The sequence below is a fragment of the Carettochelys insculpta genome, chromosome 1, assembly GCF_033958435.1.
Source record: "Carettochelys insculpta isolate YL-2023 chromosome 1, ASM3395843v1, whole genome shotgun sequence".
Lineage (NCBI taxonomy): Eukaryota > Metazoa > Chordata > Testudines > Carettochelyidae > Carettochelys > Carettochelys insculpta.
This window is the reverse complement of record NC_134137.1, coordinates 336,179,129-337,103,635: the sequence shown is the minus strand read 5'-3', so window position 1 is coordinate 337,103,635 and position 924,507 is coordinate 336,179,129. Positions and strand designations below refer to the sequence as shown.

Below are 924,507 nucleotides of genomic sequence, written 5' to 3'. Positions count from 1 at the left end.
AAAACCATTCATTTTTGCTGTTAGCATAAACACAGAAAATGGTTTGCAGTAAAGAATATTTTAAAGAAAGCTATGGCATTTAAAACAAGTTAGTGGATTAGCCCTATCATTCTTAGTGGTGGTTTTGATGTCACTTGTGTAAGAGCAACCAGTAGAATCATAGGATGCTGATTCTTTGTCATGTGATAGGAGTCTGAACTTTAGTAACCCTGGCCTATGTCATATGACAGGAGCCAAGAAATGAAAAAGTATCTTACAGGCCTTTTTATTATGTTGAATGAGAAGCAAACAAAATCACTGGCAAAAGAATGGAAAATGACTATAAGGAAAGGAAGGAGGACCTTGTGGTGCTTACATATTTTTCTAGAAGCAAATGGCACTGCAGAAAAATCAAAGCAGGTGAAATCCTCCCCAGTGCTGCATGGGGCAGACCCACAGACTCCAGACTTAAAGTGCATTCTCACAGAAGTGAAAGGGGCTGACTCTAAATCCTCACTCAAAAACTTAGAAGTATAATGCACTTTTTTCCGTACAAGAGTATCTATCACTTGAGGAATGGACATTTTCTTTTCAAGAAACTGGCTACCTGATGACACTGAGGAAGTGGGTCTGTCCCACAAAAGCTCATCACCAAATAAATCATTTTGTTAGTCTTTAAAGTGCTACATTTCTCCTGCTTTGTTTTATTGGAGTGCAGACTAATACAGCTACCTCTTTATTACTGATGACGCCACTGAAAACTGAAAGTAACCTTTGTTAAAGCAAATTCATATGGATTTGGACTATTCAGCAACTAAATTATTGGTGGGATAACTGATAGACAAGGCGGAGCATAATTATTAGGAAAAAGAGACTGTGTGCAGACACATTTGTCGTGTTTTTTACCTAAAACCAACAAGAGGTTGGAACATACTGCTGTGTAGGGGCTCAGTTATTATGGGGCCCTCCTCTGCAAAGTAGGGGGGAAAGAGCATCAGCTCCTTCTCTACTATCTCACCTGCAAAGTGTCCTAGGGTTGCCTAGATTGGGATTCTTGATTGTGGGGCAGAGCAGACTCCCTCTGTCACTTTGGAAGGCCTCCCCTCACCAGCCCCAGCCTTTTTTTTTTTTTTTTTGCCTGCAGCCCCCCAGGGTTCCAGCTGTTCACTGGACAATTCTTTGGTCTTCCAGCTGCAGGAGTTGCCTGGTGACTGTCACAGGGTCCTAGCCTGCCTCTGCCTGTACCCGAGCCCTTCCCAGCTTCTGCCTTTGAGGGCTGGACCTCTCCCTTTTCAGGCAGTGGGACTCTCAACCAGTACAGGGAGCCCCCTCCTTCCTTAGGTGAATGCCAGCCAATCTCCATCAAGGCCCCTCACCTGTAGCTGAACACTGGTTTCCCCAGTGTCCCACCCTTCCCCGTTTTACTGCCCTTTCTCCCCGCCTCTCAGCACTGTGTGTGTGTGGCGGGGGGGTGGCAGCCCTTATCACTGCCAGCCTCAAGAGCCTCCATGCCCCTTTTAGCTCTCCAGCTTGGAGTTCCCCTCCATGCGGCACCAGAACCTCAGGTCCTACAACTCCATAAGCACTGGCAAATTTCAGAAAGACAGCAGAGGGGCTCCATTGACTCTCACCATTGTATGAGGGTTAAAACTCCACCTTTCTAAGTGTTCTACAAGCTGACTGGTTACTCCGCTTGCTTGGAACTCTGCCTCCTGGGGAGCCGAATGTGGGATCCTGTGACCAAGGCACTCCTGAGTCACAGTCTGCTCTCCAAACCTGTGTCCGTCTGCTCTACTAAACACAGAGCAAGCACTAAGTATGGCTGGATGAATCACAGCCAGATTTCATTGGGATGGATGGTGTGAACTCACCCTGCTGCAAATTAACATAACTAAGGCTAAGTCCATCATCATCTATTAGACAAAAGGAGTTTTGGACTAGATGTCTGTAGGGACTATAAGTTGGGACTCATGAGTGGTGGCCAATTGATTTTGATGACACTGTCGTCTGTCTTGGGATGTGTGCGAGGGTGGGGCATGTGAATGCTTCATGGGTAGGACTGAGGAGTGGAGAAATTCGAGGGTGATGGGTGTAGGGCAGCATTTCGCAACCTTTTCCAGTCAGGGACCCATTACATTAGCAGTGCTGTAATTAGGTAATACTGCTCATAGCAAGAATATAAAATTGCACCCCTTGTGTTTATGTAGGCATAGTAGCTATTTCATAGAAACAGGGAAAATACATTAATAATAAAAGTATAACAATACCATGTTTATTATAGTTAATTATTTTATTATTATAGTTGATCTGAGTTGTGGTGAGGGAAAGACCCTCATCCCCAAACCACTTCCCCTGCATAAACCCCACACTCACCATCTGGAGGGAGTCACACTCAAGGGCTGGGGGGATGACGCTCAGGCTGGAGGGGCTGGGAGGGTCACACTCAGGAGCCGGTGGAGCTACAAACAAAAAAATGAAAACTGACAAATCAGCTACATAGGACAGAAGGGGCACAAAAGGGGAGGGTCGGGGGGTAAAAATGACTTGCTGCATGAGTCTGTTAGTGGCTTGTCTGGGATGGCTGTGACTATCAAAGGTGGAGAAGCTGTGTTTGTAATGTGTAATTGTTTTCCTATTGATAGCGATAGCTGCTGGACGTGGCAGTGTTAAGGAGCTACAAATGGCTTCTTTAAGAGCCATGTGTAGCTCTGAGTATCAGAGGGGTAGCCGTGTTAGTCTGGATCTGTAACAGCAACGAAGGGTCCTGTGGCACCTTATAGACTAGCAGAAAAGTTTTGAGCACGAGCTTTCGTGAGCCCAGACTCACTTCATCAGATGCTGATTTCCAAGACCAGCATCTGATGAAGTGAGTGTGTGCTCACGAAAGCTCATGCTCAGAACTTATCTTTTAGTCTATAAGGTGCCACAGGACCCTTCGTTGCTGTGTAGCTCTGAGTTGCTGGCGACTGTGAACAAATCTAATCGTGACCCATTTATGGGTCCCAACCCGTGGGTTGGGAATCCCTGGTGTAGGGCAAGGGGAGACAGAATTGTGCGGACTGAGATGTGGCGATGGGTGGGAGGGGAAGGGAGAAAGACTGGGGGTTCAGGTCAGGAAGATATAGCACCCCCCATCTCTTCCAGAGCACTCCCTCCCTCATGCCTGCTCTCTGCTGCTCCTCCAGGCTCCAGTGCATCCAAACTCTGCACTCCAGCACAGCACACCCCGCAACTAGCACGCGCTGGCTAGCACAAGCCGGCACGGCGACAAATGGAGAACATACGGCTTCCAGTGCTGTGAGAGCTCATCCCTGGGGGAACAAGCACTGCATTCCAAGCCTTGCCGTTTCGTTATCACTTGATGGTGTAAGCCATGTGACAATGATTATGATCAGTAAGGGACCTTTTTAATTGTCTGAAGGGCATTATGGTTAGAAAAAAGAACTACAATAAAACATTACAGGGCTACAGCTGGGCATTCTCAGCTTTTAACCTGCAGCTACCCTTGAAGTTCATAGTAACCAGATTTCACCTGTATCAGAAACATCAAGGTGCGGGTGGGAATAGAGGTTAATTGCCCCAGGTTCCATAGCCCTTCCCCACACCCCTCACAAGGATGGCCTTGCCTGTGAGTTCCTTGGAACTGTGCCTAGGTTGGCACGGGTAATAAGGAAACTTCAGCAATATACAGTAAATGCCCAAAATGCAGTTTTGAGTTGTGCTTAACTTACATTTACGTAAGTTAAGTGTACTTCAAAATCCTGCTCCCCCTGGCCCTGTCTCAACCCCCTCCCGCCTCAGCCCCAATTCAACCTCCACCCAGCCCCAGTTCAAACCCCTGGCAGCCCAGCTCACCACCTGTGTGCACAGCCCTGGCTCTCCTGGCCCTGGTTCAACCCCTCTACTTCCTGTGCACCTCTGGCTCAACCCCCGCCCGCCCCATGAATGGCTCCAGCTCTGCCTCCAGCTCACCGCCACTGCCCTGGTTCAACCCATCCCTGCCCCAGTTCAAACCCCCTCTGGCCTGGCTCATAACCCCCATGTGAAGCTCCAGCTTTGGCTCACCACCCCTGCCCTGGTTCACCCCCGTCCCCCCAGACTCGGTTCAACCCTCCTGCACAGCCCCAGCTCAACACCGCCCCCCCCACAACCCTCACCCACCCCAGACTTAATGCCTGTCCCCTCTCCCATGTCCCCAACCCGCTTCCAGGCAGAACCCTCCTGCCCTTAGGACACACATTTCAAAAGGAGCTCCAGGTGCTCCTACTGCTTCCCCGGCTGCAGAATGTGCATTCCGCAGGGGAAAAAAGCCTCCCCCTGACTTATGCAAAATTCGAGTTATGTGAGCATTATGGGGGAATGCAACCCTTGCATAACGTGAGGGATTTCTGTACTCTGTCTGAGCACCATTAATACATAAAGGAGCAATTTTTTTTGCCCAGTGACATTCACATCAGTAACATGGAGTCATGCAAGGCACATCCCAGGCATCAGTATTTCTGGTTGTGTTAGGGCTGATTCATTCTAGTTCCACTTACTTGTCCAAGCACGCCCAGTTTGACACACTTCCAAAAAAATGAACAAAGGTTAGACATGTCTGGCGAAGAGCGCTTGAAACCTGATCCAAAGCTCATCGAAGCTGCTGGACCTTTTTGTTTAATAAGCACTAGATCAAATCTTTAGAACGTTTCAAAGATGGGGGTGGACTATAAGCAGGAAGCTCCTTAAAAATACTAGAAATCATTTTTTGTTTTAAATGTAACCTTTCTGCTGGAAGCAGTCAGCAGCAGCCAGGGCCGGAGTCCATATCTAGGGGTTTCTTTTCATTCATCTCACGTAGAACTGTCTCAAGCCCCCACCCAGTAGCCTGGGAAATTCACACACCCCGGGTGCCTCAGACAGGCAATGCTCCCCCACTCACAAGCACAGAGTCTGAGTGCAGAAAAGAAACTTTTAATGAAAGAGACAGAGAAGTCACATGGCATAAACTTGGGAAAAATACCACACCCAGAGTTCATAACCAGCCCTCAAGTAACCGTCCCACCTCAAATGGATTGAGCAGTGTCCTTTGCCGCTTAGGCTCACCAATCCAATGCTGTAAGGGTCCCATTCACACACCCAAACTTTCTCTGTACCCGGCTTCAAACGCACCACTCACAGTTCTGTCCAGTCCGTGCAAGCCCTGACACATCACCCTGATGTGCCACCTTAGTGCTGGTCCAGTCTTCTGCTTGCTCCTTGACAGCTGCCCCCCTGCCACTTCTCCTACCGGCTGCCCCCAGTTGCTCCTGCTAGCTGCTTGCTGCAGCCAGCCACCCTGCTGGTCGCCTGCTACTTCTTCTACAAACTGCCTGCTGGCCACTCTTGCCTGCTGCATTGTGGGTTTTGGTCTGGGCAAAACCTGGTGACTCTAGCTGTCCCGGGCATCACCTCCAGGCCTAGCCACAAGTGATTTCAGCATTCAGTCTCAATATCTACTAGGACAGCTTCTCACACAGAGATATGGATTCCAGCAGCCAGCTTTTAGTTCTATATTTGAACAGGAGAGAGGAAAATTAGTCAATAGAGGATCATGATTCTATACCCAAAAGCTCCCAGCCAGCCCATTCAACCAGTTACTCCTCCCCGGTGTAGCCCCTCTATGCTCAGATGAGGGGACCCTGTGCAATCCAATCTTCCATAGTAATGATGACCACCCTGTACCCTCACAATGACTTCAAGCATTGGTGAGACTCCACAGTTCTTACACTGAGTGATGGTATAAATTGTACCTTTACAACAGCATGTTGTTTACAACAGATAAACCCCATTGCTTCATCTGCTACCCGTCAGGCTTTGTTTGGAAGGCATTACATACGCACACCTTTGTATTTGCATGAAAATAAGTTCTTAAGGACACATTCCTCAAATTCCTTCGGAACGATTGAGCTCCATACTTAAAAAAAAAATTGTCCTGTGGCACCTTATAGACTAACAGATATTTCAGAGTATAAGTTTTGTGGGCAAAGACCCACTTCGTCAGCTGCACGAGCGGGTCATTGCCCACAACAGCTTATGCTCCGAACTATGTTAGTCTATAAGGTACCACAGGACGTCTTGTTGTTTTTGAAGATACAGACGAACATGGCTACCTCTCTGATAAAAATAAATTGCAGAAGATTTAAGTAAAAAAAGAAAGAAAGAAAGAAAAAAGAAAGAAATCAGCAGAGATTAAAATAAAATTTTTTTAATTATAAATGAGATTATTACACGAGTCCATTTTTTAAAAAAAAATTGCAGAATTAAGAACATGGAGAGGTCAAAGAATAAAAATGTGAGAGGAAGTAGTGTTTCCTAATGGTTAGAGCATGGTACTAAAACTTGGGAGAATGACATTTTATTTTTGGCTCTTTCTTTTCATTATTCCTCTTTTACAGCTGGGCAACCACTTCCCTGGCTTGGTTTCACATCCAGCCCCTCACTGCCAACAATGTAACCATTGAAACTTTCAGCATCATTGGGGGTGCTAAGTAAGGGTGCGTCCACACAGCAGCCTTATTTCAAAATAACACTACTACACACAAAATGCATTTCTAAATAGCCATTAGCTATTTCCAAATACTGTGTCTACACAAAATAGACCCCATTTTGGAATAGATCCATTGGACTCACTATGGCTTACTTCGAAATAGGTTCTATTCCTTGTCTACACAGCCCTTATTTCAAAATAGGGTCCATTCCGCGTGGAAGGAGGTTTACTTATTTTGAAATAAGCCCATTGCTATTTTGAAATTATTTCAAAATAGTGGCTGAGTTGTGTAGCCGGTAGCAAAGTTATTTAGTAATAACAGCTGTTATTTTGAAATAAGTTTGCCGTGTAGACATACGCTAAATCTTTGTCTGCACTAGAGAGTTTTGTCAACAAAACTCATGGCTCCCACATTACAAATGCATTGTCAACAGTAAATTGAGAGAACGTGGCACTTCTGTTGGCAGTGTTCTGCCATTCCCCCAGGAGGCAGAAGGCCTTTCTCAACAGAATCTGTGAACAGGCGGCCAGTATGGACACCAAGTAGCTCTGTTTGCTGTGCTTCCAGTTGGCTGTTCTGTCAAGAGAACAGCTGAGCAGTTTGGCCACTCTCTGTTAACAGAGAGGATCAACAGAGCAATCCACTTTCAAGTGTGGCCACAATCTGTCAACTGATGTTTTGTCAGAAGATATCTTCTGTTGACAGATAGCTGTTGTGTAGATGTAGCCAAAGAGTACCTGCTGGCTCCATACGTTTTGGTTTGTTTCTTGAGCCCCTGACAGGAGCTATACAGGTTCATTCAGACATCAGAAACAGATCTGTTAGTTCCACAGCATATAAAGTGGTGATCAGATGACCTTTTGTATATATCCAGACTAGAAACCACTGTTCCAGCACTCTTACCACTGGTTCAAAAATTCACCACAGTACTCAAACTCTTTCATATCTGGCATTATGTCATCCAGAACTCTCAGATAACCAGCATTTTAACTATCAGTAAATTTTAGTTACGTTTCCATCAGTGCAGTATAGTGAAAGTAAATACAAATAACTACAGCAAATACAGTTTAAGTTTACCGTGTACGATACTGGTGTTGTTGGTAAATAAAATACTCTGCATAGATTTTGTTTGTTTCTTGATATCTAACCTTGTTTTTCTTTAGTGTTATGCATTGCTAGGTATATCTCTCTATTATCCAGAATATTTGAATATCCGGCAACCTCCCACTCCTAGGGCTGCTGGATATGAAAAAAAGTTTACTGTATCTGGCTACAAAATAAATTGGGGAAATAAATCAGACCTATTTGAAATTGCCTAGCTGCCATGTAGTAGGGCTTTTTCTTGGAGTAATTTCTTGGAGTAATTTCAATAGGCAAACTGAAGTTATTAAGTACCTAGGTATAAAAGTGCCAAGAAACATTAACAAACTGGTGAAGAGAAACTTAAGCCCTGTACACTCTCAAATAATTCACATTGAACCTGTGGGAAAAGGTTAATACAATAAAAATAAAACCTTTACCCAGGCTCCTCTGCAGTCTAAGCAGCTCTCTATAGCTCTCCAGCTCATTTTAGAAAATCTAGTAGTATTTCTGTTGTCTCAGCGGAATACCCACAAGTATCATTTAAAAAATGCCAACGCCCCGATAAGCAAAGGTTCCCAGACCTGTACAACTGAGCAAGTCACCCAAGTAAAAGTGGGTTCAGCCTGCAAACTCCCTTACTGCCATACGGGTAGAAAAAGAACAGGTATTAATGTACCCAAGTTCCCACTGAAGCACTGCTAGATTCTGCTTTTTGTCCTGTTGAGAAACGTAAGATGCCTATTGCAGTGGGTGGGCAAAGAGTCTAGACTGAGGAAAGAAGAAACCAAGTCATCTTTGGCAACATCACCTCAGTGGAGGAGCCCCAACTTGTGAAATGAGGGTGAAATAAAATTTGGAAGAATTGGCTTAACAAGGGGATCATAAGGATTTCCTAATGAGCAAGGGATGAGGGTCATGTCTTTTTTCTAATACCAAAGCAAGGCTATAATCTGCCAGCCTTAGTGGAGTGGCACTATTTACAACTAAGAAACTTGATAACGTGTCAGTTTGGTCTAGATACCTCATTGTTTCTAGAAGCCCCAAGGCTATTGGAAAGCTTGGGGGAATTAATAAATTTCCCAGACCAACATCCACTATGGATGCTTTAATACTGAATAAGCTACTTTCTTGTAGAGATCATGAGAGCATGGAAAGGGGAGTTGTCACAGCCTTTGTAAAACCCCCAATGGCAAAGCAAATTCATTCATTCATTCATTCGTGCCATGCTGATTAGCGTAGGCAATCATGGCCCTCCACCTCTGTCTTTTTCAAGTATTCTGGGGCATCTCCACAGTACTGTGGCAATGCAACCATGAAGTGATGCTATCCAATATTTTCTCACATTGTCTACCTGTCCTCACTTTCCACTATACTTTCCTGTTGTCACTAAATTTTCAAGTGCAGACTTTCTAATGATATGGCCTATAAATTTTGCCTGCCTTGTTCTTATCTTATTTAACAGTGTTCTTCTGCTCTTGGCTTCATTTAAGACAGACTCATTCATCCTTTTAGTCGCCCATGAGATGCACGACATCCTTCTTAAAAACCATGTTTCTGTGGCTTCGAAGTACTTCTCAGCTTGTTTACTGCTAGTCCATGATTCTCATCCATACGTGAGGACTGGTTCTACATAACATCACAGCACTTTTTTCCTAACCTCCAGTGATAAAGGTCTGTTTGTGAGAATGCTTCTCATTTTCTGAAATGCTGCTTTCGCTTGAGCAATTCTGCATTTCACTTCAGTTAAACACCTACCATTGGCTGTGGTATAGGATCCTAAGTACTTGAATTTAGTCACTTGATGAAGAACTGTTCCATTTGCTAGTACCTCACATGTTGGCAGTACCTTTGCCTTTGTAATAACCATTACTTCCGTCTTCGACATGTTCAGCTTGAGTCCCTTCAGCTCACTTTCTTTATTGACAACAAAAAGCAGTCAAGTAGCACTTTAAAGACTAGCAAAATAGTTTAGTAGGTGAGCTTTCGTGGGACAGACCCACTTCTTCAGACCATAGCCAGACAAAGCTCACCTAATAAACTGTTTTGCTAGTCTTTAAAGTGCTACTTGACTGCTTTTTGTTTTGATAGTGTATAGACTAGCACGGCTCCCTCTCTGTTACTATTTATTGACAACATTAACTTTGATCTTTTTCACTTTCTGCTATTAAAACAGTATCATCTGCATACCTCAGGCTGCTGATGTTACATCCTCCAATGTTTAATCCTGGCAGACCTTCTATTTTGTGCATTATTCTTTCACTGTACAAGTTAAAAAGATCAGGTGAAAGAACACAACCTTGTCTCACTCCTCATTTTATCTTCATGTATCTACTAAAGTTTTTCCCAACCCTGATGGCTTCTGTCTGTTCCCAGTAGATGTTTTTAATTATTCTCAAATCCTTCCCATCTATATCCAGTTCTTCCAACAGTTTCATCATTTCTTCATGTTTTACTCTGTCGAATGCTTTCTCATAGTTGATGAAGCACAAATATATGTCCTTTTGAATTTACAGTGCTCTTTCAATTAATGACCTTAAAATGTATATTGCATTACCAGTACCTCTGTCTTTCACAAATCCACATTGTTCATCAGAGATCTCAGACTGTATTTGATTTTGAATCTGGTTCATAATAGTCATCAAAAGAATTTTGGTCATGTGATTCATGAGACTGATTGTTCTATGCTGTTCACATTCAGTTGCACATGGTTTCTTCAGCAAGGCAATAAAACCAGATCTTGATAACTCTTCTGGGACATGCCATGTACTGTAAATATCATTTGAGAGTTTCGTAATTGTGTCAATACCAAAGTCTTCTAAGGCTTCAGATGTCTCACTCGTGAGTTTGTCCGGACCAGGAGCTTTTCCTCTTTTTATGCATTTCAAAGCTCTTCTTGCTTCTTCCTTGAGTAGGAATTATAGCAGATTAAAGCAGATTATAGAATGTTATAAAAGGTTTCTGTGGATCTCAGGTTATTCCTGACACAGCAGAAAAGTCTACTGAAAGGCACTGGATGATACCAAAGCTGAACAAGATGGAGACCTGAAAATAGTGCTTGGCTTCAGCATTCAGATGAAAATTGTCTCCCAGGTTACATAACTGCTACTGTGGTTTTACCTGCGTAACAAAGAACAGGTTTATTGCAGGCTGCAGTGATTAACAAGCATGTGATTTTACCGAAAGGCAGAGCACACTACTGACAAGAATAGAGAAGTGGTATTCTGACCTCTCTGAGTCAGCAGCAGAAGAAACAATAACACATCTTCATTGGGAACAATTAGGTCACGTTCTCTCTCCTTCCCTCTTCCTTATCTCTTGTCTTTAGCCCCAGCCTAACAAGTTATGTCTGTCATAGTGTCTGAGTCTGTATTTTCTAGTCTTGCAGCTTTGACAAGCTGTAAAGTCGTGTAACTGCATAAGCTTATTTTCTAGCCTGTGAAATGTGTGATATTGGGTAGCTTGGATGAGATATCTATTACCCCCCCCGCCACACACACACACAAAAGGACTGAAGCAGTAAAATAGGCCAGTTAAGCTATAAGAAAGACAGGGAGAGCTAAAGCCAAACTGGCTGATGAAGACCAGCTATGAGGGGTTGGAGGGCAGAGTGGGGCTGGGTTTATGAAGCCAGGAAACTGGCAACAGAAAGTGGGCTATAAAGAAATCGTCACTTATGGAGAGGGGTTGTTTGAGACTTACAGGTTTACATGCTCTTAAATTAGTCCTTGTGAGACAGGAGTTTTAGCTTGTATTCTTGGGAGGGATCCAAAACCTGTAAGAAATCTAGAGAAGGAACAGCAGTGTGTGAGGGAGTTGCCATGTAGAGGATCCCTGGATGGGAGCCCAAAGTAATGGGCAGGCCTGGATTCCCTGTTGGCCACTGGGAAATGATGCCATCAATGGAGAGATCTCCTTGAGACTGTCTGTGAAGAAGCACTTTGGTAGCCCTGGAAAGGGAAACCACACAGTGATCTGTCTGGAGGGCTGAGTCATGGAGAGAAGCCACAATTCCTGGAACACGAGAGGGGCTGCAGAGACTGGAGGAGACAGTGTAGTGGAGGTCAACTGTGGGAAGAGTAATTGGCCCAACAACTCTAACCCCAGAACTACCAGGCTGTGCAGTGCTAGCAGTAATACAGACCTGCTGTAAGTCATCTCCTTTTTTTGCACTCTGTTCATTTGCTTATGAAAATCAATAAAAAATCACAAATAATAGCACATGAGGAGGATGACTCCCATTCTGAAAGTTAAGCACATGCTGGAGGAAGCTCTGCCAGCCCATTGACTTCCCTCCTGTCTGGCAAGGAGACTCCTTGCAGCTTTAAGTTCCCCTCTTCTCTCTGGGGCAAGTGTGAGAGAAAAGGTAACGGTTTCACCTGTGGCCATATACTGTAATGAACAAGCTTGTGCATCCCTGACTCACACTGCAAAGTCCACCATCTTTCCCAAGGTGGAGCCAGAACATGAGTAGCCGATTGGAAGCAACTACCAAGAAGCTAGTTGCTAGGGGAAGGTCAGCCATTGAGCTGTGACAGGACAGTCAAGGCATGAATGAAACCACAACCTGTCGCTGACAGGAGGCCAGCAGTAGCCTCAGTGTGTGTGTGTGTGTGTGTGTGTGTGTGTGCTGGGGGTGGGGGTGGGGTGATTTTTGGTTTTTGTCAATAAACTTGGAAGTGTTTCAATCAGTTAAAGTGCAGGAGATTGCCTCCAGTGTTTTGAAATCTTCCAAGAAAGGAACATGGACCCTTTTGTTGTTTATACAGGTGATAATTCTCTGTTCAGAGCTACTCATTCTGCACAAGAATGTACTCCTAACATGGGCAGAGATGAAAGGGCTAATTCTTCAGAACAGAGATTTTGTAAGATAAAAAGCCTGAAAGAAATTTCTGGAAAAGTGTAGCAAGATGCTGCCAGGAAGTGGTTCCCTGCTGTTCTGATATGTAATTACAGTTTCTCTCACTCTACCTGTTTGGGGAGCCCATTGCTTTCTTCATAGCCCTTCAAGGGCAGGTACTTCATTCTTGGACTGTGACTGAAGTAAAACCTCCACCTACACAGGATTTCCTGTAGATAAAGTTGCTTGCTTGCAGCTTAGGGCCCTACGAACTGAGATTTTACAGTTTCACTGAGCCCTTCTGCCTCCCTTCTAGCTGGACATCTCCTCGGATCCAAGTTCTGGTATGTTTTTGAATTCTCATTATTGCAAGAAGTTGAATTTTTAAGAACTCCCATAGACCCAATCAGCTTTTTATTTGCCAAAAATTATTTACCTGAATCCATATCTTTTCCTCCCACTTCTGCAAATCTGTATCTAGCAATATGGGAGCCCAGTGGATGCTAGCTAAACCAATTTCCTTCCTGTTCTAACACTTTGTTTAAACTAATCAAAGAGCAGCTACAGTGATTAACTGCATAATATAAAATATTACCCTTGAGCTTCCTGTGCCAATGCAATTGACGTAAACGTGAATTCAGTGGGCAGCATAAACCCTGACGTAAAATATTTTTCTAAATCAAGGGAGAGTTAAAATATATTTTCTCTTATGTAATAATAATATTGTTTAATCCTTATACACTGTGGTTTATTAATAGTTCTCAAAGAGATACATAGGCATTATTGTTTCTAGTCTATAGCTGAGATCACTAAGTCACAAAAATTGGTTAAGTGTCTTGCCCAGGTTCACATAGCAAGTCATAGAGCCAAGAACAGACTCTAACTCCTTCATCAGCATCCTTTCTTATCACTTATTGAACAACATATTTAACTATGCCTTCCATCAAGGTTACCTTTGAACAAAGACTTCAGGTTCAGAATGTTTAGACTCTGTGGCTAAGTCTACACTAGAATGATCTGTCAACAGAAGTTTCTGTCAAAATATATTTTCCAACAAAACTTCTGTCAACAGATTGCGGCCACACACAAAAGCAGATCGCTCCATCGATCTGCTCTGTCAACAGCAGCCAGCCTGCTCAGCCACTCTCTCAACAAAATAGCCACCAAGAAGCACAGCAGAGATGGCTGCCTGATGACCCAGAAGCCCTGTCTCTCGACAGAGGGTGCCCTGGAGCATCCACACTCCTTTTTGGTCAACAGATTCTGCCAAGAAAGGCATTCTGCCTTGTTGGGGTGAGGCAGAAGTCTGTTGACAAAAGTGCTGGCTGCATTCTGTCAAGTTACTGTCGACAGAATGCATTTTTAGTGTGGATGCTCCACAAGTTTGATCGATAAAACCCTTGTTTTGTTGACAAAACTCTCTGGTGTAGATGTAGCTTATGTGACTAGAATACAGTTCTGTTGCCTGTGTAGTTTAGAGCAACCTCAAGGCTGCTCTACTTTATGCTTGACTGTAAGACCCTTGTGAGCCCTTCACAGCTGAGGCTATCCAGAAGGTAATCCACTCAAAACGTAGTCCTCTCTCACCCCCAGAACACCTTATGCCATGTGCTATAAGAAATCTGGGCAGCATAGATCTTTGCGCAGAGTACTCCTTGTGAGATGTCCTGGAAAACTAACACTGATCACTGTTGTTCTTGTGAAAGGCATATTAACAGTTACGTACAGCAACTGAATTTATGACTAAAATGTGTTTACCTGACAAGCCTGGGGAGTGAGTAAACCAGTTTCTCAAAGACAAAGGAGAAGCTGAACCCTCTAGCCAGGTGTCAAAGACAAGTGGCAATCACATGGTGAGTGGCCATTCTTTGGTCAGGAAGGGGAGCATTTCAGCGCTTCATTAGTAAACTTCGAAATTTGCATGGCCATTTCGAAGTTTGGGGCACGTGTAGACACAGCCTGGGGGAGCTAGTTAGTCTTGTCATATAATCAGGTGATAGACCTCTTCAGTTGCACTGTTGTCTTTATCTGGGACAGACAAAGGCTTTGCTTTAAGGAGGGGGCAAGACTGTACATGTTGTTGATTAAGCACAATTAACATCTCACCTAATAAGTTCCTTGGCTCACTACCTGACTGCCATTTGGAAAACTTTGTATTGCTATAGCAATACTGTGAAAGGAAAGCATAGGGCCATCAAAATTACTGCCGAAAAGTAAGCCAAAAATGGTATTGTATTATAGTGGGTGAACATCAGAAGACCTTCTTACAGCCCTTTGTGTGAGATCTAATTGTATGGTTATAAATTTCAGATCAATCTGCAAGAGGGAACAAGGGGTGTCTGACCAGAAAGGAAGCATGGAGTCTGTTTTAGTTCTAAGCAAAATTATTTTATTATGATTTCTTTGTTCAGCAGCAACAGTGTTTACAAACTTGGTGCTGTAGAAGACGTGAGAAGAACCCATCTCCACCCTGAGGAGCTTTCAGTTTTAACCAACCCTCGTAAATAGATTGCATATTTTGAAAGAACTATAATTACCTTAACGCATTGCTGGATGAGACAGCAAGTGTGCTATGTCTATTAATATGGGTCCTTTCACCCAGAAAGATCCCAAAATACTTTTTTCAAACCATAGAGGAAGGAATCACTTTAGTTGTCATTGGAGCACAGCTACTTCTTGGGCAGATCGTAGCACATTGTCAGCATTCAGTGGCAGTAGTTTCAAACCTAGGGTGAATACAGAATCCTACTGAAACCCTATTGGAAAGCTAGGCAGGAAGAATTTAGCTAAGTCTGACAATGTCAAAATGCCATAGTTCCTCAGTGAGAAGAAATTTGGTTTTATATCTGCATCTCAATCAGTAGATTCAGCTCCACAAAGCCCCATAAATGCTCTTCTGAGCCAATCCCCTGCACCTCTTCTTATAACACCTACTTTTTTTTCAAAGAGCCATCCCATAAAATTGTTAAGTCTGGCTCTGCCTAACTTGTAAATTCACAGCTTCAGCTGGGATGGTGGGACACCAGGGCTACGTCTACACGTGCCCCAAACTTCGAAATGGCCACGCAAATGGCCATTTCGAAGTTTACTAACGAAGCGCTGAAATGCATATTCAGCGCTTCATTAGCACGCGGGCGGCTGCAGCACTTCGAAATTGACGTGCCTGACGGGGCTCCTTTTCGAAAGTACCCCGCCTACTTCGAAGTCCCCTTATTCCTATGAGCCCCTAATGGAAAAAAGACGAAAAGCAGTAACTGTTTCTTCTGCCTGTCTTCCTTTCCCTTCTGCAGGAATATAGAAGCTGTCTGCATTTCAGCTACACTTTTCCTTGCTTTCTTTGGGCTGTTTTTCAAACACCAGGAATGTTTCTGGCCTCAAACTGAGATGTGTAGGCAGGCGCTTGGTGTTAAATGGAGCACAACACTAAAGTCAAGCTTTTTCAAACAGCTCGTTTTCGTTCTGCATAAGGCATCTACTTTCACAGGAAAATGAATAAGGCCAGGTTTGTTTTTGGAACGAGTTATCACAAGATACCAGTGAAGTCCCCTCCAGCTGCTCATGAGTATGTGGAGCAAGGCGCCTTTCTCTGCATTGCACGTCCATGCAGTGGCTGGACAAGGTAGTCGTATGTTCAATAGGTAGCCTATGTAAATGTAACCCACACACCGATGTGTAGTTCATGGTGCCATGCAGTGGTTTCTAGACCACTTCGCAGACAAAGAATGAATGTTTCTACAGCCTAAGCTGAGAGGCAGCTGGCCTTTAGCTCAAGCTGTAGTGGTACCTGCACTGAGCTCCAGCAGTCCCAGATTTGAGTGTGCCTGAGGGCGGTTACATAAACACTTCCAGTGGCACTAACCTCTCTAGAGGGGATGGGGCTGTTACTGTTCCACACTAGACAAGAAAACTGGTCCTGTAGCTGGATGTGGAAGGTTCTCACGCTTCACTTCCACCCCTTCTGCTCCTAAGGTCATGATGCCTGCCCTGAGCTGTGGGGTTTAGCCACCACCACATCCTAAAGCTCAGCTTTTGCCTCTCTTTATTGAGTCCAATGTGGCGACTGTGGGTCGACCGTTGGGACTAGTGTTCCTAGTGACCACTTGAGGCCCACCCAGAGAGATCCAGGTATCACCCAGCTGACTAGCAGAGCACCCAGAGCCAGCAGTATGTTTCTACTGATGGTGCACATCCATATGCCCCAGGAGCATTTAACAAAACTTATTCCACCCTTGGATAGAAAAAAATACAGGGAATCCTGGTTAGAGTGGCAGAATCAGACTCCGAATAACTGCAATGACCAAAACTTCCAACTTCTTTGTATGTAACAGCCGTGTCCAATGGGAATTCAAAGATCGCCACACCTGTGGTTGTCACCTTTCTATATTTGCCACCTTTAGATTATTATATAAATAGTTATCAAAATAAATACCTTCCCCCACCCCCAGGTCAAGACTCCCCCAGAGCCAGACTCCCCCAGCCTCCCTGTTCTAGTTCAGTACCAGTGATTCACCAGGGCTGATGCTGGAATTGCTGCCAGGGCTGCCACCACATGCTTCTCCCACCAAGCAGTGGAGCACGTGTGTGGAGCAGGCAGATGGCACTCCCAGCACGTGGCTCTCAGCAGGAGCTGCATTTAAAGGCTACAAGAGCAGCACGTGGCTTGAGCCCCATGGGTTGGCCACCCCCATATTTCCCACAATGCAATGTCCTATCCACCATATGGGGGGAGTGGTGAACATACTGGAGACCGCAGGTGTGTAAGCTCCACCTTCCAGCTTGTCCTTTCTGCTTATTTAGAAGCTAAGCACATTGCTCAGAGCAGTTGGAAAATTCAGAGCTGATCTGAGAGAATCCTAAATGTAATTTCCAGTCCCCTTGCATGGGGAAAAGCCAATTATTTGTTTGGAAAATAGAGGTTATAATGAGTAACTGGTGATATTTGAATTATTTCCATGGTAACAGACTGATAACAAACAGGGCTTTGCTGCAGGATCAAATAATAGCTTGCAAAATGGAAAATATGATTTACAAAATTACCAGCAATGCAATGAGATTCCTCTTCTAAAAGCGCTCCTTGCTGTAGCTCGGAACATTCGGATTTTGTTTCTGTTCATTTCTGCAGTGAAGTCGTTTTTGCTCTGGTGAGCGATTAGGAATAAATTAACTCAGGTTTCTTGCAGTTCCAAGTTCAAAGGAGCAGTACACATGCCCTAGGGCTACAGAGACTGTCCAGGCATTGCTTCTTCCCTTCCCCAACCCCCCAAGTAGCAGCATCCAACGACGTGCCAAATTTTTTCATGCCTCACATGCAAGGGCTGTTCAGAGGTCAGTGTAGTGGATGAGGTGATACTGCAAAAGCAAAACTTCTAGGAAAGACCTCATAATACCAGGCAAGACTTTACTTGGCCAGAACTACTGAATTATGTGCACATCATCTGCTTCTTGGCCGCTGAGTATTGTGTGGGCCTGTAGCCAGACAGAACACCCCCCTTTTGCTCTATTCCATCTTGCCTTCCGTAGGTGCTTCAGAGCATGAAAGGGTTAAAAGGAATAGCCCAGCCCTGGAATGCCAGACAGCGCACGTCCACGGTCTTTGACGCTCCGGAGCAAAGAACAATGGGCTAATTAACAGCCGGGCCTCGGACTGCCCTTGGCTGATTACCATCAGTTGATTCACCTACACTGCTTGGTCCCAGACATGAGGAAAATCTCCAGCCCATTAAGAAACAAATGCCCTCGATTGTCTACCTCACAGGTGTGAACTACGCCCTTGAACTCCCTGTGAGAACCAGCATCAGACAGTTTAATTCAACTGGCATTTTTTTTTAAACCAAGGAAGAAGCCTACATGACCCAATGGGTATAAAAGAGGGGTCCGGCAGACCCCCCTATTTCAGCTCCAATCATTTTTCCTGCCAGACAGGAGGGTGAGGGGTCTCCCCAGGTCCCCAGGGATGCCCAGCTCCTGGAGAAAAAGCGACAAAGGACTTCTTCCCAAGGGATTGAGAGAGAAAAACTGGCCAAGCCACTTTGGTAATGCAAGGTGAGAATAAGACCTGCTAAGTATTTTACTTTTCTTTTCTTTTTGCACGCATGTAACAAGTATAGATCTATGAATTAGAGTGTATGCTAGCTGTTTGTAATCAAACTATAAACCTTGTAACAATTGTAACCACAAGAACTTAACTTGCTAGGTAAACAAACAAGGCAACATTGTAACAGTAAGAGATTAACTTGTTAGATAAATAAACAAAGTAATTGATTAAGTGGTAACCTGACTCCTCCTGTTACTGTGTAAACCGAACACAAAACGAAGAACCCAGCTTCTTTCAGCTGCTCTCGGCCTGGTCACTGGTGGGCTCTGCCATAGACAATGGCATAAGTGGCATCTCACCTGACCATCGGCTAACAAGGCCAAAGCCCAGTGTGGCTACAGGCAAAGTTAGCACTTGTGATGCACAATACAGAACAGAAAGTCAAGTGTTTCAGACTGCTGACTCTCCATATGCACCATCTCCCCTCCTCAGGTGAGCTTCTTGCAGCTGCCATTGTAAGTGGGACAGAGGTGTCAAACTGTGCCTAGGGGAACTGTTCAAGCTCAGCACTTTGCTTTGTTCAGAATGAAAATTATGTAATTTTTTGTGAGAAATTGATACGGGGGGGGGGGCTGTTTTTTGTTTTTGCCCTGCTGTGTTAATAATGACTGCTACATGTAACTAGTTGACGTAACAGTCAGTGCATGTTCTGGCACCCAGGGGCCATAACAGAGAAAGGAAAAGAGATCAGAATTCCACCTTGGTGCTCATTGCTCAGGGGCAGGGGAGTAGGGTGCGTGGCTGCGGGGAGGGTGGTAGGTTGCCTGGCTGGGAGGGGGCCATGTAGCAATTGGGTGTCTTCCTTTCGAACACCACTGCTGTAAGGTGTTACACGACCCCCGGCTCTGTTTAAAAGTACTCTTCTCACATTCTCTCTCAGAATCAGGTTTGGTTTTACTCTTTCCAAAAGAAGCCGGGGGCAAGGCGAGACACTGATGTACTCCTCAGTGTGTCGATTTACTGTGTCACTTGCTCTGTTTCACTTGCTCACTAGGTAGGTAGTGAACAGGGAAACTTGGACCAGATGTCTAAATCCTTCAAGTCCCGTAAAAGAAAACTGAGCAGGACTAAAGCCCGGCTGCTTCACTGAGCATGGACAAATGTTCTTTTGAGCTGATCTTTTTTTTCTTTTTTCTCTCCCTGTTTCTCAAATTAGCCAGACACTTTATTCAACATTACCTGCAACACACTGTGCTAAAGGAAGGAAAAAGTGCTTCATTGTAACGCGCAACCAGCTTGCAAATTGCAGAACCGAGAATTTCCAGTGCAGGCGCAGCTCAGTGAAAGAAAGCTGATCTTTTGAAAGTTTAATTGGGTGCATTGCTAGAGATGCATCACATAGACTTATCAGCTACAACTACTTGGAGAGTGTATTTCATTTCCTCTGCTGCCATAAGCCTCACCCCCCCGGCGTACTGAACAGCTAACCAGCTCTGTTCATCTTCTCTACACGTCACATTTGTCTCTTAGTTTCAGGGTGTCTCTGTCCATTTTTAAGCCTGCTGGTGAATGCGAGTGAAAAATCTCTTGTGTGTGTCTGTTCTCATTAGGTAAGTTGGCTCATGTTAACAGAAGCTCTTTTGTTCTTTCCATCATTCAGTGGCTGCAGCACATGGACAACAAAACCTTTCAGCTCCCTCATTTGTGCTACTCTACCTTCCCCCCTCATCCCTCAGATAGTTCTGCCTCTCTATTCTTTGGACATCAGTTCCTGTGTGGAATAGCTGCAGAAATATGGAAGTGAACTTGCAGAAGTTCATCACAATAATTATGCCTAATTTGGTGTAACTCCAGGGGCATGGATACCACACACTAGAGAGAGTGAAGTCTCTGCTCTACAGCCTACACTGAGAGCCAGCTGTGGTAGAAAACAGGCCTTTAGCCTCTAAGGTTACAGGTTCAATCCCTCTTGCTAATGACCTGAGGCTGTCAGTTTCGCACATGCCATTTCATTCTCTGTCTTCAGAAGCCACAATTCATACTGTAGGTGACAGTACAGGAGGGACTTTGATTTCATTCACAGTGCTGAGATATTTTTCTGATTTCTACAATAATGTAAGAAGTGGTTGGTCCAGTGTGTAAATAGATAACATTGTCTCATATTTCTATCTCAGGCTATGTCTAGACTGTGGTTTCTATTTCAGGATACATTTATATACATTTGTATCCAGAAATATAACCCCCACAGCTTAACACTGTGCTCAAAGCAGCAGGGCTATTTGACAAGTGGTATTTCATTCCCATTATCCCTCGTCATGAGAAGGGATAGCAGCAGAATGTTCGAAATGGGCACTCGTTTTGATCGTCGGTGCCATTTGGATGGCACCGAGTTTGAAATAAGTTATCTCAAAATAACTTACCCAATTTGCCCAGTGCAAATTGTGTGAGTTATTTCTAGATTTGACTATGGTGTATCCATACCTTCAGTGTTTTATGTGCTTTTCCTTTCCATTATTGTTGCTGTTCTAATTTACTGTATTCATGAATTAGTGTTGACAAAGAACAAAAAATTCATCTAGGCTTTTCCACTTCTCAAAAAGTGTGTTGGATGTAACTTTTCAACATAACATGAATATGAAAACATTGGGTTGATGTTTGGGCAGGGGAGACCATATTATCTGAGGTTAGAAATGGGAGTCAGAAACTCAGGATTATATTCCCTGCAAAGGATATAGTGTGATTTTTGCACAAGTCATATCAGGTCAAATTTTCAAGTGGCCTTTAACTTGGGATACAGTTTTCAACACCTAGGGCTTGGTTTTTAGGAAAAGCCTACCAACTCCACAGAAGGCTAGAAGAACTGCGGATGCTTGGCTTTCTAGACAAGCAGGCTGCTTGAGTTTGACTCCAGACTTAGGCCAGGTTTACACTAGTGGAAAAATCAATAAGATAAACAACTTCAACTTCGTGAATTGCATAGCTCGAGTTGATGTACCTCGCATGGATTTTTCTGTGTTGCCCCCAGAGCAGTAGGTCAGTGGAAGAAACTCTACTACAGTATCAACGTCCCATACTCCTTGTGACCGCAAGGAGTACCAGGATCAATGGGGCACCCTCAGCATTCAGTTCAGTGAGTGTTTAGTAGACCCACTAAATTGAACCCTGAAAGATTGACCTCCAGACCTCTGACACACGGGCTGTGTCTACACGTGCCCCAAACTTCGAAGTGGCCAGTCCCAATAGCCCAATAGCCCTGATCAACTAGCAGTGGAAAGATGAGACAGAGAGGCTGGGAAGAAGAGGTGGGGAGGCCAGACCTCAATGGAAAGAGGTGGAGCCAGGGTCAAGAGAGGTTCCAGTGCTAAGTGTCTGGCTTTCTCACATTTGAAAGTTGGCCAACCAATCGACACAAGATATCTAGGACTTGATTTTCAGTGGGACTATACACCCACAACTCATACTGAAGCCAAGTTACAATGCAGTGTTTAAGGGCTTGTCTATAGCTATCCGTGGCTGTGTCTACACGTGCCCCAAACTTCGAAATGGCCATGCAAATGGTCATTTCGAAGTTTACTAATGAAGCGCTGAAATGCATATTCAGCGCTTCATTAGCATGCGGGCGGCAGCCGCGCTTCGAAATTGACGCTCCTTGCCGCTGCGTGGCGCGTCCAGACGGGGCTCCTTTTCACAAATCAGACAGCGTAAGTCCCCTCTCTTTACAGTTCTGATGCAGCTGCACCAGTAATTAAGAGTTACCCATAGAGACATGAGTTGCCTTTTATTGGTAGAAGGCAAATTTTTAGAACTAGCTTACAGTGTTCTAAATGATTCGTGAAATAAATGTATTTGAAATTGTTATTTGTATTCACTCATTTTTGCATAATGACAGTCCTGCTGTTCCAGATACTTATGGGGGACATTTGCAAAGCAGCACATAGGATATAGGAACTCATATATTGTCATACAGCTATGGGTCTGCTAAACATTTTGCTGGTAAGACAAGCTCGTACAACTTGCCCATTGATGCCACTGTAGAACAACAAAACAGAGCAGCAGAAATGCAGCACTGTAAAGACTAACAAAATGATTTATTCAGTGATGAGCTTTTGTGGTACAGAACCACTTTAAAGAGCTGGAAAATTTGTTTTCTTCTCCAAAATTCAGGTTATTGAGAAGAAAACAGTGTCCTTATTTATGTGTGTGTGAAATTTCCATTTGCCTGAAAAAAATGTAAAGGTATTTGGGAGTGACATATACAGGTTTTTTTTAAATGGCTGCTGTTGAGAACCTAAAGCAAACCCTGCAAGTATTTTGTAAGATTCATTTGTGTGTGCATTTATTTGTGGAAGGTTCCACCCGGCTGCATCTGTGAAGCATCTGGAAAAGGCAGGTGTCCTGACATTTAAAATGGTTGGCAAAGTACTGGCATTTTGTCATCTTAACCTGTCACTTCATCACTTTGCATAATGGCAGCAGTATGATGATAGGCACCCAAAGGACAAATTGCCAGATTTACGTCCTCCTATTATCTGCTGCTGTCTCCCTGTTCATATGGCAGTTTTCTTAGTGAAATTAATGCTGAGAACCTGTGAGGAGATGAAGTTTTATAGCAGACCCACCAAAAGAATTTCCTACCCTAGTGATTATTCATTGCCCTGGGTTCCCTTACCCATAAGTTTGTGATGAAACAAACGAAGGCTGGACTTTCACAAACAGATGCCAAAGGCTAGGCTCCCAAGTCCATATTAAGACAACTAAATAAACGATCTGTTTTTGCAGAAGTCCTGAGCTCTCAGCAGCTCCAGCTGAAGTCACTGCATACCTGCCACTGGCCCTGACAGAGTGAGCTAGAAGTACTGAGGATCTGAAAACCCCTCACCACCTCCAAAAGGCCGAGTCTGTGATGTTACTTTGGTCTTGCCTACACCAACGCTCCACTCCCACATCCATCTACATGTAGTACCCAGAGGCACTGAGACCTCATCTGGGGTGAGTGAAGTCTCTGCTCTACAGCCTCCGCTAGACTTCACTCACCCCAGATGAGGGCTCAGTGCCTCTGGGTACTACATACCTTACCCAACTTCAGCCTTGCAAAGAGTGTAGCTGAAGTCAACATACTCACTGGGACATCTTCCATGCAGTAAGGTGGGCAGAGGCTGCTCTCCAGTTGACTCCAGCTGTTCTTCTCACCCTGGTGAAGTACCAGAGTCAACAGGAGAATGCTCAGAGATCGATTCACCGTGTGTGTCTAAGCAGACGTGATCAATTGACAGCAGGTGGATTGACTGCTGCAGCGTCAGTCTGCTATGAAATGGAGACAAGCCCTTTGTCTTTACATCAGCTGCACTTGTGCTCACCCTATGTGCGGACATTAAAGGCAGGTCCATACTGAAGCAGGAAGGGGTGATCCCTAGAGCAAGTAGACAGGCTAGCGCTGCTGAAAAGAGCAAGTGGGGGTTGCTGTGGCACGGGCTGCTCTGTGGGCTCAGATCTGTAGTCATTCTCAGAACTCAAGCATCAGGTTCCACAGCACTCATTCCCCATTTAATTTACAGGTTGAACCTCTCTTGTCCAACACCTTCTAGACCTGACCAGTGCCAGAAGAGAGAATTGGCAGGACCACAGGAGGTCAATATCATCTAGCAGTATTACCAACACTTCCACTCCTTGCTAGGCTCTTGGAAGTCATTTTGGGGTAAATTACAGCTAAATAACAGCACAGAACACTGACATCCAGGCCTGGTGGCTGTAAACAAAGTTTATAAGACCATGGGAAACTTAGCCACACCCATTATAAGTGGTCTAACTAAAATCTAAATTCTAGCTAACTAAAACCATAATGGACTACTGCTGTTGCTGTACAAGACAGTTATGGATTAGAGAGGTTCAACCTATTATCACATCTTGTATAATGTCCCTGTGATTTCCTTTGGCAAACTATTCTGTTGTCTAATTGACTATGCTGTTAGAAACATTTTACCTAATATCTGACATAACAAAAGATATTCTCATGTTAATCTCCAGGTGTTCCTTCCCTGGCTCATGTTAGCGTAATCACCTTGCGTGCACTAATTCCTGGTAACAGTATGAAATTCTCAGATATCTCTGGCCCACTCCTGTTCCCCATAATCTAAAACATTGTTGGACCACAGATAGGCTGTCTTTGAAATTGGATATGGACTGAAAAATGGAAAGAGTGAAACCGTAAACCAGTTGAAAGGATTTTTAAACAGAGTGGGGTTTTCTTAACCACCTCAAAGAGAAATGACCTGTCTAGTTAATGTCTACCTATCAGTGAAGTGGGAGGTGAGTCTGAAAGGTTGGTGACTGCAACTCATAGGCCTGTCCCCCTATCCCATGTGTCTATCTTGATGGTGTACAGTTGCCTGGAAGAAAGTTGAGTTTAGCTGGGAAGATCGCTTTCCATCAGCCAGACGAAGGGAACACTGCCTTAAATTTCTATGCAATTGTTTCCCCTCTGCAGCAAGTGGTGCTGTGTAAGCAGCTTCAGTCAGGCAGTCAGTAGGGCAGGCAGAGGCACAAAGGGAAGGAAACGCTAGAGCTGTGTCTGCACTGCAGAGTTTTGTCGACCGATGAGGCCTTCTGTTGACAAAACTAAGGAGCATCCGCACGACATGTGCATTCTGGGTAGAATCTGTTGACAGAATTCAGCCTTTTTCCTGGCAAAGTTACATCTTGAAAGTTTGAGGCACAGCATCTCTGTAGACAGATTCTGTCAACACAGAAATAACATAGATGCCTGGGGGGCCCCACCCCTGTTGGCAGAGAGGTCTTCCAGTTCACTTGGCTACCCTTCTTATGTAACTGCTCAGAGGCAGACTTAAACCTGGGACCTCTAGAGCTTCATGCAGGAAACTTTACAGCTTGCACTAAAGGCCAGCAAGCGCTTAGCTTAGGCTGCAGAGGACACTTATTCTATCTTTGTGGTATGGTCCAGGTACCAGTACATGGGGCAGCTAATCACACATAGATGTGCAGGTTACATTTGCAGAGCTTCCCATTGTCTGTCCTGTCAGAGTGCTGGGCAGTCTGGACGCTCTCTGTCAACAGAAGGCATTGAGAGGTGGAGCCTCTGTGTAGCAAGTCCCGTGACGCCCAGCCCCTTGGTCTAGGGCGGGCGGCAACAAAAGAGGGGGTTAGGGCACCAGCCCACACTCAGGTCGGGCAGTCACCGCTACCCCCGTACAGGCCCCAGCCCTCCGTCCAGGGCGGGGCAGCAGTTCACAAGAGTTATATAGTTCTGGGCCCAGCCCTCAGTCCAGGGCGGGGCAGCAGTTCACAAGAGTTATATAGCTCTGGGCCCAGCCCTCAGTCCAGGGCGGGGCAGCAGTTCACAAGAGTTATATAGCTCTGGGCCCAGCCCTCAGTTTGGGGCAGGGCAGCAACACAAGGGAAAACACCAGCCCAGCCCTCAGTTTGGGGCGGGGCAGCAACACAAGGGAAAACACCAGCCCAGCCCTCAGTTTGGGGCGGGGCAGCAACACAAGGGTCTACAGACAGGCTCAGCGGGGGCTGGCCCTGTCAGGGAGGGGGGTAGGGGGTTGCAGGCCCTCCCACTCCACTGCGACCCGGCCCGGGGCCCTGGGGGTCGCTCACATGCAAACCCGGCAGTGGGGATCCAGACCGCAACACACTGCCATTGGTTCGTGAGTGACGTTCCCCGGGCCACTTCCTACCTCACCCTCTGTTGGCGGCAGGTCCCAGTCCATCTGGTCGGGGGGTCCTCCTAGGTCGGTCTCCCCTGGGTCATCCACCTGTGGGGGCTCCGGCCAATCGTCCATGACCACGTCGTTAGGGTAGTCAGGCGGTGGGAATACAGGAGATGCAGGGCGGTCCTGGGTCTGAGTGTTGTAGGGATCCGCCGGGGCTCTGGGGCAGCCTGCTCCCGGGGCCTCTTCCACGGCAGGGGGTCTCCACCGGCGGGAAGGTCCTGGTAGGTCCGGGAAGTCCGGGTAGTCTCCTTGGGGCATACGGACCCGGGGTTGCGTGGAGCCTCTGGGGGCCTGCTCCTCCGGCCTGGCCGGGCGGCCGCAGGCCCTCTCCCTTTGGCCCCGGGGAGCTCGTGCAGGCACATCCTCCCTGCCCGGAGGCCCAGCCCTGAATGGCTCCCGAGTCCCGCCTTTGGCTCTTCTAGCCCTTGACCCCGCCCTCTGAGGGGCGGGCCTCTGGTCTCCTGACTCCGGCCCCGCCCACCAGGGCCTCTGCATAACTTCCCCGGCCTCCGGGTCTGCAGGAGGCCATACTGACCCACTACATTCCACCCCCCTCAAGTCCGTCTCCCATGCCATGGGGGCGGGCTCTTCCATTTCCCCCAGGCGGGACAGGAAGTCTGCATTTATGTGGTCCTTACCTGCCCGATGACGTACATCAAAGGCATACGGTTGTAATGCCAAGTACCACCGCATAATACGGGCATTCGTATCCCTCATTCGCGCCAGCCACTGTAAGGGTGCATGGTCTGTAACTAGGGTGAAGGGGGCACCCAGCAGGTAGTACCTAAGGGCGTCGCAGGCCCACTTCACCGCCAGAGCCTCCTTTTCTATCACGGCGTAGCGCTGTTCCCTGGGGAAGAGCTTCCGGCTGATGTAAACTACGGGGTGGTCCTCTCCGTCCACCTCCTGGGACAGGACAGCTCCCAGGCCTACACCGGAGGCATCCGTCTGCAGGAAGAACGGACGAGTGAAGTCGGGGCTGTAGAGGACTGGTTCCCGTATTAGGCATTGTTTTAGTGCCCGGAATGCCTTGTCGGCAGCCGCAGTCCACACCACCCTTTGTGGCTGGGTTTTCGTTAACAGATGCGTCAGGGGGGCGGCAACTGAGGCGAATTCAGGGATGAAGCGTCGGTAATATCCTGCCAGCCCCAGGAACTGTCGTACCTGTCGCTTGGTACTGGGGGGAGGGCAGGCCGCTAAGGCCTGTACCTTGCCCACGAGGGGCTTTACCCGGCCCCCTCCTATGGTATACCCAAGGTAGGTCGTCTCCTGCCAACCAATCCGGCACTTCTTTGGGTTCATTGTTAGGCCCGCGGCCCTCAGAGACCTAAGGACCGCGGCCACCCGGTCAAGATGTTCCTCCCAGTGACGACTATATATAACGATGTCATCAAGGTAGGCCGCGGCATAGTCCCGGTGGGGCTGAAGGAGACGGTCCATAAGCCGCTGAAAAGTCGCCGGGGCACCATGGAGACCAAAAGGCATCTGGGTGAACTGATATAGGCCTGATGGGGTCGCGAAGGTGGTCTTCTCTCGTGAGGAAGGTGTCAGGGGGATCTGCCAGTACCCCTTGCTGAGATCCAGGGTACTAAAGTAGCGGGCGGCCCCCAGACGTCCCAGAAGCTCATCGACGCGGGGCATCGGGTACGCATCGAATTTGGAGACTGCATTCACCCGCCTGAAATCGATGCAGAACCGCTGGGTGCCGTCGGGCTTCGGGACGAGCACCACGGGGCTGCGCCACTCGGTTTGGGAGGGCTCTATGACTCCCAGAGCCAGCATCGCCCGTACCTCCTCCTCTACTACCTCACGCATTCGAAAGGGTAGTGGACGTGTGGCGTCGTGAACCACCTTCCCTGGCTCCGTGCAGATGACGTGGCAGACCAGGGAGGTGTGTCCTGGGAGGGCTGTGAAGTTCTCTCGGAACGCCTGGAGGAGGCACTGGGCCTGTTTCCGCTGCTCCCCCGTTAGCGTTGCCCCAAGGGCCGGTTGTACCGGTTCCTCCCCATGAGGCACCTGGGGTCCTAGTTCGGGTTCCGGGGGGCAGGGGTTTATCATGAAGCCCTCCCGGTCCCGCCATGGTTTTAAAAGGTTAATGTGGTACCGCTGTGTCTTCTTGCGGCGGTCGGGTTGGCGGACTTCATAGGTGACCGGCCCTACGGCTCGAACAACCTCGTAGGGTCCCTGCCACCTAGCCAACAGCTTTGATTCGCTGGACGGCAGTAGGACCAGGACCCGGTCACCTGGCTCGAAGCTGCGGCTCCGTGCCTCCTGATTGTACGATCGAGCCTGGGACACCTGCGCAGTTCTCAAATTTTCCTCTGCGAGAGTCCCTACCCGTTCCAGGTGCTTCTGGAGCTGGAGAATGTATTGCAGCAGTCCCTTTGAGGGGGACGCGGTTTGTTCCCAGACCTCTCGCACCAGGTCAAGGACTCCCCGGGGACGCCGCCCGTATAACAGTTCAAATGGCGAAAACCGCGTTGAGGACTGGGGAACCTCGCGGATGGCCAAAAGCAAGGGGGGCAACAACTGATCCCACTGTCGCAGGTCTTCTGGGGGGAATTTGCGCATCATTTCTTTGAGCGTACGGTTGAATCGCTCGACCAGGCCATCTGTCTGAGGGTGGTACACGGAGGTGTGTAACTGTTTGATCCCCAGGAAGGCACAGACCTGTTTCATCAGGCGTGATGTGAAGTTAGTTCCCCGGTCCGTAAGCAGTTCCCGCGGTAATCCTACCCGGGCAAAGATCTTCATTAGTTCCCCCGCGATGGTGCGGGCCGTGATATTGCGCAGTGGGATTGCCTCCGGGAAGCGAGTGGCATAGTCCACGAGGACTAACACAGACTTATAGCCGGCTACGCTCTTAGGGAGTGGGCCCACTAGGTCCATAGCCACCCGCTCAAACGGGGTCCCCACCACTGGCATTGGAACCAGAGGGGCCCTAGGGACCCGCGGGGGCGCAGCAAGCTGGCACGCGAGGCAAGAACTACAATAGTCCTTCACATCTTGGTAGACCCCGGGCCAGAAGAATCGGGACAGTATTCGGGCCACGGTTTTCTCTTGGCCCAGATGGCCTGCAGCAGGGATGTCATGGGCCAGCTTCATCACGGCCCGTCGGTGACACTTTGGCACCAAAAGCTGTGCCCATTGGCCCTGGGTCTGGGGGTCCCGATTCACCCGGTAGAGCTGATCCTGGCGTAGCTCAAAGTGGGGCCATTGCGTCATGAGCTGGGGGGTTTGTCGCCACCCCGTCGATGGCCGCCACCTGAGAATAGGCCCGACTTAGTGTGGGGTCGTCTTTTTGATCGCGACAAAAGTCCGAGGTTGCCCCGTCGTCGGGGCTGGTCCCTTTTGGGCCTTCAGCAGGTCTTTCCTCTGGGGACTCCAGGCTCGGCTCCACACTCTCCTCGGGTGGGTCCTTGGGCGTGTCCCCTTCTAGAACAGGGGCCGCCTCTTCGTTGGGTCCCGTGGCCGGCCGGAAGATGTCTGTGAAGCCTGGCCAGTCCCGACCCAACACCACAGGGTACGCTAGTTGGGGGGCTAGGCCGACGACCAGATAATGGGTCACCCCTGCCACCGTCAGGGGCACTCGTGCGCTGGGGTAAGGGCGCACATCGCCATGGATACATTGGAGCCGGATAGTCCCTAGAGCGGGGTCAGCCTCCAGGCCGGCACGTTGTCGTATTAGAGTCTGGCTGCACCCCGAGTCCACTAAAGCAATCAAGGCTTTGTTTCCCACGAGGACTGGGACTGTAATTGTGGGTGCCTGAGGGGGTCGCGCCCTCTTTTCAGCCGCCCACACTTGGCCAAAGCTACAGATGCCTTCCGGGCAGTCCCGTTGGAGGTGCCCCCATTGACCGCAACTGAAGCAGGGTCCTACCGTGGGTTGGGCCCGCCCCCGGGTTTGGCGCCCCTTAGGATCTGGTGGTCGCATGCTAGTAGCCCCCTCCATCCGCCCCTGGGGTTTACCGGGGTCCTGCTTCAGGGGCGTCGTCCGACATGGATTGGGTGGGTCCCGCAGCTGGCCGGACGATTTGGAGCGGGGCTCCTCTGGCTTCCCAGCTCCCCGACGCAGGGGCCAGGACGATGGGACCAGGCCCTTGGGTGCCTCTGGCTCCTCCGCCGCTAGGAAGTCTTCCATAAGGCCCACAGCAACTTGCACGGTGGCAGGGCGGTGGCTCCGCACCCAAGCCCGTCCTCGAGGTGGGAGGATGCAGAGGAGTTGTTCAAGCACAACCTGCTCCACGACCTCTGCGGAGGTTCTCATCTCCGGCTGCAGCCACCGCTGGCACGCGTCCCTCAACTCCTGTGCCACACACCGTGGCCGGGCTCCCGGGGGGTAGGTCAGGGACCGGAAGCGCTGGCGAAAGGTCTCCGGGCTGACGTCCAATGCGTCTAGGACGGCTGCCTTTACCCGGTCATAATCTCGGGCGTCTTCCACCGACAAAGCCCGATAGGCTCTCTGGGCCCCCCCAGTCAAATAAGGGGCCAGTAATGTGGCCCACTGGCTCCGGGGCCACCTGGCCACCACTACCACCCGCTCTCGAAGGTGACCAGGAAGGCCTCCGGGTCATCCGCGGGGCCCATCTTCGTCAGGCGTACCGGTGGGGCCGACGCTGGGCCCTCCCCTGGAGCTTCTTGCCGTGGCTCGGCGGGTAACGGCACCAGGGCTGCCAGCTGCTGTAGGCACCGTTGCTGGTGCTCCTGGCTCTGTGCCATCAGTTCTGTCAGGAGCCGCTGCTGCTGGGCTCCCAGCTGCTGGAGTAATTGCTGCTGCTGCTGTAGTTGGGCAGCTTGCTGTTTTTGCTGGCTCTCCGCCAAATACTGCAGTAACCTATCCACCTCCATTGGGGAAGCAGAGTTAGCAGCAATACAAGAACCCACACCACAAGCACCAGAGGGAAAGAGGAGAGAGAGAGAGAGAGAGAGAAAAAAAAAGAAAAAGATAGCGGACAGTTGCCCTCACTGTCCAGGGACTTTCCCCTCCGTGGGTCTGCGCCCACTTACTCACCCCTTACGTCAGGGGTGGGGATCGGGTACCCACATTCTCCACCACGTGTAGCAAGTCCCGTGACGCCCAGCCCCTTGGTCTAGGGCGGGCGGCAACAAAAGAGGGGGTTAGGGCACCAGCCCACACTCAGGTCGGGCAGTCACCGCTACCCCCGTACAGGCCCCAGCCCTCCGTCCAGGGCGGGGCAGCAGTTCACAAGAGTTATATAGTTCTGGGCCCAGCCCTCAGTCCAGGGCGGGGCAGCAGTTCACAAGAGTTATATAGCTCTGGGCCCAGCCCTCAGTCCAGGGCGGGGCAGCAGTTCACAAGAGTTATATAGCTCTGGGCCCAGCCCTCAGTTTGGGGCAGGGCAGCAACACAAGGGAAAACACCAGCCCAGCCCTCAGTTTGGGGCGGGGCAGCAACACAAGGGAAAACACCAGCCCAGCCCTCAGTTTGGGGCGGGGCAGCAACACAAGGGTCTACAGACAGGCTCAGCGGGGGCTGGCCCTGTCAGGGAGGGGGGTAGGGGGTCGCAGGCCCTCCCACTCCACTGCGACCCGGCCCAGGGCCCTGGGGGTCGCTCACATGCAACCCCGGCAGTGGGGATCCAGACCGCAACACACTGCCATTGGTTCGTGAGCGACGTTCCCCGGGCCACTTCCTACCTCACCCTCTGTTGGCGGCAGGTCCCAGTCCATCTGGTCGGGGGGTCCTCCTAGGTCGGTCTCCCCTGGGTCATCCACCTGTGGGGGCTCCGGCCAATCGTCCATGACCACGTCGTTAGGGTAGTCAGGCGGTGGCAATACAGGAGATGCAGGGCTGTCCTGGGTCTGAGTGTTGTAGGGATCCGCCGGGGCTCTGGGGCAGCCTGCTCCCGGGGCCTCTTCCACGGCAGGGGGTCTCCACCGGCGGGAAGGTCCTGGTAGGTCCGGGAAGTCCGGGTAGTCTCCTTGGGGCATACGGACCCGGGGTTGCGTGGAGCCTCTGGGGGCCTGCTCCTCTGGCTTGGCCGGGCGGCCGCAGGCCCTCTCCCTTTGGCCCCGGGGAGCTCGTGCAGGCACATCCTCCCTGCCCGGAGGCCCAGCCCTGAATGGCTCCCGAGTCCCGCCTTTGGCTCTTCTAGCCCTTGGCCCCGCGCTCTGAGGGGCGGGCCTCTGGTCTCCTGACTCCGGCCCCGCCCACCAGGGCCTCTGCATAACTTCCCCGGCCTCCGGGTCTGCAGGAGGCCATACTGACCCACTACACTCTGTTAGGTGTGAACTTTCATGCCAGGAGCTGGGAGTGGGGGACATGGCAAAAAAGTGTTATTGAGCAAATGTAGGCCTAGCCTAAATAGCCTGAGTGGGAACAATAAAGAAGGCAAAAGAGCAGATGAGGATAGCAAGGAAGAGAGGGAGAAATTGATTCTTCCAGCTGTGAAGCTGTTTCAGATGCTTTGAGGAAGGCACTGCTGATAGAAATGACTCAGTTCAACTGAACAAGGGGCAGGAAATTGAGCATAACTGAGAAATAGAGCTGGATTACAACTGTGAATCGCCATTCTAACTTTTTAAATGAATTTGTTTGTCTGTGATATGATTGTTTGAGTCTCTTCTGTGTTTTCTTTTCAGAAATAGGCTAGTAATTGTGTTCACATAAAAGCACTTGTGCAAACAGCAAACAATGAAAAGTTTGCAGAAAGTAAGTTATAAACTAGCAAATGTTTGTATTTGCACAGGGAGAGCCTGTGTACAAGTCAGAGAAAACAGGTAACAGAAGCAGACCATGTGATATCCATAGCTAGTCACAGCTAACTGCATGCCTTGAATTTCAAATATCAACTGGTCACAACAAACTGCTGGCAAATTACAAATCAAAATAGTCTGCTAAGGGAATCCAAAGGGGTGTAAGAGCAGCAATTAACTAAGGCTAAGCTATTTTTCATTTGTCATTATTATTATTATACCACTTTGTTTTCATTATGTGTATAGGAGGGCGTGGAGCTTAAGGAGAAAGGTAGTAGTAGTAGGCATCCTTCAGTCTGCATAGACTATGGATCGCGCCCTTTAAAGTTTCAATTGAGGACTTCATTTATGGCGTCTGTGACTATGAAGACCCACACGAGAGTGACAGTCCTTGCTGCATCTCTTGCAGATGTGGTGGGTGTCTGGCAAGTCCTTATTGTGCTTTCTGTGCGCTCACTTCTCCTCTGCTAGCTGTCTGATCTTCATCTCGCCCTTCTGAAGGCCCTTGTGTAACCCCTGCCTCCATCTGCTGCAGTTGTCTGCTAGCTCTTCCCAGTTGTCCAGCTCGATGTCTACCTCTGAGGTCTCTCTTGCAGATGTCTTTGTAGCGCAACTGGGGGCGTCCAGGAGGTCTTTTCCCAGAGGCTAGCTCACCATACAGGATGTCTTTTGGAATCCTTCCATCACTCATCCTGTGGACGTGGCCAAGCCAGCAGAGTCGCCGCTGCCTGAGGAGGTTGTGCATGGTTGGGATTCCAGCTTGCTTGAGGACGGCGGTGTTGGTCACTCTGTCCTTCCATGATATTCCAAGGATGCGCCTGAGGCAGCAAAAGTGGAAGACGTTCAGCCTCTTCTCCTGGCTGGCATACAGGGTCCAAGTCTCGCTGCCATAAAGGAGGGTGCTGAGGATGCAGGCTCTGTAGACTTGCATTTTGGTGTGAGTGTACAGCTTGTTGTTATGCCACACTCTCTTGCTGAGTCTGGACAGAGTTGTGGCCACTTTTCTGATCCTCCTATTTAGCTCAGTGTCCAATGACAGGGTGTCAGTGATGGTGGACCCGAGGTAAACAAACTCGTGGACGACCTCTAACGTATAGTTGTCAATGCTGATTGATGGGGATTCAGCAACATCCTGACCGAGTGCATTTGTCTTCTTTAGGCTGATGGTAAGCCCAAAGTCATTGCACGCTTTGGAGAACTGATCCAGCAGTTTTTGAAGCTGGTCTTCTGTGTGAGACACTACAGCAGCATCGTCTGCGAACATCATGTCTCTGATGAGGACTTCTCACACCTTAGACTTAGCTTTCAGCCTTGCAAGGTTAAACAGTTTCCCATCAGATCTTGTGTGCAGCAAGATGCCCTCTGTTGAAGATCCAAAGGCATGCTTCAGGAGGAGTGTGAAGAAGATCCCAAACAGTGTCAGAGCAAGCACGCATCCTTGTTTGACGCCGCTCCTGATTCTGAAAGCATCTGATAATGCGCCATCATATTGGATGGTTCCTCTCATGTTTTCGTGGAACGACTGGATCATCTTGAGTAACCGTGGAGGACAACCTATCTTGTGGAGCAGTTTGAACAGACCATCCCTGCTGACCAAGTCAAAGGCCTTGGTCAGATCGATGAAGGCTATGTAGAGTGGCTTTCTCTGCTCCCTGCACTTCTCCTGCAGCTGCCTTAGAGAGAAGACCACGTCAACGGTAGACCTCTCTGCACGGAATCCGCACTGCGATTCGGGGTACACCCTCTCAGAAATCTTCTGGAGTCTGCCAAGGATGACGCGAGCGAACAGTTTACCAGTGACGCTTAGGCGGGAGATTCCACGGTAGTTGTTGCAGTCGCTTCTGTCTCCTTTGTTTTTATACAAGGTTACAATGTTAACGTCGCGCATATCCTGTGGAACCTCACCCTCTTTCCAGCACAGGCACAGTAGCTCATGTAGGGGTTCCAGGAGTGTGTCCGCGGCATATTTGATTACCTCTGGTGGTTTACCATCCTGACCAGGGGCCTTTCCTGCTGCAATGCTCTCAATGGCTCTCTTCAGTTCATCCACAGTCGGTTCTTGATCCAGTTCGTCCATTACTGGTAGGAGCTCAATGGCATCGAGGGCTGCGTCAACCACAACGTTCTCGCATGAGTACAGCTCAGAGTAGTGCTCAACCCAGCGCTCCATCTGTTTGGCTTTGTCAGTGATGACTTCACCAGATTTGGATTTCAGAGGTGCCATCTTGTTCTGGGTGGGTCCTAATGCCTTCCTCATACCCTCGTACATTCCTCTGAGATTACCAAAGTCAGCACAGGTCTGGATGCTGCTGCATAGCTGGAGCCAGTGGCTGTTGGCACAGCGCCTGGCTGTCTGCTGTACAGTTCTTCTGGCTTCTCTAAGTGCTTGCTGAGTACTCTGGCTCGGTGAGCGTTTGTACTCCAGGAGTGCAGCGCACTTCTTTTCAATGACTGGAATCATCTCATCGGAGTTAGCTTCAAACCAGTCGTTTGTGTTTCTAGCTCTTCTTCCAAACACCGACAAGGCCGTGTTGTAAACTGTATCCCTCAGCTGTTGCCGTTTGGATGTTGCATCGGCGCCCCCAGGGCCGCTGTGCAGATTTTCCTGGAGGGTCTCTCTGAACTTTTCAGCTTTCTCCGAGTTTGCCGTCTTTCTGGCGTCAATGCGGGGCCTTCCAGCAGGTTTAGAGCGGTACAGCTTCTTGGGTCTCAGCTTGAGCTTGGAGCAAAGTGGCGAGTGATCTGTATCACAGTCAGCACTATGATAGCTGCGTGTCAGAAGGATGTTTGAGGTTATTACGCCTAGTGATGACCACATCTAGTTGATGCCAGTGCTTCAAGCATGGGTGTCTCCACGACACTCTGTGTTGTGGCTTCGTTCAGAAGAATGTGTTTGTGATGCACAGATTGTGGTACGTGCACAGTTCAAGGAGACGCTGTCCATCGTCATTCATTTTTTCCACACCGAAGTGTCCTAAGCAGGAAGGCCATGAGGCCCAATCAGCTCCAACTCTTGCATTGAAGTCACCCAAGATGTACAGTTGTTCACGAGCAGGTATTTGCGCTACAGCAGCACTAAGCGTGTCATAGAACTTGTCTTTTACTTCTGGTGTGGCGTACAGGGTTGGAGCATAAGCGCTGATCAGGTGGACAGGACCGGCACAAGTTTGAAGCGCGATCCGAAGAAGTCTTTCTGATCCGCCCATCACTAAATCCACCATTTGTAGAAGGGTGTTTCTGACAGCAAAGCCAATACCATGCTCTCTGAGTTCTTCTTGGGCTTTACCCTGCCAGAAAAAGGTGTAGTCCTTTTCCTTTAGAGATCCCGAATCTGCGAGTCGCGTCTCTTGCAGTGCAGCGATATCAACTCGGAGCCTCTTCAGTTCCTCCTTGATGACAGAGGTCTTTCGAGTGTCACTGGTGGCCTGAAGATCTTCAGTCAAGCCGGTCAGCATGGTCCGCACATTCCAGAAAGCAAGCTTAAATTGTTGGTGTTTCTCATTTCTTGTTGATTTTCTTATTGGTTTGGCTGGTGTCCAAATTTCAGTCACTTGTCAGGTTCAGGAACCTTAAGCCTCACGCACCCAGCGAGGCAGGTGAACTGTGGCGGGACAGTACCCTATTGGCTGGGCGCTGCCCAGCTTGAGACGGGTGGTGACTGTCCAGTGAGATGCGAGGATCTCTCCCACCGTCGAAGGCAACCCCTGGCGCTTGTTCTCTACGCCAATTGAGCAAGAGCTTATAACCGGTAACTGTTGCCTACCGTGTTGATGCAACGCTGTTCAGCGATGCCGGAGTACCTCTCCGGGCACAAGCCTGGGCACTTATTATGGAGACTCTGGGCTGCCCGGACACCAGCGTCCCCCTCTTGGCTTTACTGATATAGTCCAAAGGGGAGGATAACCTCCACGTCTGGTACCAGCTAAGCTGCAGGAGTTGCCGGGACAGTGCCAGAAGTAGACACCGAACCACTTTCGGACTCCACTCCAGATTTTCTGTCAGGGACTCCCTTAGCCTTTCTCCTTCCCAGGATAACCCACAAGGCAGTGGGGTGTGGAGAATGTGGTTAAGGATCCCACTACTTCATACCTCTGTCACCACGAGTCACCATAGCTCCCTGTGGAGCCATGACCTCATATCCCCGGGACCCTCCTCCCCACCTTTCACCACCCCTCCCCCCAGCTATCATCACCATAGGACCCTCCCCAACCCACTACCCCCATCTGCTCCCATGTCTGCCCTCCTCACTGCACTGGCACCTCTCTCTCCAGCTGCTCTCAGTGCCCCCAGGTCCACCTTCCCCCATCACTCTTCTGGCTCTTCTCCTCAGAGACTCCTTTTCCTGATAATGCTGCCTTGCAGGGCACAGGTGGAACACCATACCTGTAAAGGAAAAAAAAAACAAACCACACACACGGTGCTCCTCCCTCAGTGAACTCCCAGAGGCAAACTCCCTTCCCTGTTAGCTGCTGCCCCCTGTTCGCTGGGAGCTCCCTTGTTATAGAGAGAGCTGCTAGCTGGTCAGGCCTGGCTCAAAGCCTTGCGTCCAGTCTAATCAGTCCTTGAAGGCTCACCTGGCAGGGAACTCCCCCAATTCACACCTTGCAAACTGCTCTTCTCTGCACAGCACAAGCACAGGCACCCAGGCAGCTGAGCTGATCAAACATTCACAAATAAAACTATTATTTCCACAATTTCAGCTTTTGTCCATCTGTAGCGAGGTGCTGTCACCTCCCCCTATCTCAGAGGCAGAGGAGGCCACTCAGAGACCCTGGTGGGTGGGCCCAGAGCCAGAACACCTGTGCCCTGCCCCTCAGAGGGCAGTGCCTGAAGCCAGAAGGGCCAGGGCAGGGCTCAAGGCCCATTCAAGGCTGGGCCTCCAAGCAGGACAGAGGGCTGTGACCAGGCTCCTGAGTGCCAGGACTGGGGGACCCACCAATGACTGGCCTGCTGGTGAGAGCTGCCTCCTAGCAGCCCAGACCAGCCTGGGCAGCTGCAGCCAAGCTTGCTGTTGGGCCACTACCCCGACTTCGCAGATCTACTGGGACCCTTGTGCTGGTGGAGAGCCCCCTCCCCTGAGGCCCTGCCAAGACAGGAGGCACTGTCCATGGCAAGTTACCCTGGGGTTCCAGAAAAGCACGGTCCTGGAGTCCTGCCTGATGCCCGCAGCGCTGAGGTCTCTGACCATCTGGAGCCCACAGTCCTGCCACCGGTAGACTACCCAAACGACATGGAGCTGTCCGACTGGCTGGAGCTACTGAGGGCAATCTACCTGGAGGAGACCCACCAGCCTGGACTGGAGGAACAAGCCAACTGGTACCCAGCACCAATGGAGGTTGAGGTAGGAAGTGGCCCAGGGAACACTTCCCCCTCAGCCCATGGTCTTGTGTTGTGGCCTGGATCCCCATTACCAAGCTCAGGGTGATCATTAGGGCCCTGGGCTGGGGTGCAGTGGAGTGGGAGGGCCTGCGTCCCCCTACCCCACTTCCCTAGAGGGGTAGCCCCTTGCCTCTCCTAAGCCACCCCATTTGGTGGCTAGCTGTTTACCTGCAGCCCTGCCCTGAACCAAGGGCTGAGCTTCCCAACTATTGAGTGTCTGCTGCCCCACCCTGAACAAAGGGCTGGGCTTTCTACCTACGGGCTTGCCTCCAGCCATCCCTTAAAGGGGACAAGGCCCCAGGGTTGGCTGGACATGGAGGGGTGAGCTGTGTCAGCCCATGCTGCCTAGAAGGATCAACTGCTGCGGGCCAAGGTCATTTACACTATCCCAGATAAATAAGGGTCAGGTACAGATATCAGTGTCTTCATCATCATCATCATCATCATTAATAACAACCATGGGCTCAGTGTCTGTTGGTATCTAATGCCTCTATTGCTATTTCCTTTTATCTTTCCCCGTCCAGTGTGGAGTGGCTTAGTTTCTGTAGACTAGCTCCGCACCAATCTACTATGTCATCCACCCATTCTTTGTGGGGTCTGCCTCTCCTATTTGAACCATCCATTATGCTGAATGCCAGGGTCTTGATTTTTCTTTTGTCATTCATTCTGCAAATATACCCGAATAACTGTAACTTGTGTTGTGTCACCTTCTTCAGTAGGTTCTCTTTCAGCTATATCTTCCCATATAATTCCTCGTTGGTGACCTTCTGCATCCATCCTATTCTCAGGATCTTTCTATAACAACTCCTCTTGAATGTCAGTACCCTTCTCTTCGAATCTTTCATTATTACCCATGTCTTACATCCATAAAACATGCTGCTGAATACACGATTTTCAAGGCGCTCAATGTCATTCCTAAGCTAATAGCTTTGTTTTTCCAATCGCAGAATCATAGACTCACAGAGCTGGAAGGGATCTCAAGAGGTCATTGAGTCCAGAGCCCTGCCCCAACCAGGTTCAACTCCATTAAGTCTTCCCAGCCATGGCTATGTCAAGCTTGGACTTAAAAACCTCTAGGGATGGAGATTCCATCACCTCCCTAGGCAACACATTCCAGTGCTTCACCACCCTCCTGATGAAGTAGTTTTTCCTAAGATCTTATCCATCACCTTCCAACTCGCTCTTGCTTTCACTATTCTAGTTGCTATTTCCTTCTTACAGACTAGATCATACATTATGTTGCCCCCCAGATACATGAACTTCTCTGCGTTTTCTAGTTTAATCCCATCTACACTGATCTTCCTGCCTACTTCCTCATCTCCAAATACCATTGTTTTCTTTATCAATGTTCATAATCAGTCCCCACCACTTCCCTTCTTCATTTAGTACCTGCACCCATCTTCCTCAATGATAGATATATCATCCGTGAACCTCAAGTTGTTAATTCTTACCCCATGTACTGATATCCCTTCTACCTCTTCCTTGATCTTGTCCAACATTCTCTCTCTAGATGCATGATGAAGATACTCAGTGATATCATATCTCCTTGTCTCATACATCTACTTGTTCTAAACCACATTCCAACTGATAGTATGTGTTAGCTGTAATTTTCTTTTGGTAGCCAACTTATCAACCCAACCCTGATCGCTCAACTGGTGTCACGGACCTTCTTTTTCTGGGTGATACCCGAACAGGCATCTTTTATCATTTAATTGTACTGACACCAGATTTCATTTGGATTGTTGTTTCGTGGTCAGTGCATCATCACTCTTCTGACCAACTCTTCTCCTTTTATGCAGGCTTGGGACTGGCTTGGAACCCCCAGAGGCTTCATGGCAGAATTATATCCGCATCTTCACCAATTCACAATGAGCTGCAGCTAGACCTTGCCTTTCCGAAAGTGTCAGGGTGTGATTCAGGCCCACCCACTTTCTGGTAGGGGACCTTTCTCTTTTCGGCTGCGTCTACACGTGCACGCTACTTCGAAGTAGCGGCAGTAACTTCGAAATAGCGCCCGTCACGTCTACACGTGTTGGGCGCTATTTCGAAGTTGAAATCGACGTTAGGCGGCGAGACGTCGAAGTCGCTAACCCCATGAGCGGATGGGAATAGCGCCCTACTTCGACGTTCAACATCGAAGTAGGGACGTGTAGACGATCCGCGTCCCGCAACATCGAAATAGCGGGGTCCTCCATGGCGGCCATCAGCTGGGGGGTTGAGAGATACTCTCTCTCCAGCCCTTGCGGGGCTCTGTGGTCACCGTGGGCAGCAGCCCTTAGCCCAGGGCTTCTGGCTGCTGCTGCTGCAGCTGGGGGTCCGTGCTGCATATACAGGGTCTGCAACTAGTTGTTGGCTCTGTGTATCTTGCACTGTTTAATGAAAGTGTGTCTGGGAGGGGCCCTTTAAGGGAGCGACTTGCTGTTGAGTCCGCCCCATGACCCTGTCTGCAGCTGTGCCTGGCTCCCTTATTTCGATGTGTGCTACTTTGGCGTGTAGACGTTCCCTCGCTGCGCCTATTTCGATGTTGGGCTGAGCAACGTCGAAGTTGAACATCGACGTTGCCAGCCCTGGAGGACGTGTAGACGTTATTCATCGAAATAGCCTATTTCGATGTCGCAACATCGAAATAAGCTATTTCGACGTTGGGTGCACGTGTAGACGTAGCCTTCCTGGCCAGGAATAAGGGCCATGTAATGGGGAAAGGGCTTATGGGAGTTGTGATTCCCTCTTAGCAATTCCATTACACTGGCACTCCTTTTAGGATTTGTACAGTTGTGCAGACTCTCAGGCAGTCTCATAGAAACCTGAGCTATTCTGCAAGATAAGCAACAAAGATCACCAAATACCACAATGTTTCCCCTTACTTTTGCAAAGTAGAAAAACGAGACAAAACTTCTTGAAACCGAAATTATGGTGAATGAGTGGGGGGGTGGTGCGTGTGGGTGTGTTTACACAAAGCCAGAATAAGCTCAATTCTCCTTATGTACAAACTGTATGTGAGGTTGGGCTGTATTTTTGCTATTACACAAAATAGCTAGTTTTGTTGGCAAATGTGACTTGGCTCCCATAATTCAGTTCTATTTATGTAATGCTTTCAAGACCCAAAGCCTCTAATGAAACAGGGCTGATGCTGAAAACCTTTTATTTACTCGTCTCTTTCCATTTTTAAAATTCACCTGATTTCAAATTATTAGTTGAATGAAAACACCCGTTCGTATTCTCTGTAGTGAGAAACAAACTAAATCCATTTGCTTTTTAATGGTTTTTGGCATTTCAACTTAATACTATTTTAGCAAAATTGTAGACAGAGACCTGTACGCCATGTTGTTGTGATCATTCATTGTGACAGCAACAGAAACAAGTAAATTGCAAACAAGATGATACTATTTGGATCCCAGCTTTCAATATGCATAGTCCTGAATTTTCGCTTACATGCCAGGCTGTTTGCACAATAGCTTAGATTGGTTCAGACAACACATTATACTTCTCATATCACCAATCTAATAGGAAGACAAAATTAGAAGCAGACCTCTAATCTGATGGCTTGTGTAATGGTGGTATGAGAAGTTTCATTATTCTTTGACATGTTTTCCCAACCAGGGGCAGCTGTGATTTCTAAAAATGATTTTGAAATCAAAAGCATCATAGCATTTTCTCACCTCCTCCAACACTGGCTTACAGCAGAAGCTGGTCAGGCGTAACAATTAAGAACATTCATGCTATCACTGTTATCCTGGGATCTTAAGGTTCTTCATCGAGCTAAGCATTATTATCCCCATTGTATAGATGGGTGTAAATGAGTTAAAGGTGGCTGTGTGCTTTAGGGAGAGTCACACGTTTAATGTATTTTAGTATGTTTTTTATTTGTTATGAAAACAGTGAAAGCAAAAGGTGTGAATTGCAGTACACACATCACTTTTTATATAAAGCAGTGATGGGCAATCTGAGGGCTACATATGGCCCACTGGGGCTCCACTTGTGACCTGTGGGCCCTCTAGCCCCTTCCTTCCCCCATGCACCTCTCATGCATTAGGGCACCAGAGCATCACACTTCCTAAGCCTCCTCTCGCCTTCCAACACTTTTGGAGTGCGCAAATTGCCTGATTTGCCCACTGTCCCCATTCCTCCCTGGCAGATCTGTGAGTCAGCTGTTCATGGCGTTCTATCCCTGGGATGGAGGGGCAGGAGCTGGAATGAGCAAATTTAGCAGATTCATGGCACTCCTGAAGTTCTGGGAGGATGGGGACGTGGGTGTAGAAGTACAGGGCTCTGGTGCCCCAGTGTCTGAGAACTATGGGGAGTGGGAGCAAACAGTAATACTGTGGGGCTGGAGGTGGAAACCCATTGGGCCACAGGCTGCTGTAGGCCACTGGGATAAAGGAGGGCCACTCATACAGCCCACTCACCATCCATGGTTGCCCATCACTGATATAAAGCTTTTGAGATTCTTTAATGGTGGGTTGCTATAGAAGATTCTGTCCTGCTATTAAGGTTTCATTTTATAAATACCAACCCTTGCTAAAACTGATACTTTAATGAATTGTTTAGCAGCTGGTCAGAGTACAATTGGTCAATAGCTTGGTTTATAACCACGATACTTAGACCTCAATGGTTCAGAAGCCAAAGTAGTGATCAAGTTATCTAAAAGAGCCACATTAGTGTGAATGTTTTATTTCATTTACTCTAGTTCTATTTATTCATTTTTCAACAGTATGATAGAGGTAATATTTCATTTTCTGACACATATTATTCTCACACCAAAGTGACTTACCTAGCATTATTTTTATCATCTCTAGATGGTTAATCATACAGTGAAAGCGTCCTGTTGAACTCATAATAAATCAGTGTTTTTAACACCATGCGCTGCCAAGAGCCACAGGGTAGACAGTAATGAGCCATTTGCACCTCACAAATCTGAGTCAGAATATCACTGATTTACAACCATCAATAACATCTTCTACGGCTGAATTTATAACCCTCTATACCACATACCACTCCTGCTTAAATATCTATTAATCAGCAAACCTTACTTAAACATTTATAAATGGAGGCTTAATATAATGTCTGACCGAAGACATGCGGATAGATCAATATTCCTACATTGTTTATAGTGAAGGTTAATATAGAATCATTAGGCCACCACACAAAGGGAACTGAAAGCTGAGAGCAATTAAGCGTTATGTGCCTATTTTTTTAACAATGAGCATGCAAAAATTGAAATGGATTTGTGTGCCACTTTTCACATATTCATGCAAATGACCAGTTACATTTTGTAGAAAATATTGAAAGATTACACCCCATCTAAGCTGCTTAAACTGCATAAAACCAAAACCGAAGTCTAGGCCCTGATCCAGACAGTATTTTTGCATGCATTTCATCTTTGAGTAGCCTGCAGTGTGTTTTTATTTTAAGAGTTTGGCATCACAGCAATGAATCAATCATCTTGGTGACCTTCATGTGAAACTTTCCTATTGTCTATCTGTAGCACACAATTCTGAATCAGTTTCCTCCTTTTGACATTGGGGTCAGTGCTGACTCTCTACTTAAACATTGAAATCTCAGGAATGTAGATATTTTTTATCAGCAATTGGCCTTCCCCAGATTTTGACATATGACAAAACTGTGAAATCTGACAGCTTGTAACATTTGACACTTGTGGCGGCTGTTCCTATGACTCCTCCAGGGCTCCTTTTTCAGGTGCACCAAGTCAAGTGGGGTCAAGGTCTTTGTCAGAGTAATGGCTTGTTCATTAGTGTCTGCATCTAAGATGCTCATGACCAAGTGAAGGACAAGGATTCATTCCAGTTCTTCAAATAAACCAAGACACATCCATTAGGTGGATCTGTGTTTGCTGCTCAAAAATACCATTTCAGCCTCATCTGTATGGGCTGCACAGTCGTCCATGATTGTCTGGCTAGTCTCAGTAAAACAAGGATTCTTAGTGTTTTTGAATCTAAAAGCACTAACTCCTGCTGAATTTCAGGGTCTTTACAATGATAGCCAGATGGGCACCTGCCAGCTTCCCAAACAAAGGAGCAAGACTTTCTTCACCTCTTCAGATTTCCTTATTCAAGGTACAGTCACTTCAAGGGTGATGGAGAGAAAAAAGCTGGGTCTACACATGCAAATATGTATGAAATATCTGGCTCTCTTTCGAAAGAACGCGAGAAGCGTCTACACGCAAAATGCATCCTTTTGAAAGGAAATTGAAGGAACGTGGAACAGATTTCAAAATCCCTACCTGAATCCCATATTAGGAAGTGCGTCCTCTTTTGAAAGACTCCTTCAAATGAAGACATGTTTAGAGACTCCACAGCCCACTCTTTCGAAAGAAGAGTCCTGCATGGCACCATCCAGCTGGAGCATGGAGATGCCTTGGCCTGCAGCAGTGGGGCTCTGATTGCTGTGTCCAGCAGCCTTTAAAGCTGTACAGACCCAGAAACCCCATGGCAGGAAGCTGAGAGCGTGCTGGCAGTAGAGGCATGAACTGCCTGGAGCACATCCTCACAGCTGCCTGCAGAACATCACTACTCAGCAATGGCCAGCAGTTGCCTGCTGCAGGAGCCCCAGGGACCCCCTCAGAGCCTTCACAGGGCTCGCAGGAGATAGAGCTTGGGGGGGAAAAAAAGGGCCCTCTGGCTCAGTCCAGGAGAGTTGAGAGTCTTCCTGGGACTATGGAAGGAAGAGGAGGTGCTCCAGGAAATTGGGGTACAGTGGTGTAATGCCACAGGCTTCAGCTGCCTGGCCCATGGCCTCTCCACCCAAGGACATCCTGAGTGGACACTGGACCAAGCCTGAAGTAAAGTGAAGGAGCTCCATCAGGGCTACACCCAGGCCCAGGATGAGGCTGACTGCTCAAGGGCAGGTCCCACAGCCTGCCCCTACGACAGGAGCTCAGGGTTATCCTCTGTTCCTGGGACAGCTCTCCACCTGCTGTGGACCAGCCAGAGATGGAAGCCCAGGAGGAACCAGGGCCAGGAGCCCAATCCTGCCACAGAGTGGTCCAGCTATCAGGGGGACCTCATCATAGACATGCCCTCCTGGTCTCAAGCCAGGCAACCTGGAGTAGGGCATCAGTGTACCTTGGTGAGGGACTGTCTGGAAAGTACCCAGTGGGGTGCGCACCCCAGTTTGTGGGTGGGGGTGGCATAGCTACCAGTGGGCCATGCATTTGCTCAGTGGTCCCAGCCTGGACACACATGCCAGTAGGCCCCAGCCCCCAGCATGCCGTGACAGCTACCAGTGACACTCAGCATCCATGCCTGTGAACAGCACTATGAGCTGCATGTGTGATGAGAGGTAGGCAGGGCCAGAATACACCTGGGGATCACTCCACATGGGCAGGGAACCTCTCCATGCTCACAGTACCCCATGAGGAGGTGGTCCTGAGGGGCATGGCCCTCAGGACTGTGATAGGGGGCTAGTACACCATTTGTCTCTTCATACAGCCTGCGCCATCTGAGGGCTCAGAGTTCAATGTCTCCCATCCTGGACACTCCCCTGGAGGTGGCAGAGAGGGCCCAGGCACCCAACCCTGTAGCACCCCGGTGGGCCCATGGCCAGAGATGCTGGAGGGGGTCAGGGGATGACACCACCAGCTGATGACAGGCCGAGGTGGCTCAATGATGCCTTTGGCCAGAGGAGGCCGACACTGCCTGGTGAAGGCCGATCTGGGACAGGGTCCTTGACAACCTGGAAAGCATAACAGGCATCCTCCAGGAGCATGTGGCAAATGGGGCCCACCTTCTCACCCCCTCTACCATCCCCTGCATAGTAGATATTTTTTTGAGTTTGATAACAGTTGCTCAGCTATAGTTCATAGTGAATGTTTTATTTTCCAAAGATTCCCCTGCTCTTCATGGTGGAGGTTGATGTGTGGATGTGATCTTCTTGGGGATGGTGAGGGGTGGCAGTGTGAGGGAGATGGTGGGAGTGGCTGTGGGTCAGGGTCAGTGGGGTCCCTGAGCAAAGCTCTCATGGAGGGCCTCCCTGATGCAGACCACATCCCAGGGGGCTTGGTGAGTGGGGACAGTGGCCAGCTGGTCATACCAAGGGCTAGATTCAGTCACCCACCCCTGCACAAAGTTGTGGAGGGTGCAGCAGGTCTCATCACCTGTGGGATGTTTTGCACCCTCACCTCCAGGCGCAAGAGGAGGCATCACCATCGCCCCTTCAGGCACCCAAAGGCTCACTCCACCATGGTGCAGGTCTTGTTCAGCCAGGTGTTATACAGCTCCTGGGTGGGGTCAAAGGGGCCAGTATATGGCCACATTAGCCATGGCTGCAGATGGTAGGTCGCTCTGTTACTCCACTAGCCTCCAGTGAAATGGCGATGTTAGATCTGACACCACCCTAACAACTTCCTCTTGGAAGTTCCAGTCACTATTTAACCTTGCAGATTAACAATATGTGTACTTGAGATTGCTTTGAAACTTTTCATCTGCAAGTGTTCAGCCCTGAATACTCTCAGTAATACCAGACCTGCTATCCCCAGAGAAGCAATGTACACATCAACTTGTCTGACTCAATTGGGGATCATAAGCTTGCTTGATACCAGAGCAAATAGTGGTATTTATAGTGTAAACAATATTAAATTTATTACCACAGATTTAAAGCATATCAAGTATAAGAATGGGAGGAGGGTAATACATAGAACAAAATCCTAACATGTTTTCTAGAGACTAAACTTAACAGGCCAACTTCCTGAAAGAAATCTTATCTCACCAAAGTTTTCTGCAGCATTTTCCACTATAGTCAGAGATCCCATTTTTCTGAATGTAAACACATGGAGCATTTACTACCCATGTGCAGGACGACAAGTTGTCTTCTCTGTTCCCCAAACATAGGTCAACAGACCTTTGAAGTGTATCTCAAGATAAGGTTTTCATCCCCTGAAATGGTGGTCTTCCTTGCTGACTTTAACTTTGTATGTAAGTAAGCTGCCACTGGGTTGGCTCTCAATGCTCAATTTACCAGCCTGGCCGGGCAGGTGAATAAGCAACTTCTGTGTGACAGGGACCCTATTTCTTCACCTCTGCTGTGATATAGAATTGAAGACCCATTGTCGGGATTCATAAGGAACTTCTAATATAGTATCTGTGTACACACATGTCACAGTGATACCCTTATCAGCGTGAGCTTGGCTTCCATTTAAGATCTCCCATGACATTATTTGGTGAACTAGAATTCATGTTTAAGAATCTAGATAGCCTTGTAAAATCCTCGTCGGTAGGCCTCACAAATAAAGACATTAAAAAGTGATGAGACACTGAAGTAAGAATTATCTTCACTACACTGATGTGCTATGTGAGAGGTGTAATAAAATTCAAATAGGAATTATCTGGCCACAGTGAAGAATATTGGCATTTGGAGTAGTACAATTGGTTTTCCTCTTTGAGAATCTTGGCCCTCAGTAACACAGCATCTAAGCACGTGCCTTTGCCTTCTTCCATGGGTCAAATGAAGGCCATGCAATCAAGTCACTGGCAAGGAAGGGACTCAATTGTCTAAAGATTTTAACATAATTTTGTTATATATTTGTTAATTAGATTTAATTTGAACTAACTCAAAGTTGCAGACAGAGTTGATGAATATAATTCAGAAGTTAATTGAGAGACCATAAAGATAGGAAACATGGTTGGGATCGTGTACAGTTCTCGCCATGTAGCCTTCTCTGCAAATCTTTTCAGGGAATATTGATAACTGCAAATAATAAGAGTAAAGGTAGTAACGTGTAGCCAAGTTAGTGAGTACACAAGTACCATCTAGACAGGCTCAAACCTAATGGATAATACCAGGCCTTTGTACTTTATTCTCTTTATATTATACAGATCTCCTCCAAAAGAAAACTGGGAGATGGTTTGTTTTTTCTTCCTTTCATATTTCCTGGATAATCTCAGAGGTGTAGCCATGTTTAGTCTGCAGCTTGACAAAAAAAACCACACAGTCCTGAAGCACCTTAAGGGCTAACACTTTAATTTATTAGGTATTGAGGTTTCATGGGTAAGATTCGCTTCATCAGATTTCATCATATTTTGTAGAGAAAGCGAAAAACACAACAAATCCTATCTTGCGTTTAATAGGGGCTATGCAGAGTACAGCTTGTTTTAAAGCAAGACCTGATTCTCTTGTGTATAAAGTCTGCTTTGTGTGTTTCCCCTGAAGCACAAAGCAGATTTAAACCTAGAGGACTAGCCATTTAAGATTTCCCTTTGTATAGCATTGCTGTAGCAACTTCTTTGACACCCTCTCCTTTTCCAAATGGGGAGCTACAATGACTTCTGTGCTTCTACCACCATGGTGAGATCCTCAAGGTAGGCTAATTCCCCAATCGCTCCAGTCTAGCTGAATTTGTTTTTAGGGACACTCATAGCTCTTATTGACTTCAAAGGACTCAGGATGAGGCTCTAAATGAACAGCTACTGAAGGTGAGAAACGTGTCCTGTAGTATTACTTCTTGAGACCCTAAGAAAAGGCTCAAAAGCATTCTGACAGGAGTAATAACAGCTTTCTGTGATTTTTACAAGTCCTGTTATGTATAATTAAGAAGGACACTGAATCCTTCTCTAAAAGCTACATGGTCTTACAATATTGATTTACAGCTTCCTTTGAAACTGAAAGGAGTGATTTGTAAAAGGGAATTCAGAATAGATCCAAACCCAAAATGCAGGACTAGAAACCCTGAATTATCAGGCTTAATAAAATTCAAACCTGGCTCCAAACTCAAATTTTTCAAACAGAATCTTCGTTGATCCCTAATATTTGGGGTAGCCTACTCTGGATCTTAAATCAGCACTGCATGCCTATTTTAAAGGAAATATTAAAAAAAATCAAGAAGCTGGTCTGCTTTTTAGTGTATTGTTTTAATAAATGTATTGTGAAACCTAAAACACATTGGTCATTTTCACTCGTCTGTCTTAAAAGTAGTGTAACATTATCCACAGGTGTTAAATCAGTAATTTTGATGGGAACAATTTCTTTTGTTACGATTCTGTGCTCAGAGCTTATGGGCAAACGGAGCCATTGTTGAAATAATTTATGCAATTTGCAAACGGCAAACACTGTCCAAATGATACCAAAGTTTGGATAGTTTCAAAAGTTCTGTTAACCCCTCATGACGAGGGGTAGTGGAACCAGAATAGTGTGGCCAAAATAGCAGCACTGTTTCAAGTGCTTGGAAAAAAAGCCATGGTGTTGCTATTTTGGGATACTTTGGATCCCAAAATAGCACCCACAGTCTAAATGTAGCCAGACTGAAAATATGTTGGAAAGAAGAAAATTCATACCTGAGCTTAACGTGAAAAAATGCTCATTGCTTGTTGTTTCATATTAAGGGGTTTGCTCAAGTAGCTGGTGAGACTTACTGCAAGATGACTGGCTGGAAATATTCCAGTCATGCAAATTAAACTACAGTTTATTTGTTAATAAGTCTGTTTTAACTCTATGGATACTAGGACATTTTACATTGCCTGATATTCATCACTTAAGTATTAGTAGGCATCCTTCAGTCTGCATAGACTATGGATCGTGCCCTTTAAAGTTTCAATTGAGGACTTCATTTACAGCATCTATTGTGACTATAAAGACCCACACGAGCGTGACAGTCCTTGCTGCATCTCTTGCAGATGTAGTGGGTGTCTGGCAAGTCCTTATTGTGCTTTCTGTGCGCTCACTTCTCCTCTGCTAGCTGTCTGATCTTCATCTCGCCCTTCTGAAGGCCCTTGTGTAACCCCTGCCTCCATCTGCTACGGTCGTCTGCTAGATCTTCCCAGTTGTCCAGCTCGATGTCTACCTCTCTGAGGTCTCTCTTGCAGACATCTTTGTAACGCAACTGGGGGTGTCCGGGAGGTCTTTTGCCAGAGGCTAGCTCACCATACAGGATATCTTTTGGAATCCTTCCATCGTTCATCCTGTGGACGTGGCCAAGCCAGCAGAGTCGAAGCTGCCTGAGGAGGGTGTGCATGGTTGGGATTCCAGCTTGCTCGAGGATGGCAGTGTTGGTCACTCTGTCCTTCCATGATATTCCAAGGATGCGCCTGAGGCAGCACAAGTGGAAGACGTTCAGCCTCTTTTCCTGGCTGGCATACAGGGTCCAAGTCTCGCTGCCATAAAGGAGGGTGCTGAGGATGCAGGCTCTGTAGACTTGCATTTTGGTGTGACCAGGCCTGACCAGCCAGCAGCTCTCCCTATAAGAAGGGAGCTCTCAGTGAACAAGCGGTGAGCAGCGAACAGGGGGCAGCAGCGAACAGGGAAGGGAAGGGAGTTTGCCTCTGGGAGTTCACTGAGGGAGGAGCCCCGTGTTTGTTTGTCCTTTTCAGGTATGGTGTTCCACCTGTGCCCTGCAAGGCAGCACTTCCAGGAAAAGAAGTCTCTGAAGAAAAGAGCCTGAAGAGTGATGGGGGAAGGTGGACCTGGGGGCACTGAGAGCAGCTGGGGGGAGAGGGGTCAGTGCAGTGAGGAGGGCGGACATGGGAGCAGATGGGGGGTAGTGGGTTCGGGAGGGTCCTATGGTGATGGTAGCTGGGGCGGGGGCGAAAGGTAGGGAGGAGGGTCCCAGGGATATGAGGTCATGGATCCACAGGGAGCTATGGTGACATGGTGACAGGGAGGTATGAAGTAGTAGGATCCTTAACCACATTCTCCACACCCCACTGCCTTGTGGGTTATCCTGGGAAGGAGAGAGGCTAAGGGAGTAAACCCTGACAGAAAATCCGGATTGGAGTCCGAAGGTGGTTCGGTGTCAACTTCTGGCACTGTCCCGGCAACTCCTGCAGCTGAGCTGGTACCAGACAAGGAGGTGATCCTCTCCTTTGGACTATATCAGTAAAGCCGAGAGGGGGACACTGGTGTCCGGGCAGCCCAGAGTCTCCATAACAAATGCCCAGGCTCGCACCCGGAGAGGTACTCTGGCATCGCTGAACAGCGTTGCATCAACACAGGAGGCAACAGTTACTGGTTATAAGCTCTTGCTTGGTTGCCGTAGAGAACGAGCACCAGGGGTTGCCTTCGACAGTGGGAGAGATCCTCGCATCTCACTGGACAGTCACCGCCCACCTCAAGCTGGGCAGCGCCCAGCCAATAGGGTACTGTCCCACCACAGTTCACCTGCCTCGCTGGGTGCGTGAGGCTTAAGGTTCCTGAACCTGACAAGTGACTGAAATTTGGGCACCAGCCAAACCAATAAGAAAATCAACAAGAAATTAGAAACATCAACAATTCAAGCTTGCTTGCTGGAATGTGCGGACCATGCTGACCGGCTTGACTGAAGATCTTCAGGCCATCAGTGACACCCCAAAGACCGCTGTCATCAAGGAGGAACTGAAGAGGCTCCGAGTTGCTATCGCTGCACTGCAAGAGACGCGACTCGCAGATTCGGGATCTCTAAAGGAAAAGGACTACACCTTTTTCTGGCAGGGTAAAGCCCAAGAAGAACTCAGAGAGCATGGTGTTGGCTTTGCTGTCAGAAACACCCTTCTACAAATGGTGGATTTAGTGATGGGCGGATCAGAAAGACTTCTTCGGATCACGCTTCAAACTTGCGCCGGTCCTGTCCATCTGATCAGCGCTTATGCCCCAACCCTGTACGCCACACCAGAAGTAAAAGACAAGTTCTACGACGTGCTTAGTGCTGCTGTAGCGCAAATACCTGCTCGTGAACAACTGTACATCTTGGGTGACTTCAATGCAAGAGTTGGAGCTGATTGGGCCTCATGGCCTTCCTGCTTAGGACACTTCGGTGTGGGAAAAATGAATGACAATGGACAGCGTCTCCTTGAACTGTGCACGTACCACAATCTGTGCATCACAAACACATTCGTCCGTACGAAGCCACAGCACAGAGTGTTGTGGAGACACCCACGCTCGAAGCTGTGGTCATCACTAGGCGTAATAACCTCAAAAACGTCCTTCTGACACGCAGCTATCATAGTGCTGACTGTGATACAGATCACTCGCTAGTTTGCTCCAAGCTCAAGCTGAGACCCAAGAAGCTGTACCCCTCTATACCTGCTGGAAGGCCCCGCATTGATGCCAGAAAGACCGCAAACTTAAGTATTAGTAATTTTGAAAAATATTTCTCAAGTTCTCCTCGCACCTCGTACACACTTGACCTCTCCCAGTTGTTCTTGTTGAAGTTTGAAATCTATGCAAATGATTTTTAACAAGTAGAATTTACACTTCAAAATCCAGATTGTCCACTCACCTAGTATGGTGGGAGCCTTCAGTATGGACCATAGAAGCCACAATGTGGTATGTGTTAATAAATGGTAACTATCAAAAACACCAGCATTATTTCCTTTAATACACAGATTTCAAATGTTCTAGGAGGAACCTTGGAATTGGGAATGTTTCAAAGGATTTTGTTAAAATATAACCACTCCTAAACAATTTTTAGTTGTCCACCACACACACACACACACACACACGGCAGTTTAGATTTTCAGTTCTCACGAGAAGATTTCTGCTACACAATTCTCTAATTTCCATAGGCATTGTGGGAATAAATCCCCTAGTAAAAGTTTTAAAATTACTATCAGTAATTTAAATTTGAACTACCAATGTCTTAGTGGTTACTAATTTACCCACCAAGAAAGATGTAGTGAGACTCATTTGCTGCAACTTTTCTTAAAGGATTCATTTGATTCCATGTTGTTACCTGTAGACAATTTTGCTGTTTTGCTAAGATTAATTGAGCATTCTTCCTCAAGATTCTTTATCTCTATGGGTTTCTGAGAGAGGAAGCAGAGTAACTGATTGCGCTGAATATAAATCATTCAAAGATGTTAGCTCAGAGTATTGTCCAATTAATAGTGTACTCTGACATCACAAAAATTGATCTAGCAACTCAGACAAAAACAGTATGGATACATTTGAATTAATCATGAAAATTGTCATTAAGATACAATTATTGATGCTGCCTAAAAGTATGGCTTAAGCTGCCTAAAATCAGTTATGATCACTTGAAATAACTGCAATGGTTAAGGGCTCTAACACCAATGTGAACACATAATGAGAAGCTGTTAAGTTCCCCTTTCTGGTGACTCATCTCAAAAGCCATTGATCCAGTAAAATGCTACTGACTCATTCTTCTTGACAGATGACTATATAAAACTACGTTTACTTTAATGAAGGAGATCTCGAAAACATCCAGCTTTCTAGAATAAATAGTGGCTTTCTATGCAATCAGAACTTTTTTCTACCATACAATAAGATTTTAGCTGTAGATGATTTCAAAGTGTTCTCTCATTTTGAGATTCAAAATGGCATTCCTTTTTCAGAAGGATGCCTGTTTTAAAGGAAGCCAGCCTGGAGATTTATTACACCCTTGATTTTGTTTTTAAAGCACAACTTTAATAAAAAATCAGGGGCAGGGAATGGTGTTTGATCAGAATGACTCTGGATTCTGATTTTTGCATTTTCCATTTTTATATCTCGAGTTTTGCTGCAAAATTATGTTCAATTTGGGGAAAAAAAAGGGTATTGAAGGCGTTTCCTAAGTCAACAACAAACATTAGCAGCACACTGAGCTGATAAAAATGGAGGGAGGCATACAAATTAATGTGTGCTCCACAAAAGTGTGTACCTCATTATATACAGCGTGAACTTGCACCATCTGGTACAAGTCTGAACAGCTTAGATCATAAATGCCTTAAAAAGTTCAGGACTTGGTTCTGCAATCACATGTACATAGGCTGATCCTTTGGCCTGTAAGGAATCTCCTTCACCACAACAGGAATCAGCTCTGGTGCAAAACCAAGAAGGAGTCCAGTGGTACCTTAACAATTTTGTTACGACATAAGCTTTTGTGAATTGCCTATGCCCTAAGAAAATTGCTAGTCTTTAAGATGCTGCTAGACTCCTTGTTTTGCTGAAACAGACTAACACAGTTACCTCCTTGAAACCTCCACTGATGTAAGGATCCACCAGTACTGGGTAAGAGACTTGGATTATAAGGGTCTCTTGTATTCACAGAGCACCATGTTTATGGTCAATCCTCAACCAATAATAATTATTAATTGTGAAAATCACATTCTAGGAAAAAGCGTTATAGGCTAATCTGACCTTGTAAGGGGTTAGAGGTCCATATTCTGGTCTGTGCTTGAGTTTAATAACCAAGAGTCTCCTGATGGCAGCGCTTTTTATAAGATATGCTTGGTTGCTTATTCACTTGGGGTGTGGGATCATGGGGGGGTAGACATGCTTAATTGCAGCAGAGCCAGGAAAGCGTTAGGCTGGAAAATTTGCCAGAATTTAAGTGCAGGAGGAGGACTACTGAGACCCCTTCACCTGGGGCAGATGGACTGCTATCCCTAGAAGGAGAGCAATAGTGAAACATATTAGAAGATGCTTCAATGCAGCTTCTGAAATGAGGGCTGTGAAAAATGCTGCGCCACAGGCAGTTTGAAAAAAATGGTTGCAAGGAAACCTGCTGTCCAGGAAAGGAATGGCTGGTTCCTGGAAAAACTCAATGGGAATCACCGAATCTCACAGTGAGGAGTCGCAATATAGGCCACATGGCTACACACTTCTTAAAAATACCAGAACACAATGCTCAACTTTACAAAAGGAGACTTATAAAACCCCCACAAAACCATAAAGGTCTAACTGCAGCATTCTTTACTAATGTAAAACATCCACTGAATCCAGAGGGAGTTGTGTGACTAGGTGAGGAGGACTTGGCTCTCCAAGGTAAGTACATCCAAGGGAATCTGGGTAATCACCCTGCAATAACAACTCTTCTCTTCTTCTTGACCATCACCTGATAACAAGTAAGATGTCTTCATGCACCTTCCTATTTACCAGTCTGTTGATGGCTGATCAGCTCAATCCTGGAGCCACAGCTCTTATCACAAAGGGCAGATTTTGGTAACTGTTGGAGGGGTGTGGGACAGTTTTTGCTGCTCTTTTCTTCTCCTCCACCTGTCCTCATCTGCACTGTGGAGTGACCTCTCTAATTGCACCACCCCCTCATGCATTACTGCTCTCCACTGGGGGTGGTCCTGGGCAAGTTTCTCCCAGGTGTTGACAATGATGTTGCATTCTTTCATGTGTGTGTTAAGCATGTCGCTATATCCCTTCCTCTGCCCCCCGCCCTACCAGTGCTCCTCTGTCCATCCTTCAACTCTATTAATTCAGAGACTATGTGTAGTCAGGTCATGTGCAATGTCTACTGTGCAACTATTTAGAGATGCTCTATATATAATAGTTATTTTAATAGCAGGGACACCATGCAGGCTATGTCCATGCCAATGCACACCCTTGAGTACTGGATCAGATAAATGTTCCTCTTACACTCAGCAAGTGTTCTCATTACGCTGGTGCTGGACATGGGCTTACCACTCTGTATTTGCATAGACCTGCATCCACTCTGCCACTGTTGTTACAACTTCTGAAAATGTTTCCTGTATCCCAGGGTTCTGTGCAAACAGGGAGACATTCTAGCACCCACTTTCCTATTTGGTGTTGATGCCATCCCTCACAATCAAACATTTGCTGGTGGCAGTTCCTGATTCCTTTGCCCCTCACTGCTAAACTGGATGGAAAAAATGAAGAAATGGCATGATGATCAGTTTCCACAACTGCTTCTTGTTGTGGGAGAAATGGTTATACAGTGAAGTAAGCAATTGGCTAGATGGAGTTTGCACTGAACGACATGTTGAAGATGAACAACCACCAGGGTCAATGACAACCAATTCAGCTTACATGGTACAAATATGGTGAATCCCAGTTTTGCATGGTATGCCTATGGTTGAACCACTGCTTCTGTTGCAAGCAAACCAGCATGCTGGTGTTGAATCGCATCTTTCTGAACATTTGGAATGAGCAACATTGGTGTCAGAACTTCCCAGTGAGGAAACAGACTTTTGATCTTGCTGAGTAATCACAGCTGGTGGACAGTGGCCTGTAGCCTAGTACACTGGTCTAAAGGTGAGAGAATGGGATGACTCTAACCCAGAGATGTGAAGGCTTAAAGCCTCAGCCCTGACATGGGGTATATTCAGACTTATAAAGGGAGTCAGATACATCTAACCCCCACCATGACAATAGCATCCAGACGTGAGGGGGATTCCTTGCCTGTGAAAACAGAAAAGGAACTAAAATGCTGTCTGGCGTAGCTCACAACTGCGAGTGCCTACTTCATGGCAGACTGCCAAAAAACAAGAGCAGGTGTCCCAAACTGGTAATGTGTTCTAGAACAGGATTTCACCAAGCTACTAACAAATGTGAACTCCTGGGTCACTGTAACATTCTTTCCATGGAGTCACAGACTGTCCCTTAGCCTCTCCAGCCTATCTTGCCACCGAGACAAACTGGACTTTGTGATTAAAAGGGTGTAGGGTTACCATGTGAGAAAGAGAGGACACCCCTGAGAGAGAGTATATCTGTATCACTATCTACCAACTCACATTGTATTAATATGTTAGGCTGGGTCTACACGTGCCCCTTCCTTTCGAAAGGGGCATGTTAATGAGCAGGTTTGAAATATGCTAATGAGGCGCTGCAATGAATATGCAGCACCTCATTAGCATAATGGCGGCCACGGCAATTCGAAAGGGTGGCTTTTTGACTCACGCGCCGCCCATAGAGACGGGACCTTCTGACAGGACCCCCCCAGTTTTTGAAAGCCCTTCTTCCAATCACAGATAGGAAGAAGGGCTTTTGAAAACTCGGGGGGGTCCTTTCGGAAGGTCCCGGCTCTACGGGCAGCGCGCGATTCCAAAAGCCGCACTTTCAAATTGCTGTGGCTGCCATTATGCTAATGATGCATTGCATATTCATTGCAGTGCCTCATTAGCATATTTTGAACCTGCTCATTAACATGCCCCTTTCGAAAGGAGGGGGCACGTTTAGACCCAGCCTCAGCATATATATACGCAACATGAGTTGATAGATACTGATACAGTGCACTCCTTAGGAGTGTTCTCTCTTTTGAAAATCCTAAAAGAGTATTACAACTAAAAATCACATCATCTGGTTTCTGTCAGTCACAAAGAGGCCAAACACTTACCTTGTATCATTTGGTAATCCAGTTCTATAAGACAATGCTGGCAGCCAATGTGATCGTATACTTACCGAAGGTCTATTAGCAAAGGAAAGGAGAGTTCTTGAGATGTTAAAGTATATGTACAGCTGGTCATGGTTTATAATTCCAAATGCTAGCAGAGATGCAATAATCTGCCAGTTTTCCAAAAGCTTCTTAGGACTACCCAGGATAAATTCAGGGGATCTCCCTCTTGTCTCTTCAGTTATTCTGCCATTCAACTAGCCCAGAGAGTGAGGCTCTTTCTTTATTCTTTCTTTATATCTTCTCACAGAAGACAATCTGGCATAGGATCTACATGGGTCTTTCCTTTGAGTGTGTAATGTCCTTTGAGTCTCTGAGCTCAGAACATCACCACAATGGCTATTTGCTTTGGATTTAGCACCTTTTCTGATAAAGTCTCCCATTAGCATCCCCCAAGGATCCTTTGATGTCTGCTTTAATTAATTACAGAGTTATTGACACTGTAGATGTTTGCTAGTACAATATGACAGGACAAATAAGTGGGGAAAAATGCCTCAAGTAACATCCTATTAGTTGTATGAAGGTTAAAACACTCTTTGCTTTAATGTATACTTACACAATTGAATTGACCTGAGCTATAAAGTGTATTGTAATCAGTATCTCACAAAGCTTCCCCTTTACTTCCTACTGCCAGATTTTAAAAGACAAAATATTTTGTTAATGAACTATGCTACAAGAATGCTGTTCTGGAATACATTGGATGTAAGCCAATTCTTTTTGCAGTCATAAATAGAGGTCATAGCTAAGCATAAAACGTAAGTAGTTTCTCCCACTCTATAGAAGTGGATCACAGGGCAGGAGGAAGAAAATGGGGCTTCTTATGGTTTCTGTGAGCTGCTTCTTCAAAACCTAACCAAGGATTCCTCTATGCTCCTATCTCTGTTCCAGCCACTCCTGGACAGCAGATGAGACATTGAAGCCCTAGCACGGCTGGAAGGAAAAAGAGAAAAATTATAATCCAATAATACCTCTATGAAAATCAAGCTAACGAGAACATGGGAATCCATATGAACTAAATGTTTTTAGCAGCACCTCTGCCAAGATGTAAACTTTGTCCAGATTCCTAAATTGCATTTGATGAAATTCTTATAGAGTAGGTTTTCTGGTGGCTCTGCAAGATGGTTTTTATTTTAATTTATTTAGTTTTGTTATTTTGCAATCTGGTTGTGTTCTCCATGACGGGACTTTGCCAGGGTCAGATGTGATTGCTCATCAGGAGAGGATAAGGAAAAGGGAAAATTAGAAAAGTGTAGGTTTAAAGTGCATCAAATTTCATCTCCCTTAACATCGATGTACGTCTATATGTAGTAAATCCGGCAGCTAGTCAGAGGGTCAGTTCTGGCACCATATTGCTTGTATGTCATATGGCTAGATGTTCAGAAAGGGGAGCTCTTGAATGTATGGAGAGAAATGGAGAGAAATTTATAGAGAGAAATGTAGATAATGTTGTCTGCCACTCTAGAGGTGAAATTCAAGAGCTGCCTTGGCTTTTCCCCAATATCCATTGCTTCTGTGCCTTCCTTTGCTAGCCAGAGAATTAACTCCTCAGAAAGGACCAGTATATTGCCAGCTCCTCTGTATATCACCCCTAATTTAGTAATGGGCTGCAGGCCCCTGTCCACTAGCTGTGATTACTCAGCAAGCCCAAAAGTCTGTTTCCTCACTGGGAAGTTGACTCCAATGCTGCTCATTCCAAATGTTCAGAAGCAGTGGTCCAACCATAGGCATATCATGAAAAACTGGGATTCATCATATTTCCACCATGTACACTGAGTTGGTTGTCATTGACCTCCTCTTTACATCACCCCTATTTTGGTGAGATATGTCATGGGCACCAGTGAAGCAAGAGACATCCTACTTGTCTATTTGCTGGCTGTGCAGCCTCAAGCAAGTCCTTCTACCTCTCTGTTTCCTCCTCTGTAAAAGGGAGATGATACTTACCCTCCTGGGTGATCTATGCATGAAAAGTGCTATTTAAGGCCGAGTATTATTAAATTCCAGCTGCCAGTCATTCTACGCAGCAAGTCAAGGAAACGAAAATTTCTCAGCAGCAGGAGAAGCCCAACCAAGTTTTTCTGAATGGAATGCATCTCTCATAGTGTGTGCATGGCCAGGGAATGTTAGACACAGATTTTACATTTTGTATACATTTATTCCCATTCATGTATTTCAGAAATGATGGCTGATCTCATGCTTATGCTAATGGCATCTGTTTTTTCACTATCAATAAAGCTGTGCCATTAGAAGTGCCATTGGTAAACAGAGAATTTTCATGTGCCAGATTAGATGTTTTCTGTGGTTCTTGTTAGTTCCTGGACTCCCTTTAAAACTGAGTAAGCTTGAGCTTAACATAAATAGAGTCAAGCACAGACCTATAACCTGTCCTTGGACCTGAACTTATAAAGGACCAAGTTCCTCCTGTAAGCTTGTGTGTGTGTATGTGTCAGGGATTCTTCTGTTCCTTCTCAGGTCAGTGACAGTAAAGAGCTTTCTCAATACTTTGCAAGATCTGGCACCATACGCCCTATTCCAGTCATAGGAAGTTATTACCGGGACAGGTGGGGAAGGGAAAGAATATAATGAGAATACTAGCACACCTCAAATGCAGGGCACATTTCTAGCCTTGGTTTTATTGGGGATCACCAATGTTATCTTTCTAGAGTTAGTAAATACACTAAAACAATAAAAAGCAAGATTTATTTTTAACTCAGCTTGACTAATCAGTCTGTTGCAAAAGGTTAAAGGTGATAGTTTAGAGAAATATTAATCAGAGTCAACTATTTATAGTTAATCTGCTATTTTTGCTTGGGTAGTTTCTACCAGAAAACTGAAACACCAGGTCTCAGCGATGAAGATTTTCAGTCTGTTTTGGGTCTACCGAAAGTTCCTATTGATTCTCTTCACTCCGCTGCTTTTACTTCCACTGCCTCTCATCATTCGAACCAAAGTAAGTGACATGATGTAGAGAAACTTATTATATGCATGTATGTCAGTGTGAGGTTTTCACAAACTTTCAGAATGGCTAAATTTGCATCAGAGATTGTTTTCATTGTATTGCAGTGTTCTTACAGCTATATACCAAAAAGACCAAGTTTAACGTAAATTTCAAAATGACAGTAATTTCTGAAATTATTTACCTCTGTTTTCTCTGCTTACACTGAGGTGGCGAGACGATTTCTCAATAACTTTGGGAACTTTGTTTCAGGAAGATGGATCTTTCGAAGGTGGTGTTTATTTTCGAAAGAGCCCTGTCTACACTGCTTTTTTTTCTTTCAAAAGAATCTCTTCTGAAAAGAGAGAGATAAATCACTGCCTCATTTGCATTTTTGATTTCCCTCATTTGCGTTCCTCTTTTGAAAGAGGAGTGAAAGTGTAGACACAACCAAAGAGGTTTGCTACACAGCGTGTACTACTACTCCATTTGACAAGTTTGGCTGGCTTAGATTTGTAGGAAGAAGAAAAGGGAAAAACTTGGTCTTACGCCTACATAGGCTGAACATATCTTCCTATAGAAATATTATATTCCTTATGTTTTTCCACTGCTTTAGTTACCTTTGACCAATTTTTCCTTTCAACTGGAGTCTTTTCCCCTGCTCCGCACTTTCTCAAGTGCCTCCGCCTGTATCTTTCAGATGAAATTTGCAGCAAGTATTTTTAAAAGAGAAAAATGCCTTGTGCAATCTAAGAGCAAAAGCCTAATCTGCATTTAAGAACAGTAACAGAGAGGAAGCCGTGCTAGTCTATACACTATCTAAACAAAAAGCAGTCAAGTAGTCTTTAAAGTGCTACTTGACCGCTTTTTGTTTTGATTTTGCATTTAAGAAGACATCTAATTGTTGCCCATACAGTCTTTAAACTACCATCCTTGCACTTTACTGAGCATCTCTAGGACCAAACTGAATTTGTACCTTTGTGGAAAATGGTAACATGTTTATTAATGGTGAAATGCAGCCATTCTTGTAATCACAACATTTGTGAGAAATCAATAATAATGTTGCTGACAAGATTTTCCCACGAGCAGTAAAGTGAGCTGAATTTTATGGGTATGCTAAATGTACTCTTCAGCATCTGTCTGTCACTAATTAAAGCTGGAATATATTGATTTGAATTGTCTTTTGTCTTCCATCAAAGCAGCATGGTCTAGAAAGAAAAGCACAACATGCCCTTCAAGGCTAAAAATGTATAAACTGAGACACCATTTTAAAAATGACAGAGTTGGGGATAGCTAACTGGAAATGGGGCCAAATTATTTGTTGGTATAATCCAGCACAGACCCAATCACTGCAGTGGGGCAGCAGCTATTTGCACCAGCAGAGAATTTTGCCCAGGGCTCAAACCATTGGATCCAACTTTAACTACTAAAAATGGGTGCAAGGAGGGGGTTAAATGAAGACTCTCTGTTTGAATATGATCAAAAGTGAGATTATGGCTGGTCTCCTGCAAAGGCTTAAGCGGTAGAGGGGACCCATGCTTAGCACACTTGTCCTGAGGCCAGGGGCGATGTGTCTGAGGAATGCAGAGAATGCAGGTGGGTAGCACCGCCAGTCAGAAGCCCTGGAATAGGATGTGCTGGAGATAAGGCGGCAGATGACTGCCTGTCTTCCTTCACATCCAGGCTTTATTGTTTTGCTCAGCCCCACTATAAAAATGTTCCAGTGTCTCCACTGCCAGCTTTGTTGCTATCCAAGAGAGACAAGGAGGGGGCAGAGTGAAAATATGTCCACAGTCCATACACCCTCTTCACAGTCCAACTAAGCTGGCTAGTTGCCATGGGAACTTAGAGCACCTAATGGTCGTTGGAAAGACAGTAATTTGCTGGCAGCCACTTTTAATTTTTTTTTTCTAATCTTCACTGCAAGAGCTGGGATTTATATTAAAGAAAACTTCCATGTGTTGAGTCATCAGTGCTGACACTAATTGGCATCCTTCCTGAGGGGCCGTGTGGGGGAACCCAAAGTCTGCCTGGGCTCACACACTCAGCCATCTTTCCAGCTCTGACACAGAGCTCAGCGTTAGGAATGGAGAGCACTGTAGGGCAGAGTGATGAATCTTCAAGTGCTGCTTTCTCCGTGCTTTACAGGTTGACCCTCTCTAGTCCAGCACTATTCATAATCTGGCCTGGTTTTAGTTAGCTGAACGGTCCCTTATATGTGTGGCCAAGTTTCCAGCCACCTGTCCTGGGTCTTAGTGTTCTGTGCTGTTGTTTAGCTGAAATTTACCTCTAAATATTTTCTAAGAGCCCGGTAAGCAGTGGAAGTGTTGATACTGCTGCTAGACAATATGGCCTCCCATGGTCCAGCAAATTCTGTCATCCAGCACTGGTCAGGTCCCGAGGGTGCCTGATGAGGGAGGTTCAACCTGTACCTATCTAATGAGTTAAAAGGAGGGCGTCATGCAAAAGTCTGGATAAGGCAGGATACTTTTATTTGGGAGTAGTTTTGTTTACAGCATTTCCTTTTCCCACAGATAGAGGAGCTAGCAAGGGAGGGGGGTGATGTTAGAAATTTCAGGCCATCTCATCTCATTACCTAATCAATTTCATTCATTTGTAATCTCTGTAATTAAGAGTTGTATCAATGGCCTGGGGCACAGAGAATTGATTTTTATACAGGTTGTACTCCCTCATCTGGCACCTTCTGGACCTGAATCATGCAAGAGGGGGAACCCCTATTCCTGCAGGGCTCCCCCCGCACAGGTCTCCTGGGCTCCCCTTGTACAGCAGGGGTCCCTGCGATTGCAGGGCTGCCAGTGGGGCTCAGTGCACAGCTGGCTTCCTGCTGCATGGCTGCTATGGTCCCCACAGCTGGGGCTGCCAGCAAGACTCTGAGCCCCAGCCGGCTCCCAGCCACAGGGCTGCCTGGGTTCCCCCCCACCCCTGGGCAGGGTCCTCATGGCTGGGGATGCTGGCAAGGCTCTGCACTCGAGTTGGCCTCCTGCCGCAGGGCTGCTGGGGTTACCCAGGCTGGGGCCCTATAGCTACTCTCTGGTCCAGCAACATCCCTTGTCCAGATGAGAGAGTGCCAGATAAGAGCATTTTAGCCTGTACACGTTTTTCTAAAATAGTTTCTTATAAGATGGCTTCTCTGTAATGTTTGGAAGTGAATATATGAATATTGCTCGGAAGGCCTCATCAGGAGTCAATGGCTACAGTAGTTTTTCTATAAACACAAAAAAGCTCTATTAAAAGAACATTGTTCAGATTGCAAAGTCATGCACTCAAACACTAGAAAATGGCAGAATTAAGATTGCCTGTGCAAATTTAATGGAGTCCTTTTGTATATATGTTTATCTCAATTTTACATGATCAAATCCTTTTTCCTTAGGACTCCTCCTCTCCCCTGGATCAATAGATGGTGCTCACTAACAAAGCAAGTTTCAAGGCTTTGTTTTCTTCTTATTGTTCAAGGCCTTATTTACGGCACTCTGTGCAAACCCTGCTCTGAAGGCGGTTATTACTTTCCTCAGGGACTTTTCTGTGGTGCTCATTGCTCTGGCATCTAAGTACTTCCATAAATAATAATGAACTTCTCAGCATTCCTAGGAGGGGGAGGGGGCATTATCCCTACTCCTATCCCTAAACCTAGCACCTGATTTTTCAGAGTACTTGGAATTTGTTCTCTATGCATTCAAGGTACAGCTTTTCTTGACTGTAGAACTGATGCACATTATATCCCTGGGTTGCAAGCCAGATCAGGACAGAGCAGTTAGTGACCACTTGTGAATAGTTTGGTTTAAGTCACTTGCCTGGCATTGGATGTGGATTCTGTCAGAAGAAGAGAGGAACTCCAGTTCTCCAGGGTGGAATTCCACTGCCTGGACCACAGGGCATCATTTCATTCTGCAATCAGGGCCTCATTCAGTACAACCTTTCTGTAACTAGTGAAGCCGAGGTCCTACACTACACTGCCCTGATTTATCCCCAGAGCAGGTCTGTCCTGTGCACTAAATAAGACAGGTCTTAAGGAAAGAGATGTGATCCTGTAATTGAAAAGCTATATCATAAGCTATATATGCAATGGGGAGGGGCCTACAACTTAAGGTTGCATGGGTGACCTTTAATTTTGACATTTCTTAACTTCTGAATACTTGCACTTTGCACTTTTAATAATTTTCTTTTAATATAGTTGTGTGTGTGTGTGTGTGCGTGTGTGATTTCCTAGGTTTCTAAAAAAGCAAACCAAAAAAACCCAGAAATTTTATTATATGGAATCATGGTGATATCCACATGAAACATCAGCTGGGTTGGAACCTTTAAACCTACTACCCAGACCTCTACCACTTGAATGGACAGAGCAAAAAAAGCTACCAGAAATTTTTTCACATGGGCAAACCAATATATTTTCACCAGCCTCATCAGCTAAACTGCCTTGGCTGTAATTATCCAAAAAAGTTCAACCTGACATGGAAAATTTCAGTGATTAAAGTTTGACAAAGTAATAAGCAACTGAACTCAAGGTCTTATAATCGAAAGTATTGAGCAACCTTAATCAGTAACACAAACCCACCCTACAGGACATAGTCTACCTATAGCTCATTTCTTAGCAGCGTATGAATTGTTATCAAAGGTAGTGACCTCCATACTGTGACATGGTGGTATAATGAATTCTGGAAAGCAGCCATAGTTCTCCTTAGTCAACATATACTTTGCTCAGGGCCCAGAGAACAATATGGTTGTGCAGCCACATAAACCAATGCATAATTGTCCCTCTTTTTGAACTAACCATGTAATTGTTCTCCAGAATCTATAGTTTCATAAATGTCTCTCTCCTATGTGACTGTGAACAAACTTCAGAATATTAATTAATGTTTAAATTAATGAATAGCAGAATTTGCATGGTTTTACTTAAAATAACTTGTTCGAGAAGCACTTTAAAGACTAGCAAAATAGTTTATTAGGTGAGCTTTCATGGGACAGACCCACTTCTTCAGACCATATCCAGACCAGAACAGACTCAATATTTAAGACACAGAGAATCAAAAACAGTAAGCAAGGAGGACAAATCAATAATCAAGGTGAGCAAATCAGAGAGTGGAGGGGTGGGGGGGAAGATCAAGAATTAGATTGAGTTAAGTATGCAGACGAGCCCCTATAGTGACTCAGAAAGTTCACATCCCAACTTAAACCACGTGTTAATGTTCCGAATTTGAATATAAATGTCAATTCGTCCGCTTCTCTTTCTACAAAGGAGCGATACTTTCTTTTCAGTAACACACATACCTTGAGGTCATTGACAGAATAGCCCATTCCATTAAAATGTTGACTAACTGGATTGTGGATCTGGAGTGTTTTAATGTCTGTTTTGTGCCCGTTGACCCTTTGTCTAAGGGAGTTAGAAGTCTGTCCAATATACAAAGCATCTGGGCATTGTTGACACATGAAGGCATGTATGATGTTAGTAGAGGAGCATGAGAAAGTGCCCGTGATTCTGTGAGTAACCTGGTTAGATCCAGTGATGGTATTTCCAGAGAAGATATGTGGACAAAGCTGGCAGCGGGCTTTGTTGCAGGGAAAGGTTCCAGGACTGGTGTTCCTGGGGTATAGACTGTGGCTGTTAGTAAGGATCCTTATGAGGCTGGGAGGTTGTCTGTAAAAGAGAACAAGCATGTAACCCAGGGCCTTCTGGAGTGTGGCATCCTGATTAAGGATAGGTTGTAGGTCTTTAATAATTTGTTGCAGTGGTCTGAGTTGGGGGCTGTAAGTGATGACCAGTGGTGTTCTGTTCTTGGCTCTTTTGTTCTGATCTTGCAGTAGCTGGTTTCTGGGTATGCGTCTGGCCCTGTCAATTTGTTTTTTTACTTCTCCTGGTGAGTAATTCAGGTTTATGAATATTTGGTAAAGTTCTTGTAGTTTTTGGTCTCTGTCAGTTGGATCAGAGCAAATGTGATTATATCTAAGAGCTTGACTGTAAACAATGGATCTAGTCACGTGTGCAGGATGGAAACTAGAAGGGTGTAGATAAGTATAGCGATCAGTAGGTTTTCGGTACAGTGTGGTACTGATCAGGCCATCCTTGATTAGTACTGTAGTGTCCAGGAAATGTATCTCTTGCATGTTGTAATCGAGGCATAAGTTGATGGTGGGGTGTAGATTGTTAAAGTCTCTGTGGAATTCTTCTGGAGCCTCTGTACCATGGGTCCAAATCATAAAGATGTCATCAATGTATCTTAAGTAGAGGAGTGGTAATAGGGGACGAGAGGTGAGGAATCGTTGTTCCAGGTCAGCCATAAATACATTAGCATATTGTGGGGCCATGCGGGTGCCCATAGCAGTTCCACTAATCTGGAGGTATAAATTGTCCCCAAAATGGAAATGATTGTGTGTGAGAGCAAAGTAACAGAGGTCAGACACCAGATTGGCTGTGGTGGCATCAGGGATGGTGTTCCTGATTGCTTGTGTGTCTTTATGTGCCATATTAGTGTACGGAGCCTCTACATCCATTGTGGCAAGGATGGCGTTATCAGGAACTTTTCCGATGTTTTGTAATTTCCTCAGGAAGTCGGAGGTATCTCGGATATAGCTGGGAGCATTGGTGGCATAGGGTTTGAGGAGGGAGTCCACGTAACTGGATAGTCCGGTGGTAAGGGTGCCAATACCTGAAATGATAGGGCATCCAGGGTTTCCAGGTTTGTGGATTTTGGGAAGTAAATAGAATAATCTAGGCTGTGGCTCAGATGGTGTGTCTGAGTTAATGAGGTCCAGAGTAGCAGCAGGGAGTTCCTTCAGTAGTTGTTGTAATTTCCTTTGGAATTCCAAATTCCAATTCCAAGATCAGACCAAAAAAGCCAAGAACAGAACACCACTGGTCATCACTTACAGCCCCCAACTCAGACCACTGCAACAAATTATTAAAGACCTACAACCTATTCTTAATCAGGATGCTACACTCCAGAAGGCCCTGGGTGACATGCCTGTTCTCTCCTACAGACAACCTCCCAATCTCATGAGGATCCTTACTAACAGCCACAGTCTATACCCCAGGAACACCAGTCCTGGAACCTTTCCCTGCAACAAAGCCCGCTGCCAGCTTTGTCCACATATCTTCTCTGGAAATACCATCACTGGACCTAACCAGGTTACTCACAGAATCACGGGCACTTTCTCATGCTCCTTTACTAACATCATATATGCCATCAGCCGTGTCTACACATGCACGCTACTTCGAAGTAGTGGCACTAACTTCGAAATAGCGCCCGTCATGGCTACACGTGTTGAGCGCTATTTCGATGTTAACATTGACGTTAGGCGGAGAGACGTCGAAGCCGCTAACCCCATGAGGGGATGGGAATAGCGCCCTACTTCGAAGTTGAACGTCGAAGTAGGGACCGTGTAGTCGTTGCGCGTCCCGCAACATCGAAATAGCGGGGTCCACCATGCCGGCCATCAGCTGAGGGGTTGAGAGATGCTCTCTCTCCAGCCCCTGCGGGGCTCTATGGTCACCGTGTGCAGCAGCCCTTAGCCCAGGGCTTCTGGCTGCTGCTGCGGCAGCTGGGGATCCATGTTGCATGCACAGGGTCTGCAACCAGTTGTCGGCTCTGTGGATCTTGTGTTGTTTAGTGCAACTGTGTCTGGGAGGGGCCCTTTAAGGGAGTGGCTTGCTGTTGAGTCCGCCCTGTGACCCTGTCTGCAGCTGTGCCTGGCACCCTTATTTCGATGTGTGCTACTTTGGCGTGTAGACATTCCCTCGCAGCGCCTATTTCGATGTGGTGCTGCACAACGTCGATGTTGAACATCGATGTTGCTAGCCCTGGAGGACGTGTAGACTTTATTCATCGAAATAGCCTATTTCGATGTCGCCACATCGAAATAGGCTACTTCGATGTAGGCTTCACGTGTAGACATAGCCCTAATGTGTCAACAATGCCCAGATGCTTTGTATATTGGACAGACTTCTAACTCCCTTAGACAAAGGGTCAACGGGCACAAAACAGACATTAAAACACTCCAGATCCACAATCCAGTTAGTCAACATTTTAATGGAATGGGCCATTCTGTCAATGACCTCAAGGTATGTGTGTTACTGAAAAGAAATTATCGCTCCTTTGTAGAAAGAGAAGCGGACGAATTGACATTTATATTCAAATTCGGAACATTAACACATGGTTTAAATCGGGATGTGAACTTTCTGAGTCACTATAGGGGCTCGTCTGCATACTTAACTCAGTCTAATTCTTGATCTTCCCCCCCACCCCTCCACTCTCTGATTTCCTCACCTTGATTATCTTTTTCTAATTTGTCCTCCTTGCTTACTATTTTTGGTTCTCTGTGTCTTAAATATTGAGTCTGTTCTGGTCTGGATATGGTCTGAAGAAGTGGGTCTGTCCCATGAAAGCTCACCTAATAAACTATTTTGCTAGTCTTTAAAGTGCTACTTGACTGCTTTTTGTTTTGATAGTGTATAGACTAGCACGGCTTACTCTCTGTTACTATTCAACTTGTTCGAGGTGTGAACTGCACCCCTTCCGGTCATGTTTTGGAATGTAAATATAAACATGCAATCATCATCAAGCAGGCATCTTTCTAGAGGGCTACCTGAAACATAGGTTCTTGCCCCTATGCTACTTAATATTTTTCTCAGTGATCCGGAAGAAAACACGAAATCATCACTGATAAAGTTTGCAGCTGAAATAAAAATTGGGGAAATGCCACAAAGAGTGATATGGATCATTTAGCAAAAGTGGGTACAAACAAATAATATGCATTCAAATACTGGCTGAACCTCTCTTGGATGGAAATGGTGAGGGAGTCATTGGACACCAATGGCCACTGAGCCCCAGGGTGGTGGTTGATGATGATGATGATGATGATGATGAACAACCTCTCTAGTCTAGCATTCTCTGGTCTAGGAACATCCATGGTCCAGCATGATTTTAGTTAGTTGGGTGTCCACTTATTGTGGGTCTGCCCTCATTTCCTCTGGTCTCAGAAAGTTTGTTTACAGCCACCAGTCCTGGCTTTCAGTGTTCTGTGCTGTTGTTTAGCTGTAATTTACCCATAAATGTCTTCTAAGAGCCCAGTAAGCAGTGGAAATGTTGCTAATGCTGCTGCTAGACAATACTGATCTCCTGTGGTTCAGCAAATTCTCTGGATTGGCACCAGTCAGGTCCCAAGGATGCCAGACTAGAGAGGTTCAAACTCTAATGTGAAATGTAGATGTATACGTCTAGGGACAAAGAATGTAGGTCCTACTTACACAATGAGGGACTCTATCATGGGAACCTGTGACTCTGAAAAAGATTTTGGGGGTCATGATCAATAATAAGTTGAACTTGAGCACCCAGGGCAATACAGTGGCTGAAGGGATAAAAGTCCTGTGCTCTAAAGGAGGTCATACTGCATAGTCACTGACAGCCTTGGAATCCATGAAGTCTCAACTCTGAAGTCTCATGATGATACTGTAAATGTTAATAATGATAATGCTCTCATTATGGATCCTTTTAGCAGAATAATCCAGCTGATCCTTCTGTATTGTTGTCAGATGAAATAAGTAAGGGTGGTGAATGAAGAGTTCAACCCTGCCTCCACTCCCAAATTTAGGCCCCTGTTCAGCAAGGTACTAAAGAATAAGTTTAACTTTAAGCATGTGAGTAATCTCATTGATGCCAACTGTCACCTCCTCAGCTGTCAAAACCTCTAGATTCCTACCAGCACTTTTGATACTGCTGTCTTGCATTTCTTGAGTACAAAAATCTGCAGGATGCAGATACATGCCTAGGCTGTACCTTCAGCCAAAATATTATTATTATATTTATAGTATTATTACTAGTGCTTGTCCTAACCTTACAGGAAATTAATACTTCATATTTTCCCTCCTGCCTTCTAACAAACTCTTAAACTTTTCTTGCACGCAGAGATGAAGTTTTGAGTAAATAGTGAATCCCTGCACTTGTTGAACCTATGAGCATTTTAGGACAAGAAGCTCTCTGTCATGTCTGAATCAGAACAGTTTCCACTTTCAGAGCCACCCTAGAGTGGGGAAGAGGGAATGGGGCAATTTGCTCTGGGGCAGCCCGTTAGAGATGTCCCCCAAGCCAAGTGACATTGTGACCTCGTGTCCAGGGTAGAAGCACCACTCATGTTTGGCCCGGCTAACATTCCATCTCTGCCTATGGCTACGTCTACACTAGCCCAAAACTTTGAAATGGCCATGCAAATGGCCATTTTGAAGTTTACTAGTGAAGTGCTGAAATACATATTCAGCACCTCATTAGCATGCGGGTGGCCGTGGCACTTCGAAATTGACACAGCTCGCCACCGCGCAGCTCATCCAGACGGGGCTCCTTTTCGAAAGGACCTCGGCGACTTCGAAGTTCCCTTATTCCTCTGAGTAGATAGGAATAAGGGGATTTCGAAGTCACCGAGGTCCTTTTGAAAAGGAGCCCCATCTGGATGAGTCACACGGCAGCGAGCCGCATCAATTTCTAAGTGCCGCAGCCGCCCGCATGCTAATGAGGTGCTGAATATGTATTTCAGCACTTCACTAGTAAACTTCAAAATGGCCATTTGCATGGCCATTTCGAAGTTTTGGGCTAGTGTAGACATGGCCTATGTGACACCGTGCCCTGCTTTAGTCCCTTGAAATGTTGAGAAATATGTACTAGTGACAAGGTACACCCTCATTGGCTAGAACCTCATTTCATTAAGCATAGAACGAGAAGAAACTCCCTGCCCTGAAAAGTTTTCAGTCTAAGCAAAAATCTAAATTTATAGTCTGAGTAAATACATTTTTACCTACTTTGTACTTCTTGTGTAGTGCAAAAGGGCCAAAGTGTAAACAAAAACCAGGCCCCCTGACATCAGCAAATTTATCTTGTTAAATAAAATCCTGTTTTGACGTGACCCATGTCTTCAAGTTCACATCAGGTTATGTACATTTTAATATAAATAATTCTCATATAAAGATACCGTATCAAGCCCACAGGATGACCTACAAATATAGTTCAAAGGTTATGGCAGGGATCTTTTATTTTAAGTTATATATATATATATATATATACACACACACATACACGTATGCATATATGAAGCCATTTAAGGCCAGTAACTTCTGAGGCTTGAGTGACTTCTGGTATGCCAAAAATGGTAGTACGTAAAAGTCTAGTTCAGAGTTCACTGAGTTTCCATGAAAATCTCCCATTATCAATTACACAACCAAAGGACAAAAAAAAAATCATTCACTGACTCCTTCAGAAATAGTTGCACTAAGGCAAGTAAGGTTTCACTAAGCCTACCAAAAGCTACATGCAGTCCTGCACATTAATTTTACTTTTGGGGCCTAAATGTTGCTGGTATCAGAGAACTTACATGTTAGGCTTTCATCCATTTTCAGTATAACCAGCATCCACAATGGCGCAAAGGATATCATTGCTTGATTAACTATTAATATATTGACTGCATATAAGGCTACTTGTTTGATGATGCTGGCAAATGAAGTTGTCACCCATGGGACAGACACTACCAGATAGAATCCTCTTTCACACATCTAATGAATCTTTTTCCTTAAGGATTCACCATTAGGTGGTGGAAATCAGTCTAGTTTCTGCTAAATCTTCAAAGAAAAGTGCAAATTGGTGTCAAACTTGGTAAAGGCTTTGCAATGCAGACACTTCAGCTTATGAACATAGACCAAAACCTGCCAGTAGACAAAATAAATTTGGGCTGTTCCTCACTTGATCTGGATTTGAACCAGCCTTCCTAAAGTAAAAAGAACTATATTCTATCATTTCTCTCCAAGGAGTATTAGCCTCTGTACATACCTAGGCCATTTCTCTCTCCTGACCTTGCATGGTAAGAAAGCTATTGTAGCTTTTTTTCTCAAGGCCAAGAGTGTAAACAAGAACTGGGTGAAATATACCTAAAAAAACTGCAAATGAAACAAAATGCATTTGGTTTCAAGACATACTCGGAGCCGGCTAAGCCAAAATCCAGTTTTGGTAATTTTATTCTACAAACCTCAGGTCCTTTTACAGCTTCAACTGCTTCTATTGTATTGTTTTCATTTCATCTCTGTGATAGACCACAGCCCATAGCAGACTACTGTAGCCTCATCAATAGCAAATATGTGTGACTTGGGTCCATGCTTTCATGTTTCCTGGGGACTGAGGCTTATCAGGGACCAGACAGCAGCAGCAGGCTAATCCAGCACCTGCTGCTGATTCAATACCTGCAGCCAGTGAAGGCCTGTGGAAGCCTCTAAAAGGTTTCCCCTCAGGAAGGAGGGGGGAGGAGCAAGGTGATGGATGAGGAAGGAGTACAGAAGGAGAGTGCCTGTGGGGAAGGGTTTGCTGCAACTACCTGAGGAAGGTATTGGGGAGGTGTCTGGTTGAAGTGGCCCAGGGAGGTAGCTGCTGCACCAGGGGGACCCAGGAGGAAAGCACCTCTACTGGCAGCTCCTGAGGGTCCCTGGGCTGGAACGTGGAATGTATGGGAGGGGCCAGGGTTTCCCCCCGCCCTGACTGCCCACTCACCCCAGGGGAACCCTAGGGGGTAGGAGGGCGTGAACATGTTAAAGGAGTCTCCACCATTAGTGACTGGCATTGACTGTGCTGATGATGAGAATGGCTTGGTAATGCTGTAAGCCAGGCCTCTGGGAGAACACGAGGCAGAGCAAAGGAGTGTGGCGAGCCTCTGAGGCAACACCTAAACCGCCATGAAGTGCAGGACCCAGTTGGAGCAAATTTGGGGTTTTTGTCAGTCTCTTAATGTGTTTTCCTGTGCATGCTTTGCAGCCCAAGCGGTGGCTGCATCTGGAAGTAAAGGTGAAGTGAATCTTTTGTACCAGGATTCAGAATGAAAGCCACATTTAAACTGCAAGATATAAGGATGACTGTATCAAAGCAGACTGATTGAAATCCCTGACCCATCCTTGCCCGTTGCATTATCCTGCCTGAGGACCAGGATTTCACTTGCTGTCTGCATGGGAGTTCTCTGACTAACCACAAAGATCAAAAGGGTACTTTTTAATGGCAGGGGTTATGATATATTTAATTCTTGGGTGAAAGGAGGTTCCTGACATAGTCTAGTTGTTTAATTGGAGATTTGAAATGTGTCATGAATTGTCTGGAGCAAACAGCAGGCATTTTTTAATGGTGTACATTTATGAACAAAATAATAAATGCATAAAATGTTATTTCATCGTAATGGTTATTCCTGAAGTTAAGCACAGTTAAGCTTTGGTCCCCAACTCAAAACCCAGCTGGGGCCCTCCTGGTGACTTGGGCTTTGGATTGATCTACTGTGTCATTGCAGAGTGGGTTGTTTGATGCATCCAGTCTCATTTTTAATGATGTCTTGTGTGTTCTAGGAAGCGGAATGTGCCTACACGCTGTTTGTAGTTGCAATCTTTTGGCTCACAGAGGCTCTGCCACTGGGTGTTTCAGCTTTACTTCCTGCCTTAATGTTCCCAATGTTTGGTATTATGGCATCCAAGGAGGTAACCTTATTTTTGTTCTCTAGCTGCATATAAACTGTGGAATCCCCCAAAGAAGGACAGGTGCTGCAGAAAAACATGAAACTGCACCTATCATATTGGGCCTTCAAGCTCATGCACAAAGTGAAACACCCAGCTTAAGTGTTTTTCTACACCAAGATTTACAGTTAAGCGCAACTTGAAGCCACGCTGTGGCTGTCTGTCCGCCTCGCTTCCTCCAGCTGGGGGAAGCTGGGCAGGCAGCTGCGGTAGCATGACCTCAACCCAGCTCCCCCAACTGGGAGAAACCGTCCATGGTTCCCAGCTCTCAGCTGCTGGAGGGAGCCAGGAAACTGACCAGCACCAGCGCTGGTCAGTTTCCTAGCTCTCAAATTATGGGAGAATTCAACTTACATGGAGGTTGCCAAGAATGCAACCTGCATGTAAGTTGGGGGTCTACTGTATTCATTTGGTTCCCCCTTCATGCTCAGGTCAGCAGGAGAAGCCAACCCAAATTCTTGTAGGCATCACCTCTCTACCAAAGTTGCCTCATCTGTTAAAGAGATAATTATCTCCCTTTGCAAAGTGCTTTGAGATAGTAGAGGAAAAACCGCAAAGTGTTATTGTTATACTACATTACATTAGAAATCTGACATGTTAAAGGCCCAGTAATACCTACCTTGACATTGATGGGATTTGAAATCAGTTGATCGCAAACTAGAAAAACATTAAAACTTGAATAATCTTGAGCTTGAGGCATCATTGCAACAGGCACTGCAGGATCATGTCCTAAATCCTTCCCCGAGCAGGGGCACTGGATGGATTACAAATAACACAGACTATTCTAGCAGACTTTCACCGTTAGCTGAGTTCACATGTGAAATGTGTTTGCTCTTTGGTGACTTACATCATGAACCTTATCCAATTTCTTCCATTTTTTTTTCACACCCATTGAACTCCACGTTCCCAGCATTCACGCAGGTTAAAATGATAACACTGACCTTTCCATTACATATTACAATGCATGTCCTAAACTTTTTTTCTGATGAGGCTGATTTTTTTTTGGTCATACTAAAAGTAAGAGATTAAAAAACATACCCATTTTGTTAACAATCTGGTTTTGATTTCAGGTGGCATCTGCTTATTTCAAAGATTTTCATTTGCTGCTAATTGGAGTTATTTGTTTGGCCACATCTATAGAAAAATGGAATTTGCACAAGAGAATTGCTTTGAAAATGGTGATGATGGTGGGTGTGAACCCTGCATGGTATGTACTAAATATGATAATGGAATATGGTAATGTGGCCAGAAAACTCAGTACTACAGAAGTAATTGCCTACCCTAGGAGGGCTATTTTGTTCCTTAGTAGAAATCCAGTCAGCTTTTGCTGCTGACATAAAATGAAAATCCATGAAATGCTTTGCTTGTCCTATAATGGGTAAAGCCTTCTTCTTTTGCTGAAACTTTAATTATAGGAATAGTTAGGATGAGAAAGAATCCTATTTCTTATGCCTCTGATGTTCACAATAACTATGTAAAATTCAGAACTGGTTGATGAATTTGTGAATCTATTTAAGGATCATATTTCTTAATGATTGATTATAAAGACCACAGTTGAAGAGTCATGTCACATGCTTACTATACTAATTTGTATTTCAGAAGTATTTGCAATGATCTGGGCCCTCTCAAAATACACTGTAAGGTCGTCCTTCCCCCTAATAATTCAGTTTAAAGTAGGAAGGACAATAGGAGGGGTGGAAGAGAAGGGACAAAACATACTTCACAGCAGGGGTGAACAAACCTTTTGCATCAGGCTCCTATTTTCATCCTTGCGGTTAGCACTCGCCCCCCACCCCTGGTCTCATGGAGGCAGGTGGGGAGCCAGCAGAGGCCAGGGGCAGTTGCACTGCTCCCTTATAAAATTTGGTGCACCCCCCACTCTGCACACCCCTGTTCTAGGCAGAGAGGAGAAGGCCAGCAGTCTCCCCCTGCCCATCAGTCTGCCAGGGCCTGCTCTTCAAGCCTCAGTGCGGAATCACTGGAGAGTCAATGCCCTTTCTGCTAATGAAAGTCAGTTTCACTCTTGCAGGTTGCAGAGAAAAGCCTGAGAAAGTGACTGTTGGATGGTGAGGCCACCCACTGTTTTTGTTACAGCAGGTGCTGGGGAGTGCTGGCCACACTGCTAGGGGCACAAGGGGCACAAAGCCAACAGACCCAGTCAAGGCCACAGTTCAGGAGCTCCAGGCAGTCTGTGGATGGGCAGAAGCTGCACAGCTGGGGACGAAGACTCCTTCTGGGGCAGGGACTGGGGAGGAAAGGGTGGATGAAACATCATCCTGCCTTAACAGCAGGTGAGACTCTGCTGCCAGTACTATACTACCTTCACCTACCCCTTTAAAGCAAGCAGGCAACACAAGCAAGAGATGCAAGATATCTTCTACCTCCCTGACGTGGTTAAGCAAACAGGCTGCAACCCCGCCTCACAAAATGTCCCACCCACCCCAGAGCGCACGCCCCCCACTTTGCATACCCCCTGCTTTACAAAAATAAAATGGAAAAGCTCGGCTAGCTACAGCTAACTTCTCCTGTGTCATACTCTGTGTAGATAGCAGCTACCAAACAGAGCTGAATTTCTCAACCTCCTGAGGCTATGTGTAAACTTCTGTATGGATGCAATTTTGCCATTGCATGGTCTCCTCTCAGCTGCTCTGTGCCAGTAGGAGACAACTCTTCCACTGGCATAATAAAACCAACTCCAGCAAGTGGTGGTAGCAATATTGTCAGGAGATTTTCTTCAAGGGTGCGTCTACACTTGCATTCCTCTTTTGAAATAGCTATGCAAATGAGGCATAAATTTGCATATCTGGCCCTCGTTTGCATATTCTAATTTCGAAAGAGCTTCTTTCAAAAGAAGAAAGCCAGTGTAGACACTGCTCTTTCGAAAGTAAACCCCATCTTCGAAAGAATCCTTTTTCCCATTAATTAAGAAGAAGGATTATTTAATAGGAAGAAGGATTCTTTTGAAGATGGGGTTTACTTTCAAAAGAGCAGCATTTACACTGGCTTTCTTCTGTCAAAATTAGAATATGCAAATGAGGAGCTAAATAGGCAAATGCATGCCTCATTTGCATTTTCAATTTACCTCATTTGCATACCTATTTCGAAAGAGGAATGCAAACATAGACACACCCCAAGGCTGGGTCTACACGTACCCCTTCCTTTTGGAAGGGGCATGTTAATGCATGGATTTGAAAGATGCTAATTAGGCGCTGCAATGCATATACAGTGCCTCATCAGCATAATGGCAGCCGCAGCGATTCGAAAGTGCAGCTTTTGAATTGTGCGCTACCCGTGGAGACAGGACCTTCTGAAAGGACCACCCCAGTATTCCAGATAGGAATAAGGAGACTTCGAAGTAGCCAGGGTCCTTTCGAAAAGGAGCCCCATCTGGACGAGCCACGCGGCGGCAAGCTGCGTCAATTTCAAAGTGCCGCGGCTGCCCGCATTCTAATGAGGTGCTGGATATATATTCAAGCACTTCATTACTAAACTTCGAAATGGCCATTTGCATGGCCATTTTGAAGTTTTTGGCTAGTGTAGACATGGCCTCAGATCATTTAATCTCACCTTCTGATAATGCGGAATTATCCCCATTCTCCAATGCTTTGTCTGTCCTAGTTTTCCATAAGTTATTTAATGTGCCTTCCATAACATCCTTTGATAACAGCTCTGTTCCCTGACAGGCTTCACTGTTAGAAAAACATCCCTGTGTTTCTACATATCACCGGCTACATCTACACGTGCCCCAAACTTCAAAATGGCCATGCAAATGGCCATTTCAAAGTTTACTAATGAAGCACTGAAATGCATATTCAGTGCTTCATTAGCATGTGAGCGGCCGCGGCACTTTGAAATTGACGTGCCTCGCCGCCGTCCGTCTTGTCCAGACGGGGCTCCTTTTCAAAAGGACCCCACCTACTTCGAAGTCCCCTTATTCCTATCTGCTCATGGGACTTCGAAGTAGGCGGGGTCCTTTCAAAAAGGAGCCCCATCTGGACGAGATGCGCGGCGGCAAGGCGTGTCAATTTCGAAGTGCCGCGGCCGCCCGCATGCTAATGAGGCGCTGAATATGCATTTCAGCGCTTCATTAGTAAACTTCAAAATGGCCATTTGCATGGCCATTTCGAAGTTTGGGGCACATGTAGACACGGCCACCGTGTTCAGTTTTATCCCTTTACTTTTAACTGTCCTCCTTGAGCCCTTAAACAATTCCATTCCCACATTGGTGTTTGCATCTTTCAGATATTTGAACCGACCTTTTTGTATGTCCGCTCCTCATTGGTTAGCCAAGTGTTGTACATCAGCTACTTTCATGTTTCCTAATCATTCACCCTGGCCAGTCCTTTCAGTTTGGGTGAAATCTTGTATTGAATGTCATGCTTAGTATTCTGCTGGGTAGTCCACAGTGCAGTTATAAAGAAGGGAAGCCCCTCCTCAAACCATAGAGCGGACGTAGAGTCCTTGTGTAACCTTGGGTGTGCAGTACCCAGAGGCACTGAGACCTCATCTGGGGTGAGTGAAGTCTCTGCTCTACAGCCTAGGCTGAGAGCCAGCTGGTCTTTAGCTCACGTGGTAGAAAAAAAAAACCACTCCTGCATCCACACAGTACTGGAGACCTAGAATTCAGTCTGTAAGGAATTTCAGCAAGGATTACCCAGTGTCAGCCTCCCTACAGTCAAGTTCCAAAAGAAACTATAAAAATGAATTTAGTTAAATAGCTTTATAAAATCTTGTGAAGAAACAAATCTAATTCTTATAAAATAGCTGTGTTCTGTGGTGACCCAGAGATAATGTCCATAGTCACAGTAAACATAAGTAAAAAGAAAACTAAAAGTAAAATTTGAACAGTTCTGGCCACGTAAGCACAGTAAGAAAAGACAGAGTGGTCCCCAAAGCTCAGATTTAGTTCACAAAAGCCTCAGTTTGTGCCTCTGATCATCAAATCTGCACCATATGCTGAGCTGGAACCATCTCTCCCCTTACTCATAGGAAATCCTCAGCTCAGGTCCAGGCAGCCTCTTCTGCTGCTGCGGATAACTGCTAGGCGGTCAGCTCACTGATTAAACTAGTCAGATAACTAACAAGTGGACAGATTTAAAGAAACCCTGTTACAAAGTGCTGCAGAGAGAGGAACAGTCTGCTCTCTGCTCCTGGCTCATCTTCCCCCAGCCCACACAGACCTTACAGAAGCATCTTCCCTACCTGCTTGCTCATGAAGTCTGACCCCAAACTACTGGACCCCATTCCACAAATTTCTGGGTGGAGTGGTAAATCTACCCAGCAACAGTAACACTCAACTCAGGCTTACCTCCCCTGCAGGGGTCTCCCTATTAGGTGCATGGGTTACACTTGCATAGGCAATACTGAAGATGTGAGGACTGTGGCAGTTCTGCTTGCCTCCACCTTGCCACTAAACCACCACCTCCTCACGACCAGGTTCTGAGAAGTATATGTCCAGTGAGCCTCATCCCCATCCAGCTCATGCCCAGTTCCCACATATTCACTGCTCAATGGCACACAAAGACCCTCTCTGTGCTGAGCTCCATACTCCTCTGGGCTGCAGTCAGCTTCAGAGCCCTGCCCTTGCATATAGGAACCTCAGCAGTTCCTCTGACAGAGAGACTGTAAAGCCCCAGATGTGGAAGCTGGTTTTGCCCCTTTTTATTTTGCTCTAAATCCCCTCCAGTTTTGTGTTGCATGTTTTGCTGTTAAAATACAGTATTTTGGAAGCACTGTCACTGGTAAGATACCAAGAGGCCTACAACCTTGACAGTTTGAGAAGTAAGCACTGCATGCAGCCTAAAATCATAAAAGGTAGAGATGCCTTTTCAGTCAATTTTCAGTGTTTTAAATGATCAGTTGTCACATCAGTGCATTATCTGACCTGGAGTTCGGGTTACCACTGTGCCTTAGACTTCAACACAGAGAAGGTGTAAAATCCTGGTCTCATTTAATCAATAGTCATTTTAGTACTGACTTCTGTGGCGCCAGGGTTTCATTCAAGAATGTGGCGGAATGGACAAACAGACGTCTCTATCCTAAGGTGAAGCTCAGCTGCACTGTGCTTTGGTTTCCCTTGGCAGCCAGAAAAGTCCCTGAGGGCCATAAGCAGCTTAGTATGACATACCTCAGCCACCAGGTTGTTCTCTAAACTACGCTAGTGACTGGGTCTCTCCCTTGTTGGCCTCAAGATGAGTATAAAACACTGAGTTGGTATCAAGCAACCTTTGTCTTGCTACCAACTGCACTGAATTTCACTTGCACCTCAGGATATAGCCCCCAGGTATGAAGTGGATGAGAAAGGGATGCATGATTCTCCTCTTACTGTCATATGGCTAAAGGAGATTAGCTTTATTGTTAGCCAGCATCCACGGTCTCATTCACTTGAAACAGGTGGGTGGAATAGACTAGGAAAAATTGAGGTGGAAAAGGTTAGGTCATGCTCTGTTAATGTTTTAGATCAGTGAATCATCCCCCCTTAATCTCTGAGGCTACTGTGACTAGGTTAATTCTCAGTGTATTCAATGATCCTCTGACTATCAAATGCCTGAAATCAATGAAAATTGTTTCAAAGTAGTTGTCAGTGAATGTCTTCTTTTTCTTTATTTCTTAAGGTTGCTTCTAGCTCTGTTAAGGTTGAATGTTTTTCAGATAAGAAAAATAGTGGTTTCCTGAGCTTTTGGTCTTCAAAGTCATTCACCTTCTCTAATTCAAAATTCTCTGGGAGACCCACTTCTCACATGGCTCCTACAAGTAACTAACTGAAAATCTAATCCAGAGCCCTGTGAGGTCCATGAATGTCATTCCAGTGGTTTGGATCAGACTATAAATTAGCAAGTTTTTATAAAAAAATATTGAGTACAACTCTGTATTATCAGTGCTATTAAAAATGGGCAGAGATACAAACTGAGAAATCAGCTACTCTTCCAGGGCCTCAATTTAGATCAATGACTTTTTTTGGTCACTATCATGGGAAAGGATTTCTGTTCTTAATTGAAAATGTTGCCTTTAGTCATTTAGAAGAGCAATGCCATGGGAGTAATTTTGATTTTTTTTTTTAAATATTCAGATTATTTTGAAAAAAAAATCTGCTCCTCCTGAGTTGAGTAATTTTTTAATTTAGATATTACTTTTCATCCAGGGAGGTTCCAAAGAACTTTGAAACCTTCATTAACTGGTTACACAAAATTATATTCATTCATTTCAATTTACCTTCTGCTGAACTGCTGCCAGCTCTTGTTGTGAATCTTACCAGCTTTTTAACTGCACTCAATAATACACAACCATTTAGGATAGGACGTAAAGCAGACTGTATTAATTTAAAATTACAGAGAAAACATCAATAACCAGTTGATAAATTCCTCAGTACAACTTGTTGATGCTAGGTTTAACACATCTGCTGTTAGAGAAAGTGACCTGAAGTACTAGCTTCTGGTCTATTTTCAGTGGCAATAAAACAGGAGTAACTCCAATGAAGTCGAGTTACAGCTGTGTAAAACCAGTGTGATATCAGTGCAAGACCAAGCTTTGGTTATAGCAGATCACCTGTTACCTCTCTGTAATGTTTCCTTTGAAAGGCAACATGTGGTGCAGGTGACCCCTAGTTCCATCCAGTGACATCAGATCAGTGCTGACTCCTTGTGTGTGTGCCTGCATTGCAATCAGAAGTGTGACTGCTGCTTGTGTAGACAACCTCGAGTTAGTTATGATCTAGCTAGCTGACATAGGAATAGCGGCGATGCCATAGCACTACTGTCTAGCAGCTTGAGTACATACGTAGGGTCCCAGGCAGACTTACACAGTCCATGCTGCCTCCAAACTGCCACAGCACCTAGAGTTTTACTTAGAGGAATCCTTTTCTCAGTATTAACCACATCCACACATCCAACCTTTTGGCAGCCTGTAAAATATGATAAAAGTATAAAATTAGACAGCTGTTGAAGTTTCGATTTTAGAGTGCAACAGACTAATGTGGCAGGGGCATGTGTCTACCTAGGAACTAACTTTGAAGTTAACTTCAAAGTAGCCTGCAGAGAGTCTACACACATTTTCCCTTACTTCAAAGTTAAATTCAAAGTAAGGGAGTCCAACTTCGAAGTCCTTACTCCAGTCCTGGGAGTGGAGTAGTGTCCTACTTCAAAGTTTAACTTTGAAGTAGGGTGTGTGTAGATGCTTTATGTCAAAGTCTGTTACTTCAAAGTTGTAATTTTGAAGTAAGCATCTTACAAGTTATTTTTGTAGTGTAGACACGGCCATGGTATCTGGAATTGAGTCTTGTCCAACTGGATAATGATACCGTAAGTAAATAACATTGTTCTTGTTTTAATTCTGTAAGTAATCTGTACGCTATTTTTACAGCATATACAATGTGTGTGAATAACTCTTGATTGTATTTTTTAACATATAAAAGAAATGTTCACAGCCCTTAATACTGGTGTTTTTTACAGTTTTTGTACTGAAAAATTGACCATTTTGTATTAAACTGGATGCTGATAGAAGAGGTTAATGAAACAACAGCACACTAAGGTCTTTGGGGTTTTTTTTTTTCATTTCAGGCTTACCCTGGGTTTCATGGTTAGCTGTGGCTTCTTGTCTATGTGGCTTAGCAACACCTCTACTGCAGCTATGGTGATGCCAATTGTAGAGGCTGTAGCTCAGCAGATCATGGGGGCTGAAGCAGAAGTCGAGGCCTTAGAGATGAATTATGCAACTGGATCCACCAATGAGGCATTGGAACTTGATGGTATGCATAGAGTGGGGAAGGGGTTACAGATTTCCCAAGCCCTTGGGCAAGGGGCAGGTTGACTCTGCACTCCCAGAAGGGACGGGGCCTAAATAGAAAGGGGTGGGGCTGGGGCAGCCCACTCTCAATGCCGCATCACCCCCCAAGTATCCCTCAGAGCTGTCTAAAGCATGAGTAGTACTCCGGTGGCAATTTACAGGGCTCGGTGTAACTGCCTCCTTTGCCACACCTTGTCAGCAGGCCCTTGCATAGATACAGTTTTTATATTCATCCGTCCGAATTCTCAGTTGGCAGGTGACCAGCTAAATTGAATTATTTCTCTTTCCACTAATATTTTACAGAAAGTGTTAGTGAATGTGAAGCTAGTGAGTGGAAAGAGAAAACAAAAGAAGCTAATGGGTAAAATTTATTGATTTCATCATTCATATTTAATAATTTGTTTAATCCACATCATCCTTTTACTACTGTAAGGATATTTTTTTCCAGATGTAACAATGATGAAGGTCACACCATATGCAAGATTGAAAAAGAAAAGGTACTTAAAATGTGAATATTTCAAGGGAAACAATCTTGTAATTAGTACAAGTTAATTAATGCAATTTTAATGTATGCATCTAATGTAGTTTTATCTCGCACTTCTCACTGTTATCTAAATGTTGATTTTTATATGCACATACAAACAGATTGCTAAATAGATGTGACATATGATTTTATTGTTGTTTAATCTATGTGAAGGCACACAGTGTGCTTGATGCTACATAACACTGCCACTGCCTTAAAGGTCTTACAATAACCTATTTCAAATGCTGATAAATCAGTTCAGAGATACACAGTATCTGCGTGAGGGTGCAAACGAGAGCCCCAGCCCTGCAAATGTCTGTGCGTTGCTTACCATTGCACACTTGGGTAGTCCCAAGTGATCCATTCCCTGTTGCCCATTTCCAGCCTCTTGCAAATGGAGGCTAGGGACACTGTCCATGCTCATCCTGGACCTACCCTCCATTAATTACCTAGTTCTTTTTTAAACTCTACTATAGTCTTGGTCTTCACAAGGATGGAGCAGAGGTGAGAAGAGGCAGGGTGAGGGCAGAGCAGGGGCTGAGTTTGGGGGAAGGGTACAGAGACACTCCCCCTGGGCCACAAAGACTCATGGGCTGGCAGTGGCATGCAGGCCATAAGTCTGAGACCCCAGTGTTACTCTATACTACACCAATTTCACAGGGGAGGTCAGTTTCTCAAAAGGGGTATCCTGCCCCAAAGGGAAGGCAGTCACAAGATTATTGGAGGGGTAGGGATTGTGATATTGCCACCCTTACTTCTGTTCTACTGCCTTCAGAGTTGGGCAGCTGGAGAGTGATGGCTTCTGACTGAGGACCCAGCTCTGCATTCAGCACCATGGAAGTAAGGGTGGCAATACCATGCCATGCTTACTTATGCACTTCTGCTGGTGGTGGCTCTGCCTTTAGAGCTGGGCTCTGGCCAGCAGCTGCTTTTCTCCAGCTGCCAGCTCCGAAGGCAATGCCACTGCTCGCAGTAGCGTGAAAGTAAGGGTAACAGTACTGCAACCTCCCTTACAAAAAACTTGTGACATCCCCCAACTCCTTTTTGGGTCAGGACCCCTACAATTATAACACTGAAATTTCAGATTTAAATAGCTGAAATCATGACATTTACTATTTTTAAAATTCCATGACTGTGAAATTGATCAAATTAGAGCATGGTAGGTCCCTAACCAGTGTTCTAGGCACCCACAGATGTTGCATGTGACAGTACTACTAGCAGACGAAACAGCCTGTGTAATGCTAGGAAATCCTGAAAGCTAGTTGTTTCTTAAAGACATTGGTTTTTTTAGAGAGTTTATAATGTCAGATGAATCTTTCTGGCTGTTTCTACACAGGCCACTTCCTTTGGAAGTGGCATGCTAATACATGGAGCGAAAGATGCTAATGAGGCGCAGATGCAAATTCCCCGTGCCTCAGTACCATAGTGTCATGTGATTTGGTGTCCAGAAGACCGTTCTTCCGGAGTCCAAACCGCCACATAGAAGCGCAGCCCTGGGTGGGGAAGAAGGGGCCTCCAGAAGAAGGACTTCCTTCTGGAAGCACCCCCCAGGGCCGCACTTCTACACGGCATTTTGGAGTCCAGAAGAACAGTCTTATGGACTCCAAATCACATGACGTTATGCTAATGAGGCACAGGGAATTTGCATCCGTGTTTCATTAGCATCTTTCACTCCGTATATTAGCATGCCACTTCTGAAAGAAGGGACCTGTGTAGAAACGGCCTCTGATACACTAATCAATATATGTTCTTATTGAGCAGAATCTCTCCCAAGCTGAGACAGGAAGGAAGTACAGAAACCAGAAAGACCACATGATGTGCAAAGTGATGTGCTTGTGCATTGCTTATTCTTCTACCATTGGAGGCCTGACTACAATCACAGGAACATCGACAAATTTGATTTTTGCTGAGCAGTTCAATACGTAAGAAGAGATATCAAGCTGTTTCCACACCTATTATCCAGAAGTCCAAATACTACTTTCTGTACTCTTAGTTAGTCCCTCCTGCCCCAAGTATGCTATACTCTGGAGTTTTATATGTACTCTGACTTGGCAATGTTTGGCATTATGACAGTCGTTGTTTTCCCATAAGACATGCAATGTGATTCCAAAATGGCTCATATTCATAATACAATGGCCACCACAGCTGCACTGGTACTAAAGGAAAAGCAAATTGCGTTAGGTGAAGGTCTGGTGCTCCCCTGGAGCAATGGGCAAAGCAAGGACCAAATAATGATGGTATAATATCTAATTGTGGGGCAGATTCTGCCGATGAGGCAACAAAATGACATGATACCTCATTCTCAGGGTGGATTTTGAGATTACAGTGTAGCCCTTGATGCACAAGCTATGCTGGATCTGACTGAGCCCTGCCAGTAAGATATTTGTAAGTCCTGAGGGGCTCTTGCAGGTTTCTAGCAATCTGTAGGAACAGTGAAGTGCATTTACTGTATCATGACTTAACTGCGACTGCTAGGCATCAGGTTCTTTCCATGGCCTAGCAGGTCCCCAAGGCCCTAGGAGTTAGGGGCAGGCACCTGCCTTCTTTCATCTCATTGGGGAACTTGAAGGAAACCAGCTCAAAGTTTGTCTACCAGATACCCCTAGACTTCAATAGTTTTTTTTTTCAAGTGTATATAAGCAGAATTGTTCCTCTTCCATCCTAGGACAACACTGCATAATCCAGCTTTACATCCTGATCCTAACTCTCAAGCTTTCTCTTCAGCATAAGCTTGGCTGTTCCCAGCGTCTTCACTGCAAACTCTCTTCTGTCCAAATGCCTCTTCTCTAAGAAAGACTCCAAACCATTTATATCCTGTTGGGGTCTAATTGATTTGCCATCGTGGACAATTCAAGAACCTGGTAACAGGATGGTTCTCCAAAGGAGCCTAATGTCTTTATGCAGGATTCTAGAACTGGCCTCTTTGTTTCATATATGTTGTATCTCATTGATTTCATTATCAAATGTACTGAGTTTGTAGGCAAGGAGAGTTTTTCCCCACTTGCCAGTTCCACAGGATGTTTACACTGGTGTTGGAACCCCTCAGCTCCCTTGGTGTCTGATCGCAAGGAATCCTCAGCTAGTGGTTGTCCCAAGACTTGCTTTTAAGGCCGATGCAAATGCAGAGGAAGCCACAGGAAGGGTGAGGCAGCCTTAAATTGCATTAACTTAGTGTAGTCTTGGGATGATGTTACTACTTACTCAACGGTAGATGCCTGGTCCCAGAGAGGGGTCAGCTGGAGATGGTGCTACAGAGAAGTTTGACTCCTGCCCCTAGAACTGGACAGGGATGATCCAGAAGGAGGGACCCCCCTGTGTTCCTTCAGTTGCAGGGCCATCATGAGGGTGAGGTGACTGAGGCACTCGCCTCAGGCAGCAGTTAGCCAGCTAGACAGTTCTGTCTGAGCTGCATGTGGCTCTTTAAGAGCCATTTGCAGTTTATTATGCTGTCTGTGGCTGCTGCTGCTACAGGGACAATGGCAGTTGCAGCTCCACTTGTGCAGGGTGGGGTGGAGTTTGAGTGGGGGCTGCTGCCTGCAGCTGCTGCTGGCAGCATAACGAGCTGCAAATGGCTCTTAAAGAGCCACCAGCAGCTCAGATGGAACTGGCTAACTGTACCCCCTGAGATGACCCTGCCCCAGCTGCAGCTGCTGCAGGTGGTTGCAGAGCCCCCTGTCCCCTCATTTGCAGCTTGGGAACTCACCAGGTGGGTTTGTTGACATGTCAGGGGGCTGCCAAGGGAGTGAGGCTTGGGGGAGGAACTGGGTTTGTAGGCATGCCGGGGGACTGCAGGGGAGTGGGGCTCAGGGAAGAAGCTGGGTTTGGAGGTGCTGGTGGTTGCTGGGTGAGGTAGGGCTTGTGCGAGAAGCTGGGTTTGGGGGTGTTGGGGACTGCTGGGTGAGTGGGGCTCCAGGGAGAAGCTAAGTCTGGGGAGCTGGAGTGGATGTAGAGGGGAGGAACAGGCTGGGGTCAGTCTGACCCCTGCCACTCTCTGCTCTTTATCTCTGCTACCTGTTGCCCTGGGTACTCCTTCCTGCCCTGATCCATAGAGGGTGCAGCCCGCTCAGCCAGCCATCCCGGCCGCAGTCCAGCTGCCCGGGTGCCAATCTGTGCAGCAGGCATGAGGGGGAAGCAGGCACCAGTGTCACCTGAGCTGCCTCCTGCTGGGTGTGGCTGATACCTCTTCCTGTGACTCACTTTACCTCCCTGCATATATCCTTATCTATACGGCAGATCGGTTGGGCCTCCTGCCTGTGAAGGAACCACACCAGCACAGTGGGGTACAAATAACTGTTTGCTTACTGTGTCTCTCATGTAAGGCCTAGTCACACATACACACCACTGCTCTGGCTGGCTGTTAAACAGAGACTACACTGAGCACCATTGATGTGCTGATGAACTATCTACAGAGATACTACCCAATTTTTACATCCCCGTGCCTAATACATTTTCCCTGGGGCATTGCAAGTGGTTTGCAAAGAACTGCAAAGAGAGAAAACCCTGTGTTGTCAGACCTGCTCTCTGCCTCTCTCCACAGCACCGTGGCCTTGTAAACCCAGGGTTGTGAACTCAGTCCTGGAGGGAGCCTTTCAAGGTTCTGGGGCAGGTTAAATTGAAAAAAAAAAAAAAGTGTGTCAGGAAGGTGATAGGCCCTGCAGGGAGTGCAGGGGACTGGACTGGATGATCTTTCAATGACCCCTCCAGTTCTATGAGCTATGTGTATCTTCTTGATAGAGTTTTCTTTGGGAGTGAGGGAGGATGTGGCAACATCTGGGTGGCTGAGCCACCAGCACATCCTCTCCTGAAAAAGGAGATACTGACAAAAGTACGGCTTGATGTTATTTATTAAGGACCGTCTCGCATTCACATACATTGCAGCTCTTGAAGTATTGGTTTTAGCAAGTGAACTTGAAAAAAATGGCTCATCTCACTATTTTGGCTGCAGACCCCTGACCTAGGCTCTGGGGTAGGTAATGCCCTCCTTACGAGAGCTAACATACAGATAACATTCTTACACTTCTTCCCAGGGGGCCAGCTGGGAACAGAGCTCAATCCCTTCCTTGCCTGAATCCCTCAAACAAATAACCTGTCCCAGTAACTACTCATAACAGGGTCATTCTGACAGACACTGTGTCCAACATGCTGTCTCCCACCCGTCTAATGCACTTTCTCTGCACCTGTAATCCATGCCAGCCAGCTCACCTGGTGCTTAGTGTGCCTCCTGCCCTACCTATTTCTCCTAGACAGTCAAGGTGCTCTCCTCAACTGCATCTGCCTTGGTGTGTTTTACGTACTTTAACGTCCAGCCAGATTTTATACAGCTGGTGTCTTCCAGTCCTGAGCAGGAGTGAGGCCATCATAACTATAATAAATAAGCATGTTTTTGTTATCATGTATTACTTATTATTTTTCCTTTTTCCATAAACTAACTGCTATGAATTTATAAACAGGGGCGGGGCCACCATTTTATTTTCTTGCCTTAGGTGCAAAATTAGCTAGTTAAAACACTGTTTGGTTGGGCCCACTGAAAATTCCCCAGAATTTTACAAACCTATTCAGGACAGAGTCCAGCCTTATTCATTATTAATCATACAAGCACTTACAAGTAACCGAAAAACACATGACTAAGTAATAGCCTGCCATTGGTAGGAAGGGAAATTTGTTTTGTTTTCAACACTGAGGGTACAAGTCATGTCAATAAAAGGAACAGTATTACACCTTATCACAGACACAAAAAGTGGAAAATGCCATTATGGAAGGTCAGCCTGTCCATCTGTGTTCAAAGGCAAGATTGTATCAATGGGACAATCCAATCTGTATCATCGCTAAGACCAAGATTAATTAGCATTTAAATAATTTTTACATTGTAATTAGTCAAACAGTCTTTCTGAGCAATATTTACCAGAGGGCTAATGATTTGGTAATTTAATCATCAGGTTAATGGACCTATATAATATCCCTGCACTTACATTGCAATCTGACCCCAGTAAATGAGTAACCAAGAGCAGAACTAGTTCTTTCAGATAAAGAGGTTGCGAGCCTGATTTTCCTGAAAAAATTTGCTAACTAACATGAGCATAATCAGGTACCAGGGTGATAAGTGCCATATCAATACATTAGAGAAACTGAGTCACTGTAAAGTCACTCATACTATCTCAGGTATGTTCTAGAGAGTGTTTTAATCATTTTAGAAGAAATAAACAGTCATGCAGTCAAAGGAGCATGTATAATAATGTACTATCTTTATTTTTGTCTGATTTCAATTCCTGTTCCATAGCAGCAATTAATTCAACCACCACAATCTCAGCACTAGTTACAGCTGAAGACTGGAACTTTAATTTCTAAAAGCAGGAAAACATTTTGGATCACTCCCAGATGACATTATAATGACAGGATCTGTTCTTTTATCATTATTATTATAATTAAATTAAATTAAAATTATAATTAAAAGATATGGTTCTCTAAGTTACACAGCACTTTTGATAACGTTTCCTGCCCCCAAAGACCAATTTTAAGATTACCAGAGGTTTTCTTTTGAAAAGATTGGCATAGAAAAGACTCAAGTATACCCCAATTTCCTTTCCCTCTCACCCTAGCAACAAGAAACTCCCCCTGTAGTGTAGGATGTGCTGTCTTTGGAAGCAAAGGCTCTGTAGGCAGAACTTGAGAGGGGAAAAGGTTGTTCATAGAAGAAAAGGTTTACACACAACTTTGCTCATTTACCTCTTTCCCCAGTTGGTCTCCATCTCCTGCGACAGCCAGCCCTTGTATTCCAGAAAATCCCTTCAAAGCTCTACTTGCCTTAGACGTCTGCAGGGTGTTGGGGTGTGTGAGTTTGTGGCTGGCTGGCTGGCTGGCTGGCTCTTTTACCTAAAAATCAGCATGGAGCACTCAGATGAAATAGGGCCTCAACCAGGTCACCGGGCTCTGCTCACTTTCACCTCAGGCTCAACTCAGCAAATGTTATTGGGCATTTTTGTTCCCACTCCACTTCTTGCCTTCTCACCTGTATTGCTCATCTTTGAGCTTTGAGGCCCTGCATTCCTCCACCACTACCACTTCTCAGAGAAAGGCCCTTCTCCTCCTCCACTTCCACAGAGTCCTAAGGGCCCTTCCTCCACCACTATCACCAAGAGCCATGAGGAGCCTCCTTCTCCTTTATCCCAGAGTAGATGCTTGGTCCTTTGCACCCAGGGAGCAATGGGGTCTGCTGTTGCTGCTCTGATATTCAGTACCCATGGCATGAGAGTTTGACACCCAGGTACAAGCAGCACACTACTTTAATGGCTATTATCATTGTGGAGCAAGATGAGTGAGTGAGGTGAGTGCAGGCCATTGGGAGCCTCGAGTTGAAATCTTCTGTTCTATTGAAAGTAGCTGACAGCAGCACCCTTCCCTGAGCTTTCCTGGTGTGGCACATCCTGGTGGCACTTTAGATATGGTTTGGTTCCTTTTGCACTGTCTAACAGCAGTCTATTTTGTTTTCATTCAGACGCTACCCAGATTGCCAGTGCATCAATTTTGGATCCTGGTTTTTACTGTGCATCCCCATCACTATTATCATTACGTTGCTCTCCTGGGTCTGGCTACAGTGGCTTTTCCTTGGTTTCAAGTGAGTAAATGTTAAAAGCAATTAGTAAAATTACATGGTGACAATGCATGAAATACTCTCCATGGCTATGGTTACACTGACCTCAACTGATGGCAGCAGTATGCACATACATGGGTTGGAAAATGCAAATGGGTGCTCATTTGCATATTCACTCCCCAGCAGAGTCTGCAGCCTGCAGAAAAAAACAGTGTAAACATGGCCCTGCCCCCGACACCGTGCCTTTGTTGGCAGCCTCTTGTGCCTGATTTTTTTCCAGGCATAAGAGGATGCCGACAAAGGGGGAGTTTTGCCAGCAGAACCACGCTTACATAGCTTTTTTGGGGCTGGCGACAGCATCTGCCAGTGAGCGAATATGCAAATGAATATCTATTTTCATTTTTGAGACCCCTATTTGCACACTGCTGCTGGCAGTTCAGGTCAGTGTAACTGTAGCCTGTGGATATACTCTGTGGATATCTTCCAACAAAAATTCCATCAACAGACTGTGTCCACACACAAAAGTGGATTGAAAAAGTGATCCACTCTGTTGACAGAGAGTGGCTAGAGTGCCCGGCTGCTCTCGCGACAGAATGGCCAACTGGAAGCACAGCGGAGAGGGCTGCCTGGTGACTCGGAAGCCCTGTCTGTCGACAGAGGACCCCCTGAGCATCCACACAGCTTTTTTGTTGACAGATTCTTTTGAGAAAGATGCTCTGCCTCTGGGAGAGAGGCAGAAGTCTGTCTACCAAAGTGCCAAGTTCTGTTGATTTACTGTTAACAGAATGTATTTTTAGTGTGGACACTGTCAGTTTTGTCAACAAAACTGGGGTTTTGTTGACCAAACTCTATAGTGCAGATGGAGTTCAGTGGAATGCTTACACTGTAGAACGGTGACAAAATATCATCCTTTCATTGTCAAATAGCACAAATGAGTTCTTTGTGCTGGGAATTCAAACTACCAGTCATTATGGCCTCTCTGGATTATCCAACCAGACAGCACAGGAAAACTTATTCCAGGATCTATTTTGTAGAATAGATTGTACATTTCTATAGAATATGCACACATCCTTGTTAGAAAGTATGTGGGAGAAGAATGCTGATTTTTCTGTTTGTGGTCTAAATCTTGATATTATTGAAATTAATGTTAGTTTTCCGGCTGATTTTAGTGAGGCCAGCATTTGATCTTATGTTTGAACAACATTTATCTAACAAATTTGATGAGCAGATTGTTATATTTAAAGAAAAATACAGTGATACCTGTTCACAGATATGTCTTTGTTTTGTTTTGTTTGGTTTGATTGGTCTTTGTTTTGGGGGTTTTTTTTGCACAGGGAGAGGAACTCTTCACTTCTCAATTGTGCTTCAAAAGTTTTTGCATAGAACAGTAGTTCTTTAGGCCCAATTCTCCACTATGTTGCAGTCTGGATACCTATTTACAGCTGTATGAAATATGTGTTCACAAATGTGAAAAATGGAGCCAGGCTAATTTAGTGTGAAATGCTTCCCACGCAGCATTAGCTTTGTACAGGTGTAAATGGATGCTCATAGTGCAGACAGTGGAAAATTAGACACTCTATTCTTAATCTTAAATAGAAGCATCGTAAGTTTCCTTCTCACTTTACTGACAGTTTGAAACTTTAAGGTTTTATTTTTCTAGGCCCCTTTGACGGTGTTGTTATTAACACTGTGGAGTGGCTCACCTCAAAAGGGTGTGAACTGAAAGTCAAAACTGCTAATCTTGTCCCCAGTGAGAGATTCTACAGAACACCCTGATTAATGTGCTGGCTAGTTACATAGTAAAAACTTTCCCATTAGAAAAGAAAGTGATGCATTAGCAGGAGACAGTCTGTTTGATTCAGCAAAGCCACAGATGACTTCCCTTAATTAGATGGCTATGTTATGTGCCTCAATTGTTCCTTTGTGAAAGCACATCTCTTCATGGGCAAACAAGCCAATTTGGTTTTTAAGGCCTTTGTTCTTTTTGACAGAAATACTGTGCTGAATAATAGTGTACAGTCTTAATGATGATTGTCTCAAATGAACTTCCAGTATTCTGACACAAGGTGGCTCCTAGCTATATATATTTATTGGTAGACGCACTGGTACTTCAGTCTCATGTGCTTGTTGTTGTCATTAATATCATTTCTTTGATGGCAATGCCTAGAGCCCTAGATGTGCTGCGTTCTGTCTAAGCACATAGCAAGACACACTGCCTGCCTCGAGTAATTTTCAATCGAAATAGAATGCCAAAGAGTGGGGAGGGACCAAGAGAGACAGATGTGAAATGACTTGCCTAAGGCCTACCGGCAGAATTGGGTATTGTTAGATTTGGACTTGGCACAAAAGGAGATAGACACTGGGGAGCTGACTGAACCACACAGCTCTCAGTTATACTGCCTTTAATGCTCAGGCTGCAAAACTGAAACTAACGTGAAGGAAGGTTTTGCACTAGGCTGCTCAAATGTTCAAAGGGATGGAACTTCAATTTCTTCCAACCTGCTGTAAAAACATTCTAAACACACATACGTTATCATCCTTTGCATGGCTAAAATCAAATCCTATATAACCTAAATGTTGTAGGTGGACAACAGCAGACTCTTAAAATGCAAGACATTATTCTTTTCTGGAATAGCATCTCCCTCACTAATCAAGTGCACAACATGTGTTTGCTCTTCCTTGGGCAATGTGATAACAGTGGCGCAGCAATGTTATGAACAACAGGAACAGTTGATAGTAAGGAATCAACTGCATCTAGTATGGAATCAGCTGGATCAGGGCCCAAATTTTTTCCCAACAAGTCATTGAAATTAAGAGTTGCAAGGTCCAATCAGAAGAATAGCATGTCTTACTGGAACCTCCCTGGATTCTGGTAGTCATCGAGATTCAAACTGGTACATGTTGTTTCCATAAAATAACACGGGATAGTCCTACCATGAACAAAACAGGTCCTGTGTATTTCACTATTTCATTCTACCACTGTAGTTGCAAAACTACACAGAGTCTCCCACTTCAAAAGGATGGTGATGAACAGATTCCAATGTGATATGAAAAGGTAACCTGTTGCAGAACCTGTTTTTGTGTGTTGACTGTGTGATATTTGCAAGATGTTGGACTGGTGTCCATTTGCATATATGCACTGAGCAAATCCAATTTACTAAAACACTCTCCACCATTGAGAAGCAACCGAATCTTCAGTACGAGGATACTGGTCCTCACGTCAAACTGGAGTCAGCATCACTTTGAGACCTCCACAAATTTGGACTGAGCCTTCCTTCTTGAACAGTGATACAATACATGTAGCTTACTCACTGTGTGAAACCAATAATAAGACTCCAATGTTCACAACACATTTCAGATTGGCTTCTATCAGAGGCTTCAGAGCATATGGCATAGCTTGGGGGTTGCAATACCATAGTTGGTCATCAGACTTAACAGTGAGCATCACTGGCACATTATTCTGTCTGAGCCCTGTTTCAGAATTTTGGAAGTGTCTGGCTAGTATTTCTTGAAGATTTTTCAGGTGATTTTGGTTCAAGATACTTTGATTCAGTCACATACAAAGGTAATAAAAGTACAGAGATACAATCGCATGTGCTCTGACCCTAATGACAGAGACCAAAAACTACAACATCTCTGCCAAACATTCATAAACCTTAATTACCCACTGGGAGAAGTTAAAAAAAAATCAAACAAAAAAAAAAAAACAAATCGACAGGGCCAAAGGAATACCCAGAAACCAACTACTCCAAGATAAGCCCAAAAAAGCCAATAACAGAACATCACTGGTCATTACGTACAGCCCCCAGCTCAAACCACTGCAATGCATCACTAAAGACCTACAACCTATTCTAAATCACGATGCCGCACTCCAGAAGGCCCCAGGTGACGGGCCTGTTCTCTCCTATAGACAACCTCCGAACCTTATGGGGATTCTCACTAGCAACCACAGGCTATACCACAAGAATACTAATCCTGGAACTTTTCCTTGCAACAAGCCCCTTTGCCAACTTTGTCCACATATCTGTTCTGGAGATACCATCACTGGACCGAACCACATTAATTACAGAATCACAGGCACGTTCTTCTGTTCCTCAACTAGCATTGTATATGCCATCATGTGCCAACAATGCCCACACTCCATGTATATTGGATAAACTGCAAACACTCTTCGACAAAGAATGAATGGACATAGAGCATACATCAAAAATCTCTAGCTACACAAATCTGTCAGCCAGCACTTTAATCGTGTGGGCCATTCTCTTAAAGACCTGAGAGTTTGTGTTCTGCAGAAAAGAGTCTTTAACAACCATCTACAGAGAGACGGTTCGGAACTAACATTAATATTCAAATTTGACAAATTAACATGTGATTTGAATAGGGACAGCAATTCCCTGACCCATTATAAGAACTCATTTATGTACTTTCATGTTTGACCTAACTCTTAACTTCCCTCCCACACACACACTGTTCTGCTCTTCTGGTTTGTCAACCTTGATAATACTTTTTGGACCTCTGTGCTTTATATATTGAGTCTATTCTGGTAAGGCTATGATCTGAAGAAGTGGGTCTGCCCCATGAAAGCTCATCATCTCATAAATTATTTTGTTTGTCTTTAAAGTTATATGACTGCTTTTTTGTTTTGAAAGGTAATACAGCTGAGAGTTCATCTAGTTGAACTGTTATCTGAAGTACCCATTTTAGGACTAACATTTCGAAACCATGGAGATTCCTTCCAGCAGCACTTGTGGAGGGAGGGATGACTCAGTGGCTTGAGCATTGGCCTGCTAAATCTAGGGTTAAGAGCTCAGCCCTTGAGAGGGCCATGTATGTATATGGATTAAATAGATTTAAAAAAAAATTAAGGGATGGTGTTTGGTCCTGCCAACAGGGCAGGGGACTGGACTCAATGGCTTCCCAAGGTCCCTTCCAGCTCTATAAGATGTGACAAAATCTGGTGATTAGAAGGATGCACAAATCACCAAAGCTCCCCTGAATCAAGCTCACTCCTTGTAGGAACTTGCTCAATCAAGGTTGTGAGCCAGATTCCATCTGTGATACCCTCTTCTGATAACACATGCTAGGTCTTGATGAGTGTTTCCAGAGCTCATGTCTTTTTCCACATTATACATTCCCAACTCCCATCCTTTCTTGGGTTCGTTTGTCACAGGTCCCTTTTATGTATGTTTACTCTGTTACTAGTTGTTGAACTGTGCAACAGGTCAAGGTAATGTGTGCTTTCATCTGCAAGTGACCTGGTGTACCCAGCAAGTCCTTTTCAGCAGTCGTAATTTGTGTGAACTGCCACGTGGAATTCCTTACGTTTTTGTGGTCCTCCGTCTTGCCGATACATGAGATGAGCTTTTCAGTGCATAGTACATTGCAGACGATCCTTCTCTGTGGTTTCCACTGCAACTGCTACACCAACAATCTTCCTGAATGTAACTTGTTACAGGCAGTAACTAACTATTTTGAAATAGGTCTGCTAAACACAAAAATGTATTTCATAGAATCAGAGAATACTAGAACTGGAAGGGACCTTGAGAGGTCGCCGAGTCCAGTTCCCTGCCTTCTTAGAAGGACCAAACACCATCTAGACCATCCCTGATAGGTATCTGTCTAACCTGCTCTTAAAAATCTCCAGTGATGGAGATTTCACAACCTCCCTAGGTAATTTGTTCCAGTGTTTAACCACCCTGACCATTAAGTTCTTCCTAATGTCCAACCTAAACTACCCTGGCTGCAGCTTAAGTCCATTGATTGCTCCTTGTCCTATCCTCAGAGGCCAAGGAGAATGATTTTTCTCCCTCCTCCTTGTAACCCTCTTTAAGGTACTTGAAAACCACTATCATGTCCCCTCTAAGTCTTCTCTTTTCTAAATTAAACAAGCCTAGTTCTTCTGTCTTCCCTCATAGCTCATGTTCTCTAGACCTTTAATCATTCCTGTTGCTCTTCTCTGGACCTTCTCCAATTTCTCCACATCTTTCTTGAAAGGTAGTGCCCAGAACTGGACAGTACTCCAGTTGAGACCTAATTAGTGCTGAGTAGAGTGCAAGAATGACTTCCCATGTCTTGCTCACAACACTCCTGTTAATGCATCCCAGAATCATGTTTGCTTTTTTTTTTTTTTTCGCAACAGAATCAACTCTGTTGACTCATATTTCGCTTGTGGTCCACTATGACCCCTAAATCCCTTTCCGCAGTACTCCTTCCTAGATGGTCATTTCCCATTCTATACATATGAAGCTGATTGTGCCTTCCTAAGTAGAGTACTTTGCATTTGTCCCTATTAAACTTCATCCTGTTTACCTCAGACCATTTCTCCAATTTGTCCAGAACATTTTGAATTATGACCCTATCCTCAAAAGCAGTTGCAACCCCTCCTAGCTTGGTATCATCTGCAAACCTAATAAGTGTACTCTCCATGCCAAAATCTAAATCATTGATGAAGATATTGAGTAGAACCAGTCCCAAAACAGATCCCTGTGAAACCCCACTTGTTATGCCCTTCCAGCATGACTGCGAATCATGAATAACTACTCTTTGAGAACGGTTATCCAGCCAGTTATGCACCCATCTTATAGTGGCCCCATCTAAGTTGTATTTGCCTAGTTTATTGATAAGAAGATCATGCAAGACCATGTCAAATACCTCACTAAAGTCTAGGTATACCTTATCCGCCACTTCTCCCTTATCCCCAAGACTTGTTATCCTGTCAAAGAAGGCTATCAGATTGCTCTGGCATGATTTGTTCTTCACAAACCCATGTTGGCTGTTACTTATCACCCTATTTGCTTCCAGATGTTTGCAGATGAATTCCTTTATTATTTGCTCCACTATCTTTCCCAGCACAGAAGTTAAACTGACTGCCCTGTAGTTTACTGGGTTGTTCTTTTTTCCCTTTTTGTAGATGCGTACAATATTTGCCCTTTTCCAGTCTTCTGGAATCTCTCCTGACTTCCAGGACTTTTCAAAGATGATAGCTAAAGGCTCAGAAACTTCCTCTATCAGCTCCTGAAGTATTCTGCGATGCATTTCATCAGGCCCTGGTGACTTGCAGACATCTAATTTTTCTAAGTAACTTTTAACTTGTTCTTTTTTTTGTTTTATCCCCTAAACCTACCCCTTTCCCACTAGCATACACTACGTTACGTATTTCTTCATCAGCCTTCTTGGTGAAGACCGAAACAAAGAAGTCCTTAAGCACCTCAGCCATTTCCAAATTTCCTGGTACTGTTTCTCCCTCCTCACTCTATGGTGGGCCTACCCTGTCCTTGGTCTTCCTCTTGTTTATAATGTATCTATAGAATGACATCTTATTACCCTTTATGTCTCTAGCTAGTTTAAGCTCATTTTGTGCCTTGGCCTTTCTAATTTTGCCCCTACGTACATGTATTGTTTGCTTATATTCATCTTTTGCAATTTTCTCCTAATTTCCCCTTATTTATATGACTCCTTTTTGATTTTGAGTTTGTGCAAGATCTCCTGGCTAAGCCAAGTCAGTCTTTTACCCTACTTTCTATCTCTCATATGCACTGGTATAGATTTCTTTTGGGCCCTTAATAATGTCCTGTTGAAAAACTTCCTACTCTCTTCAGTTTTTTTTCTCTTAGTCTAGCTTCCAATGGACCTTACCTACCAGCTCTCAGAGTTTACCAAATTTGCTTTCCTGAAATGCATTGTCTCTATTTTGCTGTTCTCCCTTTCACTATTTCTTAGAATCATGAACTCTATAATTTCATGGTCACTTTCCCCTAAGCTACCTTCCATTTTCAGATTCTCAGTGAGTTCCTCCCTATTTGTTAAAATCAAATCTAGAACTGTTTCCTCCCAGTAGCTTTTTCCACCTTCTGGTTCCCAGCTCCCCTCCACTGATTGGAGCCAGGAAACTGATCAAGTCTGCTGCCCTGGTCAATCTCCACATCTCTGCAAGCAGAGGGGAGCCAGGAGCCAGGTTGCTGCCTGGTTCCTAGCTCCCTGCCACTTGTGGGACCCGGGAAACTGACCAGATGGTCAGTTTCCCAGATCCTGCAAGTCGCAGTGAGACAGGAACCATTGTCCCTTCCAGCTCTGTGATTCTGTGATTCTGTGAACCAGGCTGTCCCCCTCGTTCCCATCTCCCCTTGACTTGAATAAAAATTCAAATTAGACAGGATTTACAGAAGCGCAACCCCCACGTAACTCGAGGGTTTACTGTATTGAAATAGGCACTCTTAAGACAGGGAATAGCACTTATTTTGAGATAGTTGTTTTGAAATAAGCACTATCCCACATCTTAACAGCACCTATTTTGAAAGTTATTTCAAAATAGGCACTAGTCCTACTGTAGTCAGGTTTACTGATTTTGAAATAATGCACCCGCTATTTCAAATTTATTTTAAAATATTGTGTGTGTATGTAGATGACAGCAAATTTATTTTGAAATAGCAGCCGTTATCTCAAAATAACTTATCTGTGTGGCCATAGCCAAACTGTGCTACCAACTTGCCGCTTCCCTGAAGTCACAAAATCACAGAATCACAGGGCTGGAAGGGACCTCAGGAGTTCATCTAGTCCAGCCCCCTGCTTCAAGCAGGATCAACCCCTACTAAGTCATCCCAGCCAGGACCTTGTCCAGCCGGGGCTTAAAAACCTCAAGGGATGGAGAATCCACCATCTTTCACTCATGAAACCATGATCATTCAGCTATTATTGATGGGATGGGAGAAGAATACTCCTGCCTTACTGCAGTATTACAGCATTTGTCACAGTCCTGGGAAGAGCTGGAGACACAGTAGTCCATATGCCTTCAGACCCATCACTATGAGCAAAGCTGAAATCTTTGTCCATCAGGAATGATGCTGCAGGTTACAAATTGCTCAAAACATTTGAGGTATGCAGTACAGTTGTCATTGAACTCACCATCATTGGCCATAAAAGATGCCATTTCACTGCTCTCCTGTTGAACAGTCTCTCGCCCTTTGTCCCTAGTGAACTCAGTCCCCTTCTCAGGCTGCATCTACACTACATTCCCCTTTTGGAGGAGGAATGCACATGAGGGCATTGAAAATGCAAATGAAGTGCTGATTTACAAATCCCGCACTTCATTTATGTAATTTCTTCTGATCGTGTTTTCAGAAGAGATTTTTTCAAGGAAAAAACCATGTAGATGGGGTTCTTTTGGGAAAAAAAAACCAAAAACTTTTTTTTGAAAGAACCCTTATACTTCATTTTTTTCAGGAATAAGGGTTGTTTCAAAAACTTTTTTTTTCCTGAGAATCACTCTTGTAACCAAAACAAAGTCTAGGTGTACAGTGAAATGATCCATCTGTTATAAAATTCTAACCAGGAAAATATATGGAATTAAAAAGGCATATATGCAACCAAGCTTAAACTTTTGAAAAGCAGAATAATGCAAAATTTATTTTAAAAACTGGATGAGCAAAAGTGAGTCTGTTCTTTCTTGTCATTATTCATGCAATATTTGTAATCTGTCATCCCAGTCCTAGTAAGAGTACCAGGGAAGGGGTTTTCTCTCCTCCTGCCTGCAGGCAGCCAGAGGAAGAAGCCTGCATTCCCCTCTGGCATCAAAAAGCTCCTGGGCCAAGGGATAGGACCACCCCAGTCCTGCAAGCCCTAGTTTGCTCACCTTACCAGTTCCTGCCCAGCCCTACTTCTCTCATCTCCGGGTTACTTGTGTGGCCCTTTAGAGCGGCAGCATGGCTATTTATAGCCTGCCATGGGGCTGTGCAGCTCAGAGGGAACTGGAGCCACACCTAGTGTCAATGGGAGCTGCCTCTGGCTCACAGGCCTTGCAATAATGAACACTGCACTAGACCATGCTGCATCCCTGGAGAAACCAGTAATATAGGTTGCCTTCGCTTCCTTACAAACCTCGGTATTGGGTCACATTTTTCTGCTGCCTCTGCCAATCTCCCATTCACCCGAGTAGATTCCAGCCTGCTCAGGTTACTCCCAACAGTGTTACAAAGTTCAGAGCGTGTACAGTTAAATATGAGATTGAGAGTACTGGCTGGTAGAACTGAAATCCCAGCCTAGTAAATTGGAACAACGACATGGAAAGGTCGGGATCTGTGACTGTACTGTAAAGGTAACACCATTATTTTTGACTTACATTCCAGTTTCAAAGAAATGTTCCAATGTGGCAAGGAAAAATCAGCCAGAGAACTGGTCTCAGCACAGGTGATTAAGGAGGAGTACACAAAGCTTGGACCAATAAGGTAGTAGACTTCAAAGCACCAGGCCATTTCGAGACAAACACAGATTTAAATGTAAGAATACTAGACACTAACAAATTGTGTTTTTGCTGCAGCTACCCAGAAATCATTACCCTTGTCCTGTTCATTCTAATGGCCCTCTTATGGTTTACCAGAGAACCTGGATTTATCCCTGGATGGTCTTCTCTGTTTCCTCAGTAAGTAAAACAGCTGAAATACCGACAATCACTGTACTTTATTTAATGCTTTTCATTTTCTCCCAGATTTAAAATGAGTTTAAATACTTATGAAAGATTTTAGACTGACAGCAATGAAAACCTTTGTTTGTCTACAAATTTAGAACAGCGTAGAAAGCAATATTATTTCTTTATGAAATATTTAAAATGTAGTAGTACTAAAATACATTAATTTTACAGAACAAATTCAAGGTTGCGATGGACATTTGAGTAGCTTCGGTCTAATTTTCGACTTGCCCAATGAGTAAGAATGACTCACAAATATGGGTGGATGGAGGTGGGGATTATGTAGCTCTCTGGGAAATGAGATTAGTTATGAGTGTGCATAGATTGGTGGCTCTTCTGAGTGCTTAAAAATGTGCTGTATTCACATTAACTCGCTGCTTGTCAGCATCACAGAGATATGGGTTTTTTGGATGGATTTGAATGAAGAGTGGGCTTGTGGTTTGCGAGATGATCAAACCAAACAAGTGCAGCAAGTTTCTGCAGACTGTCCCTGCCCACTGCAGTGTGCCTCTAATAGAGGCTGGAGGACATACTTCCAGGAGGAAAAGGTATTTCAATTTCCATGTCCTTTCAGTCCTTAGCCTTTCTGCTGCAACACCAAACAGCAGTGTCAGATGTGATGTAGGCCAGTATTTCTCAACCAGGGGTACATGTCCCCTTGAGGGGACACTGAGGTCTTCCGGGGGGGCGGGGTATATCAACTCATCTACCTATTTGCCTAGTTTTACAACAGGCTACATAAAAAACACTACTAAAGTCAGTGCAGTCTAAAAGTTCATTCAGACAATGACCTGTTTCTACTGCTTCATATGCCATACATGGAAATGTAAGTACAGTAGTTCTATACCAATTCTTTGATTTGTTAATAAGATGATGGAAAGTCTGCAAGTTTTCAATAGAGGTCTTCTGTGGTATTTTTGCATGGTTTTGTAAATAAGTCGTTTTTAAGTGAAGTGTAACTTGGTGGAATGCAGAACCAGTCTGACTCCCGAAAGGAGTACGATAATCTGGAAGGGTTGAATGACATTTGTTTCAAGACCTCAAATTACCTTAGGACCGTGTTTCTCAACGGGTGGTATGTCGTTACCAGTGTGTTACTACATGGAGTAACCACATAATCCACATGTCCATAACGTGGCCTTTTCACACTTTTCCCTTCCTTTTTGCCTGCATGCAGTGTTTTTCGTAGCCATGCCACTCCCAGGGTTTTAGAATGTCAAGGTGGGTGAAATAATATATTTTATTGGACCAACATCTGTCAAGGGGAGAGACAAGCTTTACGCAGAGCTCTTCTTCAGACACCGGCAACTAAGTCAGAATAGATCTACATTTAAAATACTGCATTTGCAGAGAAGCATTTAAGCAAAGCTGCTCCTATGTAGATGGGAGAGTTTCTCCTATTGCCCTAGTTAATCCATCTCCCTGGGAGGTGGTAGCTGTGTCCACCGTAGAAGCTCTTCTGTCAACATAGTGCTGGCTACATAGAGTAGTGGGGTTAGGTTAGCTAGGTTATCCTCCATTGCTGCCCTTCCCCCAAACCTCTGTCCCAAGTGATGTGGCCCAGGGAACTGGAACTCACCACAGTGGCAGGATATGGAGTGAGCTGGCCTCAGCACACCACACTCTTCTGAGCCTGGCTCCCAGTCATGATGTGAAGAGGAGCAAAGCGGACTTGGGCCAGGATGCTTCTCTTCCTACCACCCTGAGAAGCTGAATGGCCCAGCTGGGACATGGGGGAGTGGAGCAGGCTGCTAACTCACTCTGCTTCTTGCACCTCCTGTCACCTCTGGTGAGTGCAGAGGTAGGCCCAACTCCTGTTGTGAGCTTCCCCCCACCCGCAAATAATCTTCCGGGCTGCCGTGGGCACCAAAGCGTGGGGCCTGGGGCAGCTGCCCCAAAGTGTCCGACAGATGGGACAGCTCTGTGTCTAAGGCTTATTACCTCAATCTATTATCCACTAACAATTCTCCCAGCTGCTTTACCCCACTTCCTTTCTTCCCTGTGACTGGAAGCTCATTAACCACCTGGTTTTTCTTTATGCTTGTTATGTCTGCCATTTAGATTCTAAGGTCTTGTGACAAGGATCTGTCCTTCTGGAGATATTTGTGAAGCAATTAGCAAATCCAGAGACTAGCTATGCATGGTTCCTCCACACAAGGGCATCCTATTCTTCCCCCCACAACCTCCAATATCAGACAACCTTCTTCAAAGTGAAAAACCAACATGAGCTGATGTGAGACTTTGTCCCTCTCTCTGCCCCATTTCTCACAGTGAGCCGTTTTCTCTTCTTTTAGCATGTACTCAAATGCCTCTCATTTGCATGTTTTTCAGTCCTGGAGTGAATTCTGATCTCCCTCCATCACATACTCTTCAAAAGTTTTTATTGACCCCATATTCTTCTTTTCTAAGTTTCTTTGACATGTTAATACTGCCTTTGACATGTTAATACTAAAATTCTCTCCTCCCCAAGCTTGTGATTCTTTCACCAGTTCTGGTTCTACTCCTATCTCCCTAACCATTTCTTCTGCATATCCTTTTGTATCTCCTCTTCCTCTTCTACTCTCCTGCTGCCTGTCATTGCTCCTCCAGGGGGCTTGTCCTTAGCCCCACTCATCTCTCTATGTAGCATCTTCTTGGGGAACTTCAATCACTTTACTAGTTTTAAGTCCTATCTACATTGACTCCTAGATCTAAATCTTTGTCTCAGATGGGCAGCATATGCATATGTTCTCTCCCTATTATCTATAAATATACACAGACAGACACACTCACCTTCTTTCCCAAAATATATACCATATCATACGGAATATTTAGTTAGTGGTCTTAGCACTTAGAAGAAGTAACATGCAAAGGAGAGTTATTTTGTGACATACAAAGAAAGTTGATCAGTTTCTATTAATCAATATAAAGCATCTTGGAGTTTTAAAATTGTTATTTTTGAAACATATTTCAAAAGAAAAAAGAAAAAGAAGAGAAAAGAAATCTATCCTGCTGGTCAGCAATAATGGAAGAGCTTCTGATTTTGTTCTTCTATGAAGCAATGTTTTTTCAGAGAAGATTTTAAAGTGCTGGACTAATCAAGCAATCAGCCAATCAAGCAATCAGACTGACTTGAACATTCTTCCCTTCTTTAAAAAAGCATTTAGTGTTCATATAGCATCACTTAATGACCTACCGCTGATACTAAAAAAGCAATTGTAAACAGCGTTTAAAGGTGAGACTTACTAGCAGAGATTATTTCAATGCACCCACTGATAAGTTCCTGTGTTATCTTCTCTGTTTATCAAATTATCTTGGTCTTAAAAAGATAGTGAGTGGAATGTAACTGCAGGGTTGACTGTTCACAGGCACTAGAAAACTGTATTACTTATGGATGTTCTTTAATGTTTTCATTTGGAATAGAATGCACGCAGTTGTCAATTCACGTTAGCCTAAATCATGTTGTATTGTATAATAACTGACCAACCGTGTAGAAATACAAAGCTTATGCAGCATTACAATGAAAGCATACGAAACAATATGTCCTGCTATTCAGTACACTTTTTGTTATCGTTAATTATATAGTAATTTCCATTAAAATGAGCAGTTATATTCTTATTCTTACAGTCCTCCTTAGCGTATTGTGAATATGATTTTGTCCTAGTTCTGTATATTGCAGTTTCAGTAGGAGGTTGAAAATTTGGCTGTACTGAGAACTGATTAAGCAAATGGGAAAGTTGAGCAATACTGTCACAGGAGTATCGTACCTGCAGTCATAAAGGCATTTCAGTAGCAGGGGCATTGATGTGGTGCTAAATATTTCTGAAAACGATAACCTGCAAAAAAACACCTTCTCCATGGTAGCAGGCAATGGAATACAAATAGCTTCAGAGCACACTCCCAGCCTTTATGCACCATTCCTTTTTACATCCTTAGGATGGACTAGCACATGCACTACAGCCATGCTGCTTTCACTTGAGAGTTTGTGGTGCAAAATTAGATCTAGAATAACTGTGGGGTGGTTTCAATGCTATATTCATATGGTATTAAAATGTCATGGAGTTTCATTTAGCCCTGTTAATCTAAAATACTATAGGCTGCCCTGTTGCATTACGTAATGTGATGAAGTGTAACAAAGGGAATGTCTATGCAGTAGCCATATGTTAAAATAAGCTATTCAGGAAGAGCTATTCCAGGATAGCTTATTTTGAAATAATGCTGTAACACAGAAAAAATGCATTTTGAAATAGCATTTAGCTATGTCAAAATACAGTGTATATACACACACACAGACTATTTTGAAATAAAGCCATTGGATGAATGATGGCTTATTTCAAACTAGGCTCTAGTCCCTGTCTTAACAGGGCTAAATAGCTATTTTGAAATAGGTGCTATTTCTCGTATAATGAGATTTACTAAGTTCAAAATAAGCCTACCGCTATTTTGAAATTATTTTGAAATAGCAATTGCATTGTGTAGATGCTAGCGTAATTATTCTGAAATAACTTTTCTGTGTAGACCTACCCTAAGGTGCTGGTTTACTCCAAGCAAAATAAAGAGCATGATATAACACCTAAGGGCCAAATTATGCTAAGAACATATTGAACCAGGATAGGACCAAAAATACATGGAAATGTAGCATGATTCTGAAAGGATAAATATTCTGCATCAAACAAAAAATCAGGAGACCCTAGAGGACTTTTGCCAAAGAAAATATTAACAAGACATTGTCTTGGATATTTCTTGCTCAAGCAAACTTGTCATCCTTCTCAATGGCCCTGGCCACACTAGCCCTGCCTTTCAGAAGGGCTAAGGTAATGTGGCACGTCAGAATATGTTAATGAGGTGCCACCATGAACATGCAGTGTCTTATTAGCATAAAGGTGGCTGCACGTGCTTTGAAACCACTGATTTTGAAATGGACACTGCCCATGTAACTGGTGGCCTTTCAAAATGACCCCCCTGATTTCGAAAGTCCCTTCTTCCCAAAACCAGATGGGAAGAAGGGGCTTTCAAAATCAGGGGGCCATTTCGAAAGGCCCCCAGCTACACAGGTGGCTGTGTTTTGAAACTAGCAGTTTTGAAGCACATGCGTTTGCCGTTATGCTAATGAGGCACTGCATATTCATGGCAGCACTTCATTAGCATATTATGAAGTGCCATATTACCATAGCCCTTCCGAAAGGAGAGGCTAGTGTGGCCACTGCCAGTGAGAGTTATGGCTGTGTAAGTAATGCAGAATTGGAAACAGTAGACTAGACCCTTTCCTATGCTTGAGAAGCACACTGTATAAATTTGGTGAGTGTATGTGTTACGATGGCACCTTTTCATTCCTCTGATCCTAGACCTGTTCTGTTATGAGCTGATCCCTTGAGGGAAACAGAGAAGTATAATGGCTACTATAATTTGCACCACTTTCAGACTGTTCCAAGGAGCTGATAATGCACCAAGAGATCACTGCAGTGTAGGGGTACCCCAGGTGCGATGGGTAGGCCCCCACCAGGGGCAGCGGGAGAGGTTCCCATAAAAAGCTCCATGTCATCTCTAGATCATGAGAGGCCTCCTTTTGAGCAGGAATGCTCTTGGCTCTATTTCTCTATTCCATCTGTAGTACCCAGAGGCACTGAGACCTCATCTGGGGTGAGTAAAGTCTCTGTTCTACAGCCTCAGCTGAGAGGCAACTGACCTTTAGCTGATGTGGTAGAGTGCAGGGCTTTAGATCCTATGCTTGTAGGTTCTATTCCTGGGGCCAGCAACCCAGGTCTGTCAGTGTTATACATCACTGGGGGAAGTGCAAAGCATCTATGTTACACCCTAGAACCTGGCTATTTTTGTACAGAATTGGGAATATTCGAGTACCATAAAACTACAGATTTACAAACTCAATTGAGTGTGATAAATGACTGGACAGTCACAGGCAGACAAAAAGCTTTAGTATTTACAGTCCTCTTCATGTATGATATTTCTATGGAGTATTGCTTTTCCTGGACCTGTATAGACTTTATTTTGTTTACTAAATATACCTTTAATCTCTCCTTAGATACCCAGGTTTTGCTACTGATTCAACAGTTGCCTTAATAATTGGCCTCCTCTTCTTCATTATTCCAGCGAAAACTTTGTCTAGGACTTCAAATGGAGAAAACAGTTGGGTATATTTTTATTGGATGTTTGCTAGTGCAAAGATGGTAGGTGACCCTATGTGAATATAATTCAGTGTTTGGTCTAGGGCCTCTACCAGGTATTTAAGCCCAACAGAGACAATATATTTTGTTAAATAAAAAGAAAAGTGGGTAGCGTGAATGGAGGTTGTTAGAGAAACCGGATAGAAATAGAGAACATTCATGATATCAGTTGAAATAGTTTTTCTTCCCATTTAAACACCCTCCTGCAGTGCTAGAAACTGGAACACAAGAGCATTGAGTTAGTTCCTGACATTTGGAATACAAAATTGCCTTGTCAAGAGAAACTGATATTCAGTTCAATTTCCGTGTCCAAACTGAGTGAAAGCCAAATGGAACATATTTAAAAATAGCCAGATAAGTGGCGAGAAGTACATTCAATTGTTAAAATTCTTTGGGCCAGACTTTGTTCAGATTCACTCATGTAAATTAAGATTAACTGTATGTAACACTGAATGTTACTTTACATATTATTGTTGCTATGTTACATAGTCTAGCTAAGTGTTCATTACAATTGTACACTGATATGTGCTTATATGAGCCTGATTCTCATTTACGATACAGTGGCTTTATATAGCTCTGGCTTTGAAAAGAGGTTTTAAAAAGAGCATAAATGGAAAGAGACCTTGAAATTTGCACTTGCTTTAAGGCTCCCTTACACTGTCAGAGTTGTGTAAAGTGTCTAGCATAAATGAAAATCAGAATTGTGTATAAATATATTTTTTCCTAGGTAACAAGCGTGGGATTTGGGGTAGCGTTACTGATTGGGGGATGGGGTTGTTTTTTGTTTTTTGTTACTTTTCTCACTAGGAGACACCATCGCACTGAGTAGTACCTAGTCAGGAAATTAATTTTTTGCCAAGGAAATTAAGTGGTAACACTTTCAGAGTAAGAACACAAACAATGGAAGGGCAGCAGAGGTCCACTCTAAATAGGTGCATGATCCAAAGACTACTGACTTTTCTGTTGACTTCAGTGAGTTTTGGATCAGACACTAGGATTTGTATAACAAACAGTCCTGTGGCACTTTCAAGTCTGAGAAATAGGGTTTGTACATTTAACAGAATATTAATGAGTCTGTTTTATTCCATTCTCCTGTTTTAGAAAGTAATTTACCTAGATGAGAATACAACCGGAGTTTGAAAACTCCTGAAACCAATAGATTTTTTGGATGACAAGGAACACAAGATCAGACTCTAAATGTGTCACAATGAAGCCCAGAGCTAACACTGAAATCTGTCTAGCTAAAGTAGCCATTCTGATGCATTACTCCCTTCAATAGCTTGTCTTTCATAAAGGGGTAGCTTTTCAGCTGCTGTGAAGTATCAAGACTCCACTTAAGTCAGTGGTGTAATGACAATTCACAGCTGCAGAGGGTCTGCTCGAAAAGGTTCAAGCTGATCAGATGAAAAGCCTTATTTTGATGATAAATGTTTGCCTTTAAATATTTCAGTAGTATTTCTGGAGAGAAGTTATATTGAGAGATCTTAAAACTTTTTTTTTTCTCTAGCTGTTTTTGATTACACTTCGCTGATTACTTGGAAGGAATTTCAGTCATGTATGCCCTGGGAGATAACAATTCTTGTTGGTGGAGGTTTTGCATTGGCAGAGGGCTGTGAGGTAATGTAGTTTCTACAAGATTCTGAACAATTAGTATGACCTGCACCAAGAAAAACACAAACTAATGGCATATTTAAGGTTATTCTGACATTTTACCAGCACATCTTGCTAAAAATTAAACCTGGAACATGGAAATGCAGAGAAGATTCAAGTATATTAACACAGGAGGCTTAACAAACAGAGCCAAGCCTCTATTAACAGACTTTGTAAGTTATATTTCTAAAGCTAGTATTGTGTAAGTACTTGTGAACAGAAGTTTGACACACTTACCTGCTGAAATTCACTGTATATCAATGATTCCTGGTTAATCCAAACCTTTTTAATTTGAACAAAATTTGCATTTTTCTGCTGTTGAGAAAAAAAATCCAAAGGCAAGCAATGAACTGGACAAAAATGTAAATATTTCAATCAGTGAAGGCATTTCAGAACCTTTAATCCTGTGATATATTTCTATCACTTGTTATTACTACTGTGTTAGTTTTTAAGGATGCAAACAGGGATTTGGAATTCCATTGCACTAGAAAGTATACAAATAACATGACTCCAGAGAGCAGAATGGAATTTTGGTCTCCCTCGTCATAAATTGGGCAAGAAACTGAATGAGACACAGTCTGTAGCTACATGGCTATTGGGATTCTCACCTTAGCTGAGGAAGCCCCAAGTGAAAACTACTGCACTGGTTAGTTAACTACTAATACACAGTAGAACAGTACCTCCAAGACAGGTTGGTAAAGTATCCCACCCTAGAATATCTCATACCTCAGTGGCTCTGGTAGCTCCCTTTCACAGGGAGGGCCAACCAGTTAGGGACTAAGGAATGTGGATAGAGTACAAAGAGCCATCTATCTATCTAGAAATAATAGACATCTAGATAGATAAAAATGAATATATAATATGTGGCTCAATGCTCTGCCCAAGAGCCGGGCACCCCCAGCCCCCTCTCCCGCTCTAACCCAATCCCCCTCCCTTCCTCCAGTCAGGCACCCCCAGCCCCACCCACTCTAACTCAATGCCCGCAACTCAGTGGAGCCACCACCTCCACTGCTGCCATATGCCTCTCCCACCAAGCGGTGGGGCACATGCACAGATTGGCGGACAACAGTCCGGATGTGTGGCTCAGAGGAGGAGATGCATTTAATGGGACAAAGAGCTGCATGTGGTTGGACACGACAGGTTGGCCACCCCTGCCCTATAGGATTGACTACATATGAGTTTAAACCTCTTCTCAACATCACATAGAAAGGAGAACTGAATCTGGGTCTTCTACAGCCTAGGTGAGTATCCCAACCACTGGGCTAAAAGTTATGAGAGCTCTGACTCCAGCCCAAAAAATCAAAACTATTGAATTGAATTGAAACAATCAGTTGAAACTATCCAGTGAACTCAACACAAAGTCCCCAATAGTTTCGGGTTGCCCAAAACTGCATTTTTCAGTGACTAAACTACTTACCGAAAAATTCTCCTACCTTTAGTCTGCATGGTTGGAACACCCATATAGTACACCACTGATTTATCCCATAAACAAAATGAGCAGGATTTGGTCCTTCAGCTTGCCATGGAGCAGACTAAAAACCGCTGAAGTCATCTCTTTAAACATCTGTGAGGTATAAATATTGCAGCACGGTTTGCATCTCTTCTCATAAGCCAAGAGAACAATATCTTGAGATGAGAGCACTGCAATAAAAACACCTGGAAGAAGAGAGAATATTTTATAATCTGTATTATGTCTTACCCTACAGATTTTCTACTTATCAATAAGTGAATAAGCTTCACTTATGGCTATGTCTACACTACAGTGGTTTTTTCAAAAAAGGTCCTTCTGGAAGATCTCTTCCAAAAGAACTTCTTTCGAAAGAGTGCATCCACACACAAAAAAGCAGATCAAAAGAGTGATCTGCTCTTGCAAAAGAGAGCGTCCAGATAGCCCCCACTCTTTTGAAAGAACTGGCCAGGGATTGAAAAATCAGGCATCATGAGGACTGCTCTTTTGGGAAAAAAAGGGCCCATGGAGCATCTACACACATTTTCTTTCCAAAGAAGCTTTTGAAAGAGGGAGCTCTTCCTGAAATGGGAGTGGAAGAGAGCTTTCAAAAGGAGTGTTGCATTCTTTCTATTTAATTTCAAAAGAACACATTTTGGGTTTGGCTACGCTTACATTCCTCTTTCGAAAGAGGTATGCAAATGAGGTAAATAGAAAGTGCAAAAGATGTGTAAATTTGCATATTCAGTACCTCATTTGCATATTCTAATTTTGAAAGAACTTCTTTTGAAATAAGAAAGCCAGTGTAGATGCTGCTCTTCCAAAAGTAAACCCCACCATCGAAAGAATCATTCTTACCATTAAATAAAGGGAAGAAGGATTCTTTCAAAGATGGGTTTACTTTCGAAAGAGCAGTGTCTACACTGGCTTTCTTCTTTCGAAAGAAGGTCTTTCAAAATTAGGATATGCAAATGAGGCACTGAATATGCAAGTTTACATCTCATTTGCATATTCGATTTACCTCATTTGCATGCCTCTTGAGAAAGAGGAATGCAAGTGTAGACACACTGTAGCTACATCTACACTGGGACGCTACATCCAAATAGCTTATTTCGATGTAGCAAAATCGAAATAAACTATTTCAACATGTAGCATCCACACATCCTCCAGGGCTGGTGCCGTCGACGTTCAGCGTCGATGTAGGAAAGCACTAAATCGAAATAGTCCCCACAGGGGAGCATCTACACACAAAAGCAGCCCCAATCAGAATAAGGGGGCTAGGAGAACCTGCGAACAGGGTCACAGGGTGGACTAGCTCTGCCAGGGCAACAGCAAGCCTCTTCCTTAAAGGGCCCCTCCCAGGCACGCTGGGCCTGCACAGCACAGGTCCGCAGAGCCCACAACCATTCACAGACCCTGTGCTCACAGCATGGATCCCCAGCAGCAGCAGCAGCCAGAAACCCACATGGCCGCTCCCGGGGCAGTGGCTGCCCTGCTCAGTGCCATGGAGGAGGTCACCCAACATCTCCTAGAAGATAAGCTGTCTTTGGGGGGGGGTGAAGGAGCTGCCCCAGACCACCAGGTAGCCCTCCTGGCCTCCCCCCCACCGGACGTACTGCCGGCTATGGAGGTACCCCACCAGCACAGAGTGGTGGGAGCGGCTGGTGCTTGGGGAGTGGGATGACGACTGCTGGCTCTGGAATTTTTTGGATGAGCTGGCAGATGTTCCTTGAGCTCTGCCAGTGGCTCATCCCTGCCCTTCTGCACCAAGACACCCCCATGAGGTGTGCCATCACTGTCGAGAAACGGGTCGGCATTGCTCTCTGGAAGCTGGCCACTTCAGACAGCTACTGATCATAGGACAGCAGTTCGTGTGGGCAAGGCTACCATTTACCATCAGGCTGTCTTCATGGAGGTAAGGGGACCCTGGGAGGAGGGGCAGACCCGGGGGGGGAGGGGAGACCCGGGAGGGAGGGGGTAAGGGGGGGAGCCTGGGGGGGCCCCGAGGGGGGGACCCCTGGGGGAAGGCCAGGCACACGCTGTGCACCCCTCACAGGTGCTCATATCCTCCCCCTGCAGGTGGTCCGCGCACTGAATGCTCTGCTGCTCCACAGGCTCATGCGGCTCAGGGAGCTGGATGTGGCCATCGCGGGGTTTGCTGGCATGGGGTTCCCTAACTGTTTCAGGGCACTGGATGGGACCCACATCCCCATCTGCACACCGGAGCACAGCAGAGCACACTTCCTGAACAGAAAGGGCTACCACTCGGTGGTCCTCCAGGCCATGGTGGACAGCCGGGGCTGCTTCCTGGACATATATGTTGGCTGGCCTGGCAGCGCCCACGACGCCTGGGTTTTTAGGAATTTGGGCCTGTGCCGCCAGCTGGAGGCGGGGACCTACATCTCCCAGCAGGAGATCCCTCTTCTGGTGGACACCACCCTGCCCCCCAGCCTTGTGGTGTATGTGGCCTACCCACTCCAGCCCTGGCTCATGCGCCCCTACACGGGCCACCTCAATGCCAGCCAGGAGCAGTTCAACACCCACCTGAACCATGCACGCCAGGTGGCCAAGAGGACTTTCGGCTGCCGCAAAGGCCACTGGAGGTGCCTCCTCACCCACCTGGACGTGGGGCTTCCCAATATCCCCCAGGTTGTGGGCACATGCTGAGCACTCCACAACCTGGTGGAGAGCAAGGGGAAGGCATTCGTGCAGGGCTGGGATGTGGAGGCTGGCACGGCCTACCCCCAGCCACCTGCCGCCCCAAGCCGCCAAGCCGCCAACAAGGGGATCTGAGTCTGGGAGGCCCTGCAGGCCCATTTTGACCAGGCTGCGGGGTGAATGCCAGCAGGGCCAGCCTGGTGAGCCACCCACTGCCGTCAACACACTACACTCCCCTCATACCCACACCACTGTGCACCGAAGAGCACACAGCACACGTTTGTTTAGTTTTAAATAAACTAAACATTCTTGAAACCAAACGATGAACTTTAACATGAATGGGGGAAATATGCACAGTGGGGGGGACAGCTACTAAAGGGGGCGGGACAAGGCAACTATGTACAATAACGGGGGAATATCTATGAAGGGGGGCCCTGGGGGGCCCAGTCCTTGGCCCCTTCCCCCCTACTGTCCAGCACCCGGTGTGGGAGGGTGGGCGCAACCCACGTCTGGGCTGGAGGCCCCGTTGAGGCTGGGTTGGGGCCGGGAGGACTGACAGGTATGGCCAGGCTGGCTCCTGAGCCCTGTGTCTCCCTCCTTGGCAGGCTCCAGGGCAGGTGGAGGGTGGCTGGGAGGGACGACGGCCGGAGCGGCGGGGGGTGCCATCTGCTCGGCAATGCAGTCGAATGTCCTCACGAAGGACCCCCAAGCCTCCTGGCGCCAGGCCAGTGCTCTCTCCTGCAAGTGGAGCCAGTGCTCCTCCACTTGCAGGTGGTTCTCTGACACCTCCACCTGACGCCAGAGGGTGGCGAGGAGCTGGTGGTCAGCGGCTCAGGCTGTGGTGGGCTTGTCCTGGGGCCGGTCCATGCTTCACCGCCTGGCTGCCACGGTGCAACGTCCCCACTGGGCTGTCCAGCACGACAGATGTGACGCCCGTGCTGTCGTGGCCCTCAGATGGTGCGGCTAAGGAACAGAGTGGAAAGATCAAAGATAGACGTTAGTCTGGGCCCTGACCCGTGGCCCACGCCCCCCCCCGCACCCCTCCGCTCCTGGTTCCCCATCCCCTGTCCCCCAGGATGATGATGGGTGTGGTGTCATCCCTGTGGGTGACCCCCCCTTCGGGGGTTCTGCTCCCCCCATCCCCAGGGATGGGGTGTGGCGCCATCCTGGGGGCAGGTGTTGACGGGCTCTGAGGGACGTGCCACTGCTGTCCCATGGCCATGGTCTGGCCAGTCCATGGTGGGCCAGGGTCAGCTGGGTGTGTGGAGGGCCCTGGTTGTGTCCCTTGCCCCCACCCATTAACCCAGGCGTGTGCACTTGGGGTACATACCTGATGGGCTGCTCCCACGGTCGGGGGACACCCGGAGGGCAGACACCTTGCTGGAGCTGCGCGAGGCGAGGTTGATCAGGAGCTTCCCCGTCACTGGAGCCCTCCTCCTCCTCTTCCACTGTCCCAGGGGTGGGCTCCTCTTGGGGCTCCTAAGGTGCAGAGCTGGGCTCTGGGCCACACTCCGGCTCCAGGGCCTGCTGGAGCTCATTGGCCGTGGTATCAAGGGTGGCTGGAGGGGAGGAGGTGTACTGGGGGCCCAGGATCTCCCTGAGCTTCCTGTAAAAGGGGCAAGCAGTGGGAGTGGCTCCAGACCGGCTGGCCATGTCCCAGGCCTGGGCGTAACCCTGCCACAGCTCCTTGACCGCCGCTGGCTCCCCATTACTTGGAGCACCTCCTCCTCACCCCAAAACCCCAGCAGGTCTGGGATCCCGGCATCCAGATAGGAGGGGCCCCATCACCTCTTCCCCCCCCCCGGCTGGATGGCTGTGACCCCTGGGTCCCCTTGTAGGGAGCCCTGGGGGCACTCAGGGGGCTGACCAGCTGCCATGGGCACTGGGTGGGGGATCAGGGCATCTGGAGGGAGTGCAGGCTGTGCACGTGTCTGTGCTGCTGCCTGCACACTCTCGGCTTCCTGCCACAGGAAATCAGGGGGCATGGAGCTTTAAGGGGCTGCTGCATGTGGCAACCATAGAGCTCAGGGGCTGGAGAGAGCGTGTCTCAACCCCTCAGCTGTTGGCTGCCATGGAGGACCCTGCTATTTCAACATAGCGGAACGCAGATCATCTACGCATGCCCTACTTCAACGCTGGATGTTGAAGTAGATCGCTATTCCCATCTTCTGGTGGGGATAGTGATTTTGATGTCCGGCACATGTAGACATGCCGAGTGCTATTTCGAAGATGGGCCGGCTCTTTGGCAATAGCCGGCTAGTGTAGACGTGGCTCGTTTGAGTGTAGTATCAGAGAGGTAGCTGAGTTAGTCTGTACTTTCAAAAACAACAAGAAGCCCTGTGGCACCTTATAGAATAATAGACATTTTGGAGCATAAGCTTTCGTGGGCAAAGACCCGCTTTACATTCATCTGTTGGAGCAGGTTTTTGCCCATGAAAGCTTATGCTCCAAAATATGTTAGTCTATAAGGTGCCACAGGGCTTCTTGTTGTTTTTGTGTGTAGATTCTCCACTGGCTATTTCTAAAGAGCCTTTTTTGAAAAATATTTCAAAAGACTTTGCTAGTGTAGATGCAGCCTTTTACTGTGTTGGTTTAATTTTCCATTCAGTAATTGTGGTATTGTAATATTCTAATCCTATTCCTTATTCAGGTTTCAAAACTATCATCTTGGATAGGAAGCAAATTAACCCCTCTGGGATCATTACCAGTGTGGCTGATTATCCTAATATCATCTCTGATAGTCACCTCAGTAACAGAAGTAGCCAGCAATCCAGCTACCATTACTATATTCTTGCCTATACTAGCACCTTTGGTGAGTACTCTGTCTAGGTCTGTTTTAATCTTCATATACCTTGCTCTAAGAAATATACACTGCAATGTATAATTGTAATGATGTCTACAAACTCCTCACTGAGCATAGACAATGAGGGAGGGGGGAATTTTACAAGCAAGTGGAGTGATCACACACACACACACACACACACACACACACCCATGTGGCTGCCAGAGTTGCTAGTCCTGGAGGCAAGTACCCACAGGTGCAAACAACAGAGAAAATAATGCTCTCTAGAGCTGGAAGTGGAGGTAGAAAGCCCTGTGACAGCAAAGGGCTGGCAGTTCTGTGCCAGAGTACCTTCGAGAAAAAGCAAGGAGACTGCAAGCCCTAAAATTAAAGGACTGATAGACCTAATGAAGATGAGGATCCAGGAAGTAAATATGACCAAGAAACAAAGTAAGTTGGGTCAGGATGGAGAATGTGAAACCAGCTCAAACGACAGTGACAATAACCTATAGTAAAGTTTCAATGCCTGGGTGATATCGTTCTAAAATCTGAGCTGTCAAAGAAATAGTAAAAAAACATTGGTTTTAATTTTTTGCAAAATTTTGATGGCATTTTGAAAATCAAAACATTCCCCATATGTTCTATGTCTCATGTTTGAAAAAAGGAAATGTTTCAAACTAAGAACCTTCCTTCAGAAATAGTCTCCATAGACATTTCTGAGAAAACATTGAAGTCAGACTTTTTGACCAGCTCAGTCCGAAAAATAGCAATAATCCAACTGAGTGCTGCAGAATCTGTATTTCCCACTTCCTCCATCATTTCCCCAACTCTCCCTGCCCTCCTGATCAAATACTCAGGGAATGGCATAAAGGTCCTCTTCTCCTTGCTCCTCCTATCTGCACCCTCTGTGTTCACTAGTTTCCTGCTACTTCTCTCCCTCCTTCATAACCATTTACATGAGGTTCTTAGGGCTGGTTTAGGGTGCTTCTACACTTGCCCCTCTCATCAGAGGTGGCATGGTAATGAGACAATTCAAAGCAGGCTAATGAGGTGCTAATTTGTGTATTCAGCACCTCGTTAGCATAACAGTGGCCATGAATTTCGAAGTGCAGACTTCAAATTACAGATTGACAGAGTAGATGGGGGCAGCTTCGAACTAAGAACCCCATTTCCACATTCCCTTACTCTGATCTAGTTCTGTGGGAAAAAGGGAATGTGGAAGTGGAGCACTTATTTCAAAACTGCCCCCATCTACACTGTCAGGCTGCAATTTGAAGTCTGCACTTTGAACTTTGCTCAGATGCCGTTATGCTAATGAGGAGCTGAATATGCACTTTAGCACCTCATTAGCCTGCTTCGAATTGCTTCATTACCATGCCACCTCCAACAGGAGGGAGTGAGAGTACAAGCAGCCTTAGACTTGCTGGGACCCAGGGCCAAAGCCAGACCACCATCCCTAGGCCAAAGCCATAACCTGAGCCATACTATTGTCAGCCTAAGCCAGAGCAATTCATCCCTGGGCAGTGGGGTTCAAGTTACAGGCCCTCTTCCTGGGCCTGAAGCCTTTGGACTTTTGCTTTGCCCTCCCACCGCCTAGGATGGTGGGCCTCAGCCTTTGGCTTTTCTGCCCTTCTGGGGCATGGGGATTGGGCCCATGCTTTGTTCTCCCCACCTCAACTATCCCCCAGTCATGTAGTGATTTTTGTTTTCAGGAGGGGTTTGCAGTGCAGTGAAGTTTGAGAACCTCTGCTCTACAAATATCTTCTTCTCCCACCACTCCTGTCACTTTCAACATTCCCTCTAATCTTTTCCTGTCCATGTGCAAAGTAATTTTATGTGCACCAAGGCATGTGCAAATTTGCACCACCAGTAGAAACCAAACCTAGCCTTCTGCTAATCAGCTGGGCAGCACATGAATTGCTCCTGGGTGCCTGCTCAAGCATACAATTTACAGGGAACACTGGTCACATTACCTAACTTCCCGAATCCTTTCACTGTCTTCCTGGCTTTTCCCACATACAAATTCAAGCTCATCACCCTCTCTTTCAAAGCTCTTCCTTGAACTCTTGCACTGTATCTGTTAAAATGTAAACATTGCGATGCAACATCTCTTGTTTTATTCTGTGCTTAATAAAACACTATCTTTTCTATGCTGTTTATTAACTATACTTACAATAAGTATTATTAATGTGATCAAGCAGCAATGATAATATTTTGTTACCGTATATAAACAAATAAATTGTTCTTTCAGCTGGCTGTTTCTTTGTATTTGAACAAGTTATTCAGTTCATTCAAATGCTTGTGTTGTTGTAGCAAGGAAATATTTGTTGGTATATGTCCCTGGAAACCTGTTATTTCTCATTATCTTTACCATCTGGCAGGCTGAAGCTATTCATGTGAACCCACTTTATATCTTGATACCTGCTACACTATGTACTTCGTTTGCATTCCTGCTTCCTGTAGCAAATCCACCCAATGCCATTGTATTTTCATATGGGCATTTGAACGTTATTGACATGGTGAGTTATTAACAAAAAATCCATAACATTCAGTATTGCTCTTTGACATTCACACTACTGCTAGCGTCTGATTTTTGCCATTTTTTGAAATTTTCCTCAGAATTGCTTAGTTGTTTTGTTTCCTGATACAAACTATTTTTTTTATTGTTACTCTAGGTGAAAGCTGGTTTGGGTGTTAATATCATCGGAGTTGCTGTAGTTATGCTTGCTGCCACAACGTGGGCAGTACCCCTGTTTGATCTCCAAATATATCCAAGTTGGGCACCAGAGCTTTCCACTGTGAATAACACAGGGCTGTAAAAACAGACTGGCAAGGCTCTTGTGGGTTTTTGGTGAGTTAGTAGCAATGCAGAATGCATCACATTAATTATAGTGATTCAGGTGACTGTAAAGTCCATATTTTCCAGATTGATGCTCCGATGATCCGAATCAGGAATAATGTTATTCAAATATGGACTTCGCAAACACAATCAAGCTTGAATGTGTTTCTCGTCGAGGCTGACTTATTCATATTTTACTTGTACATGTTGTCAAGTACCATCTGTGAATGTGCACATTCATTATGAATGACAATTTGGCCCTGTTCTTAGGGTCATAAAATAACAGGAGGTATCTATTTTAACATTTCAAATGTTGTAGGAACATTTGTTGCTGGTCTGTAGATCACACTGTATTATTTTTGTTGGCTTTTTTCAAGTCATAATATTTTAGATGATGATAATTACAACTGAAAGGTGAGGTTGGAGGGTTATCTAAACAATACATGCACAGATCTGTCTGTGAATCCGATCTTGTCAGAAAAGTATAATCTGTTGAGAACTGTCTGGGCATTTATCAATGTTACCCTGGCTGTCCTTTCACTATCTTCAGAGAGAATCCTTCAGACCTGAGTTCTGAAAAGCAGTTATGCCTCTATTTATATCTGCCCCTGTCCAGGACTGCACTGAAGCGTTTCCTTCAAGTTTAGAACATACTCTAGATTAGTATTTCTTAAACTGTGTTCCACAGAACACTAGTATTCCATGAACAACTCGCAGGTGTGCTGTAAGCATTTGGAAAAATATACTGATAATATACATTTTCTGTTATTAAAACCAGATACAATGTTACTTCTTCATTGCTATGATACCTGATTACATCACTTCATTTTGGTTTTGCTCTATATGTTACTATTTTTTTGTTTGTTTTTGGTCTGACAACAATTTTTCTGAAGAAAATTTTCATAGGTGTTTTTCATGAAAGATATTATTGTTTGGTGTCCCTTGATCTCAAAAAGTTAAAGAAACACTAGTCTAGAGCTGCTCTGGATAGGAATGTTTGCCTGAATTGGAGCCTCTAAGAGTGAAGAATAAGCTATCAGAAAAATTCTCTGTTCAGTACCTGTCAAAACAATAGATGCACTCTTTGGATCGGCACGCAGGAGACAGTCCTAGAGGGTTAAAATTCAATTTTCTTTAACAAATTGTTATCTCCTTCAATGACAGGTAAAATGTTGTGCTTCCTAGACAATATTAATGTTAGAAATGCTAAAGGAGCCAATGTGGTTGAGGAGAAAGTTTACAGCTAAAAGCTGAGATAATTTCCTTTTTTTATAATGTGTTTTACCGATTAAGAGCTGGAACAGTGTCTTCTTAATGTGCTACAGTAGCTAACGGGCTATGTGTACCATCATCCCGAGTAGTAGACTGACTCAAGTCTGCATATTGTAGATCAGGTTCATCATCGATCTGCCTTACAAACAGTGTGAGCCCTAGTGGGATGGGATCAGAAGAGTGTTTTTCACTCCCAGGGAATCTCACAAAATGATCGGTGTCTCTTCGTGCAATTCCCAATAGTTTATAAAGATGTTGTCTTGGCAAGTTTGAAGGAAGGTGGCATATTGTCTTCTGCCATGGAAAATATGAAATAAGCAAACATCTTGTGCCCTGAATTTACTACCACAGACTACCAGTGAGGAGATTGTCGGGGGGAGCACCGGCCATGTGCCCCTACCTGCTCCCACCATGCCCATGCTCCTCCCCCTCCTGCCCAAACCCCACCCATGCCACTCCCCAATCCCCCTCCCCGCTCTACCCCACTTATCGCTTCCCACAGAAGCTCTACATTGCTTCTGGAGCATGAGGGGCATTTTCCTCCCCCTCTTCTGGGGTGGTGCAGCTTGAGAGTAGTGCAAGCGAAGAAGCTCGCCCAGTTCTCAGGATGCACCACTCTAGCAAGAGGGGCAGGACTGCTGTACTCATCAGAAATGGCACAGTGCTGGTGGTGAGTGCAGGGGGAACACATGGGTATGCATGTGGCCCCCTGTGCACCTGCGTATATTACCTATGTTTACTACCCACAATGAATGTGATGTTCTTAGTTATCTGCAGCTTGCAATCCCAAGGGTACCTATTGTCTTTCTTTGGAGGCATTTTAAGATTGCCCGACCAAGACAATTTACTTATTATCTAAGGGCACGTCTTCACTTCTGGGAAGATTGACCCGGTCAGGGCTGATCTTCCAGAGTTCAATTTTATGCATCTGGTAGAGACCTGTGAAATCAATCTTACTGGAGGTGGCAGTCAACCCCTGTACTCCTTGCTATCGCGATGAGTAAGGGAGGTCAGTAAGAAAAATGCTCCCATTGACCTTCCTCGATGCAGACAGTGAGGAAAGTCGATTTCAGATATGTTGATTCTAGCTACGCAATTGCTGTAGCTAGAATTGCACATCTGAAATCAACATATTTCCCTAGTGTAGACCTGGCCTCAGAGTCATGCCCAGTGTTGTCATTTTTTGTATTATTTGTAGAGCAGCACTGACTGAAATTGTCGTCTTGAATGTGACTTTGTTGCCCACTGAGTTTGCTGTTCCCAGTCCAATGCAGTACTCATCAAAGCAGAACAGAGTTCCTTGCATGCTGTGGTATCTGCATTCTCCCCATCTTAATTAAAAAAAAATGCTGCCTGGATTATATTTTGCCAGCCTCTTAACAGTTAATAGGATTGTTTCATTGTAAAGCTGAGGTGTCCTTTGTACAGCAGAACCGTCAGTTAGCTTTACTGCTGTTTTTAGAAGCTTTTAATGATCCCACAGACACAATAAAAAAGTATCCAAGTAAACTAGAGACAAAGTTAAATATTTAGGAAATTATGCACTCTTAAAAGTTATTTTTAAAACAGATTGCATGTGAAGTGAGTAGTTTGCAGGAGGGTATGAGGGGTATGAGAGTTGTACCGAAAATATAAGCTGCTTGATTTGTTCTATGATTTTTCTTTTATATAAAGTGTTGCAGAGGACATTTCCCAATGCCTTCTGACAGTCATTCGTCCTACCCTCCTCTACTGTGACTCTGACTTCAAAGGACCATCAGAGAGTCCATGTTCTTTATCATTAGGCTTGGGAGGATAGTTCTTACTTGCAATTGTCAGTAAGTGTTGATTTCACTGGATATACACAAACTGAGGAAAAAATATTTCCATTAATGATGATTGAAATTTACAGATAGCAAAGTAACAAAAATGATGTTGGAAAACTTATTAGAGTTTGATTTAAAGCTATTTACCTTGTATATTTTGTAATGTAATGTCAACGATTTGAATTTTAATGGTTATAAAGCTTTAACTTTTCGAATCTTAACATCTACTGTCATTCATTGTCCAACTCCACCTATTTCCGGCCCCCCCTATAACTTTCTCCAGGGATGAAAATTTAAACAAACATTTAAAAAATTTAAAAACTGTAATTTTGAGCAATTGAAAATTTTAATTGATAAGCATTTCTTTGAATCATTTTTATCTGTCAAAATTATTTAAAAAATGAAATGCCACCAAACTTATTTAAGATACGATCTTTCTTTACGTTATCACTAACCATGAGAGAATATCACATTCTGGTTGATTTGGAGGAGGTATTGAGTGTGTTACAAAATATAACCCTTATGTAAACATATAAAAGCAACAACATTTCCTTTAAATTTGTATTACTATTATCAAAGTGAAATGCAATACTGTGACCAATATTCTGACCAATATTTTGATTCTATCACTGACAACTAAGCACAATTTTCATGAAAAAAAATGTATCCTTTTGTTAGTAAAGGTGTAGGTGGTTAAGTGAATGTGGGATTCCTTTGACTGAACCACTGTTACACTTTTTTAAAAACTAAGGACATTCTCAGACCCCTTACCCCACCCCCAAAAAAACAACCAGCCAACCAAAAATACCTTTAACATGGAGCTCAGATTGTTCAGCCATAACATTGACGTGTTTTGAAAATGCCTTTAAGGAACATTTGTTAAAATATATCCGTGTATGCTCAGTATGCCCACCCATTTTATGACATCGTCATCTGTCAAGTGGAGAGATGGTAGCACACTATCAAAATAGGTTAGTGTGCAGTCCTCGAGGATATGGAACAATTTGAAGCTGACCGCAGCTGAAATATTCCATCTAAAGAGATTGGCTGTATAGTTGCCCCATCCTGTTCAAAACTCATTCAGATATGATTACAGATTCCTTGGCAGATCTAAACCTTGTGGACAGATGGTTGGATCAATGATAAGAGAGTCATTAACAAACATCATCGCTGATCACTCATTGTGCCAACTGCCAAGCACATTCCACCCTCATATCCTATGGTGGCATAAATGATAATAAGGGCATCTAAAGTCAGGAGAGTTGCTGGGTAGTTGAAGAGGTCTGCATACAAATATCAGATCACTATTCTCATGGATCTTGGATAGCAGCACAACAGAGGCCTTTGCGTGGCAAATATGGGCAGTGCTATGTCATTAAATATCCGTAGCCACTGCAATGGACTTGTCCCTAAAGTCCTGGTGGTAACATGCATAGTTGTATTAAGTTTTATGTCCACCAGCCTTGTGTGAGGCAAGCAACATCAGACAGCAGCATGGCGCTTTGCTAGGGCATCCAGGTTAATGGGTCTCAACCCAAGGGCTGCTTGCAGCCTGATCAGCACAGAATGGTGGCCCATATGACATCCTTCAGCCCATACAGGCATGCGTATGTATTGTATGAATGTAGCACAGTTAACACAGGCTACGTCTACACGTGCCCCAAACTTCGAAATGGCCATGCAAATGGCCATTTCAAAGTTTACTAATGAAGCGCTGAAATGCATATTCAGTGCTTCATTAGCATGCGGGCTGCCGCGGCGCTTCAAAATTGATGTGCCTTGCCGCCGCGTGGAGCATCCAGACGGGGCTCCTTTTTGAAAGGACGCCGCCTACTTCGAAGTCCCCTTATTCCTATGAGCTCATGGGAATAAGGGGACTTCGAAGTAGGCGGCGTCCTTTCGAAAAGGATCCCCATCTGGACGCTCTGCGCGATGGCAAAGCGCGTCAATTTCGAAGCGCTGCGGCAGCCCGCATGCTAATGAAGCACTGAATATGCATTTCAGCGCTTCATTAGTAAACTTTTAAATGGCCATTTGCATGGCCATTTCGAAGTTTGGGGCACATGTAGACACGGCCACAGAGAGCTGCATATGAGGTCCACAAAAAGGTGAGAACCACTGGTCTGGGTGTTCACACTCCATGCTGAATCTGAACAGATGGTTCCAAGCATTGACTCTGGCTGCCATCTGCGTCAAGTGGTTGTGGTATATTAACAATCAATATTACACCAAGGTAAACCTGATTTCGATCACGCTGTTGGGGTTGGCCACTGAGGAAAGCATTTAACTTGTGCCTTGCACTTGCATAATGAAGATGAAATACACTAGAAACTGCCTCAAAAGTCTTGGCCACAGGCCCCATCAACTCCAACAGTTTGCCATGAGCTCCATATAAACATCAGAGTTAGTTGTCAGTTAAAATTACAAATGCTTAAATGCATGGAAATTCAGACATGTTTTACACTAAAATCAAAACCTCAGAAACAACGGAGAAACATAATTAGGTTTCTCCCAGCAGTCTTTACTATGCCTCCCTCTAATCTAACATTTGGTAAAGAAACTGTATAGTTTGCAGTTGTAGAATTGATGTTAACTACAAAGCATTGGTTTGTAAAGGGTTAAGATTAGAGGGAAAATAGAAGTACAAAATGTACGCTCTACAAGTTGGAATGGTTCATCTCTGATAGGTTGCATGGAGCACCATGCCAATTGCCAAAGGGAAATATGGTCTTTATTTGTCGCTAGTTCGTTAGTTATATATGGCTTTATCTGGAGTATGTATATGATGTAGCAAAGGTAGCATTTTTTTTAATAATTTCCCAATATGAAGAATACATTAACAATTTTTAATAGCTCAGGTAGCTTCAGGCATAAATTGAATGGGTTTTCCTTTTGCTCTAATATGAATAACTAGACTCTATGGCTGTGTCTCCATGTGCTGCTACTTCTGTAAGCGGCATGCTGATGAGCTAACTGGAAGATGCTAATGAGGCACAGATGCAAATTCCCTGCACCTCATTAGCATATTGGCATGTGGTTCAGAGTCCAGAAGAAGCTTTTCCAGACTCCAAAGTACACATGGAGACACACTGCCCGCGGGGATCTTCCAGAAGGAAACCGTCCTTCTGGAAGCCCTTTCTTCCTCAGAATTTGCATCCGCTCTTCATTAGCATCTTCCGGTTAGCTGATTAGCGTGCTGCTTCCAGAAGAAGTGGCATGTGGAGATGGAGCCTATTAGTGTAGAGTATATAAGTAAATAAGTAACATGATATGTACTGTAAAATGTACTATTTATTAGTGGCCTCAGTCCAACACCTGACTAACTCAGTGGGAATTTTGCCTTTTACTTCAATAGAAGTAGGGTCGGGTCTTTGGCAATTTTTATTGATGTTCTGTATGTGGTTTATCCCCCTCTCACTTTTTTTTGGAGGCATATGTTCAAAACATCAGCAAATACAGATCAAATACCTCAAGGGACTTGAACTCATCTTGTTTGCATACCTACCTATCTCATACCCTGAGTAGCAGCTCAGGAGCCCTCAGTACAGGGGCTCAGAACAGGGGGAGAGTACAAAGCCCCCTTTTACATTCCCTCAGGTTTTGGGTATCCAAATGCCAAGCTGATCCTATTGGTGACTACAGCAATCTGAAGGCTGCGGCAACTTATGCCCGGTTGCCAGTGACTCCCAGGTAACATTACAACAAATGGTGATTTCTGGAATTCATTGTCAGTCACCAGACCCCTGTTTCCCTGACTACCCTCTTGAACGAATAGCCACCACTGCCTAGTACAGCAGTCATTATAGCAGCTCTAAAGCCACAGAAGAATTCCTCCATACAGGGGAAATCCTTCAGTGTCCATATCTGCCAGGTTTGGATGTTTCTTTATGATGCCAGGACAGCATAAGAAGCCCCAAAGTAATGAAGCATCAGGAATAGTAGAAAATATTAATGTCTGAGGGAAATACCACTTAACTATTACCATAAATTATCAACCTATGTGGGTAAAGTTGACTAAATGTTTACTCTGTTTTTGATTGGTATATATAGAATTGCTTTCTGGTGATATCTTTTCCTTTCCTGTTCTTGGAAACTATTGTATGTTTTCAGTTTAATGTATACTTTACAAAACTGCCATAGAACATTACTGTACCTTCATATGCCAGCCGCTGCACAGAGTAACCTGTGTTAAGTGCTCATTTAACAGGAACTACAAAAAGTGGCCTGTGAAGGCAGTCTCTTGATAAAGGTGGCTGAAATTTTTTAAAAATATCTTTTAGTGTCATAGTATTTCAAAATCAATGCAAGAAAGGGCCATGTTATATAAAGCTGAAGTAAACCCCATTATGGAATAAATTATAGGTATTTAACAACAACCAATTCCAGCTTAGTTCTTGAAACACTTTCAGACACAAATGCTGAAGTACTCACATTTTTACTAAGTTAGTGAAGTACAAATATTTAACAAAAAGAGCTTTTAAAATATATATAAAGCCACTCATAACTATCTACCAGAAATCTTGTTTATAGGTAAAATAAGGATGGACTGCTTTTTAGTCATTAGCAGTCAGGATGTCAGTATAAAAGCTTAATGTAATACATATTATGCTTCTGTTGGAACTCTATGCTTAAAAAATAATCCTTTGCACAATATTTTCAAATTTGGCAAAATTCTGCATATTTTATTTGTGACTATAACACAATGCAGGCACACCTGTTTCAATCATTTATTTCAGAATACCTGACAGCAAATATATCTGTAACAAAACTGACATCAAAAAGAGTCAGAAAATGTCTTTGACAAGTAGATTCCTTAGTAGATATATTAATACAGAACTCTGGGCTTATCTACACTACCACCTTCCTTCGATGGAAGGATGGTAATTAGGGTGTTGGGAGTTTACTAATGAAGTGCTGCCGTGCATAGGCAGCATTTCATTAGGCAAATGCCCCCCACCAGCAGCAACATCGAAGTTTTAAACTTCAAACTTTAAAATTTTGAGGAGTAAGGGGACTTCGAAGTTGCCCCGGCACTTTGAAGTCAGGCGGGTAAGCCGTGGCTAGATGCGTGCCGGTACTTCGAAGTTTAAAACTTTTAAAGTTTAAAACTTCAAAGTTGCGGCTGGGGGCGGGGTGGATTCCTTAATTAAGTGCTGCGTATGCACTGCAGCACTTCATTAGTAAACTGCCAACACTCTAATTAGTAAATTCTCAACGCTCTTACTTTGAAGGAAGGTGGTAGTGTAGACCTATGCACTCATTTAAACTACATACAGCCCTGTATTTTCCTCACCCTTTAGCAGTGCAAGGGCTGGGGTGAATCAGGGGTAATGGATGAACTGAGGAAGAGGGAGGTAATTGCTGGGAAGGAGCCTGAGTGTGAACTTGGAGATTTGTTGGGTCTGGGTGGGAAAAGGGTGGAATAGTTTATTTTTTTTTCATGGAGGGGGCTTGGAAGGCCTGTTAAGGAGCTTTCCCCATGTAGACCCTGGCTGACCCCTGGCCTCTCCCAGTCAGTCAGGCACATGTGTCTCTCCATCCACACTGACGCCTACTCCCACTATCCACAAGAGTGATTACAACACCACACACGTGGCCCTCCAACTTCTCTGACACCCACTCCACCCATCCCTATTGCCTTGCTCCCCTTTCCCATGTGTGTCTGTCCTCCACTAGGCAACTACCCTGTCCTTAAGTTTCTGTGCACCCCTTCCACCCGTCTGACTGTTCTCCTCCCTCTCCACCCTGTGACCCTGAACCCCTATTCCCTTTCAGCTTCTGCGCCACTCTGTCCTCCCTCATTAGCCCTTAAGAGCCTTTGCCTGACCCCCACCCCAAGCAGCCCCACACTGTCTATCTCCGCATAATCCCTGTCTCCTGACATGGCCCAACAGGCACCATGAAGACACCGCTGCCGGCTCTTTCTTCTTCCCCATCTGTCTGCTGTGTTCTAGCAACATGGCTCCCTATGGTGGGCAAATGAAGACCCACAACATTCCAGCAGAAACTTTTTTCGGCACAAAAAATTATAAGTATGCAAGGCTCCTTAATTATGCACGTGCACAATAGCACAGAATTTGCAGCAGGAAAACACATAGGCTACGGTTACACTAGCAAGTTTTGCTAGCAAAACCCTGGCTTTGTCAACAAAACTTGGAGCACATGCATATGCAAAATGGGATTTGTAGACAGTACCTGGACAAAACACAGCACTTCTGCCAACAGTGTTTTGCCTCAAAGCTTTGAGGCATAAACCTGCTCTTGACAGATTTCTGTCGACAAAACAGCTGTGTAAACGCCCACAGGGGGTTCTCTCGATAGACAGGTCATCCACAACAATGGGCAGTCCTGTCTGCTGTGTTTCTGGGTGCCTTTTTTGTCGAGAGAGCAGCCAGGCAATCTGGCCCCTCTGTCGACAGAAGTTTTGGTGGGAAACCTCTTCAACAGTGACTTCTGTTAACAAAGCTCTGTACCATAATAACCATGGCCAGAGCTATGCAAAGTGAAGGCTCCTGTGAGCTGGCCACTTGATCCCCTGCTTAATGAGGAGGTCACGAAGAATCTTTTCAGAGACTTCAGTAGATTTTGCTTCAGACTGCAGGAAGTCTATGTCAGGTGACCTGGTCTCTTAGGAGCTACTCTGTTTGGTCCCAATTCTTAATGGCTCTAGAAGGATTGTCACGTAATATAACTAACTTAACATGCATACCCATATACAGACAATCCACTGATGAATCCAAGATTTCCAAGCTAGTGAAACTCCTATCACAAGAATATGCATTTTAGATAAGAAAATAAGCTATAGTAAGTACTGGGGGTGATCCATTAGGATGTGGATTTTAACACAAATTTCAGTGTAACTCAGTTTCTTCAGTACACAAAGCATCACTGAGATCCATGGGGTTTTTTAACATTGAATATTGAAGACCACGTTATGTGACACTCATCTCCACAAGTTATAATTGCAGCTGAGAAGTGAGACATGGGAGAAGTACTCACAAAATAAGCATTCCTGATACATTGAACTGAGTCACAGCCCTTTGCTACTTATTGTTTGAATCAGCAGTAATATGAATAAATGGAATCAATGCCCAAATGTACTGCAGAACTTCCACATAAGAAAAAGTGTGCACAAAGCGTTCCTGGTCCCCTAAATAAGCTGTCTGGTAATTGTCTTTTAACATCCACAGTATCTTGCAGAAATCTACTTTTGTAAAAAGGTTTGATAAGCTAAAGCTGTCAGTTTGCAGCTTTGTTGCCCTCTAAAAGTGGCAGTGATCCAGATACAAGATTGAGACACCTTTTGTTGACAGCCTTGATTGACTTGAGAAGATTGGTTAGCATGGTATTAGAAAAACAACGAGCTTGTTTCTCCTTTTTCAGGTGTCACTTGCTTTGTTCGGGTGCTATTATAATGCATCAAAGAAGGAGAAAATGGATGGCAAAGAAAATACCGTAATTTGCACAGCTCATACTGCACAAGCAGATGGAGCTTTGTGCTTGTTGTGAGCCATTCATCCATTCCAACCAGCTGTTAACCCTTTACTGGTTGCATGATACAATCCCAGTGAAGTGCAACGCTGGCTTATGATTCTTTCTTATATTCCATGTGTGCTTTATTGAAAGCACTGATCCAGAAAGAGCTGGGTGTGAGCCCCTCTCTGGATATCAAACCAAAAGCAGATCAACCAGTAGAATAAACAGTATAAGCTTTATTACCCAGTATTCCCAGGGAACAGGGGTTTCCAAATAATCAGATGCGCTGATTATTCAAGTTGGGACAGTCAGCTCCACCACTGCTGGTCCTGGCAGATGTCCATGAACAGAGCATGCTGATTATCTGAGTGCCAGATAACACAGCTTTCACTGTACTACTATAAAAGGAGAGCTGTTACCTGACATTTTATGTGCAGAAAGCCCTTCAGAATTTCATCTCAACCAAAGGGACTGCACATTAATAAACATCTAATCCTATTTTGAAACTACAAGAAAATTTTTACTTCACATAGTTAGTGATAGCAAAAATGTAAAAATCAATGGTACTAACTATTGCCAGATATTGTAGAGTGTAAAGAAGTTTAATAGGAAAAGATAAGCCTTATATGCGATAGAAACAAATAAAACTAGAAAACAGTCAGAAACCAATTATGGATGAAGTAATGGAAGATTTCAATTACTTAGGCATAAACTTAGACATAAGCCAAATCCTGCTAGTCTCACATAAGTCATTTTAATAAGTCAATTCAACCTGGGTGTAAATCCTTTCCATGAGGCTATTCAAGATCCACACTCCACTGAAAGCTGTATCAGTCTTACAGCTGACATTAAGGCTACATCTACACTTGCCCCCTTCTTCGAAGGGGGCGTGGTAATCAGGGTGATGGGAGATCACTAATGAAGTGCAGTGGTACATATGCAGCACTTCGTTAGGCAAATTCTCCCCTGTGGGAACTTCAAAGTGTCAGACTTTGAAATGCCAGCACGCGCGTGGCTGCGGCACTTCGAAGTGCCAACACTACTTTGAAGCGCCTTTAATCCCCATACATTTTGGGAGTAAAGGCACCTCGAAGTGGCACAGGCACTTCATTGGCACAATATTCATTGCAGCACTTTATTAGTATTCTCCGATCAGGCTGATTACCATGCCCACTTCATAGGGGGGCAAGTGTAGACATAGCACAAGTGAGTGAGGCAAATAGCATTTCATTTGTTAAGGGCAATGAATAAATTAGAGCTATGAGAACCTTTAAAAAATTTAAGCATCATTTCTCAATACCTGTGGGTGCAAATAAAAACTATTTCCAAATCTTTTGAGAAAGAAGAAAAAAGTGGAAAAGAGATGTCATTCACCAAAGTAATTTGCCCTAAATAACATTACTGACTGAAAAAACCCAACACTTTCCTAATCTTGGTGGGTCTTGTTTTCACTGGGGCAAAACTAATTCCATGCTCACCGGCATCTGTCTGGATGAAATCCGAACAACAGCCTGCAGATCAGAGCCAGGTTATGGAGCTGTTGTAAAGTCTTTCTAGTCTGTAGGCCACTCTGTCATCACTTGCAACTAGAGCTGTTTGAAATTTTTCACATTAAAGGTTTTTCTGCAGAAAAATGATCTTTTCTCAAAGACACGTTTTGTGAAAATTGTCAGCATTGAGATTTTATATTTTTCCCAAAAGTTTATGACATGCAACCTATTTTTCAAAACTCAAAATTTGTATCAAAATTATTGAACATTCTTGATGACCAAATATGTAGTTTTTGGTATGTGAAACTGTTTGATTGGGGTTCTAAACAGAGTTTTGATTTTAAAAAAGCCATAAGAATACCTAAGAAACTTTCACAAAACGTGGAAAATCAGTGCACTTCAAATCCTGTGAAACAGAAGTCTACAAAACTGTTTTTTCTATTTTTGATCACTTCTACTCATGATATAATCTCTCACTTCCACTTACACAAGATTGGCATAAAGACTGTACTTTTTAAATTGCTTGATTACACAATATACCGCCTATCACAATTTTAGCGTTTGATATAGCAGGGGGTGAAAAACAGTGCTATGTCTACACTAACCCCCCCTTTGAAAAAGGGATGCTAAAGAGACACTTTGGAATATGCTAATGAGGTACTGCAGTGAATATGCAGCTCCTCATTAGCATAATGGTGGCTGCGGCACTTCAAAAGTGCTGCTTTCAATCATGTGCAGCTTGTCTGCACAGTGTCCTTTTTGAAAGGACCCCGCACGCTTCAAAATCCCCTTATTCCTATTTGGTTATAGGAATAAGGGGATTTCGAAGCGTGCAGGGTCCTTTCAAAAAGGACTCTGTGCAGATGAGTCGCACGTGATCGAAAGTGGCACTTTCGAAGTGCTGGAGCCACCATTATGCTAATGAGGCACTGCATATTCATTGCAGAGCCTCATTAGCATATCCGAAAGTGTCTCATTAGCATCCCTCTTTTGAAGGGGGGCGCTAGTGTAGACATAGCCAGTATTATGCAAAATGGCATAAAACCTACTTTAGCAGTCATTTGGATGTTACAATTCTAACCTTGGGCACAAATAACGACTGAGGAATAGATGTGTTCTTTAAACTCTCTCCTTCCCTGCTTAGCACAACATTACTTTGGCTGCCCATTTTTCTGTCAATATGACATCCCCTGGCAGTACAGGCTGAACCTCTCTAGTCCAGCATTCTCTGGACATGACCAGTGCTGAAAAGAGAAATAGCCAGACTACAGGAGGTCAATATTAGCTAGCAGCTTTACCAACAATTCCACTGCTTACTGGAATCTTAGAAGATATTTGGAAATTACAGCTAAATGCACAGAACACTGAGAGCCAGGACTGGTGGCTGTAAACAAACTATGGGACCACGGGAAACTTGGCCACACCCATGACAAGTGATCATCCAACTATCAAAAATCATGCCAGATTACGGATGTTGCCAGATGAGAGAGTTCCGGATGAGAGAGATTCAACCTGTATTATGAAGTTACATGCCAACAAAAACATTCAGGCTGTATCTACACTAGCCCAAAACTTCGAAATGGCCATTTGCATGGCCATTCCAAGTTTACTAATGAAGCGCTGAAATACATATTCAGCCCCTCATTAGAATGCCGGCAGCCGCGGAACTTTGAAAGTGACTTGGCTCACCGCTGTGTGGCTCATCCAGACAGGGCTCCTTTGCGAAAGGACCCCGGCAACTCCAAAACCCCTTATTCCTATCTGCTGTTAGGAATAAGGGGATTTAGAAGTTGGTGGGTTCCTTTCAAAAAGGAGCCCCGTCCGGATAAGCTGCGTGGCGGTGAGCCGCATCAATTTCAAAGTGCCGCGGCTGCCGGCATTCTAATGTGGCACTGAATATGTATTTCAGCGCTTCATTAGTAAACTTGGAAATGGCCATTTGCATGGCCATTTCGAAGTTTTGGGCTAGTGTAGACATAGCCTCAGTGTTCAAATGACTAATGTAAACAGTCATTTTTTATTTAACTGTAAGTGAAGTGGACAAGATGCATCAAGTACCTGCTCAAAGAGGACAGGTATTTTAGTCCAACTCATACAGGATGGGCCACGATGCTGTACAATCCATACTAGCATGGCACTGAGTCCAGCCCTGCAAGCTCTGGAGGACTTTTGCTGAAGTCAACGATCAGTGGTTTGAGCATTGGCCTGCTAAACTGAGGGTTGTGAGCTCAATCCTTGAGGGATCTGGGGCAAATAGATCCAAAAAATGGATAGTGCTTGTTCCTACCAAGAGGTCAGGGGACTGGACTCTATGACCTCCAGAGGTCCCTTCCAGTTCTATGAGATGTGTATCTCCTTATTCTATTCTATTCTAACTGAAGGTGGGTAGAAAAGCTTGGAGGGGTAGAAACAGGTTTAGTAAGTCAATGAACTAGTGCAAAAGCCTTTGAAAAGATGAAGGAATTCAGACTCCAGTATTAATTTCTCCTCCTCCAGCAATCAAGAAACAACTAAGGGTAACATGTGAACATACACTGGTGCTTAGGAAATGCATCCTCTTAGTTTTTGCTTAGTAAAATTCCCCCATGCAGATGACCCAAAGTAAAGGAAGCCGGGTAAAGCAAAGCAACAACCTTGTCCATAGGACCGCAACCCATAGAAAGAGAATGGTAAACAAAAGTACAGACACCAAAGTGTGATTTAGGGTAAAGATGGTCTCTATATTTTAACCTGCCTTCCTCTCCTTTGGGTCATATGCATGAGAGGAGTTTTGCTGAGGTGAAAACTAAGAGGATGCATTTCCTAAGCACAGATACATGTGTACGTTTACAGAAGCTTTTTTCTCCCCACTAGAAGCTTTCCTGCTTCAGAATGCATCTCTATTGTAACATTTATCTGAGAGTGTGCAAAGGAAGCCCTTAGCATAGCTGTGCTGAGACTAAAAGGTAATCCACCTAAAATGCAATAAAGCAGTAATTTTGTGTATTTTATTTCTGAAGCATTTGCATATTTATGCTTGCCTTGTGAGCTCTAATAGAGCTTGATGAAGTGCCCGCAGTCTCCAAGAGGCAGGCAACAGCATCTAAATTATTTAAGAAAGCATCCACCGCATTCTAATGACATCTAACCCATCTCCAGGAATAAAGGTTAGCAAATATATTAGGGTCTTTGTGCATTGCCTTACTGACATTTTCCAATGCCTTCCACACAGCCTTTTTAAAATAGAAAAACAGAGTAAAATGCAAACACTGATTTAATGGAAACCTCTGCCCCAACTCCATGCTTAGAGTGCTTAGTGACAGTGAAGAATAGTTGGTTCTAATGATAAGAATGTAATGAAGACAGTTAAACTGGAGAAAAAGGGTATTTAATTTTTTTTTAACTTGGCATAGTGTTTTCTAATTGCAATATGCAATTAAAATGTAACAATATTCAGGCAGCCAATAAAAATTAAACTCTAGATACTACTTATTCAATTACTGTCCAGCTCACATTCAACCAATTTTTTTAGAAAAGCTCATATAATAAAATGATATGAAGTTTATTGAGAGAGCCCATTAATTGCTGTGTTATACAGTCGTTAGAGAAATGAGAAAGGAAATTGGTATTCTCTTTTCTACCCTCTCACTGATTTACTGTGTAAGTCTTTAGGAAAACTAAAGGTGCTTCTTCTTCTTCTTCTTGGCGGTCACTCGATAATGAGTAAGACATCTTCCTGTCGTCCTCTTATTTGTGAGGCTGTTGATGGCTGACCAGCCTGATTCTGGAGCTAGTGTTCATCCACCTATCCTTCCAACATATATTTAGGGTATATCTGCACAACAGCATTATTTTGAAGTAAGCTATTCTGGAGCAGATATTGTGCTACACAAAAAAATGCATTTCAAAATAGCCCTCATCTATTTTGAAATTGAGCGTCTACCCACAGTAGAGTCTATTTCAAAATAGAGCCATTGGACACACTGGCTATGTCTACACTAGCCCCCGCCTTTCAATAGCAGGATGCTAATGAGACATTTCAGCAGGTGCTAATGAGGTGCTGCCATGAATATGCAACACCTCATTAGCACAATGCCAGACAGGGCTATTCGAAAGTGTTGCTTTCAAATCGCGCGCCACCCATGTAGATGGGGACCTTTCAGAAGGACCCGCCCCCAGCAGTCTTCAAAAGCCCCTTATTCCTATTTGGTTTTAGGAACAAGGGGATTTCAACGCATGTGGGGCGCTTTCAAAAAGGACCCCATGTAGCCAAGCCATGCATGATCAAAAGTGGCACTTTTGAAGTGCCGCGGCTGCTGTTATATTAATGAGGTGCTGCATATTCATTGCAGCACCTCATTAGCATATCCCAAAGTATCTCATTAGCATCCCCCTTTTGAAAGGGGAGGGGCTAGAGTAGACATAGTCTTAAAGCTGTACAGACTCAGAAAACCTGTGGTAGGAAGCTGAGCATATGCTGGCTGCAGGCAGACCACAAGCCAGGCATGGCATGACCTCCCAGCCATCCCGCAGGCCAGACATCCCACATGGCAAGCAGCCAGACCTCCCAGGGAATCCCAGTCTCCTCCCTCACAGCCCTCACAGGGCTTGCAGGAACCAGGGCCTGAAAAAAAGGGCCCCCTCCTGGACCAAGCCCGAGCTTAGAGACCTCCAGGGATTGTGGAAAAGGGAGGAGGAGGTGCTCTGGGGGATGGGGATGAAGCAGCCCAATTCAACGAGAGGGATAGCTCAGTGGTTTGAGCTGCTAAACCCAGGGTTGTGAGTTCAATCCTTGAGAGGGCCCTTTAGGTGTCTGGGGCAAATAGATTAAAAATATTTGTAAGGGATGGTGTTTGGTCCTGCTGTGAGGGCAGGGGACTGGAACTGATGACCTGTCAAGGTCCCTTCCAGTTCTATTATATGTATACCTCATATTATAATGATACAGCTTTCAGCCACCTGGCGCACAGCCTCACCACCTGGGGACACCCTGAGCAGACTCTGGATCAAGCTCAGGGCAAGGTTAAGGAGCTCCAGCAGGGCTACACCAGGGTTGCTCAGGGTCAGGTCCCACAACCAGCCCCTACTTACAGGGAGCTCCAGGCCATCCTTGGACCCTAGGACAGCTCCATGCCACCCATCAACCTCAACACCCTGGTGGAGCAGCAAGGAGCAGAGGCTCAGGAGGAGCCACTACCAGAGAGCCAGGGCCAGGAGCCATATCCCTCCATGGAGAGGTTCAGTGAATAGAGGGACCTCTTCACTGAGATGCCCTCCCAGTCGTCCAGCTGGGCGACTGAGAGATGGACATTACCAGACCTTGGCGAGGGACCATCCAGAAGTACCCGCTGGGGCGCACACCTCAGCTTGTGGGATGGGGGTGACACAGCTGTCAGCGGGCCATGCACAGGTCCAGTGGTCCCAGCCCGGACAAATCCCGTTCTTGTCCGTAAGTTAAGGAAGTATGGATTGATACATGGACTATAAAATGGATAGAAATCTGGCTTGACAGTCAGGCCCAACAGGTAATAGTTAATGGCTCAATAGCTGGATGGCAGTCAGTTTCAAGTGGAGTACCCCAAGGTTCAGTTCTGGGGGCTGGTGTTGTTCAACATCGTTATTAATGACCCGGAGGAGGGACTGGATTGCACCCTCAGCATGTTTGCAGATGACACTAAGCTAGGGGGAGTAGAAAATACATTGGAGGGTAGAGATAGGATCCAGAGTGGCCTGTATAAATTGGAGGATTGGGCTAAAAGAAATGTGATGTGGTTCAGCATGGAGAAGTGTAGAGCCCTGCACTTGGCATGGATGAATCCCAAGCATTGTTATAGGCTGGGGACTGGCTGGATTACCAGCAGTACAGTGGAAAGGGACCTAGGGACTATGGTGGATGAAAGGCTAGATATGAGTCAAGATTGTGCCTTTGTGGCCAAAAGAAAAACAGCCAATGCTCAGGTGGAAAATGGTCATTTCTTACCTGCAAATAGTAACACAGACATACTTGATTAAAGCAAAAAGAAGAGTACCATATCCAAGCGAAAATGCAGCAAGGCTGCTAGTGAACAGAGAGTAATTACTGAAATCCTCAAACTTCGGCTGGATACTTGACATGAAACTCTTACACCTGTGAGACCTTTAGAAGACGCAAATTACCAGGTAATTGCTATAAAGCAGCAAGTGTGTGTGTGGAGGGGGGGAGATCTATGTTACTAAGGCTGCATCTATGCTATGAGATAAAATTGAATTTAAAGGAGTTAGCTCAATATTAAAACATTGCTGTCTTCGCTGTTAATACTATTAGCTCGATTTATTGAGCCATAATACCGATAACAAAACATTAATATTATGGGACATGTATAGCGTCAATTTTGAATTTAAACTTTCGCATAAAGGCTAGTGTGGAAGCTCCATGTACTTAATTCAAATTTATTGGCCTCCAGAAGTGTCCTGTAAGTATCCCACAAAGCTATGAGGTGACCCTCCTTATATGGCTGCTTCCTTCTCTGCTGCTCTCCATTCAGGTGTTCAAGAAGGTCACAGGAAGCCCATGAATTTTTGATTGAATTGGAATTGGAATTGGAATTGGAATTGGAATTCAGCAGTGCCGAGTCGTGCAAATATAAAAGGCGCCCATTATGAGAAAATTACTTTGCTCATCACATCACACCACATCGGTAGCCATCGCACCACATTGGTAGTAATTTCATTGTTCGCCATCTATTGCAATCATGAGAGCTCAGGGTGGTGATCTGCCCAGTACTTCTCAAGGTTGCAAGAGAGCTCCAGAGTGGATGCACCAAGAGATTCTGGATCTTTTTGTGATTTGGGGAGACCAATCATTGGCAAAGAGACTTCGGGTGGCCAAGACAAATGCAGCAATCTACAATCAGATGTCACATAAGCTGACCGACCAAGGTTACTCCTGGGACTCTATGCAGTACTGGATGAAAGTGAAAGAATTCCAACAGGCCTATCAAAAAGTTCAGGAAGCCAACCAGCAGTCAGGGGCAGCTCCACATATGTGCCACTATTACCAACAGCTGCACATGCTTACCTGGTCTTAAGTACAACACTTGTGGAGGCCCTGATACAGAGTTCTGGGTCAGCTCAGAGAAGCTGAGTGGCCCAGAGGAAATGGGCAACGGAGAGGAGGAAGGGGGTAATGAGCAGGAGACCAAGAAAGTTCTTCCCAACAACCCAGAGCTTTCCACCATAGACCTAGAACCTAACCCCTCCACACCGGGCCCCTCCACAGCATTCCCCTCCAGGCTGGTCACCTCCTCACCATTCCCTGAGGCTCTGGGACCAAGCTGTTTGGGTGAGTATTTATTCTGCATACTAGAAGTGGGTTGTGGGTGTGTTTAGGAAAAGGCTTGTGTATGGGTACAGATTTGCTATGGTTCTGTGCCCCTCAGAACAGCGTGTTAATGTTTCTTGGGAGGCAGCAATTCTTCTTTTTGGAGATCTGCTCGAAGGCCTCATCCAGACAGTCTTGTATTTTTTTCATGAGGTTCTTGGGCAGTCCTGTCTTGTTGTGGCTTCCACGGTAGCACACTTTGACATGCCAGGCAACCAGATAGTGATCTGGTGTCATGGTGCCAAACAGCATTTTAGCAAATTCTCCAGGCTTTTGGTCACACAGCAGGAGCAGGTGTTCTTTCTTCATATCCATAGCTTTGGGAGGGTGATGTCTTCTTTAGTAACCTACAGAAGCATGGGAATTTGCATCAGATTTTTTTAACATGCTTTCTGCCTCTTTACATTTGCCTGTAGTAGCTAGCAGGGCCTTTGGTCCCCACCCTCCCAACACGATTTGCAGGCTCAGTGGAGCTTCTCCCTCTCCATGTCCCTTTCCACCCAGCATTTCCATTTACTTTACAGGAATACCCCTTGCCACGTGGCTAGCAGGATCCCAGGGGCATCTCCCCCATATGTCCCTTTCCAGCCAGCATTTCTTTTTACTTTACAGGAATCCCCCATGCCACGTGGCTGCCATGTTCTCATGGCCGTCTTCCCTCCCATGTCCCTTTCCACCCAGTATTTCTTTTCATTTTTCAGGACTCCCCAAGCTAGTTGGCTGCCAGCCTCTGATGGGCATCTCCCCTCACATGTCCCTTTCCACCCAGCATTTCTTTTCACATTTTAACCATCCCTTCTATGCCACTTACGCATTGGAGAGTATTGCTCCTGGAATGGCTGAAACATTTTGCCCCTGTCCCGGGACACCCCCAGAACACGTGGCAGCTTTCCACTGCTTTGCAACCCTCCCCTTCCCCCAAAAATCAGATAATTGCTTATAGCTTACCATGTCCACAAAGAAATGTGCTAGATAAGGGATGGCAAATGATGTATTGTGAAAACCACTCTTAGGCTACGTCTACACGTGCACGCTACATCGAAATAGCTTATTGTAGCGACATCAAAATAGGTTATTTCGATGAATAACGTCTACACGTCCTCCACGGCTGGTGCCGTTGACGTTCAATGTCGATGTTGGGTAGCACCACATCGAAATAGGCACTGCGAGGGAATGTCTACACGCCAAAGTAGCACACATCGAAATAAAGGCGCTAGGAACAGCTGCAAACAGGGTCACAGGGCAGACTAGCGTTTCCGGGGCAACAGCTAGCCGCTTCCTTAACGGGCCCCTCCCACACACAAGCAGCCTGGACAGCACACGGTCTGCAGAGCTGTAGGCACGCACACCTCAAGCAACACAGTCAAGGACCCCCAGCAGCAGCAGCAGCAGCAGCAGCCAGAGGTCCACCCAGCCGCCCCGTAGGAGCAGTGCTCGCCCTGCTCCATGCCATGCAGGAGGCAGCTGAGCACATCCTTGCCACAGAGAAGGAGCTGCCCACAGGGGAGGAGGACTCAACCCCCAACCCTGCAGCACCCCGCCCCCCCCCCCCGCCTCATACGCCGCCGGCCGTGGAGGTACCCCACCAGCACTGACTGGTGGGAGCGGCTGGTGCTCGGAGAGTGGGACGACGACTGCTGGCTCCAGAACTTTCGCATGAGCCAGCAGACATTTCTGCAGCTATGCCAGTGGCTCACCCCCGCACTGAGGCACCAGGACACCTTCATGCGGCGTGCCCTCAGTGTGGAGAAACGGGTTGGCATCGCTGTCTGGAAGCTGGCCACTCCAGACAGCTACCAATCTGTGGGCCAGCAGTTTGGCGTCGGCAAGGCCACCGTCGGGGCTGTCCTCATGGAGGTAAGAGGACCCACGGGGGGAGGGAGAGGCAGCCCTGGCAGGGGAGGGGGGCCCTGGCAGGGGAGGGGAGGGGAGGGGGGCCCTGGCAGGGGAGGGCCACACACACCCTGCACACCCCTCATTGGTGTTCTCCCATGTGGTTCCCCTGCAGGTGGTCCGCACCATCAACGCCCTGCTTCTCCACAGGCTCGTGAGGCTTGGGGACCCGGATGCCACCATCACGGGGTTTGCCACCCTGGGCTTCCCCAGTTGCTTCGGGGCTCTTGATGGGACCCACATCCCCATCCGTGCCCCAGAGCACAGTGGAGGACGCTACTTAAACAGGAAGGGCTACCACTCAGTGGTCCTCCAGGCCTTGGTGGACAGCCAGGGCCGCTTCCTAGACATATATGTGGGCTGGCCTGGCAGCACCCACGATGCCCAGGTATTCCAGAACTCAGGCCTGTGCCGCTGGCTGGAGGCGGGGACCTACATCCCCCAGCGGGAGATCCCTGTGGGGGACACCACCATGCCACTCTGCATCATCGCAGATGCGGCATGCCCCCTCCGGCCCTAGCTCATGCACCCTTACATGGGCCATCTGTCAGCTAGCCAGGAGTGCTTCAACCTGCGCCTGAACCACGCGCGCCAGGTGGTGGAGCGCACATTTGGGTGCCTTAAAGGGCGCTGGAGGTGTCTCCTCACCTGCCTGGATGCAGGCCTCACCAACATCCCCCAGATTGTGGGCGCGTGCAGCGCCCTCCACAATCTCGTCGAGAGCAAGGGGGAGGCCTTCTTTCAGGGCTGGGCTGTGGAGGCTGGCAGGGCCGATGAGCAGCCACCCGCTGCTCCCAGTTACCAGGTGGACCCCGAAGGGACCCGGGTCTGGGAGGCCCTGCGGGCCCATTTCGATGAGGCTGTGGGATGAAGGTTGGCAGGCCCCCCCCACTGCACCCTTCCCATCCTCCACAACACTCCCTGCCCCTATGCCCACACCACAGAGCACCCAAGAGCACACCCCCCCACCTTTCTTGAAAATAAATAAAAACAGACATTTGTTTGTAAAGCCAGATCTCTGTTGAACTCTCCTTATTATTAATCTCTTAACTAACTATTTACAGGCCGAATAAATATTTTATATATATATATATATATATATATATATATATAATAACTCTAATAAGATGAAAGAAAAAAAGGGGAAGACAAGGCAGGGGAGAACTATGTACATGGGGGGGCAGGTATCAGCATCCATAACAACAACAATATAACAACAGGGGTCTAATAGAAACTATTTACAAACAAACATAAAACTGAGGGGAATATATACAAAGCGGGGGAGCCACGTCCTGGGCCCCACACCCCCTAATGGCCAGCGCTGGGGGTGGGTGGCCGCGATCCACGCCTTGGCCTCAGCCCTGGCCAGGGCTGGCTGGGGGCCGGGTGGACCAGGAGATAAGGCCGGCGGGAGTCAGCTGGCCCCAGGTCCCCCTCGGCGGAAGGGCCCTCGGTGGCGGGTGGCAGTGCGACGGCGGGTGGAGCGGGCAGGGTGGGCAGAGTGGCAGCCAGCGTGGCATGGGAGGCCAGGTAGTCCGCAATGTGCTCGAATGTCTGCATAAAGTCTCCCTGTGCCTCCTGGAGCCAGGCCAACGCCCGCTCCTGCAGCTGAAGGCACCACTCCTCCACCCGCAGACGCTGCTCGGCGACCTCCAGCTGCCGACAATGGATGGCCAGCAGCTGGGGGTCCGTCGCCGTCCGGTGGTGGTGCTTGGTCTGCCGTCATCCCCGCCGTGGGGCTGATCGGTCCTCCGCCGAGGGGCTGGCCTGGATTGATGGCCCTGGTGGGCTCTCCGGGACCACTGACACCTCGTCGGCACTTTCTGGTCCTTCCGATGGTGCAGCTGTGGAGCACAGCAGGGGAAGAAGAGTGGAGACAGCCGTTAGTGTGGGCCCCGAGCCGTGGCCCTTGTCCCACAACCCCTCTGCTGCAGGTTCCCCATCCACGTCCCCGGGAGATGCTGCTGCTGGTGATGATGGGTGTCCCACCCCCTCCCCCTGGGGGACCCTAGAGGTTCCGCTCCCCCCAGCCCCGGGGATGGGGCATGGCACAGTCATGCTGGGGGGCAGGGGCTGATGCACTCTTCTGAGGGACATGCCACTGCTGTCCTTGGGGCCATGGTCATCTGGGCATGTGGAGGGCTCTGGTCATATCTGTTCCCCCCCACCCCTCAACCCCGGGGGGTGCACACTGGGGTTGGTACATACCTGATGGTCCACTCCCACGGTTGGGGGACACCCGGTGTGCGGACGCCCGGCTGGAGCTCCTCGACGGCACGACAATGTGTAGCCCCCCATCACTCGAGGAGGACTCCCCCTCCTCCTCCTCCGGTGCCCCAGAGGTGGGCTCCTGGGGGGGACCCCAGGGTGCGGGGCTTACCTCCGGGGCGGACTCCGCCTCTGGGGCCTGCTGGGGCTCGTCGGCCAATGTATCAAGCGTGGCCTGAGGGGAGGAGATGTGCTGGGGGCCCAGGATGTCCCTGAGCTCCCTGTAAAAGGGGCAAGTGACGGGGGCGGCCCCAGATCGGCCGGCCGCATCCCGGGCCCGTCGTAACCCTGCCACAGCTCCTTGACTTTACTGCGTACATGATCCAGAGTGCGGGCAGGGTGACCCCAGGTGGCCAGGCCCTCGGCCAGCCGAGCGAACACATCCGCGTTCCGCCTCTTGCTCCCCATTACCTGGAGCCACCTCCTCCTCACTCCTGAGCCCCAGCAGGTCCCGAAGCTCGGCCTCCATCCAGGAGGGGCCCCGCTGCTGCTTCCCGGCCTGGCTGCCAGCCTGGGAGCCCTGGCTCCCCTTGGGGGGGTGCCCTGGGGGCGCTTAGGGGGTTGGGGGGTGGCCATCGCAGTGCTGGGGGGTAGTTGTGGCTGCAGAGGAGCATGCAGGCTGGCCGCGTGGCTGGGCTGCCGCCTGCACGTTCTCTCAGTTTCCTGCACAGGAAGGCAGGGGGCGGGGAGCTTTAAGGGGCCGCTGCATGTGGCGACCATTTTGCTCAGGGGCTGGGCAGAGCGTCTCTCAACCCCTCAGCTGATGGCTGCCATGGCGGACCCTGCTATTTCGATGTTGCGGGATGCACAACGACTACACGTTCCCTACTTCGACGTTGAACATCGAAGTAGGGCACTATTCCCATCTCCTGATGGGGGTAGCAACTTCGACGTCTCGCCACCTTACATCGATGTCAACTTATAAATAGCACCCAACACGTGTAGCCATGACGGGCACTATTTCAAAGTTGGCGCTGCTACTTCGAAGTAGGCGGCACGTGTAGACGCGGCCTTAGTATCCCATCCTTAATAAGCTTTTAGCAGCCTTCAAAAATGAAACTTTCCCTGAAGGTAGACACAGAGACCCATTCATTCCATTTGAAAGCACATTATGTGAATTGTATCTTAATTTTGACCATTTCCAGATGCAATACCCAGCAGAGGAAAGAGGAACAGAAGGAGAAAGAGTTAGAAGCAGGATATTATCTTGCAGCACTTGTAGCAGAATGAAGCAGGACACACTAATCTGACAAAGCACGCTGCTCGGTGACATCATAGTACAGCTCAGTGGCGTCTGACAATGCTTGACTTCCAACAACAGCAAGCTGCAAAACCGACTGAGGCCGTGGCAAAGCTTGCAACAGCAGTTATGGAGCAAACTGAGGTCCTGCACTCCCTGCTGAAGCTGCAGAGTGACTCCTAATATAGCACTGCAGGAGCCAATACCTTCTGCATGGAGTCCCCTGAAGAGAGGCCACCCCCCCACCATCACTGTGGTCACCAAACATTGGGAGGGGCAGCAAGTATAGCCTGCCATTCCAGCCCCAAGGGCTACTGCAAAAGGCTATTCAGGCACCCTTGAGAAGGCTTCTTTTCCCTGCCACTTAAACCTCTCCTCCCCTCAAAATAAAAAACATTCCTTTGAGCTCAGTGTGATTTTGTGGCATGCAGGAGTGGTGGGGAACACAAATCATAGTGGGAGTTAGAGGTGGGCTGAAGGCACAACTGCCTGCCGATATACCTGTGGACATGCATATGATGGAACCGAGTGGGTTGGGGGAAGGCTGAAGGCACAGCTGCCCACCTATACGCCTGGTCCGTAGTGGACATGCAGATGATGGCACCAGGTGGGCTGGGGGAGAGCTGTAGGCACAGCTACCTGCTGATACATCCAGGTCTGCAGTGGATATTCAGATGATGGAACCAGGGGGTTGGGAGAGGGCTGAAGGCACAGCTGCCCACTGGTACTCCCAGGTCTGCAGTGGACACATGGCCGATGGAAGCGGGCAGGTTGCAGGAGGGCTGAAGGCACAGCTGCCTGCCATGTACATTCTACATACTGCAGCTTAACCCCCTCCCACCAAATAAAAGCATTCATTCATTAAGATGCGGAATGATTTATTGGAATTCTGTCAGAGGAATACATCAGTAGCATTTATCAGAGGGTTAGCCGAGTTAGTCTGTGTCTGCAAAAACAACAAGAAGTCCTGTGGCACCCTTTCGACTAACAGACATTTTGGAGCATGGGCTTTTGTGGGCAAAAACCCAGTAGCATGTGTGTTACAGATCTTTCGTGAGCTTGTGTTCTAAAGAGTCCCTTACTGCTGCCGTCTCAGCATGGTTACTGGTGGATGGTTGCATAGGTGGCAGTGAGTGAGCCCTGCCTATGGCCTCAACTTCAGCATTCCAGCTTGACAGGAAAGTCTCTCACCTGGCTTCACGTATGGAGTGCAAAATAGCACACACTGCAAGCACGGTGGGGAAATTAGTTTCAGAAAGATCCAAATGGGTCAATAAGCATCTGAACGTCATTTTTAAATAGTCAAAGACATGTTCAGCCACCATTCTGCACCTGCTGAGTCTGTGAGTGAAGTTTTCCTTGCTGGGGTCCTGGGCTTCTGGGTAGGGCTTCATAAGGCAAGGGAGAAAAGGGAAAGCAGGGTCGCACAATATAACATTAGGCACCTCCATTTTCCCGTCTGGGAATAAAGTCCCATCCAGAAGCTTTCTGTACAGCCCAGAATTTCAGAAGATGCACATGTAGTGAACCCTCCCTGATTATTCAAATTTATGTTGGTGAAATGACCTTTGTGATCTACCAACCCCTGAAAAACCATTGAGAAGTACCCCTTTCATTTTATACAGTCAGTGACCAGATAGTCTGGGGCCATGATGGACATATGAGTGCCATCTAGTGCCCCACCCCTGGGCAGCAAAGCCATCCACTATTGCCTGTACATCTCTCAGGATCACAGTCTTCCTGAGGAGATGCTAACAGGTTGCATGGGCCACCTGCATCACCACAGACTTTACCATAGATCTGCCCATGCCAAACTGATTTGCCACTGACTGGTAACTGTTAGGCACTGCAAACTTCCTCGGTGTGATTGCCACTCACTTCTGAACTATTAAAGCCATCCTCATTCTTGTGTTGCTGTGCTTCAGAGCAGAGGCCAGCACATCACAAAGGTCCATTAAAGTGGACTTGCACTTGCAAAATTTCTGCATTCACTGCTGGTCATCCCAGGTCTCCAAAACTCTGTGGTTCCACCAGTGTGTGCTGGTCTCACAAGTCCAAAACTGCTGCTCCACTGTCAGCAATGTATCCAGGGCAGCCAGCAGCTGTGAGTTCTTGGATCTCAGTTGGGAGATTTGCTCTTCCAAACCATCGTTGGCATCATCATCATCATTATGATACCAAACCATCAGTGAGCTTTGTAATTGAAGGCAAAATTGTGTGACAGCCAATGTGGCTGCCGAAATGATGTGGGCTTCAAGTTGAAGCACTTGGAGATCCATGCTTGCTCAGCAGGAAATGGTGTGATTTCCAATTCATTTTCATGTGGTAGCTGGTGCTCTGAATTCTGGCGCTTTGCATTCTTGGATTCAAACGTAAAATGCCCAGAAGCAACCAGGGCTAAGGCTATGTGAGATAGGTACCCACAATGCACTGCTCACACTGTTGAACTTGCACAGGGCAATGAGGACATGGAAACTCGACACGGAAAAAAGGTAGGTCAAATTTCAAGAAGCTTTGTGGATACAATCTGAATTCATAATAACGAGGTTAAAAATCAAAGTTATTAAAAATCGAATTTATCTCATAGTATAGACATAGCCTTAAACGACAGATAATGGATATGGTGCTATTCCTATGAGGTCAAAACTGTGCACTACTGGAAGTGATTGCATAACTGTCATGGAATCAGTAAGTCAAAATACAGGATCCAACAGTCACTGTCTAAAACACTAACCAGCCCCGAAATTTTAGGTGTTCAAAGTCCAACTCCAGGTCTAAATGTCGTGAAGTTAATCTTTAAATGCCATCATTTTTAATCACAGAATCCTGGAAAGGAAAAGGCCCATGAGAGAGCATCACAAGGTAAATCTAGTCCATCCCTAACAGATATTTCTCCAATGTGTTCTTAAAATCCTGCTAATGATGGGGATTCCAAAAACTATCTGGAAGCCTCCTCCAGAGCTTAACTATTCTTATGCTTAGGCCGAATCTATGCTACAAAGGGCCATCAGTCTAAATTACACAGCTTCAGCCATGTGTGAATAATGTAGCAGAACGTGATGTGCTTAGATCTACTTACTGTGGTGTCTTCATTGCAGTGACTAAATGGCAGGCCTCTTGATTCTGCCTACACTTCTCATTCTGATGGAGTACTGGAGTCAACAGAAGAGCACTAAAGTAGACATGACAAATTGACACTCGGTGGCTTGATCACTGCCTGTTGCTCTGGCTGGCAGTGTAGGCATTCCTTAAGAAAGTTCTTCCACATATCTAACCTAAATCTCACTTGCTCAAAATTACATTGAATGCTTCTTGTCCTGCCTTCAGGGACACAGAGAACAGTTGCTTGCTGTCTTCTTTATAACAGGACAGTGAGGGACAGGAAACAGTCTTAAGAGAAAGACTGTTATCTGTCCCCCACTTAGTCCTCCAATCACTCAACAGTTTTTACCCTTTCCTTATATATCAGGTTTTCTAAATCTCACCGTTTGGTTCCTTCCTCCAATTTGTCCACATCTTTCCTAAGCACAGTGGCCAGAACTGGAAAAGCTACTTTTGCTGATGCTCACCAGAGCTGAGTAGAGTAAGACAATTATCTCCCACATCTTATAGTCAACACTCTTGTTGTTACACCACAAAATGATATTAGCCTTTATTGAAATTGCATCACATTGTTGACTCGTGTTTCAGTTGTGAGCCACTATAAAACCCAGATTGTTTTCAGCTATAATACCACCTAGCCACTTACTCCCCATATCGTAGCTATGCATAAGTTTTTCTCCTTCGTTAGTGTAGCAACCACACACCATTGAGTATCCTACCATGAACAACAGTAAAAGCCAGGCAGCACATCACCAATTGGCAAGCTCAATAAACCAGCATTTCTGATCTGTTCAAGAAGTCTGATTTATAGTGGGCTGGTATGGGCGCAGCGGGTGGCTGGGTCGCAGGAGGGGGTTGTGGGGCACACTTTGAGAGGGATTTTGGGTTTAGAAAGGACTTGGGGAGGGACTGTCCGTGTGAATTCTGCCATCCTATTCAGCTGAGTACCTGCACCCCTCCTCCCCTGCAGGGAGCTGGGCAACAATTTTGCAGAGTGCTGGGGAGGGGAGGCTGCATTCAGGGTTATGGGGGCAGAAGCTGCAGGGGCAGAGCCAGGCAAGGAGGCTGGTGGGGGAATAGATAGAAGAGGGAGCAGCACAGCCCACCAAACAGAGCCAGGGGTGGAGAATTGGAACCACAGGTGTCAGTAGATGGAGCAGAGGACTAGGTGATTGAGGCACCTGGAACCAAGGGTCAGTCAGAACAGGGGGCTGTGGGATTCAACTGCCAGGGTCAGAAGGCAGATTGAGGGGGCTCGGGGACTGGGCTGGTGGGGCCAGGAGCTGAGGGGGAAGCTGAGGGTTTGGCCTGTGGGATCTGAATGTGGATATTATGAGGGAGAAGGTGGGTGAGGTAATATCTTTTAGTGGACTGTTGGTGAAAGAGACAAGCCTTCCGAGCAAATGGAGGTCGCGGCTAGGATTAGCATTAGAGTGAAGTGGGGGAGTAGCATGAGTTTAGCCTGTAAAGTTAAAATTATTTCCAACAGCTTTGATTGCGGCCGCTGTGTTTTTAGATTGCATTTGCTTGTTTTCATAACATCAGCTGTTTGTTTGGAGCAGTCTCTCCCACTCCCAAAAAAAGGGTTTCTTCATCTGGCATAGATTCACACCATGTGCAGAGAGACCTTGAATTAGTCTACAGTATAGAGTACACAATGTGAAATATGCAGACACAAAGGCGAAACTTCTCTTACGACTGTACCTGCCTGAGATTTCCTGGCCAGTGGGAAAGATCTGCTGGATCAGTAATATAATGTCCCACGAGCACATTTTCAAGTCAGGAGTTTCTGGTTATGAACAAAGGATAAAGTGCGTTTAAAATCCCAGTTTGGATATAGACTCATAGGGCTGGAAGAGACCTCAGGAGGTCATCTAGTCCAGCCCCCGGCTTCAAGCTTCAACCCCAACTAACAGTAACAAAGGGTCCTGTGGCACCTTATAGACTAACAGAAAAGTTTTGAGCATGAGCTTTCATGAGCACAGACTCACTTCATCAGACTCAGATGAAGTGAGTCCGTGCTCACGAAAGCTCATGCTCAAAACTTTTCTGTTAGTCTATAAGGTGCCACAGGACCCTTCGTTGCTGTTACAGATCCAGACTAACACAGCTACCCCGCCGATACTTAACCCCAATTAAGTCATCCCAGCCAGGACCTTGTGCAGCCAGGACTTAAAAACCTCAAGGGATGGAGAATCTACCACCTCTTGAGGCAATGCATTCCAGTGCTTCACCACCCTCCTGGTGAAGTAGTTTTTCCTAATATCTAACCTACACCTCTTCCTCTGTAACATCAGACCATTGCTCCTTGTTCTGCTATCTGACACCTCTGAGAACAGTATCTCACCATCCTCTTTGGAGCTCCACTTCAGGAAGTTGAAGGCTGCTACTAAATCACCCCTAAGTCTTCTCTTCTGTAAACTAAACAAGCCCAAATCCCTCAGCCTATCCTCATAGGTCTTGTGCTCCAGACCCTTAATCATTTTTGTTGCCCTCCACTGAACCTGCTCCAGCACATCCATGTCCCATGAAGAAGGAGAGGCTGACACCCTTTCTCTTAATTGTAGAAGAAAGAGGACAGGGCTGGAAGCTTACTAAGCCAATGTTATTCTTGGAGGGCTCCTGCAGAGGAGAAGGCATGTCAACTCCTGAATCTGGATGTTGGTAAATCTTGATAAAATTAATTTTAATCTCTCCAGAGTAGCACTTTCCAAGCACCCATTTTAATTCCCTAGATAGGTTTTGAGTAAAGCAGTTTCTGTGGATTTCTTTTTAATGTAATTTATTTTGATTCCTCACACTAGCCTTGTAAAAAGTGGTTAAAATGCCATAATTAGCGTTTGCTTTGGTTGCAGCTTATCACGGGTGGGGGTAATGTAGGCAAAAGAAGGCATTGCCTTCCAAAATTGCCCATGGTCTGGCTAGCCAGGCTGACTGGGACTGCAGTCTGAGTGCTCGGCCCTCCAGCTTGCCAGGGAGAATTAGGCCCTGGCACAGCTGCTCAGTTGGCAGGAACTCTGGCCAGTCACAAAGGATGGGAGCGGGGTTGTTCAGCAGTTCGGGGCAGTAAACACAAGGGTGGGGGGCGGTGGCTGCTGTGATGGGGTCAGGCTTGGTTCCATGGGGCAGGGAGAGGTTATAGGAGGGGCAGGACCTCATGCAGAAGGGGCAGGGATGAGACTTGACTTCCACAGCTGGGCATTCACCCACCGCCCATGAAGTTTATTTAAGATGTGTCCTCTCAAAGCCTCATCTGCGGGCATGTCTATACTTCATCTGGAGGTGTGCATCCCAAGCTCCCATGCTAAAAAGAGCAGCATAGCAGCAGGCACAAGGGCTGTGGCTTGAGTCTGGTGACACTATTTTTTGTAGGCTAGTTATGTCGTTGTCTACCCAATCACATTCCCAGCTGCCATGTAGATGTACTCTTAGAGTCTATGTCTACACTAGCCCCAGAACTTCGAAAGGGGCATGATAATGAACCTAATCAAAATATGCTAATGAGGGGCCTCTATGAATATGCAACACCTCATTAGCATAATGACAGCTGCAGCATTTTGGAAGTGCCACTTTCATTTGCGCTTGGCTCGTCCACACAGGGTCCTTTTCAGAAGGACCCTGCACACTTTGAAATCCCCTTATTCCTATAACCAAATAGAAACAAGAGGATTTCGAAGTGTGTGGGGCCCTTTCAAAAAGGACCCTATGTAGAAGAGCAGCGAGCACCTCATTAGCATATTTTGGTTAGGTTCATTATCATGCCCCTTTCGAAGTTCTGGGGCTAGCGTAGACATAGCCAGAGACATCGTCCCAAGTGGAAACGGCCCATTATGAAAAAGTTGTTATGAATGATCGCATTAGCTGTGCAGTCAAGTGAGAATTTATAAAACAAGCCACAGAATATGGCTTAAGCAATTGGTCCCGTTCCAAGATTCCAGGTCTCCTTCCTTTCCACACAAAAGCTGTGCCACAGAGGTGAACCATAATATCTCCTAGAACTCCAGGCTGATGCCTAGTCTTTAAAGTGCTACTGGACTGCCTTATTGTTTTGATAGACTATAAACTAACATGGCTATCTCTCTGTTACTATGGGCAAACACTATAGGGAAACAATGTCAATGTGTCTGTCACATCACTGGATTTTTAAATTGAATACAGAAGCTGTTTCTGTTACCTCGTATATAGTGGCACCAAATCTTGTGCCAGGAGATGTCTAATGAAAGATGATAAAGCCCCAAATCTGTTTATGTTAGTTGTATGTCTGTGCCATATTTGTAGGTAACATTATAGATTTTGACTCTGTAGCTGTATTGGAAATGTTCAGAACAAAGGGTACATAGTGGGAGGCATGGTGGCCTCTCCAGACAGGACGAATGAACTAAAAACAAACGAACGGATTCCCAGACATCAAATACACATCTCAGGAGTGTGGGACTTTCCTCCTGGGCTGCAGCAAATGAGAACATGCCACAGTAACCCACCTAGTCAGGTGGTAAACCAAGACCCAGAGGGAGAGAAAGGAATTTTCCCTCCTCATAAAAGAAAAGAACTATGGCTGTGGCCACACTTGGCCAAAACTTGGAAATGGCCATGCTAATGGCCATATCAAAGAACACTAATGGGGCGCTGAATTGAATATTCAGTGCCTCATTAACATTAGTGCACTTCCTGCTGTGGCTACATGGGGCTCCTCTTTGAAAGGACCTCTCACATTTTGAAATCCCCTTATTCCTCTCAGCTGAGGGGAATAAGGGGATTTTGAAATGTGCAGGGTCCTTTCAAAAAGGACCCCTGTGTGGCTGCGCCAAGCCGTGCATGTTCGAAAGCGGTGCTTTCGAAGCGCTGTGGCCGGAAGCATGCTAATGCTAATGAGGTGCTGAATATTCAATTCAGCACCTCATTAGTATTCTTCAGTTTGGCCATTAGCATAGCCGTTTCGAAGTTTTGGCCAAGTGGGGCCATAGCCTATAAGAGGCACCCAGGTAGGGTTCATCTTTGTTCTTTTAGTCCTTATGACTTAAGCCTGTCTAGACTGGGGGCCCATCTCCTCAAAGGATGCTTGCAAAGACTTTCAAGAAATCAGCATATAACATCTGTTGCCTGCATCATGTCCGTAATCGATGTGTGTAATGTAGCACTTTAACCATTTTTCTCTCACGCTGTCCTTTCTTTCTTTGTTAATGAACCTTTAGATTTTAAAGGATTGGCATTGTATGTCATTTTGGGTAAGATCCAAGCAGATCTTGACCTGGGACTGTGGCTGGACCCTTTGGGGCCTGGAAAAATCTGTGTGGTGTTGGTGAAATAGGTTTTAAGAACCTCTCACCTGAGTAGGGGGCTTGTGCAGCAGCTGGAGAACCTGTGGGTTTGCTTGTGTGGCTTCTGGCTGGGCAGTGAGGCTGGCAGATGTACTGCTGTGGCTCATTGGATTTGCTTTGGTGACAAGGAAATCCCAGCCTGGGGCTGTAAGTGGCCTGGATGTAAGATACCCTGGGTTCGTTCCCTCAGCTGTGCCCAGCAACCCTGTCGTATTACAATATTACATGGATTTTTTAAGGTCAAAAGAAACCATATGGTCATCCAGTCTGACCTCTTGCTTAGCACAGGCCATAGAATTTCACTCAGTAACATCAGCAACAGTGACAACTCCACTATCCTGGAAAGCACTTAAAAGATAGTGCTATTCTGGGTGAGTACAGAGACATGGCAAAGGAGGGGCTTCATCATAAATAAAAGTGCTCAGCATGGGGTATATTTGTTCCAAGCCATGGACACTGAAGTTGGGAAACAGAAAAGAAACAAAAAAAGGGGGGGATGACTCTACATATTAACGGAAAACCGTGACATTTCTGGTGAGTAAGTGGCAGATATAAAAATCAGATAACATTTGTGTAATGAAGGGAAAGCAGAGATTATATATTCATGACTGGACTGCACAAAGATCCTTAGCTAACAAGATATGTCTGAATTCTTGTAAAAGCAGGGATGAAAGACTGACCTTACAGAGAATGCATATCAGTTCTTCCTTTCATTCTCCATTCCTCTTCTCCATCAGATGCAGCTCTTCATTTTTAAAGAAGAAATGGAATATTATTTACCAAACTATCGAAAGAAGAATTTCATTTTTTAAAAGTTGGCATTTAAATATGGGGGGGGGGGAATATTCTGATATCTTTTCTTAAAACAGGGTTGAAATAATTGCTTGTGGTTTAGAACTGATAATGTATGCGTTTCTCAGAGAAGTACCAAAGTGACAGACAACAAAGGGATATCTTTCCTGTGGAGTCAGGCCTGCAGCTAGCTAACTGGCTGATTAGCTCCACCTGCTGCACCTGGGAAATGAGCTGGAAACTTAACTCTCTGACCCTCATTAAAGAGAGCAGCAGGAAGAGGAGAGTAGAGATTGCAACTTTTCAGAAAGTGGAGGGAGCAAGGGCTGTGCTCCAGACGGACTGTTAGCGGAACTACGGCAGTGAGGAATTACTGCAGAAACAAGACCATTGGCAGGGAAACAGTGCGAAGTCCTTTATTAGGGAGGCTTTGAGGCAAGAGCCAGGAAATTTTGGGTTGCAGGAGTTACTGGCGTGACAGGCAGATTTTGCGGAAAGAGGCTGTAAGGGAATGATTTTTTTGTTAAGCATATGGATGTCAGGTGAATGAACCATTGGAAGAGGCTTGCCCCTGGCCCCTCACCCTCTGCCTGAGACCCTTCCCCAGCCCTTCCCTTCCAAAGTCCAGCGCACCCCCTACCAGCTGCAACTGACTTTCCACATCACCAGTCTCAGAGAGCTCCCCGCCATGTTGAGTGGGTGGTGTGGCAGGAGCACTCCTAACCCCAGCACTGGGTGAGAGGTGTTTCTCACACCTCCAGCCCTGGGCCATCAGTCCCAGCCTCTCTGCCACAGAAAAGTAGGAAGGCAACCAGAAGCAAGCAGGAGGTGACTGGCAGAGAGTGGGTAGGACCACACCAGGCTTTTTGTATGGTTGCCAACCTTCTAATCACACAAAACCAGACACCTCTGCCTGGCCTCTTCCCTGAGGCCTTCTCCCATGCCCCGCCCCTTCTCCAAGGTACCACCACCATTTGCTCCATTCTCTCTCCCTTCCTCCCTCTCTCTACTGTTTCCTCTCTCCATCCCTCACTCACTTTCACCAGCTGGGGCAGGGGGTTGGGTGTGGGAGAGTGAGGACTGGGAATGAGGGGTTTAGGCTTCAGGAAGAGGCTCAAGGTTAGGACAGGAGTTGGGTTTCTTGGGGGCACAAGGTGTGAGCTGTGGAACTGAGTTGGAGTGCAGCAGGTGACTTTAAGCAGGTGTAGGCAATGGAGGTTAGGGGTCCCAGTGGTGCTTATCATGGATCACAGGAAGCAGCTACCAGGTTCCAATGATTTCTAAGTACAAGGAGGTTCCACACACTACCCTTACACCCACAGGCATTGGTGGCAGAGCTCCCATTTGTCATGGTTCACAGCCAATGAGATCTGTGGAGCTGGCGCTTGGGTCGAAGGCAATGTGTGGAGCCCCTGGCACCTAGTGGCTGCTGGAACCTAGTTTCTGCTTCCAGGAACTGTGCAGAACCAGGCAGGTATAGAGCTTATCTTAGCCTTGCCTCCCCACCTTCCCACCAACTAGACTTTTAACTGGTCCATGGTACCAACTAAAGCTACTGGGGTTCTTTTTGACTGGCACTGTTTGGGGAGGCCTGCCTCCCCTAACCTATGTTAGCTGCCGCCCCAATGAATTAGGCCTAAAATGAAAACCAATTAACTCTTTTGGAAACAACTTCCTTCGGTTCTGTAAGAGGGCTCAGGCAGAATTTCCCCAGTAAGGGCAAAACCTGGTCCAGCAGAAGAAGGGTGCCCTAAGATCGGCTCAGTCCTTTGCCAAGACACAGTATATAGTGTTTGCTGCAGTAGTTATCAAAACATGAATTACTGGCATCACTCTACAGGATTCTGGCTCCAGTCCAGTAAACCATGTGCTTAAAATTAAGTTAGTGCTTAAGTGTTTTCCAGGGTTTATTTCTTGCCATCTTCACCGTATCTGTAAAGGCAACCACTTTTGAACAGCAGGACACTATGGAGGGGGCAGTTTAAATGTATTCCACGAAAAATGTTTTTTACACTTCAAACATCATCATCATCAACAACAACAACCCTGGGCTCAGTTCCCGTTAGTGTCTGCTGCATCCTTCACTATTTGCTTCCATTTTTCCCTGTCCAGTGCGAAGTGTCTTAGTTTCTGTAGACTAGCTCTGCACCAATGCACTATATTATCTACCCATTCTCTGTGGGGTCTGCCTCTCCAAGTCGAACTGTCTATTATGCCAAATACCAGGCTCTTGACTTTTTGCACATCATTCATTCTGCACATATGCCCGAATAGCTGTAACTTCCATTTTATAACCTTCTGCAGGCTGTATCTTCCTACATAATTCCTCATTAGTGACCTTCTGCATCCGTTCTATTCTCTGGATCTTTCTATAACAACTGCTTTTGAACGCCAATATCCTTCTCTTCAAATAGTTTGTTGTCACCCATGTCTCACATCCATACAACATGCTGCTGAACACACACATTTTCAAGACGCTCAGCTTCATTCCGAAGCTAATTGCTTTGCTTTTCCAGATCACTTTCAAACTTGCTCTTGCTTTCACTATTCTAGTTGCTGTTTCCTTCTTACAGTCTAGATCATAGATTATGTTGCTCTGCAGGTAAATGAACTTCTCTACGTTCTCTGGTTCAATCCCATCTACACTGATCTTCTGTCCCATACCCTTTATCTCCAATTGTCTTTGTTTTATCGATGTTCATAATCAGTTCATACCACTTCCCATCTTCGTTTAGTACCTGCCTCATTCTCAGTAGCTTCTCTTCATCATCCTCGATAACTATAGCATCTCTGAACCTCAAGTTGTTAGTTCTCATTCCTTGCACTGATATCCCTTCTACCTCTTCCTTGATCTTGTCCATGACTCTAAGTACAAGATGAAGATACTCGGCAATATCAGATCTTCTTGTCTCATATTTCTACTTGTTGTAAAGCAGCTTCCCAACTCTGTGCGTGTTCTGACCATTGCCTCTGCATTGTTGTTAATATTGTTCAACAACCATAACAGTGTGCTATCTACTCCATACAGCTCCAACACTGCCCAAATCACTTTCTGATCTATAATGTCAAATCAAAAGAAAAAAGCAGTAAAGTAGCACTTTAAAGACTAAGAAAATAATTTATTAGGTGAGCTTTCGTGGGACAGACCCACTTCTTCGACCATAGCCATACCAGAAAAGACTCAATATTTCAGGCACAGAGAACCAAAAATAGTAATCAAGGTTGACAAATCAGAAAAGAAATGATCAAGGTGAGCAAATCAGAGAGTAGAGGGGCGGGGGGGGGTGGTTAGTCAAGAATTAGAGTAAGCCAAATATGCAAAAGAGCCCCTCTAATGACCCAGAAAAGTCGCATACTGGTTCAAACCACGTGTTAATGTGTCAAATTTGAATATAAAAGAGAATTCAGCAGCCTCTCTTTCAAGACCGTTGTGAAAATTCCTCTTCAGTAAAACAGCGACTTTTAAGTCATTAACAGAATGGCCCACTCCATTAAAATATTAGCTGACCGGTTTGTGGATCAGGAGTATTTTTACATCTGTTTTGTGCCCATTAACTCTTTGTCTAAGAGAGTTTGAAGTCTGTCCAATGTACAAAGCATGTGGGCATTGTTGGCACATGATGTCATATACGATGTTAGTTGAGGAACATGAGAATGTGCCAGTGATTCTGTGAATAACCTGGTTAGGTCCAGTGATAGTATCTCCAGAATAGATATGTGGACAAAGCTGGCAGCAAGTTTTGTTGAAAGGAAAAGTTCCAGGACTTTTTTTGCTTTTTTTGCCTCAGTCTTCACGGACAAAGTCAACTTCCACATGACAGTCCTAGACAATGAAGTATGGGAAGGTGGAGGGCAGCTATCTGTAGGGAGGGAACAAGTTCTGAACTATCTAGAAAAACTAGATGTGCACTAGTCCATGGGTCTGGATTTAATGCACCCAAGGGTACTAAGGGAATTGGCAGAGGTCATTGCTGAACCTTTGGCCATTATCCTTGAAGACTCTTGGTGATCAGGAGAGATCCCAGATGACTGGAAAAAGGCAAACGTAGTGCCCATCTTTAAAAAAGGAAAGAAGGACAATCCAGGGAACTATAGATCTGTCAACCTTACCTCAACTCCTGGGACAATAATGGAGGGAATTCTCAAGGAATCCATTTTGGAGCACTTGGAAGAAGGGAAAGTGGTCAAAAGTATCCAACATGGATTCACAGGGGGCAAGTCCTGCCTGACCAATCTTATTAGCTTCTATGACAAGGTAACAAGTTCTGTGGACATGGGGAAGTTAGTGGATGTGATATACCTTGACTTCAGCAAGGCTTTTGATATGGTCTCCCACAACATTCTTGTCCATAAGTTAAAGACATATGGATTGCATCTGTGGACTACAAGAGGGATAGAAAGCTGGCTTGAGGGTCGGGCCCAATGGGTAGTGGTCAATGGCTCAATATTTGGATGGCGTCCGCTTTCAAGCGGAGTGCCGCCAGGCTTGGTTCTGGGACCAGTGTTGTTCAATATCTTTATTAATGATCTGGATGAGGGACTGGATTGCACCCTCAGCAAGTTTGCGGATGACAGAAAACTAGGGGGAGAGGTAGATACTTTGGAGGGTAGAGAGAGAATCCAGAGTGACCTGGATAAATTGGAGGACTGGGCCTAAAGAAATCTGATGCAGTTCAACAAGGAGTCGTGTAGAGTCCTGCACCCGGGCCAGAAGAATCCCAAGCATTGGTACAGGCTAGGGACCAACTGGCTCAGCAGAAGTCCTATGGAAAGGGGCCTAAGAGTTATGGTGGATGAAAGGCTGAATATGAGTAAACAGCGTGCCCTTGTGGCCAAGAAGGCTAACGGCATACTAGGGTGCATTGGGAGGAGCATTTCAAGCAGATCTACAGAAGTAGTTATCCCCCTCTATTCGGCACTGGTGAGGCCCCATCTTGAATATTGTGTCCAGTTTTGGGCCCCTCCATATAAAAAGGATGTGGATTGCTGGAGCAGGTTCAGCGGAGGGCAACAAAAATGATTAAGGGGCTGGAGCACAACACCAATGAGGATAGGCTGAGGGATTTGGGCTTGTTTAGTTTTCAGAAGAGAAGACTTCAGGGTGATTTAATAGCAGCCTTCAACTTCGTGAAGGGGAGCCCTAAAGAGGAGGGTGAGAAACTGTTCTCAGTGGTGTCAGATGGGAGAACAAGGAGTAATGGTCTGAAGCTGAAGAGGGAGGGATGTAGGTTAGATATTGGGAAAAACTATTTCACCAGCAGGGTGGCGAAGCATTGGAATGTGTTACCTAGAGAGGTGGTGGATTCTCTGTCCCTTGAGGGTTTTAAGTCCCGGCTGGACAAGTTCCTGGCTGTCATGACTTAGTGGAGGTTGGTCCTGCTTGAAGCAGGGGGCTACCTAGATGACCTCCTGAGGTCCCTTCCAGCCCTATGATTCTGTGATTCTGTGACTGGTGTTCCTGTGGTATAGACTGTGGCTGTTGGTGAGAATCCTCATAAGGTTGGGAGGTTGTCTGTAGGAAAGAACAGGCCTGTCACCTAGGGCCTTCTGGAGTGTGGCATCCTGATTAAGGATAGGTTGTAGGTCTTTAATAATGCGTTGCAGTGCTTTGAGTTGGGGCTGTAGGTAATGACCAGTGGTGTTCTGTTCTTGGCTTTTTGGGGCCTATCTTGAAGTAGCTGGTCTCTGGATATTTGTCTGGCCCTATTGATTTGTTTTTTTATTTCTCCTGGTGCATAATTCAGGTTTATGGATATTTGGTAAAGATCTTGTATATTTCGGTCTCTGTCAGTAGGATCAGAGCAAATGCGATTGTACCTAAGGGCTTGACTGTAAACAATGGATCTAGTTATGTGTGCAGGATGGAAGCTAGAAGTGTGTAGGTAAGAACAGCGATCTGTGGTTTTCCGGTAGAGTGTGGTACTGATCAGGCCATTCTTGATTGGTACTGTAGTGTCCAGGAAATGTATCTCTCACATAGAATAATCGAGGCATAATTTGATGGTGGGGTGCAGATTGTTAAAGTCTCTGTGGAATTCTTCGAGAGTCTCTATAACATGGGTCCAAATCATAAAGATGTCATCAATGTATCTTAAGTAGAGGAGGGGCAATAGGGGATGAGAGCTTCCTATTTGTCAACCTTGATTACTATTTTTGGTTCTCTGTGCCGTAAATATTGAGTCTGTTCTGGTCTGTCTATGGTCTGAAGAAGTGGGTCTGCTCCACGAAAGCTCACCTAATAAATTATTTTCTTCATCTTGAAAGTGCCACTTTACTGTTTTTTTGTTTTGATAGCATATAGACTAGTACGGCTTTCTCTCTGTTACTATTCATAATGTCAAATGCCTTCTGAAAATGAATGATGCAATGTAGATTTCTAGGGGATGGGGGTGGAATGGGTTTGGGGCTATTTTGTATTCAGCCCCCCGGAACATGTGAAAAGTGGCCATGTGTGGCCCTCAATGAAAAGAAGTCAGCCACCCTGGTGTAATGTCTTACTGCCTCCCTGCAGCTGGAGCCTTTCACTGCCACAGGTAAAGACTCCAGGTTCTTTCTTTTATTTCCCTCCCTTGCCATGTTCCTCTTTAATGGTCTTTCTTTGTTTTTCATTTTACTATCCCTCCGCTGCATTTCTTTTTGTATTGTCTGTTTCTTTGGCTTTTTCCTCTCTGCTCCTCTTTGCGTCGTCACATCTGCTCACTGAACAAACCCAGTATTATTTCATACTTTCCGTTTTATTTCATTTCATATCAGGCTTGCTGACAGGGGACAAAGGAAGACAGTTGCCCAAGGGCCTGGTGAGTCAAAAGAGCACAGGGCTCCCAGCTTCCACTACCACAGAAGCAGTGATGGCTGGAGCTCTGGGCCCTTTAAATCGATCACAGAGCCCTGCGCTGTGCACTCTGAGAGGCTCTTAGGGCTGGCCGGGGGGTGGGGAGGGCAGCACAGTGTGCTCCAGGAGGAGGGGTGAGCTAACTGCCCCCAGCTCCACCCATTCTGCCTAAGGCCACAACCCTTCCAGTAGCACAGAGTTTACCACACCTTGCCCAGGGGCCTGGTAAATCTGATGGCCCCTCCTGTTTCATACACATGTATGCGTGGCAGGGTATATGCAAGTTGTTTTAGTTATAAAATCAAGCACTGTAAAGTTAGAAAATGCCAGATTTCTGGCTACCTGTGCAACTGTAATTTAGCCTATTTATGGGTTCATCCTCTGTGCTGAATGAGGAGAGATCCTAGACAAAAGGTAGCTGTAATGATGTAATTAAAGACTGTATTTTAAGCGTATGCATGGGGGTGTGAATTGAAGTTGCACCAGCACACAAGTGAGAGAAGGAAAATGGTAACTTTTTTAACCTAACCCAGGGATCTCAAACTCAGTTTATGTGGGCCAGCACCAGTCCCCAAGTCTTCCTAGTGGGCAAGAGGGGCAGCCCCCGCTGACAGGGCTCAAAGGGATGTATGTGGGGGGTGATTCTGAACATTTCCGTTATGTCCCCTGCATGTCTCCGGACCCTCAGGCAATTTAACACCTCTTTTTCACCCCTGCTACCCCTCACTGTCAGCCCCTGTCCTCACCATCAGCAGCACAGTGGGTCTTGAATAACTTCCTGATGCTACTTCCATGCCACTGTCAGCACATTCTGGTGGCCGGGTGGCCAGGTGTGTGCAGAGCAACTGGGCTGGCATGGGAGAGAGCTACAGAGCAGAGGCTCCTGCATTGCTCCACTTCCCTATGGCTCCTGCTGCTGTGGTAAGTGTGGGGAGACCAGTCCATGCTGCTGCCCCATGCCAGACCTCCTGGTAATCCCTGAGGGGGCTTGAGAAAAGGTGGCGAGAGGGTGGAGCAGGGGTGGGAGCTAAGCAGGGACTGGGCTTGAGGCAAGGGTACAGACACACTCCTCTGGGCTGCAGGGACTTATACGCTAGCAGTGGTCTGTATTGTGGAACTGCTCTGACAGTAGGTGGCCCTCAGGCTATGAGTATGGAGATCCTGACCTAACCCTCTACAACTCAGCTAAATGTGAACGGATTTTCGTGGGATGGAGGTAAGTCATCTCAGGGTTTTCCTTCAGCTGAACATCAAAGGCCTACCAATAACAATGGTGGAGTTAACATTTCAAAAATATTGTATGAATCTTTTAAAATGGAAAGTGTTGGGCCATCAACAGGGTTGCTAACAGCTGCTATTAAACAAATTGCATTACAAGATTTCAGGGTTGCAAAGTTGACAAAATAAAAAATGATTGTGTAATTAAGACTGTGCCTCAGTGTATATGCCCAAAATTGGGTTACCATATTTGACATTTCGTAAAAAACGACACCCCTGAGAGGGAGTGTGTCTGTATCAGTATCTACCACCTCACGTTGTATTAATGTACTACGTATTCTGTCACACATTAATACAATGTGAGGTGGTAGATATTGATACACTCCTGTGAGGGGTATCCTTTTTCTACATGGCAACCCTAGTTAAGGTTACACAGATAGTTATAATACTCGTGATTTGTAACTTCAGTACTTGCAATTTGTACCCTTAATATGACAGTATTCTGCATACAGTTTCCTGTGTTTAAAATAATAAGTGGACTGGAAAAAACATGAATTCCATTAGGTGGCACCATACTGCTTCATCACATGGTTCTTCAGTAAGATTTGAACCTTTAATCCACCCTATAGACTTCTGCCACTTGAGCTAACACAGTATCTGATAGCCGTTGTAGGTTATCGTCTTCTATGCAGATCAGCACTAGACAGAGATGAGATGTGCACTTCGCAAGTGGATTTCACAGGTTTCTGCTCACAGCAATGTAACTAAATGCTGCTCCAGGCTTTGGAGAAAGAAGAGTTCCCTAGTGAGCACAGATACCCAACCCCCTCCTATCTGCTCACATCCCCAGTCTTGTCTCTTCCCACCAGTGTCTTGTTGTCCCAGTCTAGTCAATGTAGAATCAGGCACATGAGGTCAGGAGGTCATCTAGTCCGCCCTCCCAGCCCCCACTCAAAGCAGGACCAATACCAATTAAATGATCCCAGTCAGGACTTTGTCAAGCTGGGCCTTAAAAACCTCTAAAGACAACCCTGTGAAAAGCTGCAGCCACAAAAGACCGCTTGGGACGTTCCCTGGTGCGCTGATCATGACACTGATGCCAACATCTTGTTCTCTGGGGTTCCCTACCTCTCTGAACTAGATCCTCTGGCCTCCTCCAGCCAAGACACAGAGTTGGGCTTACTGGTCTCCTGCGAAGCCATGTAGACACTGTTTAACCACAGCTTTAGGTGGATGCAGTTCTAGGGCACAGCACTCACAAAATCAACCCCCGGAAAGGATCAAAACTCTAAACAAATCAATCTCTGCAAAAGATTTGCATGGGGTGGGCTCTTCAGGTAAGCCCCCTTTATCCATGAAAGGGAGACATGGAGGGAGTAGCCCTCACCAAGTAATAACAATTTACACTGGGGCTTGATTATAAATAAGAATTTTTATTAAGCAAAATAGATCTGAAAAAGTGGGTCTGTCCCACGAAAGCTCATCACCTAATAAATCATTTTGGCCGTTTCTATACTGGCCACTTCCTTTGGAAATGGCATGCTAATACATGGAGCGAAAGATGCTAATGAGGCACGGATGCAAATTCCCCATGCCTCATTAGCATAATGTCATGTGATTTGGAGTCCGGAAGGCCATTCTTCCGGACTTCAAAACACCATGTAGAAGCGTGGCCCCAGGGGGGCTTCCGGACGGAAGTCCTCCTTCTGGAGACCCCTTCTTCCCTAAGATTTGCGGGAAGAAGGGGCCTCCGGAAGAAGGACTGCCTTCCAGAAGACCCTCCGGGGCCACACTTCTACACAGTGTTTTGGAGTCTGAAAGAACAGATGTCCGGACTACAAATCACGTGATGTTATGCTAATGAGGCATGGGGAATTTGCATCCACGCCACATTAGCATCTTTCGGTCCGTGTATTAGCATGCCTCTTCTGAAGGAAGTGGCCTGTGTGGAAACGGCCTTTGTTAGTCTTTAAAGTGCTACATGACTGCTGGCTTGCTTTGTAATCCCCAGGTCTTTTTCTGTAGAACTGCCACTTAACCAGGTATCAGCTCAAATGATTAATCTAACAAAGCTATAAGCAACTAAAAACAGTCAAAATGGGAAGCGCTGTTCAAACTTACTAACAGCTACCCACTGCCCCTATAATTTCAAAATTGTTTGAATATACACACATACATGTATAGACAATCACACATTTCCCAGCAATCCTGCTGCACAATTATGTGTGATGTCTGTGGAAAGCCTATTTGAGCCTAGCACAGCTGAGAAATTAATCAAGAACAGTTCACCCATGTGAACATATTATTCCTGTCATGCAGCCAGGAACCATGCCATCTACAGTACAGTAAGCAATTGAATAGGTTCTGTTCTAGCAAATTAAAACTGCCTCAAGGCAGCTATTATTAATGCATACATTTTTTCCAGATTTCATACAAGATACAGAGAAGAAAATATGTGCAACCGTCTGCTTTTTGTCTCGGTTTCCCCACCACTTCCTCCACGTTTGAAGCCTTTCAGGGGCATTGAAGCCTTCCCTTCATGTATCTCACAAGCTTTCAGGTTTACTCACAAAATCTCAGTGGTAAAATACTTACTAAGAGTACTTTGAATTAGAAGTCCATGTAATGTGAGTTTATGGTTCATGGGAAATCAAAAATTGGAGTAGGCAAGGCAAAAGTAGGGTCCAAAAAGGTATCTGAAGTATTAAAATCCTGTTGTTTGAAAAGAATAATTTCTTCCTTTAACTTTAAAACAGCACATTAACATTTGCTGGAGACAAAGAAAGAGAGTGTGTTGGACCGATCCCTTTTTCTTGCACGGAAGGGCATAAATACATTTCCTTTCATTTCTAAGATTGTCCAATGATATTGAAAATTAGGCTGTGCAAACTGACCTCATTCTTCTGCCCCTTGCAGAGTCACAGACAACTGTGAAAAGCAGAGGGGTGTAAAACACCACCAGCTCAGACTTCTGCACTTATGAAGCTGGTGGCACTTAACACACATCAGGCTCACTTTGCAAAGGGGTAATAAAGTGAATGTAGAATCACGCACATGCTGGGTATTTGAGAGTTATGGCAGAAGACCTTTTCAGATGTATGAAATTTTGCACACAAGATATCATGGGGTGGTTTCTTTACTCTGCCCACAGGCTGCAAGTTCCCTGATGTGATTTCCCCGGTGGGCATAATGCTGGCAAGCTGGCTTGTAGCATACACCACCCTTTTTTCCTGCATATTGTAGATGAGAAGAAGTGGCTGCAGTGCAATCTTCTCCGGAAGTTTTCAACTGGCATATGGTCCCTTAGAGGGCCATTGCCGGCTGGTGCAAATTAGAGAGTCCTGAGCCAGGGATGTAAAAATAACCAGAGAGACCCTTTCTGCAGTACCTAATGGGAAGCAGCAGACAAAATTTTGACCATAAGTTTTCAATGTGGTCCAGTAATTTTGTTCATCGAAATGAGGCATCATACTCATGCATATAGGAAATCTTTTAGTTTGCTGCAGTTCCAGAAATTAGGCATGAGAAATGTAATGAATGGGCACTATTCAAAATCACATTGTGGCATCTGGTTCTGAACATCACTCAACCGATTCTGATTTGTCAGGGCATTTGAACAGAAGGAGGGAGCAGACTCATGACTGATTGCTCTACAAGTAAAAGATAAAATAGCGTTTTGCCTGCAGTCACAGTACCTATGTAATCATATTTTAAATATTTTCTGGCACTATAGGAAAATATTAAAATGCTTTTATACAACAGAAGTTGTCAGTTTGAGAGATCTCATGTTGTCTTAATACAATTGTATAACTACCTCATTTCTCTAATATTTACTCTGCAGTTTATTTCGCTATTGACATAAATTATGCTCCTAACTGAAGAGGTTTTTTTAAGTGAAAGTGACACAGACAGGAGCCGTGTCTACACGTGCACGCTACTTCGAAGTAGCGGCACTAACTTTGAAGTTAGGCGGCGAGATGTCGAAGTCGCTAACCCCATGAGGGGATAGGAATAGCGCCCTACTTCGACGTTCAACATCGAAGTAGGGACCGTGTAGTCGTTGCGCGTCCCGCAACGTCGAAATTGGCGGGTCCTCCATGGCGGCCATCAACTGGGGGGTTGAGAGACGCTCTCTCCAGCCCCTCAGCTCACTGGTGGCCGCGTGGAGCGGCCCCTTAAAGGTCCCCTCCCCCTCCCTGACTCTGCAGGAAGCTGAGGCAACGTGCAGGCTGCAGCCTGCACATGCGGGCAGCCTGCAGCACCCTCAGCCACCCAACCAGCGGATATGGCTAGCCGGCAGCCCCCCCCAGCGCCCCCAGGGGACCCCCCCCAAGGGGAGCCAGGGCAGCCAGCCCAGCCAGAGGGCCAGCCAGTCTGGGAAGCGGCAGCGGGGCCCCTCCTGGACGGAGGCCGAGCTGCGGGACCTGCTGGGGCTCTGGAGCGAGGAGGAGGTGCTCCAGGTAATGGGGAGCAAGAGACGGAACGCGGATGCGTTCGCTCGGCTGGCCGATGGCCTGGCTGCCCGGGGTCACCCTGCCCGCACTCCTGATCACGTCAGGAGTAAGGTGAAGGAGCTGTGGCAGGGTTACTCCCAGGCCCGGGATGCAGCCAGCCGATCTGGGGCCGCCCCCGTCACTTGCCCCTTTTACAGGGAGCTCAGGGACATCCTGGGCCCCCGGCACACCTCCTGCCCTCCGGCCACCCTTGACACCTCGGCCGACGAGCCCCAGCAGGCCCTGCAGCCGGAGTCCGCCCCGGAGGTAAGCCCCGCACCCCGGGGGCCCCCCCCCGGAGGCCACCCCCGGGACATCACGACAGGAGGAGGAGGAGGAGGAGGAGGAGGAGGAGGGGGGCTCCTCCTCTGCAGAATCCGGGCTGCAGATCCTCCTCCTGCCATCCCGGAGCAGCAGCAGGGCCTCCGCCCCCCAGGGATCTCCAGAACGTGGGAGCGGACCGACAGGTAGGTACCCCCCTCTGGTGTACACCCCTGGGCTTGAGGGGCGGGGGGTAATAGATATGTGTCCAGGGCCCCCCACATGCTCACATGGCCATGGCCCCAAGGACAGCAGGGCCATGGCCCCCACAGCACTGCATCAGCCCCTGCCCCCCCCACCCCGCACGACAGTGCCATGCCCCATCCCCGGGCCAGGGGGGAGCGGAACCTCGAGGGGCCCCTGGGAGGAGGGGGTGGGACACCCCGCAGCAGCAGCATGTGATGGAGTGGGGGGAGTGCAAAAGGGAGACTCAGGCTACATATGAGCAACAAGAGCCGAAGAGCTCCCAGGGGCAAAGGAGGATCCTGGGGCTACAGCTGGCAGGTGACACCTCTGCCCTGAACAAAGAGGAGGGAGGAGCCGAGCTGGCTTGGAATTGAGGGGGGAGGGCGGGGGCCACAGGTAGAGGCTAGGGGAAGGGAGAGCTGGAAGGCAGCCAGCCTGAGGAGGGGGAAAGCTGCATCCCAGAGGGGCTCCCCTTGGGGTCTTCTCCCCACGACGGGTTGGAAGGACTGTCTCTTCCGACAGCTGGTGCTGTCACTCCTGGGAGAAACTGGGCATCTGTGGCCTAAGAAACCTCTCCTGCTGTCAGACCCTGCGGGGTGAAGTGAGAGTCGCTCCCACCAGGGGACGGGGTGCAGGGCAGGGGGACCCCTGAACCCCATCCATCACAGCAGCATCTCCCGGGGACGGAGATGGGGAACCTGCAGCACAGGGCTGGGGGGACAAAGGCCACGGCTCGGGGCCCACACTAGCGCCTGTCTCCATTCTTCTTCCCCCCCTCCTCTCCTGTGTCCCGCACCTGCACCATCAGAAGGACCGGAAGAGAGGGCCAGCGAGGCCTCAGTTGTCCCGGAGAGCCCTCCGGGACCATCGCTCCAGGCCAGCCCCTCGGCAGAGGACCGACCGGCCCCACGGCGGGCTAGACGGTGGACCCCGCACCACCACCACCCGACGGCGATGGACCCCCAGCTGCTGGCCATCCACCGACGGCAGCTGGAGGTTGCGGAGCAGCAGCTGCAGCTGCAGGAGCGGGCGCTGGCCTGGCGCCAGGAGGCATGGGGGGCCTACATGGAGACTTTTAACCGCCTGGTGGACTACCTGGCCCCCCATGCCGCGCTGGCCACCGCAGCGCCCGCTCTGCCTGCTCCACCAGCCCCACCACCAGCTGCTCCGCCCATCGCCGTCCCGTCCGCCGTTGCCCCGCCACCCACCGCCGAGGGCCGGAGCGCCGAGGGACCCCTGGAGCCACCTGAGACTCGCTGGGCATCCTATCTTCCGGTCCGGCCCGCCCCCAGCCAGCCCTGGACAGGGCTGCGACCGCGGCGGGGCTCCCGGCCGGCCACACCCAGTGCCGGGCTATAGGGGCGAGGGGCCCAGGACGTGGCCCCCCCCCTTGTATATAGTTTAAAGTTCTTATTTGGTGCCCCCCGTTTGCCCCGTCCCCCCCCATGTAAATAGTTCTCCCCTTTATCCTCCCTGGTTTTCTTTTTATTATTGAGGACACTTGTTTGTTAGTATTGTTTTATTTTTGTACATATTAGTTTGTTTCCACATGTTTGTATATAGTTTGTTCTTGTTTCATATATTTACAGTTAAAAAAAAAAGTTGTGAAAGAAAAAGCAGTTTAAGTTCAGCCACAAGTGCGTGCTGTCATTTGTCCAGGAAAAGTGGGAGGGGGGTGCGGTGGGGTGCTCCATGGTGTGGGCGTTGGGGCAGGAGTGTGGTGGAGGAAGGGGCGGGCAGTGGGGGGCCTGGGCAGAGTTCACCCCACGGCCTCATCATTGAAGTGGGCCCGCAGGGCCTCCCGGACCCGGGTCCCTTCGGGGTCCACCTGCCGATTGGGGGCAGCAGGTGGCTGGACGTCTGCCCTGCCAGCCTCCGCAGCCCAGCCCTGGAAAAAGGTGTCCCCCTTGCTCTCCACCAAATTGTGCAGGGCGCAGCAGGCATCTACAATCTGGGGGATGTTGTGGGGGCTCGCATCCAGGCGGGTCAGGAGAGATCTCCAGCGTCCCTTCAGGCGGCCAAATGAGCGCTCCACCACCTGGCGCGCGTGGTTCAGGCTCTCGTTGAAGCGCTCCTGGCTAGCGGAGAGATGGCCCGTGTACGGGTGCATGAGCCACGTCCGGAGGGGGTATGCCGCATCTGCGATGACGCAGAAGGGCATGGTGGTGTCCCCCAGAGGGATCTCCCGCTGGGGGATGTAGGTCCCCGCCTCCAGCCAGCGGCACAGGCCCGAGTTCCGGAAAACCCGGGCGTCGTGGGTGCTGCCAGGCCAGCCCACATAAATGTCCTGGAAACGTCCCCGGCTGTCCACCAAGGCCTGGAGGACGACAGAATGGTAGCCCTTCCGATTCAGGTATCGTCCTCCACTGTGATGCGGGGCGCGGATGGGGATGTGAGTCCCATCCAGAGCCCCAAAGCAGTTGGGGAAGCCCAGGGTGGCAAAGGCCGCGATGGTGGCATCTGGGTCCCCCAGCCTCACGAATCTGTGCAGGAGCATGGCATTGATGGCACGCACAACCTGCAGAGAAAGCACATGGGACAGCACCAATGGGGGTGAGCAGGGTGTGCGTGGCCCTGCCCTGCCCTGCCCTCCTCTGCCCGGGCCCCCCTCCCCTGCCCTGCCCTCCTCTGCCCTCTCCCGCCCTGGCCTCCCCTCCCCTGCCCGGGCCCCCCCTCCCCTGCCCTGCCCTGCCCTCCCCCCGTGGGATCTCTTACCTCCATGAGGACAGCCCCGACGGTGGCCTTGCCGACACCAAACTGCTGTCCCACGGATCGGTAGCTGTCGGGAGTGGCCAGCTTCCAGACAGTGATGCCGACCTGTTTCTGCACTGTGAGGGCACGCCGCATGGCCGTGTCCTGGTGCCTGAGTGCGGGGGTGAGCCACTGGCACAGCTCCATAAATGTCTGCCGGCTCATCCTGAAGTTCCTGAGCCAGCGGTCGTCGTCCCACTCCCCAAGCACCAGCCGCTCCCACCAGTAGGTACTGGTGGGCTATCTCCACAGCCAGCGGCGTGTGAGGCGGGGGCGGGGGGCGGGGTGCTGCAGGGTTAGGGGTTGAGCCCTGCTGCCCTGGGGGCAGCTCCTCCTCCGGTGTAGCAAGGAGGTGCTCAGCTGCCTCCCGCATGGCATGGAGCAGGGCAAGCCCTGCTCCTGCCGGGAGGGCTGGGTGGACCTCTGGCTGCTGCTGCTGCTGCTGCTGCTGCTGCTGCTGCTGCTGCTGCTGGGGGTCCATGACTGCGGCGCCCGGGGTCTGTGTGCCTATGGCTCCTCAGACCGCATGCTGTGCAGGCTGAGTGTGGCTGGGAGGGGCCCTTTAAGGGAGCGGCTAGCTGTTGCTCCGGAAGCGCTAGTCCGCCCTGTGACCCTGTCTGCACCTGTGCCTGGCATCCCTATTTCGATGTGTGCTACTTTGGCGTGTAGACATTCCCTCGCTGCGCCTATTTCGATGTTGGGCTGCGCAACGTCGAAGTTGAACATCGACGTTGCCGGCCCTGGAGGACATGTAGACGCTATTCATCGAAATAGCCTATTTCGATGTCGCTACTTCGAAATTAGCTACTTCGATGCAGCGTGCACGTGTAGACGTAGCCAGGGAGACTAGCCCACCAGTTCTTTTCTTGCCAGAACACATGGTTCTCATTTTGGCCGTGTCTACATGTGCCCCAAACTTCGAAATGGCCACGCAAATGGCCATTTAGAAGTTTACTAATGAAGCGCTGAAATGCATATTCAGCGCTTCATTAGCATGCGGGCGGCAGCGGCACTTCGAAATTGCCGCGGATTGCTGCCGTGCGGCGCATCCAGACGGGGCTCCTTTTCGAAAGGACCCTGCCTACTTCGAAGTCCCCTTATTCCCATCAGCTCATGGGAATAAGGGGACTTCGAAGTAGGCCGGGTCCTTTCGAAAAGGAGCCCCGTCTGGACGCGCCGCGCGGCGGCAATCCGCATCAATTTCGAAGTGCCGCTGCCGCCCGCATGCTAATGAAGCGCTGAATATGCATTTCAGCCCTTCATTAGTAAACTTCGAAATGGCCATTTGGGTGGCCATTTCGAAGTTTGGGGCACGTGTAGACACGGCCTTTAAGTCATATCCTATTAATTTATTTTTCATTCAAAATTATTTTTAGTCCAAGTTCTTTCAGGCTGATGTGTGAAGTTATGAAACAAGACAGGTGCTTGAACACCATCCCTTACATTTTGGTTTTTATGGCTGAACATTTTACCGATGGAGAAAACAGCCCACAATGAGATTTCTGCAGCAGGATTTCAGCACCTCTTAGGAAGGGTGTTTGTACAATTAACAATTGCTGAAAATTCAGGATATGAATCAGCCTGTCTATCCTGTTGATTGGCTCTGATTCATTACACCAAGAACAAATGTAGTGTTGTAAAATCACTAGTGTTGATTTAAAGCTATATTATTGCTGATAGGAGACAGCTAAGCTGCGTCTACATGTGCACGCTACTTCGAAGTAGCGGCACCAACTTCGAAATACTGCCCGTCGCGTCTACACGCGTCGGGCGCTATTTCGAAGTTAACTTCGACGTTAGGCGGCGAGACGTCGAAGTCGCTAACCTCATGAGGGCTACGTCTACACGTGCAGCCAACATCAACATAGCTTATTTCGATGTTGCGACATCGAAATAGGCTATTTCGATGAATAACGTCTACACGTCCTCCAGGGCCGGCAACGTCGATGTTCAACTTCGACGTTGCTCAGCCCAACATCGAAATAGGCACAGCGAGGGAACGTCTACACTTCAAAGTAGCACACATCGAAATAGGGATGCCAGGCACAGCTGCAGACAGGGTCACAGGGCGGACTCAACAGCCAGCCGCTCCCTTAAAGGGCCCCTCCCAGACACAGTTGCACTAAACAACACAAGATACACAGAGCTGACAACTGGTTGCAGACCCTGTGCCTGCAGCATAGATCCCCAGCTGCCGCAGAAGCAGCCAGAAGCCCTGGGCTAAGGGCTGCTGCCCACAGTGACCATAGAGCCCCGCAGGGGCTGGAGAGAGAGCATCTCTCAACCCCCCAGCTGATGGCCGCCATGGAGGACCCAGCAATTTCGACGTTGCGGGACGCGGATCGTCTACACTGTCCCTACTTCGACGTTGAACGTCGAAGTAGGGCGCTATTCCTATCTCCTCATGAGGTTAGCGGCTTCGACGTCTCACCGCCTAACGTCGAAGTTAACTTCAAAATAGCGCCCGACGCGTGTGGACGTGACGGGCGCTATTTCGAAGTTGGTGCCGCTACTTCGAAGTAGCGTGCACGTGTAGACGCAGCCGAGGGGATAGGAATAGCGCCCTACTTCGACGTTCAACGTCGAAGTAGGGACCGTGTAGACGATCCGCGTCCCGCAACGTCGAAATTGCTGGGTCCTCCATGGTGGCCATCAGCTGGGGGGTTGAGAGATGCTCTCTCTCCAGCCTCTGCGGGGCTCTATGGTCACCGTGGGCAGCAGCCCTTAGTCCAGGGCTTCTGGCTGCTTCTGCGGCAGCTGGGGATCTATGCTGCAGGCACAGGGTCTGCAACCAGTTGTCAGCTCTGTGTATCTTGTGTTGTTTAGTGCAACTGTGTCTGGGAGGGGCCCTTTAAGGGAGCGGCTGGCTGTTGAGTCCGCCCTGTGACCCTGTCTGCAGCTGTGCCTGGCATCCCTATTTCGATGTGTGCTACTTTGGCGTGTAGACGTTCCCTCGCTGCGCCTATTTCGATGTTGGGCTGAGCAACGTCGAAGCTGAACATCGACGTTGCCGGCCCTGGAGGACGTGTAGACGTTATTCATCGAAATAGACTATTTCGATGTTGGCTGCACGTGTAGACGTAGCCCTAGAGTCCAAGACAAAGGACACTTCTCTTTGGAGCTGATTAAATATACTGATAATTGTAACCTTTGGGCTGCATCTACACTAGCCGGCTACTTCGTAGTAGCCGGCACAACATCGAAATAGCACGCATCGTGTCTACGCGCGCCATGTGCTATTTTGAAGTTCAAATAGACGTTAAGCGGCGAGATGTCGAAATCACTATTCCCATCAGAAGATGGGAATAGCGCCTGACTTCGACGTTGAACGTTGAACATCAAAGTAGGGTGTGTGTAGATGATCCACGTCCACACGTGCCGTGTGCTATTTTGACATTCAAATAGACAAGTGGTGAGATGTCAAAATCGTTATTCCCATCAGCAGATGGGAATAGCGCCTGACTTCGACGTTGAACGTTGAACGTCGAAGTAGGGTGTGTGTAGACGATCCGCGTCCTGCTACTTCAAAATAGCGGGGTCCGCCATGGCAATCAGCTGAGGGGTTGAGACATGCTGGCCAGCCCCTGCGGGGCTCTATCATCTCTGCACCCAGCAGTTCTTAAAGTCACACAGACCCAGAAACCCCGTAGCAGGAAGCTGACAGCGTGCATGCAGCAGCCGTGCCACGAGGTGTCCCTGCACAGCCCAGAGGGACACCATGGCAGCCAGCCAGACTCCTGAGCTCCCCCAGAGCTCCCCCTGTGGGCCATCTCAGGGATCCCAGGCCTCCAGCCGGCAGGGTAGCAAGCGGGGCCCCGCCTGGACTGACCCTGAGCTCCGTGACCTGCTGGGGCGCTGGGGTGAGAAAGAGGTGCTGCACATCATGGGGAGCAAGCGGTGGAATGCAGAGGCGTTCACCCGGCTGGCCAAGGGCCTGGCTGCCTGGGGTCACCCTGCCCGCACTCCTGACCATCTCAGGAGTAAGGTCAAGGAGTTGCGGCAGGGTTACGCCCGGGCCCAGGATTCGGCCAGCCGGTCTGGGGCTGCCCCCACAACTTGCCCCTATTACCGGGAGCTCAGGGCTATCCTGGGCCCCTGGGGCACCTCATCCCCCCCAGCCACCCTTGACACCATGGCCGACGAGCCCCAGCCAGCCTCGGAGCCAGGGTCGGGTCCGGAGGCCAGCCCTGCCCCCCCAGGGCTAGAGCCGGGACCCTCCACCCCAGCCACCAAGTGGTCCAGCGAGGAGGGGGAGGTCATGCTGGACATCCCATCCTGCAGCTCCAGCCGGGTGTCCGCTAGATGGGCATCTCCTGATCCTGGTAGTGCACCGTCAGGTACATACCCCACAGGGCGCAGACCCCCTGAGCATGGGGTAGGGGCACCACTTGACCGGGGGCCCCACACATCCCCACAACACCCCAGCCTTCCATGGCCCGGGCACACCACGGCACAGGGACAGTGCCACAACCACCAGTACGCAGCAGCACCTCCACCCATGGACAGTGCCGTGCCCCACCCCTGGTAGGAGTGGAGGGGGCGGACCACTGGAATGGGCCACCCACAGGATCACTGCACGCACCAATGGGGGATGGATGGGGGGACACAGGCCCTTGGGGGGATGGGGGTGGGCCACGGGTCAAGGCTGGGTACTCACGGCCTCCCTTCCCCCTTTCCCCCTGTTTCCGCAACCACATCATCCGTGGTCCCAGACAGCCCTCTGAGACCACTGGAACACCAATGCCCAGGGTCACCGCCTGCCGCAGGATGGGCCCACCCCCACCAGGGCCTCCGCTGCACCACATATGACCCTGAGGTGGCTGCGGCCCTCCAGCGCCAGGCGGACCTCATGGAGCGGAGGCTCCATTTTGAGGAGTGGGAGGCCGCCTGGTGCTGGGAGGCCTAGCGGGAGTTTATAACCACCTTCAACTGGGTGGCCGACACCTTTGAGGAGCTGGTGGCCCGTCTGCCCCCCCAATGTCCTCTGTGCTGCCCTCCCCACCACCCTGCCTGCTGATGTCCCGCCTGCTGCCCCACCAGCTGATGTCCAGCCTGCTGCCCCGCCTGCTGATGTCCCGCCTGCTGCCCCACCTGCTGATGTCCTGCCTGCTGCCCCGCCTGATATCCCGCCTGCTGCCCCTCCTGATGTCCTGCCTGCTGCCCCACTCACCAGCTCCTCAGTGCAGGAGCCGCCAAGGACCTGCCTCGGCCATACCTTCCCGTCCTCCCGGCCCCCAGACGGCCTCACCGGGGACCCCAGCTGAGAGGGGGACCAGCCAGCCGAACGCAGCGGGGCTCACGCCCTTCCACCCCCGCCCCAGAATGATGGGCTGATGTGTGGGCTGCCCACGTCTCCCCCCGTACATAGGTGTTCCCACCCTGTATATAGTTATTTATAGTTGACCCCCCTGTACATAGTTTATTAGAGATGTCCCCACTTGTATATAGTTATTATTTTCATTGAATCTGTTTTATTTGCTAATATTATATGCCAAAAAGAGGCGACATTTTTGTTCTTGTAAAAATAATGTTAGTTTTATTTTTCCAAAACCTGTGTCCCACATGCTTTTGGTGAGGGTGGGGTGTGGGTGCTGGGGCGCGGTGCAGGGATGGCCGGGCGGGGGGGGTCACTCACTGGGTCCCCTGGTCAAAGTACTCCCTTCGGGCCTCCCAGACCCCGACCCCATCCTGGTGGGCCTGGTGGCTCGGAGCGGCGGCTGGCTGGGGTTAGGCTGTTGCGGCCTCCTGTGCCCAGCCCTGCACAAAAGCCTCCCCCTTGCTTTCCACCAGGTTGTGGAGTGTGCAGCAGGCCCCCACAACCTGGGGAATGTTTGGGAGGCCCAGTCTAGGTGTGCCAGTAGGCAACGCCAGCAGCCTTTCAGTCGCCCGAAGGCTCGCTCGACCACTTGTCGGGCATGGTTGAGTCGGGTGTTGCAGCGCTCCTGGCTATCAGTGAGGTGGCCTGTATAGGGCCGCATAAGCCAGGGCTGGAGAGAGTATGCCGCATCCCCCACAAGACAGAGGGGTACAGTGGTGGTATCCCCCAGAGGGATCTCCCTCTGAGGGATTGAGGTCCTCACCTGCAGTCAGCGGCATAGTCGCAAATTCCGGAAAACGCAGGCATCATGGGTAAAGCCGGGTCAGCCCACCTAGATGTCCTGGAAGCGGCCACAGCTGTCGACCATGGCCTTCAGGACCACAGAGTGGTAGCCCTTCCTTTTGATGTAGCAGCCTCCACTGTGGTCTGGGGCGCAGATGGGGACGTGGGTCCCATCAAGGGCTCCAAAGCAGTTGGGGAATCCCATGGCAGCGAATCCCTTGACGGCCGCATCCAGGTCCCCAACTCGGACGACCCTCTTCAGCAGCAGGACATTGAGTACACGCCCCACCTGTGGGGAGGGAGCATGGGTGCCTGTGAGGGTTTGCAGTGCGTGACACCCTCACCCAGGCCCCCCTACTCAGGCCCCCCTCACCCAGGCCCTCCTCCCCAGCAGGGAGTTCAGCCCCAGGCCTCCTTACCTCCATGAGGACAGCCCCGACTGTGGCCTTTCCCACTCCAAACTGCTGTCCCATGGAGCGGTAGCTGTCTGGAGTGGCCAGTTTCCAGACAGCTATTGCGACTCTCTTCTCAATGGGGAGGGTGCACCTCAGCCTGGTGTCGTGGTGCCTGAGTGCGGGGGTTGAGCCACTGGCAGAGCTCCATGAAGGTCTGCTGGCTCATGCAGAAGTTCCGTAGCCACTGTTCATCATTCCATTCCCCCATAACCAGGTGCTCCCACCACTCTGTGCTGGAGGGGTAGCCCCAGAGTCGGTGGGGCACCCGGCGTGGGGGAGGAGGGCCTGATGGTCGGGGGGCATCTCCTGGTGCTCCTGGGGAGGGCTCCCATTCCAGAAGCTGCTGGGCGGCTGCCCAGGCAGCATCTAGAAGGGTGCCTGCTCTGTGGGAGGCAGCTTGTAGGGCTTCCAGCTTCTGCTGGATGTCCATGTCTGTGGGCTCGAGGTCTGCAAGGCTTGTATCACCAACGCAGGGCTGCTCGTGCGGTGCAGACCGAGTGTGTCTGGGAGTGGCCCTTTAAGGGAGCGGCTTACAGCTGCCCCAGAAGGGCTAGTGCGCTCTGTGACCTGGTCTGTGGGCTTTCCTGGTCCCTTATTTCGAAAGAGGGGGCTTGTGTGTGTGGATGCTCCGCTTTTCCTTCCGGGGCGGCTCTTTTCAATGTTCCCCGGTGCTACTTTGACGTTGAACATCGACGTTGCCAGCCCTGGAGGACGTGTAGATGATAATCATCGAAGTAGCCTATTTCAATGTTTTTACTTCAAAATAGGCTACTTCGATGTTGTGTCCTAGTGTAGACGTAGCCTTGGACATGCTACTTCTGTTTCTTATGCCTATGTCCATGTAACTGTTAAATGACAGGCGTAATCACTTGGCATGGAATGTTCCTGATCACAGAAACCCCTTATTGTGTGGATGTGAAACCTGCTATAAATGCAGAACCAGTCTGAAAAATAGATGCTTCCTTTATGCTGAATTGCCCTGGGTCAATAACAGATCAGACTGCGCTCCACAAAATAGGTGTTTATAAGCAGTCTTTACCCACACCAATTTATGGACATTTTTCCATTGGAAAGAGGATTTATTTGGAGTAAAGTATGATGTAAGCATTCCATTAGCCTCCTGACAAACATTCATTGTCCCTTTCTCTTACTTTTTTATCCATGGAAACTTTCCTAGTCAGTCTTAGCTACTGACTCCCGTGGCTTGTGTAGCATACATGCTGACTCCTTAATTAAAATTTCATGCCAGGAAGTAACTACCATCTGAATCCATCCCTCCTACTGTTGCATTCTGTCAGCTCAAGGATAATTTGGATGAGGGGGGAGGGAGGGGAGACAGTGTTAGTTGCTGTGTCTGAAACTAAATTTGGGAAATTGTACATTTTGTGGAGATTAAATCAGGAAAACATTGTGGCTTATTATACAACACACATGATTATTATGAAGGTATATTTTCTGAGTATAAATATGCAAAAGAACGTCAGAAGAAAAATAAAAAGGATCATGCTAGCCTGGAGACTGTTCCTGAGAAACTTCCTACTGGACACGGTGCTGCAAAATGTAGGAGTGCAAGAGGCTTACTACTACTAGAAGTGCTATTGACTTTGACTTGTTCTATACTCAATCCTTGGACCTTCTGTATATTGGTCATAGCTCTTTAATATTGGGTGATGTGAGGACTGAGTCTGGGGAGGGCCCTGGAAAATAGCTTCCCCATGGGAGAAGCCCTGGCGATAGAGCCCCATACTAGGGATTAGATTGTTTAAAAACAGAACCCCACGTGGGAGTAGAAAAAATGCCTAAGAATCACTAAAAGGGGGTCACCAGGAAATCCAGAACAGACAGACAGACAGAGGCAGTGCTCATGAAAGGCGGGTGTTGACCCTGTCACAGGCGGCCAGAACAGAACACAGAATCCCAGAGGAGAGCATGTGGTTGATTTATATGAAGGCATTAGAGCATTTTTGTCCTCTTGGCTGGGTCTACAGTAGCAACCCCCTTTCAAAAGGGGGATGCTAATAAGAAACTTCAGGATATGCTAATGAGGTGCTGCAATGAATATTCAGTGCCTCATTAGCATAACGGTGCCCACAGCGCCTTGAAAGTGCAGTTTTTGATCGTGCATAGCTCGTCTACACAGTGTCCTTTTTTGAAAGGACCCTTCACACTTCAACATCCCCTTATTCCTATTTGGTTATCGGAAGAAGGGGATTTTGAAGCGTGCAGTGTCCTTTTGAAAAGGACCCTGTGTAGATGAGCCGTGTGTAATTGAAAGTGGCACTTTTGAAGTGCCACGGCCGCCATTGTGCTAATGAGGTGCTGCATATTCATTGTAGCACCTCATTAGCATATCCTGAAGTGTATCATTAGCATCCCCCTTTCGAAAGCGGGGTGCTAGAATAGACCCAGCCCTTGTGTAACCACCCTAATGTCTGTTTTCTTTCCTTTTCTTTGACTTTTCACTGCACACTGGGAAGAAGTTTTCATTTGAATGTTGTGGCTACTGGCAGATGTTATCTGGAGCAATGTGTTTGAGCAGATCAAATGACTCCTTCCACTGTACACTGCCTTTCCTTCAGCCTTGGTCAACATACTCTGTGCCTAATCCGCATTTTAGTCCATACATTCCTCCCAGTTTGCTCTGTGAATCCTGGTTGTGCCTGGTGTTTTCCCCATTCTCTCCCACCATTATCTTTGCCTCACATTTACCTGATAGGAAAATCAAACAACTAGATTCTTCTGCTTCCATCTCCCTACTCGGCTCTTATGGCTGGGGTCTAGATGATAGTTGGTCTGGGAGGATAATGGCGCAAACCCTCATCTGGTGAGCAAGTTAGCGAGGTGTCATCTGATTGGTAGTAATAATCTGATTCTACATATCAATGATATCTCCTCTTGCAAGGCAGCAGAGGGGGACTCTCTCTTCCCAGCTCTGTCTTCCAGTTGGCAAAAATTTTGATAATGCCCAACTCAACCCATTTCTGATGACCTTGTGTAACTTGAAAGAGCTTTTTCCCACCCCGCCCCCATACACAATAGTACCTAAAAGGACAAACCCAGCACAAATATGTAGCTATGTATTTGAGAATATGTTGAACTAATTTTTAATTACACTTTAGCACAGAGATGCATGTCTTAAGAAAGCTGCAATTCAAGTGAAGTTAGCCTTGAGACGCAGTTCTGAAAACAAAAAGAAGTCCTGTGGCACCTTATAGACTAACACATATTTTGGAGCATAATTTTTTGTGGGCAAAGACCCGCTTCATCAGTTATTCACCAAAATTATCTGTCATCTACATCTAGGAAGCACTGCTATACAAATTGTCAAATTAATCCTCATCTGCATTGCAATCTCATGGCTCTGTACAAGGTACACAGCTGGCCAAATATTGGCATGGTGTTGAGCATCTGGTCTTTGAATATAAGCATTTGATGAACTGAAGGATTGATTTGGCAGCACATGGTACCACAAGCATTCTAAGACTCATGCATTCCCAAAAGAGGAGGGTAGTTTTGGATCCACTCAAAATTCCCAGTGATGTTCTGTTGCTCAGTATCTTACCTCTTAACAATGGGTACAAATGACTTCCTTGTTGGTGGCAATTGTTCTCCATTTGTCTGCTTTTTGGAAAACTGCACCATCATAGCTTTGCAAGTGTCATAATGTTGGTCTTCAAATGGTAAATTTGGCATGTGTGTGCCTTCTGCTCATTAACAACCCCACCAGTGACTGTGTGTGCCACTCTGGGCATCTTAAGAGTGAAGACAGAATCTACTGAGACTGAAACAAATGCCTTCCAGAAAGATTAGCTATCAGTAGTGTCACATTGTGAAAGGGTGCAGAAACTGGGCAGTGCAGGGATATTTAATGGTCCAAGTAATAGGAACATGTCTCTTAGGGCTAAACAGTGCTGTTTCACTGCAGCAGGCACAAAAACAGAATCTAGAGGAATTCATGGGTAGCATTTCACAGAGCACAAGAAGATTTGTTCTGTGCAAAAAAAATCAAGAGTTGAGTAGCTCTTCATTTTGTGGTATAAGTGACATTTAGGATCATTTTAGCCTCTACTAACTCATAGAAACAAGAAACTCCACAGAACAATGAGAGGAAGCTATTGCATTATGCTATGCAATGACAAAATTCTCCAAGAAATTTGCATTCTGAAGCAATTTTCCTGCAACGTATGTATTTAAATCATTCTATGTGGAAGTATGAGATAGAAGCTGCCTCATTATGGCAGTGGAGCAAAGCTTTTAATATGTTATCCTATAGCATTCTGGCCAGCAAGTTAAAATAGTATGGCTTGGATGAAAAACTATAGATGCATAGAAAGCTGACTAGATTGTCGGGTTACAGGGGTAGAGATGAACATCTGAATCCCAGCTGCTAACTAGACATCAAGCAGAGTGCCTCAGGGGTCAGTCCTGTGTCTAGTTTGTTCGATATCTTCATTAATGATCTGGATGATGGGATGGATTGCACCCTCAGCAAGTCTGCAGAAGCAACTCAGCTGGAGGGAGAAGTAGACAGGGTCCAGAGTGACCAAGACAGATTGAATCTCAGATTTGTTTTGGTCCAACAAGGACAAGCGCAGAGTACTGCATGTAGGACAGAAGAATCCCATGTACTGCGACAGGCTCAGAACAGAGCTGGCTAAGCAGCAGTTCTACTTAGAAAAGGATCTGGGGTTTACAGTGGACGAAAAGCTGGATGTGATCAACAGCATTCCCTCTTTGCCAAGAAGGCAAACTGCATATTAGGCTGCAGAGGAGGGAGGTGATTATTCCCCGCTATTGGGCACTGGTAAGGCCACATCTGGAACGTTACGGCCAGTCTGGGGAGCCCTCATTACAGAAAAGATGTGGACAAATTGGAGAGAGTAAAGCAAACAGTAACAAAAATTAATAAAAGTCTGGGGCACATGACTTGTGAGAATCTGAGGGAACTGGTCTTATTTAGTCTTGAAGAGTGAGGGGAATTTGATAGCAGGACTGGTTTGTGAGTGAATAAATGCATATGCTTTTTACTTTGTAGTTTCAATAAACAGAGTATATTGCCTTTTCCCCTAGAAAGATCCTATGTGCTTCTTATAAGCATAACAATCATCTCCCTAGACCAGAGGTGCTCAAAGTGAGGGGGTGGTCCACTGGGGGGACCATGAAATTTCACGAGGGGGGTGTGCAGCATGATCAGCTGCTGGGTCTCAGGCTCATCCACCTCGTTAAAAATGTTGAAATATGTCACTGTTTTCTGTATGTGTATTCACCTCTATACACCGATTAATAACGTTTTTCCATTCTACAGACTTGATTTTCTGACACATGCTGAAAGGGATTTTTTTCATATGAACATAACTGAAATTTCTGTCAGTTTGGCTTACTTTAGACAGTGTGGGGGAAGGGGCTACTAACTGCAGGGAAGAAAAGTGGGGCCCGACATAAAGAGTTTGCTCACCCCTGTCCCAGACAACTCCTAGTGGTGAAAGCACTGGTTAGCTGTACCGCCTATTGGCTCAAACTCATGGCTGACAGTGGCACCCATTTTACTCAAGTGTGGCTGATGGTAGGGGAACCCAAGCCCTCACACTCCTGCTTACTCCAGAACCCAGTCAGGTGCACATCCAAGGCCAGAGTATTACCTACTTCTTAAGTAACTACTTTTTGCATTTCTGCCCCACCAGAGACAGAATGAGGGCCTGGTCAACGGTCTGTAATGTGTCCTCCTCCCTCCTAATGAACAGATGTCCTGCTGTCTCTTCTATGATGTCCAGCAGCTTTGTTACTTCAGGACAGTCCAAAGCTCTTACTAGAATTCTGCAGGAAGTACAAGGCCAGGTCTGCTTCCTGGCACCAGATGCCTGACTGTGCTGGACTGTGCTCTGTTAATGGAAGGGGGGCTTTAGAACACATCCAGCAGGTGTGGCTGGACAAAGCCTACTTGACCAGGCCAGCTCCTTACTCCTCTGTTGCTCAGTGTGAGGCTTGTATATCCCCCATAGGAAGTCATTGCAGCCATGCTTAGTATTTTTTTTTTGAAATTCAGTGGAGTTTTGGGCTATTAGGGAAAACAGAGAAGAGTATTTGGATACTGTGTTACTATGTCCACCATCTCTCTCTCCTGCTGCAATACCTTTCTCTGCTCTGAGTCTTCTAGGGCTTCAGCTGAACCAAGTTCACGGAAGGGAACTGATGACATTTAAAAAATCCAAATCTTTTAGAAATTCTTCCCATATGGTAGGGACAGACTTTTGTGCTTCTTATTTCTTTGAGGTACTAAGTAATCACCACAGAAGAGCTAGTGAAGTATTTTCTTTGCTTTAGATCTAACCAAGTCTTAAAGTGCTGCAAAGGTGCAGATTCAGATTCTAATTAGCTGTCCTAACAGACAATGAAGAGTAGCAAAGTTTCAGCCACCATCCTCTTTGGCCATTGCTGCGCCATCCTGAAAGTTTGCCGTGTTGCAGATTCAAGCTCATCCAAGTGCTTGGTCTGTCCTGTGATACTGTAGTTCTCCATAGCACCTTACAGACTAACAGATATTTGTTAGTTAATATTAGTTAGATATTGGTTAGTTAATGTCAAATATCTGTTAGTCTATAAGGTGCCACAGAACTTCTTGTTGTTCTCAAAGATGCAGACTAACATGGCTACCTCTCTGATACTTGTAGCTCTCCATAGCCACGTCTACAAGTGCCGGCTACATCGAAGTAGCCGCGCCAACTTCGAAATAGCACCCGTCACGGCTACACGTGGCGGGCGCTATTTCGAAATTGTCTTCGACGTAAGGCGGCGAGACGTCGAAGTCGCTATCCCCATCAGGAGATGGGAATAGTGCCCTACTTCAACGTTCAACGTCGAAGTAGGGAACATGTAGCCGTTGCGCGTCCCGCAACATCGAAATAGTGGGGTCCGCCATGGCGGCCATCAGCTGAGGGGTTGAGAGACGCTCTCTCCAGTCCCTGAGCTCAATGGTCGCCGCATGCAGCAGCCCCTTAAAGCTCCCTGCCCCCTGCGCAGGAAGCTGAGAGAGCGTGCAGGCGGCAGCCCAACCATGCGGCCAGCCTGCACGCTCCTCTGCAGCCAGAATAACCCCCCACTGCTGCGATGGCCGCTCCCCAGCCCCCTAAGTGCCCCCAGGGCACCCAGACCGGCAGTCAGTCTGGGAAGCGGCAACGGGGCCCCTCCTGGATGGAGGCTGAGCTTTGGGACCTGCTGGGGCTCTGGAGTGAGGAGGAGGTGGCTCCAGGTAATGGGGAGCAAGAGGCGGAACGCGGATGCATTTGCTCGGCTGGCCGAGGGCCTGGCTGCCCGGGGTCACCCTGCCCGCACTCCTGACCACGTCAGGAGAAAGGTGAAGGAGCTGTGGCAGGGTTACGCCTGGGCCCTGGATGCGGCCAGCCAATCTGGGGCTGCCTCCGTCACTTGCCCCTTTTACAGGGAGCTCAGGGACATCCTGGGCCCCCGGCACACCTCCTCCCCTCCAGCCACTCTTGATACCTTGGCCGATGAGCCCCAGATGGACCCGGAGGCGCAGTCCGCCCCGGAGGTAAGCCCCGCACCCCAGGGCCCCCCCCCAAGAGCCCACCCCTGGGGCACCGGAGGAGGAGGAGGAGGGGGAGTCCTCCTCCAGCGATGCAGGGCTCCAGATCCACATCCAGTCCCGGAGCTCAAGCAGGGCGTCCGCCCACCAGGTGTCCCCCGACTGTGGGAGTGGACCATCAGGTATGTACCCCCCCGGTGCACACCGCCGGGGTTCAGGGGCAGGGGTAACAGATATGACCAGGGCCCTCCTCATGCCCAGATGACCATGGCCCCAAGGACAGCAGTGGCATGTCCCTCAGAAGAGTGCATCAGCCCCTGCCCCCACAGCATGACAGTGCCATGCCCCATCCCTGGGGATGGGGGGAGCGGAACCTAGGGTCCCCCGGGGGGAGGGAGTGGGACACCCATCAGCAGCAGCAGCAGCATCTCCCGGGGACGGGGATGGGGAACCAGCAGCAGAGGGGTGGGGGGACAAGGGCCACGGCTCAGGGCCCACACTAACGGCTGTCTCCACTCTTCTTCCCCCTCTGTGTTCCACAGCTGCACCATCGGAAGGACCGGAGAGCGCCGGCGAGGTGTCAGTGGTCCCGAAGAGCCCACTGGGGCCATCACTCCAGGCCAGCCCCTCGGCAGAGCACCGACCGGCCCCAGGGCGGGGACGACGGCAGAGCCAGCACCACCCCCAGACGGTGACGGACCCCCTGCTGCTGGCCATCCTTCATCAGCAGCTGGAGGTCTCCGAGCAGTGTCTGCAGGTTGAGGAGCGGCACCTCCAGCTCCAAGAGCGGGCGCTGGCCTGGCGCCAGGAGGCATGGGGGGCCTTTATGTGCACTTTTGAGTGCATAGCAGACTACCTGGTCCCCCATGCCGCGCCGGCTGCCACTCTGCCTGCCCTGCCTGCTCCACCCACTGCTCCACCCACTGCTCCACCCGCCATCGCACCGCCGTCCACCACCGAGGGCCCATCCGCCGAGGGGGACCTGGGGCCAGCTGACACCCGCCGGCCTTATCTCCCAGTCCGCCCGGCCCCCAGCCAGCCCCAGCGTGGGCTGCGGCCGAGGCGCGGGTCGCGGCCGCCCACCCCCAGCGCAGGACATTAGGGGGTGTGGGGCCCAGGACTTGCCCCCCCTCCCCCTTTGTATATATCCCCCTCACCTATGTTTTGTAAATAGTTTGTATTAGACCCCTGTTCTGTTATGTTATGATGATACCTGCCCCCCCATGTAAATAGTTCTCCGCTTCCTTGTCTTCCCCTTTTTTTTCCTTTCATCTTATAATACGTATATATATAATATTTATTTTGGCTGTACATAGTTATAATATAAGAAGAAGAGTTCAACATATATATTCTGGTTTGATGAAAAACATGTCTGTTTTTATTTACAAGAAAAGTTGGGGGGTGTGCTCTTGGGTGCTCTGTGGTGTGGGCGTAGGGGCAGGGAGTGTTGTGGAGGATGGGGGGAGTGCAGTGGGGGGCCTGCCAGCGTTCACCCTGCGGCCTCGTCGAACTGGGCCCACAGGGCCTCCTGGACCCAGGTCCCTTGTCCACCTGGCGACTGGGGGCAGCAGGTGGCTGCACACCGGCCCTGCTGGCCTCCACAGCCCAGCCCTGAAAGAAGGCCTGCCCCTTGCTCTCAACGAGGTTGTGGAGGGTGCTGCACGTGCCCACAATCTGGGGGATGTTGGTGGGGCCCGCATCAAGGCGGGTGAGGAGACACCTCCAGCGCCCCTTGAGGTGGCCAAACATGCACTCCACCACCTGGCGCGCATGGTTCAAGTGCATGTTGAAGTGCTCCTGGCTGGCTGACAGATGGCCCGTGTAAGGGTGCATGAGCCAGGGCCGGAGGGGGTATGCCGCGTCTGCGATGACGCAGAGGGGCATGGTGGTGTCCCCCACAGGGATCTCCTGCTGGGGGATGTAGGTCCCCGTCTCCAGCCAGCGGCACAGGCCCAAGTTCCGGAATACCGGGGCGTCATGGGTGCTGCCACGCCAGCCCACATATATGTCCAGGAAGCGGCCCCAGCTGTCCACCAAGGCCTGGAGGACTACTGAGTGGTAGCCCTTCCGGTTTAGGTAGCGTCCTCCACTGTGCTCTGGGGCACGGATGGGGATGTGAGTCCCATCCAGAGTCCCAAGGCAACTGGGGAAGCCCAGGGTGGCAAACCCCGTGATGGTGCCATCTGGGTCCCCAAGCCTCACGAGCCTGTGGAGGAGCAGGGCTTTGATGGTGCGGACGACCTGCAGGGGAAGCACATGGGAGAGCACCAGTGAGGGGTGTGCAGGGTGTGTGTGGCCCTCCCCTGCCAGGGCTCCCCTCCCCTCCCTTCTCCTGCCAGAGCTCCCCTCCCCTGCCAGGGCTGCCTCCCCCTCTCCCCATGGGTCCTCTTACCTCCATGAGGACAGCCCCGATGGTGGCCTTGCCGACGCCAAACTGCTGGCCCACGGATCGGTAGATGTCTGGAGTGGCCAGCTTCCAGACAGTGAGGCCGACCCATTTCTCCACGCTGAGGGCACGCTGCATGAAGTTGTCCTGGTGCCTCAGTGTGGGGTGAGCCACTGGCATAGCTCCAGAAATGTCTGCCGGCTCACGCGAAAGTTCCTGAGCCAGCGGTCGTCGTCCCACTCTCCGAGCACCAGCCGCTCCCACCAGCCAGTGCTCGTGGGGTAGCTCCACAGCCGGCGGCGTGTGAGGCGGGTGGGGGGCGGGGTGCTGCAGGGTTTGGGGTTGCTTCCTCCTCCCCTGCGGGCAGCTCCTCCTCTGTGGCTAGGATGTGATCAGCTGCCTCCTGCATGGCATTGAGCAGGGTGAGCACTGGTCCTACAGGGGCAGCTGTGTGGACCTCTGGCTGCTGCTGCTGCTGCTCCTGGGGATCCATGACTGCGTCGCTCGAGGTGTGCATGCCTGTGGCTCTGCAGACCATGTGCTGTGCAGGCTGAGTGTGTCTGGGAGGGACCCTTTAAGGGAGTGGCTAGCTGTTGCCCCGGAAGCGCTAGTCCGCCCTGTGACCCTGTCTGCAGCTGTTCCTGGCACCCTTATTTTGATGTGTGCTGCTTTTGCGTGTAGACATTCCCTCGCAGCGCCTACTTCAATGTGGTACTGCCCAATGTCGACACTGAACGTCAACGGTACCAGCCCTGGAGGATGTGTAGACGTTATTCATCGAAATAGCCTATTTCAATGTCACTACATCGAAATAAGCTATTTCGATGTAGCATACATGTATAGACGTAGCCCATGGTGGGCAACAGGTTAGTGACAGTGGATTGTACAGTGAATGTGTAGATCTGTTCTTTCGGAAATGACTTCGAACAGCTCAGTATGCTGTTGAAAGAGCTATTGTGGCTTAAAAAAACAAAGCTGATTATCCATACAGCTGAATTTTTCCTTTTCTGCCAATGATGGCAAAACAGCTTGGGGCACTCCTTCCATTTACAGAACAACAAGAAGTCCTGTGGCACCTTATAAACTAACAGATATTTTGGAGCATAGGCTTTCGTGGGTGAAGACCCACTTCATCAGATGCATGAGTGCGGGGGTGGGTTCCAGAGGGGTATTTAAAGACTGGGGTCCCAGTAAAAAGGAGGTCCAGAGCTGACAAGGTCTATTCAGCAAGGTGGAAATGGCTCATTATCAGCAGTATGTATCAAAGGAGGGAAAAACAAGTCAGATCAGATGGAGGATGTGGCCCACTGTCAGAGTCTAAAGGGGAGATATTGACACCCAGAGCAGAGAAGCTGCTTTTGTAAGGGGCCAGCCACGCCCAGTTTCTGTTTAATCTTTGGTTGATGGAGTCAAATTTGCAAATAAATTGCTGTTCAGAGATTTCTCTCCACATTTGATTTTTGAAGTGTCTTTGTTTTAGGACTGCTACTTTTAAATGTTACTGAGTGTCCAGGGAGATTGAAGTGCTCTCCCACAGGTTTCTGTACATTACCTTTCCTGATGTCTGATTTATGTCCATTTATTATTTTATGTAGAGTCTGTCCAGTATGGCCAATGTAAATTGCAGTGGGGCATTGCTGGCACATGATGGCATATACTATATTAGTAGATGTGCTGGTAAAGGAGCCCCTGATGGTATGGTTGATGTTAAGTTCTGTGATGATATCACGGGTGTAGATATTTGAGCAGAGTTGGCAGTGAGGTTTGTTCCAGGGATTGGTTCCAGGTTTAGAGTTACTGTGTTGTGATCTATAGTTGCCGGTGAGAATTTGTTTAACGTTGGCAGGCTGTCTGTAGGTGAGGACAGGCCCTCCCAAGGTCTGCGTAGCAGTCCTAAAACAAAGACATTTCGAAAATCAAATGTAGAGAGAAGGCTCTGAGCTGCAATTTATTTGCAGATTTGACTCCATCAACCAGGGATTAAACAGAGACTGGGAATGGCTCACCCCTTACAAACCAGCTTCTCAGCTTACTATCTCCCCATTTGACTCTGACAATGGGCCATATCCCCCTGTCTGATCTGACTTGATTTTTTTCTCCTTTAATACATACTACTGATAATGAGTTATTTCCACCTTGCTGAATAGACCTTGTCAGCTCTGGATCTCCCTTTTACTGGGACCCTACTCTTTAAATACCACTCTGGAACCACCCCCCTCCCATGCATCTGCTGAAGCAGGTCTTTGCCCACGAAAGCTTATGCTCCAAAATATCTGTCTATAAGGTGTCACAGGACTTCTTGTTGTTCTCAAAGATACAGACTAACATGGCTACCTCTCTGATACTTCCATTTATAGTAATCAGTAGCATTCAAAGCATCCATCAGGTATCCTACTGGGAGCATTAACTGACACACAGAACTCTAAGTTGTAGGTCACAATTTACCTCTGCAAAGACTGAAAGTTTTGCGTGCCCATGTTTAAAATAAAACAAAACGTTTTATTATTTTTAACCACATTTTTTACTATATAGCAATGTAGTTGTTCTTGGTTTGTCATGTTTCATACCATGGTGTTTGTGGAACGCAGGACTTTCAAATGATGAACAACTCAACTCATTTCTGATGACCTATCAAAATTCTCTGCAACTGAGAGACCTGAGAACTAGGGGGAAGGGAGTCCCCATGCCATGCCACAGAAGGTAACATCATTGTAATTACGATTCTGTGGATTTCTACAAATAATGCCTGATTTCCCTGTCACTCACTTGCCCACATAGTTACATATGACCTAGCAGGGAGGGAGCATGCAAGATATGACATTAGGTCCCCTGTCTCCTCTCAGTGCTCACCTCCTAAGCATTATGGCTCAGCTAGCACTAATTATCTTACCCCAGCTTCTCAATGTATTAAAGAGCAATATAAATAAGTTTGCATAGCTTTAATTGCAGCTTGTATTTTTGCAGTGGTGAAAGTGACTTAAGGTTTCTTAGAAGTACTGCTGTGTTTCAACCCGGGGCTGGAGGGAGGTGGTGAAGACAGGAAGTTGTTCAAGGTGTGATACAGCCAGTACCTCTATGAAATGTGAATAGGGAGAGCTCAGGGCAGGAGGTTTTGGTGGGTTCAGGAAGAAGGGCAGGGGGCTGAGGTGTGGAGGGGCTCAGGGGAAAAATGGGGGATACAGGAATCAGGGCAGGCAGGTGTAGGGGTGCGGGAATCAAGGCAAGGGGCTGGGGGAGCATTCAGGAGTCAGTGCTGGGGTGTAGGGATGAGTGTGAGGTGGAAAGGCACCATTGCAGGCGGGTGGGGGCGTCCGCTCTGGTACTTGAGCATAGCGAGATGAGTAAGGGGAGTCTACAGGAGAGGTACTTTTCTGTCAGCTCTCCCTGTTTGGCAGCATGGATGCCACAGTAAGTACAGTGAAGTCCTTTGTATCTGGCTTTCATTAAACCAGAACACTCAAATAACCAGCACCAGCCCCTGCTGAATCCTCCCCTGGGTTCTCCCAGCTGGGGCTGGACCTGCTGGCTCCAGCCCCTAGTCTGCCAGGGTTCCCTGGCCTGGCCAAGTCTGGGCCTGGAGCTGCTGGCAGGGGTCCATCCCCTGACAGCTCCCAGGGTTCTACTGGCCCTGGGACTGCTGGGGTTAACCCATCTGGTCCTAGGGCTGGAGCTGTCAGGTTTCTCCTGGCCCTGGCAGAGTTCTCCTGCTCCCCTTGGCCACCAGCAAAGCCCTGCGCCCTGGCCTTGCCCCATTTGCCGGCAGAGCCCTGTGCCTGGGGGCCACTGGCAGAGCCCTGCTCACCAGCTGAACCCTGCACACTGGCAGAGTACAGTGCCCCAGCTTTGCCCCACATGCCAGCAGAGCCCCATTCACTAGAAGAGCCTCATGCCTGGGGGCCCCTGGCAAAGCCCAGCACCCCGGTGTTGCCCCCCATGCTGCAGAGCCCCATGCCTGGGGGCCGCCAAGAGAGCCCAGTGCCACTGGCAGCACCCTCTGCACCCGTGTAGTTTTCCCAGCCCTGGGGCTACCAGAGTTCCCTTGAACTGGCTCCCTGGGGATGGAGCTGCTGGCTGGGCTCCGCTCCCAGCCCCAGGGCTGGCAGGATCCCTTACCAGGAATCCCACAGCTGCCTCTGTAGCTGCCTGTCTAGTAAGTGGCATTTTTGGACCTCCAGCAGCTTCCCAGTCCTGGGGTTGCTGGATATGCAAGAGTTTACCGTAGATCTAAGCTACATCTACTTGAGTTATGCAGTTGCATAGCTTACATTGGCCTGTTTTAAGGTAGGAGGGGATGGAGGAGTCAGAAGCTATGCCCAGAGAAGGAAGACAGGAAGTGCTGGGTGGGAGGACAGCGTTGCTGGGGAAGGAAGGAGACTGAGGAATTCCAGGGTGGGGGAGGAAGTGGGGAAGGGCAGGCAGAAAATAGCTCCTCTCACTCTTCTAGGAAACAAGTTAAAATATTTGTATTTCTCAGTTTGTCTATTTCCTTTTACAAACCGTGTGCAGTATGAAAGCTCTCCAGGGAGCAGTGAGTCTCCAAGGGAGGCAGGTACCTTCTGTTCTGATGCTTTGAATCCCTTCTGCCCTACTGCTGCCTATATTGTCCCAAAAGTCATCTTGGGTGACAAAGAAAGCAAAGCAGAGTATTTTGTTAGTGTCTTTGTTGTAAAATGAAGAAAAGGAGTGGTGGGGGAAGGTAGAGAGATGGGAATTTTTTTATTCTCTATTCTGTTTTCTAAATGACCGGGCAGAGGAAGGACTTTTCGTCAAGGCTGTGTCAAGTAGCTCTGATCACGTGAAGGCTTTGTCTTGAGGAAAATTGAGTCTCTGTAACCTGCTTAGCCGTGACATAATGAAAACCCCAAGTTTTACAGCTTCCTATCAATTCCACCATTAATGTATTCAAGGAGGAACATTGTTTTCTGTAGCTGGTGTCTTGGTGTTGTTTTTAACCAAAACACAGAGAAGCTATGCAGATGTGCTTAACTGTCACTTTATAATCCTAGGACGGTGGGGGAGGGCGTTTTTTAAGAAGCTAGCTGTTCTGAGACCACGTTGAATTCACATTTCTTAAAAACTGACATGTAGGAATGCATGAGTGGTCGAGTTTCAGTGTTAATACTGTGACACGTTGGGGGCTCACCCCAACCAGTAAGGGTTGTATCCCTGGTTACCATGTAACTGTGGGGAAGAGAGGGTTGTGCTCTAGTTCAGCACAATGATCTCATCTTGGCTTTCATGAGTCCCTTCAGTCTTGAATGCACCTCAGCAGTGCTCAGCCCCTCACGCTGTATCATTCTCAAAAGCTGCTTCTTTTTTATAGCGGTACAGAGCACCAGCCTGTTACTTTCACTGAGAATGTTAGCCTTCAGTTGGAACACTGGCCTGAGACAGTGGTATAACAATAGGATTGTTTAATAAAGAATGCACATTTAAGTGACCTGAAGTAGAAGGAATTAGTTTAAAAATGTTTACAAACAAGCGCAAATAAAAAGATGCTTCTAGGGGTATGTCTACACAGCAGTCTCATTCTGGAATAACTCTGCTGTGTAGACCTACCCAAACTTAACACACTAAAATCTTTTGTTTCTCATGACAGTCATTGACCAGCATCCAACACAGAGCTCATGGCATTTGATCTTTGATGTTTTAAGGTGCCAAAGTTGCTTTCTGTTTACTTCTGCTGTCAAAGTTTCTTTGTTTTGAAAGCCAAGGGGCCCTCTTAGAGGCTCAGCTTGTAATCTCCACCAGAGACCAGCTGTAATATAAATATTTAGAATCACAGAATCATAGAAGAGTAGGACTGGAAGGGACCTCGAGAGGCCATCAAGTCCAGCCCCCTGCCCTCATGGCAGGACCAAGCATGTTCTAGACCATCCTGAAAGCCATCTATCTAACCTCTTCTTAAATAGCTCCAGTGATGGAGATTCTACCACCTCCCTTGGCAATTCGTTCCAGTGTTTGATCACCCTGACAGTTAGGAACTTTTTCCTAATGTCCAACCTGAACCTCCCCTGCTGCAATTTCAGTCCATTGCCTCTTGTTCTATCCTCAGAGGCAAGGAAGAACAAGTTCCCTCCCTCTGCCTTATGACACCCTTTTAAATACCTGAAAACTGCTATCATGTCCCCCCTCAATCTTCTCTTTTCCAAACTAAACAAGCCCAATTCTTTCAGCCTTTCTTCATAGGACATGTTTTCTAGACCTTTGATCATTCTCGTTGCTCTCCTCTGGACCCTCTCCAATTTCTCCACATCCTTCCTGAACTGCGGTGCCCAGAACTGGACACAATACTCCAGCTGAGGCCTAACCAGCGCAGAGTAGAGCAGAAGAATGACTTCTCGTGTCTTGTTCACAACACACCTGTTAATGCATCCTAGAATCATGTTTGCCTTTTTCGCAACAGCATCACGCTGTTGACTCATATTTAGCTTGTGGTCCACTATAACCCCCAGATCCCTTTCTGCTGTACTCATTCCTAGGCAGTCCTTTCCCATTCTGTATGTGTGACACTCATTGTTCCTTCCTAAGGGGAGCACTTTGCATTTGTCCTCATTAAACTTCATCCTGTTTACCTCAGCCCATTTCTCCAGTTTATCCAGATCCTTTTGAATTATGACCCTATCCTCCAAAGAAGTTGCAACCACTCCCAGCTTGGTATCATCTGCAAACTTAATAAGTGTACTTTCTATGTCACTATCTAAATCGTTAATGAAGGTATTGAACAGAACCGGTCCTAAAACAGACCCCTGCGGAACCCCACTAGTTATACTTTTCCAGCAGGATTGAAAACCATTAATAACTACTCTCTGGGTACGGTTATCCAGCCAGTTGTTCACCCACCTTATAGTAGCCCCATCTAAGTTGTATTTGCATAGTTTATTGATAAGTATATTATGTGAGACCGTGTCAAATGCTTTACTGAGGTCTAGGTATACCACATCCACCGCTTCTCCCTTATCCACAAGACTCGTTATTCTATCAATGAAAGCTATTAGATTGGTTTGACATGATCTGTTTTTAACAAAGCCCTGCTGGTTGTTCCCTAGCACCTTACCACCTTCCAAATGCTTGCAGATGATTTCTTTAATTACCTGCTTCATTATCTTTCCTGGCAAAGAAGTTAAGCTGACTGGCCTGTAGTTTCCCGGGTTATTCTTGTTCCCCTTTTTATAAATGGGTACTATATTTGCCCTTTTCCAGTTTTCTGGAATCTCTCCCGTCTCCCACGATTTACCAAAAATGATTGCTAAAGGCTCAGATACCTCTTCTAACAGTTCCTTGAGGATTCTAGGATGCATTTCATCAGGCCCTGGTGATTTGCAGACATCTAATTTTTCTAAGTAAATTTTAATTTGTTCTTTTCTTATTTCTACTTCTAAGCCGACCCCTTTTTCACTAGCATTCTCTATGTCAGGCATTCCTTCAGATTTCTCAGTGAAGACCAAAACAAAGAAATCATTAAACATTTCTGCCATTTCCAAATTCCCTGTTACTGTTCCTCCCTCCTCACTGACCAATGGCCCTACCATCTCCTTAGTCTTCCTCTTGTTACCAATGCAATTTGCAGTGTCCTCCCCACATGATGATAGATGGTGTGACACAGGGCCTGGAAAGGGTCTCACAACTTGCAGGTGAGCTAACCTAGATTCAGTATTTAAAAGTGTATTGGGAGATAACGTTTGTGGTTTTGTGTATTTAAATACGTATTGTTAACCATGTAATCAGTTCCTGTCTGTCCCTGTATTCTGTTCATTCAAAGATCAAGATACCTGTAAATGGCAAGAGATGGGCAATTGCATTATGTTAATCCATGCAGTTAATTACTTGCCTATACATGGGAAATAGGCCTATTTGAAAGGTAGGGTCATTTCCTATTGTTCACCTAAGGACTTCATGCTGTCAAAAAGCTACCCAGGAATTATACTAAGGGCTTTTGGCACCTGATCTTTCATTTCAAGCCTGCTTATGCTTCATCAGGGGAAGTTTGAGCCACAAAATTTAGATCTTCCGTCCCCTTCTGGATCATCCTGATATTGAAAATTTGTCTGAACCTATGGTCTAATTCTGAAAGAGCTCTTTGCAACTCTACAGCTTACCAACTCTTCTATGCATCCAACTTAAGAATGCTATTCGTGCCTGCATGTATAATGATTTTTTAACCAATGTTTTTTTTTCTTTTAAAACTTTTTAGTTCATAAATATTGACTAGATATTTGGGTAATATCTGAAATATTCATTAACCTGGAGGATAATGACCGATGTGTAGGGACTGGTAGAACATTTAACGTGAGCAAGATTTTGAGTAACCCTCATCGTATTTGACTTGGCTGTCTGGGTGGAAACCCAAAGGTCGGGTTTCTTTAAGGGAACTCTTTCTAGCTTCTGGTAACAGTGATGTGTTTATAGAAGCTGTTTTGTTGCTGTATTAGAATGTCTGTCTGCCCCATTCCTTGCAGTTTGCCCTAATTGAGCAATTTCAGTGTGGCCTCCCTGGATCCTGGAGGAGGGAAATATTTCTTTGTTCAGGGCAGGGATGGGGAACCTACAGCCCGCAAGGCTCAGGGTTCACCTCCTTTTCCCCGCCGACCCTTGAGTGGCACAAGCCAGGGCTGATGCTCCAGCCATGCAAAGCGGGCCAGTGGTGGGAGTGCCAGCTTTCCGTTGTGGGGGTGGGGGAACACTGAACCTCACAGCCTGATCCAAGCAAGCCATAGCTAGATCTGGACTGTAGTCCCTCCCTGGTAGGGGGGAAGCAGCTCTGGGCTGGTACTACCCCCATCACTCCCATTGGTTCTAAATCATGGCCAGTTGGAGCAGCAGGGTCTGGTGCCACTGGGAAATGCTTCCCTATAATGGCCAGAATTGTGCGGCACCACATGCACACCTCGACCTGGGAGCTGCACCAGGTAGGCACCGCAATCCCCTGCCCCTCATCCTGCCCAGACCCCACGTTCCCCTCCAGCCACTGAGCCCTTCATTTTGGCCCCACCCCAAAGTCTAAGGGGGCCCCTGCAAAATCTACTGGATGGTGAAGCTTTAGGGTAGTGAGGTGAATGCCTTTTATTTCCACTTCTCAGCTGAGGGCCCCATCTCCGAAGATTTTTTAAATGTTCATGTGCATGTGACCCATGCTGATTTTTCTGTGGGTCTGTGACACCTGACCCACGAATGGTTCCTCAGCCCTGGTCTGTGTCATGGTGACTTAAGCCCATTTTCCAAACAGAGCGAGATACATGCTGGACATATATTCACAAACTTTTCATCGCTCACCTGTACGTACACCATACGGTAACAGCAATGACCAGCATGTTACCAGTTTGCCTATGACAACTTACATGACATGTTTTAGATACAGACTATGACAACAGTGGCAGAGGGGTGGGGGGAGGTGGGTACATGGGACTGATCAAGCCAGCTCAGGTTCACAGCTAGATACCATGTGTCATTGGGCTGTGAGGGTCATGCCTGCCCTCCTGACAAAGGGGCAGAAGGGCAGGGAGTTGTTACAGTCTCCTAACTACAACAGCACAGCACCTAAACCAATATCTAATGCATCTGTATAGCATTCAAATCAAATGTCTGAACCTGAGCTAGCCAGAACTGGGTTTAAAGCATATTATTATTGAGTTGAGCAACCATAATTCCTCAGATAGTAAGCACCAGTGTAGCCCTGGCTTTCATAAAAGTCTTTATTCCATACAGTTTTATAGTATGGTAAGTAATTGGTTGATTTCAAGCTACCACGGAAGCAAACAGATGCAACTTCAAAGTCATTTGGCTTCTAGGTCCAAGAGTTATCAATATTTAAATGACAAAAGCTTCCCTTCAGTTTTCATCCTGCTTTGATAAGCAGGAGTAGGTATATTGCCAGCGGTGCGCTGATCAATGAATATTCTAAAATAGTTCTGCAATGCAAGCCTGGGCTATCCTGAGGTGGGGTGGCAGGGCAACCCCCCGCTACCCAGGGCACAGGATCCACTACAGCCACACCCTGCCCCTCAACACCCCTCCCACCAACTGAGCTGGGGATTACCTGGGGCAGGGCACAGTGGCTGACAGACAGTGGGAACAGACACTTCCTGATGCTGTGGAGAGGTGGAGCTCAGAGGGAGGGGAAGGCACAGCCCAGTGCAGCAGGCTGCCCTTCATGCTGTCTGTGTGGTGGGTCCAAGGGAGATGACCGTCTGCTGCTGCTGCTAACCATCATGCCTTGCCCCAGATAACTCTCCCCTCTCCTTCCTATCAATAGGACAGTTGGAGCAGCCACCATGAGGTCCCCAGAAGTGCAGGGCTACAGGGGCCTCCCCACTACATCCAATGGGCAGGACAGCTCAGACGCAAGCCATTATAAATGCATTTACACCCTGAGATTAAATGAAACTAAGAACTTGAGCTCCCTGTTTTCAGGTAATTTCCGATCTACCATCTTCTCTCATTGGGACGCCAAGACATCAGCATTTTATGTATCAATTTTTGATGCCAAATTAGTGACTTCTAAGAGAGGTGACACTGTACTGTAGAAGGGTATAAAGCATGGCACTTGAAATTGATGTCATTTATCCCCACTGTTTCATGTTTCAAGATTATGAATGTCTTTGGATCTGTATTCCTGGCTCTTCAAGCAGAGTGAAATCCTGAAGCTGTTGAAATCAATGGTAAAATTCTTTGACACAAGGAAAACCAGGATTTCAACTGCGCTGTGGTTCAGATTTGTCTTTGGTTAGTTATTCAGCTAATGTTAGAATATGTATGATCTTAAAATCTACAAAACATCACACCTGTTTTTTTAAATAATCCCTATATTAATTACTCTTTTCAGGGGTAACCATGTTAGTCTGAATCAGCAGAAACAATGAAAATTCCTGTGGCACCTTATACGCTAACAGCTATGGGAGCATAAGCTTTTGTGGGCAAAGACCCGTTTTATCAGATGCCCACAAAAGCTTATGCTCCAATATAACTTAGTCTGCCAGGTGACACAGGACTTCTCATCTTTTCAGGCATGAAGCCATTAGCAGCTGAAATTCATTTAGGCTTTCAAAACTGAAAAGTCCTATCTCCTAAAATATGAGAATAAACAAAAACAGGCAAGGAAAAATAATTTTAGAATTTACTTTTGTATTTTTGTCTGACAAGGCATCTGGGACCATTGAAACACAAATTCAAAACATGTTGGAAACTGATCCGGTCATACCAACCAACAACACTATTGCTGGCTCCTATCTGTATTTTTGCTCTGCTTGTCTATAATTACTATTCATTGTAAACAGGTATTGTGAGCTTTAAACAATGTACCTTTGGATCCACTCCAAGGTTCTGGGTTCAAAAATTTGACTACAATCAAACGTTCTTGTGTTAGAACTTAAGTGAGGGCAAAAGAAGCAGAGCAAGGAGAGAAATTATGATAATTAAATACATCAATGTATTTAAAAATGTTTTGAAAACTAATCATGGTTGCTAAGTAACGACAATGCACTTAGCCTTTTGTATCACTTTCAAAATTCAAATGCTCAAAAGCAAGGACAAATGAACAGTAGTGGCTTTCCGAAAACAGTTATGTTTTGGGAATTTCCAAGGCTGGTGTGTGTATGTTTGCTGTGGTTTGGATTCTTTTTAACCACTTCTACTTTTCTTTTATAAAAATTTAAATATATGGGCTGGAGAGAACTATCAGGTGTTTAAGCTAAAGAAGATGGCAGTGGCCAAACTGATTATGACTGGGACTCAACATTCATGCTCACATATGAGCTTTGAAATTGCCAATGAATACTTACTTTTCTACAGGTATACATCACCTCTGGGTTCCCTACGCACTCATCAAGCTGTTGTCTTTGTCATTTGCAGATGCATTTTTAAGCTTCTTGAGACTGAATTGAATTTAGACACTTCCTCTAGCTTTGGGTTTGTAGGCACTTTTGGGGTGCAGATCCTTTATCTAGCACCCCATCCTGACAGCTGAAACCTTGAGACTAAATCCCAGTTTCTAGGCACTAGACTCAGGGTCTCAGCCCCCCGAATAGTTTAAACAAGCATTTCCCAAAGTATAGTCCATGCCCCAGTACCAGTCCTTGGAAAAATATACCGATCCTTAGAAAATATATAAATTATCTCTATGTACTATTGTGATTAAATAATACACAGTGAAAATTTATTCTTTTTTTGTTCTTTTTTATATGCATTTATATTTTTGGGCTGTAAAAAAAAGGTACTGAAAAAAATGGGTCCCAACTATATAAAGTTTGGGAAACCCTGGTTTAAACACATCCATGAGCGTTCCAACCTGGCTGGTGCTCTGGCTTACAGGTCAACCCTCCAAGGGCATGTGACAGCTGAAATACCTACAACAAAGACTTTGCCAAATGAATTTCTAAGACAATTACTTTTTATTTCAGATAGCATGAAAAATACATAGATCAAAACTAAACAATAGAATACTTATATGCCATCCCTGTGTCAGTTTCCTCATTCTCTGAAGTTTTGTTTAGGACTTAGGAAAGTGTCTTCAAAGGATTCTAAATCCTCCTCCTTCTCCTACAGTAGCTCTTATGGCTTCTATGGAACGCATAATGTCTTTTGTCTCTTCTCCTTCTCTCTAAAATGGCTGGTCAGTTAACTTACCTATTATAAGTTCCAGTCCCCTTTGTCAAGTGACTCCTAATACCTGGTAACCCATTACTTAGTTACTAATCCACCTGCATGGACTGGTTTTCTTGATGCTGCCATAGCAGTTCCCTTTGAACAGGAGCTATAGCCCTGTAGCACAACCTAGGAATTTCATTCCAAACTGGAGGTAAAAAAAAAGACAACAGTGAAGGGAGACAAGCCCCACCCTAAATGGAATTCGCAGTCTGACACAGATACTCAAAGTCTCTGGCTATGTCTACATGAGAAGCCTGTTGACGGAAGGGATTTCCCGGCAAAACTTCTGTTGACAGATTGTGTCTATTCATAAAACCAAATTGAATGAGCAATCTGCTCTGTTGACAGAGAGCAGCCAGATTGCCCAGCCTTCTCTCAACAGAACAGCTGATTGGAAGCGCTGCAAACAGAGCTGCCTGCTGAACCAGAACCCTGTCTCTTGACAGAAGGGCCCCAGACTGTCTACATGGCTGTTTTGTCAAAAGGAAACTATTGAGAAAGGCATTATACCTGAACACAGAGAGGTATAATGGTGCTAGCGGATGTGCCAAGTTTTGTCGACAGACTGTCGACAAAGCACATTTTGTGTGTGGATGCTCAATGGGTTTTCCTGACAAAAGCCCAGTTTTGCCAGAAAATCCCTCTCATGTAGCTGTACTCTCTGATTTCAGTTACAGCCCATAAGCTCTGCACAGACTAGAAATCCACCACCACCAGTATTTCAAATGCATGCACCACCAGATGTTTGTAAACATCTCAGGGCACCACACACACCCAAATCCCTAGGTCATTGACATTTAAGAACTTAATGCCTTATATCAACTTACTGTTTGCCTATGTGTGGACCCTAAGCTCTCCGTCTTTCATCAGGACTTTTCCAAGCATGTTCTGGGCAGCCGGCTTTTTCAACAGGGAAGAGGCAACCAGATGCTGCCAAAAAGGTGGCAATCTTCCATCTTGCTTTGTCTTTTGCTTTCTGTACAACAGTACTTCCCAAAGTGTGGCACACAAAAGGATTTCAAGGGGTATGTGGCAGAAAATAAATGACTAAAAATCAGGAGATATGCTTCGGGATGGCACTGGGAGAGAGGGTAAACCAATAAGGCTGAAGTCCCCAAAGGTGTACCGGAAGGTTAGTCTTTAAAGTGCTACTTGACTGCTTTTTTGTTTTGATAGTATATAGACGAGCACAGCTCCCTCTCTGTTACTATTCTGAATGTTTTAAGTTTGGGAAACACTGCTATACAACATTGCTATAGCACCCTTTGTCCCTGTAATCCCCCTCTTTGCTCCCTGGGTTACTCAGGAGCAAGCAACACTCACTTGTGTGCCAGGGCGCCTGATGGTTTTAATGTTAAAGGAGATATTGAGTGGCCCAGAGGTCATGTTGAGTAGTTGGGAATCCCCTTTCTACCCCTTTGCTGCAGTCTCTCATCTCTAAATGTATATCAGATGGAAGTACCTCCACCTGGCTGGCTCCTCTACACACTTATTGGTACACCTGGGGAACCTCCAGGAACACTTTTTCCAGTAATCTGGGTTTAACCCAAAAACAATTATAAATAATATGCATCCCATTGATCAAATTAAGATAACAGACACCTTTACTTAATTTAAGGAAATAGGGTTAACAGGCTAAACTTGAATAAAATCCATTGAAGTACACAGAGATTAGACTTATCTAAGTGGCATTTGTGCTGCCATCAGTTATCCCACCCCAAAGTGTGAGATGATGACATGTAGCTTGAGAATGAGGTGACTACTTGGGCTGCCTTTCCACACCTACATCTTTTATGCATAGTAGAATTCACTGTACCAGCCTCTGCAAAGCTAGGCAGGAGGCCATTACGTGCATAGAAATGTAGAAGTAGCTACAATTACTAACAAGTACAAGAGTTTTATTAGAATTAAAATACTTCCCCCCCCAAGCTGAAATTAACCCAATTTATAGATGGGAAGACTTCAAGTTGATTGTATTCTTTGTTATGCTATGCTAGTCTTAAAAACACTAAAAGTCAAATTGATTCTAACTGTTTGGATCTGGATTCAAGAAAAGAAAAGTGATATCAATTTGTTATACACAGCTATGGCGGGAGCACGACTACCTTACTAGATACCTTCTGTTTAGTATACTTTACATTCAGAACAAAACAGAATTGGTGTGAAACAGAGAAAAAAATGACCACCTGATCTGGTTAATAAAGCAGGCAGAAATGCAAGAGTAAGACTTCAAACTGAAGTGAGCAATAGACGCTTTACTTCAGAACCCTAAAGCATTAGTGAATGAGGTTTCCGTTATTCTGACATCTCAACACAACCAGCCAGTGCATTGACGACTCAGTTTCTGAGTTTTTTTTTTTAATATACAACTGTAAGTGGGGGAACGGTCCTGCTATTGAGAGGAACTTTCCTGGTTTCTAGATATTTGTATTACAGTGGGAAGTGATTTAAACTGCCCTATTGCCCTGTGCTGTAGAGAAGTTCACCTTCAGAGCTGAAACCTGTGGAGAAAAGTCTGCCTTTTGAAGTTGAAGTTGAAGAGGTTAGATAGATTGCTTTCAGGGATGGTCTAGAAAGTGCTTGGTCCTGCCATGAGGGCAGGGGGCTGGACTTGATGGCCTCTCGAGGTCCCTTCCAGTCGTACTCTTCTATGATTCTATGATATCTCAGTGAGATGGGCCAGTGAGAGGAGCTGAATCCCTGCTTCCAGTTCCTTTACCCAGAGCCATTCCTGAGCTCAAGGATTCCCTTTCCAGTCTCCTGTGTGGCAGAGACCTCATAACCACAACAAAGGTGGGCCCAGGATTCCTGGGGGCTCAATCTTCAACCTTGTTGTGGTCACTTAGGGCATAGGTGAGGGTGTCACCATTCCACAGTGTTCTCTTCACACTGGATGCTTCCCTGAGCCACTGATGATTACCCACGGATCAAAGCACATAGAGTTTATTAAACAGCAATCAATTTTAAAAAAACAAGGAGAACTGGAAAAAATGAATGGAAAACACATTACTGCTCTGTGGCAGAGGGCATCACAAACAGTGACTCTGGAACGTTGGGACAATTCATAAGCTGTTCCTTGTAAGCCCCAGGTCTCCTTCTCAGGCCCTGGCTGTGCTGCAGGGACCCTGCCAGTGAGATACTTGCTCTGGGTGGCAGGATCCTTTTCCCCAACAGCCTGCCCACCCCCAGTCTAGCCTGCAAAGCCTCGTGGCTGGGGGGAGCCTAGCTGCACTAGGCCTCTACCCAGTATTTTTCCCCTCATTCTCCCCTGCCACTCACCACACCACACCACACGCAGCTCCAGCATGCTCTAGCCACAGTTCCACTCTCTGCTGCTCTGCTTCCAGCTCCTAGGTGGCTTCTTTGGCTCTGTGGCTGCAAATCTTCCAGCATGGATGTGCTTCTGACCTCTGTCCCTGGTTAGCATGACTCTGCTCCCCAGCTCAGCCCCATTGTGTCTGACCCAGGTGATTCCAGTTGACACACACAGGGTCCCTTGGCCTCCTAACCTTCTTGTTAGCCTGCCTGCCCTGCCAATAAGGCTGACCTAGAGCATTGGGCTCTGTTAGTCTCCAGATCCCAATTTGTAACAAATGAGGACGCACATCTCATAGAGCTGGAAGGGAACTTGAGAGGTCAGTGAGTCCAGTCCTCTGCCTGCTTGGCAGGACCAAGCACCCCCACCCCTTTTTTTTTTTTGTACCAGATCCCTAAATGGCCCCCTCAACGATTGACCTCACAACCCTGGGTTTAATAGGCCAATACTCAAACCACTGAGCTAGCCCTCCCCTTTCTGAGGACTCCTTTCCCTTTCTTTTGCTGCTGGGGTGAGTCAGCTAAAAGCCTTTACTGAGTTTTAGTATGGGGCCAACAGTTGCCTTACATAGCCATTAGATTCTTTCCAACATTGACAGTGATCAGGCCTTGCAGCTAGAGGGGATCATAGTAAGCAAAAATTCAGGCAGTTAAAAATGTATGCAAAAGATTAAATTACCAGGTCTGGAAGGCTTGCCAAATTTTCATTAGAAAGTTATCAAGGCTCTGCCTGAGATAGTCAGCTTTGTGCTACAAGATTAATCCCACAGGTGCCTAAATAGATAACCTTCTAATTTTATTAACCTAATAATTTGTTTTGGAAATGCTTAGCTTACTGGCCTATGCATTTCAACTCTACAAAGTCTAATTAAAACTGAACTACTCTCACTTATTCTCAGCAGAGGTGGAAAAAGTACCCACAAAGTTACTTGAGTAAAAGTGCTGCTGCTTTCCCTTCTGGATACTTGAATACAACTAAGATGTGACATGTGTGCACATGTGTAATTTTACTCAAAGTAGATTTCCAGAGGGACAGCAGGACCTGTATTTAAGTACATTCCCACCCCACCAAAAGCAGCTGCACTTTTATGCAAGTAACTTTGGGGGTACTTTTTCCACCTCTGAGATTCTCAGTTTAAACCATCGAACCAATTCAAGTTTACTTGTTTTGTAAATGTTAACACTTAAAATATTTAGGATTGGACCCAGGGCTCCTGCTGCAAGTGGAGTCCAGCTCTGCTCCCAACTCTAATAATTGATTTGCAATAGTTTATATTTTTAAGGCTACCTTTACAAGGAAAAAGGCTAGTGAATCCCTTTTGAAAAGTATGATCCTCCTTTTCATTTATAATTCCCCTAAAGGCAGGACGACCCAAGACACTGGGCTTCCACACAAGCCCAATAGCCAGCTTGTGTTTAGTTATTAGTTTTACTTTCACATGTCTGTGATATAGGAAGATTTCTACAAGTGTGGTTAAGGACAGCTTGATTTTTTCCCTCATTTTGTCATTTTAGAGTGGGTAGCTTACAGTCCCTTTTACAGGTTCAGTTTACCAGAATTATTGTCTGTATCTCACGTGTAGCAACATAGTTGATGGAAGAGATCAAAGGCACCATGCAGAAATAAAGAAGGGAAGAAAGAGGAGTTGCCAGTGCTTTGTGTGTGTGTGTGTGTAAGTAAGTAAGTAAGTAAGTACTTGCTGGTACTGAGTACCAACCCTTGGCAGCCCCAGCCATAGGATTGGCAGGGGGAGGAGGGAGGCAGGCAGGGACAGACAGCTGATTACTGACACTTTTTTTCTTTTTGCTTTCTTTCTTTTTTTTTTTTGTTTACAAAAATGGTACTGGGAGTTGCTATCCAGTGGGGAGGGGATGATCCAATCAAATTATTCATAGTGCACTAAAAATGTGTGCTCACAAACACCAATTTATATCAGCTGTGAAGAAGAGCTGAATGAAATTTACATGCCGCTGAGCAAGTTGTGCCTGAACAATCTGATTAGCTTCCACGGTGAGGTAGCTAACTCTGTGGATATGACGAAAGAGGTGGACGTGATATATCTTGACTTTAGCAAAGCTTTTGATACATTCTCTCACAATATTCTTGCCTGCAAGTTAGGGAAGTATGGATTGGCTAAATGGACTGTACGGGGAATAGAAAGCTGGCAAGATGATTGGGCCCAATGGGTAGTGATCAATGGCTTGATGTCTGGTTGGCAGTCGGTTTCAAGTGGAGCGCCCCAAGGATTGGTTATAGGTCTGGTATTGTTTAGCATCTTTATTAATGACCTGGATGAAGGAATGGATTTCGCCCTCAGCAAATCTGCAGATGATGCTAAGCTAGGAGGACAGGTAGATATATTGGAGAGTAGGGATAGGGTCCAGAGTGACCTAGGCAAATTGAAGGATTGGGACAAAAGAAATTGGATGAGGTTCAACAAGAACAAATGCAGAATCCTGTACTTGGGATGGAAGAATTCCAAGTATTGTCACTGGCTGGGGACCAAATGGCTAAGTACCAGTGCATCGGAAAAGGACCTGGGGATTACAGTGGATGAGAAACTGGACATGAGTCAGCAGTGTGCCCTTGGAGCCAAGAAGGCTAATAGCATATTGGGGTGCATTAGGAGGAGCATTTCTAGTAGATCTAGAAAAGTAATTATTCCCATCTGTTTGGCACTGGTGATGCCACATCTGAAGTATTGCGTCCTATACTGGGGGAACCAGAATTGAAAGGATGTGGATACATGGGATAGGATCCAGTGAATGCCAATGAAAATGATTACGGGCTGGAGCACATGACCATGAGGAGAGGCTGAGGGATTTGGGCTTATTTAGTTTGCAAAAGAGAAGAGTGAGGGGTAATTTGATAGCAGCCTTCAACTTCCTGAAGGGGGGCTCTAAAGCGGATGGAGAGAGGCTGTTCTCAGTAGTGATGGATGGCAGAAAAAAGGAGCAATGGTTGAAATTAGACAGGAAGAGGTGTAGGTTGGATATTAGGAAAAATCTGTTTCACCAGGAAGGTGGTGAAGCACTGGAATGCATTACCTAGAGAAGTGGTAGAATCACCATCCCTATAGGTTTTTTAAGTCCCAGCTTAACAAAGTCCTGTCTGGGATTGGGTTGATCCTGCTTTGGGCGGGGAGCTGGACTCTATGACCTCCTGAGGACCTAACCAGCCCTAGGATTTTATGAAGGGAGAAAACAGAGAGTATCTATAGAACATATCTTTTTCCCTTCAATATCAAAACAAAAAAGCAGTCAAGTAACACTTTAAATACTAACAAAATAATTTGTTAGGTGAGCTTTCATGGGACAGACCCACTTCTTCAGACCATAGCCAGACCAGAACAGACTCAATATTTAAGGCATAGAGAACCCAAAACAGGAAGCAAAGTTGAGAAATGATAAAAAAATTATCAAGGTGAACAAATCAGAGAGCAGAGGGGTGTGCGGGGGGGAAGTGAAGAATTAGATTAAGCCAAGTATGCCAAAGAACCCCTATAATATCCCAGAAAATTAGCATCCCGGTTGAAACCACGTGTTAATGTGTCGAAGTTGAATATGAAAGAGAGTTCAGCAGCTTCTCTTTCTAAAGCGGACTGAAAATTCTTCTTCAATAAGACGCAAACTCTTAAGTCAGTAACAGAATGGCCCACTCCACTAAAATGTAGACTAACTGGTTTGTGGATCAGGAATGTTTTGATGTCTGTTTGTGCCCATTAATGCTTTGTCTGAGAGAGTTTGAAGTCTGTCCAATATACAAAGCATCTGTGCATTGTTGGCACATGATGGCATATACATATATGATGTTAGTTGAGGAACAAGAGAATGTGCCTATGATTCTGTGAATAACCTGGTTAGGTCCAGTGATGGTATCGCCAGAAAAGATATGTGGACAAAGCTGGCAGCAGGCTTTGTTGCAAGGAAAAGTCCCAGGACTGGTATTCCTGCAGTGTAGACTGTGGCTATTGGTTAGAATCCTCATAAGGTTGGGAGGTTGTCTGTAGGAGAGAACAGGCCTGTCACCTAGGGCCTTCTGCAGTGTGGCATCCTGATTAGGTCTTTAATAATGCATTGCAGTGGTTCGAGTTGGGGGCTGTAGGTGATGACCAGTGGTGTTCTGTTCTTGGCTTTTTGGGGCCTATCTTGGAGTAGCTGGTCTCTGGGTATTTGTCTGGCCCTGTCAATTTGTTTTTTTCTTTCTCCTGGTGGGTAATTCAAGTTTATGAATATTTGGTAAAGATCTTGTAGTTTTTGGTCTCTGTCAGTTGGATCAGAGCAAATGTGATTGTACCTAAGGGCTTGACTGTAAACAATGGATCTAGTTATGTGTGCAGGGTGGAAGCTAGAAGGGTGTAGGTAAGTATAGCAATCAGTGGGTTTCCAGTACAGTGTGGTACCGATCAGGCCATCCTTGATGTGTACTGTAGTGTCCAGGAAATGTATCTCTTGCGTGGAGTAATCGAGGCATAAGTTGATGGTGGGGTGCAGCTGACTCAGTCTTTGTTACGTTTACTCTACTGTATCTATCTCTTCTCTTTATCTAAACTAAAATGTAGAGCCTTATACAGACCTTTAACAGGAAAGGGTCCCAGATGAGCGGGTGTGTCAAATAATACTTGATTTCATTGACAGAGTATCATGGCTATTAGGCAGCTTGAGCAGAGGCCAAAGGATGGGGTAGACAGGCTGATTTAATCATTTACCCATGGTCTGTCAGAACAGAAGAGAAGCCTTCAGTTCTGTATCTATTAACATTTCAATAGAGCTTGTGATGGCATATTTATTTTTAAAAACCATTCAAGCTACTGATTCTGGTTTCCTCTGGGACTCAGAAGCCAACATTTTAGAAGTAACCAAAATTAACAAAGCATTATGACATGATGACACACACAGACACAAATCCCTGTAATCATAATGCAAGGTCCATTAATAAACCCACTTATAACTCAGTTCCATCTCAGACATTTGTAATATATGTAATAATAATAAATAATAATAGAAGCTTTGGCTGGAGCTGTGCAATATGTTTATGTGCACAAGTTCATGGCATCCAGGCTTTAATGTTAAAGTCTGCCTAAGTCCTCAGAAGATCCATATAAAGATTCTTCCCCAGTGCAATAGATAAATGAATGGCCCCAGAGGGATTCATGGTTATTTTTTGCATAAGTATGCCCTTTGGTTTTACAAATGCCTTTTCAAGATAAATGGCTTTGTATGTTTATAAACATCAGTCATCGGGACTAGTCAACTCTTCCAAGGAGAAAAATCATATTCTTTATACCTGACTGCATGAAAATTGAAATTCTATATTGACTGAAAAGTATGTGTGACCCAGCCTTTCTATTTGCCTGTTAGTGCTAAATAACTAATTATTCATCACTTGAACCTATGTCACATTTACTCAAAACACAAAAGACATCCTTTGCTCTGTGGATTCACAAGATAATGTTAATCTTTCTGCACATGTGCTGATTCTTTCAGGAGCTAGGGGGAGACTATTTGTGCTCCTGCATCAATCAATATTTTTCTCCCTCAGAAATTTCAGTCCAGGTTTAAGTGTGATTACACTGAGCATTGAAACGAGATAACTGGTAATATTTTCAAAAGCAGAATTTGAGTTTGTATTCTTCGAAGCTACATTCCTGTGGCTTGCCTTTTGAAATCTTCCAGTAATTTCCTGTTGTTAGCTCAATTCAGTAGCTCATCTCAGTTCTCAGCTATGACTATCCCTTGCAGGTAGGCCATGCCCTGTGCATCTCTGTTTGCTAGGTGATGAGATTCGTTCCCTATAAGCAGCTGTGCAAACAGGAGGCATGCAAGACTGGCCGGCTTTCTGGTTTCACTATCTAAATATTTTTGTTTTCTTTTATGTAAATCCCTGAATAAGACCACTCCTACCAATCAAAATCAATGAGATTAAATTTATGTGAGCTGGGTGTAGAGAGAAATTTGGCTGTATGCCCCAATACTGTTAAAGACTGATATGTTAGTGGTTGATACCAGAATGCATCTCTGGATCTTACAAGAGCCAGTGGGAACTGAGAGCTTTTGCTGGGAGAAGCAACTGTAACTCTCTCCCCTCCCCAGCACAGAAGCCAGGCACGGGCCAGATTAAAAGGCTTGTCAGGCCACATTTGGCACATGGGCTGCATCTTGCCTACCCCTGGTCTAGACCGTCTGCACTTGTAGCTGGGGGCATGATTCCCAGCTTGAATGCACCTATGTATCATAGCTATCATTGAGCCAGTGACTTACAGTAGAGTAGCCATGGTAACACAAGCAGTGGCAAATCATGGCGTGCACTAGCCACCCTGAGTATTTACACATAGGGCCTGGGAGGGCTCAAACTCAGGGCAGCAAGCCTGTGCTGTCTCTTGCCGTTGCCTGTGCTATTGCATCCACACTGCTACTTCTAGTGTGCAAGCTCAGTGGGACAAGTATGTCTACTTGAGCTGGGAATCACACTACCTTCAAGTGTAGACCTAGCCTAACACTTGGAGGGCATGGATCCTATTCCTAGCCTTGCTGTGTGACTGTAGGCATGTCACCCCCATGGGCCTCTGTTTCCCTGTGTGTAAACCAGAGGTAATGCTGACCTTCCTTTGAAAGCACTTTAGTGCTTTTCACCCACAGATCTTATGGAGAGCTAAGAAAGTTTTATTAGTACAGCTCATCTTCTTCTCCAAACTACATTTTATGCTAAACCAAAAACCAAATCAGACGTTCAGGATTATCTTTGGCCCATCGTTTTTCTATAGTTAAGAAGCTTGTATCTTTCATCTGCAGAGCCCAGAAAGTTCTCCCATTGTAAGATTGCCTTGCCTTGCCTTGCCTCCATGACCCAACCTTATCAAGGAATGATTGTCACATCCCTGTTTTGCAAGTTTATTCTGTCATGCACTGATATCATGTCTGAATTAGCCAGAGAATTTGAGCACAAGGCAATATTTTTTCAGTAGCAAGAAGAGTCGTCATCATTAATGATAAAATATTGGAAGAAATATCAAATCTTGAGCTTCAGAGTTTAAGCCAGTCTCTTTTAGAGGAGACTTACTGCATAGGGGCCAGTTTTCCTTCTTGCTTATTGTGAAGCAAGACACCTTCCTCTGAAGTAACTTGTGTGGCCCACAATCAGAGAGAGACAGGATGCTGGACTAGATGGACTACAAGTCGAATCCTATATAGAAACTCTGAGGTTCCCATTTTACTTAATTATTCTGCATAACTTTGTATGAATCAGTTCAAAACAGAATAGCTGCTCTCTCACACCCACTACTGTGAACATCTGTGCTAAACGCATCTCACAAAGCATTAATTTTAGCATTTCCTTAACCTTCCCCTGGCACTGCAATTAGAGCTAGGCAGATTTTTGGGACATGAGTCTCTGAAACAGTTTTTGGTCGGTGCAAAAATCTTTGTTAATTTGAACCTCTAAAGTCAGTATGGGCACAAATGGGGTGGGGGGGGTGTTTCAGCCTAATGGTGCAAGGAGGTTTAGTCACCCTATACAAACTATGAAGAGGGGGAGGTTTCACCATTTCAGTCCACAATGGACTTTTTGTTGACTTTTCTGATCCACTGAACATTCAGAAGATGTTCATATTTGGTTGACGTGAAACCACTTGGCTTGGGGGTTCTGTTTTGTTTTGTTTTGTTTTTCAGACCAGCCTAGCAGCAGAGCCTATCCTTTCTAAGGCTGAAATAAACAGATGGCGGCTATCAAGCCCCATCCCTACCACCACCAGGGCTCCTGTGTATTCCTAATTTGCAATTCCTTTCTTTCAAACATCTGGGGGATTTTTTCAGTAGCTGTAGTGTCAGTGAAAATTACCACATACTACTTCAAAGCTGGCTTGATATGTTGATCTGTGACTTGCTCTCACCATGCTTAAATGATGATAACCTGTACTGCCACTCTGAGAGCTGGTAGATCTGGCTGATGGAAGATTGATATTGTCACTTGCTGATGCTTCCCGTTTTCTTCTGTTTGAAGAGACAATCTTTAAGTTTGCCATTTTCCAGGCAATTGGGCTGCCTGCTGAGCCGTAACTTTTAGGCTTTATTCTAAACATGGAGTTCTCCATATGTAGGCATGCTTGGTGTGATCTCATCCCTCTGAAACAGAATCCATCATAGATGGATTTCTCCTTCCTGAATTCTCAGAAATATTTTCCATTTCCTTGACAAAAAAAGCTCTTTCCTACGGTTATTTCTGTGCTCATGTTCAGCAGGAGCGCCGGCCACTTTGGGCTGGATCACCAATAGCCTTCTGATGCACCGCAGAGGAGTAAAGGGGTTTAAGGCACCTGCTTACTCCTATGTGGAGCTATCCATGTTATAGGTAACAACATGCAATAGGCTGCTTCCCCTCTTGTGCAGGGGCGGGAAGTGGGAAGAGAATGGACTGAGCTGTCACTCTACTTTATCCCTTCTCCCCCTCTGTGGCACATCACTCAATGCACTCTTAGGCTACAGCCACACAGCCAAGTTATTTTGAGATAACAGCTGTTATTTTGAAATAACGTTGTCTACAGTATGCAACTGTTATTTCAAAATAAATTTGAAATAGAGCATGTGTTATGTCAAAATCGGCAAACCTTATTGCAGGAGGAATAGTGCCCATTTCAAAATAACTATTTCTGACTAGTTTATTGCAAAAGACGACTGCTGTGTAGACGTTGCCTTAGAGATGCTCGCATATTGTGATGATGAGGGCTGTGTACAAACCTCTATGAAACACATTTGTTGGAGTATCTCAGCCAGTACGCCAGGGTATATAATCTAATAATCCGAGTAAAAGAGAGCTGACTCAGACTACTTCCTGTACACACACACACACCATCTCCACAGCTAACAGCTAGAGAGGAACTACTTTCTTTCTTTGACCATGATACGGGGCGGGGGGGGGTGCGGGGAAAGGCCACAGAATTGCTGGACACCTGGGCAATGTGGGAGGGGCCTCCCTCCACGTTTCTGGAAGGGGAAGGGCTGGGGCCCCTCGGTGCTGCCCAGTGCCACACTCTAGCAGGCTCCCGCCAGCTCTCAGAGCCGGCCAGAGTGTGCCACACAGCACTCCAGTGGCTATTTAAAAGGTCCATAGCTCCCGCCACCACCATCACTGCAGTGGCAGCTGGGAGCCCCAGGCCCTTTTAAACTGTCTGGCCCCAGAGCAGCTACCCCCCTCCTGCCCCCACTTTGCCACTACCCTCAACCAGGAGGCCTGCTATTAGGGTCACAGTTTCAAAAGGACTGAAATGATTTAGGAGATGAAGTCTCATTTTCTCAAATAACCGGGTCAGATTTTCAAAGTCCTTATGTGCCTAAAGAGGCAGATAAGCATCTAGTGAGATTTTCAAAAGCACCTGAGGTCGGTATGTGCCTAACTTCCATTTGCTTAGGCACTTTTGAATATCTGCCTCAGCTACATCTACACAAGAGGATTTTTCCCAGCAAAACTGGGCTTTTGTTGGAGAAACCTGCAGAGTGTCTACGTGCAAAATGTGCTTTGTGGGCAGTCTGTCAACAAAACTCAGCACATCCAGTGGCAGCGTTATACCTCTCCCCATTCAGATATAATGACTTTCTTGTCAGTTTTCTGTCGACAAAACAGCCGTGTAGACACTCTGGGGCCCTTTGTCAACAGACAGGGCTTCCAGGTCACTGGGCAGCCCTGTTTGCAGAGCTTCCGGTCAGCTGTTCTGTCAAGAGAGGGCTGGGCTGTCTGGCTGCTCTCTGTTGACAGAGCAGGTTGCTCCTTCGATCTGCTTTTATGTTTAGATGGACTCTGTCCACAGAAGTTTTGCCGGGAGATCCCTTCAAAGCGACTTCTGTCAATAGATGGTTCTCATGCAGACGAAGCCCTAGACACACATCACATGTGGCCCTAAACACATATCTTCAGTCCCATAAATGCTCCTATAAATCTGGCCTTTGGCAAGCTAAACCTCATTCTTATTGAAAGTCAAGCCCTATTGACTTTCAATGCGTATTAGGATCATGCATGCCTAAATCGTTTCCAAAAATGTAATTTAGGTGCCTATGTTATTTAGGCAGCTCTGAAACTTTTAGCCTAAACCAAAACCTCGTTCCAGATCTGCTCATGGGGCAGCACAGCTATGAGCTGTGTTGTGCTCAGGGCTCATGGTAAAACCATGATAATGCTAAATTTGCAGAATTCCTGTGGTGCATCTTAAATTTATTTATTTATTTATTTATTTAATTGTCTATTAATAAATGCAGAGGAGATAAGGAATAAAGTGGAAGAGCTGTAAGTCAATACACAAGTCAAGTTAGTATTTTGGCATCTCTGAGGCTGGTGAGATAAATCTCATTTCTGGAATATTGGTATAAAGCAGAGGTTGGGAATCTCCAGCCTGTGGGTTGCACGTGATTCACCAGGGTTAGCTTCTGTCAGATGGTTTGTTTATATGGAGTGTCTATAAGCACAGTGTCCCACAGCTCCTGTTGGCCATGGTTCACTATTCCCAGCCAATGGGAGCTACAGGAAGCAGTGGTCCAGATGCATCGTCTCCTGTAGCTCCTATTGGCCAGGAACAGAAAACCACAGCCAATAGCAGCTGCAGAGCTCCACACTTGCAGATGTTTTGGCAGCCCATCCGTGGCTAACCCTGATAAAGCATATGTGGCTCATACGCCGAGATTTTCCCACTGCCATAAAGGCTTATAGCGTGTTCATTACAGATGGGCAGGAAAACGGAGGAGCTGCTGTATAATACATTTAGGATTTATACACTTGTTCTGAGCTCCAGAAAAAGCAGACCAGTTGAAAATCTCTGGGTGATGATAAAAGGGGGAAAAAAATCAGGTGCAGTGTCATGGCAGGGATCCTCTATAGTCAATCAAATCAAGAGGAGAAGATGGATAAGGCTGTTCTAGAACCAATAATAGAAACTGCCAAAACAGAAGATCTGGTCTTAATTGGGGATGTTAACTGCCAGATATTCATTGAAAAAATAATGGAGGTTTTGTGTTTTGATGTATTAAGTTTCAGTAAGGACTATATTGGGGATGATGATTTGCCTCAAAAGGCAGAGGAAGAAACTAGAGGGGCATCCATTTTGGACATCATTCTAATTAATAGGGAGAAATCAGATCCAAATGTGAATGTAGAAGGCAATTTGAGTGAAAGTGACCATGAAATGATAGATTTCATGATTCTAAGGAAAGGAAGAAGTGAAAGCCGAATAACATTATTCTGCTACGTCTATAGGAGGGTTTTCCTGGTAAAACTGGGCTTTTGTCAGGAAAACCCATCGAGTGTCTACTGCAAAAATGTGCTTTGTTGACGGTTTGTCAATAAAACTCAGCACATCTGCCGGCAGCATTGCACCTCTCCGTGGTCAGGTGTAAAGCCTTTCTGCCAACAAAACAGCTGGGTAGACGCTCCAGGGACCCTTTTGTGGATGGAGGGGTCCTCCATGGCACCAGGCAGCTGGACACAAGAGACACTGTCACCATCACATACAAACCTCTACGGTCTGTGTCTCCAGCCACTTTTAAAGGCACAGGGTGCCCCAGAAACCCCATGTAGGAAGCTGGAGGCATGTACAGAGGCTGGCAGCATGCTGGGAGCACCACACCATGGCAGCCACTTCCAGGACAAAAAAAAAAATAAGCAGCCTGCAACAAGACCCCCCTGGCCCCTCGCAGGGTGCTGGAGAGGGGTCTCAGGACCCACCCCAGGGCACCAGGAAGTGGGCCATCTCCTGGGCCAGCCTGGAGCTCTGGAACCTGCTGGACCTGCTGCTCCCCAACCCCACAGCAAAGCGCCGCCGTGCTTCAGGCTACACCCCCATCTCCACAGGCCCGGTGGAGTGCAGCCACCCCACCAGCACTCTGGAGCAAGCGAGGAAGCTTTGCCAGGCCTACGTGCATGCTTGGGAGACACAACGGAGCTCTGGGGGCAGGGATGGCCATCTGCCCCTACTATGAAGAGCTGGAACAGCTCCTTGGGGGTGACGGCAGTGCACTCGGCAGGGAGATCATCTACTCTGGGGAGGAGACCCCCCCAACACAGCCAGTGCCACAGGAGATGGGAAGCCCCCCCCCCCCACACCTCCAGAGTTGTTCCAAGACCTGCCCTCAGACCCTGAATCCAGACTGGGGACCTTAACCTTCACCCTGGACTCAGGCCCCTCCAGTGCAACATCATCTGCATGGGCATCTCCAGACCTGTCTGCAGGCCCCTCCGGTGACTCCCACATGGGTCGCACTCCCCAGGACAAGGGGGTGGGGAGGTGCAGATGGGGCATGCCACAGGCCTCGCCAGGATGGCTCAGGTTGGCACCCATGCTGCAGGCTTGGCACATGTGCCCATGTACACAGCTATGCATCCCACCTGGACCCAGCGGTCCCAGGCACCGGTGGGGGCGCTTGCCCCAGCCACAGCTTGGAGCAGGCCAGCCACACATTCAAGGACCCAGCCCTGAACACACCACTGAAGGGTGCGGCCCCCCCCACTGGCAGGCATGTCTGCCAGCAGCAGGCAGCACCCACCACTGTGGTCAGTGCTGCAGGCCATGCGCATCTGTGGGAGCCCAGGGAGGGCCTGGCTGTGCCAGGTTTGCCTGCCACCCATCTGGGGGTCCCTCTGTCACCAGACACTCTCCCTTCGGCTGCTGGCCCATCAGGCAGGAGAGGATGAGGGGGGGAAGTCCTTCAGTCAAGCCGGTCCCCATGACACCACAGGAACCCGGTGTGGCAGGGCCTACCATGCAGGGGGCACAGGTGCATGAACCCAGGACAGCCCCATCACACGGCTCGGGTATGGGGGCTGCTGCTCACGGGGGCAGGGCTTCAGGTGCTGTGCTGCAGGAAGGGCTCACCATCTCCCCCTCGCCTCTTTCAGCTGCACTGTCCAAGGGCCAGGCCTGACCCACTGTGCAGCCAGGCAGCCCCATGGAGGAGACAGAGCGAGGAACTGGAAGCAGCATGCCATCAGGCTGTGCTTGTGGCTATAGGGGCAGTCGCTGTCTGGACGATGACAGCCTACGGGCATACATGGTTGCCCTCTGGCGGTAAAATGAACTTGCTGAGCAGCAGCTGCGGCAGGAAGAGGAGTGGCAACCGGAGTGGGCGCGGGCCTCAGACCAGTCACTGGCCCAAGTGCACCACCTCCAGGACATCTTGGAGGCCAGGGCGGCCCAGGCCCCCATTCCCATGGCCCCAGCTGCTCCTCTTCCCCCAGCGGCTATTGCTCCCACACTGCTTCCCCTCCCCCATGCCCCAAGTGATGCTGAAGACATTGCAGTGGCCAATGGTCATGACCAGTCCTCCCTTTCTCCCCAGACCTCCTCACTGAACTCCTCCCACCAACATACCTCCCTGTGATCCCAGACCCTATGGGGTCCCTGAACCTGGGGTGGGGGAGGACCCCATAGCTGATGTGGTTCACTGCCCTCTACCCCCTCCCTGGACGAATGAACCCCCACCCTAACCCCACCTCCAAGTTGAGATGCTGCCACGCCCCTAACTCCCTCCACTGTATGTAGTCATACAAGTTGCACATTGTACATAGTTCTTTGTCAAATCTTTATTTTTATGCAGTTATATTTTGTTTAGTTAAAGCTTTTTTTTTAAGCACCGCCCCTGCCTCCTGCTTTTTGCAGGGGGGAGAATGGGCAAAGGGGTGGGTAGTGGATAGGACTATGGGCCTGGGGCACTTGCTGGTCAGGGGGCTGAAGGCCCAGAGTATCCCCCAAGGGTGCCCTGGGGAGGTTCACTGGGGCCCTCGAGCAAAGCTCTCCCAGAGGGCCTCCCAGATGTACACCCCATTCCCAAGGACTTGGTGGCTGGAGGGCTGCACCCAGATGTTCATAGCCACCTCCAGTGTCTGCCACCCACCCTGTAGGAATTCCTCCCCCTTCCACACCACCAGATTATGGAGGGTGCAACAGGCAGCCACGACACGAGGGACATTCTGTGCCCTCATGTCCAGACAGGTCAGGAGGCAGCAGAACCTCACCTTCAGGCTCCCAATGGTGCACTCAACTTGATTCCATGCCTGGGTGAGGTGGGCATTGAACACTTCCTGGGTTGGGTCCACATGCTTGGTGTAGGACCTCATCAGCCATGGCATGAGTGGGTATGCCACACACCCCACCATGCACAAAGGCAGCTGCATGTCCCTGCTGGCCAGCTCACAGCAGACAAAGTAGGTTCCATCCTCCGGCACAGGCTGGAGTTTTGGAAGACCCTGGCTTCATGGGTCTGGCCCAAACACCCAAAATAAATGTCCAGGAATTGTCCGTGGTGGTCCACCACGGCCTGCATGATGACGGAGTGACAGCCCTTCCTATTAATGTATTGTGTGGCACTGTGTTCTGGGGTCTAGATGGGGATGTGGATCCTGCCCAGCATCCTGAAACAATTGGAGAAGCTGAGGGCATTGAAGCCCGCCATGATGGTGTCCACATCGGTGATGCAGATGACCCTCCAGAGCAGGATCATGTTGATGGCTTGCACCACTTGCAAAGTGAGGAGGCTGGACATACACTGAGAGGCCAGAGGGATAGCACCCTTGGGCCCTGGCAAGCTCCCCTGCCCACTCCCTTCTTCCTCCTCCCCTACTCACCTCTCCCTCTCCCCGTGCAGGGCCTGGGCAAGTATGGACTCTACCGTGGACTGCCCAATACTGGATTGTTTACCCATGCAGCAGTAGCTGTCCAGGGTGGCCAGTTTCCACAAAGTTATGGTGACCCGCTTCTCGAGGGGGGAGGAGGGCCTCATGTTGGTGGCCTGTCATCAGAGGGCAGCAGTGAGGCAGGTGTACAGTTCAAGAAAGGTCTCCTTGTGCATCTGGAAATTTTGCATCCACTAGTGGTCATCCCATTGCTCCATAACCAGCCAGTCCCACCAGTTGGAACTAGTGGGGTACTGCCAGACCCACCTGAGCACCCGAGGGGGTGAGGGCAGGCCAGGCTTTGGGGCACCCTGGGCAAGATTCCTGGACTGCCTGTTGGGGTTGTCTCCCCAGATGCAATGGTAGAGACTCATAAGGAAAAGTGGCAGGTCCTCTGTCCAGGGAATGCCCAGTGGGCTGCTCTGGCATGGAAGTGGTCTGGCAAAAACTGCTTCTCACACAAATAGCTAGGGAGCCCTGCAACAGCTTTGCTGTCCCTCAAGGAGGTACACAAGCCTCAGCATAGGCAGGGAAAATGGGTCGGGGGGGGGGTCCTTTAAAGGAGTGTGTGGCCAGCAGCCCAGGAAGGGCTTGGCCTCCAAGCTAGCCTGTCTTCTGGGGTTTTTGGGGCCAGTTCTGTTGACAAAGCAGCCGGAGCATGTGACCGCTTTCTGTTGACAGAGCAAATCAAAGGATCATTCTGGTTTTATGTGTAGATGCAATCTGTTCACGGAAGCTTTGCCGGGAAATCCCTTCCGACAGTCAGTTCTGTCAACAAATGCTTCTCTTGTAGAAGTAGCCTTCATGCTTCATCTGATGAAATGGGTTTTACCCATGAAATTTCATGGCCTAATAAATTTGTTAGTATCTAATGTGCCACATGATTGTTTATTATTTGTAACAAATTCAGAGATCTACTAGGAAGAAAATCTATGGAAAAAAATTCAGGCAATTTCTGAGGGGCAATATTAATGGTATAATAGTGAACCATCCTGATGGAAAGGAAGGATAGGGATTAAATACAGCACGATCAAGAAGTTGATAGGAAGAGGCTGGACCAGGACCTACTTAATCAGCTGAAAACCAAAAAGACACCTACAGAAAAGTGGAAATGTGGACAAATTGCTGAGTACAAAAGAATAACACAAACATATAAGGACAAAATCAGATAGGGTAAGAGCTGGAGCACTCAAAAATAATTGAAATGAGTTACGGGTGTAAGTTTACATTTAAAAGCAGATTAATCAAACTGCGTTAAACCCTTGTCTGGAAACTCTTTTTCAGAATTAAAGTGGGCTGAACTCAGTCTATCTTAATTCACTGTGAAGTGAAAACAAGCCCTAAAGCTATGTCTACACTAGAGAGTTTTGTCAACAACAACCCCAGAGCATCCACATTCCCAAGGCATTCTGTCAAGAGAACGCAGTACTTTATCAACAGCATTCTGCCGCTCCCCATGAGACAGAATGCCTTAGACAGAAGCCAGTCTGGACATTCTGAGAGGCCAGTTGTTAACAGAAAGGGCTTCTGGGACACCAGGCAGCCTTATCTTCTGTGCTTCCTGTTGGCTGTTTTGCCAATAGAGCAGCTGGGCAGTCCAGCCACTCTCTGTCAACAGACTGGATTGCTCTTTCAATCAGCTTTGCTGTCTGGCCGCAATCTGTTGACAGACGTTTTGTTGGAAGATCTCTTCCAGCAGTAACTTCTGTCGACAGATCAGTCTAGCATAGACATAACCTAGGAGGCCCCAAATGAGCTACATTTAACAAGGAACATAAATGGCACCTCTGTTCCAGAATAACATTAGGAACAAGAGTCAGAATGTAGCTGTCAAGTAGTTTATGGAGAAGTTGACATGAAGAAGACTGGAGTGTTTAATGCCTATTTTGCTGCAGTCCTCACTAAAAAAAGTTAATTGTGACCAGATGCTCAACACAATAAACATTAACAAGGGGGAAAGAACATGAGCCGGAATGGGAAAATGAACAGGTTAAAGACTATTTAGATATGTAAGATGTATTCAAGTCAGCAGGGCCTGATGAAATTCGCCTAAGGGCACTTACTGAAATTGCTTTAGCTTTCTCAGGAAGATTAGCAATTATATTTGAAAACTCATGGAGGCTGTGTGACATCCCGAAGAAAAGGACAAACATAGTATTACTTTTAAGAAAGGAACAAAGCACATCTGGGGAATTATAGATCAGCCAGCTTAATTTAATACTTGTAAAGATACTAGAACAAATTAACAATTAGAATAACAAGATAAGTAATAGCAGACATGTATTTATTAAGAACACATAATGCCAAGCCAACTAATCACCTTCCTTTACAGGGTTACTGAAGTAGTAAGATATGGCAGGGGGGAGAGGAGGTAGGAGCAGTAAATGTGATCTATCTTGATTTTAGTAAGGGTTTTTATACTGTACAGCATGACTTTGTCAAAAGCAAGCTAAGGAAATATGGTCTAAAAAATTACTATAAGGTGGGTGCATAACAAGCTGAAAAAAACATACTCCATGAGCAATTATCAGTGGTTTGCCGTCAGATAGGGAGCTGGAGTCTGTCCTGTGTCTGGTACTATTCAGTATTATCCTTAATGATTTTGATAATGAAGTGGAGAAAATGTTTATAAAATTTGCAGATGTCATCAATTTGCGAGGAGTTGCAAGCACTTACAAGAACAGATTTAGAGTCCAAAAGTACCTTGACAAGTTTGGGAATTTGATCTGAAATCAACAAGATGAAATTCAATATAGACAAATGTAAAAAAGTACACTTGGGAAGGAAAGGGCAAATACATACAGAGTAAACCCTCGAGTTATGTGGGGTTGCGTTCCTGCAATTACCACATAACTGGAATTTCCACGCAAGTCAAAGGGAGATGGGAACCAGGCTGCAGTGATATGGCTATTCAGTTTCCTGGGTCCCGCAAGCCCAGGGGAGCAAGGAGCCAGGCTGACAGTTGGTTCCCACCTTCCTGCCACTTAGGAGACCTGGGAAACTGAACAGCCATGAGCTAGTTTGTTTCCTGCGTCCTACAAACAGTGGGGAGATGGAAACCAGGCTGTCCCCTGGTTCCTGACTTCCCTCCCCTTGCAGAGCTGGGAAACTGACCAGGGCAGCAGCCTTGGCCAGTTTCCTGGCTCCAGCCAGTGGAGGGGAGCCAGGAACCAGGGGCAGCTTGGCTTCTGTCTTGTCTCCACTTGTTGGAGCCAGGAAACTAACCAGGGCTTATCGACAAGTGAAGGGGAGCCGGGAGCCAGGCTGCCACCTGTTTCCCAGCTACCTGCCACTCCAGGGACCAGTAAACTGCTCCTGTTAGGGGCAGCATGACTCAGGCTGCTGCCTCTGACAGAAGCAGTTTCCCCACTCCTGTCAGCAATGACAGCTTGACTTGCAGCTCCCCTGCTTCTGTCAGCAGTTGTGTTAACCCAAAACATGTGCAGCTTGGTTGCGTGTATCTCAAGGGTTTACTGTATACAAAATAAACAGGCTAGATGTCATAGTACCGCAGGAAAGGATTAGGGGTTATAGTGGAGCACTATCTGACTATGAGCCAAAAGTGTAACGCAGTAGCAAAAAAAGGCTACTATTATTATTGGGTGTATTTTCAGCAGTGTGATGTGTAACATCAGAGGCCACCGGTGCACAAGTTCTGGGTGGTGGAGGGGAGCCCCACCGGCCATGTGCCCCTTCTCGTTACCCACCTGCCTTCAGCAGGTATGGGGCAGTTCTCCCCCACCCTGCCACCACTGGAAAAGTGCGGTCTGAGAGCAGCACAAGCCACACCACTCCAAGGGAGCGGAGAGGGACTGCACTACACTCATTGGAGTCTGACAAAGCAGATCTTTGCCCACAAAAGCTTATGCTCTAAAATATTTGTTAATCTATATGGTTCTCCAGGACTTCTTGTTGTTTTCGAAGATACAGACTAACTCGGCTACCCCTCTGATTCTTGACATCCAAAATTTACATCACCATTGTTTTGAGGCATAAAATGTTAACTTGACAAATGCTGATATCTGTCAGCTTCCCCAGCATAATTAAAATAGTTAATTACTTAGTTCTTTTTTTAATTAAGCCAGGCTCTAAGGCTCTGTAAGTGATCAAATGCTGAAACAAAACCCTTTGAAAGTTATAGGGACCTGAAAAAATAAGGGGTCTAAAATTTTATTTAACAAGAAACCCATGTGGGTGAAGTAATATCTTAATATTGCAGCAATTTCTACTGATGAGAGCCAAGCTTTCAAGCTTACATAGAGCTCTTCTTTAGGTCTCAAGCATGTACTCTGTGTCACTCCTAAAAGCCTGTTGCAACAGATTGGTTCACATAAGGAGCTAACATATTTTGAGGGACCAGTCAAGGTGACACAGAGTATGTTTCCCAGAGCAGAATGAGAGCCCTGCATAAGCTTGAAAGCTTGTCTCTCTCACTAAACAAGTTGTTCTAATAAGAGGCATTACTGCACTCCCAGGCTGTTTCCACAAAGGCAAGATCTTCCATAAGAACTGTGCCTTCTTCCGGAAGATCTAAGGAGTGTCTACACATGCAAGGCGCTCTTCTGACAGAAATCTGGAAGAAGGTTCTCTCTCTTCCAGATTCTGTGCTCTGCTGCAGAATAAGGAAGAGGGCCTTCTTCCAGAAGAGTCTTCCAGAAGAAGGCATGTGTAGATGCTCCCAGACCTCTCCTTCTGAAAGAAGCGGTCCTCCATGGTGGCAGCCCGCCAGAGAGCGGGGACGATCTAGGCAACCCCAGCGGGCCTCTATGGTCTTCAGGTCCTGCAGTTTTTAAAGCTGCAAGAACCTGGAGACCCCGTCTCAGGAATCTGAGAATGTGAGACAGGCAGCACGTGGAGGGCTGCCTGCCACACTCCCCCAAGGCCCCGCAGTGCCCAGCAAGCCCCGACCCCCAGAAATGGCCAGCAGGCCAGCATCCTGCACTGCCCAGGGGAGCCCCAGGAACCGAGACAAGGACAGCCAAGACCCTAACCGGGCTCCAAAATGGAGGGCCCCCTCCTGCACTGAGCCAGAGCTCCAGGACCTCCTGGGGCTCTGGAGCGATGAGGAGGGACTCCGGGAAACCAGCAGGCACTGGAGGAATCCTGCCTCACCCAGGGCCTTGCTGCCCATGGCCACCCCTCCCGGACACCAGAGCAAGTTAGGTGTAAGGCGAAGGAGCTGCAGCAGGGGTACATGCGGGCCCATGACAGCGCCCGCAGATCTGGCCATGCCCCTGCCAGCTGCACCTTCTACTGGGAGCTTCGGGACCTCCTGGCTGTGGATGATGCCTCTCCACCCTGCACCACCATGGAGACAGCCACACCCAAGCCCCCTGCTGCACCAGAGGAGGAGGAGGAGGGACCCACCACTGTGGATGTCATATATGATAGGACATCCACAGACAGGTCCCCTGTCATCGCGCTGCCCGCCACCTCCAGCAGCCAGGCCCCCTCCAGTCGGGCATCACCCGACATACACAAGGCCACCTCAGGTAAGAGTGCACTGTGGCAAAGCACAGTGGGGGGAGGGAAAAAGGGCCATGTGTAGAAACGGCCCCAATGTCTGGCTAATATCCTGAGACCAGCTCAGCTACAAAACGTCATGTTAATAAGAGTCATTTTTAACACGTTGGATTCTTGAAACAATGAGACATTTTTCTCAGAATTTTTCAGATAAAATTTGGGTTCATCTCCAACTGGTGTAAGTCAATACTGTTGTATTGGCCTGACACTGAATTACATCAGCAGGCTTTAACCATAGAATAAATCAGGTAATTATGCTGATCATTAAGTTTTGTTTTTATACCTTACAAAAACTTTAAATATGATTTTAAATGGCAAAAACTGAATCCAGTTTGCTCATGAAGAACTTGCCAGTTCCTCCATAATTAACACATTCTCCAAGTATTTCAGGACTGGCTTGTCCGTGTTCTGAATTTTCTAAGCACAAAAGAAGATGGTGTACCCGATAACTGGGAGGCCAGTTACAGCAAATTGCAAGTCAGATTATTGAAAGATGAAGCCCTCTGGGGAACTACAGTCCCATTTAACTGTAATCCTGATAATCAGATATCTTAACCTTATTCTAAATAAATTAATCATTTTAGGCTATAAAAATTAATGTAAAAGAAAAGTTACTCATTCTAGGAAACAAGCTATTGAAACAACACAGACAAAATCTTTCAAATGTCAAGTCTTCTGACTTCAGAGAAGCATATTAATCTCTCTGACTCTCCCCAATCATTCTTTAGGCTCACTATCCTCTTCCTGAAAAATAATCAGGAGACTCAAATCTGGAAACTAGCTCTATGAAGACCTCTTTGTCTGCACTGAATACCTTTGACATGAATAGAACCATCTGCAGAATCAAGGCCATAACAACTATATCTTCTCAACTGCTTTGGAACTAGGCAACAGGCAAATGTTTTGAAAGACACAAACTTTGCACAAATAGAACTTATAAGGACCGAATTTTTCTTGCTTTGTAGACTGAGATAATCTCATTGACATCAGGCAACCAACATTTGGCCTAGAGCAGGGTTAGTCAACAGGCAGCCTGCAATTCAAGTCTACACTGCCAGAGGTTTTTCAGTGGACTATAGGGTATATAGGATTTCAGAGCTTCAGCCACATGCAGCGATTTGGGGCTATGTAGCATTTGTTATTGGAAACACTTGAATCATAAAAGAAATAGAGTTCATGTGTACAAACTAAAAAGTTTTGAATATGTTTGTCGGTATGAAGATATGCCTAGAATAATTTCATTTAATTAAACACTTCATGTTTAGAACAGTTGTCTGAAACTATTTTGATGCTAATGCTCTTTTCCTCTCACTCTCTCCTTTATCAACCTGCACTAAGGCCAGAAGGTAAAAACCAGTTTTTAAATATGCCAATCCAGCTACGAGAATTGCATGCCTGGAGTCAACATATTACTGCAGAAGGTCAGCGGGAAAAGCTCTCCTGTCGACTTCCCTTATTCCTAACAGGAAGCAGGAGTACCATTGCCCATACAGGTGCCCTGTCAGTCCAATTTAGTGCGTTTCTACTAGGTGCACTAAATCAAACCCCAGAAGATCGACTGTGGCAGGGTCAATCTTTCATGTCGTGAAGACATACCCTCAGTCTAGTGGCAGATAATGTCTCATAAAGCCTCCTGTGGCAGGTAGTACAATTAAGAGTTTTCTAGTAACTGTATACTAATAATTATAATATAGGCTTCCTAATCCCATGCCTAAAATTGCTAGGATTTCTGAAGCATTATTTTTCTCCCTGCAACGTAATCCGCAGACGGCTTCATTGGAAGTAGGACAGCCAGTGTTATGTGTGATCAGACAGAGGCAGGCAGTTTTCTGGCCATGTCAAAATCTCCTGTAGAACTGAAAGTTGGGGGTGGAGTCCACCATTTTATCTATCAGCCTCACCAAGCTTCAAAAATAGGGAAGCAGCCAACTGGTACAATGCAAGAAGGCAGCCAGAGAAGGAAAGTCAGGTGGAGTGGGGGGACCCATGTGATAAGTAGAAATATAATGTTCCATTAAACTTTTTTTTTTAACTCAACCATTCAAGCAGATTTGAAGAGGCTGATTCTGCCAGCAGGATTGGCATGCCTCTAATATGGAAGTTATTTCAAAGGACTTGCCACTCGGAGGCTTATTGGTTCTCAGGAAGCATAACTTGCTACTCACTGTCTGACTATGGGCAAGTCCTTGGATGTCTTTGCCCTGCTGTTGATTAAAGCTTTATAATTCAGCAGAATATCTTTCATTTAAAATGTTACAGCCTAAGGCATATCCAAAGGAATGGTGTGAAGCCACGTTGTCTAAAATTGCCAACTAACTTTCACAACTCTCACACACTGGCACCTGCCTCTCTGAAAGCTGACAGCAGGCAGTGCCATCCTTCAGAATATCACTTTGTTTCAGTTCCTGTTCTCCAGCATTTCTTGCAAGCACACCTACCTGTAATCCAACTAACATAGGAGGGCAAGCCTATTACGACAGTATTATGATTATTACAAAATGTTTGCAAAGTCATAACATGAGATGAAAAGACATAATATTCGAAATGAATCTCTTTTACCCCTTCCTCCAACTCTGTGTTCTACATCCCTAGCAACGATGCAAGAGCCAGGTTGAACTTCCTTTTGAATTCTTCAAAGTGACTGTAAAAATATAGTATTTCGATACTCCAAAGATTTCCCCAGTCTGAATATAATGTATATTTACCTTCTTACTTTGGGGCCAGAAACATTTTTTTTTCAACTTTACCAATGCAAAACCAGCCCAGCTGTTGGAGAATTAGCTGGATTCTCTTGACTCCTGTATCATTAGCTATCTTATTAACTGCATTCTAATTTAACAAAACAAACAAGCAGTCATGTAGCACTTTAACGACTAACAAAATAATTTAGTAGTTGACGCACTTTTGTGGGGCAGACCCACTTCTTCAGATCTGGAGATAGCGCTGTTCTGGAAATAGTGCTGGAAGTGAATTGGCATGACAATTATATAATCTGTGAATCTCTGTTATATAATCGTCATGCCAATTCACTTTCAGCACTATTTCCAGTACAGCACTATCTCCAGATCTAAAGAAGTGGGTCTGTCCCATGAAAGCTCATCATCTTATAAAATATTCTGTTAGTCTTTAAACTGCTACATGACTGTTGGTTTGTTTAGTTAACATACAGACTAACACGACTACCTTTCTGCATTCTAACTTGAAAGAGAAATTCTGCCCTTTGCTCCCCCTGATGACACTATCAAGAACTATGTAAGCAAATGGACAGTTAAGCCTATATAACCCTACTGTACAGGAAAGAGAGTAGAATCTAGCTCACTCTGTCATGCAGAATTGTTTACTAAATTGCAATAGGAAATGCTTTATTTTTAATCATGCATAAATCAGAAGGAACCTAACCTGAATTTCAGAATCCAGACAAACTTTGAGGGTTTAGCAACTATCGGAATGGTAGGGTTTATAAGGAGTCATTGAGAGTTAGCACTTTTGCAGAGGTATCACTGTTCTGAAAATTGTTTGGCACAGTGGGGAGTTGAAAAGCTCAAAAATTATTATTAATCATAAGCTATTAAGAATGTACGTGTATACATGCATATTTCTGTGTACTTTGACCTTTATAACACCTAGCTCAGGGAATTGAAATCTTCAGGTTACCCATAAATTTAAATGGCTTGCATCACTCTATGTACTAAATGTATAATACAGCAAAATAAAGGGCTCACATCCTCTAAGTAAAAACTTTGAGGAATTCTGTAGCACCTTAAAGACTAACAGATTTACTTGGGCATAAGCTTTCATGGGTAAAGCTTATGCACAAATAAATCTGCTATTCTTTAAGGTGTCATAGAACTCTTGGTTGTTACAGCAGACAGACTAACACAGCTACCCCTCTGAGACTTATCCTCAAATAGATGGCACTTAAGGTAACAATTACCATTGTATTGAACCACAAGACTTAGTTTTGTGAGTTGTGAATACAATTTTTTGTTTTGCCTATGGAGCTTGGAATCTGATTTGTATTACCTTAATAACAAATCTTAAGAAAGCAATCACATCTCAACTGTGCAACAGATTACATTAACTAATTGTATTAAATGTTGCTCTTCAACATTGCCCAATCAGAATATTGCCAGAGTTAATAACATTGCTGCCCATGCATTGGTTTAATAATTCTTGGCTGCCTGAGGTTCTATGATAAATTTCAGATGTGTCAGAATCCATCTCTCCAGAACTATTAAGATGTCATTTTCCGCAGTTTTATATACTGTCTTGATGCTGCCTTTTTGCTGCTGGGGGTATAAAAGGGAAAAGAGAATTTTCCCTTGTACACACAAGCACCAAGACAGAATCTATTTCTAACATTCAAGAGTCCTATGAAGGAGTTTGGCTACCATCCCCACCCATTCATCTGAAGGGATATCTCTGATAGGGTACAGATCCAGTTCCCAAGCTTTGTGATGGTCTGTTTCAGAACACACACCAATCCTTTCAAAGCAGCATTTTGGAAAACAGTCACCCCAACTCCTAATGTAGTCTTCCCTGGCTGACATGATTCCTGGAGCAGGACTTAATCTGTCAATAGCGTCCTCCTCCAAATAGCCAGGGGGCAGGTATTTGTTTCCTGCTAGAGAGAAAGATTTCAAGGCCATGTAAGTATCTCATTTGTTTATGTTGATGACCAACAACATACAATTATTTTAAAAATATTTATCTTACTATTAACACTTAAAAATAGTTTGTGTCTTTCAGGAAGAAACTGACCCTTTTGGTTTAAAAGTTTTTACAGGGCTAACCAGTGAATTAATATCTATCCCAAATTCCCCAAGTAACTTTTCCATTATATTTTTAACTTTTTAATAAAAGTCATGAACTAGGTCCATCTTGGGAGTTGATATTTCTGCTTGCCCTCATCCTGCTGATATATTACAATAATACACTATGGAAGTGACAAGCTCAGTTAAAATAGTATTGGAAAGAAATATAACAGCAGTGGCTGGCTGGCAAGAGATAAACTTGTTTCCGAGGTTTCATTTTTAAAAGGTATAGATTGTATGTTTTTTTTTAAAAGTAAGCCCAACTTTGGAAAAATAGAGAAACTGCAATAGATAAGTTGAACATCCGTGTAAGTTTTCCCAGTACCAGTATTGTACCTTGTAAGGAATAAAATTCATTTTTTCTTTGAACAACATAAATGAAAGATGATATTGGTAACTGAGAGACTCTTAAAATAATGGGTAATTAATATTGGAATAACGTATCAAGGGACATGGTGGATACTATGGTGCTTCAGATCTTCAGATTAGAATTGGATGCCTTTTAAAAGCTAGGCCTAAACTGGCACTTACATTGGAAACCTTTTGTTGCACACACACTCATGAGCAACATAAGTTTTACCAGCACACATATTGGTGTGCCCAGTGCTATGTTAGCAGAAGATGCTCTAGCTGAAATATAATTTTAAATGTATGCAGATACATATATCTTACTGAATTGGAAGAGACTGTGAGGAGTCATGGAGTTCATGCCCCAGTACTCACAGCAGGACCTATCACTATCCTGGGTAGTTTTGATTTAAGGCTATTTACCCCAGACACCTAAATGGCCCCCTTGGGGATTGAGTTTACACCCCTGGGTTCAGCAAACCAATGCTCTAACCACTGACATACCCCTCCCTCTGCTGAGAGTGCTTAGCTGAGCTGGTTGCATTATGTCGATGGCAGAGCGCTCTCCTGTCAACAAAACACACCTACATGAGCTCTTTTACAGCAGAATAACTCTATCAGTATAGCTGTGCTCCTGTGAGCTTGTAAGCATAGGTATGGCCTAAAAGATACCCTATAGCAAACTAGAAGTTAGTTGGGTTAAGTGCAGGAATTATCAACTGCATTTTTAAGGTCTGTTCTGTACGAGAGGTTTGACTAGATGATCAAACCCTTCTGACTTTCAAAATGTATGAATCTCTGATTAGAGCTCACTAAATAAAGACACAGTGTGCGCAGAGTTTTTGCAAGCTTGACCACACACCCGTAACGAACATCAATCCTTACCTGCGAGAACACTGATATTCTAATCCCAGATCTTATCTTAATTACCTATAGGCTATGTCTAGATTCGAGTGATTTGTCAACAGAAGTTCTTGTCTGAAGATATCATCTGACCAAACTTCTGTTGACAGATCGTTGCCAGACTGCCAAATGGACTGCAAGAGCTGCCAAGTGATCTGCTCTCTCAACAGAGCAGCCGGACTGCCCAGCCACTCTATCAGCAGAACAATCAACTGGAAGCATAGCAAACAAGGTTGTCTGGTGTCCTGCAAGCCCTTTCTGTCAACAGAAGGGCCCTGGAATGTCCAATCTGGCTTTTTGTCGACAGATCGCTGTCCATAGAGGCGTTCTTCCTTGTGATGAGTGGAGTGTAGCTGTCAACAAAAGTGCTTTCTGTTGACAGAACACCCTGGGGAATCTGGATGCTCCACAGTATTTGTCAACAAAACAGCTATTTTGCTGACAAAAACTCTCTAGTCTAGACGTAGCCTCTGTCATGAGCTGGTTGTAGATTTGTTTATGGGCATTTGTGTGAGATTGCAAAGTCACATAGATATCAAAAATGCCTTGGTTCCAGTATGGATATGATGCGCTCCTTTCAGTTTCGACCTAAAAGAGACTTCAAGGCAGAAGTCTGAAGTTGGAAAAAACTAATATGTTAACTGCATTGCCTGTCTTTTTCCAAACTCTGTCTGTTTAATGATCATTACTAGTCTGGATTGAGTTGCTTCTGAGATACCTCAGGTCAAAGCATCAAGAAGAATAAGGTACATGAAGCTTTTATATTTAAATCTTGGTGTAGCAGTTAATGCAACAGGGTCATGTAGAAATAAAGACTTTCTTGGTAAGAGACTTCAAGGGGCTGTTTGGAAGAGGGACACAAGAAGGTATATTGTGTTTAAAGGAAGAAAAGGACCTTGTGAAAGACATGATTAAGGATCCTGGGGAAGGAAGATACAGGAGTCTTGCAGATAAACTGGTAATAAGATTTTCTCCAAGAAGCACAGTATTTTGGTGGATTGGTGTCTAATTTAGTATTAATCTATTCTTGACCCAAACACAGCAGGGAAAACTAACTGAATTTTAACTAAAATGTCTGTACATTTATTTGAATAGGGCCAGAGAGGTTTTGATTTGTGCAGTTGTAACTGATTAGGAGATTGTATAGACTAAATCATTGACCAGTTTATCAAAGATTAGATTTCAATATAATTAGTGCGGTGGTAGTCACTTCATAGTTAAGATTGAATTTAGCTTTGTTATCAGCCTAGTTTTCTGTACTGCTGCAATTTCCATCAAAAGAAAGAAAATTCTCCTGAAATTTTACAAGTCCTCCAAGGGCAGAAATCTTTTAAAGTTTGAAACGAAAAATAAGAACAAGAATTGTGATGCTTAAAAATGTCTTTGGTAAGTCTATGATTGTTTCCTTAACTTGTTTTATACTATGTCCAAAATGGCTTTGGAACATAACATTTTAAATAACAAAGATTTTGTTGGGAATTTCTTTAGTAAGCTTAAATTCAAAAACCAGCAATAGATATAATCCAAAAAGACCTTCTCTACCATATTGGACTCTTGTCCAAAACTGGTATGCAAAGGTTCAGAAATGGGAGAGAAAGTCATCTAATTCCCAGTCATAAGTTCAAATCCTGCCCACAAAAGGTCAAGAGTCATTGTCATCCCTTCATCAGCATCATCAATAACCGTGGGCTCAGTGCCCATTGGTGTCTGATGCCTCTCTCACTATTTCCTTCCATCTTTCCCTATCCAGTGCAGAGTGGCTTAGTTTCTGTAGACTAGCTCTGCACCAATCTACTGTGTCATCTATCCATTCTCTGTGGGGTCTGCCTCTCCTATTGAAACCATCCATTCTGCCGAATACTAGGGTCTTAATTTTTCGTTCATCATTCATTCTGCAAATATGTCCAAATAATTTAGCTTCTGTTTCATAACCTTCTGCAGCAGATTCTCTTTCAGCTGTAATTGTCATCCCTTGACTGTACATAAAATTAGCTGATCTCTTCAGTCCAGTTCCGAACTTATCTGACATTAATTTGCATCTTTGCTTGCAAATCCAAGAGAATGCCTAAAGAGTAAATGGATTGGCCTAGCATCAGGTCCTTAGAGCAGGGCCAGCAAAATATGGCCCAAGGCCCCAGCCCAGCTTCACTGAGCTGCTAGATCTGGCCCATAGGCTCAGCAGTAGCCTCAGTCTTCTCCTTGCCTGCCCTGACCCCCTGGATTTGGCTCAGAAAAGCACATTTCAGGGCCCTGTTTATCTGTGAACTTCTGTGAGTCTAGGGAGGAGAAGAGGTTTTTGTACATCGTTCCCCCCACCCCAAGCAAAATCTTGCAGCTTCCATTGGCTGGCTTCTGGCCAGTTGGAGCTGCCTGTTTGAACAATAGGCAGCACTCAGAACGCTTCTCTGTTATATTGTTATTGTTTGGAGTTACCGATTTTAGAAAAAAATCAGTTGAACACAGATAGCTGCTTTCCCATTTATTCCACATCATGCTAGAACCAACCAAAACCAGCTAGTTTAACCCCCTACTGTTCTAACTTAGTTACTATGACAGATCTATCACTGCGACCACCCAATACACAACACAATTCACTGCAGCTGATTGCAATGCAGTCAATAAAAGGGAGACACCCACCAAAGGTCTGTATCTAATATTTAAATTATGTACATGGAATTACGAGTGTTCTCTATAAGCCGAGCTCTTTGGTGGCCACCCAGAAGAGATTCAGACCCCTCCAGCTAATTAGCAGAGCATCCATTGCCAGCAGCATAGGGTGCACATCTGCACATGCCTCTATCCACATAACAAAATTTATTCCACACATGGAATAAAATAAACACTTGTAATTACCCTATTATGTAAAATTAAGAAGGATGCAAATGCCACTTTTTGTATTTACATCAAGCAACTAGTCAAGGAATTGGTACACTGCAGAAAATACTCCAACAAAACAAATCTATTTGTTTGAACACAAAATGTCAATTCAAATAAATTCAAGAAACTTTAGAAGTGTGAATTACTGTTCTGTAAATTCTTAAGACCTCTGTCAAAGCTCATGCAATCTGTAAAGAGTATGTAAAAAATAATTTTGCCAAATGCTCATTATAACTTTTCCTCTCATCTTAAAAACAGAGCTTTTGCCAACTAGTTCCCAAAGTTTTGAAAAACAGATCCAGATTTTTCAACACTAAAATCTGTAGACCACTTATGTATCCTCAAGCTTTGGAGGTTGTGGAGAGGTGTCAGGTCAAATGGTCCTGGCTCTCTGTTTCCAGCTGCTAAATTACATAAATAGTAGCTAGATATACATTAACTACTTTCCTAATTTAACTTTCCACTTAATTGATGAGTGTAGGTACCAGAGAGTGTATGTGATAGTGACTCAGCAGGGTGAGGATCAAAACGACACTCCTTATTAAAATGCTGTCTATTGTAAGGAGACACTGGAACATCCTGGTCTTAGACTGGCATCATTGCTGTCCTGTGAAAGAGCACTTTAAATATGCTGTCCTAGGTATCTTTCACAAAATGAGCAAATTACTCATTTTTACAAGATCTTTGACATAGTTAAATGGGGACAGTCACAAAAGCAAAAGACAGTGGTTTTAAGCTTTTGGTAAGATGGGGCATTATTTTCCCAGACTACTCTTGTGATGAGCTCCTTTTCCTCTGAAAAGGACAATACTGGCTTTTTCTAATGTCATTCACTGCATTGGGAGGCCATTAACAAACACTGCCTGTTGGAACTATAGCCAAGGATGATGATCGTGAATTGGTATAAAATGAACACCCTAACTTGGTGTTAACAGTTATTGCATTGTCTGAGGCGCTGTTTTTCAGATTTCTAACCAAAGTTATGACTCCATTTCCTGGCACTTGTTATGGACCTGTTCAAAACCTCATTGAAGCGAATGGAAAATCTACCATTGCTTGACTTCAGTGGACTTTGTGGCTGGTACTGTAAGAAGAACAGTGTAAGCTCCAATTTTCTAGCCTAGTTCCATCTTGGGCTTCTGCCATAGCTATGGAAGAGACATGACAGAAGTACCTAAAAAAAGTTTAACTTTGCCATACAGGTTCAACTGGCAAAGGTATTGTTCACTTCCTATCCTGAATTCCATATTATGTTGCTTGCTCTGTGCTACTTTATCTATAAATAAAACAAAATATCATCTTATAAAACAAGATATCATCAAAGATACTATACAAATGTATCATTAATAACAGTTCTTGACAGCAGATCTGGGACTCAAGCCTTAGATATCCTGAGTACTCTGGCCAACATCCTGCTGAATGTAATGTGGGCAGACCCTAGTCATCTACAGCAGAATCAAACTTCGGCCTTCTGGAGCTTAGAGCATGAGCCTCTGCTGCATAGTGCCTGGTTTCCCAAACTGGGGGTTGTGCCCCCTGGGGGTGTGTGAGGTGACCCATCCCACCCTCCATTATTCCCCCTACCCCAAAAAAGAGCCAGCCCTTGCTTCCAGCTCTCAGCCCCTGCCATTTCATATGGGTGACCCAGTGCAGTCACTATAAAAAGCAGTCAGCCAGCGAAGGCCCACATGGAGCTGGCTGCCTTCTGCAAAGGTGAGTGAGTGTGGTTTGGGGTGGAGCATGGGGATAGGGTTAGATGGGGGGCTAGCAGTGCCTGGCTTGGGCGGGCAGCTTACGGCTGGCTGGGGCAGCTGGCCTGCGGCTCGGGTTGGCATGTCAGGCAGCTGGCCCCAGCACTGCCAGGGCTTGGGCAGGTGGCTGGCCCTGGCAGCGCAGGGGCTCGGGTGGGTGTTCACAGCAGCACAGGGGCTTGGGTGGGAGGACAGGCAGCTGGCATGGGGCTCAGGCAGCTGGTTAGATTGGGCTGCTCCAGGCACCCACAGGTTTAGCCTGGATGGTCCATCATCAGTCTCCTAGGATTTCCCAATTTATGAAAAAATGCAGCAGCATCTTTCACATTAAATTCATTTGTTTCTCCTGCTTCTGAAGTTAAATTATGTTTTTATTAAATTTTGGGCCAAGAAAAACTATTTCTGCTTATTTTTAGTTTTTAAATGCCATTTTTATATCAGGATTTTGTGTTTATTTTAAATTACTCATAACATTTTCTGTTAAAAGGGGAGTTGGATGATGGTAAAGAAGAGGTGGGGGGTGCCTGAGGATTTCTCAAAAATCAATAGGAGGGCATAATGCCAAAAAGTTTGGGAACCACTGATAGTGCAAAGCCAGCTATTTTTTTTTCCTAAGGCTGTAGAAGGGACTCATCATCCTCTCTGTAAGTGACCTCAGTGTTACTAGATGGGACAATGCAACACACCCAGAAGTTTAAGTTACAAAAGCACTTAAGCCTGTGCTTAAAGTTAAGCATAAGAGTAACTCTATCAACTTTAGTGAGACTACTCAGATGTTTTAAAATTAAGCACATGTTTAAACATGTATCCTGCTGGATCATGATCAAAATGCTCAGAAACTTGCAAGATCAAAAATATTATGCTTAATTTTCTTTCATTCTAGAATGTGTGCATTTTGGTAGATTCTTCATAGACATGGCAATGTTAGAGCAGTATCTCATACTGTTAGATACAGTTGCAACTGTGTTTTGTAGTCCAGAATAAGCATGTGGGATCCTGTGTCTTCAGCATGTTATTTTGGCAGGAGTATAATGCTGTCACATAGGAATCCTCTTGTCACCTTCAGAACTCTGAGGCTGGCCAAATGACCCTCTGAATGAATCTTAAGCATTAGGCATAAACCACCTTTCTTTTTTGTGTAACAATAGGTTATTTCAGCTTTTCTATGTGTCTTGCAGGCTGCTTTATAACTAAGAGCTAATTTAAACTTCTTGTGTTTTGGCTCAGATTAGCTCATGCAGTGACATTTAAATTTCATTTGCTAGATGTAATTTTGCGGCACGGAGTATTGCAGATAAGAGAAAATGGCAGATTATGTAAATAACCATTTTATAAATACAGCATTTTTGTAATTCCATTGTCTTGAACATCCTACCCAAATTGTCTTTCTAAATATGCACTACTGTTAGCGGTGCGACTTATATCAGAGGCTTTTCTTTAACAAATATGTCATTTATTATTTATATATATATATATATATATATATATATATATTGCACCCATATACCAAATCGAAAAGTTGACATAAACTAAAAGGCTACAGAAATCCAAGCATGTGGCCAGATTCCAAATCAATAATCTTTCCAAATGAAGGACATGAAATACAAAAAAGCCATCTGCTACACATGGGAATAGCATCAAAAATGTACAAGAATGCTGCATCTTTGAAGCAAAACTACTGGCCAACATAGAGCAAAGCACATCAAAACTGTTGCCTATCTGATCATTTATGAGTCTTTTCAATTTATAGCAGTGAAACCTTGATATGGATAGTCTGTCTGAAGCTTCATAAAAGCCCTAATTCTAAGATCTGCCTCATTTCATACTGCAGGAAATCACAGCTTGACTATTTTTCTGTAAGGACTGTGTTTACATACAAATAAGCATTGCCATTTAGTTGAAGCACTGTAAGCCTCAGAAAAGCATTCTTTCTCTGTCAAGGACAAGGCTTTTCAAATCATGTTTGGAAGAAAAACCTCTGAAGGATAACTAAATATGATTTCCTCCTTGTTAATAAAGTCCTCTGAGATTTTTTTAAAGAAGACGGATGTGATGTGGCTGAAAGATGACTATAAGGGCCAAAGAGAAGCAGGGGGCCAAGGAGATATTGGAGCGGCACAAAAAAAGACAGAAAGAGGCAGTAGCTCAAAGCAGCCTGTTCAGTAGGGATGGAATATCCCACTGGTTTAAACCCTGGCCCTCCATCTCCAGCAGTTGTGGCACAAGTCTTATGAGACCTGTTTGAACGTATGGGGCCTCAGCCTTCAAGGGACACCATGCCATTCTTGCATGCCAACCCTGCCGGGCAGAATTGCATCCCTGTCTCTTCTGTTGTAGGGCACAGTAACTATTGGGGCCTGATCTGGAGCCCATTGAAGTCAATGAGGAGTGCAGGAAACTAGAATAGTTAGCCCAGGAAGCTGAATGGCACATATCATCTCCTCTGGAATCTGCATGGGGCAAAATAAAACCCAAAATCTCCCCCACGAAGCCTGCAACCAGGGCCTGGTGGCAGTTCCTGCACTAGGGGATGCTGAGCATTCACTGGCCTGTTATACTTGCCACCCATAGTGCTCTGGAAAAACTTTGCTTGTAGTAGGGTTACATTCCAAGAATCTTATTATACAGATCACATGCAAAGTTTGTTTGTTTTTGCAAGACACCTGCTGTTCAAAATGTTTTCATTGAGCTAAGAAGATGTAGGTACGTTGCTTCTAGCCCAGGGGTGGGCAAAATACAGCCGGTGGGCCAGATGCAGCCTACTAACCTGTCAGTCCAGCCCACCACCATCCCACAGCCCAGTGAGAGCCTCAGGCAGGCTCCCTGCCTGCTGTGCCCCTTCTTGCTGCTCTAAGTGGCCAGCAGCAAGGGCCATATGCTCTCTGCTTGTGTGCACCTCTGGAGGGACTTTCTTACGCTGCCCCCACCCCCAGCACAATCCCATAGCTCCCATTGGCCTGAAACTGCATTGCGGGACCCCTGTAAGTGATACATGGCTCACAGAGAAGCACATGGCTTCCCTGCAGCTAGATGCTTTGAGAGGTATGTGGAGCCCGCCTGAGGGTCCAGCTGGACTGCTGGCCAGGAGCCACCTACTACAGTAAGTGCCTCCGGGCCGGAGCCTGTGCCTGGCATCCAATCCAATCCTGCACCCCAACTCTCTCTCTAGGTCACAAATCAAACCATCTGCAATCCCTCCTGTACCTTCATGACATGTCACGTCTCCTCCCAGACTCTGCACCCCTTCCTGCACTATTCATCCAGGTCAGAATCCTCTCCTTCCCCCAAACCCCATCTTGGAACCTACTCCCTGTGCCCCCCGCACCTCTGCCCCACATCACAACCCCCTCCTTCACCCAAACTCCCTCCCAGACCCCACAGCCCCTCCTGTACCCAAATCCTTTCCCCTGAGCTACCTTCTGCCCCCAGCCTCTATCCCAGACCCACCCCCCCACCTCCTCTGTTAGTATCATGGAAGTGTGCAGCCATTCACCACTTACCAAATTCTTGGAGTAGCCCCATATCAAAAATTACTGCTTACCCCTGTTCTAGCCCATATTCTCTTAGACTTTTGCAGAAACTTTGCTTTTAAATACAAATAAAAATATAAATTTATATACAAGTATTTTATGAACACACTGTGTATGAGGGCAGATGCAGGATAACAAAGTAGTTTAAAATAAAGCAGTTCAAAACTAGCATAAAAACCTATGGATGAGTGTTGTACAGAAAAAGGCACATATGGCATATCTGTGCTCTGAAAAAAATTGATTTGGGCTGTAATGTGTAAGCTATGAATATTCACTTAACATGGATATTATGAGCCTGATTAGAAAAACAAAAGGGGACGGGGGCATGTAGGGAGAAGAGATAGAAAGGGTTAGTTTGAGATTTTATCTGAGAGTAGTTGAAATAAGGACATGTCTAGAGCATATCCTAGTTTGTTTGGAGATTGATATTCTGAAAGAAGCATTTACATTTCCTGCAGGAAAATATAGGCTACTGCTATTAGAGTGGTTTCTTATAGTGATATAATACCAATGCTTTTTTTGTGACACTACTTGCCAGCACCTCAGTAGCCCCAACCACTGGATTGGCTGGGGTGGGGGGCAGGGAACTGCCTGAGTACCAGCTCCTCTTTTTTTACAAAAAAAAAAAAAAAAAAAAAAAAAGCACTGCATAATACAATGTTTGAGTAACTCCTGTTCTAAAAGTATGATCAGGATTAAGAATTTATGGACCAAATCCTGGGGCCTTACACATTCACCAAGTAGAGCTGTGTAGCTGCTTGGATTCTGCAGCTGTGGAAAACTATGTGGAGCCTGACGATGGGACCTCCATATACCTTTCCAGTATCTGGCCGTTTCTACACAGGCCACTTTCTTCTAAAGTGGCATGGTAATACATGGCCCAAAATATGCTAATGAGGCGTGGATGCAAATTCCCCGTGCCTCATTAGCATATGGTCACGTGATTTGGAGTCCGGAAGACTGTTCTTCCGGATTCCGCAATGCCGTGTAGAAGCGCAGCCCCGGGGGACCTTCTGGAAGGAAGTCCTTCTTCCGGAGGCCCCTTCTTCCCAAACAATTTTGGGAAGAAGGGGCCTCCGGAAGAAGGACTTCCTTCTGGAAGACCCCCCCGGGAGCCACATTTCTAAATGGCATTTTGGAGTCCAGAAGAATGGTCTTCCGGACTCCAAATCACATGACTGTATGCTAATGAGGCGCAGGGAATTTGCATCCACACCTCATTAGCTTATTTCGGGCCATGTATTACCATGCCACTTTCGAGGGAAGTGGCCTGTGTAGAAACGGCCTCTGTAAGCACCTCCCAAGCCAAAAAGATGAAAACATCTCTTTAAGGAGTTTCTAAGCCCAGTTACATTGGACGTAATGAGAAGGAAACGAGACAATGTGGGAAGGAGAAAATGAAGGTAACAGTAAGATTAGGTGATCACTCATTACGGGCAGTAAATAGCACAGTGTAGTAAAAGGGATGAACCTTTCTTTTGTCAGAGGATAATGGATATCTTAAAGGAAGCTACTTAGTTTTCAGTAGATGTGGTTAGAAGAAATGAATCTTGAGGGACTGAAAAGAGATGGGTGTGCCTTGCTGATCAGCTCAGGGAAGGTATTCTAGGTGTCACAGGTTGTGTGGGAAGAAACTCTCAAAAATGTTTGTGAGAGACTTCACAGAGGGGGATATTTGGGCTATTGCTGTTGATGAAGCAGGAGGAATGGGGGGCAATGTGGAAAGAGAATCTCAGCTAAGTATAGAAAGGGAGAGTCAGGCAGAGCCTCGAAGGTGAGGACATTAAGCTTGATGCAGAAGAAAAGGAAGAAACAGTGCAGGGTATCAAAGATAGGGCAATGTTGTCCACTCAATAGGCAAAGAATATCACTTCACAATCAATATTGTGAAGAGTCTGAGAAAAGGAATGTGTATATCAGGGGCTGGACTAACAGAGGGCTCGACTAGATGACCTCCTGAAGTCCTTTCCAGCCCTGTGATTCTGTGACCCAGAAAAAGAGGAGGCTATAGTATTGAGGACATAAAATGATGAGGACATGGTGAGAGTTTTTGCTGTCTGAACAGACAGAATTGGCTGGATATTACAGGGGTGATGGAGGAAGACACAGAAAGAGTTGGCCACCACCAGGATGTGTGAGATGAATGAAAAAGAAGAGCCAATGCTGACCATAGCAAATGTTTGAGGTATAGAGGAAGGATGACCAAAAGGATGGGAGAACCAGGAGAGAGAACAGAAAAGCTAAAGAAAGACACAGCTTCTAGAAGGAGAGTGTAATCAGCCATGTCAAAACAGCTGAGACAACAAGGAGGATGAAGATGCTATAAAGGTTCTGAGACTGACTTGGGGGGATACTGATGGAACCTATTAGTGAGAGTGGTTTCAGTGGACAGCACAGGAAATAAATGGTCAGAAGGGGATGCAGGATGGAGCTGCAAGAGAAAATTAGGGCTAGATTTTCAGATGAGCTGAGATCCCATCATTCTTGACTTTAAATAATTTTTCAGCACCTCTGAACATGAGGCTCAAGATATCAGGAGTTGCCAGTGATCAGTTCTGAAAATATGAGCCCAAACACTTCCTTAATGGAGTCTTACTATGACCGAATAAAGGTATACCAAGAAAAAATATGGAGTAGACTGCATTAAATAGTTTTTTAATGAGTGCTTTAGGAGGAAAGGTTTTTAAGCTACCACTTTTGGAGTGTTTCCTGCATTTTTGTGCACAGCACATTAAATCTTTTAGGTATCCATACAACATTACCAGTGCAGCAATTGACTACAATGTCAAGGAACAAAGATGTGTTTATTCTTTAAAAATTAACACTAATCTGTTTCTTATAAAAGAAAAATTTCTATACTTAAATTTCTAATTTCTTCTCTCCTTTGCCATGAGGGGAGACCTAGATGACACATGCAGTCCAAGGGCCTGCGTCTGACCTCACATTGGCTTTAGTTAGTCAGTTAGTTAATTAAAGCCTGTTACGCCCACTGGTGGGAAGGGCAGCAAGGAAGGTCCTCTACTTCTGTCTGTCTTTGGCCGTTTTCTCCAGTGTGTCCCAGCTGTAGTTCATTCTCTTCATGCCTGCTTCAACAGTATGCAGCCATCCAGGGTAATTCTGTTGTCTTCTGTTCTGATTCACTTTGGTATGAATCTGAAAAGAATCATGCCACGTGTCTTTCACCCAGAAAGAAGTGACATGCCTGATAACTCCAGGCCCTCAGCCACTCTAAAGCAAGCTTAGAAGGGGAGTCCAATCTCATTAGCTTCTCAGCTGCAAGCTCTAGAGGTTTCAAAGATAAGGTCAATAAAATGAAGAAAGGTGGGATTCCTGATAACTCTGACAGAGGTGCCAGGGACACCTGACAATCTTGCCTGCTCTCTGTACCTTCTATGTCTGGCAACAGTAAATTATGATGACAGCTGTTAAGGGATTGGTATAAATCAGAGGAAAAATAAAAGAAATTAGTCTTCCTTTGATTACAGCTTTACTACATTTTATTGAACTTCAGTACACCATAAGGCTATCCAAATGGTGTTGGCCTATCAAGCCACCTAAAATTTGTATGTGGTTCATGCTTTCGTTATTACAGATTCACAGAAGAGAACAAGAACTTACAGTAATAACAATTTAGCATAGCAAAGTTCAATCAATATAGAATTTTCTCTGCTAAACACAAGTTCTACTGGAAATCACTTAATTACACATGGATCTACATGGGAATCATTGTTGCTTTTCTGTAATAAACAGAGGTGTATGCTTGTCCATGCATCTAGAATTACTAATTCAATGGACCCCCGTGCCTTGAAGAATGATAGTAGTGGTGATACGTTTTGAAAAAGCATTCAGAGCCAAACGAAACTCAGTGCAAAACATCCCTGAAGTGTTTATGGTGACTCACTGGCCTAGCTAGGATGCAAGTGATGCAGTCATGACAAGTGCCCATGAAAACCCAAGTGGCAGAGGAGCAGGAAGTGGTCCCTTGCCAAGCTGCTAAGGAAGTGCTCCCAGCCTATCCCCAAGGGCTTCCTGCCTCAGGCATGGGCCAGACTTTGGCCATACTCCAGCTGTGCATGGCCCAGTGCTGCTCCTAAGAGCTTCTGCCCTGGACTTACACTGTGACAGCAAGGAACTCGTGTGAAGCTGGAGGGGGAACAGAGTGAGGGATGCAGTGACTGCTGACAGCCAGGAAGGGGTCGGGGGCTAGGCTGGAAAGAGGGCATGAAGTGCAGGGGCCAAGTGCAGGGGACTGAGTCCATAGGCAACTAGGGGGAAGAGATAAAAGGGGCACCAGCTCTGGAAGGACATACACCCCCATGTGATCTCTCCACATGACTTACTCCCACACCCAGCCTGGGGTGCCCCATGTTCTTCCTGTCCCCTCCTCATGGCATGTTACCTGTTCTCTCCCAGACAGGCTCCTGCCATACTGCCAGCAGCACAGCACTGGGCGGAGCTAGGCAGGCAAAGTGTCTATAACCTGAAAAGGAAAGGCTCTGGCCCCACCTCCTTCCTTCTGGCTCTGTCGCTGGCCCCTTGCCCTCCCCACCACCAGCCTTTTGGGGAGGGGCATGTGACCATATATGCCCTTCCCATGCATTGCCCCTGCCTGAGTTCCATTGAGCTGAATGGCTCCAGGGGAAGTTGCAGATGGTGTGGTCCCCAGCCCTGGACAGTGGAGGAAAAAGAAACCAGGGGAGGGAGCCCTTAACCTATTCTTGCACAAGGGCCCTCTGGGGCCTTGTTATGCCTCTGTGGGTGGCTGTTCACAAGTGAGTACTTTAGAGCTGACTCACCCTAACTGCAAAAGGGTAAGAAAATGTGAGGCCTAAAGTGAAGGATTAATACACAAGCTAACGGCTAGATTTTTAGTCTGATATTTTTAGCTCCTGCCAACTGGATCAGCAGATAGCAGAAGATGAACTTCAGTCTCCCACTGAAGAGCTTGACACTTTGAGAAATGAAAAGTGAGCTAAACAGAGTCATTATAGAAATCCCACTGGTAAATTTACAGTGGGGGGAAAGTTGAAGCCAGATGCTTCTATTAAGTGACTTGTCGAACTAAAATAATGAGAACCAGTTCCTGATTTAATTTTCACCCATGTAAATTTAAAAGAGGTCAACATCAGCAGATTTGCACCTTTTGTTACTGAGATCAGATTCTGCATTCGAACTTTCAATTGTCAAAAAGGTGAACTAATTTTTAATGGAATTATACTAAATTAAGCGTAATGACAACAGATTTGATGACATGCTTTGATATTGTTGTTAATATCCCAGACAAACAGGTAGATTTCATAATATTCTGTGTGAGGGCTGCCAAAATCTGTCCCTATTTTGCATTTACTGAACAGGTGTTGCTTTGATATGTCTGCAGATGGCAACACTGTGATATCAAAGAACCAGGGAAGCAGCATTTTCCAATAGTGTGGTACCACGTGTATTGACCGGCTCAAGGCTAACTTCTCTCAGAGCAGTCCCTCGTGTGGAAGACTAGAATTAGCACAGACTTATGTGGAGTAGTCTAGTGGTTCTTAGGCTTTCTGAGAGGGGGGAACTATTTTCTAATAGGAATATGTGCAGAATACATGTATTCAACTTTCCACAGAAATTTCTCTCAAACTAAAGGGCATTTTTGCATAACAATTTTTCTTGGTGATTTTCTTTGATACTTTTTTTAGTTTTATTTATATTCTCTATGGTTTGAGCAAAAAGGCTGAAATATGCCCTGGGGAGAGTCACTGGTGCTTTTCTGCTGCCTTAATTTATTGGCTAGTTGAACTAATTTGCTCCCTGTAGATGGAGGTTTACAGAAGGGGTAGCTCAGTGGTTTGTGTGTTGGCCTGCTAAACCCAGGCTTGTGAGCTCCATTTTCAAAGGGGCCATTTAGGGACAAATGGACTTTTTTTTAAAAAAAGGGGAAGCACAGGACTGGGCTCAATGATCTCCCAAGGTCCCTTCCAGTTCTATGAGATGTGTAGCTCCATATATTTATAATTTTGTTTGGATGTATTAATTACAGATTAATTTTAATTCCTGGAGATGCTAGGCCAATTATATGTAGATTATTATTTTGATGCCAGTGGGTGATCACCATTTTGGGCTGGATTGTGCCCTAACTCCTGGGCCTACATGCGGGGTGGCATGTAACTCTGGTGCCTCACAGGGAACAGTGGAAAAGATTGTGACTTAAGCAGTATGTCCACACTACAATCAAAGCTGTGACTGAAGCCCATCTAGACATACCCAAACTAGTTTGGGCGTAGCAAGCTCAAGTAACCATAGCAGTGAAGCTGCTGCAGCATGGACAGTAGCACAGGCTATTTGCTTAATTATATACCCAAAGCTGTGGGCAGGTTTCACTGCTTTTGTTAGACAAGCTACCCAAATCAAAGCTAGAGCAGGTGTGTCTACGCAGGCTACCGTCAGAGCTCTGAGCTTTGAGCTCTGATTGCAATAGACTGTCCCTTCCCTGGTTGCTCTTTTCCAGGAGTAGGGGAACTAGTTATTGCAGTCCTTTGCAGGGTGCAGGCTTTCTCCACCTTGTACTGATTCAGTCCAACCAGGCCAACTTTGATACATTGGGAGTGGAGCCAAAACTTCACTGGTTTCATGCCTTTTTCCGTTCCCTACATGCTTTATGCCTTCATACATCCCTGAAAACCCATGTAAAATCAAATTTGCCCTAGGGGATCCTTAAGTCTAACTTTGAAAGCACCAAGAACTCTTTATAGAGATGTGTTTTAATTGTTGTTTACAACTACAGAAATAACAAACTCCAACATGCAGTGTCCCTTTCAATGACATACACATGAGAACAAAAATATACTTCTCTTGTAATAACTATGGCACAAATGACAGTAGTTCAAGATGAGTGCAGCAAAAAGAAGCAGGATGAATTCAAACTAACTGTGGTTCAGAGAGATTATCTGCATGTAGAGAAAATTAAAAAGAGTTATGTGATCGTTTGGCATTCATGGATTTGCTAAGGTACTAAACAGAACAAAGAGTCTGTTTCTAAGCAAAGCAAAATGAAATGTAAGTCAATTTGCAATTAAGAGGGCTTAGAGTTTTGTTGTATTCTAAACTGCTGGAGCATTGCACTTGATCACAGTCTGCATTTTTTTATCAGTGAACATTTTTGGCACTATTTACCTAACAAATTCATCCTATTAAACAAAACACTAGGAACCTTCATGATATAAGATATGTCCTGGATTGTATTTCAACATAAAGGCTGGGGACATTAACAAGGCCTTGAAATGTGTAAACCAATTAAAATACAATTACAAAAATCCATTATGTAAATCTAGAAATGTTTATGGGCATTGGCCTGAGATATGCTGAACACTCGCAACAGGCATTGAGAATCAGTCAGTAAGAAACTATGTTTTTTATCTCTAGAAATCCACAGTCTACGCACAATAATACAACAAAATGTTACTTTGAAAAGGCCCAATTCTCTCTCATTGCAAAATTCCCATTGATTTTAATGGCATAGGATTAGCACCATGTAGCACTTTCTGGCTCAAGCTATATTATAAACAGTCAGTTCATCCACTTTACTTGCAACCAAGTCTGAAGAAGTGCAACCCAGTAGCAGTTTAACAGCAACATGTTCGATTTAGTCTGTGAGCTCTTGGTTAAAGCCAAACACAAATGTTTTTGTTCTATCTGAATACTCATAAGCATGCTGAATTGGCTGCTCACCACTGTGTATTTTGTGGTTATAGCTTTTAGTTGAAAAGCCAGATGAGTGGAAATACCAGATGAAAATTTCCAGTTGGCTCCAATTGACCCATCTTGGTTATGGAACAAAACCATGATTTATAGCTTTTGTTTATAGAATTACTCCTTTCCCAGTATAAAGCAATAGGGTATGTCTACACAGCAAAGTTACTTAGAAAGTTATTCCAATATGGGCCTGTCTACACTAGCTCCCTACTTTGAAGGGAGCATGGTAAGTAGGGTGTTGGGAGTTTATTAATGAAGTACTGCGGTGCATATGCAGCACTTCATTAAGCAAATTACCCCCATGCAGCAACTTCGAAGTATTAAACTTGGAAGTGCCAGCTCGCATCTAGCGGAGGCTCACCTGCTGGTACTTCAAAGTGCCTAGGGTACTTCCAAGTCCCTTTACTCCTCAAAATTTTAACACTTCGAAGATGCCGCAGGGTGAGGGAATTTGCTTAATGAAGTGCTGCATATGCACCGCAGCACTTCATTAATAAACTCCCACACCCTACTTACCATGCTCCCTTCGAAGTAGGGAGCTAGTGTAGACAAGCCCTCTGTGTAAAGGGATTGCACATTTATAATGGGCCCTGAATGTGAACAGCCCTGAACTTTAGGGAGATTTAAATCTGCCTTTATTATTAATGCATTTTAATTACAGTTGTGCCTACAGAATCCAAACAGCCATAGATCCCATTATGTTAGACATTGTACAAACACATGGAGATTGTCCCTAAATTGAAGATCTCATACTTTACATAGGTCGGACAAAGGACTGGGGAGGCATTATTGTCCCCTTTACAAACAGAGAACTGAGATGCAGAGTGACTTCTCTGAGGTCATGCAGGAACTCTCTTGCATCCCCGCACTTTAGCCATAAAATCATCCTTCTGAGGCACAGTCTAACCCACGTTGAGGCATTAAAGAATTGTGAAAGTTTCAAACCAACCCTTAGAAGGGCTGCAGAGCAATAAAAGTCAGTGTCCACAGGAGGTCCTGCTTAATCTATAATCCAAGAGACAGCACCTCCAGCAACATAATACCCTTTCATACTGTGCTTGGGAACTGGTTCAGTAACAGATCTAAGAGGGGAATGCTACCTGTTACATGTCCAGCACCACTTCAAACAACATCAGTGCATTCCTGGGAGGTCTGCAGCTAAACCTGACCCTGCTAAACTTGTGAGATCTGATGAGTTCACAGTCTGAGGGGTTCCAGAAGCAGGAAAAACAAGTGAGATCTGATATTATAGAAGTAGTAAAAAGAACATAATATAGTCAGATCAGCCACCAGCTTATAACTGTGGAATGTACAAAAGTGATTCAGCAATACTTTCTAATCAGCCTTAAGTCTTTAGGCTTACAGTGTAAAATATCGGTACATTATTTGCCAACACAGGCAGGAGCAGTTCTTGCTTAAAATCAGATCTGAGTGCACTTCCTTCCTTTTGAATATGATTGTCCTCTGCCAGAACCTGGATTTTTTTTTGCGCTCTTTCTTATTAAACCTTTATAAGACACATCCCCTGGCCTTTTCTTGGGAGACTGCAACCAGAATATACCCAGTAAAAATATCAACTAGCTTAGTACCTGCAAAATAGAATTTCTGATTTTTCTTCCTCAAGGTTATGTATTGCTGTCAGATAAATCAACAAAACTTTTAAAAACAAAATAAATTATTAATCCCATTGATTGGTTTGTTTTGGTATTAATATTATATTTATATATGAAATATATAAATGTTCAATTATGTTTTCTAAGAACTGTATTTGACAGCAATCAAAATATATTTCTATCTGGCACTGCAGAACAAGACTAGACATATTTCATTAAGTTAGGGACTTAAGGTTTTTGCTTGTTTGTTTGTTTTTGTTTTTGGTATTTTAGGAATGGAGAAACCACACATATTCTTCTTCCCATTAACACAGGCAGCTTCCATTAACGTTAATGATTTGTCCATAGTCATTCTTTACCCAGGCCATTGAGGCCTTTGGCAGGCCCCAATAGGAAGAATACGGTCCTTACCCTAAAATAATCAGTCATGACATTTTAAACACAATCAGAGGGCCATATGCTCTGCTAGTGTAAATGGATGTATCTCACAGGATGTCAATGGAACTTCATCGATTGACACCAACTGATGATCTGCTCCTTTAAGAGCAAGATAGAGAAGCTCAGTTTTTCTATTGATAGATATAGAAACAGTATACTTGAGTATTGTTTCATCTGTTTCCTGTATAGAATACAGGAAGTCCTTGGATTTATGACACCCAATTTACCTAGGATGCCGCTTATAACACTGTTTGATTGACTGCCTATTTTACCCCTAAGATACTTGTTTCACACTTATGACACTCAATTTGCATCAAGTTTGCCTGAAATCACTTCCAGGTTGACTTATACTAATTAGGAGCTGGAAGGGGTGGCTTCTGATTGGTTTCAAGGCAGCAGGGTATCTTCTTACTGAGTAGGGTTGCCTTTTTTTTTTTTACTGCCCCCCCCCCCCCCCGCCCTTGGCTCAGCCAGTCAGAGAGGTTCAACAGTGATTGGCTGAGGCTCAGCATGTGTGCTGTTCTCACCGTATTCCTGAGCCTGCATTACAGGCATTCTGAGCCAAGATTATGTGAGTTCATATGTTTGTTTAAATGCTGTTTACAAAATACAGTCTACACTAAATATATTCATGATGTAATGTTAGTCATCTATAATTTATTCAACACAAAAATGTGGGTTATTGTGGTCAGAATAGCGTATCAAGCCTTGGTTCAGGAACCAATCTCCCATTTATGCCATTGATTCCTAGGGGAAAAGCAGTTTTGACTTACAATATTTTGACTTACAAAGAAATCCTGAGGAACAAACTGTTTCATAAGTCCCAGGACTCCTGTAGTACAGAATGGGATTATCTCCTGCGTTTTGCACACGCTTTGGGAGGGAAGTATTGGGGGGGGTTACTTTTTTTTTTTTATCATTTGATTTTAGAGACTCTTTCCCATTCTCTCACTCCCCATCTGACCTGCTCATCAGACACTCCTTTCAGGGACTCTCACTGTCTTTTGTGATGCAAACTATCCAACTGGCAATTATTAGCTGCCATTCAGTAACCCTCCCATTGTGATATCCCATTCATTAGAAGCATTACTCTAGACTCATGGCTTGCTTGTTAAAAATCTATTTAATTAAGCAGCAATTTATCACCCTTTCTGGACTTCAGGAGTGTCAAAAGCTAGCAGGTTCTCATTATTATAAAGTAACAGTCTTTAAATTAACCTCACAATCTCCAATTCTCATCCTCAGGATTTCATTTTCCATGTTTATGCTGCATCCAACTACTCATCTGTATGTTTGCTTGCCCTCAGATCTTCATTCATTTTGATTCAATGGTCCCACTCCCCAAAAGAGCTGTTCACTTGACTCAATATTCACCAAGCACTGCACTCTCTCTGCGCTCTCTGTTCACCAGTCCCACCCTCTGACCATCACCTGGTCTTGTTCAGCATTGCCTATCAGCCCCTCCCATCTCATGCCCTGTGATCACTTGGCCTTTCAATAACCTCCAGTCCATGAACACGGAGGACTTCTCACCTTCGCTCAACTTTCTCCTCCCTATCCTTTCTTCCCTTTCTTCCTCAGTAGGGTTTGTAATTCTTTACTTCCTTCCTTCTCCTTCACCCCTTGACATTTTTGACCCTGTCTCCCCTGCAAAGACTGCCCTACAAACCCCCTATCCAGGCTCATGCGCAACATGTATTTCTCATGTTTCAGCTTGCATGCTGTGGAGTATCCCTAATGCAGACCCCATGACCAGGTGGACTTTCTCTATTACAAATCTTTTCTCTTGTCCTTCAGTTCTACCACCTTCCTAGCTAAGCAACTCTACCACTTTAACTGAATTGAATCACCTAGGCCAGGGGTGAGCAGAGAGGGTGTGTGTGAAATATATTAATGGCTGCTGGGTCTCAGGCTCATCTTATTAAAAATGTTGAAATATGTTACTGTTTTTTATGTATATGTATTCGCATTTATATACTGATTAATAAAGTTTTTACTTTCTACAGACATATTTTCTTATATGTGCCAGGAGTTTTGTGGGGTTTTTTTTCATATGAACATAACTGAAATTTATGTTGGTTTGTATTACATTAGACAGTATGGGGGGCTCTGTGAATTGCAGGGGCAAAAAGTAAGGCCAAACATAAAATGGTTTGCTCACCACTGTCCTAGGCTGCAATCCCACCCACATTTTTGACTCTTTTGACTCAAACCCTGCCTTCCGCCACCTCTGCACATAATCTCGCTGATTTCTTCTAAGAGAATATTGACAAAATGTGACTAACTTTAATCCTTCCTTCAGATGGCCTTTCCTTCCCACTTTCCCTCCTACAAATTTCTTTACTCATTTAACTCCTCCTTTTGCCTCAATGACTCCATCCCATTCTCTGATCTCCCTCAAATGCTCTCTTCTCCACACACACTTTGACCCCACTTGCTTCTCCAACAGCTGCCCCATCTCTTCTCCATTTCATATAAAAGCTCTTTGGACACTCTGTCTTCAATCACTGCACCTTTTCCTCAGTTTCACCCTAGACCCCATCCTTTATGGCATCTACCCCTTTCACTCCACTGAACACAGTCTTGTCAGTCTCTAATGACCTCCGTCTAGCCAAAGCTCAGAAACAGTACTTCATTCTTGACTGCTTAGCTGTCTTTACATGCTCTTACCCTTGAAATCTTGTCCACCCATGTCCTCTGGAAATCTGGCCTCCCCTTGTTCTCCTCCTGCTTCTTTATTCACTCTCCCTGGATCCTTTGGAAAACACTCTTCTTCTGCTCTTCAGCTTTGTGTAGAAGCATCTCAGTGCTCTGTCCTTTTTCCCTTTCTCTGAAAGATCACATTCACAAACAAATTAAACTGCCATCTCTATGTTCATGACTCACAGATCTACCTTTCTACTCCAGATCTTTCCATCCAAACTATAATCTCGATCCACCTCTCTGACATCTCCTCATAGAAGTCTAGTTGCTAAATCAAACTTAACATGAGGAAAACAGGGTTCTTAGTCTTTCCATCATAGCCCTTGCGCATGATTTCCTGTCTTAGTCGCTACGGAAAACACCACCATCCTCCCTGCCATTCAGTCTCATCACCTGGGCATCATCTTTGACTTAGACCCCTCTCCAGCTAGTGCTGCACTCACCTCTGGTGCCAGCAGCTTGAGGCAAATGAGCCATCTTGAAAATGCAAGATGGCTGCTCATTTGCATATTTGAACAGCTCATCTGCGTATTCACAGCAGAAAATAAGCAGTGAAGATGTGGTTCTGCCAGCAAAAAAACCCTTTACTGGCAGCCCCTTATCCCTGAGTTTTTTCCAGGCATAAGGGGCTGGTGACAGAGAGGGTTTTTGCCAGCAGAACCACATCTTCACAGCTTGTATTCTACCTTGAATATGCAAACGAGTGACTCGAGTATGCAAATGAGCAGCCATTTTGCATTTTCAAGAGAGCTTATTTGCATCAAGCTGCTGGCACTAGGGCTGAGTATAGCACTATCCTCTACGTCTTCACCTCCAAACTAGTTCTGAATCTTGCAGATTCTTTTCACATAAAATCTCTAAGGTATTAACTTTCCTATCTATCTACCCACACAGCTAAAACTCTCATCCAGCCTGCCATCATCTCACATCTTCATTCCCACAAAGTCCTTCTCTTTGGCCTTCACGGTTTCCATCTTGGCTTGCTTATATCCACTCTGAGTGCAGCTGCAAAGATCATTTTCCTAGCTCATAGCTTTGACAACATCACCCCACTCTTTGAATCACTCCACTGGCTGCCTATGCTCTGCCACTTTACGCATCAGCTGTGGGTATGAATTTTTCAGGAACTCATACCCTACCTATCATCTCTAACTAAGTATTGAAAAGCAATTGCTCACCTCCGATCAGTCCATGATGCTACCTTTACTAATTTTTCACACAAGCTCCTTTTCTTTTCTCCCTTGTTGCCCCTCATGCTCACAAGAACCTTCCCATAACATCCTCAAAACTACATCAGCATCCTTGTTGCAAACCCTCCTTAAAATTCTGTTTTGCTGTTATGCCTATAAAAAGCTTGAGAACATTCAAGTTGCCAGCATACAGGGAGTACTGCCTGTCCTCTACTCACACACACACACACACACACACACTCACACACACACTATTCACCTTTTGTTTCTTGTCTTATACTCAGGCTTGGTCTACACTAGACAGGTAAGTCAATTTCAGATACGCAATTCTAGCTACAGCAATTGCATAGCTAGAATTGATGTATCTGAAATTGACTTACCTGACTGTCTTCACTGAGGGAGGTTGATGGCAGGGTTCCTCGATGGTAGGGTTTCTCCTGCACATCTCTACCAGCCATGTGAAATCCAACTCTAAAAGATCGACCCTGACCAGGTGAATTTTCCCAGAAGTTTAGACGTACCCTTAGATTGTAAACTCTTTGGAAGAGGAATTGTCTTATCTTGTTTTGTGTACATACATTGCCCAGCACAACGAGGTGCTGGCCAATGACTAGGACACTTAGGTTTTATTGTAATTGTAATGACAACTGTTTAAAGTAATGGGGCCAAATTTGCTCTTTTATCCTGTTAATTTTAGAGCAATGCCACTGGTTTCCATAGAACTCCTCTTGATTTACAGCATTGGAAAGGAAAGCAGGATTCAGACAGGTATCGTAGGTCACTTTTTCACTTGCATAGCACTGAACTGATTAATGAGTTTTATTGAGCACATGTTTGCAACCAATTAATAGCCAAATTGCAGAGAAGAAATACACACACAAGTTATCCAAGGCACAGGGTTGGGTTACAGCAGTAACAAGTACTGAACATGGTTAATAGTTGTACTTTGTAACCCACCTTGCCCCGGATACATGTGGTGGGAAGATTACATTTAAGACAATAAATAGTTCCTGGGCAAACATCTATAACACATAGCAGATTCTTAGTCTGTCAGCATAAGTAAATATATCAATTGCAGGAATTTGTCCCTCTGGAAGATAAGTCCGGTCCCTCGTCATATTCAGTCATGTTCCTCGGTGGTACTCTCACATCCCTCTGTCCGGCTGCAATCCGTTGAGGTCCTGACGATGGTCTCCTCTGTCACCTGAGAAGGAAGCAAAGCCTTGGGGATAAAGTGGCTGAAGTCCTGGCTGTGTCCTGCCTTGGTGGGAGTCCAATCAATTTTATTGAGTGAATGTTTACAACTAAACAAAGCCAAATTGCACAGCATAAGAAAGCAAGCACACATATGTCATCCGTGATGTATAGGTGGGTTATAGCAGTAACAAGCGGTTAACATGGATAACGAGTATACACTGTAGCCTGCTTTGCCCTGGATACATAAGTTTTGAGAATCACTCTTAAGTCAATAAGTAACTCCTGGGCAAACTCCATAACATATAGCAGAGTCTTAGCCTGTCACCATAAATAAATACAGTAATGGAAGAATTTGCCCCTATTGGGGATAAGTCCAAAGATTTTTTTTTTTAAATTAGCTCAGTCCAGTTTAATTCAGTCCATTAGGTATGGAAGCCAATGCTTCCCCTGACATGGTCCCTTGCTGTTTCCAGTCATGTCCCTCGTGGGTGTCTCTCGTCCCTCAGTCGGGTTCTAATCAGGTCCCAATATCATCCCTCATTGTCCTCAGTTATGTCCCTTGTCAGTTGTCTCACGTCCTTCTGTCCGGCTGTAGCCCATTGAAGTTCTGGAGGTGGTCTCCTCCGTCAACTGAGAAGGAAGCAAGGCCTCAGGGGGTTAAAGCTGTCGAAGCTCTGGCCATGTGCATCCTCAGTGCAAGCCCAAGTAAAAGCTTCATAAAAGCTGAATCTAATTGTCCATCAGGGAAAGCAGTGGGAGTGATCCCTGAATAGCCATGTCTACACTCGCCGGCTATTTCGAAGTAGCCGGGCCAACTTCGAAATAGCGCCCGCCGCGTTTATACACACCGAGCGCTATTTCAAAGTTGAAATCGATGTAAGGTGGCAAGATGTCAAAGTCGCTATCCTTATCAGGAGATGGGAATAGCGCCCTATTTCGATGTTGAACGTCGAAGTAGGGCACGTGTAGACGATCCGCATCCTGCAACATCGAAATAGCGGGGTCCTCCATGGCGGCCATCAGCTGAGGGGTTGAGAGACACTCTGTCCAGCCCCTGAGCTCTATGGTCGCCGCATGCAGCAGCCCCTTAAAGTTCTCTGCCCCCTTATTTCCTGTGCAGGAAGCTGAGAGCGCATGCAGGCAGCAGCACACACACGTGCCCAGCCTGCATGTTCTCACGAGCCCCAACCCACCACCCAGCACCCCTGGCATCCAGCCAGCCCCCCAAGCGCCCACAGGGCACCCCCCCAAGGGGACCCAGGGCTCCCAGCCAGCCAGCCGGCAGGGGAAGAGGCAGCGGGGCCCCTCCTGGTCGGAGACTGAGATCCGGGACCTGCTGGGGCTCTGGGGAGAGGAGGAGGTGCTCCAGGTAATGGGGAGCAAGCGGCGGAACACAGATGCGTTCGCTCGGCTGGCCAAGGGCCTGGCTGCCTGGGGTCACCCTGCCCGCACTCCTGACCACGTCAGGAGTAAGCTGAAGGAGCTGCGGCAGGGTTACGCCTGGGCCCGGGACACGGCCAGCCAATCTGGGGCTGTCCCCACTTCTTGCCCCTTTTACAGGGAGCTCAGGGAAATCCTGGGCCCCCGGTACACCTCTTCCCCCCTGGCCAACCTTGACACCTCAGCCGACGAGCCCCAGCAGGTCCCGGAGACGGAGTCCGGCCCGGAGGCCATCCCTGCACCCCAGGGGCCCCCACAGGATCCCATCCCTGGGGCAGCACAGAAGGAGGAAGAGGTCTCCAGCAACGGGGGGCTGCTCATAGACCTCCCCTCCCGCAGCTCCAGCAGGGCGTCCGCCTGATGGGTGTGCCCCGACCATGGAGCGGACCGTCAGGTATGTACCCCAGTGCACAACCCCGGGGTTAAGGGGTGGGGACAAGGGACATGACCAGGGCCCTGCACACACCCAGATGACCATGGCCCCAAGGGCAGCAGTGGCATGTCCCTCAGAAGAGACCATGAGCCCCTAGCCCCCAGCAGGACAGCACCATGCCCCATCCCTGGGGATGGGGGGAACGGAACCTAGAGGCCCCCCCCGGGGGGGGATAGCACACCCATCAGCAGCAGCAGCATCTCTGGGGGACAGGGATGGGTAACCAGCAGCAGAGGGGTGGGGGCACATGGGCCACAGGTCAGGGCCCAGACTAATGGCTGTCTCCACTTTTCCCCCCCTCTGTTCCACAGCTGCACCATCTGAAGGCCCTGAGAGCACAGGCACTGTATCTGTTGTGCCAGACAGCCCACCGGGGCCGTCGCAGCAGGTCAGCCCAGCAGCGGAGCCCGGACCAGCCCCAGGATGAGCCTGACAGCACCAGAGCCATCCCCGGGTGTCCGCTGACCCCCAGCTCCTTGCCACCCTCCAGCGTTAGCTGGAGGTGTCTGGGTGCCACCTGCAGGTGGGGGAGCGGTGGCTCCACCTGCAGGAGCGAGCACTGGCCTGGTGCCAGGAGGCTTGCGGGGCTTTCATGTGGACCTTTGAGCCGCTGAGGGGGACCACAGGCCTCAGGACCCAGCCCGTCCATATCTGCCGGTTCTCCCGGCCCCCACCCAGCCTCGACGGGGCCTCTGGCCCAGACATGGGTCGCACCCCACCCCACACCAGGCACTGGACTATAGGGGTGAAGGGCCCAGGACATTGCCCCCACCTCCTTTGTACATATTCTCCCCATCTTTGTAAATAGTTTATTTGTTCCACCCCCCCTTTAGTAGCTGCCCCCCCATGTGCATAGTTCCCCCCTTCTTTAATGTTGAGTTCATTGTTTTGTTTAAAAAAAAAAGGTGTTGGTTTATTTACAAAAAAAGTGTGTGGGTGGTGTGTGCTCTCTGGTGCTCAGTGGTGTGGGCGTGGGGGCAGGTAGTGCTGTGGGGGATGTGGGGGGGGCAGTGGGTGGTTCACCAGCAGCTGGCCCTGCCAGCGTTCACCCTGCAGCCTGCTCAAAATGGGCCCGCAGGGCCTCCCGGACCCAGATCCCCTCAGGGTCAACCTGGCGACTGGGTCCTCCCTCTGGGTCCTGTTACCTCCATGATGACAGTCCTGACGGTGGCCTTGCCCACACGAACTGCTGCCCTACGGACCGGTAGCTGTCTGGAGTGGCCAGCTTCCAGACAGCGATGCCGACACATTTCTCAACGGTAAGGGCATGTCTCATGGGGGTGTCCTGGTGCCGTAATGGAGGGGTGAGCCACCGGCAGAGCTCGAGGAATGTCTGCTGGCTCATCCAGAAATTCTGGAGCCAGCGGTTGTTGTCCCACTCGCCAAGCACCAGCCACTCCCACCAGTCCATGCTTGTGGGGTACCTCCATAGCTGGCGGTGTGTCCGGCGGGGGGAGGCTGGGAGGGCAGCAAGGTCTGGGGCTGCTTCTTCATCCCCCGAGGACAGCTCATCTTCCTCAAATAAAAGATGCTGAGCTGCCTCCTCCATGGCACTGAGCAGGGCGGCCACTGCTCCAGGGGCGGGTATGTGGGCCTCTGGCTGCTGCTGCTGCTGCTGCTGCTGGGGGTCCATGCTGCTGACATGGGGTGTGCGTGCTTGTGGCTCTGCAGACCGCATGCTGTGCAGGCTGAGTGTGTCTGGGAGGGCCCCTTTAAGGGAGCAGCTTGCTGTTGCCCCGCAAGTGCTAGTCCGTCCTGTGACCCTGTCCGCAGCTTTTCCTGGCACCCTTATTTCAATTTGGGCCGCTTTTGTGTGTAGATGCTCCCCTGCAGCACCTATTTTGATGTAGTACATTGAACGTCGACGGCACCAGCCCTGGAGGATGTGTAGACACTACTCGTTGAAATAGCTTATTTCGATTTCGCTAAATGGAAATAAGCTATTTCGATGTACCATGCTAGCGTAGACGTAGCAAATGTGTCCCTTGTGGGTCATCTGTCTCCCTTGTTGGTCATCTGTCTTTGTCACGGTTGGAGTTGGTCGCTGTCCGAGTGATGGTCTCCTCTGTTACCTGAGAGGGAAGCAAGGCCTCGGGGGAAAGTGGTTGAGTTCCCAGCCATGAGCCTCCTCGGTGAGAGTCCAAGTGATGCTTTAGCAAAGCAGAATCTGTCAGGGAGGGCACCAGAGGTGGTCACTGAACATATCCCTTGGTGATCATCTGTCTTCAGTCACATTCACAGTTGGTAGCTGTCCTGCTGGTCATCTGCTCCAGCACCTGTGGAAGGAAACAAAGGAAGAAAGTGGGAGAGAAAGAACGATGTGGTCCCTGCTGAGTTCCTCCTTGGTGAGCAACCAGGCAAATTTTGTTAGGAGCTGAGTCCATAGTCTGCCAGAGAGGGACCTTGGAGCAATCCCTGCCCATGTCCCTCATCAAAGTCTCAGTCATCCTCCAGAGTCCCTCATGGTCCAGCACCTGTGGGGAGACAAAGCCTGTGGAGTGTAAATGGTTAGAGTCCCAATCTGTGCCACTCTTTGGTGGGCAGACCACTCAGTCCTCTCTTAGTCAAAGGTTGTAGTCTGTGTCTGTGAGGCGGGAGGGTCTGTGGGTCGGGAGGCTGTAGCATGGGTTGTCAGGGAAGCAGGTCACATATTTCTCCCAGTATTGGCGGTGGCTCATGATGTGCTCCTTGTAAGTGTCCTGGGGCCACCCAATGGCATTGGACACCATCAGCCAATGCATGAGGCGGTCAACATTGTGGCCGATGCCTCAGGCCTTCAGCACTGCCTCATTGTGGGGGTCCCAACCCCCAAAGCCCTAACCAGTAGGGCATCAATCTCCACAGCGTAGTCCTGGGATCATAGAGTATTGGCCAATGGGTTGTACTTCTTGATCTTTTACTTCCAGGCCACTTGGAAGGCCACTGTCCAATTCTCAGAGGGGACAGTGATATCCATCATGATAATCTTTTTGGCCTGCTTGTTGGTGATGATGATGTCTGGTCTGAGCAGGTTGTTGGTTCCATGGACAGGCAAGTCCACAGTGATAGTGCCCAGTTCCTTTGGCAGGGTGTTGACCAGGTGGTCCTGGATGGCATTGTGGCACTGCTGCCAGGCCATGGAGTGGATCTGGCAACCAGACAGGACATGAGGCAGGGTCTCATTGGTGTAACCACATCTCTTGCATCTCTAGTTGTGGTCACCTTAGCAGATGGCACCATTCAGCGGGATGCAGTTCAGTCGGGCAAGGTGGATGAAGCGCTCGTCAGCAAAGTAGGTGAAGTTGCCAGCATGGAGGAAGTGAACATTCGCGTCTCACTTGCTAGTTACCTCAAACACCTTCCCCTGGTCAAGATTCTTCTTCAGGGCCTCTGCACAGTGGAGCTGAATGGTGTCCCTGAGGACCTTCTCCAGAATGGCCCTGGCTGGTGAGGTTATGATGGTGATGCAGGGGACCAGAGGGGGACCAGCAGGCCCAGCCTCCAGGTGGTGGGTGGCATTGCAGGCATAGGACCAGAGCAAAGACAGGTTCCCCCACCCGTCTCTCCTGAACTCACCCTACAGTGAGCCACTCAGGTAGGTGGTGATGTCCTGAGTGGAGGGGGCCCTAGTGATCTGCTTCTCCGTGGCTTCTCTCGAGGCATTCTCTGTGATGTTACGCACTCTGGGGTCTGGGCAGATCAGGAGGTGAAAGGTGTGGGTAATGACAGCCACACCACACAGGTCTCCCACGCATGGCACGTTGGCTCCTCCTTGCCAGTTTGAGATATAGATGATGTCTGTGCTGGCCCTTTGGGGGAGGTAAAGCTACTTCCCTACAAGCTGATGAATGGTGCTATCTGCCTTGTTCGAGGGGCCCCTAGCCATGGCTCAGCCCCTCAGAACAAAGGAGATGTGGGACCAGGAAGGTGTTGATGGCATCTATTTTTTGCCAGGGTGCCAGCAGGTACTCATCAATGAGCTCAGCATTGTACAGGATCTTCTGGATGGTTTCATCTGGAGTCTGGTGTGTCCTCACTCTGGTTGGGATGCCTAGGTGCCAGTAGAACTGTCCCTCCTCCAGGCAGACCATGGGCTCCCCCTAGATGCTGACTGCCGTGGGCCTTTACATCATTCAAAATGGCTAGATTACATCCCTTTGGTTTCTTAAGGTATATTATTTACCTGATGAAAAATGAAAAGTTATCTATTAAACACAGCGATCTTTCTTTCTTACTTCTTCAAATGAAATTCCAAATAAAATGAGCTGCATTTTTTAACAATATAAGTAGTTATCTACGCTGATGATCACACATTGTTAACTGATATAATCCCAGCTGGGTGACTCATAGTTTCTTCTACTCACAACACCTCAGACTTTGTGGTGTTACCATTGTAGCTTTGCTTAGCACCCTTAAAAAAGAGCCCTGTTCTGTGGTCCACTGAAACATTTATCATATTGAATGTAACATTTATCATATTGAATTCAATCATATCATCATTGAATATTTTTAGACGAAATTACAAAGAAAAGTGACAAACCAGGGCAGAAAAATAACAAGCTTGTGTGTGAAATAACAAGAAAAATGGAATTGTGCCCAGGTCTATTTTTGGCTCTGGATTTAAACAATCCAACATTAAACATCAAAAATCTTTCACCTGTGGATATAAAGAAAATGTGATTTTGCTAGGGATCATTATTTTGCAGTTGAAGAAATGATATCCATGCTGACAGTTCAAGAAGAGACTCCTTTACATAGACTTTTAAAAAAAACATTTCCATTGTGTTTTGTTGGGTTGCATCCAATGGCATTGACTGAGTCGCATGTTTAAAACCCCGTGTAATGCTTTGTAACTTTGTGTTATGGTGGCCAGGTTTAGGATGAAATGGTTGGAAAAAAGGGATTATCTGAAGCCAGCTTGGTCCTAAAAGAAATGCAGTTCATGAGGAATATGCATTAGCATCAGCATCAACAACCACAGGCTCAGCACCCTTTGGTGTCTGATGCCTCTATCACTATTTCCTTCTACCTTTCCCTATCCAGTGCGGATTGGCTTAGTTTCTGTAGACTAGCTCTGCACCAATCCACTATATTATCTACCCATTCTCTGTGGGGTCTGCCTCTCCTAGTCGAACTGTCTATTATGCCGAATACCAGGCTCTTGACTTTTTGCACATTGTTCATTCTGCAGATATGCCCAAATAGCTGTAACTTCCCTTGTATTACCTTCTGCAGTAGGTTCTTTTTTTGGCTGTTTCTTCCTATATAGTTCCTCGTTGGGGACCTTATGCATCCATCCTATTCTCAGGATCTGTCTAGAGAAACTCCTCTTGAATGCCAATATCCTTCTCTTCAAATCTTTTGTTATCACCCATGTCTCAGAGCTGTACAACATACTGCTGAATACACGTTTTCAAGATACTGAGCTTTGTTACTAAACTAATCACTTTGCTTTTCCACATCTTATCCATCACCTTCAAACTTGCCTTTGCTTTCACTATTCTAGTCGGTATTTCCTTCTTACACTCTAGATCATACATTGTGTAGCCCCACAGATATGTGAGTTTCTCTACTTTCTCTGGTTTGATACTGTGTACACTGATCTCCCTTCCCATTTCCTTACCTTCAAATACCACTGTTTTTATCAATGTTCATAATCAGTCTGTACCACTTCCTTTCCTGGTTTAGCATCTGCACCGTTCTTGCTAGTTTCTCTTCATCTTCTTTAAAGATAACTATATTATCTGCGAACCTCAAGTTGTTGATTCTCATCCCATGCACAGATATCCTTTTTACCTCTTCATTGATCTTCTCCATCACTCTCTCTAGGTGCATGAGGAAGATACTTAGTGATATTGGATGCCCTCATCTCGTACCCCTACTCATTCTAAACCAACTTCCAACTCTCCGCACGTTCTCACCACTGCCTCCGCATAGTCATTGATACCTTTCAACAACCGTATCAGTCCACACAGGAACAATTTACAACAGTAGCCAAATAGCAATGCTAAAAAGACTGCAATGTATGTTCATACAACTAGCCCAAATATAAGAAGGATTCATCCAACAAGTTACTAGATGGCACTATTGCTCAGTATAGCTGCAGCAAGGTCTACATTTCCTTGTCAATAAAAAACCTTGAGTCCTCAGGAAGCAGACTGAATTTGGATCCATCCTTAACCAAAGTCAATCGTGCCTCTGTTTAGAATGAATGTAAAAGAAAGGAAAGTCACTTTGAACATGCTTTTAAATAAGAGAGCCATTGACTCTTACCCAGAAGTGTTTTGAATGACTATTTTTTTTTTTGGTATAAACGTATTTTCAGGTAGTTATATATGAAAACTACATAGGTAGACACATTTTAGTTGTGGGTTTACGTACAGGAAGGTCTACACCAGCACAAAACTGGTGCATTAGTGTTCAATAACATAGCCTACTTTTAATGTATTTAAATAGATTCTGTGCCATATTTATTATTCTGATAGATGTCTTGGAAATGTTCTCATCAGCTAAATGCTTTAATTCACTATAAATTTTGAACTAAGGCCAAGTTGCGGTAGTGATGACAGTTATATTAAAAATACTTTTTTCATGTAAATGTCAATTTTTTTAGACAACTGATAAGTTAATTTTAATATGTCTGATTTGTGCAGAAGAATGTCACTAGAGAGTTCAGGGCTCCTGGAAGGATACTGGTCAGATTGTGAAAGTGACAAAAGAAAAACCAAAGGAGAGTAGGTGCAGATGATACACCAGTGACAAAGATTTGAAAATTAAAATGATGAGCTTTTCAGGGACCTTCTAGAAGAAGAACAGCAGCCTGGCTAGGGCTTAGTTCTGCAGTACTGATGACCTTGGGTAAGATTCTGTGCTGCATCCCAGCTATATGTAACATGGATCTCCCAGCCAACACCAGATGCTGAGATGGGTTTAAGAAAACCTTAGTACCCTCCCCATCTGGCACTGTTTTGGGGACTGGAGAGGACCTGACATACCAGACTGTGCAGAGGCCAAAAAACTTCCAGCTCTCCGAGGAACTTTTTTTCTTTTTCCCCCTCTGTGTCCTGACAAACATGTAGTGTAGACACCTTGAGGCATTCTGTCACTGATTCGGGCCTCTAGGATTTGGCCCAAAATTCCCAATGAGCTTCTTTGGTCAGCAGTTCGAACTCTCCTGCCCTGCAGCCAGGTGACCAGCTATGCACCCCACCCTCTTGTAAGCCCTGCAAACTTTAAATCCCATTTCCGGCTGCCTGACCACCTGGAACCCCGCCTCATAAGCTGACTCAGTCTACAGTGTCCTTATGGTATTTTCCCAGGTGCCCAGGCCTGGGCCTATGCACAAAACACTCCCCTGCTTGAACCACTGTGGAGCTGCTAGATCTGATCGGAGCATGGGGAGAGGAGTCTGCTCAGTCCCAGCTGTGAGTGACCTGTAGAAAGTGGGGCACAAAGGAGCATGTTTCTTGATCCTTTTGTGAGAAGGGATATGAGTGGGACATGCTACAGTGCTGAGCAAAGATTAAATAACTCAGACAAGCCTATTGCAAGGCCTGTGAAGCAAACCAATGTTCTGATGCTTCACTGAAGACCTGCTGTTTCTATAAGGACCTAGATGCAAGCATTGGCCGTGACCTCACCCCCAGTGCTAAGACCCCCATGGATACTTCAGCAGGCACAGAGGCAGTCTGCAGAGGACCTGACATAGAGGTGGAAATAGATGAAGTGGTGGACCTAGACAAAGACCAGGTGCTCCCCACAGGGTTTCCAAGTGTGTCTGGAAGCCAGGAACTATTCTCCACTGCTGAGGGATATAACCAGTCTGAGCAATCACTTTCCAGGGACCAAGAAGCAGAGGATGTGACACAAGGTAAGTGGCTGTGGCTTGTGGTGTGCAGGGCTGAGGGCATGGAAAAGTGGGAGACAGAGTGTGATTCTGTAAGGTGCATGTACCCCTGTGTAGCTAATCCATATGGCTGAGCAGGATGTTGATGCTCGCCGTGATCTCGACAGAATCCTGCAGACAGTCTGTCAAAACATTCCCAGAGGTACATGTAAATTTTTTGCTGTGGATGCCAGGCAGCGCAGCTTCATCCCCTCCCCAGTGCAGGACACTAGCCCACACCATTCATCACTCACTCGTATTGGAACCAAAGTGAAATGTAAGTGAACTGCATAAGGAGCAGGGTAAAACCCACCAGCCTGGGGAAGTTGTGTCCTGGTTACCTTGCTAACTAGGGAAATGTCTGCCAGGGTTTTATCCTCCTGTGGGGAAGTGTGGCTGAATTAGAGCTATGTTCCCACAAAAGGAATTTTTGAGCCCTAGTTGGAATTTCTGTTGTCTGTATGCACAACTGCCAACCACCTCCACCCCCTCATGTGCCGTGATTATGGTGCTTGCTGAGATGCGTTCCTTGCAAGGGTCTGCGGGAAAGTGAGTACAAGGTGAGAAAAGGGGTTTGTCAGCAAAGAGTTAATGTACATGATGTTAACGTACGTTTTTTCCATGAATTGTGCTGAACAGAGACCATGGCCACCCTCCATGCACTGCCTCAGAGAAGTTGCAGCAGATAAGGAAACATTCTCGGAAAAAAAGAGAGGATTTGGCTTGTAAAGTGATAGCTCAATCAGTGAGGGAGTGCATATGTCAGGAACAATGTTTGGAAAGGAGCTGGGGAACCACAAGGACAACCAGGTAGGCCACAGAATACATGATCAGAGTGATGGAGGAACAGACTGCTCTCTCCAAATGTTTAGTGAAGCAGCAGAGTGAGCCAATGTGGGTTCCTTATGCCCACTCACAGCAGATTCAAACTTCTGTGTACAGCAACCCTTCCTCTACACACTCACGTTTGTGGGTGTGTCTACATGGGCACAAATCTTCAAAATAGCCATATTTCGAAGATTACTAATGAGGCGCTAAATTGAATATTCAGTGCCTTATTAGCATTAAGACGCTTCCAGCCGCAGCTCTTAGAAAGCGCCGCTTTCGGGGGTCCTTTTCGAAAGGACCCTGCAAATTTGGAAATCCCCTTATTCCCCTCCACTGATCGGAATAAGGGTATTTTGAAAGGTGCGGGGTCCTTTAGAATAGGACCGCCCGTGTAGCTGCGCCGAGCTGCGCACTTTTGAAAGTGGCTGGAAGCGTCCAAATGCTAATGAGATTCAGTGCCTCATTAGTAATCTTCGAAATATGGCTATTTCGAAGATTTGTGCCCGTGTAGACACAGCCTGTCGGTGTGTCTACACTTGCATTTCTCTTTCAAAAGAGGTAGGCAAATGAGGCAAATTGAAAACACAAATTAGATATAAATTTGCATATTCAGCACCTCCCTTGCATTTCGAAAGAGCTTCTTTTGAAAGAAAAAAGCCAGTGTAGACTCTGCTTTTTCGAAAGTAAACACGTTTTCAAAAGAACCCTTCTTCCTTTTATTTAATGGGAAGATGGGTTTACTTTCGAAACAGCAGCATCTACACTGGCTTTCTTCTTTCAAAAGAAGCTCTCTTGAAATTAGAATATGCAAAGGAGGTGCTGAATATGCAAATTTATATCACATTTGCATTTTCGATTTAGCTGATTTGCATGCCTCTTTTGAGAGAGAAATGCAAGTGTAGACACACCCTGGCTGTGTCTACACTAGCCCAAAACTTCGAGATGGCCATGCAAATGGCCATTTTGAAGTTTACTAATGAAGCGCTGAAATACATATTCAGCACCTCATTAGAATGCCAGAAGCCACGGCACTTCAAAATTGATGCAGCTCGCCACTGCGCGGCTCCTTTTCGCAAGGACCCTGGCAACTTCAAAATCCCCTTATTCCCATCTGCTGATAGGAATAAGGGGATTTCAAAGTTGGTGGGGTCCTTTCGAAAAGGAGCCCCATCTGGATGAGCCGTGCAGCGGCAAGCCGTGTCAATTTCAAAGTGCAGTGGCTGCCGGCATTTTAATGAGGTGCTCAATATGTATTTAAGTGCTTCATTAGTAAACTTCGAAATGGCCATTTGCATTGGGCTAGTTTTGGGCTAGTGTAGACATAGCCCCTGTGAGTTGTAATCCTTTGCCAGCACTGCCTTACCAGCTGTCAGGAGTGCTTTTACTGCTTGTAGGAGTCCTGGGACGCCCAGCCCTTGGCCTAGGGCGGGCGGCAACCAAAAAAAGGGTTGTAACACCAGCCCAGCACTCAGTTCGGGGCGGGGCAGCAGTTCACCGGTAATACAATACAGGCCCAGCCCTCAGTCCAGGGCGGGCAGCAGTTCACGGTTGTAACACAAGCCCGGCCCAGCCCTCAGTCTAGGGCAGGGCAGCGGTTCACAATAGTAACACAGTACAGGCCCAGCCCTCAGTTCAGGGCAGGGCAGCAGCACATGGATCTGAGCACAGACCCAGCCCTCAGTTTGGGGTGGGGCAACAGCACAAGGGTTTGAGCACATGCCCAGCACGGGCTGGCCCTGTCAAGGAGGCGGGGTAGGGGGTTGCAGACCCTCCCACTCCACTGCAACCCAGCCTGGGGCCCTGGGGGTCGCTCACACATGACCACGGCAGTGGGGATCCAGGCCGCAACACATTGCCATGGGTTCGGGAGCATCATTCCCCGGGCCACTTCCTACCTCTACCTCCACCGGGGGAAGGTCCCAGTCCATCTGGTCAGGGGGTCCCGCAGGGTTGGTCTCCTCCAAATCGTCCACCTTCGGGGGCTCCGGCCAGTCGCTCAAGTCAATGTCATTGGGATAGTCTGGCGGCGGTAGCACGGTGGGCCCGAGGCGATCCTGGGCCTGGGGGCCACAGCGGTCCGCCGGGACTCTGGGGCAGGCCGCTTCTGCGGCCTCGTGGTCGCTCACCGTCACCAGTCTGGCTGCGTCCAGGGCTTCTTCCCAGGCGGGAGCTCTCCGCCAGCGTGAGGGTCCTGGCAGGTCTGGAAAGTCCGTGTAGCCCCCGTGGGGCATCTGGATCTGCGGTTGTTCGGGGCCGCTGGGGGCTTGCTCCTCCGGCCCGGCCGGGCGGCGACAGGCCCTCTGCCCTTGGCGCCGGGGACCTCGTGCAGGCGCCTCCTCCCTGCCCGGAGGCCCAGGCTTTCATGGGTCCCAAGCCCTGCCCTTGGCCCTTCTAGCCCTGGGCCCCGCCCTCTGAGGGGCGGGCCACTGGTGTTCTGGCTCCGGGCCAGCCCACCAGGGCCTCTGCTCAGCCTCCTCTGCCTCTGAGTCAGCAGGAGGCCACACTGACTCACTACACTGCTGTTCAGTCTCCTGTTATCTGATGAATGCAGGCACACTTTTATGACCGTGCTACGCTTTTATTTACTGGTTAACCACTTCATGGTTTGTAAAAGCCTGCACACTCTGATTCCTGGTGAAGGTTTTAAAGGCATGTTTCTGGCTATTTGTTGCACTGGATAGGAGGAGAGGTGCAGCCTGAAAGTAACTGTAACTGGGGCATATTTCAGTGCCCCTTATTTCCAAAGTGCACCCTCAAAGACTCCTTGATGTTCGCAGCAGTCCTTTGAGTTCCTCTAACAGCTCTAAGTCCAGCTTCAGAAACTCTGCAGCTAAGTCTTGTGCCTCAATGCTCCCGCTCCTCATCAAACAATTCCCCCTTACTTTCACACACATTATGCAACACACAACAAGCTTTGATAACCATGGGAATATTGTCCTCAGTGGGGTATAGCCTGCATAGAGACACGCTCTTGTTGCCTCCAATCTCCCAAAGATACATTCAACCACCATGCAGCATCCACTCAGCCCATTGTTAAAATGCTCCTTACTGCTGTGCAGGTGCCCTGTGTATGGTTTCATGAGCCAGGACTGCAAGGGGTAGGCTGGGTCTCCCCAGGAACGGGCATTTCCACGTGCCCCAACTGTACTCTTGCAGTCTGGAAAGAAAGTCGCTGCCTGCAGCTTTCTGTACAGGTCAGTGTTCCTGAAGATGCCTGTGTCATGCACCTTTCCAGGACACTCTGTGTTGATGCCTGTGAAGTACCCATGGTGCTCCACAATTGCCCACAGCTGCACTGAGATGTGGTCCCTTCTTGTTGATGTACTTGGTGGCAAGGTGGCCTGATGCTAAAATTGGAACATGCATGTCATCTATTGTCTTCCCCTAGCCCCAGCTGGGAAACCCCATATCCACAAAGCCAGCCATTATACCATGCACATTTCCCAGAGTCACAGTCCTCCCTAGCTAAGTGTAATTTATTGCCCTGCACACTCACAGCTGTACAGCTCCAATGATAGACTTCCCCACTCACGTGACCTGCAACTGACTGGCAGCGATCAGGAGTCACCGTCTTCCACACAGCAAATACCATGTGCTTCCTCAACTGACCACAGCTCTTTTCCTTGTGATCTTGCACTGCAGGTTGGGGCCAGCTCAGCACACAGCTCCAGAGAGGTTGTTTTACACATCCAGATGTTCTGTAGCCACTGGTCTTCATCCCACACCTGCATGACAGTTTCGTCCCACCAATTCAGGCTGATTTCCCTAGTCCAAAAGTGCTGTTCTGCCCTGTCCAGCTGCTCTGTGACTGCCAAATGCAATGACAGGTTGCTGCTGTCTATCTCACGCACACCTTTCAGCTCCTCCAAGTCGTCTGTCAGGAATTTCAAGGTGATCTCTGCTGCCATTTGCGAGGCCCTTGTGACAGTTAGAAGAGCAGGTGGGAGAAGTGCAGGATCCCTTCTTTCTTGCTGCAGATGCCGGAGTGCGCAGCATATAATGGCAATTGGGAGAAAAGCATGAAAGAATGCCAGACTCTCCTGAACAAAGCGGTACCTGACAAGATGTTTCGTGTGGTTCCAAGATGCCCCAGGTTTTGTTCTGAGCTCCCACAATGCCTAGCAAGAGCTGATGTCACCAGGCACTGCAGGGTACATACCCACAGTGCCTGTTGACATTAGTTTCCTGGACAAACCTTGAAAGTGGACATATCCTTAAAAATGAAAAAGCTTTCCAGATTGCCGGATCTATTAACACTGTATTGATACTGTTAAAGAGCCATTCAAGTGATAATGTACCCATTTTACAGGCATTTGCCAAACCCCAGAAATACACCACCAGTTGCTGAAGTTACGGACAAAAACAGTTGTGCATTACTGTAATATTTACTCAGAACATCTTAGTCTACAAGATCTTTGTTTAAAATTTGTTTTAAAATACTTCATTAGCATGTTGCTGAAGATTACAAAATCATGTCTCTAAAAATATCCTTGGATAAATTTTTATATGCACAGTCTGAGTATTCTTCTTTAGCCTTAAATGCTTGGGTCCTCAGACTGACAGTTTTTTAAAATAAATCCTTCAAAAGACTACCCTTATCTAAAATATACATGCAAGCTTGAACTGCAATTGGGCATAGGGGTACCAGTTTAAAAATACTACATAGGGCTCCAGAAATCCTAAGGATGGTCCAATGAAGGAGACAGGGCAATGGGTAAGTATTTGTATATCACTGTCCAGCCAAACAGTGCTGGAATCACTCTACGAAGTTTCCTGAACTGATGTTTGAAGATCTCCAGATAGTACTCCCTTTGTCCCCCAGAGAGGCACAGCTGCCTCTGAGGATAACTGTGGAAAATATTATATAAAAATATAAGGTGCAAGTTGGACCTCCCTGGACCTGAGCAGTTCTGAATATGAGAATTTACCAGACTGGGAAGGTCCCCTGCCACCATCTCCCAAGTTCACCACCTTCTTCAGGCTTCCTGGATGGCCCAGGCTCTGCCTGCTTTTGCGGGGCTCCAGCCCTGGCCCTACTTGCTGTGGGCTGCCATGGGGCTCCATCCCTGGCACCGCATTCCTGGAGACTGTCACAAGGCACCAGCCTCCTAATGCCACAGGCTGCTGTGTGTCTGCCCCAGCCCTATGCCCCCTGAGGCTGCTGTAGGGCTCCGGCTCTGGCCCACTGCCAGAGGCTGCTGCAGGTCTCTGGCCCCAATCCTGCTTTCATGGGCTGCTGGAGGCTGCCTCAGGGCTCCTGCCACAGTCCCGCACTGCCCAGAGCCAGGCTGCTGAACCTGTATAGTGGATCTTGATTGGGTTATTGGATGTTTACTGTATGCATATACAGGGTTCATTTAATAACAGGCTGGTAAGGAATTGCACCCAGAAAGGGGGAAGTGGCTATAGATAAGTGCTTCACAGCAAACGTCTGAACAACAAGTCAAAAGCTCTTCTCTTTTGTGCCCTGGCTCACCCCCTGCCCCCTTAGACCTTACACAATTAGTTTTGGGCGCTGGAAATTGAACATAAAGAATTTTAGCTGAATATAAAGATGGGGACTAAAATGGACAGAACATTAAAGAGCCTAGACTGCAACCCAGCCCCACTGAGGTGAGGGGTGTATGGTGACATAGGCTGAGCTAAGACGCTATGTAAGGTGGACAGGCATGAAGACTTTGTTTTATAAATGCTTTTGCTACACTTTGTTTCCAGTCATTAAACTGTTTTGGTTAAGTGTAATACCCTGGTCATGGAAGGAAGTAACTGCAAGGGCCTGAATCCAGTCCTACCTGTAGGGCTGATAAGATTGGAGGCAAGGCTTTGAGCTGGGCCTAGCCAGCAGCCTTATAAGAAAGCAGCCACAGCAAATGTTGTGAGCGGCGAACAGGAGCAGTGAACAGGGACTTTGGCTGGGAAAGCATCCACAAGGAGCTCAGGTGAGTGTGGCTTTTGGGGGGTTGCATTGTGAGCTGGTGGGTTGAAGATCTGCCTGTGTGTTTGAGCATGTGTTTTGCAAAGAGGGGCCATCTGAAAATGCGTTTGGCAGTCTGATAAGTTTGCAAGTCTGAATTGGGAGTGCTTTGTTCCAGGTGAGCCTTCAAGGGCTGATTGGATTGGAGGAAAAGCTTTGAGCTGAACCTAGTCAACAGCCTTATAATAAGGCAGCCACAGTGAACGTTGTGAGCAGTGAACAGGGAGTTTGCCTGGGGGGGAGTCCCATACCACTTGTCCCTTTCTTATAGGTTTGCTTCTCTTGTGCCCTTAAAGGCAACACTAGAAACATCTACGGGGAACTCTCTGAAGAAAGGGGGAAAATGGATGGTGACATGACTACTGATAAGTTTGCTGTTGTGACCTGCCTAGCATGTGCCATATTTGTCTTCCTCCCAGATGATAGATTGTGTGTCCCAAGTGCAAGCTGATTTCCATTTTGGAAGAGAAGTTTAGAGGAATTAGGGCACAAATGTCAACCATCAGGCCCATCAGAGAAATGAAGACCTTCTGGATAGAAGGCACCATTTAGTACTGCAAGAACAGCAGGCTGTTCAAAACAAGGAAGAGAACTGGAAGCATTTTACCTCCAGGAGAAGAAAACCAGTTCAGGTCTCTCCAATTCCAGTGGAGTTAAGCAACCACTTTCAGCCTCTCTGCACAGGTGATACGATGGAAATAGCTGGGGCAGATACTTCACAGGGAATGGATCAGAAAAAAACCCCACAGATTGTAAGAGAACAGTCCTAAGGATGGGAGCTCTATGACCACCACCCCTAAGAGAAGAAGACAGGTAGTGATGGTCAGGGACTCCCTCCTAAAAGGGACAAAGTTATCCATCTGCTGTTCAGACCTAGAATCCCGGTAAGTTTGCTGCTTCCCATGAGCTAGAATCCAGGATATTCAGAGTCTCTTCCAAAAATCATCAAACCTGCAGACTATTAACCCTTCCTACTTATCCATGTAGAAACTAAAGATACAGCCAAGAGTGAACTTGAAGAGGTCACTGTGGATTATGTAACAGTAGGAAGAAAGATCAAGGAATATACAGAATAAGTGGTGTTCTCATCCATCTTCCCTGTGGAAGGAAGGGGTCCAGGTAGGTATCGTCAAATCATCAAGGTGAATGCGTGGTTGCATAGGTGGTGTCACAGAGAACAATTTGGTTTCTTTGACCATGGGGTCCTGTTTCAGGAACAAGGAGTGCTAGGAAGAGATGGGAACCACCTAAAGAAGAAAGGAAAGAGCATCTTTGCGGGCAGTCTTGCAAACCTAGTAAGGAGGGCTTTAAACTAGGTTAATTGGGGGGTGGTGACACAAGCCCTGAGGTAAGTAGGGAAGGACTAGGGAACAATAAAGCAGGTTTCCTGGGTGAAGAAGAGAAAGTGGGCCAATCAGCCTCTTCTCTAAGGTGCTTGTACACAAATGCAAGAAGCCCAGGAAACAAACAGGGAAAATTAGAGGCCCTGGCACAGTCAAAGAAGTATGAGGTGGTTGGAATAATGGAGACTTGGTGGGATGATTTGCATAACTGGAGCACAGTCATGGAAGGGTATAAATTGTTTAGGAAGGACAGGCAGTTGAGAAAAGGAGTTGTGCTGTATGTGAGGGAGCATTTTGATTGTTCAGAGCTCCAGTAGAAGGAGGGAGAAAATCCAGTTGAGTGTCTTCAGGTTAAGCTTAGAGGCAGAAACAACAGAGGTGATTTGGTTGGGGTCTGCTATTGACCACCAGATCAGAGAGATGAGGTAGATGAGGATTTCTTCACATATCTAAGAGAAGCTTCCAAATCACAGGCCCTGCTTCTCATGGGAGACTTTAATCATCCAGACATTTGTTGGGAGACTAATACAGCAGCACATAAACAATCCAGGAAGTTTTTGGAGAATGTTGGGGATAACTTGGTACAAGTGCTGATGGAACCGACCAGGAGCCATACACAACTTCACCTGCTGTTCGCAAACAGGGAAGAACTAGTAGGAGAAATAGAAGTGGGTGGCAAACTGGGCTGCAGCGACCATATAATGGTAGATTTCAGGATCCTGACAAAAGAAAGGTGAGCAGTAAAAAACAGGTGCTTGATTTCAAAACAGCAGACTTCAACTCTGAGAGAACTGATGGGCAGGATCCCTTGGGAAACGAAGATGAAGGGGAAAAGAGTTCAGAAGAACTGGCACTATTTTAAAGAAGTCTTACTAAAGGCACAGGAACAAACCATCTCACTGAATAGTAAGAAACCAGTTATGGTAGATAACCAGCTTGGCTTAACAGGGAAATTCTTGGTCAGCTTAAAGTCAAAAAGGGTGAGTATAAGAGTGGAAAAGTAGATGGTGGTCTAAGGAGGGATATAAATATATGGCTGGAGAATGCAGAGCAGTAATCAGGAAAGCAAAAGCACAATAGTAACTGCAGCTGGCAAGGGATGAGAAGGGTAAAAAGAAGGGTTTCTACAGGCATGTCAGCAATAAGAGGGTTATCAGGGAAGGTGTGGGGCCATTACTGGATGAGAGAGGTAACCTAGTGATGGATGATGTAAGAAAAACTGAAGTACTCAACGCTTCTTTTGCCTCATCCTTCATGGACAAGGACAGCTCCCACACTATGGTGCTAGACAATGCACTATGGGAAGGTGGAGGGCAGCCCTTGTTGGGGAAGGAACAAGTTAAGAGCTACTTAGAAAAACTAGATGTACACAAATCCATGGGTCTGGATTTAATGCACTCCAGGGTACTGAGGGAATTGGCAGACATCATTGCTGAACCTTTGGCCACTATCTTTGAAGACTCTTGGATATCTGAAGAGACCAAGGGTGATTGGAAAAAGGCCCATCTTTAAAAAAGGGAAGAAGGACAATCCAGGGAACTAAGGACCTGTCAGTCAATTACCTCAGTCCCCGAGAAAATTTTGGAGAACGTGAAAGAGGGGATAATGGTCAAAAGTAGTCCACGTGGATTCACCAAGGACAAGTCATGCCTGACCCATTTGATTAACTTCTATGATGAGGTAACTGGCTCTGTGGACATGGAGAAGTCAGTGAATGTGGTATACCTTGACTTCAGCAAAACTTTTGATAGTCTTCTACAACATTCTTGCCCATAAGTTAAGGAAGTATGGATTGGATACACGGACTATAAAATGGATAGAAAGCTGGCTTGATGGTCGGTCCAAAAGGGTAGTGGTCAACAGATGATTATCTGGATGGTGGTCAGTCTCCAGTGAAGTGCCCCAAGGCTCAGTTCTGGGGCCAGTGTTGCTCAACATCTTTATTAATGACCTGAGTGAGGGACTGGATTGCACCCTCAACAAGTTTGTGCATGACACCAAGCTAGTGGGAGAGGTAAATATGTTAGAGGGTAGAAATAAGATCCAGAGTGACCTGGATAAATTGGAGGACTGGGCCAAAACAAATCTGATGAGGTTCAACAAGGAGAAGTGTAGAGTCTTGCACTTGGGACAGAAGAATCCCAAGCATTGTTATAGGCTAGAGACTGACTGGCTAAGCAGCAATACAGCGGAAAGGGATGTAAGGATTAGTAGGCATCCTTCAGTCTGCATAGACTATGGATCGCGCCCTTTAAAGTTTCAATTGAGGACTTCATTTACAGCGTCTATTGTGACTATAAAGACCCACACGAGAGTGACAGTCCTTGCTGCATCTCTTGCAGATGTAGTGGATGTCTGGCAAGTCCTTATTGTGCTTCTTGTGTGCTCGCTTCTCCTCTGCTAGCTGTCTGATCTTCAACTCGCCCTTCTGAAGGCCCTTATGTAACCCCTGCCTCCATCTGCTGCGGTCGTCTGCTAGTTCTTCCCAGTTGTCCAGCTCGACGTCTACCTCTCTGAGGACTCTCTTGCAGACATCTTTGTAACGCAACTGGGGGCGTCCGGGAGGTCTTTTGCCAGAGGCTAGCCCACCATACAGGATGTCTTTTGGAATACTTCCATCGTTCATCCTGTGGACGTGGCCAAGCCAGTGGAGTTGACGCTGCCTGAGGAGGGTGTGCACGGTTGGGATTCCAGCTTGCTCGAGGACGGCAGTGTTGGTAACTCTGTCCTTCCATGATATTCCAAGGATGCGCCTGAGGCAGCGCAAGTGGAAGACGGTCAGCCTCTTTTCCTGGCGGGCATACAGGGTCCAAGTCTCGCTGCCATAAAGGAGGGTGCTGAGGATGCAGGCTCTGTAGACTTGCATTTTGGTGTGAGTGTACAGCTTGTTGTTATTCCACACTCTCTTGCTGAGTCTGGACAGAGTTGTGACCGCTTTTCCGATCCTCCTATTTAGCTCAGAGTCCAATGACAGGGTGTCAGTGATGGTGGACCCGAGGTAAACGAACTCGTGGACAACCTCTAATGTATAGCTGTCAATGTTGATTGATGGGGATTCAGCAACATCCTGACCGAGTACGTTCGTCTTCTTTAGGCTGATGGTAAGCCCAAAGTCCTTGCACGCTTTGGAGAACCGATCCAGCAGTTTTTGAAGCTGGTCTTCTGTGTGAGACACTACAGCAGCATCGTCTGCGAACAGCATGTCTCTGATGAGGACTTCCCGCACCTTAGACGTAGCTTTCAGCCTTGCAAGGTTAAACAGTTTCCCATCAGATCTTGTGTGCAGCAAGATGCCCTCTGTTGAAGATCCAAAGGCATGCTTCAGGAGGAGTGCGAAGAAGATCCCAAACAATGTCGGAGCAAGCACGCATCCTTGTTTGACGCCGCTCCTGATTCTGAAAGCATCCGATAATGCGCCGCCATATTGGATGGTTCCTCTCATGTTTTCGTGGAATGACTGGATCATCTTCAGTAACCGTGGAGGACAGCCTATCTTGTGGAGCAGTTTGAACAGTCCATCCCTGCTGACCAAGTCGAAAGCCTTGGTCAAGTCGATGAAGGCTATGTAGAGTGGCTTTCTCTGCTCCCTGCACTTCTCCTGCCGCTGCCTTAGAGAGAAGACCATGTCAACAGTAGACCTCTCTGCGCAGAATCTGCACTGCGATTTGGGGTACACCCTCTCAGAAATCTTCTGGAGTCTGCCAAGGATGACACGAGTGAACAGTTTACCAGTGACGCTTAGGAGGGAGATTCCACGGTAGTTGTTGCAGTCGCTTCTGTCTCCTTTGTTCTTATACAATGTTACAATGTTAGCATCACGCATATCCCATGGAACCTCACCCTCTTTCCAGCACAGGCACACTAGCTCATGCAGGGGTTCCAGGAGTGTGTCCGCGGCACATTTGATTACCTCTGGTGGTATACCATCCTGACCAGGTGCCTTTCCTGCTGCAATGCTGTCGATGGCTGTCTTCAGTTCATCCACAGTCAGTTCTTGATCCAATTTGTCCATTACTGGTGGGAGCTCTACGGCATCGAAGGCTGCGTCAACCACAACGTTCTCGCGTGAGTACAGCTCGGAGTAGTGCTCAACCCAGCGCTCCATCTGTTTGGCTTTGTCAGCGATGACTTCACCAGATTTGGATTTCAGAGGTGCCATCTTGTTCTGGGTGGGTCCTAATGCCTTTTCATACCCTCGTACATTCCTCTGAGATTACCAAAGTCGGCACAGGTCTGGATGCTGCTGCATAGCTGGAGCCAGTGGTTGTTGGCACAGCGCCTGGCTGTCTGCTGTACTGTTCTTCTGGCCTCTCTAAGTGCTTGCTGGGTACTCTGGCTTGGTGAGCGTTTGTACTCCAGGAGTGCAGTGCGCTTCTTTTCAATGACTGGAATCATCTCATTGGAGTTAGCTTTGAACCAGTCATTTGTGTTTCTAGCTCTTCTTCCAAACACCGACAAGGCCGTGTTGTAAACTGTATCCCTCAGATGTTGCCATTTGGATGTTGCATCGACTCCCCCAGGGCCGCTGCGCAGATTTTCCTGTAGGGTCTCTCTGAACTTTTCAGCTTTCTCCGAGTTTGCCGTCTTTCTGGCGTCATTGCGGGGCCTTCCAGCAGGTTTAGAGCAGTACAGCTTCTTGGGTCTCAGCTTGAGCTTGGAGCAGACTAGCGAGTGATCTGTATCACAGTCAGCACTATGATAGCTGCGTGTCAGAAGGACGTTTTTGAGGTTATTACGCCTAGTGATGACCACATCTAGTTGATGCCAGTGCGTCGAGAGTGGGTGTCTCCACGACACTCTGTGCTGTGGCTTCGTTTGGAAGAATGTGTTTGTGATGCACAGATTGTGGTACGTGCACAGTTCAAGGAGACGCTGTCCATTGTCATTCATTTTTCCCAAACCGAAGTGTCCTAAGCAGGAAGGCCATGAGGCCCAATCAGCTCCAACTCTTGCATTGAAGTCACCCAAGATGTACAGTTGTTCACAAGCAGGTATTTGCGCTACAGCAGCACTAAGCACGTCGTAGAACTTGTCTTTTACTTCTGTTGTGGCGTACAGGGTTGGGGCATAAGCGCTGATCAGGTGGACAGGACCAGCGCAAGTTTGAAGCGTGATCCGAAGAAGTCTTTCTGATCTGCCCATCACTAAATCCACCATTTGTAGAAGGGTGTTTCTGACAGCAAAGCCAACACCATGCTCTCTGGGTTCTTCTTGGGCTTTACCCTGCCAGAAAAAGGTGTAGTCCTTTTCCTTTTGAGATCCCGAATCTGCGAGTCACGTCTCTTGCAGTGCAGCGATATCAACTCGGAGCCTCTTCAGTTCCTCGTTGATGACAGCAGTCTTTCGGGTGTCACTGATGGCTTGAAGATCTTCAGTCAAACCGGTCACCATGGTCCACACATTCCAGCAAGCAAGCTTGAATTGTTGATGTTTCTCATTTCTTGTTGATTTTCTTATTGGTTTGCCTGGTGCCCAAATTTCAGTCACTTGTCGGGTTCAGGAACCTTAAGCCTCACGCACCCAGTGAGGCAGGTGAACTGTGGCGGGACAGTACCCTATTGGCTGGGGGCTGCCCAGCTTGAGGCGGGCGGTGACTGTCCAGTGAGATGCGAGGATCTCTCCCACCGTCAAAGGCAACCCCTGACGCTCGTTCTCTACGCCAATCAAGCAAGAGCTTATAACCGGTATCTGTTGCCTCCCGTGTTGATGCAACACTGTTCAGCGATGCCGGAGTACCTCTCCGGGCGCGAGCCTGGGCATTTGTTATGGAGACTCTGGGCTGCCCAGACACCAGCGTCCCCCTCTCGGCTTTACTGATATAGTCCAAAGGAGAGGATAACCTCCACGTCTGGTACCAGCTCAGCTGCAGGAGTTGCCGGGACAGTTCCAGAAGTTGACACCGAACCACCTTCGGACTCCACTCCGGATTTTCTGTCAGGGTTTACTCCCTTAGCCTTTCTCCTTCCCAGGATAACCCACAAGGCAGTGGGGTGTGGAGAATGTGGTTAAGGATCCTACTACTTCATACCTCAATGTCACCACGAGTCGCCATAGCTCCCTGTGGAGCCATGACCTCATATCCCCGGGACCCTCCTCCCTACCTTTCGCCCCCCGCCCCAGCTACCATCACCATAGGACCCTCCCCAACCCACTACCCCCATCTGCTCCCATGTCCACCCTCCTCACTGCACTGGCACCTCTCCCTCCAGCTGCTCTCAGTGCCCCCAGGTCCACATTCCCCAATCGCTCTTCAGGGTCTTTTCTTCAGAGACTTCTTTTCCTGGTAGTGCTGCCTTGCAGGGAACAGGTGGAACACCATACCTGAAAAGGACAAACAAACACGGGGCTCCTCCCTCGGCGAACTCCCAGGGGCAAACTCCCTTCCCTGTTAGCTGCTCACCCCTTGTTCGCTGGGAGCTCCCTTCTTATAGGGAGAGCTGCTGGCTGGTCAGGCCTGGCTCAAAGCGTTGCCTCCAGTCTATTCAGCCCTTGAAGGCTCACCTGGCAGGGAACTCCCCCAATTCACACCTTGCAAACTGCTCTTCTCTGCACAGCACAAGCTCAGGCTCTGCAAAGTAACATTATGGTGGATGAAAGGCTGGATATGAGTCAACAGTGTGCTCTTGTAGTCAAGAAGGCTAATGGCATATTGGGGTGCATTAGGAAGAGCATTTCAAGCAGCTCTAGAGAAGTAGTTATTCCCCTCTATTTGGCACTGCTGAGGCCACATCTGGATGTAGATGTGCTGGAGCAGGTTCAGCGGAGGGCAGCAAAAATTATTAAGGGGCTGGAGCACATGACCTATGAGGAGATACTGAGGGATTTGGGCTTATTTAGTTAGCAGAAGAGAAGACTGAGGGGTGATTTAATAACAGTCTTCAACTTTCTGAAGTGGAGCTCAAAAGAGGATGGAGAGAAGCTGTTCTCAGTGGTGACAGAAGGCAGAACACGAAGCAGTGGTCTGCAGTTACAGAAGGAGAGGAATAGGTTGGGTATTAGGAAAAACTACTTCACCAGGAGGGTGCTGATGCACTGGAATGTGTTGCTGAGAGAGGTGTGTGAATCTCCATCCCTAGAGGTTTTTAAGTCCTGGCTTGACAAAGTCCTGGCTGGGATGACTTAGTTGGGGTTGATCCTGCTTGAAGCAGGCGGCTGGACTCGATGATGTCTTGAGGTCCATTCCAGCCATATGATTCTATGGTAAGGTCAATATACATGATTCAATAGCATAGGCCTGTGTCTAAAAGTGGAGAACTGAAGTGAATGATTAAGGGGCTGGAGCACATGATTTATGAGGAGAGGCTGAGGTATTTAGTCTTATTTATTCTAGAGAAGAAAAGAGTGAGGAGGGATTTGATGGCAGCCTTCAGCTACCTGAAGGGTTATTTCAAAGATGATGGAGAGTGGCTGTTTTTATTGGTAACAGATGGCAAAACAAGAATCAATGGTCTCAGTTTACAGTGGGGGACATCTAGGTTGGATATTAAGAAAAAACTAGGAGTGTGGCAAAGCACTGGTATAGTTTAGCTAAAGAAGTGGTGGAATCTCCATCCCTCAAGGTTTTCAGTTTCCATCTTGACAAAGCCCTGAATGGGTTATTTAGTTGGGATTGGTCCTGCTTTTGAGCAGAGGGTTGGATTTGAAGACTTCCAGTGGTCCCTTCCTGCCCTAGGATTCTATGATTCTAACTGCCTTAATCCCCATAAAAAGTAATATTTTGAGGCTTGAGAGCAAAGGAAGTGCACTGGAAAGACCACAGAAGTGTCAGAGGAGTACCCCTCTAACCTTGACTGTCAGAATCTGCTTGTATGTCTCATTGGGAAGGAATCAGCACAATGCTCCATCAGCACAATATTCAGTGTTGCCAAATTCCAAATCATGAGATGAGGGCCAAACATCACAAGATTAGCTTAATAATTATGAAGTACTTTTAAAACTGATAAATGTTGAGGGTTTTTATTTTTCTGTTTGCTCTTTGAGCTTTTAGAGTCCACTTAGTCATATTTTCAAGACTTTTTTCTGCAATAATCAGGGTAAGAAATTTATTCTCTCTTTTTTTTTAAATGCAATGTGAGATTCTCACGTAATCACATGAATCTAGGCACTAGGACTTTATCAACACTGAATAGCATGACACACAATAAAACTATGTGTTGCCAACACTGAGTGCAATGGAGCTGCTTCAGTGAAGATTGCCAGGAATGAATGTTAACCTTTGAGTCATCAACTCAGCTTTTCTGCTGCCTTGGTTTTCTCCTGGGAGCTTCCATCCAAGCACAGCTGCAGCCCAGCCCTGCATTGCTTAGCAGCTGTGATAAGACCACCTTGAGGTCAAATGACTTCAGACAAAAGGCAAAACAAACTTGTGTTTGTGATGATTGGCTGAAACACCCAGCGCTAAAACTGGTCTCTTATGCACAGCAGTATTGTGTTAAGCAGAGTTGTCTCACTGCTTTTTGCAGTAAGAGTCAGTGTACGCAAATCAAAGCAAAGGTGTGGCAAAATTGTGCAATGAAAGCAAAAGGAATTAGGAGGTGTGGAAAACTTCAGCACATGGGAAAGCAGTGGCCATACAAGACACTGCAGCAAAGAAAAATAAGACTACAGAAGTCTTGGAGCAGGTTATGTCACTGATTAAAATATGGCTGTGTAGATCATTGTTGCCACCACTGCTATATAATTGCAAGAAAACTCATATAAAGCATATCAAGTAAGATGTCAATAGAAAAGTTATGATTTGCCAGATATGATTTTGCTATTTGTGTGCCTGTACCATTTGGATATCTGAAGTTATATTTACTGCGTACCTGTACTTCAGAAGTTTGCTCATGTGACAACACCTAGCGTGCACATCTTGAAGGAACTATTCGAGTTCAATAGTGCATGGAGATACAATTAACCACAATGGACCATAGACAATGCCTATCCACTCCTGATGGACTTTCCCATGAACGTTCTGACTCGGGGATAGGTAATGGCCTCTGCTATGACTAAGCAAAGCAGGCATAGACATGTGACTTGCCCATATGACTCCAAACTCCCCTTTATGACTTGTAATTTTCCTACAAACTAGAATAATGGGTTTCCCTCCACGTGGCAGAATCTATAAAAGGCACTAGAAGCATCTCCATTTTGCTTCTTTCCCACTCCATCCTCTAAACCATGAGCTTGTACTAATGAGAGCACTGCATTCTAAGCAAGGGATTGGAAACTACCAGAAAGCTAAGAAGCCAGCAATTTATTCCATCACTGCTACAAGCCTGAACCAAGAGCTTTGTAATTATTGTATTTGATTCTTTTAGCCAATTTTAAATCTTACCATTCTTTCTTTTATAAATATACCTTTAGCTATTAGATGCAAATGTGTAATTATTGGCCAGGATCTGAGTTATATATTGGCCTGGTATGTGTCTGGTTCTTTGGCATCAGACGAACCTTTTGACTGATGAAACAGGTTTTAAATAACCATTCACCTTTAAGTTTAGTGGTTTTGGTGGTGATACAAGGACTGGAACACCTCAGAAGGCAACATTTCCAACTTCTTGTTAGCCAAGCAGTGAGACAGAAGTTTACTTTTGGTGCTGAATTGGTTTATTTTATGGAGAATAAGTACTGGCTTTTGGGTGTGTCTGCCATATTTCTCAGCAATTTGTTCTGAATTTGGTATTCTCAGTGGTGACCCACTAAGGCAGGGGTTCTCAGTCTTCTTTGTACCATGACCCACTTCTGAGAACACAAATTACTTCATGATCCCAGGAGAGGGACTGAAGCCAAAACCTGCCTGAATCAATTGCCCCAGGTGGGGGGTGGGGGCAAAGCCCAGCCTCAGTGCTCTGGGCAGGGAGGCCCAAAGGTGAAGTTCAAGGGTTTCAGACCCAGGCAGAGGGCCTGCAATCTGAGCTTCGTGCCCCTGGGCTGAAGTCCTTCAGCTTTGGCTTCAGCCCTGGGCTCTGGGGCTTTGGCTTCAGCTCCTGGTCCCAGCACGTCTTAGCTAGCCCTGGAAGCAACATTCAAAGGAGATTGTGACCCACATTGGGATCTTGACACACATTTGAGAATCACCTAAGGTCAGACAGAACTCTTACTTCTGCCACTTGCAGAATGAACTAGAGCAGGTGAAAGCAAGTGACTGTTATACATAATGCTCTCTAGCTGATCTTAAAAGCAAGAGAGTTCAGAAAAAAGCCTGACACCAATTTTCATGTTTGACCTTACATTTTTTGCTCATGTGACAGGAGTCAGCCAGGGAACCTGCTCCCCATGCACACGCTGACAGCTCTCTCCAGAGCAGAGGTCAGCACCCTTTCCAAGGTAGAGTGCCAAAATTTGACCTTTTGACCTCCATGTACAGTCTGAGTGCTGGTGATACTTTTTAAAGTCACTAATAATCCTGCTTATAACAGCTTCATTAATAAAGATATTCAGATGCAGAGCTTTACCGTTTAGGTGGTAATTGGTAGCATTAGCTGGTCTTTTGTTAATCCACAGGCAATATGGCTTTGGGCAAGCTCCCATCTGCATGGGAGAGGAGGAGTGGGGACTGAGCTCCGACCTTGTGTGCAGGTGAAAATGGGCTCATGTGCCACTCTTGGCACATGTGCTGGGGGGTTGCTGACCCCTATTCCAGATCATATTCAGTGGGAGCATCCTGATGTCAGTCCCAGCAAATGGGCTGTTGATAAGGAAGAGCTCTGCTTTGCAGGAAGAGTTGGTGTGGTGAACCTAGTAAGATATCCCTCACTGACTGGGGAAAGAAAAAAAGAAGATTTCACTCCTCTAAGGACTAGGATTGTTCTGAACAAGGTCCTGTGGATCAGCTACTACAGACACTATAATTTCACCCAGTGCAAGGCCCTCAGGATGTTCAGGAAAAACATCTTTATGTAGAAGGAAATTAAAGTGGGAAACAGGCTGCCAAGTGTAGCACTTGAATCCCTCATGAGCACCTTGTGTGTGCATGAGATATATAAATTGGACAAGCTGTAACAGAATACAGACAGAAAAGATATTTCTTGAGAAACCACCTTTCTGCCTGCCATACTGAAATGTTTCCATTCAAAGCTTGTATCCTACAGCAGTATTCACAGCAAATATATAAATTACAGTCCTAGCCAATTTATTTTTATACAGTGACTTTTCATAGAAACTCTGTCCAAAAAGGCTTTTTCCACATTAAATAACACCATTAGAAAGTCAATAAATGAAGTGAGGAAAAAAGGGGGAGTGATTACATGCCATATAAAGAAAGTTTGTTAAAAACTAGGTGTTAGTTGGAAGTATTATAAAGATGTGCAACTAATATTCTTATTGAAGATACTAGGATGTACAGACTCAATTTTAATAGCTACAAAAATAAAAAAGCAATGGAAGTTAACTGCCATTGTATGCCCTGACGACTCACTAATGGGTTGGATTAACAGGGGGGTGCTTGAAGGTATGTAAGTGAAAGCAAACAGAGACTTCAAAACTAGATGAGGTTTGATTCCTGGGGGGCTTGAGAAAAAGGATTATTAAATCAGAGGGGTTTCCTTTTGCAAAGCAAAACAGCTATTGTTAGGAATAGCACACCTTACATGTATCCCCCAGACAAACCCTCAGCACCAAAGAGTTTCTAATTAACACCTGGATAACATGATTGGGGTAAATTATTTGGTATGACAACCTAAGCATGTGCCCATAGGAGATATTTTAAAATGCAGGGAGAGAAGTTAAGAATTAGGGCCTGATCTACAGTATATTGAAGCCTGTGTAGTGATTTATAGCTGTTCAAAGTGAATATATAATAAAATCAGAATATTCCACTAATTTACACCTGTGATAATTTTATGCTGACTTTGCCCAGGCATAAACTAATAGGCTGTGTCTACACTAGCAAGTTCTTTTGAAAGATTTTTCAAAAGGGGGCTCTTTCAAAAGATCCCATGGAGCATCTACACAAAAAAAGTGTTCTTTTGAAAATAAATCGAAAGAGTGTGGCTCTCCTTTCAAAATCAGTCTTCCTTTCCTGTTTCAGGATAAATGCCCCCTTTTGAAAGAAAACGTGTAGACACTTCATAGGGCCTTTGTTTTGAAAGAGCAGTCCTCATCTTCAAGCTCTGGCCTGGTCTTTCGAAAGTTCAGGGACTGTATGGACACACTCTTTCAAAAGAGCATATCGCTCTTTTGATCCACTTTTGTGTGTGGACACACTCTTTTGAAAGCAGCTCTTTTGGAAGAGATCTTCTGGAAAGATTTCTTTCGAAAGATCTATGTTGTATAGGTGTAGCCATAGAGAATTAGGACCAGACTCTCAAAACTGTTGGTAATGGAAGACTCCATCAAAAGAAAATTGGCTGGCTCAGGGTTAAACACAGCTGTTATACTTAGTGTCGTTCTATATTTGAGTTATAAATTGCTCATGCTATCTCCTATTCAAGAGTGTGCCTACTTCTCAGCCAAATAGCCTAGGATATGGTGGCCTACATTTGTGACAAGTTATTTTACTTCCTTCCAATGAAGAAATAACCCATACCTGAAGTCTTTTGCGATAGCTTGGAAACAGAAAAAAGTCCAAGAAAGACTAAGAAATGAGAGAGAAGAATTGCTAGAGTGCTTATGTTCCTCACTTACTATTACAATGACTTCTAAACCCAAACTGAGAACTTCAGCTTTACATCCCTTTTGTAAACAAATATTAGTCTTGATTTTATTTGTTGACTTACAGGAAATGCTTGATTTAACAGAACCCGATTTAACAGACTTTGGAAATAATGGATGCTGTCCACCAGCCCTTCCACCAAATAAATCCTGAGGACTCACCAGAGCCACTGGAGCTGCTTCTGGAGTCACCAGGGCTGGAGGAGCTGCCAGTATGACTGAGACTGCCGGGGCGGAGGAGCCACCACCACTGAGCCGCCATGTACTCCTCCCACCAGCGGTCAGGCATGTGCACAGCCAGGCTGTATGTGCTGATAACAACATGCACCGACACCAGGTGAGTGGCAAACTTCACTGTCGTTCCTCATGGGCCACCTACTGGCTGACAGCAAGGGAAACTGCACAGCCTCACCCCAACAGAGTGGGTTCCTGGACCGGACAGCTGGCTGGTGTCCTGTCTGCCGGAGCTCTGGTCAAAGGCGCACCCACCCCAGGGAACTTAGTTTCCATGGGAGTGCCCAGCATTGGATGGGTGAAGAATGGCTCATGGCAAGTGAGCCCAGAGGCTCTGCTCTATAAACAGCACAAAGAACCCACTGCTGAGCTCTCTCTCCCCAGCCTGCTGCGTTCCTCCCATCTCTCAGCCGGAGCCCTCCCTAGTGCATCTTGCAAGGTGTGTGCAGTCCTGCAGATTCAGATTTAACAGACATTTGGCATTAATGGACACCCCTTCCCCCAGTAGTCCCGTAAATGGAGGGTTTACTGTACTTATTTTTAATCTGAAAACATGATCAGGTTGGAGACCTTGGGGATTCAGTAATTGTACAGAATTCTAATAACTTTTCTAAAAGTTTACAGTGTTTCCGAAGCCTCTTCAAATGCAAACAAAATACAAAAATCAAATTCAAAATTCATGAAACTGAGCAAAAAGTTTGAAATTGGATTCTCCACCTAATTAATTGGCAAAATCTATTGTGACAAAGTCAGTCCTATTCCTGGGCCTCTGGCCTCTATTCAGTCCATTAGGACCACTTAAGGGCCCAGTTGCCCTCGCTAGGGCCAGGGGTGGTCTGGAGGAACCCAACCCCTGCCCACTCATGCCAGGTTCCAGCCCAGGGACCCTGTGCAGCTGCCAGTGGGAGGAGTCGACTGTCTTAGCACAGCAGCTCTCCTCCCTGGGCCATGTCCCCAGACAATTCTCCCTGGTACCATCTCCAGGCTGTAGCAGTCACAGGTCCCCACTCTTGATCTGAAGACACTCCCACTCTCCCTCTGTGATCTCTGGTGTTCCTGCAGCTCTCCTCTACTCCTCTCAAACCTGTGCTCTCGTTCGTTCGTTGGTTCGTTCTCTCTCTTTCTCTCTCCCCCCTTGCATCTCTCTGCTTCACCTCTCACATTCTCCCCACCCTTCCCCCTGTGAAGGGTTTTCAAAGGCCTCTTACTGGCCCAGTCATTGGGGCCAACTGGCCCCAGTTAGGCTGATCCATCTCCCACCCAGCTGCCTGTGATTGTCCTGCAGGCCCTTCCATTTGTTTGGGCTCCCTCTAAGGGGCCATCCATCCTGGCCCTACCACACTATGTATTCATTATAGAGATTTTTAGCCTGTTTTAATACAAATAATTAAGCACTGATGCAACTGCTAAACTTAAATCTATTTCCCTTTAAGGTTCTGATTCAGAAAAACACGTAAGCCTGGGCTTCCATCCTGCCTCTTCATGACCACATTTATGCATATGCTTAACTTTAGGTATGTGCTTAAATCCCAATGAAGTCAATGGGATTTACCTATATGCATAAGGCATCCTTAATAGAGATCACAACGTACAATATTAATTTTTTCGTATGTCTTTACATCTATAATTATGTTATAAGCCCTTAAAGGTCACAGATTCATCTTTCAAATAGAGATAATCCCATTTGAGCCAAATGACATAGATAAACAACTGTTTTCAGCTAAAGACTGTTGCAAAATAATGAGCTTTTAATGGCCTTTAATAACAATCTTTCAGATTCACACTTTGCCTGCTATTGCCCAATTTTAGTAGTAGCCAGAGATGGCAAAATTTAATTTAGACAAACTGGCAGTTCATGAATCTCAGGCCATTCTTATCTAAATGTGCATTAAAAGGAGGACCTCAGCACCTCCAGCCTGCTATTAAATCACCAGGTGTGCACTTTCCTTAGCAAAATACATAATGAAATACAATATTTTACCAGTTCATCATTTCAACAACTAAACTGGGTTTTTCAATGAAAATGTAATTTAATCTTGTGAGGTTTCATAGTGCTGAAATATTACACTTATCGATGACAGTTGATACAAGATGATTCAAATTAAATTGGACTGCTGCAAACAATGGACTTCTTCAGAGGTTGGCCAGGACTAAACAGGATTTCCACTTCAGTTTGACCAAGAGATTATTCGTTATATTACAGAGAAATCATCACATCTGGTGACTTGAAGCAACTTCAGTGATGTGCAAGTTAAATTAAAAAATAATCAGCTTAACTGAAATAAGTGTCTTAATTTAAAAAAAGAAGAAGTTAACACACCACATACTTCTGCTGAAGTCAAGGAGACTGACCCAAAGCCACAGAAGTCAATAACAAAATACCCATTGACTTCAATTTGAATTTGGATCAGACGGTGGCCCAAGGTCGTACATATTTTGAATAAATGTTAAATAGCTCTCAGAGCAACTGGTGATCTCACATCTCATGATGTGTGTGCTGGAAAAGCTAGATACAAAGGAATGATTTTAAGTTGAAGGTCAAGGGTTAGATGATGTTCTCTGCAACATAATGTAGAAGAGAATGAAGCAAAAGAAATGTTAGCAGACGGGAGGCAAAACTTGTGAAAGGAGTTCAGAGCCCAGCCTGTAGGGCCCACTATCAATAAGCATTCTACAGGGTTATAGGGGTGTGGGCCTGGCAATGGAGTATCCAGCCTCTTGGTGGAGAGCCTTATGAATGTTTAATAAGATCAGTGCAGTCCCATATCTCTTCCACCTCATAGAGGGGATGAGGGCAGCACATGGTTAAGATACTGGGAGCACTCTTGCCCTGGCAGCACTGCTGTGTATCTGACAAGTAAGCAACCCAGAGGAAGCATGTTATCTGGAATTCCTAAGAGTCACGCATCTAAGGTTTATATGCAGTGCTGTTGTAGCTGTGTTGGTTCCTGGATATTTGACAGACAGTGTGTGATGGACCAACCTTTTGTTGGACCAACTTCTGTTGGGAAAAGTGACTATGTTTTGAGCTTACACAGAGCCCCTCTTCAGGAAGCATTTCCCAGACTTGAAAAAGACTGCTGTGTAGCTGAAAATCTCATCTCTCACCAGCAGTAGTTAGTGAAATTAAACATATTACTTCAATCTCTTGTCTCCTCCGTGAGTTTTTGCAGTTATCTCACTTCACATAGTGACTAACCCAGTGGTGGGCAACCTCTAACCCGACCGCTATATGTGGGCCACTGGGGTTCTGTGTGTCACCCATGAGTTATTTTGTTTATTGTTGCCCTCTCAGGGGATGCCAGATTCTGATGGTTTGTCTGCATAGGGTTTTTTTCTACCAGTATTACGAAAGTGGCATGCACTTAGAGCAAGACCAAGCGAAATGATGTTCACGCTGATTGCACACATCATTGTGAGAGCCAGATGTTCCCTCTCCATACAATTGAAGTAAGGCTACAGGTCAATTGGCACACCTTGCAAATTCTAGGTACGCAGATTCAGTTAACAAAACTACAGTATCCTGAGAGATCTGCTGTTTTGGTTACGACAGTCTTGCAGCCCACTGAGAAGAAGGAGGATCACTCAAGAGGCTCACTCACTAGCCTAGGTGGCTTCTCACTGACTAACCCCATCCCTTTTAGTGGAAACACTGCCATTTCTTCTGTCCAGCCAATCTCATAAGTTCCATTTTGTGTGCTTTTTCTAGGAGAGGGGTAACAGAGGGTTGAGAATATATAATATATGTAACGTATGATAATATACTCTATCGTAAAAATAACAGATACAAGTCAGTGAGATACACAGTAACCATGTTAATGTTTTAATTAACTGTTCCATTTTACTTCCAATAGTACTTAAAAATGAAAAAAAGAGACATCTCAATCTGCAATTAATATTATGTGGATGTAAATTTCCATTCTGTTAGTGTACTTGGCAAGTTTTGCTATTTACAATTTTTAATGATGCTGGGAGAAAAAATACCCAATGTTGTTTTTTATTTCAGAGCTAGATTGCAAGCCAATTGCCTCTTACAAAGACTTCCAGATGGCTTTCAGTTAATCCCAACACCAACTTGCCAGTTCCTACATATCTCTTTGATCATATTGTTGATCTTCATTTGTTTACTTTTGGAGTATCCTTGTGCTGAGATTTATGGCCTAGATCATCCCATCCCATGGGGAAACCCAAGTGAGCAAACAAAGGCTGGAAGATGGAAACCAGAAGTTAATCTCATGGGGTTCCCCTCACTTCTTCATTCACAAGAGCTTGGTTGGATGGGGTTTGCCACCCATATGGCAGAAGAAAAATCATTCAGTTCCCAAGACCCACCGATTTGCTGAGGTAAGCACATCTCGGGATTCAGTCAAAGCAATCCAAGTGAAGGTCCTGCCTCTGTCTTGAAACCAGGACATTGCCTCATGGGAGTCTCTACCTTTCGACTGTCCTTGGACTTTTCATAGTTCCAAAGTACAATAGGGGCTCATCTCAGAAGTTTATACAGGCTCAGAATATATTAACTTCAGAGCAGATTCCCCACAGACATTAGTGAGGGAATGATGTGATTTCTCAGATCTTCAGCCAATTCACCTCATAGGAGTTCAGGAACCCAGGGGCTAGGGTTACACTAGCAAGGTTTGCTGACAAAACTCTAGTTTTGTCGACAAAAATGGTGGAAAGTCCACACACAAAATGCATTTTGTTGGCAGTTGTTGACAAAACTTAGCACTTTCGCCAGCCGCTTTCTGCCTCACCCATGAGGCATAACACTGCTCTCAACAGATTCTATTGACAAAATAGCTGTGTCTCAACAGACAGGGCACCATGAAAAATGGGCATCTCTGTCTGCTGTGCTTCTGGATGCCTGTTTTGTAGAGAGAGCAGCTGGGCAGTCCAGCCTCTCTCTGTCGACAGAGTGGGAAGCTCTTCTGATGGGTGTTTGTGCACAGCTGCACTCTGCCAACAGAAGTTTTGTTGGGAAATCTCTTCTGACAGTGACTTCTGTTGACAGATCTCTGTAGTGTAAACGGAGCCAAGAAAAGCGAGCTGATGCCAAAGATGCAATTGTTTGGAGAGGGATCCTATGTTTACTTAATGAAATAGCAATACATTTATTTCTCCGGGGGAATTCTGCAACTGTTGCACTTGGAGCCATAATAACATTGCAAAATTCCCCCAGGACTGGTTTATAGTTTTAGGCCATGCTATTTTACACAGGCTTGTCTTGGCCTCCCTTTTTTGTGGGTATAATTGCATCTTCAATTAATACAAGATGTAAATCCCATTTTTCAGATTAAAGCATGTCTACAATGCACATTTCTTACAGACATAAATAGGGTACAGAAGCTGCAGATCTGCCTAGCAGGGATAAAAATCAGAGGCTATGTCTACACTAGAAGTATCTGTTGACAGGACCTCTGTCAACAGATTGCATCTACACACAACTTGCTCTGTCTACACTACGCTTCTGTGAACAGTACTCTATTAACAGATTGTCACACCTCAAATTTTTGAGGGATAATACTGTCAAGGCAAATGCAGATGTAACACTGACAGACCTAGGTTGCTGGCACAAGGGACTGAACCTGCAATCATAGGGGCTCAAGCCCTGTGCTCTACTGCATGAGCTAGATGCCAGCTGGCTCTCAGCCAAGGCTGTAGAACAGAGACTTTACTCACCCTAGTATGAGGTCTCAGTGCCCCTGGGTACTACATGCTTCCCTGGGCTCAGGAAGCACATCCCAAGCTTCTGGGATCTTCCAGCAGCTCATCCCAGGCAAGCCCCTCATTGTAATGAGCAACAGACTTGGATTACTGGCACTAGGGATTGAACCTGTGATCACAGGGGCTCAAGCCCTGTGCTCTACTGCATGAACTGAGAGCCAGCTGGTTCTCAGTCAAGGCTGTAGAGCAGAGACTTCACTCAGCCTAGTATGAGGTCTCAGTCCGCCTGAGTACTACACAGAGTTCTGTCAAGAATCTGTGGACAGAATGCTTTAAGTGTGTAGACGCTCCCTGAGTTATTGTTGACAGAAGGCCCCTTCTGTCTGCAAACCTCTCTAGAGTAGACCCAGCGATAGGGTAATAGAGGGTGCTGCCAAACGGCTCTTTGGTGGCTAGGGGCGGGGCTTGGGAAAGGACAGAGAGTGACAGGTAGGTGGAAACTTCCAGATGGTGTGGGGCAGGAAGAGGTGAAGTGAGGTCAGGACCTTGGGGGTGGGGTGGGACAGGAACAAGCAGGGCAAGGACAGGCCCTGAGAGGAAGAGGTGGAATGGGGTGCAGGCCCTCAGGGCAAAGCACCCTCAGGGAAAACTAGAAGTCTGCATCTATGGTATAAATAACAGTGGAGATGGCTAACAAAGTGACCTGCTGGGACCTCCCTGCACTATGTATCCTACATGAGTTTCTATAGCCCAAGCAAAGCCTCCCCCATCTAACCTGTTTTTTTCTAGCAGTGTAGTGTCCCACTGCTGGAGTCTCTCCACACTGCTGTAGTCTTTCTGTGCTGGAGGAGAAAGGCTTCAGCATCAGGGAAAGGCGCTGGCAGTGAGCCTTATCCCACAGCCTCCTGCCGCCAGAGCCTTTCATTGACACGGTGCAGCTGCAGCTTGCTTTTCACTATGGTATGTAACTACACTCACCCTACATGCTGCCAGCACAGTAGACATAGCCTCAGCAAATGATTTGTGGGTGCAATCAGGAATTGAGCTAAATGGCAGAATTGTGTCCGTAAGTAATTGCAGGTGCTAAATTGAATGCACTAAAGCGGGAACAGCACTGAAATGCTCTCCCTTATTATAGCTAGCATTTTATGGTAGCAATTGTAATGCATCCATTAGTGACTTGATTGTATTAGTCTTATATTCTGAATTCATAATGGACCCCTCAGTAAGCTGAGAGAGGAGCTAGTGAGTTGCGGGGTGGGAGGGGGATGCATACTGCACAATTATAGCTCCTAAAGGGTTTGTGCCTGGCTGAAGCATAATGCCTCCGGAAGCTCCTGATGGGGAAGTGCATCATTATTCTTCTTCCTACTGTGCAGCCAAGGCTTAAAGCCAAAATGTAGCCTATAAATTCTGCTTGATTAAACAGAAGTACTGGAATTCCAGAACACACCTAGCTATAATAAATATTTATCCTAGTTTTTATTATTTCACAGGGACACAAGTGAGTGATGCGTTGGGCCAGACCCTCAACTGATGGACACCATTGATTTCTGTCATGCGGTAGGGTAAATTCTTTCATATATAGCAGCCCTGGGACCAGGAGACATTCAAATATCCTGGATAATAGAGAGGTATACCTAGCAATGCATAACACAAAAGAGAAACAGGATTAGACATTGAGAAACAAAAATGTGTGCAGAGTTCAGTAAACGCTTTCATATCTGGCATTCTATCATCCAGAACTCTCAAAAAATTGGCATTTTAACTATAAGTAAACGTTAGTTACATTTTCCATAAATGCCATATAGCAAAAGTAAATACAAATAAATACAGCAAATACAGTATAAGCTTACAGTGTACAATACAGCTGTTGGTAAATAAAGTACTCTGCATACAGCTTTGTTTGTTTCTTAACCCCAACCCCCCCACCCTCCCATATGCCCTTTGGGGCAGGGGGCTGAAGCTTTCCTGCAATTTATACAGGAACATTGCAGCTTGTTCCCCTTTTGGAGTGAGTGGAAATTGCAGTTTGCTGCATTCCTCACTCTGGCTGGGGAGTGCATGGGGCAGATGAACCTGGACCTGCCCTGGCTGGAGGGACATGCACACCTCCTCCAGCTGTGCCTGCTGGAGCTGCACGGCTATGGAGAGGTGTTTCTCACCTGGCCACAAGCTGTTGCAATAAGAGAGTGCCATGGCTCTCTCTCTCCCCAGGGCATCTTGCATACTGAATCCCTCCTCTCCAGCCCCTCCACACAGCAATGGTTCACATGAAGATAAACAAAAATTAATTGAGTTAAGGACCTGATCAACGCTTGGTAAATCTTCCAGTTGTCTATAAAATGAAATGTCAGGCTAGAAGGGATATCAGTAAGTCATTGAGTCCAGCCTAGTCAGACAATAATAATGTATATCTCATATAACAAGACCGCATGTTTTTGTTTCTAAATGAATCAGAGTGGATTAATCAAGCCTGAAGGAGTTAAAACCTTTCTCTTATTGATCTTTTTCCTTACATTGTTGACCTACAGGTCTATGGGTATGTATTAAAAGAACATCAGGTTAAGTACGTCTCTTCTTCAAAGTTTGACCATGGTGGGTTTCCATGATTATCATATCTCAATGGCTTCCAAATCTAATTTCTCAGTTTACAAGTAAATAGATGGTTTTTCTAGCTGCCAGCCTTGGAAACTCGAGCTGGTATCTAAAAATCAAGCTGTGATTCTTTTCACTCATGCCTAATTGCTCAGTACTAAAATTTCTGCAAGCCAAATTCTGACTCAGTTATACACACGCGGCTTTAATGATTTGGAAGAGTGTAGGGAGCAGAAGGGAGAAGACAGTGGAATGAAAACAGAGATGTAACTGGGGGCAAAGTGATGTACGCCTTTCAGTTTGATCTGTTAAAGGCACAGGAGGCTACTATAGGGAATCAGAGCACCGTAATATGTCTTGTCTAGCGATGAAGATGGTTTCAGAAGCATCATTATAGATGAATTGGCATGAATATAGAGAGCATCATGAGCAAGATATTAATAGAGGGTAAAGAGTACATTTTGGCTACACTAAATAGGAAAGAAAGTACGGAAATTATAAAGAGGTCTGATCTAGGGAAAGAGAGCCATTAGTTAGAGAATATGGCCAAATATTTTCCTGAACTCACGCATTATATATTTAATTTGTCATCATTCATCAATCCTTTCTATTATAGGATAAGACTGTCCAGTCTCTCTCAAGTGGTTAATATCTGAAAATGCATAGTTATGTGGGTTTTTTTTGTTTTCTTTTTAATCAAAGACCTTCAGTGCCTCTTGTTAAAAGTAATTGACTTGAGCACAGAAGGCAGCAGTTTCATTTTTGTTGCTGTAACCCTGGGCAGCCCTCGATGGTAACATTAGGCCTGACATAGTTATTGCCCCCAACATACTGTTATCATAATCTGTAGCTAAAAGGGGTCATGTAAAGTGTCAAAACTGGCAATGTGCAGACCCTGAAGATTGTGTGACATGTACAGGGTATGTATAAAGAATTATAAATATGGTCTAGAAAGTTATACGTAAAAAACATGTGGCAGGCAACACTAAAAGCTCAGCCTGCTCTAGACACAGGAAATTGTACTGTTTCACGAGATTGATCACAGAGGACAATGAAATGTGTACATTTGCATGTGAGGTAAACAAAATGATCAAGGTAGCAAGTGGGGGAGACGACCGCTTAATTGTCATGATGGGGCATGGAGTGTGCACTCTTAGGAAGTCTCCCTGGCTCTTGAAACAGAAACAATTAACTTTGAAGTAATGTAAGGGAGGTGCAGCAACATTTGAGTCATCCGTCAGTTAGATCTTGTCTATACCACCACTGCCCATTGACCTTAGTTACACAAGTTCAGTCACATGAATGACTTAGCTGACGTTGACATGCTCGGGTCTGCTTTCTGCAGTGTCTTCCCAAATGGTAAATCAATACCTGGCACTCTCCCTTTGGCTCTGCCTACTCTTCTCATTTTGGTGAAGTACTGAAGTTGATGTGAACAGTGATCATTGGTTGATTTATCACATCTATACATTTATATTATAAATCTACCCCCCACACACACTGGATCGATGGCTGACCATCTATCAAATGGGTAGTAAAGACATGCCCTTAAGGGTTTAAGGGGAGAAGTACCCTCTGAATTTATGAAAAGTGGATCCTCTTGGCCTGGGAGACAAAGGAAACTTAGTAGGGATGAGACATCTATGTATACAAAGATTGTAATGTGCTGAAGTTAAGTTTTAGTAACCAGAGGGCATGTTTTGTTTTGTTTACTTGTAACTATACCTGTCTCACGCTAACCTATTATCACCTAAAGCTATCAAAAACTATCTCAGAGTTGTGTCTTAAACTGGAGAGCTAATCTAACAGACTGAGGTATATATGGTCTCTGGAGGCAGTGAATGTAATTGCACCTGTGAGGCTACAGCTACACTACAGAGGTATTTCAAAAGAAGACATTAAAACATCTATTTCGAAATATCTTATTTCAAAGTAACACAACCACACACAAAATGCATTGTAAAATAACACCAAGCTGTTTCAAAATAGCACTTCCGGATACATAGTCCTATTTCAAAATAGTGCCATGGCTTATTTTGAAATAGTGCTATTCCATGTCCTAATAGCGCCTATTTCGAAATAGGTGTTATTCCTCCTGCAGTAAGGTTTACTGATTGCAAAATAACATACGCACTATTTTTAATTTATTTTGAAGTAGTATGTGTGTAGTGTATGCATTAGCAAAGTTATTTCAAAATAACAGCTGTTATCTTGAAATAAATCTGTAGTGTAGACGTAGTCTGAGTGCCCAGTGATAAGGACTGGACACAGCCAAAAGACACCTTGGAAGAACTCAGATGTTGGGGGTTCAGCGGCTGATGCAAGCTAAGGCTTGGAGAGGCAGAGCTGTGTACATTTGCTGGCAAGGCAGACAAGCTGGTGTGTCAAAGAACTGACTCATTGCTTAGAAGCAGCAAAACTCCCAGATGCTGAGAAGGGTTAACAGTGACTCACAGTTATGGGTACCCCAAGAGAAACATCAAAGTTGCACCAGGGGTTCATTCAATATTCAGTTTTCAGTACAATCTCCTGGTGAAAAGCACCAGGTAAGACCTAGCTGTTATTGCTATTACCATCTCAAAGTGATAGGAATGAATAAATCCACTGCTCTTCTTATATTCATGTGGTGCCAATTAATTGTAAAAGGACATTAATCATATTTAATGCTGACATATTCAAGGTAATGCACACTGGAAGAAATAAACTGACCCACTCATCTACTATGCTCAGGTCTAAATTAACTGTAATCATTCAGAAAATAGACCCCCAGCATCACTGTGGACAGCTCATTGTAGACTTCTGTTCAATGTGCAGCAGCAGTTAAAAAAGCAAACAAGATTAAAGTGAGACTGCAAGTAGAATCATGTCATTTTCTGAATTGATGGGCTAACATCTAACGTCCTGCTCTCCCTATCTCCAAAGAAGATACAGTGAAAATAAAAGAGGTTGTGAGATGGATGTTGAGAATGATGAGGAAAAGGGAGCTGGAAAAGATTTGCACTGCTTACAGAGGACATAGTACAAGTATTCACAATACTGAATTGCACTTTTTTTTTTAAAAAAAGTATGTGTTTATTTGTTTTTACTATACTTTCAACAGAATTGCACTGTGATGGGGCAGTTGCCCTTGCACTGGCATAAAAAGGATTAAAAACAGGCCTGGAAGAGAGCTGTCTTGGTAGCCTATCCAAGGTGGGCCAGAGTCAGCCAATCAGGGCTCAGCTAGGCCCTATAAGAAAGGCTCCTGCACAAGCAGAACATGCTTTTGCTCTAGTGGGAGACAGACCTAACTGCTTGCTCCCGGGAGGTGCCATGAACAGAGCAGTTCTGGGGAAAGGCAGGGTGAGCTGGGGGTGCTCTAGCCTCAGAAATCCCAGGCTGAGGCCTGGTGGCAAAGGCCTGAGGGTACTAGGGCTGCAGGGAGGCAGCAGCAGGTCCACATGCCCTTGGCAATGATGAGTAGATATTTCAGACTGCAGTTTGTCCTGAGGTAGGTGCATGACAACTGTAATGGGTCATGGAGGCAAGGTGGGTATAGGGGGTTGAGGTTTCATGAGGCTGAGGGCCCCCTAAAGTGGGGACACAGTAGCAGGGCAGTAAACTAAGGGAAGGACTCTGGAGTCTTGGAGGGAGGTGGGCCCTGATACAAGGCTGTGGAGAAGGGACATAGTAACAGTGGGTAAGACACCAGCTGGAAGAGGGTGATCTAGAGGCTGGAATGAGCTAATTCCCAATTGACCAGCAGGAGGTACTGTGGGGGTGAGTCTCAACCTGTTACATTCTCTCAGCCCTCTTGATAATGTCTTTAGAATATAGACCTCAATAGATTCTAATCTGCTTCCTAGATCACAAGCAGGTAACAGGGTATATGTGATGAAGATTAACTTAAACCACATGTGTATCAGCTTCTCTGCTCAGGTCTCTTCTTATTGCTCAGCTCTTACCTGCCTCCTGTCCCTTTAACCAGCCAAAACAATGGGATTATTGCTTGCTACATATGTGACGGAATCTATAAAAAGGAATGGTTCATTAAATCGGTGTACTTGCAATCACTAGGTGAACCGGTGACATGGACCTATGTGCCAGCAATATATGGGTGACAGATGGCTACCTATCCTTCAACCCATACAACCACACCGTTATCACAAAGGTAGCTTAATGGTGCAAGGAGATCTTTGTTCCTGAGCTGAACAGTTGGCTCAAGCTGAGCCTCAACAAGACAGAAGTGATACTGGTGAGTGTTAGCCAATGGTGAGCCCAGAAAAGCTTTCTGAAGCACTTGCAGTTTTGGTTGAAGGCACACCCCCACAATTGGTCAGTTCAGGAATGATGTTGGGTGGCTGGCCAAAACTAAAATCTCACATAGCTGTATCCATAAATAATGCGGCTACTATCTTCGGTTGGCAAGGGGACTTATCCTGGTGAGAAAGAACCTGGGGCCCCATTATTCAAGCTTTAATAACTCCCACCTGGGCTAGAGCAATGAGCTGTTAGCAGTGCTTCTCCCCCGCCCCAGAAAAAGGGGTGGCAGAACTTGTGGCCCAACCCCACCCCCATCACCTGGCAGCTCAACTGCCCCCTCCTGGTGGGGCCTGAGCCACCTCCCTAGAGCAGCTTAACCATCCCCAGTGGGGCCTAAGTGCCCCCCAGCAGTTTAAGCACCTCCCCCTGGTGGGGATAGAGCCCCCATGCAGCCTCAGCCCCCATTCCCTGCTCTAAATAGATGCCCACTGCCCCCCAGGCTCCCTCCCAGCTCTAAATCAATGTGCTGCACCAGAAACAGGCACCCCAAGCCTGCCTAACTGAATGCCCTCAGTCTTCCCCAGAGCCAGGTACCCGCAGTCTGCCCCCACAAGTGAACGCCAGCAAGATACTCATCTGGCACGGCAGGGGCTGCTCCAACTAGAGCACTGGGCTGGGCCTCCAGAACTGCACTGGACCTCTGGGTCCACCCAGGGTGCATGCATCAGGGCAGTGGGAGCTGTGCAGCTTCTGGGTGGAGCTGCAGAAGCCATGCCAGGGCCGGAGGAGCCACGCAGCTCATGCATGGAGCAGGGGGAGGGGCACTGCACACGTGCAGCTCTAATGAGCCTCATTTTGCTGCCACTTGTGGCAAATGGTGAGTGCAGCCCAAAATGGTGGTGGTGCCAGAACACACTGTTGTGGCGTTCCAGCAGAAAAAAAGCCCTGATTGTTCGGAAATTCTGATTACAGAAGTGTGCTGCAGGGGATCCTCTCAGCTACGCAGCCTCCCAGGAGGCCATCAGACCTCTTTGCTCTCTGCACTGGCTCCCATGTAATACTGAATCAAGATCATAGTCTCGGTCCTTATCTTCAAGGCAGGGGCATGTGCAAGTTGGGTCAAGCAACAGCACCAGGACCCCAGTTAGTGGGAGCAAGGACGTACCCCAGGGCAGGTCATGGCGAGAGGGAGGGAGAGCCCACTTCACAGTGCTGTGGGAGAAGCTGCTCCTCTGGCTGTCAGGAGAGAACCAGGTCTACTGGCCCTGGGGCTATGGATGTGGGGACAGGCAGCACCACCTGTCATATCAGGGAGAGCAAGCACCTTACCCCCTGGGCAAGAGATGACCGCTCCTCTCGCCTCAGGGTTGTGGTGAGAGTCAGGAGAGCCAGCTACATTCCTGCCCAGGCAGCTCCTCTGGTTGCATGGGCGGGAGGGGATGGAAAACAGGCTGCTCTTCTGCCCATGGGGTAAGGTTATTTGTGTGAGCCCGAGCTTTCCAGAGACCACTCTGAGCCTGGAATGAGCCCCCACAGGTACTAAGGACCATTTAAAGCCCCACCTACTTCAGCTGTAAGCACAAGGCGCACTTGTGTGATGTGCTGTCTGTAACATATGTACATAGCAACATGTACATCAAACAAACATAAACCCAACACCTTATGAAAACAAAACACTGTAGCACACAATTCTTTCCCTAGAGGGCAGATGAAAGAAAGAACAAACAACAAATGACAGATGTTAGTTATGCAGCATTGTTGTCATGTTGGTCTCCAGATGTTAGGAGGCTCAGACAAGGTAGGTGAGGTATATCTTTTAATCTCAAATAAGACGTATAGAAGAACTGTGTCGCTCAGAAGCTTGTCTCTCACCTGCAGACACTGGTCCAATAAAAGATATTTACCTCACCGCTGTTGTTCCCCCACGTGTTATATATGTCACCTAATGTACTCCTGGAAGGCACTCAGCTACTAAGCTAATAGGGGCAATGTGAAAATCTATAAAAAAGGAATAGAGAGATTGTCATCAGATGACTGGCCTCTGAAGAGGGAGTGGGATGGGCCGGGGAGGGTGCAGTGCAGCAGTGATGGATTACCTGCTGCACAACTGGTCTTAAGGGAAGACACTTGGGCCTTGTAAAAAGTGGAAGGGGGTTGCCCTCTGCCTTCAGTATACAGTGAGTAAGCAAGGGAGAGTAGTAGAGTAAATGAAGGTTGTCTGCTGACTTCTCTGAGCCAGAGAGCATTGAAGAAGGCTGAGTTGCAGCTAGGCAGTGGCTGCTGGGTACAAAGCAGACAGGAACAGAAGAGCTCTAGGACTGGATGAAAATGCTAGAGCTGAGTATGAGGCTTTTGGATTTTTATTTTAGGCCTTTGAGAATCACTATGAACTGCTGCTATTTTATATAGCTCCAGGTACCAGTGCAGTTAGGGACAAGAAAGCCTGTGTGGGGTTTATTAATGAGCCCTGAGAGAAGAGAGAATTTGGGCCTACCAAATGCTATATTTCGCCAGGAGGGGTTGCTTCAAGGTAGGCGCACCCTTTTACAGGGCTATAGAAGGGCATAGTTCAATGCCAATCTACCTACCCAGTGATGGGGGACAAGGGAAGATGGCATTATCTTTATGAGCAGATCATTAGAAAAATTGAGTGTTAAGTATAAATTTTTCTGCAAAGAACTGATGTGAAGAGTTTCAAATTTATACTTGACCCTCATGTGGACAATTTGCTGGATCCTTTGGCACTCAAGAGCCGTGTCTACACGTGCATGCTACTTCGAAGTAGCGGCACTAACTTCAAAATAGCGCCCATCACGGCTACACGCGCCGGGCGCTATTTCAAAGTTAACTTCGACGTTAGGCGGCGAGACATCGAAGTCGCTAACCCCATGAGGGGATAGGAATAGCGCCCTACTTCGACATTCAACGTCGAAGTAGGGACCGTGTAGTCGTTGCGTGTCCCGCAACTTCGAAATAGCGGGGTCCGCCATGGCGACCATCAGCTGAGGGGTTGAGAGATGCTCTCTCTCCAGCCCCTGCGGGGCTCTATGGTCACCGTGGGCAGCAGCCCTTAGCCCAGGGCTTCTGGCTGCTGCTGCGGCAGCTGGGGATCCATGCTGCAGGCACAGGGTCTGCAACCAGTTGTCAGCTCTGTGTATTTTGTGTTGTTTAGTGCAACTGTGTCTGGGAGGGGCCCTTTAAGGGAGCGGCTTGCTGTTGAGTCCGCCCTGTGACCCTGTCTGCAGCTGTGCCTGGCACTCTTATTTTGATGTGTGCTACTTTGGCATGTAGACGTTCCCTCGCAGCGCCTATTTCGATGTGGTGCCGCGCAACGTCGAAGTTGAACATCGACGTTGCCAGCCCTGGAGGACGTGTAGACGTTACTCATCGAAATAGTCTATTTCGATGTTGGCTTCACGTGTAGACGTAGCCAAGCAGCCATAAAAGGAGTGGGGGGGCACTCAGAAGCCACAAGGCTAAATTAATCTTTTATGGATCCTGGCATCTGGACTGTGACCCTATCCCATGGCCCTGCCCATGTTTCACTTTGAGGAAATGCCCATCACTTAAACAGTCAGTGCCAGTAGTGGGTGCAGGGGAAATATACACAAGCATGAATCTAGTATGCTAAAAGCCTCAGTGATTTCCAGTTCTTTAAATCAACTTTTGATGTGTTTCATTGTCCCTATGTACGGGAGGGAGGTACCCTCAATCTATACTTATGATGAGTTGGATGTGGATGTGTTGGATGTGACCCTTTAATTTTTTTATTCTTCATACTGCAAAACAAATACTGACAGGCTCTAGATCCTCTGTGTGAGTGTAGCATGTAGTTTTCAAGTATTTGGGTCTTTGATATTTCTCAATGAAATTTCTTCAGACATATCAAAGCTACTCGTTCTTATCGAATATCATGTCCCTGGCATGCTTAAATGTTTTGGTTTTAATTTTTTAAAAGAATGAGATCTTGTCTAAATGTTCACATTTTTTTTCCACAGTATAACTTTTTTTAAAAACTTCAGTGGATTGTATACAGAGAGAATACACTACTGTACTATAAAATTTTATTTTAAATATTTAAATTTTTAAATGCTTAGTGGTATTAGGTTTGCTGAAAACATGGATGGATTGAATGTTCCATCATGTCTTATTTTTCTGTAACTTCCTTGAAATCAGGTTTGTTCTGAAATTAGTCATGGAATTTTTTCTCTTTAAGTATCCCTATAAACCTCAGTCATAAGTAGTCTCCTCACAAAATTTCCAGATGGCAGTTTAATCTGAGACAATCTGCTAACTCAAGTGCCTCTCGCTGAAAAGCCCAGTGAGAATCAAATGCATCTATTACATTCTGATGCAACTTCCAGTGCAAGATCTGTTTACTTTTTATATAATATCACACAATATAGTATATCAAATATTTTACATTGCAAAACCTACTAGTCAACAGTTAACTAGCTATTACAAAAGAGTAGATCATTTCACAACTGCTGCAGTAAATTCTCCTGATATCTTTGCTAACAAGCAATTTCTGCTGTTTTAGACGTTTATTAGGCTAAAGTTCTTAAAACAGTTCTCAATTTGTGTTTCAGATGAAACTTGTGGTGAACATATACAATAGCAACCTCAGGTCAGCATGTTCCTCCCCTCACCCTACCTCTGTCACTTTATTAGCGTAAGCTAAATGTCACTGAGCCTCTCTGTGCTAATCTTACTTTAATGGTCACACGGCAACCATGACACTGAAAGAAAATGCATCTTCTCATTAAATTTTCTTAGCAGTAGAACCTAAGCCCTGTGTAAGCTATAGGTACTCCTCTGGGATGCAACTCCATTGTATTTTATTCTAATTGTTTGCTTCAGAATAGTTTTGCTTTGGATACACAGGATCAGATTCTGCCTTTAAATTTATGTATGTGCGATAGGGGTAGACTTGCCCCACACTGGACAGGAAGGGGTTAACCCCATACACTGGGCTGAACATGCCACCTACCATGCCCACTGCCCTTGTTAGGCAGGTGTCACTTGGAAACACTACCTGGATTGAGACAAAACGTGTTTTGCAAACTCCTACCCAGGAGCTGTTATACCCTTGGGCTGCAGAGACCACGGACACAAAGACCCAGGTGATACCTGCCTGGACAAGGATGCTCATGAGAAGTTGCTAGGAGCTTCAGCTGTCTGCTGCCCTGGAGAACTCAAAGGGCTGCAGACCTAGGGTGACCAACCATCCTGGATTAGCGATGCCAAAAAGATGTCCCTACTTATTTTTTAAAAGGGACTAATTGTCCTGTATTTGGGCCCTCCCCTCTGCTGACCTTTCCCACCAGCAGCGGCCAGCAGGAGTCACTTCACTGAGCCTCAGGGAAGCAGGGTGTGTGGGAAGCTGCCGTGTCTCTGGGTCCCTGGGGCTCCCGGAGAGGGCTGCTGGCTGCTGCCTCCTTCCCGGCTCCCTGGGGTTGGTGGAGCTGCCTTTACCCCCACGTATCTCCCTGTCCCATATTTAGCTAGCAAGTTTTGGATGGAGCCCTGCTGACTCAGTAGCAGATAAAGTTGGTGCTTCTAGGGGCCTGTGCTGGGATCTGATGGAGTAGAGAGAACTCAGCTGCCAATGCACCTCCTGCCTGGCCCAGGCCATACTAATCTGATAAGAAGGGCAGTTCTATTAACTATGGCTTCTAGGGCCCCCATCCTGAAGGCCAGTTCTAGTGACTCTGATCATTAGGTAACACAGCCCACTGCAGAGAGGCAGCCCTATTGATACTGCCTGCTTAACTGTACCATCATGCACACAAGGAGGGCATCCTTCTGGTTCTAGCCACTACACTGCACCATCATGCATAGAAAGGAAGTTTTGTGGGCTCTGGCTGTTAGTCCACACTGCCTTGAATCTAGGACATTCCCCCTTGACCCTGACCATTAGGCCATCCCACCCTGAAGAGCATATCCTGGAATAATGTCCCAAGCGGACAAGAGGTTATACCAGCCCTGTGACAACAAGACATTGAAGTTTCTAGTGCTGGGGTGAACAAACTTTTTATGTCGAGTCCCACTTTTCATCCCTGCAGTTATCAGGCCTCCCTTAACCTGTCTAGTGTAATCCAAACTTATGGAAATCTCTGTTACGTTCATATGCAAAAAGCCATCTTTCAGCATATGTAAGACAATAAGTACGTAAAAACTTTATTAATTGGTATATAAATGTGACTACGCACAAAAACAGTAACATTTTAATGAGCTGGACGTGCCTGAGGCATAGCAGCCAACCATGCTGCACCCCGCTTTTGAAATTTCTTGCCGTCCTGCGGGGGCCAACCCCCAGCTTTGCTCAACCCTGCATTAGTATTCCCCTGCATTTAGATTGCTGTAACTTTGGGAAGAATTGTCCCTAAAGAAATTGTTCAAATGTTGAGAGCAGAATTTGGTTCATATTCAACTCTTTCAAATCCTCCACTTCATACATCACACTTGACATGTTTTCAGTCAACTGAGGCCCTATATTATGCCACTGAATTAAGCACTGATATATTAATTCACATGGAATTATCACATGGATGCAAAGACTGGCAGGTACTAACATAATCTGATTATTAACAAAGAGGGAGCCGTGCTAGTCTGTATACTATCAAAACAAAAAGCAGTCAAGTAGCATGTTAAAGACTAGCAAAATAATTTATTGGGTGAGCTTTCGTGGGACAGACCCAATTCTTCAGACCATAGCCAGACCAGAACAGACTCAATATTTAAGGCACAGAGAACCAAAAACGGTAATCAAGGAGGACATATCAGAAAAAAATGATCAAGGTGAGCAAATCAGAGAGTGGAGGGGTGGGGGGGCGGGGAAGGTCAAGAATTAGATAAAGCCACGTATGCAGACTAGCCCCCTTGTTATCCCCACCCTTGCTCTGGCTTATTTATACCTGGCCATGCAGATTTCCAAGACCAGCATCTGATGAAGTGAGTCTGTACTCACGAAAGCTCATGCTCAAAACTTTTCTGTTAGTCTATAAGGTGCCACAGGACCCTTCATTGCTTTAGCCCCTATAGTGACTCAGAAAATTCCCATCCCAGCTTTTATATTCAAATTTGGCACATTAACATGTGGTTTGAATCGGGATGGGAATTTTCTGAGTCACTATAGGGGCTCGTCTGCATATGTGGCTTAATCTAATTCTTGACTTTCCCCCTACCCTTCCACTCTCTGATTTGCTCACCTTGATCATTTTTTTCTGATTTGTCCTCCTTGATTACCGTTTTTGGTTCTCTGTGCCTTAAATATCGAGTCTGTTCTGGTCTGGCTATGGTCTGCAGAAGTGGGTCTGTCCTATGAAAGCTCACCTAATAAATTATTTTGCTAGTCTTTAAAGTGCTACTTGACTGTTTATAATCTGATTATTGTTTAACATTGAACAATTTTAAACAAAGGTCATGGATATAGAGATCTTAGCCTGTTTAATACCATGCAAAACACACCCCATTAACAATTATTTTTTCTCTTATCCAAGAGAAAGGAAAACAGTAAGTATTGAAACACCAAGTTTTAAGTAAGTTTTCATTTTAACAACATCCTTGGTTCCCTAACCCTGTAGAGGGGGAGAGTTTTAGATGGCAATGCCCCTTGTTTCAGATGGTATCAAAGTCCATACTAATAGTCCTTTCTCTGGTGGGGGAAGTTAAGGAGGGATAGAGCTGCTGCTGTTAAAGGTTGATTTTTATTTCCTAGAAAACAAAAGTCAAAGACACACACAATAGAAAATGCAGTGTGTGTCTCTGGTATCAATGTTCATTTGCAACATTGCTGCTGGAGAAACACAGGCATGTGACAAATCTTATGAAGTCACTTAGAAAACTGGCAGCCTTGTTAACCAGCATTTAGCGCTGTTTAGGGTATTGCTTTTAGTTGCCTCTTTTTGGCTACAGGATTACATTAGTGTTGTAAAATATAAAGTTTTGGCTGAGTAAGCCAAACTGCTATTAGTCAGACGGGAAAAATTGGGAACCAAAACTGAGGTGGGGAAGGAAAAGAACTTGGTTTTGGTGAGCAAGAAGGAGAGAGTCGAAGTGTTATATCCCAGCCAGTATATACATTTTAGCTGGAGCTAGGGGTGTCCCCTGGGTCCCACTTTCTGGCACAGTCTGGTCAGAACATGTCTCAGGTGTAGGACCAAGAATGTCCAGGGTCCCAGGAGCTGGTGGAGGCAGCAGCTTTGTTAGTGAGGATTGTTCTAGTAGTCAATTTTTCACCCTAAAAGGGAGATATGGACAGAACCCTAACCCATTCCCTCTAAGTTGTCTGCCAGTTAGGTCTAATTTAATTTGGGTTCACTGACTCCACACTACTCTTGTTTACTAGGTGTCATGGGGTTCTGGGGTCCCCAATCACTGCACCCCATCTGCAGGCAGGAATGACTCTCACTCAGAAGGTAGAACAAAAAGTTTTAGTCGACGGAGGCACAGCATGGCACAGAGGTGTCAGTACAGCAGGCAGAGACAGTCATTCCAACCCATCTTATGGACAGGAGCCCAAGGGGTGTCCCATCTGGGGTCTAGCCTCTCCTCAGCCCAGGGTGGCTTCCTTCCCTCTCTCCAACCCTGCTTCCAACTGTGGCCTCCAATTCAAAACCCAACTCGGCTCCTCCCTGTTCTTTGTTCAGGGACAGGGGAGTTACCTGCCAGATTGGGTTACAGCCCCAGGGGGTCATCCTAAACCACAGTGAGCTGCTCTGCCTGTCACACACACATCCACCCTGACTCTCCCTCTCATGCACCCACACCCACACCCACACACCACTCCATCATGCTAAGCACGATCTTTTCAACATAGTCCTTGAATTCTCAGTAGCCTTTTTTGTACCAAATAATTCAGTTTGTCTCCCTTTCATACTTTTTCCCACCAATGTTTGACATGTTATGAACTCAGAGGTAGGGTACATTTGTAGGCTCATTTATTTACAATACTACATGGAGTTTGATTGTTCCCTGGTTGTCTGTACTCATGCGAGAATGTTGTGGTTGACGCAGCCCTCGATGCGTTGAGCTCCTACCAGTAATGGACGAACTGGACCAAGAGCCGACTGTGGATGACCTGAAGACAGCCATCGACAGCATTGCAGCTGGAAAGGCCCCTGGCCAGGATGGTATACCACCAGAGGTAATCAAATGTGCTGCGGACACAATCCTGGAACCCCTGCATGAGCTACTGTGCCTGTGCTGGAAAGAGGGTGAGGTTCCACAGGATATGCGTGACGCTAACATTGTAACGTTGTATAAGAACAAAGGAGACAGAAGCGACTGCAACAACTACCGTGGAATCTCCCTCCTAAGCGTCACTGGTAAACTCTTCGCTCGCGTCATCCTTGGCAGACTCCAGAAGATTTCTCAGAGGGTGTACCCCGAATCGCAGTGCGGATTCCGCGCAGAGAGGTCTACCGTTGACATGGTCTTCTCTCAAAGGCAGCTGCAGGAGAAGTGCAGGGAGCAGAGAAAGCCACTCTACATAGCCTTCATCGACTTGACCAAGGCTTTTGACTTGGTCAGCAGGGATGGTCTGTTCAAACTGCTCCACAAGATAGGCTGTCCTCCACGGTTACTGAAGATGATCCAGTCGTTCCACAAAAACATGAGAGGAACCATCCAATATGACGGCGCATTATCGGATGCTTTCAGAATCAGGAGCAGTGTCAAACAAGGATGCGTGCTTCCTCCGACATTGTTTGGGATCTTCTTCGCACTCCTCCTGAAGCATGCCTTTGGATCTTCAACAGAGGGCATCTTGCTGCACACAAGATCTGATGGGAAACTGTTTAACCTTGCAAGGCTGAAAGCTAAGTCTAAGGTGCGAGAAGTCCTCATCAGAGACATGCTGTTCACAGACGATGCTGCTGTAGTGTCTCACACAGAAGACCAGCTTCAAAAACTGCTGGATCGGTTCTCCAAAGCGTGCAAGGACTCTGGGCTTACCATCAGCCTAAAGAAGACGAACGTACTCGGTCAGGATGTTGCTGAATACCCATCAATCAGTATTGACAACTATACGTTAGAGGTTGTCCATGAGTTCGTTTACCTCGGGTCCACCATCACTGACACCCTGTCGTTGGACACTGAGCTAAATAGGAGGATTGGAAAAGTGGCCACAACTCTGTCCAAACTCAGCAAGAGTGTGTGGAATAACAACAAGCTGTACACTCACACCAAAATGCAAGTCTACAGAGCCTGCATCCTCAGCACCCTCCTTTATGGCAGCAAGACTTGGACCCTGTATGCCCACCAGGAAAAGACGCTGAACGTCTTCCACTTGCGCTGCCTCAGGTGCATCCTTGGAATATCATGGAAGGACAGAGTGACCAACACTGCCGTCCTCGAGCAAGCTGGAATCCCAACCGTGCACACCCTCCTCAGGCAGCGTCAACTCCGCTGGCTTGGCCACGTCCACAGAATGAACGATGGAAGGATTCCAAAAGATATCCTGTATGGTGAGCTAGCCTCTGGCAAAAGACCTCCCGGACGCCCCCAGTTGCGTTACAAAGATGTCTGCAAGAGAGACCTCAGAGAGGTAGACGTCGAGCTGGACAACTGGGAAGAACTAGCAGACGACCGCAGCAGATGGAGGCAGGGGTTACACAAGGGCCTTCAGAAGGGCGAGTTGAAGATCAGACAGCTAGCAGAGGAGAAGCGAGCGCACAGAAAGCACAATAAGGACTTGCCAGACACCCACTACATCTGCAAGAGATGCAGCAAGGACTGTCACTCTTGTGTGGGTCTTTATAGTCACAATAGACGCTGTAAATGAAGTCCTCAATTGAAACTTTAAAGGGCACGATCCATAGTCTATGCAGACTGAAGGATGCCTACTAAGGTGTCTAAGTGAGGAAGTGATCCTACTGGAAACCCACTGATCGCTATACTTACCTACACCCTTGTAGCTTTCATCCTGCACACATAACTATATCCATTGTTTACAGTCAAGCCCTAAGATACAATTGCATTTGCTCTGATCCAACTGACAGAGACCAAAAACTACAAGACCTTTACCAAATATTTGTAAACCTGAATTACCCACCAATAGAAGTAAAACAAATCGACAGGGCCAGATGAATACCCAGAGACCAGCTACTCCAAGATTGGCTCAAAAAAGCCACTGGTCATCACCTACAGCCCCCAACTCAAACCACTGCAACAAATTATTAAAGACCTACAACCTATCCTAAATCAGGATGCCACACTCCAGAAGGCCCTAGGTGACATGCTTGTTCTCTCCTACAGACAACCTCCCAACCTTATGAGGATCCTCACCAACAGCCACAGTCTATACCCCAGGAATACCAGTCCTGGAACCTTTCCTTGCAACAAAGTCCGCTGCCAGCTTTGTCCACATATCTTCTCTGGAAATACCATCACTGGACCTAACCAGGTTACTCACAGAATCACGGGCACTTTCTCATGTTCCTCAACTAACATCATATATGCCATCAGGTGCCAACAATGCCCAGATGCTTTGCACATTGGACAGACTTCTAACTCCCTTAGACAAAGAAAGAGTTGATGGGCACAAAACAGACATAAAAGCACTCCAGATCCACAAACCAGTTTGTCAACATTTTAATGGAGTGGGCCATTCTGTTAATGACTTAAGAGTTTGCATGTTACTGAAGAAAATTTTTCACGCCACTATTCAAAGGGAGACAGCTGAGCTGTCTCTTATTTTCAAATTCGACACATTAACGTGTGGTTTGAACTGGGATGGGAATTTTCTGAGTCACTATAGGGGCTCGTTTGCATACTTGGCTTAACTAATTCTTTACCTCCCCTCCCTCCCTGGCTTCTACCCCTCTACTCTCTGATTTGCTCACCTTGATCATTTTTTTCTGATTTGTGCTCCTTGATTACTGTTTTTGGTTCTCTGTGCCTTAAATATTGAGTCTGTTCTGATATGGCTATGGTCTGAAGTGGGTCTGTCCCATGAAAGCTCACCTAATAAATTATTTTGTTAGTCTTTAAAGTGCTACTTGACTGCTTTTTTGTTTTCATCCTGTATAGATGTCCTTTCCAAACAGAAGCAAGGGAGAACTGACTCCACAGTATCATTCCCTTCTACTGAGCTGCACTAGAAGGTGTACCTTGGATTTCAGTTGACAGGAGAGAATAGATATGGGAACTGCTCTCTGTGGCCCTGAATGCTGCACAAAATACAATTTGTTGCTGTATCACTTCCATCTACTCAGCTGTAGTAGGTCCCAGCCAATAGCAGAATGGCTCCTTCCATAGTCACACCCCCAGGATAGCTATTGTGCCCATCAGAAGGGAGGTTCCCCTAAAGCCATTAATGGTTTGGAACCCATTTACTTAACTGTATGACAGCCCAGGCTGCAGGAGCATGCCGGGGTTGACAGACTTTAGGTTAGTGGGGCTCATCCTGCTGCTCTGTACAAATTGCTGTCTTCCCACCCAAGCTGGGAGGCTGTACCCCGTGACTCTTCAGAATTGGGTATGTTTACACTGTATATTAAAACCTGCAGCAGAAAATCTCAGAGCCCAGAATGCAGCTCATGGGGCTTCTGTGATGTTGCTAAAAACATCAGTGTGGCTGCTGAGCCTCAGGCTTGAACTGCAGCTCTGAAAAGTGGGAATGGGGATGAGTTTGAGCCTGAGCTCCAGCCCAAGCCCTAATACCCTCATTACTATTCTTTTAGTACCATAGCACAAGGCCAAGTGTGTAGATCCAGACTCTGAGACTTGCTGCAGTGGGCTTTCAAATGCAACTAGACATACCATTTCGGCTCATGCTCCAGACTTTCAGCTCAGATGAGACATTTGCTTCCATCTCCCTTCTGCCAGATAGAGTTGGCAGCAATAAGGGCTGGGTTCAAGGGCTGGGGATTTGGGGAGCGGGTGGAGTGTTAAACAACATTATGGGAAAACTAAACCCCACCCTTCCTATTTTGCAAGCATGGAGTCTGTGTACAACAAAATCTTTATTAGAAGTGAAAAGAGAACCAGCATTAACTTGGGTAAATACCACAGCTCAAAACCATGGGCATGGAGACCAATACCTCCCCTCTCTATGTTGGGCAGTGTTTGTTGCCTCGGTTTCTCACCCCAGAGGGAAAGTGGACCAACAAATATCTCTTCACGACATCACTTCCCTCCCCTGCACACCATTCAGTTGCCATCCTTGGTTAATGAAGACCCAGAGTTGAGAGGCATTCACCTCCCACTCCTGAGCAGACTGGCATGTGTGGGGCTTTGTGCTGGGAATAAGGAGGGAAGCTGTTGCTAGTAAAGTGGGGAGGTGCCACTCTGTGTGGGTTTGCAGAGGGGGACAGAAATGGGCACTGGAGGGCTTTGTGGGAGGAAGTTAAGACCAGGAATATCCAAGAGCCACTGCAGGGTTGGAACTCTGCTTAGGTCTCCTGAATTCTGAGTCTAGACTCATGGGTTGGCCCCAGGCCCAGCCAGAGTTTGTGGGGCCTAAGATGGCACCCTAACAGTGTGGTCTGGCCAGTGGGCAAAGCTCAAGGCAGTATACTGATAGCAGATTGGAGCATGGGGCCCTTTGGGTGCAGGCCCTAGGCATCTGCCTTGCCCTAAGGCCAGACCTGCTTGGCCTCTATCCTGTCACATGGTGGTACATGGATACATCCAACACGGGCACCTTGTTTAACCATTCCCCTATCTTATCACCCTGTTGGTTTTCTCCTTTCATCCCTTGTAAATAAATATTTCCCTTTCCTATATTCATTGTACTATTCCAAGGTGTGCATATGTGTTTACAGTGGGCGGTTTGGAACAGGTATCCCTAGGGCATGGAAGGGAGATTCCCTGCTGTGTTCCTGTATACAGGTTTTCTGGACCAGAGCTACTCTTAGCATAGAGTCCATCTTAGCCATGAGGACGCTAGAATTATATGAAGATGTGTTTATAAAGCAATCCTGTAACTCAGAAGTGAACTATTTTAAAGCCCGAACTTCTACCTGGTATCATATAACAACTGCTATCACTGTATGTGAATCCTGTCCATTTTCTATTAAATCTAATTCTGGATCTTTTTCTCTCTTTTTGATAGTGTCATCATTTGAGTTACACTGAGTGCTTCTCAATGTAATGATGCAAGACGTGATTATAGAGACAGCTAACTCTGTTGATATACTCTGTTAGTATAATGGGACTTGATATCTCATTCATTTGATATATTAGGCAGTGTAACACATCAACAAAACCAAGTACAGTGTATTCACATACATTCTTAAGATGGTACATGTCAGTTTTTACTCTGCAGTCCCCCTTGCTACTCTGTCTATGACAGTGCCAAAATAACCCTTGGTGGTGAGTTTTTCACTTTCACAAGCTGTTAGCTTTAGATAATTCAAACTAAGTCAATCCATTAGGAAATGATTATGGAGACAAACCCCTTCAGGATTCTACAATATATGAGTTACTGGACAACTTTATTTTAAATTTCTTATGAAAAAAGTTTTATTTGGTAAAGGTGGCATTGTATCACCATTTATCAACTATGATTTCAACATCTTTGTCATTAACCCCTCAGTATCAATAATAATAATAAAAGTAAATTTCATATTTGCAGTGTCTCCCTAAAAAGAATGAGCATTTGCAAGCTGAGCTCAAAGTCGTGCTGTCTGTTGGAAAACCATACATTGAGCTAGATGTCTTACCTTGAAGAATTTCCAATGCATCTTATTCATTGTGGAGTTAACTCTCACAGACAAACTAGTCAAGAGGGTTGGCTTTAAAAAGCGATTCTTGGACGTATTAAGAGTAATGTTGTAAGCAAGACATGAGAAGTAATTCTTCCACTCTACTCAGCACTGAAAAGCCCTCAACTGCAGTACTGTATGCAGTTCTGAGTGCCACATTTCAGGAAATATGTGGACAAATTGGAGAAGTCCAGAAGAGCAACAATAATGGGTAAAGAGCTAGAAAAATATGACCTATGAAGAAAGGTTATAAGAAAATAGGTTTGTTTAGTCTGGAGAACTGTGTAGTGGGAAATAAGTATATAAAAGGCTGTTATAAAAAGATGGTGCTAAACTGTTCTCCTTAACCACTGAGGACAAGAGAAGAAGTAGTGAGCTTAAATTGTGAGAGAAATTTATGATAAACATTATGAAAAACTTCCTGACTGTCAGGGCTGTTAAGCCCAGGAACGAATTGCCTAGGGAGGCTGTGAACTCTCCATTACTGGAGAATTTTAAGGGCACATTAGACAAACTGTCAGTGGCAGTCTCGACAATACTTCATCTTGCCTCAATGCAGGAGATTGGACAAGATGACCCAGTGAGGTCCCTTTCAGTCCTAAATTTCTGTGATTCTGTGACTACTGATACGATATGATAGGAGTGCTCTAAATTCCTGATGAATCAGACGGAAAACTCACAGAATTATGTGTGGGTGAGGAGGGAGAAACTGGCAAGGATTTATGTTGCATGGGAAATTGCAGCATCAGAGGAGGGAGATGTTGCACAGTGAATGTGATGTGTTTAGCTATGTAAACATGGGGATGTTATGGCTCTTTTCTCTGTACAGCACCTCTTTATCTGATGGCAGGTGGTACTCAGATGGCTGTTACAGCCTGAAAGCACTCTCTCTTGCTCTTAAATCCTTCCTTTATTTTCCATTGTCCCAAACAAACACCACATTGGCAGTACAGATTTTGTTCTTTGAATTCAGAAGACACAATGGTCTCAGATTGCCCCTCCCCAGCTTCAAAGGCATGGGGAGGTTTTCAGGGGAGGGGGATGACACCGTTTATGCAAATCGCCACATTTCCTTTTTTTGTGTACTAGCTATTACTGATTCTGTTCTATGAAGGTTTTTATGCCACACTAATTGCTGTAGCTTCTGAGTGTCTTCAAGTAGTGTGTTAAGTAACATGACTGCATATCTGTCACATGTTTGTTCTTTCTCTCCAGGGAGGAGCAGCACGTGCGGAAGAGTGCCTTGTTTTGGTAGGGTTTTGTTTTCACACTTACAGAAATACGCCTGTTGCTGTGTGTTTTGCATTAGAGAAGACAAGTTCAAAGAAATGGACCTTGTGCTTTGACCAGAAAGTATCAGAGGGGTAGCCGTGTTAGTCTGGATCTGTAACAGCAACGAAGGGTCCTGTGGCACCTTACAGAGTAACAGAAGGGTCCTGGGGCACCTTATAGACTAACCAGCATCTGATGAAGTGAGTCTTTGCTCATGAAAGCTCATGCTCAAAACTTTTCTGTTAGTCTGTAAGGTGCCACAGGACCAGAAAGTAGTGAGGCTTATGATGGTCCATAGCTCATGGAGAAGTTCATTCCAGCTATGGCTTGCCTTTGGAGAAGGTTCTGGCTCCTCTGCAGAAAAGCGTTATTCTCATGGCTGAGAGAATTCTGGAGCCAGAAGAGTTAAGTTGTCAACCAAAGTCTTCATCCTGCTGCTTTAGATGGTCTTCTAGGTGCCCTTGACTCAGGCCTTAGAAGACTTTGATAAGGTCAGTCCCTTGAACTTGACTTGAAATTGTGTGCAAAGCCCATGTAAATTGTGGAGGACAAGTGTGATGTATCTGTGGTAGTCTGTGCTGCAAGGGAGATGCATTCTGTTCTAGTTGGAATGTCCCCAAATGCTGAAGGCTTCATGGACAGATATATTGCCTTCCTATAGTCCCCATGAGAGGTGATGAAAACATAACTGAATGCAGGCCTTCATCTGTTTGTGATCTTCCCAGCAGTGCTTCCCAATGGGATGATTTGGCTCTTACTCTATTTAAATAATTTCAGAGGTAAATGCCTAAGTGAGCTTGGGCTGATCTTGGGGACAGGCAAAAGTATATGGAAAACTGCATTGATACATTAATACATCGCCCCCAGGTCATGTGTTGGTCCTGTTTTTCACAAATGTTTTAGATAATATTTTCCAAATATCAATATTCTGTCTATATTGATAATTATTGGTATGGCATTTATGCAGGTTTTAATCAAGATGACAATGCAAAATAGCAATGAGAAAGTAGAATATATTGTAAAAAGGTGATTTTGTTAATTAAAGGGTACGATTTTAATGGATATAATTATTTAATGGTATCTTGATAATAGATGGCCATCCTCCCTGTGGAAGAAAAGGGTGCAGGTAGGGATCGACGAATTGCCAAGGTAAATGTGTGGTTGCAGAGGTGGTGTAGCAGAGAAGGACTTAGTTTCTTTGACCATGGGATTCTGTTTCAGGAACAAGAGCTTCTAGGAAGAGATGGGATCCACCTCACTAAAAGAGGAAAGAGCATATTTGCAGGCAGACTTGCAAACCTAGTGAGGAGGGCTTTAAACTAGGTTCATTGGAGGATAGTGACACAAGCCCTGAGGTAAATGGGGAAGGAGTAGGGTACAACAAAATAGGATTCCTGGGTGAAGAGGAGAAAGTGGGCCAATCAGCCACTATTCTAAGGTGCTTGTACACAAATGCAAGAAGCCTGGGAAGCAAGCAGAAGGAACTAGAGGCCCTGGCACAGTCTAAGAAGTATGAAGTGGTTGGAATAATGGAGACTTGGTGGGATGACTCACATAACTGGAGCACGGTCATGGAAGGATATAAACTGTTTAGGAAGGACAGGCAGTCAAGAAAAGGAGGAGGAGTTGTGCTCTATGTGAGGGAGCATTTTGATTACTTAGAGCTCCAGTAGAAGGAGGGAGAAAATCCAGTTGAGTATCTTTGGGTTAAGCTTAGAGGTGGAAGCAACAGAGGTGATTTGGTTGGGGTCTGCTATTGACCACCAGATCAGAGAGATGAGGTAGATGAGGATTTCTTCAGACATCTAAGAGAAGCTTCCACATCCCAGGCCCTGGTTCTCTTGGGAGATTTTAAATCATCCAGACATTTGTTGGGAGACCAGTACAGCAGTGCACGGACAATCCAGGAAGTTTTTGGAGAATGTTGGGGATAACTTGGTACAAGTGCTGATGGAACCGACCACAGACCATACACAACTTGACCTGCTGCTCACAAACAGGGAAGAAGTAGTAGGAGAAATAGAAGTGAGTGGCAAACTGGGCTGCAGAGACCATGAAATGGTAGATTTTAGGATCCTGACAAAAGGAAGAAAAGTGAGCAGTAAAATACGGACCCTTTATTTCAAAAGAGCAGATTTTGACTCCCTGAGGGTACTGATGGGCAGAATCCCCTGGGAAATGAAGATGAAGGAGGAAGGAGTTCAGGAGAACTGGCAATATTTTAAAGAAGTCTTGCTGAAGGCAACAATCCCACTACATAGTAAGAAAGGCAAATATGATAGGCAACCAGCTTGGCTTAACAGGGAAATCCTTGGTCAGCTTAAACTCAAAAATGATGCTTATAAGAAGTGGAAACTTGTACAGACACTTGGGGCTGGACTCGATGACCTCCTGAGGTCCCTTCCAGCTCTGTGATTCTATGATTCTACGATTTTTCTCCTTTAGGGACTGATCACTCCAAATGTAGCATTTCATCCAAGAATATGAATGTCATTGCAGTGCATGGTTTTATTGGTAATATCTAAAATTTTTTAATGTTATCACTCATATCATTCACAGTCTTCGACTAAATTAAATTGCCTGTAACTGCCTTGGCAGCTCAAGCCATAAATAAATCAGTCTGGCTGCGTCTACATGTGCCAGATCTTCCAGAAGCCATCTTCAGGAAGATCATCTTCTGGAAGAGAGCATCAACACACAAAGCAGCATTCGAAAGAGACACCCAGTCTTCCAAAAAATTGTGTCCACACTTGCGCAGATGCTCTTCTGGAAGAACAGGTCCGGAAATGTCACAGACGGGGTCGCAAGGCCGGAGGGCACTTCCAGGGCTCCAGTCAAACAGCCTGTTAAAGGACCCCTCCCTGCACTAGCTGCTAAGGCCCGTTGTGCTGCTCCCAGCATAGCTTGCCATCCTGCTGCTCTTGCAACAGCCCATGTGCCGGCCATGGACCCCAAGGTCCTGCAGTAGCACAGGCTCTCCTTGACAAGGGTGCTGGGGAGCATCCTTGCCTCCCTTCTCAGCCTGCTGCACAAACACAGAATGACCACCAGGGGCCCCATCCCACCTCTGCCCCAGCTGGGCCCCCAACAGCCCATCCACCATGTATGGACCCATGCCACCAGCAGCAGCTGGTGGGACCCGGTGGTTATGGTGCATTGGGATGATGAAAGGTGGCAGCGGAACCTGCGCATGGTGAAGGGCACATTCCAGGAGATCTGCACCTGGCTGGCCCCTCTGCTTTGCCACCAGGACATGAGGATGTGGCCAGCCCTCCTGGCGGAGAAGCGTCTAGCTATCACCATCGGGAAGTTGACCACCCGAGATAGCTACCACTCCATGAGACAGCAGTTCCGGGTTGGGAAGTCCACTGTGAGGCCATTGTACAGGAGATAAGCCACACGCCGGACCCCAGCATGGCTTGGGAAGCAGGGAGAGAGGTGTTGGGTAACAGGGACACTGGGGATATGGCGGGGGGGGGGCGGACACAGGGGTCAGAGAGCCTGCCACTGGGGACTCCAATACCCCACCCATACACAAGCCTGCTCCCAGGGGTGCACCCTGCCGTGGGGGGGCCATGAGGCAGGATGGATGGAGGGAGGGAGGGGGCAGCCGGGAACTGACCTGGGGTACCCCTGGACACACCCATGAGCGTGCACACTCTCTGTCCCCTGGAGGTCATGAGGGCCACCAACACCATGCTTGTGCGGCAGCTCGTTCTCCTCATGGACCTCAACGCGGGTGTGGTGGGCTTCGCAGAGCTTGGCTTTGCCCCATGTTCAGGGCATTGTATGGCACCCATATCCCCATCAGGGCCCTGGTCTGGCACGCCGGCCAATACATCAACCGCAAGGGGAGACACTCGATCGTGCTCCTGGCGGTGGTGGATGCCCAAGGCTAGTTCACTGATGTCTACCCTGGCCAGGCACACGATGCCCGCATCCTTAGGAAATCCTCCCTATGCCACTGGATGGAGGCGGGCACATATGTTGCTCAATGAGACCTCATCATCAGCAACATCACTGCCCCGCTATGCCTGGTAGCCGACCTGGTGTACCCCCTGTAGCTGTGGCTGCAATGCCCCTACACAGGGCATCTAACCCCATCACAGGAGCTCCTCAATACCCGGCTGGGTTGTGCATGAAACATGGTGGAGTGCGCCTTCAGGCGCCTTGAGGTGCAGTTCAGAAGCCTCCTCACACACCTCGATATGGGGCTGGAGAGTGTCCCGCAGCTCACGGCCACCTGCTGTGCTCTCCGCAACCTCATTGAGTCACATGAGGGGGCATAGCACCAGGGCGAGCTAGCCCGGCTGCCTCTGGAGTATGAGCAGCCACCCGTTGCCCCCAACCAGCCGCTCCACCAGGATGGGGTCCGCATCCGGGAGGCCCTCTGGGAGGCCTTTGCCCACAGGGACCTCTGAGCTGGGCCCCCAACATAGGTCCCCCTTCACCCCTCTCTGCTGCCATTGAACAGGGACTCAGGGTTGCCAAACCAACTGTATTAAACTGTAAACAATATCAATGGGTAAGAATGTTAAGTATGATAGTAATAGTAAAGATGTTTTCCTTAAAATGAATGGGTGTCAACTATTTACAAGGGGGCATCAGGGCAGTGGGGGCGTACTAACTGGGTGTGGAGGGGGAGGGGGGCTGTGAGCCCTGCCCCCATGGCTGCCCCTCCCACCCCAGGTGTGTGGTCTTCGCCGGGGAGCATGGGGAGGAGGTGGTGGACAGCCAGTGGCACAGCCCCAACAGGGGGGAGGAGAGGGATGATTCCCAGGGCGGGAGAGCCCACCATGGCCAGGAGCCAGGCTCCCAGGTCCCGAAGGGTCACCGCTGGAAGACCCCAGGAAAGGAGGGCAGCTAGGGCCTTGGGGGGGTGGCTGGGGCAGCACTCAGGGGTGTTGGTGGTGGTGGGGAGTGCCACGAGGGCCCCACACACCTGCTCAAGCATCCCCACCATCTCTCCCCATGTTTCCCAGTGGCACCGGAGGTCTTCCGCCTCCAGGACCAGCCGCCGCTCCAACACGTCGTTTTGGTGGTTGAGGGTGGCTGCATATGCCGCTGCTGGCTCTCGCGGCAGGCCCTCCACACCCGCGGGTCACGCTCTGCCCAGGGGACTACCAGAACCTCTGGCCTGCACAGTGCCAGCTGGGCCTGGGCTCCTCTGGTGCCTCTCCTGTCTCTGGGATGGGGCCACTGTAAGACAAGAGTTGGGGAAGGGCGGATTAGGGCCCCAGCCAAGCTGAGTGTGGCAGTCCCCTGGTCCCCAGGCAACCCCCACCGCCCCTGGGCCAGACCCAGGGGGCCTTTTGTCTCAGGCCATGGCCCCATCATGGCGGCCTGGGCAGCCTCTCACCTTAGGGATGCTGTCATCTGTGAAGGGCCCCATCTGGGAACAGGGCATGAGGTGAGGGGGATGCGGTTGGGAAAGTGGGGGCACCATGCCTGGGGCACAGGTACACTGGGCGCGTGGACCACCATGTGCAGGGACTCTTGGGGGCAGGGGCTGCAGCGTGTCCTGGAGCTCTCCTGTGGCCCCAGGATGCGCTCCAGTGTGGGGCACCGGAGGGGCGTGGTGGGGGTCCTGCATGCGACCCCACCGAGGAATGTCCCGTGCTGTGTGCTTACCTGACAGAACCTTGTATAGGTCTGGGGATGCCTGGCTGGACGCAGGCCAGCTGCTCAGGCCTGAGGCCAGGGCTATCACAAGGGACCCCTTGGGGGAAGAGTCATCCGAGGGTCCCTGGGGCTGGCGGGTGGTCTTGACCTCCTCCTCAGCCTCTTCAGAGGAGCTGCCGTCCTCCCCCTCTGATGCAAGAGGGGTATCTGTGGCTGCTGTGTCCATGACGTGGCTCAGTGGCGAGGTGTCGTCGTCTGCCAGGATGTCATGCAGCTCCCTGTAATAGGGACACAAGGGTGGGCCGGCCTCGGAGCAACAGCGACTGTCCCTGGCTCATGCATATCCCTGCCGCAGTTCCTTTATCTTGCACCGGACCTGCTCTGAGGCCTGGGCAGGATGGCCACAGGTGGCCAGTCAGGTGCATGCAGCAGCATTCCACCAGTGCTCTAATGCGTCCCTGAGCACGTTGTCCTCTTGCCAGAGTGCAAGGAGGTCCTGCAGCACTGGCTGAGTCCAGGCAGGGGCCCTCTTCCTCTGGGGCCACTCCCCCTCTGGGCTGCTGCCCTCCGACTCCCTGGGGATGGCCTGGAGAGTGCAGAGGGGTTGGCAGCTGGGCATTGGGTCTGGGGTTGCTGTGAGCTGGGTGCTGCAGTTCAGCATGTGCTGTAGTCCAGCATACACTGCCAGCCTCACAGCCTGTGCTTCCTACTCTGGGGTTTCTGGGTCCTTGCAGCTTTAACTGCTGCTGGACGCAGGCACCATAGAGCCCCTGGGCGCTTGCTGGACTGTCTCCCACCTGCGGCGGGGAGCCACCATGGTGGACTGCTTCCAGAAGAAGCAGTCCATGAATGTCCACACGTGCTTTATTCCAGAAGAAGGCATTATTCCCCTTACAGAACCAGAGTTTAGGATCCAGAAGAAGTGGTGTGTTCTTCCATATTCCTTCTGGAAGAGTGCCTTACACGTGTGGACACTTCCCAGATCTTCCGGAAGAAGCCTGTGGTCTTCTGGAAGTTCTGACACATGGAGACACAGCCTTTGGGTTTTATTCTTTATTTTGACCATCTAACTGGGAACACGTTAATCAAAGGTTTCATGACCCAGAGCCTGTTGTTTGCTATCGCAGCCATGGCTCTGTGTGTGGGAGGGTGGGGAGGTGTGACAGGAGGTGGGTAGTTAATTGCTGATGTCCACTGGAAAATGTACCAGTATCAGAGGCATAATACTACAATTTGCTGCCCTTGTAACTCTTTTTAGTTGGTCTTTCCTTAACAACTCCCCGTAAATCATGTATTAGCTTTATGTTACGTTTCTACTGTCTTGGAGGAGGGTGTGTGTGTGCTATCTCCCACACTTTTTGCACTTCTGCAGGGATTTGGCCATGAGCTTTTTTGTATCCCATCCATCCCCTCTGTGCTTCACACCTTAAGTAGAACCCCTGAGGTGCAATTTTTCCTCTTGTCAAAGTGAATGACTGGATGAACCTTTAAGGCCATGACAAATCTTTAGCAGAAGTGGATAAAGTAAAACTTAACTATGAAAGGGAGCTGCTGCTGGCTCACAGAATGTCAGCTGAACTAACATTTCAGCTAGTTTTCAGATTTACAGCCTTGAATTAAGTCAAGAAAACAGATTCTATGACTAATATTCTAATACATTTAAATTAACATATTGGAATGATCTTGAAACCAACATTTGCAATATGCCTGACACAAATTGTCACCAACCCTCACATTATAACAAGGGCTTTTAGCTTCAAATGTAGCATACATTTTATTTCTCTATTCAAATTACTCTGGTCAAATTAAAGATACAGCACCATCTTATGGATATTTCTGTATAAATTAATGAATTCAATTGCCGTAAAGAAATAAAGTTGAACAGTTTAAGCATTTTCTGCCATACAGAATGTAATATACTAGTATTATCCATCACTTGACACTTTCTATTTATATTAGAAATCACAATCATTTCAGGAATGAGAGCTCTGAAAGACAGTCTTGAAATTCTTAATTCAGGCAAAATTCCTATTAGAAGTCATGAAACCTATGGCAATAATGTGAATACAACACATTCGAAAATCATGAAACAGACCTCACGCATGAGTAGTACTTAGAAATCTTGAGGTTGTTTTCTTTAACGTAATTAAGGTTTGGGTTCATTTCATTTGTCTTCTGGTTTCTGAGCTATTCAGATGTACTTGGGGTCATGTTTTCAGTGGCTTTTCATTATAACCACAAGGGCTTCTTTTACATGGAGGTTAAGGTTCTTTCAGTCACTTAATTCCAGGAGTTGGTGCTTTAACAAGAACATCCTGTATCAGGAGAGTCACAAAGAAATTGTTAGTGTTGGCATCATGGCAATAGGTTTGAATCTCATTTGTATTAAAGTCTGTCTTGGGCAGGGAGCAGTGTAAATGTAAATTATTCTGATCTTAAAATCTCTTTAAAAGTCCTAAGTGTTGTAAAGGAGACTCAGACCTACATTTCTTCCTTTTATTGACTGTAGTACACATAATTTCAGTCAAGATTAATTTATATGAATTACTTATTAAAAAAAAAGTATTTTTACAACTTCTTGCCTTGCCATCAGTATGTCAGGTGAGCTTATCTTTGTTCTACCAAAATGTTTTATAGCAGGTCATAAAAAGAGCATGAAAAACAAATTAAGGCCCTAAACCTGCAACTGAGTCCCTGTAGGCTGTGCTTACACTAGCATGGAATTCATTTGAAGTCAGTGGGGCTCTGCATGAGCGCAAGGGTCTGAAGAAGTGGATTGTACCCTTGAAAGCTCATGACCTAATAAATTTGTTCGTCTCTAAGGTACTGAAGGACTGCTTGTTTTTTTGTGGATCTCCCTGTATTCCTCTGATTACAGGGACAGGAGGTAAGTCCCAAATTCAGGAAAGATACATGTTAAGGGAAGAGTTTAAGAGCGAGTTCAAACTTAAACATCTGCTTAAGTTTCAATGAATTCAGGGGGCTTTATGGAACGTGCTCGAAGTTAAGATGTGTGTAAGTGCTTTCCTAAATAGGGATAAACTTATGTACTTTCAAATGTTTTCCTGACTCAGAACCTAAAGAATTGTTGGTCTATATACATAATTTAGATTTAAAATAACAAAAAATACATCTGTCCAAGGGATTCTAATAAATTACTAACAATGCAATGAAATCCCAGCATTAAAGTAATCATTTAATTCTAGCCAGATTCCTACAGAAACTCCTTTTTCTGGAAAGGCTGCTCTCAGCCCTTTCCAAACAACTTATTAAACCAATGTCTTTGTAATAAGTCTGAGAGGGTACCACATTTGGGCTAAAGCAGGAACCATTCTACAGTCTTGGAGCCCTGCCAGCCAACTTCTCTTTCATAGTGATATAGGCTGGTCCCATGCTGTTTTGTGCTTTATAGTCAAAATGGACAATTTGACTCCACCCTTGGGGCATGTCTATACTTCTGGGAAGACTGACCAGGTGAATGTTGATCTTCTGGAGTTTGATTTTGCATGCCTGGTAAAGCTGTGCCAAATTGATCCCTCTGGGGTCAGCAGCCAACACGCGTGCTCCATTCTATTGCGTGGAGTAAGGAAAACCAACAGGAGAGTACCAGAAGCTAGGCCAATATTAGGGAAATAAGTTGGTTCTGATATGTCAGTTCTAGCTATGCAAATGTCGTAGCTAGAATTGTGTATCTGAAATTGACTTATTTGCCTAGTGTAGACTTTAGCCTTAGAGACAGAGAAGCAGCCAGTGCAGATTCTAGAGCACAGGTGTCATCTGCTCACAGCCAATAAGTGAGCCACATTCTTCTGCACCAGCTTTCATTTCCAAATGGTTTTAAACAGAAACTTCATGTAATCTTAAGGCAACAAAACCCTGAATAACACTGATGATGCATGACACTGGATGCATCTGACCGAGTGGGTCTTTGCCCACCAAAGCTTATGCATCAATATATCTTTTAGTGTATAAGGTGCCACAGGACTTCTCATTGTTTTTGCAGATACAGACTAACATGGCTACCCCTCTGATACTGGATAACACTGGCATGCCCCACATGCAAAAAGGAGGGTTGCAACTTCCTTCCCAGATGCAGATGGTAAAAAGCTGTAACATGATTACACAGCAACACTGGTGGTGGGTCTAAAATAATGCCTGAGCTGAAAACTTTCATAAACCACGGCAGATGTACTCACACAATTAAAGAGGCTCTTATTACCTCCACCATCTCCCCTGGCGGCTTCACCTAATATGCCAGTGCAAGGAAAAGGGAAAAACAAAGTGATCAAAATTAAGGTGTTATTTACTGGATAGGGGGCAGTGTGAATAAATAACATTGGCCGTGTCTACACTAGCCCAAAGCTTTGAAGTGGCCACGCAAATGGCCATTTTGAAGATTACTAATGAAGCACTGAAATACATATTCAGTGCCTCATTAGCATGCAGGTGGACACGGCGCTTTGAAATTGCCACAGCTCATCCAGATGGGGCTCCTTTTTGAAAGGACCCCAGCAACTGATAGGAATAAGGGGATTTCGAAGTTGGAGGGGTCCTTTCGAAAAGGACCCCTGTCTGGACAAGCCACGTGGCGGCGAGCCGCGGCCACCCGCATGCTAATGAAGCACTGAATATGTATTTCAGCGCTTCATTAGTAATCTTCAAAATGGCCATTTGCATGGCTATTTCGAAGTTTTGGGCTAGCTTAGACATAGACATTGTGTGTGTGTTAGTCACATTAGGAATGAACATAGCTCATGTAATTGTATACATTTTTAATATGAAGAAGCAATGTGGCCTTCTGACTTATTAATCTTAAGTTAAATATTTCATATAGCCTTAATAATCCCACATTGAATCAAAAATTCTAACCTTATACTTAACTGATTTCAAATTAGTTGATGTAAAAAGTTTAATAAAATCAAACTTGCTGCAGATTTCATTAAAATAATTTGTTAATAGGTGTTTGCATCAATTGACATGTCTATTATACTTTAAGGCTTGTGAAACTCATATAAAATGGGAACTGTGCTATTAGCACTGTGTTTACTTTTCAGGCACTTGTAATTATTTTTGGACAGATTCCAATTTGGGCAAATGCTCTTAATTCCCCTTTCAGCGTATAGCCCACCAGGATGTCCACCATTGCCTGTACCTATTTTGGAAGGAGAAACCAAGGTTCAGATGTCTAATGATATTTAGGCACCTAACTCCAGATTAAATCAATGGGAGTTAGGCATCTAAATACCATTGAGGATCTGGGCCCAAAAGTCAAGGAGTCTTTTTCAAAAAAATCAATGTATTTATGACATTCTCCCTTCCAGCGTAACTAAAACGGTGCAAGAAACACTAGCAATGGAAAAATTATAAAATGTTATAAAGCTAATGTGGCATTATTGGATAAAAAGATCCCACATGGGACCAAAAGCAGTGTTGTCAACCCCAACTGTTCAAAAGTCATGTGTCAGACTCCAAAGAGCATGAGATTGGCTTCAGCATCAACTCTTTTTTTAAATAACAAATGCTGGGTTAATGATCTCAGTGGGGTAGCTGTATTCATTTGTAGCTTCCCCAGAAAAAAAGGCAGTCCTGTAGCACCTCAAAGACTGTATTTTTTATTTGGTTATTTGTCGGGTTACTTGTCTTCTGGTTTTTGCACCATTAGGTGCACTTGCTTCATGTTTCCAATGCTTTCTTTAACTATAAGCATAGGCGGCGAGTTATATGTTCTCAGGCTGCCTGGGCACCTGGGGGTTCAGCTCCAGCAATGTTAACTGCAGTACAGCCTTTACCACAGGGAGTTGGGCTGATGAACATAACAAAAAGCTTGTCATTAAAGTGAACTAAGATCACTAAATTATCCCCAAAGCATTGTTAGGTACTCCAGTCAAAGGACAAACAAAATGGGGGTGGGAGTTTTGCGCTGGAGCTTAGCAGCAGGGTTTGAGGAGCATCACATAAACTTGGTGGAATGAGGATAATCAATGGAGCACAGTAATATTAGCAGTGTTCTCTATAAGCTGAGTTCTTGGGCAGCTGCCCAGGAGAGATTCAGATGCTGCCCACATGATCAGCAGAGTGCCCACCACCTCCTGCAGCCATTAGTGTGTGTTTCAACTGGTGGTGCACGTCAGCACATTCCTTAGTGCATGTAACAAAGTGCATTCCACCCATGATGGAAAAAATAGAGAACATTGAAAACCAGGGTACAAAATATCTTGGAAGGTCAGAACAGGTCATGCTCGTGGGGAAGTGGCATTATATGTGAAAGAATGTAAAGAATCAGAGTAAAAATCTTAAATGAACCAAACTGTGCTATAGAAATTCTATGGGTAGTAATTCCATTCTCTAATAATAAGAATATAGCAATAAGGAGACATTACTGACCCCCTGACCAGGATGGTGATAGTGACTGTGAAATAAGAGTTTAGAGAGAGATTATAAAAATAAAAAAATCAGTAATAATGAGGGATTTCATCTATCCCCATGTTGACTGGGTACATGTGGCCTCAGGGTGAGATGCAGAGAGTTTCTTGACAGCTTAAATGGCTGCTTCCTGGAGCAGCTGGTTCTAGATTTAGTCCTCAGTGGAGCACAGGATCTGGTGCAGGAGGTGAGCATAGCTGGACCATCTGGGAATAGTGAAATAATTAAATTTAACATCCTTGTAGTGGGAAAACCACCACAGCAGCTGAACACCATGGCATTTAATTTCAAAAAGGTGAGCTACACAAAATTAGGAGGTTAGCTAAACAGAAATTAAGAGACCATGTCAAAAGTGAAATCCCTGGAAGCTGCATGGAAACTTTTCAAAAATGCTGTAAGACAGGCTCAACATAGTTGTGTCCCCCAAGTTAAAAAAAAAAAAAGAGAGAGAGAGAACCACGAATGCCTCTGTGGCTTAACCACTAAGTCACTAAGGCCGTGTCTACCCAAATCTTCGAAATGGCCATGCAAATTCGAAGATTACTAATGAGATGCTGAAATGCATATTCAGTGCCAAATTAGGATGCCGGCAGCCGCAGCTCTTGAAATTGCCACTTTTTGCTGCCGTGTGGCTCATCCAGAAGGGGGTCCTTTTCAAAAGGACCCTGGGAAGTTCAAAATCCCCATATTCCTATCTGCTGAAATGTTGGTGGCTCCCAGAATGCCCAGAATCTGCTGATAGGAATAAGGGGATTTCAAAGTTCTCAGGGCACTTTTGAAAGGACCCCCTTCTGGACGAGGTGCGCAGCAGCAAAAAAGCGGCAATTTTGAAGAGCTGCAGCCACCGGCATCCTAATGAGGCACTGAATATGCATTTCAGCGCCTCATTAGTAATCTTTGAAATGGCCATTTGCATGGCCATTTCGAAGATTTGGGCTAGTGTAGACGTAGCCTAAGTAAAAGAAGCAGTGGGAAATAAAGGCATTGTTCAAAAAGTGGAAGTTCAGTCCTAGTGAGGAAAATAGAAAGGAGCATAATCTCTATCAAATGTAGTATTAAAATAGAATTAGAAGGCTTAAAAGACAATTTGAAGAACAGCGAGCCAAAACCTCAAAGTAATAGCATTTTTAAGTATGGCAGAATTAGGAAGCCTAGTGGACAAACTCTCTCTTACAGCCTTAACCAGGAGGAGCAGGGGCTTGGGCTCTGGGCATTCTGGGAGCCACCAAAATTTCTGCAAGCCTGCCACCCCTGACTATGAGATCTAGAAAGGTTTTGGGCTTTTTAAAATGAAAGCTGAGATTCTGATCAAATCCACTGATTGTAGCACTTGGGGCTCTAAGAAAAACACTAGTTATCATAAGCTTCATGGTAAAATTGCATAAGCTGGCAAGGCTGTAACAGAAGATAACCATACACTTACAAAAAAGTTTGTTTTTTCAATTGCCTCTTAAAAGTGGAGTGAAAGTTGCTTAGATTGTGTTTCTGACTCTGCTTTGATGGACACTAATTTACATTTGATGACCAATTTACCTAAAGCATGATGAAGAACCCTCAAAAATGAGGAGGTTTGAGATCTGGCAGGACAAAGCTCAAGGTCTAGAATGTTCATTCCATTTAAGAGCTTTTGAAACCATCAAGGACAGTTTAAATAAAACCAGAATAAACAGTTGGACCACAGCTGATGCAAGTCTTGCCATGAAGTGTGTGATGGACAATAATTCCAAGGCCCTTTGCTTGGTTTGGCACATCTGAAAATACTGCCTTCTGTAAGTGGGACAAAAAGGAGAGAAAACATCATCATAAAGATGACACCAGCCATGAACCAGGCTTCCCTCTTCCCCAGGTTGAAACTGAGGATAATCTGATGTATCTAATTAGGAGCTTTGTGTCAAACTGCGGGACAGAACCTATTGACAAGGATTCCTGCTGACTTCAATAGCTTTTGGATCAGGTTGCCAGTTTACAGGGTCCATACTTCAAAGTTATAAAATTGTGTATCCTTAGAATGCTGTGAAAATAGGCAGGGATTAAAAAGAATTGTGTATTTATCATGAGCACTATTCACACATATTTGGATTTCTGCCTGTATCCATATTTTTTGTAATCTTTCTTTAGGAACTAGGACAGGTGAGATGTTTGCATGGTGTTCAGCTAAAACAAAAATCTATTAAAAACATCTTGTACACAGCCATCTGAGCAAGGATTGAATGACCAACTACTTAAAATGCAGATTTCCAATATGGTCACAAGGATTCCTTTTGTTTTGACCATATGTTGTAAGAGAACTGCCAAACTCTGTACAAGCACTTAGATTTTTTTACAAAAGACAAAATGTCACAACTCCTTAAGGGTCGGGAACAAGCTGGCTTCATTGCAGTGCGAAGGTCTTTTCATATCAGCAGTGTTCTTTTTATTGCCTGTTCTGACTCTATAAAAGTAATAGCACATGTTCACCATCTGTGGGCTCTGGCCAGGGCTGGCCTTAGAGGTGAGATAGCTGGGGCTAGCCCAGGATGCTCTGCTCAGAGGGGGACTATGCTGGTACATTCCACCCATTTGGCCTGCTAGCAGCCAGCGGAGCTTAGAGCAGCTAGGCAGGAGACTGGAGAGGGCAGGCAGACTGTAGAGAGGGTGGATGGACTGAGCTGGACAGTTAGGGTTTTCTTCCAGAGCAATGGTGCCCCTTCTCCCCTGTTCTACCACTGTTTGCAACCATCACTGCTCCTGACTGCCCACCACTTATGGAGACTCCTTGGATCAAGCTGTTCAGTACCTGGGGCCTACCTTCTGTCTGCTGTGCAGAACATGGGTGGAGGTGCTGATGTTAGGGTGCCCTTCTCCACTGGCTATTTACCCAGTCTCTGCTGAGCCACAGTGGGGGTCAGGGGAAGCGTGCCTGTTCTGGCTCCGCTGGGTCTGGAGTGGGTGCTGCCAGTGCTGCTGTTTTGGCTCCTGAATACTCTGCCTGAAGGACTGTGTCAGCACGCTGTCTCCTTAAGCACACCTCCCCCACCTCTCTCTAACCAAGGGCACCATTTCAGGAAGGCAGGGGAGACAGCAGCCCTGTGCACCAGGGTGCCGCTCGCTCTTCTTCCCATTCCCCTGATAATCAGGGAGCCAAGGGAAAGTACAGATTGCAAATTACTCATCTGCTCTTCCCCTTGCCAGCAAGGAGTGAGAGGTATGCACACAAGGGCTGTACTTCCCCCTCACACCCTGATAGTCAGGGGAGCAGGATGAAGCACAAGTGGAGTACCAATACTCATGGCTGCTGCCCTGGCCCCGCCGTTCCAAAATGGTGCCTTCGTCTGTAATGCCTTGCAGCCAGTTAAGACAAGGAAAGGGTGGCTGGGTTGATTTGTAGGCTCCTCACCTTGTTTTTCACAGAGGTATTCCTCATAGAAATATGGATTAGAATATTGTGTTTTAAAAATGCATTACTACTGCTCTTACAGTCCTCCACTGTAACTTCTGATTGCTTTAATTATCACAACTCAAGGTGCTTTGTGGAACCCAGTGTTTCAGGCAAGGGATACAAAGAAGAGCACCAATTAAAAAGTCTCTAATTCTTTAAAATAGCTTTTCCTGGCTTGCTGTTTGATGGAGTGATGCATTTTAATTTGGTCTTCATGTGATAGCTTGTTAATTACACTAAGGCTTCACTATTTGTGTGTCATACACTCATACTGCGCCTCTGAATACTTTATACTTGTAAGGAAAGTGCCAGCAGGAGCTCAATAGTGCTAAAGGATTTGGGGAATGTGTCCTTTAGAGATAATTTTCATGAAAATGCAAAGGTGTGCATGTGTAATACCTTGTAAACAAAGCCTGATGGGTAGTAGGTGAAGTCATGAAGTTTTGTCTATTGTAAACAGCATGTTGTTGTGACTTCACAATTTATGCTATTACCCACAGCAAGCATTGTGGAGTCTCACCAATCCTTAAAGTTGTTGTGGGGGGTACAGGGCAGTCATCACTGCTGTATAAGATATGGAATGCACAGGGCTCCCTCCATCTAAGCATTGTGGAGTTGAAGGGGTGTGGGGAAGAATTAGTGGTTGAACCAGCTGGCTAGGAGCCTTTTGGTCACACAGCTGCAAGAGTGGTTTGACTAGTTACCTTCCCCACTGTTCACAGATAAATCTAAAGCTGGGTCTGTAGTTATTCTGTGGGAATCCACCTTGGTGGATACTGAGATGCTGTGGCTAGGCCCAGAGCTGAATGTTACTACAAGCTGAAATCACTGATAGCTGAAGCCCCAGAGAGCTGGAATTACTGGGTTTTGCCTACAGCAAAACCCGTAAGACAGCAGGCAAATGGCGGCCAGAATACAGTAGGCAGGAGTGAGCGTCAGGCAGCTTGTGAGAGAAGTAGCAGGCAGCTGGTAGGAGAAACAGTGGGTGGCCAGCAGGGTGGCTGGCAGGAGCAGGTGGCCGGTGGGGCAGCTGGCAGGGACAAATGGAAGGCTGGACCTGCACAAAGGTGGCATTTCCTCAGGCTGAATGAGGGAGTGCATCAGAGTAATGTGTCAGGGCCTGCATGGACTGGACAGAGTTGTAAGTGGGGCATTTGAAAGGTGGGGTATGGAGAAAGTTTGGATGTGTGGATTGTACTGGTGAGCCTGAGAGGCAAAGGACACTGTTCAAGCCATTTGACTTGGCACAGTTACTTGAGGGTTGGTTATGAACTCTGGGTGTGGTATTTTCCCAGTCTTGTGCCATATGACTTTTCTGCCTCTTTCATGAACTTTGTTTTCTACACTCAGACTCTGTGCTTGTTACTCGAGAAGCATTGCCTCTCCATTGTGCCTGGGGTGTGTGAATTTCCTAGGGTCCTGGGTGGGAGCTCGTTCCAGTTCTAAGTGAAATGGATGAAAAGGAACCCCTAGATGTTGAACCCGGCCCTGGTTGCTGCCCACTCCTTCCGACAGAAGGGTTACATACCATAGCACATTACTATGCATTCTCTCTTGCTGTGTGTATGTGTACACACACACGCGCACACACACACACACACACATTCTCTCTCTCTCTCTCTCTCTCTCTCTAACTGTAGATGGGCCTGAGCTGCAAAGTTTGGATTGCTGTATAGGATTGTTTGGATTCTCTTTAATAGATAAAGTCATTTTCAGGGTCGCTGTGTGAAAGTGAATGTGAGGCTGAAGAAGTTAGTGTTTCTTTAAACATGTCACTGTTTCCAGCCAATGGGAGTTGAGAGATTTTGCTGGGGCTGGGAAGAGTGTAAGAAGCTTCCCCTTCACCCAGGCTTCTGGGAGAGAGAACCATATGGAGCAGGCAGCAGTTTTGAGCCATCTTGGACTGCAGCAGGCACGGAGCCTGCCTCAGGGTCTCAGAGTGCTGCTGATCAGGAGTCATCTTGGTAAGTGCTTCTTGGCTACAGCTTGCTCCCCTGCCTCAGGTCACAATCCAAGCCCTCTGCACTCCTCCTCCTCCAGGTCACAGCTTCATCCCAGACTATGTATTCCTCCTACACTGCTCCCTTAGGCCAGAATCCTCTCCTTTACCCATACTCCTCCCAGACCCTGCCTACCAAATCCCTGCCCCAGATCACAGCCCTGTCCTTCACTGAAACTCCCTCTCAGATCCCACATCCTATCCTGCACCCCAGCCCCTTAACTCCAAGCTTCTGCACCCAGTTCTGTCCCAGACCTTGCATCCCTTCTATAGAAAAGTGCAGCCCTTGCCCACTTCCCAAAATCTTGAAATGGCTTCCCCATCAAAATTACTGCTCACCCTGGGTTAGGGGTTCAAACCCTTTGCCACTTATTTAGATGGGGAGAAAGAAATTCCTTCCCTTCAACAGAAAAATTAAGAGAAAAATCTGTGAATATTTACCCTGAGGCTACGTCTACACGTGCCCCAAACTTCGAAATGGCCATGCAAATGGCCATTTCGAAGTTTACTAATGAAGCGCTGACATGCATATTCAGCGCTTCGTTAGCATGCGGGCGGCAGCGGCGCTTCGAAATTGACGAGCCTTGCCGCCGCGCGGCGCGTCCAGACGGGGCTCCTTTTCGAAAGCACGCCACCTACTTCGAAGTCCCCTTATTCCCGTGAGCTCATGGGAATAAGGGGACTTCGAAGAAGGTGGCGTCCTTTCGAAAAGGAGCCCCGTCTGGACGCGCCGCGCGGCGGCAAGGCTCGTCAATTTCGAAGCGCCGCTGCCGCCCGCATGCTAATGAAGCGCTGAATATGCATTTCAGCGCTTCATTAGTAAACTTCGAAATGGCCATTTGCATGGCCATTTCGAAGTTTGGGGCACGTGTAGACACAGAGACTTCTATCGCCTACAGGACATTTCTGTGAAGAGGGGTATTGGTCTACACAGTTTATTAAAGGTAAACAGCAAATAAAAAGACATGACATTCTAATTATAAAGGAAAGCTCTCTCTCTCTCTCTCTCTCTCTCGCTCTCTCTCATACCCCCCCAAAAAAAAGCTTGCTACAGCACATTATCCTTGTGTAACCATTAGTGTGCATTTCTGCCAAACCAAAGAGGTTAATACTTTTGCATTGGTCACACCTGTTTCTTGACTCCCCTTCATTGCCATTGATCCAGCTATTTGATTCTGCACAGAAAAAACAAAGCCAACTGAAATGTCTTTGATCAATATAAACTAGCTAGCAAATACATATCAATATCAAAACTGTAGTCTTATTAATGTCTGTATCATTTTTGATGAGTTACAAATATCCATGATGTAGCTCTGTCTTAAACTTACACTGTTCTTCCAGGCCACACTCCCTGTCAGATTGGCATCAGCACCACTCTTACTGCTTAAGGGCCTATTCAAAGGCAATGAGCTTTACAATGACCCCACTGAAAGAAATCCATGCTATGCCTATGAGTCAGCAGGACATGTATGAACAGGCATTTTTAAGTTGTTCTGCAACACCTAGACTTAAATATTGAGTCTGTTCTGGTATGGCTATGATCTGAAGAAGTGGGTCTGTCCCATGAATGCTCATCACCCAATAAATTATTTTGTTAGTGTTTACAGTGCTACTGGACTGCTTTTTTGGTTTGATAGTATATAGACTAGCACGGCTATCTCTCTGTTACTGCCTAGCAACCAAGTATGCTTTATCACTTTTTGAAAGGCATGTGACTCCTGTGCCCTAGAGGAGGGTGGGTATGTGTATATATGCATGCCGAAGACTGAAAATGTGTCTTCCTGGGACTTAAAGGGAGGTTTTCTCACTTGGGTGGTGGCACCTACTTCCCAGGGTCAGGGAACCTGTGAATTTGGGAAGCTTTTGAGAAAAAGCCTGTGGAGGCTGGGTATTTTTGAAGTATCTTGCGGGCCCCTACCTTCTGCACTTGAAGGGTCAGAGTGGGGAACAGCCTTTACAATCCTGCTGTCACATATGAACTGAATTCTCTATAAACTGGAGCTTTGAACAAAGGACTAATAGACCCATGTGAGCTTTGGGTGTATTTGACTTTACAAGCCAGCTAAGTCACTAAGGTGGCTAAGAACTTAATATGGGGAGTCTGAAATCATATGCCTCCTCCTACTTGCTTTGCCCATTTCACAGCTCTCTTGTTCTTTTCTTTTTAAAATAGTTAGTTTTAGATACTAAAGGCTTGAGTGGCAGCATGATATTTGGGTAAGGTCCAAACTAGTATAGTTCTTACAATGATTAGCCCTCTGGGAGTCAGAAAAACATTTGATATAGTGAGTAGCATTTAAGTAACATCTTAATTTACTGGACCTATGTGTTGATTGGAGTCACAGACTGGAATGCAAAAAAAAAGGGTGTTGTTTTTTTAAGTCTTTTGAGAAGCAGTGTGGGACGAGGAGCACAGCTGGTGACTGGCTGCTGAATCTAATTACATCACTAACCACCAGATTTGCTTTCCTTTTTGCAGCCTGCCCTGATGCTGGCATTTTTAGCATGGGCTACCTTGGGTCACTCCTAATTCAGACCTAAGAAGTGCCTTCATGCCCTTTGGGACCCGGAATGCCTGTGCTCACAACAGAGATGAGGTGTACAACATGGTACCAGAAAAAACCAAGCATGGAAGAATAATTGGGTAAATCTGGTTTGAGGATGTACACAATTGCTTTTATTTGTAAGCAAGTAGGATAAACAAAGATGGATTTTTAGAACATAACCTTGGAAGCACATCTCTTGTGTAAGGGCAATGTAACAACACAGCATTAGATAACTTCCCAGAGAGTGAGAATACATAGAATATTTTCCCACAGCTATGTATTGTCTTCTAGCAATAAACCTGACTGGTTATTTGGCCTCATGAGTATAGTTAAAGCAATTGACTATACAATTTATTAACAAATATAATATTCCTTAGGTAGAAATGCATTACAGGGTGAACCATGCTTCTATTGTTTCTCCCAGGAAATGTCACGTTCTTCTGTCCCAGATCTGGATTAATGACAGAGCAATATTCTATACACCAGGGCCCTGGCTACACATGCCCCTCCCTTTTGGAAGGGGCATGTTAAAGAGGCACTGACATGTATATTTAGCACTTCATTAGCATAATGGCAGCCAGTCATGCTGCAAAAGTGCTGCTTTCGAAATGCAGACTGGCTGTATAGAGGCGGGCGCTTCGAAATAAGAGCCACACTTTGTAAGGGAATTTTGAAGTGTGGCGCTTATCTCGAAGTGCCCTCGTCTATACAGCCAGTCTGCATTTCAAAAGCAGCACTTTTGAAGCGCAACTGGCTGCCATTATGCTACTGAGGTATTCAATATGCATGTCAGTGCCTCATTAACATGTCCCTTTCAAAAGGGAGGGGCATGTGTATCCAAAGCTCAGATGTGTTCATCATAAGATCCTATAATGCTCTGCAAGGTATGACTGATGCCAGTTCAAATAAGGAATTTCAAAATACGGTATCACCTAGTGGCTGAACAAAATATAACACATTTTAGCGTTCCATCTCCCCTTTTTAAGTTCTACATTTCTACCATTTACAATGTTCACATTCTCACCCTGTCTTTGAAGTTCAGTACATATCAGTCTGTTACGTGTATTTCTGTCATTGGGGTAGCAGGATAGCTCAGCGGTCCAAGCATTGGCTTTGTAAACCTAAGTCTGTGAGGTCAGTCCTTGAGATGGCTATTTAGGGGTCAGGACAAATAGGTTTAAAACAAAAAATCTGTCAGGATTGGTGCTTGGTTCTACCTAGATGGCAGGGTTATGGACTCTGACCTGTTGAGGTCCCTCCCAGCACTATAAGGCTACGTCTACACTAGCCCCAAACTTTGAAATGGCCACGCAAATAGCCATTTCGAAGTTTACTAATGAAGTGCTGAAATGCATATTCAGCGCTTCATTAGCATGCGGGAGGCCGCGGCACTTTGAAATTGACGCACCTCGCTGCCTCACGGCTCGTCCCGTTGGGGCTCCTTTTCGAAAGGATCCGCCTACTTCAAAGTCCCCTTGTTCCCATGAGCTCATGGGAATAAGGGGACTTCAAAGTAGGCGGGATCCTTTCGAAAAGGAGCCCCGTCAGGGCGAGCCGCATCAATTTTGAAATGCCGCGGCCGCCCGCATGCTAATGAGCTGCTGAATATGTATTTCAGCGCTTCATTAGTAAACTTCAAAATGGCCATTTACATAGCCATTTCGAAGTTTGGGGCTAGTGTAGACATAGCCTAGTTGACTTGTAATCCCAGCAGGACCTGTGCTGTACTACATCCAGTAGCTTTTACTGGTAACTCAGAATGCAAGAAGTGGGTCTTGCTGCCATAGGATTTCAGGCAGTCTGTACAGCTCTCTCAGCCTCTCTGTTCACTGGTGAGTAATGTGGATGGATAATAATAGGATCAACATCGTATTTTGTTTAAAATGACTTAAATCCTGCAGCAGATCTGTTCTCCATCCCTAGTTCTTCTGGAATACCAAAGTGAGCAAAAGTGCACTTCTCTTTCTGTATATCAGTAAAGTGTTATGCCTTTCAAATCCATTATTTCTATATAGCTAGAAGAAGCCCAGTAAGACCAGTTAATGGTATCTTGAATTTGCATGGATCTGCGGTAAGTCTCTTCCAAAATCCCTCTGGTAGGGGTGTTTGCATACTGTGTGGTTTAGCATTGTATTGCAAGCTGATGTTTTACACTGGGTTCCTTTCAAAACTTCAGTTTCCTAAAATTCTTCATGTTCTTGTGCTATCCTCACTTCGGACATCATGGCTGCCACACTGCAGCTGAGGTGGTTGGTATGTGGTCCTTTGATCACATACAGTCATAGTGTGTAACTTTTGTTTTTGTGCTGAACTGGCCCATAACATTCAGAATACCTCCAAGTGTGTGAGACGACGTCGGGGGTTGACTGTGATTGTAAGTCCCATGAGTTCCTCAGTGAGTTTTAAAGTCAGTAGTCTTGCCATGAATATTTGGTTTCATTCTCCAGGCAGGCTCTAGATCATCACAAGTGATGAATCATAGAAACAATGGCTCTTATTTGTAACAGACATTAATGACTTAATGTGGCAAACAGCTGCAAAATGTTTTATTCTGTGTGCCTCTGGCTGGACATGTGTAATCTCGTAGGATATGATTTTTTTCCCCCAACCTAGTGCATGTAGGCTACAGTTTCTATCCGTCTGAACCTGGGAGTTCTCTCCCTCTCTCTCTCTGTCTCTGCCTCAGTAGGTTTATGATAATGACTTTTCACTCTGTAAGGTCAGTTTATGGCTTCTAATATTGTTTCAGGTTTTTCAGGTTGCTCCTGCCTTTTGTTCTGTTTGTCTCATTCTGACTGATTTGCTGTGGAAGGATTAAATCTCTCTTCATTTGTAGCTTCGGTGAAAGTCTTTTATGAGGGCCCTGCCAAATTTATGGCCATGGAAAACATACCACTGATCATGAAATCTGGTCACCTGCCCCAGCCCTGCCTCAGTGAAATCTGGTGTTTTATGTGGCTTTAACCTATACTATACAGATTACATAGGGGAGACCAGCATTTCTCAAATTGGGGGCCCTAACCTGAAAGGGAGTTGCAGGGTGCTGCAAGGTTATTTTAGTGGGTGGACTCACAGTATCAACAGCTTCATTTCTGTACTGTTTTGAGAACTGAGCAGATGGAGAGCGGAAGCTCTTGGCCGGTGCCCAGCTCTCAAGGTAATTGTGGCGAAGTAAAGGTGGCAATACTGTACTATGCCATCCTTGCGTCTGTGCTGCTGGTGGTAATGGCTAACCCTTCAGAGCTGGTCTCCTGGCCAGCAGCCACTGGTCTCCAGCTGCTCAGCACTGAAGGCAGCAACAGCAGTACTGGAACTCTAGCTACGATAATTTTGCAACTCCCCTCACCCCACAACTCCTATTTGAGTCAGGAGCTGCACAATTAAAACGCCTTGAAATGTCACATTAAAGTAGCTGAAGTAATAAAGTCTATGTTTTTTTCTAAAACCCTCTAATTGTGAAATTGACCAAAATGGACAATGAATTTGGTAGAGCCCTGTTTTTTATTTGATAATACAATAACAAATCTGTCTGATATTTTCATGTTTTGCATTCCCAAAGTTAATTTTAAACCAATGATTTCAGAGTTCTTGAAAAATTTCAGCTTTTTCATCTGGTTCTTGAATTCTCTGATGAAACATAGTCTTTCATAAACCATTTCCCTGGGGTATAATCTATGCATCAAAAATAGCCATGGCCCTTTCACAGTCCATTTTGTGACTGTCTTCAGTAAAAAAAAAAAAAAACGGATTTAAAGATATGCTTGGCATAGCATACATTAAAGGTACCTTCATAGCTTCAGGTTTTGGTCATGTATCTTTTGCAATAGAAAATATTACAAAATATTGTTTACAATCTGTCAATTCTAAAAATTTATCAAAGTTAGCATCCTTTAGCCCTAGGGCATTGAATAGTGGCATTTTTATGAGTTCCTGCAACCTTTGTGTGTGTGGTCTGTTTTTTTCTGCAGCCTTTGTTGCTGTTTTTCTTCTATATCTGTTCTTAGTTTATTCTTGACATCATGTCATGTTCTTCTTCTGTATCAGATTTGCACTGGTCACAGAGCTTACTTATACATCCCAGCTGTGTTCATCATAAGACCCTTTAATGCTCAGCCAGGCAGAGGTGAAGCTAGTTTTTAAAAATGTATTTTATACATAGTGCCATCCAGTGGTTGAACAGTACATACACATTTTAAAATTGCTCTACAGAAAATCTGCAGCTGCATCAGGAACAAAGGGATCTGCCATGCAGGGAAAGGGAACTTTTTGGGGAACTTTTCATGGTCGTGCACAAGTGCATTAGAATGTCTGGACTGACAGCTATAAAAGTCTACTGGGCACTTCCTGTCATTGAGTAAGGGACAGGAGATGCAACTTCAGGGCTGTGAGGTTAGTAATGTATGCACTGTTGTCATAGCCATGGTGGTCCCAGGATGTTAGGAAGATAAGGGATGTGTGTGAAGTTATATATTTTATTGGACCAACTTCTGTTTCTGAGAGACAAACTTTCAAGTTTATACAGAGCTCTTCTTCAGGTCTGGGAAATGTATTCAGAATGTCACAGCTAACTACAGGGTGGAATAGGTTGTTAGTATAACTAGTTGGCACATATTTCATGTGACAATTCAAAGTAAAGTGAATCATTAACACGCCTCAAGTGATAGGAGGGAAAGGAAAGAGGAAAAATAAGCAGCTTGTGTTTGTGCATGTGTGTGTGTGTGTGTGTGAGAGAGAGAGAGAGAGGAAAAATAAGCAGTGTGTGTGTGTGTGTGAGAGAGACAGACAGACAGACAGACAGAGAGACAGAGAGAGAGAGAGAGGAAAAATAAGCAGTGTGGGGGTGTGTGAGAGAGAGACAGAGACAGAGAGACAGAGACAGAGAGAGGAAAAATAAGCAGTGTGTGTGTGTGTGTGTGTGTGTGAGAGAGAGAGAGAGAGAGAGAGAGAGAGAGAGAGAGAGAGGAAAAATAAGCAGTGTGTATGTGTGTGTGAGAGAGAGAGACAGACAGAGACAGACAGAGAGAGAGAGGAAAAATAAGCAGTGTGGGTGTGTGAGAGAGAGAGAGAGAGAGAGAGGAAAAATAAGCAGCGTGTGTGTGGGGGGAGAAGGGATTATAAATGGGTTATAGATTATAACAAGCCAGAAATCCAGTTCATCTGTTTGGTCAATGATTTGCTGTCTAGCCATAACTTTGTGAAAAGTATCACAGAGGTAGCCATGTTAGTCTGTATCTTTGAGAACAAGAAGTCCTGTTGCACCTTATAGACAGAGATATTTTGGAGCATAAGCTTTTGTGGGCAAAGACCTGCTTCATCAGCACTCATGCACGAGGTGGCTGCCCCATTCGCCCTGCTGCCCACCACCGTGGAACACTTCGGTCGGTATTCCACAAGAGACACAGATCACCAAGCTCACCTTCATAGTTCCGGTAACAACCCCACATCACCAAGAAAGTAGTTATCTAAGCCAAGGACTCTGACACCACAGAAAAGGGGTCTGTGACCAAAACAGTGAGAATAACCATCGATCCAAATTCAGTTACAAAATCAATACTTCAAGAGCTGCAATGCATGTGAATGTGAAGCAGCTCTCCCCACACAGTCCTTCCCTCAGGTCTCCACCTCCCCTTGCACAACTACCCCACCCCCATGGAGCACTCCCAGCCTCACAGCCACCCCACCCACTCATGCCCCAGCTGTCTCCCATGCTACCGTACCCCCTTCTCGCACCCCCCACGGCTGCCCCCTAGCGTTGCATGCTCTGGCTGCAGTCTCCCCTCTCCACAAGCCATGCGCCACCATAGCCTGACCACCCCCCACCATGCACCAGTTCACTCACAACCTCCCCCCCAACTCAGATATGGGGAGGGCGTGAGGGATCATGGTGGGGCTACTGAGGGAGAGGGGAAGTGGAGGGTCAGGCAGGGATACAGAAAGCAGCCACATTCCTGCTGCAGCAGCAGCTCTGGAGTTCTCCCCCTCCCCCCGCCCCCCAGCCTGTGCTGGGGGACAGAGGCCTGCACTCACCTGTGCGCTCCCCAGCCCCTGGCCAGCTGCCAGCTATGATGGGAAAAGGGGCGTGTCTCTCTCACACACCCCCACACCCCCAGCAGGGGGAGCTGCTGCAGCCCCAGGCTCTCTTTGCCAGCACTTGGCTCGTGACATCCCCCGCTCCCACCTTCACCAGCCTTGACTTTTGGGATCCCTCTCCCCCTCCCTGCACCGTTTTCCAACCTGGCTTTGGCTTACAGCCTTTGCACTGCCTCAGTCTGGGGTGCATGTGTGCTGGTCCTTTACCCCTCCTTTCTCTGCCCCTTCTCCTACCCGCCTGCAGTCTGGGCAGGGGAAGGGAGCTGCCTGTGCCTGGCCCCCTGCAGCGTGTGCAGCTTGCAAGGCGAAGCAGCCTCTGCTGCTTGTTGCATTACAGTGTCTGGAGCTGCAAATGACTCCCTAAAGAGCTGCATGCCACTCCGGAGCCACAGGTCACTGACTTCTGCCATAGGATATGCTCTGAGGAAAAGGACAAAGATACATACATTCACTCTCTCACTCACACACACACAAGACCACCTCCACCAAACAAGGATACTCCATTAGAGAAGAAGATTGCATCACAAAATGGGCCAACCAAACAGCCTAAGTGAACCTACTTCAATACACAAATAAAATCCTCTCCGACTGCAACCTCCTTGTTGTCACCTACCACCAGAACTGGAGCCCATAGCCGTGTCTACACGTGCACGCTACTTCGAAGTAGCGGCACTAACTTCGAAATAGCGCCCGTCGCGGCTACATGCGTCGGGCGCTATTTCGAAGTTAACTTCGACGTTAGGCGGCGAGACGTCGAAGTCGCTATCCTCATCAGGAGATGGGGATAGCGCCCTACTTCGACGTTCAGCGTCGAAGTAGGGACCGTGTAGTCATTGTGCGTCCCGCAACTTCGAAATAGTGGGGTCTGCCATGGCGGCCATCAGCTGAGGGGTTGAGAGACGCTCTCTCTCCAGCCCCTGCAGGGCTCTATGGTCACTGTGGGCAGCAGCCCTTAGCCCAGGGCTTCTGGCTGCTGCTGCTGCAGCTGGGGATCCATGCTGCAGGCACAGGGTCTGCAACCAGTTGTCGGCTCTGCGGATCTTGTGTTGTTTAGTGCAACTGTGTCTGGGAGGGGCCCTTTAAGGGAGCGGCTTGCTGTTGAGTCCGCCCTGTGACCCTGTCTGCAGCTGTGCCTGGCACCCTTATTTCGATGTGTGCTACTTTGGCGTGTAGACGTTCCCTCGCAGCGCCTATTTCGATGTGGTGCCGCGCAACGTCGAAGTTGAACATCGACGTTGCCAGCCCTGGAGGACGTGTAGACGTTATTCATCGAAATAGCCTATTTCGATGTTGCTACATCGAAATAAGCTACTTCGATGTAGGCTTCACGTGTAGACGTAGCCCATATGTGTTATCAAACAATTGCAATCCTTTCCCTATAAGACCTCATTGTCATAGAAATCTTTCCTGAACTCTCCTTCTGCCCCCAAACCTCTCCAAGTTCATCCTCAGAAGCAAGCTCCAAACAGACTAGGATATACCAACTCAAAGCAACACAAGACCCTGCAAAAACAACAGATGTAAAACTTGCTGCGATGTCTTCACTGCTACAATGATCAGCACCTACCACAACACACCTTTCAAAATGTTCTTCCTGTTCCTATTTTGTTCCCTGATCACTGAACTTATTGCATGTGTGCTGCTGCTCAAGATTTGCTTCTACTTATCTGCTATTTAACCTGTTATGTTTTGTTCATCTTTACTGGTGATCTAAGTGGTTCATGGTTATGTGTTTTTATTGACTGTGTGCATTACTACTTTTTTAATTTTGGGATTTTGGTTCTGTAGTACATCAGTGCATTAACAAAAACCCATAACCATAAACTTAAATTGTCTCAGAGGCTTTAGCTATAGCTTTGTGTTCTCAAACTTTTCTCCACAAACATGAGGGTACAACCATAACCTTTAAAATACAAAAGCTCAGATTCCCATATTATCACTTAACTCTAGCATATGGGACTTTTAAGAAAAAAAAAGTCAAATATTACAAAAAAAATGGCAATACTGACAATGAGATCCGTGAGATTACAACTCACTAACATGAACTACAATGGCTCCAGGAAGCAATACATATAATGGTAAAATGCAATCCTGCTGGAGCCTTGCAAGATATCTAATATAAAAAGGGACAAGGTGTATAATCCAAATTTAGTTTTATGAAATACATTTTATTTGTAGGCTTGCCTGAAAAGAGGTAAAATAAATAAAATTGGACTAACAATTTTTATCTTTTGCACAGAATCAAATATTTATATTAGGTTTCAGACTGGTTAAATTTTTCCACTGCTATAATTGCTCTTAATACTTATTTTATCCTTTATGCCCAAATAAATAAGTGTATTGCACACCATATCTGCTAGCTGCTGTTAGTGCAGTTGCTCTAAACCGTTCCAGACTACTGTACCCCTTGCAGGAGTCTGATTTATCTTTGGGTACTACCACAAGTTGCACCTCACTTAAAAATTACTCGCTTACAAAATCAGACATAAATGTGCAAAAAAGGGTCCCAGAACACAATTACTGAAAAACTATATTTTCTAATTTTTACCATATACGGTAATTTTAAAATAAATCAATTGGAGTATAAATATCATATCTACATTTCCATGTGTATTAGATAGAATAATATAAAATCATTTATATAAAATTTTAGTTTGTCTTGACCTTATCAATGTTTTTCATGTAGCCTGCTGTAAAATGAGGCAATGAGTTGACACAACCTCCTCGAAGACCTCTATGTACTCCTAAGGGTATACGTATCCCTGGTTGAGAACCACTCTAGTAGTCCCAGCTTTTTGTTAACTTGTCCCCTTCAACTCATTTGCGATTAGACCAGTCCATAAACTCTTAATCCTTAAATTACAGGACTTGCCATCTCCTCTTGTCTTTGTGTCAGGAGGCAGCCTGGCATGGAGCTGTTGGCCCTCTCATATCTCAGGTCTTTTTACCTCCTCCCCTTTCCCTCTTTATTCTCTCTCCTTTGTAGTTGTGCTTGTTTTTCTTTATCGGTCACAGCTATGGGTGGGCGCATGTCTGCTTGCCGTGCAGTTCTGGCAGCTGCATGTGTGTGGGATCAGCCTGATTGCCTCTAAAGAGAGAAGACACTCCTCTTCCTTCTGCCTAAGCTTAGTATGGGATTTGTAAAGCCCTTATATATCCTCCCATGCAAGGCTAAGGTCTGGTGTTGCCTGTCAAAGTCATCTTCTTTTAACAGAAAATAAGGGAAGCACACTTCCTGCCTTTATTGTGTGCACTAGGTGTATCAGTTGTAACAACAGGTACCATCCCATAATCCTCAGGTTCCTCTCTTTCATTACATTCAGACAGCATAATTGCTGTTTGGTGATAAATGTGAACTCATTCTTTAGGTGGCAATAGCATCGGCTTTCTCTGGCCCACATAGCCAAGCAATATTTCTCTATCACCAATTACACTCTCTCACAAGAAAAGGGTTTCCAGCTACGTTCAGGTGTTTTTCTCTATCCACCTCTTGGGATAGGACAGCCTCTACCCCTATCTCCAATGCATGTTTGCAATATGTATTCCTTCTCAAAGTTATGACTGGTGTCTGTACAGAATGCTTTCGAACTCTTGAAAGACTCTTTCACAGATGGCCATCCTTAACCCCATCTTGGGGCAGCGTCCCAATTTAAGTCAGTTAGTGGGCTGCTATGATGGTGAAATGCAATATGAACTGAGGACAGTAGCCAGCGAGGCCTAAGAAGGCAGGCGCTATAAGGAATACATTTGACCTACCAAAGAATGGACTTGCCCCCCACCAGCTATGGCTACGTCTACACTAGAAGCATGTGACTATAGAAGCTAGTATCAGAAGAGATGTTCCAACAAAACTTCTGTCAACAGATCGCATTTACACATAAAAATGGATCAATCTTTTGATCCACTCTGTCAACAAAAGGGTTCCCCAGAACATCTACATGGCTATTTTGTTGACAGTCTCTGTTTTCAAAACACATGTTGTGTGTAGATGTACCACAAGCTGTTGACAAAACCCCAGTTTTATCTACAAAACTCTCCAGTGTAGATGTGGTCTGTGTCCCAGATAATGAGCTTTTTTTTTTCCTGTTGTGCATTTAAGAGGAATTGCCATTAACCCAGTTTAAATTAGTGATTGGAGAACAGTGGCAATTTTATCTAGTCCTTGCTATAGATGATTAGATTGTCCAAGCGTTCTGCTGCATGTTGATTATACTTTTTGAATAATTGGTCCATAAAACACAGCTGCCACCATGCATAACCTAAAGGAGATCATCTTAAAATAAAATAGGCCAAGAGGTGTTAGAAAATCCATTACCTCCTGAGACTCCTGGGTTAAGGGGAGCTGCCAGTATCTGTTCATCAAAGCCAGGTAGTGATGTATGGAACTTTGCCCAAACAGTCTAAGCATTTGTTCATCCAAGTCAAAGGACAGGCATCAAATTTTGAAACTCTGTTCACCTCTCTAAAATCTTTACAGAAATTCCCTGAGGCATCCAGCTTGGAAATCAACACAATAGGACTTCTCCAGTCACTTCAGTATTCCTCGATTACCCCAAATTCTAACATGGTCCAAAGTTCTTTCTTAATGGTTCCCCTCAATTTGTCAGTGAGTGGCTAGTTCATTTACTGAGTTCTATATTAATGTGATAGTGGGTCATAGACATCTTTGTTGGGTGAGTTGGGCATTCCTTTTCCTTAGATTTTGAAAGGCACTGAGTTTTTTTTCAGGCAGTCATTGATTTGGGGTTGCAGTTCTAGGTCCTCAGGATGTGTGGCATGATGAAGTTTCCTCTGGCTTTCCATAGCTTCAGCAAAAGTATGTGTTACATTTATTGTTGCTTATTTTTTCCTGGCTCTCTGATTAATTTCTTACTTTCTTTACCGCTTCATAAGGACCTTGCCACTTGGTTGTTACCTTTAAAGAAGCTTGGAAGAAGTATTAGAATTCTGTTGCTCAATTGGCAGACACATTCATGTCTCTTTGCAAGACTATCACTGTTGCTCCTGACCTTGAAAAGTTTCTCTAGCACAGGGTTTCCCAAACTTTATATAGTTGGGATCCATTTTTTCAGTACCTTTTTTTGGGGGCCCAAAAATATAAACACACACAAAAATGAATAACTTTTCACTGTTTTATTTAGTCACAACAATAATAGTACCTGGTGAAAATTTGTATATTTCCTAAGGACTGATTTTTTTTTTCCCAAGGACCAGTACTGGGCGGCGGACCACACTTTGGAAATGCTGCTCTAGCATATGCCCCCTAAAGCCTTCAGTCTGATGTAACTTGAGAAAATATTACACTCTGTTTTCAACTCTCGGTTCCTGTTTCTTCCATGTTTCCTATACCAGGTCTAGTATGCCTGTTAGCTTCTCGCAAATATCAGTTTGAGAAGAGAGAACCCTGCTGAGGCATGCAGTATTTTCCCGATGGCAAAGCATAATGCTGCAAGTAGCTAATTCCAATACTGAGAGTTCTGGATAGGGAATTTCTTGAGCATCTGATTGACTCTTTCTAGTAGGCCACATATGTGGAGATGGTACACAGATGAACATGAGAACGGCTATACAGGGTCAGTCCAAGGTCCATCTAGCTCAGTATCCTGTCTTCCAACAGTGGCCAATGCCAGGTGTCCCAGATAAGGGAACAGAAAAGGTAACATAACTAAGTGATCCCTCCCCCGTTACCCATTCTCAGCTTCTGACAAGCAGAGGCTTGGGACACTACTTCTACCCATCCTGGCTAATAGCCATGGGTGGACTTATCCTCAATGCATTTATCTAGCTCTCTTTTGAACTGTGTTAAAGTCCTGTTCTTCACAACACTCTCTGACAAGAAGTTCCACAGGCTGACTCTGTGTTGCCTGAAAAAATACTTCCTTTTACAGCAGATCCTTGATTTGCACGAGAGTTACATTCCTGGGAAACCGGGCACAACTTGAAATTCATGCAAGTTGAGAGGGCAGGACTGACAGCTCAGCACCAGCAGCTGCCACTACAGTCAGAAGCAGGGGATCCCCCTGTGAAGGGGGAAGAGAGCTGGTGGAGCACTTTACTCAGCCAACTCTGCCCTGGGGTGCTGCGGCTGGCGGGGAGCAGAAGGGCGGGGAGTCACCTTGTTAACAGGAATCCCCATGTTAAAAAGCTGCTGACTGGCTGGGAGCTAGCTCAGCCACAGCAGCCGCCACTGCCACAGTGGGGTGGGGGGGATGAGGTAATCCCCCTGTGAAGTGGGATTGCAGCTGGCCTGGGGTGCCCTCAGTGCCACGCTGGTGGGGTCGAGGGAGCTCCTTGTTAACAGGGATCCCTCTGTTAAAAGGCTGCTGGCTGGTGGCACAGAACTTCCCCAGCTCAGCCAGAGGCAGCCACTGCTGCACAGGCAAGGTGGGAGGAGATCCGGCTGTCAAAAGGGAACACAGCTTGTGCAGCTTTTCCTGAGTGTTGTTGCTGGGCGCGGGGCAGGTGATCCCCTTGTTAATAGGGAGCTCCCCTGACCCCTCCCCCCATCATGGCATGCAGGGGAAGAATTGGTGCAGCTCTGTTTCCTTTTGACAGGGGGATCTTCTCCCCCCAGCTCGCCTGTGCAGTGGCGGCTGCCTCTGGCTGGAGCTTCTGGGGTCCCCCTCCAATCAAGTTAATGTGAGATATGAGCATGTCAAATGTGTATCTCGAGGGTTTACTGTATGGGTGTGTCTACACTTGCATTCCTCTTTCGAAAGAGGTATACAAATTAGGTAAATCAAAAATGCAAATGAGACAAATTTGCATATTCAGCACATCATTTGCATATTCTGGTTTTGAAAGTGCTTCTTTCAAAAGAAGAAGGCCAGCATAGACACTGCTGTTTTGAAAGGAAACCCCATCTTTGAAAGAATCCTTCTTCCTATTAAATAAAGGGAAGAAGGATTCTTTTGAAGATGGGTTTACTTTCGAAAGAGCAGCATCTATACTGGCTTTCTTCTTTCAAAAGAAGCTCTTTCAAAATTAGAATTTGCAAATTTGTACCTCATTTGCATTTTTTATTTACCTCATTTGCATGCCTCTTGAAAGAGGAATGCAAGTGTATACACAACCTGTTTGTTTTTAAACCTGCTGCCTATTCATTGCATTTGGTGACTACCAGTTCTTGTGTTATGGAACAAGTAAATAACTTTCCTTATTTACTTTCTCTACACCAATCATGATTTTATTGATCACTATCATGTTCTCCCTTAGTCTCCTCTTTTCTAAAATGAAAAGTCCCAGTCTTTTTAATCTCTCACCATAAGGCAGCCATTCCAACCCCCTAATCATTCCTGTTGCCATTCTCTGAACTTTGCCCAATGTCAAGGTAATTTTTTAGATGAAGCAACCACATCTTCTCACAGTTTTCAAGATGTGGGAGTACTATGAATTTATACTGAGGCAATAAAATATTCTTTGTCTTTTTCCTTATCCCTTTTTCAATGATTCCTAACATTGTTTGCTTTCTGACTGCTGCTGCATGTTGAGTGGATGTTTTCAGAGAACTATCCACAACAACTCCAAGATTTCTCTCTTCAGTGGTAATAGTTAATTTAGCCCCCATCATTTTGTCCATATATTTAGGATAATGTTTTCCAATATGAATGATTTTGCATGTATCAACATTAAAATTCATCTGACATGTTGTTGCCCAGTCACCTGTGCATAATGTTGATTTTTGGTAATTCCCAGAACTCTCAACAGCCAGGCAAAGCCCTGATAGTTAACTTTATCAACTAGTGTGTTTCACCAACTTTTCTTTAAATGTAGTAATGGGGAAAGTGTCATTTCTATTTTATTAGTTTCAGTTTTTGTATTTTCTTGTAACAGGGTTTACTGTATACTTGTGACTTAACTGAGTGACTGGTAAGTCTGTTAGCTGGATGTCTACCAGTGATGCACAGCTGAGGAAAATCTGCATGGATCTCAATTTGAGGATTCATACAAGCAAATGGATTTGGTGATCAAGGACACTGAGATGTAGGTGAACTAAACTGCAGCAAGGGAGGTTTAGGTTGGACATTACGAAAAAGTTCCTAACTGTCAGGGTGGTCAAACAGTGATATAAATTGCCTAGGGAGGTTGTGGAATCTCCATCTCTGGAGATATTTAAGAACAGGTTAGATAAATGTCTATCAGGGATGCTCTAGACAGTCCTGCCATCAGGGCAGGGGGCTGAACTTGATGACCTCTTCAGGCCCCTTCCAGTCCTAGTATTCTATGATTCTGTGATTAAACCTAAGCTTTTGGGATCTCTGTTTCTTCCTACTATGTTTTGTGTGGACTGAACTGTTCGGATTTTACTTTTGTTTTTTCTCCTTTCTTATGTTTATTGTAATAGTGAAGATAATGCCTCTGAGTTATAAAATAGTTACATTGTAAAATTAGACTATTTGTTTCATCATAAGATTTTATAAAGTTATTTGATTAAATTAATTTTGTTTAGTTCCTTTTGGGACATGAACGTGTGTGGAGGCTTGCCCTCTAAAATCCTCACTGAAAATTCTTAGAGACTGAACTCCTGGGTTTCCAGCTACTTTTCTATTGGAGTTGTATTTTTAAGGCTACTGGAGAAGGGCAATGAAATGGAGTCTAGCCTATCCAGGGTGACACATCCAGTTTGACCTGATATCATGTGGTAAGGAAAATCTGGAGATACATATACTCTCATCCAGTGTTTAGTTCCATCAACAGTGACCCATGGCATCGCCCATGGTTCCTGGTTGGTGTCTGCAAACCTGCAGATGGAGGAAGTTGTACAAATTGCTTCATACTTTGAGTTCTACCATCTGGGATCCCATTCAAGGCTCTGAGTTTTAACGAACACTAGCAGAAGTCTTCGCACAACCACCATGCTTTGGTGGGGACACTCCATGGCAAAAGCACTGATAGATATCTTCCAATATAACTCCTTCGTTTGTTCCTAGATCTAGGTAGCTGCATCACCAAGTATCCCAGTGTGCTGCTTAGCTTTCCTCAACGTAGAGTGGATCAAGTCAATTATTCTGTGGGCAGGAGGCCATTGACAGACTGGGAACACCCATTCAAAAGTTCCCAAGAAGACTCCAAGTCATAATACATCAACATCTTTCAAAGTAACATGGTCTAAGTAGTTCACCTAATTATGGAGGTCACATTTCCAGTAAGTGCAGCACCCTGAGGGATAACAGCTGGTACTAGTTCTGTCTGCCATGAAAACATCTCTGGCTGATGTGATGCCCTTGGTCTGAACAGTTGTTTTTACCTCTTTTACTATTGTGCTTGTGAGTCATCCAGCAATTGCAGAAGCAGATTTACCTATAGGATTCTCTTCTATATAGAAAAGAAAAAGGGGGGAGAAGTTTTTTGTTTTTTATTTAAAGCCTCACTTTTCTTCAGGGACAGCTAGAATTCTCCCCACTTCTTGTGCGACATCCTCAACTGCTCTTGTTGCAATTTCTCTAATGTTCCCATCTTAATTGGTCCTCTTCAGTCTGTCAGATATTAGACTTGTCCATAAACTTCAAGTAAGTCCATTCACCTTTAAGCTCAAGGATTTTCAGCTTTCTTTTGTCTCCTTGCTGATTCCTAAGGCCTTGTCTACACTTATGGGAAGATTTGGCATTGCAGAGATTGATCCGTGGGGTAGTCTAGTAAAGACATGCTAAACTGACCGCTGATTGTATTCTCATCGACCCCGGTACTCCACTGGAATGAGAAGCATAAGGGGAGTTGAAGGGAGAATTTTTCCCGTCGACTCTCTGCAGTGGGGACACTGCAGTAACTCAGCCCAAGATAAGTTGACTCCATCTACACTAATCATGTAGCTGGAGTTGTGCACCTTAGTTCAACATTAGCTTGTAGTGTAGACCTGAACTCGGAGGCAGTCTAGCGTAGTGCTGTTGCAGCCCCTGGCATCCCAATGTCCTCCTCTCCCTTCCTTTATGTCCGGGATTGTTTTCTTTATTGGTCACAGCTGCTGGTACATGCCTCCCTGACTGGCAGTTCTGGCAGCTGCCTGAGGGTGTGGTCAGCTGTAACCAGGAAAACTCCTGATCTGTATAGACTAGCACGGCTTACTCTCTGTTCCTGATCTCCCTGTGTTCAGTGTGGGGTTTGTAAAACCTGTTGCAGTCTTATCTTGCTGCTCAGTAGCTAAAACCAGAACTGTAACTAGTGCTAATTCTTTAAAACAAATCACAGCCTAAATGAGGATAATTATAACATTTAAAGGGGAGAGAACCTTATTCTCGGGTAAGGATGACCTGCAAATAAACCTGGGAGATCAGCAGGAAGTAGAGAACAAAACAGGCTAGGTCAGATTACGTTGATAAAGAACTGCAAACGTCACAGCTTTGCAAAGAACACTTACTCTTGCAGCCCAAGGGAAGATAGAAAATGAAGTCAAGGTGTTAAAAAGCATGAAAGGAAACTAAGCTGTCCCCCCAACCCTGCACAGAAGATACATTCAGCAAATAGAGCAAATGCAATCGTACTACTAGATAAATGTGTTGTAAACCACTGTTTGATAATACATTATGAACCACCTAGGATTAATAGGCAGTGGCACAGACAGCTGCAGAGGGGCCTGGGGCAGGTGGGAGCAGAGCCAAGCTCTGTGCCCCAGAAGGGGTGGGGCTTAGGGCAATCAGCCTGCCCCCCACCCCACTCTCCCTCAGAACTGCAAGGGGAGTGGCAGCACATCGTGTCCAAGGGGCCTGGAGCTCTGGCTGCCACCACTGCCAAAGTAGCAGCAGCAGCTAGAATTCTGGGCCCAGGGGCAACTGCCCACTTTGTCCCCCGACATTGGTGGGACTGTTAACATGGCTGTAATTGGTATTATAGATTTAGGACCAAATCCTCCAGGATTTGGCTTCTATATTAAAATACTCAGAAAAATAGAAGTGTTGTGGACCTTTAGATGCAACATCTGAACAAGTGGGTCTTACCCACAAAAGCAAAGAAATTTGTTCATCTCTGAAATGCTACAAGGCTGCTTGTTATTTGTGAGGCGTCAGACTAACATGGCTACTCCTCCTGAGACTTCTGATGTGCATAACAGTTCCGGTGATGGAAGCAGGATTGGTCCACTGAGATACCATGGTACTCAGAGTTAAGAAAACGTGTCACTGCTTTCTGTAAACCTGAATAGGCTAATTGGTGTATATATAGCAGACAGGAATAACTTTTATTTATGAACTTCAAATCTGAAGGTTTCTGGCCTGTTATATATACCAGACTGATGAGTTCATAATATTGCATATAATTTACTTATTTTTTGATGCCTTATGGCCTCTCAAGTCAGAAGTACCAGTAAGTTTGGTGCTAAAAGCATAGACCAGACTAGGTTAGATTGTAAACACGTTGGTGCAGGGACCCTCTCATCCGCTCTCTGTAGCACCATACATGCTGATGATGCTCAATAAATAATAAATGTTTTTGTGTTCCTGTTCCTCTGGTCCTGAGCCTGTGGAATGTAGCAGCTCTGTTGCTGCGAGACCCCTCAGACCAGGAATCTGTTAAAGATAACTTTGATACTTTTATTTGAAAACACATTGCTTGGTAGCATGATTTTATTTTCCTTTTAAAATGTCATCTGCGATAAGTAGAGAAGGAACTAATCTGTGAAGTTCAGATCTGGATCCAAAATTTCCCAATAATATTTAAATCTAGGCCTGCTCTAGAAATAAACCTAACATGGAGATATACTTATCTCATAGAACTGGAAAGGCCCTTCAGAGGTCATGGAGTCTAGTCCCCTGCACTCACAGCAAGACCTACCACCATCCCTGAGAGATTTTTTTTTAAATCCACTTGCCCCAGACCCCTAGTTGGCCCCCACAGGGAGCAAGCTCACAACCCTGGGTTTAGCTACTAATGCTCAAACCACTGAGCTATCTTCCTCCCCTCCTACCCCCAAATCAAAGACTCAAGCAACAGAGATTCCACCTGACACACAGATAAATTGGTCCAATGGTTAATCATTTCACTGTCAGCCCCCACAGGCACTCATCCTTTGATACTTTCCCCTCCTCCACCTCAGCCACAATATTGGAATACAGATTCTCAAAGCCTAAAGGGATCCTGGGTTTTGGACAGATGTCTTTTTCACCATGGTGCCTGTATAGTGTTTGTGAAACACTTACAGTACGTCTACGCTACAGGGAAGAACGACTGTGGCACGGTCGATCTTCTAGAGTTTGATTTAGCGCGCCTCGTGGGGACGTGTTTAATCCAATTCACTGGGTCCCCTTGTTGACTGTGGTACTCCTGCCCCACATTATGAGTAAGGGAAGCTGACAGGACCACAGGTTCCCATTGACGTCCAGTAGTGGAGATGGTGCAGAAGCCCAAATTAAGGTACATTGAATTTAGCAATATAATTAACATGCTAAAATTGTGTACCTTAATTCAACCTTCCACTGTAGTGTAGACCTGCCCTTAGAATGATAGATCATAACCAGCTCCTGTTTCCAACTCTGAGGGCTGCACTACAAGTTTAGGATCAGAGTCGACATTCATGTCTGAAATTAAGAGCAGTGTGAACACTAGGTATTGTAATTCAAAGTTACTGGCCTCCAGGCGATGACCTAGAGTGGTCAAGTGTGATGCTCTGGTGAGCATCTTGAACTCCACTGCTCTTCAGCCTGGGGAGCAGAGCCAACAGACTTGGCACCTGCAGGACTTTTTCTTCAGGAGAATTGGCACAGTAGCAGTATGTCTGGTGACAGAAGCAGTTTCTTCAAAACAAAGTACGATTTATTTTGCCAAAAGTTGCATAACACTCAGACAAATGGATTTAAAATACCAAAGAGGCATACACACATCCTGTCTTATCTATGCTTGGCTTCCCTCTCAAGCCACTAACCAACATTTCTGTATCAGCCTGCGGCTGCTGACAACTTCCCCTTTCCTCCATTAGGTCAGATCTAAGTGCCTCATTTTCTAATCTCCATGGTCTCAACCTTGGCAAAACAGTCATGAAACCAAGGTTGGGACTGCGGAGTTAATGCTTTACCACTGTTAATCTGGCTATTGTCTTTGAGTGTGTGTAAGGATGCTCTTTCTCTAGGCAATTATATTGTGTTTCCTGCCTGGTTACCCACTCCCTGTTGTTCTAATGTAATGACCAACTCATTATAAACAGGGAGAGGCACAAGCAATAGCCATAAAAATACAAATGTTTTCTTATTCTCCACATATCTAAACTCTGAAGATCTGAGAATGGAAGAGCCCTTATATCAGTCTGCAATAGCTACGTATGCAGACCGAGATTAACCAATGTGCACTTGGTGTATTTACAATGAGCCCCCATTACAGGGCAACCTCCCTTCTCTGGTCACCCATTTTTGGTGGTGGGGATGTGACTTTGCATTCAGGGATGCCACACTGCTTGTGTTTGTCTTGGCTGCCTCTCCATCATCACAGCAGTGGCTCATCCAACTCTGAGTGAGTAGCAGTGTGACTGGTAACATGGGGTCACAGAACTATTCAGCTTTGGCCAGGCCACTGTCTTATGGTGATTGTGAGGAAGGGATGTGTGTGACCAGGACAAATGTGAGAAGAGATAGTATGTGGGTTGCTGTCCTTATGTAATGAAATTTAGATCACTTACAGAGTGAGAGAGACTGAGTCTCCTCTACAGCCTTAGCTCATGCATTAACCTCCAGAGCGCCCAGGTTCAGTTCTGCCTGTTGGTGGTTACAAAGGAAAGCTCCAAAATGTTAACAAAACAGGGATATGACATTATTTAATCTGGCTTTTTAAAAACTATTCTGCTAAGCACAGTCAAATTTAATGGAGGCAAAAAAAAAAGCTGTTATGGTTTGGAAGAAAACCTTAAAAATATGAACTTTGTTAGAACCAAGACCAACAATGCTGACAGGTGAGAACTGCTCCATTCAGCTCACTGAAATGTTAACTCACATGTCCAGTAATCATAAAATGCCACCATTGTTGAACATTTCATTCCCCAGCTAAGAAAGAAAAGGGAAGGTCACAATTCTACAACTACAACAAGAAGTCCTGTGGCACCTTATAGACTAACAGATATTTTGGAACATAAGCTTTTGTGGGCAAAGACCTAATATTTCTGAGTCTAAAAGGTGCCTCAGGACTATCATTGTTTTTGAAGATACAGACTAACAGCTACCTCTCTGATAATTCTACACAAGTTACTACCGGTGATGTCTCCCTTTGTTGCTACAAACAGATAGCTCTTTCACAGATGTATTATTTCCCTCCATTTAAGAAATACAAGCTGTAGGTATCCAGCCACAGGAATGCATTCAAGCCCTCGAGGAGGCAAGCGAAACTCAAGGAATGTAGTGCAGCCCTGGCAGCTGACCAGCAAATGATATCTTGAATGCTGCCCAAGCTGCTGTGAGAAGGCGCTCAGCTTGGCCATTTGCCCAGGCAGTTTAGTTGGGGGGGGGGGGTGCAGCTTGGAAGGGGGAGAAGACAACCATTCTCCTTAGCCTCTAGGTGCTAGGGGAAGAAGCTCTAGGCTTAAATTGAAGGAAGGGAGCTTGAGGTTGGCCAGCAAGCTGGTCGAGCACTGGAATAAATTGCCGAGGGTGGTTATAGAAGCTTGATCACTGGAGATACTTAAGGACAGGGCAGATAAATATCTAATATAGATGATGGTTGGGCCTGCCCTGAGGGCAGGGGACTGGACTTGATGACCTCTCCAGGCCCCTCCAGCTCTAGGATAAGAATCTCAGAGGGGGAGCTGCCCTAGTCTGGCCCAGCGCCCAACAAAGCAGGTAGTCCTGCGGCGGAAGGCGGCTTCCGAGAGAAGTGGTGCAGCAGGGCTCTTGCATGGGCAGGAGGCCCCGGGGAGATGTCCTTCACCGGAGAAGTCCAGGGGCTTTCTTCGCCACCGCTGGCGCCGCACATGAAACCCACCCAGCCCCTTTCGCGTTGGAAGGAGACGCGAAATACCGTATTAACCAACTTGCGCGCGTTCCCCCGAGAGAGCTGTGGGCCAACCCGCCCCCCACGTGAGCGGCACCACTACAACCGGCTCCGCACTGGGGTAGGGGTAGGGGTAGGGGCGGGGTCCTGCCATTTCGGCGGCTGCACTAGCCAGCCAGGCAGCGGCACGGGCCATGGAAAGCAGCGCCGGCGGCAGCTCCCCCCGCGCGTTGGCGCCTCTCCCGCCCGGGCGGGCGCGAGCCTCATTAGCATGCTGCTCCACGTGCTGCTTGTTGTGGGCGCTACAGGTTCCCCACCTGTACGGCGGCGGCAGCGGGCGGAGCGCGCGCCCGTCGCTCGGGGAGAAGTGACAGGCCGGCCCGGGCTCTGATAGGAGCCCGTGCGGAGCAATTCCCACGGCAACCCAAGCTCGACCCCCTCGCTAGGCCCCGCCCCCTGGCTGAGGCCGCGGGTAGGAGCCAGGCGGCTGGAAACTCGACGTGTCCGGAAAGGCGCGCGCCGCTTTCCCTTTCGCTCCGCGCCGCAGGCAGGGGCCGCGCGCCGCCCGCACCATGCTGGACCCGTCCTCCAGCGAGGAGGAGTCCGACGAGGTGCAGGAGGACGAGAGGCGGGAGGTGCTGGTGGCGGCGGCCGGGGGCTGCGGCGGCAGCTCGCCGCGCGCCCCGCCGCCTGCCAACCGCGAGCCCCGCGCCAGGGAGCCGGGGCGCCCGGGCAGCGGGCCGGCCAGGGCGGCCAGCCCCAGCCCCTCGGTGCGGAGCGAGGGCCGGGAGGAGCAGGAGCGGCTGCAGCAGGAGGAGCGGGAGAAGCGGCTCCGGCTGCAGCTCTATGTGTTCATCGTGCGGTGCATCGCCTACCCGTTCAACGCCAAGCAGCCCACCGACATGGCCCGCCGGCAGCAGAAGGTGAGTGGCCGCCGGCGCTGCCCGCTCCGCCTGCCCTGGCCCCGGGCCCGCCCGGATTCCGCGGCACGGCTCGAAAGTGCCGGAAAGTCTGAAATCAACTGCAACTTCCTCTGAGCCCGGTGTGGCCAGCCAGGCTCGGGCCGCCCGCGGGGCGAGCTCTGCCTCCAGAGCTGTGGGGGTTGTGCGTCAGTGGGTCTCCCGCGCTGCTGCCGGGCTCCGGGAGAAGGAATGCTCAGGCTGGGCTGGGCTGGGCGCGGCTCCGGTGCTTTCAACAGGTGGATGAGCTCTTCAAGCGGCGCGTGTCTACTGCTCCTCCTGCCCTTGGGGAGGCAGAAGAATGCAGTCGTGTAACACGCAGGCTGCTTCGGTGCAGGGGATCCGTTGATTGCGTGATTTTGTGTCCCGGGTTATCTTTGCAAGGTCCTGGGGAAGGGAGGTGCCAGTGCCTTAGTTAAACAGCCTGGCGCTAGTGGGGGAGAAACGAGCGGAAGAAAATTTCTTCCAGAATTGTAAGTTTCCGCGGGCTGGTTAACTCAGGCTCCAGTGTGGATAGCAGGGTCCTGTTGTATTTTGTTTTTTTTTTTTGGGGGGTGGGGAGGGTGGAAAGGAAGCTTTGTTAGAAGTATTGATTCAGCAGGATCTGATAGAGGTCCTACTTTTGAGAAGCAAAACAGTTCGCACACCCGGAAAGGCATTTCATTGAAAAAAGTAAGGTTCTGACTAGGTACATCTAAAGGTAAAACATGTAAGTAGTACAAAAGGGGCTTGTTGACTCATTGAGACAATCCATGTAGTTTGTTTCAGTGAGTATTACTACATGCAGATTCCAGAAACGGAGAAAATAGCTCAGCAGCTCAGGGAATCAGTACGGTGGTTGCTTGCTTTATATTAAAGGTAGAACAAAGTTTTATTTGCTGTGCAGTATACTTGGGGCAGGCTTCCAAGACAGAATGTTTCTCTCTGCTTTTAGGTTTGCCAGTTGCTCAAAATACTCAGTTTAAACGTTTTTTATTTTGAAATCTTTTCATTATGTACGGTTCTTGGTTCTGTAGAATCCATTTCCAGAAGGTTACTTAACTAATTCTTGTTAATGATTTGTCTAGAAACTAATGCAAAGGATCTCTTCAAGTTCAGTCTCCAGACAGAATACTTTTGATTCTGACTCTTGATCATTTTGGCATAGTAAGGGCTACTAAGAAAGAAGGCTGTCTGGGTACTGTTTCATATAGATTGAAATCTTCATATACTTCAAAATTTGTTTTGTTAATACACAAAATGGATTGAATTCTTTTTTTGTGAGATTAGATGTTTTGTTGTTGTGAAGATGGCTAAACTGTTGAAGTGTTTATTATTTTGGGGGCATGTAGTCTGTCAGCATAAATGTGATTGATATAGGTAATGGCAGATTGTCACAAAAATCCAGTACGTGCCAATGTAATGACACTAACAAAATCAAAATGGAATATTGCTTTTTTTTTTAAACATATGTAAACAGGATTTTTTCAAAAGCAAGTGACTAAAGTTAGGCTCCTAAAATCCACAGGTAGGACCTAAGTAAGTGGTTTGATTTTTCAGAAATGTTAAGAACCACCCTCCTACTTTTGGTTTCAATACTTAAATTCACTATGTATTTTGATAGTAATCATCCAAGGTAGTACCACCTAAATGGTGTTATATAAAGGTGTGTGAAAGAGGATGATCTTGAGGATTTCAGAGGTGGTATAGGGTACTTATTGGTGTTACAAGCAGTGTGGAAGTATGGTGCTTGCTGGATTAATGGATAGCCATTCAACTGTAAATCCCCCAAACTGACATCTCACCTTAAATTAAAGGCTACAACTTCAAATCTTCACTTCTAAATGACAGTCAGAATACAGCAATTTAAAATGGAACAAATTTTCATTTGCATTAAGCATGTAACTGTGTGGAACTAGAATGACATTTTAGGTCTTTAATCAGACTGAAAAACCTAGTTGTTTTTGTTGGAATGAAAAATAGCATGTTTTTCATTCTGTGTCGATAATGATGTTGGTAGTAAGCAAGTATCAGATGTTGCATTTACTAGATTTTTTGTATCATACTTGAAAATACTATAGCTATGTTAGGCTTCAGCTGCTCAGCTAGGATGTTTTATTTATCAGGAAATCTCTGATTTGTAAACACACCTGTCTTCAGTACATACCTCACAATCTTTTAGAATGCTGTCTGGAACATAACAGAAAACAATATCACACTTTGTACCAGAGACAAATTTAAGCTTTAGCCATATACTCTGTAACTGCAAATTATAAATTTACTCAAATCATTAATTCATTTGATATTACGAAAAACTACTACACCAGGTACGTGGTGAAGCATTGGAATGCGTTGCCTAGAGAAGTGGTGGATTCTCCATCCCTTGAGGTTTTTAAGTCCCGGCTGGACAAAGTTGTGGCTGGGATGACTTAGCGGGGGTTGATCCTGCTTGAAGCAGGGGGCTGGACTAGATGACCTCCTGAAGTTCCTTCCAGCCCTGTGATTCTGTGATTTACTAATTAGTTGGACTGCAGTCAGAACCTGTGAGATCTAGGTGTTTTCCAAATGTGAATGTCATAGACCCTGCTACAAACAAACCCCATAATTTGAAATAATCTGAATTTGTATCTATTTTAAAATTACCCATTAAAAAGTTCATATGGATATATTACTCTTATTTAACTCCTTAAAGATATGTAGATATATTGGTAATTTTTTTAGATTTTATTTCTTGTCCACAAAACGTTTAGATATTTATGCACTTGAAAAATTGAATATATTTTTTAACTTTGGATACTGATACTCATAGATTAATCTTCTTGAGAATGTGTTAAGTGATCTCTGTGTTAGGTAAGTTACCCCAAGGGAGCTTCACTTCTAAATGTGTGGCTCTGTCTTATGTTTTCTTACCTCATTTGGGGGATGTTCTGATTTCTGGCCCTGTATGTCTCAGACAGTGGGGTGTCTGAAATCGAAAAATATTTGCAAAAGTGAACCTCCTGCTTGTGCAAAACTCCACAACTAGTACATTCTGAGTAGCAAGTGTGCAAGGTCCTCTCAGTGTGGCTCAGCCTTGCCTAAGAGATTTACAGTTGTTGGGGTTTTTTTGAGGTTAGCAGGAGCTGCTGTGATCAAAACAGGTAAAATGGGGATGACACAAATGGGCACAGACCATGTAATTGACATGAGTAAAGTCAGGCAGGAGGAAATCTGTGATGGAGTTGAAAAATAAACTGAAGATCTTCTCAGTCCCAGTACAGCTGTAAGACTGATATTCTGTCCAGCCATGTCTAAGGCTTAAAGTCTTATTCACGCTTATTTAATCCTTGAACTCTGATACCTAGACTCTTAGGCTATGTCTACACTACAGCGATCTGTTGACAGACGTTACTGACAGAAGAGATCTTCCAGCAAAACTTCTTTCGACAGATCATGTGCACACACAGAAGTGTGTTGCTCTTTCGATCTGCTCTGTTGACAGGGACTGCCCCAACTGCTCTCTTGACAGAAAGGGGCCCAGAAGGCCACAGACAGGGTTGCATGGCTGGCAGTCCCTTCCAGCATTGCTGGCCAGCTGTGCCCTTAAAGGTCCCGCTCTCCCTCCATACAACCACTCCCTACATACCAGAGGCTTTGCAGCCCCCATGTGGGACAGCACAACCTGTGCAGGGAGCCCACGTGACCTGAGGGAGACCCCATGTTGTCACCCAGCCATGGAGCCAGACCAGCCCTTGGCCCGGCCATGCCCTGGACCCAGGCAGAGCTGCAGCAGCTGTTCCTCATCATCGCAGCAGCCATCTTCCACTTATTTCAGTGGCCTGTGCCTCACCCTGACATAGGGCACTGGAGTCACGCCCTGCAAGGTGAGGGCCAGGGGGCGTGGCTTGGAGGGTGAGGCTGCATGCATGATGGAGGGAGCAGGCAGGGCTTGGAGGATGGAGGGTGGGCATGGTGAAGGCAGCAGGGGGGATCGACTGTGGCTATGATCCACCCCACCAGGTCAAGCACCTGTGGCAAGAGTACCGGCAGGGGACTGGGAGGAGCAGGGAGGCTGCTGGGGCTGTGGGTGAGGGTGGCAGCCATGGGTGGCTGGCTTGACTGGGCCTCCTGGTGCAGGTGACGGCAGCCACGTGGGCTGTCAGTTTGTCCCAGGAGTGCATCTGCCATTCCTGATCAAATGCCCCCCTTGTCTCCTCACCCTGGACCAGGACAGAGCCTGCTTTTTTTTTCAGCCCTGGAGTGGGTCCTGTGATGCCTCCGGAGGGTGCCTTAGAGGTCTGTGCCTGCCTGTGCCGTGCCACCATGTGTGGTTCGTGCCAGCAAGGTGTCCCTACTGACAGCACGTGGTGCCTGCATGCTAGCTGCTACAAGGCTTCTTGTGTTCCCTGTGCCTTTAAGAGCAGGTGAAGGAATGAGTCGTAGAGCCCTGAATGCAGTGGAAAGGATGCCTCCTGGCTCCAGCTGGCTGGTACCATGGAGGAGATTTCCTCCTGGATTGTCTACACTTCTGTTTTGTTGACAGTAACCTGCTGAGCGAAGTGTTATCCCACATCATGGAGAGGCATAACGCTGTGGGGAAATTGTCGAGTTCAGTCAGCAGACTGTTGACAAAATGTATTTTGTGTGCGGACACTCCATTCATTTTATTGACAAAACGCCTGTTCTGTCAAAAAAAAAAATCTAGTGTAGACGTGGGCATAGTGTCACTTAGAATTACAATTTCTGTGCTCTGGTTCACAGGGAACTTGAATGAGATCACCTCATTGTATCATTTGACATAGCCCATTAAATAGTTCACATGGGATCTGCTTGTGGTCACTAATGATTGGGAAAGATTTGAACTAGTTACCTACATGTGGTAAAACTCCAAATTCTGGCACCATCTCAGTCTTTCCAAAGACCAGATCTCTCTTGTATTTTCAATGGTCTTTTTGCTTGTAGTCTTCTAGGAGTTTTGCTGATAAATTATCGATCCTCTTTTTAGTTTATTAGGTTTTGATCATTTTTTTTTCTGCCAATTCAGTATTAGTATGTCACTGATCAAATGCAAGATGTGACAGACTGCTTGCTGTGAATATATTATCCAGGAGAGAATGTGATGGAAACTACAAATTGATCTAAGTTTGAACAGGAACAATATCTATGAGGAGATTTTTTTTTTGTTGTAAAAAACAATGCATAAAACTGTTGCTGATGTTGTGGGACCCCAGGGTTTAATTTCATACACTGAGTTGCATTAATGAACTCAAACTTTTTAAAGTGTGATTAACATTTACTTTATGTTCCCTTATACAGCATAAACTGTATTCAGCTCAGTTATGAAGATCAGGAACAAAGTAAAAGAAGTATTAAATATTTTAAATAAGAACTGCCAGATCAGATAAGTAGTTCACTTAATTGCATGTGTGGATTGAGCTGTGAATCAATAGATCTCATCTTCTGCCAGGCTTTTGGGGAACAACTAAATGAATCGCCATCTGTTGGTACTGTGTGCTCTTTTCTAATCCTATGCTATCGTAGACTGGGTCTACACTAGAGAGTTTTGTCGACAGAAGGGGCCTTCTGTCAACATAACTCAAGGAGCGTCTACACCTGGACCAGTCCACACAAGAGATCCACTTCCTGGTCACTACTCTGCAGACAAGCAATGGTCACATAAATACCACCCTTTTCAGAAGACCCACGGACTACTATGCTCATCTACACACCTCCAGCTTCCATCCAGAGCACACTACACAATCCATTGTATGCAGTCAGGCATGAAGGTACAACTGTATTTGCTCCTATCCATCAGTCAGAGACAAACATCTACAAGACCTTTACCAAGCTTTCGTCAAACTACAATACCCACCTAAGGAAGTGAAGAAACAGACTGATAGAGCCAGATGGGTTTCCTGCTACAAGACAGGCCTTGGAAGGAAAACGAGAGAACACCTCTGGCCATCACATACAGCCCCAAGCTAAAGCCTCTCCAATGCATCATCAGGGATCTGCAACCCATCCTGGACAATGATTCTTCACTCTCACAGACCTTGGCCAGTCCTTGCCTCCAGACAGCCTGCCAACCTTAAACAAATTCTCACCGGTAACTCTACACTTGGAACCAATCCCTGCAACAAACCTCGCTGCCAACTCTGCTCACATATCTACACCAGTGATATGATCACAGGACCTAACATCAACTATGCCATCGGGGCTCCTTTATCTGCACATCTACTAATATAATATATGCCACCATGTGTCAGCAGTGCCCCACTGCAATTTACATTGGCCAAACTGGACAGTCTCTACATGAAAGAATAAATAGACATAAATCAGACATCAAGAACAGCAACAGACAGAAACCTGTAGGAGAACACTTCAATCTCCCTGGACACTCAGTAACAGATTTAAAAGCAGCAGTCCTACAACAAAAAATTTCAAAAATCAAATGGAGAGAGAAATCTCTGAGCTGCAAATTTGACTCCATCAACCAGGGATTAAACAGAGACTGGGAGTGGCTGGCCCCTTACAAAAGTAGTTTCTCTGCCATGGAAATTCACACCTCCTCATTAGAATCTGACAATGGGCCACATCCTCCCCCGAACTGTTCTGACTTGTTTTTCTCCTGTTGATGTGTACTACTGATGATGAGCCATTTCTACCCTGACTGAATAGACCTTGTCAGCTCTCGCCCTCCCTTTTACTGGGACCCCACTCTTTAAATACTCCTCTGAACCCCCCCCCCCCGCCACTCATGCATCTGATGAAGTGGGTCTTTGCCCACAAAAGCTTATGCTCCAAAATATGTTAGTCTATAAGGTGCCACAGGACTTCTAGTTCTCAAGATACAGACTAACATGGCTACCTCTCTGATACTACACACTGCAAGCATTCTGTCGACAGTCTTGACAGAACTCTGCATTTTCCTCGACTATATTATCCCTCAAAAATTTGAGGCATAATAATCTCTGGACAGAGCACTGTCAACAGAAGTGCAGTGTAGGTTCTTCTGTCAACAGAGAGAACTTCTGGTTGTTGGGTAGCCCTCTTTGCAGAGCTGCAGTCTGGCAGTTCTCTGACAGAGCAGGTTGTATGTAGATGCAATCTGTTGACAGAGGTTCTGTCGAGATTATTCTGTCAACAGTAACTTCTGTTGAGAGATGCTTTTACTGTAGACATAGCTGTAACGTCCAGCTATGTTGACTTTCAAAGCGTTTGAGAGCCTGTGCAATAGTTTGCTACCCTAGCAATCCATCCTGAGCTATTGTTTCCAGATCACTGGGAGATAAGCTGCATAACTTCACGTAGGCCTTTAAGTGATAACCATTAAAAAGAGCATTTTCCACAAGAAGGCTGTCCATAGACTACCATTTTTTGGTGTTTGCATGTCATCCATCCATATAATATGACCAATCCAGCAACACTGTTTATTCTTAAACATTGGTTTCATGCCCATGAGGCTTCACAGCTTTAGGGTCTCTGAGTTTCGCAGTTTTATCCCATAAATTCACATGAGCAGTCTTCCTGAGGGAGTGCATATGCAACTGATCACATTTTGAAACGTGGCAGTAATATATGGGTTCATGACTCCATACCATATAGCAGGAGAGTCCAGAAAACTGCTAACTTTGTATGAAGTTTAACATTATGGTCATTCCATAGGCATTTGGTCAATCTTCAGAAGGCAGTGCTGGCTTTGTCTTTGAGCAATTACATTTTCATCTACATTTATACTGGGAGACAGCATTCTTTAAAGGTAACAGAAGATGTCTGCAGCCTTTAAGACCGTATCAGCAGCACTGATCACTAGAATGCTGGGCTTTCTTTGAACAGGCTAAAACAAAGTCTGTCGTCTTTAGGCTCCCAGTGAGTCTGAAACACCAATCAGAGGTATCAAAACGATCAAAAAGCTTCTGTGCAACCTCAACTGAATGAGCCGACAATGCACAGTCATGTATTGATGTAGTGGACACTAGTTACAATCCTGAAGTCTTTGGAGGTTGAAAATCCTGCCATGAGTTTGGAACTTAATAGGTATGCCTGAATCATAATCCTTGAAAGCAACAAAATAACATTGTTGAAAAGTAGATGCTGAACAGAAGAGGAGCAAGGCTGCATCCTTGATTAGTACCATTTGATACTACAAAAGGTACCAGTATATTTCCATTGCCAAGGACGTGATCCAGCATACGTTCACGAAAGGACCAAACTCTATTGATGAATTTTTTTAGGACAGCCAGTTCACCCAAGAACCTTCCAAAATCTGTTTCTGTTAACTGTTGAACACCTTGGTCAGATTGATGTAAGTCATTTAGACAGCCTCTTGTTGCTCTCTCCATTATTTATTTATTTATTTATTTATTATTTATTTTCGGAACTGCCTAGCTGTATTTATCATGTCAGCCATGCCTAGATGGCATGAAATCCACATTAATTTTCAGGAATAAAGCTATTTTCTGAACCCATATAATGACAGCCAGTTGTAGGGTATGCAAGCGACTATCTTACCAGCTACAGAGAGCAAAAAGATACTCTGGTCATTAGAACTTGCGTGGTCACCTCTTCTCCTGTGTGTGTATATATATATATATATATATACAGTGAGGTCGTCTTTTCAGTTTTGTGGAACTTGCTCTTTCTCCCAAGTGATTATGATGAATAAACAAATGAAACTGCACCAGCTGGTCACCACCAGCTTTGTAAATCTCTGTTGGAAAAGCATCACCATCAGGTGCCTTTCCAGGTTTCATCTGCCTGACAGGTTTTTTGTACCTTCTCAAAAGTTGGCAGTATAAACATCTGTGAATTGTTACCCACTGAGGAATCTCGTCCAGAATGATGCTATCAGAAATTGATTTCTGGTTTAATGCATTGTGACAATGTTTGGCCCAGCAGTTTTTGATTTATTTTAACTTTGGATACTATCTGTAATCAGAATGCTGCCAGCATCACATGGGCCATATACTGCTTTCAGCCCATTATAGAATGCTTTTAAATGGTGTCTGTCAATTGTGTCTTGAAGTTTGACTGTCTTACATTTCCACCAATTCTTTCAGTAGCTGTAATTTGACTTCTGCTTTCTGTTCATCTTGAATGTATGCTGACTTTTCTGGAGGCATTCTCTTGATCATTGATCCGTGGACCACAATCTTTTCAGTATTTCTCCATGGAAGGCCTCATCAATCAGTCACCCTATCTTGAGGTCCTGATCCAGTAATCTGGATTTTTTTTCTTATGTATGCTGTGCTTAAATAAACTTGAAATAAGATTACAATAAATTATGCAATCAAAAATAGGTTATCTAACCCAGGAATGGAAAAATTCCACTAGAAGTAGCCCATTTTAAGTTGCTGAGAACCCTTACTCCATTCAAGATTAGTGAAGTTTTTCTTTTGCTTGAGACAAAAGGTAAAACACTGATCAAATGTGCTAAAATAGCTGAAGCATTAAATTGGAGGCTTTCTAGCACAGACAAGAAGGAAGTCCTCAAAATATCAGGGAAAGCGTGTATCCTTTCACTAGAAGTGCTGTTCTCCGCAGATATTCTGTCATATGGATCTATGTGATGAAAAACTTTCCAGATAAACTTCCAGGTAGATCTTGCCAAATGTATTGTGGAAAAGGAAATGAAATGAAATAATGAAAAAGATGCAGCAGTGGTTGCTGCAATCCATTTTATTTTGTCTGTTATTGTGCGTACATCACTCTTGTAGTATCTCAGTGTCTTCAAGTAGTCATGGATTTATTCTCCCCTAGCTCCTCTGTGAAGGAGGGCAGTTTTAATACCTTCACTTTACAGACATGCAACTGAAGAAAAAAGGGATTAAGTGATTTTTATCACATTGAGACACCAAGTCTTTTGCAGAGAGAACTGAATCTAGGCCTCTTGAGTATCAATTTGTGCCTTAACCAGAACTTGGTCTTTCCAGTAGATATTTTGGAATGTTAGTCACCATTATACATAAGTGTGTGAGTGTGGCATTCTGTTTTCTAAGAGCAATAAAGCATAGTTTAAAATGAATTGTGTGTGTTTGTTCTTGAGAATCCAGTTAAGGATATTCTGATATCTTTTTACTTTCTCTTCCACCCCCTTTCCCCCCTGCCAGTATTGCTGATTCATTTTTTTTTTTTTATTTGGGAAGCTCATAGAGTAAAGCATGTAAACAGAAATAGATTGTTCAGTAAATTGTCTTCATTCTAGAAAAAATTGTGAGCATGCCCACTCAGTGAGTTGTGGGCTGGCCTGCTCGACTCCACCGCTCCCCAGTCCAGGGCACTTTCAGCAATCAAAGGGTTGCGGGGTCAGTAGGGAGTCCTGCTACATCATGCCAACCATTGCTCATGGAGTATCCTAGCCCTTTTCCACTTTCCCTTTGTACCTGCATCCACAGCTCACCCTCGTCCTGCTTAGTGTGTCTGGTAAGTGACAGCCCCAACAGCTTCTCTGCTTTGGGCGTGTCTGGCAGTCTGAGATCCTAGGCACCCCATCCCCAATTGTGATTGACCTTCACTGCCGGTTGGAGGCCCTTGGCTTGTCAGCTGTGTCTGCAGAGGTGGAGTCAACCATCAGTGATCCTCTAATCTTTTCCATCCATGCACAAAATACCTTTTATATGTGCACTAAGGCACATGCAACAGCAATAGAAATAAAAAAAAGAAAACCTATCTGTGGGCAGCATTTGAATCTCTCCTGAGCAGGCACACAAGTGCACAGCTTACAGGGAATGCTGGCTGTCACCTCACTCAGCTGGGAGGGTTTTGGTGGCTTGTCCCAGACTGAGCCTTCAGGCCCAGCTCATGCTTCCTGTTAATGCAGAGACTCTGCCCTGCCACTTCTGGCAGAAGGTAGTGGGTTCTTCCACTCTGGGCTTCTGTGGAAGGCCATGCCCCTTTCGCACAATCTGAATCAGTGGAAGCAAAAAACTATTTGAAATGGTACTTGACTGACGTTTTGTATTTTCCACTTGCAAATAGGAGGGTTGGGATATAATTGAACAAACCTACAATGCATACATCAGAAACATTACTAGCCAAAATTGGGAATAATGGACTTCAACAACTGATCTTTAACTGAATACTATGAGCTTTTTTCTAGACTTACTGATAATAGAAAAATGTATTATAAATTATAATCTCCATGATATCAGGAAAAAACTACTGGTGTCCTTCCTCAGGGAGCAGATTGTATTATCTGATTTTTATTTTTAGGTCTTTTTTGCTCAAGCAGTGTCTGCAAATGAAACTATTTATTTTTCTTACCCAGCAAACAGTCTCCTGGATGGTTCCAGGCCTCCTTCGTGTGATGATTTTAGACCAAAGTAAATGTGAAAGTACTCCATAAAGCCAATTTTGATGATCCAAGAGATAATTCAGAAGGAAAAGTACATTGCAAAGAATTCGCATGCTTCCTGCCAAAGTAGATCAAAATTAATTGGAAATGGATTGTATAAAGAGGTAAAAAAAAAATTGATCTTTACCCTTCATAATCCTCAGGGAGAGCTAACCCTTCAAAAGTATGGCTCTTAACATGATTTTCTTCCATGTCTTTTTCCCCTTCCCCCCCCATGGGACTCAAGCTTATCTTCTACAAGTAACCGAAGGCCCTGTCTTGATGGGCAAATTGATTTTTTACTTTTGAGTCTCTTAGATCCAGTAAATATACCATGATTTGATTTACATCCTGTGAATCGTAGGTCTGGAAGAGACCTCAGGAGATCATAGAGTCCAATTGCCCTGCCCAAAGCAGGACCAAACCTAACAAAATCATCCCAGCCATGACTTTAAAAAGCCTCTTGGGATAGAGATTCCACCACCTCTCTAGGTAACACATTCCAGTGCTTCATCACCCTCCTTGTGAAATAGTTTTTCCTAATATCCAACCTAGACATCCCACCCCCCTGTAACTTGAGACTTTGAGACTCCTTGTTTCACCATCAGGCACTCTAAGAGCAGCCTCTCTCCATCATCTTTAGAACCCCCCTGCCCCCTTTAGAAAGTTGAAGGCTGCTATCCAATTGTCCCCCACTCTTCTCTTCTGCAAACTAAATAAGCCCACATCCCTCAGCCTTTCCTTATAGGTCATGTGCTCCAGCCCCCTAATCCTTTTGATTGCCCTCTGCTGGACCCTCTCCAATGCATCCACATCTTTTCTATGCTGGGGGCCCATAACTGGACATAGGACTTCCAGATGTGGCCTTTCTGGTGCTGAATAAAGGGGAATAATAACTTCTGTAGATCTGCTGTAAATGCTCTTCCTAATGCATCCCACTATACCATTAGCTTTCTTGGCCACAAGGGCATGCTATTGACTCATATTCTGTTTCTCATCCACTGGTCCTTTCGTGCTTCACTGCTACTTAACCAATTGTTCCTCAACCTGCAACAGTGCTTGGGATTCTTCCATCTCAAGTGCAGGACTCTGCACTTGTCCTTACTGAACTCATCAGATTTCTTTCGGCCAGTCCTCCAATTTGTCTAGGTTACTGTGGACCCTATCTCTACCCTCCAACTTATCTACTGCTCTTCATAGGTTCTTGTCATCCTTGCATTTGCTGAGGGTGCAATCCATTGCCTTATCCAGGTCATTACTAAAGATGTTGAACTGTGCCAGTCCTTGAAGCATGCCAGTTGAAACCAACCAGACATCAAGCCATTAATCACTACCCATTGGACCCAACCATCCAGACAGCTCTCTATGTACCTTACAGTCCATTTATCCAATCCATACTTCCTGATCTTGCAGGCAAGAATATTACAGGAGACTGCATCAAAAGCTCTGCTAGAGTCAATTCAGATCCCATTCATTGACTTCCCATGTCCACAGAGCCAGTTACCTCATTGTAGAAGCTAATCAGATTGATCAGGCATGACTTGCCCTTGGTGAATCCATGTTGACTATTGCTGATCACTTCCCCTCTTCCAAGTGCTTCAAAATGGATTTCTTGAGAATCCCCTCCATGCTTTTTCTGGGGACTGACTGGCCTATAGTTCTGTGGATTGTCCTTCTTTCCATTGTTCGTGATGGGTACTACATTTGCCTTTTCTAATCATCCAGGGCCTTTCCCAGTCTCCACAAGTTTTCAAGGATAATGGCCAAAGGCTCTGCAATGTCATTTGCCATCTGCATCAGTACCCTTGGATGCATTAAATCCGGACCGATGGGTTTGTGTATGTCTAGGTTTCTAAATAGTTCTTACCCCACTGAGGGTTGGCTGCCTCCTTCCCATACTGCATTGCCTAATGCAGTAGTGTGAGAGCTGTCCTCGTTTGTGAAGACAGAGGCAGAAGTATCATTGAGTACTTCATCTTTTTTCCTACATCCTCTGTCACTAGGTTATCTCGCTCATTCAGTAATGACCCCACACCCTCCTTGATCATCCTCTTATTGTGAACATGCCTGCAGAAACCTTTCTTGTTACCCCTTCACATTCCTTGCTAGCTGAAATTCCAATTGTGCTTTTGCTTTCCTGATGACTTCCTTGCATTCTGAAGCAATGTATTTGTTCTCCTCCTTAATCTGTCCACATTTTGACATTTTATAAGCTTATTTTTTGTGTTTTAAGCTTGCTAAGGATGTCCCTAATGTTCTCCCAAAGCTCTGCCTGGATTGCCTGTGTACTGCTGTATTGGTCTCCCAACAGATATTGGGGTGATTAAAGTCCCCATGAGAACCAGTGAATACCCAAGAATAAGGCTAAGATGGCTTCATGTGCATTTAGAAGGCTATTCAATTGTGTAGAGCTAACATTATTGGAAAAAAATCACTTTTTGTCTACCATAAAAGATTTTGCAGTTTTAGATTTTTTTTTCCTATACTTGTCTATGGTGTTAAAATTACCCGTTGAGGGCCGTGATGGATGAACTTGAAGAAATGTTGAAAGCTGTTTTATAGCAAGTGAAGCTGGTGAATGGCAACTAAAGCAGAACTTCATCAATTAAAACTGCTGTCCAGTTTCACATCAGCCAGATGGGGCATGGTCAAAAGTTTAATTAGTACCCCTTATGCCACTGGTGTTTAAAGCAGTGACAAAATTCCTCTGTTTCTGGAAAGTCTTTCAGTGGCTCCCCAGCTGTGCCTCAGGTTTTTCAGCCAGCTTCCACAGTTCTTTGCCATGTTGTTTTTGGGCAACTTTATTTTTGCATCCCTTTAAGTGTCCATTTTATTGCTATTCTGGTGAATTAATTAATTTCCATCCAAAGCAGACTGTGTGTTTTACTTGCAAGACTGCAAGATTTTTATTTTGGCCAGTATCTGGTTTTTAATGTTTAATGCAAAGCAAATGCTGTTTTTTTTTTTTTTTTGTTTTTTTTTTTTTTAAAAACTTAGACATTTACCCGCCTCCCACATCCCCACCCCAGTTTTCGGGAGAATCTTGTCAGCTCTGTTTTGACTGCAGTCCTGTTCTGAGTGGGTATGGTGGGGCGTGTGTGTGAACTCCATGGGTTTTCCATATGTGGCTGGTCAAATCACTGTCAGGAAGACAGAAAAGGGAGCCCTGTAACTGTCAGTTTCTACAGGGCTAGTGGGAGGGAGCTGGCTCGCTGCTTCACTCTTATGCCACATTCAGAAGTTATTTCTGTCCTTCCACACTTTTGTGTGTGGGCATGCACACTTCTTTTCTGCCCACAGCAGGCTACCTGATGCTTGCAAGAAGCATGGATGCTGTGTTCTGTTATCATCTGCTTCCTGTGTTTTGGACAGAACTCAAAAAGAATATGTGGAGGAAATATCTTCTGTGACAAAACTGGTTCCACTCCAGTCAAACCTCTTGCAACTTACACAACAAAAACATTTGCGTATTGTATTTAGTTGTAGACTATTGCCTATCAATACAGCAAAAATCCATTTGTTGAATGTCATTTGACTAATTTTACTTCTATTTATTGAAATATTATATTTGCCAAATAATTTAATATAAGGAGATAGACATCTCACAGAACTGGAAGGGAGCTCAGGAGGTCATTGAGTCCAGTCCCCTGCCCTCTTGGCAGGGCTAAGCACCATCCTTTTATTTTTTTCTGTCTCTAATTTGCCCAAAATCCCTAACTGGCCTCAAGGATTGAGCTCACAACCCTGGATTTAGCAGGCTGATGCTCAAACCACTGTACTATCCCTCCCTCACCCTTTTTTTTTTTTTTCTTTTTTCAAAAACAAGTGTGACTAATATATGTTGGTGAATACTAGCCAGTCACCCCTCCATCTGCCTGGCTTTAGATATGCCTTCTTCCTTCTTTCTAATTGTACTCCATTCTTCCATAAGAAATCATCATCCTTACAGTTTGTTTTGGTTTTAACTGATAAATGCATATAAAGCAGTCCCAGTACAAATATAAAATTGGTGTTTACTGAATAAACTTGTATCTCGGAGTTTGTCTACATGGAGCAGTAATGCAGGCTATTGGGGAGAGAATGGTTTCTAAATCATACTAATATTTTGCTCAGTAATTTGTCAGTGAATACCATGTTGGGGTGTGCCAAGCTTTGGCTGTTGGGCTTTAACATAGTGCTGCATTAAATAGTTCTATGTTAAAGCACATTTAGAGATTATAAGTGAAGTATGTAATATACACTACTTATTAGAGCATAGTCAAGGAAAACCCTGATTTTGGACATAAACATAAAACTCAGAAATTGCTTAAAAACATGAAAAACAGCCCTGGTCATCATAAAGTGTACATCTTTTTTTCTGCCCCCCAACATATTGCACTTTTTCTGCTTCTGGTTCCCCCTTTTCCCCATCTTCCATTTTCTTCTGCAATATCTCTCTTCTAATTTAAACCATCCATCTCTCTTGCTCACTCTGTCTCCTATCCACGCACAGGCTTGTGAGCTTTACCTAGTAATTGGAGGATTAAACATGTTAACAAACATGAGGGGAGAAGGTAGGCTACTGGCCAGGGAAAATACACAGATGTGAAGTCAAACGACTGAGCTAATGAATAAAAGGGAAGGTTCTGGGTGCTGTCCCTTGACGCTGTTCTGTGGCTCTATTAGTCATTAATATGAGTCTCAGGCTAGAGTACCTAGCAGACCGCTTCTTGTCTCTGGCTTCTGAAGGGCCTCTCTTCACTCTCTGGATTCCCACCCTTATAGTGTCTGGTTGCTAAAAGGGAATGTGGGTGTAGTCTTTGCAACATGACACCAGCCTCCAAGATCTGGTTGCTCTGGTGGACTCCGGTCCACGCAGTGTGCAGCGGCAGTTAGTAAAGCAAATAGAATGTTAGGAATAATTAAAAAAGGGATAGAAAATAAGATGAAGAATATCATACTTCCCCTGTATAAAACTATGGTACGCCCACATCTTGAGTACTACATACAGATGTGGTCCCCTCACCTCGAAAAAGATATATTGGCATTAGAAAAGGTTCAGAAAAGGGCAACTAAAATGATTAAGGGTTTGGAACGGGTCCCATATGAGGAGAGGCTAGAGAGACTGGGACTTTTCAGTCTAGAAAAGTGGAGACTGTGGGGCGATATGATAGAGGTATATAAAATAATGAAAGGTGTGGGGAAAGTGAATACAGAAAAGTTATTTACTTGTTTCTACAATATAAGAACTAGAGGACACCAAATGAAATTAATGGGTAGCAGGTTCAAAACTAATAAAAGAAAGTTTTTCTTCACAGAGCGCACAGTCAACCTGTGGAACTCCTTACCAGAGGACGCTGTGAAGGCCAGGATTCTAACAGAGTTTAAAAAAGAGCTCAATAAATGTTTGGAGGTTAGGTCCATAGATGGCTATTAGCAAGGGGTAAGGTATGGTGCCTAGCCCTTTGTCGAAGGTGGGAGATGGATGGCAGGAGACACACTGCTTGATCGTTGTCTTCGGTTCACCTCCTCTGGGGCACCTGGCATTGGCTACTGTTGGCAGACGGGATACTGGGCTAGATGGACCTTTGGTCTGACCCAATATGGCCGTTCTTATGAGATGATCAGCAGTAGCTACAAAACTTCTGTGTGTGTAAGGCCACTGTCACGAAACTTTGCAAATTGCTTTCTTCCTCCTTGAAACACAGCAATAGGAAAATGAGACCTGCTCAGACAGTGCAAAAGCAAGTGGCAATAGTTCTGTGGAAGGTGGCAGCACCAGGTAACTACTGGTCAGTGGGCAGTCAGTTTGGAGCAGGCAAATCTACAGTGGGGCTTCTGTGATCCAGATAGCCAAGGCAATCAATACGCTGCTGCTACGAAGAGCAGCCTTCTGGGGAGTGACGGGGCAAGGGGGAGGGTATGGAACATAGGGAGGAGGGCATCTTGGGCTGCAGTGGGGTTCTGTGCTCCTGTACCAGGTACCTCAGGAGATCTGTGTGGTGCACCATCAGCATCGACATCTCTGCCTGGGTCTGGAGTTCGTGCTCCCTGAGCACCCCTTCTTCTCCAGATCTGCCTTCTCATCCAGTATGGTTCTCCTCCATGCATTTAACTGTGTCCTATCCATGTAGGCAGCTTGCACGTGCTCCAGGAACACATCTTCCTGCATTAATTTTCTCCTTTCTGCTGTGCATCGCTCTAACAGCTGAGGTTGTGTGGAGCAGTGGTCAAAGAGCCAGACATTAGGGAGATACATTTACTATAGATCAGATAAATTTTACAGGCACAAAGGAATTTCATGAAATAGCCTCAGTAGCAAACAATAGGGATGTACAAGGACAATTTTGGGCTTTTAAGCATCCTCTGTACAGCAGGTGTTACACAGAGAGTTTAAGGGACCTGTTTGACTCAGTTCACTTCCAGTTATGGTAAGGCACAGATTGAGGAATCTTTCAAGCCTGTGATTCCAGGAGCAGTTTCTGCAGCTGTGCACGCTGCAGAGGAGGGTGTGTGATGGCTTTCAGGGCTGGGGCAGTCATGGTCGTCCTCTGTTTCCCCCTGTGTCCCCTCCCCACTTTGCTGGGACGGTGAGAGTTTCCATTTTCCCAGGAGCCTGGGGAAGGAAAGGAAGGTGGGGAGGGGCTGGCATGGCAGTGAGGTTTGTGCTTTCCTTTCTCAGGGTTTCGTCTTGACCAATGAGTAACCCTGTGGGGTTACTGTACAGAAGTATTGGTCTTGACTAATAGGTAACCTTATTAAGGAATTTAGGTGTCCAGCAGGTATGTGCCACAGCACGAGAGCTGGAGTGGAGGAAGTGGAAGTTGGGGGCTGAGCCAGAACTGGGAGTTGACAAGTGGTTGTAATGGGGAAGACAGGCAAAAGAACCAAGGGAGGAGAATCAATGACTGTCATTGGAAGAGAGGGCTGAAGGCAGATGAAAAGTCAACAGTGCCATTAGACTGGAGGTCACGGGAAGGCCAAGTGACAGGGCTTAAGGAGAGAGTTGGTGGATGAATGAGATCACCAGGTGAGGGTCGGAGACAGGAGGGGGAGCTCCAGAAGAAAGAGGTCAGAGGGAAAGCACTGCTTGAGGAAGACTAAACCAAGAGCTTTTTGGGAATTCGGACAATTGAACCAGGAGTGCAGGTAGAACGAAGAGGCAAGGGTGCGGATGAAGGCTCCACGGCCAGATAAACTGAGCCATCAGAGCAAAAGTTACTCTACAGCTGGGGAGGAGTGAGGAGCTGTCATGCTGCAGCAGGATTAGTGCATCAGGAAGAAAGGGTAGGGAAGCTGCAGCAGAGAGGGTAAGAGAATGGGGAGCATGGTATCTTTTCTATTCATGGCTTTCTGGTCAGAGCTTGATGTGTGGGGATCAGCAGCTCCTTCCAGCTGATCCTGAAACACAGGAGTTGAGGAGGACAAGGCGGAAACAGTGGAGGCAGTTTCCAGACCCAGCAACATGCCTGGACTTGCATTCCTGGTTCAGTTGTCCTAACCTGCACGGGGCAGTTTCCAGATCCAGTGCTTTGCTTGGAGACCGAAAGCGCTGTGTTTTTTCTGTTGCATGAAATAGTTAGAAAGTCTGAAAGTTTTGTACCTTGTAGGTGGTAGCCCTAGAGGAGACGCGTGGGTTGGATTGGGTTCTCAACATGGAAGTTCGTGTCCCTGCGAATGAGTGTGGGAGATGGAGGAGAGGCAGATTGAGTTTTATGGTACTAAAATGGCATATTTTTTCTAATAGTACAATAAATGTCATGTGTGGCAACGGGGTGACTTCTGTGCTTTCATTAAAAATATAAATGAACATCTCCAGGCAGCATGTGCCAAATATTTATTTGAAAGCTGTTGCTCAAGGGAGCACCCAGCTTGTGCTTAGTTGTCCTCTGTCCTCTCATTAATATGAATTACATATTTAGAGACCGCATAGCAGGGTACTGGAGGCTGTTTCTTTGTGCAAAAATGTCATAATATTGTCTTTCTGTCTTTTGGAACTGTTTGACATATTAAATATGTATCAAGTGTTGAAATATTAATATTTGATAAGTCCTTTATTGTAGTTTCCTTACAGACAGAGTACCTAGCAAGGCAAAGAAAAAAAAGCAACCTGCAGACTATTTTGGGATGAGTCTGGTACTTGCTGTGTTACTCTGTTAATCTTCAGTCTTGCCTTATTTTGGGGTTTTGTTTCATGAGGACAGGAAAGCTTCTTTTCCTCCTGCGCTTTTTTTTTGTTTGGGAGTAACTAAGATTGTTGCTAAAGTACCTGGAAATAAAAAAAAAAAAAAAAAAAGCTGTAATTATAAAACCAGCTGCTGGCTGTCATACTGAGATCAAACCTCTATTGAAATCAGTGGGTGTTTGCCTTCAATGAAGACTGCTGGAATTCAGGTCATGGGCTGGAAGGCACTTGAATAGAAGTAAAAAGTTGATACATGAGGATGGTGATATGATTACACTTCTCATGTTTTAGTATGTTCACTATGTAGTATCAGGATTGCCAACCCCAAGAATTCAGAAATCATAAATCAGGCTCCCTAAAAACTTGAGATTTAAGAACTTCTTTTTAAAAAGAATTTTTTTTCCCTCCATCTTTGGGTTTCTGAGCCTGTGGGGGATGCAGTCACTACATAGTTTCTTTTTTAGCCCTGGGCCATAAGTGCTAGAAACATCCAAGTCTTCTTTAAAATGAAAACTTGAATTCTCTTGGTAGCACATTTGGACCTTTAAGAAAAACATCAAATATTGTGAGATATAATAAAATCACAAGAGCTGACAAGATGCTACTTCATGTATCTTTGTCATGCATGTTTTCATTGAAACATACAAAAATTTAAAAGTTGTAGAAATCAACTACAGGTTGAACCTTTCTAACCTGGCACCTTCGGGACCTGACTGGTGCCAGATGAAAGAATTTGCTGGACCACAGGAGGTCATATTGTCTAGCAGCATTAGCAAAGCTTCCGCTGCTTACTGGGCTCTTAGAAGACATTTGGGGTAAATTACAGCTAAATAACAGCACAAGACACTGATAGTCAGGGCTGGTGTCTGGAAACAAACTTCAAGGGACCATGGGAAACTTGGCCACACAAATAAGTGGTCATCCAGCTAACTGAAATCATGCTGGATTACTGAGGTTGCTGGACAAGAGAGTTCCGGATTAGAGAGATCTGTAGTTGCGTTGCCTGGGATTTTTGCACGTGCAGCACAAAAATAACATAGGCTCAGAGGGATAGTTGTGTTAGATGATGAACTTTTATGAGTAGGATCCCTGAGGAAGTGGGTCTTACCCATGAAAACTCATTTTCTAATAAATAAATGTTAGTCTTTATGGAGCTACAGGACTGCTTATTTGTAAAGATTGTCATTTGAGATGAAAATCTAATTTGGATTAGAATTATTTCAGAAGAAAATTAATTTTTCCTCTAATTATTTGTGTGATTTTTGAGTTACTTCTTTTTATCTGCCCACAACCAGTGGACCAGTGGCAAGCTCTTTTACCTTTTGAGAACTGGCCCCAGAAGGAGGTGATTTTGTTTCTTTTAAAGAATATCTTATAGAAACCATCTTGGCTGTACACTGTGCTCCCAGACAAGGAGAGCCAATATTCTTTACATTTATAAATTACACTGGGAGGCCGAGTGTCTCAAAATGGGGCACTACACTGGAAGTCGGAAGACCTAGACTCTGTTCCTGGCTCTGCCAATGACCTATAATACAGCTTTGAGCAAGTCACTTAACCTTTTCTTTGGTAACATGCTTCAAAACTATCAAAGAAAAACATGCATAAGAGTGAATGTATTATAATATGAAGAAATCAGTCCTTCATTTTAGATCACTTACTAACTTTTGGATGTTTTAAGCGCTTTACCTCAATATAGGTGTCCTCTGAAGTGCTATATGTAGTATAAAAGTCCTTCATTGCTAACTACTAGTACAGTTCAGAGCTCAGTCATGTATGATGGCATCAGTAATTGTTTGATAGAAGGTATGCAAGAAAAATCTTTCTAATGTGCTTCATTATTTAAATCAAAAGCTAATGGAAGGCCACTGTGTAGATGGCATTATTGGAATGTAGAGGGAGGGGGGAAGCCGGAGGGAGAGACAGTCATACGGAGTTGAAGACAGAATTGACCATCTAATCTGTTTTCAGAAACATGTAGCTTTTGGAAAGATTATCATTGTTCATGATTGTTCTGTCTGAAGATTATTTCCCTTACTTGAAACGCTGAATTAAATGGTTAAGTATTTTTATTACCCTAGCGTTTATCGAAGTATATGCAACCAGGTGTTAATTTTTCCAGATGCTTATTTTTGTACTTTTCTAAAATCACGAGCCCCCTAATTTGTAAAGTTCAAAAGTACCACAGATTTTGTCCTTCATTACTTTGACATGTTTGAAGAAATTCCAGTTGGTTATAACTAAGCTATAATTACTTGAAAATTACCTATGGAGCCCTGTAATTTTCTGTGACGTTCTTAAGGATAAGCCATAGTGGTTGGAGGAGAGGAGTTTCAGGTACACCATAGCATTGTTGCTGCAGCTCCCTATGTTGACAGGTATAGGTGCATTTGTTTAAGGAGCTGGGCATTCAGACAAACAGCTACATGAATGCCTATGTATCAGTGGCTCTTGCAGCGCATGGGGCACAGAGCTGTGGCCCCAGTGACATAGGGTGACTACATTGCCCTATGGAAAATATAGGATGCCAGTCTCTGGGAATGGGGGTTATTGTCCCAGGTCAGGGCTCCTTGGTGATGGGGGTCGGGGGGGGCTGCTGCCCTATGGTGAGGCATTGGAGATGGGGGCTCCACAGCCTTCTGATGCGAGGGAGTAGAGGATGGGGGGCTCCACAATCTCCTGGTGGGGGTTGCAGAAAATAGGGCCTCTGTAGCTTCCTGGCAGTGGGGGCCAGGGAATGCAGCAGCTGCCCTGCGGCAGGGATTCCTGGCAGCAGGGGCTGCCACACTGAGGAACAGGGTAGCTGCCCAACAGAGGAGCTTCCCCACAGCAGGAGTTGCCTCCTCAAGGCACTGGATGCAGGGGAATGAGGCAGCCAACCTGTGTCAGAGCTCACTTGCAGAGGGGGCTGCTGCCATAGTGTGCTGGGGAATGGTACAGCTGCCCTATCGAGGAGCTCCCCTACAGCAGGAGCTGCCACCCCAAGGCACAGGGCACCAGGGAAATGGATAGTTACCTGCAGTGGAGGCTGCTGCCCTGAGACACCGGCTGCTGTGGGACAGGAGCCCCACAAAATATGGGCTAATTTGGGATTTTCTTAAAGTCAGGACTCCTTTGAGACAGGTTAAATAAGAGACTGTCCCAGTAAAAACAGGACAGCTACTCCACCTATAGTGACGTCATCTGGTCCATACTGTTAATACATACATTTGTGGATGAAGTCCATGTAGAAAGCTGCATATGCAGCCTCCAATGATAAATAGTCTGAGAACTCATGCTCTAGAAGTCTAGATAGTCATTACCTTTAATTTTCACATTTAAGCATATGTAAAAGGTGCCAGGAGCCATAACAATGCATATTCCGGTTTTGGGGAGGGAAAATTTTCATATTGGTTAGTTGGGCAGTATGTTGTCATATTTTGACATAATTCATAGCCATACTTGCTGGGGTTATGAATTCAGAGATTCTTTAAAGAGACAGATCATGGTGGAGTCACTGCAATGTTGGCTGTCAGTGCCCATCCTTTCTGATCCATAATGCCATCAGTCTTTGAAAATGCATATTAGTGTGGCTGAAAAACTAAGCAGCCTTTAACCAAAGAGGCAAATATGGTAAAGAAAACAGAATATTTGTTCTGACAACTGACTCAATCCGATCCTGTTACTGCGTGGATGTCTTTGTTTAAAGCTACAGCACCAGACAGTGTTTATGTACTTTGTGGCAGCAGCTTAATTGAGCCACATGATTAAGGGATATCAATACTAAGCTGATCTAAGAATTTGTTCATGTACTGGTTTAATGAGTATGGTAAAAATGGCTTTTTCAAAATCTTATTACGTGTAATAACTAAGTACATAATTTCAGTATGAAAAACCCCAGGGATGGAGTTAGCTAGAACCATGCTAACCCATAATGTTAAAACAGAGTTTTTAATCCAGGAGGTTTCCATTTATTTATTTATTAAATGGGAGTCAGGAGGCTAAACCCATACATATCAGTTAGAAGAGGTGGGAGGTTATCCTCAGTGCACCTACAAAGATCCTGTAACAGTGGTTTTTGAACAGTGAATTGTGTTTAGCATGTTTGCAGCAAAAAATTATGTTGTTGGAAGGATTAGATTTGTGTGGTGGTTATGAGTCAACATTGATATCACTGCACACACGCAAACTTAAGAAAAATTTTCCCACTAATAATTAAAAATAATTAAAGCTAGCATTTTTACAAGAGCTGTCCACTTTGAGCAGCAAGGGATGGACTATGTCTTCCTCCAGAGATGTGAGGCATTCTGCTTTGAGCATCTTTACATACTTGTTTATGCTTTGTAGTCTCTGACATCACTGTAGTCTGTCAGCGTTGTGACTTTTAGCTGTAGCCCCATTTTCAGTTCTTCAGGCCCTAACTACTGCCACTGGAGGTTGCCATTATTTAGGCTGGCATAGGAGGGTGCTGGAGAATGGGTTACTTTTTACCTTTTACCTGTTAATTTTGTTCCTCTTCTAAGCTCTGTTATTACAGCTCTGACTCCCTGTCCTTGGATTATTAGTGGAATTGAATTGTTCTGAAGTTTTTTAATGTAGAATTTTAATTGCTTAGGAAGATGGCTAAGAAGAATCAGCCACTGCCCTTTGTCAGGGAATAATGTCACAAGAGGTTTGCTTTATATGCTGTGTGCATCTGTCGATAGGAAAAAAAAGCTCTACTCGTGTGTCTGGCTGGCATAACAGAACTTAGAACTTAATTTATCAGCCAGTAAATTACCATTTAAAAGTTTCAGGCTTTCTTTTTACCCATTCAACAAGAAAAAGAGTATATATTAGAAACAAGAGGAAGACCAGGGACAGGGTAGGGCCATTGCTCAGTGAGGAGGGAGAAACAGTAACAGGGAACTTGGAAATGGCAGAGATGGTCAATGACTTCTTTGTTTCGGTCTTCACTGAGAAGTCTGATGAAAGAGTGCCCAACATAGTGAATGCCAGTGGGAAAGGGGTAGGGTTAGAAGTTGAAATAAAAGAAGAACAAGTTAAAAATCACTTAGGAAAATTAGATGTCTGCAAGTCACCAGGGCCTGATGAAATGCACCCTAGAATACTCAAGGAGCTGATAGAGGAGGTATCTGAGCCTTTATCTATCACCTTTGGAAAATCATGGGAGACAGGAGAGATTTCAGAAGACTGGAAAAGGGCAAATATAGTGCCCATCTATAAAAGGGGGAATAAGAATAACCCAGGAAACTACAGGCCAGTCAGCTTAACTTCAGTGCCAGGAAAGATAATGGAGCAGGTAATTAAAGAAAACATCTGTAAGCACTTGGAAGGTGGTAAGATAATAGGAAACAGGCAGCATGGGTTTGTAAAGAATAAATCTTGTCAAACTAATCTGATAGCTTTCTTTGGTAGGATAACGAGCCTTGTGGATAGGGGAGAAGCGGTAGATGTGGTCTACCTAGACTTTAGTAAAGCATTTGATATGGTGTGTGTGATGGGGTTCAGGGGTCCCCCTGCACTGCACCCCGCCCGCTGGCAGGAGAGACTCTCACTCAGCAGGTACAACAGCAGGTTTATTAGGCAACAAATGTCCAGTTTCTCACAGAAGCAACAGCATAGCAGCCAGAGACAGTCCTTCCAACCTGTCCTGGGGAGAGGACCCCAAGGGGTGCCCCTCTGGGGTGTAGCTTTCCCCCTCCTCAGCCTGGCTGCCTTCCAGCTCTCCCTTCTCCTCGCCTCTAACTGCCGCCCCCGATTCAAAAACCCAGCTCAGCTCCTCCCTGCTCTTTGTTCAGGCAGAGGTGTTATCTGCCAGTTGTAGCCCCAGGGTCATCCTTAGCCACTGGGAGCTGCTGCTTGCCTCGGACATCCAGCCTGACTCACACATGCACCCCCCCCACTCCATCACATCTCTCCCCCCTTCCAGACCGCACTGAGCGGGGTCACTTAGCCAGTGACCTGGGGAAGTTCGGGGCCCTCCCTGCGTGACAGGGCATCGGCTATGGTGTTGTTGTTCCCCTTCACGTGGACCACCTCCATGTCGTAGTCCTGCAGGAGCAGACTCCACCGCAGGAGCTTGGCGTTGGCCCCTTTCATGTGATGCAGCCAGGTCAGGGGTGAGTGATCGGTGTACACGGTGAAACGCCGTCCAAACAGGTACGGCTGCAGCTTCCCCAGCGCCCACACCATGGCCAGACATTCCTTCTCTATGGCCGCGTAGCTCTGCTCCCGGGGCAGCAGCTTCTTACTCAGGTACACGATGGGGTGTTTCTCCCCTTTGTCAGTCACCTGCATTAGCACCGCCCCCAGCCCCACGTCCGAGGCATCGGTGAACACCAGGAAGGGCTTGTTGAAGTCGGGATTTGCCAGCACTGGGGCCCTGACCAGAGCCTCCTTCAGCGCGCAGAGGGCCTCTTGGCACTGCTCGGTCCAGACCACCTTGTCAGGCTTTCCCTTCTCCTGGTGCGGTGGATCCCCTGGTGTCCTGCGAGCGGGACATCATGGGCTAGGTACAGCAGCCTGCGCCGGTACTTTTGGGGAACCACCAGTTGCCTCTGGACCTTCCATGGCTCCGCTTTGCGTCTGAGAGCCCATTCCTGGTACAGGAATCCCTTTTCCCACAGGAATCTCTCCCTGCAGCCCTCCCCCAGCTGTGGAGCTGGGCTGAGACTGGCCAGTTCCCTCAGCTTCTGCAAGGAGGGGTCTCTCTGCTGCTCTGCCTGGAATTCTTCCGCTCGGGCAGGGGCGGATGCTACTTCCCCATCTCTGCCTGGCTCCAGCACCCCTGGCCTGTGAGATCTGGTTTTTGGGGGCCTCCTTTCTCTCAGGGTTGGCCCCTGTGGCTTTGGCTGGGCCTGTACCCCTGAATCTGGGGAGCGCACCCCTCGTTTTCTTTGGCTACGGGTCAGGACCAGGGCACGAGGGCGTTCACCTTGCCAGTTCTCCAGGTCAGCCCCCATCAGTACATCTGCCGGCAAATGGCTGTGCACGCCCACTTCCTTGGGGCCTTCCTTCTTCCCCCATTTCAGGTGCACCCTCGCCATGGGCACCTTGAAAGGGGTCCCATCAATTCCTGTTATCGTCAGGTGGGAATCGGGTATCATGCAGCCCGGTGCCACCACCCCGGGTCGGGCCAGCGTCACGTCAGCACCTGTGTCCCAGAACCCCGTGACCTTTTTCCCGTCTACCTCGAGGGGTTTGAGACACTTGCTCCACAGAGGCATTGCCGCCCCCACTCTGTAAACTGGCCTCTGAGCATTTGGTCCCCCTGAGGAGCTGGTCTGTGGGGCGGATTCGGCCCAATCCGAGTGCCCATTGTCAGCACCACCCACCTTGGCCGCCAGCCCCTCTGACTTCTGGGACCCCACCCAGTTGACTCCATGACTCCCCGGCCTGCTCAACCTGTCTGGGAGCCTGGGGCACTGGGCTGCTCTATGCCCCTTTCGCCCACAGCGGTAACAGCCTGGGTCTTGTTGTGTCCCTCGGGCCGGCTGCTCTGTCCGGGCTCTGTTTGGCTCTCTGGGGGGTGGGTGGCTGGCCCCTCTTTCCTGGGCTTGCCCAAGAGGTGGTCCCCTCTGTCGTACAGTTAGGGACCGGTCTCTCTGAGATTCTCGGTTTCTCCAGGACTCCCTCTCCCTCCGGGACTCCCTCTCTCTCCGAGACTCCCTCTCTTTGTGGGGCTCACTTTCAAACCTGGCCCGGCTGTTTGTGAAGTCATCTGCCAGTTTCCCTGCATCATGTGAGTCCCCTGGCTTCCGGTCCACGAGCCACACCCTCAGGTCAGGTGCGCACATCTCGTAGAATCGCTCCACGACCGCCAGCTCGATCAGGTCCTCTACGGACTGGACTCCCATTCCGAACGCCCACTTCTGGTAGTATTGCTTCAGGCGGGCGGTTGTATCTACATGGGTTTCCTCTGGCCTCTTCTGCGCCTCCTGGAACTTCTTCTTGTACATCTCCGGAGTCAGCCCGAACTTATGCAGCAGGGCCTGTTTGAACCGTTCATAGTCCCCAGGCTGCAGCCCCACCAGCTGGCTGAGCACCGCTGCGCCCTTCCGGCCCAGCAAGGGGGTGAGGTGCCGGAGCCGCTCATCTGGGGGAACCTCATGCAACTCACAGGCTCGCTCGAAGGCGGTGAGGAACTCATCCATGTCCCCTGTGTCCTGACACTGGGCCAGCACACGCGTCTCCAAGTGACTGGCCACCCCGAGCCGTCTGGCCCTCTCCCCGCTTACCGCAGCTGGGGCCTCTTGGCGTCTCGTCTCTGCCATGGTTCGCTCATGCTCCCGCTCTCGCTCTCTCTCCTCACGCTCTCGCTCTCTCTCCTTCCGTTCTCGTTCTTTCTCCTTCCGTTCTCGTTCTTTCTCCTCCCGCTGTGTCTCTTGTAGCTGGCGCTCGTGCTCACGCTCTCTTTCCCGTTCCTGGCGCTCACGCTCTCTTTCCCGTTCCTGGTGCTCCAGTTCCTTTAATCTCACCTCGAGCTCCAGCCGTCGCAGCTCTGCGGCGGGGGACTCTGCCCGCGATGGACCACCGCTAGCTGAGCGCGACCTGGTGGGCACCGCGTCTGTCTGACGGCGTCGAGCCCCTGCTCCTGTCGGAGAATCCGAAATGCTTCCCGAGGCTGACTGGCCACTTTCTGCCGGGACAGGCTCTGCCCCCCCGGATCGGTCATTCTCTTCCAGCTGTGCAATCAGCTGGGCCTTGGTCGCCTTCCCCACGGTCAGGCCCCTCTCTCTGCACAGCCCCGCTAGCTCTGCCTTCAGGAGTCGGGTATAATCCATCTCCCCGCTATCTCCCGGGGTATCCACTCACCAGCAGCAGCTGCAGGAATGGCTCTGTTCCCCCTCTGACTCCTGTGAGACTCCTTCCTTCTCTGGTGCTCAGTCAGCCACTGCTGGGAGCTCATCCGTGGGTGCAGTGCATCCCACTTCTGACACCAGTGTGATGGGGTTCAGGGGTCCCCCTGCACTGCACCCCGCCCGCTGGCAGGAGAGACTCTCACTCAGCAGGTACAACAGCAGGTTTATTAGGCAACAAATGTCCAGTTTCTCACAGAAGCAACAGCATAGCAGCCAGAGACAGTCCTTCCAACCTGTCCTGGGGAGAGGACCCCAAGGGGTGCCCCTCTGGGGTGTAGCTTTCCCCCTCCTCAGCCTGGCTGCCTTCCAGCTCTCCCTTCTCCTCGCCTCTAACTGCCGCCCCCGATTCAAAAACCCAGCTCAGCTCCTCCCTGCTCTTTGTTCAGGCAGAGGTGTTATCTGCCAGTTGTAGCCCCAGGGTCATCCTTAGCCACTGGGAGCTGCTGCTTGCCTCGGACATCCAGCCTGACTCACACATGCACCCCCCCCCACTCCATCACAGTGTGTCATGATAGTCTTATCAAAAAACTAGGCAAATACAATTTAGATGAGGCTATTATAAGGTGGGTGCATAACTGGCTGGATAACCGTACCCAGAGAGTAGTTCTTAATGGTTCTCAATCCTGCTGGAAAAGTATAACAAGTGGGGTTCTGCAGGGGTCTGTGTTAGGACTGGTTCTGTTCAATGTCTTCATCAATGATTTAGATATTGGCATAGAAAGTACGCTTATTAAGTTTGCAGATGATACCAAGTTGGGAGGGGTTGCGACTACTTTGGAGGATAGGGTCATAATTCAAAATGATCTGGATAAATTGGAGAAATGGTCTGAGGTAAACAGGATGAAGTTTAATAAGGACAAATGCAAAGTGCTCCACTTAGGAAGGAACAATCAGTTTCACACATACAGAATGGGGAGAGGCTGTCTAGGAATGACTACAGCAGAAAGGGATCTAGGGATCATAGTGGACCACAAGCTAAATATGTGTCAACAGTGTGATGCTGTTGCAAAAAAAGCAAACATGATTCTGGGATGCATTAACAGGTGTGTTGTGAACAAGACATGAGAAGTCATTCTTCCGCTCTACTCTGCGCTGGTTAGGCCTCATTTGGAGTATTGTGTCCAGTTCTGGGCACCGCACTTCAAAAAAGATGTGGAGAAACTAGAGAGGGTCCAGATAAGAGTGACAAGAATGATTAAAGGTCTAGAGAATGTGACCTATGAAAAAAGGTTGAAAGAATTGGGCTTGTTTAGTTGGGAAAAGAGAAGATTGAGGGGAGACATGATAGCGGTTTTCAGGTATCTAAAAGGGAGTCATAAGGAGGGAGGAGAGAACTTGTTCTTCTTGGCCTCTGAGGATAGAACAAGAGGCAACAGGCTTAAACTGCGGCAAGGGAGGTTTAGGTTGGACATTAGGAAAACGTTCCTAACTGTCAGGGTGGTCACACAGTGGAATAAATTGCCAGGGGAGGTTGTGGAATCTCCATTGCTGGAGATATTTAAGAACAGGTTATACAGATAGTACTTGGTCCTGCCATTGGGACGGGGGCTAGACTCGATGGCGTCTCGAGGTGCCTTTCAGTCCTAGTGTTCTATGATTCTATGTAGCAACTGTACATGTACCCAAACACACCCAGTTACTAGTTGCTACTGTGGCAAAGGCAGACATCTTTGGGCATTATTATTAACGTGTACCCAGTCATAGCACTTCTGTGCACTTGTCCTGATTGTGATTTCTGTCAGCTAAACTTCCCTCAAAAGTTCGCTGATTTTAGTAGTTTAACAAGTTTCCTTTGGCATTCTGCCAGAGCTTCTTTGCCAAATTCCTGAGGAGAGGGTAAAAAGCACCTGTTGGACCAGGCCTTTAATTGACCTTGGGATCATTTTTAATTGCCAGGGCATGCAGATTTCAGTATAGAGTGCCTTTAGAACTACACTTTGTGAATTATGATGTTTTTGGGCACTGCTTGAATGGGCTTTCCACACATCACATAGGTAAAAATATGCCACAATCTGGAAAAAAAATTAAAGATGGTTAAAATTTGAAATATTTGTAGTTTTTTCAAACTTCTATGTGTACACGCACAAATGTAGACTACGTAGACTATAGATCGCGCCTTTCGTAGTTCCATTTGGAATCATCATTTGCAACTTTGACTGTGACTGCGAAGGCCCACACGAGAGTGACAGTCCTTGCTGCATCTGTTGCATGTGTAATGGGTGTCTGGCAGGTCCTTACTGTGCTTTCTGTGGGCTTTCTTCTCCTCTGCTAGCTGTCTGATCCTTATCTCACCCTTCTGAAGGCCCTTGTGTAGTTCTTGCCTCCATCTGCTGTGATCGTCTGCCAGCTCCTTCCAGCTGTCCGGCTCGATGTCTGCCTCCCTGAGGTCCCTCTTGCAAACATCTTTGTAGCGCAACTGGGGGCGTCCGGGAGGTCTTTTGCCAGAGGCTAGCTCGCCATACAGGATGTCTTTTGGGATCCTTCCACCATTCATCCTGTGGACGTGGCCAAGCCAGCGGAGCCGCCGCTGCCTGAGGAGGGCATGCATGGTTGAGATTCCAGCTCGCTCAAGGACAGCGGTGTTGGACACTCTGTCCTTCCACGATATTCCAAGGTTGTGCCTGAGGCAGCGCAAGTGGAAGATGTTCAGCCTCTTTTCCTGGCGGGAGTACAGGGTCCAAGACTCACTGCCGTAAAGGAGGGTGCTGAGGATGCAGGCTCTGTAGACTTGCATTTTGGTGTGGGTGTACAACTTGTTGTTATTCCACACACTCTTGCTGAGTCTGGACAGAGTTGTGGCTGCTTTTCCGTTCCTGCTATTTAGCTTAGTCTCTAGTGACAGGGTGTCAGTGATGGTGGACCCGTGGTAAACGAACTCGTAGACCACCTCTAACGTATAGTTGTCAATGCTGATTGATGGAGGTTCAGCAGTGTCCTGACCAAGTATGTTTGTCTTCTTTAGGCTGATGGAAAGCCTCAAGTCCTTGCATGCTTTGGAGAACTGATCCAGCAGTTTCTGAAGCTGTTCTTCGTGTGTGACACTAAAGCAGCGTCATCTGGGAACAGCATATCTCTGATGAGGACTTCCCGCACCTTTAGATTTAGCTTTCAGCCTTGCAAGATTAAACAGTTTCCCATCAGATCATGTGTGCAAAAAGATGCCCTCTGTTGAAGATCCAAAGGTGTGCTTCAGGAGGAGTGCGAAGAAGGTCCTGAACAATGTCGGAGCAAAGACGCATCCTTGTTTGACACCACTCCTGATGCTGGAAACATCCGATAAAGTGCCATCATATTGGATGGTTCCTCTCATGTCTTTGTGGAAAGACTGGATCATCTTGAGTAACCCTATCTTGTGAAGCAGTTTGAACAGTCCATCCCTGCTGACCAAGTCAAAGGCCTTGGTCAGGTCGATGAAGGCAATATAGAGTGGCTTCCTCTGCTCCCTGCATTTCTCCTGCAGCTGCCTCAGAGAAGAGCATGTCAATGGTAGATCTCTCTGTGCGGAATCCACATTGTGATTTGGGATACACACTCTCAGCAATCTTCTGGAGTCTGCCGAGGATCATGCAAGCGAACAGTTTGCCAGTGATGCTTAGGAGGGAGATTCCATGGTAATTGTTGCAGTCGCTTCTGTCTCCTTTGTTCTTGTACAAGGTTACGATGTTAGCGTCGTGCGTATCCTGTGGAACATCTCCCTCTCTCCAGCACAGGCACAGTAGCTCATGTAGGGGTTCCGGGAGGGTGTCCGTGGCACACTTGATTACTTCTGGTGGTATACCATCCTGGCCTGGGGCCTTTCCTAATGCAGTGCTGTCGATGGCTTTCTTCAGTTCATCCACAGTTGGTTCCTGATCCAGTTCGTCCATTACTGGTAGGAGCTCGACGGCATTGAGGGCTGTATCAACCACAATGTTCTCGCGTGAGTACAGCTCAGAGTAGCGCTTGACCCAGCGCTCCATCTGTTTGGCTTTGTCAGCGATGACTTCGCCAGATTTGGATTTCAGAGGTGCCGTCTTGTTCTGGGTGGGTCCTAATGCCTTCTTGGTGCCCTCGTATATTCCCCTGAGATTACCAGAGTCAGCACTGGTCTGGATGCTGCTGCATGGCTCGAGCCATTAGTTGTTGGCACAGTGCCTGACTGTCTGCTGTACTGTTTTTCTGGCTGCTCTGAGTGCTTGCAGGGTACTCTGGCTCGGTGAGCGTTTGTACTCCAGGAGTGCAGCACACTTCTTTTCGATGGCTGGAATCATCTCATCAGAGTTAGCTTTGAACCAGTCGTGTGTGTTTAGCTCTTCTTCCAAACACCGACAAAGCCGTGTTGTAAATTGTATCCCTCAGATGCTGCCATCTGGATGTCACATCGGCACCCCCAGGGCTGCTGCACAGATTCTCCTCGAGGGTCACTCTGAACTTTTCGGCTCTCTCTGAGTTTGCTGTCTTTCTGGCATCAATGTGGGGCCTTCCAGCTGGTTTAGAGTGGTACAGCTTCTTGGGTCTCGCCTTGAGTTTGGAGCGAACTAGCGAGTGATCTGTATCGCAGTCAGCACTCTGATAGCTGTGTGTCAGAAGGACATTTTTGAGGCTATCACGTCTAGTTGATGCCAGTGTTTCGAGTGTGGGTGTCTCCATGACACTCTGTGCTGTGGCTTGGTTTGGAAAAATGTGTTTGATGCACAGATTGTGGTACGTGCAAAGTTTGAGAAGATGCTGTCCGTTTTCATCCATTTTTCTCCACACCGAAGTGGCCTAAGCAGGAAGACCATGAGTCACGATCAGCTCCAACTCTCGCATTGAAGTCACGCAAAATGTACAGTTGTTTGTGAGCAGGTATTTGCACTATGGCAGCATTAAGCACGTCATAGAACTTGTCTCTTACTTCTGGTGTGGCGTACAGGGTTGGCGTGTAAGCGCTTATCAGGTGGACAGGACCGGTGCAAATTTGAAGTATGCCCTGAAGGAGTCTTTCTGATCCACCCATGACTAATTCCACCATTTGTAGAAGGGTGTTTGTTTGTTTCTGATGGCAAAGCCAACACCATGCTCCCTGGGTTCATTTTGGGCTTTACCCTGCTAGAAAAAGGTGTAGTCTTTTTCCTTTAGAGATCCTGAATCTGCAAGTTGCGTCTCTTGCAGAGCAGCAATGTCAGCTTGGAGCCTCTTCAGTTCCTCATGGATGACAGCGGTCTTTTGGGTGTCGCTGAGGTCCTGAAGATCTTCAGTCAAACCAGTCAGCATGGTCCACGCATTCCAGCATGCAAGTTTAAAACTTTGATGGTTTCCTTTTTCTTGTTGATTTTCTTATTTATTTGCCTGGTGCTCAACTTTCAGTCACTTGTCAGGTTTGGGAACCTTAAGCCTCATGCACCCAGTGAGGCAGGTGAACTGTGGCGGGACAGTACCCTTCTGGATGGGGCTGCCCAGCTTGAGGTGGGCGGTGACTGTCCAATGAGGTGCGATGATCTTTCCGACCGTCAAAGGCAACCCCTGGCGTTTTTGTTCTGTACACCAAGTGAGCAAGAGCTTATAACCGGTATCTGTTACCTCCCGTGTTGGTTCAGTGCTGTAAAGCGATGCTGGAGTACCTCTCCAAGCGCGAGCCTGGGCAATTTTTTTGGGACACTGGGCTGCCCAGATGCCAGTGTCCCCCTCTCGGCTTTACTGATATAGTCCAAAGGAGAGGATAACCTCTACTTCTGGTACCAGCTCAGCTGCAGGAGTTGCTGGGTCAATGCCAGACATTGGCACAGAACCGCCTTAGGACTCCCCTCCGGATTTTCTGTCAGAGTTTACTCCCTTAGCCTTTCTCCTTCCCAGGATAACCCACAAGGCAGTGGGGCAAACATTTTACATAATAAAATAGTGAAACTCCCCACTAGTTTACTGCAGTCTTTCTACATTCTTCCATCTGAAGTGCCCCATTTTCTGAGCAACCTGCTTTTATTTTTGTGGTATATCATAACCTCTTAACTGTACAAAAACTTTAACTTGCCTTTCACTGTTTTTGTTTTCCTGAGTCTTATCGCACTGTAAATAAAACATAGTGCCAAAAGTGACATTGTTGTAAGCTACATGGAAACTTTTTAAAGACCCCATAATGTAGGCTCAAGTAAATGTGTCTCCCAAATTTAAAAGCATAGCAGGAGGACCAAAAAGACCTACAAGTTACAAGAGCTATCCACTTTGAACATCAAGGGAGGGCCTAAGTCTTCCTTCAGAGATATGAAAAGCATGGAAAATGAAGTGTTAAAACATAATTAGGAAGTCCAAAAAGAATTAAGACCTTCTAGACAAAACCAAAAAACCAAGCAAACACAAAAAAGTGCCTTACATGCCGAGAACCCAGTATTGGGTCATGATCTGAAGTTTGAAAGCTTCTGCTGTAACCTAGGCAAAGTGCCCTGATCTGGGACCCAGGAGGATGAGTTCATATTTCACCTCAGCTGGTTGTTTGTGTTTTCCTTTCAGTTCACAGCCCTTATTACTGACAATGAACTCTTACTCCAAATGTGAAAGGTAGTCAGGTGTTAGTCCTCCTCCCATGTTTTACAGATAAATAACAGAAATTTCACCAGGGCAGTTGTGGCAAAATTGGGATTTCCCTAATGTGATAGACCTAAATCTTATCCACTTAACAGTGTTGTCTTTCACGCTGAAGTGCCAAATCTGTATTCTTTGGTTATCCCTTAGCTAACCACTGCCCAGTGCACCCAACCATGGTATGGATAGTACCAATGCCTACCAATCTTCAGTATTCTACTGCAGCTGAATAGATAGGTGTGTAATCTACTGGGAAAGTGTGTGTGTGTTGAGTTCCTCTAAAACTGCTGATCTATAGAGAGGTTGGCAGTTATTCTTTAACTCCAGTGCTAATGGCCTGTGTGGAATATCTGAAGAGCCAAGGTCCAAACCCTGCTGGTGACCCATCTATTAGGTTGAATGGACCGGAACTAGTTTTTTCCTGTGTGTTTCTTTTCAAAATTGGTTTATGTGCACAATGAAGAAACACCTTAAAACAGGTATAATTGATTAAAGCTTTATAATCTGTAAGTGATGGTGCAGTACTGTACACAACAGAATATTGGCTTTCTGCTATCCTGTTGTCTGCCAGACTCTCTGTGATTGGAGACGTCAGGATCTGGTAGGTAAAGAGAGATGCAGTCTGTGGAAAGGGTTGGAGAGGAGGTTTCAAAATTTTATAAAAATTTAACACTTCCTCTCCCCGCCCCAAAGTTGAAAACTCGAAGTTTCTGCTGAATTGGTGTCTCCCAACTTTCACATCTTTACCTCTGGAGGTGTAGAAATGATACAATGGCAGATTTCTTTCAAAGCTGTTTGAGATTAAAAGGAAAATGTGTTTCTCGTCAATTTATGACAAAGGAAATCTGAGGCATTCATCAAGGTGACTGGGAATTTCCCCTTTTCTTCTCTGTTCCAGCCTCTTCCCCTCCCACTCTCTAATAAGATGATGACAACGACTACTACTACTAAAAAAAAAAAAAAAAAAAAAAAAAAAAGGTCAGACACAAGGGGCATGGTGGGGAGTGGGAAGGTATACTCACAGATGATGATAATATTGGACAAGCTGGTACCGCGGGTAATTATAAGAAAAGATATACAGTAGTCTCTCCTTCCGTGAAGACAGGGGTAGGTAAGTTGGTTGACGGAAAATTTGGTGGGACGGGAGCAGATCTTGTTCCACCTTGCAAGTTATAGTGTAAACACTGAGGAAAAAAAATTAACCGGAAAAAGTACTAAGGGATCCTGGAAAGTCTTCCTATCCTGTAAATAAAAGAAATGAGAAGCAAATTATTCTGAAATTGAACCTCTGGCTGGATAAGTGGTATAAGATGGGGAGCATATTTTTTTGTGGAGACCTGGACCACTATGTAAGGCGCGAGAGGAATGTATAGATTAGGGTGGCCTCTATCTGGGTAGAAGGGGGACCAATCTCATTGTGGCAGGATGTTCAGCCAGGAGAGTGCTGAACTAGTAACAAAATGGGAAGGAAAAAAGGGGAACAGATATGAACATTCAGTCAGTGCAAAATGGAGATATTAAGGTCAGAATCAAGAAGCTAGGTGACATGAAGAAAACAAATATGGAATTGCCTGTGCAGCAATACTAGCAACCTGGGCAATAAACAGGAGGAATACAAGCCTCAGAAATGAGGAATTCCATTTAGTAGTTGTTGTAATCTGGCGAGATGAATCATGCTATTTAAGATGTTAATATCAATGTTTATAACTCCCTTAGGAAAGAAGTAGTGGGCAAAATGAGAGGCGGAGCTGACTTTGTCAAAAAATGACAGCTCAAAAACAAAAGAACCTTTTGATCCGTAAGTGTTGATATTCTAACAGATAAAACAAGACAAAGCAGCAGAAATGTAGCACTTTAAAGACTAACAAAATGATTTATTGGGTGATGAGCTTTTGTGGGACAGACTCACTTCTTCAGATCAATTTCATTTCCAATACAGACTGACATAAGTACAGAGGACCAAAAAGAAAAAAAATGCAATAAAAACTGACAAATTGAATAGGATAGAAGGGAGGGGGTGAAAGGTGGGGGGATGTCATTAGTCCTGTCTGAGGTAATTACAAGCATCAAAGGAAGGGAAGCAGTCCTTGTAATGTGTGAGGTAGTTGATGTCTCTGTTCATACCACGTGTTAATGTATCGAATTTGAATATGTACTCTAACTCAGAAATCTCTAGCTCTAATTGTGGTTAGATTCTCTGTGTTGCAGGATACAGCCTCATGTCTTTAACAGAATGGCCCACTGCTTTGAAGTGTTCACTGACAAGCTTGTGTGTGTTGAGTTTCTTGATGTGTGCTCTGTGTCCATTTATTCTTTGGCGAAGGTTTTGCCCAGTCTGTTCAATGTACATAGTATCAGGGCATTGTTGGCCCATAATAGCATAGATAATGTTGCTGGGAGTGCACGAGAATGTGCTTCTGATCTTGTAACTAACATGGTTAGGTCCAGTGATCGTATCCCTAGAATAAATATGTGGACAAAGTTGGCAGCAGAGTTTGTTGCAAGGAAGAGTTCCAGGATTCGTATTACTGTGGTGTAGCCTGTGATTGCTGGTGAGAATCTTTCTCTGGTTAGGAGGTTGTCTACATAGATAAAACACAAGAGAGGGTATTAGTTAGTACTGCTGCAGACCACCAGATAGCCAGGACACATGATGACCTGCTTTGTAAGTGCCTAACTATAACATGTAGGCAAAAAGTGGGTGATTACTGGGGACTTCAGTTTCAGTGATATATACTAGAACTGTCATACCGCCAGTACTAAAACATACTTGGAATTTCTAAATATTATAAATGACAGGTTTCCTAACTACCAAGGAGTGTTTCATCAAACCCAGGGAATTCTTTATTAGACCTTGTTTTGACAAGTAAAGAGTAATTGATCACTGAACAAAAAAGTAATGGTAGTTTAGAAGCAGGTGATCATGACTTAATCACATTTATAAAGTGCAGAGTGAGTTAAGCCCAACCAGTAATATGTGCTTCGTGCTTAAGGCCAGTTTTCACTAAGCTGAAAATAAATTATGTATTAGTTGAGCTTCGAGGAAATTGTGAATGATGATTGGGAATTGTTTAAGAACACTTAACTAGAAACCCCAAAGTCACAATAAATAAAGAAGGCTAAAAGGTTAAAATAAAACCTGGTTAATAGGGGAAGTGGAGTCAGCTGTTTGTCCCTTTAAAAGGAATAAAGGGGGAAGTTGATAGTATAAAAATAAGAGGCTTGGAAATGTAGAAAACAAAAGCCACGGGGGACATGGAGAAATCTATGGCTAGCAGAGTAAAAGACAGTAAGAAAAAGATGTTTATGTTGGGAACAAAAAGAATCATGATGATATTGGTCCATTGCTAGATCGGAATATTGGAATTTTCAATAATTAGCAGATTTACCTACTGTTGCTCTGGTCCTGAGCTTAATTAAGGAGTTATGTTTTTTTTGTTTTGGTCAAATAGAAGGAAGATCTACTTGCTTTATGTAAATAGTTGTATTTTTAAAATATAGCATTTTATGAAGTTAATTTTTACTTTGGGTATCTTAAAGGCATTAACATTTTTCTGTTTTATTTCAGAAATTTTTTTAAAAGGGGAATTCTATCAAGTGTATTTTTTTCTTCATTCCTATATTTTTACCATTCACTCTATTTTAACCAGAAAGGGTCTATAGTCCATTTGGCTTGCAATAACATTTTCTTCTAGTTTTCAAATCTGTGTCAAAACAGAGAACAGCGAATTTCTCCATTTTACCTTTTTTCTGTAAGGTTTATTGAGAAACAATCCTATTTCAGGTGCATTTTATTTTTGTGGCTCAGTCTCTTTCAACATTGGCTTAATTATGTCATTTTTGATGACTGTACTTGATTTAATGAATTTTGTTTTCTGTTTGGCTTTATGAGAAACAATCCCATTCCAAGCACATCCCATTTTCCTGACCCAACCAAACCCTTACATTGCTTTAACTTATGATAACAGGAAGCTGTATAGCAAATTTGGTGGTTGCAGAGTTCTTGATCAAACAGACAAACTCTAAACTATATGTTAGATAACACAGAAAATTCAGACATATTGAATAACTATTTCTATTCTGTATTTGGCGTTAGAGGGGAGAAGATGTGGCCATATCATATGGTGATATGTTTCCACTCCAGTGAACAGCAACAACAAAAGTTTGACATTTTAAATCAGCAGGTTTGGGTAACTTGCATTTCGGTGTTCCAAATTGCTGCAGGGTGAGGAGCTCACTCACCTGTTAAAGTTAATTTTTTTTTCCCCCACTCAGTCTTGGAACACAAAGGAAGTTGCAGAAGACTGGACGAAAGCTAATGTTGTTCCACACTTTAAAAAGGGTGAATGGGATGACCTTGGTAATTACAGGCATGTCAGTCTGATATTAATCCCTGGCAGGATACCAGAGTGGCTGATAAGGGCCTCAATTTCTGAAGAATTAACGGAAGGTAAAGTAATATAATTCAATCAACATAGGTTTATAGGAAACAGGTTCTGTCCAACTAACTTTTTTATGATATTACACGCTGTGATGGGGGGTGGGAGGGGAGGGAAGAACCTTGAGGGATGGATAATCTTTTCTTCCATCCACTTTAAAAATATGAAATAAGAGGAAGGAAATTTCAAGCATGTATGCTCTTGAGATGAAGGGCTGCTATTTGTTAACCAGAGGGCTCAATGTTAAGCAGATAAGATGAACTCAGCGGTAGCTTAATATACTTCCTTTCCCACAGGACGTTTCCTCTAATTTAGGTAGTGTGTGCGTGTGCGTGTGCGTTTCCTTTTGCACTTGCAGTGCTTGCCAAGTGGAAGCTGCTCCTCTTTTTTGTGGTTTTTTTTTTTTTTTTTTTTCCTGACTCATGTTAGTAGAGTGCACAGAAAGGGTCAGGAGGATCTCACTCAAGCACCTGATAACTGTTTCTCTGACTGAATATGCTTGCTTGTCTGTCTTTCGTGGTAGAATTTCAGTAGGTGTTGAGGACAGTATTTGGGGTTTTTTTGGTCTTCTCTACCCTCCCTGCCTGCATCCTGGTTCCTCCCCTTACCTCTCCACAAGTCATTTTTCTGTTACGTTTCACAAAGCTTTTCTTTCCTGGCTGCTGTTCATGGGCAGTGGGAAAGGGAAGGGAGAGATTGATTGAGTTGTTTTCAAGACATCCAGTTTGGCGTCGGGCACCTTATGTGCTCCTGTGGCCCTTTATAGTCCAATTATACAATCATGTAGGTTTTTTCCCTCTTTTTGCACATCTTTTAGTCCCTGTTCAGCTTTCCTTGCTCAGGCAAAGCTTTCATTCTTTGCAGTGGGAATTTGCCTGAGGCTGTAGTGTAGTAAGTACATAACATGGTATGGTTGAGATGTACCCTTGCAAAGAGAGACTCTCGCTCTCAGAACATTTTCACATTTAAAAAAATTAAAAATTGATGTGTGGCCACTTGTCACATGCCTTAAGGACAATAGATGGGGTTTGGCGAGAACTGTTTAGCTTTGATTTTGAATTTCACTTTGTGTACAGCGTCTTTTGATCCATTTATTACTACTAGCATTCAGTACTGAGCACTCTGTCTGTGCTAGTTATTAGTGAATTACATTCTGTGGTGATGTTGTCCCTTCCCATTGCTTAACTTTTTGGTTGTTTTTCATTCATTTTTTGATCATTGTCCTACTCTTGCTTTGCATCCTTTAAGTTTTATATTACAGCTTTTCAGAATTAATGTCTGACTCATGATTTGAAATGAAATACTGATAATTGCATTATGGTACACTGTAAAATAACTATGCGTGAGGTTGTTGTAGGAGCTGTTTAAGTGTTAGACTTTACTGCAGAGAATGATGGTATGCTGCAGAGATCAGGGATAAAGAATAAGATGCTGAAAATTTCATTGTTTCATTTAAAGGTTTTATCTCTGAATAGGCTTGCCAGCAGCAAGATGAGGGAGTAAATTGGATAGTTTTTGTTCTAGTGAAATACTAATTTATTAAATCACATATCTGTTGTAGAACTAGAAATTTGATGTAAATTAGTTTTTGCATCATTCACAGACATGAAAAATCAATGTTAATTTTCAGAATTTATTTTTTTTATTGCTAGCAAAGGGGAAGTGGCAGTGCTCCCCTGCAGAGCTGGAGAAGTATGTACTATACATTGTTGCTAGGGAGTCAACATCATTGTACTTAAGTAGGTGCTGAAATAAACAATGCTATAGAATATATGCTATTCCATTCCCTTGCAACATGTCTGACAATTCAGTATTAAGTTGCAAGATTTTATAAAGACTTTGCTGTTTTAAAACATTCAGTTTTTTTTTAAAAAGATATTAATAAGATCTGCAAAAGCATCCTCAGGCGTAGACCATATATCTGCTCTGGGGCCCACTGACTTCATTGGGACTACATGCAGCAACAAGACTCCACATTAGTAGATTGCTTTATAGATCTAGGTTCTCAGAGGGGAATAATTCAGTGAAATGAGGGAAGAAGTGGTATTTTAGATACCTATTTGGTGTCAGGGAAATGTAATCGTAACCACTGGCTTAGAATGTGTTTTTCACGGTAGCTGTATTATAATTATGGATCATGGAATGCAGCTGGGAAGCATCCCTAGAATGGTTTGCAGCAGTACATTCTCCCCTTTCTTTTTAATGAAAAAATATCTATAATATAATCTAAATATTATAATCTGGGTAATTAGCTTCCAAGAGAAAAGTCTTTTTTCAGCTGTACTTGCTGTCAGTGAGGAGTAACTAGTTAGGTAATAAATGACTCTCAAACTGCTGCCTAAATCTTTGAGCACCAGAGGGGCATGTTAAAATACTTTTGTAGCCTGAAAAAGCAGCATTATCGCTCTGTGTTAATATTTCATAGTTGGATTGACGTTTATATCTGACAGTTTTCATGAGCTGTCTGTTTTTCTAATGCATGATTTGCAGCTGCAAACTTAGAGTGGTTCAGTTTCAGTGACTTTCTATGGTTTTTGAACATTTCATTACTCATATGGAAATTGTTTCTGGTCACTTGACGGTACAGGGCTGGAGAGGCTCAGTGAAGGTTTCCTGTCCAGCCGATTAGAAGCTGGTAGCTTCAGGGAAGACCGTTTAGAAATAGATTTTCAAGAAGGTGGTAAGGAGTTCTTTGGAATTTCACTAGGTAAGAGAGAGGAGAGAAACATTTTGCTTTATGCAATATCCAGTAGATTTAAAGTGCTTCTCTGTATTTGTTCAGCACAGCATCAGTTAATTGCTAAATTATGTTTGGATAGTTGACAAAAGGACCCTGTCCTGTATTTTTACACACTTTGATAATTTTTTAAGTCTGAAGCAGCCATTATGATTTGCTAGTCTGTTATCAAAAAGACAAGATATCAGCCCCAAGAAATTCAAAATTTAATTCAAACCAATACCTTGCATAGGACAGCTGTTCAAAGGGACAATATTATGTAGACCTTTTTGATGAGGGGGTCCATGGAAAACTGTAGCTCTGTGGGTACTTAAAACGTGCTGTGTTAAAACGAGTAAGAGTTAAGGCTCTATTTTCAATACCCCATGATGGTGGTGAATAGTATTCCCATTTTTCAGATGGATAATTGAAATACTGAACTAATAATGACCTATTGAAGTGTGCACAACTCCATATGGAAGTTTGAACTAAAGAGTTCCAGTCTCTCAGTTTTGTGTTTACACCATGCTGTGTCTAACTTCTGTGGAGCTGAACAGACATGTTAGAGCTAAACCTAGGCAGTAATTCTGTACTGTAAGTGCTCAAACACATCATACAGTGCCTTATCTGCCAAGTATCTTAAATGCATAAATACAGTCAAACCTTTACATTTCTGCATGTTGGTAGGCGTGTTACAGTGTCCTTATGGCACATGTATGTGATACATTGCCATTTTCCCTCTTAAAGCCACTGATAACTGGGTAAAAGTTTTACAGGGCTTGTTTCTTTCCAAGTTGGGGAAGAATCCATCTTGGATAAACAGGTTCTAAATTCAAGATAAGAACAAGTTCTTTGTTGATAAGTGTAAATTATGCACTGTAGAGGGAAAAATACAACATACTGGTGTATATTCAAGGGTTCTAAACTAATTATAGTAACTCGAGAGGCACATGGGCTTCAATGGTGACATAAGAGTACACTCATCCCTTGTTATATGAGCACAGTTGGTTCCCAACTTTCTGCTCATAGGTGAAAGGACACTAAATTACCATTAAATACACGTTAAAGTCTGTGATTGGTTCCTAGTGCTCCTAACTCAGAAAAGGAGTGGCAGCATGTGGTGCTGCTTTTGAAAAGTAAGTGAACCTTGGGTTGGTGGGGGGTTGGAGAGGGTTAAAGGCTGGGGGCAGTTTGGGGCCATGAATGGGAGGGAGGGTTAAAACCTGTTGGTGGCTCTGGTGGAGGAAGTGGGGGCTCATTCTCCGGGCTGCAGCAGTGGTACCTGTCGAGGGGTGCGACGGGGCAGAGGGTTCGGGGACCGGCCTGAGGTGGGTGTTGGGAGCGGGCCAAAGCGGTGGGTGCATGGGGGAGTTGCTGCTGGGGGACTGCTGGGAGGAGTGGGCCAGGCTGGGGCTGCAGATCTCCCCACCCCCTCAGCCAGGGACCCCATAGCTGGAGCACAGCCAGCCATGGGGCTCCAGGGCTCCCCACCCCCAGCCAGGAACCCTGCAGCTGGCTTATATAAGCAGGGGAGGTTCACTCATTTTGTGAACAAAGGTAGGTGAGTCTGTCGTTTTAGCGAGTACACATAAGTAAAGTACTTGTTAAACAAGGGATGAGTGGATATCAAGTAGAGAAGGTAGATTGGGATCTTAGCTCTCAATACATGAACAAGGAGCCTTTTAGGGGAACTTAAAGGAAAGAAATTCTAAAACTGATAAACCGAGAATTGACTTTATACAATGTAGTTAAACTGTAGTACTTATTGCCAGGAAGTCTCTGAGGCCAGGAACTTAGTAAGAGTCAAAACAGATTGAATATTTATGTGAATATCAAGACTATCCAGAGTTGTAAATGCTCGTGGGGAAAAAAACTGCTATGTCTGCTATGCCTCATGCTTCAGGGTTCAAATCCATTTCTAGTATTATATCTGGATGAAAGCTAGAGTGGGGGCAGACTGCCACCTGCCTGCACCCTCCTCTGAACTATCTGGTGCTGGCCAGTGTCAAGAGACCTGACACTGGACTAGATGCACCACAATTTTGATCCAATGTGGTAGTTCCTGTGAACCTGCAGTCGGCAGATGCATTTTTATGTAGTGTTGTGATGTTCGTTAGAATGTCTCATAACTTACACTCATTTTCTTTGCAACTTAATTTAAGTGATAAAGTAGCAGGCACTGATTTGTATCATAAATGTCAAAGGGATAGAGAGCTACGTGTGTAGCAAGGAAGACACATAACAAACGGTCAGGCAGATGGGAGTTACTTTGTGTATTCTGAACAGCGGGATAGTAGGATGAGGCAGATGTGCAATTGAGTGGGTAGACAATTATGAGTTCAGAACACCAGAGATATGTGCCAGACCTGAAAGGGGGAGGTGCCTTCAGGCCACAGACTATTGTGTGATCCATCAGTTTCCTTGATCTTTAGTCCCAGACATAATCTGTGAAATGTCTTCTGCAAAATAATATTATGCTAGCTGCATATCAGTTACCTGCAAAATTCACAGGAGGCACTTGCTTGAATATTCTTTGAAGGAATGAAGATCCTGTGTTTGGATTGGAAGTGAAGTATCGAGCTTCTCTGTTAGCAGACACAGATTCCGTTGTCCTTCCCAGGGCATGGTTAGCTAAAATTACCATTTCCATTTCTGAAAACAAATTGAGACACCGTTCTTTCCTTTGCTGTGTGCAGACTACATGACTGACTGAGTTCAAGTATGAAACCACTGAGTGCAGTCTTCCCTTACCAGTCTATTCTCCAACCTTGTTCCATCTGTGCTTTTACAAATTCCTTTCTCCGTCCCCACTGATGCCCATTCTTTCTGCTTTATCTCATAATGCACATTAGTTTTCTCCTCTTCATTGCTCCGCTTCCTAATTTTCTCATGTCGCTCTTTTTTTTCCTCCATATCACACACCTCTCTCACCTTCACTGTTTATGTCATGGGGAAGAAAACAAGACTAGGGGAAAAAAAAACATGAGGGCAGACCTGTGATGGGGATGAGAGGCAAAGTGGGCAATTGCCTTGGGACCTGGCAATTCAGAAGGGGATGTGGCTCCTGGCTGCTGCCACTTCTGCTATTTAAATCACCACTAGAGCCCCCAGGGGGTTGCTCTGGATGGCTCTAAGGGCTGCCTCGGGAGGGTATCTCTCATCCCTGCTCCTTCAGGAGGCACACCCAACCCCTCTCCATATCAGGCCCAGGGGCTCAGTAATTTGTCAGGCCCACCATTTGGAAGTGGGGTGAAGGAAGTGGCCAGAAGAAGGGAGAATCTGCTGTTTCCTCCCCTGTGGTCCCAGGAACCCTATTCAAGCAAGGGATGTGGCAGAGAGAAATGGGTGGGTGTTGAGAGGTGTTCAATGTAAACACTCATCTGAAGGGTTAGTTTGGATGTAGCAAACCATCTTTTATTTTATCCTCTGTTCAAAAGTCCACCAGGTTGTTTTAGAGTAGCTACTTGTGTGTCAGTAAACCTACCTGGAAGTAACAAAGGACTCCAGTGTGGTATTTGAGCAATACCAGATCCTGGTGAAAGGAAAATGATGTACTGAAGACAAGGTAGATCACAGATGTCAGCCCTTGGCCATATTCTAAAATACCAGCTTTTTCTTTTTCCTGTGCTGTGTAGCAGTCTGTACAAAATTACATAATCCATGTAGTTCAGATGACTGAACCTGTAAATGTATCAGCTGTTCAGGAACTGTATTTAGATGATTTGTGTTTGGTTATGCTCGGTGTGTACATTTTAAAGCCATAGAAATGCAGCCTCCTGTTACTTTTATGAATGGCCAATTAAATTACATGGCTATAAATCACATGGGTGTAGATAACTTGATCGTGCTCTCTTTTAAACAGCTGTAACTCTGACTTCAGTGATGTTACACTGGTGTAAATCGAGTAAAATTAGTTTAAAAATTCTTTCATTACATCAGTTGGTCACCAAAACAGTACAATGTGGTTAAATGACTATCTGGTTTCTGAAATGCTTTCAATGGTTATGCTCCAAAATTAGGGTTGGGGGGTGGTGGTGATAGTATGTGTGTGAACACAAATATGTAAAGAACAATGACAGTGTATTGACTGTATTTTTAAAGTTTGCTCCACAATCCTTGCCTGATTGTTTTTGCTGAAATACTGTTATCTGTGGGGTTTTTTTTTGTTTTGTAAATCATAAGAGGCATTTTTGTAACAGTTTGTTTTATAGAAATAATTCAGGTACAGCACATGCCATTTATGGGTTAACATCTGTCACCCCATTCTATTAATTCATGACAAAAATAAACACATCTCCTGGCTTACGGATCCTTCATGAATCACAGTTCAAAATGGTATGAAAATAGGAGCACTACACATCCCTGGCCCTATTCCCTTGACTGCGTGCCATAGGGGAGACACAAAGATGAGACACCTCTGTTTCCTTCCAGAACTACTCAGCCATGCTTTATTGAAAAAAAAAAAAATGGAGGATTACAGTAGAGTCAGATGAGCAGCAAGAGGGAAAACAGTAGGGCAATCTGTTCAATATTAGGCTGCATCTACACTAGGGAAATAAGTTGATTTCAGATATGTTGATTCCAGCTACACAGCCATAGCTAGAATTGCGTATCTGCAGTTGACTTACCTGGCTGTCCTCGCTGACGAAGGTTGATGGGAGAGTTTCAGCTCTAAGGACCTTGACAGCACTGAGGAACACAAACCCCTGAAATGGACCAAAACCCCTAATAAATCCTCTCTATGCTGTATAAAAGTATTATACAAAGAAAGCTTATGAGGTTAGCTCTCTTTACCAATAAAGAGTATTACCTGGCTCCCCTCTCCCCAGCTCCCAGATAACAATTATTTGCACTGGAATTGATGATAGATAAGTGTTTTAATTTGGTGTATCTAATTTAAGTGACTGTGAATGAAAACAGACAACTTTAATGTAAACGTCTAAGCCAAAATAGAACACCCCAGCTAATCCTAAGAGAGAGTGTTACATACGGATCATAATTCTCATCTAAGGTCCTCATATCAGATGCAACCCCGAGTTAATCTTCCCTGGCTTTGGTCTAGCAGCCACTTTTTTTATCCTCTTCAGGTGGTAAGGCAGTTTTAAAGGCCAGCTGAAGGTAGCATTGATAGCTTCCTATTCCTTAAACAGAAATTATCCATGGCAGAAACCCTTTATTTATTCCTCCCAAACCCATAGAAAAATACCAGGTGGCACGATCACATGTCTTCACAGCACCAGACATGGTTTTGGTTTACTGGGAAAAGAAAGTTGTTTACAGACCATTGCCTTGAGCACTGGGCCATTGTGTTTCAGTAGTATCACTAATGGCTCTCATTAGGACATTTAACATTTACATACAGATTCAAGTTATAGTTCTAACTTCACATATGAGAATAATACATGCACAGAAATGTAGTATACACATTCAGCAGATTGAAATTTTAAAAATTTTGCGGGATGCATTTTGCCTAAAGTGTCTGAGTTATACATATTCATAAGCTAGTTTTTCTTAACATAAGGAGCTATGGGACAGTCACTGTATAGACATGCCGGTGTGTTTAAGACAGTTGAGCTGTCTATAGGAGATTTTGCCAGAGTGCACACAGAATGGCATATCCTGTCTGAGTAACCTACAAAAAAGACAGGACAAACTGTCTTTCTAGAAGGTAAATCTCATTTGCAAAGGTGTAATGCTTGTGCTTACGAGGGACTGGATGCCTCGGGCTGTTGCTAGTGAGCTAGAGCCAATCACCAGCGTAATCTTGTTCTGTCCAACTCAGCAAGGATTCAGAATAGTTTCCTTTTTAATGGACATATGTTAGCTCCTTATGAGATGTGTAAGTGGGTAATAGTTACAGCTTCCAAACTGCAAACACACTTAAGCCGCATCTACGCGTGCCGGCTACTTCCAAGTAGCTGCGCCAACTTTGAAATAGCTCCCGCCACGTCTACACGTGGCGAGCGCTATTTCGAAGTTGAAATCGATGTAAGGCGGCGAGATGTCGAAGTTGCTATCCCCATCAGGGGATGGGAATAGCGCCCTACTTCGACATTGAACATCGAAGTAGGGCACATGTAGCCGATCCGCGTCCCGCAACATCGAAAGAGCGGGGTCCGCCATGGCAGCCATCAGCTGAGGGGTTGAGAGACACTCTCTCTAGCCCCTGAGCTCTATGGTCGCTGTGTGCAGTGGCCCCTTTAAAGCTCCCCACCCCCTGCGTTCCTGTGCAGGAAGCTGTGAGCGCGTGCAGGCGGCAGCACTGCCACGCGGCCAGCCTGCACGCCCCTCTGCAGCCCCAGTCCACCACCCTCGCAGCGATGGCTGCTCGCCAGCCCCACCAAGTGCCCCCAGGGCACCCCCCTGCAAGGGGAGCCAGGGCTCCCAGGCAGCCGGCCAGCCTGGGAAAAGGCAGCGGGGCCCCTCTTGGATGGAGGCCAAGATCCGGGACCTGCTGGGGCTCTGGGGCGAGGAGGAGGTGCTCTAGATAATGGGGAGCAAGAGGTGGAACGCAGATGCGTTTGCTCGGTTGGCCGAGGGCCGGGCTGCCCGGGGTCACCCTGCCCGCACTCCTGGCCACGTCAGGAGAAAGGTTAAGGAGCTACGGCAGGGTTACGCCTGGGCCCGGGATGCGGCCAGCTGATCTGGGGCTGCCCCCGCGACTTGCCGCTTTTACAGGGAGCCCAGGTCCATCCTGGGCCCCCGGTACACCACCTTCGCGCCGGCCACTCTTGACACCTCGGCCGACGAGCTCCAGCAGGCCCCAGAGGCGGAGTCCACCCCGGAGGCAAGCCCCGCACTCCAGGGGCCCCCTGGGATGCCAGAGGAGGAGGAGGGGGAATCCTCCTCCAGCGAAGGGGGGCTCCACATCGTGCTGCCATCCCGGAGCTCCAGCAGGGCGTCTGCCCAGAGGGTGTCCTCTGACCGTGGGAGCACACTGTCAGGTATGTACCCCACCTTGTGCACACCCCCGGGGTTAGGGGGCGGGGACAAGACACATGACCAGAGCCTTCCACATGCCCAGATGACCATGGCCCCAAGGACAGCAGTGGCATGTCCCTCAGAAGAGTGCATCAGCCCCTGCCCCCCAGCAGGACAGCGCCATGCCCCATCCCTGGGGATGGGGGGAGCAGAACCTAGGGTCCCCTGGGGGGGGACACCCATCAGCAGCAGCATCTCCTGGGGATGGGGAACCAGCAGCAGAGGGGTGGGGGGACAAGGGCCATGGGTCGGGGCCCACACTAATGGCTGTCTCCGTTCTTCTTCCCCCCGTGTTCCACAGCTGCACCATCGGAGGGCTCAGAGAGCGCCGGCGAGGTCTCAGTGGTCCCGGAGAGCCCACCGGGGCCATCCCAGCAGGCCAGCCCTTCAGCGGAGCACCAGCTAGCCCCGGGATGAGGCCAACAGAGGAGGAGCCACCCGAGGACGGCAATGGACCCCCCAGCTGCTCGTGACCCTCTGGCATCAGCTGGAGGTGTCGGAGCGGCGTTTGCGGGTGGAGGAGCGGTGGCTGGAGCTCCAGGAGCGAGTGCTGGCCTGGTGCCAGGAGGCATGGGGGGCCTTCATGTGCACATTCGAGTGCATAGCGGAATACCTAGCCCCCACATGCCGCTCTGCCCGCCGTCCCACCACTGTCTGCCACCTGGGGCCTTCCGCCGAGGGGGACCTGGGAACTGCAGACACCCGCCGCCCATATCTGCTGGTTCGCCTGGCCGCCACCCAGCCTCAGCCAGGGCTTAGGCCGAGGTGAGGGTTGCACCCTCCAACCGCGGGTGCCGGACAGTAGAGGGGTGCGGGGCTGAGGACGTGCCCCCCCCTCCCCCTTTGTACATATCCCCCATTATTTGTATATAGTTTGTGTTGGACCCCTGTTCTTTTATGGTACCTGCCCCCCATGTAAATAGTTCCCCCCTTTTGTTCTATCTATCTATCTATCTATCTATATTATATTGTATTAATAGGAGAATTCACTGTTTTTTGGTTTCAAAAACAACAGGTCCATTTTTATTTGCAAGAAAAGTGGTGGGTGTGTGCTCTTGGGTGCTCTGTGGTGTGGGTGTGCGGGCAGGGAGTGTTGTGGAGGATGGGGGGGGGGTGCAGTGGGTGGCCTGCCAGCGTTCACCCCGCTGCCTGGTCGAAATGGGTCCTCAGGGCCTCCCAGACCCGGATCCCCTCGGGGTCCACCTGGCGACTGGGGGCAGCGGGTGGCTGCACGTCAGCCCTGCCAGCCTCCACAGCCCAGCCCTGAAAGAAGGCCTCCCCCTTGCTCTCCACCAGGTTGTGGAGTGCACTGCACACACCCACAACCTGGGGGATGTTGGTGGGGCCTGCATCCAATCGGGTGAGGAGACACCTCCAGTGCCTTTTGAGGCGGCCAAAAGTGCGCTTGACCACCTGGCGCGCATGGTTCAGGTGCGTGTTGAAGTGCTCCTGGCTGGCTGAGAGATGGCCTGTGTAAGGGTGCATTAGCCAGGGCCGGAGGGGGTACGCCGCGTCTGCGACGACGCAGAGGGGCATGGTGGTGTCCCCCACAGGGGTCTCCCGCTGGGGGATGTAGGTCCCCGCCTCCAGCCGGCGGCACAGGCCTGAATACCTGAACACCCGGGCGTCGTGGGTGCTGCCAGGCCACCCAACATAAATGTCCAGGAAGCAGCCCCGGCTGTCCACCAAGGCTTGGAGGACCACCGAATGGTAGCCCTTCCTGTTCAGGAAGCATCCTCCGCTGTGCTCCGGAGCACAGTTGGGGATATGGGTCCCATCCAGAGCCCCAAAGCAATTTGGGAAGCCCAGGCTGGCAAACCCCATGATGGCGGCATCCGGGTCCCCAAGCTGCATGAGCCTGTGGAGGAGCAGGGCATTGATGGCGCGGACAGCCTGCAGGGGAAGGACATGGGAGAGCACCAGTGAGGGGTGTGCTGCGTGTGCCTGGCCCTCCACCCTAGGGCTTCCCCGCCCGCCGGGTCCTCTTACCTCCATGAGGACAGCCCTGATGGTGGCCTTGCCCATGCCAAACTGCTGCCCCACGGATCTGTAGCTGTCTGGAGTGGCCAGCTTCCAGACAGCGATGCCGACCCATTTCTCGACGATGAGGGCACGCCGCATGAAGGTGTCCTGGTGCCTCAGTGCGGGGATGAGCCACGGGCAGAGCTCCAGGAATGTCTGCCGGCTCATGCGGAAGTTCTGGAGCCAGCGGTCGTCGTCCCACTCTCCGAGCACCAGCCGCTCCCACCAGTTGGTGCTCATGGGGTAGCTCCACAGCCGGCGTCGTGTGTAGCTGGGGGATGAGGGGTTGGAGGGCAGCAAGGTCTGGGGCTGCTTCCTCCTCCCCTGGGGGCAGCTCCTCTTCTGCGAATAGAAGGTGGTCAGCTGCCTCCTGCATAGCGTTGAGCAGGGCAAGCACTGCTTCTGCAGGGGCAGGTGGGTGGACCTCTGGTAGCGGCGGCTGCTGCTGCTGCTGGGGGTCCATACTACCTCGATGGGGTGTGCGTGTCTGTGGCTCTGCAGACCATGTGCTGTGCAGTCTGTGTGTGTCTGGGAGGGGCCCTTTAAGGGAGTGGCTCACTGTTGCCCCGGAAGTGCTAGTCCGCCCTGTGACCCTGTCTGCAGCTGTTCCTGGCACCCTTATTTCAATGTGGGCCGCTTTGGTGTGTAGGTGCTCCCCTGCAGTGCCTACTTCGAAGTAGTGCTGCCCAACGTCAATGGCACCAGCCCTGGAGAACATGTAGACGCTATTCATCGAAATAGCTTATTTCGATTTCGCTACGTCGAAATAAGCTATTTCGATGTAGCATACACGTGTAGACGTAGCTTTACTGGGCTGCTCAGAGGGCTATGACTCCTGGAGGTTAGGAGAGACAACTGAATAGCGGGAGGTGCAAGAAGTCAAAAATGTCATTATGGTATGAAGCTAAGTAGTTCTCCCTTCCCTCTTCTTGCATAACCTTATCCATTCAACTTATATATTTTCTAAATTCAAAGACACCAGAGCTAGCCTGTGCCAGCTGACAAGAGCTCATGCTGGAGGGCTGTTCCATTGCTGTGTAGATGCCTTGGAAATCCACACATTTATGAAACAGACCTGCAAGTCCAACATGACTGGTATGGGTATCCCGTAAGTGTCTAGTTGCTGGGTAGACAGACCCAGTTGAGATAAGTTTCACAGTAAATATAAAGGAATCGTGAATTTTTTGACTTCAAATAAGAGGTCACCAGCCTGAAAGCGTGGAGAAACCCTTCCCTGTCCTGTAAAAGCTCTTCAAGTTAAGGGCTTTCTCTGAATGCGTTTTGTACAATTGTTTATTGTGGCAAGGCTAGCCTTGCTTCTGGGCTCCGGGCCTCTGTTTAGTCCACTAACCCCACAGCCAGGGTACTGTTGCGCTTCTTGAGACTGCGGGGGGGGGGGGGGGGAACTGAGCCCCACCCACTCATTCTGGGTTCCGTCCCAGGGACCCTCTGTGGCTGCTAGTGGTGGGGAAGGACCCCCCTCATTATGAACACCACAGCTCTTCCCTGGGCCACTTCCACCCATCCCATACCTCCTCCAGGTAGTGGTAGAGGCAGCAGCACCACATTCTCCCTCCTGGACTGGCTCCTCCTGTGTGATCAGTCTGATTAGCCTTACACCAAATCTCAGGGCCTCCTGGGCAGGGACCTTAGCCCCTTGTGGCTGAGCACTCCTCTCCTCTTCTGGTGCTTCTAGAAGAAACTCTTTTGCTTCTTTCTCCTCACTTTCTATCCTTTTCTCTGTCACCTCTATCCCTCTCCTTTCTCCCATCCTCCTGGCCAAAGGGTTCTTTTAAAAGCAGGCTTAAGTGGGACCAGCTGGCCTCAATTGATTCAGGGCCGCTTGCTTCCCAGCTGCTCCCACTTTGCTTGTTTGCCAGCCCTGCTTTTCTCTCTTGTACTCACCCCCTCGCAGCCTTACCTTGTCACATAATACAATGTTTTAAATGGGCCCTGTGGCATAAATCTCTTGTAGGAAGGTCCAAATTTGTATGATTTTGATAAATTAGAGAGCTGGCAGCATTATTGTCACACACACTTGTTGTAAGGGAAGGTCAGGAGAATTAGAAATACTTAATTTCAAGAGCACTGCTTAATATTTTTCCTTTAAAAATCTAATGCTTTGGAGGGAAGTTATGATGATTGAACTTTGGGATTGGCAAAAGTGGCCTATGGGGAGGAAAAGTGTGTAACTTCTGAAAGGGTTAGCAGAACCTTCAGACTGAAATTTCATAGAGTCGTTAGTGGGGCAGTTCCACAAAGAGCTCTGATCCTTCTTTAGCCGAAGGGTTTCCATGGTGTTGGTGGAAGGGGAAGTAATGCTGTGGTGCTGTCCCTTCTAGTTGTGCCCCAATCCGCTGCTGACTTCTTAGCTGTGTTACCAGCTTTTGTGATTGTACTAAGTCTCTTGAGGTATCTGATGTATCTTGAAGTCCCAGCTCCTGGAGACAAGAGTTTATGTGAGAATCTCAACTTTCATTTAAAAAGAAAAAATAAATAAAAGGCCTCCTTGTTTTCTGAGCCCTAGGTGTGCCCTGGGGTTATGTTCTCAGGGTTTTCTCTGCAATCATACAACAAAGAAGAACCTGAAATTGAGATTTGTTAATTTACATGATTTTTAATCCAGTCTTATGTTTTGTGGGGAGGGAGGGGAGGAAGAAGGGAAAGGGCCGTTTTGTGGTTGGTGAACGCTTGAATGCTGTGTAAAAAAACTTAGTTTTTCTTTTCTAAAACATACCTAGTGTGCACTGATGTGGTACATTTAGTGCATCTCAGCAGGGTCTAGAAGTTCAGCACTTCACAGCATTCTACAGTTTATGTCCCTGGGGTCTGCATTATTGTACCCTGTAGACAAGCCCTAGGTGAGGAAAGGTGTATTTCGTTAAATTTCAATAAAATTGCAACCACCACAATATTTTTATTTCTCAGCCTCTATCTCAGCTTCTCAGCCCAGCTCTCACATTAATGAAGAGCCACTCTGGATAATGTCTGGTTTGAATTGTCACAATGTGTGTAGCCATCAGTGGATTGGGTTTATTGGTGTTGGATGATGGAAAATTATAGGAGGTAAAAGACAAAAAATCAAATACTGTATGATCTTTTACTAGAGAGAAGAATCATGACATGCGAGACCCACATGGTAGAATGCACTTGGCATCCCATATCTTATTTTAGCAGCTAATTGATTATTTGTGCAAACCATGTCCTGCTGTAATTCATCCCTTCCTTTCGCCACTGGATTGCTATTGTTGTTACCCCATTTGGAACCCTTGAAATAAACTGAGTCCTTTTTTCTGATACTCTGTACACATTTTATCACTATTACACTGGCTCTTAATGCTTGAGAATATAATCCCCACTTGAATTTCTGGTCAGAAAGGCCACAGTTAGTATTTTGTGCTGAGAATTCGCTCCCTGTGTATGGGTGGGGGTGGGGGGTGGAGGGGGCAAAAACAAAAAATCCCCTGCTAGTGTTTCAGGTCCTCTGAGAATGTATATGGGTTTGTGGAGGATTTATGACACTGTACATAATCTGGGTATTTTTAATGTTACCTGACTTGATTTTTACTTAACCCCTTGTCTAGTGTATTATAGGGTGATCACCTTGAAGAGGTTCATTTTTGGGGTGTGTGATGTAGCATTTTTTTTTCTTAAGGAGAAGAAGATTGATCTCCTGAAGAACCTCGAAGCAAATATGCAAAAAGCACAGAAATAGCTTTGCTGAACGAGATAATTTTTAACATACACACAATTTTAAGCATTTTTTTTAACTAAAAGAAAGCCAATACTGATACTTTTTATGAATCTTGTTTTGTGAAATCTCTGTGCCTAGTAATTTCCTGTAGAAGTGCCTTTGCTGTGGAAAAGCTAGTCTGTGACACTGGGTTTAATACGTCTCTCACCCTTGTATGGAGCCTTTATTGACTTCTGTTTAGATGGAATACAGCAGAGGAGGAGACTACAAAAATTACTGCAGTGACCCTTCCACTCTACATCCACAACAGGATGCCCCTGAAAGTTGAACTGCTTTGGATTCCACTGTAGGATATTGCATCTGTAGCAAAACTTAACCTTTGGGGAGACTGAATTTCATCTTCTGTTTTCATTATTAACAATAGCTCAATTGGACCAGACTCCTGCGATAGGCTGTAACTTATTTAAACTGGATTCTTGAAAAAGAGCAACAGGCACACAATGGCATATTGCAGAAATTCTCTTTGCTTTGTTTGGCAAAATATCTGAGCCCAAGTTTGTATGGGAGAACACGTGACAACCTTTCCATCAGGTTTTCCTCTCCATTTGTTAAAGAAAAAAACCCACAACCCACAGGCTGCAGTTGTCTTCTGTCTTAAAAATCTAATGTAGGTAAAAGATGCATACAGAATAATCCTTTCCCTTTGTACAGATATTTTCCTTAGTTAATAGTTCAAGGGGGGCCGGGACAATATTGTAAAATATTGCCTAAAACTGTGTAGTACATTAACTCTCACCCTTTTCAGACTTCTGAAGTTCTGTATCTGTCTTGCATACCTCCAAGGATCACCTTACTAAAAACTACTTGCTTACAAAACCAGACAGAGAAATATGAACACATCATGGTCAGTCTGAAATTTTAGTTTGTACTGACTTCGCTAGTGCTTTTTATATAGCCTATTGTAAAACTAGACAAATATCTACATGAGATGATGTAACCCAGGGTACCATGATTAAAAAACCACTGCTGTAGTGAGTTGGTGGGACCCAGATGACCTGATGCCCAGATCTATGCTACTACATTTGTTCATCTCCTTATAACATCTTAGTTTGGCTTTGGTGAAGAATGTCTATAGGTCAGTGCAAATATGCTTTGCAGAAAAAAGGAAGGTGGAAACCGTTCCAAAAATACAGCTTCTATAACAAATCGAGCAGTTACTAATTTTAAAGCACTTGGTAGTATAATTTAGCATCACTTGCCATTTCCTTATAACTTACAGTTGATTAATCACACAGAGGAGAATTTGTGTGTGAACCACAGACTCTACTGTAGATTGTTTGTTTGTTTGTTTTAAACAGTTTTTTATCTACAGGGAACTTAAATTCAGATAGGATGTAGTGTATTTACTTCAGGTGATACACCAGTACATAAGAGGATTTGAGAGATGTTAAAGGAACTGTACACCAAAATGGCATGCATATGTAGTTGCAGGAAAAACTTGTAAAGTGGAGCTGCTGAGACCATTGAACCAAAATATAAATCCTAAAAATGATGGAACCCACTTCAACCTTAGTTTCAGCACCTGTAGTTGGCTGGCATCTCGCAGATCATCAGAATACCAGACATTCTGGTATTTCATTGGTGTGACCCCTCCCCTGCTGTTTGGTTGGTTGGTTTTTTTTCCCTGTATCTGATATTAACTATCTAAAACAGGTCTGTATAGCTTAAAACCAGAAAAATGGACTACCTGTGTGTCAGGAAGCTTGTGTGTTAGCAATCAGAAACACCTCCATATTCTGTCAACTTTTTGCATCACTAATAATCTGAGTCATCTAAAAGCTATCAATAATCAAATTGCATGCAGTCTGATCAGTTACTGACACTCTGCCTTGTCACTGTGCCTTTTTTCCCCTGAAATCTGTGACACAACAAGTGAAAATGTCAGGAAGACAGTGGAAAAAATTATCAAATATAAATTAATCAAACTCTCAAATCTCTCTTTAAAATGGACAGCAAGCATTCTTTCATGGAACATAAAATTTAGGTAAAGATTATTAAAGGGTACTTTGAAAGTTTTCATAGAAGTAATTTATTTGACATGCAGTAACTTCATGCTGTGCTTGCATATTATTTATAATCAACTGTCTGAGATAAATAATCTTGTTTACAGTAGCAGCGAGGTTTTCTTAATACAATATTGCTGACGTCAGATTCTCTCTTTGTTACAGCCCAAATGAAGGATTAAGTTAGTTATTCACTGTCTGCAGGTCCGTATACTTCAGTAAGAACTTGATGATTTGTATACTTTTGGGCCAGTGTAGTGAAGTGCTTATTTTTAAGAAGGGATAGCAGTTAGAAAATGGCAGTCCATTATGTTGAAGGAAAAAAAAACTGTAATGACCTGTATAATGCACGTTAACATGGAATATACTTTAAACACACTTTTTTTTCCCCCTTAGTGAGGAATTAGCTAGCATTTCATTGTGATACTATGTTAGCTTGATCGGCTTTTATTTATACTTAATAGCCATGAAGAAGTACGCAAATGGACCACATAAAATGAAGACAAAAACTGAACTGATAGATCTGTGTAGTGCTCGAAGAATAATCCTACATATTTTACAAGAAGTAAATGGCTGAGTTACCTGTGCCTTTTTATATTATACACTTCTTGTTCCTCCTCCATGCTGCCAGAGCATCAACCACAGGGAGGTCATTTAGAGCTCAGGAGAGAGAGGTTCCCTGCTGCACTCAGTTCCAATATCCAGGCTTAAACAGCAATTACAGGATGGCTACGTCTACACTAGGCCAAAACTTTGAAATGGCTATGCAAATGGCCATTTTGAAATTTACTAATGAAGCGCTGAAATACATATTCAGCGCCTCATTAGAATGCCAGCAGCTGTGGCAGTTCGAAATTGTTGCGGCTCACGCCGCCGCGCGGCTCATCCAGACAAAGGTCATTTTTGAAAGGGCCCAGGCAACTTCGATAGCCCCTTATTCCGAACAGCAAATAGTTTTGCATGTCCATTTCGAAGTTTTGGGCTAGTACAGACGCGGCCGACAAGTTTTGACTTCACCCCTGTAGTCTTGGACTAGACCATGTTTACTTGTTCTGTTGGCTGTGCAGTGCATGCACAGTCCAGTTATACACAGGAGTTGTGAGGGGCTGGAACATGCTCATCATGAACAAAATTTTGAGGGGATTTTGGTTTTAAAATCTAAAAAGATTCCATGGAGCACGTGCAAAATAATAATTAATTTTATTAGGGGCACTTGGCCAAGCTTGGGCAGATTTTACAGAGTAGCAAAAGGTGCATCCCTGACACAAAGGCCAAATTTCAAATCCCTGCTTCAGAATGTGTATTGATAGACTTAAAGGTTGCCTGAATTTGACACAGGTAACACCTGTTTTTCCTCTAGTTTTATTTCTGGAAACAGCTGAACTGTTTTGGCTGAAATTTCCCCCAAAATATGCAGTCTGAAGAAGATAACCAGTACAGAACATACTTGCCCATCTTGTCAAAGTTCGTCACACTTATAAACAACTTTAAACACTATCTTAGAACATTATCTTCTAATAGGCACTGCTGCCAGCACTGTTTCATACTTTAGCTGTCTAGTATCATAGAAAAAACATACATATTTATAATATGAATTATATGTTTGCACAACAGGTTGATTGACTATTCATCTCTCTTCTTTAAATCTATTTGAGGCATTTAAACTCTTCTTCCGTTTTCTATCTTTATAAATTTATTTTTCTGGGTTATGTTTCTTGACTGAATTTTTGTTTTTGGGTGGAATTAGGGGGTCAAAGAGTGTTAAATCTGGCATCACAATACTCTGTTTTGCTTGCATCCTTTATAGAACAGACAAACAGTATAAATAATGTAGGGGGAAAGGAATACCAGGCTGGAGAAAGGATGGATTCCTAATGGGTTGTTTTTTCAAACAAAGGCTTGAGTTGGCATAAAGAGAAATGTGGGAAGCAAGGAATACATCTGTAATATGCAAAGGGGGTTAGCTGGATATAGTGTTAGTGTCCATGCTTTTGTCATGCCTTGGGTGCTGACAACAGGGTGTTTTTCTAATTGTAATATTATTGGAGTAATTTGTAAAATGGCCAAATCCTGCCTGCTTTACTCATGCATGGAAATAGACCCTGATGGGGCAGAGTTTTCCCTGCGTCTGATAAGCACTCAGCATCTTGTAGGATCTCGGCCACAGTTACACTCCTGGTGTTTGGCATGGACCTACGTTTTTTTTTTTTTTTTCGGGAAGGATTAAGAGTGATACCCTACTTCCTGCTTCTACCCTGTGGGTAGGAAACTACAGCGTGCGCCCCATCCTCCCAACTTTCAACCATTACATGAATGGGAAAGAGTAGCAGAAGGTGGCTGTTCAATGCGGGGTGTGGAGGTGAGGACAGCTCTCTTTCACTGCTGAGTGGGCAGAGGCTTCTGTCTGGTCCCTCCATTGGCTTGCTCTTGTCCTTTCTCTTTCCCATTCTGAGTACAAATCAGGAGTGGCCCAGGGGCTGAGCTGGGGATGGCCTAGGGGTTGAGCTGGCATCAGAGAGACTGAGCTGCTGATACCCTACCCTGCAGCAGCTCCTCTCTCTACCTGCCCTGGAACCAGGGTTTGGGTTTGAGTTGGTGCCATGAGGTAGGGTGACTAGGTGTCCAGTTCTGAACTGGAAAACCCGGTAAAAAAGGAATCCTGAAGGCTCTGGACAGCACTGCTGAGAGGGCCATTGACTCTTTAGTTTGTGGCCACAGCAGGGCTGGCAGGCTCCGTGCTAGTAGCTGAGCAAACCTGCAGGGAAGCAGCAGAGCTGCATGTGTGGCTTCTAGTCTTAGGGGCTGCTCAGGAGAGTGGAGAGACCATGTGGCATGCCCCTCTCCAGCAATGGCGTGCTCCTGTCCAGCATCTGCCTGGTAGCAGCCCTTGTCTTGCACTTCTTGTCTGGCTGGGTTCGAGCAGTGATGCCTGCGGTGTGTCATCGCATTACTAGCACTCAAGATTTCAAGGTATGCATATCTCCATCTCAGAGTCCTGTGAATGCAGCTGCATGCACCCTTCCCCTTTTCCCCTGGGGCAGTAGGTTTGTAGAAATGTTGGTGTCCAGAATAGCCTCCCACCTTCCAGAGCCTTGGGCAGCTGGGGGAGTTTGGGTGGGGGAGGGGTTCAGGCTCTTGGAGGGAGTTTGCATGCCGGGTGGTGTGGGGGGGGCAGCATGAAGAGATTACCCCTCCCCCTGCACAGGGACCATAAGTTTGTGCCAGCAGCCACACCGAGTGAGTGGGCAGGAAGCTGCTCTCCTCATGCTGTGCTGCTGGTGGTCATGGTGGGGGCCTTGACCCTTTTAAATCGCAAGGGGACATCAGGTGGGGCCAGGAATTGCACTGTGCGGGACGCACAGTAGCAACAGGCAGGGCCCAGGGAGGGACCCAGCCCCAAATATCTACCAAAGTCCCATATAATTTGCTGTCCCTGCCCTTGGTATCCCAATTCCCCCACCCCACATCCAATCCCTCCATCACAGAATCCCTCTGCGCTCCACTTCCTGCCCCTGTCCCATTCTGTCCTGCCCACCTCATCTACTCGTACCAACCATGTACCCCTTACAGTTCTCTTCCACCCAGCCTCTTTACCTCCTAAAACCAGCATTTCCATGTCCCTCATCTCGTCACCTCCATACATTGCTGCACTCCCGTTGTCTCTCTACACTCTGTGCCCACTACATCCTCATGCACCTGTAGTGTTGAGCCTCCCCAATGCACCCCACAAGCACTACCTCCTTTTTCCTTCTTGTCCTCTCTCACCTCCATCCTGCTTGTGTCCTTGGCTTCTTTCACTCCCCATCCTCTCCCTCCATCTTTACCCTTCCAATCCACCCTCCTCCTAGCTGGGTGATTTAGGCAAACCATGGAAAAGTATATGAAAAAGTGTCCCTTGTGTGAGCATGCATGTGTGTAAGAGACTATGTGTATCTTTGTGTAGAGAGATGTGTGTATTATGGCATGTGTGTATTTCAGGATGAATAGAATTTGCCAGCCTAACTCTGAGTTTTATTCCTTTTGCTGGCTTGTCCACCTAAAATTTCGTAAAATGTGTATTCATTTCATAACACATTTTTAAAGAAGGGAACTCTAAAATAAATGTATTAGTTCATAAAAAGTGAATATAGTTGACTAGTAATTGCAGAAGAGCCGATGTATCATACATTGGAAGCCACCTTTGTATAACTGTATTGTAAATTCTTTTGTAGCAGACTTTCTTTTTTGTGTCCAGCATCCACTATCCTGGAACTCTGATCTAGGTTGGGGTGTCTAGACAATAAACATCAACTGTAATAATAATGTGGTAGTGTATTTGTTAGAGCATGCTAGTTGTGTACACATGAATATGCATGTTTCTCTGCATGTATGAGTAGGAATTAATTTTTACAGTTTTAATTATATACGTATTGGGGCAGGTGCATTTCTGTGGTTGTGCTCTATGGATTTGAATTTGGGCTTGAGAAGTGGTTCTTTAATGGACCCGTTGCAGCTCTGATAATGTGTGGTCTTAATTCTATGCATAAAATTACAATAACTTTATTATGAATAAAAAACTTGGAAAATGGGAAGGGGGTGGGAAGAACAAAATCTTGGTGAAACTTCATTTTTTAAAAATTAGCCTTTTTGTCTATTTTACATCTGTCTGAACAATAAATATGCCTATCTGGGTATTGCAATGAAAATGAGTATGCAAGGAAGAGTGGAGGAGAGCAAGAGATGTCTCAGGGAAGGGATGGGTGGTGGGTGGGGCAAGGGTATTTGGTTTTCTAGAATTAAAAAGTTGGCAGCCCTCCCATGAAAAGGGCAGCTTGAGAGGGTGCAATCAGGCAACTACCCTGGCTTGGGATCATATCAAGTGGTCAAGAATAGAAAGAGAGCCCAGGAAATAGGGTTGTTGGGCCAGGATACAGGCTGGCTGGGGAACTGTGGGGAGGGCAGATGGTAGAAGTTTCAGAGAGTCTGGTAGAGTGGGGTCTGAGAGGGAAAGACTGTTTTAAGCTGAGGAGTAGAACTTGCAAAGAGGGGATTTTGTGGGGTGGGGAGTTACCTAGAGCAGTGGTTTCCAACCTGGCATCTGCAAGGGTATTGCAACAGGCCCATGGGGGCGGGGAATACAAATAAAAATGATCATAGAAAGTAAGTTTTAAATAAATTGCAAAGTTACAATCAATTTTACATTAAATATCTTCCTATAAAGTAGTAATGTTATTGATCGCTGTCTGAAAATCTATGTTGTTTCCTTTTTTTCATTTAATGAAGTGGACACAACATCTAGATGTAGGTCTGCAAACAGTTTTTGGTGGGGGGTGTAATTGGGAGTCCACACTCGAACAGGTTGGGAACCAGTGATCTAGAACCTTATTGTTGGTGGGCATGTAGGTGGACAGGAGGGACCAGAGCTTAAATTGAAATGAAAGAGGTGCTGGAACTTGAGCAGTTAGATGCTGGGCTCAAGCAATCTTCTTTTTTTAATCCCTGACTGTTTTGGCAAGCCCAGAGCATTGGGGTTTTGAACTGCCAAGCCTAGAAGTGCCGGTGAGGTAACAAATTGAGCACTGGAAAGGCCCTTACTTAAACTGTTGGCTGTCCATGTGGGAGGAAAGTAGTTTGCAGGAAAAAGTTTGTCCCTGTCTGACTTCACCAGCAATACTCCTGCCAATACTACATGACTCAATTTCAGTCAGTTGCTGAAAAAATGTATAAATGTCCGGAGGAGTAGCCTTGCTGACTTGCGTAAGGCAGGTGAGTTTGTTAGAAGGTAGCGTTGGTTGCACATACAGCATAGCCTATTTGCTGCTCAATTTTGCATTTGAATTTGCTGTCTCATTGTTAATGAGGACAGGAACTTACATTTTTCACCATAGATGAATATTTTAAGTATGAATATTTAGGAGAAAAGATCTATGTAAAATCTGAAATTCAACCAATGAAAATTAATTTAAAAACAAATAGAAAATATCCATTTCAACAACTTAAGGCTGTCAAGCTCTTTTTTTCACTTGGAGGGGTAGCTTTCATCTACTGCTGGGAGACGTGCATGTCAGATCTTTGCCCAATGGAAAGCGCGCTCATACTGCTGGAAAGCACACTTCCTAACTCAAATTTTTGTTAATGTTCTCTGGAGAAAAGTCATAACAATCCCTAACAGGCTAACAGTTTTCCTTGCAATGGACAACAATTAATTATTCTCCATATAGCAAAGCATTTCTGGTTGCAACAGCAATAAAACTTGTTAGAGGCAACTAAAACTGAGGTTGACTGTCCAAATGTTCCTTCTATTTTCATGGAATCTTAAACTACCTCTCCCAACGCCACATTCTGATTAGCAGAGCCACAAACATGCTGCTGTACAGACTTTCCTCTCGAGGTCTATGGTTATCTCCAGCTGTGTGTGGTTTGGTTCTCCTGTGGGAGTGGCTGAACACGCAAGGTGAGCGACTGCAGCACTGTAAAATTTTGGGATACATTCAGGAATGTCAAATTTGGGGGGTATAGGTCAGCCAGGCCTCGGAGAGAGCAGCTACACTGCAAAGCCATATCCAATAGGCTGCATTGCTCCTTGTGTATCACTAGGACTTCTGTGGGCATATTCATGGTTACATTTGCTGCAGTAGCCCAAGCCACTGCAATTCTTTTCCAGTGAATTGTAGAAGAACATGTCTATACTTCCTGGCACACAGCAAGGAATTGGAAGACTTTCATCACTCAAGCCGTGTAGTCTGCATTTTCAATGCAGAATGGGCAGGTTACCAGCCTGAATTACAGTGACTCCTGAGACATAACCCATCCCCACAGCAGGGCTGGCCAGGGAGGAAAGCATTCCTAATCTTGGTGGTGTGTGTGGGAGGTAGAGGGAGAGATGGGCAACACCCAGGTGAGAGGCTGGGGTAACTCTACAGTTGAAGAAATACCCTGCTTGAGGCACCTCAGTAAGTGGATGCTGTTTCCTGCTGGCTGTCATTGTATGCCATAGAGCAGTGTTTCTCAATCAGGAGGATGCATACACCTGGGAGGGTACACAGATGTCTTCCAAGTATCAGAAGCATCTGAAGAAGTGAGTTAACTCACGAAAGCTCATGCTCTAAACTTTTCTGTTAGTCTATAAGGTGCCACAGGACTCTTCGTTGCTCTACAGATGTCTTCCAAGTGGTACATCAACTCATCTAGATATTTGTCTAGTTTTATAAGTGGTTTAATAAACACTAGTGAAGAAAGTCTAAACTACAATTTTAGTAACTTTATATTGCTACATATTCTGCACACTGAAATGTAAATATAATATTTATATTCCAGTTGATTTATTTTATAATGATGTGGTAAATTGGGAAAGTAGGCGATTTTTTCAGTAATGTGCTGTGACTCTTCTTTGTGTTATGTCTGATTTTGTAAGCAAGTTGTTTTTAAATGGAGGTGATAGTTGGGGATATACGAGATTTATCAGACTCCTGAAAAGGATGCAATCATCTGGAAAAGTTAAGAAATAACAGTGCTAGAGGCAGGGCTGGATTATGGCAAACTGAGACTCTAAACACATCCCAGATTTCAAGAAACTGGAGTTTTGTTTTTTTTATTTTCAGTTGTGAAAGCTCATTTGTTGCTTTCTACCCAGATACATGAGGTTTTATCATGAAGATTATGGTAATGGTTTTCCAGGGCATATTTCTCAATTGAAAGAAAAATATAATCTGTAAATTGAGTTACTATTTACAATTATAAACTATTCTCCTACATTTATTAGAAAACACTGTTAGATGGGTTTAAAGGTTAGAATAATCCCAGTTAATTTTCACAAACTAAAGTAAAAAAGCATGTATAATTTTATTTAATTTAGCCATTTATTCCTTCTCTCAATTCTCCCTTTCTTTTTTGTGTTCATGGCCCTTTGGCTTATTTCATAATTCCCTGTGACTAGAATTGTCACTGCCTACCTGTGAATTAAATGAGCTTGTTTATTCTTCAAGTTCTGTTTCAAAATTTCACTACTCTCTGCTAGCTTTCCACTACTGAAGAAAAGAAGGAAACTTTGGAAAAAATTGTATTTTGAATCTTCCCTTCCTCAGATCTCAAATGATTTATTCGAATCTCCTTCGGTGCTCCTGCAAAAGATGTTTTCCTTTTAGTTTATCCTCCCTATCTTAGGGTTTTGTCATTTCTTACTGGTTGTGATAAATTGGCGCCCTGGCCTACTGCCCTTAGTCCTCTGAGTCAGTAGGAAACTCCTATTACTCATGTCTGAAGCGCTACATTACAAAACTCTAAGTTCCTTGGAGCTGGGATTTGGTTATCTGTCAAGTGTCATGTACATCTGCTTCACTGTGGCTGTGTCTACACTTGCATTCCTCTTTTGAAAGAGGTATGCAAATGAAGGAAAGCAAAATGCAAATGAAGTGCAGATTTGCATATCTGGCACCTCATTTGCATATTTCAAAATAGTTTCTTTTGGAAGAAGAAAACCAGTGTAGACACTGCTCTTTCAAAAGTAAACACCATCTTTGAAAGAATCCTTCTTCTGTTTTTTTTTTTTTTTTTTTGAAATGGGAAGAAGGTTTCTTTTGCAGATAGAGTTCTTGGTGACTCTAAGATACATTTTCTTGAAAACACTGAACAGTTGGCTCATCTTTAATAGTTTGCATTTATATGCAGGCTCTGACTTTGATCTTTCAGGCAAGATGAGTGGAAAGAATACTGATAAAGACATAATTAACTGGCACTTGCCTCTAAGATAATAGTTTTTATGTTTAATGCTGGAACTTGGAAAAATGAAAAGTGAAACGGTATTAATCCTTTTGCTCTGTTTCTTCCTAAGGCATCCATTACATACCCCGGACTTCACACCAGGAAATTAACTATTGGCACCAAGGGCCATTTCTACACAGGCCACTTCCTTCAGAAGTGGCATGCTAATACAGTGAGTGAAACATGCTAATGAGGCATGGATGCAAATTCCCCATGCCTCATTAGCATAACGTCACAGAATCACAGGGCTGGAAGGGACCTCAGGAGGTCATCTAGTCCAGCCCCCTGCTTCAAGCAGGATCAACCCCTACTAAGTCATCCCAGCCAGGACCTTGTCCAACCGGGACTTAAAAACCTCAAGGGATGGAGAATCCACCAACTCTCTAGGCAACGCATTCCAATGCTTCACCACCCACCTGGTGAAGAAGTTTTTCCTAATATCTAACCTACACCTTCCCCTCTTCAACTTCTGACCATTACTCCTTGTTCTGCCATCTGACACCACTGAGAACAGTTTCTCATCCTTCTTTTTAGAGCTCCCCTTCAGGAAGTTGAAGGCTGCTATGAAATCACCCCTAAGTCTTCTCTTCTGTAAACTAAACAAGCCCAAATCCCTCAGCCTATCCTCGTAGGTCTTGTGCTCCAGACCCTTAATCATTTTTGTTGCCCTTCGCTGAACCTGCTCCAGCAAATCCACATCCTTTTTATAGTGGGGGGCCCAAAACTGGACACAGTATTCAAGATGTGGCCTCACCAGTGCCGAATAAAGAGGAATAACTACTTCCCTAGATCTGCTCGAAATGCTCCTCCTAATGCTGCACCCCATTATGCCGTTAGCCTTCTTGGCTACAAGGCCACACTGTTTACTCATATCCAGCCTTTCATCCACCATAACCCCTAGGTCCCTTTCCATCGTACTGCTGCTGAGCCAGTCGGTTCCCAGCCTGTAACAATGTTTGGGATTCTTCCGCCCCAGGTGCAGGACTCTACACTTCTCCTTATTGAACCGCATCAGATTTCTTTTGGCCCAGTCCTCCAATTTATCCAGGTCCCTCTTGATCCTCTCTGTACCCTCCAACATATGTACCTCTCCTCCTAGTTTTGTGTCATCAGCAAACTTGCTGAGGGTGCAACCCAGTCCCTCATCCAGGTCATTAATAAAGATGTCGAATAACACCGGCCCCAGAACCGAGCCTGGCGGCACTCCGCTTGAAACAGACTGCCATCCAGATATTGAGCCATTGACCACTAACCATTGGGCCCAACCATCAAGCCAGCTTTCCATCCATCTTATAGTCTAAGGATCCAATCCATATTTCCTTAACTTGTGGTCAAGAATGTTGCGGGAGACCGTATCAAAAGCCTTGCTGAAGTCAAGGTATATCACATCCACTGACTTCCTCATGTCCACAAAGCTTGTTACATCGTCATAGAAGCTGATCAGATTGGTGAGGGAGGACTTGCCCCTTGTGAATCCATGTTGGCTACTTTTGATCACTTTCCCCTCTTCCAAGTGCTTCAAAGTGGATTCCTTGATGATTCCCTCCATTATTTTCCCAGGGATTGAGGTAAGGCTGACGGGTCTATAGTTCCCTGGATTGTCCTTCTTTCCTTTTTTAAAGATGGGCACTACGTTTGCCTTCTTCCAGTCATCTGGTATCTCCCCCGATTTCCAAGAGTCTTCAAGGATAATGGCCAAAGGTTCAGCAATGACCTCTGCCAATTCCCTCAGTACCCTTGGGTGCCTTAAATCCAGACCCATGGACTTGTGCACATCTAGTTTTTCCAGATAGCTCAGAACTTGTTCCTTGGCTGCCCTCCACCTTCCCGTACTGCATCATCTAGGATCATCATTGGGAAGTTGACTTCGTCTGTGAAGACTGAGGCAAAGAAAGCATTGAGTACTTCAGCTTTCCCTGCATCATCTGTCCCTAGGTTACCTCCCTCATCCAGTAATGGCCCCACACCTTCTCTGATAACCTGTTTATTGTTCACATGCCTGTAGAAACCCTTCTTTTTACTCTTCACATCCCTTGCCAGCTGCAGTTCCAATTGTGCTTTCGCTTTCCTGATTACTGCCCGGCATTCTCCAGCTGTATGTTTATACTCCTCCTTAGCCAACTGTCCTCATTTCCATTTCTTGTGCATCCTTTTTGAATTTAAGCTGACTAAGGATTTCCCTGTTAAGCCAAGCTGGTTGCCTACCATGTTTGCATTTCTTACTACGCAGCGGGATTGTTTGTTCCTGTGCCTTCAGTAAGACTTCTTTAAAATACTTCCAGTTCTCTTCAACTCTTTTCTCCTTCATCTTCATTTCCCAAGGGATCCTGCTCATCCGGTCCCTTAGGGAGTCAAAGTTTGCTCTTCTGAAATCCAGGGACTGTATGTTACTGCTCACCCTTCTTCCTTTCATCCGGATCCTGAAATCTATGATCTCATGGTCACTGCAGCCCAGGTTCCCCCCCCACTTCTATTTCTTCTACTAGTTCTTCCCTGTTTGTGAGCAACAGGTCAAGCTGCGCACGGCCCCTGGTCGGTTCCTTCAGCACTTGTACCAAGAAGTTATCCCTAATAGTTTCCAAAAACTTCCTGGATTGTCTGTGTGCTGCTGTATTGGTCTCCCAACAAATGTCCAGATGATTAAAGTCTCCCATGAGAACCAGGGCCTGTGATTTGGAAGCTTCACTAAGCTGCCTGAAGAAAGCCTCATCTATCTCCTCTCCCTGATCTGACGGCCTATAACAGACACCAACTACAACATCACCTCTGTTACTTCCACCTCTAAACTTAACCCAAAGACACTCAACTGGATTTTCTCTTTCCTCATACTGGAGCTCTGAGCAATCATACCGCTCCCTCACATAGAGCGCAACTCCTCCTCCTTTTCTCCCCGTCTGTCCTTCCTAAACAATTTATAACCGTCCATGACTGTGCTCCAGTTATGCAAATCATCCCACCAAGTCTCCATTATTCCAACCACCTGATACTTGTGTGACTGTGCCAGGGCCTCTAATTCTTCCTGTTTGTTCCCCAGGCTTCTGGCATTAGTATACAAGCATCTTAGAGAAGGGGCCGATTGGCCCACTTTCTCCTCTTCACCCAGGAAACCCACTTGATTGTTCCCTCCTTCTTCCCCACTTACCTCTGGGCTTGTGTCACCTTCTCCCGACAAACCTAGTTTAAAGCCCTCCTCACTAGGTTTGCAAGCCTGCCCGCAAAGGTTCTCTTTCCTCTTTTAGTGAGGTGGATCCCGTCTCTTCTCAGCAATACCTGTTCACGAAACAGATTCCTATGGTCAAGGAAACCAAATCCTTCCCTGCTACAGCACCTACGCAACCACGCATTTACCTCTGTGATTCGACGATCCCTCTGCGGACCCCTTCCTTCCACAGGGAGGATAGACGAGAAGACCACCTGTGCTCCGTATTCCTTGATCTTTCTCCCGAGGGTTACATAGTCTGCCGTGATCTCATCAAAGTTGTTCTTGACTGTATCATTGGTTCCTACATGAAGAAGTAGAAAAGGGTAATAGTCTACCAGTTTAAGAATTTTTGGCAGCAACTCTGTAATATCCCGAATTTTAGCTCCAGGCAAGCAGCAAACTTGCTGGGATTCTAGGTCTGGGCGGCAGATGGATGCCTCCGTCCCTCTTAGGAGGGAGTCCCCGACCACCACCACTGGCCTTTTTTTCTTAGGGGTGGTGGTCATAGAACTCTCATCCCTAGGACTGCACATCCCGTGCCTTCTAAACTGTGGGGACTCTTTCAGATACAATCCCTGGGAGGTATCAGCCCCAATTATCTCTGCTGTGTCACCTGTGGAGAGAGGCTCAAAGTGGTTACTTAACTCCACTGGAATTGGAGAGACTGGAACTGGTTTTCTCCTCCTGGAGGTAACATGCTTCCAGGTCTCCTCCTTGTTTTGGGTAGCCTGCTGTTCCTGCAGCATCATCTGTTGCCTTCTATCCAGAAAGTCTTCACCCTCTGTGTTGGACCTGAGGGTTGATATTTGTGCCTCAAGTCCTTTAACGTTCTCTTCTAAAATGGCTACCAGCTTACACTTGGTACAGTGAAAATCCTCCTTTCTGTCATTTGGGAGAAAGACAAACATGGCACATGACATGCAGGTCACAGCGACAGACCTCTCAACAGCCATATCACTCTCTATTTTTTTCCTTTTTCAGAGATCTCTTATTTGTTTCTAGTGCTGCCTTGAAGGGCACAAGAGAAACACTGTATAAGAGAGGTGAAAACAGGTATGGGGCTTCTCCCAAAGGCGAACTCCCATGCAAACTCCGTTAGCTGCTCCTGTTCGCTGCTCACAGGGTTTGTTGGGGCTGCCTTTTTATAGAGCTGCTAGCTGGTTAGGCCCGGCTCAGAGCCTTTGCCTCCAATCTAATCAGCCCTTGAAGGCCCACCTGGAAGGAAGCTCTCCCAATTCACACAAACTGCCAGACACGCTTTCCAACTGCCCCTCTCTGCAAAACAGATGCTCAGGCACACAGGCAGCTATGCAAACTGCCCCTCACTGTAAATGAAACAAAGGCACAGACACCACAGACAGAAATTCAACCCACCAGCTCTCAACGCAGCCCCCCAAATGCCACACTCACCTGAGCTCCTCTAGGATGCTTTCCCAGGCAAACTCCCTGTTAGCTGCTCCTGTTCACTGCTGATTTAGAGTCTGGAAGACTGCAGAAGTGCCATGTAGAAGTGCGGCCTGTGGGGGGACGGCTTCTGGAAGGAAGTCCTCCTTCCGGAGGCCCCTTCTTCCCAAAAATTTTTGGGAAGAAGGGGCCTCCGGAAGAAGGATTTCCTTCTAGAAGCACCCCCCCACCCCATGGCCACGCTTCTGCATGGCGTTTTGGAGTCTGGAAGAACAGTCTTCTGGACTCCAAATCACGTGATACTATGCTAATGAGGTGTGGGAAATTTGCATCCATGCTTCATTAGCATATTTCACTCCCTGTGTTAGCATGCCACTTCCGAAGGAAGTGGCCCATGTAGAAACAGAAGGAGTTTAAGTAACAACTAACCATCATGAAATCCAAAGACTACAGAAGAGTTCTCTGAGATAGTAGTTTTAGTTGTTTGACAGCAGTTTGCATTGTACAACTTGAAATCTGTTAATTCTTTTTAAATTTCAAAAATAAAATGCTAAGTGGAATTAGATCAGCTACACATACATATTGCATGAATAGGGGATGGGGATTGTTTAATTTTTGTAGCGTATTTAGTACTATGGGATCCTGAGATTTGTCCTTGTGCCTTTGCCACAATGTAAATGTTAAAATTCATGGTTGTGAATGAAGTTGTAAGTTTCTTGTATCACTACATTTGTACAATAGTGCTTGAGTAGGCTTTCTTTAGCAAAAATATTATGGGCTAATAAGCAATTTCATCTCTAAGATGACTAAGGTACATACAGTGCCAGTTCGTGCAAAATTTATTATGACACAGCATGTATTTGCTTTCAGCTGCAGGAGCTGTCATGGAAATATAATAACCTTTTGGTTTCAAGCAGCTTTGGATAGGGAGAGGGGAAAAGGAGTACAAACAGCCAGATGTAATGCACTGAACCTCTGAGCAATATGCACTGACATGCTAGTCAGGAGACCACAAATTCTAGTCCCTGCTCTTCCACTGAATGCTGTTTTTTATATTTTACATAAAATCCTTAGTTTTAACCAGCACCTTCAGGGAAGTGAGTACCATTCACATATTTCATAGCTGGTATAATAACTGAGACCTTGCATAAAGTCACTTCAGGCAGAGTTAGGAGTAGGACTCAACTCTCCAATATAACAGATTATTCTCAACTACGTTGCTTGGTTCCATCACTAGCTAAAATAATGGCGAGGTCATAGGTAAGGGTTGACTCTGGGATGTCCTTGGAATTTATGGGACCTCCCTCAGTACTATTAAACTGTTGCCCCCTGCTCAAAAACAGCTTCAGGTTGGGAGGATGACTGTTTAGAGAGGTGATTTTATAATCTTCAGCAATGCACTAATAAAATGTTTAAAGCAATTGTTAAACTTCCTGTAGACTAGCACAGTATATTGAGAAACAGTACATACGTGGCGTTGGCACATGCTTGTTGGATGGCTTCATTAAACTTGAGTGGCACTTTCACAAGTTTAGTGTCTAATAGGTCTGGGAGGCCTTTAGTGTCGGAGGCCTTGGGAGGCAGACCAGTCCTTGCCCACAGACAACCTGCCAACCTGAAGCAAATCCTAACCGGCAACTATACACCGCACCACAGTCACTCTAACTCAGGGACCCATCCATGCAACAAACCTCATTGCCAGCTCTGTCCACATCTACACCAGCAACACCATTACAGGAACTAACCAGATCAGCCACACCATCATGGGTTCATTCAGCTGCACATCTACCAATATAATTTATGCCATCATGTGCCAGCAATGCCCCTCTGCTATATACATTGGACAAACTGGACAGTCTCTATGTAAAAGAATAAATGCACACAAATCAGACATCAGAAATGGCAATATACAAAAACCCGTAGGAGAGCACTTCAATCTCCCAGGCCACACAGTTGCAGACTTAAAAGTAGCTATCCTACAGCAAAGAAATTTCAGGACCAGACTCCAGAGAGAAATTTCTGAGCTACAATTCATCCGCAAATTTGACGCCCTCAGCTCTGGCTTAAACAAAGACTGTGAATGGCTGGCTAAATACAGAAGCAGCTTCCCCTCCCTTGGTGTTCACACCTCCAGATCAACTGCTGGTAGTAAGCCTCACCCTTGCTGACTGAGCTAACCTTGTTATCCCCTCCCTTGCTCTGGCTTATTTATACCTGGCCCTGCAGATTTCCAAGACCAGCATCTGATGAAGTGAGTCTGTGCTTACGAAAGCTCGTGCTCAAAACTTTTCTGTTAGTCCATAAGGTGCCACAGGACCCTTCGTTGCTGTTACAGATCCAAACTAACATGGCTACCCCTCCGATACTTAATAGGTCTGGCTTTTTCACTTTTTTCCCTAAAATATAGTGTTAATCTTTTAGTCTTTTAATGTGCTATATGGCTGCTTGTTATTTGTTTCACTTTTAAGTCAATTACAGCCTCCCTGGAGGAAGCAGAGCCGCAGAATGGGGATAGGATGATGGGTGGACATTAAGACCCCAGGGTGCCCAAAATTTTCAGGTGCCCTATGTAGCTGTGTATCCTGTTTATGGGGTAAGGACAGCCCTGGATTGACTTTTCTGTTGTCTCTCCTAACGGACATGATTCTTTCACTCAACGATAGTCATATGCTCTGGAATTTCAGCTTTAATCCCGATATGTGACTCACAAAAGGGATGCATTTTATGCTTGCCTGTGGAGTCTGTTACCATGAGACTACTCTGCTCCAAGAGCCAAGAAACACAGTAATTGTTATGGCCAAGATGCCAGTGCAGTTCCAGATTCCACCTCTGTCTGTCAAATAGTTGTGTAACACACTGGCAAAGTGTATGTGGTAAGGGATAACAATGTGTTTCCCGTGGGAATTGCTATAACAGCTGCAGTGGAAAAGGTCTGACCTGTAGATTTGAAGGTTGTGGGTTCAAACTTTAGTAAAGACCTAAGTGGCGGTAGAAAAATGGTATAAAAGCTAATGCAAGGCCTCTGGCGTAGTTGTTGGAATGATTTTTATCCTCTCTCTGGCAGTGGGTTTGAATGTAGTTGATCTGTTTTTAGTGTTAGTATATTGGTTTGTGGGACTTTCAGATCCGACTAGGCTACTTTATTGTTGAATATGTTTTGAGGCTGACAGCAAGGCATAGTTCTGTACGCGCAGACAGCAGAAAGACCCAGCCAGTGTAATCATTAGAAGGTCAAAATTTGATTTGATATACTAATTTTTCTGAGAGAGCACCGTTGATTTTTACCTTAACACCTACTGGGAACTACATGCCTTAGGGCATAGCTAATTTGCTGCAGAGCATTTTGTTTAATAGGCAAATACATTTGTTAGAGTTGGAACCACTGTAATTGTCTCTGCTAACAGCTGCCCCTGTCAACACTTGCAGTAGGTGAACGTTTGTGTTGCGCTGAGGCTAATGAAGGGGAAATTACTTACTCTGTAACTGTATTTCTTGGGAGAGATGTCCTTACAGGACTTTAGTTCACCTCCTGTGCCTCCCTTCAATCTGGAGATTTTATTTTTGGGCTGATGTGTTTTCAGCCTCTGTAGCTGAATATTTTGTCTTTTCCCTTGACAAAGTGATGGTCAGTTGAATGCACTGGATGAAATCGTTCTTCTGACTTCACCCCCCCCTCACTTATTTGCACTTGGAGGGGTTGAATGAATGTAGCTAAGAGCATTGTTTAAAAACAATAGAGGCCTAAGGGAGAAGAGGTTAGTCTGTTTCAGTGCTGTCTTCTCCCAAGATAGGTTGTAGGATAGTGTAACGTGCTACAGCCACTGCATTGGTTTCTGCTCTGCTGTTTCTGTAGTAATCAAGGATGAGCAATGCTGCTGATTGAACAGTTCTCCCATAGGGTGGCTCTAATGGAAATGATCCTTGTAGCATTTTCTAACAGAGGTACAATGTGGCTCTTCTTTCCTATATGTATGCACACATCTCAATGGTTCTTCTATTACACTATTCATTCATGACAGATGAAGGCTCCACTAATACTACATATGACACTTGAGCTGGCTATCAACTATATTAAACTTTCTCACTCTTAAAAATAACCATGTAAGTGTACCCTCTAAGACTCTCTTGGTTATTGCAAATTACATAAAAAGGCAAATAGTAATTGAAGTTCCATGTACCTTTGCCCTCCAAGAAGAAAACAAAAGTTGAGGATTCCCCAATACATCAGATTGGGGCTCCGTTATCAATGTATAGTTTTACTTTTAGGGATCATTCTTCTTTCAGTAAGCCAGTGGAGTTACACATGTTTATAGATGGCGGAGCAGAACTGTAATGGTGAATAACATGACAGGCAGTACTTATAGTGTGTAAGGATAGTAACTACAGTAGGGTCTCAGAGTACGCAAACCCAGAGTATGCGACCCTGCTCTTATGTGGGTTAACCAGATTCCTATAGTAAACCCTAGAAATGCGCAGTTTCCCACCCCCCACAGTCCTGGCTCAACCCCCCCCAGCTCACAGCCCTGGCTTAGCCCCCCAAGCTCCACTCACCACCAGTGCATAGCTCCTACTCACCCTACACTCTGGCCTCTGGCTCTAGCTCATCACTCCTCAGGTGTGACTCCGGCTCAACCTGCCCAGCCCTGGTTCAACCCCCCTGCTGGCTCACCACCTGCACGTGGTTCTGGCTCACCCTCCACCCCTGCATCCAGCTCTGGCTCAACTGCCCCCCCCTCCACGTGTGGTCCCAGTTCAACCCTTCCACAGCCCAGCTCACCACGCAGGCAGGGCTCCGACTCCCCACCTCCCGCACGCACCTCTGGCTCAACTCCAACCCTCATCTCCCTGCAGCCCTAACCTACCCCAGGCTTAGTCCCCCGCTCCCGCCTCCCACAGCCTCAACCCACCGCCAGACTTAACCCTCCCCAACTGTTTCCCCCCACCCCAGGACTTACCTTTCTGCTGCTTCGCTGGCTGCAGAACATGTGTTCTGCCAGGAAAAAATATGGACCCCCACTTACGTGAAGTAGGGGTTATGCGAGGGTGCGTGGAACAGAACCCTCACGTAACTAGGGGTCTACTGTGTAGGCAAACACTGTGGAGAAGGAGGCACTAGCAGCCAAATCTACTCTGAGGATCAAAAGGGTAGGAAAAAGAAACATCAAGTTCATGACAAGAAGCATGAATGTCATGCTAGAAACAAATCCAATGGCGGTTGATGAGAAAGGAGCATTATTAAGTGGAGGAGAAAAACAACAAAAACAGATTTTAGAAATGATTAAATGAATAATTCTCCAATCATTTGGTGAATTATCTCCCTGTTCAGCAGTGCCTGGTAGTACAGTGTAATAAAATCAAGGACATGCAGCAGTTCCTGTGTTCAACTATTAACGTTCCTCCTACAAAGTAAACTAATAAGGCACAACACTGAAGGGTGATCTGTTAATTTTTATGGTAGGAGAGACATCACATTACAGACAGACACACTAACATTTAGCCAGTACAAAACTAATAAAAATCTGTACTGAAAGAGGAGAAGAAAAAATGCTCATCAACCATATTTTATTAGCCTTTAGCATAAATTTGTTTTTCTAAAATCTTCTATTTCCCCCTTCCCATCAATGTGTTTACTTGCAAGCAAGTTCTTCGAGTAGATTATTGTAAAGTAATAGTATTAATATTGCCTGTCCTTAAGTTAAGATTTCTGTTTCTCTGGGAGCTACGTACTCATTAGCATAAATATCTCTACAAAAGTCTCATCAGTGGGCATCGCTGTTAATCTTCAATGTGGTGATCAGCTTTAATAAATCCATGTTGGCACTTTTAAAATATGAATTCTTTGAGCATTGGTTCTGTACGTTCCCATTTCTGGCCAAAAAGCTTTCTTATGTTTTCACCGTACTCAGGGGTTGGGCTCTGTACCAGGAAAGCGATGTCTGAACCTGGATTTTTTTAATTTGCTTTGGTGAAGGAAGTTCATTCACTATGCAGTGATTTTTATGCCTTGAGCTTCATGAAACAGGAAGGGTTTGTGGCAAACACTTGTGGAAAGAGGCAGTGAAAGACTGGTTGTCTTTGGATCAGACAAATATATCAAGGTCAAAGAAACAGGCAGGCCTCTGCTAGAACAGAAAAAGCAGTTTCACTCTCAGACATGACTCTTCGAGCACTAAAGAACCCAACTTCTATCAGAATTTCCAGGATCAGAGTATCATCATTGCCCGTTTTGCTATACGATAAAACCCTCTCATAAATAGTATTTTAAACTCCTGTGATATATTGCCAGCTACTTGCTGAAGGAATGGAGGGGGGGAGAGTTCTAGGGGGACATCAGTAAATATTTAGTTTTTTAAGCAGAATCCGTTCTGTGGTCCAAATTTTCTTATGGTTACGCACCTGAGCTCTGCTAAAGTCAGTGCACCTGTGTGTGCTGACTTATTGGAATCTTGAGGGACTCGTGTCACCTTTTGAAAAAAATCAAGTCAGTCACTTAGTTACCCACATTTAAGCACTCAGGTTTGAAAAATATGGCACAATGACACCCCCACCTGCCCTTGTCCAGGGTACTCTTAACCCAAAGCTTTTAGTAACTGTACTCCTGTGTGGCAGTGTCAGGGACAAATAAAAGGTGGGTACACAGTGCATCTGTCTGATTGCAGAGTGGCATAAACCCAAAGTATCTTCATTTTAAATTTCAATTTGATTAGATCTCAAGCACAGACCAATATGCAGAAGTGTCAGAGCTTTCCTGAATAATTGTTATCCATTAGTCTTGAGTGGTTGAACAAACAGGTTCAAGTGGCCAGTTATCTCCCTGTATCTGGAAGATGCCCGGAAGGTCAAATCCAAAAGTTGCTCAGACCTCTTTCCCTTTTTATCCTGCAAATCTGACATAGCTTATCAATCATGAGTAACCACTGAACACTGTTTGCTTAGCAAGAAGTTTCATGCCCCTAGTTGTACAGATGTTTAGATCAGTTGCATTGATTGCTTTCCCAGATAATTGTACGAGCTGTAAGCATGCCCCAATTGGCCAACAGTTTTTGGTCCAATTATCTGGGAAAGCAGTCAGTCCACCTGATCTACATATACTCCTTTCCCACAACTGATGCTGTAAACCGGTGGAGATATGGTATCATCCTTGACTATGACGAAGGCATCCCGGGTTCGAATCACACTATAGACAGCAGTTTACGCAAGTCTGATGAGTTCCAATAAGAAAGAAACCAGTCACGTGCTAACGTGGTGTCATCGGAACGTTATTCTAATAAATATAGTCAACCCCGATTGGGGCGTGCTTACGGTTCGCTCGCTTGTGAACGTAGCACATGTGGCCAACAGTTGTTGGTCCAATTATTTGGGAAAGTGATCAATCCAACTAATCTACATGTACTCCTTTCCCACAACTGATGCTGTGCAGATATGCTATCATCCTTGACTATGATGAAGGCGTCCCAGGTTTGAATCACGCTACAGACAGCAATTTATACACGTCTGACGAGTTCCAATAAGAACAAAACTGGTCACATGCTAACATGGTTTCATTGGAACCTTATTCTAACATATGTTTTTTCAAAGTCTGCAGTCTTAAAGCTACGTCTACACTCGGCAAAGTAAGTTGACCACAGATACGTTGATCTTAGCTATACAATTGCCATAGCTAGAATTGCGTATCTGTGTTCAGCTAACTTGGCTATTCATACTGAGGAAATTCAATGGTAGAGTTTCTCCCATCCACCTCCCTTACTCCATGCATCTTGCGAGGAGTCCAGGGATAGACTTTGACCCCTGGTAGGTCGATTTCATGTGTCCATACTGTCAAAGTTAGACTCAAGACTCACAATTTGTCAGACCACTCTGTTTATTAGCAAAGCTGCTCTGCTAATACATTCAGAAAAGTGAGTCCCCTCCCAGGGCTCAGGTCTCTCAATTTATACAGATCAAGAAGGCAAGTTAATAGACAAAGGAAAAAAAGGAAAAAAACAGACACACACACACACCCCATATAGTCCCGGAGACCAGTCACGTACCTTCATTTCCATATCACCCTCAGCAATCCCCTGCCAATGACTCCCTGGTTACCGTAATTAATTACTGTCTAGCACCTACTGCTCTGGTTTCTGCTTTCCCAGGCACACCTGGCTCCATCCAAACCCACCCTACATTCCTACACACAGTATCAACATAACTTCCCCTTCTTGAGCTCAGAAGTAACATTGTATCATAGTGTGATTTAATTTCTTTTTACAATGTAACTCTTTTATGTACAATGTCACATCTTATACTTCCACAATACTATAGCAGGTCGGTCCTCTGGGGTAGTGTAGATGTAGCCTGACAGGTCCTGACAAACATTCACCCCAAGTGAAGTAGAATTAGGTCTGTCTTTCCAAGACTGCATATTTCAGCAGTTTGGAAAATAGACAGACAAAATGGCACAGGAACATGCTCAGTTCTTTCAGCCACTCCCCTTTCTCTCCCTCTGACCTCTCCAGTTAAGCTAAGGCTGCTACAAAGGATGCATAGGTGCTTTCTGCTAGTCGGATAATAATTGATATTCCAATACTATCAGTGGCCCAGATATTCCTTTAAGTTTCCATTGTCTTCTTTAATGCTCTCTGTCTCCTATGCCTTCTCTCCTCCAAATCTCTGAAGTCTCAGTTCTTAAACTTAATCCATTAATGATTTCCAGGTGATTTGCTTATTTTTTTCCTTTATTTCTCTCTGTATGTGGATATGTCACTTATCTACATATGTGTAGCTCTCAGTATTGTTTTGTATATTGTTTTAGGTATGATATGCTTCTTGTCTTTTATTGTGTATTTTCTGTTGCCTTTATTTCTATTTCATTTTCACTTGTGAAGTACACCTAGTTTTCTTGCTCCTCTTACCTGTTGAGATTTCATAGCTTCTATTTTGCAGCTCTCTCCCTTCTTCCATATGATCTGTCTGTCCTAAACATTGACAGCATGGAAACCAAAAAAGTATTGGCAAACCAAGGTTCTGATGAGAGCTTTATTTTTCGATAAGTTTGGTAGCATCTGGATGAGGGGGAAAAAAAACTATATACTAATGAAAAACTCAAACACCCAGTCCTATAATGATTTATACTCATTTTACTTATGTCAGTTTTCAAGGTATTGGGCATTAAAATTCTATCATTCTGCTTATCAGCTTGCTTTATGTTCCCATAAAATTCATACTCATTTTAACAGCTGATATGTTAATTGCCAATTCTAGCAGTTTACGTTTTACATCTTAGGTTGTCTCACTTTCTTGGGTGGTGATAAGCCTATTTTTCAAAGAGAAGAATGGAAAATTTCATGATCCACCTTTAATTTTTATTTTCACAGTTTGGTTGGTTGATACTTGTTACAAGTGAATTTTTAAGATGCTGGAAAGAAGCAAAGAAGGTTTATAATTACTGCTTCCATTTGTTTTTATTTATTTCATTATTAAGCTTTAATTAGCAGTTTGAGTTCTTTATAGATGTCCAGAAATTGGGGGATGTTGGGCACCTTCTCTTTCTTTGTACATGCAGCGTTTTAAACAGCACTGTAGTAAAGCTTGTTAGGAACCTTTAGTGCACATCATCAGGATCTGCACACATCAATTAATATACAGCATGTTCCTATGCTTTAGAAATCAGTACTGTGGTCCACATTACTTCTCTGTGCAGACTTTAGATATAAGCTAGAGAACAGTATCCATTAACTGCACTGGCAGAGGGGTGAAGTCAGCACAAATTGAGAAAATGTTTATTCTGTTTGTTAGACTCTCTTATATGAAGTGTTTTAATTGGTCTTTATCAGTTAAAAAAATAAGAAGGCTAACTTATAAAATAAAATAAAATATAAATGTTGTAGAGGAAGTAACTTCTGCAATACATACCCTTTCTCATGGTAAAAGAACCAAGAAGGGGTTCAGTCACTAAACTAATGTCAGAATTTGTGTGGTGAACACAAGTACATTGAATAGTAACAGAGAAGGAGCCGTGTTAGTCTATATACTATCAAAACAAAAAAGCAGTCAAGTAGCGCTTGAAAGAATAACAAAATAATTTATGAGGTGAGCTTTCGTGAGACAGACCCACTTCTTCAGACCATAGTCATACCAGAAAAGATTCAATATTTAAGGCACAGAGAACCAAAAACAGTAATCAAGGAGGACAAATCAGAAAAAAATGATCAAGGTGAGCAAATCAGAGAGCAGAGGGATGGGGTGGAGGAGTCAAGAATTAGATTAAGCCATGTACATTGGTGATTAGAATGACATTGTATCTTTTGATCAGGGCTAATACCTCTTTAGATGAGTACAGATACCTTCAGAACTAGTAAAAGTTTTCAAATATTAGGCCTGGTCAAGTGACCTTTAATATTGCATACATGTAGAATTTATAAATGTGGAATTCTTGAATTGCCCCTGAGAATTCTATTAGAATGATCTACATTAAGGCTATGTCTACACTAGGACACTACATCGAAGTACCCTATTTCAAAGTAAGAACATCAAAATAGGCTACTTGGACGTGTATCGTCTACACATCCTCCAGGGCTGGTGCCGCTGACATTCAATGTCGAAGTAGTGATGGGGGACATTGAAAGATGCTGCCCTGGAAGGAAATGCGGCACGTCCACAGACACAAGCACTCTCCGTCGAAATAAGGGGCCAGCAAAGACTGTGGATGGGGTCACAGGCTGGATTAGCCCTTCTGGGGCAAGAACAACTGCTCCCTTAAAGGCCCCTCCCACAAACACTCAGCCTGCGCAGCATAAGGTCCACAGAGCCGACAACCGGTTGCAGACCCCGTGCACCCAGCATGGACCCCCAGCTGCAACAGCCCAGAAGCCCTGGGCTAAGAGCTGCTGCATGTGGCGACCATAGAGCCCTGCAGGGGCTGGACAGAACATGTCTCAACCCCTCAGCTGATGGCCACCATGGAGGACCCTGCTATTTCGATGTAGTGGGACGTGGATCATCTACACATGCCCTACTTCGATGGTGAACGTCAAAGTAGGGTCTATTCCCATCTTCGGATAGGAATAATGATTTTGACATCTCACTGTCTAACGTCAATTTCAACGTCAAAATAGTGCACAGCGCATGTGGACACGACACATGCTATTTCGACATTGTGCCAGCTGCTTCGAAGTAGCTGGCTAGTGTAGACACACCCTAAATGTTGCATTTGTTTTGTCTTACAAATTCAAACATGCCAACGTTAAGTCTCAATAACTTCAATGTGTGAATAGTCATCCCCTTTTGTGTGTTGGGTTATATGTGCAGGATTGGGTCATTAATTTGTTAAATTCACTGTTGAATTGATATTGTGTTGAGTAGATTTGGAAAGAATTTGGTTATTCTGAAGTGAAAATAAATCAGTGTACAAACTTCTAATATTAACTTTTAGTAACTGGAAGAAGAATAAACATGTAGGCAGTCTCTACACTACAGCGATCTTTTGGAAGATGATCTGCTCTTTCAATAGAGAGCATCCACACAGCCCCTGCTCTTTCAAAAGAATGGGTCAGGGATTGAAAGTCAGGCACCATGAGGACTGCTCTTTTGAAAAAAGGGCCCATGGAGCAGCTACACATGCATTTTTCTGAAAGAACCATTTGTAAGGAGACACTCTTCCTGATCCAGGAGTGGAAGAGGGCTTCCGGAAGAAGTGCTCTTTCTATCTGCAATCAAAGAAGGTGGCTCATTTTGTATGTGGATGCGCCCACTTGTTCTTTTGAAAAAGACTGATTGTTCCAGAAGAATTTGCTAGCATAGACGTGGCTGTAAAGAGAAAGTTTAGATTGGAGACTGAAGGATGTTATGCAGTATTCAAACTTTCTGATTCCGTCGTTCTCCTAAAGTAACCTCCCTTGCACTGTCAGGTTGAAGGATTTATTTGGCTAATAATTGTACCTCTTCTACAATTAGCTTTAATGCTTTTAATAAGTCTTTTCAAACAAACTGATCATTGCCTTTCCTATTTGTTATTGAGGGTCCTAATGACTTCATTTCCCCCTCCAGTTGCCTGTAACGAGATTTGTGAAGTGGTTCTTGCCATAACAATCGCAATAGAAGTGTGTTGGATTAATAGCATAGAACTGCTATACTTAGGTTACCAGTCAGAAACCTTACAAGAGTGGCTTTTTATTTGTTTAACCTTTCTCTTGAGACAGAACTTCATTTGGGAAATGTGTAAACAGGGTCACCCCATTGTAGAAGGGAGCAGAACAAATTAGGCTAGAATTCTTGCAGTTCTTTAAATGTTTTCCAGACCGCAAGAATTAAAAAGTACACGCCTGAGCTGTTAAACTTCATGGGGTGTGTTTATCACTAATGCAATCAGGTTTTAGAACTGAACAACCCACCACTTAATAAATGTTATTACTATATGCTCCTTGTGTTGTTACAGTTTTATTGACGTAACTTAAACATCTGCTTTTCTGTGAACTTTACTGACCCTTTGATTGGATGGCTTAATGGTCTGAATAGGAAACATTTGAAATGTTTAAGTAATTGGGTTTGAGGCAGACTAATGACCAAATGTGTGCATCACAAAGGTCCAGCAATAGTTTAGGTGCTTTACTTGGTTTTAGTGATTATCTTACCCACCTGTTTGGTGTGTGTGTATATTGATATGTTGCAAAGTCAAAGCCTTGAAAGTTAGGAAATGCCAAATTTTAAAGTTTTGTTCAGCCTAAATGCTATCCCTTTGAGTACCCAAACCCTGCACAGAGTGGAGGTATACCTATCTCAAAGAGCTGACAGGGGCTTTCAGAGGTCACTGAGTCCAGTCCCTTGCACTCACAGCAGGGCCTGTCGCCATCCCTGACAGATTTTTTTTTAACATATTTGCCCCAGATCCCTAAATGACCCTCTCAGGGCTTAAGCTCTCAAGCCTGGGTTTAGTAGGCCAGTGCTCAGACCACTGAGCTATGCCTCCCTGTGTGTCTTTTGCAAAAAGGAAAACTCATATTTCAGATGGGGTATGGGTCACTATTGATGGGCAGGGTTGTGAGGGTGGTAGTAGGAGACTGGAAGAGAAGAGGCTGTCCAGATACCCTATCTACTTCGTTGTATGTTGCTGTAGCTGTTTTGGTTGTGCTTGGGCCTGGTAATTTTAAAGGTTCAAGTCTGTATAATTATTTTAAGAGGGTGCCAATTTTTTTCTGAGCTTTGCATGCAAAGGAAGAGAAAACACAATTTCCTGAATTTGATGATTTTTTGAAGCCTAGCTGCAAACAGTGGAGGAGTCCTGAACTTCTAGGCGTGGGGGTGGAGGGGAGGTTGCAGCACTGAAGAACAGATTCTGATCTCGGCTGCATTTGCATTTGGGATCTCAGCTGCATCCTGAATTTGAGTAATCCAGACTTAAATCCCCTCTCTGCCTTGTGCAGAGCACAGATTTGAACTTTGGTCTTCCCACCCCAATTACTGGGCTAAAAATTATAAAGTGGGCACCTGCACCTCTTCTGGCTGTTTTGTAAACTACACCTCTGAAAGATTAACCCCCCCCCCCCCCCCGCCCCAACTTTGACCAAAATTATTCTTTGAATTTATGCCAAATTCTCATATAGCTTTAGGTGGAACAAAATATAATTTTTTGAAAATCTCTTTGTCTGATAATATTTGTTCAGCTCTACTCTGAAATTTTCTTCAGACCGGCATACACAACAGGTGTTCCCTGGAGTGGTGCTTCATCCACACATGCAGATATAAACATAAAGAACCGTCTCCATATGAGCTTTCTTCCTTTTGTGGGGAATCTGAATTCTCCCTGTCACAAGGCACGTGGCATCTATCAGCCCTCTTCCTAAAACTCTTAGATACTGCCAGATTCCATCCTTCATGCTGGAGTCTGTTTTCATGCTTGCTCAAATGATAAACACAAAGCATGGGAAAATGGGCAGAAGACTGAGTGAAAAGTCAGCAGAAAGTTTGTATTTGGGTGGGAAGAAAAGCAGAAAGAAAGGAGCTATGAAGGGTCACACACATGGCTGAAGCTTGCAGTGGACAGGAATGGGGAGATGGGTCATTGTTCTTTCATGGTCCTCGTTTAATGTCTAATGTTCTTTCATGGTCCTCGTTTAATGTCTATTTATCTTCCTGCCTGCTGCTTTTTTACTGATCTCTAAACCTAATTATAGGTCCAGTTGTTTCTTAAGGTCAAGTCCTGCTGCTTTCCTGTTGTGTTAACCTTTTAATTAAAACTACTTTGGATGTCATTCCACTGCAGTTTGGAAGTTGCTACTTGTTCCTTCTTGCCACCCAACTTCCTGTTGTTTAAAAAGACACCACCAAAATACAGGAAAAGTAGTAATGCAGTTAGTGCATGTTGCTGAATTAACATGAAAAGTAAATAAATATACCACTGGTTTCCTTCATGGTATCCAGACTGAGTTAGTTTCTGTAAGTTTGCTTAAAAATTCTGTAGCTAGAATTTTAATATTTTGAAAAAACATCTACAGAGATACAAGACCAGTGACATGGCAGTGATAAGCCTGGGTCAATGGTCTTGGGTTCAGGCTATGGAGGTAGAAATTGCTGTGTACATAAGAATGACCATACTGAATCAGACCTAAGGTCCATGTAGCTCAGAATCCTGCCTTTCAAGGGTGGCCAGAGCCAGATGCCCCAGAGAGAGTGAACAGAACAAGTAGTCATTGAGTGATCCTTTTCCTGTTATCCATTTATAGCCTCTGACAAAAGTTAAGGACACCATTTCTACAAATCCTGGCTAATAGCCATTGATGGACCTTATCTCAATGAATTTATCTAGTTCTGTTTTGAACCCTGATGAAATCCTGGTTTTCACAACATCCTCTAGCAAGGACTTCCATAGGCCTACTATGTGCTGTTAGTTTTAAACCTGCCATTCCTTAATTTCATTTGGTGACTCCTTAGTTCTTAAGTTATCAGAACAGGTAAATAACTTTTCTTTATTCATTTCTTCCATAACTGTCATGATTTTGTAGACCTCTATCATATCCCTACTTAGTGTCCTCTTTTCTAAGATGAAAAGCCCCAGTCTTTGTAATCTTCCTTCATATGGAACCTTCTCCAAACCCATTTCATGGACATCAACTTGGGATTATCAGTAAAGGTGCATGATGCATGCATCTTAAGAAACTCTGCTCTGTTCAGACAGCTGCAGAATGGAACTTTTTTCCCCAGACATGAGAATGACCATTGGAGATGTGGAAGTGCCAGTAGAGATCCTGGGTGATCCACCTTACCCCTTGCTCCCTGGGTTCATGAAGCCATACACAAGCAGCCTGGCTGGAAGTAGTAAGCAATTCAGATATAGGCTGCAGAAGTGCAGAATGGCAGTAGAATGTGCTGTTGGCCATTTAAAAGCCAGGTTTATGAGCCTTCTGGCTCTTTTAGATGTTAGTGAAGGTAACATTCCCCTGATGGTGGCAGCCTGCTGTGTGTTTCATAATTTAATTGAGAGCAAGGGGGGAAATTTCACACTAGGCTGGAAGGCTGGGACAGATCATATGGCCAGTAATTCTGAGCTGCCAGAGACTAGGGCAATAAGGAAAGCACAGTGAGGGCCACTGCTAATCAGGGAAGCTTTGAAAACCAACTTTATGAATGAGCAGACATCATCATGATGGTCATATGCGTTGCTCTTCAGGAGTAAAACCTGGCAGGGAGGGGGTGGGGAGAAATAACCTTAACTTCCTTCCTACACCACAACAGCAAAGAAGTATAGCCAGAATGATGACTTGTATAAATGTATGTGTATACAACACATGTATGCATACACACTCATGTAATGGAAGCTTCCTTTAAAAACAAACCACAAGGAAAGGTTAAATACTAGTTTAAAATAAAAAAGATAATTGACTTTTTAAGAACATAATATCTTGTTGTGTTATCATGGAGAAAAGTGCTATGGAAACATAATTCAAAAGACAGCCAGGGAAAAAGGCATTTCAATTGGGTCTTGTGGGTTTTTTGTTTTGTTTTGTTTGAGTCAGAGTAAGCTTTTTGAAATATGGGTGTCCCATGCACTCTCAGACCTAATTTAGCTAAAATTAATAGCTAATTAATATCAGAATTGCTTATTGTATTTACAGCAGCACATGTATCTTTCAATAAGTATTTCATTGTTTTTAGTTATTCTTGCTAGATTTCAGGACTAGATCTGATTCTTGGCCGTACATTAATCTGAGATAGTTTCTAGATACTGTTCTGTCCTTTGAATGAAATATTTAATTTGTAGTGTAACATCTGCTGGAACTTTGTACTCAAAGATCTGCTTTCTCATAAGTCAATTGCTAGAAGAAGACTGGTGCCAGTTGGGGGCACGGAGAACGCAACTACCAAATACACTAACACCCAGGCCGTGTGTACACTAGCCAAAAACTTTGAAATGGCCATGCGAATGGGCATTTTGAAGTTTACTAATGAAGTGCTGAAATACATATTCAGTGCCTCATTAGCACGTGGGCAGCCGTGGCACTTCGAAATTAATGCGGCTCACCGCCACGCAGCTCATCCAGACGGGGCTCCTTTTCGAAAGGACCCCGGCTACTTCCAAGTCCCCTTATTCCCATCTGCTCATAGGAATAAGGGGACTTCAAAGTAGGCGGGGTCTTTTCAAAAAGGAGCCCCATCTGGATGAGCCGCACGGTGGTGAGCCGCATTAATTTCGAAGTGCCACGGCTGCCCACGTGCTAATGAGGCACTGAATATGTATTTCAGCACTTCATTAGTAAACTTCAAAATGCCCATTCGCATGGCCATTTCTAAGTTTTTGGCTAGTGTAGACGTAGCCCCAGAACTTCAGATGTAACAGATGCAAGGAACAATAGGAAATTAGTATCGTATTATGAGTTGGACGTTTCCTGGAAGCTAGAGCAGTTGGATACACGTGGATGCATGGGAATGCAACCCTCCCGTAAATCAAGGGTCTACTGTACTGTGAAATTGACCAAAATGGACCTTAAATTTGGTAAAACTCTAATGGAGGAGTCAGATGCTATTTTTATAGTATAAATATTTTTAAAATTTAGTCATCTACTTCTTTACATATCTTATCCTGATGCTTGTACACTGCTGTGTATATTTTAATATGCTATGCAGCTGACATTGCTAAAAGCGATGTGTGAGAGAGAGAGAGAGAGAGAGAGAGAGAGAGAGAGAGAGATCCCACACAAACAGCAAGCTCAAATACATCAAAGATTTATGAAATGTGCCTTCTGTGTGGAAAATTGTATATCCTTTCCTGGGGTCTCTTAAAAATGCATGGTGTGCAGACCTTATATGTTCTCTTTGTTCAGAAAAAACATACGTGTAATCATGTTAATTTGATGTCGCTGACTTAATATTTTTGTATTTATAGTTTATACCTGTGAGAATGCTTTTGATATTTTTCATCAAACGATGTAAATACTTGAAATTTATTGACTACTAAATAAGGGATAAAAAGCAAATGGTATGGAATCTAACTACATGGAATCTAACTGCATTGGCAGAGCTACAGTGTTTGTATATCTTCTTTTAGCTGTGTTACAAAAGACATAAAATTGTTTTTAGCAGAACTGTAGTCCTGCAGTAGTAGCTCTGCTACTGTATTGTAGAAGAATTGGGTGTATTTTTGACTGCATTCTCTTAAGTCATAACACAATAAAAATGTAACTGTTTTATTGTCTAATTATTCATGGGGTTTATTCATTGAGAAATGTTGGATAGATGTACATTTTGCAGTGTGTAAAGTTGTGTGTGTTAGCAAATATTTAATCTGCCTTTGTTTTTCCTGATCATTCCTTTTTAGTATCCAGTTCATGGAAGAATATGTGATATATGGAAATAGGTCTTCTGTCTTACAGACTGATTCAGTCATTTAATTCTGTTTATCTAAGGTATGAAATACTGCAAAAAAGGTATTTGCCTTAACAAAAATGATTTTGGATAGAAATGCATATTAATTATAATTGTTGACTTTTTTAAAAAAGCTAGCTTGTGAAAAATATAGTAAAGGGAAAATATATCTTAACTGAGCTTCTATTTTCTGTTTTTAATTCATTCTTCAGAATGTATTTTATTAGTATTTTAAGGCTTTAAAGTTGTGTATTAGCATACTTGCAGAAATGCAAATTTATAATTAGCTGGAGGAGAGTCTTAACATTACAAAAAATCTCAGTTAAAAGTGGATATGTTGGGGAGAAAAAGTTAGATATTTACCTGTTTAAAATAATTCTATAGGAATTAAATCATGCTGTTGCTACCATAATTTTGTTGTGAAATTGGCAGCATTTTTAACTGTATGAAGCATTGTTTTCTAGTTGATTGTCCTATTCAATTACACAAGACAGCTGTATAGGAAATGGGCTTCCAGAATGCAACTGTAAGTTCTAGATTTCAGGGAAACAACATGTATGAAGTTAAGGAGTATGGGGTTAAATCTAACTGAGTCCAGGAATATGCATACAAGACTGTTAAGGGACCTAGAAAACAAATTTACAGCATTGTGAATTTATTTTGTAATAATGGAAAACTGAGGAGATATCTGAATCAGGAGTGCTAGAATGAGGGGCAGGGTGCCCTGGGGTTTGCCACTTTTAAAAGCGAGAGGACTATGCCCTCCCAATTTTTATATGCTCTAATTAAAAGTGACATGGCAAAGATAAGTGTGGGGCTTCGTGGGGGAGGGAAGGGATGATGAGTCGGGTTGGGTGGGGGCCATGGTCAGGTGCTGGTGACCCCACTACCCTTAGCTAGCTTTCACCAGCCCTGAGATGTCAGATTGAAATAGTGTTTGTGAATGAGATCTTTCTTTATCTTATCGATGGGGAAAGAGGAGAGGGCGCCAAAGATGGAGCTCTATGTATCCACCCCCTGTGAGTTGGAGGGAGGATTGGAAACTTCCAAACAGAATACTAATGACCCAATTAGAGGGGTAGGAGAAGAATCAGGAGAGTACTGAAACACTGCAGTAAAGGGAAAGAGAGATTTCAGGAAGAATCGTTTGGATGGTTGTGCTAAAGGCTGATGATTTGAGAAAGATGGGGATGAAATACTGATTTATTTATTTTTTTTTTGGCTTTGACTGGAAGAAGTGATCAGAGACAATAGTGAGAGTTATTTAAATGTAGTGAAAGGGATGGAAGGTGGATTGGAGGGAGCCTAGGGTGAAAGTGGAGGACAGGAACTCCACATGGGAAGTGGTGGGTGGCATATTCAGTGAGCTCAGAGTGCATTAGTACTGGAGGAAAGTAAGGTCGAGGGTGGTATTTTTATGGTAAGGTAGAGAGTAAGGTATGTTGGTGTTGTGAGAGGAAGGAGTCTGAGGAGAATTTTGAGAACAGGAAGGAGAATATGGGTCGGGGAGATCAGGAGATGGCATGGAGTCACTGGGTCAGGAGAAGGGAGAGAGTTAGAGAGGAGAGGAAATACGAAGTGCTCATTCTCACCTGGCAGTAATGTAGAAGGCACTGGCAGGGACATGCACAAAGAAGGCAAGGAGAGTCATGGGCCACTGAAAATTGGTAAAAGGCACAGCTCCTCTCTCCCCCAGATGGTGGGGGTAGGAAGAACGAGCTCTTCTAAAAGCAAGTTTAATGTCTGTAATACAGAACTCTCTTGTCTGGCAAACTCCATAATCGGGCATGATTTTAGTTAGCTGGAAGACCACTTAACATGGGTGTGGCTAAGTTTCCTGTGGTCCCATAAAGTTTGTTTACAGCCACCAGTTCTGGCTCTCCATGTGCTGTGCTGTTGTTTAGCTGTAATTTACCCCTAAATGTCTTCCAAGAGCCCAGTAAGCAGTGGAAGTGTTAGCAATGCTCCTAGAAAATATTGACCTCCCACTGTCCAGCAAATTCCCTCATCTGGCACCAGTCAAGTCCTGAGGGTGCTGGACGAGACATGTTCAACCTGTACTACTTTTTTCCTTTTCCTGACCTTTTGGCATCCATTTGTGGTGTTTGTGTCCACAGCTTTTCTCACTTATAAACTGTGAATTTCATTTTACATTGCCTACTTTTTGGAGATCCTTAAAGAATTAATTCAGTAGAGATTTGTCGTGGTCCCCATTAGACACTTATATGCAATTTAATATTTAGCCATTTTTTTCCATAGCCCTTTAGTTATGGATCGTCAACCTGTTCTTAGTGCACAAGTGCACATAGCCCATCTGGCGGGGATTACTTTTGAGTGTAAGATTTCATTATGCAGTTAATACATCACCAGAATACAAACACAGACTCTACTGCCTTCCCTTCTTTTGTAATTTCATAATAAGGTTGACAGAAAAGTCTTGCGTATCCTTTCCTCTTTATTTTCTCCTTTCCATGGCTATACCAGACCCCAGGGTTTTATAAAGAATTTGACTAGGGTCCCAGCTGCTGATCCTGGTTGCTCGCCCCTTTGCTGCTACCCAGGGTTCTGGCCCTGGGCTTGGCTATGTACCCACACCCAGCTGTGTTCCCAAGATGTGAGAATGAGGAGTGCAGATGGGTTAAGGAGGTGAGCAGCTCAGCACCCCTACCTGGAGATCCAGGAGTGGCTGAAATTTGCTGGACTGTGGGAAACTTGGTTCCACCCATGATAAATGGACATCCAGCAAACTGAAATCAGGCTGGACCACAGATGTCTAACCCAGAGAGTGCCAGATTAGCGAGGTTCATCCTGTGCTTAGCATTGTAAAAGGAAAGAAACAGAAGTAATTATGTAAAATTACAGTAAGAAAGTAAAAAGTCAGGAAATTCTTAATGACAAGAAGGTGTGCTAGTTAGAAATATAATTAGCAAATCTAATAGTGATGTAAATGCATTGCACATTTAAAATTGTTATGCCCATGGTTTGTACTGGACACATTTTCTTACTGTTTAATTTTTGTGGACTTTTTTGTGGGCGTTTATTCTCTTGACTTTAAAAGTTATTTAAGACATGGGGAAATAATTCTGTTCAGTTTATTAACACAGCACTTCTTTAGGCATCTTTTAATGCTTTAAGGGTCGAAGATTCAGAGAAGTATCTAGAATGTGAAAGTTTTACATTTGGCGTTTTAAGGGCACCATTTCTTTCTAAGTTTTTATAATATCTTGTAACCTACAATTCTCTGGTGACAAATTCATTTTTCTGGAAAGATGATCCAATTTTCAGTAATTATTAAATATACTTTATCTGATACTATTCGTAAGATGATGGAGATGTCAGCAAGAAGTGAATGGTGTCTGAAAAGTTTGAATACTAAATTGTCCCCTCTACAAAAGAGGGAACTGTAATCATACAGTTAATCTGCATGTGGCAAGCCAAATACTTGATTCTTATCTTGGTTATACAGATGAGTGTGCTACATAGGTTATAACATTTTTCTGTTGTTAGTATTCAGTTGCCAGGTACACTGGCATGCATCACTGCATGTCTCTGAACCAGAGGATAGGACTGAGTCCTAATAACTTAGAAAACTGCCAGAACACATCTGTGTGATTATAACTTGCTTTCGCATCATGGACATGACAAAGTAAAAGTATTTAAAACTATAGTAGAATCTCAGAGATACAACCACTTTGGGAATGCAGGTTGTTCATAACTGTGAACAAAATGTTATGTTCTTTCAAAAGTTTGACTGATTATTGGCTTGATACAGCTTTCAAATTTTAGTATGCAGAATAGAATCATAGAATGCTAGGACTGGAAGGGACCTTGAGAGGTCATCGAGTCCAGCCCCCTGCCCTCATGGTAGGACCAAGTACTGTCTAGACCATGCCTGATAGACATTTATATAACCTGTTCTTAAATGTCTCCAGAGATGGAGATTCCACAACCTCCCTAGGCAATTTATTCCAGTGTTTGACCACCCTGACAGATAGGAACTTTTTCCTAATGTCCAACCTAAACCTCCCTTGCTGCCATTGAAGCCCATTGCTTCTTGTTCTATCCTCAGAGGCCAAGAAGAATGAGTTTTCTCCCTCCTCCTTATGACACCCTTTTAGATACTTGAAAACTGCTATCATGTCCCCCTTTAATCTTCTTTTTTCCAAACTAAACAAGCCCAACTCTTTCAGCCTTTCCTCATAGGTCATGTTCTCGGGACCTTTGATCATTCTTGTTGCTCTTTTCTGGACCCTTTCCAATTTCTCCACATCTTTCTTGAAATGCGATGCCCAGAACTGGACACAATACTCCAACTGAGGCCTAACCAGCGCAGAGTAGAGCGGAAGAATGACTTCTCGTGTCTTGTTCACAACACACCTGTTAATGCATCCCAGAATCATGTTTGCTTTTTTTGCAACAACATCCCACTGTTCCCTCATATTAACCTGTGGTCCACTATAACTCCTGGATGCCTTTCTGCCACACTCCTTCCTAGACAGTCGCTTCCCATTCTGTGTGTGTGAAACTGATTGTTCCTTCCGAAGTGGAGCACTTCGCATTTGTCTTTATTAAACTTCATCCTGTTTACTTCAGACCATTTGTGCTCTCCCGTTATTTTTTTTCAGTAATTTACACTTAATGCAGTGATGTTGTAATTACATTTTTTTGGCTGTGCTGCTGCCTCATTGTGCTCTGCTCCTTCCAAGTGGCTGCATCTACACCAGCAAGTTCTTTCAAAATATTTTTTTGAAAGAAAGGGCTCTTTTGAAATATCCAGAGGTGCGTCTACACACACAAAGCAGTCAGTTGAACTTAAATGAAAAGAGTGTGGTGCTCCTCTTGAAAGTGCTCTTCCACTTGTGTTTCAGGAAGAGTGCCTTCTTTCGAAAGGTTCTTTTGAAAGAAAACATGTAGATGCTCCGTGAGTCCTTTTTTCCGAAAGAGCAGTCCTCATGACACCTGATTTTTTGACCCCTGGCCTATCCTTTCGAAAGAGCAGGGGGACTGTGTGGACGCTCTCTTTTGAAAGAGCAGATCACTCTTTTCAGCCTCTTTTTTGTGTGTGGATGCACTTTTTTTTTGAAAGAATTTGTTCTGGAAAAGAACTTCTGGAATACTTTGAAAAAATCACTGTAATATAGATGTAGCCAGTGAGATATGTGGTTAATTGGTCAGTTCATAACTATGGTGCTCATAACTCGTCAGTTCTACTATAGTCTTTTGTTCAGTTAAAAGAAAGCAAACTTATTTGGAGTGCTGATTAAGATTCCAATCAGGTTCTACTATAAGACCTATTTTTATGCTCTGTTTTCCCCCAGCAATTTTGGCTGTGAAAATTCTTTGAGTTGGAAGAATTCCAGATTTATTCTGCATCAAGGGAATGATGTTTGCAAAGGCCAAAGAATACTGATTCTTATAAAGCTGGAGGGACTGTGATGATCTAGTCTAGTCTTCTGAAGAACAGTGACCATAAAAATTCATCCAATGAATTACTGCATCAGGCCTACACTGCCTGAACTAGAGCAAGTCAATTAGCAAGACATCTAGCCTTGATTTAAAGATGGCAAGTGATGGGCCTTTGTGTCAGCACAGGTTCATATCAGGAGATTGCACTGAAGGGTGGAGGCCCAAATGTACATACTACGTTTATGTTAAGGTAGTTAAAGGGTCAGTGTTTGGAAGCCAGGGTCTATGGCACCTACAGGCAAGGTGAAAGGGGAATGTATACTGGCCTTTTTAGCTTGCATAAGGAGGATAGTTGGAGCAGAGAGATTTTTGTCTCAAAATTGTGGGTAATAAGGTGTTTCTGCTTTCTATACAGCAGATAAGAAGAGCCAGCCATGTGTAATCTCTTGACCGTAGTGAGAAGTTGATCTGAAGAAGATCAAGACCAGGGGTGAGCAATAAGCAGTCTGCAGACCACACATGGTTTGCCTGAGTTAGCTAGTGGTAGGATGCCACATTGTTTGTTTACTTGAGGATCCACAGGTATAGCTGCTTTCAGCTTTCATTGGCTGCAGTTTGCCATTCCTGGCCAATGGGAGCTGCAGGAAGCAGTGGCTTGGCTATAATGTGACATTGGAGCAAAACATGGTATTGCCATGGAAGGTGTTGAATGAAACACATGGTAGATTACAATTCTTGAAGAGTTACCACCAGCTATTGGAAGTATCTAAGGAGTAAATGTGTGTTACAGCATTTTTGATTTATAGGTTAAGGTTGGATGAGAAGTAGCAAATGGCCTTTATTTTTTTTGAAAGTGCAGTAGGATCTTAAAGTGATTATGGAGCCTCACAGCTCATACAAACGTATCCACCTCAAGTGTGGGTTGCTTTTATGTGCGTCCCCTCTGTTAGTCTTTATGATGTCTGTTGTCCAAATCCTTGACCCTTAAAAAGTGAGAATTTGGCCTTTTCTGGGATCAACAGTTCTCTACTTGCTCACTGCAGATATCGCTCAGATGCTTTCCAGTCACGCTTTCAATGGAGTTTTCCCCAGTGTGCTGACCTGGTAATAAAACATTTAGATTTGCCAGACAATACATGTGGCCATATATTAAGCTAGAAGTTATCAAATTTATTTAATAGAAGCCTTCTTTTATTGTAACACATTGTTGTACAGCTTGTATGATGTTTGATTCTTTCTGCTGGCTAACAACATTTTTGGTAGAGAATATTTTGCATGAATGTCAATGTATTTTCGTAAATCCCAGCTGAAACAATTCTTTATGAAAAACAGTCTAAAGGTCAATGTATTGGAACTGATGTCATAGAGGATCAGGTTAATAGTACCAGTAAATATGATCCCCAGTGCTCCTAAGTGCTCAAGAGGACTCCTAATTTTTATTTTTTGATCTTGCTCAGCAAGTAGCTCAATGTTTTTTGGAAGGATCCGTCCCTCTTCTTCACCATTCTACAGATAAAAACAAAACAATTAAGGAAAAAAACCCCTAAACCCTTCAAAAAATAACCTCATCATTCTGCCATGACCACTGTTTCTATCTATGTAGTACGAACACTTTAATGGCTACAGCAGACAAAGAATATTTAAATGGACAGATTTGATACAGTGATGGTACATGAATCAGCTGCTGTCCCCAACGGCATCTCTGTTCTTACAGAAGGACATAAACAAATGCAAGCTAAAATATAACCGTTCTTAAACACCAGAGCCTAGTTTCTGGTAACTTTATCTTGGAGCCAAATCCCTCGCTCTAAAAAATGGGAATTTAGCTCTTTCTCACAAACATTCTTCTTCTGTAATTATGTGCTCATCAGAGACAAGAATTTACACATATCAGCCAATTTAGAGTGCGAGTCACCAGAGCAGCAAGCTCTGTTGAGTTGCTCTCTAAATTGTCTGGTATGTGTATCTTTAAAGTTGCCATGATAGATATAGCTGGCTGTTGCTTGTTGCCAAATAAGATGTCCAGGGTTTGGCAAATTATCTTCCCTCAAAAGGAGAAATCAGTGATTTTAGTTTTATGTAGACACCACCACTGCCTCCAATCTTGGTGCGCAAATGGGCAACAAATTCAGGCAATCCCTTCTTTCAGGAATCTCAGCCCTATGCTAGTGCCCCATGCCCAGGCAGGAACTGTGCCTCAAGAATGTCTTCAATCAGAAATAAAAGGAAATGGCAAACTCTCCTGCCGCTTGCCATAGCATTTCTATCCAAAGATCCTTGTCTAACTCAAAAACTAACACAATGTATTTCTTCCCAAGGCTGAATATAGACTCATGAGCTAAGAAAAAAACTACAGATTATCATACTGCAGCTACTCAGTTCCTCTAGTTTTGCCTTTCTTGCTCATGCTCTTGAAAATTATTTGTTACTAGGCACTTTAATGATATCTACATAAATGAAATGAAATCCCGATTTCATAGTGTCGAGTTTTGCAGGATGACAAAAGTTTTTAAAAAACCCACAATAAATAACCTATCAAACAGCTAGAAACACCCTTCATCACCCTGTGTTCCTTGTTTCCAGGTACTGCTCTTGTCCAGCAGTAGACTTGGGCATGCATCTCACAATGCTTTTTCTCCCTTTTCTTAAGTCTTATTTCTTGTCCTCCTCATAACATCCTCTGGTAATTCCAATACATGTGAATTACCTGGTGTCCTGTCAGACTGTATTCATTGCCTTATAAATGGCTGTTAGAGGGCACTGAAGAAGCTGCATTTTTCAGCTTGTTCTTTGCAAAAAAAAAAAAAAAAAAAGATAGGTACCGCAGAAAAAGATCTAGGGGTCATAGTGGGCGACAGACTAAATATGAGTCAACAGTATGGTGCTGTTGTGCCCCCCCTCCCCAAGAAAAAAAAAAAGTAAACATGATTCTGGGATGCATTATCAGGAGTGTTGTGAGCAATACACGAGAAGCCATTCTTCCGCTTTACTCTGTACTGATTAGTCCTCGGTTCGAGTATTGTGTCCAGATTTAGGCACCCCATTTCAAGAAAGATGTGGCAAACTTGGAGAAGGTCCAGAGAAGGGCAACAAGAATGATTAAAGGTCTAGAGATCATGAACTATGAGGGAAGACTGAAAGAACTGAACTTCTTTAATTTAGAAAGAAGACCTAGAGGGGCCATGATAGTGGTTTTCAAGTACCTAAAATGTTCTCCTTGACCTCTGAGGATAGGATAAGAAGCAGTGGGCTTAACTGCAGTGAGGGAGGTTTAGGCTGCACGTTAAGAAAAATCTTCCTGTCAGGGTGATTAAACATGGGAATAAATTGCCTAGAGAGCATCACTGGAGATGTTTAAGAGCAGGTTAAACAGACATCTATCAGGGATGGATTAGACAGTGCTTGGTCCTGCCATGAGGGCAAGAGCTTGGACTCTATGACCGTTCGAGATCCCTTCCGGTTCTAGTGTTCTATGATTCTATGGCTGTACATCAAAGAATCTTCAAAAAAGATAAACTGGAATTGATGCTGTACAGGTTGACAATAATGGCACTGAATAACAATAATGAAAGGAGGGAAACTCCAGGAAAAGGTGGACTGATAACTGAAATAAGAGATGAAAGGCAAGAACTCTAGGAAACTCTTGCTCAGAGGTTTAGACATCATTGGGACATGCAGAAGGTAAGAGTCCAGTACCATTTTGTACAGGAAGTATGATTGTGAACTTCTAAAGAACTAGCATTCAATATGTCTGCTCTCTTATGTCTACAAGTTGTTCACCAGAATAGTAACAAACCAACTCTCCAAGTCTGAGCAGGCAGCAGCCAAGAGAGCAGGTTATCAAAGGAATTTCAGTACAATGGACCATATCTTCAGTATAAATCAGCTACAAGGGCGCTCAAGGGAATACAAATTTTCTTTGTGCGTTGTCTTCAACTAAGAAAAAGTGACATCAAAGAAGTCAATGCTGAATGCTCCTGCAGAGCCGGGCATTGACACACACTACAACAAGCTACTAAAGGAAGCAAATTCTGACTTCATGCACTACAGCTATAACTCTGACACGGCCCTTTTCATCCAATACAAAACAAAAACAACAAGCTATGAAGGAAGAAGATGCGGTTTCACTGTAACTCTTCAAAATCTGCCTCAAAAGGGTAATAATGTAGATGAAGTGGAAAGGTGGAATTAGACCATCTTAAATTCAAGGACAATGTTATGTTGATTGCTGAGAACACTACCACACTACAGAAAGTGTGGAAAGAACTCTCAATAAATACAGCTAGATCAGATGGAAAATGAATCACTTTAAAAAGAAATTTATGCAGGCTGATACCTTGCCAGAGGCCCCAATAATAGTTAAGGGAGTTAAAAATAGAAGTTGAGTAATATGGCTGCTTGGGCCAAGAAATTTACAGGCACCATGATCATGTGAAAATATGTAGATATTCCTTTAAAATATACTAGTTTTAAAACTATGTTGGTTACAATGATTAAGCTGATTATATACAAACAAGTAGTAGGCTGAGTTGGAAATCCTCTGGAGGATGTGTAGCAGTGAAAGAGAGTGGGAATGGTTATTTGACGAAGGATGGTGGTGACATGTGTTGGCAGCTAAAGAGCTAGGTTGGGGAAATTTGTCTTCAAGAGTTAGATTTTTGGTAGCTGGTTAGGAAGGAAATGAGTTGTCATGGTGGTATGATAAGATTTTTGCATTTGGGAAGCTGCTTTTTGGAAAATGCTTGCTGCCGTCAGTGTGTTTTCAGGCTGCTGCTGGTGATGGCTTGCGGCTGTCTCAAATCATTTATTGCTCCTAGAATGGTTTTAGCAATCAGCTTCGTCTGGGCTTCAATGTGCCACTTCTCTATTTGACTGTATATAGACAGTATTGCTGGAGTATTAGGGGTCTGGATCTTGGTCAAGTAGGCCACAAGGCTGGGAGCATCAGACTCCATTTTAAGTCTGTTTGTGCACAGTTCAGTTAACAAGTCTTATAGACACTCAAACAGGTGGATTCCAATGTCCTTTCATATTAGTAGGGGGAATGTTAAATTGGAGATTGGTGACTGGAGTGAGAGTCAGTTAGGCAGCCAATTTTATGAGATGGGATATCTTGATTTCCACATAACTGAAAGGTGCACACTTGCAAAATTAGAGCACACTTCCTGAATCTGCTCAAGTGGAGAGCCTTTTAGGATGGCAGAGCCTAGAGCAGATGATTTGTTTGCTCTGTGGTGAGCCTGTTTCTGTTGTTGTAGTGAAGACTTCACTTCTGGAACTTGAGATTATGTTTCTTGTAATCAATTGACTAGTTTCTGGTTATGCCTTTATTCTTCCATTAGGACTGCAGGATGGTATTTTAAGGATATAACTTTAAAAACAAAATCTTTTTTTTTAAGGTCAGAATATGATTAATACCACAGAGTGATCCCGGATCTTTGCAAAGTGTGGGACAAAGTGGCCTATACTTGTTTGATAAAGGGGAGGATGGATTAGATTTCAGATACAGAATTCCACTTAAAGTTGTTGTTGGTGGGGCATTATTGAGCTCTGCCCTTCAAAATCAGCAGCAGGATTCCTCCATTGTTCACTTTCAAATTAGAATCACTTCTTTACAAAATAAGCCCAAAGAAATTCAAGTTGAAGAAAATACTTTGTGGTCATGTAACCAAGGGCTGCAGTCAAGAAGGCTAGGTGCACAAAAGCTTAACTTTGCCATTTTTTAACTTTTGAGCTCACAGATCCTAATCTCTTTGCTCAGTCAGTTTTACCCCTCTGACCTCCAGCTATTCCTACACTCTTACCAGCTTCTTGTTCCAATCTGTTGCAACGCAGTCTTGCGCAGATCCGACAGCCTGCTGAGGAAGGACAGACAGGGAAAGAAGGGAGGAAGTGTTGCCTTGTATATTAAAAATGTACACACTTGGACAGAGGTGGAGATGGACGAAGGAGATGGACGGGTTGAAAGTCTCTGGGTTAGACTCAGAGGAGTAAAAAACAAGGATGAGGTCCTACCAGGAGTCTACTACAGGACCCCTAGCCAGGTGGAAGAGGTGGATGAGGCTTTCTTTAAACAGCTAACAAAATCATCCAGGACCCAGAATTTGGTGGTGATGGGGGACTTCAACTATCCAGGTATATGTTGGGAAACTAATACAGCAGGGGACAGACTGTCCAATAAATTCTTGGATTGCATTGCAGACAACTTTTTATTCCAAAAGGTTGAAAAAGCTACCAGAGGGGAAGCCGTTCGAGATTTAATTTTAACAAATAGGGAGGAAATTATTGAGAATTTGAAAGTGGAAGGATGCTTGGGTGAAAGTGATCATGAAATCATAGAGTTCACAATTCTAAGGAAGGGTAGAAGGGAAAACAGTACAATAGAGATAATGGATTTTAGGAAGGCAGATTTTGGTAAACTCAGACAGCTGGTAGGTATGGTCCCATGGGCAGCTAAACTGAGGGGAAAAACGGCTGAGGAGAGTTGGCAGTTTTTCAAAGGGACATTATTAAGGGCCCAAAAGCAAGCTATCCTGCTGTGTAGGAAAGATAGAAAACATGGCAAAAGACTGCCTTGGCTTATCCAGGAGATCTTGCATGATCTCAAAATAAAAAAGGAATCTTATAAGAAATGGAAACTAGGACACATTACAAAGGACGAATATAGGCAAACAACACGAGCATGCAGGAGCAAGATTAGAAAGGCTAAGGCACAAAATGAGCTCAAACTAGCTACAAGCATAAAGGGAAACAAGAAGGCTTTTTACAAATGCATTGGTAACAAGAGGAAGACTAAGGAGAGGGTAGGGCCATTGGTCAGTGAAGAGGGAGGAACAGTAACAGGGAATTTGGAAATGGCAGAGATGTTTAATGATTTCTTTGTTTCGGTCTTCACTGAGAAATCTGAAGGAATGCCTGACATAGAGAATGCTAGTGAAAAAGGGTTAGGCTGAGAAGTTGAAATAAGAAAAGAACAAATTAAAATTTACTTAGAGAAATTAGATGTCTGCAAATCACCAGGGCCTGATGAAATGCATCCTAGAATCCTCAAGGAGCTGATAGAAGAGGTATCTGAGCTGTTAGCAATCACTTTTGGAAAATCGTGGGAGATGGGAGAGATTCCAGAAGACTGGAAAAGGGCAAATATAGTACCCATTTATAAAAAGGGGAACAAGAATAACCCGGGAAACTACAGGCCAGTCAGCTTATCTTCTGAGCCAGGAAAGATAATGGAGCAGGTAATTAAAGAAATCATCTGCAAGCATTTGGAAGGTGGTAGGTGCTAGGGAACAGCCAGCATGGCTTTGTTAAAAACAGATCATGTCAAACCAATCTAATAGCTTTCTTTGATAGAGTAACGAGTCTTGTGGATAAGGGAGAAGCGGTGGATGTGGTATACCTAGACCTCAGTAAAGCATTTGACACGGTCTCACATAATATACTTATCAATAAACTATGCAAATACAACTTAGATGGGGCTACTATAAGGTGGGTGAACAACTGGCTGGATAACCGTACCCAGAGAGTAGTTATTAATGGTTTTCAATCCTGCTGGAAAAGTATAACTAGTGGCGTTCCGCAGGGGTCTGTTTTAGGACCGGTACTGTTCAATATCTTCATTAACGATTTAGATATTAACATAGAAAGTACACTTATTAAGTTTGCAGATGATACCAAGCTGGGAGGGGTTGCAACTTCTTTGGAGGATAGGGTCATAATTCAAAAGGATCTGGATAAACTGGAGAAATGGGCTGAGGTAAACAGGATGAAGTTTAATAAGGACAAATGCAAAGTGCTCCACTTAGGAAGAAACAATCAGTGTCACACATACAGAATGGGAAAGGACTGCCTAGGAATGAGTACAGCAGAAAGGGATCTGGGGGTTATAGTGGACCACAAGCTAAATATGAGTCAACAGTGTGATGCTGTAGCGAAAAAGGCAAACATGATTCTAGGATGCATTAACAGGTGTGTTGTGAGCAAGACATGAGAAGTCATTCTCCCTCTCTACTCTGCGCTGGTTAGGCCTCAGCTGGAGTATTGTGTCCAGTTCTGTGCACCGCAGTTCAGGAAGGACGTGGAGAAATTGGAGAGGGTCCAGAGGAGAGCAATGAGAATGATCAAAGGTCTAGAGAACATGACCTATGAAGAAAGGCTGAAAGAATTGGGCTTGTTTAGTTTGGAAAAGAGAAGATTGAGGGGGGACATGATAGCAGTTTTCAGGTATTTAAAAGGGTGTCATAAGGCAGAGGGAGGCAACTTGTTCTTCCTTGCCTCTGAGGATAGAACAAGAGGCAATGGACTGAAATTGCAGCAGGGGAGGTTCAGGTTGGACATTAGGAAGAAGTTCCTAACTGTCAGGGTGATCAAACACTGGAACGAATTGCCAAGGGAGGTGGTAAAATCTCCGTCACTGGAGCTATTTAAGAAGAGGTTAGATAGATGGCTTTCAGGGATGGTCTAGAAAATGCTTGGTCCTGCCATGAGGGCAGGGGGCTGGACTCGATGGCCTCTCGAGGTCCCTTCCAGTCCTACTCTTCTATGATTCTATGACAGTTGTCCCCTCTCCATTCACATCACATCAGGCAGGTTCCTCCTTCACTCTGGCTTAACTCCCTGTGGGAGTGGGAGAGGAAGAGTCAGGTGTCTGGAGCTGAAATGGCTTAGACGAGGGGTGAGCAAACTTCTTAATGTCAGGCCCCACATTTCATCCCTGCAATCAACCTGTCAAATGTAATCCAAACCAATGGACATTTCAGTTATGTTCATATAAACTTTATTAATCAGCATATAAATGTGAATACACATATATAAAAACAGTAACAGTTCAACATTTTTAATGAGATCTATGAACCTGAGATCCAGCAGCAAATTATGCTACACCCTCGCTGTGAAATTTTATGCCCCCATGAGGGGGCCTGCCCCCTACTTTGTGCACCCCTGGCCTAGCACAACCTGGAGATGCCAACGAATGGGAAATTCTGTTCAGCCTCAGGTTCAGAACTAAAGATACATGGCTTGGAGGGAATCTTTGGTAAATCAAGCTGCTAAAATCTAAGACTGTATCTGCACTAGAGCAATCTCTCGACAGAAGTTTCTGTCAGAAGATGTATTGTCTTCCAACAAAACTTCAGTCAACACATCACAGTCAGACTGCCAAGCAGATCATGAGCCATCTGCTCTGAAGACAGAAAGTGGCTGTACTGCCTGGTCATGCTCTCGAAAGAATGGTCAACTGGAAATAAAAAAAACAGAGGGCTCCCTGGAAAATCCGGACTGGCTTTCTGTTGACAGAGGTGGTGTACCTCATGAGGGAGTGGCAGAAGGCTGTTGACAGAAGTGCCGCATTCTGTTGATTTACTGTTGACAGAATGCCTTGGGAATATGGACATTCTGTGCGTTTTTTTGACAAAACTCTCTAGCGTAGGTGTAGCCTGTTTCTAAACATCTGTGAACTGTCTTGGTTTTAAAAAGGCTTATGACTTGGCTAAATTTGGGCTGATATCTAAAGATTGGCAAAAGGCCCAGATATAAGGCCTAGATATAAAGGCCACCCACTGCCAAATTTCAGGTCTTTGCTCGAAAGCTTGGGGATGCTACAGCTTTTCAAATAAAAGTTGTGTCGGAATTTAAAGCTGGCAAAGCAATGAATTTTTCATAGTTTAGGTTTTAGAATGGGCTAACCTGTCTGGCTGAAATTTTTATTTAAAAAAAAAAAAAAAAAAAAAAAAAGCAAGCAGCTTGAGGCAGACACCCAGCTTGGACAACTGCAGCCCAAACAGCAGTGTAGAAGCAACTGAAAAATGGGTTCTGTAATGGGAAGTGTTAGTGAACATAAATAGGTGGCGCTACTAGCCCCACTGTATTGAAATGTTACAAGAACAGCACACACGTCTGCAGGGAAGTTTTCTTTTTACTGGTCTTTTCTGTCAGGATTTAAAAAGGAGTATTGTGTTTAGTATTAAATAGACCAAGGACACATACTTTGATTTATTTTCTTCTGCAAAAATTCATGTGCTAGTGTGGAAAAAAACTCTGATTTGTAACTGTGTTTGGGAACAGGAATAGTACAGGCCACAAATTCACATACAATGGTAAGTTACATTAGTGCTCTTCTGAGTCTTGCACACATATGGTGTAGTTACTGTCTTTGATATAGCTTTCTAAGTGTGCCACAAGGTGGCATTGTTTCAGAACATTATTGCGGCAATTAGTTTTATGTGCTATGAATCATGCCTTTTGGATACCTGCAGTATCTGTGTTCTTTTTGGGGTTGTATTGATTTGCTGCTTCAATGTAATCAAGAAAAGCTGATCAGAATGTCAAAATGCAATTGCTGTTATAAATTCAGGCTGTGATCCCACCAAGCTTAATTTTGTAATTTGGTGAAATGGCAGACATTGGAAACTGGAGATGGTGCATAAGGAAGGAATGCCTCGAAGTTTTCAGATACAGAATGATAGAATAGGTTGTGAAGACTTTTTGAAGTGGGACAGGTAGTTTAAAAATGAATTCTGTGTTAAAGTATTCATTTAAACCAGTATGAATTTAATTGCTTTATAAAACTATTTTAGTAAATGAGTTTCGTTTATTAAGGTGTTTTTAAAATATTGCAGCTGAAAACTTTATTCATTTTCTTTTAAATGGAAGATGATATGCAGTGAAACTTCTATATTTGTACTAATTCACAATAAAATAGTAACAGAGAGATAGTCGTGCTAGTCTATATACTATCCAAATGAAAAAGCACTTTGCAGACTAACAAAATAATTTATTAGGTGGCAAGCTTTCATGTGAGACCCACTTCTTCAGACCATAGCCATACCAGAAGAGACTCAATATTTAAGGCACAGAGAACCAAAAATAGTTATCGAGGTTGACAAATCAGAAAAATTATAATCAAGGTGGGCAAATGAGAAGAGAAGAGGGGCGGTGGGCAGGGGGAAGTCAAGAGTCAGATAAAGCAAAGTTATGTAAGAGTCCATATAATGGCCCAGGTAATTGGCATCCTGGTTCAAACCACATGTTAATGTGTTGAATTTGAATATAAAAGAGAGCTCGGCACTCTTTCTTTGTTTGTTGGTGACTCTTCAAGTTACTTTTCAGTAAAACACAGACTTTCAGGTCATTAACAGAATGGCCCACTCCATGAAAGTGCTGGCTGATAGGCTTGTGACTTAAGAGCTTTTTGATGTGTGTTTTGTGTCCATTCATTCTTTGTAGAAGTGTGTTAACTGTTTGTCCTATATACAAAGTATGTGGGCATTATTGGTACCTAATGGCATATATGATGTTAGAGGAACGTGAGACTGTGCCCATGATTCTGTGAATAACCTGGTTGGATTCAGTGATGGTATCTCCAGAATAGATATGTGGACAAATCTGGCAACGGGGCTTGTTGCAAGGAAAAGTTCCAGGATTGGTGGCATTGTGGTATAGTCTGTGATTGCTGTTGAGAATCCTCATAAGGTTGGGGAGTGGCTGTAGGAGAGAACAGGCCTGTCACATAGAGCCTTCTGGAGTGTGGCATCCTGATTAAGGATAGGTTGTAGGTCTTTAATGATGTGTTACAGTGGTTTGAGTTGGGGGCTGTAGGTAATGACCAGTGGTGTTCTCTTGTTGGTTTTTATGGGCTTATCTTGAAGTAGCTGGTTTCTGGGTATTCTTCTGGCCCTGTTGATTTGTGGGTTTTTTGTTTTTGTTTTTGTTTTTTTTTCCCCCCGCACTTGTCTTGGTGGGTAATTCGGGTTTATGAATATTTGGTAGAGGTCTTGTAGTTTTTTGGTCTCGGTCAGTAGGATCAGAGCAAATAAGTACAATCACAAGGGCTTGACTGTAAACATGGGATCTTGGTGTGTGTGTGTGTAGGATGGAAGCTAGAAGCGTGTAGGTGAGTATAGTGGCCCGTGGGTTTCTGATAGTGTGGTACTGATCCTTGATCAAGGCCATCCTTGATTTGTACTGTAGTGTCCAGGAAATGTATCTCTCACGTGGAGTGGTTGAGGCATAAGCTGATGGTGGAGTGCAGATTGTTGAAGTCTCTGTGGAATTTTTCTAGTCTCTCTCTATACCATGGGTCCAAATCATAAAGATGTCATTGATGTATCATAAGTAAAGGAGAGGTCATAGGGATGAGAGCTGAGGAATCATTCCAGGTCAGCCGTAAATATATTAGCATATTGTGGGGCCATGCAGGTGCCCATAGCAGTTCCACTAATCTAGAGTTATAAGTTGTCCCCAAATTGGAAATAATTGTGGGTGAGAACAAAGTTACAGAGGTCAGACACCAGATTGGCTGTGGTGACATCAGGGATGATGATCCTGATTGCTTGTGTGATGGAGTGGGGGATACCTGTGTGTATGTGAGTGGCTCACAGAGGGTGTGGGTCTCCTGCTGAGGGTAACCTTGATGACCAGGTAACACCTTTGTACTGGAGACAAAGGAGGAGGTGGAGCCTGAGGGGTTTGAATTGGAACTGGGAGTTGGGAAGCAGTTAGTCTGGGCTGAGGGGGAGAGAGAGACAAAGGAGGAGGCAAGGCCCCGGCTCCGGGGTCCCTCGGGGCCTCCTCTCCCCAATGTGGATTGGACTGGCTGTCTCTGCCTGCTGTACTGACTCCTCTGTATGATGCTGTGCCCTGTTGGCTAATAAACCTGCTGTTCTCCTGCTGAGCGAGAGTTGCTCCTGCCTGCAGGTGGGGTGCAGAGCTTGGGGAACCGCATCACGGCTTGTAATCCATCTTCATGTGGAATATTAGTGTACAGAGCCTCTACATCCATGGTGGCAAGGATGGTGTTGTCAGGAAGCTTTCCAATGTTTTGTAATTTCCTCAGGAAGTCAGTGGTATCTCAGAGATAGCTGGGAGTGTTGGTGGCATAGGGTTTGAGGAGGGAGTATATGTAACTGGATAGTCTGGTGGTAAGGGTGAAAGTACCCGAAATGATAGGGTGTCTGGGGTTTCCAGGTTTGTGGATTTTGGGAGGTAAATAGAATAATCTGGGTCGGGGCTCAGATGGTGTGTCTGAGTGAGTAAGGTCCCGAGTAGCATCAGGGAGTGCCTTAAATAGTTGTTGTTTCTTCTGGAATTCCAAAGTGGGATCAGAGAAGAGGGGGGACAGGGAGAACAGAAAGGTACGTTTGGGCCAATCTGTGTAAAGTTTTTTTTTTTGTGGGGGGGGGAGAGGAAGTTAAATTTGCAGTGGAAAGTGAGAGGAAGCCAATGAAGGGGTTTAAAGAGGTGTTTGGATTATTTCTACAGCTGCATTTCGAAGAGATGCTCACACTTTGCTGTACAGTTCCATCTGTTGGCTCTTCCCCTCTGTGACACTTAAATGTTGACATGTGAAACCCCTTTATTCACTGGGGCAGCAGCCCCTGGGATACTTTGGCAGCACAGTCTGAACAGGATCGCAGTACGCCAAGCTGATCCGCCCCAGATTTTCATCAAAAGCATCAAACAAACTGCCACACACATTAATCGTGTGAACGTTATTTACCTGGCAGAAATCGGAAGAAATCTCCAGGTTCCAAGAGTTGAAGAAGAAATAAAACATGTAAAGAAGCATCAGGCACTTTGTTATTAAAATGCAAAAATTTGAATGCATCTGGCTGACAGGTAGGATTTAATAAGAACTCCAATGTAACCTTTCAGTTTTTCTGGATCTCACTTTCCTCTTATGCATCTTTCATTTCTCTCTCTCCCATTTGCCGAATGCCTCTCTTCACTCCTGCTCTTCCAGCTTATATTTTTAGAAAGCTTTTGATTATATTCATTAATATATGCCAAAGAGGGTCTTTAGAATGACCAGCCAAAAAGACACACAGGAGGTGTGGGGAGGGCTATAGCAACCTCAGTAGTCTGAGCTGCGTGTTGTGGATAAGGAATCCTTCAATCATCTGGGACAGTAAAAGTTCTGTTTTTTGGCAGCTGCTGCAATAACATCTCTGCAAGTCAAACCTTTAGATCTATTAAAATATGCTTATTATGTAATCATTCTCTTGCTGTATGCAGTCTGTTGTAATTTTCCAATCGAAATGTTCAGTCACTTTGATAGTGGATTTTTTTACTTCCTCAAATCTCAACATTCCACAGTGAAATGCATGTCACTTAAGAACAATCTGACAGTTCATACAGTGCCCTCCCAACTCCTGTCTAGAAAAAATATCATTTCTAATCCTTGTTTAAAAGAATTACAGGTAATCCAGTATTTAAAGCTAAGAGCATTAGAGTTGAGAGAGCTAGAAATAAATTTTATGTTGCTGTCATCGTCGTCATCGTCAACAAACATGGGCTCAGCGCTGGTTGGTGTCTGCCTCTCTCACTATTTCCTTCCATCTTTCCCTGTCCAGTGCAGAGTGGTTTAGTTTCTGTAGATTAGCTCCGCACCAATCTACTATGTCACCTACCCATTCTCTGTGGGGTCTGCCTCTCCTATTTCAACCATCCATGATGCCAGATACCAGAGACTTGATATTTCGTTGTTTGGTCCTTCTGCAAATATGCCTGAATAGCTGTGACTTCCATTGTATAACCTTCTGCAGTAGGTTCTCTTTTGGCTTTGTCTTCCTATATGATTCCTCATTGGTGACCTTTTGCATCCATCCTATTCTCAGGATCTTTCTATAACAACTCCTCTTGAATGCCAGTATTCTTCTCTTTGAATCTTTCGTTATCACCCATGTCTCACATCCATACAACATGCTGCTGAATACACTTTTAAAGATGCTTGGCTTCATTCCTAAGCTAATTGCTTTGCTTTTCCAGATCTTATCCATCGCCTTCAAACTCACTCTTGCTTTCACTATTCTAGTCACTATTCCTTCTTACAGTCTAGATCATATGTTAAGTTGCTCCTCAGATAGGTGAACTTCTCTACATTGTCTAGTTCAATCCCAACTACGCTGATCTTCCTTCCTATATCCTTTATCTCCAATTATCTTGCCATTGTTTTTGTTTAATTGATTTTCATAATCAGTCTGTACCGCTTCCCTTCCTCGTTCAGCAGCTGCACCATTTTTTTTTACCTTCTCTTCATCCTCCTCAATGATAACTATCTGTGAACCTCAAGTTGTTAATTCTTTCCCTGTGCACAGATATCCCTTCTATCTTTTTGTTGATTTTTGTCCATCACTCTCTCTAGATGTGTGATGAAGATACTTGGCCATATCGGATCTCCTCATCTCGTACCTCTACTCATTCTAAACCTTCTTCCCAACTCCCCACATGTTCTCACCACTGCCTCCTCATTGTTATTGATATCCTTCAACAACCGTATCAGTCTGCTATCCATTCTGCATGACTCCAACACCACCCAAGTCACTTTCTGATCTATACTGTCAAATGCCTTTTGAAAAATCGATGAAGGAAGTGTATACATTTTTGTTCTTTTGTTGTTGTGCTTTCTTTGCTATCAATTTTAGTGCTGATATCTGCTGTATGGTACTTGTATCTTTCCTGAACCCCACTTGCTCATCTGATAGATGTTCTTCTATCTGTGATCTTAGTCTCTCCACCTGTATCATCATGAGCACCTTGTCTAGATGACTTGTTAGGGCAATTGTTCCATAGTTCTTGCACTACAATATACTTCCTTTCTTATGTATTGTCACTAGCATAGATCTTGTCCATTCCTTAGGTGCCTTCCCTTCTTTCCATACTATATTACATAGTGGGTTTATTTCCTGAATCATGTTTTCTGCACTGTATTTGATCATCTTTCCCATGATCTTATCAGTTCCACAGTCCTTCTCGTTTTTTTCACTGCTCTTTCTACTTCCTCCTTAAAAATATTGGTCTTGCTGTTTGTGCTCAGTGGAGATCTCTCTTTCAGTTCTTCGATCAGTCTCTCTGAGACACTTGGGTCCAACTGTGCTTTGTATAGATCGGTGCAAAATCTCGTCCATCATTGCATAATCTTTTCTTTGTTCTCGTCTTTGATCGTCATCTGCTTTTGGCTGCCACTTCCTGTTAATATTCCTTATCATTTTATACACCTCTCGAGTCTTACATTTGGCATAATACCTCTCTGTCTTTACTTTACTCCTCTAACCATTTTGCCTTATCCTTTCTGGCCACTTGACTTACCTCATTGCATTTCACCCGATATTGATGTTCCACCCCCTCAAAAATAATCCCTTCTGATCTTCAACGCTCTCTTCTCTTGGACCAACTTCAGTGTCTCCTATGTAATCCACTTCTTATTGATCTTCTCTTCTTCCAAGACAGTCTGCTCAATTGCCTCTTATATTGCTGTGGCTCTCCCTTGAACTCTCTGATCTGTCTTTCTCTGTTCCTGCATTCCTAAACTTCTCTTTGCACACTGCTCTGTACACATTCTCTATTTCTTCCTCGCTTAGCCTCGTCACATTTCTTCTCTTCTTAAACTTCCTTACGCTTTCTCTTGAGATTTATCTTGATGTTTGCAATCACTAGACTGTGGTTCGAGTCTATATCCACTCCTTGGAAAGCTCTTCACTGTTGTACTACTCAAAAATTATATCTATCATATGATCATATCTTCTGATCAAAATCAAACCTATCACATTTCAATGATTCAATCACCACATCTACTTCCTACAGTCCTTTTGTTGGAATCTTGTGTTGCAGATCACCATCTCAGGCTCCGTTTCAAACTCTAGTAGTTTCTTGCCTCATTTCTTTCTCCATATCCAAACCTTCCCATGACTCTCTCTCTCCCAATCTTTATCTGTTCCAATCTCCTCCTATGATCAACACATCTCTCTTCGATATCTCCTCCAGCATCTTTGTCAAGTCCTTATAAAATAGCTCAGTCTTTTCCTCCGTACTGTTCAATGTGTGTGCATACCCCTGAATGACCAAGATGTTGAATAGTTTTGCTTTGAATCTTGCTGTCGTCATTCTTGCACTTACTGGTTTGTATCCTAATAATGCTCTTCTAGCTCTTTTGTTAAGGAGTCCCACTCCTGCCTCATTCTTCATTTTGTTCCCTGACCAAATGACTTTGCAACCGTGCATCTCTGCCAGTCCAAGTATATCACAATGATACCTCTCCATCTCTTTCCAAAGCAGCTCTAATTTTCCAGTTGCCCATGGTGTTCAGAAGTTCCATGTTCCAACTGATAGCATGTGTGTTAGTTGTAAATTTCTTTTGGTAGTCAACTTATTGACCCAGCCCTGATTGTTCGATTTATGTTGCAGAACTTGTTTATCTGGGCGACATCCGAGCTGGCATCTTTTCTCATTTAGTCATTCTGGCATCAGATTTCATTCATATTGTTGTTTCACGATCAGTACATTGTCACTCATCTGACCAACCCTCCTGCATTATCCAGGCTTGGGACTGGCCTGGAACCCCTAGAGGCTTCATGGCAGACATTTATGTTGCTGTAGTTATCTATAATTTAGCTAATAGACAGGTAAGTCACATAGAATACAGTCTGCAAGCAGGGAAAACATATTTATAATTTCTGTAGCAGACAGAAGAATATTCTGTAGAATCAATTAGCTGCTTTCCAGCATTGCTATATTATCTTTAATCCCCAGCAAAATAAGTACAAAATAAAAACACTCATCATCAGGTATGCTTTGTATTTTCTGTAGTAAAATGTTGACACGGGAATTATGCAATATTTGATGAAAGGCTGATAGTTGTCTTCCGTAGGAAAGAAGGTAAAGTATGTAGTATCAAGAATAGCTGCATTTGGCAGCTCATGGTATGGATATTTATTAAGGTCAATTACTACAGATATACTTGTGAGGCATGCAAAAATAAAAGTATTACCCAGCCGTAAGGGTGATTTTCAACACAGGCTGGAGATATTTAAAATCTGCGATCATTGTGTTGGGAAACTTACCCGTGTCTGTGGTCCTTTTCTCCAAATGGCCTATGTTTGTGTAGCTATCCACTAAAGTTTATATCTTGTTAGTATTGCTTCTGTCTGTAATCATTGTCATTTTTCCAAAGTCCTCTTACCTTTTTCCCCCACGTGTGCATAGTTTTTCAGCTTTCAACTGGTGCTTCCATCTTTTCTTTTTTTCAGATGTCATACAAAAATCAATAAAATATTTGCTAAGTCTGTGCTGTCATTTCATTACAAAACAAACAAGAAAATAGCTTTTATGTGTAAGTTGGACATGAATTTTGTAAATTCCTGCAGGTTTCAGCATACAAGTCCTGGAGTAGGTAGTCGTTTATAGCCTGGTAAGCCTCATCTGCAGTAAAGGCATTGAACATTTTCACTGGTATGTCCTGGTACACAGTGTCTTGTAAAACTCCTTAACGTATACACAACATTAAGTTTTGCGCTCTCATTCAGAGTGTTGCAACTCCAGTGACCTCATTGGATATGTCTAAATTGTAAACCCTGATCTGCAGGACACTGGTTGGTGAACTCAGTTTCCAAGCCTGTGTATGAGCATCCACACTCTATTGCAGCTGTGGGGAATCTGTGGCCCCTAAGCCAGATGAGAGTCCCTTGGTTAATTCCACACACCAGAAACCCTGAGCATTCATTTTCTCCCTTTCCCCACCACTGGAATTGTGAGCACTGTTCTGGATCACAGTGATCAGGGAAATTCAGCTCTCTGCATACAGGTGCTGCCTCTGCAGCTCCTATTGAAGGTGGTTCCTGGCCAGAGGGAGCTGTGGGGGCAGTTCCTGCAGGCAGGATCAGTGCATGGAACTACCAGTCTGCCATTTTCCACAGAGGCTTCAGGGTGTTGCCAGATGGGGCTTCATCCAGGAGCAGCAGCAATGCAGGGCCAGGGCAGGCAGGGAGCCTGTTTTAATCCTGCTGTGCCATTGAACAGGCAGCGCCTGAGGTAAATGCCCTGCACTTCCTCCTGCCCCTCCCAGAGCCTGCATCCGCACCTGCTAGCCCAAGTCCACTCTAGCTCCCTAACTCCCAGACCCTACACCCCAATCCCATTCCAACCTGCCAGCCAGAGCCCCTTTCTGTGCCTCAGTTTTCTCATTTGCCAGCCTCTTCCCCAGTTGGAGCCCTCACCACCTCCCACACTCCAATCCTCTTCCCCAGCCTGGAGCCCCTTCCTCCACCCTGAACCCCCCCCCTTTTTTTTTTTTCATAGACTGTTGTTGCTAGTGGTAACTTGAGTTTTCCTCCTAAATGAACTTCTGCCTGTTACCAATCTCTAGCCAGAGGAAAATAATGCTTAAGCAAAGCTCGAGGTAACTAAACCTTTCAGGGGCGGGGTGTCACAGGAGTAAAGGCTGAAGTTTACGTGCTGCTGATGCTTGAGTTAGTCAGCCTGTGGTGATGTAGCAGTTTTGTGTTAATCAAATCACTGTGTTGCTCCATTGTTGTGCTGTTAGTTGCTCTCGTTTGAGATAGGGTAGCTTGAGTGGAGTAACTCCACTATACTAGCTCATGCTAGCTTTGACAGCAAAAGGTAAGTCCTAAATGAAACACACAAAATCTAAATACTGTATTTTTTATCTTCTTAGAAAAGTGGTCCAAAATGAAAACTTTTTCTTTTCCCCTACTGGATGCCATTATTTCTAGCACTGTAATGTGAGGGTTTTGCTATTTCAGTGTTGGCTAAGTGAAACAAGTTGGCAAAAACTAGGGGAAAAAAAAAGCTTTTACAATAAATGATTCTACTTGGTTTAAGTGTGATACAGTGCACAGGACATTCATTAGCAAACATTGCATTTTGGACTGCATAGTATTTGTTAGTTAAAAAATATGGATACATACCCATTTGCCTAAGAAAATATAGCCCTGAAGGCTTGCTTTCCATCAGCAGTGTTTGAATCTGTTAATGGTGAACTTTAAGTAGAAAAGATCTCTTGAAAAAGGAAGTGTAAAGAAACTCTATTGGTTTACAAGTGTTTTGTCTTCTCAGTGCTTATTTGCAGTTATTGAATTGTGATAGAAAGTTACTGTGGCTGTGAGCTGTTAAAACTTTCCTCTTTTTAAAAGACCTGTGTTGGCTCCAGATTCATTCCAAATGAGAACAGCGATGCCACAAGAGGCCAGTAGTAGCTATTGTTGGGCATATTAAGTGGGGTCTCATAAGGGTCAGTTTTGTGTCTGGTTTTGTTGAATATCTTTCATGATTTAGACAGTGGTATAGAGAGTATACTTCCATAGTTTGTGGAGAATACCAGGCCCAGCAGGGGTTGTAAGTGCTTTGGAAGATATGATCAAAATTCAAAATCATCTAGACACACTGGAGGAATGGACTGGGATACACAGGATGAAACTGGATAGAGACAAATGCAAAGTACTGCACTTCAGAAGAAACAATCAGCTGCTCACATATAAAATAGGAACTGACTACCTACGAAGGGCAGGTCATAGTGGATCACGAGCTATATATGAGTTAATTGTTAATACTGCAAAAAAGCAGTCATAATAATTCTGGGATGTATTAGTAGAAGTATTGTAAGCAAGACACAAGAAGTAATTCTTCTCTATTCCATGCTTATTAGGCTTCAACTGTAGTATTGTGTCCAGTTCTGGGTGCTGAATTCCAGGAAAGAGATGGACAAATTGGAAAAAGTTCAGAGGGGAGCAACAAAAATGATTAAAGGTCTAGAAAACATGACCTATATCAAAAGTTTGGAAAACTGGGTTAGTGTAGTCTGGAGAAGTGAAGACCAGAAATTTGGGGGAATGGAGGCATGATAAGTTTTCAAGTATATAAAAGATTGTTACAAGGAAAAGAACAGGACAAAAAGTAATGAGGTAAAATTGAAGCAAAGGCAGTTTGGGTTGGACGTGAGGGAGAAACTTCCTAATAGTCAGGGTGGTTACCTACTGAAATAAATTGCCTAAGGAGTTTGTGGAATCTCTGTTAAAGATTTTTAGAACATGTTAGATTAACACCTGTCAGGGATGGTCTATATAATAGAGGTTGAACCACTCTAATCTGTAACACACTCATCAGGCAACATTTGTAATCCAGCATGATTTTTATTATCCAGCTGACCACTTTTCATGAGTGTGGCCAAGTTTCCTGTGATCCTGTAAAGCTTGTTTACAGCCTCCTATCCTGGCTCTGTGTTCTGTGCTGCTGTTTAGCTGCAATTTACCCCAAATGTCTTCGAAGAGCCCACTAAGAAGTGAAAATGTTGGAAATGTGCTAGACAGTATGGACCTCCTCTGGTCTGGCAAATTCTCTTGTCTGATACCGGTCAGGTCCAGGGGGTGCTGGACAAGAGAGGTCCACCCTGTACTTTGTTCTGCCATGAATGCAGGGGACTGGAATTGAAAACTTCTTTGGGTCCCTTCCAGTTCTGGTCAGTCTGTGTATGGAGTTCATGAAAACAATTTCTTTTTCTTTTTCCTGCAATGAAAACATAACTCGTAAACTGCTAAAACTGATGGCAAGAGTTGCCTGATAAACAGCTATCTTCAGTTCTATAATAGGAATCTAGATACTTCACATATCCTTGACATCAAAGTATGATTAAGGGTGTGGAGCACAAGACCTATGAGGATAGGCTGAGGGATTTGGGCTTGTTTAGTTTACAGAAGAGAAGACTTAAAGGTGATTTCATAGCAGCCTTCAACTTCCTGAAGGGGAGCTCTAAAAAGGAGGGTGAGAAACTGTTCTCAGTGGTGTCAGATGGCAGAACAGGGACTAATGGTCGAAGTTGAAGATTAGGAGCTTAGCATAGAGAAGATCTCATTCTGTCCTAAAAGTCTTCAGTTGACCCAGTGAATAGTGATGTGATATAATGGTGGACAAGAGCCTGTTCCCTTCAGGAAAAGAAGGCTGTCTTAATAGGAAAGGTTTATGGACCGCACAAAACTATGAAGCTTACTCAGTTTTCAGTCGTCTTTGTAGCTTGAGAGTAAACCACTTGTTGTTCAGCAATGCAGCTGCCATTCTGAGAGTTGAGTTGCTATCGCCGAACTCTGGAAGCTGCTTCAAAGGGAAGTTGGCCTAGCCTCAATGCATTCTGACCAAAAAAAACATGACGGATATACTAGTGGTACTAGTATTATGCTAAGTCGCTGTTTCTGTCCATCATGAAGTCCAAGACTTGCTGCAGTTTGCCTATTTCTCTCTGTCTCTGCCTGCTCAGCCTAGACTTTTAAAGTCCCAGTATCTTGAGGGAGACAGTTTCTTTTCCAGATCCAGCCCCCAGAAGGATGTGGTGTTTTTTTGATGTTGGAACACATAGTGATACTAATTGCATTTACCCTTTTCTCCCACAGCTCAACAGACAGCAATTACAGATACTTAAGGAGCGTTTCCAGGCCTTCCTGAATGGAGAAACACAAATTGTGGCAGATGAAGCATTTTGCAATGCAGTGCGAAGTTATTACGAGGCAAGTTGAACACTGTTTTCTGTGCTGTTCAAAAGTTAGTTCATAAGACTCTGCTTTTTAAATAATCCATTTACATGGAAGGAATTTAAGGTACAAAGCTTGTGAGCGTGCAACCCCCGAAAACATTTTCTGTACTGCTTTGCAATTTATATATTTAAAAAAAAAAGTAAATCCTTTGCCTGGGCATAAGAGATAAACTGAACTGGAACATATCCAGTTCTTTTGGGAACAACAAAACCAACCAACCAACCAAAGAAAAAAAAAACCCAAAACAAAAACAAACAAAAAGTGGATGTGGTGCTTAAAAAAAAAAAAATCTTTCCAGCAATGGTGGATGCAATTGGGTACTGCTATCTTTATCACCAGATGTCTGAATCACCCCTTTCAATCAAGGTTTCGGCTGGGAATTAGTATCTGGTGATACAAATAGAAAACTGCTTAAGGACAAACTGCCTTTTTTGAATTCTTCCAGAAGGAATAATGCTGCCAATGCAGCTATACTAAGTCTCTTGCGTTCAGCTTGTGACCTCCAAGGAGTTCTGTGTAGTTAACACTACCAGCAGCACCAGTCTTCATGTTACTTAAGGGAGATGCCCTTTTTGGTGAGAGATATAAATGTTTGGAGTGCTCCCTGTCCCTCTGATGTCATTGGTAACATGTGACTGGGGAATATATTCCTTGCACTGTGAATAAAGCAGCCACCGTGACTACAGCATCTTTTTATAAAAACAAAACCTCAGATTTGTTCAGCATATCATCAGGTCTGCATATTTAAACATTTTTAGTTATTTCTTTGAGTTGTTTGCTTCTGAATTTCATTCTATTGAGTTGTTTGCTTTTCTCTTGGTCTAATTACTCTCATTTTCTTTTAGCATATTTCTTCTTTTAATTTCCAACTGATGTACTTCATTTATTGGGCAAAGAGAGACCTTGATGCTGGAAGAATTATATTTGCTGGTATGGTTATGGACTATTAAATTTTGCGCTGAGCAACAAATTTAGAATAAGCACTATGGTCACAAAGCTTGGGAAATGTGTCAGAGAGTAGAGTGAGAGGTTCTCCTATGTGCCATGGCAAGGAGAATACAGAGTTTTGGCGGTAGAGACACCATTTGTGACAGGGTTGGTGGAAGCCCACAGTTGTCCAGGTTAAAAGTCTGGTTGATAAGGTGGATAGCAGGAAGCTTGAAGTGTTGTTAATAGTCATAGACAAATAGGTAAGAGAAGGTATTTGAGTCAACTGAAAAGTAGATATGATACTGGACAGATGGTGAAGTGAAGAGCAGAAGGCAAGATTTAGGAGTAGGGTGACCAGATGTCTTGTTTTAAAAGGGATAGTCTTATTTAAGGCCTCCTGCAGGTGTCTGAACTCTTTCTTAAAAATTGGCAAATTGTCTTGTATTTTCTCTCTCTCCCCATCAATACTTGTTGTTTCCTGCCCGCCAGTAGTGGAGGTGAGGGTGAAAGTCTGGTGGTGGGGACAAACTGTAGCTCCCTCTCTGGGTCTGTCAGCACAGCCCGTGCTCTTGCTGGCTCTCTGCCCGTAGGGCTCTCCACCCCAACCCATTTCTAGCTGGCTGCAGTGGCTAGTGAGTGTAGTAAGGTGCCAGATGGTGGGTGGTTACATATCATCTCTGCTGCCTACCCATGAGCCCATTATGTGCTTCCCCTCTTGCTGTCCTCTCTCAGCTTTGCCCCTGAAAGTCCTTCCAGTCCTGTTTCTCCGCTCTATCCCCCCTCTACCCTGCCCCCCCACATTGGGCATATCACACTCCCAGTGCAACACAAAAATAAGCCCCAATCATACACTAAGCTCACCAACAGACCACAAGCTCCTTCTTTCTCCCCACTCCCTCTGGCTGGGCCAGTGCCCTAGGAAAGCCGAAGACCCTCTGGCCTGGAATGCTGGCCAGTAAGACACAAGCCATGCATGTGCTGAAGCCCCACAGTGCTGGCATAGGGAAGCCCCTCAGCTAAGCATCAGGAGTGGGGAGAAATTTCCAGACCACTCTCACCCACAGGCTTGACAGATATCCCTGAAGGGACTTAGTACCCTATTCATGCACTCGCACCCCGACCCTGGAGTCCTGCTCTGCCCCTGAGGCTGCCTCTGCTGAGAAGCCCCTGTGGTGGGGTTCCCTGGGTGTTCATGCACAATGCATCCTTAGGGCTTCACCCTTTACTTCACATCTGTAGCCAGATAGGCCGATGAGTTATCTTGGTGGCCAGCAGCAGCCCAGAGATGTTAACTACCTTTTGACATAGGGCACAAAGGGAGAAGCTGCTTCCAGTGATATTGGAGTATCGACAGGATGGAAGAGATGAGCTCTGTAGATGATTCCTCCTCCCCACCCCCCTCGTTCCTCCCCATAGGACACTGTTGCAAACCACGCAACCATGAAGTCCAAGACCACTTCCGTGGATACTGCTTATGAGTTAGCTAGAATGGAACCAACATGAGCAAGCACTCCAAAAGGAAAAATATGGTTACCTACGTTTCTGTAACTGTTGTTGTTTGAGATGTGTTGCTCATGTCCATTCGATTTCTCACCCGCCTGCCCTTCTGTTGGAGACTCCAACAAAAAAAAGAACTGAATAGGGCACAGAGCCAATGGCACCGAACATGCCCCCATTTGAGCGTAGCACTTCAGTGGGTGCCATGACCAGTCCTATAAATACAAGAAAAGCAAAAATCTCTGACTCTGTGTCTTGGCCTGCATGTGCCCAGAATGGAATGAACAGGAGCAACACATCTCAAAGAACAGTTATGGAAAGGCAGGTAGCCATTTTGTGTCTGTCTAGTAATTATTTACTCTGAAAATTATTTATATCAGTTCCTCCATAAGTCTATGCAGTGATTTTGTGTCCTAAGCTCTTCAAAGCTGAGCTACTTTAACTTTCACACATATTGAGTGAAAAGGCTCTTGAAGTGACTGTTTTGCGTGTCTGACTCTGAAACAATTGAATTTGTTCAATATGAGTTATTTCCGTAAATGAAGTGTCTTTTTTTTACCATATGATTCCAATTATAAATGCATTGATGGCTTGTGATGTTCCAAATCAACTTAAGTGATCTGTGACACAGGACTTATTTGTGACTGTTTTATTGTTCATGCTGTAGAAGTATCCTATCCCACTGCCCATACACCAGGCTCCCCACTCTCAACTTTACTGATATAGTCCAAAGGAAAGGATAACCTCTACATTTGGTACCAGCTCAGCTGCAGGAGTTGCCGGGACAGTGGCAGAAGTTGACACAGAACCACCTTAGGACTCCTCTCCAGATTGTCTATCAGGGTCTATTCCCTTAGCCTTACTCCTTCCCAGGATAACCCACAAAGCAGTGGAGTGTCTTCCTCCGCCTTCTCAGGAGTTGTCGATTTGCAGCACCACGCCTTCTGGTCCACTGTTGAGACTGTGCATTAGAAGGGAGAAGGAACAAGTCCCTCCATAAGGTCGGTACGTCAGATAGACCAGACCCCCCTCACTGTGTTTCGCCTGCGAGCTGACGCAGTTGCCTGGGGGATGTCGTCGCTGTAATGCACAACAGCTGCTAGGCGCCAACAGTGAGAGTTGAATGGTGGGTGAGGACCAGTGCTTCCATCCGCCTGAAAAGGCGCAGCTGCCGGAGAGCCAAAGGTACTACCTCTACCCCAGACACCCCATATCCTCCAGGGTCTCCCATAAAAATTGCCCAGGCTCATGCCTGGAGAGGTACTCCAGCATTGCTTAACAGTGTTGAACCAACACAGGAGGCAACCGATACCGGTTATAAGCTCTTGCTCGATTGGCATACAGAACAAGCGCCAGGGGTCGTTTCCGACAGTGGGAGAGAGCATCGCATCTCATTGGACAGTCACCGCCCACCTTAAGCTGGTCAGCCCCCAGCCAGTATGGTACTGTCTCGCCACAGTTCACTTGCCTCACTGCGTGCATGAGGCTTAAGGTTCCCAAACCTGACAAGTGACTGAAATGAGCACCAGACAAACCAATAAGAAAATTATTAAGAAAAAGAAATGATCAAAGTTTCAAGCTTGCTTGTTGGAATGTACAGACTGTGTTGACTGGTTTGACTGAAGATCTTCAGGACATCAGCAACACCTGAAAGACCACTGTCATCAACGAGGAACTGAAGAGGCCCCAAGTTGACGTCGCCACTTTGCAGGTGATGTGACTCGCATATTTGGGATCCCTAAAGGAAAAGGACTACACCTTTTTCTGGCAGGGCAAAACCCAAGAGGACCCCAGGGAACACGGTGTCAGCTTTGTCATCAGAAACACACTTCTGCAAATGGTGGAGCTAGTCAAGGGCGGATCAGAAAGACTCCTTCAGGTCAAACTTCAAACCTGAGCCGGTCCCGTCCACCTGATCAGCGCTTACGCTCCAACTCTGGATGCCACACCAGAAGCAAAGGACAAGCTCTATGACGAGCTCAGTGCCACTATAGTGCAGACACCTGCTCGTGACCAATTGTACCTTTTGGGTGACTTCGATGCAAGAGTTGGAGCCGATTGTGACTCATGGCCCTCTTGCCTAGGTCACTTCGGTGTGGGAAAAATGAATGACAATGGACAGCATCTCCTCGAACTTTGCATGTACCACAATCTGTGCATCACAAACACATTTTTCCGAACCAAGCCACAGCACAATGTGTCATGGAGACACCCACGCTCGAAACACTGGCACCAATTAAACTTAGTCATCACCAGACGCGACAACCTCAGAAACGTCCTCCTGACACGCAGCTACCATAGTGCCGACTGCGACACAGATCATTCACTAGTCTGCTCCAAGCTCAAGCTGAGACCCAAGAAGCTGCACCATTCTAAACCATCTGGAAGGCCCCACATTGATGCCAGAAAGATAGCAAACTCAGAAAAAGCTGAAATGTTCAGAGAGACCCTTGAGGAGAATCTGTGTAGCAGCCCTGGGGGTTGCTGATGTGACATCCAGATGGCAGCATCTGAGGTACACAATCTACAATATGGCCTCGTCGGTGTTTGGAAGAAGATCTAGAAAAACAAATGACTGGTTCGAAGTGTTGCCTGTGCTTAGCTTATAGTATTAGAACTAGGGTAGATATAAAGAAGCCATGATAGTTTGGCTAATTGAGGCCTAGAAGAATCTATGCTTACCTTCTTTCCTGTCAGCAGAAATGCAAGGAGCCTGCCCAGTAAGTAGAGCATGAGCGGGGAAAGCTTGGGCAAATTATCTTAAGGTCAGGTTAGTAATGGTGCGTCATTTCATTCTGGGCCATCTAAAAACACCTCTCAAATAGCAAAATACACCCAAACCTTCTCTCACTTACAGGAAAGAATAAAAGGTCATCTGATATATTCAGGTAAAAGGGCTAAGATGGGAATTTCCCTTTTAAACTCTGTTTCAAGAAAAACAGGATGAATAGAATAGGTCGTCACACATATGGGGGTCTCCATAGGTATTCAAGATTTGATTATGTCAGACCCTAATTTAGTCAACACGAAGGAAAAAGGGTATAAAACAATCCTTTGGGAGAACAGAAGGGTACGTAACGAACGCCCAAAGCGACGCATGTGAAACTGTGCCAGACGGATCCTCACCAACGGGGTGCCTATCACCCCAACTCTCTCTCCCTCTGTCTGTCTCTCTCTCCTTGTTATATTCTACTCTTGTTATTTCTTGGAACTCTTAGAACCACTGCAGTAACTCCCTTTTGACAGGTGGAAGCGAGCTGGTCTCTGCTTCTAAAGAGTTCAAAAGAAGTCAGTGAGTATTGCATCCTGTTTGCTAGACATAGGATAAAATCGTAAGATTAATCAGTAAAACAATAGGTATTGCTTAGTAAAATTGTTAAGTAGAATCTTTGATTGTAATCTAAGTACTAACCGCGATATATTTTTGTTGTAGTGTCTTGGCTAAGTGCTGCATATGTATTATTGTACTATTAAATAAAGCATAGGTATTGTTAAGATGATTGTCTGTGTTGTGACTGGGAATCCCGAAAACTCACCTCCGGCTTTGGCCTGAGGCTTTGCCTCAGATTTCACCGTTAACTTGGGGGAGGTGCGAACCTATAATCTTCAACTTTGTCAGATTGGCGAGCCTTCCCAAATTTATATACCTACATATCTTGCTACCTTTCGCCAACAGAGGCTAACTCCAATGAGATGATTTCAGTCATCGAAAGGAAGCGTGCTGCACTTCTGGAGTATAGTATCAGAGGGGTAGCCGTGTTAGTCTGGATCTGTAACAGCAACGAAGGGTCCTGTGACACCTTATAGACTAACAGAAAAGTTTTGAGCATGAGCTTTCATGAGTAAAGACTCACTTCATCAGATGCTCGTGTTCTGGAGTATAAACGCTCACCGAGTCACAGTACCTAGCAAGCACTCAGAGTAGCCAGAAAAATAGTACAGCAGACAGCCAGGCTCTGTGCCAGCAACTACTGGCTTAAGCTATGCAGCAGTATCCACACCTGTGCTGACTCTGGTAATCTCAGAGGAATGTACGAGGGCATAAAGAAGGCAATGGGACCCATCCAGAACAAGACGGCACCTCTGAAATCCAAATCTGGCGAAGTCATCACTGACAAAGCTAAACAGATGGAGCGATGGGTCGAGCACTACTCCGAGCTGTACTCACACGAGAACATTGTGGTTGATACAGCCCTCAATGCTGTCTAGCTCCTGTCAGTCATGGAGGAGCTGGACCAGGAACCAACTGTGACTGAATGAAGAAAGCTATTGACAGCACTGCAGTAGGAAAGGCCCCAGGCCAGGATGGTATACCACCAGAAGTAATCAAGTGTGCCACGGACACACTTCTGGATCCCCTACATGAGCTACTGTGCCTGTGCTGGAGAGAGGGTGAGGTTCCACAGGATATATGGGACACCAACATTGTAACCTTGTATAAGAACAAAGGAGACAAAAGCGACTGCAACAATTACCATGGAATCTCCCTCCTAAGTATCACTGGTAAATTGTTCGCTCATGTCATCCTCGGCATACTCCAGAAGCTTGTTGTGAAGGTGTATCCTGAATCCCAATGTGGATTCTGCACCGGGAGATCTACCATTGACATGATCTTCTCCTAAGGCAGCTGCAGGAGAAATGCAGGGAGCAGAGGAAGCCACTCTGTGTTGCCTTCATCGACCTGACCAAGGCTTTCGACTCGGTCAGTAGGGATGGACTGTTAAAATTGCTTCACAAAATAGGTTGTCCACCATGGCTACTCAAGATGATCCAGGCTTTCCATGAAGACACGAGAGGAGCCATCCAATGTGATGGCACATCTTCGGGTGCCTTCAGCATCAGGAGTGGTGTCAAACAAGAATGCGTCCTTGCTCCGACATTGTTTGGGATCTTCTTCGCGCTCCTCCTGAAGCATGCCTTTGGATCTTCAACAGAGGCCATCTTTTTGCACACAAGTTCTGATGGGAAACTGTTTAATCTTGCAAGGCTGAAAGCTAAGTCTAAGGTGTGGGAAGTGCTTGTTAGAGACGCTGTTTGCAGACGACGCTGCTGTAATGACACACACAGAAGGCCAGCTTCAAAAACTGCTGGATCAGTTCTCCAAAGCATGCAAGGACTTTGGGCTTACCATCAGCATAGAGAAGACAAATGTACTTGGTCAGGATGTTGCTGAACCTCCATCAATCAGCACTGACAATTACATGCTAGAGGTCATCCATAAATTTACTTACCTCGGGTCCACCATCACTGACACCCTGTCGCTGGAAACTGAGCTGAACAGGAGGATTGGAAAAGCAGACATAACTCTGTCCAGACTTAGCAAGAGAGTGTGGAACAACAACAAGCTGTACGCTCACACCAAAATGCAAGTCTACAGAGCCTGCATCCTCAGCACCCTCCTCTATGGCAGCGAGTCTTGGACCTTGTGCTCCTGTCAGGAAAAGAGGCTGAATGTCTTCCACTTGTGCTGCCTCAGGCATATTCTTGGGGTATCATGGAAGGACAGAGTGCCCAACAATGTCGTCCTTGAGCAAGCTGGAATTCCATCCATGCATACCCTCCTCTAGGCAGCGGTGGCTCTGCTGGCTTGGCCTTGTCCACGGGATGAGTGATGGAAGGATCCCAAAAGACATCCTGTACAGTGAACTAGCCTCTGGCAAAAGACCTCCTGGACACCCCCAATTGCGCTACAAAGATGCCTGTAAGAGGGACCTCAAGGAGGTAGACATCGACCCAGGTAGTTGGAAAGAGCTGGCAGAAGACTGCAGCAGCTGGAAGCATGAACTACACAAGGGCCTTCAGAAGGGTGAGATGAAGATCAGACAAGTGGCGGAGGAGAAGCGAGCCCATAGAAAGGACAGCAAGGACCTGCCAGACACCCACTACATATGCAGCAGATGTAGCAAGGACTGTCACTCAAGTGTGGGCCTCCACAGTCATAGTCAATGCTGCAAATGACTATCTTAAATGGAGTTATGAAGGGCGCGATCCATAGTCTACACAGACTGAAGGATGCCTAGGACTAGGAGAAGGATCCTATTATAATCCTCTTGTCTTTACTTTCTTAAGAGTTACGTTGGAGGAGCTGTTTGCTTTTGTGAAATATATCTATGCAGTCATCTCAGTGAGTTAGAATCAATTATGGTTCGGGGTTTGTGGAAATTGGGAGTCTGTAGTGATCATTTTTTGTTAGCTTGTCTCTGCCATGAAGTCTGTTTTAGTGATTTCTTAAAAAAATATTATTAGTACTACTCATGGACTGTGTCTACACTACCTCCCTACTTTGAAGGGAGGATAGTAAGTAGGGTGTTGGGAGTTTATTAATGAAATGCTGTGGTGCACATGTAGCACTTCATTAAGCAAACTCCTACCCCCCGCCCTGGCATGTCAACTTTGAAATGTTAAACCTTGAAGTGTTGGCTTGCGTCTAGCTGCAGCTCGCCCGCCACTGGTACTTTGAAGTGCTTGGACAACTTTGAAGTCTGTTTACTCCTCAAAATTTTGGGGAGTAAAGGGACTTCAAAGTTGTCCAAGTACTTCGAAGTACCAGCAGGTTAGCTGCGGCTAGATGCAAGCTGGCACTTCGAAGTTTAACGCTTCAAAGTTGCCGCAGGGTGTGCAGGGGGGATTTGCTTAAAGAAGTGCTGCATATGCACCACAGCATTTCGTTAATAAACGCCCAACACCCTTCTTACCATCCTCCCTTTGAAGTACGGAGGTAGTGTAGACAAGCCCATGGTGTCTTTTTAAGTTAACTTGAAAAATCTCATGGAAGGGGGATTGCAGGAAATGCTTTAACTCATTTTTTTTCTTTGTATGTATCCTCTGAATCAACTCTGCTCTATCTACTGGTGAATCATTTGTGTCCTGGTCTTTCCATAATTAAATTTGGATCAAGGGCTTCATTAGAAGCCTGATCTGATTTATCACTTCCACCCTTAATATATCTTTGCATGAAAAAAAAAATTGTAGCTTGTGTGTGAGTAATTATTCTCAAGGTGATAGTAGAATTTTTATGGAAAATTCCATGACATTCATTGAGCGAGATTCTAATCTGTTAAGAACATCAGCTGGTGATTTTTAGATAAAAAGAAAACAAATCAATCGTATAGCAATTTATTATGAGTAATTTATATTGGACACACTAAGTGAGAAAGTGTTTTATGAAATAAAGTATTCCTTTGCATATTTCAGTCCAATTAAGCAGATAAAAATCAACTCCATAAAGTGGCAGACACATTCATGCTCTTAAATGTTTGACTAGGTGGGTGGAAAGCACAAGAGCTTTTATTCAGAGGCCCAGCACAAGACAATATGCATCATTGAAGCCATATTTTGAGGATTTCAGTGGAAATTAAGAGGTGCATTCTCTAGTGTCGCGGCCGCCAGCATTCTAATGAGGCACTGAATATGTATTTTAGCGCTTCATTAGTAAACTTCAAAATGGCCATTTTGAAGTTTTGGGCTAGTGTAGACACAGCCATAATTTCATTAGCAGTAGCTAAGAATTCTTGAAAGGCATATTTAAAGATTCCTTTAAAATAACTTTTTTTGCTAATTTTTAATGTCTGGAGCCCTAAATGTTAGTGGTAGTAAAACAACAGTATGATATTGCTAAGAGTGCTAATGCAGTCCTTGGATGTATAAGCAGGCAATTGTCAAGTATGGATAGGAAGGTGGTGGGTTTTTTTTCTGTGCACGGGATTAATGAGACCATTTACTGGAATAACATGTGCATTGCTGGTATTCATGATTTTAAAACGATTGACAGATTGAAAAGGATTCTAAGTGCTACAAGAATCCCTTATAATGAGCCTGGTGAAGTACAGTATATTTAGTTTATCCAAGGGAAGTTTAAGGAGTGTCTTGATTACTGTACAAGTTCCTAAAATGGGGAGGACGTTTCCAATAGATTAAAGAGGATTTTATTTTTAAAACTATCAGAAGTTATAACATGATTCACTACTTAGAAGCTGAAGTTAGAACAAATTCATTCTAGAAATAAAGTGCATTTTAAAAGCATTAAAGGTAAATAACCATGGGAATAACTTATCTATGAACATGGTAGAGTCTCCATCACTTGAAGGATGGGGCTACACTACAGAGTTTTGTGGACAGAAAAGGCCTTTTGTTGACATAACACAGGAAGCCCCTACACCAGCCGTGTCCAACCTGCAGCCCTGGACAGCTAGTAATGCGGCCCCACAAGATCGTAAACTTTTAACATTATTATGTGATTTATATACATTAACTATTATATGCGGCCCAAGACAATTCCTCTTCGCTCAATGTGGGCCAGGCAAGCCAAAAGGTTGGACACCCATGCCTTACACACTTAAAGCATTCTGTCAACAGTCTCGACAGAACTCTGCATTTGCCTCAACAGTATTACCCTTCGGAAATTTGAGGCATATCAATCTCTGGCTAGAGTACTGTTGACAAAAGTGCTGTGTAGACACTTCTGTCGATAGAGAGGACTTCTGGTTGCCAGGCAGCCCTCTTTGCAGAGCTGCCATTCCGCTTTCTGACACCAGAGGGCAGAGCAGTCTGGGAGTTCTCTGTTGACAGAGCAAGTTCTGTGTAGATGCAATCTGTTGACAGAGGTTCTGTTGAGATTACTCTGTCAACAGTGGCTTCTGTGAAGAGATGCTTCTAGGGTAGACATAGCCAAAGTGTTTTAAGATTAGCTGTCTTTCAAGAAGATATGCTATGTATCAAAGAGAAGACATGAGTGTGATGCCAGGAATCATTGGGTGATATTCTGTGATGTGTATTATGCTAGTCGGGCTGTATAATCGTGGGGATGTTCTCGGGCTATGTATAAACTGGTCTGATTTTAATCTTTTGAACTATTAATAAAACTATAATTTGATGAAGTAAATTAACAGCAAAGTGTTTATATTTATATGGATAGATAGATATAATTCACTAGAAGACTCACCTGATGTTCCACGAGTCCCAGACTCACTTAATTTGTTTTTTTCCTGAAAATAAAATGTACGTGCTGCATTTGAATCATTGCTCTGGGATGGAGGTTGGATGAAGGATTTAGTGTGCAGGCTGGACCAGTGACAAAGAACTACTTGAGAACTTTCCTCCACAACAGCTTTGGAGAAAGGAGAAAACTATTGAGATTGAATCTTAGCTGTATTTGATGACAGAAAAAAGTAACTTAACTTTACTTCCAGTTGTTATTACCTTGTTATTGTGGTGTTCATAGATTCTTATACAGAATGGTGTCAACTCTGAATTCCTCTAGATCTTCCAAACATCATAACTAGCTAATTATAACTGGATTATTTTCTGCTTCCTTTACGGAAATACCCTACCCTCTCAAATGCATAATGATCCAAGACACTGGAAATCATGCTGGAGAATCCAGTCAGTTTGCTATACAGTAGGGAAGAATATGATCACTTGGCTCTTCGTTCTTTACCTGCTGTTCAGTCTGCTCTGGCATTGGTATTTTTCTGTGGTCATTGTTAAATTGACAGAGAATGTTATACAGCTTCTTTGTCCATACTATGATATAATAATAACAAACTTTAAAACTTTTAAATGCAGTGGCAGAAATATACTCTTTATTGCACTATAATTTTATTTATCCCAAGTGATGTGTTCTGGGTGGAAGTGAGCTGGAGATATGGCTTACTGAATGAAATGAACAGTTTCTCGTAATGCTTGCACTTTAAATCATTATTCCTCGCCTTTGTGAAGGTAGTTTCCCTGGCAGAATGAGAGAGTCTGTCAAAGCTGGCATGATAGTGTGAAAGTAATTTGTTTGGTTAGTCAGATACTTTACTATTTTGTAAGCAATAGATTAAATTGTTCACTTATTCATTAAGTTAATTCTGCTGGATGTCTTCTAATCAGAATACAGCCGTTACAAGCCAAAGAATGTCTAAAAATTTTATGCATCAGTGGACTTAACTGGAATGTTTTTAATTATTTTTCTACCAGTCCTGTTGCTATTTTGTTGTGGATTTTTCTTTCCTAGAAAACAATTTATCTGGACTTGGATTTTGCAGGGTTAATGAATTGCACTATCAGACTTGTAATGTCGTCATCATCATTAACATTATTATCAAGAACCATGGACTCCACGCCCATTTGTGTCCAATGCCTCCCTCGCTATTTCCTTCCATTTTTCCCTGTCCAGTGCAGAGTTGCTTAGTTTCTGTAGACTAGCTCCACACCAATCTACTATATCATCTTCCCATTCTCTGTGGAGTCTGCCTCTCCTACTTGAACCATCCATTTTGCTGAGTACCAGGGTCTTGATTTTGCGTTCATCATTCATTCTGCAAATATACCCGAATAGCTGTAACTTCCATTGTATAACCTTCTGCATAGGTTCTCTTTTGGCTGTATCTTCCTTTAAAATTCCTTGTTGGTGACCTTCTGCATCCATCCTGTTCTCAGGATCTTTCTATAACAACGCCTCTCCAATACCAAAACTTTTCTTTTGTTTTCACCCAAGTCTCTCATCTGTACAACACGCTGCTGAATAGACACGTTTTCAAGACACTCACCTTTGTTCCTAAGCTAATTGCTTTTCTTTTCCATATCTTATCCATCTTTAAACTCACATTTGCTTTTGCTATTCTAGATATTATTTCCTCCTTATACTCCAGAGCATGTCATATTTCTTCCCAGATACGTGAACTTCTCTGTTCTCAAGTTCAATCCCATCTATACTAATATTCCTTCCTATTTTCTTATCTCTAAATACCATTGTTTTTGTTTTATCGATGGTCACCTTCAGTCCATGCCACATCCTTTCCACGTTTAGCACTTGCACTGTTCTCACTAGCTTTTCTTCATCTTCTTCAATGATAACTATATCATCCGTGAACCTCAAGTAGTTGAGTCTCATCCCATGTAGATATCCCTTCTACCTCTTTCTTGAATCTTGTCCATCGCTCTCTCTAGATGCATTATGAAGACACTTGGCCATATCGGATCTCCTTCTCCAGTATCTCTACTCGCCCTACACCAACGTCCCAATTCTCTGCATGCTCTCACCACTGTCTCCACATTTTTGTTGATATCTTTCAACAACTGTATCAGTTTGCAATCCACTCCATACAACTCCAACACCACCGAAGTCACTTTCTGATCTGTAGTGTCAAATGCCTTCTGAAAATTGGTGAAGCATTTGTATCTGTTGTTCTTTTGTCAAAATTTCTCCACTATCAATCTTAGTGCCAATATCTGCTGCATGGTACTTCTGTCTTTCCTCAATCCTGCTAGCTTCCGGTAGATGTTCTTCTATCTGTGATCTCACGCTCTCTGTCAGTATCATCATGAGCACCTTGCCTAGATGACTCGTTAAGGCAATCATTCTATAGTTCGTGCACTCCATTGCACTTCCTTTCTTGTGTATTGTCACTAGCATGAACCTTTGTCCATTCCTTAGGTGTCTTCCCTTCTTTCTATGCTACATTACATATTCGGTGCATTTCCTGAATCGTATTTTCTCGTCTGTATTTGATCATCTCTCCTGTGATCTTTTTATTTCCATGGTTGTTGTAGTTTCACTGCTCTTTCTAGTTCATCCTTTGAAATATCAGTCTCACTCTTGATGCTTGGTGGAGATCTCTCTTTCAGTTCTTGGATCAATTCTTCTGCGACAGTCAGGTTCAACTGCTTTTGTACAAATCAGTGCAATATATCATCCATCCCCGCACAACCTCTTCCTTGTTCACAAGCACCTTTGTTCTCATTTCTGATTGCCATCTGATCTGCTTCAGCTGCCACTTCCTATTAATATTTATAATCAACTTATACACCTGCCTGTTCTTATACTCTCTGTAATACCTCTCTATGTCATAGAATCATGGAATGGTAGGACTGGAAGGGACCTTGAGAGCTCATCAAGTCCAGGCCCCTGCCCTCATGGCAGGACCAAGTATGGTCTAGACCATCCCTGACAGACATTTATATAACCTGCTCCTAAATATCTCCAGAGATGGAGATTCCACAACCTCCCTAGGCAATTTATTCCAGTGTTTGATCACCCTGACAGTTAGGAACTTTTTCTTAATGTCCAACCTAAATCTCCCTTGCTACAGATGAAGCCCATTGCTTCTTGCTCTATTCTCAGAGGCCAAGAAGAACAAGTTTTCTCCCTCTTCCTTATGACACCCTTTTAGATACCTGAAAACCGCTATCATGTCCCCCCTCAATCTTCTTTTTTCCAAACTGAACAAGCCCAACTCTTCCAGCCTTTCTTCATAGGTCATGTTCTCGAGACCTTTGATCATTCTTGTTGCTCTTTTCTGTACTCTTTCCAGTTTCTCCACATCTTTCTTGAAATGCAGTGCCCAGAACTGGACACAATACTCCAAGTGAGGCCTAACGAGCACAGAGTAAAGCGGAGGAATGACTTCTCGTGTCTTGTTCACAACACACCTGTTAATGCATCCCAGAATCATGTTTGCTTTTTTTGCAACAGCATGCCGCTGTTGACTCAGATTTAACTTTTGGTCCACTATAACCCCTAGATCCCTTTCTGCCATACTCGTTCCTAGACAGTCACTTCCTATTCTGTATGTGTGAAACTGATTGTTCCTTCCCAAGTGGAGCACTTTGCATTTGTCTTTATTAAACTTCATCCTGTTTACCTCAGACCATTTCTCCAATTTGGCCAGATCATTTTGAATTTTGACCCTATCCTCCAAAGCAGTTGCAACCTCTCCTTGCTTGGTATCATCTGCAAACTTAATAAGTGTACTTCCTAGGTCAACGTCTAGTTGATGAAGATATTGAAGAGAACTGGTCCCAAAACAGACTGTGCAGGACCCCACTTGTTATACCTTTCCAGCAGGATTGAGAACCATTAATAACTACTCTGAATAGAGTTATCTAGCCAGTTTTGCACCCACCTTATAGAAGCCCCATCTAAGTTGTATTTGCCTAGTTTATTGACAAGAATATCATGTGAGACTATATCAAATGCTTTACTAAAGTCTAGGTATACCACATGTACAACTTCTCCCTCATCCACAAGCCTCGTGGCAAAAAGGCAATACCTCCTCCCTTTTTCCCTGTCTGTCCTTCCTGAGCAAGCTGTACCCTTCCATACCAAGATTCCAATCGTGTTTTATCCCACCAAGTTTCTGTGATGCTAACAATGTCATAGTTGCATTTATTTATTAGCACTTACAGTTCTTCCTGCTTATTACCCATACTTCTTACATTTGTATGTAGGCATCTAAGATACTGATTTGATCTTGCCTTCCAGTTTTGCCCTGACCCTCCTTTTTCTCTGCCATTATAGCCTGTGCTCCCTCCCATTTTCAATCCATCTCCCAGGTCTCCATCTTCCCTACTTACCTATGGGCTTTGCTCCCCTGTCTCCTGTCTTTACACTGCTTCTCTAACCATTTCACCTTATCGTTTCTTATCTTGTTGCATTTCACTCTATATTGCAGTTCTGCCCTCTTGGAAACATCCCTTCTGATCTTTAGTGCTCTGTTCTCTTTGACTCACTTCCATGTCTCCTGCGTAATCCACTTCTTATTGATCTTCTTTTCTTCTGGAACAGTCTGCTCAATTGCTTTATCTGTCGCTGTGACTATCCCTTCCACTCTCTTTTCTAGGTCTTTCTCTGTGCCCACATTCCTAATTTCTCTTCAAGCGCTGCTCTGTATGCATTTCCTATTTCTTCATCACTTAGCCTCATCATGTCTCTTCTTTTCTTCAGCTTTGTCTTATGCTTTCTTTTGAGTTTCATCTTGCTGTTCGTGATCACTAGACTGTGGTCCGAGTCTATATCTGCTCCATGGAAAGTTTGGCACTGCTGTAATGATGTTACACATCATCTTCATGGCAGGCTTGAGACTTGTAATACATAACTGTATATTTTTATTAAATATTTTTCTGGACAGTTAAAATTGATTATCTCATGTTTTAACCAGCGCAGTGCTGGTTTGGTAAGACATTATCACTGGTGGAAAATTCCTGTAGACTTCCGAAATATTATTCTAGGCACTGATGGACTTTTTGTTGTTAATGTTCCATGTAGAAGCCCTCATCATTGATTAGAACTGTGTGCTAGGCACTACACAAATTTAGAGAGGATTATAATTCTGAAGTAATAAATGGCCAAAGGCTACATAATTCCCTGCTTCACAAAAAGGGCATGCTGGGTGGGGGAATAAATATTCAGCTTGCTCAGCAAGACTTCTCACAATATTAAAATGTTGATAATTTTCAGTGCCATACTGCCTCTCCTCCCTCGTGTTGCATAGAATCATAGAACAATAGAGCTGGAAGAGACCTAAGAAGCCATCAAGTCCAGCCCCCTGACCAAGACAGGACCAAACCCCATCAGGAAGGAGAAGTGGGAACATTACAAAAATATCTTCAGAGCACTTTGAATATAGTATGTATGGTAATACCTAGTCACATTATGTCTTCTCTTCTTTTTGAATCTAGTCAACTGTAATAGTAGTACTAAGCCTCTTCCACACCTACATTTTGGAGCATAGGTCATTGACAACTGTTCACCGTTGTCCCCTGTCCTTGGTGATCTTTTCCAGTTCCTACTGCGAGTATCCCATCTCTTTTTTTGTCTGCTTTCAGGTCTCTATGCCAGTTTCCTGGTTGCCTTCTTTTTTCCCTTTTCCTTGTAGGTTCCAACTTAAGGCTGGCCTTGTGTTGGTGTTTTGTTTTCTAGGTGTATGCCCCATACACAATTGTAAGGAACCATGAAAATACTGGGGAGAAAGGAGGACTACTATGACTGCATTTTGTGCTTTGAGTAATTTGTTCATGTGCCCATTCCACTGATGGCATGCATTTGCCTCACAGGGTGGAGGTCGCAGTCTCTGGGCAGCAGTATCAGTAGGGTGTGCATGTGGTCTTCAGTCTTTGTGCTCTGCTGTGAGGGCACATAAGGGTGAAGTGCACACCTTGCCATGCAATTCCTTTCATCATCTCACAGCTTAGAGGCAGAGTGCAAGAGACTGCCAGCCTTCTAGATAGCTATGCAGTTACATCGTATTCAGTGTTAGTATTTGAATTTTCAGTGGTTCAGTTGCCCGTTGCCGCCTTTACTAGTTGTTGGCTATGGCATTGCGTGTTTCACTTGGTTTTGAACACTGTCCCTTATGGGAGATATCTAAGTGCCAGATGAATACTCATTCTCTATTATCTGAGAGATACGCGTATTCTTAGGAAATGTTTATTTGTAAGTCCTTTAACCCTGAATTAGGAAGGGCAGGGAGGCACAAGTTCAGGTCTTCCTAAGGACCCAGATCAATAAGACCAGCTTCTGAGCCAAACTATCTTGTACAAGGGCCTTTTTAACCCAAAAATATCAGTGTGGGCTTTCTAACATGGAGATCCTTGACTTGAATCTTGACTACAGCAAGGATGTCATACTCAGATTTCAGGGAGTTGGAAGTAGGTCTGTTGTCAGGGCTTTGTGTAAGACCTGCCTGTGGCACACGTAGCCTGTGGTTAAATTAGTTATAGTATGCGGTTTAAGTTAAACATTAAGAAGCCATGATAGTTTAGCTAACTGAGGCCTAGAAAGATCTATACCTATCTGTCTTTCCTGTCAACAGTAATGCAAGAGGCCGACCTTGCGAACAGGGCATGAGGGGAAAGCCTGGGCAAGTTAACTTTCCGTATGTAGGCTAGTATCGGTGTGTCATATCAGCCTGTGCCATCTAAAAGTTACCTCTCAGACATCAAAATACGGCCAAGTTTTTCTTTTAGGGAAATAACATAAGGTCATCCGATCAATTCGGGTAAAAGGGGTCTGAGTGGGAATTTCCGCTCGAGCTCTTTTTCGAAAACAACCGTATGAAAAGAATAAGATCATCGAAACACAGGGGTCTCAGCAGCTATTTGAGATTCGATTACGTCAGACCCTAATTCAGTCAACATGAAGGAAAAAGGGTATAAAAATCCTTTGGGAGAAACAGAAGGTAGCGTAGAAGAACGCTTGATGCGACGCGTGTTAAGCCGTGCCAGATAGATCCATACCAGCGGGGTTCCGATCACCCCAACTCTCTCTTCTTTATTTCCTACTCTTGCTATTTCCTAGAACTCTCTACTAACTCCTTCCTCTTCTGAACCACCGCAATACATCCTCTCTGACAGGAGGAAGTGAGCTGGTCTCAGCTTCTAAAGAGCTCAAAAGAAGTCAGTGAGCATTGCATCCTGTTTACCTAGCATAGGTTTAAGCCATAAGTGCAGTTAGTAAAGCAATAGGTATTGCATAAAGGTATTGTTAAGTGAGATCTTTTCATTGTAATCGAAGTGCTAACCGCGATATATATCTATTGTAGTGTGTGTTGGTTAAGTGCTGCATACATACCATTGTGATATTAAACAAAATACCATAAGTACTACTAAAATCATTGTCTGTGTCCTGACTGGGAATCCTGAAAACTCACCTCTAGCTTCAGCCTGAGGCTCTGCCTCAGACTTCACCGTTAACTCGGGGGAGGTGCGAACCTATAATCTTCAACTTTGTCAGATTGGCAAGCCTTCCCAAATTTATGTATCTATACATCTTGCTACCTTTCACCTGGGCCACACACAACGCATTTATTTTAGTCATCACAGCCCAAACTAGCCCCTGCTGACCAAATCCCAAGCTGGCCCCAGCCACATGACATCAAAACATTCTGCACTGAAATTCACCACTGGCAAGGGGATTACAAGAAAATCGTGTGTGTGTGTGTGTGTGTGTGTGTGTGTGTGTGTGTGCGCATTTTCACCAAAGAATGTCATGTGAGGTCTGAAATGACCTCAGGTCTGCTCATTGATATCATTGTGTAATGCATGCATGATATTCTGTAAGAGGTCATGTATTTGTACTGAACAATGTTCTTAGATTCTGAGTCACCACAGATGTAGAGACTGGTTTTCTGTTAGATAAAAGATGATTGTTCACTTGTCACTGTCAGCTGTAAATTAAACATTGTACTCTAACACAACGAATGCTTTTCCATATGCAGTTATCAAGGAGATGTAAAGTCAACAGGGAAGAGCACACAGGAAAAAAGAAGTGGGAGTTATACTGTCTCTGCATACAGACAATGAACTTCGGGGGTATAAGTAGAAGGCACAAAAGACATCCTCTGCTGTGGCATTTAGGAGGCAAAAGGGTAGTGTGTTTACAAGCATGAAATTTGGATTTCAACAGGTCTTAGTTGTAGATGCCTCAAAAGGCTTGAGGTGAGAGACCCTCCTGTCTAACAAAGTTTAACTTAATAGTTTAGTATCTAGTGTTAAGAAGTTTGCTATATGACCTTCCCCCACCGTTATCTTAACTACATCTTGAATCTTTGGTAAGCAACTTGTTTTCACTATATATATATATATATCTCATTGCTTTGATATTACACAGCTGAATCACACAAGCTGGTGTATACATTTTTTCCTTGGGAACAGCAGACCTGGTGCTTGTAAGTGTTCGTGGAGAGGGATCTGAGAACAACAGGAGGAAAGCTTCCAAGGGATTTGGGGATTAGGGTGTTCGTATTGTTAACCTGCAAAGCAACGTAAGGGCAGATGTAGCTCAGAGGAGAGGGCTTGGGTGTCTAGCAGGATGGTGGGATCAGAGAGCTAGTTTCCTTCATGATGGAGGCAGGGTGGTAATAAGGCGACTTTCAGTCCCGGACAGTCTGACCACTAGAACTACGGGACTGACATAAACAAGAAGTCCTCTGGCTTCTCCAAAATATCTGTTAGTCTATACAGTGCCACAGGACTTCGTGTTGTTTTTGAAGATACAGATTAACCCGGCTACCCTCTGGTACTTGGCACTGACATAGGTACTGTCTACCTCAATGCCGCTGGCACCAACACTTTGAATATCAGAACTAGGCTGCTTGGTAGTGTAAGTAGTCACTGTGGTGCACACTGCAATATTACCTCAACAAAACGCAGTTCTGATGCAGCTGATTACAGTACCCTACACAGCATTGTTTTGTGTGTTCAGCACTGATGACCTTGCAGATTCACAGCCCCTTCCCATTCTTCCCCCATGATCCAACTCCGTATTCTACCTGGCACTGAATCCACCTCATAATGAAGTGTCTTTGGCCTCTGTCTTCTCATGGGCCTCATCACAACATTTGGATCACAATGTTTGGATCTGAGATATACATTTTCCTTTGATTCTTTTTCCTAATAATTTGCAGAAGCTGTCACCATTGTCCTTGGCATCCTATGGTGAGTCCAGTTGCTCGTTACAAAAATAATATTGTGACCCACAGAAATCGGTCTCTTGGTTTTCTGCACCCCGGCCACCAGGGACATACCATCCAGTGCCGATGTGGCTGTCCTGAGAACCCTAATTGTCTCTCAGTCTGCTGTTTGGTGGAGGTGTCCTTCAACCACTAATTCAGTAACACAGAGCTCTTACTACTTTAACTGGATAACTGCTTGGGAGACACCATCAGTGGAATGGGCATGTGAACAATCACTCAAAGAACAATGGAAAGTCACATTCTGTTGTTCAGAGTTCTTCAAGATGTATGCATTCCATGGCGACCCTGCCATCTCCTCTGCTTTGGAGCCCTCTTCTAAGGGGTTCTGTGGTAAGAAGGAACTGAAGTGTGGTGAGTATGCCTTGCCCTTACATGCTTTCCCAGTGAAGCATGAGGACTGGAGAACATGCGCATATCCTATTGTGTCCACCGTATAAGATACACATGCACCATCTGTGCAGTACGTGTATGGATAACACTTTATGCATGGTAAGTTTCTTGCTTTCATCAGCCTGCACATTTGGCCCCTTAAAAAAGCACGTAGTATAAAAGTAATAGTAAGTTACCTTTTGCTAGAAGAGCAAGAGGAAATTGCCACTGACATTCTGTGAATCAGCTGCAATTGGCTGTGAAACTCAGTGAAACCAGATCTTCGCAACCACTATTTCTGTGAATGCTGTGGCTTTCCATCAGCCTAGACTTTTTGTTCTGACACTCATCTGAACGTTCCAGGGAGCCACAGTTGTGACATGCTGGACATTTTTTAAATAGTCTCAGTGTTCAAGGTGATAAGTAAGATAACAGCTAAGGAGTTTCTTGACGCAAGAAAGGTGGTGCTTTTTCTGTATTGTCATACTGGATAATAGTCCATTTTTGGACTGTTATTTATCTTAAATGTTTCATTCAGTCAGTTTTCTGCTTGGCAGAGGAAATAATGTTCATTTACATATTTTGATTGAAATTTTGTGATAACGTCTTACTTGGATAGAAAGACTTACGTCTAAAATCCATAGAGATAAGTGACCTGTCAAGCTGTTTGACACTAAGAAGTAAACTTTGACAAAAAAGATCTTTTTTTTTTTCCTGGTGAATTGGTAATTTCCAAGTAAACCAAGCTAGGCAGCAGCATGTGGCAGTAAGGGATGAAAAAGGTCAACAAATTCCTGGCTGAAATCCAGACACCAATAATGTGAAGTTATGTATTAAATTCACATTGATCTCTCTCAATCATGTTTTATGTTTTTTGTTATTAACCTTACCAGAGAACAATTTTTTTAGAGCAGAATAGCTGTTTTATTGGCATAGAGAAATAATGTAATGCAAATATTTTCTTTGTGGTTATTTTCAAACTTTGCTACATTTACATTTCCCCTAACACTGTGTTAAAGAGCAAAATGGGAAATCAGTTTCTTCACAGGTTTATATTCTCTGAAATAGCCATTCTGTTTCTATATAGGAGCTTATTCCTATTTTGTGTTCCTTGCAAAAGCTATTACCATGTCCATTGAGCAAGATACAGCCTTCTTAGCTATTAAAATTAAGCCTAAGTCCCTGCTCATTTAATTTTATTTTTGTTGATATGCTTAAAACAGCATAGTATGAGATAATTAATTATCCAGGCTATTTGTTTGTAAATACTATTGCTTAGATCACATCTTTTTAGTTAGCAATAACTACTTAATTAAGGAGACTATTGACTGCCTGATTGCCCTTACTATCAGAAAGTTTCTTCTAATTCCCTAGTTTAACTTTACTTTATTAACTTAAGCTTGTTGCTTATCTCATTGTTTTTCTGCATAAATAGTATATTTCATTTTCTTTATTGCCTCTGAAGTATTTATATGAGGCTATCATCTGCCTAACTACCATAGGAACAAGGCTTAATAAATTGAGTTCTTTTAACCTGTCCTATTAAATCTTTAATCTCAAGATTGTTTTTTTAATTTCAGTTGCCCTCTTCTGAACCTTTTAATACCTTTTTTATTTCTCAAACAAAGGCATCTAAAATGCTCACAATAGTCCTGATATATTTGACACCTCAGTCTATAGATTTGCATTATGTCTCTTCATCCTGTAGTTGTTCCCTCTATATCAGGGGTTCCCAAACTTTTTGGCATCACGCCCCCCTCCCCTTTTGATTTTTTTGAGAAATCTTCATGTCCCCACATCTCGTCTTTACCATCATCCAACCCCCCATAATAAAAAAAATGCAGTTCATAATTTCAAATAAACACACAAATTTGATATCAAAGTTATTTAAAACTAAAAATAAGCACAAATTGTTTTCTTGGCCCTTGTGGGTGCATGTTGCAGCGCCAGCTGCCTGAGACCCATGCTAGTCACCAGAGCTGCCTGTCCAGCCGCCCGCCCACCAGCTACCCAAGCCCCACACTGCTGGGGCCAGCCACCTACGTGCCAGCCGAGCCACCTGAGCCCCACAATTCTGGGGCCAGCTGCCCACCAGCCAGCCCAAGCTTCCTGAGCCCTGCAATGCTGGGGCCAGCTGTCTAAGCCCTGCAAGTTCCATTAACCAGCTGGCCACCTAAGCACCATGAGCCACCTTCCTGAGCCCCTCCCCTCCCACAAAGCCAGGCACTGCCAGCCCCCCACTCCCAAACCAGGCCCCCCCCAACCCATCATGTAACCCCATTCTCCTCCTCCACCCCCCCAACCCACATGCACTCACATTTGCATGTGGGTCTTCACCAGCTGCCTGCTTTTTTAGTGTCTGTGCTGGGTCACCCATGTAAAATGGCAGGGGCTGAGAGCTGGAAGCAAATGCTGGTTCTTTCTTTAGGTGGGGAGAATAATTTGGTGGGGGGGGCTGGGTTGCTGCATGCCCACTCGGTTTGCGAAAACATGCTTTATATGAACATTAGATGTAATTTTTTAATTTTTTTTTTTTTTTTTTGCTGCTGGGGTAAATTGGGCATGCAAGGGATACATGGGCTGGCACGTAATTTTTCTACCACAGAAAATATGTTCTGTTGGAAAGGGGCTGAACTGCACCTTTTGTTATCAAGGGGCTGCTGTTTTGCCAAAACAGAACAGCCACTCCTGGGAAGGAGCAGCCCAAACTGCAGGTAGGGAAGAGGAAAAAGGCTGCTTTCTTCACAGGTCCCTTACTTTTGGTGCCAGGTCGGGAGGAATAGGATGTGAGGCATGGGGGGCTTCTGGGGAATCGCAGATGGACTCAGAAAGGCTATTACAGGGAGACAGAGTGGGGCAAAGATGGAATGAGAATGAAGATTATCTGTGTAAGACTGGGGAGAGGGAGTGCAGGGAGATAAGGGGTTGGAGTGGGGAGCAGTGGGTGAATGAGGATACAAGATATAGTGAGGATCTTTTGTTATAGACCTTACAGTAAATTATTTCGAAGAGAACTAAAATACTGTAGTGCTAGAGAATGCTGTTGGTACTAAGAATTCATCTGCATAGACACTAAACCCATGGCAAGCTGGGGTATGAATCTATTCCACAGTGGTCTTCTGGACACTTAACTTTGGACCCTGCTGATTTGCTCTGACAGTTATAACACATTTGAAATGTACCATGGAACTGGTAGGGTGTGTTGACAGAGTCCACATGGGCAGTTGGTATTGGATTTATCTACACCCCACTTTGCTGTGGACTAAGGCCTGGTCTACATTACAGAGTTATGCTGGCTTAATTATATTGCTTAGGTTTGTGAAAAATTTCAGTGTAATTAAGCTGGCCAAAGTCCCATTGTAGATGCTGCTAGGTAGATGAAAGTGTTCTTCCCTTGGTTTAGCTGCCATCTCTCAGAGAAGAGAATACATTACAATGATGGAAGGAACTTTTCTATTGCCGTAGGGATTATCCAGACTAGAAATGCTACAGCAGCACAACTGCAGCATTTCCAGTGTAGACAAATGGTTTTCAACCAGTGTGCCTTGGTGTACTGGTTTGCCATGAGAACTGTCCAAGTGTGTTGTGAAATTGCATGTTTCCCCTCCCTGTGGCTTTTTGCAGAGTGAGTGAGTGAGTGAGTGAGTGTGTGTGTGTGTGTGTGTGTGTGTGTGAGGTGTATTGGTGATCCCATAGCTGCTGGGGCTCAAGCAGCAAGGCTACCTGAGTCCCAGCTAATGCAGGGATCATCAATCCCCCGACCCCACCACCTGTGGCCCTTTGCAGAGGCGCTGTGAGGGGAAATGCCGACCCTGCAAGAACCTATTCACTCTGGGAGGTACCTGAAATTCTGCTTCTTGTACTGAATGAGCTGGCAAAGAGCACATCTCCACTCCCTGCTGTGGCAAGAGGGAGGGGGTTGTAGGGGCAGGAGCCTGTTGAAGCTGGGATGCAGTTTGAATGCCTCATCCTGGCTCCAACAGGCTGATGGGGATGGGAGCCTGCTCTCATTGGTTATTTTTTTACTGAATATCCCTAGCATGACATTGTGGAGATTTTGAAAATGTGTCTATGCTCACTGTTTCAGACGGTGTATTCTGTAATGGATTGAAAGCCTTTGATCCTTGTTTAGCTTGTTGTATACTACTACTCTCTAGTAAGACTGTAACTGTAGTAAATGCAATTTTTATGAGCAATCAATTCAGCTGGAAAAAGTGGGTGTGCCATGGAATTGTTTGTCTCGTTGAAGTGTGCCATGTTATTGAGAAGGTTGGGAACCACTGGTCTAGGCAGACTCACGTATGTAGAGTTTAATTCTGCACAGCATTGCTTTATAGACTGTACAGACTGAATATATGCTATTCTCTCATCCCCCCAAGGTAAAAAAAGGTGACAGGTGGGTCAGATGTATGGGATAACCTGATCCCACATTAAAGAGTGCTGCTGCTTCACTCTGTTATTTCTGTTTAATAACAGAAGAATATCCAAAAAGGGGGTAGTGCATCTGTGCACTCCCAGTGTTTCCTTACCCAAAAGAAGACACTCAAGACATATGGATCTTGACTTGCAGGATGCACAGATTCATGCAGCTGAACCCCCATCCCACAGGAAATGAGTACTTGAGAGTCACAGTTGGACCAAACCACTCCTCGTATAGGGTAGTACCATTTTGACTTTCCCTACCAGCAATAGTATTTATGAAATGCTGAGTTGTGGCAGCAGCCCCCCTTGAGGAGGCAAGGCATTGTGGCTACTCCTACCAAGACAAATAACTTATCAGAGCCCAGTTGCAATGAGAGGTGACAGTGACCGTCTAGCAAGCCACATGAAGCTCTTTTAGCATTTAAGTGCTACTCCTGGAGCCCGTAGCCCCTCTATCATTCTCCACTTACCACAGTAGGGTGGTGAGATAGGGGCTTCTGCCCAGTGGGGATGGAAGTCTTGGGTTTTCAATCCCATGAGGGTTCCCCTGCCAGAGCTTGATGTTACAGCAGGAGCAGGGGTGAAGCCTCAAGCTTCCCTTGCTCTTGAACTTCTGAAAATTGTCATATGAAGCTCAGAGGATCTGTAAATTTTGGGCACCCCGCCCTAGTATATTCTTTCCCTATTTGTCTCATTGGTCCTAGTAGTGAACTACAAAACACAGCCATTCACACCATCTCCTATAGTTCATGGGAGCTGTGATCAGAGAAAGCATAGGGGCCTGAGAACAGATAATGGCTGTAACAAGCACTCATTCCTCCAAAGTATTTCAAAACAGCCACCACAGTAGAGATTTGTTTCACAGTATTTTTGTGCAAGAGTGTGATGCCACTTTCCAAACTTTACCTACAGCCCCTCTAACTCTGGCTCAGGTCAGCCTATTCTCCAGGAAGTTGCCATATAGACGGGAATGTTTCATTGTCCCCGCTCATCATCGTAGAACTTGCATGGTGGTTGGAATCCACAAATGTTGGTGAAAGGTGTCCTTTTTTGCCTTCCCTGACAAACATGGTGATCATGGAAATGACAGGGATGGTCTGGGGAAACTCACTTATGTCACAGACATAGGCAAATAAGTTGGTCCCTGTGTTGTATGGAGTTGAACAAGAACACCTTGGAGCTTGGAGTCATCAGACTCATCTATGTAGTATTCTTGCCTGTTTTTTGGCATTCAGTAGTGGTATCTTTACAGACACCATTTATGCATTTCATAAACACATAAGGGCAAGCAACAGCTGTCCCTTCTGTTTGAAGGCTATGAAGTTCTGGTTTGGTGCCATCAGAATGGCTTGACCCTGATGGCTCTTCATCTCAAGGAATGAGCAACAATATGATGGATATTTTTGAGCACATAGATATTAACCAATCACAGTGGTCCTTGCACAGATCTTACATAGAACCAGTATTTTGCCGTTAGCACTCTCTGGGGGTCTTGTTTGCTAGTACTTACTCCATGAGATAACTGAATCCAGGATGGCTCTGGATTAGAGATGACATGTTCAAAAGAAGTACATGAGGTATTGCTGAACAGTAGAAAGGCATTGGAATATCTTCAAAAATGGAAGAAATTCTGCACTGGTGTTTCCTTTTGGCATCTCTCTCCCATTGACTCTTTATCTGACGTCTTGGATTAAATTTTGGATATGAAGAGCTGAGATCCTTCTCTGAGCAGCTATTTAGTAGCTATCAGTTTTCTGCTTCCCAGTTGAAGACCTTTTGTATTTATTCACACCACCACTTCCTGGTTAATCAAGGGAGCAACTAACCTTTCTCTGCATCTCAGGAAAATTACCCTACATGGAACTTGAATTTGATCTTCAGTTCTTAGAAGCCTCCTTTGAGACACTAGCTAAATATTCCCTTCTCCATTTCTCTCTGATGACTGTATTTACTGAATGGAAGCTGTAGCTTTTTGGTATGCCATGTGGGAAATTATGGAGCTTGCCACTATTTTTAATTGGGGGAAAAAAACATGGTCCTGACCTTTTAATCTTAACTGAAATACTTGGAGATGTCATTGGGAGAAATGGGAAATCCCATGTCCAAACTCTTAAGAGTTTGGAGATATGTCACTGATTTCTTCTTTTGACCAGGACTTGAAAAATATGTTTGCATTGTTTTTATTACATTTAAAATTGTGGTACTAAATATGATTATTTAGTAATTTGAGGCTTTAATTTTTTTCCTTTGTAACATTTGGTGTAAATAAGATAGATGCTGAAGAGTTGAGGTTAAAAATTTTTAATAGAAACAGATGAAATACAATGGAATAATCATTTGTGTGCAGAATTATAATAAACTGTACTTGCATAAGCTGTTTTCCATTAAAATAATTAGACCTGGTGAAAACCTGTGGTCGTGTCTTGCAAAACTGCAATCTGTTTCATGAACTTACTAGGTAATACAAGGAAATTATGTACATTTCATAAACTCTGTTTGATAAACTATGAATGACTTAAGTAAAACACCACTAGCTAATGCAAATAGCACCTTATTCTTCCTAGGGTGAAGGAGGGGGAGAAGTTGTTGATACCTATGTTAAAAACTTTACTCAAATGAAAACTAAATTCATTTTGTGTTGACAAGAAACCTCTCTCTCTTCGCTGTTTTTTCCCCACTTTTGCTAAAGTTCATCTTGTAATTTAGGTATACTTGATGATGGTTGCTGAGTTGGTTTTTTATCTTATTTTAATCCCTTTTGTTTTCAACTTTCAAAAGTTCAACGGGAAATGGAAATTTTCATCCCCCTTTGACCTTTTATGTACAGCCTCTCTGTTGTTTTTAACACTTATTTTATAAAAAAATATAGCTTGAGTTGCTTCCAATACGCAAGATTGTTGTTACTGAACCTTACTCTGTGTCCAGTAACTCCAGGGTTTTGATATAATTTGGATGCAGAAAGGTTCCAAATGAGATCTTCCAAAAATACATTATCCTGGAGGTTAAATATTGAATTTGGCACTATCATTGTGTGAATAAATATCTGCCAAAACTAATTGGATGCACTGAATGAAGGGAATATTGACAACTTCAGCTAAAATCCAGGCAGTGTCCTCAAATGTGCTGTAGCAAGGGTGAGTCTTTTGTTCCAATTGCGGTGGTTTTTCTAACTCCTAGTATGTGCTCTGGGACTTTATTGATAAATACTGCTTTTTTTACAGTATACTATCATTTGTATTTTGGATGTAATGAGAGGCAGCTATTCTTTCTTGTCCATTTAAGAGGGGACATATGGATATTCTGGGAACTTTCTGTATAGTCTCTGGTCAGCAGTACGGACCAGAAGCCATAGGACAGTGCAGGAGGGAAAGCTGATAGGGAGATACAAAAATGGGGTGGTGCAGGATTGTGCATCAGCATTAGCTTCCTGCCTCATTGCCCTCCTAAATCCCCAGAAGGATCAGAGTAGGTGACATCTGCTGGAACCAGAGTAGAGCAGCCCCTGGAAATGGTGGGTGGAGCAGAGATGCTTTTGGCTCCACTTTGTCCTGGCCCACAAATGGGGGCTGGCTAGGCTGTTGTCATAGGCACAGGGGAGCTGCTTCAGTGAGTGGTGGGAGGAAGTGAGGCCTAACCCCTTTTTGGCCACTAGGTGGAGAGGATCACTGTGAGGAGCTGAGCAGCTTGTGCAGTTTTGACTTAAGCTGTACTGCTGGGGTGCTGGAACATGGGAGGGCTAGGAGGCCATGTCCTCCCACTTTACCTGTCTGAAGAGTGAGCAGGCGGGAGGGAGGGGGGGACACTAGGTTATCAGCCTGAGTAGGGGCTGCCTTCTACCTATGTCTCATAGGCATGCTCTGTGTCAGGCTGGTGAGTAGCCCCCTTCTGGGAAGAGGGAGCCCAGCTAGAGGGCTTTTTAGAGCAGCATTTCTCAACCAGGGGTATATGTACCTTTGGGAGTACACCAAGGTCTTCCGGGGGGTACATGAACTCATCTAGATATTTGCCTAGTTTTACAACAGGCTACATAAAAACACTAGTAAAGTCAGTACAGTCTAAAAGTTCATTCAGACAGTGACTTGTTTCTACTGCTTCATATGCCTTACGCTGAAATGTAAGTACAATATTTCTATTCCAATTAATTGATTTGATAATAAGATGGTAGAGAGTCAACAAGTTTTCATTAGTGGTCTTCTGTGATATTTTTGCATGTTTTTGTTAGTAAGTAGTTTTTTAAGTCAGGTATAACTTGGTGGTATGCAAAACAATTGTGACTCCTGCAAAGAGGACAGTAATCTGGAAAGGTTGCATGGCACTTGTTGCAAGACCTCAGATTACCTTAGGCCCATGTGTCTCACCCTGTGGTATGCATACACCTGGGTACACAAGAGGCGTCTGGAAGTACTTAAAATATTTTTTGAAAAGGGGGTACTTGAGTTTAAAAAAAAAAAGCATTGGGAAACACTGCCTTAGAGGACTGATTTGATGTGGTAGGAACACAGAAGCAAGCAGGGGCAGGGCCTCAGGAGAAAGAGGCAGAGCACAGGGAGGTTCCAGCACTCCAGCTGTAGTATTCAGGTCTGAGAAATCGGAAAGTTAGCAGCTTACCCTCTTCACTCTTGCCCTGTTTCCCTTAGTTCCTTCCTTCCCTTTGGGGTTCTCTCTGCCTTCACCTGCTTTTCCAAAAAGGTTATCCCTTTAGCTTAAACCCTCTGCCAAAATAAAATTGTGCAACTGACGGGATGTTTACAGCCATCGCAAAGTTCATTCTTCTACTTCTCCATCTCTAGAAGTTTTTAAGTCCCAGCTTGACATAGTCATGGCTGGGATGACTTCGTTCAGGTTGATCCTGCTTGAAGCAGGAGGCTGGACTCGATGACCCTCTTGAGGTCCCTTCCAATCCTATGATTCTTGGTTACATTCTTTCCCTTACCCTTTGTCTGTCTTGTCTCTTTGAATTGGTAGCTCTTTGGGTCAGGGACTTTCTACCATAGTGGTTTTGTAGTGTCTAGCACAGTTGGGGTCCCATTTTTGATATATACTCCTGCATTACCATACTTAAATAATATTTTTCCAGGTCTTTTCTTCCATGTTGGGCAACCCTGTACTAGACTGTCCTTGTGACTGCTTCCAGTACCTGACTCACCTTATTATATTCTAATCCCTTGCATCTAATTGTTCTTCTGGGACATATTCCTTGTCTGTCTGTTTTCTTAGATTCTATTGGCTGAGGAATAATTTTAATTCCCTCTTTTGTTTATTGCTTGATTTATTTCCTAATTTCTAAAGACCTGAATATGAGGAGCTCTTCAGATTGTTTCTGAACTGGCATTTGGAATTCTGTCTGGAAGCTCTGTGCACTGTGAATAACACCAGTTACAAATATCTCATTGCTATTTGCTAAATAACCTACTTATTTAATTACAGAAGCACAGATTACAATGTGTCCTGTATATTGCAATACATTCACAAATATCATTCAGTTATATGATTCCAAATAGATATTTTGGTTATAAGTGATCACGATAATAAGAGGGCCTCTGGTTGAGTGTTAAAATTGTGACCAAAAAAAGGATTATTTTGGGTCTTTTCAAGGAATCAAATAGAGAAGTGATATCTCTTTAAAGTTGGCAAAAATAACCCTTTGAGTATGAATTATGTGATTTAAAGGTTAACAGATGAATAATAAAAAAATTCAAATTCTGTAGAGCAGAATTTAGTTAATAAATTGTGATAACTATTTAGATCATGGCAAATCTGTTTTTTGAGAAAAAAATGGAAAACAATGTTTCCAGAGTAGCACAGAGGAAATTGTAATAAAAATGAAAAATCTCACATTAGCTGAAGTACAGTAATAAATTGAGTGGAAACAGAAAATAAGCATTTGAAAGTACTTTGGCTGTTTAAATCTTTATGAATTAACATTGGATGAGATGAATGTAGTTTTTCTTAAAACATTAGAAATTCATTAGTATGTTGACTAAGAATCCGGTGACAATAAGAAAAAGGTGAGGCCTATCTACGTATATTACAGTTTTGTGGTTTGTTTGTTTTTTTTGACAGCAGGAAGATAATGATTGCCTTAGTTATTGGATATGACTGTGCAAAGCTCTTGCTTATCTTTGCTTGACGGCTACTCAGGATGGCTATGTAGATGCCATGTTTACATTTCATTTGAAAAGGATTTAACATCTTCAGCACAGAGAGTGTTCTTACATAAAAAAGGCAAAAGCAATGGATGTCCTATTGCTAAATTCACCTAAAACTGAGCCAGCCAGTATACTTACTTGTACGGCAGAGTAGCATCTGTGAAGCTCCATTTAAAATTGGGAGAGGGCAGAGATTCTTCCTGTTTCCCTGAACCTTCTCATGGCATAAGACTCTAACCTCCCCCACCCCCAAGTGAGTGTGAGTGAGTTTCAAACCTGAGTTTCATTGCAACCCCTTGTGCTAGGTCATGGTGGTGTTCACTCACATTTTTCCAACTGCTCCTTTATGGAAGGGCAGATGGACCAATACAGCAGATATTGGCACTAAGACTGACAGTGGAGAAAGCTTGGTGAAAGAACAAGAACATATACGCTTGCTTCGTTGATTTTCAAAAGGCATTTGACAGTATAGATCTGAAAGTGACTTGAGTGGTGGTGGAGTCAGAGTGAATAGCAGACTGATAGGGTTGTTGAAGGATATCAATGATAATGTGGAGGCAGCGGTGAGAACATGTGGGGAGTTGGGAAGTTGGTTTAAAACAAGTAGAGGAACGAGACAAGGAGATCCAATATCACCAAGTATCTTCATCGCACATCTGGAGAGAGCAATGGACAAGATCAAGGAAGAGGTAGAAGGGATATCTGTGCATGGGAAAATAATTAACCACTTGAGGTTCACAGATGATATAGTTATTGAGGAAGATGAGGAGAAGCTAGCGGAAACGGTGCAGGTGTTAAACGAAGAAGGAAGTGGTACGGACTGTTTATGAACATTGATAAAACAAAACCAATGGTATTTGGAGATAAGGAGATAGGAAGGAAGATCAGTGTCGATGGTATTGAACTAGAAAATGTGGAGAAGTTCACGTATCTGGGGAGCAACATAACATATGATCTAGACTGTAAGAAGGAAATAGTGACTAGAATAGCGAAAGCAAGAGCAAGATTGAAGGTGATGGGTAAGATTTGGAAAAGCAAAGGAATTAGCTTAAGAACGAAGCTTAGCGTCTTGAAAATGTGTGTATTCAGCAGCATGTTATACAGATGTGAGACATGGGTGATAACGAAAGATTCAAAAAGAAGAATATTGGGATTCGAAAGGAGTTGTTATAGAAAGATTCTGAGAATAGGATGGATGCAGAAGGTCACCAGTGAGGAATCATATAGAAGGATACAGCTGAAAGAGAACCTGCTGCAGAAGGTTATAAAACGGAAGCTACAACTATTTGGGCACACATGCAGAATAAACGACGAACAAAAAATCAAGACGCTGGCATTTGCAATAATGGACGGTTCAAATAGGAGAGGCAGACCCCACAGAGAATGAATAAATGATATGAAAGATTGGTGTGGAGCTGGTCTATAGAAACTAAGCCTCTCCACCCTGGACAGGAAAAGATGGAAGGAAATAGTGAGAGAGGCATCAGACACCAATGGGCGCTGAGTCCACAGTTGATGATGAGATGGACCAAATTTGACTGAATGGTACTGTGACCTGGAGCTTAGGGTTGTATAGCCAAAAAGTCACTGAGACACAATAACGTGGCCTGGGTGGCACCCTTGGCTCTGCGTACTGTACTCTAGGGAAGTTTGTTTTGATGGCAGGAGAGTGGGAAAGGATATTCAATCTCTTGCATCATTGTTCTCTCCCCTGCATTCATCGTGTCTGTGCTGCTGTTGCTGCTCATATTTCTTTTTTTTCAAGAAGCCTCAGGAAAAGGATGAAATTTGATACAATCCTGACCAGTGTCATACAGGTTCTGTTTGTTACAGTAGAAGCAGAATGGGAAATTGAGTGGAGATTGGATCAGTTTTGCAAAAACTGGACTCCTCCATACAGTGCAAGCAAATGGTGTGAAAATGATCTGTGGCACAGGCAGAATCTTTCACTATGGAATTCTCCTGTAAAATAATTTCAGAAAAGTAGCTGGAGTGGCAAAAGGAAGTATTTTTGGGAAAATGCAGAATTTCCATGATTCCAGGCTGTGAACTTCTGCAAACCTCTCTAGAAATCCTAGTGGTTTAGATGAAGGTGCAATTTTTAAGAGATTTAATCAAAATAGCTTCATCATTTCTGAGGCCAGCAGAAGCATATTGTAAAATTTACGGAAGATTTTGCTGTTGAAGTGGTACCTAGTGATAGCCTTGTGTTATGTAACTGATTTTCCAAGAAGCTATTTCTTGTCGTTCAGCACTATGTTGAAAGCAGAACTATGTATCAGCATAAATTTGCAAAAGCTTTTGACAAATTCTGTTGAACTTGTTATTAATTTATATAACTGAACAAATAGTTAATCTTGCATTAAAGCCTTTAATAACATGAGTGCGTTTACAGAAATACCTGCTAAACGTGGGACAGAGAGATGTACAGACTGTTATTCTATAGCACCTACCAAACATAGTGGCTACGTCTAAACTACAGCGATCCTTTGAAAGAAGCCCTTCTAGAGGACTTCTTCCAAAAGAACTTCTTTTGAAATAGTGCACCCACACACAAAAAAGTGGATCAAAAGAGTGATCTACTCTTTTGAAAGAGGGCGTCCCTACGGCCCCCCACTGTTTTGAAAGAATGGGCCAGGGATCGAAAAATCAGGTGTCATGAGGACTGCTCTTTCAAAAGAAGGGCCTGTGGATCATCTACACATGATTTCTTTTAAAAGAGAGCATTCTTCCTGAAATGGGAGTGAAAGAGTGCTTTCGAAAGGAGTGCAGCATTCTTTCAATTTATTTTCGAAAGAACACTTTTTGGGTGTAGATGCACTACAGGATTTTTCGAAAGAGCCCCCTTTCGAAAAAAATCTTTTGAAAGAACTTGCTAGTTTACATGCAGCCACTGAACGATCCTCTTGTCTGTCCACATAACTGGAAATAAAGTGTTATAGAAAGTGACAAACTGGGAAGTGAAAGAGGAAGAAGCAAGTACAAGCAAAACTTGGGGCGGTCATCTAACCTAATGTCTGTGAAAAGACAATCCTATTTAGGGACTGGGGTATAGTGAATGGAAGGATGCTATTGTGATATTTCTTAATAATGAAAACACCATAAAGTTTTCTTCCAGTGCATCTAGGAGCAGAATCATCATCAACAACCATGGGCTCAGCGCCCATTGGTGTCTGATGTCTCTCTCACTATTTCCTTCCATCTTTCCCTGTTGTGCGGTGTGGCTTAGTTTCTGTAGACTAGCTCTGCACTGTGCTACTATATCATTTGCTCCTTCTCTCTGGGGTCTGCCTCTCCAGTTTGAACCATCCATTATGCCAAATACCAGGATCTTGATTTTTTTGTTCTTCGTTCATTCTGCAAATAAGCCCAAATAGCTGTAACTTCCGTTGTACAGTAGTCCATGCAGCCCTCGTATATCCTGAATTTTGGGTAAGTTGGGGGGGCTTGGGTGGTGGGTTGGGACTGAGGGGTTAAGCCTGGGGTGGGTTAGGGGTGCAGGGGGTGTGTGAGGGTGGAAATGAGCCAGGGCATACGGAATTTTGAGCCAGGTCTGTGGAGGTTGGAGCAGGGTCTTCGGGGGTGATGGGCAGGGGGCTGGAGCCTGAGACCTGCGTCCCATGCTGGGGGCTGGATCATGAGCCTTGTGTGGAGCTGTAGTGTGCCGGGGGCTGGGAGCCCCATGCGTGGGTTGGGGCTGAGCTGGGGCCATGGGGGAGGGGTCTGAATTGGGGGGGAGTAGGGGTTTTAGCCCCCCCCCAGCTTCCTGCAGCAGTGAGCAGCTGGGGGGGGGGGACGACACTAAAACCCTTCTCCCTACCTTCCCAGAGTAGGGCTGCTGTCCGCTTGACAGCAGTGCCACACTAGGAAGGAGTTTTTAGCCCACCTGGCTGCCCTCTGGGAAAGCAGGAGGAAGGGGCTCTTAGCCTGCCTAGCTGCCTGCAGCTGTGGGAAGCTAGGCAGGCTGACAGCCACCTGTCTTCAAGTTGTGTGAAACTAGCAATAAAGCGAGTTTTGTACAACCTGAAGATGCGTAAAGCAAGGATTTACTGGATAACCTTCTGCAGTAGGTTCTCTTTCAGCTATATCGTCCTATATAATTTCTCATTAGCAACCTTCTGCATCCACCCTCTTCTCAGGATCTTTCTATAACACCTCCTTTCAAATGCCGATATTCTTCTCTTTGAATTTTTCATTATCACCCATGTGTCACATCTGTACAACATGCTGTTGAATACACATGTTTACAAGATGCTGCTTTGTTCCTAAGCTAATCACTTTGCTTTTCCAGATCTTATCCATCTCCTTCAAACTCACTCTTGCCTTTGCTATTTCAGTTGCTATTTCCTTTTTACAGTATAGATCATGCGTTACGTTGCTCCCCATGTATGTGAATTTCTCTACATTCTCTAGTTCAATCCCATCGACACTGATTTTCTGTCCTATATCCATATCTCTAAATACCATTGTTTTTGTTTTATTGATGTTCATAATCTGTCTGAACCACTTCCCTTCCTCGTTTAGCATCTGCACCATTTTCACTAGCCTCTCCTCATCTTCCTCAGTGATAACTATATCATCTGCAAACCTCAAGTTGTTAATTCTTTTCCTGTGCACAGATATCCCTTCTACCTCTTCCATGATCTTGTCCATAGTTCTCTCTCTAGATGACTGATGAAGATACTCGGCCATATCAGACCTCCTTTATCTTGTACCTCTACTCATTCTAAACAGTCTTCCCAACTCCCTGCACGTTCTCATCACTGCCTCTGCATTGTCATTGATATCGTTCAACAACCCTATCAGTCTGCTATCCACTCCATACTACTCCACCACCACCCAAGTCACTTTCTGATCTGTACTTTCAAATGCCTTCTGAAAATTGACCAAGCAGTTGTAGATGTTCTTTTTCTTTCATCGAGCTTTCTCTGCTATAAATCTTAGTGCCAATATCTGCTGTATGGTACTTGTATCTTTTCTGATCCCTGCTTGCTCATCCACTAGATGTTCTTTTATCTGTGATCTTAGTCTCTCCATCGGTATCATCCTCGGCACCTTCCCTAATGACTCATTATGGCAATTGTTCTGTAGATCTTGCACTCCAATGTACTTCTTTTCTTGTGTATTGTCGCTAGCGTGGATCTTATCCTTACCTTAGGTGCCTCCTCTTCTTTCCATGCTATATTACATAGTCGGCGTGTTTCCTGAATCATACTTTCTCCACCGTATTTGATCATCTCTCCCATGATTGTATCATTTCCAGGGCTCTTGTTTAGTCATCTCCCTGCTTTTTCCACTTCCTCCTTTGAAATATCAGTCTCACTCTCGATGCTCGGTGGAGATATCTTTGAGTTCTTCGGTCAGTCTCTCTGAGACACTTGGGTCCAACTATGCTTTGTAGGAATCAGTGCAATAACTCATCCATCACTGCACAATCTTCTCTTTGTTCATGAGTGCCTCTTTGTTCTTATCTTTGATCGCCATCTGCTTCAGCTGCCACTTCCTACTAATATTCGTAATCATTTTATATACCTCCCTGGTCTTCCATTTGCAGTAATACCTCTTTATATCTTCACACTGCTCCTCTAACCATTTTGCCATATCTTTTCTGGCCGCTTTCCTTACCTCATTGTATTTCACCCTATATTGATGATCTGCCCCCTTGGAAACATCCCTTTTGATCTTCAACTCTCTCTTCTCTTGGGCCAAGATCAGTGTCTCCTGCATAATCCATTTCATATTGATCTTCTTTTCTTCTAGAACAGTGTGCTCAATTGCGTCTTCTATCACCGTGGCTATCCCTTTGACTCTCTTATCTAGGTCTTTCTCTGTGTCTGCATTCCTCATCTTATCCTTGAGGACTGCTCTGTACTCATTCCCTATTTCTTCCTCGCCAATCTCTTCTCTTAAACTTTGTCTTACACTTTCTCTTGAGTTTTATCTTGATGCTTGCAATCACTAGAGTGTGGTCCAAGTCTGAAAGTTCCCAGTGCTGTACTGATGCTACCCATCTTCTTTTTATCAAAATCATATCTATCATGTTCTTAGACTTCCCATCATTTGAACACCATGTCCACTTCCTATAGTCCTTTTGTTGGAATCTGATGTTGCAGATCACCATCTTGTGCTCTGTAGCAAACGCTAGTAGTTTCTCGCCTTGTTTGTTTCTTTCTCCATATCCAAACCTTCCCATGACTCTCTCCCAACCTTTGTTACCTATTCGAACCTTTGCATCCTTATCTTCTCCGATGATCAACACATCTCTCTTTGGTATCTCCTCCAGCATATTTTTCAAGACTTTATAGAATAGCTCAGTCTTTTCCTCCATATTCTTTGACATGGTTGTGTACACCTGAATGACCAAGATGCTGAACGGTTTTGCTTCGAATCTCGTGACCATCATTCTTTCACTCACCAGTTTGTATCCTAGCAATGCTCCTCTAACTCTTTTTCTAAGAAGGAATTTGACTCCTGCCACATGCTTCATTTTGTTCCCTGACTAAAGGACTTTGCAACCACGCATTTCTCCCAATGCCATCCAAGGCATCTCCGTCAGTCCAAGTATATTGCATTTTTATCTCTCCATCTCCTTTCAAGGCAGCTCTAATTTTCCAGTCGTCCACAGTGCTCCAATTGATAGCATATGTGTTTAGTTGTTGGCTACTGAAAGAAACCTACTTATTGACCCAGCCCTGATGGCTCAGTTGGTGTTGCGGACCTTGTGTATCCAGGCAACATCTGGACCAGCATCTTTTATTTAGTTGTATAGGCATCAGATTTCATTCATATTATTGTTTCACAGTCAGCACTTCATCATTCATCTGACCAACCCTCCTCCTCTGGCCTGGAACCCCTAGAAACTTCATGGTGGAGTTACCTAGGAGCCTGAGGTACAGTTGTACACTAATGGATGTTATGTGTGAAGACATTCCATGTTATAATACAAGTGTCTCTCGTTTTAAAGTTCTTTCTCTGCTACCTTGCAAATTTACAAATGCTGCAAAAATAGTAGCCCTCAGCCTTATGCAAGAAGAGCAATCTCATTCTCTGGAGATTTCTTCAGGCTGATTTCAAGGCTGATGCCGTCGTTCTGATTTCAGGAGAGTTGGCACAAGGACATAAATGGGCATAATGCAAAATATTATTGGTTTTTGTGCAAGTGACACTCAATATTAAGTGCACCTTCTCTCCTAAGCATTATATTCTGTGGAACATGGGGTGGAAGAAGGAAAGGGAAACCATCAGACTGACACTTGCTGCCGGACAAGAGAGCGGAGCATTAAGACTGAGACAAGGAGAGATGAGTAGATGGCAAATACAAGAGGTTATTGTGGGAGAAGCTTGAGGAATAAGGTGACCGTATCTCTGTGAAAAAGGAATTTGTTCATATTGTCATGGTTCATAGTCTCTCCCTCCTGGTGTTACAGAAGAAAAAGCAGTGCAGTGCTATGTTGGTGTTTCTAAATCTCAGACCAGCCACCTGGAGTCATTGTGAGCACATGAGATGAGCACCTGTGGATATCCGTGAATAGCCCCCACCATCCTGTTTACCATGTGCTAGGAACATGCCCACTATGAGGCTTCCAAAGATAACTCCCTCAGATCGCTCCATATAGAGATTCAAGTACGTATGGAGACTTTGGTCATTGCTGTGTTTGGGAAGCCTGTAGCCAGGGCTAGCTAGCAATTCTGTCTTCTGTTCACCTCCTTCTATGTGCTCATGATCACTGAATTGTGGCAGGTCTGTGAGGCAGAGCGGAACCCAGGACTGCAAGCAGGGAGAGAAAAGGTATGAGTGGATGTGATGAAGGTAATAGGTCTCTCAGATATGGAAGCAAGAGAGTAATCGTAGTGTGGAAAGAGGATAGGGCACGGTAATTAGAGGATGCAGTATCACAAGAATGAGCAGAGGAGAAAGTGAAGACTTGGAAGCAAAAATATAGTCCTTCGTGTGCACAGTTCTCTCACTTCAGCCCAAACTGACCCTGTTAGCCTTATCTCCACAGTTTCAAGTGTGTGGGTTTTCCATGTAAAAATGTAGCCCTATAACTAGGAAGCACCTTCTTTCCTTTATTGGTAGTTGCTTCTGACTCTACTCCCCTAATCTACAGAAGATTCCCTGTGCTGTCCTAGCAAGAATACTTTTCACTATGTAACAGCAACGAAGGGTCCTGTGGCACCTTATAGACTAACAGAAAAGTCTTGAGCATGAGCTTTCGTGAGCATAGACTCATTTCATCAGATGCTGGTCTGTGAGTCTCTGCTCACGAAAGCTCATGCTCAAGACTTTTCTGTTAGTCTATAAGGTGCCACAGGACCCTTCGTTGCTGTTACAGATCCAGACTAACACAGCTACCCCTCCGATACTTTTCACTATGTAGAGATGAGTGGCCCACATGGTGAAAGAAAGTGTGAAGCTGAAATTGTTGCTGGCAGAGGAAAGGCAACAGGTCTGGGGTATTTGCTTGGATCTCTTAAGACAGAAAGGGCCTTTCCCTTTAACACTTAGAAAAAGCGGCATTGCTCTCACTTCCTTCATCTATCTCCTTAGCTCAGCCTGCCTTCAGATCCTTTTATTTCAAAATCTATCTGAATGTCAGGCATGAAAGGATTGAAGAAATAGTTTTGTTGGCAGGCATACTTCAAACTGTCAATATGTAAGGGGTCAAAGTTGTTGCAGTATGGCTTAGTTGTAGGGAAGTCTACAGTAAAGTTATCATCCACGCCATTTGGCCAGTGGCTCGTATGTTGGCCAGTGGCTTGGTTCAGTGAAATTTATGGGAGGAAATATAATGGCAGGGAAAAACAGCAAAGTAAAATAAATTATGATGCAGAAAGATATTGTTTTGGAATGAAGCATTAAAAAGTAATTTTCTAAGGTCTAGAAGTTACTGTAGTTCAGTGAATTTTTAATATTTTCTAAAAACTTAACAGCTCTAAAGGGAGAATAAACTATGACTAAGAAGTCTCAAAATTACTATTAAAGCTGTATGAACCTTGACACATAATTGGAATGCAGAAAAATAGTCTAATTTATAAAAGTTTGCACTTTGCATATTAAAATCTAGAGGGATTAAACTGCAGTCCAAATGTTCATTAATCTTCCTATTGAAGCATTGCTGTCTGAAGTGCTGCTGGGTTTTTATGAAATCTGAAGAAGGATTTAAGATTCAGAATGCATTTTGAAGCTGTTATGTTTATTCTGTCTTTTCTTTCATCATTTTAAATTGATCACCTTTGTGAAAAATCTGTTAAGGAAAATGTTACCTTTTTACACATTTTACATTTTAGGATTGGGGGAGAAAGTGGTTGTGATTCTTTATGATAAAAAGTTGATATTTTAAGAAAACTGTGTTGGAATAATCTGATCCATACTTTCTATAATGAACAAAAGGAATGAGAAGTAGGGCTGTAAAGTTATTTAAAAAAGTTAATAATCAGTTTTAGGGGTGATTAGTCACAATTTTAATCTTGCTTAAGAGCCTACAAGTCAAAGTATGAAGGTGCAAACAAACGTTTAGCACATCTGGCAAGTAAATAATTTGCACCACTGACCACAATATGCAAAATGCTGTTCGTTTTTTTTTTTTTTTCAGGTGACAATGTAAATAAGAAGTGGCCAGCATTATATGCCATAAATATAAACAAACATTTGTCTTAGCGAGGGGTCAGCAATCAAAATAGCTAAAAGACCCATTTTTTTTCAAATTCAGTGTAAAAAAAAAAAAAAAACACCTCAGTAATTCAAGACCCTCAATGCATTTGAATAAGACTTAATTAGCAGCACAATCAGAACACAGACACTGTATCATATTGCACAATGCACTGCACATATTCAAGGGGGAGTTATCCAGCTTTTCGTGATCACATTGTTTGATATTTAGATATGAGTTGTTCATTGTTGGGCTTTTATATGTTCACCATTTATTGAGAATAATCAAGAGGGAATTTTGTTTTTTACTTTGCAGTTATAGCATTGGGAGCCACAAAGAAGTCCTTATATAGCCACATGTGACTCCAGAGTTGCAAGTTGCAGATTGAAGCAATTGATTGAAGAAGAAATAGTTTAGTGAATTTTTAGGCTCTTAAGTTTTCTATTTTATTTTGTATGCAGTTATTTAAAAAATCTGTTTGCAAATTGATCTTCCATGATGGACATTGCACTGAAATACCTATATGAGGTAATTGAAGAATACTGTTTGTTTCATTTTTACACCGGAAATATATCCACTCATAGGCTTTCCTTATTACCAGTCATCTTTTCACCCTGTAAATTATTGAACTGTTTTTTCATTTTAGAGACTATTTTCCTTTTAAATGGTAATTTTCTTCTAGAAAGGGTGTATGTAGATACATTAAAATAATTAAAACACTTTCCATATGTGATTTTTATATTTGTTTTTATCATCTCTCATATTCATCAGTCTTTCCCTGTTTCCACTTCCCTATTTGCCTACTCTCTTATTCAATTTTACCCTTCCACAACCATTTGCCTGTGCTTCTATCCTCTGCCACTTTCTTCTCATTGTCTACATATTCTCCTTGTCTGGAAGTAGCTCGTTGTATGTCACCCAGAAACTGTCCTTCAGACCAACAGTTCCACAGTGGGGAATGGTATTTAGGAAAGTCATATCTTCTTCTGTTCCTTGTCATGGGAAACCTTCTGTCCTTGGCTTTCTTCTGTGGATCTTCCCTCTCTCCACTACAAACAGTGCCATATGACTTTTTTGTCTTTCCCTCAGAAAAGAACCCCAAACCAAAAACCACCAAAATTGTGTTTCATATGGGGGAAAGGGGAAACTTCTTCCTTGGTCAGGATGGAGACATATCCTTTTGTTTTTCTGTTCTAGCTCCCTCAGCTCCATTTCTCATATGTGCTCTTGCTCTTTCTTTTCCTTATGATAGGTGGGATAATATATGAAAATGGAAAACGAGAGGCAGCATAGTCTAGTTAGTAAATTTTAGTGTGTGAGTTCAAATCTAGCCTACCTTTCAAGGCCCTTTGACCTTCCTATAACCTTCTTCCCCAGCTCTAGCTCAATTCACTTCTTGGTTCTGTTTTCGTCAATCTGAGGCTATGTCTACACTAGACATAGCAGTCAACCACTGGTACACAATTTTAGCTATGCCAATTGCATAGCTAAAATCAACTTATCAGTGATCCACTTTAAATGTCTATTTACAAGGAAGAAGGTTGATGGGAAAAAATGCTGCTATCGACCTTTCTTAATTCTCATTGCTCATGAGGCATTCCGGGGTCGATTTTGACCCTGGAAATCACTGTTTTGTGAATGCCTGAAACAAAACCTGGAACATCAGTCCTGAGTAGCTTGATCTTCTGCATCAGTGTAGACCTAGCCTGAGATACCGCTATTGAAGGAAGCTGGCTGGAGAGCTTTGAGAGATTAGAGTGGTTCACCAACCAATTGGAGGGACTATCACAAACTGTTGACTGACTGGAAGCAATTTTTTAAATTTTTAGCCACAAACTAATGAGAAAAGAAACAGAGTCATTAAATGACTTGTCCATGGGCAGTGGGTACAAAAGGCAAAGGAAGACAATGCCTCCCCTGGGTCTTTGTGCTCAACCTTTTCCCTCCTCCTGTCCCTATTTACTGACACGCAGTTGTGCATTACTGTATCTATAGAACCCTAGTTTATAATTTCCTCTAAATATTTCATTAGTTTTTACTGGTGCATACCCACATGTTGCCTATGCTTGTGGCTGAAGATTACAAAATGACATCTCTAAAAAAAAAATCCTTGCATATATGTTTAGATGCACTTTGAGTACTCAGTTTTATCCTTAAATGCTTGGATCTTCAGATTGATAGTTTTTGAAATAAATTCGTCAAAAGATTACTCTTATCTAAAATACACATTTTTAATTTAATTTACATGTTGAACCTCCTAGTCTGGTACTTTTTTGTCTGGCAACATCTGTAAGTTGACATGATTTTAGTTAGCTCAACTACCACTTATTGTGGGTGTGGCCAAATTTCCAGAGGTCCCATAAAGTCTGTTTACAGCCACCAGTCTTGGATCTCAGGGTTCTGTGCAGTCATTTAGCTGTAATTTACCCCTAAATGTCTTCTGAGAGCCCAGGAAGCAGTGGAAGTGTTGGTAATGTGCTAGACAATATTGACCTCCTGTGGTCTGGCAAATTCTTTGGTTTGGCACTGGTCAGGTCCCAAGAGCTCTGGACCAGAGGTCCACCCTGTACTGTAATACAAAAACTTGCTTCAAAAGTCTTCTTGCCCTTTCTGTTCATCCTTACTCTCCTTTCCACCCCTTGAAGGGACACCATTCCTTTTCTTCCAGATGAATTAAAAGGGAGATCATTTGTCCAGCTATTTAATTTTTTTAAATGCTTTCATGTGCCTGAATCTTTAGAAACATATTTTAACATAAACATATGTTTAAATTTCATAAACATGTTTTGTTGTGGAAGTCAGACAAAATAAATTTGTGTTTCTTATTTTTAAAAAAGTGAACTTGTTATGAACACACTAGTGCTCTGGCTGGTTAATTTAAAGTAATGTCTTTGTTACAGTGAGTTTAAATATGCAATTTCTTTATGAAGGCTTAATGGGATATTTAAAACATAAAATTAGCTTAGAAGTACAGAGGAAGAAAATGTAAAAGAAGGAAGAGCTGCAACATTAATTCCATAATATTTACTGTTGTATTCAGTAAGGACAGCTGAGTTGCCCTTTCTACAAGTTTTTGCAAATAAGCATCTGACAGATTTCAGGTTTTTTTTTTTTTTAAAGAAAAACAAAACCCTGTGACTGACAATTTTTCTTCCCAAATTTAGTGCTTTTAGTAAGGTACCATCTGCATGGCTAGTCTTCACAACCCTGCGTGCAGTGGAAAACATGTTCCGTTGTCTTAGAAAGCAGTTTTAGAAGAATATTTTTTCCTAAAGGTTATTTGCTATATTTGGGTTCAGGGATTGGCTGGAGTGGGTGGTGAGAGAGAAAACAGATAGTAGGGAGGGTGCAGGGCAGTGGCTATGGGGCAGGGACTGGGAGGAGTGAGGGTGGAATGTGGGTAGCACCACAGGCTGCTGAGCTTGTCTCCCCATGTAATAGCTTCATCCACTGTCCATACTGTGAGAGTTTCACAACAGGCTTTGTTTGCAGAGACCCCCTGTTTGGAAAAAGTAGCTGGAGTGCTGGGTACCACCAGAATGGAAAAAATGCCAGGATGTATGCAGATGCTGGACAGATTTTAGAAAACTACAAGTTGGAACTGTCTGGCACCTTCAGGACCTGACGAGGTGATTTGCTGGACCAGGGGAGGTCCCAGTCATCAGTCCTTAAGCTGTCTCCACCCCTAGGCCAGCTACCCTACCTCCAGCCTCAAGACCGCTGGCCCCAGCCCCACTGCTGTCTGTCTGTTCTAGCCCCAATGTGGCTCAGCTCAGTTGCTGCTGGCAAGAGCCCCATACTTGAGGCTTGGCCGCAGCCTCTGCTGCTGCTGCCATGGGCTCTGGCCCAACTGGCAGAATCCACCTGCTGCTTCCGCTGAGGGCTGTGGCCTAGGCCACCCCTGTGTGCCGCCTTGGTCTCTGACCCTGGCTGTGGCTGCTGCCAAAGGCTCCAGTCCCCGCTGCTACGGGCTGCAGCTGGGGATTCTCTGGTACAGGAACGTTCATGGTCATGCCCGCCCAAAGATGTTGCTGGACAGAGAATTCTGGTTTTTAAAGGTATAGCCGGTAGTAAATTCTGTCTCCCACTTAGCCTTTCTTGTGTGGGGAGTATGTGCTATCTAAATAATAGTGGCTGTGGTTAATGGTGCTCCCTGCAGTTATTCAAGTATAAGCATCAGAGCTTTTAGTTTAGTATGTCTGAGGGCAATCTGAAAGGAAAACAAATGTTATACTTTATTCACAAAAGTATCCAGGTAACTGAGAAGTGGGAACTAAGCACTTCTCGCAGTATTTTTTTGTGTCTACTTTTCATGTTTTAAGTCAAATAGCTAAGGGACATCTTCAGTTGTACAGATTTTAAAAGGGGAATCATGGACATATATTTAGAGGAAGTGAGATGGGTTGTATGCTTAGAAGCACATGAGCCCAAGAGATAATTCATAGTTTAACTTGCAAGCAGTTATTCCACAAGAGATGCTTTGAATGTTGGCAGTCAAAGCATAAGCCGTACCTAGAGTGGAACTGTGACATCTTTGAAAGTGAATTGAAGGAAATGTATTAAGCTTTTAAAATCTCTAATTTGAAAGACCCTTAGCACTGGTATTCTTGATGTGAATACAATAGCCATTTTGAATTTGCTTTAGCAAGAGATCAGATAAATTTGTGGACTAAGAACATGCTTCCTCAGAGAATGATGATCTATTTTTGTTGCTTTGGTTATCTTTCATAACCTTGAAAACGCAACTTTTGAAGTAGAGGAACTTGTATTTGTTAAGAAAAACTTGGGATTTTTTTTAAACAACACAATTTTTACATTTAGAAATTTGCTAGTCATAATTCAATTTTCTTCACTTATTTTGTGTGTATGCACAATTATCAAAAATTATGAATGATTTGTGCAACATATCTGATTTATTAATGTAACATTTATAAAATAAAAAAGTATATTACTTTTTCTGTAGTATTACACATTCAGTCCTGAAAACCATTACTTGGATAAGAAGCCCTTAACTCTCTTGAGTACAGGACCTTTGAAATCACATGAGTAGTGTTTGCAGGGTTGGGTCTTTACAGAACAATTTCTTAAATTGGATTAAAATGTGATTTTAATATGTTAAGATGAATTCTCATAACACAGAAACTTTTTGTTTTTGTTATTGTCCAGCAACATGCAGCTATTTAAAAGAATATTTACATTTCAAATGCTCAGATAAATTTTGGTCTCCTCTTGTGTCGATGTTGGAGGTATAGATTGCCTATTTGGAATATATGTATATACGATTTTAGTTGAATTTTAAAGGGCCTGTAGTTATGTACCAGATTTTTTTATGGGTCAAGTACATTTTTTATCTCAATTAGAATCTGAATAAATCTATTGCATAAACATAGGTCTGTGTGATTTCAAGAAGAGCTCATCTTGTTCCTAGTATTGGATTAAGTTGATGCCCACCACAAACTAGAGAAATATACTTCTGTTTCATTGCTAGAATCTAATTAGTGAACTGGAACTGTAGAGCTTGTGGCAATCCTAGGTGTTGCTAACAAGATGAACCGAAATACAAGTGAGAACCAAAGTAGGTCTTGTCTGAATAATACTAGCTACCAGCTTACGAAGTAAGCACATTCCTGATGTGAGAGGTTGGTAAAGGAGCTCACAGGCCTCTTACATGGTCATTTAAGTATGGTCCTAAGGAAGGAGAGGGGCCTGCTTCTAATTCTTACTCATTCTCACTCTTCTTCTTTGAAAATTATCTCTTGCTGAGGTTCAGGAGACAGCAAGTCTGGGGTGACTCGACCATTCATTTGTTTCTTTGCCAAAATGTAGACTTCTTGCTCACATTGTTTTTTCCTGCCAAAGGATGGCCTCTTAATTAGATGATAGTCCATTTGATTATGTTGATGTGTGGCTGTAGCTTCAGTCTGCCTTTTGTCTCCAAGGAGCTGGTTAGTGTCTGGTGTTCTAAATATGGAACATGTCTCAACAATGTCATACAATAAAATTTTGTAAATTTGCATACAATATTGCCATACATATTTTACCAGGACAGTACTAATCAGCAAATTGAGTTTTCATACTGTTCCTGATAGCACACATTCTACAAAATATATGATAAAAATTTAAATACAGTCTATCTCAGGGATTTCTCAGATGAGTGGCAAATAATGTTTGACCCTTACATTGTAAACCATTTGTGTGTGTGTGTAATGTGGTAAAATGGAATATATATTTTTCAACTATTTGAGGGGAAATGAGGACTATCACTAGAAGCTGGGCAGTGTGTGTAATTTACTGTAAACCTTGCTTATAGAAGATTCTGAAGAAAAAGTTACAAGATTGAAAACTGCTCAATTTCTGTTTGGTATATCAGTGCTCAAGGGTGCGAGATACTTTTTTACTTTTACAGTTAAAATGGCAAGAGCACATCAACCATATGCATATAAAATAGTAAATTGCTTTAAATGTGGTAATGTAATGAATCTAGATGGCAAAAAAACCCAGTTATCAATGGCAAAAGTAAGATTGTTTCACACTTAGTATGGTCGTTTTGGGGTTAGCAGAAGTAGGCTTCAGTTGGTTTGTGTGCTGCAGCACAGGATTTATTTAGGTCACTACCACAGAGCACTATCCGTGAAAGTAGATGCTTTCTGTAAAGTAATGTAGAGAAAACTAAGTCAGTATTTTCCTGTTATTAGCACAAGTACAATTACAGAGATGCAAATCAGTTAGTCATTGTTAATACATTGGCTCAAGAGGGGTGATGTCACAATCTGATAACCAAACAATGAGTCTTCTATTACTCTTTTGAAATCAGCCCTCAACATTGGTAAAGCTGTATCTTTCCAGAAACATTATAGCAGGCTGTCAAAATGCAAAACACCGATGGAACTTACTCTGTTTTTAACAGGTGTTCCAAGGTTTTATTCTTTGCAGTGAGCTGTTCCTAGCAAGGGTCATTTTATTTTGTTTCACTGATTATGTAATTGGCTGAGACAGGAATGAAGTTGCTTGGGACTAGTGGGTGGAGAAGAGGAGACAAATCATCCTGGCTGCTGTTTCTAGGTGTCTTTCTGGTGCTGAGTGTTCAGGTGTCCCGAGCCAGTGCTTTTTGGGCTGCTCATCTGAATATATCATTTCAACTAGGGAACCAGACTGTATGGGAGCTGGCAGACAATGGAGTGTTTGGAAAAAACTCTCCATTGAGGAGGGTGTCTGGAGTGGTGGTGCCACCTGAGGGACCAAACCAAATTGCCTGCAGCCCCTTAACAAACTTCAGCAGGCCTGTAAACTCCGGCGCCTGGATAGCCCTCATTATGAGGGGACGCTGTACTTTTACAGAGAAAATAAACACAGCAGCAAAGAAAGGGGCAGTTGGTGTGATTATCTACAACCATCCAGGCACAGGCAATGGAGTATTTCCTCTGATTTACCTGGGTTCAGAAGATATTGTTGCAATTATGATTGGCAATCTGAAAGGCATGGATATTTTACACTTGATACAGAATGGCATCCAAGTAATAATATCAGTAGAAATGGGGAAACGCTATAGTTCCTGGATGAATCATTGTTTGGGGTCCCTTTTCCTCTGCACATTGCTCGTGGTAGCCTATTTTACCTTTTACTGTGCTGGAAGGTTAAGGATGGCGAGAACTGAGATCCAGAGATGCCAACAATTAATGGATGTCAAGAAAGCCATTGTTCAACTTGAGCTTCGCATGTTAAAAGAGGGTGATACAGATGCAGAGAGCTGTGTAGTGTGCCTGGAAGTATACAAGACCCAAGACATCGTGCGCATTTTAAGATGCAGCCATATTTTCCATAGGGTATGCATTGACCCTTGGCTGCTGATGCACAGAACGTGCCCAGTGTGCAAATGTGACCTTCTCAAAGCTAGTGAAGCTGAGCTGCATGTCAGACATGGAGCAGAATCTTTACAAGCTGTAGTGCCAAATGAATCTCCTACCACCACATTACTTAATGAAGAAGATAGTTGTAATGAATATGTGTTAGTACAAGGTAGAGAGAGACCATCTATGGATGAATAACTTTGTTAATCACAGATGGATAATCAAACCATTTTGCTGGTCCTTCATGTTGCTTCACCTTGATCACCTACTTTGTTAAGGTCAAAATTAAACATATTCTTGAAATAAATTCCTAAATTCTGTCACAGCATACATTTTGAACGGTCTGTTTGCTAATTTCAGTTGTGCTCTGAAATGTAGAACGGATGAATGTGAAAGAACTTGGCAAGTATTTCTGTGATGATGAGTACTCTTTATGTAACACTTTCTGGTAACTTAAATGTCAGTTTCCACTTTCCATATAAAAATAGTTTGGAAAACTTCATCTTGAAATAAGTGAACTTGGCTTTGTAAGTTATTGCAAATCAAAAATTTCAGACTTCACTATATTGAATAGCATACATCTGTCAGTTGTTGTGCAGGCACTTTGTGTAGCAAAGGTAAACAACGTTGGATTTTAATGCATAGTTATTGCATTATTTTGGTTAAATTACACTTTCCTACCTTAAAACACACAATTTTAAAATTAGGGGATTTTTATTACTTTGATTTAAATTGTAGTCTACTTTGATTTTAATTGTATTTTCTCTCCTAAGTCTTTTCTCTTTTGAGGCAGGGGTTTGGAGGGCACTGCTTAGATGATGTAGGAGGCATGAAACTGTCATTGAGGCAGCATTGGGCAGAGTTAGTATTTTCTGGGAGTCTGTCTTGGCTTAAGGAACAATTCTTCCCTTTCTCCTTCTACACCTCCTTGCTATTCTTATCCTTCAAAGACTTGGCGGGAGAGGGAGGAAAGAGAGAGAGATTGTTGATACGGTTTTACTTAGTACCTGTGCGAATTGTTCACACAGGGGAACTACCAGTGTACTACAGCATGAACCTCTGGTCTGGCCACAGAGGTTGTCAGTGACTGGGGGCTCAGCTGGTTTAGTGGCAGACAGCCCCACTAGCTGGGTGCAGAGCTGCTGGAAGTCATGGCCAGGGAGCCCCTGCGACTGGGGGTACAGAGGGGCCCTTTGAGGCATGGAGCCCTGGCATCCCAGGGCATAGAGCCACCACAGATCCCAGGTGGGGAGCCCCAGTAACTAGGGGCATGTAGCTGCCACAGCCAACGAAACAGGGAGCTGCTGGAGGCAAGGAGCCCCACTAGCTGGAGCGGGGTGTCCCAGAATGGCCTGACCTCCCCTGGTCTGGCAAGCTCCCTCATTTGGTGTGGCTCAGGTCCTAAGGGTGCTGGGCCAGGGAGATACAGCATGTAATACAATATTTTCCTTCCTTGTTCTCCCTTCTCTTCTCTGTGTTTGTGTCCCCATCAGTAAGATTTTTTTTCTTGTGTCTTAGACTAGATTGTGAGTTCTTTAGAGTAGGAACTGTTATTTCTTGTGTTTGTACAGAGGCTGCTAGCACTATCAACCCATGGAGTCTTCATGTAGTTGAGATCTCCGTGTGGTACTGTCACTCATGCCTGGGCTCTTTGTCCCTCCATTGGCACTTAGCCCAGCTAGAGATTGAGGAGTCTGCTACAGCCTTGCTAAGAGCCATGTGGCTTTTAGCTTGTGCAATAGAAGCTCATACACCAAGCTTTAGAGGTCCCAGGTTTCATGCTGATAACTGATGTGTGTTTGGCATTAGAGTACAAAGAATAAATTATTTAATGTATGTTTCTAGCTTGGCCATTTCTTAAAGGGTACAGGAGAATTTGAAAAAGGAGCCTTTAACTACTCAGCTTCTTCTACATCTTTTTTTCTATAGCTACAGCACTAGCGTAATATACTAACTGGCTCCTGTCTTGCTCCTTTCATCTGGACACACTTCATGGGGGGGAAAAATGACAAGCAGCCCCAAAAGAAAATAAAAAAATCCATCATATTGCAGGAGACCAGAGGTCCGTCTAATACAGTAAGCAGTCTGACAATAGTCAGGACCAGATCTTTAGAACAAATGTGGGAGGATGTACCCTTCCTTCTACATTAAATCTTATCATGATATCTAAATTGATTAGTTCCTTCACTGAGGGGAATAAGGGAATTTTGAAAGCTGCAGGTCCTTTCGAAAAGGACCCCCATGTAGCCACGCCGAGCTGAGCCACGCTCTTTCAAAAGCGGTGGTTTCGAAGTGCCATGGCTGGAAGCGTCCTAATGCTAAATAGGCGCTGAATATTCAATTCAGAGCCTCATTAGTAATCTTCGAAATGGTCATTTGCGTAGCCATTTTAAAGTTTTGGCCAAGTGTGGCCACAGCCCTGGTGTAACTCAAAAATGTAGCGGTATTTACAATTTTTCACCTATAGTATTTATGTATTAATATTATGATCTGAGGAAACTTGTAAAAATTGTGTAGGTATTGAGCAGGTGCAATAGGTACTACTTATCACTGTAGATATTTGTCATTAATGAGGATTAGATCTACAGACATTTGCTGGAGTGAGGCAATAATAAAAAATTGAACCAGGTGTTTTTTTTTTTTTAAAGTGAAAAGAAAACTTATAATTCAAAAGTTTACATGATACCATGGTGTAATGCGTTTTTGTAGTGTACAAACTGCTTAAATAAGATTGAAATTACAGTTGTGGAAATGGAGACCGTGTAAATTTGTTTAGTGAATGGGCTTTTTAATCTTCTCAGTGGAGAATACTGAGAAGATTAGAAAGCCACTACTTTGTCATCAAAATTCCTTAATGTTCATGCATAGCCATGTGCACGTCATTAAATTCAGTGTTATATTTTGTGAATGACAGTGTTTTCAGTTTTGAGTGGCAAGTCCTAGGTCCAGTTAAAAAACAAAACAAAACACCCTAAGCGCTCACAAAAAACACTTGTTGAAGTATGTATTACACATTTTTCAATCCTAACTTTTCTTAGTCCATAGCAATGCTACTTAAATGATAAATGTGTTGCACAGTTCCATTCTTGTAAGCTGTTTTCACATTATTCCATTATTTTTATTTATGAAGCGAATTATGATGTTTTCTTTTGAAGGAGAAAATGTAATAATTTGATCCTATGCTATAAAACTAAAGTGTTTCAAGCTTATCCAGTCAGCAAACTTAATCTAGTTTATTCACAAAGATTAGGCTAAAGGAAGCCTTTTAAAGTAAATTATTTTAATAGATAAAATAGAAATGGCAATCATTACTGCAGCTACAACAGATGGTGTGCTTGTGGCCATTTTAACTCTAGGCTAAGCCTATGCTTGAGCCCATGTCATTTAATGAAGATAATATGATAAGGAGTATTGTACCAATAGAAGTTTATTGTCTAAATTTGTGTGCTAACCCAGGAGTCCTTGCTGTGGTTGAGATTGGTGATCCACTTCAGTGTTGACATAATTAGATTATTTATAGATTGTAGAAAAGTCTGGAAAGGAACTTGGCCTCTTGCCATCAGTCTATCCTGTTTGCCTCTTTGGTTCTGATCTCTCCAGCATCAGTTGCTTTGTTAGCAGCAGTTGAGTTCTCCACAGTCCTGCTAACTAGTGCTACTGATTTTGCAACAGCAATGAAGCGTCCTGTGGCACCTTATAGACTAACAAAAGCTTTGAGCATGAGATGGTAGATATGCAGCTGAATGCCCACATGTCTACACCAGCAACACCATTACAGGACCTAACCAGATCAGCCACACCATCATGGGTTCATTCAGCTGCACATCTACCAATATAATTTATGCCATCATGTGCCAGCAATGCCCCTCTGCTATATACATTGGACAAACTGGACAGTCTCTACGTAAGAGAATAAATGCACACAAATCAGATATCAGAAGTGGCAATATACAAAAACCCATAGGAGAGCACTTCAATCTCCCAGGCCACACAGTAGCAGACTTAAAAGTAGCTATCCTACAGCAAAAAAATTTCAGGACCAGACTCCAAAGAGAAATTGCTGAGCTACAATTCATCTGCAAATTCGACACCCTCAGCTCAGGCTTAAACAAAGACTGTGAATGGCTGGCTAAATACAAAAGCAGCTTCCCCTCCCTTGGTGTTCACACCTCCAGATCAACCGCTGGTAGTAAGCCTCGCCCTTCCTGACTGAGCTAACCTTGTTATCCCCACCCTTGCTCTGGCTTATTTGTACCTGGCCCTGCAGATTTCCATGACCAGCATCTGGTGAAGTGAGTCTGTGCTCACGAAAGCTTGTGCTCAAAACTTTTCTGTTAGTCTATAAGGTGCCACAGGACCCTTCATTGCTGTTACAGATCCAAATTAACACGGCTACCCCTCCGATACTTGACACTGATTTTTGTAATCAGTGTTAGGTATCTCTGACTGACAGCCTATTGGCTGACTGGATAGGTATGGTAGGCTGGGGTGGTTCTGGAGAAGTGAAAGCTTTTTCCTGTGGAATAGGAAATCTTTCAAAGAAGTTTCTGTAACCCAAACTGAGTCTGCAAAAAGATGCTAAACTTTTACAGGCTGACCGACTTAGTGCACTGTTCCATAGAAATAAACTGATTTTTTTTTGTCCTCATCCCTTACTCATGGGGGATGATGGTCCTGTACAGGTACAGCTTTGGTGGTGTAGCTGCATTCATGCTCGGAGTTCTTTGCCGGTGTACTTGTATAGCGCACTGGTAAAGTACTCCCTCTGAGGTTTTGGTTTTCCACTTAGATTAATCCATGAATGTTTCTTAAGCCTGTTATCTAAACTGAGAGGCCAAGACATGTAGTTTATCTAATTATAATGAGGTCTCGATCCAAATACAAGAACCGGACAGGGAAAAAGCTTCTGTAAACTTAACCACTAACCACATATGTTAAATCAATGTGTTAGTTATCTAAATGAATTACCTAGTGCAGGGAGAAGATTGGGTGTCGTGGATGCCCCGCTCAGCAGGAATGGAAGCAAAGGGCTGGGGCACAGACTTTATTGGTGTGTTTGTAAAAATTGCTGTGGAAACGGGTGTTGTTAAGAGAGTTTATGTGATCAGATATAAACTTATAGGGATGAGGCACCATGTAAAGCAGGGATGGAAATCTATGGTTTAAGGGTTGGATCTGGCCCATTCCTTAATTTCATCCAGCCCAGGGCAAGTGTTTCTAAAAATATAGACCTATGATGACAGAATATGTGTGGCAGAGACAGCAGTAGGGATAAGCAGAGATGTGAGCTACAGGCAGCAGCTCTAGGGCAAGGCTGATGATGCTATAGTGTGGAACTGCCAGTAGTATCCCTCAGCCACATGTGTCTATAATGTGGTGTTCATGTTGCCAGGATTGTAGTGTGAAAAACTATCTAACTTAATTTCACCTGCTTTATTAGTGTGATGGCTGAAGTTAGTCAAATATTTTATATTTATTGTTTTAAAAAATGATTGCTTTGTACATGTGTGTGGCCCCATGATTGACCCACAAGAGAAAAAAAATCAATGGTCTGTGATAGAAAAATGGTTCCCCACCCCTGCATATGATCCTGGACTGCGAGCATGCAGAAATTCAGCCAGGGAAGCTTCTTGAAGAGTGACTTGTGTCCAGTAAAATTTTGGTAAGATGGGAGTAGAACAGTTCCAACTGCAGTATCAGTGCTGTCTGATTTCACTGCAGCACAACAACCTCCATAGAGGTGTATTATACATTGTCAAAACTTTTTTAAGCAAGGAAATTCAGGCACAAAAACTAACAGGATCTTTTGGTATGAGGAGAAGAACTACGTCAAACACAACAGAAAACATGGAATTTTTCAGTGAAAGTGAAATGCCTCATGTACTTTCAGTACAAGAAACAAGATCATAATGCCTTCTTAATGCACCTTATTGTTTAATTGGTAGCACGTATGGTATATTTAACTCAGCTGTGAAATTCCCTTCCTGTTGGAGTTTTCTGTCGCAAACAATGTGTCTTTATATATCAATGTTCTTGGATTTTTATTTTTATTTTAATCTTAAAACCATTTTCTCAACAATGTGTGATAAGCTGTTTATATTAAGGAGGTTGTGATTTATTTATTTTAGATGGCTTCTATAGAAAAACTGCTATTCATTTAAGAGTCTATCTTGATGCTGGAGAGAAGCATTAAGGATGTGAGATCAGTCCTTTCTCATTAGATATGTAGGAGCTTTCTATGGTGTTCAGTTGTACCCTGAAGTTCCACATCTATGCAACATCTTTGAAATCCACTCTAAAAATGTCGTGTATTTGTAGTACGCAGAGGCCCCGAGACCTCATCTGGGGTGAGTGAGGTCTATGCTCTACAGCCTTGGCTGAGAGCCAGCTGGCCTTTAGCTCACATGGTAGAGTGCAGGGCTTTAGATCCTGTACTCATAGGTTCTATCCCTGCTGCCAGCAACCCGGGTCTGTGGGCATCACAACTAGTACATTGGCTGGGAAGAACTGCTGGAAGGTCTCAGAAGCTCGGGATGTGCTTCCTCAGCCCAGGGAAGCATGTAGTACCCAGAGGCACTGAGACCTCATCTGGGGTGAGTGAAGTCTCTTCTCTACAGCCTTGGCTGAGAGCCAGCTGGCCTTTAGCTCGTATGGTAGAGTGCAGGGCTTTAGACCCTGTGCTCACAAGTTCTGTCCCTGGGGCCAGCAACCTGGGTCTGTCAGCGTCACATATTTTGTCAAATTAAATACCTTGAATTAAATACCTATTTGATGTTCTAATAGGAGTACAATTTACAGTACAGTTAATTTTAGAATCATGGGGTTGGATGAAACCTTAGGTGGTCATTGAGTCCAATCCCCCATTGTAAGCAGGACCAATGCCAAGTAAATCATCCCAGACAGGGCTTTGTAAAGCCAGGACTTAACAGACTTCTAGAGAAGGAGATTCTACCACCCACTAGGTAACCAGAGCTTCAACACACTCATTGTGAAATAGTTTTCACAATATACAGCCTAGACCTGCCCCACCACCACATGAGACCTTTGGTCCTTCTGTCATCTGTCACCATTGAGAACAGCCTTTCTCCATCCTCTTTGAAATCCCCCTTCAGGTAATCGAAGGCTGCTATCAAATCCCTCCTCTGCTCTTCTGTAGACTAAATAAGACCTAATCCCTCAGCCTCTCGTCTTAAGTTATGTGGTTCAACACCCTAATCATTTTGTTGCTCTCCACTGGACCCTGTCCAGTGTGTCCACATCCTTTCAGTAATGGGGGTCGCAGAATTGGACACAATACTCCAGCTACGGCTTCACAAGTGCCAAATTATGGGAAGTAATCACTTTTTCCTACATCTGTTGGGAGTGCTCCTACTAACGCACCCCAGTATGTCATTAGCCTTCCTGGCTACAAGGGCTCACTGTTGGCTTGTATCCAGCTTCTCATCCACTGTGATCACCAGATTCTTTCTTCAGGACTGCAGCTTAACCAGTCAGTCTCCAGCCTGTAGCTGGGGATTCTTCCATCCTAAGTGTGAGACTCTGCACTTATCCTTGTTGAACCACATCAGATTTCTTTTGGCCCAATCCTTCCATGTGCCTAAGAGTATAGGGCATTGATAGATCTTCCTTTCCCTATTGGATTTTCACAATTAACAACATTTCAAAAATTCATATTATTTTATACAGCTTAATGATGCTTACCTTGGTTTAGCTCAAAGTTGTTTTCAATTATTTAAATTAATTGATGGTCAGCATGCTTTAAAAAGCATATGGGCAAACTCTAGAGCAACCTTTATTAAGGCGTTACTTTTAAAATGCACACTATTACTGAAATCTTATGTTGTATCATATTACTGAAAAAGAGTGTGTGTTTGTTTTTTTTCCACAGCTGCTTGCTCTCTCACCCAATGTGAACATGACAAAATCTTGGTCAGTGATGGTGCAGGCACTATGAATTGCACTTGCTCCAATCTTAAGTAGATTAATGAGTGAAAGTCCATGCAGAGCTTCCGAACAGTTTGCTGGAAGATTCTGGATTTAAAGACACTTCTAGAAGTTTGCTTAGAGGCAAATATAGTCTGTTATAGAAGCCAAGGAGAGTGCTACCTGAGTAATTGACTAGCTCCTTTATTTAACCTGAATTCATGGCTCAAACAATATGTTCAATATATTTGTGAATAGTGCATGATTGTCATCACAATTGTCCAAGGATCCACTTCGATTTGCTGAATTGGAGACCCTGGCTGTGTGGAATACATCAAAGCTAGATTAAAAGGAAAGATGTTTTGCTTTCCCTGTGTGAGAGCTCTTCTCCTTCAGATTGTATGGGACATCAGGTAACAAAATTTTCAAGGTTTATCATAACCTCGATGTGCAATGCAAGCATTCATCTTGAGGTAGCTAAGTAGATGTAACACTTTCTGAAGGAGCAACTTAAAAGCAAGAGGCTAGTGGAATTACTGGATATGTATGCGAAGTGCAAGTAAATACTGCCTTTTGAAGATCACAGCCCCTATGTCTTTCCCAAAGTATCATGGAATGTAAGTCTCAACACTAGGATTAGAATTCAGCTGTCCTGACTGCCAGGTCTTTACTTAGTCCAGTGTGTCATTACACTTACCTTCTCATTGTCTCAGAGTGACTTGGTGTCACAGGTCTGGCCAGGCTCTGGGCTGCCACTGGCTCATCAGACTGATGGGAGGAGGACCGAGCCAATGGGTGCGTCTACACTAGCCAGCTACTTCGAAGTAGCCGGCACAACGTTGAAATAGCATGTGTCGCGTATACACGTGCCGTGTGCTATTTTGATGTTGAAATCGACGTTAGGCGGTGAGACGTCGAAATCGCTATTCCCATCCGAAGATGGGACTAGTGCCCTACTTCGATTGTTCAATGTCGAAGTAGGGCGTGTGTAGACGATCCGCGCCCTGCTACTTCGAAATAGTGGGGTCCTCCATGGTGGCCATCAGCTGAGGGGTTGAGACACGCTCTGTCCAGCCCCTGCGGGGCTCTATGGTCACCGCGTGCAGCAGCCCTTAGCCCAGGGGTTCTGGCTGCTGCTGCTGCTGCAGCTGGGGGTCCATGCTGCATGCACAGGGTCTGCAACTGGTTGTCGACTCTGTGGATCTTGTGCTGTGTAGGGCAAGTGTGTCTGGGAGGGGCCCTTTAAGGGAGCGGCTTGGGGCTTTGCTGGCCCCTTATTTTGACGGGGAGCGCTTGTGTGTGTGGATGCTCCACATTTCTTTCCGGGGCGGCTCCTTTTGATGTTCCCCGTCGCTACTTCGACATTGAACATCGATGGCACCAGCCCTGGAGGACGTGTAGATGATATGCGTCAAAGTAGCCTATTTTGATGTCCTTACTTTGAAATAGGCTACTTCGATGTGGTGTGCTAGTATAGACGTAGCCAAAGCATTAGAGCTCTGGAGTCTGAATGGGTACAGAACTGTCCATGTTTTGTGGATCCAAGGCATATTTTTGGGATGCAGACTCTCTAGCTAGCACTCTAACCAAAGAGCTGTGACTTTGTGGCCAAGTTGACTATCTCCTCCTCTCACTGCTAGCCCCTCAGAATTACCTTATAGTTAAAACATGCCCTCTCCCAGAACTCAACCCAAACCTTTTCATTTACCTCTTCAATGAGCCATGTGTTAGGAGATGCATATAACACAGGCATGGCACAGAATTGAAATACATTATTTTTGTTTAATTAATCAAATAAGACATGTACCTAGAGCTATACAAAAGTTATAAACACCTATGGACTTTTTCCTCCTTGGTTTCCTCACCATTGTAGAATGTTCTTTGAGCTGGGATGTGAGTCATCTTTCAGATATAGGATCTTTCCCCTGCACCTATCTTATTTCCCTTGTGGCACATGGAGCCTCTTCCCCTAGGTCTAATCTTAACTAATCCATCTGCTTCCCGACTCCTGCTCAGACTTCCTGTGTGTGCGTGGTTTTTTTTTGTTTTTTTTGGTTTTGAGTCCTTTTAGACACGCTTTTGCTTTGTTTGCCTGTCTTTTTGTCTTGCTCTGGTAACATTCCACTGCTGTCCAATCTTTCCTTCCTTTCAGGCAGCAAGAAAAATCATCTTTTCCAAACTCAAGCAACTCCACTGTCTCAAGTACTTTACCTTAAATTGATGGTTATTGAATACGAAATCATAATTTCCTTTCCCTGGTTTGGCAGCAACATGAATCAACCCTTTCTGCACATGGTGGATACACCATGACAAAAGGCTCCCATGATAGATGGGTTTTTATGATAACTTCAAAACGTCAAACAGGATTTGTAAGTTAAGACAGATTTCCTTCAGATCATCCCACTGGGCTTGGTAATCACATTGGAGATGGGGAGTCAGGAAACAGTCTTGGTTCTATCACTAATTTACACTGTGTTCTTTAAAAAAGTCACTTAATGTCTCTGATCATCAGCTTCCTGTCTGTAAAGTGTAGGCAATGATATTTCTTCTTCTTTTCACCCAAACAGTTATTGGGAATCTATTGGTTTTTTTCCACGAGGAAGAGAAATTGATGGTATTTTATGCATTTCTTTGAGATAATCATGTTTGTTTGTAACATTATATAGAATTCTTTCCCCCTGCACACACTAGAAATCAAACATGAAATGGATTCCTTGATCAGTATCCCAAGTCTCCTTTTCATTGGTGTTTTTAATAGGCAATACTCTACCCAAAGAATGCACACATGCATTGTCTCTCACTGTGTCTCAGCCTGCAAATGTTTTGCTGGCTTCTGTCTGCTCCATTGGTGTTTTTGCTACTTCTCTGTCTCACACACAGTTCCATCAAGCAATATCAAGCAAAACCCCTATGCGCAAATAACTGAGTTTCTGACCCACCGTGCATACGGCTTTGAGTTTGGGTCATGGTTCTTATTGTTTTGTCGGTTTATTTCAAAAGGAGACTGATTGCTCTTTGTGTTTTTCTGGAGGGAGGAGTAGCTATTGTGCCCACCAGCTTCAGTGAAATTTGAACCAGCACATGGCATAATGCTCATTGTGAGGCATTAATAATAACATTTGCAAAGTACAACAGTGCATTACTGTGCATAATGAAGGCCGCTTATTGGCAGAAATGAGAATAGAATTTGGAAGTTTCTGTTTCAGTCACCAGACTGTTGCTTGTAGCAGCACAGGCGTGCATTGAAAATTTGGGAGTCGATATTTGAGCAAAAAGGTGCTATTTAATTTTTCAAATGGTTCAGAAAATGTCATCTCAAAATGTCACGAACGAAACATTGTGGTTATGAATTCATATGAAATAACACGGTGAAATATTTTGTACAAAGTTGTTTTTTTTCCCCATTCTTATTTCTAGACACTCTACTGAGTAGATGCTGTGGCAACAGAGGGGAAGGGATAGTTTATGCCCCGAAGAGCTTGGGATCTAAGTAGGCAAGACAGACAATGGAGGGGAGGAGGGAGAAGAGTGAGGAGAGTGATGTTTACCATTCTTTTCATTAGTTGTGTTTAGCTGTATTGGAAGTAACCATTGATTGATTGTTGATACAGGATACAAAAGAGAGAAAGTGGACTCGTGCAGCTTGTTCTGCATCAGCCTTCTTGGTGAAGACTGAAACATAGAAGTTATTCAGCATTTCTGCCATTTCCAAGTTTCCTGATACTGTTTCTCCCTCCCCACCGAGCAGTGGGCCTACCCTGTCCTTGGTCCTCCTCTTTCTTCTAATATATTTATAGAAGGACTTCTTGTTACCCGTTATGTCTCTAGCTAGTTGAAACTTGTTTTGTGCCTTGGGCTTTCTAATCTTGCCCCTGCATACACGTATTGTTTGCTTATATTCATCTTTTGTAATTTCTCCTAATTTCCACTTTTTATACAACTCCTTTTTTGGTTTTGAGATCATTCAAGATCTGCTGGCTATGCCAAGGTGGTCTTTTACTGTACTTTCTAGCTTAGGCAGCGGTATAGCTTGCTTTTGGACTCTTAATCATGTCCCTTTGAAAAACTGCCAACTCTCTTCAGTTGTTTTTTCTCTTAGTCTTGCTTCCCATGGGACCTTACCTACCAGCTCTGAGTTAACCAAAATTTGCTTTCCTGAAATCGATTGTCTCTATTTTGCTGTTCTCCCTTTCACTATTTCTTAGAATCACAAACTCTATGATTTCTTCAAAACAAAACAGCAGAAATGTAGCACTTTAAAGACTAGGAAAATGATTTATTTGGTGTTTAGCTTTCGTGGGACAGATCCACTTCATCAGATCAATCTCATTTCCAGTACGGATTTAAATGTCAGTCTGTCTTAGAAGTGAGATTGATCTGATGAATTGGGTCTGTCCCATGAAAGCTTATCACCGAATGAATCATTTTGTTAGTCTTTAAAGTGCTACATTTCTGCTGTTTTTTTCTGGGGGCGGAATACAGACTAACATGGCTACCTCTCTGTTTCTATGACTTCATGGTCACTTTCTCCCAAGATACCTTCCACTTTCAAATTCTCAGCGAGTTCTTCCCTATTGGTTAAAACCAAATCTAGAATTGATTCCCTCAGTAGCCTTTTCTACCTTCTGAAATTGGAGAAAAAAAAAAGGCATCCACATAGTCCAAGAACTTTCTGGATAGTCTGTGCCATATGTTGGGATAGTTGAAGTCCCCCCATCACCACCAAATCCTGCACTTTGAATGATTTACTAACTTAATAGACACTTTCAGAAACTTTTTTCTCTTTCCCTTCCCACTCTTCCTTCTGTCCTATTTCGTTGATTCATCAAGTGGTGTTTTTTTGAGCTTTCCTTTAAATTCTTGTTGTCTGTTATCTGGATTATTCCAGTCTGAAGAGTGGTCTGGGTCAAAAAAGCTAATCAGCTAATACATTCTATTGTTAGTCTTTAAGGTGCTCTAGGACTGCCTTTTTGTTTTGTGAAGAGACAGACTAACACTGCTACCTCTCTGAGATCATTTATGCACTAGGAAGCATAGCTGATATATCAATTCTGTGATTCTGTGAATATCTGTAAAAGAAGTGGAAATGCACATCACATATAGCTAGTAGGGACCTCTGGAGGTTGTCTAGTCCAGCCCCCTGCCATCTTGGCGCAGGACCAAGCATCATCCTTCTCCTCCTCCCCCCCCCTCCCTTTTTTTTAAATCTATTTTGCCCCAAATCCTAAATGGCACCCCCAAGCAGTGAACTCATAACCCTAGGTTTAGCAGGCCTGTGCTCAAACCACTGAGCTATCCCTTGAAGAAGCAGATAACACATTTAATGGAAAATGTAATCCTCAAGTAGAGGAAAAAATCTTTTAATCCAAGATTTGAGCATGATTCTTTTAGTCCCAGATAAACTGCATGCCACAAGACAATAATGCCATTTATGATATTTGCACAATTAAATTTATTTTTAAAATGTAGGGCTTGTTTCAATCACTGAGCATCCTTAATGTATCTTCCATGGGCTTCTCTCCTTTCTTCACCCTCCTTGTTCATATGTACAGTCCAATTTTTTTATTTTGCACATGTTATGAAATAATATTTTTAAATTGCCGTCTCGATACACTATACACATGCATATGGAGGAAGACAGAATCTGTAACTGCGGGTACATCTGTTCTTTGAGCTGAAGATGTGATTCCCAGTTCAGGGGGACATATCTGTACTAGTTCTGATTGAGGCTAACGTACTAAAATTAGAGTGCAGCTGCAACAAAATAAGTAGCAGGAGTGACCACCTGCTTAAAGTACCTTCAAAGCATATAAAATGAGAACAGTCAACATGGATTCATCAAGAGCAAGTCATGCCTGCCCAACCTGATTGCCTTTTGTGATGAGAGAACTGGATTTGTGGATATGGGGAAAGCTGTATACATTATAGATCTTGACTTTAGGAGAACTTTTGATACAGTTTCGCACAGTATTCTTGTCAGCCAATTTAAGAAGTATAGCTTGGATGAACGGGCTATAATGTGGATAGAAAGCTGGCTAGATCGTTGGGTTCAATAACTATTGATGAACGGCTTGATGTCTAATTGGCAGCTGGTGTCAAAAGGCGTATCCAAGCTGGCAGGAGAGGTTGATATGCCAGAGGGAACGGTGACCTAAATCAATTGAAAGGTTAGACCAAAAGAAATCTGATGAGGTTCAGCAAGGACAAGTGTAGTGTCTTTCACTTAGGGTGTAAGAATCCCATGCACTGCTACAAGATGGGGACTGACTGGTTAAACAGCAGTTCTAAAGAAAAGGGCCTGGGGATTACAGTAGATGAGAAACTGGATGTGAGTCAGTAGTATGCCCTTGTTGCCAAGAAGGCTAAAGGTATATTGATTTGGACAAATTGGAGGGAGTCCAGCAAAGGATAAGAAAAAATACTAGGGGTGTTCAGGTATATGACTTCTGAGGAGAGGTTGATGTAACTGGGCTTATTTAGTCTGCGGAAGAGAAGAGAGAGGGGAATTTGATAGTCTTCTGTTGTTACCTTATGGGGAGTTACAAAGTGGATTGGACAAGGAGTAGTGGTCTCAAGTTGCAGTGTGAGCGGTCTAGGTTGTATATTAGGGAAGACTACTTCAATGGGACGGTGGTGATACACTGAAATGGGTTGCATACAGAGGTGGCAGAATCTCCGTCCTTGGAGGTTTTTAAGGCCATGCTTGAAATGTGGAAATATCTACAATTGCTTCATCACTTTTCAGAATGCATTTGACATTATAGATCAGAAAGTGACTTGGACATTGTTGGAGGTGTATGGAGTGGATAGAAGACAGATATGGTTGTTGAAGGATATCAGTGTCAATGCAAATACAGTGGTGAGAACATGTGGAGAGTTGTGAAGTTGGTTTAAAACGAGTAGAGGTACAAGACAAGGAGATCCAATATTGCCAATTGTGTTTTTCATGCACCTACAGAGAGCAATGGATAAGATCAGGGAAGAGGTAGAAGGGATATCGGTGCATGGGATGAGAATTAACAACTTGCGGTTCGCAGATGATATAGTTATTGAGGAAGATGAAGAGAAGCTAGCGAGACTGGTGCAGGTGTGAAATGAGGAAGGGAAGTGGCACAGACTGACAATGAACATTGATAAAATGAAGGCAATGATATTTGGAGATAAGCAAATCAGTGTAGACTGGATCAAACTAGAGATCATAGAGAAGTTCACATATCTGGTGAACAACAAGAAGTACGATCTGGATTGTAAGAAGGAAATAGTGTCTTAGAATAGTGGAAGCAAGAGTGAGTTTGAAGGCAATGGATAAGATCTGGAAAAGCAAAGTGATTAGCTTAGGATTGAAGCTGAGCATCTAGCCATGCAGATCAATTCCATACATAAGAAATGGAGGAATGAGTACAGTTCATGTAAATTTTTAAAACTTTCAAAACACTAAACTTCACAATGTTTATTTTTGCATTTACCTTGTACTGGCCTCATTTTTCAAATGCGTTGTACATTTGAACAGAGAATCTTGCAGTATGTTGGCTAAGTTTATGCAACTCTGTGTCCACTGTTCTCTTTTCTAGTACCCCCAACCATTCTGTGGTTATCACTGATCATCTTCTTATTCGCTTCAGTATTGTTACTTGCCCAGCTCTTTGTGTTCTCTGATCCTTAAACAACTTTTTTTACCTGGAAAGATTCTGGAAGAAATTAAACAGTCAGTTTGTAAATACTTGGAGGATAATAGATTTGTGAGGAATAGCTAGCATGGATATGTGAAGAACAGATCATTCTAAACCAACATAATTTCTTTTTCTAGTGGAGTGGGAAAACCATAGATATGATATACCTTGATTTTAGGTACATCCCACATGACATTCACATAAGCAGCTCTAGAATAAATTACTATAAATTTGGTGAATGGGTTGAAATACTAAACTTAGTGTAATTATCAACAGGTCAGTGTTAAATGTGAGGTCATCTCCAGTGGGATTATGCAAATCACCCGGTTAGTCCTGAGTCAGGTACTATACACTGTATTATCCAAGTCACTTATGATTTGTATTGAAGAGTATGCATATACAATTGGTAGGTGATACCGAGTCAAGAGATGTTGGAAGCACTTTTGAAGAAGAAAACTAAAATTCAAATTGAACTTGATAAATTGGAGACTTGGTTTTAATTCAGTCATGATAAGTACAAAGTACTTTTGTTACGAAGAAAAAATCAGATGCACAGCTACACAATGGAATAGGTGGTAGTACTATTGAAAAAGGATCTGAGGATTGTAGTGGAGCACAAACTGATGAGTCAAAAGTCTGATGCAGTTGCATATAAGGCTAATATTCTTTTGTGCATTAGTGGGAGCAGTCTCTATAAGAGACAGGCAATAACTGTACTGTTATACTTAACACTGGTGAGGCCTCAGCTGGAGTACCAGTTTTAAACCTGTTGGGAATGATGTGGACATATTAGAAGGAATCCAGAAGAGATAAAAGGTTCCAGGAAAAGAAATCTTGACATACGAGGAAAGATGAAAAGAAATCTTTTGTCTTGAGAAGCTAAATAAAGGGTGGGCTAAGTCTTCAAGGCTTCCAAGAATGGTTGTTGAATCTCCCTCCTTGGAAGTTTTTAAGAGCAGGTTGCACAATGATCCATCAGGCATGGTCTAGGTTTATTCAAGGGGCCAGAATGGATGACTTCTCCGAAGTCCCTTTCAAGCCTATATTTCTATGATTCCATGAAGCCCCTGCTCCACTCAGTCCCAAGTCTTATAGCACTGTTTGTTCTGCTTGATCCCTCCAATGAGACTATAGTGTTGTAAAAATTGCTGAGAGCTGCATTTTCCTCCAACGATGTTTCAAAAAATATTTTTTGAAAAGTCTCAGCAATGTTTATATTCGGGAGGAATGCATAATTTTGAACATCCCCGTGCCCCATAACATGAACTGTAGATGTTGAAAGACTATATTTTCATAAATATTTACCATTTATTTTAGATATCGCTGGAGTTCATGGAGAGAAGATGAAGTCTTGGAGATAATAGTTTCAAATTGTTTTTTGCACATTCAGAAGAATGTGTCTATAGCAATTCTGTATGGACTTTCATATAAGGGTGTTTAATGCCTTAAATTAGTAAGAGTCAATTTGTCAAAAGAATACATTTCTTTATGATAAACATTTAACAGTTTTTGCATGTGTAATTTTGCATTTTAAAACTATTTGCATAGACACACAATACTAGCCTGTAATTCCTTTATACTACAATATTTTATTTTCATGCCCGTATCTAACTGTGTGTTTTTTTTGTTTTGTTTTAAAAGGTTTTTCTCAAGAGTGATCGAGTTGCCAGAATGGTTCACAGTGGAGGATGCTCTGCAAATGACTTTAGAGATGTTTTTAAGAAAAACATAGAAAAAAGGGTCCGAAGTTTGCCAGAGATTGATGGATTAAGCAAAGAGACAGTGTTAAGCTCTTGGATAGCCAAATATGATGCCATATGCAGGGGAGAAGAGGACATGTGCAAACAAACCAATAGAATGGCATTAAGTGCCGTATCGGAACTTATTCTGAGCAAAGAACAGCTATATGAAATGTTTCAACAGATTCTAGGGATCAAAAAATTGGAACATCAGTTGATTTATAATGCCTGCCAAGTAAGTAATTGGTCTTGCTCAGTTCTGTAGCATTTGCACCCAAAAGGCCAAATCGTGTCTTCCCACCCTCCATCAGTGTAGCGGAGCCTACGTACAGCAGAATCATGTGGCTCACCTATATGGGATCCTGTGTCTACAGAGAGGCCTCCCAAACAGACCACATTGTACATGGAGTGGCTTTAGAATGAGAGAGACTGTTTTATTAAAAAAAGAAAACTCACAGAACATTAATAGTACAAAAAGCTATTAATGCGTTTTATAGTATTGCTTCTTCAGTGATTTGGGTGAGGGAGAACATGGTATGGTTTATATATTTTTAATAATGCTCTCTCTGTGACAGCGTGCAAAATCATGGGGAGGGGAACGAATCTGCAGACAGGTGGACAAGGAGCCTAGTGAATGGCTTTTTACTGGTTCTCTCAATGGTTTGGGGAGAATCATTCTTCTACCACACTGCAGAACAGGAAAGCAGCTGCTAACTCACCTGATGGAGGGTAATAGCACCACTGGCCACCAAGTGCCAAAGCACAGATAATTTCATTATTGGATTAACACAACTATAAATTCCAATTTAAGCAGGATTTGGTCTAAGTGAATTACAAAATATAGACCTCCTAGCACATTAGAACCCCATTTATTTGATCTTATTGGGACTGTGCTAGATCAGATAAGAGAACTGGGTAATCCACAGAATGGGAGAGTGCATGGTTGCAGCACCATGTAGCAACCTCAGGAGAGATTACTTATAGATCTGCATGTGCTGGTGGTTTGGTTAATACAGAGAACTCAGTAATGGAGGCCCACATAACCAGGGTTCTACTGTAATATAAAACTGCCATAAAGCCTGTAAACTTCTGAAATGCTGTACGTGTGGCTATAACCTCACTATTCTCAAAAATATCATAAAACTATGAAACAGTACTGTAATTACTAACTCTATCAATTATCTTACTACTACAACCACCACCACTACTTCTTAAATAATTATAAATTAATTAAATGTACTTACTTGCCCAGCTGGCTGATCTTGTCTTTACAGAGGACTGACTGTAAATTCTCCATTACTTTACCTTTTAATGCAGAAAATTGTCCTTTTTGTATTGATATCTTATTGATAACTTGTCTAAATAATTTGTTTATAACATATTTGGTCATCCAAGAAAAGTTCAACCCTTGAAAGACATCCCATTATTTAAGCTTTCCATATGAATTTCCTACATGTTTTCAGCTGTTTTGCACCTTGGTGCTGAGGCTAAGTGCTTCACAAGTTTATTTTTTCAGATCACTCCCCTTAACAGTACGTATCAGTAGTTATTTATATCGTGCAATCAGTACAAATCCAGATGACTGTATAATTTCAGAAGTGGGCAGATTAAACTCCGTAAACTAACAACTCAGGAGACATTCTATCCAATGATCATCATGCACTTCACTATTCCTAATGAATGGTAAATTAGAAGGTCACTTTTAACTGGATATAATTGTGCCATTAGGAAGAACTAAAACACAGATGTCTGCTTGCCAAAGGTCACACAGTGAGTTTAGGTCAAGCTGGAAATTGAACCTAGATCATCTGAGTCCTAGGCCTACACATCCAATGAGTAGACCAGTGGTTGTCAAAATTTCCAAACTATTAACTCCTTTCATGAACCTGACTTGTCTTGTATGCCCCCACTTTAAATATCTCCTGTGTACAACAGCACACACAAAAATATGAACGTGTCACATCACACTAATACTGAAAAATTGCTTGCATTCTTGTTTTGTCTGCATGAACTTTTTGTTTTGTTGACTTCATTATTGCTATTTAAGTAGCTTGTTATAAATTTAGACAAAAATCTTGATAAGTTATGCATCCCATGGAAGACCTCTGTGTACCCCTAGGATACATGTATCCTTGGTTGACAACCACTGGACTAGACTGTGCTTCAGACATTTCTCCTCCGTTTTAATATGAGGTCTCAGAGTATGCAACTCTGCTCTTATGCAGCTCACCCCTGATTCATACAGTTAACCCTTGCTTCATGCGGATTTGCGTTGCACTAAACTTGCTTTAATGCGAGTTTCGCACAAGGTGAAGCTGCTGGGTTCTCAGCCTGCCTAGCTTCGGGCAGCTAGGCAGGCTGAGCCCCTTCTGAGTCACTGCTCTGGGAGGGTAGGGGGAAGGCTTTTAGCCTGCCTAGTTGCCTGCTCCTGCTTCCCAGAATGGTGCCACTTGATAGCCACACTGGTTCATGCCTGTTAAATGCCCCACTGGCTCAAGCCCTCCCAGCACATGTACACAGTGGGTCAACATAAAATGATATTAGATTAATGTTTTCCTGTTACTGAAACATTTGTGCCTGGAGTCCCTTGGGCTCTTGGCTTTTACTTTTGATGGAGTACTATAATGGTTGTACTCTGAGCTATATATCAAAGGTTTCTTATTTTCGTTTCCAGCTATTTGTTCATAAAATAAAGCTTGACTTCTCAGGAAATAGTGTCTAAGTGAAAAGAGATGGAAATTATTTCATAATTCTATTTATTCTCATTTTCCCTCTCTCCATTCTCCTTCCCTTGGTGTGCCTCTTTCCCTCTGTGCACATACCCACCAGAGGATTTCTAGCTTTGTGACATCCATCCCCATTTCACGTGGGAAAGTTGCATGGGGCTAGCTTCTGCAGCAAATTATTAGCAAAGGTAAAAAATGTTTTGGAAAAAGGATTTCGAACATCACATTAAAGTAATAAAACAGTTCTGTTATTCTGTATTAGAGACCATGCAGAAATAATCTTTAAATACTGTTAACATTTTGCTTTATTTTCATTTTCCTTAGGTGACTCTTAATGTTTTTACATCTCACTTTACTTATAGACAGCTAAATTCTGCTATTATGTTTATTAAATTCAGTGTTGAAGTAAATGCTATTGCTATGGATTTACACTGCAATAGCAGAGGTGAATATTTCTATAGATTTTTGAAGAATGGATTTTGTATGTTAAGCAACTATTTGGCTGTGCTAGCATGACTGTTTTCAGTTCTCACGGTTGCAGACATTCACTGATTTAGTGAAGAAATTTCAATAGAATTGTGGAAGTTAGGCTAATGGCAGTTTCCCAACTCTGTCTAGTCCAGTGTTTTTCAGTCCGTTTTTGGTCTGTGATTTGCAAAATAACTAAAATATCACTCAGTGACAGACCATATTCCACAGTTCTATGGGGATTTTGGGTCATGGGTTAGTGCTTTGGCCATGTTATGTTACCTCAGACTTGGGCTCATCTACACAAGCCCCCCCGCCCTTTGAAGGGGACATGTAAATGAGCCAGCTCGGTGAATAGCAGTAAGACGCTGCACTGCATATGCAGCACCTCATTAGCATAATTTTCACCGCTAGACTGCTGCCAGTGCTTCGAAGTTAGCAGCTCTGAAGTTCACACAGTGAAAATTATGCTAATGAGGTGTTGCATACGCAGTGCAGCACCTCCTTGCTATTCACCAAATGGGCTTGTTTACATGCCCCCTTCAAAGGAGAGGGCTAGTGTGAACAAGCCATTAATGATGTGGGGAAGGGGAGGGGCTGGTGTATGTGCATAGAGGGTGCTCTGTACCACGGCTGGTAAGACTGCTGGTATGTGGAGGTGGTACTGTAAAGTGGAATGGGACTTTTCCTTCCTCCTTGTTTGCTGAGTTCTGCATGTTGGAAAAGTGTACCCTTTCCTCCCACCCCGTGTGTGGCCCTGTTTGGGGTTGGCAGGCAGACCAATTGTTGTCCATTTGGATAGATGATTGAATCAAATAGACATCAAACCAGAAGGAGCGGAGGAAGAGCGTGCTACTTCAAATCCATCTCTGACCGTTGCTTTATTATTGATCATTGGTCGTAGATTTCCTGTAACCCACAGAATATCTTCTGGAGACCACTAGGAGGGTGTGATACACTTGTTGAGCCACATGAGAACTTGGCCTGGATTGGACATGGACCCAGTTCATCTTCCTAACCACACAGAATTGTTCCAAGATGCACGCTTTGTGTAACATGTTGTGCAATCCAGTCCAAGCTGTTAGATTTCCATGCTTTCTTTGGGAGATTATTCCATAGACTGATATTATATATCTCAGATTTCTCAGCAACTATACCACAGTTGCTTATGGTGTTAGTTAGTGACAGCTTTTGACAGAGTGAGCCTTCCTATACTGATATAACTATAACAAGTTTTTAGCATTCTATTTTCCTGTATGTTCAGGGTACTCACTTTTGCTCCCATACTGTGATAAGGAAATTGAAAAATTAGAGTAAAGCAAAATTACATTCCAGGCAGCATCTACAGGTTACATGCTTGTCCCCACCCCACAAACAGAAATGTTCTTTTGTTCCCTTTAGCCATGGCTTTTTAGACTTGCAAATAGTGACAATCAATATCAGTCAGGAGGGGTGGGAACAGCCAGACTAGTGAGAAACCAAACAGGTGTTTAAAATTGAATTTTTGATAGAGGTTTTGATGAGTCAGCTTCTGGTTTTTGCTTCTGACAGACTTGGATGCCGAAACGAAATCCTCAGTGAGTTTATTTACCCTTTGTGAGAAACAACCATCGATCTTCCAGCACAGCAAACCTGTATAATTACAATTTGTGCAGAAAGCTGGAAGTTATTTTCCCTTCTCTTTGTATTTCCAGTCCTTTTGGAAGCATCAGGCTACAGAATATCTTGGAGGGAAAAAGCTGTTCTACAGTTATTCTGCTAGAGGTCAGGCCCACTGATGTGAGTAACAGTAGGTAGTGCTGCCTACCATCCCTAGTTAGCTACCCTCCTGCAGATCCTCTGCAAGGTCTGCATCAGTGCTTGTGTAGGGCAGGGGCACAGAGAGCATCTGTAATCTTTGCTTTGTTACTGGCAACCAGCAGTACTTCCCTTGGTTTCCTCCAATCTTGCACCACTAGCACCCGCCCTTAAAAACTAGAGCTTCCTCCTTCCTTTCCTTGTTTAGGGGAGTTCAGCTTCTCTAGGGATGGTGCTTCTTGTTGACTCGTGAAGTGAAATTCACCAGCTATGACAAGCTATGGGCAGAGCGCAGTGGGAGAACTGGGTGTCTTGCTGTGGAAAGTGTGGGGCCCGCAGCTCTCTCTGCAGTAGATGAGCAACAGCAGTACATGACAGAAGAGGGAAAAGATTTGTTCTGTCTGTTTCTTCTTACATGTCTTACCTCTTACCAGTTCCCCCTATCCTTGAGGAAAGAGGGGGACTGCACTGCTAGCTCAAAGGGGAGCAGGGATTGAAGAGCATCAGGTGTTTCGGAGGACCAGTTGGTTCAGGGGTAGGAGGCAAATTGATGCTTTGCCCCCACTTGCCAAATGATTTTCTGCTTCACAACCTTCAACCAATTGTTTTTTCTCCCCTCTGCCCATCTCTGAAAAATCTTAAAATAACAAATGTGACTTCCTCCATTTTAAGAAATGTAAATGTGCTAGAGCTGTGGTCTGTTAAGTATTAACAAACACACCCCGAAGTCGGGGTGTGAACTGATGCTGGGAGTGAAACTGTGGTATTCTGCTGGGCTCTGCATGCCAAATAAGTTTCTGCTCATGGTCCTCAAAACGTGCGGCTTCTTACCAGTGCCATTTAAAAAAAAAAGGAGCCAGTACTCAGCTGGTTCCCTAACACTCCAGCCAATCTGGTGGGTGGGGCTGCCAAGGTGCCAGTACTTGTTACAGGCAAATATCAGCACAAAAAAAGGATTGCTGCTTAGAGTAAATTGTGTAGATTTTCAGGTACCCCATTAGCAGCTTCAGCTTGGTTGCCTCTTGGTGTGGCAAGTACATATACTTGGGCCCTGTGCGGCTCTTTGGGTTTGACTCTTGTGGAGAAGAGAAGTAGCATATTCCAAATGTCACCCACTTGACGCACCAAGAGGAGATGTCACACTGTGGAGATTGTGCACATTTGTGATAGTCTCCTCACCTTTGTTTGAAGAAGAATGAAATCATTAACATTGATGTCTCAGTTATACTCTTGTCATGGTTTAGAGTTTCCTTTACAGCCATAACAGCTGGAGACTTAATTCAAAAAAGTGAATGCTGTGATTCTGGGGAGTAGGTGGTAGCTTCACCAAGATGCTAATATGGCATTTGACTATGCATCAATTATTTGCTATCCACCAAAGTCACTAAAACAAACATACGTTGTCAATCCAGGCCAAGTTCTCATTTTCCCTCTTTGTCAGGCCAGTAGGATCCTGTGTACAATTCCCATTTATGAGCACAGCCATGGAGTCCCCTCCTCCCACGCGAGTGTGTCCGCTGACATCTCTGTCAATCAGGAATGTGAGTTTTATTGCAGTAGTTTGGCAACAAACTTACATAAAACATATTGTATCTACTGTGTTTCCTGAGCTCTCTTCTCACCCTCCTTTCTCTCATCTATCTTTGTTACTTAACTTTTCAGCCTATCGTGTCTAACACTTTTATTCCTTCCCATCTATAATTCCCTCTTTCTCCTCCCGCTATGGTTTTGTCCACGGTTGACCTCTTCCCATCTTTCATGCTAGAGTTTTTGTGCAGGATGAATGAGACTTGGGAGATGTGGGGTGAAACAGCTGCCTAGCCCTTGTATATTGCTTCTGTGGCATTCCAGGGCTGTAGCAATCCAGCAGCCAGCCAGGAATATCCCCAGTATAATGCTTAGGATATCTACACTCTGCCATGCACATGCCACCACTACAGGTCCCTGCACAAGGAACATGAGTTGGGCTTGGGAGTCTGTTCCTAAGTAAGAGTTGTGAAGGGGAATAAACGGCTTTATTTGGCAAAACTCACACACAATCACCGCTCTGTCAGCATTGATTTTATGATTCTTTTGTTGCTATTTCTGTGATTACAGGTTGTAGCACTTTCATCCACCATGCTGGGGACATGACAGGTCCTGACCACGAGAATTCACTGGCTGGCGGGAGGTGAAGGGCTTCTGCCTCCCAACAGCCTTGTTCTCCAGGCCTGCTGCAGCACCAACCTCCTTCCCTGGGAGTCTGGTCCAGGCCAGGCTCCCAGGGGCTGCCATGGGACTCTAGCCAGCCCCTGTCCCCTTGGCTGCCATAGGTCAGGTGGGGTCTCCAGCTCTGCTCTGCTGTAGGGTCAGCAGGGGCTTTGGCTCCCAGCCCCATGCTGCCACAGGGCTGGCAGAAGCCCGTGGCTCCCATCCTCTCTATTCTGTGGGTTGGGCAGGGGTCTGGCTACCAGGCCTACTGGGTTTCCTGCACAGCCGGCTACTCTCTCATCGAGCAACATCAATGGTCTGCCTTGGATGTTGCCAGATGAGATAGTACCAGATTTCAGAGGTGCACCTTGTATTGGTAAATATGACTCCCTTCAGGACAAAGGGGTTTGCTGCATATTTAGTGTTTCCAGGGAACATTATCAGTTTGAATTCTCATGTTTATCAAAAAGAGTTCTTGCCAATGTTGCACCTACCTTCTAATTCCTTCTGCCAATTTTTCTTATTTTTAAAGATGTTTCTCTTCCTTTTCGCTATGTGAAACACCTACACAAATGAGGGAAATTGACTATACAAGGATTTGTGGAAATGATTGTATGTAGCTTTAACTTCACAGAACTGATGAAATACAAAAAATAATTCTTTCTCCAATCTCTCACTTCTAGAGATCATAGGTGTTCCTTGTAACAACAGAGTGCAAAAGTTAGATAGTATTTTTGTATCTTTTAATGGAATATCATTTACCAGAAACAACTTCTTAGACTATGTGGGATTTTTTGAACCTCCCCATTTGGATTGGGCATATGACTGGTTCAAGAATTATTGTCCAGGCAAACACTGATTAATTATTGACAAATAGTATAAAAAGTTCACATTTTAAAACATGAAGTCATTAGAACAATAATAAAAAAGTAGGATTGTATGGTCTCCAACAGCTTGGACTTTAGATACTTACCAAAAATTAAATTACATAACTGAGTTATTTTAACTCAGAAAAATAAAAAACATAATGTAATTCAGTTTTTTTAAATGAAAGAATAATTACCACCTTTTTATAAGCTATATTAGGTTAGCATTTAAATGTGAACTTTATTTGAGACTGCACAGTTACAAAAGAAAAGTGCTGAGGAGAGCTGTTGTGGGGAAGTTCTGGGATGCTTATGTTTGCAAGAGAGAGGCTTAATGGTTAAGCATCTTTGTTTATCTTGGGAGAAGAGGTTTAATGCCTGGATCCTCCCTCAGCCCTTTCTTCTGTTTGCCTAGTTTAGATTTTAAGCTCTTTGGGGGCTGGGACCATATCATTTAACTTGCTTTATGAACTGCCATGCACATTAATGGCTTGGTATACAAATAAAGATATAAATACATACATGTATACATACATGTTCAAGAAGATCAGTCAAGGTGTTCAATTTTCCATTCTCACCTTTTCCCAAGCAGGTGTCATTACCATGTAGTTTAACATGTATAATCAAGACAATTCAGTAGGCATCATGAGAATATCAGAAAAGTAGGACACCAATTACTTCAGGGTACTTGTGTTGGAATATTTGACCAGGATCAAATAGTCTATCAACTGATATTATTTGATTGATGAGTTGACTGACTTGCCAAGCCAGCTCTCCACAGCATCCTTGCTTTTGTTTTTTGAGCTATAGGTCTCTTTGCAAATTATCAGAGTTTAGTTGACATTTATCCATAGATGGAGTAAAATGGATTTGAAAATTCAGCTTGGTCTGTGAGCTTTATAGAAGAAATGGAAATCTAGGGCTTGTTAGATCCTGAAAGGCCACGACAAGGCATGTTTGTGGTGTAAAATGCTTTCTTCTTTCGCAGAAATGGTCATCCAACATAGTAATAGCAAGAAAACACAATTTGAGAGTCTCACTGAGAAGCCATCTGTAGGGTTGCCACACGTGTGTTTTTCCAGACATTGCCTCTTTTTTGAGCCTCTGCCCTCTATCCAGACACATTTTTCAAATAAGAGGCAGTCTATTTTTGTTTTTGTTTTGTTTTTAAATTTGGAACAGCTGTTGTAGCTCAGAGAAAGACCTGATTGTCCCATTTTTCACTTGGTCCCTCTCTTAAACTGGCATATGATCAGTCTCATGCAGTTGCTGGGATCCTGCCCATTCAGGCCTTGACTCCCAGCTCTATGGAGGATCTGACTGACAGCTGCCCTTACAGACAGGGTCTGTGCTAGTTGCCCTGCTACTGTGACAAGAAATGATGCTGCCACTCCCCCTAGTTAATGCATGTGATAAATTTAAAAAATCCGTGGGAATTTTTTAATGAGCATTAATCACACACATCTGGAGATGGGATTTGGTAGCAGCCAGGCTGGAAGAAAGGCAAAGATGAGCAGGACAAAAGACTGCGAAGTATCCAGACCGGACACACACACTCTACTGAAATGCCTCCTGACTTTCCAGAGCTGGTCTTGTGTCCCCTCCCGCTGCGGTACGCTATTCATTAGTGTTGCATGAGGGGAAAAATAAGGGTAATCGCCAGCACCCGTGAGGACTCCAGACAGAGAAAGGTGCTTCAGAACCATTGCCACAGGACACCCCCCAGAGTGACTCCAGGAGTCTCCTACCCCACTGCACTAACTGATTATGACCCTTTCCCAGGCTACTTAGAGGGGAGCCCAGCCCCCTGCCTCCTGCTCCGTCCTCTGCCTGCTGCACAAGGCTGACCCATGACACCATTGTGGACTCCTCCCACCACCCTGCTCCTGTGGTGCTCTCATTCCTTCCCCGCACATGGAGCCAGTCCTTGCCAATCTGCTTTGGGCTGATAGAAACGGTGCAATTAAACCTGCAATTAATCATAACCATCTTGCAATTAATCATGATTTTTTAATTGTTTGACAGCCCTATTTGGCTCAGATTGTGAATTTGTTAAAAACAAGTCTTGGTTTCAAACCAAACTACTTGATACCCAACACCTCAAGGTAATTTGCATCTATAATGTTGTTTGCATATATGGCACAGTGTTCTCTATGGTAGCCAAGTCTGTCTGCTTCATTTTTCTGTTTCTTTACACTCTGAATGGTGATACTCTGTTTAGTTCAGTCCACACAGCATAATTTTGGCTCTGCAGCAAACCCTTACTATTATGGACCCAGATTTAGCAGACTTGGGGAACAATGCCGGGGTCTGTATAATCCTAAATCCTCCCTGCCCTCACCACCAAAAAAAAAAAAAAAAATGCAGGGGAGACTTACTGGTGCCACAGACTGCATGCAGGTAGGAGCAGCACTACGGCAACAGCAGCAGCTGCTGCAGACCCCGAGAAGGCCCCTCCAACGGCACGTGCAGCATCTTAGCCACAGACACCATGGCAGCTGCAGCTGCTTATAGCAAGGTGCCTGTAACTGCGTGCACCGGATGCCTCCAGCAGCACATGGCAAAGCAGCTGCAGCCGCATGGTAGGGTCCCAGATGCGTAGTGGGATCTGAGCTAGGGAAGGGTCCAGGGGTTCCTCCAGTAGTAGCTTTGGTGAGTGGCAGGTTGTTTTCTTTTTGTTTGTTTGTTTTTGTTTTTGCTATTTTATTTTTGGGCTCTTTTTCGGGGGGGGGACTGGGAGAGATGGGGGTACTAAAACGTCACATTTAATGGACTTTTAGGTATAAGGGACACCCCTCCCCCTCCATTAGTCCATTAAATGGTGAGTTAACTGTGGTTAACTGTAGGCCTTAGCTAGCCCCACCCTGGTGGAAGGGAGGGTGACTCTAACTTCTTAGCACTAGCGTAAACAACATCTTATAACACTGTTTGTGCCAGCAGAGGGTTTGGCCTGGGGTTGTGGGAGCAGCTGATGCACACAGGGAAGTTGACAGACTGAAGAATGGACCCCTTGTGTCTATTTAGAGCAGGCCTGTTTTTTAGCTTGAGATATCATTCACAGCTCTGTTACAAAGGGTACTTCAGCCTGTTTGCTTCTTGCGTGCAGACTCAGACTTGCTGATCACTGGCAGCAGGAGAATGTCTTCACTCCTGAAGTTCTTTCCAGGTTTCTCCACCTCCACACTAGCCAACAGGTCAGCCAAACCTCCCTAGCACACAGCTTTTCTGAGGAATATCCCAACGTTTGTTTTGAATGCTTAGAGTTCAAATTCAGTTAAACGATGTCTAAGACCCATCCGTGTCACAGGGCTGCATGTGGTTTTTGGGGACATGAGCCTCTCAGACCTTCTTTCCCTTCTGAGACATTTACTGCAGTTGGCACCCCGAAGGCTTCAGGGCAGGGCTAGGCCAAGAAAAGTCAGTCTGTCTCCTGCCATCTCACCTTATCAAGTGTCCTATTAGTGAGTTTAGCTGTCTGCAAGTGCAGAGAGTTGGTTTTCCCTTCAGCTCAGGCCGGGCAGAGTTTCCCCAGCAAGAGGGGTGCCAAGGGTGAGGCTGAATATGCCAGCTGGGATGCAGAAGAGATGCAGGCCAAGGTCTGGCCTGTTCTGCCCAAAAGGGAAGGAACTAGGCAGGAAAAGAGAAGAAATGGCTCCAGAGTAAATGTTCTTTCCCTCCCCTCCTGAATCTGATGCAAGTGAAGCCAGAACTGCAGCACACCCCATGGAAGATTGAACCTGAGTCCCCATAGCATGCACCAGCTGCCATGTCTCTGATGGTGAAGTTTAGCAACCTCTACTTCTTCTGAGTCCCAATGGGTCACAGAGCATGTTGGACATCTTTGGAGGTACCTGTGCCATAGAGTGCAGGAAGGAGATTTCAGGCCTAAGTATCTTCCCTGGCTACCCCATCTATAACAGAACCCCCTTTCAATGGCCTCAGCCCTCTGGGGGTCCCTACTTGTATCCAAGACTGAGGCTTCCAGGAGAAACACTGACCTATCTTGTCCATGCAGGTCACATGCAACAGAGAGGTGTGGAGCTCCTGATGTGTTTGAGCACCACGCCAGTAGCTTCTCCGAGTAACTGAGACGTAACCCCTGTAAGGGATTGTAAACAAATGAGTTCAGTCTCTTTGAGCACATGGACCTCATTAGCTACTTGAAATATTTTAGGAGCAACCCCTGAGCCCAATTCTCCTCAACCCTCTAAAGCAGTAGTATGAGGAGAAACTCAAAGAAAACTAAGAAGTGTTGTTCACCCTTCTGACCTTGGTACAGTAGAGCAGGTAATCCTGAATGTCTGGTTACTCTGCGTGCCTTCTTGGTGTGTAGCAGGACACATTTAGTGCAGAAAATATCACATCCCAGATGGGTCAATTTCTCAGTTCCTGCCCTGTCTGAAATAGCTAGTTAAGTTTAATAACAGAGGCTTGTCTTCAAAGCAGTCTCGATTTACTGTCCTCGGGCAATTCTCATGTTTGCAGATTAAGGAAAGCCTTTTTCCTCTTCCTAACTTTGAATTTGGTGATTTGATATTCTGGGGTCTCTCCTCAGGTAGTAGGAATATTGGCTTAATGGAAGAAGAATAAGATTCACATATTTTTTCCTGGACAGTTTTTAATCAGGGTTTTTGGAGAGACAACTGAGGCAAACGCACAGGGATATGAATCCTGGAGTATCTTTAATTCAGGAGAAGCAAAGAAAGCATAGTGCCAGGCAAGTTGATTGTCGGCTTCAGCTGAGGCAGAGAACTAACAGATCTGAGATTTCACCTCAGAAGGACATTAACTTAAGATGAAAACGGCTATGATGGGAAACAAGTGGAGTCACAGAAATAAAAATCCAAGTCTTACTGGAGCGCAGGGACAGCAACGAAGGGTCCTGTGGCACCTTATAGACTAACAGAAAAGTTTTGAGCATGAGCTTTTGTGAGCACAGACTCACGAAAGCTCATGCTCAAAACTTCTGTTAGTCTATAAGGTGCCACAGGACCCTTCGTTGCTGTTACAGATCCAGACTAACACGGCTACCTTTCTGATACTTGGAGCTCAGGGAGTATTCCGGACTCAGTCAGAGACAAGTTTCCATGATTCAAGGTTCCTTTGATAACTATGTACTGACTGAGTCCTTCCATATCTCCTTTATCTCACCTGTTTGCAGTTAACGATCTCCAATTTGTATATTCTTTGCTCCCACAACTGATACGAAAGCAGCAGATCAGATTTATTGATTGATTTGTTTGACTGAAAAGGATCTTCTTGATTCAGTTCAGGGAACAGGTATCCAAAACGGAGCTTAGCAGATGCCAGCCAGAACCCCTCCACCTGTTTGTTCTTTCACATGTATTTATTCTGAATGGCGTCCCTCACAATTATTGTTCTGCTTAAATTAATCTTATTTCCAGAACATTTGCCCAAAAATTGTATATTTAAATTGAATCTAAATGTAAATGCAGATTTTTTAAACTAAATATGAACTCCTTCCTTCTGAATAAGGATTTATTATTTATACATGGTTGGATTTTTTCCACTCAATGAAATCTGAAAACAGCTTAGTAAAATGAAACAGTGGCATCTTGAACAAGTATAATAAATAAATAAATAGTTCAACTAAAGAAAAATTGTTGTCTTGAATTTTAAGGATCTTATCTAATTAAGTGACAGACAGATATAATTATTTGGAATAAATTATTGGTGTGACATTCAAGGTGCTTTTGCATACTGAATAAAGCATTCATTAACATTTATTGCCCTAATTATATAGATTCCCTTTGCTTTCAACACACCAGAGGACATCTAATCAGTAATTAACACTTACTGAGAGAAAACATTTTATATAATATTTTGAAAATCAAATATTAATTCTTCTGGTGCAAGTTCTCAAATGTTCATTCATTTTGTAACTGAAGTCACTGTGGAATAATCAAGTGATGGTAATCTGTCTCTGTGTTACGGATGGCCAGAATTTACAAAAGAACTCTGGGAACATTCCTGAAAGCCTATAATAATAATTACAGGACAGAAAATATCTTGTACAATGAGAATGTGAATGTATGGGAGTCCCTGTCTCTGGGGTATCTTTAGGTATGCTATAGAAGAAATGATGATTTATAAAGCTCTATACATGCATAAGACAATTGTCTTTACAGTGGAAATTGTCTTTCTCCAAACGTTGCACTTGTCAAAGACTCCCACTTGTACTCTTGGTGCAAAATGGGTGAAGAAATAGCAATAATCTTAAAATCCCACAGTATTCCATTATTCTTCCCCTACTATAGAATGACAGCGATCCCTAGTGCCTCAGTACTCGTTTCTTTCTTACCATTGGTGGCATAGAACCTGCTGGAGGCTGATGTGTTGCTATATTTAAAAAAAAAAAAATGAAATTACTTGTTTTCTTCTTTCTTTGCTGTTGTTTGGCTGTTGGATTTGTGAATGTGATTAGCCTGATATAAGGAGTAATGTAAGGATTTTTTTTATTTGATTATGAAAACTGACTTTTCTGGTAAGTTCAGAGGCTAAGAGGCTAGAGGCTATATAACAATAAACAGAATTTGGGACAGATGATGCAGGTTTTTCTTTTCTGTATTTTGTGCAGGATGCGTCTAAAACACTTACATTCCTCTTTTGAAAGAGGTATGCAAATGAGGTGTATATTTGCATAGGTAGCACCTCATTTGCATATTCTTATTTTGAAAGAGCTTCTTTTGAAAGAAGAAAACCTGTGTAGATGTTGCTCTTTCGAAAGTAAACCCTGTCTTTGAAAGAATCCTTCTTCCTATTAAATAACGGGAAGAAGAATTATTTCGAAGATGGGGTTTACTTTCAAAAGAGCAGCATCTACACTGGTTTTCTTCTTTCAAAATAACAATATACAAATGAGGTGCCAAATATGCACCTCATTTACATTTTGATGTTCCTTATTTGCATACCTCATGTAAAAGAGGAGTGCAAGTGTAGACGCACCCATAGTGGCAAGAGCTATTGTCCTTCCTGATTTCTGCTGCCTCACTGGGAAAAAGGAAAGCCTAACTGAATCTGTGCTTGTTGCTTGCCTTTTTATTTTGTATTTCTAAATTGTAGTGGAGGTATAATAAAATTTTCAACTAATTGATGTTTAAATTCTCTTTCCGTTTGGCAAATGATGGAATTTTGTCACTGTGTCTCAATTGGACATGAAGACTCTCAAAGTTCTGGGGAAACAGACAGGTGCAAAGAGTTGGAAGAAGAGCGTAGTGATAACGGGAGTGTTTGTAGGGTATCAGGTTTTGAACTCTGTATGAGAGAGCATGTATAGCATCTCTTCCATATAGTCAGCAGGTTCCTTCAAATGATCTCTTTGCTAATGAAATCTCCTATGCTTTTTTAAATGTGAATTCTCTATTTCGAGGGTTCCCAAACTTTTCGGCATCACACCCCCCTTTTGATTTTTGAGAAACCCTCACACCCCACCTCTTCTTTGCCATCAGCCAGCCTCCCGTTAACAAAAAATTCAATTTGTGATTTAAACAAACACACAAACTTGATATAAAAATGTTGCTTAAAATCAAAAATAAGCACAAATAGTTTTTCTTGGCCTCTTGCGGGTGCCTGATGCAGCCCCAGCTGCCAGAGCTGCCCAATCCTGCCACCTGCCCAAGCCTAGCCAACCACTGGTGCTGCCTGCCCGAACCCCACCAGCCGCCCACCTGCTAGGACCAGCTGCCCGAGCCCCATGCTGCTGGGGCCATCTGCCCAAGCCCCATGAGCTGCCTAACCAAGCACTGTGAGCTGCCAACCAGAGCCCCTCCCCTCCCCCCGAGCCAGGCACCCCCAGCACCCCATCTAACCTCCTCCTTCTCCTCCTCCCCTCCAACCCACACTCACTCACCTTTGCAGAAGGCAGCTAGCTCCATGTGGGCCTTCACTGGCGGCCTGCTTTTTATAGCAGCTGTGCCAGGTCGCCCATGTAAAATGGCAAGGGCTGAGAGCTGAAAGCAAAGGCCGGCTCTTTCTTAACGTGGGGGAATGATGTGGGGGCAGGTCACCTCATGCCTCCCTGCAGTTTCTTCACGCCCCCACCCCCAGTTTGGGAAACCATGCTCTAGTTGGGGTTTCTTGAACATTTTTTTCCTATGTCCATAGTTACTTTTCTTGAGTGTTTCACATACTTTACTCTAACTTGCAAATGTAATGACAAAATTTCCTTCTGTGGTTTCCCATTCTACTATTTTGTTGACAATGGATTGATGTTTCTTTCTGTATGCTGTCATCTGTGTGGTACTTGGGTGCTACTTTTCCAATAAGTGTTGCCTAGTAGTGTCTGAAGGAATATAATGGTAGTTCACATCAGCGTGGCTGAATGAGAAGCAAATTCTCAGCATGCATCTTATATGTCATGTAGTCTCCTAAACCACAGTGTTGACAAAGTAGTGCTGTTTTTGTGTTCATCATGGTACCTAATATGGGCCATCATGAAATATATCTGGCACCAGAAACCATCACTATGGTACTTAGTTTTTTTTTATGTAAATTATCTGAACATTTTCTGCAAACACTTGACTTCTGATTAATTTTTTTCCTAATAGGCATTTGATATCTGTTCAGAGAAAAAATATTAGGTAGCAAACCTTGAAACACTCAGTGTGTTCTGTCACTTTCTCAGTTGCCATTTGATAATCTCAGTAGTCTTTTATAATTCTTAATATGGCCTTAATTCTTTACTATTTTTCCTACTTTTTTTCTTTTCCACAGACATTTAATTTCCCTTTTCTGACAAGGCCAGTAATGTTTGTTATATACTGCTATTCCCCATCTCCTGCTTTTAAAATTTGAACATACTAACTATACCAAGGGGAGTTCCTGTATCTCTCGTTTTGCTAATATACCTATTTGTTGTAATGGAGGAATTTTTATTTAGTGGGTTTCTCTCAATACATATGGGCTTTCTTCAACCTTTCATTATCTCTCCTTTACCATCTCTAATTTAAAGATTTTAATTTTGAAAGTTGAACCTGCCTTTTGAAATGTATTTCATATGGGATATCTGCTTTACTAGCCATAAAATATATTGGCTGGGTGTTTCTTCTAGGTATTGGTGTTGCCACCTCTCTCAATTTTAATGGAGTCTCAAGCTATCTGATGGATTTACTGAAAGTCTCAGCTCCTAGATTCATGGTATTATATGAGAAGCTCAGTTTCCATCTTTAATAAATGTAAATTCGTAGCCCTCATAGTTGAGAGAGAAGCTTGAAAATGCAAAAAGCTGAAAGTAAATAAAAGGAACCCAACTTTTTAAAAAAGAAATCTGATGGTTTGTTGTGGCCTCATATGTGATTTTTGAATATTTGGGATAAGCAATAATGCATGCTTAGGTCTTTTCCTTTTATTATATTATTTGCATTTTACCTCTCTAAAGCAGATATAGGCTGTATCTGAAACTTATCTAAATTCTGTCAGTACATGAATAAGCAATGAAAGGTATCTTCAAATAAGGGCCTATTCACTGTGACATATGTGATAGAGGCTGCGAGAACAACAAAATGTCTTGTGGCACCTTATAGACTAATAGATATTTTGGAGCGTAAGCTTTCGTGGGCAAAGACCCGCTTCATCAGATGCATGAGTGGGGGCTGGGGGTGGTTTCAGAGAGGTATTTAAAGAGTGGGGTCCCAGTAAGAGGGAGGGCCAGAGCTGACAAGGTCTATTCAGCAAGGTGGAAATGGCCCAGTATCAACAGTACTTGTCAAAAGAGGAAAAACAAGTAAGATCAGACAGGGATGTGAGCCATTGTCAGCATCTAATGGGGAACTATCAATACCCAAAGCAGAGAAACTGTTTTTGTAAGTAACAGAGAGGAAGCCGTGCTAGTCTATACACTATCAAAACAAAAAGCAGTCAAGTAGCACTCTAATAAACTATTTTGCTAGTCTTTAAAGTGCTACTTGACTGCTTTTTGTTTTGTTTTTGTAAGCTGCAAGCCACTCCCAGTCTCTGTTTAATCCTTGGTTGATGGAGTCAAATTTGCAAATAAATTGCAGCTGAGATTTCTCTCTCCATTTGATTTCTGAAACTTTTTTGTTCTTCCTCGAGTGTCCCCGTGGGTGCTCCACGATAGGTGTCGGGCTCGCCCTGGCGCTGCAGATCGGATCTTTCCAGCAGTTTCTGCCGGACCGCGCATGCGCCGGCACGCGCCGCTCCCTTGTGCGCTCCCAGCCACGTGTGCAATCTGGTCCCCTCCAGTTCCTTCTTAACTGCCATCGGCTGTAGATGGAATCCGCTCAGGCTGCGGCCAGAGTCAACGTATTTAGAGTTTTCAGAGTTTTTAGAGTTTCTTTTCAGAGTTCTTGGTTAGATTGTTTGTTTGTTTCTTTATTGCAAAAAAAAAAATATATATATATGTAAGTAGAAAGTCTTAGTAAACGAGAAGGAGGAGCGGAGGCAACCCGGGGACGTGAAGGCCAGTAGGCAGGCTGGGGTCCGTGAGAGGGGAACAGGCACAGAGAAGGTGCTAAGTACCCTATTAACAGCTCGAAGACTCACCGCAATGTCCTCGTCAGGATTCAAGAAGTGTGAGTCGTGCCGTGAAGCTATGCTGGCCTCTGATGGGCACAGTCAATGTATTAGGTGCCTGGGGGAATCACACGTCACCCAGAAATGCTCCTTTTGTGCAAAGCTCACGGCCAGAGCCAGAAAGGATAGAGAAATGTGGCTGAAAATGCTGCTGTTTGATAGGGCCCGCCAGCCAGACATGCCGGAGAGGCCTCAACCGGAGGGACCCACAGGGCTCCACAAAAGAAAGGCAGTGTCCCTCACCCCCTCGGTACAGAAACGGAGGAAGCTCTCTCCAGCCCGATCCCTGCCGGCGGCCACAGTGAGCGGGATGGGCGTAGCACACAGCCCCCAGCCGCAGTCACAAACAAGCGGCAGCACAGCAGCACACGTGGCAGAGGCTGAGCCTCTGATTACTAAGCAGCTGGCCCGTGCAGCGTTCAGAGCGGCGGCCAGGGAAGCGCCGGAACCGGCGGCACCGCCACAAGCGGCACAGACCCCCGTGGCGCCAACAGTGCAGGGCCAACAGTCACGCAGCCTGCAGGCACCGGAGGAGACCACCCACGCGACACCGCAAATAAGCGTGCTGAGCGCGGCGCCGACAGCGGGGCTGAGATCCCTGGCATGGGAAGGGGTGGAGCCAGCCCCGCAGGGGAGGGGAAAGGCAGCAGCGAAAACCCGGCACCGCAGCCCTTCTCTGGACAGGGCTGCGGGGCTGCTCTCAACAAGTCCTCCCCTTATGCTGCGAACACCAACCAGGAGACATGGGTCTCCCCCAGCCTACCCAGAGCCTCCTTCTCCGTTCCTCCAACCAGCATCACCATGGCTCGGGCCACCCTCGCCCTTTCTGGGATTTGACCCTCTGGAGTACTATCACAAACCAGTTTCACCATTGTCTCAATCATCCAGACGATCTCGCTCCCCCAGACATCGGGGGTATGCACCTCGAGAGTGGTCCAGGTCTCCATCCCAGGAACCGTGCCCGTGCTGCCATGGTCGTCCTTATCACACTGGGCATAGACACCACAGGCATACACCCAGGGGCAGGTCCCCCTCGACCGTCCAGTACCCCCGCGGGCACTCACGGACGGGGACGGAAACACAGTTGTCTCAAGGGGAGTTGATTTTGGAACCCAAAGATTTTCCCTTGCAAGCCTCCAGTGAGGGTGCACCACTGACAGCAGGACCCCGAGAGTTCCAGGGAGGCTTACCCCAGTGGTTCCTCCTTGTCCTCCTCCGACGAGGCTATGGCCCCCGGGGGTGTTGCCCCCCCCGGACAACCTCAAAGAGTTTCAGGAGCTGTTTAAAAGGGTGGCTTTCACGCAAGGCATCCAAACAGCAGAGGTGCAGGAGAAGCACCACAAGCTCCTCAAAAACCTGAGGCCTGCGGCCTCGTCCAAAATTGCTATGCCGCTCGACGAAGCAATCATGGAGTCTGCTACTACTATATGGCAGACCCCGGCTTCAGCTCCACCTATAAACAAGAGAGCGGATAAGAAATACTTCATCCCGGCGAAGGGCATGGAGTTCCTGTTTAGTCACCCACAACCAAATTCACTGGTGGTAGCATCGTCTCAGCAGAGATCGAAGACTTCCCAGTACAAAGCCGGGGGAACGGACAGAGATGCCAAGAAGCTAGAGCTATTCGGCAGAAAGGTATACTCCTCCTCTACCCTGCTGTTGAGAATGGCAAATTATGCAGCACATCTAGCGAACCACAATTTCGACAATTACTCCAGGCTTACTTCTCTCATGGATTCACTTCCAGAAGATAAGAAGCTGGTGCTGAAGGCCATCGTGCAAGAGGGCTATGCAGCTTCGAGGAAAGGAGTCCAGATCGCCCTGGACGTAGCGGACACAGCGGCATGCTCAACGGCTACGGCAGTAGTCATGCGCAGGGAATCCTGGCTTCAGACATCGGGTATCCCGAGAGATCTGCAGGCAAAAATTGTCGATCTCCCCTTTGACACGCAGAAGTTGTTTGCAGAGTCAACTGATTCGGTCCTTCATTCCAGTAAAGACTCAAAAGCTACACTCAGAACCCTGGGTGTTTATACTCCTCCATACAGAAAGAAAAAGTACTACCCTCAACAAAGGCGATACCCGTACCAACCTCAGCGTGCTCAGTACCAACGGGGCTACGACCAAGGGCGGCATCAACAGCAACAACAGTATAGAACTCCTAGGTGACATTCCCAACAAGGCCGTGCATCCTCGGGGCAGGCCCAAAGGCAACAAGTTTGACGGACAGGTCGAGGGCTGCACTATGACTGCCATCGCACAATGTCATCCACAATTAATGTTCCATCATCGCCTCCGACCGTTCCACTCACAATGGCAGAAGATCACCACAGACAAATGGGTACTGGAGATCATACCCACGGGTTACGTGATCCCCTTTCAGTCGCTCCCACCGCCAAGACCTCCGCCCAGGCCTCATCTCAGGGACGCCTCCCACGAAGCGAAACTCAAGCAGGAGGTGGACCATCTTACGCTCATAGGGGCGGTGGAAGGAGTGCCAGAGCGACTCCAGGGGAAAGGGTTTTATTCACGATACTTCCTCACAGAGAAGAAAACAGGAGGCTGGAGGCCCATCTTAGATCTTCGAGGCCTCAACCGGTACTTGCGCAAACAACGCTTTCGGATGATCACAGTCGCCTCTATACTCACAGCACTGGACAATGGAGATTGGTTTGCAGCCCTCGACTTACAAGATGCGTATTTTCATATAACAATCCATCCGGCTCACAGACGTTTTCTCCGGTTTATGGTCGGCAAAGAACATTTCCAATACAAGGTTCTGCCGTTCGGCCTCTCCTCAGCCCCCAGAGTCTTTACCAAGACCCTGGCAGTGGTGTCAGCCTACCTGCACAGACGGGGTATTTATATTCCCATATCTGGACGACTGCCTACTGAAAGGGGCCTTGAAGGCAGAGATACTACGCATGATACGCGTAACAGCAAACACGTTTTCTTCGCTGGGCCTGGTCATCAACCTTGCGAAGTCAAAGATCGACCCCACACAGGACATAGAGTTCATAGGGGCACGCATAAACTCTATCATAGCAAGGGTTTATCTACCCGATGCTCGCTTTCGCGCCATCGGTTCCCTAGTACAAGTCATTATATACAGCCCCACGGTGCTGGTTTTAACGTGCTTGCAGCTGCTAGGCCACATGGCAGCGGCAACGTTCGTGGTACAGAACGCCAGATTGCATATGCGCAACTTGCAACATTGGCTGGCGAGCGTCTCCAAGCCGGCATCCCACACTGTCCGCAGGGTGGTATTGCCCACGACAGAGGTGCGCAGATCCCTGCAATGGTGGGTAAACCCCAAGAACATGCTAACAGGGGTACCCTTTCACCAACCATGAATCTCTATTTTTCGCACCACTGACGCCTCCCACGTAGGGTGGGGAGCACACATTGGCAAAAAGGTGACACAAGGACTGTGGTCCCCTATGGAACAGTCACTGCATATAAATATACTGGAGCTCAGAGCAGTGTTCAATGCCTGCAAACACTTTCAAGACCACATACAAGGCAAGGTAGTCGGGATCAATACAGACAATACCTCCACCATGTTTTATATAAATCCACAAGGCGGAGCTCGATCCCGTGCCTTATGTGCGGAAGCAGTCTGGCTGTGGAACTGGTGCATCGCCAACAATATAACGTTGAAAGCCTCGTACTTACCAGGCGCTCACAACGTGAAGGCAGACCAGCTGAGCAGGCGCTTCGCACTCACACACGAGTGGCAGATCCGCTCCGATCTGCTACGACTGATCCTTTCATGCATGGGGATTTCCCCAGATAGAACTGTTTGCCACTCAGCACAACAAGAAGTGCCCCCAATACTGCTCCAGTGCAGGAGTGGGGCAGGGGACCTTGGGGGACGCGTTCGTGATTTAATGGACGGGCCCCCTGCTTTACACGTTTCCCCCCACAGTGCTCATCCACAAGGCCCTGCAGAAAGCCAGGAGGGAGAGAGCCCGCATGATCCTAGTGGTCCCAACATGGGATCGACAGCGATGGTTCCCCTTGCTTCTGCGCATGTCGGATCGTCCACCGCTTCCCCTTCCGGTGGCGCCGGACCTGCTCACGCAGGCCCAGGGGTCCATAGTGCATCCACACCCCCGAGGCCTGCGCCTACAAGCATGGTTAATCCATGGCTCAGCTCCCTAGAAAGTACATGTATGGAGGGAGTACAAGTAGTCCTGGAAAGTAGCCGAAGGATCTCCACCAGGAAGACCTACAAGCAGAAATGGACTCGATTCACTGCATGGTGTTCCACCAAGCAGTTAGCTCCTCTTGAGGTGCCTATACCTGTAGTACTAGAATACTTACTGGACCTCAAGAGAGGCGGGCTCTCCCTCTCCTCGTTGAAGGTCCATCTCGCCGCTATATCAGCTTTTCGGCATGAAGAGGAAGGGCCCATGGTGTTTGCCCATCCTATTGTTACCAGGTTCCTGAAGGGGCTGGTAAACCTGTACCCCCCTCGGAAACCGCTTCCACCATCGTGGAGCTTGGACCTGGTGCTCAGCGCGCTAACGGGACCACCCTTTGAACACTTAGCCACAGTTTCCCTCCGTCTCCTTACGATAAAGACAACCTTCCTTCTTGCAATCATGTCAGCTTGCAGGGTGAGCTCGCTCGCAGCAGTTATGGCAACGCCGCCCTGCACAGTATTCTCAAAGGAGGCGGTAACCTTACAGCTGCACCCGGCCTTCGTTCCGAAAGTTTCTTCAGAGTTCCATCTTAACGAACCTATAGTTTTACCCTCGTTTTTTCCGAAGCCTCATAGCTCCAGCAAGGAGGCATGCCTGCACCTCCTGGACGTGAGGAGGGCATTGGCCTTCTACATAGACAGGACTAAGTCCTTCCGGAAAATGGGCAGACTCCTAGTCTCTCTCACTCCCAGGTCAAAAGGAGAGGGTCTCTCTTCACAGAGAATCTCGAAGCACATTGTGTCCTGCATAAAGATGTGCTACGAACTTCGAAAAACTCCTTTACTGGCCCCGCCTAGGGCTCACTCCACCAGGGTGGTGGCGGCATCAACAGCTTTTTTCAAGGGCATCTCGCTAAAAGACATCTGCAGAGCGGCGACCTGGTCATCCTATGACACCTTCGCCAAGCATTATGCCCTACACCGGGTATTCCAAGAGGATACCCGGCTCTCGACAGCGGTCCTTTCGGGGGCAAGCTGCACATAAACCGACTACCCACCTCCTTTCTTGGGTTACTGCTGGGTAGTCACCTATCGTGGAGCACCCACGGGGACACTCGAGGAAGAAAGAGAAGTTACTCACCGTAGTCACGATGGTTCTTCGAGATGTGTCCCCGTGGGTGCTCCACCACCCGCCCATCCTCCCCGCTTCGGATCTCTGTTTAGTATTTTTCAGGAGCATCCGAGGCGGTTGGTCAAGGAACTGGCGGGGACCGGATTGCGCATGTGGCCGGGAGTGCGCAAGGGAGCGGCGCGGTCTGGCAGAAACTGCTGGAAAGATCTGATCTGTGGCGCCGGGGCGAGCCCGACACCTATCGTGGAGCACCCACGGGGACACATCTCGAAGAACCATCATTACTACGGTGAGTAACCTCTTTTTAGAACTGTCACCCTTAAATCTGCCCCTAAGTGTCCAGGGAGATTGAAGTGCTCTCCCACAGGCTTCTGTACATTACTGTTCCTGACATCTGATTTGTGTCCATTTATTATTTTACAGAGATACTGTCCAGTTTGGCCAATGTAAATTGCAGTGGGGCATTGCTGGCGCATGATGGCATTTATTATATTAGTAGATGTGCAGGTAAAGGAGCCTCTGATCTATGGTTGATGTTAGGTTCTGTGATGATGTCACTAGTGTAGATGTGTGAGCAGAGTTGGCAGCGAGGACTGTTCCAGGGGCTAGTTCCAGGGGCTGGTATTTCAGATTCGATTTAAAAAAAAGCAAACTGTACTCTATATGTGAGTTTCAGATTTATTGGCATGGGACACAAGGGTAGTTCTTCCTTGTGTGCATACTGGGCAAGATATCAGGCAATAAATATCCATCACTTTTAGTTTCTTTCAGCTCTCCAAGCTGCCGTTGCGTGCTCTCTTTCCTCCTTTTTGCCTCAGACATTATGTCTTGGCCAGGAAGGCAGAGCTTCTTAACTTTTGGTTGCCAAAACATCGTCGGGGGCTAGGCTTTGGCTTTTGACCTGTACTATCACTTGTCCAAAGTAAATGAGCTCAGGGAATAAAAGGCTCAAAGAGGGCAAGATGCTCACCTGTTGTAGTGGTGTTGTTTAGCACATACTGGCTGGGTCTGCCTGTTTCCAATCCATGCCCCGTTTCCAGTGTGGTGTGTGGAGCTGCATCTTAACCATGGCTTCTTTAAATTATTGCACATGATGTTTCAATAGGGAGGATAGCCTGCTTTGCAGATGTCAGGTTTTCCTACTGATGTTCACAGAACAAGGACAATAGTTTAATGCTCATTTTTGGAAACAGCCTATTTGTATGCCTTTTCTCCTCTTCTACTCCCAGGAGTATTTCTAATTCATTGCTCCTAAGTCAGATCTTCCTGGAAGTGGTACCTATATATCTGTGCTGTGATGATGGAATATGGGACCTGGAAAGGAATTAGCATTTTTTATATATATAAAAAAATTTCATTTGTCATGTGTTTGAGAATTTGGCACTTACTGGGAAAGCCAGGATTCTAATAGATATGTTTTATATATTGTATTTTATGGAGATCATCAGTATTTGGAAAGAATTTCTCTTCACAGCATCTGAATTAGACAAATAGGAAGATAGCCTTTTGTACATTTTTGTTCTGAATGCGTAATATAACACCAAAAGTGCAAGTGAAAAGGTAGAAAGAGTGTCTTATAGGCAACCAAGTGAACAATGCAGATTGTACAATAAAACATACTTTAAAATTAATCAAATTTATGCATTTATAGCATGGATTTGTGGTAATAGAATAGCCTATGCAGCTAGATATCTTATTAAGGTTACTTACTTTTATTTTCTTTCAAAAACAACCAGAAATCCTGTGGCACCTTATAGACTAACAGACATTTTGGAGCCATAAGCTTCCGTGGGCAAAGACCAGCTTCGACAGATGCATTTGACGAAGTGGGTCTTTGCCCGTGAAAGCCTACGTTCCAAATTATCTATTAGTCTAGAAGATGCCACAGGACGACTTCTTGTTTTTGAAGATACAGACTAACTCAGCTATGTTTTCTTTCACATTTTCCTTGTAAACTGTACAGCTTCAAAAATCTGTGCTCTATCATGATCCTTTGGGGGGAGAATCTGCAAGCATAAAAGTGCTTTATCTGAAAGAAATCTAGGACTTTCTTACAGTCCTTCTCACCATTAAACTTTTGTGTACCTTATTTTTATTGCAGTTTACCCCATTTCCACAACTTGCATGAAAGAGTTATCCCTGTCACATAAGATGGCAAATTTGCACACTATTATCTTGAAATCTGTATTTATTCAGGCCACATATGAGCAAATTAAACTTTTCTCTTCTAAGCCTATAAAGACTCTTTGGTTTTAAGAATAACAGAAGCATACTAACATCATCAAATTGAACTGTGCACCAATATTGGGGAGACCCATATTAAATAGTGTTACACAGGCCCACATGCAGGGGTGTGCAAGGGGTGCAAATGCACTCCTCCACGGGCTGCCCCACAACTTCTCTACTCTGCTCCTACCCTGACCCCTTGCCCCTTCCTCAACCAGCCTTGCTGGAGATCACCAGGGATTTGTTCCCTGTGACCTCTCTTGCCCCCTCCCACCTCCTCCGCACTCACCATGTATCACTCCGCCTCTGCCTCCCAGCCCACGGATCCTTTTCAGGCAGATGGACGACTCTAGCTGCCTGTGGAAAAGTGGAGCTCAGCAGGCCGGGAGGCTGAGGTGAATTGCCATTTGGTGAGTGCTGGATAGGGAAGGAAGAGGGAGGCCACAGAGAGTTGATGTCCTGTAGCAGCAGCTGCTGCTGCTGTCGCTGTCTGCCACACAGCCCCTGCCACAGGTAATCCATGCCCTCCCAGGCCAAGTGGGGGAGGGGATCTTTGTGACGAGATGGGTGAGATGTTTGGTACAAGCTGGAGGTGAGGGTTTCAGGCTGAGGGTGGGACTGGGTTCAGGCCGAGGGGGATGTTGGGGATTGAGGGGGGGAGGTGTTCAGTCTGAGTGAAGGTTGAGAGAGGAATTCCTTGGGCCAAGTGGGGGATGTCGTGTTTGGGCTGAGTGGAGGGTTCTTTGGGCCTAGATGGGGCAGGGGAGCCAAACCAAATGATGGCTGGAAGAAGAACTGGGGATAGGGCCAGCTGGAGAGTCAAGGGTGCGGAGAGAAGGGCAGGGCCTTCTGTGTGTTGGGGGGTGGTCTATATTTACCAAAAACAAGTGTGCACACATGCGCATGCGCACACACTCACAAATTCCTGCATATAAGCCTGGTTATAGTAAGTGACAGACTCAGAACGTTAACGTTAGTCTTTCAGTTCAAAAAGTTGCTTTTCTTGCATCTTCCTTCGCAAACTGAAGCAAAAAATCAGAGACTGGCCAATGGCACTTTCCAATGACAAAATGGCGGAATGATGTCAGTCTGTCTCATCAGCCATTGTTGAGTGAAGATATGGTGATTGTTCTTTATAATTTCATGTAGATCACATTTTTCTTTCCTTTTCATGTGAACCTGTATATCACCAAGAAAACTGGAGGATTCTCCAGCACTTTATATGCCTATTTCTTATTTTCAGGTAAATCTGCTATTTTGTAGTTTTAAGCCTGTCAAAGGACAAAATGTTATTTCTTGTGCATTGTTTGTATAGATGGGATTCAACAGATATCTCTGGTACCTCATTAAATATGTCCTTTATTAGTCACTACTTATACTCTTCAAGTCTTAAAACGCAAATGCACTTTCACAAGTACACAATAAAGGTTCACAGTATTGTTGCTCCACTCTTACTTTACTTCAGTTCATTCTTCTGTCTCACCAACTTACTAGCAGTGCCCCATTCTTTATATACCAGTGAGAGCATGGCTGAAAATATTCAAGGAAAAAGTAGTTGTGAGAAAGTCTGGATGCTAAGAGATTAATGAAAAATAAATCCACACAGGGAACACGAGAAACTTTTTACTTCAAATATCCTATTCACCCTTCTGTCACTGAAAATAGAAACAGCAGTCTGAGTCTGACATTCCCTAATTATGGCATGTGACCCCCGCCCCCCACCGCTGTAACCACCTGGATGCCCCTAGCTTCAGCCATGGGTTATAGCATCTGGTAGTTAATAATGAGAAATTATCTACCATTGTGATGTTTTCTATTTATATTCTCAAACACTCTCCCCCTCGCCTCATTTCTCTTGACTAAAAATTAAAAAAATGACACTGTGGCCAGACTCTTCTGATTAGGTTAGAATTATACATTCTTGATTCTAGGACAGAAGAAATTCATATCACTTAATTATATTACATGTCTTTCATTCCTTTTAGGGTTTAAGTATTCAGTGGTTTATTTATGGGTTGCAAACTTATTTGTTCTTCAGTACATTCAGCATTAGTAGTTATTTCATTTCAGTTTAAGCATTTTTTCCAAATTCTTCACTCACTCCTGTCATCTTGGCTATGTCTACACTAGCCCCCACCTTTCAAAAGGGGGATGCTAATGTGACACTTCGGCAGATGCTAATGAGGTGTTGCCATGAATATGTAGTACCTCATTAGCATAATGCCAGTCACGGCAATTCAGAAGTGCCACTTTCAAATTGGTTGCCACCTGGGTAGATGGAGGCCTTTCGAAAGGACGCCCCTGTGTTAGAAAGCCCCTTATTCCTAGGAGGTAGCACTTCTGAATTGCCATGGCCAGCATTATGCTAATGAGGCTCTGCATATTCATGGAAGCACCTCATTAGCATCTGTGAAAGTGTCTCAGTAGCATCCCCCTTATGAAAGGCAGGGGCTTGTGTAGACATAGCCCTTATGGGCACAAAGCAGAGCCATTTCCCATTAGTTTAAGCTTTATGTATCCAGAGAAAATAGACTATAAATATCATCATGATAAAAAACAGAAAAACCTATTTCTCAGGCACTGTATCATTATACACTCTTCTAGTTTGTGTCAAATGAGAATTAATTTAATGAGCTAGTGAGCAGTTAGAGCAACAGCAGATTCTATGATGTTAATTGATACTACAGATGTATCTAGAAGTATAAGAGAAATGTCATGAACTTTGAAGTGCTACATTTAAAAATATATGTACAAACAAACCAGAAAACTAATGAAAATCCTTTTTACAGGTTTTAAACATTATGTAATATTTCAGGTACCACCCACTTACTCAAGTACAAATACATCTACAAAACACATTACCTTTGCTGACTAAAAAGAAAAAGATAGCAGCTGAACCAGTCAGAATCCTGCTTTGTATTGATTACTGTTCAGCTAATGCTGCTTTTCGAGCCTCTCTTGAGCTCTTTGATAAACTCAGTAAAGATAAATAAATACAGTACCAGGCATGTCCGTAGGGAAGAGCTTATTGAATGGTTATTAAAATAGGCTTATTGGTTTACTACATTCAGGGTAAGCCAGTAATACTATGCTGTGTGTATTCAGACGGAGGATATTACAGATGCTTAATGGTATTGTAGATCTTAGATGACAAATCCTCTTTTGACTCTTTTCCAAAATAATCCTGGGCTCATTTTACTGAAGAGAGCATCCCGTGGCAGAGGTATTTACTGTTACTACTCATTTGTTGTCCATAATACAGTGCTTCTCAAGACAGTTTTTCAAAATGAGTAAAGTACTTGTAAGTGCTTACAAACGTGAGAGACTGTGTCTCTCATGCCTCATTTAAGGTGGTGCTGTGCAATTCTCCCTGTCTGGCTGGCAATGAAACCCCACCCTTATATGCAGCACTTACTTGGTGGGTTCAGTTATACCATCAGTTGTATAAATGCAGATTCCACTGATTACAGTGGGAGTTCCATGTTGACAACTGATGGGGTGAGTTGATCCATTGCTATTTCTATTCTAGGTCTTTCTTGAACAGTATGTGTCATTTTTCTGAAAATGGTATGTTAGTTTTGTCATGTGGACAAATGAGGACTACAATGAAAACCAGATTTAGTCAGTGGCAGTGTTCACTAATTTTTGGATGTCAGGTTATAGAGAGAAGCCTCAGAGTATTAGTGTGAGGAGCACATCTTTAGAAGTACGGCATTTGCCTTTTCTTTTCCAAGTCTGAAGTATAAGACTAGTATGTACAGCTGTTCACGTGTTAAAAATACATAGCCAAGACTTCACAGAATCATAGAAGATCAGGGTTGCAAGAGATCTCAGGAGATCATCCAGTCCCAATCACTGCTTAAAGCAGGACCAACCCCAACTAAGGCATTCCAGCCAGGACTTTGTCAAGCCAGGCCTTAAAGCTCTGAGAATGGAGATTCCACCACCTCCCTAAGCAACCCATTCAGGTGCTTCACCACTGTCTTAGTGAAGTAGTTTTTCCTAATAGCCAACCTAGACCGCCCACACTATAACTTGAGATCATTACTTGTAGTTCTGTCATCTGCCACCACTGAGAATAGCCTTCTTGGGAACCTCCCTTCAGGTAGTTGAAGCCTGCTATCAAATCCTCACTCATTCTTCTCTTCTGCAGACTAAATAAGCCCATTTCCCTTAGTCTCCCCTCATAAGTCATATGCTCCATCCCCCAGTCATTTTCATTGCCCTCCACTGGACTCCCTCCAGTTTGTCCTCTTCCTTTGGGTATTGGGGGCCCAAAAGTGGACACAGTACTCACCACTGCCAGGTAGAGGGGAACAATTAATTTTCCCAATCTGTTGGCAATGCTCCTACAAATGCAGCTCAATATGCTCTTAGCTTTCTTGTCAACAAGGGTACAGTGCTGATGGATATCTAGCTTCTCATCTATTGTAATCCCCAGGACATTTTCTGAAGAACTGCTGCTTAGACAGTCAATCCTGAGCCTAGAGCAGTGCATGGAATTCTTCCATCCTAAGAACAGGGTTCAGTGCTTGTCCTCATTGAACCCCACTACATTGCTTTTGGCTCAATCCTCCAAATGATCTAGGTTAGTGGACTCTGTGCCTACCCTCCAACATATCAATCTGTTCCCAACGCTTAGTGTCTTCTACAAACTTGCTGAGGGTGCAATCCATCCTATCATCCAGATCACTAATGAAGATGTTGAACAAACCCAGCCCCAGGATCACCACCTCTCTCTCAGTGGTCACTCAATAATAAGTAAGAGGTCTTCATGTCACCCTCCTAGTGGAGCAGCAGATCTTATCACAGAAGGGTCAGGTGTTGGTAGCTGTTGGAGGGGTGAGCTGTAGTCCTTCTGCTTTTTTCTTCTTCTCCACCTCTCCTCATCTGCACTGCAGTGGGACTTCTCATAATGCACCACCCCTTCAAGGATTACCATTCTCCACTGGGGAAGGTCTCGGGCAGGTTCTCGCAAGTGCTAACACTGATGCTGCACTTTTTCATATGTGCTTTCAGCATGTCCTAATATCACTTTTGCTAGTCTCCAACACTCCTCTGTCCTTCCTAAAGCTTGGAAAACAATCTGTTTTGGGAGCCTCTGATGACACATCTGAACCATCAAACCAGTCCAACGAAGCTGAAGAATGATAATGGCTCTTCTAGGATGATAGTGTTCATGCGCCTATCCTCCCAAGAGATATTTCGGATTCTCCTGAGGCAGCATTGATATTGTTCAAGTGACTTCAAATTATGCTTGTATGTTGTCCAGGTTTCACATGTATACAATAGCATTGGAACAACCACTACATGGTATACAAGGAGCTTTGTCTTGGGATAGATGTCCCTTTTCTCAAAGATGCTTTGTCTCAGGCTGGCAAAAGCAGAGCTTGCAAGGCTCAAATGAGGAAGGATTTCTGCATCAGTGTCAATTATGTGGAAAGATAATGTCCAAGGTATGGGAAGTGCTTCACATTTTCCAGGACCAGCCTCTGGGGCACACCACTTGATACCAGCTTCCAACTAGACATCGCGTCACTGACCACAACCCATTGAGTCTAATGATCTAGCTTGCCTTCTGTCCACTATGTAGTGCATTTATTTCTTTAACTTGGTGGCAAGAATACCGTAGTAAATCATATCAAAAGCTTTTTCCTAAACTCAGGGTATCTACAAGTTAATCCATATCCTCAGCACCAGTTATCTCACGATATAATTTAATTTGGTTGGTCAAGCATGACTTGCCTTTGGTGAATCCATATTGACTGTTGTTGATCACTTTCTGCTCCTCCAATTGTTTCAAAATAGATTTCTTGAGGATCTGTTGCAGGATTTTTCCTAGAACTAGATAAGGCTGCCTGGTCTGTAGTTCTCCATATCCCCCTCAATCCCTTTTTTAAAGATGAGCATTATATTTGCCTTTCTCTAAAGGTTTGGAGCCTGATCATCATGAGTTTTTAAAGATAATGGCCAATGGCATGGCAATCGCACCAGCCAACTCTCTCAGCATACACAGATACATTAGATCCAGCCCCATTTGTGGGGCAAGATTTAGAATCACACACTTTTTGTACGGGTGTGAACCCAAGTAATTTGTAACATTTTATATACAGTAGAAGTCATGTTATCCGGCACTCAGATAACCAGTATGCCCTATCAACGTGGTATCTATAGGGGCTGGCTGCCAGAGCAGGGCAGAGCAGGATCAGCTGCCAGACTGGCAGCCCTAGCTCAAATATCAGATATATTTGATTATCTGGTAATCCCAGTTCCCTGGGGGTGCCGGATAATAAAACTTGCACTGTATATGTTTCTTCCTTGCTTCTGTATCCCTTGGAGAGAAAATATGTGTTAAAAATAGATTCCTTTGAGAACAGAGTGCCTGTAGTCCAAAATTTATGAACAATCCTGTGAAAACAAACCAATAAATGCATCTGACAGAGAAAAATTATTGAAGTATGAAAAATAGATTCCAGCATTAAGCTTAGTTGTACTGGTTTAATTTTCCAGTCTTCCCTTTTATTGAATTTTTTTTCTTTCAAAACCTGTTGTTATTTCTGAAGTTTAAGAGTTTCATAATAGCAATAAATTATAGTCCTGAAAAATACAACTGCAAGAAATACTGGAAACGTACAGTACTATATTTGACCACCTTCTGTTCTCGATCCTACTCCCCTCGATCCATAAACAGACCACAATGAGTGAATAAATATTTAAAATATTTACTTCTGGTTTAGGGTATACAGTCTCTCATGTGAATCCCATATTGCGGGAGGAATCTTGTGCATAAATGAGTGAAAATTCTGAGAATATTCAGTTAAAAGGGAATAACAAGGTCTCCAAGTCCAAACAAGCCAATTGAAAAAACTGGTGCCATTCTCTACCATGGAAATACAGGGCAAATTAGAAAAAAGAGAAACATAATATTCCTTCTAGTCACTAGATGACGACAAAATTAAGTTTCAAACTATAATATGACAAGATTTTAATTCAGACCAAAGGAAATCTTTATAGGAACTGTCAGTTTTCAAATGCTTGGCTTGGCCACTGTGGTGAAAAACTGGAAATCTACCTGAAGATCCTGCTAATGCAGAATGTAGCCACCCTCTAACTGTCTAATGCATTTGGCATGAATAATATCTGTATTGAGCTGCTTTCTAGTCCTGTATATTTTGCAGCTTGCTTAAGGATGCTGGTGGCCTCTAAAACCCGTAATAAATTGGAACATAATTGTTTGAGGAAAGCATTTCTCTACCTATGCCATGGCTGTTAAGATTACTTGGGAGATGTTCTTCTTTTCCATAATCTGAACGCTCATTACAGTGAACTCTTTCATATCCGACATTGTATTATCCAGAACTCTCAAATAACTGTCATTTTAACCACAAGTGAATTTTAACAGGGAGAAAGCTGTGCTAGTCTACATACTATTAAAACAAAAAAGCAGTCAAGTAGCACTTTGAAGACTAACAAAATCATTTACTGAATAGTAACGAAGAGGAAGCCGTGCTAGTCTGTACACTATCAAAACCAAAAGCAGTCAAGTAGCACTTTAAAGACTAGCAAAATAGTTTATTAAGTGAGCTTTCATGGGACAGACCCACTTCTTCAGACCATATCCAGACCAGAACAGACTCAATATTTAAGACACAGAGAACCAAAAACAGTAATCAAGGAGGACAAATCAGAAAAAGATAATCAAGGTGAGCAAATCAGAGAGTGGAGGGGGTGGGGGGGAAGGTCAAGAATTAGACTGAGCCAGGTATGCAGACGAGCCCCTATAGTGACTCAGAAAGTTCCCATCACGATTTAAACCATGTGTTAATGTGCCGAATTTGAATATAAAAGCCAGCTCGGCTGCTTCTCTTTCCAGAACGGTGCGATAATTCCTCTTCAGTAATGCACATACCTTTAGGTCATTGACAGAATGCCCCATTCCATTAAAATGTTGACTAACTGGTTTGTGGATCTGGAGTGTTTTTATGCCTGTTTTGTGCCCGTTGACCCTTTGTCTAAGGGAGTTAGAAGTCTGTCCAATATACAAAGCATCTGGGCCTTGTTGGCACACGATGGCATATATGATGTTAGTGGAGGAGCATGAGAAGTGCCCGTGATTCTGTGAGTAACTTGGTTAGGTCCAGTGATGGTATTTCTAGAGAAGATACGTGGACAAAGCTGGCAGTGGGCTTTGTTGCAGGGAAAGGTGCCAGGACTGGTGTTCCTGGGGTATAGACTGTGGCTGTTAGTGAGGATCCTCATGAGGTTGGGAGGTTGTCTGTAGGAGACAACAGGCATGTCACCCAGAAAGTCACCCAAAGTCAACCTTTGAAATGAACCAGATCCCTCTGGCTTAAAATAGAGCACATAACCTGTCAAACTGTGACCCTTATTGTATCACCCAGGCCAGCAACTCTGCGCTGGCTGTATGCAGTGTTGTAGCGGTGGTGTTCCCAGGATATCAGCAAGCCACGGTGGATGAGATAATATATTTTCTTGGACCATTTTTTTGTTGGTGAGATGGACAAGCTGTTACATCACACACGGCTCTTTTTCAGGTCATCTTGAGTTCTGTGAGTCTCAAAAGTCGTCTTCACCAGCAGAACTTGGTCCAATAAAACATACTACATTAACCTCCTGGTGTCTCTTAAATTTTCTCTTGGCTATCAGATTGAATTGCCATAGAATTTGCAGTTGGCTAGACATCTCTCTGCAGCCACCCAATATAGCAGGGCCCCAGATGGCCAGCAGGGAGAGCAATGATAACTGGGGGAACATGATGTGCCACAGCAGCTGCCAGCTGCTCTAAGAACACAGAGGCAAGTAACATTGTGTTTTGATTGGTGTGGTGGAAGCGAGAAGCAGTCCCAAACCTGCAAACGTGTTTGAAATACTTTGAATTTGGCCATTAATTTAGAAAGCAAATGTGCAGCTTGAACCGTAATTTTACATTAATAATGGAATTTAAAAAGTTACAAAAAACTAATTTAACATTAATGAAATGCTCAAGGGGAAGAGCGAACTTTAGTAATTATGGATGTGAAGAACTATGATTTCTGTCAGGTCAGTATTCCCATTTGTGTATAATTAAATGTTTTAATTTATATGAATGACATTTGATATAATGTGTGTTTTGGGAGCTCCGATAAAGATCATGAATTTAGCGCATTATTGCTTGGCAATATGATTCCCTCTTCCACTTCAAGTTCTTGTAATTTAGCCAGATTTTTCACATAGTGCCAGTTCTCTTTTCTGTCAAAATGCATGAACATATGTTAGGACTCTTTAGGTAGTATAAGAGTAAACAAAGTGTGTCTGCAATCAGAATTACAAATCAAGGTACCCTTAGATTTCAACGTCTACAAACATATGGGTGCTGATTCATTAGACCTTTGCTCCCCCTATATGTATATTTGTACATAAACAAATATGTAGTAAACTGAGCAAGATGATATGCTGTTGATGTGACCTGCAGTTCTTATTCAGATGAATTCACACCAATGCCAATTTTGCCTACATAAGGGCTACTACAGTAAAATTTGCTTAATCAGAATGACCTCCAGAAATATGTTTTTTTTTATTGCCACTTAATCAGAATTCCCAGTTAATGGATGATGATATTTCAACAGTAATGCTGTCCATGAAGCTGAAGATGTAGAAATATATAACTTGCCATACTGAGTCAGACTGGCTATCCAGCTAGATCAGAATCTTGTCACTGTCATAGGCTAGTACCAAATCCTTTAGAGGAAGGTCCAAGAAAAACCTGAAGTAGCCACTTATTATTTAGCTTAACTAGTTCCTTGCCCAATCAGCTGCTTGTCTCCTACTCATTCTGTTGCAGTGTCCTGCTAAGCTAGTCTGTGTTCCCTCCACTCCGCTGCCCAGCCCTAGGTTCCCTCTCCATTGCTTGGTTCCTTGTTCCCATCTCCTTCCCTTTCCCCCTCATGAGTGTCTCTTTTCCCCTCTGCATTTGAATCAGGCAGCTTCTGTCTCCATTCTGTTTGGGTCCAGCAGCAAGTCACAGAGCGAACAAGAGCTTCCATGTTCTCAGTTTAGTTGACCCTCATCAGCCCAAAGCTGTAATTGGAGGGAATGTGCTATTCAGCCCCAGGTTGGTGCATGCCCAGTAAAAACAATTTTAGGGAATTTAGCTACTTAAAATGAACATGTATGAATCAACATTTTTTTTTTCCAAAGGCTTATGATTTGCTGTGGGTGGGTGGGTTTTCACAGGGCCAGCAAAAGGCACACCCTTGATGTACAGGTTACTCCCCTACTAATTTCAAGTCCCTGCTCCAAAGCATAGAGCAATACAGTTGTTCAAAGAAAAATCCATTAAAATATTTTAACACAGGAAATGGTATATTTTCCTTAATTTTTCTTGGCAGTTACTGAAGTATTTTGGCTAAAAACTTTTTGGTGAAAAAAATCAGTCTGAGGTAGAGATCTGGCATAAGAAATGTCAGTCCAAATAGTTCGATTTTTAGCCAATTTGTAAACGTCTGAAAAGAGAAGGTTATAATGGGAAGTTGTTGTGTAACCTTAATAATCAATTATACTACCCCCCACCCTTAATAATGAAAAAACTTCTGCTCTTTTAAGAGACAGGAGGGAAGGTAAAATACTGTGGGGAAAAAGTAGAGTAAAAATGTAAGCAGGAGGGAAGCAAGCAACTGGTAAAAATAATTGACTGATAGAAAGGATTTGTTGAGGAGCATATTAATAAATTCAGAGGCTTCCTGAGTGTGTCCAGGCAGAACAGCATGTGCCAGAAAAGAGCAGGTAGCAAGAAGGTAAGATGTGGCCAGGTTTTGAAACTGATAAACTGTAACAGGGGTCAGCAACCTTTCCAAGGCAGCATACCCAATTTTGACCTTTTGACTACTATGTATGGTCTGAGTGCCTGAGATACTTTTTGAAGACACTAATAATCCTACATACAACAGCTTCATTAATAAATTAATTAAGATGCAGAGCTTTACCATTTAGGTGGTGGTTGGTAGCATTAGCTGGTCTTTTGTTAATCCACAGGAGCAGGGTTGCCAACCCACAGAAATTTCATTTACAGGCAAAATGGGAAAAATTTACAGACAAATTTTTTACAGATATAATTTTTATCCTATATTGAGATGACATAAATGGCCAAAAGTAAAAAGTAATCCATTGTCATTCATACATCATACATAATGTGGATAAAATCACATAGATCACATGATTCACCACGGAGCTAAATAAACAACTAAAACATCCAAATTCCACAGTAAAATGGCTGACGCAGCACAGAAGAAATTTAATTGCCATAGAATAATTGCTGTTTTTTGAAATTTTATTGCACTTTTACGAAATGTGTGGACACTTAAATGTGTTTACAGATTTTGCAGACACAACCAATTTCAGCCATTTTTTTATGGGCTGTCCATAAATTTACTGATGGTTGGCAACCCTGAGAGAAACGGCTTTGAGCAAGCTCCTGGCTGCATGGGGGGGAGAAGGTGTGGCTGAGCTTCCACCTTGCGTGCCAATGAAAATTGGTTCACATGCTGCTCTTGACATTTGTGCCAGGGGTTGCTGAACCCTGAACTAGAGTGTGCTCCAGTGGCTAGGAAGGGTTTGGGCTGGAGAGGGTTTGGGCAGCTTGGTGGAACAAGTTTTAAAAGGAGTTTTGCTTTTGCCTCTCCCTTCTGCACTCCTTTGTTACTTAGGAAGAAATAAGAGATTGGTTGGTGTTACGTGTGTGACTCTATTTAGCCTGGAAAAGCATTATCAAAAAGGAGTAATTTGCAGTCTTTTCTGGAGATTCTGAAGTCATCTAAATGCCTTAGGAATCTTGTTCCTTAGCTGATCCCCCCTCAATTTAGGAATGTTTTGTCCAAAAAACTCACGTACTGTACTTTGTTTTTGATACCTGCATTGTCTGAGAAGCACTGTGGCAGTGGCAGTTTGTAGATGGAGATGTGGTCTGTAATGTAGCTGATACGTTAATTGTTCTGCAGATTAGGTCAAAAGTCTTAAATTGATTATAATACCATTTGGTAAGACAGTAAGATGTCGTGGGTCTTGCTTTCTGGGTTAATTACACTTGACTGCATATCTCATTCTCCACTGCAGTTGTTGCCGTGATAAAATACTGCGGTGCTTACAAGAGTTCAGCTTTTTGAATGAGGAGCAGCTGGCTCAAACTCAGTCCAGGCAAAACCAAATTTTTCCTGGTTCGGAACCTGTCGTTTTCTTGTGCTCACACACACGTACCTACCTTCCTTTGGAGACTACAGCTCCTGTTCATCAAAGTGGTCTAGGACCTCCAGGTCCTGTCTATCAGTATGTTTGGATGACCAGATAGCATGAAGCAACTTAGAATGCCTTCTTTATCTCCCAGCTTCTTATAAAGTGCTATCCCTTTCCCCAAAGCATGACCTGCAGACTGGATTGCAATAATTCACTATAGTTAAAGCTGAATTTGAAAACACCATAAATATTCCTACTGTTGCAAAATGTGGCCACTTGTCTCTTCCATGGTTTAGACTGCCGTGAGCAAACTACAAACAATGCGCTACTCACACTTCTCATTCCCATACCAGCAGCCAGGTGTAAAATGGTTCATGTGAGCTTTAAAATGGTACAACAATTCTATTTCTGTAATACCAGTCTTTCCTCACCCATCACCTCTGTGTTTTGTCACTCACACTTACTGTATCTATTTACAATTTAGGCTATAAAGTCCATTGATAATCTTGCATTCTATCTTCCAAGAAGCACTTTTCGAAGTTGTAATGTCCTGATAATGAGGACAATATTGGGAATTTTTGAGGTCAACAATTCTAAAGAAATCTTTTGGTTTGTCAGCGCTCTAGTGGCTAATTCCTTCATGATTATTTACTTTTATATTGGTCAAGATACATTTAATATTGTTCTAGCTGTGTTGATTCCATGGTATTACTGACAAGGGAGGTTAGGTAATACCTTTTATTGAGTTGAGCTATCTTTCAAGCTTACACGGTGCTGAAGAAGAGCCCTGTGTAACCTTGAAATATTCTTCTCATCAACACAAGTTGGTCCAATATAATATAACAAATATTACCTCACCAACCTTGTCTAATAATGAGATATTGTCATGATTCCCTTGCAAGTTGAAATTTTCTTCACTTTGTGATGAGTCAGACCTTTAAAGTTTGTGTAGCATTTTACAATGAACAGAATATTTGAAGGTTTTCAGTTATTCCCTTATTTTGAAATGTTATTTTATTATAATTAAAACTGTCTAATTATCATAGCTTGCCCCACATGATCAATTTTTGTGTTTGTGTGCTCTGTACTGAAGCTGGATAATGCGGATGAACAAGCTGCTCAGATCAGACGTGAACTAGATGGACGTCTACAAATGGCAGAACAGATGACGAAGGTAAATGATTGTCACTTTCTTGCTTCCAATTTTAAATGGTGTGAGTGAGTGTGTATGTGAACACAATATACTCTTCTAAATATTATAGCCATTAACTTTTTAAAAGGCAGATTAAGCAAATGAGGGCAGTTCTACTGTGCATCAGTTTGAAAGAAAAGACTAGTTTCAGTCTAGCGCATGTGCATATGAGCACTTGCACGTGGTCTTTCTCTCTCCCCACATGCACAACTCCATCCTTGATAAGTTATATTTAATGTAATCTGATTCTGCCATAGTCATCAAGCTCAATGGCAGAGAAAAGAGAGAGCAGGCAGAATTTGCACCGATGTGATGGTGGTGTGTTACAAATTTCGTATCAGCATGAGCACAGGATGATTTTGGCATTACAAGTAACAAAGCCATCAAAGAATTGTGCCAACCATCCTAAATGGTAGTGGATAGGTTAGAAAGAAATATTTTATAAATGTTTTAGAAAATTGCATCTACTTTTATATCCTTCAATAAATGTTCCCTCTAATATTTTTCCACCCATGCATGGAATAAACTGTATGTGCACTGAGGCCTGCATGGATGAGCACCACCAGTGGAAACACGAGCTGCCAGCTGCAGGTGCTCTGCTGATCAGCTGGGTGGTATTTGAATCTCTCTGCGTGGTTGCTCAAGTGCTCAGCTTACAGGCAACGCTGCCCAAAAGCTAGAAAGCCAGAGCAGAGTGCACCAATGGACATCAGTAGGGTGAATAGGACAATTAATGAAGAGCAGGCTAGTTCAGGAGAGATTCCCAGACTCAGCTTGCTATGGACTAACCATTTACGTAGACAAGCACATATAATTACTATGGCCCAGATCATGTCCTTCCATATTAACTATAGGAGGAAGATAGGAGGGAATAAATCTCTGCCTTTGTATCACAGGCCACATCACCCCATGGTTGGGGATGGGATTTCCCAATTGCAGAAAGAGCAACATGAGCTCCAGAAAAACCTAGTATTCCTTACAGGGCAGTGGGCCTTGAACAAGGAACTTCTGTACAAGGTCCATCTCCTGTAGCTCCCCACCTCTTGCTAGAAGGAGTACTACTGTTACATTCTTCTGTACAAGATGTGGACTAGTCACAGAGCTTGCTTATACACAGCAGCTGTGTTCCCCATTGAAGTTAGTTTTAAAATGGCATTTTTCCACACAGTGCCACCAGCGTAATGACTGAATAGTACAATATAGTTTACCATTCCACTACAACAACAATTTAAGACTGACTTCTTGAGCTCAGGGGAATTTTGTAGTGTGTAAGGTATTTCCAGATGGCTTTTATTGTTGACTGTCAAAATTAGGAATTATTCTTTCCTGGAAATCTGGCTTTTTTTTTTTTTTTTTAAAACCAGCAGTAATCTTACTTTAAAAAGACAGAGCTACTGTCTTCAGTGATCAACATATATTTTTAACGCTTCCCCAGGACATATTTTAAGATCTGTCCCATTGTTCATATTAAAAAAATTGTATACTAATTTTATATTAGTTTTCATAATCATATACCAGGTATATATATTCATAGAATCATAGAATGCTAGGACTGGAAGGGACCTGGAGAGGTCATCAAGTCCAGGCCCCTGCCCTCATGGCAGGACCAAGTACTGTCTAGACCATCCCTGATAGACATTTATCTAACCTGTTCTTAAATATCTCCAGAGATGGAGATTCCACAACCTCCCTGGGCAATTTATTCCAATGTTTGACCACCCAGACAGTTAGGAACCTTTTCTTAATGTCCAACCTAAATCTCCCTTGCTACAGTTGAAGCCCTTTGCTTCTTGCTCTATCCTCAGAGGCCAAGAAGAACAAGTTTTCTCCCTCTTCCTTATGATACCCTTTTAGATACCTAAAAACGGCTATCAGGCCCCCCTCAGTCTTCTCTTTTCCAAACCAAACAAGCCCAACTCTTTCAGCCTTTCTTCATAGGTCATGTTCTCTAGAACTTTGATCATTCTTGTTGCTCTTTACTGGATCCTTTCCAGTTTCTCCACATCTTTCTTGAAATGCGGTGCCCAGAACTGGACACAATACTCCAGCTGAGGCCTGACCAGCGCAGAGTAGAGCAGGAGAATGACTTCTCGTGTCTTGTTCACAACACACCTGTTAATGCATCCCAGAATCATATATTGCTTTTTTTGCAACAGCATCCCACTGTTGACTCATATTTAACTTGTGGCCCACTATAACCCCCAGATCCTTTTCTGCCACACTCCTTCCTAGATAGTCACTTCCCATTCTGTATGTATGAAACTGATTGATTGTTCCTTCCTATGGGGAGCACTTTGCATTTGTCTTTATTAAACTTCATCCTGTTTACCTCAGAACATTTCTCCAATTTGTCCAGATTGTTTTGACCCTATCCTCCAAAACAGTTGCAACCCCTCCTAGCTTGATATCATCTGCAAACTTAATAAGTGTACTGTCTATGCCAATATCTAAATTGTTGATGAAGATATTGAACAGAACCGGTCCCAGTACAGACCCCTGCAGAACCCCACTTGTTATACCTTTCCAGCAGGAGTGAGAACCATTAATAACTACTCTGAGTCTAGTCATCCAGCCAGTTTTGCACCCACCTTATAGTAGCCCCATTTAAGTAGTATTTGCCTAGTTTCTTGATAAGAATATCATGTAAGACCATATCAAATGCCTTACTAAAGTCTAAGTATACCACATCTTCCGCTTCTCCCTCATCCACAAGGCTCATTATCCTGTCAAGGAAAACTATCAGATTGGTTTGACATGATTTGTTCTTTGCAAATCCGTGCTTGCTGTTTCCTATCAGCTTACCACCTTCCAAGTGTTTGCAGATGATTTCCGTAATTACATGTTCCATTATCTTTCCTGGCACGGAAGTTAAACTGACTGGGCTGTAGCTTCCTGCATTGTTCTTATTCCCCTTTTTATAGATGGGCACTATATTTGCCTTTTTCCAGTCTTCTGGAATCTCTCCTGTCTCCCATGATTTTTCCAAAGATGATAGCTAATGGCTCAGATACCTCCTCTATCAGTTCCTTCAGTATTGTAGGATGTATTTCATCAGACTCTGGTGACTTGCAGACATCTGACTTTTCTCAGTGATTTTTAACTTGTTCTTTTTTTATTTTATCTTCTAAACCTACCCCTTTCCCACTAGCGTTCACTATATTAGGCATTCCTTCTTCAGACTTCTCGGTGAAGACCGAAACAAAGAAGTCATTAAGCATCTCTGCCATTTCCAAGTTTCCTGTTACTCTTTCTCCCTCCTCACTGGGCAATGATCCTATCCTATCCTTGGTCTTCCTCTTGCTTTTAATGTATTTATAAAAAGTCTTGTTTCCCTTTATCCCTGTAGTTAATATGAGCTCATTTTGTGCCTTTGCCTTTCTAATCTTTCCCCTGCTTTACTGAGTTGTTTGCCTATATTCATCCTTTGTAATTTATCCTAGTTTCCATTTTTATATGATTCCTTTTTTATTTTGAGATCATGCAAGATCTCCTGGTTAAGCCAAGGTGGTCTTTTGCCATATTTTCTATCTTTCCTATGCAGTGGAATAGCTTGCTTTTGGGCCCTTAATAAAGTCCCTTTGAAAAACTGCCAACTCTCCTCTGTTGTTTTTGCCCTCAGTCTTGCTTCCCGTGGGACCCTACCTACCAGCTCTCTGAGTTTATCAAAATCCACCTTCTTGAAATCCATTGTCTTTATTTTGCTGTTCTCCCTTCTACCCTTCCTTAAAATTGCAACCTCTATGATTTCATGATCACTTTCACCCAAGCTGTCTTCCACTTTCAGATTCTCAATCAGTCCCTCCCTATTTGTTAAAATCAAATGTAGGACATCTTCCCCCCGGTAGGTTTTTCAACCTTCTGAAATAAGAAGTTGTCTCCAATGCAGTCCAAGAACTTATTGGATAGTCTGTGTGTCGCTGTGTTAGTTTCCCAACATATATCTGGATAGCTGAATTCCCCCATCATCACCAAATCCTGGGATGATTTTGTTAGTTGTTTAAAAAAAAGCCTCATCCACCTCTTCCACCTGGGTAGGTGGCCTGTAGTAGACTTCTTACAGGACATCACCCTTGTTTTTTACCTCTTTTAGCTTAACCCAGAGACTCTCAACACATCCGTTTCCTATGTCCATCTCCACCTCAGTCCAACTGTAGTTTTTTAATATATAAGGCAACATCTCCTCCCTTTTTCCCCTGTCTGTCCTTCCTGGGCAAGTTGTACCCTTCCATACCAACATTCCAATCATGTGTATTATCCCACCAAGTTTCTGTGATGCCAACAGTGTCCAATCGTGTATTATCCCACCAAGTTTCTGTGATGCCAACAATGTCATAGTTGTATTTATTTATTAGCACTTCGTTATTCCTGCTTATTACTCATACTTCTTGCATTTGTATATAGGCATCTAAGATATTGATTTGATCTTCCCTCACAGTGTGCCCTGACCCTCCTTTTTCTCTGCCATTATAGCCTGTGCTCCCTCCTATTTTTGACCCATCTCCCAGGTCTGCATCTTCTCTACTTACCCATGCGCTTTGCTCCCCTGTCCCCGTTGAACCTAGTTTAAAGTCCTCCTCACTAGGTTAGCCAGTCTGTGTCCAAATAGGGTCTTCCCTGTCCTCAAAAGGTGAACTCCATCTCTGCCTAGCAGTCCTTCCTGGAATAGCGTCCCATGGTCAAGGAAGCCAAAGCCTTCCTGGCGACACCATTTATGCAGCCAGGCATTCACCTCCAAGATGCACCTGTCTCTGTCTGGGCCCCTACCTTTGACAGGAAGGATTGAAGAGAACATCACCTGCACCCCAAACTCCTTCACCCGTACTCCCAGAGCCCTGTAGTCACTCTTGATCCGCTCAGTGTCACACCTCACAGTAGCATGAGTAGCATGGGGTAATAATCAGAGAGCCAGATAATCCTCAACAACACCTCCGTAACATCTCAGAGATGGGCCCCCGGCAGGCAGCATACCTCTCGAGATGAAATGTCAGGGTGACAGATGGGTGTGTCTGTTCCCCTCAGAAGAGAATTGCCGACCACCACCACTCTACGTTTCCTCCTCAGTGGTGGCAGCTGCCATCCCTGCCTTGGGGGTATGAGGCTTCTCGTCTGCTGTATGGGGTGATTCCTTGTCTCCTGTATCAAATACAGCATAGCGGTTTCCTAGTACCACAGTGGGAGTGTTGGGAGTGGGGGGGTGGAGCGCTTCCTGCTGCCAGAAGTAACCAGCTGCCAGTGTCCACCCTGAGCCATCTCCTCCCCCACCAGTGGTGTGTCAGCAGTCCTGTGTACTGGGACAGCTACCTCAGCTGTCTCCACATGAATACTGTCCAGGAATTGTTCATGAATTCGGATACTCTTCAACCTACCCACCTCCTCCTGTAGCTCTCGCACTTACTACCTGAGAGATTCCACCAGCAGGCACCTTTCACACTGGATGCTTCCCCCATCCTGGATATCAGTAAGTGGGAATTGCAAGTCACATTCCTTGCAAAACCACACCAGGCTCTGGGTAGAGGCATCCATGGTCAGGCAGGCAGTCTGGCTACAGGCACAGGCAGAGGAGACAGAAGCACTGCTGGCACAGGTGTTGTGGGTCTTCCTGACCATTGTAGGCCTCCCTTTGTGGAACTCCCTCTTAAACTCCCCTGTCTGCAGCCCCCTGTCCACTTCATTCCTCTGGTCACTCTGCCTCTGGCTTATGAAAGCCTGCTGGCCTAGGTCAGGCCTTACCCCTTGTTAGTTACACAGGGAAAGGCTGATCCTGAGGCTGATCAAAGGCAATCAAGGGAACAAAGGTCAGGAACTCAGTCCCAACTGCCACAGAAACTGAAACTGAAATCACCCACCTGAAATCAGAATCACAATTCAAACAGTCAAGCACACTTATTCACCCCAAAGCTAGTACTCTCACCTGGTAGCTTCTTCAGCGGTGGGATCGCTTGCTCTCCCTCTTAAACTCCCCTGTCTGCAGTCTACATCCGCTTATTATCCAAAAAGATGAGCTACTGCATCCAGTGAAAGCAAGAATATCAGAAAATATTGATGTAGGGTAAAATAGTCATTCAGGAAGAAAAACTACAATATTTATTATGTCTTTCCAGCTTGCAGAACTTAACATGAAAGTATTTCTTGGTGCAATGAATTTGTGTCCATTTTAGCAAAATATGCCACAGTTGAGAGAGATTTTTGCATTCATAGTAACAGAGAGGAAGCTGTGCTAGTCTATACACTATCAAAACAAAAAGCAGTCAAGTAGCACTTCAAAGACTAGCAAAGTCTGTCCCACGAAAGCTCACCTAATAAACTATTTTGCTAGTCTTTAAAGTGCTACTTGACTGCTTTTTGTTTTGATTTTGCATTCATTTGAACCTGGATGAGGAACTTTTTATGTATTAGGGACCACTTCCCCACAGAAAAAATCAGTCTGTGGCCACACAGCCCCATGGGGGGCAGAGGTTTGTGGCTTCCCCTAGGCTTCAAGGTGGAACCAGAAATGTTTAGGGTTTTCCTAGGGGGCTCTGGGCTGGGGCAGGGTTTGAAGTGCAGGAGAGGAGATGATGGCTCCAGTTGAGGGTGTGGGCTGTGGGATGCAGAATTTGGACTGCAAGAGGTTTCTGTGGACTGGGAGCAAGGGGGTTGGGAGTGTGGGAGGGGGTTCAAAGGCTGACACTGAGTTTAGGTCATGGAAGAGAGTACAGGCTCCAACTGGGGATGGGACAGGGGTTTTGAATTCAGGAGGAGGTGAGGGCTCTAGGAGGAAGTTTGGGTGTGGGTGTCAAGTATCAGAGGGATAGCAAAGTACGTAAAGCATTAGTCTGTATCTGCAAAAACAGCGAGAATTCCTGTGACATCTTATAGACTAACAGATTTATTGGAGCATAAGCTTTTGTGGGCAAAGACCCACTTCACCAGTTCTGGCCTTGGTTCCAGCTCTGATAGGTTACTCTGGCTGCATGCAGGGACCAGTGCAGAACTGCCAGCAGCTGGGGCAGAATTCCCCATGCACAGGAGCACTGTAGAGTTCCTGTAAACAGCATGACACAGCCCCCTTGCAGTGGCTTACTAAATGCTGGTGGATATTCTAATAACTTGAGGGAAGGCTACAAACTAATTCCCATTATCATAGATAACCCTCCCTTCTCAACTGAAGTCCTGTTTTGTCTTTTCACCTCTTGATTGCCTGTCCATCACAGTAAGAATGTTGTGAACAATACCTTCACTTTCTTTAATAGATAGTATGCAGCATCTTAGTGGTATATGTGTGTGTGTGTATATATTATGTCCTAGATCTGATCCAGAGCTAGTGAAATATTTCTGACAGGAGGAAATCATAATCACCAATAATCAGAGAAACGCGCCCACAAATGAAATAAGAATTTCCTATTGCTCCTTTTTATATAGCTTTTATTTACTTCTTTTGGTTTGGATATATTCTAATAACCATAACAAAACATTCACTGTGCTTGGGATTTTACATTAAATACTTTATTATTTAAAAGCCTGTTACTGTTTGCTTGCTTGTTTTGACCTTAAAGGAACTTAAACTATGCATTCTTCTTAAGCTGCATTTTCGACTTGGCCTTTACTTTCAAAAGTTCAGGGAGATAATTCCAGACATAGTCCGCATCATATTGTCCATGGTCCCTTTCTCTAATAGCATGAATTGAACTAGTGGAAAATTTCTTTGACATTTTAAATTAAAAGACAGTCTCCTTGCTAATGTTTACTTCATAACAGGGCTTTATTGCACTTTTTCATGTCCTTGTTTTACTAAGTCTGACCATGATTATAATACACATTTATAGGCTAGACCTGTATGATGTAACAGGATCAAAGTAGAGTCTAGTAGGATTCTTTCTAATCTATAGAATGCTTGAATCAGTATGTGGAATTCAACCACAGGGCTGTAATTGTCTATTAGATGCCACAGGATTTTTCCATAAGGAAGCTAGTAATATATGAGAGAAACCCATTTTATTACCATATACAGCAGTCCTTTCTACCTGTTCCATGTCCCACAGCAATTAACAGATACTCATTTTAGGGCTGCCAAGAGATTTAAAAAATAATTGTGATTAAAATTAATTGTGATTAATTATGTGATTAATCACTGTTAAACAGTAATAGACTGTTCACATATTTTGATATTTTCTACATTTTTGGTTGCATTTACAACACAGTAAAAGCATACAGTGCTCACTTTATTTTTATTTGTATTACAATATTTGTATTGCAAAACAAAAGAAACAGTATTTTAAGTTCATCTCATACAAGTACTATTGTGCAGTCACTTTATCACGAAAGTTGAACTTACAAATGTAGACTTATGTACAAAAATAACTGCATTCAAAAATAAAACAATGTAAAAATTTAGAGCCTACAAGTCCACTCAGCCCTACTTCTTTAGCCAGTTGCTGACACAACCAAGTTTCTTTACATTTCCAGGATATAAATACTGCACATTTCTTATTTACAACAGCATCATTAAGCAAGAACAGGTATTTGCATGGGACTTCTTGTATCCAGCATTGCGTATTTACATGCCAGATGTACTAAATGTTTGTATGTTGGTTCATGCTTCAGTCACCCATGCTTCCATGCTGAGGAGGCTTGGCCTTTACTTGGAGGCGAAAAAATGGATTAATTAAGTTTGACTGAACTCGTTGGTGGAGAATTGTATGTCTCCAGCTTTGTTTTACCTGCATTCTGACATATTATATGTTATAGTAGCTTTGTATAATGACTCAGCAAATATTATTCATTTTAAGAATATGTTTGCTGCACATTGACTAAACACAAAGAAGGAAGAAATGGAACATTTCTAAAGATAGCTACAGAACAAAACCAAAGATTTAAGCATCTGAAGTGTCTTCCAAATCTGAGAGGGATGCTGAAAGGCTGGCTGAAGTACACTTGTATGCTCTAAAGTTTTAGATTGTGTTGTTTTTGAGTGCAATTTTGTAATTTAGAAATCTATCTTTTAAGTTGTAATTTCATGATAAATAGATTGCACTACAATACTTGTATGAGGTGAACTGAAAATACTACTTCTTTTGTTGGTTTTACAGTGTAAATATTTATAATAAAAATAATATAAAGAGAGCAGGATAGAAACCCCAAACTGGTTGTATGTTCTATAGATAGATTTCACTGATAACAAATCTGAGCTCTAAAACATTGTAACAGTCTTACCATGGAATCACAGACAGTCCCCTGGACATTTCAGTCGATCTTGCCACTCAGGCATGGGTTTCCCTTCTGCAATATAACTTTATACAATGGGCTACAGAAGATACAAGAAGTATCCATACATGCAGCATCCTACAAGCATTTCATGAAGTATAAACACATTCTAATAGCATTTATATTTTTTTTCACTAGCTTTAATTATCTTCAGACTTGACAGGTTGTTTTGTTGACACCTATTTAACGTTAATGCCTAGCTTTTTGCATCAAAGAAGCCTTTTTAATAAGATTCAACATACTTTTCCATGTTACAGGTGTATATTGTGAGCTATGAAATTTCCTAGAAGTTCTCCAGCAAAAACAGGGTGATCAAATATTATATTATTTACATTTTGTTTACAAAAATAATAAGCAATTTTTGGCATTCTTTGTGCAGCATCTTACAGAAACCAAAGGAGGCACAGTCTCATTTAGTTTCATTTAGTATTAATTTGCCAGGCTTCTTCAAATTTGTTTTCTGTTAATATTCTTCATGAAAACTTGTCTTGAGTGGTTATGCTTTTCCTGTTAGAAAGCAGAAGCAATACCATGTTTACTATTCATAGAAAGATGAGGCTGGAAGGGTTATCAAGAGGTAATTGAGTCCAGGTCCCTGTGCTGAGGCAGGATCATGTAAGCCATTCCTGACAGTTATTGTTCTAACCTGTTCTTAAAAATTTCCTATCATGCAGATTTCGCAACCTCTTTTAGAGCACTATTCCAGGTTACCCTAATTTCCACTAAAGAACATTAGCTTTCAGGGCATGCCCACATGCACTCATACCCTCCTGCACTCACACACTTACACAGGTGAACTCACAAAGGTGAAGAGTTGCATAGGAAAAGCGGATAAAGCCACAGCATAGAAGATCCAGTGTATCTGGCTGCAGTCATAAATGTGGGGCAGCGAGCTGGTTGCACTCTGGTCAGCATAGTAGTAAGAAACAGTCAGTATGAGCCATACTGGGGAGGCGGGAGACGGCAAGGGTCCTGGGCCACCCCGCCCCCTCAGCCAGCCAACACTAACTGTGGCCGAGGTGATGGCAAGAACAACTCCCTATAGCTTTGCACGCATCTTTCAGGGCTCAGCTCCTATTATTCTTCGGCCGTCAAGGTGCTGTTGGCAGCCAGTTGTCCAGACAGGCTGGCTTCAGGGACTGATTCCATTGCACATGCATGCAGACACTCATACGGTAAAACTCTTTAATATCCAGCATTCCTTCATCCAGAGCTCTCAGATAACCAGCATTTTAGCTGTAAGTAAATGTTAGTTGTGTTTTCCATAAATACAGTATAGTGAAAGTAAATACAAATAAATTCAGCAAATACAGTATAAGTTTCCAGTGTACAATAATGCTCTTATACATGTTTGTTTCTTAATATCTAATCTTGTTTTTCTTTAGTTTTATGAATTGCTTGGTATACCTCTCTGTTATCCAAAATATTGAATGTCCAGCGGCAGCCTGTTTCTGGGGCTGCTGGATATGAAAGAGGTTTACTGTACTTCTAAATGAAATTGCAGACACACTTAACTTTGTAACAGCCAGGATTTCTTACAGACTTAGAGTATCTATAAACTATTGCTTACTAATTTATAATACTTAGTAGAGACCTAGCAACTGCTGCAAAACAAAGCTCATGAAACAAAATATAACTATATGACATAAAGCTACATCTACAAAACAAAGCTACTGTTAAAAAGCTTACAGAAAGTTACAGGACTTGTATCTGTGTTGTACTGGGCTGAGCGGAGGCACTATACAACATTCCAGAACGAAACTACATATAAAGTTAACATTTTTCCACTTACCCAATCTTGCTACAGATTAAGCCTTAGAGGTGACTACTTATCGTGCCTTCATTGGCCGTAAAACAGCAACTGATCACCATCCTCTCCATAACAAGCTCTCGCAAGATTATAAGATATGTACGACTTGTCAGTTTCATGGCCAGTGGTACACATGGGACTAAGGAAGCCAGCATCATGTCTGACTGACTTTGCCTTCTTTATCCTGGTGGGTCACAGTTCTTACACAATGGAGCAGACTAGCTTTCCCCATTCTCTCTTGTCCCAAAGATCCTGGAGTCTGACTTTCTTGGTTTGATTCAACAGCATGCCATCAGTCTACCCTCTCTAGGTTTAAAGGGTTTTGGCCTCAAATCTCCCTCCTCCTTCTAGTTTTACAGACTTCCTTTTAGGATTCATCAGCATATCTCCTAGAGCAATACTTCCCAACCTTTTCAGTTAACATGGCGCACTACAATGAGACAAACGGTTCTGCAGCACACCCACGTTATTCAGGTAAATTGCTTACTCATAAATGTCACCTTTACTTAATTGACTATGGTTATGGTTTTAGAGAGGTTTACAACATAGTGGTGCATACAACAAGCTAACCAAGGATCAAATGGGATTTGAGTAATTTAGTAACCAGTGAAATGTTCAATTACTCTTGGGGGGTGGGGGGGTAGGCACATCCAGAAAGCAGGCTGCCCTTCCTGCCAGCTCATTGAAGCCAGGACTCAGCATTTAAACTGCATCCGGGCTGCAACAGACTCCCACCCTTCCCCCTTGCCACAGCAGAGAAGGGGAGCAGGCTCCCTGCCAGCATGTTTGGGCTGGGAAGCATCATTTCATCTCCCTCCTGGCGTGAATGGGATTCTGCAGGGTTAGCATTTCCCCTCGCAGAGGCTCTGCAAGGAGCCACCATGGGGGAAGATTGACCAACTCTGTACCAGCTTGGACTCGGGCAGCTTTGCTGCATGAGCCCCAGCTGGTGTGGGATTCAACAGTTTCCCACCCCCACCCCACAATGGCTCTTCAAAGAGCCACAGTGAGGGGAATGGATGAAATTTTGTGGCACACTTGGACTGTTCTCATGGCACACCAGTCTGCCACAGCATGATGATTGAAAACCACTATTCTAGGGAGTCCATTTTCCAGGTCGGAGGGACTCCCAGTCTCAGTTATTAAAAGTAGATGGCTTAAGAACACAAGAATGGCCATATTGCATCAGACCAACAGTGACCAGCACCAGAAGCTTCACAGGGAATAAACAGGACAGGGTACATGATGGAGTGATCAATTCTCCACCCAGTAACATGGGCTTATTCTATTGTGTTGCAATAATTTTAATAATAGCCCTGATAATTACAGTCGAACAGGACCAGCATCTGATGAAGTGAGTCTGTGCTCACAAAAGCTCATGCTCAAAACTTTTCTGTTAGTCTATAAGGTGCCACAGGACCCTTCGTTGCTGTTAGTCTAACAGAAGGCATTATTTCTGTCTAAGGTTTGGGCTTCACAAATCACATTCACAGTATGTCCACTACCTGGCATTTAAAATATAATTGAGGGGGGAAAAAAGCATAGAAATGTTATTGCTTTAAACTGTCTTCAATAAATGTCAGATACCACAGTTTGTCACACCTTTGACTTTCTCTAAAATGTATTAAGAAAAACAAAGCCTACATACTGAAGATGCTAACCTGTAGTTTCATGAGATAAGGACAAGTGGGTACTGGAGCGCTTTGGTTTTGAGTGCAGAAAATGTTCTAATCCATAATAGAAGTTTATTACATGATGCAAATTTACAAATATGACTTGATTTAAAATATAGGCACTGCTGTTGCCATCGCTACTTTTGCTGCTGGGGAGAGCTGGTGCTATGTTAAACATTTGGAGATTCCCCTTACTGAAAATAATTGGAACAAGAGTGGGTAAAAAAGGTTAAATAAGGATAGGGGACATGGAAGTAAAGAGGATAGATCATGTAGTGCAATTGACTAATGTTCTATCTTTAATGTTCTAAAACCTCCCACATGCAATCAGAATATTATTTCAGTTATCTTTGTAAGACGTTTTCCCCGTGGAATTTTGTAATCTAAAGCATCTGAGAATGGATTTGCTTAAAAGCACTTTGAGTTTTAATTTGTTAAAATTTTATTGCTGTCACGAAGCAAGAATTTTTTGAAGTGATTTGTTGTGTGTTCTGCCTTTGACTGTTAGACTTTTACAAAATGTTTCTGGCTGCAATTGGCTTACTTTCACTGGCGGTTGCCCTTCAACTAGTCATCATCATTAAAATATTTTAAAAGCTACCTAATTAACATTAGAATGGTATTTCCTTTACCCATCATAAGTATGGTCATGAGACTACCGATCAAGAGTCCTTATGTTATTTTCAGTGATGCAGCTGGATGAATGAGTGTCCTTGGGAATGTCACTTAAACTCTGTGTGTCTCATTTAATGGTACTCCTAATACTTACCTGCCTTTTCTAAAGCACTTAAGAATTGTGAATGAAATCTGTCATTTTAACTACTTAAGTGTTTGTATCATTCCTTATACATTGTATTGATAGCACAAAGCAATTGTAAAGATTTTAAATAATTTTCAGCCTCTTTACTAGAAAAAGGTATCATTCCTTATACATTGTATTGATAGCACAAAGCAATTGTAAAGATTTTAAATAATTTTCAGCCTCTTTACTAGAAAAAGGTAGTGGGGAATTTCTGTAGTTGTCTGCTGAGTTTTTGACAGCAAAAAGATGAACCTACTTATCCTCATTCTTCAAATATGTGGGGAATAAAAAGCTGTAGTGTTTCTTTTTATCCACTGATCATAGAGGTTACAAAATATTTTTTACTTTATTCATTGGCCATAGGTAGTCGGATTGGTTTCTTTGTTTCTTTTTTACAGTGCAGCTTGACAGATCTTACACAATATTATCTGTTTTAATTCCTACTGAAAGTGAAAGTTAGCTCTTAACTACCATCTAACTTTCATTTTAAAGCAAGCCTTTCCCTAGCTAAATTAGCATTGTCATATGAATAATGATTTAATAAATATAAGGTACAGTTTGAGGTTATGGTTTTGAAGGTTTCTGTGTGTGGAAATGAAGGGTTTTTAGTAGCAAAATTACAGGCAGTGGAATCTTGTGTCAGTTTGTCAAATATTGAAAACAAACATTAAAGGGATATAATAAGGTGATGAAGGTACAAGCAGAGCAGAGAGACTGTGTCAGATGCATACATGTATTCACATTCTGAAATTAAAATAGAATGAATTATTTGGCCCTTTCTCTTTGGAAGATGCTCTTTAATCTCTCTCTCTATGTAAGTATTTAAGAAGTCACTATTTGGTTTAATGTGTTTGAACAATTTTAATTCAATTCAGATTGTTTCTGTCTAATGAAAACAACATATTAAGGCTAAATTTCCAAAGCTGTGTATTTGTAGTATGTAATCCTAGATGATCATTAACATTCAGATTTGTATTTTAATAAACTGTCTCTGGCTGAAATCATATAGCCAATTGATTAGTAACTTAAGCGAAAATTATCATATGAAATAATTAATTATATTCTGAATTTTCAAAAATATTTTCAAGGAAAGAAAATTTCCAAAGTTTGTAGCGAAAGAAATGGAGATCATGTATATAGAAGAGTTGCGGTCTTCAGTGAATTTGCTAATGGCAAATTTGGAAAGTCTTCCAGTGTCTAAAGGTGGCCCAGAATTTAAATTGCAGAAGTTAAAGCGATCACAGAATTCTGCTTTCTTGGACATAGGAGATGAAAGTGAAATTCAGCTATCAAAGTCAGATGTGGTGCTATCATTCACATTAGAGGTAAGTGGCCATATCACATATTTGTTGATTACTTAAATTATTCTAGACTATTATTTCTTACTGCCTTCTTATGATTAGTCCTTCTCCATTTTTCTAGTTCTGTTACGAATGCCACGTTCCTATGCTAACCAGCTGGACTGTAATTTATATTTTTTTAAATCAGGTCTTATGTGCAAGTTCATGGCTTTTTTTTTTTCCCCCGCCTTTGAAATAGGAGCAGGATTCTGGATCATAGTATTGTCTGGTGAGCTGTAGCTTACAGCAGAGGTTCCCAACCTTTTCAGTAACACATCACACTTCAGTGACACAATTCCAAGCACATCCACTTTTTCGTTTGTGTGAAAGCCTGCCACGATAGCAGTAGTGGCTGAAAATTTCTGTGGTTACTTTATTACTTGCAGGGGGAGGAAAGGGCTCCAAAGAGCAGGTTCCCATTCCTGCCAGCCCCTTTGAGGCATGGTTGGTCAATTTCCTTCTCCTGCTCTTTGCTGAGGAATGGCAAGGGAGACAGGGAATTGATGACCCTGTGCCAGCTGGGGGCTCAAGCAGCAAGTCTGCCTGAGTCCCAGTTGATGCATCATCAATATCCCTCCTGCAGCCACTTTGCAAAGCCTCTGCGAGGGGAAATTAACCAACTCTGCACTAGCTGGGAATCAGGCAGCCTTGCTGCTTGAGTCTCCAGCCAGCCCAGGGTTGGTCAATTTCACCTTCCCTCAGCTCTTTGCAGAGCTGAAGGGGTGGGGGATTTATTACTTCCTCCAGAAGAGCTGCAAAGAGCTGGGAAGGAGGGGAAAGTGATGAAATTTCCACGGCATACTTAGACAGTTCTTACAGCACACTGGTGTGCTGCGGCACACCAGCTGAAAACTACTGGCCTATAGGATGACTTGTGTGAAGACCTAAGTAAACATTGTTTGGGGCCTAAATTAGTAGAAAAGTATTGGAAATAGAACTTGCTAGTGTAGAAGAAGTCAGATAACTTGGAGATAAGTTATGGGAAGGTAAGAATCAGCAAGGACATGATAGGGTTATGTTACCATTATATTTTGGTTAAAACTTATTTGAACACAATTTTCAATGGACGTTTTTGAGAATTCTGATTTTTTTTAAATGCTATTAATGTTGATAGTAAGGGTGAAAACTGATGAAGACATTAAGGAGTGTGAAAAGCCAGTGAGAAGGAGGAGAAAATGTAATTATGGTAGAGGGCAATTTAATGTTAATTAGTATTATAATGGAGCATAGAATATATAGTTCTGCTAAACTGTGGGAGTTGGATACTCCCATTTGTTACAGAGTGTGAGTACAGTAGAATATCAAAGACACAAACACCAGAGTTATGGACTTGACTGGTCAACCAGTCTCTATATGAAACCGGAAATAAGCAATCAGGCAGCAGTGGTGACCAAAAAAAAAATTGACTATTATACAGTGCCTGTTTTGCCGTTTAAGGGTAAGAAATCTGGGCTGCCTCTCCCACACCCTACTCACCACATGAAGCAAGGCAGTGTTTACAGTTAGGAGGTGAAGATGCTGAGTTCATTTCATAGGTATACACGAGTCCCTGAGCAGAAAAGAGCAGGAGCAGCAATCATATCTGCTCTGTTTTCCTGTAAGCCAGTGGTCTGTTCCCTCCACCCTCCCCACCAGCTGGGAGTAGGGACAAGCTTACTTGCTCAGTCCAAACTGGGAAATAAGCTTTCTGAGCTCATGCTAGAACCTAGCCTGGAGTGTGAGCAGCAGAGCTGTCTGCTGCCTGGTGAGAAGCAGCTCACTTTTATGCGGCCACAGCCTCAGGGTGCCTCACTTATCATTTTTGCAGCCAGGGGGCTAGAACCAACTTCCTGTCCCCACCCCAGCTTGCTGGGCAGCCACTTACATGTAAGAGGTGATGATACTGAAGTGTGCAGGTGCAGCTGTGAGCGCCCTCACCAAGCAGTTCACATCCTAGAGCATCCTATAACGTCTTGTTCAGAGTTATGAACACCTTTCCTCCCAGAGGTGTCTGTGATACTACTACATAGCAGCATTTGTGTAAGTAGTAATTTAATGCTGTTAGTTTGATCATTTTTCTTTTTAGTAAAGTTTGGTTGTATCCATTAAAGTGTTGCCTTGTGGTCCTCTACTAAATAGACTACAAGCTGTTAATCTGAAAATAGAGAGTAGGGCAGGGGTGGCCAACACATGGCCCACAGGCCAGAATCTGGCCCACAGAGCCAGCAGCAGTGTCATTTTGAAAGCCGGCTGTGGGCCAAGTGGTTGGCAACTTGTGGCTATTTAAGGAGCCATTTGTGTCTCCAGGTGCAGCCACCGCAGACTCCTCCTCAGGCTCCCTGCTCTGCTGTGCCGAAATAATGGAACTCAGTTTAATTGGTTTAATGGCTGGCAGGAGCCACCTACGCTGTAAGTGCAGGAAGGGAATAACAGGGCTGGAGGGAGTCACACAGCCATTCTGAGGAGTAAATGGCAACCCAGCGAAGGTGCAGTAGCGGGCAGTAATGGCAGCAAGCGAGAGATAGATGGGGAGGCAGTTTGGGGCCAAGAAGGGGCAGGAGGGATGGATTGAAAATTAGATCCACTGATGTTATTGCAAAGTGACTTGTTTGATATTATATGCAATGAAACCTGGGGGTGGAGGGTGCCATTTGAGGCTATTTTTTTTGTTCAGCCCCTGAAACATGTACAAAAATTGTCCTGTGGCTCCCGATGAGAAAAGGTTGGCCACCCCCAGGCTAGAGCCACACTACCACGGAAGGTCAGCCTGCTTATTTTGTGCATACATGAAACGGTGCTTTCTGGGGTCAAACTCGACCCTGAAATTCCTCGCAAGGCAACAAGTATTAAGGAAGGTTGACAGGAGAAATGTTCCCATTGACCTTCCTCCATGTAGACAGATAATGAAGTCTACCAATGATAAGTCAATTTTAGCTATGCAATTGGCATAGCTAAAACTGCATATTGGTGGTCAACTTCTATATCTAATGTAGACATAGGCAAAGATAGGGGTATAATAACCCAACTTAAACCACATAATATTGATTGGGAACCTGTTAATATAAAAGTTACAAATGTTACCCTGCCTCTCCTTGAGGCTGACTGGCAGCCTATAACAGTGGTGTCTAAAACAAAATTTAGCTATTGTCACAGTCTCCACCCCACTAGGCACAACCCCCTGAGCCAGGAACTGTGCCCTCCCATGCAAACTGCCAGTGACTCACTGGAGCCATGCTGCCATGAGCTGCCCCACCACCCCAAGCCACAACAACCCCTGCTGCTTCGAGTGAGCCACAGGAAGAGCTGTCTCTGCCGTCACGTGCTCATCCCACCAAGTGGTGGGACATGTGTGCAGGGGGCAGAGGGCACTCCACGTATGCAGTTCTAATGAGCCACTTCACTACACTGCACTGTCCGGTTTACCACGTGTGGCAGATAGGCAGGATATTGGACACTGCGGTTCTATAAATTCCTTGCTAATTTACCAAATACACAGGAATACTGGTGTCCATAATTAAGAATGAAAGTGAAGGTTTTCTGTTCAACTCTTGAATTCTTTTAAATCTGTCCATCCATTTAAGCTTCCACTTCTGCTCATCCATTGTTTCAGCACACCTACATAGCTTTTTCAGAGGTTAGGGGTAAGAATTTCTGTTTGGTGTTTTCTGCCCAATCTGTGTTATCGCATGCAAAATTATTGCTGTATTTATTTAGTTTGATTTCCATTGTAGGCAAATCTAGAAAAAGGCAAGTCAAAAGCCTGCTTTAGTTTTTGACCCCTCTTTTCCTTAATTTAATTATTTTGCCTTAACTCTACTGCTACTATTGTTAACCGTAGACTGTTCACTGCCCTAGACTCAAAACTGTAGAAGTTCACAAACAACTTATCCGTTTTACTCAGCAGTAATATAAACAAATATGCAATTTACGTCTTCCATGCTCACTAATAATACAGCTTGAACCTCTCTCGTCCGGCACACTCAGGATGAGACTAGTGCCAGATGAGAGAAATTGCTGCATGGTGGGAGGTCAATATTGTCTAGCACATTAGCAATACTTCCACTGCTTACTGGGCCCTTAGAAGACATTTAGAAAGAAAAGGCAGGTAAATAACAGCACAGACCACTGAGAGCCAAGACTGGTGGCTGTAAGCAAACTTTATGGGACCGTGGGACACTTGGCCACGCACCATGATAACTTGTGCAGCTAAATAAAACTGAAGGATTATGAATCTTGCTGGATGAGAGACTGCTGAACTAGAGAGGTTCTACCTGTAGTGGTAGGGGAGTCAGTTTTTGAAATCTTCTGTATTTTTCCACAAGAAAACTGCTATCTTTCTGAGAGAACTCAGAAATAATTGAAGGACTTGATCCTGCAATCTGTTCAATATGGGAGCCTTCCTGCCTCCATGTTGAGTTCAAAATAGTGCGGTAGGAGAGCACGTGGTGATAAGATTTCAAGATCAGGGCTTAAGTCTGTTAATGTGCTAGTAAATACCAGCCTCTCCTTATGCTAGTAGTATGAGTAAAAAGACCAAAGTTTGTACGGATTTGACTTCAGTGGTTTGGATTTCCATCGTCTGACATCAATCTATGGTCCAGCATCCTGGGCTGAACCCCTGGGACCGGTGGTGGAGGCCAAGAGTGCCAGAGGGCTCAGTGTGTACCCGTGGGGCTGAACTTGTAGGGCTCCACAGCCAGCCTGTCTTTTCTCCCAGCCCCTCCCACCTCAGTCCCTGCTCAGTCAATGCTGGCCCATCTACTGCTGGGATTCTGGCAATTGGCAGCAGCAGAGGGGCCCGTGTTGACCTCCACTGGTCTGGCTGATTCCCTGGTTTGGGACCAATCAGGTCTTGAAGGTGCCAGACCAGAGAGGTACAACCTGTTTGTGTCAGCCCACGTAGGACTCTCTTACATGTGCCACATTTAGAATGCATTCAGCACATTTGAAAAATGGATAAATGGGCAACTTGGAATATATTTCTGTTTTATTTTTTAACTATCTTAAAGTAAACTTGTAAGCGTGCATATACTTAAACAATCGTTCTTTTCCAAGTGATGTGCCTTTAAGTAAAAAACAACTTCTAATCTTGTTGAAGGAGGAGCTGGTAGATAATCTTTATATTTTAGGCCACTGAATACTTCACATTACAGCCATGTGTTTTCAGTTGTTTTTAATTTGGCTCGCACTAAACAGATTTCCCCATTCATGTATGTACATTTGTAATCACAAACACACTGCACATACTGGATTAATTGTTAATTGGCTATTGATGCAAGTCACTGGGATTTTATGTCTATGAATACCTTTCATTTAGGAGGACTCTCACTTTCTCACAGAGGATAAAATGCATAAAGTGTCAAAATTTTTTCAAACAAAAGTGTTTTAAATTTAGCTTCTAAATGGTTTTCAGCGATGCTGATGAAAACTGGAATGGTGGGCACTCAGCACCTTTGCTCATGTGTGAGTTGTTTAGGAGTTTGAAAAGTTTGTTGTATTTTTAGGTAGGTTTCACTTTTGGGCCTGTGAACTGGGACTGATTGTGTTCCTCTAAGGAACTGTTCTTTTATGGAACTGATTTGCAAAACAGAACTTATCTCCAGTAAAATATTGCAGTATGTTGCTGGTTTGATTTTTATTTCAAAAGTCAAAATATCTAAACTTTTAGTGGAATAAAAATTTGGGAATGTTGAAATGATCCATAAATAATTTCCCTTCCCCTTTCATTACCATATCTCTCCCTGGCTATGTCTACACTATCCCAAAACTTCGAAATGGCCATTTGCATGGTGTAGACCCAGTGTAGACCCAGCCCCTGTGTATAAACAACTGTGCTTCTCCAAGGAAGCTGAAGTTTCATCTTTCCTCTCAGATTGTTTCAGAATCTACAATACCTCTGAAGCACTGTAGTTTCTCAATTACAGTGAGACAATGCAGTGCTTCCTGGAAGGTGGCCTGAGCATTGATCCCATTGGAAGATGGCCATCGGAGGAACATGGCACTATAATTCTCACAATGCATTGTGGTTGAGGCAGAGGGAAGAAATATGAAACTATATTTCTCATTTTAGATCAGGTCAGCTTTTACAATCAAAGCACATTTATGTTCTTCATGGAAAAATTCCACCTAAGTCAGAGGTCTGAAGCCAAAATACTGAGCAGAGCCATTTCCTTTTTCAAATTTCAGTTACAAAGTCAATCCTTCAAGAGCCACACAGCACGTGAATACAATGCAGGCCTTAATAAATAACGGCAAACTGTACTTTTTGTGACCCCCCCCTTTTAAGAACAGCGCACACACAATCATTTGTAGCAGTTAGAAAGTTCAGTTACCCCCATCTCCAGGCTTTACCCATCTGAGCCCCCAACTTCTCCTCTTCTCCCCAGGCTTTAGCACCCCCCATCCTGCAATCCCACCCCCCACCTCAAGGCGTAACCCCTCTGAGCCTCAGCCCCTGCCCCTGCAATCCCCAGGATTAACTCACCTCAGTGCACACAGCTCCACCATGGCTGCCACGCTGCACTGCTCCAGCAGGGGCAGACTCAGCCACTCCTCCTCCCAGCTGTCCTTCCAGCTTAGACTTCCATCTGCCTGGGGCAGCTCCCTGCCCTGTCTGCTTCCTGGGGCTCCTGCCCTGCGGCAGCTGACTGCTCAGTGGCTCCAGAGGCTGCCACAGCTTAAACAAAAACCTAAATTCAGTTGGTCTAACAGCGGGCAGCTGAATTTGGTTTTTTTGTTCAAGCAGCAACAGCCTCAGGAGCTGCAAGACGACTCGGCAGCGGCAGCACTCGGTGCCGCAAGTGGCTCATTAAAAAGCAGCATGAGGCTCCGTAGCCGCAGGTTGCCGACCTCTGACCTAGATTAATCTGTACCCTTGAAAAATGTTTGTTTTGATGAAATCATGTTTTGGGAAAATATTTCTTTTGAAAATTTTCAACCAGTCCTACACTCTTCCAATAACTCCATGTGGCAAACCCCTATTTATTCTCGTGATTCTTCTTTGAGTGATTGTGCATTCCAGTGGAGGTGTGCATGCATGCACATGCTCAGTCGCTGGAAGACATTTCCCCTAGCCAGCAGCCATTGGGTCGTAGTGGCACCAGTATGGTGTCCAATATAGGTACTGCCTGCACCACCTCCTGCTCAGTTCCTTTCTGCTGTGGTGTCTGTTGGTGGAACTCCCCGTGCTCATGCGAGCGATCTCTTTTAGTTAGCTGGTAGCTGTTAGGCTGCTATCTGTAAATAGTTCTCATTAGGTGTTAATAGTTCGTATTAATCGTCAGGGTCTGAGTAAGATGGTGGTACCCCCTCCTCAAGGCTTTGACGTCAGAGCATGCCGAGGTCACCAAACTTTAAAGTCTGCGTCAACTGCAGGAAGTGCATCCTAAAAAGTGATCCTCATTCAACCTGTCTGAAGTGTCTGGGCGAGAGTCATGAGTGGGACTGTTTCCCAGTTTGCAAGACCTTCAAGCCAAGGACCTGGAAGGTTAGAGTTCAATGCCTGAAAGTTTTGTTAAAGGAGGCAGCTCTTCAACTGGACAAATACCCTTCTGCGGGGCTGAGCACATCATCTTTGGTGCGGAGTGCACTGACACCAAGCTTGCCTCGTTGTCCTCCATCACAGGAGAAGCCCTTTATGCTGACGTGCCCACCGATGCCTATAGCTCTGTGAGCAACGATGGCAGTGGCATTGTACCATCTGGTGTTCACACAAGCACCCTCAGGGCTGGCATTACCTTGGTCTTCGGCCTTGGAGGCCTTAGGCTTGGAGTCTGACTCCTACATTTCCAGTTCTGGTAGGAGTAGGGGTGCTGGCTCCTCATCCAGAAGTAGTCACCATTCCGCTACAGGACTGTGGCCATCAAATTGGCAGCCGGCTCCACAGTGGCCCTTTTGAGCCCCATGGACATGCCATAAGGACTAGGGGCAGTTCATTCACCCACTGTACCAGGCTCTGTTGTAGGTGTCGGTGTCGGGAGTTCCTCTAATACCATGCTCAGCACCATCAGTCTTGCTGGGAGTGGATCTGCAGGATGGTCACTGGATCAACTGCCCCCTATGGCAAAGTCAGCCGCCTTGGCCCTAACCCCCTTGGCACCATTGTCATTGTCCACTTCCGAGGTTTCGATGTCTTTTCCTTCAGTGCTGTCCACCATGGTGCCACTCATGCCAGCAGCAGTGGGGTCCTTTGGGTTTCCATTGACATCTTCCACAGTGGCTCTTCCTCTTGCAGTGGGAGGCTCTGTGGGCCCAGCCTCAGTGAGACAGGCATCAAAGTCTTTCCCCTTAGATCAGAGGTCAAGTGCACCGGAGTTTGCTGGCATTGTGGATATGAGCTACTCTGTGTTGAATGGCTGCATCCTCCTTGTTGTTCACAGACAGAGTGGTAATGTGGTCCTCTGCCTCTTTGGTCCTGGAGGACACAAGGGCCCTCAAGCAGTTGCTCTGCTGAGTGGCCCAAGGCCTAGGGCTTCAGCTGGAAGAGATTAAGAGGTTATGATGGTTATCTTGTCCTCATGGGGCCCACTAGAGTGGCACTGCCCCTTATTAAGACTATTGCCAAGACAGCCAAGTCAGTGGGGTAAACCCCAGCATCAGCCCAGCCTACAGTGAAAAGAAATGAGAAGAGATATTTTGTCCCCTCCACAGGGCACAAGCACGTCTTTACCTATCCCACACCCAACTCCTGGGTTGCGGAAGCAGTTAACTATAGTGAGAGACAAAGTTTCAAGGGGCTCTTGCCCAAGAACAGAAAGGCAAAATGCTTGCACTTTTATGGTAGAAAAGTTTATTCAACTGGGGGGCTACAGTTGCGCGTATCAAATCAGCAGGCACTTGTTAGTAGATACTCTTTTAACATGGCTTCATCCCTTTTTAAGGTCACAGAGCTGATCCCACCAGATGCCAAGCCTGAATTTACAGCCTTGGTGGAGGAGAACAAAGTTATCTCCCATGTGGCTTTGCAGGCTGCCCTGGATTCTGCTGATGTGGTGACAAGGGTGATGGCATCGGGGTGGCCATGAGAAGGTGGGCTTGACTTCAGGTCTCTGGCCCTTCAAGGGGCCAACCCTCTTCTCTGAGAAAATGGATAAAAGACTCCATAGCCTTGATGACTCTAGGGCTATACTGAGGTTGTTGGGCTTTCATACCCCTGTAGGGCAGTGCAGGCATTTTACTCCCCACCCTCCCTGTAGGCAATTCCTCAAGCAGCTTAGGGATCAGAATAGATGGAGAGGTGGGAGCAGCAGGACATGGTCCCAACAGCTCCGCCAAGGGCAACAGAAGCCTCCATTGGGACTTAAGTTTAACTTCTGAGGGTGTAGTCAAGAGTGCCACACCACCTCCCAGTCTAGATCCAGCACATGCGTGCATGCACACCTAAATTGGAATGGAAGTGAACAATACATCTGTAAGAATGCCAGTTACAGAAGTAACTAACTGTCTTTTTCTAGAAGTTAATAGTGTTTCCAAAACCTAAAACAAACTCTTCACTAGTTTTCTGCTGCAGCTGTTGCATATACTTGACGTAGCTTGATGGCATTAATAACCGATTTACAAGAATGGTTAAAGATCAACTTTTGTGGAATGCTTGAATCTATTCACTAAATGTTTTAAATAATAATGTCTTCTGTACTGTGTGCCACCTAGACTGCAGTTGTGAAGTCATTAAGGAATTCAATTTATACACTGGACTTCAGAGCCCAGTGACTTAATATACACTAGTAATAGTTTTTCTCTTTTAAAAAAACTTTAATATGCTAATCAGAACTCTCAGAATTAATGACCATTTTCTTTATCATTAAGGAGCTGTAAAGCAATATGGTACCTGAACTGATAGTAATAATTTATTTGAGATTGTTTGATGCAGGAGGTGGCCTTTCATGTATGTTCCATTTGATTTATTTTTAATGAAATGCAAAGTGATAGGAAGATTCTGATTGACACATGCACAATGCGAAAAAATGCCTATCATTCTTGTAATGGGAGAGGTTTTAAGAACTATTTAAAGCATTAATTACTTGGAAAACAAAAAAGAACAGGGCTTCTCCTCTACATGCAATATTTATATTTAAGAACCAAACTTCAAAACAAAACAAAACAAAACAGTAATTCTGCATTCACACATCCAAACAGCAGCAGTTCATCAGCTAGACCAGTATTCCAGAGGCTGCATTAGTGGAAGAGTACACATTGAAGTTCTCTAATCCGGAACTCTATTGTCTGGCAACATCTGTGACTGACGCAATTTTAGTTAGCCGGACAACTACTTATGGTAAATGTGGTCAAGTTTCGTGTGGCCCAGTAGTTTCTTTACATCCACCAGCTCTGGATTACAGTGTTCTGTGCTGTTATGTAGTTCTAATTTACCTCTAAATGTCTCCTAAGGGACTAGTAAGCAGTGGAAGCGTTGGTAATATGTTAGACAATATTGACCTCCTGTGGTCCGGCAAATTCTCTTGTTCAACACTAGTCAGGTTCTGAGGGTGCTGGACTGGAGAGGTTCAACCTGTATGTGAAATGAAACGTGTTCTATAGAACAATACATACCTACCTTCTTTGCACCCAACCCCCTTCAGAGAGTGAATGCAAAGCCTGAAAATAGTGCTGTAAGTCTCCATCGAAAATCTTGGTTGTGTAGCTTCTGCAGGGGTTGGCAGACACTGAAAATGTCCTATCAAAAAGAGATTGCTTTTTATAGAGTGGATGTTGAACCTTTAATGGAAATGTCAGAAAAAGAGTTGCCTTAGATTTCTAGAGCTGGATGCCATGAGTGTCATGATATTTGAGAAGGAAATATATTGAGAGCAGAAAAATTATGACAGCCAATAAATCTAAAAGATGCTCTGGTATGAGACAGAGGACAAATCAAATTTTCTTGTAAATGTTCTATTTGGGGTGAATATAACTTTTCCACTAGAGAATTGTCCAGCTTGTTTTAGTGAATTTACAAAGCTCTTGTAGCCTTTTCTGTTACTGACAAGCTCTCTGTCAGATCAAGAGGCTACTGTTCATTTTTTGACAAGGCAAAAAGTAGATTAGTTTTCTGAAGTGTTATTCTAAGGGTAATATTTTTTTCAGCCTGGGAGACTTACATTTAAAATGATGAGTGTTAAAAATCTGAAAACCAGTTCAATACATGCACATTGCGTTCCTGTAAAGCTAAATCTCAAAGAAGGAAAAGGGCAAAAAGTAACTATGGAAAAAGGTGATGTTATAGATTTGGACTGAAGCATAAAGATATGAATTTATTCCTCTGTATACACAAAGCAGAAGGTGGATAAAAGCTGTTCTACTTGCTAGAGTAAATGGTACCGCTGAAGAAAATCAGGATTATGTTAGTACTGCTATATGTAGTTTCAAACATCTGAATGGTGGCAAATAGAGAACCTTAAGCCAGGTCACTAGAGGGGAAGGGTGAAATAAGTACTTTAATTATATTGCTGTGGTCCCCATGCCACAATTTGAGCTTTTGTGCCACCTCCACTGTGTGAGGTCAATGGGAGCAAATGCTTCTGTCAACTTCGCTTATTTCTCATGAGGAGCAGAGTACTGGTAGAGATGGGGCACCCTGTGAGTTTGATTTAGCCTGTGCAGACCAGACACACTAAATCAAACACCAGAAAATCAGCCTTGGCAGTGTCATTCTTCCCAGAAGTAAAGATATTCCATTAGACTATCCAGTCCATACTTCTGCAAGGTATAGTCAAATTAGGGAATCTTTATCAAATATACCAAACAGCTGTTTGAAAATTGCAACAGACAAAAAGAAGAGAGAGAATCTCTTAATACTCTCATGTAAAGAATAAATCTAGGAAGCGGATAATAAACTGGCCATATACCTTGATTTCAATAGGCAGTGACTTTAGGCATAGTGACTTCTTTAAAGGGGACACTGTCACTTTTGAAATGTAATCCATTTAAACGAAGCTAAAAGTAGTATCGTATGAACATATGCCCTTTCTTCATACTTCCAGTTCATCATTTTTATAGTCACATTTTCCTACTTTTAAAATGTCTTTTCTCCGTCTGTTTGATGAGTCCACCTTATGGACAATTACTATAGTGCAATAGACTACACACAACATATTTTCAGGTTCACAAAGTAAGCATACAAAAAGTAAAATGTGTACTTTCCCTCTAACGTCTTTTATGAACGGCTGTCTTGGTTAGTCCACATCACAATAGCAGGTAAATAGCATAGTTCTCAATTACTTTTGTCATTTTTCTTTGAAGAAGAAAGGGTTGGATCGCTGAGATACCGACCACCTTTCATGCTAACAGACATTTTTCTGCTTTCTAAGAGAATCTTGATGCTTTTCACTCTCTTTCTGCCCTTCAAAAATAGACACTAAGGCCGTGTCTACTCTTGCAAGTTCTTTTGGAAAATCAGATCCTTTTCTGAAAGAACACTCAGAGTGTCTACACACAAAGTGTGCTCTTTCCATTCGATTTTGAAAAAATGTGGCCTTCTTCTGGAAGCCTTCTTCCACCCACAGATCAGCAAGAGTTCCTCCTTTCAAAAGCTTCTTTCCAAAAAAAAAGAGCAGGGGCTGTGTGAATGCTCTGTATTAAAAGAGCGGCTCGATCTTTCAATCTGCTTTATTGTGTGTGGACGTGCTCTTTTGAAAGAAGATCTTCCATAAGAGATCTGGAAGATCATCTTTCGAAAGATCGTGTTAGTACGGAAGCAGCCTAAGAGCACAGAGGTCTTTTAAAATGGTCTTTAGTCATCCAGGAAAATATACTATGCAGTTTAGGAATCCTATTTTCCCTCTCAATTTAAATGCATAAATCTACTCAAAGTTTCCAAAACTGCGTGCTTGAAGCAGTCTGTGTTGACTGTGTTATGATCACTGTTCAGTCAAGCATTTATGTCTGACGTGTGTTATTATAATGTTTCATTCCAGAGTTTAGTATTTGTAAGCAGGCAATTTTTCATTTTATGAACACTTACTATGCATATGCAGGTGGTATCATTCTTTTATGAGACAGAGTGATTTTTTTCACAAGTTGCAATTGTTATAAGAGGACCTTTTTACGACTTGTAACAAATTATAGAAAGAGTGGCAGAAGATGCCTTTTTAGTATCATGTCTATTTCAGCTATGAAACAAGTCATGGAATGGAATACTATAAAGCAAATAGGACCTTGAAAGCTGTTTATCAGCTAATGAGACTATGATGATTTCCTTTCACATGGAATTGTCTTGACCTCCCAGTTTTCTGTTCTGAGCAGCCAGAACTGATACCAGAGACAAATGTACCTTCTAATTAAAATGGAAACTGAAGAAAACAAAAACATTTTAACATAGAAATGAGTCATCACAATAGCTGCATTTGACACAGCTATTCATTTGGCATGAGGAGTGGTTCAAGTAAAATGCATTTCCTATTGGTAAGGGGGGGCACATGACCCTCCATGTGACTCCTCCCCATGATCCATCCCACTTTAGAGAGAGAGAGAGAGAGAGAGAGTGTGTGTGTCTGTCCTCCTATTGCTGCACTGGAGACTTCAGGAAAGGAGCAGAATCAGGCTGCTCTGCACCTCTTCCAGCACAGCTGCTCTACCAGCCCTTGACCTCCCACACAGCCAGGCCCAAGAGGAGCTGGCAGCCTTCTGCTACTTTCCCTGCTGCAGTTCCTGGGAGACCCTTGCAGTCAGGGTGCTCCAGGGAATCACAGTGAGGAAAGGAGCAGAATCCCCAGCCCTGCCCTTCCACTGAGCTGCCTCCCTCTGTGTGTAGCTGGATAGGGGTAGTGGGGTAATTCTGAGGGCCAGGGATGCAGCCACTAGAGGAGCTGCTGTTATGCTCCTTTGCCTGCTGCCCCTCCCAGAGAGGAAAGAAGCAGAACTTCCAGCCCTGCCCCCTGACCTTCCATGGAGCTGCATCTCTGTCTACAGCAGGACAGGGCTGGGAGGATTGGGATTGGGTACAGCCCCTGGAGGAGCTCCTGATGTATTCGTTTCTCCACTGCCCTTTCCAGCAAAGGAGCTGTCTCACCAGCCCTGTTCTGCTGTGTACACAGATGCAACTCTGTGGAAGGACAGGGGCAGAGAGTCTTCTTCAGCCCTATCCCTCCCAGCCATGCGCTGCGGTAGACAGAGATGCAGCTCCACGCTAGGTCAGGGGCAAGGCTGGAGGCTGTATGTACAGCAGTGCCAGAGAGGAAGCATGGAGCAGCTGGCTCCTCCTGTGTCATTCTGGTACGCTGTACCAGCTATAAATACTTCGCTGGTTTGGCATACTGGAGCATTCCAGCTTCCATGCACTGCTGGCAAGAGAAAAGGAAGCATATCGGTTTTCAGGTATCTAAAAGGGAGTCATAAGGAGGAAGAAGAAAACTTGTTCTTCTTGGCCTCTGAGGATAGAACAAGAGGCAACGGGCTTCAACGGCAACAAGGGAGCTTTAGGTTGGACTTTAGGAAAAAGTTCCTAACTGTCAGGGTGGTCAAACAGTGGAATAAATTGCCAAGGGAGGTTGTGGAATCTCCATCGCTGGAGATATTTAAGAACAGGTTAGATAGATGTCTATCAGGGATGGTTTAGATAGTATTTGGTCCTGCCGTTGGGGCAGGGGGCTGGACTCGATGGCCTCTCGAGGTCCCTTCCAGTCCTAGTGTTCTATGATTCTATGATATTCTTTGAGGATAGATTTTATAGTGTCCTAATGCCTCAACGAGTGATTAAGAAATAATTTCATGAGTATGGAGATTATAAATGACAAAGACAATAATTTGTAAAGCAATGATGTGATTAGTATTCTTTATAAAACTCTGTATATATTGGTTGTACTTTACAGACAATTAAAAATATGTTCCCAGTGTAGTATTATCTTAGTTTTATCCATTTCACAATTCATTCTCTTTTACCAAAAATTTTCCTTTACAAAATTTCAAGATTGTGTACATTCTCCATTCAGCTCTAGTGTTTAGCTTTCTTTTTGTAACAAGCTACATATTTACCCTCCCCAGCAATAGGTAGGTACTCTTTCCTGTAAACCAAATACATTAAACTTTTTTATGCCAAAGGATAATGACTGACAACTAAAATAACATTTTTATAATTGATAAGTAAACTTCATTTTTAGTTATATCATCTGACTCCAAAATAGTAACTCTGTTACTGTCTATCAGTTTTACAATGGGAAAATTGCTAACACTTTTATGATGTCAGATCTGTTCTTCCTATCATTTGTACCTCTTATTTATTAAAGGCCTAATCTAATATCAGTTAAGTTAGTGGAAAGATTGATTGACTGTGTATTGGATCAGCCCCTAAAACCATGAACACTTTTTTGAGCATTTGCTTTAAAAATTGTAATCTGTTCTAACATTTACAACTCAATATATACACTAATTTTAAATGCAAGTACTTCAAATCAATGTTTAATTTGTGGTTGACGTCAGAGATTTCAATGTGTACCCAGATAGAAACCTGCTAAAGATTACTAGAATTTACATTCTTTGTTCCTTAATTGCTGTGGTGTATGTTATCTAAAGATAATAATGAAAGGAAATACAAATTCATGTCTATTTGAGACTTGAGGGAATTATTTGTTTTTGGTTTTGGCTTTGTTTGTTTTTCTGCAAAGGCGGTTTAATATTACCATATCTATGGTATTTAATATTGTCTAAAGTCTGAATTAAAGTTTGTGTTCTTTTCTTCTTGCTTAGATTGTTATAATGGAAGTGCAAGGTTTAAAGTCAGTAGCTCCCAATCGGATTGTTTATTGCACAATGGAAGTGGAAGGAGGAGAGAAACTTCAGACAGATCAGGCGGAAGCATCAAGGCCACAGTAAGCCCTTCTAAAATTGTTTTGGTTTTAATAAAATAATTTTTCTTCACAGTGTGGAACACTCTGAAAGAAGATTTGGAGAGACCTGTAAAAAGAAAGAGACGTAATAGTTGGGAGGTTAAATATTAGAGCAGTGTGATGTTTTCACTTGGAACAACAATTGAACTTTTGTCCAGTATAGAGGTCACATATAAAACACATGCAGTGTGACTATAGCCATGTTGGTCCCAGGCTATTAAAAAGACAGGTTTGGGTGAAGTAATATGTTTCATTGGACCAAATTCTGTAGGTGAGAAAGACAAGCTTTTGAGTTACACCTGTAGAAGAGCTCTGTGTAGCCTGAAAATGTGTCTCCCTAACCAACAGAAGCTGGTCCAGTAAAAGACATCACTGAACCCATCTGGACTCTTTTAATACAAAACAATAGTGAAGTATAACAGAACAGGCAAACAGGACACTTGCAAACTGTGCACAGGAAAAAACCAAGCAATGCTTGTTGTAAAAAAGAATCGATAAAAATATGTTTAAAGTATTTGTGAACAAAGCAACTGGGGGCTGCAGCATTGTGCTTTTTTCCTGTATTGGTTTAACCATTTAAGCCTTTTGATATAAATTAGCCTGACATTACTTGTATTTCTTCTAGGTTAATATGAAGGTGGTCTTGTGGAGTTCAAATTGTACAACCAGTGGAAAATCAATACTCAGTAATCAATCCTCACAAACCTTACTCACCTGCTGAGCTTGTTTCATTTTAAATGATAGGATTCACTTCTTTTATTTAATTTTTGAAGGAAACAAACTCAGAGGGGGAAAGCATTGAACTGGGTGGCTTAGTTAAAAAAAAACAAACAGTGTGGTTTTGCTAGATTTGTTTGACCTCAGGCTGCACATAGTCTTCATGAGCTTTTTCCTCTGTTAAAATGTCATTTGGAGTTTCTTGTAGCTATGTTTCAAATAGATTGCAGTGGTTTTTACCAGCACCTTTGAGGGTCTTGTGAAAAACAGTTTAAAAATTGTTGTCAGTAACATTTCTAAAAGACAACTTAAACTCACATGTGAAGGTGGCTTCTGTTCAATTAAAAGCACAAATAGAAAATTCAGCTAGGCCAAATTGTAAGCATATAATTGTGATTGTGTACCTTTTCCTATAACATTTCCATAAGCTAGTAAACTTTTCATTTGCATTTTATAGGAAACTTAACAAAGCAAAAAGCTTTTGACCCATAGCCTTTCTAGTCCAGCATCTTTCCGCTGATAGTGGTCCAATATTTAACAGTTCAGTGACATGAAGGTATGCCAATCTCATAGAATTGGAAGGAAGGGACCTTGAGAGGCCATCAGGTCCAGTCCCCTGCATGCACAGCAGGACCTATCACTGTCCCTGACAGATTTTTTTAATCTATTTGTCCCAAATCCCTAAATGTCCCCCTCAAGTACTGAACTCAAAACCCTGTGTTTAGTAGACCGATGCTCAAACCACAGAGCGATCCCTACCCCTAGCAAAGAGCAAGAACATCACCCCATTGCAATAATGTATCTGGCCAATTTTACAGTTCTGTATATGATTAGGACAAGGTGGAAAATACAGTGCAATTGAATTTCATAACTATCTCCCAGACACAAATTTTACATTAAGGAAGTGCCAGAGTAGATGAAGACAGGAGAAAATGATAATGACAAAGCATTTGCAATAGGAAGCACTGATGTGGGAAAGCGACAAAGAGAGAGCCGTGTTAGTCTGTATTCTATCAAAACAAAAAAGCAGTCAAGTAGCACTTTAAAGACTAACAAAATAATTTATTAGATGATGAGCTTTCATGAGTCTGTCTCACGAAAGCTCATCACCTAAAAAATATTTTGTTAGTCTTTGAAGTGGTACTTGACTGCTTTTTTTGTTTTGATGTGGGGAAGCGATTAGCACTTGTAGGCAGATCAGGACTAGAGGGTTTCAGGCAGCATATCTGAAACCTTTAAGTTAGTAGTGGTGAAGCATATATCCAGACTCTTCCGGACAACTGTTATCAGGTGAACAAAGGAATACTCTCTGACAAGGAATGAGAAGTGGAGAGATCCCGAGTACCATAGAATGGAGATACACCTCCACAATCTCATCTCTTCTTTTTGAGCATGTATGTGGGCACGGCCTAAGCATTTGCAGACTTTGTGACTGCTGCGTTATCAACAGCTCTACATGTTGTTTCTATTGATTGTGATCCTCTCAATTATTTGAAGAGTCTTGCTCTATTGTAAGCGGGGGTGGAGAGGGGTGCTTATATTGCATTGGAGCTGCCCTGAGAGAGAGAGATTTTGTAGTGTACCAGAGGGAATTAAGATGAGACCACAGAGGAGGCTGTTCAAGCAGTCAACGCATGAAATTAACAAATTATATGTTTATCAGCAGGAGATGGGGAGGAAGCTCTCTCCCTGGAGGTGGAAGCTCTTGATCCAGACAATGTCTTTTCACAGACATTGGCAGGATTTTAATATCAACAAAGCAGCAAGGGGGCACGTAAAAAAGAAGTAAATAGCTTATAGTTGAGCCAAACATTTCAGCTCAGTAACTGACAGTATGCCGCATGTCCCCACAAATACAAGTCAAAAGGGAATGAGCTAGGCTTCTGTGCGCGGCATGGAACTGGGAAAGGGTTTATAAAACAAACACATTAGAAACAGAATGGAACTGGGAGTTAAAGATAAAGGTGTTGTCCACACTGCTCTCCCATAGTTCAGATTATAGGGCAGTGTACGCCGAAGTGTTGTGCTGAAAAACCCCTTTCTGGAGAGCTGTGGGTGCCAACTGAAAGATTCCAAGATCACAGAAATGGAATCCTGTTGGAAGACACGTTGTTGTTTTTCCATATGATACATTATTACTTTGCGTGTGTCACCGTGACTCGTTGGATCTCAACTAAGAATATCGAATTCAGGACAGTCTGCTGAGAAAAAGGCAGCACACCGTCTCCCCCCCGCTCAAACTGGTGAGTAGGGGAAAAAGCTGTCATTGACCTGCGCCCCGAGTGACAGAGAAGCAAAAACCCCTCTCAAAAATGTGGTCCCCTCGTGCTCCAATCACATGGGGAGAAGATGAGGGGGGGAAAAGATGCAAAGGCTCAGGGCTTACCCCTGGGGCTGGATTAACTCTTTTGGGGGCCTGGAACCAGTCGATTTTGTGGGAGCCCCAGGGGCTCTGGACTGGGACAAAAATGAAGGCTTACTAGAGCCAACTTTAAAAGTTATGTTGCTTCCTCTTATGGCAACCCTATCAAACTTTTATTATTGCCTGAGGAGTATGTGCTTATACATTACAACTGCTTCTAACTTTTCTGTCAAAGACCAGTTAGGAGTAGCTTTAGAATTGTTCACCCATATAACAAATCAGATGGTCATCTTGGATCACCAGCTGCATGTATTAGGCAATATAATTCTATCAAAAGAGCTATATACATTAGAAAAACATTGAGAGAGCAAGATTTAAGAACTCACAAGTCAAATATCAGAGAAGTAGCCATGCTAGTCTGTACCTTCAAAAACAACAAGTCCTGTGGCACCTTATAGACTATCAGATATTTTGGAGCATATGCTTTCATGGGCAAAAACCCACTTCATAAGATGCATGGGTGGGGGTTCCAGAGGAGGGTCTAAATGTATAGGCTTATGAAAAGGAGGAAGTCCCAGTCAAGAGGAGGGCCAGAGTTGACAAGGTCAATCCAGTCACGGAGGATGAGGCCCATTATCAGCGTAGAGGTGTGAACATCAAAAGAGGAGAAACTGCTTTTGTGATTAGCCAGCCACTCCCAATCTCTGTTCAGCTGGGACTCTCGCCTTTTCATGAGCCTATGAATTTAGACTCTCCTCTGGAACCTCTGCTCATGCATCTAATGACGTGGGCCTTTGCCCATGAAAGCTTATGCTCCAAAATATCTGTTACTCTATAAGTTGCCACAGGACTTCTTGTGTCATAATCTTAATTGAGGATGTTTTTGATTTGCCTGTCCGAGGCTAATACTGACCCTTTGTAATGTACTCTACCATATTTCAATATATAATATTTCCCGAATACCACAATATGGGCAGATAATTAGACATTGAATCATAATGCACATAAGGGTGCAGAAGTAAGATTTACTGTTCAGTCTTAAATTTGGATTTCTTCACTGTGGTCATGTGTACACTACAGCAGTCTTTTCAAGGATGACCTTTCAGAAGATCTTCTTTTGAAACAGTGCTTCCACACACACAAAAGCAGATTGAAAGATCAACCTGCTCTTTCGATAGAGAGCATCCGCACAGCCCCCGCTCTTTCAAAAGAATGGGTCAGGGACTGAAAAATCCAGTGCCTTGAGGACTGCTCTTTGACAAACGGGCAGGTGGAATGTCTACACATGCTTTGTTTCCTAAAGAAGCTTTAAAAAGGAGGTGCTTTTCCTGATCAGGAAGTAGAAGACAGCTTCTGGAAGAAAAGCCACATTCTTTTGATTTTGGAATGAAAAAGCACATTTTGTGTGTGGACGCTCAGCATGTTATTTCGAAAAAGGGCTTGATTTTCTGAAAGAACTTGCTAGTGTAGATGCAGACGTTGAGAACTTAACCATGAAAACATAACATCATCTAATATTGTTCTTTAGATCGGATTTTTTCCTTTAAAAATGCAGTGATGTCTTTGACATTTTCCAACTTTTGAGTTCTCATTTCATTTTTAAACTTTTCTAATTCTTTAATATTTATTTTTGTGGATTGATAATTTGCAGTTGGTGCTATCTATTTTTTGTGTGTGATGGTGAAATAAAGTACAGAAGTGAAGGGGAGTTAAATCTTTTATCTTGTAGTCCTTACAGTTTATTACTTTCATATTTAACTTTCTTGTCCTGATTTTGATCTTACATATTTGCTTTTCTGCCTCCAGAAGAAAAAATCTTGTAGAAATTTAGAGTAAAAAAAGTTTATTCAAGGTGTAATAATTTTCAACTCTTGATATGATTTGCTAGTTCCAGAAGTCAAAATATAGTTGAAATGAAGGAAAATCTATAGTCACTTACTGCTTTGGATCATATCAAAGCTGCAGCCTTCAGTTTGCTGTAAAGTTTGGGTTCTGCTAACATCATAACTGATTTTTCTTAAAAATGACACAATACCTAAACTTTAGTGCAGGTAATTTTACTGCAGTGATACTGAATCTAAAAGATCCTCAGTCTTCATATCATGGAGTTAATAAGGCCATTAAGGTTATTTTAAGTGCAAAATGTCAAAAAAAAAAAAAAAAAAAAAAGTTAATCTATGTGGATGAGATAAAGCTGGGCTTTTGGGTCTCCTAGTAGCGTTGTGTTCTGAGGGAAAGCTCTATATATTTCCGCTTGAAGGAAGCACTTTTCTCTCTTCAAGCTATATCTTTGGAAACCTCTGCAGGAGGGAGTGGGGGAAGAACAGTGTTACAGTAGAGGTGGGACATCCCTACATCTTCAGGGGCTCTGAAGCATCTTTGCTATGAAGAGGCTCTGCTCTGTAAGTGAGCCTTTCCATTCCTGGAACTTGATGATTTTTAAAAAGATTTGGGTTTCAAATCAATGTTTTGGTGTAGGTTGGAGTTCCCTCTAGCGTTAGGAGATTCAGGTGGCTATTCTGTGACAGTAATCCAAAATAGAACTAATTTCTGATGCATCCAGTTCTCAGAGTGTAAAATCCATTCTTGTTGAAAATTGCAACACTGAAAATTCATTTTAAGAGTATGGAAAAGATGGCATGTCTTTCTGTGTATTTCCAGGGAGGTGTGTAGTTCTGGAATCTAGCTGGAGGTAATTCTAAATTGTGTTGGGCAACAAGTTGTTATATCTTCATAATTATGTAGCGATGGAGACAAAAGAGCATTGAATTATTTTATTTCTAAGGGAATAACTACCTTTATATCTCTCATAGTGTCTGGCTTTAGTAAAACTTTTTTTTCTGTATTGTTGTGACTGGAGTAAGTCAAGGACTGGGGTTTAACAAATTGTCCTTCAAAATTAAGATACAGGCAACAGAAACCAATTATGTGTGTCTGGTACCCAGCTGTGAAGAGGAAAAAGGAAACTGCCTCTGGTAAATGAACTGATTCGTCTTTCCTGAAACACCATTTTGTCCTAGCATATTTTGCTATGCTATGAACAGAGGATGATAGAATACATTTTTTATCACAGTCTGTGTTACAAACTAACAGTAAATGAATTTCATAAAATATATATGGACTCAATGGAACGTTGAAGCCACAATTTTATTCAATTATGTTAGACCAATTGTTCTGTTTTTTTAGAGGGGGAAAAAAGTAGATGCTAATCTGTTTGAGATGAGAGAAGAGAAGTAATGGTCAGAGAGAGAGAAACAGTGGGTCTCAGCTGTAAACAAGCCCCTACACGAAAGTGTATTCTGCCATTGAGCATTATCCTGTAAAATAATCTTACCTTTGAAATGTTTTCTTTCAGCGAACTTTTTCTGCTTTAACTACTGGGAAATATAAGTAGTTTTTGTATGTGCTTTGAATAACAAAAAATAAACCTACTTTTGAGATTTTTTTTTCCCCTCTAGGTTTTTAGTTGTCAAAATCATGACTGTTCAAAAGGAATTTTTACCGCTCTACTATAAAAGTGTAGTATTTTGTCATGCCATGATTTTGGTGTGTGAGGTCTCTATGTCTGAGTACTTAAAATATAGTCCCCCTCCTTATTCAGACTCTCTCTCTCTCTCGTGATTTACTCTCCTACCTCTTTTCATGTCCCTCTTTGCATGCTCTGCCAAACTCCCCATATTCCTGAATTTTGCTCACCCAATTTGTCGCAACGTTCTGTTTGATTTTTGCATGGGGGTGAAATTGACTGAAGTCTTCCACTGATGCACTGTTTGGTAGCGCTTTGGAGATTGGAATAAAATTGAACAAAATACAACTGTGGCAGTGAGGCACGTGACAGGACACAAAGGGGATACAAGTTGTATGGTTGCTATGTTGTCTGTTCCAGGTAGGAAGCTTGACATTTCTTGATTTAATGCACAACAGAATTTTTGTATGAGTCTGAAAATCAATTTGTATGCCTATATACTGTTCGTGAAATTGGTGGATTATTTGGATTATCTGCCAACCTTCTCACTGACCCTCAGCTCCGTCAAAAATGGGTTGAAAAGAACCTGGAAAACTTTGTCAAAATTGATATATTTTTAAGAAAATAAGATTGTAAAAAGGGGGATTAGTATGGAATTGCTGTCTCTTCCTTAATTAAAATACTGATGTTTTGATGTTTCAATGATTTCAGAAAGAATATTGCATCAAAATGTGCCAGAATCACAATCTTGTGGCTACAATGGCATTTAAGTTTTCTTTTCAACTTTTAATCAGAGGTGGGAAGAGTACCCAAATAGTTACTTGAGTAAAAGTGCAGCTGCTTTCACTTCTCAGTGCTTGAGTACAATAAAGACATGACGTGTGATTGCATGTGTGTACTTTTACTAGAGTAGTTTTCTAGAGGGACACTAGTAACTTCGTGCTTAAGAACACCCACCCCGCAAAGCAGCTGTACTTTTACTGAAGTAGCTTTTTGGATACTTTTTCGACCTCTGCTTTTAATGCAGAATTTGTGCTGACCCTGTGGCTTAGAAATGTGTGTTTCCTTCTTATTCCAATGTCTCCTTCCTCCAAACCTTGACCAGTTTAAGAAGGGAGTGTTGTATAACCCGCTAGTCCATGCGTGGGCATAATATGGCCCACTGGCCAGATCTGGCCCACTATAATCCTTTGGGTTACCAACATCCCGCAGCCCAGTGGGACCCTCGGGGCAGGCTGCATGACTGCCACAGCCCCACACGCTGCTCAGTGTCCAGCTTCTGTGCAACTCAGCATGGCGCATGCCTTTGTGGGGAGGAGTCTCTGGGAACTGCTACTGCCCCCAGCACAATCTCCACAGCTCTCATTGCCAGGAAACCAACTAATGGGAATTGCCTGGTGCTTGTTGGGAGCGGAACGTCCCCCTCCTCCATACTGTGTGCCATGCAGAGATGCACATGTGGGCCACAGCAAGTGGCCACTTTGGGTGGCATGTGGGGCTGCGGCAGGGCAGGGAGCTTGTCTGAGGGTCCTGCTGGGCTGCTGGCTGGTAGCTGGCTAGGGAAAGTGTTTCCAGGTCAGACCCTGCATCTGGCACCCGACTGTGTTCTGCACCCCAGCTTCCCTAACCCCAGTCACAACCCAAACCCTCTGCATAGTGCTCTCTCAGACCACCCTGAACCCCCTCCTACACTTCTCCCCCAGTAAGAATCCCTTCCTACACCCCAACCCACTCCCTCAGATGAAAACTCTCTCCCAGGCTCCACACCCACCCACTCCTGCACCAGAGACCCTTACTGCAAGCTCCTTTCTGCGCCCAACCTCTGTCCCAGGTCCCAAAACTCCTGCATTAATATCATAAAAAAGCAAAACCCTCGACACTTGGTAAATTCTTGGAGAGGCCCTCTCACCAAAAATTTTTGCCCACCCCTGCACTAGTCAGTGCATGTAAGGTGTCCCTCTCTTTTCCTGATCCCCAGAGAGAAAGAAGTCTGCTTTTAGAGACCTTGACTCTACTTGAATTGGACACATTTGTATAGGTAGGAAATCACTTCTTGAAGAGAGGAGTAAGATTGATTGATTTAATTTAACTCAACAAGCACCCCAGGAGCAAGTAGGCATCCTTAGGAATATTAACAACAGAAGAACTGGTTGATGATTTTTAACACATTTTATGGGGGAGTCAGAAAATTCTGATTTGCAAAAACCAGAACTATTCAAAGGTCAGCCTCAGCACATTTCCCATGTCAGGAAAACAAAATAAAAATTGCTGAAACATCCCATAGTCAGCCTTTCAAAATGAGAAGTTCTGTATTTTGTTTCAAATAACTTTGCTGAGTTAACCTTTTTAAATAATTATTATAATAAATTAAAATCAAAATGAAGTCTTTAAAAATTAATCTGTATATTTCGATTGGACTGATCTGATTTTCAATTTGTGGGGGGAAAAAAATGAGAGTCTGACCTTTCATCCCTATTCACGATGGAAAAAAATTCCAAAATCTCAAAAATTGTCGTAGGACAGAAGTACCACACCCCCACTTCCTCTCTCTCACCCCTCTCACCAGTGCTAATGAACAGGCCTTTCTCAGTCAGAAGAACTAGAGCAGCAATCAGGGAGAATTCAAGGTTTGGGTGACTAAAGTATGTGTTCAAGGGGCCACTCCTGAAAGAATACAAATGCTCCCCTATCTCAGAGGGAGAACTATAAACTTACTGTTTTAGGATAACCAGCTAATTTATTTTTATACATAAAAGTGCAGAAATTAGTGAAGCTGCCAACAAGCCTTCTTGAAACTTACAGCAGATTTAGAGTAGGAGGGCAGCGGAAATTAAAAGGTAGGGAAGCAGACGAGGGAGAGTACAGCAGGAAAAGGAGAGACAAGTAATTATTTTAGAGCAAAAGTAATGGTGAGAACATTGAAAACCAGCAGTTCTTGACGTCAAGTCCTGGCTCTGCCACTGGTTTATTATTGTGAATTCTTTGTATTACTACAGCTCCTGAAAGCCCTAAGCTTGGGTCAGGACCTGATTGTGGTAGGTGCTGTATAAACAAACTACAAACATCACCCATGCCCTAAAATCACTTAAAATCTAAATGGGGTATGAATTTAGGCATGTCACTTAACTTGGTTGTTTCTCCTCTTCCCCTTTAAAATGCAGTGATAATAATAATGAACGGTTTCACAGGGGTGTGGCACATTAACAAATTTTGTATACCATTTTGAAGACATGAAGCACCATTCATATGCTAATTATGATTGCTGCTAAATGTGGAAAACCAGGCTACACCAAAATATTCAGACAAACTTTACTTGAACTTTTACAAACAACTGAATCTTACTTTTTTAAGACTTGTGAGGTCAAATTAAATGTAAGTACAATTTTCTACTTATATTGTTGGTATACATTGTAAATTTTAGCCCCTATATTGTTTTCTACATAGTGAACCGAAACTAATTCACTTGCTCTTTACCAGGGGTAGCCAACCCACAGCCACTGAGCCGCATGCAACTTTTAGAGCAATTAAATGCGGCTCCTGCTTAGAGCCGGAAGCTAGGAGTGCCATCCCCTGCTTTGTGCATGTGCTTCACCACGTGGTGGGAGAAGCACGTGGTGGTGGTGTCTCTGGTGAGTCGTTGTCATCGAGTTTGAGTGGGGGACTGATGATCCCTGGCTTTGGAAGAAGGAGTTAGAGTAGGGAGTCTGGGGGTGCCTGGCTGTGAGGAAGGCGTGGGTGATAGAGTTATAGCGGAGAGCTGGGGGTGCCTGGTTCTGGAGAAGGGGAGAGGGATTGGGTTGCGGGGGCTGGGGATGCTTGGCTGTGGGTGGGAGTGGGGTGGCATTGAGCCATGTATTACGTATTTACTTTTATATATCTGTGGCACTTTGCATTCTCTCCGTGTGGCTCTTTGCAGGCTATCTGTGGCTCCTAGCTCCTAATTGTTTGACCACCTGTGCTCTACGCACACACAATTCTCTGTACATTTATAATCTTTTTTTCCTTTCTGCGTGACTGAACCCATTATGTATAACTATCACATTTTTCACTGTAAAGAAAAATATTTTGTGGTCTCTTATTTTTACAGATTAAATCTAGCCTTTGTTGGGGACCAGATTTGCAATATTTATTGTCTTTAAAAGCATGCAGTACTTAATTGCTACTAATCTGATAAATATCACTAGAAAAAATGGTTAGTAATTGAGGCTTTTTGCTCTGTTAATTCACATATCAATTATTGCTATGGTGCTAAATGCAATCCCAATTATCCATACAAAAATGGGGTCTACATGGGGCTTACAATTCAAGAAAGAGATCTTGGACTCATTATGGATAGTCCTCCCAAATCATCCTGTTCATCTAGGAAACCAGACAGCTAGCAGGGGGTATGATAGGGTCTATAAAACCATGAATGGCATGAGCAGCAGCACCAACAGCCACTGTAAGCCCCATGGCAAGGTGGAAGGTGGGGGGGGGAGGGTCCAGCTGCATACCCAGAAGGGGCAGGGCCAAGAGCAGAAGGGGCGGGGCCAAGGGCAGTCAGCCTTCAGCACACCAGACTTCAATGCTGCCCTCCCTCCCCCCCCCCCCCCCGCCCACTCCCTGACAGCAGTACACAGCTGGAATAATACTGTTATGGCACTTCAAAGGGACCCTGAGCTCTGGGCTCCTTTGAAATGACAGGCCTGGAGGTAAATGCCCCTTCCCTGCACCTCCCAGTCCCCATCAGTGGGCCTGAGTACGGAGAAGGTGAATAAGGAACTATTACTTACACTTCCTGTAGTACAAGTGTCAAGGGTCACCCGATAAAATTAATATGTGTCAGGTTTAAAAAAAATACGGAGATATTTGTACACAAAGCACACTGTCACTTGAGGAATTTATTTCCAGGATTGTTATGAAGTCCAAAAGTATAACTGGGTTCAGAAGAGAATTAGATAAGTTCATGGAAGGCAGATCCATCAATGGCTAGTAGCCAAGATGGTCAGGGACACACTTCCATTCACTAGGTGTACCTCCGTTTCTGACTGCCAGAAGCTGAGATAGAATGGCAGGGAACTACCTTTTTCTGTTTGTTCTCTCTGAAGCATCTGGCATGAGCTGCTTTTGGAAGACTTGATACTGGACTAGGTGGACCACTGGTCTGATCTAGGACAAACGTTTTATTAGATATTTAAAAATAACTAAAAATTAAACAATGTTTCCTTACTGCTATTCCTCTTATGGTAGCTCCAAAGCCATAGCAGCTGAATTTTCCTCAAGGACTTAATTTTATTCCCTTAAAATGTACATATATTTGTTATAATGTGTTCATATGTGCAAAAAGCCCTCACTGTTTCTAAACTGGTGAGATGTATCTGCGTTTTATGAACAGAAAATCAAATGCAGATGCTGCTGGATTTTTTACATACTGGGAAATATTGTGCAAAAAATTTTATGCTTCATTTTACTTTTCTCCTTTTGTGATGTAGCATAAATGTTAAAAATGTTCACATTTTTGCTATACAGTTAATTGATTTCATGCAGACTGCATCTGGACCATTTTAAATGCGATTTTTTGAAAATGGAAGATCTATGCTGTGTGAGTGAAGGTGCATACCTAGGTCTCCATTCCATGGCTTCCTTCAAAAATGGCATTTGATGACTAAAAGTTTAGGAAGTCAGTATATTATGAGGAAAAAGAGTGTATTTGCTCTCTTATGCCTCCATCCTCATATTTACATTTCACGGGCAGACTACTGCACCTTCTTGGAGTGAAAACAAAAAGCAGTCAAGTAACACTTTAAAGACTAGCAAAATAGTTTATTAGATGAGCGTTTTGAACTCATTGTGCTCGAGATTTCGTACACTGCAGATTCATGGTTTAAGGGTTCAATGCTCTTAAAATTTAGAGGGAGTTAATTCCTAAAAGTCACTAAATAAATACACTAATTTAAAGAAAGAGACTAGAGTTCAAAAACTGTTCCCATGAAGTTCTAAATATGGAATATTTTCCATATATCAAAATTACTGTAAAAAGAGCATTTTGTGGCCAAAAGTAAGATAATGTAGTACAGTACCTTGTTCCTCCATGGTGATTTTTGTAGCTAGATCTCAAAGTGCTTGAAAAATCTTTAACGTATTTGTCCAACAACCTTGTCTGGTAGGTAAGCACTATGATTCTCATTTTACAGATGGGACACTGAGGCGAGGAGTGCAAAATTAATTACCTGATGTCATGCAGGAATTTTGTGGAGGAGCAAGGAATTGACCAGCTAGTCCTCTAATTATTGTACTATCCATCCCTCCTTCAGTTGTTGAGTTTAGGATGCAGATGCTGGGTGAGGCTGATATGCAGGAGGGTAGACGAGGTGGACTGATGGGCCCCTCTGGCCTTAAACTCTATGACTTTATAATCTTTTCATTACAATATTGCATGGCCTAATAGCAATGCTGCAGTTTATTAAAATTGGACCTATTGTAAAAAAACAAACTAATTTTCATCTCTGGTGCAATTTTTCTTTTTGTGCTTTGTTCAGATTGGACAAAAAAAATGCACCAGTCGCATTCTGCAGAGCTGCTGCATTGAATCAGGTGCCAACATAACAGGGGAGATTGTTTAGATCTGGCTAAAAGAGAAAATCATTGAACATATATTTGTCTATGTAAAGATTTGTAAGACTTTTGTAAATAAATTTGGTGTCAAAACAATCTGATGAGAAAAATATTTATTAGTATAAAAATATCATTGATAAAACAAAAACAATTGTATTTGGAGACAAGGAAATAGGAAGGAAGATCAGTGTCGATGGTATTGAACTAGAAAATGTAAAGAAGTTTACATATCTGGGGAGCAACATAACATATGATCTAGACTGTGTAAGAGGGAATAGCGACTAGAATAGCGAAAGCAAGAGCAAGTTTGAAGGCGGTGGATAAGATCCAAAAAGCAAAGCAATTAGCTTAAGAACAAAGCTGAGCGTCTTGAAAATATGTGCATTCAGTAGTATGTTGTACGGATGTGAGACATGGGTGATAATGAAAGATTGGAAAAGAAGAATATTGGCATTCAAAAGGAGTTGTTATAGAAAGATTCTGAGAATAGGATGGATGCAGAGGGTCACCAGTGAGGAATTATATAAAAAGATACAGCAGACAAAGAACCTGCTGCAGAAGGTTGTAAAATGGAAGCTGCAACTATTTGGGTATATTTGCAGAATGAACAATGAACGAAAAATCAAGACCCTGGTATTCAGCATAATGGACGGTTCCAAAAGCAGAGGCAGACCCTGCAGAGAATGGATAGATGATATAGTAAATTAGTGTGGAACTCGTCTATAGAAACTAAGCCACTCGGCGCTGGACAGGGAAAGATGGAAGGAAATAGTGAGAGGCATCAGACACCAATGGATGCTGAGCCCACGGTTATTGATGATGAATGAGTGGAATGCCAGGATACACAGAGTGTGATAAGTCAAAATACTAATCTCTTTGGGTTAATTTACTGGGAATTTAGGCATATTTAAAAAAAAAAAAAAGAGGTCCTATAATGAGAAAAAGAATGAGGGTGCACATCTTCTTTTGTGTAGGTATATGTGCAAATGCTGATGAAAACACATAAGCTCATTGCCCCAAAAGGAAGAAAGAGAAGACATCAGCTGTGTGGTTTAACTAGGCTGCAACTTACTAAGTGATGCATGTGGGAACCACCCAGCAACAACTCATCCAATGCAGGTTATTCTTCCTTCTGGTATCTGTACCATGTGGGGGAGAGCTACCCTCAACTCCTCAACCTCCACCCCTTCACCTGGTTTTAGGACTGCCAATAGGACCCTACTGCTGTTTTCTGAAATGAGGGTTGACTATAAGGTGGAGAAAAGGTGTTGTACCATACATTAGGAACCACAGACCTATTGTCCATTTTCCTTAGGAGATACAATATCCTAATCCACTTTCAAATTCCAGCTTTTCTAGAAACAGGCTGCCTATTGAATGAGTATTGGCATTGGGCACCTGCCCAGTTGCAATATGAATTTTACAAACAATATACCGGGTTCTTCAGCGTCTGAAAGGGAGGTAGAAAACCCTACTCTACTTAGGCGAATCTGGCAGTGAGGGAAAAAATCCCTTCCTAGCTTCTGAAAGGTAACTAGCCTGATGCCCACAGCCAGTCCCCCAATACCAAGTCTTACTCTTATCCCAAAAGAGTTTGGGGAAAAGATTTGGCTCCCAGGTGCAGGATGGGGCTCTAGGCAGGGAAAGGTCTTATAGGCTGTCATGTTGCAGGACACAGTAGACTGAGTCTTTGTGGTTCAGCTAAGGAGTTGTCCTTTCTTTGATTAAAAACCCATGAAGAGGAGAGGAAGAACTGGGTGAGCATGAGTAGGCAATCAAAGAAGCAAAGTGCTTTCTTTCATTGCATGACTCCGTTAAATCCTCCCAACCTGAGGAAACAAAGAAGGAAGGGGTGTACTATGTGGTCAGTCCTCATTCCAGTTTTTTTTAAAAAGATGCATATATTTTGGCCCTAAATTTATTGTAATGACCTTTTCCTTACTATTTTATTTTTACTTATTTGTAGCCATCATTTGCAATGGAGGTTGAGGTATTTTTAGGGTGTGAAGAAGGTGATCCAATAGCTTTCTCTTTGCTGCACCTGACATTTCAGAGCTGCATCTGCATGAAACTTGCAATGGTTGACATATAGTAGTTGCTTCATTCCAGAATAATAGATTGTAGCATTTTGTCTCTAAGGCGCCTAGATCTTCCTGTAAATATCACATGGTATCTCAAATATTGTCACTGGATCTAGCAAACAAATAAATTCACATCACGATGTTTGACAACGGCTGTGTCTACACTAGCCCAAAACTTTGAAATGGCTATCTGCTGTTAGGAATAAGGGGATTTCGAAGTTGCTGGGGTCCTTTTGAAAAGGAGCCCTGTATGGACGAGCCGCATCAACTTTGAAGTGCCACGGCTGTCAGCATTCTGATGAGGCGCTGCATATGTATTTCAGTGTTTCATTAGTAAACTTCGAAATGGCCATTTGCATGGCCATTTTGAAGTTTTGGGCTAGTGTAGACATAGCCGATGTTAGAATCATTCTGTTTATTTTCATGTAAAAATTACGAAATCATTAAAATGACCTAAAACCATTAAACAGTGTGAAATATAATTTATTTCACTTAGTGAACATTCTCTTGATTTTAAGAAGGGAATATTATATAAGTTTTTGCATAAGAACTTTTCTGGCAACTTGTAGGAAACAGGTATTTTGCAGCATAGCCATATGAAAAATTGAAGTGAATCAATTTCTTCAAGAAATACTTTAACTTTTTACAACATTAAAAGTAATGCTGAAATCTTATGCTTTCTGGCTGTGTATAAGCTTTAGGCATAAAATATTCAGTTTCCTGAAAAAGTCATTATTTCTTATTGTTTATCATGCTGCTTTTACACTTTTTGTTTCTCTTGCATTACATTTTGTTGTTTGATCTGTGGTCTTTCACAATACACTTAGTCACACTTAACTCAGCTGATAAACTGCTTCATTGAGAATATTTATCATTTGTGCAAGAAATTATTTTTATGCAAAATTATTCCATTTGGTTATCCATGTGCATAGCTGACTAATAGGTAATTATTTTATGGCATGTGAAACAAAAAGAGGATCTGATCATTTGAATGCTATGTCAGGAAAAGTGTCACTTTCTGTTTTCCGACAGGATTTAGAAAAATCGACACAAATACAGTCCTGTCATTTAAAAGTTTACTGGGAGAATGATGACAAAATAAACATGATATCTTCAGAAGACTAGCATGTTTACTGGATGTCAATTCTATTCCTTCTACAAGGCTTCTTGCATATAGCAGCATCAGTCTGGCATTTTACAATATGCTTGAGCAGCTGTGATTTTGCAGTGTTGATTGTCATACCAGCTTAAAGACCGCACAGGAGTGTTATGAGGTTAAATAGGTAAAAGTCTGCAAAACTATTTGAGGTCTACTGGGCTAGCTAGCTAGTTATCTAGCTATCTGTAAAAGCGGCGTTGTTAATAGTGATATCATGTAGGCTCCTGCTGGAGACCAGACTAATCAAAGTGTGTATATGTATGTGTGTGCATCACTGAGGGACTAGGAAAACTAGAATGAGAAATGGAGGTCTAGAATAAAGAAAGAACCCTGCTCTGCTATTTTGGGACAATGATTGAGGATTACCAGGCATGTGCTGCACAAATGGGGGTGGATGGAAGACACTCTGAATGCAGAACAAAGGCTACATTAGTGTGAAGCCCTGGCCACCTGTCCAACAGTGATTCCAGGCTGGTGTGAAGATTCCAGGCTTGCTCCAGTTTATGAAGAAACAGCAGCAAGCCCCAAACCACCACCCACAGCTGGAAGAGGGACAGCTCACTAAACTCATCCCATTATTTTGTACTCTCCTCAGTAAGTTTCAGGTACTTTGAACCTTCATCTCATTCAAAACACTAGAAGTATCATCTGTGTCATACAGCCTTTTCCCACTGGTACCTGCTAACGCTTACTTCCCCGAGACTCTCCACTGCTACTTATCTCCTCCATTTCTCACCCAGCGCTGAGCCAGTAGAAGAGAAGCCTTTTTATAACCAGTCTCAGCTGGTTCTTTCGTGGCTTCTGCTGTCCTGCTTCGCCTGGGTCCCTTGAGTCTACAGGCCTCCTAATGGCCTAGGTGTTTTAATTGGCCCTTTTTGCTTCTATCAGGTTCCTGCTGGTATTGGACCAGCCCTTGCTAGGTTATTCTGGGAATAGGGACTTATTCAGTCTAGCGCTAATATACCTCCCCTCCACCACTCTTCTGTAGCCCTCTGGCCTGACTGTGTCACAGTCCAGAAAAGAGCAACAAAAATGATAAAATATTTATAAAATTTGACTGAAGAAGAAAGGGTAAAAAAAATGAACACTTTGTCTTGAGAAAAGATTGAGGGATTGGATCATAGTCTTCAGATTCATTAAGGACTATTATAAAAACAACAATGATCATTTGTTCCTCATGTCCTCTTAAGGTAGGACAAGAAGTAACCAACTTAATCTGAAGCCAGGGAAATTTAGGTTACATATAAGGGGGAAAAAGATCTAACTATAGGGATAGTTCAACACTGAAATAGGCTTCCAAGAACGGTTGTGGAATCCCCATCACTGGAGGTTTTTTAAGAGGAGAGTAAGCCATCTGTTGGAGTTGTCTTGGTATACTTCACTCTGCCTCTGCCCCCTGTAGTCCCTTTCTACCCTGTGTATCTATGAGTAAAGAGCTGCAGTCACAAAAGTATGCAGATTTGCAGGGTTCTACCTATGAGTCTATAATACCGTGCTTCAAAATGTGTAGTGTAAAGGGAAGTTTCATTCTTCCTTGGATAACTGTACATCAAGAATCCATCACTTTTCTTGGGAGTAGTGAAGCCAGGAGTGTCAAGAAAAGAATATCTGGTCTGGCTACTTCTCCCTATTTTGTGCTTTTGACTATGAAAGGGGGTTGCCTCCTATGTGCTTTAATTATGGCTAATTTCAAAATGAGGAATAGCTCCAGTCTTCTTGATGATTTTTTTCTTTTTTCCATTTCTCTTGGGCTTGTTTAGCTTTATTCCTTTCTGGAGTCTACAAGTGATGATGAGGATGCATTTCAAGCCTTGTGATTCATGCAGTACTGTGATGTTGGTGCTTGATGGTGCTGGCTATTGTCTTAGTGTCTAGGAAAAGGCCATTATTCTCGTGTGTGCTCTGTAACCTGGTTCCTTCAACAGAATCTTGAATGATCAGGAAATCTGCTTCAGTCACCTTCTGATGGAGGATGTTCTGAAGGCCCAGGCAACTGAGTCTGATCATGAATGTCTAGAGTTCTCAGCCTTGGAAAAAATCTAAGGTGGCCACCAGAAGTGGCTTAAAGACTGTAGTCTGTTCTCTCACTAGATCAACAGCAAGCATGAAGATCAGTGCCCAGAACGCCTTTATGCTGAATATTGCTAAGTTGTCCAAGGGCATTGACTCTGTCAGCTTTTAGAAGTGTTTTTTTTTCATTCCCTGACAGGAGAGAGAAGCAGAAGAAACACTGAATCAACAGATCCTATTGCTCCTATTGGACATCCGGGAAAGTGGAGAGGGATGGTGCCAAAAATAAGTCTTGACCTGTGACTATTTTGGTTTCTTAAAAAAGGGGTGATGCCACAGCATCAACTTCATCAGTGTCAGTTTCTTTGGTATTGATTACTGTGGCTCCTCCTCCAGCACTGATTTCTGGCCATATGTCATTTTTGTCACTATGTGGCCAGCCATGGCTTTGTTGGTAGGGGTGAATCTGTCATTTCCCCATTAGTCAGCCCAAGTCAAGACTTTGGTATGAGAGCCACTTTTTAGGGGTTGTGCTGTTGCGAAGTCATGGAGCTTGAGGCTCATGCAGAAGTTCCTGGGCACCTTGACTAAATCAGGTCATCTTATCTTACTAATTCTGCATATCTACAAGATAGATTGGTTGCAAATTCACAATCAGCCCATCAGTCTTGTTGCCTGGAGCTTGAAACAGACAAGATTCCCAATGTGGTATGAGTGGCTATGGATTGGCATATTTGGACCAAGTCATAAGAAGATGACATTGACCACTCTTACTCCTGTTTTCATATCACTATCTGTCTCACTGGGAATATCTTTTTCAATGTCAGAGTATTATAGATACCGTCTTACCTTACGTTTCTCTGTAGTGTGGCTGTTTTTCACAAAATGCCAGTGTACCACTTGTGACTACTTATATTTTGATGATTGACTGCTGAGAGCTCAGTCATTTCAAGGAGTGTCCTCTGCTGTGGATACTGCTATATAAATGCTCTTCATATTGCTTAGGTACCTTAGGGGTGGAGATAGTAGAAAAATCTGAATAGAGTAGAATAGAATTTTAGGCCTTGGGGTTTCAACTAAGCATTTTTTCGTGGCAGAAAAAGTGGTGTTATCCTGAGCATTTTCCAAATAGACAATAGACAGGTCTCATACCATTCAGAGGACAATATGCTGAAAGCTGAGCCTCAGAAGAGTTCCATAGCTGTTTCTATGGCTATTAGATCTCATGACTTTGTAAATTTCTATAGCACTATTCACTGGGTTTTGACCTAGCCTGCATAGGGCTGTTTATTTCTTTCTCATCTTGGCACATCTTAGCCATTGAGGACTGAGCTGTAGTACCAAAGGAGAAACATGACAGTCAGAGAAATTTCTCCTCCACTTTTTCCTCAAGGGCCATGTCTATACTGGCCCCTCCGTTTCGAAAGTGGCATGCAAACGTGGCAGTTTGAAAATGCAGATGAGTTGTGGGTTTGCATGTTCAGTGCCTTATTTGCATAATCGCAGCCACTTGCTTTCCAAAAGTGCTGCTTTCTAAATACAAAATAGCCGCGTATAGGGTTCCATTGAAAGGAAGCCCCATTTTCGAAAGTACCCTTCTTCCTGAAAAAAACTAGGAGGAAGAGTGCTTTCAAACATGGGGTTTTATTTAGAAAGAATCTTGTCTACATTGCTGTTTCTTTCGAAAAAGCCGTTATGCAAATGATGCATGAGATATGTAAATCAGTGCTTCGTTTGCATTTCTGATTTGCATCATTTATATTCCCTTTCAAAAGGGGTCTGTAGTGTAGATGCAGCCAAGGTGTACGTGTGGAGAAGGAAAGTGTGCTCACCTAAACTTTTCATTATACTGTCCAAGGCCTGTGCATTCTACATAGAGAGAGAGTCTTTGTGATGTACTGCAGGCCTCTCCTCCTTCTGATGGTGTCCAAGGTTGCCCAAGTTTACAACGGTCTCAGCATGGTGGCATAATTACATCAGTCACCTAGGAGGATCCTGATTGTGACAGATGTACCTAGAAGCAGTCTTGTTTCAAGAGTGGAGCATTTACCATCAAATCACTCCAGTGGCTCTTCATGTGCCAGGGAAAGATAATGTTGTAGCAGACTCCTAAAGCTTGAATTATGATTAGCAGCATTCAGGGCTACTCAGCAACTCAATTCAGCTGAGGCCTGGCTTATTATAGAATGCTAGTAGCAACATTTGGAGTGCCTGTCTAACACAGACAGGACCAGCAGTGTTTCACCACTGTGTCGTCTAACTGTGGGAGAATTCTCAGAGAAATCCAGAGTAGAGAGAGCCTTTCATCCATGTCAGCAAATCGTCTAAAGGGAATCATAGGTTTGTGGACTTGACTGTGGCTATCTGGCATGACTTCAATCACCTGTGGAACTGGTCTCTATGGCTCTCCTAGTTCTACACCAGCATCCAGAGTGTGACATAGTAATATCTCTGTCATGGAAGTAGGCAAAATTGGTGCTCGCAACTCTGTACTTACCCTCCTCATGCATTTATTTATTTATTTTAATTTGCCTTCTAGGTCTGAAGCACAGTTCAGCTGTGGCAGCCGAGCCTTCAAATCACATTGCAACAAATACTCCAGATAACTATTTTGGGGCTGGGTGGGAGAACACTACTGCTTTTTAATCTTCCCAGAGCTGGGATTTACACATCATACCAACATACATCATAAACAAAGAGGCATCATCTTTGAGAGACAATCAGAGCAGAATGTGCTTTGATATTTCTTTCCCAAAGTATGTAAGAGGTTTGTGGCAACACTGTGCAAATGTTTGCCTTGGAAATAAAAAAAAAAAAGGGGGGCAAAAGTCTGTTGAAGCAACCCCAAAAAATTTACTTCCTGACAGGTTTATATAGAAGATATTGTATTATTCCAAATACTGTTTACACTGTTTTTTACTATGTATAAAAGGCATGTCCTCTGTTATGGAGGGCATGGATTTCCTGACTTCCCAGGACAATTGTGATGACTTCTGCAGCAGCAGGGCTAGAACAGCAGTCAGTCCTCTCAGGGTGTTGTTAGTAAAAGGTGATGGCCTTCTGTGAACTTTTGTTTATTGCCTTCAGCCTGTCCCTGTCTTTTATTACAAATACCTGTGAGAGAATCTTATCCTTAAGTACATACAATATGTCTTGTGTGCATTAAGTGATTGCCTTACTAAGAAACTGTATAGTACACTCTTGCTTAAAATTGACTAGGAATTATTAAATCCATTTATCAAAATTTTAAATACAAGAGCTCTGAGGTCTAACTGTGTATTGCTTTTGGAAAGACAGAACTCTGAACAGTGCATCAGCAAAAGATTAAGCTGTGAAAGAAGAGGAGCATATAATTACCAAAGCTTGGCTGGACATCCCCTTGTTCAGAGATCTGCAACCTGCCACTCTTTAAGGACTTCTTTGTGGCTCCCTCAGTGCTATAATTGCAAAATATAAAAACCCCTCCTGATTATTTTTGATAAATGGCGAACATCTAAAAGCCCAAAAATGAACATCTCATATTTAGATAGCAAACTATATGTGATCTCAAAACATTGGATAACTCCCCCTTCAAAATGTGCAGTGCATTGTGGGATATGATACTATATCCGTGTTTTGATCATGTTGCTAATAAAGGAAAAGAAATGGAAAAGAAAGCTTATGGTATTCCTGCTGTGAAGGGCAACACTCATTTTCAGAAAGGAAACTGAAATTAAATGTGAAGTAAAATTGTCATAATTAAAATAGGCTTGTTGCACAAACATACACATGTAAAGTGTGAGGAAATAGAATATGTAAAACATTTGTGACCATCTTGCAGTAAACATGTTACCGCATTGCAAATTTTTGTGTGCACTGTTCTTTAAGGTTTATAAAATGTATTGGTTGATGTTATTTATTAAAGGCTTTGTCATATTCAAATGCATTGTGGCTCTTGAGTTTTTGATTTTTTTTTAACGAATTTGGAAAAATATGGCTCTTTTTGATATTTTGGTTGCCAACCCCTGCCCTTGTCCATTACATTTGAAAGACTAAGGTCTTAATTTTCATTGTTGGAGGAAGAAGCACAGGTGAAAAATAAATTTCAAGAAGCACCGTAAATTAATGTAGAAGTAGATAAAATATTAAACACAAATATGGTTGGAAGTAAAAAATGGTTATTTACAGTAGAGATAGTAGTTCTCTGAGATAATTGCTCCCATATCTATTCACATTCTTATAGAAGCATGTGTATAGAAATAAACTCACGAGCGTCTAATGAGCAATGTCTCTTGGGGTTACTTGATTCCCCAAACTTCTCTCTTACTCTGAGATCCAAATGTAAAGTGATTGCGTGACTTACCAATTAGACTGTAGCTTCTTCAGAACAGGAACTGTGTAGTTTCAGACTGTGTTGTCCTATGTGTTTGTGTCACACTCAGCACAATGAGGCACCAATCCTAGTTGGAGCTATGTGGCGCTCCCTAAATAGAAATAATAAGTTTTAATAAATAAGTGGCCCAGATGCCCTTCAGATTTTTCCCTGAACTTTTTAATCTTTAGATGATTGCTAGCCTGAGGCTCTGAAGAAGTGAAGGCTCTGGACAGGAAGTGCAAATTCATAAGGGTAGTCATCTCAGAGGATCACATCTCTCACTGAAGTAACATTTTTTTTTCTCTGTCAGAAATGTTTTGTGTGTATCCCTGTCTTGGAAAATTAAAAAGCACTAGTGTCCCTCCTGGAGATGGATCTCTGGAGTATTAGGTGTAAAGTGATTTGAAGGACCCCAGTGGCTGAATTGGGCTTCAGATCTAAGGGCCAAAATCAGAAAACAAAGTGTGTGAGTTAGCATAATGCTGAAAGCAGCAGCTTTGTCTACTTTCATGTTAGAGATATTACTATGACATGCTCTGGAGGTGCGTTTAGAACTAGAAAGAGGAGTGGCATGGAAACCAGTTCCACAGGTGATTGAACAAATGCCAGATGGTAACAGTCAAGTGTATGTTGAGCATGGGTCATCTGGTCTTTCCAGATGTTGATAAATGGTACATTTCAGTCCTTTTAAATAATATAGAGCCCTGTCAGCAAGCAAGCAGTTTGGGGATCTCCAAGCCAGCAACATTCCAAACCTTGGATTAATAGCTGCTGGTCCTCTCAGGGTATGCTACACTGCAGCATAAGCCCACAGTTAGTGAAACTTGAGCCAGTAGATCCTAGGTTTGGAGGGCATGAGCATTCACACCATATATTCACCCTAAGTTAAGGATTTCTAGGCTCAGGTCCCAAACACATGGCTAGGGTATTCATGCTATAATAGGCAGACACAAGTCAAATTTCCATTTACCACCATGTGCTAGTCTTCTGAGCACCCACTCACAATGAGGGTGCCTTCGCTCCTGCTTGATGGTGCAGCATGGAAAAGCTTGAATGTTTGCCCTATATGTTACAGGAGGTTGCCTGCCTGGAATACAACCTGCCTAGTTACAGGTTTTTGCATCAGTACACTCTCAACAACCAGAGCCAGCAATGTGGAAGGGTCATTATTTAAAGAGCTTCTCTTCTTTGCATTTTCACTCTTGCTTCAGAAAACAGGAAGAGTATCTGTTAACACTACACATTCCAGTGAAGGTTTCTGAGCTACTGAAGGGGGAGTGGGAGGACAGCAATACAAGCATGGATGACTAGAACCGGCTGCTCTGCTTGCACCTTGGTGTAGCCACTGGTGAACTCTACCTAAATCAGCACTTCAGCAGCAGAGCCAAAAGCACATACTGGTGAGATCACATCATCACGCAGACCTGGGTTGACCAGCATAACTTTTGTATGAAGAAATCTGCAGTTCTGCACTCTTGTGAGCATTTTTCCTGACTCTTCAGTGTCATGACATGTACAAGGGCAAAGTCATAGCTGTCCAAAGGCAGGTTGCTATAACTGTCTGGAAGCTGACTACTCCAGAATGCTGCAAGTTTGTTGCCGACCAGTTTGGCATTGGATAGTCAATGGCGGGTTAAGAGGTTATGGTGAATTCAGGGGCAGTCAGGTGTATGATTTACCCAAAAGATATTGGGGGTAAACAATATATCTGAAGCAGTTCCTGGTGAGAATCGATCTTCCAAAATACACTTGGGCCAGCCAGTGATACTACTCCATTGTTACACAGGTCCTTCCAGACCGCAGAGGCTGATTTAGGGATACCAGTAGAAGCTGCACTGGAAAATTTATAACAGCAACGGAGGGTCCTGTGGCACCTTATAGACTAACAGAAAAGGTGCCACAGGACCGTCCGTTGCTGTTACAGATCCAGACTAACACAGCTACCCCTCCGATACTGGAAAATTTATGTAACGCCAAGTTCTCTGCTAATCAAGTGACTATATTCATTAACAGGCTGGGATGCTTTTCCCACCAAATGACATTGTTATAAATGGAGTTACTGTCTCTACTGTTCTCACTGGTGATGCTGCTTATGAAAAGGTTTTGTCTTTGTTTATGAAAACATCTTCTGATTTCATAGTGCCTGGAAAAAGAAGCTTCAATTGCATTTTTAGCAGGTACTGTATAGCTGCTGAATGTGCTTTTGAAAAACTGAGAAATGTCTACAGACCCATCTGGATCCCAGTGTTACCAATTCTGTCCTCAGCACTGTAGCTTGCTCTGCTCTTTGCAATCTTTGTGACGCCAGTTATGAACCACTTCCCCAGTAGGGACCTAAGACAGAGATGAGCTGCTGAATCGGAAACCTTATCCAGAAAGTTCACCTACAACATTGTAGACTTATATGGGCTAGTGGAAGAGGGAGAAATATTAAGTTTATGAATGTGCTTCAGCAATTTTTACAGAACTTCAGGTACTGTCATATCATGCAATGAAATGATTGGATGAGAAGAGTGATAGCCATGCATTATTTTTATGAATGACTAGAAAAATAAGGGAGAAGAGGTGGCGGTTGATTACCATGCAGCTTACTGAAGAAAGAATGACATGACTGTTTGGGGGAAAAAATTGAGTAGGGTTATTATTGACATGCATTGTACTTGTGGATGAAAGGACTGCTTATGAATTGAGCAGTAATGAGTTGATTGCCATGCATTATGCTTATGAATTAATAACATAATGTGATGGGGCCCACACCCTGAAGCCCCCAGTTTGAGGCTTATGGCCTTGCCACACTCCATCCCAGCAAACCATACAGAAGTCCTCCAAAGGGGGCTAGAGTGTCTCCAGGAGTAAGTGGCCAATCAGGGGCAAGAATGCCCTATGAAAAAGGAGCCACAGGACCCGAATCAGTTCAGTGCTTGCTGAAGATCTCAGGAAGAAAAAACCAGGGATCACTGGCTGGCTGAAGGAACAGCAGTAACATGGAGAGCTCTGAATGGAGAGCTGGTGAGAAACTGTGGACTATGGACAGACACTGATGGACTGTGATAGAGCCCTGAGGTAAGGGCGAGGACACTGTCTCCAGGAGGCAAAGCTCTGGAGGCACTACTTCCTATCTAAGGCATGGGGAATAAACTTAGACCATAGGACACCGACATGGGCTTCTGGTAAACATGTACCCCAGAAGGAGTGCTTGATTCACACAGAGTATGACTGAGCCAGAGGGCTGAAAAGCTGCAAAGGTAAACAAACTGTGACAGTGCAGGCACACAGCGATGAGTGCCACCTGGTGACACATACTCACTTATGAAATGGGGGTGGAGTGAAAGTGGTAAGAACTGTGGACAGTCTGAGATCTCTGTAGACAGCCATATTCAGAAATGGTTTCCATACACCTCCCAAGTTGTTCCATAGCATCTGTTTACCTTTATTATTTTAAATAGACCTTATATGATGTGCTGTAGTAATAGCAATACTATTTCTTAATAAAATAAAAAGCTTTACTTTGTTGTAGGCCCCTATTTGAGGAACCTCTGAACCCTATCAGAGTTATTCAGATTAGACAGACTGCTGTGTACTGCTATGCTGATTTTAAAGGACTGCAGATCCCTAGATGCTGTCTGGGACTGAGCTTTCTGGGTCACAGTGTGCAGTGGGGGTGCCAGTCTCTGTGCTGTGGGCAGGAAGCTGGAACAGAAAGCTAATGGTCACTCTGACTCCTGAGCTAAGGAGAAGCTGCAACATAACATAAGAATAATTATATTGGGTTAGATCAAATCCATCTAGCCTGGTGTCGTGTCTTGTCTTCCAACAGTGGCCATTGCCAGGAGCTCCAGAGGGAATGAACTGAACAAGTTGTCAAGTGATCCATTCCCTCTGCTCCATTCTTGGCTTTTGTCAAACAGAGACTAGAGACATCATCCCTGCCTATCCTGGCTATTAGCTATTTATGGACCTATCCTCCATGAATTAGCTAGTGCTTTTTTATCCCTGTTTATAATCTTGGTCTTCACAACATCTTCTGGCACAGAGGTTGTGCATTTTGTCAAGAAATACTTACTTTTTAGATTTTAAATCTGTTGCCTATTAATTTAATTGGTTAACCTTCAATTCTTGTTTTATGGGAAGGAGTAAATAACATTTCTTTGTTCATTCTCTCCAAACTGGTCATGATTTTATAGACCTCTACCATATCCCCCCCTTAATCATCTCTTTTCCAAGCTAAAAAATCACAGTTTTTTAAAATTTCTTCATATGGATGCTGTTCAGTGCCTCTAATCATTTTGTTGCCCTTTTCTGAATCTTTTCCAATTCTGTAGACTTTTTTTGAGATGGGGTGACCACATCTGCATGTAGTATTCAGGATCTTAGAGTACCATGGACTGATATATGGCAATTGCCTTTTTCTCTTTTATCTATCCCTTTCCTAATGATTCCCAGCATTCTGTTAACTTTTCTAACTGTTTTTGCATGTATCTTTGAATCTTAGTTTAACTGTTGTTGCACATTAGTTATCTGAAAATATTCATTTTATTCATAATGACAAGATCTCCGTCTTGCATGATAACTTATTTAAGCCCTGTCATTTATATGTATAGTTGGTATGTTTTCCAGTGTGCATTATGTTGCAGTTACCAGCATTAAATTGCATTTTCCATTTTGTTGTCTAGCCACCCAGTTCTATTACATTGCTTTGCAACTATTGGCAGTTTGCCTTGGACTTTACTATCATGAGTAGTTTTGTATTCTGTGTGAATTTTGTCACATCCCCTTTTAGCCCCTTTTCCAGATCATTTATGAATATGTTGCATAAAATTGTTCCCAGTATGGATCACTGGGGAACACTATTATTTGTATCTCTCCATTTATTCCTAGTCTTTCTGTCCTTTATTTTAACCAGTTAGTGATCCAGGGAGATCCTTCCCTCTTATCTCATGACAGATTACTTTGCTAAATAGTCTTTGAGGGACCTTGTTGAAGTATCTATTGGATCACCCTGGTCCACATGCTTGTTGACTCTTAGAGAATTCTAATAGATTGAGGCATGATTTCCCTTACAGAAACACTGTTGACTCTTCCCCAGTAAATTATGTTCATCTGTGTGTCTGATAATGGTGGTGTTACTGTACTTTCAACCAGTTTGCCCCACACTGAAGGAAGGCTTAATAGGCCTGCAACAGCCAGGACCACTTCTGGAGTCCTTTTTTAAAAAAATTGGCGGTCACATGAATGATTCTCCAGACATCTGGTACAAAAGTTGATTTAAATAATAGATTACATCCCAGAGGTCATGGTTCTGCACTTTCACATTTGAGTTCTTTCAGAACTCTTTGGTGAATACAATATGGTCCTGGTAATTTATTACTGTTCATCAGTTTGCTCCAAAACCTTTTCTAATGACATTGCTGTCTGGAACAATTCTTCAAATTTGTCACCTAACAAAGAATGGATCAAGTTTGTGAATCTCCTTCACATCATCAGCCTTGAAAAGTGATGCAAAGAAACGTTTCTTTTCAGTATCTTATCATCCTTGAGCATTCCTTTAACATCCTGGTCATGCAGTGGACCCACTGATTGTTTAACTGGCATCCTTTTGTTGAGGGTAGAAAATATGCAATCAGGATGAAGATTTTCCTACAGTTGCCAACTTCTGAGAGCTGTGCCTTGGCTCTTGGACTCCTCCAAAGCTAGGCACTGAGAGTGGAAATTGGAGACTGTTTGTCATGAAGCCAACCTGAATTTGATCAACAGATGGTTACGTAAAGAATGAGATACCACTCTGGCTGTGCTTTCTGGATTGAAGAGGCAGTGTTAAGACTCAGTGTGATGACCTTAAGTTTAAGAAAAAAGGAGGGAGAACTCATGGAATGAAGGGGTTAGTTCTCTAATATAACAGTGTTACTGCAAGCTAGTACTGTACAGCCTAAGATGCTCAGAAACAATATTGCCTCTCTCCTCCTTGTTTCATTTGCACTGTCTTTGCCAAACTTACAGTCTTGGCCTGAACTCCAGGTCACCCAAAGTAAGAAAAAATCAAGGCTATTGTTTCAAATACTCATATGAATAAGAGGGCTATTTCAGAGAGATGATTCCCACCTAATTTCCCATTACAGATGGGACCCCCTGGATTTCCATTCTCCTTAATGACATCAGGCATCTAGGTAACAAGTGAGAGTTGCCTGCTCCCATGTAACCTGGATGGCAAAGGGGGGTTACATCTGAACATGCAGCAGACCAGCACAATATTAAACTATTGCCAGGCAGGCCAATCTTCTCACCATGTGCTGAATCTCTGTTTTCTCTGTCTGCAGCCACTCAGTGCCTTTCAGTTTGCCCCTCCACTTGCTGCACATCATTCTCCATCTCATACTATGCTGCTAGTTGGCCCTTAAAGAATGTCCACCATCAGTTCATCACAGAAACACTCCTCCTGGGAGTGGTCCATGACAGTTGCACATCTCAGGGTCCCAGAATGTTTTTCAGCTTCTCCAGCAACAAAACATCATTGGGGAGCAGCGTGAGACAGAAAAGTCACTTCAGCAGCCTGATCCAGCACTTGTTAGCACCCCTCCTCACCCCCAGGTGCCGTACTGGATTCAGGGGATAGAAGGCTGCAATCCTGACTGACCAGCTAACCAGGCTGTCATGAAGTGCTGGTGGTGCAGTACATAGTGTCTGTACTGGTTTACATCAAGCCCACACTCAGAAAGAGATCCAATGCCCAGACCATGGCCTAGCTCCTGGTGCTGCCACACTTCGTCCTCAGGTCCTGCTTCCATTCAGCCTGGCTGCTCACACCTTTCTGTCCCTTCCCCCATGTAAGTGGCAGGTGGAATCTCAGGAGATAGTCTGAATGAGGGGGAAGAGACTGGGTAGAGTCTCAAGGTGAGTGGAGTGGGAGCATGGTTTTCTGGGAGTCTGTCTTGAGCAGCTTAATCTGCTACTTCCACAGGTCACCAAACCAGTGAATCCCCAACTTGCCAGCTTCTTTTCTGGTATGCGTGGTCATTCCTGGAACTCCTGCTAAAATCAAAGTGTTTACTCACCTCACATCAGTGATTCACCAGAATATGTCTGCTTTTGTGAACCAGAAGTCTTCCAAAGGACTTCTTGCCAGTGGCCATTGCAAATGGACGAAGAGGTTCACTGTGCTAACAGCTCAGCTGTGAGAATAAATGGAAGAGTTAAATGCTAAACACCTCTACCTGAACCAAAGTCTCACAAACAACATTGAACCACAGAGTTACTTTAACTTCCTGGAAATGGATTGGCCAATCTTGGGATTGGAAAGAAGGGTGCTGTCCCATGGGATAGTGGGATAGAATTGGCAGATTCTCAGGAACTGAATCTGGAGGGCCTGGGCTGTATTCCTATTGCAAAATGATGGCCCCAACCTGCACTGGGCCTGAGCTTTGAACCTTCTGCCCTTGTGTTCCTGGACCTGGATCAGAGAGCATTGTGGGTAAACAGAAAGCGGGCTTCAGCTTGAGCTTGAGCCTGAGCCTGGATTTATATTGTAGTAAAAACCTACCCTCAGCTGCTGGTGAAACAGAAATTTGTAGTGTGTATCCAGAGTGACACAAAGATTCTCCTGGCCCTTATAAAGTGCACACTCTCTATAGTCTCCCCAGAAGCCAGCATAGTCACAAATCCTCATCTCACTCAGTGCGGGCCCATTCTCTTTCATAGAGACAGAATCCCAGGTTAGAGCTGATAGTTCAGTGTAAGTTCCCCAGGCTCTGCAGCCTCTGAGAAGAATAAATAACTTCCTGCATCTCCCAAGCTTTAGATCCATAAAACAGCCAATGATACAAACACTATCCTAAAAGAGGGCAAGCCGAGAAAGCAAAGCTGAAACAGCACTGCCCTGTATCCAGACTGGTAGAGGGACTGGGACCCAGCACTGCAAGCAGATACATCCCTTGGGCCCATGCCAATCAACGGCTGAATCCTCAGGGTTCTTTCTAATTCCAGTACTTATAACCTTCCCCCCACCCCAACCTTTGCTATCTGATTTGGCTCCGCTCTCAGAGGTTGCCTGGAATATGACCTGCCAAGTCGGTCGCCCAAAACTGAAAACTTCAGATAAAGCCTGAGAAAAAAATTACTCCACATGTCTAGTACCTTCCACACCCTGTTCTGGAAATTTCTGTGTCGTAAGAGAGCTGCCTCACTGTTGTCCCTGCAGGTATGCAAAGACGACATACCCAGCTAAGATCCATGCCTTCTCCCCACTGTTTCTCTCCCTGTCTCTTGGAGAAACAAAGACCAATGTTGTAGTAGAAACCACCTGGGTAACACAAACATTCCAGATGTGCCCATCTTTCAGAAAGCAAATGGTCTCAAAGCTAAGCCTGTGTATAAGTCTTTGCAGGATTAGGGCTCAGCTCTAGAATTGCGTGACTCACTTCAGAAATCAATTTAATTTTTACACGCCCAACAGATTATATTAACCCAATAATTTCAGTACATTTCAATAGAAAAATAAATGTGATATTCTGCTTTGTTATATGTAACAAATGTGTCCACAAACTTAATACTGCTTTCTCCCAATAGAATATTGTGCAGTGCTTTGATTACACCATCTGTCACATATGTGATGTGACTTTAATCACAAAATTATATGAGAAGACTAAGCTCTATCACAAAGGATGCTCAGTTTTCAGATGCAGATGTCTAGTCTTGTTAGCCAAATACAGCTGCAGATCTACAAAGTGTTTTTTGCCTAAATATGTAGCTCTGCTATTTAAAAATTAGGTCCAAGGAGTAAAGTAACATGTATTCTACAAAGTATTACAAAGCTATTGTTTTAAATCTTTTAAGCCCCCGCCCCCCTAAATTTTGTTGTTTTATCTATTACAGATGGGGAACTCAAGGAGACTTCACCACTACTCATCCTCGGCCCATTGTCAAAGTAAAACTCTTTACAGAAAGCACTGGGGTCCTAGCCTTGGAAGATAAAGAATTAGGAAGGGTGAGTGTCGTTGCATTTACAAAATTAGAAAACTGACAAAGCACAATGTGCCAACAAAGCTATAAGGTGTTTATTATAACACACCACCTGCTCCTCTCTGGTTAAGGCTGGTGAAAGCCAGTCTCTTCCAAGTGCTCCAAAATCTGTATTCTGAATCAGATTGTCTTGAAATTTGTTGTGGCTCATGGGGTTCTGCATAGTGTTAGTGCTTCAAATTTGGGGTCATTTGAACTAGGGGTTTCCAAGGCACAGAGCCCCCCCCCCCCAGAAAAAAATACCTCAGCATTTTACATTGTCCTATTTTAATTTTTGATCATTTTTTGCAAACATTGATCCTCCCTATACTAATCACAGTTTCTCAGAATTTATCTCAGCTGGGGCATGGCTTTTATGGTGCAGCAAAAGTTGTGTGTGTAACTCCAGGTGGGTGTGTGCCAAAGTGATACAACTAAAGAAGTGAAATGTGCTATGTGCCTTTACAGAAGACTAGGTAGGACTCTGTTGGAGCAAGAGGGTTTTTGGACAATCTGTTATAACACTTACTCGAGGGTACAAAGGAGTATATGCATTCATTGAACCCAGGCCTGCCAGCTGGGGGGGCAGTGAGGGTGGAAAACAGGGGCAACTGCCCTGGGGCCCATCAATTCAAAGGGGCCTGGGATCCTGGTCACTGCAATATCACCTGCAGCCGCGGCCCAAGCCATGGGCCTTTTAAATCACCACCAGAGCACTGTGCAGCACACTCTGAGCATCTCTGAGGGCTTTCAGGGTGGCCAGGGGAGGGGTCTGGCTGCTCCCAGTCCTGCCCCTTATGCCCAAGGCCCTGTCCCTTCTCTGAGCATGGAGCCAGCCCTCCTTCACCTTGCCCAGGGTCCCAGAAAGTCTGTCAGCCTTCCCCAACCCTCAGTACCATTTGGCTTGTGCACTGCTTCTGGGGAGGGTGGGAAATATGGTTGTCAATTGTCATTTAAATGAATTATTACTCAGAGTTAAGGAATCTCTTTTGTCCAAAACCATTTCCTGAATCTTTTTGTGTTTTGTATGGTTAGACTTATTTGCCAACAAACATTTCAAAATAAATGACCAAAAATAATTCAAACTAGTGTGATTATAGTGAGTTATTTTGACAAGTAAAATATGAAAAGTGTTGCAGAATTTTAAAATATTGTGCATGGAATTTTTAATTTTATTGCATAATGTTTGGTTTTGGTATAGAATTCTACCAGGGTAGGAAATTCTGTTACTGAACAGTGGGTGTTCTGCCAGTTTTCACTGAGGCATCATCTCTACTTGTTGATCATGTTTAATGTGATTCTTTATCCTGGACAGATTGCATACAGACACAGGGATCCTTCCATCTACAGCGAGTTTCAGGAATAGATCATTAAACTGTAAATTCTTCCTGGGAAAAGAGTCCATCTTTATTTGTTTTGCAAAATACTGCACACTTTTATGCTATTGTAGAAATAACTGAATGTTCTACATATCTAGTGCCTTCAGCACGTGAGGCATGTAGGATATGCTTGTGATTGGAGGAATCTCTTACCCTGGCACTCTTATGACATCTTATATTCTATCTAAAGAATACAAATGTGAATGCAAGGACAGTTTTTTCATTGCTTTTCTAGAAGAGACTGGAAGATCATTAGCTAAACTTACTCAATGTAAAAGGAGAAGTGGAGCAGGGCCCCACGAACAGGGCTTCTAGGCACTACAGCAATACCAGTGAGCAAAGGTGTGTGCTTATCTTTTCATAGATCTAAGCATACCTCAGTCATTTTTTTAAGAAAGTGCTAGAGAACTGTGACCCTGGACACCCCTTTCACACCCTATGCACTACTTCAATGATATTGATACAGAATATGTCCTGTGAGGTGTCACGTGAAAATAGCACACTGGCTATTAGTTTCATCATACAATAAGGCAATAGAACTTTATATACAAAAGATTTCCACTCCATACAGCTAAATGCAGTGCCTTGCATGGTGTCAAGTATCAGAGGGGTAGCAGTGTTAGTCTGGCTCTGCAAAAGCAAGGAGGGGTCCAGAGGCACCTTATAGACCTGCATCTGACAACGTGGGTCTTTGCCCATGAAAGCTTATGCTCATACATTTCTGTTAGTTGAGAGGGTGCCACAGGAGCCCTTGTTGCTTTTGCAGATCCAGACTAACACGGCTACCCCTCTGATACTTTATATACAAAGTTACCAGCTTTCTTTCTACGGTTTTATTAGAACATGTTTAAGACCAGATATCCTAGCCTAGGCAAAGGTGATAATGAGGTTTGCCTTGGAATTCAGGGTTACCTCAATTTACATATTAGCAGTAAACAATTATATCAGGTTAAAGCTAAGGGATGCAAAATCCTGTTTAATTAGTTAACAAGTTAATATTTAACCAGTTAACCAATTAAATGTGGGGAAGCTTAGGGGAGCACTGGCTGGGCTGGAATGCCCCTACCCATGGCATGCCCAAGGCCAACCATGACTAGGGCTGCTACAGCCAGTTTGGAGTGCACTCCCCCCCCACCCACCTTCACTGGGCCTCATGGGTCTGTCGCTGCCCCCACTGGTTAATCATTACGAGTAAGCCTCATCTGTTTAGGGTGAGCCTTACCAGTTAACCATTAACATGCCTAGTTAAAGCACTGGGGTTATTGTGATTCTGAACTTGAGGCAGAGAATTAATACTGATCCTGCAGCCCAGAGATGCTGGAGACTGAATCTCCAGGAGGCATTCCTGATTTGTAACACAAAGACATCTCTTGGGGATATGAAGAACAGAGGGACACTCCATCTTTATTCAACAGCTTAGGAGACAAAGGAATTAAGCAAGTTGATGTCCGTAGTGGACCCTGGCCAGGAAGAGCTGAAAAGAGAATGGTTTAGACAAATTTAGATTAGAACAAAGATTGTATCTTGCTTTATTAAATTGTCATCAGTTAGATACCTGCTTCTACTTTTGTTTGCTGAAACTATTTCTACCTTTATCCCTTTTGCTTGCCATCACTTGACCTTTATCTTTTTAAAAAAATGTATTTTATTTTTACTGTAAAACTACTCACTGTTGTATCTGAAAGGGAAGATTTGTTTACACCACTAAAGCTAATAAGCTGTAAAGTGAAGACATTCTAAGGCTGCGGTGTCCAATACGCAAAGGGACACCGCAGTGTGGCAAAATGCAGCACCCTCCGCCCGCGCCGCATACACGCCCCACCACTGGGTGGGACGAGCACAAGGTGGCAGTGGCAGAGACGGCGGCTCCTGCAGCTCCAAGCCGCAGGCTCCTGTAGTCCCATCAGGCTGCCGCACAGCAGCGGTTGCAGCCTCAGCTTGCATGCACATGCACAGCAGCAGCTTCACCCATGGCTCGTGCAGCGTGGCTCTGGTAAGTAATCTCCAGGGGAAGGGGAGGCCTGGCTCTGGTGGAGGGAGCAGGGGTCAGCACCTGGTGGGGTGGGGTGGCGTGTGACAGGAAGGGGGCTCTGGCAATTGTGAAATTTCTTTTGGACACCACTGCTCTAAGTGTATGGCTGAACTACAGAGTTATTGCAAAATAGCTTGTTCTGGAGTTATTACAAAATAAGCAATTTGGGAATAATGGCTATACCACAGGGAAGCCCCAGAATATGCAAAACTTATTCCAAAATAGTGTATTCACACACAATAGAGCATATTTTGGATTAGAGCCCCTGGAGGCAGTGCTTCTAGGGATTCTAATCCAAAATACTATGTCTACACAGCATCTTGATTGTGAAATAATCTATTCTGGAATGGTTTATTTTAAAATAGCCCCTATTTCCTGTCTGCACGGCCCCTACTTCAAAACTATTCCACGTACAATGAGGTTTGCCAAATTCGAAAAAAAGGTTGTTATTTCAAAATTATTGGGAAGCAGCAGTTGCATTAAGTAGATGCTCCCAAAGGTATTTTTAAATAACTTTGCTGTGTAGATACAACCTAAAAGAGCAGCAAACTTAGTATATTCTGTGAATGTCTGATGATAGAGGTTGTGCATTACAAAGAAATATTTGAGCCTCTTGGGAGCTGGAGTTCTCTGATTGTTACCAGATGGGTACAATTTGGGCTGGGAGAGTCCTTGAGGACTTTTCTCAGGAGGAAGAAAGACTGGTATGGCAGGAGCTAACATGGTTTAACCTCCAGCTAAACTCACTCTTGCTGAGGTTCTGGGTATACCCAGCAGCATGTTAGACATGCAAAACAGTGTATAGCATTATAGTTTGTTTAAATTTCTTTAATATTTTAGTTAGATAATTTCAGAATTTGAGGGGATTAGGTCAGCCGATGGCAGTGAATTGGCTGGACCACTCTGATTGGGTAACGCTGGAGAACTCCCAAAATATGTGCCTTCGTTTGCATGCCGCTAACTCCAGTTTGACTTGGTATCTAGCTAGGTAGGTACACAAAACAGGATTGATTTAAATGCTGGAGTTTGTGTGCGAGACAGCTCAGTGAGTGTTAAAAGAGAGAGCATGCTTTTGGTTGCACACTTTTGGGAATTTTGATCCTGAGATGAACATATTAATTTTCTCTCTCCTTCTTGCCAGAAATCCTGTGCTACTTTCTTTTGTGCAGTGCTTTGTTTATGAAGATGTTCAAATGTAATAATTCAAAGTGATAGCCATTGTGCTTGCTTCACACACATGTGAATACAGTGTGGGAGTAGCAGGCTGTGTTCGATTACAGATATTTTTGACTATAAAGATAATTTAGTCACATTGCACTGATTATTCAATTAAGAGTGAAGAGCTATTGTCTTTTGAGCTGCTTGTCAAATCCAAATGCAGTTAATAATTAGCTTTATAGTTATGCTTTTTGTTGATGCTGTTATTCTGTATTTGCTTTAAAGATATCTTGCTGGGCAGGTACACACACTTGCATAATTTTCTAGTTTCTGTAAGTTGACTACAACAGGCACATCATTCATATTTTGTGATATCGTCAAACACCCTTCAGGAAACGAAGTAAATTTTAAAGTGGATTCCACACTTCGGATAAGTATGGCTGTCTGGTGTGGAAATGTGCTTCCCCAACCGGTGTTGAAATACTTGTTTTTTCTTTCCAACCCCCCAACTCTTATCTCTGTTTTTCTTTTCCAAGTCTTGGTGTGCAGGTCCCATCCTCAGCACCCATTACAGCTCGTGTTCCACAGTTTTTATCCACATGCTCAAAAGCAGAGGCTTCCTGAGTGGCTCTGAGGTTCCTTTCTTCAGGAATGTTTACCATCCGTCTGTCACTCCAGTATGGTCTCTCTATGGCAGGGACTGATTCCTTGGGGAGCATGTGCAGAAAGGCGCAAATGCGCCTTGCTTAATGGTAGCTCTCCAACCACTTCAGCAGTTGTGTTGGGCTCAGGTGGCAGTATCAAAAGGCTCTCATTGCTATAGCTGCCCCATGTGCTGCCAAATTCCCATCTCTCATCACCTAGGTCGTTATTTTAGAGTTTTCTCAGCAGGTGCTTTTGTGACATATATTGCAGATACACACACCATCTCTGGGGACTGTCATTTCAACTTTATGAATGTCATCTGTATATCTGAGACAGAGCTTGCAATCATGGATACTTCAAAGACTGTTATAATGGGATGGGCCAGACAACATAGGGTTGGAGAATAGTCGCAGACTTTTGTATTAATACGTATTTGTGTGTTTCTGGCTCACTGACTGGATTTCATGGGGCATATGGAATCACTATGGCTGCTTCTATGCATGCCCCCTCCCGTCAGAGGGGGCATGGTAATGAGGCAATTCAAAGCAGGCTAATGAGGCACTACCGTGCATATTCAGTGCCTCATTAGCATAATGATGGTCATGCATATTTCAAAGTGCAGACTTTGAATTGCAGATTGACAGTGTAGATGGGGGCAGCTTTGAAATAAGTGTCCCCCTTCGACGTTCCCTTACTTCCACAAAACTTGATCAGAGTAAGGGAATGTCGAAGTGGGGCACTTATTTTGAAGCTGCCCCCATCTACACTGTCAATCTGCAGTTCAAGTCTGCACTTAGAAATTCGCACAGCCACTGTTATGCTAATGAGGCACTGAATATGCACGTTAGTGCCTCATTGGCCTGCTTTGAATTGCCTCCTTACCATGTCCCCTCTGGTGAGAGGGGGCGAGTGTAGAAGCCGCCTAGGTGATTAATGCAAAATCCCGAAACTGGTTATGCAGGCACCCAGCCTTGACTCTTTGCACCCAGGGGAAAGGAATATTGACTAGTTTTATCTGTTTCAGGAAGCCTGAGAACAAAGTCTTTTGGGGGTAGAAAAGCTAAGTATAATCAGACTCAGAGAGCTCTCATTTTGATCCAACAAATTGACATCAACATTTAATCAAGGATCCAAACCCTGCAAAAGGGTTGGAAGGACTTGAACCTGCTCTAGTGTCCATGGGACGGGTGGTTTTCTGATTAGCTTCGATATGCATTTAAACCTCTTGTTGTTGTTGTTGTTTGTGTTTATAGTAGTACCTGTTGCTTTTGTTTTCTTTGTAAGAATTTTGTCCTGAAATCAATGCTTTCTGCTTTTTCAAAGCTGTCTAGTTTCTAGTAAACCACTCCTGCTGCTTCTAGAGAAAAAAAAAAGTGAGATGGATGGCAGGTGCTGAGCTAGGTCAGACGATCTACAATGATCACAGTAAAGTGAAAGATGGAGGGATGTAGCCTAAACCCCAGTCAGGAAGGAAAGGGCACATGACTCCATGGCCACAGAAGGGTGATGGCAGGAGGCCTGAGACTTAAAGGAGCATCAGAAATGATGACTCTTTGCTGTTTGCCATTTTCCCCAGTGTAGGTGTGTCCCTGGTCTGCTTTGCCTGAAAGTTCTCTCTCAGAATTTCTACCTGTAGTAAGATATACAACCCCCACACTGGCCAATAGAGGGTTAATGAGTTAATGCAGGCTAGGTGGCTCTTCCCCTTCATACCTGTGAGTGATATTGGAATTGGAAAAAGAAGCTTAAAAATGAAAAGTCCAGCTCATTTGATTGCAGACCACGGAGAAGAGCAAACCTTCAGTCCTCAGCCCCTTGGAGAGAGGCTGGTTGAGGCAGGTGCTCTAAAGGTGACCATGGCTGACAACCATTCCCTGAAGAAAGGAAAGGCCCAATGCTGACCCATGTTGAGAGGGGACAGATCTTATCTGTTTTACTTGTGAGCTTAATTTAGAGTCTTGGCCTGATGAGTGACCTATCAAGGGTGAGAGCCTTAACCCAGTTGTGGGATAATTTATTGGTGTTATTTCTGTTTTTTTCTGCTTACAGTCAGCTATATGTTGCCAAGCCTTTTTGGACGAGAACCAGAGTGGGAAAACCACTTGGCTATTGCAGAGTAGCAGCACTTGGGAAAGCTGGGTCCTTGCCTGGATCCTAGGGAGTGCCTTGGGCTGAGATACTACCAACGCTCAACCACAAGTGATTTACAATTTCAGCAACTCTGAGGCCTGCATGGACTCCTCAGACGATAAAATTATTCCCAGCAATCTGTCACTGAGGCACTCAATTATTTGCAACTTCCAAGCTTCTGAAGTTCAGTAGTATGGATTTGGTGAGGAGCAACTCAAAGTAGTCCCAAACTCTCTCATGCCATTGTGTGAGGCAGAAGAAGGCTTAGAGGGGACAAGTGTGTGGTTAAAAGGGGCACAGCCAAAATCACCCTGAGAATATGCTCCACATCAGTTCCTGTCCTAAACGCTTTTTGTAGGAATTAAAACTACTCCCAGGCCCTTGTGCTCAGGCAAAGAGGGAAGAAGTTGGTAACAAGAGGCATCACGGTAACAAGGGTTTACCAAAGGGCATACTGGCAATGCAAATGCCTTGTGCCTTTGCACAGACAATTGTTTAGCCTAGTCACATCACTCTCTATAAAAACAAAGGCAATGGGGTGACTGCAACAACTACAGAGGCATCTTGTTACTGAGCATCACAGGCAAACCATTTGCCCGTGTCATTCTCAAATGCCTGCAAAAACTCGCAGATCGAGTCTATCCAGAAACACAATGTGGCTTCAGGGCTGGCAAGTCAAAAATGGACATGATTTTCTCACTTCGACAACTACAGAAAAAATGCAGAGAACAAGGAAAGTAGTTATTCATAGCATTTGTGGACTTAAAAAGGCGTCTGACACAGTTAGTAGATCAGGGCTACAGATACAGAGTATTAACCAAGAATGGCTGGCCACTGACCCTACTGAAGCTCATAACATCCTTTCATGAAAACATGAAAGCAACAGTGCAATATGATGGATCTACATCGGAACCATTTGCAACGAACAGTGGAGTCAAACAAGGGTGTGTTCTTGCCTCTACCCTCTTCGGCATATTCTTCTCAGTTCTACTAAATTATGCGTTTCAAAACTCACACAGCGACATATTTCTCCACACATGATTAGATGGCTCTCCCTACAACCTGGCAAGACTCAAGGCCAAAAATAAGGTCAAGAAAGTCCTCATTAGGGAACTCCTCATCACAGAAGATATAGCTCTCATCAGTCGTAATGAAGACATGCTATAGTCACTGATGGATTTCCGATCCAGAGCCTGAAAGTTGTCTTCTCTTGACATAATCATGAAGAAAACTGTTGTATTCACTCAAGGTATACCTCAGTGACCTAATGTCATTCTGGATGACATTAGATGTGGGTCAACAATTCTGTTACCTTGGATGTACTGTCACCACAAACCTATCCATGGCCAAAGAACTGAACACCAGAATCGAAAAGGCAGCTACAATTTTTGCAAAATGAGCATGGAACAATCTCAAGCTGACAATGAAAACAAAGATACTAATCAATCAGGCATGTGTATTAAGTATCCTCCTATATGGTTCTGAGGCATGGACCACATACTCAAACCAGGAGAAAAATTTGAACAGATTCCATCTTCACTTCCTCCGCAGAATTATGAATATCAACTGGTAAAATAAAGTTTCAAATGCAGATGTCCTGTCAAGATCTGGCATAACCAGCCTCATAGTGATCCTCAACAGCAGAAGACTACAATGGCTTGGTCATGTGAGAAAAATGAATGACAAACATCTTCCCAAAAAAATCCTGTTTGATGAACTGTCATGTGGGTTGAGAACAAGAGGTAGACCAAAGCTAAGTTTCCAAGGTACATGCAAAAACACCATGAAAAAAATCAACATTGATCTAAAATCCTGAGAATCTACATCATCAGATCGAAATACCTGGCAACAATTGCTATGACAGGGCACATCATGCTTCAATAGTATATGTGCAAGCCACGCAAAAGAACTTTGTCTTAGAAGGAAAAACTCTCAGACTCAAGAATTCAATAATGGACTGAGATGCAGTTATTGCAATCAACCATGCAAATCCAATATTGGACGGATAAGCTACGAGGAAAGCTGCAGACTCAAATGCTACCCATAGATCCTCACCACTGCTGCTAACCACTGTCTCTCAAGATGAAAAGGGGCCATATTAGTATAATGTGATTGGCATTTTCAAAGCTGAGTGGAGGATTTAGCCACATAGTGCAATTGCAGTAGGTAGTTGTGTGGTTACATCTATAGTAAGCTCTGAAAATTTCAACCTGTGTTGTACCTACAGCTGCAGAGAGAAGCATTCTGTCAGCCCAGCCACAAAAAGAGAGAGTGCTTTGAGATCCTCGCCCAAGAAACAATGTAGGTACAAAATGTCATGCTATCTGTGAATTTAATATCATTTCTTTTTTGTGATTGTTACCTCTGGAAAATATGTTGTGTCTGACCAGGAGGAAAAGCATAAAATTGAGATTCTAACTTTTATTTTCTGGATCTCTTAGAAAGACACAGTGATTTTAAAAGAAGAAGGAAAAATTAAGATGTGATACTTAACTCCTTGTGGCTTAGTTTAATTAAAATGTCTGGCATTCTTACTGGGCTCTTCAGATGTCTTCATTTATCACCAATATCCCAAACAATAGTAGACTGAGATTGATGATTTGTCATAAATCATCTGGCCTAGTGCAACACTCAAGACCCACTTTTAGCTCTCAATTATATGGTCATAAATAATGCATGTGGCTTTTATAATGAAGGTTACCTATCAAGTTATTTCTTTATGCTTCTCTCTAAAATGATGGCTTATAATTTGTTTTACTACTGACAGACTATATTAAAAACAAAAGATCTACCAGAGCAAAAGGTGATTTGAAACCATTCTGCAACTGGAATTTGTGTGAAGCTTGAAGTAGTGTGTGTAGTTTAAATAAAAAAAAGTTGGGGGGGGGCAATATTTACAGAGGTTTTCTACACCCATTGGTACAGGAGATGTCTTCTTGTAAGTAGGTTATGGAAAATATAGCCTGATTGAAACCACGCAATGACATAAAACACCTGTAAAAGTAAACCTGTAAAACAATCTTGAAAGTTCTTTGTTTTCTGACATTGGAAATATCATTTTGCAGCACAAATTACAGAGGAGAGCAATCCTTTTAATAATAGCATTCAGCTGTTTTCCCTTTCCTTATTCCCTTTGGCAAATTGTCACCATTACTTACAGTGACACAAAGTGCTGTAGTTAGAGCTATAGGCTAGATTGATGCGTATTTATTCATATTTCTCATTGTTTTGTTTAATCTTTAGACTTCATTGTTGTTCAGTTTAAAATGCTAGTAAGGGTTCACCCGTCTGTTCCAAAATGGATCCTTGGACACATGAAACTGCCTTCTCACCTTCCTCCAGTTGCTTGAGATAGGTATATGTGTGCAAAGATATGAGCTAGCACACAGATATTTACACTGTACTAAGCTATTAAAATGTGGGGTAGGGGGAAATTCCCATAACAAGTTATTTTTTAGTTAAGGCTGCTGAGGGAGGTAAAACTTGTACCAACTGTGTTCCAAACTTAACATTTTTAAAAGTTCTTTTTTAAGATACTCCTAGTCCTATCACCTTTCAGTGAAGATAAATAAATATGAGACTTTGAAACTTGGCATATTCTCACCACAACCACCTTAATATTTATCCAAACCCATCACAAGCTTATGGTACACCTTTAGATATCAGTATCTGATAAGGGCCGTGGGGTGTTTCAATTATTTGCAGTTATTATATCGACTAATTTAGGTGCAGTGTTGTATGATAGGCAAGTCAGGTCCTCTAGTGCTTGACCATGCAGGGAGTGACAACCTATGAAGGCTATCAGTTACTCCATTATCTCAGGTAGCAGAGTTCTGTGAGGTACATCTAAGGTTCCAGTCCTGGTTATGACCAAAGTTCCAATCAATTTGAGGCCATGGGATTAAATTTGTCGTTTTTAGTATGTTGTTTAGAAGCTCAGGAAATAGCACTCCAAAAAAAACCTGTGAAAAGAGCATTATTAATGTTGCAACATCAAACTCTCAATCAGGAATTGTGAGACTTAAGATTGTCCACACAAACAAATTTGTCCCTGTTGTGCATTATGAAATAGCCTTTACATATATGATCCAATACTATTTTTCCACAGGTCCTTTTTCCTTATGTCTCTGACTGCCAGATGCTGGAAAGGGAAGACCAGTGATGGATCACTAGATAATTGCCCTGTTTTGTTCCTTTCCATTGGGACATCTGGTGTTGGCCACTGTTGGAGTACAAGATGCTGGGCTGGGTGGACTATTGGTCTGACCCAGTATGGCCATTCTTATGCCAGGAGCAAGGGAAATTTTGAGGGAATTGCTTAGTTGTATGAAACCATGAATATGGGACAAAGGTACTTAATGCTGGTGCTGTTTTCCACAGACAGTGCTGATCTTAGTATATCTCTTACTCCTGAAGATAACAAAGGCCAAACTCAGGATGAGCTAACTCAGGATCAAAGGAGCCAAATGTTGAAACTGGTGATTCAGTCCTGGGAAATGGGGTTCAGGAGACATTCAGAGTTGGAGTGTGTGAGTAACAGGCAGTGCTTTTTTGGTGCTGGTATGTGCTGGTACAGAGCACTGGCATCTTGGCATCTGTGGATTCCCGGCTGGGGGCGGGGAATGCCAACAACTGGGAGCTTGGAGCCCCTCTGGCATCCCTAGCCAGGGGAACCCTGCACAAAGAGAGGGGGGACACTAGCAGCCCTGTAGCAGGGAACCAGCTATGGCACAGAACCCAATCAGCAGCCCCAGCTGCATGAATACCCGCTGGGGGGTGGGAGTGAGTACTGGCGCCTGTTTTTTAAGTACTGGTAACCGGCTTGAAGCAGCATCAGCAAAGGGCACAGACAATGTTGAAGTGGGCTGCAACAAGGCTCAGGCAAGCCTGGGGGGCAGGCTCACGCTCACGAAGCAGATGAAGAGCAAGCTGGAAATCTAGGGAATTCTGAGAGAGAACAACAGGCGGATTCTTGGCCATGTAGTGCTAATGAACTACCTGTGCCCATGGGTCTCCTGTTTGGAGGGGCTGCTCCAGCGTGCCTGAGGCCTCTGCCTACGGGATAAATCAGTGTAGCTCAAGTGCTGTAGCATGCATCATGATGGAGGAGTGAGTCTTGGCACGCATTGGAGCTCTGGTGATGAGTGACTGAGAGAGCAGCCCTGGTCTGGCTGTGGGTTTGCCTCATATCTGGCTTATGGCATATCTGGAGACCTGTCTGCATGTCTCCCACCCTCCTCATTTCCCTCCCCACTTTCTTTCTTCCTCCGTGCTGTCCATGGCAGTGGCCTTTATCTCAAGTTCCTCAGAGGTGGGGCAGAAGACAGGGGCAGTCTTTGTCAATCATAGCATGCAGCTCTTTGTAAGGTCTGCCTGTCTGCAGCTCAGTATCGGGCTGTCTACTGGTCTCTTTGGCCTTCTGAGGTGCCTGCCTCATTTCCTTTGTTTGATGTGGTTTTTCTGCTTGACCCTTCTCCTGCATCCCCCAGTGTAATCAGCTTGTAGATGTCCACATTTATACAGTTGATCAGCAGCTGTGTGCTCACAGCCTCAATCTCTCCACTGGCCCAGGAAATCCAGTATCCCCAGAGTGCATCTGGAGCATGTAGCTAGTGTGGTCAGCTGGGCAGTTGCATACACCAGTGGAGAGTTGCTAGATAGGCTTGCCAAAGTGGGCAATTGGGAAAAGATATTTCCAAAATTTCCATTAATCTTTGTATGTTGCTGACAGCTCTATGCCATGTGGGGAGGTGGTGTTATGGTGTCACCTCCATAGGATACTGACATGGGTCAGAAATGATTTTAAGCAGGGGGGATGCATGGATAGGGGGATGCACGAGAGGTCACATGCACCCTCAGCATGTCGTCCCTCCCTCCCCTGCCCCCCGCCGCACTCATCATCAGTACCACATAGTGCTGTTTCTGGTGAGTGCAATGGCAGTCCTGCCCCTCCCCCAGAGCATTGTGAGCAGAGAACAGGGCAAACAGGGGAGGAGCTTGGGGCTGAGAGGAGCACATGGCTGGTGTCCCCCCTGGAATCCTCACCAGTCATCACTGATTGTATGTATAGACAAATGCACAAATAGGTTGATGCAAGATGGCTTATATTAATCTCATTTTTTAGTATAGACCAAGCCCGAATGAAGCATGGGTCTAATTGAAAAAACAGTAGTGTGATCATGGAATTAAAGATTGTATCAAAATACATATGCACAAGAAAGCTGAACTAAGGTCGCACAAGCAACTTTAACTCTGACATTTCCTAAAATTTGAGGGTTTGACTTTCCTTGCTTAATAATATTCTTTTAGCACAATTTTTGAATGGAAGTATAATTAGAACATATTTAAGTGTCTCATATCAGTTGGGCAACCTCATTAGCGAAAAACATGACTACAAGACCATGTTTTGTGTGTCCTGGATGCTGACTACATGAAATGGAACATTAGTATTATTTGTAATAGATGGTTAATGTCAATGTGATTCAAGATTTTGTCAGAGCTGTGTGATGGGCATGAAATAGAAAACACCAATGCTGCAGAGTTGTCACTTGGTATAAAGGGCTTATGACAGGATACATGAGGTTGGGTGCATGTAATTTGCTAATGGACCGTTTTCAAACTTCTTAACTTGTAGGGTTTTTTTCACCTCCTGTTAATCTCCTTGTTGAGACACTGTGATTTGGAAGAATGAGCAGGAGGTCCAGAATTCTAATCCTACCTGCGCCAGCTGATTCCACTGGGTGACCATTGCTTTCTCTTCCCATCTATGTTTCTATATGCGAAACTGAGCCAGATCCTCATCCACTGTAAACCAACAAGGCTCCATTGACTTCTCTAGTATTAGGACAATTTATGCCCTGTGATAATCAGACACATAAGGTTTAATATTTGACCAACTACTTCCCTTGCCTTGATGAATGATTGCCTAATATCAATACATATTTTGTACACATAGGGTGCCTCTACACTAAGAACTAACTTCAAAGTTAACTTTGACGTTAGGTACTACATCAAAGTAGCCAGCAGAGAGCATACACACATTTTCCCTTACTTCGAAGTTACAAATTTATATCAAGTTAACTTCAAAGTAGGGAGCCCAACTTCGAGGTCCTTATTCCATTCCCAGGAATGGAGTAGTGCCCTACTTCGAAGTTTAAATTCAAAGTAGGGTGTGTGTAGACACTCAACTTCGAAGTTATTTTTGTAGTGCAGACACAGCCATAAAGTGTTAGAAAATGGTTAAAATTATCACTGATCTTGGAATGCAATTTGCACAAGACTTGCCTCTCATCAATCTGTACTTAAAGTTAACAAAGTTGGGGAGTAAACGTAAATGGGTCTTGTGTGCACATTTGGCACAGAAGACTTATGCCAAAGAAGATGCATGGGAAGAAAATTCTATCACCCTTTTTAAAATACAGAAAGAAATTACCCATACAAAAATTATGACTTAGCGACACACTTGTCTATTTGTATTTACATCAACTTTAAGAAAAAATAAAAACCTTGGAGAGAGAGATATTGCTTGAGAGTCATTAGGTCTGTCAGTCTGTTGCATGACGGTAGTACCTACTGCCTGTGGAAGAGAAAAAATAGACTATTACCTACTGTTCAGCATGACTGCCTAGGTATACATATGAAATCATTAACTGCAAGGAAAGCTTTATAATGTTATTTACATAGTCTCTGCCTAAATGAAAAAAAAAACCCTAAAATTCATTTTTATGCAATGGAACTCAAAGCCTTTTGTATTTATAATTTATGAAAAGGAGGGGAGTATCAAGAATTGCCTTTTTGAATTCTGTAGCAAAATGAGAGATTTAAAATTGTTAGAATGTTATAACCTTAAGCAAGCACACATATACCTTTTCTTACTATTCAATGTGGTTTGTTTTGAATTAATATTATTTCAGAGACATATGCCCTGCAACTTAGGATCATATTAAAAAACATTTTAGGCTTGGATATGTCTCAGAGATTATATTTGTTAAATGAAACCATTTTACTTCCTGAGAGACCCCATTCTGAAAATGAATGTTCATTTTTGAACCGTGGAAACATCTATCCTAAGTACTAACACTGGAATATACCATGAGCTTACTAGCTCTTTAAAGGGAATTAAAACAAGGTACCATCCCTGAGCAAGTACGTACCGTTAGTTTTAGAAACGTGCACATTTCATATGCATTATATGGTGATGTATCATGATTTTTCCTCTTTCACTAAAGCAGCTGAAAAATAGGGAGGTACACTGCTTGAGAATTTGAAAGTGGAAGGTAGCTTGGTTAAATGTGATCATGAAATTATACAATTCGTGATTCTAAGAACTAGTAGGAGAGAAAACAGCACAATAATGATAATATATTTCCCCTATCACAGTGTGGCCATTGAGGGTAGCTGCATGCCTTTATGCATGGTGGGAGATGTTGAATACCCCCTCATTCCAGGGCTAATGCACCCATACATCGGCCACCTGGACAACACAAAAGAGCTGTTCAATGCCTGCTTGAACTGGGTTTGTCTCCTGGTCAATTGTGCCTTTGGGTTTCTAAAGGTGAGGTTTCGCTGTCTCTTCACCCACCTGGACATGGGAGATGGCCACATCCCCACAGTGGTGGCTACCTGCTGCACCCTCCATGATCCTGTGGAGGGAGAGTGGGTGGTCTTCCTCCAGGGGTGGGTTGTGGACACAAACCACGCCTTTGAGCAACCGGCTGTGGCCCCGTGTTGCCAGATGGACGTAGATGGGGTCTGCATCAAGGAGGCCAACTAGAGACCTTCTCCCAATGACCCTCACAAGGGTCCTCCTGGCAGCAGCCTCAGGCCCACAGCCTTACCCCATCCCCACCACCTCCCTCCCTTTGACCTATCACCCACCAACCCCCAATAAAGCAGGATTCAAGGGTGCAGAACCCAGAAATGGTTTATTTCTTAACCAGAAAACTATGGTAACGTAAACCTTGGACTACTGTGAACTACGTGCACTATGTACTTATGGATAACTATGTACAAGAGGGGGTGAGGGAGTACCTGAACACATGTTGGGATGCTCGGCATGGGGAATATGGGGATGTTAAAACATCTTTGTACACAGTTTGCTATAATGTGCATTTTGGGGTAACTATGTACAAGGGAGGTGGGATGGGGGATGTTGGGGGCTGCAGTCTAGGGAGGGGGTGGAGGGCTGCAAACCTGAGGAGGAGGGGGAATCCCGAGCAGCCTCAGCCACGGGATGCCTTCCCACCATGAGGTTGAGGTCCCTGTCAGAGCTGGGTTGGGCCTGGGAGCACAGGAAGCTATGGGGTTTGTGGAGCCAGGGCAGAGGCAGAAGAGGTAGTTGCGGGGGGCTAGGAAGCAGGGCCTCTGGCAATGGTCATTGCCCACTGCTGCAGGGCCTTCAGCCTGGTCTCTGGCATGGGGCCTGGAGGGGCAGAGGGAAACTGGGTGGGTGGGGCTGGGGATCGGGGGCAGGTGGGGACAGGCACAGGAGGGCGACCAGGGGCAGTGGGGGCTGCAGCTGGGTGCACCCAGTTCAGCACATACAGTCCTGATTATATGGACCTTCTCCAGCATCAGGCCCCACACCACCTCCCATTGCTTGAGGGCCTGCTCCCACCACTCCCAGTCTGTTAGCCGATGGTTGGGTAAGATACCACCTATGCCCTTATTTTCATCCGAGTCTTTAACTGCTAGGACAGACAGTCCTTCACAGTGGGCAGCCCGGGCAGGCTGACGGATGCCCCAAGGTCCTAACACCCGAGTCTTTAACTGCTAGGACAGGAAAAATCCCTTCTCAGCGGGCAGCCAGGACAGGCTGACGGGTGCCCCAATGGTTGCACTGAGAGCTTCCCACACCCAAGTCTTTAGCTGTTAGGACGAGAAAGTCCCTTCGCAGCGGGCAGCCAGAGTGGCTGATGGGTGCCCCAGAGAGTCTGTTCTGTGGAGGCGGCAAGACTCAGCACTCAGCTCTCAGCGCTCTTAACAATGACCAGGCTAATTGCAGCTGAAAAGCAGCTGGGTTCTTTGTTTTGTGTTTGGCTTGCACAGTAACAGGGAGAGTCAGGTTACAGCTTAACCAGTTACTTATTTATTGACTAAGGAGACTTAACTCTTATGGTTACAAGATTAAGATATATACTTTGTTGCAAGGTTACAAGATTTATACTTTGTTACAAAGATTACAAGGTTTACACTTTGTTCTTTAGTTGCCAATAGCTAGCATGTAACAATTCATAGATCTATTATTGAATGTGCACAAAGAAAACAAAAGGAAAGCAATACATTTAACAGGTCTTATTCTCACCCCTGCATTACCAACATAGTGTGGCCAGTGTTTTCACTCAGTCCCTCGGGAGGAAGCAATAATAATAACGAGGAAACGGGCATCCCCTAGGACCTCAGGAGGCAAAGACCCTCCTGACGGGCAGGTAGAGGTAATTGGAGCTCAGTTAGAGGGGCTGCCAGACTCTTACTTTATACCCATTGGGTCACATACGCTTCTTCCTTATCTAAAAGGGTGCCAATTGAATTAACTCGTCTTGAGACGCTAGTTCTCACAAGGCTGGTTCACACCTGTGGCGTGGAGATAATTTTAGGGCATTCTTTCTTTATGGGCCAGAGATTTTTCCTCCGTCTGGGACGTTCGTGTAGGCAAATCAACTGATGGTACTTAGCCAAGGGCAGTCCAAGGCCCAGCTGTTTATTAGCCCATTGTCTCTTGTTGAAGCTCCAGAGCATCAAAAGACTGTGCCTGAGATAAGCACATCTGTGCTCTTGGGCATTCCAGGGCTGAGCTGTTTCTTTAACCCTTTGGTGCGCTGAAGCACCCAGGAGAGACAAGATGGGGTAGAGAAAATGGGGGGTTCTGTCTGGCTACACAGTCCTCCCACTGGTGCTGCTCTTGCAGCTGGTTTTGGCGAAGCAGTGTTGCCATCATAGTTGCCATCACTGGAGCAGCAGTGGTCTGGCTCCAGCAGGTGCCAGTCCTGGAATGGCTGGCTTGGGGCAGTTGTCTATACTTGGCTGACTCTTGTGATGTGGGGATGCTAGCCCCACCCCCTGAAGGTGCGGCTGTACGAGAGGAGAGAAGGAGAGACAGTGCATCATTTCCACCGTGCAGCCCCTACAATCCTGTCCCCCAACCATTGTGAGCAGTAACCCCTGCCCCCAGCACATGGCATGGGACTGTCCTGGGAACACAGCCTTGTGTGCCCTTCATGGTGGGTCCTGCCACACAATGGCCCCACTGAGGTGTGGGGAGCAATCAGGCTGACCACTGGGCCCCCCTGAATCCCCCCACCTGACTGTCTAGTGGCGTGGGAGGGAATGAACAGGCCATGGGAACGTCTCTGTATGGCTGGTGGGTGGACTGGGTGCAGACTGGCCCTCGGGGGCCCTCCTCCCCTGGGTTCCTTGGGCGTTTGCAGCCTCCTGTGGGGCTGGCATCAGGCTTGTGCCCATGCCAGGGGCTGCCCGCTGGGTCTTGATGAGCCATGTCACTGGCCACATGGTTGTTCATGCTTGGCCCACATGTTGGGGCCCTGCCCAGTCAGCCTGGCAAATGAAGCAGCGCACCCCATGTGCATCTGCTCTCACATCCAGGGTGTCTGACATGGGGTACTCACCAAAGGGGCCCACAAACAGGTCCAGTGACATCCAGGGTGTGACCTCATTGGAGGGGCCCGCGATGATGGCCAAGCTCACCTGGCTCAAGTTCAGGTCTGAGTCATCCCCAAGCTGGGGCTCCTGTGGGGCATGCAGCTGGTCTGGGTCTGGCTGCTGTGGAGCAGCTGCTTCAGCTGCGTCAGTGTGCTCCGCCATCAGGACACTGTCATCACTCCTGAGCAGCTAGTGAAGCTTCTTGTAGTACTGACAGGTGTGTGTTCCTGCCCCCACCCCTGACCATTGCCTGGCATCCCAGGCCCTCACATAGCCCTGGCAGAGCTATTTCACCTTGGCCCACACCTGCTCCATGGTGCACGCCAGGTGGCCACACCCCACCAGGGCTTTAGCCGGGGGATGAGGATCTCATTGCCCCAGAGAGAAATGAGGTCCTGGAGTTCAGGGCCCTACCACAGAATCACAGAATCGTAGGGTTGGAAGGGACCTCAGGAGGTCTTCTTGTCCAGCCCCCTGCTTCAAGCAGGATCAACCCCTACTAAGTCATCCCAGCCAGGACCTTGTCCAGCTGGGACTTAAAAACCTCAAGGGATGGAGAATCCACCACCTCTCCAGGCAACTCATTCCAATGCTTCACCACCCGCCTGGTGAAGTTTTTCCTAATATCTAACCTACACCTTTCCCTCTTCAACTTCTGACCATTACTCCTTGTTCTGCCATCTGACACCACTGAGAACAGTTTCTCACCCTCCTTTTTAGAGCTCCCCTTCAGGAAGTTGAAGGCTGCTATGAAATCACCCCTAAGTCTTCTCTTCTGTAAACTAAACAAGCCCAAATCCCTCAGCCTATCCTCATAGGTCTTGTGCTCTAGACCCTTACTCATTTTTGTTGCCCTTCGCTGAACCTGCTCCAGCAAATCCACATCCTTTTTGTACTGGGGAGCCCAAAACTGGACACAATATTCCAGATGTGGCCTCACCAGTGCCGAAAAAAGAGGAATAACTACTTCTGTAGATCTGCTTGAAATGCTCCTCCTAATGCACCCCAGTATGCCGTTAGCTTTCTTGGCTACAAGGCCACACTGTTTACTCATATCCAGCCTTTCATCCACCATAACCCCTAGGTCCCTTTCCATCGTACTGCTGCTGAGCCAGTCGGTTCCCAGCCTGTAACAATGTTTGGGATTCTTCCGCCCCAGGTGCAGGACTCTACACTTCTCCTTATTGAACCGCATCAGATTTCTTTTGGCCCAGTCCTCCAATTTATCCAGGTCCCTCTGGATTCTCTCTCTACCCTCCAACGTATCTACCTCTCCCCCTAGTTTTGTGTCATCCACAAACTTGCTGAGGGTGCAAGCCAGTCCCTCATCCAGGTCGTTAATAAAGATGTTGAATAACACCGGCCACAGAACCGAGCCTTGCGGCACTCTGCTCGAAACAGACCGCCATCCAGATATTGAGCCATTGACCACTACCTGTTGGGCCCAACCATCAAGCCAGCTTTCTATCCCTCTTATAGTCCAAGGATCCAATCCATATTTCCTTAACTTATGGACAAGAATGTTGTGGGAGACTGTATCAAAAGCCTTGCTGAAGTCAAGGTATATCACATCCACTGACTTCCCCATGTCCACAGAGCTTATTACCTCGTCATAGAAGCTAATCAGATTGGTCAGGCAGGACTTGCCCCTGTTGAATCCATGTTGGCTACTTTTGATCACTTTCCCCTCTTCCAAGTGCTTCAAAATGGATTCCTTGAGGATTCCCTCCATTATTTTCCCAGGGATTGAGGTAAGGCTGACAGGTGTATAGTTCCCTGGATTGTCCTTCTTTCCTTTTTTAAAGATGGGCACTACGTTTGCCTTCTGCCAATCATCCGGTATCTCCCCTGATCTCCAAGAGTCTTCAAGGATAATGGCCTCTGCCAATTCCCTCAGTATCCTGGGTGCATTAAATCCAGACCCATGGACTTGTGTACATCTAGTTTTTCTAGATAGCTCAGAACTTGTTCCTTCCCCACAGATGGCTGCCCTCCACCTTCCCATACTGCATCATCTAGGACCGTCCTGGGGAAGTTGACTTTGTCAGTGAAGACTGAGGCGAAAAAAGCATTGAGTACTTCAGCTTTTCCTGCATCATCTGTCGCGAGGTTACCTCCCTCATCCAGTAATGGCCCCACACCTTCTCTGATAACCTGTTTATTGTTCACATGCCTATGGAAACCCTTCTTGTTACTCTTCACATCCCTTGCCAGCTGCAGTTCTAATTGTGCTTTTGCTTTTCTGATTACTGCCCGGCATTCTCCAGCTGTATGTTTATACTCCTCCTTAGTCAATTGTCCACATTTCCATTTCTTGTATGCATCCTTTTTGAATTTAAGCTGACTAAGGATTTCCCTGTTAAGCCAAGCTGGTTGCCTACCATGTTTGCATTTCTTACTACGCAGCGGGATTGTTTGTTCCTGTGCCTTCAGTAAGACTTCTTTAAAATACTTCCAGTTCTCTTGAACTCTTATCCCCTTCATCTTCGTTTCCCAAGCGATCCTGCTTATCCGGTTTCTTAGGGAATCAAAATCTGCTCTTCTGAAATCAAGGGTCTGTATGTTACCACAAGGAGTCTCACTTTTCTGGACCCTGGGGTAGGTCCTGGGTTGGTTAAGCATTCGATAAATGGCCAAAGGAGGTTGTGGATTCTTCATCACCGGAGGTTTTTTAAAAAAGCTGTTTAGACAAATGCTTGTCAGGAATGGTCTAGATAATGCTTAGTCTTGTGTTGAATGCAGAGGACTGGACTGCAAGGCTCCTCAATTCCCAGCAATTCCTGCGATTGTATAATTCTGTGATTACCAGAACTCATGATCCTCATCCTTGAAAGATAAAATGCTGAAAACCAGGGGGCATTCAACACCCAGATATTTAGGCCTAAGATACAGTACCATGGTAACGGTCTTAACAGTGGAAGTATTCTTTGCATTTACCTTTTCTTGGAGACTTGTACTCAAGTTCTTATTTCAGCTTTCCGCATATTACACAGAGGAAATATATAACTATATTTATGGAACCAGACATTTTAGTCAGCTTCTTCTCATGAATCTTAGTGTGGTGGCACAGAAGAGGTAGATTACATTATTTTACAGGGTCGTCCTGAACACACAGACTGCCATAAGAGATCTGTGCCAAATTATTGTGAAGTCTAATGCTGTTCAAGGGTGGTGGTCACAATGAGAATGGAGTTAGTTACAGTTATCTAATATTCAAACACTACATAGGTTTCATTAGCTAGTCAAAATTGTTTAATTGTAAGTGGTAATAAATGAAGGATTTTGCAACAGCATGTATCAAACATCTGTTTGATTTGAAATAAAGATTTATTTTTGCTAATTTAATGTAACTTGTCACTATGGTAGCTGTAGCAACATGGTATCCTAAATAGTTTAGGAGAATTGGAGAGTGCTAGAAAAATAGCTGTAGTCTACTATACTTAAAGTGAGATGAGCTAAAACTAATCGATCTCTTCCATCTCTAATTTCTGTGATCTTACTTATAACTGATTTTCATTATTGGCACTGATTGAATAATGAAGATGGTATGAAACAGTGTATTACTCTTGTGTTCTCTCAAGCAATTAATTTCATTGCTGGAGAATGCTATCTGTTGTATAACAGCATAGCACGTTGTTTCAGTAGATATATTCCCTGCGGAGTATTGAGTGATGTAAGTGTCTAGGTGCCTGCTTAATTGTACATGAGCATTTCTCAGCTGTCAATCCTGCTGGTGCTTGTTGAGCTATTAATTTGGAATGAAGTGACATAGGAGGAAACCATGTTATCTAATCATGTAAACACACCCATTTGTCAGAAAATAAATGTTTCCCCTTTGAAAACACATCTATTGCATGGCGATGGAATACAATTTTTTTTTGAGCTACATCTTGACTCCAACAACCCCCTTTCAGCCTGGAAGACATGGGGAAGCTTTCATTTGGTCCCAAGTCACCAAGTAAATTCTAGTAAGATTTTTGAACCAGTATAATAAAAAAGTTCTTATTTTATGTCTCACAGGTTATATTGTATCCAACATCTAATAGCCCAAAGTTACCTGAGCTGCATAAAATGATAGTCCCCAAAAACAGCCAGGACTCTGACTTGAAGATTAAATTGGCAGTGAGGATGGATAAACCACCACATATGAAACATTGTGGGTGAGTATGCACTTTGCAAGTTATTTAATTCCAGTATTGTGTTGATATTCTCCTACAAGTAACTATAAGGCAAAGTTGAGGTGCCTTCCTGAAGTGTAGAACAGTTGCTGCAATATGAAAAGGGACCAGTTACTGGCTTTATAAATAGTTTGTAGCCTGAACTGACATTTAAGTCAAATGATTCATGGGATGCAAACACAAATTATAAGAACTAATTGTAAGAGGTCAGAGTGAAAAGTGTAATGCCATTTACAAAAAGGTCTTGAATGTTAGGCTTAGAGTTCATGATCTTTAAAATACTGAGAAATCTAGGTAGCACGCAATTTCCATTAAAATAAAATAAAATTTTATATTTGAGTGTGGTGCTATTTATAACACAAACATTTTCTGTCCCCTCATGTTTAGTACTTCCGTTCATGGACGGTTAAATTATAGAATCAATTTAGGAATATTTTCCTGTTTTTTGTAGCTTACATTAGAGCTGTGTGTAATGGATGATAACAAAACAAATATGAATCCACATGTGAACATACATATGCTCCATCCCAGTTGCAAAAATAATAATGTCTCACACAAGAAGAAAAGACATCAATTACAAGTGTTTGGCAGGCATATTTTTTTATCCTTCTGTACAATGCAAACAAAAAACAGAAGTGCATTCCAGAAAAAGAACATAATTCTAGATTCTAATTGTTATTGTATAAATTAGTGTTCAGGATGTTATTAAATTCTTTTGAAATATTTACTTATTTCACTCAGACAATGCTGCCTATTATTAAGACTTTCTTTTATATGATATAGTTTTCAGTTTCTTATGACTTTGCTAAACTTGAACTGAAATTTTCCATGACAATTATCTGCTAGAGAGAGAGAGAGTGAGTGAGTGAGAGTGAAAAATTTAGTCTAAGTGGTTCAGCTCTTTTGGAGAAGAAAATTTGGAACAAGGAGATTGAGGGCTGACCTGGAGAGATTAATCTAAGTTAAGTTCAACTATGTAAATAACAGTATCAGAGAGGTAGCTGTGTTAGTCTGTATCTTTGAGAACAAGAAGAAGTCCTGTGGCACCTTATAGACTAACAGATATTTTGGAGCATAAGTTTTCATGGGCAAAGACCCGCTTCATCAGATGCATGAGTGGGGGATGATTTCAGAGGGGTGTTTAAAGAGTGAGGTCCCAGTAAAAGGGAGGGCCAGAGCTGACAAGGATATCCCCCGCCCCCCCCACCCCCGCCCTGTGTCTTATCTGACCTGTTTTTTCCTCTCTTCATACATACTATTGATAATGGGACTTTTCCACCCTGACTGAATAGACCTTGTCAGCTCTGGCCCTCCCTTTTACTGGGACCCACCCCTCTGAAACCAACCCCTACTCATGCATCTATGTGAATAACAGTTAAAGTTGACGTATTTAGATCTACTTCCCATGGTGTCTTCTGTGGTATGTCGATGGGAGCATGGGCAGTGGGTAAAGTAATCAAGGGAAGGCATTGCCCGCACTCTCTGGCAGAAGGCTGAAGCCATGGCATGGCTGCTCAGCTCTCTGGCCTCCAGGTGGTCCAGATGGCTAGGAATTGTGGGACTGTGCCATCCCATTGCTGGGATGGGTGAGATTCAGGGACTTGGGCGCAACAACTTGGGTTGAGGATGTGGAGAGTTGGTAGAAAGGGCAGGGGCGTGGGTGGAAGTGGTGGGTCTGGGGCTTGCCTTTCCCAGTTAGGTGTTCACTTAACGTCCATGGATAGGAGACATTCTTCTGTTGACTCCCCTTGTGCTTCTCATTGAGGTGGAGTACTAGAACAATTGGCAGTCAATTTATCATGCTTATATTAAACTTGATAAATGAACCCCTACTGGACTGGTTGTTGCCTGTTGATCTGGCAGTGGTGTAGACATACCCTGGGACTGGTCAGGCAAGAGGACTGAGCTCAGGAGCCTGAGGCACTGGGAAGGGGAAATGGGCACTGGCTGGGCAAGAAGAATGTGATGGGAGGAGAAGTCTGAGAAGTAGAATTGAGACTGGGTTGTCAACAAGATTAGGACAGAGATCAGAACCCAGGGTGGGGAAGAGACAGGATGGAGAAAGGTTGGATGGGACAGAGCAGGAGTCAAGCTTGGGGGATTGGGTGGCCAAGAGGACAGGTAAAAGAGTCAGCACAGAGTAGAAGACGTTTCCCTTCTGAACCTGTAATATAAAGTTCCTGGGTCTCAACATTTATCTGTGCTCAGCAAACGGATGCAAAACTAACTGACAATGTGTGTCTGCCCACCGTTAGTGCTTCCATGTTCAAGATGATCTACTGTTTCAATAAGTTTCTCCATTAGCTCACATGGCAGAGGTCTGTGTTCGAATTAAAGGTTCGAATCTGGTCTTGCTCTATATGGGTGTCAATATGATGCCGCATGGTAGAATTTCAGCGGATGAAGGTTGAGGGTGTTTTTCAATAACTAGGGATTTATGTTAAAAGATGTTAATGGAATATTAATAATTTTGCAAATTCAAGCACCTTTAATTTATCATCATCTGGATACATTATGATGGTATTTAATTATAGCCACAATGTTGATTTTTCAACAGTACCTCTGCCTAATTCATTGTACCAGACGAGCCTCCTCTAGGGAAGACTTAGGCTTGTGTAGTGAAGGAGAGTGTTGTCTATAGAACCTCTGTCTTTCTTGACAATTTTGGAAGTTGTTTTGTGACTCAAGCTGGAATTTTCAGGAGTGGAAAGTATGGTGCTGTTGTTACGGCCGTTGAACGTGGTGCTGGCAAATTGGAGTCTATCCCTGCCTGTGCCACAGAGTTCCCATGTGATTCTGGGCAAGTCACTTAAACCAGACTGTTCACAAGTCATCTTTGATTTTGATTCTCTCTTTCTGTGGGTGCCTGAGTAAAGACATTGGCTTCTAATTTGCAGAAGTGCTGAGCACTTGCTGTTGCAACTGAAATCTATGGGAACAGTGTTTTGAACATATGAGGAGCTATATACTACTGAGTACTCTGAAAACTCAAATCCTATATGTCTTAAATAGGGCAGTTAAAGTTAATGGATATTTTTGGCCTTAATCACACTGTGCTTCAGTTCCCCCTCTGTAAAAGGGCTAAAATGATACCTCTTCATCTCACAGGGATATTGTGAAGATAAATGCATTGAGTTTTGTGAAGCACCACATACTATAGTAATTAATGCCATAGAATAGACATTAATTTAATAATTCTGTTTTCCGTGCATGTTAAAGTAGTGTGCAGTAAATAAGGCCTAGAGCCATACATGGCACAGTGAGGAGAATAGAAAATATAGCATAGCTGCTTATGAAGTGACCAATATCCATCCTCTGCAGTCAAACATCGGTAGGAAAAAATGTGATTGTGTAACTGAAGACTGTTACAAGAATGCATATGTGCCAAGGGATCAAATTAAGGTTGCATATACAACATTACTTTGACATTTTCTAACTTTTGGGTGCTTGACTTTACAGCTTCAATGAGGTTTGCTTAACGTGGTTTTCTTGTTTGTAATACACAGTGAGAATGAGAACTAAAGATGGGCAAATCCATTTATTTTCCTTCTGTTTTCTCACACTGATTATTTCTGTTGAATCTTTGGACTAGTTAACTTAGAGTCTCGCTACCAAATGTGTAATATTCTTATGTGATTTATTGGAGAGAAGTGCACTGTATTATTGTTTTATGTTGTGCATTTCAACTGCTGATCTCAAAATGCTTTCCAACTAGTTTTAGTATGCCTCATGAAACCATGTTGATACATTTTTTACATGCTAATTTTACAGCTAGGTGAATAGAGTCTAAAGCCAGTAAGAGACACGGGGACTCCATTTTTGGTGAATTTAGCAGGAACCAATCAAGACTGTTGTCAGCATCCAGGCACTACTATGGCCCAGGTTGATCTCTCCTTTACAACCACATGATCCCTAACCGAGCTATAGAGTCATCCTTGGGAATGACACAGTTCTGACTTTGTTCAGCTTTGGCTCCCTTGACTGGTAAAGCGGGTATAATGACACGCTTCGTTGGTTCCATCCATGTCTACTGTGCATATCTTGCATTTGTATTGGATGGGTAGCATTTCATTCCACAGTTGTTCCAATTTGAACTGTAACATTAAGAAATTAACAAAACAAAAAGCAGTCAAGTAGCACTTTAAAGACTAGCAAAATAGTTTATTAGGTGAGCTTTCGTGGGACAGACCACGAAAGCTCACCTAATAAACTATTTTGCTAGTCTTTAAAGTGCTACTTGACTGCTTTTTGTTTTGATAGTATCTAGACTAGCATGGCTTACTCTCTGTTACTATTAAGAAATTAAGTAATCAATATTTTAGCCTCCTCTTTCTTTAACTCTTGCTCTTTCATTTGCTAGCCATAGTCATGATACATAGTTATATTACTCATATTGTTATAAATTTAGAATAGTTCTGTTTATATACATTGATTTTTTTTTTACAATAAAACTCAATACAAATACTCAAGTTTCAAGTTCACTGTGAATTTCATTTCCAGTTACCTGCTACTCTGATGCTTTTAATTCACAAGCACCAAGTGACTGTTGTCAACACGTAGTTTATGTACTAGTATTTATGTTGGGACTAGCAAATAGTTTTGTTACAGTGTTGCTCCAGTTTGTAAAGAATTTTGTCTGAGACAAAAACCCAGAGACTTCTCTATGAAATCTGGAATAGGTTGAAAAGAATAAATGACAGTGCTATAAATTTTGTCTAAAGGGATATTAGAAAAGAGTGGAAGTAACAAAACAGCATTAACTACCCCCCCAACTTTTTTGCACTCTTAACCAAACATTTGAGATCACAGGCAGATATGTGCATGGCCCTAACAGGCACTTGAAAGCTCTGAGCGTTCTGAAGTGATTGCTACCCAGGCATGAGGATTTGTGACAGCAGTCTTGAAGAACTCGAGATAGTAGTAACTGAGGCAAAGCGTGTCACATATTACAAAGCAGATTTCAAAAGCTGTTTAACAATATGCTGAAATGCATTACCGAGACAGGTGCTGTAATCTCCATCCCTAGAGGCTTTCAAATCCTGGTTTGACATAGTCCTGGCTGGGATGATTTAGTTGGGATTGATCCTGCTTTAGGCAGGGGGCTGGACTCGATGACCTCCTGAGGTCCTTTCCAGCCCTAGGATTCTATGATTCTATTCTACGAATATGAAAATCACACAGCTAAGTTAGAAAAGAGATGGACTATGTAAATGATTACACTAAAGACCTAATTTGTGCCATTTGGTCTTTCCCTTTCTAATTAGTCACTAAGGCTGTGAACTAAAGGAGGCAGACGAGTTAGTCCTGTTCGTCTTACTTTGCTTATTAATTTAATTAGTTTTCCCCTCTCCAAAATGCTTTTTTTAAAGATCCGTCTTTACATGACTGAATAGATGGATTTGTAGTTATTGAATTACTGTATTTTTAGAAGTGAAGTGTTTTGGATCAGTTGAATTATCTTTTAGCATAGCCTAGTGGTTAATAGAGGGTATTGCTCTGTGCTGTGGAAACTGAAACAGTGAAATTTTGTTTTTTTCCTAGTAACTATTCAGGAAATATATGCAAAGCAAATAATATTCAATGGTCTCATCTAAATGGGAAGAGAACAAATTTTAAAAAGCAAAATCTAAACAGTATATTATGAAGCATTACTACTATGATTGGATATTACTGCCTCAGTGGTCCAGTTTTTCCAAGATACAGGAGGAAAACTCTTTAGCTACGTCTACACGTGTATGCTACATCGAAATAAGCTATTTCGATGAATTGTGTCTACACGTCCTCCAGGGCTGGTGCCGTCGACGTTCAACGTCGATGTTGGGCAGCACCACATCAAAGCAGGCACTGCAGGGGAGCGTCTACATGCCAAAGTGGCACATATCGAAATAAGGGTGCCAGGAACAGCTGCAGACAGGGTCACAGAGCAGACTAGCACTTCTGGGGCAACAGTGAGCCGCTCCCTTAAAGGGCCCCTCCGAGACACACGCAGCCTGCACAGCACGCGGTCTGCAGAGCCACAGGCACGCACACCCGTCAAAGCAGTATGGACCCCCAGCAGCAGCAGCAGCAGCAGCAGCAGCCGCCAGAGGTCCACACAGCCGCCCCTGCAGGAGCAGTGCTTGCCCTGCTCAATGCTATGCAAGAGGCAGCTTGACCACCTTTTATTCACGGAAGAGGAGCTGCCCCCAGGGGAGGAGGAAGCAACCCCAGACCTTGCTGCCCTCCGACCCCCGCCCCCCCGCCGCACACGCCACTGGCTCTGGAGCTACCCCACGAGCACCAACTGGTGGGAGCGGCTGGTGCTCGGTGAGTGAGACAACAAGCGCTGGCTCCAGAACTTTCACATGAGCCAGCAGACATTCCTGGAGCTCTGCCAGTGGCTCACCCCCACACTGAGGCACCAGGACACCGCCATGCGGCGTGCCCTCATGCTCGAGAAACAGGTCGGCATCGCTGTCTGGAAGCTGGCCACTCCAGACTGCTACCAATCCATGGGGCAGCAGTTTGGCGTGGGCAAGGCCACCGTCGGGGCTGTCCTCATGGAGGTAAGAGGACCCAGGGTAGGGCAGCCCTGGGTGGGAGGGCCACACACACCCTGCACACCCCTCACTGGTGCTCTCCCATGTCCTTCCCCTGCAGGTCGTCCGCGCCATCAATGCCCTGCTCCTCCACAGGCTTGTGTGGCTTGGGGACCCAGATGCCGCCATCGCGGGGTTTGCCAGCCTGGGCTTCCCAAATTGCTTTGGGGCTCTGGATGGGACCCATATCCCCATCCATGCCGCGGAGCACAGCGGAGGACGCTTCCTCAACAGGAAGGGCTACCATTCTGTGGTCCTCCAGGCCTTGGTGGACAGCCAGGGCCGCCTCTTGGACAATTATGTTGAGTGGCCTGGCAGCACCCACGACGCTCGGGTGTTCAGGAATTCGGGCCTGTGCCGCCGGCTGGAGGCAGGAACCTACATCCCCCAGCGGGAGATCCCTGTGGGGGACACCACCATGCCCCTCTGCGTCATCGCAGACGCGGCGTACCCCTCCGGCCCTGGCTCATGCACCCTTTCACGGGCCATCTCTCAGCCAGTCAGGAGCGCTTCAACACGTGCTTGAACCACGCGCGCCAGGTGGTTGAGCGCACTTTTGGCCACCTCAAAGGGTACTGGAGGTGTCTCCTCACCCGCCTTGATGCGGGCCCCACCAACATCCCCCAGGTTGTGGGCGCATGCAGTGCACTCCACAACCTGGTCGAGAGCAAGGGGGAGGCATTCTTCCAGGGCTGGGCTGTGGAGGCTGGCAGGGCTGACGTGCAGCCACCCACTGCCCCCAGTCGCCAGGTGCATCCCGAGGGGATCCGGATCCAGGAGGCCCTGTGGACCCATTTCAACCAGACCGCAGGGTGAATGCTGACAGGCCCCCCACTGCACCCCCCCATCCTCCACAACACTCCCTGCCCCCACGCCCACACCACAGAGCACCCAAGAGCACACAACCCCCCGCCCCCTTTTCTTGCAAATAAAAATGGAGCTGTTGTTTTTGAAACCAAAAACTGGTAATTTCTCTTATTCATAAAACAAATATATATATATACACAGAGAGAGAGAGAGAGCAGAACAAAAGGGGGGAACTATTTACATGGGGGGGCAGGTACCATATAACAGAACAGGGGTGTAACACAAAGTATATACAAATATACATGGGGGGATATGTACAAAGGGGGGGGCCACATCCTGGGACCCCCACCCCTCTACTGTCTGGTGCCCGGGGTTTGCGGGCGCGGCCCTCGCCTCTGCCTGAGCCCTGGCCGAGGCTGGCTGGGGGCTGGGCAAATGGGCAGCTATGGCTGGCGGGTGTCAGCAGGCCCCAGGTCCCCCTTGGCGGAAGGCCCCAGGGTGGCGGACGGCGGGTGAAGCAGCAGGCAGAGCGGCGGGCGGCGCGGCATGCGGGGGCCAGGTATTCAGCTATGCGCTCGAACGTGCCGATAAAGGCCCCCCATGCCTCCTGGCTCTTGAAGCTCCAGCCGCCGCTCCTCCACCCTCAGGCGCCACTCTGACACCTCCAGCTGACGCCGGAGGGTCGCGAGCAGCTGGGGGTCCGTGGCCATCCTCGGGTGGTGGTGGTGGCTCCGCCATCGGCCCCGTCCTGGGGCTGGTTGGTGCTCCACTGAGGGGCTGGCCTGCAGCGATGGCCCCGGTGGGCTCTCCGGGACCACTGAGACCTCACCAGCACTCTCCGGGCCCTCCGATGGTGCAGCTGCGGAACACGGGGGGAAGAAGAGTGGAGACAGCCGTTAGTGTGGCCCCCGAGCCGTGGCCCTTGTCCCCCCCACCCCTCTGCTGCTGGTTCCCCATCCCTGTCCCCAGGAGATGATGATGATGATGATGATGATGGGTGTCCCACCTCCTCCCCCTCGGGGAACCCTAGGTTCCGCTCCCCACATCCCCAGGGATGGGGCATGAAGCTGTCCTGCTGAGTGGGGCAGGGGCTCATGCACTCTTCTGAGGGACACGCCACTGCTGTCCTTGGGGCCATGGTCATCTGGGCATGTGGAGGGCCCTGGTCATGTCTCTTGTCCCCGCCCCTTAACCCTGGGGTTGTGCACCAGGGGGGTACATACCTGATGGTCCGCTCCCACAGTCGGGGGACACCCTCTGGGCGGACGCCCTGCTGGAGCTCTGGGACGGCAGGACGATGTGGAGCCCCCCATCGCTGGAGGAGGATTCCCCCTCCTCCTCCTCCAGCATCCCAGGGGTGGGCTCCTGGGGGGCCCCTGGGGTGCGGGGCTTGCCTCCAGGGCGGACTCCACCTCCGGGACCTGCTGGGGCTTGGCGGCCGAGGTGTCAAGAGTGGCCGGCGGGGAGGAGGTGTACCAGGGGCCCAGGATGGACCTGAGCTCCCTGTAAAAGGGGCAAGTGGCAGGGGCGGCCCCAGATCAGCTGGCCGCATCCCGGGCCCAGGCGTAACCCTGCCGCAGCTCCTTCACCTTACTCCTGACATGGTCAGGAGTGCGGGCAGGGTGACCCCGGGCAGCCAGGCCCTCAGCCAGCCAAGCGAACACATCTGCGTTCCACCTTTTGCTCCCCATTACCTGGAGCACCTCCTCCTCGCTCCAGAGCCCCAGCAGGTCCTGGATCTCAGCCTCCATCCAGGAGGGGCCCCGCTGCCTTTTGCCAGGCTGGCTGCCAGGCTGGGAGCTCTGGCTCCCCTTGGGGGGTGCCCTGGGGGCGCTTGGGGGGCTGGCGGCTTGGGGCTGCAGGGAGGCATGCAGGCAGGCCACGTGTCAGTGCTGCCACCTGCACACGCTCTCAGCTTCCTGCACAGGAAATATGGGGGGTGGGGAGCTTTAAGGGGCCGCTGCACGCAGCGACCATAGAGCTCAGGGGCTGGAGTGAGCGTCTCTCAACCCCTCAGCTGATGACCGCCATGGCGGACCCCGATCTTTCGATGTTGCGGGACGCGGATCGCCTACACGTGCCCTACTTCGACGTTCAGCGTCGAAGTAGGGCGCTATTCCCATCTCCTGATGGGGATAGCGACTTCGATGTCTTGCTGCCTTACGTCGATTTCAACTTCGAAATAGCGCTCGCCATGTGTAGACGTGGCGGGCGCTATTTCGAAGTTGGCGCGGCTACTTCGAAGTAGCCGGCACGTGTAGAGGCAGCTTTTAGCACCAAAATGTTTTGTTTTGCTTCTTATTGAGATGCTCCTCATCATGTCTTCCATGTCTCTCTTGTTTCTTTCTGGAGTCCTGCCTCATTCTACAGTTTTTTTTATTGTTCTTATTGCTGACTTTCAAAGGCATTTCTTGGTCTTCTGCATGTGTGTATAATTACGTATAAAATCTCTGTGTGTTTGTGTTGAAAACTCCCTCACTTTTCAGGTTATTGGCATTGTCCATATTGTTGTTTCCTATTGCATCTTTGCTCTCATTTTCTTTTTGGAGATGTTTTCAATTTCTCTTCTCCAGTAGCAAGAATACTAGACAGGTGGTATGTTCAGAGAATTAGTTACCTCAGTCATTTGCTTCTCTGAACTTATCTTTCAGAATTGTCACTCTCATCGGCTCGCTTTTTCTGTGTTTGAAGGTTACCTTTTGTAAGGCACATTTTCTTTTGCACCTTGGTTTTCATTATTTTATGAGACATTTTTGAATGTTATGAAGATCATCTTGAACTTGCTGACCATTTGAGAGAGCTTTGTCTCCCAGGCAGTGGGAACTGACTGTTAAAATTGGAGTACAGCAGTTATACTTGGCAGGGGTGACAGGGTATTGACTTCTAGTGCAAGATATTGTGAGCTCTCTCTGTCTCTCACAAATGCACGCACTACTACTGCCATAAAAGATGAAAAAACTATAGGAACAAGGGGATATCTGCCAATTTCACTCTAAGGAACTAAGACCAGACATGAGAATCTTGCATATGTAGAATTAGAAGGTAAGTAATGTTGTATCACTTTTATAGCACTCTTTGATTAGATAGACAAGCATGTTGCAAAGGAATGTAATATCATTATCTGTGTTTTACAGGTAGAGAGACTGAGATACAGAGGTGATTGACACGTAGTAAGTCGGCGGCAGAACTGAGAATAGCTCTGAGGCCTCCTGATTTCAGTGCAGATGTTAAGATGAAGATAAAGAAACGTAGGACAATAGTTGTCATGACAGTAGTCAGATTGTGAGTCAACTCAGTAAAGCTTTGTGGAGGTTGAACTTCTTCAGAAAAATAACATAATACTTAGCTCTCATATAGTGCTTTCTGAAGGTCACCTAGGTTCTAGCAGGCCCATAACAGGAGCAGACATACTACCATTGAGTAACTTGAAGTCCAGCGTGGTGAGCTAAACACAATAATTATTCCTGAAGTAACTGGTTTGAGACTGCTGCAAGACAAAACCTGCTCAAATTAATCCATTTTAGACTTTGAAATGCTATAGGAACAACCTTCCTGACCCATTCTCAACACCATCTGAGCTGTATCCATAAATCCAAAGAGAGATTGTTTTCATGTCTCATTGTGCAATAGGCAGTATCACTTTAAACCTAAAAGTTCAGGACTAAGCTCCTTGCAACATTGAGGAGTACCAGGGTCAACTGTCAATCTCTGATGGTTCGATTTAGCATGTTGCTATTAGGTGCTCTAAATTGAACCCTGGAACATCAACCCTGACTGGGTTGATCTTCCAGTAAGTATAGATGTAGTCTTAGGAACCAGAAGTTGCAAAGAAGCTTCGCACATGTCTAAAGCAACACAATCTCTTAAGCCTGTTAGATACCCCTTCCTAATACCTTTAGAAACTATTATAATATGCCTAACATTCAGCATGCTTAATTCTCCATTCAGTATTAGAGTATTTTTTCATTATGCTACTGGGAATAAATGTCTCACTCATAAACAAGCTCAACATTGTTTCCAAAGTGGAGGAGGAGTGCAGGAAAATTGACAAAGACGCATGCAAAATGAGTCTTTGTCCTCTATTTGACCAGACAGCTTTGCCTTTCCATCTGGTCAGAGGAGATATTTATTATGCTATAAGACGTGTGTGCACATATATGTGTAGTGTTGTGTGTCTGTACATAATATGTGATTTGTCTTAACATGTTTTGCACTGTATAAACTCAATGAAAGCCATGAAGTGAGTGTAATGGTACCATCTGATTTTCTGTTTGTAATTACCATGCATATAGTTAGGTCTACAGAAAGATAGCATTGGGAGATGGGGACACATCTCATCACTCTGCATTGCTTTCTGTTGACAGTTCAGGAGCAGTATTTGTCAGACTCAGATGAAGCCAGGTTCTCACTAGCCTTGACTACAATGATTTGTGAATACAAGGTATAGTAGTGTAAGAGCAAGCATAAGCTGGAGGTATTTTGGAGGTTCCAAATGTGACTTTAAATATCTTCAAGGAAAATGAACATAATGAAAATATGTAATCAAATTTAACCCTCTAGTTAGGTGGCTTTTAGTCAAGTATGCAAGGAACGTAATATGGGCTTCTGACGCCATTTCTCCTGGCTAAGTCAAATTTTGCAACAATTCAAACCTGGGGTATTTAAGGGATCTGGGAGCCTACAATTAATTCCCTTTAAATAAAACTTGGGCTCCTGCCTTCTTAAGCAATCTGTGAAAATGGGCCTTACCCTGCTGCATCATTTAAGTAGGTCGGCATTATGGCAGTATGTTGTACAGTGTCTTTCCCCATTGCCTCCCTACTTCACAGGAACATCCTTCACTGCAGCGAAAGGCTCTGGCAGTGGGAAAAAGTTCCAGCAGCTCCCTACTGCACCACTGCCAGAACCTTTCACTGCTGCATGTCATCTACACACTGCAATGAGTGGGCATACAGTCTGCCTTTTGCTGCAGAATTCGGCTATACATGCACTACACAGAGCCATAAGGCATTAGATGCGCATGAAAGTTTTAGCCCAGGGCACTATGAGGTTTATGGGAATTTCAATTTCTTTATTACAATATCTTTCTGATACTTTGTATTTTTTTTCATTGGAATTAGTATTGGTCATGTATAGTTAAGATAATAGTTGACAATGTATGAGCAATTTATATGCAATTAAATGCATTTTTACTGTGTCTTCAAAAGTGCAAACTGTATAGTAGAACTTCAATTAATTGCCATGACAATTTTTTTCTATCTTGGTTATGATATCAAGAGTCATTTTTAACAAATCAGAAAGTTTCGGTTACTGCTAAATTCCAGCCTGTACATTAGGTACTTTTTTTGCTCGGGGCTGAACTGCAGTAGCAGGCAGAGCACTTTGATTTTTGCATATTGTATGCAGTTTGATATTTTAAAAATATCTTTGTCTTTAGTTAGGAGCAATGGATTAAGAATGGTAGTCATTCAGATCAGAATAAAAAACTTTACGGTACCCTAATGTAGAAAAACCAAAGCTTGTTCTATCTGTCTGTCTAGCTAGTTAAAATGGTTACTGGAGTCTGTTCCAAAAGACCCAAATTCTGTTCCAGTATCTGCTGTTGGCTGGCTTAGTTTAAGACTTTGTATGTGCCATTTAACCTCTCAATTTCTGAATCTCTCTGAATTATTGCACTAGTAATATCTCATCTGCCTTTTTACGGTATTTTAAGCCTCAGATGAATGGGCAAGAAGTGCTGATGTCAACACGTGGGAATCATCAAGGAGCAACTTGATAAATTCTAAAAAGTCAGTTCAAATGTCTAATTACAATTGGTTATTGCTATTATTGTAGTATTAAGGTGCCCCATACCAGGACCCCATTATGCTAGGCCAACCAAAATGCTCAGATTATAGAGCAGACACCCAGTTTCGAAATTCTTGTCTGGTACTCTACTTTAGGAATAAAGTTTGCCTTTTTAATCTCCAAAAGTGATTGGTGAAGGGCCCTCACCAGTCCAGGAAATCCAGCACAGAACAAATGCATCCAATGTAATTGGTCTGGGACTCTCCTGAGTCCCAGACCAATGCTTTGTCTGCACTGGAAACTGTCAGGTGAGGATGTGGGCATAAACCCCCGACGGGAAGGGTGACCGGGCAGAGAGGCTCTGGTGGTGAGAGAAGACAGGCTTCCAATTTCTCTCAGTTCCCTGATGAGCAAGAGATAAAGGAAGGCGTATTGAGAAGGAGACATTCACAACCAGTCTCACTGATGGGGATGCTGGTAAAGGGGGCAGTTGAGCCAGGACCCAGCAATTCAAAAGAGCCAGGGGTTCTGGATCCTTTCAATCACCACCATAGCACTGACCAGCGCACCCTAGGCAGCCCTGCCTTTTCTGCCTAAGGTCCTGCCCCTTCTGGGATGGAGGGGCTCCCCCCCTTACCTTGCCTATGGGCCCAGCAATTCTGCTGGCACCCCATGCACAACCTTCCACTCCTTTCACACCATGCTGTAAAGTGCTTTTTGTGTTGCTCTAAGGCCACATTGTGGAGCTCTTACGAATGCTAATTAGCATGTTACTTCACTAATAGTTCCACTGAAGGCAAGTGAGTAGAACTATTTATGGAATATAGTAGACTATTCAGTAGGGTTAAGGATTAAGCAGGAACAGATAATTCAGTGGTTCAAGCATTAGCCTACTAAACCCAGGGTTGTGAGTTTAATCCTTGAGGAGCCCATTTAGGGATATGGGGCAAATAGAGTTTTAAAAAAAAGTGATGGTGCTTGGCCCTGCCCAATGGGTGGAGGACTGGACTCAATGACCTCCCCAGGTTCCTTCCAGTTCTATAAGATGTGTATCTCCATGTATATTTATACCAGAATCTAGCCAATAAAGAACAATGATCACTTGACTGTTATTTTGGTAGACTGCCTGAACAACAATAAGGAGGTAATTAAGGACAAGTACATTGTTAGTTTGTACCATAATTGAGTTAACTATTCATAATATTGTAATCACCAAATATCTGGACAGGATACTTGACCTGACCTAAATAATAGATACAAGATTTGGTTCTATTTATGTTGTATTGCAACAGTTTATTAACAAAATGGATTCCAACAGTTGGGCTATCTAATAAAACGCATAATTTCTAATGATAGTTTATTGATAACTTCGCTACTTTCATGATGACAGCATGAAAATGTGGAACTTCAGACTAGAAGTCTAATTTTGCTTTGGAATTTCAGTCCATCGGTAATCCTATTTAAAGATTGTAAATTTCATTTTCCTTTTGCACATTTTGGTATTTAATAGTTCTGAAAATAGTTACTACTTAATCCAAAATTATTGATTTTTCTGGTTTCTAAAAAGTGAAGTGAATTAATGTACTCAGGATACTTGGTTTCCATAAATGGTTAAGCAAGCCTTCAGGAAGATAATCAAATCTATCTTTTTCAAATAAATTTGCAAACTGATGATATAAAAATGGTAAGAGTGAGAATTTAGAAAGGCAGCTGCCCTATAGCCTCAATGTTAGCCTCAAGCTTGCAGTCATCCATGGCTTCAAAGTTCAGCCCTCAGCAGGATGTTAGTCTAACCAGAGCAAGAAAGAGTTGAGGGAGGAAACACCGTGAGAGGGAGTAACTTAGTATTCTGTCACTGAGACACAGTACAGGGGCCAAAGAAGGAAGTGTGGTTTATAAGGATGGAATATGCAGAAGAGACCATGCTTCCAGCCATGCCAGGTTCTATTGGGAAATAGTGTTGCTACCTAAATATTCCATTTTGAATTGCATTTTGAATAGATATTTGAAACATGATGTGTCTGAAGCCGAATTTTGGCTGAATATCGATTTTAATGTTGACTGTCAGTACATCCTCAAACATAAAAGAGAAATTGGGGGGCAGGGGGAGAGTTGTGAGGTTTTTTGTTTTTGTTTTTTTAATCCTTATTTCTAGATAGAGTGTGGAGAGTTTCTATCTCTTTAGCAAGTACAATTGGGTAAGTCTGACACGGAAGGGATTTTGAAACATCAACAGAAAACTGTTAACAATATTCTGTAATTAACTGTAGCACATCTTTCTTACTGGAGACAGATACGGATGGCAGTATTTATTTTACAGCAAAACTAGTGCCACTCGGAAGAGATTTTTGAGAATTCAGGGGTCTCACTGGAACGGGATATAATTGCAAATGGCCATAAATGTCTGTTATGTTCCCATAAGTGTTAATCTCTTGTCACAGAGAAGTATTGACATTTGTATGTAGCACTTCTGAAAGTTAATAGAAGTTCTGTTACTTATAGCTTCTGCAGCCCCAAGCACGCTCCATCTGACACATTGTGTATTTATCTCATAACACTGCTCCTGGGCAGACACTCAAATTTCCATGTAATTACATCAGAAAGATCAAATCAGTAAATTTAGCTAAAACAAACTATAGCACATGTTGTGTTTATTTCTCAAGGTACAGATTTGTATTATGGAGCTAGTCCATGGCAGCATCTCCTCATGAGACATTTCTAAAACTTGTGGGGCCAGTTATTAACCTAGAATTGCTAATTGACTGTTTCTGTTGTTCTGAAAGCTACAGCTATGGAAGCATGTATTTTGCAGTCTTGAAGGACCCTTCTCTGATTTTTTTTCTTTCATAATATATGCTGATGTTCACCAAATAGATGTAAATTCAGTGGTGTACACTTGAGCTGAAATCTGCCTGCAATGTTCAGCCCAAATAGCTGGTCTGGACACTGGAAAGACATAGGAGAGAAGGAATCTCCACTACAGCAGGAGGTCTCTCAAGGTCAGTGTTAAAGACATACGGCCTTGCCCTGAAGAGGTTAGTCTAATAGATACAGGGGTGTGCAGTTAGAGGGTTGGTAACAAGACCAGGGCTACAGCATTGCAATCACAGGTTTACTAAGTTTAGGAATCTTGGTAATTCAAAGTTTGAGTTGAAAAACTATTATTGTTGTAGACTCCATGGTGCTCATCTAGGAAGAAGAGTTCTTAAAAGAGGATTTGAACGAATAGAAGGTCATGCCTTGGTGGACTGGAACTTGGATAGTGTAGTGTGGCCTGATGGATGGAGAATTGGACTGAACTTTTGAGAGATCTGCATTCTAGCCCCAGCTCTGTTAATATCAGGCTGTGAAATTTGGGTAGGATGCTGCACCCTTCTGTGCTTCAGTTTCCCTATTTGTACAATAGGATATTGATATTCACTGCCTTTGCAAGCACTTGGAGCTCTATAGACGCAAAAGGCTATGTAGAAGCTAGGTATTACTATGATTTGAGTAGGTAGTGGTGTGCAAAAAGGCCCAGAGGCATTTGACAGGGAAGCAGGCAAATTATACATTGAGACTGATATAATTGGTGGAGTGGATGAGATGTGATTGACAAAGGCAAACACTGCATTTTCTGGCTTTTGTCAGTTTTTGTAATCTTAACATTGTTTCTACTTACATTTTCTTATTAATTAATAGACATTTTTCAGCACAATAATAATAGAGTACCTGCAGGCACTACAACTCATGTTTCATATATATATTGATGACCTAGCAGATCGGGTGTATCGCAAGGTGAGAAAAAATTGACTGCGACAAAATTATTAAAGATTTAAGAAAGCATCAACAAAATTAGGTAATTGGGCAACACAATGGCAGGTTAAAGTCACCACACACAAGCAAAGGGTATTGACAATATACATTGGAATAAACTGTTCCAACCAGTCTTGCACATGGCATATGTAAATTAGTTGCAGTCTCAGGAAAAACTACCTAGCTGTCAACCCTGGATACTTTCAGTGCACAACTGTAGTGAGAACTGCACTTAAAACATTGTTTTATTAAGAGTAGCATAGAAAATAATATGGAAAAGGTTATTGTGGGTTTATTTAAAACAATTATAGATTCATCTTGAACACCATGTTCAGTTTGGGGCTACCTTCTATCCCAAAAAGCTGTTGCAGAGCAAGAACAAATCTAATAATGGGCACTTTATAGATATCTATACATCATTTCAAATAATCTTCTATTAAAAGTTTTGAAACTAATTGGGGCAGAGTTTAAGAATAAACGGGTGATTCATAATTGAATTTTGGAGGTAGTGGCAGTTTTTTGTCATCCCCTTCTCTCCCAGAATTATGGACAGATGGTGCATGTGTGCTATTATTTTACATGACTAGAATTTTGTTATAGCAAGTAAAAAGAAATAGCACCCCCTTTTATTTGGTAAACTCACAGTTCTGTTAAAACCATAACAATTCAGTTCCTAAATAATAATGTTTTAAAGTACAAAACAGTTCTCTGTTTAGTTATTTATAATCCTTCATTTATATTGAGCTAGGTTCTTGTATACCACCTGTCACTATGGAATCTGAGCACCCCACAAAACAGATAAATTATAGGGATATATGACTTCTGTGGAGCATAGGGTTTTAGAACTAGACAGTAAAAGGGAGTTCTCCAGCAGTTTGTGCATGGGTTTTTCAGCCCTTCCCTCTCAGCACTTCTTCCCACTAAAGTGTCCTCTGTATTCAACAGACAATGCTGAGAACAGAGCACTAGGGTGATGTGCTCACAGCAACCATCCAAGCTGCTATTTTTTAGGGTAGGCAGCCTTAGGCTATGTCTACACTTCCTGGGAATGTTGATGGCTGCTATGTAATTTTGGGTACACCAATTGCGTACCTAAAATTGATTTTGAAGCCATCGACATTGGTCCCTGTCTTCACTGCAGAATGTCGACAGTAGCGCTCCTCCTGCTGACATTCCTTACTCCATGCAGCTCGCAAGGAGTTCCGAGTTCGACACCGATTCCAAAACACACCATTTTGTGCATGTGCAAAACAGTGCCACAGAAGAGCAAACCTAAGAGTTCAATCTTCAGAGGCTAGTGTAGACCTAGCATTATTCATAGCAACAAGGTATAATATGGTAATGAAGCTCTGAGGTCATAAGTCCATGGCTCACCATGGTCAGGTCTGAGTCTGATAGTTTGAGCTACCATTTTCTGGCTAGCTACTGAGAAAAAGAGGTTTAATTTTCACCCATGGCTATGTTAGCATCCAGTCACACAATGGCATTCTAATTCATAGACTCTTGACAAGTGCTCTTGATCAGAGTTGTAAGGTCAACAATTCTGTTTTAAACATTCAGAGAAATTGCAACACCAAAATGAACTTTTCTTCCAAAACCACCCTTTTAAAAAAATGATGTAGGACTTATTAGGCTGAAGCCAAAACATTCTCAGTTCATTCACAAGGGTGTTTGTTTTGTCAAATCCGTTTCCTCAATCAAACAAATTCATAAGCAGTTCTGCTCACGAAATAGAAGGGGAAGTCAATAAAATAGATTAAGTGCAATATTCTTTTTTATAGTCAAGTGGGTGGTAAGTGGTGTTTGCCATCAGCTTCAGGCCAAAGTTCCTGCTAAACCTCAGGACAGATTATATCAGAGAGGAAGGGTCATTTTCAAATGGCATTTTTTTCCTCTATAGATAATTAAAATCAACAGAAAGGTGAGGAGGCAAAGAACAAACTCAACACTCGAAGGTGTGTTAAATCCATGAAAAATAATGTATGGCCTTATATTCAATAACCTTTACACCAACTAGCCCTTCAACCTGCAGCAATAAGAAGAAAAAGAAGAGAGAGAGAGCAACTAAACTTAAAAAAGCCCCCCTCCCAATTGCTCAGGGTTTTATATTTTCTGAGTCTATGGTAAAGTAATCAGGCTGTTTTAGAAGGCCTGCCCAGAGATTTCTAAAAGCTGTTTTAACAAAAACATTGTTAGCTCGACTATCTAGTTCTGAGAGCAGAAGTTCCAGCACATCACGTGTTCCTCCATTGGTTACTTTGGTTAGGCATAACAGACCCACTCAGAATTCTGGTGCCTTCACTCAAGGTCAAATGTACACAATTTGGGGTTGGGCATGCACCTCCATGGGGACCCTCAAGGACCTGCCTGCTTCCATAGTTCCACTTCTCCTTAAGGTATTAGTGATAAGGGTCACCCACAGGAGCTGGCTGTCGGTCTGGTGGAGGTGGAACACCATCACTTCTATTTGGGCAAGCTGGTACCTCCCCTGTCCACAACTCCCATTTCCTGTCTTCTGCTGAGTGAGAGTCTGCCCCAGAGGAAAAAGGATACAACTCTGCCTTGCCTCACCCTGCTGATGTCACCCTAGTGGAACCATAATGCTGCTCTAGTTGAACCATAATGGGCTATGAAAACTCCTCCTCACACTGCACTGGTGTTAACATCATGCTTCAGAGTTAACACATTAAGGCAGCGGTTCCCCACCTTTTCCAGGTGGGGACCCATTCTGTCGATTGAGGCAGACTTGGTTACCCAAAGCAATTCAAAAATGGAGGGGGCAGTGCCATAACTAGCTAATTTTGTGCCTCAGGCAAGAATATAAAATTGTGCCCCCTCATGTTTATATATTCATAATAGTTATTTCATAGAAAAGGGGAAATAGATTAATAAAATAACACTACATTTACTATAGTTAATCAGAGTTGTGGTGGTGGGAAGGCACCCATCCCCAACCTGCTCCCCCGGCTTAAACCCCACACTCAGGGGCTAGGGGAGTCACACTCAGGGGCTAGGAGTCACTCGGGTATCTCGCTCAGGTGCTAGAAGACTCACACTTGCGGGTTAGGGGAGTCACATCCAGTGGCTGGAGGGGGTTAGAGGAATCGCACTCAGGTGCTAGGAGTCACTCGGGCTAGGGGAGGAGCGGGGAACCCTGCGGCTGGAAGCCAGCTGAGGCGTGGAGCTTTGGCTGGCAGCACCAGCTGCCTGGGTGTGGGGGGAACCCCAACCCCCACAGCTGGAAGCTGGCTGGGGCACAGAGCCCCAGCCAGCAGCGCCAGCCATGGAAACCCTGGCCAATATGGAGAGAAGCCCCAAACCCCACAGCTGCAAGCCAGCTGGGGCATGGAGCCCTGGCCAGCAACACCAACCACAAGAACCCTGCCCAGGTTGGGGGGAACCCCCCACCCCTATGACTGGAAGCCTGCTGGGGCAGGTCTCCACCAGCAGCGTCAGTGGCAGGAACCCTGCTGGGGGCTGGGGAGACCCCACCTCCTACAGAGGCTGGAAGCCAGGGAGCTGATCAGCTCTGCCTTCCCTCCTAACCTCAGACCCAGGCCCCCACCTTACCTGAGCTGGGCACTGCTCCTCGGGTATGCAGTTCTCTGCCTTGCAACTGAAATGGTTCTCAATGTAATTGATTATCTTAACTGCCTGAAGGCTGTTAATCCAATTAAGAGGTTGAGAACCACTTCAGGAGAGTGAATGGCTTCTTAAGAGCCACCTGTGGAGCCACCCAGCCCAGCCAGCGACCCTTTTGAAATGTAATCATGACCCATGTTTGGGTTCTGACCCGTAGGTTGGGAAACCCTGCATTAGGGTGAAAGGAGCAGTTCACATCTCTCAGAACTGATGTTTCAGGGTCTCTTAACACTCAGGCAGACACTATATATCTGTTACATTCAAGTCACATAATCAGGCTTTTTTGTGGAGGTTGCGGGGGAATTAGGACTACTCTGATAATATTTATTTTCCACAATGAAGGCTGAGATTCTGGTACCTTTTATGACCTCAGGAGAGGGGGCCCCTATATACAGGCCTATTGTGCCTATGCTTTACTCTTGCTCTGCCTTTGCTGTTTTAATAGTTTTTGCAGGTCCCGTCCATTGTTATTTAAACTGTCTGTTACTAATCTGCTAACTCCACTTCCTGAAACTTATAGGTAGCCTGTGAAGGTTCCACTTTCCAATAATGATTTAGCCTCACTCTGCTTGTCTGGTGAATTGTGATGGTATCACAGCACAAGATGGTTTGGTTTGATTTTAGAACATGTGGTATGTGGACATGCTGACTTTAATATTTCTGCACGTTTCATACAAGTATTGGCTGCTACACTGGTTTAAATTGTGCTAAATACTAGAATGATACATTTAAGAAATGTGCTAATATGCTAATTCTTAGTGTAAATGATTTTCATTCCATATATTTCTGTAAAATCAATTGACTGAAATCCATTACATTAAAAATGGAAAATTGAACTTCATGACAAATGACATATTAAAATTATGTTAATGATTGATTGGATAACGATGATGAGTTTAAATGCAAATTTGTTAGGGAAGGAAGAATCAGAAGTGTTTATCCTGCTGCTAGATCCTCAGAGAACAGATTATAGTTGTGAGCTTGATTTTTAATGCTTCCTACAGTAATTGCTAGTGAGGAGGCATGGGGAATCTTGGCGACCTTAGTAATATGCCACTGTCGTTTTAATTGCCAAGAGAAGTGTTACTAATTAAGGTGTCATTCTTCATTCATTCCAAGGTAATTAGTCTGAAATATTTGCAAAAGCTGAGATATAAATTTAGATCCAAACTCACTTTGCTTAACCACAACAGACTTCATGTGAAAAAGATCTCTGGGTTAAGCAAGGTTAATTTTCAGAAAACTGAAAATGTCATTTCTTTTCTAAGAATAATTTGGTGCAATTATGTGATGTTTTCATGTTTTTTTAATCTGAAGTGCAAAATTGAAGGTTGTTTCAGAAATTCTTGTAACTAAAGGACAATGTTTTAAATGTGATTCTAGTCTGGAGTGTAAACAACTTTAAAAATAGCAATATGGTGATTGATTTTCACATTCTTTTAATGAAAAATCCTGGAAAATCCTGTCTTTGAAATCAAGATGCGTTTGTTCTTTCTTACATTTCATTGCAAAATAAACCAACTTCACTTTTATTAGCACAGCCCCTTTGTCCTCAGATTGTGTTCTTGGTGGTACCTCTTCAACCTCCCTGCTTCCTGTGGTTTTAGGCAGGTATAATGGATCATGCACAGAAGAGCTCACAGAAAAGGACTCCTATAGCCCCACTAATTTATCCTCCTTTGTACCTCAGTTTGAGTTGCCCTTGGTGAAATTCCTGTATATCTGTCTGATGAACACCAGGAGATAAGTTGATACTACTAGTACTTACAAATTTACCTGGAAACTCCACACACCACTAGTTATTGGAACAGCATGCTCTTATTGTTGTTACTTTGCTTTGTCCTCCCTCTCTAATTGTTTCATCCATCTGTTATGCCTTGTCTTTAAGGGTATCTCAACCCCGCAATTAGAAACCTGTGACTGGCCCATGAAAACTGAGTTGGGCCCATGGGGTTTACACTAAGGGGCTTTTTAAGGTTTGGACTGGAGCCTGGACTCTAGGACTTCGCAAGGTGAGAGGGTCCCATACCTCGGTCTGTGGGTTGCAGCCTGAGCCCAAATGTCTGCACCACAATTAAACACCACCTCAGCCCAAGCCCCAGGTGTCTTAACTGCCGTGTAGACACATCCATAAACTTCGGGAGATGAACTGGGTTTTGGCCTTTTTTTGTTGTTTGTTTACTATTTTTATGAACAGTACCTAACACAATACAACTCTGCCTGTGTTAGAGGCTCCCAGGCACCATGATAATAAAAATTGCACACTGACAATGAGTGGCATTAAGTAATCGTGCTTATTCATGAATAGAGCCCTGCATGGATATGAAAGTGTGGATCTGCACCTGATCCACATTGACCAGGCTCCACTCATCATCCAAGCTGTGATCTGCTATCTGGATTTTACTTTCACCGCATCCACACTGCCAGCTATCTGGAGAGGACAGGAGAAGGAGCGTGGATGAGCAATGGCGGGCTGGGGGCTGGGGGCAGGGAAGAGGCAGGCAGCATGAGATCAGGGACTGGGTTTAAGGAGCAGCATGGGGGCAGAGTGAGGGTTTTGAAAGAGTTTGGGAGATGCAGGGGAAAGGAATTTGCATTATATGTTGCTTTTGCCAGGGACTTGTTCTGTCATAGGGGAACAGTATTTGGGCCATGCCCACTCCAATCCAAATGTCAGAGGCAGGCCTCCTGCCCAGGAACTAGCTGGTGCCCCAGATGCTGCCCCTGTCACATCAGCCCCAGCACACAGAGCTGGACTGCCCCATCTTCAGAGCAGGGCAACACACATACACACACTTGCAGTTAGAGCTCTGCAAATCCACAGATTTGGTGGGTCCTGGGGCCCTGGTGCTCCCCCAAACCCCACATCCATCATGGGCATCTGCTTCACTGTCTGCAAAAATGGTCCACAGAGGTGAAGGGGATATCTGTGAATATGCGAGGCTCTGTTTATGATGGAGAAGGTAGGATAGACTCCAGCTCATTCATGCTAAACCTGGGAGAACTAACACAGCTAATGAGTGAAAATGTACATTTCTCCTGGCATTCAGGAAGAAAGACAAGAGGTAATGGATTTGGTTTAATTAGGTCACAACTTCATTTGCTTTGCATATCTGGGAGCAGTCAGTAATAAGTCAGTGCAGGTCATTTTTTCTTTCCTTTAACCATTTCCACCTATTGAATGTGCTACTGTCGGCTCTTCTCTCTGAACCTGGCTCTGGCCTGAAATCACATACCACCTCTTGTAGGACGGATAAAGAAGACTGGAAAAAACAGGTTATTTATTTGTTAAAATGAAAAACTAAGCAGTTTTTCAGCAATAGTGTTGTGTAGTGTTTTTGCATTTTTATCTGATTTTGTAAGCAAGTAGATTACAAGTGAGGTGTAACTTGGGAGTGCGCTAGACAAATCAGACTCCAGAAAGGAGTACAGTAGTCCAGAGAACTTCAGCATGCTGTTCCCTGTAAGCTGGGCACTTGGGCAGCCACCCTGCAGAGATCCAGGTGCCATTCAGCTGCTTATCAGAGCATCCACTGCCACCCACCCTGGGTGGCCTGTGTTTCTATTGGTGGTGTACATGTGCACATGTCTTGATACTCATAACAAAATTTAGTCTGCCCATGGAGAGGAAGCGCTGGTTGAGAGCCACTGCCTGAGGGAATGTCACTCTTAAATCCACTTCCAGATCCTGTTTATCAGGGAACCACATCTCCTCTTCAGTGAGCACCTACACTACCAGCTACCCACTATCTTTTGGTGTCTTGACCTAATCTCTTTCCTTTCCTCACTGGGTCTCTGACCTGCCTTCAGGAAGGAGACAAAAAAACAACCCCTCACTACAATATGTGGCAGCGAGGGGAAAGTTCCTTTCCAGCCCCAAAATTAAAAAGGTAGTAGGGTAAGTGCTTCTGACTGGTGATCCGTGAGGGTGTGGGGGAGAGGCAGAGAGAGAGAGGCCTCCTTCTAGACTGCATTGGGGTATAAATATCCTCCTGCCCCCCACTTTGTGCACCCCTGTTCTAATCCAGTCCCTTGCACTTGAGCCAGGGCTAAGCACTGTCTGTTCCATACCTGACAGATATTTATCTAATCAGCTCTTAAACTACACCAGAGATTTCACAACCTCCCTAGACTATTTATTCCAATGCTTAACCACCCCAACAGGAAGTTTTTCCTAATCTCCAACCTAAACTGCCCTTGCTGCCATTTAAACCCTTTGCTTGTTATCCTGTCCTCAATGAATTGAAAAGAATATTTTTTCTTTATCCTTTTTGTAACAACCTTTTATGTACTTGAAAACTGTTATCATGTACCCTCTCAGTATTCTCCTTTTCAGACTAAACAAACCCAGTCTTTTCAGCCTTTCCTCATAAGTCATGTTTTTCAGTTTGTCTGGCTCCACCCAACGGAGGGCAGGAGACACTTGATTTGGATTTTAATCAGGCTGCAACTTTTTAATATACATCTCTGGGACTACCTGGCACATAAAGTGTACAGTGCAGGCAAACCATGTTTATTCAAATTCATTACCTGGAGCTTCCACTGCCCCCACCCCACTCCAACCCTTCATTTTCCATCCAGTTCCCCCCAGCCAATCCATGGCCTGGAACTTACTATCTGCTCCCCTTGTAGGGGGGTAAAGGTGGGCTCTGTTGCCTTACCTGCTGTGTGGAAAAAAAGATTTCTACACCCAGGACTTGCAGCTTTATGGCCTTCAGACTCACATTTCTGAGGGGTGAGTCAGTACTGCGAAGCTAACCTCCATTCACCTTTTTCACCAGTCTCTGACCTCATTTCCCCTTGCCCCCCCAGCCACAAAGTACAGCTGCCGTTCCCCAGCAAGCCCAGCCAATGTTTGCCCTGCTTTTCTTGCAGTATTGTCATCTGCACTAATTTTATTGCTCTTTTCTAGACTTTCTTCAGTTTGTCCACATCTTGCATTCAGAACAGATTGAACCACTCTTGTCCAACACCCTCACGACCTGACTGGTGCCAGACAAGAGAATTTACTGAACTGTGTGAGGTCAATATTATCTAACATTACCAACACTTCTACTGCTTATTGGGATCTTAGGGTCATAGAATCCTAGGGCTGGAAGGGACCTTAGAAAACATTTAGGGTAAATTACAGGTAAATAACAGCACAGAACACTGAGAGCCAGGACTAGTGGCTGGAAACAAAGTTTATGGGACCATGGGAAACTTGATAAGTGGTTGTCTGGCTAATTAAAATCATGCCAGATTACAGATGTTGCCAGATGAGAGAGTGCTGAATTAGAGACGTTCAACCTGTAGTGTGATGTCTGTGGGTATGCCCCTCCCAGACTGTGAGGAACTTTTTGATTGCCACTTCACGTTGCACATTCATGCTGAATACTTGCGGAAGAGTTTGTAAATGCTGAATGATCACTCATCAGATGCAAAAATTTGTACTGGAAATTATTTTGTTAGTCACTTAAAAGTTACAGTTGTCCAGTCCAGAAGCAGAAATAATGTGCTATGGCACATGAGAGGAATGAATAGAGAAGTTAAAGGCCATGTCTACACTTGGCCAAAATTTTGAAAGGGCCATGCTAATGGCCAAATTGGAGAATACTAATGAGGCACTGAAATGAATATTCAGCGCCTCATTAGCACACTGCTGGCTGCAGCACTTTGAAAGTGCTGTGTTTCAATTGCATGTGGCTCATCTATATGGGGCCCTTTTCGAAAGGACCCCACCGACTTCTAAACCCCCTGATTTCAAAATAAAGGGATTTCAACGTTTTCAGGATCCTTTCAAAAAGGTCCCTGTATAGATGAGCTGGCAGCATGCTAATGAGGTGCTGAATATTCATTTCAGTGCCTCATTAGTATTCTCCAATTTGACCATTAGCATGGCCCTCTTGAAATTTTGGCCAAGTGTACACATGGCTAAAGTGAAATATTCGTGAACTACTTATATCTTAAAATTAGTCATTTAAACAATCAAAATGCTTATAAATTACAAATACATATAAGGAAAACTGGGATTGCTTTAGAAGCAAAAATGAGTCTAGATTTATGTTAAACATTTTTCATAACAAATTGTTTGACCAACTGTCAATATATATAATACTAAAACATCAACAGACACATACTACCTACATTTCTTTCGTCCTCTAGTTCCCTAATTTTACTGTAAAAAGTCATTAAATTTATCAGACAAAATATGCTGTTATATATGTAAGTGGAAAAAGCAATATCCTAACTTATTATTTGGTATCTATATCTACATATAAATATATATTAACATCCAGATCAAACATTGCATATTTAAGTATCAACAGATGCATTTCAAAATGGCAGATATTCAAATTCCTAAATCATCAAATAGTTAATAATTCAATGGCTGTTCTTATGAATATGATGTAATGAGATAGTCTTTATAGAATGTTTGTGTCCTCAGTGCTATTTTTTTGTGTTTATAAAAAAAAAAAAAAAAAAAAAAAAAAAGAAAAGGAACCCGTACGCAGCCAGCTCCCTTCACCCTTCCCCGCCAGGGACCCTGCCCCACTAGCTGGGTCCCTGGAGTTGGGCTGCTGGCGTTCCCCTGGCCCACCCAGGTTCCCAGGGTTGGAGCTGCAGGGCTGCGTGCCCTGGCCAGCTCCACAGGGCTGGAGCTGTGGGGTTCCACACCTCTGCTGGTTCCGAGACCCAAATCTGCCCAGGCTCCTCAGAGCTGGAGCTGTGGGGCTCTGCACCCTGGCTGGCTTCCAGCTGGGTCCCCAGGACTGGAGCTGCCAGCGGGGCTCCACACTTCAGCCAGGTTCCAGCCCCAAGGCTGCTGGTATACCCTCAGCCCTGGCTGCCACCTGGCCAGGTTGCCATAGCTGGAGCTGCCAGTGCAGGGCTCCACACCCCAGCTGCCTCCCAGCCACAGCAGGGGATTCTGGCTGGTGCTGCCAAGATGCCGGTACAGAATACTGTCCCATATGCGCACAAAAAAAGCCCTGAATTTCATCATGATTTGATGCATTCCTTTTTTTAATTGACCTACCTGTATAGCAAGGAAGCAATCCTATAAAATGGAAAGTTTATGCTATCTATTGCATTCCTAATATGTTAATTGAATACCTATTTTCTATAATTAACAAATTAAAATCTGCACTGTACATCTCTCTCATGCATATAGATACGCTGATTAGAATTCTGCAGAAAAGCAGATACTGAAAAAACAAAAAGACAGCATTCTGAAACATTTAGAGGCATAAATTTTGATGTCATATTGAGAAGCGTTTAATTATCTTATTTCATTTCATTAGCCCCACTATTTAGGTGAATTGCTTATTTTATTGAGATGGCATGTTAGCAACTTTAAGTGGCATGAAATAACATACGACTCCACTAAATACTTTATTGAAGATTATAATTGTTTTATGGTTTTAGCTTTCATTGAGATTTCTAGCTGTTTTGTAAGAATCTCTTAAATAATTTGTTTAGTATCTAACTACAGAACTCCTTGGTTTGAAATTCAGAATTCACTCTCCGTTTGCTTGATTACCAAGAGACAAAAGGACACTAAAGAATTCAGATGATTAGTTCTTAGTATGCATTTTTTAAAATTAGAGTATCTCTAGTTCTTCCTTAAAGACTTGTCCTTTTTTGGAAATATGATTATTTTGCTCTGTCTGTAAGTACTCTTTAACATTAAATATTTAAATATTTAAGTATTCGTCTAACAGAATTTCAGTGTTTAGTCTGTAATATTGCTACTCTGATTATCACACTTCTCCGACACTGATGATGATTGCTCAGCACTCCTGGTGTAGCTGTAAATCTCTGAGTTATAATAAAACTGACTTTTAGAACAAAATGTAACAGGCTTAGTGCTAAGAAGACTCTTACTTTATATTTAGACTTGGAAGGATAAGATTTTAATCAATGAATATCAGCAAATGTTGATTTTACTCTACTTGCACAAACATCTGAAAAATATTTTCCATCAAAGGCAGTCAAAAGTTACAGATAAACTAAGTGAGAGAAATTCTGCTTGAGAACTTACTAGAATTCAAGAAATTTAATTTGTATATTTTGATGTGATAATTTATTGGGTGTTTATAACGGTATAACTTTTTGAATCTGAATTGTCACTCACATGCCATAATTCCTCTTCACCTGTGAAAATTTTGATAGATATAAATTAAAAAAAAAAACATTGGTACTCTTCAATATTTCTCATACATACTGCCACTTGGCAATCAGTGTGACATAGAGTACATTAGAACCCTGGATTTATTAAAATCAATTTAATCTGGAATGCCTTCCTTCCTGCTTCAAAATAAAAAAAGGTAATTTTTATTGGATCACCTAATGCTTATTTTAAATTGTGCTATATTCATTCAGACTCATTTTAATGCATATGCTCTATACATTTATATATAAAGCATTTATATATACTTTTACTATTTGAAATATTTCCATTCAAGAAAACATTGATTAAAATGAATTTACTGTCTCCACAATTTAAGAACTTAGACTCAGCTCAGTGTTGCTAATGTTGCCCTTTAAAAATGAAGTTAGAGTATTATACTGGTTACTGTTGCTTTTGAAATTTATTTCAGGTTTCCTGATTGTATAGCCCCTTGATTTTTATGAAGGATTTGGTAACCTTCATAACAGCAGGTCTAAAATGTTTTGCCCTACAGCTTGTAAAATAAGTGTGTATTCCACACAATCAATCGTCTTTCCCTCATTTGAAAATAAATGTTTGAATGACGGACTGTGCACTCTCATGAGAACATGGGCTTCATATCAGCAACTTCAAAGTCATTTTTCACAGCTACCCTGGCCCTAAATTTCCTGTCAATTAGTTGTGTGTGTGTGTGTGTTTTTTTTTTTTTTGGGGGGGGGAGGTTCCTGTGGTCACATGGTCCTATTTTAAATGTTTTTGTGTTCCCTGTTATTGTACCCAAGGTCTCCCAAATACAGCAAATAAATAACATTCTTCTCTTTATAATAGTAATAGTTTGACTTGGGGGCATAACAAATAAAAAAAATTAAGACAGAAGTATGATCTTTAAATTGATTGTGGTCTCTTCAATATTATACAGACAGGAAAATGAGACCAGTTTTGAAGAGACTCTTATAGTGTCTTAGGTGGTAAGTGTATTGAAGCTTTTTGGCTATGTTGCGTAAACACAAGAGTTTAGACTGGCTAGCCTTCCAACTAGAAAAATGTACCATAAAGTAGCTGTAACAATGATTATATAAAAACAAGCCATCCTGTAGCACTTTAAAGACAAATAGTTTTTTTAATTAGGTAATGAGCTTTCTTGGGTAAGACCCACCTGTCTGTGCCTTCACTTCTGGCAGAAGTGTCTGCAAAGGACTTCTGATATTACTGACCCACCCAGAGGAGCGAGGCTGGATGTGTCTGTTGTTGACAGGATAAATTGCAAAGACAGGTCTGCTCACCAGTATGAGTCCTTGTGCTGAGGGACTCCAAGGTTGGAGTGTAGTACAAAAAAGATGTAGACGTGGAAATAAACCAAAAATATGATGCACACCCCAGGGCTGACATCAAGATGCATTGCTGAAAAACAGAGCAATCTGGTTTAGTCCTAAATTTGTCCGAGTGGCAAAATTTATGTGCTCTCAATTACAATACAACAAATGAAATGATTTACTGTGTTCGCTTTCTGCTATGTCTAAGCTTAACAGTATATTTCAGTGGTTCTCAAAAGTCATTGCATAATGATCCAATTCTGATAACAAAAATTACTACATAACTATGGGAGAGGAAACTGAAGCCATAGCCTGACCGAGCCCCGACACTCCAGGCAGGGTAGGGGAAACAAAGCTTGAGCGCTACCACACTGGGGAGGGGGCTAAAGCCCAAAGGTTTCAGTCCCCAAAAGGGGACCTTTAACTGAAGCTTCACCACCCAGGCCTAAAGCTGAATCCTGAGAGCTGGGCCCCAGCCAGTCTCACACCAGCCCTTATGACCCTGTTAAAACGCATCAGGGCTGCTACAAGCCTGTAATCTTAATGTCAGATTGCTGTGTATGAAATAAGGGCTGCTAAATTCAAAATGCTAAAGCTAATTCACATCTGGCTTAGACATATCAGCTGCAGCTCTGTGCAAAATTGGGCCTGAAGTCAGTCTCCCCCGTCTCTCTCTTTTTCTCTTCTGCATTGTTGAATGTATTGGCATCCACAAGAGGGCAGTGTGGTTAAATTTTAAAGGAAAGCAGGGAGACGGTAAGCATGAATGGTTTTTATATTTTGTCATAATAAATACATATAATTGTATGAAAGAGAGATTTTTTTCTAGGTAGCATAGACTAAGATGCAATTGTGTACACTTTCCTTTATAGTCTTTGGTTAATATGAAAGTGTATCACAATATGAACACCATCTGTTAGAATAAGTTACAGAAATTTAAGGTTCCACATTTTAAAGCTGAGAAAAGGATTTACCTGCACAACTTCCATTGATTTCAGTATAACTTTTTTAGTAACCCTGTTGGACTAGGTTCTCCCCACCTAGGGACTGTGACTTTTAACAGGTGTCAAATGTTGGGACAAACCTCCCATGCCCATATAGCTAAATGGGAAGGGGACCCTGCTTCCACGGAGATTTGGAGGAGAAATGAACCGGGCATGTAAAAGGGAATTGTGATCTGGGAAGTCTTGGATTTAAAAATATCCTAAGACCTAGATAATATCAGACAATCAAATAAATAAGATACAGTAATAGTTTGTGCCTTTTGAAAACTGTTGCCAAAACACAGCATATTTTCCAATTTACTGTCATAAAAACTGTTTTGTAAAATGCTGCAATATGTGTGTATTTGCAAATTAACATCTTCATCAGGAATACATTTGTGAAAATTACAGACTGAATTTTATGAGTTCTGTATTGTCTGTTTCAGAAAGAACATAGATCTTTATAGCAAAAGCAAACAGTATTATTTTTTATTTTTGTTGTTGTTTACCCTTTATATCCCTTACCTTTCATGGAAGTAGGCAGCTGTAGCATTGTATATATGACAGGACTATATATGCAAAAATGTCAAAGTGAATATACCTTTAAGATTGTCGGGGCCTTTGCAGTATTATGCCTCGTCCATTAGATGGCCCTGATATGTTCCTCATTACTGCGAGTGCTAGTTTTTCAGTTTCTGTAGATCTGTCCCAGTTCAGGCACTACAGTACAGGCCCAGAAATTCATCTGAACATTGTAGGCAGCCTTCTCGTACAGTACAGAGAAGAATTTGAAAATGATAAACTGCAAGTGATGTTATGGCTCAGATCTTTCGTGTCTATCTGCTTTGTTTCTCCATGTTACCTATCACTGCAGTGCAATATCTAAGGGCTGATGTGTGTACTGCAACCAGTGACAATTTGAGAAGTCTGTGTAAATTTGGGAATTTTGTGTAATTATGTGTAAATTTAGAAAGTGTGGACTCTCTGCCACCACACATTCCGTTTTGATTGGAAGGTTAATCAGGTATCCCTACTGGCTTTCCCTCTGTCTTGGCAAAAAATTCCACACAATAGTGTCAGGCCACTTACAGTGGACAGTTGCAGAATCTTGATGGTCCTCTCCACTATGTGGAAGCACCCTTGAACAAAGAGTTGGCTCCCTTCCAAAAAACTAATTTGCCCATATGGGCTGGTAACTAAGCATTGGTGCCTGGACGTGGAATTGAATACCCAATAAGGCTGATGGTGGTTCACTTGATGCAAGGGTCTGTCACTGGCCATTTTTGAGAACTGAGGTCAAAGGAAGCTAGCTGGGGCAGAGAAGAGTAGATGGGAGCTGGCTGTAGGAGAGACAAACTGATTCTTCTTTGAGTTGATGCAACTATGTGTTCCACTTCAGGGGAAGGGAGCGTTTGCCTGTATGTGGGAGCCGGAGAATTTTGCCTTGCATTCCATGTAGACAATTGGCGCTTGCTCCGCATGGCTGTAGCTCCTCCTCTGGCTATATGAGGTGGTACCACCCGTGCTCTCCCACTTCAGTTCCTTCTTACTGCCCGTCACTGGAGCTCTGTGTTTTTAACCTTACAATCCCTCTATTTTAATGCCCATGTCTATATTAATAATAATATTTAATGTCACAGGTTGAACCTCTCTAATCCAGAACTCCCTCATTCAGCAAACTCCATAAGCCAGAATAGTTTCAGTTAGCCAGATGACCACTTATCATGGGTGTGGGCATGTTTCTCGCGGTGTTGCAAAGTTTGTTTGCCCTCCGTGTTCTGTGCAATTATTTATTTGTAATTTACCCCTAAATGTCTTCTAAGAGCCCAGTAAGTAGTGAGAGTGTTTCTAAACAATATGACCTCCTGTAGTCCAGCAAAGTCTCTCGTCTGGCAATGGTCAGGTCCCAAGAGAGCTGGGTTAGAGAGGTTCAACCTATAGTCGTAGTTAAAAACTCTGGTGATACCATCATCAGGGTTTAAACCAGCGGTCAGCAACCCCTACATGGGTGCCAAGAGTGGCACACAAGCTGATTTTTGTTGCCACATGAGGTGGGTACTCAGCCCTGCCCCTCCTCCCTCACGCAGCCAGGAGCTTGCTCAAGGCCATGCTGCCTGTGGGTTAACAAAAGACCAGCTAATGCTACCAACCACCACCTAAACAGTAATGCTCTGCATCATAATTTATCTATCAACAAAGCTGTTGTAAATAGAACTATTGGTGATTTTAAAATGCATCACCAGCACTTGGAGAATACGTAGAGGTCAAAAGGTCAAATTTCAGCATTCCGCCTCAAAAAGATTGCTGACCCCTGGTTTAAACATTGTCTATTATGCTGGGGAGGAATCCCAACACAGCCAGCGCACATGGTGCTTGCTGTGTCTTGGCAGAGCCCTCATCTACAAGCAGTGCTCAATTTACATATTGTTCACCAACGGACTCAAGCAATTAGGGATCTTTGTGTGAAGCTCCACTTATTTGAACAGGCCATGCAGTATGTTGCGTCATGTTCTGGAGCAGGACCTTCCCCACAGAGAGGAAGGAGTCATTCCCTGAGGTGTACTGAGGAAAAGGTCACACAAAACTGATGCTGCTCATGTCCTGTAGAAGTACAGCCTGGCATAGGGTGAATGCCTCTGCTCAGAATGGAGCAGATCCCATAAACCACTACCCAGGTCTCCAGAAGAAGGTCAGAGACTTCTTACTATTGACTCTGGTACTGGCCCTGGTATGCCCATTGAGTCTGGTACCAGCAAGGGAAATGCTGGCACAGGCTCTTTCCACACCAGCAGTGTATCAGCTAGCAGTGGGTATCTTGCTACTGAGCTAAGACTTTGCCAAGGACATCTTTTGTAGCCACATTGGCTGGGGGGTGCATTAAACTTGGTGGCACCCTGCCCTGAGGTTCCACTTTCACAGTCAGTGGCATTGTGCCAGGCCTGGTACAAGGTACCTTCCTTAGCACTCCTGCTATCAGCACTGCTGATGTTGTTATGGTGGAATTGATGTTGGAGGCATACTCAGGGCTGCCAGCACTGTTCCCCCTGTCAGAGACAGTGGTCTCCTCTTTCTGGCCTATGTGTGAGTCAGACATCTCCTGGCACTCTCTGGGCTGGCACAGTCTCTGTCCCCTGAAGTTTGGGATTCCTTGGCATACAGGTTGGGAACTTTTTCCTTTCTCTCTTTATCAGCAGACCCACACTGGGGGCTGCTCATGCAGCATTAGATGTACCAGGACCAGCACTCGTCTTATGGTTGAGATGGGGGCCTCTTGGCCCAGCAGTTATTGGCCACTGTCCAATGCATTATCTATATCAGTACCCTCCATGTAGTCCTTGGGATTTTCCTTGGTTGTGGAGCACCTACTCCTTGTCTTGCTCAAAGGTGAGCTCGTTGGCCAAGCCTGTAGCTGTGACCGTTGAACCACCAACGGCCTTGGGAATTGGTGAGCCTTCTCCTCACAGAGTCTGCAGGCTCATCCCATCCAGGCTTGTCAGTCCTGGAACAGTATCCAGCTCTGGCACTTAAGTGCTTTGTCTTTATTCCCAGATGATTTCACAGTTCCAGGCATTGTTTCCCTTTAGTACCAGAGGATTTAAAGACATATGAGAACCTTTTGAAATACATGGTTGCCTCCCTCTGTACCCAAATGGAGTTCCAGAAGGAGAACACCCATGAGTTAATATCGTGAGGCTCCTGCAAACACCCCTGGGAGAGTCTACCTTCCTATGAAGGATGCATTCCTTGTTCTTGCTATAGTCCTCTGGAACATGCTGGCTTCCGTACCATCTGCAGCAGAGCTCAAGGACAACTGCTATTTTGTCCCAGTGCAAGGATCTGTGGGTTTTTATTCTGATTCATCCCCAGATTTCTTGGTCGTAATTGCAGTCAATGATAGAGCTTGGCTGAGGAAGTTTAAGTCCACCTCCAAGGATAAGGACTCTAAATGATTGGACCTGATGTGCAGAAAGATTTACGTCATCTCTTCTTGTTAGATATGGATTGCCTGCCAACCAACCAATTGGTGTCCCACTAGAACATTGTGCTTGAATTCGCAGACCAGCTGCCCAAGGCCTCGACAGCGTGATTTCAGTCATTTGTCACTAAAGGCTGTTTGGTGGGAAAGACATCATTGCAGTCCATGCCGGACATCATGAATAATTTAGTGAGAATGGTGGTCTCAGGAGTGATTATGAGAAGCATTTCCTGGCTGCAGAATTTGGGCATTACTCCCAAAGTTCAGCAGACCACAGACCATCTTCAGTGGCCAAATACTCTTTTCAGACGAGATAGACAAGATTCTGGAATTCCTCAAGGGCTACCCTACCATCCTTGCAGTATACACGTCAGCAGCACAGTGGAATAGAAGTATCGCCATAGTAAGTGTCATACATAGTGTGTGCCTGGACAGCCTTTCCCTTTCCTGAAATATCAGGACTGTTCCAACAAGACGATAGATGTCAGTGGAGGAAGCAGTCAGGTCTGAGGTTCAGTCAGTTCATATGCTGTCTCTGGGTGTCCTGCATGCTCTTATTTTCACTCATTAGTCCAGAATAGTATTCCAGTTGGTGCTCCTTTCTCCCCATCCCCTCTGTTTGGGGATAGGCTGGCCTGCTGTCACAGTGCTTGCTGTTCAACATCACCAACAGGTGAATCCTAAGAACCATTAGTTGAGGCTGTGCCATCCAATTCCTTTGTCCCTCTTCAGGGCCGCCCCTCACAAAATTTTGCTCCTCAGGTAGGTTCACTTTTCACTGACTATAGGAGCAACAGAGGAGCTTCCACCAGAATACCAGAGTCGTGATTTCTATTTGCAGTAATTCTGATCCCCGGATCCAAAGCAGGGGTAACACTCATGCTCTGCCTTTGCTGCATATACAAATAGATCAGAGTTCCTTTGATGTATTGAAGCAAAACAACATTTTCAGTATATGTGCTCCCTTTGGCTACTCTTTGCCCTGTTCCTCCAGCCCCCGTATTTATATTAAATACAAAGTCATCATGCAAGTAAATGTTAGGAAGAAAGGGATTCACATCTTCCCACGTCTGGATGACTATCTGCTGAAGCACACATTTAGAAAGAAATTCCTTTTAAACATCAACACCCTATTCTGCTTTTTCAGTTGGTTCTCATCCTACACAAGGAAGCCAACTTTGGTTCCCACTCAGAAGATTGAATTCCTCTGGGCTCTAGTAGACTCTGAGTTCCAGAGCATTTCTCCTGACTGACCCGTTTCAGGCAATTTGCTACTTTTGCCTTAGACTGCAGTATCAGTTCAGCTATGCCTAAGTCCCTTGGGCCACATGTTCACTTACAAACAGGTGGTTCAGTTTGTAAGGTTTGCCTTCTCCCCCACTCCAAATGTAGCTTACTGTCTTGCTCTTCATCCCCTGGAGAGATTGGTCTGTTTTCCTAAGCTGGTCCTGGACTCTTTTCAGTGGTGGAAATGTCAAAAGAATATCTTCCATTGTCCAGCCCTTGCCAGCCAAGTCATTTGTCAGACACCTGTCGTGAGTTGGGGAGCACACCTGGCATTACTATGGCTACGTCTACACGTGCACGCTACATCGAAATAGCTTATTTCGATGTAGCGACATCGAAATAGTCTATTTCGATGAATAATGTCTACACGTCCTCCAGGGCTGGCAACGTTGACATTCAACTTCATCGTTGGGCAGCACCACATCGAAATAGGCGCTGCGAGGGAACGTCTACATGCCAAAGTAGCACACACCGAAATAAGGGTGCCAGGAACAGCTGCAGACAGGGTCACAGGGCAGACTCAGCAGCAAGCCACTCCCTTAAAGGGCCCCTCCCAGACACAGTTGCACTAAACAACACAAGATGCACAGAGCCGACAACTGGTTGCAGACCCTGTGCATGCAGCATGGATCCCCAGCTGCCGCAGCAGCACCCAGAAGCCCTGGGCTAAGGGCTGCTGCCCACGCTGACCATAGAGCCCCGCAGGGGCTGGAGAGAGAGCGTCTCTCAACCCCTCAGCTGATGGCCGCCATGGCGGACCCCGCTATTTCGATGTTGCGGGACGCGGATCGTCTACGCGTGCCCTACTTCGACGTTCAACTTCGAAGTAGGGCGCTATTCCCCTCCCCTCATGGGGTTAGCAACTTCGACATCTCGCTGCCTAACGTCAATTTCAACTTCGAAATAGCACCCAACACGTGTAGCCGTGACGGGCGCTATTTCGAAGTTGGCGCCGCTACTTTGAAGTAGCGTGCACGTGTAGACGCGGCCTATAAGTCCAAGATCTGTGGTCAGAAAAGGAGTGCCACTGTTAATTTGCTGGGGCTTTGGGCCAATTACAGGGCATCTTGTGCTTTTCTGCAACCATATCAAGGGCTCAGGACTTCACATACTTATCAGAAAAAACATCCCTGTGCATTTTGTCATCAACCAGGAAGGAACCACTCTCCAGAGAGCTGTGCCATGAGATAATCATGTTGTGGCAGGTCTGCATCGAAGAGAACATTACTGTAGACAACCACTTGCCGGGTCTTCAGATTCATCCCAGGGACAATCTCAGCAGATATTTTTTTCCTCTGAGTCCTGGGAGGTCACTGAAGGCAAGAAGCTTTTAGGTCACATTCACAACTTGCGACATCCTGAAGATTGACCTATTTACTATGAGGAACAATAGAAAATGCCATCTGTTTTCCTGTCAAGAGGCTCTCCATCTTGGCTCCCTGACTGATGCTTTCCACCTAAACTGACAGTTATCTGTCTTGTGTGATTTTCCTCCATTTCTGACCATTCCCCAAGTCATCGCCAAGCTGAAGGTAGACCAGGCAAGCATCTGAAAGAAGATAAGGTCACAGCCAGCATGGACTTGTAAAGAACAAATCATTTCAAATTAAACTGATAGCTGTCTTCGACAGGGTAACAAGCCTTGTGGATAAGGGAAAAGTGGTGGCCATAGTATACGTATACTTTAGTAAGGCATTTGATATAGTTTCACATGATCTTATCAATAAACTGGGCAGATACAACTTACAAATACAACTTAGATGGGGCTATTAAAAGATGGATGAGTAACTGGCTGAATAACCATTCTCAGAGAGTGGTTGACAATCATGCTGGAAGGGCATAACAAGTGGGGTTCCACAGAGGTCGGTTTTGGGACTGGTTCTGTTCAATATCTGCATCAATGATTTAGGTGTTGTCATAGAGCGTACACTTATTAAGTTCACAGGTGATACCAAGCTAGGAGGGGTTGCAACTGCTTTGGAGGATAGGGTTATAATTCAAAATGATCTGGACAAACTGGAGAAGTGGTCTGGTGTAAATAGGATGAAGTTTCATAAGGACAAATACAAAGTACCCCACTGAGGAAGGAACAATCAGTTTCTCACGTACAAAATGGGAAGCAACTGTCTAGCAAGGAGTACTTCAGAAAGGGATCTAGGGGTCATAGTGGACCACAAGCTAAGTATGAATCAACAGTGTGATTCTGTTGCAAGAAAAGCAAACATAATTCTGGGATGCATTAACAGGAGTCTAGTAAGTAAGACATAAGAAGTCATTCTTTCACTCTACTCAGCACTCATTAGGCCTCAATTGGAGTATTGTGTTCAGTTCTGGGCACCACACTGAAAGAAAAATATGGACAAACTGAAGGTTGAGAGAAGAGCAGGAGGAATGATTGAAGGTCTAGGGGCATGAGCTATGAGGTAAGACTTAGAGAATTGGGCTTGTTTAGTTCAGAAAAGAGAATTCTGATAGGGGACATGTTAGCGGTTTTCAAGTACTAAAGAGTGTTACAAAGAAGAGGGAGAAAAAATGTTCTCCTTGGCCTCTGAGGGTAGGACAAGAACCAATGGCCTTAAACTGCATTGAGGGAAGTTTAGGTTAGACATCAGGAAAAAGTTGCTAACTGTCCGGGTGGTTAAACACCGGAATAAATTGCCTAGGGAGGTTGTGGAATCTTCATCACTGGAGATATTTAGGAGCAAGTTCGACATCTATCAGGGATGCTCTAGAGACTCTGGATGGTGCTTTGGCCTGCTGTGAGGGCAGGGGACTGGACCTGATGACCTCTCAAGGTCCCTTCCAGTTCTAGTGTTCTATGATTCTAAGAATGGTGGGTAAATGTTTATTGTTTTTAATTGGATGTCTCTTGTGATATCTAAAGTAAAGAGTAATTACATCAGAAACATCTGAAAAGCTTGCTTCAGCTATCACATGTCCCTTGAGAGGTAAACCCTAAAACAAAATGCCCACTAGGGTGGAGCTCTGAGAAATGGCGAAATGAAGTGACTGGGGTATCTTGGAGGTGGTTCACACTGGTTCCTAGAACAATGAGGTCTCACTTCTGTGAAGGGGTAACAGACAGAGTCTATACCAAGGATGTGTGTCAGAGAGGGTGAAGAAAGGCAGTGCTGGAGCCTTCTCAGACTCAGGAAACTTAGAGCACAAGCTGAGCATGTTGGGACCACAATATAGTAGCCTGATGCATGTCCAGCAAGGGGAACTTGGCTACAGCAGTGAGGCATCCAAAACAAGTTTTTTTTCTATGTTTCATACATAAAGTTTTATAAACCCCTCAAGAAAAACTCCTTTAAAACTTTTTTCATACTTTCCTTTTTTTTGTAGCTGTTACTCCATTTACTTTCCTGGTATACTTTAAAATTGTGTGGGGAAAACAGAATGGCACAATTCTGTATTAAATTCAATATGTTGGTAATTTAATTTCCATAGAACTTTATTTTCACCTTACACATTTCTGGAGGACATTTACAAGAACAGTCTTCCAATTAAATTTCTGGTCGTCATTTAAACTTGTTTGCTAAAAGACTACAAAAGTAAAATTACTGTTAAAGGTGCCTGCACGCCGTTGTTTCTTTGGCAGTTTTGAAAATTCCAGCCATTATTTACTCTGTGGTAGGATATTCTCAAAATGTGATTTGAGAAACTGGTTGTTCCATGAAGCTTTTCATCTTGTTTCCACCCACGAAGCTACATTAAAAGATGACCAAAATATGGTAAATACTTCTTTAATTTACAGCTTTTGTTGTGCTATAGTTATGTCTATTAAATGTGGACCATGCTATGAAAAAGATTGAGAAACCCTACTTTATGGGAACAAAACCATCGTTTTATTACAAATATTGGTGATCCCTCTGTGACATGTTGGATCCCTTTGCCACCTGATGTGGTGGATCACTGGCCTGGGGTTTCCCTTACTCCGTGCTGCTGTGACAGGCTCTCAAACCCTCTTTCAACACACACACACACACACACACACACACACACACACACACACACACACACACACACACACACACACACACACACACACACACAAAAGTAGGGACATGCCCAGCTGTAGAACCACATGGAGCATGCAATCAGCTCTATGGCCAAGTGCACATGTCCTCTGGGAGTGTAAACCCACATTATATTGGCTTACACTGTATAGAGATCAATGTTGCATAAGCTCCTGAATTTTTTTCCCTCCCTCCATGTATTAAATTTTTCCCTCCCTCCATGTATTAAAGTATTAAATTCTAAAGGTAAATTGTAAATGATTATAAGGAATAGCAAACAAAACAAAGCAGATTACAGAGCAAATAAAACAGTACATACAAATTAGGCTGAATACATTAAAGAAATTGGCTAGAAACAGTAATTTCTCATGCCAATGTTGTTTTATGCTGATTGCAGTTTCTTTAAGTTCAGCTTCACAGCTTGCAGCTTAAATCTCCAGCTAAACCTTTCTCGGGATGACCTTTCTTTCCTGTACTCATAAATACATAACTGCAGTGGAAAACAAAAAACAAAGTAAAAGTTTGGTGCCAACAAATCCACTGAGTCCTACTTCTTGTTCAACCAATCACTCAGGCTGTGTCTACACTAGCCCACTTCTTTGGAGGGGGCATGGTAATCAACCTGAGCGGGGAATAATAATGAGGTGCTGCAATGAATATGCAGCACCTCATTAGGCTGATTCTCCCTGCAGCAACTTTGAAGTTGCAGACTTCGAAGCATGGGCATGCCGTGTAGCCGTGGGTGCTTTTAAGTACCCGCACAATTTTGAAGTGGGAGTAAGGGCACTTCGAAGTTGCTGCAGGGAGAATTAGCCTAAGGAAGTGCTGCATATTAATCACAGCACCTCATTATTATTCCCTGCTCAGGCTGTTTACCGTGACCCCTTCGAAGAAGGGAGCTAGTGTAGACACAGCCTAAGAGAATACAATTTGTTTACATTTATAGGAGATAATACTGTCCACTTCTTATTTTCAATGTCACCTGAGAGACAAGTGAGAACAGGCATTTTCATGAGACTTCTGTAGTTGGCACTGCAAAATATTTATGCATCAGATGGGCGAAATATGCCCCTTTATGCTTTGGCCACCATTCCAAAGGACACCCTTCTATGCTGATGACGCTTGTTTAAAAAAAGTCTTAATTAAATTTGTGACTGAACTGCTTGCTGGGTAATTGTATGTCTCCTGCTCTGTGTTTTATGCATGTTCTGCCATACATTTCATGTTCATCTAGTACTGGATGATGACCCAGTCTGTGGTGTTTGTTTTAAGAAAAGGTTCATGGATCTGACAGAAGTACCAATGTGAGATTTGTAAAGCGACAGCACTCGATCCAAGACTGACAAATGTGAAGTGCAGTCCAAAATATGCAAAGATGGTGCTGCATGCTTTCAGAAGTCTTAAAATTATAACACCTCTATGCAGGAAGTACAGCATATGAATTGAAAAAAAAGTTAACCTGCTGGTGGCATCTACCTCAGATGATTAAAATGAACGCACTTTCATCTGCACAGTTTTGAATCGTTATTGAGCAGAATCCATCATCTGCATGGGTTCATGTTACCTGGAATGGTGGGTAAAGCATGAAGGGACATATAAATCTTCAGTGCATCTGGAATGTAAATATCTTCCATCACTGGTGATAATAGTGCCATGGGAATGCCTGTTCACTCTTTCAGCTGACATTGAAAACAAGAAGTAGGCAGCATTATTTCCTACAAATGTAAACAAACTTACTTGACTGGGCAACTGGTTGAACAAGAAATGGGACTGAGTGCTCTTGTAGGATCTAAAGTTTTGCATTTGTTTTGTTTTTGAATAGTTATTTTTAAACATAATTCTACATTTGTAAATTCAGCTTTCATGATAGAGATTTTACTTAAATATAAGCATTATAATGCATTGAAGAATGTTATTTTTCATTTTTGTAGTGCAAATATTTAAATATAAAATAAGAAGGGTACAATTTATATTCTGTTTTTTTTAATTGCAATCAATATATTTGAAAATGTGGAAAACATGCAAAAATATTTATATAAATGTCATTTGATTGTTGTTCATGATTAATTGCAATTAATTTTAGTCACTTGCCAGCTCTACTTTTAAGCTGAAGCTACTGTACTATGCAAATAAGTGATATTCTTTGGTTCACAGAATCTGTTCTCACTGGAGGCCTGTCTCCATTGATTTGTTTAATCTGAGTAACAGAAGATGCATTCAATGACTGAGACTTGCTAAACCTGTTGCACAAGGAGTTCTTTATTTGTTCTATATAGGGGTTCTTATACTGGAGTAAATTAATAGTGTCCTATTTATCTTTGATGATGACTTTTTCTTTATAATTGAGTGTCCTACCTAAATTCCAAGTACACAATTAAATTCTGTTGTTTCATTTTTATAGGTAGCCTCCACTTCTTATCCAAGACCTCTTGATAGTATTGAATGATTTAAAGAATTTAGCTGTATATGAAATGAAGCCCATAAAATCTGCCAAACACTTTGAAATCTTGGAAAAAAGTAATCTAAAAATGTAAGTTATCATCATTATAGTTCAAAAGTGGTAGCAGTAGCAATTTTACATGGCTGTGATGTCACACAGAATGGACTTTCATCTTGAACACTCCCTTGTAAGTCTTCGTTCTTCATAAAGTGTCAGTATGGGAGGTTTTAAATTTCTTTAATCCCTTAAAACTGCATCTTCCAAATTTTTCCCTGCCTGACATCCTGCTGTACTTTCTTCAGTGTCAGCTCTGTAAACCTTAAGTCGAATCATGCCTTCATCTGCACACTGGACCTGCTTCCAGCATTGGAGTTGTCTTGTTTGTAGGTGCAGCCCAGCTTGCTGGGATCATCGAGTATCTCCTCTTTTGTGACAAAATCAAACCAATGAGTCTTATGAATATGCTGTAGTTTTTGACACTGGAAGCTGATAATTTTCTCTCCTCAACAGTTTTTAGTGAGATGTTCTTTCTCCATATAACAGGATTGCCATCACTAGTACATTGCATACACATATCATAGTTGTCACACAGCCATCCCACCATCCAATCAACACTATCTGAAGATACTGAAATGCCATTGGCGCAGAGGTGATGTGAGTGATTTCTTCAATTATACAACTTCCCGTTGTCAACCAACTACCTAGGTAGTTGAAACTATTCATCCATTTGATGTCATTACCATCTACCAGCAGGATCAGAAGACTGTTCCATTTTATAAGAGACAGGCATAGCTTTAGTTTTATCACCACTCATCTTAAGTCCCATGGATTCTGCAATTTTTCTCAGCTCTTCTAGCATTAGGTATGATTGGTCACTAGCGTCTCCAAGCAAGGAAATGTCATCTATGTACTCAAGGTTCTCTAAAGAGGAATATTTCATTTGCACACCTCCTCTTTGTCTTCAGTCAGCTTAGATCATCTATTAGAACATTAAGGCTGGGTCTATGCTTTCCCCAACTTCGAAGGGGACAAGGTAGTCAGGGTCAGAGGAGATTATTAATAAAGTGCTGTGGTGAATATGCAGCACTTAATTCGGCTAATTTTCCCCCACGGCAGCTTCGAAGCATCAAACTTCAAAATGCCACCATGCGTGTAGCCACACTCACTTGGGGCAAGTGTAGACAAGCCCCAAGTGTAGGTAAAAGAATGCATCACTGCTATAGTCCTGATTTTTCTGAAAACCCATCTGTGTTCCATGGTATTGGTTCTGCACTGGGTATTCTAGGGGTGGGTCGCCATTAGGGAAGAAAGTTGTCCTAATATATGCAACATCAGCTATGAAAATAGTGTAGCTGGAGTTGACATGCCTTAGGCTGACTTCCCCCATTGTCCCCACAGCGTGAAGTCAAGGGGAAAAATTTTGCCCATTGACTTCCCTTACTGCTCGCAACTGCCGGCAGTATCGGTGTCAAAAGAGATGCCCTGAACAACTGCTTTAGCACATACCTACTAGAGGCACTAAGTTACAACCTGAAAGATTGATCTCTGGAGCTTTGGCCTTTCTGTAAGTATAGTTGTGCCCTAACTCCTCAGGCACCTCATCCTGGTGTGTCGGTATCAAAAGTGAGGATTCATGCACTGAGTTCAAAGAACCTGCAAAGTCTGAAAAGGAAGTTAACATCTCTTTTACTCACTTGAGTCACTTTTCAGTAACATTGTGAACAGCATATTTAGCATTGTCAATTGACCTGTATGGAAACCAACTCTATATTTGGGGCTTAGATGGCATTTCAATGGTTTGAATAATTGGATTGCAAAAAAAAAATCCTTGAACCTGACAGCAACATTCTTCCCCTATAATTTGAGCAAGTTGATCAGTCTCTGTTGTTTAAGAAGGGATGATGTCACTTCTTTTCTAGTCCTCTGGAGTGTGACTTGTTTCCCAGTCCTTTGCAATGACTCTGAAGCCAAAGAGCTAACTCTTAACTTTCTTTCTTTAGCAGTTTTGCTGAAATGTTATCTAGGCTGGATGCCTCATTGTTTCAAAACTGTCTGCAAGTGTCAATTCCTCTAAAGTCACTGGCCTATTTTCTTCTGAGGTCATTTTTTATGAAGCTGTATTTTATATATTGATGTTGATCTATTGATTAATTCATAAAATGGTTGCAAGAAGCTGCAAGAGTGGATGTGCAGACCAGACGTTCCAATACACACTTCTGGTGATGGCTTTCAGAGGCTCCTTCAAAAGTGCTGCACCATACCATTTCACCATTGACTGTGGTCATTCCAATGGCCCTCCTTGGCTACGTCTACACGTGCCCCAAACTTCGAAATGGCCACACAAATGGCCATTTCGAAATTTACTAATGAAGCGCTGAAATGCATATTCAGCGCTTCATTAGCATGCGGGCAGCTGCGGCGCTTCGAAATTGATGTGCCTCGCAGCCGCGCGGCTCATCCCGACAGGGCTCCTTTTCGAAAGGACCCTGCCTACTTCGAAGTCCCCTTATTCCCATGAGCTCATGGGAATAAGGGGACTTCGAAGTAGGCGGGGTCCTTTCAAAAAGGAGCCCTGTTGGGACGCGCCGCGTGGCAGCGTGGCACATCAATTTCGAAGCGCCGCGGCCGCCCTCATGCTAATGAAGCGCTGAATATGCATTTCAGCGCTTCATTAGTAAACTTCGAAATGGCCATTTGCGTGGCCATTTCGAAGTTTGGGGCACGTGTAGACACGGCCCTTAACTGCTGATTCAAGATATTTCTTTTCCTTCATTGCTCATTTCCTTTTCTTCACTGACTCATCACTGGTCTTATGCCCGTTCTAGTTTGGAACTTCCTTTTTTTTCTTTCCCATGATTTGATGACATAACCTGTAATCAGACATTGCTTTTTCATATTTCTTTGATCTCTGTAATAGAATTGCAAAATGAAGTTCACCTTTCCTCTGGGGTAGGCAGCTGGTTGTCCAGAATAGTTGGGGAAGTTAATACTGCATAGCTATCTGCGATCACTTTATCACAAAGCTAATCAGCACTAAAGTGTTTTGATATGAAATTTTATTAACCTGGACAGCACCGTTATTGTTAATCAGATTCTGGAGCAAGATCAGTGCTCCTATATGCACGTACATCCCAGATGAGTTTACTTGGGAGGTTTCAAACAGGAGTGCGATCCCATCTTGCATTGTTGCCAAATAGATACTGAAATGTATACAATTCCTGTGGTGTATCAATAGATACTGAGTTGTATATTGTGAAGCATACAATTCCTGTGCTGAAATAAAAATAGTCCATGTGTAGAAGCAAATTCTGACAGACACACCATTCATTATCTGACTTTGTGTCCACTACGCTTTGTGAACCCACTATTCATATCCAGTTTTACCATAGCCAGTTCTTGCAGTTATATCTGGCTGTGACAGTTTGTTGTTGAAATAATATATTAGATACAGTGTCATATAACATAGCATAAAAGACATCTTTTTTCAGTGTCAGGCCTTGTCTTTTGTGAAGCATATGCATCAGTTACTACTATGCATCCTACATTCAGACTGAAACTGGTGACTATCAGGTATGGAGAATGTCTGCCATTTAAGTAGTGTAGACTGCACCCTTTGGAACAGAACCAAAGCAACGCCAGTGTGTCCCATTCAATGTATCACAGGTATGCAACAGTCAAAAGCTCTGACTACTACAAGTCAGGGCTGTGCTCAGTGTTCAAATCTCACCATGTCCTTTAGTGTGCCAAGGGCAGTCTAAATTTCTTACAAGCCAGTAGCGAGACCAGGTTCCTGCCCTGAGAGCTTAAATCCATACACATACAAAGGTGTGGGGGAAAAGGAACAGTATAAAGAGGACTGTTGCAATGGGTAAAGTTAAGCATTTGTTTACTTCATGATTTTATCTGGATATTTTTCTGCCATGCCTAATTGATTCTAATGATTTTTATGGGTCTGGTGGTTGGCACTTACACAGTGGGAGGGCTGAGTGGGGTTGATAGGTTTTTGAAGTCAGAACGCAAAACTGGGAGCAAACAACTCTTGAACTCTAATTCCAGTGGTGACAGAGTCCTTTCGTGGTCCTCAGTAGTTCACAAAACTTCTCTTCCTTAACTGCTGTCCCTGAAACACTGAGATTTTAATAGTAGTTACTTACCACCCTTGGAGTCTGTGTTTGAGGAGTGATTAGTTAGTGTTTGTAAGGCATTCTTCAAGTGCAAGGTTCTTGTTAAGGAAATAATGAGAGTTTAATTTAGAACTGGTTAGTTTCATTGACTTATTTCAAAACTGTAATGATCTTTTAAAAAAGGGTATTTAATTTTGTTGTTTTTATGTAAAAATGTGATTACTTAGAATTTAAAGTAATAATTACAGTATATCATAACACTGAATAACTTTGTGCTCAAATTGAGTAAACCTAGAATGATTTATCACTGTAACTTCTAACACCATAGTAACAATAAAAGCAGAATTTGCCAAGCCATAGCACACTCTGATGCAACTTCTCAATACCAGGACACACATTTGAAGAGAGCTGCTTGAAAGAACTAATAAAATATTGTGACACTTGTGCCAGGAAATTAAAATAAGAACATCTTGGACTTATTTCACCTCATCAATCTATAGCATGGAAGTGTGCAATTGTATATATCTACTTAGTTTATTACTTAATCTTATTTATAACTCGTATTAAAAACACTTATCCTGGATTTATAGGTGTTTTTGGTGTAATTAAAACTGGAATTTTGTAAAGCTAAAACTGGCAGCTTCTCTAAAACTACAGAAAATGTAGTCAGCTAGGTAGATCAGATATAAACAATGCCTCTGCAATGTTCCGCCATTTCAGCCAATTCCTGCCTGGCCTTCCCAAGCTGTGGCTCAATAAAATTAGATTATTTTGCATCGTGAATGAATTCCAAAGCAAGGAGTTCCTGACAGAAGACATCTGCTGGTGGCTCCCATTCTTTAATACTCTATGGATTCTAAGGGTATGTCTACACTTCAAATGCTATGGTGGTTCTCTTGTCTGTTTAAGTAATCCACCTCCCCAAGAGATGGTAGCTAGGTCTGCAGAGGAATGCTTCCACTAGCCTAGTACTGTCTCCATAAGGAGTAGGGGGGGTCTAACAGTGTCACTCTGAGACAACATGGACTGATGCAGTTAAACTAAACCAAACCTCATTTTCTAGGCCAGGCCTCAGTTTAGCACCTTTGTTGACACAGAATCAAAGATATTCTTTCAAACAGGCAAGTCCCAAGCCATATAAGATGTTGTAGGTCAAATTCAAATGTTCACCAGTACCTAGACATCAATTGGATTAGTGCCACGTGCTGCTTGTGAGATACACTGCATTCCAGTCATGCTTCAGTTCTCTGTACCAACTTCAGTTGCGAGGTTAAGGTGTGGGGTGCACTGTTGTGGTCTGTTTGAGAGGTGACACTGTATGGGAGACTAGTTTGAGTTCTATCCCAAAGCACTGGTCAGAATACCCAAGCTGGAAGCTAAAGGAAGCTTCATTAGACAACAATGCTGTCTGATGGTTCACCAGTAATCCCTTCCCTCCCCAAAATGAGAATAACAAAGGACAGAAATACATCTTCAAACACAGGGGCAAATATAATCCTCTTTATATCTTCTGATTGCTTCCTCAAGCGTTATTTAATTGAGCCTTCAATGAATAGCCAGAGCTAGATCAGATATGATAGTGGAATAGTGTAGTGTCACCAGCCCAGTGAAAACACTGAACATAAGAACGGCCACACTGGGTCAGACCAAAGGTCCATCTAGCCCAGTATCCCATCTGCTGACAGTAGCCAATGCCAGGTGCCCCAGAGGAGGTGAACGAAAGACAATGATCAAGCGATTTGTTTCCTGCCATACATCTCCCGCCTTCGACAAAAGGCTAGGCACCATACTTTACCCCTTGCTAATAGCCATCTATGGACCTAACCTCCAAACATTTATTGAGCTCTTTTTTAAACTCTGTTAGAGTCCTCGCCTTCACAGCGTCCTCTGGCAAGGAGTTCCACAGGTTGGCTGTGTGCTGTGTGAAGAAAAACTTCCTTTTATTAGTTTTGAACCTGCTATCCATTAATTTCATTTGGTGTCCTCTAGTTCTTATATTATGGAAACAAGTAAATAACTTTTCTGTATTCACTTTCTCCACACCATTCGTGATTTTATATACCTCTATCATATCACCCCTCAGTCTCCTCTTTTCTAGACTGAAAAGTCCCAGTCTCTCTAGCCTCTCCTCATATGGGACCCGTTCCAGACCCTTAATCATTTTAGTTGCCCTTTTCTGAACCTTTTCTAATGCCAGTATATCTTTTTTGAGGTGAGGAGACCACATCTGCATGCAGTACTCAAGATGTGGGTGTACCATAGTTTTATATAGGGGAAGTAAGATATTCTTCATCTTATTTTCTATACCTTTTTTAATTATTCCTAACATCCTATTTGCTTTACTGACTGCCGCTGCACACTGCATGGATGTTTTCAGAGAACTATCCACTATAATTCCAAGATCCCTTTCCTGATCTGTTGTAGCTAAATTTGCCCCCATCATATTGCATGTATAATTGGGGTTATTTTTCCCAATGTGCATTACCTTACACTTACCCACGTTAAATTTCATTTGCCATTTTGCTGCCCAATCACTCAGTTTGCTGAGATCTTTTTGAAGTTCTTCACAGTCTGCTTTGGTTTTGACTATCCTGAACAGTTTGGTGTCATCTGCCAACTTCGCCACCTCACTGCTTACCCCTTTCTCTAGATCATTGGTCCCAGGACTGACCCTTGGGGAACGCCACTAGTTATCCCCTTCCATTGTGAAAATTTACCATTTATTCCTATCCTTTGTTTCCTGTCTTTTAACCAGTTCCCAATCCATGAAAGGATCTTTCCTCCTATCCCATGACCACCTAATTTACATAAGAGCCTTTGGTGAGGGACCGTGTCAAAGGCTTTTCTGTTGTCCACACTTTTCACCAGGCTTTCCAAAAGCTTTTTACACACATTGAACAAAGGGGAAGATAAAAATAACTGTTCTGTCTTAACAAAAGAGCAGTCCAGTAGCACTTTAAAGACTAACGAAATAATTTATTAGGTGAGCTTTCGTGGGACAAACCCACTTCTTCAGACCATTGCCATATCAGAACACACTCAATATTTAAGGCACAGAGAACCAAAAATAGTAATCGAGGTTGACAAATCAGAAAAATATTATCAAGATGAGCAAATCAGAGAGTAGAGGGGCAGAAGGGGGAGGTCAGTCCCACGAAAGCTCATCACCTAATAAATTATTTTGTTAGTCTTTAAAGTGCTACTGGACTGCTTTTTTGTTTTGATAGTATCTAGACTAGCACGGCTTTCTCTCTGTTACTGTTCTATCTTAGTTTATGTTATTTTCTTATAAATGTGTACCACAAAGCCTTTTACTAGGAAGTTATATATACACGATACATTTATTGTTCTATTTCCTGTTACTGGAACACTGTCCACTTGGATGTTGTGTCCTTCCACATACAATGGCTTTTTTATTGTCTTGTGTGTGCTCTCAAAGTTGAATGTTTTCTGTCTTTAGTGTGAATGCTCAGTTCATAAACGTAGTTCATTTTACAGTACAGTAGTCCCTCAAGTTATGTGAGAGTTGTGTTCCCACGCACCCTCACATAACTCAAATTTTGTGTAAGTTGGGAGGCAGCTTTTTTCCTGGCAGAATGTATGTTCTGCAGCTGGGGAAGCATCAGGAGCACCTGTTGCTCCTTTTGAAAGGTAAGTCCTGGGGTTGGGGGCGGGGCAGAAGGGGAGGGTTAAGCCTGGCGGTGGGTTGGAGCCATGGGAGAGGGATAGGAGGGTTAAGCCTGGGGTGAGTTAGGGCTGCAGGATGGGTGGGGTGGTGGAGTTGAGCTGGAGCCATGTGGGGGATTTGAACTGGGGACAGGCAGGTTGAACTGGGATGGGTGGGGTGGTTGAGCCCAAGTCACAGGCGAGGGTGGTGAGCCAGGCCAGTGGAGTTGAACTGGGTCTGGGGGGGTGTTGAACCAGGGCTGCACAGGGCAAGGGGAGGGAAGATTGAGCCAGGGCCAGGGGAGCGGGATTTTGAGTTGTACTTAACTCACATTAATGCAAGTTAAGCGGAACTTGAAACTGTGCATTTCGAGGGCTTACTGTACTATGTAAGTTGAATTACAGACTTGAAAATCACATTGAATTTATTTCACAGTGAATATAAGTACCGTAATGCTTCTACAGCAGTGGTAAAATGTTGGATGGTTAAAATGGTAAAAAAACCTTTTCAGATAAAAATGTGTGCAACAATATATAGATCCTTAAGTGCTCCCATATTAACCAAAATACTGAATGTATAATGAAATGTAAATAAAACAAAAAGATGCTCAGACTGGATCAGATTTTTTTCTCTCCAATATTATGAGACTGTTGCTCATTGGAATAAACAGTACTATGTTCCTCCTAAGTTATTATGCTTGGATTACTTGACATTTCTCAAGATTTCTGCATCCTTAGCAGTCAATTACAGTAGAAGTTTGGGCTGATATATATTTTTTTCATTTGTTGAAGGTTTTATTTTGTCCTCTTTCTCAAGAGCACAGAAAGTACTAAAAGCAATCTGTGAATGTTTACAACTAAGCTTCTGATGACCCAGGTCATATTGTTGTCTTGAATCGGTTGTGCCTCTCATCCTCAACTGAAGGGAGGGAAAAAAAAAAGGCTTAATCTTGTGGGGTTAAATAAAAGAAGGAATGCAGTGCAAGGAAGATTTCCTTTTATGCAAGCAACACAGAACATGCAATGACTGAAAGTGCCTGTGGGCATTTGGTCCCTATTGGTTCTCACATCAAATGCAATGATGCCCACAGATAGCCTGTATTGTTGTCAGTTAAATGGGATCATGAGTGTCTGAAAGGTGTTTGAGAATGAACTGAAAATCATTTTCACAAGTGGATGATTACTTCTGCCACATGTTAACCGAACTCTATCAGAATGGCCCAGATTTTTGAGACTGCATTAATTGCTCTTTCAACCTTGACTGAGGTTTCTTTTAAGAAAGCCCTTTGCTGGACTAAACTGCTATTTGTATTGATTTTTCTTTCTGTATATCTTCATTGTTTGTGATAAATGAAGCTTTGTAAAAGTAGAGAATTTATCATTCAAGATGTAGATTGATTGCTGCATTCCTTAGAATAAAAAGATGAACTAAAAATGATCTGTTGTTGAAGTAGTAACAGAGAGGTAGCTGTGTTAGTCTGTACTCCAACAAACCAAAGCAGCAAAAATGTAGCACTTTAAAGACTAACAAAATGATTTATTCAGTGATGAGCTTTCGTGGGACAGACCCTGAAGTGGTGTGGGTGTGTGTTTCCAGCAGTGAATAGTTCTGGTATTCCACACACAATTAGATTTTTTCAGCTATTCATTAGTGTTGATGTTTCATCAAAAACTAAATCCCTGAACTCTCTCAGCATGAATTTAGTGCAGATAATCTGCCATCCTCTTTCATTTTCGACATGTGCCATTACATAATGGAAACTAAACTACAATATTTAGCAATATGTTTTTGAACTTATCTAATAAGCACTTTGAAAAAAAATTAAATTTATTGTATGTAAAATGTGTTAGATTTAACAAAGACAGGTTTCTTTCTCACTGCTAATATTTCAGGAGTACAACTGTCAGTGATATTGGTTTATTTTCAGATAAAAGGATGTTGATCTTGTGATATGATATAAAAGTACAGCATCAATCACAGTTTTTAGCTCATACAGAAAATTAATTATACATATTCCACAGAATGTGCACGAATTGTATTTTGTTGTTGGAAGAATGATACCAGTGATGCAGAATATATAGTTTTAATCTATGACATGATTATAATTCAGCTCTGCATTGTATTCCTAAGGTCTAATGAAGAGGGAAATACAGCATGTTCAGGCGATAAAATAAAATTTTCAAGACTGTTATTAATACAGCAAACTTCTAAATAATGTGTTGAATTTCAATGCCTATTCATAATATTACTCATAATATTAATATGTTCATATCATCTGTAGGCCCTGGTTATGATTGGGGACCCACTGTGCTAGACTCAGATTACTGGGAAACTAAATAAACTAAGCAAAACTATAAAAGTTGAAGGAGCTTGACATACATCAGCTATGTATGTATTTTAGTGGATATGCATATTTTATGTTTGTGTTTGAAACTGAAAAATTATATAGATTAATAAATAACTTTTCCCAATTTGCCCTCAGCCTGCCTGTTGAACATTGGCCAGTTTGTAATAGGTTTTTTAACTAAAGTGGATCTTGAGAAATGGAGTTGAGGAGGAAACTATTTAGTAAAAAGCAAAGTGTAGCCATACTTTTTAGAGGCTTCCATATAAATATGTAGCCAAATTGGAATAACTCAAGAATTACCTTTGAGTTTCCCTGTGGTCAAACCAGAATGAGAGTGAGGAAGACTGCACATAGTAAATGGTAAAACATTTATGAGGAATATCATATCACCTGTATCTGCGTATGATTTTTTGGCATATGACGTAAAGTATGTTTCAGATTTCCCCAGAGAGAGAGAATTTATGAAAGAATATCTGCTGTGTGGTTTTTAGTATGGCTGAAGATAATCAAAAGGGCATATACTCTAAGGTACAGTGCAAAGGGCATATTCTGTGCCTGGAGTGATTGATCAGGGTATGTATGTGGATGAAGGGACGTATAGGTATGAATATAAACAGCAAGCCTTTATTAACCCAGCACAAAGTGGAGGGGCAGTATGCCTTCCCTATTTCTTATATACCAGGCGTTAAATTGCATCCAGTGGGGAGTTACAGCGCTCCCACCATATAAGAAAAACAAAGGGTAGCTCCTCCTAAGACTAACTCCTATGACTCAACTGACTTGGGAACTCTCTTTCCCCAGCCGTGAGAGTACAAGGGGTACGAAGAGGGATGTTGGTGTTTAAAGGCTTCAGGTCTTCCCTTCTCCCTGAAGCATAAGTTCTGCCAGAGAAATACCAGATCTCTTTCACTGAGTACTTAATTTGTAATGAAAGAGCTGCCAGGGCTCAGGCAATATTTTTACGTTCACAACTGATGGGTGAAGCCCAGAGGTGCCGGGCAACAAGCTGCCAAGCCTGTGAGTGCTGGGGCTCAGTCCTGGCAAACCCTGGCACAAATGAACACTCTGGGAGCTGGCCCTTTTAGCTTTCATCCCCACTGAGTCCTGGCCAATGTGTGTGGCAAACTAAAATCCCTTGGTAATTACTGAAACATTCTACAGTAGGAAATGGCACATCCTTTTAGGGACAGCACTGGAAGAGGGATTATTGCTGTGTGTTTATAATGATGTGTAAAACCAAATGTCACAAGGCTTTGCTTCTCTGTGTTAAATCCCAGCTTTGTATCAGTAGTGCTAATTTCTTTGTTACCAAATCCTATGTTAGAACAGTAGATCTTAAAGTTAAATGGGCAACGTTTTCCTGCCCCCTCTGCCCCTGAGAAAACTGGTATTTAACATCTTAATTTGGATGGACTTGTTAAAGGAAAAAGACTATATATTGTTTTTTTTTCTTCCTCTCTATTTTTAAACTGATTTTAGGTGAAGTTGTGATAATTTTGCCCATTGAAATGACAGTACAGTAAACCCTCAATTTAACGGACCCCGATATAATGGACTTTGGAAATAATGGATGCTGTTTACCGACTCCCCCTCACCTCCCATAAATAAATGCCAGAGACTCACCAGAGCCACCTCCAGGACTGGAGGGGCCACTGCAGCAGCTGGGGCCACCAGGGCCAGAGGAGCCGGGAGGGGTGAGGAGGCTGCGGCTGTGTGTAAGAGCTCTCCTCCCCCAGCCTCATGTGCATGGAGCATGTCGGCACTTGGCTACCACTTCCTGCAATGGCACTGAGCAGCAGCCAGGGTGTTGGAGACTGCTACCCACTGGCAGGCTAGGGGCAGCCACACTCTGCGTTTGCGTGGGTGGCTCGAAGCTGAGGCCTGGAGGAGCCACAGTGCTGAGAGCTGCAGTATGTGGAAGGAGCCAGGCTGGCATTCAGCTCCTCTCCTGGTAACTGGGAGGGGGAGATGGAGGAGTGAACGGAAGAATGAGGTGGGGGGAAGGGAACAGAGGGGGCAGAGGACAGGAGTAAGTGGTGGGCTGAGGAGGTAAGTGCATCATCATACAGTATAACCATTCAGATATAATGGACTTTCGACATTAACGGCCACCCCTTCCCCCCATTAGTCCGTTAAATTGAGGGTTTACTTTAATAAAAAAAAAAGATCCAGTGTGTCTGCCAAAGTGGGTCTTTGTCCATGAAAGCTTATGCTTCAATAGATCTGTTAGTCTGTAAGGTGCCACAGGACTTCTTGTTGTTTTTAATAAAAAAAGAGGTAGCTGGTTTTCAAAAAGAAGTTTAAATTCTAAACAGTCATGTAGGAAGTCAAGTTAAAAAACAAATGAACATCACTATCTTTTCTTCTTATTGAATGACTTCAGAGATCACATGTTCATAAGTCATCATGCAACTAACAGGTTCTTTGCCATTTCTCAATGCTATGCTCATTTGGTTTTGGAGTAGATTTCAATTGGGAGGGAGTATTCATTTTATGCTGCAAACCTAGTGGATTTTAGGCCTACAACTAGGATTGCTGGGCATGAAAGGATTATCCCACAGTTGAGGGTTCCCCTGCTGGCTTTGGGTATGTCTACGCTTACAGGAAAATCGACTTGTTTAGGGTTGATCTTCCGGGGTTCAATTTACAATGCCTAGTGGGGATGTGCTAAATCAAACCATCAGGGCTCTGTAGTCAGCCCTGGTAATTCTTACTGTCACGAGGAGCAAGGGAGGTTGACAGAAGGGTTTCTCCCTTCAACCTCTCTGTGTGAATGGCAAGAAAAATTGATCTTGGATATGCTGATTGCAGTTACGCAATTGTCAAATTGACTTTTCGGCCTGATGTAGACTTGGCTTTAGAGATGAATCCTTGGGTGACCATCTCAGGGTGTGCCTGTCCTGCAGTTAGGCTATGTGGCTGGACTGGGCCAGTTGACTCAGGCTTGTGGAATTCAGAGTAAGTTTAACTGCCATGCACATGCCCTAGGATCCTTCAAGGTGGAAGGACCACGGAGCTCAGGCTGCAGCCCAAGCTGGAAGAGCCAGACAACAATTAAACGACCTTGTAGCTGGAGTCCCACTCTTCTGGCACAGGTGCCTAATTGTAGTGTAGATATACACCAAAGGGCCTCATGGAGCAGTAAGTGCACTGGTCATAATGGTCCTGTGTCTCCTCAATTTCCAACTGTTTATTCCCAGCTACTGTGTTGGCCCCATGGGTCATTGGTTTCTAGCACGGATTAAAGCATGGATCTTCTGAGTTATGACACAAAACCAGCTTAGCAGAGGACAGGCTCAGAATTGAGATGTCATGAAGGCAATCTCTGTCATCCCCTTCCTTGTCCCCAGGGATGAGAGCCGTGTTCTGTAGATGATTTTGCTACTGCTCTTCAAACATGTCTATTATCCACACTTTTCACTCCTTCAAACATGATCATTGAAATGAAAGAAATTATAAGTGAGAAGAATTGGTATTTGTTGGCAAAAAAGAATAAATGTTCCAACCTTGGGCAACATGCTTGCTGCTTTTAAAGTATATCTGAAAAGTAAAACAAGTCACATTACACATTAGAGTATGTTTCTGACACTCTGTGTGGTAAATACATATATTATTGGCAAACACTATAAATTCGCACATAAACCACAGTTAAACATGTGCTCCCAGTATGCCCTTTCTCTGACAAGTCTGATTTACACGCCCCATTTCTTAAACTTACTTTTTATCGAATTTAGGGTAATCATACAATTGAGAGAAGATGGGAATTACACAGCAGGCTCTAGAGTATTCATCCAGAACACAATCACACAGCAGTCCTGCAAACAAACCTGTGGTACACAAACCAAATTGTCTGGTTTCTACAGCACAAAAAACCTTACAGTACTCAAGTAAAGTAGAATTCTTACATGTTTGTACCAGGATATGCATTAAGGGAAGATAACTCCATGTTTTAATAATGAAAGGAGAGATTCAGAGTGTGATAGAACAAAACGATCACAGTCTGATTAAAAAACAGTGGTGTCTTACCCATTCTCAGTGGGCCAAAGTTATATCTTTCACCTGTAATAGCTATTCAGTGAAAGAATCTATTTAGAGACACAACTGTGTTTCCTTCTGTCATCTGCAAAAATGAGTGGAAGGGTGAAGTTAGTGTCTGCATCTTACTGCTGACAGGGTACAAAACGCAGGGAATGGAGCTCTAAAAGGCATCAAAAACCGGAGATCCACAGGGCATCACAGTCTCAGCCCCTTAGATCTCAAGTAGCTGTCCCCTTTGTACTTCCGCACAGCAATGGCTGCACTTTTTGTGCGATCATGAACTCAGTGCGCACCCATTATACTCTGTGAGAAAGAGATATAGCCTATGCAGTGAAGAGTTAATGCTGCCTTTCTGTTTTTTCTTGTGGAACAGCTGACAGTTTATAGGCTAACATACCTCTTAGCACCTCTTCGTCCTTTCTGTCCTATATCCTGCCTTTTCTCACTGAGGAAAAGTCTGCGGATCATACTGTGAGTTTTTTAGCATTACTTGAATTTTTGGAAGCAGAACTAGCTCTGTCAGTCACCAGGAGGCCTTAGCCACCACACTCGGCAGGGCAAATCAGTCTGTTTCTACCCCCTTAACTGCAGGTAGACAGACCTCCCTGCTGCAGAGCTGCAGGTTTGAAATCAGTCAAATTCTTGGTACCTTGATTTGCCTCAGTGCTTTAACTCAGAACTGTCACCTTGCAGTGGTGTCTACTCAGTCTGGCGTGAGTCTTTATTTCAAGGACACTTTAATGCCACTCTTGATTGTCCTCAGACTCATAGACAAAGAGAAGTGCTCACCAGTTTTTGGGACTGGAGCTCCCAGCACTGCATCAGAAAAGTTGAAGATGCATAATCAAGAATCCAAAAATCTGTGACCCTGAGATGTCTGCTTTGGCACTATCCGTCCTGAGGGTTCTTCTCAATTTGTCAGTAGTGTTGATGCCTAGGACTCTGGGTTCCTCTTTTACCTCTGTAATTGGTGTGGGACCTTCATCACTTTCAACAGAATTTATGCTTTTCTGGGGAATGCCCTGTGCATCCAGCCTCATCAAATCCAGACACTAAATTGGTTCCTGAATTATACTACTTATCCTCTGTGCAGTCTGGCAGGTTCATTGGACAGTTCCCGGGGAAGGGTGTTGTGGGGTTCTTCCTCAGGTTCTACAAGTAGCTTTCACTCAGCTCTGCTGACCCATTGGAGAAGCTCATTTCAAATCACCTTCTTTTGCCTTCCTTTTTAGCTCACAGGCTATCTGGCCCCACAGGCAGGCTTGTCTTCCTCATGGCGAGGAGTCCGGCAAGCACTTGCAGAAAAAAAATAAACAAACAAACAAAAAAATACCCTATGTCCCTGGCAACAAGAAGAAGAAAAAAAAGCCTATGTCCCTAGCAACAAGAAGCCCATTTTTTTTATTCTCTATGCCACATGAGCCAGTATTTGGGAACCTCAGTTTTATTTACATAAAGAGACTCAAGTTCTGTTTCCTTGATGGCAGTTTGATATTTGATCATCTTCCCATGTTGACACTATTGTTGATGTTGTAGAAAACTTACTGACATGCAACCATGTTGAAAAAAAATCAGCAAAAAAGTAGGAATACAGAATTAATCTGCACAGAACAAAAAAGACAAGCCTGCAATCCAATTTTACAGTGTGTGTGTGTGTGTGTGTGTGTTTGTGCGCATGCACGCATGTGTGTAGCCTCAAGTGTTCAAATTTGCTGAGTCATCTCACTATTCTGTCTCCCTTTTTTCATTTGGTGTCAACTGCTTGCATAAATGAGGCAAACAGATCACTCTTTTTAAATATCAACACAGTCAATCAGTTTGTGTCTGCTTCTGTTTGTCATATCTTTAATTACGGTCTAATTTTGAGTGAAAGGGAATATTTACACACATGCATTTCAATGGTTGAATAAATAGATGAGAAAATTGCTCCTGTTCAGACATGAGAGGAGAGCTTGACAGTGGTTCGATAATTATTTTCATTGACTCCTCTTCACATTGATTATTCACAAATAATGTCTTTTTAAATGGGCAGGTATTTATATGCTCTTGGACAGAAGGTTTGGAAAAGATGGAAGAAACGCTACTTTGTTCTTGTTCAGGTAAGTAGTTTTTTTGTCTATTCAGTTTGCACAGTGAAGTTTCTGGAAACGTACTCTCAGAATGCTAAAATCTTACCCATGATTCTTTCAGTGGTTGAGCAACCTATTGTCTTTCATATATATGTAGCTTCAATTTATGTTCATGGAACTCCAGATTTTTCAGTAGCTTGCTTTTTTTTTTTTATTTATAACATGTTGAGTGTACAAGAGTGGGAAGACATTTCACAATTACGTAGACCAGATCCTGCTCAGAAGAACTTTCAGTATGAGAGTTCAGTTTTAAAGACACAATTGAGTGAAAGTGTGTGGTCTTGAATTATCCCATTGAATGTAGCACTTTCAACCAGGATTCAGTAAAAGGTGCTTAAATAAAAATAACACAGTACCACTATGTTACACTTCCTTGATGTTTTAGGGAGGTTTTTTGTGCATGGACATATCCATATCCTTTCTGTATTAGCAATTTAATCATGGAACCATAGGGTTAGAAGAAACCACAAAGATCATCCAGTCTAACCCTCTGCCAAGCTGCCGTATTTTGTTGTGTCTAACCCATTGGTAGGCAACCTGCAGCCCACTGGGGTTCTGCTTGTGGAGTCTTGCCGGTGCCTGTCCCCCTCCCCTACATGCCTGTTGCACACTGGGGCACCACAGGCCCCACTTCCTAAGCCTAAGGGGGATGGGATAACTATGGTTTGAGCATTGGCCAGCTAAGCCCACAGTTATGAGTTCAGTCCTTGACAAGGCCATTTAGAGATCTGGGGAAAATAGATTTAAAAAAATCTGTCAGGGATGGTAATGGGTCCTGCTGTCAGTGCAGGGGACTGGACTCAATGACCTCTCCAGGTCCTTTCCAGTTCTGTGAGATAGATAGGTATATCTCCCTCACAGTACACTGAGTGGCATGAATCACCTGATTCATGCTCCATCCCTGTTCCTCCCACTCCCTGTCAGGGTTGAAATGCTACAAATCAGCTGTTTGCGCTTTGGAATAGATACACTTATAGTTCTTACATGAGCTGTCAGACTAGAAAAATGAACAACAATTTTAATTAGTGTTTTAAAAACTCCATGCTCCCTCTGCACATACTCAGGGTTATGCTTGTTTTCAGGTCATGGTTGAAAATCTAATGTACTTTATAGTCTATTCTTCTCCTTTGTATATCCCTGTTCTAATTGGCAGAAAGGTTCGATGGCGATTGTGAATCTCTTTGAGCACGTATTATTGATGGAGGTGTCGAGGGCGCATCAGCCCAAGGATTTTTTAAAAAGATGCATGTTTACAAAACTGGGAAACTATTTTGCTAGAAACTCATTTTCTTCCTCTAGCATTCTGTCAATCCTCCACGCTAACCTCTCCCCTTACCCACTCCCTTCTGAGGGTTTAAACAGGAGGTTGAACACAATAAGTCCAATCCCTGACAAAATCCTCATTCAGAGGAAATTAAAAGTTGACAGTGCTTGGATCTGGTTTGGCTTCCATTGAAGTCAATGGCTTCAGTGGTCTGACCTCATGCTCCACCCTATGACTTAAGGATAAAAATCTTCATAGAGTGCATAGGCTCATATGGGGAAGGGGAGGGCTAGTGACTTTGTGAGGCTTGACAAGTTCTTCTGAGCCTACGAAGACTTCCATGGGAGGTTTTAGAGTTCCTTGTGATTATACTAAGGCTTAGCAGGAGCAGGGAGGGCCCTGATGTGGCTGTGTAAGGCTTGTGTCTGGGCAACAATCTTCTTAAGTGCACAGAAGGGATGGAATGCTCCTCATCCTCCTGTTCCCCATGCTTCCGTCCTTCAGCCCTCTCCCTGCTGTCTTCCCCGGCTTTCTGGAGCCCTCTACCTCTCAGAAAGTCTCTAATCTTTTCCACCATTTTCTGTGGACCTCACATGTATAAAAACTAAGCACCTAAGCTGGCCTGGGGCTGGACAGATGAATTATGGTGAACAATCTGGGGGTCTAGTTGATTCTAATAACTTAACTTTAATTATCTTCCATTTTCTGTTGTCATGAATGCAGGGCAAAAGCATTATAATGGTTTTCTAAGTTGATGATTTTCTGCGGGAGATAACAGAAATTTGTTTTGGCCCATATCGGTAAAGTTGGTGCGTGATAGCAACATGACAGAATTATAACATGAAGTAGCTACAAAACCCAAGATTATATTATATAAATATGTTGTGTGAACTCTGTCAGCTATATAATCATGCTAGGGCTACACTACAGCAGACCTTTGAAAGAAGTTCATTAGGAAGATCTCTTCCAAAAAGATTTCTTTTGAAAGATTGTAACTGCACATGAAAAAGCAGATCAAAAAATTAATCCACTCTTTCACTGGAGAGCAGCCACAACCTGGCTGCTCTTTCAAAAGAATGGGCCATGCATCGAAAAATCTGGTGCCATGGAGCACTGCCCTTGCAAAAAAGAGAAAAAAAAAAGGGGGCGGGCCCTGGGTGTTTATGCATTTTTTTTTCAATCTTTTGGAAAAAGGCGCTCTTCCTCATCTGGGAACAGAAGAGGGCCACCATAAAAAGTGCCACATTCTTCTGATTTAATATCAAAAGAGTGTATTTTGTATGTAGACACTCCAGAAGGTTTTGTTTTGTTTTTCAAAAAAAAATCGCCAGTGCAGGTGTAGCCTGAGGCTCTGCTTATTGTTGTAATCTGTACATGCTATTTGCCTCATGTTACCAGTGCAGGTGAAAGATTTGCAGTAAACATAAGAGTGCATATCAATCTATTGTACTGATCCGTTGAGGTTCTTCATCTCTCCACCTCCGCTTTTCATATGCATTTGACTTACATTATTAAAGCACCAAACACATAAAATTCGGTTAGATGATAGAGGCCTTTAGCATGGTTTATACATAAGCATGTACTATTACTCAGGTGTGAGATTAGTCAGTATTGCTGACTGCACACAAAGCTGATGTGCGTGATGTACAGAACAGTTACAATTCGCTTTTGAACATTTGGAAAGTCTAACTACAGTAAAAGCTCAGTTATCTGGCACATTATGTTAACCAGAATGTCGTGGGGCCAGTTACCCAGCCGGGGCTGGCTGACCAGTGGCCCTGCTCCAATATCTGGCACATTTTATTATCCAACACCCCCAGTTCCCTCAGGGTGCCGGATAATAGAGCTTTTACTTCTGTTCTGTGATATTATTACTTGTCTAGTCCTTTTAAAATCCGGTCACTTCTTTAGATGGCTATCTATACGATTCTTTTTTCAAACTGGAAAATGACAGGAGCACAATAGCTTATATTTTAGAGTTCTGATATTTTTTCTTGATTATGATCTAGTAATTTTGTGTTGTCTGCTAATTATAAACAGGAAAAGAAAAAGTAATTCACATTTAGAATCTTTCAAAACCATTTTTACTAATTTCCATGGAAAACAGACTTACAGGTCCACAGTTCAAAAATTAATTCTTTCATGAAAGTTTTACAACTAATATATGTAGGGACAAATCTTGCAACCCTAACTCAGTCCAAACTCTGGTCACAGAAATCCTTAGGTCATAAGGGCAGCCAGATTTAGTATGCATATCTGACATAACAGGAGCATCAATATCTGAACAGACTTTGGGTATTTAACGCTGAATTACAATGATAACGAAAGTGCCTCTCTGTTTTGCTTATTGGGAGAAGAAAATATTACTCAGCATACTTAAATCCAAGCTTAAGGAGTTACAGAGAGGTCTCGCTAACCTGGGTGACTGGGTAACAAAATGGCACATGAAATTCAGTGGTCATAACTGCAAAGTAATCCAAATTTGAAAAAAATAATCCCAGCTACACAAAATGATTGGGTCTGAACTAGCTCTTACCATTCAAGAAAGATCTTGGAGCTCTCTGAAATCATCTGCTCAATGAGCAGCAGCAACAAAATAGCTAACGACATTTGGAACTATTAAGAAACAGAATGAAAAAGACCATAATGCCATTTATTGAAGATATGGTATGACCACGGCTTGAATGATGACTGCAGTTCTGGTCACCCAATTTAAAAAAGAAATATTAGAATGGGAAAAGAACAACAAAATGGCTAGGGAGATGAAAATGCTTTCAAAAAAGGAAAGAGTAAAGAGACAAGTATCAGAGGGGTAGCCGTGTTAGTCTGGATCCACAAAAACAGTGAGAAGTCCCATAGCACCTTATAGGCTAACAGATTTATTTGAACATAAGCTTTCGTGGGCAAAGACCAACTTTGTCAGGTGGACGATGCCCGGGAAAGCTCATGTTCCAATAAATCTATTAGTCTGTAAGGTGCCACAGGACTTTTCATTGTTTTCTTTTGTAAAAAAGACTGGAACTGTTCAGTTTAGAAGAGAGATGAGAATATGATACAGCTCTACAAAATCATGAATAGTAGGGAGGAAATGAATAGGGACATGTTACTTACTCCTTTCCATAACACCAAATGAAATTAACAGGCAGCAGATTTCATACAAAAAAGGTACTTCTTCACAGAAAATACAATCAACCTGCAGAACTCTTTGCCATGGGGTATTGTGAAACCCAAAAGTATAACTAGTTTAGAACAAAAAAGAATTAAATAAGTTCCTGAATGATAAGTCCACCAATGGCTATTCACTAAGATGGTCGGGGTGTGATGCTTTTGAGTATCCCCATACCTCCAACGGCTTGCAGTTGGTATTGCACAGCTGAGAATGGATCACTTGAAATTGCCCTGTTCTATTCATGCCTTCTGAAGTATCTGGCAGTAGCCACTGTTGAACTCAGGGATACCGAACAGTTTGGTCATTCTTATATTCTTTTCATTAAAGTTTTACTAACCATGGTCTCACCAGTTTCTAAATGTAGTGCTTTGGCATCCCTCTTCAACCGCTTATGGATGGACTTAACACAGGAAGACGTATGACATGTCTATCAGTCGAAAACCACTTCCAGAGTTCTGAAATAATTTGTAAGGCCCACTCCTTTCTCCTCCTTAAGACTCACTTCCTCTGTGATGCCTACAAGAAATTTGTGAAGAAATGTTGATTCTGTACTGGGAAGTCTGAAAAAGATTGAGAATTGTGCTGAATAATCAGCTGAAATTGTGGCACTGTGGCCAAAAGGGCTTGCACAATTTTTGAATGTGCAAACCAGGGACTCTTGAGTAAGGAGTACAGAGGTTATGTACCTCTGTTTCTGGCACTGGTGTGACCACTGCTGAAATCCTGTGTCTAAATTAGGAGTCCATCATTAGGATGGTGACATATTGGAGAGAGTTCAGAGAAGAACCATGCGAGTGATTAAAGAGTTGGAAAAATTAAAGTGAGAGACCTGAAGAACTTAATCTATTTAGTTTAACAAACAGATGGCTAAAAGCTGATTCGGTCACTAACTATAGATAGCTAGGTGAGGAACAGAAAGTTGATAACAGAAGGCTCTACAATCTAGCAGACAAAGATATAACAAAATCCTAAAGCTGAAAATTGAAGTTAGACAAATCCAAGCTAGAAACAAGACATAAATTTTAACAGGTGGTGTAATTAACCATCAAAGCAGTTTATCTCAAGGCTTATGGGAGGGTATCTTGTTACCACAAATCTTTAAATCAAGATTGGAAAAGATGTTCTAGTTCAAACAGAATTTAATTCAGGGAAATTCTGTTGGCCTGTGTTAAGTACAAGGTCAGAGAAGATTATTGCAATGGTCATTTTAGCCTTCAAAACTATTAATCTATGAATCTTCAAGCAAGATATGAAAATAAACAAGACGCTTTAGTTTTTAGATATTGTTGTGTTCTGTGGCTTCATCTCACCAATTCAGTCAAAAATCCTAAGCTCTGTCGTGAAAATGTAAGAAAAGGAGGAAGATTCTTATATGCGCTTTATTTTTCTTTGTGAAATGTGAAAACCCACATCTTATCTCCTGGGTAGCAGAACTGTGCAGGTGCATGAACCAAGCAAGAGGTGCACATTTATATGCATAGAGAGCAGTGATGAGTAAAGTAATATCTTTTATTGGACCAATTAATTTTTGTGGAACCAACAACCTTCCAAGCTTAACTTTTCTTCAGGTCTGGGAAAGGTAGTCAGTATATCACAGATAAATACAAGGTGGAACAGGTTATTTAGAACTGTGACCTCTGGGAGCCCATAGGCTGTCTAAAGCAGGGAGGGGAACTCTACATCCTGCTGGCTAGATCTGGCCGCCAGCTTGCCTTGGTCCAGCTCGCAGGCTCAGGGCTCCCCCCTCACGAAGGATGAGCTGATGCTAGCACTCCAGCCTCATGGCAAGTCTTGAAGCCTTGGCACCCTCTGCATGGATGGAGCTTGAGCACTTGCTCCCTGCTGCTTCTCCTTCTCCCTCATATCCTCGTAATGGGGTGCCTGTACAAAAGTCCCTGTGTGGCCAGCTCTGCCTGGCTGGGGGAGGAAACATCTCTGAGTTGGAGAATGGCAGTGCAAGGAAAGGCTTGCCTGCAGGCTCCACCCGTGTCACTCCCATTGGCCAGCAATCATGGGTCAATGGGAGCAGTAGAGGGGGTATTTGCAAGCACAGGGCAGCAAGGAACCAGCTGTGCCCCTGCCCCCACACACACATCTGGGAGCTGTGTCAGGTAAGTGTCCCAATCCTCTGCCCCTTCCCATCCCCTCCCTCCCTCAGAGACCCTACTCCCCACTCCCACCCTGCCCCTGCATCTTACCTCCTGCACAGACCCTGCACTCCCAGCTGGCGCCTGCACCCTATCTCTCTCCCAGACCCTACGCTCCCACTTCGTTCCTGCACTCTGCCTTATCCCCAGGCCCTGCACCTGCAACCTCAGTCTGTTCCCTGGTAGCCCTCTCCAACACACTGAAGCTCTCATTTTTGGACCCACTCCTGAGCCTGTGGGCACCCAGAAGAATTTATCTGATCTGAGGGGAAGCCCTGAGCCTTGGTGCCCCAACCCTGTGGGTCTGAAGTGTGTGGGGAACTCTGGCACCCTGGGCTGTGTGTATCTCTTTTCCTCACTCATTCATTTTTCTTTTTTGATCCTCTGTTGAGGACCACACCAGTGAGTTGGGTTTTTGATTGTTTTTTTTTGTGCCTCTTGCATGTGTGTGAGCCCCAATTGATTTTCTTTAGATCAGTGGCCCCTAGCCCATACAAGGTACCCCACTCTTGCTCCAAAGGTTCTGTAATTACCATAGAACAGTGCATTGCAACCTGTGATCCAGAGATTCTTGGGGGTCCATAGACAGTATCTGACATTTCCAAAGGGGTCCACACTTCCATTCATAACTTTTTAGGGGTACGCAAATGAAAAGCAATGTTGAAAACCACTGATCTAGAGTAGTTTACACATTCTAAGGGACCATTCAAGGCAAAGTGGCCAGTTAATACCTCTGCAGTGGCAAGACCAGACAAAAAAAAGGTGGGGGGGAAGGTAGAGGATCAGTGGATTACAGATTTTTACCATAAGCCATAAATACAGTATCTGTGTTAAGCCCATGGTTTTCAGTATCAAGCAAAGTTACGAATTAAAGCTTCTAGTCTCCTCTGCAGGTTTTGTGCAGGTTTCCTTTGAGGATAAGGACTGAGAGGTCAAATATGTAGTGATAGCTCTGTGAAAAGTGTTTGCCCACAGGTGATATGATGTTTTTGTGTGGTGTTATTTTCTGTATGAGTTCATTCAGGAGTGTAGTGATTGACTCATTTTACCCACATAGCTGACTTCGGAGCATGTAGTGCTCTGGATGAAGTACACGTATGATAGGCAAATATACGACTCCTGGATCTTGAAAGATATCTATGGGGGAGGTACTGGTAGTAACCGGGATATGTCTGTGGGCTTTGCATATGATGTTCTGTTGTTCTGGCAGGATCTTGTCCTACTTGGAGGAGATGTGTCCAGCTCTGTAGGAACCTAGCTTCTGGTAATGAGCTGGGTGAGTTTGTGGGCTTATATGAGAGTCAGAAGAGGGGATTCTGGAAATATTTCAGGATGGATTCCCCATCAACTATGGATTTTAGTTGTTTAATGACATCCCATGTGGTTCCCATTGTAAGGTGGTAGGTGACAACTAGGGATGTGTGATCAGCGTGGGGTTTCCCCCCATAATGAAGCAGGATGTATCTGGTAGCCCATTCCACGAAAAGACTATTTCGTTGGTGGAGTGTCATTGTTTCAAGGCAATTTTAAGTATGTTAAGGTGTATAAACTGGATGTTCTCCTTGGAGCATATTCTATGATATTTGAATGCCTGGCCATAGAGAACAGATTTTGGTGTGACTGGGGTGTATACTGGATCTTTGAAAGGAGGTATGAGGGTCTTATGGATTTCTTGTATATAATTACCTCTGGGGGTTCATTGTTAAAATTGATCATAGTATAGTGTAGGTTGATCCTAATGTGGGAGAATTCTAGAGAGCATTTGATGGGAGGGTGGTGGTTGTTGAATATGTGGTGGTAATCTCTGGTGGAATTTAGTTTCTCAGTCCCAAGGATGAAAATATCATCAATGTGTTCCAGCTTTCACATTGGTTTCGTAGTGCATGAGTCCAGAAATTCTTCCTCAAGGTGGCCTGTGAAATCCTGGCCTCGTAGACTTTATGCATAAAAATTTGACAACATTACACTGTTGGATAGTATAGTAAACCCCCAATATGTGTTATTTCAGCTTGTGCTTAACTTGCATTAACGAGAGTTAAGTGCAAGTTGAAATCCTCTCCCAGCTCCCCTCTCCACTCCCTGGCTCCCCCAGCACGGTTCCCGGCTCACTCCCACCACTCTGGGAGCCAGGAAACTGATCAGCGCTGGTGCTCTGGTCAATTTCCCAGCTTCCCCACAACTTGGGTGACATTTGAGTTATGCCAGGCTGCCCGGGAGCATAACACTTGTGTAACTCAGGGGCCTACTGTAATACAAAATAAAGTGGAAACACGCTTTGTAGTCCTAGCACTAAGAGAATGTTGATTTTCTAAGTTTAACATCATTCTTACTAAGAACTTTAACTATTTGAAAACATTTTAAGTTAAATTTATTATTTTCATTTACTTTCATGATTTAAGAAGCATGTTTTATCAGCAGCGTAGTAGATTGTTGAGCTTCAGAGTATGATTGCGTCCGTTAAATATCCAGTAAAACATATGGCTCATAGAAAGGGTAACTAAAGAATTTATAGCAGGTGGTAACACCTGTGCCTCTTTAATTCCAGCTCAAACAATCTGTTACCTTGTTGTTGAGACAGGGTGGAGAATCTGTAGTGACCCAGATGGGAGTGCAAGGGCGGGGTTTGTGGTTCAGGTTCAATCACAGAGTTTTTTATGGTGGACAATCATTACTATAATTATTACCATGGGCTACTTATAAGTCTGTCTGTAAAAGGTTGTATGTGGTTGATGGAAATATATGTGGAATGATAGTAAATGTGAGCTCAAAATTACATGCCATATGGGTACAGCTGGGCGTGTGGTATTCATATCCAAGTGAACACACAGCATGACTCTGGCTTGGAATGGTGAGGGAAAGTTTAAAATGCATTTAGAAGAAAAGCAGTGAACAAATGCTTTTTTTTTTTATTTCCTCCTTATCGTAAGCCCTTTTTTAGCAGGGATTTGTCTCTTATTTGTTCCGTTAAGCACCTTGCACATGTCCTGTAAAAATAATTAACAATCATAATCTTGTGACAGAAGCACTCATTCCTGATGAGGCAAAAGCTGATGCATCTAAAACAATGTCTGTGGAATATACCTGAAAACCAAACATCTTAATTTCTTTGGCTGAGCAGATTAAGTTACCCAATTGTCCATCAGTGATATTTCAATAATCACACATTGGCAGCTTTACAGTTCATAAATTGTGATAGTCTTAATTAACTTCTTTAGATTTATTATATAAATATAAATATAGTTTATATAAACTATTATTCTGCCTACAATTTCAAATGAGGATTATGCCGGCACTTCGAAGTTTGACACTTCAAAGTTGGCACGGGGGAGAATTAGCCTTTGAAGATGGGGGCAAGTGTAGACCCAGCCATAATCCAATAAGGCAATTCCTTTATTCCCCAGTTTTCTAAAGGATTTTCTCAGGATTTTTTTCTTTGTATTAAAATTTAAAAAGTTCAAGGTTTTTTCTTTATTTTTAAACAAAAATCTAAAATTTAGGACTTATTATCTAACTAATGTTAGAAAAGCCAACAGACTGCGTTACACCATTTCTAGAAGACCACCTTGTGTGTAGATCTATGCAGGAGGTATTAGCAGTCAGCCAAATATCAGATAATTCAGGGTGTCTTCACAGATGTACAGTAATGGCAACAATCAGAAAAAAAATGGAATATAAACATTAACATGATTAGTTAATTGCTAACTACCTTTATGAGCAAGTCATTAGGGTGACATTGCTATTTAAAGCTTTAGTCTGAGAAGGTATGGATACAGAATGAACTGGATCAGCTGGTGAGACAGACTCATTTTTACAAAATTCATCTGACAAAGTGGGTTTTACCCGTAAAAGCTTATGAGCAAATAAATCTGTTAGTCTTTGAGGTGCCACAGGACTCTGCATTGTTTTTGCAGATACAGACTAACACAGTTACCCCTCTGCAACTTGAACAACAAGAAGTCCTGTGGCACCTTATAGACTAACGGATCTGATCCCCTAATGCATCTGATGAAGCAGGTCTTTGCCCACGAAACCTTATGTCCAAAATATCCATTAGTCTATAAGGTGCCACAGGACTTCTTGTTGTTCTCGAAGATACAGACTAACATGGCTACCTCTCTGACATTTGAACAACATGGGCTTTTTTAGTATCACCAGATGCAGAATCGTTCAGGGAGGATCAGAGTGTAGGTCACACTTGCAAGATGGAGGGGGCTGTATCCTGCAAAGTGAGTCATGAGTGTAAAGCTGTACCTAAGAAGGCAAATGTGATTCTTGAGTGTATAAGGAGGGGGATATCAACTAGTGCTAGAGAGGTGGTATTGCCTCTGTATATGCCATTAGTAGACTGTCACTGGAATATTGTCCCAGTTCTTGTGTCAGCGCTTCCAAAAGGATGTTGAAAAATTAGAAGGGTTCAGAAAAGAGCTGCAAGAATGAACTGCAGTTGGAAAAATATACTCTTTAGTGAGAAATTTGAGAACAAATATAGTTACTTTATACAGGAGAAAATGAAAAAGTGACTTGGCCCTGGTCTACAAATATTTAATGGGTAATATTACTGTTTGGTCTAAGCAAAAAAAGACATACAAAGATTTAACATTTTGAAACTGAAGCTAAATAAATTCAGACAAGAATAAAATGTATATTTTTAGGTGTGACGTTTATTTTCCAGTACGAAGAACTTATTTTGAGACATGACAGATTTTCTCTCACCTGTTGCCTTTATACATTCATTTATCTGAATGATATTCATTAACTCATACAAAAATTAGGGATGGGCAAGGTGGGGTTTGGAGGTCGCTCCTTGCTTCTGGAAAGGATGGGGCCTTGGACAAGCAGTGCTGAAGGCTGTGATAGCCATCCCTCAGCACCACCAGGACCCTGCCGCACACTCCAACACAGGTTGTTTGGAGTGCGCTGCTCAGGGCTCTGCAGGGTGCTGCACAGGGTTTTGGCAGCAATTTAAAGGGACCGGTAGTGCCAATGGTGGCCTCGGGCCCTGTGCCCCTTTGAGTTGCCAAGCCCTGGCACAATTGCCCCCAATGTCTCCACCTGTCAGCAGGTCTGGACTAAGGATACTTAGGTTTTGTTCCAGACTCGCCATAGACTGCCTTTGTGACACGTATAAGTCATTTATCTTTTTGTGTCCAGTTGCCCATCTGTAAAATGGGATCATACTGCATTTGTCTGTCGTCTTGATTTCGATTGTAAACTCTGCAAACAGGGACTGTTCACTTAGTATGTGCATCTACCACAATGGGGCCCAGTCCCAACAAATAATAATTAAAATGAGGCAGTGTATTTCTGAAGTAGTATACAGAACTTTAGTTATACCGATTCTATTACTAATATTTTACATTAATATTGCACTTTTCCTCTGAGCATGTCAAAGTAGAAGCAGCATAGCAACATGGACATGCACCATTTTGAAGAGGCAGAGAAAGAGAGAGAGAGGGAGATGTTGTTTTTAAGACATAATGCAAGATTTGGCCAAGCACCTGCAGAACCCATTGAATTCAGCTGAAGGCAGCTGTTGGAATTTGACCTCAGATGAGAGGTGTTAGTAGGGTGACCATATCTCTCCCCAGCCAAATATGGGACACGGGGAAATGACGCGTCCCAGCCAAAATGGCCACCCTACCTGGGAGTCAGGCCGTGGCTGCCCTGTGGGGACTGCCACCTTGCTAGGGGAGTGCAGGGAGGGCAGCTGCGGCTGCCCCATGACTTGGGGTACTGGGAACTATGCTGCCACCCCACCAGTGAAGCTTCCAGCTCCCCCCAGCTGAGGGAAGCTGGGTGGCAGCCGCACCACCATTTGGGTTCTGCTTTCCCCCAGCCAGGGGAAGTCAGGTGGCAGCATAGTTCCCAGTACCCTAGTTCCCAGCGCCACTCTGTGGGTCTGGCTCCCAGCTCTTCCCAGCTGGTAGAAGTCAGGCAGCAGCTCTGATGCCACGTTGATCTGGCTCCTGGCTCCCCCTGGCTGGGGGAAGCTGGGTGGCAACCACACTGCTGGGCAGGTCCAGCTCCCAGCTCCCCCAGCCGCAGGAAGCCAGAATGGGGAGCAGCTACCTGGGCTAGGAAAAAAGTGGATTATGGGGCAATTAGTCCCTTTAGGAAAATAAATTAGGATGCCGGGATGGTGCCAGAAACATGGGCCTGTTCTGCCCAGAACAGGACAGACAGTCACCCTACGTGTTAAAGAATTATGTACAGATTGGGGCTTGGAATAGAGACACCCAAAAAGTTTGATTCAGATAATGATTCAAAAGTCCCACCCTAGCTCTCTTTCCCCAAACCCTCATGAAACTTATGTTATTGATTAGAAATGACCAGACTTCACTCTCATTTAGCGCTACTGGCTGATTGTGAGGTATAAACCTGCCTTTCCTTCTGGCAGCAGGGTCTTTTCCACGAGCAGTCTACTTCAAGGTTATGGCTACATTGTAGCTGTAACTCAAAATAATTTACAAAATTTGTGTGGCATAAATTGCATAATTTATTTTGAGTTAACTTATTTAAACTTGGTGCCATCCTCCCAGCACCTAGGTTCGAAATAAGCATCTATTTTGAAGTTTCTGCTACCCCTCGTTTGATGTGGGGTACCAGAACTACGCATTTGAAATAGCGCTGATGTTTCAAGTACGGTGTTTGGCTGCGGAGTTGCTATTTCAGGACACATTTGTATCCTGAAACAGCAACTATAGTGTAGCCATATCCCTAGTTTTCTGGCAGTTGATTGTCTTGAGAGGATGAGTTATGGCATTTTCACACCCCCACAGTGTGAGCATTTAGATGGCTGTACCAAGAGCTTCCTCTATCAGACCCCAATAATTTCACTCCTATTCAACTGGATGAGGCTCTGACACTTTCTTGAAAGTTATACTACAGAGTACAGTATGCTATGTTGAAGAAACTTGCAGGCATGTGTGATCCCATTTCTTTTTGTATCCTCACCAGGATGGGAGAAGGGCATTAGAAATTTTGCACTGTTTGAAATGTTTCTTTAAATAATCTTTCATTTGCAGACTGGCCTTTGACAGCTCTTTTCTACCAGCTACTTCTGCTTTCTGTATGTGTGCCTTGCTGGTGTTGTTTAACACCAATCAGTTGCCTGCCAGCCTGTAAACAAATGCAATGCAATGCGACAAACCAAAACTCCTGTTCTTTTTCAGGTAAGCCAGTACACATTTGCAATGTGCAGTTACAGAGAAAAGAAATCTGAGCCTCAGGAACTAATGCAGCTTGAAGGATACACTGTGGATTATACAGCTCCCCACCCAGGTACTTTGCATGATTTTACCTAACTATTGCACAATATTTACCATAGCAGATTCACTTTACTTATTACCTTTCATGTTTTTGTCAGTCAGCAAAACATTTATTTTCTCCCAGTGGCTGGAGGTTTTATAGTCACTCCTCTGTGAAAATCATGCTCTCGAAAGAAAGAAGCTTGCTGAAAGAAAGCAGATAAAAAATTTCAAAAGAAGGTGTCTAAAAGGTCCCACTAAAACAAAAATACATCCCTGGGAGAAACACAGAAAACCAGCGTCTTCTCCTTTCTTTTTATATTTCTGATATTAATTGTAAACAGTGACAGATAGCAAGAACTGAAAAGGACTCTACTGAATGAAGCCTGTGAATCTAAAAACACATGTGTCAGCACTGCAAGAGTTGGCGTCATCTAGTAAATTTACAGGATAATCAGAAACCAGGTGCTCATAGATTATAATCCCGGCTGGGTAAATTAGCTAACATCTCAACTTCTGGACATGAAAACAGGAATAATTAAAATTACCTACCTACTGGGGGTGCTGAAAGGCTTCATTAGTTTGTGCAGTGGTTCATAGGTGAAAAGTGATTGTATAAGTAGTAATTATTATTTGCCTCCCTCATTCTTGTCTTCAGTGGGAAAAAGATTAGGATCTGTTAATCTCTGCATGGCCTGTATATGTCTACATACTACCATTTAATGGCTGTGCTACATATTTTCTCATGATTCCTTACCACAAATACCTATTTAATTTATATGATGATCTTAAAAATATTGGCATCCAGTTAGTTAACATACTAAATATTTATTTAATATTAACATTAAAAATAACTGGTTCTGTTGTGCATTTACAGTTTAGTTTGCTGCCTATTTTTGCAGGTCTTCAAGGTGGTCAAATGTTTTTCAATGCTGTTAAAGAAGGTGATACAGTAATATTTGCCAGTGATGATGAGCAGGATAGAATATTATGGGTTCAAGCAATGTACAGAGCAACAGGCCAGTCATATAAACCCATTCCTGCCAGTCAAGTACAGAAGATGAATCCAAAAGGGGGAAGTGTCCATATGGAATTATCACAGCTTTGTAAGTATTTTGAGGGTTTCATTTTTAGTAAGAGAAGCATGGAGTGATAGCCTTAGAAGTGTGATTCACAAGGAGGATTTTCCTGATAGTTTGTTCTTAGCCGAAAGTTTCTTTGCCCTCAGTGTCATTAACACCCAGAGAATGCCTTAATTGGAGGTCATTGTTGCTAATGTGAATTGTGGTATATAGCTAACTTTATAAGGGTTAAATTTGAACCACATCTTGCCATGGAGCTAACGTTTGTGGTAGACTATATTTTTTCCAAGAGTTACCCATTACAGTGATCAATAGGAAAGCATGATTTTACTTTCATCAATTCATTATTTTATAATCTGCTTTTCTCTGCATCCGTATATATTATACAAATATGTTAATGTAAAGATAAGACAGAGAGGTAGTTGGGCCAAGGTGAACTTCCATATATCCCAAGAAATTACTAAATTATGTGTTGAATCTTCAAAGCATTCAAACAAAACATGCAGGTGCTAGAACTTTAAGAAAGCACCGGAATATTTTAACATAGGCAAAACTTACTTTCGCATGTTTTCATTCTCAGAAATGACTGAACCATTTTGGCTCAAGTACCCCGCCACCCCACCCCACAACATAAACTAAAACAGCCTGATACAGAAACACAGCATAGACTATTTCAAATAAAGTTATACAGAGTTACATGCGACTGCAAAGAGAATCTTCTCATGACAAGTGCTGAGCAACCTCAGTACAGCTGGTGTTATCAGTCTCTCCTTAATAACACAGCCACTGATGCAGCCCATGACATGCTGACTGCTGTCATAGGCCGTGTCTACACGTGCACACTACTTCGAAGTAGCGGCGCCAACTTCGAAATAGCACCCGTCACGGCTACACGTGTTGGGTGCTATTTCGAAGTTGAAATTGATGTTAGGCGGCGAGACGTCGAAGTTGCTAACCCCATGAGGGGATGGGAATAGCGCCCTACTTCGACGTTGAACATCGAAGTAGGGCACGTGTAGATGATCCGCGTCCCGCAACATTGAAATAGCGGGGTCCGCCATGGCGGCCATCAGCTGAGGGGTTGAGAGACGCTCTCTCTCCAGCCCCTGCGGGGCTCTATGGTCACCGTGTTCAGCAGACCTTAGCCCAGGGCTTCTGGCTGCTGCTGCGGCAGCTGGGGATCCATGCTGCATGCACAGGGTCTGCAACCTGTTGTCGGCTCTGTGGGTCTTGTGTTGTTTAGTGCAACTGTGTCTGGGAGGGGCCCTTTAAGGGAGCGGCTTGCTGTTGAGTCCGCCCTGTGACCCTGTCTGCAGCTGTTCCTGGCACCCTTATTTCGATGTGTGCTACTTTGGCGTGTAGACGTTCCCTCGCAGCGCCTATTTCGATGTGGTGCTGCCCAATGTCGAAGTTGAACGTCGACGTTGCCAGCCCTGGAGGACGTGTAGACATTATTCATCGAAATAGCCTATTTCGATGTCGTGTGCACATGTAGACGTAGCCATAGTCTGTATGAAGTCACTGGGAGGTGAAGAGAAGAGCTAAGTTCAAATAAACACGTTTAACTGCCTTGATTTATCAAAGGATGTAAACATAACACTGAAGTCCTCCCCACTTGAGCAATCACTGTAATATATGCTTAATCTTCAGCATGTGCTGAATTTCTGTTGATTTCATAGTAACAGTTGGGTGAAATAAGGAGTTGCAAGTTTACCTAGCTTGTACTTTTCAAGGTCTATCCATAAGTAAGAATGGGATTACTCAAATACTTTCAAAGTAACAAGCAGTCCTGTAGCATTTTAGAGACTAACAAATGTATGTACAAAACAAAAAGCAGTCAAGTAGCACTTTAAAGACTAGCAGAATAGTTTATTGGGTGAGCTTTCGTGGGACAGACCCACTTCTTCAGACCATAGCCAGACCAGACCAGACTCAATATTTAAGAGACAGAGAACCAAAAACAGTAATCAAGGAGGACAAATCAGAAAAAGATAATCAAGGTGAGCAAATCAGAGAGTGGAGGGGTGGGGGGGGAAGGTCAAGAATTAGATTAAGCCAAATAATTCTTGACGTTCCCCCCCACCCCTCCACTCTCTTATTTGCTCACCTTGATTATCTTTTTCTGATTTGTCCTCCTTGATTACTGTTTTTGGTTCTCTGTGCCTTAAATATTGAGTCTGTTCTGGTATGGCTATAGTCTGAAGAAGTTGGTCTGTCCCACGAAAGCTCACCCAATAAACTATTTTGCTAGTCTTTAAAGTGCTACTTGACTGCTTTTTGTTTTGATAGTGTATAGACTAGCACGGCTTCCTCTCTGTTACTATTCAAATGTATGTACAGTGTCTCATGAGCTTTGGTGGGCAAAACCCACTTTTTAAACATTTCATATTAGATATGTGCATATGTGATTTGCTGAATCTGGGACTATTTCTTAAATTTAAAGATAGCACTTCTCAATTATATTAGTATTACTACTTATATTACACTATACTCAATTTCTAATATTCTCATATTAGTTTAAAAAAATCTGATATGAGCAACTTTGAATAAATACCCACATATATTCAGACCGCAAACATTTAAAGCAGGCTGATAGCAGATTTATTGGTGTGTTTCATTCTGTTAACCGTTACTAGGTATTTAATGTGTTCCATAAATCAGGGTTTCCTGGTACATGATAACCGAAGGGTAAATTACAATTTCTTCAACATGTACACACATATTTTCTATAATAAAAGTGAACTGAGGAAATGTTGGAAATTTAACTTTTTTAAGAATCTAAATTTAATTCTTATTAATTTTTGTAAAAGTTTAACTACTGCTATGTTTGAATTTGCATAATTAAAAATGTCAGTTATATAGTGATCCATATTAGTACTTTGTTTCCTCTCACTCCTAGCTTAATTTTGTTTGTGAACCAATTTCTTTCTTTCCAATGTCTCAGAAATATTCACTGAAAAGTAAGGGCCTCTTTCAACTCCTGTTGCAATCAGTGGAGCCTTTTCATCATTGATTTTCAGTGAAAGTTAAATCAAGCCCTGTGGTCCATTAAATTAAACAATTAACCTATTTATGGTTCCTGAACAGAAAAGGGCATGTTAATTTCACATGGACCTAATCCAGAGATGACACAGCTAGTATTGCTGGTGGGGAGTGAGTCAAATATGAACTGATAATAAGCAGGACAAATTTCAGTCCTGCTTGGTTTTTTTCTTCTATAAGTAAAATAAGTGAATAGAGATTAAAAAGGAATTGCATTACATTCTTATAACATTATGGTGGCCATGGTTTCACTTATACCTTGGTGGGTAAACCAGAAAGTCTCAAGTTCACTAGTTCATTTACTGATGGAGCACATTGGTATTCTGACTAATGCTAAAGTGTAGTGCCAATTGAACTCTAACACCACAGTCATAAAATATTTATCCCTTTCTTCAGTCTTCCAAACAACATCTTAGATTTTGTAATTTTGAAATACGACTTTATTTCCTTTATTTCATATTATTTTATTTGTGCACGGAAAGAATGGAAAAGACAGTTACAAGAATGTAAACACAGTAGAGTAAACAGTATTTGACACAAACTATTTTTTTATTATTTTCTGCTCACGTGTAGCTGGCAAAGGTAAGTTTTTAACCATTCTTTTCTTTTTAAAACTATTAATTGATATATTTCCCATTTAATGTTTGATATAACATTAAGGTTTTAATGACATTTGAAGAAAAATATAAATGACTATATTAGTAGAAAATGGGCATTATGATCAAGTACCAATAAGTGTGTATATCTGTAACCTAAACTTCCTTTCCCCTCTCCCCTAAACATATCCTGCATCTGAGGCAGCTGTCACAGGTTCCACTGACTTCAGAGGGACTTCATACATGTTCAAATGTCCATACTAGTGTATCTGAAAGCTAGGTGAATGTCTAATTGTATAACACACCATCCATTAACTTCAAATTAATAATTAAAAGAAATATATACTTTTTTTAAAATAAGAAAAATGATCTTTTACCTGTAATTATGCAAAGAATTAAGTCCCAAAAACTTCAGCAAGCTGTTCTGTACATTATGCACCAGAGACACAGCTCAAAAGATCATTATGTATTCTTTTTTCTGTGACCTGCTGTAAAGACAAAAAAAACCCAAAAACAAAAAAACCTTTGTAAAATAGATATTTATACGAGAAACAATGCTTACTAAGAAATGCAGAAGAATTCTATTTGTTACCTTAATATGGATTGTCTGGAGAAGTATTTCTATCAATGTGAACATTTTGGAAACAATATTCAAAATAACTTTTTATCATAGTTTAATATCTTTGATTCAAATGAAATCTCATGGGTGGCTTATTTTTATCTCTTTAATATTTTATGTACATTTCAGCTATTTACCACTTACATTTAAAGGACTCTTCAGTTTACTATGTATGAAATACAGTCTAAGTTTGTGATTGATGGTAGTCTGCTTTTATTTAGGAAACATATGTTAATCTTTTAAAAAGATGTTGAATCACACATACTGTTGCTTCTTAAATGCTAAGAAATAATATGTTGCTGTTTCTGTAGATGATCATCTCATACCTTAAATCGTCAATGTACTGTCACACTGTTTATTTGCTACATCCACCTTGGTGAAATCTGTCACATGGATGTGACTCTTGCTTTGACAATGCAAAACCAAGTGATATGAATTAGTTTGTGCATCTTTTCAAGATATGATGTTGCAGATCCTTCAGCTTGAATTAAATAATTCTTCCATCTACAAGTACAGCTGAAAGTTGAACTTGACATGGATCAATATGATCTGGGGCTAAATTTCTAAATGTGACTGATTATGTTAGCATCATGCCCACAGATCAATATGGAGTTTTATTATGAATCTGACTCTATAATTGGGTTTAATCAATAAACTTTTGTGTCCCTTTCTTTAGAAATTTTAGGTTTGTACCATGTAATTATCAAAATTACATTTAGGAGACATTTAGGACTGTAGTTTTCTAGTAACAAGCATAAAAAGACATAGTTGAGTTTAAAGGAACAAAAGCTGATCTCCTTTTGTAAGGGAAAGTCAATTTTTAAGTTGATAGGACTGTTCACCCCAAACATAGTCTATAGAATCTAGCTGAGCTAATGTGCTAATACATAACTAGTCCTTTTGGGCATGGTAAGGCTTTTTCTGTCCATACGTGGTTGATAATTCACATTGAGGACTTGGACAAAACATACCATTAATGAAAGCAATCTCCAGAGCTTGTCTTTTGATAAACCCGCGGGGTTCAAAGGCGTTGAAAGATGCAATCTGTGAAGAACAATAAATTTGGGCCTTTGATTGAAGTGCCATTTGGAATGGCATGTTTTCTCTATGTATTTACACAAAAATACTGCCCCCTTTTTTCATTACTCTTTGCTTGGAGGTTGAAGGAGCTCTTTGCCATTACTACATTTAGGTTTGTCTCATTAAAAGCAGAGTACAAAAAGGAGGCTGGAAATGACCTAGCTCAACCCAATGTGTTCATTTCTGCTCCAGTTTGCCATTTGGGAAATGGGCTTCTAGCAAGACTGAATGTTTTCTGTGAGTGGTATTTTGATGTGCAGTGGACATTCTCTTTCCTACATCAAGAAATGAATACACAAACTTTTGTTACAATTGAGAATGACTATTTCCTTGGTAATTTTGCTAAAATTATCAAGAGGTCCTCATGTGAACAAACTATAGAAATAAGATTATTTTATAATCTGTTCTATTTAAAAAGATATAATTAAAACCATTCGGACCGTATGATTATTTTAATATTCTGTACTGCATTTGCAAACAGGTTTTCTAAACTGCAGTTTGGTCAAGTACTTGTTTGTTCTGGGCCTTAGTCGGATCATTTATGTTTTGATGGGGACAGTACAAAGAAAAAGAGCTGTTTGTACTCACAGTTGCAGGCAATTTCATCATACTTCTTGTTATATTTAATCTGTGTAATGTGCCCAGATTTTTTGGTGATAGGCAATTAGAAAACAATTCAAGTCAACTGTTGCTAACTCAGTTTAAGACAAGACTCTGTAGTTAGAATCACCTGCTTTCATCCATCAATTTAATTTGGCCCTCAGTTTTTAATGCTTTCCATAATCATCTTCATTTAATTAAGACTGTATACATGTACCATACTAAATGTGTTTTCCTGTCTCTGAACAGATGCAGATCGTGCTCAGAAACATGGTATGGATGAGTTTATTTCTGCTAATCCCTGCAAGTTTGACCATGCGTCTCTCTTTAGAGTACTTCAGAGGCAGACCTTGGATCACAGACTGAATGATTCCTATTCTTGTTTGGTGAGTACAGAATGGAATAAAAGAGATGAAAAAGTGAGAAATAGTTGTTAACAAAGTGGCCTTTTCTTCCTGACTCATTCAATAACTGTGCGTGTAGTTGGGATAAAGGATTTCAATCGATTGGCTTCAAATTTGAAAATTATACACTTGAAGACTACTGCTGTGCCACTCAATAGAGAACAGAATAGACTCAAACTGACTCTGAAGTGTAGTTTATCAGCTCCTCTAGGGAGGGCTGAATAAAACAGAAGGCTTTAATAAAAATGGAAACCTCTGTGGTAGGATTTACTAACACCTGTACAGGCATTTTAAGGTACAAATTCAGCTTGCCAGATGTCAGACATTATGTCATCTATCTTGTAATTCTCTCCTCTGTCATGGACTAGGAAAGTTTAAAAACCCCAATGAATAGAATGAATACCCCACGGAAAAAAGCCAAATAGAATTATGGGGGTTTTAATCAGCTGAAACAAGGTTCACTCTGTAAGCTTAAATCTTGTATAAATTGCATGCAATAATTGGTAGTTAGAAATATTTTTAACTACTAAAAGAAAACAGATAAAATGTGATCACTGTGCCAAAATACATATTTTCCCCAATTTTGAAGTATGTGATCAATGTGGAAAATTGGGGTGAGAAGGTCAACACCTAGTCAGATTCGTTTGTTGTCTATTGCGTTTTTGTCTTGGCTTTTTCTGTTTTTTGTTTTGTTTTAAATATATCCCACTAATCCTGATTTAATTTAAAACAGTGAAAATCAGGAATAACTACATGGAAGCTCATGGAGTTACACAGGTGTAAAAGTGATGTCGTTAATGTCATAATCAGATCCCCTAACATGCCAATGCCATATTTTTAACTTTAGGAATTCGAGTTGTGATCAGTTTCTATTATCATCAAAATCTAGCATACTCTCTTCAAAACTGTGTACCTTAGCATGTTTATACAACACTTTTTTCATTTTCATTTCTGTCTAACTAACCAGTCAAGGTTGTCCAGATAGAACTGTGAGCTGATTTCTATTGGCTAGTTTGTACAATTAAAAAAAAAGCCTTTTTGACAGTGCTTGTGTTCTTTAAAAACACTTTTTAAATTATGGGTTTCTTCATTAGTGTATGAACTAAACGTGCGGAAAAAGTTAAATAACTAATTTTGTGTCTGTCATTTGTGCAGTGAATCAATGGAAAAGGCCTGAAGGTGCATCTGTGCAAAGAAATTGGCACTCAGGAGAAAGTGGTAGCTTTCTAACAGTGCATCAGGGTCCAAATCTTTTTTATTATAATACTAATAATATAGTAAGAAACTAAAGATCACATTGGAATCAAGAACTTTAAAAGGGTTTCAGGAATATGCAGGGCTACAGCACCCAAAAAAAGGGGATTTCTTATTGGCATTTCTGTTTATGAAAAGTTAAAATAATATACATGGATAATGTTTTGTTTTACTTTGAATATAAAAGAGAAAGAAATCATTGTATTAACCCCATCCACTTTAAATAAAATCTTGAGGTTGCTAATATGACCAGTTAATGTATACATAGCTATAGCTATGTGTTTGGTGATTCTGTAATGAACATTTCAGATTTTTATCTACTGCAGATATTTTAAAAAATAACTGCTTTTTAACATTTCAGTAAATTAATATATATTTATTCACACATACGACTACAAAACCCCCTAAACGCTAATTTTAAGGAATTGGAATTATGCATAGTCTTTTATTAAACCTATTATCAGCACTAAGCATCTTTAATTTAACACTATTATAAACAGTAGGGAGCTTTTTTTGCAATTAGGCAATAAATAAAAACTGCCAGAAAAAATGCTGTTATCTAACAATATGTAGTGCATAGTTGTTTGCATAATTGTGTGTGCATATATACATATAAGTATTTGTGTGTGGACACATGTTATATAAAGACACATATTTGTCACAGATTTTTTTAATGTGGGAAGCAGATCTTCAATTACAGGCCTTAATTATGTAAATGGCACTCTTAGTCTAGTGAGGATGTACTGCCTTCTGTTTTGGCTAATTTATAATTTTATAGAATCATAAATTAAATTTTATAATTTTGTTATCTGCCTAGATATACACATATAAATAAAAATCTTCCCTAATATGTTTGTTAAAATCTGGAAATATATAATTAATTTTATTAATGTAGAAGACAAGTTTCTTTTTGGTCAACAATATCATTTTGATTTAATTAGGGCATATTAAATCTCTGGATACCTTTTTTTCACATGCATGCAATTAAACTCTCTTTCCCATTTATTTACCATAATAATTTGCTCTCTTTAATGAAAAAAATTGATATTTTCACATCAGATTTAGATATGGGTGTATCTAGGTTGGCATTACTTTAAAATTTTGCAGGGGTTTAAGGGTGCCATCACAAAACAAGGCTTCCTTCATAAATGTTAAGAGCCAGATCCACAACCTAATGAAGGCAGTGGAAAGATTCCCATTGACTTTAATGAGATTTGGATTGTATATTAAAAGCCTGGACAACTTTGTGTGATAACTGTAAAGAGCTCTCAAAAAATAATCCTAAATTAAAGGTGAGAGTCAAACTGAAAACACAAAACCAAATTTCTTTCCAGTGTCACTCCATTGTCTTCAGCTAAGTTACACAATAGATAAGTTGGAACTATAATGTGAATATTATTTCCATGAGTCTTTCCTAACACATTTATTTCTATTATAAATATTTAAGACCACTAAAGCATTCTGATTATATAGGAAATAATTCAAAAGAGAAGCTTCCAGATGCTGTCACTATAATTATTTAATTTCATCCCAAACCTCTTTGAAGCACTGGTCCTCTTACTCTGGAAGATTTTTATTTTCAAAATGTCTTTAATATTAAAGGTTAGGCTACATGAGGAAGGTTAGTAAAGGTTAGGCTACATGAGAAACAGATCCTTTTAAAAAGCAAAAAAGTGTCAGTGTTAAAAGTTCTGCTTTTTAAAAATATTAGCATTTTCCCTGCACACCACCTCCTTTCACCCCAATGATTATATCTCTCTTCCTGTTAACCCAATGAGAAGTCCTGTGGCACCTTATAGACTAACAGCTGTTTCAGAGCATAAGATTTCGTGGGCCTCTGACGAAGTGGGTCTTGCCCATGAAAGTTTATGCTCCAAAATATCTGTTAGTCTATAAGGAGCCACAGGACTTCTCATTGTTTTTTGCAGATACAGACTAATACGGTTTCCCCTCTGATAGTTATCTTAGGCTGCAGCCACACTACCCCTCCCTTTCAGAAGGAGCATATTAATGAGGGGTTTTGGAAGATGCTAATGAGGTGCTGACATGAATATGCAGTGCCTCATTAGCATAATGTTGGCCACGCGTGATTCAAAAGTGACGCTTTTGGAACGCGTGCCGCCCCTGTAGCTAGGGGCCTTTCAAAAGGACCCCCTGATTTTGAAAGCACCTTCTTCCTAGCACCAAATAGGAAGAAGGGGCTTTTGAAGTCACGGAGTCCTTTTGAAATGCCCCAACATACACGGACAGCATGCATTCCAAAAACGGCACTTTCTAATCATGCGCGGACACCATTATGCTAATGAGATGCAGCGTATTCATGTTAGCACCTCGTTAGCATCTTCCAAAATCCCTCATTAACATGTCACTTTCAAAAGGGAGGAGTAGTGCAGCCTCAGCCTTTCTGTTGTTTTTGAAACTTTATTTTAGCACCTTTCACCAAATCATGAGATGAATCAAATTCTTCTTTTTATTTTTTTTTTCTGAATCAGGGATCAAATTGTATGTAGCCAGAACCTGCTCAAAGCATGTCCCTCTGTCAAAGGCATCCTCCTTATCTTCCTTATTCTGGGCAATCTTGAGCTGATCTTCTCAAATCCATCTTCCAAAGTGCTCTGTGTCCTAATCAAAGTCATGCCCCAGAATGTCTATTCACAATGTTAGATCAGATCCTCCTTATCTTCTTCACATGAGTAATTCCATAAACTATCTAATTCAGGAGTGGGCAAACTGGCCAAGAGCCACATCAAGATATGGAAATTATCTGGAGGGCCATGAATGTTCTCAAAATTGGGGGTGAGGTGCGGGAGGAAGTGAGGGCTCCAGCTGCAGGCACAAGCTCTGCTGCGGGGCCAGAAAGTAGGAGTTCTGGGTGCAGGAGGGCACTCTGGGCTGGAATAGGTTGTTAGAGTATATGGTGAGGGTGTAGGCTCTAGCTCAGTGTGCAGACTCTGGAGTGGGGCTGTGGATGAGGGTTGTGGGATGCAGAAGGAGGTTACAGACTGGGACTGAGAGGTTTGGAGGATGGGAGGGGGATCAAGACTGAGGCAGAAGATTTGGGGCATGTTGATGGGGGATGAGGAGTACAGGCTTCAAGCTGTTCTTATGTCCTCATGCAGCTCCTGGCAGCAGCAGCACCATGTCCTCCTTCCAACCAACTCCTGCCTAAGAATACAACCGGGTGGCTCTATGTGCTGCCCTCCCATCCTCAGGCTCTAATCCTGCAGCTCCATTGGCCGCGGTTCCCAGACAGTGAGAGGTGCGGGGCAGCACATAGAGCCCTCCAGGTCCCCCTATATGTTGGAGCCAGAAGGGGCATGCCACTGCTTTGGGAAGCCATGTGGAGCTACAGCACAGGGGAGGTTCAGGTTGGACATTAGGAAAAAGTTCCTAACTGTCAGGGTGATCAAACACTGGAACGAATTGCCAAGGGAGGTGGTGGAATCTCCATCACTGGAGCTATTTAAGAAGAGGTTGGATAGATGGCTTTCAGGGATGGTCTAGAAAATGCTTGGTCCTGCCATGAGGGCAGGGGGCTGGAATCGATGGCCTCTCGAAGTCCCTTCCAGTCCTACTCTTCTATGATTCTATGACATGTGGAGCAGGGCAAGCCCCAGACCCTGGCCCCTAGTGGGATTTTGAGAGCTAAATTAAAATGGCTGACTGGCTGGATGCGGCCTGCAGGCCATAGTTTGCCCATCCCTATCTAGCTGCATAACTTTGAATACACTATACACATTGAAATGGTTATGCGAAAGTGTGTTACATAAGAAAGATGGAGAAGCAGTTAAACTGTGGTTCAGAAGTCTTATTTAAGTATGCAGTCACATAGAATCAATCACCTGGAGCTTGTCTTTAACTTCCTTCCTAAAGAAGCTGTAACATTTGCTTCCACAATTCTTTTTCAGCTTATCATTAATTTCATTAATTAATTCCAGCTCTTGGAGGTGTTCGTGTTATTTAATGTATTTTCTAGTTTGGCAGACAATGACGTTTTTAGATTCTGAACAGGATCATGGACATGTCAGTTCATTTTTTCTAGGCCATGTGGTTCACAGTAGTAATAAGGCTGCAGAACAGCAAAGAGTTGTTCCATGACACTTGCAGTTACTGAGAGCTTTGTTAGAGCCCATCTCCTCTGATACATCTACGTTATTAGCATCAATTTGACTAGTACGCAGTGTGTGTGTAATAAGCACAAAAACATTATTTGCTTTTGTTGCTCCTTTGCTGGGTTGATTTAGAAGCAAGAAAATGAAAAGAAAATTCATGGTGAACTAAAAGAATGTATTTTTCCCCTTTTCTTCCAGGGTTGGTTTAGTCCAGGCCAGGTCTTCGTATTAGATGAATACTGTGCTCGTTATGGTGTGAGAGGCTGTCACCGCCATCTCTGCTACCTTAATGAATTGATGGACCATTCAGAAAATGGTGCTGTTGTTGACCCGACCTTGCTCCATTACAGCTTTGCATTCTGTGCTTCTCATGTTCATGGCAATAGGTAATTTAACATGCAAGTGATTAGATTTGACTTAATACATGAAGGGAAAATATTTGCAGTTTACTTCATAGAATCATAGAATCCTAGGGCTAGAAAAGAGGTCATTGAGTCCAGCCTCCTGCCCAAAGTGATATCAATTCTTGCACTCTGCAGATAACAAAATTTAATACTTGAAATAAACAAAAGGATCAGCTCACAAAAAGCTTCCACAGTAGTTCTGGGGTTTTGATGAAGCTTACACGTGCCATTTTATTAAGCATGTGTTTCCACCCATTGCATCCGAGCTTTAGGTTTTTCTTCTAAATTCCCCATCAGGTGTTGCACTCCTGAGCTGGTGCTGTGAATAAGTAGCATGAGCAATCTTGGAACCCAGTGAGTTCTGGTGCTCCTTCCAGATCCTGTAACATACCAACTTGTCTCTTTTACTGAAGTGTCTTGTGTCCCAGGCACCTCAGGAAGACAGAGAAATCACTAAGAATAGGATTTAGGTAAGTGGTAGCTTTAGTAAGTAGCACATCTGGCAACAACTTGTCCAGAGCAAGTCATCTTTCCTTTGTAATTCATTCCAGCTGGGGAGGTTGCCCATCAGCCCTCCACCCCATTAACCTGGTTCAGCACTGTTGCTGGGAACCCACTGCTGTCCCCTCCTATGATGATTAAAGGGGCCAGACATTAGGAGCTGCAACAACATTCCCCGGTTCTTTGGGAGATGCCTACTCCTAATCTTCTTTCAATTCTAGTTGATCAGGAAACCAGACGCCACCTACTAAACTGCAATGGGCTCCTCCAAGATGAAAGAGCAATTAATTTTACAACCTGTCCACTGGGTACCTGGACTCCTAAGGAGCAGGTGAATGAACTCCACAATACCCAGACAAATCTGACTGTGAGAGGGAAAAAAAAATCCTTCTTGGCCCTAAAACCCTGCCCTTCTGTCATCCCAAGAGATGCAACTTACTTCCTACAAAAGAATGGCACTCCTGGGCAGGGGAAGGGCTTATAAATCCTTTATTTTTATGCATGGCAGCAAGTAGGCTTTGGCTGCAGCCTTCTGTCCCATCAGCCACAAAGCTGCCCTCTTCAAGCCAATGTGGGGGTGCAACCTTTAAAAGGGTCAAGAATTTCTTATCCCTGCTGGACGAAACAGAGCCTCCCAACCTCTGAGGCTGCATTGGGTGTATGTTAGGAACAAGAGTGTAGGGGTTTGTGTACCTTGAGGGCTAGGAAGAGGCAGAATGGGAATTAAGGAAAACAATTTCCTTGGCTGTTTAAAATGGAAAAATTCTCACTGTGCAGCTGAGATGTGCTCCAGGTATCTTACTTGCATGCTGACAAGTTAGGTACATTTTCTGGCTTTTTTTAGTAACCTCTTTTCTATCAAAGTACATTTCTCTTATCAAATCTTGAAGTACCTACAAGAAACTTACTTGAGCTGCCACGTCTGCTTCTGTGAAGGTTTGCCTCCAGCATTTTTATTATTATTATTAGTTGTGAATCAGACAAGGCAAGTATTCAGTGATAATTGAACAAACTTATTTCAAGTTTTAAAAAGGAAGGGAGATATGTTTCTTTTTATTTCTTAAGTGAAGGACAACCATGTAGATTGTATGTGGAAAAATATCAGGGAGCACATCATTTTCCACAGTGGTAAGCACTCTGTATGTATGTATCCTTCTGTACAAATGCAAGCTGTCTGAATAGCATTATAAGTGTTTTAGGAATAAAAGAATAGTGTTGAACAGAGCGGGTCTGACTAGCACTGAGATATTGAAAAAAGAGAAGAAGAAGAAGAAGAAGAAAAGTAAGTCAAGGACAGAAACAGAGACACTCACTGCGGATGACAGACACACATACACAGATAATACATCCACTCATTCTTCTACAGAACCACTAGGGAAGTGCAGGAGAGAAGAAAAAGAATTTCACAGACAATACATGATAGGCCAAAGTTCTAGGCTGATCTCTGTTGTTATATGTCTTAGTTTTGTAAGTCATGCTGAGGAGGAAAAATACCACAGAGCCAAGACAAAGAGTTTTCATGGTCCAATTAAATGGTTTAGAAATGATGGATAAGCAGTGAATTCAGAGGTTTTTCTTTGGTTAGGAGGACCTTAAACCTGCTACTAGCCTGACAAAGACCATCTAAGATATACTAGCTTTGGAGTGGGAGAAGAGGTAGAAATACCAGTTATGACTATAGTCGGTATACAAAGTAATCACTGTTCCTTTTAGATACTCGTTTATTTCAGAGTGGCAAGCAACCTTAGTGACATTAGTCAAATGATCAGATTAAGATGTCTCTTTTTATTCATGTTTTCCAACTTACTGTATGGCATCTCAGTGCTATACATGGACATAGATAGATATAGCTGGATATTGTGTGTGTATATTCATTCTCCTGTCATTTAAAAAAAAAAGCAGCAGCAGCAAGAAAGAAATACTGGCTGGATTCTTCAACCTATATCATTAAGACACAGTTCACATAATAAAAATTTAATATTTGCAACAATGTGAAAAGCTGCAGGAACAGAGCAAGCCTATATGCAGGTTCACTAAAGAATATCATGAATGCAGTGGCCAACCTTTGAGATCAGCTACCGTTTGTACATACTTCAAGTAGATCAATTTACTGTGCAACGTGGGATACTTCTGCTTCAGAGCAAGATTTTCAACATTCTCACCAGTTTAATTTGCTGCATAATTATCAGATATCAGTTAATAGTAATAGTGGACATACAACAAATAACCTCTGAAAGGCTTCTTGTTAACTTTTTTTGCTTTCTTTTACTTCTGCATAATAAAGACCAAGAATGCGTATTTAATATGCATTGTGATTATAGTAGTTATTAGATATTTGTTGTATTCAGTCATGTATAAGAGAGAGCCTTACTCTATGTACCTGGAGCTCAAATGCTATACAGAGAGTTGTTTAATACTCTAGTACATTCATTCTATGTAGGTGTGTTCAGGGCAGAGTGGTATTTTTCTTTTTTCTTTTCTTTTCTTGTATTTGGTTGGTAACAAATCACATTAAATTATCAGAGTGTTTATGGAAGATCACCTCTTGATTCTCCACTATCCTTTTTTCTCCTTTTTCACCCTTGGCAAAATCCACAGGATTTCACTTATTTGTTACCCTCCTGATTGTGCATTTTAAACTCTTTCACAGGCACAACAGTGCTAACATATCAGAAATATTCTTTAGAGCCCTCCATAACAGACTTGAATCAGCCAGAAGACCCATGCTAGTCTGAGCCTAGATGTGAATGTGGAGAGGGCTCTCTAGTTGAAGCTTTCCGTGTCCAACCAGAAGCAGGTATCAGCCGTCTTTGCAGCAGTGCTTCCCAATGGTGGTGTAAATCAGTGGGAAAGTGCTAAACAGGAAGCAGGTTTTCGAGGAGATGCACATTTATTTTTCTTGCCTTTCATCCTGTTTTTTTAGTAATAACTCTGTATGGAATCTGATGAAATGGTGACACAGATTCAGGCTGCCTTACATATCTATGAGGTTTCATGTGTACAGTGGAATCTGTCTTTCGCAATGGGATCTAGGGAACAGCAGGGTACTGAAGATGCTTGGCTGGGGCGCTCGAAGACCCTATTACCACCTATCGCTGAATCCCTTTTCAATTCTGGTTTGTTGAAGAAGGCAACCCCCACACTCAAGCATGAATGATCTGGGGAAAAACAAAGTGGAACTGTGTGGCATATCTCCACCATGTTCATAGGATGCACTGTGTGTGGGAGTATAGGCCCTCTGGCCTTGGCTTTAGTTGACAGCTGTTACTTTCCTTTCCTGTGTGCTTCAACATCCCTGCACAACTGAAAAGAATTCTTCTCTCTGGAGCACATGCAGATGTTCTCAAGAAAGTATCAGGTATAGCTGCAAGGAGTATAAGAAACAAGCAAAGTGGGGAGAGGTCAGGCTCAGGTGAGGTGGTGACTGTTTTCCTTCTTATACCTCAAAAGGACAGAACTTCTATTTCAAACTTATAAAAGTTTTGCACTTTAAATCCAATCCTGAGAGGTCAAACATACCTGTATACCCTGCTGAAGTCAGATTATGGTGGGTGCTCAGCACCACTCAAGATCAAAGCTTTTGTGTCTTGCGGAGTGGGAGTGGGAGTGGGAGCTGGAATACTCACCCTGTGATACTGTTCTGCAAGCCATGGAACTGAAGGCTGCCCACCCCCGCAGCAGTGCACTGCGTTGCTATACACCCAACAAGCTCGCATTATTTTAACCCCCAACATGGTATTTCTATTATTGCACTTAACAAATAGTTTTTGTGCTAATTAGCAAATATTTTCATATTGATCACAGAAAGATCCAGCACTTTTGTATGCCTCTCATGCGATCATCTCTGTGAGAAAAATGCTACATTTTAAATAGATAAGCCTGAGCTTTGCAAATATTGAATATGGAGTAAACATAAGTGATACAGGTAACAGCTAGCTATATATATATTACTTTGGAAATGAGATTCTTCTGCTTAGTAAATATGGTTTAAAATCTGATAATTCTCACAAAGAATATTCAAAACTGAGAAATGAGCATAAATTACTTTTTTATTATTTGCACTGGATATGATTGACGTTTATAGATAAATAGGAAGACAAGATCCTGCTCAGGAGCAAGGTGCAGTCTAATAAGAATAAAAATAACGATAGCCACTTCTCTAACAATTTTTAATATGTAGATCTCAGAGACTTTCAGAAAGGATGAACAAGTTTTAAACAGGGTATTTTTTTTATTTACAATCATTTTTGTGATGTGTCAAATGAAACTGCTTCTTTGTATTATGACCAAAATGTTGTCACTGTGAAACTTTTTTATGTTCTATAATTTGAGGGGGAGGTTCTGATGAGAGCCAAGAAGGGACCCTGTTTACATGGAGTGATATTTTGTCCTTTAAGAAATATATTCCTTCCATGGACAAAGCATCATTTTAACTCAAAGAAATAGCTCTTGACACAGGCCTTGATTACATTTTCACTCACTTTTGGGCCCCTTTATGCTGCTAGAGAAGTTATACAGGAGCCTCAGTCCAAATCAGAATCCGGCTCTTGGTCAACTGTTAGTCTTAATGAGACAACAAAGTAGAAATGTATGCCCAGATTTCCTCTTACTTACTCACATTTTTTATGTCTGCATCTTACAATATATACTGACCAGCATTAGTATAGGAGAGGCAACTTGTGCAAAATGCTAGCATAATTAATCTGAAGTCTCATCAGTACTTTTTCTGTCCTTTCACAGTATTTTCCCACCTTACCAGTTTGGGGCCTGATCCTGAAAAATGCTGAGCAACAAAAATCTCACCAAAGTTTTATCTTCATCCCTCTTCCTCGCCCAAAGTTAAAATTGTTTCCCAGATATTTACCAAGCCTAGAGAGGATTTGAAAATGTCTAACAGTACTATTTTATATTACCTTTTAAAATGTGGCTTCATCATTTTTTCCAATGACTCTCACTAGCAATTGCTGTAGACTTGCTTCTCCTCCAAGATGTCTTTTAGTCTAGATGGATCTAAAACTTATCGCTGCAGTTGGTGGTATGGGCTTTTGTAAAAATGGGTTCCTTCCCTCTCAAGACCTTAGACAACTGACTAGATTGTGGGTTTTGCACTGAAGGAAAGGGAAAATCTGTTTATTAATAGTAATTTAAATTTATTAATAATTGATTGAATTGCTCTAAGACCTAAGCCACCCCTCCCAGGATCAGGGCTTCACTTTGTTAAAAGCTATACAAACACGGATGGCAAGACACAGTCCCTTCCTCAAAGAATTTAATTTCACTTGACCTTGAATGGTCCCTCAGATGGTATGATGACCGCTTACACTGAACAGTCTCTTCCACCTTGTATTTACCTATGAAACTAAGTACCTTTCCCAGATTTGAAGAAAAGTTCTCGGTAGTACAAAAGTTAATCTCTCTCACCAACAGAAGTTGGTCCAATAAAAGATGTTATCCAACTCATCTTGTCCATATAATTTAAGGCACGATACAGCAACTATGACAAATAGGAGGGAAAAAAAGAGTAATTGTAATATCAACAAACCCAACAGTGGTTCTGAAGCAACTGGGTTTTTCCCATTTTATCATAAATAACATGAGCTGCCCTTCATCCTACCTAGATACAAAGGACTTTTACAATACTCCTGGCTTCATTTCCTCTTCACAAGCTGTATTTTTTCAGGACCACGCTATTTTGGTCTTCCCAGTCAAGATCAATGTCTTACAAGTGATTTTGTCTCACTGCTGCTGTTGTTTATGCTTGTGTACTTCTGCTGTAAGTGAAATGGACTAATTATGTAAATAAAATATAGTCCTGAAGGTTGATATTTCAGTCTAAACAACAGCAGTCGGTGTTAAGCATAGATCAGGGGCTATTGTTTTCTTCCCCATCATCTTTTTTTTTCTGTCTGGTTGTCATGCTGTGACTTCCCATTCTGTCCCTTTTGTACTGACATAGATGTTGGTGAGAAATATATGAAGTGCAAAGTGACTTCTTTCACCTGCTGAGCTGTAGTCAGAATTGAAGCATTCAGATTTCAAAAATGCCCCCCCCCCCCCCCACACACTCTAGAATGCTGTCCCTCTCTCTTTCTCTCAGGAAAGAGCTGATGCGTAATACATTCCTCATACAGATAGTATAGGTGAAAAGCATCTGACCACAAACTTTTGTAATTTCTAGCTATCTTGTTTTTGAAATCTTCAGCCCTTGTGAGAATGAAATGAATCCACAGCTGTTGAGTTCTACTGTACTTGACTAACTTGAAGAGGTATGCGTGAGTATGTAGGAGAATTGCCACTCTGTAAATCAACAGGGATATCATATAGAAAATTGAGAGAGTTGTGGGAGAGCCACTGCATTAACTCGCCTTCTTTCACTGTTAATTGATATGTAACAGGAACAATGTATTGTGTTCCTCCACCTCAAGTCAAGTGACAGTGGTAAGCATCTCAGGAACTGTTGCTTACTTCAAACTCTGATCCAGGAACTTTATTAAAATAAGGTAATGCTATTATCTCTAACACTAATCTGTCTCTTTCCTTCACTCTGCTTCACGGTAGCACTTCAGTTCAGAGCCTTCTCCTGGCTTCCTTCAGGATTTAAAGTAAGCAGGTTTATAGCATAAAATCTTCATATTTTTTTTTCAGCATACACAACGGGTGCATCAACACTAGGAACTAACTTCGAAGTTAGGCAGTACTTCAAAGTAGCCAGCAGAGAGTCTACACACATTTTTTTCCTTACTTTGAAGTTAACTTTGAAGTAGGGAGCCCAACTTCAGGGTCCTTGCTTCATTCCCGAGAATGGAATACTGTCCTACGTCAAAGTTTAACTTCAAAGTAATGTGTGTGTAGATGCTCAACTTCAAAGTAAGCAACTTCAAAGTTGTTTTTGTAGTGTAGACACAGCCAATCTGTAGTGAGATTTCACACACACACATACACACATAAAAAAAGATGCAGCCACATGAGGCAATAGCTCACCCCTTATCCAACTCTGATCCTCATTTGGCATGATGGATAGCTTCATGTTGTTGATTTACGTGCATCATCAGACTTAAAGGAGTGATTTTTGTCAGCTCTCTTCATTGAGGCTGGGTTGCCAAAACCATTGGTAATAAGGCTCTGGCTCAGTTCAGCAGGGTTGCAACCACATTTAGATGCTGCCTCTTTCTTCTGTATTGAATAGCATGATCAGTCTCTGTCCAGTAGAATCTTGAGATGTGGCTGTGTTCAGTAAGAATAGCTGGTGTTCTGTATTTTTCATCATTCTGTTTCATTGAGATTGTCTCCTGGGCTTAAGTTTGGGTAAGCTGCAGGCTGAATTCTGACAGTTAAATGACAAAGACTGAGATCTCTTACATTATGAGTAAGGCCTTACCAAATTTACAGTCATGAAAAAGTGTCACGGACCATGCAATCTGGTCTCCACATGTGATTTCTGATCTTTTGTGTGCTTTCGCCCTTTACTATACCAATTTTACAGGGGAGAGACCAGAGTTTCTAAAATTGGGAGTCTTGACCGAAAAGCAACGAAGGGTCCTGTGGCACCGTATAAACTAACAGAAAAGTTTTGAGCATGAGCTTTTGTGAGCACAGACTCACTTCATCAGATGCTCATGAGATGAGCATCTGATGAAGTGAGTCTGTGCTCACGAAAGCTCATGCTCAAAACTTTTCTGTTAGTTTATAAGGTGCCACAGGACCCTTCATTGCTGTTACAGATCCAGACTAACATGGCTACCCCTCCGATACTTGACCCAAAAGGGATTTACAACGGGTCACAAGGTTATTGGGAGGGCTAGTTGCATCGCCACTCCTTACTTCTGCACTACCGTCAGAGCTGGGCAGCCAGAGAGTGGCAGCTGTTGGCAGGGTGCTCAGCTATAAAAGCAGCATTCCACCAGTGGTAGACCTGTGCCATGCCATCCTTACCTCTGTTTTCCTTCTTTCAGAGCTAGGTGACTAGAGAGTGGCAGCTGCTGACCTGAGGGCCCCGCTCTGCAAGGAGCAGCGCAGAAGTAATGGTGGCAGTGCCTTACCTCACCGTTCTTACTTCTGAGCTGCTGCTGGCATTGGCTCTGCCTTTAAAGCAGGACTCCCAGCCAGCAGCCACCACTCTGGCCATCCAGAGTAAGAAACAGTGCAGAAGTAAGGGCAGCAGTACCACAAGACACCAAGCCCCCTTGCTATCCTCCCAACCTGCTTTTTGAGTCAGGACCCCTGTGATTTCTTATTTAAATAGCTGAAATAATGGAAGGTATTATTTTTAAACCCTATGGCTGTGAAATTGACCAGAATGGACTGTGAATGAGGTAGGGCCACTAAGAGTGGTAGTGTTGTTCTAATTTCATCACCCATAAGCAGTTGGGCTTCTTATGGTAAGTTTTGTGGAAATTACCCTATAGCTCAGGAGAGCTATTTATTGTATAATTCTGTTAGCCTTCTGTATGGCTCTCTTCACCGGTCCTTTCCATTGGAGCTGAGCCTTATGGGAAAATGGGGACACATTTTTTCTGTCTTTCTTTTAATACAATGAATGGGTGACTATTTCATTTAAAAAACAATAACTCTTTATCACACCTCTTCAATTAAATTATGAGGGCGGAAAAAACCTAAAGTCTGAATTACAGAATGGAAATGTGTTGAGGAAAGGTGTTATCCTAATATATATTGCAAGGGTGGGAAACCTTTTTTGGGTAAGGGTCCACCGACCCACAGAAAAACCAGTTGGAGGCCACATAAAACTGAGGGGGAAAAAACAGCCTCACAAAACCGTCACTGATGTGGCCCCTGACTGAGACATCTCACTCCACTCATGCTCCAGCACCACAAACGGTGGGGAGGGGGAAGTGGGCGACTGAGGTTCAGGGCTTCCTGCAGGCCAGATTAAGTCTTCTGGGGGCCCAGAAAAATGGGATGTTTAGTGTGTGGGAGGGGGCTGCTGTGGAACAGGTGTGGGATCTGGGCAGAAGGGAGGGCACAGGAACAGGCTAAGGGTGGGAGGGAGAGTGCAGAAGTGGGCAGGGCGTAGTGGTTGGGGGTTCAGGAGTGGGCTGGAGGTGAAGGGTCAAGACAAGAAGGAATGTGTAGGAGCGGGCTGGGGTTGGGTCTGGGTGAGATGGGGGACAGGAACAGGGAAGGTAGGGATCTGGATGGAAGGTAGGCTGCAGGAGTAGGGTGGGCATGGGGGAGTCTGGGCAAAAACAGGGATTCAGGAGCTGGTGGAGCATGAAGGGGATCAGGGCAAGATGGAGCATAGGAGTGAGCTAGACTTCAGGGGATCTGACCAAAAAGGCATGCGCTAGCAACTGTGTGCTGCTGCTGCCACTTCTTTCTCTAGCTGGAGGAATAGCAGTGTGGTAAAACACTTTCTGGAGCGGCTTTTCTTCTACTGCTCCAAGCACCAACCCCTTGCTCTGATTGGCCAAGAAATCCTCAAATGGGGGAGGGGGAGGAAGCGCAGCATCAGTGGAGCCACAGCCACTTCCTGCCGTGGCCAGGCAGAGCCCATGGGCCAGATCCAGCCTCAGTTTTCCTTACCCCACCCTGTGGGTTAGATGCTAGGAAGAGGAGCCCCAAGCTTAGCAGGCCAGATTCAGGCATGCTGTGGTCTGGATCCAGACCACAGACCAAGGACTCTCCCCACCTCATGTATTGTGCAGAGTGTTTAAAATATCTTGAGGTCTAAATTTGTCTTCACCACAAAATGTAGCTGTATATTTTGCAGCACGAGTCACTTCTGCTGCTGGTAAGTCTCAGAGAAATAGTCAATAAAAATCATATTCATGTGTAACAAAGAAACACTAAAACCAGGTCTTGTGTGTGTAATGGGGCAATTACCTTTTAGACAATGAAATAACAGCTGCTGATAGTGGATTATAATGAAGTCCTCTGTAAATTTCATAAGATGTCGTGTGAGTATTTTCAGTTACCTGTACCCTGCCAATAAGTCAACATATGCCATTATCTAAAAAGTATTTTTGCAACACATTCTTAATCTTTAAACAGGAGGACATTAATGAGTTGCATCTAAAATGTACCCCTAAACAGATAATGAAATTAGCATAACCTCTCTTCATAATCCATTTTATAGACTCTAAAATTGGTCTTTTCTCCTTTGCCTGTGAAAACACAGAGACCTGTAAGCAGATGTAGGAGCAGATTAAAGAGCACATGCAACAGACGGCCCTATTGTACACATTTTCTTTTGTATGGATGTTTAAATTATAGCTAATACAAGCACCAAAATGCTTGGCCCTCAAGTGCCCGCTAGTTAAGGGAGTGCTAAAATGCTGTACCCTAATTTGTTCTCTTCCTTCTGTGTTCCTCCTTATCTCACTGGCCTACTTTTTGACCATATAACTTGCTTTTCTCAAACTCCTTTCACATGTTCTGCAGATTCTGGTAGTCTTTAATTAACACTGAACTTTAGAGGAAAGTTTGTTAAATGAATAACAAAATTCTCTTCATCAAAGCTGCAGACAATCTTCTCGTGACTTAAAGACAGTAAATGCGTTTTGCTCATGTAGATTTGAGAACTGATGAGTTCTTATTATTTATTTCTTTATTTTTATTCTTAGCATCACAGTGCATGCCACATCTGAAAACAAACATTCATAGAACAAGTTGAGGTTTTTTAGTAAATTTGTTTCGAGACTAAAAACTCTGGGTGAGGAGATTCTGAGCTGTAATACACGATAAAAATCCACAAATCAAATTAATGGCTCCATGTAAACATTATGATTTTAACTTGTCTTACAGCTCTTGTATTTTCTCTCTTTTGCTGGCGTGCTTTTTTAAGAACACTGCTATATCTATCTGTCCACATGGCTTCAAATCCAAATACCAACTTGTACATTCCTCCATGCCTCAGTTTGTCTGTTTTAATCTATTTTGTGAATGGTAGAAAAGAGTCTATATGTTTAATATTTAGATACATGCAGATAAATAATATCAGCTACTGGGCAGATGTCTAATATCACATAATACTCAGAAATAACCTCACCTGCATTCAGCTGAAAACAAACATATGTGCACCCTATTAACACCTCTTTGGGCAGAAGCCTGATTGAAGGTTAAGAGAGTCACTCTGCATCATACCAGCAGGCAAAGTTACTTCCAGAGCTGAGGGCTTTTTACTCAGAACATTCTGCCCCCAACCCTGTGACATTTCTATCGAGGGACAGTAAAGTTGAGAGCCCCATTTGATCTCAACTGCTGCAGTTGTTCACAGGAGCCCCGGTCCTCCTTTACGCTCAGTGACTTCTGCAAATTACTTGGAGCATTTAATTCCGATTGACATCAGAATTTCACAAGAGGCTCTCCACACTTTATAAGATTGTGCCAAGTGAGAAACGACTGGGGTCAAGGAAATCCCCAAATACGCTGTCTGATCAATCCTGTTGTAAAGGCTGGGTAGGGTATAGCTAACAGTTTAAAAGACTGTCAGAGTTTCTTTCCGCAAAAGGATGTTGGCATTTTCTTTTCTGCAAGGCCACCATTTAACTACCTTCACTAGCAACAGAGCTGCCACTTCTCACTTGAATCTACTGGCCATAATGAAAACTGGTCCAACTCACAGCGGAGGTTTTGTTATATCTAGAACCAGCATGAATGAAACTTGTTGAAAGAGGAGCAGAGATGATATTTCATCTATATCCATTACGCATGAATATATTCCAGCTGCAGCATACTAGCTACTCTAAATCCAACTGGCCTGATCTTCAAAAATAAGTGGGAATTTACAATAGGGAGGGGAAGTATTCTTTTCCAAGATGCCATCAGCCTGGATTCACTTCACTGTACAGGACCAACAGCATTTGCAGGGATGAGATTATGTGGTTGCTCTTTAGGAGGAAAGGAAAATCCCTCTATGGGTGGACCACAGAAAGAGGTCCTGAACTGCATCTGGAAAAATGAGCGCAGAGCTGAAATTGAAAAATCAAGTCACTTATATAACTTTTTCTTGATTGGTAGGAGGATCACAAATAGAGTTAGTAGATACAAAGCAGTGCCCAGGTAATTTGTGAAGCAGTAAAGCTTTACCATCCCACATGTCCAATGGAAAGAAGGGTTTAATTCTAACTGTGCTCTGCTACCAAGCCATAGTAGCATGTTCCAGTAGGGATGGACATGCTAAAACTATATAAATAACTAGTTCAAAGCACAAGTGCCATTTTATTTTAATCTCGTTTTAACTTTGAAGCAGATGAAGAAAAAGATTTGGAAAAGCAAAATAAGCCTGTGTTTTAAAATCAATTATTTTTCTGTATTGTTAGGGTAAAACTATCTTGGGTCTGAGGGGAACACCCTTTGCTCTTGGGAGTAAGAGAAGCTGCATTTGAAAATATCAGTGTTCACCAGTGTAACTCGGGTTATATCTTCACTGCATTTAAACACCTGCAGCTGGGCCATGCCAGCTGACTCAGGCTCACAGGGCTCAGGCCAATAAGGTGTTTAACTGCAGTGTAGATGTTAGTCTTGAATGCAGCCTTAGCTCAGGGACCCTCCCTCCTCATAGGGTCATATAGCCAGGGCTCCTGCCTGATCCAGAATGCCAACACCACAACTGAACAGCCTCTTGGGCCAAGCCCCATGAGCCAGAGTGAGCTGGTGCAGACAATCTGCATCTGTCTAGCTGCAGTGTAGACATACCTTAAAACAATGCTTCTCGACCATGGGTACATATACCCTGGGGGATAAACTGAGGTCTTCCAGGAGGTACATCAGCTCATCTAGATATTTGTCTAGTTTTACAACAGGCTACATAAAATCACTGGTAAAGTCAATACAGTCTAAAAGTTCATTCAGATAATGCCTTCTATATGCTGCTTTATATGCCTTACCCTGAAATGTAAGTACAATATTTCTATTCCAATTCCTTTATTTGACAATAAGATGGTAAATGTCAGCAAGTTTTCAATAGCAATCATCTGTGTTATTTTTGCATGTTTTTGTTAGTGAGTAGTTTTTAAGTGAGATGTAACATGGTGGTATGCAAAACAAATCTGACTCCTGAAAAGGGAACAGTAATCTGGAAAGGTTGAATGGCACTTGTTGCAAGACCTCAGATTATTTTAGGACCATGTGTCTCAACTGGTGGTATGCGTACCCTGCGGGCTAAGTGAGAAAAGTCAGAGTACTGTTTTTTTAAAAGGGGTACTTTATTTAAAAAAAAAAAAAAAAAAAAAAGGTTTGAGAAATACTGCCTTAAAAAGCTTATTATGTGGCTTTCATTTACATCTTACATTTTTATGTGTCGTTCAGCCAGGGTAAGTTTAAGTGAAGCAAGAAAACTATGTTTCATAGTTGGGGCTATTTTCAAAGAGCACACTTTGGAGAGTTCAATAGTACCTTACTGTCTATTGTACAGGTTTTCTGACACTTTATATGCTCTCATTCTTCTTGCAGCACACTCAGTTCTGTTGAAACATTTGCTGCAAATACATTTGGCAATGCTAAAAAATTTAGGTATTGGTGCAGTTCTGTGATAAATAAACTCAGTGAAGTGACAGTTCCTTCATACATAGTGATTGTGGTCTTAGTTCAGGTTGACAGATGTGACATTCTCTTGGTTCACCTTTCTCACTTGCCATTATCTGGACCCCTGGCTCTTTCCTGTCACCTAAGTAATATGCTTCCGTGAGGTTTAATATGACAGAAATATTTACTTTATCACTCCAGAATGCAATCTCTCTTGACAATGAAATCAGACAGTGAAGTTTACTCAAATTTGAGCACCTTCCATCTGTCAGAGGGCTCAGGCAAAGTGTCAGGGCATCCGTCAAAAAAGAGAAGATAAGTTATTTACTCTTTCATTTCAAATTTATATTATAGTGTATTGATGTGCATAGCTACACATACCTTGACTGTATCTGATTTTTATTGCTGTCTTTGGAATAATTTAAAGAATTCAGGCATATTTTCCTCCTTGACCTGAGAGGTCACAAATATAAATGATGGGGGTGGAGGAATATGGGCAAGTTACTTTTGATTTTTTTTTTTTTTTTTTTTTTTTACAGTACATAATGTCATGACTGGGTAATGATCATTTCTACATGTAATGTTGGTAGAGAAAGTTAAGATTAGAGTTTAGCCAGTTGATCTTTCATTACTTTTTTTGGTGGTTAGTTCAAATTATTAGTAAATGAAATTATTGACATTTCTTTTTAAAGATGATTCACATGGGAAAGTCCCAAGTGAATTTATTATGGCAAATAAGTACATAATATTGGAAATATTTGCTTCAGATTTCTGTAACTCTTATGTATTACTTTTCACTAAATAATTTTAATTGTATGCATGTTATGGTCCTGATTTAGTAAAAATTCTTATTTAGGACAAGATTCGACCATATGTTTAAACTTATTCTTAAGCATATGCTTAAGTACTGTGTTTTATAGGATTGAACTAAGACACTTATGTGAATGCTTTCCAGAATCAAGGCTAGTATTCCTTGGGGCACATCACAGTCGTCTTAATCATTAGAATGTATTGAAAAACTAAGTGCATCAGATAAGAATATAACATTATAGTAACTGAATGTCTGTTTCTCTCTTGGCTGTTTTTCTGGCGTACAATCTTTTGATGTTCAAAAGCTGCAAATAGACTATTTAAATAGTAGATAACATTTTATTCACAAATTGTGTGTAGTCTGTTGACTTAATAATTTCCAATCTCTGTAAATTCTTTTATGTTTTAAAGCATATTGTTGCAAACCTTACTCCTATGCACAGTCATGCGTAGTTCCACCAAAATCACCCTCTTTGACTCAATGGGGTCACTTGCAGGAGTGATAATATTTCAGATATTAGTCCCTTAATTTTACCTTTTATGCCTGATTTGGTGAAAAATAAAAACAATTTCCTTAGAATGAAGGCCTTGTTGAGAAGCTTAAATCAGAGAAAATTTTTCAACATTTATTCATAGCTTGTTGACAAATATGCTTCCAATATTTTTGTGTATATGTATGCCGTCACTTAAAGAATAAATACATTGGAAACATACTTTTAAAATAGAAATCTATTTTGTAGAAAACAAGGTATTGAAGTATTTACAATCTGAGCAAAATACAAAATAATTATGTGGTTTGTTAAAAAATAAATTATAGCCCAGTATGCCACATTCACTGTGATGGCTCTGCACAGGAAATCCATTCCTTTCTCAACATGCTGAGGACTGATGCCCTAACTTCTTTTCATTAACAATAACAAGCCCCAAATATGCTGGAGCTTAAACTAATTGCCCATATTTTAAATGTCATCAGTTATAATAATCTTGTTAATTCAATGCCCAGTATTATTTTAATCATTTCAGTTTTCTTTTTGACATTTTTTCATGAAGTAAATGCAGTATTTTATAAATATGTAGGCCTCCTCATTATCAAATATAATGATCCCTGATGTCATTGATAGAAGTAGAAAAATGAATATGCAGGTAAACTTTTAAAAAAAAAAAGTATGTACTTCCATTTAACATTTGGTATAGCAAATTCATTAGTTATATTGCTGTAGTGTAAATGGAAGGTATTTTAAAATTTGTGTGCATGCACTCAAACAGAAAATAAACACTTTTTCAGTTTTATCTTTTCTGTTTAATTAGGATATTTCATGTATTCAAACTGTGTAACAATTAGTTTCTAACCACTTATCCATTTTTTACACTTTTGAAGTGGTAATAATACATAGCTGAGATGCAGCATAAGGTGATAGTATATCCTTAGTTCCATTATGTGACTGAATAAGCAGGATTTATGATAAAGCATATGTAAGCCACCAGAAAAATTTAGAAAATGATAATGAAAAGATCAAACATTTTGGGCTCTGGATATAAGATACATTGGGGGGGTTCAAGGCCCTCTGAATCATTCAAGTTTTGTAGACAGGTTTCATGGGAGACAAGGTACTGATCACTCTGTGGAAATTTGTATGCTGGAGAGGGGAACTGTTTTGAGGATCATGTGACGGTGATTAGATGGTATGAGATAACAATGAGAAAGGGTAGGGTTCAGGTTGTTTGGTTTTGGCGTTTCCATCTTTTCTGAACTCAGAAGTGGCTATGAATGGATTTTGTTCAAGCTTTATAATAACAGGAGTAAAACTAATCAAATGTTTCAAATAAAAGAGAGAATGTATCATAAACGCATTAGTATTTGAAATGTGATTGTAATAAAAGTGCTGCTGTAACCTTGTCTACAAAAAGAGCTATTAGGAACTCACTGAAAAGAAACTAGGGATATTCTTCAACATTTTGTTCATTAGAAATTTACTTCAGAATGTTGAGCCCTGTATAATTTGGTCACACCAATTTGTCTTTTAAGGAATCCAGTAATAATTATGCTTTATTTGGCATGTACATGCTCTTTTCTAAAGCTATGTATTCCTTCAACAATTTATAATAGGCAAAATTTACTGTCGTTCAGAAAGCCAGCATAAGATCTATACATTGCTTAAATCCCACTTAAACCCTCTCTTGGGTTTCAGGGAACTAAAGCAGTGCATAGACCTTGTCCTGACCCTCTGTACAAGATGAATTTCACCCAGGCTATCAAAGTAAGGCCTCTAGAGATTCATTTGAGCTAATGGTTTATTTTTATATGAAGTATTTGCCTGAATTTAAGGAGGGGTTTGAGATACTTTGTAAGTTTTATTAAACAAATATATTACAATAATATTTTAATTGTTAAAACTTAGCTTTTGCGAGTGCAAATTTGCATTTCTAGGTTCACACCCATACACTGGAATTGCAGGTGCTTGTCAGAGGCCCTGCACTTTGTGGTACCCATTTTTCACCTGTAAAAAGGGCTCAGGATATGTTAATATCCAAATTTGCATTAGCAAGTTAGTTGCAGGTGCAAATTATGCAGTTTTAAATTGTTCTCACAAAAAGTGCACCACTTAAAGGTTAATTATTAATTACTTCAAGAGAGCAAACAAAAAAAGTTCATTTTGAGAGAGGAATTTATTCAATGCAGTCCCTCTTGCTGTATACCTTATCTTCTTCCTGTGTTCTGGTGGTTGCTCTCTCTCGTTCATTTACGGCTTCCTGTCCTTGTTGAGTGAGCTTCATGTGATAGGTCTGACCCTGTTTAGTGCACATTCCCTCAGGAAGTGAGCCTTAGGAGCTGCCTGCTAGCAGTCCAGAGCTTTCTCATGATGGACTTCTTTACTGTCATGTCAACAGCCCAGTGCCTCAGGGTGGGTATCTCCAAGGATCAGGGAGTTGGAATTCACGAGACTAGGCTCAGAATAGGTCTCAGTTTTGTTCTGGAATGCTCAGTTATGTGTGCAAGTGCAGGATCTCGCTGGGAAATGGATCAGAAAGACCATCTGTTGGGTAAGCATGGCTGTTATTGGAAAGTATAAGAGGGGTAGCCAAGTTAGTCTGTATCTTCAAAAACAAAAAGAAGTCCTGTGGCACCTTATAGACTGCTCAAAAATATCTATTAGTCCACAAGGTGCCACAGGACTTGTTATCAGAAAGGGTCTTTCTAGCAGGGAAGCTGGAATGAAAGACTACAGGGAAATGGAAGCCAGTCAGGTTGTTAAGAATTTGAATTTCTAAGCTCTCATCTAACTTCTCTTAATATAATTTTTAGCTGAGTTCTTTAACAATATACATAAATTATTTTTGGGTTTATTTCAAAGTAATTGAAAGGGAGAGAAGGCCAAGGATTATTCTGGGGGTGGGAGCAAATGACATTGATTACAATGAAGGGTGGTGTCCAAGCAAAACTCACTGCATGGCTTCAGCTGACTAAACATACCAAGACAGAAGACAGAGTTAGTTTCTATGTGGAAGAAATAACAATCAGTTCAGTAGTACTAAGACTAACAAATTTATTTATTAGGTAATGAGCTTTCATGGGCAAGCTCATTACCTAATAAATTTGTTTGTCTTTAAGGTGCTACAGGATTGCTTGTTCTTTGTGAAGCTATAGACTAACACTGCTACAGCTCTTGAGATTACGTGGACGAAATGTTGAACAGAAGATAAAATAACTGTATCATTTTACAGGCCTGATGGAATTGGGACGGTCACAGTCGAAGAGAAAGAAAGGTTTGAGGAGACTAAAAACCGACTTTCATCCCTTTTAGAAAACCAGATAAGCCACTTCAGGTGAGTGTATAATTCGTTGAGTTCATATGAAGCTTAATTCAAAATGGTTTTCTTTTTTGTGACTATGAACAAGAAATAGTAAAGATAAAAATTGTTACTTGAGGAAAAATTCAAGTCATAATAAATATATTTACGTTGGATGTCTTTCTAAAAGATATCATTTAATTGAATCACGTTATGGACCTGTAGTGTTCATTTATATAACAGAAGAGATGAATTCCTTCCAATGTGAGATCTGACTCCCTGCATAGCAGACTGCATGACTATAGCAGTGCTTTTGGCCTTAAAACCTCTGACTGTAGTTCTAGCTTGTTATTATTTGAAAATGTTCAAATGAAGATGAGTAAGTCTTGAACAGTGTTAATCAGTATAATCCACCTGCAAAAAGAATGCCCTGATTGCTTTCAGCCAAGTTAAGTTAAAACTATTTTTAACCTTTGAGCTAATCAGATCCCATATGCAAATTTCGATTTCCTGACTGGACCCATCAGAGGTAAATATTTTTCCAAGTGTCTAATCTTTCTTTACTAGGCTTTATATTGTATATATTTTCTCCCATATCAAGCAAAGACACTAATCCCTAAGCCTCAGTGAAGAGTTTGTCCATGCTGAGTTTTGCCTTGTTGTTTTCCAGTTCAAAAGCTTGATTCAGAATTAGATCACAAAGGAAAGAGTATTTTTTATTTGAGTGATCTACAAGGATTCCATTCTTGATTTACAATAGTACAAGACCAGATTCTTTTGTTCAGCGGCGTCCTTTGAAGTTGCACCTGAGCCCTGGATGTCCCAGTGCTCCTGCCACAGCTAAGGTCATGAAGAGTAGACCAGGCCTTAAGTAATCTTCAGCTCCATTTCACCATTCATGGCAACCAAACAGAATCCCCAAAGTATCAGCCAGGTTCTCTCACGTTGAACTAGCTAGTGTTAGCTATTTGTTAGTCTTGGTGCCTGTTGGCAATATACACACATGTAAAAGAGAGAGAGAAAAATTTTCTTATTTTAGTCAGGTTCTGGATTTAGGCTGGAACAGATGTTCTGGTGGAATGTCTGAAGAGCAATCTTTAGAGTATAAAATCTACCCTGCATGTAAAGCTTCTGTGCCAATTAATGATGTGCCCTCTGGGTGCCTATTTTGTTTACGCAAGAGATACATATCTGATTGATGTTCCATGTGTCATTCCTTCTTTACATGGACTTAGAAGGCCAGAGAAGCCCACCCGAAATTATTCCTCCTCAAGTGCTCTATGCAAACTCCTCAGACACCAAAAGGAAGGACACAGCTCGATCTCCGTTCTCATGTTGGTCCCTCTGTATGGGTGCCGTGGTGAAAGCAGATCCCGTCCTGAATTCCCAGACTATGTAGTCCAACAGGCCCCAGTCGTCATTCACCATTCTAGCTTTGATCACCTCTGCTGAGGTGGAAAGGAGCACTGCTCCAGAACTGAGCCAAGGCACAAGACTTGTAAGTCTTACTTACCTCAGGTTCAACAGTCAAGGGGCAGCCAAGAGCCTCAGAAGTGTCCCTATGGCACACTGGCCCCAACTGTTAAGAGCGCACTGGTGGTAGCCACTGAACCTGTGCAACATCTCTCTCTTGGTGTGACCCTGCTGCTTCCAGCACTTCTGCACAAGGTACCTCAGAATAGTGTTCCTCAGTGCCTGGAACATCAGTAGCTAGTATATCAATGCCGTGGGGATATACCATATTGAGTGATTTATCTGTGAGGTTATGAGGTTGTTCTTCTGACAAATGCAGTTTTTGGAAAGGTTGTACCAATCTCATTTAGTGGGCAAGCTATCTGAAGAGCATCAACTATAGATAAATGCTGTCAAAACCAAGGGGCAGCACATTGCCCCTGTGTCCTGAGAAGCTGAACTGGACATGTCCAACACAGCAGCACATGTTGTGTTAGGGCACATTAAGAGTTAACCAGGTTAGATCCACCAGATCTATTAGAGTTTTTTCCACTAGTGTGCAGGCAGACTCTGCTTCCTATTTGAAGAATGTCCATAGGTCTTGAAATCTGCAGAAACTACAAAGAGCTTGTTATGCACCTGGCACCAATTATTCTTAGATAGAGGCTTCCAGCCCTGATGTCTGCTTAGGAAGGGCTGTATTGCAAAAAGTTTAGGTAGGACCCCCACTACCCAGCCCCAAGCAGACAATCACTTCTTACTCTCTAGGGGTACACTATTGTTTCTATTTTGGGGTACATTTTGTATTTGTTTTGGGATGCATTAGCTTATTCCAAAATAAAGGTGTTGTGTAGATATTATAAGCTATATTGGGTGTGTACACGGTATTTCAGAATAAGTTTTGCTTATTTTGTGGCTTCCCTGTAGTTTGGACATCTTACTCCAGAACAGTTTATTTTGGAATAACAACTCCAGAATAAGTTATGCCAGAATAATTGTAGTGTAGGCATACCCTAAGAGTGGACTCCAGCTATGTCTATGCTACAGCAATCTGTCGACAGAAGTTCCTGATGGAACATAAGAATGGCCATTACTGGGTCAGACCAAAGGTCCGTCTAGCCCAGCACACTGCCTGCCAACAGTGGCCAGCACCAGGTGCCCCAGAGGTGATGGACCGAAGACAATGATCAAGCGACTTGTCTCCTGCCATTCCTCTCCAGCCTCTGACAAACAGAGGCTAGGAACACCATTCCTACCCCCTGGCTAATAGCCTTTCATGGACCTAACCTCCATGAATTTATCTAGCTCTTCTTTGAACTCTCTCATAGTCCTAACCTTCACAGCCTCCTCTGTCAAGGAGTTCTGCGGGTTGACTACACTGTGTGAAAAAGAGCTTTCTTTTATTAGTTTTAAACGTGCTACCCATTAATTTCATTTGGTGTCCTCTAGTTCTTATATTATGGGAACAAGTGAATAACTTTTCTTTATTCACCCTCTCCACACTGCTCATGATTTTATATACCTCTAGCGTATCTCCCCTTCGTCTCCTCTTTTCTAAACTGAAAAGTCCCAGTCTCTTTAACCTCTCCTCATATGGGCCCTGTTCCAAACCCCCTAATCATTTTAATTGCCCTTTTTTGAACCTTTTCTAATGCCAAAATATCTTTTTTGAGGTCAGGAAACCACATTTGTATGCAGAATTCAGGATGTGGATGTAGCACAGTTTTATAAAGGGGCAGTAAAATATTCTTTTTGTCTCATTTTCTATCCCTTTTTACAATTCCTAACATTGTATTTGCTTTTTTGACTGCTGCTGCACACTGTGTGGATGTTTTCAGAGAACTATCCATGATAACCCCACAATCTCTTTCCAATTAGGTATAGCTAAATTAGCCCCCATCATATTGAATGTATACTTAGGGTTATTTTTTCCAAGGTGCATTAGTTTGCACTTATCCACATTATATTTCATTCGCCATTTTGTTGCCCACTCGCTCAGTTTGGTGAGATCTTTTTGAAGTTCTTCACAGTCTGCCTTCATCTTGACTATTTTGAACACTTTAGTATCATCTTCAAACTTTACCACCTCACCACTTACCCCTTTTTGTAGATCATTTATGAATAGGTTGAATAAGTTTGGTCCTAGAACTGACCCTTGGGGAACATCACTCATTACCCTTATCCATTCAGAAATTCTACCATTTATTCAGACCCTTTGTTTCCTGTCTTTTAACCAGTTCTCAATCCATGAAAGGATCTCCGCTCTTGTCCCATGACAGCCTAATTTACACAAGAGCCTTTGGTGAGAGACTTTGTCAAATGTTTTCTGAAAATCTAAGTATACTATATCTACTGGATCCCCTTTGTCTGCATGTTTCTTAACCCCCTGCAAAGAATTCTAATAGATTAGTAAAACACGATTTCCCCTTAAAGAAACCATCTTAACTTTTGCCCAACAAATTATGTTCTTCTACATGTCTGACAGTTTTATTCTTTACTATTGTTTCAACTACTTTGCCCGGTACTGACATTAAACTTACTGGTCTGTAATTGCCAGGGTCACCTCTAGAGACCTTTTTAAATAAGAGCTCTTCCGTCAAAACTTCTTTTGACAGATCACATCCACCCACAAAAGTGGATCAAAGAGCAGATTATTCTGTCGTTAGAGAGTGGCCAGACTGCCTGGCCCTTCTTTTGACAGAACGGCCAACTGGAAGCTCAGCAAACAGGACCGCCCAGTGAACTAGAAGCTCTGTCTGGCAACAGAGCTTTCCTTCACCCTCCCCAGCATCTACACAGCTTTTTTGTCGACAGCAACTGTCCACAATGGCATTATTCCTCAACACAGAGAGGTGGAATGCTGTCAGAAGATGAACCAAGTCATTTAATGTGTAGACGCTCTGAGTTTTGTTGACAAAATTCTGTATTGTAAACGTAGCCTCCATGTGCCCACATGCTCATAGAAGAAAGATGAATACTTACCCTATAGTACCCCTCAACCCCTGACCCCAATTTTTTAGGGTCCCCCCGGTCACCCATCCATTCCCTGGCACAGTCAAACAAGTATGAGGTGGTTGGAATAACGGAGACTTGGTGGGACGATTTGCATAACTGGAGCAAGGTCATGGAAGGTTATAAATTGTTTAGGAAGGACAGGCGGGAGAAAAGGAGGAGGAGTTGCACTCTATCTGAGGGAGCAGTATGATGGCTCAGAGCTCCAGTATGAGGAAGGAGAAAATCCAGTTGAGTGTCTTTGGGTTAAGCTGAGAGGTGGAAGTAACAGAGGTAATGTTGTAGTTGGTGTCTGTTATAGACCGCCAGATCAGGGAGATGAGATAGATGGGGCTTTCTTCAGGCAGCTAAGTGAAGCTTCCAAATCACAGGCCCTGGTTCTCATGGGAGACTTTAATCATTCGGACATTTGTTGGGAGACCAATACATCAGCACACAGACAATCCAGGAAGTTTTTGGAGAATGTTGGCGATAACTTCTTGGTACAAGTGCTGAAGGAACTGACCAGGGGCTGTGCGCAAGTTGACCTGTTGCTCACAAACAGGGAAGAACCTAGTAGAAGAAATAGAAGTGGGAGGGAACCTGGGCTGCAGCGACCAGAAGATCGTAGATTTCATGATCCAGACAAAAGTAAGAAAGGTGAGCAGTAACATACAGACCCTTGATTTCAGAAGAGCAGACTTTGACTCCCTGAGAGAACAGATGAGCAGGATCTCTTGGGAAACAAAGATGAAGGGGAAAAGAGTTGAAGAGAACTGGCAGTATTTTAAAGAAGTCTTACTGAAGGCACAGGAACAAACAATCCTGCTGCATAGTAAGAAATGCAAACATGGTAGGCAACCAGCTTGGCTTACCAGGGAAATCCTTAGTTAGCTTAAATTCAAAAAGGATGCATACAAGAAATGGAAATGTGGACAGTTGACTAAGGAGGAGTATAAACATACGGCTGGAGAATGCCGGGCAGTAATCAGGAAAACGAAAGCACAATTGGAACTGCAGCTGGCAAGGGATGTGAAGAGTAACAAGAACAGTTTCTACAGGCATGTGAACAATAAACAGGTTATCAGAGAAGTGTGAGGCCATTACTGGATGAGGGAGGTAACCTAGCAACAGATGATCCAGGAAAAGCTGAAGTACTCAATGCTTTTTTTGCTTCAGTCTTCTAGGACAAAGTCAACTTCCCCATGACGGTCCTAGATGATGCAGTATGGGAAGGTGGAGGGCAGCCATCTGTGGGGAAGGAACAAGTTCTGAGCTATCTAGAAAAACTAGATGTGCACAAGTCCATGGATCTGGATTTAATGCATCCCAGGGTGTACTGAGGGAATTGGCAGAGGTCATTGCTGAACCTTTGGCCATTATCCTTGAAGACTCTTGGAAATCGGGGGAGATATTGGGTGACTGGAAGAAGGCAAATGTAGTTCCCATCTTTAAAAAAGGAAAGGAGGACAATCCAGGGAACAAAAGACCCATCAGCCTTACCTCAATCCCTGGGAAAATAATGGAAGGAATCCTCAAGGAATCCATTTTGGAGCACTTGGAAGAGGAAAAAGTGATCAAAAGTAGCCAACGTGGATTCACAAGGGGCAAGTCCTGCCTGACCAATTTAATTATCTTCTGTGACGAGGTAACAAGCTCTGTGGACATGGGGAAGTCAGTGGATGTGATAGACCTTGACTCCAGCAAGGCTTTTGACACAGTCTCCCACAACATTCTTGTACATAAGTTAAGGAAATATGGATTGGATCCTTGGACTATAAGATGGATAGAAAGCTGGCTTGATGGTCGGGCCCAACGGGTAGTGGTTAGTGGCTCAATATCTGGATGGTGGTCTGTTTCAAGTGGAGTGCTGCAAAGCTCAGTTCTGGGGCCAGTGTTATTCAACATCTTTGTTAATGACCTGGATGAGGGACTGGATTGCACCCTCAGCAAGTTTGCGGATGACACAAAACTAGGGGGAGAGGTAGATTCGTTAGAGGGTAGAGAGAGAATCCAGAGGGACCTGGATAAATTGGAGGACTGGGCCAAAAGAAAGGTGATGCGGTTCAATAAGGAGAAGTGTTAGAGTCCTGCTTCTGGGGCGGAAGAATCCCAAGCATTGTTACAGGCTGGGGACCAACTGACTCAGCAGCAGTACGATGGAAAGGGACCAAGGGGTTATGGTGGATGAAAGGCTGGATATGAGTAAACAGTGTGCCCTTGTAGCCAAGAAGGCTAATGGCATACTAGGGTGCATTAGGAGGACCATTTCGAGCAGATCTAGAGAAGTAATTATTCCTCTTTATTCGGCACTGGTGAGGCCACATCTTGAATATTGTGTCCAATTTTGGGCCCCCTGTATAAAAAAGATGTGGATTTGCTGGAGCAGATTCAGCGAAGGGCAAAAAAATTATTAAGGGTCTGGAGCACAAGACCTATGAGGAGAGGCTGAGGGATTTGGGCTTGTTTAGTTTACAGAAGAGAAGACTTAGAGGTGATTTAATAGCAGCCTTCAGCTTCCTGAAGGGAAGCTCTTAAAAGGAGGGTGAGAAACTGTTCTCAGTGGTGTCAGATGGCAGAACAAGGAGTAATGGTTTGAAGTTGAAGAAGGAGAGATGTAGGTTAGATATTAGGAAAAACTACTTCACCAGGAGGGTGGTGAAGCATTGGAATGCATTGCCTAGAGAGGTGGTGGTTTTTCCATCCCTTGAGGTTTTTAGGTCCTGGCTGGACAAGGTCCTGGCTGTGATGGCTTAGTGGGGGTTGATCCTGCTTGAAGCAGGGGGCTGGACTAGATGACCTCCTGAGGTCCCTTCCAGCCCTGTGATTCTGTGCTGTCTGAGAGTGCTTTATCTCCATGAGGGCCCCAATGGGGAACTTCCGATCACCGAACTGGTTGCCCACCAAGTAGTAGCTACGGGGGGTGGGGGGTTGTGAGCTTTCAAAAGGCAATTGTGACCCACTTCTCCATGAAGATGGCAGGCTGCAGCTGGGTGTCCTGTCTCCGGAAGGAGGGGGCAAGCCAGGTGCAGAGCTCTAAGAAGGTGGCCTTCCACATTCAGAAGTTCTGGAAACGCTGTTGGCTGTCCCACTGCCCCATGACCAGATGGTCCCACCAGTCAAAACTGGGGTAGTGCCTCCAAATCTGCCTGTGCACTGTGGGAGGTGGGTGCAGGTGTGATCATTGTGAAGCCATGGTGAGGTCCTCGCAGGTGGTCTAGGACTCATCCTCTGTGAGGAGGAAGACACAGCCATCAGGAGGTTCGGAAGCTACTGCAACATCTCTGTGTGATGCCAATGCAAGGCCAGAGGCAGCTCTGGCAGCATGGCTCCTTGGAAACAGCTGTATCGCCCACAAAGACTTGAAGCCCTGATCTATCGATGCTGCCCCTTGAGGAGGTAGGCATGCCAGCAGCAGAGGCAGGAAACGGGTGTCTGCGAGGGTGCCCTATAAGACCGCATCTTGCCAGAGCTCCTGGAAGGAACTGGTGACATGCTGTGGTTCCTGCTGGCCGTTTTGCTGGCAGAGCAGCCTGGCAGTCCAGCCACTCTCTGTCAACAAAGTGAATTGCCTTTTCAATCTGCCTTAGTGTCTAGGCATGATCTGTCAACAGAAGTTTTGTTGCAACTTACCTTCCAACACAAACTTGTGCCCGCCCACAAATTCCTCTAGTCTAGACATAGCCTGGGATTGGGGACTGGCAAAGGAAATGAGTGATTGTTGGGACTGCCTTGCTCTTCATGTCCACAGGTGGAGGAGCAAGAGAACATATAGGGCTCAAGTGCAACCCCAGCCAAAACTGTTGGCCAAAATAATCTGATCTCATTCACATTGGGCACATCCCTATCAAGAGTGGCATCCATGTAAAGAAAATATCTCAAACCCACCTTTACTCTAACAAGGTCTACCCATTCTTTTTTCCACTAGTCCATAGCTTAAAAATGGCTGAAATATATACTTTTCAAACTTTCCTAAAAAGTTCACCTTTTGGTTGAGACAAAGCATGGGAACATGTAGCTGATTGAGTATTTTGGAAGAGTATGCCTGCATGAAAATACAGGATTGTGAATGAAACTGTTTTGTAGCTATAATACTAGTACCTTCTATGATATAGAACTGAAAAATATTAATTAGGTTTCTGTATACTTAAGTAGTTGTCAGCATTGACACAGGATTACATGCATTTTAGAAATGTTACATTATTTATATATCATATAAAGGAAGCAAAACTTTAGAACATACCCAGCGGGATCTCTTTATTTGAAATGCTAAATGTAATCTAGGGATCAATAACATTTATTCATACACTGTGTCACATACAAGTTAATAGGAGAAAACAATTGAAAAGACAATACATGGCTTATGCAAATATACTGAGATGGTTTAAGGAGGCAGAGGAAAATACAATAGCCAAATTTGTATTTTTTTAAAGGTGGATTAAGGCTAAGGATTAAATCTGTTTTGCTAATTTGTTAATACCCTCAAGAGTTGCTGGCATAACAAAAAGAAACAAGCAGAATGTAGGAGATAGTGTACTGGTGCTATGTCTGCTGAAAAGATTTGGCTGACCTCATTTTCAGAGCTTTATTATAGGCCAGCCAAAGTGATTGCTAAAACTGATTGGTCTGAATCCTTTTATTTCTGGTAAAATGATGTTATAAAATGAAACAACCATTCTCATTAAACAATAATAATATTAAAAAGAAATGTAGTCTCATGCAAATAATCCCAACAAAGTAGAAAATCCCTTTTTTTTATTGGGGATATCCCAGAAAAATACAGGTTTCACAGAGAAGATTAGGAAGGGTATGACGGTCTGAGCTCTATAGACATGAAAGATTGGCACTTGGAAGAATGGCATGGTTTATTTTCCCCAAATCTGTTGAATTTGTTTTTTTTAAAATTAAATATGCACAAAAATGTGGTGATACTGTATGGGACATAAGAAGTTTAGGTCCTGGGGATCTTCCAATTCAAGCCAATATAAAATGCATTTGTCTATAATATACTTATAACAAAGATAGGAAAAATTAGAAGAAATTTGTACCCATTTTAACATGAATATTTTAAAAAGTTAGATATGAGAGGTTTTCCTTTCCTTGTTAAACTAATATTAAAGCAGACAAGAACAGTAAAATGCTACTTTGCATTTTTCTTACTGTGATGTCTGCTAAAGTAAAAAAAAAAAATCTTTTTTCACATGACAACATCTCTGACACGAAACTCAGAATATTTTTGTAAAGATTCTTCATAGTTTAATCCGCGTAGTGCTTTCTGTATTTTGGACTTTGGGAATCTCGGGGCTGAGTAAGAGTTGTTTAGATTTCATTTACTTTTACCCTATATATTGGATTAAACAAAAAATGTTGTGTTGTCTTCTGTCAATATAGAGTATGCCTACACCTACACAACAGAGATTTTTTGAAAGTAGCCCTTCCAGAAGATCTCTTCCAAAAGAACTTTTGAAAGTGTGCATCCACACACAAAAAAGCAGATCAAAGAATGATCTGCTGTTTTGCATCCACCCAGCCCTGGCTTTTTCAAAAGAACAGGCCAGGGATCAAAAAAATCAGGCCCCGTGAGGACTGCTCTTTTGAGCCGGGGGGGAAGGGCCTGCAAAGCATCTACACACATTTTCTTTTGAAAGAAGCTTTCAAAAGGGGGCACTCTTCATGGAACAGGAAAGGAAGAGCGATTTCTAAAGGAACACTTCATTCTTTCGATTTACTTTCAAAAGAACACTTTTTGTGTGTAGAGGCTCCATGGAATCTTTCGAAAGAGCCCCCTTCTTTCAAAAAATCTTTTAAAAGAACTTGCTAATGTAGATGCAGCCAATACATATGCCTTCCATTAATGTGAATTAACGGAATAGTGCATGCATATTACATATGAAATAGAACGCTTAATCAGGAAATTACACTCTTAATAATGTTTCCTTTGGATTTTTTTTTTAAAGATACTGTTTCCCTTTTGGACGTCCTGAAGGAGCTTTAAAAGCTACGCTTTCATTACTTGAAAGGGTATGTTTTTTTTTTAAAATTGGTTTTAATCCTGCTGGAGTATTTGCTATGTGTGTCCTATTAAAACTACACCAGTTAGGACATGTGGACTTCTGTTTAGATACTGTACTAATGGTTTCACACATATATGCACTGCAGCGTGACTTTGTGCGTGTTAGGGTCTTGAAACGTAATTTTTATAAAACTCCATAAAATTGAAATAAGTTCCCAATAAGAGCTAAACTGAAGTCAACTTAAGAAGAAAAGGTTAAGAGGTAAAGTCAGCCAAATTGGCATAGAAAGATGGAAATGGGTCCTGGTCTTAAAAATCCCTGCATTGGTCCACGAGAAGGTCAAGCAGTATTAGTAGCATCCTTGAGGAAAGAAGAGCTTTACATTCTAGCAATAAGTCCATAGGAGCCTTATCAGCAGGAGGCTGCTAAAGGAATGAGCTAAAACAAAGCATTGTATGGCCACCCATGTAGTGCTCCCTCTTGTCGAGCACTGTCTAGCATTTAGGTGGCACCTGTCCCTGTAGCTCCACTTTCGAAGTGGAAGTGACAGCTATTTTGTGCCAACAGAATATTCCATTATCAGAGTTTAACCTTGGAAACCCTCTGCCAGGCTCTGTACCCAGTAATGAGTCTGATTCTATCTAGCCATTTTGATTCAAAATTGACTTCTTGTAATGTCTTACCATATATTTAAACATCTGTTATGTGAAAGCAGCATTTCCAGTTTGTGTTGTTAATGTTACAGTAGGCAGGGTTTTCAAAGCTGAGAGTGGAAGAGGTGCACAGCCACACCCGTCTGACAAATGTACATGTGTATGTGCAAGTGTCAGCTCTGAATACATAACTCGACCCTCTTATTTTTGTGTACTTTTGGAAATTTTAGTTCATTTGGTCTCGTGTACATGCAATTAAAGAGTGAGTCTAGTTCTGTAAAGTCAGAATGAAATTTTTATCCTGGCTAACTATAGGCAGCAGAGTGCAAATAAGAAAATTTTTAAGTAGCAAAATCAAGAGATACAAGTGAAACATTAAAGCAGTTTATTCGCTGTTTTGGATTATTAAATATAGTGTTAGATACTGGAGGATGTCAGACTCTCTTAGTATTATCTTCATGGAAGATATAAATATCAAGATTTGCATATTAAATTCTCCTTGATCAATTCACCTCATTTATAACGGTCTGGATTTTTCAAATCTGTATTTAAAGTTTAGCTAGTAATTGAGTATAAGAAAAATCTTTAATTGTTCAAAAGCATAAATTTTCCACACATTGAAAAAGTAATTAATATTGTGTGTATTTTACATATTGTACTTCTGTTTTAAGCTTTTAAAAGCCAACACAGCTTTGAAGGTTTAGTGATGTGGAAATCACTGGCGAAGATTCCCTTGTCTGTCCACGCTAGAAGAGACAGAAGTCCATGGATGTTGTTTAACTAGGCCAAAGTTTTATTCACATATAAATATCTGGATGTACTCTGCAATATATTGTTCATGCAGGGAAGTGGGGTCAGCTGCCTGCTGATCCAATCCAAACAACCTGACTTTCTCAGCTTCCTTAAGGGGAGGATCAAGAAAAGGAGTTGGGTGTCACTCTATGGTCATAAAATGGGAAGAGAGCCAAACCTCCATTACTTAACTCCCTGCAGGGATTCTTTCATGCAAATCTTTTCCCAGTGCATTTTGTCCAGTAACTGTATTCCTTCTGTGCCTGGCACCTGCACTGGTCATCCACCACAAGTTTTTTAAGAATTAGGTTGCAACATTTTCAACTAGTCTCCCTACCCCATCCCACCTCTCAGAACAGCAGTGGGAAAGGCAAATAAAACCCCATACCACTCCAGCTACTTTGACACTTACAGCACAATTTGAGTAAAGAGGGCCTCCCCCGACTAACTGGACTATAAGTACCCCTGCCCGTCTTCTGGTCAGCAGGAATCGCAATGTGATGTCCTGACATGTTCCTTTCTGCTTCTTGCCCTTCCTGTCCATCTCTGTAAACCGTCTTCCTACCTGCTGTGAGGGAGCCCTTAAAGAGACAATGCTGTTTTTCTTCGAGCGAGTCAATGACTCACTCTCCTGCAGTGTGCAGTGGGTGCATTAACTTTTAAAGTAGTCAGGATTTCATCCTCCGCCTGTTTTACCTGGTTACAATATTTTAAATGCTGGAAGACTGTCCCCCTTAAAAAAAAAAAAAAAAAGTATCACAGGTTTAAGTTGGGTATACGGGTTTTTTGGTTGGTGGTGGTTGTTTTTCTTTTACTAAATAAAAAAACAAAAAACTGTATGATCTAACCTTTCAATGCTTCAAATATTCAATGAAAGTCTGGTACTTCTGCAGTCTAAAATACGTAATCCTTGTCCACAAATTAGACCTGCTTAATTTTCATAAACATATACAGAAAAAGGAAAAAATCAATAATGGCAGGTATTAAGTGTTCTCTTACAATATTTTTTCCATCCATCCACGAATGTTATGCTCATGAAATTTTTTGACTGATCTCACCAGCAAAGGTTTAGAGTAGCACAAATGAGTGCTCTGCAACTTTTGCTACCCCTGTCTTTAGCTGTGTACCATAATCTAACCTTTAAGATTCCAATTTTGGTTCTGGCGAGAATAGAAATGGACAGTCACGCTGAATGGTGCCACACTGTAGAGATGGTCTTATAATATGCATGAATGAGAACAAAAATGAAACTTCCAAATTAATGAAACACAACCCAAGGTTTGAACTCAGGTCTCCAGAAGCAAATAGCTAGTTTATTGACCAACTGTGCCATCTACTGAAATGCACCTTTGAGTTCTTCATTTATTAGCAAATATAAAATAGCCACTAGTGTACATTCAGTTTTTTTTTACTTTTGGGCTTTAGGGAATGTGTGTAACCAATGTGTGTATATTTATATCTGGGATAGGTTTTAATGAAAGATATTGCCACTCCCATACCAGCTGAAGAGGTGAAGAAAGTGGTTAGAAAATGTCTGGAGAAAGCTGCCTTGATCAATTACACTCGACTTACAGAATATGCCAAAATAGAAGGTTAGTACTGTGATCAACTGCCAAAGTGGCTGTAAAAGCCAGCAATGCCTATTAACTGAATATTCTATGAGCAGCCTTTCCCCTTTCCTGAACAAACCTGTATACCACAGCAAGGGGAAATGTCTCATTAAAATCTCAGCTGGTGAACTGTAGAGCTTTTTCCTATTCATTGCTTTAATATGCCTCCTGGGACCCTGCTTGTGTGAAAGATCCAGACTTCATGTTTAAGTTATCCTTTGTTCTTATTTGATTTTTCTGTAAGCCTAAAAGTGTGTTCATGGCTTATTTTTAATTTTTCTAAGTTGTCTTAATAATTAAATTACTGGAAGTATGTTCTTGCCATATTAGCAATAACAGAGCCCTGAAACTTGGAAACCAAAGTTACAAAAGCCTTGTAAATATCTTAGACAAGCAGACAGATATATAACAGAATAATTTTGTTTGTTGTTGTGATGTCTTACTGTCAGTCAGAGAGAAAAAACTTGCTGGTGGTTTATACAGTGAGATGAAACAGTAAACTGTGGCAATATGAATTATCTTTAGGTTATTTATAAACACAACATTTTAGATTTTAGATTTCATGATGATCTGGATTTTTTTCTTTATTTACAGTTAGAGTTTGGGGTAATAAGGATTGTTTCTAGCCATGGAATAGTTTATGATGTGCAATGTTATCATTCAATATATAACTTGTTTTACAGTAAGTCATAACATTGAGAAAAGTTTATGAAGCCATAAATGCAAAAACATTATGTTCGTAAAGCATAAGATAACAATATACCAGTCATACACTGTATACTGGTACAGAATTAACTTCAGAATTAGGAAAAAAGCTATGGAGGATATTTTTGAAAAACATAGACAGTAGATGACTTAATTCAGCAAAAGAAAAATCATGACATAAGTTATTTGTTCTTGCAAAAGATTAAAATATGTTTTCATATAATTTTAGTAACAATTTGTAATTAAATATAGTAATGATATCAAGACTGTGAAATGAAAAGAGGCCAGTGTTTGCAAAAGTATTATAGATTTTTCTTATTCCAGCTCTGGTCAAATTCACTGACAAATATGAGTTAACCCAAAAAAAAAAAAATCAGAGAGAGAAAGCTATCTCATCACTATAGCAACCAATATTATATAACAGCAGTAACACCATGAAGCCACCTTAGTAACCAGTTTATCATCATTAATTATATCACATTGTGTTAAAGCAAGAAGGATGGATATTAGTAGTTGTTTTTTTAAGAGACAGCCAAGATACTACTACTTCCTTGGCTTTGATAGTATGCATACTCATAATGGAGACTTCTGCTTTTAAGTGACCTTGAGCATTTAGCAGAACTGTTCGAATAATAAGTATAATAATAAAATATTAGGCCTCCCCAAGCCTGTAAAAGACTGGGTGATTTTAAGTTAGATATACAAATGGTTTATTTACAATTTTAAAAAAACCACATGGCACAGATGTTCTGGATTTTCTTCAGGAAAAATATGGGAATTTAATTCTCCTAAAGGACAACATTCTGTTTTTTCACAAATGCATATAGTTCCCACTGACTTGAAAAGCAGTTCCATGTGAACATCCAAGAAGGAAATTTGGCCCACTGTACACTTTGAATAAAGTGAATTTCTTTGTGGTTTGCTACCCCCATATGATGCATAATTAGTTATCAGTGGATCGTAGTCAAAATAGAAGGGCATAACAAGTGGTATACAGCAAGAAGTGGTGTGGAAACAGTTCTTTTCAATATTTTGATCAATCATTTAAATGATAGATTAGAGAATGTGCTTATAAAGTTTGCAGGTGATAACAATGTGGAAGGGGTTGCAAATCCCCTGGAAGATTAGTTTGTAATTCAAAATGATCTGATCAAACTGAAGAAATGATCTGAAGTAAATAGGATGAAATTCAATAACGACAAATGCAAAGTATTCCACTTAGGAAGGAACAATCAGTCTCACACATACAAACAGAAAATAACTGTCTTGTAAGGATTATTGCAGTAGGGATCTCGGGGTCATAGTGGACCACAAGCTAAATGTGAGTGAACAGTGTAACACTGTTGCGCGCACACACATATATACACAAATAAAAAAAATCATAATTCTGGTATGCTTTAGCAGAACTGTTGCAAATAAGACACAAAAATCAGAGAGGTAGACGAGTTAGTCTGTACCTTCAAAAACAGCAGGAACTCCTGTGGCACGTTATAGACTAACAGATATTTTGGAGCATAAACTTTCATGGGCAAAGACCACAATTTAAGCCCATTGCTTCTTGTCTTATCTGAGATCAAGGAGAACAATTTTTCTCCAACCTTTGGGTCTTTGCCCACAGCTTATGCTCCAAATATCTGTTAGTCTGTAAGGTGCACAGGACTTGTTTTTCAAGACACAAGAAGTAATTCTTCCAATCTCCTAGGCCTCAGCAGTAGTACTGTGTCCAGTTCTGGTGGCCACATTTCAGGAAAGATGTGGACACATTGGCAAAGGTCCAAAGAAGAGCAACAAAAATTATTGAAGTGCCAGAAAACAAGACCTGTGGGTTTGTTTCATCTGGAAAAGAGAAGACTAAGAAGATACATGAAAACAGCTTTCAAGTACCTGAAAGTTTGTTTCAAGGAGGTTGGAGAAAAGTTGTTCTCCTTGATCTCAGATGACAGGACAAGAAGCAATGGGCTTAAATTGCAGCAAGGGAGGTTTACGTTGGACATTAGGAAAAACTTCCAGTCAGGGTGGTTAAGGTCTGGAATAAATTGCTTAGGGAGATTGTGGAAATGCCAACATGGGAGATTTTTAAGAGCAGGTTAGACAAACATCTGTCAGAGATGATCTAGATCATGGTTTCCCAAACTGGGAGGGGGGCTGAGGAAATTCCAGAGGAGGTGCAAGGCGACCCAGCCCTGCCATCATTCCCCGCACCCGAAGAAAGAGCCGGCCTTTGCTTCTGGCTCTCAGCCCCTGCCATTTTACATGGGTGACCTGGCACAGCCACTATAAAAAGCCGGCTGCCAGCGAAGACCCATGTGAAGAGGTGAGTGAGTGTGGATTGGGTGTGAGGAAGGAGGAGGAGAATGGGGTTAGATGGGGAGGTGGGGGTGCCTGGCTTGAGGAAGGGAGATGGGGATGGGGTAAGAGTCGGGGGACTGGTGGTGCCTGGCTTTGTGGGAGGGGAGGGGCACATGCAGGTGGTTGGCAGGGCACGTGGGGCTCGGGTAGCCAGCCGACTTGTAGCACTCACGGGGCTTGGGTGACTGGCTTGACATAGCAGGGATCAGGTGGCTTGGGGTGGTAGGTGGGCAGTTGGCCAGGGCAACACAGAGCTCAGGTGGGCAGCTGGGGCAGGCAGCTGGTGGGTGGGCGTGTAGCTAGCCCCAGTGGTGCAGGGCTCAGGCAGCTCAGGCAGGTGGCTCTGGCACCACATGTCTCAGGCAGGCAGATGGCTGGTGCAGGCAGCTCTGGCAGCTGGTACAGGGCTCAGCAGCTGGCCAGCTGGGGCTGCACCAGGCAATGGTGTGAGGCCAAGAAAAGCTATTTGTGCTTATTTTTAATTTTAAATGACATTTTTATATCAAGTTTTTGTGTTTAGTTTAAATTACAAATTGAATTTTTTGTTAAAAGTGGGTTGGATGATGGTAAAGAAGAGGTGAGGGGGGCGTGAGGGTTTCTCAAAAATCAAAAGGGGAGAGTGATGCCAAAAAGTTTGGGAATCACTGATCTAGATGAGTTCTTAACCTGGGGTGCTTGAGGCCCTGTCTGGGGCTGCAAGACATACCAGATTTTTTGAGAAGGTAAATCATCGAAAACACAAATTAAGCATGGGCATGCAAGCGCAACTGCTTTGTTTCATGAAATCTATGAATGAATTCAGTTAGCCACTAACTCCTAGCATGTCGTTTACAGTTTACTTCCTCATGAAAATTCCACAACACCTCTGGGTAATACTTGTGTATTTTTGTATGCCTACTGTACTGTTATTCATGGTGAGTAACAATATAAAACTATTTTACATATATTTAGTATGAATTTAAAAGTGTATAGGGCCCCCCATCTCCATCTTTGATTTTTTGGTAAGGGGTATGATGAGAACATATTTGATTTTTGATGAGGGGTTGGAGAACATATTTTGAGAACCAAAGGGGTGCAGGCAGCAGTAAAGGTTAAGAACCACTGCTTTAGAGTGATAGAAATCCTTTTCTGTCTTTGTGTACTTTGTGAAATAGATGCTGTCTCCGCATAGCAATTACTCTGTCTATTTTTATTACCTGCTTAGTCCCTGCATTGGACAGTGGGAAGCCTCTAAGCATTATGTAACCTGCGCAACATTCAGGACATCCTCAGATGCGCACTGGTCTTGGAACTGATGCCTAATCAATTAGTATTTCCTCAGTCAACTAGGAAGCCTCATTTAGTCAAACATCAGTCTACTCTATGCGCTCTAGTAATGATATTGGTTGTGTATAAATCAGAAACAGTGAAGTACAGAGTAAATCTACAAAGATTATGATCATAACAATAGTAATATAAATAGGGTGACCGTATCTCACCCAGCCAATTATGGGGCATGGGGGAATGTTGCCATTCCAGCCAAAACAGGACAGGTGGTCATCCTCTCTGACAGTCAGGTGGTGGCTGCTCTTTGGGGGCTGCCACCCTGCTTGGGATGTTGCGGGAGGCAGCTGCACCTGTCGGCTGCCCCATGACTTCAGGCACCAGGAACAGGGCTGCTGCCCTTCTAGCAAAGCTCCCAGCTTCCACCAACTGCAGGAACCTGTGTGGGAGCTGCACTGATCTGGCTCCCAGTGCCCACTAGCTGGGGAAGCCGGGCAGCAGCCGCGCCACGGAGGGAGCCATCTGCGCTTGTAAAAAAGTGGAATATGGGGCAATTAACCCCTGTGGCAAAATAAATCAGGATGCTGGGATGGCACCTGAAATATGGGGCTGTCCCGGCCAAAACAGGATGGATGGTCACCCAGATATAGAATATTCTTATTCTGTGTTCTACTCTTTTTTCCTCTCATCAATTTGCCTAGTACGATATAGAATGGATATTCAGACTCCATCTTCGGTGATAATCCTGAAAGAAAACTGTTCCTAAAACGTAACAGAGAGGGAGCCGTGCTAGTCTATATACTATCAAAACAAAAAAGCAGTCAAGTAGCACTTTAAAGACTAACAAAATAATTTGAGGTGAGCTTTCGTGGGACAGACCCACTTCTTCAGACCATAGCCAGACCAGAACAGAATCAATATTTAAGGCATAGAGAACCAAAAACAGTAAGCAAGGTTTGGTTCTCTATGTCTTAAATATTGAGTCTGTTCTGGTCTGGCTATGGTCTGAAGAAGTGGGTCTGTACCACAAAGGCTCACCTAATAAATTATTTTGTTAGTCTTTAAAGTGCTATTTGACTGCTTTTTTGTTTTGTTCCTAAAACGTAATCAGATGGGAGTAGCAAATCAACAAACACAAGCTTATGTGCTACCTTGGATGGGAAAAGTCAGGGGATCTGTGAAAACTCAAACAGGACAATGTGAGATTAAAAAAAGTATATCCTGGAGATGATACATCAGTATTTGGAATGAAAATGTACTTACACATTTAAATACATGCTGAAAATAGAAAATCCACCATTACCAACAAAATATCAACATGAGTTCAGATTATTTTAATCCTCTTTCACTTCCCAATTTTCTACCTCCTTTCCCCACATATCTCTTCATTACCAAAGCAAGAAGTCTGTTCAGAATACCATTATTAAAGTTTTATGTATTTTTGGAACGACTAATATGTGATCAGTTCTTTTTTAATTGGTTAATTATATTGAGTTTTAACTCAGACTTTACAGTACCTGCTTTTTTAACTTATTTGTGGTTGTCTGGTTTTAATTAATAGAGCAATAAATGCAGTTTTCTGTTGCATATAGAAAAATCAGTCACAATTATCAATAGATAAACAATGAAATTTCTGATTTGGTATTTGTTCTGCTTTCATGGGATTAAATTAACCATTGTATTGTTCTCTGATGGTTTCTTCATTTTTTCTTATGCTTTAGCAACAGCAGAGAAGGATCCAGGTGATTACTCTTTGTGTATATGCATGTTTATACCATTTCTCTGTGTATTATATTTAAATTAATTTAATTTATTAGATTATTTCAATAATCCAAGCATTTTCACCAGGACAAAAAATATATTACTGTTAAAGTTGTGCTTGGAAGATAATTTGTGCATTGTTTGCTTATAGTAAAACACATTTATGATTTTTATTAACAAACTCGATAATTGTAAAATTCTGTAATTGTTGGAGTTTTGTATAGTTTTGACAATATTCTCAAACAAAACACTTTGCTTAATTGAATAATATGCACAGATAAATTTATTAATAGCTTTTTTTGGATTTTTTAATTTTCTAGATTTATAATTAAATGAACATTTTCAGCTTGAGACCCAAACCGTAGGTTTCCTGAGTACAGGGGAGCTGGAACAATTTTTATAATGGGCATGCCGAGAGCCATTCAACCAAATTGCAAACCAGCGGTGCACAACCTGTGGGTCACAACCCTGTTGAGGGTTGCAGATGTCTTCCTGGGGGTTGCTGGCAGCCCCACAGGGGCAAGGAGCAGCTCCCCACCTGGGCCAGGGATGTCTGCCCACCCAGGGCAGTGGGAGCTACCCACCCAGGTAACCGGCCAAGGGAGATGGCTTCAGAGTAGCTGGCAGCCCACCAGGGCTCCACCTGTGGCTGGTGGTGGCTGCCCACCCAGGGAGCCCTAGCAATGGACAGCCAGCAGCCCACCCCTGGCCAGCTGGTGCTCCACACCATGGGGCCAGCTAGGCTCCATTCCCCCACCTGCTGGGACTCCGCACCCTGGGGCTGTCTGCAGGTCCACTCTCCAGCCACTTGGGCTCTACATACCCATCCATTAGCGCTCGGGAGCTGGCCTGGTCTCGTCACCCAGCCACTGGGGCTCTGTGTTCTGGGGCCAGCCGGGACTCCATGCTCCAGCCACGCCTCCTGGGGCCAGCCAGGACTGTGCGCCCTGGGGCTCACCGCGGCTCGGATCCTGGGACCAGCCAAGGCTCTGTGCCCTGGGACCAGTGGGGGCTACCCGCCCAGAATGGCTAGGGCTGCATGCCCCAACCACCGGGGCTCTTCTTCCCAGGCTGGCTGGGGCTCCCTGAGACCAGTGGAGGCTTCCCACCAGGGAGCCACTCCACAGCAGCCCACACCCCCCAGCCTGCCACACAGAGCCAGCCATCATCATTTCAAAAGGGGCAGCCCCCCTCCTGACCTCGCCTCTCCACAACCCCTGGATAGGAAGCAAGAAATTTCTTGAATTATCTCAGGGATTGCAACACAAGTACAATAAAATGTAGGGGTCATGGCTGAAAAAAGGTTGTGCACCACTTTTGTAAACTGTGTGTATAAAGAACACCACCACTTCAAGTCAGGAATTATGTCTACACTAGAGGGTTTTGTGATAAAACTGCCATTTTGTTGACAAAACCCGGGGAACATCCAGATTCCTAAGGCACTCTGTGTGCAGTAAGCGAACAGAATGCAGCACTTCTGTTGGCAGTCTTCTCCCGCTCCCCATGAGGCGTAACACCTCTGCTGACAAAAAGCTGGTCTGGATGTTCTGGGGGGCCCTCTGTTGCCAGACAGGACTCCTGGGACACCAGGCAGCCTTGTCTGCTGTGCTTCCAGTTGACCGTTTTGTCAAGAGAGTGGCCGGGCAGTCCAGTCTCTCTCTGTCGACAGAGTGGATCACTCTTGTGATCCGCTTGGCAGTTTGGCCACAATCAGTCAACGGAGGTTTTGCCAGAAGATATCTTCTGACAAAACCTGCTGTCTACAAATTACTGTAATCTAGACATAGCCAGGGAATACTGCTGCATCTCCCTCCACCCGTACCCCTACTTCCAGCACCTATGCCTGAGTATAAATTTTTGTGAAACGCAATGGGGTAAAAGCTGAGTATGGCCATTTATTTTTACTCAGTTTTTGCTCCATTAAAATTAATAGATGTCCTACATAAGGACTTTAATATTTTGTCCCATGTAAATGGAAGAAATAAGGGAAAAGAATTGTGGTGCAAAATTGTTCTTCCCTTGCATTGTTTGCAGTTGTAAGAAAATCACAAAATGAAACTTATTAAAAACAGCCGTGGAATTGATGAGCTTTTCCAGGTGAATGCTCTATAAACTGGTATTTTCTGTTAAGTCCATTACCATCCCAATGGATGCCCAGGAAGCCTGCTTTCCATTTTGCCCAGTTTGTGTGTTTGTTTTCTTTGGAGGAAGGGAGGGTGTGTGCACACCCACTGCCTGCTATATAAATGGTCAGATTGGATTAGTTTAACCTCCTTTCAAAATTAGTTCCACAATTAAATGCTCTCATTTAAGAGCACTGTATTTCTCTCTCTCACTCTTTCGGCTCTTTGTAAACTGCATTGTTAGCGAGGAGAGCAGCTGCCTTGAGATGGAATGGATGTTCAAGCCTAATCTAAAAATGAGGCTCAGTACATGTCTGCCAAAGAGTGTGGTGCTACCAGCTCTGCCAAGTTTAACATGAATATTGCGTATTCTGCATATTTTCTTAAAGGTCCAGCTCTTCCATTACACAGTTTTGTTCTAATCCCAGTTCTCATTTTTAAAAAATCTACTGCGTATGGCTGTAGAGAAGGGCCTCAAAATGCAAAACCAACAAAAGGAAATTAAAAAGAACCCAAAATGTGTATTTAAAAGAAAAATCAGAAATGGTAAGCTAAACTCACGATGGGGTTGCGGGGGGAAGCTGCATTCATTATTTTGTTTTGTTTTATTTTTCTTTTTGGATACTCATGGCTGGAGTGAGTTCTTCAGGTTCCACTCTCATGAAGATTCCTGTTCTCCAACAGCATAGCAGCTTTTTTCAGTGCTTTTTGGTCAGGGAGTTGGCCAAGTATGGTCTGTGAAAGAGAAGTGTTGGAGAAGTAGTGTTTGAGTAGTGGTCTGATGTCTGTGAGGGCATTTCCACGTGCATGTGTGTCTTTTTATTACCTATATGTGCAGTGCCTAGCACAATAGAATCCTGATCCTTGGATCCCTGAGGCACTGCTGGAAGATCAGCAACAGTGTAGGAGGTTGCCTTGGTGATGTTCCCAGGATGAGGTCACTTTCCGTTTGAAAAGAAGGCTCAGATGGTGATGGAAAATCTATGTGAACATGACTATGGTTGGGGCTCCCTCTTGATGCAAGTGATAGGGTGAGAAGGACAGCTGCCATGAAGTGGGCTTCCCAGCTCTCCCTTCCCTTGGGGAAGAGAAGCTTCTGTAGTGAGTAAATGAACAGCATACTGTATATATTGAAAATTCTTTCCATTTTTATAGTGTTCACTCCAGTTCTACATCCCCTTTGAGCCCAAAATTCCCATTGGCTTCTGTGGAAATTTTGGGTTCCCAAGAAATGCGAGTTCTTTTCTCAAAGTAGTTGTTACAAGCAAGGATATGTGTGTGTGTGTGTGTGTACATTATATATTATACATATAATAATGTATAAAATCTATAATTACATGTAATGTGTGAGCAAGTGCAAGGAACAGCAACTTTACATGCACACACCCAATTGCAAACAAACTAAACTATTTAAAGTTTAGATTTAGATTTCTAAGTGAGGAGTATAGAAAATTAGTACAGATCATTAAAAGAACTGGGCAGCCTGAAGTGCAGTAGCTGTGGTGATGAGTTATGCATAGTAGTAATATGACAAGAGTGCATGTATAGAGTGTATCCTCATGCTTTTGTTTTGTTCCTCGCTGCTGCATAGCATTATGGTATATGTTATTTGTTTTAAAGCCATATTTTATTATGTGCACCACAGACTTGTTGCTCTTCTTATTCCTGCAAACCATTGGTATGAGCAATGTAAAATGATGAAGCATAGCAAATGGAGAATAGTACAGGAATTGATTGAAATTGCAGAGTATATTTATTTTTTCATTTTTCTTTATTTTTGTGTTCCTCGCTCACTTTCTGGTTTTTGCACATTATAAGTCTTGGAGAATTGTGAATCTGTTCTTGGTTGCACTGGAAAATGAATATCGTGTGGAATGAATATGAATAAAGCCCTTTGCTCACAGTAAGAAGAGGGTGATGCAAAATGTTAGTACAATCAATAGATTATTTTTCTGGTGTACTTATAATTTAAATGAGTGATTTCACTAAAAGGGTAGCTGTAAATAAATCCAACAATTCACAGGAATGGGGTAAAATGGATAAAATGACAATAAATCTGTTATGACAGAAGAGCTTTTTGGATCCTTGAAATCCAATAAAAATCACAAAAACTATCACAAAAACCTGAAAAATGCAAATACTAATGCATCTTGTGTATCTTATTTCTAATACACTAATAGGGCCTGCTCTTATTATAGTCTGTGACTAAACTGCTGTTCTCCTGAATGAAAACGTGACTGGGCCTATAATGTACATTGAATTTATCCATAGCATGTGATTTGACATTGTAGCTGAAGACAAGGGAGACTATTTCTTGGTCATTCTTACTGACCTCTTAACTTGTGCAATAGATTTTTGAAAGTAGGATCTTGAAATGAAAAGGTGTTCTGAATAAAAGGTATATAGAGGTTAACATGCAAATTTTTTGTGTTGTGAGAATCTTTTCCCAGTAATGTGGTTGCCAGGTTCCCAGGTCTAACCCCCAAGTGCTCTCATTTTCACAGGATCTCAATTGAACCAGATACAAAGTGCTTTCCCAGAAGACAGTAGTTAGGTTTTTGTTTTGTTTAATGGAGGTATAGCTTCATTCACATAGACAGGATTTGTTTGTTATCTGAATGCCATTTTGCTTAGCACTCCTCGGTTGTTGGATGATAATAATAATAGTAATAATAATAATACAGAAAACCTTGTCTAAATAAAAATGAACATTTACAATAGCAAAGACATAAGGTAACTTACTGATACCTTATGCCATTATTTGCAGCTTAAGCTGCTGAAATTATTATAGCTGTAGATGTTCTGTTCAGGCCACATTAAGACAATAGCAGCAACCTCTATATGAAGATTTTCTAACATTTCCCATTGTATTTTTTTTCCTTCAATTATTTTTAAGATCACCTAGTGTCTCCATGATTTTCAGGAGAGACATGACATTGTGCAAAAGGGATGGTTCTGGAATCAAACACACCTTTTTATCTTACCTGTGAAATCATATTGACACACAAATCATCTTAATTCAGGCATATCCTACCTTTTGAGTACACCTATCCCTTGATTTATTAACATAATTTGTTTGAAAACTGTTCATACAGTGAAATTCATAAATCAAAAATGAAATTCCCATTAATTTCAAGGTAAACATTTTTGAATGGTTCCCAACTCCCAAAAAATCACCCAATATTTTCCCACATATTTTATATTCCAATACAATCATAAAAGTAAGAACAGTGGTACTTTATTACTTTTTATTGCATTTATTGCCACTAGTCAATTCTTAGCTAGTGGTGAAGAAGGTGGTGCCGATGAGAGTTCTATGGGATCATTTACATCGTCATCAGAAGACAGATCCTTAGTGACTTCAACCTCCTTAATAGGGGTTTTATCTTCTGCTTTTGAGGTTGAGGGTTGAGCATCAGCTGATGGTGTTGAGGGTTGAAAAAATGATAGAATTGAAGCTTGTACTGCAGCCCTCTTTCTCCTGTCATAAAACTGATAGCATCAGATGGCTTCAAGAATTTGTTGCATGCTGAGCTCTGTTCTAAGTTTCAGTTGTTGTCATTGGGAATTTATGTAGCTGCATCCATTGAACTGAAGAATTTCAAGAGTGTTTTTAGTGCCCAGCATTTTTTGTGGTCTATCCAATTCTTCCTCCTCCTTTTCTAATAACCTTTCTGTATCCAGCTGAATTAATTCTTCATTAGTCAGTTCTTCACCATGTAACAATAACAGGTTTTGAACATCATCTGTGCCTAACTCACTGAATCCTGCTTAAGTTGCAGTTGCACAACAGTCTTTTGAATATCTTTCACTTCACCCTCAAAACCATGGAAGTCATTAACGTATTTTGGCAATAGTTTTTTTTCACACACCATTCAGGATACTTTGAGTAATTTTATTCCATGCAGTTGTCATATTCTCTATAGCCATCTTTACATTGTAGTTCTTCCACAACTGCTTTATTGTTGGTTTGTCTTCTCCATCTGAGGCAGATATGAGATACCTCATCACCAGTTGCTGATAGTAAGCTTTAAATGTAACAATGACGCCTTGATCCATTGGCTGAAAAATGAAAGTAGTACTTGGAGATAAAGGAAAACCACTTGGATGTTATCACCATAGTCTTCAACATTGATAGGGTGATTGGGAGCATTATCGAGGATCAGCATACATTTATTATTCAGATTGTTTTCAGCACAGTATTTAGAGATGAATGCTAAAGGGTCGCATGTTATACAATCATCAAAAACCTGCTTTGTCACCTGTGCCTTTTGTTTAGAACACCAGACCACAGGTAATGATGCCTTTTTTAAGCCTTTAAGCACTCTTGGGTTTTGCGAATGCTAAACAAGGAGAGGCTTCAATTTCACATATCCTTCCAAATTTCCACCAAGAAGTAATTTCAGTCAATCCTTCAAGGCCTTGAAACCTGTTGCGTTTGTTTCAAGCCCTATTTCATCAACATTAAAGATTTGTTTAGGAGCATATCCATGTTCATCAATTATTTGTTACAATGCGGCTGGGAAAATGTTAGTTGCCTGAATATCAGCAGATGCTGCTTCATCTGTAACATGCAGACTTTGTTAATGTGAGCGCGCATTAAAGTGCTCAAATCAACTGTGACTTGCTTTGAAAGTTACTTGGGCATCTCCAACTTAGCTTTCTTCTTCAGGTCCTCAAGCAAAGACAGGGCTTTCTCCCTTATTAGGAAGCTCAAAGGCATGTTGCATTCATTATGGCTGTCGATCCAGTATATTAAAAGTCTTTCAAGTTTACACAATATTGCATCCCTGGTCTTTGTTAGTCAATGCAACTTAGCTCCAACAACATATGTTTGTGCTCTTTATCATCTTTTCTTTCTGCAGGAAGATCATACACACTGGTGATGCTGCCAAGCTCATTGCCAAACATATGTCTGTTGATTACTGGTCCTCTTCAATTCATTGAATAACTTCAAGTTTGGCAGCCACGGATATTGCATTCCTTGGTTTCTTGACCTGAAGTCACACCTGCTAAAGAATCATTTTTACGTCTAGGACCCATGATGATCACAAAAACCAAAGCCATTTGAAGGCTACTATCACTCACAATCAAGATGAACACAACAAAGCATATGAACCAAGAGGGAAGAGTAGGACGGATGACGGAAGTGCATAAGCCTGAACATGCGTACTACTGTACTGCTGTGTGTGTACTGCTGTACCCAGTGCTTTATATTTTTCCAGCCAGCTCCCCACCCCCTCACACTGCCTGTGTTCCTGTGGCTGGGGTGGCAGGGCTGCTGTGTTCCCCCTGGACCTCTGCATCCCAGGTAGTTCCAAGCTTCCAGCACCGGGGCTGCTGGGGTTCCCCTGTGCCCAGTGGAGTCCCCTCAGCCCTGGCTGGTTCCCAGGGTTGGAACTGCCAGCAGAGCTCTGTGCCCCAGCTGGATCCCAGCCTCAGGGCTGCCGGGTTCCCCTAGCCCCAACAGGGTCCCAGAGCTGGAGCTGCCAGTAGAGTGCTGTTTCTACTCTCTTCCTTTGTGATGCTTATTCTTCATTGCAGTGAAAATTGAGTTCCTAAATTGAAAAACAGGTATAAATTTACATGATTCGTTGTAGCGCAGATTTGTAAATCAGCAGTTATAAATTGAGGGGTAGGTGTGCTTGACTTTTTGCAGCCTTAAAAACCATTCTTCTAATTTGTGTTTTTGAGTGTGTATATTTCTGAGATAATTTTATAACTTAAGTCATATTAATAACTTGTAATATTTGGTGTGTAACTTGATAAGCATTCTCTAGTAATAAGTGTATATGGGACTGATTAAGGTCCACGATAGTTTTCAGATGAGTTTACTGTATGAGTCCCTAAACAGAGAGCCACTGCAACAAACAGCATGTTGAAATGTGTTCTTCTTCACCTTTTCCTCCCTGTAAACCTCCATGCTGTTTAGGAAGAAGATGGCCCTGTTCACACACAATAAATACAGTAATCCCCCAATTTACGTGGAGGTTGCATCCTGGACAACCTCCATGTGAATTGAATTTTATGTAAATTGGGGAGGGGTTGGGGGAGCAGGCAGATGGGAGAAGTGGGGGGGGGTACAGCCACGCAGCCCCTGGCTTTTTCCCAGGTGGGGGGCACACAAGTGCTTGTGGTGTGGTTCCTGAGAAGGTCAGGGCAGCAGCCTGACAATTGCTGCCCCTGACAGGAGCGGTTTCCTGCTCCTGTCAGGGGTCGGGGAAGCAGCTGCAGGTCAGGCTGCCATCCCTGACAAACAGCTGCTTGCAGTGCCGGTTCTCCCAGCTGTATGAGTCCCTAAACAGGGAGCCCGTGCCAATGAACAGCATGTAGAAATACGGCAGGGGCGCAGCTGCATTAAACTGAGAAGCGCACAACTCGATTGTGCATATCTTGAGGCTTTACTGTACTCTTCCTTCTCGGAAACAAAGGCTGTGGCCACACTAGCTCCTCCTTTCAGAGGGGCTATGTTAATTTGGCAGTTCAGAATATTCTAATGAGGTGCTGCAATGAATATGCCATGCTTCATTAGCATAATGGCAGATGCACATGCTTTGAAACTGCCGGTTTTGAAATGCAGCCACCTGTGTAGCTGGGAGCCTTTCGAAATGGCCCCCTGATTTTGAAAGTCCCTTCTTCCCATCTGGTTTTGGGACTAAGGGGCTTTCAAAATCAGGGGGTCCCTCTGAAAGGGCACCAGCTACACAGGGGGGCTGCATTTCAAAACTGGCAGTTTCAAAGCAAGCGCAGCTGCCCTTATGCTAATGAGATGCTGCATATTCATTGCAGCACCTCATTAGCATGTTGTGCAGTGCCACATTACCACAGGCCCTTCGAAAGGAGGGGCTAGTGTGGCCACAGCCAAAGAGTTTTGCCTTAAAGCTATTTAAAACAGGACTAGATTAGTGGAAACATACTATGCACTATTACTTCTGCTAGTCTAAATGCATGCAGGGTCAGTAGTGGAATAGCAAGGGTCTGCTTAATATAAAATAATTTCACAGGTAATATATCATTAGAAAAAGTTCTGAAGGAGGGGAAAGATGTAAATACCCTCAAAGCTCACAAGGATCTATCTAAGGAAAAACAAGAACACTACAAACATTATTGAAATTGAGTAGGTGAGTAGAGAGTCACTTATGCATGTGGTGAGAGGGCTTCATGGTGATTTAAAGCTCTCAGTGCATGTTCATTTCAGTGAATGAACAAAGAAAAAACAGTGACTTACATAGTCACATGACACCTTCCTGTTGGACTCTGATTACTGTGCAACTAAATGAAAATCAAATGAGAACATAAATAAATACCCTCATACTCATCTTATTCATAACTAAGGTTTAATATGTTCATTTACGCTGAGATTTATTCCATTTATTCCACTGAAGTAAAATATTCTGTAACCATCAGCGGAACAAAATATAGACCCAGAACTAATCATTTAATTCTTTTTTCCCTTAGAAGAGAAATTAAACTATAAAAAGAAGAAAATAAGAGAGCAGAAGTGACCATATTGCCAGCCTCAAATATTGAAAAATCATGAGGTTGTCTTAAAAAAAAAATAATACATATGAATTTTTTTGTTTGCCTCTTGGCTTTTGAGTCTTCTGGGTTCATATTTTGAACCTTTTTCTCCAAAATCTTGAGTCCTAAAAACTTTTTTTTTTCAATTGAGAGCTAAGATCCCCATGATTTGTACGTGACTCTGGGAGCTGGGTCTCATTAAGTTTTTAGTAGAACACTATTTTAGATCCTATATTTAAAAAAAACCTCAACTCGTAAGGAATAGTAATGGAGTCACTGGTTGCAGCTCCATAGTTAAGGATGAGTTCAATTTTTCACTTACAGCAAGCATTCGTCCAATTTGTTTTGTAATGGAAATGTAGTCTATGCTTCTTAGAAGCATAGTCCTTACTCTTTCAGTACAGAATTAACTTTCTGACAATTTACAATAAAATCCAGTAGTTTGCATTAAAACTCATTTTAATTTGGGTCCTTTAAGCAGTTCAATACTTGTGGCAGTGTTTACTTGGTTTCAAATGATCTTAACAATTGAATATCACAGATACTTTAACGTTCCAAATAGTTAAAATTAAGTGAAATCTTTATATAAATTATATTTGAAAAAATTAGGCTGAGATCAAGCTAAGATATTTAATGATTGTGGGAGTCTGATTATGTAGACCACAGGCAGGCTCAGTTAACTCTTAAATGCAGGCGTTTTAACGTTAGAGAGAACCCAAACAATTACCATCTTTCCTACATGCGCATGCACATTTGGTCAGTTGTAGTGATTCTGTGAGAGAGACTGGACAGAGGAGTGAAGAGTTCTCTTTGGTAGATGATCTGGCCGAAGTGTCACTGCTTTTTTAAGGACTGCGTGGCTGCATAATAGCTTGGGGAGCTGAGTCTGACACATTCCCCTTGGCACTGCTGTCCCAGCTCCATTGTGCTTTGAGGCAACACAGCGAGGAGAACTGCAGAAGATTCACAAGGAGAGAACTCCACATAGTCCCAGTCTCACTAACACACCTCTCTAAACTAATAAGGTGAGCGAGCACCACATTCACCAGTCTGTTTTGGCTGCTCTGGCAAAGCAAAGTAGCCGTAAGCCCATCGGAAGTGAACAGTGGGCTCTGGCTGCTTTGCGCTGCTCTACCACTTAATCTACTCTTACAAGCAAGAGCTATTTACTCTATAGAAGTGGTCTTGAGATCACAACCAAGATACATAGTATTAGAGCCTTGATAGACAAATAATCTGAAGCAGTCCTTGCTCTGAAGAGCACACAGTTGAAATACTCCAGTCAGTGCTGCCCATTGGGGAACAGAGAGTGGCAATAAATTGTCCATTCTTATACAACACTATTCCTTGCTGGAGAGATGTTTTTGATTCTTCAACACAGCCCACCCCACCTCGGGTTTCCGGACATCTGTTTTTTACTGGAACGCTCAGTCAAAAAGGGATGCAGGGGACTCCAGTTGGCACTGCCAGTTAGGCTGTCAAAAGTCCAGTTGGCAGTGCAGTGTGGGCCTAGGGCTAAGGCAGGCTTCCTACCCGCCCTGGCTCTGCATGGATCCTGGAAGCAGCTGCTCCCCCCATGAGTGCTGACAGCCTAGCTGGTACTGCCAACTGGTGTCCCCTGCATCCCTTTTTGACTGGGCGTTCCAGTAAAAAACAGATGCCCAGCAGCCCACCAGGTCCCCAGGGCAGGGACATGGTGGTCGCTTCCTGGGATCCATAGTAAGCATTGCCAAGGCCCCCCCAACCCAAGTGTCCTACTCCAGCTATGAGCCCTCTCCTGCACCCCAAGCCTATCATTCACATCCCCACCCCCAAGAGCACACACCTGGCTGGAGCTAGGCTGTCAAAAGTCCAGTTGGCAGTGCAGTGTGGGCCTAGGGCTAAGGCAGGCTTCCTACCTGCCCTGAGTCTGCATGGATCTTGGAAGCAGCTGCCAGGTCCCTATGGCAGCCCTAGTTATAGAGATGGCAAGAGGAGGTCTGTGCACTGCTCCCCCCACGAGTGCTGACTCTGCAACACCTATTGCTCAGGAACAACAACCAGTGGGAGCTGAGGGAGTGGTGCCCATGGAAGCAAGGAGGGACTGAGCAGGGATGTTCGGTTTTGTGCAGTAGGAAGTTGATGACTCTAACTGCAGCTCCAAAAGAATTGCCAAGATCTGAGCCTGGAAGATGAAAAAAAAATAATTTTCCTACACCAAAATGATTTTATAATCAATACATCTATACCTTTATAGTCCTCTTTATTCCTATGAGCAGATGGGAATAAGGGGACTTCGAAGTAGGCGGGGTCCTTTCGAAAAGGAGCCCCATCTGGATGAGCCGCGCGGCGGTGAGCCGCGTCAATTTCGAAGAACCATGGCCTCCCGCATGCTAATGAGGCACTGAATATGCATTTCAGCGCTTCATTAGTAAACTTCGAAATGGCCATTTGCGTGGTCATTTCAAAGTTTGGGGCTAGTGTAGACACGGCCTTAGAGTTTAAATTTTAGCTGCGTGCCGCAGACATTCCAGGGTATGGAACGACAGAGAAGGACATTTAAAATAAAATAATGAAATAAAATAACTCCTGTGAATTAAACATAACTCATTGCTTGTTGGTCTGTTGTTAAGATGTGTTTTCCATAGCCGTGTATCTTTTCCAGTTTAACATCGTTATCATTTTGTAGTCTTATAATAGTCCTTAACAAAAATTGACAACAACTAAGTCTAACATCAGCACCAGGCAAATTAGTAGAAACAATAGTAAAGAATAAAATTGCAAGGCACGTTGAAGAGCACAAATTGTTGGGCGAAAGTCAGCATGGTTTCTGCAGAGGGAAGTCATGTCTAACTAATCTATTAGAATTCTTTGAAGGGGTTAATAAACATGCGGACAAGGGGCACCCAGTGGACATAATATACCTAGATTTCCAGAAAGCCTTTGACACGGTCCCACACCAAAGGCTTTTATGTAAATGAGGTGGTCATGGGATAAGAGGAAAGATCTTTTCATGGATCGGGAATTGGTTAAAAGACAGAAAACAAAGGATTGGAATAAATGGTAAATTTTCACAATGGAGGGGGGTAACTAGTGGTGTTCCCCAGGGGTCAGTCCTGGGACCGATCCTGTTCAACTTGTTCATCAATGATCTAGAAAATGAGGTAAGCAGTGAGGTGGCAAAGTGTGCAGATGACACCAAGTTGTTCAGGACAGTCAAGACCAAAAGGGATTGTGAAGAACTACAAAAAGATCTCAGCAAACTGAGTGATTGGGCAGCAAAATGGCAAATGAAATTTAATGTGGGTAAGTGTAAAGTAATGCATATTGGAAAAAATAACCCAAATTACACGTACAACATGATGGGGTCAAATTTAGCTACGACAGATCAGGAAAGGGATCTTGGAGTTATAGTGGATAGTTCTCTGAAGACATCCACGCAGTGTGCAGCTGCAGTTAGTAAAGCAAATAGGATGTTAGGAATTATTAAAAAAGGGATAGATAATAAGACAAAAGATATCATACTTCCCCTATATAAAACTATGGTACGCCCACATCTTGAGTACTGCGTGCAGATGTGGTCTCCTCACCTCAAAAAAGATATATTGGCATTAGAAAAGGTTCAGAAAAGGGCGACTAAGATGATTAGGGGTTTGGAACGGGTTCCATATGGGGAGAGGCTAGAGAGACTGGGACTTTTCAGTCTGGAAAAGAGGCAATTGAGGGGCGATATGATAGAGGTATATAAAATCCTGAATGGTGTGGAGAAAGTGAATATAGAAAAATTATTTACCTTTTCCCATAATACAAGAACTAGGGGACACCAAATGAAATTGATGGGTAGTAGGTTCAAAACTAATAAAAGGAAATTTTTCTTCACACAGCGCACAGTCAACCTGGGGAACTCCTTGCCAGAGGAGGATGTGAAGGCCAGGACTCTATTAGGGTTTAAAAAAGAGCTCGATAAATTTTTGCAGGTTAGGTCCATAAATGGCTATTAGCCGGGGTAAAGTATGGTGCCCTAGCCTTCAGTACAAGGGCAGGAGATGGATGGCAGGAGATAAATCACTTGATCATTGTCTTCTGTTCTCCTTCTCTGGGGCACCTGGCATTGGCCACTGTCGGCAGACGGGATACTGGGCTGGACGGACCTTTGGTCTGACCCAGTATGGCCGTTCTTATGGCATGGCATTAATGTTGAGAGGATATATCAACAATTTAAGGATAAATAATATTGCAGGGATGTTTTAATTATTCCAAACTGGAGCATTAAATTTGAAAAACTCAGAGTAAAAGTTACACTTGAAAGGAATCTCAGGCTATTAGGGTAGGAAATACACCCAAATAACTTGAAGTCTGTCCTGCAGTGTTGACAGATGGGGGGAAGCTTAAAAAAATTCCATTTTAAAATCAGTTTATGTAATCTGGAACTGCAAGGTATAAAACAATTGTATGTTTATTGCATAGTGTCCCTATAAGGCATGTTTAAGAGTATTTTGGGAACTTTAGCTGTTTGTTTCTTTCCTTAAGTCAGAGGTAGGTTCTCTCAAACTTAACTACACTTTAATATGTATGTTTGTTTTTGGTGGTCTAAGAATTTCCTTAGTTTTTAAAAATTAGTAAGAATGCCATCCACAGCAGCTCTAGCCCTTCCAAAATAACATTACCATCCAATATATCAAACAATCTGATTACAGGAATTTTCCACCATAAATCTATTAATAACTTGGTCTCGATCAGTCATAAGTGTAAAATACCATTTTTCTTATTAATTATTTGCTATGTTAAATTATTCTTTTTCATTGAAATCCATAGGATAAACTCCAAATTCACATAGCTTGAGATATCCCCTTTTAATACAATATAGTTTTTGACAGTAGGTGGAGGTAGGGGCTGGCTGAAACACAGACAATCAGTTCTTTTTTAAGTAGGCACATCCTAGCCCAGTATGAGTCACCAACAGTCCTGGTGAAAGAAATCCACCTTAACGTTCTGTGTTGATGCTTATTACTGTACTAGCTGACTGTGACTCCCAGTTCCTTGCACTAATCAACAAACGATATACCTTTCTCTAGTGATCTAGGGACATTCCATGGAGTCCATATCTTTTCAGATATTTCACTCCTACGTGACATTCTGGTACATGTATCTGTAAAACATATAAAAAGAAGAAAATAGAAAATAATGATAAATTATATATTAGGTAATGTACCAGAGAGGTAGCTGTGTTAGTCTGTATCCTTGAGAGCAACAAGAAGTCCTGTGGCACTTTATAGACTAATGGATATTTTGGAGCATAAGCTTTCATGGGCAAAGACCCACTTCATCAGATGCATGAGTGGGGGCGGTGGTTTCACGGGAGTATTTAAAGAGTGGGATCCCAGTAAAAGGGAGGGCCACAGCTGACAAGGTCTATTCAGTCAGGGTAGAAATGGCCCATTATCAGTAGTGTATGTCAGGAGAGGAGAAAAAACAAGTCAGATCGGTCAGGGGGATGTGGCCCATTGTCAGATTCTGAAGTGGAGGTGTGAACTTCCAAAGCAGAGAGACTGCCTTTGCAAGGGGCTAACCACTCCCAGCCTCTGCTTAATCCTTGGTCGAAGGAGTCAAATTTGCAAATGAATTGCAGCTCAGAGATTTCTCTCTCCATTTGATTTTTGAAATTTTTTGTTGTAAGACTGCTACTTTTAAATCTGTTACTGAGTGTCCAGGGAGATTGAAGTGTTCTTCTACAGGTTTCTGTCTGTTGCCATTCCTGATGTCTGATTTATGTCTATTTATTCTTTTATGTAGAGACTGTCCAGTATGGCCAACGTAAATTGCAGTTTGGCATTGCTGGCACTTAATGGCATGTATTATATTAGTAGATGTGCAGGTAAAGGAGCCCCTGATGGTGTGGTTGATGTTAGGTCCTGTGATGATATCACTGGTGTAGATATGTGAGCAGAGGTGGCAGTGAGGTTTGTTGCAGGGATTGGTTCCAGGTTTAGAGTTACTGTGTTGTGGTCTATAGTTGCTGGTGAGAATTTGTTTAAGGTTGGCAGGCTGTCTGTAGGCAAGGACAGGCTTGCCTCCCAAGGTCTGTGAGAGTGAAGGATCATTTGTCCAGGATGGGTTGTAAATCCCTGATGATGCATTGGAGAAGCTTTAGCTGCGGGGGCTGTATGTGATGGCCAGGGGTGTTCTCTTGTTATCCTTGCAAGGCCTGTCTTGTAGCAGGTGGCTGCTGGGCACCTGTCTGGCTCTATCAATCTGTTTCTTCACTTCCTTAGGTGTGTATTGGAGTTTGAGGAAAGCTTGGTGTAAAGGTCTTGTAGGTGTTTGTCTGCTGGATCAGACCGAATACGGTTGTACCTTAGTGCCTGGCTGTATACAATGGATCATGTAGTGTGCTCTGGATGGAAACTTGAGGTGTGTAGATAAGCTTAGCAGTCTGTGGATTTTCAGTATAAGGTGGTATTTATGTTGCCTATCTGCACAGTAGTGTCCAGGAAGTGGATCTCTTGTGTGTACTGATCCAGGCTAAGGTTGATGGTGGGGTGGAAACTGTTGAAATCACGGTGGAACTCTTCAAGGGCCTCCTTCCCGTAAGTCGACATGATGAAGATGTCATCGGTGTAGCTCAGGTAGAGGAGGGGCACGAGGGGATGAGTACTGAGGAGGCGTTGTTTCAGATTAGCCATAAAAATGTTGGCATACTGTGAGGCCATGCAGGTGCCCATAGCAGTGCCACTGATTTGAAGGTATAAATTGTTCTCAGATCTGAAATAGTTGTGGGTGAGGACAAAGTCACAAAGCTCCACCACCATTTGTGCCTTGGTCTCATCAGGTATAATGTTCCTAACAGCTTGGAATCCATCTTCATGTGGGATATTGGTGTAAAGGGCCTCTACGTCCGTGGTGGTCAGGATGGTGTTTTCAGGAAGGTCACCAATGAACTGTAGTTTCCTGAGGAAGTCGGTGGTATCTCAAAGAAAGCTGGGAGTGCTGGTAGCATAGGGTCTAAGCAGAGAGTCCACACATCCAGACAATCCTGTGGTGGGGGTGCCAATGCCTGAGATGATGAGGCATCTGGGATTCCCAAGTTTGTGGATCTTGGGTAGAAGGTAGAATAAACCTGGTTTGGGTTCAAGGGGTGTGTCTGTGTAGATTAGTTCCTGTGTTTTTATAGGGAGGGTCTTGAATAGATGCTGTAGTTTCTTTGTGTATTCCTCAGTGGGATCCTGCGGTAGTGGCTTGTAGAATGTGGTGTTGGAGAGTTGGCTGGCAGTCTCCTATTGGCAGTCTGTCCTATTCATGATGACAACAGCACCCCCTTTGTCGGCTTCTTGGATGACAATGTCAGAATTGTTTCTGAGGCTGTTGATGGCCTTGTGTTCTGCACGGCTGAGGTTATGGAATAAGCTTACAGGTGTTGGTCCTCATGTCCACAGCTTTGGACCCCAGGACTGCACTTCAGGCTTTGGCTACAAGACAAAGGTCTCTGGCTCCAAGGTCTCCATCTGCAAGGCCCAGGACACCAGAGTCACAATGCTGATCCCAGTGCCCATGGTATGCATCAAAGTTCGCCATGGAGCCGATCACCATGCTTAGGCAGTCCTGATGTAGGATCCTTCCCAGTCGCAGCACAGGTCTCTAGCTTACTGGTACCACTCCTCAGGTAGGGACCAGTCCTTTCTTTACTGGTCAATGATGAGGATCAGTTGCCAGACTTAGCCATCTCTGGCTCTGCACTGGTCACCAGACAGGCAGTGGTTATGCACCTCACCTATAAAAGGCAAATTGCTACTGGCCCAGGAGATTGGTGCAGCTTCTGCAGCAGAGGCCTGGGAGCAGAGGCAATGGCCTGCTTAGTGACAATACTGGAACCTGTGGGGTTTACCTGTTATGCCAGTCCCATACTTCCAACATTCCTCCTGGGCTCCATCAGACAAGTTCACCCCATCATAGCCAGCACTGAGTCGGATCACAGTGCTGAATCCAGCCTGGGTGGAGGGAGGCCATAGTTGGCCCTGATCCCCAAGGAGCTGTTTGTGGATGAGCAAAGAGATGTTGTCCCTTCCTCTTCTGTGCAGTAATCTTCATTGTCTCCATCCTCACTAATGAACAGCCTCCCCTTCCTCAGACAACTTCAAGGAGTACCTGGCCCTGCTCAGAAAGGGGGCTGCAAACCTGAACTTGGAGGTCAAGGAGCAAGCACTGGAGCGTGATGCCCTGTTTAATGTCATCCCCTCTTCCAAACAGCCTGGAATGCTACAGATGTGGCAGCCACAGTAGCTGCTTCCATGTGGTCATGAGGAACAGCTCCTGGCTAGTCCTCTGGGCTGTCCTGAGTGATGCAGACTACCCTTCAGGACCTCCCATTTGAAAGAATATGTCTCTTCTCTGAGCTGACAGATGCACAGCTTCATGGCCTGAAAGACTCCCATGTCACTGTCCATTCCTTGGGACTTCACACCCCTCAGCATGCTAATAAGTCAATATGTTCTTCACTGTCTCTATCAAGGGCACGGGATTTCCCCTGGTCCAGCTCCTAGGAAAAAAGGACACAGACAAAGGATTTAAATAGAGTCACCTATCATCTTCCTGTTCCTGTGCCCCCCCCCCCGGTTCTTCCAAGGGCCAAGGAAGCCAAAAGCAGGCATTTGAAGGACATGCCAGAGGACAGCACCACAGTCACTTCTCAGGATCCATCTCCATGCCTTTTCCTCAACAGTTTGTGTCCATTCCAGTTGTCCTGGATGTGGCTGACTTCAGACTCTTGAGTGCTCATTGTAATATCAGACTGATGTTCACGTGGGAGGTCTAGGCACTGATTGACATTACAGTGGCAATATTCTGTATCAACAAGCAAGGTGGGACCATGTTGTCTGCCTTTTTCCAGGAAGTCCTCAGACTCTGGAACTTCTGTGTACAACACATATGCAGCTCACAGCCACACACCTCCACAGGGCCAGGAACATGCTTGTGTTCATTTTATTACCTGCCCTCCTACTCCACTGTTGGAGTTACTTGCAAGAAGGAATTGAGAGGGCATTGGATAAGCAGTGTCTAATATGCAAATTCATGAGAGTGGCACTCCAGGAGGCATTACAGCTGACCCTCTGGATACAGCTAAGGCAAAAATCTCCAACAACTGTGCAGATGTGTGCAAACACACCTTTCCTGAAATTTCAGCTGGGTTACTAAGCAGAACAGCTGCAGTGTTGTGTACAGAGTTGAAGAAGGCTGAGGAGCAAGAATTGATGTGAAGCAGGAGGACAGATACATGTGATATCACTTTCATGGCTGTAGGAAATGATAGGCCCCTCCACAAACTTTTTTTAGACCACTTTAAGCGCTGAAGATACATGGTGTGACAGCACAAATTTCAGCACTTCACATCACAGCATCGAAGAAAACAAAGACTTCTTGGAAAATAACATTTGGAAATCATTGCTAGAGATTCCACAAAGGGAAAAATCGGTGATGAGTCAACTGGAGAGAATAGAAATGGAAAAAACTGGACTGACAGTTTGTGACCAGTGCTAGGAGAGAGTCAACCTGAATAGAAGCATTCTCATATACTGAGCAATTCAACTACTAGTAGGCATCTGTCTCAGGGAGAACAGAACAGAAAGCTCTGGGCAAGATACCTGATGGACATCTTTGTCATGTGAAGCAAGCCGCTATCAAAAGAGTTTCTTCAACTCTACTAGGAAGACCAATAATTGTCAACCTCACATTAAGGCTGTGTCTACATGGGCACAAATCTTAGAAATAGCTGTATTTCGAAGATTACTAATGAGGTGCTGAATTGAATATTCAGCGCCTCATTAGTGTTAGGATGCTTCTGTCTGCAGCGCTTCGAAAGCGCTGCTTTCGAAAGCGCGCGGCTCAGCGCGGCTACACGGGGGTCCTTTTCGAAAGAACCCCACACCTTTCGAAATCCCCTTATCCCGCTCACTGATCGGAATAAGGGGATTTCAAAAGGTGTGGTTCCTTTCGGAAAGGACCCTCATGTAGCCGCGCCGAGCCACGCGCTTTTGAAGCACCGCGGCCAGAAGCATTCTAATGCTAATGAGGTGCTGAATATTCAATTCAGCATCTCATTAGTAATCTTCGAAATATGGCTATTTCAAAGATTTGTGCCCATGTAGACACAGCCTAAGAGACATGGATAGAGAATTTAGCAAGTGACCTGGGAACAACTTTCTATCCAGAATGCAGATATGAGATATAACTGCAAAATTTGATAAGATTATGAAGTTCTCTGGCAGCTTTCTACAGGTGGTGATACACATTTCAGCCAGTGTCTCAGCATCACCTGGACCTACAAGTAGACTAGAAGACTTTGGAGATATTGAAAGGGAGCTGAGGAAATTCCAAGTGACCCTCACAAAGTTCCTTCTGGTCCCGTAAGCAGAAAAAGGGAGAAAATACTGTAAATGAACCTTAGGCTGTGCCGTTGGTGTGAAGTTGAAGATGTTGATTTTGTGAAACTAGAGCTACATCTAAGAGGGAGTCAGGGGAATACAAATGGAATGGCCTGCATCTCACAGGTATGGGCGTAAACATCTCAGTGTAGATTAAGTGAAGCAGCCAAGAGGGAATACCACGAACAGTGCAGCAGAGGGTGCATGTCACAAACAAACTGATCTGACAATGACTGTGAAGACAATAAATGATTCACTTGCTTATATACCAGTACTAGAAGTCAGGGTAATATGGAAGAGAAATTGGAGATGCCTAGTGACAAGAAGAAATGTAATTAATATTACTAAAACATAGTGGGACAATTTGCATGATTGGCATATTAGAAGCACTGTTTGCAATCTGTTCAGGAAGGATAGAGCCAGATGGAATCATAGAATGCTAGGACTGGAAGGGACCTTGAGAGGCCACCGAGTCCAGCGCCCTGCCCTCCTGGCAGGACCAAGTACTGTCTAAACCATCCCTGATAGACATCTATCTAACCTGTTCTTAAATATTTCCAGTGATGGAGATTCCACAGCCTCCCTTGGCAATTTATTCCAGTGTTTGTCCACTCTGCCAGTTAGGAACTCTTTCCTAATGTCCAACCCAAACCTCCCTTGCTGCAGTTTAAACTCATTGCTTCTTGTTCTGTCCTCGGAGGCCATGTAGAAGAAATCAAGAGTGGAAGTGTACATTGAAAACACAATTACTTGTTTGAGAGTTATGGATCTGGAATGCACATGAATCATTGTGCTAACTAAAAAAGCTCAGGAAGGAGTATTGGTTGGGAGGGGGCGGTCAGCAGAACAACCAGGCCCCTGGGCAAGGCAGGGTGGGGGCCCAGTTCCACGGTCCGAAAAGGGGCAGGACATCAGGCAGAAAGGACAGAGCTAGGTGCCGCCAGCCCTCAGCACCACCCAGAGTATGCTGTGTCATCCCCTCCTGCCCCAGCCTAGCCCTCAGAGCTGTCCAGAGAATACCACATGGTTTACCAGCAGCAGTTCAAAAGAGTCCAGGACTTCAGCAGTCCAGAGGTCCAGGTACTTTTGAATCGCTCACTCTTGGCACAGTTGTCCCCTTCCCCCACCCCCACCATTGGTGTCCCTGCAAATGAGAGAATATTATTAACTACCTGCAAGGAAAGAAAATTGTATTTGTTATTGGGGATTTCAATTTGGGAGACATGCTGGAGGTCTCAAGAAGTCAGTGGTAAAATATCATTGGAGTTTCTAAAAATTATAAATGATCTTCTAACACAAACATTATTGTGCTCAAGATGTGGAACTTCTATTTTGGACCACATTGTGATGAATAAAGCTGAATTAATCACTGGGCAAGTGATTGTAAACAGATTTGTGGGAAAACAGAAGAAAGTGCCAGCCAGCATTACACATACTTGGTCCTTAAAGAGGACGCAGTCAGGGCTGTGGAGTGGGTGGCTTGGCATTAGTGTTGAGTATGGGCCAAGGAGCCAGGAACCAGGGCAGTCTAGTGACAATTTGGAGAGATGGAAGCAAGAGTCCAGCAGAGTCCAAGGTATCAGGAGGTCAGGATTGGGTACAGTACTGGAAGGCAGGGGCCAGAAGACAGCTACTGAAAGTCAGGCTAGGTCAGGATCAGAATCCCAGAGTTGCTGTCCATGGCACAGTGGTGCTCAGATATTTTACACCTTTCTTCTTTGCCTTTCTGGTTGAAATAAGGCCTATGTCCCCAAGAAGACCCTTGGTGCTTTCCCAGTCAGAGTATAGGTGCCAGGCTTGTGTCCCAGTTGGGCTTCGTGGACCCCAGTCCAGCTATTTTCTCTGAGCTTCCAGGTGGAAGATTGGATTCAGGCTGAAGGCCTGTGAGGCCTCACAAATAAAAAGATTGCTGGTGTGGTAAATACTGATGCATAATAAGGCAGTCATACATAGTGATCAGGATTGCTTGGTAAACTGGGCACGTTCAAATAACATGTGTTTCAATACAAACAAATGCAGTATTGTCCATACAGGACAAAGAATGCAGCCCATGCATCCAACACAGGGAATATTATTTTGGAAAAAAATGGTGGGGCAGTAATGGTGGGAAGCAACTCAACCTGAGCTCCCAGTGCAATGCCTGGATGTGTAAATGGAGTTGGAATGTCATTTTTACCACTGTGTACAATAGGGTAAGACCAGTACTAGAATCCTGTGTTCAGTTCTGCTGTCCACACTTTGAAGGATGTTGGAGAGGGTACAAGATAGAGCCATAAAAATGAAAGGCAAGAAAAATGCCTTTCAGTGGGAGACCCAAAGAAGTCAATCTGTTGGCTTAGCAGAAAGAAGTTTTAGTAATGACTCGTTTACAAAGGAACAGTGCCTTCACAAAGAGAAAAAATACCCAGTTTAAAGGGCTCTTTTAATTTAGCAGAGAAAGACATAACAAGTGCTAATGACTGGATGCTGAAGCCAGACAAATTCAAAGCAGAAATTAGGCACGTTTCTTTTAACCGTGAATGTTATTAACCAATCAGACATACAGTTAAGGGAACAGGCGGAGTCTGTATCTTGGGGAGGGCCTACACAGCAAAGTTATTTCAAAATAACAGCTGTTATTTCAGAGGAACTATCCTAGTGTCTACACAATGCAACCACTATTTTGAAATAATTTTTAAATAATGGTTGACTTATTTTGAAGTAGGCAAACCTCATTCTACAAGGAATAGTGCCTATTTCAAAACAGCTGTTTTGAAATAGGTGCTGTTAAGACAGGCCGCGTCTACACTAGCAAGTACATTTGAAATTAGAATCGGAAGACCGAGCTCTTTCGAAAGAGCCTGTAGAGCGTCCACACACACCCCGCGCCCTTTTGAAAGTAACTTTGAAAGAACTCCCGCTTTCTTTCGAACTCGGTCCTCCGTTCCCGGGATGGGAAGAGCGCCCTCCTTCAAAAGATAATTTTGAAAGAGAGCAAGTGTAGACACTCTGCAGCCCGCTCATTCGAAAGACGGATACCTCCATGGCGGCGATCAGCTGGCAGGCAGTGGCGCCGCTCACAGCACGGACGGAGCTCTATGGTTCAGCCACGCTTAAGAGGATACAGGCTCCCAGAAACCCTCAGGCAGGAAGCTGCGAGTGTGCAGCCAGCAGTGAGGCCACGCTGCTCTCCAGCTCACCAGCCACCGTGACAGCCAGCCAGTTCCTCACACCACCCGGACCCATGGACAGCCACCCAGACCCCCGCCCACCCCAGGGGCCCTCCAAAGATAGCAGGGAGTCATCCCAGGAGGCGGGCCAGGCCCCAAAGCATCGAGCCCCGTCCTGGACAGAGGCCGAGATCCAGGACCTCCTCTCCCTCTGGGAGGATGAGGAGGTCCTCCAACAAACGGGGGTCCATCGCCGCAATGCGGTCGCCTTCCAGCGTCTGGCAAAGGGGCTGCTCGGCTGCGGCCACCCCACCTGCACACCGGACCAGGTCCGGTCAAAGAACTGCGGCAGAGATATTGCAGGGCCTGGGACGCAGCCGGGCGGTTGTGGGCATCCCCCACAAGCTGCACCTACTACAAAGAATGCCACCGCCTCCTGGGGCCGAAGGAGGCCGGATTCCCCACGAAGCTTCCTCGACACATCCGTCGGTGACACGGAGCCAGAGACGGTGACCGAGGGTGAGGAGCACCCAGGGTCGTTAGCCAGCACCAGGTCACTGCAGAGAGCACAGCAACTCGACCCCACCAGCGATGATGAGGGCTCAAGTGAGGGGGCCCTCATCATTGACCCACCATCTGGGCTGTCCAGCCAGGCCCCGTCCAACCATGCCTTGCCTGCCTTCCCAGAGGGACCCCTAGGTAGGTGGCATGCACACCAGCCTTCCTAGAGCCCAGGGAGGGAGTGTCAAGTCCCACCTGGGGTGGCCACAGGCATCCCACACGGCCACCAGTCCAGGTGCATGTGGACCCTGGACAGCTGTGTTCCCCAGGCTCTCAGGGGGATGATGCGCGGCACTCAGCACCACATAGATGGGACAGCATCGGGGCTGCCGAGACTTGGAGGGAGCGGGGAACAGCTTGAGCGGGGGGCACGTTCCTAGTACCCCTGTGGGGCACCCAGGGACATGTACCCTGGGGGGGCACGATATGGGAACCTGCACCTGGGACTAATGGCCCATTCTCCCTTCCCCTTCTGTCTCCACAGCTCCTGCAGCCAGTGGCTGGACCAGCCCCACCACAGAGGGCAAGGGGGAGTGGCCTGCATCCTGAGCAGGGACCGTGCAGGGTTGCTGCTGGGCCATCCACCAGGGTGGCAATGAGGAGGCGGGGGACACTGCCCATACCGCAGCTTTGCAGGACCTTACTGGCATGCTGTGGGAGTGGCTTGTCATGGAGCGGCAGACCTGAGACTGGGTCGCGGCGAACATGGACACCCTGAGCCGGGCCATGGTGGGCCACCTAGACCCAGCTGCAGCCCCATCGCAAGCCACTTCCGCACCTGCCCCCCCTACCCCCACCCCACCATCCCTCATCCCTCTGTCACCCAGCTGCCCCCCAACCTCCCAGTCCCCCGGTCAGCCTCCCCACCCCCAACCTCAACCATCTCCTCCATCCTCTGGTCAGCCTCCCCACCCCCAATCTCAACTACCTCCCCAGTCCCCAAGTCAGCCTCACCACCCCTGACATCTCGTGCCTGCCCGGTCTCCCCCACCCCATCCCACCCCCTGCAGCAAACCCCCCCGCCGCAGCAAACCCCCCCCATGAGTCTGACCTCTCTGCCCTTGTCCCAACCCACCTGCCCCCGTCTGCCCTGATGCAGCTGGCCCATATGTTGATGGCCAGGGTTCGCCAAGGTGAGGCCATTCCCCCACCCCCCACACCTCCCATGCCGACCCCAGGGAGCCCGCAGGGGCTCCTCCCCAGCAGCGCCCCTGCCTCCCCGTGCCACCCACCCCAGCTCAGCCACAACGGACCACCCAGACTGGGGGGGAAAGGGGCGGACGTGGGCGACGGGGATCCCGTCCTTCAACTCCCATAAATGAATAGGGCCTTCCGCCCTTACCCTCGGCCCTCCCAGGGCCCGGAGGGTGACCACCTGGGGCTGCAACGTCCCTGTATATAGTTCCCCCCAGCTCTCCTTTCTGTGATACCCCTCCCTGTACATAGGCGGCAAAGCAGTAGTATTGGTTTAATAAAGTGTTTATTTCGTGGTTCCATCTGGGTCCCCTGTGCATGTGTGGGGGTGGTGGGGTGTGCAAACATGGGGTTGAGGTGGTTACTGCGGTTCCCGCTCAAAGGCCTGGCGCAGGGCCTCCCGTACCTGCACCCCGTCCTGCTGGGCCTGGCGGCATGGGGCAGCAGGGAGCTGCTCATACCTGCGCCCTACCTCAACAGCCCACCCGTGCACGAATGGCTCGTGCTTTGCCTCCACGAGGTTGTGCAGGGCACAGCAGGCCCCAGCCACTGCCAGAACACTGGGGAGGCCAACCTCCAGCCTCATAAGGAGGCATCTGAAGTTCCCTTTCAAGCAGCCAAATACCTGCTCCACTGTGTTGCGGGCCCGGTTCAGCTGCTCATTAAAAACGTCCTGGCTGGGCTGTGTGTGTCCCGTGTATGGCCTCATGAGCCAGGCCTGCAGGGGGTAGGCCGCATACACCACGATGCAGGGTGGCATTGTGGTGTCCCCAATGGGGAGCTCCCGCTGGGGGATGAAGGTCCCCTTGGCCATGCGGCGGCCCAGCCCCGAGTTCCAGAACACCCTGGCATCATGGGCATGGCTGGACCAGCCCACACAGATGTCCTAGAACTGACCATTGGCATCGACGAGTGCCTGCAAGACCACGGAGTGGTAGCACTTATGGTTTATGACAGCCACGCTGCTGTCCTCTGGGGCCCGGATGGCGATGTGCGTTCTGTCCAGGGCCCTGAAGCAGTTTGGGAAGCCCAACTCCTCGAAGCCCCAGATGGCATCGTCCAGGTCCCTGACATGCACCAGCTGCCACAGGAGGACCCTGTTGATGGCCCGGATGACCTGCAGGGAGCGGGAGGAGGGTGCACTCATGAGCATGGGGTGGGGTGTAGTGTGCCCAACCATCCCTGTCCCCTGCAGGGCAGGCCTCCCTGGGGCCCCTGTCCCATCCCCGGTGAGGGCTACCCTGTGGTCCTTGATGGTGTCCCTTGCCAGAGTGCCCCACATGCGCATGGCTTACCTCATTGAGGTCGGCCCCAACAGTGGCCTTGCCCACCCCAAGCTGATGGCCAACAGATCGGTGACTGTCCAGAGTGGCCAGTTTCCAGAAGGTGATGGCCACCCTTTTCTGGAGCGGGAGCGCAGGCCTCATGCGGGTGTCCTGGTGCTGGAGGGCTGGGACGAGCCAGTAGCACAGCTCTAGGAATGTCCCTTTGGTCATCTGGAAGTTCTGTAGCCACCGGTTGTCGCCCCAGTCCTCCAGCACCAGCCGGTCCCACCAGTTGCTGCTTGTGGGGAGGCTCCACAGGTGGCGGATGTCCCAGCGGACCGGCTGGGGACGTTGCGCCCTTGGGATGACTTCCAGGAGGGTGTCTAGTAGGCTGGCTGCCTGTAGCAGCTGCTGCGCGGTGGCCAGGACCACAGTGTGCTGGCCACGGCCTTGATAGGGATGGGGGGTTGCTCAGGTTCCATGGGGGCCCGGGGTGCCTCCTCTGATCTCCTCAGTATGCGAGCCTGGGGACAGGTGGCTGGCCCTCGACATGTGCAGGCTGACGGATGGAAAGTGGGCCTTTACGGGGACGGCGGGCAGCGGTCCTGGAAGGGCTAATCCGCCATGCGACCCTGCCCGCGGGACTTCCTGCACCTGTACTTTTGAAAGAGTGCCCTGCATAGTGTGGAAGCTCATTTTCGAAATTGTACTCCGGGACTTTCAAAAGAGCGGATTGCACCTTCGGTCTCTGTTTTTGTGTGTGGACGCTCCCTTTCGAAAGAACGGCTTTCGATGTTCTGTTTTGAAAGCCATCCTTTTGAAAGGGGGCTGTAGTGTAGACACGGCCACAGGGAATAGAGCCTATTTTGAAATAAGCCATAGTGCATCCACTGGCTATGTTTTGAAATTGGCTTTATCTGTGTGGATGCTGTATTTTGAAATAGTTAAGTGCTATTTCAAAATGTGTTTTGTGTGTAGCTGTTATTTCAAAATAAGCTATTTCAGAATAGCTCTTCCAGAATATGTTATTTTGAAATAAGACTGCTGTGTAGACATACCCATGATATCTTCAAATCAAAAGTTGATCCTTTCAGAAGATATGCTTTTACTAAAAACAAGCTATGCCTTAGTGAGGTATAAGTATGCTGTTGGGCTTAACACAGAGGTAACTGGGTGAAGTTTAAAACCTTGTGATATACAGGAAGTCAGACTGGATGATCTAATGGTCCTTTCTGGCCGCCTCTCTCTGAATCTATGAAGTAGTCATCTTTTCATTTCAGAACCTTGAAATTAGTCAGTTTACTTAGGTCAGTTAGCAATGCCAGATTATTTTCTTGCTACCATATGTGACTGACTGATAATACATACTTGAGATGTCATTCATTATTTCCAAAGCCTTTCTTGCATTTTTCATCGGTGAGAAACTGAAGTAGAAAACAGATGATTGATGGCTGTTGCTGTTTATTTACTAAAAGATGTCAACAGGTATACTTACTGACTTGCAGGAGCTTGTTTCCTTCAGTGTGGTGTTAATCTGAGCAGGATAAATGTATCTTCACGAACACCTTTACCATTTGAGAGAAGGAACATAATGAAAACTGACAGAACAGATTTGTGTGGGTGTTTTTTCTGAATTTAGTTGCTTACCAATGGTTATAAATATTTGCATGCAAAAACCAGAATATTTTTCCTGATATTCCAGAGGTAATGGCACTTCCAAATAACAACTGATTGGACAAATAGGGCCCATATGAAAAAGAAGATATGCATTCTCTTTGTTTGGGAGGAAAATACTTAAAATTTGGCTTAGAGATTTTCCAATTCAGTGGTTATCTGCCTTTCCAGATGACTGTAGCTCTTTCAGGAGTCTGAGTTGTCTGGTATATCCCAAGTTATTTCTCTCTTAAAAGCTACTTTCTTACAAAATCAGACAAAAATTCAAAAGTACAGTTAGTGAAAAACTACTTATTTTCCAATTTTTATCATATAATTATAAAAAAAGTCAGTTGGAATACAAATAATGTACTTACAATCAGTGTATCGTATGCAGAGCAGTATAAACAAGTCACTGGCAGTTTTATGCTGACTTCATTAGTGCTTTTTGTGTAACATGTTGTAAAACTGGGCAAACACCTAAATGAGTTGATAAACCTCCTAGAAGACATCCGTGTACCTCCAGGGGTATGCATACCCTAGTTGAGAATCATTGCTCTAATGTACTAACTAAACACTGATAATCTTTTATTTAAACACCAAGGAAAGTGAATCTTCAGGAAGATCTATATCTAATCAATATGAGAAGAGGGTATTTAAGCACAGGGAAGATGGAGAGAGATTTGTCTGGCTACATTTACGGGTGCCTTTTTAGATGAACCAAAGCAGGGTGATGTGGTAATAATATTGAGCATAGGGTTGTATATGTTCAAAGTGCTTTATGAACGTGTTTTACATGTTCACAAAGCTATCCCCATTGTGCTTGTAGGAGGAAAGAATGGGAATATTATTATTCCTGTTGTATAAATGGGGAACCTGAGCTAAACTGACTTTTCCCAGGGTAAGTCAGCAAGCCTTGTTAAAATTTGTATAAACCGTTTTTAAAACCAATATGCATATTTTAGAGAATACGAACAATGCGATGCCTGTGGAAGCATCTCATGGCATGCCATGAAGTGGCAGAAAGTAGAATTAACTATGACAAAAATAATCCCTTGTTAATTGAGAAGAGTCCTCTTAGGATCTGAAATTTAAAATCTGTTTTTAAACATTTGTGGGGAATGAATGCCAAAGTTGTTTTGTTTTAAATTGACCTGGTTTGTTTACCATTCAAGCGTATGGATTTTTGAAATGCAAACAGAGTCTGTGACAAAATGTGTTATTTATATTGAAATCAAATATGCCAGTGCTATTTTGTATTAAATTAATTGGTTTGTTTTCACTCCTCCTTTCTGAATACTATTAACTGTCTAGGGAATGCTTGATTGTATGTTCCAGTGGTGAGGACACTGCTAGAGAAACTTTCTTTGCAAGTTCCAGTTAGGGTGAACTGTGCCCTTCCTTCTTCCCATGGGCAGAGGGTAATAGAGGCACTTGTATCATCATAATTCTTCTCCCTTATGGTACCAAAGGATATTAATAGTTATTCAAATGACTTCAATTACAGATCTCTTATTAGTTAAATATGTCACTTGACCACCGCCAATAATTCACAAAGAATGAAAAACTACTACAGCTAAACCGAATACACACACAATGTTATAGTGATAAAAATAACGAGACCAGTATGCAGTTGTGCTCAAAATCTTTTCTGTTGGTACCCTCATACATTGAAAACAACATGAGTATTACCCCTTACTGTGTTTGCTATAATTTAAATAATATGTCCCTCATGGTCTGCAAAGTTGATGCTCTTCTGTGGTAATAAATATGGTAGCTTGTGTCAAGATAGCATATTTCAGGCTTCCACTTTGTTAGGTAGTAAGAGACTGAGACTAGAGATGAAGCACAATAAATTAACAGTTATTGTAGCCTAAGTATTTCCATTCTAATGTTTTTTTTTCCATTGCGTCTAACTGTATCAAACTTCAAAGTCTGAGGGAGAAAAATTCCAGGCCTATTGAAGTTTGAGGAGAGTAGAGGAAAATACCTCTTTTCCATTGTTAAAATGGTTATAAAGTGCTCTGGTGTCCTTGTGTTTGGGGGTAGAACATGTAGTTTGTCAGAGGGCTATGTCTGTGCACTGTCTAAAGAGATATTTTTGTTTGGCAGAGTTGGTGGTGTTTAAAAACCGCATTGTGTACAGATGCTGGTATTTTTATTGACCCGGTATCATAACAATGTAATATTGTATCTGGTTTTAATAACAGAAAATATATATCATCTGTATATGATATCAAAAAGTGTCAGACGCTCACAGCACACCATCAAGTTGTTCACGGAACACAAGTATTCCATGGAACATAGTTTAAGAAACACTGTTATAGACAACAAAGGGTGGTTTGTTAGTATAGGGTTTTTTCTGTCAGTCTACCATTGTTCTATAGCAATGTGCATACATAAGTAAGAAAGAAATGTAAGTAGTATTTTCTGTCTATGAAGATATGTATGGAACTTCACTTGCACAACATCTGAACATGTGTGTAGAATGAGGCAAGATTCTAAATTGTTTGTGGCGTTATCACCTGGTGATATCATCTCCTTCAGAAAACTTCCAAAACCCCACCTTCTCTGTGACTGATTCTGTTTGTAATGCATTGGTTTATGCTTGCATTGTATTGTACTGCATTATTTCCATTTCCCATTTTTAAGGTTGCTAGCCCTTAAGGGGGTTCTATTAACTGAGGAAGCTCACCTATCTCACAGCAGTTAATACACTTAATAATAAATAATACCTTATTCCTAATGGAGATAGTGATGTAGTTTAGCCAATATACTTATTCTTACTGTGTTAATTTTTTCTTCTAATGGATTAATTGTTCCTGCCTACCTAGCTTTAGTCTGGCAGATATTAGGCATGAGGGTAAACTGAGTTTAATTGCGCCTCTACAAAGTGTAGTAATATTTATTCCACTTTATCTCCTTTGCTGTTTTTCTTCAATTCCATTCTGCAAAGTGACCTACAATTTTATTTGTGGGGGTTTTTTTTTGCCCTTCATACTTGTCTTTCATGTGTAGTTTTTATTGGTACCTTGCAATCCTATTGTGACATCTTTTATTTCATAGTGCTAGTTTTCACTACAATGCTGAAAAGAACCTTCTGCTTCAAAGAACGCTATTGAGGGCTGGAAGCAGGGGTAGAGGAATCAGTTAATTGCATGATGTCTTTTTTTGTACTTTTTCAATTTTTAGATCAACTAAAATTTAGGGTCTTATTCACATAAAACATGCCTGGAATTTAAACTGCAGCAAAAAGCATGAATCTTGCTAATGCCAGTAATGACTCATCTGGTGAGAATGGCATTGTATTGACAATACAATAAGAAAAAAAAGTCTCTTGTGTCTACTGTCTTTGTATATCTGACCTTGGAGAGAATTAGAATTTTCTTGTTGCAGAAGTTGAGCATCTAATATGCTGCTGCACTGCTTAGTTCTCGTGTATTAAATTAGAAAATGTTCATAATGGCCAGTGATTTCTTTGGAGATGAAATATTTTCTGTAATCCAGTTACATTCATTTACATTAAAAGAATGTCCCTAAAAAGTTGAATTGCTGTGTATCAGCAAATTTTCAGTGCAGTATTCCAGCTCCCTGTCAGTACCATTCTTTGGTGTGAAATAGTTTATTTTTCTGTATTTCTAGCTACAATAATTTTGACTTGTGTATTTTTAATTTTGTGTGTGTGTGTATATATATATATATATATATATATATATATATATATATAATATGCATGTATGTGTATATGTGTACAGAGACCTTGAATCAAGCAGCTCCTGCTAGAAAGCTGGAAGAGGTCCTTCACCTTGCAGAGCTCTGCATCGAAGTATTGCAGCAGAATGAAGAGCATCATGCAGAGGTGAGGATATCTGCATTCACTATAGGCTAGTGGTTTATAATTGTGTTGTTTCTGCATGTAGTGAAGGAATTCTGTCAAGAAATATTCTAACTTTAGTTTCTGACATACAGTTAAGGTCGTGCTAGTGCACATTTGCAGAGAAAATGAATATTTGAAGCTTATGAAAAGTGAGGTGAAATAAAATGCTACCTGAGTTTCCATGTATGAGCTCGCAGTTTTGAAATTTCAAATTAAAGAGCATAACATTAGCAAGAGGTGACTAAATGGTTTGGAAAACATTCAGTCTTATGCAGTTGTCCCTTCCAACTTCTTACCCCACGCACCAAAATGGAAAGGAAAATAACTAAAAACACTAGGTTTCATTGCATCTTCTGCTAATTAATTTTAACTTTAAAAATAATGACTAGTGAAATAAATATTCACCTTGGTGTTATGGTTGTTTTCTGGTATTGATTCAACAACTATTTCTATTTACCTTGTATTTTAAAAAATGTCATTTTAAAGTAGAAGAGGTAAAGTTAATCCATTTAATATTTCCTACCCTCTGATTTTTTTTGTTTGGCCCTTGATTCATAAACTGGATTCTCTAAGCATTTTAGCACCTTTTATCTCAAGGCATTACAGAAAAAGAACAAATAGAACAAATTCATTCACACTTATGGTATTAATATTAATATGGTAATCTAGTTATCTAAGATGCAGTTTCTTGGGTGTTTTAAAAAAATCCTATAATTATTTGCTGGAAAAGCATACAAAGAGGTAAACCGAGATTTTAATATATGTGTGTGTGTGTGTGTGTGTGTGTGTGTGTGTGTGTGTGTAGTTATAAATATCGTTCAAAACATCTGCTTTTAGCTCACACTATGGAATCTACTTTTTAGCTTACATCTGTCATGTGTGAACTTGTTATGGTTATTTTATTTTATACTGAAGAAACAGCTGCTTCAATAATTTGAAATTAATTCCCAAGAGATTTTATTCTACACTAGTATTACCACAGTGTTACACTGTAAATGATTATTTAATACAATGTATATATTTTTCGTTGTCTTTTGAGAATGTGATAGAATATTTGACTTTTAAAAACAAAGGAATCTGATAAAATATCAACATATAATACATTCTTCTCTTTAAGAATTGTGTTCCTTATTAAATTTAATACCTTAAAATTAATTTTGCAAAAAAAGTATACTGTTCTTTTTATCTGCCCAAATAAAAATCGGTCCAGCAGAAATACTGAATCTCAGTCAAGTTCAGTACCAAAACTAGTATTTTTCCATTATTTCTTCCTTCTTTGCTTCAAAAATAAGTGTGCATTTCTAGTAAAAGTTATAAAATAACCAGAAGTGCAATATGGAAAGGTAAAGGAAACAAATAATACAAAAATTGTAAATATGTGCTGCCTGTATCTGTTAAATATGACAGTGAGCTTAAGGAAGTTATGATGGTGCAGTTAATAAAATGGATTCGTAGCCTCTAAAATGCTGACCTCAAACCCCTTGTTTTAATGGTATATCTTTTTTTTCTATTCCACAACACTTCCAAATTTATGGATTCCCACAGGCACGAGAGGTATGTGGCTCATCACTAGCAAGGCATTATTGTTTTTCCCCATTTGTAGCATGGAGCTCTTACTGTGTCTTGAACGTGTGCCATAAATTGTTCTGATCATTTCTGATTTTGTTTTGCCACATTTGTCTCTCTTTCTAGAATCTAAGAACTTCAGTCTTTCTTTAATCAGGTCAGATGTTTTTGTTCTTTTAGGATGTATGTGACCAATCACTAATTGCATTCAGCTTGTTTTCATAGCGTTCATTTTGACAGAACAATATCTTAGCCCAGGTATATGTTTTCCCATTTTTTTCACTTGCTCCCAGACAATTTGGGATAATTCGTGAGAGGGTCAAGAGAATTTGTCTGGTTCAATATCATTGGCCAAGGGATTTAAAATGGGAATAGACTGACTTTCTAGATTTTTTTCCTATATATTTTTTAAAGGGTTGTGTTTGTCTGTCCCAAAGGGACACCTGCCAGTGGCCTGTAGACTTTAAAAAAACCTTTCATGCTACTTGTTTTTATTGTGGTAGGTTATCTTCCTGGGCTAGGAGGTTGTTTCCTGAATGAGGTCCCATTTAAGCTCAATGTATCAATCAGTGACTTTCTTCCCATTAAACAAAAGTGAATCTATTCAAATTCTTACCAAAAAAATTGTAGGATGTTCACTTTATTACCAGTCAGTATCCTTTAGGCCTGATACATAAGAGTGCTGACTTCTGCTGTTTCCATTAACTTCACTAGAAGCAGCAGGTACTTTTAGGGATCCCTCAGTACCTCTAAGCAACCTCTCTCCAGGTCTTCTTCTTCTCCCATCATGTCACAATCATTCCTTTCATAAAAAACCCAAACATCATGTTAGCCTGTCATCAGGAAGTTGAGGAAACAGGTAAATATTTATAACGGCTTTTTCAAAGTTGGAATCCAATTTTGGACTCTTCAGTGCTTAGCACCCAATTTTAGACCTCTATGGCCTAATTTTCGGAAGTGCTTGAGCACTTGTTGCCATTGACATCAGTTGAAGTTGTGGATTCTCAGCCCCTATGATGACCAGACTGTAGGTGAGCCCCATGTTGACACTTCAAAAATGGAAGTGTTCAGAATTAGAAGTGACGCTTGAAAAATGTGGCCCTTACTATAGCTTTTTCTTTATTCAAGGTGCCTGCATGTTTCTCGACATAAGCTGTTTGCGCTGACATAGCGGTGTTAGTTTGATACTCCTGTGATAAAACCTGCTCTTTCACAGGCTCAGAATATTACTCTCCCATCATCTTTACCACCAGTTTCTCCATCTACCGTATCTCTCACTTTGATACAAAATCCAGCTACAATTTCTGTCATTCTTTTCCTTCTCCACCAAGCACAGATGTAAATACAGGAAGCACATGCATGATGTGAATGTGGTGAAGTCTCTATTTTTGCCTAAACAGAGCAGCTTTTGAATGAATTTCCTCCCTAACCCCCATTCTTCTGAGATAGGACCACTTAGCGCACTAACCCCCGTTCAAGAAAGTAATAGTGTCAAAAACTGTGTTAAATTATTGGAAATAAATGTTATAAACTAGAGATGATTGAATCTCCAAATACCTACCCATAATACTTGTTAAAGAAAATAGGGATCACTTTAATACAATATAGGGACTAAAATGATTTACATATTTAAGAGGATGTTATTATTAGCTGTTAACTGAAGCTTAAATCACATTTCTTCTCATAAATGAAAGTGCAAAATATCTTTAATTATTTGTTTTGAGAACATTTGACAACAAGTTAGGCTGATTTCTTATAACTTTAGAACTGCGTTAAACCCAGATTAGAGTATACTGTAATATTTGATAGATTGACTTGAGAGTTGCATTTCTCTCTCTCTCGGGTGGCAAAAACATTTACATTCAGTGCAACAATAGACAGTTTTAGGAATGTTCTGCTATTTTTCCACTCTCATCAGTGGCGGTGATTTGGGGTTTATCACTACTGCTGTCTTTCCAACAACACAATTTCTGGTATAATTTTTCCCCTTGTTGACAAATGTAGTATATTTTTCATATTTGTTTGTATTAGAATGCATTTACATTTCTCACACACAGACTGTACATCACCCATGCATGATAAAAGACATAAACTGACATTCCAAATATATTTGACCATAGCTACCATACAATAGCTATTCTTTTTGTGACTTTTGTTTATTGATTTTATTTTTTATTACACTATAGGCTTTTGCTTGGTGGCCAGATTTATTGGCTGAACATGCAGAGAAGTTTTGGTCTCTCTTTTCGGTTGATATGGATTCAGCATTGGAGGCACAACCTCAAGATTCCTGGGATACTTTCCCATTTTTCCAACTGCTAAATAACTTCTTAAGAAATGACAGTAAGATCTTAAGGTTTTTCTTTTTGTTTAGATATGATTTTTGTTTTCAGTCTCCTCATGCTCCAGGAATTCTGTTGTAAAGTACTTCAATTTCAGTGCCTTTCTTTGCTATAAATATTTCTCTGCTGAGTTTCTCTGAAATTAAGCTATTGCTCTATCTAATTGTTCTGCTAGATTCTTTACTGTAAACCACATTGAAACCACATAGTAATGCATAAATTGCTCACCTCTGAAGCAGCACTATAAACACAGCATAGCGCATTTTAATATTATTTTTAATATGAATTCGTTATATTTAAATGAGACTGTATCAGCAATTGTAATCGCATACTATGTTTTCATTCCCATCACTGCTTTTACACCATTGACCATGGCTGGGTCTGCACGAGTCCCTTCCTTTCGAAAGGGACATGTTAATGAGCGGGTTCGAAAGATGCTAATGAGGCACTGCAATGAATATGCAGCGCCTCATTAGCATAATGGCGGAGGCGATTTAAAAGCGCGTCTTTTCGAATCGCGCACTGCCCATGGAGACAGGACCTTCCGAAAGGACCCCCCCCCCAGTTTTCGAAAGCCCTTCTTCCTAACACCGGATAAGAAGAAGGGCTTTCGAAAACTGAGGGGGTCCTTTCAGAAAGTCCCATCTCCACAGGCAGCGCGTGATTGGAAAAGCCGCACTTTTGAAACGCCGTGGCCACCATTATGCTAATGAGGTGCTGCATATTCATTGCAGCGCCTCATTAGCATCTTTCGAACCCTCTCATTAACATTCCCCTTCCGAAAGGAAGGGGCTTGTGTAGACACAGGGAATATGTATAAATGTATTGTAGACTTAATATTAATTGGAGTTAGGCATATATATCAAACTGAAAGTCTACATCTACACTAGAGAGTTTGTCAACAAAACTGGGGTTTTGTCAACAAAACTCAAAGAGCATCTACACACAAAATGCATTTTGTTGATAGAAACTGTCAATAAGAAGGCTGTGTAGATGCTCAGGGAGGCCCTTTTGTTGACAGAGGGGGTCAAAAGATTAATCTGCTTTTATGTGTAGACACAATCTGTTGACAGAAGTTTTGTCAAAACATGTCTTCCGACAATACCTTCTGTAGACAGATGCTTCTAGTGCAGACATAGCCAAAGAGATTTTTAAATTGCACTATTTGTATTTGCCTAAAACTTAAGACATATTAGTTATGAAATACAATGTTCTTGCTTTTTTATGCCTAGATGCACTGGTTTTGCTTTTATAATAGCTAAATAATATAATGTGCAGATTCTACAGTTGATTATTCTCTTGTCTGAGTGATTTTACATGTGGAAATATACACCAAATATCAATGAAAACCGAGAAGATGAATTAGATTAAATGTAAAAACATAAATTGTACTTTATTTTACATATAGATTATTTTTTTGACCATTTTGGGGCAACATTTAGAAAATGAAGTGCTGTTTCTAACTAGCTAAAATGTCTTACTTGTCCTTAATTATTAAGTGAAGGCAAAATGTTTCCAAGCTTTACATTTTTGCTTGTATTTAAAAGAGTCATGTGCACACCAAACTAGTTTTAAATTTTTTATGCTATTTTTTGTTATCAACTATATAAAAAGCCAGTATCAGAATGTCCCTTCTGTATTAAAGCTGCATGATTTCAGGGATTTAAAATGGGACACTGCAACTTCCATCATGAGATCAGAGGTGCTGCAGCAACTCACATTGCTTATAACAGTATTATTATCATCAGCTCCTGAATGGAATAAGTAGGTGATTTGAATGCCACTGTATGGACATCCATATTGCAAAAATAATCATTGCATTTGGCACTAGTATCCTTGATGGCAGACTCCTCAGGTTGCTGACTAGACATGGCATCTTAACTGTCCTCTTACCCTAAAAGCTAGTCATTCTACTTGGACTTGGGGACTATTGGTACTGTCCTATGGAAACTCTATTGCTTCTTCATTATGGCTGGGTCTACACGTGCCCCTTCCTTTCAAAAGGGGCAAGTTAATGAGCAGGTTCAAAATATGCTAATGAGGCGCTGCAATGAATGTGCAGCGCCTCATTAGCATAATGGCAGCCGCAGCAATTCGAAAGTGCGGCTTTTCGAATTGCATGCCGCCTGTGGAGAGGGGACCTTCCGAAAGGGCCCCCCCCCCAGTTTTTGAAAGCCCTTCTTCCTACCTGGTGATCGGAAGAACGGCTTTCGAAAACTGGGGGGGGGTGTTCTTTCAGAAGGTCCTGTCTCCATGGGCTGTGTGCGATTCAAAAAGCTGCACTTTCGAATCGCCGTGGCCACCGCTATGCTAATGAGGCGCTGCATATTCATTGTAGCGCCTCATTAAGCATATTTCAAACCTGCTCATTAACATGCCCCTTTCAAAAGGAAGGGGCACATGTAGACCCAACCTATGTGTTCTGTGGCTAGGTACAGGACTTACCGTCCAGTGTTGTCAGTCTCTTTCCATGAGCACTTAACTGTGTTTGCATGCCTTGGCAGTTAGCAATACGCTAAATCCTGCCATGCAAGAGTCTTTTTTACAGGAGAAATGAGAAAAGCTATGTATGTTTTGTTACTGTTTTTCTGTATTTTTGGTTGTGCTGTTATGGAAGGTGCTGGAGGTTGCTCCCTTTGCTAGGTACATGTAGATATCAATGAAAAGACTTCCTAACTCTGCCATGCAAACATGCTTCAACCTTGGCTTCAAAGGAAGGCTTGAAGAGCTATGAGAGTAGTTTCCTCCTCATGCCCATTTTATCCTTGGTGCTTGTGTGGAGACTGCCTACAAGGATTATAGTCATCATGCTGGATTTTGTGACGTGTAATTTTGTTAGGGTATGGTTGTTTGAATTTTACTCAGCCAGTGGTACTAGTAACTGATATTGGGTCCCAGTTAAATTTCTGGGACCAATGAAAATGAACTTTATTGCAGGATGATATTCTTGGCCAGGAGGCAGAATTGGTGACACCAGAGTTACAACTAACCCTCTTGTTCCGCAAAGTGGAGTGCCTTGCCTGCTGATTTCCAGACTAACACAGGCAATGCAAACAAACCCTAACTCCATTCTTACATAAGACAAGACTGGTGGAAGACTGCTGCTTGCTTTTTCTTGTCTGAAGAGATTAAGTGGATAATTACTTTAAATCATTACTAAGGAAACAGTTTCGGGAAAGAGGTTTTATTAAAGCTGCAGGAAAATTTGTTTTCATAACTAAGTAATTATCAGCAGGTTTGCAAAATGTAACTGAGGGAACAAGTACCAGCTACTGCAAGAAATAAGTGCCACACTGCTATACTTTTTTACATAATTCTCCTAATGGCAGAAGATACAGTAAGTGACCTTTCTAACGAGTGAAAGCTATATGGAAAACTATACCTTTTATATTTTTTCAGTGCTATTGAAAAGCAACCCTTGAAACTAGTCACCTTTTAATCGGTGTATGTGCTAGCAAGTGGCAAATGACCATTCTCCCAGGAACAGATTCCCAAGTGAAACATACCATGGTGCTTATTCTTTAATTAACAGCCCTTTCACATTGCTAGTACATTAAAGCTATCAGAAAGAACACCCGTGCTTATAAAATCAATGTCACTGGGTCTCCCTGAATGAATAATAAATGTTCTGGCTTTCAACTAAGTGAAAACTTATTCCCGAAGACTTCCTAAAGATAGACTCATAAAAATCTGAAAAGAGAGAAACTGGAATGTGGTCTCATGAGGATAAAAAGGCTAGTGTTAATAATTAACAAGGAAAGTGAAGTGGAGTCAAATTAGCCATAATAGAGCCCAGAGTGACTGGCAAAGTCACCTCTCATTATCAAAAAACTCATTAGGAAATGAAGAGGTAGAAATCCCACTGGGTTATTCTCTCTGTGAGGCTATATCAGAGATTATTTTTCAGATTTCTTTCAAACGAAGAACTGTTAGGTCACCATATTGCATATTAGGTTAATCTTCAACCTTTGATATTTGGAGGGCTGACACCTGCGTGTTATTCTATCTGAAGAGCCTTAAATGAGCTCTAAATCGGAGATGCAGGAATCAGTTTTCATATAAATCTGACATGTGTGAACTACCAACAGCATAGAAATAATCTAAAAGGTATAGCCTTTAAGTGGATCTTCATCCAAGATTATTTTTATAAACATGACACAAAAATATAGTGCCAGAGTGAAGAATAATAAATGCATAGTCTTTATAAATATACTGTCTTACCCTATGAACGTCACACTTTTTTGAGTTTATTCTGCAGAACATAAATTCAAGCAAAATGCATCAAAGCACAGCTGCCATTAACGTACCAGAAAAAAAAAATCCTCATGTTAGGGTTCTGCACACAGTAAGAGAGAAGCAAACTGAGTTTCCTTATAGGCTATGTCTACGCTAGCATTCCTCTTTCAAAAGATGCATGCAAATGAAGGAAATCGAAAATGCAAATGAGGCACAGATTTATGTATCTGACACCTCATTTGCATATTCTACTTTCGAAAGAGTTCTCGATCTTTGAAAGAACCCTTCCTCTTCCTAAAAAAACAAAAAAAAACAAATAGGAAGGAAGGGTTCTTTCGAAGGTGGCGATTACTTTTGAAAGAGCTGTGTCTACACTGTTTTCTTCTTTCAAAAGAAGTTCTTTCGAAAGAAGAATATACAAAGGAGGTGCTTGATATGTAAATCTGTGCCTCATTTGCATTTTGATTACCTTAATTTGCATGCCTCTTTCGAAAGAGGAATGCTAGTGTAGACATAGCCATATTGTCCAGTTTCTTGTTAACAATATGTAGCAGGCAATATTTTTGGTCTACCCTGGGTATAGCCATACAGAGTTCAATCCTCAGTTGCATCCAATAAGAATTAGGTACTGCTGAAAACTGAACACACAAAGGCTGTTTTTATATTCCCCGAGTTTCCAGGTCAAATCCACACAAGCAGCTGTGTAGATTAGAGCTGCAGTATATTGGCCTTACCACTACTTCAGCTGGTTATGGACCTGGAGTTCTAGCAAGGGCTACCCAGAGCACAGAGTCTCCAATGTGTCCCTTCCTTCTAGGCCCCTCAGGTGAAAAGGAAGGCCAGTTATTTAGGACCCCAGGCTAGTCAGCTTTCATGTCTCTTTCTACTGCCAAAGTGGAATGGCCAAGGCCTGGCCTATAACCTTACTACTATTGGTTTGAGAGCCTTCTTTATAGTTCTTGCCCTCTGTCTGGAAACGTCTTTCCCCACTTGTCTGTCTAATGTCAGACCTCAGCCAAAATCTGTATTTTTGTCTCTATGCAGTTCAGTTTCTCCCTCCCTTTTTTTTTTTTTTTTTGTATTTTTAAGTATTTGCTTCTATAAATTCTTTTAGGGTACGATTTGTACAAAAGAAACGATCTAAAATAAAGTTGTGGTGTGCTATTCTATATTTGTCTTCAGTTTAATTGAGAGATTGTATAGCTCACAGGTACAAGAGAAGACTCATAAGAATGTTATACATTAAAAGGTTCTGAAATATATGTTGATAGCATATAAATGTGTCCAGCAAATCATGCTGAAAACTCATTAAGAAATATCAATTTCCTTATAATTAACCTCATATAGAGTGTACTGTGGAGACATCACAGAATTAGCTTCTATTCTACAGCATGCCATATTAACACAGGAAAGAAAGCTGTGAAAAAATCATTAACAGTTGTAACATTTTCATGTACTGGACGAAATGCTTCTCTCCCTTCCCCATCCGCACTCTTCCATCTCAGTATTATGATATAATTCCAACAAGATCGAATTTCCTAGAAGTCAGCATGTATAAACATTCAATATAAAAGGCAGAGCATGTAGCAAATATGTTGGTTAAGACTGAACAAATGTATCCATTCTTAAGGAATTCCATCTACGTTTGTGTATAACCATTACTCTGTGTGTGTGTGTGTGTGTGTGTTTGACATCTGGGAGGTTTGTTCTTGGTTCATAGTTTTGTTTTTTTTTTTTGCACATTTTAAGTTTGAACTAAAATAGAAAAAATGTACTGCCATTATATAAAAATGTTCAACTTTCTTAAACAATACTGTATAATAAATAGATGATTAAAAATTGCCATTTATCATGAAGACAATAGACATTTGACAGATGTTACTTACAGTGATCTGGTAAATTGGTTGTGGATAGTCAAAGTGTAAAGATTTGAACACTATACTTTGCACATCTGCACTGGATTTTAAAAATCCCTTCATGATCTGCCAGGGTTCTGTTGGTTCTACACAAGTAAACATAGCCTTGGAGAATCTGTTGACTCTGCCTGTCTTTTTTTGTATAATTAGAGAAATTGTACAGGGAAGGAGGCAGAGTGCAAATGAGTCTTGGATTCATCTTTACACTAGGTAAGAGGATGTATGAGAGGAGGTTGTATTCCCAGTGAGGTCTGGTTCTTTTCATACAATACATTTGGGACATATATATGGAAGGGGGCAGACTAGAAAGATGTCCATAGTCTGCAGCCCCCACTTTTGCATGTTTGACTCTACAGAAGTTTCTGTTGTTGGCTGGAAGATGGTTATAAATTGTGGAATTTCTTTGGTCCTTCATTTTTCTTTTTAAATAAAAACCAAAAATCTATTTTTGGAAAAAATAATAAAGATGCAATACTAAAATGGCGAGTTCCTGTACAGCCTTGACTCCTGCTTATAGTGTTTCATAACATATGTATTACTGTATTTTTTGCAAGACCACTGTGGGACTTCAGGTATTTTCTCAGCTCTTCCCCGTTGTTTTATATTTAATCTTAACAACTATAGAACAGTAACAATGATCCATCAAATTACTAGATGTAGTAATAATAATAATAATAATAATAACGGCTAGCATTTTTTATCCATAGGGCTCAAAGCACCTTATGAAAGAGGTCAGTATAATAGCATCATTTTACATATGGAGAAACTGAGACACAGAGTAGTGAGGTTGTGCTTAAGGTCACTTATCAAGTTAGAGACTGCTGGAAATAACACCTACAACTTTGTTCTTATGTATCTATTTACTTTTGTATGGCCCTTGTAAATTGTAGTTGGAAAAAAATCTATTTAGTGCCACATTTAGTGCATCTTTATTAAATTTCTCCTAAACACCTGCCCTTATTCCAGTCATAGACATTAACAGTGGCGCCATATTTGGTTTTTGTTTCCGTTAGATGCATGTCTAGACCAGCATGTCACTGGTCAATATGTGACCATGGTACAGAACTATGCTTAAGGTTCATTATCCTGAGGCATCACTCTGTAGCAATAAAATCATTTTTTAGGTATCTAAGAATTTTTAGAGGAGTTGAAAGGCTCTGTCTCTTTTGTGCCTTATTTCCTATATTGTTTCATCTTCTTTTTTCACCTATTGAGTTGGTGAATCAGATTAGAAGGCAGAAGAGATTAACATAATGTGCAGTGTATTTTCTTCCGCTACTTATTTTATAAGTTGTCCACTTTTGTGCTTAATGACTCAATAAAGCATTTAATAGATTCTTCTTGATATAGGATGACATCAGGCCTATCATCTGCTAGCACAGGTTGCTACCTCCACAGCATGTGTAATCATGAAGAGACATTTTATTTGGGGAAAGGACTGGGCATTTTGTAAGAAGTAAAAATTGTCTGTCACTTGTCCTTACCTAGAAATCTCTCTTTGATCTGAGGTTCAATTGAATCCTAGCTGCACCCTCTCCTTTCTGAGATCACTTAATGTGTTGTTGTCATAAAGTATTGCTCATGAAAACATCTCTAAAGCTGCTCTGAGTAAACCTTACAACTCCAGCAGGCAAAAAGACCGCAGCCAGTGCAGAAAAAGCCATACGCTGAGTGCTTGTTTCCTAGTGTGTGTTGTCATAAAGGCTGTTACTGGTTAAAAGAATAATGCTAGAACATTCTTAGTACACCATATGGAGGGACAAGAAAAGCTGACACTCGTGCGTTGGGCTACATGCCATTCTTAAAAAAGGGCATTGAAAATATATACCTGTCATGTGACTGAGACTCAAATGGAGGCTGGCATATAGGAATCTGTAAGAAAATAAGCATAAATTTACATAGAAAATTAATTGATATGAACATGGTGGTATACTTGAGAATGTATCAGCATTTCTATCGGAAGTCCATGTTTCATAAGGCGCTGTCATTCACCACAGAATATTTGGGCTGTGCGGGAACTTAATATATAACTTCTTCATGATTGAGACAAATCAGTTCCATCATTCTTAAATCAGGTGGATTTTTTTTCAAATAGTGACATTAACAATAGAAAAGCTTTTGAGTCTTTAAACCTAACTTTATGCAGTGCCTATATGTGAATACAACTTGAAGTGGTCTCAGGTTAAAAAAAAAATTATGTTCTCTGACTGTTCTAAATCAGTTCCCGTGCCAACTACACATGCATGTGATATATATCATGTCCAACTCAGTAATTTATCTGAAAAAAATATCAGTCACATGCAGTTGTACATTATAACCCAGCTGCTGCGAAAGATCTGTCAATTAACATCTTCCATTGATCTCAAACTCCTTTCTATATGAACATTTAAAAAAGACAGATTCAAGAACTTATTAGTGTGCTTCTGATCTTTACTTCATTTTTTCCAACTGTAGAGAATTTTTAGTGCTGCCCTGCAACGTCTGCGTTTGCCCTGGAACACGACCTAAGTCTTAACATTAGGAAATGTACTAATTCCTCAGTGTTTAATGCAGGTGAAAGCTGTCCATTGCCTGAAAGTTTTGGGTACTCTGCCAGAGAAAGTGACTGCTTTCACCTTTTGAAAGGTGGGGTTAGGCTGGGATTGCTTTTTGAAGGAACAAGTACTACCTCATCTCAGCTTTCTCTCATAAGAGACTTGACCCTTTGGGTTATCTTCTGGTATAAGTATACCCCATTTGCTTTCACCGGCAGGAGCCTGTACAACAGTTGGTAACTGCTTGCCCAAGTCATGTCAGGTATAAGCCAGAGAGCAGGAGCTGTGAAGTTGCCAGGACAGGGATGATGGACAAGTAGTGTGAGTCTCTGATGATTCTAGGGGTAAGGATGTGGGACAGCTCTTCCCACATGAAGAGGGCAAGAGCAAGGGATGGTTATATGGGTGGAAAGTCTTCATTTGAGAGGGCAGCAAAAAGGAAGCTGAGACTTCATCTATTCTCGATAAATATTTAGAGGTTAGGTCCATAAATGGCTATTAGCAAGGGGTAAGGTATGGTGCCTAGCCTTTTGTCGAAGGCAGGAGATGGATGGTAGGAGACAAATCGCTTGATCATTGTCTTCGCTTCACCTCCTCTGGGGCACCGGGCATTGGCTACTGTCGGCAGACAGGATACTGGGCTAGATGGACCTTTGGTCTGATCCAGTATGGCCATTCTTATGTTCTTATGTTCTTTGTTTTCTTTATCCTTGTAAAATTATAACTGAGTCACTTGATGCCTCAGAGAGGGAACAATAGTGTTTTGTTAAGGGTGTAAAAAAAAACTGTGGCGGATATCGTGTGCAACATAGTCAGGTATTAGAAGTTAATCATGGAACCTGCAATAACAGAGGTTAACAGAACAAAAGAGTGTGGAAAGGAAAAATTTATAAAAATCCCAAGAAGGAAAAAAATTGGAATTGCAAAAAAAGAAAACATCAAGTAAACCAATGGAAAGCTTAGATTGACACTGATGTGAATGAAATTTTTGGTATTTAACGACCTATGACAATGAAGTAGTTGCTCAGATATGGTAGAAATAGGAAAGCGGGTTCAGAAATTGTTGGTGACGTTAGATATTGAAACTCTAAAATGACAAGATGTATATCTGTTATAATATGTGTGTGAAAAGATAAATGAGATTTATGATTCACTGACCAGCACGATGCCTCACTGAGAAGATTATATTGTTGAAAAAAGTCATTGTTGTTACTGATCATTTGTCTCTTTTGAAACAGAGTGTGATGTATGAAGTGCTTGTTTTCAACAAGAGGAGCAATAACTTGAAGCCCGACTTTTGTGTATGATAAGAGCTATAATACCAACTGGCACTCCCACATGAGTTTGATGACTTAAATTTTAAATTTATTAGGACCAAATCCTAGAATTCTGATACCTGGAAAAAATCCCAGTTATTTCAGTGGATATCTATCCTGAGTATTTTGGCCCATAACTGATAGAAATTAACTATAGTACCGTAATCTTTCTTTTAACTCAGACCTGCCTGTTTGGGTTACTGAAATTTAATATTGATCATTGATTAAATATGTCTGCAGGAAACTTCAGTCAAAATAGTTACCTGAGTACCCAGAATCATGGTTATATCCCTTTGCCCAAACAAGTACAGGTTCTTATGTGTGTATGAGAAGACACTCCTGCAAATTTTGCCAATGCAGGAATAAGAGCTTACTCATTTTAAGGTCTGAAAAAATAGCATTTCTACATGCAAAATGACTAAAAGTGCAAGATAAACTATGTTTACTCTTTCTAGTCTGCAGGACCATTTTCAACAGCAACACACAAAACACTGATCCCCCAAGTTCATTTTCTTGTTGACCCCTACTGTAGGTGCTTGGTGCAAGGGATGCTGTACTGCTGCCACATTCCCTGGCTTGACGTGGTTACTGTTACGTACAGCATATAGAGTTTGGTTCAATGGCTGTTGAGAGGTACCGCATGACTGCCTAAACACCCCTAAACCCTGCTTCTTTTTAATACTGCCAATTAATAGTACAATGCAGGTGAACCTCTTCATCCTGACACCTTCAGGACCTGACAGATGCTGAAAGAGAGAATTTGCTGGACCACGTGAGGTCAGTGTTATCTAGCAGCATTATCAACACTTCCATTGCTTGGTGGACTCTTAGAAGGCACTTAGGGGTAAATGAGAGCTAAATAATGGCACAGACCACTGAGACATAGGACTGGTAGCTGTAAAGAAACTTTATACAACCACTGGAAGCTTGGCCACACCCATGATGATTGGACGTCAGGATAACTACAATCATGCTGGATGATGGATTTTGCTGGATGAGACTGTGCCAGACTTGAGAGGTTCAACCTGTACAGTTCTAATGTCCAATTATAATCAGCTTAAAATAAACAGTAGCAGATTAACATAAGAGCAGAAGGGGCAGTTGCCTCAGTGCCCACAGGCGCGGGAGGCCCCAAGTCACCATAAATCTATTTTGTTTAAACAATGCACTTTAATAGGAAAAAAAAATGTCGTGCCATTCTTTGCTTAAAATTAATTTGTGTAATTTTATTAAGCATCATACTAATAATAAGTATAAATAGTTTTTAAAGCAGAAATAATGACATTACATTAATATTTTATTATATTGGGGGAACTTGTGACTGTGTTATTCCAGGGCCCTACCTGTTCTTAATCTGCCCCGATAATCACACAGAAAGCTTGTATACCAGCAGGGCCAGATGATTCCTCCTTAGAGAACTCAGTGGGGTGACATGGTAATTTAAACTATCTTGCAACTATGAGACACTTTTTGTCTGTGAGGGAGAGGTTGACATAAAATTGCATCCTCCTTCCTTCCCATTCTTCAGAAACCCTTTCTTTGTGCATGTGTGTGGGGTTGTGTGTGTTCTGTTCGTGCAACTCATGCAATTTTCCTGTCTCTTCAGAGGACAGCTTATCTCCACTGACAGTAGAGTAAATTTTGATTTATACTGGTGTGAGATCAGATCAGCTCCTCATAATTCTTCACCTGCACAAATAGCATCGTCTGTTTCCCCACTTCTGAAGGTTAAGCCTCATTGCAGTGCTGAAGTATTGTTCACGCTGCAAGAACTAATGCCATTTGAATCCAGTCTTGTGATCACAAGCTGTATGTTACTGTATTTTGAATGTTCAAGAAAGATAAGGTAAAAGCAGCCTTTATGTTTAATTTCAGTTTTTCTTGGATCTTCCTCAGGATTTTCCTGCTCCCAAAGTTACTTTTGAATAATACATGTGCAGTATTGTGTCATTTTTTTATGCAGGTACATGTCATTTTTGTGGTATTTTGTAATGTGACTAGGGATGGTTTCACACCTGAGGATGTGGGATGGGTGAGCAGACTAGGAAAAGGAGAATAGCTGGAGGATTACTCTTTCATTGTACAAAGTTTCCTCATTTTAAACTTTTGGCAAATCCCTTTAACTCAGTGAATGAGTCTTGTTTACTTAAAGTGGAAAAGGTAACAGAATCAGCATGTGATTTTGGCAGTTGTGCAAAGAGGCAGCACATCTGAATTTAATTGCAGATTATCTTCAAACTGCTATAACACTGTTGTTTAGCTGGGTGATGATACTCGTTTTTACAGAAGGTCAGTCTGTTTGGTCATGCTGTACATATCAACAGCTTTCAATATAACAAGCCATGGACTGTTACTTTGGCAACTGAGAGACATTGCTAGTGTGTCGTAACTGCCCTTCAGTGATTTCTCTCATATCTATAATACAGGAACAAATCAATGCTTGATGGTCATTTGCATGACATCACTGAGGCCTTTGCTGTGTGGCATTCCCATAAGCGACTCTCTTGTGTACAGGTGAGACTTTTTGGCAAGCTCATTTCTAAACATTGGGCAGAGTCTCATCCGCATGCTGACGATACTCAGCAGTCTACATCTTGTCCCATGGCCCTGCAAGTCTGTTCTCTACCCTGGAGGAATGCTTGAGTGAATTCTCCAGAGCGGTACATCAGGGCTTCTGTGTTCTCAACCCTAACAAAAGAGAAGGCTTGCTGTTGGGTTAACAGCACGAAAAAGCTCCCTCCTTTTTCAGGTCCTTACTCATAGGATTTGTTTGTAGGTGGAGTCATTTTAAGAATGTTGGCATCACATTATACAATTGCTTTTCCCTACAAAGCCAAATATTGGCCTGATAGGAAAATTTTTTTTCCAGTTACACAGTTTGCACTCGCTCTGCATTTTCTAATCCCATTCCACCCTCTCAATAGTAACATATGTCCTCATGCCCAGGAGGCTTGATTATTGTAATGCCCTCTGAGCAGGGCATGCCACAGGGCTTCTCTATAATTTGTTCTGAAAGCAGTAGCTTCCTTGCTCACCCACACAAGCAACTGTGTTTACATTATGCCAGCCTTTCCTTGTCAGCATTGGCATTGATTTAAAACTGGCATTGCTGATTATATAAAGCTCTCAGCAGCTTTGGGGTTGTCTCGGTTCAGCACCTCCCTCTTGAAAAATCAGCCTGGTAGATATTCTGAATAGGTTTGTTAAAGTTTGACCACTTAACCAGTAAGCATCGCCCAAAATGCTGACAGGCATGGACTGCAGCACCCATCTGTGGCAGCCCACCCCACAAGCAATGCAGACGGGCAGTTCAGCCAGCCATAGCAGCCTGCTTCCCAGTGCACCATGGGCAGGGGTGCTCCAGCCTGGCCAGAGCAGCTCCTGTGTGCAACAGCAGGGCCACTCCAGCCCAGCCAGGCTGGAGCGGCCTCCCCAGCCATCCCCCCGCCCATTTAATCAGTTAACTGGTTAAAAATAGCATTCACCTGGTTTAACTGAGTTCTATGTCTCTAATTCTCTAATTCTGAGCCATCCAGCTCTTATGTCTCAGGCCAGTGATGATAAATTTTTTCTAATTGTTGTAATCCTTGGGTTTGGAACATGTTATCTGGATTTGTTGTGCACCCTTGGGTTAGTGTGTTATCCCTTCGGTATTATTGTGGGTCACAGCTGTGCTGATTTTTAAACTATATAAGCACAAAAAATGGTTACAGTCTGCTTTTAAGTGATTCTAAAATGGGAATCAAATTTGATGCCAAATATAAAATTAATTATTGCTGAAGCAATGTAATTAAAAATTACTAGCTCTTACAGTGATAACACTTTGTACAGCTTAATAAGAAGGCGACAACAAGGTGGTTAATTGTATCCATCTTCTTCAAGAAAATAATTCTTGTCTTCCTTTGAAACAATAATTTTCTGTCCAGCAGCAGTGATACCCTCTAATGCTTCTGGCAGCAATGGGAGCTAGATAACGTATCCTCCTGCGCAGCAGCCACTACCTGTCTCAGATCTACCATGCAGCTGGACTTCACCAAAAGATTTCCCAAGAGGAATACGTCTTTAAGAAAGCCTCAGCATCCTCCAGGAAGGAAAGAATATTTGTATTGGTGATGATAATATTGCCTTCCACTCAATCGTAATGCCCTGTGGGCCATCCTCTCAAAGATCAGCTGCTCCCAAAACTTCATTAGCATTTTAAGACTGCTTCCTGACAGCATGACTGCCACAGTATTGAGCAACAGCGGATCCCAAAGCAACCCCTTTGATGTCAAAACAGGAGTCAAGCAAGGCTGTGTCATTGCCATGACCCTTCACCTTCTTGATGGCAAGCTTCCAGATGGTGTGAAGACTATGTATAGAATGAAAGGGAAGCTTTTCAATCTCAGAATACTGAAGGCTAAAAGCAAGAACTCCCCAACCTCAGTCATGGAGCTCCAGTTCATGGATGACAACATCTCTCTTCTTCTTTCTCCCACAGCCCTTCAGACCACCTTAAGAACCTTCACTGAAGTATACAAGAATCTTGGCTTCACACTGAACAACAAAAAGACCGAGGTGCTCCAGCAACCCTCACCAATGGGACAGTCTCTTGCATCTCCTACTGAAGTCAATGAAAATGTGGGGCACTTCCCATGCCTTTCCACTAAAGTCAACACTGATGCAGAAATCCAGCATCATCTGAAACAAAGGGTTTCAAAAACCAGGGCATCTATCCTAAGACAAAGCTCCTTGTATGCCATGCATTGGTTGTTCCAATGCTACTATATGCATGTAAACCCTGGACAACATACAAGCATCATTTGAAGATACTTGAACAATATCATTAACGCTGCTGCAGGAGAATCCTAAATATCTCTTGGTAAGATAGATTCATGAATAATAGTGTTCTGGAAGAGTCAAACATGACCATCATTGAAGCCGCCATCATCATTAAATAACTTAGTTGGACTGGTCATGTGGTTTGGATGCCCAATCAGCACCTCCCAAAACAGTTTCTGTTTTCCAAATTGGAGGAGGGACAGGGGAGTGTGCAGGGCCAGCAGAAGCAATATAAGGACATGCTGAAGGCACACATGAAAAGGTGCAGCATGGGTGTTGACACTTGGGAGAACCATCCCCAAGACTGTCCCCTGTGGAGAACAGTGACCTGTGAGGGGGTGGCGCAATTTGAGAGGTCCCACCTCAATACACATGAGGACAGGCAGAGAAAAAGAAAAGAGCATCAAAAACTGCTCCATGCCCCTCCAATAGCTACTAACACCTGCCTCTTCTGTGATAAGATCTACAGCTCCAAAATTGGGCTGATCAGCCATCAACAAACTCACAAATAGGAGGGTGATGTGAAGACGTCCTACTCGTTATCGAGTGACTGCCAAGAAGATGAGATGGCTACCACAAGCCAGAACCTATTTTAGACTTTACCACAGTCCAGCCTGTTCTGGCAATTGAGCATGTGAAAGCCCACTGCCAGGGAAGGAACGTTGGGCAGTTGTGTAAGTGTATTTCCCATTACAAAGCTGTATTTGTAGTGTCCTCAACTTAGCAGGACGCAGCTATCAACTTTTAATTAATTTATTCTTACTAGAGAGGTCACAGTACAACACAGAGAGATAAAGTTGTTATCTACTTTTTTCCCCCCAAGAAGCTAAGTGGGGGTGGCTGCGTGGATCAGTTTGTCTGTGTACACAGGGATGTCCCTTAAAGACTCCTAAGAAATCTTGAAGAAACTTCCATGAAAATGCTTGACAGTGTTTTCCCAAAGGTTTCGGATGTGACTGCAGATATCCATGGCTTATTTTTGTGGATATGGATGCAGATACAAATTTTGTATCCTCACGAGGCTCTACGCCTATGAACAGCAGCTAATGATGGAATTCCATGTTTCCGTCCAAAGATTGAAAGTAACAGCCATCAGCAAGGTAAAATACCTATTATACAGATAGAGCTGGAACTTTTGAATTCTAAAGATAATGCTGAGAGCTTTCCAGTCTGGGCATATGTCTTCTCGGGGTAGTGACTGTTTGTGAGGCAAAGCCTGTTGGCTTCTCCATGCCAAGAGGGAAAATGTGGGAAAGCACTGCACCCATGTCATGAAGGGTCACCTGCCAATTGCAATGGTAGCAAAGCATCCAATTGCATAAGAACCTTTGGCTGATGTCAACAGTTTCTCTGCTTCCATAAGTGCACAATTGCACTTGCCAGACAATTTTCCATTTTTTATTTGTTTGTTGTAATAATTCATTTAAAGGTGTTGATACTGTTTCCAGATTAGGCAGAAATATGCAATAGTAGCTAAGCTGTCTCAAGAATGAATCAACTGACACATTCTCTGGCAGTGGCACTGGAAGAATAACCTTTATTTTCCTGCAAGTTTCTTCAAGCCTGTGGTGTCAATTTCACGTTCAAGATATTCAGCTGAAAGTTTGAAAAAATCACATTCATCTTGGGGTGCTGCTAGTCCCTGATCTTTCAAATATTGCAAAATGGCATCCAAATTTCAAAGATGATCCTCTTTATCATTTTTTGTAACGTGGATGAAACGGCACTCCATTCAGTGCCATCAGGATCTCATCCACGGCTTTCTGACACAGGACCAGTGCCAATGAGATGCTGACAGACAAATTCAATATAACAAAATAAGCCTTTTTTGCAAGTGGATTGATTCATAAATATCTCATTGTCTCCATTTGTCAGTATGTTTTGAGCCAATTCAGTTTACAGAAACAAATAAACCTTCAGCATGAGGTAGTGAATACTAGTCTGCATGTGAAACTAGACTGAGCATCACCTTAACAAAATCTCTACAAATTTGGACTGAGCCTTCCTTCTTGCTCACTGGTATGAGGGGTAATTCACTCTCAGCATGAAACCAGTGACAAGATTGAGATGTTCACTAAACATTCCAAATTAGCTTTTGCCCAAGGCTTTAGAGTGTAAGGTACAAATCTGTGCATTCGATGTTTTGGCTGTCTGTCAAACTTAATAGCGAGCTTCATTGGCTCATTGCTCATCTGTCCAAGCCCTGCTTCAAAAACTTTGCAGTGTCTGCCCTGTGTTTTTGGAAGCTTCTTTCAATGAACGAAGTAACTCTTATGCCATCTCTCCAGCTTCTGACAAAGTGTGGTGTTAAATCCTGGTCACTGTCAATAGAACTCTTATCTTTTCCCACATTACAGATTCCTGACTTCCATCCTCTTCTTAAGTTCAGTCTTCACAGGTGTCTTCTCGAATGTATTGTTATTTTGTGTTGTTGGCTGCTGAACTGTTTGTCAAGTCACGTCAATATGTCCTTTCTTCTGGGACTGTCTCCAAATGACCTGGTATGCCCAGCACCTCTTCTCAACATAAATTTTGTCCACAGTGCCCACATGGAAATTCCTTACATTCCCATGGTCCTCTGTCTTACCATCTCATAAAATGAACACAGTTCATGCTAAATAGTAACAGAGAGATAGCCAGGCTAGTCTATATACTATAAAAACAAAAAAACAGTCCAGTTGCGCTTTAAAGACTAAAAAAATAATTTATTAGGTGATGAGCTTTTGTGGGACAGACCCACTTCTTCAGACCATAGCCATACCAGAGCAGACTCAATATTTAAGGCACAGAGAACGAAAAATAGTAATGAAGGTTGACAAATCAGAAAAATTATTATCAAGGTGAGAAAATCAGAGAGCATGGGGCAGAGGGAGGTGGGGGAATCAAGAATTAGATAAAGCAAAGTATGTAAAAGAGCCCCTACAATGAGCTAGAAAATTGCCATCCCGGTTCAAACCAGGTGTTAATGTGTCAAATTTGAATATAAAAGAGAGTTCAGCAGCCTCTCTTTCCAAACTGTTGTGAAAATTCCTTTTCAGTAAAACAGACATGTCTATTCTGGAGATACCATCACTGGACCTACCAGGTTACTCACAGAATCACAAGCACATTCTCATGTTCCTCAACTAACATCATGTATGCCATCATGTGCCAACAATGCCCACGTGGTTTGTATATTGCACAGACTTCCAAGTCTCTTAGACAAAGAATTAATGGGCATAAAACAGACATAAAAACACTTCTGATCACAAACCTTTCGGCCAGCACTTTAATGGAGTGGGCCATTCTGTTAATGAGCTGAAAGTCTGTGTTTTACTGAAAAGGAATTTTCGCAGCAGTTTGGAAAGAGAGGCTACTGAACTCTCTTTTATATTCAAATTCGACACCTTAACACCTGGTTTGAACCGGGATGGCAATTTTCTAGATCATTATAGGGGCTTTTTTACATACTTTGCCTTTTCTAATTCTTGACCATGACCACCTGCTTCTGCCCCTCTGCTGTCTGATTTGCTCACCTTGATGATAATTTTTCTGATTTGTCAACCTTGATTACTATTTTTGGTCCCCTGTGCCTTAAATATTGAGTCTGTTCTGGTATGGCTATGGTCTGAAGAAGTGGGTTTGTCCCACAAAAGCTCATCACCTAAAAAATTATTTTGTTAGTCTTTAAAGTGCTACTGAACTGCTTTTTTGTTTTGTCAGTTCATGCTAATTTTTCTCTGCAGTTTCCTCTGTGTCTGTTACTTCATGTAACAGGGTGTGAAGTCCCACACTAAGGAGTAAGGGGCAAACCAGAAAGTCATGCCCAGTCAACCCCTTCTGGGCATGCTCACAGTGGAGGCTCTACTCCAAAAGAAGAACCTCAGCTCCGGCTAGGCAGGCCAAATAAGAGAGCAGTTATGTGGTGCAGGTTCCTGCTGAGAAGCCTCTGGGGCCTCAGGCAGCTGGGACCAGACTCCACTGGCAGGCCGCAACCATCCCTTCAGCAGCAGAGCACAGCCATAACAAGCCGTGACCGAGAGGGGGAGACCCTCCAGACTGTAACCCTCAGAAGCAAACCAGTGGCACCAGCAGAGAAACTGTAGGTGGGGTAGAAAGTGATCCAGGAAGCAGTCATAGGGATTCCTGCACACGTCACATATTTAGAATTTTTGTTTTGTTGGACGCTGGGTTGGAAGCCAGTAGATCAGGGAGGGCCCAGGTTCCTATCCCCACAGTTATTGACTTGTGCCATTGAATAATACATCTATCAACTCCAGCTGCTAAGCGATGCATCTGTTGACTCCGGCTCTTAGGTGACATGGCTATTGACTCCAGCCAGTGGATGACACAGCTCCTGACACCCTGACTGACATGGCAACTGACTTTTGCCACAGGGTGACACAGCTGATATGTTACCACTGAGCAGTACAGCCACTCACTGCAGGTGCTAAGCAAGATGGCTGTTGATTCTCACTACTGAGCAAAATGATTGCGACTTTCGCCACTGGGTGATACAGCACTGACTCTAGCTTCCAGGTAATGTCACTGTTGACTTTCACCACTTGATGACACAGCTGCTTACTCTTAACAATGGACAATATGGCCGTGGTTTCCAGCCCCTAAATAGCTGTTGACTCTCACCATTGGGCAATGGGATTGTTGGCTCTTACCACTGAGCAACACAAGCAAAAGTGTCACCACTTGGTGGTACTGCCAGGCTGAGAAACTAATCCTCCAGGAACTCCAAAGGCCCTCTTGACTGTACATGCTCATACAGTCAAGAACGTCTTCTGGATCTTGATATTGCACAATCCAGAGACAAATTGGTCATGTGGAACATCACGTAGTATTTGTCCAGACTGCTAGTGCTCTGACAACTTCCTCTGGGCTGAAAAACTGCTACTGATTCTCTACTTCCCTGATGTTGCTGAGGGAACTGATATGGTTCAGTTATGACTGGGGTATGAGAAACTTGTTCCGTTAGTGATGCACTAAGTGCAATGTATGTGGTAGCTCCAAGCATAGTTGGAGACAATAGGACGCATAGCAGCCTGTATGCCTGTGGACCCCGTCACCTACGCTGAAACTCATTGTCCCCCTCGAATTGTGTTGCAAGGTATACATTGCTTAAAGTGTACAACATACACCTCCCAGGATTCATGGGTTTTGTCAAAATAAACAACATTACCACAAAAGTTGCCATTTCTCTGCTCACCTGTTGGTGTTCACATCTCCTAGACATCATCTCTGCTACAGAGAAACTGGGTTTCTCTTTCTCCACTGTCTTCTGCTTCTGGGCTCCTGCTCCCTCTGCCTGCAACAATGGGGATAGGGTGGAGGGAAAATTTGCACTGGGGCCCAGTGATTCAAAGGGACTCAGAGCTCCTCATGCTTCTACTGTGGCAGTGGTGGTGGCTGCTGCCCTGGGCCCCTTTGAATTGCCACCAGAGCACCACTCCACCTAACTCTGGGAGATGTGGGCTGTGCTGCAGTCTGGGCAGCAGTAAGGGCTGACTGCCTGAGGCTCTGCCCCTTGTAGCAACATGGAACCAGGATCCCAACACCCATTGCCCCCAACCCAGAGTGGCTGTCGGCCCTACTGCTTCTGGGTTGCAGAATTTTCCATATGTGTACTTGGGCTCCCTCTGCTGGCTACAGACTCCAGTGCAGGCTAAGCTATTTGCAAGCTTGTACGAGCTCATCCAGTATGGCCACTTACTTCTCTGTCAGGCTACGTCTACACGTGCACCCAACTTCGAAATAGCTTATTTCGATGTTGCGACATCGAAATAGGCTATTTCGATGAATAACGTCTACACGTCCTCCAGGGCCGGCAACGTCGATGTTCAACTTCGACGTTGCTCAGCCCAACATCGAAATAGGCACAGCGAGGGAACGTCTACACGGCAAAGTAGCACACATCGAAATAAGGGAGCCAGGCACAGCTGCAGACAGGGTCACGGGGCGGACTCAACAGCAAGTCGCTCCCTTAAAGGGCCCCTCCCAGACACACTTTCATTAAACAGTGCAAGATACACAGAGCCAACAACTAGTTGCAGACCCTATATATGCAGCACGGACCCCCAGCTGCAGCAGCAGCAGCCAGAAGCCCTGGGCTAAGGGCTGCTGCCCACGGTGACCACAGAGCCCCGCAAGGGCTGGAGAGAGAGTATCTCTCAACCCCCCAGCTGATGGCCGCCATGGAGGACCCCGCTATTTCGATGTTGCGGGACGCGGATCGTCTACACGTCCCTACTTCGATGTTGAACGTCGAAGTAGGGCGCTATTCCCATCCGCTCATGGGGTTAGCGACTTCGACGTCTCACCGCCTAACGTCGATTTCAACTTCGAAATAGCGCCCAACACGTGTAGACGTGACGGGCGCTATTTCGAAGTTACTGCCGCTACTTCGAAGTAGCGTGCACGTGTAGACGCAGCTTCAGTGTTTTGTTTGCAGTAGCTCTAGGCAGCAACTGATTCCTTTGTTTTCTCTTTAATATGAATTCCCCCCTCTCTGGCTGGTCAGTGATGTCCCAGCTGCAAAAAAGCAGCCATCTTCCACCTTGTGCCGCTAAGTAAAACTCTCACCATCTGGTATAACTATCTTTGCGTACTTTTTCATCTTGGTCAGGCTCAAGCAGCATGGGAGGCTCACGGGGCAGAAATTCATTATCAGCAAACATTGTATCTGGACTCCAATGAGGAGATCCGGACACAGTGGATCTGGGCAGTCCACGGCCGTTGAAGCTATTGTTTGTCTTCAGTTGCTCGTGTGCATTCCAATAGATGTATGTGTGCACTGCGTGCATGATCACTAGAAGGCTTTGCAGTAGTGATACCTATCTGGTTGGCTGTAGAGCCACCTTGTGTGACACCTGTGTGGTGTTGCATATAGGGCTCAGTCAACCCTCTATTCCCACAGTTCTTTCTTATCACCAGTGACAGTCATTGGACCACTTCTTCTCTTGCTCCATAGATCTTGGGGCTTTGTACAGCATCCTCAACATGAAGGATGCATATTTCCACCATTCCCGAATACAGGAGGTTTCTCAGGTTTGTGGTCAGCAGCTGCCATGATCAGTTCCTGGTCCTTCCATTCTGTCTCTCCGCGGCATTGCAGGTGTTCACAAAGGGCATGATGATGGTGGTGGCCTTTCTACACACTTGGAGGGTACAGGTCTGCTTATACCTCACTGACTGGCTCATCAAGGGCTGGTACCAGGAATGGTTCCACCAGCATGTGGAAGTAGCACAAGTGACCTTTGATGCACTAGGCCTCATTCTACTTTCTCCATACTGGTTCTCTGCGCCCTAGAATGGTGGCTACAGCCCCTCTAGTAGTGTGCAGGAGTCCCCTTCACCAGCCCCCAACCTTCCCTGTCTCTGGTCATGGAGACAGGTTGTGGAGCATATCTGGGCAAATTCAGTGCGCAAAGGTTATGGTCTCAGGCAGAACTCTGCCTGCACATCGGTGTCAGGGAACACAAGGCAGTTTTTCACCTGCCAGGCCTTCCTGCACCATCTACAGGGTCATTGCATCACCGTGCTGACAGACAACACTGTTGCAATATGCTGTATAAATAGACAGGGTCGTGTTTGCTCTCCTCTGTCTCAAAGCCCTCCAGCTATGGCCCATTAGCTTCAACCATATCCACCTGCAAGCCTCTTATCTGCCAGTGCCCAAAACATCCTGGCTGACCACCTCAGCTGCTCCTTCAACACCCACAAGTGGTCCTTCAGGTCAGAAATTGCTTTTCCCTTCTTCTACTGGTGGGGTTGTCCCTACATGGACCTGTTTGCCACGAGGAGCAACAGAAGGTGTCACGAGCTGTGGTTCTGTAACTACGGCCACAGTTTTCCCAATTTGCCTCAGATATTATGCAGGACGCAGTGCTAGAGCCCTGCAAATCCATAGCTATCCACTTTATAGCCACAGATATCTGCATCCCTGGATGTAGTTCTTTGTTTCCCATCTTTGTGGATTGGATGCAGATGAAAAAAAGTAAATCGTGCATAGAGCTCTAGTGCATTGGTACTCAGAGGGCTGCAGTTTCAGTGGGTTTGCCTGTGGGACTGAAGCCCAGGGACTTGGTGCCCCCATGCAGCTAAAGCTCAGAGCCCCACTACCCTTCATGGGGTTAAAGCCCAGAGCCTTGCTGCCTCCCACAAGGCAAAAGCCCCTTGTCCTGGTGCCCTTCTGTGGAGCTAAAGCCCAGAGTCCTAAGCTCTGGTGCTCTCCATGGGAGCACAGTGGTGAGGCTCTGAACTTTAGCTATATAGGAGTTCGGGACACTGGGTTCAGGCCTATGATGGATTCAGGGCTTATGCCCTGGCACCCCTGAACCAGGCTCACAGCACCCTATGGGGGCTCAGATGCCCAGGTGAGGCCCACCGCTCTTGAGAGTGCCAGTGCAGGTGTGAACGCAGATACATATAAAAGGCAGGGTGAAGATCCTGAGTAGGATTCCATTGAATTGCCCAGATGCAGATTGTATGCCAGTGCAAAACTTTGTATCTGTACAGGACCTGTGGGTTTGATAGACTTGCTGGGCTCTTACGGAAGGTGTGGGGAGGCCTGGCTACATACCCCTGGAAGGGGTGGGGCCTCAGGCAGAAGATGCAGGCTAGAACTAGCTTCCCTCAGATAGCCTTAGCATTGCCGGGAGCAAATCACACCTACTCAAGATAGCCCTCAGACACTTAAAGAGCCTGGCGCTCTGGCCGCTGGTGGTGCTGCAGTAGCAGAAATGGCAGCTGGGAGCTCTGTGTTGTTTTGAATTGCTGGGCCCCAGGACAATCACTCCCTTTGCTGACCTCCATTATCAAGCCTGAACAGGACCCTGCACAGCAGGCAGCTGTAATAGCTATAGCACTTGGATGCTCCTTGTATACTGTGCAGTGATTGTTCCAATGCTACTATATGCATGTGAAACCTGGACAACATACAAGCATCATATGAAGGCACTTGAACAATATCAACGCTGCCTCGGGAGAATTCTAAACGTGTTGGGAGGAGAGAGACATGAATGCTAGCATCCTGGAAAAGTTCAACATGACCAGCATTGAAGCCGTTATCGTTTATCAATAACTTTGTTGGACTGGTCACATGATTGAGATGTCTGATCAGCAGCTCTCAAAACAGGTTCTGTTTTCTGAATTGGAGGAAGTGCACTGGACTGTTGGGGTCCAGTAGAAGCAATATAAGGACATGCTGACGGCACACATGAAAAAGTGCAGCATGGGTATCGACACTTGGGAGAACCTTGCCCAAGACTGTCCCCAGTGGAGAATGGTAACCCATGAGGGGGTGGCACAGTTTGAGAGGTCCCACCACAGTGCAGACAAGGAGAGACGGAAAAGAAGAAAAGGAGCATCAAAAACCACCCCATGCCCTTCCAATAGCTACTAACACCTGCCTCTTCTGTAGTAAGATTTGTAGCTCTAGAATAGGGCTGATCAGCCATCAACAGACTCACAAATAGGAGGGTGACATGAGGCTGTCCAACTCCTTATTGAGACTGCCGAAAGGGAGAGAGATTTTTCCAATCATGTGAGTAAACAGTGCCGTCATCTCTTCAATCTTCCAAAAGTGCATTCCATTGCCCTTTGGCACTTGCTGAGCCAATAACTGAATCTTTCCTTGTTGCTGTCAAGTTGGTCATTGTACAGCTTCCTGAGCTTCAGTGTCACCTACAGTGACCCACCAGTTGGAAAAGTAACAGACGAGTAGCCGTGTGAGTCTGTGTTCACAAAAACAAACAGAAGTCCTGTGGTACCTTTATAGACTAACAGATTTATTGGAGTACGAGCTTTCATGTGGGTCTTTGCCCACAAAAGCTTATGCTCCAATAAATCAGTTAGTCTATAAGGTGCCACAGGACTTCTCATTGTTTTTCAGTTGGAAAGGAAAATCCTAACTTGCAGCTTTCTGACTTGTGTTCTTGAAGTCCTGGATCCCCTAACTAGCCAACAGGAGTGTTAGTGAAATGTCTTCAGTGATCATCAATGGTTCCATACGTATAGGGGAGTAACCCTTTATGTTTACAAATTCCTGGGCAAGGTGGACTATTGACAAAATAGGTATATGCATGTTGTTTATCACACCACTGCAGTTCAAGAACACTACTGCTGCAGATCCATCCACTATGTCTTGCCTATTTCTAAGCTACAATTAATGGCTCTGCGCACTTGAAAGACAACAGCCCTTATCATGGCTTTTCCAACTCCAAAACTATTTCCAGCTCAATAGTAGCAATCCAGTGTTGTTTTCTGTAGTGTCAGATTTGTCAGTGTCGCTCTCGTGCTCAGGCCTGCCACCAAGGGGCGGAGGGCCTGGCATTTCAAAGGGGCCCAGAGCTTCAGCTGCCAATGCCAAAGTAGCAGCGGCAGCAGCCAGAGCTCCTGGCCACTTTGAAATGCTGCAGAGAGCTGTGCCGCCACTCCATGTGCAGTTCTGAGGGAGCATGGTGAGTGTGCTCAGGGTTGACTACCCTAAACCCCACCCCTTCTGCCCTTGGCCCCGCCCCTTATGGGGACATGGAGCTGGGCCCCCTTCCCTCCTTGACCCAGTGCCTGCGTCACTTGTAGGTGCCACTGCTCATTCTCGTGTCACGGCAGTGAAGCCCAGAAGTCGTCATTGTTGGCAGCTGCTCTGTGAATGCCACCAAAAACCTGGAACTGATTTTCACTGTGTTCCACAACAGTCTGTCCTCCATAAAAATATCATGTTCCCTGCTGAGGCAGTTTTCCTTGCAGCTCTGCAAACGCCAGAGGATCGTGCATCCTGTGCTTTCAGCACTCAGGAGAATAGCGGAGAGCTATGTAGGTTCCATGCATCTGATAAACAACACCAGTGCCCATTTCAGAGCACTGTCTACAGAGCTATTTTTAAAGCCCTAACGTGCATCCTGGGAGGCCTGCATCTGTAGGGTTCAAAGCATAGTGCAGACATATCCTGCTTAGTCGGTAGTTCCACACTGGCCCTGACTTTGCGAAGACTTAAGCACGTACATAGCTTCCCATGCACACTCACATAAAGTTTAGCATATAAGTCTTGCAGGACTGGGGCCTCTGTGAGCTGCTTTATGTAGTTTGGAGACTGACAGTAGGAGGTAGGGAGCACGATCAGTGGATACTGGGGTAAGCAATGGACATTATGTTATGGGCCCAGTCTACACACCATAATTGATCTTGGCTTTTTACCTTCCTGACTCCTGCAGGAAGCCACCCCGTCTCCCTGGGCAGTGCAGAGCAAGAGAGCATACTTCTGGCTGCCCTACCCCAGGACAGAGGAAAGCATGAATGGCCGGTGGGGACCCAAACATGGGAGGAGTTGTAGGGATTTTTCCTTTGTTACGTACATTTAATTACACTGGTATAATACACATTTTTAAAAGGAACTAACAACCATAAGTGATGGAATGGTTGGGCCTCGCACGTATGGGAAGAGGATAGTCTATATGGAAGAAGCAAACAATGAGCAAAAACACACCGCCTTGGTGTGCAAGGACATTAAGGAAGGGCAAGAGATGGTTATTTTGGACAAGGATTTTTTTAAATTGAGAATCTTCTAGTGGTGCACATTTTTAGCATGTGTCTCTCTAGTCTTTTGCATAATGTTAATTCTCACACTCATTCATTCTCTCTCCCACTACTTGCCTGTTCTTTGTCATGCTTATTATTTTTGTCTTGAACGGTATTGAAAGCTGCTTATGACAGGCACTGTATGTATCTGAGTATTAATGGAGTCTGGCAAAATTTAACATCAACCTTGATCACAGTCTTTGAACTTTTGTGCAATAAAATATACTTTTGAACTTTTGTGCAATAAAAGATAACAGAATATAATTTACTAGTAGTGTTTATGCTTGTTTTGTATTCAAGTATTCTGTCAAGGAAAAGTAATTATTAAGACTAGGTTCAGCAAATTCACTAAGCACAGTCTTAAATCCATCCCTCTTCAGCAAAACATATGTGTGCCTAAATTACATGATCGTGAAAATTAAGCATTTGTTTATGTGCTTTGCTGAGAAGAGGCCTAATTCTGTATGTGGATAATTCATTCAGTTACTTGTTTAAAACGCAGGGGTATGATGTGTGAATGTGCAAACATACTATTTTGCAAGTCAGTCATACTGTGTAGAACAGGGGTCAGCAACTCCCAGCATGGGTGCAGAAAGTGGCAGGTGAGCCAGTTTTCATCAGCATACGAGGCAGGAGCTCAGCCCCACTCCTCCTTCCCCATGCAGCTGGGAGTTGCTCAAAGCCATGCTGCCTGTGGATTAACAAGAGACCAGCTAATGCTACCAACCACACGTAAACAGTAAAGCTCTGTCTTTATTTATTAATGAAGCTGTTGTAAGTAGAACTGTTAGTGACTTTAAAAAGTATCACCAGCACTCAGACCATTCATAGTGGTCAAAAGGTCAAATTTTGGCACTCTGCCAGAAAGCTTGCTGACCCCGATGTAAAAGAAACTACTTGATAGAAAGCAAGAATGGCTGGAAGGGCAAATCCAGCCTTTACATAAGCACTCGCAACAATGTTAACTTCCTCATGTAAATAGTAGTTACTGAGAAGTCTAAATTTTCTTAAGTCTAAACTTAAGAAAAGCCCTTAGGAACTTTTCTGACTTGGTAATCATTAAGAACTTGGTTCATACTATTACTGCTGTTATGTTGCAGAACATTTTAGGAGATTTCTTTTGCTATACCTAATGGAATTGGATCACAGACTATCCAGTAATGGAGAACTGTTTTTATTTGTTTCTAAAGTACTTTTGTGCAATGGAAAGTTTCACAAGCACTTGCAAGAGATTTTTGTTCCCCTGGTGGTTCGCTACGTCGATCTCATGGAATCATCCATTGCCCAGTCCATTCATAGAGGTCTTGAACAAGAGTCCTGGCAACCTGTCAAGTAAGTGTTTATAGAAGATCAAACCTACCTATTATCTTTATACTTGATCTGCTTTACTCTTCTATTGTCCTCTAAATTCTATTTTTATTGCATTCCTACATTGTTTATTTCTTCGCAGGAGCATCACCAACAGTCTTCCCAATGTAGCTCTTCCGAAAGTTCCAAGTTTGCCTCTTAATCTTCCACAGATACCTAGCTTTTCCACACCAACCTGGATGGCTTCTTTATATGATTCCACGTGTGTATTCTTCACAAGTCCTCTGACTGTATGTCAGTTCTGCATGGCCTTGCTGCTGTCCTGTATAGTTGTATTTGAATTGCATGGTGTTTGATTGTCTAGTTGGAAACAATAATTTCTCAGTTGTGAGCCAAGCATGGAATGTCAGTGCATCATGCATTATAGTGCGTAAAAATACAGCAGAGTCTTACAGTTAATATCTCACTTCAGATCAACATGGCAAAGGTTTGTTGTGGCACAGTTAGCAGTTAACAGTCTAAATGCCATAAATGTGCTTCTGATTCAGTTAATAAGCAAGGGAGAAAAAAATTGTAATAATTGTTCTTAGATGATATTTTCATAAACTACAGCAGCTCTTCATGTTTTTGCATGACTGTGGCTAATTCACTGCATGTGTAAATGTTTCAGGAAACAGTTTCAACAATTGCTTGTTAGATTGTTAGATTTAAATTTTCATCTTCAAGTGAAACTGCAGAGATTAGTAGGCCCAAAATTTGATCTGAATTTGTATTTTGTTTTTTTTCATACCAAAATGCTTCTTTTTTTAATGGAGCCAGTAGTCTATGCTCCAGTTGTGTGATCCCACGGTAATGTTTGGAAGCTCAGTCCGTGTGCCTGTTCGTGTCTGAGTTTAGATGTGCTTGCACAGTTGAGGAAACCAGTTCTGTGTAAAGAAACATGTTTCAGTTACAAGTGCCCAAAAGAGGGGGTTCAGTACAAGCAACAACAAAAGAAAATATTTTTAAATTTTGAATACTAATTTTGACAATTCTTTAATGCTAAGGATAATTTGATGGTTTGAAAAACATATGCTTTTTTATTTTTATTCTTTTACAAGAAAATGCCTAAATGTTTTATCACATGGGGAGTTCTGTGTGTGTGCTAAGAATTAAGCAGTGTATTGCATAAGGTGTCTACAGGCTTTTGGCACTTCTTCATTAATTGTAATGGATTTGTTCTTTCGGTTTCCCCTTAGGAATTGTCAGCCTTTCTCCTCCTCATCCTTAGGCTTTTATGCCATTTGAATGTAAGACTACAAGTATGCATCTGCCTACTTGTACCTTTATAAACCATTATTTTATCTTTGATTTGCACCTTGGTGTCTTGCCCCTTCAGAACCCTTCCCACCTGCTTATTCCTGTCCTTTGAAGGGTATTTTCTTAAACCCTATCCTCCACACTTATAACTTTTTGAGACTCCCATGTTCTTAACTGCTGTCTTCTAACAATTTGCGCAGGCAGTACTGCTGCCCAGTAAAAATGAATTTTTATGTACCTTTTCATAGATGGATACTAATTGGGGATTTTACACACAAATGTTTTTATATAGTAGGTTCCCAACATTACTGATATTAAGGACTGATGGGCTGAGTGTACTATTACTAGTGTTGCTCAGCACTTCCTATTATAAAACCCTGTCTTCGGTTGCTTAAAGCTTTGCCAACTTTAACTGGCTGGTCTGAAATTTTCCATGGTGGGTGATTGCATCAGGCTGCATTTCCTCAGACAATTTCAGCCAAAAGGTTTCTTTCTGAGAATGAAGGTAGGTTGGGGTGGGTACATTATTTTGCCCAGGTTAAAAATATTCAGATAATCTTCTTTTTTGTTTTTGAGCAGCTGTAGTGCTGTCAGATGGAAGTTGTCATTTGAACAGTTGGAATTTGTCGTTTGATGGAAAAGAGTTTGTAACTTGAAAGGAAGTGGCTTTGGTGTCCAGGAATGCCTTTTGCCATCCCCATGGATACCACCCAGATTTAGTCACACTGCAAGCCTTTGCCCAGAAACCCTAATTCTGGCATTTCCTAATTTCTGGTTGTTTGACTTTGCAATGGTAATAATGTTCTTTCAGTATAATTTTTATCTCTTTATTTATAATCTGCCTAATTTTATAATAAAAATCAGTTGGAGAAGTGTTATTAAATATGTACAAGTACCATGGGGCCAATTCTGTCCTCAGCTGTACTGGTATGCAATTATTTGAGGAAGATATAAAGGAGCATCACCACATTTATAATATCTCCAGGTGGAGGCCATAGTGACATACAAGGTTGCTCAGCAAAGCATGTGTAACATGCCTACCCATGCACCAAGTTTGCAAGTGCTGCATTCAGCTACTACATGTGCTGCCACCCCACGCACTCTCAGGCAGTTACTAGAGAGCCACTTCTGCTGAAAGGAGCAGTAACAAACAGCCCACCTGGCACAGTACAGGTTCACTGAGAAATCCTGCTTAGCAGCTTCAGTGTGTTTCCAGGGCTGGCTGCACAGCTGCCTGCCAGCCACTGTTCCTTTTACCCTTTGTGCCACTGTTCTTTGTAAGGGCATGAGTTAATTTAGAATATTCAGTTTCAAGACAATTGACTCAGATAGTGTTTGAGAGAGAGCAGATTATAGTAAATAATATGTCGTTCTTCACTCTGGCTTCTGTCTGTGTATTCCCTCTTATGGGGCACATTCACCTCCGTCTGGTGCCATGGCGTATTCTAATAAAAGCGTTGCCTGATTGGGACATCATCTGGGGTGTGCTGTCCTTTTTGCCTACCTTTCAGAAACTAATGATTGATGTTTTACCTTTTTAATCCCATTGATGGTTTATATAGACGTGAAATTCCATTCAAAATTGTGGTTGGCAGGCATTCAGTGGAATTCACATCACATTTTTGGATTAATTCCTTTAAAGTCTTTACAGAATCTTGCCATTTTTACGGTTAATCATTATCAGCAGCTAGAGAGTTGATTATATGGTAAGGATCTGAGACACATCAGAAACCATTATTTAGCTGAGTTATTTTACATACTTCCTTAGAATGTCAAGACATCTGGTTGGCTGTAGCCTTTTTGTTTTGTGAAGAGACAAGAGAGGGTTTTGTATTCTAGCATGCTTCGCCAATGTCCGAGTTCTGGTTGTAAAGCTGTAGTTCCCAATTCAGCAAAGCACTGGTGAAGTCCATGCCTTTCAACAAAGTAGTTAAGTGCTTGCCCAGACAATTAGCTGAATAAGGAGGGGGTTAAGCATGTTTTAAGTGCTTTGCCAAAGTGAAGTCATTGATATTAAAATTATTGTCCATTCTGGAATTAATAATTTACATGTATTCATTTGAGCACTACCCTTCAACTATGCCATTAAACTTTGCATACAAGTTGTATTAAATCACTGTAGGTGTTCTGTTGCTACAGTAAACTCTGGCATAGCCAACATTCTGTCGTCCAGAACTTTCAAATAACCAGCATTTTAACCATAAATAAATTTTAGTTACATTTTCCATAAGTACAGGATAGTGAAAGTAAATTAAAATATATGCAGCAAATACAGTATAAGTTTACAGTGTACAGTACTCCTCTTGTTGGTAAATAACATACTCTGCGTACATATTTATTTATTTCTTAATATCTAATCTTATTTTTCTTTAATGTTCTGCATTGCTAGATACACCTCTCTATTATCTAGAATATTTGAATATCCAGCAACCTCCCTGTCCCAGGGCTGCCAGATATGAAAGAATATACTGTATTTCCATTGATAATATGAGGCTAGGAACACTAAATGTGTACTCTTCTATATCATTACACTTTCACAAGAACATCATTACTGTGTTTTCAGTTGTTTTTGCTGGTCCTTTAATTTAATGGTACATTTGGGGCATTGCATGTTAAGGTTGGGGAGATATTAAGAGAGTAAAGTGCTGTGTGTAGTATTCAGTATTTTACTTGATTGGTCCCATGAGAAGTTAACTCAGAGGACACCTTGGCTAGACATGCTCAACACTGTGAATTATTGTCAGATTCAGCTAAGGAAAACATACTGAAAAGTTGAGAGGACTGGGACAGTGTGGGGGGTGGGGGGAAAGGGGAGGTAAAACCTTTTAATTAGCCAGAATGGGTATTTTTCTTATAATTTGCTTATTTGTTTCTCTAAACCTATTTTTTTTCAGTTTTAAATATTTATGCTTTTACAAATTTTGGACTTAGCTTTTAAGATTGACGGCTTGTTTTCATTATACCAGTGTTCCATTTATACATTATTTTTCTTTCTTACATATGTAATAAGTAAAGAGAGGTAGCCATGTTAGTCCGTATTCTAACAAAACAAAACAACAGTCATGTGGCACTTTAAAGACTAACAGGATGATATCATTTTGTTAGTCTTTACAGTGCTATATGACTGCTGTTTTGATATGTAATAGGTATAACTCAGTCACTGTAAACACCATCGTTGGCAGAGTCGGGGACAAGCCCTTGGAGTTAGGGCCACTTCTTACGCTAGCAATGAATTTGACTCTCAGTATGAGAGTCATTGTTTTGTGGAGTTTTTCTTGTGTATGCAGTATCCAGTCAATTGACTACGTAATAACAAATGCTTTTTTCCCCGATGCCAAGCTATGCCTGGTACAGAAAATAGGAGGAGCCTCAAGGACCTGGTTTCAATTCCTTGAATCTCAGTTTGCCGCAGCAGTATTAGACCCCAGAACAAAATAATCAGATACAGATGGGGAGAGCAAGAAGTGTATAAATCTAAAGCCATTTAAGAACATTCCTGACTTTGTTTACATATTGTCATTCTGAAGAGTCTTACTGGATCAATACCAAAGTGCAGGATCAAAACTATATAAAGTGCATATGGTGTACAAATAATCTCTCAGGGTAAAATCATCTTCCAGAGTAATTTACTAGAGTATTTAATAATAATCAAATGACAGATGTGTGATTTAGGTACATGTGATTTTTTTTTTCTGTTGTCTCAGTTCCTTTTATATCCATAGTACAAAATATTAGTCTATATCTTTAAGAAAAATCATTCCGAGTGTCATTGTATACTATCTAACTGCATAAAAAATATGAATGGTGGCTCAGAGATATATAAAAAACACGAAATGTTTATCATGGAGCTTCTCTCAAATTTCAAGAGCCAATGACTATTATTATAATTATTATAATTGTAAAACCTTATTTGGTTGTGTAATGAAACCAATTTAAGTGGGCACCAGGGAATGAACGTGCATAAGAATACATTGACAGTATTTGAGAGCACACAATTCCTCCTGAGTCTTAGAGGGTTCCACTTAGTTTGAAGTCCTGTTAAGCAGAAACATGTTTTAAAGAGAACAAAATTAAAATGCATAAAAATCCCTGCAAATCAAACAGAAAGAAGTTATCACATTTGATAAATAAATGTGCTTTACTTTCTAGAAGATTAGGTACTCTCGTCAAAGTAAATACATTGGGATTTTGCATGAAAATATAGTAATGTATTTATACAACCCTCCCCCATTTTGTTTTTTAGTTAGTGCACTTTTCTCTATCTTTCTTATTTATACTAGTTGACTATCTTGTTCTGTGGTCTAAGTCAGGGGTGTGCAAAGTGTGAGGGGGGTGTCTTGGGTGCCCATGAGATTTCATGAGGGGGGCACAGCGCAGTCAGCTGTTGGGCCTCAGCCTAACCATCTCATTATAAATGTTACTGGTTTTATGTATGTGTATTCACATTTATATACTGATCTTTTTTTTTTTTTTTTAACATTCTACATACTTATTTTTCTACACATGCCAAAGGGCTTTTTTTTTTCTTTCCACGTGACCATAAATGAAGTTCCTGTGTCAGGTTAGATTACATTAGTCAGGCTGGGAGAGCCCTGCTAGTTGCATGGATGAAAATTAGGGCGCAGAGAAGAGCAACAAAGTGATTAAAGATCTAGAAAACATGACCTATGAGGGGAGATTGAAAGAATTTTTTAGTGTGGATAAGAGAACACTGAGAAAAGATGTGGTAACAGATTTCGAGTACCTAAAGGGTTGTTACAAGGAGGAGGGAGAAAAATCGTTCTCTTTAATGTCTGATTATAGGACTTGAAGCAATGATCTTAAATTGCAGTAAGGAAGGTTTAGGCTGGACATTAGGAAAAGCTTCCTAAATGTCAACGTGGTTAAGTACTGGAATAAATTGGTTAGGGATGTTGGGACATCCCCATAACTGGAGATTTTTAAGAGCAGGTTAGACAAACGCCTATTGGCATGGTCTATGTGGTGCTTGGTCCATCCATGACCACGGGGGACTAGACTTAACACTTCAATGTTCCTTCCCATTCTAGTATTTATTCTATGGTTTTATGATTTCTGCAGCCACTCTAACACTCTTTGAAGAGCACTCAATTTTGTTGTGGGAGAATTGAAAAGGCGGGGATGATTCTACTGCTACAAGTAATTTTGTCGGTATTTCATGTGTCCTATAAATTTATCTTCTTTTTTTATAGCAATGGTTCAGCTACATCTGAAGATCTTTTTTGGAAACTTGATGCACTTCAGATGTTTGTTTTTGATCTGCATTGGCCAGAACCGGAATTTGCCCATCATTTAGAGCAGAGACTTAAACTTATGGCCAGTGATATGATAGAAGCCTGCGTCAAAAGGTACAGCTCTGTTTTGAAATTATTTATTAAAAGTTGTAAGCCATTTGGAAATGAACATCTGGGAAGCGTTAAAGAGAGTGTCTGGAGGTGTGGTATGCATTTTTAGAATGCCACTGCAGAGATCCTACCCCATCTCTCTGATCATGTCACTCTTTTCTTTGCATTTCTCATTGACTTTCTTCTCTACTGCATCAAATGTAAGCTACTTGTCTTCACTTTCAAAGTCCTCAGCATCCTGAGGACTTACCTACTGTTACCTTACCTACTGTTTCTCCTTGTGACAGGTCTTGCCTTGCCTTTTGTGGGTGCCACCGTCTGTGGGGGCAGGGAGGATGCAGAAGCAGTTGTTTAAGCTCCCCTAAGGTGCAATGAAGTATTTGCCTACTTAGCCTTCAGCTACATCAGAGTCTATATACAAGTATGTACAAGTAACAAGTCCCTCAATCACTCAGGCATCTCTGCTGAGTCATGGCCCATATCAACCCAATTGCCTAGAGCCCCAGCCCTCCAGCTGTCACACTCTGTGGAGATATAAACCCCTTCCAGAGTATACTGTTAGCAGGGGCCATCGCAGCTCCCTTTCTACAGTGGCTCTCAATAAAGGCCTTGCTCTTCTCAGGGCTCTACCTGCAGTCCACAGTGCTGGTCAGCTTCTCACACAGAGTGTATCTCCCCCCAGCAATGACTCTAGCAACACTGAGCAAGCTCCGGTGCTGCAGCTACTTTTTTATAGGCCTTCCTGGCCACTGATTGGCCAGTCCCCCCCTGCTCCAGCCTCACTGGTAGGACTGGTAGGAGGGTGGTAAAACATTGGAATGCGATTCTCCATCCCTTGAGGTTTTCAAGTCCTGGCTGGGATGACATAGTGGGAGTTGATCCTGCTTGAAGCAGGGGGCTGGACTAGATGACCTCCTGAGGTCCCTTCTAGCCCTGTGATTCTGTGATTCTCTATGGTTTGGATGGTGAGGCGAGGCCACAAGTCTCAATGGGAGCCCTTTGAGGTTTAGTCTCATCATACGCCTTCACTACTGAGATGTTAAAAACCACCACAACTTGGTCCATGATATATACTCATCTCTGTCATCCACTTCTTTGATTCTTATTCAGGTGCATTCGTGCTTTCTCCTATATTATTTGTCATTTTTAGAGGCATTCCCTATAAATATCAAAAAAGCTGTTTCATTATCCTCTTTTAATACCATCCTTTTCCATGATGCCTACCCAAAGTTTGACGATGTGCAGAGACCACAGATTATCACACTGACCAAATTGTCTCATTGGTTCCTTATACCCATCCTAACTCTGGTCTCTTTGTATCTATCTACTGTCTCTTGTTTTATGCTTAGATGGTAATGTCTCGAGATGGGGTCAGGCTTTTTGTTCTGTTGAGTTTTTTTTTCCAGCATTGAGCATGGGGGAAGTCCTGGTCTGCAGGTGGACCGCTCAACATTGTGATAAAACAAATAATAAATAATAGAGCTATTCTGGGAGCCTGCAAAGATCACAGATCCCATCCCATCCCACATTTTTACCCTGAAGCTTAAAGCTATTGTCAGTGGGGTGTTCTTAAAGTAAGTTTCTGACCCTATCCCTTTCAAAGGTAGAGTTGAAAATGTAAACGTAAATTAATATAAACCAATCACTGGGATGAAACTTTGTCACATGGATTTTTATTAACGTTGCAGGTTATCCATGACTATTCAGACATTCCATATCTAACAAGGACTAGCAAGAAACTTCTGCATTCCAATATTAGCTCTGACACTGAGCATGTGGCTTTCACCAGATCATGTAACCTCTCCGTCTCAGTATCCCCCTCCATAAAACTGGCTCAATACTAAGATTCGTTATCCAGGGGTTGTAATGACTAATTAGCTAATGGTTGTAGAACACAATTGTACAAGTGCTGAAATTCACTGGGATGTACATAGATCCCTCACAGATGTGAGTTCTAGTTTGAGTTTGTTCTAAATAAATTACCTTGCTGACCTTCCTGTGAATTGGATCCTAAGGGTCTCAGTCTACACATATTCAAGGTCATAGTGGTGCAATATACATGTTTATAGAAGAAGGTTGAAAAATGCTTATTGAAGGCCACCCAAAGTCCTAAAAAAGATCGGTCTGCATATTGCCAGAGTTAAGTGAGGTGCCAAATGCTGTCTTGATAACAGATTGCACTGAGATGACTTACTTGACATAAACCCTTGTACTCTGGGTGGAGCATAGGTCATTTACAAGTCTCCTCCTCTTCACTCTACTTGACCCCAGGAATACACCAGCTGATAGCCTTCAATCTCAGTAGATCTTCTCCATGTTGCCCAATGTCTTCCTCTTTTGCTTAAAAAAAGCCTGACAAGATAGATCAACAGTTGTTCATGACAAATTTTGCTCTCCAAAAAGGCCATTTTTTAATTTTTAAAAAAATCATTTGAAGAATATTGAGCAGCTTTTAGTTGTAACCATAATGGCTGAGATTTCAAGTACCCAAACCATACCCGTACAATACATGTACACGAGCCAGAAGTTAGAAGGGCAAATGAATAATCACTAGCTCTTTTGCTTACTTCTGTGTTCAGTAACCCAATTATCAGAAAGACATTTATATGTGAAATAGGCCCAGGTGCAAATTTTGTTGACGTGACTTGAAACCACACATTTGAAAAGAAACCCTTTTTGTAATCCATTTTTAAGTCTGTATTACTACCTTCAAAGTTATGGGAATGTTTAGAATCATATGTCTCTTCTTCTTTCACAAGATGGACCTTGAAATAAGCAGGCTAAAAGAAAATTTTTTCACTTATCATGCATTCCAACTAAAAGTGAACTCTCAAAATATTTGCAGTCAAAAATTCTTGGTAGAAATCTTCTGTTCCTGCAAAAAAGTGCAGGTGATTCAAGAATTAATTACCAATGTGAAATTGTGGCTTGCTGGATAAAAAGCTAGGAAAGTACTATTGGTAGAAATACTTGAAGCTCTATTGTCATTAGAGAAAATTAGCAAAACTGCTTATCAGGTCAAATTTAGTACTCTGCAAAGTCATGGTAGCAGAACAACATACATAATCTTCAACAATTACATTTCTGTTTGGAAAATTAAGACCATTCCAAGTGATTTCAAACCTGCACTTACTATTCTATAAAAGGAATGATGCATCATAGTGTGGGGCTGCCTAAGGGTCCACTCATTTATCTGTTCATGGGAAAGCTGTGTCAAAAGGCCTTCCCAATCATCTCTTACGTGCAACTGTATTCCTCCCCAACCGTCAATGTTTTCTTCATGGGTCACTGTACCAGGGAAATTACTTTTACTCACTGCCAACTCAAAAAGATGTCGTGACCAATGTCAGCTGCTTCACAAGGTTTTTATGGACCAAGCCAGGCCACCAGTTATGTGAAAGAGGCGTATGGTGATTAGTCCCATGGGAAATACTGTACAGATGAATTTGTCATCATCTGTTTATTCCAAGAAGATATGTCTGGAATGATGTCACTAAGCAAGTTGGACCTTGTATATTAGGAACCTTAAAGATAAGCATTTTTTATAGCAATCAGAACTGAATCAGGCAATAGTAGTGAAGCACTGCTGCATTGTTGGCATTACAAGCAGTCTTTATTAAGAGGCAAGCTGCCACATAATTGGCTACATCGTTTGCTCTGAGTTTTGCCTTTGGTCTCACGTACTGGAGAACATGTTGCAGCAAGCAAAACTGCAGAGTTAGCCTTAATTTTGAAATTTTGGCTTCTTTTTTTTAATCAGATGAGGAAGAGTGATAGCTTCCAGGTGCACTGGCTTAATTAAATTCTCAGAAACAGTTTGTATGGCTAAATCTTTAACATGATCCTTGCTGTTCTCCAGTAAATTCATCTCCAGTGGGGTAGGCACATTATTCAGTTGCCCTATATGGCTACATCTACACAGCGGCCTTATTTCAAAATGAGCTATTCTTGAATAGCTCTTCCAGAATAGCTATTTCAAGATAGGGCTGCTACACACAGAAAAGTATTTCAGAATAGACTTATCTGTTTCAAAATACATAGTCTGCACATGCAGGCTGTGTGTACACTACAGTCCCCTTTCGAAAGGGGAATGCAAATGAGACAAATCAAAAATATAAATGAACACCAATTTATGTATCTTGTGCTTCATTTACATAATCTCATTTATGAAAGAGTCTTTCAAAAGCAAAACAGCAATGTAGACAGCATTCTTTTGAAATAAACCCCTTTTTTGAAAGCACCCTTCTTCGTAATTTTTTTTTTTAATTACTTAATTTCATTTTGAGTGCATGTATCTTGGGGGGATTACTGTAGTTAATTTTAAATAGGCACTATTCCTCCTGCAATGAAGCTTATCAATTTGAATTAACACACCTGCTATTTTGAATTTATTTTGAAATAGTGTTTGCGTAGTGTTATCTCAGAATAACTCGGCTGTGTGGCCCTAGCCTATATGCCCACCATGGGGAACAGCATGGCCAAAAGCCACAGCAGGCCCCGGGGCAAGGTGGGAGGAAGGGCCAGCTGCATACCGTAAAAGGGGTGGGTGCAAGGGTAGAAACTGGGGTCCTAGGAAAGTCAAGCCTTCGAGCCATCCAGATCACAGTGCTTCCCCTTCCTGCCACCCTCCGCCCCCAAGCTGTGCATAGCAGCTCTGCCACAGCAGTTCAAACAGGTCCAGTGCAACTGCCCCTGCTTTGCCCCCGTATTGATAGGCCTGGTAGGGAGCATTCTAGTTCAGCTATATAAAGCTTCACCTCAGAAAAAGTTTCCATGTTCCAGACACCCATAAATGGCCTCAATAATATTGCAGCTGCCACATGAGCAATTTTGTCACTCTCTCAAACCAAATGGAGAATCATACAAGGAAAGTTTCTTGGGGAAAGACAAACTGAGACTTTGCATCTGATTTGTACTAATTGCTTTAATGATATAAGAATTATATTTCTCTCGTAACATAGAGGTTTGATTTAACCATCTTGTTTACAGTTGTATAATCCTGATTCTGCTCTCGCAGTAAATTTATTCTAATGTAACTTTATTAACTTCAGTGATGTTACTCGTAATTTACAACAGCTTGTGAAAAAATCCAAGTCTTTGTGTTCAGTATATATCTGTGTTACAATATGAAAGGAAAAAAAATTAACTAACTTCTTTTCTTTATTAAAAATTCTTTTTTATTGAAGTGGTATGAGGATTTTTTAGTCAGATCTATCAGAAGTATGATCCCAGTATAATATATGAGCTGTTATGTTTTAATGCAGAAAATCTAAATGTTTGAGCTTTTTTTTTTAAAACTGCTAGAAAATTGTTCACAGATAATGGATCAGGAAGCATGTTGTTAAATGTAATAGGTTTTTGCCTACCAGTCATTATTTAACTAAATCAAAGCAGAGCCTAGAGATTACTGTCACTGTCATGTTCTACTGAACAGATGAATATTTTACTCTGCTGCTTGTAGTATTATGTTCCTACACGCTTCCACTCTGGTGCTCACAGACTTAATTTTTAAATTAATGCATTTAGTGAGACTTTTTCTTTCACACATCAGTTGTCTGGAATTATGACAGACTTTCATGTTGTGAATTCATGTTTAAATAAATAGAACAAGAATTGCGTTTGAACTTAAGCTGCAAAAGACAAGCAAATCGACAGACTTGCGCATTCCTTCATCTGTGTGTACGATGTTTAATGTTTTAGTCGATGCCAAAAAGCAAACTGCTAAACTCTGCATTCTGGATGGTGGGCAAGAGGTAGGTGGAATTGTGCATATTTCGCTCCACTGTTCAATTAATCAAAGGTGTCTAACACTGTGGACTGTCTTTGGTGGATTAATTTAAAATAGTTTTGTTTTATATTAGTGTATTTTGTCTTCTGGTATATTTCACACAGTTTTAATTTTTTTTGTGTATCTGAATATCACTGAGATTGGAAACCATGTGCTGTTACTTCATACTAATGGATAGAGGAATGTCCATAATTACCCTATGGCTACATCTACATGATAAATGCCCTTTGCAACAGACTGTCGACAAAACACGGCACATCCACTGGCAGTGTTGTGCCTCTCCGCATTCAGGAATAACGCCTTCATTGAGAGTTTCCTGTTGACAAAAAATCTGTGTTGATGCTCTGAGGGCTCTTTTGTCAACAGACAGGGCTTCCAGTTCACTGGGCAGCCATCTTTGCTGAGCTTCAGTCTGGCCACTCTCTGTCAACGGAGTGGATTGCTCTTTCTATCCACTTTTATGTGTGGACCTGATCTATTGACAAAGGTTTTCCCAGAAGGTCTCTTCCAACAGCAACATCTGTCGATAGATCACTGTAGTACAGACGTGGCCTATTTTCACAGGGACGCCAGAAGGGATTTTCCTTCTCAAGGCAGTATCTGTCCCAGAGCTTCTCCTAAGTTGCCTCTGAGAACCACTCTTAGCCTTCATCTACAGTATGAGATAAAATCTAATTTAAAGGAGTTAGCTTGATATTGAAATGTCACTGTCTTCACTGGAAATACCATTAGCTCAAATTAGAGAGCCCTAATGCCAATAACAAAATGTCAGTATTACTGGATGGGTATAGCATCAATTTTGAATTTTAAAATTTTATATGAAGGTTAGTGTGGAAGCTCCATGTCTTTAATTCAAATTTATTAGCCTTCAGAAGTGTCCCGTAAGTACCCACAAATCTGCATGGTGACCCTCCATGTATGGCTGCTTCCTTCTATGCTGCTCTCTAATCAGGAAGAAGGTCACAGAAAGCCTGCAAATTTTTGATTGAATTAGAATTTGAATTTGAATTCTGCAGCACCCAGGCCTGCAAATATAAAGGTCTAGATGTGCTGCTGATGGAAACAGGCGGGGGTGGGCAGGGCTGATAACACAGCTGCCTGCCGCTACACCAACACCCACAGAGGACACGGGGCACAGGGAACCCAGGTGGGTTTGACGCAGGGCTGAATTCTGTTATTGGGTGCGCTGAATTCTGGGACATCTTTGCATTCTGGGATTCTAACTTGAAACACCAACAAGCAACTGGAGCTAAGGCACTGTGAGATAGGTACCCACAATGCACTGTTCACTCTGTTGAACTTCCATAGGGCAATGGGAATGCAGAAATTCGACAGAAAATCAGTGGGTAAAATTTCAAGAAAGTTTGTGGATGCTTACATTTCAATTTGTAAGAATGAGGTTAAAATCAAATTTATTGAAAATCAAATGTCTCTTGTAGTGTAGATGTAGCCTTATGGTTGTGTCTCAATAGCACAACTGAGCTAAAGTCACAGTCTTTCCAGCAAACTATTCATCTGATTAGATGTATATTTCATTAGTTCCTATAATGCTGTCACTAGCATTTGCCCCTATATGCACACTAGAAAAACTGTAACTAGAGAAGAGAAATATTGAGTATGATTGTTAACCTTTAGCTGTTACTCTTTCAGAACCTGTGTAAAGGCCTTCATTTGAGTGCTGTACAAATGGGCCTATAGAGATAGACTCTACAGTGGGGCAATGTCCAATAAGTTTTGGGTGAATGTAAATCCTTACTTGGCCATTACTCCATCTTCCCTTGTATGTAGCATTCTCCCACTCCTGTCAGGAATGTGCTGTGGTGAGGGGACAGCTGTGGTCTCCAGGCCATCCAGAATGTTGACCCATCATTAAAGCTGCTGTTGCAGTGTTAATGTACATGGAGGGATGGATAATTTTGTTCATTTGGGTTTGGGTGGGAGAGGGAAACTGTCTAAATTTGACACTGAAAATCATTCCTGCATTGTTCAAAAATATATACATCGCATCATTGTTATGGGCTGTTGGTTTTATTTCATTCAGCAATGATTTCTGTTGATTGCCCTTTTGTGTTGTCTTGGTGGGGACATGCCTTATTTTGTTAGTGCATCTATTTAAGTTAGGATTTTATCCAAAATTAATTTTTCATTTTAATGAAGTGCTCATCGTTTTCCTGTTCTTCCCCCATCACCTGCTTTTTTCTACTTTGATTTTCCATGACATACCCCAGTTTGCTGGTCAGTGGGTAAGTGCCTTTTGTTTTGGAAAGTGCTTGCTCTTTGTCAATTGTCTGTGTTCATTGGTTGTTATAAAATACTTGTTGCTGTGCCTGCTCATTCAACAACCTGGACTGCAAAGATTTCCTCTGCTATTTAAACTTGCTAAGCATTGATCAGTCACCAGACTCCAAATTTCTTCTCACTCCATTGAACTGAACTCTCCCTTCAGCCAGGTTCCAGAATTTTTTTTTTTTTGCTTGTTTTCTGCAGCTGCTCTAAACAGACGTCTTCAGATCCTCCTGGAGCAGAACACACAAGAGTGGGCAGGAAGGTCTCTGAGCATGGCTGTGCAGTGATACTGTGATGTCTTCTAGGTGCTGCAGTTGTGATGTCTCTCTTGCTCCCTTTCAGGGCTGACAGTTGGACAGCTTTGGAATCTCCCTCACCTCTCAGGGGAGGCCAAAGATAATGTCAACACAAGACCAGTGGCACCAGAAATAACCCCTGGGATTTCAGCACTTCTTCACCTCAGCCCACAGTAGTGGATTGACATCTCTCCCTACTTGTGTTTCAAGCAGTATCCTGAGACCAAGCCTCCCACTTTCTTCTCAGAGAATGCATCCTTGAAGGCCTTTCATACAGAATATAAACAACTTCAATCTCTCCAGCCATTCCACTCCACTTCCCTTCTCAGGGCAGGAAAACTTAAAAGAGGGCATCTTGCACTGCCAGCCAGATACACTGATAACCATTAGAGCTTCAGTCCTCACCCAGGGGCTCATCAGAAATTTTCCTGTGCCAGTGCCATGTGGCACTGCAGTCTCCAGAGCTCTGGCCTCCCTTCATCATCCTCTCCCAGCAGCAGCATTGGGAACTATCTCAGATTCTTAATCCATGAACATGAGACTTCCTTGAAGATAAAACAAAAAAACAGCTCTTCCGTTTTTCAGCTGTGCTTCTTTGACACCCTTCCTTTGAATTCAGGATGTATTCAAAAGCCTGGCATCTCAATAAATCTGCCTAGAAATTTAAAAATTTATCTTAATCTTGCCACCCAGACAAACCTAAAGGTTTCTAAACATTGCCACAAATTCAAGGAATCATCATATATCATAAGCACTTGCTCAGTAAGGATTTTGAAACATGTGTTTATCTCATTTCTCCCTTTCCAAAGGGCCCGTGGAAATAAAGGAAAGAATGTGTTCTCCTTTATACTCATACCGCCAATTTAATGTCTCAGGTCATGGTGCTTTTCTCCAACTTTCAAATCATGTGTTACCTTGTCCTGTGTTTTCTTCCTTTCTTCTAAGGCAAGGTTCTTTACTGTAGCCTGGAAAAACATTTTCATAAGGCTACTCTCAAGCTAATCAGAGAAGAAGTGTGGGAATTCAACTCATCCCTTACCAATCTTTCTATAATGGAAACCAAAATTTGGCTATGTAGTTCCTCTGTCTGGAATCTAAATTAAATTCTAATGTGCTCTGTTTTCTGCCTTTCAAATACACTAAATCTCCTCCCATTCTGATAGCATCAGGAAGATAAAATGGAGACATTACAGCTCTTTCTATAATGACTCTTTCTGGACTTGTCATACAAATAAAGCTGTACTCAGAATAGTGTCAAGAAGTCTTCATTTCAGAAAATTCTCACCGTAAAAGTCAAGAAATGCATGCCTTGTCGTTTGCCTGTCAACTCAAACCCAGAAGGAGAAGTTTGTCATGGTTTGGAAGTGGCCTGAAGCATTCTATTCTGTTTAAATAGAGTGCATCCATTCAGAAAGACAAATTCATAGGTGAGCAAGTTTCTAGAAAGGTTTTGAGTGATGTGATATATCCAACTCATTAAAATCATGTACATTTTCCACACATCAGTCTACAATGCAAGTTCCTCCAACAGCACCCTCAATCCATTAAGCTATGGATATAGACATCACAGGGATTGAAAGGAAAAGGATTAGAACAAGACAACTCTGTTTCCTAGCAGTTTTTACCACTTTTCTAGGAGCTTCACATTTGATTTGTCATCCACCTTGAGCTGTTGTGTACTGAACACCGTCACTACGCTGTCCTCCTAAATTGAGGTCCAGTGGCTTCAGCCTATCTAATTATTGGGATCCTGCAGGGACATTTTTTTCTGTAACAAAGCACTTGAGAATCTGAGGGCAGATGTGAAAAATCCACACCTCCAAGTGACAGTTATACAGGCATTATCCCTGTATAGACAGTGCTATATCAACATGAGAACTTCTGCCAACATAGCTACCACCTCTTGGGGAAGTAGATTAACAATGCTGATGGGAGATGCTCTCCCCTGAGCATAGTAATGTCTTCACAAAAGGGCTACAATAGCACAGTTATGCCACTGTGACATTGTACATGAAGTCAGTTCCTGGAATTTTTAATAGTTTTTGATATTTAAATAGTTTTAAACCTGTCACTTTAAAACATTGTATCTTAAATTCTGTAGGACTCTGAGTGTTGCCTACAAATATTTGAGCAATAAATAGCTACAGAAGAAACAAGCCAGCTGAAGGAGAGGTGCCACCTGGGAGGAAGAAACAAACAGACTTTGCTTGGTAACTCTGTAGCTTAGTTTGAACAGTAGAGGAAATGCCATTGAAGTAAAGTTTTGAATGCATCACAGATAGGAAACTCCCTCTTCAATATTTCAACATTATATAGTGTCATTACTACCCTGTCATGCCTGTAAAGGAAAGAAGGCAGACATTATTCTTCAAATGGTTCTTAAACTGGGAAAACTGTTTAGTGAATTGTATTGAGGCTAATGGTTCTTAATATATTTATTAATGGTGGGAGCAAGTTGGTGAACTTTGACAATGGCTCCAAGGTAATTTTGATTAATACAATTCAGAAAGGATTCTGATTAACTCCAGAAGGATTAAAACACTTCACATGGCTTGGCAGTAAAAGACCAATGGAAATGTCATATAAGTGTAATGCAGACACAGAGAGGCAATAGTAGTTCAAATTCATGAAGTGGTAAAATACTGATTTTCAAAATCCTCCAAAGAAAAAAGACTTCGGATTCACCAGTCATAATTTGATAAAAATATTGGTCCAATGTGCTTCAGCAGGTTAATAAAAATCAAACAGGACCTTTTGGTGCACTAAAATGGAATATAAAGTAATACAGTATTGTATTGAACAAGGTGCAGATATGGCTTCAAAATGTAAATTCATCAATATAGGAATTGGGAAACAATTCCTCTCTTTTCCAACTTCAGTAATGCACATCTGTCTTCCTCCCCAGACTGAGGTTATTACCACTGTCAGAATACAGGTACCACACTTGAAGGACCAGTAGTCTGGCCTTCATGTAACTTCTATGTTCTTAGTGCACGGTAAATTCACCACATCTGGAAGTTGTCTTTGTTGACACTCTATGGACCTCCTTTGGCTGCAGCTAACCACACTGTGGATAAGGAAATATCCCAGAACCACTGGGGAAAGGATGCCACATTCTGCAATATCTCAAGAATGCTTCTAGGAGATGCTAGTGAGCATGTTCGTATTAGTTCAGTTCTGTGAGTGGATTTGTCTGTCCTCCCATAGGACAATATGTCAGCCAAGGAAGAATTTTTTAAAATGACCAAAGGTGTTATTTTTCTAACTTTCAATTCCTTCATCCATTCAAAGAGGATCATTTACACTATCCATCGGCCATACTAGGGAGAGTTTGGAGAGGTGGAGGGGAGCTGTTGCCATAAATATCTCTGCTAGCTTATTTCAAAAACTGGACTGGTGGGCAAGAATCATGCATGCAGCGTTGCCAACTGTCACTACTGTATTTCAAGTTTATAGTAGTCAATGTTTTTCTTGATGCTCCAGCTTCTAGAGTTAAATGATTATGTGAGAAACTCAGCTTTTTTTAAAGTGTCTAGACTTCATGATTACAGAAAAAAACCTCAAAGACATTAACTTTAAAAGATCCCAAACCAGAAGACAAATAAAATAGCCCCATTTTTATTAACAATTAATACTACATTATCTGAAGACTTTATATTATGATTTTTGAACACTTGGGGTTGCCTGATCTCTCTGTTCTCAACTTATTCTGATAAGTTACTTTAGCTAGCAAGACACAAACTCCCAATTCCTGCATAATCATAGTTGATTAGGATGGTGGTGGGATGGTGGGAAGGAAGTGGAAATATGAGGATGTGGGACATTTGAAGTAGATATCATTTGCATGAACTTGGGTTAACTCTGTCAGCTGTGGAGCTCAAGATGAGACTTGTTAGGTCCATTCACTGATATTCACTGAGATCTGCATGAGGCATATATTCAGTTATTTGGATTTTTAAAGGGAGAATTTTTTCAAAAAATATATTGCTTCAACAGTCAATACAAATACTTGGGATGCTTTGAAGTTACATATCTCTGCGCTTCTTTAATTTAAACACAGATGCAATAAGTATTTATTAGAAGAATCATTTCCTAGGCATATTAAGCAAATCCAATTTAATGTTTTGATCTGGATGCTAACTTTGAGACAAAAGAAAAATGGCCTTCAAAAACTTACATCTTAGAAAACTATTCATCCGGCAGCTGCAAAGTTCAGCTAATGTTTATGTTGACCTCCCTACTTTTACTCCAAGCATTATGTTATCAGCTGTTCCAAATGCCCTTGAATTATCAAGATAGGGTTAGTCTTTACAAGTCACATTTTCTGTGAAGTGGCTATTGGAGAAAATCTTTGCTGCCAGATAAATGTTTTTAAAAGAAGAATTACTATTTAAATTGATGTCCCTTCACAGCAGAGTAGGAGCCCTAGCTCCTGTTAATTTCAGGATGGAACTCTGTAGTACTATCTAAAGAAAGCATAAAAGTCTTTCAGATTTATTTTAAATAGCACCTACTTAAAAACATCTTTTTTCATGAAAAAGCAGGAGAAAAAAGCCAGGGAGAATGAGGACTGTTTTATTATGCCTTTTATAGACTATTAATTTGTTACCATCTATTCAGTATTGTTGATGAAATTTTAATTTTGTCCTTGCTTGAGCATAATATAAGGTTTGTATAAACGGCATCTCACTAAGCTGACAAAAAGACCTTTTAGGATGAACAATTGGGAGCTCATTTTATTTCTAGAGGACATTTAAAATAACTTATGAATGAGAGTTGTCAGACATGAAATGCTGTATTAATTAAATCTTTTTCTAGTCTTTTTGCTTCTTCAGCTAAACCAACCCTTTAGAAAAAAAAAATACATGGCCACCTTAATTATAGGGGGGAGGACAAAAAGTATCCTTCACATTCCTTCGCCTGAATAAGAATAAGAACTCAATTCATCTAAATAATAACCCCATTAGCTGCTTAACTCGACAGTGTACATGGGAAAATTTTCAACACAGAATGTAAGAAAGTGTTGATTGGGTGGATCGTTTTCAAGGTTTTGTTCTTCTGGTGTTCAAAATGATAATTTTAAGTGAATCTGATCCGTCAGGGTTAGCAGCTTTGTACCATTTATGACTTATGACAAAAGTGTTGTGTTCATATGCACACTAATGCTTTTTTCTCCTTTAAAACACAGCAACAATACCATTCAAAAATAGATGACTTGATTGAAGAAACTGTTAAAGAAATTATTTCCCTTCTCGTTTCAAAGGTAAACATATTTAGATGTTGGTTTATAGTAGCTTGGCAAATATATTTCAAATCATCCATTGTCAGAAATGTCCTAAACAGAATGCATTCATTCTGTATTTTCTACAGTGAGAATGGCTGACTATGATTTGTAAATAGCAATCACACAATTTATCTTGAATGTTACAGAATTAAATTCATTAGACCCTCATGTGGAGAAAGCTTTCTGGATTGTTTGCTAATCAGAGTAGTTTCTCCTTTGTTTATATTGCAGCTCCTTCATGACTAAGGGCAGCCAGTAACACCAACATCTTTGAGTATGTTAACGTTGTACCTTTTATTACATTAGCATTAGTTTTTATGTCCTTGTGTCACTGTGCACATGAAGGAAACTCTCTCCATTTTTTAAAATATTCTTTATATCTCTCATCAGCTTTAGAGTTTGGATACACAAAATACCTGAATAGCATTTTGTTGACATCTCCTACGTGAACAGTTTAATTTTTAAAATACTTTTATAAGCAGTTCAAATATCAGATAGGTATGAAAAGTGTGTTTTGGCGTATCTTAAATAATTAGATGTTTTTAAATGCGATAAAATTATAATCGTATATGTATTGTTGTAGCACCACTGAGGATTCTGAAGTGGTTCACAAAATACCCAATAGGAGAAAAAAACTTCAATCAGAGGCAGTTCCAAGAATAATAAAGAAAAGCGCAAATAGCATTGGGAAAGCATTTAACTTTTAAAATAAATTTTCTCCTACTTTAAATGTAACATCTGTGCACTTTAACCAACTAATGCATTCCACCTCAAAGGTGTCAGCTTTTCAAGATTAGAATAAATTATGTACAAGTATATTGTACATTAGTTGCTTAATGAGAAACCAAGAAAGAATACTATACTCATAATAGAGGTCTGACTATAACTTTAGAGTTTGTCTTCCCTTGTTCACAACTTCTGAAAAAATTTCCTTTTTAACTTTCATCTCCCATTTTTGGGAAAAAGCCAAAGCTGCTCTTGTTTTTTTGAGAAGTCTGAGCAAAATTTGTTCTCTCATGATTGGATTATGTGAAGGCACAAAAATATATATTTTTTCTTTTGTAAAGAGATTTAAATATTTTGTACGTATGCATAATTTTAAAATGGCTGAACTTAACAAAGTAAAGAATTACCTGAAGTTAGTCCTCACTGAGGACTTACCTCTTTGGTAAATGTGTGTGTGCATAAACAGAGAGTGAGTGAGCAAGAGAGAACTCCCATAAAAATAATTATTTCTTAAATAAAGTGTATGTAATATTTGACACTAGGTAGCAGGCATAAGGAATGGAGTTAGAAGCTGATGTGGCCGTAATTGTCATGGGCATATGAAAGGAGAGTTCTGATGAACATAACCAATCAAAGCAGAATAATTTGCAAAATCAGTGTTTGTTCTAAAGAAAGTTTGTTGAGGCTGCATGCAGCATAACTGGATTTTGGGAGTTCTATTTCTTTGGATTCCATCTCCATTCTTAAATGAACTTGTGCCCAAAAGTATGCCACTGAAGTAGTAATTTAAAACTAATGGTAAATTGGAGCCTCTAACATTGTGTCTACGCACATGTTGGGAGTAACTGCCCCTATTGCATTGTCATTGGTGCACCTCCACCAATAGCAGCGATGATGGGAGCACTAATGTAGACAGGACACAGACATGTTTATCACTCTATAATTCATGCCACTGGAGCAACATTGGTGGTAGTTCAGCAGGGGACGATTTCCCGTAAAAAGTTAGATGTCAACAAGGTATAAAAAGATAGTGTGGTACCCCCCCCACAAGAAGGAAAGAAGACTCTCACACAACATCCTATTAGCATTTCTCATGGCAACTTCCTACAGGATGTTCAAGGCCACTGCCTCAGCCTTCAGCTATAGAGGATCAGCTGTTGTATAAAAAATCATTTTTATTATTATAGTTAGCATTGTCACAAGAGAAATTCTCAAAAACATGGAAAAAGTAATTGGATTTATGTGTGAGAATAAAATTTGCTTTAATGTGGAAATTTGTCCTTATGTTTGAAAATTAACTATCTAGCTACTTTTTATTTTAAAACATTTAATGCACCAGCACTGTATTGATTCCTGGAAACTAAATTTAAAATATTCTAATATGCAAAGTATTTAAACTATTGTGGAATTAAAGTTGTTCATTCCTTTATTTGTGCTGCTTATAGAAATCTGAAATAATTTTTTCCCCAATGTCTTTTTGTCATTGATAAATTGCTTGCTATTTTGAGGGACAGAAATTAAGACACATTTTTCTTTACCAAGAGTTTCTGTTTACGTTGTACCTTATGGTGCCAAAATAGAAAGCGTAATTGATAATATTCCCACAGCTATGAAAATAATGTTAGCTTGCAGGAAAATGAGCACAGAACAGTGACTATTGATTTTTTCTCTAGTTTCTCAACAGTACTGAAGTGATTTAAGCTGCGTGTGCATATGTGCACACACACATTATTACACATTTAGATCCAATTTTTAGCTACTCTGTCATTACACCTGAATCTACTTACATGACTAGTGTACTTGGGTATGTAATTACCCAGCCTGCATGAAAAAGTGCATCTTATTTAACACTTAAGTAGAGTTTTGACTGTTGAAAACATCATACAAACAATAGCTTAATCTTCCTAGTCTCAGAAATGAAAAGGATGCTGTACCTTCTATTTCAATGAGATTTAGGCCATGTCTGCACTAGCCAAAAACTTCGAAATGGGCATGCAAATGGCCATTTTGAAGTTTACTAATGAAGCACTGAAATACATATTCAGCACTACATTAGCGTGCAGGCGGCCGCGGCTCGTCCAGACAGGGCTGCTTTTTGAAAGGACCCTGCCTACTTTGAAGTCCCCTTATTCCCATCTGCTCATAGGAATAAGGGGACTTCGAAGTAGCCGGGGTCCTTTCAAAATGGAGCCCCATCTGGACGAGCCGAGTCAATTGCGAAGTGCCGTGGCCACCCGCATGCTAATGAGGCGCTGGATACGTATTTCAGTGCTTCATTAGTAAACTTCAAAATGGCCATTTGCATGGTCATTTCGAAGTTTTTGGCTAGTGTAGACAAAGCCTTAATGTAGCAAGAATTATCTTGCTTATTTCACAAACAAAATTTACCATGCTAAAAATGGCGAACAAATCACAGGAATGATACAGAACAATGAAACAAGTAATCTGTGTCTCGTCCTGACAACCCCAGAAAGCCTGAAAATGAAAAGCATACCCAGAAATCTTTATATACTCCCTCAGATCTGTGTAAAGTGATCACAGGAAACAGTTAAAGATACAATCACTTATCTCATAACTATGTATTTTGGGGGGATATCAATGCATTCTTTTAATATGTTGGTTTTCATAACATATTGGTGCTGAAAACCTGGGCCTCGTGTTTGTTTCTGAGATCAGTTCCTCCTATGATAGGTCTTTTCAAAATAACATAAACTTAACATTTTGCAGAAAGGAGCCTTCTGAATAACGTGTATTGTAACAGTACTGCAACGTACAAGCAGTAGTTGCTCATTGGCGTGCAACAGCAAGGCAGAGAATTGGCATCCCAAAGGAGAGGAAAAAAAACAACTTCCATCCCCTCCAGTAGCCCAGTGCTTTTGTAATCCGTGCACAGCTCCTGGATCCTACAGGGATGATAAATCATTTTATAAATGTGGATGAACAGGACAGTTGGATAGATAGGTGATGAGGGTAGTTCTGCACTTACTCTTGCTCTTTGAACTGTTGGGAGCAGGTTTCATTGTAAGGTGATGCTCTCGGCTTCTCATGGTTAGAAGGGAAAGTGACACTGTTGTGACATCGTGATGCTGCCCATTAACAGCATGCCAGGTGGAATTTTGTCCTGTCCTCACATTCATAAAGTGCTACTCCTTGGTTCTGAGAATGAGTGTGGAGGCAGTAGACAGTTGTTTTCTACAACATTCTTTACATATGTTGTGAGGTAGTTAACATGTGACCAATGAGCATCCACATATGCAATAAGTGGCCAGTAATGGGCAATACTGTGTGTGCATTTTTTTCTCAGCAATCATTACATTTTCTCGTATGTGATATTATAAATTATATGACCAACTAAATCTGATACATGGAGAGTTTGTTTGCTTTGGTTTAAAGTTAACCTTTTTTCATAAACTACATAAGCATTATGCCTGTAATTTGCATGCGTGACTCTGTTTTTGGCAAAGGTGACTTATACTGCTTTAACAGCAACCTGATTCAAGGACTGTGACCCTGAGAGAATCACAAGTGACAGATCCAACAGGTTTATGGCCCCTTCCCACTTGCACATTGGTGCTAAGAGGTCATCGTAGACTCAGAATTCAGGACTTATATATTCTGATCCTTAGCTGGTTCTTCAGTAGCAGTTTGGTAACAAACACTGTCCCTAAAGCTATTCTGACATAATTGGTGGTGCTAATGCATATCGCAGTGAAATCAGCTTTGGTTAATTTAATCTCCCTTTTTAAACATAATAAAAATAGTTAAGATCAGAAAATATAAGCTTAACAATTCCTCTCCATCCTTAATTCCTACCATCATGCCATTTTAAAAACAATTTCAAACAGTAGCGTGAATGAAGTTTTGATGGCTGTCCATCGCTTTCTACTTCCTTTTGTGCCACATTCTGAAATGTGATCTAAAAAAAGTGTGTATGTTTCCATATAAATTATTGGGTGGATGCATGCATTTTTTAACATTTGAGTGGTAATGAAATGGGTGCAAGGTAGAAAGCTATTGTTTAGAAGCAGGGATTTTGTTTTTCTGTTTTGTTAATTGATGGGTGGTTAGCTTCTTCCACCATCCCCGGAGTTCTGAGTTGTTTTCAGCAGTTGGAAGTTGTGACTTCCATCAGTTTTGTGAAACTGAGAAACTAGGTACTTCCTAGGTCTTCAACTCATTGAGGGATGGGGGGAAACAATCAGATTTATAGTCAACAGTGTTCTGTTATAAAATGCAAACAGGAGGAGGTATTAATTAACATGACTCTGTATGTATATAAATATTTATACTGATTTATTGTGTTTTTGTGTAGTTTGTTTCAGTGTTAGAAGGTGTGCTGTCTAAACTGTCTAGGTATGATGAAGGCACGTTTTTCTCATCAATACTTTCATTCACTGTAAGTATATAAATTATTAACCAACTATTGGCTTTAAAACTGCATACAATCCTAATGGTTACCACTTACAGAATTTGTTCTTACTTTTACTTTTTTAAGGTGAAAGCGGCTGCAAAATATGTTGATGTTCCTGTAAGTATGATTTTTTTAATGTCACTTGTTTCTAGCTTTAGGAACAACACACAGACAAATTTAGGGATTTTTTTAGTTTACATTTTTCTTTGTTCTCATTTTGATCTCGTGTAGAGGTTCACTAAAGCTTTACACAGAGTAGCTAAACAGCCACCACAAGAGCCCAGAGAGGGCATCTCATTTCCCTTAAGCAACAGCTAACTCTCAAAGCAAAGCTTAGAAAGGTTATTCTCAATGCACTTTTTCAGTTGTGGGAGGAATGAGAATTGTAACCTAGAAACTCGATCACAGGGGACATTTGGTTATATTGTTTGTACATGTATGATTAGTTACACTTAAACAATTGGATACTGTATGTGCAGGCATCATCTTCAGGTATCATTGTTGATAAATTCCTTACTCATAAACAAAAGCCTGATCTTAGAGCCCTTATTCAGATCAATAACCCTTATTCATGCCTGCAGCTCTGTTGCAGCTATGTGCAATATGAATGAGTAAGGGTTATGCATGTGAGTAAGGGATGTTGGTTGAGTGCTGTTTATTGTGGAAACAAAAGTCAACTGCTCTGTTTATTGTTCATTAAATATGTCATAAATATTTTTCAATTTCCATGAAAAATATTATCTGAGAAGTATTACTAAAATAATTTAAATTAATGGCCCTCCATTCTCTCTTACAAAGCTTTTGTTTTACTTACAGCATATTCTTCTGACCAATACTATGTAGACAGTTTTGGCTGACAAACATAGTATTAAGTGTCAATAACCTAACATTAATAATATCTCTTTTAAATGTCATGTAGTTATAAATGTTTACAAGAAATAAGAAATAGACATTGCAGAACTGCAAACATATCTTAAATTGCAGGTAGAAATCCTTTAAATGGGTTTATGTCCCAAATATCTAGTGCCTAAAAATCAGTTTATACAATAATTCATAAAGTCAAAAAACAAAGTCTAAATAAAAAGAGAATCCTCACCAAATTTGTGAAACTGTTTTAGGATGCTTCATTGCCTTTGTCTCATATTCCCTTCTATCTTGGGCACACGATAACAAATTAGAAATTCATAGACTTCTGTTAGATCAAATGAAAAGAGTTTCTAATTGTTTAGATTAGATATGGGAAAGAGACTTCCAAAGCTCGCAGCATTGGCCTAACTCTACTCCTATGGAAGTCAATGGTAAAACTCTCATTGACATAAATTCAAGTAGAATGGGGCCAACACGGAGCACTTTTGAATCCTCATCTTCATATTCAGAATGCAATTGGTTAAAAAAGTGGTGTGAGGCTGACCCAGTTTCTTTAAGCTTGATGTGGTTTGAAATTGAAGTTTGTTTGGGGGCCAGACACCCCCCCCACACACACACACACTGCCATCCTGCACTGTCATAGAGCAATCAAGATGCACCTTTACCAGATTCTTTGGGACACATGTTATCGTGTGCCCAAGGCTGCAAGGTAGGGGCAGGATTTGTACCCTAAGGTATGCTCCTCAGTAACTCTGGGTGTGTTAGGAGGGGAGAGAATGAGCTGAGGGGAGAGCAACCAGAGAAATCCATTGGATCCCCCATTCCATCGCTCTGATTGGCCATCATCCTGCATGAAGCAGGAGCATCATGGACTGCTGCAGCTTCCAGATGAATCTGCCTGGCAAAACATAAATGCATCTGTTAGACTGCTACATCTTTTATAGACTCCCCAGGAATCACCTCTGGTCAAACGTCTGGCAGTTAGGCTGATATTTAAAGCTCAGAATGGCCATTTAGCCTCCACAGCCTCTGCGTGAGCACTGCAGCTGACAGACATTGAAATCTCTGAAAAAAGACAATACCAATGAAAGGAGGACATTTTAAAGACTAATAGGTAGATTGCCAGCAGTGAGTTTGTTGAGCCAGGAAGCAGACTGTTGTAATCCCCAGAACTCTTGAAGGATTAATGAGGGGAAGTATTTATAAAAGGGCCTTCCCCCAACCAATTAACAAGCCTTGGTTCAATACCACCCCTCTCTGATCTTCACACAGGGTAAGAGCAATGAGAAGTCCTGTGGCACCTTATAAACTAACATATAATGGAGTGTAAGCTTTCATGGGCAAAGACTAAACATTTAACAAAGTGGGTCTTTGCCCATGAAAGCTTATGCTCCAGTAAATCTGTTAGTCTATAAGGTACCACAGGACCGCTCATTGTTTTTGCAGATATAGACTAACACAGCTTCCTCTCTGACACAGGGTAAGAGCTGTATGCCAGAGCATACAGTGGTCTTTCTTGCTTTGGGGCTATTACAGGAAGTGATAAATCTGAGCAACCTTGAGGCTCCTCTAACTTAGACCAATAACCAGTTCAGCCTCCAGAAACACAGAGTCTGGGGAAGCACAAATGCAGCATGGAAACACCTTTGTCATCTTTCACCCTTTAGGCCAGCACTGATTGCAACAGAGCTAGGCCTCTCTCTTGAATGGTTCACCGCTTTCCAAAGATGACCACGCAATGCTTGACAACCTTAAGTGCCTGCCTTTGAGGCCTGCAGTTGTGTCACTTCATTTTGGGAAGTCTATGTAGCAATCTGTTCTTTCATATTAAAAAAGAAAAATTGAGTAACTGAGGCTGCAAGGATTGCTCTGAAAAAGCCTACTAATTAGGATCTCAAATCAGTAAAGTAGCCCTGTTAGTGCTTAAACATGTGCTTCACATTGACCATTTGCTTAAATCCCACTGAAGTTAATAGTGCTGCTCTGAGTGGGGGCCTAGGGTTGGGAGTATCAGGACAGGAGTTCAAATGTGAACTGTGTACGTGCCCCAGTACAATACACCAGGCAATGTCTCTTCAGCAGCATGAGCCTGGTGGTGACCTGAGGATTCCCCTCCACCTTCATACAGATATTTATTATCAGTGGTGTTTGGGTTGTTTTACCCATTTAGTTGACCCTTTCCCCAAACCCTAAAACTGGCCCTGTGCATAGTGATGTTCATGGGAAGCTGCTCCTGCAGAGACATCAGGAGGTGGGCAGACTTGTTGATCTGCAGTTAAAGTTATTGAGAACAGCAGACTAGAAAAAAGTGAGAGAGAAGCAAGCGTGAAGAAAACAGGCTGTGATAAAAACATGTGCGTGGCCAGGTTGGCCCAACATGCAGACACATATATGGATCCCTCATTGGTTTACATTCACACAAGAAGGCATGCTGAAACAAAGTGACACACACACAGCACCAAAAACGGGATAGTGCAACAGAACACCGCGTCACACCACACACGGTGATGTGATCAGAGCAGATACAGGTTGGGTAAATAGGGGAAAAGGGTCCCAAAATTTGTCGAATAGGCCGACCCTGCATATCCACTCTCACTATGAGCATTAACTGGAACTGGACATGTTTGGGTTATGGATTTAAGTATGGATTGGGTATGGATTTAAGTAAGTACATACTTACAATTATCTACTGTCAAGCATCTTACATTGGTAGAGAAGATTAACAAAGCTAACTGGACTCCAGCAGTGATAAATCAGTGCAACATTTTACTTTCCCAACTTGTGTTCTGTTAAACAGTCAGAACTTGAGTTTTCTGAATGTTCAGGTTTCCTTTCAAGTTAATAGAGTAATACTCCAATCAAACGGAACTCATTGCAATAGGTAATATTTACCATCTTTTCCAGCACCATTTCACATTGTCAAAAAAATTAGCTGAGTGGTCCTACTTTTGCTGTGGTATTAAGTGATTGTTTACCATCTATAGCATGGATAATAAGTTGGCCACTTTTGGGCATTTGCTAAATTTGCAAAGTTTTTAGTGGCTGAGTTGCAGTTGCAAAAATTGTAAAGAAAGAACTGAGAAATGCAGAGATGTGAGATGCGGTCATAGACTAAAAGCCTTTCATCCAGAGGTTTCTTTGCTCCCCCTCTTTACCATTTATGCTACGACTCATCTTTTCTGTGGTCCAATCTCCAACCTTCGTTCTTTCCGTGTGGCAATGAGATCTATATACTACACTGTATATGTTTAGTTGCCTTTGAAAATTGTGTAAGTAGCTTATGAGGTACTCTTTAAGGTCAATGTATTATTATAATGCTTATATGCTTTTTGTTTGTTTGTTTTATTCTACCTCTTGCCTATGTGGATTGTAGCTGCTCTGGGATGCTAAAATACCTGAATCCCTCTTTTGTGATATGGTTGTCTGCCTCTTGACGTTAAAGTATTAAGAATTGTAAGCAAAATAATTCTGCTTTCTCTCCTGTGCATCGCTGATGTGCTAAGGTCTTGTCTTCTAGCCTTGATTTGTACATCTTCAGCAGTCTCCTGATTGCCAGTCTGCTCTTCCAGTGATTCAGCTTTTCAAGGATAAAATACAACCCAACTGAATCCTTTTCTTCCCTACCTGCCATGAACTATTTCCTTTTCCATTCCTTTTTAAATCAACAATAACAAAAATTGTTCTCTCCATTTTAGAAAGCCTTTTTCTAATGGTGGGGGAAGTGCATCTTATCAGAAGGAATTTGCATTTGGAAGCATTGAACATTTGTAGTGTGTGGCGTTTACAAAGAAACACTTATGGGTCATGGGCATGCCATGAGTGCACTAGCTAAAGCAACAGCAAAAATGTATGCTGAAAGCCCTGGGCTGAGAACAGTAGCAGCATTGCTAGCAGTTTACTTTTATCAGTAATTATTACAATTAATAAGCATACATAGGCCTGCCAACAGGCGGGAGGGGGAAGGGGTCCAAGTGCCCCTGAGCCTGGCGATTCAAAAGGGCCCAGGGTTCCAGGCCTCCACTGCAGCTACTGCAGCAACAGTGGAAGCTTGAGCCCTGGGCCCTGTAAATTGCCGCTGGAGACGCGAGCAGCAAGGTCTGGGCCACACTAAGGACTGTCTGCCCTAGCCCTGTTCTTTCTTCCAGAGGCCCTGCCCCTTCCAGGAGGATGGAGCCAGCCCCTCCCCACCCCCATCATGCCCAGGTGCCCAACCAGTCTGGCAGCTCCCGAGCATATGTTATTTATATCTACTTCTGGGAGCACTCACAACATGCTTCGCTCTCCTTCTGAAATGAAAGTATGTACAGTGGTTGTTCTGAAGAGCTGATCAACTAAAAAGACAAAGGAAAGAGTAGAGGAAAGGGATGCAAAGCATAAATGAAGTGGTGAAGGGTGGAATTTTCTAAGGCTTGATAGTGCTTGTTTTTAATAACAATATGTGGGGCTTACATGGATTGGTTTCTTTGTTATGAGAGGGTTATTTGTTGTTCTAAAAAACATAGACTCTCCATCAGTTCACCCAACTTTGCTGTAATTGATTGGTTCATTTCTCTTAAAGCCTTGAGTATTAGAAGATCTGGAAGAATCTGAATGACTCTGGTTGTTCTTTCTCTGGCTTTTTCCACTGAAGTACTTTGTATATACTGTGTGGCCCTCAAGGAGGATGAGGACCCAACAGAAAGAAAAGTATACAGCTATCTTTCAAGGAGTCACAACCTGGTTTTCTACACTGTGTAAAATTGTGTGCGCTAAATTGCAGATGCAGTTTCTCATTAAATAAATCAAGAAACCATGCACAAAAATAGTCATCTGCACCTTTGGATGGTCACTTGGATGTGCAATTACAGTCATACCCCGAGATACACCCATTCAGGTTATGAGAATTCAAGTTTACGAGGAGTTTGATTTAAAACCCCTACCTTATCTTACAAGGCATTTCCTCGAATTTACGAGGACCGATTTCAATTTCATGTGCCTCAGCGGGACGCGGATGCCCTGCAGCGGGAGAGAGGCTGTGACTCCAGGCAACGGCTGCACGCAGCTGCATCCCGCCCGGCGCATCTCTCTGCAGTGCCCGGCAGTGGTTTCCCGGAGCCCGCAGCCCAGCCTTTACCTGTGGCTGGTCTGGGTCTCCGCCTCGGCTCTGCAGCAGCGGTGCGCCCTGGCTTAGCCGGCGGCCGCAGGTTCCCAGGTGCTCCCGCAAGTTGTGGCTGGTTGGGCGCACAGCCCACCCCAGCCCCGCCCCTGCCGCTCGCTCCCCGGGCGGCTAGGGGGCCGCCGGTGCCCACCCTGCGCAGCTGTGCCTCCAGCGCCTCTTGCCGCCTGTGGCGTTCCTTTGCATTTAGCGTCTCCGCTGCACAGCCCCACATGAGCGAGGCATCACCCCTTGCCAACTGGGGTCTCCTGTGCCTGCCTAGCTCCCCGCGTGGCCAACCCCTGATGCTGCCCCCTCCCCACTTAACCTAAGCTGCACTCAGGCCGGGCTGCCTCCCGGTGCCCTGCTCTGCCCTGCCTGTCCCCTTGCACCAGCCCCACTTCTGCAGTTGCGGGCAGCTACCCGGCTTTGTGCCCCCCTCTTTGATTTCCATTCCCGTCTCTGCAGGTAAACAGACATATTGTAGAGTAATTAATGAAGAGAAAATGCCTTGTTAGGTTGTGTTATGATAACTAATGTTAACTATTGAAGTAATTGTGTTCATTTTAATGTAATTTGGTGTTGTTTTAGCATAAATGGGGTAAATTTGGGGGCTCAGGAATGCATAGTTTTTTCCCATTGAAATTAATGGTAATTACATTTTTGACTTACAAGAATTTGCCCTAAGAGGAGTTTTTCAGGAACAAATTACCTCGTAAGGCGGGGGAAGACAGTACCCAGTTTGCCCGTGCAAACATGGTAATTACACATCCATACTGGGCATGTGGGTGCATGTCAATGTTTGTGCTCATCATTCAGAAACTGAAACTCAGTTGTGGGGAGCACATATTGAAACCAGTGATCTGTGTCAGTCTTATAGAGGGTGCAGTGGAAGCACCCTCTTCCTCTGCTTCCCATGACGGGTCTGTGCCAGGCGCACAGCACACTAAGGCAGAATAATTCCGGTATTCCTCACACTGAATTTGTCCTTGTACAAGAATATAACTGGAGGCAGAAGGCCTTGTATCTTCTTGTGCCTCAGCAACAGTGCTGACAGCCACCATGGGCCCCAGGGAAAAGTGGGAGGGGGGCCCAGCTCATGACCTCAGAAGAGAAAAGGCCAAGGGTACAAAGGCCACGACCTGTGGCAGTCAGCGCTCAGCACCACTCAAATCATGCTGCTGAGCCCCTACTCCTTCCCTCAGAGCCTGCTGTGGCACTTGAAAGGGGCCCAGAGCTTCAGCCACCACCATTGAAATGCCAGGCCCTGGAACAACTGCCTCCTTCTCTCTCCCCCCTGCCCCGCCCTCCCCCCATCATTGGACCTGAGTCTCAGCCACAGTGTGGCTGAAAATTATTAGATTTCATCCTGTGGATATACGTAGTGTAGTTGTTGTAGATCTGTGAACTCCTAGGTGCTAGATTTAGACGTGTGTGGTGCAGGATTACCCCGACTTGACATTGCCATCATACACGGGATTTACAGTTTGGTTCAATGGCTCTCAGCATCCCCACGGTAGAAATTGTTCACGCACCCCCTTCGTGAACCTTACAAGCTACTACACATTTCAGTCTGCCCAACATTTTTCCATGTGTGTCTCACTTTTTTTTAACTCCTTCAGTGCTTCACTTAGCTAATTTTAAGATCTAAAAGGTCTTTTTGGAAAGTCAGTATATCACTGACATAGTGCCACATTGTGCCTTTAATTTTTAAGCAGACTGGGTTTGAAGATTTCAGTGGATATCTTTTAAATTGGTAGCACAGAACAACCCTTAATCCCAAATTCATGTGTTCGCTGAAAGAATTTCTCCTGCTTCACACACACATACCTGGAACCATGGTCCTTCTGTTTTGAAATACATTTATATGAATGATTGTAGACTCTGAAGGAAAAGCTTTAGTGTGCAGTGAGATGCACTTTTTAAACCTGTCACACTTGGGAATTACAGGTAAGTGAAGGAAGACCACTTGGCTCAGCAAGACAATTAAAATAGTGTCAGTCAATAAAATGCATTTAATGCAAAAGCAGGGTTTCAAATGGATTGTGCCATGGCAGCTGAAGCTTGCTGAAGATGCTTTGCATTAGAAAATTAAAAGTCTGATTCTGTAAATACATGTATTCCTGAGTAGCCCCATTGACAGGACTAGTCAAACCCAGTGTTCCCTGTAAGCTGAGCACTTGGGTAGCCACTTAGGAGTAATTCAATGCCGCCCAGCTGATTAGCAGAGCACCCACAGCTAGGCTTTGTGTTTCTATTGGCGATGGAATTTGCACATGCCTTGATACACATAAAGCAATTTATTCCACATATGGATGGAGAAGATTAGAGGGAAGATTTCTCTCACCCATAAGATTTTTCATGTCTCTAAGTGTTTGCAGGTTTCAGTCTGAAGGTTTACCCTATAGTATTCTCTTCAAGTTCCCCCTTTGCCGAATTGCCTGTTTCTCTCCAAAAGGAAAGGTGAAGGCCCAAGATATCTCTTGCTTGCTTTTCCAATTTAAACAAAACCATTGCCTTAAAAAATTATATATGGATGCAGCACTGTTTTGCAAACTAATTAAGTGTATGGCTAATCCAGTTGTCTGGCTACCCGTGCAGTTTGAAGTGTGGGAGTAGAAGAGGGAAATAAAGACATTGTAGGGTGTTCCAAGGGTATCTACCCCAATAATGTTTTTCATTGCTGCCAGTTGATGCCAGCTGATCCTCTCCAAAGTTAAACAATGATGAGCACCGGAAAGGAGTTACCTCTGGCAGTGACATTTAACTGTCTCCAGAGAGGAGTGATTTCCTTTAAAGTCAGGGAAATCACCCCAACCTTCTCTTCATTGTAGTAGTAGAATTTTAGCATGCGACTCCTACATTTTTCCCCAGAACACCCTCCAGCTTGCTGCAGCTATTTGCCACTACTAGTGCATAGGTTGACAATGCCTTCCTTCAGTCAAAAAAGGACTATGAACTACACTAAAATCAGAAGAGTTTTTTATTGGACAGGCGTAGTATGAAGTCCATTTTAAGCTCTTGAGGAATGAACGTTTTCCTTACTCCAGTCCTTACAAAACTAATTTTTGTCTAAGTAATACCGGAAACATGGGTATGTTGAATATGCTCTGCTGAGTAGGAGTTTCTTTTGAATGATAAAGTGAGAATAAACATAACTTATTTATAAATAATTTCCACTGAAATTGTGACAAGCTGTTACATTTTAGAACCAGCACAAAAATTGAACTTTTTCTTCCCAGCAATAAGGAAACATGAGTAGCAGCACTTGTTGCAGACCTTTCATCTTTAAACACTTAAACTCTCAGAAATTAAGACAATATTGCATTTCTTTTGATTTTTCCAGGGGAAAAGACACGTGCTTTCAAATTAAGTAAATTATAATGTAACTTCTGGAGTCTCTTTGAAAGTGAAATAGTGTATTTAAAAATTTGTCTCCTTATTAAATGGGCACCATCACAGTATTTTTCTGGATTATTATTAACCTCTAGTGAAAGGTTAAGCAGCTTCTTCTGTATCTAAATCTGTTGCTCTAAAAGGGAAAAAAAGAAAGAAAAAAAAAAAGACTGGGGAGTTGAACCCACCTACCAGTGAATGATAAAAGAAATGACCTGCACCTGAGGGATTAGGTGTAGCAGCAGGAAGTAAGAGCACTTGCAGCATGTAATTAACTAGGAATTTTTTATCTTTTTTTTTTTTTTTTTTTTACTGCATGTACAACTTGCCAGGTTAACTAGTGATTAACCCTAGAAAGAATCTGTTGAAGCCTACACCCTTGTTTAAACTCATTCACTTGCCACTGTATTCGGTTACTTGTGTAACGCATGACAGAGTAACCCTATTAATTTTTTTTCATTTCCTGGTATTTTATCTGATGTCTCTGTCTTTCTAGTTTTTCTGTTAATCTCTTTGTGTCTTTCTCTGTCAATCTCTAATAATTCAAAACATCCAGTCTACTGTGTTGCATTAAACAAAAGTATAGCAGCTTTTGTCTTCCTTTCCTGTAAGATTTCAGACCATTAAAAACTTTATGCTTATTCAGTTTTGTCTGCCAGGCTGAATTCTGGTTTCAGTTGCATGTGGGTAGCATCTTTCCATTGACTTTAATAGGAATTCTGTTCAAGGAGAATTTGATATTTCAGGTATAAATGGGATGGCATAATTGTTCATTGTTACAATATGGTCTTAATAACCATCTGATGAAATGTCCTTTGCAATAGAGCATGTTATTGTTATTTTAAATATAACTTTATCTTTTTCTCACATTTTGAAATTTTATATTCATCTTGTTTTTTCTTGAATTTTAAAATTCAATATAATAGAATGATTATATATGTGTGTGTGTGTGTATATATGTATACATATATATGACTCAACTGAAAGAAGTAACCACTGTGAAAAACACACTTGTTTTATTCATGTTCAGAAACACAGTTTACAGTGACATAGCCAGCAAGTAACAAAACAGGCTATGTCTACACTTGCCCCCCCCACTTCGAAAGGGGGTTGCAAATAAGACACTTTGGGATAGACTAATGAGGCACCACAATGAATAGCATAATGGTGGCCACAGCACTTTGAAAGTGCCACTTTCGATCTCATGCAGCTTATCTACATGGGTCCTTTTCGAAAGGACCCCTCACACTTTGAAATCCCCTTATTCCTATTTGGTTATAGGAATAAGGGGATTTCAAAGTGTGAGGGGTCCTTTCAAAAAGGACTCTGTGTAGAAATAGCCATTATGTTTTTCTTTCATATATTAGAAAAAGGCCAAATAAATGAATATGCCCAGTTTGGGGAGACAGTGAAGTCTGTATTTCATAACCAGTTTAGTCAATTTAGTTTAAAGTACCCATCCTAAATGACATGCAATGAAGAGACTTTTTATAATGAGTTCATGAATCAGCGTGCCATAGCTTTAAAACAGAGAGACTTGCCATGAAGGAACATTGAACCTGTTATTATCTTCCTTAGCCAGACACATTTGTACAGTAAGTAGAAACTCTTTAAAAGGAGAATTACGTTTTTTCAGCAATATACCAGAACTAATTACCCTGCACATATTAAAAAAGGATAAAGTGTTTTAAAGAACTGTAATTGTAATTGGTAAATGTCACCAGCTGTTGCAGTTATTCTTTCTTGTGTATATTTTTTAATGATTAGAGTCTCATGCCACAAGCTCCATGAAAATATATTCACTAGGTGTGAAATTCCCATATGTCACAGCTTCAAGAATAGGTAAACATCTCAAAGAAAAAGAAAGAATTGATGCTAATGGGAAGTATTATTTTTTTCTAGCATTGGCTGTTTTCCGGACAAACATTTCTTTAACTTAGCGAAAGCAAAATTTGAAATGTTAACCTCTAACATTTCAATTGGAGACTTGTGTATATTTTGAAATATTATCTCCAAGAACAATAATAGTCCCTAATTTGTTAGATTTTTTTTTTCAGTTTACAGATCTCAATATATCTGCATTTCCCATTGTCATGCCAAATCAGAACCATTCCATGTCAGAATTCAGCAAGTTCCTACAATTTAAGTTTTGGAATACTGAAGTATTTTCCTAACAATCTCACACAAGCTGTGACTACACTGCCCTTCCTTTTTAGAAGGGACATGCAAATGCAGATGATTGGAAATGCAAATGAGGTGCAGATTTAAATACCTCATGCCTCAATTGCATATTCGTGCAGGATCTCGATTCCAGAAGAGCTGATTTTGAAAGCCAAAACAGCCGTGTAGATAGGACTTATTCGAAAAGAAACCCCACTTTCACAAGCACCCTTCTTCCTGACTCATTGTTTCTTCTGTTGTTTTCTCATTCTTATTATGATACATTGAAAAACGAAGCCCTAGGCCCCGTTATGTATACAAAAGTAGTAATTCCATATGGCTACGTCTATGCAAGAGGCTTTCCCTGGCAAAACTAGGCTTTTGTTGGGAAAAACCACAGAGTGTCTACATGCAAAATGCACTTTGTCGACAGTTTGTTGACAAAACCCAGCACATCTGACAGCAGCATTATACCTCTCCCTGTTCAGGTATAACACCTGTCTGTACAATGTTCTGTCAACAAAACAGCCATGTAGACAGTCCAGGGCCCTTTTGCCAACAGTTTACCAGGCAGCCCTGTTTGCAGAGCTTCCAGTTGGCCATTGTGTCAAGAGAGGGCTAGATAGTCTGGCTGCTGTCTGTCAACAGAGCAGATTGCTCTTTCAATCTGCTTTTATGTGCCAACAGAGATTTTGCTGGGAAATCCCTTCAGACAGTGATTCTGTTGACAGAGGCTTCTCATGTAGACATAGCCTGTATGTTTAAGTGAATCCCTTACTCTGGGTTATATTTCTAGTTTTGTTCCTAAGTAGATTCAAGAAAAGGAGCTACTCTAACAAAGAGTGGCTCATTTTGTTAATAGTCTTGAAGGGTTAGATAACTGGAGAGTTCTGGGTGGAGAATATGTTCAAGATATTACACCATGTTATTGTGGTAGATGTCACTGGGAAGTTAGTTGCAGGCTGTATGTGTTAGGGCTAGTCTACGCCAATGTGTGACATCAGCACAGCAGTGCCACTGCAGCAAGTTTGATGAAGACACACTGTGCCAATGGGAGAGCAGTCTTCTGTCGATATAATTACTTCACCTTAATGAGAGGCAGAAGCTTTGTGTGTGAGAAAGCATCTGCCATTGGAATAGCATACTGTAGACACTGCTCTAAGTCAATGTAACTTGTGTCACTCCAGAGGACGGCTTTTTTCACATCTGTAAGTACATAATTAACATCAGCTGACGTAGTCATGTAGACAAGCCTGGAGAGTTCTACTGCCTTCATGCACAAACATTGTTAGTGCCCCTCTTCTAATAAAGTACATGATAATAAGGAGAGGTAAAAATGAGAGCTGTTGATTAATCACAGTTAACTTACACAATTGACTCAAAAATTGCAGTTTAAAAATGAATCACAATCACACTTTTAAAAATATGAAATATCAATTGATATTAAATTTTGGATATTTTTCTACATTTTCAAATGTACTGAATTCAGTTATAACACATCGATTTCCACTTATAGTGAAAAGATTTACATCATAAAAATAATAAAAGAAACAGTATTTTAACTCACCTGCTAAAAGTACTGTAAGTGCAATCTTTTTTATTGTGAAAGTGCAACTTACAAATGTTTTTATTGCATAACTCCCTTCAAAAATAAAACCAGTCCACTCAGTCCTACTTGTAGTTCAAAACAGCCCTACAAGTCCACTCGGTCCTACTTCTTGTTCAGACAGACAGTCAGAGAAACAAGCTTGTTTACATTCATGGGAGATAATGCTGCTTATTTACAATGTTATCTACAAGTGAGAACCAGAATTTGCATGGCAGTTTTGTAGCTGATATAGCAAGATATGTACATAACAGATGTCCTAAATATGTCCCTTCCTGCTTTGGCTACCATTCCAGAAAACATGCTACATACTTCAATACTGATGATGCTTTTTAAAATAAATTAAATATGTGACTAATTTCCTTGGGTGAAAATTGTATGTCTTGCTGTGTTTTTTCCGCATTCTGCCATCTATTTTGTGTTTTAGCAGTCTTGGATGATGACCCAGGATACATTCACTTTAAGAACATTGAAGAACATTTCACTGGAGGTTTGACAAAACACAAAGAATATACCAACGCTAGATTTCCAAAGATAGTTACAGCAGTTGACCCAAGGTTTAAGAACCTGATGTGCCTTCCAAAATTGTGGAAGAAGGAGTTGTGGAGCTTTCTTCCAGAAATCTTAAAAGAGTAAACCTCTGATATGGAAACAACAGAATACAAATCACCAGAAAAAGAAGCTCAACCCTCTGCTAGTTTCATCTGACTCAAATGATGAAAATGAACATGCACTGCTCCACACTATTTTGGGCTATTATCAAGCAGAATCCCTCCTCAGCATTGGACGAGTGGTGTAGAATGGTGGTTGAAGCATAAAAGGACATATGTAAATCCTTAACACATCTCAGGCATAAATATTTTGTGACACCAGCTATGACAGTGCCATGCAAATGCCTGTTCTCCCTTTTGGGTGACATTGTGAAAAAGAATGAGCAGCATTATCTCCTGCTCATATAAAAAAAACTTCTTTGTGTGAGCAATTGTTTGAACAAGTAGTAGGACTGAGTGGACTTGTAGTCTCTAAAGTTTTACATCATTTCATTTTTGAATGCCGTTAATTTTTATACATAATTCTACATTTGTAAGTTCTGCTTTCATAATAAAGAGATTGCATTGCAATACTTGTAATGGGGGAATTGAAAAATACTATTTATTTTGTTTTTTACAGTACAAGCATTTGTAATCAATAATAAATGTATTGTACACTTTATAGTCCTAATGTGATTCAAATCAATATATTTGAAAATGTACAAAACATCCAAAATATTTAAATACGTGGTATTCTGTTATTGTTTGACAGTGCGATTAATCACAATGTTTTAATCATGCAGTTAGTCACTATTAATTTTTAAATCTCTTGCAGCCCTAATAAAAACATATTTTCATAGAAGTATAAAGTAATAAAATAATCATCTTATCAAAAGCTTCAATTAAGGTATTTTTACCATATAAATGTGTTTAACATATTTTAAAGGTTAATATGTAAATAGCTGACTCTGAACGACAGAGTCTGACATATGCTGTGGTCATTGTGCAGCTCTAGCAATAATAGCTCCTGAGAAGCTGTTGTAAACTGGTATATATTGGCACAGCTATCAGGCAGCTTTAGTGCATAGCAGGGAATAAAAATGTGGCATATAGCCACCTTCTCCCACGCCATTTAGGTTGTACGATGAGCAAAGCTCAGACAGACCAAGGGTTGGAATGTGAGTACTTTGTTTTTTGTGTTATGATGTACTATTAGATGAATAAATTATGTAACATTCCATCATCTGATCTATATCATCATAGCACTTGTCCTTCACTTCCATTCTATGAACATCATAAAATACTATTTTACGCAAATTATGCTTTTAGTCTGAGACTAAATGAAAAGTGTTACATTTGCTGAAGGCCCTGCCACACCCCTTTAGCCCCCTTTTAGCTTATCTTCAAGGCTTTTATCAGGTTTCAGTAGGACAATATGGATGGAGCACCAGAGGTTGTCTGGTGAGGGTCTCATAGAAACACATTTATGGATACAGTGCTTGTACGGTGGCTGTCCACGCCAGAGTGGAATAGAGATAGAATGACAGCCTACCTTATCTTCATTCTGCCTTTGGGACAGAATTCTGCCTCCTGGGTCCCATTCCCCCCCAGCACCACCACCCCCACATATGCACAATGTGAAGAATTTGAGCTTCATTCAGAGAGGAAAGTACTTCACTCTCAGCAAACATTTTAAACTGCAGTGACCATCCTGTTTTCCCATACCTTGTTTCAAAGTTCCAACCATAGTCATCCTCATTATTCCAGTGCAAAGGCATCAGAAAGATGGGGCTAGATATTGACCTCCTGCTACCTTTACATACCACTGTAATTCAACTAACTTCAGTGGAAATGCTGCTAATTTTTATCAGTTGTGAGATCAGAATTAGGACCAAGATGTGCAGTTAATTAAAAACAAACCTGAGCCTCAGTTTTAGCTCCGCAAAATTCATTCTGCTCTCAAATGCACCTTGATCCCAGAGTGAGTCTGAAGGATTGCAAAGGGCATCTAAAGCCACCTTTGGACTCCTTCCTTTCCATCAGTTGCCACATGCTTTCTAGAAACAAGCTAAAATCTGGGCCAGTATCAAGGAAGTGATGTATTAGGGATTCAGCAACCTAATATTCTGTGGGGGGACGGGTGGGTTCTGATTTATAATTTTTATGTGCCCTCGTTTTCATATCTAATATACATAACACTTCTATTTTTAATTATGTGTGTATATTAGATATATAAAATTGTATGTATTTGCATACTGACATGCAGGTAGTCATGATGGTCAGATTTCCCATTAGGCACAGTAGGCATATACTTATCGGTGGCTAAAAGTTAAAAGTGGGTTAAAAGTTTCATTTATTATGGAAAATACAAAAGTCAGCTGTAGGCAGGAGAGGCTAAAAATGCTGTGCCTAGGGGCACATAAGGTGTAACCCAACCATGGATGTCATCTTTTATAAATTTATACATATAAATTACTTTGACTATTGTGGGAATATATTCACTGTGATGTATGCAACCACCTTCTCTTAGTACTGATAGAAGTTGTGCGTGCAGATCAACAGGAGCATTTTTGCTTCGTTCTTAACTAATTCACAAGTGTTATGCCTCTGTATTTTAGAACTTGAAAAGGATATATCCAGCAAGCAGTACTGAGGATGAAATCTTATTTCCATTGAGCTCAATTGAAGTTTTGCTGTGGACATCAGTGGAGCCAGGATTTCATGCTAAATGTGTATCAGAGTAAATAGATGGCTAAAAATGTTCATGAAATTACAACACAAGGAATTATAAATATCTAATTTTGCTTTAATAAGGCATCTAATTCAACTTTCAGAGCAACTTTAATTAAGACAAAATTTATATGTATTTATATCACTTTTTCAATTTTAATAATCTCACTTTCTTAACTGCGGTTAATTTCTTTCTCACCGAGTTTAAGTCTCTGTCTCTCTCTCCCACAGAAACCAGGAATGGATCTAGCAGACACCTACATTATGTTTGTTCGGCAAAACCAGGATATACTTCGAGAAAAGGTCAATGAGGAAATGTATATAGAAAAGTTGTTTGATGTAAGTAACTACCCTTGCAAGGCATGCTGGCATCATGGTTACATCTGAAAGGGATAAGTTGCATTTTGATTGCTTTCAGCATGAAGATCAGGCTGCTTTTCCCTGTTGGCTATTTTTGTTCTGCATTTTTTACATTCTGCATTCATTGTCTTCTGCTGCTAAAGATCACCTTAACTGTATGCATTTCCTGCATGAGGATTTTATGTGTTGAAATGTATAAATCAAAAGTGTTCTAAAATTAATATTTAACTGGTCTATCATGTTATTGTGTGCAATGCAGTCTAGTTTTATTCCACCTTTTGATTTTGAAGCATTATGAACAGAATTGTATTGTAATGGATGTTCTTAGTGCATGGAGACACAGTTGAAAAGTTTTTCCCTAAATAACAATTCTTATTTTGTGTTCTTCACTCAGATAAAGTAAGAAAACAAACTACACAACCTTTCTCCAGATCTCTAACAGCTGTTTATGTTGAGTGACTTTTGGAACTTGTTTTTGCTGTACATTTAGTCCAAATTTTTCAAACATATAGGATCCACAAACAAAATGAATGCTTATTTATTCACAAGACTCATTTTCAGACTTGCATCCCATATCTCCTGTTGATCTCACTTTTCAAGTGAGTTTCCCATCCTCATCATTGAGACCCTGGAAGTCACTCTTGCTCATGTCATCACTCTAATTTTCCCCTATATATCCTCAGACTTCCTTTACTCCCTCCCCAACTTCCCTATAAGTGGCTCCCTTTGATGCTTAACTGAGAAATGGCCTCATACTCCAAATCCCTCCGTACACAAACCTCATCCACAAAGCCTTGCAGCTACGCTTGGTCTCAATCTCTCTACTGCTTTCAGCTTCCACCAACACTTGATGTGTGGTATCAACACAAAAAAGCAGTCATGTAGCACTTGAAAAGGCTAACAAAATAATTTATTAGGTGGTGAGCTTTCGTGGGATAGACCCACTTCTTCAGCTCATAGCCTTACCAGAACAGATTCAATATATAAAGCACAGAGGTCCAAAAATTGTTATCAAGGTTGACAAATCAGAAAAATTGTTATCGAGATTGGCAACCTTGATAACAATTTTTGGACCTCTGTGCTTTATATATTGAGTCTCTTCTGGTATGGCTATGATCTGAAGAAGGGGGTCTGTCCCATGAAAGCTTGTCACCTAATAAATTATTTTGTTAGTCTTTAAAGTGCTACATGACTGCTTTTTTGTTTTGATAGAATACAGACTAACTTGGCTGTCTATCACTATTCATTGATGTGTGATGTCTCATCTCTATTGTCTTTGTCTCTGAACTAGAAGCTTTATGAGGTGATCCTCTCTTGTATGTATTGAAAGGACCAGGCCCATAAATATAGTAATAATATTCCTTTGTTACACATCTGAAGCCTCAAGACAGCAATCATTTTAGATAATGATGACATCTGATTACATGGGCATCTGAACAGAGAAGTCATACTTATGTCTTTGAGACAGCATAATACAGTCCATTACAATGCTGATTCTGAAATGTGAGATTCACTTTGAAATGTATTTATTTGTGTGCCATCTATTCCACATTTAGAGAGCTTTTCTGGCAGTTTCATTTAATTATGCAAGTTACTGCAAATGTTTTCATAACAGCAATTCACAGCCTCCACTGTGACACTTCAGTTGTGGCAGTTGTAGAAGGTCCTGTAATGTAGACTCACAGCCATGATATGTCATGTCAGTGTTTGCTGTTTGTTAGAGTGGGTGGTCAAAATGAGACTTATCTCTTGCACTTTATATTTCTAGACATTCCCAAGCAGTTTTACAATAAAAGTATCATCTGTTTTTAATAAGCTAAGTGTTAATATGTGTGAAAAGAAAGATTTTATAAAAGCTTTGATGCCCTGCAGGGGTAGAAAAATTATCATCCATCCAGCTGGCGCTTTCACAAAGCACTAAAACTGTATTAGCAACTTCTGCTTCAGTTTGGTATTGCACTGAATCTGCAAGCATATGTTTCATTTTCAAGTTTCCTGTTGTGTAGGGGGGAGGGAGTCGGGATTTTTTTCTTGCTTAAGTTGTAATTTTCTGAAACTTACTAGATGTGTAGGGCCGAATCCAACTCTCATTAGAGTCAGCAGTAGGCTTTCTATTAGCTTTAACAGGGCCTGAATCACACCTTTATCCCTAATACTATTGTTATCAAGCAGAAAAAAAATGTGTTCAAGGTACTCTGTTTCACACTATGAACTTATATTTTTGATTTTTTTTGTACATGCATGAGAGATGAAGTGGTGTCATATTGAAATTAATCAGGAAAGTTAATTACATCTCATTTTAGTATTCCCATAAAAATATGACTTAATTGTTATGTATATTCGAAGGTTACGAAGTCTTTGCTAACTTACTGACATTAATAACTATATCCTGCTCCTGCTCCCAGTTATACTGCTGTAAATCCAAAGTAATCGCATTGACAGCAAGTTTCATGTTATAGGTTACTCATGATTTACATCAGAGTACATGAGAGCCAAATCTGGTTTCTTCTAAGTGAATTTACACATCCCTTCCAAATCATGTTTCTATAATAATGCTTTTCTTTGCTGCCCCAAGCTCACTCATTTCTGATACAATTGCAAATTGCTGTTGTTTTACTACTGAAATATTTTTTTTCATTTTCAACAAAGGAGAAACTGGCTGGTGGGGAAAGGAGAATATGTCATTATGTATTTTGTTTCTTAAAGGGAAATAAGCCTTGGAATAAAGTAAAATCTCAGTGGCTAATAACCTCAGTGGAGGTTTATGGGTATTGTGGGTTCCAGCAGACATAGGTGCACATTTGAGCAGGATGGACCCCTTGCTATTTAAAGATTTTTTTTTTGTTTAGTCTGAAAACTTAAATTCAACACTGTTCGCCTGTATGCCATAGGTCTCATTCATTGCTGCATTGCTTTGGTTTCATACTGGTGGCATTCATCTGAAACCACTTATTTCAGTGAAATTACATGGGGGTAAAACTGGAACAATGCAGTGATGAATTGGGCCAAGTGTGCCTAACTTTCTGCTTGTGCCATATAAAACAAACCCTTTCTGCCGTTTGTATTGCTATTATGCAACAGGGTGCAGTGAGTAGTTAGTAAAACTGTGCCAATTAAATATTCTCCTGTGTTTACAAACTAATTTAAAATAGTTATTGAAAACTTTTATCTGGAGAAGATTTAAGTATCTTCATGTACGTTTAAAAGTTATGTTAAAATAATGATTAATCAGTATATTTAAATCAAGATGTATCTCTTAATGCTTAAATTCCTTGAACTATTCTCTGCCTTCAGTAGAGGATCTCAGTGCTACTTCATGAACTGGCAGATTAAATATTTAAATGGAATTACCGTAGCATAATTCCCGTATTATTAAAATGTGCTATTAGGCAGTTGGCTTGAAAAGCCCTGAATAAACGTTGAGCGTTTCCCATTTTATCCAAGCACAAACTTTACACATGCAAATAATTTAAATGCACCCTTTGTCCAGTAATACAAACTTTGTGCTAAGGTCTGATTTTACACCTGTAAAGTCAATAGGAATAGGAGTGGGCTTTTAAAAAGACATTTCTCTATACATAGTCTGATTGAACTTAAATATATGTTTCAGTTTGAATTATTAAGATGTTAATAATGCTCTCTTTTTTTCCTGTGCTCTTTTAATTGGTATTAGACTTACTCAATGAGAAGCTGTTGTGTGTAGATCAAAACCAAAATTGGATTACATTAAATTGTTCACACATCAAAGCATTTTGTTTCTTTGTGAGGTACATTAACTGATCCAATTCTCCTTCCTTCTGGAAATGTGATTCTGTCAAGTACCATTTCTGGTAGCTTATCAGTTTGATATCTTTATCATTTGTGCAATGAACACAGAGATGCCTATCTAAAAACAGAAAGCTTTTTTCAAAAATATTCCTAGTCCTATTATATATATTGTGTTTGTATTGACATGCCTCCAGTTGAAAGAGTTACAGTTTAAGCAGCTATATAATTATGTTCAGATTTTGTCAAGGTCACATAGGTGGTAGATTTGTCTAAGTAAGCAGTTTTCTCCTTTTAGATAACAGAGGAAGCTACAGGCCAAAAGTAAACCAGTAAAGCCATGTGGGCATACCCATTATTATAGGTTAAAACTTGTACCTCTCTCTTAAAATAAAATCAAAACAAAAACACATACACAGCACAAAAAACTCACAAGCCAACAATGACCACTTTTATTTTTTCATTAATGGAAAGAATTATGCATGTATGTTACCATACGCATTTCTGTGTATATAAAGTGAACACTATTAAAAAGTCAGTATTCGCCAACAGTTAATCTCATTGTGATATGTTAAACGATACAAGATGATAACTATTAGCCAATGTAAACCTTGGCCCTGACCCTGCCCCCTCTAGCATACTTGCTTAACTTTGGGCATTGATTTGTCGATTCCAAAGCCAGCCTGGACTATTGTGATCATCTAGATTGACTTGTCTAACACAGGCCGTAGAAGTTTCCCAAAATAATCCCTAAAGCATGGATCATAAACATTTAGGGCTGTAAGGCAGCTTTGGAGCCTATCTAATCCAGTTCTCTACAATGAGGCAGGACCAAGTTTACTAGGGCCATTCCTGACAGGCATTTGTTTAGCCTGTTCTTAAAACCCTCCACTGATGAGAATTACAAGCCTCCCTCTAGTGTTTAACTATCTGGATAGTTAGAAAGTTTTTTTCCTACTGTATGACCAACATCTCTCCCACTGCAGTGTAAGCTAATTACTTCTTGTCGTACTTTCAGCAGACATGGAGCACAATTGATCACTATCGTCTTTGTAACAGCCATTGGCACATTTAAAGAGTGCTATCAGGCCTGCCCTCAGTCATCTTTTCTTAATACTAAACTTACCCAATGTTTTCATCTTTCCCTGTAGGTCAAGGTTTCTAAATCTTTTATCATTTTTGTTGCTGTTCTCTGGATTTGCTCCAGTGTGTCCCCATGTTTCCTAACATGTGGTGCCAAAGGCAAACCTCACAGGTGGGCGGTGGGGGTAACTACATCAGGGAATGGCATGGTCAAGAGGCAAGGAATGGAGTGGTCCTGGCTCTTGAGGGGCACCCCAGACAATGGGGGAAGAGGCAGAAGGGCCTGAGGGTGACGTTGGGGCAGAGGAGTCCAGGAGGTAACGGGGGCCAGGGACGCCAAAATATAAATTTGCCTAGGATGCTGTTTTCCCTGACATGAGTCCTGATGGTGCCCAAAATAGGACACACTAATCCACTTGAAGCCTCCCCCAGTACTGACTAGAATGAGATAGTTACCTCCCATATCTTACATCCTGTTAATATACCTCAGGATATTAGCTTTTTTTGGCCATTGTTGGCTCATAGTCAAGTTGTCATCCACTATAACCACTAGGTTCTCTTCTGAAGTACTACTGCCTAGCCAGTTACACCCCATTTTGTATTTGTGCTTTTGATTTTTGCTTCTGGTATATAGTACATTGTGCTTCTGTTCACTTAATTTCATCTTGTTGATTTTGGACAAGTTCTCTAATTTATCAAGATCATTTTGAATTCTAATTCTGTCCTCCCAAGTGCTACTCAATATTGATTTTAAAATAGCCAATGATGGATTATTCACCAGACCTTGGTAAATTGTTCCACTGGTAAATTACCCTCACTGTGAATTTAAACCTTATTTCCAGTCTCAGTTTCTCTAACTTCAGTTTCTAGCCATTGGATCATGCCCTACCTTTCTTCACTGGATTGAAGAGACCATTATATCAAATATTTTTTTTCCTGTGTAGGTTCTTACAGACTGTAATCAAATCATTCCTTAACCTTCTCTTTGTTAAGCTGAATATATTGAGCTCCTGGAATCTGTAGTCTGAGATAATGCTTTCTAATTTTTTAATTGCTGTCATGGCATCTCTCTGAACCCTCTCCAGATTATCAATATCTTTCATAACTAGTGGGTACGAGAACTGGACAATGTATTCCAGCAGTGGTCAGACCAGTGCCAAATACAGCCATAAGAGAGTCTCAGCCTCTACTCCACTAGAGAATCCTCTGTTTATGCATTTTAGGATGGTATTAGTCCTTTTGGCTGTCAGCCACAGAGCTGCCCTGGGAGTCCATCTTCAGATGATTTTTCACCAAAATCTGCAATGTTTTTCAAAGTCATTGCTTCCTAGGGTAGAATCCACGTCATATAAATAAGGCCTCTGTTTGGTCTGTGGGGCCCACTGAATTTATTACATATAACAAGTTTCAGTATCCCAGCTTTCCGTAGTCCTCCTTATTTGTATATTTTTGTGCTTCTGTATTTGAGATGTTCAACTATCAGCCTTTAATTTTGGTGACCTGTCATAACTAGTTACTTTATTTATTTTTAATTTTTTTCTGTCAAAAGAAACTGATTGATCATATCATTTTAGTTATTGTGTCAACATGCTGAATTGAATACTGATCATGTTCCCATGTCATAACCATTATTTTCCTTTTCCATTAGTAGAAAGGGATGGATGATATAAGTTCAGTGATGTACTTGAGGCTGTTTGAGGTAATAGTTTTTTTCCTAAAGATTGTTATGTCATGTCACTCATTATGTGCTGAAGGGTGGATATGAAGTACTTGTTCAATTCATGTATGTCTGTTACGTCTGCTAGTATCTAGAAGCAAACAATTGGTAATTTAGCTGCATGTGTTTATATAGCATTTGTAATAATTTGCAAGAATGATCTCTAAGGTGTTATGTTCCTCCTTAATAAATAGAAAGTCATTTGCTTTCCTGGTGACCTTTGCTAGAGTAAGAATGTGTTTTAGATAAGAGTTTTGAGTTTTTGATTGTACTGGTTTGTTCTCAGTGTTGTCCATGTCTGTCTCAGAAAGCAACATTACTGTACTATTTAGTAGTGTTTTTCTAGCAAAATGTAATCTAATTTTGAAAAATTTGCTTATTCTCAAATTACTGCCTGTTGAGTTAGTTTTCATTACTAATCACCATTGTCAATGTTAAGTAATTATTTCCAAGTGTAATGTTACAAAATAATTTACTTTTGATCTAGGTTATATGCCAAGATGACTCTGACAAGTTGAAACTAGGTGGGGACTGGTTAAAGGCCATGACTTGACTCTGAAGCTGTATGTGAATTAAAATCTGCAAAATTTGAGAGGAGCGTACCTAATTCCTAAAAGAAACTAAACAGGCAACTGTATTGTAGCTTGTTGATCTTATTTCTTTGATAATTCAGAATAATCTTCAAGAAATATGTTGACTTCTTGCTCAGATTCTTGAAATGTGATCAAGAAGAACACAATTGTCATTTGGCACAAACCCAGAATTACACATCTTTGCATGATGCACCTGGACATATGTGGCAGGTCTGGTAGAATCAGCTAATTAACAACACAGGCTTAAACAGGCACCTCATCTGGCAGTGTAGTTAGTTGCCTGATGGTGCTCAGCAGGATTTGGTAGTGCTTTTTATTTTTCTATCCTAATGGTCTGCTGCCCACCTAATTTTGCCTTATTGTCAGCCACTACTTACCGCAGCTTGAGGCCCTCCCAGGAGGCTGAATTACTATCAAAGGATTAGGGAGATGTAGCCTTGCAGCTCTGACATTTCTGATTACTTGTCTATGCCAGAACACTAATTAGCTGTGACTAATTAAGAAAAATGTTCCTGCCATAGAAAACCATTTAAAAGAACTGAGAAGTAGAAAAGCAATTCAAAAGCTGAGCAGTGCTCAGATTTGCCGATGCTCTTTAGATTTCCACCAGAGCCTTAACTCACCTTTAATTGTGCCTATTTTTTTTTTTCAAAAAAGCCCTCCATATGTGAATTGAGCTCAGTTTTTCTCTTGAAGTGGAAGAATGTTTGTCTCTGTTTGTAATATCACTTTTCCTTCTAATAAAAAATGAATAAATCTTTTTAATTTCAGGAACTTTTAATAAACATAGAGTGTGAAGATGTTTTGTGCACATGCACACAAAGACACTATCCACATCTTGCAAACATGTTATTTAAAGATTGCTGCTGTATTATTAATTTTTTTTCTAAATAATGATTCCCTCTCCTTTTTCAGATGAGAAATACTATTTAAAAAAATCTGGTAAAGCTAATCCAGTGTGATTTCATTTAAAAAAAAATCCACATTTATTTTTTCCCTTTTTATTTCGGAGCAGAGAGCTCTGCCTAGCATTGGTCCAACAAGGCTCTGTATTATTGAAATCAGTGGACCTATTCAAATGCTTAAAGTTAAAAATGTGCTGCAATATCAGGACCAGGCAAATTTAGGATTAAGGTTCTTTCGAAGATGGGGCTTACTTTCCAAAGAGCTGAGCGTACACTGTGTTTTTCCTTTTGAAAGACTCTCTTTCGAAAGGAAAATATACAAATGAGGTGCCAAATGTGTAAATCTGCACCTCATTTGCCTTTCAATTTCCCTCATTTACATGCCTCTTTTGAAAGCACAATGATAGTGTAGATGCAGCCTGAGAGTGTTGCTTCATTGTATGCATGCTCACACTAGCTCAATGGGAGTTAGAGCAAGTAAAAATATCAGATGAGCGGCAGTAGCAGGGGCAGCCTCAGCACAGACTATCTATGCCCAATTACCCACCTGAACCCTTGGGGGATGTGCTTGGCTGCTACTGTTGCCAGTGTCTGGATAACTGTGGCTGCACTGCTATTTATTCTCTCTCTAGCTCTCATCAAGGTGGCATGACTGTATGTAGACAAATAGGGAATAACACGCCTTGCTTGGAGTGCAGGTGTAGTCTTGGACTTGATGGACTTATCCCCACAAGCTTCATTGTGTCACTTGCATGACTCCTCTATAGCGTTGAAGTTTAGAGAGAGAGATTTGGAATTAGATACTAGAAAAGGCTTGGGTAGTGTACAATATCTGATTAAATCGTACACAACTCTTGTGCTTTTATTGTAAGTTTCATAATATTTGGAGTTTTTCCAGCTGTTGATTTCATCTGATTACTTGAGGATCTCAGCTGTCCCTTAAAAAAAAAAAAAATAAGTAAAAGTACATTTTTGCCATTGTGGTCGAGGACAAAGCCTGGAAAATCCTAAAGATCCAGCAACCAGAAGATAAAATGAAAAAACAACATGTATTACTTTGTAAATCTCATTATTCCAAAGCCAACCTTATGATTTTGAAGGGTCTGATTCATGATCCATGGTTGGCAACATAGTCTTCAGTTAGAAATATTTCTTCTGGCCACTGTTTGTTTAGACTTTTTAAAAATCCCCCAATCCATTCAAGAAATATAACCAATCTTATAAAATAAGCAAGTATTTGATACTTCATAAAAATTAAATCCCTTGACCCTTCTGTCCTGCTAGGGCTGTGTGCACATAAGCAGTTTGTTACAAGTATTTTACCTTTTATCTAAGTGTTTTTTAAAAGTATCTGGTACCTTAATGAAATTTATGGGACACTTACAAGTGTACGCATATAAACCAGCACTGAAATGTTAGATGAGTTTGTTGGTGTTAACTGTGCCTGCAGCTGTCATCTTCCATGCCATGAAGGAAAATCAATAGAGATTGTACTATTTGTATTGTCTTACCTAATATTTGTTTAGCACGAAGTGCCAGGCACAAGCACCATCTAGAGCATATTGATTTCTTGATGTAATGTAATCCATACACACATAGTCACCAGGTGAAACTCACAGCTTCTGGAACTACACCGTCAGGCTTGGTGTCTTTTTACTTATGTCTCATCTGGTCGCTCTCTCTGTCTCTCTTTCTCAGACACACACGCCACAAATGTAAATATTCACAAACAGAAACATAACCAAGTATAGAGCAGCATTATTCACCACTCAAAGAAGCTTCCAGGCATGAGGGGACCCAGAGAGGGTGCTCTAATTTTTAAGAGACTTGACATGCAGTAATAGAAATCGGGTGGTCCTTTTTAAAATACTTCAATGAGAAGGATGCTGCAAGTTAACTAAAACAAGTTTTAACATCAGTAAACACTAAGTGCTGCTTATTTGATCCCGCACATTGAATTCAGTGAGAGCTTTGCCATTGATTTCAATGAGCAATGGGGTCATGTGTGTAAATGTAGGATTTCTTTTGAAAACAGAGAGGGGCCTCGTTTTTAGCATTCCCTCGTATATCTATGTATCTTTTCATAGGACTTGGGTTTACTCTTCATTTTTGAACAGAGACAACTGTTCTTCACTTTTCACTGTATCGTACACATCTTAAAAGGTGCAAACCACATAATGAAAGCATAGAAATGAACATGGAAAAGTTCAAGTGGGGTTGAAAAAAATTGAGTAAGTCAAAGAATGCAGGTGTATGGAGTGGAAAAGACGTGTGCATCAGAAATTAAAACGAGTTCTGTCGTGCTGGTACACGCAGATTAGAAAGAAGCATTTTTCAAATGCTCTAATTTAAAGCATATTTACATTACTTTAGATTACATCGAAAACTGCCTTTGTGAGGGGGCAATGTCATCAGGCCTGAAAAGGAAACTTTTTTGGATATGATCCTGCAGAAAACACTTACTTATATCCTTAACTTTGCACAGTAACCATTTCATTGGCTTTGACAGGATGACTCACAAGGCTAAAATTAAGCTGCTGAGTTTGTGGGATTAGGACATTAGCGATGGGGACAGTGTTAAGTATTTTAAAATAGTGGCCTTTCACCCTTTATTTATTTATTTATTTATTTATTTGGGGGATTTATGTTGGCTTAAGCTCAAGAAACGTTAATTGGGTAGTCTCATTCTATTCCATAGTGGACATTGGTCTATATCACAGACCCACCAAATGTGTCGCCGTGCAGTTGCGGAATGAGATGCGTGCACCTGTATGTGCCAATGCCATTTGTCTCTCACTTTAATAAATCCCACATTAGCACACAATAAATTAAAGATAACATGACAGATGTCCAGGTCTGGATGGCAGCTATGTGTACAGATAATTTTGCAAAACCCCACTACATTCTGTATCCTATATGATTTCGTAATTGCAACATTTATTATCTCTTGTTTCTCTTGGGGTTTCCTCACATATGATGAAGAAGTGAGCTATTATGTGCTGGATTGGGGCACTTGTGGAAGGAAGACTAAGAGGAGACTGGAGGCTGGCAAAACATGACAGTGATGAAAAGTGAAGTGTGCAAGGCACCAGGGATATAGAAAATGGTGCAGGGTGTTGGGAGAGACATGGAAAATAGGTGCAGGATACTTGAGAAGGAAGGGGCAAGGAATTAGCTAGAATGGGCACAGGAACTGAAGAAGGGGAAATGGAGCATTTATTCCTGATCGATAGCAAACATTTAAATTTTTCTAGACAGAAATATCTTTAAGCTCTTAGTTTTTAGAGCAGACAAAAAGCCCCATTCTCTGCCACTGTCCTCTATCTCATAGTCCACACAGATGCAGCTCCAGACACACACAACACTCCATGCATAGTGCCTCCTAACATGTTACAACAAGGATCCATTCCTATGGACTTACGTCTCAGATTTAAATTTATGATGTTCATTAAGAAATAAATTCAAGAAATTCCCTCAAAAAACTGAATTGCAAGAAAGCTGTAAGGTTGAAAGTGTGTTTCAGTGGAGTTTCGTTAGCATCCAAAACCAAAAGTAGTCATCTTTTTAAAAAATTTTGAACCATAAACACACACACATCTGCAGACCAACAATTAAAGGAGTCACCTAGTTTCTTAATTCTCATATAATCCTTCATCATTGTCCTTCAATCTGATTTACATCACCCTGTAGCATTAATTTTGACCTCTCCTCCAAAAAAGTATCCAATATGGATGCAAAGGTCAAAACAGCAAGTGCCTGAAAATCTGAACAAAAATATTACTATTATCATTGAAGGGTCCCATTTCCAGTATATTAATGCAACATTACTCGCTACACAAGCATCTGTTATCATATACACAGCACAGTTATTCTAGTTTTAAATACAACTTTTACCATGCAGTCACAGAAACCTAAAACACCACATTTGTGTCCATCATAACATCAGATAGCTCAGCCATTCATTAAAATATTACATCACCTCTCCATCAGTTCACTCTATGCAATAGCAGGTGATATATCTCTAATATACCTTTTGGGGTATATTATTTTTGAATTTTTACAACACAGTGAAAACCACATATAAAATCAAGAGTACACATGCTGCAACATATTTCCATGGCACAACAAAACAAGTTGGCCGGGTTAAGATTGTGTAGAACACAGCACAGAGGATTATAGTGAGTGATGAAGGATTTTATGTATGGCAGGTGATCATTTGCTATATTCCTTAATTGTTCATTTCCATACAGATAATATTTGTGTTTTTAATATATGAATTTTTTAAAAAGAATCCATTAAATCATGCCCTCAAATTTAACATGTTTTATTGCTTTTGTCTATATAACATAATAAAATAACGTGGACAGGCTTTGCAAATATATATGAAGTACACATCTAGGCCAAGTAGTTGTGCAGATGCTGGCTATATGTTCTACTGAGCAGTGTGCATAAAAATGGAGGCCACTGAATTCTGGCACCCTAATTCCAATACTATCTGCAATTTATATGCACAAATATGTATTTGTACATTCAGCGTTCTAGACCACGTGTGCAGCATAAAATGCCATCAAATTCAAAAAATGTTTCAAACAGATGAAGTTCCATCCACTGTTTACCTAAAACAAATACTTTTGAAAGTGTTCTATGTAGTATAATAACTGATTTACTAAGAGAAATGTTTCAGGAGCAGCTATAAAAATATTCCAGTTCCTCCTCTACTAAAGAACAGACAAGATTTTTTTTAGAGTAAAATGAAATTGAAAGTTGCATGTTTAAAGCCTGTTCCTGCAATGGTTTAATACAATGAGGAGACACTACTCATGTTACTAAGTGCTATGTGTACCAGAAAGGGTTTGCCAGTTTGGCCCCTTAGAACCAATTGCTAATCTCCACCTGCATCCACAGCAGGGGGCCCTCTAGAACTTCAGGCCTTGTTCTACACCCAGAAACAGAGTGCATATCTCTGCCCTACCAAGAAGCTCAGGGATGACCTCAGGCAGGCTCTGTGTGTGTGCAGTATCTCTCTGATTCCATAAGAGTGAACTCGTGGATTCTCATATGCCTCCAAGCTGTCAGGTTGCCAAAGAGAGTGACTGGGCCTTGCAGTCCAAGATGGGAATCTTCCAGCTGATATCACTGAGGGGAAAAAAGATGTCTGCCTAAAACCAAAATAGACAAAGCCCCTCAGCCACACACTAGTTATTTGTGGAGGAAACAGATTCTTCACACAAAGCACAGTCAACCTGTTAAATTCCTTGCCAGAGGAGATCGTGAAGGCCATGGCTATAACAAGGTTTTAAAAAGAGTTAGATCAGTTCATAGAGGAGAGGCCTATCAATGGTTGTTAGTCAAGATGGGCAGGGATGATGCCTCTATGCCTCTAACCTCTGTTTGCTGGAAGCTGGGAATGGGCAACAGGCAGTGTTTCCTGTAAGCTGAGCAGCTGCCCAGGTGAGATTCAGGTGCCACACATCTGATTAGTGGAATGCCCACAGTCACCCATGGTGTCTCTATTGGTGATGCACATCTGCACATGCCTTGATGCACGTGACAAAACGTATTCCCGTGGCTGGAAAAAAATAGCGAGAACAGTGGTGAGAGGGGATGGATCACTCGATTGTCTGTTTTGTACATTCTTCCTGGAGCACCTGGCATTGGCCACGGTTGGAAGACGGGATGCTGAGCTGTGTGGACTTTTAGTTTGACCTGGTGTAGCCATTTTTATGTTTTTATGCCCTCCTCATCATCTGTGCTCTCCCTTGGGCCAGACAGGTTGGGGAGGTTGTGCCTCTTCCCCAAGACAGTTCCACTGGGTAACAGTTGCAGTTATCAGAAAGGTGAGAGGGGCAGGATCCGCAGATGCCTACTCAGATGCCTACTCAGACAAGTTAAAGCTCATATGCTTGATCTGTTCAGTTGCTGAAATCTGTTCTCAGGTCTCATGGAGACCACTAACCTCCCTTCTTCACCAGCAACACCTGTCTTCAAGATCAGTTGTGCTGCTGTGGAGAGGCCATACATTGAATCCTTGAAATATAGGGCAAGAATAGATCTCAAAAGGCTATCTGGTAAATCCCTTTGGTCTGAGGCAAGACCAAATGTACGTAAACTGTCCCCCGGTGTTTGTCTAACCTGTCCTTAGAAACCTCCAGTGATGAGGATTCCACAACCTCCACAGGATTCCACTGTTCCAGTGCTTAGCTGCCTAATCCAACACCACTGCAATGTAACCTTGGGATGGGGTTTGTCTTGTGAAACACAGTCCTTCAGTCTTCCCTAAGGAGGTACTTTCATTGAAGCCAATAGTTTTGCCTGAGGAAGAGCAGTGGGATCAAGACCAGACTTAGATAATGTATTTATCATGCTTTAACATTTTTGCTATGAAGTGAAAATCTGAGTATGATAGAGGTGTGCTTTGGCATTGGAGAAAATACATTTTACTTAACAGAAATGGTTTTGTGGCACCCCGTCTGAAGACCTTATATAATAAATTATCTGTAGCTATAGCGAAGTTTTACAAGTTAAGAACAGCTATTGAAACCCAAAATGCAACATAAACAATAGCAGATTGTTACAAGTTAATAACCCACTTCACTTGTGATATGAAATTTTGAAAATATTAACAGACAAAAATGTGCAAACCTTGATACATAAAATTAGACACGTAGATATTTTTGCAGTCACCAAGATAATCAGCCTTATTTTTCAGAGCTGCTGAACATCTACAGCACTCATTGTAGACCATGGAAGTTGAGAGTTTAGTAATTCTGGAAATCTAGCCACTCGTCTGGGCATATGAATCTGGAGATAAGTGTCTAATTTCAGCACCCAAATAAGAAAACATTCACCATAGTTCGTAAGCCCCAAAAGTGTGCTTCAGAATATAATCAAGACAATAATTTATAATAACTGAAAACTTGGGTCTTGTATAGGAGTTTCATCAGGAGATCTCAAAGCCCCATAGAAAGTAGATGGGAAAAACAGAATGATTGAAAAATTAAGTAACTAAACAGCTCTTTCTGTCTATTGAAAATGTCCATATTATGTAATGTCCCTATTTATTTTTTATCATTTGTATTTTTAAACCCAACTTCATTATATATTTCATGATTTAACATTTTTTTTACTGAAGTGCTAATGCACCAAGCTATGCACTAATTAGTGCGATGCTATTCATATAATAATACATTTTGATACTGGTGGTATAGTATTCTAAAAACTCAAACATAAAGTATACACTGGCAGTTTAGCTTTTCTGTCTGAATTTACAATCTTTCCAGTGGAAAGTATAATCTCTGCTATTGTTCCTATTGAGACAGGCATAGCTGGAGGCGGGAAGAAACCTATCATTTTTTATATAGCACCAACTCCTAATCAATAAAAAGCTAAACACTTTCATGGAAAAAAATATTACAGCTTTGTTTCGCAGAAATGTCACATTTTTTTTCTCTCATCCTCATCAGAAGCAGCGTTCTGACAGTGCCCATTTGCCAGGAACAGCCAAGATATGGAAACCCTATGGGGTCTTGTGATTCAGATTTAGGAATATCAGACCTCGAAGGTCTAAGGCATTGTGTATTAGTATGTATTGAGTCCTCATTCCAGGTGGCAAACAGCTGCATCTTTTTATAAAACTTCAAAAATAAATCTGAAGTGCCTGCTTTCAGAGGATAAGTGTTATATTTAATTGAATCATTCTCGAAACATTATAGATTAGGCAAGAAAAAGGATTGTGAATATTTAATATATTTGTTTTGTATTCCCAATAGTCAACAGAATAATGAAATTCCTTAACTACTTCTCTTTAACTTGCATGAAGAAAGCACGGTATGTTGCTAAATCTCTTTTCATCAGCACTGCCGAGAAACAACTTTAATCCTTGTTAGAAAATTGCAGAGTCTGGGGCTGACAAAGAGCTCATGCTTGTTCTATTGTTAGTGCTCCTGGGCCCTGAGAGTGGAGCCCTTTACAGCTGCATGGATCCAGCCTGGCTCAGCTGTACTATTTAGGAGAGGAGGTTTGTCAATTTCTATTGACAATGGAGAGAGTTTTTCAGTGCCTGTAGCAGTGCTGAACACAGTTGGGGATCAATGCCAGCCATTCAAGCTGCACCCTCTTTCATTGCTTTGGTTTGTTAATTCAAGACTAAAGGTCCACTGAGGGGGTTTAGGGTGTTTAAGAAAGCTGATGAACTGTTTAAGAAAGCTGATGAACTGAGAGCGTTTATAACCCTGGTGTGGCAATTTCCATAGTCAGTGGCAACTATTGGCACTGAGGGAGTTGTGTCCTTGTTGACCCTCTTGTTATTAAAAATGCACAAGTGCTGCGCTTCTCAATATTTCAACACTCTTTCATTGTCAATACCACCTTCTGAGCCCTTCAGCTTGTTGCTTGCTCTAAAGATCTTCTTAGATTGGGTTTGAAAACTTCACCTTAAACACTAGATTAGACTGATGTTCTGTTTTCCGTGCTCCTGTTGATTTGTTGAACCTTCCCAGGGCTGGAAAGCAAGTAGCAGCTTGATGGGGAGACGGGCTGCTAATATGATTTACCAGGCTACAGTCATGCACAATAAGTGTGAATAAATACAGGGGTCTCACAGAGTCAACCCTAGCCTTTCCTTTTCTCTTATTTTTACTTTAAAGGAGATATCTCTGGAAAATTTAAGTGAGGAATGCATGCCCTTACAGGAACTGGCTGAACCATGAATAAGAAAAAACTAACATTTTTTCTTAAAGTGGTTGGCTGCTGGTGTACACTGAAGTGAAAAAACATATAATATTCACTTACTGCTTTATGCCTGCATAGATCACAGCAACAAAAAAGCCACTAAGACCATATCATTGACATCTGCAAGAAGAGTACTGCCCTTCCAGTCTCCTTGTTAGAAGAGGGAAAGTGCATTTTTGCCTGTTAAAAAAGAACAGTGTTTATTTAAAAACTTTGAAAGCTAAGGGCCATTACTTGACAGCTAAAGGTTACAAGTGAGTTTGCAACATAGCTTCCAAATGGCATGCTGGGTGCATACCCTGCCAGCAAACTGTACTGATGACGGTCAAAATGTGTGGCCCACTTGCGAACCCCTCTGAGGACTTTGTAACACTGTGCTTTTTGGAACATCATTTCAAAAGACAGAAATAGGGAAACATTCACCTGATGCAGTTTAGAAGAAATTTCAAGTGTTTGTTCTGCATCAGTCCATATTAAATGCCCAAAGACTGAATAATAGAGGCCAGAAAGTAACAAGAATTTCTATCTACTGATGCTGCTGAATGCATTATATGTACGTATGGAAGGGGAGGCGTTCTGAAAATAAACTCTCTCTGCTTCTTGTAAAATGTCCATGACAATTCTGGCCTCCGATTTTGAATTTGTCATTTTCCAATAATTCTTTCCAATGGTCTCATAATTTATGTTGATACATAACATCAGATAATACTGCAGTGTTGCTAAATGGTGATTTCACTGTATAATTTTCCTGTATATGGTTAGCATGTTAAAACTAGTCCAATGATTTTTTTCAGTGGTTTTGATTTTTAACACGTTAATATTTTTGTGTTAATTATGCAAGTGTTTTTTGCCCTGCCTTATTGATCATCATATTTATACAGGGGAGGGGCAAAGTTAACTTCGTCTCTCAAATACTACCTGAGCAACATTTATTGTACAGTCTCCAAATTTAGCTGGACTAATGCTAAGAAGTGATTTTAGTCTCCTGGCTGTATTTTCAATGAATCTGTATGATTGGGTGATGAAACAAATTTGAACTTTATGGCAGTTTTTATTTGCCTCTCTCAACTTTTTGAAAATACAAACATTTTGAGAGAATGAGACAGGTTGTTTCTCAGTTTTCGTTCTACAACTCCGTTAATTTCAACAGTGTTTCACAAGGATGACCAATCGCAGAATTTGCCACAATATCTATTGCTTGCTTATTTGCTCCTTGCCAATTATTTCTTCACAACAACCTTCGTAGCAGAAGTAAATTGTCATCCATAATATTCCCGGTTTTTTTCCCTCATGGAATAGTATTAGTTTCATAAAAATTCATTGATGGAATCATGTTCTTTATCTTTTCCCTATAAAAGAAAAGATGTGTAGCACCTAAACAGCGAGTGGATAGATGAGAATCATCTTTTTGTAAAGAACAATAGATGGGCTAGAGAAAATGCCTGACTATATAAGATTCCAAGTTTATGATGTCAGCAGAGTCCAGCAATTCAATTCACGTACATGTTATATGTGAATTCATTCGTTATGTAAAGTCATTTGTATATGACAGTCATACTCTACCAGCCTTTACTTGAATAAGACCTCAGTATCCACTATTTCAAAAAAATAAAATACTACGTAATTATAATGAAAAACTTAAACCAAATGTGTGACTACTGAAAGAAAAGAAGCTCTGTTAAAGAATGTCTTTCAGTAGTCCACAGTAATGTTCCATTGTTACCAGCTAAATCCTGCATGATAGTAAACAAAATGTTTTGAGATTTGTATAGCCACATGCATTTATTCAGAGTATTTGTTCAGTTCAATGTAATAATAAATTAAAATGAATGTTTTATAAAAACTAAAATTAATTCCTTTCCTGTGACTTATAATTAAAATACCTTTTATAGATATTAAACATATTGTTAAATCAACCTTAATAAATATTAATCAATATTATATGAAAAATCTTACTTTTAATCATTACAAACATTTATTAAAGCTGATCACTACTGTGTCTAGATTTATTTTATTTATTCTAAGGAAAAAATGTTTAAATATATATCCATTACACACAAAAAGATTTTACCAGAAGCCTGGCATTTTTTGGTATAAAAGTGCTATTTCTATCATAGTTAGAAGATTCTCCAGAAACCATGTTGTATTCAGTCTTTCAATGGATTTTGTACTGGGTTTATCCTATTCAGCGAGTGCTAAAAGTGCATGCAGTAGCCATGCTTTGAGCTTTGTTAATATATGTACCTTGTGTCATATCCTGCATTTTAAAACATAAAGAGACAATGTTTCTCCTCTTCACATATTTGTGTATGTTGTAAAGGCCCAGGAAATTACAACAGGAAAGGATTTAAGCCTCCTCCCTGTGAGAGAGAGTCCATAAATAAGAATAAGACATGAACGCTCTCAAAGTGTAATCTCTTATTCCTAAAATGAAACAAGTTCCTTCCTTTTTACGCTTGCACTGACTGACATCTGGTGAGTAGTTTACATGAGAGAGAGAGAGAACAAAACTACTACAACATTTTGTAAAAACTCAGTTAACTTTACTTCATTTTAAAGCAAATTAGAGCTGTATCTTAACCACAGACATTAGTATGTTTGACCTGGATATTATTTGTATGATAAAATGAGCACCTACTACATTAAGATTATTTTTGCCATAGCCGTTCATAAAGTGTTGAGTGAAAATGTTTGCACACATGCCTAGCATGCAAAAGGAAAAGGAGATGTCTTGCAATATAGTTGGTAACACATGGAAGGCAAAATACTGAAAAGCTTGCTTTTTCTAGTGTCCGTTTCTGATTTTACTTAAGTGAAAATCCTTTTGACTTTCAGTGGGGAGGAATCCTCAGATTCAGGAATGAGTTAAAAACCAGAGTGTGGACTTCAAGATTGTTGGCTCATTGTTAGAGGTCTTTTTTCTATACTACGTTGTTTTCTTGTGTGGTATGAAAGCCAGAGGCATGGCAAAATCTTTCTTTAAAGCTAATCTTGCTGCATTTTTCCCTACTGTTTCAGCAGTCAGTTCTTTCGGATGTGTATTTAATACCCATTCTTACTGACAAATTGCAAAGCACTAGTTCACGTGAATTTGATACAACTAGGAGGCAGCGTAGTGATTACTAATTAATGTAAAACTGTCCAGGACTAGGCATATTGGACTTCTGTATTTTTGGGGGTGGGAGGAAGGCAGATCCAGTCAGATTGGTAGGACTGTGCCTGGGAAGGCAAATTACACACCAGTCCAAAGCTTGCAGTTTGGGGCAGGCTGTGCCCCTCTTCCTTCCCCAAAATGACATCCCTGAGTCTACGTCAAATTTGCTGATTTCCTAGCAATATATCAAGTTGTCCTAACAGAAAATTGTACCAGGATGACTTCGAGTGCTAATCTGTGGTCATTATCTCTCATTACTAAACATGTTACATGAATACTTCAGAGTTGTTTTGTTTTTCCCCCCTTCTTTCCAGCAATGGTACAGCAGCTCCATGAAACTCATCTGTATGTGGCTGGCTGATAGATTAGACCTTCAGCTTCATATCTATCAGCTAAAGACGCTCATCAAGATAGTGAAGGTAAGCAAAACATATCTGAGTTATATTACCAAACACCACTAGACTGAAAAATAAAGGCTGGTTCCTACCCAGTAAACTACTGTAGATAAACATAGGTCACTGCAAATCCAAACACGTAGACTGAAGCAAGTTGCTGCTTCATGTCAGGGTTTTGTTCACTTTTGGCTGCCAGTGCAGGGGTGGGAGGGAGAGGGAGTATGTTTAAAATGCTTATTTCGTTTTGCAGGAAGAAAGACAAAAGGCAGGAGCCTGGTTTAATTCCTTAACTTTATTCACGTAACTCTCTGGGAATAGCTGGCAATAAATCATACAGTGCAGGGCATCATTCTTTCCTTAACCATTTCCACCTGTTTCGAACCACTGCCCTCAGGACTCCCCCCATCTGAACCTGGTCTCAACCTGTTCACAGGAATCCATCTCCCTCCCCCTATATGAGGGAGAAAACAAGACTGGAAAAAAAGGACTTTCTCTGTGATGGACCAGACTTTAGGTGCTCCAATGCCCTTTTCACCAAATTCCTAGTGGCTGCCTCTCCCTAAACACCTTTCCAGCTCCTGGTTGTCAGAGAGCCATATTTCCCCTTCAGGTATTTTCGCCTTCTCCTTACTGTTGGAGGTGAGCCATATCCACCCTGATTTAATTAGCACTGATGTTGCACTCCCATCTCTGTATCGCTGCCTTCCTTTCACCTCAAGCATCTGAGGAAATGAGTTGTTTCTCACAAAAGCTTATGTCCTAATAAGTTTGTTAGTCTTTAAGGTGCCACCGGACTCCTTGTTTTTCATATCCTCTCTGTAATACATACTTTCCCTGAACATCTGGCACAGCTACCGCTTACTATATTGTGACACCTTGACCTATCTTTCTTACCTACCTTGCTCACCAAGTACTTGACCTGCTACAGGAAAGGTGGAAAAACTTCACCCCCCTGTCAGCCAATTTGACGGAGAAAAAAATTACTTGCCAGCCCCAGATAAGAAGAGGCAACTAGTGCAAGGCTGCCAAAGATCATAAAATCTGGTTCTACTTTGATCCCATGGGAGGGAAGGCAAATGATACTGATCAATGATTGTAAGAGAGAGAGAGAGAGAGAGAGAGAATTCCTTTTGAAATCCAGGGGTAAGAGGGTCTGAATAGCCTTCCCTTCCCTAATGAATCAGTGATCTTCCCAGGCCTGTCCTCTTTGTTTCCTCCTTCCCCCGTCCTCCTAACTCAGATGCAGTGGGGATGCTGAAAAGAGCATTGTCCTCTTTTTCCTGATGTCCAGAGAAAGAGTTATGGAATTCAGATGCAATGAAGACCTTTCCCTGAGTGAGCCTGTACTGTCTTGTGTAACCTCACCACATGATCAGTTACAGGCAGGGCTGATGATGGGGGAGGAGCACAAAGGGGGCAGTTGCTCCAGGGCCTGTGCCGCTGGCCACTGCAGCAGCCAGCACCCTGTGCTGTTTAAATATCTTCTAGGACACCATGCTGCTCACTCCAGCCATCACTAAGGGCTGTGGGTGAGGGTGCATCAGGCTCTGGGCTATGCAGAGGCCTTGCCCCTTCCAGGAGTGCAGAGCCAGACTCTCCTCTGCTCTCCCAGGCCAACCCACCGGGGCCTCACATAGGCTGTCAGAACCACTGGTTACACTGAATAAAAATGTTGACTACATTGGGTCCACCATCTGAATTATGAATCCTTACCTGGTACAGACTGGAGCAATTTGAATAGGGACTTCATACTATCCACCTTACAAGGCACTACTGGTTGTGTTGCTGAAAGCTATTATTTTTACTCTGACAGTTACAATAGTACCTTTACACCCAGTTTTTTCCTGCCCTCAAGAAAGTGGATGGTAATTACTTTTAATTAATTTTTCTATTACATTATATACCTATTGTTATTTATTAGGTTCAGTCTGGAGAACACAGCACAAGTACTTGGTAGATTTCCTAATTTTTCTTAAGCCAGTCAGAACACAGGAGAGTTAGTAATGCAGGAGTAGCCATATTGGTTGAGATCAGTGGTCTCTCCAGTCTAGTGTCCTATCACTTGCTGTGGCGAGGTGCTTCGGGGGAAAATGCAAAAATGCTGCGTTCCACAATTATTGGGTTACCTGCCCAATTGGAAAACTTCTTCCTGTTCCCCGTCAGTTAGAAACTGGCATATGCCTTGAGTCAAAGTAATTTGTGTCTCTTCCCAAACTTCGTTTAATCCTTACTGCAATGGTTCTAAATGTTCTTGTTGTTCATACCAAAGTCTAATAAATTCTTGGTCTCAAAGAGAACCTCAGAGATTGATTATTTTGTACAGTTAAGATCAGGGCAAATTGAACTCCTTGACACTAAGGTTATGTTTGGAACTATTATTAAAAATGTGGAACAATAATCCAGTATTATAGATATTTGCCATGGACACACCAGCATCATCCCACCAGCCCATCCAAATTTAGCTTTGCCATCTTAGAGCCAGATCCTGCATTAGTGGTTACAATGGAAACAGAAATGAGCTCTTAATATCCTTTCAGGCCACCAATTGATAGCATAGTCAAGACATGCTGTTAGTGGTGGTTCCAATGAGAATCTTCTTGTGGCATTCAGGGTTTTCCAAAAAGGAAGGACAACAGTGGAAAAATCTCCTGCCCTCTCCCAGAGCTGAGTTGCCCATGGAGTACGAGACTTTCACCCAGTGAGAGCTGACTGTGAATTTATACATGCGTGGGGCGTCTAGAAAACTTGACCCCAGATCAATAAAAACCAACAGATACATCAAAATGGCCACTTACGGTGCACTGTGAGTCAGTAATAGACAGCCACCTGGCACAGTTGGTTCTCTCCATGCTAACGTTCCAGACACAGTGGTCAGCCTTGCTTAGAGGAAGTGCCATGAACATATGAGAGAGAGAATAGGTTCCAAAGATGGTTTCTCTGCCTTTGGCCACTAGTGTAGAAAAGGCACTAACATCCCATGTGGGTCACTCTACACATCCATCTGTATATCCAGATTCTGGAGAAGGTCAAGAAAGAGCTATTTGTTTAACTTGTTTAAAGGCTCTGAACTACCATCATAAGAAAGAGAGCTTAATTTTACACACTTTGGAAAAGATACAAAGAGGAAATCTTGTTGCATTTACAAGTACCTGAAAAACTTCTAAAAATATGTTTGAGCTAAACTGCAACAGAATGCATGGACACTCTGGGGAATTTCATAATTAATAAATGAAAGAAACTGGATATAAGTAAATGAAAGCAAGAAAAACAGGCTGTTCCTTGGACACTAGTGATACCTCAGTATATAAATAAGATTGTGATGATTATTTCATACTGTATAATTTTATTGTTTTTTATATATTTATCCAGTACCACCAGTTAGCCCTAGTGTGGAGTTCTGTGCAATGTCTACATAGCCAAGTTATCTTGAAATAAAGGCAGTTATTATAAAATAACTTTGGCATTGTCTAAATGATGCATATGCTATTTTGAAATAAATTCAAAATAACGGGTGCATTATTTCAATTGTGGTAAGCCTCATTCCCTGAGGAGTAATGCCTATTTTGAAACAAGCCCTAAAGGCTCCAATGGCTCTATTTCAAAATAGCGCTATGGACCCAGAAACGCTATGTCAAAATAGACTGTTTCGAAACGCATTTTGCATGTGGCTGTTATTTTGAAAAATGATATTTCAAAATATCCATTTCAAAATATCTTATTTCAAAATAGGGCTGTCTTTCGGACTAGATCTCCCAGAAGAACTTCTTCTGGAAGATTGTTGTAGCGTAGACGTAACCTAAGTGAGGTGCTCCCGATCTCAGCCTCAATGGGCTAAATCCGTTACAACAATAATAGAAAACACGAACACATGCTCACAAGGAGAGGAGGAATTAATCTGAAAGATAAGGAATGTGCTTTTCCCAGCTAGCCAGCAGTGCTGCCCAACCAGAAATATCAATACAGTGCTAAGACTTGCAACACACGAGATGCTCTAGATGTGCTAGCTGCTCCAAGCAATAACAGCAGTTGCACCACCCACTCACAATCTTCTCACTGCACTGAATTGAGAAGATAGCCCAGTGGACCTGACACCGAAGCCTATAGTGAGAATAAACTCTCACCAAAATCAGTGGGAGATTTGTCTGCATAATAGTTGTAAAATCAACCCTTATAAGTCGTGGAAAAAAAGAATTCTGGAAAAGTGTGGAAATCCTGTATTTATAGTTGTGAAATACAGCGAGTGACTGTCCAGAATGTACAGGATTTTCTATTTGTTTTCCCATAACTATTCCCTTGTTTAAAGAAAGAGTGACCTCACTTTTGTCAAAGCCACAGTATACACATCCCCAAATCTAATCCACAAACTCTAACCTATGCCCCTAGTCTCCATATTTTAAAGTTTTTAATTAAAATTGATACTTTGTGCTCACAAAGCAATATGAATAATTGAGGGTATCATAAAAGAAAGCTATAATGGATGTGGGACATATATCAAGTGTTTGGAAAGGAAGCACAGAATGAACCAAGTGGGAAGGCTCTTAAGCAGAAATATCAGTGGTGATGAAGGCTGAGAGATTTGAAACTGATCAGTAGAACTTTGATCTCAGTATGGTTCAGAACACAACATAAAGTGAAACTGACTTAAAAGATTTCCCTCTGAGCACACATTATACCTATGTTCTGTTGTGTGCAGTGGCTACCAATTAATTTCCAGATGCAATTTATGGTTTAGTTTTGCTCTAAAATGTGTGTGGGATTTGTGTGTGTGTGAGACAGAGAGCAGCAGTTCAGATCTGATCGACTGAGATGATCTAACGATATGTTCCTTTTGAAACTGAGACCAGAGCCCGCTCCATAGAAGTTCTTCAACTCTGGAACTTACTCCCTGTTTGATCCAACAAATGAACAACTGTGATGTACAGGGCAGGCTACAGACCTCATCAGTTAATCTAGGATTAGTCTAAGGGAGTTGGTTAAGGAGAGGTTCCCTGGTTAAACTGGCTCCTTATTGGGATTGCTTTGATTACCCTGAGTTATAGGGTATGTCTATACTTATTGCACATTCACTGCACCACAGTCGATCCTCTGGAGTTGGATTTTTGTCACATCTGTGAAGACGTGGAAAAATTGATCTCTCTAGGCTCAGATGTCTACCCTGGTACTACACGCTACTGCGTGGAGTAAGGGATGTTGACACTAGCGTGAAGAGCCCCAATCTACACCAGGGAAGAAAGTCAATCCATATCTAGGATTGACTTTCTTCCCTGGTGTAGACCAGGCCATCGTTATTTTATTGCATTGAAATCTCAATGCCTTTATGGGAGATTATTCAGTAGTCATATAATATGAATGTGAAAAAAATAAATGTTATGAGTAGGAGTGACATAAGCAGAGGATTGGGAAAAGGAAAAGCTTGATAGCTGTGTTTTGGATGGACAGGGGGAAGAATCCATGGGGTAGATAAAAGTCAGCAAAGTGGTCCCATATAGCTGTGCTTAAAGTGAACACAGTAAGAAAGAATTGGTGGGGAGCTGGGGGTGGCTTACATCTTTTCCTGGTCCTCTTTACCTCTAGCTTTTCTCATGAACATTGTAAGCCCAAACAAGCAATACAAAAAAACGTGGCAGAGTATGAGCATGTTGGATTTTCACTGCTGCAGTGCTGCCTGCCTTCTTTCAGATATCATCACTGAATAATGTGGCTCCTCCTTAGTCCTCTTGCTCAACACTGAAAGTCAAATGAAACAGTAGCCTCTGCTGTGCCATGGAAAATCTGTGCATCAGAGAAACAAAACCTTGAGAAGTGAACAAAAGGAAAGCTATGTAGGTGATCTGCAATTAAGTGAGCATTTACTCTGGCTTGCTTGGCTTTTCTTTTTCTTTTCTTTTCTTTTTTTTTAAACCGTGATCATAGAAACTGTTACATTACAGGACACAAAACACATCTTAGAACTTGTTTTCCAAATTATTTTTATAAACCCCTGTCTTATAATGCAGAGATAACTGCAAAGGAAATTCTGTTATTGGGACAGTCCAAGGGCTGTGTTTATCTGCTGAGTGATAAACAGCAGCTAGAGCTAGATGAATAATTGAAGAAGCAACTGTAGAACTTCTCAGGTTCAAAATGTTGTACTCTTGTGACTGGATTAAAAGAATTATGCCAAATTCTTTAGATGTTCAGAAAGCTCTTTGTCAGGTAACTGTGCAAAAGAGTTGTCTCGAGTTACTGAGAAATATGCACTGAATAAATTATGGAAACTTAATCCAAAACACAGTACCTTAAAGGAATGGGCAAAGGACACTTATCTGGTGTCTATAGAATGAAACAATTTAGTATTGTCTATACTAACGAAATGTTGCTAAAATTACCCAAAGTTGTACAACAGGTGGTTAATATTCACTTGTATGGTTGCTATCACTAGTGAAAGCTAGTACCAAAAGAGAAAAAAGTGCAGAGGAAGTTTTTGGGAACCAAGCATTGAGGGGATTATTGTACGGGGAGGGAACTGACCCATGAAAGGTGATCCTTCTTTCAAAGGGGTGCACAAGAGGAAATGGCTGACAACTGCCTTAAAGAAATAATTGCTAGTATGCCTTGATAACAGGAACTATATGTTTCTAATGAGATGGCTTATTATCACTTCACATCTTTCCTGACTTGACAGGTATAACAGAGTCATATGCACAAGTATGCAGATGATTATGAAAATAAGTTGTTTATATGGACACATTACATGATGATTGGTTGTTGTCTTGTGTGGCCCAAACTTCAAAAGCAATTAGTGATTTTGGATGTCTTGTTTCTGGAAGGGTCATCTTGAGCTGTGTTCAAAAGCTCATCTTGAGTTTTAAAATTTTCAGAGCTGAGCATTGACACAAAAATGAAAGCACCAGCACTGCTTAAAATGATAGCCCTGTACTTTTTAAAGGATTGAAACTCTTTTAATAATGATATAATTGGTCACTTTATGCAGTGACTATGCATGGGCTTCTTGGGAAAAGATCAAGTGGTGCATTTAGAACTTTCTCTCTTCTCACTGCAGAAAACCTACCGAGATTTCCGACTGCAGGGTGTGTTGGAAGGAACCCTGAACAGTAAAACCTACGACACTGTTCACAGCCGTCTTACAGTAGAGGAGGCCACTGTCTCAGTCACTGATGGGGGAGGTCTTCAGGGTATCACGATGAAAGACAGTGATGAAGAAGAAGGATGATAATGAAATATTTCACCTAGCAGATTAACACTAGGTGTTTGTTTTGTAACTTGTTCTTGTATTTGCATTTATAGTTTTGCTTTACGACACTTGAGTACCAAAAATGTAATTCATTCCACTTTTTTTAATCTGAAAGCAGAAATATCAGCAGCAAAAGTGCCAAGAATTTTTGAAGACAATAGTTTCAAAGTATTTTAAATGTAGAGCTTTGCTTAGAAATGTGGGAATGTTGGCATGGAGTCTGAGTTCCACTTGTGATTGTTTCTTTACCTTTTGTTAGTTAGCATTTGTTCCTGTAACTCCATCAACGAGCAATGTCCTGTGCAGAAAAGATGTGTGCCTCACATAATACACAATTATAAAGGAAGCCTTCCTTGGAATAATTCAGTACCCTGGTTTAAAAAATACATTTTTCTTGTTTTGTACTTAATTTTTTTCATGATTGTGGGATGTGCATTAAAAACTTAAATCTTGGTTCACAGTGCTTTGAGTTTCGTGTATAAATAAGAGGACTGCAGGGACTACAAAATGCACCCAAACAATTTAGGAGCGTTGTGTCTTCTGTTTTCCTATGTTCATCTTGCAAGTTTAAGGATATCTCATCATGTTGGATGTCTGTAAGCTTGCCATCCGTGTTTCTATTTGTGTGAAATTTTGCAGGCAATAAGAACACATTTTGTCATGATCACATCTGTATCCAAGTTTGTATAGAATTCTAAAATTAAAAGATGTTTTCAGTATTTCAAATCATTCACCCTGTCACCTAGTTTTTTTGTTGTACAAACAAGTTATTTTTGAATGCTTGTATTTAATAACCTGCTTTATATGAGCCCATAGAAGAGGCATATAAAAGAACACCTACATTGCCATGCCTTTGAGGTGAATTTGACAGGCTCAGACAAGGTATTCTCGAAATTTAGTATTCCTACAAAAAAGCCCACAGTGATTCTGATATTTTCAGGTAACATATATGAAAGGGATCCAGAAGAATTCTGAAGAACAATTTCAGAAGGAGTGGGATGAAGTTACTGAAGTTCCCACTGACGCTAAATGTGCTTAATTTAACAGTGAAGTGTTTCACTCACAGAACAAAAGCTTGCATGAAATCTTGCAGTGACAGTTCGGGAACTTCAAGGAAGTTCTGGAAGGGCAAAGAGGTGGCTGAACTGAAAAGTTTTGCGGCAGCTGAGAGTTTGATATTTAAGCCTGCGTCTAAATTGTTCAGAACAAGGGCTGGCCGGTTACATTTCTGCATAGCTCAGCTACTCTGAAAAGAAAATGACAATTGCTCGCACGGCCTGCCTGGCACCTAAATGGAAAAAGAGTATATTCCAGTGAAACAGAAGGGGGGGAAAAATCAAACATCAGTCGCTAGAAGTAGGGCTGTTGTGGGAGAAGGGTGGTTTGCTTAGGGGAGGGATAGCTCAGTGGCTAGAGCATCAGCCTTCTAAACCCGGGGGTGTGAGCTCAGTCCCTGAAGAGGCCAGGTAGGGGGCTGGGGCAAATAGATGTAAAAACTGCTAGGGAGGGTGATGGGTCCTGCTGTGAGTGTGGAGGACTGGACTGGACTGGATGACCTTGGGAGGTTCCACCCCGCTCTGTGAGACAGGGATGTTTCCACTATTAAGCCGTTCCAAAACCTCCTCCGACTCTGTTGCTCGGGGTGGGGAGCGGGACCCGCTCCTCTGTGGCTGGAGAGAGCCGCAGGAAAGCGTTCGCTTCGCGCAGCGCCCCAGGGGCACAAGCCAAGCCCTGCAGCGCCGCGCAGCCTTGTGCTCTTTGACTCGCAGCGCTAGATCGGTGGGCGGCCTTTGGTAGCCGCGAGTGAGGCTGTAGCTTACAGGCTGGTGCCCCAAAGCATCTCCGTCTGTACTTTGCGCTGATCGCCCTCCGGCGGCGCGGCGGGCCCGGAGACGGGACATGGGCATTTCTTGTGTGGGGAGGCAGATGGCTGGTGCTCGCTCCTTCTCAGCCGGCACCCGCCGTGCAAACGCTGGCGCAGGAGTCAAGGGCCAAATCTGAGCTCTGCCGGGTGCATCGGCCAGGGAAAAGCCTGGGGGGAGGGAGACAGAGAGATGTGTGTTTGGGGGGGGTTGGCGTGTGTGCCTGTGTGGTTTGATCCTTCGCACAAATGACTGCCAAACTCTGAGGCGGAGTTTTCCTCGCTGGCCCGGCCTCATCCCTACCCACTGCCTTTACCGGCTTGACTCCAAAGACGCGCAGGTGAATGCAGTGCCTGGCCAGCGTAGCCAGCTCCAAACCAGCGCGCCGGGGTGGCGGATCTTCTCGTGCACCGCGTGGCCTGAGCGAGCGGCGGGTGCAGGGGGACGTCCCCGGCCTTTCCCGGGGCTGTGCTGCGGCCACTGAGCAGGGCAGAGTGGCACGTGTTGCTCTGGGGTGGTTGGTTTTTAACGGCTGGGCTATTTTGCCTGCTGCGCTGGTGCGCCGAGCTGAGCGAACCAATACCCGCAGCCGGGCCGCCCTCCTGGGCGGAAGAGGAAAGGTTAGTCCAGGGGGCGCCACGCGATTCGCACAGCCACACTAGGCACGTGGCTTGCGGCCAGGCTAGTTCCCTGCACCCCTAACCCGCCTGGCCCCTGCCTTGCCTGTCACAGGCAGAGCGGCCCCTGGCGCGCTGTTACAGCGGTGAGCAACGCGGGGGGCAGCCCCCCCCCGTGCCATTTCAGAACGGGGGGTGCAGCACGACCGGCTGCTGGGGCTCAGGCTCCTCCAGCTCCTTAAAAGCGTGGCAATACGTCACTGGTTTGATGCACGTGTATTCACCTTGCTGTAGCCATTGACGAAGTGCTTACAGCCGAAGATGGGGGGGGTGGTATATGACCATACCTGAAATTCCCCACAGGTTGGATGACACTAGACAGGTGGGGGGGCTGCTCGCTGCGGGGAGGACGGGTGAAACGTTGCTCACCCCTGCGCTAGCACAGAAGAAAGCAAACTGCGACCCAAGCCCAATTTCTAGCCCCAATGCTCGGCTGTGAGCCTTTGAGTAACCTTGTTTGGCATGGCGGGCGGGGTGTGCGCGCATTTTTTGCGGGTACCAAAGTCGGAGTCTCCCCCGAGGGACAGCCTAAAACAGCCAGCCCGGTGAGCAGGGCGCCGAGAGCTAGGCGGTACTTCGTTGCAAGGACTGGAAACCGGCAACTACGGCTAAGAAGAGGGAAGCAAGTTTAAAAACGTAGCACGCAAACCTGACTCCTCTCGGGACAGCATCCGGGGCGGGGAGGGAACCCACGTCTGCGCCGCCTCGTCCCCGGGTTTGGAGTTAAAGGCGCTCCAAAGTGTGCGGCCCCGCAGGGGGTGTCAGAAACGCTTAAGGGCAACGGACCGGCCGGGGTCATGAACACGAGAATCGGGCCCCCTAGCGGCGTTTGTACCTGTAGGCAGAAACTGGCTGGGTTCAAAAGGCGCCCAGTTCCTAGCCGGCGCGTCGCGATGCTACCGGGAGAGCCGAGCCAATTAAAACATTTCCCGTCGTTAATGGGCCGCTAATAAACCCCGAGAAACAAAAGCCGCCTGAGCACAAGTGTGTTGCAGAAGGACTCCCGCGCTGTTTGCTTCCTGAATGCGCGACGGCACTTGATTAACTGTGTGGATCTTATTAAGGGACGAGTGGGCCCATGAATGCTGCTGGCAGGGAGGGAGGGAGGCGCCGTTTCAAAAGGGAAACGGCACAAGAAGGGAAATGGAGTGGAAAATAATAGGGTTGTTGCGCCTAGCTGGTAACACGGCGGCACTCAGTCATTTGCCATTCATTGGGTGGCTTGTGGACTCGGGTTACTAATTGTGACACTCACTGCCTTAGACTGGCTCGGTTCCCCACCTGCATCGGAATCCCTTTCTCTTGGCACCGGGAAGGCACCAGGTCACTGGTCCGGCTGAACGGCTGCAAGCCGCCCCGAAAGGGTGTGGGTGAAGGGCCAGCCAGGCTAAGGGCCAGCCCAGGCTGCGCGTCCGGAGGCTGGAGGGTGAGGTAGCGGGGGTTGGGCACCAGCGTGGGGTGGGGTGGGTCTGAACTGACCCGGCTCCTCACGAACGCACATCTGCCTAAACCCGGAGTCTGCTCTAGGACGTGGGAGCCCAAGATGCGCAAGGAGCCCACGGGCCATCCAGGGCGTGCTGGCCCTGGTGGAACGCCCGAAGCTGCGCCTGGCCAAGCAGGATGGAGCGGTGTAGACAGGCCCGCGGCTCCCAGGAGAGACCGTCAAGCGGTCCCGAACCAAAGCGGATGAAAGACCGGGCAGGGGTGGGGGGTCTTCTCCTGGCCAGGCAGCCGGGGATCGTGCACAAAGGCTGCTTGGCTGCCTGGGGACAGCAGCTGTCCTCCCGCACCTCGGCGGAGGTAACACGCAGCTGGAGAAAGCAGATGTGCGCTGCGCCTCCCCAGCCAGTCAGGTTTGGGGCTGAGGGTGGGTGGCATTGGAGGCCAGAGAAAGCTAATTAGTCCGCCCTATGAAGTGCAGAAGCTGAAGTTGCCAAGTTTTTCTCCCCCACCAGGCTCCACTGTGGGAGGGACAGAAGGGGCCCGGGCCCCTCAGCGCGAGATCGATATTCGCGCGGGATCTCTTCCCTCCAGCGGGGAAGTCAAAAGTGCGGCAGGGATGTAGTGGGCTCGGTGAAGCCGGGTAGCCCCTCGGGGCTCCACGAGCCAAGGGCACTGGGCCTAGTTCAGCCGCAGGGGTCTTCTGAGCGAGTTCCGATCCCGCTGGCTGCGGGGAAGCTCCTGTACCCCGCGCCTCTGGTCACCGCACAGCGGGGACCGCACAAGTACCAGCGCTCGCTTGTGGTTAGGAAAACCGGCACCAGCTCCCGCCGCTGGAAGCTGGAGTAAGTGAGCCACGTGGCAGCTGGGGAGGTTTCTGAACCGGAAGGGGCGGGACGGGGCCCGGTGGGACAACTCTCGCCTGTGGCGGCCGCAGGCCCAGCATTGCGCTCGCTGAAGGGAAGTGGTAATTCTCCCGCCGGCCGTGGGGGGAACTGCAGACGATTTCTCACGTGGCCTTAAAGCCGCCTGGCGCTTGTTGTTCTTTGAAGCCCAGACACACACCTCTCACGCAGCCCGGGAAGGGACCTCGGGAGGCCATCGAGTCCAGCCCCGCCCTCTTGGCGGGGCTAAGCACCCTCTGTTTTCTTAATCTGTTTGTCTCAGGTTCCTAAATGGCCCTTCCAGGCTTAAACGCCCAACCCTGGGTGTACCAGGCCAATGGTCAAACCACTGAGCTCAAGCCCCCGAAACGGACGAAGTCGAGGCCCACGTGCTGAGCGCCCAATACCGCCCTACTTCTGCGGGAGTCCCAGACCCCTTTCTAATTGCGACACAGGACTCGCTCCTCCGACAGAAGAGCCTGTGGCACTACCGCCAAGCAGCGCTTTTAACAGAGGCGACGAAACGGGCGTGCGCCTGCGAAAAGCCGGTACCCCGTTAACACAACTGGGAGTGCAAAATCGCGCGCGTTGCACGGCCCTGCGGCTGAGATGGACAGCGACGCCCCGCACCCTAGCAGGGCGGTTTCTCTAGCACTTGCTGCTGTAACAGCATAGTGGGGAGCTGGGGAGGGGGTCGGCTTGGGTCATCGAGAGCGTTTGCGAGCCGCGGAGCATTGATAGGTTGAGGGGCCTTTCGGCAGTCAAGCAAGTGGTCGGCGTTTGAACGCAGACGCTGCCGATGGGGTAGCTACTGCCCGCCAGGGAACAGCGGCGCCCCCTGTGTCTCAGGCCGCGTTTCAAAGCTGCGTTCCCGTCGCGGCAGAACTGGCCCATGAACACGCGGGATCTCCTGCGCCGGGGCCTTTCGGGGCATCCCCCGCGTTCGCGCTCCCCGCGGGTCGCCACGAGGCCTTGCCCGGGATGCAGGCTGAGTGACGGCTCTCCGAACGACCGCCTCCGCGGGGCCCGGGGCGGGGTTCTTCGGCGCAGCAGCGGGGATCCAGCTCGAGACCCCACTTGCAAGGCGGCGAGAGCAGGCGCCGCGGCTGAACTGTCCGAGGCCGAAAGTTGCGGCGTGGAGCCAGCAGAGGGGATGGCGCCCTGGCTGATTCCCCCTCCCCTGCCAGGGCGGAGGTGCAGGGACAGTGTTGGATGGGACAGCCACGACCCCCCGGGGGGGGAGTTCTCAGGCCGGGAGTCGTTGCAGGGAAGGTGGTTAACTGCGGCTGGCGCCCCGGAGCCCAGCGCCCCCTGTGGCCTTTGCCGGGCCCCTGGGGGGAAGCAAGAGGAGCGCTGCGGCTCCTGGGGCAAGAGCTTTTCCTTTGCCATGTGCCGCGTCTCTTCCGCCTGCCTCGCCGCGCCAGGGGCCAGGTGGAGGGGTAACAGGCCGGCGAGCTCGCGGGTAAGCGGCTGGCGGCGCCACGCCCGCACACACGGACTTGGGCGAGGCAGGGCAGCGGCCTGTAGCGCATCACCACGATGTGAGGCGGCCCTGGCGCCGCTGCCACTTCTCCCCTCCCCCGCTAACGAACGAGGCGCCCGGGAGCCGCAGCGGAGCCGAGCCAAGGGGGTCAAACCAGGGGAGGGCCGAGCTCGTTAGCAGAGCCGCCCCCGAGCTGCGCTCCGCCTTCGCAGCTGAGCCTGGGGCGTCGGGAGCCGGAGGCAGCCGTGCCAACGCCGGGCAGCGCTCCAGGGAGGAAGCGTGCGGCGGGGCGCCCGGGACTCCGCGAGGTGGATGCTAGCGGGGCTGGAAATGGCCAGGCTGGCCTCGGGGAGGGCGGCGCCGGCGTGAAACTCGGCTCAGCCTGCGCGCTGCTGTGCTGCCCACAGCCAGCGGCGCCGTGTCTCCGTTACCCTGGGCTTCACACGGCCAGTTCCCCAGGCTGCCATTGGCAGGAATGGCAGCCCACCCACTCAGCTTCACTCGCCTCTGCCACTGGCCCTGTGACTGACAGGGGACTCCCCCTTCTGCTCCTCCCCTCCCCCGCATAAGCCCTGGCTGCTGATTTCAGCTCCAGAGCTGGGGAAGTGGCTCTTTCCCACAAGAGCTCATTACCTAATAAATAAATGCCTTAGTCTTCCACCTGCTGCGGGGCTGCTAGTTTTGAGCGCGGCCTTCTGTACGCAGCGCCCGGCGCACTCGCGTGGGGCCCGATCCCACGCACACTGGCGGGAGTGGGGCCCTTTAATCAGCGCCCCGGGGGGGGGGGGGGAGAAGCAGACGGACGCTGAGCGCAAGAGAGAAAGGACTGAGCTCTCGCTCTGCCACTGACTCCCTCTGTGGCCTGGGCGTGTCCTTTAACCTCGCTGCCTCAGCATCCCCCCGACTGGGACTGGGACTGGGGCTCGCTCACTGGGCTGATCGGGTTTGGCTTTGGCTGGGGCGCGGGCGGCGATGGCTAGAGCCGCCTAGGACTGTTACCCCGCTACTGACGCTGACCTGAAAGGCCCGGGCGCCGCCTTTGGAAGCCGCGAGCCCCGCTTGGAGCTGGGCATTGCTCCTTGCACGGCTGATGCAGAGCTGCCCCTGTGGCCTTCCTCCTGCCCTTCCTCGCTCATTTATACCCAGCAGCTGCCAGTCCTTTGGCCGCCTGACTTCAGAATGGGCCAGGTGCCCGTTAACTCGCTAGCCCAGCTCGAACACTCGCCCCAGAGGCGCCGGTTCGGTTGATTTCAGTCCCGGGCGCTCACCGGGGGCACCTAAAAGGGAAACCACGTTGCTCCAGAAAGCCCCCGCCCCATTGAAACCGGGCAGACAGGTGGGGGCTTAGCGCAATGCACTTACACGCTGTCGGGGTGCGTGTGTGGCTGGGGAGAAGGGAGCAGACCTCAGCGCCCCGCTCACCGGGTTAGCTCACCAGCCAGCGGCGGAGGGGCTCGAGGCGCCCAGCCAAAGGAAATAGGAAGGAAAGCCTCTCTCCCTGGCTGGTTGGTGTCAAGGGGCAGCTCCAAAGACCACGCAGTGAAGGGGCTCCTTCGGGTTTAGCCGCAGGCCCAGGGCGTAGGGCCCTCACACGGTTTCATTCATTCCTCTACACCGCAAAGGGAATTCCAGCACGCTAGTTAGCTGTGTCTGCACGCGCATGCCTCTTTCGAAAGACGGCTGCAGCCCCTTTCGGAAGGGGCATGGTAACCAGCCAGCCACGTGGGCAGATGCGAAGAAGGTGCTGCCATGAATATGCAGTGCCTCATTCACGTAACGGCAGCCTCCGGCGGTTGGAAAGTGCCGCTTTCCAGTCGCGCTGCCCGTGGGGGGGGGGGGCCCTCTGGAAAGGACCTCCGACTTCAAAAATCTCTTCTTCTTCCGAAAACCAAAAAGGCAGAAGGGGCTTTCGAAGTCCGGGAGTCCTCTCCAAGGCCACGTCTACATGGGCGGCTGGGGACTGGAAAGCGGCGCTTTACAACTCCGCAACGGGACGAAGCTAACAAGGCGCCGCATGTTTATGGCAGGGCCTCATTAGCATCTGCGGGAGTGGCTCATTAGCATCCCCCTTTCCGCAGGGGGGTGTCAGTGTAGCCACGGCTGTCGGGATTATGTCGACAATGGGATTATTCCGAAGTAATGCCGCCGTGTAGCCCTCGCCTAGGAGCCCGAGTT

The 924,507-nt window shown here is 43.6% G+C and overlaps 3 protein-coding genes across 5 annotated transcripts; all 3 read left to right on the top strand.

Annotated features, from left to right (window-relative positions):
- The first annotated feature begins 60,185 nt into the window (after positions 1–60,185).
- Positions 60,186–121,974, top strand: SLC13A1 (solute carrier family 13 member 1). Its single transcript, XM_075015124.1, has 16 exons — positions 60,186–60,281; positions 73,636–73,764; positions 74,871–75,007; positions 82,356–82,543; positions 82,885–82,942; positions 83,030–83,078; positions 84,866–85,026; positions 90,597–90,716; positions 100,814–100,912; positions 101,005–101,106; positions 107,171–107,274; positions 108,820–108,929; positions 115,718–115,879; positions 118,231–118,368; positions 118,525–118,700; positions 121,635–121,974. The coding sequence occupies exons 2-15, from the start codon at positions 73,729–73,731 to the stop codon at positions 118,666–118,668; spliced, it is 1,608 nt and encodes a 535-aa protein (XP_074871225.1). The 5' UTR covers positions 60,186–60,281; positions 73,636–73,728; the 3' UTR covers positions 118,669–118,700; positions 121,635–121,974.
- Positions 121,975–350,939: 228,965 nt separating this feature from the next.
- CADPS2 (calcium dependent secretion activator 2) lies at positions 350,940–916,694 on the top strand. 3 transcript variants are annotated; one of them, XM_075015112.1, is made up of 30 exons: positions 350,940–351,348; positions 466,886–466,999; positions 533,364–533,696; positions 572,883–572,963; positions 587,598–587,834; positions 603,504–603,625; positions 635,252–635,363; positions 658,400–658,539; positions 717,545–717,611; positions 731,394–731,502; positions 732,371–732,574; positions 738,737–738,873; positions 744,456–744,643; positions 763,178–763,279; positions 773,644–773,707; positions 776,614–776,737; positions 814,449–814,552; positions 818,323–818,479; positions 846,057–846,198; positions 846,317–846,436; positions 852,684–852,839; positions 858,442–858,589; positions 860,853–860,867; positions 866,395–866,469; positions 871,529–871,612; positions 871,712–871,744; positions 888,282–888,389; positions 894,910–894,957; positions 908,672–908,776; positions 915,795–916,694. In XM_075015112.1, exons 1-30 carry the CDS (start codon positions 350,998–351,000, stop codon positions 915,963–915,965), a joined length of 3,951 nt encoding a protein of 1,316 aa, XP_074871213.1. In that variant the 5' UTR covers positions 350,940–350,997; the 3' UTR covers positions 915,966–916,694. The 3 variants fall into 3 exon arrangements, with proteins under 3 accessions (XP_074871213.1, XP_074871195.1, XP_074871203.1); XM_075015094.1 differs by lacking the exon at positions 894,910–894,957; XM_075015102.1 differs by lacking the exons at positions 846,317–846,436; positions 894,910–894,957.
- On the top strand, positions 515,281–516,327 carry RNF148 (ring finger protein 148). The gene has a single exon (XM_074984112.1). The coding sequence runs from the start codon at positions 515,281–515,283 to the stop codon at positions 516,325–516,327; it is 1,047 nt and encodes a 348-aa protein (XP_074840213.1).
- Positions 916,695–924,507: the final 7,813 nt, after the last annotated feature.

Excerpts from the sequence above, each read along its gene's own strand:
- CADPS2 (XM_075015112.1), top strand. The coding sequence starts at position 350,998 with ATGCTGGACCCGTCCTCCAGCGAGGAGGAGTCCGACGAGGTGCAGGAG. Across the intron at positions 773,708-776,613 it reads CGCTTTCATTACTTGAAAGG|GTTTTAATGAAAGATATTGC; the intron begins GTATGTTTTTTT and ends TATCTGGGATAG. Across the intron at positions 818,480-846,056 it reads TAACTTCTTAAGAAATGACA|TACTTTTGTGCAATGGAAAG; the intron begins GTAAGATCTTAA and ends TTGTTTCTAAAG.
- SLC13A1 (XM_075015124.1), top strand. The coding sequence starts at position 73,729 with ATGTTCCCAATGTTTGGTATTATGGCATCCAAGGAG. Across the intron at positions 73,765-74,870 it reads GTATTATGGCATCCAAGGAG|GTGGCATCTGCTTATTTCAA; the intron begins GTAACCTTATTT and ends TTTTGATTTCAG. Across the intron at positions 107,275-108,819 it reads GACTTCAAATGGAGAAAACA|CTGTTTTTGATTACACTTCG; the intron begins GTTGGGTATATT and ends TTTTTTCTCTAG.
- RNF148 (XM_074984112.1), top strand. The coding sequence starts at position 515,281 with ATGAAGTTGCTTGGGACTAGTGGGTGGAGAAGAGGAGACAAATCATCC.